Source organism: Schistocerca americana, chromosome 6 (genome assembly GCF_021461395.2).
Source record: "Schistocerca americana isolate TAMUIC-IGC-003095 chromosome 6, iqSchAmer2.1, whole genome shotgun sequence".
NCBI lineage: Eukaryota > Metazoa > Arthropoda > Insecta > Orthoptera > Acrididae > Schistocerca > Schistocerca americana.
Genome location: NC_060124.1, coordinates 641,834,428 through 642,987,860, shown reverse-complemented (window position 1 = coordinate 642,987,860; position 1,153,433 = coordinate 641,834,428).

Genomic DNA, 1,153,433 nt, shown 5'->3' with positions numbered 1-1,153,433 from the left:
GAAATTGCATCGGAATTAAATAGAAAAGGCACAATGCCGACTTAAGTACAAGAAGACTGACTCTACTTACTGACTATGTTTTGAACCATTCCTGTGACGCTAGTTACAGATTCCGATGCTTCACTTCAGGGTTACTGTATACCTCTGACATTCTTATTGACGATGCAACACTGAAATTGCATCGGAATTAAATAGAAAAGGCACAATGCCGACTTAAGTACAAGAAGACTGACTCTTCCTACTGTCAATGTTTTGAACCATTCCTGTGACACTAGTTATAGATTCCGATGCTTCACTTCAGGTTTACTGTATCCCTTGGACGTTCTTATTGACGATGAAACACAGAAATTGCATCGGAATTAAATAGAAAAGGCACAATGCCGACTTAAGAACAAGAAGACTGACCCTTCTTACTGACTATGTTTTGAACCATTCCTGTGACACTAGTTACAGATTCCGATGCTTCACTTCTGGTTTACGGTATCCCTCTGACCTTCTTTTAACGATGAAACACAGATATTGCATCGGAAATAAATACAAAAGGCACAATGCCGACTTAAGAAAAAGAAGACTGACACTTCCTATTGTCTATGCTTTGAACGATTCCTGTGACATTATTTATTGATTCCGATGCTTCACTTCAGGTTTACTGTATCCTTTGGACCTTCTAATTGGCGACGAAATGCAGAAACAGCTTCGGAATTAAAAACAAAAGGCACAATGCCGACTTAAGTACAAGAAGACTGACTCTTCTTACTGACTGTTTTGAACCATTCCTGTGACACTTGTTGTAGATTCCGATGCTTCACTTCAGGTTTACTGTATGACTCTGAACTTCTTTTTGACGATGAAACGCAGAAATTGCATCGGAATTAAACACAAAAGGCACAATGCCGACTTAAGTACAAGAAGACTGACTCTTCCTACTGTCTATGTTTTGAACGATTCCTGTGACATTAGTTATAGATTCCGATGCTTCACTTCAGGTTTACTGTATCCTTTGGACCTTCTTATTGACGATGAAACACAGAAAATGCATCGGAATTATATACAAAAGGTACAATGCTGTTTTAAGTACAAAAAGATTGACTCTTCTTACTGACTGCTTTGATCCATTTTTGTGACACTAGTTATAGATTCCGAGGCTTCACTTCAGGTTTACTGTATCCCTCTGACCTTCATATTGACGATGAAACACAGAAATTGCATCGGAATTATATAGAAAAGGCACAATGCCGACTTAAGTACAAGAAGATTGACTCTTCCTACTGTCTATGTTTTGAACCATTCCTGTGACACTAGTTATAGATTCCCATGCTTCACTTCAGGTTTACTGTATCCCTTGGACGTTCTTATTGACGATGAAACACAGAAATTGCATCGGAATTAAATGGAAAAGGCACAATGCCGACTTAAGAACAAGAAGACTGACTCTTCTTACTGACTATGTTTTGAACCATTCCTGTGACACTAGTTACAGATTCCGATGCTTCACTTCAGGTTTACGGTATCCCTCTGACCTTCTTTTAACGATGAAACACAGAATTTGCATCGGAATTAAATACAAAAGGCACAATGCCGACTTAAGTACAAGCAGACTGACCCTTCTTTCTGTCTATGTTTTGAACCATTCCTGTGACGCTAGTTAGAGATTCCGATGCTTCACTTCAGGGTTAATGTATCCCTCTAACGTTCTTATTGACGATGAAACAGTGAAATTGCATCGGAATTAAATAGTAAAGGTACAATGCCGACATAAGTACAAGAAGACTGACTCTTCCTTCTGTCTATGTTTTGAACCATTCCTGTGACACTAGTTATAGATTCCGATGCTTCACTTCAGGGTTACTGTATCCCTTGGACGTTCTTATTGACGATGAAACACAGTAATTGCATCGGAATTAAATACAAAAGGCACAATGCCGACTTAAGTACAAAAAGACTGACTCTTCCTACTGTCTATGTTTTGAACCATTCCTCTGACACTAGTTACAGATTACGATGCTTCACTTCAGGTTTACTGTATCCTTCTGACCTTCTTTTTTACGATGAAACACAGAAATTGCATCGCAATTCAATACAAAAGGCACAATGGCGACTTAAGTACAAGAAAACTGACTCCTCCTACTGTCTATGTTTTGAACGATTCCTGTGACTTTAGTTATAGATTCCGATGCTTCACTTCAGGTTTACTGTATCCTTTGGACCTTCTTATTGGCGACGAAGTACAGAAATTGCATCGGAATTAAATACAAAAGGCACAATGCCGACTTATGTACAAGAGACTGACTCATCTTACTGACTGTTTTGAACCATTCCTGTGACACTAGTTATAGATTCCGATATTCGCATCAGGTTTACTGTATCCTTTGGACCTTCTTATTGGCGGCGAAATACAGAAATTGCATTGGAATTAAATACAAAAGGCACATAGCCGACTTAAGTACAAGAAGACTGACTCTTCTTACTGTCTATTATTTGAACCATTCCTGTGACACTAGTCATAGATTCCGATGCTTCACTTCAGGTTTACTGTATACCTTGGACCCTCTTATTGACGATGAAACACAGAAATTGCAACGGAATTAAATACAAATGGCACAATGCCGACTTAAGTACAAGAAGACTGACTTTTCTTTCTGTCTACGTTTTGAACCATTCCTGTGACGCTAGTTACAGATTCCGGTGCTTCACTTCAGGGTTACTGTATACCTCTGACATTCTTATTGACGATGAAACACCGAAACTGCATCGGAATTAAATAGAAGAGGCACAATGCCGACATAAGTACAAGAAGACTGACTCTTCCTACTGTCTATGTTTTGAACCATTCCTGTGACACTAGTTATAGATTCCAATGCTTTACTTCAGGTTTACTGTATCCCTTGGACGTTCTTATTGACGATGAGACACAGAAGTTGCATCGGAATCAAATAGAAAAGGCACAATGCCGACTTAAGAACAATAAGACTGACCCTTCTTACTGACTATGTTTTGAACCATTCCTGTGACACTAGTTACAGATTCCGATGCTTCACTTCAGGTTTACGGTATCCCTCTGACCTTCTTTTAAAGATGAAACACAGATATTGCATCGGAATTAAATACAAAAGGCACAATGCCGACTTAAGAACAAGAAGTCAGACTCTTCCTACTGTCTATGCTTTGAACGATTCCTGTGACATTAGTTATTGATTCCGATGCTTCCCTTCAGGTTTACTGTATCCTTTGGACCTTCTAATTGGCGACGAAATGCAGAAATAGCTTCGGAATTAAATACAAAAGGCACAATGCCGACTTAAGTACAAGAAGACTGACTCTTCTTACTGACTGTTTTGAACCATTCCTGTGACACTTGTTATAGATTCCGATACTTCACTTCAGGTTTACTGTATCCCTCTGACCTTCTTTTTGACGATGAAACTGAGAAATTGCATCGGAATTAAACACAAAAGGCACAATGCCGACTTAATTACAAGAAGGCTGACTCTTCCTACTGTCTATGGTTTGAACGATTCCTGTGACATTAGTTATAGATTCCGATGCGTCACTTCAGGTTTACTGTATCCTTTGGACCTTCTTATTGACGATGAAACACAGATATTGCATCGGTATTAAGTACAAAAGGCACAATGCCGAGATAAGTACAAGAAGACTGACCCTTCTTACTGTCTACGTTTTGAACCATTCCTGTGACACTAGTTATAGATTCCGATGCTTCACTTCTGATTTACTGTATCCCTTGCACCTTCTTATTGACGATGAAACACAGATATTGCATCGGTATTAAGTACAAAAGGCACAATGCCGACTTAAGTAGAAGAAGACTGACTCTTCTTACTGTCTATGCTTTGAACCACTCCTGTGACACTAGTTATAGAGTCCGATGCTTCACTTCAGGTTTACTGTATCCCTTGGACCTTCTTATTGACGATGAAACACAGACATTGCATCGGAATTAAATAGAAAAGGAACAATGCCGACTGAAGTACAAGAAGACTGACTCTTCTTTCTGTCTTTGTTTTGAACCATTCCTGTGACGCTAGTTACAGATTCCGATGCTTCACTTCAGGGTTACTGTATACCTCTGACATTCTTATTGACGATGAAACACTGAAATATCATCGGAATTAAATAGAAAAGGCACAATGCCGACTTAAGTACAAGAAGACTGACTCTTCCTACTGTCTATGTTTTGAACCATTCCTGTGACACTAGTTATAGATTCCGATGCTTCACTTCAGGTTTACTGTATCCCTTGGACGTTCTTATTGACGATGAAACGCTGAAATTGCATCGGAATTAAATAGAAAAGGCACAATGCCGACTTAAGTACAAGAAGACGGACTCTTCCTACTGTCTATGCTTTGAACGATTCCTGTGACATTAGTTATTGATTCCGATGCTTCCCTTCAGGTTTACTGTATCCTTTGGACCTTCTAATTAGCGACGAAATGCAGAAATAGCTTCGGAATTAAATACAAAAGGCACAATGCCGACTTAAGTACAAGAAGACTGACTCTTCTTACTGACTGCTTTGAACCATTCCTGTGACACTTCTTATAGATTCCGATACTTCACTTCAGGTTTACTGTATCCCTCTGACCTTCTTTTTGACGATGAAACTCAGAAATTGCATCGGAATTAAACACAAAAGGCACAATGCCGACTTAAGTACAAGAAGACTGACTCTTCCTACTGTCTATGGTTTGAACGATTCCTGTGACATTAGTTATAGATTCCGATGCTTCACTTCAGGTTTACTGTATCCTTTGGACCTTCTTATTGACGATGAAACACAGAAAATGCATCGGAATTAAATACAAAAGGCACAGTGCCGACTTAAGTACAAGAAGACAGACTCTTCTTACTGACTGTTTTGAACCATTCCTGTGACACTTGTTGTAGATTCCGATGCTTCACTTCAGGTTTACTGTATCCCTCTGACCTTCTTTTTGACGATGAAACGCAGAAATTGCATCGGAATTAAACACAAAATGCACAATGCCGACTTAAGTACAAGAAGACTGACTCTTCCTACTGTCTATGTTTTGAACGATTCCTGTGACATTAGTTATAGATTCCGATGCTTCACTTCAGGTTTACTGTATCCTTTGGACCTTCTTATTGACGATGAAACACAGAAAATGCAACGGAATTAAATACAAAAGGCACAATGCCGTCTTAAGTACAAGAAGATTGACTCTTCTTACTGACAATTTTGATCCATTTCTGTGACACTAGTTATAGATTCCGATGCTTCACTTCAGGTTTACTGTATCCCTCTGACCTTCATATTGACGATGAAACACAAAAATTTCATCGGAATTAAATATAAAAAGCACAATGCCGACGTAAGTACAAGAAGACTGACTCTTCTTACTGTCTACGATTTGAACCATTCCTGTGACACTAGTTATAGATTCCGATGCTTCACTTCAGATTTACTGTATCCCTTGGACCTTCTTATTGACGATGAAACACAGAAATTGCATCGGAATTAAATAGAAAAGGAACAATGCCGACTGAAGTACAAGAAGACTGACTCTTCATTCTGTCTATGTTTTGAACCATTCCTGTGACGCTAGTTACAGATTCCGATGCTTCACTTCAGGGTTACTGTATCCCTCTAACATTCTTATTGACGATGAAACACTGAAATTGCATCGGAATTAAATAGAAAAGGTACAATGCCGACTTAAGTACAAGAAGACTGACTCTTCCTACTGTCTATGTTTTGGACCATTCCTGTGACACTAGTTATAGATTCCGATGCTTCACTTCAGGGTTACTGTATCCCTTGGACGTTCTTATTGACGATGAAACACAGTAATTGCATCGGAATTAAATACAAAAGGCACAATGCCGACATAAGTACAAAAAGACTGACTCTTCCTACTGTCTATGTTTTGAACCATTCCTGTGACACTAGTTACAGATTACGATGCTTCACTACAGGTTTACTGTATCTTTCTGGCCTTCTTTTTGACGATGAAAAACAGAAATTGCATGGGAATTCAATACAAAAGGCACAATGCCGACTTAAGTACAAGAAGACTGACTCTTCCTACTGTCTATGATTTGAACGATTCCTGTGACATTAGTTATAGATAACGATGCTTCACTTCAGGTTTACTGTATCCTTTGGACCTTCTTATTGGCGACGAAGTACAGAAATTGCATCGGAATTAAATACAAAAGGCATAATGATGACTTATGTACAAGAAGTCTGACTCATCTTACTGACTGTTTTGAACCACTCCTGTGTCATTAGTTATAGATTCCGATGCTTCTCTTCAGGTTTACTGTATCCTTTGGACCTTCTTATTGGCGGCGAAATACAGAAATTGCATTGGAATTAAATACAAAAGGCACATTGCCGACTTAAGTACACGAAGACTGACTCTTTTTACTGTCTATTATTTGAACCATTCCTGTGACACTAGTTATAGATTCCGATGCTTCACTTCAGGTTTACTGTATCCCTTGGACCTTCTTATTGACGATGAATAACAGAAAATGCATCGGAATTAAATACAAAAGGCACAATGCCGACATAAGTACACGAAGACCGACTCTTCCTACTGTCTATGTTTTGAACCATTCCTGTGACACTAGTTATAGATTCCGATGCTTTACTTCAGGTTTACTGTATCCCTTGGACGTTCTTATTGACGATGAGACACAGAAATTGCATCGGAATTAAATAGAAAAGGCACAATGCCGACTTAAGAACAAGAAGACTGACCCTTCTTACTGACTATGTTTTGAACCATTCCTGTGACACTAGTTACAGATTCCGATGCTTCACTTTAGGTTTTCGGTATCTCTCTGACCTTCTTTTAACGATGAAACACAGAAATTGCATCGGAATTAAATACAAAAGGCACAATGCCGACTTAAGAACAAGAAGACTGACTCTTCCCACTGTCTATATTTTGAACGATTCCAGTGATATTAGTTATTGATTCCGATGCTTCCCTTCAAGTTTACTGTATCCTTTGGACCTTCTAATTGGCGACGAAATGCAGAAATAGCTTCGGAATTAAATACAAAAGGCACAATGCCGACTTAAGTGCAAGAAGACTGACTCTTCTTACTGACTGTTTTGAACCATTCCTGTGACACTTGTTATAGATTCCGATACTTCACTTCAGGTTTACTGTATCCCTCTGACCTTCTTTTTGACGATGAAACTCAGAAATTGCATCGGAATTAAACACAAAAGGCACAATGCCGACTTAAGTACAAGAAGACTGACCCTTCTTACTGACTATGTTTTGAACCATTCCTGTGACACTAGTTACAGATTCCGATGCTTCACTTCAGGTTTACGGTATCCCTCTGACCTTCATATTGACGATGAAACACAGAAATTGCATCGGAATTAAATATAAAAGGCACAATGCCGACTTAAGTACAAGAAGACTGACTCTTCTTACTGGCTACGTTTTGAACCATTCCTGTGACATTAGTTATTGATTCCGATGCTTCCCTTCAGGTTTACTGTATCCTTTCGACCTTCTAATTGGCGACGAAATGCAGAAATACCTTCGGAATTAAATACAAAAGGCACAATGTCGACTTAAGTACAAGAAGACTGACTCTTCTTACTGGCTACGTTTTGAACCATTCCTGTGACACTAGTTATAGATTCCGATGCTTCACATCAGATGTACGGTATCCCTTGCACCTTCTTATTGACGATGAAACACAGAAAATGCATCGGAATTAAATACAAAAGGCACAATGCCGTCTTAAGTACAAGAAGATGGACTCTTCTTACTGACTGTTTTGATCCATTCCTGTGACACTACTTATAGATTCCGATGCTTCACTTCAGGTTTACTGTATGCCTCTGACCTTCATATTGTGGATGAAACACAGAAATTGCATCGGAATTAAATATAAAAGGCACAATGCCGACTTAAGTACAAGAAGACTGACTCTTCTTACTGGCTACGTTTTGAACCATTCCTGTGACACTAGTTATAGATTCCGATGCTTCACATCAGATTTACTGTATCCCTTGCACCTTCTTATTGACGATGAAACACAGATATTGCATCGGTATTAAGTACAAAAGGCACAATGCCGAGTTAAGTACAAGAAGACTGACTCTTCCTACTGTCTATGGTTTGAACGATTCCTGTGACATTAGTTATAGATTCCGATGCTTCACTTCAGGTTTACTGTATCCTTTGGACCTTCTTATTGACGATGAAACACAGAAAATGCATCGGAATTAAATACAAAAGGCACAGTGCCGACTTAAGTACAAGAAGACAGACTCTTCTTACTGACTGTTTTGAACCATTCCTGTGACACTTGTTATAGATTCCGATGCTTCACTTCAGGTTTACTGTATCCCTCTGACCTTCTTTTTGACGATGAAACGCAGAAATTGCATCGGAATTAAACACAAAATGCACAATGCCGACTTAAGTACAAGAAGACTGACTCTTCCTACTGTCTATGTTTTGAACGATTCCTGTGACATTAGTTATAGATTCCGATGCTTCACTTCAGGTTTACTGTATCCTTTGGACCTTCTTATTGACGATGAAACACAGAAAATGCAACGGAATTAAATACAAAAGGCACAATGCCGTCTTAAGTACAAGAAGATTGACTCTTCTTACTGACAATTTTGATCCATTTCTGTGACACTAGTTATAGATTCCGATGCTTCACTTCAGGTTTACTGTATCCCTCTGACCTTCATATTGACGATGAAACACAAAAATGGCATCGGAATTAAATATAAAAAGCACAATGCCGACGTAAGTACAAGAAGACTGACTCTTCTTACTGTCTACGATTTGAACCATTCCTGTGACACTAGTTATAGATTCCGATGCTTCACTTCAGATTTACTGTATCCCTTGGACCTTCTTATTGACGATGAAACACAGAAATTGCATCGGAACTAAATAGAAAAGGAACAATGCCGACTGAAGTACAAGAAGACTGACTCTTCATTCTGTCTATGTTTTGAACCATTCCTGTGACGCTAGTTACAGATTCCGATGCTTCACTTCAGGGTTACTGTATCCCTCTAACATTCTTATTGACGATGAAACACTGAAATTGCATCGGAATTAAATAGAAAAGGTACAATGCCGACTTAAGTACAAGAAGACTGACTCTTCCTACTGTCTATGTTTTGGACCATTCCTGTGACACTAGTTATAGATTCCGATGCTTCACTTCAGGGTTACTGTATCCCTTGGACGTTCTTATTGACGATGAAACACAGTAATTGCATCGGAATTAAATACAAGAGGCACAATGCCGACATAAGTACAAAAAGACTGACTCTTCCTACTGTCTATGTTTTGAACCATTCCTGTGACACTAGTTACAGATTACGATGCTTCACTACAGGTTTACTGTATCTTTCTGACCTTCTTTTTGACGATGAAAAACAGAAATTGCATGGGAATTCAATACAAAAGGCACAATGCCGACTTAAGTACAAGAAGACTGACTCTTCCTACTGTCTATGATTTGAACGATTCCTGTGACATTAGTTATAGATACCGATGCTTCACTTCAGGTTTACTGTATCCTTTGGACCTTCTTATTGGCGACGAAGTACAGAAATTGCATCGGAATTAAATACAAAAGGCATAATGCCGACTTATGTACAAGAAGTCTGACTCATCTTACTGACTGTTTTGAACCACTCCTGTGTCATTAGTTATAGATTCCGATGCTTCTCTTCAGGTTTACTGTATCCTTTGGACCTTCTTATTGGCGGCGAAATACAGAAATTGCATTGGAATTAAATACAAAAGGCACATTGCCGACTTAAGTACACGAAGACTGACTCTTTTTACTGTCTATTATTTGAACCATTCCTGTGACACTAGTTATAGATTCCGATGCTTCACTTCAGGTTTACTGTATCCCTTGGACCTTCTTATTGACGATGAATAACAGAAAATGCATCGGAATTAAATACAAAAGGCACAATGCCGACATAAGTACACGAAGACCGACTCTTCCTACTGTCTATGTTTTGAACCATTCCTGTGACACTAGTTATAGATTCCGATGCTTTACTTCAGGTTTACTGTATCCCTTGGACGTTCTTATTGACGATGAGACACAGAAATTGCATCGGAATTAAATAGAAAAGGCACAATGCCGACTTAAGAACAAGAAGACTGACCCTTCTTACTGACTATGTTTTGAACCATTCCTGTGACACTAGTTACACATTCCGATGCTTCACTTTAGGTTTTCGGTATCTGTCTGACCTTCTTTTAACGATGAAACACAGAAATTGCATCGGAATTAAATACAAAAGGCACAATGCCGACTTAAGAACAAGAAGACTGACTCTTCCCACTGTCTATATTTTGAACGATTCCAGTGATATTAGTTATTGATTCCGATGCTTCCCTTCAAGTTTACTGTATCCTTTGGACCTTCTAATTGGCGACGAAATGCAGAAATAGCTTCGGAATTAAATACAAAAGGCACAATGCCGACTTAAGTGCAAGAAGACTGACTCTTCTTACTGACTGTTTTGAACCATTCCTGTGACACTTGTTATAGATTCCGATACTTCACTTCAGGTTTACTGTATCCCTCTGACCTTCTTTTTGACGATGAAACTCAGAAATTGCATCGGAATTAAACACAAAAGGCACAATGCCGACTTAAGTACAAGAAGACTGACCCTTCTTACTGACTATGTTTTGAACCATTCCTGTGACACTAGTTACAGATTCCGATGCTTCACTTCAGGTTTACGGTATCCCTCTGACCTTCATATTGACGATGAAACACAGAAATTGCATCGGAATTAAATATAAAAGGCACAATGCCGACTTAAGTACAAGAAGACTGACTCTTCTTACTGGCTACGTTTTGAACCATTCCTGTGACATTAGTTATTGATTCCGATGCTTCCCTTCAGGTTTACTGTATCCTTTCGACCTTCTAATTGGCGACGAAATGCAGAAATACCTTCGGAATTAAATACAAAAGGCACAATGTCGACTTAAGTACAAGAAGACTGACTCTTCTTACTGGCTACGTTTTGAACCATTCCTGTGACACTAGTTATAGATTCCGATGCTTCACATCAGATGTACGGTATCCCTTGCACCTTCTTATTGACGATGAAACACAGATATTGCATCGGTATTAAGTACAAAAGGCACAAAGCCGACTTAAGTACAAGAAGACTGACCCTTCTTACTGTCTACGTTTTGAACCATTCCTGTGACACTAGTTATAGATTCCGATGCTTCACTTCAGATTTACTGTATCCCTTGCACCTTCTTATTGACGATGAAACACAGATATTGCATCGGTATTAAGTACAAAAGGCACAATGCCGACTTAAGTACAAGAAGACTGACTCTTCTTACTGTCTATGCTTTGAACCACTCCTGTGACACTAGTTATAGATTCCGATGCTTCACTTCAGGTTTACTGTATCCCTTGGACCTTCTTATTGACGATGAAACACAGAAATTGCATCGGAATTAAATAGAAAAGGAACAATGCCGACTGAAGTACAAGAAGACTGACTCTTCTTTCTGTCAATGTTCTGAACCATTCCTGTGACGCTAGTTACAGATTCCGATGCTTCACTTCAGGGTTACTGTATACCTCTGACATTCTTATTGACGAAGAAACACTGAAATTGCATCGGAATTAAATAGAAAAGGCACAATGCCGACTTAAGTACAAGAAGACTGACTCTTCCTACTGTCTATGTTTTGAACCATTCCTGTGACACTAGTTATAGACTCCGATGCTTCACTTCAGGTTTACTGTATCCCTTGGACGTTCTTATTGACGATGAAACACCGATATTGCATCGGAATTAAATAGAAAAGGCACAATGCCGACTTAAGAACAAGAAGACTGACTCTTCTTACTGTCTATGCTTTGAACCACTCCTGTGACACTAGTTATAGATTCCGATGCTTCACTTCAGGTTTACTGTATCCCTTGGACCTTCTTATTGACGATGAAACACAGAAATTGCATCGGAATTAAATAGAAAAGGAACAATGCCGACAGAAGTACAAGAAGACTGACTCTTCTTTCTGTCTATGTTTTGAACCATTCCTGTGACGCTAGTTACAGATTCCGATGCTTCACTTCAAGGTTACTGTATCCCTCTAACATTCTTATTGCTGATGAAACACTGAAATTGCATCGGAATTAAATAGAAAAGGTACAATGCCGACTTAAGTACAAGAAGACTGACTCTTCCTACTGTCTATGTTTTGAACCATTCCTGTGACACTAGTTATAGATTCCGATGCTTCACTTCAGGGTTACTGTATCCCTTGGACGTTCTTATTGACGATGAAACACAGTAATTGCATCGGAATTAAATACAAAAGGCACAATGCCGACTTAAGTACAAGAAGACTGACTGTTCCTACTGTCTATGATTTGTACGATTCCTGTGACATTAGTTATAGATACCGATGCTTCACTTCAGGTTTACTGTATCCTTTGGACCTTTTTTATTGGCGACGAAGTACAGAAATTGCATCGGAATTAAATAAAAAAGGCATAATGCCTACTTATGTACAAGAAGACTGACTCATCTTACTGACTGTTTTGAACCATTCCTGTGACACTAGTTATAGATTCCGATGCTTCACTTCAGGTTTACTGTATCCTTTGGACCTTCTTATTGGCGGCGAAATACAGAAATTGCTTTGGAATCAAATACAAAAGGCACATTGCCGACTTAAGTACAAGAAGACTGACTCTTCTTACTGTCTATTATTTGAACCATTCCTGTGACACTAGTTTTAGATTCCGATGCTTCACTTCAGGTTTACTGTATCCCTTGGACCTTCTTATTGACGATGAATAACAGAAAATGCATCGGAATTAAATACAAAAGGCACAATGCCGACTTAAGTACAAGACGATTGACTCTTCTTACTGACTGTTTTGAACCATTCCTGTGCCACTAGTAATAGATTCCGATGCTTCACTTCAGGTTTACTGTATCCCTCTAACCTTCTTATTGACGATGAAACACAGAAATTGCATCGGAATTAAATACAAAAGGCACAATGTCTACTTAAGTACAAGAAGACTGACTCTTCTCGCTGTCTATGCTTTGTCCTACTCCTGTGAAACTAGTTTTAGATTCCAATGCTTCACTTCAGGTTTACTGTATCCCTCTGACCTTCTTATTGACGATGAAACACAGATATTGCATCGGAATTAAACAGAAAAGGCACAATGCCGACTTCAGTACAAGAAGACTGACTCTTCCTACTGTCTATGTATTGAACCATTCCTGTGACACTAGTTATAGATTCCGATGCTTCACTTCTGGTTTACTGTACCCCTTGGACCTTCTTAATGACGATGAAACACAGAAAATGCATCGGAATTAAGTACAAAAGGCACAATGGCGACTTAAGTACAAGAAGACTGACTCTTCGTACTGACTATGTTTTGAACCATTCCTGTGACATTAGTTTTAGATTCCGATGCTTCACTTCAGGTTTACTGTTTCCTTTGGACCTTCTTATTGGCGACGAAATACAGAAATTGCATTGGAATGGAATAGAAAAGGCACATTGCCGACTTAAGTACAAGAAGACTGACTCTTCGTACTGACTATGTTTTGAACCATTCTTGTGACACTAGTTATAGATTACGATGATTCACTTCACGTTTACTGTATCCCTTGGACCTTCTTATTGACGATGAAACACAGAAATTGCATCGGAATTAAATTGAAAAGGCACAATGCCGACTTAAGTACAAGAAGACTGACTGTTCTTTCTGTCTTTGTTTGAACCATTCCTGTGACGCTAGTTACAGATTCAGATGCTTCACTTCAGGGTTACTGTATCCCTCTGACATTCTTATTGACGATGAAACACAGATAATGCATCGGAATTAAATACAAAAGGCACATTGCCGACTTAAGTACAAGAGGACTGACTCTTCTTACTTTCTATGTTTTGAACCATTCCTGTGACACTAGTAATAGATTCCGATGCTTCACTTCAGGTTTACTGTATCCCTCTAACCTTCTTATTGACGATGAAACACAGAAATTGCATCGGAATTAAATACAAAAGGCACAATGTCTACTTAAGTACAAGAAGACTGACTCTTCTTACTGTCTATGTTTTAACCTACTCCTGTGAAACTAGTTTTAGATTCCAATGCTTCACTTCAGGTTTACTGTATCCCGTGCACCTTCTTATTGACGATGAAACACAGATATTGCATCGGAATTAAATTCAAAAGGCACAATGCCGGCTTAAGTACAAGAAGACTGACCCTTCATACTGTCTATGTTTAGAACCACTCCTGTGACACCAGTTATAGTATCCGATGCTTCACTTCAGGTTTACTGTATCCCTCTGACCTTCTTATTGACGATGAAACACAGAAATTGCATCGGAATTAAATACAAAAGGCACAATGCCGACTTAAGTACAAGAAGACTGACTCTTCGTACTGACTACGTTTTGAACCATTCGTGTGACACTAGTTATAGATTACGATGATTCACCTCATGTTTACTTTATCCCTTGGACCTTCTTATTGACGATGAAACACAGAAATTGCATCGGAATTAAATAGAAAAGGCACAATGCCGACTTAAGTACAAGAAGACTAACTCTTCTTACTGACTATGTTTGGAACCATTCCTGTGACACTAGTTATAAATTCCGATGCCTCACTTCAGGTTTACTGTATCCCTCTGACCTTCTTATTGACGATGAAACACAGATATTGCATCGGAATTAAACAGAAAAGGCACAATGCCGACTTCAGTATAAGAAGACTGACTCTTCCTACTGTCTATGTATTGAACCATTCCTGTGACACTAGTTATAGATTCCGATGCTTCACTTCATGTTTACTGTATCCGTTGGACCTTCTTATTGACGATGAAACACAGTAATTGCATCGGAATTAAATACAAAAGGCACAATGCCGACTTAAGTACAAGAAGACTGACTCTTCTTACTGTCTATGCTTTGAACCACTCCTGTGACACTAGTTATAGATTCCGATGCTTCACTTCAGGTTTACTGTATCCCTTGGACCTTCTTATTGACGATGAAACACAGAAATTGCATCGGAATTAAATAGAAAAGGAACAATGCCGACAGAAGTACAAGAAGACTGACTCTTCTTTCTGTCTATGTTTTGAACCATTCCTGTGACGCTAGTTACAGGTTCCGATGCTTCACTTCAGGGTTACTGTATCCCTCTAACATTCTTATTGACGATGAAACGCTGAAATTGCATCGGAATTAAATAGAAAAGGTACAATGTCGACTTAAGTACAAGAAGACTGACTCTTCCTACCGTCTATGTTTTGGACCATTCCTGTGACACTAGTTATAGATTCCGATGCTTCACTTCAGGGTTACTGTATCCCTTGGACGTTGTTATTGACGATGAAACACAGTAATTGCATCGCAATTAAATACAAAAGGCACAATGCCGACTTAAGTACAAAAAGACTGACTCTTCCTACTGTCTATGTTTTGAACCATTCCTGTGACACTAGTTACAGATTACGATGCTTCACTTCAGGTTTACTGTATCCTTCTGACCTTCTTTTTGACGATGAAACACAGAAATTGCATGGGAATTCAATACAAAAGGCACAATGCCGACTTAAGTACAAAAAGACTGACTCTTCCTACTGTCTATGTTTTGAACCATTCCTGTGACACTAGTTACAGATTACGATGCTTCACTTCAGGTTTACTGTATCCTTCTGACCTTCTTTTTGACGATGAAACACAGAAATTGCATGGGAATTCAATACAAAAGGCACAATGCCGACTGAAGTACAAGAAGACTGACTCTTCCTACTGTCTATGATTTGAACGATTCCTGTGACATTAGTTATAGATACCGATGCTTCACTTCAGGTTTACTGTATCCTTTGGACCTTTTTTATTGGCGACGAAGTACAGAGATTGCATCGGAATTAAGTAAAAAAGGCATAGTGCCTACTTATGTACAAGAAGACTGACTCATCTTACTGACTGTTTTAAACCATTCCTGTGACACTAGTTATAGATTCCGATGCTTCACTTCGGGTTTACTGTATCCTTTGGACCTTCTTATTGGCGGTGAAATACAAAAATTGCATTGGAATTAAATACAAAAGGCACATTGCCGACTTAAGTACAAGAAGACTGACTCTTCTTACTGTCTATTATTTGAACCATTCCTGTGACACTAGTTTTAGATTCCGATGCTTCACTTCAGGTTTACTGTATCCCTTGGACCTTCTTATTGACGATGAATAACAGAAAATGCATCGGAATTAAATACAAAAGGCACAATGCCGACTTAAGTACAAGACGATTGACTCTTCTTACTGACTGTTTTGAACCATTCCTGTGCCACTAGTTATAGATTCCGATGCTTCACTTCAGGTTTACTGTATCCTTTGGACCTTTTTTATTGGCGACGAAGTACAGAGATTGCATCGGAATTAAATAAAAAAGGCATAATGCCTACTTATGTACAAGAAGACTGACTCATCTTACTGACTGTTTTAAACCATTCCTGTGACACTAGCTATAGATTCCGATGCTTCACTTCAGGTTTACTGTATCCTTTGGACCTTCTTATTGGCGGTGAAATACAGAAATTGCATTGGAATTAAATACAAAAGGCACATTGCCGACTTAAGTACAAGAAGACTGACTCTTCTTACTGTCTATTATTTGAACCATTCCTGTGACACTAGTTTTAGATTCCGATGCTTCACTTCAGGTTTACTGTATCCCTTGGACCTTCTTATTGACGATGAATAACAGAAAATGCATCGGAATTAAATACAAAAGGCACAATGCCGACTTAAGTACAAGACGATTGACTCTTCTTACTGACTGTTTTGAACCATTCCTGTGCCACTAGTTATAGATTCCGATGCTTCACTTCAGGTTTACTGTATCCCTCTAACCTTCTTATTGACGATGAAACACAGAAATTGCATCGGAATTAAATACAAAAGGCACAATGTCTACTTAAGTACAAGAAGACTGACTCTTCTCACTGTCTATGCTTTGTCCTACTCCTGTGAAACTAGTTTTAGATTCCAATGCTTCACTTCAGGTTTACTGTATCCCTCTGACGTTCTTATTGACGAAGAAGCACAGATATTGCATCGGAATTAAACAGAAAAGGCACAATGCCGACTTCAGTACAAGAAGACTGACTCTTCCTACTGTCTATGTATTGAACCATTCCTGTGACACTAGTTATAGATTCCGATGCTTCACTTCTGGTTTACTGTACCCCTTGGACCATCTTAATGACGATGAAACACAGAAAATGCATCGGAATTAAGTACAAAAGGCACAATGGCGACTTAAGTACAAGAAGACTGACTCTTCGTACTGACTATGTTTTGAACCATTCCTGTGACACTAGTTATAGATTACGATGATTCACTTCAGGTTTACTGTATCCCTTTGACCTTCTTATTGACGATGAAACACAGAAATTGCATCGTAATTAAATAGAAAAGGCACAATGCCGACTTCAGTACAAGAAGACTGACTCTTCTTACTGACTATGTTTGAAACCATTCCTGTGACACTAGTTTCAGATTCCGATGCTTCACTTCAGGTTCACTGTATCCCTTGGACGATCTTATTGACGATGAAACACAGAAATTGCATCGGAATTAAATAGAAAAGGCACAATGCCGACTTAAGTACAAGAAGATTGACTCTTCTTTCTGTCTATGTTTGAACCATTCCTGTGACGCTAGTTACAGATTCCGATGCTTCACTTCATTGTTACTGTATCCCTCTGACATTCTTATTGACGATGAAACACTGAAATTGCATCGGAATTAAATAGAAAAGGTACAATGCCGACTTAAGTACAAGAAGACTGACTCTTCCTACTGTCTATGTTTTGAACCATTCCTGTGACACTAGTTACAGATTCCGATGCTTCACTTCATGGTTACTGTATCCGTCGGACCTTGTTATTGGCGATGAAACACACAAATTGCATCGGAATTAAATACAAAAGGCATAATGCGGACTTAAGTACAAGTAGACTGACTCTTCCTACTGTCTATGTTTTGAACGATTCCTGTGACACTAGTTTTAGATTCCGATGCTTCACTTCAGGTTTACTGTTTCCTTTGGACCTTCTTATTGGCGACGAAATACAGAAATTGCATTGGAATGGAATAGAAAAGGCACATTGCCGACTTAAGTACAAGAGGACTGACTCTTCTTACTGTCTGTGTTTTGAACCATTCCTGTGACACTAGTTATAGATTCCGATGCTTCCCTTCTGTTTAATGTATCCCTTGGACCTTCTTATTGACGATGAAACACAGAAATTGCATCGGAATTAAATAGAAAAGGCACAATGCCGACTTAAGTACAAGAAGACTGACTCTTCGTACTGACTATGTTTTGAACCATTCCTGTGACACTAGTTATAGATTACGATGATTCACTTCACGTTTACTGTATCCCTTGGACCTTCTAATTGACGATGAAACACAGAAATTGCATCGGAATTAAATTGAAAAGGCACAATGCCGACTTAAGTACAAGAAGACTGACTGTTCTATCTGTCTTTGTTTGATCCATTCCTGTGACGCTAGTTACAGATTCAGATGCTTCACTTTAGGGTTACTGTATCCCTCTGACATTCGTATTGACGATGAAACACAGATAATGCATCGGAATTAAATACAAAAGGCACATTGCCGACTTAAGTACAAGAGGACTGACTCTTCTTACTTTCTATGTTTTGAACCATTCCTGTGACACTAGTTATAGATTCCGATGCTTCACTTCAGGTTCACTGTATCCCTCTAACCTTCTTATTGACGATGAAACACAGAAATTGCATCGGAATTAAATACAAAAGGCACAATGTCTACTTAAGTACAAGAAGACTGACTCTTCTTACTGTCTATGTTTTAACCTACTCCTGTGAAACTAGTTTTAGATTCCAATGCTTCACTTCAGGTTTACTGTATCCCTTGCACCTTCTTATTGACGATGAAACACAGATATTGCATCGGAATTAAATTCAAAAGGCACAATGCCGACTTAAGTACAAGAAGACTGACCCTTCATACTGTCTATGTTTAGAACCACTCCTATGACACCAGTTATAGTATCCGATGCTTCACTTCAGGTTTACTGTATCCCTCTGACCTTCTTATTGACGATGAAACACAGAAATTGCATCGGAATTAAATACAAAAGGCACAATGCCGACATAAGTACAAGAAGACTGATTCTTCGTACTGACTACGTTTTGAACCATTTGTGTGACACTAGTTATAGATTACGATGATTCACCTCATGTTTACTTTATCCCTTGGACCTTCTTATTGACGATGAAACACAGAAATTGCATCGGAATTAAATACAAAAGGCACAATGCCGACTTAAGTACAAGAAGACTAACTCTTCTTACTGACTATGTTTGGAACCATTCCTGTGACACTAGTTATAAATTCCGATGCCTCACTTCAGGTTTACTGTATCCCTCTGACCTTCTTATTGACGATGAAACACAGATATTGCATCGGAATTAAACAGAGAAGGCACAATGCCGACTTCAGTACAAGAAGACTGACTCTTCCTACTGTCTATGTATTGAACCATTCCTGTTACACTAGTTATAGATTCCGATGCTTCACTTCATGTTTACTGTATCCGTTGGACCTTCTTATTGACGATGAAACACAGTAATTGCATCGGAATTAAATACAAAAGGCACAATGCCGACTTAAGTACAAGAAGACTGACTCTTCTTACTGTCTATGCTTTGAACCACTCCTGTGACACTAGTTATAGATTCCGATGCTTCACTTCAGGTTTACTGTATCCCTTGGACCTTCTTATTGACGATGAAACACAGAAATTGCATCGGAATTAAATAGAAAAGGTACAATGCCGACAGAAGTACAAAAGACTGACTCTTCTTTCTGTCTATGTTTTGAACCATTCCTGTGACGCTAGTTACAGGTTCCGATGCGTCACTTCAGGGTTACTGTATCCCTCTAACATTCTTATTGACGATGAAACGCCGAAATTGCATCGGAATTAAATAGAAAAGGTACAATGTCGACTTAAGTACAAGAAGACTGACTCTTCCTACCGTCTATGTGTTGGACCATTCCTGTGACACTAGTTATAGATTCCGATGCTTCACTTCAGGGTTACTGTATCCCTTGGACGTTCTTATTGACGATGAAACACAGTAATTGCATCGGAATTAAATACAAATGGCACAATGCCGACTTAAGTACAAAAAGACTGACTCTTCCTACTGTCTATGTTTTGAACCATTCCTGTGACACTAGTTACAGATTACGATGCTTCACTTCAGGTTTACTGAATCCTTCTGACCTTCTTTTTGACGATGAAACACAGAAATTGCATGGGAATTCAATACAAAAGGCACAATGCCGACTTAAGTACAAGAAGACTGACTCTTCCTACTGTCTATGATTTGAACGATTCCTGTGACATTAGTTATAGATACCGATGCTTCACTTCAGGTTTACTGTATCCTTTAGACCTTTTTTATTGGCGACGAAGTACAGAAATTGCATCGGAATTAAATAAAAAAGGCATAATGCTTACTTATGTACAAGAAGACTGACTCATCTTACTGACTGTTTTGAACCATTCCTGTGACACTTGTTATAGATTCCGATACTTCACTTCAGGTTTACTGTATCCCTCTGACCTTCTTTTTGACGATGAAACTCAGAAATTGCATCGGAATTAAACACAAAAGGCACAATGCCGACTTAAGTACAAAAAGACTGACCCTTCTTACTGACTATGTTTTGAACCATTCCTGTGACACTAGTTACAGATTCCGATGTTTCACTTCAGGTTTACGGTATCCCTCTGACCTTCATATTGACGATGAAACACAGAAATTGCATCGGAATTAAATATAAAAGGCACAATGCCGACTTAAGTACAAGAAGACTGACTCTCCTTACTGGCTACGTTTTGAACCATTCCTGTGACATTAGTTATTGATTCCGATGCTTCCCTTCAGGTTTACTGTATCCTTTCGACCTTCTAATTGGCGACGAAATGCAGAAATACCTTCGGAATTAAATGCAAAAGGCACAATGTCGACTTAAGTACAAGAAGACTGACTCTTCTTACTGGCTACGTTTTGAACCATTCCTGTGACACTAGTTATAGATTCCGATGCTTCACATCAGATTTACGGTATCCCTTGCACCGTCTTATTGACGATGAAACACAGATATTGCATCGGTATTAAGTACAAAAGGCACAATGCCGACTTAAGTACAAGAAGACTGACCCTTCTTACTGTCTACGTTTTGAACCATTCCTGTGACACTAGTTATAGATTCCGATGCTTCACTTCAGATTTACTGTATCCCTTGCACCTTCTTATTGACGATGAAACACAGACATTGCATCGGTATTAAGTACAAAAGGCACAATGCCGACTTAAGTACAAGAAGACTGACTCTTCTTACTGTCTATGCTTTGAACCACTCCTGTGACACTAGTTATAGATTCCGAAGCTTCACTTCAGGTTTACTGTATCCCATGGACCTTCTTATTGACGATGAAACACAGAAATTGCATCGGAATTAAATAGAAAAGGAACAATGCCGACTGAAGTACAAGAAGACTGACTCTTCTTTCTGTCTATGTTCTGAACAATTCCTGTGACGCTAGTTACAGATTCCGATGCTTCACTTCAGGGTTACTGTATACCTCTGACATTCTTATTGACGAAGAAACACTGAAATTGCATCGGAATTAAATAGAAAAGGCACAATGCCGACTTAAGTACAAGAGGACTGACTCTTCCTACTGTCTATGTTTTGAACCATTCCTGTGACACTAGTTACAGATTACGATGCTTCACTTCAGGTTTACTGAATCCTTCTGACCTTCTTTTTGACGATGAAACACAGAAATTGCATGGGAATTCAATACAAAAGGCACAATGCCGACTTAAGTACAAGAAGACTGACTCTTCCTACTGTCTATGTTTTGAACGATTCCTGTGACATTAGTTATAGATTCCGATGCTTCACTTCAGGTTTACTGTATTCTTTGGACCTTATTATTGACGATGAAACACAGAAAATGCAACGGAATTAAATACAAAAGGCACAATACCGTCTTAAGTAAAAGAAGATTAACTCTTCTTACTGACTATTTTGATCCATTTCTGTGACACTAGTTATAGATTCCGATGCTTCACTTCAGGTTTACTGTATCCCTCTGACCTTCATATTGACGATGAAACACAGAAATTGCATCGGAATTAAATATAAAAAGCACAATGCCGACTTAAGTACAAGAAGACTGACTCTTCTTACTGTCTACGTTTTGAACCATTCCTGTGACACTAGTTACAGATTCCCATGTTTCACTTCAGATTTACTGTATCCCTTGCACCTTCTTATTGACGATGAAACACAGATATTGCATCGGTATTAAGTACAAAAGGCACAATGCCGACTTAAGTACAAGAAGAATGACTCTTCTTACTGTCTATGCTTTGAACCACTCCTGTGACACTAGTTATAGATTCCGATGCTTCACTTCAGGTTTACTGTATCCCTTGGACCTTCTTATTGACGATGAAACACAGAAATTGCATCGGAATTAAATAGAAAAGGAACAATGCCGACAGAAGTACAAGAAGACTGACTCTTCTTTCTGTCTATGTTTTGAACCATTCCTGTGACGCTAGTTACAGATTCCGATGCTTCACTTCAAGGTTACTGTATCCCTCTAACATTCTTATTGCTGATGAAACACTGAAATTGCATCGGAATTAAATAGAAAAGGTACAATGTCGACTTAAGTACAAGAACACTGACACTTCCTACTGTCTATGTTTTGGACCATTCCTGTGACACTAGTTATAGATTCCGATGCTTCACTTCAGGGTTACTGTATCCCTTGGACGTTCTTATTGACGATGAAACACAGTAATTGCATCGGAATTAAGTACAAAAGGCACAATGCCGACTTAAGTACAAAAAGACTGACTCTTCCTACTGTCTATGTTTTGAACCATTCCTGTGACACTAGTTACAGATTATGATGCTTCACTTCAGGTTTACTGTATCCTTCTGACCTTCTTTTTGACGATGAAACACAGAAATTGCATGGGAATTCAATACAAAAGTCACAATGCCGACTTAAGTACAAGAAGACTGACTCTTCCTACTGTCTATGATTTGAACGATTCCTGTGACATTAGTTATAGATACCGATGCTTCACTTCAGGTTTACTGTATCCTTTGGACCTTTTTTATTGGCGACGAAGTACAGAAATTGCATCGGAATTAAATAAAAAAGGCATACTGCCTACTTATGTACAAGAAGACTGACTCATCTTACTGACTGTTTTGAACCATTCCTGTGACACTAGTTATAGATTCCGATGCTTCACTTCAGGTTTACTGTATCCTTTGGACCTTCTTATTGGCGGCGAAATACAGAAATTGCATTGGAATTAAATACAAAAGGCACATTGCCGACTTAAGTACAAGAAGACTGACTCTTCTTACTGTCTATTATTTGAACCATTCCTGTGACACTAGTTTTAGATTCCGATGCTTCACTTCAGGTTTACTGTATCCCTTGGACCTTCTTATTGACGATGAATAACAGAAAATGCATCGGAATTAAATACAAAAGGCACAATGCCGACTTATGTACAAGACGATTGACTCTTCTTACTGACTGTTTTGAACCATTCCTGTGCCACTAGTTATAGATTCCGATGCTTCACTTCAGGTTTACTGTATCCCTCTAACCTTCTTATTGACGATGAAACACAGAAATTGCATCGGAATTAAATACAAAAGGCACAATGCCGACTTCAGTACAAGAAGACTGACTCTTCCTACTGTCTATGTATTGAACCATTCCTGTGACACTAGTTATAGATTCCGATGCTTCACTTCTGGTATACTGTACCCCTTGGACCTTCTTAATGACGATGAAACACAGAAAATGCATCGGAATTAAGTACAAAAGGCACAATGGCGACTTAAGTACAAGAAGACTGACTCTTCGTACTGACTATGTTTTGAACCATTCCTGTGACACTAGTTATAGATTACGATGATTCACTTCAGGTTTACTGTATCCCTTTGACCTTCTTATTGACGATGAAACACAGAAATTGCATCGGAATTAAATAGAAAAGGCACAATGCCGACTTCAGTACAAGAAGACTGACTCTTCTTACTGACTATGTTTGGAACCATTCCTGTGACACTAGTTTCAGATTCCGATGCTTCACTTCAGGTTCACTGTATCCCTTGGACCTTCTTATTGACGATGAAACACAGAAATTGCATCGGAATTAAATAGAAAAGGCACAATGCCGACTTAAGTACAAGAAGATTGACTCTTCTTTCTGTCTATGTTTGAACCATTCCTGTGACGCTAGTTACAGATTCCGATGCTTCACTTCATTGTTACTGTATCCCTCTGACATTCTTATTGACGATGATACACTGAAATTGCATCGGAATTAAATAGAAAAGGTACAATGCCGACATAAGTACAAGAAGACTGACTCTTCCTACTGTCTATGTTTTGAACCATTCCTGTGACACTAGTTACAGATTCCGATGCTTCACTTCATGGTTACTGTATCCGTTGGACCTTGTTATTGGCGATGAAACACACAAATTGCGTCGGAATTAAATACAAAAGGCATAATGCGGACTTAAGTACAAGTAGACTGACTCTTCCTACTATATATGTTTTGAACGATTCCTGTGACAATAGTTTTAGATTCCGATGCTTCACTTCAGGTTTACTGTTTCCTTTGGACCTTCTTATTGGCGACGAAATACAGAAATTGCATTGGAATGGAATAGAAAAGGCACATTGCCGACTTAAGTACAAGAGGACTGACTCTTCTTACTGTCTGTGTTTTGAACCATTCCTGTGACACTAGTTATAGATTCCGATGCTTCACTTCTGGTTTAATGTATCCCTTGGACCTTCTTATTGACGATGAAACACAGAAATTGCATCGGAATTAAATAGAAAAGGCACAATGCCGACTTAAATACAAGAAGACTGACTCTTCGTACTGACTATGTTTTGAGCCATTCCTGTGACACTAGTTATAGATTACGATGATTCACTTCACGTTTACTGTATCCCTTGGACCTTCTTATTGACGATGAAACACAGAAATTGCATCGGAATTAAATTGAAAAGGCACAATGCCGACTTAAGTACAAGAAGACTGACTGTTCTTTCTGTCTTTGTTTGAACCATTCCTGTGACGCTAGTTACAGATTCAGATGCTTCACTTCAGGGTTACTGTATCCCTCTGACATTCTTATTGACGATGAAACACAGATAATGCATCGGAATTAAATACAAAAGGCACATTGCCGACTTAAGTACAAGAGGACTGACTCTTCTTACTTTCTATGTTTTGAACCATTCCTGTGACACTAGTTTCAGATTCCGATGCTTCACTTCAGGTTCACTGTATCCCTTGGACCTTCTTATTGACGATGAAACACAGAAATTGCAACGGAATTAAATACAAAAGGCACAATGCCGACTTAAGTACTAGAAGACTGACTCTTCCTACTGTCTATGTTTTGAACCATTCCTGTGACACTAGTTACAGATTACGATGCTTCACTTCAGGTTTACTGTATCCTTCTGACCTTCTTCTTGACGATGAAACACAGAAATTGCATGGGAATTCAATACAAAAGGCACAATGCCGACTTAAGTACAAGAAGACTGACTCTTCCTACTGTCTATGATTTGAAAGATTCCTGTGACATTAGTTACAGATACCGATGCTTCACTTCAGGTTTACTGTATCCTTTGGACCTTTTTTATTGTGCGACGAGGTACAGAAATTGCATCGGAATTAAATACAAAAGGGATAATGCCGATTTATGTACAAGAAGACTGACTCATCTTACTGACTGTTTTGAACCATTCCTGTGACACTAGTTATAGATTCCGATGCTTCACTTCAGGTTTACTGTATCCCTTGCACCTTCTTATTGACGATGAAACACAGATATTGCATCGGAATTAAATAGAAAAGGCACAATGCCGACTTAAGTACTAGAAGACTGACTCTTCCTACAGTCTATGTTTTGAACCATTCCTGTGACACTAGTTACAGATTACGATGCTTCACTTCAGGTTTACTGTATCCTTCTGACCTTCTTCTTGACGATGAAACACAGAAATTGCATGGGAATTCAATACAAAAGGCACAATGCCGACTTAAGTACAAGAAGACTGACTCTTCCTACTGTCTATGATTTGAATGATTCCTGTGACATTAGTTATAGATTCCGATGCTTCACTTCAGGTTTACTGTATCCTTTGGACCTTCTTATTGGCGGCGAAATACAGAAATTGCATTGGAATTAAATACAAAAGGCACATTGCCGACTTAAGTACAAGAAGGCTGACTCTTCTAATTGTCTATTAATTGAACCATTCCTGTGACACTAGTTATAGATTCCGATGCTTCACTTAAGGTTTACTGTATCCCTTGGCCCTTCTTATTGCCGATGAATAACAGAAAATGCATCGGAATTAAATACAAAAGGCACAATGCCGACTTGAGTACAAGACATTTGACTCTTCTTACTATCTGTTTGAACCATTCCTGTGCCACTAGTTATAGGATCCGATGCTTCACTTCAGGTTTACTGTATCCCTCTAACCTTCTTATTGACGATGAAACACAGAAATTGCATCGGAATTAAATACAAAAGGCACAATGTCTACTTAAGTACAAGAAGACTGACACTTCTCACTGTCTATGTTTTGACCTACTCCTGTGAAACTAGTTTTAGATTCCAATGCTTCACTTCAGGTTTACTGTATCCCTTGCACCTTCTTATTGACGATGAAACACAGATATTGCATAGGAATTAAATTCAAAAGGCACAATGCCGACTTAAGTACAAGAAGACTGACCCTTCATACTATCTATGTTTAGAACCACTCCTGTGACACCAGTTATAGTATCCGATGTTTCACTTCAGGTTTACTGTATCCCTCTGACCTTCTTATTGACGATGAAACACAGAAATTGCATCGGAATTAAAAACAAAAGGCACAATGCCGACTTAAGTACAAGAAGACTGACTCTTCGTACTGACTACGTTTTGAACCATTCGTGTGACACTAGTTATAGATTCCGATGCTTCACTTCATGTTTACTGTATCCGTTGGACCTTCTTATTGTTGATGAAACACAGTAATTGCATCGGAATTAAATACAAAAGGCACAATGCCGACTTAAGTACAAGAAGACTGACTCTTCCTACTGTCTATGTTTTGAACGATTCCAGTGACATTAGTTATAGATTCCGATGCTTTACTTCAGGTTTACTGTTTCCTTTGGATTTTCTTATTGGCGACGAAATACAGAAATTGCATTGGAATTAAATAGAAAAATCACATTGCCGACTTAAGTACAGGAGGACTGACTCTTCTTACTCTCTATGTTTTGAACCATTCCTGTGATACTAGTTATAGATTCCGATGCTTCACTTCTGGTTTACTGTACCCCTTGGACCTTCTTATTGACGATGAAACACAGAAAATGCATCGGAATTAAGTACAAAAGGCACAATGGCGACTTACGTACAAGAAGACTGACTCTTCTTACTGACTATGTTTGGTACCATTCCTGTGACACTAGTTTCAGATTCCGATGCTTCACTTCAGGTTCACTGTATCCCTTGGACCTTCTTATTGACGATGAAACACTGAAATTGCATCGGAATTAAATAGAAAAGGTACAATGCCGACTTAAGTACAAGAAGACTGACTCTTCCTACTGTCTATGTTTTGAACCATTCCTGTGACACTAGTTACAGATTCCGATGCTTCACTTCATGTTTACTGTATCCGTTGGACCTTGTTATTGGCGGTGAAACACACAAATTGTATCGGAATTAAATACAAAAGGCATAATGCCGACTTAAGTACAAGTAGACTGACTCTTCCTACTGTCTATGTTTTGAACGATTCCTGTGACATTAGTTTTAGATTCCGATGCTTCACTTCAGGTTTACTGTTTCCTTTGGACCTTCTTATTGGCGACGAAATACAGAAATTGCATTGGAATGAAATAGAAAAGGCACATTGCCGACTTAAGTACAAGAGGACTGACTCTTCTTACTGTCTGTGTTTTGAACCATTCCTGTGACACTAGTTATAGATTCCGATGCTTCACTTCTGGTTTACTGTATCCCTTGGACCTTCTTACTGACGATGAAACACAGAAATTGCATCGGAATTAAATAGAAAAGGCACAATGCCGACTTAAGTACAAGAAGACTGACTCCTCGTACTGACTATGTTTTGAACCATTCCTGTGACACTAGTTATAGATTACGATGATTCACTTCAGGTTTACTGTATCCTTTGGACCTTCTTATTGACGATGAAACACAGAAATTGCATCGGAATTAAATAGAAAAGGCACAATGCCGACTTAAGTACAAGAAGACTGACTCGTCTTTCTGTCTTTGTTTGAACCATTCCTGTGACGCTAGTTACAGATTCAGATGCTTCACTTCAGGGTTACTGTATCCCTCTGACATTCTTATTGACGATGAAACACTGAAATTGCATCTGAAATAAATAGAAAAGGTACAATGCCGACTTAAGTACAAGAAGACTGACTCTTCCTACTGTCTGTGTTTTGAACCATTCCTGTGACACTAGTTATAGATTCCGATGCTTCACTTCTGGTTTACTGTATCCCTTGGACCTTCTTATTGACGATGAAACACAGATAATGCATCGGAATTAAATACAAAAGGCACATTGCCGACTTAAGTACTAGAGGACTGACTCTTCTTACTTTCTATGTTTTGAACCATTCCTGTGACACTAGTTATAGATTCCGATGCTTCACTTCAGGTTTACTGTATCCCTCTAACCTTCTTATTGACGATGAAACACAGAAATTGCATCGGAATTAAATACAAAGGCACAATGTCTACTTAAGTACAAGAAGACTGACTCTTCTTACTGTCTATGTTTTAACCTACTCCTGTGAAACTAGTTTTAGATTCCAATGCTTCACTTGACGTTTACTGTATCCCTTGCACCTTCTTATTGACGATGAAACACAGATATTGCATCGGAATTAAATTCAAAAGGCACAATGCCGACTTAAGTACAAGAAGACTGACCCTTCATACTGTCTATGTTTAGAACCACTCCTGTGACACCAGTTATAGTATCCGATGCTTCACTTCAGGTTTACTGTATCCCTCTGACCTTCTTATTGACGATGAAACACAGAAATTGCATCGGAATTAAATAGAGAAGGCACAATGCCGACTTAAGTACAAGAAGACTGACTCCTCGTACTGACTACGTTTTGAACCATTCCTGTGACACTAGTTATAGATTACGATGATTCACTTCAGGTTTACTGTATCCCTTTGACCTTCTTATTGACGATGAAACACAGAAATTGCATCGGAATTAAATAGAGAAGGCACAATGCCGACTTCAGTACAAGAAGACTGACTCTTCTTACTGACTATGTTTGGAACCATTACTGTGACACTAGTTTCAGATTCCGATGCTTCCCTTCAGGTTTACTGTATCCCTTGGACCTTTTTATTGACGATGAAACACAGAAATTGCATCGGAATTAAATAGAAAACGCACAATGCCGACTTAAGTACAAGAAGACTGACTCTTCTTTCTGTCTATGTTTGAACCATTCCTGTGACGCTAGTTACATATTCCGATGCTTCACTTCATTGTTACTGTATCCCTCTGACATTCTTATTGACGATGAAACACTGAAATTGCATCGGAATTAAATAGAAAAGGTACAATGCCGACTTAAGTACAAGTAGACTGACTCTTCCTACTGTCTATGTTTTGAACCATTCCTGTGACACTAGTTACAGATTCCGATGCTTCACTTCATGTTTACTGTATCCGTTGGACCTTGTTATTGGCGATGAAACACACAAATTGCATCGGAATTAAATACAAAAGGCACAATGCTGACTTATGTGCAAGTAGACTGACTCTTCCTACTGTCTATGTTTTGAAAGATTCCTGTGACATTTGTTTTAGATTCCGATGCTTCACTTCAGGTTTACTGTTTCCTTTGGACTTTCTTATTGGCGACGAAATACAGAAATTGCATTGGAATTAAATAGAAAAGGCACATTGCCGACTTATTTACAAGAGGACTGACTCTTCTTACTGTCTGTGTTTTGATCCATTCCTGTGACACTAGTTATAGATTCCGATGCTTCACTTCTGGTTTACTGTATCCCTTGGACCTTCTTATTGACGATGAAACACAGAAATTGCATCGGAATTAAATAGAAAAGGCACAATGCCGACTTAAGTACAAGAAGACTGACTCTTCGTACTGACTATGTTTTGAACCATTCCTGTGACACTAGTTATAGATTACGATGATTCACTTCAGGTTTACTGTATCCCTTGGACCTGCTTATTGACGATGAAACACAGAAATTGCATCGGAATTAAACAGAAAAGGCACAATGCCGACTTAAGTACAAGTAGACTGACTCTTCTTTCTGTCTTTGTTTGATCCATTCCTGTGACGCTAGTTACAGATTCAGATGCTTCACTTCAGGGTTACTGTATCCCTCTGACATTCTTATTGACGATGAAACACTGAAATTGCATCTGAATTAAATAGAAAAGGTACAATGCCGACTTAAGTACAAGAAGACTGACTCTTCCTACTGTCCATGTTTTGAACCATTCCTGTTACGCTAGTTATAGATTCCGATGCTTCACTTCTGGTTTACTGTATCCCTTGGACCTTCTTATTGACGATGAAACACAGATAATGCATCGGAATTAAATACAAAAGGCACATTGCCGACTTAAGTACAAGAGGATTGACTCTTCCTACTTTCTATGTTTTGAACCATTCCTGTGACACTAGTTATAGATTCCGATGCTTCACTTCAGGTTTACTGTATCCCTCTAACCTTCCTATTGACGATGAAACACAGAAATTGCATCGGAATTAAACAGAAAAGGCACAATGCCGACTTAAGTACAAGAAGACTGACTCTTCTTACTGTCTATGTTTGAAATATTCCTGTGACACTAGTTATAGATTCCGATGCTTCACTTCAGGTTTACTGTATCCCTTGCACTTTCTTATTGACGATGAAACACAGATATTGCATCGGAATTAAATACAAAAGGCACAATGCCGACTTAAGTACAAGAAGACTGACCCTTCTTACTGTCTATGTTTTGAACCATTCCTGTGACACTAGTTATAGATGCCGATGCTTCACTTCAGGTTTACTGTATCCCTCTGACCTTCTTATTGACCATGAGACACAGAAATAGCATCGGAATGAAATACAAAAGGCACAATGCCGACTTAAGTACAAGAAGACTGACTCTTCGTACTGACTATGTTTTGAACCATTCCTGTGACACTAGTTATAGATTACGATGATTCACTTCAGGTTTACTGTATCCCTTGGACCTTCTTATTGACGATGAAACACAGAAATTGCATCGGAATTAAATAGAGAAGGCACAATGCCGTCTTAAGTACAAGAAGACTGACTCTTCTTACTGACTATGTTTTGACCCATTCCTGTGACGCTAGTTACAGATTCCGATGCTTCACTTCAGGTTTACTGTATCCCTTGGACCTTCTTATTTACGATGAAACACAGAAATTGCATCGGAGTTAAATACAAAAGGCACAATGCAGACTTAAGTACAAGAAGACTGACTCTTGGCACTGTCTATGATTTGAACGATTCCTGTGACATTAGTTATAGATTCCGATGCTTCACTTCAGGTTTACTGTATCCTTTGGACCTTCTTATTGGCGACGAAGTACACAAATTGCATCGGAATGAAATACAAAAGGCACAATGCCGACTTAAGTACAAGATGACTGACTCTCTTTACTGACTGTTTTGAACCATTCCTGTGACACTAGTTATAGATTCCGATGCTTCACTTCAGGTTTACTGCATCCCTTGGACCTTTATATTGACGATGAAACACAGAAAATGCATCGGAATTAAATACAAAAGGCACAATGCCGACTTAAGTACAAGAAGATTGACTTTTCTTATTGACTGTTTTGAACCATTCCTGTGACACTAGTTATAGATTCCGATGCTTCACTTCAGGTTTACTGTATCCCTCTGACCTTCTTATTGACGATGAAACACAGAAATTGCATCGGAATTAAAAACAAATGGCACAATGCCGACTTAAGTACAAGAAGACCGACTCTTCTTACTGACTATATTTTGAACAATTCCTGTGACACTAGTTATAGATTCCGATGCTTCACTTCAGGTTTACTGTATCCCTCTGACCTTCTTATTGACGATGAAACACAGAAATTGCATCGGAATTAAATAGAAAAGGCACAATGCCGTCCTAAGTACAAGAAGACTGACTCCTCTTACTGTCTATGTTTTGAACCAATCCTGTGACGCTAGTTACAGATTCCGATGCTTCACTTCAGGGTTACTGTATCCCTCTGACATTCTTATTGACGATGAAACACTGAAATTGCATAGGAATTAAACAGAAAAGGTACAATGCCGACTTAAGTACAAGAAGACTGACTCTTCCTACTGTCTATGTTTTGAACGATTCCTGTGAAATTAGTTATTGATTCCGATGCTTCACTTCAGGTTTACTGTATCCCTTGGACCTTCTTATTGACGATGAAACACAGATATAGCATCGGAATTAAATACAAAAGGCACAATGCCGACTTAAGTACAAGAAGACTGACTCTACTTACTGACTGTTTTGAACCATTCCTGTGACACTAGTTATAGATTCCGATGCTTCACTGCAGGTTTACTGTATCCCTCTGACCTTCTTACTGACGATGAAACACAGAGATTGCATCGGAATTTAATACAAAAGGCACAATGCCGACTTAAGTACAAGAAGACTGACTCTTCTTACTTTCTATGTTTTGAACCATTCCTGTGACACAAATTATGGATTCCGATGCTTCACTCCAGGTTTTCTGTATCCCTTGCACCTTCTTATTGACGATGAAACCCAGAAATTGCTTCGGAATTAAATAGAAAAGGCGCAATGCCGACTTAAGTACAAGAAAACTGACTCTTCTTTCTGTCTATGTTTTGAACCATTCCTGTGACGCTAGTTACAGATTCCGATGCTTCACTTCAGGGTTACTGTATCCCTCTGACATTCTTGTTGACGATGAAACACTGAAATTGCATCGGAATTAAATACAAAAGGCACAATGCCGACTTAAGTACAAGAAGACTGACTCTTCCTACTGTCTATGTTTTGAACCATTCCTGTGACACTAGTTATAGATTCCGATGCTTCACTTCATGTTTACTGTATCCCTTGGACCTTCTTATTGGCGATGAAACACAGAAATTGCATCGGAATTAAATACAAAAGGCACAATGCCGACTTAAGTACAAGAAGACTGACTCTTCCTACTGTCTATGCTTTGTACGATTCCTGTGACGTTAGTTATCGATTCCGATGCTTCACTTCAGGTTTTCTGTATCCCTTGCACCTTGTTATTGACGATGAAACACAGATACTGCATCGGAATTAAATACAAAAGGCACAATGCCGACTTAAGTACAAGAAGACTGACCCTTCTTACTGTCTATGTTTTGAACCATTCCTATGACACTAGTTGTAGATTCCGATGCTTCACTTCAGGTTTACTGTATCCCTCTGACCTTCTTATTGACCATGAAACACAGAAATAGCATCGGAATTAAATACAAAAGGCACAATGCCGACTTAAGCACAAGAAGACTGACTCTTCGTACTGACTATGTTTTGAACCATTCCTGTGACACTAGTTGTAGATTACGATGATTCACTTCAGGTTTACTGTATCCCTTGGACCTCCTTATTGACGATGAAACACAGAAATTGCATCGGAATTAAATAGAAAAGGCACAATTCTGACTTAAGTACAAGAAGACTGACTCCTCTTACTGACTATGTTTGGAACCATTCCTGTGACACTAGTTATAGATTCCGATGCCTCACTCCAGGTTTACTGTATCCCTCTTACCTTCTTATTGACGATGAAACACAGAAATTGCATCGGAATTAAAAACAAATGGCACAATGCCGACTTAAGTACAAGAAGACCGACTCTTCTTACTGACTATATTTTGAACAATTCCTGTGACACTAGTTATAGATTCCGATGCTTCAATTCAGGTTTACTGCATCCCTTGGACCTTTATATTGACGATGAAACACAGAAAATGCATCGGAATTAAATACAAAAGGCACAATGCCGACTTAAGTACAAGAAGATTGACTTTTCTTATTGACTGTTTTGAACCATTCCTGTGACACTAGTTATAGATTCCGATGCTTCACTTCAGGTTTACTGTATCCCTCTGACCTTCTTATTGACGATGAAACACAGAAATTGCATCGGAATTAAAAACAAATGGCACAATGCCGACTTAAGTACAAGAAGACCGACTCTTCTTACTGACTATATTTTGAACAATTCCTGTGACACTAGTTATAGATTCCGATGCTTCACTTCAGGTTTACTGTATCCCTCTGACCTTCTTATTGACGATGAAACACAGAAATTGCATCGGAATTAAATAGAAAAGGCACAATGCCGTCCTAAGTACAAGAAGACTGACTCCTCTTACTGTCTATGTTTTGAACCATTCCTGTGACGCTAGTTACAGATTCCGATGCTTCACTTCAGGGTTACTGTATCCCTCTGACATTCTTATTGACGATGAAACACTGAAATTGCATAGGAATTAAACAGAAAACTTACAATGCTGACTTAAGTACAAGAAGACTGACTCTTCCTACTGTCTATGTTTTGAACGATTCCTGTGAAATTAGTTATAGATTCCGATGCTTCACTTCAGGTTTACTGTATCCCTTGGACCTTCTTATTGACGATGAAACACAGATATAGCATCGGAATTAAATACAAAAGGCACAATGCCGACTTAAGTACAAGAAGACTGACTCTACTTACTGACTGTTTTGAACCATTCCTGTGACACTAGTTATAGATTCCGATGCTTCACTGCAGGTATACTGTATCCCTCTGACCTTCTTACTGACGATGAAACACAGAAATTGCATCGGAATTTAATACAAAAGGCACAATGCCGACTTAAGTACAAGAAGACTGACTCTTCTTACTTTCTATGTTTTGAACCATTCCTGTGACACAAATTAGGGATTCCGATGCTTCACTCCAGGTTTTCTGTATCCCTTGCACCTTCTTATTGACGATGAAACCCAGAAATTGCTTCGGAATTAAATAGAAAAGGCGCAATGCCGACTTAAGTACAAGGAAACTGACTCTTCTTTCTGTCTATGTTTTGAACCATTCCTGTGACGCTAGTTACAGATTCCGATGCTTCACTTCAGGGTTACTGTATCCCTCTGACATTCTTGTTGACGATGAAACACTGAAATTGCATCGGATTAAATACAAAAGGCACAATGCCGACTTAAGTACAAGAAGACTGACTCTTCCTACTGTCTATGTTTTGAACCATTCCTGTGACACTAGTTATAGATTCCGATGCTTCACTTCAGGTTTACTCTTTCCCTAGGACCTTCTTATTGACGATGAAACACAGAAATTGCATCGGAACTAAATACAAAAGGCACAATGCCGACTTAAGTACAAGAAGGCTGACTCTTCCTACTGTCTATGCATGAACGATTCCTGTGACATTAGTTATAAATTCCGATGCTTCACTTCAGGTTTACTATATCCCTTGGACTTTCTCATCGGCGACGAAATACAGAAATTGCATTGGAATTAAATAGAAAAGGCACATTGCCGACGTAAGTACAAGAAGACTGACTCTTCTTACTGTCTATGTTTAGAACAATTCCTGTGACACTAGTTATACATTCCGATGCTTCACTTCAGGTTTACTGTATCCCTTGCACCTGCTTATTGACGATGAAACACAGATATTGCATCGGAATTAAATACAAAAGGAACAATGCCGACTTAAGTACAAGAAGACTGACCCTTCTTACTGTCTATGTTTACAACCATTCCTGTGACACTAGTTATAGATTCCGATGCTGCACTTCGTGTTTACTGTATCCCTCTGACCTTCTTATTGACGATGAAACACAGAAATTGCATCGGAATTAAATACAAATGGCACATTGCCGACGTAAGTACAAGAAGACTGACTCTTCTTACTTTCTATGTTTTGAACCTTTTCTGTGACGCTAGTTATAGATTCCGATGCTTCACTTCAGGTATACTGTATCCATTGGACCTTCTTATTGACGATGAAACACAGAAAATGCATCGGAATTAAAAACAAAAGGCACAATGCCGACTTAAGTACAAGATGATTGACTCTTCTTACTGACTGTTTTGAACCATTCCTGTGACACTAGTTATAGATTCCGATGCTTCACTTCAGGTTTACTGTATCCCTCTGACCTCCTTGTTGACGATGAAACACAGAAATTGCATCGGAATTAAATACAATAGGCACAATGCCGACTTAAGTATAAGAAGACTGACCCTTCTTACAGTCTATGTTTAGAACAATTCCTGTGACACTAGTTATAGATTCCGATGCATCACTTCAGGTTTACTGTATCCCTTGCACCTTCTTATTGACGATGAAACACAGATATTGCATCGGAATTAAATACAAAAGGAACAATGCCGACTTAAGTACAAGAAGACTGACCCTTCTTACTGTCTATGTTTAGAACCATTCCTGTGATACTATTTATAGATTCCGATGCTGCACTTCAGGATTACTGTAGCCCTCTCACCTTCTTATTGACGATGAAACACAGAAATTGCATCGGAATTAAATACAAATGGCACAATGCCGACTTAATTACAAGAAGACTGACTCTTCGTACTGACTATGATTTGAACCATTCCTGTGACAGTAGTTATAGATTACGATGATTCATTTCAGCTTTACTGTATCCCTTGGACCTTCTTATTGACGATGAAACACAGAAATTGCATCGGAATTAAATAGAAAAGGCTCAATGCCGACTTAAGTAAAAGAAGACTGACTCTTCTTACTGACTATGTTTGGAACCATTCCTGTGACACTAGTTATAGATTCCGTTGCCTCACTTCAGGTTTACTGTATCCCTCTGACCTTCTTATTGACGATGAAACACAGATTTTGCATCGGAATTAAATAGAAAAGGCACAATGCCGACTTAAGTACAAGAACACTGACTCTTCTTACTGACTATGTTTTGAACCATTCCTGTGACACTAGTTACAGATTCCGATGCTTCACTTCAGGGTTACAGTATCCCTTGGACCTTCTTATTGACGATGAAACACAGATATTGCATCGGAATTAAATACAAAAGGCACAATGCCGACTTAAGTTCAAGAAGACTGACTCTTCCTACAGTCTATGTTTTAAACCATTCCTGTGACACTAGTTACAGATTCCGATGCTTCACTTCAGGTTTACTGTATCCCTCTGACCTTCGTTTTGACGATGAAACACAGAAATTGCATCGGAATTAAATACAAAAGGCACAATGCCGACTTAAGTACAAAAAGACTTACTCTGCCTTCTGTCTATGTTTTGAACGATTCCTGTGACATTAGTTATTGTTTCCGATGCTTCTCTTCAGGTTTACTTTATCCTTTGGACCTTCTAATTGGCGACGAAATGCAGAAATAGCTTCGGAATTAAATACAAAAGGCACAATGCCGACTTAAGTACAAGAAGACTGACTCTTTTTACTGACTGTTTTGAACCATTCCTGTGACACTTGTTATAGATTCCGATGCTTCACTTCAGGTTTACTGTATCCCTCTGACCTTCTTTTTGACGATGAAATACAGAAATTGCATCGGAATTAAATACAAAATGCACAATGCCGACTTAAGTACAAGAAGACAGACTCTTCGTACTGACTATGTTTTGAAAAATTCCTGTGACACTAGTTATAGATTACGATGATTCACTTCAGGTTTACTGTATTCCTTGGACCTTCTTATTGACGATGAAACACAGAAATTGCATCGGAATTAAATAGAAAAGGCACAATGCCGACTTAAGTGCAAGAAGACTGACTCTTCTTACTGACTATGTTTGAGACCATTCCTGTGACACTAGTTATAGTTTCCGATGCCTCACTTCAGGTTTACTGTATCCCTCTGACCTTCTTGTTGACGATGAAACACAGATATTGCATCGGAATTAAATAGAAAAGGCACAATGCCGACTTAAGTACAAGAAGACTGACTCTTCTTACTGACTATGTTTTGAACCATTCCTGTGACACTAGTTATAGATTCCGATGCTTCACTTCAGGTTTACTGTATCCCTCTGACCTTCTTATTGCCGATGAAACACAGAAATTGCATCGGATGTAAATATAAAATGCACAATGCCGACTTAAGTACAAGAAGACTAACTCTTATTACTGTCTATGTTTGGAACCATTCCTGTGACACTAGTTATAGAATCCGATGCTTCAGTCAGGTTTACTGTATCCCTTGGACCTTCTTATTGACGATGAAACATAGAAATTGCATCGGAATTAAATGGAAAAGGCACAATGCCGACTTAAGTACTAGAAGACTGACTCCTCTTTCTGTCTATGTTTTGAACCATTCCTGTGACGCTAGTTACAGATTCCGATGCTTCACTTCAGGGTTACTGTATCCCTCTGACATTCTTATTGACGATGAAACACTGAAATTGCATCGGAATTAAATAGAAAAGGCACAATGCCGACTTAAGTACAAGAAGACTGACTCTTCCTACTGTCTATGTTTTGAAGCATTCCTGTGACACTAGTTATAGATTCCGAGGCTTCACTTCAGGTTTACTGTATCCCTCTGACCTTCTTTTTGACGATGAAACACAGAAATTGCATCGGAATTAAATAGAAAAGGCACAATGCCGACTTAAGTACAAGAAGACTAACTCTTATTACTGCCTATGTTTGGAACCATTCCTGTGACACTAGTTATAGAATCCGATGCTTCAGTCAGGTTTACTGTATCCCTTGGACCTTCTTATTGACGATGAAACATAGAAATTGCATCGGAATTAAATGGAAAAGGCACAATGCCGACTTAAGTACAAGAAGACTGACTCTTCCTACTGTCTATGTTTTGAACCATTCCTGTGACACTAGTTATAGATTCCGAGGCTTCACTTTTGGTTTACTGTATCCCTCTGACCTTCTTTCTGACGATGAAACACAGAAATTGCATCGGAATTAAATACAAAAGGCACAATGCCGACTTAAGTACAAGAAGACTGACCCTTCTTACTGTCTATGTTTAGAACAATTCCTGTGACACTAGTTATAGATTGCGATGCTTCACTTCAGGTTTACTGTATCCCTTGCACCTTCTTATTGACGATGAAACACAGATATTGCATCGGAATTAAATATAAAAGGAACAATGCCGACTTAAGTACAAGAAGACTGACCCTTCTCACTGTCTATGTTTAGAACCATTCCTGTGACACTAGTTATAGATTCCGATGCTGCACTTCAGGTTTACTGTATCCCTCTGACCCTCTTATTGACGATGAAACACAGAAATTGCATCGGAATTAAATACAAATGACACAATGCCGACTTAATTACAAGAAGACTGTCTCTTGGTACTGACTATGTTTTGAACCATTCCTGTGACAGTAGTTATAGATTACGATGATTCGTTTCAGCTTTACTGTATCCCTTGGACCTTCTTATTGAGGATGAAACACAGAAATTGCATCGGAATTAAATAGAAAAGGCTCAATGCCGACTTAAGTAAAAGAAGACTGACTCTTCTTACTGACTATGTTTGGAACCATTCCTGTGACACTAGTTATAGATTCCGTTGCCTCACTTCAGGTTTACTGTATCCCTCTGACCTTCTTATTGACGATGAAACACAGATTTTGCATCGGAATTAAATAGAAAAGGCAAAATGCCGACTTAAGTATAAGAACACTGACTCTTCTTACTGACTATGTTTTGAACCATTCCTGGGACACTAGTTATAGATTGCGATGATTCACTTCAGGTTTACTGTATCCCTCTGACCTTCTTATTGACGATGAAACGCAGAAATTGCATCGGAATTAAATAGAAATAGGCACAATGCCGACTTAAGTACAAGAAGGCTGACTCTTTTTACTGTCTATGTTTTGAGCCATTCCTGTGACACTAGTTATAGATTAGGGTGCTTCACTTCAGGTTTACTGTATCCCTTGGACCTTCTCATTGACGATGAAACACAGAAATTGCATCGGAATTAAATAGAAAAGGCACAATGCCGACTTAAGTACAAGAAGACTGACTTTTCTTTCTGTCTACGTTTTGAACCATTCCTGTGACGCTAGTTACAGATTCCGATGCTTCACTTCATGGTTACTGTATCCCATGGACCTTCTTATTGACGATGAAACACAGATATTGCATCGGAATTAAATAGAAAAGGCACAATGCCGACTTAAGTACAAGAAGACTGACTCTTCTTACTGACTATGTTTTGAACCATTCCTGTGACACTAGTTATAGATTCCGATGCTTCACTTCAGGTTTACTGTATCCCTCTGACCTTCTTATTGCCGATGAAACACAGAAATTGCATCGGAATTAAATAGAAAATGCACAATGCCGACTTAAGTACAAGAAGACTAACTCTTATTACTGTCTATGTTTGGAACCATTCCCGTGACACTAGTTATAGAATCCGATGCTTCAGTCAGGTTTACTGTATCCCTTGGACCTTCTTATTGACGATGAAACATAGAAATTGCATCGGAATTAAATGGAAAAGGCACAATGCCGACTTAAGTACAAGAAGACTGACTCTTCCTACTGTCTATGTTTTTAACCATTCCTGTGACAATAGTTATAGATTCCGAGGCTTCACTTTTGGTTTACTGTATCCCTCTGACCTTCTTTTTGACGATGAAACACAGAAATTGCATCGGAATTAAATACAAAAGGCACAATGCCGACTTAAGTACAAGAAGACTGACCCTTCTTACTGTCTATGTTTAGAACAATTCCTGTGACACTAGTTATAGATTGCGATGCTTCACTTCAGGTTTACTGTATCCCTTGCACCTTCTTATTGACGATGAAACACAGAAATTGCATCGGAATTAAATATAAAAGGAACAATGCCGACTTAAGTACAAGAAGACTGACCCTTCTTACTGTCTATGTTTAGAACCATTCCTGTGACACTAGTTATAGATTCCGATGCTGCACTTCAGGTTTACTGTATCCCTCTGACCTTTTTATTGACGATGAAACACAGAAATTGCATCGGAATTAAATACAAATGGCACAATGCCGACTTAATTACAAGAAGACTGTCTCTTGGTACTGACTATGTTTTGAACCATTCCTGTGACAGTAGTTATAGATTACGATGATTCGTTTCAGCTTTACTGTATCCCTTGGACCTTCTCATTGACGATGAAACACAGAAATTGCATCGGAATTAAATAGAAAAGGCACAATGCCGACTTAAGTACAAGAAGACTGACTTTTCTTTCTGTCTACGTTTTGAACCATTCCTGTGACGCTAGTTACAGATTCCGATGCTCCACTTCAGGCTTACTTTATCCTTTGGACCTTCTAATTGGCGACGAAATGCAGAAATAGCTTCGGAATTAAATACAAAAGGCACAATGCCGACTTAAGTACAAGAAGACTGACTCTTCTTACTGACTGTTTTGAACCATTCCTGTGACACTTGTTATAAAATTCCGATGCTTCACTTCAGGTTTACTGTATCCCTCTGACCTTCTTATTGACGAAGAAATACAGAAATTGCATCGGAATTAAATACAAAATGCACAATGCCGACTTAAGTACCAGAAGACTGACTCTTCGTACTGACTATGTTTTGAACCATTCCTGTGACACTAGTTATAGATTACGATGATTCACTTCAGGTTTACTGTATCCCTTGGACCTTCTTATTGACGATGAAACACAGATATTGAAATCGGAATTAAATAGAAAAGGCACAATGCCGACTTAAGTACAAGTAGACTGACTCTCCTTGCTGACTATGTTTTGAACCATTCCTGTGACACTAGTTATGGTTTCCGAAGCTTCACTTCAGGTTTACTGTATCCCTCTGACCTTCTTATTGAAGATGAAACACAGAAATTTCATCGGAATTAAATAGAAAAGGCACAATGCCGACTTAAGTACAAGAAGACTAACTCTTATTACTGTCTATGTTTGGAACCATTCCAGTGACACTAGTTATAGAATCCGATGCTGCAGTCAGGTTTACTGTATCCCTTGGACCCTCTTATTGACGATGAAACATAGAAATTTCATTGGAATTAAATGGAAAAGGCACAATGCCGACTTAAGTACAAGAAGACTGACTCCTCTTTCTGTCTATGTTTTGAACCATTCCTGTGACGCTAGTTACAGATTCCGATGCTTCACTTCAGGGTTACTTTATCCCTCAGACATTCTTATTGACCATGAAACACAGAAATTGCATCGGAATTAAATAGAAAAGGCACAATGCCGACTTAAGTACAAGAAGACTGACTCTTCCTACTGTCTATGTTTTGAACGATTCCTGTGACTTTAGTTATAGATTCCGATGCTTCACTTCACGTTTACTGTACCCTTTGGACCTTCTTATTGACGATGAAACACAGAAATTGCATCGGAACTAAATACAAAAGGCACAATGCCGACTTAAGTACAAGAGGATTGTTTCTTCCAACTGTCTATGTTTGAACGATTCCTGTGACATTAGTTATAGATTCCGATGCTTCACTTCAGGTTTACTCTATCCCTAGGACCTTCTTATTGACGATGAAACACAGAAATTGCATCGGAATTAAATAGAAAAGGCACAATGCCGACTTAAGTACAAGAACACTGACTCTTCCTACTGTCTATGTTTTGAACGATTCCTGTGACATTAGTTATTGATTCCGATGCTTCACTTCGGGTTTACTGTATCCTTAGGACCTTCTAATTGGCGACGAAATGCAGAAATACCTTCGGAATTAAATACAAAAGGCACAATGCCGACTTAAGTACAAGAAGACTGACTCTTCCTACTGTCTATGTTTTGAACCATTCCTGTGACACTAGTTATAGATTCCGATGCTTCACTTCAAGTTTACTGTATCCCTTGCACCTTCGTATTGACGGTGAAACACAGATATTGCATCGGAATTAAATACAAAAGGCACAATGCCGACTTAAGTACAAGAAGACTGACCCTTCTTACTGTCTATGTTTTGAACCATTCCTGTGACATTAGTAATTGATTCCGATGCTTCACTTCAGGTTTACTTTATCCTTTGGACCTTCTAATTGGCGACAAAATGCAGAAATAGCTTCGGAATTAAATACAAAAGGCACAATGCCGACTTAAGTACAAGAAGACTGACTCTTCTTACTGACTGTTTTGAACCATTCCTGTGACACTTGTTATAGATTCCGATGCTTCACTTCAGTTTTACTGTATCCCTCTGACCTTCTTTTTGACGATGAAATACAGAAATTGCATCGGAATTAAATACAAAATGCACAAAGCCGACTTAAGTACAAGAGGACTGACTCTTCGTACTGACTATGTTTTGAACCATTCCTGTGACACTAGTTATAGATTACGATGATTCACTTCAGGTTTACTGTATCCCTTGGACCTTCTTATTGACGATGAAACACAGAAATTGCATCGGAATTAAATAGATAAGGCACAATGCCGTCTTAAGTACAAGAAGACTGACTCTTCTTACTGACTATGTTTGGAACCATTCCTGTGACACTAGTTATAGTTTCCGATGCCTCACTTCAGGTTTACTGTATCCCTCTGACCTTCTTATTGACGATGAAACGCAGATATTGCATCGGAATTAAATAGAAAAGGCACAATGCCGACTTAAGTACAAGAAGATTGACTCTTCTTACTGACTATGTTTTGAACCATTCCTGTGACACTAGTTATAGATTCCGATGCTTCACTTCAGGTTTACTGTATCCCTCTGACCTTCTTATTGCCAATGAAACACTTAAATTGCATCGGAATTAAATAGAAAAGGCACAATGCCGACTTAAGTACAAGAAGACTAACTCTTATTACTGTCTATGTTTGGAACCATCCCTGTGACACTAGTTATACACTCCTGGAAATTAAATAAGAACACCGTGAATTCATTGTCCCAGGAAGGGGAAACTTTATTGACACATTCCTGGGGTCAGATACATCACATGATCACACTGACGGAACCACAGGCACGTAGACACAGGCAACAGAGCATGCACAATATCGGCACTAGTACAGTGTATATCCACCTTTCGCAGCAATGCAGGCTGCTATTCTCCCATGGAGACGATCGTAGAGATGCTGGATGTAGTCCTGTGGAACGGCTTGCCATGCCATTTCCACCTGGCGCCTCAGTTGGACCAGCGTTCGTGCTGGACGTGCAGACCGCGTGAGACGACGCTTCATCCAGTCCCAAACATGCTCAATGGGGGACAGATCCGGAGATCTTGCTGGCCAGGGTAGTTGACTTACACCTTCTAGAGCACGTTGGGTGGCACGGGATACATGCGGTCGTGCATTGTCCTGTTGGAACAGCAAGTTCCCTTGCCGGTTTAGGATTGGTAGAACGATGGGTTCGATGACGGTTTGGATGTACCGTGCACTATTCAGTGTCCCTTCGATGATCACCAGTGGTGTACGGTCAGTGTAGGAGATCGCTCCCCACACCATTATGCCTTGTGTTGGCCCTGTGTGCCTCGGTCGTATGCAGTCCTGATTGTGGCGCTCACCTGCACGGCGCCAAACACGCATACGACCATCATTGGCTCAAGGCAGAAGCGACTCTCATCGCTGAAGACGACACGTCTCCATTCGTCCCTCCATTCACGCCTGTCGCGACACCAATGGATGCGGGCTGCACGATATTGAGGCGTGAGCGGAAGACGGCTTAACGGTGTGCGGGACCGTAGCCCAGCTTCATGGAGGCGGTTGCGAATGGTCCTCGCCGATACCCCAATAGCAACAGTGTCCCTAATTTGCTGGGAAGTGGCGGTGCGGTCCCATACGGCACTGCGTAGGATCCTACGGTCTTGGCGTGCATCCGTGCGTCGCTGAGGTCCGGTCCCAGGTCGACGGGCACGTGCACCTTCCGCCGACCACTGGCGACAACATCGATGTACTGTGGAGACCTCACGCCCCACGTGTTGAGCAATTCGGCGGCACGTCCACCCGGCCTCCCGCATGCCCACTATAAGCCCTCGCTCAAAGTCCGTCAACCGCACATACGGTTCACGTCCAAGCTGTCGCGGCATGCTACCAGTGTGAAAGACTGCGATGGAGCTCCGTATGCCACGGCAAACTGGCTGACACTGACGGCGGCGGTGCAAAAATGCTGCGGAGCTAGCGCCATTCGACGGCCAACACCGCGGTTCCTGGTGTGTCCGCTGTGCCGTGCGTGTGATCATTGCTTGTACAGCCCCATCGCAGTGTCCGGAGCAAGTATGGTGGGTCTGACACACCGGTGTCAATGTGTTCTTTTTTCCATTTCCAGGAGTGTAGATTCCGATGCTTCACTCAGGTTTACTGTATCCCTTGGACCTTCTTATTGACGATGAAACATGGAAATTGCATCGGAATTAAATGGAAAAGGCACAATGCCGACTTAAGTACAAGAAGACTGACTCCTCTTTCTGTCTATGTTTTGAACCATTCCTGTGACGGTAGTTACAGATTCCGATGCTTCACTTCAGGGTTACTGTATCCCACTGACATTCTTATTGACGATGAAACACTGAAATTGCATCGGAATTAAATAGAAAAGGCACAATGAAGACTTAAGTACAAGAAGACTGACTCTTCCTAGTGTCTATGTTTTGAACCATTCCTGTGACACTGGTTATAGATTCCGAGGCTTCACTTCAGGTTTACTGTATCCCTCTGACCTTCTTTTTGACGATGAAACACAGAAATTGCATCGGAATTAAATACAAAAGGCACAATGCCGACTTAAGTACTAGAAGACTGACTCTTCCTACTGTCTATGTTTTGAACGATTCCTGTGACATTAGTTATAGATTCCGATGCTTCACTTCAGGATTACTGTATCCTTTGGACCTTCTTATTGACGATGAAACACAGAAATTGCATCGGAACTAAATACAAAATGCACAATGCCGACTTAAGTACAAGAGGACTGTTTCTTCCTACTGTCTATGTTTGAACGATTCCTGTGACACTAGTTATAGATTCCGATGCTTCACTTCATGTTTACAGTATCTCTTGGACCGTCGTATTGACGATAGAACACAGAAATTGCATCGGAATTAAATAGAAAAGGCACAATGCCGACTTAAGTACAATAAGACTCACTCTTCTTACTGATTATGTTTTGATCCATTCCTGTGACACTAGTTATAGATTCCGATGCTTCACTTTAGGTTTACTGTATCCCTCTGAACTTCTTTTTGACGATGAAACACAGAAATTGCATCGGAATTAAATACAAAAGGCACAATGCCGACTTAAGTACAAGAAGACTGACTCTTCCTACTGTCTATGTTTTGAACGAATCCTGTGACATTAGTTATTGATTCCGATGCTTCACTTCGGGGTTACTGTATCCTTCAGACCGTCTAATTGGCGACGAAATGCAGAAATTGTTTCGGAATTAAATATAAAAGGCACAATGCCGACTTAAGTACAAGATGACTGACTCTTCTTACTGACTGATTTGAACCATTCCTGTGACACGTGTTATAGATTCCGAGGCTTCACTTCAGGTTTACTGTATCCCTCTGACCTTCTTATTGACGATGAAACACAGATATTGCATTGGAAGTAAATAGAAAAGGAACAATGCCGACTTAAGCACAAGGAGACTGACTCATCTTACTGACTATGTTTTGAACCATTCCTGTGACACTAGTTATAGATTCCGATGCTTCACTTCAGGTTTACTGTATCCCTTGGACCTTCTTATTGACGATGAAACACAGAAAATGCTTCGGAATTAAATACAAAAGGCACAATGCCGACTTAAGTACAAGAAGATTGACTCTTCTTACTGACTGTTTTGAACCTTTCCTGTGACACTAGTTATAGATTCCGATGCTTCACTTCAGGATTACTGTATCCCTCTGACCTTCTTATTGACGATGAAACACAGAAATTGCATCGGAATTAAATGGAAAAGGCACAATGCCGACTTAAGTACAAGAAGACTGACTCCTCTTTCTGTCTATGTTTGAACCATTCCTTTGACGCTAGTTACAGATTCCGATGCTTCACTTCACGGTTACTGTATCCCTCTGACATTCTTATAGACGATGAAATACTGAAATTGCATCGGAATTAAATAGAAAAGGCACAATGCCGACTTAAGTACAAGAAGACTGACTCTTCTTACTGTCTATGTTTTGAACCTTTCCTGTGACACTAGTTATAGATTCCGATGCCTCACTTCAGGTTTACTGTATCCCTTGGACGTTCTTATTGACGATGAAACACAGAAATTGCATCGGAATTAAATAGTAAAGGCACAATGCCGACTTATGTACAAGAAGAGTGACTCTTCTTACTGACTATATTTTGAACCATTCCTGTGACGCTAGTTACAGATTCCGATGCTTCACTTCAGGTTTACTGTATCCCTTGGACCTTCTTATTGACGATGAAACACAGATATTGCATCGGAATTAAATACAAAAGGCACAATGCCGACTTAAGTACAAGAAGGCTGACTCTTCGTACTGACTATGTTTTGAAACATTCCTGTGACACTAGTTATAGATTACGATGATTCACTTCAGGTTTACAGTATCTCTTGGACCGTCGTATTGACGATGAAACACAGAAATTGCATCGGAATTAAATACAAAAGGCACAATGCCGACTTACGTACAAGAGGACTGTTTCTTCCTACTGTCTATGTTTGAACGATTCCTGTGACATTAGTTATAGATTCCGATGCTTCACTTCAGGTTTACTCTATCCCTAGGACCTTCTTATTGACGATGAAACACAGAAATTGCATCGGAATTAAATAGAAAAGGCACAATGCCGACTTAAGTACAAGAAGACTGACTCTTCCTACTGTCTATCTTTTGAACCATTCCTGTGACACTAGTTATAGATTCCGATGCTTCACTTCAGGTTTACTGTATCCCTTGCACCTTCTTATTGACGATGAAACACAGATATTGCATCGGAATTAAATAGAAAAGTCTCAATGCCGACTTAAGTACAAGAAGACTGACCCTTCTTACTGTCTACGTTAGAACCATTCCTGTGACACTAGTTATAGATTCCGATGCTTCACTTCAGGTTTACTGTATCCCTTGCACCTTCTTATTGACGATGAAACACAGATATTGCATCGGAATTAAATACAAAAGGCACAATGCCGATTTAAGTACAAGAAGACTGACCATTCTTACTGTCTATGTTTAGAACCATTCCTGTGACACTAGTTATAGATTCCGATGCTTCACTTCAGGTTTACTGTATCCCTCTGACCTTCTAATTGACGATGAAACACATAAATTGCATCGGAATTAAATACAAAAGGCACAATGCCGACTTAAGTACAAGAAGCTTGACCCTTCGTACTGACTATGTTTTGAACCATTCCTGTGACACTAGTTATAGATTACGATGATTCACTTCAGGTTTACAGTATCTCTTGGACCGTCGTATTGACGATAAAACACAGAAATTGCATCGGAATTAAATAGAAAAGGCACAATGCCGACTTAAGTACAAGAAGACTGATTCTTCTTACTGACTATGTTTGGAACCATTCCTGTGACACTAGTTATATATTCCGATGCCTCACTTCTGGTTTATATTATCCCTCTGACCTTCTTATTGTCGATGAAACACAGAAATAGCATCGGAATTAAATAGAAAAGGCACAATGCCGACTTAAGTACAAGAAGACTGACTCTTCCTACTGTCTATGTTTTCAACCATTCCTGTGACACTAGTTATAATTTCCGATGCTTCACTTCAGGTTCACTGTATCCCTCTGACCTTCTTTCTGACGATGAAACACAGAAATTGCATCGGAATTAAATACAAAAGGCACAACGCCGACTTAAGTACAAGAAGACTGACTCTTCTTACTTACTATGTTTTGAACCATTCCAGTGACACTAGTTATTGATTCCGATGCTTCACTTCAGGTTTACTATATCTTTTGGACTTTCTTATTGGCGACGAAATACAGAAATTGCATTGGAATTAAATAGAAAAGGCACAATGCCGACTTAAGTACAAGAAGACTGACCATTCGTACTGTCTATGTTCAGAACCATTCATGTGACACTAGTTATAGATTCCGATGCTTCACTTCAGGTTTACTGTATCCCTTGCGCCTTCTTATTGACGATGAAACACAGATATTGCATCGGAATTAAATACAAAAAGCAAAATGCTGACTTCAGTACAAGAAGACTGACCCTTCTTACTGTCTATGTTTTGAACCTTTCCTGTGACATTAGTTATTGATTCCGATGCTTCACTTCAGGTTTACTTTATCCTTTGGACCTTCTAATTGGCGACAAAATGCAGAAATAGCTTCGGAATTAAATACAAAAGGCACAATGCCGACTTAAGTACAAGAAGACTGACTCTTCTTACTGACTGTTTTGAACCATTCCTGTGACACTTGTTACAGATTCCGATGCTTCACTTCAGGTTTACTGTATCCATCTGACCTTCTTTTTGACGATGAAATACAGAAAGTGCATCGAAATTAAATACAAAATGCACAATGCTGACTTAGGTACAAGATGACTAACTCTTCGTACTGACTATGTTTTGAACCATTCCTGTGACACTAGTTATAGATTACGATGATTCACTTCAGGTTTACTGTATCCCTTGGACCTTCTTATTGACGATGAAACACCGAACTTGCATCGGAATGAAATAGATAAGGCACAATGCAGACTTAGGTACAAGAAGACTGACTCTTCGTACTGTCTATGTTTTGAACCATTCCTGTGACACTAGTTATAGATTCCGATGCTTCACTTCAGGTTTTATTGTATCCCTGTGACCTTCTTATTGCCGATGAATCACAGAAATTGCATCGGAATTAAATAGAAAAGGCACAATGCCGACTTAAGTACAAGAAGACTAACTCTTATTACTGTCTATGTTCGGAACCATTCCTGTGACACTAGTAATAGATTCCGATGCTTCACTCAGGTTTACTGTATCCCTTGGACCTTCTTATTGACGATGAAACATAGAAATTGCATCGGAATTAAATGGAAAAGGCACAATGCCGACTTTAGTTCAAGAAGACTGACTCCTCTTTCTGTCTATGTTTTGAACCATTCCTGTGACGCTAGTTACAGATTCCGATGCTTCACTTCAGGGTTACTGTATCCCTCTGACATTCTTATTGACGGTGAAACACTGAAATTGCATCGGAATTAAATAGAAAAGGCACAATGCCGACTTAAGTACAAGAAGACTGACTCTTCCTAGTGTCTATGTTTTGAACCATTCCTGTGACATTAGTAATAGATTCCGATGCTTCACTTCAGGTTTACTGTATCCTTTGGACCTTCTTATTGACGATGAAACACAGAAATTGCATCGGAACTAAATAGAAAATGCACAATGCCGACTTAAGTACAAGAGGACTGTTTCTTCCTACTGTCTATGTTTGAACGATTCCTGTGACATTAGTTATAGATTCCGATGCTTCAGTTCAGGTTTACTCTATCCCTAGGACCTTCTTATTGACGATGAAACACAGAAATTGCATCGGAATTAAATAGAAAAGGCACAATGCCGACTTAAGTACAAGAAGACTGACTCTTCCTACTGTCTGTGCTTTGAACCATTCCTGTGACACTAGTTATAGATTCCGATGCTTCACTTCAGGTTTACTGTATCCCTTGCACCTTCTTATTGACGATGAAACCCAGATATTGCATCGGAATTAAATAGAAAAGGCACAATGCCGACTTAAGTACAAGAAGACTGACCCTTCTTACTGTCTATGTTTAGAACCATTCCTGTGACACTAGTTATTGATTCCGATGCTTCACTTCATTTTTACTGTATCCCTCTGACCTTCTTATTGACGATGAAACACAGAAATTGCATCGGAATTAAATACAAAAGGCACAATGCCGACTTAAGTACAAGAAGATTGACTCTTCTTACTGACTGTTTTGAACCTTTCCTGTGACACTAGTTATAGATTCCGATGCTTCACTTCAGGATTACTGTATCCCTCTGACCTTCTTATTGTCGATGAAACACAGAAATTGCATCGGAATTAAATGGAAAAGGCACAATGCCGACTTACGTACAAGAAGACTGACTCCTCTTTCTGTGTATGTTTGAACCATTCCTGTGATGCTAGTTACAGATTCCGATGCTTCACTTCAGGGTTACTGTATCCCTCTGACATTCTTATTGACGATGAAATACTGAAATTGCATCGGAATGAAATAGAAAAGGCACAATGCCGACTTAAGTACAAGAAGACTGACTCTTCTTACTGTCTATGTTTTGAACCTTTCAAGTGACACTAGTTATAGATTCCGATGCCTCACTTCAGGTTTACTGTATCCCTTGGACGTTCTTATTGACGATGAAACAAAGAAATTGCATCGGATTTAAATAGTAAAGGCACAATGCCGACTTCAGTAAAAGAAGACTGACTCTTCTTACTGACTATTTTTTGAACCATTCCTGTGACGCTAGTTACAGATTCCGATGCTTCACTTCAGGTTTACTGTATCCCTTGGACCTTCTTAATGACGATGAAACACAGATATTGCATCGAAATTTTAATACAAAAGGCACAATGCCGACTTAAGTACAAGAAGACTGACTCTTCTTACTGTCTATGTTTTGAACCTTTCAAGTGACACTAGTTATAGATTCCGATGCTACACTTCAGGTTTAGTGTATCCCTCTGACCTTCTTTTTGACGATGAAACACAGAAATTGCATCGGAATTAAATACAAAAGGCACAATGCCGACTTAAGTACAAGAAGACTGACTCTTCCTACTGTCTATGTTTTGAACGATTCCTGTGACATTAGTTATTAATTCCGATGCTTCACCTCAGGTTTACTGTATCCTTTGGACCTTCTATTTGGCGACGAAATGCAGAAATAGCTTCGGAATTAAATACAAAAGGCACAATGCCGACTTAAGTACAAGAAGACTGACTCTTCTTACTGACTGTTTTGAACCATTCCTGTGACACTAGTTATAGATTTCGAGGCTTCACTTCAGGTTTACTGTATCCCTCTGACCTTCTTTTTGACGATGAAACACAGAAATTGCAACGGAATTAAATACAAAATGCACAATGCCGACTTAAGTACTAGAAGACTGACTCTTCCTACTGTCTATGTTTGGAACGATTCCTGTGACATTAGTTATTGATTCCGATGCTTCACTTCAGGTTTACTGTATCCTTTGGACCTTCTTATTGACGATGAAACACAGATATTGCATCGGGACTAAATACAAAAGGCACAATACCGACTTAAGTACAAGAGGACTGACTCTTCCTACTGTCTATGTTTGAACGATTCCTGTGACATTAGTTATAGATTCCGATGCTTCACTTCAGGTTTACTCTATCCCTAGGACCTTCTTATTGCCGATGAAACACAGAAATAGCATCTGAATTAAATAGAAAAGGCACAATGCCGACTTACGTACAAGAAGACTGACTCTTCCTACTGTCTATGTTTTCAACCATTCCTGTGACACTAGTTATAGATTCCGATGCTTCACTTCAGGTTCACAGTATCCCTGTGACCTTCTTTCTGACGATGAAACACAGAAATTGCATCGGAATTAAATACAAAAGGCACAATGCCGACTTAAGTACAAGAAGACTGACTCTTCTTACTTACTATGTTTTGAACCATTCCAGTGACACTAGTTATAGATTCCGATGCTTCACTTCAGGTTTACTCTATCCCTAGGACCTTCTTATTGACGATGAAACACAGAAATTGCATCGGAACTAAATACAAAAGGCACAATGCCGACTTAAGTACAACAAGACTGACTCTTCTTACTTACTATGTTTTGAACCATTCCAGTGACACTAGTTATAGATTCCGATGTTTCACTTCAGGTTTACTGTATCCCTTGCGCCTTCTTATTGACGATGAAACACAGATATTGCATCGGAATTAAATACAAAAAGCAAAATGCTGACTTAAGTACAAGAAGACTGACCCTTCTTACTGTCTATGTTTTGAACCATTCCTGTGACATTAGTTATTGATTCCGATGCTTCACTTCAGGTTTACTTTATCCTTTGAACCTTCTAATTGGCGACAAAATGCAGAAATAGCTTCGGAATTAAATTCAAAAGGCACAGTGCCGACTTAAGTATAAGAAGACTGACTCTTCTTACTGACTGTTTTGAACCATTCCTGTGACACTTGTTATAGATTCCGATGCTTCACTTCAGGTTTACTGTATCCATCTGACCTTCTTTTTGACGATGAAATACAGAAATTGCATCGGAATTAAATACAAAATGCACAATGCAGACTTAAGTACAAGAAGACTAACACTTCGTACTGACTATGTTCTGAACCATTCCTGTGACACTAGTTATAGATTACGATGATTCACTTCAGGTTTACTGTATCCCTTGGAAATTCTTATTGACGATGAAACACAGAAATTGCATCGGAATTAAATAGATAAGGCACAATGCCGACTTAAGTACAAGAAGACTGACTCTTCTTACTGAGTATGTTTGGAACCATTCCTGTGACACTAGTTACAGTTTCAGATGCCTCACTTCAGGTTTACTGTATCCCTCTGACCTTCTTATTATCGATGAAACGCAGATATTGCATCGCAATTAAATAGAAAAGGCACAATGCCGACTTAAGTACAAGAAGACTGACTCTTCTTACTGACTATGTTTTGAACCATTCCTGTGACACTAGTTATAGATTCCGATGCTTCACTTCAGGTTTACTGTATCCCTCTGACCTTCTCATTGCCGATGAAACACAGAAATTGCATCGGAATTAAATAGAAAAGGCACAATGCCGACTTAAGTACAAGAAGACTAACTCTTATTACTGTCTATGTTCGGAACCATTCCTGAGACACTAGTAATAGATTCCGATGCTTCACTCAGGTTTACTGTATCCCTTGGACCTTCTTATTGACGATGAAACATAGAAATTGCATCGGAATTAAATGGAAAAGGCACAATGCCGACTTAAGTACTAGAAGACTGACTCTTCCTACTGTCTATGTTTTGAACGATTCCTGTGACATTAGTTATAGATTCCGATGCTTCACTTCAGGTTTACTGTATCCTTTGGACCTTCTTATTGACGATGAAACACAGATATTGCATCGGAACTAAATACAAAAGGCACAATGCCGACTTAAGTACAAGAGGACTGACTCTTCCTACTGTCTATGTTTGAACGATTCCTGTGACATTAGTTATAGATTCCGATGCTTCACTTCAGGTTTACTCTATCCCTAGGACCTTCTTATTGCCGATGAAACACAGAAATAGCATCTGAATTAAATAGAAAAGGCACAATGCCGCCTTAAGTACAAGAAGACTGACTCTTCCTACTGTCTATGTTTTCAACCATTCCTGTGACACTAGTTATAGATTCCGATGCTTCACTTCAGGTTCACTGTATCCCTCTGACCTTCTTTCTGACGATGAAACACAGAAATTGCATCGGAATTAAATACAAAAGGCACAATGCCGACTTAAGTACAACAAGACTGACTCTTCTTACTTACTATGTTTTGAACCATTCCAGTGACACTAGTTATAGATTCCGATGCTTCACTTCAGGTTTACTGTATCCCTTGGACCTTCTTATTGACGATGAATAACAGAAAATGCATCGGAATTAAATACAAGAGGCACAATGCCGTCTTAAGTACAAGAAGACTGACTCTTCCTACTGTCTATGATTTGAACGATTCCTGTGGCATTAGTTACAGATTCCGATGCTTCACTTCAGGTTTACTGTATCCTTTGGACCTTCTTATTGGCGACGAAATACAGAAATTGCATTGGAATTAGATAGAAAAGGCACATTGCCGACTTAAGTACAAGAGGTCTGACTCTTCTTACTGTCTATGTTTTGAACCATTCCTGTGACACTAGTTATAGATTCCGATGCTTCACTTCAGGTTTACTGTATCCCTTGCACCTTCTTATTGACGATGAAACATAGATATTGCATTGGAATTAAGTACAAAAGGCACAATGCCCACTTAAGTTCAAGAAGACTGACCCATCTTACTGTCTATGTTTTGAACTATTCCTGTGACTCTAGTTATAGATTCCGATGCTACACTTCACCTTTACTGTATCCCTCTGACCTTCTTATTGACCATGAAACACAGAAATTGCATCGGAATTAAATAGAAAAGGCACAATGCCGACTTAAGTACAAGAAGACTGACTCTTCTTACTGACTATATTTGGATCCATTCCTGTGACAGTAGTTATAGTTTCCGATGCCTCACTTCAGGTTTACTGTATCCCTCGGACCTTCTTAGTGACGATGAAACACAGATATTGCATCGGAATTAAATAGAAAAGGCACAATGCCGACTTAAGTACAAGAAGACTGACTCTTCGTATTCACTACGTTTGAAAAATTCCTGTGACACTAGTTATAGATTACAATGATTCACTTCAGGTTTACTGTATCCCTTGGACCTTCTTATTGACGATGAAACACAGAATTTGCATCGGAATTAAAAAAAGAAAAGGCACAATGCCGACTTAAGTACAAGAAGACTGACTCTTCTTACTGACTATGTTTGGAACCATTCCTGTGACACTAGTTATAGATTCCGATGCTTCACTTCAGGTTTACTGTATCCCTTGGACCTTCTTATTGACGATGAAACATAGAAATTGCATCGGAATTAAATAGAAAAGGCACAATGTCGACTTAAGTACAAGAAGACCGACTCATCTTTCTGTCTATGTTTGAACCGTTCCTGTGACTCTAGTTACAGATTCCGATGCTTCACATCAGGGTTACTGTATCCCTCTGACATTCTTATTGACGATGAAACACTGAAATTGCATCGGAATTAAATAGAAAAGGTACAATGCTGACTTTAGTACAAGAAGACTGACTCTTCTTACTGACTATGTTTGGAACCATTCCTGTGACACTAGTTATAGATTACGATGATTCACTTCAGGTTTACTGTATCCCTTGGACCTTCTTATTGACGATGAAACACAGAAATTGCATCGGAATTAAATAGAAATGGCACAATGCCGACTTAAGTGCAAGAAGACTGATTATTCTTTCTGTCTATGTTTTGAACAATTCCTGTGACGCTAGTTACAGATTCCGATGCTTCACTTAAGGGTTACTGTATCCCTCTGACATTCTTATTGACGATGAAACACTGAAATTGCATCGGAATTAAATAGAAAAGGTACAATGCCGATTTAAGTACAAGAAGACTGACTCTTCCTACTGTCTATGTTTTGAACCATTCCTGTGACACTAGTTATAGATTCCGATGCTTCAATACATGTTTACTGTATCCCTTGGACCTTCTTATTGGCGATGAAACACAGAAATTGCATCGGAATTAAATACAAAAGGCACAATGCCGACTTAAGTACAAGAAGACTGACTCTTCCTACTGTCTATGTTCTGAACGATTCCTGTGACATTAGTTATAGATTCCGATGCTTCACTTCAGGTTTACTGTATCCCTTGGACCTTCGTATTGACGATGAAACACAGATATTGCATCGGAATTAAATACAAAAGGCACAATGCCGACTTAAGTACAAGAAGATTGACTCTTCTTACTGACTATGTTTGAACCATTCCAGTGACACTAGTAATAGATTCCGATGCTTCACTTCAGGTTTACTGTATCCCTCTGACCTTCTTATTGGCGATGAAACACAGAAATTGCATCTGAATTGAATAGATAAGGCACAATGCTGACATAAGTACAAGAAGACTGACTCTTCTTTCTGACTATGTTTGGAACCATTCCTGTGACACTAGTTATAGATTCCGATGATTCACTTCAGGTTTACTGTATCCCTCAGACCTTCTTATTGACGATGGAACACAGAAATTGCATCGGAATTAAAAAGAAAAGGCACAATGCCGACTTAAGTACAAGAAGACTGACTCTTCTTACTGTCTACGTTTTGAACCATTCCTGTGAGACTAGGTATAGATTCCGATGCTTCACTTCAGGTTTACTGTATCCCTTGGGCATTCTTATTGACGATGAAACCCAGAAATTGCATCGGAATTAAATAGAAAAGGCACATTGCCGACTTTAGTACAAGCAGACTGATTCTTCTTTCTGTCTATGTTTTGAACCATTCCTGTGACGTTAGTCACAGATTCCGACGCCTCACGTCAGGGTTACTGTATCCCTCTGACATTCTTTTTGACGATGAAACACTGAAATTGCATCGGAATTAAATAGAAAAGGTACAATGCTGACTTAAGTACAAGAAGACTGACTCATCCTGCTGTCTATGTTTTGAACCATTCCTGTGACACTAGTTATAGATTCCGATGCTTCACTTCAGGTTTACTGTATCCCTTGGACGTTCTTATTGACGATGAAACACAGAAATTGCAACGGAATTAAACAGAAAAGGCACAATGCCGACTTAAGTACAAGAACAGTGACTCCTCTTACTGACTATGCTTTGAACCATTCCTGTGACGCTAGTTACAGATTCCGATACTTCACTTCAGGTTTACTGTATCCCTTGGACCTTCTTATTGACGACCAAACACAGATATTGCATCGGAATTAAATACAAAATGCACAATGCCGACTTAAGTACAAAAAGACTGACTCTTCCTACTGTCTATGTTTTGAACCATTCCTGTGACACTAGTTACACTTTCCGAAGCTTCAATTCAGGTTTACTGTATCCCTGTGACCTTCGTTTTGACGATGAAGCACAGAAATTACTTCGGAATTAAATACAGAAGGCACAATGCCGACTTAGTTACAAGAAGACTGACTCTTCCTACTGTCTATGTTTTGAACGATTCCTGTGACATTTGTTATTGATTCCGATGCTTCACTTCAGGTTTACTGTATCCTTTGGACCTTCTTATTGGCGACGATGTACAGAAATTGCATCGGAATGAAATACAAAAGGCATAATGCCGACGTAAGTACAAGAAGACTGACCCTTCTTACTGTCTATGTTTTGAACCTTTCCTGTGACACTAGTTATAGATTCCGATGCTTCACTTCAGGATTACTCTATACCTAGGACCTTCTTATTGACGATGAAACACAGAAATTGCATCGGAATTAAATATAAAAGGCACAATGCCGACTTAAGTACAAGAAGGCTGACTCTTCCTACTGGCGATGTTTGAACGATTCTTGTGATATTAGTTGTAGATTCAGATGCTTCACTTCAGGTTTACTATATCCTTTGGATCTTCTTATTGGCGACGAAATACAGAAATTGCATTGGAATTAAATGGAATAGGCACATTGCCGACTTAAGTACAAGAAGATTGACTCTTATTACTGCCTATGTTTTGAACAATTCCTGTGACACTAGTTATAGATTACGATGCTTTACTTTAGGTTTACAGTATCCCTTGGACCTTCTTATTGACGAAGAACACAGAAATTGCATCGGAATTAAATAGAAAAGGCACAATGCCGAATTAAGTACAAGAAGACTGACTCTTCCTACTGTCTATGTTTTGAACCATTCCTGTGACACTAGTTATAGATTACGATGCTTCACTTCAGGTTCACTGTATCCCTCTGACCTTCTTTTTGACGATGAAACACAGATATTGCATCGGAATTAAATACAAAAGGCACAATGCCGACTTAAGTAAAAGAAGACAGACTCTTCTTCTTCACTATGCTTTACACCATTCCTGTGACACTAGTTATAGATTCCGATGCTTCACTTCAGGTTTAATCTATCCCTAAGACCTTCTTATTGACGATGAAACACAGAAATTGCATCGGAATTAAATCCAAAAGCGCAATGCCGACTTAAGTACAAGAAGACTGACCCTTCTTACTGTCTATGTTTAGAACCATTCCTGTGACACTAGTTATAGATTCCGATGCTTCACTTCAGGTTTACTGTATCCCTTGCACCTTCTTATTGACGATGAAACACAGAAAATGCATCGGAATTAAATACATAAGGCACAATGCCGACTTAAGTAGAAGATGATTGACCTTTCTTACTGACTGTTTTGAACCATTCCTGTGACACTAGTTATAGATTCCGATGATTCACTTCAGGTTTACTGTATCCCTTGGACCTTCTTATTGACGATGAAACACAGAACTTGCATCGGAATGAAATAGATAAGGCACAATGCCGACTTAAGTACAAGAAGACTGACTCATCGTACTGACTATGTTTTGAACCATTCCTGTGACACTAGTTATAGATTCCGATGCTTCACTTCAGGTTTTATTGTATCCCTGTGACCTTCTTATTGCCGATGAATCACAGAAACTGCATCGGAATTAAATAGAAAAGGCACAATGCCGACTTAAGTACAAGAAGACTAACTCTTATTACTGTCTATGTTCAGAACCATTCCTGTGACACTAGTAATAGATTCCGATGCTTCACTCAGGTTTACTGTATCCCTTGGACCTTCTTATTGACGATGAAACATAGAAATTGCATCGGAATTAAATGGAAAAGGCACAATGCCGACTTTAGTACAAGAAGACTGACTCCTCTTTCTGTCTATGTTTTGAACCTTTCCTGTGACGCTAGTTACAGATTCCGATGCTTCACTTCAGGGTTACTGTATCCCTCTGACATTCTTATTGACGGTGAAACACTGAAATTGCATCGGAATTAAATAGAAAAGGCACAATGCAGACTTAAGTACAAGAAGACTGACTCTTCCTAGTGTCTATGTTTTGAACCATTCCTGTGACATTAGTTACAGATTCCGAGGCTTCACTTCAGGTTTACTGTATCCCTCTGACCTTCTTTTTGACGATGAAACACAGAAATTGCATCGGAATTAAATACAAAAGGCACAATGCCGCCTTAAGTACTAGAAGACTGACTCTTCCTACTGTCTATGATTTGAACGATTCCTGTGACATTAGTAATAGATTCCGATGCTTCACTTCAGGTTTACTGTATCCTTTGGACCTTCTTATTGACGATGAAACACAGAAATTGCATCGGAACTAAATACAAAATGCACAATGCCGACTTTAGTACTAGAGGACTGTTTCTTCCTACTGTCTATGTTTGAACGATTCCTGTGACATTAGTTATAGATTCCGATGCTTCAGTTCAGGTTTCCTCTATCCCTAGGACCTTCTTATTGACGATGAAACACAGAAATTGCATCGGAATTAAATAGAAAAGGCACAATGCCAACTTAAGTACAAGAAGACTGACTCTTCCTACTGTCTGTGCTTTGAACCATTCCTGTGACACTAGTTATAGATTCCGATGCTTCACTTCAGGTTTACTGTATCCCTTGCACCTTCTTATTGACGATGAAACCCAGATATTGCATCGGAATTAAATAGAAAAGGCACAATGCCGACTTAAGTACAAGAAGACTGACCCTTCTTACTGTCTATGTTTAGAACCATTCCTGTGACACTAGTTATAGATTCCGATGCTTCACTTCATTTTTACTGTATCCCTCTGACCTTCTTATTGACGATGAAACACAGAAATTGCATCGGAATTAAATACAAAAGGCACAATACCGACTTAAGTACAAGAAGATTGACTCTTCTTACTGACTGTTTTGAACCTTTCCTGTGACACTAGTTATAGATTCCGATGCTTCACTTCAGGATTACTGTATCCCTCTGACCTTCTTATTGTCGATGAAACACAGAAATTGCATCGGAATTAAATGGAAAAGGCACAATGCCGACTTACGTACAAGAAGACTGACTCCTCTTTCTGTCTATGTTTGAACCATTCCTGTGATGCTAGTTACAGATTTCGATGCTTCACTTCATTGTTACTGTATCCCTCTGACATTCTTATTGACGATGAAATACTGAAATTGCATCGGAATTAAATAGAAAAGGCACAATACCGACTTAAGTACAAGAAGACTGACTCTTCTTACTGTCTATGTTTTGAACCTTTCAAGTGACACTAGTTATAGATTCCGATGCCCCACTTCAGGTTTACTGTATCCCTTGGACGTTCTTATTGACGATGAAGCACAGAAATTGCATCGGATTTAAATAGTAAAGGCACAATGCCGACTTCAGTAAAAGAAGACTGACTCTTCTTACTGACTATTTTTTGAACCATTCCTGTGACGCTAGTTACAGATTCCGATGCTTCACTTCAGGTTTACTGTATCCCTTGGACCTTCTTATTGACGATGAAACACAGATATTGCATCGAAATTTTAATACAAAAGGCACAATGCCGACTTATGTACAAGAAGGCTGACATTCCTACTGTCTATGTTTGAACCATTCCTGTGACACTAGTTACAGATTCCGATGCTTCACTTCAGGTTTACTGTATCCCTGTGACCTTCTTTTTGACGATGAAACACAGAAATTGCATCGGAATTAAATACAAAAGGCACAATGCCGACTTAAGTACAAGAAGACTGACTCTTCCTACTGTCTATGTTTTGAACGATTCCTGTGACATTAGTTATTGATTCCGATGCTTCACTTCAGGTTTACTGTATCCTTTGGACCTTCTTATTGACGATGAAACACAGATATTGCATCGGGACTAAATACAAAAGGCACAATGCCGACTTAAGTACAAGAGGACTGACTCTTCCCACTGTCTATGTTTGAACGATTCCTGTGACATTAGTTATAGATTCCGATGCTTCACTTCAGGTTTACTCTATCCCTAGGACCTTCTTATTGCCGATGAAACACAGAAATAGCATCTGAATTAAATAGAAAAGGCACAATGCCGACTTACGTACAAGAAGACTGACTCTTCCTACTGTCTATCTTTTCAACCATTCCTGTGACACTCGTTATAGATTCCGATGCTTCACTTCAGGTTCACTGTATCTCTGTGACCTTCTTTCTGACGATGAAACACAGAAATTGCATCGGAATTAAATACAAAAGGCACAATGCCGACTTAAGTACAACAAGACTGACTCTTCTTACATACTATGTTTTGAACCATTCCAGTGACACTAGTTATAGATTCCGATGCTTCACTTCAGGTTTACTCTATCCCTAGGACCTTCTTATTGACGATGAAACACAGAAATTGCATCGGAACTAAATACAAAATGCACAATGCCGACTTAAGTACAACAAGACTGACTCTTCTTACTTACTATGTTTTGAACCATTCCAGTGACACTAGTTACAGATTCCGATGCTTCACTTCAGGTTTACTGTATCCCTCTGACCTTCTTTTTGACGATGAAACACAGAAATTGCATCGGAATTAAATACAAAAGGCACAATGCCGACTTAAGTACAAGAAGACTGACTCTTCCTACTGTCTATGTTTTGAACGATTCCTGTGACATTAGTTATTAATTCCGATGCTTCACCTCAGGTTTACTGTATCCTTTGGACCTTCTATTTGGCGACGAAATGCAGAAATAGCTTCGGAATTAAATACAAAAGGCACAATGCCGACTTAAGTACAAGAAGACTGACTCTTCTTACTGACTGTTTTGAACCATTCCTGTGACACTAGTTATGGATTTCGAGGCTTCACTTCAGGTTTACTGTATCCCTCTGACCTTCTTTTTGACGATGAAACACAGAAATTGCAACGGAATTAAATACAAAATGCACAATGCCGACTTAAGTACTAGAAGACTGACTCTTCCTACTGTCTATGTTTTGAACGATTCCTGTGACATTAGTTATTGATTCCGATGCTTCACTTCAGGTTTACTGTATCCTTTGCACCTTCTTATTGACGATGAAACACAGATATTGCATCGGGACTAAATACAAAAGGCACAATGCCGACTTAAGTACAAGAGGACTGACTCTTCCTACTGTCTATGTTTGAACGATTCCTGTGACATTAGTTATAGATTCCGATGCTTCACTTCAGGTTTACTCTATCCCTAGGACCTTCTTATTGCCGATGAAACACAGAAATAGCATCTGAATTAAATAGAAAAGGCACAATGCCGACTTACGTACAAGAAGACTGACTCTACCTAATGTCTATCTTTTCAACCATTCCTGTGACACTAGTTATAGATTCCGATGCTTCACTTCAGGTTCACTGTATCCCTGTGACCTTCTTTCTTACGATGAAACACAGAAATTGCATCGGAATTAAATACAAAAGGCACAATGCCGACTTAAGTACAACAAGACTGACTCTTCTTACTTACTATGTTTTGAACCATTCCAGTGACACTAGTTATAGATTCCGATGCTTCACTTCACGTTTACTCTACCCCTAGGACCTTCTTATTGACGATGAAACACAGAAATTGCATCGGAACTAAATACAAAATGCACAATGCCGACTTTAGTACAACAAGACTGACTCTTCTTACTTACTATGCTTTGAACCATTCCAGTGACACTAGTTATAGATTCCGATGTTTCACTTCAGGTTTACTGTATCCCTTGCGCCTTCTTATTGACGATGAAACACTGATATTGCATCGGAATTAAATACAAAAAGCAAAATGCCGACTTAAGTACAAGAAGACTGACCCTTCTTACTGTCTATGTTTTGAACCACTCCTGTGACATTAGTTATTGATTCCGATGCTTCACTTCAGGTTTACTTTATCCTTTGAACCTTCTAATTGGCGACAAAATGCAGAAATAGCTTCGGAATTAAATTCAAAAGGCACAGTGCCGACTTAAGTATAAGAAGACTGACTCTTTTTACTGACTGTTTTGAACCATTCCTGTGACACTTGTTATAGATTCCGATGCTTCACTTCAGGTTTACTGTATCCATCTGACCTTCTTTTTGACGATGAAATACAGAAATTGCATCGGAATTAAATACAAAATGCACAATGCAGACTTAAGTACAACAAGACTAACACTTCGTACTGACTATGTTCTGAACCATTCCTGTGACACTAGTTATAGATTACGATGATTCACTTCAGGTTTACTGTATCCCTTGGAAATTCTTATTGACGATGAAACACAGAAATTGCATCGGAATTAAATAGATAAGGCACAATGCCGACTTAAGTACAAGAAGACTAACTCTTCTTACTGAGTATGTTTGGAACCATTCCTGTGACACTAGTTATAGTTTCAGATGCCTCACTTCAGGTTTACTGTATCCCTCTGACCTTCTTATTATCGATGAAACGCAGATATTGCATCGGAATTAAATAGAAAAGGCACAATGCCGACTTAAGTACAAGAAGACTGACTCTTCTTACTGACTATGTTTTGAACCATTCCTGTGACACTAGTTATAGATTCCGATGCTTCACTTCAGGTTTACTGTATCCCTCTGACCTTCTCATTGCCGATGAAACACAGAAATTGCATCGGAATTAAATAGAAAAGGCACAATGCCGACTTAAGTACAAGAAGACTAACTCTTATTACTGTCTATGTTCGGAACCATTCCTGAGACACTAGTAATAGATTCCGATGCTTCACTCAGGTTTACTGTATCCCTTGGACCTTCTTATTGACGATGAAACATAGAAATTGCATCGGAATTAAATGGAAAAGGCACAATGCCGACTTAAGTACTAGAAGACTGACTCTTCCTACTGTCTATGTTTTGAACGATTCCTGTGACATTAGTTATAGATTCCGATGCTTCACTTCAGATTTACTGTAAGCTTTGGACCTTCTTATTGACGATGAAACACAGATATTGCATCGGAACTAAATACAAAAGGCACAATGCCGACATAAGTACAAGAGGACTGACTCTTCCTACTGTCTATGTTTGAACGATTCCTGTGACATTAGTTATAGATTCCGATGCTTCACTTCAGGTTTACTCTATCCCTAGGACCTTCTTATTGCCGATGAAACACAGAAATAGCATCTGAATTAAATAGAAAAGGCACAATGCCGACTTAAGTACAAGAAGACTGACTCTTCCTACTGTCTATGTTTTCAACCATTCCTGTGACACTAGTTATAGATTCCGATGCTTCACTTCAGGTTCACTGTATCCCTCTGACCTTCTTTCTGACGATGAAACACAGAAATTGCATCGGAATTAAATACAAAAGGCACAATGCCGACTTAAGTACAACAAGACTGACTCTTCTTACTTACTATTATTTGAACCATTCCAGTGACACTAGTTATAGATTCCGATGCTTCACTTCAGGTTTACTCTAGCCCTAGGACCTTCTTATTGACGATGAAACACAGAAATTGCATCGGAACTAAATACAAAAGGCACAATGCCGACTTAAGTACAACAAGACTGACTCTTCTTACTTACTATGTTTTGAACCATTCCAGTGACACTAGTTATAGATTCCGATGCTTCACTTCAGGTTTACTGTATCCCTTGCGCCTTCTTATTGACGATTAAACACAGATATTGCATCGGAATTAAATACAAAAAGCAAAATGCCGACTTTAGTACAAGAAGACTGACTCCTCTTTCTGCCTATGTTTTGAACCATTCCTGTGACGCTAGTTACAGATTCCGATGCTTCACTTCAGGGTTACTGTATCCCTCTGACATTCTTATTGACGATGAAACACTGAAATTGCATCGGAATTAAATAGAAAAGGCACACTGCCGACTTAAGTACTAGAAGACTGACTCTTCCAACTGTCTATGATTTGAACGATTCCTGTGACATTAGTTATAGATTCCGATGCTTCACTTCAGGTTTACTGTATCCTTTGGACCTTCTTATTGACGATGAAACACAGAAATTGCATCGGAACTAAACACAAAATGCACAATGCCGACTTAAGTACAAGAGGACTGTTTCTTCCTACTGTCTATGTTTGAACGATTCCTGTGACATTAGTTATAGATTCCGATGCTTCACTTCAGGTTTACTCTATCCCTAAGACCTTCTTATTTACGATGAAACACAGAAATTGCATCGGAATTAAATAGTAAATGCACAATGCCGACTTAAGTACAAGAAGACTGACTCTTCCTACTGTCTATGTTTTGAACCATTCCTGTGACACTAGTTATAGATTCCGATGCTTCACTTCAGGTTTACTGTATCCCTTGCGCCTTCTTATTGACGATGAAACACAGATATTACATCGGAATTAAATACAAAAAACAAAATGCCGACTTAAGTACAAGAAGACTGACCCTTCTTACTGTCTATGTTTTGAACCATTCCTGTGGCATTAGTTATTGATTCCGATGCTTCACTTCAGGTTTACTTTATCCTTTGGACCTTCTAATTGGCGACAAAATGCAGAAATAGCTTCGGAATTAAATACAAAATGCACAGTGCCGACTTAAGTACAAGAAGTCTGAGTCTTCTTACTGACTGTTTTGAACCATTCCTGTGACACTTGTTATAGATTCCGATGCTTCACTTCAGGTTTACTGTATCCATCTGACCTTCTTTTTGACGATGAAATACAGAAATTGCATCGGAATTAAATACAAAATGCACAATGCCGACTTAAGTACAAGAAGACTAACTCTTCGTACTGACTATGTTCTGAACCATTCCTGTGACACTAGTTATAGATTACGATGATTCACTTCAGGTTTACTGTATCCCTTGGAAATTCTTATTGACGATGAAACACAGAAATTGCATCGGAATTAAATAGATAATTCACAATGCCGACTTACGTACAAGAAGACTGACTCTTCCTACTGTCTATGTTTTCGACCATTCCTGTGACACTAGTTATAGATTCCGATGCTTCACTTCAGGTTCACTGTATCCCTGTGACCTTCTTTCTGACGATGAAACACAGAAATTGCATCGGAATTCAATACAAAAGGCACAATGCCGACTTAAGTACAACAAGACTGACTCTTCTTACTTACTATGTTTTGAACCATTCCAGGGACTCTAGTTATAGATTCCGATGCTTCACTTCAGGTTTACTCTATCCCTAGGACCTTCTTATTGACGATGAAACACAGAAATTGCATCGGAACTAAATACAAAAGGCACAATGCCGACGTAAGTACAACAAGACTGACTCTTCTTACTTACTATGTTTTGAACCATTCCAGTGACACTAGTTATAGATTCCGATGTTTCACTTCAGGTTTACTGTATCCCTTGCGCCTTCTTATTGACGATGAAACACAGATATTGCATCGGAATTAAATACAAAAAGCAAAATGCCGACTTAAGTACAAGAAGACTGACCCTTCTTACTGTCTATGTTTTGAACCATTCCTGTGACATTAGTTATTGATTCCGATGCTTCACTTCAGGTTTACTTTATCCTTTGAACCCTCTAATTGGCGACAAAATGCAGAAATAGCTTCGGAATTAAATTCAAAAGGCACAGTGCCGACTTAAGTATAAGAAGACTGACTCTTCTTACTGACTGTTTTGAACCATTCCTGTGACACTTGTTATAGATTCCGATGCTTCACTTCAGGTTTACTGTATCCATCTGACCTTCTTTTTGACGATGAAATACAGAAATTGCATCGGAATTAAATACAAAATGCACAATGCAGACTTAAGTACAAGAAGACTAACACTTCGTACTGACTATGTTCTGAACCATTCCTGTGACACTAGTTATAGATTACGATGATTCACTTCAGGTTTACTGTATCCCTTGCACCTTCTTATTGACGATGAAACCCAGATATTGCATCGGAATTAAATAGAAAAGGCACAATGCCGACTTAAGTACAAGAAGACTGACCCCTCTTACTGTCTATGTTTAGAACCATTCCTGTGACACTAGTTATAGATTCCGATGCTTCACTTCATTTTTACTGTATCCCTCTGACCTTCTTATTGACGATGAAACACAGAAATTGCATCGGAATTAAATACAAAAGGCACAATGCCGACTTAAGTACAAGAAGACTGACTCTTCGTACTGACTATGTTTTGAACCATTCCTGTGACACTAGTTATAGATTACGATGCTTCACTTCAGGTTTACAGAATCTCTTGGACCGTCGTATTGACGATAAATCACGGATATTGCATCGGAATTAATTAGAAAAGGCACAATGCCGACTTAAGTACAATAACAGTCGCTCTTCTTACTGATTATGTTTTGAACCATTCCTGTGACACTAGTTATAGATTCCAATGCTTCACTTTAGGTTTACTGTATCCCTCTGAACTTCTTTTTGACGATGAAACACAGAAATTGCATCGAAATTAAATACAAAAGACCCAATGCCGACTTAAGTACAAGAAGACTGACTCTTCCTACTGTCTATGTTTTGAACGAATCCTGTGACATTAGATATAGATTCCGAGGCTTCACTTCAGGTTTACTGTATCTCTCTGACCTTCTTATTGACGATGAAACACAGAAATTGCATCGGAATTAAATACAAAACGCACAATGCCGACTTAAGTACAAGAAGACTAACTGTTCTTACTGAATATGTTTTGAACCATTCCTGTGACACTAGTTATAGATTCCGATGCTTCACTTCAGGTTTACTGTATCCCTAGGACCTTCTTATTGACGATGAAACACAGAAATTGCATCGGAACTAAATACAAAAGGCACAATGCCGACTTAAGTCAAGAAGACTGACTCTTCCTACTGTCTATGTTTGAACGACTCCTGTGACATTAGTTATAGATTCCGATGCTTCACTTCAGGTTTACTGTATTCTTTGGACTTTCTTAATGGCGACGAAATACAGAAATTGCATTGGAATTAAATAGAAAAGGCACATTGCCGACGTAAGTACAAGAAGACTGACTCTTCTTACTGTCTATGTTTTGAACCTTTCCTGTGACACTAGTTATAGATTCCAATGCTTCACTTCAGGTTTACTGTATCCCTTGGACCTTCTTATTGTCGATGAAACACAGAAAATGCTTCGGATTTAAATACAAAAGGCACAATGCCGACTTAAGTACAAGAAGATTGACTCTTCTTACTGACTATGTTTTGAACCATTCCTGTGACGCTAGTTACAGATTCCGATGCTTCACTTCAGGGTTACTGTATCCCTCTGACATTCTTATTGACGATGAAATACTGAAATTGCATCGGAATTAAATAGAAAAGGCACAATGCCGACTTAAGTACAAGAAGACTGACTCTTCTTACTGTCTATGTTTGGAACCTTTCCGGTGACACTAGTTATAGATTCCGATGCCTCACTTCAGTTTTACTGTATCCCTTGGACGTTCTTATTGACGATGAAACACAGAAATTGCATCGGAATTAAATAGTAAAGGCACAATGCAGACTTAAGTAGAAGATGACTGACTCTTCTTACTGCCTATGTTTTGAACCATTCCTGTGACGCTAGTTACAGATTCCGATGCTTCACTTCAGGTTTACTGAATCCCTTGGACCTTCTTATTGACGATGAAACACAGATATGGCATCGGAATTAAATACAAAAATCACAATGCCGACTTAAGTACAAGAAGGCTGACTCTTCTTACTGTCTATGTTTTCAACCATTCCTGTGACACTAGTTACAGATTCCGATGCTTCACTTCAGGTTTACTGTATCCCTCTGACCTTCTTTTTGACGATGAAACACAGAAATTGCATCGGAATTAAATACAAAAGGCACAATGCCGACTTAAGTACTAGAAGACTGACTCTTCCTTCTGTCTATGTTTTGAACGATTCCTGTGACATTAGTTATAGATTCCGATGCTTCACTTCAGGTTCACTGTATCCCTCTGACCTTCATTTTGACGATGAAACACAGAAATTGCATCAGAATTAAATACAAAAGGCACAATGCCGACTTAAGTACAAGAAGACTGATTCTTCTTACTGACTATGTTTTGAACCATTCCAGTGACACTAGTTGTAGAATCCGATAGTTCACTTCAGGTTTACTCTATCCTTAGGACCTTCTTATTGACGATGAAACACAGAAATTGCATCCGAACTAAATCCAAAAGGCACAATGCCGACTTAAGTAGAAGAAGACTGACTCTTCCTACTGTCTATGTTTGAACGATTCCTGTGACATTAGTTATTGATTCGTATGCTTCACTTCAGGTTTACTATATCCTTTGGACATTCTTATTGGCGACGAAATACAGAAATTGCATTGGAATTAAATAGATAAGGCACAATGCCGACTTAAGTACAAGAAGACTGACCCTTCGTACTGTCTATGATTAGAACCATACCTGTGACACTAGTTATAGATTCCGATGCTCCACTTCAGGTTTACTGTATCCCTTGCGCCTTCTTATTGACGATGAAACACAGATATTGCATCGGAATTAAATACAAAAAGCAAAATGCCGACTTAAGTACAAGAAGACTGACCCTTCTTACTGTCTATGTTTAGAACCATTTCTGTGACACTTCTTATAGATTCCGATGCTTCACTTCAGGGTTACTGTATCCCTCTGACCTTCTTATGGACGATGAAACAGAGAAATTGCATCGGAATTGAATACAAAAGGCACAATGCCGACATAAGTACAAGAAGACTGACTCTCCGTACTGACTATGTTTTGAACCATTAATGTGACACTAGTAATAGATTACGATGATTCACTTCAGGTTTACAGTATCCCTTGGACCGTCGTATTGACGATGAAACACAGTAATTGCATCGGAATTAAATAGAAAAGGCACAATGCCGACTTAAGTACAAGATGACTGATTCTTCTTACTGACTATGTTTTGAACCATTCCTGTGACACTAGTTATAGATTCCGATGCTTCACTTCAGGTTTACTGTATCCCTCTGGCCTTCTTATTGACGATGAAACACAGAAATTGCATCGGAATTCAATACAAAAGGCACAATGCCGACTTAAGTACAACAAGACTGACTCTTCTTACTTACTATGTTTTGAACCATTCCAGGGACTCTAGTTATAGATTCCGATGCTTCACTTCAGGTTTACTCTATCCCTAGGACCTTCTTATTGACGATGAAACACAGAAATTGCATCGGAACTAAATACAAAAGGCACAATGCCGACGTAAGTACAACAAGACTGACTCTTCTTACTTACTATGTTTTGAACCATTCCAGTGACACTAGTTATAGATTCCGATGTTTCACTTCAGGTTTACTGTATCCCTTGCGCCTTCTTATTGACGATGAAACACAGATATTGCATCGGAATTAAATACAAAAAGCAAAATGCCGACTTAAGTACAAGAAGACTGACCCTTCTTACTGTCTATGTTTTGAACCATTCCTGTGACATTAGTTATTGATTCCGATGCTTCACTTCAGGTTTACTTTATCCTTTGAACCCTCTAATTGGCGACAAAATGCAGAAATAGCTTCGGAATTAAATTCAAAAGGCACAGTGCCGACTTAAGTATAAGAAGACTGACTCTTCTTACTGACTGTTTTGAACCATTCCTGTGACACTTGTTATAGATTCCGATGCTTCACTTCAGGTTTACTGTATCCATCTGACCTTCTTTTTGACGATGAAATACAGAAATTGCATCGGAATTAAATACAAAATGCACAATGCAGACTTAAGTACAAGAAGACTAACACTTCGTACTGACTATGTTCTGAACCATTCCTGTGACACTAGTTATAGATCACGATGATTCGCTTCAGGTTTACTGTATCCCTTGCACCTTCTTATTGACGATGAAACCCAGATATTGCATCGGAATTAAATAGAAAAGGCACAATGCCGACTTAAGTACAAGAAGACTGACCCCTCTTACTGTCTATGTTTAGAACCATTCCTGTGACACTAGTTATAGATTCCGATGCTTCACTTCATTTTTACTGTATCCCTCTGACCTTCTTATTGACGATGAAACACAGAAATTGCATCGGAATTAAATACAAAAGGCACAATGCCGACTTAAGTACAAGAAGACTGACTCTTCGTACTGACTATGTTTTGAACCATTCCTGTGACACTAGTTATAGATTACGATGCTTCACTTCAGGTTTACAGTATCTCTTGGACCGTCGTATTGACGATAAATCACGGATATTGCATCGGAATTAATTAGAAAAGGCACAATGCCGACTTAAGTACAATAACAGTCGCTCTTCTTACTGATTATGTTTTGAACCATTCCTGTGACACTAGTTATAGATTCCAATGCTTCACTTTAGGTTTACTGTATCCCTCTGAACTTCTTTTTGACGATGAAACACAGAAATTGCATCGAAATTAAATACAAAAGACCCAATGCCGACTTAAGTACAAGAAGACTGACTCTTCCTACTGTCTATGATTTGAACGAATCCTGTGACATTAGATATAGATTCCGAGGCTTCACTTCAGGTTTACTGTATCTCTCTGACCTTCTTATTGACGATGAAACACAGAAATTGCATCGGAATTAAATACAAAACGCACAATGCCGACTTAAGTACAAGAAGACTAACTGTTCTTACTGAATATGTTTTGAACCATTCCTGTGACACTAGTTATAGATTCCGATGCTTCACTTCAGGTTTACTGTATCCCTAGGACCTTCTTATTGACGATGAAACACAGAAATTGCATCGGAACTAAATACAAAAGGCACAATGCCGACTTAAGTCAAGAAGACTGACTCTTCCTACTGTCTATGTTTGAACGACTCCTGTGACATTAGTTATAGATTCCTATGCTTCACTTCAGGTTTACTGTATTCTTTGGACTTTCTTAATGGCGACGAAATACAGAAATTGCATTGGAATTAAATAGAAAAGGCACATTGCCGACGTAAGTACAAGAAGACTGACTCTTCTTACTGTCTATGTTTTGAACCTTTCCTGTGACACTAGTTATAGATTCCAATGCTTCACTTCAGGTTTACTGTATCCCTTGGACCTTCTTATTGTCGATGAAACACAGAAAATGCTTCGGATTTAAATACAAAAGGCACAATGCCGACTTAAGTACAAGAAGATTGACTCTTCTTACTGACTATGTTTTGAACCATTCCTGTGACGCTAGTTACAGATTCCGATGCTTCACTTCAGGGTTACTGTATCCCTCTGACATTCTTATTGACGATGAAATACTGAAATTGCATCGGAATTAAATAGAAAAGGCACAATGCCGACTTAAGTACAAGAAGACTGACTCTTCTTACTGTCTATGTTTGGAACCTTTCCGGTGACACTAGTTATAGATTCCGATGCCTCACTTCAGTTTTACTGTATCCCTTGGACGTTCTTATTGACGATGAAACACAGAAATTGCATCGGAATTAAATAGTAAAGGCACAATGCAGACTTAAGTAGAAGATGACTGACTCTTCTTACTGCCTATGTTTTGAACCATTCCTGTGACGCTAGTTACAGATTCCGATGCTTCACTTCAGGTTTACTGAATCCCTTGGACCTTCTTATTGACGATGAAACACAGATATGGCATCGGAATTAAATACAAAAATCACAATGCCGACTTAAGTACAAGAAGGCTGACTCTTCTTACTGTCTATGTTTTCAACCATTCCTGTGACACTAGTTACAGATTCCGATGCTTCACTTCAGGTTTACTGTATCCCTCTGACCTTCTTTTTGACGATGAAACACAGAAATTGCATCGGAATTAAATACAAAAGGCACAATGCCGACTTAAGTACTAGAAGACTGACTCTTCCTTCTGTCTATATTTTGAACGATTCCTGTGACATTAGTTATAGATTCCGATGCTTCACTTCAGGTTCACTGTATCCCTCTGAAGTTCATTTTGACGATGAAACACAGAAATTGCATCAGAATTAAATACAAAAGGCACAATGCCGACTTAAGTACAAGAAGACTGATTCTTCTTACTGACTATGTTTTGAACCATTCCAGTGACACTAGTTGTAGAATCCGATAGTTCACTTCAGGTTTACTCTATCCTTAGGACCTTCTTATTGACGATGAAACACAGAAATTGCATCCGAACTAAATCCAAAAGGCACAATGCCGACTTAAGTAGAAGAAGACTGACTCTTCCTACTGTCTATGTTTGAACGATTCCTGTGACATTAGTTATTGATTCGTATGCTTCACTTCAGGTTTACTATATCCTTTGGACATTCTTATTGGCGACGAAATACAGAAATTGCATTGGAATTAAATAGATAAGGCACAATGCCGACTTAAGTACAAGAAGACTGACCCTTCGTACTGTCTATGATTAGAACCATACCTGTGACACTAGTTATAGATTCCGATGCTCCACTTCAGGTTTACTGTATCCCTTGCGCCTTCGTATTGACGATGAAACACAGATATTGCATCGGAATTAAATACAAAAAGCAAAATGCCGACTTAAGTACAAGAAGACTGACCCTTCTTACTGTCTATGTTTAGAACCATTTCTGTGACACTTCTTATAGATTCCGACGCTTCACTTCAGGGTTACTGTATCCCTCTGACCTTCTTATGGACGATGAAACAGAGAAATTGCATCGGAATTGAATACAAAAGGCACAATGCCGACATAAGTACAAGAAGACTGACTCTCCGTACTGACTATGTTTTGAACCATTAATGTGACACTAGTAATAGATTACGATGATTCACTTCAGGTTTACAGTATCCCTTGGACCGTCGTATTGACGATGAAACACAGTAATTGCATCGGAATTAAATAGAAAAGGCACAATGCCGACTTAAGTACAAGATGACTGATTCTTCTTACTGACTATGTTTTGAACCATTCCTGTGACACTAGTTATAGATTCCGATGCTTCACTTCAGGTTTACTGTATCCCTCTGGCCTTCTTATTGACGATGAAACACAGAAATTGCATCGGAAGTAAATGGAAAAGGCACAATGCCGACTTAAGTACAAGAAGACTCACTCTTCCTACTGACTATGTTTTGAACCATTCCTGTGACATTAGTAATAGATTCCGATGCTTTACTTCAGGTTTACTGTATCCCTTGGACCTTCTTATTGACGATGAAACACAGAAATTGCTTCGGAATTTAATAGAAAAGGCACAATGCCGACTTAAGTACAAGAAGACTGACTCTTCTTACTGTCGATGTTTTGAACCATTCCTGTGACATTATTAATAGATTCCGATGCTTTACTTCAGGTTTACTGTATCCCTTGGACCTTCTTATTGACGATGAAACACAGATATTGCATCGGAACTTAATAGAAAAGGCACAATGCCGACTTAAGTGCAAGAAGACTCACTCTTCTTACTGTCTATGTTTAGAACCATTCCTGTGACACTAGTTATAGATTCCGATGCCTCACTTCAGGTTTACTGTATCCCTCTGACCTTGTTATTGACGATGAAACACAGATATTGCATCGGAAGTAAATAGAAAAGGCACAATGCCGACTTAAGTACAAGAAGACTCACTCTTCTTACTGACTATGTTTTGAACCATTCCTGTGAGACTAGTTATAGATTGCGATGCTTCACTTCTGGTTTACTGTATCCCTCTGGCCTTCTTATTCACGATGAAACACAGATATTGCATCGGAATTAAATACAAAAGGCAGAATGCCGACTTAAGTACAAGAAGACTGACTCTTCCTACTGTCTATGTTTTGAACGATTCCTGTGACATTAGTTATTGATTCCGATGCTTCACTTCAGGTTTACTGTATCCTTTGGACCTTCTAATTGGCGACGAAATGCAGAAATAGCTTCGGAATTAAATACAAAATGCACAATGCCGACTTAAGTACAAGTTGACTGACTCTTCTTGCTGACTGTTTTGAACCATTCCCGTGACACGTGTTATAGATTCCGAGGCTTCACTTCAGGTTTACTGTATCCCTCTGACCTTCTTATTGACGATGAAACACAGATATTGCATTGGAATTAAACTGAAACGGAACTATGCCGACATAAGCGCAAGAAGACTGACTCCTCTTACTGACTATGTTTTGAACCATTCCTGTGACACTAGTTATAGTTTCCGATGCTTCACTTCAGGTTTACTGTATCCCTTGCACCTTCTTATTGACGGTGAAACACAGATATTGCATTGGAATTAAAAACAAAAGGCACAATGCCGACTTAAGAACAAGAAGACTGACCCTTCTTACTGTCTACGTTTTGAACCATTCCTGTGACACTAGTTATAGATTCCGATGCTTCACTTTAGGTTTACTGTATCCCTTGGACCTTCTAATTGTCGGCGAACACAGAAATTGCATCGGAATTAAATTGAAATGGCACAATGCCGACTTAAGTACAAGAAGACTGACTATTCCTACTGTCTATGTTTTGAACCATTCCTGTGATACTAGTTATAGATTCCGATGCTTCACTTAAGGTTTACTGTATCCATCTGACCTTCTATTCGACGATGAAAAACAGAAATGGCATCGGAATTAAATACACAAGGCACAATGCCGACTTAAGTACAAGAAGACTGACTGTTCTTACTGAATATGTTTTGAACTATTCCTGTGACACTAGTTATAGATTCCGATGCTTCACTTCAGGTTTACTGTATCCCTTGCACCTTTTTATTGACGATGAAACACAGATATTGCATCGGAATTATTTACAAAATGCACAATGCCGACTTAAGTACAGGAAGACTGACCCTTCTTACTGTCTATGTTTAGAACCATTCCTGTGACACTAGTTACAGATTCCGATGCTTCACTTCAGGTTTACTTTATCCCTCTGACCTTGTAATTGACGTTGAATCACAGAAATTGCATCGGAATTAAATACAAAAGGCACAATGCCGACTTAAGTACAAGAAGAGTGACTCTTCGTACCGACTATGTTTTAACCATTCCTGTGACACTAGTTATAGATTACGATGATTCACTTCAGGTTTACTGTATCCCTTGGACCTTTTTATTGACGATGAAACACAGAAATTGCATCGGAAGTAAATAGAAAAGGCACAGTGCCGACTTAAGTCCAAGAAGACTGACTCTTCTTACTGACTACGTTTGGAACCATTCCTGTGACACTAGTTATAGATTCCGATGCCTCACTTCAGGTTTACTGTATCCCTCTGACATTCGTATTGACGATGAAACACAGATATTGCATCGGAATTAAATAGAGAAGGCACAATGCCGACTTAAGTACAAGAAGACTGACTCTTCTTTCTGACTATGTTTTGAACCATTCCTGTGACACTAGTTATAGATTCTGATGCTTCACTTCAGGTTTACTGTATCCCTCTGACCTTCTTATTGACGATGAAACACAGAAATTGCATCGCAATTAAATAGAAAAGGCACAATGCCGACCTAAGTACAAGAAGACTGACTCTTCCTACTGTCTATGTTTTGAACCATTCCTGTGACACTAGTTACAGATTCCGATGCTTCACTTAAGGTTTACTGTATCCCTCTTACCTTCTTATTGACGATGAAACACAGAAATTGCATCGCAATTAAATACAAAAGCAACAATGCCGACGTAAGTACAATAAAACTGAATCTTCATAGTGACTATGTTTTGAACCATTCTTGTGACACTAGTTATAGATTACGATGATTCACTTCAGGTTTACTGTATCCCCTGGACCTTATTATTGACGATGAAACACAGAAATTGCATCGGAATTAAATAGAAAAGGCACAATGCCGACTTTTGGACAAAAAGACTGACTTTTCTTACTGTCTATGTTTTGAACCATTCCTGTGACACTAGTTATAGATTCCGATGCGTCACTTCAGGTTTACTGTATCCCTTGGACCTTCTAATTGGCGACGAAATGCAGAAATAGCTTCGGAATTAAATACAAAAGGCACAAGGCCGACTTACGTAAAAGAAGACTGACCCTTCTTACAGTCTATGGTTAGAACCATTCCTGTGACACTAGTTATAGATTCCGATGCTTCACTTCAGGTTTACTGTATCCCTTGCACCTTCTTATTGACAATGAAACACAGATATTTCATCGGAATTAAATACAAAAGGCACAATGCCGGCTTAAGTACAAGAAGACTGACCGTTCTTACTGTCTATGTTTACAACCACTCCTGTGACACTAGTTATATATTCCGATGCTTCACTTCAGGTTTACTGTATCCCTCTGACCTTCTTATTGACGACGAAACACAGAAATTGCATCGGAATTAAATACAAAAGGCACAATGCCGACTTAAGTACAAGAAGACTGACTCTTCCTACTGTCTATGTTTGAACGATTCCTGTAACATTAGTTATAAATTCCGATGCTTCACTTCAGGTTTACTAAACCCTTTGGTCTTTCTTATTGGCGACGAAATACTGAAATTGCATTGGAATTAAATAGATAAGGCACATTGCCGACGTAAGTACAAGGAGACTGACTCTTCTTACTGTCTATGTTTTGAACCTTTCCTGTGACACTAGTTATAGATTCCGATGCTTCAATTCAGGTTTACTGTATCCCTTGGACCATCTTATTGACGATGAAACACAGAAAATGCATCGGAATAAAATACAAAAGGCACAATGCCGACTTAAATACAAGAAGATTGACTCTTCTTACTGACAGTTTTGAACCATTCCTGTGACACTAGTTATAGATTCCGATGCTTCACTTCAGGTTTACTGTATCCCTCTAAACTCTTTGACGATGAAACACAGAAATTGCATCGGAATTAAATACAAAAGGCACAATGCCGACTTAAGTACAAGAAGACTTACCCTTCTTACTGTCTATGTTTAGAACCATTCCTGAGACACTAGTTATAGATTCCAATGCCTCACTTCAGGTTTACTGTATCCCTTGGATCTCCTTATTGACGATGAAACACAGAAAATGCATCGGAATTAAATACAAAAGGCACAATGCCGACTTAAGTACAAGAAGATTGACTCTTCTTACTGACTGTTTTGAACCATTGCTGTGACACTAGATATAGATTCCGATGCTTCACTGCAGGTTTACTGTATCCCTCTGACCTTGTTATTGACGATGAAACACAGAAATTGCATCGGAATTAAATACAAAAGGCACAATGCCGACTTCAGTACAAGAAGACTGACACTTCTTACTGTCTATGGTTTGAACCATTCCTGTGACACTAGTTATAGATTCCGATGCGTCACTTCAGGTTTACTGTATCCCTTGGACCTTCTTATTGACGATGAAACACAGAAATTGCATCGGAATTAAATAGAAAAGGCACAATGCCGATTAAGTACAAGAAGACTGACTCTTCTTTCTGTCTATGTTTTGAACCATTCCTGTGACGCTACTTACAGATTCCGATGCTTCACTACAGGGTTACTGTATCCCTTGGACCTCCTTATTGACGATGAAACTCAGATATTGCATCGCAATTAAATACAAAAGGCACAATGCCGACTTAAGTACAAGAAGACTGACTCTTCCTACTGTCTAAGTTTTGAACCATTCCTGTGACATTAGTTTTTGATTCCGATGCTTCACTTCAGGTTTACTGTATCCTTTGGACCTTCTAATTGGCGACGAAATGCAGAAATAGCTTCGGAGTTAAATACAAAAGGCACAATGTCGGCTTAAGTACAAGAAGTCTGACCCTTCTTACAGTCTATGTTTAGAACCATTCCTGTGACACTAGTTATATATTCCGATGTTTCACTTCAGGTTTACTGTATCCCTGTGACCTTCTTATTGACGATGAATCACAGAAATTGCATCGGAATTAAATACAAAAGGCACAATGCCGACTTAAGTACAAGAAGACTGACTCTTCCTACTGTCTATGTTTGAACGATTCCTGTGACATTAGTTATAAATTCCGATGCTTCACTTCAGGTTTACTAAACCCTTTGGACTTTCTTATTGGCGACGAAATACAGAAATTGCATTGGAATTAAATAGATAAGGCACATTGCCGACGTAAGTACAAGAAGACTGACTCTTCTTACTGTCTATGTTTTAAACCTTTCCTGTGACACTAGTTATAGATTCCGATGCTTCACTTCAGGTTTACTGTATCCCTTGGACCATCTTATTGACGATGAAACACAGAAAATGCATCGGAATTAAATACAAAAGGCACAATGCCGACTTAAATACAAGAAGATTGACTCTTCTTACTGACTGTTTTTAACCATTCCAGTGACACTAGTTATAGATTCCGATGCTTCACTTCAGGTTTACTGTATCCCTCTGAACTCTTTGACGATGAAACACAGAAATTGCATCGGAATTAAATACAAAAGGCACAATGCCGACTTAAGAACAAGAAGACTGACCCTTCTTACTGTCTATGTTTAGAACCATTCCTGAGACACTAGTTATAGATTCCGATGCCTCACTTCAGGTTTACTGTATCCCTTGGAACTTCTTATTGACGATGAAACACAGAAAATGCATCGGAATTAAATACAAAAGGCACAATGCCGACTTAAGTACAAGAAGACTGACCGTTCTTACTGTCTATGTTTACAACAATTCCTGTGACACTAGTTATATATTCCGATGCATCACTTCAGGTGTACTGTATCCCTCTGACCTTCTTATTGACGACGAAACACAGACATTGCATCGGAATTAAATACAAAAGGCACAATGCCGACTTAAGTACAAGAAGACTGACTCTTCCTACTGTGTATGTTTGAACGATTCCTGTAACATTAGTTATAAATTCCGATGCTTCACTTCAGGTTTACTAAACCCTTTGGTCTTTCTTATTGGCGACGAAATACTGAAATTGCATTGGAATTAAATAGATAAGGCACATTGCCGACGTAAGTACAAGAAGACTGACTCTTCTTACTGTCTATGTTTTGAACCTTTCCTGTGACACTAGTTATAGATTCCGATGCTTCAAGTCAGGTTTACTGTATCCCTTGGACCATCTTATTGACGATGAAACACAGAAAATGCATCGGAATAAAATACAAAAGGCACAATGCCGACTTAAATACAAGAAGATTGACTCTTCTTACTGACTGTTTTGACCATTCCTGTGACACTAGTTATAGATTCCGATGCTTCACTTCAGGTTTACTGTATCCCTCTAAACTCTTTGACGATGAAACACAGAAATTGCATCGGAATTAAATACAAAAGGCACAATGCCGACTTAAGTACAAGAAGACTTACCCTTCTTACTGTCTATGTTTAGAACCATTCCTGAGACACTAGTTATAGATTCCAATGCCTCACTTCAGGTTTACTGTATCCCATGGATCTCCTTATTGACTATGAAACACAGAAAATGCATCGGAATTAAATACAAAAGGCACAATGCCGACTTAAGTACAAGAAGATTGACTCTTCTTACTGACTGTTTTGAACCATTGGTGTGACACTAGATATAGATTCCGATGCTTCACTGCAGGTTTACTGTATCCCTCTGACCTTGTTATTGACGATGAAACACAGAAATTGCATCGGAATTAAATACAAAAGGCACAATGCCGACTTCAGTACAAGAAGACTGACACTTCTTACTGTCTGTGTTTTGAACCATTCCTGTGACACTAGTTATAGATTCCGATGCGTCACTTCAGGTTTACTGTATCCCTTGGACCTTCTTATTGACGATGAAACACAGAAATTGCATCGGAATTAAATAGAAAAGGCACAATGCCGATTAAGTACAAGAAGACTGACTCTTCTTTCTGTCTATGTTTTGAACCATTCCTGTGACGCTACTTACAGATTCCGATGCTTCACTACAGGGTTACTGTATCCCTTGGACCTCCTTATTGACGATGAAACTCAGATATTGCATCGGAATTAAATACAAAAGGCACAATGCCGACTTAAGTACAAGAAGACTGACTCTTCCTACTGTCTAAGTTTTGAACCATTCCTGTGACATTAGTTTTTGATTCCGATGCTTAACTTCAGGTTTACTGTATCCTTTGGACCTTCTAATTGGCGACGAAATGCAGAAATAGCTTCGGAATTAAATACAAAAGGCACAATGTCGGCTTAAGTACAAGAAGTCTGACCCTTCTTACTGTCTATGTTTAGAACCATTCCTGTGACACTAGTTATATATTCCGATGTTTCACTTCAGGTTTACTGTATCCCTGTGACCTTCTTATTGACGATGAAACACAGAAATTGCATCGGAATTAAATACAAAAGGCACAATGCCGACTTAAGTACAAGAAGACTGACTCTTCCTACTGTCTATGTTTGAACGATTCCTGTGACATTAGTTATAAATTCCGATGCTTCACTTCAGGTTTACTAAACCCTTTGGACTTTCTTATTGGCGACGAAATACAGAAATTGCATTGGAATTAAATAGATAAGGCACATTGCCGACGTAAGTACAAGAAGACTGACTCTTCTTACTGTCTATGTTTTAAACCTTTCCTGTGACACTAGTTATAGATTCCGATGCTTCACTTCAGGTTTACTGTATCCCTTGGACCATCTTATTGACGATGAAACACAGAAAATGCATCGGAATTAAATACAAAAGGCACAATGCCGACTTAAGTACAAGAAGATTGACTCTTCTTACTGACTGTTTTGAACCATTCCTGTGACACTAGTTATAGATTCCGATGCTTCACTTCAGGTTTACTGTATCCCTCTGTACTCTTTGACGATGAAACACAGAAATTGCATCGCAATTAAATACAAAAGGCACAATGCCGACTTAAGTACAAGAAGACTGACCCTTCTTACTGTCTATGTTTAGAACCATTCCTGAGACACTAGTTATAGATTCCGATGCCTCACTTCAGGTTTACTGTATCCCTTGGAACTTCTTATTGACGATGAAACACAGAAAATGCATCGGAATTAAATACAAAAGGCACAATGCCGACTTAAGTACAAGAAGATTGACTCTTCTTACTGACTGTTTTGAACCATTCCTGTGACACTAGTTATAGATTCCGATGCTTCACTTCAGGTTTACTGTATCCCTCTGACCTTGTTATTGTCGATGAAACACAGAAATTGCATCGGAATTAAATACAAAAGGCACAATGCCGACTTAAGTACAAGAAGACTGACCCTTCTTACTGTCTACGTTTAGAACCATTCCTGTGACACTAGTTATAGACTCCGATGCTTCACTTCACGTTTACTGTATCCCTTGCACCTTCTTATTGACGATGAAACACAGATATTGCATCGGAATTAAATACAAGAGGCACAATGCCGGCTTAAGTACAAGAAGACTGACCCTTCGTACTGTCTATGTTTAGAACCTTTCCTGTGACTCTAGTTATAGATTCCGATGCTTCACTTCAGGTTTACTGTATCCCTCTGACATTCTTATTGACGATGAAACACAGAAATTGCATCGGAATTAAATACAAAAGGCACAATGCCGACTTAAGTACAAGAAGACTGACTCTTCGTACTGACTATGTTTTGAACAATTCCTGTGACACTAGTTACAGATTACGATGATTCACTTCAGGTTTACCGTATCCTTTGTACCTTCTTATTGACGATGAAACACAAAAATTGCATCGGAATTAAATAGAAAAGGCACAATGCCGACTGAAGTACAAGAAGACTATTTCTGCTTACTGACTATGTTTGGAACCATTCCTGTGACACTAGTTACAGATTGCGATGCCTCACTTCATGTTTACTGTATCCCTCTGACCTTGTTATTGACGATGAAACACAGATATTGCATCGGAATTAAATAGAAAAGGCACAATGCCGACTTAAGTACAAGAAGTCTGACTCATCTTACTGACTATGATTTAAACCATTCCTGTGACACTAGTTATTGATTCCGATGCTTCACTTCAGGTTTACTGTATCCCTCTGACCTTCTTATTGACGATGAAACATGGAAATTGCATCGGAATTAAATAGAAAAGGCACAATGCCGACTTAAGTACAAGAAGACTGACTCTTTTTACTGTCTATGTTTTGAACCATTCCTGTGACACTAGTTATAGATTCCGATGCTTCACTTCAGGTTTACTGTATCCCTTGGACCTTCTTATTGACGATGAAACACAGAAATTGCATCGGAATCAAATAGAAAAGGCACAATGCCGACTTAATTACAAGAAGACTGACTCTTCTTTCTGTCTATGTTTTGAACCATTCCTGTGACGCTAGTTACAGATTCCGATGCTTCACTTCAGGGTTACTGTATCCCTTGGACCTTCTTATTGACGATGAAACACAGATATTGCATCGGAATTAAATACAAAAGGCACAATGCCGACTTAAGTACAAGAAGACTGACTCTTCCTACAGTCTATGTTTTGAACCATTCCTGTGATAGTAGTTATAGATTCCGATGCTTCACTTAAGGTTTACTGTATCCCTCTGACCTTCTATTCGACGATGAAACACAGAAATTGCATCGGAATTAAATACACAAGGCACAATGCCGACTTAAGTACAAGAAGACTGTCTGTTCTTACTGAATATGTTTTGAACTATTCCTGTGACACTAGTTATAGATTCCGATGCTTCACTTCAGGTTTACTGTATCCCTTGCACCTTCTTATTGACGATGAAACACAGATATTGCATCGGAATTATTTACAAAATGCACAATGCCGACTTAAGTACAGGAAGACTGAACCTTCCTACTGTCTATGTTTAGAACAATTCCTGTGACACTAGTTACAGATTCCGATGCTTCACTTCAGGTTTACTTTATCCCTCTGACCTTGTAATTGACGTTGAATCACAGAAATTGCATCGGAATTAAATACAAAAGGCACAATGCCGACTTAAGTACAAGAAGACTGACTGTTCGTACCGACTATGTTTTAACCATTCCTGTGACACTAGTTATAGATTACGATGATTCACTTCAGGTTTACTGTACCCCTTGTACCTTCTTATTGACGATGAAACACAGAAATTGCATCGGAATTAAATAGAAAAGGCACAGTGCCGACTTAAGTCCAAGAAGACTGACTCTTCTTACTGACTATGTTTGGAACCATTCCTGTGACACTAGTTATAGATTCCGATGCCTCACTTCAGGTTTACTGTATCCCTCTGACATTCGTATTGACGATGAAACACAGATATTGCATCGGAATTAAATAGAAAAGGCACAATGCCGACTTAAGTACAAGAAGACTGACTCTTTTTTCTGACTATGTTTTGAACCATTCCAGTGACACTAGTTATAGATTCTGATGCTTCACTTCAGGTTTACTGTATCCCTCTGACCTTCTTATTGACGATGAAACACAGAAATTGCATCGGAATTAAATAGAAAAGGCACAATGCCGACTTAAGTACAAGAAGACTGACTTTTCTTTCTGTCTATGTTTTGAACCATTCCTGTGTACTAGTTACAGATTCCGATGCTTCACTTCAGGGTTACTGTATCCCTTGGACCTTCTTATTCACGATGAAACACAGATATTGCATCGGAATTAAATGCAAATGGCACAATGCCGACATAAGTACAAGAAGACTGACTCTTCCTACTGTCTATGTTTGAACGATTCCTGTGACATTAGTTATAAATTCCGATGCTTCACTTCAGGTTTACTAAACCCTTTGGACTTTCTTATTGGCGACGAAATACAGAAATTGCATTGGAATTAAATAGATAAGGCACATTGCCGACGTAAGTACAAGAAGACTGACTCTTCTTACTGTCTATGTTTTAAACCTTTCCTGTGACACTAGTTATAGATTCCGATGCTTCACTTCAGGTTTACTGTATCCCTTGGACCATCTTATTGACGATGAAACACAGAAAATGCATCGGAATTAAATACAAAAGGCACAATGCCGACTTAAATACAAGAAGATTGACTCTTCTTACTGACTGTTTTTAACCATTCCAGTGACACTAGTTATAGATTCCGATGCTTCACTTCAGGTTTACTGTATCCCTCTGAACTCTTTGACGATGAAACACAGAAATTGCATCGGAATTAAATACAAAAGGCACAATGCCGACTTAAGAACAAGAAGACTGACCCTTCTTACTGTCTATGTTTAGAACCATTCCTGAGACACTAGTTATAGATTCCGATGCCTCACTTCAGGTTTACTGTATCCCTTGGAACTTCTTATTGACGATGAAACACAGAAAATGCATCGGAATTAAATACAAAAGGCACAATGCCGACTTAAGTACAAGAAGACTGACCGTTCTTACTGTCTATGTTTACAACAATTCCTGTGACACTAGTTATATATTCCGATGCATCACTTCAGGTGTACTGTATCCCTCTGACCTTCTTATTGACGACGAAACACAGACATTGCATCGGAATTAAATACAAAAGGCACAATGCCGACTTAAGTACAAGAAGACTGACTCTTCCTACTGTGTATGTTTGAACGATTCCTGTAACATTAGTTATAAATTCCGATGCTTCACTTCAGGTTTACTAAACCCTTTGGTCTTTCTTATTGGCGACGAAATACTGAAATTGCATTGGAATTAAATAGATAAGGCACATTGCCGACGTAAGTACAAGAAGACTGACTCTTCTTACTGTCTATGTTTTGAACCTTTCCTGTGACACTAGTTATAGATTCCGATGCTTCAAGTCAGGTTTACTGTATCCCTTGGACCATCTTATTGACGATGAAACACAGAAAATGCATCGGAATAAAATACAAAAGGCACAATGCCGACTTAAATACAAGAAGATTGACTCTTCTTACTGACTGTTTTGACCATTCCTGTGACACTAGTTATAGATTCCGATGCTTCACTTCAGGTTTACTGTATCCCTCTAAACTCTTTGACGATGAAACACAGAAATTGCATCGGAATTAAATACAAAAGGCACAATGCCGACTTAAGTACAAGAAGACTTACCCTTCTTACTGTCTATGTTTAGAACCATTCCTGAGACACTAGTTATAGATTCCAATGCCTCACTTCAGGTTTACTGTATCCCATGGATCTCCTTATTGACTATGAAACACAGAAAATGCATCGGAATTAAATACAAAAGGCACAATGCCGACTTAAGTACAAGAAGATTGACTCTTCTTACTGACTGTTTTGAACCATTGGTGTGACACTAGATATAGATTCCGATGCTTCACTGCAGGTTTACTGTATCCCTCTGACCTTGTTATTGACGATGAAACACAGAAATTGCATCGGAATTAAATACAAAAGGCACAATGCCGACTTCAGTACAAGAAGACTGACACTTCTTACTGTCTATGTTTTGAACCATTCCTGTGACACTAGTTATAGATTCCGATGCGTCACTTCAGGTTTACTGTATCCCTTGGACCTTCTTATTGACGATGAAACACAGAAATTGCATCGGAATTAAATAGAAAAGGCACAATGCCGATTAAGTACAAGAAGACTGACTCTTCTTTCTGTCTATGTTTTGAACCATTCCTGTGACGCTACTTACAGATTCCGATGCTTCACTACAGGGTTACTGTATCCCTTGGACCTCCTTATCGACGATGAAACTCAGATATTGCATCGGAATTAAATACAAAAGGCACAATGCCGACTTAAGTACAAGAAGACTGACTCTTCCTACTGTCTAAGTTTTGAACCATTCCTGTGACATTAGTTTTTGATTCCGATGCTTAACTTCAGGTTTACTGTATTCTTTGGACCTTCTAATTGGCGACGAAATGCAGAAATAGCTTCGGAATTAAATACAAAAGGCACAATGTCGGCTTAAGTACAAGAAGTCTGACCCTTCTTACTGTCTATGTTTAGAACCATTCCTGTGACACTAGTTATATATTCCGATGTTTCACTTCAGGTTTACTGTATCCCTGTGACCTTCTTATTGACGATGAAACACAGAAATTGCATCGGAATTAAATACAAAAGGCACAATGCCGACTTAAGTACAAGAAGACTGACTCTTCCTACTGTCTATGTTTGAACGATTCCTGTGACATTAGTTATAAATTCCGATGCTTCACTTCAGGTTTACTAAACCCTTTGGACTTTCTTATTGGCGACGAAATACAGAAATTGCATTGGAATTAAATAGATAAGGCACATTGCCGACGTAAGTACAAGAAGACTGACTCTTCTTACTGTCTATGTTTTAAACCTTTCCTGTGACACTAGTTATAGATTCCGATGCTTCACTTCAGGTTTACTGTATCCCTTGGACCATCTTATTGACGATGAAACACAGAAAATGCATCGGAATTAAATACAAAAGGCACAATGCCGACTTAAGTACAAGAAGATTGACTCTTCTTACTGACTGTTTTGAACCATTCCTGTGACACTAGTTATAGATTCCGATGCTTCACTTCAGGTTTACTGTATCCCTCTGTACTCTTTGACGATGAAACACAGAAATTGCATCGCAATTAAATACAAAAGGCACAATGCCGACTTAAGTACAAGAAGACTGACCCTTCTTACTGTCTATGTTTAGAACCATTCCTGAGACACTAGTTATAGATTCCGATGCCTCACTTCAGGTTTACTGTATCCCTTGGAACTTCTTATTGACGATGAAACACAGAAAATGCATCGGAATTAAATACAAAAGGCACAATGCCGACTTAAGTACAAGAAGATTGACTCTTCTTACTGACTGTTTTGAACCATTCCTGTGACACTAGTTATAGATTCCGATGCTTCACTTCAGGTTTACTGTATCCCTCTGACCTTGTTATTGTCGATGAAACACAGAAATTGCATCGGAATTAAATACAAAAGGCACAATGCCGACTTAAGTACAAGAAGACTGACCCTTCTTACTGTCTACGTTTAGAACCATTCCTGTGACACTAGTTATAGACTCCGATGCTTCACTTCACGTTTACTGTATCCCTTGCACCTTCTTATTGACGATGAAACACAGATATTGCATCGGAATTAAATACAAGAGGCACAATGCCGGCTTAAGTACAAGAAGACTGACCCTTCGTACTGTCTATGTTTAGAACCTTTCCTGTGACTCTAGTTATAGATTCCGATGCTTCACTTCAGGTTTACTGTATCCCTCTGACATTCTTATTGACGATGAAACACAGAAATTGCATCGGAATTAAATACAAAAGGCACAATGCCGACTTAAGTACAAGAAGACTGACTCTTCGTACTGACTATGTTTTGAACAATTCCTGTGACACTAGTTACAGATTACGATGATTCACTTCAGGTTTACCGTATCCTTTGTACCTTCTTATTGACGATGAAACACAAAAATTGCATCGGAATTAAATAGAAAAGGCACAATGCCGACTGAAGTACAAGAAGACTATTTCTGCTTACTGACTATGTTTGGAACCATTCCTGTGACACTAGTTACAGATTGCGATGCCTCACTTCATGTTTACTGTATCCCTCTGACCTTGTTATTGACGATGAAACACAGATATTGCATCGGAATTAAATAGAAAAGGCACAATGCCGACTTAAGTACAAGAAGTCTGACTCATCTTACTGACTATGATTTAAACCATTCCTGTGACACTAGTTATTGATTCCGATGCTTCACTTCAGGTTTACTGTATCCCTCTGACCTTCTTATTGACGATGAAACATGGAAATTGCATCGGAATTAAATAGAAAAGGCACAATGCCGACTTAAGTACAAGAAGACTGACTCTTTTTACTGTCTATGTTTTGAACCATTCCTGTGACACTAGTTATAGATTCCGATGCTTCACTTCAGGTTTACTGTATCCCTTGGACCTTCTTATTGACGATGAAACACAGAAATTGCATCGGAATCAAATAGAAAAGGCACAATGCCGACTTAATTACAAGAAGACTGACTCTTCTTTCTGTCTATGTTTTGAACCATTCCTGTGACGCTAGTTACAGATTCCGATGCTTCACTTCAGGGTTACTGTATCCCTTGGACCTTCTTATTGACGATGAAACACAGATATTGCATCGGAATTAAATACAAAAGGCACAATGCCGACTTAAGTACAAGAAGACTGACTCTTCCTACAGTCTATGTTTTGAACCATTCCTGTGATAGTAGTTATAGATTCCGATGCTTCACTTAAGGTTTACTGTATCCCTCTGACCTTCTATTCGACGATGAAACACAGAAATTGCATCGGAATTAAATACACAAGGCACAATGCCGACTTAAGTACAAGAAGACTGTCTGTTCTTACTGAATATGTTTTGAACTATTCCTGTGACACTAGTTATAGATTCCGATGCTTCACTTCAGGTTTACTGTATCCCTTGCACCTTCTTATTGACGATGAAACACAGATATTGCATCGGAATTATTTACAAAATGCACAATGCCGACTTAAGTACAGGAAGACTGAACCTTCCTACTGTCTATGTTTAGAACAATTCCTGTGACACTAGTTACAGATTCCGATGCTTCACTTCAGGTTTACTTTATCCCTCTGACCTTGTAATTGACGTTGAATCACAGAAATTGCATCGGAATTAAATACAAAAGGCACAATGCCGACTTAAGTACAAGAAGACTGACTGTTCGTACCGACTATGTTTTAACCATTCCTGTGACACTAGTTATAGATTACGATGATTCACTTCAGGTTTACTGTACCCCTTGTACCTTCTTATTGACGATGAAACACAGAAATTGCATCGGAATTAAATAGAAAAGGCACAGTGCCGACTTAAGTCCAAGAAGACTGACTCTTCTTACTGACTATGTTTGGAACCATTCCTGTGACACTAGTTATAGATTCCGATGCCTCACTTCAGGTTTACTGTATCCCTCTGACATTCGTATTGACGATGAAACACAGATATTGCATCGGAATTAAATAGAAAAGGCACAATGCCGACTTAAGTACAAGAAGACTGACTCTTTTTTCTGACTATGTTTTGAACCATTCCAGTGACACTAGTTATAGATTCTGATGCTTCACTTCAGGTTTACTGTATCCCTCTGACCTTCTTATTGACGATGAAACACAGAAATTGCATCGGAATTAAATAGAAAAGGCACAATGCCGACTTAAGTACAAGAAGACTGACTTTTCTTTCTGTCTATGTTTTGAACCATTCCTGTGTACTAGTTACAGATTCCGATGCTTCACTTCAGGGTTACTGTATCCCTTGGACCTTCTTATTCACGATGAAACACAGATATTGCATCGGAATTAAATGCAAATGGCACAATGCCGACATAAGTACAAGAAGACTGACTCTTCCTACTGTCTATGTTTTGAACAATTCCTGTGACACTAGTTACAGATTCCGATGCATCACTTAAGGTTTACTGTATCCCTCTGACCTTCTTTTTGACGATGAAACACAGATATTGCATCGGAATTAAATACAAAAGGCACAATGCCAACTTAAGTACAAGAAGACTGACTCATCCTACTGTCTATGTTTTGAACGATTCCTGTGACATTAGCTATTGATTCCGATGATACACTTCAGGTTTACTGTATCCTTTGGACCTTCTAATTGCCGACGAAATGCAGAAATAGCTTCGAAATTAAATACAAAAGGCACAATGCCGACGTAAGTAGAAGAAGACTGACTCTTCTTACTGACTGTTTTGAACCATTCCTGTGACACTTGTTATAGATTCCGATGCTTCACTTCAGGTTTACTGTATCCCTCTGACCTTTTTATTGACGATGAAACACAGAAATTGCATCGGAATTAAATACAAAAGGCACAATGCCGACTTAAGTACAAGAAGACTGACCCTTCTTACTGTCTATGTTTAGAGCCATTCCTATGACACTAGTTATAGATTCCGATGCTTCACTTCAGGTATACTGTATCCCTTGCACCTTCTTAATGGCGATGAAAGACAGATATTGCATCGGAATTAAATACAAAAAGCACAATGCCGACTTATGTACAAGAAGACTGACCCTTCTTACTGTCTATGTTTAGAACCATTCCTGTGACACTAGTTATAGATTCCGATGCTTCACTTCAGGTTTACTGTATCCCTCTGACCTTCTTATTGACGATGAAACACAGAAATTGCAACGCAATTAAATACAAAAGGCACAATGCCGACGTAAGTACAATAAAACTGACTCTTCGTAGTGACTATGTTTTGAACCATTCTTGTGACACTAGTTATAGATTACGATGATTCACTTCAGGTTTACTGTATCCCTTGGAACTTGTTATTGACGATGAAACACAGAAATTGCATCGGAATTAAATAGAAAAGGCACAATGCCGACTTAAGTACAAGAAGACTGACTCTTCTTTCTGTCTATGTTTTGAACCATTCCTGTGACGCTACTTACAGATTCCGGTGCTTCACTACAGGGATACTGTATCCCTTGGACCTTCTTATTGACGATGAAACTCAGATATTGCATCGGAATTAAATACAAAAGGCACAATGCCGACTTAAGTACAAGAAGACTGACTCTTCCTACTGTCTATGTTTTGAACCATTCCTGTGACATTAGTTTTTGATTCCGATGCTTCACTTCAGGTTTACTGTATCCTTTGGACCTTCTAATTGGCGACGAAATGCAGAAATAGCTTCGGAATTAAATACAAAAGGTACAAGGCCGACTTAAGTAAAAGAAGACTGACCCTTCTTACTGTCTATGTTTAGAACCATTCCTGTGACACTAGTTACAGATTCCGATGCTTCACTTCAGGTTTACTGTATCTCTTGCACCTTCTTATTGACGATGAAACACAGATATTGCATCGGAATTAAATACAAAAGGCACAATGTCGGCTCAAGTACAAGAAGTCTGACCCTTCTTACTGTCTATGTTTAGAACCATTCCTGTGACACTAGTTATAAATTCCGATGTTTCACTTCAGGTTTACTGTATCCCTGTGACCTTCTTATTGACGATGAAACACAGAAATTGCATCGGAATTAAATACAAAAGGCACAATGCCGACTTAAGTACAAGAAGACTGACTCTTCCTACTGTCTATGCTTGAACGATTCCTGTGACATTAGTTATAAATTCCGATGCTTCACTTCAGGTTTACTAAACCCTTTGGACTTTCTTATTGGCGACGAAATACAGAAATTGCATTGGAATTAAATAGATAAGGCACATTGCCGACGTAAGTACAAGAAGACTGACTCTTCTTACTGTCTATGTTTTGAACCTTTCCTGTGCCACTAGTTATAGATTCCGATGCTTCACTTCAGGTTTACTGTATCCCTTGGACCATCTTATTGGCGATGAAACACAGAAAATGCATCGGAATTAAATACAAAAGGCACAATGCCGACTTAAGTACAAGAAGACTGACCCTTCTTACTGTCTATATTTAGAACCATTCCTGAGAAACTAGTTATAGATTCCGATGCCTCACTTCAGGTTTACTGTATCCCTTGGACCTTCTTATTGACGATGAAACACAGAAAATGCATCGGAATGTAATACAAAAGGCACAATGCCGACTTAAGTACAAGAAGATTGACTCTTCTTACTGACTGTTTTGAACCATTCCTGTGACACTAGTTATAGATTCCGATGCTTCACTTCAGGTTTACTGTATCCCTCTGACCTTGTTATTGTCGATGAAACACAGAAATTGCATCGGAAATAAATACAAAAGGCACAATGCCGACTTAAGTACAAGAAGACTGACCGTTCTTACTGTCTACGTTTAGAACCATTCCTGTGACACTAGTTATAGATTCCGATGCTTCACTTCACGTTTACTGTATCCCTTGCACCTTCTTATTGACGATGAAACAGAGATATTGCATCGGAATTAAATACAAGAGGCACAATGCCGGCTTAAGTACAAGAAGACTGACCCTTCTTACTGTCTTTGTTTAGAACCTTTCCTGTGACTCTAGTTATAGATTCCGATGCTTCACTTCAGGTTTACTGTATCCCTCTGACATTCTTATTGACGATGAAACACAGATATTGCATCGGAATTAAATAGAAAAGGCACAATGCCGACTTAAGTACAAGAAGACTGACTCTTCGTACTGACTATGTTTTGAACCATTCCTGTGACACTAGTTATAGATTACGATGATTCACTTCAGGTTTACCGTATCCCTTGTACCTTCTTATTGACGATGAAACACAGAAATTGCATCGGAATTAAATAGAAAAGGCACAATGCCGACTGAAGTACAAGAAGACTGATTCTTCTTACTGACTATGTTTGGAACCATTCCTGTGACACTAGTTATAGATTGCGATGCCTCACTTCAGGTTTACTGTATCCCTCTGACCTTGTTATTGACGATGAAACACAGATATTGCATCGGAATTAAATAGAAAAGGCACAATGCCGACCTAAGTGGAAGAAGTCTGACTCTTCTTACTGACTATGATTTAAACCATTCCTGTGACACTAGTTATAGATTCCGATGCTTCACTTCAGGTTTACTGTATCCCTTGGCCGTTCTTATTGACGATGAAACACAGAAATTGCATCGGAATTAAATAGAAAAGGCACAATGCCGACTTAATTACAAGAAGACTGACTCTTCTTTCTGTCTATGTTTTGAACCATTCCTGTGACGCTAGTTACAGATTCCGATGCTTCACTTCAGGGTTACTGTATCCCTTGGACCTTCTTATTGACGATGAAACACAGATATTGCATCGGAATTAAATACAAAAGGCACAATGCCGATTTAAGTACAAGAAGACTGACTCTTCCTACTGTCTATGTGTTGAACCATTCCTGTGACTTTAGTTACAGATTCCGATGCTTCACTTCAGGTTTACTGTATCCCTCTGAACTTCTTTTTGACGATGAAACACAGAAATTGCATCGGAATTAAATACAAAAGGAACAATGCCGACTTAAGTACAAGGAGACTGACACTTCCTACTGTCTATGTTTTGATCGATTCCTGTGACATTAGTTATTGATTCCGATGCTTCACTTCAGGTTTACTGTATCCTTTGGACCTTCTAATTGGCGACGAAATGCAGAAATAGCTTCGGAATTAAATACTAAAGGCACAATGCCAACTTAAGTACAAGAAGACTGACTCTTCTTACTGACTGTTTTGAACCATTCCTGTGACACTTGTTATAGTTTCCGAGGCTTCACTTCAGGTTTACTGTATCCCTCTGACCTTCTTATTGACGATGAAACACAGATATTGCGTTGGAATTAAATAGAAAAGGCACAATGCCGACTTAAGCACAAGAAGACTGACTCTTCTTACTGACTATGTTTTGAACCATTCCTGTGACACTAGTTATAGATTCCGATGCTTCACTTCAGGTTTACTGTATCCCTTGCACCTTCTTATTGACGATGAAACACAGATATTGCATCGGTATTAAATACAAAAGGCACAATGTCGGCTTAAGTACAAGAAGTCTGACCCTTCTTACTGTCTATGTTTAGAATCATTCCTGTGACACTAGTTTTATATTCCGATGTTTCACTTCAGGTTTACTGTATCCCTGTGACCTTCTTATTGACGATGAAACACAGAAATTGCATCGGAATTAAATACAAAAGGCACAATGCCGACTTAAGTACAAGATGACTGACTCTTCCTACTGTCTATGTTTGAACGATTCCTGTGACATTAGTTATAAATTCCGATGCTTTACTTCAGGTTTACTAAACCCTTTGGACTTTCTTATTGGCGACGAAATACAGAAATTGCATTGGAATTAAATAGATAAGGCACATTGCCGACGTAAGTACAAGAAGACTGACTCTTCTTACTGTCTATGTTTTGAACCTGTCCTGTGACACTAGTTATAGATTCCGATGCTTCACTTCAGGTTTACTGTATCCCTTGGACCATCTTATTGACGATGAAACACAGAAAATGCATCGGAATTAAATACAAAAGGCACAATGCCGACTTAAGTACAAGAAGATTGCCTCTTCTTACTGACTTTTTTGAACCATTCCTGTGACACTAGTTATAGATTCCGATGCTTCACTTCAGGTTTACTGTATCCCTCTGAACTCTTTGACGATGAAATACAGAAATTGCATCGGAATTAAATACAAAAGGCACAATGCTGACTTAAGTACAAGAAGACTGACCCTTCTTACTGTCTATGTTTAAGACCATTCCTGAGACACTAGTTATAGATTCCGATGCCTCACTTCATGTTTACTGTATCCCTCTGACCTTGTTATTGACGATGAAACACAGAAATTGCATCGGAATTAAATACAAAAGGCACAATGCCGACTTAAGTACAAGAAGATTGACTCTTCTTACTGACTGTTTTGAACCATTCCTGTGACACTAGTTATAGATTCCGATGCTTCACTTCAGGTTTACTGTATCCCTCTGACCTTGTTATTGTCGAAGAAACACAGAAATTGCATCTGAATTAAATACAAAAGGCACAATGCCAACTTAAGTCCAAGAAGACTGACCCTTCTTACTGTCTACGTTTAGAACCATTCCTGTGACACTAGTTATAGATTCCGATGCTTCACTTCACGTTTACTGTATCCCTTGCACCTTCTTATTGACGATGAAACACAGATATTGCATCGAAATTAAATACAAGAGGCACAATGACGGCTTAAGTACAAGAAGACTGAACCTTCTTACTGTCTATGTTTCGAACCTTTCCTGTGACTCTAGTTATAGATTCCGATGCTTCACTTCAGGTTTACTGTATCCCTCTGACAATCTTATTGACGATGAAACACAGAAATTGCATCGGAATTAAATACAAAAGGCACAATGCCGACTTAAGTACAAGAAGACTGACTCTTCGTACTGACTATGTTTTGAACCATTCCTGTGACACTAGTTATAATTTACGATGATTCACTTCAGGTTTACCGTATCCCTTGTACCTTCTTATTGACGATGAAACACAGAAATTGCATCGGAATTAAATAGAAAAGGCACAATGCCGACTGAAGTACAAGAAGACTGATTCTTCTTACTGACTATGTTTGGAACCATTCCTGTGACACTAGTTATAGATTGCGATGCCTCACTTCAGGTTTACTGTATCCCTCTGACCTTGTTATTGACGATGAAACACAGATAATGCATCGGAAATAAATAGAAAAGGCACAATGCCGACTTAAGTACAAGAAGTCTGACTCTTCTTACTGACTATGATTTAAACCATTCCTGTGACACTAGTTATAGATTCCGATGCTTCACTTCAGGTTTACTGTATCCCTTGGACCTTCTTATCGACGATGAAACACAGAAATTGCATCGGAATTAAATAGAAAAGGCACAATGCCGACTTAATTACAAGAAGACTGACTCTTCTTTCTGTCTATGTTTTGAATTATTCCTGTGACACTAGTAACAGATTCCGATGCTTCACTTTAGGTTTACTGTATCCCTCTGAACTTCTTTTTGACGATGAAACACAGAAATTGCATCGGAATTAAATACAAAAGGCACAATGCCGACTTAAGTACAGAAAGACTGACACTTCCTACTGTCTAAGTTTTGATCGATTCCTGTGACATTAGTTATTGATTCCGATGCTTCACTTCAGGTTTACTGTATCCTTTGGACCTTCTAATTGGCGACGAAATGCAGAAATAGCTTCGGAATTAAATACTAAAGGCACAATGCCGACTTAAGTACACGAAGACTGACTCTTCTTACTGACTGTTTTGAACCATTCCTGTGACACTTGTTATAGATTCCGAGGCTTCACTTCAGGTTTACTGTATCCCTCTGACCGTCTTATTGACGATGAAACACAGATATTGCGTTGGAATTAAATAGAAAAGGCACAATGCCGACTTAAGCACAAGAAGACTGACTCTCCTTACTGACTATGTTTTGAACCATTCCTGTGACACTAGTTATAGATTCCGATGCTTCACTTCAGGTTTACTGTATCCCTTGCACCTTCTTATTGACGGTGAAACACAGATATTGCATCGGAATTAAATACAAAAGGCACAATGCCGACTTAAGTACAAGAAGACTGAGCCTTCTTACTGTCTACGTATTGAACCATTCCTGTGACACTAGTTATAGATTCCGATGCTTCACTTCAGGTTTACTCTATCCCTAGGACCTTCTTATTGACGATGAAACACAGAAATTGCATCGGAACTAAGTAGAAAAGGCACAATGCCGACTTAAGTACAAGAAGACTGACCCTTCCTACTATCTATGTTTGAACGACTCCTGTGACATTAGTTATAGATTCCGATGCTTCACTTCAGGTTTACAATATCCTTTGGACTTTCTTATTGGCGACGATATACAGAAATTGCATTGGAATTAAATAGATAAGGCACATTGCCGACGTAAGCACAAGAAGACTGACTCTTCTTACTGACTATGTTTTGAACCATTCCTGTGACGCTACTTACAGATTCCGATGCTTCACTTCAGGTTTACTGTATCCCTTGGAGCTTCTTATTGACGATGAAACACAGATATTGCATCGGAATTAAATACAAAAGGCACAATGCCGACTTAAGTACAAGAAGACTGACTCTTACTATTGTCTATGTTTTGAACCATTCCTGTGTCACTAGTTACAGATTCCGATGCTTCACTTCAGGTTTACTATATAACCCTGCACCTTCTTATTGACGATGAAACACAGATATTGCACCGGAATTAAGTACAAAAGGCACAATGCCGACTTAAGTACAAGAAGACTGACCCTTCTTAATGACTATGTTTTGAACCATTCCTGTGACACTAGTTATAGATTCCGATGCCTCACTTCAGGTTTTCTGTATCCCTCTGACCTTCTTGTTGACGATGAAACACAGATATTGCATCGGAATTAAGTAGATAAGGCACATTGCCGACTTAAGTACAAGAAGACTGACTCTTCTTACTGACTATGTTTTGAACCATTCCTGTGACACTAGTTATGGATTCCGATGCTTCACTTCAGGTTTACTGTATCCCTGTGACCTTCGTATTGACGATGAAACACAGAAATAGCATCGGAATTAAATAGAAAAGGCACAATGCCGACTTAAGTACAAGAAGACTGACCCTTCTTACTGTCTATGTTTTGAACTATTCCTGTGACACTACTTATAGATTCCGATGCTTCACTTCAGGTTTACTGTATCCCTGGGACCTTCTTATTGACGATGAAACACAGAAATTGCATCGGAAATTAATAGAAAAGGCACAATGCCGACTTAAGTACAAGAAGACTGACTCTTCTTTCTGTCTATGTTTTGAACCGTTCCTGTGTCGCTAGTTATAGATTCCGATGCTTCACTTCAGGTTTACTGTATCCCTTGGACCTTCTTATTGACGATGAAACACAGAAAATGCATCGGAATTAAATACAAAAGTCACAATGCCGACTTAAGTACAAGAAGACTGGCTCTTCCCACTGTCTATGTTTTGAAACATTCCTGTGACTAGTTACAGTTTCCGATGCTTCACTTCAGGTTTACTGTATCCCTCTGACCTTCTTTTTGACGATGAAACTCAGAAATTGCATCGGACTTAAATACAAAAGGCACACTGCCGACTTAAGTACAAGAAGACTGACACTTCCTACTGTCTATGTTTTGAACGATTCCTGTGACATTAGTTATAAATACCGACGCTTCACTTCAAGTTTACTGTATCCTTTGGACCTTCTTATTGGCGACGAAGTACAGAAATTGCATCGGAATTAAATACAAAAGGCACAATGCCCACTTATGTACAATAAGACTTACTCTTCTTACTGACTGTTTTGAACCATTCCTGTGTCACTAGTTATGGATTCCGATGCTTCACTTCAGGCTTACAGTATCCTTTGGACATTCTTATTGGCGACGAAATACAGAAATTGCATTGGAATTAAATACAAAATGCACATTGCTGACTTAAGTACAAGAAAACTGACTCTTCCTACTGTCTATGATTTGAACCCTTCCTGTGACACTAGTTATAGATTCCGATGCTTCACTTCAGGTTTACTGTATCCCTTGGACCTTCTTATTGACGATGAAACACAGAAAATGCATCGGAATTAAATACAAAAGTCACAATGCCGACTTAAGTACAAGAAGATGGACTCTTCTCACTGTCTATGTTTGAACCATTCCTGTGACACTAGTTATATATTCCGATGCTTCACTTCCGGTTTACTGTATCCCTTGGACCTTCTTATTGACGATGAAACACAGAAAATGCATCCGAATTAAATACAAAAGGCACAATGCCGACTTAAGTGCAAGAAGATTGACTCTTCTTACTGACTGTTTTGAACCATTCCTGTGACACTAGTTATATATTCCGATGCTTCACTTCAGGTGTACTGTATCCCTCTGACCTTCATATTGTCGATGAAACACAGAAATTGCATCGGAATCAAATACAAAAGGCAGAATGCCGACTTAAGTATAAGAAGACTGACTCTTCTTACTGACTGTTCTGAACCATTCCTGTGACACCAGTTATAGATTCCGATGCTTCACTTCAGGTTTACTGTATCCCTCTGACCTTCTTATTGACGATGAAACACAGATATTGCATCGGAATTAAATAGAAAATTCACAATGCCGACTTCAGTACAAGAAGACTGACTCTTCCTACTGTCTAAGATTGAACCAATCCTGTGACAATAGTTATAGACTCCGATGCTTCACTTCAGATTTACTGTATAACCCTGCACCTTCTTATTGACGATGAAACACAGATATTGCACCCGAATTAAGTACAAAAGGCACAATGCCGAGTTAAGTACAAGAAGACTGACCCTTCTTAATGTCTATGTTTTGAACCATTCCTGTGAATCTAGTTATAGATTCCGATGGTTCACTTCAGGGTTACTGTATCCCTCTGACCTTCTTATTGAACATGAAACACAGAAATAGCGTCGGAATTAAGTACAAATGGCACAATGCCGACTTAAAAACAAGAAGACTGACTCTTCCTACTGACTATGTTTTGAACCATTCCTGTGACACTAGTTATAGATTCCGATGCTTCAGTTCAGGGTTACTGTATCTCTCTGACATTCTTATTGACGATGAAACACAGAAATAGCATCGGAATTAAATTCAAAAGGCACAACGCCGACTTAAGTACAAAAAGAAAGACTCTTCCTACTGTCTATGTTTTGAATCATTCCTGTGACACTAGTTACAGATTCCGATGCCTCACTTCAGGTTTACTGTATCCCTCTGACCTTCTTTTTGACGATGAAACACAGAAATTGCATCGGACTTAAATACAAAAGGCACAATGCCGACTTAAGTACAAGAAGACTGACACTACCTACTGTCTATGTTTTGAACGATTCCTGTGACATTAGTAATAGATTCCGACGCTACACTTCAGGTTTTCTGTATCCTTTGGACCTTCTTATTGGCGACGAAGTACAGAAATTGCATCGGAAATAAATACAAAAGGCACAATGCCGACGTATGTACAAGAAGACTGACTCTTCTTACTGACTGTTTTGATCCATTCCTGTGACACTAGTTATACATACCGATGCTTCACTTCAGGTTTACTGTATCCCTCTGACCTTCTTTTTGACGATGAAACACAGAAATTGCTTCGAAATTAAATACAAAAGCCACAATGCCGACTTATGTACAAGAAGACTGACTCTTCCTAAAGTCTATGTTTTGAACGATTCCTGTGATATTACTTATAGAATCCGATGCTTCAATTCAGGTTTACTGTATGCTTTGGACCTTCTTATTGGCGACGAAATACAGAAATTGCATTGGAATTAAATAGAAAAGGCACATTGCCGGCTTAAGTACAAAAGGACTGACTCTTCTTACTGTCTATGTATGAAGCATTCCTGTGACACTATTTATATATTCCGATGCTTCACTTCAGGGTTACTGTATCCCTCTGACATTCTTATTGACGATGAATAACAGAAATTGCATCGGAATTAAATAGAGAAGGCACAATGCCGACTTAAGTACAAGAAGACTGACTCTTCCTACTGTCTATGTTTTGAACGATTCCTGTGACATTACTTATGGATTCCAATGCTTCACTTCAGGTTTACTGTATCCTTTGGACCTTCTTATTGGCGACGAAATACAGAAATTGCATTGGAATTAAATAGAAAAGGCACATTGCCGGCTTAAGTACAAGAGGACTGACTCTTCATACTGTCTATGTTTGAACCATTCCTGTGACACTAGTTATATATTCCGATGCTTCTCTTCAGGTTTACTGTATCCCTTGGACCTTCGTATTGACGATGAAACACAGAAAATGCACCGGAATTACATACAAAAGGCACAATGCCGACTTAAGTACAAGAAGATTGACTCTTCTTACTGACTGTTTTGAACCATTCCTGTGACACTAGTTATAGATTCCGATGCTTCACTTCAGGTTTACTGTATCCCTCTGACCTTCTTATTGACAATGAAACACAGAAATTGCATGGGAATTAAATACAAAAGGCAGAATGCCGACTTAAGTATAAGAAGACTGACTCTTCTTACTGAATGTTCTGAACCATTCCTGTGACACCAGTTATAGATTCCGATGCTTCACTTCAGGTTTACTGTATCCCTCTGACCTTCTTTTTGACGATGAAACACAGAAATTGCATCGGAATTAAATAGAAAAGGCACAATGCCGACTTCAGTACAAGAGGACTGACTCTTCCTACTGTCTAAGATTTGAACCAATCCTGTGACACTAGTTATAGATTCCGATGCTTCACTTCAGATATACTGTATTACCCTGCACCTTCTTATTGACGATGAAACACAGATATTGCACCGGAATTAAGTACAAAAGGCACAATGCCGACTTAAGTACAAGAAGACTGACCCTTCTTAATGTCTATGTTTTGAACCGTTCCTGTGACACTAGTTATAGATTACGATGATTCACTTCAGGTTTACTGTATCCCTTGGACCTTCTTATTGACGATGAAACACAGAAATTGCATCGGAAGAAAATAGAAGAGGCACAATGCCGACCTAAGTACAAGAACACTGACTCTTCTTACTGACTATGTTGGGAACCATTCCTGTGACACTAGTTATAGATTCCGATGCCTCACGTCAGGTTTTCTGTATCCCTCTGACCTTCTTATTGACGATGAAACACAGATATTGCATCGGAATTAAATAGATAAGGCACAATGCCGGCTTAAGTACAAGAAGACTGACTCTTTCTACTGACTATGCTTTGAACCATTCCTGTGACACTAGTTATAGATTCCGATGCTTCACTTCAGGTTTACTGTATCCCTGTGACCTTCTTATTGACGATGAAACACAGAAATTGCATCGGAATTAAATAGAAAAGGCACAATGCCGACTTAAGTACAATAAGACTGACTCTTCTTACTGTCTATGTTTTGAACCATTCCTGTGACACTAGTTATAGATTCCGATGCTTCAATTCAGGGTTACTGTATCCCTCTGACATTCGTATTGACGATGAAACACAGAAATAGCATCGGAATTAAATTCAAAAGGCACAACGCCGACTTAAGTACAAAAAGAAAGACTCTTCCTACTGTCTATGTTTTGAATCATTCCTGTGACACTAGTTACAGATTCCGATGCCTCACTTCAGGTTTACTGTATCCCTCTGACCTTCTTTTTGACGATGAAACACAGAAATTGCATCGGCTTAAATACAAAAGGCACAATGCCGACTTAAGTACAAGAAGACTGACACTACCTACTGTCTATGTTTTGAACGATTCCTGTGACATTAGTAATAGATTCCGACGCTACACTTCAGGTTTTCTGTATCCTTTGGACCTTCTTATTGGCGACGAAGTACAGAAATTGCATCGGAAATAAATACAAAAGGCACAATGCCGACGTATGTACAAGAAGACTGACTCTTCTTACTGACTGTTTTGATCCATTCCTGTGACACTAGTTATACATACCGATGCTTCACTTCAGGTTTTCTGTATCCCTCTGACCTTCTTATTGACGATGAAACACAGATATTGCATCGGAATTAAATAGATAAGGCACAATGCCGGCTTAAGTACAAGAAGACTGACTCTTTCTACTGACTATGCTTTGAACCATTCCTGTGACACTAGTTATAGATTCCGATGCTTCACTTCAGGTTTACTGTATCCCTGTGACCTTCTTATTGACGATGAAAGACAGAAATTGCATCGGAATTAAATAGAAAAGGCACAATGCCAACTTAAGTACAAGAATACCGACTCTTCTTACTGTCTATGATTTGAACCATTCCTGTGACACTAGTTATAGATTCCGATGCTTTAGTTCAGGTTTACTGTATCCCTGGGACCTTCTTATTGACGATGAAACACAGAAATTGCATCGGAAATAAATAGAAAAGGCACAATGCTGACTTAAGTACAAGATGACTGACTCTTCCTTCTGTCTATGTTTTGTACCATTCCTGTGACGCTAGTTACAGATTCCGATGCTTCACTTCAGGGTTACGGTATCCCTCTGACATTCTTATTGACGATGAAACACAGATATTGCACCCGAATTAAGTACAAAAGGCACAATGCCGACTTAAGTACAAGAAGACTGACCCTTCTTAATGTCTATGTTTTGAATCATTCCTGTGAATCTAGTTATAGATTCCGATGGTTCACTTCAGGGTTACTGTATCCCTCTGACCTTCTTATTGACCATGAAACACAGAAATAGCGTCGGAATTAAGTACAAAAGGCACAATGCCGACTTAAGTACAAGAAGACTGACTCTTCCTACTGACTATGTTTTGAACCATTCCTGTGACACTAGTTATAGATTCCGATGCTTCACTTCAGATTTACTGTATCCCTGTGACCTTCTTATTGACGATGAAACACAGAAATTGCATCGGAATTAAATAGAAAAGGCACAATGCCGACTTAAGTACAATAAGACTGACTCTTCTTACTGTCTATGTTTTGAACCATTCCTGTGACACTAGTTACAGATTCCGATGCTTCACTTCAGGGTTACGGTATCCCTCTGACATTCTTATTGACGATGAAACACAGATATTGCACCCGAATTAAGTACAAAAGGCACAATGCCGACTTAAGTACAAGAAGACTGACCCTTCTTAATGTCTATGTTTTGAACCATTCCTGTGAATCTAGTTATAGATTCCGATGGTTCACTTCAGGGTTACTGTATCCCTCTGACCTTCTTTTTGACGATGAAACACAGAAATTGCTTCGAAATTAAATACAAAAGCCACAATGCCGACTTAAGTACAAGAAGACTGACTCTTCCTACAGTCTATGTTTTGAACGATTCCTGTGACATTACTTATAGATTCCGATGCTTCAATTCAGGTTTACTGTATGCTTTGGACCTTCTTATTGGCGACGAAATACAGCAATTGCATTGGAATTAAATAGAAAAGGCACATTGCCGGCTTAAGTACAAAAGGACTGACTCTTCTTACTGTCTATGTATGAAGCATTCCTGTGACACTATTTATATATTCCGATGCTTCACTTCAGGGTTACTGTATCCCTCTGACATTCTTATTGACGATGAATAACAGAAATTGCATCGGAATTAAATAGAGAAGGCACAATGCCGACTTAAGTACAAGAAGACTGACTCTTCCTACTGCCTATGTTTTGAACGATTCCTGTGACATTACTTATAGATTCCAATGCTTCACTTCAGGTTTACTGTATCCTTTGGACCTTCTTATTGGCGACGAAATACAGAAATTGCATTGGAATTAAATAGAAAAGGCACATTGCCGGCTTAAGTACAAGAGGACTGACTCTTCTTACTGTCTATGTTTGAACCATTCCTGTGACACTAGTTATATATTCCGATGCTTCACTTCAGGTTTACTGTATCCCTTGGACCTTCGTATTGACGATGAAACACAGAAAATGTACCGGAATTACATACAAAAGGCACAATGCCGACTTAAGTACAAGAAGATTGACTCTTCTTACTGACTGTTTTGAACCATTCCTGTGACACTAGTTATAGATTCCGATGCTTCACTTCAGGTTTACTGTATCCCTCTGACCTTCTTATTGACGATGAAACACAGAAATTGCATGGGAATTAAATACGAAAGGCAGAATGCCGACTTAAGTATAAGAAGACTGACTCTTCTTACTGAATGTTCTGAACCATTCCTGTGACACCAGTTATAGATTCCGATGCTTCACTTCAGGTTTACTGTATCCCTCTGACCTTCTTTTTGACGATGAAACACAGAAATTGCTTCGGAATTAAATAGAAAAGGCACAATGCCGACTTCAGTACAAGAGGACTGACTCTTCCTACTGTCTAAGTTTTGAACCAATCCTGTGACACTAGTTATAGATTCCGATGCTTCACTTCAGATATACTGTATTACCCTGCACCTTCTTATTGACGATGAAACACAGATATTGCACCGGAATTAAGTACAAACGGCACAATGCCGACTTAAGTACAAGAAGACTGACCCTTCTTAATGTCTATGTTTTGAACCGTTCCTGTGACACTAGTTATAGATTACGATGATTCACTTCAGGTTTACTGTATCCCTTGGACCTTCTTATTGACGATGAAACACAGAAATTGCATCGGAAAAAAATAGAAGAGGCACAATGCCGACCTAAGTACAAGAACACTGACTCTTCTTACTGACTATGTTGGGAACCATTCCTGTGACACTAGTTATAGATTCCGATGCCTCACGTCAGGTTTTCTGTATCCCTCTGACCTTCTTATTGACGATGAAACACAGATATTGCATCGGAATTAAATAGGTAAGGCACAATGCCGGCTTAAGTACAAGAAGACTTACTCTTTCTACTGACTATGCTTCGAACCATTCCTGTGACACTAGTTATAGATTCCGATGCTTCACTTCAGGTTTACTGTATCCCTGTGACCTTCTTATTGACGATGAAAGACAGAAATTGCATCGGAATTAAATAGAAAAGGCACAATGCCGACTTAAGTACAAGAAGACTGACTCTTCTTACTGTCTATGTTTTGAACCATTCCTGTGACACTAGTTATAGATTCCGATGCTTTAGTTCAGGTTTACTGTATCCCTGGGACCTTCTTATTGACGATGAAACACAGAAATTGCATCGGAAATAAATAGAAAAGGCACAATGCTGACTTAAGTACAAGATGACTGACTCTTCCTTCTGTCTATGTTTTGTACCATTCCTGTGACGCTAGTTACAGATTCCGATGCTTCACTTCAGGGTTACGGTATCCCTCTGACATTCTTATTGACGATGAAACACAGAAATAGCATCGGAATTAAATACAAAAGGCACAATGCCGACTTAAGTACAAAAATACTGACTCTTCCTACTGTCTATGTTTTGAATCATTCCTTTGACACTAGTTACAGATTCCGATGCTTCACTTCAGGTTTACTGTATCCCTCTGACCTTCTTTTTGACGATGAAACACAGATATTGCATCGGATTGATATAGAAAAGGCACAATGCCGACTTAAGTACAAGAAGACTGACTCTTCTTACTGACTATGTTTTGAACCATTCCTGTGACACTAGTTATAGATTCCGATGCTTCACTTCAGGTTTACTGTATCCATCTAACCTTCTTATTGTCGATGCAACACAGAAATTGCATCGGAATTAAATAGAAAAGGCACAATGCCGACTTAAGTACAAGAAGACTGACTCTTCCTACTGTCTATGTTTTGAACGATTCCTGTGACATTAGTTATAGATTGCGATGCTTCACTTCAGGTTTACCGTATCCTTCGGACCTTCTTATTGGCGACGAAATACAGAAATTGCATTAGAATTAAATAGAAAAAGCACATTGCCGACTTAAGTACAAGAAGACTGACTCTTCTTACTGTCTATGATTTGAACCATTCCTGTGACACTAGTTATAGATTCCGATGCTTCACTTCAGGTTTACTGTATCCCTTGGACCTTCTAATTGACGATGAAACACAGAAAATGCATCGGAATTAAATACAAAAGGCACAATGTCGGCTGAAGTAGTAGAATGACTCATCGTACTGACTATGTTTTGAACCATTCCTGTGACACTAGTTATAGATTACGATGATTCACTTGAGGTTTACTGTATCCCTTGGACCTTCTTATTGACGATGAAACACAGATATTGCATCGGAATTAAATAGAAATGGAACAATGCCGAGTTAAGTACAAGAAGACCGACTCTTCTTACTGACTATGTTTTGAACCATTCCTGTGACACTAGTTATAGATTCCGATGCTTCACTTCAAGGTAACTGTATCCCTCTGACATTCTTATTGACGATGAAACACTGAAATTGCATCGGAATTAAATAGAAAAGGTACAATGCCGACTTAAGTACAAGGAGACTGACTCTACTTACTGACTATGTTTTGAACCATTCCTGTGCCGCTAGTTACAGATTCCAATGCTTCACTTCAGGTTTACTGTATCCCTCTGACTTTCTTTTTGACGACGAAACACAGATATTGCATCGGAATTAAATACAAAAGGCAGAATGCCGACTTAGGTACAAGAAGACTGACCCTTCTTACTGTCTATGTTTTGAACCTTTCCTGTGACACTATTTATAGATTCCGATGCTTCACTTCAGGTTTACTGGATCCCTCAGACCTTCTTATTGACGACGAAACACAGAAATTGCATCGGAATTAAATACAAAAGGCACAATGCCGACATAAGTACAAGAAGACTGACTCCTCGTACTGACTATCTTTAGAACCATTCTTGTGACACTAGTTATAGATTACGATGATTCACTGCAGGTTTACTGTATCCCTTGGACCTTCTTATTGACGATGAAACACTAAAATTGCATCGGAATTAAATAGAAAAGGCACAATGCCGACTTAAGTGCAAGAAGACTGACTCTTCTTACTGATTATGTTTGGAACCATTCCTGTGACACTAGTTATAGATTCCGATGCCTCACTTCAGGTTGACTGTAACCCTCTGACCTTCTTTTGACGATGAAACACAGATATTGCATCGGAATTAAATGGAAGAGGCACAATGCCGACTTAAGCACAAGAAGACTGACTCTCCTTACTGACTATCTTTTGAACCATTCCTGTGACACTAGTTATAGATTCCAATGCTTCACTTCAGGTTTACTGTATCCCTTGCACCTTCTTATTGACGATGAAACACAGAAATTGCATCGGAATTAAATAGAAAAGGCACAATGCCGACTTAAGTACAAAAAGACTGACTCTTCTTACTGACTATGTTTTGAACCATTCCTGTGACGCTAGTTACAGATTCCGATGCTTCACTTTAGGTTTACTGTAACCCTCTGACTTTCTTTTTGACGACGAAACACAGATATTGCATCGGAATTAAATACAAAAGGCAGAATGCCGACTTAGGTACAAGAAGACTGACCCCTCTTACTGTCTATGTTTTGAACCTTTCCTGTGACACTATTTACAGATTCCGATGCTTCACTTCAGGTTTACTGGATCCCTCAGACCTTCTTATTGACGACGAAACACAGAAATTGCATCGGAATTAAATACAAAAGGCACAATGCCGACATAAGTACAAGAAGACTGACTCCTCGTACTGACTATCTTTAGAACCATTCTTGTGACACTAGTTATAGATTACGATGATTCACTGCAGGTTTACTGTATCCCTTGGACCTTCTTATTGACGATGAAACACTAAAATTGCATCGGAATTAAATAGAAAAGTCACAATGCCGACTTAAGTGCAAGAAGACTGACTCTTCTTACTGATTATGTTTGGAACCATTCCTGTGACACTAGTTATAGATTCCGATGCCTCACTTCAGGTTGACTGTAACCCTCTGACCTTCTTATTGCTGATGAAACACAGATATTGCATCGGAATTAAATGGAAGAGGCACAATGCCGACTTAAGCACAAGAAGACTGACTCTCCTTACTGACTATCTTTTGAACCATTCCTGTGACACTAGTTATAGATTCCGATGCTTCACTTCAGGTTTACTGTATCCCTTGGACCTTCTTATTGACGATGAAACACAGATATTGCATCGGAATTAAATACAAAATGCGTAATGCCGACTTAAGTACAAAAAGACTGGCTCTTCCTACTGTCTATGTCTTGAACCATTCCTGTGACACTAGTTACGGATTCCGATGCTTCACTTCAGGTTTACTGTATCCCTCTGACCTTCTTTTTGGCGATGAAACACAGAAATTGCATCGGAATTAAATAGAAAAGGCTCAATGCCGACTTAAGTACAAGAAGACTGACTCTTCCTACTGTCTATGTTTTGAACGATTTCTGTGACATTAGTTATAGATTCCGATGCTTCACTTCAGGTTTACTGTATCCTTTGGACCTTTTTATTGGCGACGAAATACAGAAATTGCATTGGAATTAAATAGTAAAGGCACAATGCCGACTTAAGTACAAGAAGATTGACTCTTCTTACTGACTGTTTTGAACCATTCCTGTGACACTAGTTACAGATTCCGATGCTTCACTTCAGGTTCATGTGTCCCTCTGACCTTCTTATTGACGATGTAACACAGAAATTGCATCGGAATTAAATACAAAAGGCACAATGCCGACTTAAGTACAAGAAGACTGACTCTTCTTACTGTCTATGTTTTGAACCATTCCTGTGACACTAGTTATAGATTCCGATGCTTCACTTCAGGTTTACTGTATGCCTTGCACATTCTTATTGACGATGAAACACAGATATTGCATCAGAATTATATACAAAAGGCACAATGCCGACTTAAGTACAAGAAGACTGACCCTTCTTACTGTCTATGTTTTGAACCATTCCTGTGACACTAGTTACAGATTCCGATGCTTCACTTCAGGTTTACTGTATCCCTCGTACCTTCTTATTGACGACGAAACACAGAAATTGCATCGGAATTAAATATAAAAGGCACAATGCCGACTTAAGTACAAGAAGACTGACTCTTCGTACCGACTATGTTTTGAACCATTCTTGTGACACTAGTTATAGATTCCGATGCTTCACTTCAGGTTCACTGTATCCCTTGGACCTTCTTATTGACGATGAAACACAGATATTGCATTTGAATTAAATAGAAAAGGCACAATGCCGACTTAAGCACAAGGACACTGACTTTTCTTACGGACTATGTTTTGAACCATTCCTGTGACACTAGTTACAGATTCCGATGCTTCACTTCAGGTTTACTGTATCCCTTGCACCTTCTTCTTGACGATGAAACACAGATATTGCATCGGAATTAAATACAAAATGCGTAATGCCGACTTAAGTACAAAAAGACTGGCTCTTCCTACTGTCTATGTCTTGAACCATTCCTGTGACACTAGTTACGGATTCCGATGCTTCACTTCAGGTTTACTGTATCCCTCTGACCTTCTTTTTGGCGATGAAACACAGAAATTGCATCGGAATTAAATAGAAAAGGCTCAATGCCGACTTAAGTACAAGAAGACTGACTCTTCCTACTGTCTATGTTTTGAACGATTTCTGTGACATTAGTTATAGATTCCGATGCTTCACTTCAGGTTTACTGTATCCTTTGGACCTTTTTATTGGCGACGAAATACAGAAATTGCATTGGAATTAAATAGTAAAGGCACAATGCCGACTTAAGTACAAGAAGATTGACTCTTCTTACTGACTGTTTTGAACCATTCCTGTGACACTAGTTACAGATTCCGATGCTTCACTTCAGGTTCATGTGTCCCTCTGACCTTCTTATTGACGATGTAACACAGAAATTGCATCGGAATTAAATACAAAAGGCACAATGCCGACTTAAGTACAAGAAGACTGACTCTTCTTACTGTCTATGTTTTGAACCATTCCTGTGACACTAGTTATAGATTCCGATGCTTCACTTCAGGTTTACTGTATGCCTTGCACATTCTTATTGACGATGAAACACAGATATTGCATCAGAATTATATACAAAAGGCACAATGCCGACTTAAGTACAAGAAGACTGACCCTTCTTACTGTCTATGTTTTGAACCATTCCTGTGACACTAGTTACAGATTCCGATGCTTCACTTCAGGTTTACTGTATCCCTCGTACCTTCTTATTGACGACGAAACACAGAAATTGCATCGGAATTAAATATAAAAGGCACAATGCCGACTTAAGTACAAGAAGACTGACTCTTCGTACCGACTATGTTTTGAACCATTCTTGTGACACTAGTTATAGATTCCGATGCTTCACTTCAGGTTCACTGTATCCCTTGGACCTTCTTATTGACGATGAAACACTAAAATTGCATCGGATTTAAATAGAAAAGGCACAATGCCGACTTAAGTGCAAGAAGACTGACTCTTCTTACTGATTATGTTTGGAACCATTCCTGTGACACTAGTTATAGATTCCGATGCCTCACTTCAGGTTGACTGTAACCCTCTGACCTTCTTTTGACGATGAAACACAGATATTGCATCGGAATTAAATGGAAGAGGCACAATGCCGACTTAAGCACAAGAAGACTGACTCTCCTTACTGACTATCTTTTGAACCATTCCTGTGACACTAGTTATAGATTCCAATGCTTCACTTCAGGTTTACTGTATCCCTTGCACCTTCTTATTGACGATGAAACACAGAAATTGCATCGGAATTAAATAGAAAAGGCACAATGCCGACTTAAGTACAAAAAGACTGACTCTTCTTACTGACTATGTTTTGAACCATTCCTGTGACGCTAGTTACAGATTCCGATGCTTCACTTTAGGTTTACTGTAACCCTCTGACTTTCTTTTTGACGACGAAACACAGATATTGCATCGGAATTAAATACAAAAGGCAGAATGCCGACTTAGGTACAAGAAGACTGACCCTTCTTACTGTCTATGTTTTGAACCTTTCCTGTGACACTATTTACAGATTCCGATGCTTCACTTCAGGTTTACTGGATCCCTCAGACCTTCTTATTGACGACGAAACACAGAAATTGCATCGGAATTAAATACAAAAGGCACAATGCCGACATAAGTACAAGAAGACTGACTCCTCGTACTGACTATCTTTAGAACCATTCTTGTGACACTAGTTATAGATTACGATGATTCACTGCAGGTTTACTGTATCCCTTGGACCTTCTTATTGACGATGAAACACTAAAATTGCATCGGAATTAAATAGAAAAGTCACAATGCCGACTTAAGTGCAAGAAGACTGACTCTTCTTACTGATTATGTTTGGAACCATTCCTGTGACACTAGTTATAGATTCCGATGCCTCACTTCAGGTTGACTGTAACCCTCTGACCTTCTTATTGCTGATGAAACACAGATATTGCATCGGAATTAAATGGAAGAGGCACAATGCCGACTTAAGCACAAGAAGACTGACTCTCCTTACTGACTATCTTTTGAACCATTCCTGTGACACTAGTTATAGATTCCGATGCTTCACTTCAGGTTTACTGTTTCCCTTGGACCTTCTTATTGACGATGAAACACAGATATTGCATCGGAATTAAATACAAAATGCGTAATGCCGACTTAAGTACAAAAAGACTGGCTCTTCCTACTGTCTATGTCTTGAACCATTCCTGTGACACTAGTTACGGATTCCGATGCTTCACTTCAGGTTTACTGTATCCCTCTGACCTTCTTTTTGGCGATGAAACACAGAAATTGCATCGGAATTAAATAGAAAAGGCTCAATGCCGACTTAAGTACAAGAAGACTGACTCTTCCTACTGTCTATGTTTTGAACGATTTCTGTGACATTAGTTATAGATTCCGATGCTTCACTTCAGGTTTACTGTATCCTTTGGACCTTTTTATTGGCGACGAAATACAGAAATTGCATTGGAATTAAATAGTAAAGGCACAATGCCGACTTAAGTACAAGAAGATTGACTCTTCTTACTGACTGTTTTGAACCATTCCTGTGACACTAGTTACAGATTCCGATGCTTCACTTCAGGTTCATGTGTCCCTCTGACCTTCTTATTGACGATGTAACACAGAAATTGCATCGGAATTAAATACAAAAGGCACAATGCCGACTTAAGTACAAGAAGACTGACTCTTCTTACTGTCTATGTTTTGAACCATTCCTGTGACACTAGTTATAGATTCCGATGCTTCACTTCAGGTTTACTGTATGCCTTGCACATTCTTATTGACGATGAAACACAGATATTGCATCAGAATTATATACAAAAGGCACAATGCCGACTTAAGTACAAGAAGACTGACCCTTCTTACTGTCTATGTTTTGAACCATTCCTGTGACACTAGTTACAGATTCCGATGCTTCACTTCAGGTTTACTGTATCCCTCGTACCTTCTTATTGACGACGAAACACAGAAATTGCATCGGAATTAAATATAAAAGGCACAATGCCGACTTAAGTACAAGAAGACTGACTCTTCGTACCGACTATGTTTTGAACCATTCTTGTGACACTAGTTATAGATTCCGATGCTTCACTTCAGGTTCACTGTATCCCTTGGACCTTCTTATTGACGATGAAACACAGATATTGCATCGGAATTAAATAGAAAAGGCACAATGCCGACTTAAGTACAAGAAGACTGACCCTTCTTACTGTCTATGTTTTGAACCATTCCTGTGACACTAGTTATAGATTCCGATGCTTCACTTCAGGTTTACTGTATCCCTCTGACACTCTTATTGACCATGAAACACAGAAATAGCATCGGAAATAAATAAAAAAGGCACAATACAGACTTAAGTACAAGAATGACTCATCGTACTGACTATGTTTTCAACCATTCCTGTGGCACTAGTTATAGATTTCGATGATTCACTTCAGGTTTACTGTATCCCTCTGACCTTCTTATTGACGATGAAACACAGATATTGCATCGGAATGAAATAGAACAGGCACAATGCCGACTTAAGTACAAGAAGACCGACCCTTCTTACTGACCATGTTTTGAACCATTCCTGTGACACTAGTTATAGATTCCGATACTTCACTTCAGGTTTACTGTATCCCTCTAACCCTCTTATTGTCGATGCAACACAGAAATTGCATCGGAATTAAATAGAAAAGGCACAATGCCTACTTAAGTACAAGAAGACTGACTCTTCCTACTGTCTATGTTTTGAACGATTCCTGTGACATTAGTTATAGATTCCGATGCTTCACTTCAGGTTTACTGTATCCTTTGGACCTTTTTATTGGCGACGAAATACAGAAATTGCATTGGAATGAAATAGAAAAGGCACAATGCCGACTTAAGTACAAGAAGATTGACTCTTCTTACTGACTGTTTTGAACCATTCCTGTGACACTAGTTACAGATTCCGATGCTTCACTTCAGGTTCATGTGTCCCTCTGACCTTCTTATTGACGATGTAACACAGAAATTGCATCGGAATAAAATACAAAAGGCACAATGCCGACTTAAGTACAAGAAGACTGACTCTTCTTACTGTCTATGTTTTGAACCATTCCTGTGACACTAGTTATAGATTCCGATGCTTCACTTCAGGTTTACTGTATGCCTTGCACATTCTTATTGACGATGAAACACAGATATTGCATCAGAATTAAATACAAAAGGCACAATGCCGACTTAAGTACAAGAAGACTGACCCTTCTTACTGTCTATGTTTTGAACCATTCCTGTGACACTAGTTACAGATTCCGATGCTTCACTTCAGGTTTACTGTATCCCTCGTACCTTCTTATTGACGACGAAACACAGAAATTGCATCGGAATTAAATATAAAAGGCACAATGCCGACTTAAGTACAAGAAGACTGACTCTTCGTACCGACTATGTTTTGAACCATTCTTGTGACACTAGTTATAGATTACGATAATTCACTTCAGGTTTACTGTATCCCTTGGACCTTCTTTTTGACGATGAAGCACAGAAATAGCATCGGAATTAAATAGAAAAGGCACAATGCCGACTTAAGTACAAGAAGACTGACCCTTCTTACTGTCTATGTTTTGAACCATTCCTGTGACACTAGTTATAGATTCCGATGCTTCACGTCTGGTTTACTGTAATCCTGGGACCTTCTTATTGGCGACGAAACGCAGAAATTGCATCGGAATTAAATAGAAAAGGCACAATGCCGACTTAAGTACAAGAAGACTGACTCTTCCTACTGTCTATGTTTTGAACCATTCCTGTTACACTAGTTATAGATTCCGATGCTTCACTTCAGGTTCACTGTATCCCTTGGACCTTCTTATTGACGATGAAACACAGATATTGCATTGGAATTAAATAGAAAAGGCACAATGCCGACTTAAGCACAAGGACACTGACTTTTCTTACGGACTATGTTTTGAACCATTCCTGTGACACTAGTTAAAGATTCCGATGCTTCACTTCAGGTTTACTGTATCCCTTGCACCTTCTTCTTGACGATGAAACACAGATATTGCATCGGAATTAAATAGAAAAGGCACAATGCCGACTTAAGTACAAGAAGACTGACCCTTCTTACTGTCTATGTTTTGAACCATTCCTGTGACACTAGTTATAGATTCCGATGCTTCACTTCAGGTTTACTGTGTCCCTCTGACACTCTTATTGACCATGAAACACAGAAATAGCATCGGAAATAAATAAAAAAGGCACAATACAGACTTAAGTACAAGAATGACTCATCGTACTGACTATGTTTTCAACCATTCCAGTGACACTAGTTATAGATTACGATGATTCACTTCAGGTTTACTGTATCCCTCTGACCTTCTTATTGACGATGAATCACAGATATCGCATCGGAATGAAATAGAACAGGCACAATGCCGACTTAAGTACAAGAAGACCGACCCTTCTTACTGACTATGCTTTGAACCATTCCTGTGACACTAGTTATAGATTCCGATGCTTCACTTCAGGTTTACTGTATCCCTCTAACCTTCTTATTGTCGATGCAACACAGAAATTGCATCGGAATTAAATAGAAAAGGCACAATGCCTACTTAAGTACAAGAAGACTGACTCTTCCTACTGTGTATGTTTTGAACGATTCCTGTGACATTAGTTATAGATTCCGATGCTTCACTTCAGGTTAACTGTATCCTTTGGACCTTCTTATTGGCGACGAAATACAGAAATTGCATTTAAATTAAATAGTAAAGGCACATTGCCGACTTAAGTACAAGAAGACTGACTCCTCTTACTGTCTATGAGTTGAACCATTCCTGTGACACTAGTTATAGATTCCGATGCTTCACTTCAGGTTTACTGTATCCCTTGGACCTTCTTATTGACGATGAAACACAGAAAATGCATCGGAATTAAATACAAAAGGCACAATGCCGACTTAAGTAGAAGAATGACTCATCGTACTGACTATGTTTTGAACCATTCCTGTGACACTAGTTATAGATAACGATGATTCACTTCAGGTTTACTGTATCCCTTTGACCTTCTTATTGACGATGAAACACAGATATTGCATCGGAATTAAATAGAGAAGGCACAATGCCGACTTAAGTACAAGAAGACCGACTCTTCTTACTGACTATGTTTTGAACAATTCCTGTGACAGTAGTTATAGATTCCAATGCTTCACTTCAGGGTAACTGTATCCCTCTGACATTCTTATTGACGATGAAACACTGAAATTGCATCGGAATTAAATAGAAAAGGTACAATGCCGACTTAAGTACAAGGAGACTGACTCTTCTTACTGACTATGTTTTGAACCATTCCTGCGACGCTAGTTACAGATTCCAATGCTTCACTTCTGGTTTACTGTATCCCTCTGACCTTCTTTTTGACGAAGAAACACATTAATTGCATCGGAATTAAATACAAAAGGCACAATGCTGACTTAAGTACAAGAAGACTGACTCTTCCTACTGTCTATGTTTCGAACGATTCCTGTGATATTAGTTATAGATTCCGATGCTTCACTTCACGTTTACTGTATCCTTTGGACCTTCGTATTGGTGACGAAGTACGGAAATTGCATCTGAATGAATTACAAAAGGCACACTGCCGACTTAAGTACAACAAGACTGACTCTTCTTACTGACTGATTTGAACCATTCCTCTGACACTAGTTATAGATTCCGACAATTCACTTTAGGTTTACTATAAATCTCTGACTTTCTTTTTGACGATGAAACACAGAAATTGCATCGGAATTAAATACAAAAGGCACAATGCCGACTTAAGTACAAGAAGACTGTCTCTTTCCACTGTCTATGCTTTGAACGATTCCTGTGACATTAGTTATAGATTCCGATGCTTCACTTCATGTTTACTGTATCCTTTGGACCTTCTTATTGGTGACGAAAAACAGAAATTGCATTGGAATTAAATAGAAAAGGCACATTGCCGACTCAAGTACAAGAAGACTGACTCTTCTTACTGCCTACGACTTGAACCATTACTGTGACACTAGTTATAGATTCCGATGCTTCACTTCAGGTTTACTGTATCCCTTGGACCTTCTTATTGACGATGAAACACAGAAAATGCATCGGAATTAAATGGAAAAGGCACAATGCCGACTTAAGTACAAGAAGACTGACTCTTCTTACTGACTATGTTTTGAACCATTCCTGTGACGCTAGTTACAGATTCCGATGCTTCACCTCAGGGTTACTGTTGAACTCTGACATTCTTATTGACGATGAATCACAGAAATTGCATCGGAATTAAATAGAAAAGGCACAATGCCGACTAAAATACAAGAAGACTGACACTTCCTACTGTCTTTGTTTTGAACGATTCCTGTGACATTAGTTATAGATTCCGATGCTTCCCTTCAGGTTTACTGTATCCTTTGGACCTTCTTGTTGGCGACGAAATACAGGAATTGCATCGGAATTAAATACAAGAGGCACAATGCCTACTTAAGTACAAGAAGACTGACTCTTCTTACTGACTGCTTTGAACCATTCCTGTGACACTAGTTATAGATTCCGATGCTTCACTTCAGGTTTACTGTATCGCTATGACCTTCTTATTGGCGATGAAACACAGAAATTGGATCGGAATTAAATACAAAAGGCACAATGCCGACTTAAGTACAAGAAGACTGACTCTTCTTACCGTCTATGTTTTGAACCATTCCTGTGACACTAGGTATAGATTCCGATGCTTCACGTCTGGTTTACTGTAATCCTTGGACCTTCTTATTGACGATGAAACGCAGAAATTGCATCGGAATTAAATAGAAAATGCACAATGCCGACTTAAGTACAAGAAGACTGACTCTTCCTACTGTCTATGTTTTGAACCATTCCTGTGACACTAGTTATAGATTCCGATGCTTCACTTCAGGTTCACTGTATCCCTTGGACCTTCTTATTGACGATGAAACACAGAAATTGCATCGGAATTAAATAGAAAAGCCACAATGCCGACATAAGTACAGGAAGACTGACTCTTCCTACTGCCTATGTTTTGAACCATTCCTGTGACACTAGTTATAGATTCCGATGGTTCACTTCAGGTTTACTGTATCCTTTGGACCTTCTTATTGGCGACGAAATACAGATATTGCATTGGAATTAAATAGAAATGGCACATTGCCATCTTAAGTACAAGAAGACTGACTCTTCTTACTGTCTATGATTTGAACCATTCCTGTGACACTAGTTATAGATTCCGATGCTTCACTTCAGGTTTACTGTATCCCTTGGACCTTCTTATCGACGATGAAACACAGAAAATGCATCGGAATTAAATACAAAAGGCACAATGCCGACTTAAGTAGAAGAATGACTCATCGTACTGACTATGCTTTGAACCATTCCTGTGACACTAGTTATAGATTACGATGATTCACTTCAGGTTTACCGTATCCCTTGGACCTTCTTATTGACGATGAAACACAGATATTGCATCGGAATTAAATAGAAAAGGCACAATGCCGACTTAAGTACATGAAGACCGACTCTTCTTACTGACTATGTTTTGAACCATTCCTGTGACACTAGTTATAGATTCCGATGCTTCACATCAGGGTAACTGTATCCCTCTGACATTCGTATTGACAATGAAACACTGAAATTGCATCGGAATTAAATAGAAAAGGTACAATGCCGACTTAAGTACAAGGAGACTGACTCTTCTTACTGACTATGTTTTGAACCATTCCTGTGACGCTAGTTACAGATTCCAATGCTTCACTTCTAGTTTACTGTATCCCTCTGACCTTCTTTTTGACGAAAAACACATTAATTGCATCGGAATTAAAAACAAAAGGCACAATGCTGACTTAAGTACAAGAAGACTGTCTCATTCTACTGTCTATGTTTTGAACGATTCCTGTGACATTAGTTATAGATTCCGATGCTTCACTTCAGGTTTACTGGATCCCTCAGACCTTCTTATTGACGACGAAACACAGAAATTGCATCGGAATTAAATAGAAAAGGCACAATGCCGACTTAAGTACAAGAAGACTGACTCTTCTTACTGTCTATGTTTTGAACCATTCCTGTGACACTAGTTATAGATTCCGATGCTTCACTTCAGGTTTACTGTATGCCCTGCACATTCTTATTGACGATGGAACACAGATATTGCATCAGAATTAAATACAAAAGGCACAATGCCGACTTAAGTACAAGAAGACTGACCCTTCTTACTGTCTATGTTTTGAACCATTCCTGTGACACTAGTTATAGATTCCGATGCTTCACTTCAGGTTTACTGTATCCCTCTGACACTCTTATTGACCATGAAACACAGAAATAGCATCGGAAATAAATAAAAAAGGCACAATACAGACTTAAGTACAAGAAGACTGACCCTTCTTACTGCCTATGTTTTGAACCATTCCTGCGACACTAGTTATAGATTCCGATGCTTCACGTCTGGTTTACTGTAATCCTGGGACCTTCTTATTGGCGACGAAACGCAGAAATTGCATCGGAATTAAATAGAAAAGGCACAATGCCGACTTAAGTACAAGAAGACTGACTCTTCCTACTGTCTATGTTTTGAACCATTCCTGTTACACTAGTTATAGATTCCGATGCTTCACTTCAGGTTCACTGTATCCCTTGGACCTTCTTATTGACGATGAAACACAGATATTGCATTGGAATTAAATAGAAAAGGCACAATGCCGACTTAAGTACAAGAAGACCGACCCTTCTTACTGACTATGTTTTGAACCATTCCTGTGACACTAGTTAAAGATTCCGATGCTTCACTACTGGTTTACTGTATCCCTCTAACCTTCTTATTGTCGATGCAACACAGAAATTGCATCGGAATTAAATAGAAAAGGCACAATGCCTACTTAAGTACAAGAAGACTGACTCTTCCTACTGTCTATGTTTTGAACGATTCCTGTGACATTAGTTATAGATTCCGATGCTTCACTTCAGGTTAACTGTATCCTTTGGACCTTCTTATTGGCGACGAAATACAGAAATTGCATTTAAATTAAATAGAAAAGGCACATTGCCGACTTAAGTACAAGAAGACTGACTCTTCTTACTGTCTATGAGTTGAACCATTCCTGTGACACTGGTTACAGATTCCAATGCTTCACTTCTGGTTTACTGTATCCCTCTGACCTTCTTTTTGACGAAAAACACATTAATTGCATCGGAATTAAAAACAAAAGGCACAATGCTGACTTAAGTACAAGAAGACTGTCACATTCTACTGTCTATGTTTTGAACGATTCCTGTGACATTAGTTATAGATTCTGATGCTTCACTTCAGGTTTACTGGATCCCTCAGACCTTCTTATTGACGACGAAACACAGAAATTGCATCGGAATTAAATACAAAAGGCACAATGCCGACATAAGTACAAGAAGACTGACTCCTCGTACTGACTATCTTTAGAACCATTCTTGTGACACTAGTTATAGATTACGACGATTCACTGCAGGTTTACTGTATCCCTTGGACCTTCTTATTGACGATGAAACACTAAAATTGCATCGGAATTAAATAGAAAAGGCACAAAGCCGACTTAAGTGCAAGAAGACTGACTCTTCTTACTGATTATGTTTGGAACCATTCCTGTGACACTAGTTATAGATTCCGATGCCTCACTTCAGGTTGACTGTAACCCTCTGACCTTCTTATTGACGATGAAACACAGATATTGCATCGGAATTAAATGGAAGAGGCACAATGCCGACTTAAGCACAAGAAGACTGACTCTCCTTACTGACTATCTTTTGAACCATTCCTGTGACACTAGTTATAGATTCCGATGCTTCACTTCAGGTTTACTGTATCCCTTGCACCTTCTTATTGACGATGAAACACAGAAATTGCATCGGAATTAAATAGAAAAGGCACAATGCCGACTTAAGTACAAGAAGACTGACTCTTCTTACTGACTATGTTTTGAACCATTCCTGTGACGCTAGTTACAGATTCCGATGCTTCACTTCAGGTTTACGGTATCCCTTGGACCTTCTTATTGACGATGAAACACAGATATTGCATCGGAATTAAATACAAAAGGCGTAATGCCGACTTAAGTACAAAAAGACTGGCTCTTCCTACTGTCTATGTCTTGAACCATTCCTGTGACACTAGTTACGGATTCCGATGCTTCACTTCAGGTTTACTGTATCCCTCTGACCTTCTTTTTGGCGATGAAACACAGAAATTGCATCGGAATTAAATAGAAAAGGCTCAATGCCGACTTAAGTACAAGAAGACTGACTCTTCCTACTGTCTATGTTTTGAACGATTTCTGTGACATTAGTTATAGATTCCGATGCTTCACTTCAGGTTTACTGTATCCTTTGGACCTTTTCATTGGCGACGAAATACAGAAATTGCATTGGAATTAAATAGAAAAGGCACAATGCCGACTTAAGTACAAGAAGATTGACTCTTCTTACTGACTGTTTTGAACCATTCCTGTGACACTAGTTACAGATTCCGATGCTTCACTTCAGGTTCATGTGTGCCTCTGACCTTCTTATTGACGATGTAACACAGAAATTGCATCGGAATTAAATACAAAAGGCACAATGCCGACTTAAGTACAAGAAGACTGACTCTTCTTACTGTCTATGTTTTGAACCATTCCTGTGACACTAGTTATAGATTCCGATGCTTCACTTCAGGTTTACTGTATGCCTTGCTCATTCTTATTGACGATGAAACACAGATATTGCATCAGAATTAAATACAAAAGGCACAATGCCGACTTAAGTACAAGAAGACTGACCCTTCTTACTGTCTATGTTTTGAACCATTCCTGTGACACTAGTTACAGATTCCGATGCTTCACTTCAGGTTTCCTGTATCCCTCGTACCTTCTTATTGACGACGAAACACAGAAATTGCATCGGAATTAAATATAAAAGGCACAATGCCGACTTAAGTACAAGAAGACTGACTCTTCCTACTGTCTATGTTTTGAACCATTCCTGTTACACTAGTTATAGATTCCGATGCTTCACTTCAGGTTCACTGTATCCCTTGGACCTTCTTATTGACGATGAAACACAGATATTGCATTGGAATTAAATAGAAAAGGCACAATGCCGACTTAAGCACAAGGACACTGACTTTTCTTACGGACTATGTTTTGAACCATTCCTGTGACACTAGTTAAAGATTCCGATGCTTCACTTCAGGTTTACTGTATCCCTTGCACCTTCTTCTTGACGATGAAACACAGAATTAAATAGAAAAATTAAATAGAAAAGGCACAATGCCGACTTAAGTACAAGAAGACTGACCCTTCTTACTGTCTATGTTTTGAACCATTCCTGTGACACTAGTTATAGATTCCGATGCTTCACTTCAGGTTTACTGTATCCCTCTGACACTCTTATTGACCATGAAACACAGAAATAGCATCGGAAATAAATAAAAAAGGCACAATACAGACTTAAGTACAAGAATGACTCATCGTACTGACTATGTTTTCAACCATTCCTGTGACACTAGTTATAGATTACGATGATTCACTTCAGGTTTACAGTATCCCTCTGACCTTCTTATTGACGATGAAACACAGATATTGCATCGGTATGAAATAGAACAGGCACAATGCCGACTTAAGTACAAGAAGACCGACCCTTCTTACTGACTATGTTTTGAACCATTCCTGTGACACTAGTTAAAGATTCCGATGCTTCACTACTGCTTTACTGTATCCCTCTAACCTTCTTATTGTCGATGCAACACAGAAATTGCATCGGAATTAAATAGAAAAGGCACAATGCCTACTTAAGTACAAGAAGACTGACTCTTCCTACTGTCTATGTTTTGAACGATTCCTGTGACATTAGTTATAGATTCCGATGCTTCACTTCAGGTTAACTGTATCCTTTGGACCTTCTTATTGGCGACGAAATACAGAAATTGCATTTAAATTAAATAGAAAAGGCACATTGCCGACTTAAGTACAAGAAGACTGACTCTTCTTACTGTCTATGAGTTGAACCATTCCTGTGACACTAGTTACAGATTCCAATGCTTCACTTCTGGTTTACTGTATCCCTCTGACCTTCCTACTGATGATGAAACACAGAAATTGCATCGGAATTAAATAGAAAAAGCACAATGCCGACTTAAGTACAAGAAGACTGACTCTTCCTACTCTCTATGTTTTGAACCATTCCTGTGACACTAGTTATAGATTCCGATGCTTCACTTCATGTTTACTGTATCCTTTGGACCTTCGTATTGGTGACGAAGTACGGAAATTGCATCTGAATGAATTACAAAAGGCACACTGCCGACTTAAGTACAACAAGACTGACTCTTCTTACTGACTGATTTGAACCATTCCTGTGACACTAGTTATAGATTCCGATAATTCACTTTAGGTTTACTATAAATCTCTGACTTTCTTTTTGACGATGAAACCCAGAAATTGCATCGGAATTAAATACAAAAGGCACAATGCCGACTTAAGTACAAGAAGACTGTCTCTTTCTACTGTCTATGCTTTGAACGATTCCTGTGACATTAGTTATAGATTCCGATGCTTCACTTCAGGTTTACTGTATCCTTTGGACCTTCTTATTGGTGACGAAAAACAGAAATTGCATTGGAATTAAATAGAAAAGGCACATTGCCGACTTAAGTACAAGAAGACTGACTCTTCTTACTGCCTACGACTTGAACCATTACTGTGACACTAGTTATAGATTCCGGTGCTTCACTTCAGGTTTACTGTATCCCTTGGACCTTCTTATTGACGATGAAACACAGAAAATGCATCGGAATTAAATGGAAAAGGCACAATGCCGACTTAAGTACAAGAAGACTGACTCTTCTTACTGACTATGTTTTGAACCATTCCTGTGACGCTATTACAGATTCCGATGCTTCACCTCAGGGTTACTGTTGAACTCTGACATTCTTATTGACGATGAATCACAGAAATTGCATCGGAATTAAATAGAAAAGGCACAATGCCGACTAAAATACAAGAAGACTGACACTTCCTACTGTCTTTGTTTTGAACGATTCCTGTGACATTAGTTATCGATTCCGATGCTTCCCTTCAGGTTTACTGTATCCTTTGGACCTTCTTGTTGGCGACGAAATACAGGAATTGCATCGGAATTAAATACAAGAGGCACAATGCCTACTTAAGTACAAGAAGACTGACTCTTCTTACTGACTGCTTTGAACCATTCCTGTGACACTAGTTATAGATTCCGATGCTTCACTTCAGGTTTACTGTATCGCTATGACCTTCTTATTGGCGATGAAACACAGAAATTGGATCGGAATTAAATACAAAAGGCACAATGCCGACTTAAGTACAAGAAGACTGACTCTTCTTACCGTCTATGTTTTGAACCATTCCTGTGACACTAGGTATAGATTCCGATGCTTCACGTCTGGTTTACTGTAATCCTTGGACCTTCTTATTGACGATGAAACGCAGAAATTGCATCGGAATTAAATAGAAAATGCACAATGCCGACTTAAGTGCAAGAAGACTGACTCTTCCTACTGTCTATGTTTTGAACCATTCCTGTGACACTAGTTATAGATTCCGATGCTTCACTTCAGGTTCACTGTATCCCTTGGACCTTCTTATTGACGATGAAACTCAGAAATTGCATCGGAATTAAATAGAAAAGCCACAATGCCGACTTAAGTACAGGAAGACTGACTCTTCCTACTGCCTATGTTTTGAACCATTCCTGTGACACTAGTTATAGATTCCGATGGTTCACTTCAGGTTTACTGTATCCTTTGGACCTTCTTATTGGCGACGAAATACAGAAATTGCATTGGAATTAAATAGAAAAGGCACATTGCCAACTTAAGTACAAGAAGACTGACTCTTCTTACTGTCTATGATTTGAACCATTCCTGTGACACTAGTTATAGATTCCGATGCTTCACTTCAGGTTTACTGTGTCCCTTGGACCTTCTTATCGACGATGAAACACAGAAAATGCATCGGAATTAAATGCAAAAGGCACAATGCCGACTTAAGTAGAAGAATGACTCATCGTACTGACTATGTTTTGAACCATTCCTGTGACACTAGTTATAGATTACGATGATTCACTTCAGGTTTACTGTATCCCTTGGACCTTCTTATTGACGATGAAAAACATATATTGCATCGGAATTAAATAGAAAAGGCACAATGCCGACTTAAGTACATGAGGACCGACTCTTCTTACTGACTATGTTTTGAACCATTCCTGTGACACTAGTTATAGATTCCGATGCTTCACATCAGGGTAACTGTATCCCTCTGACATTCTTATTGACAATGAAACACTGAAATTGCATCGGAATTAAATAGAAAAGGTACAATGCCGACTTAAGTACAAGGAGACTGACTCTTCTTACTGACTATGTTTTGAACCATTCCTGTGACGCTAGTTACAGATTCCAATGCTTCACTTCTGGTTTACTGTATCCCTCTGACCTTCTTTTTGACGAAAAACACATTAATTGCATCGGAATTAAAAACAAAAGGCACAATGCTGACTTAAGTACAAGAAGACTGTCTCATTCTACTGTCTATGTTTTGAACGATTCCTGTGACATTAGTTATAGATTCTGATGCTTCACTTCAGGTTTACTGGATCCCTCAGACCTTCTTATTGACGACGAAACACAGAAATTGCATCGGAATTAAATACAAAAGGCACAATGCCGACATAAGTACAAGAAGACTGACTCCTCGTACTGACTATCTTTAGAACCATTCTTGTGACACTAGTTATAGATTACGATGATTCACTGCAGGTTTACTGTATCCCTTGGACCTTCTTATTGACGATGAAACACTAAAATTGCATCGGAATTAAATAGAAAAGGCACAATGCCGACTTAAGTGCAAGAAGACTGACTCTTCTTACTGATTATGTTTGGAACCATTCCTGTGACACTAGTTATAGATTCCGATGCCTCACTTCAGGTTGACTGTAACCCTCTGACCTTCTTATTGACGATGAAACACAGATATTGCATCGGAATTAAATGGAAGAGGCACAATGCCGACTTAAGCACAAGAAGACTGACTCTCCTTACTGACTATCTTTTGAACCATTCCTGTGACACTAGTTATAGATTCCGATGCTTCACTTCAGGTTTACTGTATCCCTTGCACCTTCTTATTGACGATGAAACACAGAAATTGCATCGGAATTAAATAGAAACGGCACAATGCCGACTTAAGTACAAGAAGACTGACTCTTCTTACTGACTATGTTTTGAACCATTCCTGTGACGCTAGTTACAGATTCCGATGCTTCACTTCAGGTTTACTGTATCCCTTGGACCTTCTTATTGACGATGAAACACAGATATTGCATCGGAATTAAATACAAAAGGCGTAATGCCGACTTAAGTACAAAAAGACTGGCTCTTCCTACTGTCTATGTCTTGAACCATTCCTGTGACACTAGTTACGGATTCCGATGCTTCACTTCAGGTTTACTGTATCCCTCTGACCTTCTTTTTGGCGATGAAACACAGAAATTGCATCGGAATTAAATAGAAAAGGCTCAATGCCGACTTAAGTACAAGAAGACTGACTCTTCCTACTGTCTATGTTTTGAACGATTTCTGTGACATTAGTTATAGATTCCGATGCTTCACTTCAGGTTTACTGTATCCTTTGGACCTTTTTATTGGCGACGAAATACAGAAATTGCATTGGAATTAAATAGAAAAGGCACAATGCCGACTTAAGTACAAGAAGATTGACTCTTCTTACTGACTGTTTTGAACCATTCCTGTGACACTAGTTACAGATTCCGATGCTTCACTTCAGGTTCATGTGTCCCTCTGACCTTCTTATTGACGATGTAACACAGAAATTGCATCGGAATTAAATATAAAAGGCACAATGCCGACTTAAGTACAAGAAGACTGACTCTTCGTACTGACTATGTTTTGAACCATTCTTGTGACACTAGTTATAGATTACGATAATTCACTTCAGGTTTACTGTATCCCTTGGACCTTCTTTTTGACGATGAAGCACAGAAATAGCATCGGAATTAAATAGATAAGGCACAATGCCGACTTAAGTACAAGAAGACTGACCCTTCCTACTGTCTATGTTTTGAACCATTCCTGTGACACTAGTTATAGATTCCGATGCTTCACGTCTGGTTTACTGTAATCCTGGGACCTTCTTATTGGCGACGAAACGCAGAAATTGCATCGGAATTAAATAGAAAAGGCACAATGCCGACTTAAGTACAAGAAGACTGACTCTTCCTACTGTCTATGTTTTGAACCATTCCTGTTACACTAGTTATAGATTCCGATGCTTCACTTCAGGTTCACTGTATCCCTTGGACCTTCTTATTGACGATGAAACACAGATATTGCATTGGAATTAAATAGAAAAGGCACAATGCCGACTTAAGCACAAGGACACTGACTTTTCTTACGGACTATGTTTTGAACCATTCCTGTGACACTAGTTAAAGATTCCGATGCTTCATTTCAGGTTTACTGTATCCCTTGCACCTTCTTCTTGACGATGAAACACAGATATTGCATCGGAATTAAATAGTAAAGGCACAATGCCGACTTAAGTACAAGAAGACTGTCCCTTCTTACTGTCTTTGTTTTGAACCATTCCTGTGACACTAGTTATAGATTCCGATGCTTCACTTCAGGTTTACTGTATCCCTCTGACACTCATATTGACCATGAAACACAGAAATAGCATCGGAAATAAATACAAAAGGCACAATACAGACTTAAGTACAAGAATGACTCATCGTACTGACTATGTTTTCAACCATTCCTGTGACACTAGTTATAGATTACGATGATTCACTTCAGGTTTACTGTATCCCTCTGACCTTCTTATTGACGATGAAACACAGATATTGCATCGGAATGAAATAGAAAAGGCACAATGCCGACTTAAGTACAAGAAGACCGACCCTTCTTACTGACTATCTTTTGAACCATTCCTGTGACACTAGTTATAGATTCCGATGCTTCACTTCAGGTTTACTGTATCCCTCTAACCTTCTTATTGTCGATGCAACACAGAAATTGCATCGGAATTAAATAGAAAAGGCACAATGCCGACTTAAGTACAAGGAGACTGACTCTTCTTACTGACTATGTTTTGAACCATTCCTGTGACGCTAGTTACAGATTCCAATGCTTCACTTCTGGTTTACTGTATCCCTCTGACCTTCTTTTTGACGAAGAAACACATTAATTGCATCGGAATTAAATACAAAAGGCACAATGCTGACTTAAGTACAAGAAGACTGACTCTTCCTACTGTCTATGTTTTGAACGATTCCTGTGATATTAGTTATAGATTCCGATGCTTCACTTCATGTTTACTGTATCCTTTGGACCTTCGTATTGGTGACGAAGTACGGAAATTGCATCTGAATGAATTACAAAAGGCACACTGCCGACTTAAGTACAAGAAGACTGACTCTTCTTACTGACTGATTTGAACCATTCCTGTGACACTAGTTATAGATTCCGATAATTCACTTTAGGTTTACTGTAAATCTCTGACTTTCTTTTTGACGATGAAACACAGAAATTGCATCGGAATTAAATACAAAAGGCACAATGCCGACTTAAGTACAAGAAGACTGTCTCTTTCTACTGTCTATGCTTTGACGATTCCTGTGACATTAGTTATAGATTCCGATGCTTCACTTCAGGTTTACTGTATCCTTTGGACCTTCTTATTGGTGACGAAAAACAGAAATTGCATTGGAATTAAATAGAAAAGGCACATTGCCGACTTAAATACAAGAAGACTGACTCTTCTTACTGACTATGTTTTGAACCATTCCTGTGACGCTAGTTACAGATTCCGATGCTTCACCTCAGGGTTACTGTTGAACTCTGACATTCTTATTGACGATGAATCACAGAAATTGCATCGGAATTAAATAGAAAAGGCACAATGCCGACTAAAATACAAGAAGACTGACACTTCCTACTGTCTTTGTTTTGAACGATTCCTGTGACATTAGTTATAGATTCCGATGCTTCCCTTCAGGTTTACTGTATCCTTTGGACCTTCTTGTTGGCGACGAAATACAGGAATTGCATCGGAATTAAATACAAGAGGCACAATGCCTACTTAAGTACAAGAAGACGGACTCTTCTTACTGACTGCTTTGAACCATTCCTGTGACACTAGTTATAGATTCCGATGCTTCACTTCAGGTTTACTGTATCGCTATGACCTTCTTATTGACGATGAAACACAGTAATTGGATCGGAATTAAATACAAAAGGCACAATGCCGACTTAAGTACAAGAAGACTGACTCTTCTTACCGTCTATGTTTTGAACCATTCCTGTGACACTAGGTATAGATTCCGATGCTTCACGTCTGGTTTACTGTAATCCTTGGACCTTCTTATTGACGATGAAACGCAGAAATTGCATCGGAATTAAATAGAAAATGCACAATGCCGACTTAAGTACAAGAAGACTGACTCTTCCTACTGTCTATGTTTTGAACCATTCCTGTGTCACTAGTTATAGATTCCGATGCTTCACCTCAGGTTCACTGTATCCCTTGGACCTTCTTATTGACGATGAAACACAGAAATTGCATCGGAATTAAATAGAAAAGCCACAATGCCGACTTAAGTACAGGAAGACTGACTCTTCGTACTGCCTATGATTTGAACCATTCCTGTGACACTAGTTATAGATTCCGATGGTTCACTTCAGGTTTACTGTATCCTTTGGACCTTCTTATTGGCGACGAAATACAGAAATTGCATTGGAATTAAATAGAAAAGGCACATTGCCAACTTAAGTACAAGAAGACTGATCTTCTTACTGTCTATGATTTGAACCATTCCTGTGACACTAGTTATAGATTCCGATGCTTCACTTCAGGTTTCCTGTATCCCTTGGACCTTCTTATCGACGATGAAACACAGAAAATGCATCGGAATTAAATACAAAAGGCACAATGCCGACTTAAGTAGAAGAATGACTCATCGTACTGACTATGTTCTGAACCATTCCTGTGACACTAGTTATAGATTACGATGATTCACTTCAGGTTTACTGTATCCCTTGGACCTTCTTATTGACGATGAAACACAGATATTGCATCGGAATTAAATAGAAAAAAAGCACAATGCCGACTTAAGTACAAGAAGACCGACTCTTTTTACTGACTATGTTTTGAACCATTCCTGTGACACTAGTTATAGATTCCGATGCTTCACATCAGGGTAACTGTATCCCTCTGACATTCTAATTGACAATGAAACACTGAAATTGCATCGGAATTAAATAGAAAAGGTACAAAGCCGACTTAAGTACAAGGAGACTGACTCTTCTTACTGACTATGTTTTGAACCATTCCTGTGACGCTAGTTACAGATTCCAATGCTACACTTCTGGTTTACTGTATCCCTCTGACCTTCCTTTTGACGAAAAACACATTAATTGCATCGGAATTAAATACAAAAGGCACAATGCTGACTTAAGTACAAGAAGACTGACTCTTCCTACTGTCTATGCATTGAACGATTCCTGTGATATTAGTTATAGATTCCAATGCTTCACTTCATGTTTACTGTATCCTTTGGACCTACGTATTGGTGACGAAGTACGGAAATTGCATCGGAATGAAATACAAAAGGCCCACTGCCGATTTAAGTACATGAAGACTGACTCTTCTTACTGACTGTTTTGAACCATTCCTGTGACACTAGTTACAGATTCCGATGCTTTACTTTAGGTTTACTGTAACCCTCTGACCTTCTTTTTGACGATGAAACACAGAAATTGCATCGGAATGAAATACAAAAGGCCCACTGCCGAGTTAAGTACATGAAGACTGACTCTTCTTACTGACTGTTTTGAACCATTCCTGTGACACTAGTTATAGATTCCGATGTTTCACTTCAGGTTTACTGTATCCCTTGGACCTTCTTATTGACGATGAAACACAGAAAATGCATCGGAATTAAATACAAAAGGCAGAATGCCGACTTAAGTACAAGGAGATTGACTCTTCTTACTGACTGTTTTGAACTATTCCTGTGGCACTAGTTATAGATTCCGATGCTTCACTTCAGGTTTACTGTATCCCTCTGACCTTCTTATTGACGATGAAACACAGAAATTGCATCGGAATTAAATGGAAAAGGCACAATGCCGACTTAAGTGCAAGAAGACTGACTCTTCTTACTGACTATGTTTTGAACCATTCCTGTGACGCTAGTTACAGATTCCGATGCTTCACCTCAGGGTTACTGTTGAACTCTGACATTCTTATTGACGATGAATCACAGAAATTGCATCGGAATTAAATAGAAAAGGCACAATGCCGACTTAAGTACAAGAAGACTGACTCTTCCAACTGTCTATGATTTGAACCATTCCTGTGACACTAGTTATAGATTCCGATGCTTCACTTCAGGTTCACTGTATCCTTTGGACCTTCTTATTGACGATGACACACAGAAATTGCATCGGAATTAAATAGAACGGCCACAATGCCGACTGAAGTACAGGAAGACTGACTCTTCCTACTGCCTATGTTTTGAACCATTCCTGTGACACTAGTTATAGATTCCGATGGTTCACTTCAGGTTTACTGTATCCTTTGGACCTTCTTATTGGCGACGAAATACAGAAATTGCAGTGGAATTAAATAGAAAAGGCACATTGCCAACTTAAGTACAAGAAGACTGACTCTTCTTACTGTCTATGATTTGAACCATTCCTGTGACGATAGTTATAGATTCCGATGGTACACTTCAGGTTTACTGTATCCTTTGGACCTTCCTATTGGCGACGAAATACAGAAATTGCATTGGAATTAAATAGAAAAGGCACATTGCCAACTTAAGTACAAGAAGACTGACTCTTCTTACTGTCTATGATTTGAACCATTCCTGTGACACTAGTTACAGATTCCGATGCTTCACTTCAGGTTTACTCTATCCCTTGGACCTTCTTATCGACGATGAAACACAGAAAATGCATTAGCATTAAATACAAAAGGCACAATGCCGACTTAAGTAGAAGAATGACTAATCGTACTGACTATGTTTTGAACCATTCCTGTGACACTAGTTATAGATTACGATGATTCACTTCAGGTTTACTGTATCCCTTGGAGCTTCTTATTGACGATGAAACACAGATATTGCATCGGAATTAAATAGAAAAGGCACAATGCCGACTTAAGTACAAGAAGACCGACTCTTCTTACTGACTATGTTTTGAACCATTCCTGTGACACTAGTTATAGATTCCGATGCTTCACATCAGGGTAACTGTATCCCTCTGACATTCTTATTGACAATGAAACACTGAAATTGCATCGGAATTAAATAGAAAAGGTACAATGCCGACTTAAGTACAAGGAGACTGACTCTTCTTACTGACTATGGACCTTCGTATTGGTGACGAAGTACGGAAATTGCATCGGAATGAAATACAAAAGGCCCACTGCCGACTTAAGTACAAGAAGACTGACTCTTCTTACTGGCTGTTTTGAACCATTCCTGTGACACTAGTTATAGATTCCGATGCTTTACTTTAGGTTTACTGTAACCCTCTGACCTTCTTTTTGACGATGAAACACAGAAATTGCATCGGAATTAAACACAAAAGGCACAATGCCGACTTAAGTACAAGAAGACTGTCTCATTCTACTGTCTATGCTTTGAACCATTCCTGTGACGATAGTTATAGATTCCGATGGTACACTTCAGGTTTACTGTATCCTTTGGACCTTCCTATTGGCGACGAAATACAGAAATTGCATTGGAATTAAATAGAAAAGGCACATTGCCAACTTAAGTACAAGAAGACTGACTCTTCTTACTGCCTACGATTTGAACCATTACTCTGACACTAGTTATAGGTTCCGATGCTTCACTTCAGGTTTACTGTATCCCTTGGACCTTCTTATTGACGATGAAACACAGAAAATGCATCGGAATTAAATACAAAAGGCAGAATGCCGACTTAGGGACAAGGAGATTGACTCTTCTTACTGACTATGTTTTGAACCATTCCTGTGACGCTAGTTACAGATTCCGATGCTTCACCTCAGGGTTACTGTTAAACTCTGACATTCTTATTGACGATGAATCACAGAAATTGCATCGGAATTAAATAGAAAAGGCACAATGCCGACTTAAGTACAAGAAGACTGACACTTCCTACTGTCTTTGGTTTGAACGATTCCTGTGACATTAGATATAGATTCCGATGCTTCACTTCACGTTTACTGTATCCTATGGACCTTCTTATTGGCGACGAAATACAGAAATTGCATCGGAATTAAATACAAGAGGCACAATGCCTACTTAAGTACAAGAAGACTGACTCTTCTTACTGACTGCTTTGAACCATTCCTGTGACACTTGTTATAGATTCCGATGCTTCACTTCAGGTTTACTGTATCGCTATGACCTTCTTATTGACGATGAAACACAGAAATTGGATCGGAATTAAATACAAAAGGCACAATGCCGACTTAAGTACAAGAAGACTGACTCTTCTTACCGTCTATGTTTTGAACCATTCCTGTGACACTAGGTATAGATTCCGATGCTTCACGTCTGGTTTACTGTAATCCTTGGACCTTCTTATTGACGATGAAACGCAGAAATTGCATCGGAATTAAATAGAAAATGCACAATGCCGACTTAAGTACAAGAAGACTGACTCTTCCTACTGTCTATGTTTTGAACCATTCCTGTGACACTAGTTATAGATTCCGATGCTTCACTTCAGGTTCACTGTATCCCTTGGACCTTCTTATTGACGATGAAACACAGAAATTGCATCGGAATTAAATAGAAAAGCCACAATGCCGACTTAAGTACAGGAAGACTGACTCTTCCTACTGCCTATGTTTTGAACCATTCCTGTGACACTAGTTATAGATTCCGATGGTTCACTTCAGGTTTACTGTATCCTTTGGACCTTCTTATTGGCGACGAAATACAGAAATTGCATTGGAAATAAATAGAAAAGGCACATTGCCAACTTAAGTACAAGAAGACTAACTCTTCTTACTGTCTATGATTTGAACCATTCCTGTGACACTAGTTATAGATTCCGATGCTTCACTTCAGGTTTACTGTATCCCTTGGACCTTCTTATCGACGATGAAACGCAGAAAATGCATCGGAATTAAATACAAAAGGCACAATGCCGACTTAAGTAGAAGAATGACTCATCGTACTGACTATGTTCTGAACCATTCCTGTGACACTAGTTATAGATTACGATGATTCACTTCAGGTTTACTGTATCCCTTGGACCTTCTTATTGACGATGAAACACAGATATTGCATCGGAATTAAATAGAAAAAAAGCACAATGCCGACTTAAGTACAAGAAGACCGACTCTTTTTACTGACTATGTTTTGAACCATTCCTGTGACACTAGTTATAGATTCCGATGCTTCACATCAGGGTAACTGTATCCCTCTGACATTCTAATTGACAATGAAACACTGAAATTGCATCGGAATTAAATAGAAAAGGTACAAAGCCGACTTAAGTACAAGGAGACTGACTCTTCTTACTGACTATGTTTTGAACCATTCCTGTGACGCTAGTTACAGATTCCAATGCTACACTTCTGGTTTACTGTATCCCTCTGACCTTCCTTTTGACGAAAAACACATTAATTGCATCGGAATTAAATACAAAAGGCACAATGCTGACTTAAGTACAAGGAGACTGACTCTTCCTACTGTCTATGCATTGAACGATTCCTGTGATATTAGTTATAGATTCCAATGCTTCACTTCATGTTTACTGTATCCTTTGGACCTACGTATTGGTGACGAAGTACGGAAATTGCATCGGAATGAAATACAAAAGGCCCACTGCCGATTTAAGTACATGAAGACTGACTCTTCTTACTGACTGTTTTGAACCATTCCTGTGACACTAGTTACAGATTCCGATGCTTTACTTTAGGTTTACTGTAACCCTCTGACCTTCTTTTTGACGATGAAACACAGAAATTGCATCGGAATGAAATACAAAAGGCCCACTGCCGATTTAAGTACATGAAGACTGACTCTTCTTACTGACTGTTTTGAACCATTCCTGTGACACTAGTTATAGATTCCGATGTTTCACTTCAGGTTTACTGTATCCCTTGGACCTTCTTATTGACGATGAAACACAGAAAATGCATCGGAATTAAATACAAAAGGCAGAATGCCGACTTAAGTACAAGGAGATTGACTCTTCTTACTGACTGTTTTGAACTATTCCTGTGGCACTAGTTATAGATTCCGATGCTTCACTTCAGGTTTACTGTATCCCTCTGACCTTCTTATTGACGATGAAACACAGAAATTGCATCGGAATTAAATGGAAAAGGCACAATGCCGACTTAAGTGCAAGAAGACTGACTCTTCTTACTGACTATGTTTTGAACCATTCCTGTGACGCTAGTTACAGATTCCGATGCTTCACCTCAGGGTTACTGTTGAACTCTGACATTCTTATTGACGATGAATCACAGAAATTGCATCGGAATTAAATAGAAAAGGCACAATGCCGACTTAAGTACAAGAAGACTGACTCTTCCAACTGTCTATGATTTGAACCATTCCTGTGACACTAGTTATAGATTCCGATGCTTCACTTCAGGTTCACTGTATCCTTTGGACCTTCTTATTGACGATGACACACAGAAATTGCATCGGAATTAAATAGAACGGCCACAATGCCGACTGAAGTACAGGAAGACTGACTCTTCCTACTGCCTATGTTTTGAACCATTCCTGTGACACTAGTTATAGATTCCGATGGTTCACTTCAGGTTTACTGTATCCTTTGGACCTTCTTATTGGCGACGAAATACAGAAATTGCAGTGGAATTAAATAGAAAAGGCACATTGCCAACTTAAGTACAAGAAGACTGACTCTTCTTACTGTCTATGATTTGAACCATTCCTGTGACGATAGTTATAGATTCCGATGGTACACTTCAGGTTTACTGTATCCTTTGGACCTTCCTATTGGCGACGAAATACAGAAATTGCATTGGAATTAAATAGAAAAGGCACATTGCCAACTTAAGTACAAGAAGACTGACTCTTCTTACTGTCTATGATTTGAACCATTCCTGTGACACTAGTTACAGATTCCGATGCTTCACTTCAGGTTTACTCTATCCCTTGGACCTTCTTATCGACGATGAAACACAGAAAATGCATTAGCATTAAATACAAAAGGCACAATGCCGACTTAAGTAGAAGAATGACTAATCGTACTGACTATGTTTTGAACCATTCCTGTGACACTAGTTATAGATTACGATGATTCACTTCAGGTTTACTGTATCCCTTGGAGCTTCTTATTGACGATGAAACACAGATATTGCATCGGAATTAAATAGAAAAGGCACAATGCCGACTTAAGTACAAGAAGACCGACTCTTCTTACTGACTATGTTTTGAACCATTCCTGTGACACTAGTTATAGATTCCGATGCTTCACATCAGGGTAACTGTATCCCTCTGACATTCTTATTGACAATGAAACACTGAAATTGCATCGGAATTAAATAGAAAAGGTACAATGCCGACTTAAGTACAAGGAGACTGACTCTTCTTACTGACTATGGACCTTCGTATTGGTGACGAAGTACGGAAATTGCATCGGAATGAAATACAAAAGGCCCACTGCCGACTTAAGTACAAGAAGACTGACTCTTCTTACTGGCTGTTTTGAACCATTCCTGTGACACTAGTTATAGATTCCGATGCTTTACTTTAGGTTTACTGTAACCCTCTGACCTTCTTTTTGACGATGAAACACAGAAATTGCATCGGAATTAAACACAAAAGGCACAATGCCGACTTAAGTACAAGAAGACTGTCTCATTCTACTGTCTATGCTTTGAACCATTCCTGTGACGATAGTTATAGATTCCGATGGTACACTTCAGGTTTACTGTATCCTTTGGACCTTCCTATTGGCGACGAAATACAGAAATTGCATTGGAATTAAATAGAAAAGGCACATTGCCAACTTAAGTACAAGAAGACTGACTCTTCTTACTGCCTACGATTTGAACCATTACTCTGACACTAGTTATAGGTTCCGATGCTTCACTTCAGGTTTACTGTATCCCTTGGACCTTCTTATTGACGATGAAACACAGAAAATGCATCGGAATTAAATACAAAAGGCAGAATGCCGACTTAGGGACAAGGAGATTGACTCTTCTTACTGACTATGTTTTGAACCATTCCTGTGACGCTAGTTACAGATTCCGATGCTTCACCTCAGGGTTACTGTTGAACTCTGACATTCTTATTGACGATGAATCACAGAAATTGCATCGGAATTAAATAGAAAAGGCACAATGCCGACTTAAGTACAAGAAGACTGACACTTCCTACTGTCTTTGTTTTGAACGATTCCTGTGACATTAGATATAGATTCCGATGCTTCACTTCACGTTTACTGTATCCTATGGACCTTCTTATTGGCGACGAAATACAGAAATTGCATCGGAATTAAATACAAGAGGCACAATGCCTACTTAAGTACAAGAAGACTGACTCTTCTTACTGACTGCTTTGAACCATTCCTGTGACACTTGTTATAGATTCCGATGCTTCACTTCAGGTTTACTGTATCGCTATGACCTTCTTATTGACGATGAAACACAGAAATTGGATCGGAATTAAATACAAAAGGCACAATGCCGACTTAAGTACAAGAAGACTGACTCTTCTTACCGTCTATGTTTTGAACCATTCCTGTGACACTAGGTATAGATTCCGATGCTTCACGTCTGGTTTACTGTAATCCTTGGACCTTCTTATTGACGATGAAACGCAGAAATTGCATCGGAATTAAATAGAAAATGCACAATGCCGACTTAAGTACAAGAAGACTGACTCTTCCTACTGTCTATGTTTTGAACCATTCCTGTGACACTAGTTATAGATTCCGATGCTTCACTTCAGGTTCACTGTATCCCTTGGACCTTCTTATTGACGATGAAACACAGAAATTGCATCGGAATTAAATAGAAAAGCCACAATGCCGACTTAAGTACAGGAAGACTGACTCTTCCTACTGCCTATGTTTTGAACCATTCCTGTGACACTAGTTATAGATTCCGATGGTTCACTTCAGGTTTACTGTATCCTTTGGACCTTCTTATTGGCGACGAAATACAGAAATTGCATTGGAAATAAATAGAAAAGGCACATTGCCAACTTAAGTACAAGAAGACTAACTCTTCTTACTGTCTATGATTTGAACCATTCCTGTGACACTAGTTATAGATTCCGATGCTTCACTTCAGGTTTACTGTATCCCTTGGACCTTCTTATCGACGATGAAACGCAGAAAATGCATCGGAATTAAATACAAAAGGCACAATGCCGACTTAAGTAGAAGAATGACTCATCGTACTGACTATGTTTTGAACCATTCCTGTGACACTAGTTACAGATTACGATGATTCACTTCAGGTTTACTGTATCCCTTGGACCTTCTTATTGACGATGAAACACAGATATTGCATCGGAATTAAATTGAAAAGGCACAATGCCGACTTAAGTACAAGAAGACCGACTCTTCTTACTGACTATGTTTTGAACCATTCCTGTGACACTAGTTATAGATTCCGATGCTTCACATCAGGGTAACTGTATCCCTCTCACATTCTTATTGACAATGAAACACTGATATTGCGTCGGAATTAAATAGAAAAGGTACAATGCCGACTTAAGTACAAGGAGACTGACTCTTCTTACTTACTATGTTTTGAACCATTCCTGTGACGCTAGTTACATATTCCAATGCTTCACTTCTGGTTTACTGTATCCCTCTGACCTTCTTTTTGACGAAAAACACATTAATTGCATCGGAATTAAATACAAAAGGCACAATGCTGACTTAAGTACAAGAAGACTGACTCTTCCTACTGTCTATGTATTGAACGATTCCTGTGATATTAGTTATAGATTCCAATGCTTCACTTCATGTTTACTGTATCCTTTGGACCTTCGTATTGGTGACGAAGTACGGATATTGCATCGGAATGAAATACAAAAGGCCCACTGCCGATTTAAGTACAAGAAGACTGACTCTTCTTACTGACTGTTTTGAACCATTCCTGTGACACTAGTTATGGATTCCGATGCTTTACTTTAGGTTTACTGTAACCCTCTGACCTTCTTTTTGACGATGAAACACAGAAATTGCATCGGAATTAAATGCAAAAGGCACAGTGCCGACTTCAGTACAAGAAGACTGTCTCATTCTACTGTCTATGTTTTGAACGATTCCTGTGACATTAGTTATAGATTCCGATGCTTCACTTCAGGTTTACTGTATCCTTTGGACCTTCTTATTGGTGACGAGATACAGAAATTGCATTGGAATTAAATAGAAAAGGCACATTGCCGACTTAAGTACAAGAAGACTGACTCTTCTTACTGCCTACGATTTGAACCATTACTGTGACACTAGTTATAGATTCCGATGTTTCACTTCAGGTTTACTGTATCCCTTGGACCTTCTTATTGACGATGAAACACAGAAAATGCATCGGAATTAAATACAAAAGGCAGAATGCCGACTTAAGTACAAGGAGATTGACTCTTCTTACTGACTGTTTTGAACTATTCCTGTGGCACTAGTTATAGATTCCGATGCTTCACTTCAGGTTTACTGTATCCCTCTGACCTTCTTATTGACTATGAAACACAGAAATTGCATCGGAATTAAATGGAAAAGGCACAATGCCGACTTAAGTGCAAGAAGACTGACTCTTCTTACTGACTATGTTTTGAACCATTCCTGTGACGCTAGTTACAGATTCCGATGCTTCACCTCAGGGTTACTGTTGAACTCTGACATTCTTATTGACGATGAATCACAGAAATTGCATCGGAATTAAATAGAAAAGGCACAATGCCGACTTAAGTACAAGAAGACTGACTCTTCCAACTGTCTATGATTTGAACCATTCCTGTGACACTAGTTATAGATTCCGATGCTTCACTTCAGGTTCACTGTATCCCTTGGACCTTCTTATTGACGATGAAACACAGAAATTGCATCGGATTTAAATAGAACGGCCACAATGCCGACTGAAGTACAGGAAGACTGACTCTTCCTACTGCCTATGTTTTGAACCATTCCTGTGACACTAGTTATAGATTCCGATGGTTCACTTCAGGTTTACTGTATCCTTTGGACCTTCTTATTGGCGACGAAATACAGAAATTGCAGTGGAATTAAATAGAAAAGGCACATTGCCAACTTAAGTACAAGAAGACTGACTCTTCTTACTGTCTATGATTTGAACCATTCCTGTGACACTAGTTATAGATTCCGATGCTTCACTTCAGGTTTACAGTATCCCTTGGACCTTTTTATCGACGATGAAACACAGAAAATGCATCGGAATTAAATACAAAAGGCACAATGCCGACTTAAGTAGAAGAATGACTCATCGTACTGACTATGTTTTGAACCATTCCTGTGACACTAGTTATAGATTACGATGATTCACTTCAGGTTTACTGTATCCCTTGGACCTTCTTATTGACGATGAAACACAGATATTGCATCGGAATTAAATACAAAAGGCACAATGCCGACTTAAGTAGAAGAATGACTCATCGTACTGACTATGTTTTGAACCATTCCTGTGACACTAGTTATAGATTCCGATGCTTCACATCAGGGTAACTGTATCCCTCTCACATTCTTATTGACAATGAAACACTGAAATTGCATCGGAATTAAATAGAAAAGGTACAATGCCGACTTAAGTACAAGGAGACTGACTCTTCTTACTGACTATGGACCTTCGTATTGGTGACGAAGTACGGAAATTGCATCGGAATGAAATACAAAAGGCCCACTGCCGACTTAAGTACAAGAAGACTGACTCTTCTTACTGGCTGTTTTGAACCATTCCTGTGACACTAGTTATAGATTCCGATGCTTTACTTTAGGTTTACTGTAACCCTCTGACCTTCTTTTTGACGATGAAACACAGAAATTGCATCGGAATTAAATACAAAAGGCACAATGCCGACTTAAGTACAAGAAGACTGTCTCATTCTACTGTCTATGCTTTGAACCATTCCTGTGACGATAGTTATAGATTCCGATGGTACACTTCAGGTTTACTGTATCCTTTGGACCTTCCTATTGGCGACGAAATACAGAAATTGCATTGGAATTAAATAGAAAAGGCACATTGCCAACTTAAGTACAAGAAGACTGACTCTTCTTACTGTCTATGATTTGAACCATTCCTGTGACACTAGTTACAGATTCCGATGCTTCACTTCAGGTTTACTCTATCCCTTGGACCTTCTTATCGACGATGAAACACAGAAAATGCATTAGCATTAAATACAAAAGGCACAATGCCGACTTAAGTAGAAGAATGACTAATCGTACTGACTATGTTTTGAACCATTCCTGTGACACTAGTTATAGATTACGATGATTCACTTCAGGTTTACTGTATCCCTTGGACCTTCTTATTGACGATGAAACACAGATATTGCATCGGAATTAAATAGAAAAGGCACAATGCCGACTTAAGTACAAGAAGACCGACTCTTCTTACTGACTATGTTTTGAACCATTCCTGTGACACTAGTTATAGATTCCGATGCTTCACATCAGGGTAACTGTATCCCTCTGACATTCTTATTGACAATGAAACACTGAAATTGCATCGGAATTAAATAGAAAAGGTACAATGCCGACTTAAGTACAAGGAGACTGACTCTTCTTACTGACTATGTTTTGAACCATTCCTGTGACGCTAGTTACAGATTCCAATGCTTCACTTCTGATTTACTGTATCCCTCTGACCTTCTTTTTGACGAAGAAAGACATTAATTGCATCGGAAATCAATACAAAAGGCACAATGCTGACTTAAGTACAAGAAGACTGACTCTTCCTACTGTCTACGTTTTAAACGATTCCTGTGATATTAGTTATAGATTCCAATGCTTCACTTCATGTTTACTGAATCCTTTGGACCTTCGTATTGGTGACGAAGTACGGAAATTGCATCGGAATGAAATACAAAAGGCACACTGCCGACTTAAGTACAAGAAGACTGACTCTTCTTACTGACTGTTTTGAACCATTCCTGTGACACTAGTTATAGTTTCCGATTCTTTACTTTAGGTTTACTGTAACCCTCTGACCTTCTTTCTGACGATGAAACACAGAAATTGCATCGGAATTAAATACAAAAGGCACAATGCCGACTTAAGTACAAGAAGACTGTCTCATTCTACTGTCTATGCTTTGAACGATTCCTGTGACATTAGTTATAGATTCCGATGCTTCACTTCAGGTTTACTGTATCCTTTGGACCTTCTTATTGACGATGAAACACAGAAAATGCATCGGAATTAAATACAAAAGGCAGAATGCCGACTTAAGTACAAGAAGATTGACTCTTCCTACTGGCTATGTTTTGAACCATTCCTGTGACACTAGTTATAGATTCCGATGATTCACTTCAGGTTCACTGTATCCCTTGGACCTTCTTATTGACGTTGAAACACAGAAATTGCATCGGAATTAAATCGAAAAACCACAATGCTGACTTAAGTACAGGAAGACTGACTCTTTCTACTGAATATGTTTTGAACCATTCCTGTGACACTAGTTATAGATTCCGATGGTTCACTTCAGTTTTACTGTATACCTCTGACCTTCTTTTTGATGATGAAACACAGAAATTGCATCGGAATTAAATAGAAAAGGCACAATGCCGACTTAAGTACAAGAAGACTGACTCTTCCTACTGTCTATGTTTGAACCATTCCTGTGACACTAGTTATAGATCCCGATACTTCACTTCAGGTGTACTGTATCCCTCTGATTTTCTTTTTGACGATTAAACACAGAAATTGCATCGGAAATAAATACAAAAGGCACAATGCCGACTTAAGTACAAGAAGACTGACTCTTCTTACTGTCTATGATATGAACCATTCCTGTGACACTAGTTATAGATTCCGATGCTTCACTCCAGGTCTACTGTATCCCCTTTACCCTCTTATTGACGATGAAACACAGTAATTGCATCGGAATTAAATACAAAATTCACAATGCCGGCCTAAGTACAGGAAGACTGACTCTTCTTACTGACTGTTTTGAACCATTCCTGTGACACTAGTTATAGATTCCGACGCTTCACTTCAGGTTTACTGTATCCCTCTGACCTACTTATTGACGATGAAACACAGAAATTGCATCGGAATTAAATACAAAAGGCACAAGGCCAACTTAAGTACAAGAAGACTGACTCTTGTTACTGACTATGTTTTGATCAATGCCTGTGACACTAGTTTTAGATTCCGATGCTTCACTTCAGGTTTACTGTATCCCTTGGACCTTTGTATTGACGATGAAACACAGAAATTGCATCGGAATTAAATACAAAAGGCACAATGCCGACTTATGTACAAGAAGACTGACTCTTCTTACTGACTATGTTTTGAACCATTCCTGTGACACTAGTTATAGATTCCGATGCTTCACTTCAGGTTTACTCTATCCCTAGGACCATCTTATTGACGATGAAACACAGAAATTGCATCGGAACTAAATACAAAAGGCACAATGCCGACTTAAGTACAAGAAGGATGACTCTTCCTACTGTCTATGTTTTGAACGATTCCTGTGACATTAGTTATAGATTCCGATGCTTCACTTCAGGTTTACAGTATCCTTTGGACCTTCTTATTGGCGACGAAATACAGAAATTGCATCGGAATTAAATAGAAAAGCACAATGCCGACTTAAGTACAAGAAGACTGACTCTTCTTACTGCCATTGTTTTGAACCATTCCTGTGACACTAGTTATAGATTCCGATGCTTCACTTCAGGTTTACCTTATCCCTCTGTCCTTCTTATTGACGATGAAACACAGAAATTGCATCGGAATGAAATACTAAAGGGACAATGCCGACTTAAGTACAAGAAGACTGACTCTTCTTACTGTCTATGTTTTGAACCATTCTTGTGACACTAGTTATAGATTCCGGTGCTTAACTTCAGGTTTACTGTATCCCTTGCACCTTCATATTGACGATGAAACACAGAAATTGCATCGGAATTAAATACAAAAGGCACAATGCCGACATAAGTACAAGAAGACTGCCACTTCTTACTGTCGATGTTTTGAACCATTCCTGTAACACTAGTTATAGATTCCGACGTTTCACTTTAGGTTTACTGTATCCCTCTGACCTTCTTATTGTCGATGAAACACAGAAATTGCATCGGAATTGAATACAAAAGGCACAATGCAGACTTAAGTACAAGAAGACTGACTCTTCTTACTGACTATGTTTTGAACCATTCCTGTGACACTAGTTATAGATTCTGATGCTTCACATCAGGGTAACTGTATCCCTCTGACATTCTTATTGACGATGAAACACTGAAATTGCATCGGAATTAAATAGAAAAGCTACAATGCCGACTAAAGTACAAGGAGACTGACTCTTCTTACTGACTATGTTTTGAACCATTCCTGTGACGCTAGTGACAGATTACAATGCTTCACGTCTGGTTTACTGTATTCCTCTGACCTTCTTTTTGACGAAGAAACACATTAATTGCATCGGAATTAAATACAAAAGCACAATGCTGACTTAAGGACAAGAAGACTGACTCATCCTACTGTCAATGTTTTGAACGATTCCTGTGATATTAGTTATAGATTCCGATGCTTCACTTCATGTTTACTGTATCCTTTGGACCTTCGTATTGGTGACGAAGTACGGAAATTGCATCGGAATGAAATACAAAAGGCACACTGCCGACTTAAGTACAAGAAGACTGACTCTTCTTACTGACTGTTTTAAACCATTCCTGTGACACTAGTTATAGATTCCGATGCTTTACTTTAGCTTCTTTACTTTACCTTCTTTTTGACGATGAAGCACAGAAATTGCATCGGAATTAAATACAAAAGGCACAATGCCGACATAAGTACAAGAAGACTGTCTCTTTCTACCGTCTATGCTTTGAACGATTCCTGTGACATTAGTTATAGATTCCGATGCTTCACTTCAGGTTTACTGTATCCTTTGGACCTTCTTATTGGCGACGAAATACAGAAATTGCATTGGAATTAAATAGAAAAGGCACATTGCCGACTTAAGTACAAGAAGACTGACCCTTCTTACTGTCTACGATTTGAACCATTACTGTGACACTAGTTATAGATTCCGATGCTTCACTTCAGGTTTACTGTATCCCTTGGACCTTCTTATTGACGATGAAACACAGAAAATGCATCGGAAGTAAATACAAAAGGCATAATGCCAACTTAAGTACAAGTAGATTGACTCTTCTTACTGACTGTTTTGAACTGTTCCTGTGACACTAGTTATAGATTCCGATGCTTCACTTCAGGTTTACTGTATCCCTCTGACCTTCTTATTGACGATGAAACACAGAAATTGCATCGGAATTAAATACAAAAGGCACAATGCCGACTAAAGTACAAGAAGACTGACTCTTCTTACTGTCTATGTTTTGCACCATTCCTGTGACACTAGTTATACATTCCGATGCTTCACTTCAGGTTTACTGTATCCCTTGCACCTTCTTATTGACGATGAAACACAGAAATAGCATCGGAATTAAATAGAAAAGGCACAATGCCGACTTAAGTACAAGAAGACTGACTCTTCTTACTGACTGCTTTGAACCATTCCTGTGACACTAGTTATAGATTCCGATGCATCACTTCAGGTTTACTGTATCCCTCTGACCTTCTTATTGACGATGAAACACAGAAATTGGATCGGAATTAAATACAAAAGGCACAATGCCGACTTAAGTACAAGAAGACTGACTCTTCTTACCGTCTATGCTTTGAACCATTCCTGTGACACTAGTTATAGATTCCGATGCTTCACGTCTGGTTTACTGTAATCCTTGGACCTCCTTATTGACGATGAAACACGGAAATTGCATCGGAATTAAATAGAAAAGGCACAATGCCGACTTAAGTACAAGAAGACGGACTCTTCCTACTGTCTATGTTTTGAACCATTCCTGTGACACTAGTTATAGATTTCGATGATTCAATTCAGGTTCACTGTATCCCTTGGACCTTCTTATTGACGTTGAAACACAGAAATTGCATCGGAATTAAATAGAAAAGCCACAGTGCCGACTTAAGTACAGGAAGACTGACTCTTTCTACTGCCTATGTTTGAACCATTCCTGTGACACTAGTTATTGATTCCGATGCTTCACTTCAGGTTTACTGTATCCCTTGCACCTTCTTAATGACGATGAAACACAGTTATTGCATCGGAATTAAATACAAAATGCACAATGCCGACTTAGGTACAAGAAGGCTGACCCTTCTTACTGTCTATGTTTAGAACCATTCCTGTGACACTATTTATAGATTCCGTTGCTTCACTTCAGGTTTACTGTATCCCTCTTACCTTCTTTTTGACGATTAAACACAGAAATTGCATCGGAAATAAATACAAAAGGCACAATGCCGACTTAAGTACAAGGAGACTGACTTTTCTTACTGTCTATGATATGAACCATTCCTGTGACACTAGTTATAGATTCCGATGCTTCACTCCAGGTCTACTGTATCCCCTGGACCCTCTTATTGACGATGAAACACAGAAATTGCATCGGAATAAAATACAAAATTCACAATGCCGACTTAGGTACAGGAAGACTGACTCTTCTTACTGACTGTTTTGAACCATTCCTGTGACACTAGTTGTAGATTCCGACGCTTCACTTCAGGTTTACTGTATCCCTCTGACCTACTTATTGACGATGAAACACAGAAATTGCATCGGAATTAAATACAAAAGGCACATGGCCAACTTAAGTACAAGAAGACTGACTCTTCTTACTGACTATGTTTTGATCAATTCCTGTGACACTAGTTTTAGATTCCGATGCTTCACTTCAGATTTACTGTATCCCTTGGACCTTTGTATTGACGATGAAACACAGAAATTGCATCGGAATTAAATACAAAAGGCACAATGCCGACTTAAGTACAAGAAGACTGACTCTTCTTACTGACTATGTTTTGAACCATTCCTGTGACACTAGTTATAGATTCCGATGCTTCATTTCAGGTTTACTCTATCCCTAGGACCTTCTTATTGACGATGAAACACAGAAATTGCATCGGATCTAAATACAAAAGGCCCAATGCGGACTTAAGTACAAGAAGGATGACTCTTCCTACTGTCTATGTTTTGAACGATTCCTGTGACATTAGTTATAGATTCCGATGCTTCACTTCAGGTTTACAGTATCCTTTGGACCTTCTTATTGGCGACGAAATACAGAAATTGCATCGGAATTAAATAGAAAAGCACAATGCCGACTTAAGTACAAGAAGACTGACTCTTCTTACTGCCTTTGTTTTGAACCATTCCTGTGACACTAGTTATAGATTCCGATGCTTCACTTCAGGTTTACTGTATCCCTTGCACCTTCTTATTGACGATGAAACACAGAAATTTCTTCGGAATTAAATACAAAAGGCACAATACCGACTTTAGTACAAGAAGACTGCCACTTCTTACTGTCGATGTTTTGAACCATTCCTGTAACACTAGTTATAGATTCCGATGTTTCACTTTAGGTTTACTGTATCCCTCTGACCTTCTTATTGTCGATGAAACACAGAAATTGCATCGGAATTGAATAGAAAAGGCACAATGCCGACTTAAGTACAAGAAGACTGACTCTACTTACTGACTATGTTTTGAACCATTCCTGTGACACTAGTTATAGATTACGATGATTCACTTCAGGTTTACTATATTCCTTGGACCGTCTTGTTGACGATGAAACACAGTAATTGCATCGGAATTAAATAGAAAAGGCACAATGCCGACTAAGGTACTAGAAGACTGACTCCTCTTACTGTCTATGTTTTGAACCATTCCAGTGACACTAGTTATAGATTCCGATGCTTCACTTCAGGCTTACTGTATTCCATGGACCTTCTTATTGACGATGAAATACAGAAATTGCATCGGAATTTAATAGAAAAGGCACAATGCCGACTTACGTACAAGAAGACTGACTCTTCTTACTGACTATGTTTTGAACCGTTCCTGTGACACTAGTTTTTGATTCCGATGCTTCACTTCAGGTTTACTGTATCCCTTGGACCTTTGTATTGACGATGAAACACAGAAATTGCATCGGAATTAAATACAAAAGCCACAATGCCGACTTAAGTACAAGAAGACTGACTCTTCTTACTGACTATGTTTAGAACCATTCCTGTGACACTAGTTATAGATTCCGATGCTTCACTTCAGGTTTACTCTATCCCTAGGACCATCTTATTGACGATGAAACACAGAAATTGCATCGGAACTAAATACAAAAGGCCCAATGCCGACTTAAGTACAAGAAGGATGTCTCTTCCTACTGTCTATGTTTTGAACGATTCCTGTGACATTAGTTATAGATTCCGATGCTTCACTTCAGGTTTACAGTATCCTTTGGACCTTCTTATTGGCGACGAAATACAGAAATTGCATCGGAATTAAATAGAAAAGCACAATGCCGACTTAAGTACAAGAAGACTGACTCTTCTTACTGCCATTGTTTTGAACCACTCCTGTGACACTAGTTATAGATTCCGACGCTTCACTTCAGGTTTACCTTTTCCCTCTGTCCTTCTTATTGACGATGAAACACAGAAATTGCATCGGAATGAAATACTAAAGGGACAATGCCGACTTAAGTACTAGAAGACTGACTCTTCTTACTGTCTATGTTTTGAACCATTCTTGTGACACTAGTTATAGATTCCGGCGCTTAACTTCAGGTTTACTGTATCCCTTGCACCTTCATATTGACGATGAAACACAGAAATTGCATCGGAATTAAATACAAAAGGCACAATGCCGACTTAAGTACAAGAAGACTGCCACTTCTTACTGTCGATCTTTTGAACCATTCCTGTAACACTAGTTATAGATTCCGACGTTTCACTTTAGGTTTACTGTATCCCTCTGACCTTCTTATTGTCGATGAAACACAGAAATTGCATCGGAATTGAATACAAAAGGCACAATGCAGACTTTAGTACAAGAAGACTGACTCTTCTTACTGACTATGTTTTGAACCATTCCTGTGACACTAGTTATAGATTACGATGATTCACTTCAGGTTTACTATATTCCTTGGGCCGTCTTGTTGACGATGAAACACAGTAATTGCATCGGAATTTAATAGAAAAGGCACAATGCCGACTTAAGTACAAGAAGACTGACTCTTCTTACTGACTATGATTTGAATCATTCCTGTGTCACTAGTTAGAGATTCCGATGCTTCCCTTCAGGTTAACTGTATCCCTCTGACCTTCTTATTGACGATGACACACAGAAATTGCATTGGAATTAAATAGAAAAGGCACAATGCCGACTTAAGTACAAGAAGACGACTCTTCTTACTGACTATGTTTTGAACCATTCCTGTGACACTAGTTATAGATTCTGATGCTTCACATCAGGGTAACTGTATCCCTCTGACATTCTTATTGACGATGAAACACTGAAATTGCATCGGAATTAAATAGAAAAGGTACAATGCCGACTAAAGTACAAGGAGACTGACTCTTCTTACTGACTATGTTTTGAACCATTCCTGTGACGCTAGTTACAGATTCCAATGCTTCACGTCTGGTTTACTGTATTCCTCTGACCTTCTTTTTGACGAAGAAACACGTTAATTGCATCGGAATTAAATACAAAAGCACAATGCTGACTTAAGTACAAGAAGACTGACTCTTCCTACTGTCTATGTTTTGAACGATTCCTGTGATATTAGTTATAGATTCCGATGCTTCACTTCATGTTTACTGTATCCTTTGGACCTTCGTATTGGTGACAAAGTACGGAAATTGCATCGGAATGAAATACAAAAGGCACACTGCCGACTTAAGTACAAGAAGACTGACTCTTCTTACTGACTGTTTTGAACCATTCCTGTGACACTAGTTATAGATTCCGATGCTTTACTTTAGGTTTACTGTAACCCTCTGACCTTCTTTTTGACGATGAAGCACAGAAATTGCATCGGAATTAAATACAAAAGGCACAATGCCGACTTAAGTACAAGAAGACTGTCTCTTTCTACTGTCTATGCTTTGAACGATTCCTGTGACATTAGTTATAGATTCCGATGCTTCACTTCAGGTTTACTGTATCCTTTGGACCTTCTTATTGGCGACGAAATACAAAAATTGCATTGGAATTAAATAGAAAAGGCACATTGCCGACTTAAGTACAAGAAGACTGACCCTTCTTACTGTCTACGATTTGAACCATTACTGTGACACTAGTTATAGATTCCGATGCTTCACTTCAGGTTTACTGTATCCCTTGGACCTTCTTATTGACGATGAAACACAGAAAATGCATCGGAATTAAATACAAAAGGCAGAATGCCGACTTAAGTACAAGAAGATTGACTCTTCTTACTGACTGTTTTGAACTATTCCTGTGACACTAGTTATAGATTCCGATGCTTCACTTCAGGTTTACTGTATCCCTCTGACTTTCTTATTGACGATGAAACACAGAAATTGCATCGGAATTAAATACAATAGGCACAATGGAGACTTAAGTACAAGAAGACTGACTCTTCTTACTGTCTATGTTTTGCACCATTCCTGTGACACTAGTTATAGATTCCGATGCTTCACTTCAGGTTTACTGTATCCCTTGCACCTTCTTATTGACGATGAAACACAGTCATTGCATCGGAATTAAATACAAAAGGCACAATGCCGACTTATGTACAAGAAGGCTGACCCTTCTTACTGTCTATGTTTTGAACCATTCCTGTGACACTATTTATAGATTCCGTTGCTTCACTTCAGGTTTACTGTATCCCTGAGTCCTTCTTATTGACGACGAAACACAGAAATTGCATCGGAATTAAATACAAAAGGCACAATGCCGACTTAAGTACAAGAAGACTGACTCTTCTTACTGATTATGTTTCGAACCATTCCTGTGACACTAGTTATAGATTCCGATGCCTCACTTCAGGTTTACTGTATCCCTCTGACCTTCTTGTTGACGATGAAACACAGATATTGCATCGGAATTAAATGGAAAAGGCACAATGCCGACTTAAGCACAAGAAGACCGACTCTCCTTACTGACTATCTTTTGAACCATTCCTGTGACACTAGTTGTAGATTCCGATGCTTCACTTCAGGTTTACTGTATCCCTCTGACCTTCTTATTGACGATGAAACACAGAAATTGGATCGGAATTAAATACAAAAGGCACAATGCCGACTTAAGTACAAGAAGACTGACTCTTCTTACCGTCTATGTTTTGAACCATTCCTGTGACACTAGTTATAGATTCCCATGCTTCACGTCTGGTTTACTGTAATCCTTGGACCTTCTTATTGACGATGAAACACAGAAATTGCATCGGAATTAAATAGAAAAGGCACAATGCCGACTTAAGTACAAGAAGACTGACTCTTCCTACTGTCTATGTTTTGAACCATTCCTGTGACACTAGTTACAGATTCCGATGATTCGATTCAGGTTCACTGTATCCCTTGGACCTTCTTGTTGACGTTGAAACACAGAAATTGCATCGGAATTAAATAGAAAAGCCACAGTGCCGACTTAAGTACAGGAAGACTGACTCTTTCTACTGCCTATGTTTTGAACCATTCCTGTGACACTAGTTATAGATTCCGATGCTTCACTTCAGGTTTACTGTATCCCTTGCACCTTCTTATTGACGATGAAACACAGTTATTGCATCGGAATTAAATACAAAAGGCACAATGCCGACTTAGGTACAAGAAGGCTGACCCTTCTTACTGTCTATGTTTTGAACCATTCCTGTGACACTAGTTATAGATTCCGATGCTTCACTTCAGGTTTACTGAATCCCTTGCAGCTTCTTATTGGCAATGAAACACAGGAATTGCATCGGAATTAAATAGAAAAGGCACAATGCGGACTTAAGTACAAGAAGACTGACACTTCCTACTGTCTATGTTTTGAACGATTCCTGTGATATTAGTTATAGATTCCGATGCTTCACTTCATGTTTACTGTATCCTTTGGACCTTCGTATTGGTGACGAAGTACGGAAATTGCATCGGAATGAAATACAAAAGGCACACTGCCGACTTAAGTACAAGAAGACTGACTCTTCTTACTGACTGTTTTGAACCATTCCTGTGACACTAGTTATAGATTCCGATGCTTTACTTTAGGTTTACTGTAACCCTCTGACCTTCTTTTTGACGATGAAGCACAGAAATTGCATCGGAATTAAATACAAAAGGCACAATGCCGACTTAAGTACAAGAAGACTGTCTCTTTCTACTGTCTATGCTTTGAACGATTCCTGTGACATTAGTTATAGATTCCGATGCTTCACATCAGGTTTACTGTATCCTTTGGACCTTCTTATTGGCGACGAAATACAAAAATTGCATTGGAATTAAATAGAAAAGGCACATTGCCGACTTAAGTACAAGAAGACTGACCCTTCTTACTGTCTACGATTTGAACCATTACTGTGACACTAGTTATAGATTCCGATGCTTCACTTCAGGTTTACTGTATCCCTTGGACCTTCTTATTGACGATGAAACACAGAAAATGCATCGGAATTAAATACAAAAGGCAGAATGCCGACTTAAGTACAAGAAGATTGACTCTTCTTACTGACTGTTTTGAACTATTCCTGTGACACTAGTTATAGATTCCGATGCTTCACTTCAGGTTTACTGTATCCCTCTGACCTTCTTATTGACGATGAAACACAGAAATTGCATCGGAATTAAATACAATAGGCACAATGCCGACTTAAGTACAAGAAGACTGACTCTTCTTACTGTCTTTGTTTTGCACCATTCCTGTGACACTAGTTATAGATTCCGATGCTTCACTTCAGGTTTACTGTATCCCTTGCACCTTCTTATTGACGATGAAACACAGTCATTGCATCGGAATTAAATACAAAAGGCACAATGCCGACTTATGTACAAGAAGGCTGACCCTTCTTACTGTCTGTGTTTTGAACCATTCCTGTGACACTATTTATAGATTCCGTTGCTTCACTTCAGGTTTACTGTATCCCTGAGTCCTTCTTATTGACGACGAAACACAGAAATTGCATCGGAATGAAATACAAAAGGCACAATGCCGACTTAAGTACAAGAAGACTGACTCTTCGTACTGACTATGTTTAGAACCATTCTTGTGACACTAGTAATAGATTACGATGATTCACTTCAGGTTTACTGTGTCCCTTAGATCTTCTTATTGACAATGAAACACAGAAATAGCATCGGAATTAAACAGTAAAGGCACAATGCCGACTTAAGTACAAGAAGACTGACTCTTCTTACTGATTATGTTTCGAACCATTCCTGTGACACTAGTTATAGATTCAGATGCGTCACTTCAGGTTTACTGTATCCCTCTGACCTTCTTGTTGACGATGAAACACAGATATTGCATCGGAATTAAATGGAAAAGGCACAATGCCGACTTAAGCACAAGAAGACCGACTCTCCTTACTGACTATCTTTTGAACCATTCCTGTGACACTAGTTATACATTCCGATGCTTCACTTCAGGTTCACTGTATCCCTTGCAGCTTCTTATTGGCAATGAAACACAGAAATTGCATCGGAATTAAATAGAAAAGGCACAATGCGGACTTAAGTACAAGAAGACTGACACTTCCTACTGTCTTTGTTTTGAACGATTCCTGTGACATTAGTTATAGATTCCGATGCTTCACTTCAGGTTCACTGTATCATTTGGACCTTCTTATTGGCGATGAAATACAGAAATTGCATCGGTATTAAATACAAAAGGCACAATGCCGACTTAAGTACAAGAAGACTGACTCTTCTTACTGACTGCTTTGAACCATTCCTGTGACACTAGTTATAGATTCCGATGCTTCACTTCAGGTTTACTGTATCCCTCTGACCTTCTTATTGACGATGAAACACAGAAATTGGATCGGAATTAAATACAAAAGGCACAATGCCGACTTAAGTACAAGAAGACTGACTCTTCTTACCGTCTATGTTTTGAACCATTCCTGTGACACTAGTTATAGATTCCCATGCTTCACGTCTGGTTTACTGTAATCCTTGGACCTTCTTATTGACGATGAAACACAGAAATTGCATCGGAATTAAATAGAAAAGGCACAATGCCGACTTAAGTACAAGAAGACTGACTCTTCCTACTGTCTATGTTTTGAACCATTCCTGTGACACTAGTTATAGATTCCGATGATTCAATTCAGGTTCACTGTATCCCTTGGACCTTCTTATTGACGTTGAAACACAGAAATTGCATCGGAATTAAATAGAAAAGCCACAGTGCCGACTTAAGTACAGGAAGACTGACTCTTTCTACTGCCTATGTTTTGAACCATTCCTGTGACACTAGTTATAGATTCCGATGCTTCACTTCAGGTTTACTGTATCCCTTGCACCTTCTTATTGACGATGAAACACAGTTATTGCATCGGAATTAAATACAAAAGGCACAATGCCGACTTGGGTACAAGAAGGCTGACCCTTCTTACTGTCTATGTTTTGAACCATTCCTGTGACACTAGTTATAGATTCAGATGCTTCACTTCAGGTTTACTGTATCCCTTGCAGCTTCTTATTGGCAATGAAACACAGAAATTGCATCGGAATTAAATAGAAAAGGCACAATGCGGACTTAAGTACAAGAAGACTGACACTTCCTACTGTCTTTGTTTTGAACGATTCCTGTGACATTAGTTATAGATTCTGATGCTTCACTTCAGGTTCACTGTATCCTTTGGACCTTCTTATTGGCGATGAAATACAGAAATTGCATCGGTATTAAATACAAAAGGCACAATGCCGACTTAAGTACAAGAAGACTGACTCTTCTTACTGACTGCTTTGAACCATTCCTGTGACACTAGTTATAGATTCCGATGCTTCACTTCAGGTTTACTGTATCCCTCTGACCTTCTTATTGACGATGAAACACAGAAATTGGATCGGAATTAAATACAAAAGGCACAATGCCGACTTAAGTACAAGAAGACTGACTCTTCTTACCGTCTATGTTTTGAACCATTCCTGTGACACTAGTTATAGATTCCCATGCTTCACGTCTGGTTTACTGTAATCCTTGGACCTTCTTATTGACGATGAAACACAGAAATTGCATCGGAATTAAATAGAAAAGGCACAATGCCGACTTAAGTACAAGAAGACTGACTCTTCCTACTGTCTATGTTTTGAACCATTCCTGTGACACTAGTTATAGATTCCCATGATTCAATTCAGGTTCACTGTATCCCTTGGACCTTCTTATTGACGTTGAAACACAGAAATTGCATCGGAATTAAATAGAAAAGCCACAGTGCCGACTTAAGTACAGGAAGACTGACTCTTTCTACTGCCTATGTTTTGAACCATTCCTGTGACACTAGGTATAGATTCCGATGCTTCACTTCAGGTTTACTGTATCCCTTGCACCTTCTTATTGACGATGAAACACAGTTATTGCATCGGAATTAAATACAAAAGGCACAATGCCGACTTAGGTACAAGAAGGCTGACCCTTCTTACTGTCTGTGTTTTGAACCATTCCTGTGACACTATTTATAGATTCCGTTGCTTCACTTAAGGTTTACTGTATCCCTCTTACCTTCTTTTTGACGATTAAACACAGAAATTGCATCGGAAATAAATACAAAAGGCACAATGCCGACTTAAGTACAAGAAGACTGACTCTTCTTACTGACTATGTTTTGAACCATTCCTGTGACACTAGTTATAGATTCCGATGCTTCATTTCAGGCTTACTCTATCCCTAGGACCTTCTTATTGACGATGAAACACAGAAATTGCATCGGAATTAAATACAAAAGGCACAATGCCGACTTAAGTACAAGAAGACTGACTCTTCTTACTGACTATGTTTTGAACCATTCCTGTGACACTAGTTATAGATTCCGATGCTTCATTGCAGGCTTACTCTATCCCTAGGACCTTCTTATTGACGATGAAACACAGAAATTGCATCGGAACTAAATACAAAAGGCCCAATGCCGACTTAAGTACAAGAAGGATGACTATACCTACTGCCTATGATTTGAACGATTCCTGTGACATTAGTTATAGATTCCGATGCTTCACTTCAGGTTTACAGTATCCTTTGGACCTTCTTATTGGCGACGAAATACAGAAATTGCATCGGAATTAAATAGAAAAGCACAATGCCGACTTAAGTACAAGAAGACTGACTCTTCTTACTGCCTTTGTTTTGAACCATTCCTGTGACACTAGTTATAGATTCCGATGCTTCACTTCAGGTTTACCGTATCCCTTGCACCTTCTTATTAACGATGAAACACAGAAATTTCTTCGGAATTAAATACAAAAGGCACAATACCGACTTAAGTACAAGAAGACTGCCACTTTTTACTGTCGATGTTTTGAACCATTCCTGTAACACTAGTTATAGATTCCGATGTTTCACTTTAGGTTTACTGTATCCCTCTGACCTTCTTATTGTCGATGAAACACAGAAATTGCATCGGAATTGAATAGAAAAGGCACAATGCCGACTTAAGTACAAGAAGGCTGACTCTTCTTACTGACTATGTTTTGAACCATTCCTGTGACACTAGTTATAGATTACGATGATTCACTTCAGGTTTACTATATTCCTTGGACCGTCTTGTTGACGATGAAACACAGTAATTGCATCGGAATTAAATAGAAAAGGCACAATGCCGACTAAGGTACTAGAAGACTGACTCCTCTTACTGTCTATGTTTTGAACCATTCCTGTGACACTAGTTATAGATTCCGATGCTTCACTTCAGGTTTACTGTATCCCTTGCACCTTCTTATTGACGATGAAACACAGTTATTGCATCGGAATTAAATACAAAAGGCACAATGCCGACTTGGGTACAAGAAGGCTGACCCTTCTTACTGTCTATGTTTTGAACCATTCCTGTGACACTAGTTATAGATTCAGATGCTTCACTTCAGGTTTACTGTATCCCTTGCAGCTTCTTATTGGCAATGAAACACAGAAATTGCATCGGAATTAAATAGAAAAGGCACAATGCGGACTTAAGTACAAGAAGACTGACACTTCCTACTGTCTTTGTTTTGAACGATTCCTGTGACATTAGTTATAGATTCTGATGCTTCACTTCAGGTTCACTGTATCCTTTGGACCTTCTTATTGGCGATGAAATACAGAAATTGCATCGGTATTAAATACAAAAGGCACAATGCCGACTTAAGTACAAGAAGACTGACTCTTCTTACTGACTGCTTTGAACCATTCCTGTGACACTAGTTATAGATTCCGATGCTTCACTTCAGGTTTACTGTATCCCTCTGACCTTCTTATTGACGATGAAACACAGAAATTGGATCGGAATTAAATACAAAAGGCACAATGCCGACTTAAGTACAAGAAGACTGACTCTTCTTACCGTCTATGTTTTGAACCATTCCTGTGACACTAGTTATAGATTCCCATGCTTCACGTCTGGTTTACTGTAATCCTTGGACCTTCTTATTGACGATGAAACACAGAAATTGCATCGGAATTAAATAGAAAAGGCACAATGCCGACTTAAGTACAAGAAGACTGACTCTTCCTACTGTCTATGTTTTGAACCATTCCTGTGACACTAGTTATAGATTCCCATGATTCAATTCAGGTTCACTGTATCCCTTGGACCTTCTTATTGACGTTGAAACACAGAAATTGCATCGGAATTAAATAGAAAAGCCACAGTGCCGACTTAAGTACAGGAAGACTGACTCTTTCTACTGCCTATGTTTTGAACCATTCCTGTGACACTAGGTATAGATTCCGATGCTTCACTTCAGGTTTACTGTATCCCTTGCACCTTCTTATTGACGATGAAACACAGTTATTGCATCGGAATTAAATACAAAAGGCACAATGCCGACTTAGGTACAAGAAGGCTGACCCTTCTTACTGTCTGTGTTTTGAACCATTCCTGTGACACTATTTATAGATTCCGTTGCTTCACTTAAGGTTTACTGTATCCCTCTTACCTTCTTTTTGACGATTAAACACAGAAATTGCATCGGAAATAAATACAAAAGGCACAATGCCGACTTAAGTACAAGAAGACTGACTCTTCTTACTGACTATGTTTTGAACCATTCCTGTGACACTAGTTATAGATTCCGATGCTTCATTTCAGGCTTACTCTATCCCTAGGACCTTCTTATTGACGATGAAACACAGAAATTGCATCGGAATTAAATACAAAAGGCACAATGCCGACTTAAGTACAAGAAGACTGACTCTTCTTACTGACTATGTTTTGAACCATTCCTGTGACACTAGTTATAGATTCCGATGCTTCATTGCAGGCTTACTCTATCCCTAGGACCTTCTTATTGACGATGAAACACAGAAATTGCATCGGAACTAAATACAAAAGGCCCAATGCCGACTTAAGTACAAGAAGGATGACTATACCTACTGCCTATGATTTGAACGATTCCTGTGACATTAGTTATAGATTCCGATGCTTCACTTCAGGTTTACAGTATCCTTTGGACCTTCTTATTGGCGACGAAATACAGAAATTGCATCGGAATTAAATAGAAAAGCACAATGCCGACTTAAGTACAAGAAGACTGACTCTTCTTACTGCCTTTGTTTTGAACCATTCCTGTGACACTAGTTATAGATTCCGATGCTTCACTTCAGGTTTACCGTATCCCTTGCACCTTCTTATTAACGATGAAACACAGAAATTTCTTCGGAATTAAATACAAAAGGCACAATACCGACTTAAGTACAAGAAGACTGCCACTTTTTACTGTCGATGTTTTGAACCATTCCTGTAACACTAGTTATAGATTCCGATGTTTCACTTTAGGTTTACTGTATCCCTCTGACCTTCTTATTGTCGATGAAACACAGAAATTGCATCGGAATTGAATAGAAAAGGCACAATGCCGACTTAAGTACAAGAAGGCTGACTCTTCTTACTGACTATGTTTTGAACCATTCCTGTGACACTAGTTATAGATTACGATGATTCACTTCAGGTTTACTATATTCCTTGGACCGTCTTGTTGACGATGAAACACAGTAATTGCATCGGAATTAAATAGAAAAGGCACAATGCCGACTAAGGTACTAGAAGACTGACTCCTCTTACTGTCTATGTTTTGAACCATTCCAGTGACACTAGTTATAGATTCCGATGCTTCACTTCAGGCTTACTGTATTCCATGGACCTTCGTATTGACGATGAAATACAGAAATTGCATCGGAATTTAATAGAAAAGGCACAATGCCGACTTACGTACAAGAAGACTGACTCTTCTTACTGACTATGTTTTGAACCATTCCTGTGACACTAGTTAGAGATTCCGATGCTTCCCTTCAAGTTTACTCTATCCCTCTGACATTCTTATTGACGATGACACACAGAAATTGCATTGGAATTAAATAGAAAAGGCACAATGCCGACTTAAGTACAAGAAGTCTAACTCTTCTTACTGACTACGTTTTGAACCATTCCTGTGAAACTAGTTATAGATTCCGATGCTTCACTCCAGGTCTACTGTATCCCTTGGACCCTCTTATTGACGATAAAACACAGAAATTGCATCAGAATTAAATACAAAATTCACAATGCCGACTTAAGTACAAGAAGACTGACTCTTCTTACTGACTATTTTGAACCATTCCTGTGACACTAGTTATAGATTCCGATGCTTCACTTCAGGTTTACTGTATCCCTCTGACCTACTTATTGACGATGAAACACAGAAATTGCAACGGAATTAAATACAAAAGGCACAATGCCAACTTAAGTACAAGAAGACTAACTCTTCTTACTGACTATGTTTAAATCAATTCCTGTGACAATAGTTTTAGATTCCGATGCTTCACTTCAGGTTTACTGTATCCCTTGGACCTTTGTATTGACGATGAAACACAGAAATTGCATCGGAATTAAATACAAAAGGCACAATGCCGACTTAAGTACAAGAAGACTGACTCTTCTTACTGACTATGTTTTGAACCATTCCTGTGACACTAGTTATAGATTCCGATGCTTCATTTCAGGCTTACTCTATCCCTAGGACCTTCTTATTGACGATGAAACACAGAAATTGCATCGGAATTAAATAGAAAAGGCACAATGCCGACTTAAGTACAAGAAGACTGACTCTTCCTACTGTCTGTGTTTTGAACCATTCCTGTGACACTAGTTATAGATTCCGATGATTCAATTCAAGTTCACTGTATCCCTTGGACCTTCTTATTGACGTTGAAACACAGAAATTGCATCGGAATTAAATAGAAAAGCCACAGTGCCGACTTAAGTACAGGAAGACTGACTCTTTCTACTGCCTATGTTTTGAACCATTCCTGTGACACTAGGTATAGATTCCGATGCTTCACTTCAGGTTTACTGTATCCCTTGGACCTTTGTATTGACGATGAAACACAGAAATTGCATCGGAATTAAATACAAAAGGCACAATGCCGACTTAGGTACAAGAAGGCTGACCCTTCTTACTGTCTATGTTTTGAACCATTCCTGTGACACTATTTATAGATTCCGTTGCTTCACTTCAGGTTTACTGTATCCCTCTTACCTTCTTTTTGACGATTAAACACAGACATTGCATCGGAAATAAATACAAAAGGCACAATGCCGACTTAAGTACAAGAAGACTGACTCTTCTTACTGTCTATGATATGAACCATTCCTGTGACACTAGTTATAGATTCCGATGCTTCACTCCAGGTCTACTGTATCCCCTGGACCCTCTTATTGACGATGAAACACAGAAATTGCATCGGAATTAAATACAAAATTCACAATGCCGACTTAGGTACAGGAAGACTGACTCTTCTTACTGACTGTTTTGAACCATTCCTGTGACACTAGTTGTAGATTCCGACGCTTCACTTCAGGTTTACTGTATCCCTCTGACCTACTTATTGACGATGAAACACAGAAATTGCATCGGAATTAAATACAAAAGGCACAAGGCCAACTTAAGTACAAGAAGACTGACTCTTCTTACTGACTATGTTTTGATCAATTCCTGTGACACTATTTTTAGATTCCGATGCTTCACTTCAGGTTTACTGTATCCCTTGGACCTTTGTATTGACGATGAAACACAGAAATTGCATCGGAATTAAATACAAAAGGCACAATGCCGACTTAAGTACAAGAAGACTGACTCTTCTTACTGACTATGTTTTGAACCATTCCTGTGACACTAGTTATAGATTCCGATGCTTAATTTCAGGCTTACTCTATCCCTAGGACCTTCTTATTGACGATGAAACACAGAAATTGCATCGGAATTAAATACAAAAGGCACAATGCCGACTTAAGTACAAGAAGACTGACTCTTCTTACTGACTATGTTTTGAACCATTCCTGTGACACTAGTTATAGATTCCGATGCTTCATTTCAGGCTTACTCTATCCCTAGGACCTTCTTATTGACGATGAAACACAGAAATTGCATCGGAACTAAATACAAAAGGCCCAATGCCGACTTAAGTACAAGAAGGATGACTATACCTACTGCCTATGATTTGAACGATTCCTGTGACATTAGTTATAGATTCCGATGCTTCACTTCAGGTTTACAGTATCCTTTGGACCTTCTTATTGGCGACGAAATACAGAAATTGCATCGGAATTAAATAGAAAAGCACAATGCCGACTTAAGTACAAGAAGACTGACTCTTCTTACTGCCTTTGTTTTGAACCATTCCTGTGACACTAGTTATAGATTCCGATGCTTCACTTCAGGTTTACTGTATCCCTTGCACCTTCTTATTAACGATGAAACACAGAAATTTCTTCGGAATTAAATACAAAAGGCACAATACCGACTTAAGTACAAGAAGACTGCCACTTTTTACTGTCGATGTTTTGAACCATTCCTGTAACACTAGTTATAGATTCCGATGTTTCACTTTAGGTTTACTGTATCCCTCTGACCTTCTTATTGTCGATGAAACACAGAAATTGCATCGGAATTGAATAGAAAAGGCACAATGCCGACTTAAGTACAAGAAGACTGACTCTTCTTACTGACTATGTTTTGAACCATTCCTGTGACACTAGTTATAGATTACGATGATTCACTTCAGGTTTATTATATTCCTTGGACCGTCTTGTTGACGATGAAACACAGTAATTGCATCGGAATTAAATAGAAAAGGCACAATGCCGACTAAGGTACTAGAAGACTGACTCCTCTTACTGTCTATGTTTTGAACCATTCCAGTGACACTAGTTATAGATTCCGATGCTTCACTTCAGGCTTACTGTATTCCATGGACCTTCGTATTGACGATGAAATACAGAAATTGCATCGGAATTTAATAGAAAAGGCACAATGCCGACTTACGTACAAGAAGACTGACTCTTCTTACTGACTATGTTTTGAACCATTCCTGTGACACTAGTTAGAGATTCCGATGCTTCCCTTCAAGTTTACTCTATCCCTCTGACATTCTTATTGACGATGACACACAGAAATTGCATTGGAATTAAATAGAAAAGGCACAATGCCGACTTAAGTACAAGAAGTCTAACTCTTCTTACTGACTACGTTTTGAACCATTCCTGTGAAACTAGTTATAGATTCCGATGCTTCACTCCAGGTCTACTGTATCCCTTGGACCCTCTTATTGACGATAAAACACAGAAATTGCATCAGAATTAAATACAAAATTCACAATGGCGACTTAAGTACAAGAAGACTGACTCTTCTTACTGACTATTTTGAACCATTCCTGTGACACTAGTTATAGATTCCGATGCTTCACTTCAGGTTTACTGTATCCCTCTGACCTACTTATTGACGATGAAACACAGAAATTGCAACGGAATTAAATACAAAAGGCACAATGCCAACTTAAGTACAAGAAGACTAACTCTTCTTACTGACTATGTTTAAATCAATTCCTGTGACACTAGTTTTAGATTCCTATGCTTCACTTCAGGTTTACTGTATCCCTTGGACGTTTGTATTGACGATCAACCACAGAAATTGCATCGGAATTAAATACAAAAGGCACAATGCCGACTTAAGTACAAGAAGACTGACTCTTCTTACTGACTATGTTTTGAACCATTCCTGTGACACTAGTTATAGATTCCGATGCTTCACTTCAGGTTTACTCTATCCCTAGGACCTTCTTACTGACGATGAAACACAGAAATTGCATCGGAACTAAATGCAAAAGGCCCAATACCGACTTAAGTACAAGAAGGATGACTCTTCCTACTGTCTATGTTTTGAACGATTCTTGTGACATTAGTTATAGATTCCGATGCTTCACTTCAGGTTTACTGTATCCTTCGGACCTTCTTATTGGCGACGAAACACAGAAATTGCATCGGAATTAAATAGAAAAGGCACAATGCGGACTTAAGTACAAGAAGACTGACTCTTCTTACTGACTATGTTTTGAACCATTCCTGTGACGCTAGTTACAGATTCCGATGCTTCGCTTCAGGGTTACTGCAGAACTCTGACATTCTTGTTGACGATGAATCACAGAAATTGCATCGGATTTAAATAGAAAAGGCACAGTGCCGACTTAATTACAAGAAGACTGACACTTCCTACTGTCTTTGATTTGAACGATTCCTGTGACATTAGTTATAGATTCCGATGCTTCACTTCAGGTTTACTGTATCCTTTGTACCGTCTCATTGGCGACGAAATACAGAAATTGCATCGGAATTAAATACAATAGGCACAATGCCGACTTAAGTACAAGAAGACTGACTCTTCTTACTGACTGCTTTCAACCATTCCTGTGACACTAGTTATAGATTCCGATGCTTCACTTCAGGTTTACCGTATCCCTCTGACCTTCTTATTGACGATGAAACACAGAAATTGGATCGGAATTAAATACAAAAGGCACAATGCCGACTTAAGTACAAGAAGACTGACTCTTCTTACCGTGAATGTTTTGAACCATTCCTGTGACACTAGTTATAGATTCCGATGCTTCACGTCTGGTTTACTGTAATCCTTGGACCTTCTTATTGACGTTGAAACACAGAAATTGCATCGGAATTAAATAGAAAAGCCACAATGCCGACTTAAGTACAGGAATACTGACTCTTTCTACTGCCTATGTTTTGAACCATTCCTGTGACACTAGTTATAGATTCCGATGGTTCACTTCAGGTTTACTGTATCCCTCTGACCTTCTTTTTGACGATGAAACACAGAAATTGCATCGGAATTAAATAGAAAAGGCACAATGCTGACTTAAGTACAAGAAGACTGACTCTTCCTACTGTCTATGTTTGAACCATTCCTGTGACACTAGTTATTGATTCCGACGCTTCACTTCAGGTTTACTGTATCCCTCTGACCTACTTATTGACGATGAACCACAGAAATTGCATCGGAATTAAATACAAAAGGCCCAATGCCGACTTAAGTACAAGAAGGATGACTCTTCCTACTGTCTATGTTTTGAACGATTCCTGTGATATTAGTTATAGATTCCGATGCTTCACTTCATGTTTACTGTATCCTTTGGACCTTCGTATTGGTGACGAAGTACGGAAATTGCATCGGAATGAAATACAAAAGGCACACTGCCGACTTAAGTACAAGAAGACTGACTCTTCTTACTGACTGTTTTGAACCATTCCTGTGACACTAGTTATAGATTCCGAAGCTTTACTTTAGGTTTACTGTAACCCTCTGACCTTCTTTTTGACGATGAAGCACAGAAATTGCATCGGAATTAAATACAAAAGGCACAATGCCGACTTAAGTACAAGAAGACTGTCTCTTTCTACTGTCTATGCTTTGAACGATTCCTGTGACATTAGTTATAGATTCCGATGCTTCACTTCAGGTTTACTGTATCCTTTGGACCTTCTTATTGGCGACGAAATACAAAAATTGCATTGGAATTAAATAGAAAAGGCACATTGCCGACTTAAGTACAAGAAGACTGACCCTTCTTACTGTCTACGATTTGAACCATTACTGTGACACTAGTTATAGATTCCGATGCTTCACTTCAGGTTTACTGTATCCCTTGGACCTTCTTATTGACGATGAAACACAGAAAATGCATCGGAATTAAATACAAAAGGCAGAATGCCGACTTAAGTACAAGAAGATTGACTCCTCTTACTGACTGTTTTGAACTATTCCTGTGACACTAGTTATAGATTCCGATGCTTCACTTCAGGTTTACTGTATCCCTCTGACCTTCTTATTGACGATGAAACACAGGAATTGCATCGGAATTAAATACAATAGGCACAATGCCGACTTAAGTACAAGAAGACTGACTCTTCTTACTGTCTATGTTTTGCACCATTCCTGTGACACTAGTTATAGATTCCGATGCTTCACTTCAGGTTTACTGTATCCCTTGCACCTTCTTATTGACGATGAAACACAGTCATTGCATCGGAATTAAATACAAAAGGCACAATGCCGACTTATGTACAAGAAGGCTGACCCTTCTTACTGTCTATGTTTTGAACCATTCCTGTGACACTATTTATAGATTCCGTTGCTTCACTTCAGGTTTACTGTATCCCTGAGTCCTTCTTATTGACGACGAAACACAGAAATTGCATCGGAATTAAATACAAAAGGCACAATGCCGACTTAAATACAAGAAGACTGACTCTTCGTACTGACTATGTTTAGAACCATTCTTGTGACACTAGTAATAGATTACGATGATTCACTTCAGGTTTACTGTATCCCTTAGACCTTCTTATTGACAATGAAACACAGAAATAGCATCGGAATTAAACAGAAAAGGCACAATGCCGACTTAAGTACAAGAAGACTGACTCTTCTTACTGATTATGTTTCGAACCATTCCTGTGACACTAGTTATAGATACCGATGCCTCACTTCAGGTTTACTGTATCCCTCTGACCTTCTTGTTGACGATGAAACACAGATATTGCATCGGAATTAAATGGAAAAGGCACAATGCCGACTTAAGCACAAGAAGACGTACTCTCCTTACTGACTATCTTTTGAACCATTCCTGTGACACTAGTTATAGATTCCGATGCTTCACTTCAGGTTCACTGTATCCCTTGCAGCTTCTTATTGGCAATGAAACACAGAAATTGCATCGGTATTAAATACAAAAGGCACAATGCCGACTTAAGTACAAGAAGACTGACTCTTCTTACTGACTGCTTTGAACCATTCCTGTGACACTAGTTATAGATTCCGATGCATCACTTCAGGTTTACTGTATTCCTCTGACCTTCTTATTGACGATGAAACACAGAAATTGGATCGGAATTAAATACAAAAGGCACAATGCCGACTTAAGTACATGAAGACTGACTCTTCTTACCGTCTATGTTTTGAACCATTCCTGTGACACTAGTTATAGATTCCCATGCTTCACGTCTGGTTTACTGTAATCCTTGGACCTTCTTATTGACGATGAAACACAGAAATTGCATCGGAATTAAATAGAAAAGGCACAATGCCGACTTAAGTACAAGAAGACTGACTCTTCCTACTGTCTATGTTTTGAACCATTCCTGTGACACTAGTTATAGATTCCGATGATTCAATTCAGGTTCACTGTATCCCTTGGACCTTCTTATTGACGTTGAAACACAGAAATTGCATCGGAATTAAATACAAAAGGCCCAATGCCGACTTAAGTACAAGAAGGATGACTCTTCCTACTGTCTATGTTTTGAACGATTCCTGTGATATTAGTTATAGATTCCGATGCTTCACTTCATGTTTACTGTATCCTTTGGACCTTCGTATTGGTGACGAAGTACGGAAATTGCATCGGAATGAAATACAAAAGGCACACTGCCGACTTAAGTACAAGAAGACTGACTCTTCTTACTGACTGTTTTGAACCATTCCTGTGACACTAGTTATAGATTCCGATGCTTTACTTTAGGTTTACTGTAACCCTCTGACCTTCTTTTTGACGATGAAGCACAGAAATTGCATCGGAATTAAATACAAAAGGCACAATGCCGACTTAAGTACAAGAAGACTGTCTCTTTCTACTGTCTATGCTTTGAACGATTCCTGTGACATTAGTTATAGATTCCGATGCTTCACTTCAGGTTTACTGTATCCTTTGGACCTTCTTATTGGCGACGAAATACAAAAACTGCATTGGAATTAAATAGAAAAGGCACATTGCCGACTTAAGTACAAGAAGACTGACCCTTCTTACTGTCTACGATTTGAACCATTACTGTGACACTAGTTATAGATTCCGATGCTTCACTTCAGGTTTACTGTATCCCTTGGACCTTCTTATTGACGATGAAACACAGAAAATGCATCGGAATGAAATACAAAAGGCAGAATGCCGACTTAAGTACAAGAAGATTGACTCTTCTTACTGACTGTTTTGAACTATTCCTGTGACACTAGTTATAGATTCCGATGCTTCACTTCAGGTTTACTGTATCCCTCTGACCTTCTTATTGACGATGAAACACAGAAATTGCATCGGAATTAAATACAATAGGCACAATGCCGACTTAAGTACAAGAAGACTGACTCTTCTAACTGTCTATGTTTTGCACCATTCCTGTGACACTAGTTATAGATTCCGATGCTTCACTTCAGGTTTACTGTATCCCTTGCACCTTCTTATTGACGATGAAACACAGTCATTGCATCGGAATTAAATACAAAAGGCACAATGCCGACTTATGTACAAGAAGGCTGACCCTTCTTACTGTCTATGTTTTGAACCATTCCTGTGACACTATTTATAGATTCCGTTGCTTCACTTCAGGTTTACTGTATCCCTGAGTCCTTCTTATTGACGACGAAACACAGAAATTGCATCGGAATTAAATACAAAAGGCACAATGCCGACTTAAGTACAAGAAGACTGACTCTTCGTACTGACTATGTTTAGAACCATTCTTGTGACACTAGTAATAGATTACGATGATTCACTTCAGGTTTACTGTATCCCTTAGACCTTCTTATTGACAATGAAACACAGAAATAGCATCGGAATTAAACAGAAAAGGCACAATGCCGACTTAAGTACAAGAAGACTGACTCTTCTTACTGATTATGTTTCGAACCATTCCTGTGACACTAGTTATAGATTCCGATGCCTCACTTCAGGTTTACTGTATCCCTCTGACCTTCTTGTTGACGATGAAACACAGATATTGCATCGGAATTAAATGGAAAAGGCACAATGCAGACTTAAGCACAAGAAGACGTACTCTCCTTACTGACTATCTTTTGAACCATTCCTGTGACACTAGTTATAGATTCCGATGCTTCACTTCAGGTTCACTGTATCCCTTGCAGCTTCTTATTGGCAATGAAACACAGAAATTGCATCGGAATTAAATAGAAAAGGCACAATGCGGACTTAAGTACAAGAAGACTGACACTTCCTACTGTCTTTGTTTTGAACGATTCCTGTGACATTAGTTATAGATTCTGATGCTTCACTTCAGGTTCACTGTATCCTTTGGACCTTCTTATTGGCGATGAAATACAGAAATTGCATCGGTATTAAATACAAAAGGCACAATGCCGACTTAAGTACAAGAAGACTGACTCTTCTTACTGACTGCTTTGAACCATTCCTGTGACACTAGTTATAGATTCCGATGCTTCACTTCAGGTTTACTGTATCCCTCTGACCTTCTTATTGACGATGAAACACAGAAATTGGATCGGAATTAAATACAAAAGGCACAATGCCGACTTAAGTACAAGAAGACTGACTCTTCTTACCGTCTATGTTTTGAACCATTCCTGTGACACTAGTTATAGATTCCCATGCTTCACGTCTGGTTTACTGTAATCCTTGGACCTTCTTATTGACGATGAAACACAGAAATTGCATCGGAATTAAATAGAAAAGGCACAATGCCGACTTAAGTACAAGAAGACTGACTCTTCCTACTGTCTATGTTTTGAACCATTCCTGTGACACTAGTTATAGATTCCGATGATTCAATTCAGGTTCACTGTATCCCTTGGACCTTCTTATTGACGTTGAAACACAGAAATTGCTTCGGAATTAAATAGAAAAGCCACAGTGCCGACTTAAGTACAGGAAGACTGACTCTTTCTACTGCCTATGTTTTGAACCATTCCTGTGACACTAGGTATAGATTCCGATGCTTCACTTCAGGTTTACTGTATCCCTTGCACCTTCTTATTGACGATGAAACACAGTTATTGCATCGGAATTAAATACAAAAGGCACAATGCCGACTTAGGTACAAGAAGGCTGACCCTTCTTACTGTCTATGTTTTGAACCATTCCTGTGACACTATTTATAGATTCCGTTGCTTCACTTCAGGTTTACTGTATCCCTCTTACCTTCTTTTTGACGATTAAACACAGAAATTGCATCGGAAATAAATACAAAAGGCACAATGCCGACTTAAGTACAAGAAGACTGACTCTTCTTACTGACTATGTTTTGAACCATTCCTGTGACACTAGTTATAGATTCCGATGCTTCATTTCAGGCTTACTCTATCCCTAGGACCTTCTTATTGACGATGAAACACAGAAATTGCATCGGAATTAAATACAAAAGGCACAATGCCGACTTAAGTACAAGAAGACTGACTCTTCTTACTGACTATGTTTTGAACCATTCCTGTGACACTAGTTATAGATTCCGATGCTTCATTTAAGGCTTACTCTATCCCTAGGACCTTCTTATTGACGATGAAACACAGAAATTGCATCGGAACTAAATACAAAAGGCCCAATGCCGACTTAAGTACAAGAAGGATGACTCTACCTACTGTCTATGATTTGAACGATTCCTGTGACATTAGTTATAGATTCCGATGCTTCACTTCAGGTTTACAGTATCCTTTGGACCTTCTTATTGGCGACGAAATACAGAAATTGCATCGGAATTAAATAGAAAAGCACAATGCCGACTTAAGTACAAGAAGACTGACTCTTCTTACTGCCTTTGTTTTGAACCATTCCTGTGACACTAGTTATAGATTCCGATGCTTCACTTCAGGTTTACTGTATCCCTTGCACCTTCTTATTAACGATGAAACACAGAAATTTCTTCGGAATTAAATACAAAAGGCACAATACCGACTTAAGTACAAGAAGACTGCCACTTCTTACTGTCGATGTTTTGAACCATTCCTGTAACACTAGTTATAGATTCCGATGTTTCACTTTAGGTTTACTGTATCCCTCTGACCTTCTTATTGTCGATGAAACACAGAAATTGCATCGGAATTGAATAGAAAAGGCACAATGCCGACTTAAGTACAAGAAGACTGACTCTTCTTACTGACTATGTTTTGAACCATTCCTGTGACACTAGTTATAGATTACGGTGATTCACTTCAGGTTTACTATATTCCTTGGACCGTCTTGTTGACGATGAAACACAGTAATTGCATCGGAATTAAATAGAAAAGGCACAATGCCGACTAAGGTACTAGAAGACTGACTCCTCTTACTGTCTATGTTTTGAACCATTCCAGTGACACTAGTTATAGATTCCGATGCTTCACTTCAGGCTTACTCTATTCCATGGACCTTCTTATTGACGATGAAATTCAGAAATTGCATCGGAATTTAATAGAAAAGGCACAATGCCGACTTACGTACAAGAAGACTGACTCTTCTTACTGACTATGTTTTGAACCATTCCTGTGACACTAGTTAGAGATTCCGATGCTTCCCTTTAAGTTTACTCTATCCCTCTGACATTCTTATTGACGATGACACACAGAAATTGCATTGGAATTAAATAGAAAAGGCACAATGCCGACTTAAGTACAAGAAGTCTAACTCTTCTTACTGACTACGTTTTGAACCATTCCTGTGAAACTAGTTATAGATTCCGATGCTTCACTCCAGGTCTACTGTATCCCTTGGACCCTCTTATTGACGATAAAACACAGAAATTGCATCAGAATTAAATACAAAATTCACAATGCCGACTTAAGTACAAGAAGACTGACTCTTCTTACTGACTATTTTGAACCATTCCTGTGACACTAGTTATAGATTCCGATGCTTCACTTCAGGTTTACTGTATCCCTCTGACCTACTTATTGACGATGAAACACAGAAATTGCAACGGAATTAAATACAAAAGGCACAATGCCAACTTAAGTACAAGAAGACTAACTCTTCTTACTGACTATGTTTAAATCAATTCCTGTGACACTAGTTTTAGATTCCGATGCTTCACTTCAGGTTTACTGTATCCCTTGGACGTTTGTATTGACGATCAACCACAGAAATTGCATCGGAATTAAATACAAAAGGCACAATGCCGACTTAAGTACAAGAAGACTGACTCTTCTTACTGACTATGTTTTGAACCATTCCTGTGACACTAGTTATAGATTCCGATGCTTCACTTCAGGTTTACTCTATCCCTAGGACCTTCTTACTGACGATGAAACACAGAAATTGCATCGGAACTAAATACAAAAGGCCCAATACCGACTTAAGTACAAGAAGAATGACTCTTCCTACTGTCTATGTTTTGAACGATTCTTGTGACATTAGTTATAGATTCCGATGCTTCACTTCAGGTTTACTGTATCCTTCGGACCTTCTTATTGGCGACGAAACACAGAAATTGCATCGGAATTAAATAGAAAAGGCACAATGCGGACTTAAGTACAAGAAGACTGACTCTTCTTACTGACTATGTTTTGAACCATTCCTGTGACGCTAGTTACAGATTCCGATGTTTCGCTTCAGGGTTACTGCAGAACTCTGACATTCTTGTTGACGATGAATCACAGAAATTGCATCGGATTTAAATAGAAAAGGCACAATGCCGACTTAATTACAAGAAGACTGACACTTCCTACTGTCTTTGATTTGAACGATTCCTGTGACATTAGTTATAGATTCCGATGCTTCACTTCAGGTTTACTGTATCCTTTGTACCTTCTCATTGGCGACGAAATACAGAAATTGCATCGGAATTAAATACAATAGGCACAATGCCGACTTAAGTACAAGAAGACTGACTCTTCTTACTGACTGCTTTCAACCATTCCTGTGACACTAGTTATAGATTCCGATGCTTCACTTCAGGTTTACCGTATCCCTCTGACCTTCTTATTGACGATGAAACACAGAAATTGGATCGGAATTAAATACAAAAGGCACAATGCCGACTTAAGTACAAGAAGACTGACTCTTCTTACCGTCTATGTTTTGAACCATTCCTGTGACACTAGTTTTAGATTCCCATGCTTCACGTCTGGTTTACTGTAATCCTTGGACCTTCTTATTGACGATGAAACACAGAAATTGCATCGGAATTAAATAGAAAAGGCACAATGCCGACTTAAGTACAAGAAGACTGACTCTTCCTACTGTCTATGTTTTGAACCATTCCTGTGACACTAGTTATAGATTCCGATGATTCAATTCAGGTTCACTGTATCCCTTGGACCTTCTTATTGACGTTGAAACACAGAAATTGCATCGGAATTAAATAGAAAAGCCACAGTGCCGACTTAAGTACAGGAAGACTGACTCTTTCTACTGCCTATGTTTTGAACCATTCCTGTGACACTAGTTATAGATTCCGATGCTTCACTTCAGGTTTACTGTATCCCTTGCACCTTCTTATTGACGATGAAACACAGTTATTGCATCGGAATTAAATACAAAAGGCACAATGCCGACTTAGGTACAAGAAGGCTGACCCTTCTTACTGTCTATGTTTTGAACCATTCCTGTGACACTAGTTATAGATTCCGATGCTTCACTTCAGGTTTACTGTATCCCTTGCAGCTTCTTATTGGCAATGAAACACAGAAATTGCATCGGAATTAAATAGAAAAGGCACAATGCGGACTTAAGTACAAGAAGACTGACACTTCCTACTGTCTTTGTTTTGAACGATTCCTGTGACATTAGTTATAGATTCTGATGCTTCACTTCAGGTTCACTGTATCCTTTGGACCTTCTTATTGGCGATGAAATACAGAAATTGCATCGGTATTAAATACAAAAGGCACAATGCCGACTTAAGTACAAGAAGACTGACTCTTCTTACTGACTGCTTTGAACCATTCCTGTGACACTAGTTATAGATTCCGATGCTTCACTTCAGGTTTACTGTATCCCTCTGACCCTCTTATTGACGATGAAACACAGAAATTGGATCGGAATTAAATACAAAAGGCACAATGCCGACTTAAGTACAAGAAGACTGACTCTTCTTACCGTCTATGTTTTGAACCATTCCTGTGACACTAGTTATAGATTCCCATGCTTCACGTCTGGTTTACTGTAATCCTTGGACCTTCTTATTGACGATGAAACACAGAAATTGCATCGGAATTAAATAGAAAAGGCACAATGCCGACTTAAGTACAAGAAGACTGACTCTTCCTACTGTCTATGTTTTGAACCATTCCTGTGACACTAGTTATAGATTCCGATGATTCAATTCAGGTTCACTGTATCCCTTGGACCTTCTTATTGACGTTGAAACACAGAAATTGCTTCGGAATTAAATAGAAAAGCCACAGTGCCGACTTAAGTACAGGAAGACTGACTCTTTCTACTGCCTATGTTTTGAACCATTCCTGTGACACTAGGTATAGATTCCGATGCTTCACTTCAGGTTTACTGTATCCCTTGCACCTTCTTATTGACGATGAAACACAGTTATTGCATCGGAATTAAATACAAAAGGCACAATGCCGACTTAGGTACAAGAAGGCTGACCCTTCTTACTGTCTATGTTTTGAACCATTCCTGTGACACTATTTATAGATTCCGTTGCTTCACTTCAGGTTTACTGTATCCCTCTTACCTTCTTTTTGACGATTAAACACAGAAATTGCATCGGAAATAAATACAAAAGGCACAATGCCGACTTAAGTACAAGAAGACTGACTCTTCTTACTGTCTATGATATGAACCATTCCTGTGACACTAGTTATAGATTCCGATGCTTCACTCCAGGTCTACTGTATCCCCTGGACCCTCTTATTGACGATGAAACACAGAAATTGCATCGGAATTAAATACAAAATTCACAATGCCGACTTAGGTACAGGAAGAATGACTCTTCTTACTGACTGTTTTGAACCATTCCTGTGACACTAGTTGTAGATTCCGACGCTTCACTTCAGGTTTACTGTATCCCTCTGACCTACTTATTGACGATGAAACACAGAAATTGCATCGGAATTAAATACAAAAGGCACAATGCCGACTTAAGTACAAGAAGACTGACTCTTCTTACTGACTATGTTTTGAACCATTCCTGTGACACTAGTTATAGATTCCGATGCTTCATTTCAGGCTTACTCTATCCCTAGGACCTTCTTATTGACGATGAAACACAGAAATTGCATCGGAATTAAATACAAAAGGCACAATGCCGACTTAAGTACAAGAAGACTGACTCTTCTTACTGACTATGTTTTGAACCATTCCTGTGACACTAGTTAGAGATTCCGATGCTTCCCTTTAAGTTTACTCTATCCCTCTGACATTCTTATTGACGATGACACACAGAAATTGCATTGGAATTAAATAGAAAAGGCACAATGCCGACTTAAGTACAAGAAGTCTAACTCTTCTTACTGACTACGTTTTGAACCATTCCTGTGAAACTAGTTATAGATTCCGATGCTTCACTCCAGGTCTACTGTATCCCTTGGACCCTCTTATTGACGATAAAACACAGAAATTGCATCAGAATTAAATACAAAATTCACAATGCCGACTTAAGTACAAGAAGACTGACTCTTCTTACTGACTATTTTGAACCATTCCTGTGACACTAGTTATAGATTCCGATGCTTCACTTCAGGTTTACTGTATCCCTCTGACCTACTTATTGACGATGAAACACAGAAATTGCAACGGAATTAAATACAAAAGGCACAATGCCAACTTAAGTACAAGAAGACTAACTCTTCTTACTGACTATGTTTAAATCAATTCCTGTGACACTAGTTTTAGATTCCGATGCTTCACTTCAGGTTTACTGTATCCCTTGGACGTTTGTATTGACGATCAACCACAGAAATTGCATCGGAATTAAATACAAAAGGCACAATGCCGACTTAAGTACAAGAAGACTGACTCTTCTTACTGACTATGTTTTGAACCATTCCTGTGACACTAGTTATAGATTCCGATGCTTCACTTCAGGTTTACTCTATCCCTAGGACCTTCTTACTGACGATGAAACACAGAAATTGCATCGGAACTAAATACAAAAGGCCCAATACCGACTTAAGTACAAGAAGAATGACTCTTCCTACTGTCTATGTTTTGAACGATTCTTGTGACATTAGTTATAGATTCCGATGCTTCACTTCAGGTTTACTGTATCCTTCGGACCTTCTTATTGGCGACGAAACACAGAAATTGCATCGGAATTAAATAGAAAAGGCACAATGCGGACTTAAGTACAAGAAGACTGACTCTTCTTACTGACTATGTTTTGAACCATTCCTGTGACGCTAGTTACAGATTCCGATGTTTCGCTTCAGGGTTACTGCAGAACTCTGACATTCTTGTTGACGATGAATCACAGAAATTGCATCGGATTTAAATAGAAAAGGCACAATGCCGACTTAATTACAAGAAGACTGACACTTCCTACTGTCTTTGATTTGAACGATTCCTGTGACATTAGTTATAGATTCCGATGCTTCACTTCAGGTTTACTGTATCCTTTGTACCTTCTCATTGGCGACGAAATACAGAAATTGCATCGGAATTAAATACAATAGGCACAATGCCGACTTAAGTACAAGAAGACTGACTCTTCTTACTGACTGCTTTCAACCATTCCTGTGACACTAGTTATAGATTCCGATGCTTCACTTCAGGTTTACCGTATCCCTCTGACCTTCTTATTGACGATGAAACACAGAAATTGGATCGGAATTAAATACAAAAGGCACAATGCCGACTTAAGTACAAGAAGACTGACTCTTCTTACCGTGAATGTTTTGAACCATTCCTGTGACACTAGTTATAGATTCCGATGCTTCACGTCTCGTTTACTGTAATCCTTGGACCTTCTTATTGACGTTGAAACACAGAAATTGCATCGGAATTAAATAGAAAAGCCACAATGCCGACTTAAGTACAGGAATACTGACTCTTTCTACTGCCTATGTTTTGAACCATTCCTGTGACACTAGTTATAGATTCCGATGGTTCACTTCAGGTTTACTGTATCCCTCTGACCTTCTTTTTGACGATGAAACACAGAAATTGCATCGGAATTAAATAGAAAAGGCACAATGCTGACTTAAGTACAAGAAGACTGACTCTTCCTACTGTCTATGTTTGAACCATTCCTGTGACACTAGTTATTGATTGCGACGCTTCACTTCAGGTTTACTGTATCCCTCTGACCTACTTATTGACGATGAACCACAGAAATTGCATCGGAATTAAATACAAAAGGCCCAATGCCGACTTAAGTACAAGAAGGATGACTCTTCCTACTGTCTATGTTTTGAACGATTCCTGTGACATTAGTTATAGATTCCGATGCTTCACTTCAGCTTTACAGTATCCTTTGGACCTTCTTATTGGCGACGAAATACAGAAATTGCATCAGAATTAAATAGAAAAGCACAATGCCGACTTAAGTACAAGAAGACTGACTCTTCTTACTGCCTTTGTTTTGAACCATTCCTTTGACACTAGTTATAGATTCCGATGCTTCACTTCAGGTTTACTGTATCCCTTGCAACCTTCTTATTGACGATGAAACACAGATATTGCTTCGGAATTAAATACAAAAGGCACAATGCCGACTTAAGTACAAGAAGACTGACTCTTCTTACTGACTGTTTTGAACCATTCCTGTGACACTAGTTATAGATTACGATGCTTCACTTCAGGTTTACTGTATCCCTCTGTCCTTCTTATTGACGATGAAACACAGAAATTGCATCGGAATGAAAAACTAAAGGGACAATGCCGACTTAAGTACAAGAAGACTGACTCTTCTTACTGTCTATGTTTTGAACCATTCTTGTGACACTAGTTATAGATTCCGATGCTTCACTTCAGGTTTACTGTATCCCTTGCACCTTCTTATTGACGATGTAACACAGAAATTGCATCGGAATTAAATACAAAAGGCACAATGCCGACTTAAGTACAAGAAGACTGACTCTTCTTACTGACTATGTTTTGAACCATTCCTGTGACACTAGTTACAGATTACGATGAGTCACTTCAGGTTTACTATATCCCTTGGACCGTCTTGTCGACGATGAAACACAGTAATTGCATCGGAATTAAATAGAAAAGGCACAATGCCGACTAAAGTACTAGAAGACTGACTCCTCTTACTGTCTATGCTTTGAACCATTCCAGTGACACTAGTTATAAATTTCCGATGCTTCACTTCAGGCTTACTGTATCCCATGGACCTTCTTATTGACGATGAAATACATAAATTGCATCGGAATTTAATAGAAATGGCACAATGCCGACTTAAGTACAAGAAGACTGACTCTTCTTACTGTCTATGTCTTGAACCATTCCTGTGACACTAGTTAGAGATTCCGATGCTTCCCTTCAGGTTTACTGTATCCCTCTGACCTTCTTATTGACGATGACACACAGAAATTGCATTGGAATTAAATAGAAAAGGCACAATGCCGACTTAAGTACAAGAAGTCTGACTCTTCTTACTGACTACGTTTTGAACCATTCCTGTGACACTAGTTATAGATTCCGATGCTTCACTCCAGGTCTACTGTATCCCTTGGACCCTCTTATTGACGATGAAGCACAGAAATTGCATCAGAATTAAATACAAAATTCACAATGCCGACTTAAGTACAAGTAGACTGACTCTTCTTACTGACTATTTTGAACCATTCCTGTGACACTAGTTATAGATTCCGATGCTTCACTTCAGGTTTACTGTATCCCTCTGACCTACTTATTGACGATGAAACACAGAAATTGCATCGGAATTAAATACAAAAGGCTCAATGCCAACTTAAGTATAAGAAGACTGAATCTTCTTACTGACTATGTTTTGATCAATTCCTGTGACACTAGTTATAGATTCCGATGCTTCACTTCAGGTTTAGTCTATCCCTAGGACCGTCTTATTGACGATGAAACACAGAAATTGCATCGGAACTAAATACAAAAGGCCCAATGCCGATTTAAGTACAAGAAGGATGACTCTTCCTACTGTCTATGTTTTGAACGATTCCTGTGACATTAGTTACAGATTCCGAAGCTTCACTTCAGCCTTACAGTCTCCTTTGGACCTTCTTATTGGCGACGAAATACAGAAATTGCATCGGAATTAAATAGAAAAGCACAATGCCGACTTAAGTACAAGAAGACTGACTCTTCTTACTGCCTTTGTTTTGAACCATTCCTTTGACACTAGTTATAGATTCCGATGCTTTACTTCAGGTTTACTGTATCCCTTGCACCTTCTTATTGACGATGAAACACAGAAATTGCTTCGGAATTAAATACAAAAGGCCCAATGCCGACTTAAGTACAAGAAGACTTACTCTTCTTACTGACTGTTTTGAACCATTCCTGTGACTCTAGTTATAGATTACGATGCTTCACTTCAGGTTTACTGTATCCCTCTGTCCTTCTTATTGACGATGAAACACAGAAATTTCATCGGAATGAAATACTAAAGGGACAATGCCGACATAAGTACAAGAAGACTGACTCTTCTTACTGTCAATGTTTTGAACCATTCTTGTGACACTAGTTATAGATTCCGATGCTTCACTTCAGGTGTACTGTATCCCTAGCACCTTCTTATTGACGATGTAAAACAGAAATTGCATCGGAATTAAATACGAAAGGCACAATGCCGACTTAAGTTCAAGAAGACTGCCACTTCTTACTGTCGATGTTTTGAACCATTCCTGTAACACTAGTTATAGATTCCGATGTTTCACTTTAGGTTTACTGTATCCCTCTGACCTTCTTATTGTCGATGAAACACAGAAATTGCATCGGAATTGAATACAAAAGCACAATGCCGACTTAAGTACAAGAAGACTGACTCTTCTTACTGACTATGTTTTGAACCATTCCTGTGGCACTAGTCATAGATTACGATGATTCACTTCAGGTTTACTACATTCCTTGGACCGTCTTGTTGACGATGAAACACAGTAATTGCAACGGAATTAAATAGAAAAGGCACAATGCCGAATAAGGTACTAGAAGACTGACTCCTCTTACTGTCTATGTTTATAACCATTCCAGTGACACTACTTATAGATTCCGATGCTTCACTTCAGGCTTACTGTATCCCATGGACCTTCTTATTGACGATGAAGTACAGAAATTGCATCGGAATTTAATAGAAAAGGCACAATGCCGACTTAAGTACAAGAAGACTGACTCTTCTTACTGACTATGTTTTGAACCATTCCTGTGACGCTAGTTAGAGATTCCGATGCTTCCCTTCAGGTTTACTGTATCCCTCTGACCTTCTTATTGACGATGACACACAGAAATTGCATTGGAATTAAATAGAAAAGGCACAATGCCGACTTAAGTACAAGAAGTCTGACTCTTCTAACTGACTACGCTTTGAACCATTCCTGTGAAACTAGTTATAGATTCCGATGCTTCACTCCAGGTCTACTGTATCCCTTGGACCCTCTTATTGACGATGAAACACAGAAATTGCGTCAGAATTAAATACAAAATTCACAATGCCGACTCAAGTACAAGAAGACTGACTCTTCTTACTGACTATTTTGAACCATTCCTGTGACACTAGTTATAGATTCCGATGCTTCACTTCAGGTTTACTGTATCCCTCTGACCTACTTATTGACGATGAACCACAGAAATTGCATCGGAATTAAATACAAAAGGCCCAATGCCGACTTAAGTACAAGAAGGATGACTCTTCCTACTGTCTATGTTTTGAACGATTCCTGTGACATTAGTTATAGATTCCGATGCTTCACTTCAGCTTTACAGTATCCTTTGGACCTTCTTAGTGGCGACGAAATACAGAAATTGCATCAGAATTAAATAGAAAAGCACAATGCCGACTTAAGTACAAGAAGACTGACTCTTCTTACTGCCTTTGTTTTGAACCATTCCTTTGACACTAGTTATAGATTCCGATGCTTCACTTCAGGTTTACTGTATCCCTTGCACCTTCTTATTGACGATGAAACACAGATATTGCTTCGGAATTAAATACAAAAGGCACAATGCCGACTTAAGTACAAGAAGACTGACTCTTCTTACTGACTGTTTTGAACCATTCCTGTGACACTAGTTATAGATTACGATGCTTCACTTCAGGTTTACTGTATCCCTTGGACGTTTGTATTAACGATCAACCACAGAAATTGCATCGGAATTAAATACAAAAGGCACAATGCTGACTTAAGTACAAGAAGACTGACTCTTCTTACTGACTATGTTTTGAACCATTCCTGTGACACTAGTTACAGATTCCGATGCTTCACTTCAGGTTTACTCTATCCCTAGGACCTTCTTATTGACGATGAAACACAGAAATTGCATCTCAACTAAATACAAAAGGCCCAATACCGACTTAAGTACAAGAAGGATGACTCTTCCTACAGTCTATGTTTTGAACGATTCCTGTGACATTAGTTATAGATTCCGATGCTTCACTTCAGGTTTACTGTATCCTTCGGACCTTCTTATTGGCGACGAAATACAGAAATTGCATCGGAATTAAATAGTAAAGCACAATGCCGACTTAAGTACAAGAAGACTGACTCTTCGTACTGACTGTTTTGAACCATTCCTGTGACACTAGTTATAGATTACGATGCTTCACTTCAGGTTTACTGTATCCCTCTGACCTTCTTATTGACGATGAAACACAGAAATTGCATCGGAATTAAATACAAAAGGGACAATGCCGACTTAAGTACAGGAAGACTGACTCTTCTTACTGTCTATGTTTTGATCTACTCTTGTGACACTAGTTATAGATTCCCATGCTTCACTTCAGGTTTACTGTATCCCTTGCACCTTCTTATTGACGATGTAACACAGAAATTGCATCGGAATGAAATACAAAAGGCACAATGCCGACTTAAGTACAAGAAGACTGACACTTCGTACTGTCTATGTTTTGAACCATTCCTGTGACACTAGTTATAGATTCCGATGTATCACTTTAGGTTTACTGTATCCCTCTGACCTTCTTATTGTCGTTGAAACACAGAAATTACATTGGAATTAAATACAAAAGGCACAATGCCGTCTTAAGTACAAGAAGACTGACTCTTTTACTGACTATGTTTTGAACCATTCCTGTGACACTAGTTATAGATTACGAAGAATCACTTCAGGTTTACTATATCCCTTGGACCGTCTTATTGACGATGAAACACAGTAATTGCATCGGAATTAAATAGAAAAGGCACAATGCCGACTAAGGTACTAGAAGACTGACTCCTCTTACTGTCTATGTTATGAACCATTCCAGAGACACTAGTTATAGATACCGATGCTTCACTTCAGTCTTACTGTATCCAATGGTCCTTCTTATTGACGATGAAATACAGAAATTGCATCGGAATTTAATAGAAAAGGCACAATGCCGACTTAAGCACAAGAAGACTGACTCGTCTTACTGTCTATGTTTTGAACCATTCCTGTGACGCTAGTTACAGATTCCGATGCTTCACTTCACGTTAACTGTATACCTTGGACCTTCTTATTGACGATGAAACACAGAGATTGCATTGGAATTAAATACAAAAGGCACAATGCCGATTTATGTACAAGAAGACTGACTCTTCTTACTGACTATGTTTTGAACCATTCCTGTGACACTAGTTAGAGATTCCGATGCTTCCCTTCAGGTTTACTGTATCCCTCTGACCTTCTTATTGACGATGAAACACAGAAATTGCATTGGAATTGAATAGAAAAGGCACAATGCCGACTTAAGTACAAGAAGTCTGACTCTTCTTACTGACTACGTTTTGAACCATTCCTGTGAAACTAGTTATAGATTCCGATGCTTCACTTCAGGTTTACTGTAGCCCTCTGACCTTCTTATTGACGATGAAACACAGAAATCGCATCGGAAATAAATACAAAAGGCACGATGCCGACTTAATTCCATGTAGGCTGAACCTTCCTACTGTCTATGTTTTGAACCATTTCTGTGACACTAGTTATAGATTCCGATGCTTCATTCCAGATTTACTGTATCCCTTCGATCATCTTATTGACGATGAAACGCAGATAGTGCATCGGAGTTAAATACAATAGGCACAATGCCGACTTAAGTACAAGAAGACTGACTCTTCCTACTGTCTATGCTTTGAACCATTCCTGTGACACTAGTTGTAGATTCCGATGTTTCACTTCAGGTTTACTGTATCCTTATGACCTTCTTTTTTACGTTGAAACACAGAAATTGCATCGGAAATTAATACAAAAGGCACAATGCCGACTTAAGTACAAAAGACTGACTCTTCTTACTGACTGTTTTGAACCATTCCTGTGACACTAGTTATAGATTCCGAAGCTTCACTTCAGGTTTACTGTATCCCTCTGACTTTCTTATTGACGTGAATCACAGAACTTGTGTCGGAATTAAATACAAAAGGCACAATGCCGACTTAAGTACAAGAAGACTGACTCTTCTTACTGACTATGTTTTGAACTATTCCTGTGACACTAGTTATAGATTCCGATGCTTCACTTCAGGTTTACTGTATCCCTCGGACCTTCTTTTTGACGATGAAACACAGAAATTGCATCGGAATTAAATACAAAAAGCACAATGCCGACTTAAGTACAAAAAGACTGAGTCATCTTACTGACTGTTCTGATCCATTCCTGTGACACTAGTTATAGATTCCGAAGCTTCACTTCAGGTTTACTGTATCCCTCTGACTTTCTTATTGACGATGAATCACAGAACTTGTATCGGAATTAAATACAAAAGGCACAATGCCGACTTAAGTACAAGAAGACTGACTCTTCTTACTGACTGTTATGAACCATTTCTGTGACGCTAGTTATAGATTCCGATGCTTCACTTCAGGTTTACTGTATCCCTCTGACCTTCTTATTGACGATGAAACAAAGATATTGCATTGGAATTAAATAGAAATTGCACAATGCCGACTTAAGTACAAGAAGACTGACTCTTCTTACTGACTGTTCTGAACCATTCCTGTGACACTAGTTATAGATTCCGATGCTTCACTTCAGGTTTACTGTATCCCTCTGACCTTCTTATTGACGATGAAACACAGATATTGCATCGGATTTAAATAGAAAAGGCACAATGCCGACTTAAGTACAAGAGGACTGACTCTTCTTACTGTCAATGTTTTGAACCATTCCTGTGACACTAGTTATAGATTCCGATGCTTCACTTCAGGTTCACTGTATCCCTTGGACGTTCTTATTGACGATGAAACACAGAAATTGCATCGGAATTAAATAGAAAAGGCACAATGCCCACTTAAGTACAATAAGACTGACTCTTCTTACTGACTATGTTTTGAAGCATTCCTGTGACGCTAGTTACTGATTCCGATGCTTCACTTCAGGTTTACTGTATCCCTTGGACCTTTTTATTGACGATGAAACACAGATATTGCATCGGAATTAAACAGAAATTGCACAATGCCGACGTATGTACAAGAAGACTTACTCCTCTTACTGACTATGTTTTAAAACACACCTGTGACGCTAGTTAGAGATTCCAAAGCTTCACTTCAGGTTCACTGTATCCCTTGGACCTTCTTATTGACGATGAAACACCGAAATTGCATCGGAATTAAATACAAAAGGCACAATGCCGACTTAAGTACATGAAGACTGACTCTTGTTACTGACTATATTTTGAACCATTCCTGTGACACTAGTTATAGATTCCGATGCTTCACTTCAGGTTTACTGTATCCCTCTCACCTTTTTATTCGCGATGAAACATAAATTGCATCGGAATTAAATACATAATGCACAATGCCGACTTAAGTACAAGAAGCCTGACTCTTCTTACTGACTGTTTTGAACCATTCCTGTGACACTAGTTATAGATTCCGATGCATCACTTCAGGTTTCACTGTATCCCTCTGACCTTCTTAATGACGATGAAACACAGAAATTGCATCGGAATTAAATACAAAAGGCACAATGCCAACTTAAGTACAAGAAGACTGACTCTTCTTACTGACTATGATTTTTACCATTCCTGTGAAACCAGTTACAGATTCCGATGCTTCTCTTCAGGTTTACTGTATCCCTTGGACCTTCTTATTGACGATGAAACACAGAAATTGCATCGGAAGTAAATAGAAAAGGCACAATGCCGACTTAAGTACAAGAAGACTGACTCTTCCTACTGTCTATGTTTTGAACCATTCCTGTGTCACTAGTTATAGATTCCGATGCTTCACTTCAGGTTTACTGTATCCCTTGGACGTTCTTATTAACGATGATACACAGAAGTTGTATCGGAATTAAATACAAAAGGCACAATGCCGACTTAAGTACAAGAAGACTGACTCTTCTTTTTGTCTATGTTGTGAACCATTCCTGTGACACTAGTTATAGATCCCGATGCTTCACTTCAGGTTTACTGTATCCCTCTCACCTTCTTATTCGCGATGAAACATAAATTGCATCGCAATTAAATACGTAATGCACAATGCCGACTTAAGTACAAGAAGACTGACTCTTCTTACTGACTGTTTTGAACCATTCCTGTGACACTAGTTATAGATTCCGATGCTTCACTTCAGGTTTCACTGTATCCCTCTGACCTTCTTATTGACGATGAAACACAGAAATTGCATCGGAATTAAGTACTAAAGGCACAATGCCAACTTAAGTACAAGAAGACTGACTCTTCTTACGGACTATGATTTGAACCATTCCTGTGAAACCAGTTATAGATTCCGATGCTTCTGTTCAGGTTTACTGTATCCCTTGTACCTTCTTATTGAAGATGAAATACAGATATTGCATCGGAATTAAATAGAAATTGCACAATGCCGACGTAAGTACAAGAAGACTGACTCTTCATACTGACTATGTGTTGAACCACTCCTGTGACACTAGTTATAGATTCCCATGCTTCACTTCAGGTTTACTGTATCCCTTGGACCTTTTTATTGACGATGAAACACTGATATTGCATCGGAATTAAATACAAAAGGCACAATGCCAACTTAAATACAAGAAGACTGTTTCTTCTTACTGACTATGATTTGAATCATTCCTGTGAAACCAGTTATAGATTCCGATGTATTTCTTCAGGTTTACTGTATCCCTTGGACCTTCGTATTGACGATGAAATACAGAAATTGCATCGGAATTAAATAGACAAGGCACAATGCCGACTTAATTACAAGAAGACTGACTCTTCTTACTGCCTATGTTTCGAACCATTCCTGTGACGCTAGTTACAGTTTCCGATGGTTCACTTCAGGGTTACTGTATCCCTCTGACCTTCTTATTGACGATGAAACGCAGAAAGTGCATCGGAATTAAATAGAAAAGGCACAATGCCGACTTAGGTACAAGAAAACTGACTCTTCCTACTGTCTATGTTTTGAACCATTCCTGTGTCACTAGTTATAGATTCCGATGCTTCACTTCAGGTTTACTGTATCCCTTGGACGTTCTTATTAACGATGAAACGCAGAAGTTGTATCGGAATTAAATACAAAAGGCACAATGCCGACTTAAGTACAAGAAGACTGACTCTTCTTTTTGTCTATGTTGTGAACCATTCCTGTGACACCAGTTATAAATTCCGATGCTTTCCTTCAGGTTTACTGTATCCCTTGGACCTTCTTATTGACGATGAAACACAGAAATAGCATCGGAATTAAATACAAAAGGCACAATGCCGACTTAAGTACAAGAAGACTGACCCTTCTTACTGTCTATGTTTTGAACCATTCCTGTGCACTAGTTATAGATTCCGAAGCTTCACTTAAGGTTTACTGTATCCCTCTGACCTTCTTATTGACGATGAAACACAGAAATTGCATCGGAAATAAATAGAAACGGCACAATGCCAACTTAAGTACAAGAAGACTGACTCTTCTTACTGACTATGTTTGCAACCATTCCTTTGACACTAGTTAGAGATTCCAAAGCTTCACTTCAGGTTCACTGTATCCCTTGGACCTTCTTATTGACGATGAAACACCGAAATTGCATCGGAATGAAATACAAAAGGCACAATTCCGACGTAAGTACAAGAGGTCTGACTCTTCTTACTGACTATGTTTTGAACCATTCCTGTGACACTAGTTAGAGATTCCAAAGCTTCACTTCAGGTTTACTGTATCCCTCTGACCTTCTGATTGGCGATGAAACAGAAATTGCATCGGAATTAAATACAAAATGCACAATGCCGACTTAAGTACAAGAAGACTGACTCTTCTTACTTACTGTATTGAACCATTCCTGTGACACTAGTTATAGATTCCGATGCTTCACTTCAGGTTTACTGTATCCCTTGGACGTTCTTATTAACGATGAAAAACAGAAATTGCATCGGAATTAAATAGAAAAGGCACAATGCCGACTTAAGTACAAGAAGACTGACTCTTCTTACTTACTGTATTGAACCATTCCTGTGACACTAGTTATAGATTCCGATGCTACACTTCAGGTTTACTGTATCCCTTGGACGTTCTTATCAACGATGAAACACAGAAGTTGCATCGGAATTAAATAGAAAAGGCACAATGCCGACTTGAGTACAAGAAGACTGACTCTTCTTACTGACTATGTTTTGAACCACTCCTGTGACGCTAGTTACAGATTCCGATTCTTCACTTCAGGTTTACTGTATCCCTTGGACCTTCTTATTGACGATGAAACACAGATATTGCATCGGAATTAAATAGAAAAGGCACAATGCCGACTTAAGTACAAGAAGACTGACTGTTCTTACTGTCTATATTTTGAACCATTCCTGTGACACTAGTTATAGATTCCGATGCTTCACTTCAGGTTTACTGTATTCCTCTGACCTTCTTATTGACGGTGTAAAACAGAAATTGCATCGGAATTAAATACAAAAGACACAATGCCTACTTGAGTACAAAAAGACTGAGTCTTCTTACTGACTATGATTTGAACCATTCCTGTGACACTACTTACAGATTCCGATGCTTCATTTCAGGTTTACTGTATCCCTTCGATCATCTTATTGACGATGAAACGCTGATAGTGCATCGGAGTTAAATACAATAGGCACAATACCGACTTAAGTACAAGAAGACTGACTCTTCCTACTGTCTATGTTTGAACCATTCCTGTGACACTAGTTAGAGATTCCGATGCTTCCCTTCAGGTTTACTGTATCCCTTTGACCTTCTTATTGACCATGAAAAACAGAAATTGCATCGGAATTAAATACAAAAGGCACAATGCCGACTTAAGTACAAGAAGACTGACTCTTATTACTGACTATGCTTTGAACCATTCCTGTGACACTAGTTATAGATTCCGATGCTTCACATCAGGTTTACTGTATCCCTCTGACCTTCTTATTGACGATGAAACACAGAAATTGCATCGGAATTAAAAACAAAAGGCTCAATGACGACATATGTACAAGAAGACTGACTCTTCTTACTGACTGTTTTGAACCATTCCTGTGACACTAGTTATAGATTCCGATGCTTCACTTCAGGTTTACTGTATCCCTCTGACATTCTTATTGACGATGAATCACAGAAATTGTATCGGAACTAAATACAAAAGGCACAATGCCGACTTAAGTACAAGAAGACTGACTCTTCTTACTGACTATGATTTGAACCATTCCTGTGACACTAGTTATAGATTCCGATGCTTCACTTCAGGTTTACTGTATCCATTTGACCTTCTTATTGACGATGAAAAACAGAAATTGCATCGGACTTAAATACAAAAGGCACAATGCCGACTTAAGTACAAGAAGATTGACTCTTCTTACTGACTATGTTTTGAACCATTCCTGCGACACTAGTTAGAGATTCCGTTGCTTCCCTTCAGGTTTACTGTATCCCTCTGACCTTCTTATTGACGATGAAAAGCAGAAATTGCATCGGAATTAAATACAAAAGGCTCAATGCCGACTTAAGTACAAGAAGACTGACTCTTCTTACTGACTATGTTTTGAACCATTCCTGTGACACTAGTAATAGATTCCGATGCTTCAGTTCAGGTATACTGTATCCCTCTGACCTTCTTATTGACGATGAAACACAGAAATTGCATCGGAATTAAATACAAAAGGCACAATGCCGACTTAAGTAAAAGAAGACTGACCCTTCTTACTGTCTATGCTTTGAACTATTCCTGTGACACTAGTTATCGATTCAGATGCTTCACTTAAGGTTTACTGTATCCCTCTGTCCTTCTTATTGACGATGAAACACAGAAATTGCGTCGGAATTAAATACAAAAGGCACAATGACGACTTAAGTACAAGAAGACTGACTCTTCGTACTGACTATGTTTTGAACCAATTCTGTGATACTAGTTATAGATTCCGATGATTCTCTTCAGGTTTACTGTATCCCTCTGACCTTCTTATTGACGATGAAACACAGAAATTGCATCGGAATTAAATAGAGATTGAACAATGCCGACTTAAGTACAAGAAGACTGACTCTTCTTAGTGACTATGATTTGAACCACTCCTCTGACACTAGTTACAGATTCCGATGGTCCACTTCAGGGTTACTGTATCCCTCTGACCTTCTTATTGACGATGAAACACAGAAATTGCATCGGAATTAATTAGAAAAGGCACAATGCCGACTTAAGTAAAAGAAGACTGACTCTTCCTACTGTCTATGTTTTGAACCATTCCTGTGTCACTAGTTATAGATTCCGATGCTTCACTTCAGGTTTACTGTATCCCTTGGACGTTCTTATTAACGATGATACACAGAAGTTGTATCGGAATTAAATACAAAAGGCACAATGCCGACTTAAGTACAAGAAGACTGACTCTTCTTTTTGTCTATGTTGTGAACCATTCCTGTGACACTAGTTATAAATTCCGATGCTTCACTTCAGGTATACTGTATCCCTTGGACCTTCTTATTGACGATGAAACACAGAAATTGCATCGGAATTAAATACAAAAGGCACAATGCCGACTTAAGTACAAGAAGACTGACCCTTCTTACTGTCTATGTTTGAACCATTCCTGTGACACTAGTTATAGATTCCGATGCTTCACTTAAGGTTTACTGTATCCCTCTGACCTTCTTATTGACAATGAAACACAGATATTGCATCAGTATTAAATACAAAAGGCACAATGCCGACTTAAGTACAAGAAGACTGACTCTTCGTACTGACTATGTTTTGAACCATTCCTGTGACACTAGTTATAGATTCCGATAATTCACTCCAGATTTACTATATCCCTTGGACCTACTTATTGACGATGAAACACAGAACTTGCATCTGAATTTAATACAAAAGGCACAATGCCGACTTAAGTACAAGAAGACTGACTCTTCTTACTGACTATGTTTTGAACCATTCCTCTGACACTAGTTATAGATTCCGATGCTTCACTTCAGGTTTACTGTATCCCTCTCACCTTCTTATTCGCGATGAAATATAAATTGCATCGCAATTAAATACGTAATGCACAATGCCGACTTAAGTACAAGAAGACTGACTCTTCTTACTGACTGTTTTCAACCATTTCTGTGACACTAGTTATAGATTCCGATGCTTCACTTGAGGTTTCACTGTATCCCTCTCACCTTCTTATTGACGATGAAACACAGAAATTGCATCGGAATTAAATACAAAAGGCACAATGCCAACTTAAGTACAAGAAGACTGCCTCTTCTTACTATGATTTGAACCATTCGTGTGAAACCAGTTATAGATTCCGATGCTCCTCTTCAGGTTTACTGTATCCCTTGTACCTTCTTATTGACGATGAAATACAGATATTGCATCGAAATTAATTAGAAATTGCACAATGCCGACGTAAGTACAAGAAGACTGACTCCTCTTTCTGTCTATGTTTGAACCACTCCTGTGACACTGGTTAGAGATTCCAAAGCTTCACTTCAGGTTCACTGTATGCCTTGGACCATCTTATTGACGATGAAACACCGAAATTGCATCGGAATTAAATACAAAAGGCACAATGCCGACTTAAGTACAAGAAGACTGACTCTTCTTACTGACTATGTTCTGAACCATTCCTGTGACACTAGTTATAGATTCCGATGCTTCACTTCAGGTTTACTGTATCCCTCTCACCTTCTTATTCGCGATGACACATAAATTGCATCGGAATTAAATACATAATGCACAATGCCGACTTAAGTACAAGAATACTGACTCTTCTTACTGACTGTTTTGAACCATTCCTGTGACACTAGTTATAGATTCCGATGCTTCACTTCAGGTTTCACTGTATCCCTCTGACCTTCTTCTTGACGATGAAACACAGAAATTGCATCGGAAATAAATACAAAAGGCACAATGCCAACTTAAGTACAAGAAGACTGTTTCTTCTTACTGACTATGATTTGAACCATTCCTGTGGAACCAGTTATAGATTCCGATGCTTTTCTTCAGGTTTACTGTATACCTTGGACCTTCGTATTGACGATGAAATACAGAAATTGCATCGGAATTAAATAGAAAAGGCACAATGCCGACTTAAGTACAAGAGGACTGACTCTTCCTACTGTCTATGTTTTTAACCATTCCTGTGTCACTAGTTATAGATTCCGATGCTTCACTTCAGGTTTACTGTATCCCTTGGACGTTCTTATTAACGATGAAACACAGAAGTTGTATCGGAATTAAATACAAAAGGCACAATGCCGACTTAAGTGCAAGAAGACTGACTCTTCTTTTTGTCTATGTTGTGAACCATTCCTGTGACACTAGTGATAAGTTCCGATGCTTCACTTCAGGTTAACTGTATCCCTTGGACCTTCTTATTGACGATGAAACACAGAAATTGCTTCGGAATTAAATACAAAAGGCACAATGCCGACTTAAGTACAAGAAGACTGACCCTTCTTACTGTCTATGTTTTGAACCGTTCCTGTGACACTAGTTATAGATTCCGAAGCTTCACTTAAGGTTTACTGTATCCCTCTGACCTTCCTATTGACGATGAAACACAGAAATTGCATCGGAAATAGATAGAAACGGCACAATGCCAACTTAAGTACAAGAAGACTGACTCCTCTTACTGACTATGTTTGCAACCATTCCTTTGACACTAGTTAGAGATTCCAAAGCTTCACTTCAGGTTCACTGTATCCCTTGGGCCTTCTTATTGACGATGAAACACCGAAATTGCATCGGAATGAAATACAAAAGGCACAATTCCGACGTAAGTACAAGAGGACTGACTCTTCTTACAGACTATGTTTTGAACCATTCCTGTGACACTAGTTAGAGATTCCAAAGCTTCACTTCAGGTTTACTGTATCCCTCTGACCTTCTTATTGGCGATGAAACAGAAATTGCATCGGAATTAAATACAAAATGCACAATGCCGACTTAAGTACAAGAAGACTGACTCTTCTTACTTACTGTATTGAACCATTCCTGTGACACTAGTTATAGATTCCGATGCTTCACTTCAGGTTTACTGTATCCCTTGGACGTTCTTATTATCGATGAAACACAGAAATTGCATCGGAATTAAATAGAAAAGGCACAATGCCGACTTAAGTACAAGAAGACTGACTCTTCTTACTTACTGTATTGAACCATTCCTGTGACACTAGTTATAGATTCCGATGCTTCACTTCAGGTTTACTGTATCTATCGGACGTTCTTACTAACGACGAAACACAGAAATTGCATCGGAATTAAATAGAAAAGGCACAATGCCGACTTAAGTACAAGAAGACTGACTCTTCTTACTGACTATGTTTTGAACCACTCCTGTGACGCTAGTTACAGATTCCGATTCTTCACTTCTGGTTTACTGTATCCCTTGGACCTTCTTATTGACGATGAAACACAGATATTGCATCGGAATTAAATACAAAAGGCACAATGCCGATTTAAGTACAAGAAGACTGACTGTTCCTACTGTCTATATTTTGAACCATTCCTGTGACACTAGTTATAGATTCCGATGCTTCACTTCAGGTTTACTGTAACCCTCTGACCTTCTTTTTGACGATGAATCACAGAAATTGCATCGGAATTAAATAGAAAAGGCACAATGCCGAATTAAGTACAAGAAGACTGACTCTTCTTACTGTCTATCTTTTGAAGCAATCCTGTGACACTAGTTATAGATTCCGATGCTTCACTTCAGGTTTACTGTATCCCTCTGACCTTCTTATTGACGATGAAACACAGAATTTGCTTTGGAAATAAATACAAAATGCACGATGCAGACTTAAGTACATGTAAACTGAATCTTCCTACTGACTATGTTTTGAACCATTCCTGTGACACTAGTTATAGATTCCGATGCTTCATTTCAGGTTTACTGTATCCTTTCGATCACCTTATTGACGATGAAACGCTGATAGTGCATCGGAGTTAATACAATAGGCACAATACCGACTTAAGTACAAGAAGACTGACTCTTCCTACTGTCTATATTTGAACCATTCCTGTGACACTAGTTAGAGATTCCGATGCTTCCCTTCAGGTTTACTGTATCCCTTTGACCTTCTTATTGACGATGAAAAACAGAAATTGCATCGGAATTGAATACAAAAGGCACAATGCCGACTTAAGTACAAGAAGACTGACTCTTCTTACTGACTATGTTTTGAACCACTCCTGTGACGCTAGTTACAGATTCCGATTCTTCACTTCTGGTTTACTGTATCCCTTGGACCTTCTTATTGACGATGAAACACAGATATTGCATCGGAATTAAATACAAAAGGCACAATGCCGATTTAAGTACAAGAAGACTGACTGTTCCTACTGTCTATATTTTGAACCATTCCTGTGACACTAGTTAGAGATTCCGATGCTTCACTTCAGGTTTACTGTATCCCTCTGACATTCTTATTGACGATGAATCACAGAAATTGTATGGGAATTAAATACAAAAGGCACAATGCCGACTTAAGTACAAGAAGACTGACTCTTCTTTTTTTCTATGTTTTGAACCATACCTGTGACACTAGTCAGAGATTCCGATGCTTCCCTTCAGGTTTACTTTATCCCTCTGACCTTCTTATTGACGATGAAAAACAGAAATTGCATCGGAATTAAATACAAAAGGCACAATGCCGACTTAAGTACAAGAAGACTGACTCTTCTTACTGACTATGTTATGAACCATTCCTGTGACACTAGTTATAGATTCCGATGCTTCAGTTCAGGTTTACTGTATCCCTCTGACCTTGTTATTGACGATGAAACACAGAAATTGCATCGGAATTAAATAGAAAAGGCACAATGCCGATTTAAGTACAAGAAGACTGACTCTTCTTACTGTCTATGTTTTGAACCATTCCTGTGACACTAGTTTTAGATTCCGATGCTTCACTTCAGATTTACTGTATTCCGTGGACCTTCTTATTGACGATGAAACACAGAAATTGCATCGGAAATAAATAGAAAAGGCACAATGCCAACTTAAGTACAAGGAGACTGACTCCCTTACTGACTATTTTCGGAACCATTCCTCTGACACTAGTTATAGATTCCGATGCTTCACTTCAGGACTACTGTATCCCTCTGACCTTCTTATTGACGATGAAACACAGAAATTGCATCGGAATTAAATAGAGATTGCACAATGCCGACTTAAGTACAAGCAGACTGACTCTTCTTACTGAGTATGATTTGAACCATTCCTCTGACACTAGTTATAGATTCCGATGCTTCACTTCAGGTTTACTGTATCCCTCTGACCTTCTTATTGACGATGAAACACAGAAATTGCATCGGAATTAAATAGAAAAGGCACAATGCAGACTTAAGTACAAGAAGACTGACTCTTCTTACAGTCTATGTTTTGAACCATTCCTGTGACACTAGTTATAGATTCCGATGCTTCACTTCAGATTTACTGTATTCCGTGGACCTTCTTATTGACGATGAAACACAGAAATTGCATCGGAATTAAATGGAAAAGGCACAATGCCGACTTAAGTACAAGAAGACTGACTCTTCTTACTGTCTATGTTTTGAACCATTCTTGTGACGCTAGTTACAGATTCCAATGCTTCACTTCGGAATTACTGTATCCCTCTGACCTTCTTATTGACGAAGAAACACAGAAATTGCGTCGCTATTAAATAGTAAAGGCACAGTGCCGACTTAAGTACATGAAGACTGACTCTTCCTACTGTCTATGATTTGAACCAATCCTGTGACACTAGTTATAGATTCAGATGCTTCACTTCAGGTTCACAGTATCCCTTGGACGTACTTATTGACGATGAAACACAGAAATTGCATCGGAATTAAATAGAAAAGTCACAATGCCGACTGAAGTACAATAAGACTATCTCGTCTTACTGACTATGTTTTGAACCATTCCTGTGACGCTAGTTACAGAATCCGATGCTTCACTTCAGGTTTACTGTATCCCTTGGACGTTCTTATTAACGATGAAACACAGAAATTGCATCGGAATTAAATAGAAAAGGCACAATGCCGAATTAAGTACAAGAAGACTGACTCTTCTTACTGACTATGCTTTGAACCACTCCTGTGACGCTAGTTACAGATTCCGATTCTTCACTTCAGGTTTACTGTATCCCTTGGACCTTCTTATTGACGATGAAACACAGATATTGCATCGGAATTAAATACAAAAGACACAATGCCTACTTAAGTACAAAAAGACTGAGTCTTCTTACTGACTATGTTTTGAACCATTCCTGTGACACTAGTTATAGATTCCGATGCTTCACTTCAGGTTTACTGTATCCCTCTAACCTTCTTATTGACGATGAAACACAGAATTTGCTTTGGAAATAAATACAAAAAGCACGATGCAGACTTAAGTACATGTAAACGGAATCTTCCTACTGTCTATGTTTTGAACCATTCCTGTGACACTAGTTTTAGATTCCGATGCTTCATTTCAGGTTTACTGTATCCCTTCGATCATCTTATTGACGATGAAACGCTGATAGTGCATCGGAGTTAAATACATTAGGCACAATACCGACTTAAGTACAAGAAGACTGACTCTTCCTACTGCCTATGTTTGAACCATTCCTGTGACACTAGTTAGAGATTCCGATGCTTCCCTTCAGGTTTACTGTATCCCTTTGACCTTCTTATTGACGATGAAAAACAGAAATTGCATCGGAATTAAATTCAAAAGGCACAATGCCGACTTAAGTACAAGAAGACTGACTCTTTTTACTGACTGTGCTTTGAACCATTCCTGTGACACTAGTTATAGATTCCGATGCTTCACATCAGGTTTACTGTATCCCTCTGACCTTCTTATTGACGATGAAACACAGAAATTGCATCGGAATTAAATACAAAAGGCTCAATGACGACTTATGTACAAGAAGACTGACTCTTCTTACTGACTGTTTTGAACCATTCCTGTGACACTAGTTATAGATTCCGATGCTTCACTTCAGGTTTACTGTATCCCTCTGACATTCTTATTGACGATGAATCACAGAAATTGTATCGGAACTAAATACAAAAGGCTCAATGCCGACTTAAGTACAAGAAGACTGACTCTTCTTACTGATTATGTTTTGAACCATTCCTGTGACACTAGTTATAGATTCCGATGCTTCACTTCAGGTTTACTGTATCCCTCTGACCTTCTTATTGACGATGAAACACAGAAATTGCATCGGAAATAAATACAAAAAGGACGATGAAGACTTAAGTACATGTATACTGGATCTTCCTACTGTCTATGTTTTGAACCATTCCTGTGACACTAGTTATTGATTCCGATGCTTCATTTCAGGTTTACTGTATCCCTTCGATCATCTTATTGACGATGATACGCTGACAGTGCATCGAAGTTAAATACAATAGGCACAATACCGACTTAAGTACAAAATGACTGACTCTTCCTACTGTCTATGTTTGATCCATTCCTGTGACACTAGTTAGAGATTCCGATGTTTCCCTTCAGGTTTACTGTATCCATTTGACCTTCTTATTGACGATGAAAAACAGAAATTGCATCGGACTTAAATTCAAAAGGCACAATGCCGACTTAAGTACAAGAAGACTGACTCTTCTTACTGACTATGTTTTGAACCATTCCTGTGACACTAGTTAGAGATTCCGATGCTTCCCTTCAGGTTTACTGTATCCCTCTGACCTTCTTATTGACGATGAAAAGCAGAAATTGCATCGGAATTAAATACAAAAGGCACAATGCCGACTTAAGTACAAGAAGACTGACTCTTCTTACTGACTATGTTTTGAACCATTCCTGTGACACTAGTTATAGATTCCGATGCTTCAGTTCAGGTTTACCGTATCCCTCTGTCCTTCTTATTGACGATGAAACACAGAAATTGCATCGGAATTAAATACAAAAGGCACAATGCCGACTTAAGTACAAGAAGACTGACTCTTCGTACTGACTATGATTTGAACCAATTCTGTGATACTAGTTATAGATTCCTATGATTCACTTCAGGTTTACTGTATACCTCTGACCTTCTTATTGACGATGAAACACAGAAATTGCATCGGAATTAAGTAGAGATTGAACAATGCCGACTTAAGTACAAGAAGACTGACTCTTCTTACTGACTATGATTTGAACCACTTCTCTGACACTAGTTATAGATTCCGATGCTTCACTTCAGGTTTACTGTATCCCTCTGACCTTCCTATTGACGATGAAACACAGAAATTGCATCGAACTTAAATAGAAAAGGCACAATGCCGACTTAAGTACAAGAAGACTGACTCTTGTTACTGTCTATGTTTTGAACCATTCCTGTGACACTAGTTATAGATTCCGATGCTTCACTTCAGATTTACTGTATTCCGTGGACCTTCTTATTGACGATGAAACACAGAAATTGCATCGGAATTAAATGGAAAAGGCACAATGCCGACTTAAGTACAAGAAGACTGACTCTTCTTACTGTCTATGTTTTGAACCATTCTTGTGACGCTAGTTACAGATTCCGATGCTTCACTTCGGATTTACTGTATCCCTCTGACCTTCTTATTGACGAAGAAACACAGAAATTGCATCGGTATTAAATAGTAAAGGCACAATGCCGACTTAAGTACATGAAGACTGACTCTGCCTACTGTCTATGATTTGAGCCAATCCTGTGACACTAGTTATAGATTCAGATGCTTCACTTCAGGTTCACAGTATCCCTTGGACGTACTTATTGACGATGAAACACAGAAATTGCATCGGAATTAAATAGAAAAGTCACAATGCCGACTAAAGTACAATAAGACTATCTCGTCTTACTGACTATGTTTTGAACCATTCCTGTGACGCTAGTTACAGAATCCGATGCTTCACTTCAGGTTTACTGTATCCCTTGGACCTTGTTATTGACGTTGAATCACAGATATTGCATCGGAATTAAATACAAAAGGCACAATGCCTACTTAAGTACAAGAAGACTGACTCTTCTTACTGACTATGTTTGAACCATTCCTGTGACACTAGATAGAGATTCCGATGCTTCTCTTCAGGTTTACTGTATCCCTCTGACCTTCTTATTGACGATGAAACACAGTTATTGCATCGGCATTAAATTGAAAAAGGCATAATGCCGACTTAAGTACAAGAAGACTGACTCATCTTACTGACTATGTTTTGAAAAATTCCTGTGACACTAGTTATAGATTCCGATGCTTCACTTCAGATTTACTGTATCCCCCTGAGCTTCTTATTGGCGATGAAACAGAAATTGCATCGGAATTAAATACAAAATGCACAATGCCGACTTATGTACAAGAAGACTGACTCTTCTTACTGACTGTTTTGAACCATTCCTGTGACACTGGTTATAGATTCCGATGCTTCACTTCAGGTTCACTGTATCCCTCTGACCTTCTTATTGACGTTGAGACACAGAAATTGCATCGGAATTCAATAAAAAAGGCACAATGCCGACTTAAGTACAAGAAGACTGACTCTTCTTACGACTATGTTTTGAACCATTCCTGTGACACTAGTTATACATTCCGATGCTTCACTTCAGGTTTACTCTATCCCTAGGACCTTCTTATTGACGATGAAACACAGAAATTGCATCGAAACTAAATACAATAGGCACAATGCCGACTTAAATACTAGAACACTGAGTCTTCTTACTGACTGTTTTGCACCATTCCTGTGACACTAGTTATAGATTCCGATGCTTCACTTCAGGTTAACTGTATAACTCTGACTTTCTTATTGACGATGAATCACAGAAATTGTATCGGAATTAAATACAAAATTCACAATGCCGACTTAAGTACAAGAAGACTGACTCTTCTTTTTGTCTATGTTTTGAACTATTCCTGTGACACTAGTCATAAATTCCGATGCTTCACTTCAGGTTTACTGTATCCCTTGGACCTTCTTATTGACGATGAAACACAGAAATTGCATCGGAATTAAATAGATGAGGCATAATGCCGACTTAAGTACAAGAAGACTGACTCTTCTTACTGTCTATGTTTTGAACCATTCCTGTGACGCTAGTTACAGATTCCGATGCTTCAGTTCGGATTTACTGTATCCCTCTGACCTTCTTATTGACGATGAAACACAGATATTGCATCGGAATTAAGTAGAAATTGCACAATGCCGACTTAAGTACAAGAAGACTGACTCTTCTTACTGACTATGTTTTCAACCATTCCTCTGACACTAGTTATGTATTCCGATGCTTCACTTCAGGTTTACTGTATTCCTTGGACCTTCTTATTGACGATGAAACACAGAAAGTGCATCGGAATTAAATAGATTAGGCACAATGCCGACTTAAGTACAAGAAGACTGACTCTTCTTACTGTCTATGTTTTGAACCATTCCTGTGGCGTTAGTTACAGATTCCGATGCTTCAGTTCGGATATACTGTATCCCTCTGACCTTCCTATTGACGATGAGACACAGAAATTGCATCGGAATTAAATAGAAAAGGCACAATGCCGACTTAAGTACATGAAGACTGACTCCTCCTACTGTCTATGATTTGAACCAATCCTGTGACACTAGTTACAGATTCCGCTGCTTCACTTCAGGTTTACTGTATCCCACTGACCTTCTTATTGACGATGCAACACAGTAATTGCATCGGAATTAACTTGAAATGGGCATAATGCCGACTTAAGTACAAGAAGACTGACTCTTCTTACTCACTATGTTTTGAACCATTCCTGTGACACTAGTTATACATTCCGATGCTTAACATCTGTTTTACTGTATCCCTTGGACCTTCTAATTGACGAAGAAACACAGATATTGCATCGGAATTAAATGCAAAAGGTGCAATGACGACTTAAGTACAAGAAGACTGACTCTTCTTACTGACTGTTTTGAACCATTCCAGTGACACTAGTAGTAGATTCCGATGCTTCACTTCAGGTTTACTGTATCCCTCTGACCTTCTTATTGACGATGAAACACAGAAATTGCATCGGAATTAAATACAAAAGCCACAATGCCGACTTAAGTACAAGACGACCGACTCCTCTTACTGTCTATGTTTTGAACCATTCCTGTGACACTAGTTATAGATTCCGATGTTTCACTTCAGGTAAACTGTATCCCTTGCACCTTCTTATTGACGATGAAACACAGAAATTGCATCGGAATTAAATACAAAAGGCACAATGCCGACTTAAGTACAAGAAGACTGACACTTCTTACTGTCTACGTTTTGAACTATTCCTGTGACACTAGTTATAGATTCCGATGCTTCACTACAGGTTTACTGTATGCCTCTGACATTCTTATTGACGATGAAATACAGAAATTGCATCGGAATTAAATACAATAGGCGCAATGCCGACTAAAGTACAAGAAGACTGACTCTTCGTACTAACTATGTTTTGAACCATTCCTGTGACACTAGTTATACATTCCGATGCTTAACATCTGTTTTACTGTATCCCTTGGACCTTCTAATTGACGAAGAAACACAGATATTGCATCGGAATTAAATGCAAAAGGCGCAATGACGACTTAAGTACAAGAAGACTGACTCTTCTTACTGACTGTTTTGAACCATTCCAGTGACACTAGTAGTAGATTCCGATGCTTCACTTCAGGTTTACTGTATCCCTCTGACCTTCTTATTGACGATGAAACACAGAAATTGCATCAAAATTAAATACAAAAGCCACAATGCCGACATAAGTACAAGAAGACCGACTCCTCTTACTGTCCATGTTTTGAACCATTCCTGTGACACTAGTTATAGATTACGATGATTCACTTCAGGTATGCTGTATCCCTTGGACCTTCTTATTGACGATGAAACACAGAAATTGCATCGGAGTTAAATAGAAAAGGCACAATGCTGACTTAAGTACGACTAGACTGACTCCTCTTACAGTCTATGTTTTGAACCATTCCTGTGACACTAGTTATAGATTCCGATGCTTCACATCAGGTTTACTGTATCCCTTGGACCTTCTTATTGACGATGAAAGACAGAAATTGCATCGAAATTAAATAGAAAAGGCACAATGCCGGCTTAAGTATAAGAAGACTGACTCCTCTTACTGTCTCTGATTTGAACCATTCCTGTGACATTAGTTACAGATTCCGATGCCTCACTTCAGGGTTACTGTATCCCTCTGACCTTCTTATTGACGCTGAAACACAGAAATTGCATCGGAATTAAATATAAAAGGCACAATGCCGACTTAAGTACAAGAATACTGCCTCTTCCTACTGTCTATGATTTGAACGATTCCTGTGACTTTAGTTATAGATTTCGATGCTTTACTTCTGGTTTGCTGTATCCTTTGGACCATTTTATTGGCGACGAAATACAGAAATTGCATCGGAATTAAATAGAAAAGTCACAATACCGACATAAGTACAAGACGACTGACTCTTCCTACTGTCTATGATATGAACCATTCCTGTGACACCAGTTATAGATTCCGATGCCTCACTTCAGGTTTACGGTATCCCTCTGACCTTCTTATTGACGATGAAACACAGAAATTGCATCGGAATTAAATACAAAAGGCACAATGCCGACTTAAGTACAAGAAGACCAACTCTTCGTACTGACTATGTTTTGAACCATTCCTGTGACACTAGTTATAGATTCCGATGATTCAATTCAGGTTTACTGTATCCCTTGGACCTTCTTATTCACGATGAAACACAGAAATTTCATCGGAAATAAATAGAAAAGGCACAATGCCAAATTAAGTGCAAGAAGACTGACTCTTCTTACTGACTATGTTTGGAAACATTCCTGTGACACTAGTTATAGATTCCGATGCTTCAGTACAGGTTTACTGTATCCCTCTGACCTTCTTATTGACGATGAAACACAGATATTGCATCGGAATTAAATACAATAGGCACAATGCCGACGTAAGTACAAGAAGACAGACTCTTCTTACTGACTATGTTTTGAACCATTCCTGTGACACTAGTTATAGATTCCGATGCTTCACTTCAGGTTTACCGTATCCCTCTGACCTTCTTATTGACGATGAAACACAGAAATTGCATCGGAATTACATAGAAAAGGCACAATGCCGACTTAAGTACAAGAAGACTGACTCTTCTTACTGACTATGTTATGCACCATTCCTGTGACACTAGTTATACATTCCGATTCTTCACTTTAGGTTTACTCTATCCCTAGGACCTTCTTATTGACGATGAAACACAGAAATTGCATCGGAACTAAATACAAAAGGCACAATGCCGACTTAAGTACAAGAAGACTGACTCTTCTTACTGACTGTTTTGCACCATTCCTGTGACACTAGTTATAGATTCCGATGCTTCACTTCAGGTTAACTGTATAACTCTGACTTTCTTATTGACGATGAATCACAGAAATTGTATCGGAATTAAATACAAAATTCACAATGCCGACTTAAGTGCAAGAAGACAGACTCTTCTTTTTGTCTATGTTTGAACCATTCCTGTGACACTAGTTATAAATTCCGATGCTTCACTACAGGTTTACTGTATCCCTTGGACCTTCTTATTGACGATGAAACACAGAAATTGCATCGGAATTAATAAAAGGCACAATGCCGACTTAAGTACAATAAGACTGACCCTTCTTACTGTCTATGTTTTGAACCATTCCTGTGACACTAGTTATCGATTCCGATGCTTCACTTAAGGTTTACTGTATCCCTCTGACCTTCTTATTGACGATGAAACACAGATATTGCATCGGAATTAAGTAGAAATTGCACAATGCCTACTTAAGTACAAGAAGACTGACTCTTCTTACTGACAATGTTTTGAACCATTCCTCTGACACTAGTTATATATTCCGACGCTTCACCTCAGGTTTACTGTATTCCTTGGACCTTCTTATTGACGATGGAACACAGAAATTGCATCGGAATTAAATAGATAAGGCACAATGCCGACTTAAGTACAAGAAGACTGACTCTTCTTACTGTCTATGATTTGAACCGTTCCTGTGACGCTAGTTACAGATTCCGATGCTTCACTTCGGATTTACTGTATCCCTCTGACCTTCCTATTGACGATGGAACACAGAAATTGCATCGGAATTAAATAGAAAAGGCACAATGCCGACTTAAGTACATGAAGACTGACTCTTCCTACTGTCTATGATTTGAACAAATCCTGTGACACTAGTTATAGATTCCGATGCTTCACTTCAGGTTTACTGTATCCCACTGACCTTCTTATTGACGATGCAACACAGTAATTGCATCGGAATTAACTTGAAATTGGCATAATGCCGACTTAACTACAAGAAGACTGACTCTTCTTACTCACTATGTTTTGAACCATTCCTGTGACACTAGTTATACATTCCGATGCTTAACATCTGTTTTACTGTATCCCTTGGACCTTCTAATTGACGAAGAAACACAGATATTGCATCGGAATTAAATGCAAAAGGCGCAATGACGACTTAAGTACAAGAAGACTGACCCTTCTTACTGACTGTTTTGAACCATTCCAGTGACACTAGTAGTAGATTCCGATGCTTCACTTCAGGTTTACTGTATCCCTCTGACCTTCTTATTGACGATGAAACACAGAAATTGCATCGGAATTAAATACAAAAGCCACAATGCCGACTTAAGTACAAGAAGACCGACTCCTCTTACTGTCTATGTTTTGTACCATTCCTGTGACACTAGTTATAGATTCCGATGTTTCACTTCAGGTATACTGTATCCCTTGCACCTTCTTATTGACGATGAAACACAGAAATTGCATCGGAATTAAATACAAAAGGCACAATGCCGACTTAAGTACAAGAAGACTGACACTTCTTACTGTCTACGTTTTGAACTATTCCTGTGACACTAGTTATAGATTCCGATGCTTCACTACAGGTTTACTGTATGCCTCTGACATTCTTATTGACGATGAAACACAGAAATTGCATCGGAATTAAATACAAAAGCCACAATGCCGACTTAAGTACAAGAAGACCGACTCCTCTTACTGTCTATGTTTTGTACCATTCCTGTGACACTAGTTATAGATTCCGATGTTTCACTTCAGGTATACTGTATCCCTTGCACCTTCTTATTGACGATGAAACACAGAAATTGCATCGGAATTAAATACAATAGGCGCAATGCCGACTAAAGTACAAGAAGACTGACTCTTCGTACTAACTATGTTTTGAACCATTCCTGTGACACTAGTTATACATTCCGATGCTTAACATCTGTTTTACTGTATCCCTTGGACCTTCTAATTGACGAAGAAACACAGAAATTGCATCGGAATTAAATGCAAAAGGCGCAATGACGACTTAAGTACAAGAAGACTGACTCTTCTTACTGACTGTTTTGAACCATTCCAGTGACACTAGTAGCAGATTCCGATGCTTCACTTCAGGTTTACTGTATCCCTCTGACCTTCTTATTGACGATGAAACACAGAAATTGCATCGGAATTAAATACAAAAGCCACAATGCCGACTTAAGTACAAGAAGACCGACTCCTCTTACTGTCTATGTTTTGAACCATTCCTGTGACACTAGTTATAGATTACGATGATTCACTTCAGGTATGCTGTATCCCTTGGACCTTCTTATTGACGATGAAACACAGAAATTGCATCGAAGTTAAATAGAAAAGGCACAATGCTGACTTAAGTACGACTAGACTGACTCCTCTTACAGTCTATGTTTTGAACCATTCCTGTGACACTAGTTATAGATTCCGATGCTTCACATCAGGTTTACTGTATCCCTTGGACCTTCTTATTGACGATGAAACACAGAAATTGCATCGAAATTAAATAGAAAAGGCACAATGCCGGCTTAAGTATAAGAAGACTGACTCCTTTTACTGTCTCTGATTTGAACCATTCCTGTGACTTTAGTTATAGATTTCGATGCTTTACTTCTGGTTTGCTGTATCCTTTGGACCATTTTATTGGCGACGAAATACAGAAATTGCATCGGAATTAAATAGAAAAGTCACAATACCGACATAAGTACAAGACGACTGACTCTTCCTACTGTCTATGATATGAACCATTCCTGTGACACCAGTTATAGATTCCGATGCCTCACTTCAGGTTTACGGTATCCCTCTGACCTTCTTATTGACGATGAAACACAGAAATTGCATCGGAATTAAATACAAAAGGCACAATGCCGACTTAAGTACAAGAAGACCAACTCTTCGTACTGACTGTGTTTTGAACCATTCCTGTGACACTAGTTATAGATTCCGATGATTCAATTCAGGTTTACTGTATCCGTTGGACCTTCTTATTCACGATGAAACACAGAAATTTCATCGGAAATAAATAGAAAAGGCACAATGCCAAATTAAGTGCAAGAAGACTGACTCTTCTTACTGACTATGTTTGGAAACATTCCTGTGACACTAGTTATAGATTCCGATGCTTCAGTACAGGTTTACTGTATCCCTCTGACCTTTTTATTGACGATGAAACACAGATATTGCATCGGAATTAAATACAATAGGCACAATGCCGACGTAAGTACAAGAAGACAGACTCTTCTTACTGACTATGTTTTGAACCATTCCTGTGACACTAGTTATAGATTCCGATGCTTCACTTCAGGTTTACCGTATCCCTCTGACCTTCTTATTGACGATGAAACACAGAAATTGCATCGGAATTAAATATAAAAGGCACAATGCCGACTTAAGTACAATAAGACTGACCCTTCTTACTGTCTATGTTTTGAACCATTCCTGTGACACTAGTTATCGATTCCGATGCTTCACTTAAGGTTTACTGTATCCCTCTGACCTTCTTATTGACGATGAAACACAGATATTGCATCGGAATTAAGTAGAAATTGCACAATGCCTACTTAAGTACAAGAAGACTGACTCTTCTTACTGACAATGTTTTGAACCATTCCTCTGACACTAGTTATATATTCCGACGCTTCACCTCAGGTTTACTGTATTCCTTGGACCTTCTTATTGACGATGGAACACAGAAATTGCATCGGAATTAAATAGATAAGGCACAATGCCGACTTAAGTACAAGAAGACTGACTCTTCTTACTGTCTATGATTTGAACCATTCCTGTGACGCTAGTTACAGATTCCGATGCTTCACTTCGGATTTACTGTATCCCTCTGACCTTCCTATTGACGATGGAACACAGAAATTGCATCGGAATTAAATAGAAAAGGCACAATGCCGACTTAAGTACATGAAGACTGACTCTTCCTACTGTCTATGATTTGAACAAATCCTGTGACACTAGTTATAGATTCCGATGCTTCACTTCAGGTTCACTGTATCCCTTGGACGTTCTTATTGGCGATGAAACACAGAAATTGCATCGGAATTAAATACAAAAGGCACAATGCCGACTTAAGTACAAGAAGACTGACTCTTCTTACTGACTATGTTTTGAACCATTACTGTGACAATAGTTACAGATTCCGATGCTTCACTTCAGGATTACTGTATACCTCTTAGCTTCTTATTGACGATGAAACACAGAAATTGCATCGGAATTACATTGGACTTAAGTCAGTACAAGAAGACTGACTCTTCGTACTGACTATGATTTGAACCATTCCTATGACACTAGTTATAGATTACGATGATTCACTTCAGGTTTACTGTATCCTTTGGACCCTCTTATTGGCGACGAACTACAGAAATTGCATCGGATTTAAATAGAAAAGGCACAATGCCGACTTAAGTACAAGAAGTCTGACTCTTCTTACTGACTATGTTTTGAACCATTCCTGTGACACTAGTTATAGATTCCGATGCTTCACATCAGGTTTACTGTATCCCTTGGACCTTCTTATTGACGATGAAACACAGAAATTGCATCGGAATTAAATATAAAATGCACAATGCCGACTTAAGTACAATAAGACTGACCCTTCTTACTGTCTATGTTTTGAACCATTCCTGTGACACTAGTTATCGATTCCGATGCTTCACTTAAGGTTTACTGTATCCCTCTGACCTTCTTATTGACGATGAAACACAGATATTGCATCGGAGTTAAATAGATAAGGCACAATGCCGACTTAAGTACAAGAAGACTGACTCTTCTTACTGTCTATGATTTGAACCATTCCTGTGACGCTAGTTACAGATTCCGATGCTTCACTTCGGATTTACTGTATCCCTCTGACCTTCCTATTGACGATGGAACACAGAAATTGCATCGGAATTAAATAGAAAAGGCACAATGCCGACTTAAGTACATGAAGACTGACTCTTCCTACTGTCTATGATTTGAACCAATCCTGTGACACGAGTTATAGATTCCGTTGCTTCACTTGAGGTTCACTGTATCCCTTGGACGTTCTTATTGGCGATGAAACACAGAAATTGCATCGGAATTAAATACAAAAGGCACAATGCCGACTTAAGTACAAGAAGACTGACTCTTCTTACTGACTATGTTTTGAACCATTACTGTGACAATAGTTACAGATTCCGATGCTTCACTTCAGGTTTACTGTATACCTCTGAGCTTCTTATTGACGATGAAACACAGAAATTGCATCGGAATTACATAGAAAAGGCACAATGCCGACTTAAGTACAAGAAGACTGACTCTTCGTACTGACTATGATTTGAACCATTCCTGTGACACTAGTTATAGATTACGATGATTCACTTCAGGTTTACTGTATCCTTTTGACCCTCTTATTGGCGACGAACTACAGAAATTGCATCGGATTTAAATAGAAAAGGCACAATGCCGACTTAAGTACAAGAAGACTGACTCTTCTTACTGACTATGTTTTGAACCATTCCTGTGACACTAGTTATAGATTACGATGATTCACTTCAGGTTTACTGTATCCCTCTGACCTTCTTATTGACGATGAAACACAGAAATTGCATCGGAATTAAATACAATAGGCACAATGCCGACTAAAGTACAAGAAGACTGACTCTTCGTACTGACTATGTTTTGAACCATTCCTGTGACACTAGTTATAGATTACGATGATTCACTTCAGGTTTACTGTATCCCTTGGACCTTCTTATTGACGATGAAACACAGAAATTGCATCGGAGTTAAATAGAAAAGGCACAATGCCGACTAAAGTACAAGAAGACTGACTCCTCTTACTGTCTATGTTTTGAATCATTCCTGTGACACTAGTTATAGCTTCCGATGCTTCACATCAGGTTTACTGTATCCCTGTGACCTTCTTATTGACGATGAAACACAGAAATTGCATCGAACTTAAACAGAAAAGGCACAATGCCGACATAAGTATAAGAAGACTGACTCTTCTTACTGTCTCTGATTTGAACCATTCCTGTGACATTAGTTACAGATTCCGATGCCTCACTTCAGGGTTACTGTATCCCTCTGACCTTCTTATTGACGCTGAAACACAGAAATTGCATCGGAATTAAATATAAAAGGCACAAAGCCGACTTAAGTACAAGAATACTGCCTCTTCCTACTGTCTATGATTTGAACGATTCCTGTGACTTTAGTTATAGATTCCGATGATTCAATTCAGGTTTACTGCATCCCTTGTACCTTCTTATTCACGATGAAACACAGAAATTTCATCGGAAATAAATAGAAAAGGCACAATGCCAAATTAAGTGCAAGAAGACTGACTCTTCTTACTGACTATGTTTGCAACCATTCCTGTGACACTAGTTATAGATTCCGATGCTTCAGTACAGGTTTACTGCATCCCTCTGACTTTCTTATTGACGATGAAACACAGATATTGCATCGGAATTAAATACAATAGGCACAATGCCGACGTAAGTACAAGAAGACAGACTCTTCTCACTGACTATGTTTTGAACCATTCCTGTGACACTAGTTATAGATTCCGATGCTTCACTTCAGGTTTACCGTATCCCTCTGACCTTCTTATTGACGATGAAACACAGAAATTGCATCGGAATTACATAGAAAAGGCACAATGCCGACTTAAGTACAAGAAGACTGACTCTTCTTACTGACTATGTTATGCACCATTCCTGTGACACTAGTTATACATTCCGATTCTTCACTTCAGGTTTACTCTATCCCTAGGACCTTCTTATTGACGATGAAACACAGAAATTGCATCGGAACTAAATACAAAAGGCACAATAATGACTTAAGTACAAGAAGACTGACTCTTCTTACTGACTGTTTTGCACCATTCCTGTGACACTAGTTATAGATTCCGATGCTTCACTTCAGGTTAACTGTATAACTCTGACTTTCCTATTGACGATGAATCACAGAAATTGTATCGGAATTAAATACAAAATTCACAATGCCGACTTAAGTACAAGAAGACAGACTCTTCTTTTTGTCTATGTTTTGAACCATTCCTGTGACACTAGTTATAAATTCCGATGCTTCACTACAGGTTTACTGTATCCCTTGGACCTTCTTATTGACGATGAAACACAGAAATTGCATCGGAATTAAATATAAAAGGCACAATGCCGACTTAAGTACAATAAGACTGACCCTTCTTACTGTCTATGTTTTGAACCATTCCTGTGACACTAGTTATCGATTCCGATGCTTCACTTAAGGTTTACTGTATCCCTCTGACCTTCTTATTGACGATGAAACACAGATATTGCATCGGAATTAAGTAGAAATTGCACAATGCCTACTTAAGTACAAGAAGACTGACTCTTCTTACTGACAATGTTTTGAACCATTCCTCTGACACTAGTTATATATTCCGACGCTTCATTTCAGGTTTACTGTATTCCTTGGACCTTCTTATTGACGATGGAACACAGAAATTGCATCGGAATTAAATAGATAAGGCACAATGCCGACATAAGTACAAGAAGACTGACTCTTCTTACTGTGTATGATTTGAACCATTCCTGTGACGCTAGTTACAGATTCCGATGCTTCACTTCGGATTTACTGTATCAGTCTGACCTTCCTATTGACGATGGAACACAGAAATTGCATCGGAATTAAATAGAAAAGGCACAATGCCGACTTAAGTACATGAAGACTGACTCTTCCTACTGTCTATAATTTGAACAAATCCTGTGACACTAGTTATAGATTCCGATGCTTCACTTTAGGTTCACTGTACCCCTTGGACGTTCTTATTGGCGATGAAACACAGAAATTGCATCGGAATTAAATACAAAAGGCACAATGCCGACTTAAGTACAAGAAGACTGACTCTTCTTACTGACTATGTTTTGAACCATTACTGTGACAATAGTTACAGATTCCGATGCTTCACTTCAGGTTTACTGTATACCTCTGAGCTTCTTATTGACGATGAAACACAGAAATTGCATCGGAATTACATAGAAAAGGCACAATGCCGACTTAAGTACAAGAAGACTGACTCTTCGTACTGACTATGATTTGAACCATTCCTGTGACACTAGTTATAGATTACGATGATTCACTTCAGGTTTACTGTATCCTTTGTACCCTCTTATTGGCGACGAACTACAGAAATTGCATCGGATTTAAATAGAAAAGGCACAATGCCGACTTAAGTACAAGAAGTCTGACTCTTCTTACTGACTATGTTTTGAACCATTCCTGTGACACTAGTTATATATTCCGATGCTTCACTTCAGGTTTACTGTATCCCTTGGACCTTCTTATTGACGATGAAACACAGAAATTGCATCGGAGTTAAATAGAAAAGGCACAATGCCGACTAAAGTACAAGAAGACTGACTCCTCTTACTGTCTATGTTTTGAACCATTCCTGTGACACTAGTTATAGATTCCGATGCTTCACATCAGGTTTACTGTATCCCGTGGACCTTCTTATTGACGATGAAACACAGAAATTGCATCGGAATTAAATATAAAAGGCACAATGCCGACTTAAGTACAATAAGACTGACCCTTCTTACTGTCTATGTTTTGAACCATTCCTGTGACACTAGTAATCGATTCCGATGCTTCACTTAAGGTTTACTGTATCCCTCTGACCTTCTTATTGACGATGAAACACAGATATTGCATCGGAATTAAGTAGAAATTGCACAATGCCTACTTAAGTACAAGAAGACTGACACTTCTTACTGACAATGTTTTGAACCATTCCTCTGACACTAGTTATATATTCCGACGCTTCCTTTCAGGTTTACTGTATTCCTTGGACATTCTTATTGACGATGGAACACAGAAATTGCATCGGAATTAAATAGATAAGGCACAATGCCGACTTAAGTACAAGAAGACTGACTCTTCTTACTGTCTATGATTTGAACCATTCCTGTGACGCTAGTTACAGATTCCGATGCTTCACTTCAGATTTACTGTATCCCTCTGACCTTCCTATTGACGATGGAACACAGAAATTGCATCGATATTAAATAGAAAAGGCACAATGCCGACTTAAGTACATGAAGACTGACTCTTCCTACTGTCTATGATTTGAACCAATCCTGCGACACTAGTTATAGATTCCGATGCTTCACTTCAGGTTCACTGTATCCCTTGGACGTTCTTATTGGCGAAGAAACACAGAAATTGCATCGGAATTAAATACAAAAGGCACAATGCCGACTTAAGTACAAGAAGACTGACTCTTCTTACTGACTATGTTTTGAACCATTACTGTGACAATAGTTACAGATTCCGATGCTTCACTTCAGGTTTACTGTATACCTCCGAGCTTCTTATTGACGATGAAACACAGAAATTGCATCGGAATTACATAGAAAAGGCACAATGCCGACTTAAGTACAAGAAGACTGACTCTTCGTACTGACTATGATTTGAACCATTCCTCTGACACTAGTTATAGATTACGATGATTCACTTCAGGTTTACTGTATCCTTTGGACCCTCTTATTGGCGACGAACTACAGAAATTGCATCGGATTTAAATAGAAAAGGCACAATGCCGACTTAAGTACAAGAAGTCTGACTCTTCTTACTGACTATGTTTTGAACCATTCCTGTGACACTAGTTATAGATTCCGATGCTTCACTTCAGGTTTACTGTATCCCTTGGACCTTCTTATTGACGATGAAACACAGAAATTGCATCGGAGTTACATAGAAAAGGCACAATGCCGACTAAAGTACAAGAAGACTGACTCCTCTTACTGTCTATGTTTTGAACCATTCCTGTGACACTAGTTATAGCTTCCGATGCTTCACATCAGGTTTACTGTATCCCTTGGACCTTCTTATTGACGATGACACACAGAAATTGCATCGAACTTAAACAGAAAAGGCACAATGCCGACATAAGTATAAGAAGACTGACTCTTCTTACTGTCTCTGATTTGAACCATTCCTGTGACACTAGTTACAGATTCCGATGCTTCACTTCAGGGTTACTGTATCCATCTGACTTTCTTATTGACGATGAAACACAGAAATTGAATCGGAATTAAGTAGAAAAGGCACAATGCCGACTTAAGTACAAGAAGACTGACTCTTCGTACTGTCTATGTTTTGAACCATTCCTGTGACACTAGTTATAGATTCCGATGCTTCACTTCAGGTTTACTGTATCCCTTGGACGTTCTTATTGACGATGAAACACAGAAATTGCATCGGAATTAAATACAAAAGGCACAATGCCGACTTAAGTATAAGAAGACTGACTCTTCTTACTGACTATGTTTTGAACCATACCTGTGACACTAGTTATACAATCCGATGCTTCACATCAGGTTTACTGTATCCCTCTGACCTTCTTATTGACGATGAAACACAGAAATTGCATCGAAATTAATACAAAAGGCTCAATGACGACTTAAGAACAAGAAGACTGACTCTTCTTACTGACTGTTTTGAACCATTCCTGTGACACTAGTTATAGATTCCGATGCTTCACTTAAGGTTTACTGTATCCCTCTGACCTTCTTATTGACGATGAAACACAGATATTGCATCGGAATTAAGTAGAAATTGCACAATGCCTACTTAAGTACAAGAAGACTGACACTTCTTACTGACAATGTTATGAACCATTCCTCTGACACTAGTTATATATTCCGACGCTTCACTTCAGGTTTACTGTATTCCTTGGACCTTCTTATTGACGATGGAACACAGAAATTGCATCGGAATTAAATAGATAAGGCACAATGCCGACTTAAGTACAAGAAGACTGACTCTTCTTACTGTCTATGATTTGAACCATTCCTGTGACGCTAGTTACAGATTCCGATGCTTCACTTCGGATTTACTGTATCCCTCTGACCTTCCTATTGACGATGGAACACAGAAATTGCATCGGAATTAAATAGAAAAGGCACAATGCCGACTTAAGTACATGAAGACTGACTCTTCCTACTGTCTATGATTTGAACCAATCCTGTGACACTAGTTATAGATTCCGATGCTTCACTTCAGGTTCACTGTATCCCTTGGACGTTCTTATTGGCGATGAAACACAGAAATTGCATCGGAATTAAATACAAAAGGCACAATGCCGACTTAAGTACAAGAAGACTGACTCTTCTTACTGACTATGTTTTGAACCATTACTGTGACAATAGTTACAGATTCCGATGCTTCACTTCAGGTTTACTGTATACCTCCGAGCTTCTTATTGACGACGAAACACAGAAATTGCATCGGAATTACATAGAAAAGGCACAATGCCGACTTAAGTACAAGAAGACTGACTCTTCGTACTGACTATGATTAGAACCATTCCTGTGACACTAGTTATAGATTACGATGATTCACTTCAGGTTTACTGTATCCTTTGGACCCTCTTATTGGCGACGAACTACAGAAATTGCATCGGATTTAAATAGAAAAGGCACAGTGCCGACTTAAGTACAAGAAGACTGACTCTTCTTACTGACTATGTTTTGAACCATTCCTGTGACACTAGTTATAGATTCCGATGCTTCACTTCAGGTTTACTGTATCCCTCTGACCTTCTTATTGACGATGAAACACAGAAATTGCATCGGAATTAAATACAATAGGCACATTGCCGACTAAAGTACAAGAAGACTGACTCTTCGTACTGACCATGTTTTGAACCATTCCTGTGACACTAGTTATAGATTACGATGATTCACTTCAGGTTTACTGTATCCCTTGGACCTTCATATTGACGATGAAACACAGAAATTGCATCGGAGTTAAATAGAAAAGGCACAATGCCGACTAAAGTACAAGAAGACTGACTCCTCTTACTGTCTATATTTTGAACCATTCCTGTGACACTGGTTATAGCTTCCGATGCTTCACATCAGGTTTACTGTATCCCTTGGACCTTCTTATTGACGATGAAACACAGAAATTGCATCGAACTTAAACAGAAAAGGCACAAAGCCGACATAAGTATAAGAAGACTGACTCTTCTTACTGTCTCTGATTTGAACCATTCCTGTGACACTAGTTACAGATTCCGATGCTTCACTTCAGGGTTACTGTATCCATCTGACTTTCTTATTGACGATGAAACACAGAAATTGCATCGGAATTAAGTAGAAAAGGCACAATGCCGACTTAAGTACAAGAAGACTGACTCTTCGTACTGTCTATGCTTTGAACCATTCCTGTGACACTAGTTATAGATTCCGATGCTTCACTTCAGGTTTACTGTATCCCTTGGACGTTCTTATTGACGATGAAACACAGAAATTGCATCGGAATTAAATACAAAAGGCACAATGCCGACTTAAGTATAAGAAGACTGACTCTTCTTACTGACTATGTTTTGAACCATACCTGTGACACTAGTTATACAATCCGATGCTTCACATCAGGTTTACTGTATCCCTCTGACCTTCTTATTGACGATGAAACACAGAAATTGCATCGGAATTAAATACAAAAGGCTCAATGACGACTTAAGAACAAGAAGACTGACTCTTCTTACTGACTGTTTTGAACCATTCCTGTGACACTAGTTATAGATTCCGATGCTTCACTTCAGGTTTACTGTATGCCTCTGACATTCTTATTGACGATGAATCACAGAAATTGTATCGGAATTAAATACAAAAGGCACAATGCCGACTTAAGTATAAGAAGACTGACTCTTCTTATTGTCTAGGTTTTGAACCATTCCTGTGACACTAGTTAGAGATTCCGATGCTTCCCTTCAGGTTTACTGTATCCCTCTGACCTTCTTATTGACGGTGAAAAACAGAAATTGCATCGGAATTAAATACAAAAGACACAATGCCGACTTAAGTACAAGAAGACTGACTCTTCTTACTGACTATGTTTTGAACCGTTCCTGTGACACTAGTTAGAGATTCCGATGCTTCACTTCAGGTTTACTGTATCCCTCTGACATTCTTATTGACGATGAATCACAGAAATTGTATGGGAATTAAATACAAAAGGCACAATGCCGACTTAAGTAGAAGAAGACTGACTCTTCTTTTTTTCTATGTTTTGAACCATACCTGTGACACTAGTCAGAGATTCCGATGCTTCCCTTCAGGTTTACTTTATCCCTCTGACCTTCTTATTGACGATGAAAAACAGAAATTGCATCGGAATTAAATACAAAAGGCACAATGCCGACTTAAGTACAAGAAGACTGACTCTTCTTACTGACTATGTTTTGAACCATTCCTGTGACACTAGTTATAGATTCCGATGCTTCAGTTCAGGTTTACTGTATCCCTCTGACCTTGTTATTGACGATGAAACACAGAAATTGCATCGGAATTAAATAGAAAAGGCACAATGCCGATTTAAGTACAAGAAGACTGACTCTTCTTACTGTCTGTGTTTTGAACCATTCCTGTGACACTAGTTTTAGATTCCGATGCTACACTTCAGATTTACTGTATTCCGTGGACCTTCTTATTGACGATGAAACACAGAAATTGCATCGGAAATAAATAGAAAAGGCACAATGCCAACTTAAGTACAAGGAGACTGACTCTCTTACTGACTATGTTCGGAACCATTCCTCTGACACTAGTTATACATTCCGATGCTTCACTTCAGGTCTACTGTATCCCTCTGACCTTCTTATTGACGATGAAACACAGAAATTGCATCGGAATTAAATAGAGATTGCACAATGCCGACTTAAGTACAAGAAGACTGACTCTTCTTACTGACTATGATTTGAACCATTCCTCTGACACTAGTTATAGATTCCGATGCTTCACTTCAGGTTTACTGTATCCCTCTGACCTTCTTATTGACGATGAAACACAGAAATTGCATCGGAATTAAATAGAAAAGGCACAATGCCGACTTAAGTACAAGAAGACTGACTCTTCTTACTGTCTATGTTTTGAACCATTCCTGGGACACTAGTTATAGATACCGATGCTTCACTTCAGATTTACTGTATTCCGTGGACCTTCTTATTGACAATGAAACACAGAAATTGCATCGGAATTAAATGGAAAAGGCACAATGCCGACTTAAGTACAAGAAGACTGACTCTTCTTTCTGTCTATGTATTGAACCATTCTTGTGACGCTAGTTACAGATTCCAATGCTTCACTTCGGATTTACTGTATCCCTCTGACCTTCTTATTGACGAAGAAACACAGAAATTGCGTCGCTATTAAATAGTAAAGGCACAATGCCGACTTATGTACATGAAGACTGACTCTTCCTACTGTCTATGATTTGAACCAATCCTGTGACACTAGTTATAGATCAGATGCTTCACTTCAGGTTCACAGTATCCCTTGGACGTACTTATTGACGATGAAACACAGAAATTGCATCGGAATTAAATAGAAAAGTCACAATGCCGACTGAAGTACAATAAGACTATCTCGTCTTACTGACTATGTTTTGAACCATTCCTGTGACGCTAGTTACAGAATCCGATGCTTCACTTCAGGTTTACTGTATCCCTTGGACGTTCGTAGTAACGATGAAACACAGAAATTGCATCGGAATTAAATAGAAAAGGCACAATGCCGACTTAAGTACAAGAAGACTGACTCTTCTTACTTACTGTATTGAACCATTCCTGTGACACTAGTTATAGATTCCGATGCTTCACTTCAGGTTTACTGTATCCCTTGGACGTTCTTATTAACGATGAAACACAGAAATTGCATCGGAATTAAATAGAAAAGGCACAATGCCGACTTAAGTACAAGAAGACTGACTCTTCTTACTGACTATGATTTGAACCACTCCTGTGACGCTAGTTACAGATTCCGATTCTTCACTTCAGGTTTACTGTATCCCTTGGACCTTCTTATTGACGATGAAACACAGACATTGCATCGGAATTAAATACAAAAGACACAATGCCTACTTAAGTACAAAAAGACTGAGTCTTCTTACTGACTATGTTTTGAACCATTCCTGTGACACTAGTTATAGATTCCGATGCTTCACTTCAGGTTTACTGTATCCCTCTAACCTTCTTATTGACGATGAAACACAGAATTTGCTTTAAAAATAAATACAAAAAGCACGATGCAGACTTAAGTACATGTAAACTGAATCTTCCTACTGTCTATGTTTTGAACCATTCCTGTGACACTAGTTATAGATTCCGATGCTTCATTTCAGGTTTACTGTATCCCTTCGATCATCTTATTGACGATGAAACGCTGATAGTGCATCAGAGTTAAATACAATAGGCACAATACCGACTTAAGTACAAGAAGACTGACTCTTCCTACTGTCTATGTTTGAACCATTCCTGTGACACTAGTTAGAGATTCCGATGCTTCCCTTCAGGTTTACTGTATCCCTCTGACCTTCTTATTGACGATGAAACACAGAAATTGCATCGGAATTAAATACAAAAGGCTCATTGACGACTTATGTACAAGAAGACTGACTCTTCTTACTGACTGTTTTGAACCATTCCTGTGACACTAGTTATAGAATCCGATGCTTCACTTCTGGTTTACTGTATCCCTCTGACATTCTTATTGACGATGAATCACAGAAATTGTATCGGAACTAAATACAAAAGGCACAATGCCGACTTAAGTACAAGAAGACTGACTCTTCTTACTGTCTATGTTTTGAACCATTCTTGTGACGCTAGTTACAGATTCCGATGCTTCACTTCGGACTTACTGTATCCCTCTGACCTTCTTATTGACGAAGAAACACAGAAATTGTATCGGTATTAAATAGTAAAGGCACAATGCCGACTTAAGTACATGAAGACTGACTCTGCCTACTGTCTATGATTTGAGCCAATCCTGTGACACTAGTTATAGATTCAGATGCTTCACTTCAGGTTAACAGTATCCCTTGGACGTACTTATTGACGATGAAACACAGAAATTGCATCGGAACTAAATAGAAAAGTCACAATGCCGACCAAAGTACAATAAGACTATCTCGTCTTACTGACTATGTTTTGAACCATTCCTGTGACGCTAGTTACAGAATCCGATGCTTCACTTCAGGTTTACTGTATCCCTTGGACCTTGTTATTGACGTTGAATCACAGATATTGCATCGGAATTAAATGCAAAGGCACAATGCCGACTTAAGTACAAGAAGACTGACTCTTCTTACTGACTATGTTTGAACCATTCCTGTGACTCTAGATAGAAATTCCGATGCTTCTCTTCAGGTTTACTGTATCCCTCTGACCTTCTTATTGACGATGAAACACAGTAATTGCATCGGCATTAAATTGAAAAGGGCATAATGCCGACTTAAGTACAAGAAGACTGACTGTTCTTACTCTCTATGGTTTGAACCATTCCTGTGACACTAGTTATAGATTCCAAAGCTTCACTTCAGGTCTACTGTATACCTTGGACCTTCTTATTGACGATGAAACACAGACATTGCATCGGAATTAAATACAAAAGGCACAATGCCGACTAAAGTACAAGAAGACTGACTCATCTTACTGACTATGTTTTGAAAAATTCCTGTGACACTAGTTATAGATTCCGATGCTTCACTGCAGGTTTACTGTATCCCCCTGAGCTTCTTATTGGCGATGAAACAGAAATTGCATCGGAATTAAATACAAAATGCACAATGCCGACTTATGTACAAGAAGACTGACTCTTCTTACTGACTGTTTTGAACCATTCCTGTGACACTAGTTATAGATTCCGATGCTTCACTTCAGGTTCACTGTATCCCTCTGACCTTCTTATTGACGTTGAGACACCGAAATTGCATCGGAATTCAATAAAAAAGGCACAATGCCGACTTAAGTACAAGAAGACTGACTCTTCTTACGACTATGTTTTGAACCATTCCTGTGACACTAGTTATACATTCCGATGCTTCACTTCAGGTTTACTCTATCCGTAGGACCTTCTTATTGACGATGAGACACAGAAATTGCATCGAAACTAAATACAATAGGCACAATGCCGACTTAAGTACTAGAACACTGAGTCTTCTTACTGACTGTTTTGCACCATTCCTGTGACACTAGTTATAGATTCCGATGCTTCACTTCAGGTTAACTGTATAACTCTGACTTTCTTATTGACGATGAATCACAGAAATTGTATCGGAATTAAATACAAAATTCACAATGCCGACTTAAGTACAAGAAGACTGACTCTTCTTACTGACTATGTTTTGAACCATTCCTCTGACACTAGTTATGTATTCCGATGCTTCACTTCAGGTTTACTGTATTCCTTGGACCTTCTTATTGACGATGAAACACAGAAATTGCATCGGAATTAAATAGATAAGGCACAATGCCGACTTAAGTACAAGAAGACTGACTCTTCTTACTGTCTATGTTTTGAACCATTCCTGTGACGCTAGTTACAGATTCCGATGCTTCAGTTCGGATATACTGTATCCCTCTGACCTTCCTATTGACGATGAGACACAGAAATTGCATCGGAATTAAATAGAAAAGGCACAATGCCGACTTAAGTACATGAAGACTGACTCTTCCTACTGTCTATGATTTGAACCAATCCTGTGACACTAGTTATAGATTCCGATGCTTCACTTGAGGTTCACTGAATCCCTTGGACGTTCTTATTGGCGATGAAACACAGAAATTGCATGGGAATTAAATAGAAAGGGCACAATGCCGACTTAAGTTCAATTAGACTGACTCTTCTTACTGAGTATGTTTTGAACCATTCTGTGACGCTAGTTACGGATTCGGATGCTTCACTTCAGGTTTAAAGTATCCCTTGGACGTTCTTATTGACGATGAAACTCAGATATTGCATTGGAATTAAATACAAAAGGCACAATGCCGACTTCAGTACAAGAAGACAGACTCTTCTTACTGACTATGTTTTGAACCATTCCTGTGACACTAGTTACAGATTCCGCTGCTTCACTTCAGGTTTACTGTATCCCACTGACCTTCTTATTGACGATGAAACACAGTAATTGCATCGGAATTAACTTGAAATGGGCATAATGCCGACTTAAGTACAAGTAGACTGACTCTTCTTACTGACTATGTTTTGAACCATTCCTGTGACACTAGTTATACATTCCGATGCTTCACTTCAGGTTTACTCTATCCCTAGGACTTTCTTATTGACTATGAAACACAGATATTGCATCGGGACAAAATACAAAACGCACAATGCCGACTTAAGTACAAGAAGACTGACTCTTCCTACTGATTATGTTTAGAACGATACCTGTGACATTAGTTATAGATTCCGACGCTTCACTTCAGGTTAACTGTATCCTTTGGACCTTCTTATTGGCGACGAACTACAGAAATTGCATCGGATTTAAATAGAAAAGGCACAATGACGAATTAAGTACAAGAAGACTGACTCTTCTTACTGTCTATGTTTTGAGCCATTCCTGTGACACTAGTTATAAATTCCGATGCTTCACTTCAGGTTCACTGTATCCCTTGGACCTACTTATTGACGATGAAACACAGAAATTGCATCGGAATTAAATACAAAAGGCACAATACCGACTTAAGTACAATAAGACTGACCCTTCTTACTGTCTATGATTTGAACCATTCCTGTGACACTAGTTATCGATTCCGATGCTTCACTTCAGGTTTACTGTATCCCTCTGACCTTCTTATTGACGGTGAAACTCAGTAATTGCATCGGAATTAACTTGATAAGGGCATAATGCCGACTTAAGTACAAGAAGACTGACTCTTCTTACTCACTATGTTTTGAACCATTCCTGTGACACTAGTTATACATTCCGATGCTTAACATCTGTTTTACTGTATCCCTTGGACCTTCTAATTGACGAAGAAACACAGATATTGCATCGGAATTAAATGCAAAAGGCGCAATGACGACTTAAGTACAAGAAGACTGACTCTTCTTACTGACTGTTTTGAACCATTCCAGTGACACTAGTAGTAGATTCCGATGCTTCACTTCAGGTTTACTGTATCCCTCTAACCTTCTTATTGACGATGAAACACAGAAATTCCATCGGAATTAAATACAAAAGGCACAATGGCGACTTAAGTACAAGAAGACCGACTCCTCTTACTGTCTATGTTTTGAATCATTCCTGTGACACTAGTTATAGATTCCGATGTTTCACTTCAGGTTTACTGTATCCCTTGCACCTTCTTATTGACGATGAAACACAGAAATTGCATCGGAATTAAATACAAAAGGCACAATGCCGACTTAAGTACAAGAAGACTGACACTTCTTACTGTCTACGTTTTGAACTATTCCTGTGACACTAGTTATAGATTCCGATGCTTCACTACAGGTTTACTGTATGCCTCTGACATTCTTATTGACGATGAAATACAGAAACTGAATCGGAATTAAATACAATAGGCGCAATGCCGACTAAAGTACAAGAAGACTGACTATTCGTACTGGCTATGTTTTGAACCATTCCTGTGACACTAGTTATAGATTACGGTGATTCACTTCAGGTTTGCTGTATCCGTCTGACCATCTTTTTGACGATGAAACACAGAAATTGCATCCGAATTAAATACAAAAGGCACAATGCCGACGTAAGTACAAGAAGACTGAGACTTCTTACTGTCTATGATTTGATCCATTCCTGTGACACAAGTTATAGATTCCGATGCTTCACTTCAGGTTGACTGTATCCCTCTGACCTTGTTATTGACGATGAAACACAGAAATGGCATCGGAAGTAAATACAATAGGCACAATGCCGACTAAAGTACAAGAAGACTGACACTTCGTACTGGCTATGTTTTGAACCGTTCCTGTGACACTAGTTATAGATTACGATGATTCACTTCAGGAATGCTGTATCCCTTGGACCTTCTTATTGACGATGAAGCACAGAAAATGCATCGGAGTTAAATAGAAAAGGCACAATGCTGACTTAAGTACGACTAGACTGACTCCTCTTACAGTCTATGTTTTGAACCATTCCTGTGACACTAGTTATAGATTCCGATGCTTCACATCAGGTTTACTGTATCCCTTGGACCTTCTTATTGACGATGAAACACAGAAATTGCATCGAAATTGAATAGAAAAGGCACAATGCCGGCTTAAGTATAAGAAGACTGACTCCTCTTACTGTCTCTGATTTGAACCATTCCTGTGACATTAGTTACAGATTCCGATGCCTCACTTCGGGGTTACTGTATCCCTCTGACCTTCTTATTGACGCTGAAACACAGAAATTGCATCGGAATTAAATATAAAAGGCACAATGCCGACTTAAGTACAAGAAGACTGCCTCTTCCTACTGTCTATGATTTGAACGATTCCTGTGACTTTAGTTATAGATTTCGATGGTTTACTTCTGGTTTGCTGTATCCTTTGGACCTTTTTATTGGCGACGAAATACAGAAATTGCATCGGAATTAAATAGAAAAGTCACAATACCGACTTAAGTACAAGACGACTGACTCTTCCTACTGTCTGTGATATGAACTATTCCTGTGACACCAGTTATAGATTCCGATGCCTCACTTCAGGTTTACTGTATCCCTCTGACCTTCTTATTGACGATGAAACACAGAAATTGCATCGGAATTAAATACAAAAGGCACAATGCCGACTTAAGTACAAGAAGACCGACTCTTCGTACTGACTATGTTTTGAACCATTCCTGTGACACTAGTTATAGATTCCGATGTTTCAATTCAGGTTTACTGTATCCCTTGGACCTTCTTATTCACGATGAAACACAGAAATTTCATCGGAAATAAATAGGAAAGGCACAATGCCAAATTAAGTGCAAGAAGACTGACTCTTCTTACTGACTATGTTTGGAACCATTCCTGTGACACTAGTTATAGATTCCGATGCTTCAGTACAGGTTTACTGTATCCCTCTGACCTTCTTATTGACGATGAAACACAGATATTGCATCGGAATTAAATACAATAGGCACAATGCCGACGTAAGTACAAGAAGACAGACTCTTCTTACTGACTATGTTTTGAACCATTCCTGTGACACTAGTTATAGATTCCGATGCTTCACTTCAGGTTTACCGTATCCCTCTGACCTTCTTATTGACGATGAAACACAGAAATTGCATCGGAATTACATAGAAACGGCACAATGCCGACTTAAGTACAAGAAGACTGACTCTTCTTACTGACTATGTTTTGCACCATTCCTGTGACACTAGTTATAGATTCAGATGCTTCACTTCAGGTTAACTGTATAACTCTGACTTTCTTATTGACGATGAATCACAGAAATTGTATCGGAATTAAATACAAAATTCACAATGCCGACTTAAGTACAAGAAGATAGACTCTTCTTTTTGTCTATGTTTTGAACCATTCCTGTGACACTAGTTATAAATTCCGATGCTTCACTACAGGTTTACTGTATCCCTTGGACCTTCTTATTGACGATGAAACACAGAAATTGCATCGGAATTAAATATAAAAGGCACAATGCCGACTTAAGTACAATAAGACTGACCCTTCTTACTGTCTATGTTTTGAACCATTCCTGTGACACTAGTTATCGATTCCGATGCTTCACTTAAGGTTTACTGTATCCCTCTGACCTTCTTATTGACGATGAAACACAGATATTGCATCGGAATTAAGTAGAAATTGCACAATGCCTACTTAAGTAAAAGAAGACTGACTCTTCTTACTGACAATGTTTTGAACCATTCCTCTGACACTAGTTATATATTCCGACGCTTCACTTCAGGTTTACTCTATTCCTTGGACCTTCTTATTGACGATGGAACACAGAAATTGCATCGGAATTAAATAGATAAGGCACAATGCCGACTTAAGTACAAGAAGACTGACTCTTCTTACTGTCTATGATTTGAACCATTCCTGTGACGCTAGTTACAGATTCCGATGCTTCACTTCGGATTTACTGTATCCCTCTGACCTTCCTATTGACGATGGAACACAGAAATTGCATCGGAATTAAATAGAAAAGGCACAATGACGACTTAAGTACATGAAGACTGACTCTTCCTACTGTCTATGATTTGAACCAATCCTGTGACACTAGTTATAGATTCCGATGCTTCACTTCAGGTTCACTGTATCCCTTGGACGTTCTTATTGGCGATGAAACACAGAAATTGCATCGGAATTAAATACAAAAGGCACAATGCCGACTTAAGTACAAGAAGACTGACTCTTCTTACTGACTATGTTTTGAACCATTACTGTGACAATAGTTACAGATTCCGATGTTTCACTTCAGGTTTACTGTATACCTCTGAGCTTCTTATTGACGATGAAACACAGAAATTGCATCGGAATTACATAGAAAAGGCACAATGCCGACTTAAGTACAAGAAGTCTGACTCTTCGTACTGACTATGATTAGAACCATTCCTGTGACACTAGTTATAGATTACGATGATTCACTTCAGGTTTACTGTATCCTTTGGACCCTCTTATTGGCGACGAACTACAGAAATTGCATCGGATTTAAATAGAAATGGCACAATGCCGACTTAAGTACAAGAAGACTGACTCTTCTTACTGACTATGTTTTGAACCATTCCTGTGACACTAGTTACAGATTCCGATGCTTCACTTCAGGTTTACTGTATCCCTCTGACCTTCTTATTGACGATGAGACACAGAAATTGCATCGGAATTAAATACAATAGGCACAATGCCGTCTAAAGTACAAGAAGACTGCCTCTTCGTACTGACTATGTTTTGAACCATTCCTGTGACACTAGTTATAGATTACGATGATTCACTTCAGGTTTACTGTATCCCTTGGACCTTCTTATTGACGATGAAACACAGAAATTGCATCGAAGTTAAATAGAAAAGGCACAATGCCGACTAAAGTACAAGAAGACTGACTCCTCTTACTGTTTATGTTTTGAACCATTCCTGTGACACTAGTTATAGATTCCGATGCTTCATTTCAGGTTTACTGTACCCTTGGACCTTCTTATTGACGATGAAACACAGAAATTGCATCGAACTTAAACAGAAAAGGCACAATGCCGACATAAGTATAAGAAGACTGACTCTTCTTACTGTCTCTGATTTGAACCATTCCTGTGACACTAGTTACAGATTCCGATGCTTCACTTCAGGGTTACTGTATCCATCTGACTTTCTTATTGACGATGAAACACAGAAATTGCATCGGAATTAAGTAGAAAAGGGACAATGCCGACTTAAGTACAAGAAGACTGACTCTTCGTACTGTCTATGTTTTGAACCATTCCTGTGATACTAGTTATAGATTCCGATGCTTCACTTCAGGTTTACTGTATCCCTTGGACGTTCTTATTGTCGATGAAACACAGAAATTGCATCGGAATTAAATAGAAAAGGCACAATGCCGACTTAAGTACAAGAAGATTGACTCTTCCTACTGTCTATATTTTGAACAATTCCTGTGCCACTAGTTATAGATTCCGATGCTTCACTTCAGGTTTACTGGATCCCTCTGACCATCTTTTTGACGATGAAACACAGATATTGCATCGGAATTAAATAGAATAGGCACAATGCCGACGTAAGTACAAGAAGACAGACTCTTCTTACTGACTATGATTTGAACCATTCCTGTGACACAAGTTATAGATTCCGATGCTTCACTTCTGGTTTACCGTATCCCTCTGACCTTCTTATTGACGATGAAACACAGAAATTGCATCGGAATTAAATAGAAAAGGCGCAATGACGACTTAAGTACAAGAAGACTGACTCTTCTTACTGACTGTTTTGAACCATTCCTGTGACACTAGTTATAGATTCCGATGCTTCACTTCAGGTTTACTGTATCCCTCTGACCTTCTTATAGACGATGAAACACAGAAATTCCATCGGAATTAAATACAAAAGGCACAATGCCGACAAAAGTACAAGAAGACCGACTCTTCTTACTGTCTATGTTTTGAACCATTTCTGGGACACTAGTTATAGATTCCGATGCTGCACTTCAGGTTTACTGTATCCCTTGCACCTGCTTATTGACGATGAAACACAGAAATTGCATCGGAATTAAATACAAAAGCCACAATGCCGACTTAAGTACAAGAAGACTGACACTTCTTACTGTCTATGTTTTGAATTATTCCTGTGCCACTAGTTATAGATCCCGATGCTTCACTTCAGGTTTACTGTATCCCTCTGACCTTCTTATTGACGATGAAACACAGAAATTGCATCGGAATTAAATACAATAGGCACAATGCCGACTAAAGTACAAGACGACTGACTCTTCGTACTGACTATGTTTTGAACCATTCCTGTGACACTAGTTATAGATTACAATGATTCACTTCAGGTTTACTGTATCCCTTGGACCTTCTTATTGACGATGAAACACAGAAATTGAATCGGAGTTAAATGGGAAAGGCACAATGCCGACTAAAGTACAAGAAGACTGACACCTCTTACTGTCTGTGTTTTGAACCATTCCTGTGACACTAGTTATAGATTCCGATGCTTCACATCAGGTTTACTGTATCCCTTGGACCTTCTTATTGACGATGAAACACAGAAATTGCATCGAACTTAAATAGAAAAGGCACAATGCCGACATAAGTATAAGAAGACTGACTCTTCTTACTGTCTCTGATTTGAACCATTCCTGTGACACTAGTTACAGATTCCAATGCTTCACTTCAGGTTTACCGTATCCCTCTGACCTTCTTATTGACGATGAAACACAGAAATTGCATCGGAATTAAATAGAAAAGGCACAATGCCGACTTAAGTACAAGAAGCCTGACTCTTCTTACTGTCTATGTTTTGAACCATTCCTGTGACACTAGTTATAGATTCCGATGCTTCACTTCAGGTTTACTGTATCCCTTGGACCTTCTTATTGACGATGAAACACAGAAATTGCATCCGAATTAAATAGAAAAGTCACAATGCCGGCTTAAGTACAAGAAGACTGACTCTTCACACTGTCTATGTTTTGAACCATTCCTTCGACGCTAGTTACAGATTCCGATGCTTCACTTCGGGTTTACTGTATCCCTCTGACCTTCTTATTGACGATGAAACACAGAAATTGCATCGGAATTAAATGGAAAAGGCACAATGCCGACTTAAGTACATGAAGATTGACTCATCCTACTGTCTATGTTTTGAACCAATCCTGTGACACTAGTTATAGATTCCGATGCTTCACTTCCGGTTCATTGTATCCCTTGGGCGATCTTATTGACGATGAAACACAGAACTTGCATCGTAATTAAATAGAAAAGGCACAATGCCGACTTAAGTACAATAAGACTGACTCTTCTTACTGACTATGTTTTGAACCATTCCTGTGACGCTAGTTATAGATTCCGATGCTTCACTTCAGGTTTACTGTATCCCTCTGACCTTCTTATTGACGATGAAACACAGAAATTGCATCGTAATTAAATACAATAGGCACAATGCCGACTAAAGTACAAGAAGACTGACTCTTCGTACTGACTATGATTTGAACCATTCCTGTGACACTAGTTATAGATTACGATGATTCACTTCAGGTTTACTGTATCCCTTGGACCTTCTTATTGACGATGAAACACAGAAATTGCATCGGAGTTAAATAGAAAAGGCACAATGCCGACTAAAGTACAAGAAGACTGACTCCTCTTACTGTCTATGTTTTGAACCATTCCTGTGACACTAGTTATAGATACCGATGCTTCACATCAGGTTTACTGTATCCCTTGGACCTTCTTATTGACGATGAAACACAGAAATTGCATCGAAATTAAATAGAAAAGGCACAATGCCGACATAAGTATAAGAAGACTGACTCTTCTTACTGTCTCTGATTTGAACCATTCCTGTGACACTAGTTCCAGATTCCGATGCTTCACTTGAGGGTTACTGTATCCCTCTGACTTTGTTATTGACGATGAAACACAGAAATTGCATCGGAATTAAATAGAAAAGGCACAATGCCGACTTAAGTACAAGAAGACTGACTCTTCGTACTGCCTATGTTTTGAAGCATTCCTGTGACACTAGTTATAGATTCCGATGCTTCATTTCAGGTTTACTGTATCCCTTTGACGTTCTTATTGACGAAGAAGCACAGAAATTGCATCGGAATTAAATAGAAAAGGCACAATGCTGACTTAAGTACAAGAAGACTGACTCTTCCTACTGTCTATATTTTGAACAATTCCTGTGACACTAGTTATAGATTCCGATGCATCACTTCAAGTTTACTGTATCCCTCTGACCATCTTTTTGACGATGAAACACAGATATTGCATCGGAATTAAATAGAATAGGCACAATGCCGACGTAAGTACAAGAAGACTGATTCTTCTTACTGTCTATGTTTTGAACCATTCCTGTGACACTAGTTATAGATTCAGATGCTTCACTTCAGCTTTACTGTATCCCTTGGACCTTCTTATTGACGATGAAACACAGAAATTGCATCGGAATTAAATAGAGTAGTCACAATGCCGGCTTAAGTACAAGAAGACTGACTCTTCATACTGTCTATGCTTTGAACCAATCCTGTGACAATAGTTATAGATTCCGATGCTTTACTTCAGGTTCATTGTATCCCTTGGACGATCTTATTGACGATGAAACACAGAAACTGCATTGTAATTAAATAGAAAAGGCACAATGCCGACTTAAGTACAATAAGACTGACTCTTCTTACTGACTATGATTTGAACCATTCCTGTGACACTAGTTAGAAATTCCGATGGTTAACTTCAGGTTTACTGTATCCCTCTGACCTTCTTATTGACGATGAAACACAGTAATTGCATCGGAATTAAATTGAAAAGGGCTTAATGCCGACTTAAGTACATGAAGATTGACTCTTCCCACTGTCTATGTTTTGAACCAATCCTGTGACACTAGTTATAGATTCCGTTGCTTCAATTCAGGTTCAGTGTATCCCTTGGACGTTCTTATTGACGATGAAACACAGAAATTGCATCGTAATTAAATAGAAAAGGCACAATGCAGACTTAAGTACAATAAGACTGACTCTTCTTACTGACTATGTTTTTGACCATTCCTGTGACGCTAGTTACAGATTCCGATGGTTAACTTCAGGTTTACTGTATCCCTTGGACCTTCTTATTGACGATGAAACACAGATATTGCATCGGAATTAAATACAAAAGGCACAATGCCGACTTAAGTACAAGAAGACTGACTCTTCTTACTGACTATGTATTGAACCATTCCTGTGACACTAGTTAGAGATTCCGATGGTTCACTTCAGGTTTACTGTATCCCTCTGACCTTCTTATTGACGATGAAACACAGTAATTGCATCGGAATTAAATTGAAAAGGGCATAATGCCGACTTAAGTACAAGTAGACTGACTCTTCTTACTCTCCATGTTTGTACATTCCTGTGACACTAGTTATAGTTTCCAAAGCTTCACTTCAGGTTTACTGTAACCCTTGGACCTTCTTATTGACGATGAAACACAGAAATTGCATTAGAATTAAATACAAAAGGCACAATGCCGACTTAAGTACAAGAAGACTGACTCTTCTTACTGACTATGCTTTGAACCATTCCTGTGACACTAGTTATAGATTCCGATGCTTCACTTCAGGTTTACTGTATCCCTCTGACATTCTTATTGGCGATGAAACAGAAATTGCATCGGAATTAAACACAAAAGGCACAAGGCCGACTTAAGTACATGTAGACTGACTCTTCCTACTGTCTATGTTTTGAAACATTCCTGTGACACTAGTTATAGATTCCGATACTTCATTTCAGGTTTACTGTATCCCTTGGACATTCTTATTGACGATGAAACACAGAATGTGCATCGGAATTAAATAGAAAAGGCACAATGCTGACTTAAGTACAAGAAGACTGACTCTTCCTACTGTCTATGTTTTGAACCATTCCTGTGACACTAGTTATGGATTCCGATGCTTCACTTCAGGTTTACTGCATCCCTCTGACCTTCTTATTGACGATGAAACACAGATATTGCATCGGAATCAAATACAAAAGGCACAATGCCGACTTAGGTACATGAAGACTGACTCTTCCTTTTGTCTATAATGTGAACCATTTCTGTGACACTAGTTATTGATTCCGATGCTTCACTTCAGGTTTACCGTATCCCTTGGACCTTCTTATTGACGAAGAAACACAGAAATTGCATCGGAATTATATACGAAAAGCACAATGCCGACTTCAGTACAAGAAGACTGACCCTTCTTACTGTTTATGTTTTGAAATATTCCTGTGACACTAGTTATAGATTCCGATGCTTCACTTAAGGTTTACTGTATCCCTCTGACCTTCTTATTGACGATGAAACACAGAAATTGCATCGGAAATAAATAGAAAAGGCACAATGCCAACTTAAGTACAAGAGACTGACTCTTCTTACTGACTATGTTTGGAACCATTCCTGTGACACTAGTTATAGATTCCGATGCTTCACTTCAGGTTTACTGTATCCCTCTGACCTTCTTATTGACGATGAAACACAGATATTGCATCGGAAATAAATAGAATAGGCACAATGCCGACGTAGGTACTAGAAGACTGACTCTTCTTAATGACTATGTTTTGAACAATTCCTGTGACACTAGTTATAGATTCCGATGCTTCATTTCAGGTTTACTGTATCCCTCTGACCTTCTTATTGACGATGAAACACAGAAATTGCATCGGAATTAAATACAAAAGGCACAATGCCGACTTAAGTACAAGAAAACTGACCTTTCTTACAGTCTATGCTTTGAACCATTCCTGTGACACTAGTTATAGATTCCGATGCTTCACTTCAGGTTTACTGTACCCCTTGGACCTTCTTATTGACGATGAAACACAGAATTTGCATCGGAGTTAAATAGAAAAGGCACAATGCCGACTTAAGTACAAGAAGACTGACTCCTCTTACTGTCTATGTTTTGAACCATTCCTGTGACACTAGTTACAGATTCCGATGCTACACTTCAGGGTTACTGTATCCATCTGACTTTCTTATTGACGATGAAACACAGAAATTGCATCGGAATTAAGTAGAAAAGGCACAATGCCGACTTAAGTACAAGAAGACTGACTCTTCGTACTGTCTATGTTTTGAACCATTCCTGTGACACTAGTTATAGATTCCGATGCTTCACTTCAGGTTTACTGTATCCCTTGGACGTTCTTATTGACGATGAAACACAGAAATTGCATCGGAATTAAATAGAAAAGGCACAATGCCGACTTAAGTATAAGAAGACTGACTCTTCCTACTGTCTATAATTTGAACAATTCCTGTGCCACTAGTTATAGATTCCGATGCTTCACTTCAGGTTTACTGGATCCCTCTGACCTTCTTATTGACGATGAAACACAGAAATTGCATCGGAATTAATTACAAAAGGCACAATGCCGACTTAAGTACAAGAAGACCGACTCTTCGTACTGACTGTGTTTTGAACCATTCCTGTGACACTAGTTATAGTTTCCGATGATTTACTTCAGGTTTACCGTATCCTTTGGACCTTCTTATTGACGATGAAACACAGAAATTGCATCGGAATTAAATAGAAAAGGCACAATGCCGACTTAAGTACAAGAAGACCGACTCTTCTTATTGTCTATGTTTTGAACCAATCCTCTGACGCAAGTTGCAGATTCCGATGCTTCCCTTCAGGTTTACTGTATCCCTCTGACATTCTTGATGACGATAAAACACTGAAATTGCATCGAAAAGAAATAGAAAAAGCACAATGCCGATTTAAGTACAAGAAGACTGACTTTTCTTACTGACTATGATTTGAAATGTTCCTGTGACACTAGTTTTAGATTCCAATGCTACACTTCAGGTTTACTGTATCCCTCTGACCTTCTTATTGACGATGAAACACAGAAATTGCATCGGAATTAAATAGAAAAGGCACAATGCCGACTTAAGTACTAGAAGACTGACTCTATAAACTGACTATGTTTTGAACCATTCCTGAGACGCTAGTTACAGATTCCGATGATTCACTTCAGGTTTACCGTATCCCTTGGACCTTCTTATTGACGATGAAACACAGAAATTGCATCGGAGTTAAATAGAAAAGGCACAATGCCGACTAAAGTACAAGAAGACTGACTCCTCTTACTGTCTATGTTTTGAACCATTCCTGTGACACTAGTTATAGATACCGATGCTTCACATCAGGTTTACTGTATCCCTTGGACCTTCTTATTGACGATGAAACACAGAAATTGCATCGGAATTAAATAGAAAAGGCACAATGCCGACTTAAGTACAAGAAGATTGACTCTTCCTACTGTCTATATTTTGAACAATTCCTGTGCCACTAGTTATAGATTCCGATGCTTCACTTCAGGTTTACTGGATCCCTCTGACCATCTTTTTGACGATGAAACACAGATATTGCATCGGAATTAAATAGAATAGGCACAATGCCGACGTAAGTACAAGAAGACAGATTCTTCTTACTGACTATGATTTGAACCATTCCTGTGACACAAGTTATAGATTCCGATGCTTCACTTCTGGTTTACCGTATCCCTCTGACCTTCTTATTGACGATGAAACACAGAAATTGCATCGGAATTACATAGAAAAGGCGCAATGACGACTTAAGTACAAGAAGACTGACACTTCTTACTGACTGTTTTGAACCATTCCTGTGACACTAGTTATAGATTCCGATGCTTCACTTCAGGTTTACTGTATCCCTCTGACCTTCTTATAGACGATGAAACACAGAAATTGCATCGGAATTAAATACAATAGGCACAATGCCGACTAAAGTACAAGAAGACTGACTCTTCGTACTGACTATGTTTTGAACCATTCCTGTGACACTAGTTATAGATTACAATGCTTCACTTCAGGTTTACCGTATCCCTTGGACCTTCTTATTGACGATGAAACACAGAAATTGAATCGGAGTTAAATGGGAAAGACACAATGCCGACTAAAGTACAAGAAGACTGACTCCTCTTACTGTCAGTGTTTTGAACCATTCCTGTGACACTAGTTATAGATTCCGATGCTTCACATCAGGTTTACTGTATCCCTTGGACCTTCTTATTGACGATGAAACACAGAAATTGCATCGAACTTAAATAGAAAAGGCACAATGCCGACATAAGTATAAGAAGACTGACTCTTCTTACTGTCTCTGATTTGAACCATTCCTGTGACACTAGTTACAGATTCCAATGCTTCACTTCAGGTTTACCGTATCCCTCTGACTTTCTTATTGACGATGAAACACAGAAATTGCATCGGAATTAAATAGAAAAGGCACAATGCCGACTTAAGTACAAGAAGACTGACTCTTCTTACTGTCTATGTTTTGAACCATTCCTGTGACACTAGTTATAGATTCCGATGCTTCACTTCAGGTTTACTGTATCCCTCTGACCTTCTTATTGACGATGAAACACAGAAATTGCATCGTAATTAAATACAATAGGCACAATGCCGACTAAAGTACAAGAAGACTGACTCTTCGTACTGACTATGATTTGAACCATTCCTGTGACACTAGTTATAGATTTCGATGATTCACTTCAGGTTTACTGTATCCCTTGGACCTTCTTATTGACGGTGCAACACAGAAATTGCATCGGAGTTAAATAGAAAAGGCACAATGCCGACTAAAGTACAACAAGACTGACTCCTCTTACTGTCTATGTTTTGAACCATTCCTGTGACACTAGTTATAGATACCGATGCTTCACATCAGGTTTACTGTTTCCCTTGGACCTTCTTATTGACGATGAAACACAGAAATTGCATCGAAATTAAATAGAAAAGGCACAATGCCGACATAAGTATAAGAAGACTGACTCTTCTTACTGTCTCTGATTTGAACCATTCCTGTGACACTAGTTCCAGATTCCGATGCTTCACTTGAGGGTTACTGTATCCCTCTGACTTTGTTATTGACGATGAAACACAGAAATTGCATCGGAATTAAATAGAAAAGGCACAATGCCGACTTAAGTACAAGAAGACTGACTCTTCGTACTGCCTATGTTTTGAACCATTCCTGTGACACTAGTTATAGATTCCGATGCTTCATTTCAGGTTTACTGTATCCCTTTGACGTTCTTATTGACGAAGAAGCACAGAAATTGCATCGGAAGTAAATAGAAAAGGCACAATGCTGACTTAAGTACAAGAAGACTGACTCTTCCTACTGTCTATATTTTGAACAATTCCTGTGACACTAGTTATAGATTCCGATGCTTCACTTCAAGTTTACTGTATCCCTCTGACCATCTTTTTGACGATGAAACACAGATATTGCATCGGAATTAAATAGAATAGGCACAATGCCGACGTAAGTACAAGAAGACTGATTCTTCTTACTGTCTATGTTTTGAACCATTCCTGTGACACTAGTTATAGATTCAGATGCTTCACTTCAGCTTTACTGTATCCCTTGGACCTTCTTATTGACGATGAAACACAGAAATTGCATCGGAATTAAATAGAGTAGTCACAATGCCGGCTTAAGTACAAGAAGACTGACTCTTCATACTGTCTATCTTTTGAACCAATCCTGTGACAATAGTTATAGATTCCGATGCTTCACTTCAGGTTCATTGTATCCCTTGGACGATCTTATTGACGATGAAACACAGAAACTGCATTGTAATTAAATAGAAAAGGCACAATGCCGACTTAAGTACAATAAGACTGACTCTTCTTACTGACTATGTTTTGAACCATTCCTGAGACGCTAGTTACAGATTCCGATGATTCACTTCAGGTTTACCGTATCCCTTGGACCTTGTTATTGACGATGAAACACAGATATTGCATCGATATTAAATTCAAAAGGCACAATGCCGACTTAAGTACAAGAAGACTGACTCTTCTTACTGACTATGATTTGAACCATTCCTGTGACACTAGTTAGAAATTCCGATGGTTAACTTCAGGTTTACTGTATCCCTCTGACCTTCTTATTGACGATGAAACACAGTAATTGCATCGGAATTAAATTGAAAAGGGCTTAATGCCGACTTAAGTACTTGAAGATTGACTCTTCCCACTGTCTATGTTTTGAACCAATCCTGTGACACTAGTTATAGATTCCGTTGCTTCAATTCAGGTTCAGTGTATCCCTTGGACGTTCTTATTGACGATGAAACACAGAAATTGCATCGTAATTAAATAGAAAAGGCACAATGCCGACTTAAGTACAATAAGACTGACTCTTCTTACTGACTATGTTTTTAACCATTCCTGTGACGCTAGTTACAGATTCCGATGGTTAACTTCAGGTTTACTGTATCCCTTGGACCTTCTTATTGACGATGAAACACAGATATTGCATCGGAATTAAATACAAAAGGCACAATGCCGACTTAAGTACAAGAAGACTGACTCTTCTTACTGACTATGTATTGAACCATTCCTGTGACACTAGTTAGAGATTCCGATGGTTCACTTCAGGTTTACTGTATCCCTCTGACCTTCTTATTGACGATGAAACACAGTAATTGCATCGGAATTAAATTGAAAAGGGCATAATGCCGACTTAAGTACAAGTAGACTGACTCTTCTTACTCTCTATGTTTGAACCATTCCTGTGACACTAGTTATAGTTTCCAAAGCTTCACTTCAGGTTTACTGTAACCCTTGGACCTTCTTATTGACGATGAAACACAGAAATTGCATTAGAATTAAATACAAAAGGCACAATGCCGACTTAAGTACAAGAAGACTGACTCTTCTTACTGACTATGCTTTGAACCATTCCTGTGACACTAGTTATAGATTCCGATGCTTCACTTCAGGTTTACTGTATCCCTCTGACATTCTTATTGGCGATGAAACAGAAATTGCATCGGAATTAAACACAAAAGGCACAAGGCCGACTTAAGTACATGTAGACTGACTCTTCCTACTGTCTATGTTTTGAAACATTCCTGTGACACAAGTTATAGATTCCGATACTTCATTTCAGGTTTACTGTATCCCTTGGACATTCTTATTGACGATGAAACACAGAATGTGCATCGGAATTAAATAGAAAAGGCACAATGCTGACTTAAGTACAAGAAGACTGACTCTTCCCACTGTCTATGTTTTGAACCATTCCTGTGACACTAGTTATGGATTCCGATGCTTCACTTCAGGTTTACTGCATCCCTCTGACCTTCTTACTGACGATGAAACACAGATATTGCATCGGAATCAAATACAAAAGGCACAATGCCGACTTAGGTACATGAAGACTGACTCTTCCTTTTGTCTATAATGTGAACCATTTCCGTGACACTAGTTATTGATTCCGATGCTTCACTTCAGGTTTACCGTATCCCTTGGACCTTCTTATTGACGAAGAAACACAGAAATTGCATCGGAATTATATGCGAAAAGCACAATGCCGACTTCAGTACAAGAAGACTGACCCTTCTTACTGTCTATGTTTTGAAATATTCCTGTGACACTACTTATAGATTCCGATGCTTCACTTAAGGTTTACTGTATCCCTCTGACTTTCTTATTGACGATGAAACACAGAAATTGCATCGGAATTAATTACAAAAGGCACAATGCCGACTTAAGTACAAGAAGACCGACTCTTCGTACTGACTGTGTTTTGAACCATTCCTGTGACACTAGTTATAGATTCCGCTGATTTACTTCAGGTATTCCGTATCCTTTGGACCTTCTTATTGACGATGAAACACAGAAATTGCATCGGAAATAAATAGAAAAGGCACAATGCCAACTTAAGTACAAGAGACTGACTCTTCTTACTGACTATGTTTGGAACCATTCCTGTGACACTAGTTATAGATTCCGATGCTTCACTTCAGGTTTACTGTATCCCTCTGACCTTCTTATTGACGATGAAACACAGATATTGCATCGGAAATAAATAGAATAGGCACAATGCTGACGTAGGTACTAGAAGACTGACTCTTCTTAATGACTATGTTTTGAACAATTCCTGTGACACTAGTTATAGATACCGATGCTTCATTTCAGGTTTACTGTATCCCTCTGACCTTCTTATTGACGATGAAACACAGAAATTGCATCGGAATTAAATACAAAAGGCACAATGCCGACTTAAGTACAAGAAGACTGACCTTTCTTACAGTCTATGCTTTGAACCATTCCTGTGACACTAGTTATAGATTCCGATGCTTCACTTCAGGTTTACTGTACCCCTTGGACCTTCTTATTGACGATGAAACACAGAAATTGCATCGGAGTTAAATAGAAAAGGCACAATGCCGACTTAAGTACAAGAAGACTGACTCCTCTTACTGTCTATGTTTTGAACCATTCCTGTGACACTAGTTACAGATTCCGATGCTTCACTTCAGGGTTACTGCATCCATCTGACTTTCTTATTGACGATGAAACACAGAAATTGCATCGGAATTAAGTAGAAAAGGCACAATGCCGACTTAAGTACAAGAAGACTGACTCTTCGTACTGTCTATGTTTTGAACCATTCCTGTGACACTAGTTATAGATTCCGATGCTTCACTTCAGGTTTACTGTATCCCTTGGACGTTCTTATTGACGATGAAACACAGAAATTGCATCGGAATTAAATACAAAAGGCACAATGCCGACTTAAGTACAAGAAGACTGACTCTTCCTACTGTCTATATTTTGAACAATTCCTGTGCCACTAGTTATAGATTCCGATGCTTCACTTCAGGTTTACTGGATCCCTCTGACCATCTTTTTGACGATGAAACACAGATATTGCATCGGAATTAAATAGAATAGGCACAATGCCGACGTAAGTACAAGAAGACAGACTCTTCTTACTGACTATGATTTGAACCATTCCTGTGACACAAGTTATAGATTCCGATGCTTCACTTCAGGTTTACCGTATCCCTCTGACCTTCTTATTGACGATGAAACACAGAAATTGCATCGGAATTAAATAGAAAAGGCGCAATGACGACTTAAGTACAAGAAGACTGACTCTTCTTACTGACTGTTTTGAACCATTCCTGTGACACTAGTTATAGATTCCGATGCTTCACTTCAGGTTTACTGTATCCCTCTGACCTTCTTATTGACGATGAAACACAGAAATTGCATCGGAATTAATTACAAAAGGCACAATGCCGACTTAAGTACAAGAAGACCGACTCTTCGTACTGACTGTGTTTTGAACCATTCCTGTGACACTACTTGTAGTTTCCGATGATTTACTTCAGGTTTACGGTATCCTTTGGACCTTCTTATTGACGATGAAACACAGAAATTGCATCGGAAATAAATAGAAAAGGCACAATGCCAACTTAAGTACAAGAGACTGACTCTTCTTACTGACTATGTTTGGAACCATTCCTGTGACACTAGTTATAGATTCCGATGCTTCACTTCAGGTTTACTGTATCCCTCTGACCTTCTTATTGACGATGAAACACAGATATTGCATCGGAAATAAATAGAATAGGCACAATGCCGACGTAGGTACTAGAAGACTGACTCTTCTTAATGACTATGTTTTGAACAATTCCTGTGACACTAGTTATAGATTCCGATGCTTCATTTCAGGTTTACTGTATCCCTCTGACCTTCTTATTGACGATGAAACACAGAAATTGCATCGCAATTAAATACAAAAGGCACAATGCCGACTTAAGTACAAGAAGACTGACCTTTCTTACAGTCTATGCTTTCAACCATTCCTGTGACACTAGTTATAGATTCCGATGTTTCACTTCAGGTTTACTGTACCCCTTGGACCTTCTTATTGACGATGAAACTCAGAAATTGCATCGGAGTTAAATAGAAAAGGCACAATGCCGACTTATGTACAAGAAGACTGACTCCTCTTACTGTCTATTTTTTGAACCATTCCTGTGACACTAGTTACAGATTCCGATGCTTCACTTCAGGGTTACGGTATCCATCTGACTTTCTTATTGACGATGAAACACAGAAATTGCATCGGAATTAAGTAGAAAAGGCACAATGCCGACTTAAGTACAAGAAGACTGACTCTTCGTACTGTCTATGTTTTGAACCATTCCTGTGACACTAGTAATAGATTCCGATGCTTCACTTCAGGTTTACTGTATCCCTTGGACGTTCTTATTGACGATGAAACACAGAAATTGCATCGGAATTAAATAGAAAAGGCACAATGCCGACTTAAGTACAAGAAGACTGACTCTTCCTACTGTCTATATTTTGAACAATTTCTGTGCCACTAGTTATAGATTCCGATGCTTCACTTCAGGTTTACTGGATCCCTCTGACCATCTTTTTGACGATGAAACACAGATATTGCATCGGAATTAAATAGAATAGGCACAATGCCGACGTAAGTACAAGAAGACAGACTCTTCTTACTGACTATGATTTGAACCATTCCTGTGACACAACTTATAGATTCCGATGCTTCACTTCAGGTTTACCGTATCCCTCTGACCTTCTTATTGACGATGAAACACAGAAATTGCATCGGAATTAAATAGAAAAGGCGCAATGACGACTTACGTACAAGAAGACTGACTCTTCTTACTGACTGTTTTGAACCATTCCTGTGACACTAGTTATAGATTCCGATGCTTCACTTCAGGTTTACTGTATCCCTCTGACCTTCTTATTGACGATGAAACACAGAAATTGCATCGGAATTAAATACAAAAGGCACAATGCCGACATAAGTACAAGAAGACCGACTCTTCTTATTGTCTATGTTTTGAACCATTTCTGTGACACTAGTTATAGATTCCGATGCTTCACTTCAGATTTACTGTATCCCTTGCACCTGCTTATTGAAGATGAAACACAGAAAATCCATCGGAATTAAATACAAAAGCCACAATGCCGACTTAAGTACAAGAAGACTGACACTTCTTACTGTCTATGTTTTGAACCATTCCTGTGCCACTAGTTATAGATCCCGATGCTTCACTTCAGGTTTACTGTATCCCTCTGACCTTCTTTTCGACGATGAAACACAGAAATTGCATCGGAATTAAATAGAAATGGCACAATGCCGACCTGAGTACAAGAAGACTGACTCTTCTTACTGACTATGTTTTGAACCACTCCTGTGACGCTAGTTACAGATTCCGATTCTTCACTTCAGGTTTACTGTATCCCTTGGACCTTCTTATTGACGATGAAACACAGATATTGCATCGGAATTAAATACAAAAGGCACAATGCCGACTTAAGTACAAGAAGACTGACACTTCTTACTGTCTATGTTTTGAACCATTCCTGTGCCACTAGTTATAGATCCCGATGCTTCACTTCAGGTTTACTGTATCACTCTGACCTTCTTATGGACGATGAAACACAGAAATTGCATCGGAATTAAATACAATAGGCACAATGCCGACTAAAGTACAAGAAGACTGACTCTTCGTACTGACTATGTTTTGAACCATTCCTGTGACACTAGTTATAGATTACAATGATTCACTTCAGGTTTACTGTATCCCTTGGACCTTCTTATTGACGATGAACCACAGAAATTGCATCGGAGTTAAATAGGAAAGGCACAATGCCGACTAAAGTACAAGAAGACTGACTCCTCTTACTGTCTATGTTTTGAACCATTCCTGTGACACTAGTTATAGATTCCGATGCTTCACATCAGGTTTACTGTATCCCTTGGACCCTCTTATTGACGATGAAACACAGAAATTGCATCGAACTTAAATAGAAAAGGCACAATGCCGACATAAGTATAAGAACACTGACTCTTCTTACTGTCTCTGATTTGAACCATTCCTGTGACACTAGTTACAGATTCCGATGCTTCAGTTCAGGGTTACTGTATCCCTCAGACTGTCTTATTGACGATGAAACACAGAAATTGTATCGGTATTAAATAGAAAAGGCACAATGCCGACTTAAGTACAAGAAGACTGACTCTTCGTACTGTCTATGTTTTGAACCATTCCTGTGACATTAGTTATAGATTCCGATGCTTCACTTCAGGTTTACTGTATCCCTTGGACGTTCTTATTGACGATGAAACACAGAAATTGCATCGGAATTAAATAGAAAAGGCACAATGCCGACTTAAGTACAAGAAGACTGACTCTTCCTACTGTCTATATTTTGAACAACTCCTGTGCCACTAGTTATAGATTCCGATGCTTCACTTCAGGTTTACTGTATCCCTCTGACCATCTTTTTGACGATGAAACACAGATATTGCATCGGAATTAAATAGAATAGGCACAATGCCGACGTAAGTACAAGAAGACAGACTCTTCTTACTGACTATGTTTTGAACCATTCCTGTGACACTAGTTATAGATTCCGATGCTTCACTTCAGGTTTACCGTATCCCTCTGACCTTCTTATTGACGATGAAACACAGAAATTGCATCGGAATTAAATAGAAAAGGCACAATGCCGACTTAAGTACAAGAAGACTGACTCTTCTTACTGTCTATGTTTTGAACCATTCCTGTGACACTAGTTATAGATTCCGATGCTTCACTTCAGGTTTACTGTATCCCCTGGACCTTCTTATTGACGATGAAACACAGAAATTGCATCCGAATTAAATGGAAAAGTCACAATGCCGGCTTAAGTACAAGAAGGCTGACTCTTCATACTGTCTATGCTTTGAACCATTCATTCGACGCTAGTTACAGATTCCGATGCTTCACGTCGGGTTTACTGTATCCCTCTGACCTTCTTATTGACGATGAAACACAGAAATTGCATCGGAATTAAATGGAAAAGGCACAATGCCGACTTAAGTACATGAAGATTGACTCTTCCTACTGTCTATGTTTTGAACCAATCCTGTGACACTAGTTATAGATTCCGATGCTTCACTTCAGGTTCATTGTATCCCTAGGACGATCTTATTGACGATGAAACACAGAACTTGCATCGTAATTAAATAGAAAAGGCACAATGCCGACTTAAGTACAATAAGACTGACTCTTCTTACTGACTATGTTTTGAACCATTCCTGTGACGCTAGTTATAGATTCCGATGCTTCACTTCAGGTTTACTGTATCCCTCTGACCTTCTTATTGACGAAGAAACACAGAAAATGCATCGGAATTAAATAGAAAAGGCACAATGCTGACTTAAGTACAAGAAAACTGACTCTTCCTGCTGTCTATATTTTGAACAATTCCTGTGACACTAGTTATAGATTCCGATGCTTCACTTCAAGTTTACTGTATCCCTCTGACCATCTTTTTGACGATGAAACACAGATATTGCATCGGAATTAAATAGAATAGGCACAATGCCGACGTAAGTACAAGAAGACAAACTCTTCTTACTGACTATACTTTGAACCATTCCTGTGACACTAGTTATAGATTCCGATGCTTCACTTCAGGTTTACCGTATCCCTCTGACCTTCTTATTGACGATGAAACACAGAAATTCCATCGGAATTAAATAGAAAAGGCACAATGCCGACTTAAGTACAAGAAGACTGATTCTTCTTACTGTCTATGTTTTGAACCATTCCTGAGACACTACTTATAGATTCAGATGCTTCACTTCAGCTTTACTGTATCCCTTGGACCTTCTTATTGACGATGAAACACAGAAATTGCATCGGAATTAAATAGAGAAGTCACAATGCCGGCTTAAGTACAAGAAGACTGACTCTTCATACTGTCTATGTTTTGAACCAATCCTGTGACAATAGTTTTAGAATCCGATGCTTCACTTCAGGTTCATTGTATCCCTTGGACGATCTTATTGACGATGAAACACAGAAACTGCATCGTAATTAAATAGAAAAGGCACTATGCCGACTTAAGTACAATAAGACTGACTCTTCTTACTGACTATGTTTTGAACCATTCCTGTGACGCTAGTTACAGATTCCGATGATTCACTTCAGGTTTACCGTATCCCCTGGACCTTGTTATTGACGATGAAACACAGATATTGCATCGATATTAAATTCAAAAGGCACAATGCCGACTTAAGTACAAGAAGACTGACTCTTCTTTCTGACTATGATTTGAACCATTCCTGTGACACTAGTTAGAAATTCCGATGGTTAACTTCAGGTTTACTGTATCCCTCTGACCTTCTTATTGACGATGAAACACAGTAATTGCATCGGAATTAAATTGAAAAGGGCTTAATGCCGACTTAAGTACATGAAGATTGACTCTTCCTACTGTCTATGTTTTGAACCAATCCTGTGACACTAGTTATAGATTCCGATGCTTCAATTCAGGTTCAGTGTATCCCTTGGACGTTCTTATTGACGATGAAACACAGAAATTGCATCGTAATTAAATAGAAAAGGCACAATGCCGACTTAAGTACAATAAGACTGACTCTTCTTACTGACTATGCTTTTAACCATTCCTGTGACGCTAGTTACAGATTCCGATGCTTCACTTCAGGTTTACTGTATCCCTTGGACCTTCTTATTGACGATGAAACACAGATATTGCATCGGAATTAAATACAAAAGGCACAATGCCGACTTAAGTACAAGAAGACTGACTCTTCTTACTGACTATGTATTGAACCATTCCTGTGACACTAGTTAGAGATTCCGATGGTTCACTTCAGGTTTACTGTATCCCTCTGACCTTCTTATTGACGATGAAACACAGTAATTGCATCGGAATTAAATTGAAAAGGGCATAATGCCGACTTAAGTACAAGTAGACTGACTCTTCTTACTCTCTATGTTTGAACCATTCCTGTGACACTAGTTATAGTTTCCAAAGCTTCACTTCAGGTTTACTGTAACCCTTGGACCTTCTTATTGACGATGAAACACAGAAATTGCATTAGAATTAAATACAAAAGGCACAATGCCGACTTAAGTACAAGAAGACTGACTCTTCTTACTGACTATGTTTTGAACCATTCCTGTGACACTAGTTATAGATTCCGATGCTTCACTTCAGGTTTACTGTATCCCTCTGACATTCTTATTGGCGATGAAACAGTAATTGCATCGGAATTAAACACAAAAGGCATAAGGCCGACTTAAGTACATGTAGACTGACTCTTCCTACTGTCTATGTTTTGAAACATTCCTGTGACACTAGTTATGGATTCCGATGCTTCACTTCAGGTTTACTGCATCCCTCTGACCTTCTTATTGACGATGAAACACAGATATTGCATCGGAATCAAATACAAAAGGCACAATGCCGACTTAGGTACATGAAGACTGACTCTTCTTTTTGTCTATAATTTTAACCATTTCTGTGACACTAGTTATTGATTCCGATGCTTCACTTAAGGTTTACTGTATCCCTCTGACCTTCTTATTGACGATGAAACACAGAAATTGCATCGGAATTAATTACAAAAAAGGCAAAATGCCGACTTAAGTACAAGAAGACCGACTCTTCGTACTGACTGTGTTTTGAACCATTCCTGTGACACTAGTTATAGATTCCGATGATTTACTTCAGGTTTACCGTATACTTTGGACCTTCTTATTGACGAAGAAACACAGAAATTGCATCGGAATTAAATTGAAAAGGGCATAATGCCGACTTAAGTACAAGTAGACTGACTCTTCTTACTCTCTATGTTTGAACCATTCGTGTGACACTAGTTATAGTTTCCAAAGCTTCACTTCAGGTTTACTGTAACCCTTGGACCTTCATATTGACGATGAAACCCAGAAATTGCATTAGAATTAAATACAAAAGGCACAATGCCGACTTAAGTACAAGAAGACTGACTCTTCGTACTGACTGTGTTTTGTACCATTCCTGTGACACTAGTTATAGATTCCGATGATTTACTTCAGGTTTACCGTATCCTTTGGACCTTCTTATTGACGATAAAACACAGAAATTGCATCGGAAATAAATAGAAAAGGCACAATGCCAACTTAAGTACAAGAGACTGACTATTCTTACTGACTATGTTTGGAACCATTCCTGTGACACTAGTTATATATTCCGATGCTTCACTTCAGGTTTACTGTATCCCTCTGACCTTCTTATTGACGATGAAACACAGATATTGCATCGGAAATAAATAGAATAGGCACAATGCCGACGTAGGTACTAGAAGACTGACTCTTCTTAATGACTATGTTTTGAACAATTCCTGTGACACTAGTTATAGATTCCGATGCTTCATTTCAGGTTTACTGTATCCCTCTGACCTTCTTATTGACGATGAAACACAGTAATTGCATCGGAATTAAATTGAAAAGGGCATAATGCCGACTTAAGTACAAGAAGAATGACTCTTCTTACTGACTATGTTTTGAACCATTCCTGTGACACTAGTTAGAGATTCCGATGCTTCACTTCAGATTTACTGTATCCCTCTGACTTTCTAATTGACGATGAAACACAGTAATTGCATCGGAATTAAATTGAAAAGGGCATAATGCCGACTTAAGTACAAGTAGACTGACTCTTCTTATTCTCTATGTTTGAACCATTCCTGTGACACTAGTTATAGATTCCAAAGCTTCACTTCAGGTTTACTGTATCCCTTGGACCTTCTTATTGACGATAAAACACAGATATTGCATCGGAATTAAATAAAAAAGGCACAATGCCGACATAAGTACAAGAAGACTGACTCTTCTTACTGACTGTGTTTTGAACCGTTCCTGTGACACTAGTTATAGATTCCGATGCTTCACTTCAGGTTTACTGTATCCCTTTGACCTTCTTATTGACGATGAAACACAGAAATTGCATCGGAATTAATTACAAAAGGCACAATGCTGACTTAATACAAGAAGACCGACTCTTCGTACTGACTGTGTTTTGAACCATTCCTGTGACACTAGTTATAGATTCCGATGATTTACTTCAGGTTTACTGTATCCTTTGGACCTTCTTATTGACGATGAAACACGGAAATTGCATCGGAAATAAATTGAAAAGGCACAATGCCAACTTAAGTACTAGAGACTGACTCTTCTTACTGACTATGTTTGGAACCATTCCTGTGACACTAGTTATAGATTCCGATGCTTCACTTCAGGTTTGTGAATCCCTCTGACCTTCTTATTGACGATGAAACACAGATATTGCATCGGAATTAAATAGAATAGGCACAATGCCGGCTTAAGTACAAGAAGACTGACCTTTCTAACAGTCTATGCTTTGAACCATTCGTGTGACACTAGTTATAGATTCCGATGATTCACTTCAGGTTTACTGTACCCCTTGGAGCTTCTTATTGACGATGAAACACAGAAATTGCATCGCAATTAAATAGAAAAGGCACAATGCCGACTTAAGTACAAGAAGACTGACTCCTCTTACTGTCTATGTTTTGAACCATTTCTGTGACGCTAGTTACAGATTCCGATGCTTCACTTCGGGTTTACTGTATCCCTCTGGCCTTCTTATTGACAATGAAGCACAGAAATTGCATCGGAATTAAATAGAAAAGGCACAATGCCGACTTAAGTACATGAAGAATGACTCTTCCTACTGTCTATGTTTTGAACCAATCCTGTGACACTAGTTATAGATTCGGATGCTTCACTTCAGGTTCACTGTATCCCTTGGACGTTCTTATTGACGATGAAACACAGATATTGCATCGGAATTAAATACAAAAGGCACAATGCCGACTTAAGTACAAGAAGAATGACTCTTCTTACTGACTATGTTTTGAACCAATCCTGTGACACTAGTTAGAGATTCCGATGCTTCACTTCAGGTTTACTGTATCCCTCTGACTTTCTTATTGACGATGAAACACAGTAATTGCATCGGAATTAAATTGAAAAGGGCATAATGCCGACTTAAGTACAAGTAGACTGACTCTTCTTACTCTCTATGTTTGAACCATTCCTGTGACACTAGTTATAGTTTCCAAAGCTTCACTTCAGGTTTACTGTATCCCTGGGACCTTCTTATTGACGATGAAACACAGATATTGCATCGGAATTAAATAGAAAAGGCACAATGCCGACTTAAGTACAAGAAGACTGACTCTTCGTACTGCCTATCTTTTGAAGCATTCCTGTGACACTTGTTATAGATTCCGATGCTTTACTTCAGGTTTACTGTATCCCTTGGACCTTCTTATTGACGATGAAACACAGAAATTGCATCCGAATTAAATAGAAAAGTCACAATGCCGGCTTAAGTACAAGAAGACTGCCTCTTCATACTGTCTATGCTTTGAACCATTCCTTCGACGCTAGTTACAGATTCCGATGCTTCACTTCGGGTTTACTGTATCCCTCTGACCTTCTTATTGACGATGAAACACAGAAATTGCATCGGAATGAAATGGAAAAGGCACAATGCCGACTTAAGTACATGAAGATTGACTCTTCCTACTGTCTATGTTTTGAACCAATCCTGTGACACTAGTTATAGATTCCGATGCTTCACTTCAGGTTCATTGTATCCCTTGGACGATCTTATTGACGATGAAACACAGAACTTGCATCGTAATTAAATAGAAAAGGCACAATGCCGACTTAAGTACAATAAGACTGACTCTTCTTACTGACTATGTTTTGAACCATTCCTGTGACGCTAGTTATAGATTCCGATGCTTCACTTCAGGTTTACTGTATCCCTCTGACCTTCTTATTGACGATGAAACACAGAAATTGCATCGGAATTAAATACAATAGGCACAATGCCGACTAAAGTACAAGAAGACTGACTCTTCGTACTGACTATGTTTTGAACCATTCCTGTGACACTAGTTATAGATTACGATGATTCACTTCAGGTTTACTGAATCCCTTGGACCTTCTTATTGACGATGAAACACAGAAATTGCATCGGAGTTAAATAGAAAAGGCACAATGCCGACTAAAGTACAAGAAGACTGACTCCTCTTACTGTCTATGTTTTGAACCATTCCTGTGACACTAGTTATAGATTCCGATGCTTCAATTCAGGTTCAGTGTATCCCTTGGACGTTCTTATTGACGATGAAACACAGAAATTGCATCGTAATTAAATAGAAAAGGCACAATGCCGACTTAAGTACAATAAGACTGACTCTTCTTACTGACTATGCTTTTAACCATTCCTGTGACGCTAGTTACAGATTCCGATGCTTCACTTCAGGTTTACTGTATCCCTTGGACCTTCTTATTGACGATGAAACACAGATATTGCATCGGAATTAAATACAAAAGGCACAATGCCGACTTAAGTACAAGAAGACTGACTCTTCTTACTGACTATGTATTGAACCATTCCTGTGACACTAGTTAGAGATTCCGATGGTTCACTTCAGGTTTACTGTATCCCTCTGACCTTCTTATTGACGATGAAACACAGTAATTGCATCGGAATTAAATTGAAAAGGGCATAATGCCGACTTAAGTACAAGTAGACTGACTCTTCTTACTCTCTATGTTTGAACCATTCCTGTGACACTAGTTATAGTTTCCAAAGCTTCACTTCAGGTTTACTGTAACCCTTGGACCTTCTTATTGACGATGAAACACAGAAATTGCATTAGAATTAAATACAAAAGGCACAATGCCGACTTAAGTACAAGAAGACTGACTCTTCTTACTGACTATGTTTTGAACCATTCCTGTGACACTAGTTATAGATTCCGATGCTTCACTTCAGGTTTACTGTATCCCTCTGACATTCTTATTGGCGATGAAACAGAAATTGCATCGGAATTAAACACAAAAGGCATAAGGCCGACTTAAGTACATGTAGACTGACTCTTCCTACTGTCTATGTTTTGAAACATTGCTGTGACACTAGTTATGGATTCCGATGCTTCACTTCAGGTTTACTGCATCCCTCTGACCTTCTTATTGACGATGAAACACAGATATTGCATCGGAATCATATACAAAAGGCACAATGCCGACTTAGGTACATGAAGACTGACTCTTCTTTTTGTCTATAATTTGAACCATTTCTGTGACACTAGTTATTGATTCCGATGCTTCACTTAAGGTTTACTGTATCCCTCTGACCTTCTTATTGACGATGAAACAGAGAAATTGCATCGGAATTAATTACAAAAGGCAAAATGCCGACTTAAGTACAAGAAGACCGACTCTTCGTACTGACTGTGTTTTGAACCATTCCTGTGACACTAGTTATAGATTCCGATGATTTACTTCAGGTTTACCGTATACTTTGGACCTTCTTATTGACGAAGAAACACAGAAATTGCATCGGAATTAAATTGAAAAGGGCATAATGCCGACTTAAGTACAAGTAGACTGACTCTTCTTACTCTCTATGTTTGAACCATTCCTGTGACACTAGTTATAGTTTCCAAAGCTTCACTTCAGGTTTACTGTAACCCTTGGACCTTCATATTGACGATGAAACCCAGAAATTGCATTAGAATTAAATACAAAAGGCACAATGCCGACTTAAGTACAAGAAGACTGACTCTTCGTACTGACTGTGTTTTGTACCATTCCTGTGACACTAGTTATAGATTCCGATGATTTACTTCAGGTTTACCGTATCCTTTGGACCTTCTTATTGACGATAAAACACAGAAATTGCATCGGAAATAAATAGAAAAGGCACAATGCCAACTTAAGTACAAGAGACTGACTATTCTTACTGACTATGTTTGGAACCATTCCTGTGACACTAGTTATATATTCCGATGCTTCACTTCAGGTTTACTGTATCCCTCTGACCTTCTTATTGACGATGAAACACAGATATTGCATCGGAAATAAATAGAATAGGCACAATGCCGACGTAGGTACTAGAAGACTGACTCTTCTTAATGACTATGTTTTGAACAATTCCTGTGACACTAGTTATAGATTCCGATGCTTCATTTCAGGTTTACTGTATCCCTCTGACCTTCTTATTGACGATGAAACACAGTAATTTCATCGGAATTAAATTGAAAAGGGCATAATGCCGACTTAAGTACAAGAAGAATGACTCTTCTTACTGACTATGTTTTGAACCATTCCTGTGACACTAGTTAGAGATTCCGATGCTTCACTTCAGATTTACTGTATCCCTCTGACTTTCTAATTGACGATGAAACACAGTAATTGCATCGGAATTAAATTGAAAAGGGCATAATGCCGACTTAAGTACAAGTAGACTGACTCTTCTTATTCTCTATGTTTGAACCATTCCTGTGACACTAGTTATAGATTCCAAAGCTTCACTTCAGGTTTACTGTATCCCTTGGACCTTCTTATTGACGATAAAACACAGATATTGCATCGGAATTAAATAAAAAAGGCACAATGCCGACTTAAGTACAAGAAGACTGACTCTTCTTACTGACTGTGTTTTGAACCGTTCCTGTGACACTAGTTATAGATTCCGATGCTTCACTTCAGGTTTACTGTATCCCTCTGACCTTCTTATTGACGATGAAACACAGAAATTGCATCGGAATTAATTACAAAAGGCACAATGCTGACTTAATACAAGAAGACCGACTCTTCGTACTGACTGTGTTTCGAACCATTCCTGTGACACTAGTTATAGATTCCGATGATTTACTTCAGGTTTACTGTATCCTTTGGACCTTCTTATTGACGATGAAACACGGAAATTGCATCGGAAATAAATTGAAAAGGCACAATGCCAACTTAAGTACTAGAGACTGACTCTTCTTACTGACTATGTTTGGAACCATTCCTGTGACACTAGTTATAGATTCCGATGCTTCACTTCAGGTTTGTGAATCCCTCTGACCTTCTTATTGACGATGAAACACAGATATTGCATCGGAATTAAATAGAATAGGCACAATGCCGACGTAGGTACAAGAAGACTGACTCTTCTTAATGACTATGTTTTGAACAATTCCTGTGACACTAGTTATAGATTCCGATGCTTCATTTCAGGTTTACTGTATCCCTCTGACCTCCTTATTGACGATGAAACACAGAAATTGCATCGGAATTAAATACAAAAGGCACAATGCCGGCTTAAGTACAAGAAGACTGACCTTTCTAACAGTCTATGCTTTGAACCATTCGTGTGACACTAGTTATAGATTCCGATGATTCACTTCAGGTTTACTGTACCCCTTGGAGCTTCTTATTGACGATGAAACACAGAAATTGCATCGCAACTAAATAGAAAAGGCACAATGCCGACTTAAGTACAAGAAGACTGACTCCTCTTACTGTCTATGTTTTGAACCATTTCTGTGACGCTAGTTACAGATTCCGATGCTTCACTTCGGGTTTACTGTATCCCTCTGGCCTTCTTATTGACAATGAAGCACAGAAATTGCATCGGAATTAAATTGAAAAGGGCATAATGCCGACTTAAGTACAAGTAGACTGACTCTTCTTACTCTCTATGTTTGAACCATTCCTGTGACACTAGTTATAGTTTCCAAAGCTTCACTTCAGGTTTACTGTATCCCTGGGACCTTCTTATTGACGATGAAACACAGATATTGCATCGGAATTAAATAGAAAAGGCACAATGCCGACTTAAGTACAAGAAGACTGACTCTTCGTACTGCCTATCTTTTGAAGCATTCCTGTGACACTTGTTATAGATTCCGATGCTTTACTTCAGGTTTACTGTATCCCTTGGACCTTCTTATTGACGATGAAACACAGAAAATGCATCCGAATTAAATAGAAAAGTCACAATGCCGGCTTAAGTACAAGAAGACTGCCTCTTCATACTGTCTATGCTTTGAACCATTCCTTCGACGCTAGTTACAGATTCCGATGCTTCACTTCGGGTTTACTGTATCCCTCTGACCTTCTTATTGACGATGAAACACAGAAATTGCATCGGAATGAAATGGAAAAGGCACAATGCCGACTTAAGTACATGAAGATTGACTCTTCCTACTGTCTATGTTTTGAACCAATCCTGTGACACTAGTTATAGATTCCGATGCTTCACTTCAGGTTCATTGTATCCCTTGGACGATCTTATTGACGATGAAACACAGAACTTGCATCGTAATTAAATAGAAAAGGCACAATGCCGACTTAAGTACAATAAGACTGACTATTCTTACTGACTATGTTTTGAACCATTCCTGTGACGCTAGTTATAGATTCCGATGCTTCACTTCAGGTTTACTGTATCCCTCTGACCTTCTTATTGACGATGAAACACAGAAATTGCATCGGAATTAAATACAACAGGCACAATGCCGACTAAAGTACAAGAAGACTGACTCTTCGTACTGACTATGTTTTGAACCATTCCTGTGACACTAGTTATAGATTACGATGATTCACTTCAGGTTTACTGTATCCCTTGGACCTTCTTATTGACGATGAAACACAGAAATTGCATCGGAGTTAAATAGAAAAGGCACAATGCCGACTAAAGTACAAGAAGACTGACTCCTCTTACTGTCTATGTTTTGAACCATTCCTGTGACACTAGTTATAGATACCGATGCTTCACATCAGGTTTACTGTATCCCTTGGACCTTCTTATTGACGATGAAACACAGAAATTGCATCGAAATTAAATAGAAAAAGCACAATGCCGACATAAGTATAAGAAGACTGACTCTTCTTACTGTCTCTGATTTGAACCATTCCTGTGACACTAGTTAGAAATTCCGATGGTTAACTTCAGGTTTACTGTATCCCTCTGACCTTCTTATTGACGATGAAACACAGTAATTGCATCGGAATAAAATTGAAACGGGCTTAATGCCGACTTAAGTACATGAAGATTGACTCTTCCTACTGTCTATGTTTTGAACCAATCCTGTGACACTAGTTATAGATTCCGATGCTTCAAATCAGGTTCAGTGTATCCCTTGGACGTTCTTATTGACGATGAAACACAGAAATTCCATCGTAATTAAATAGAAACGGCACAATGCCGACTTAAGTACAATAGGACTGACTCTTCTTACTGACTATGCTTTTAACCATTCCTGTGACGCTAGTTACAGATTCCGATGCTTCACTTCAGGTTTACTGTATCCCTTGGACCTTCTTATTGACGATGAAACACAGATATTGCATCGGAATTAAATACAAAAGGCACAATGCCGACTTAAGTACAAGAAGACTGACTCTTCTTACTGACTATGTATTGAACCATTCCTGTGACACTAGTTAGAGATTCCGATGGTTCACTTCAGGTTTACTGTATCCCTCTGACCTTCTTATTGACGATGAAACACAGTAATTGCATCGGAATTAAATTGAAAAGGGCATAATGCCGACTTAAGTACAAGTAGACTGACTCTTCTTACTCTCTATGTTTGAACCATTCCTGTGACACTAGTTATAGTTTCCAAAGCTTCACTTCAGGTTTACTGTAACCCTTGGACCTTCTTATTGACGATGAAACACAGAAATTGCATTAGAATTAAATACAAAAGGCACAATGCCGACTTAAGTACAAGAAGACTGACTCTTCTTACTGACTATGTTTTGAACCATTCCTGTGACACTAGTTATAGATTCCGTTGCTTCACTTCAGGTTTACTGTATCCCTCTGACATTCGTATTGGCGATGAAACAGAAATTGCAACGGAATTAAACACAAAAGGCACAAGGCCGACTTAAGTACATGTAGACTGACTCTTCCTACTGTCTATGTTTTGAAACATTCCTGTGACACTAGTTATAGATTCCGATACTTCATTTCAGGTTTACTGTATCCCTTGGACATTCTTATCGACGATGAAACACAGAATGTGCATCGGAATTAAATAGAAAAGGCACAATGCTGACTTAAGTACAAGAAGACTGAGTCTTCCCACTGTCTATGTTTTGAACCATTCCTGTGACACTAGTTATGGATTCCGATGCTTCACTTCAGGTTTACTGCATCCCTCTGACCTTCTTATTGACGATGAAACACAGATATTGCATCGGAATCAAATACAAAAGGCACAATGCCGACTTAGGTACATGAAGACTGACTCTTCTTTTTGTCTATAATTTGAACCATTTCTGTGACACTAGTTATTGATTCCGATGCTTCACTTAAGGTTTACTGTATCCCTCTGACTTTCTTATTGACGATGAAACACAGAAATTGCATCGGAATTAATTACAAAAGGCACAATGCCGACTTAAGTACAAGAAGACCGACTCTTCGTACTGACTGTGTTTTGAACCATTCCTGTGACACCAGTTATAGATTCCGATGATTTACTTCAGGTTTACCGTATACTTTGGACATTCTTATTGACGATGAAACACAGAAATTGCATCGGAATTAAATTGAAAAGGGCATAATGCCGACTTAAGTACAAGTAGACTGACTCTTCTTACTCTCTATGTTTGAACCATTCCTGTGACACTAGTTATAGTTTCCAAAGCTTCACTTCAGGTTTACTGTAACCCTTGGACCTTCTTATTGACGATGAAACACAGAAATTGCATTAGAATTAAATACAAAAGGCACAATGCCGACTTAAGTACAAGAAGACTGACTCTTCGTACTGACTGTGTTTTGAACCATTCCTGTGACACTAGTTATAGATTCCGATGATTTACTTCAGGTTTACCGTATCCTTTGGACCTTCTTATTGACGATGAAACACAGAAATTGCATCGGAAATAAATAGAAAAGGCACAATGCCAACTTAAGTACAAGAGACTGACTCTTCTTACTGACTATGTTTGGAACCATTCCTGTGACACTAGTTATAGATTCCGATGCTTCACTTCAGGTTTACTGTATCCCTCTGACCTTCTTATTGACGATGAAACACAGATATTGCATCGGAAATAAATAGAATAGGCACAATGCCGACGTAGGTACTAGAAGACTGACTCTTCTTAATGACTATGTTTTGAACAATTCCTGTGACACTAGTTATAGATTCCGATGCTTCATTTCAGGTTTACTGTATCCCTCTGACCTTCTTATTGACGATGAAACACAGAAATTGCATCGGAATTAAATACAAAAGGCACAATGCCGACTTAAGTACAAGAAGACTGACCTTTCTTGCAGTCTATGCTTTGAACCATTCCTGTGACACTAGTTATAGATTCCGATGCTTCACTTCAGGTTTACTGTACCCCTTGGACCTTCTTATTGATGATGAAACACAGAAATTGCATCGGAGTTAAATAGAAAAGGCACAATGCCGACTTAAGTACAAGAAGACTGACTCCTCTTACTGTCTATGTTTTTAACCATTTCTGTGACGCTAGTTACAGATTCCGATGCTTCACTTCAGGTTTACTGAATCCCTTGGACCTTCTTATTGACGATGAAACACAGATATTGCATCGGAATTAAATACAAAAGGCACAATGCCGACTTAAGTACAAGAAGATTGACTCTTCCTACTGTCTATGTTTTGAACCAATCCTGTGACACTAGTTATAGATTCGGATGCTTCACTTCAGTTTCACTGTATCCCTTGGACGTTCTTATTGACGATGAAACACAGATATTGCATCGGAATTAAATACAAAAGGCACAATGCCGACTTAAGTACAAGAAGAATGACTCTTCTTACTGACTATGTTTTGAACCATTCCTGTGACACTAGTTAAAGATTCCGATGCTTCACTTCAGGTTTACTGTATCCCTCTGACTTTCTTATTGACGATGAAACACAGTAATTGCATCGGAATTAAATTGAAAAGGGCATAATGCCGACTTAAGTACAAGTAGACTGACTCTTCTTACTGACTGTGTTTTGAACCGTTCCTGTGACACTAGTTATAGATTCCGATGCTTCACTTCAGGTTTACTGTATCCCTGGGACCTTCTTATTGACGATGAAACACAGATATTGCATCGGAATTAAATACAAAAGGCACAATGCCGACTTAAGTACAAGAAGACTGACTCTTCTGACTGACTATGTTTTGAACCGTTCCTGTGACACTAGTTATAGATTCCGATGCTTCACTTCAGGTTTACTGTATCCCTCTGACCTTCTTATTGACGATGAAACACAGAAATTGCATCGAAATTAAATACAAAAGGCACAAGGCCGACTTAAGTACATGTAGACTGACTCATCCTATTGTCTATGATTTGAGACATTCCTGTGACACTAGTTATAGATTCCGATACTTCATTTCAGGTTTACTGTATCCTTTGGACTTTCTTATTGACGATGAAACACAGAATGTGCATCGGAATTAAATAGAAAAGGCACAATGCTGACTTAAGTACAAGAAGACTGACTCTTCCCACTGTCTATGCTTTGAAACATTCCTGTAACACTAGTTATAGATTCCGATGCTTCACTTCAGGTTTACTGTATCCCTCTGACCTTCTTATTGACGATGAAACACAGAAATTGCATCGGAATTAAATACAAAAGGCACAATGCCGACTTAAGTACAAGATGACTGACCTATCTTACAGTCTATGCTTTGACCCATACCTGTGAAACTAGTTATAGATTCCGATGCTTCACTTCAGGTTTACTGTATCCGTTGGACCTTCTTATTGACGATGAAACACAGAAATTGCATCGGTATTAAATACAAAACGCACAATGCCGACTTAAGTACGAGAAGACTGACTCTTCCTACTGTCTATGTTTTGAACCATTCCTGTAACACAAGATATAGATTCCGATGCTTCACTTCAGGTTTACTGTATCTCTTGGACCTTCTTATTAACGATGAAACACAGAAATTGCATCGGAATTAAATAGAAAATGCACAATGCCGACTTAAGTACAAGAAGACTGACTCATCTTACTGTCTATGTTTTGAACCATTCCTGTGACGCAAGTTACAGATTCCGATGCTTCACTTCAGGTTTACTGTATCCCTCTGACCTTCTTATTGGCGATGAAACACTGAAATTGCATCGGAATGAAATAGAAAAAGCACAATGCCGACATAAGTGCAAGAAGATTGACTCTTCTCACTGACTATGATTTGAACCATTCCTTTGACACTAGTTATAGATTCCGATGCTTCACGTAAGGTTTACTGTATCCCTCTGACATTCTTATTGACGATGAAACACAGAAATGGCACCGAATTAAATACAAAAGGCACAATGCCGACTTAAGTACAAGAAGACTGACTCTTCTTACTGTCTATGTTTTGAACCATTCCTGTGACGCTAGTTACAGATTCCGATGCTTCACTTCGAGTTTACTGTATCCCTCTGACCTTCTTATTGACGATTAAACACAGAAATTGCATCGGAATTAAATAGATAAGGCACAATGCCGACATAAGTACATGAAGATTGACTCTTCCTACTGTCTATGCTTTGAACCAATCCTGTGACACTAGTTATAGATTCGGATGCTTCACTTCAGGTTCACTGTATCCCTTGGACGTTCTTATTGTCGAAGAAACACAGAAATTGCATCGTAATTAAATAGAAAAAGCACAATGCCGACTTAAGTACAGAAAGACTGACTCTTCTTACTGACTATGTTTTGAACCATTCCTGTGACGCTAGTTACAGTTTCCGATGCTTCACTTCAGGTTTACTGTATCCCTTGGACCTTCTTATTGACGATGAAACTCAGATATTGTATCGGAATTAAATTCAAAAGGCACAATGCCGACTTAAGTACAAGAAGACTGACTCTTCTTACTGACTATATTTTGAACCAATCTGTGACACTAGTTAGGGATTCCGATGATTCACTTCAGGTTTACTGTATCCCTCTGACCTTCTTACTGACGATGAATCACAGTAATTGCATCGGAATTAAATTGAAAAGTTCACAATGCCGACTTAAGTACAAGTAGACTGACTCGTCTTACTCTCTATGTTTGAACCATTCCTGTGACACTAGTTATAGATTCCGATGCTTCACTTCAGGTTCATTGTATCCCTTGGACGATCTTATTGACGATGAAACACAGAACTTGCATCGTAATTAAATAGAAAAGGCACAATGCCGACTTAAGTACAATAAGACTGACTCTTCTTACTGACTATGTTTTGAACCATTCCTGTGACGCTAGTTATAGATTCCGATGCTTCACTTCAGGTTTACTGTATCCCTCTGACCTTCTTATTGACGATGAAACACAGAAATTGCATCGGAATTAAATACAATAGGCACAATGCCGACTAAAGTACAAGAAGACTGACTCTTCGTACTGACTATGTTTTGAACCATTCCTGTGACACTAGTTATAGATTACGATGATTCACTTCAGGTTTACTGTATCCCTTGGACCTTCTTATTGACGATGAAACACAGAAATTGCATCGGAGTTAAATAGAAAAGGCACAATGCCGACTAAAGTACAAGAAGACTGACTCCTCTTACTGTCTATGTTTTGAACCATTCCTGTGACACTAGTTATAGATACCGATGCTTCACATCAGGTTTACTGTATCCCTTGGACCTACTTATTGACGATGAAACACAGAAATTGCATCGAAATTAGATAGAAAAGGCACAATGCCGACATAAGTATAAGAAGACTGACTCTTCTTACTGTCTCTGATTTGAACCATTCCTGTGACACTAGTTAGAAATTCCGATGGTTAACTTCAGGTTTACTGTATCCCTCTGACCTTCTTATTGACGATGAAACACAGTAATTGCATCGGAATTAAATTGAAACGGGCTTAATGCCGACTTAAGTACATGAAGATTGACTCTTCCTACTGTCTATGTTTTGAACCAATCCTGTGACACTAGTTATAGATTCCGATGCTTCAAATCAGGTTCAGTGTATCCCGTGGACGTTCTTATTGACGATGAAACACAGAAATTGCATCGTAATTAAATAGAAAAGGCACAATGCCGACTTAAGTACAATAAGGCTGACTCTTCTTACTGACTATGCTTTTAACCATTCCTGTGACGCTAGTTACAGATTCCGATGCTTCACTTCAGGTTTACTGTATCCCTTGGACCTTCTTATTGACGATGAAACACAGATATTGCATCGGAATTAAATACAAAAGGCACAATGCCGACTTAAGTACAAGAAGACTGACTCTTCTTACTGACTATGTATTGAACCATTCCTGTGACACTAGTTAAAGATTCCGATGGTTCACTTCAGGTTTACTGTATACCTCTGACCTTCTTATTGACGATGAAACACAGTAATTGCATCGGAATGAAATTGAAAAGGGCATAATGCCGACTTAAGTACAAGTAGACTGACTCTTCTTACTCTCTATGTTTGAACCATTCCTGTGACACTAGTTATAGTTTCCAAAGCTTCACTTCAGGTTTACTGTAACCCTTGGACCTTCTTATTGACGATGAAACACAGAAATTGCATTAGAATTAAATACAAAAGGCACAATGCCGACTTAAGTACAAGAAGACTGACTCTTCTTACTGACTATGTTTTGAACCATTCCTGTGACACTAGTTATAGATTCCGATGCTTCACTTCAGGTTTACTGTATCCCTCTGACATTCTTATTGGCGATGAAACAGAAATTGCAACGGAATTAAACACAAAAGGCACAAGGCCGACTTAAGTACATGTAGACTGACTCTTCCTACTGTCTATGTTTTGAAACATTCCTGTGACACTAGTTATAGATTCCGATACTTCATTTCAGGTTTACTGTATCCCTTGGACATTCTTATTGACGATGAAACACAGAATGTGCATCGGAATTAAATAGAAAAGGCACAATGCTGACTTAAGTACAAGAAGACTGACTCTTCCCACTGTCTATGTTTTGAACCATTCCTGTGACACTAGTTAAAGATTCCGATGGTTCACTTCAGGTTTACTGTATACCTCTGACCTTCTTATTGACGATGAAACACAGTAATTGCATCGGAATTAAATTGAAAAGGGCATAATGCCGACTTAAGTACAAGTAGACTGACTCTTCTTACTCTCTATGTTTGAACCATTCCTGTGACACTAGTTATAGTTTCCAAAGCTTCACTTCAGGTTTACTGTATCCCTGGGACCTTCTTATTGACGATGAAACACAGATATTGCATCGGAATTAAATAGAAAAGGCACAATGCCGACTTAAGTACAAGAAGACTGACTCTTCGTACTGCCTATCTTTTGAAGCATTCCTGTGACACTTGTTATAGATTCCGATGCTTTACTTCAGGTTTACTGTATCCCTTGGACCTTCTTATTGACGATGAAACACAGAAAATGCATCCGAATTAAATAGAAAAGTCACAATGCCGGCTTAAGTACAAGAAGACTGCCTCTTCATACTGTCTATGCTTTGAACCATTCCTTCGACGCTAGTTACAGATTCCGATGCTTCACTTCGGGTTTACTGTATCCCTCTGACCTTCTTATTGACGATGAAACACAGAAATTGCATCGGAATGAAATGGAAAAGGCACAATGCCGACTTAAGTACATGAAGATTGACTCTTCCTACTGTCTATGTTTTGAACCAATCCTGTGACACTAGTTATAGATTCCGATGCTTCACTTCAGGTTCATTGTATCCCTTGGACGATCTTATTGACGATGAAACACAGAACTTGCATCGTAATTAAATAGAAAAGGCACAATGCCGACTTAAGTACAATAAGACTGACTCTTCTTACTGACTGTGTTTTGAACCATTCCTGTGACGCTAGTTATAGATTCCGATGCTTCACTTCAGGTTTACTGTATTCCTCTGACCTTCTTATTGACGATGAAACACAGAAATTGCATCGGAATTAAATACAATAGGCACAATGCCGACTAAAGTACAAGAAGACTGACTCTTCGTACTGACTATGTTTTGAACCATTCCTGTGACACTAGTTATAGATTACGATGATTCACTTCAGGTTTACTGTATCCCTTGGACCTTCTTATTGACGATGAAACACAGAAATTGCATCGGAGTTAAATAGAAAAGGCACAATGCCGACTAAAGTACAAGAAGACTGACTCCTCTTACTGTCTATGTTTTGAACCATTCCTGTGACACTAGTTATAGATACCGATGCTTCACATCAGGTTTACTGTATCCCTTGGACCTTCTTATTGACGATGAAACACAGAAATTGCATCGAAATTAAATAGAAAAAGCACAATGCCGACATAAGTATAAGAAGACTGACTCTTCTTACTGTCTCTGATTTGAACCATTCCTGTGACACTAGTTAGAAATTCCGATGGTTAACTTCAGGTTTACTGTATCCCTCTGACCTTCTTATTGACGATGAAACACAGTAATTGCATCGGAATAAAATTGAAACGGGCTTAATGGCGACTTAAGTACATGAAGATTGACTCTTCCTACTGTCTATGTTTTGAACCAATCCTGTGACACTAGTTATAGATTCCGATGCTTCAAATCAGGTTCAGTGTATCCCTTGGACGTTCTTATTGACGATGAAACACAGAAATTCCATCGTAATTAAATAGAAACGGCACAATGCCGACTTAAGTACAATAGGACTGACTCTTCTTACTGACTATGCTTTTAACCATTCCTGTGACGCTAGTTACAGATTCCGATGCTTCACTTCAGGTTTACTGTATCCCTTGGACCTTCTTATTGACGATGAAACACAGATATTGCATCGGAATTAAATACAAAAGGCACAATGCCGACTTAAGTACAAGAAGACTGACTCTTCTTACTGACTATGTATTGAACCATTCCTGTGACACTAGTTAGAGATTCCGATGGTTCACTTCAGGTTTACTGTATCCCTCTGACCTTCTTATTGACGATGAAACACAGTAATTGCATCGGAATTAAATTGAAAAGGGCATAATGCCGACTTAAGTACAAGTAGACTGACTCTTCTTACTCTCTATGTTTGAACCATTCCTGTGACACTAGTTATAGTTTCCAAAGCTTCACTTCAGGTTTACTGTAACCCTTGGACCTTCTTATTGACGATGAAACACAGAAATTGCATTAGAATTAAATACAAAAGGCACAATGCCGACTTAAGTACAAGAAGACTGACTCTTCTTACTGACTATGTTTTGAACCATTCCTGTGACACTAGTTATAGATTCCGTTGCTTCACTTCAGGTTTACTGTATCCCTCTGACATTCTTATTGGCGATGAAACAGAAATTGCAACGGAATTAAACACAAAAGGCACAAGGCCGACTTAAGTACATGTAGACTGACTCTTCCTACTGTCTATGTTTTGAAACATTCCTGTGACACTAGTTATAGATTCCGATACTTCATTTCAGGTTTACTGTATCCCTTGGACATTCTTATCGACGATGAAACACAGAATGTGCATCGGAATTAAATAGAAAAGGCACAATGCTGACTTAAGTACAAGAAGACTGAGTCTTCCCACTGTCTATGTTTTGAACCATTCCTGTGACACTAGTTATGGATTCCGATGCTTCACTTCAGGTTTACTGCATCCCTCTGACCTTCTTATTGACGATGAAACACAGATATTGCATCGGAATCAAATACAAAAGGCACAATGCCGACTTAGGTACATGAAGACTGACTCTTCTTTTTGTCTATAATTTGAACCATTTCTGTGACACTAGTTATTGATTCCGATGCTTCACTTAAGGTTTACTGTATCCCTCTGACTTTCTTATTGACGATGAAACACAGAAATTGCATCGGAATTAATTACAAAAGGCACAATGCCGACTTAAGTACAAGAAGACCGACTCTTCGTACTGACTGTGTTTTGAACCATTCCTGTGACACTAGTTATAGATTCCGATGATTTACTTCAGGTTTACCGTATACTTTGGACATTCTTATTGACGATGAAACACAGAAATTGCATCGGAATTAAATTGAAAAGGGCATAATGCCGACTTAAGTACAAGTAGACTGACTCTTCTTACTCTCTATGTTTGAACCATTCCTGTGACACTAGTTATAGTTTCCAAAGCTTCACTTCAGGTTTACTGTAACCCTTGGACCTTCTTATTGACGATGAAACACAGAAATTGCATTAGAATTAAATACAAAAGGCACAATGCCGACTTAAGTACAAGAAGACTGACTCTTCGTACTGACTGTGTTTTGAACCATTCCTGTGACACTAGTTATAGATTCCGATGATTTACTTCAGGTTTACCGTATCCTTTGGACCTTCTTATTGACGATGAAACACAGAAATTGCATCGGAAATAAATAGAAAAGGCACAATGCCAACTTAAGTACAAGAGACTGACTCTTCTTACTGACTATGTTTGGAACCATTCCTGTGACACTAGTTATAGATTCCGATGCTTCACTTCAGGTTTACTGTATCCCTCTGACCTTCTTATTGACGATGAAACACAGATATTGCATCGGAAATAAATAGAATAGGCACAATGCCGACGTAGGTACTAGAAGACTGACTCTTCTTAATGACTATGTTTTGAACAATTCCTGTGACACTAGTTATAGATTCCGATGCTTCATTTCAGGTTTACTGTATCCCTCTGACCTTCTTATTGACGATGAAACACAGAAATTGCATCGGAATTAAATACAAAAGGCACAATGCCGACTTAAGTACAAGAAGACTGACCTTTCTTGCAGTCTATGCTTTGAACCATTCCTGTGACACTAGTTATAGATTCCGATGCTTCACTTCAGGTTTACTGTACCCCTTGGACCTTCTTATTGATGATGAAACACAGAAATTGCATCGGAGTTAAATAGAAAAGGCACAATGCCGACTTAAGTACAAGAAGACTGACTCCTCTTACTGTCTATGTTTTTAACCATTTCTGTGACGCTAGTTACAGATTCCGATGCTTCACTTCAGGTTTACTGAATCCCTTGGACCTTCTTATTGACGATGAAACACAGATATTGCATCGGAATTAAATACAAAAGGCACAATGCCGACTTAAGTACAAGAAGATTGACTCTTCCTACTGTCTATGTTTTGAACCAATCCTGTGACACTAGTTATAGATTCGGATGCTTCACTTCAGTTTCACTGTATCCCTTGGACGTTCTTATTGACGATGAAACACAGATATTGCATCGGAATTAAATACAAAAGGCACAATGCCGACTTAAGTACAAGAAGAATGACTCTTCTTACTGACTATGTTTTGAACCATTCCTGTGACACTAGTTAAAGATTCCGATGCTTCACTTCAGGTTTACTGTATCCCTCTGACTTTCTTATTGACGATGAAACACAGTAATTGCATCGGAATTAAATTGAAAAGGGCATAATGCCGACTTAAGTACAAGTAGACTGACTCTTCTTACTGACTGTGTTTTGAACCGTTCCTGTGACACTAGTTATAGATTCCGATGCTTCACTTCAGGTTTACTGTATCCCTGGGACCTTCTTATTGACGATGAAACACAGATATTGCATCGGAATTAAATACAAAAGGCACAATGCCGACTTAAGTACAAGAAGACTGACTCTTCTGACTGACTATGTTTTGAACCGTTCCTGTGACACTAGTTATAGATTCCGATGCTTCACTTCAGGTTTACTGTATCCCTCTGACCTTCTTATTGACGATGAAACACAGAAATTGCATCGAAATTAAATACAAAAGGCACAAGGCCGACTTAAGTACAAGATGACTGACCTTTCTTACAGTCTATGCTTTGACCCATACCTGTGAAACTAGTTATAGATTCCGATGCTTCACTTCAGGTTTACTGTATCCGTTGGACCTTCTTATTGACGATGAAACACAGAAATTGCATCGGTATTAAATACAAAACGCACAATGCCGACTTAAGTACGAGAAGACTGACTCTTCCTACTGTCTATGTTTTGAACCATTCCTGTAACACAAGATATAGATTCCGATGCTTCACTTCAGGTTTACTGTATCTCTTGGACCTTCTTATTAACGATGAAACACAGAAATTGCATCGGAATTAAATAGAAAATGCACAATGCCGACTTAAGTACAAGAAGACTGACTCATCTTACTGTCTATGTTTTGAACCATTCCTGTGACGCAAGTTACAGATTCCGATGCTTCACTTCAGGTTTACTGTATCCCTCTGACCTTCTTATTGGCGATGAAACACTGAAATTGCATCGGAATGAAATAGAAAAAGCACAATGCCGACATAAGTGCAAGAAGATTGACTCTTCTCACTGACTATGATTTGAACCATTCCTTTGACACTAGTTATAGATTCCGATGCTTCACTTAAGGTTTACTGTATCCCTCTGACATTCTTATTGACGATGAAACACAGAAATGGCACCGAATTAAATACAAAAGGCACAATGCCGACTTAAGTACAATGAGACTGACTCTTCGTACTGACTATGTTTGGACCATTCCTGTGACACTAGTTATAGATTCCTATGCTTCACTTCAGGTTGACTGTATCCCTTGGACGTTCTTATTGTCGAAGAAACACAGAAATTGCATCGTAATTAAATAGAAAAAGCACAATGCCGACTTAAGTACAGAAAGACTGACTCTTCTTACTGACTATGTTTTGAACCATTCCTGTGACGCTAGTTACAGTTTCCGATGCTTCACTTCAGGTTTACTGTATCCCTTGGACCTTCTTATTGACGATGAAACTCAGATATTGTATCGGAATTAAATACAAAAGGCACAATGCCGACTTAAGTACAAGAAGACTGACTCTTCTTACTGTCTATGTTTTGAACCATTCCTGTGACGCTAGTTACAGATTCCGATGCTTCACTTCGAGTTTACTGTATCCCTCTGACCTTCTTATTGACGATTAAACACAGAAATTGCATCGGAATTAAATAGATAAGGCACAATGCCGACATAAGTACATGAAGATTGACTCTTCCTACTGTCTATGCTTTGAACCAATCCTGTGACACTACTTATAGATTCGGATGCTTCACTTCAGGTTCACTGTATCCCTTGGACGTTCTTATTGTCGAAGAAACACAGAAATTGCATCGTAATTAAATAGAAAAAGCACAATGCCGACTTAAGTACAGAAAGACTGACTCTTCTTACTGACTATGTTTTGAACCATTCCTGTGACGCTAGTTACAGTTTCCGATGCTTCACTTCAGGTTTACTGTATCCCTTGGACCTTCTTATTGACGATGAAACTCAGATATTGTATCGGAATTAAATTCAAAAGGCACAATGCCGACTTAAGTACAAGAAGACTGACTCTTCTTACTGACTATATTTTGAACCAATCTGTGACACTAGTTAGGGATTCCGATGATTCACTTCAGGTTTACTGTATCCCTCTGACCTTCTTACTGACGATGAATCACAGTAATTGCATCGGAATTAAATTGAAAAGTTCACAATGCCGACTTAAGTACAAGTAGACTGACTCGTCTTACTCTCTATGTTTGAACCATTCCTGTGACACTAGTTATAGATTCCGATGCTTCACTTCAGGTTCATTGTATCCCTTGGACGATGTTATTGACGATGAAACACAGAACTTGCATCGTAATTAAATAGAAAAGGCACAATGCCGACTTAAGTACAATAAGACTGACTCTTCTTACTGACTATGTTTTGAACCATTCCTGTGACGCTAGTTATAGATTCCGATGCTTCACTTCAGGTTTACTGTATCCCTCTGACCTTCTTATTGACGATGAAACACAGAAATTGCATCGGAATTAAATACAATAGGCACAATGCCGACTAAAGTACAAGAAGACTGACTCTTCGTACTGACTATGTTTTGAACCATTCCTGTGACACTAGTTATAGATTACGATGATTCACTTCAGGTTTACTGTATCCCTTGGACCTTCTTATTGACGATGAAACACAGAAATTGCATCGGAGTTAAATAGAAAAGGCACAATGCCGACTAAAGTACAAGAAGACTGACTCCTCTTACTGTCTATGTTTTGAACCATTCCTGTGACACTAGTTATAGATACCGATGCTTCACATCAGGTTTACTGTATCCCTTGGACCTACTTATTGACGATGAAACACAGAAATTGCATCGAAATTAAATAGAAAAGGCACAATGCCGACATAAGTATAAGAAGACTGACTCTTCTTACTGTCTCTGATTTGAACCATTCCTGTGACACTAGTTAGAAATTCCGATGGTTAACTTCAGGTTTACTGTATCCCTCTGACCTTCTTATTGACGATGAAACACAGTAATTGCATCGGAATTAAATTGAAACGGGCTTAATGCCGACTTAAGTACATGAAGATTGACTCTTCCTACTGTCTATGTTTTGAACCAATCCTGTGACACTAGTTATAGATTCCGATGCTTCAAATCAGGTTCAGTGTATCCCGTGGACGTTCTTATTGACGATGAAACACAGAAATTGCATCGTAATTAAATAGAAAAGGCACAATGCCGACTTAAGTACAATAAGGCTGACTCTTCTTACTGACTATGCTTTTAACCATTCCTGTGACGCTAGTTACAGATTCCGATGCTTCACTTCAGGTTTACTGTATCCCTTGGACCTTCTTATTGACGATGAAACACAGATATTGCATCGGAATTAAATACAAAAGGCACAATGCCGACTTAAGTACAAGAAGACTGACTCTTCTTACTGACTATGTATTGAACCATTCCTGTGACACTAGTTAAAGATTCCGATGGTTCACTTCAGGTTTACTGTATACCTCTGACCTTCTTATTGACGATGAAACACAGTAATTGCATCGGAATTAAATTGAAAAGGGCATAATGCCGACTTAAGTACAAGTAGACTGACTCTTCTTACTCTCTATGTTTGAACCATTCCTGTGACACTAGTTATAGTTTCCAAAGCTTCACTTCAGGTTTACTGTAACCCTTGGACCTTCTTATTGACGATGAAACACAGAAATTGCATTAGAATTAAATACAAAAGGCACAATGCCGACTTAAGTACAAGAAGACTGACTCTTCTTACTGACTATGTTTTGAACCATTCCTGTGACACTAGTTATAGATTCCGATGCTTCACTTCAGGTTTACTGTATCCCTCTGACATTCTTATTGGCGATGAAACAGAAATTGCAACGGAATTAAACACAAAAGGCACAAGGCCGACTTAAGTACATGTAGACTGACTCTTCCTACTGTCTATGTTTTGAAACATTCCTGTGACACTAGTTATAGATTCCGATACTTCATTTCAGGTTTACTGTATCCCTTGGACATTCTTATTGACGATGAAACACAGAATGTGCATCGGAATTAAATAGAAAAGGCACAATGCTGACTTAAGTACAAGAAGACTGACTCTTCCCACTGTCTATGTTTTGAACCATGCCTGTGACACTAGTTATGGATTCCGATGCTTCACTTCAGGTTTACTGCATCCCTCTGACCTTCTTATTGACGATGAAACACAGATATTGCATCGGAATCAAATACAAAAGGCACAATGCCGACTTAGGTACATGAAGACTGACTCTTCTTTTTGTCTATAATTTGAACCATTTCTGTGACACTAGTTATTGATTCCGATGCTTCACTAAAGGTTTACTGTACCCCTCTGACTTTCTTATTGACGATGAAACACAGAAATTGCATCGGAATTAATTACAAAAGGCACAATGCCGACTTAAGTACAAGAAGACCGACTATTCGTACTGACTGTGTTTTGAACCATTCCTGTGACACTAGTTATAGATTCCGATGATTTACTTCAGGTTTACCGTATACTTTGGACATTCTTATTGACGATGAAACACAGAAATTGCATCGGAATTAAATTGAAAAGGGCATAATGCCGTCTTAAGTACAAGTAGACTGACTCTTCTTACTCTCTATGTTTGAACCATTCCTGTGACACTAGTTATAGTTCCAAAGCTTCACTTCAGGTTTACTGTAACCCTTGGACCTTCTTATTGACGATGAAACACAGAAATTGCATTAGAATTAAATACAAAAGGCACAATGCCGACTTAAGTACAAGAAGACTGACTCTTCGTACTGACTGTGTTTTGAACCATTCCTGTGACACTAGTTATAGATTCCGATGATTTACTTCAGGTGTACCGTATCCTTTGGACCTTCTTATTGACGATGAAACACAGAAATTGCATCGGAAATAAATAGAAAAGGCACAATGCCAACTTAAGTACAAGAGACTGACTCTTCTTACTGACTATGTTTGGAACCATTCCTGTGACACTAGTTATAGATTCCGATGCTTCACTTCAGGTTTACTGTATCCCTCTGACCTTCTTATTGACGATGAAACACAGATATTGCATCGGAAATAAATAGAATAGGCACAATGCCGACGTAGGTACTAGAAGACTGACTCTTCTTAATGACTATGTTTTGAACAATTCCTGTGACACTAGTTATAGATTCCGATGCTTCATTTCAGGTTTACTGTATCCCTCTGACCTTCGTATTGACGATGAAACACAGAAATTGCATCGGAATTAAATACAAAAGGCACAATGCCGACTTAAGTACAAGAAGACTGACCTTTCTTACAGTCTATGCTTTGAACCATTCCTGTGACACTAGTTATAGATTCCGATGCTTCACTTCAGGTTTACTGTACCCCTTGGACCTTCTTATTGACGATGAAACACAGAAATTGCATCGGAGTTAAATAGAAAAGGCACAATGCCGACTTAAGTACAAGAAGACTGACTCCTCTTACTGTCTATGTTTTAACCATTTCTGTGACGCTAGTTACAGATTCCGATGCTTCACTTCAGGTTTACTGAATCCCTTGGACCTTCTTATTGACGATGAAACACAGATATTGCATCGGAATTAAATACAAAAGGCACAATGCCGACTTAAGTACAAGAAGATTGACTCTTCCTACTGTCTATGTTTTGAACCAATCCTGTGACACTAGTTATAGATTCGGATGCTTCACTTCAGTTTCACTGTATCCCTTGGACGTTCTTATTGACGATGAAACACAGATATTGCATCGGAATTAAATACAAAAGGCACAATGCCGACTTAAGTACAAGAAGAATGACTCTTCTTACTGACTATGTTTTGAACCATTCCTGTGACACTAGTTAGAGATTCCGATGCTTCACTTCAGGTTTACTGTATCCCTCTGACTTTCTTATTGACGATGAAACACAGTAATTGCATCGGAATTAAATTGAAAAGGGCATAATGCCGACTTAAGTACAAGTAGACTGACTCTTCTTACTGACTGTGTTTTGAACCGTTCCTGTGACACTAGTTATAGATTCCGATGCTTCACTTCAGGTTTACTGTATCCCTGGGACCTTCTTATTGACGATGAAACACAGATATTGCATCGGAATTAAATACAAAAGGCACAATGCCGACTTAAGTACAAGAAGACTGACTCTTCTGACTGACTATGTTTTGAACCGTTCCTGTGACACTAGTTATAGATTCCGATGCTTCACTTCAGGTTTACTGTATCCCTCTGACCTTCTTATTGACGATGAAACACAGAAATTGCATCGAAATTAAATACAAAAGGCACAAGGCCGACTTAAGTACATGTAGACTGACTCATTCTATTGTCTATGATTTGAGACATTCCTGTGACACTAGTTATAGATTCCGATACTTCATTTCAGGTTTACTGTATCCTTTGGACTTTCTTATTGACGATGAAACACAGAATGTGCATCGGAATTAAATAGAAAAGGCACAATGCTGACTTAAGTACAAGAAGACTGACTCTTCCCACTGTCTATGCTTTGAAACATTCCTGTAACACTAGTTATAGATTCCGATGCTTCACTTCAGGTTTACTGTACCCCTCTGACCTTCTTATTGACGATGAAACACAGAAATTGCATCGGAATTAAATACAAAAGGCACAATGCCGACTTAAGTACAAGATGACTGACCTTTCTTACAGTCTATGCTTTGAACCATACCTGTGAAACTAGTTATAGATTCCGATGCTTCACTTCAGGTTTACTGTATCCGTTGGACCTTCTTATTGACGATGAAACACAGAAATTGCATCGGTATTAAATACAAAAGGCACAATGCCGACTTAAGTACGAGAAGACTGACTCTTCCTACTGTCTATGTTTGAACCATTCCTGTGACACTAGATATAGATTCCGATGCTTCACTTCAGGTTTACTGTATCTCTTGGACCTTCTTATTAACGATGAAACACAGAAATTGCATCGGAATTAAATAGAAAATGCACAATGCCGACTTAAGTACAAGAAGACTGACTCATCTTACTGTCTATGTTTTGAACCATTCCTGTGACGCATGTTACAGATTCCGATGCTTCACTTCAGGTTTACTGTATCCCTCTGACCTTCTTATTGGCGATGAAACACTGAAATTGCATCGGAATGAAATAGAAAAAGCACAATGCCGACGTAAGTGCAAGAAGATTGACTCTTCTCACTGACTATGATTTGAACCATTCCTTTGACACTAGTTATAGATTCCGATGCTTCACTTAAGGTTTACTGTATCCCTCTGACATTCTTATTGACGATGAAACACAGAAATATCACCGAATTAAATACAAAAGGCGCAATGCCGACTTAAGTACAAGAAGACTGACCTTTCTTACAGTCTATGCTTTGAACCATTCCTGTGACACTAGTTATAGATTCCGATGCTTCACTTCAGGTTTACTGTATCTCTTGGACCTTCTTATTAACGATGAAACACAGAAATTGCATCGGAGTTAAATAGAAAAGGCACAATGCCGACTTAAGTACAAGAAGACTGACTCCTCTTACTGTCTATGTTTTTAACCATTTCTGTGACGCTAGTTACAGATTCCGATGCTTCACTTCAGGTTTACTGAATCCCTTGGACCTTCTTATTGACGATGAAACACAGAAATTGCATCGGTATTAAATACAAAAGGCACAATGCCGACTTAAGTACGAGAAGACTGACTCTTCTTACTGTCTATGTTTTGAACCATTCCTGTGACGCTAGTTACAGATTCCGATGCTTCACTTCGGGTTTACTGTATCCCTCTGACCTTCTTATTGACGATGAAACACAGAAATTGCATCGGAATTAAATACAAAAGGCACAAGGCCGACTTAAGTACATGAAGATTGACTCTTCCTACTGTCTATGCTTTGAACCAATCCTGTGACACTAGTTATAGATTCGGATGCTTCACTTCAGGTTCACTGTATCCCTTGGACGTTCTTATTGTCGAAGAAACACAGAAACTGCATCGGAGTTAAATAGAAAAGGCACAATGCCGACTTAAGTACAAGAAGACTGACTCCTCTTACTGTCTATGTTTTTAACCATTTCTGTGACGCTAGTTACAGATTCCGATGCTTCACTTCAGGTTTACTGAATCCCTTGGACCTTCTTATTGACGATGAAACACAGATATTGCATCGGAATTAAATACAAAAGGCACAATGCCGACTTAAGTACAAGAAGATTGACTCTTCCTACTGTCTATGTTTTGAACCAATCCTGTGACACTAGTTACAGATTCGGATGCTTCACTTCAGTTTCACTGTATCCCTCTGCCCTTCTTAGTGACGATGAAACACAGAAATTGCATCGGAATTAAATACAAAAGGCACAATGCCGACTTAAGTACAAGAAGACTGACCTTTCTTACAGTCTATGCTTTGAACCATTCCTGTGACACTAGTTATAGATTCCGATGCTTCACTTCAGGTTTACTGTATCTCTTGGACCTTCTTATTAACGATGAAACACAGAAATTGCATCGGAGTTAAATAGAAAAGGCACAATGCCGACTTAAGTACAAGAAGACTGACTCCTCTTACTGTCTATGTTTTTAACCATTTCTGTGACGCTAGTTACAGATTCCGATGCTTCACTTCAGGTTTACTGAATCCCTTGGACCTTCTTATTGACGATGAAACACAGAAATTGCATCGGTATTAAATACAAAAGGCACAATGCCGACTTGAGTACGAGAAGACTGACTCTTCTTACTGTCTATGTTTTGAACCATTCCTGTGACGCTAGTTACAGAATCCGATGCTTCACTTCGGGTTTACTGTATCCCTCTGACCTTCTTATTGACGATTAAACACAGAAATTGCATCGGAATTAAATAGATAAGGCACAATGCCGACATAAGTACATGAAGATTGACTCTTCCTACTGTCTATGCTTTGAACCAATCCTGTGACACTAGTTATAGATTCGGATGCTTCACTTCAGGTTCACTGTATCCCTTGGACGTTCTTATTGTCGAAGAAACACAGAAATTGCATCGTAATTAAATAGAAAAAGCACAATGCCGACTTAAGTACAGAAAGACTGACTCTTCCTACTGACTATGTTTTGTACCATTCCTGTGACGCTAGTTACAGTTTCCGATGCTTCACTTCAGGTTTACTGTATCCCTTGGACCTTCTTATTGACGATGAAACTCAGATATTGTATCGGAATTAAATTCAAAAGGCACAATGCCGACTTAAGTACAAGAAGACTGACTCTTCTTACTGACTATATTTTGAACCAATCTGTGACACTAGTTAGAGATTCCGATGATTCACTTCAGGTTTACTGTATCCCTCTGACCTTCTTACTGACGATGAATCACAGTAATTGCATCGGAATTAAATTGAAAAGGGCACAATGCCGACTTAAGTACAAGTAGACTGACTCGTCTTACTCTCTATGTTTGAACCATTCCTGTGACACTAGTTATAGATTCCAAAGCTTCACTTCAGGTTTACTGTATCCTTTGGACCTTCTTATTGACGATGAAACACAGAAATTGCATCGGAATTAAATACAAAAGGCACAATGCCGACTTAAGTACAACAAGACTGACTCTTCCTACTGTCTATGTTTTGAACCATTCCTGTGACACTAGTTATAGATTCCGATGCTTCACTTCAGGTTTACTGTTTCCCTCTGACCTTCTTATTGACGATGAAACACAGAAATTGCATCGGAATTAAATACAAAAGGCACAATGCCGACGTAAGTACAAGAAGACTGACTCTTCTTACTGACGATGTTTTGAACACTTCCTGTGACACTAGTTATAGATTCCGATGCTTCGCGTCATGTTTCCTGTATCCCTCTGACCTTCTTATTGACGATGAAACACAGAAGTTGCATCGGAATTAAATACAAAAGGCACAATGCCGACTTATGTACAAGAAGACTGACTCTTCCTACTGTCTATGTTTTGAACCATTCCTGTGACACTAGTTATAGATTCCGATGCTACACTTCAGGTTTACTGTATCCCTCTGACCTTATTATTGACGATGAATCACAGAAATTGCATCGGAATTAAATACAAAAGGCACAATGCCGACTTAAGTACAAGATGACTGACTCTTCCCACTGACTGTTATGAAACTTTCCTGTGACACTAGTTATAGATTCCGATGCTACACTTCAGGTTTACTGTATCCCTCTGACCTTACTATTGACGATGAATCACAGAAATTTCATCGGAATTAAATACAAAAGGCACAATGCCGACTTAAGTACAAGAAGACTGACTCACCTTACTGTCTATGTTTTGAACCATTCCTGTGACACAAGATATAGATTCCGATGCTTCAATTCAGGTTTACTGTATCTCTTGGACCTTCTTATTAACGATGAAACACAGAAATTGCATCGGAATTAAATAGAAAATGCACAATGCCGACTTAAGTACAAGAAGACTGACTCATCTTACTCTCTATGTTTTGAACCATTCCTGTGACGCAAGTCACATATTCCGCTGCTTCACTTCAGGTTTACTGTATCGCTCTGACCTTCTTATTGGCGATGAAACACTGAAATTGCATCGGAATTAAAATAAAAAAACACAATGCCGACTTAAGTACAAGAAGACTGACTCCTCTCACTGACTATGATTTGAACCATTTCTGTGACACTAGTTATAGATTCCGATGCTTCACTTAAGGTTTACTGTATCCGTCTGACATTCTTATTGACGATGAAACACAGTAATGGCACGGAATTAAATACAAAAGCCACAATGCCGACTTAAGTACAAGAAGACTGACTCTTCTTACTGACTATGTTTTGAACACTTCCTGTGACACTACTTAGAGATTCCGATGCTTCACTTCTGGTTTACTGTATCCCTCTGACCTTCTAATTGACGATGAAACACAGTAATTGCATCGGAATTAAATTGAAAATGGCACAATGCCGACTTAAGTACAAGAAGACTGACTGTTCTTACTGTCTATGTTTTGAACCATTCCTGTGACGCTAGTAACAGATTCCGATGCTTCACTTCGGGTTTACTGTATCCCTCTGACCTTCTTATTGACGATTAAACACAGAAATTGCGTCGGAATTAAATAGAAAAGGCACAATGCCGACTTAAGTACACGAAGATTGACTCTTCCTACTGACTATAATTTGAACCATTCCTGTGACACTAGTTAGAGATTCCGATGCTTCACTTCAGGTTTACTGTATCCCTCTGACCTTCTTATTGACGATGAATCACAGCAATTGCATCGGAATTAAATTGAAAAGGGCATAATGCCGACTTAAGTACAAGTAGACTGACTCTTCTTACTCTCTATGTTTGAACCATTCCTGTGACACTAGTTATAGATTCCAAAGCTTCACTTCAGGTTTACTGTATCCCTTGGACCTTGTTATTGACGATGAAACACAGAAATTGCATCGGAATTAAATACAAAAGGCACAATGCCGACTTAAGTACAAGAAGACTGACTCCTCCTACTGTCTATGTTTTGAACCAGTCCTGTGCCACTAGTTATAGATTCCGAAGCTTCACTTCAGGTTTACTGTATCCCTCTGACCTTATTATTTACGATGAATCACAGAAATTGCATCGGAATTAAATACAAAAGGCACAATGCCGACTTAAGTACAAGATGACTGACTCTTCCAACTGACTGTTTTGAAACTTTCCTGTGACACTAGTTATAGATTCGGATGCTTTACTTCATGTTTAATGTATCCCTCCGACCTTCTTATTGACGTTGAAACACAGAAATTGCATCGGAATTTAATACAAATGGAACAATGCCGACTTAAGTACAAGAAGACTGACTCACCTTACTGTCTATGATTTGAACCGTTCCTGTGACACAAGATATAGATTCCGATGCTTCACTTCAGGTTTACTGTATCCCTCTGACCTTCTTATTGACGATGAAACACTGAAATTGCATCGGAATTAAATAGAAAAAGCACAATGCCGACTTAAGTACAAGAAGACTGACTCTTCTCACTGACTATGATTTGAACCATTCCTGTGACACTAGTTATAGATTCCGATGCTTCACTTAAGGTTTACTGTATCCCTCTGACCTGCCTATTGACGATGAAACACAGAAATGGCATCGGAATTAAGTACAAAAGGCACAATGCTGACTTAAGTACAATAAGACTGACTCTTCGTACTGACTGTGTTTTGGACCATTCCTGTGACACTAGTTACAGATTCCTATGCTTAACTTCAGGTTTACTGTATCCCTCTTACCTTCTTATTGACGATGAAACACGGAAATTGCATCGGAATTAAATAGAAAAGTTACAATGCCGACTTATGTACAAGAAGACTGACTCTTCTTACTGTCTATGTTTTGAACCATTCCTGTGACGCTAGTTACAGATTCCGATGCTTCACTACAGGTTGACAGTATCCCTTGGACCTTCTTATTGACGATGAAACGCAGATATTGCATCGGAATTAAATACAAAAGGCACAATGCCGACGTAGGTACAAGAAGACTGACTCTTCTTACTGTCTATGTTTTGAACCATTCCTGTGACATTAGTTATAGATTCCGATGCTTCACTCCAGGTTTGCTGAATCCCTTGGACATTCTTATTGACGATGAAACTCAGAAATTGCATCGGAATTAAATACAAAAGGCACAATGCAGACTTAAGTACAAGAAGACTGACTCTTCTTACTGACCATGTTTTGAACCATTCCTGTGACACTAGTTATAGATTCCGATGCTGCACTTCAGGTTTACTGTTTCCCTCTCACCTCCTTATTGACGATGAAACACAGAAAGTGCATCGGAATTAATTAGAAAAGGCACAATGGCGGCTTAAGTACAAGAAGAATGACTCTTCCTACTGTCCATGTTTTGAACCATTCCTGCGACACTAGTTATAGATTGGGATGCTTTATTTCAGGTTTACTGCATCCCTTGGATCTTCTTATTGACGATGAAACACAGATAGTGCATCGAAGTTCATTACAAAAGGCACAATGCCGACTTAAGTACAAGAAGACTGACTCTTCCTACTGTCTATGTTTTGAACCATTCCTGTGACACTAGTTATAGATTCCGATGCTTCACTTCAGGTTTACTGTATCCCTCTGACCTTCTTTCTGGCGATGAAGCACAGAAATTGGATCGGAATTAAATACAAAAAGCACAATGCCGACTTAAGTACAAGCAGACTGACACTTCTTACTGTCTATGTTTTGAACCATTCCTGTGACACTAGTTATAGATTCCGATGCTTCACTTCAGATTTACTGTATCGCTTGGACCTTCTTATTGTCGATGAAACACAGAAATTGCATCGGAATGAAATACAAAAGGCACAATGCCGACATAAGTACAAGAAGACTGACTCTTCTTACTGACTGCTTTGAACCATTCCTGTGACACTAGTTATAGATTCCGATGCTTCACTTCAGGTTTACTGTATCCCTCTGACCTTCTTATTGACGATGAAACACAGACATTGCATCGGAATGTGATAGAAAAGGCACAATGCCGACTTAAGTACAAGAAGACTGACTCATCTTACTGACTATGATTTGAACCATTCCTGTGACACTACTTATAGATTCCGATGCTTCACTTCAGGTTTACTGTATCCCTCTGGCCTTCTTATTGACGATGAAACACAGAAATTGCATCGGAATTAAATAGAAAAGACACAATGCCGACTTAAGTACATGAAGACTGATTCTTCCTACTGTCTATGTTTTGAAACAGTCCTAAGACCTTAGTTATAGAATCAGATGCTTCATTTCAGGTTTATTGTATCCCTTGGACCTTCTTATTGACGATGAAACACAGAAAGTGCATCGGAATGAAATAGAAAACGCACAATGCCGACTTAAGTACAACAAGACTGACTCTTCCTACTGTCTATGTTTAGAACCATTCCTGTGACACTAGTTATAGATTCCGATGCTTCATTTCAGGTTTACTGTATCCCTTGGATCTTCTTATTGGCGTTGAAACACAGATAGTGCATCGGAATTAAATACAAAAGGCACAATGCTGACTTAAGTACAAGAAGACTGACTATTCCCAATGTCTATGTTTTGAACCACTCCTGTGACACTAGTTATTGATTCCGATGCTTCACTTCAGGTTTACTGTATCCCTCTGACCTTCTTATTGACGACGAAACACAGAAATTGCATCGGAATTAAATACAAAAGGCACAATGCCGACTTAAGTACAAGAAGACTGACTCTTCTTTTTGTCTATGTTTTGAACCATTCCTGTGACACTGGTTATAGATTCCGATGCTGCACTTCAGGTTTACTGTATCCCTTGGACCTTCTTATTGACGAGAAACACAGATATTGCATCGGAATTAAATACAAAAGGCACAATGCCGACGTAAGTACATGTAGACTGACTCTTCCTACTGTCTATGTTTGAAACAGTCCTGTGACCATAGTTATAGATTCCGATGCTTCATTTCAGGTTTACTGTATCCCTTGGACCTTCTTATTGACGATGAAACACAGATATTGCATCGGAATTAAATAGATAAGGCACAATGCCGACCTATATACAAGAAGACTGACTCTTCCTACTGTCCATGTTTTGAACCATTCCTGCGACACTAGTTATAGATACCGATGCTTCACTTTAGGTTTACTGTATCCCTCTGACCTTCTTTCTGGCGATGAATCACAGAAATTGGGTCGGAATTAAATACAAAAGGCACAATGCCGACTTAAGTACATGAAGAATGACTCTTCTTACTGTCTAAGTTTTGAACCAATCCTGTGACACTAGTTATAGATTCCGATGCGTCACTTCAGATTTACTGTATCCTTTGGACCTTCTTATTGACGATGAAACACAGAAATTGCATCGGAATTAAATACAAAAGGCACAATGCCGACTTAAGTACAAGAAGACAGACTCTTCGTACAGACTATTTTTTGAACCATTCCTGTGACACTAGTTATAGATTCCGATGATTCACTTTAGGTTTACTGTATCCTTTGGACCTTCTTTTTGACGATGAAACACATAAATTGCTTCGGAATTAAATAGGAAAGGCACAATGCCGACTTAAGTACAAGGAAACTGACTCTTCTTACTGACTATGTTTGGAACCATTCCTGTGACACTAGTTACAGATTACGATGCTTCACTTCAGGTTTCCTATATCCCTCTGACCTTCTTATTGACGATGAAACACAGAAATTGCATCGGAATGTAATAGAAAAGGCACAATGCCGACTTAAGTACAAGAAGACTGACTCATCTTACTGACTATGATTTGAAATATTCCTGTGACACTAGTTATAGATTCCGATGCCTCACTTCAGGTTTACTGTATCCCTCTGGCCTTCTTATTGACGATGAAACACAGAAATTGCATCGGAATTAAATAGAGAAGGCACAATGCCGACTTAAGTACAACAAGACTGACTCCTCCTACTGTCTATGTTTTGAAACAGTCCTAAGACCTTAGTTATAGAATCAGATGCTTCATTTCAGGTTTATTGTATCCCTTGGACCTTCTTATTGACGATGAAACACAGAAAGTGCATCGGAATGAAATAGAAAAGGCACAATGCCGACTTAAGTACTACAAGACTGACTCTTCCTACTGTCTATGTTTAGAGCCATTTCTGTGACACTAGTTATAGATTCCGATGCTTCATTTCAGGTTTACTGTATACCTGGGATCTTCTTATTGACGATGAAACACAGATAGTGCATCGGAGTTAAGTACAAAAGGCACAATGCCGACTTAAGTACAAGAAGACTGACTCGTCCTACTGTCTATGATTTGAACCATTCCTGTGACGCTAGTTATAGATTCCGATGCTTCACTTCAGGTTTACTGTATCCCTTGGACGTTCATATTGACGATGAAACACAGATATTGCATCGGAATTAAATACAAAAGGCACAATGCAGACTTATGTACAAGAAGACTGTCTCTTTATACTGATTATGTTTTGAACCATTCCTGTGACACTAGTTAGAGATTCCGATGCTTCACTTCAGGTATACTGTATCCCTCCGACCTTCTTATTGACGGTGAAGCACAGTAGTTGCATCGGAATTAAATTGAAAAGGGCATAATGCCGACTAAAGTACAAGATTTCTGACTCTTCTTACTGTCTATATTTTGAACCATTCCTGTGACACTAGTTATAGATTCCGATGCTACACTTCAGGTTTACTGTATCCCTCAGACCTTCTTATTGACGATGAAATACAGAAATTGCATCGTAATTAAATACAAAAGGCACAATGCCGACCTAAGTACAAGAAGACCGACTCTTCTTACTGACTGTTTTGAACCATTCCTGTGACACTAGTTATTGATTCCGATGCTTCACTTCAGGTTTACTGTATCCCTCTGACGTTCTTATTGACGATGAAACACAGAAATTGCATCGGAATTAAATACAAAAGGCACAATGCCGACTTAAGTACAAGAAGGCTGACTCGTCTTTTTGTCCATGTTTTGAACCATTCCTGTGACACAAGTTATAGTTTCCTATGCTTCACCTCAGGTTTACTGTATCCCATGGACCTTCTTATTGACGATGAAACACAGAAATGGCATCGGAATTAAATAGAAAATTCACAATGCAGCCTTAAGTACAAGAAGACTGACTCTTCGTACTTTCTATGTTTTGAACCATTCCTGTGACACTAGTTATAGATTCCGATGCATCACTTCAGGATTACTGTATCCCTCTGACCTTCTTGTTGACGATGAAACACAGAAACTGCATCGGAAGTAGTTACAAAAGGCACAATGCCGACTAAAGTACAAGAAGACTGACTCTTCCTACTGTCTATGTTTTGAACCATTTCTGTAACACTAGTTATAGATTCCGATGCTTCTCCTCAGGTTTACTGTATCCCTTGGACGATCTTATTGACGATGAAACACAGAAATTGCATCGGAATTAAATACAAAAGGCACAATGCCGACTTAAGTACAAGGGTTACTGACTCTTCTTACTGTCTATGATTTGAACCATTCCTGTGACACTAGTTATAGATTCCGATGCTTCACTTCAGGTTTACTGGATTCCTTGGACCTCCTTATTGACGATGAAACACAGAAATTGCATCGGAATTAAATACAAAAGGCACAATGCCGACATAAGTACAAGATGACTGACCTTTCTTACAGTCTATGCTTTGAACCATACCTGTGAAACTAGTTATAGATTCCGATGCTTCACTTCAGGTTTACTGTATCCGTTGGACCTTCTTATTGACGATGAAACACAGAAATTGCATCGGTATTAAATACAAAAGGCACAATGCCGACTTAAGTACAAGAAGACTGACTCTTCCTACTGTCTATGTTTTGAACCATTCCTGTGACACAAGATATAGATTCCGATGCTTAACTTCAGGTTTACTGTATCTCTTGGACCTTCTTATTAACGATGTAACACAGAAATTGCATCGGAATTAAATAGAAAATGCACAATGCCGATGTAAGTATATGAAGACTGACTCTCCTTACTGACTATGTTTTGAACCATTCCTGTGACACTAGTTATAGATTCCGATGCTTCATTTCAGGTTTACTGTATCTCTTGGACCTTCTTATTAACGATGAAACACAGAAATTGCATCGGAATTAAATAGAAAAGACACAATGCCGACTTAAGTACATGAAGACTGACTCTTCCTACTGTCTATGTTTTGAAACAGTCCTAAGACCTTAGTTATAGAATCAGATGCTTCATTTCAGGTTTATTGTATCCCTTGGACCTTCTTATTGACGATGAAACACAGAAAGTGCATCGGAATGAAATAGAAAACGCACAATGCCGACTTAAGTACAACAAGACTGACTCTTCCTACTGTCTATGTTTAGAGCCAATCCTGTGACACTAGTAATTGATTCCGATGCTTCATTTCAGGTTTACTGTATCCCTTGGATCTTCTTATTGGCGTTGAAACACAGATAGTGCATCGGAATTAAATACAAAAGGCACAATGCTGACTTAAGTACAAGAAGACTGACTATTCCCACTGTCTATGTTTTGAACCACTCCTGTGACACTAGTTATAGATTCCGATGCTTCACTTCAGGTTTACTGTATCCCTCTGACCTTCTTATTGACGACGAAACACAGAAATTGCATCGGAATTAAATACAAAAGGCACAATGCCGACTTAAGTACAAGAAGACTGACTCTTCTTTTTGTCTATGTTTTGAACCATTCCTGTGACACTAGTTATAGATTCCGATGCTGCACTTCAGGTTTACTGTATCCCTTGGACCTTCTTATTGACGATGAAACACAGATATTGCATCGGAATTAAATACAAAAGGCACAATGCCGACGTAAGTACATGTAGACTGACTCTTCCTACTGTCTATGTTTGAAACAGTCCTGTGACCATAGTTATAGATTCCGATGCTTCATTTCAGGTTTACTGTATCCCTTGGACCTTCTTATTGACGATGAAACACAGATATTGCATCGGAATTAAATAGATAAGGCACAATGCCGACCTATATACAAGAAGACTGACTCTTCCTACTGTCCATGTTTTGAACCATTCCTGCGACACTAGTTATAGATACCGATGCTTCACTTTAGGTTTACTGTATCCCTCTGACCTTCTTTCTGGCGATGAATCACAGAAATTGAGTCGGAATTAAATACAAAAGGCACAATGCCGACTTAAGTACATGAAGAATGACTCTTCTTACTGTCTATGTTTTGAACCAATCCTGTGACACTAGTTATAGATTCCGATGCTTCACTTCAGATTTACTGTATCCTTTGGACCTTCTTATTGACGATGAAACACAGAAATTGCATCGGAAATAAATACAAAAGGCACAATGCCGACATAAGGATAAGAAGACTGACTCTTCTTACTGACTGTTTTGAATCATTCCTGTGACACTAGTTATAGATTACGATGCTTCACTTCAGGTTTACAGTATCCCTTGCACCTTCTTATTGACGATGAAACACAGAATTTGCATCGGAATTAAATACAAAAGGCACAATGCCGACTTAAGTACAAGAAGACAGACTCTTCGTACAGACTATTTTTTGAACCATTCCTGTGACACTAGTTATAGATTCCGATGATTCACTTTAGGTTTACTGTATCCTTTGGACCTTCTTTTTGACGTTGAAACACGTAAATTGCTTCGGAATTAAATAGGAAAGGCACAATGCCGACTTAAGTACAAGGAAACTGACTCATCTTACTGACTATGTTTGGAACCATTCCTGTGACACTAGTTACAGATTACGATGCTTCACTTCAGGTTTTCTATATCCCTCTGACCTTCTTATTGACGATGAAACACAGAAATTGCATCGGAATGTAATAGAAAAGGCACAATGCTGACTTAAGTACAAGAAGACTGACTCATCTTACTGACTATGATTTGAAATATTCCTGTGACACTAGTTATAGATTCCGATGCCTCACTTCAGGTTTACTGTATCCCTCTGGCCTTCTTATTGACGATGAAACACAGAAATTGCATCGGAATTAAATAGAGAAGGCACAATGCCGACTTAAGTACAACAAGACTGACTCCTCCTACTGTCTATGTTTTGAAACAGTCCTAAGACCTTAGTTATAGAATCAGATGCTTCATTTCAGGTTTATTGTATCCCTTGGACCTTCTTATTGACGATGAGACACAGAAAGTGCATCGGAATGAAATAGAAAAGGCACAATGCCGACTTAAGTACTACAAGACTGACTCTTCCTACTGTCTATGTTTAGAGCCATTTCTGTGACACTAGTTATAGATTCCGATGCTTCATTTCAGGTTTACTGTATACCTGGGATCTTCTTATTGACGATGAAACACAGATAATGCATCGGAGTTAAGTACAAAAGGCACAATGCCGACTTAAGTACAAGAAGACTGACTCGTCCTACTGTCTATGATTTGAACCATTCCTGTGACGCTAGTTATAGATTCCGATGCTTCACTTCAGGTTTACTGTATCCCTTGGACGTTCATATTGACGATGAAACACAGATATTGCATCGGAATTAAATACAAAAGGCACAATGCAGACTTATGTACAAGAAGACTGTCTCTTCATACTGATTATGTTTTGAACCATTCCTGTGACACTAGTTAGAGATTCCGATGCTTCACTTCAGGTATACTGTATCCCTCCGACCTTCTTATTGACGGTGAAGCACAGTAATTGCATCGGAATTAAATTGAAAAGGGCATAATGCCGACTAAATTACGAGATTTCTGACTCTTCTTACTGTCTATATTTTGAACCATTCCTGTGACACTAGTTATAGATTCCGATGCTTCATTTCAGCCTTACTGTGTCCCTTGGACCTTCTTATTGACGATGAAACACAGAAAGTGCATCGGAATTAAATATAAAAGGCACAATGCCGACTTAAGTACAAGAAGACTGACTCTTCATACTGTCTATGCTTTCAACAATTCCTGTGACACTAGTTATAGATTCCGATGCTTCACTTCAGGTTTACTGAATACCTTGGACCTTCTTATAGGCTATGAAACACAGAAGTTGCATCGGAATTATATACAAAAGGCACAATGCCGACTTAAGTACAAGAAGACTGACTCTACCTACTGTCTATGTTTTGAACTATTCCTGTAACACTAGTTATAGATTCCGATGCTACACTTCAGGATTACTGTATCCCTCTGACCTTCTTATTGACGATGAAATACAGAAATTGCATCGTAATTAAATACAAATGGCACAATGCCGACCTAAGTACAAGAAGACCGACTCTTCTTACTGACTGTTTTGAACCATTCCTGTGACACTAGTTATTGATTCCGATGCTTCACTTCAGGTTTACTGTATCCCTCTGACGTTCTTATTGACGATGAAACACAGAAATTGCATCGGAATTAAATACAAAAGGCACAATGCCGACTTAAGTACAAGAAGGCTGACTCGTCTTTTTGTCTATGTTTTTAACCATTCCTGTGACACAAGTTATAGATTCCTAAGCTTCACCTCAGGTTTACTGTATCCCATGGACCTTCTTATTGACGATGAAACACAGAAATGGCATCTGAATTAAATAGAAAATTCACAATGCAGACTTAAGTACAAGAAGACTGACTCTTCGTACTTTCTATGTTTTGAACCATTCCTGTGACACTAGTTATAGATCCCGATGCTTCACTTCAGGATTACTGTATCCCTCTGACCTTCTTGTTGACGATGAAACACAGAAACTGCATCGGAAGTAATTACAAAAGGCACAATGCCGACTAAAGTACAAGAAGACTGACTCTTCCTACTGTCTATGTTTTGAACCATTTCTGTAACACTAGTTATAGATTCCGATGCTTCACTTCAGGTTTACTGAATTCCTTGGACCTCCTTATTGACGATGAAACACAGAAATTGCATCGGAATTAAATACAAAAGGCACAATGCCGACTTAAGTACAAGAAGACTGACTCTTCTTACTGTCTATGTTTTGAACCATTCCTGTGACGCTAGTTACAGATTCCGATGCTTCACTTCGGGTTTACTGTATCCCTCTGACCTTCTTATTGACGATTAAACACAGAAATTGCATCGGAATTAAATATATAAGGCACAATGCCGACTTAAGTACATGAAGATTGACTCTTCCTACTGTCTATGCTTTGAACCAATCCTGTGACACTAGTTATAGATTCAGATGCTTCACTTCAGGTTCACTGTATCCCTTGGACGTTCTTATTGTCGAAGAAACACAGAAATTGCATCGTAATTAAATAGAAAAAGCACAATGCCGACTTAAGTACAAAAAGACTGACTCTTCTTACTGACTATGTTTTGAACCATTCCTGTGACGCTAGTTACAGACTCCGATGCTTCACTTCAGGTTTACTGTATCCCTTGGACCTTCTTATTGACGATGAAACTCAGATATTGTATCGGAATTAGATTCAAAAGGCACAATGCCGACTTAAGTACAAGAAGACTGACTCTTCTTACTGACTATATTTTGAACCAATCTGTGACACTAGTTAGAGATTCCGATGATTCACTTCAGGTTTACTGTATCCCTCTGACCTTCTTACTGACGATGAATCACAGTAATTGCATCGGAATTAAATTGAAAAGGGCTTAATGCCGACTTAAGTACAAGTAGACTGACTCTTCTTACTCTCTATGTTCGAACCATTCCTGTGACACTAGTTATAGATTCCAAAGCTTCACTTCAGGTTTACTGTATCCCTTGGACCTTCTTATTGACGATGAAACACAGAAATTGCATCGGAATTAAATACAAAAGGCACAATGCCGACTTAAGTACAACAAGACTGACTCTTCCTACTGTCTATGTTTTGAACCATTCCTGTGACACTAGTTATAGATTCCGATGCTTCACTTCAGGTTTAGTGTATCCCTCTGACCTTCTTATTGACGATGAAACACAGATATTGCATCGGAATTAAATACAAAAGGCACAATGCCGACGTAAGTACAAGAAGACTGACTCTTCTTACTGACGATGTTTTGAACACTTCCTGTGACACTAGTTATAGATTCCGATGCTTCGCGTCATGTTTCCTGTATCCCTCTGACCTTCTTATTGACGATGAAACACAGAAGTTGCATCGGAATTAAATACAAAAGGCACAATGCCGACTTATGTACAAGAAGACTGACTCTTCCTACTGTCTATGTTTTGAACCATTCCTGTGACACTAGTTATAGATTCCGATGCTACACGTCAGGTTTACTGTATCCCTCTCACCTTATTATTGACGATGAATCACAGAAATTGCATCGGAATTAAATACAAAAGGCACAATGCCGACTTAAGTACAAGATGACTGACTCTTCCCACTGACTGTTATGAAACTTTCCTGTGACACTAGTTATTGATTCCGATGCTTCACTTCATGTTTACTGTATCCCTCTGACCTGCTTATTGACGTTGAAACACAGAAATTGCATCGGAAATAAATACAAATGGAACAATGCTGACTTAAGTACAAGAAGACTGACTCACCTTACTGTCTATGCTTTGAACCATTCCTGTGACACAAGATATAGATTCCGATGCTTCACTTCAGGTTTACTGTATCTCTTGGACCTTCTTATTAACGATGAAACACAGAAATTGCATCGGAATTAAATAGAAAATGCACAATGCCGACTTAACGACAAGAAGACTGACTCATCTTACTGTCTATGTTTTGAACCATTCCTGTGACGCAAGTTACAGATTCCGATGCTTCACTTCAGGTTTACTGTATCCCTCTGACCTTCTTATTGGCGATAAAACACTGAAATTGCATCGGAATGAAATAGAAAAACACAATGCCGACTTAAGTACAAGAAGACTGACTCCTCTCACTGACTATGATTTGAACCATTTCTGTGACACTAGTTATAGATTCCGATGCTTCACTTAAGGTTTACTGTATCCGTCTGACATTCTTATTGACGATGAAACACAGAAATGGCACGGAATTAAATACAAAAGGCACAATGCCGACTTAAGTACAATAAGACTGACTCTTCGTACTGACTATGTTTTGGACCATTCCTGTGACACTAGTTATAGATTCCTATGCTTAACTTCAGGTTTACTGTATCCCTCTTACCTTCTTATTGATGATGAAACACGGAAACTGCATCGGAATTAAATAGAAAAGGCACAATGCCGACTTATGTACAAGAAGACTGACTCTTCTTACTGTCTATGTTTTGAACCATTCCTGTGACGCTAGTTACAGATTCCGATGCTTCACTTCAGGTTGACTGTATCCCTTGGACCTTCTTATTGACGATGAAACACAGATATTGCATCGGAATTAAATACAAAAGGCACAATACCGACGTAAGTACAAGAAGACTGACTCTTCTTACTGACTATGTTTTGAACACTTCCTGTGACACTACTTAGAGATTCCGATGCTTCACTTCTGGTTTACTGTATCCCTCTGACCTTCTAATTGACGATGAAACACAGTAATTGCATCGGAATTAAATTGAAAATGGCACAATGCCGACTTAAGTACAAGAAGACTGACTCTTCTTACTGTCTATGTTTTGAACCATTCCTGTGACGCTAGTAACAGATTCCGATGCTTCACTTCGGGTTTACTGTATCCCTCTGACCTTCTTATTGACGATTAAACACAGAAATTGCGTCGGAATTAAATAGAAAAGGCACAATGCCGACTTAAGTACACGAAGATTGACTCTTCCTACTGTCTATATTTTGAACCATTCCTGTGACACTAGTTAGAGATTCCGATGCTTCACTTCAGGTTTACTGTATCCCTCTGACCTTCTTATTGACGATGAATCACAGTAATTGCATCGGAATTAAATTGAAAAGGGCATAATGCCGACTTAAGTACAAGTAGACTGACTCTTCTTACTCTCTATGTTAGAACCATTCCTGTGACACTAGTTATAGAATCCAAAGCTTCACTTCAGGTTTACTGTATCCCTTGGACCTTGTTATTGACGATGAAACACAGAAATTGCATCGGAATTAAATACAAATGGCACAATGCCGACTTAAGTACAAGAAGACTGACTCCTCCTGCTGTCTATGTTTTGAACCAGTCCTGTGACACTAGTTATAGATTCCGAAGCTTCACTTCAGGTTTACTGTATCCCTCTGACCTTATTATTTACGATGAATCACAGAAATTGCATCGGAATTAAATACAAAAGGCACAATGCCGAATTAAGTACAAGATGACTGACTCTTCCAACTGACTGTTTTGAAACTTTCCTGTGACACTAGTTATAGATTCGGATGCTTTACTTCATGTTTAATGTATCCCTCCGACCTTCTTATTGACGTTGAAACACAGAAATTGCATCGGAATTAAATACAAATGGAACAATGCCGACTTAAGTACAAGAAGACTGACTCACCTTACTGTCTATGATTTGAACCGTTCCTGTGACACAAGATATAGATTCCGATGCTTCACTTCAGGTTTACTGTATCCCTCTGACCTTCTTATTGACGATGAAACACTGAAATTGCATCGGAATTACATAGAAAAAGCACAATGCCGACTTAAGTACAAGAAGACTGACTCTTCTCACTGACTATGATTTGAACCATTCCTGTGACACTAGTTACAGATTCCGATGCTTCACTTAAGGTTTACTGTATCCCTCTGACCTGCCTATTGACGATGAAACACAGAAATGGCATCGGAATTAAATACAAAATGCACAATGCCGACTTAAGTACAATAAGACTGACTCTTCGTACTGACTGTGTTTTGGACCATTCCTGTGACACTAGTTACAGATTCCTATGCTTAACTTAAGGTTTACTGTACCCCTCTTACCTTCTTATTGACGATGAAACACGGAAATTGCATCGGAATTAAATAGAAAAGTTACAATGAAGACTTATGTACAAGAAGACTGACTCTTCTTACTGTCTATGTTTTGAACCATTCCTGTGACGCTAGTTACAGATTCCGATGCTTCACTACAGGTTGGCAGTATCCCTTGGACCTTCTTATTGACGATGAAACGCGGATATTGCATCGGAATTAAATACAAAAGGCACAATGCCGACGTAGGTACAAGAAGACTGACTCTTCTTACTGTCTATGTTTTGAACCATTCCTGTGAAATTAGGTATAGATTCCGATGCTTCACTCCAGGTTTGCTGAATCCCTTGGACATTCTTATTGACGATGAAACTCAGAAATTGCATCGGAATTAAATACAAAAGGCACAATGCAGACTTAAGTACAAGAAGACTGACTCTTCTTACTGTCCATGTTTTGAACCATTCCTGCGACACTAGTTATAGATTGGGATGCTTTATTTCAGGTTTGCTGTATCCCTTGGATCTTCTTACTGACGATGAAACACAGATAGTGCATCGAAGTTCATTACAAAAGGCACAATGCCGACTTAAGTACAAGAAGACTGACTCTTCCTACTGTCTATGTTTTGAACCATTCCTGTGACACTAGTTATAGATTCCGATGCTTCACTTCAGGTTTACTGTATCCCTCTGACCTTCTTTCTGGCGATGAAACACAGAAATTGGATCGGAATTAAATACAAAAAGCACAATGCCGACTTAAGTACAAGCAGACTGACTCTTCTTACTGTCTATGTTTTGAACCATTGCTGTGACACTAGTTATAGATTCCGATGCTTCACTTCAGATTTACTGTATCGCTTGGACCTTCTTATTGTCGATGAAACACAGAAATTGCATCGGAAAGAAATACAAAAGGCACAATGCCTACATAAGTACAAGAAGACTGACTCTTCTTACTGACTGCTTTGAACCATTCCTGTGACACTAGTTATAGATTCCGATGCTTCACTTCAGGTTTACTGTATCCCTCTGACCTTCTTATTGACGATGAAACACAGACATTGCATCGGAATGTGATAGAAAAGGCACAATGCCGACTTAAGTACAAGAAGACTGACTCATCTTACTGACTATGATTTGAACCATTCCTGTGACACTACTTATAGATTCCGATGCTTCACTTCAGGTTTACTGTATCCCTCTGGCCTTCTTATTGACGATGAAACACAGAAATTGCATCGGAATGAAATAGAAAAGACACAATGCCGACTTAAGTACATGAAGACTGACTCTTCCTACTGTCTATGTTTTGAAACAGTCCTAAAACCTTAGTTATAGAATCAGATGCTTCATTTCAGGTTTATTGTATCCCTTGGACCTTCTTATTGACGATGAAACACAGAAAGTGCATCGGAATGAAATAGAAAACGCACAATGCCGACTTAAGTACAACAAGACTGACTCTTCCTACTGTCTATGTTTAGAACCATTCCTGTGACACTAGTTATAGATTCCGATGCTTCATTTCAGGTTTACTGTATCCCTTGGATCTTCCTATTGGCGTTGAAACACAGATAGTGCATCGGAATTAAATACAAAAGGCACAATGCTGACTTAAGTACAAGAAGACTGACTATTCCCACTGTCTATGTTTTGAACCACTCCTGTGACACTAGTTATAGATTCCGATGCTTCACTTCAGGTTTACTGTATCCCTCTGACCTTCTTATTGACGACGAAACACAGAAATTGCATCGGAATTAAATACAAAAGGCACAATGCCGACTTAAGTACAAGAAGACTGACTCTTCTTTTTGTCTATGTTTTGAACCATTCCTGTGACACTAGTTATAGATTCCGATGCTGCACTTCAGGTTTACTGTATCCCTTGGACCTTCTTATTGACGATGAAACACAGATATTGCATCGGAATTAAATACAAAAGGCACAATGCCGACGTAAGTACATGTAGTCTCACTCTTCCTACTGTCTGTGTTTGAAACAGTCCTGTGACCATAGTTATAGATTCCGCTGCTTCATTTCAGGTTTACTGTATCCCTTGGACCTTCTTATTGACGATGAAACACAGATATTGCATCGGAATTAAATAGATAAGGCACAATGCCGACCTATATACAAGAAGACTGACTCTTCCTACTGTCCATGTTTTGAACCATTCCTGCGACACTAATTATAGATACCGATGCTTCACTTTAGGTTTACTGTATCCCTCTGACCTTCTTTCTGGCGATGAATCACAGAAATTGGGTCGGAATTAAATTCAAAAGGCACAATGCCGACTTAAGTACATGAAGAATGACTCTTCTTACTGTCTATGTTTTGAACCAATCCTGTGACACTAGTTATAGATTCCGATGCTTCACTTCAGATTTACTGTATCCTTTGGACCTTCTTATTGACGATGAAACACAGAAATTGCATCGGAATTAAATACAAAAGGCACAATGCCGACATAAGGATAAGAAGACTGACTCTTCTTACTGACTGTTTTGAACCATTCCTGTGACACTAGTTATAGATTACGATGCTTCACTTCAGGTTTACAGTATCCCTTGCACCTTCTTATTGACGATGAAACACAGAATTTGCATCGGAATTAAATACAAAAGGCACAATGCCGACTTAAGTACAAGAAGACAGACTCTTCGTACAGACTATTTTTTGAACCATTCCTGTGACACTAGTTATAGATTCCGATGATTCACTTTAGGTTTACTGTATCCTTTGGACCTTCTTTTTGACGATGAAACACATAAATTGCTTCGGAATTAAATTGGAAAGGCACAATGCCGACTTAAGTACAAGGAAACTGACTCTTCTTACTGACTATGTTTGGAACCATTCCTGTGACACTAGTTATAGATTCCGATGATTCACTTTAGGTTTACTGTATCCTTTGGACCTTCTTTTTGACGATGAAACACATAAATTGCTTCGGAATTAAATAGGAAAGGCACAATGCCGACTTAAGTACAAGGAAACTGACTCTTCTTACTGACTATGTTTGGAACCATTCCTGTGACACTAGTTACAGATTACGATGCTTCACTTCAGGTTTTCTATATCCCTCTGACCTTCTTATTGACGATGAAACACAGAAATTGCATCGGAATGTAATAGAAAAGGCACAATGCCGACTTAAGTACAAGAAGACTGACTCATCTTACTGACTATGATTTGAAATATTCCTGTGACACTAGTTTTAGATTCCGATGCTTCACTTAAGGTTTACTGTATCCGTCTGACATTCTTATTGACGATGAAACACAGAAATGGCACGGAATTAAATACAAAAGGCACAATGCCGACTTAAGTACAATAAGACTGACTCTTCGTACTGACTATGTTTTGGACCATTCCTGTGACACTAGTTATAGATTCCTATGCTTAACTTCATGTTTACTGTATCCCTCTTACCTTCTTATTGATGATGAAACACGGAAACTGCATCGGAATTAAATAGAAAAGGCACAATGCCGACTTATGTACAAGAAGACTGACTCTTCTTACTGCCTATGTTTTGAACCATTCCTGTGACGCTAGTTACAGATTCCGATGCTTCACTTCAGGTTGACTGTATCCCTTGGACCTTCTTATTGACGATGAAACACAGATATTGCATCGGAATTAAATACAAAAGGCACAATACCGACGTAAGTACAAGAAGACTGACTCTTCTTACTGACTATGTTTTGAACACTTCCTGTGACAATACTTAGAGATTCCGATGCTTCACTTCTGGTTTACTGTTTCCCTCTGACCTTCCAATTGACGATGAAACACAGTAATTGCATCGGAATTAAATTGAAAATGGCACAATGCCGACTTAAGTACAATAAGACTGACTCTTCGTACTGACTATGTTTTGGACCATTCCTGTGACACTAGTTATAGATTCCTATGCTTAACTTCAGGTTTACTGTATCCCTCTTACCTTCTTATTGATGATGAAACACGGAAACTGCATCGGAATTAAATAGAAAAGGCACAATGCCGACTTATGTACAAGAAGACTGACTCTTCTTACTGTCTATGTTTTGAACCATTCCTGTGACGCTAGTAACAGATTCCGATGCTTCACTTCGGGTTTACTGTATCCCTCTGACCTTCTTATTGACGATTAAACACAGAAATTGCGTCGGAATTAAATAGAAAAGGCACAATGCCGACTTAAGTACACGAAGATTGACTCTTCCTACTGACTATATTTTGAACCATTCCTGTGACACTAGTTAGAGATTCCGATGCTTCACTTCAGGTTTACTGTATCCCTCTGACCCTCTTATTGACGATGAATCACAGTAATTGCATCGGAATTAAATTGAAAAGCTCATAATGCCGACTTAAGTACAAGTAGACTGACTCTTCTTACTCTCTATGTTTGAACCATTCCTGTGACACTAGTTATAGATTCCAAAGCTTTACTTCAGGTTTACTGTATCCCTTGGACCTTGTTATTGACGATGAAACACAGAAATTGCATCGGAATTAAATACAAAAGGCACAATGCCGACTTAAGTACAAGAAGACTGACTCCTCCTGCTGTCTATGTTTTGAACCAGTCCTGTGACACTAGTTATAGAGTCCGAAGGTTCACTTCAGGTTTACTGTATCCCTCTGACCTTATTATTTACGATGAATCACAGAAATTGCATCGGAATTAAATACAAAAGGCACAATGCCGACTTAAGTACAAGATGACTGACTCTTCCAACTGACTGTTTTGAAACTTTCCTGTGACACTAGTTATAGATTCGGATGCTTTACTTCATGTTTAATGTATCCCTCCGACCTTCTTATTGACGTTGAAACACAGAAATTGCATCGGAATTAAATACAAATGGAACAATGCCGACTTATGTACAAGAAGACTGACTCACCTTACTGTCTATGATTTGAACAGTTCCTGTGACACAAGATATAGATTCCGATGCTTCACTTCAGGTTTACTGTATCCCTCCGACCTTCTTATTGACGATGAAGCACTGAAATTGCATCGGAATTAAATAGAAAAAGCACAATGCCGACTTAAGTACAAGAAGACTGACTCTTCTCACTGACTATGATTTGAACCATTCCTGTGACACTAGTTACAGATTCCGATGCTTCACTTAAGGTTTACTGTATCCCTGTGACCTGCCTATTGACGATGAAACACAGAAATGGCATCGGAAGTAAATACAAAAGGCACAATGCCGACTTAAGTACAATAAGACTGACTCTTCGTACTGACTGTGTTTTGGACCATTCCTGTGACACTAGTTACAGATTCCTATGCTTAACTTAAGGTTTACTGTATCCCTCTTACCTTCTTATTGACGATGAAACACGGAAATTGCATCGGAATTAAATAGAAAAGTTACAATGCCGACTTATGTACAAGAAGACTGACTCTTCTTACTGTCTATGTTTTGAACCATTCCTGTGACGCAAGTCACATATTCCGCTGCTTCACTTCAGGTTTACTGTATCGCTCTGACCTTCTTATTGGCGATGAAACACTGAAATTGCATCGGAATTAAAATAAAAAAACACAATGCCGACTTAAGTACAAGAAGACTGACTCCTCTCACTGACTATGATTTGAACCATTTCAGTGACACTAGTTATAGATTCCGATGCTTCACTTAAGGTTTACTGTATCCGTCTGACATTCTTATTGACGATGAAACACAGAAATGGCACGGAAATAAATACAAAAGGCACAATGCCGACTTAAGTACAATAAGACTGACTCTTCGTACTGACTATGTTTTGGACCATTCCTGTGACACTAGTTATAGATTCCTATGCTTAACTTCAGGTTTACTGTATCCCTCTTACCTTCTTATTGATGATGAAACACGGAAACTGCATCGGAATTAAATAGAAAAGGCACAATGCCGACTTATGTACAAGAAGACTGACTCTTCTTACTGTCTATGTTTTGAACCATTCCTGTTACGCTAGTTACAGATTCCGATGCTTCTGGCCTTCTTATTGACGATGAAACACAGAAATTGCATCGGAATTAAATAGAGAAGGCACAATGCCGACTTAAGTACAACAAGACTGACTCCTCCTACTGTCTATGTTTTGAAACAGTCCTAAGACCTTAGTTATAGAATCAGATGCTTCACTTCAGGTTTATTGTATCCCTTGGACCTTCTTATTGACGATGAAACACAGAAAGTGCATCGGAATGAAATAGAAAAGGCACAATGCCGACTTAAGTACTACAAGACTGACTCTTCCTACTGTCTATGTTTAGAGCCATTTCTGTGACACTAGTTATAGATTCCGATGCTTCATTTCAGGTTTACTGTATACCTGGGATCTTCTTATTGACGATGAAACACAGATAGTGCATCGGAGTTAAGTACAAAAGGCACAATGCCGACTTAAGTACAAGAAGACTGACTATTCCCACTGTCTATGTTTTGAACCACTCCTGTGACACTAGTTATAGATTCCGATGCTTCACTTCAGGTTTACTGTATCCCTCTGACCTTCTTATTGACGATGAAACACAGAAATTGCATCGGAATTAAAAACTAAAGGCACAATGCCGACTTAAGTACAAGAAGACTGACTCCTCTTTTTGTTTATGTTTTGAACCATTCCTGTGACACTATTTTAGATTCCGATGCTTCACTTCAGGTTTACTGTATCCCTTGGACCTTCTTATTGACGATGAAACACAGAAATTGCATCGGAATTAAATATAAAAGGCACAATGCCGACTTATATACAAGAAGACTGAATCTCCTTACTGTCTATGATTTGAACCAGTCCTGTGACGCTAGTTACAGATTCCGATGCTTCACTTCAGGTTTACTGTTCCCCTCTGACTTTCTTATTGACGATGAAACACAGAAATTGCATCGGAATTAAATAGAAAAGGCACAATGCCGACTTAGGTACAAGAAGACTGACTCGTCCTACTGTCTATGATTTGAACCATTCCTGTGACGCTAGTTATAGATTCCGATGCTTCACTTCAGGTTTACTGTATCCCTTGGACGTTCATATTGACGATGAAACACAGAAATTGCATCGGAAGTAAATAGAAAAGGCACAATGCCGACTTAAGCACCAGAAGACTGACTCTTCTTACTGACAATGTTTGGAACCATTCCTGCGACGCTAGTTACAAATTCCGATGCTTCACTTCAGGTTTACTGTATCCCTTGGACCTTCTTATTGATGATGAAACACGGAAACTGCATCGGAATTAAATAGAAAAGGCACAATGCCGACTTATGTACAAGAAGACTGACTCTTCTTACTGTCTATGTTTTGAACCATTCCTGTGACGCTAGTTACAGATTCCGATGCTTCACTTCAGGTTGACTGTATCCCTTGGACCTTCTTATTGACGATGAAACACAGATATTGCATCGGAATTAAATACAAAAGGCACAATACCGACGTAAGTACAAGAAGACTGACTCTTCTTACTGACTATGTTTTGAACACTTCCTGTGACACTACTTAGAGATTCCGATGCTTCACTTCTGGTTTACTGTATCCCTCTGACCTTCTAATTGACGATGAAACACAGTAATTGCATCGGAATTAAATTGAAAATGGCACAATGCCGACTTAAGTACAATAAGACTGACTCTTCGTACTGACTATGTTTTGGACCATTCCTGTGACACTAGTTATAGATTCCTATGCTTAACTTCAGGTTTACTGTATCCCTCTTACCTTCTTATTGATGATGAAACACGGAAACGGCATCGGAATTAAATAGAAAAGGCACAATGCCGACTTATGTACAAGAAGACTGACTCTTCTTACTGTCTATGTTTTGACCCATTCCTGTGACGCTAGTAACAGATTCCGATGCTTCACTTCGGGTTTACTGTATCCCTCTGACCTTCTTATTGACGATTAAACACAGAAATTGCGTCGGAATTAAATAGAAAAGGCACAATGCCGACTTAAGTACACGAAGATTGACTCTTCCTACTGACTATATTTTGAACCATTCCTGTGACGCTAGTTACAGATTACGATGCTTCACTACAGGTTGGCAGTATCCCTTGGACCTTCTTATTGACGATGAAACGCGGATATTGCATCGGAATTAAATACAAAAGGCACAATGCCGACGTAGGTACAAGAAGACTGACTCTTCTTACTGTCTATGTTTTGAACCATTCCTGTGAAATTAGGTATAGATTCCGATGCTTCACTCCAGGTTTGCTGAATCCCTTGGACATTCTTATTGACGATGAAACTCAGAAATTGCATCGGAATTAAATACAAAAGGCACAATGCAGACTTAAGTACAAGAAGACTGACTCTTCTTACTGTCCATGTTTTGAACCATTCCTGCGACACTAGTTATAGATTGGGATGCTTTATTTCAGGTTTGCTGTATCCCTTGGATCTTCTTATTGACGATGAAACACAGATAGTGCATCGAAGTTCATTACAAAAGGCACAATGCCGACTTAAGTACAAGAAGACTGACTCTTCCTACTGTCTATGTTTTGAACCATTCCTGTGACACTAGTTATAGATTCCGATGCTTCACTTCAGGTTTACTGTATCCCTCTGACCTTCTTTCTGGCGCTGAAACACAGAAATTGGATCGGAATTAAATACAAAAAGCACAATGCCGACTTAAGTACAAGCAGACTGACTCTTCTTACTGTCTATGTTTTGAACCATTGCTGTGACACTAGTTATAGATTCCGATGCTTCACTTCAGATTTACTGTATCGCTTGGACCTTCTTATTGTCGATGAAACACAGAAATTGCATCGGAAAGAAATACAAAAGGCACAATGCCTACATAAGTACAAGAAAACTGACTCTTCTTACTGACTGGTTTGAACCATTCCTGTGACACTAGTTATAGATTCCGATGCTTCACTTCAGGTTTACTGTATCCCTCTGACCTTCTTATTGACGATGAAACACAGACATTGCATCGGAATGTGATAGAAAAGGCACAATGCCGACTTAAGTACAAGAAGACTGACTCAGCTTACTGACTATGATTTGAACCATTCCTGTGACACTACTTATAGATTCCGATGCTTCACTTCAGGTTTACTGTATCCCTCTGGCCTTCTTATTGACGATGAAACACAGAAATTGCATCGGAATGAAATAGAAAAGACACAATGCCGACTTAAGTACATGAAGACTGACTCTTCCTACTGTCTATGTTTTGAAACAGTCCTAAAATCTTAGTTATAGAATCAGATGCTTCATTTCAGGTTTATTGTATCCCTTGGACCTTCTTATTGACGATGAAACACAGAAAGTGCATCGGAATGAAATAGAAAACGCACAATGCCGACTTAAGTACAACAAGACTGACTCTTCCTACTGTCTATGTTTAGAACCATTCCTGTGACACTAGTTATAGATTCCGATGCTTCATTTCAGGTTTACTGTATCCCTTGGATCTTCCTATTGGCGTTGAAACACAGATAGTGCATCGGAATTAAATACAAAAGGCACAATGCTGACTTAAGTACAAGAAGACTGACTATTCCCACTGTTTATGTTTTGAACCACTCCTGTGACACTAGTTATAGATTCCGATGCTTCTCTTCAGGTTTACTGTATCCCTCTGACCTTCTTATTGACGACGAAACACAGAAATTGCATCGGAATTAAATACAAAAGGCACAATGCCGACTTAAGTACAAGAAGACTGACTCTTCTTTTTGTCTATGTTTTGAACCATTCCTGTGACACTAGTTATAGATTCCGATGCTGCACTTCAGGTTTACTGTATCCCTTGGACCTTCTTATTGACGATGAAACACAGATATTGCATCGGAATTAAATACAAAAGGCACAATGCCGACGTAAGTACATGTAGACTGACTCTTCCTACTGTCTGTGTTTGAAACAGTCCTGTGACCATAGTTATAGATTCCGCTGCTTCATTTCAGGTTTACTGTATCCCTTGGACCTTCTTATTGACGATGAAACACAGATATTGCATCGGAATTAAATAGATAAGGCACAATGCCGACCTATATACAAGAAGACTGACTCTTCCTACTGTCCATGTTTTGAACCATTCCTGCGACACTAATTATAGATACCGATGCTTCACTTTAGGTTTACTGTATCCCTCTGACCTTCTTTCTGGCGATGAATCACAGAAATTGGGTCGGAATTAAATACAAAAGGCACAATGCCGACTTAAGTACATGAAGAATGACTCTTCTTACTGTCTATGTTATGAACCAATCCTGTGACACTAGTTATAGATTCCGATGCTTCACTTCAGATTTACTGTATCCTTTGGACCTTCTTATTGACGATGAAACACAGAAATTGCATCGGAATTAAATACAAAAGGCTCAATGCCGACATAAGGATAAGAAGACTGACTCTTCTTACTGACTGTTTTGAACCATTCCTGTGACACTAGTTATAGATTACGATGCTTCACTTCAGGTTTACAGTATCCCTTGCACCTTCTTATTGACGATGAAACACAGAATTTGCGTCGGAATTAAATACAAAAGGCACAATGCCGACTTAAGTACAAGAAGACAGACTCTTCGTACAGACTATTTTTTGAACCATTCCTGTGACACTAGTTATAGATTCCGATGATTCACTTTATGTTTACTGTATCCTTTGGACCTTCTTTTTGACGATGAAACACATAAATTGCTTCGGAATTAAATAGGAAAGGCACAATGCCGACTTAAGTACAAGGAAACTGACTCTTCTTACTGACTATGTTTGGAACCATTCCTGTGACACTAGTTATAGATTCCGATGATTCACTTTAGGTTTACTGTATCCTTTGGACCTTCTTTTTGACGATGAAACACATAAATTGCTTCGGAATTAAATAGGAAAGGCACAATGCCGACTTAAGTACAAGGAAACTGACTCTTCTTACTGACTATGTTTGGAACCATTCCTGTGACACTAGTTACAGATTACGATGCTTCACTTCAGGTTTTCTATATCCCTCTGACCTTCTTATTGACGATGAAACACAGAAATTGCATCGGAATGTAATAGAAAAGGCACAATGCCGACTTAAGTACAAGAAGACTGACTCATCTTACTGACTATGATTTGAAATATTCCTGTGACACTAGTTATAGATTCCGATGCTTCACTTAAGATTTACTGTATCCGTCTGACATTCTTATTGACGATGAAACACAGAAATGGCACGGAATTAAATACAAAAGGCACAATGCCGACTTAAGTACAATAAGACTGACTCTTCGTACTGACTATGTTTTGGACCATTCCTGTGACACTAGTTATAGATTCCTATGCTTAACTTCATGTTTACTGTATCCCCCTTACCTTCTTATTGATGATGAAACACGGAAACTGCATCGGAATTAAATAGAAAAGGCACAATGCCGACTTATGTACAAGAAGACTGACTCTTCTTACTGTCTATGTTTTGAACCATTCCTGTGACGCTAGTTACAGATTCCGATGCTTCACTTCAGGTTGACTGTATCCCTTGGACCTTCTTATTGACGATGAAACACAGATATTGCATCGGAATTAAATACAAAAGGCACAATACCGACGTAAGTACAAGAAGACTGACTCTTCTTACTGACTATGTTTTGAACACTTCCTGTGACAATACTTAGAGATTCCGATGCTTCACTTCTGGTTTACTGTATCCCTCTGACCTTCTAATTGACGATGAAACACAGTAATTGCATCGGAATTAAATTGAAAATGGCACAATGCCGACTTAAGTACAATAAGACTGACTCTTCGTACTGACTATGTTTTGGACCATTCCTGTGACACTAGTTATAGATTCCTATGCTTAACTTCAGGTTTACTGTATCCCTCTTACCTTCTTATTGATGATGAAACACGGAAACTGCATCGGAATTAAATAGAAAAGGCACAATGCCGACTTATGTACAAGAAGACTGACTCTTCTTACTGTCTATGTTTTGAACCATTCCTGTGACGCTAGTAACAGATTCCGATGCTTCACTTCGGGTTTACTGTATCCCTCTGACCTTCTTATTGACGATTAAACACAGAAATTGCGTCGGAATTAAATAGAAAAGGCACAATGCCGACTTAAGTACACGAAGATTGACTCTTCCTACTGACTATATTTTGAACCATTCCTGTGACACTAGTTAGAGATTCCGATGCTTCACTTCAGGTTTACTGTATCCCTCTGACCCTCTTATTGACGATGAATCACAGTAATTGCATCGGAATTAAATTGAAAAGCTCATAATGCCGACTTAAGTACAAGTAGACTGACTCTTCTTACTCTCTATGTTTGAACCATTCCTGTGACACTAGTTATAGATTCCAAAGCTTCACTTCAGGTTTACTGTATCCCTTGGACCTTGTTATAGACGATGAAACACAGAAATTGCATCGGAATTAAATACAAAAGGCACAATGCCGACTTAAGTACAAGAAGACTGACTCCTCCTGCTGTCTATGTTTTGAACCAGTCCTGTGACACTAGTTATAGAGTCCGAAGGTTCACTTCAGGTTTACTGTATCCCTCTGACCTTATTATTTACGATGAATCACAGAAATTGCATCGGAATTAAATACAAAAGGCACAATGCCGACTTAAGTACAAGATGACTGACTCTTCCAACTGACTGTTTTGAAACTTTCCTGTGACACTAGTTATAGATTCGGATGCTTTACTTCATGTTTAATGTAACCCTCCGACCTTCTTATTGACGTTGAAACACAGAAATTGCATCGGAATTAAATACAAATGAAACAATGCCGACTTATGTACAAGAAGACTGACTCACCTTACTGTCTATGATTTGAACCGTTCCTGTGACACAAGATATAGATTCCGATGCTTCACTTCAGGTTTACTGTATCCCTCTGACCTTCTTATTGACGATGAAGCACTGAAATTGCATCGGAATTAAATAGAAAAAGCACAATGCCGACTTAAGTACAAGAAGACTGACTCTTCTCACTGACTATGATTTGAACCATTCCTGTGACACTAGTTACAGATTCCGATGCTTCACTTAAGGTTTACTGTATCCCTGTGACCTGCCTATTGACGATGAAACACAGAAATGGCATCGGAATTAAATACAAAAGGCACAATGCCGACTTAAGTACAATAAGACTGACTCTTCGTACTGACTGTGTTTTGGACCTTCCTGTGACACTAGTTACAGATTCCTATGCTTAACTTAAGGTTTACTGTATCCCTCTTACCTTCTTATTGACGATGAAACACGGAAATTGCATCGGAATTAAATAGAAAAGTTACAATGCCGACTTATGTACAAGAAGACTGACTCTTCTTACTGCCTATGTTTTGAACCATTCCTGTGACGCAAGTCACATATTCCGCTGCTTCACTTCAGGTTTACTGTATCGCTCTGACCTTCTTATTGGCGATGAAACACTGAAATTGCATCGGAATTAAAATAAAAAAACACAATGCCGACTTAAGTACAAGAAGACTGACTCCTCTCACTGACTATGATTTGAACCATTTCTGTGACACTAGTTATAGATTCCGATGCTTCACTTAAGGTTTACTGTATCCGTCTGACATTCTTATTGACGATGAAACACAGAAATGGCACGGAAATAAATACAAAAGGCACAATGCCGACTTAAGTACAATAAGACTGACTCTTCGTACTGACTATGTTTTGGACCATTCCTGTGACACTAGTTATAGATTCCTATGCTTAACTTCAGGTTTACTGTATCCCTCTTACCTTCTTATTGATGATGAAACACGGAAACTGCATCGGAATTAAATAGAAAAGGCACAATGCCGACTTATGTACAAGAAGACTGACTCTTCTTACTGTCTATGTTTTGAACCATTCCTGTGACGCTAGTTACAGATTCCGATGCTTCTGGCCTTCTTATTGACGATGAAACACAGAAATTGCATCGGAATTAAATAGAGAAGGCACAATGCCGACTTAAGTACAACAAGACTGACTCCTCCTACTGTCTATGTTTTGAAACAGTCCTAAGACCTTAGTTATAGAATCAGATGCTTCACTTCAGGTTTATTGTATCCCTTGGACCTTCTTCTTGACGATGAAACACAGAAAGTGCATCGGAATGAAATAGAAAAGGCACAATGCCGACTTAAGTACTACAAGACTGACTCTTCCTACTGTCTATGTTTAGAGCCATTTCTGTGACACTAGTTATAGATTCCGATGCTTCATTTCAGGTTTACTGTATACCTGGGATCTTCTTATTGACGATGAAACACAGATAGTGCATCGGAGTTAAGTACAAAAGGCACAATGCCGACTTAAGTACAAGAAGACTGACTATTCCCACTGTCTATGTTTTGAACCACTCCTGTGACACTAGTTATAGATTCCGATGCTTCACTTCAGGTTTACTGTATCCCTCTGACCTTCTTATTGACGATGAAACACAGAAATTGCATCGGAATTAAAAACTAAAGACACAATGCCGACTTAAGTACAAGAAGACTGACTCCTCTTTTTGTTTATGTTTTGAACCATTCCTGTGACACTATTTTAGATTCCGATGCTTCACTTCAAGTTTACTGTATCCCTTGGACCTTCTTATTGACGATGAAACACAGAAATTGCATCGGAATTAAATATAAAAGGCACAATGCCGACTTATATACAAGAAGACTGAATCTCCTTACTGTCTATGATTTGAACCAGTCCTGTGACGCTAGTTACAGATTCCGATGCTTCACTTCAGGTTTACTGTACCCCTCTGACTTTCTTATTGACGATGAAACACAGAAATTGCATCGGAATTAAATAGAAAAGGCACAATGCCGACTTAAGTACAAGAAGACTGACTCGTCCTACTGTCTATGATTTGAACCATTCCTGTGACGCTAGTTATAGATTCCGATGCTTCACTTCAGGTTTACTGTATCCCTTGGACGTTCATATTGACGATGAAACACAGAAATTGCATCGGAAGTAAATAGAAAAGGCACAATGCCGACTTAAGCACCAGAAGACTGACTCTTCTTACTGACAATGTTTGGAACCATTCCTGCGACGCTAGTTACAAATTCCGATGCTTCACTTCAGGTTTACTGTATCCCTTGGACCTTCTTATTGATGATGAAACACGGAAACTGCATCGGAATTAAATAGAAAAGGCACAATGCCGACTTATGTACAAGAAGACTGACTCTTCTTACTGTCTATGTTTTGAACCATTCCTGTGACGCTAGTTACAGATTCCGATGCTTCACTTCAGGTTGACTGTATCCCTTGGACCTTCTTATTGACGATGAAACACAGATATTGCATCGGAATTAAATACAACAGGCACAATACCGACGTAAGTACAAGAAGACTGACTCTTCTTACTGACTATGTTTTGAACACTTCCTGTGACACTACTTAGAGATTCCGATGCTTCACTTCTGGTTTACTGTATCCCTCTGACCTTCTAATTGACGATGAAACACAGTAATTGCATCGGAATTAAATTGAAAATGGCACAATGCCGACTTAAGTACAATAAGACTGACTCTTCGTACTGACTATGTTTTGGACCATTCCGGTGACACTAGTTATAGATTCCTATGCTTAACTTCAGGTTTACTGTATCCCTCTTACCTTCTTATTGATGATAAAACACGGAAACTGCATCGGAATTAAATAGAAAAGGCACAATGCCGACTTATGTACAAGAAGACTGACTCTTCTTACTGTCTATGTTTTGAACCATTCCTGTGACGCTAGTAACAGATTCCGATGCTTCACTTCGGGTTTACTGTATCCCTCTGACCTTCTTATTGACGATTAAACACAGAAATTGCGTCGGAATTAAATAGAAAAGGCACAATGCCGACTTAAGTACACGAAGATTGACTCTTCCTACTGACTATATTTTGAACCATTCCTGTGACACTAGTTAGAGATTCCGATGCTTCACTTCAGGTTTACTGTATCCCTCTGACCCTCTTATTGACGATGAATCACAGTAATTGCATCGGAATTAAATTGAAAAGCTCATAATGCCGACTTAAGTACAAGTAGACTGACTCTTCTTACTCTCTATGTTTGAACCATTCCTGTGACACTAGTTATAGATTCCAAAGCTTCACTTCAGGTTTACTGTATCCCTTGGACCTTGTTATTGACGATGAAACACAGAAATTGCATCGGAATTAAATACAAAAGGCACAATGCCGACTTAAGTACAAGAAGACTGACTCCTCCTGCTGTCTATGTTTTGAACCAGTCCTGTGAAACTAGTTATAGAGTCCGAAGCTTCACTTCAGGTTTACTGTATCCCTCTGACCTTATTATTTACGATGAATCACAGAAATTGCATCGGAATTAAATACAAAAGGCACAATGCCGACTTAAGTACAAGATGACTGACTCTTCCAACTGACTGTTTTGAAACTTTCCTGTGACACTAGTTATAGATTCGGATGCTTTACTTCATGTTTAATGTATCCCTCCGACCTTCTTATTGACGTTGAAACACAGAAATTGCATCGGAATTAAATACAAATGGAACAATGCCGACTTATGTACAAGAAGACTGACTCACCTTACTGTCTATGATTTGAACCGTTCCTGTGACACAAGATATAGATTCCGATGCTTCACTTCAGGTTTACTGTATCCCTCTGACCTTCTTATTGACGATGAAGCACTGAAATTGCATCGGAATTAAATAGAAAAAGCACAATGCCGACTTAAGTACAAGAAGACTGACTCTTCTCACTGACTATGATTTGAATAAATCCTGTGACACTAGTTACAGATTCCGATGCTTCACTTAAGGTTTACTGTATCCCTCTGACCTGCCTATTGACGATGAAACACAGAAATGGCATCGGAATTAAATACAAAAGGCAAAATGCCGACTTAAGTACAATAAGACTGACTCTTCGTACTGACTGTGTTTTGGTCCATTCCTGTGACACTAGTTACAGATTCCTATGCTTAATTTAAGGTTTACTGTATCCCTCTTACCTTCTTATTGACGATGAAACACGGAAATTGCATCGGAATTAAATAGAAAAGTTACAATGCCGACTTATGTACAAGAAGACTGACTCTTCTTACTGTCTATGTTTTGAACCATTCCTGTGACGCAAGTCACATATTCCGCTGCTTCACTTCAGGTTTACTGTATCGCTCTGACCTTCTTATTGGCGATGAAACACTGAAATTGCATCGGAATTAAAATAAAAAAACACAATGCCGACTTAAGTACAAGAAGACTGACTCCTCTCACTGACTATGATTTGAACCATTTCTGTGACACTAGTTATAGATTCCGATGCTTCACTTAAGGTTTACTGTATCCGTCTGACATTCTTTTTGACGATGAAACACAGAAATGGCACGGAAATAAATACAAAAGGCACAATGCCGACTTAAGTACAATAAGACTGACTCTTCGTACTGACTATGTTTTGGACCATTCCTGTGACACTAGTTATAGATTCCTATGCTTAACTTCAGGTTTACTGTATCCCTCTTACCTTCTTATTGATGATGAAACACGGAAACTGCATCGGAATTAAATAGAAAAGGCACAATGCCGACTTATGTACAAGAAGACTGACTCTTCTTACTGTCTATGTTTTGAACCATTCCTGTGACGCTAGTTACAGATTCCGATGCTTCTGGCCTTCTTATTGACGATGAAACACAGAAATTGCATCGGAATTAAATAGAGAAGGCACAATGCCGACTTAAGTACAACAAGACTGACTACTCCTACTGTCTATGTTTTGAAACAGTCCTAAGACCTTAGTTATAGAATCAGATGCTTCACTTCAGGTTTATTGTATCCCTTGGACCTTCTTATTGACGATGAAACACAGAAAGTGCATCGGAATGAAATAGAAAAGGCACAATGCCGACTTAAGTACTACAAGACTGACTCTTCCTACTGTCTATGTTTAGAGCCATTTCTGTGACACTAGTTATAGATTCCGATGCTTCATTTCTGGTTTACTGTATACCTGGGATCTTCTTATTGACGATGAAACACAGATAGTGCATCGGAGTTAAGTACAAAAGGCACAATGCCGACTTAAGTACAAGAAGACTGACTATTCCCACTGTCTATGTTTTGAACCACTCCTGTGACACTAGTTATAGATTCCGATGCTTCACTTCAGGTTTACTGTATCCCTCTGACCTTCTTATTGACGATGAAACACAGAAATTGCATCGGAATTAAAAACTAAAGGCACAATGCCGACTTAAGTACAAGAAGACTGACTCCTCTTTTTGTTTATGTTTTGAACCATTCCTGTGACACTATTTTAGATTCCGATGCTTCACTTCAGGTTTACTGTATCCCTTGGACCTTCTTATTGACGATGAAACACAGAAATTGCATCGGAATTAAATAGAAAAGGCACAATGCCGACTTATATACAAGAAGACTGAATCTCCTTACTGTCTATGATTTGAACCAGTCCTGTGACGCAAGTTACAGATTCCGATGCTTCACTTCAGGTTTACTGTATCCCTCTGACTTTCTTATTGACGATGAAACACAGAAATTGCATCGGAATTAAATAGAAAAGGCACAATGCCGACTTAGGTACAAGAAGACTGACTCGTCCTACTGTCTATGATTTGAACCATTCCTGTGACGCTAGTTATAGATTCCGATGCTTCACTTCAGGTTTACTGTATCCCTTGGACGTTCATATTGACGATGAAACACAGAAATTGCATCGGAAGTAAATAGAAAAAGCACAATGCCGACTTAAGCACCAGAAGACTGACTCTTCTTACTGTCTATGCTTTGAACAATTCCTGTGACACTAGTTATAGATTCCGATGCTTCACTTCAGGTTTACTGAATACCGTGGACCTTCTTATAGGCTATGAAACACAGAAGTTGCATCGGAATTATATACAAAAGGCACAATGCCGACTTAAGTACAAGAAGACTGACTCTACCTACTGTCTATGTTTTGAACTATTCCTGTAACACTAGTTATAGATTCCGATGCTACACTTCAGGTTTACTGTATCCCTCTGACCTTCTTATTGACGATGAAATACAGAAATTGCATCGTAATTAAATACAAAAGGCACAATGCCGACCTAAGTACAAGAAGACCGACTCTTCTTACTGACTGTTTTGAACCATTCCTGTGACACTAGTTATTGATTCCGATGCTTCACTTCAGGTTTACTGTATCCCTCTGACCTTCTTATTGACGATGAAACACAGAAATTGCATCGGAATTAAATACAAAAGGCACAATGCCGACTTAAGTACAAGAAGGCTGACTCGTCTTTTTGTCTATGTTTTGAACCATTCCTGTGACACAAGTTATAGATTCCCATGCTTCACCTCAGGTTTACTGTATCCCATGGACCTTCTTATTGACGGTGAAACACAGAAATGGCATCGGAATTAAATAGAAAATTCACAATGCAGACTTAAGTACAAGAAGACTGACTCTTCGTACATTCTATGTTTTGAACCGTTCCTGTGACACTAGTTATAGATTCCGATGCTTCACTTCAGGATTACTGTATCCCTATGACCTTCTTGTTGACGATCAAACACAGAAACTGCATCGGAAGTAATTACAAAAGGCACAATGCCGACTAAAGTACAAGAAGACTGACTCTTCCTACTGTCTATGTTTTGAACCATTTCTGTAACACTAGTTATAGATTCCGATGCTTCTCCTCAGGTTTACTGTATCCCTTGGACGATCTTATTGACGATGAAACACAGAAATTGCATCGGAATTAAATACAAAAGGCACAATGCCGACTAAAGTACAAGAGGACTGACTCTTCTTACTGTCTATGATTTGAACCATTCCTGTGACACTAGTTAGAGATTCCGATGCTTCACTTCAGGTTTACTGAATTCCTTGGACCTCCTTATTGACGATGAATCACAGTAATTGCATCGGAATTAAATTGAAAAGCTCATAATGCCGACTTAAGTACAAGTAGACTGACTCTTCTTACTCTCTATGTTTGAACCATTCCTGTGACACTAGTTATAGATTCCAAAGCTTCACTTCAGGTTTACTGTATCCCTTGGACCTTGTTATTGACGATGAAACACAGAAATTGCATCGGAATTAAATACAAAAGGCACAATGCCGACTTAAGTACAAGAAGACTGACTCCTCCTGCTGTCTATGTTTTGAACCAGTCCTGTGAAACTAGTTATAGAGTCCGAAGCTTCACTTCAGGTTTACTGTATCCCTCTGACCTTATTATTTACGATGAATCACAGAAATTGCATCGGAATTAAATACAAAAGGCACAATGCCGACTTAAGTACAAGATGACTGACTCTTCCAACTGACTGTTTTGAAACTTTCCTGTGACACTAGTTATAGATTCGGATGCTTTACTTCATGTTTAATGTATCCCTCCGACCTTCTTATTGACGTTGAAACACAGAAATTGCATCGGAATTAAATACAAATGGAACAATGCCGACTTATGTACAAGAAGACTGACTCACCTTACTGTCTATGATTTGAACCGTTCCTGTGACACAAGATATAGATTCCGATGCTTCACTTCAGGTTTACTGTATCCCTCTGACCTTCTTATTGACGATGAAGCACTGAAATTGCATCGGAATTAAATAGAAAAAGCACAATGCCGACTTAAGTACAAGAAGACTGACTCTTCTCACTGACTATGATTTGAATAAATCCTGTGACACTAGTTACAGATTCCGATGCTTCACTTAAGGTTTACTGTATCCCTCTGACCTGCCTATTGACGATGAAACACAGAAATGGCATCGGAATTAAATACAAAAGGCAAAATGCCGACTTAAGTACAATAAGACTGACTCTTCGTACTGACTGTGTTTTGGTCCATTCCTGTGACACTAGTTACAGATTCCTATGCTTAATTTAAGGTTTACTGTATCCCTCTTACCTTCTTATTGACGATGAAACACGGAAATTGCATCGGAATTAAATAGAAAAGTTACAATGCCGACTTATGTACAAGAAGACTGACTCTTCTTACTGTCTATGTTTTGAACCATTCCTGTGACGCAAGTCACATATTCCGCTGCTTCACTTCAGGTTTACTGTATCGCTCTGACCTTCTTATTGGCGATGAAACACTGAAATTGCATCGGAATTAAAATAAAAAAACACAATGCCGACTTAAGTACAAGAAGACTGACTCCTCTCACTGACTATGATTTGAACCATTTCTGTGACACTAGTTATAGATTCCGATGCTTCACTTAAGGTTTACTGTATCCGTCTGACATTCTTTTTGACGATGAAACACAGAAATGGCACGGAAATAAATACAAAAGGCACAATGCCGACTTAAGTACAATAAGACTGACTCTTCGTACTGACTATGTTTTGGACCATTCCTGTGACACTAGTTATAGATTCCTATGCTTAACTTCAGGTTTACTGTATCCCTCTTACCTTCTTATTGATGATGAAACACGGAAACTGCATCGGAATTAAATAGAAAAGGCACAATGCCGACTTATGTACAAGAAGACTGACTCTTCTTACTGTCTATGTTTTGAACCATTCCTGTGACGCTAGTTACAGATTCCGATGCTTCTGGCCTTCTTATTGACGATGAAACACAGAAATTGCATCGGAATTAAATAGAGAAGGCACAATGCCGACTTAAGTACAACAAGACTGACTACTCCTACTGTCTATGTTTTGAAACAGTCCTAAGACCTTAGTTATAGAATCAGATGCTTCACTTCAGGTTTATTGTATCCCTTGGACCTTCTTATTGACGATGAAACACAGAAAGTGCATCGGAATGAAATAGAAAAGGCACAATGCCGACTTAAGTACTACAAGACTGACTCTTCCTACTGTCTATGTTTAGAGCCATTTCTGTGACACTAGTTATAGATTCCGATGCTTCATTTCTGGTTTACTGTATACCTGGGATCTTCTTATTGACGATGAAACACAGATAGTGCATCGGAGTTAAGTACAAAAGGCACAATGCCGACTTAAGTACAAGAAGACTGACTATTCCCACTGTCTATGTTTTGAACCACTCCTGTGACACTAGTTATAGATTCCGATGCTTCACTTCAGGTTTACTGTATCCCTCTGACCTTCTTATTGACGATGAAACACAGAAATTGCATCGGAATTAAAAACTAAAGGCACAATGCCGACTTAAGTACAAGAAGACTGACTCCTCTTTTTGTTTATGTTTTGAACCATTCCTGTGACACTATTTTAGATTCCGATGCTTCACTTCAGGTTTACTGTATCCCTTGGACCTTCTTATTGACGATGAAACACAGAAATTGCATCGGAATTAAATAGAAAAGGCACAATGCCGACTTATATACAAGAAGACTGAATCTCCTTACTGTCTATGATTTGAACCAGTCCTGTGACGCAAGTTACAGATTCCGATGCTTCACTTCAGGTTTACTGTATCCCTCTGACTTTCTTATTGACGATGAAACACAGAAATTGCATCGGAATTAAATAGAAAAGGCACAATGCCGACTTAGGTACAAGAAGACTGACTCGTCCTACTGTCTATGATTTGAACCATTCCTGTGACGCTAGTTATAGATTCCGATGCTTCACTTCAGGTTTACTGTATCCCTTGGACGTTCATATTGACGATGAAACACAGAAATTGCATCGGAAGTAAATAGAAAAAGCACAATGCCGACTTAAGCACCAGAAGACTGACTCTTCTTACTGTCTATGCTTTGAACAATTCCTGTGACACTAGTTATAGATTCCGATGCTTCACTTCAGGTTTACTGAATACCGTGGACCTTCTTATAGGCTATGAAACACAGAAGTTGCATCGGAATTATATACAAAAGGCACAATGCCGACTTAAGTACAAGAAGACTGACTCTACCTACTGTCTATGTTTTGAACTATTCCTGTAACACTAGTTATAGATTCCGATGCTACACTTCAGGTTTACTGTATCCCTCTGACCTTCTTATTGACGATGAAATACAGAAATTGCATCGTAATTAAATACAAAAGGCACAATGCCGACCTAAGTACAAGAAGACCGACTCTTCTTACTGACTGTTTTGAACCATTCCTGTGACACTAGTTATTGATTCCGATGCTTCACTTCAGGTTTACTGTATCCCTCTGACCTTCTTATTGACGATGAAACACAGAAATTGCATCGGAATTAAATACAAAAGGCACAATGCCGACTTAAGTACAAGAAGGCTGACTCGTCTTTTTGTCTATGTTTTGAACCATTCCTGTGACACAAGTTATAGATTCCCATGCTTCACCTCAGGTTTACTGTATCCCATGGACCTTCTTATTGACGGTGAAACACAGAAATGGCATCGGAATTAAATAGAAAATTCACAATGCAGACTTAAGTACAAGAAGACTGACTCTTCGTACATTCTATGTTTTGAACCGTTCCTGTGACACTAGTTATAGATTCCGATGCTTCACTTCAGGATTACTGTATCCCTATGACCTTCTTGTTGACGATCAAACACAGAAACTGCATCGGAAGTAATTACAAAAGGCACAATGCCGACTAAAGTACAAGAAGACTGACTCTTCCTACTGTCTATGTTTTGAACCATTTCTGTAACACTAGTTATAGATTCCGATGCTTCTCCTCAGGTTTACTGTATCCCTTGGACGATCTTATTGACGATGAAACACAGAAATTGCATCGGAATTAAATACAAAAGGCACAATGCCGACTAAAGTACAAGAGGACTGACTCTTCTTACTGTCTATGATTTGAACCATTCCTGTGACACTAGTTATAGATTCCGATGCTTCACTTCAGGTTTACTGAATTCCTTGGACCTCCTTATTGACGATGAAACACAGAAATTGCATCGGAATTAAACAGAAAAGGCACAATGCCGCCATAAGTACAAGAAGACTGACTCTTCTTACTGTCTATGCTTTGAACCATTCCTGTGACGCTAGTTACAGATTCCGATGCTTCATTTCAGGTTTACTCTATAACTCTGACCTTCTTATTGACGATGAAAAACAGAAATTGCATCGGAATTAAATACAAAAGGCACAATGCCGACTTAAGTACAAGAAGACTGACTCTTCTTACTGACTGTTTTGAACCATTCCTGTGATACTAGTTATAGATTCCGATGCTTCACTTGAGGTGTACCTTTTCCTTCTGACCTTCTTATTGACGATGAAACACAGACATTGCATCGGAATTAAATAAAAATGGCACAATGCTGACTTAAGTACAAGAAGACTGACTCTACTTACTGTCTATGTTTTGAACCATTCCTGTGACACTAGATACAGATTCCGATGCTTCACTTCAGGTTTACTGTATCGCTTGGACCTTCTTATTGACGATGAAACACAGATATTGCATCGGAATTAAATACAAAAGGCACAATGCCTACTTAAGTACAAGAAGACTTACTCTTCTTACAGACTGTGTTTTGAACCACTCCTGTGACACCAGTTAGAGATTCCGATGATTCACTTCAGGTTTACTGTATCCCTCTGACCTTCTTATTGACGATGAAACACAGTAATTGCATCGGAATGAAATGGAAAAGGGCTTAATGCCGGCCTATGTACAAGAAGTCTGACTCTTCTTACTGCCTATGTTTTGAACCATTCCTGTGACACTAGTTATGGATTCCGATTCCTCACTTCAGGTTTCCTGTATCCCTTGGACCTTCTTATTGACGATGAAACACAGAAATTGCTTCGGAATTTAATACAATAGGCACAACGCCGACTTAAGTACAAGAAGACTGACTCTTCTTACTGACTTTGTTTTGAACCATTCCTGTGACACTAGTTACAGATCCCGATGCTTCACTTCAGGTTTACTGTATCCCTCTGACCTTCTTATTGACGATGAAACATAGAAATTGCATCGGAATTAAATACAAAACGCACAATGACGACTTAAGTACATGTAGACTGACTCTTCCTACTGTCTATGTTTTGAAACATTCCTGTGACGCTAGTAATAGATTCCGATGCTTCATTTCATGTTTATTGTATACCTTGGACCTTCTTATTGTCGATGAAACACAGAAAGTGCATCGGAATTAAGTAGAAAAGGCACAATGCTGACTTAAGTACAAGAAGACTGACTCTTCCTACTGTCTATGTTTTTAACCATTCCTGTGACACTAGTTATAGATTCCGATGCTTCACTTCAGGATTACTGTATCCCTCTGATATTCTTATTGACGATGAAACACAGAAATTGCATCAGAATTAAATACAAAAGGCACAATGAGGACATAAGTACAAGAAGACTGACCTTTCTTACTGTCTATGATTTGAACCATTCCTGTGACACTAGTTATAGATTCCGATGCTTCACTTCAGGTTTACTGAGTCCCTTGGACCTTCTTATTGACGATGAATCTCAGAAATTGCATCGGAATTAAACACAAAAAGCACAATGCCGACTTAAGTACAAGAAGACTGACTCATCCTACTATCTATATTTTGAACCATTCCTGTGACACTAGTTATAGATTCCGATGCTTCACTTCATGTTTACTGTATCCCTTGGACGTTCTTATTGACGATGAAACAGAGAAATTGCATCGAAATTAAATACAAAAGGCACAATGCCGGCTTAAGTACAAGAAGACTGACTCTTCTTACTGTCTAAGATTTGAACCATTCCTGTGACACTAGTTATAGATTCCAATGCTTCACTTCAGGTTTATTGATTCTTTTGGACCTTCTTATTGACGATGAAACACAGAAATTGCATCGGAATTAAATACAAAAGGCACAATGCCGACTTAAGTACAAGAAGACTGACTCTTCCTACTGTCTATGTTTTGAACCATTCCTGTGACACTAGTTATAGATTCCGATGCTACACTTCAGGTTTACTGTATCCCTCTGACCTTCTTATTGACGATGAAACTCAGAAATTGCAGCGGAAGTAAATACAAATGGCACAAGCCGACTTAAGTTTAAGAAGACTGACTCTCCTTACTGACTATGTTTTGAACCATTCCTGTGACACTAGATATAGATTCCGATGCTTCACTTCAGGTTTACTGTATCCCTTGAACCTTATTATTGACGATGACACACCGATATTGCATCGGAATTAAATACAAAAGGCACAATGCCGGCCTAAGTACAAGAAGACTGACTCTTCTTACCGACTGTTTTGAACCATTCCTGTGACACTAGTTATAGATTCCGATGCTTCACTTCAGGTTTACTGTTTCCCTCTGACCTTCTTATTGACGATGGAACACAGAAATTGCATCGGAATAAAATACAAATGGCACGATGCCGACCTAAGTACAAGAAGACTGACTCTTCTTACCGACTGTTTTGAACCATTCCTGTGACACTAGTTATAGATTCCGATGCTTCACTTCAGGTTTACTGTATCCCTCTGACCTTCTTATTGACGATGACTCACAGAAATTGCATCGGAATTAAATGCAACGTGCACAATGCCACTTGAGTACAAGAAGACTGAATCTTCTTTTTGTCTGTGTTTTGAAACATTCCTGTGACACTAGTTATAGATTCCGATGCTACACTTCAGGTTTTCTGTATCCCTTGGACCTTCTTATTGACGATGAAACACAGAAATTGCATCGGAATTAAATAGAAAAGGCACAATGCCGACTTAAGTACAAGAAGACTGACTCTTCCTACTGTCTATGTTTTGAACCATTCCTGTGACACTAGTTATAGATTCCGATGCTTCACTTCAGGTTTACTGTATCCCTTGGACGTTCTTCTTGACGATGAAACACAGAAATTGCATCGGAATTAAATAGAAAGGGCACAATGCCGACTTAAGTACAAGAAGACTGACTCTTCTTACAGTCTATGATTTGAACCATTCCTGTGACACTAGTTATAGATTCCGATGCTTCACTTCAGGTTTGCTGTATCCCCCTGACCATCTTATTGACGATGAACACAGAAATTGCATCGAAATTAAAAACAAAAGTCACATTGCCGACTTAAGTACATGTAGACTGACTCCTCCTACTGTCTATGTTTTGAAACATTCGTGTGACACTAGTCTTAGATTCCGATGCTTCACGTCAGGTTTACTGAATTCCTTGGACCCTCTTATTGACGAAGAAACACAGAAATTGAATCGGAATTAAATACAAAAGGCACAATGCCGACTTAAGTAGAAGAAGACTGACTCTTCTTACTGTCTATGTTTTGAACCATTCCTGTGACACCAGTTATAGATTCCGATGCTACACTTCAGGTCTACTGTATCCCTCTGACCTTCTTAGTGACGATGAAACACAGAAATTGCATCGGAATTAAATACAAATGGCACAATGCCGACTTAAGTACAAGAAGACTGACTCTCCTTACTGTCTATGTTTTGAACCATTCCTGTGATACTAGATATAGATTCCGATGCTTCACTTCAGGTTTACTGTATGACTTGGACCTTCTTACTGACGATGAAACACAGAAATTGCATCGGAATTAAATAGAAAATTCACAACGCAGACTTAAGTACAAGAAGACTGACTCTTCCTACTTTCTATGTTTTGAACCATTCCTGTGACACTAGTTATAGCTTCCGATGCTTCACTTCAGGTTTACTGATTTCCTCAGACCTTCTTCTTGACGATGAAACACAGAAACTGCATCGGAAGTAATTACAAAAGGCACAATGCCGACTAAAGTACAAGAAGACAGACTCTTCTTACTGTCTATGTTTTGGAAAATTCCTGTGACACAAGTTATTGATTCCGAAGCTTCACTTCAGGTTTACTGTACCCCTTGGACCTTCTTATTGACGATGAATCACAGAAATTGCATCGGAATGAAATACAAATGGCACAATGCCGACTTAAGTACAAGAAGACTGACTCTTCTTTTTGTCTATGTTTTGAACCATTCCTGTGACACTAGTTATAGATTCCGATGCTTCACTTCAGGATTACTGTATCCCTCTGATATTCTTATTGACGATGAAACACAGAAATTGCATCAGAATTAAATACAAAAGGCACAATGCCGACTTAAGTACAAGAAGACTGACCTTTCTTACTGTCTATGATTTGAACCATTCCTGTGACACTAGTTATAGATTCCGATGCTTCACTTCAGGTTTACTGAGTCCCTTGGACCTTCTTATTGACGATGAATCTCAGAAATTGCATCGGAATTAAATACAAAAAGCACAATGCCGACTTAAGTACAAGAAGACTGACTCTTCCTACTGTCTATGTTTTGAACCATTCCTGTGACACTAGTTATAGATTCCGATGCTACACGTCAGGTTTACTGTATCCCTCTGACCTTCTTATTGACGATGAAACACAGAAATTGCAGCGGAATTAAATACAAAAGGCACAATGCCGACTTAAGTACAAGAAGACTGACTCTACTTACTGTCTATGTTTTGAACCATTCCTGTGGCACTAGATACAGATTCCGATGCTTCACTTCAGGTTTACTGTATCGCTTGGACCTTCTTATTGACGATGAAACACAGATATTGCATCGGAATTAAATACAAAAGGCACAATGCCTACTTAAGTACAAGAAGACTTACTCTTCTTACTGACTGTGTTTTGAACCACTCCTGTGACACCAGTTAGAGATTCCGATGATTCACTTCAGGTTTACTGTATCCCTCTGACCTTCTTATTGACGATGAAACACAGTAATTGCATCGGAATGAAATGGAAAAGGGCTTAATGCCGGCCTATGTACAAGAAGTCTGACTCTTCTTACTGCCTATGTTTTGAACCATTCCTGTGACACTAGTTATGGATTCCGATTCCTCACTTCAGGTTTCCTGTATCCCTTGGACCTTCTTATTGACGATGAAACACAGAAATTGCATCGGAATTTAATACAATAGGCACAACGCCGACTTAAGTACAAGAAGACTGACTCTTCTTACTGACTTTGTTTTGAACCATTCCTGTGACACTAGTTACAGATCCCGATGCTTCACTTCAGGTTTACTGTATCCCTCTGACCTTCTTATTGACGATGAAACATAGAAATTGCATCGGAATTAAATACAAAAGGCACAATGACGACTTAAGTACATGTAGACTGACTCTTCCTACTGTCTATGTTTTGAAACATTCCTGTGACGCTAGTAATAGATTCCGATGCTTCATTTCATGTTTACTGTATACCTTGGACCTTCTTATTGTCGATGAAACACAGAAAGTGCATCGGAATTAAGAAGAAAAGGCACAATGCTGACTTAAGTACAAGAAGACTGACTCTTCCTACTGTCTATGTTTTTAACCATTCCTGTGACACTAGTTATAGATTCCGATGCTTCACTTCAGGATTACTGTATCCCTCTGATATTCTTATTGACGATGAAACACAGAAATTGCATCAGAATTAAATACAAAAGGCACAATGCCGACTTAAGTACAAGAAGACTGACCTTTCTTACTGTCTATGATTTGAACCATTCCTGTGACACTAGTTATAGATTCCGATGCTTCACTTCAGGTTTACTGAGTCCCTTGGACCTTCTTATTGACGATGAATCTCAGAAATTGCATCGGAGTTAAATACAAAAAGCACAATGCCGACTTAAGTACAAGAAGACTGACTCATCCTACTGTCTATATTTTGAACCATTCCTATGACACTAGATATAGATTCCGATGCTTCACTTCATGTTTACTGTATCCCTTGGACGTTTTTATTGACGATGAAACAGAGAAATTGCATCGAAAATAAATACAAAAGGCACAATGCCGGCTTAAGTACAAGAAGACTGACTCTTCTTACTGTCTAAGATTTGAACCATTCCTGTGACACTAGTTATAGATTCCAATGCTTCACTTCAGGTTTATTGATTCCCTTGGACCTTCTTATTGACGATGAAACACAGAAATTGCATCGGAATTAAATACAAAAGGCACAATGCCGACTTAAGTACAAGAAGACTGACTCTTCCTACTGTCTATGTTTTCCACCATTCCTGTGACACTAGTTATAGATTCCGATGCTACACTTCAGGTTTACTGTATCCCTCTGACCTTCTTATTGACGATGAAACACAGAAATTGCAGCGGAATTAAATACAAATGGCACAAGCCGACTTAAGTTTAAAAAGACTGACTCTCCCTACTGACTATGTTTTGAACCATTCCTGTGACACTAGATATAGATTCCGATGCTTCACTTCAGGTTTACTGTATCCCTTGAACCTTATTATTGACGATGAAACACAGATATTGCATCGGAATTAAATACAAAAGGCACAATGAAGGCTTAAGTACAAGAAGACTGACTTTTCCTACCGACTGTTTTGAACCATTCCTGTGACACTAGTTATAGATTCCGATGCTTCACTTCAGGTTTACTGTATCCCTCTGACCTTCTTATTGACGATGGAACACAGAAATTGCATCGGAATTAAATACAAATGGCACGATGCCGACCTAAGTACAAGAAGACTGACTCTTCTTACCGACTGTTTTGAACCATTCCTGTGACACTAGTTATAGATTCCGATGCTTCACTTCAGGTTTACTGTATCCCTCTGACCTTCTTATTGACGATGAATCACAGAAATTGCATCGGAATTAAATGCAACGTGCACAATGCCACTTGAGTACAAGAAGACTGAATCTTCTTTTTGTCTGTGTTTTGAAACATTCCTGTGACACTAGTTATAGATTCCGATGCTACACTTCAGGTTTTCTGTATCCCTTGGACCTTCTTATTGACGATGAAACACAGAAATTGCATCGGAATTAAATAGAAAAGGCACAATGCCGACTTAAGTACAAGAAGACTGACTCTTCCTACTGTCTATGTTTTGAACCATTCCTGTGACACTAGTTATAGATTCCGATGCTTCACTTCAGGTTTACTGTATCCCTTGGACGTTCTTCTTGACGATGAAACACAGAAATTGCATCGGAATTAAATAGAAAGGGCACAATGCCGACTTAAGTACAAGAAGACTGACTCTTCTTACAGTCTATGATTTGAACCATTCCTGTGACACTAGTTATAGATTTCGATGCTTCACTTCAGGTTTACTGTATCCCCCTGACCTTCTTATTGACGATGAACACAGAAATTGCATCGAAATTAAAAACAAAAGTCACATTGCCGACTTAAGTACATGTAGACTGACTCCTCCTACTGTCTATGTTTTGAAACATTCGTGTGACACTAGTCTTAGATTCCGATGCTTCACTTCAGGTTTACTGAATTCCTTGGACCCTCTTATTGACGAAGAAATACAGAAATTGAATCGGAATTATATACAAAAGGCACAATGCCGACTTAAGTAGAAGAAGACTGACTCTTCTTACTGTCTATGTTTTGAACCATTCCTGTGACACTAGTTATAGTTTCCTATGCTACACTTCAGGTCTACTGTATCCCTCTGACCTTCTTAGTGACGATGAAACTCAGAAATTGCATCGGAATTAAATACAATCGGCACAATGCCGACTTAAGTACAAGAAGACTGACTCTCCTTACTGTCTATGTTTTGAACCATTCCTGTGATACTAGATATAGTTTCCGATGCTTCACTTCAGGTTTACTGTATGACTTGGACCTTCTTACTGACGATGAAACACAGAAATTGCATCGGAATTAAATAGAAAATTCACAACGCAGACTTAAGTACAAGAAGACTGACTCTTCCTACTTTCTATGTTTTGAACCATTCCTGTGACACTAGTTATAGCTTCCGATGCTTCACTTCAGGTTTACTGAATTCCTCAGACCTTCTTCTTGACGATGAAACACAGAAACTGCATCGGAAGTAATTACAAAAGGCACAATGCCGACTAAAGTACAAGAAGACAGACTCTTCTTACTGTCTATGTTTTGAAAAATTCCTGTGACACAAGTTATAGATTCCGAAGCTTCACTTCAGGTTTACTGTACCCCTTGGACCTTCTTATTGACGATGAATCACAGAAATTGCATCGGAATGAAATACAAATGGCACAATGCCGACTTAAGTACAAGAAGACTGACTCTTCTTTTTGTCTATGTTTTGAACCATTCCTGTGACACTAGTTATAGATTCCGATGCTTCACTTCAGGATTACTGTATCCCTCTGATATTCTTATTGACGATGAAACACAGAAATTGCATCAGAATTAAATACAAAAGGCACAATGCCGACTTAAGTACAAGAAGACTGACCTTTCTTACTGTCTATGATTTGAATCATACCTGTGACACTAGTTATAGATTCCGATGCTTCACTTCAGGTTTACTGAGTCCCTTGGACCTTCTTATTGACGATGAATCTCAGAAATTGCATCGGAATTAAATACAAAAAGCACAATGCCGACTTAAGTACAAGAAGACTGACTCATCCTACTGTCTATATTTTGAACCATTCCTGTGACACTAGTTATAGATTCCGATGCTTCACTTCATGTTTACTGTATCCCTTGGACGTTCTTATTGACGATGAAACAGAGAAATTGCATCGAAATTAAATACAAAAGGCACAATGCCGGCTTAAGTACAAGAAGACTGACTCTTCTTACTGTCTAAGATTTGAACCACTCCTGTGACACTAGTTATAGATTCCAATGCTTCACTTCAGGTTTATTGATTCCCTTGGACCTTCTTATTGACGATGAAACACATTTATTGCATCGGAATGAAATACAAAAGGCACAATGCCGACTTAAGTACAAGAAGACACACTTCTTACTGTCTATGTTTTTAACCATTCCTGTGACACTAGTTATAGATTCCGATGCTTCATTTCAGGTTTACTGTATCCCTCTGACCTTCTTATTGACGATGGAACACAGAAATTGCATCGGAATTAAATACAAATGGCACGATGCCGACCTAAGTACAAGAAGACTGACTCTTCTTACCGACTGTTTTGAACCATTCCTGTGACACTAGTTATAGATTCCGATGCTTCACTTCAGGTTTACTGTATCCCTCTGACCTTCTTATTGACGATGAATCACAGAAATTGCATCGGAATTAAATGCAACGTGCACAATGCCACTTGAGTACAAGAAGACTGAATCTTCTTTTTGTCTGTGTTTTGAACCATTCCTGTGACACTAGTTATAGATTCCGATGCTTCACTTCAGGTTTTCTGTATCCCTTGGACCTTCTTATTGACGATGAAACACAGAAATTGCATCGGAATTAAATAGAAAAGGCACAATGCCGACTTAAGTACAAGAAGACTGACTCTTCCTACTGTCTATGTTTTGAACCATTCCTGTGACACTAGTTATAGATTCCGATGCTTCACTTCAGGTTTACTGTATCCCTTGGACGTTCTTCTTGACGATGAAACACAGAAATTGCATCGGAATTAAATAGAAAGGGCACAATGCCGACTTAAGTACAAGAAGACTGACTCTTCTTACAGTCTATGTTTTGAACCATTCCTGTGACACTAGTTATAGATTCCGATGCTACACTTCAGGTCTACTGTATCCCTCTGACCTTCTTAGTGACGATGAAACACAGAAATTGCATCGGAATTAAATACAAATGGCCCAATGCCGACTTAAGTACAAGAAGACTGACTCTCCTTACTGTCTATGTTTTGAACCATTCCTGTGATACTAGATATAGATTCCGATGCTTCACTTCAGGTTTACTGTATGACTTGGACCTTCTTACTGACGATGAAACACAGAAATTGCATCTGAATTAAATAGAAAATTCACAACGAAGACTTAAGTACAAGAAGACTGACTCTTCCTACTTTCTATGTTTTGAACCATTCCTGTGACACTAGTTATAGCTTCCAATGCTTCACTTCAGGATTACTGAATTCCTCAGACCTTCTTCTTGACGATGAAACACAGAAACTGCATCGGAAGTAATTACAAAAGGCACAATGCCGACTAAAGTACAAGAAGAACGACTCTTCTTACTGTCTATGTTTTGAAAAATTCCTGTGACACAAGTTATAGATTCCGAAGCTTCACTTCAGGTTTACTGTACCCCTTGGACCTTCTTATTGACGATGAATAACAGAAATTGCATCGGAATGAAATACAAATGGCACAATGCCGACTTAAGTACAAGAAGACTGACTCTTCTTTTTGTCTATGTTTTGAACCATTCCTGTGACACTAGTTATAGATTCCGATGCTTCACTTCAGGTTTACTGTATGACTTGGACCTTCTTACTGACGATGAAACACAGAAATTGCATCTGAATTAAATAGAAAATTCACAACGAAGACTTAAGTACAAGAAGACTGACTCTTCCTACTGTCTATGTTTTGAACCATTCCTGTGACACTAGTTATAGATTCCAATGCTACACTTCAGGTTTACTGTATCCCTCTGACCTTCTTATTGACGATGAAACACAGAAATTGCATCGGAACTAAATACAAAAGGCACAATGCCGACTTAAGTACAAGAAGACTGTCTCTTCTTACTGAGTGTTTTGAAACATTCCTGTGACACTAGTTATAGATTCCGATGCTTCACTTCAGGTTTACTGGATCCCTCTGACCATCTTATTGACGACGAAATACAGAAATTGCATGTGAATTAAATACAAATGGCACAATGCCGACTTAAGTTCAAGAAGACTGACTCTCCTTACTGACTTTTTTTGAACCATTCCTGTGACACTAGATATAGATTCCGATGCTTCACTTCAGGTTTACTGTATCCCTTGGACCTTCTTATTGACAATGAAACACATTTATTGCATCGGAATGAAATACAAAAGGCACAATGCCGACTTAAGTAGAAGAAGACTGACTCTTCCTACTGTCTATGTTTTGAACCATTCCTGTGACACTAGTTATAGATTCCGATGCTACACTTCAGGTCTACTGTATCCCTCTGAAATTCTTATTGACGATGGAACACAGAAATTGCATCGGAATTAAATACAAAAGGCACAATGCCGACGTAAGTACAAGAAGACTGACTCTTCTTACTGACTGTTTTGAACCATTCCTGTGACACTAGTTATAGATTCCGATGCTTCACTTCAGGTTTACTGTATCCCTCTGAAGTTCTTAGTGACGATGAAACACAGAAATTGCATCGGAATTAAATACAAATGGCACAATGCCGACTTAAGTACAAGAAGACTGACTCTCCTTACTGTCTATATTTTGAACCATTCCTGTGACACTAGTTATAGATTCCGATGCTACACTTCAGGTTTACTGTATCCCTCTGACCTTCTTATTGACGATGAAACACAGAAATTGCATCGGAATTAAATACAAAAGCACAATGCCGACTTAAGTACAAGAAGACTGTCTCTTCTTACTGAGTGTTTTGGAACATTCCTGTGACACTAGTTATAGATTCCGATGCTTCACTTCAGGTTTACTGTATCCCTGTGACCATCTTATTGACGACGAAACACAGAAATTGCATGTGAATTAAATACAAATGGCACAATGCCGACTTAAGTTCAAGAGGACTGACTCTCCTTACTGACTATGTTTTGAACCATTCCTGTGATACTAGATATAGATTCCGATGCTTCACTTCGGGTTTACTGTATCCCTTGGACCTTCTTATTGACGATGAAACACAGATATTGCATCGGAATTAAATACAAAAGGCACAATGCCGGCTTGAGTACAAGATGACTGACTCTTCTTACTGACTATGTTTTGAACCATTCCTGTGACACTAGTTATAGATTCCGATGCTACACTTCAGGTCTACTGTATCCCTCTGAAATTCTTATTGACGATGGAACACAGAAATTGCATCGGAATTAAATACAAAAGGCACAATGCCGACGTAAGTACAAGAATACTGACTCTTCTTACTGACTGTTTTGAACCATTCCTGTGACACTAGTTATAGATTCCGATGCTTCACTTCAGGTTTACTGTATCCCTCTGACCTTCTTAGTGACGATGAAACACAGAAATTGCATCGGAATTAAATACAAATGGCACAATGCCGACTTAAGTACAAGAAGACTGACTCTCCTTACTGTCTATATTTTGAACCATTCCTGTGACACTAGTTATAGATTCCGTTGCTACACTTCAGGTTTACTGTATCCCTCTGACCTTCTTATTGACGATGAAACACAGAAATTGCATCGGAATTAAATACAAAAGGCACAATGCCGACTTAAGTACAAGAAGACTGTCTCTTCTTACTGAGTGTTTTGAAACATTCCTGTGACACTAGTTATAGATTCCGATGCTTCACTTCAGGTTTACTGTATCCCTGTGACCATCTTATTGACGAAGAAACACAGAAATTGCATGTGAATTAAATACAAATGGCACAATGCCGACTTAAGTTCAAGAAGACTGACTCTCCTTACTGACTATGTTTTGAACCATTCCTGTGATACTAGATAGAGATTCCGATGCTTCACTTCAGGTTTACTGTATCCCTTGGACCTTCTTATTGACGATGAAACACAGATATTGCATCGGAATTAAATACAAAAGGCACTATGCCGGCTTGAGTACAAGATGACTGACTCTTCTTACTGACTATGTTTTGAACCATTCCTGTGACACTAGTTATAGATTCCGATGCTTCACTTCAGGTTTACTGTATCCCTCTGACCTTCTTATTGACGATGGAACACAGAAATTGCATCGGAATTAAATTGAAATGGGCATAATGCCGACTTAAGTACAAAAAGTCTGTCTCTTCTTACTGTCTATGTTTTGAACCATTCCTGTGACACTAGTTATAGTTTCCGATGCTTCACTTCAGATTTACTGTAACCCTTGGACCGTCTTATTGACGATGGAACACAGAAATTGCAACGGAATTAAATACAAATGGCACGATGCCGACCTAAGTACAAGAAGACTGACTCTTCTTACCGACTGTTTTAAACCATTCCTGTGACACTAGTTATAGATTCCGATGCTTCACTTCAGGTTTACTGTATCCCTCTGACCTTCTTGTTGACGATGAATCACAGAAATTGCATCGGAATTAAATGCAAAATGCACAATGCCGACTTGAGTACAAGAAGACTGACTCTTCTTTTTGTCTATGTTTTGAACCATTCCTGTGACACTAGTTATAGATTCCGATGCTTCACTTCAGGTTTTCAGTATCCCTTGGACCTTCTTATTGACGATGAAACACAGAAATTGCATCGGAATAAAATAAAAAAGGCACAATGCCGACTTAAGTACAAGAAGACTGACTCTTCCTACTGTCTATGTTTTGAACCATTCCTGTGACACTAGTTATAGATTCCGATTCTTCACTTCAGGTTTACTGTATCCCTTGGACGTTCTTATTGACGATGAAACACAGAAATTGCATCGGAATTAAATAGAAAGGTCACAATACCGACTTAAGTACAAGAAGACTGACTCTTCTTACTTTCTATGATTTGAACCATTCCTGTGACACTAGTTATAGATTCCGATGCTTCACTTCAGGTTTACTGTATCCCTCTGACCTTCTTATTGACGATGAGACACAGAAATTGCATCGAAATTAAAAACAAAGTCACATTGCCGACTTAAGTACATGTAGACTGACTCTTCCTACTGTCTATGTTTTGAAACATTCCTGTGATACTAGTTTTAGTATCCGATGCTTCACTTCAGGTTTACTGAATTCCTTGGACCTTCTTATTGACGAAGAAACACAGAAATTGCATCGGAATTAAATACAAATGGCACAATGCCGACTTAAGTAGAAGACGACTGACTCTTCCTACTGTCTATGTTTTGAACCTTCCTGTGCCACTAGTTATAGATTCCGATGCTACACTTCAGGTCTACTATATCCCTCTGAAATTCTTATTGACGATGGAACACAGAAATTGCATCGGAATTAAATACAAAAGGCACAATGCCGACGTAAGTACAAGAAGACTGACTCTTCTTTGTGACTGTTTTGAACCATTCCTGTGACACTAGTTATAGATTCCGATGCTTCACTTCTGATTTACTGTAACCCTCTGACCTTCTTAGTGACGATGAAACACAGAAATTGCATCGGAATTAAATACAAATGGCACATTGCCGACTTAAGTACAAGAAGACTGACTCTCCTTACTGTCTGTGTTTTGAACCATTCCTGTGACACTAGATATAGATTCCTATGCTTCACTTCAGGTTTACTGTATTCCTTGGACCTTCTTACTGACGATGGAACAGAGAAATTGCATCGGAATTAAATAGAAAAGGCACAATGCTGACTTAAGTACAAGAAGACTGACTCTTCCTACGGTCTATGTTTTGAACCATTACTGTGACACTAGTTATAGATTCCGATGCTTCACTTCAGGTATACTGTATCCCTTGGACCTTCTTATTGACGATGAAACACAGAAATTTCATCGGAATTAAATACAAAATGCACAATGCCGACTTAAGTACAAGAAGACTGACTCTTCCTACTGTCTATGTTTTGAACCATTCCTGTGACACTAGATACAGATTCCGATGCTTCACTTCAGGTTTACTGTATTCCTTGGAGCTTCTTACTGACGATGGAACACAGAAATTGCATCGGAATTAAATACAAAAGGCACAATGCCGACGTAAGTACAAGAAGACTGACTCTTATTTCTGACTGTTTTGAACCATTCCTGTGACACTAGTTATAGATTCCGATGCTTCACTTCAGGTTTACTGTATCCCTCTGACCTTCTTATTGACGATGAAACACAGAAATTGCATCGGAATTAAATAGAAAAGGCACAATGCCTACTTAAGTACAAGAAGACTGACTCTGCTTACTGACTGTTTTGAACCATTACTGTGACACTAGTTATAGATCCCGATGCTTCACTTCAGGTTTACTGTATCCCTCTGACCTTCGTATTGACGATAAAACATAGAAATTGCATCGGAATTAAATACAAAAGGCACAATGGCGACTTAAGTACATGTAGACTGACTCTTCCTACTGTCTATGTTTTGAAACATTCCTGTGACGCTAGTTATAGATTCCGATGCTTCATTTTAGGTTTACTGTATACCTTGGACCTTCTTATTGACGATGAAACACAGAAAGTGCATCGGAATTAAATAGAAAAGGCACAATGCTGACTTAGGTACAAGAAGACTGACTCTTCCTACTGTCTATGTTTTGAACCATTCCTGAACACTAGTTATAGATTCCGATGCTTCACTTCAGGATTACTGTATCCCACCCGACCTTCTTATTGACGATGAAACACAGAAATTGTGTCGGACTTAAATACAAAAGGCACATTGCAGACTTAAGTACAAGAAGACTGACTCTTCTTTCTGAGTGTTTTGAACCATTCCTGTGACACTAGTTATAGATTCCGTAGCTTCACTTCAGGTTTACTGTATCCCTCTGACCATCTTACTGACGATGAAGCACTGAAATTGCATGTGAATTAAATACAAATGGCACAATGCCGACTTAAGTTTAAGAAGACTGACTCTCCTTACTGACTATGTTTGAACCATTCCTGTGACACTGGATATAGATTCCGATGCTTCACTTCAGGTTTACTGTATCCCTTGGACCTTCTTATTGACGATGAAACACAGATATTGCATCGGAATTCAATACAAAAGGCACATGCCGACTTAAGTGCAAGAAGACTCACTCTTCTCACCGACTGCTTTGAATCACTCCTGTGACACTAGTTATAGATTCCGATGCTTCACTTCAGGTTTACTGTATCCCTCTGACCTTCGTAATGACGATGAATCACAGTAATTGCATCGGAATTAAATGCAAAAGGCACAATGCCGACTTAAGTACAAGAAGACTGACTCTTCCTATTGTTTATGTTTTGAACCATTCCTGTGACACTAGTTATAGATTCCGATGCTACACTTCAGGTTTACTGTATCCCTCTGACCTTCTTATTGACGATGAAACACAGAAATTGCATCGGAATTAAATACAAAAGGCACAATGCCGACTTAAGTACAAGAAGACTGTCTCTTCTTACTGAGTGTTTTGAAACATTCCTGTGACACTAGTTATAGATTCCGATGCTTCACTTCAGGTTTACTGTATCCCTCTGACCATCTTATTGACGACGAAAGACAGAAATTGCATGTGAATTAAATACAAATGGCACAATGCCGACTTAAGTTCTAGAAGACTGACTCTCCTTACTGACTATGTTTTGAACCATTCCTGTGACACTAGATATAGATTCCGATGCTTCACTTCAGGTTTACTGTATCCCTTGGACCTTCTTATTGACGATGAAACACAGATATTGCATCGGAATTAAATACAAAAGGCACAATGCCGGCTTAAGTACAAGATGACTGACTCTTCTTACTGACTATGTTTTGAACCATTCCTGTGACACTAGTTATAGATTCCGATGCTTCACCTCAGGTTTACTGTATCCCTCTGACCTTCTTATTGACGATGAAACACAGTAATTGAATCGGAATTAAATTGAAATGGGCATAATGCCGACTTAAGTACAAAAAGTCTGACTCTTCTTACTGTCTATGTTTTGAACCATTCCTGTGACACTAGTTATAGATTCCGGTGCTTCACTTCAGATTTACTGTAACCCTTGGACCTTCTTATTGACGATGGAACACAGAAATTGCATCGGAATTAAATACAAATGGCACGATGCCGACCTAAGTACAGGAAGACTGACTCTTCTTACCGACTGTTTTAAACCATTCCTGTGACACTAGTTATAGATTCCGATGCTTCACTTCAGGTTTTCAGTATCCCTTGGACCTTCTTATTGACGATGAAACACAGAAATTGCATCGGAATTAAATAGAATAGGCACAATGCCGACTTAGGTACAAGAAGACTGACTCTTCCTACTGTCTATGTTTTGAACCATTCCTGTGACACTAGTTATAGATTCCGATTCTTCACTTCAGGTTTACTGTATCCCATGGACGTTCTTATTGACGATGAAACACAGAAATTGCATCGGAATTAAATAGAAAGGTCACAATCCGACTTAAGTACAAGAAGACTGACTCTTCTTACTGTCTATGACTTGAACCATTGCTGTGACACTAGTTATAGATTCCGATGCTTCACTTCAGGTTTACTGTATCCCTCTGACCTTCTTATTGACGATGAAACACAGATATTGCATCGAAATTAAAAACAAAAGTCACATTGCCGACTTAAGTACATGTAGACTGACTCTTCGTACTGTCTATGTTTTGAAACATTCCTGTGACACTAGTTTTAGATTCCGATGCTTCACTTCAGGTTTACTGAATTCCTTGGACCTTCTTACTGACGAAGAAACACAGAAATTGCATCGGAATTAAATACAAAAGGCACAATGCCGACTAAAGTAGAAGAAGACTGACTCTTCCTACTGTCTATGTTTTGAACCACTCCTGTGACACTAGTTATAGATTCCGATGCTTCACTTCAGGTTTACTGTATCCCTCTGACCTTCTTATTGACGATGAATCACAGAAATTGCATCGGAATTAAATGCAACGTGCACAATGCCACTTGAGTACAAGAAGACTGAATCTTCTTTTTGTCTATGTTTTGAAACATTCCTGTGACACTAGTTATAGATTCCGATGCTTCACTTCAGGTTTTCTGTATCCCTTGGACCTTCTTATTGACGATGAAACACAGAAATTGCATCGGAATTAAATAGAAAATGCACAATGCCGACTTAAGTACAAGAAGACTGACTCTTCCTACTGTCTATGTTTTGAACCATTCCTGTGACACTAGTTATAGATTCCGATGCTTCACTTCAGGTTTACTGTATCCCTTGGACGCTCTTCTTGACGATGAAACACAGAAATTGCATCGGAATTAAATAGAAAGGGCACAATGCCGACTTAAGTACAAGAAGACTGACTCTTCTTACAGTCTATGATTTGAACCATTCCTGTGACACTAGTTATAGATTCCGATGCTTCACTTCAGGTTTACTGTATCCCTCTGACCTTCTTATTGACGATGAAACACAGAAATTGCATCGAAATTAAAAACAAAAGTCACATTGCCGACTTAAGTACATGTAGACTGACTCCTCCTACTGTCTATGTTTTGAAACATTCGTGTGACACTAGTTTCAGATTCCGATGCTTCACTTCAGGTTTTCTGAATTCCTTGGACCTTCTTATTGACGAAGAAACACAGAAATTGAATCGGAATTAAATACAAAAGGCACAATGCCGACTTAAGTAGAAGAAGACTGACTCTTCTTACTGACTGTTTTGAACCATTCCTGTGACACTAGTTATAGATTCCGATGCTACACTTCTGGTCTACTGTATCCCTCTGAAATTCTTATTGACGATGGAACACAGAAATTGCATCGGAATTAAATACAAAAGGCACAATGCCGACGTAAGTAGAAGAAGACTGACTCTTCTTACTGACTGTTTTGAACCATTCCTGTGACACTAGTTATAGATTCCGATGCTTCACTTCAGGTTTACTGTATCCCTCTGACCTTCTTAGTGACGATGAAACACAGAAATTGCATCGGAATTAAATACAAATGGCACAATGCCGACTTAAGTACAAGAAGACTGACTCTCCTTACTGTCTATGTTTTGAACCATTCCTGTGACACTAGATATAGATTCCGATGCTTCACTTCAGGTTTACTGTATCCCTCTGACCTTCGTATTGACGATAAAACATAGAAATTGCATCGGAATTAAAAACAAAAGGCACAATGGCGACTTAAGTACATGTAGACTGACTCTTCCTACTGTCTATGTTTTGAAACATTCCTGTGACGCTAGTTATAGATTCCGATGCTTCATTTTAGGTTTACTGTATACCTTGGACCTTCTTATTGACGATGAAACACAGAAAGTGCATCGGAATTAAATAGAAAAGGCACAATGCTGACTTAGGTACAAGAAGACTGACTCTTCCTACTGTCTATGTTTTGAACCATTCCTGAACACTAGTTATAGATTCCGATGCTTCACTTCAGGATTACTGTATCCCACCCGACCTTCTTATTGACGATGAAGCACAGAAATTGTGTCGGACTTAAATACAAAAGGCACATTGCAGACTTAAGTACAAGAAGACTGACTCTTCTTTCTGAGTGTTTTGAACCATTCCTGTGACACTAGTTATAGATTCCGTAGCTTCACTTCAGGTTTACTGTATCCCTCTGACCATCTTACTGACGATGAAACACTGAAATTGCATGTGAATTAAATACAAATGGCACAATGCCGACTTAAGTTTAAGAAGACTGACTCTCCTTACTGACTATGTTTGAACCATTCCTGTGACACTGGATATAGATTCCGATGCTTCACTTCAGGTTTACTGTATCCCTTGGACCTTCTTATTGACGATGAAACACAGATATTGCATCGGAATTCAATACAAAAGGCACATGCCGACTTAAGTGCAAGAAGACTCACTCTTCTCACCGACTGCTTTGAATCACTCCTGTGACACTAGTTATAGATTCCGATGCTTCACTTCAGGTTTACTGTATCCCTCTGACCTTCGTAATGACGATGAATCACAGTAATTGCATCGGAATTAAATGCAAAAGGCACAATGCCGACTTAAGTACAAGAAGACTGACTCTTCCTATTGTTTATGTTTTGAACCATTCCTGTGACACTAGTTATAGATTCCGATGCTACACTTCAGGTTTACTGTATCCCTCTGACCTTCTTATTGACGATGAAACACAGAAATTGCATCGGAATTAAATACAAAAGGCACAATGCCGACTTAAGTACAAGAAGACTGTCTCTTCTTACTGAGTGTTTTGAAACATTCCTGTGACACTAGTTATAGATTCCGATGCTTCACTTCAGGTTTACTGTATCCCTCTGACCATCTTATTGACGACGAAAGACAGAAATTGCATGTGAATTAAATACAAATGGCACAATGCCGACTTAAGTTCTAGAAGACTGACTCTCCTTACTGACTATGTTTTGAACCATTCCTGTGACACTAGATATAGATTCCGATGCTTCACTTCAGGTTTACTGTATCCCTTGGACCTTCTTATTGACGATGAAACACAGATATTGCATCGGAATTAAATACAAAAGGCACAATGCCGGCTTAAGTACAAGATGACTGACTCTTCTTACTGACTATGTTTTGAACCATTCCTGTGACACTAGTTATAGATTCCGATGCTTCACCTCAGGTTTACTGTATCCCTCTGACCTTCTTATTGACGATGAAACACAGTAATTGAATCGGAATTAAATTGAAATGGGCATAATGCCGACTTAAGTACAAAAAGTCTGACTCTTCTTACTGTCTATGTTTTGAACCATTCCTGTGACACTAGTTATAGATTCCGGTGCTTCACTTCAGATTTACTGTAACCCTTGGACCTTCTTATTGACGATGGAACACAGAAATTGCATCGGAATTAAATACAAATGGCACGATGCCGACCTAAGTACAGGAAGACTGACTCTTCTTACCGACTGTTTTAAACCATTCCTGTGACACTAGTTATAGATTCCGATGCTTCACGTCAGGTTTTCAGTATCCCTTGGACCTTCTTATTGACGATGAAACACAGAAATTGCATCGGAATTAAATAGAATAGGCACAATGCCGACTTAGGTACAAGAAGACTGACTCTTCCTACTGTCTATGTTTTGAACCATTCCTGTGACACTAGTTATAGATTCCGATTCTTCACTTCAGGTTTACTGTATCCCATGGACGTTCTTATTGACGATGAAACACAGAAATTGCATCGGAATTAAATAGAAAGGTCACAATCCGACTTAAGTACAAGAAGACTGACTCTTCTTACTGTCTATGACTTGAACCATTGCTGTGACACTAGTTATAGATTCCGATGCTTCACTTCAGGTTTACTGTATCCCTCTGACCATCTTATTGACGATGAAACACAGATATTGCATCGAAATTAAAAACAAAAGTCACATTGCCGACTTAAGTACATGTAGACTGACTCTTCGTACTGTCTATGTTTTGAAACATTCCTGTGACACTAGTTTTAGATTCCGATGCTTCACTTCAGGTTTACTGAATTCCTTGGACCTTCTTACTGACGAAGAAACACAGAAATTGCATCGGAATTAAATACAAAAGGCACAATGCCGACTAAAGTAGAAGAAGACTGACTCTTCCTACTGTCTATGTTTTGAACCACTCCTGTGACACTAGTTATAGATTCCGATGCTTCACTTCAGGTTTACTGTATCCCTCTGACCTTCTTATTGACGATGAATCACAGAAATTGCATCGGAATTAAATGCAACGTGCACAATGCCACTTGAGTACAAGAAGACTGAATCTTCTTTTTGTCTATGTTTTGAAACATTCCTGTGACACTAGTTATAGATTCCGATGCTTCACTTCAGGTTTTCTGTATCCCTTGGACCTTCTTATTGACGATGAAACACAGAAATTGCATCGGAATTAAATAGAAAATGCACAATGCCGACTTAAGTACAAGAAGACTGACTCTTCCTACTGTCTATGTTTTGAACCATTCCTGTGACACTAGTTATAGATTCCGATGCTTCACTTCAGGTTTACTGTATCCCTTGGACGCTCTTCTTGACGATGAAACACAGAAATTGCATCGGAATTAAATAGAAAGGGCACAATGCCGACTTAAGTACAAGAAGACTGACTCTTCTTACAGTCTATGATTTGAACCATTCCTGTGACACTAGTTATAGATTCCGATGCTTCACTTCAGGTTTACTGTATCCCTCTGACCTTCTTATTGACGATGAAACACAGAAATTGCATCGAAATTAAAAACAAAAGTCACATTGCCGACTTAAGTACATGTAGACTGACTCCTCCTACTGTCTATGTTTTGAAACATTCGTGTGACACTAGTTTCAGATTCCGATGCTTCACTTCAGGTTTTCTGAATTCCTTGGACCTTCTTATTGACGAAGAAACACAGAAATTGAATCGGAATTAAATACAAAAGGCACAATGCCGACTTAAGTAGAAGAAGACTGACTCTTCTTACTGACTGTTTTGAACCATTCCTGTGACACTAGTTATAGATTCCGATGCTACACTTCTGGTCTACTGTATCCCTCTGAAATTCTTATTGACGATGGAACACAGAAATTGCATCGGAATTAAATACAAAAGGCACAATGCCGACGTAAGTAGAAGAAGACTGACTCTTCTTACTGACTGTTTTGAACCATTCCTGTGACACTAGTTATAGATTCCGATGCTTCACTTCAGGTTTACTGTATGACTTGGACCTTCTTACTGACGATGAAACACAGAAATTACATCGGAATTAAATAGAAAATTCACAACGCAGACTTAAGTACAAGAAGACTGACTCTTCCTACTTTCTATGTTTTGAACCATTCCTTTGACACTAGTTATAGCTTCCGATGCTTCACTTCAGGATTACTGTATTCCTCAGACCTTCTTGTTGACGATGAAACACAGAAACTGCATCGGAAGTAATTACAAAAGGCACAATGCCGACTAAAGTACAAGAAGACAGACTCTTCTTACTGTCTATGTTTTGAAAAATTCCTGTGACGCAAGTTATAGATTCCGAAGCTTCACTTCAGGTTTACTGTACCCCTTGGACCTTCTTATTGACGATGAATCACAGAAATTGCGTCGGAATGAAATACAAATGGCACAATGCCGACTTAAGTACAAGAAGACTGACTCTTCTTTTTGTCTATGTTTTGAACCATTCCTGTGACACTTGTTATAGATTCCGATGCTTCACTTCAGGCTTACTGTATCCCTTGGACCATCTTATTGACGATGAAACACAGAAATTGCGTCAGAATTAAATAGAAAAGGCACAATGCCGACTTCAGTACAAGAAGACTGACTCTTCCTACTGTCTATGTCTTGAACCATTCCTGTGACACTAGTTATAGATTCCGATGCTTCTCCTCAGGTTTACTGTATCCCTTGGACGTTCTTATTGACGATGAAACACAGAAATTGCATCGGAATTAAATACAAAAGACACAATGCCGACTTAAGTACAAGAGGACTGACTCTTCTTACTGTCTATGATTTGAACCACTCCTGTGACACTAGTTATAGATTCCGATGCTTCACTTCAGGTTTACTGAATTCCTTGGACCTCCTTATTGACGATGAAACACAGAAATTGCATCGGAATTAAGAAGAAAAGGTACAATGCAGACTTAAGTACAACAAGACTAACTCTTCTTACTGACTGTTTTGAACCATTCCTGTGACACTAGTTATAGATTCCGATGCTTCACTTGAGGTGTACTGTATCCTTCTGACCTTCTTATTGACGATGAAACACAGACATTGCATGGGAATTAAATACAAATGGCACAATGCTGACTTAAGTACAAGAAGACCGACGCAACTTACTGTCTATGTTTTGAACCATTCCTGTGACACTAGATACAGATTCCGAAGCTTCACTTCAGGTTTACTCTACCCCTTGGACCTTCTTATTGACGATGAAACACAGATATTGCATCGGAATTAAATACAAAAGGCACAATGCCTACTTAAGAACAAGAAGACTGACTATTCTTACTGACTATGTTTTGAACCATTCCTGTGACACCAGTTAGAGATTCCGATGCTTCACTTCAGGTTTACTGTATCCCTCTGACCTTCTTATTGACGATGGAACACAGTAATTGCATTGGAATTAAATAGAAATGGGCTTAATGCCGACCTATGTACAAGAAGTCTGACTCCTCCTACTGTCTATGTTTTGAACCATTCCTGTGACACTAGTTATAGATTCCGATTCTTCACTTCAGGTTTCCTGTATCCCTTGGACCTTCTTATTGACGATGAAACACAGAAATTGCATCGGAATTAAATACAATAGGCACAACGCCGACATAAGTACAAGAAGACTGACTCTTCTTACTGACTTTGTTTTGAACCATTCCTGTGACACTAGTTACAGATCCCGATGCTTCACTTCAGGTTTACTGTATCCCTCTGACCTTCTTATTGACGATGAAACATAGAAATAGCATCGCAATTAAATACAAAAGGCACAATGACGACTTAAGTACATGTAGACTGATTCTTCCTACTGTCTATGTTTTGAAACATTCCTGTGACGCTAGTAATAGATTCCGATGCTTCATTTCATGTTTACTGTATACCTTGGACCTTCTTATTGACGATGAAACACAGAAAGTGCATCGGAATTAAATTGAAAAGGCACAATGCTGACTTAAGTACAAAAAGACTGACTCTTCCTACTGTCTATGTTTTTAACCATTCCTGTGACACTAGTTATAGATTCCGATGCTTCACTTCAGGATTACTGTATCCCTCTGATATTCTTATTGACGATGAAACACAGAAATTGCGTTGGAATTAAATACAAAAGGCACAATGCCGACTTAAGTACAAGAAGACTGACTCATCCTACTGTCTATATTTTGAACCATTCCTGTGACACTAGTTATAGATTCCGATGCTTCACTTCATGTTTACTGTATCCCTTGGACGTTCTTATTGACGATGAAACAGAGAAATTGCATCGGAATTAAATTCAAAAGGCACAATGCCGGCTTAAGTACAAGATGACTGTCTCTTCTTACTGTCTAAGATTTGAACCATTCCTGTGACACTAGTTATAGATTCCAATGCTTCACTTCAGGTTTATTGAGTCCCTTGGACCTTCTTATTGACGACGAAACACAGAAATTGCATCGGAATTAAATACAAAAGCACAATGCCGACTTAAGTACAAGAAGACTAACTCTTCTTACTGTCTATGTTTTGAACCATTCCTGTGACACTAGTTATAGTTTCCGATGCTACACTTCAGGTCTACTGTATCCCTCTGAAATTCTTATTGACGATGGAACACAGAAATTGCATCGGAATTAAATAGAAAGGGCACAATGCCGACTTAAGTACAAGAAGACTAACTTTTCTTACAGTCTATGATTTGAACCATTCCTGTGACACTAGTTATAGATTCCGATGCTTCACTTCAGGTTTACTGTATCCCTCTGACCTTCTTAGTGACGATGAAACACAGAAATTGCATCGGAATTAAATACAAATGGCACAATGCCGACTTAAGTACAAGAAGACTGACTCTCCTTACTGTCTATGTTTTGAACCATTCCTGTGACACTAGATATAGATTCCGATGCTTCACTTCAGGTTTACTGTATGACTTGGACCTTCTTACTGACGATGAAACACAGAAATTGCATCGGAATTAAATAGAAAATTCACAACGCAGACTTAAGTACAAGAAGACTGACTCTTCCTACTTTCTATGTTTTGAACCATTCCTGTGACACTAGTTATAGCTTCCGATGCTTCACTTCAGGATTACTGTATTCCTCAGACCTTCTTGTTGACGATGAAACACAGAAACTGCATCGGAAGTAATTACAAAAGGAACAATGCCGACTAAAGTACAAGAAGACAGACTCTTCTTACTGTCTATGTTTTGAAAAATTCCTGTGACACAAGTTATAGATTCCGAAGCTTCACTTCAGGTTTACTGTACCCCTTGGACCTTCTTATTGACGATGAATCACAGAAATTGCGTCGGAATGAAATACAAATGGCACAATGCCGACTTAAATACAAGAAGACTGACTCTTCTTTTTGTCTATGTTTTGAACCATTCCTGTGACACTAGTTATAGATTCCGATGCTTCACTTCAGGCTTACTGTATCCCTTGGACCATCTTATTGACGATGAAACACAGAAATTGCGTCGGAATTAAATAGAAAAGGCACAATGCCGACTTAAGTACAAGAAGACTGACTCTTCCTACTGTCTATGTTTTGAACCATTCCTGTGACACTAGTTATAGATTCCGATGCTTCTCCTCAGGTTTACTGTATCCCTTGGACGTTCTTATTGACGATGAAACACAGAAATTGCATCGGAATTAAATACAAAAGGCACAATGCCGACTTAAGTACAAGAGGACTGACTCTTCTTACTTTCTATGATTTGAACCACTCCTGTGACACTAGTTATAGATTCCGATGCTTCACTTCAGGTTTACGGAATTCCTTGGACCTCCTTATTGACGATGAAACACAGAAATTGCATCGGAATTAAGAAGAAAAGGTACAATGCAGACTTAAGTACAACAAGACTGACTCTTCTTACTGACTGTTTTGAACCATTCCTGTGACACTAGTTATAGATTCCGATGCTTCACTTGAGGTGTACTGTATCCTTCTGACCTTCGTATTGACGATGAAACACAGACATTGCATGGGAATTAAATACAAATGGCACAATGCTGACTTAAGTACAAGAAGACTGACGCAACTTACTGTCTATGTTTTGAACCATTCCTGTGACACTAGATACAGATTCCGATGCTTCACTTCAGGTTTACTCTACCCCTTGGACCTTCTTATTGACGATGAAACACAGATATTGCATCGGAATTAAATACAAAAAGCACAATGCCTACTTAAGAACAAGAAGAATGACTATTCTTACTGACTATGTTTTGAACCATTCCTGTGACACCAGTTAGAGATTCCGATGCTTCACTTCAGGTTTACTGTATCCCTCTGACCTTCTTATTGACGATGAAACACAGTAATTGCATTGGAATTAAATAGAAAAGGGCTTAATGCCGACCTATGTACAAGAAGTCTGACTCTTCCTACTGTCTATGTTTTGAACCATTCCTGTGACACTAGTTATGGATTCCGATTCTTCACTTCAGGTTTCCTGTATCCCTTGGACCTTCTCATTGACGATGAAACACAGAAATTGCATCGGAATTAAATACAATAGGCACAACGCCGACATACGTACAAGAAGACTGACTCTTCTTACTGACTTTGTTTTGAACCATTCCTGTGACACTAGTTACAGATCCCGATGCTTCACTTCAGGTTCACTGTATCCCTCTGACCTTCTTATTGACGATGAAACATAGAAATAGCATCGCAATTAAATACAAAAGGCACAATGACGACTTAAGTACATGTAGACTGATTCTTCCTACTGTCTATGTTTTGAAACATTCCTGTGACGCTAGTAATAGATTCCGATGCTTCATTTCATGTTTACTGTATACCTTGGACCTTCTTATTGACGATGAAACACAGAAAGTGCATCGGAATTAAATTGAAAAGGCACAATGCTGACTTAAGTAAAAGAAGACTGACGCTTCCTACTGTCATTGTTTTTAACCATTCCTGTGACACTAGTTATAGATTCCGATGCTTCACTTCAGGATTACTGTATCCCTCTGATATTCTTATTGACGATGAAACACAGAAATTGCATTGGAATTAAATACAAAAGGAACAATGCCGACTTAAGTACAAGAACACTGACTCATCCTACTGTCTATATTTTGAACCATTCCTGTGACACTAGTTATAGATTCCGATGCTTCACTTCATGTTTACTGTATCCCTTGGACGTTCTTATTGACGATGAAACAGAGAAATTGCATCGAAATTAAATACAAAAGGCACAATGCCGGCTTAAGTACAAGATGACTGTCTCTTCTTACTGTCTAAGATTTGAACCATTCCTGTGACACTAGTTATAGATTCCAATGCTTCACTTCAGGTTTATTGAGTCCCTAGGACCTTCTTATTGACGACGAAACACAGAAATTGCATCGGAATTAAATACAAAAGCACAATGCCGACTTAAGTACAAGAAGACTGACTCTTCTTACTGTCTATGTTTTGAACCATTCCTGTGACACTAGTTATAGTTTCCGATGCTACACTTCAGGTCTACTGTATCCCTCTGAAATTCTTATTGACGATGGAACACAGAAATTGCATCGGAATTAAATAGAAAGGGCACAATGCCGACTTAAGTACATGTAGACTGACTCCTCCTACTGTCTATGTTTTGAAACATTCGTGTGGCACTAGTTTTAGATTCCGATGCTTCACTTCAGGTTTACTGTATCCCTCTGACCATCTTATTGACGATGAATCACAGAAATTGCATCGGAATTAAATGCAACGTGCACAATGCCACTTGAGTACAAGAAGACTGAATCTTCTTTTTGTCTATGTTTTGAAACATTCATGTGACACTAGTTATAGATTCCGATGCTTCACTTCAGGTTTTCTGTATCCCTTGGACCTTCTTATTGACGATGAAACACAGAAATTGCATCGGAATTAAATAGGAAAGGCACAATGCCGACTTAAGTACAAGAAGACTGACTCCTCCTACTGTCTATGTTTTGAACCATTCCTGTGACACTAGTTATAGATTCCCATGCTTCACTTCAGGTTTACTGTATCCCTTGGACGCTCTTCTTGACGATGAAACACAGTAATTGCATCGGAATTAAATAGAAAGGGCACAATGCCGACTTAAGTACAAGAAGACTGACTCTTCTTACAGTCTATGATTTGAACCATTCCTGTGACACTAGTTATAGATTCCGATGCTTCACTTCAGGTTTACTGTATCCCTCTGACCTTCTTATTGACGATGAAACACAGAAATTGCATCGAAATTAAAAACAAAAGTCACATTGCCGACTTAAGTACATGTAGACTGACTCCTCCTACTGTCTATGTTTTGAAACATTCGTGTGACACTAGTTTTAGATTCCGATGCTTCACTTCAGGTTTTCTGAATTCCTTGGACCCTCTTATTGACGAAGAAACACAGAAATTGAATCGGAATTAAATACAAAAGGCACAATGCCGACTTAAGTAGAAGAAGACTGACTCTTCTTACTGACTGTTTTGAACCATTCCTGTGACACTAGTTATAGATTCCGATGCTACACTTCTGGTCTACTGTATCCCTCTGAAATTCTTATTGACGATGGAACACAGAAATTGCATCGGAATTAAATACAAAAGGCACAATGCCGACGTAAGTAGAAGAAGACTGACTCTTCTTACTGACTGTTTTGAACCATTCCTGTGACACTAGTTATAGATTCCGATGCTTCACTTCAGGTTTACTGTATCCCTCTGACCTTCTTAGTGACGATGAAACACAGAAATTGCATCGGAATTAAATACAAATGGCACAATGCCGACTTAAGTACAAGAAGACTGACTCTCCTTACTGTCTATGTTTTGAACCATTCCTGTGACACTAGATATAGATTCCGATGCTTCACTTCAGGTTTACTGTATGACTTGGACCTTCTTACTGACGATGAAACACAGAAATTACATCGGAATTAAATAGAAAATTCACAACGCAGACTTAAGTACAAGAAGACTGACTCTTCCTACTTTCTATGTTTTGAACCATTCCTTTGACACTAGTTATAGCTTCCGATGCTTCACTTCAGGATTACTGTATTCCTCAGACCTTCTTGTTGACGATGAAACACAGAAACTGCATCGGAAGTAATTACAAAAGGCACAATGCCGACTAAAGTACAAGAAGACAGACTCTTCTTACTGTCTATGTTTTGAAAAATTCCTGTGACGCAAGTTATAAATTCCGAAGCTTCACTTCAGGTTTACTGTACCCCTTGGACCTTCTTATTGACGATGAATCACAGAAATTGCGTCGGAATGAAATACAAATGGCACAATGCCGACTTAAGTACAAGAAGACTGACTCTTCTTTTTGTCTATGTTTTGAACCATTCCTGTGACACTAGTTATAGATTCCGATGCTTCACTTCAGGCTTACTGTATCCCTTGGACCATCTTATTGACGATGAAACACAGAAATTGCGTCAGAATTAAATAGAAAAGGCACAATGCCGACTTCAGTACAAGAAGACTGACTCTTCCTACTGTCTATGTTTTGAACCATTCCTGTGACACTAGTTATAGATTCCGATGCTTCTCCTCAGGTTTACTGTATCCCTTGGACGTTCTTATTGACGATGAAACACAGAAATTGCATCGGAATTAAATACAAAAGACACAATGCCGACTTAAGTACAAGAGGACTGACTCTTCTTACTGTCTATGATTTGAACCACTCCTGTGACACTAGTTATAGATTCCGATGCTTCACTTCAGGTTTACTGAATTCCTTGGACCTCCTTATTGACGATGAAACACAGAAATTGCATCGGAATTAAGAAGAAAAGGTACAATGCAGACTTAAGTACAACAAGACTAACTCTTCTTACTGACTGTTTTGAACCATTCCTGTGACACTAGTTATAGATTCCGATGCTTCACTTGAGGTGTGCTGTATCCTTCTGACCTTCTTATTGACGATGAAACACAGACATTGCATGGGAATTAAATACAAATGGCACAATGCTGACTTAAGTACAAGAAGACCGACGCAACTTACTGTCTATGTTTTGAACCATTCCTGTGACACTAGATACAGATTCCGAAGCTTCACTTCAGGTTTACTCTACCCCTTGGACCTTCTTATTGACGATGAAACACAGATATTGCATCGGAATTAAATACAAAAGGCACAATGCCTACTTAAGAACAAGAAGACTGACTATTCTTACTGACTATGTTTTGAACCATTCCTGTGACACCAGTTAGAGATTCCGATGCTTCACTTCAGGTTTACTGTATCCCTCTGACCTTCTTATTGACGATGAAACACAGTAATTGCATTGGAATTAAATAGAAAAGGGCTTAATGCCGACCTATGTACAAGAAGTCTGACTCCTCCTACTGTCTATGTTTTGAACCATTCCTGTGACACTAGTTATAGATTCCGATTCTTCACTTCAGGTTTCCTGTATCCCTTGGACCTTCTTATTGACGATGAAACACAGAAATTGCATCGGAATTAAATACAATAGGCACAACGCCGACATAAGTACAAGAAGACTGACTCTTCTTACTGACTTTGTTTTGAACCATTCCTGTGACACTAGTTACAGATCCCGATGCTTCACTTCAGGTTTACTGTATCCCTCTGACCTTCTTATTGACGATGAAACATAGAAATAGCATCGCAATTAAATACAAAAGGCACAATGACGACTTAAGTACATGTAGACTGATTCTTCCTACTGTCTATGTTTTGAAACATTCCTGTGACGCTAGTAATAGATTCCGATGCTTCATTTCATGTTTACTGTATACCTTGGACCTTCTTATTGACGATGAAACACAGAAAGTGCATCGGAATTAAATTGAAAAGGCACAATGCTGACTTAAGTACAAAAAGACTGACTCTTCCTACTGTCTATGTTTTTAACCATTCCTGTGACACTAGTTATAGATTCCGATGCTTCACTTCAGGATTACTGTATCCCTCTGATATTCTTATTGACGATGAAACACAGAAATTGCGTTGGAATTAAATACAAAAGGCACAATGCCGACTTAAGTACAAGAAGACTGACTCATCCTACTGTCTATATTTTGAACCATTCCTGTGACACTAGTTATAGATTCCGATGCTTCACTTCATGTTTACTGTATCCCTTGGACGTTCTTATTGACGATGAAACAGAGAAATTGCATCGGAATTAAATACAAAAGGCACAATGCCGGCTTAAGTACAAGATGACTGTCTCTTCTTACTGTCTAAGATTTGAACCATTCCTGTGACACTAGTTATAGATTCCAATGCTTCACTTCAGGTTTATTGAGTCCCTTGGACCTTCTTATTGACGACGAAACACAGAAATTGCATCGGAATTAAATACAAAAGCACAATGCCGACTTAAGTACAAGAAGACTGACTCTTCTTACTGTCTATGTTTTGAACCATTCCTGTGACACTAGTTATAGTTTCCGATGCTACACTTCAGGTCTACTGTATCCCTCTGAAATTCTTATTGACGATGGAACACAGAAATTGCATCGGAATTAAATAGAAAGGGCACAATGCCGACTTAAGCACAAGAAGACTGACTCTTCTTACAGTCTATGATTTGAACCATTCCTGTGACACTAGTTATAGATTCCGATGCTTCACTTCAGGTTTACTGTATCCCTCTGACCTTCTTAGTGACGATGAAACACAGAAATTGCATCGGAATTAAATACAAATGGCACAATGCCGACTTAAGTACAAGAAGACTGACTCTCCTTACTGTCTATGTTTTGAACCATTCCTGTGACACTAGATATAGATTCCGATGCTTCACTTCAGGTTTACTGTATGACTTGGACCTTCTTACTGACGATGAAACACAGAAATTGCATCGGAATTAAATAGAAAATTCACAACGCAGACTTAAGTACAAGAAGACTGACTCTTCCTACTTTCTATGTTTTGAACCATTCCTGTGACACTAGTTATAGCTTCCGATGCTTCACTTCAGGATTACTGTATTCCTCAGACCTTCTTGTTGACGATGAAACACAGAAACTGCATCGGAAGTAATTACAAAAGGAACAATGCCGACTAAAGTACAAGAAGACAGACTCTTCTTACTGTCTATGTTTTGAAAAATTCCTGTGACACAAGTTATAGATTCCGAAGCTTCACTTCAGGTTTACTGTACCCCTTGGACCTTCTTATTGACGATGAATCACAGAAATTGCGTCGGAATGAAATACAAATGGCACAATGCCGACCTAAATACAAGAAGACTGACTCTTCTTTTTGTCTATGTTTTGAACCATTCCTGTGACACTAGTTATAGATTCCGATGGTTCACTTCAGGCTTACTGTATCCCTTGGACCATCTTATTGACGATGAAGCACAGAAATTGCGTCGGAATTAAATAGAAAAGGCACAATGCCGACTTAAGTACAAGAAGACTGACTCTTCCTACTGTCTATGTTTTGAACCATTCCTGTGACACTAGTTATAGATTCCGATGCTTCTCCTCAGGTTTACTGTATCCCTTGGACGTTCTTATTGACGATGAAACACAGAAATTGCATCGGAATTAAATACAAAAGGCACAATGCCGACTTAAGTACAAGAGGACTGACTCTTCTTACTTTCTATGATTTGAACCACTCCTGTGACACTAGTTATAGATTCCGATGCTTCACTTCAGGTTTACGGAATTCCTTGGACCTCCTCATTGACGATGAAACACAGAAATTGCATCGGAATTAAGAAGAAAAGGTACAATACAGACTTAAGTACAACAAGACTGACTCTTCTTACTGACTGTTTTGAACCATTCCTGTGACACTAGTTATAGATTCCGATGCTTCACTTGAGGTGTACTGTATCCTTCTGACCTTCGTATTGACGATGAAACACAGACATTGCATGGGAATTAAATACAAATGGCACAATGCTGACTTAAGTACAAGAAGACTGACGCAACTTACTGTCTATGTTTTGAACCATTCCTGTGACACTAGATACAGATTCCGATGCTTCACTTCAGGTTTACTCTACCCCTTGGACCTTCTTATTGACGATGAAACACAGATATTGCGTCGGAATTAAATACAAAAGGCACAATGCCTACTTAAGAACAAGAAGAATGACTATTCTTACTGACTATGTTTTGAACCATTCCTGTGACACCAGTTAGAGATTCCGATGCTTCACTTCAGGTTTACTGTATCCCTCTGACCTTCTTATTGACGATGAAACACAGTAATTGCATTGGAATTAAATAGAAAAGGGCTTAATGCCGACCTATGTACAAGAAGTCTGACTCTTCCTACTGTCTATGTTTTGAACCATTCCTGTGACACTAGTTATGGATTCCGATTCTTCACTTCAGGTTTCCTGTATCCCTTGGACCTTCTCATTGACGATGAAACACAGAAATTGCATCGGAATTAAATACAATAGGCACAACGCCGACATAAGTACAAGAAGACTGACTCTTCTTACTGACTTTGTTTTGAACCATTCCTGTGACACTAGTTACAGATCCCGATGCTTCACTTCAGGTTCACTGTATCCCTCTGACCTTCTTATTGACGATGAAACATAGAAATAGCATCGCAATTAAATACAAAAGGCACAATGACGACTTAAGTACATGTAGACTGATTCTTCCTACTGTCTATGTTTTGAAACATTCCAGTGACGCTAGTAATAGATTCCGATGCTTCATTTCATGTTTACTGTATACCTTGGACCTTCTTATTGACGATGAAACACAGAAAGTGCATCGGAATTAAATTGAAAAGGCACAATGCTGACTTAAGTAAAAGAAGACTGACGCTTCCTACTGTCATTGTTTTTAACCATTCCTGTGACACTAGTTATAGATTCCGATGCTTCACTTCAGGATTACTGTATCCCTCTGATATTCTTATTGACGATGAAACACAGAAATTGCATTGGAATTAAATACAAAAGGAACAATGCCGACTTAAGTACAAGAATACTAACTCATCCTACTGTCTATATTTTGAACCATTCCTGTGACACTAGTTATTGATTCCGATGCTTCACTTCATGTTTACTGTATCCCTTGGACGTTCTTATTGACGATGAAACAGAGAAATTGCATCGAAATTAAATACAAAAGGCACAATGCCGGCTTAAGTACAAGATGACTGTCTCTTCTTACTGTCTAAGATTTGAACCATTCCTGTGACACTAGTTATAGATTCCAATGCTTCACTTCAGGTTTATTGAGTCCCTAGGACCTTCTTATTGACGACGAAACACAGAAATTGCATCGGAATTAAATACAAAAGCACAATGCCGACTTAAGTACAAGAAGACTGACTCTTCTTACTGTCTATGTTTTGAACCATTCCTGTGACACTAGTTATAGTTTCCGATGCTACACTTCAGGTCTACTGTATCCCTCTGAAATTCTTATTGACGATGGAACACAGAAATTGCATCGGAATTAAATAGAAAGGGCACAATGCCGACTTAAGTACATGTAGACTGACTCCTCCTACTGTCTATGTTTTGAAACATTCGTGTGACACTAGTTTTAGATTCCGATGCTTCACTTCAGGTTTACTGTATCCCTCTGACCATCTTATTGACGATGAATCACAGAAATTGCATCGGAATTAAATGCAACGTGCACAATGCCACTTGAGTACAAGAAGACTGAATCTTCTTTTTGTCTATGTTTTGAAACATTCATGTGACACTAGTTATAGATTCCGATGCTTCACTTCAGGTTTTCTGTATCCCTTGGACCTTCTTATTGACGATGAAACACAGAAATTGCATCGGAATTAAATAGGAAAGGCGCAATGCCGACTTAAGTACAAGAAGACTGACTCCTCCTACTGTCTATGTTTTGAACCATTCCTGTGACACTAGTTATAGATTCCCATGCTTCACTTCAGGTTTACTGTATCCCTTGGACGCTCTTCTTGACGATGAAACACAGTAATTGCATCGGAATTCAATAGAAAGGGCACAATGCCGACTTAAGTACAAGAAGACTGACTCTTCTTACAGTCTATGATTTGAACCATTCCTGTGACACTGGTTATAGATTCCGATGCTTCACTTCAGGCTTACTGTATCCCTCTGACCTTCTTATTGACGATGAAACACAGAAATTGCATCGAAATTAAAAACAAAAGTCACATTGCCGACTTAAGTACATGTAGACTGACTCCTCCTACTGTCTATGTTTTGAAACATTCGTGTGACACTAGTTTTAGATTCCGATGCTTCACTTCAGGTTTTCTGAATTCCTTGGACCTTCTTATTGACGAAGAAACACAGAAATTGAATCGGAATTAAATAAAAATGCACAATGCCGACTTAAGTAGAAGGAGACTGACTCTTCTTACTGTCTATGTTTTGAACCATTCCTGTGACACTAGTTATAGATTCCGATGCTACACTTCAGGTCTACTGTATCACTCTGAAATTCTTATTGACGATGGAACACAGAAATTGCATCGGAATTAAATACAAAAGGCACAATGCCGACGTAAGTAGAAGAAGACTGACTCTTCTTACTGACTGTTTTGAACCATTCCTGTGACATTAGTTATAGATTCCGATGCTTCACTTCAGGTTTACTGTATCCCTCTGACCTTGTTAGTGACGATGAAACACAGAAATTGCATCGGAATTAAATACAAATGGCACAATGCCGACTTAAGTACAAGAAGACTGACTCTCCTTACTGTCTATGTTTTGGACCATTCCTGTGACACTAGATATAGATTCCGATGCTTCACTTCAGGTTTACTGTATGACTTGGACCTTCTTACTGACGATGAAACACAGAAATTACATCGGAATTAAATAGAAAATTCACAACGCAGACTTAAGTACAAGAAGACTGACTCTTCCTACTTTCTATGTTTTGAACCATTCCTGTGACACTAGTTATAGCTTCCGATGCTTCACTTCAGGATTACTGTATTCCTCAGACCTTCTTGTTGACGATGAAACACAGAAACTGCATCGGAAGTAATTACAAAAGGCACAATGCCGACTAAAGTACAAGAAGACAGACTCTTCTTACTGTCTATGTTTTGAAAAATTCCTGTGACACAAGTTATAGATTCCGAAGCTTCACTTCAGGTTTACTGTACCCCTTGGACCTTCTTATTGACGATGAATCACAGAAATTGCGTCGGAATGAAATACAAATGGCACAATGCCGACTTAAGTACAAGAAGACTGACTCTTCTTTTTGTCTATGTTTTGAACCATTCCTGTGACACTAGTTATAGATTCCGATGCTTCACTTCAGGCTTACTGTATCCCTTGGACCATCTTATTGACGATGAAACACAGAAATTGCGTCGGAATTAAATAGAAAAGGCACAATGCCGACTTAAGTACAAGAAGACTGACTCTTCCTACTGTCTATGTTTTGAACCAATCCTGTGACACTAGTTATAGATTCCGATGCTTCTCCTCAGGTTTACTATATCCCTTGGACGTTCTTATTGACGATGAAACACAGAAATTGCATCGGAATTAAATACAAAAGGCACAATGCCGACTTAAGTACAAGAGGACTGACTCTTCTTACTGTCTATGATTTGAACCACTCCTGTGACACTAGTTATAGATTCCGATGCTTCACTTCAGGTTTACTGAATTCCTTGGACCTCCTTATTGACGATGAAACACAGAAATTGCATCGGAATTAAGAAGAAAAGGTACAATGCAGACTTAAGTACAACAAGACTGACTCTTCTTACTGACTGTTTTGAACCATTCCTGTGACACTAGTTATAGATTCCGATGCTTCACTTGAGGTGTACTGTATCCTTCTGACCTTCTTATTGACGATAAAACACAGACATTGCATGGGAATTAAATACAAATGGCACAATGCTGACTTAAGTACAAGAAGACTGACGCAACTTACTGTCTATGTTTTGAACCATTCCTGTGACACTAGATACAGATTCCGATGCTTCACTTCAGGTTTACTCTACCCCTTGGACCTTCTTATTGACGATGAAACACAGATATTGCATCGGAATTAAGTATAAAAGGCACAATGCCTACTTAAGAACAAGAAGACTGACTATTCTTACTGACTATGTTTTGAACCATTCCTGTGACACCAGTTAGAGATTCCGATGCTTCACTTCAGGTTTACTGTATCCCTCTGACCTTCTTATTGACGATGAAACACAGTAATTGCATTGGAATTAAATAGAAAAGGGCTTAATGCCGACCTATGTACAAGAAGTCTGACTCTTCCTACTGTCTATGTTTTGAACCATTCCTGTGACACTAGTTATAGATTCCGATTTTTCACTACAGGTTTCCTGTATCCCTCGGACCTTCTTATTGACGATGAAACACAGAAATTGCATCGGAATTAAATACAATAGGCACAACGCCGACATAAGTACAAGAAGACTGACTCTTCTTACTGACTTTGTTTTGAACCATTCCTGTGACACTAGTTACAGATCCCGATGCTTCACTTCAGGTTTACTGAATCCCTCTGACCTTCTTATTGACGATGAAACATAGAAATAGCATCGCAATTAAATACAAAAGGCACAATGACGACTTAAGTACATGTAGACTGATTCTTCCTACTGTCTATGTTTTGAAACATTCCTGTGACGCTAGTAATAGATTCCGATGCTTCATTTCATGTTTACTGTATACCTTGGACCTTCTTATTGACGATGAAACACAGAAAGTGCATCGGAATTAAATTGAAAAGGCACAATGCTGACTTAAGTACAAGAAGACTGACTCTTCCTACTGTCTATGTTTTTAACCATTCCTGTGACACTAGTTATAGATTCCGATGCTTCACTTCAGGATTACTGTATCCCTCTGATATTCTGATTGACGATGAAACACAAAAATTGCATTGGAATTAAATACAAAAGGCACAATGCCGACTTAAGTACAAGAAGACTGACTCATCCTACTGTCTATATTTTGAACCATTCCTGTGACACTAGTTATAGATTCCGATGCTTCACTTCATGTTTACTGTATCCCTTGGACGTTCTTATTGACGATGAAACAGAGAAATTGCATCGGAATTAAATACAAAAGGCACAATGCCGGCTTAAGTACAAGATGACTGTCTCTTCTTACTGTCTAAGATTTGAACCATTCCTGTGACACTAGTTATAGATTCCAATGCTTCACTTCAGGTTTATTGAGTCCCTTGGACCTTCTTATTGACGACGAAACACAGAAATTGCATCGGAATTAAATACAAAAGCACAATGCCGACTTAAGTACAAGAAGACTGACTCTTCTTACTGTCTATGTTTTGAACCATTCCTGTGACACTAGTTATAGTTTCCGATGCTACACTTCAGGTCTACTGTATCCCTCTGAAATTCTTATTGACGATGGAACACAGAAATTGCATCGGAATTAAATAGAAAGGGCACAATGCCGACTTAAGCACAAGAAGACTGACTCTTCTTACAGTCTATGATTTGAACCATTCCTGTGACACTAGTTATAGATTCCAATGCTTCCCTTCAGGTTTACTGTATCCCTCTGACCTTCTTATTGACGATGAAACACAGAAATTGCATCGAAATTAAAAACAAAAGTCACATTGCCGACTTAAGTACATGTAGACTGACTCCTCCTACTGTCTATGTTTTGAAACATTCGTGTGACACTAGTTTTAGATTCCGATGCTTCACTTCAGGTTTTCTGAATTCCTTGGACCTTCTTATTGACGAAGAAACACAGAAATTGAATCGGAATTAAATACAAAAGGCACAATGCCGACTTAAGTCGAAGAAGACTGACTCTTCTTACTGTCTATGTTTTGAACCATTCCTGTGACACTAGTTATAGATTCCGATGCTACACTTCAGGTCTACTGTATCCCTCTGAAATTCTTATTGATGATGGAACACAGAAATTGCATCGGAATTAAATACAAAAGGCACAATGCCGACGTAAGTAGAAGAAGACTGACTCTTCTTACTGACTGTTTTGAACCATTCCTGTGACACTAGTTATAGATTCCGATGCTTCACTTCAGGTTTACTGTATCCCTCTGACCTTCTTAGTGACGATGAAACACAGAAATTGCATCGGAATTAAATACAAATGGCACAATGCCGACTTAAGTACAAGAAGACTGACTCTCCTTACTGTCTATGTTTTGAACCATTCCTGTGACACTAGATATAGATTCCGATGCTTCACTTCAGGTTTACTGTATGACTTGGACCTTCTTACTGACGATGAAACACAGAAATTGCATCGGAATTAAATAGAAAATTCACAACGCAGACTTAAGTACAAGAAGACTGACTCTTCCTACTTTCTATGTTTTGAACCATTCATGTGACACTAGTTATAGCTTCCGATGCTTCACTTCAGGATTACTGTATTCCTCAGACCTTCTTATTGACGATGAAACACAGAAACTGCATCGGAAGTAATTACAAAAGGCACAATGCCGACTAAAGTACAAGAAGACAGACTCTTCTTACTGTCTATGATTTGAAAAATTCCTGTGACACAAGTTATAGATTCCGAAGCTTCACTTCAAGTTTACTGTACCCCTTGGACCTTCTTATTGCCGATGAATCACAGAAATTGCGTCGGAATGAAATACAAATGGCACAATGCCGACTTAAGTACAAGAAGACTGACTCTCCTTTTTGTCTATGTTTTGAACCATTCCTGTGACACTAGTTATAGATTCCGATGCTTCACTTCAGGCTTACTGTATCCCTTGGACCATCTTATTGACGATGAAACACAGAAATTGCGTCGGAATTAAATAGAAAAGGCACAATGCCGACTTAAGTACAAGAAGACTGACTCTTCCTACTGTCTATGTTTCGAACCATTCCTGTGACACTAGTTATAGATTCCGATGCTTCTCCTCAGGTTTACTGTATCCCTTGGACGTTCTTATTGACGATGAAACACAGTAATTGCATCGGAATTAAATACAAAAGGCACAATGCCGACTTAAGTACAAGCGGACTGACTCTTCTCACTGTCTATGATTTGAACCACTCCTGTGACACTAGTTATAGATTCCGATGCTTCACTTCAGGTTTACTGAATTCCTTGGACCTCCTTATTGACGATGAAACACAGAAATTGCATCGGAATTAAGAAGAAAAAGTACAATACAGACTTAAGTACAAGAAGACTGACTCTTCTTACTGACTGTTTTGAACCATTCCTGTGACGCTAGATACAGATTCCGATGCTTCACTTCAGGTTTACTGCACCCCTTGGACCTTCTTATTGACGATGAAACACAGATATTGCATCGGAATTAAATACAAAAGGCACAATGCCTACTTAAGAACAAGAAGAATGACTATTCTTACTGACTATGTTTTGAACCATTCCTGTGACACCAGTTAGAGATTCCGATGCTTCACTTCAGGTTTACTGTATCCCTCTGACCTTCTTATTGACGATGAAACACAGTAATTGCATTGGAATTAAATAGAAAAGGGCTTAATGCCGACCTATGTACAAGAAGTCTGACTCTTCCTACTGTCTATGTTTTGAACCATTCCTGTGACACTAGTTATGGATTCCGATTCTTCACTTCAGGTTTCCTGTATCCCTTGGACCTTCTCATTGACGATGAAACACAGAAATTGCATCGGAATTAAATACAATAGGCACAACGCCGACATAAGTACAAGAAGACTGACTCTTCTTACTGACTTTGTTTTGAACCATTCCTGTGACACTAGTTACAGATCCCGATGCTTCACTTCAGGTTCACTGTATCCCTTTGACCTTCTTATTGACGATGAAACATAGAAATAGCATCGCAATTAAATACAAAAGGCACAATGACGACTTAAGTACATGTAGACTGATTCTTCCTACTGTCTATGTTTTGAAACATTCCTGTGACGCTAGTAATAGATTCCGATGCTTCATTTCATGTTTACTGTATACCTTGGACCTTCTTATTGACGATGAAACACAGAAAGTGCATCGGAATTAAATTGAAAAGGCACAATGCTGACTTAAGTAAAAGAAGACTGACGCTTCCTACTGTCATTGTTTTTAACCATTCCTGTGACACTAGTTATAGATTCCGATGCTTCACTTCAGGATTACTGTATCCCTCTGATATTCTTATTGACGATGAAACACAGAAATTGCATTGGAATTAAATACAAAAGGAACAATGCCGACTTAAGTACAAGAATACTAACTCATCCTACTGTCTATATTTTGAACCATTCCTGTGACACTAGTTATAGATTCCGATGCTTCACTTCATGTTTACTGTATCCCTTGGACGTTCTTATTGACGATGAAACAGAGAAATTGCATCGAAATTAAATACAAAAGGCACAATGCCGGCTTAAGTACAAGATGACTGTCTCTTCTTACTGTCTAAGATTTGAACCATTCCTGTGACACTAGTTATAGATTTCAATGCTTCACTTCAGGTTTATTGAGTCCCTAGGACCTTCTTATTGACGACGAAACACAGAAATTGCATCGGAATTAAATACAAAAGCACAATGCCGACTTAAGTACAAGAAGACTGACTCTTCTTACTGTCTATGTTTTGAACCATTCCTGTGACACTAGTTATAGTTTCCGATGCTACACTTCAGGTCTACTGTATCCCTCTGAAATTCTTATTGACGATGGAACACAGAAATTGCATCGGAATTAAATAGAAAGGGCACAATGCCGACTTAAGTACATGTAGACTGACTCCTCCTACTGTCTATGTTTTGAAACATTCGTGTGACACTAGTTTTAGATTCCGATGCTTCACTTCAGGTTTACTGTATCCCTCTGACCATCTTATTGACGATGAATCACAGAAATTGCATCGGAATTAAATGCAACGTGCACAATGCCACTTGAGTACAAGAAGACTGAATCTTCTTTTTGTCTATGTTTTGAAACATTCATGTGACACTAGTTATAGATTCCGATGCTTCACTTCAGGTTTTCTGTATCCCTTGGACCTTCTTATTGACGATGAAACACAGAAATTGCATCGGAATTAAATAGGAAAGGCACAATGCCGACTTAAGTACAAGAAGACTGACTCCTCCTACTGTCTATGTTTTGAACCATTCCTGTGACACTAGTTATAGATTCCCATGCTTCACTTCAGGTTTACTGTATCCCTTGGACGCTCTTCTTGACGATGAAACACAGTAATTGCATCGGAATTCAATAGAAAGGGCACAATGCCGACTTAAGTACAAGAAGACTGACTCTTCTTACAGTCTATGATTTGAACCATTCCTGTGACACTGGTTATAGATTCCGATGCTTCACTTCAGGCTTACTGTATCCCTCTGACCTTCTTATTGACGATGAAACACAGAAATTGCATCGAAATTAAAAACAAAAGTCACATTGCCGACTTAAGTACATGTAGACTGACTCCTCCTACTGTCTATGTTTTGAAACATTCGTGTGACACTAGTTTTAGATTCCGATGCTTCACTTCAGGTTTTCTGAATTCCTTGGACCTTCTTATTGACGAAGAAACACAGAAATTGAATCGGAATTAAATAAAAATGCACAATGCCGACTTAAGTAGAAGGAGACTGACTCTTCTTACTGTCTATGTTTTGAACCATTCCTGTGACACTAGTTATAGATTCCGATGCTACACTTCAGGTCTACTGTATCACTCTGAAATTCTTATTGACGATGGAACACAGAAATTGCATCGGAATTAAATACAAAAGGCACAATGCCGACGTAAGTAGAAGAAGACTGACTCTTCTTACTGACTGTTTTGAACCATTCCTGTGACACTAGTTATAGATTCCGATGCTTCACTTCAGGTTTACTGTATCCCTCTGACCTTCTTAGTGACGATGAAACACAGAAATTGCATCGGAATTAAATACAAATGGCACAATGCCGACTTAAGTACAAGAAGACTGACTCTCCTTACTGTCTATGTTTTGAACCATTCCTGTGACACTAGATATAGATTCCGATGCTTCACTTCAGGTTTACTGTATGACTTGGACCTTCTTACTGACGATGAAACACAGAAATTACATCGGAATTAAATAGAAAATTCACAACGCAGACTTAAGTACAAGAAGACTGACTCTTCCTACTTTCTATGTTTTGAACCATTCCTGTGACACTAGTTATAGCTTCCGATGCTTCACTTCAGGATTACTGTATTCCTCAGACCTTCTTGTTGACGATGAAACACAGAAACTGCATCGGAAGTAATTACAAAAGGCACAATGCCGACTAAAGTACAAGAAGACAGACTCTTCTTACTGTCTATGTTTTGAAAAATTCCTGTGACACAAGTTATAGATTCCGAAGCTTCACTTCAGGTTTACTGTACCCCTTGGACCTTCTTATTGACGATGAATCACAGAAATTGCGTCGGAATGAAATACAAATGGCACAATGCCGACTTAAGTACAAGAAGACTGACTCTTCTTTTTGTCTATGTTTTGAACCATTCCTGTGACACTAGTTATAGATTCCGATGCTTCACTTCAGGCTTACTGTATCCCTTGGACCATCTTATTGACGATGAAACACAGAAATTGCGTCGGAATTAAATAGAAAAGGCACAATGCCGACTTAAGTACAAGAAGACTGACTCTTCCTACTGTCTATGTTTTGAACCATTCCTGTGACACTAGTTATAGATTCCGATGCTTCTCCTCAGGTTTACTATATCCCTTGGACGTTCTTATTGACGATGAAACACAGAAATTGCATCGGAATTAAATACAAAAGGCACAATGCCGACTTAAGTACAAGAGGACTGACTCTTCTTACTGTCTATGATTTGAACCACTCCTGTGACACTAGTTATAGATTCCGATGCTTCACTTCAGGTTTACTGAATTCCTTGGACCTCCTTATTGACGATGAAACACAGAAATTGCATCGGAATTAAGAAGAAAAGGTACAATGCAGACTTAAGTACAACAAGACTGACTCTTCTTACTGACTGTTTTGAACCATTCCTGTGGCACTAGTTATAGATTCCGATGCTTCACTTGAGGTGTACTGTATCCTTCTGACCTTCTTATTGACGATAAAACACAGACATTGCATGGGAATTAAATACAAATGGCACAATGCTGACTTAAGTACAAGAAGACTGACGCAACTTACTGTCTATGTTTTGAACCATTCCTGTGACACTAGATACAGATTCCGATGCTTCACTTCAGGTTTACTCTACCCCTTGGACCTTCTAATTGACGATGAAACACAGATATTGCATCGGAATTAAGTATAAAAGGCACAATGCCTACTTAAGAACAAGAAGACTGACTATTCTTACTGACTATGTTTTGAACCATTCCTGTGACACCAGTTAGAGATTCCGATGCTTCACTTCAGGTTTACTGTATCCCTCTGACCTTCTTATTGACGATGAAACACAGTAATTGCATTGGAATTAAATAGAAAAGGGCTTAATGCCGACCTATGTACAAGAAGTCTGACTCTTCCTACTGTCTATGTTTTGAACCATTCCTGTGACACTAGTTATAGATTCCGATTTTTCACTTCAGGTTTCCTGTATCCCTTGGACCTTCTTATTGACGATGAAACACAGAAATTGCATCGGAATTAAATACAATAGGCACAACGCCGACATAAGTACAAGAAGACTGACTCTTCTTACTGACTTTGTTTTGAACCATTCCTGTGACACTAGTTACAGATCCCGATGCTTCACTTCAGGTTTACTGAATCCCTCTGACCTTCTTATTGACGATGAAACATAGAAATAGCATCGCAATTAAATACAAAAGGCACAATGACGACTTAAGTACATGTAGACTGATTCTTCCTACTGTCTATGTTTTGAAACATTCCTGTGACGCTAGTAATAGATTCCGATGCTTCATTTCATGTTTACTGTATACCTTGGACCTTCTTATTGACGATGAAACACAGAAAGTGCATCGGAATTAAATTGAAAAGGCACAATGCTGACTTAAGTACAAGAAGACTGACTCTTCCTACTGTCTATGTTTTTAACCATTCCTGTGACACTAGTTATAGATTCCGATGCTTCACTTCAGGATTACTGTATCCCTCTGATATTCTTATTGACGATGAAACACAAAAATTGCATTGGAATTAAATACAAAAGGCACAATGCCGACTTAAGTACAAGAAGACTGACTCATCCTACTGTCTATATTTTGAACCATTCCTGTGACACTAGTTATAGATTCCGATGCTTCACTTCATGTTTACTGTATCCCTTGGACGTTCTTATTGACGATGAAACAGAGAAATTGCATCGGAATTAAATACAAAAGGCACAATGCCGGCTTAAGTACAAGATGACTGTCTCTTCTTACTGTCTAAGATTTGAACCATTCCTGTGACACTAGTTATAGATTCCAATGCTTCACTTCAGGTTTATTGAGTCCCTTGGACCTTCTTATTGACGACGAAACACAGAAATTGCATCGGAATTAAATACAAAAGCACAATGCCGACTTAAGTACAAGAAGACTGACTCTTCTTACTGTCTATGTTTTGAACCATTCCTGTGACACTAGTTATAGTTTCCGATGCTACACTTCAGGTCTACTGTATCCCTCTGAAATTCTTATTGACGATGGAACACAGAAATTGCATCGGAATTAAATAGAAAGGGCACAATGCCGACTTAAGCACAAGAAGACTGACTCTTCTTACAGTCTATGATTTGAACCATTCCTGTGACACTAGTTATAGATTCCAATGCTTCCCTTCAGGTTTACTGTATCCCTCTGACCTTCTTATTGACGATGAAACACAGAAATTGCATCGAAATTAAAAACAAAAGTCACATTGCCGACTTAAGTACATGTAGACTGACTCCTCCTACTGTCTATGTTTTGAAACATTCGTGTGACACTAGTTTTAGATTCCGATGCTTCACTTCAGGTTTTCTGAATTCCTTGGACCTTCTTATTGACGAAGAAACACAGAAATTGAATCGGAATTAAATACAAAAGGCACAATGCCGACTTAAGTCGAAGAAGACTGACTCTTCTTACTGTCTATGTTTTGAACCATTCCTGTGACACTAGTTATAGATTCCGATGCTACACTTCAGGTCTACTGTATCCCTCTGAAATTCTTATTGATGATGGAACACAGAAATTGCATCGGAATTAAATACAAAAGGCACAATGCCGACGTAAGTAGAAGAAGACTGACTCTTCTTACTGACTGTTTTGAACCATTCCTGTGACACTAGTTATAGATTCCGATGCTTCACTTCAGGTTTACTGTATCCCTCTGACCTTCTTAGTGACGATGAAACACAGAAATTGCATCGGAATTAAATACAAATGGCACAATGCCGACTTAAGTACAAGAAGACTGACTCTCCTTACTGTCTATGTTTTGAACCATTCCTGTGACACTAGATATAGATTCCGATGCTTCACTTCAGGTTTACTGTATGACTTGGACCTTCTTACTGACGATGAAACACAGAAATTGCATCGGAATTAAATAGAAAATTCACAACGCAGACTTAAGTACAAGAAGACTGACTCTTCCTACTTTCTATGTTTTGAACCATTCATGTGACACTAGTTATAGCTTCCGATGCTTCACTTCAGGATTACTGTATTCCTGAGACCTTCTTGTTGACGATGAAACACAGAAACTGCATCGGAAGTAATTACAAAAGGCACAATGCCGACTAAAGTACAAGAAGACAGACTCTTCTTACTGTCTATGATTTGAAAAATTCCTGTGACACAAGTTATAGATTCCGAAGCTTCACTTCAAGTTTACTGTACCCCTTGGACCTTCTTATTGCCGATGAATCACAGAAATTGCGTCGGAATGAAATACAAATGGCACAATGCCGACTTAAGTACAAGAAGACTGACTCTCCTTTTTGTCTATGTTTTGAACCATTCCTGTGACACTAGTTATAGATTCCGATGCTTCACTTCAGGCTTACTGTATCCCTTGGACCATCTTATTGACGATGAAACACAGAAATTGCGTCGGAATTAAATAGAAAAGGCACAATGCCGACTTAAGTACAAGAAGACTGACTCTTCCTACTGTCTATGTTTCGAACCATTCCTGTGACACTAGTTATAGATTCCGATGCTTCTCCTCAGGTTTACTGTATCCCTTGGACGTTCTTATTGACGATGAAACACAGTAATTGCATCGGAATTAAATACAAAAGGCACAATGCCGACTTAAGTACAAGCGGACTGACTCTTCTTACTGTCTATGATTTGAACCACTCCTGTGACACTAGTTATAGATTCCGATGCTTCACTTCAGGTTTACTGAATTCCTTGGACCTCCTTATTGACGATGAAACACAGAAATTGCATCGGAATTAAGAAGAAAAAGTACAATACAGACTTAAGTACAAGAAGACTGACTCTTCTTACTGACTGTTTTGAACCATTCCTGTGACACTAGATACAGATTCCGATGCTTCACTTCAGGTTTACTGCACCCCTTGGACCTTCTTATTGACGATGAAACACAGATATTGCATCGGAATTAAATACAAAAGGCACAATGCCTACTTAAGAACAAGAAGACTGACTATTCTTACTGACTATGTTTTGAACCATTCCTGTGACACCAGTTAGAGATTCCGATGCTTCACTTCAGGTTTACTGTATCCCTCTGACTTTCTTATTGACGATGAAACACAGTAATTGCATTGGAATTAAATAGAAAAGGGCTTAATGCCGACCTATGTACAAGAAGTCTGACTCTTCCTACTGTCTATGTTTTGAACCATTCCTGTGACACTAGTTATAGATTCCGATTCTTCACTTCAGGTTTCCTGTATCCCTTGGACCTTCTTATTGACGATGAAACACAGAAATTGCATCGGAATGAAATACAATAGGCACAACGCCGACATAAGTACAAGAAGACTGACTCTTCTTACTGACTTTGTTTTGAACCATTCCTGTGACACTAGTTACAGATCCCGATGCTTCACTTCAGGTTTACTGTATCCCTCTGACCTTCTTATTGACGATGAAACATAGAAATAGCATCGCAATTAAATACAAAAGGCACAATGACGACTTAAGTACATGTAGACTGATTCTTCCTACTGTCTATGTTTTGAAACATTCCTGTGACGCTAATAATAGATTCCGATGCTTCATGTCATGTTCACTGTATACCTTGGACCTTCTTATTGACGATGAAACACAGAAAGTGCATCGGAATTAAATTGAAAAGGCACAATGCTGACTTAAGTACAAGAAGACTGACTCTTCCTACTGTCTATGATTTTAACCATTCCTGTGACACTAGTTATAGATTCCGATGCTTCACTTCAGGATTACTGTATCCCTCTGATATTCTTATTGACGATGAAACACAGAAATTGCATCGGAATTAAATACAAAAGGCACAATGCCGACTTAAGTACAAGAAGACTGACTCATCCTACTGTCTATATTTTGAACCATTCCTGTGACACTAGTTATAGATTCCGATGCTTCACTTCATGTTAACTGTATCCCTTGGACGTTCTTATTGACGATGAAACAGAGAAATTGCATCGGAATTAAATACAAAAGGCACAATGCCGGCTTAAGTACAAGAAGACTGTCTCTTCTTACTGTCTAAGATTTGAACCATTCCTGTGACACTAGTTATAGATTCCAATGCTTCACTTCAGGTTTATTGAGTCCCTTGGACCTTCTTATTGACGACGAAACACAGAAATTGCATCGGAATTAAATACAAAAGCACAATGCCGACTTAAGTACAAGAAGACTGACTCTTCCTACTGTCTATGTTTTGAACCATTCCTGTGACACTAGTTATAGATTCCGATGCTACACTTCAGGTTTACTGCATCCCTCTGACCTTCTTATTGACGATGAAACACAGAAATTGCATCGGAATTAAATACAAAAGCACAATGCCGACTTAAGTACAAGAAGACTGTCTCTCCTTACTGAGTGTTTTGAAACATTCCTGTGACACTAGTTATAGATTCCGATGCTTCACTTCAGGTTTACTGGATCCCTCTGACCATCTTATTGACGACGAAACACAGAAATTGCATGTGAATTAAATACAAATGGCACAATGCCGACTTAAGTTCAAGAAGACTGACTCTCCTTACTGACTTTTTTTGAACCATTCCTGTGACACTAGATATAGATTCCGATGCTTCACTTCAGGTTTACTGTATCCCTTGGACCTTCTTATTGACGATGAAACACATGTATTGCATCGGAATTAGATACAAAAGGCACAATGCCGGCTTAAGTACAAGATGACTGACTCTTCTTACTGACAATGTTTTGAACCATTCCTGTGACACTAGTTATAGATTCCGATTGTTCACTTCAGGTTTACTGTATCCCTTGGACGTTCTTATTGACGATGAAACACAGAAATTGCATCGGAATTAAATAGAAAGGTCACAATACCGACTTAAGTACAAAAAGACTGACTCTTCTTACTGTCTATGATTTGAATCATTCCTGTGACACTTGTTATAGATTCCGATGCTTCACTTCAGGTTTACTGTATCCCTCTGACCTTCTTATTGACCATGAAACACAGAAATTGCATCGAAATTAAAAACAAAAGTCACATTGCCGACTTAAGTACATGTAGACTGACTCTTCCTACTGTCTATGTATTGAAACATTCCTGTGACACTTATTTTTAGATTCCGATGCTTCACTTCAGGTTTACTGAATTCCTTGGACCTTCTTATTGACGAAGAAACACAGAAATTGCATCGGAATTAAATACAAAAGGCACAATGCCGACTCAAGTAGAAGAAGACTGACTCTTCCTACTGTCTATGTTTTGAACCATTCCTGTGACACTAGTTATAGATTCCGATGCTACACTTCAGGTCTACTGTATCCCTCTGAAATTCTTATTGACGATGGAACACAGAAATTGCATCGGAATTAAATACAAAAGGCACAATGCCGACGTAAGTACAAGAAGACTGACTCTTCTTACTGACTGTTTTGAACCATTCCTGTGACACTAGTTATAGATTCCGATGCTTCACTTCAGGTTTACTGTATCCCTCTGACCTTCTTAGTGACGATGAAACACAGAAATTGCATCGGAATTAAATACAAATGGCACAATGCCGACTTAAGTACAAGACTACTGACTCTCCTTACTGTCTATATTTTGAACCATTCCTGTGACACTAGTTATAGATTCCGATGCTACACTTCAGGTTTACTGTATCCCTCTGACCTTCTTATTGACGATGAAACACAGAAATTGCATCGGAATTAAATACAAAAGGCACAATGCCGACTTAAGTACAAGAAGACTGTCTCTTCTTACTGAGTGTTTTGAAACATTCCTGTGACACTAGTTATAGATTCCGATGCTTCACTTCAGGTTTACTGTATCCCTCTGACCATCTTATTGACGACGAAACACAGAAATTGCATGTGAATTAAATACAAATGGCACAATGCCGACTTAAGTTCAAGAAGACTGACTCTCCTTACTGACTATGTTTTGAACCATTTCTGTGATCCTAGATAGAGATTCCGATGCTTCACTTCAGGTTTACTGTATCCCTTGGACCTTCTTATTGACGATGAAACACAGATATTGCATCGGAATTAAATACAAAAGGCACAATGCCGGCTTGAGTACAAGATGACTGACTCTTCTTACTGACTATGTTTTGAACCATTCCTGTCACACTAGTTATAGATTCCGATGCTTCACTTCAGGTTTACTGTATCCCTCTGACCATCTTATTGACGATGGAACACAGAAATTGCATCGGAATTAAATTGAAATGGGCATAATGCCGACTTAAGTACAAAAAGTCTGACTCTTCTTGCTGTCTATGTTTTGAACCATTCCTGTGACACTAGTTATAGATTCCGATGCTTCACTTCAGATTTACTGTAACCCTTGGACCGTATTATTGACGATGGAACACAGAAATTGCATCGGAATTAAATACAAAAGGCACAATGCCGGCTTGAGTACAAGATGGCTGACTCTTCTTACCGACTGTTTTAAACCATTCCTGTGACATTAGTTATAGATTCCGATGCTTCACTTCAGGTTTACTGTATCCCTCTGACCTTCTTGTTGACGATGAATCACAGAAATTGCATCGGAATAAAATGCAAAATGCACAATGCCGACTTGAGTACAAGAAGACTGACTCTTCTTTTTGTCTATGTTTTGAACCATTCCTGTGACACTAGTTATAGATTCCGATGCTTCACTTCAGGTTTTCAGTATCCCTTGGACCTTCTTATTGACGATGAAACACAGAAATTGCAACGGAATTAAATAGAAAAGGCACAATGCCGACTTAAGTACAAGAAGACTGCCTCTTCCTACTGTCTATGTTTTGAACCATTCCTGTGACACTAGTTATAGTTTCCGAATCTTCACTTCAGGTTTACTGTATCCCTTGGACGTTCTTATTGACGATGAAACACAGAAATTGCATCGGAATTAAATAGAAAGGTCACAATACCGACTTAAGTACAAGAAGACTGACTCTTCTTACTGTCTATGATTTGAACCATTCCTGTGACACTAGTTATAGATTCCGATGCTTCACTTCAGGTTTACTGTATCCCTCTGACCTTCTTATTGACGATGAGACACAGAAATTGCATCGGAATTAAATACAAAAGGCACAATGCCGACTTAAGTAGAAGACGACTGACTCTTCCTACTGTCTATGTTTTGAACCATTCCTGTGACACTAGTTATAAATTACGATGCTACACTTCAGGTCTACTATATCCCTCTGAAATTCTTATTGACGATGGAACACGGAAATTGCATCGGAATTAAATACAAAAGGCACAATGCCGACGTAAGTACAAGAAGACTGACTCTTCTTTCTGACTGTTTTGAACCATTCCTGTGACACTAGTTATAGATTCCGATGCTTCACTTCAGGTTTACTGTATCCCTCTGACCTTCGTAGTGACGATGAAACACAGAAATTGCATCGGAATTAAATACAAATGGCACAATGCCGACTTCAGTACAAGAAGACCGACTCTCCTTACTGTCTATGTTTTGAACCATTCCTGTGACACTAGATATAGATTCCGATGCTTCACTTCAGGTTTACTGTATAACTTGGACCTTCTTACTGACGATGGAACACAGAAATTGCATCGGAATTAAATAGAAAAGGCACAATGCTGACTTAAGTACAAGAAGACTGAATCTTCCTACGGTCTATGTTTTGAACCATTCCTGTGACACTAGTTATAGATTCCGATGCTTCACTTCAGGTATACTGTATCCCTTGGACCTTCTTATTGACGATGAAACACAGAAATTTCATCGGAATTAAATACAAAATGCACAATGCCGACTTAAGTACAAGAAGACTGACTCTTCCTTCTGTCTATGTTTGAACCATTCCTGTGACACTAGATATAGATTCCGATGCTTCACTTCAGGTTTACTGTATTCCTTGGACCTTCTTACTGACGATGGAACACAGAAATTGCATCGGAATTAAATACGAAAGGCACAATGTCGACTTAAGTACAAGAAGACTGACTCTTCTTACAGACTATGTTTTGAATCATACCTGTGACACTAGTTATAGATTCCGATGCTTCACTTCAGGTTTACTGTATCCCTCTGACCTTCTTATTGACGATGAAACACAGAAATTGCATCGGAATAAAATAGAAAAAGCACAATGCCTACTTAAGTACAAGAAGAATGACTCTGCTTACTGACTACTTTGAACCATTACTGTGACACTAGTTACAGATCCCGATGCTTCACTTCAGGTTTACTGTATCCTTCTGACCTTCTTATTGACGATGAAACATAGAAATTGCATCGGAATTAAATACAAAAGGCACAATGGCGACTTAGGTACATGTAGACTGACTCTTCCTACTGTCTATGTTTTGAAACATTCCTGTGACGCTAGTTATAGATTCCGATGCTTCATTTTAGGTTTACTGTATACCTTGGACCTTCTTGTTGACGATGAAACACAGAAAGTGCATCGGAATTAAATAGAAAAGGCACAATGCTGACTTAGGTACAAGAAGACTGACTCTTCCTACTGTCTATGTTTTGAACCATTCCTGAACACTAGTTATAGATTCCGATGCTTCACTTCAGGATTACTGTATCCCACCCGACCTTCTTATTGACGATGAAACACAGAAATTGAGTCGGAATTAAATACAAAAGGCACAATGCCGACTTAAATACAAGAAGACTGACTCTTCGTACTGTCTATGTTTTGAAACATTCCTGTGACACTAGTTTTAGATTCCGATGCTTCACTTCAGGTTTACTGAATTCCTTGGACCTTCTTATTGATGAAGAAACACAGAAATTGCATCGGAATTAAATACAAAAGGCACAATGCCGACTTAAGTAGAAGAAGACTGACTCTTCCTACTGTCTATGTTTTGAACCATTCCTGTGACACTAGTTATAGATTCCGATGCTACACTTCAGGTCTACTGTATCCCTCTGAAATTCTTATTGACGATGGAACACAGAAATTGCATCGGAATTAAATACAAAAGGCACAATGCCAACGTAAGTACAAGAAGACTGACTCTTCTTACTGACTGCTTTGAACCATTCCTGTGACACTAGTTATAGATTCCGATGCTTCACTTCAGGTCTACTGAGTCCCTTGGACCTTCTTATTGACGATGAATCTCAGAAATTGCATCGGAATTAATTACAAAAGGCACAATGCCGACTTAAGTACAAGAAGACTGACTCATCCTACTGTCTATATTTTGAACCACTCCTGTGACACTAGTTATAGATTCCGATGCTTCACTTCATGTTTACTGTATCCCTTGGACGTTCTTATTGACGATGAAACAGAGAAATTGCATCGGAATTAAATACAAAAGGCACAATGCCGGCGTAAGTACTAGAAGACTGTCTCTTCTTACTGTCTAAGATTTGAACCATTCCTGTGACACTAGTTATAGACTCCAATGCTTCACTTCAGGTTCATTGAGTCCCTTGGACCTTCTTATTGACGACGAAACTCAGAAATTGCATCGGAATTAAATACAAAAGCACAATGCCGACTTAAGTACAAGAAAACTGACTCTTCCTACTGTCTATGTTTTGAACCATTCCTGTGACACTAGTTATAGATTCCGATGCTTCACTTCAGGTTTACTGTATCCCTCTGACCATCTTATTGACGACGAAACACAGAAATTGCATGTGAATTAAATACAAATGGCACAATGCCGACTTAAGTTCAAGAAGACGGACTCTCCTTACTGACTATGTTTTGAACCATTCCTGTGACACTAGATATAGATTCCGATGCTTCACTTCAGGTTAACTGTATCCCTCTGACCTTCTTATTGACGATGTAACACTGATATTGCATCGGAATTAAATACAAAAGGCACAATGCCGGCTTAAGTACAAGTTGACTGACTCTTCTTACTGACTATGTTTTGAACCATTCCTGTGACACTAGTTATAGATTCCGATGCTTCACTTCAGGTTTACTGTATCCCTCTGACCTTTTTATTGACGATGAAACACAGTAATTGCATCGGAATTAAATTGAATTGGGCATAATGCCGACTTAAGTACAAAAAGTATGACTCTTCTTACTGTCTATGTTTTGAACCATTCCTGTGACACTAGTTATAGATTCCGATGCTTCACTTCAGATTTACTGTAACCCTTGGACCTTCTTATTGACGATGGAACACAGAAATTGCATCGGAATTAAATACAAATGGCACGATGCCGACCTAAGTACAAGAAGGCTGACTCTTCTTACCGACTGTTTTAAACCATTCCTGTGACACTAGTTATAGATTGCGATGCTTCACTTCAGGTTTACTGTATCCCTCTGACCTTCTTGTTGACGATGAATCACAGAAATTGCATCGGAATTAAATGCAAAATGCACAATGCCGACTTGAGTACAAGAAGACTGACTCTTCTTTTTGTCTATGTTTTGAACCATTCCTGTGACACTAGTTATAGATTCCGATGCTTCACTTCAGGTTTTTAGTATCCCTTGGTCCTTCTTATTGACGATGAAACACAGTAATTGCATCGGAATTAAATAGAAAAGGCACAATGCCGACTTAAGTACAAGTAGACTGACTCTTCCTACTGTCTATGTTTTGAACCATTCCTGTGACACTAGTTATAGATTCCGATTCTTCACTTCAGGTTTACTGTATCCCTTGGACGTTCTTATTGAGGATGAAACACAGAAATTGCATCGGAATTAAATAGAAAGGTCACAATACCGACTTAAGTACAAGAAGACTGACTCTTCTTACTGTCTATGATTTGAACCATTCCTGTGACACTAGTTATAGATTCCGATACTTCACTTCAGGTTACTGTATCCCTCTGACCTTCTTATTGACGATGAAACACAGAAATTGCATCGAAATTAAAAACAAAAGTCACATTGCCGACTTAAGTACATGTAGACTGACTCTTCCTACTGTCTATGGTTTGAAACATTCCTGTGGCACTAGTTTTAGATTCCGATGCTTCACTTCAGGTTTACTGAATTCCTTGGACCTTCTTATTGACGAAGGAACACAGAAATTGCATCGGAATTAGATACAAAAGACACAATGCCGACTTACGTAGAAGAAGACTGACTCTTCCTACTGTCTATGTTTTGAACCATTCCTGTGACACTAGTTATAGATTCCAATGCTACACCTCAGGTATACTGTATCCCTCTGAAATTCTTATTGACGATGGAACATAGAAATTGCATCGGAATTAAATACAAAAGGCACAATGCCGACGTAAGTACAAGAAGACTGACTCTTCTTACTGACTGTTTTGAACCATTCCTGTGACACTAGTTACAGATTCCGATGCTTCACTTCAGATTTACTGTAACCCTCTGACCTTCTTAGTGACGATGAAACACAGAAATTGCATCGGAATTAAATACAAATGGCACGATGCCGACTTAAATACAAGAAGACTGACTCTCCTTACTGTCTATGTTTTGAACCATTCCTGTGACACTAGATATAGATTCCGATGCTTCACTTCAGGTTTACTGTATTCCTTGGACCTTCTTACTGACGATGGAACACAGAAATTGCATCGGAATTAAATAGAAAAGGCACAATGCTGACTTAGGTACAAGAAGACTGACTCTTCCTACGGTCTATGTTTTGAACCATTCCTGTGACACTAGTTATAGATTCCGATGCTACACTTCAGGTTTACTGTATCCCTCTGACCTTCTTATTGACGATGAAACACAGAAATAGCATCGGAATTAAATAGAAAAAGCACAATGCCTACTTAAGTACAAGAAGACTGACTCTTCTTACTGACTGTTTTGAACCATTACTGTGACACTAGTTACAGATCCCGATGCTTTACTTCAGGTTTACTGTATCCCTCTGACCTTCTTATTGACGCTGAAACATAGAAATTGCATCGGAATTAAATACAAAAGGCACAATGGCGACTTAAGTACATGTAGACTGACTCTTCCTACTGTCTATGTTTTGAAACATTCCTGTGACGCTAGTTATAGATTCCGATGCTTCATTTTAGGTTTACTGTATACCTTGAACCTTCTTATTGACGATGAAACACAGAAAGTGCATCGGAATTAAATAGAAAAGGCACAATGCTGACTTAGGTACAAGAAGACTGACTCTTCCTACTGTCTATGTTTTGAACCATTCCTGAACACTAGTTATAGATTCCGATGCTTCACTTCAGGATTACTGTATCCCACCCGACCTTCTTATTGACGATGAAACACAGAAATTGTGTCGGAATTAAATACAAAAGGCACAATGCCGACTTAAGTACAAGAAGACGGACTCTTCTTTCTGAGTGTTTTGAACCATTCCTGTGACACTAGTTATAGATTCCGTAGCTTCACTTCAGGTTTACTGTATCCCTCTGACCATCTTATTGACGATGAAACACTGAAATTGCATGTGAATTAAATACAAATGGCACAATGCCGACTTAAGTTTAAGAAGACCGACTCTCCTTACTGACTATGTTTGAACCGTTCCTGTGACACTAGATATAGATTCCGATGCTTCACTTCAGGTTTACTGTATCCCTTGGACCTTCTTATTGACGATGAAACACAGTATTGCATCGGAATTCAATACAAAAGGCACATGCCGACTTAAGTGCAAGAAGACTGACTCTTCTTACTGACTATGTTTTGAACCATTCCTGTGACACTAGTTAGAGATTCCGATGCTTCTCTTCAGGTTTACTGTATCCCTCTGACCTTCTTATTGACGATGAAACACGGTAATTGCATCGGCATTAAATTGAAAAGGGCATAATGCCGACTTAAGTACAAGAAGACTGACTCTTCTTACTGTCTATGATTTGAACCATTCCTGTGACACTAGTTATAGATTCCGATACTTCACTTCAGGTTTACTGTATCCCTCTGACCTTCTTATTGACGATGAAACACAGAAATTGCATCGAAATTAAAAACAAAAGTCACATTGCCGACTTAAGTACATGTAGACTGACTCTTCCTACTGTCTATGTTTTGAAACATTCCTGTGGCACTAGTTTTAGATTCCGATGCTTCACTTCAGGTTTACTGAATTCCTTGGACCTTCTTATTGACGAAGGAACACAATAATTGCATCGGAATTATATACAAAAGACACAATGCCGACTTAAGTAGAAGAAGACTGACTCTTCCTACTGTCTATGTTTTGAACCATTCCTGTGACACTAGTTATAGATTCCGATGCTACACCTCAGGTCTACTGTATCCCTCTGAAATTCTTATTGACGATGGAACATAGAAATTGCATCGGAATTAAATACAAAAGGCACAATGCCGACGTAAGTACAAGAAGACTGACTCTTCTTACTGACTGTTTTGAACCATTCCTGTGACACTAGTTATAGATTCCGATGCTTCACTTCAAGTTTACTGTAACCCTCTGACCTTCTTAGTGACGATGAAACACAGAAATTGCATCGGAATTAAATACAAATGGCACGATGCCGACTTAAGTACAAGAAGACTGACTCTCCTTACTGTCTATGTTTTGAACCATTCCTGTGACACTAGATATAGATTCCGATGCTTCACTTCAGGTTTACTGTATTCCTTGGACCTTCATACGGACGATGGAACACAGAAATTGCATCGGAATTAAATAGAAAAGGCACAATGCTGACTTAAGTACAAGAAGACTGACTCTTCATACGGTCTATGTTTTGAACCATTCCTGTGACACTAGTTATAGATTACGATGCTACACTTCAGGTTTACTGTATCCCTCTGACCTTCTTATTGACGATGAAACATAGAAATTGCATCGGAATTAAATACAAAAGGCACAATGGCGACTTAAGTACATGTAGACTGACTCTTCCTACTGTCTATGTTTTGAAACATTCCTGTGACACTAGTTATAGATTCCGATGCTACACTTCAGGTTAACTGTATCCCTCTGACCTTCTTATTGACAATGAAACACAGATATTGCATCGGAATTAAATACAAAAGGCACAATGCCGGCTTAAGTACAAGATGACTTACTCTTCTTACTGACTATGTTTTGAACCATTCCTGTGACACAAGTTATAGATTCCGATGCTTCACTTCAGGTTTACTGTATCCCTCTGACCTTCTTATTGACGATGAAACACAGTAATTGCATCGGAATTAAATTGAATTGGGCATAATGCCGACTTAAGTACAAAAAGTATGACTCTTCTTACTGTCTATGACTTGAACCATTCCTGTGACACTAGTTATAGATTCCGATGCTTCACTTCAGATTTACTGTAACCCTTGGACCTTCTTATTGACGATGGAACACAGAAATTGCATCGGAATTAAATACAAATGGCACGATGCCGACCTAAGTACAAGAAGGCTGACTCTTCTTACCGACTGTTTTAAACCATTCCTGTGACACTAGTTATAGATTGCGATGCTTCACTTCAGGTTTACTGTATCCCTCTGACCTTCTTATTGACGATGAATCACAGAAATTGCATCGGAATTAAATGCAAAATGCACAATGCCGACTTGAGTACAAGAAGACTGACTCTTCTTTTTGTCTATGTTTTGAACCATTCCTGTGACACTAGTTATAGATTCCGATGCTTCACTTCAGGTTTTCAGTATCCCTTGGTCCTTCTTATTGACGATGAAACACAGTAATTGCATCGGAATAAAATAGAAAAGGCACAATGCCGACTTAAGTACAAGTAGACTGACTCTTCCTACTGTCTATGTTTTGAACCATTCCTGTGACACTAGTTATAGATTCCGATTCTTCACTTCAGGTTTACTGTATCCCTTGGACGTTCTTATTGACGATGAAACACAGAAATTGCATCGGAACTAAATAGAAAGGTCACAATACCGACTTAAGTACAAGAAGACTGACTCTTCTTACTGTCTATGATTTGAACCATTCCTGTGACACTAGTTATAGATTCCGATACTTCACTTCAGGTTTACTGTATCCCTCTGACCTTCTTATTGACGATGAAACACAGAAATTGCATCGCAATTAAAAAACAAAAGTCACATTGCCGACTTAAGTACATGTAGACTGACTCTTCCTACTGTCTATGTTTTGAAACATTCCTGTGGCACTAGTTTTAGATTCCGATGCTTCACTTCAGGTTTACTGAATTCCTTGGACCTTCTTATTGACGAAGGAACACAGAAATTGCATCGGAATTAGATACAAAAGACACAATGCCGACTTAAGTAGAAGAAGACTGACTCTTCCTACTGTCTATGTTTTGAACCATTCCTGTGACACTAGTTATAGATTCCGATGCTACACCTCAGGTCTACTGTATCCCTCTGAAATTCTTATTGACGATGGAACATAGAAATTGCCTCGGAATTAAATACAAAAGGCACAATGCCGACGTAAGTACAAGAAGACTGACTCTTCTTACTGACTGTTTTGAACCATTCCTGTGAAACTAGTTATAGATTCCAATGCTTCACTTCAGGTTTACTGTAACCCTCTGACCTTCTTAGTGACGATGAAACACAGAAATTGCATCGGAATTAAATACAAATGGCACGATGCCGACTTAAGTACAAGAAGACTGACTCTCCTTACTGTCTATGTTTTGAACCATTCCTGTGACACTAGATATAGATTCCGATGCTTCACTTCAGGTTTACTGTATTCCTTGGACCTTCTTACTGACGATGGAACACAGAAATTGCATCGGAATTAAATAGAAAAGGCACAATGCTGACTTAAGTACAAGAAGACTGACTCTCCCTACGGTCTATGTTTTGAACCATTCCTGTGACACTAGTTATAGATTCCGATGCTACACTTCAGGTTTACTATATCCCTCTGACCTTCTTATTGACGATGAAACACAGAAATAGCATCGGAATTAAATAGAAAAAGCACAATGCCTACTTAAGTACAAGAAGACTGACTCTTCTTACTGACTGTTTTGAACCATTACTGTGACACTAGTTACAGATCCCGATGCTTTACTTCAGGTTTACTGTATCCCTCTGACCTTCTTATTGACGATGAAACATAGAAATTGCATCGGAATTAAATACAAAAGGCACAATGGCGACTTAAGTACATGTGGACTGACTCTTCCTACTGTCTATGTTTTGAAACATTCCTGTGACGCTAGTTATAGATTCCGATGCTTAATTTAGGTTTACTGTATACCTTGGACCTTCTTATTGACGATGAAACACAGAAAGTGCATCGGAATTAAATAGAAAAGGCACAATGCTGACTTAGGTACAAGAAGACTGACTCTTCCTACTGTCTATGTTTTGAACCATTCCTGAACACTAGTTATAGATTCCGATGCTTCACTTCAGGATTACTGTATCCCACCCGACCTTCTTATTGACGATGAAACACAGAAATTGTGTCGGAATTAAATACAAAAGGCACAATGCCGACTTAAGTACAAGAAGACGGACTCTTCTTTCTGAGTGTTTTGAACCATTCCTGTGACCCTAGTTATAGATTCCGTAGCTTCACTTCAGGTTTACTGTATCCCTCTGACCATCTTATTGACGATGAAACACTGAAATTGCATGTGAATTAAATACAAATGGCACAATGCCGACTTAAGTTTAAGAAGACCGACTCTCCTTACTGACTATGTTTGAACCGTTCCTGTGACACTAGATATAGATTCCGATGCTTCACTTCAGGTTTACTGTATCCCTTGGACCTTCTTATTGACGATGAAACACAGTATTGCATCGGAATTCAATACAAAAGGCACATGCCGACTTAAGTGCAAGAAGACTAACTCTTCTTACTGACTATGCTTTGAACCATTCCTGTGACACTAGTTAGAGATTCCGATGCTTCTCTTCAGGTTTACTGTATCCCTCTGACCTTCTTATTGACGATGAAACACGGTAATTGCATCGGCATTAAATTGAAAAGGGCATAATGCCGACTTAAGTACAAGAAGACTGACTCTTCTTACTGTCTATGATTTGAACCATTCCTGTGACACTAGTTATAGATTCCGATACTTCACTTCAGGTTTACTGTATCCCTCTGACCTTCTTATTGACGATGAAACACAGAAATTGCATCGAAATTAAAAACAAAAGTCACATTGCCGACTTAAGTACATGTAGACTGACTCTTCCTACTGTCTATGTTTTGAAACATTCCTGTGGCACTAGTTTTAGATTCCGATGCTTCACTTCAGGTTTACTGAATTCCTTGGACCTTCTTATTGACGAAGGAACACAGAAATTGCATCGGAATTATATACAAAAGACACAATGCCGACTTAAGTAGAAGAAGACTGACTCTTCCTACTGTCTATGTTTTGAACCATTCCTGTGACACTAGTTATAGATTCCGATGCTACACCTCAGGTCTACTGTATCCCTCTGAAATTCTTATTGACGATGGAACATAGAAATTGCATCGGAATTAAATACAAAAGGCACAATGCCGACGGAAGTACAAGAAGACTGACTCTTCTTACTGACTGTTTTGAACCATTCCTGTGACACTAGTTATAGATTCCGATGCTTCACTTCAGGTTTACTGTAACCCTCTGACCTTCTTAGTGACGATGAAACACAGAAATTGCATCGGAATTAAATACAAATGGCACGATGCCGACTTAAGTACAAGAAGACTGACTCTCCTTACTGTCTATGTTTTGAACCATTCCTGTGACACTAGATATAGATTCCGATGCTTCACTTCAGGTTTACTGTATTCCTTGGACCTTCTTACTGACGATGGAACACAGAAATTGCATCGGAATTAAATAGAAAAGGCACAATGCTGACTTAAGTACAAGAAGACTGACTCTTCCTACGGTCTATGTTTTGAACCATTCCTGTGACACTAGTTATAGATTACGATGCTACACTTCAGGTTTACTGTATCCCTCTGACCTTCTTATTGACGATGAAACACAGAAATAGCATCGGAATTAAATAGAAAAAGCACAATGCCTATTTAAGTACAAGAAGACTGACTCTTCTTACTGACTGTTTTGAACCATTACTGTGACACTAGTTACAGATCCCGATGCTTTACTTCAGGTTTACTGTATCCCTCTGACCTTCTTATTGACGATGAAACATAGAAATTGCATCGGAATTAAATACAAAAGGCACAATGGCGACTTAAGTACATGTAGACTGACACTTCCTACTGTCTATGTTTTGAAACATTCCTGTGACGCTAGTTATAGATTCCGATGCTTCATTTTAGGTTTACTGTATACCTTGGACCTTCTTATTGACGATGAAACACAGAAAGTGCATCGGAATTAAATAGAAAAGGCACAATGCTGACTTAGGTACAAGAAGGCTGACTCTTCCTACTGTCTATGTTTTGAACCATTCCTGAACACTAGTTATAGATTCCGATGCTTCACTTCAGGATTACTGTATCCCACCCGACCTTCTTATTGACGATGAAACACAGAAATTGTGTCGGAATTAAATACAAAAGGCACAATGCCGACTTAAGTACAAGAAGACGGACTCTTCTTTCTGAGTGTTTTGAACCATTCCTGTGACACTAGTTATAGATTCCGTAGCTTCACTTCAGGTTTACTGTATCCCTCTGACCATCTTATTGACGATGAAACACTGAAATTGCATGTGAATTAAATACAAATGGCACAATGCCGACTTAAGTTTAAGAAGACTGACTCTCCTTACTGACTATGTTTGAACCGTTCCTGTGACACTAGATACAGATTCCGATGCTTCACTTCAGGTTTACTGTATCCCTTGGACCTTCTTATTGACGATGAAACACAGTATTGCATCGGAATTCAATACAAAAGGCACATGCCGACTTAAGTGCAAGAAGACTGACTCTTCTTACTGACTATGTTTTGAACCATTCCTGTGACACTAGTTAGAGATTCCGATGCTTCTCTTCAGGTTTACTGTATCCCTCTGACCTTCTTATTGACGATGAAACACGGTAATTGCATCGGCATTAAATTGAAAAGGGCATAATGCCGACTTAAGTACAAGAAGTCTGTCTCTTCTTACTGTCTAAGCTTTGAACCATTCCTGTGACACTGGTTATAAATTCCGATGCTTCACTTCAGATTTATTGTATCCCTAGGACCTTCTTATTGACGATGAAACACAGAAATTTCATCGGAATTAAATACAAAAGGCACGATGCCGACGTAAGTACAAGAAGACTGACTCTTCTTACCGACTGCTTTGAACCACTCCTGTGACACTAGTTATAGAGTCCGATGCTTCACTTCAGGGTACTGTATCCCTCTGACCTTCGTAATGACGATGAATCACAGTAATTGCATCGGAATTAAATGCAAAAGGCACAATGCCGACTTGAGTACAAGAAGACTGACTCTTCTTTTTGTCTATGTTTTGAACCGGTCCTGTGACACTAGTTATAGATTCCGATTGCTTCACTTGAGGTTTTCTGTATCCCTTGGACCTTCTTATTGACGATGAAACACAGAAATTGCATCGGAATTAATTAGAACTGGCACAATGCCGACTTAAGTACAAGAAGACTGACTCTTCCTACTGTCTATGTTTTGAACTATTCCTGTGACACTAGTTATAGATTCCGATGCTTCACTTCAGGTTTACTGTATCGCTTGGACGTTCTTATTGACGATGAAACACAGAAATTGCATCGGAATTAAATTGAAATTGCACAATGCCGACTTAAGTACAAGAAGACTGACTCTTCTTACTGTCTATGATTTGAACCATTCCTGTGACACTAGTTATTGATTCCGATGCTTCACTTCAGGTTTACAGTATCCCTCTGACCTTCTTATTGACGATGAAAGACAGAAATTGCATCGGAATTAAATACAAAAGGCACAATGCCGACTTAAGTACAAGAAGAATGACTCTTCCTACTGTCTATGTTTTGAACCATTCCTGTGACACCAGTTATAGATTCCGATGCTACACTTCAGGTTTACTGTATCCCTCTGACCTTCTTATTGACGATGAAACACAGAAATTGCATCGGAATTAAATACAAAAGGCACAATGCCGACTTAAGTACAAGATGACTGACTCTTCTTACTGAGTGTTTTGAACCATTCCTGTGACACTAGTTACAGATTCCGATGCTTCACTTCAGGTTTACTTTATCCCTCTGACCATCTTATTGACGATGAAACACAGAAATTGCATCGGAATTAAATACAAATGGCACAATGCCGACTTAAGTTTAAGAAGACTGACTCTCCTTACTGACTATGTTTGAACAATTCCTGTGACACTAGATATAGATTCCGATGCTTCCCTTCAGGTTTACTGTATCCCTTGGACCTTCTTATTGACGATGAAACACAGATATTGCATCGGAATTAAATACAAAACGCACAATGCCGACTTAAGTACAAGAAGACTGACTCTTCTTACTGACTATGTTATGAACCATTCCTGTGACACTAGTTGGAGATTCCGATGCTTCTCATCAGGTTTACTGTATCCCTCTGACCTCCTTATTGACGATGAAACACAGAAATTTCATCGGAATTAAATACAAAAGGCACGATGCCGACGTAAGTACAAGAGGACTGACTCTTCTTACCGACTGTTTTGAACCATTCCTGTGACACTAGTTATAGATTCCGATGCTTCACTTCAGGTTTACTGTATCCCTCTGACCTTCGTATTGACGATGAATCACAGAAATTGCATCGGAATTAAATGCAAAAGGCACAATGCCAACTTGAGTACAAGTAGACTGACTCTTCTTTTTGTCTATGTTTTGAACCATTCCTGTGACACTAGTTATGGTTTAAGAAGCTTCACTTCAGGTTTACTGTATCCCTTGGACCTTCTTATTGACGATGAAACACAGAAATTAAATCGGAATTAAATAGAAATGGCACAATGCCGACATAAGTACAAGAAGTCTGTCTTTTCTTACTGTCTAAGCTTTGAACCATTCCTGTGACACTGGTTATAGATTCCGATGCTTCACTTCAGATTTACTGTATCCCTTGGACGCTCTTATTGACGATGAAACACAGAAGTTGCTTCGGAATTAAATAGAAGGGGCACAATGCCGACTTAAGTACTAGAAGACTGACTCTTCTTACTGTCTATGATTTGAACCATTCCTGTGACACTAGTTATAGATTCCGATGCTTCACTTCAGGTTTACTGTATCCCTCTGACCTTCGTATTGACGATGAAACACAGAAATTGCATCGGAATTAAATAGAAATGGCACAATGCCGACTTAAGTACTAGAAGACTGACTCTTCCTACTGTCTATGCTTTGAACGATTCCTGTGACATTAGTTATAGATTCCGATGCTTCACTTCAGGTTTACTGTATCCTTTGGACCCTCTTATTGGCGACGAAATACAGAAACTGCATCGGAATTAAATAGAAATGGCACAATGCCGACTTACGTACAAGAAGACTGACTCTTCCTACTGTCTATGTTTTGGACCATTCCTGTGACACTAGTTATAGATTCCGATGCTTCACCTTAGGTTCACTGTATCCCTCTGACCTTCTTTTTGACGATGGAACACAGAAATTGCATCGGAATTATATACAAAAGGCACAATGCCGACTTAAGTACAAGAAGACTGACTCTTCCTACTGTCTATGTTTTGAACGATTCCTGTGCCACCAGTTATGGATTCCGATGCTTCACTTCAGGTTTACTGTATCCCTCTGACCTCCTTATTGACGATGAAACACAGAAATTTCAACGGAATTAAATACAAAAGGCACGATGCCGACGTAAGTACAAGAGGACTGACTCTTCTTACCGACTGTTTTGAACCATTCCTGTGACACTAGTTATAGATTCCGATGCTTCACTTCAGGTTTACTGTATCCCTCTGACCTTCGTATTGACGATGAATCACAGAAATTGCATCGGAATTAAATGCAAAAGGCACAATGCCAACTTGAGTACAAGTAGACTGACTCTTCTTTTTGTCTATGTTTTGAACCATTCCTGTGACACTAGTTATAGATTCCGATGCTTCACTTCAGGTTTACTGTATCCCTTGGACGCTCTTATTGACGATGAAACACAGAAATTGCTTCGGAATTAAATAGAAGGGGCACAATGCCGACTTATGTACTAGAAGACTGACTCTTCTTACTGTCTATGATTTGAACCATTCCTGTGACACTAGTTATAGATTCCGATGCTTCACTTCAGGTTTACTGAATCCCTCTGACCTTCGTATTGACGATGAAACACAGAAATTGCATCGGAATTAAATAGAAAAGGCACAATGCCGACTTAAGTACTAGAAGACTGACTCTTCCTACTGTCTATGCTTTGAACGATTCCTGTGACATTAGTTATAGATTCCGATGCTTCACTTCAGGTTTACTGTATCCTTTGGACCCTCTTATTGGCGACGAAATACAGAAACTGCATCGGAATTAAATAGAAATGGCACAATGCCGACTTACGTACAAGAAGACTGACTCTTCCTACTGTCTATGTTTTGAACCATTCCTGTGACACTAGTTATAGATTCCGATGCCTCACCTTAGGTTCACTGTATCCCTCTGACCTTCTTAATGACGATGAAACTCAGAAATCGCATCGGAATTAAACAGAAAAGGCACAATGCCGTCTTAAGTACAAGCAGACTGACTCTTCTTAGTGTCTATGCTTTGAACCATTCCTGTGACGCCAGTTACAGATTCCGATGCTTCACTTCAGGTTTACTGGTTCCCTCCGACCTTCTTTTTGACGATGATACACAGAAATTACACCGGAATTAAATACAAAAGGCACAATGCCGACTTAAGTACAAGAAGATTGACTCTTCCTACTGTCTATGTTTTGAACCATTCCTGTGACACTAGTTATAGATTCCGATGCTTCACTTCAGGTTTACTATATCCCTCTGACCTTCTTTTTGACGATGGAACACAGAAATTGCATCGGAATTATAGACAAAAGGCACAATGCCGACTTAAGTACAAGAAGACTGACTCTTCCTACTGTCTATGTTTTGAACGATTCCTGTGCCACCAGTTATGGATTCCGATGCATCACTACAGGTTTACTGTATCCTTTGGTCCTTGTTATTGGCGACGAAATACAGAAATTGCATCGGAATTAAATAGAAAAGGCACAATGCCGACTTAAGTACAAGAAGACTGACACTTCTTTTTGTCTATGTTTTGAACCATTCCTGTGACACTAGTTATAGATTCCGATGCTTCACTTCAGGTTTACTGTATCCCTTGTACCTTCTTATTGACGATGAAACACAGAAATTGCATCGGAATTAAATAGAAAAAGCACAATGCCGACTTAAGTACAAGAACACTGACTCTTCCTACTGTCTATGTTTTGAACCACTCCTGTGACAATCGATATAGATTCCAATGCTTCACTTCAGGTTTATTGTATCCCTTGGACGTTGTTATTGACGATGAAACACAGAAATTGCATCGGAATTAAATAGAAAAGGCACAATGCCGACTTAAGTACAAGAAGACTGACTCTTCTTACTGACTATAATTTGAACCACTCCTGTGACGCTAGTTACAGATTCCGATGCTTCACTTCAGGTTTACTGTATCCCTTGGACCTTCTTATTGACGATGAAACACAGATATTGCATCGGAATTAAACACAAAAGGCACAATGCCGACTTAAGTACAAGAAGACTGACTCATCCTACTGTCTATGTTTTGAACCATCCCTGTAACACTAGTTATAGATTCCGATGCTTCGCTTCAGGTTTACTGTATACCTCTGACCTTCTTTTTGACGATGAAACACAGAAATTGCATCGTAATTAAATACAATATGCACAATTCCGACTAAAGTACTAGATGACTGACTCTTCCTACTGTCTATGTTTTGAACGATTTCTGTGACATTAGTTATAGATTCCGATGCTTCACTTCAGGTTTACTGTATCCTTTGGACCTCCTTATTGGCGACGAAATACAGAAATTGCATCGGAATTAAATAGAAAAGGCACAATGCCGACTTAAGTACAAGAAGACTGACTCTTCCTACTGTCTATGTTTTGAACCATTCCTGTGACACTAGTTATAGATTCCGATGCTTCACCTCAGGTTCACTGTATCCCTCTGACCTTCTTATTGACGATGAAACACGGTAATTGCATCGGAATTAAATTGAAAAGGGCATAATGCCGACTTAAGTACAAGAAGTCTGTCTCTTCTTACTGTCTAAGCTTTGAACCATTCCTGTGACACTGGTTATAGATTCCGGTGCTTCACTTCAGATTTACTGTATCCCTTGGACCTTCTTACTGACGATGAAACACAGAAATTTCATCGGAATTAAATACAAAAGGCACGATACCGACGTAAGTACAAGAAGACTGACTCTTCATACTGACTGTTTTGAACCACTCCTGTGACACTAGTTCTAGATTCCGATGCTTCACTTCAGGTTTACTGTATCCCTCTGACCTTCGTAATGACGATGAATCACAGTAATTGCATCGGAATTAAATGCAAAAGGCACAATGCCGACTTGAGTACAAGAAGACTGACTCATTTTCTTGTCTATGTTTTGAACCAGTCCTGTGACACTAGTTATAGATTCCGATGCTTCACCTTAGGTTCACTGTATCCCTCTGACCTTCTTAATGACGATGAAACTCAGAAATCGCATCGGAATTAAACAGAAAAGGCACAATGCCGTCTTAAGTACAAGCAGACTGACTCTTCTTAGTGTCTATGCTTTGAACCATTCCTGTGACGCCAGTTACAGATTCCGATGCTTCACTTCAGGTTTACTGGTTCACTCCGACCGTCTTTTTGACGATGATACACAGAAATTACATCGGAATTAAATACAAAAGGCACAATGCCGACTTAAGTACAAGAAGATTGACTCTTCCTACTGTCTATGTTTTGAACCATTCCTGTGACACTAGTTATAGATTCCGATGCTTCACTTCAGGTTTACTGTATCCCTCTGACCTTCCTTTTGACGATGGAACACAGAAATTGCATCGGAATTATATACAAAAGGCACAATGCCGACTTAAGTACAAGAAGACTGACTCTTCCTACTGTCTATGTTTTGAACGATTCCTGTGCCACCAGTTATGGATTCCAATGCATCACTACAGGTTTACTGTATCCTTTGGACCTTCTTATTGGCGACGAAATACAGACATTGCATCGGAATTAAATAGAAAAGGCACAATGCCGACTTAAGTACAAGAAGACTGACACTTCTTTTTGTCTATGTTTTGAACCATTCCTGTGACACTAGTTATAGATTCCGATGCTTCACTTCAGGATTACTGTATCCCTTGTACCTTCTTATTGACGATGAAACACAGAAATTGCATCGGAATTAAATAGGAAAAGCACAATGCCGCCTTAAGTACAAGAACACTGACTCTTGATACTGTCTATGTTTTAAACCATTCCTGTGACAATCGATATAGATTCCGATGCTTCACTTCAGGTTTATTGTAACCCTTGGACGTTCTTATTGACGATGAAACACAGAAATTGCATCGGAATTAAATAGAAAAGGCACAATGCCGACTTAAGTACAAGAAGACTGACTCTTCTTACTGACTATAATTTGAACCACTCCTGTGACACTAGTTACAGATTCCGATGCTTCACTTCAGGTTTACTGTATCCCTTGGACCTTCTTATTGACGATGAAACACAGATATTCCATCGGAATTAAACACAAAAGGCACAATGCCGACTTATGTAAAGAAGACTGACTCATCCTACTATCTATGTTTTGAACCATCCCTGTAACACTAGATATAGATTCCGATGCTTCACTTCAGGTTTACTGTATACCTCTGACCTTCTTTTTGACGATGAAACACAGAAAATGCATCGTAATTAAATACAAAAGGCACAATGCCGACTTAAGTACAAGATGACTGACTCTTCCTACTGTCTATGTTTTGAACGATTCCTGTGACATTAGTTAAAGAATCCGATGCTTCACTTCAGGTTTACTGTATCCTTTGGACCTCCTTATTGGCGAAGAAATACAGAAATTGCATCGGAATTAAATAGAAAAGGCACAATGCCGACTTAAGTACAAGAAGACTGACACTTCTTTTTGTCTATGATTTGAACCATTCCTGTGACACTAGTTATAGATTCCGATGCTTCACTTCAGGTTTACTGTATCCCTTGTACCTTCTTATTGACGATGAAACACAGAAATTGCATCGGAATTAATTAGAAAAAGCACAATGCCGACTTTAGTACAAGAACACTGACTCTTCCTACTGTCTATGTTTTGAACCATTCCTGTGACAATCGATATAGATTCCGATGCTTCACTTCAGGTTTATTGTATCCCTTGGACGTTCTTATTGACGATGAAACACAGAAATTGCATCGGAATTAAATAGAAAAGGCACAATGCCGACTTAAGTACAAGAAGACTGACTCTTCTTACTGACTATGATTTGAACCACTCCTGTGACGCTAGTTACGGATTCCGATGCTTCACTTCAGGTTTACTGTATCCCTTGGACCTTCTTATTGACGATGAAACACAGATATTGCATCGGAATTAAACACAAAAGGCACAATGCCGACTTAGGTACAAGAAGACTGACTCATCCTACTGTCTATGTTTTGAACCATCCCTGTGACACTAGTTATAGATTCCGATGCTTCACTTCAGGTTTACTGTATACCTTTGACCTTCTTTTTGACGATGAAACGCAGAAATTGCATCGTAATTAAATACAAAAGGCACAATGCCGACTTAAGTACAAGATGACTGACTCTTCCTACTGTCTATGTTTTGAACGATTCCTGTGACATTAGTTATAGATTCCGATGCTTCACTTCAGGTTTACTGTATCCTTTGGACCTCCTTATTGGCGACGAAATACAGAAATTGCATCGGAATTAAATAGAAAAGACACAATGCCGACTTGAGTACAAGAAGACTGACTCTTCCTACTGTCTATGTTTTGAACCATTCCTGTGACACTAGTTATAGATTCCGATGCTTCACCTCAGGTTCACTGTATCCTTCTGACCTTCTTATTGACGATGAAACACGGTAATTGCATCGGAATTAAATTGAAAAGGGCATAATGCCGACTTAAGTACAAGAAGTCTGTCTTTTCTTACTGTCTAAGCTTTGAACCATTCCTGTGACACTGGTTATAGATTCCGATGCTTCACTTCAGATTTACTGTATCCCTTGGACCTTCTTATTGACGATGAAACACAGAAATTTCGTCGGAATTAAATACAAAAGGCACGATGCCGACGTAAGTACAAGAAGACTGACTCTTCTTACCGACTGTTTTGAACCACTCCTGTGACACTAGTTATAGATTCCGATGCTTCACTTCAGGTTTACTGTATCCCTCTGACCTTCGTAATGACGATGAATCACAGTAATTGCATCGGAATTAAATGCAAAAGGCACAATGCCGACTTGAGTACAAGAAGACTGACTCTTCTTTTTGTCTATGTTTTGAACCAGTCCTGTGACACTAGTTATAGATTCCGATTGCTTCACTTCAGGTTTTCTGTATCCCTTGGACCTACTTATTGACGATGAAACACAGAAATTACATCGGTATTAAATAGAACTGGCACAATGCCGACTTAAGTACAAGAAGACTGACTCTTCCTACTGTCAATGTTTTGAACCATTCCTGTGTCACTAGTTATAGATTCCGATGCTTCACTTCAGGTTTACTGTATCGCTTGGAGGTTTTTATTGACGATGAAACACAGAAATTGCATCGGAATTAAATACAAAAGGCACAATGCCGACTTAAGTACAAGAAGACTGACTCTTCTTACTGAGTGTTTTGAACCATTCCTGTGACACTAGTTATAGATTCCGATGCTTCACTTCAGGTTTACTGTATCGCTTGGAGGTTTTTATTGACGATGAAACACAGAAATTGCATCGGAATTAAATAGAAATTGCACAATGCCGACTTAAGTACAAGAAGACTGACTCTTCTTACTGACTATGATTTGAACCACTCCTGTGATGCTAGTTACAGATTCCGATGCTTCGCTTCAAGTTTACTGTATCCCTTGGACCTTCTTATTGACGATGAAACACAGATATTGCATCGGAATTAAACACAAAAGGCACAATGCCGACTTAAGTACAAGAAGACTGACTCATCCTACTGTCTATGCTTTGAACCATCCCTGTGACACTAGTTATAGATTCCGATGCTTCACTTCAGGTTTACTGTATACCTTTGACCTTCTTTTTGACGAAGAAACACAGAAATTGCATCGTAATTAAATACAAAAAACACAATGCCGACTTAAGTACAAGATGACTGACTCTTCCTACTGTCTATGTTTTGAACGATTCCTGTGACATTAGTTATAGATTCCGATGCTTCACTTCAGGTTTACTGTATCCTTTGGACCTCCTTATTGGCGACGAAATACAGAAATTGCATCGGAATTAAATAGAAAAGGCACAATGCCGACTTAAGTACAAGAAGACCGACTCTTATTACTGTCTATGTTTTGAACCATTCCGGTGACACTAGTTATAGATTCCGATGCTTCACCTCAGGTTCACTGTATCCCTCTGACCTTCTTATTGACGATGAAACACGGTAATTGCATCGGAATTAAATTGAAAAGGGCATAATGCCGCCTTAAGTACAAGAAGTCTGTCTTTTCTTACTGTCTAAGCTTTGAACCATTCCTGTGACACTGGTTATAGATTCCGATGCTTCACTTCAGATTTACTGTATCCCATGGACCTTCTTATTGACGATGAAACACAGAAATTTCATCGGAATTAAATACAAAAGGCACGATGCCGACGTAAGTACAAGAAGACTGACTCTTCTTACCGACTGTTTTGAACCACTCCTGTGACACTAGTTATAGATTCCGATGCTTCACTTCAGGTTTACTGTATCCCTCTGACCTTCGTAATGACGATGAATCACAGTAATTGCATCGGAATTAAATGCAAAAGGCACAATGCCGACTTGAGTACAAGAAGACAGACTCTTCTTTTTGTCTTTGTTTTGAACCAGTCCTGTGACACTAGTTATAGATTCCGATTGCTTCACTTCAGGTTTTCTGTATCCCTTGGACCTTCTTATTGACGATGAAACACAGAAATTACATCGGAATTAAATAGAACTGGCACAATGCCGACTTAAGTACAAGAAGACTGACTCTTCTTACTGAGTGTTTTGAACCATTCCTGTGACACTAGTTATAGATTCCGATGCTTCACTTCAGGTTTACTGTATCCCTCTGACCATCTTATTGACGATGAAACACAGAAATTGCATGTGAATTAAATACAAATGGCACAATGCCGACTTAAGTTTAAGAAGACTGACTCTCCTTACTGACTATGTTTGAACCATTCCTGTGACACTAGATATAGATTCCGATGCTTCACTTCAGGTTTACTGTATCCCTCTGACCTTCGTATTGACGATGAATCACAGAAATTGCATCGGAATTAAATGCAAAAGGCACAATGCCAACTTGAGTACAAGAAGACTGACTGTTCTTTTTGTCTATGTTTTGAACCATTCCTGTGACACTAGTTATGGTTTCCGAAGCTTCACTTCAGGTTTACTGTATCCCTTGGACCTTCTTATTGACGATGAAACACAGAAATTGCATCGGAATTAAATAGAAAAAGCACAATGCCGACTTAAGTACAAGAACACTGACTCTTCCTACTGTCTATGTTTTGAACCATTCCTGTGACAATCGATATAGATTCCGATGCTTCACTTCAGGTTTATTGTATCCCTTGGACGTTCTTATTGACGATGAAACACAGAAATTGCATCGGAATTAAATAGAAAAGGCACAATGCCGACTTAAGTACAATAAGACTGACTCTTCTTAATGACTATGATTTGAACCACTCCTGTGACGCTAGTTACAGATTCCGATGCTTCACTTCAGGTTTACTGTATCCCTTGGAACTTCTTATTGACGATGAAACACAGATATTGCATCGGAATTAAACACAAATGGCACAATGCCGACTTAAGTTTAAGAAGACTGACTCTCCTTACTGACTATGTTTGAACCATTCCTGTGACACTAGATATAGATTCCGATGCTTCACTTCAGGTTTACTGTATCCCTTGGACCTTCTTATTGACGATGAAACACAGATATTGCATCGGAATTCAATACAAAAGGCACATGCCGACTTAAGTGCAAGAAGACTGACTCTCCTTACTGACTATGTTTGAACCATTCCTGTGACACTAGATATAGATTCCGATGCTTCTCTTCAGGTTTACTGTATCCCCCTGACCTTCTTATTGACGATGAAACACGGTAATTGCATCGGAATTAAATTGAAAAGGGCTTAATGCCGACTTAAGTACAAGAAGTCTGTCTCTTCTTACTGTCTAAGCTTTGAACCAATCCTGTGACACTGGTTACAGATTACGAAGCTTCACTTCAGATTTACTGTATCCCTTGGACCTTCTTATTGACGATGAAACACATAAATTTCATCGGAATTAAATACAAAAGGCACGATGCCGACGTAAGTACAAGAAGACTGACTCTTCTTACCGACTGTTTTGAACCACTCCTGTGACACTAGTTATAGATTCCGATGCTTCACTTCAGGTTTACTGTATCCCTCTGACCTTCGTAATGACGATGAATCACAGTAATTGCATCGGAATTAAATGCAAAAGGCACAATGCCGACTTGAGTACAAGAAGACTGACTCTTCTTTTTGTCTATGTTTTGAACCAGTCCTGTGACACTAGTTATAAATTCCGATTGCTTCACTTCAGGTTTTCTGTATCCCTTGGACCTTCTTATTGACGATGAAACACAGAAATTGCATCGGAATTAAATAGAACTGGCACAATGCCGACTTAAGTACAAGAAGACTGACTCTTCCTACTGTCTATGTTTTGAACCATTCCTGTGACACTAGTTATAGATTCCGATGCTTCACTTCAGGTTTACTGTATCACTTGGACGTTCTTATTGACGATGAAACACAGAAATTTCATCGGAATTAAATAGAAATTGCACAATGCCGACTTAAGTACAAGAAGACTGACTCTTCTTACTGTCTATGATTTGAACTATTCCTGTGACACTAGTTATAGATTCCGATGCTTCACTTCAGGTTTACTGTATCCCTCTAACCTTCATATTGACGATGAAACACAGAAATTGCATCGGAATTAAATAGAAAAGGCACAATGCCGACTTAAGTACTAGAAGACTGACTCTTCCTACTGTCTATGCTTTGAACGATTCCTGTGACATTAGTTATAGATTCCGATGCTTCACTTCAGGTTTACTGTATCCTTTGGACCTTCTTATTGGCGACGAAATACAGAAACTGCATCGGAATTAAATAGAAAAGGCACAATGTCGCCTGAAGTACAAGAAGACTGACTCTTCCTACTGTCTATGTTTTGAACCATTCCTGTGACACTAGTTATAGATTCCGATGCTTCACCTTAGGTTCACTGTATCCCTCTGAACTTCTTAATGACGATGAAACTCAGAAATCGCATCGGAATTAAATAGAAAAGGCACAATGCCTTCTTAAGTACAAGCAGACTGACTCTTCTTAGTGTCTATGCTTTGAACCATTCCTGTGACGCCAGTTACAGATTCCGATGCTTCACTTCAGGTTTACTGGTTCCCTCCGACCTTCTTTTTGACGATGATACACAGTAATTACATCGGAATTAAATACAAAAGGCACAATGCCGACTTAAGTACAAGAAGATTGACTCTTCCTACTGTCTATGTTTTGAACCATTCCTGTGACACTAGTTATAGATTCCGATGCTTCACTTCAGGTTTACTGTATCCCTCTGACCTTCTTTTTGACGATGTAACACAGAAATTGCATCGGAATTATATACAAAAGGCACAATGCCGTCTTAAGTACAAGAAGACTGACTCTTCCTACTGTCTATGCTTTGAACGATTCCTGTGCCACCAGTTATGGATTCCGATGCATCACTACAGGTTTACTGTATCCTTTGGACCTTCTTATTGGCGACGAAATACAGAAATTGCATCGGAACTAAATAGAAAAGGCACAATGCCGACTTAAGTACAAGAGGACTGACACTTCTTTTTGTCTATGTTTTGAACCGTTCCTGTGACACTAGTTATAGATTCCGATGCTTCACTTCAGGTTTACTGTAGTCCTTGTAGCTTCTTATTGACGATGAAACACAGAAATTGCATCGGAATTAAATAGAAAAAGCACAATGCCGACTTAAGTACAAGAACACTGACTCTTCCTACTGTCTATGTTTTGAACCATTCCTGTGACAATCGATATAGATTCCGATGCTTCACTTCAGGTTTATTGTATCCCTTGGACGTTCTTATTGACGATGAAACACAGAAATTGCATCGGAATTAAATAGAAAAGGCACAATGCCGACTTAAGTACAAGAAGACTGACTCTTCTTAATGACTATGATTTGAACCACTCCTGTGACGCTAGTTACAGATTCCGATGCTTCACTTCAGGTTTACTGTATCCCTTGGAACTTCTTATTGACGATGAAACACAGATATTGCATCGGAATTAAACACAAATGGCACAATGCCGACTTAAGTTTAAGAAGACTGACTCTCCTTACTGACTATGTTTGAACCATTCCTGTGACACTAGATATAGATTCCGATGCTTCACTTCAGGTTTACTGTATCCCTTGGACCTTCGTATTGACGATGAAACACAGATATTGCATCGGAATTCAATACAAAAGGCACATGCCGACTTAAGTGCAAGAAGACTGACTCTCCTTACTGACTATGTTTGAACCATTCCTGTGACACTAGATATAGATTCCGATGCTTCTCTTCAGGTTTACTGTATCCCTCTGACCTTCTTATTGACGATGAAACACGGTAATTGCATCGGAATTAAATTGAAAAGGGCTTAATGCCGACTTAAGTACAAGAAGTCTGTCTCTTCTTACTGTCTAAGCTTTGAACCAATCCTGTGACACTGGTTACAGATTACGAAGCTTCACTTCAGATTTACTGTATCCCTTGGACCTTCTTATTGACGATGAAACACATAAATTTCATCGGAATTAAATACAAAAGGCACGATGCCGACGTAAGTACAAGAAGACTGACTCTTCTTACCGACTGTTTTGAACCACTCCTGTGACACTAGTTATAGATTCCGATGCTTCACTTCAGGTTTACTGTATCCCTCTGACCTTCGTAATGACGATGAATCACAGTAATTGCATCGGAATTAAATGCAAAAGGCACAATGCCGACTTGAGTACAAGAAGACTGACTCTTCTTTTTGTCTATGTTTTGAACCAGTCCTGTGACACTAGTTATAAATTCCGATTGCTTCACTTCAGGTTTTCTGTATCCCTTGGACCTTCTTATTGACGATGAAACACAGAAATTGCATCGGAATTAAATAGAACTGGCACAATGCCGACTTAAGTACAAGAAGACTGACTCTTCCTACTGTCTATGTTTTGAACCATTCCTGTGACACTAGTTATAGATTCCGATGCTTCACTTCAGGTTTACTGTATCACTTGGACGTTCTTATTGACGATGAAACACAGAAATTTCATCGGAATTAAATAGAAATTGCACAATGCCGACTTAAGTACAAGAAGACTGACTCTTCTTACTCTCTATGATTTGAACCATTCCTGTGACACTAGTTATAGATTCCGACGCTTCACTTCAGGTTTACTGTATCCCTCTGACCTACTTATTGACGATGAAACACAGAAATTGCATCGGAATTAAATACAAAAGGCACAATGCCGACTTAAGTACAAGAAGAATGACTCTTCCTACTGTCTATGTTTTGAACCATTCCTGTGACACCAGTTATAGATTCCGATGCTACACTTCAGGTTTACTGTATCCCTCTGACCTTCGTATTGACGATGAAACACAGAAATTGCATCGGAATTAAATACAAAAGGCACAATGCCGACTTAAGTACAAGAAGACTGACTCTTCCAACTGCCTATGTTTGAACCATTCCTGTGACACTAGTTACAGATTCCGCTGCTTCACCTTAGGTTCACTGTATCCCTCTGACCTTCTTATTGACTATGAAACTCAGAAATTGCATCGGAATTAAATAGAAATTGCACAATGCCGACTTAAGTACAAGAAGACTGACTCTTCTTACTCTCTATGATTTGAACCATTCCTGTGACACTAGTTATAGATTCCGACGCTTCACTTCAGGTTTACTGTATCCCTCTGACCTTCGTAATGACGATGAATCACAGAAATTGCATCGGAATTATATACAAAAGGCACAATGCCGACTTAAGTGCAAGAAGACTGACTCTTCCTACTGTCTATGTTTTGAACGATTCCTGTGCCACCAGTTATGGATTCCGATGCATCACTACAGGTTTACTGTATCCTTTGGACCTTCTTATTGGCGACGAAATACAGAAATTGCATCGGAATTAAATAGAAAAGGCACAATGCCGACTTAAGTACAAGAAGACTGACACTTCTTTTTGTCTATGCTTTGAACCATTCCTGTGACACTAGTTATAGATTCCGATGCTTCACTTCAGGTTTACTGTATCCCTTGTACCTTCTTATTGACGATGAAAAACAGAAATTGCATCGTAATTAAATACAAAATTCACAATGCCGACTTAAGTACAAGATGACTGACTCTTCCTACTGTCTATGTTTTGAACGATTCCTGTGACATTAGTTATAGATTCCGATGCTTCACTTCAGGTTTACTGTATCCTTTGGACCTCCTTATTGGCGACGAAATACAGAAATTGCATCGGAATTAAAGAGAAAAGGCACAATGCCGACTTAAGTACAAGAAGACTGACTCTTCTTACTGTCTATGTTTTGAACCACTCCTGTGACACTAGTTATTGATTCCGATGCTTCACCTCAGGTTCACTCTATCCCTCTGACCCTCTTATTGACGATTAAACACAGAAATCGCATCGGAATTAAATAGAAGATTCACAATGCCGTCTGAAGTACAAGCAGACTGACTCTTCTTAGTGTCTATGCTTTGAACCATTCCTGTGACGCTAGTTACAGATTCCGATGCTTCACTTCAGGTTTACTGTATCCCTCTGACCTTCTTATTGACGATGAGACACAGAAATTGCATCGGAATTAAATACAAAAGGCACAATGCCGACTTAAGTACAAGAAGAATGACTCTTCCTACTGTCTATGTTTTGAACCATTCCTGTGACACCAGTTATAGATTCCGATGCTACACTTCAAATTTACTGTATCCCTCTGACCTTCGTATTGACGATGAAACACAGAAATTGCATCGGAATTAAATACAAAAGGCACAATGCCGACTTAAGTACAAGAAGACTGACTCTTCCAACTGCCTATGTTTGAACCATTCCTGTGACACTAGTTACAGATTCCGCTGCTTCACCTTAGGTTCACTGTATCCCTCTGACCTTCTTATTGACTATGAAACTCAGAAATTGCATCGGAATTAAATAGAAATTGCACAATGCCGACTTAAGTACAAGAAGACTGACTCTTCTTACTCTCTATGATTTGAACCATTCCTGTGACACTAGTTATAGATTCCGACGCTTCACTTCAGGTTTACTGTATCCCTCTGACCTTCGTAATGACGATGAATCACAGAAATTGCATCGGAATTATATACAAAAGGCACAATGCCGACTTAAGTGCAAGAAGACTGACTCTTCCTACTGTCTATGTTTTGAACGATTCCTGTGCCACCAGTTATGGATTCCGATGCATCACTACAGGTTTACTGTATCCTTTGGACCTTCTTATTGGCGACGAAATACAGAAATTGCATCGGAATTAAATAGAAAAGGCACAATGCCGACTTAAGTACAAGAAGACTGACACTTCTTTTTGTCTATGCTTTGAACCATTCCTGTGACACTAGTTATAGATTCCGATGCTTCACTTCAGGTTTACTGTATCCCTTGTACCTTCTTATTGACGATGAAAAACAGAAATTGCATCGTAATTAAATACAAAATTCACAATGCCGACTTAAGTACAAGATGACTGACTCTTCCTACTGTCTATGTTTTGAACGATTCCTGTGACATTAGTTATAGATTCCGATGCTTCACTTCAGGTTTACTGTATCCTTTGGACCTCCTTATTGGCGACGAAATACAGAAATTGCATCGGAATTAAAGAGAAAAGGCACAATGCCGACTTAAGTACAAGAAGACTGACTCTTCTTACTGTCTATGTTTTGAACCACTCCTGTGACACTAGTTATTGATTCCGATGCTTCACCTCAGGTTCACTCTATCCCTCTGACCCTCTTATTGACGATTAAACACAGAAATCGCATCGGAATTAAATAGAAGATTCACAATGCCGTCTGAAGTACAAGCAGACTGACTCTTCTTAGTGTCTATGCTTTGAACCATTCCTGTGACGCTAGTTACAGATTCCGATGCTTCACTTCAGGTTTACTGTATCCCTCTGACCTTCTTATTGACGATGAGACACAGAAATTGCATCGGAATTAAATACAAAACGCACAATGCCGATTTAAGTACTAGGAGACTGACTCTTCTTAGTGACTAAGTTTTGAACCATTCCTGTGACACTAGTTAGAGATTCCGATGCTTCAATTCAGGTTTACAGTATCCCTCTGACCTTCTTTTTGACAATGAAACACAGAAATTGCATCGGAATTAAATAGAAAAGGCACAATGCCGACTTCAGTACAAGAGGACTGACTCTTCTTACAGTCTATTTTTTGAACCATTCCTGTGACACTAGTTATAGATTCCGATGCTTCACTTCAGGTTTAGTGTATCAATTGGACCTTCGTATTGACGATGAGACACAGAAATTGCATCAGAATTAAATACAAAAGCCACAATTCCGACATAAGTACAAGAAGACTGACTCTTCTTACTGACTATGTTTTGAACCATTTCTGTGACACTAGTTATAGATTCTGATGCATCACCTCAGGTTCACTGTATCCCTCTGACCTTCTTATAGACGATGAAACACAGAAATTGCATCGGAATTAAATACAAAAGGCACAATGCCGACTTAAGTACATGTGGACTGACTCTTCCTACTGTCTATGTTTTGAAACATTCCTGTGACACTAGTTATAGATTGCGATGCTTCACTTCAGGTTAACTGTATCCCTCTGACCTTCTTATTGACGTTGAAACACAGAAATTGCATCGGAATTAAATACAATTGGCACAATGCCGACTTAAGTACAAGAAGACTGACTCTCCTTAGTGCCTATAATTTGAACTATTCCTGTGACACTAGATATAGATTCCGATGCTTCACTTCAGGTTTACTGTATCCCTTGGACCTTCTTATTAATGTTGAAACACAGAAATTGCATCGGAATAAAATAGAAAAAGCACAATGCCGACTTAAGTACAAAAAGACTGACTCTTCTTACTGTCTATGTTTTGAACCATTCCCTTGACGCAAGTTACAGATTCCGAAGCTTCCCTTCAGTTTTACTGTATCCCTCTGCCATTCTTATTGACGGTGAAACACTGAAATTGCATCGGAATGAAATGGAAAAAGCACAATGCCGACTTAAGTACAAGAAGACTGACTTTTATTACTGGCTATGATTTAACCATTCCTGTGACACTAGTTACAGATTCCGATGCTTCACTTCAGGTTTACTGTATCCCTCTGACCTTCTTATTGACGATGAGACACAGAAATTGCATCGGAATTAAATACAAAACGCACAATGCCGACTTAAGTACTAGGAGACTGACTCTTCTTAGTGACTGAATTTTGAACCATTCCTGTGACACTAGTTAGAGATTCCGATGCTTCAATTCAGGTTTACCTTATCCCTCTGACCTTCTTTTTGACGATGAAACACAGAAATTGCATCGGAATTAAATAGAAAAGGCACAATGCCGACTTAAGTATAAGAGGACTGACTCTTCTTACAGTCTATTTTTTGAACCATTCCTGTGACACTAGTTACAGATTCCGATGCTTCACTTCAGGTTTAGTGTATCCCTTGGACCTTCTTATTGACGATGAAACACAGAAATTGCATCGGAATTAAATACAAAAGCCACAATGCCGACATAAGTACAAGAAGACTGACTCTTCTTACTGACTACGTTTTGAACCATTTCTGTGACACTAGTTTTAGATTCCGATGCTTCACCTCAGGTTCACTGTATCCCTCTGACCTTCTTATTGACGATGAAACACAGAAATTGCATCGGAATTAAATACAAAAGGCACAATGCCGACTTAAGTACATGTGGACTGACTCTTCCTACTGTCTATGTTTTGAAACATTCCTGTGACACTAGTTATAGATTGCGATGCTTCACTTCAGGTTAACTGTATCCCTCTGACCTTCTTATTGACGTTGAAACACAGAAATTGCATCGGAATTAAATACAAATGGCACAATGCCGACTTAAGTACAAGAAGACTGACTCACCTTAGTGCCTATAATTTGAACCATTCCTGTGACACTAGATATACATTCCGATGCTTCACTTCAGGTTTACTGTATCCCTTGGACCTTCTTATTAATGTTGAAACACAGAAATTGCATCGGAATAAAATAGAAAAAGCACAATGCCGACTTAAGTACAAAAAGACTGACTCTTCTTACTGTCTATGTTTTGAACCATTCCTCTGACGCAAGTTACAGATTCCGAAGCTTCCCTTCAGTTTTACTGTATCCCTCTGACACTCTTATTGAGGGTGAAACACTGAAATTGCATCGGAATGAAATGGAAAAAGCACAATGCCGACTTAAGTACAAGAAGACTGACTTTTCTTACTGGCTATGATTTAACCATTCCTGTGACACTAGTTACAGATTCCGATGCTTGACTTCAGGTTTACTGTATCCCTCTGACCTTCTTATTGACGATGAGACACAGAAATTGCATCGGAATTAAATACAAAACGCACAATGCCGACTTAAGTACTAGGAGACTGACTCTTCTTAGTGACTGAATTTTGAACCATTCCTGTGACACTAGTTAGAGATTCCGATGCTTCAATTCAGGTTTACCTTATCCCTCTGACCTTCTTTTTGACGATGAAACACAGAAATTGCATCGGAATTAAATAGAAAAGGCACAATGCCGACTTAAGTATAAGAGGACTGACTCTTCTTACAGTCTATTTTTTGAACCATTCCTGTGACACTAGTTATAGATTCCGATGCTTCACTTCAGGTTTAGTGTATCCCTTGGACCTTCTTATTGACGATGAAACACAGAAATTGCATCGGAATTAAATACAAAAGCCACAATGCCGACATAAGTACAAGAAGACTGACTCTTCTTACTGACTATGCTTTGAACCATTTCTGTGACACTAGTTATTGATTGTGATGCTTCACTTCAGGTTTACTGTATCCCTCTGACCTTCTAATTGACGATGAAACACAGAAATTGCATCGGAATTAAATACAAAATGCACAATGCCGACTTAAGTACAAGAAGTCTGACTCTTCTTACTGACTGTTTTGAACCATTCCTGTGACACTAGTTATAGATTGCGATGCTTCACTTCAGGTTTACTGTATCCCTTGGACCTTCTTATTGAAGATGAAACACAGAAATTGCACCGGAATTAAATACAAAAGGCACAATGCCGACTTAAGTACAAGAAGACTGACTCTTCCTACTGTCAATGTTTTGAACGATTCCTGTGACGCAAGTTACAGATTCCGATGTTTCACTTCACGTTTACTGTATCCCTCTGACCTTCTAATTGACGATGAAACACAGAAAGTGCATCGGAATTAAATAGAAAAGGCGCAGTGCCGACGTAAGTACAAGAAGACTGACTCTTCTTACTGTCTATGATTTGAACTATTCCTCTGACGCAAGTTACAGATTCCGATGCTTCACTTCAGGATTACTGTATCCCTCTGACATTCGTATTGACGATGAAACACTGGAATTGCATCGGTATGAAATAGAAAAAGCAAAATGCCGACTTAAGTACAAGAAGACTGACTCTTCTCACTGACTATGATTTGAACCATTCCTGTGACACTAGTTGTAGATTCCGTTGCTACACTTCAGGTTTACTGTATCCTTCTGATCTTCTTATTGTCGATGAAACACAGAAATTGCATCGGAATTAAATAGAAAAGGCACAATGGCGACTTAAGTACAAGAAGACTGACTCCTCGTACTGACTATGTTTTGAACCATTCCTGTGACACTAGTTATAGATTCCGATGCGTCACTTCAGGTTTACTGTATCCCTCTGACCTTCTTTTTGACGATGAAACACAGAAATTGCATCGGAATTAAATGCAAAATGCACAATGCCGACTTAAGTACAAGAAGTCTGACTCTTCTTACTGACTGCTTTGAACCATTCCTGTGACACTAGTTATAGATTGTGATGCTTCACTTCAGGTTTACTGTATCCCTCTGACCTTCTTATTGACGTTGAAACACAGAAATTGCATCGGACTTAAATACAAATGGCACAATGCCGACTTAAGTACAAGAAGACTGACTCTCCTTACTGTCTATAATTTCAACCATTCCTGTGACACTAGATATAGATTCCGATGCTTCACTTCAGGTTTACTGTATCCCTTGGACCTTCTTATTGAAGATGAAACACAGAAATTGCATCGGAATTAAATAGAAAAGGCACAATGCCTACTTAAGTACAAGAAGACCGACTCTTCTTATTGTCTATGTTTTGAACCAATCCTCTGACGCAAGTTACAGATTCCGATGCTTCCCTTCAGGTTTACTATATCCCTCTGACATTCTTGATGACGATGAAACACTGAAATTGCATCGAAAAGAAATAGAAAAAGCACAATGCCGATTTAAGTACAAGAAGACTGACTTTTCTTACTGACTATGATTTGAAATATTCCTGTGACACTAGTTTTAGATTCCAATGCTACACTTCAGGTTTACTGTATCCCTCTGACCTTCTTATTGACGATGAAACACAGAAATTGCATCGGAATTAAATAGAAAAGGCACAATGCCAACTTAAGTACAAGAAGACTCACTCTTATAAACTGTCTATGTTTTGGACCACTCCTGTGACGCTAGTCACAGATTCCGATGCTTCACTTCAGGTTTACTGTAGCCCTTGGACCTTCTTATTGTCGATGAAACACAGATATAGCATCGGAATTAAATACAAAAAGCACAATGCCGACTTAAGTACAAGAAGACTGACTCTTCCTACTGTCTATGTTTTGAACCGTTCCTGTGACACTAGTTATAGATTCCGATGCTTCACTTCAGGTTTACTGTATCCCTCTGACCTTCTTTTTGACGATGAAACACAGAAATTGCACCGGAATTAAATACAAAAGGCACAATGCCGACTTAAGTACAAGAAGACTGACTCTTCCTACTGTCTATGTTTTGAACGATTCCTGTGACGCAAGTTACAGATTCCGATGTTTCTCTTCAGGTTTACTGTATCCCTCTGACATTCGTATTGACGATGAAACACTGGAATTGCATCGGTATGAAATAGAAAAAGCACAATGCCGACTTAAGTACAAGAAGACTGACTCTTCTCACTGACTATGATTTGAACCATTCCTGTGACACTAGTTGTAGATTCCGTTGCTACACTTCAGGTTTACTGTATCCCTCTGATCTTCTTATTGCCGATGAAACACAGAAATTGCATCGGAATTAAATAGAAAAGGCACAATGCCGACTTAAGTACAAGAAGACTGACTCCTCGTACTGACTATGTTTTGAACCACTCCTGTGACGCTAGTTACAGATTCCGATGCTTCACTTCAGGTTAACCGTAGCCCTTGGACCTTCTTTTTGACGATGAAACACAGATATTGCATCGGAATTAAATACAAAAGGCACAATGCCGACTTAAGTACAAGAAGGCTGACTCTTCCTACTGTCTATGTTTTGAACCATTCCTGTGACACTAGTTATAGATTCCGATGCGTCACTTCAGGTTTACTGTATCCCTCTGACCTTCTTTTTGACGATGAAACACAGAAATTGCATCGGAATTAAATGCAAAATGCACAATGCCGACTTAAGTACAAGAAGTCTGACTCTTCTTACTGACTGCTTTGAACCATTCCTGTGACACTAGTTATAGATTGTGATGCTTCACTTCAGGTTTACTGTATCCCTCTGACCTTCTTATTGACGTTGAAACACAGAAATTGCATCGGACTTAAATACAAATGGCACAATGCCGACTTAAGTACAAGAAGACTGACTCTCCTTACTGTCTATAATTTCAACCATTCCTGTGACACTAGATATAGATTCCGATGCTTCACTTCAGGTTTACTGTATCCCTTGGACTTTCTTATTGAAGATGAAACACAGAAATTGCATCGGAATTAAATAGAAAAGGCACAATGCCGACTTAAGTACAAGAAGACCGACTCTTCTTATTGTCTATGTTTTGAACCAATCCTCTGACGCAAGTTACAGATTCCGATGCTTCCCTTCAGGTTTACTATATCCCTCTGACATTCTTGATGACGATGAAACACTGAAATTGCATCGAAAAGAAATAGAAAAAGCACAATGCCGATTTAAGTACAAGAAGACTAACTTTTCTTACTGACTATGATTTGAAATATTCCTGTGACACTAGTTTTAGATTCCAATGCTACACTTCAGGTTTACTGTATCCCTCTGACCTTCTTATTGACGATGAAACACAGAAATTGCATCGGAATTAAATAGAAAAGGCACAATGCCGACTTAAGTACAAGAAGACTGACTCTTATAAACTGTCTATGTTTTGGACCACTCCTGTGACGCTAGTCACAGATTCCGATGCTTCACTTCAGGTTTACTGTAGCCCTTGGACCTTCTTATTGTCGATGAAACACGGATATAGCATCGGAATTAAATACAAAAAGCACAATGCCGACTTAAGTACAAGAAGACTGACTCTTCCTACTGTCTATGTTTTGAACCGTTCTTGTGACACTAGTTATAGATTCCGATGCTTCACTTCAGGTTTACTGTATCCCTCTGACCTTCTTTTTGACGATGAAACACAGAAATTTCACCGGAATTAAATACAAAAGGCACAATGCCGACTTAAGTACAAGAAGACTGACTCTTCCTACTGTCTATGTTTTGAACGATTCCTGTGACGCAAGTTACAGATTCCGATGTTTCTCTTCAGGTTTACTGTATCCCTCTGACATTCGTATTGACGATGAAACACTGGAATTGCATCGGTATGAAATAGAAAACGCACAATGCCGACTTAAGTACAAGAAGACTGACTCTTCTCACTGACTATGATTTGAACCATTCCTGTGACACTAGTTGTAGATTCCGTTGCTACACTTCAGGTTTACTGTATCCCTCTGATCTTCTTATTGAAGATGAAACACAGAAATTGCATCGGAATTAAATAGAAAAGGCACAATGCCGACTTAAGTACAAGAAGACTGACTCCTCGTACTGACTATGTTTTGAACCACTCCTGTGACGCTAGTTACAGATTCCGATGCTTCACTTCAGGTTAACTCTAGCCCTTGGACCTTCTTTATGACGATGAAACACAGATATTGCATCGGAATTAAATACAAAAGGCACAATGCCGACTTAAGTACAAGAAGGCTGACTCTTCCTACTGTCTATGTTTTGAACCATTCCTGTGACACTAGTTATAGATTCCGATGCGTCACTTCAGGTTTACTGTATCCCTCTGACCTTCTTTTTGACGATGAAACACAGAAATTGCATCGGAATTAAATGCAAAATGCACAATGCCGACTTAAGTACAAGAAGTCTGACTCTTCTTACTGACAGCTTTGAACCATTCCTGTGACACTAGTTATAGATTGTGATGCTTCACTTCAGGTTTACTGTATCCCTCTGACCTTCTTATTGACGTTGAAACACAGAAATTGCATCGGACTTAAATACAAATGGCACAATGCCGACTTAAGTACAAGAAGACTGACTCTCCTTACTGTCTATAATTTCAACCATTCCTGTGACACTAGATATAGATTCCGATGCTTCACTTCAGGTTTAGTGTATCCCTTGGACCTTCTTATTGACGATGAAACACAGAAATTGCATCGGAATTAAATACAAAAGCCACAATGCCGACATAAGTACAAGAAGACTGACTCTTCTTACTGACTATGTTTTGAACCATTTCTGTGACACTAGTTTTAGATTCCGATGCTTCACCTCAGGTTCACTGTATCCCTCTGACCTTCTTATTGACGATGAAACACAGAAATTGCATCGGAATTAAATACAAAAGGCACAATGCCGACTTAAGTACATGTGGACTGACTCTTCCTACTGTCTATGTTTTGAAACATTCCTGTGACACTAGTTATAGATTTCGATGCTTCACTTCAGGTTAACTGTATCCCTCTGACCTTCTTATTGACGTTGAAACACAGAAATTGCATCGGAATTAAATACAAATGGCACAATGCCGACTTAAGTACAAGAAGACTGACTCACCTTAGTGCCTATAATTTGAACCATTCCTGTGACACTAGATATAGATTCCGATGCTTCACTTCAGGTTTACTGTATCCCTTGGACCTTCTTATTAATGTTGAAACACAGAAATTGCATCGGAATAAAATAGAAAAAGCACACTGCCGACTTAAGTACAAAAAGACTGACTCTTCTTACTGTCTATGTTTTGAACCATTCCTCTGACGCAAGTTACAGATTCCGAAGCTTCCCTTCAGTTTTACTGTATCCCTCTGACACTATTATTGAGGGTGAAACACTGAAATTGCATCGGAATGAAATGGAAAAAGCACAATGCCGACTTAAGTACAAGAAGACTGACTTTTCTTACTGGCTATGATTTAACCATTCCTGTGACACTAGTTACAGATTCCGATGCTCCACTTCAGGTTTACTGTATCCCTCTGACCTTCATATTGACGATGAGACACAGAAATTGCATCGGAATTAAATACAAAACGCACAATGCCGACTTAAGTACTAGGAGACTGACTCTTCTTAGTGACTGAATTTTGAACCATTCCTGTGACACTAGTTAGAGATTCCGATGCTTCAATTCAGGTTTACCTTATCCCTCTGACCTTCTTTTTGACGATGAAACACAGAAATTGCATCGGAATTAAATAGAAAAGGCACAATGCCGACTTAAGTATAAGAGGACTGACTCTTCTTACAGTCTATTTTTTGAACCATTCCTGTGACACTAGTTATAGATTCCGATGCTTCACTTCAGGTTTAGTGTATCCCTTGGACCTTCTTATTGACGATGAAACACAGAAATTGCATCGGAATTAAATACAAAAGCCACAATGCCGACATAAGTACAAGAAGACTGACTCTTCTTACTGACTATGCTATGAACCATTTCTGTGACACTAGTTATTGATTGTGATGCTTCACTTCAGGTTTACTGTATCCCTCTGACCTTCTAATTGACGATGAAACACAGAAATTGCATCGGAATTAAATACAAAATGCACAATGCCGACTTAAGTACAAGAAGTCTGACTCTTCTTACTGACTGTTTTGAACCATTCCTGTGACACTAGTTATAGATTGCGATGCTTCACTTCAGGTTTACTGTATCCCTTGGACCTTCTTATTGGAGATGAAACACAGAAATTGCACCGGAATTAAATACAAAAGGCACAATGCCGACTTAAGTACAAGAAGACTGACTCTTCCTACTGTCAATGTTTTGAACGATTCCTGTGACGCAAGTTACAGATTCCGATGTTTCACTTCACGTTTACTGTATCCCTCTGACCTTCTAATTGACGATGAAACACAGAAAGTGCATCGGAATTAAATAGAAAAGGCGCAGTGCCGACGTAAGTACAAGAAGACTGACTCTTCTTACTGTCTATGATTTGAACTATTCCTCTGACGCAAGTTACAGATTCCGATGCTTCACTTCAGGATTACTGTATCCCTCTGACATTCGTATTGACGATGAAACACTGGAATTGCATCGGTATGAAATAGAAAAAGCAAAATGCCGACTTAAGTACAAGAAGACTGACTCTTCTCACTGACTATGATTTGAACCATTCCTGTGACACTAGTTGTAGATTCCGTTGCTACACTTCAGGTTTACTGTATCCCTCTGATCTTCTTATTGTCGATGAAACACAGAAATTGCATCGGAATTAAATAGAAAAGGCACAATGCCGACTTAAGTACAAGAAGACTGACTCTTCGTACTGACTATGTTTTGAACCATTCCTGTGACACTAGTTATAGATTCCGATGCGTCACTTCAGGTTTACTGTATCCCTCAGACCTTCTTTTTGACGATGAAACACAGAAATTGCATCGGAATTAAATGCAAAATGCACAATGCCGACTTAAGTACAAGAAGTCTGACTCTTCTTACTGACTGCTTTGAACCATTCCTGTGACACTAGTTATAGATTGTGATGCTTCACTTCAGGTTTACTGTATCCCTCTGACCTTCTTATTGACGTTGAAACACAGAAATTGCATCGGACTTAAATACAAATGGCACAATGCCGACTTAAGTACAAGAAGACTGACTCTCCTTACTGTCTATAATTTCAACCATTCCTGTGACACTAGATATAGATTCCGATGCTTCACTTCAGGTTTACTGTATCCCTTGGACCTTCTTATTGAAGATGAAACACAGAAATTGCATCGGAATTAAATAGAAAAGGCACAATGCCTACTTAAGTACAAGAAGACCGACTCTTCTTATTGTCTATGTTTTGAACCAATCCTCTGACGCAAGTTACAGATTCCGATGCTTCCCTTCAGGTTTACTATATCCCTCTGACATTCTTGATGACGATGAAACACTGAAATTGCATGGAAAAGAAATAGAAAAAGCACAATGCCGATTTAAGTACAAGAAGACTGACTTTTCTTACTGACTATGATTTGAAATATTCCTGTGACACTAGTTTTAGATTCCAATGCTACACTTCAGGTTTACTGTATCCCTCTGACCTTCTTATTGACGATGAAACACAGAAATTGCATCGGAATTAAATAGAAAAGGCACAATGCCAACTTAAGTACAAGAAGACTCACTCTTATAAACTGTCTATGTTTTGGACCACTCCTGTGACGCTAGTCACAGATTCCGATGCTTCACTTCAGGTTTACTGTAGCCCTTGGACCTTCTTATTGTCGATGAAACACAGATATAGCATCGGAATTAAATACAAAAAGCACAATGCCGACTTAAGTACAAGAAGACTGACTCTTCCTACTGTCTATGTTTTGAACCGTTCCTGTGACACTAGTTATAGATTCCGATGCTTCACTTCAGGTTTACTGTATCCCTCTGACCTTCTTTTTGACGATGAAACACAGAAATTGCACCGGAATTAAATACAAAAGGCACAATGCCGACTTAAGTACAAGAAGACTGACTCTTCCTACTGTCTATGTTTTGAACGATTCCTGTGACGCAAGTTACAGATTCCGATGTTTCTCTTCAGGTTTACTGTATCCCTCTGACATTCGTATTGACGATGAAACACTGGAATTGCATCGGTATGAAATAGAAAAAGCACAATGCCGACGTAAGTACAAGAAGACTGACTCTTCTCACTGACTATGATTTGAACCATTCCTGTGACACTAGTTGTAGATTCCGTTGCTACACTTCAGGTTTACTGTATCCCTCTGATCTTCTTATTGCCGATGAAACACAGAAATTGCATCGGAATTAAATAGAAAAGGCACAATGCCGACTTAAGTACAAGAAGACTGACTCCTCGTACTGACTATGTTTTGAACCACTCCTGTGACGCTAGTTACAGATTCCGATGCTTCACTTCAGGTTAACCGTAGCCCTTGGACCTTCTTTTTGACGATGAAACACAGATATTGCATCGGAATTAAATACAAAAGGCACAATGCCGACTTAAGTACAAGAAGGCTGACTCTTCCTACTGTCTATGTTTTGAACCATTCCTGTGACACTAGTTATAGATTCCGATGCGTCACTTCAGGTTTACTGTATCCCTCTGACCTTCTTTTTGACGATGAAACACAGAAATTGCAACGGAATTAAATGCAAAATGCACAATGCCGACTTAAGTACAAGAAGTCTGACTCTTCTTACTGACTGCTTTGAACCATTCCTGTGACACTAGTTATAGATTGTGATGCTTCACTTCAGGTTTACTGTATCCCTCTGACCTTCTTATTGACGTTGAAACACAGAAATTGCATCGGACTTAAATACAAATGGCACAATGCCGACTTAAGTACAAGAAGACTGACTCTCCTTACTGTCTATAATTTCAACCATTCCTGTGACACTAGATATAGATTCCGATGCTTCACTTCAGGTTTACTGTATCCCTTGGACCTTCTTATTGAAGATAAAACACAGAAATTGCATCGGAATTAAATAGAAAAGGCACAATGCCGACTTAAGTACAAGAAGACCGACTCTTCTTATTGTCTATGTTTTGAACCAATCCTCTGACGCAAGTTACAGATTCCGATGCTTCCCTTCAGGTTTACTATATCCCTCTGACATTCTTGATGACGATGAAACACTGAAATTGCATCGAAAAGAAATAGAAAAAGCACAATGCCGATTTAAGTACAAGAAGACTAACTTTTCTTACTGACTATGATTTGAAATATTCCTGTGACACTAATTTTAGATTCCAATGCTACACTTCAGGTTTACTGTATCCCTCTGACCTTCTTATTGACGATGAAACATAGAAATTGCATCGGAATTAAATAGAAAAGGCACAATGCCGACTTAAGTACAAGAAGACTGACTCTTATAAACTGTCTATGTTTTGGACCACTCCTGTGACGCTAGTCACAGATTCCGATGCTTCACTTCAGGTTTACTGTAGCCCTTGGACCTTCTTATTGTCGATGAAACACGGATATAGCATCGGAATTAAATACAAAAAGCACAATGCCGACTTAAGTACAAGAAGACTGACTCTTCCTACTGTCTATGTTTTGAACCGTTCCTGTGACACTAGTTATAGATTCCGATGCTTCACTTCAGGTTTACTGTATCCCTCTGACCTTCTTTTTGACGATGAAACACAGAAATTGCACCGGAATTAAATACAAAAGGCACAATGCCGACTTAAGTACAAGAAGACTGACTCTTCCTACTGTCTATGTTTTGAACGATTCCTGTGACGCAAGTTACAGATTCCGATGTTTCTCTTCAGGTTTACTGTATCCCTCTGACATTCGTATTGACGATGAAACACTGGAATTGCATCGGTATGAAATAGAAAAAGCACAATGCCGACTTAAGTACAAGAAGACTGACTCTTCCCACTGACTATGATTTGAACCATTCCTGTGACACTAGTTGTAGATTCCGTTGCTACACTTCAGGTTTACTGTATCCCTCTGATCTTCTTATTGACGTTGAAATACAGAAATTGCATCGGACTTAAATACAAATGGCATAATGCCGACTTAAGTACAAGAAAACTGACTCTCCTTACTGTCTATAATTTCAACCACTCCTGTGACACTAGATATAGATTCCGATGCTTCACTTCAGGTTTACTGTATCCCTTGGACCTTCTTATTGAAGATGAAACACAGAAATTGCATCGGAATTAAATAGAAAAGGCACAATGCCTACTTAAGTACAAGAAGGCTGACTCTTCCTACTGTCTATGTTTTGAACCATTCCTGTGACACTAGTTATAGATTCCGATGCGTCACTTCAGGTTTACTGTATCCCTCTGACCTTCTTTTTGACGATGAAACACAGAAATTGCAACGGAATTAAATGCAAAATGCACAATGCCGACTTAAGTACAAGAAGTCTGACTCTTCTTACTGACTGCTTTGAACCATTCCTGTGACACTAGTTATAGATTGTGATGCTTCACTTCAGGTTTACTGTATCCCTCTGACCTTCTTATTGACGTTGAAACACAGAAATTGCATCGGACTTAAATACAAATGGCACAATGCCGACTTAAGTACAAGAAGACTGACTCTCCTTACTGTCTATAATTTCAACCATTCCTGTGACACTAGATATAGATTCCGATGCTTCACTTCAGGTTTACTGTATCCCTTGGACCTTCTTATTGAAGATAAAACACAGAAATTGCATCGGAATTAAATAGAAAAGGCACAATGCCGACTTAAGTACAAGAAGACCGACTCTTCTTATTGTCTATGTTTTGAACCAATCCTCTGACGCAAGTTACAGATTCCGATGCTTCCCTTCAGGTTTACTATATCCCTCTCACATTCTTGATGACGATGAAACACTGAAATTGCATCGAAAAGAAATAGAAAAAGCACAATGCCGATTTAAGTACAAGAAGACTAACTTTTCTTACTGACTATGATTTGAAATATTCCTGTGACACTAATTTTAGATTCCAATGCTACACTTCAGGTTTACTGTATCCCTCTGACCTTCTTATTGACGATGAAACATAGAAATTGCATCGGAATTAAATAGAAAAGGCACAATGCCGACTTAAGTACAAGAAGACTGACTCTTATAAACTGTCTATGTTTTGGACCACTCCTGTGACGCTAGTCACAGATTCCGATGCTTCACTTCAGGTTTACTGTAGCCCTTGGACCTTCTTATTGTCGATGAAACACGGATATAGCATCGGAATTAAATACAAAAAGCACAATGCCGACTTAAGTACAAGAAGACTGACTCTTCCTACTGTCTATGTTTTGAACCGTTCCTGTGACACTAGTTATAGATTCCGATGCTTCACTTCAGGTTTACTGTATCCCTCTGACCTTCTTTTTGACGATGAAACACAGAAATTGCACCGGAATTAAATACAAAAGGCACAATGCCGACTTAAGTACAAGAAGACTGACTCCTCGTACTGACTATGTTTTGAACCACTCCTGTGACGCTAGTTACAGATTCCGATGCTTCACTTCAGGTTAACTCTAGCCCTTGGACCTTCTTTTTGACAATGAAACACAGATATTGCATCGGAATTAAATACAAAAGGCACAATGCCGACTTAAGTACAAGAAGGCTGACTCTTCCTACTGTCTATGTTTTGAACCATTCCTGTGACACTAGTTATAGATTCCGATGCGTCACTTCAGGTTTACTGTATCCCTCTGACCTTCTTTTTGACGATGAAACACAGAAATTGCATCGGAATTAAATGCAAAATGCACAATGCCGACTTAAGTACAAGAAGTCTGACTCTTCTTACTGACAGCTTTGAACCATTCCTGTGACACTAGTTATAGATTGTGATGCTTCACTTCAGGTTTACTGTATCCCTCTCACCTTCTTATTGACGTTGAAACACAGAAATTGCATCGGACTTAAATACAAATGGCACAATGCCGACTTAAGTACAAGAAGACTGACTCTCCTTACTGTCTATAATTTCAACCATTCCTGTGACACTAGATATAGATTCCGATGCTTCACTTCAGGTTTACTGTATCCCTTGGACCTTCTTATTGAAGATGAAACACAGAAATTGCATCGGAATTAAATAGAAAAGGCACAATGCCGACTTAAGTACAAGAAGACCGACTCTTCTTATTGTCTATGTTTTGAACCAATCCTCTGACGCAAGTTGCAGATTCCGATGCTTCCCTTCAGGTTTACTGTATCCCTCTGACATTCTTGATGACGATGAAACACTGAAATTGCATCGAAAAGAAATAGAAAAAGCACAATGCCGATTTAAGTACAAGAAGACTGACTTTTCTTACTGACTATGATTTGAAATATTCCTGTGACACTAGTTTTAGATTCCAATGCTACACTTCAGGTTTACTGTATCCCTCTGACCTTCTTATTGACGATGAAACACAGAAATTGCATCGGAATTAAATAGAAAAGGCACAATGCCGACTTAAGTACAAGAAGACTGACTCTATAAACTGTCTATGTTTTGGACCACTCCTGTGACGCTAGTTACAGATTCCGATGCTTCACTTCAGGTTTACTGTAGCCCTTGGACCTTCTTATTGTCGATGAAACACAGATATAGCATCGGAATTAAATACAAAAAGCACAATGCCGACTTAAGTACAAGAAGACTGACTCTTCCTACTGTCTATGTTTTGAACCGTTCCTGTGACACTAGTTATAGATTCCGATGCTTCACTTCAGGTTTACTGTATCCCTCTGACCTTCTTTTTGACGATGAAACACAGAAATTGCACCGGAATTAAATACAAAAGGCACAATGCCGACTAAAGTACAAGAAGTCTGACTCTTCCTACTGTCTATGTTTTGAACGATTCCTGTGACGCAAGTTACAGATTCCGATGTTTCTCTTCAGGTTTACTGTATCCCTCTGACCTTCTAATTGACGATGATACACAGAAATTGCATCGGAATTAAATAGAAAAGGCACAGTGCCGACTTAAGTACAAGAAGACTGACTCTTCTTACTGTCTATGTTTTGAACCACTCCTGTGACGCTAGCTACAGATTCCGATGCTTCACTTCAGATTTACTGTAGCCCTTGGACCTTCCTATTGACGATGAAACACAGATATTGCATCTGAATTAAATGCAAAAGGCAAAATGGCGACTTAAGTACAAGAAGACTGACTCTTCCTACTGTCTATGTTTTGAACCATTCCTGTGACACTAGATATAGATTCCGATGCTTCACTTCAGGTATACTGTATCCCTCTGACATTCTTGTTGACGATGAAACACTGAAATTGCATCGAAATGAAATAGAAAAAGCACAATGCCAACTTAAGTACAAGAAGACTGACTTTTCTTACTTACTATGATTTGAACAATTCCTGTGACACTAGTTATAGATTCCGATGCTACACTTCAGGTTTACTGTATCCCTCTGACCTTCTTATTGACGATGAAACACAGAAATTGCATCGCAATTAAATAGAAAAGGCACAAAGCCGACTTAAGTACAAGAAGACTGACTCTTATAAACTGTCTATGTTTTGGACCACACCTGTGACGCTAGTTGCAGATTCCGATGCTTCACTTCAGGTTTACTGTAGTCCTTGGACCTTCTTATTGTCGATGAAACACAGATATAGCATCGGAATTAAATACAAAAAGCACAATGCCGACTTATGTACAAGAACACTGACTCTTCCTACTGTCTATGTTTTGAACCGTTCCTGTGACACTAGTTATAGATTCCGATGCTTCACTTCAGGTTTACTGTATACCTCTGACCTTTTATTTGACGATGAAACACAGAAATTGCACCGGAATTAAATACAAAAGGCACAATGCCGACTTAAGTACAAGAAGACTGACTCTTCCTACTGTCTATGTTTTGAACGATTCCTGTGACGCAGGTTACAGATTCCGATGTTTCACTGCAGGTTTACTGTATCCCTCTGACATTCTTATTGACGATGAAACACTGAAATAGCATCGGAATGAAATAGAAAAAGCACAATGCCGACTTAAGTACATGTGGACTGACTCATCCTACTGTCTATGTTTTGAAACATTCCTGTGACACTAGTTATAGATTGCGATGCTTCACTTCAGGTTAACTGTATCCCTCTGACCTCCTTATGGACGTTGAAACACAGAAATTGCATCGGAATTAAATACAAATGGCACAATGCCGACTTAAGTACAAGAAGACTGACACTTCCTACTGTCTATGTTTTGAACCATTACTGTGACACTAGTTATAGATTCCGATGCTACACTTCAGGTTTACTGTATCCCTCTGACCTTCTAATTGACGATGAAACACAGAAATTGCATCGGAATTAAAAACAAAATGCACAATGCCGACTTAAGTACAAGAAGTCTGACTCTTCTTACTGACTGTTTTGAACCATTCCTGTGACACTAGTTATAGATTGCGATGCTTCACATCAGGTTTACTGTATCCCTCTGACCCTCTTATTGACGTTGAAACACAGAAATTGCATCGGACTTAAATACAAATGGCACAATGCCGACTTAAGTACAAGAAGACTGACTCTCCTCACTGTCTATAACTTCAACCATTCCTGTGACACTAGATATAGATTCCGATGCTTCACTTCAGGGTTACTGTATCCCTTGGACCTTCTTATTGAAGATGAAACACAGATATTGCTTTTGAATTAGATAGAAAAGGCACAATGCCGACTTAAGTACGAGAAGACCGACTCTTCTTATTGTCTATGTTTTGAACCAATCCTCTGACGCAAGTTACAGATTCCGATGCTTCCCTTCAGGTTTACTGTATCCCTCTGACATTCTTGTTGACGATGAAACACTGAAATTGCATCGAAAAGAAATAGAAAAAGCACAATGCCGATTTAAGTACAAGAAGACTGACTTTTCTTACTGACTGTGATTTGAAATATTCCTGTGACACTAGTTATAGATTCCAATGCTACACTTCAGGTTTACTGTATCCCTCTGACCTTCTTATTGACGATGAAACACAGAAATTGCATCGGAATTAAATAGAAAAGGCACAATGCCGACTGAAGTACAAGAAGACTGACTCTTATAAACTGTCTATGTTTTGGACCACTCCTGTGACGCTAGTTACAGATTCCGATGCTTCACTTCAGGTTTACTGTAGCCCTTGGACGTTCTTATTGTCGATGAAACACAGATATAGCATCGGAATTAAATACAAAAAGCACAATGCCGACTTAAGTACAAGAAGACTGACTCTTCCTACTGTCTATGTTTTGAACCGTTCCTGTGACACTAGTTATAGATTCCGATGCTTCACTTCAGGTTTGCTGTATCCCTCTGACCTTCTTTTTGACGATGAAACACAGATATTGCATCGGAATTAAATAGAAAAGCACAATGCCGACTTAAGTACAAGAAGACTGACTTTTTTTACTGTCTATGTTTTGAACTATTCCTCTGACGCTAGTTACAGATTCCGATGCTTCACTTCAGGTTAACTGTAGCCCTTGGACCTTCTTACTGACGATGAAACACAGATATTGCATCGGAATTAAATACAAAAGTCACAATATCGACTTAGGTACAAGAAGACTGACTCTTCCTACTGTCTATGTTTTGAACCATTCCTGTGACACTAGTTATAGATTCCGATGGTTCACTTCAGGTTTACTGCATCCCTCTGACATTCTTGTTGACGATGAAACACTGAAATTTCATCGAAATGAAATAGAAAAAGCACAATGCCGACTTAAGTTCAAGAAGACTGACTTTTCTTACTGACTATGATTTGAACAATTCCTGTGACACTAGTTATAGATTCCGATGCTACTCTTCAGGTTTACTGTATCCCTCTGACCTTCTTATTGACGATGAAACACAGAAATTGCATCGCAATTAAATAGAAAAGGCACAAAGCCGACTTAAGTACAAGAAAACTGACTCTTATAAACTGTCTATGTTTTGGACCACTCCTGTGACGCTAGTTGCAGATTCCGATGCTTCACTTCAGAATTACTGTAGTCCTTGGACCTTCTTATTGTCGATGAAACACAGATATAGCATCGGAATTAAATACAAAAAGCACAATGGCGACTTATGTACAAGAACACTGACTCTTCCTACTGTCTATGTTTGAACCGTTCCTGTGACACTAGTTATAGATTCCGATGCTTCACTTCAGGTCTACTGTATACCTCTGAAATTTTATTTGACGATGAAACATAGAAATTGCACCGGAATTAAATACAAAAGGCACATTGCCGACTTAAGTACGAGAAGACTGACTCTTCCTACTGTCTATGTTTTGAACGATTCCTGTGACGCAAGTTACAGATTCCGATGTTTCACTTCAGGTTTACTGTATCCCTCTGACATTCTTATTGACGATGAAACACTGAAATTGCATCGGAATGAAGTAGAAAAAGCACAATGCCGACTTAAGTACATGTGGACTGACTCTTCCTACTGTCTACGTTTTGAAACATTCCTGTGACACTAGTTATAGATTGCGATGCTTCACTTCAGGTTAACTGTATCCCTCTGACCTTCTTATTGCCGTTGAAACACAGAAATTGCATCGGAATTAAATACAAATGGCACAATGCCGACTTAAGTACAAGAAGACTGACTCTCCTTAGTGCCTATAATTTGAACCAATCCTGTGACACTAGATATAGATTCCGATGCTTCACTTCAGGTTTACTGTATCCCTTGGACCTTCTTATTAATGTTGAAACACAGAAATTGCTTCGGAATAAAATAGAAAAAGCACAATGCCGACTTAAGTACAAAAAGACTGACTCTTCTTACTGTCTATGTTTTGAACCATTCCTCTGACGCAAGTTACAGATTCCGAAGTTTCCCTTCAGTTTTACTGTATCCCTCTGACATTCTTATTGACGGTGAAACACTGAAATTGCATCGGAATGAAATGGAAAAAGCACAATGCCGACTTATGTACAAGAAGACTGACTTTTCTTACTGGCTATGATTTAACCATTCCTGTGACACTAGTTATAGATTCCGATGCTACACTTCAGGTTTACTGTATCCCTCTGACCTTCTAATTGACGATGAAACACAGAAATTGCATCGGAATTAAATACAAAATGCACAATGCCGACTTAAGTACAAGAAGTCTGACTCTTCTTACTGACTGTTTTGAACCATTCCTGTGACACTAGTTATAGATTGCGATGCTTCACTTCAGGTTTACTGTATCCCTTGGACCTTCTTATTGAAGATGAAACACAGAAATTGCACCGGAATTAAATACAAAAGGCACAATGCCGACTTAAGTACAAGAAGACTGACTCTTCCTACTGTCTATGTTTTGAACGATTCCTGTGACGCAAGTTACAGATTCCGATGTTTCACTTCAGGTTTACTGTATCCCTCTGACATTCGTATTGACGATGAAACACTGGAATTGCATCGGTATGAAATAGAAAAAGCACAATGCCGACTTAAGTACAAGAAGACTGACTCTTCTCACTGACTATGATTTGAACCATTCCTGTGACACTAGTTGTAGATTCCGTTGCTACACTTCAGGTTTACTGTATCCCTCTGATCTTCTTATTGTCGATGAAACACAGAAATTGCATCGGAATTAAATACAAAAGGCACAATGCCCGCTTAAGTACAAGAAGACTGACTCTTCCTACTGTCTATGTTTTGAACCGTTCCTGTGACACTAGTTATAGATTCCGATGCTTCACTTCAGGTTTACTGTATCCCTCTGACCTTCTTTTTGACGATGAAACACAGAAATTGCACCGGAATTAAATACAAAAGTCTCAATGCCGACTTAAGTACAAGAAGACTGACTCTTCCTACTGTCTATGATTTGAACGATTCCTGTGACGCAAGTTACAGATTCCGATGTTTCTCTTCAGGTTTACTGTATCCCTCTGACCTTCTAATTGACGATGATACACAGAAATTGCATCGGATTTAAATAGAAAAGGCACAGTGCCGACCTAAGTACAAGAAGACTGACTCTTCTTACTGTCTATGTTTTGAACCACTCCTGTGACGCTAGTTACAGATTCCGATGCTTCACTTCAGGTTACCTACAGCCCTTGGACCTTCTTATTGACGATGAAACACAGATATTGCATCGGAATTAAATACAAAAGTCACAATATCGACTTAGGTACAAGATGACTGACTCTTCCTACTGTCTATGTTTTGAACCATTCCTGTGACACTAGTTATAGATTCCGATGCTTCACTTCAGGTTTACTGTATCCCTCTGACCTTCTTTTTGACGATGAAAGACAGAAATTGCATCGGAATTAAATACAAAATGCGCAATGCCGACTTAAGTACAAGAAGACTGACTCTTCTTACTGACTGTTTTGAACCATTCCTGTGACACCTGTTATAGATTGCGATGCTTCACTTCAGGTTTACTGTATCCCTCTGACATTCTTGTTGACGATGAAACACTGAAATTGCATCGAAATGAAATAGAAAAAGCACAATGCCGACTTAAGTACAAGAAGACTGACTCTTCCTACTGTCTATGTTTTGAACGTTTCCTGTGACGCAAGTTACAGATTCCGATGTTTCTCTTCAGGTTTACTGTATCCCTCTGACCTTCTAATTGACGATGATACACAGAAATAGCATCGGAATTAAATAGAAAAGGCACAGTGCCGACCTAAGTACAAGGAGACTGACTCTTCTTACTGTCTATGTTTTGAACCACTCCTGTGACGCTAGTTGCAGATTCCGATGCTTCACTTCAGGTTTACTGTAGCCCTTGGACCTCCCTATTGACGATGAAACACAGATATTGCATCTGAATTAAATGCAAAAGGCAAAATGGCGACTTAAGTACAAGAAGACTGACTCTTCCTACTGTCTATGTTTTGAACCATTCCTGTGACACTAGATATAGATTCCGATGCTTCACTTCAGAATTACTGTATCCCTTGGACCTTCTTTTTGACGATGAAACACAGATATTGCATCGGAATTAAATAGAAAAGCACAATGCCGACTTAAGTTCAAGAAGACTGACTTTTTTTACTGTCCATGTTTTGAACTATTCCTCTGACGCTAGTTACAGATTCCGATGCTTCACTTCAGGTTAACTGTAGCCCTTGGACCTTCTTATTGACGATGAAACACAGATATTGCATCGGAATTAAATACAAAAGTCACAATATCGACTTAGGTACAAGAAGACTGACTCTTTCCACTGTCTATGTTTTGAACCATTCCTGTGACACTAGTTATAGATTCCGATGCTTCACTTCAGGTTTACTGTATCCCTCTGACCTTCTTTTTGACGATGAAACACAGAAATTGCATCGGAATTAAATACAAAATGCGCAATGCCGACTTAAGTACAAGAAGACTGACTCTTCTTACTGACTGCTTTGAACCATTCCTGTGACACTAGTTATAGATTGCGATGCTTCACTTCAGGTTTACTGTATCCCTCCGACATTCTTGTTGACGATGAAACACTGAAATTGCATCGAAATGAAATAGAAAAAGCACAATGCCGACTTAAGTTCAAGAAGACTGACTTTTCTTACTGACTATGATTTGAACAATTCCTGTGACACTAGTTATAGATTCCGATGCTACACTTCAGGTTTACTGTATCCCTCTGACCTTCTTATTGACGATGAAACACAGAAATTGCATCGCAATTAAATAGAAAAGGCACAAAGCCGACTTAAGTACAAGAAGACTGACTCTTATAAACTGTCTATGTTTTGGACCACTCCTGTGACGCTAGTTGCAGATTCCGATGCTTCACTTCAGGTTTACTGTAGTCCTTGGACCTTTTATTTGACGATGAAACACAGAAATTGCACCGGAATTAAATACAAAAGGCACAATGCCGACTTAAGTACAAGAAGACTGACTCTTCCTACTGTCTATGTTTTGAACGATTCCTGTGACGCAAGTTACAGATTCCGATGTTTCACTTCAGGTTTACTGTATCCCTCTGACATTCTTATTGACGATGAAACACTGAAATTGCATCGGAAAGAAATAGAAAAAGCACAATGCCGACTTAAGTACATGTGGACTGACTCTTCCTACTGTCTATGTTTTGAAACATTCCTGTGACACTAGTTATAGATTGCGATGCTTCACTTCAGGTTAACTGTATCCCTCTGACCTTCTTATTGACGTTGAAACACAGAAATTGCATCGGAATAAAATACAAATGGCACAATGCCGACTTAAGTACAAGAAGACTGACTCTCCTTAGTGCCTATAATTTGAACCATTCCTGTGACACTAGATATAGATTCCGATGCTTCACTTCAGGTTTACTGTATCCCTTGGACCTTCTTATTAATGTTGAAACACAGAAATTGCATCGGAATAAAATAGAAAAAGCACAATGCCGACTTAAGTACAAAAAGACTGACTCTTCTTACTGTCTATGTTTTGAACCATTCCTCTGACGCAAGTTACAGATTCCGAAGCTTCCCTTCAGTTTTACTGTATCCCTCTGACATTCTTATTGTCGGTGAAACACTGAAATTGCATCGGAATGAAATGGAAAAAGCACAATGCCGACTTAAGTACAAGAAGACTGACTTTTCTTACTGGCTATGATTTAACCATTCCTGTGACACTAGTTATAGATTCCGATGCTACACTTCAGGTTTACTGTATCCCTCTGACCTTCTAAATGACGATGAAACACAGAAATTGCATCGGAATTAAATACAAAATGCACAACGCCGACTTAAGTACAAGAATTCTTTCTCTTCTTACTGACTCTTTTGAACCATTCCTGTGACACTAGTTATAGATTGCGATGCTTCACTTCAGGTTTACTGTATCCCTTGGACCATCTTATTGAAGATGAAACACAGAAATTGCACCGGAATTAAATACAAAAGGCACAATGCCGACTTAAGTACAAGAAGACTGACTCTTCCTACTGTCTATGTTTTGAACGATTCCTGTGACGCAAGTTACAGATTCCGATGTTTCTCTTCAGGTTTACTGTATCCCTCTGACATTCGTATTGACGATGAAACACTGGAATTGCATCGGTATGAAATAGAAAAAGCACAATGCCGACTTAAGTACAAGAAGACTGACTCTTCTCACTGACTATGATTTGATTCATTCCTGTGACACTAGTTGTAGATTCCGTTGCTACACTTCACGTTTACTGTATCCCTCTGATCTTCTTATTGTCGATGAAACACAGAAATTGCATCGGAATTAAATAGAAAAGGCACAATGCCGACTTAAGTACAAGAAGACTGACTCCTCGTACTGACTCTGTTTTGAACCACTCCTGTGACGCTAGTTACAGATTCCGATGCTTCACTTCAGGTTAACTGTAGCCCTTGGACTTCTTTTTGACGATGAAACACAGATATTGCATCGGAATTAAATAGAAAAGGCACAATGCCGACTTAAGTACAAGAAGACCGACTCTTCTTATTGTCTATGTTTTGAACCAATCCTCTGACGCAAGTTACAGATTCCGATGCTTCCCTTGAGGTTTACTGTTTCCCTCTGACATTCTTGTTGACGATGAAACACTGAAATTGCATCGAAAAGAAATAGAAAAAGCACAATGCCGATTTAAGTACAAGAAGACTGGCTCTTCCTACTGTCTATGTTTTGAACGATTCCTGTGACGCAAGTTACAGATTCCGATGTCTCTCTTCAGGTTTACTGTATCCCTCTGACCTTCTAATTGACGATGATACACAGAAATTGCATCGGAATTAAATAGAAAAGGCACAGTGCCGACTTAAGTACAAGAAGACTGACTCTTCTTACTGTCTATGTTTTGAACCACTCCTGTGACGCTAGTTACAGATTCCGATGCTTCACTTCAGGTTTACTGTAGCCCTTGGACCTTCCTATTGACGATGAAACACAGATATTGCATCTGAATTAAATGCAAAAGGCAAAATGGCGACTTAAGTACAAGAAGACTGACACTTCCTACTGTCTATGTTTTGAACCATTCCTGTGACACTAGATATAGATTCCGATGCTTCACTTCAGGTTTACTGTAGCCCTTGGACCGTCTTATTGACGATGAAACACAGATATTGCATCGGAATTAAATAGAAAAGCACAATGCCGACTTAAGTACAAGAAGACTAACTTTTTTTACTGTCTATGTTTTGAACTATTCCTCTGACAGTAGTTACAGATTCCGATGCTTCACTTCAGGTTAACTATAGCCCTTGGACCTTCTTATTGACGATGAAACACAGATATTGCATCGGAATTAAATACAAAAGTCACAATATCGACTTAGGTACAAGAAGACTGACTCTTCCTACTGTCTATGTTTTGAACCATTCCTGTGACACTAGTTATAGATTCCGATGCTTCACTTCAGGTTTACTGTATCCCTCTGACCTTCTTTTTGACGATGAAAGACAGAAATTGCATCGGAATAAATACAAAATGCGCAATGCCGACTTAAGTACAAGGAGACTGACTCTTCTTACTGACTGTTTTGAACCATTCCTGTGACACTGGTTATAGATTGCGATGCTTCACTTCAGGTTTACTGTATCCCTCTGACATTCTTGTAGACGATGAAACACTGAAATTGCATCGAAATGAAATAGAAAAAGCACAATGCCGACTTAAGTACAAGAAGACTGACTTTTCTTACTGACTATGATTTGAACAATTCCTGTGACACTAGTTATAGCTTCCGATGCTACACTTCAGGTTTACTGTATCCCTCTGACCTTCTTATTGACGATGAAACACAGAAATTGCATCGCAATTAAATAGAAAAGGCACAATGTCGACTTAAGTACAAGAAGACTGACTCTTATAAACTGTCTATGTTTTGGACCACTCCTGTGACGCTAGTTGCAGATTCCGATGCTTCACTTCAGGTTTACTGTATACCTCTGACCTTCTATTTGACGATGAAACACAGAAATTGCACCGGAATTAAATACAAAAGGCACAATGCCGACTTAAGTACAAGAAGACTGACTCTTCCTACTGTCTATGTTTTGAACGATTCCTGTGACGCAAGTTAGAGATTCCGATGTTTCACTTCAGGTTTACTGTATCCCTCTGACATTCTTACTGACGATGAAACACTGAAATTGCATCGAAATGAAATAGAAAAAGCACAATGCCGACTTAAGTACAAGAAGACTGACTCTTCTTACTGTCTAGGTTTTGAACCTTTCCTGTGACACTAGTTATAGATTCCGATGCTTCACTTCAGGTTTACTGTATCCCTCTGACCTTCTAATTGACGATGAAACACAGAAATTGCATCGGAATTAAATAGAAAAAGCATAATGCTGACTAAAGTACAATAAGACTGACTCTTCCTACTGTCTATGTTTTGAACCACTCCTGTGACGATAGTTACAGATTCTGATGCTTTACTTCAGGTTTATTGTAGCCCCTGGACCTTCTTATTGACGATGAAACACAGATATTGCATCGGAATTAAATACCAAAGGGACAATGCCGACTTAAGTACAGGAAGACTGACTCTTCCTACTGTCTATGTTCTGAAGCATTCCTGTGACACTAGATATAGATTCCGATGCTTCACTTCAGGTTTACTGTATCCCTGGGACCTTCTTATTGACGATGAAACACAGATATTGCATGGGAATTAAATAGAAAAGCACAATGCCGACTTAAGTACAAGAAGACTGACTCTTCCTACTGTCTATGTTTGAAACGATTCCTGTGACATTAGTTATAGATTCCGATGCTTCACTTCAGGTTTTCTGTATCCCTCTGATCTTCTTATTGACGATAAAACACAGAAATTGCATCGGAATGAAATACAAAAGTCACAATGCCGACTTAAGTACAAGAAGACTGACCTTTCTTACTGTCTATGCTATGAACCATTCCTGTGACACTAGTTATAGATTCCGATGCTTCACTTCAGATTTACTGTATCCTTCTGACCTTCTTATTGACGATGAAACACAGAAATTGCATCGGAATTAAATACAAAGGCACAATGCCGACTTAAGTACATGTAGACTGACTCTTCCTACTGACTATGTTTTGAAACAATCCTGTGAAACTAGTTATAGATTCTGATGCTTCATTTCTGGTTTACTATATCCCTTGGACCTTCTTATTGACCATGAAACACAGAAAGTGCATCGGAATTAAAGACAAAAGGCACAATGCTGACTTAAGGACAAGAAGACTGCCTCTTCCTACTGTCTATGTTTTGAACCATTCCTGTGACACTAGTCATATATTAGGATGCTTCACTTCAGGTTTTCTGTAATTCTCTGACCTTCGTATTGACGATGAAACACAGACATTGCATCGGAATTAAATACAAAAGGCACAATGCTGACATAAGTACAAGAAGACTGACTCTTCACACAGTTTATGTTTGAACCATTCCTGTGACACTAGTTATAGATTCCGATGCTTCACTTCAGGTTTTCAGTATCCCTCTGACCTTCTTATTGACGATGAAACACAGAAATTGCATCGGAATTAAATACAAAAGGCACAATGCCGACTTAAGTACATGGAGACTGACTCTTCTTACTGACTGTTTTGAACCATTCCTGTGACACTAGTAATTGATTCCGATGCATCACTTCAGGTTTACTGTATCCCTCTGACCTTCTTCTTGACGTTGAAACACAGAAATTGCATCGGAATTAAATGCAAATGGCACAATGCCGACTTAAGTACAAGAAGACTGACTCTCCTTACTGTCTACGTTTTGAACCATTCTTGTGACACTAGATATAGAATCCGATGCTTCACTTCAGGTTTACTGTATCCCTCTGACATTCTTATTGACGATGAAACACTGAAATTGCATCGGAATTAAATAGAAAAAGCACAATGCCGACTTAAGTACAAGAAGACTGACTCTTCTTACTGACTATGATTTGAACCATTCCTGTGACACTAGTTATAGATTCCGATGCTACACTTCAGGTTTACTGTATCCCTCTGACCTTCGTATTGACGATGAAACACAGAAATTGCATCGGATTTAAATAGAAAAGGCACAATGCCGACTTAAGTACAAGAAGACTGACTCTTCTTAATGACTATGCTTTCAACCTCTCCTGTGACGCTAGTTACAGATTCCGATGCTTCACTTCAGGTTTACTGTATCCCTCGGACCTTCTTACTGACGATGAAACACAGAAATTGCATCGGAATTAAATACAAAAGGCACAATGCTACTTAAGTACAAGAAGACTGACTCTTCCTACTGTCTATGTTTTGAACCGTTCCTGTGACACTAGTTATAGATTCCGATGCTTCACTTCAGGTTTACTGTATCCCTCTGACCTTCCTATTGACGATGAAACACAGAAATTGCTTTTGAATTAAATACAAAAGGCACAATGCCGACTTAAGTACATGTAGACTGACTCTTCCTACTGTCTATGTTTTGAACCATTCCTGTGACACTAGTAATAGATTCCGATGCTTCACTTCAGGTTTACTGTATCCCTCTGACCTTCTTCTTGACGTTGAAACACAGAAATTGCATCGGAATTAAATGCAAATGGCACAATGCCGACTTAAGTACAAGAAGACTGACTCTCCTTACTGTCTACGTTTTGAACCATTCCTGTGACACTAGATATAGAATCCGATGCTTCACTTCAGGTTTACTGTATCCCTCTGACATTCTTATTGACGATGAAACACTGAAATTGCATCGGAATTAAATAGAAAAAGCACAATGCCGACTTAAGTACAAGAAGACTGACTCTTCTTACTGACTATGATTTGAACCATTCCTGTGACACTAGTTATAGATTACGATGCTACACTTCAGGTTTACTGTATCCCTCTGACTATCTTATTGACGATGAAACACAGAAAGTGCATCGGATTTAAATAGAAAAGGCACAATGCCGACTTAAGTACAAGAAGACTGACTCTTCTTAATGACTATGTTTTCAACCTCTCCTGTGACGCTAGTTACAGATTCCGATGGTTCACTTCAGGTTTACTGTATCCCTTGGACCTTCTTACTGACGATGAAACACAGATATTGCATCGGAATTAAATACAAAAGGCACAATGCTACTTAAGTACAAGAAGACTGACTCTTCCTACTGTCTATGTTTTGAACCATTCCTGTGACACTAGTGATAGATTCCGATGCTTCACTTCAGGTTTACTGTATCCCTCTGACCTTCTTTTTGACGATGAAACAAAGAAATTGCACCGGTATTAAATACAAAAGGCACAATGCCGACTTAAGTACAAGAAGACTGACTCTTCCTACTGTCTATGTTTTGATCGATTCCTGTGACGCAAGTTACAGATTCCGATGTTTCACTTCAGGTTTACTGTATCCCTCTGACATTCTTATTGACGATGAAACACTGAAATTGCATCGGAATTTAAATAGAAAAAGCACAATGCCGACTTAAGTACAAGAAGACTGACTCTTCTTACTGTCTATGTTTTGAACCTTTCCTGCGACACTAGTTATAGATTCCGATGCTTCACTTCAGGTTTACTGTATCCCTCTGACCCTCTTATTGACGATGAAACACAGAAATTGCATCGAAATTAAATAGAAAAGGCATAATGCCGACTTATGTACAGGAAGACTGACTCTTCCTACTGACTATGTTTTGAACCATTCCTGTGACACTAGATATAGTTTCCGATGCTTCACTTCAGGTTTACTGTATCCCTTGGACCTTCTTATTGACGATGAAACACAGATATTGCATGGGAATTAAATAGAAAAGCACAATGCCGACTTAAGTGCAAGAAGACTGACTCTTCCTACTGTCTATGTTTGAAACGATTCCTGTGACATTAGTTATAGATTCCGATGCTTCACTTCAGGTTTACTGTATCCTTTGGACCTTCTTATTGGCGACGAAATACAGAAATTGCAACGGAATTAAATAGAAAAGGCACAATGCCGACATAAGTACAAGAAGACTGACTCTTCTTACTGACTATGTTTCGAACCATTCCTGTGACACTGGTTATAGATTCCGATGCTTCACTTCAGGTTTCCTGTATCCCTCTGATCTTCTTATTGACGATAAAACACAGATATTGCTTCGGAATTGAATACAAAAGTCACAATACCGACTTAAGAACAAGAAGACTGACCTTTCTTACTGACTATGCTTCGAACCATTCCTGTGACACTAGTTATAGATTCCGATGTTTCACTTCAGGTTTACTGTATCCCTCTGACCTTCTTATTGACGATGAAACACAGAAATTGCATCGGAATTAAATACAAAGGCACAATGCCGACTTAAGTACATGTAGACTGACTCTTCCTAATTTCTATGTTTTGAAACATTCCTGTGACACTAGTTATAGATTCCGATGCTTCATTTCTGGTTTACTGTATCCCTTGGACCTTCTTATTGACCATGAAACACAGAAAGTGCATCGGACTTAAAGACAAAAGGCACAATGCTGACTTAAGTACAAGAAGACTGACTCTTCCTACTGTCTATGTTTTGAACCATTCCTGTGACACTAGTTATATATTCCGATGCTTCACTTCAGGTTTTCTGTAATTCTCTGACCTGCTTATTGACAATGAAACACAGAAATTGCATCGGAATGAAATACAAGAGGCACAATGCTGACTTAAGTACAAGAAGACTGACTCTTCACACAGTCTATGTTTGAACCATTCCTGTGACACTAGTTATAGATTCCGATGCTTCACTTCAGGTTTTCAGTATCCCTCTGACCTTCTTATTGACGATGAAACACAGACATTGCATCGGAATTGAATACAAATGGCACAATGCCGACTTAAGTACAAGGAGACTGACTCTTCTTACTGACTGTATTGAACCATTCCTGTGACACTAGTTATAGATTCCGATGCTTCACTTCAGGTTTACTGTATCCCTCTGACCTTCTTATTGACGTTGAAACACAGAAATTGCATCGGAATTAAATGCAAATGGCACAATGCCGACTTAAGTACAAGAAGACTGACTCTCCTTACTGTCTAAGATTTGAACCATTCCTGTGACACATGATATAGATTCCGATGCTTCACTTCAGGTTTACTGTATCCCTCTGACATTCTTATTGACGATGAAACACTGAAATTGCATCGGAATTAAATAGAAAAAGCACAATGCCGACTTAAGTACAAGAAGACTGACTCTTCTTACTGACTATGATTTGAACCATTCCTGTGACACTAGTTATAGATTCCGATGCTACACTTCAGGTTTACTGTATCCCTCTGACCTTCTTATTGACGATGAAACACAGAAATTGCATCGGATTTAAATAGAAAAGGCACAATTTCGACGTAAGTACAAGAAGACTGACTCTTCTCAATGACTATGTTTTCAACCTCTCCTGTGACGCTAGTTACAGATTCCGATGCTTCACTTCAGGTTTACTGTATCCCTTGGACCTTCTTAGTGACGATGAAACACAGAAATTGCATCGGAATTAAATACAAAAGGCACAATGCTACTTAAGTACAAGAAGACTGACTCTTCCTACTGTCTATGTTTTGAACCGTTCCTGTGACACTAGTTATAGATTCCGATGCTTCACTTCAGGTTTACAGTATCCCTTGGACCTTCTTATTGACGATGAAACACAGATATGGCATGGGAATTAAATAGAAAAGCACAATGCCGACTTAAGTAGAAGAAGACTGACTCTTCTTACTGACTATGTTTCGAACCATTCCTGTGACACTGGTTATAGATTCCGATGCTTCACTTCAGGTTTTCTGTATCCCTCTGATCTTCTTATTGACGATAAAACACAGAAATTGCTTCGGAATTAAATACAAAGGTCACAATGCCGACTTAAGTACAAGAAGACTGACTCTTCACACAGTCTATGTTTGAACCATTCCTGTGACACTAGTTATAGATTCCGATGCTTCACTTCAGGTTTACTGTATCCCTTGGACGTTCTTATTAACGATGAAACACAGAAATTGCATCGGAATTAAATACAAAAGGCACAATGCCGACATAAGTACATGAAGACTGACTCTTCTTACTGACTATGTTTTGAACCACTCCTGTGACACTAGTTATAGATTCCGATGCTTCACTTCAGGATTACTGTATCCCTCTGACCTTCCTATTGACGATGAAACACAGAAATTGCATCTGAATTAAATACAAAAGGCACAATGCCGACTTAAGTACATGTAGACTGACTCTTCCTACTGTCTATGTTGTGAACCACTCTTGTGACGCTAGTTAGAGATTCCGATGCTTCACCTCAGGGTAACTGTAGCCCTTGGACCTTCTTATTGACGATGAAACACAGATATTGCGTCGGAATTAAATACAAAAGGCACAATGCCGACTTAAGTACAAGAAGACTGACTCTTCCTACTGTCAATGTTTTGAACCATTCCTGTGACACTAGTTATAGATTCCGATGCTTCACTTCAGGTTTACTGTGTCCCTTGGACCTTCTTTTTGACGATGAAACACAGAAATTGCATCGGAATTAAATACAAAATGCGCAATGCCGACATAAGTACAAGAAGTCTGACTCTTCTTACTGACTGTTTTGAACCATTCCTGTGACACTAGTTATAGATTGCGATGCTTCACTTCAGGTTTACTGTATCCCTCTGACCTTCTTACTGACGTTGAAACACAGAAATTGCATCGGACTTAAATACAAATGGCACAATGCCGACTTAAGTACAAGAAGACTGACTCTCCTTACTGTCTATAATTTCAACCATTCCTGTGACACTAGATGTAGATTCCGATGCTTCACTTCAGGTTTAATGTATCCCTCTGACCTTCTTATTGACGATGAAACACAGAAATTGCATCGGAATTAAATACAAAGGCACAATGCCGACTTAAGTACATGTAGACTGACTCTTCCTACTGTCTATGTTTTGAAACATTCCTGTGACACTAGTTATAGATTCCGATGCTTCATTTCTGGTTTACTGTATCCCTTGGACCTTCTTATTGACCATGAAACACTGAAAGTGCATCGGAATTAAAGACAAAAGGCACAATGCTGACTTAAGTACAAGAAGACTGACTCTTCCTACTGTCAATGTTTTGAACCATTCCTGTGACACTAGTTATATATTCCGATGCTTCATTTCAGGTTTTCTGTAATTCTCTGACCACCTTATTGACGATGAAACACAGAAATTGCATCGGAATTAAATACAAAAGGCACAATGCTAACTTAAGTACAAGGAGACTGACTCTTCACACAGTCTATGTTTGAACCAGTCCTGTGACACTAGTTATAGATTCCGATGCTTCACTTCAGGTTTTCAGTATCCCTCTGACCTTCTTATTGACGATGAAACACAGAAATTGCATCGGAATTAAATACAAAAGGCACAATGCCGACTTAAGTACAAGTAGACTGACTCTTCTTACTGACTGTATTGAACCATTCCAGTGACACTAGTTATAGATTCCGATGCTTCACTTCAGGTTTACTGTATCCCTTGGACGTTCTTATTGACGATGAAACACAGAAATTGCATCGGAATTAAATACAAAAGGCACAATGCTAACTTAAGTACAAGGAGACTGACTCTTCACACAGTCTATGTTTGAACCAGTCCTGTGACACTAGTTATGGATTCCGATGCTTCATTTCAGGTTTACTGTATCCCTTGGACCATCATATTGACCATGAAACACAGAAAGTGCATTGGAATTATATAGAAAAGGCAGAATGCTGACTTAAGTATAAGACGACTGACTCTTCCTACTGTGTATGTTTTGAATCATTCCTGTGACACTAGATATAGATTCCGATGCTTCACTTCAGGTTTACTGTATCCCTTGGACCTTCTTATTGACGATGAAACACAGATATTGCATCGGAATTAAATAGAAAAGAACAATGCCGACTTTAGTACAAGAAGACTGACTCTTCTTACTGTCTATGTTTTGAACTATTCCTCTGACGCAAGTTACAGATTCCGATGCTTCACTTCAGGTTTACTTTATCCCTCTGACATTCTTATTGACGATGAAACACTGGAATTGCATCGGTATGAAATAGAAAAAGCACAATGCCGACTTAAGTACAAGAAGACTGACTCTTTTTACTGACTATGATTTGAACCATTTCTGTGACACTAGTTATGGATTCCGTTGCTACACTTCAGGTTTACTGTATCCCTCTGACCTTCTTATTGACGATGAAACAAGAAATTGCATCGGAATTAAATAGAGAAGGCACAATGCCGACTTAAGTACAAGAAGACTGACTCCTCTTACTGACTATGTTTTGAACCACTATTGTGACGCTGGTTACAGATTCCGATGCTTCACTTCAGGTTTACTGTAGCCCTTGGACCTTCTTATTGACCATGAAACACAGAAAGTGCATCGGAATTAAATACAAAAGGAACAATGCTGACTTAAGTACAAGAAGACTGACTCGTCCTACTGTCTATGTTTTGAACCATTCCTGTGACACTAGTTACATATTCCGATGCTTCACTTCAGGTTTTCTGTAATTCTCTGACCTTCTTATTGACGATGAAACACAGAAATTGCATCGGAATTAAATACAAAAGGCACAATGCTGACTTAAGTACAAGAAGACTGGCTCTTCACACTGTCTATGTTTGAAATATTCCTGTAACACTAGTTATAGATTCCGATGCTTCTCTTCAGGATTTCAGTATCCCTCTGACCTTCTTATTGACGATGAAACACAGAAATTGCATCGGAATTAATACAAAAGGTACAATGCCGACTTAAGTACAAGAAGACTGACCTTTCTTACTGTCTATGCTTTGAACCATTCCTGTGACACTAGTTATAGATTCCGATGCTTCACTTCAGGTGTACAGTATCCCTTGGACCTACTTATTGACGATGAAACACAGAAATTGCATCGGAATTAAATTTAAAAGGCACAATGCCGACTTAAGTACAAGAAGACTGTCTCTTCTTACTGTCTATGTTTTGAACCATTCCTCTGACGCAAGTTACAGATTCCGATGCTTCACTTCAGGTTTACTGTATCTCTCTGACATTCGTATTGACGATGAAACACTGAAATTGCATCGGAATGAAATAGAAAAAGCACAATGATGACTTAGGTTCAAGAAGACTGACTCTTGTTACCGTTATGATTTGAACCATTCCTGTGACACTAGTTATAGATTCCGATGCTTCACTTCAGGTTTACTGTATCCCTCTGACGTTCTTTTTGACGATGAAACACAGAAATTGCATCGGAATTAAATACAAAAGGCACAATGCCGACTTAAGTACAAGAAGACTGACTCTTCCTACTGCCTATGTTTTGAACCATTCCTGTGACACTACTTATAGATTCCGATGCTCCACCTCAGGTTCACTGTATCCCTCTGACCTTCTTATTGACGATGAAACACAGAAATCACATGGGAATTAAATAGAAAAGGCACAATACCGTCTTCAGTACACGCTGACTGACTCTTCTTAGTGGGTATGCTTTGAACCATTCCTGTGACGCTAGTTACAGATTCCGATGCTTCACTTCAGGTTTACTGTATCCCTCTGACCTTCTTATTGACGATGAGACACTGAAATTGCATCGGAATTAAATACGAAGGCACAATGCCGACTTAAGTACATGTAGACTGACTCTTCCTATTGTCTATGTTTTGAAATATTCCTGTGACACTAGTTATAGATTGCGATGCTTCATTTCAGGTTTACTGTATCCCTTGGACCTTCTTGTTGACCATGAAACACAGAAAGTGCATCGGAATTAAATACAAAAGGCACAATGCTGACTTAAGTACAAGAAGACTGACTTTTCTTAATGTCTATGTTTTGAACCATTCCTGTGACGCTAGTTAAAGTTTCCGATGCTTCACTTCAGGTTTACTGTATACCTCTGACCTTCTTAATGACGATGAAATACAGAAATTGCATCTTAATTAAATAGAAAAGGTACAATGCTACTTAAGTACAAGACGACTAACTCTTCCTACTGTCTACGTTTGAACCGTACCTGTGACACTAGTTATAGATTCCGATGCTTCACTTCAGGTTTACTGTATCCCTTGGACGTTCTTATTGACGATGAAACACAGAAATTGCATCGGCATTAAATACAAAAGGCACAATGCCGACATAAGTACAAGAAGACTGACTCTTCTTACTGACTATGTTTTGAACCACTCCTGTGACACTAGGTATAGATTCCGATGCTTCACTTGAGGTTTACTGTAACCCTCCGACATTCTTATTGACGATGAAACACAGAAATTGCATCGGAATTAAATACAAAGGGCACAATGCCGACTTAAGTACAAGAAGACTGACTCTTGTTACTGTCTATGTTTTGAACCATTCCTGTGACACTAGATATAGATTCCGATGTGTCACTTCAGGTTTACTGTATCCCTTGGACCTTCTTATTGACGATGAAACACAGACATTGCATCGGAATTAAATAGAAAAGGCGCAAAGCCGACTTAAGTACAAGAAGACTGACTCTTCTTACTGACTATGTTTTGAACCATTACTGTGACACTAGTTAGTGATTCCGATGCTTCACATCAGGTTTACGGTATCCCTCTGACCTTCTTATTGTCGATGCAACACAGTAATTACATCGGAATTAAATTGAAAAAGGCACAATGCCGACTTAAGTACAAGAAGAGTAACTCTTCTTACTGTCTATGTTTTGAACCATTCCTGTGACACTAGTTACAGATTCCGATGCTTCACTTCATGTTTACTGTATCCCTTGGACCTTCTTATTGACCATGAAACACAGAAAGTGCATCGGAATTAAATACAAAAGGCACAATGCCGACTTAAGTACAAGAAGACTGACCTTTCTTACTGTCTATGCTTTGAACCATTCCTGTGACACTAGTTATAGATTCCGATGCTTCACTTCAGGTGTACAGTATCCCTTGGACCTACTTATTGACGATGAAACACAGAAATTGCATCGGAATTAAATTTAAAAGGCACAATGCCGACTTAAGTACAAGAAGACTGTCTCTTCTTACTGTCTATGTTTTGAACCATTCCTCTGACGCAAGTTACAGATTCCGATGCTTCACTTCAGGTTTACTGTATCTCTCTGACATTCGTATTGACGATGAAACACTGAAATTGCATCGGAATGAAATAGAAAAAGCACAATGATGACTTAGGTTCAAGAAGACTGACTCTTGTTACCGTTATGATTTGAACCATTCCTGTGACACTAGTTATAGATTCCGATGCTTCACTTCAGGTTTACTGTATCCCTCTGACGTTCTTTTTGACGATGAAACACAGAAATTGCATCGGAATTAAATACAAAAGGCACAATGCCGAGTTAAGTACAAGAAGACTGACTCTTCCTACTGCCTATGTTTTGAACCATTCCTGTGACACTACTTATAGATTCCGATGCTCCACCTCATGTTCACTGTATCCCTCTGACCTTCTTATTGACGATGAAACACAGAAATCACATGGGAATTAAATAGAAAAGGCACAATACCGTCTTCAGTACACGCTGACTGACTCTTCTTAGTGGGTATGCTTTGAACCATTCCTGTGACGCTAGTTACAGATTCCGATGCTTCACTTCAGGTTTACTGTATCCCTCTGACCTTCTTATTGACGATGAGACACTGAAATTGCATCGGAATTAAATACGAAGGCACAATGCCGACTTAAGTACATGTAGACTGACTCTTCCTATTGTCTATGTTTTGAAATATTCCTGTGACACTAGTTATAGATTACGATGCTTCATTTCAGGTTTACTGTATCCCTTGGACCTTCTTATTGACCATGAAACACAGAAAGTGCATCGGAATTAAATACAAAAGGCACAATGCTGACTTAAGTACAAGAAGACTGACTTTTCTTAATGTCTATGTTTTGAACCATTCCTGTGACGCTAGTTAAAGTTTCCGATGCTTCACTTCAGGTTTACTGTATACCTCTGACCTTCTTAATGACGATGAAATACAGAAATTGCATCTTAATTAAATAGAAAAGGTACAATGCTACTTAAGTACAAGACGACTAACTCTTCCTACTGTCTACGTTTGAACCGTACCTGTGACACTAGTTATAGATTCCGATGCTTCACTTCAGGTTTACTGTATCCCTTGGACGTTCTTATTGACGATGAAACACAGAAATTGCATCGGAATTAAATACAAAAGGCACAATGCCGACATAAGTACAAGAAGACTGACTCTTCTTACTGACTATGTTTTGAACCACTCCTGTGACACTAGGTATAGATTCCGATGCTTCACTTGAGGTTTACTGTAACCCTCCGACATTCTTATTGACGATGAAACACAGAAATTGCATCGGAATTAAATACAAAGGGCACAATGCCGACTTAAGTACAAGAAGACTGACTCTTGTTACTGTCTATGTTTTGAACCATTCCTGTGACACTAGATATAGATTCCGATGTGTCACTTCAGGTTTACTGTATCCCTTGGACCTTCTTATTGACGATGAAACACAGATATTGCATCGGAATTAAATAGAAAAGGCGCAAAGCCGACTTAAGTACAAGAAGACTGACTCTTCTTACTGACTATGTTTTGAACCATTACTGTGACACTAGTTAGTGATTCCGATGCTTCACATCAGGTTTACGGTATCCCTCAGACATTCTTATTGTCGATGCAACACAGTAATTACATCGGAATTAAATTGAAAAAGGCACAATGCCGACTTAAGTACAAGAAGACTAACTCTTCTTACTGTCTATGTTTTGAACCATTCCTGTGACACTAGTTACAGATTCCGATGCTTCACTTCATGTTTACTGTATCCCTTGGACCTTCTTATTGACGATGAAACGCAGAAATTGCATCGGAATTAAATACAAATGGCACAATGCCGACTTATGTACAAGAAGTCTGACTCTTCTTACTTACTATGTTTTGAACCATTCCTGTGACACTAGTTATAGATTCCGATGCTTCACTTCAGGTTTACTGTATCCCTCTGACCTTCCAATTGACGATGAAACACAAAATTGCATCGGAATTAAATACAAAAGGCACAATGCCGACTTAAGTACATGTAGACTGACTCTTCCTACTGTCTATGATTTGAAACATTCTTGTGACCTTAGTTATAGATTCCGATGCTTCATTTCAGGTTTACTGTATCCCTTGGACCTTCTTATTGACGATGAAACACAGAAAGTGCATCGGAATTAAATAGAAAATGCACAATGCCGACTTAAGTACAAGAAGACTGATCTTCCTACTGTCTATGGTATGAACCATTCCTGTGACACTAGTTATAGATTCCGATGCTTCATTTCAGGTTTACTGTATCCCTTGGATCTTCGTATTGACGATGAAATACAGATAGTGCATCGGAGTTAAATACAAAATGCACAATGCCGACTTAAGTACATGAAGACTGACTCTTCCTACTGTCTATGTTTTGAACCATTCCCGTGACACTAGTTATAGATTCCGATGCTACACTTCAGGTTTACTGTTTCCCTCTGACATTCTTATTGACGATGAAACACAGAAATTGCATCGGAATTAAATACAAAAGCACAATGCCGACTTAAGTACAATAAAACTGACTCTCCTTACTGTCTATGATTTGAACCATTCCTGTGACACTAGATATAGATTCCGATGGTTCACTTCAGGTTTACTGTATCCCTTGGACCTTCTTATTGACGATGAAACACAAAAATTGTCTCGGAAATAAATAGAAAAGCACAATGCCGACTTAAGTACAAGAAGACTGACTCTTCTTACTGTCTATGTTTTGAACCACTCCTCTGACGCAAGTTACAGATTCCGAAGCTTCACTTCAGGTTTACTGTATCCCTCTGACCTTCTTATTGACGATGAAACACAGAAATTGCATCGGAATTAAATAGAAAAGGCACAATGCCGACATAAGTACAAGAAGACTGACCCTTCTTACTGTCTATGTTTAGAACACTTCCTGTGGCACTAGCTACAGATTCCGATGCTTCACTTCAGATTTACTGTATCCCTCTGACCTTCCTCTTGACGATGAAACACAGAAATTGCATCGGAATTAAATACAAAAGGCACAAAGCCGACTTAAGTACAAGAAGACTGACTCTTCTTACTGTCTATGTTTTGAACCATTCCTGTGACACTAGTTACAGATTCCGATGCTTCACTTCATGTTTACTGTATCCCTTGGACCTTCTTAATGACGATGAAACACAGAAATTGCATCGGAATTAAATTTAAATTGCACAATGCCGACTTATGTACAAGAAGTCTGACTCTTCTTACTTACTATGTTTTGAACCATTCCTGTGACACTAGTTATAGATTCCGATGCTTCACTTCAGGTTTACTGTATCCCTCTGACCTTCCAATTGACGATGGAACGCAAAATTGCATCGGAATTAAATACAAAAGGCACAATGCCGACTTATGTACATGTAGACTGACTCTTCCTACTGTCTATGATTTGAACCATTCCTGTGACACTAGTTATAGATTCCGATGCTTCATTTCAGGTTTACTGTATCCCTTGGATCTTCGTATTTACGATGAAATACAGATAGTGCATCGGAGTTAAATACAAAATGCACAATGCCGACTTAAGTACATGAAGACCGACTCTTCCTACTGTCTATGTTTTGAACCATTCCTGTGACACTAGTTATAGATTCCGATGCTACACTTCAGGTTTACTGTATCCCTCTGACATTCTTATTGACGATGAAACACAGAAATTGCATCGGAATTAAATACAAAAGCACAATGCCGACTTAAGTACAATAAAACTGACTCTTCTTACTGACAGTTTTGAACCATTCCTGTGACACTAGTTATAGCTTCCGATGGTTCACTTCAGGTTTACGCTATTCCTCTGACTGTCTTATTGACGTTGAAACACAGAAATTGCATCGGAATTAAATACAAATGGCACAATGCCGACTTAAGTACAATAAGACTGACTCTCCTTACTGTCTATGATTTGAACCATTCCTGTGACACTAGATATAGATTCCGATGGTTCACTTCAGGTTTACTGTATCCCTTGGACCTTCTTATTGACGATGAAACACAAAAATTGCATCGGAAATAAATAGAAAAGCACAATGCCGATTTAAGTACAAGAAGACTGACTCTTCTTACTGTCTATGATTTGAACCACTCCTCTGACGCAAGTTACAGATTCCGAAGCTTCACTTCAGGTTTACTGTAACCCTGTGCGTTCTTATTGACGATGAAACACTGAAATTGCATCGGAATGAAATAGAAAAAGCACAATACCGTCTTAAGTACAAGCAGACTGACTCTTCTTTGTGTCTATGCTTAGAACCATTCCTGTGACGCTAGTTACAGATTCCGATGCTTCACTTCAGGTTCATTGTATCCCTCTGACCTTCTTATTGACGATGAAACACAGAAATTGCATCGGAATTAAATAGAAAAGGCCCAATGCCGACTTAAGTACAAGAAGACTGACCCTTCTTACTGTCTATGTTTAGAACACTTCCTGTGGCACTAGCTACAGATTCCGATGCTTCACTTCAGATTTACTGTATCCCTCTGACCTTCCTCTTGACGATGAAACACAGAAATTGCATCGGAATTAAATTTAAAAGGCACAATGCCGACTTAAGTACAAGAAGACTGTCTCTTCTTACTGTCTATGTTTTGAACCATTCCTCTGACGCAAGTTACAGATTCCGATGCTTCACTTCAGGTTTACTGTATCTCTCTGACATTCGTATTGACGATGAAACACTGAAATTGCATCGGAATGAAATAGAAAAAGCACAATGATGACTTAGGTTCAAGAAGACTGACTCTTGTTACCGTTATGATTTGAACCATTCCTGTGACACTAGTTATAGATTCCGATGCTTCACTTCAGGTTACTGTATCCCTCTGACGTTCTTTTTGACGATGAAACACAGAAATTGCATCGGAATTAAATACAAAAGGCACAATGCCGACTTAAGTACAAGAAGACTGACTCTTCCTACTGCCTATGTTTTGAACCATTCCTGTGACACTACTTATAGATTCCGATGCTCCACCTCAGGTTCACTGTATCCCTCTGACCTTCTTATTGACGATGAAACACAGAAATCACATGGGAATTAAATAGAAAAGGCACAATACCGTCTTCAGTACACGCTGACTGACTCTTCTTAGTGGGTATGCTTTGAACCATTCCTGTGACGCTAGTTACAGATTCCGATGCTTCACTTCAGGTTTACTGTATCCCTCTGACCTTCTTATTGACGATGAGACACTGAAATTGCATCGGAATTAAATACGAAGGCACAATGCCGACTTAAGTACATGTAGACTGACTCTTCCTATTGTCTATGTTTTGAAATATTCCTGTGACACTAGTTATAGATTACGATGCTTCATTTCAGGTTTACTGTATCCCTTGGACCTTCTTATTGACCATGAAACACAGAAAGTGCATCGGAATTAAATACAAAAGGCACAATGCTGACTTAAGTACAAGAAGACTGACTTTTCTTAATGTCTATGTTTTGAACCATTCCTGTGACGCTAGTTAAAGTTTCCGATGCTTCACTTCAGGTTTACTGTATACCTCTGACCTTCTTAATGACGATGAAATACAGAAATTGCATCTTAATTAAATAGAAAAGGTACAATGCTACTTAAGTACAAGACGACTAACTCTTCCTACTGTCTACGTTTGAACCGTACCTGTGACACTAGTTATAGATTCCGATGCTTCACTTCAGGTTTACTGTATCCCTTGGACGTTCTTATTGACGATGAAACACAGAAATTGCATCGGAATTAAATACAAAAGGCACAATGCCGACATAAGTACAAGAAGACTGACTCTTCTTACTGACTATCTTTTGAACCACTCCTGTGACACTAGGTATAGATTCCGATGCTTCACTTGAGGTTTACTGTAACCCTCCGACATTCTTATTGACGATGAAACACAGAAATTGCATCGGAATTAAATACAAAGGGCACAATGCCGACTTAAGTACAAGAAGACTGACTCTTGTTACTGTCTATGTTTTGAACCATTCCTGTGACACTAGATATAGATTCCGATGTGTCACTTCAGGTTTACTGTATCCCTTGGACCTTCTTATTGACGATGAAACACAGATATTGCATCGGAATTAAATAGAAAAGGCGCAAAGCCGACTTAAGTACAAGAAGACTGACTCTTCTTACTGACTATGTTTTGAACCATAACTGTGACACTAGTTAGTGATTCCGATGCTTCACATCAGGTTTACGGTATCCCTCTGACCTTCTTATTGTCGATGCAACACAGTAATTACATCGGAATTAAATTGAAAAAGGCACAATGCCGACTTAAGTACAAGAAGACTGACTCTTCTTACTGTCTATGTTTTGAACCATTCCTGTGACACTAGTTACAGATTCCGATGCTTCACTTCATGTTTACTGTATCCCTTGGACCTTCTTATTGACGATGAAACGCAGAAATTGCATCGGAATTAAATACAAATGGCACAATGCCGACTTATGTACAAGAAGTCTGACTCTTCTTACTTACTATGTTTTGAACCATTCCTGTGACACTAGTTATAGATTCCGATGCTTCACTTCAGGTTTACTGTATCCCTCTGACCTTCCAATTGACGATGAAACACAAAATTGCATCGGAATTAAATACAAAAGGCACAATGCCGACTTAAGTACATGTAGACTGACTCTTCCTACTGTCTATGATTTGAAACATTCCTGTGACCTTAGTTATAGATTCCGATGCTTCATTTCAGGTTTACTGTATCCCTTGGACCTTCTTATTGTCGATGAAACACAGAAAGTGCATCGGAATTAAATAGAAAATGCACAATGCCGACTTAAGTACAAGAAGACTGATCTTCCTACTGTCTATGTTTTGAACCATTCCTGTGACACTAGTTATAGATTCCGATGCTTCATTTCAGGTTTACTGTATCCCTTGGATCTTCGTATTGACGATGAAATACAGATAGTGCATCGGAGTTAAATAAAAAATGCACAATGCCGACTTAAGTACATGAAGACTGACTCTTCCTACTGTCTATGTTTTGAACCATTCCTGTGACACTAGTTATAGATTCCGATGCTACACTTCAGGTTTACTGTTTCCCTCTGACATTCTTATTGACGATGAAACACAGAAATTGCATCGGAATTAAATACAAAAGCACAATGCCCCACTTAAGTACAATAAAACTGACTCTCCTTACTGTCTATGATTTGAACCATTCCTGTGACACTAGATATAGATTCCGATGGTTCACTTCAGGTTTACTGTATCCCTTGGACCTTCTTATTGACGATGAAACACAAAAATTGTCTCGGAAATAAATAGAAAAGCACAATGCCGACTTAAGTACAAGAAGACTGACTCTTCTTACTGTCTATGTTTTGAACCACTCCTCTGACGCAAGTTACAGATTCCGAAGCTTCACTTCAGGTTTACTGTAACCCTGTGCGTTCTTATTGGCGATGAAACACTGAAATTGCATGGGAAAGAAATAGAAAAAGCACAATACCGTCTTAAGTACAAGCAGACTGACTCTTCTTTGTGTCTATGCTTAGAACCATTCCTGTGACGCTAGTTACAGATTCCGATGCTTCACTTCAGGTTTACTGTATCCCTCTGACCTTCTTATTGACGATGAAACACAGAAATTGCATCGGAATTAAATAGAAAAGGCACAATGCCGACATAAGTACAAGAAGACTGACCCTTCTTACTGTCTATGTTTAGAACACTTCCTGTGGCACTAGCTACAGATTCCGATGCTTCACTTCAGATTTACTGTATCCCTCTGACCTTCCTCTTGACGATGAAACACAGAAATTGCATCGGAATTAAATACAAAAGGCACAAAGCCGACATAAGTACAAGAAGACTGACTCTTCTTACTGTCTATGTTTTGAACCATTCCTGTGACACTAGTTACAGATTCCGATGCTTCACTTCATGTTTACTGTATCCCTTGGACCTTCTTAATGACGATGAAACACAGAAATTGCATCGGAATTAAATTTAAATTGCACAATGCCGACTTATGTACAAGAAGTCTGACTCTTCTTACTTACTATGTTTTGAACCATTCCTGTGACACTAGTTATAGATTCCGATGCTTCACTTCAGGTTTACTGTATCCCTCTGACCTTCCAATTGACGATGGAACGCAAAATTGCATCGGAATTAAATACAAAAGGCACAATGCCGACTTATGTACATGTAGACTGACTCTTCCTACTGTCTATGATTTGAACCATTCCTGTGACACTAGTTATAGATTCCGATGCTTCATTTCAGGTTTACTGTATCCCTTGGATCTTCGTATTTACGATGAAATACAGATAGTGCAATGGAGTTAAATACAAAATGCACAATGCCGACTTAAGTACATGAAGACCGACTCTTCCTACTGTCTATGTTTTGAACCATTCCTGTGACACTAGTTATAGATTCCGATGCTACACTTCAGGTTTACTGTATCCCTCTGACATTCTTATTGACGATGAAACACAGAAATTGCATCGGAATTAAATACAAAAGCACAATGCCGACTTAAGTACAATAAAACTGACTCTTCTTACTGACAGTTTTGAACCATTCCTGTGACACTAGTTATAGCTTCCGATGGTTCACTTCAGGTTTACGCTATTCCTCTGACTGTCTTATTGACGTTGAAACACAGAAATTGCATCGGAATTAAATACAAATGGCACAATGCCGACTTAAGTACAATAAGACTGACTCTCCTTACTGTCTATGATTTGAACCATTCCTGTGACACTAGATATAGATTCCGATGGTTCACTTCAGGTTTACTGTATCCCTTGGACCTTCTTATTGACGATGAAACACAAAAATTGCATCGGAAATAAATAGAAAAGCACAATGCCGACTTAAGTACAAGAAGACTGACTCTTCTTACTGTCTATGATTTGAACCACTCCTCTGACGCAAGTTACAGATTCCGAAGCTTCACTTCAGGTTTACTGTAACCCTGTGCGTTCTTATTGACGATGAAACACTGAAATTGCATCGGAATGAAATAGAAAAAGCACAATACCGTCTTATGTACAAGCAGACTGACTCTTCTTTGTGTCTATGCTTAGAACCATTCCTGTGACGCTAGTTACAGATTCCGATGCTTCACTTCAGGTTTATTGTATCCCTCTGACCTTCTTATTGACGATGAAACACAGAAATTGCATCGGAATTAAATAGAAAAGGCCCAATGCCGACTTAAGTACAAGAAGACTGACCCTTCTTACTGTCTATGTTTAGAACACTTCCTGTGGCACTAGCTACAGATTCCGATGCTTCACTTCAGATTTACTGTATCCCTCTGACCTTCCTCTTGACGATGAAACACAGAAATTGCATCGGAATTAAATACAAAAGGCACAATGCCGACTTAAGTACAAGCAGACTGACTCTTCTTACTGTCTATGCTATGAACCATTCCTGTGACGCTAGTTACTGATTCCGATGCTTCACTTCAGGTTTACTGTATCACTTGGACCTTCTTATTGACGATGAAACACAGAAATTGCATCGGAATTAAATACAAAAGGCAGAATGCCGACTTTAGTACAAGAAGACTGACTCTTCTTACTGACTATGTTTTGAACCATTCCTGTGTCACTAGTTAGAGATTCCGATGCTTCCCTTCAGGTTTACTGTATCCCTCTGACCTTCTTATTGAGGATGGAACACAGAAATTGCATCGGAATTAAATACAAAAGGCACAATGCCGACTTAATTACAAGAAGACTGACTCTACTTACTGACTATGTTTTGAACCATTCCAGTGACTCAAGTTATAGATTCCGATATTTCACTTCAGGTTTACTGTATTCCTCTGACCTTATTATTGACGATGAAACACAGATATTGCATCGGAATTGAACTGAAAAGGCACAATCCCGACTTAAGTACAAGAAGACTGACTCAACTTACTGACTATGATTTGAACCATTCCTGTGACACTAGTTATAGATTCCAATGCTTCACTTCAGGTTTACTGTATCCCGCTGACCTTCTTATTGACGATGAAACACAGAAATTGCATCGGAATTAAATAGAAAAGGCACAACGCCGACTTAAGTACAAGAAGCCTGACTCTTCTTACTGTCTATGATTTGAACCATTCCTGTGACACTAGTTATAGATTCCGATGCTTCACTTCAGGTTTACTGCATCCCTTGGACCTTCTTATTGACGATGAAACACAGAAATTGCATCGGAATTACATAGAAAAAGCACAATGCCGACTTAAGTACAAGAAGTCTGACTCTTCTTACTGTCTATGTTTTAAACCATTCCTGTGACGCTAGTTACAGATTCCGATGGTTCACTTGAGGTTTACTGTATCCCTCTGACCTTCTTGTTGACGATGAAACACAGAAATTGCATCGGAATAAAATACAAAAGGCACAATGCCGACATAAGTACAAGAAGACTGACTCTTCTTACTGACTGCTTTGAACCATTCCTGTGACACTAGTTATAGATTCCGATGCTTCACTTCAGGTTTACTGTATCCCTCTGACCTTCTTATTCACGTTGAAACCGAGAAATTGCATCGGAATTAAATACAAATGGCACAATGCCGACTTAAATACAAGAAGACTGACTCTCCTTTCTGTCTATGTTTTGAACCATTCCTGTGACACTAGATATAGATTCCGATGCTTCACTTCAGGTTTACTGTATCCCTTGGAACTTCTTATTGACGATGAAACACAGAAATTGCATCGGAATTAAATACACAAGGCTCAATGCCGACTTAAGTACAAGAAGACTGACTCTTCTAACTTTCTATGTTTTGAACCATTCCTGTGACACTAGTCATAGATTCCGTTTCTACACTTCAGGTTTACTGTATTCCTCTGACCTTCTTATTGACGATGAAACACCGAAATTGCATCGGAACTAAATACAAAAGGCACAATGCCGACTTAAGTACAAGAAGACTGACTCTTCCTACTGACTATGTATGAACGATTCCTGTGACATTAATTATAGATTCCGATGCTTCACTTCAGGTTTACTATATCCTTTGGACTTTCTTATTGGAAACGAAATACAGAAATTGCATTGGAATTAAATAGAAGGGGCACATTGCCGACGTAAGTACAAGAAGACTCACTCTTCTTACTGTCTTATGTTTTGAACCTTTTCTGTGACGCTAGTTATCGATTCCGATGCTTCAATTTAGGTTTACTGTATCCCTCTGACCTTCTTATTGACGATGAAACACAGAAATTCCATCGGAATTAAATACAAAAGGCACAATGGCGACTTAAGTACAAGAAGACTGACCCTTCTTACTGTCTATGTTTAGAACAATTCCTGTGGCACTAGCTACAGATTCCAATGCTTCACTTCAGATTTACTGTATCCCTATGACCTTCCTCTTGACGATGAAACACAGAAATTGCATCGGAATTAAATACAAAAGGCACAATGCCGACTTAAGTACAAGAAGACTAACTCTTCTTACTGTCTATGTTTTGAACCATACCATTGACACTAGTTATAGATTCCGATGCTTCACTCCAGGTTTACTGTATCCCTTGGACCTTCTTATTGACGATGAAACACAGAAATTGCATCGGAATTAAATGGAAAAGGCACAATGCCGACTTAAGTACAAGAAGACTGACTCTTCTTAATGTCTATGTTTTGAACCATTCCTGTAACGCTAGTTAAAGTTTCCGATGCTTCACTTCAGGTTTACTGTATACCTCTGACATTCTTATTGACGATGAAATACAGAAATTGTATCGGAATTAAATAGAAAAGGCACACTGCTACTTAAGTACAAGAAGACTGACTGTTCCTACTGTCTATACTTTGATCCGTTCCTGTAACACTAGTTATAGATTCTGATGCTTCACTTCAGGTTTACTGTATCACTTGGACGCTCTTATCGACGATGAAACACAGAAACTGCATCGGAATTAAATACAATAGGCACAATGCCGACATAAGTACAAGAAGACTGACTCTTCTTACTGACTATGTTTTGAACCACTCCTGTGACACTAGTTATAGATTCCGATGCTTCCCTTCAGGTTTACTGTATCCCTCTGACCTTCTTATTGACGATGAGACACTGAAATTGCATCGGAATTAAATACAAAGGCACAATGCCGACTTAAGTACATGTAGACTGACTCTTCCTACTGTCTATGTTTTGAAATATTCCTGTGACACTAGTTATAGATTACGATGCTTCATTTCAGGTTTACTGTATCCCTTGGACCTTCTTATCGACCATGAAACACAGAAAGTGCATCGGAATTAAATACAAAAGGCACAATGCTGACTTAAGTACAAGAAGACTGACTCTTCCTACTGTCTATGTTTTGAACCATTCCTGTGACACTAGTTATATATTCCGATGCTTCACTTCAGGTTTTCTGCATTTCTCAGACCTTCTTATTGACGATGAAACACAGAAATTGCATTGGAATTAAATACAAAAGGCACAATGCTGACTTAAGTACAAGAAGACTGACTCTTCACACTGTCTATGTTTGAAATATTCCTGTAACACTAGTTATAGATTCCGATGCTTACCTTCAGGTTTTCAGTATCCCTCTGACCTTCTTATTGACGATGAAACACAGAAATTGCATCGGAATTAAATACAAAAGGCACAATGCCGACTTAAGTACAAGAAGACTGACTCTTCTTACTGTCTGTTTTGACCCATTCCTGTGACACTATTTATAGATTCCGATGTTTCACTTCAGGTTTACTGTATCCCTCCGACCTTCTTATTGACGATGAAACACAGAAATTGCATCGGAATTAAATACAAAAGGCACAATGCCGACTTAAGTACAAGAAGACTGACTCTTCTTACTGACTATGTTTTGAACCATTCCTGTGACACAAGTTATGGATTCCGATTCTTCACTTCAGGTTTACTGTATCCCTCCGACCTTCTTATTGACGATGAAACATAGATATTGCATCGGAATTGAATAGAAAAGGCACAATGCCGACTTAAGTACAAGAAGACTGACTCTTCTTACTGACTATGATTTCAACCATTCCTGTGATACTAGTTATAGATTCCAATGCTTCACTTCAGGTTTACTGTATCCCGCTGACCTTCTTATTGACGATGAAACACAGAAATTGCATCGGAATTAAATAGAAATGGGACAACCCCGACTTAAGTACAAGAAGCCTGACTCTTCTTACTGTCTATGATTTGAACCATTCCTGTGACACTAGTTATAGATTCCGATGCTTCACTTCAGGTTTACTGTATCCCTTGGACCTTCTTATTGACGATGAAACACAGAAATTGCATCGGAATTACATAGAAAAGGCACAATGCCGACTTAAGTTCAAGATGACTGACTCTTCTTACTGTCTATGTTTTGAACCATTCCTGTGACGCTAGTTACAGATTCCGATGCTTCACTTCAGGTTTACTGTATCCCTCTGACGTTCTTATTGACGATAAAACACAGAAATTACATCGGAATTAAATAGAAGAGGCACAATGCCGACGTAAGTACAAGAAGACTGACTCTTCTTACTGACTGCTTTGAACCATTCCTGTGACACAAGTTATAGATTCCGATGCTTCACTTCAGGTTTACCGTATCCCTCTGACCTTCTTATTCACGTTGAAACCGAGAAATTGCATCGGAATTAAATACAAATGGCTCAATGCCGACTTAAGTACAAGAAGTTTGACTCTCCTTACTGTCTATGTTTTGAACCATTCCTGTGACAGTAGATATAGATTCCGATGCTTCACTTCAGGTTTACCGTATCCCTCTGACCTTCTTATTCACGTTGAAACCGAGAAATTGCATCGGAATTAAATACAAATAGCTCAATGCCGACTTAAGTACAAGAAGACTGACTCTCCTTACTGTCTATGATTTGAACCTTTCCTGTGACACTAGTTAGAGGTTCCGGTGCTTCACTTCAGGTTTACTGTATCCCTCTGACCAACGTATTGACGATGAAACACAGTAATTGCATCGGAATTAAATTGAAAAGGGCACAATGCCGACTTAAGTACAAGAAGGCTGACTCTTCTTACTGTCTATGTTTTGAACCATTCCTCTGACGCAAGTTACAGATTCCGATGCTTCACTTCAGGTTTACTGTATCCCTCTGACCTTCTTATTGACGATGAAACACAGAAATTGCATCGGAATTAAATAGAAAAGGCACAATGCCGACTTATGTACAAGAAGACTGACTCTTCTCTCTGACTATGTTTTGAACCATTCCTGTGACACTAGCTATAGATTCCGATGCTTCACTTCTGGTTTACTGTATCCCTCTGACCTTCTTATTGACGATGAAACACAGAAATTGCATCGGAATTAAATCGAAAAGGCACTATGAAGACTTAAGTACAAGAAGACTGACTCTTCTCACTGTCTTTGTTTTGAACCATTCCTGTGACGCTAGTTACAGATTCCGATGCTTAACTTCAGGTTCACTGGATCCCTTGGACCTTCTTATTGACGATGAAACACAGATATTGCATCGGAATAATATACAAAAGGCACAATGCCGACGTAAGTACAAGAAGACTGACTCTTCTTACTGACTATGTTTTGAAATATTCCTGTGACGCTAGTTATAGATTCCAATGCTTCACTTCAGGTTTACTATATCCCTTGGACGTTCTTATTGACGATGAAACACAGAAATTGCATCGGAATTAAATAGAAGAGGCACAATGCCGACATAAGTACAAGAAGACTGACTCTTCTTACTGACTGCTTTGAACCATTCCTGTGTCACTAGTTATAGATTCCGATGCTTCACTTCAGGTTTACTGTATCCCTCTGACCTTCTTATTCACGTTGAAACCGAGAAATTGCATCGGAATTAAATACATATGGCACAATGCCAACTTAAGTACAAGAAGACTGACTCTCCTTACTGTCTATGTTTTGAACCATTCCCGTGACACTAGATATAGATTCCGATGCTTCACTTCAGGTTTACTGTATCCCTTGGACCTTCTTATTGACGATGTAACACAGAAATTATATCGGAATTAAACAGAAAGGGCACAATGCCGACTTAAGTACAAGAAGACTGACTCTTCTTACTGTCTATGTTTTGAACCATTCCTCTGACGCAAGTTACAGATTCCGATGCTTCACTTCAGGTTTACTGTATCCCTCTGACATTCTTATTCACGATGAAACACTGAAATTGCATCGGAATGAAATAGAAAAAGCACAATGCCGACTTCAGTACAAGAAGACTGACTCTTCTTACTGACTATGATTTGAACCATTCCTGTGACCTGAGTTACAGATTTTGATGTTTCATTTCAGGTTTACTGTATCCCATGGACCTTCTTATTGACGATGAAACACAGAAAGTGCATCGGAATTAAATAGAAAAGGCTCTATGCCGACTTAAATACAAGAGAACTGACTCTTCTTACTGTCTATGTTTTGAAACATTCCTGTGACACTAGTTATAGATTCCGATGCAACACTTCAGGTTTACTGTATCCCTCTGACCTTCTTAGTGACGATGAAACACAGAAATTGCATCGGAATTAAATACAAAAGGCACAATGATGACTTAAGAACAATAGGACTGACTCTTCTTACTGACTGTTTTGAACCATTCCTGTGACACTAGTTATAGCTTCCGATGGTTCACTTCAGGTTTACTGTATCCCTCTGACCTTCTTATTGACGTTGAAACACAGAAATTGCATCGGAATTGAATAAAAATATCACAATGCCAACTTAAGTACAAGAAGACTGACTCTCCTTACTGTCTATGTTTTGAACCATTCCTGTGACACTAGATATAGGTTCCGATGCTTCACTTCAGCTTTACTGTATCCCTTGACCCTCCTTATTGACGATGAAACACAAAAATTTCATCGGAAATAAATAGAAAAGCACAATGCCGACTTAAGTACAAGAAGACTGACTCTTCTTACTGTCTATGATTTGAACCACTCCTCTGACGCAAGTTACAGATTCCGATGCTTCACTTAAGGTTTACTGTATTTCCCTGACATTCTAATTCACGATGAAACACTGAAATTGCATCGGAATGAAATAGAAAAAGCACAATGCCGACTTAAGTACAAGAAGACTGACTCTTCTTACTGACTATGATTTGAACCATTCCTGTGACACTAGTTATAGACTCCGATGCCTCACTATAGGTTTACTGTATCCCTCTGACCTTCTTATTGACGATGAAACACAGAAATTGCATCGGAATTAAGTAGAAAATGCACAATGCCGACATAAGTACAAGAAGACTGACTCTTCTTTCTGACTATGTTTTGAACCATTCCTATGACACTAGTTATAGATTCCGATGCTTCACGTCAGGTTCACTGTATCCCTCTGACCTTCTTATTGACGATGAAACACAGATATTGCATCGGAATTGAAGAGAAAAGGAACAATGCCGACTTAAGTACAAGAAGACTGACTCTTCTTACTGACTATGATTTGAACCATTCCTCTGACACTAGTTTTAGATTCCAATGCTTCACTTCAGGTTCACTGTATCCCGCTGACCTTCTTATTGACGATGAAACACAGAAATTGCATCGGAATTAAATAGAAAAGGCACAACGCCGACTTAAGTACAAGAAGCCTGACTCTTCTTACTGTCTATGATGTGAACCATTGCTGTGACACTAGTTATAGATTCCGATGCTTCACTTCAGGTTTACTGTATCCCTTGGACCTTCTTATTGACGATGAAACACAGAAATTGCATCGGAATTAAATAGAAAAGGCACAATGCCGACTTAAGTACAAGAAGACTGACTCTTCTTACTGTCTATGCTTTGAACCATTCCTGTGACGCTAGTTACAGATTCCGATGCTTCACTTCAGGTTTACTGTATCCCTCTGACCTTCATATTGACGATGAAACACAGAAATTGCATCGGAATTAAATACAAAATGCACAATGCCGACTTAAGTACAAGAAGACTGACTCTTCTTACTGACTATGTTTTGAACCATTCCTGTGACACTAGTTAGAGATTCCGATGCTTCCCTTCAGATTTACTGTATCCCTCTGACCGTCTTATTGAGGATGAAACACAGAAATTGCATCGGAATTAAATACAAAAGGCACAATGCCGACTTAATTACAAGAAGACTGACTCTTCTTACTGACTATGTTTTGAACCATTCCTGTGACACTAGTTATAGATTCCGATGCTTCACTTCAGGTTTACTGTATCCCTCTGACCTTCTTATTGACGATGAAACTCAGATATTGCATCGGAATTGAAGAGAAAAGGCACAATGCCGACTTAAGTACAAGAAGACTGACTCTTCTTACTGACTATGATTTGAACCATTCCTCTGACACTAGTTATAGATTCCAATGCTTCACTTCAGGTTTACTGTATCCCGCTGACCTTCTTATTGACGATGAAACACAGAAATTGCATCGGAATTACATAGAAAAGGCACAACGCCGACTTAAGTACAAGAAGCCTGACTCTTCTTACTGTCTATGATGTGAACCATTCCTGTGACACTAGTTATAGATTCCGATGCTTCACTTCAGGTTTACTGTATCCCTTGGACCTTCTTATTGACGATGAAACACAGAAATTGCATCGGAATTAAATAGAAAAGGCACAATGCCGACTTAAGTACAAGAAGACTGACTCTTCTTACTGTCTATGTTTTGAACCATTCCTGTGACGCTAGTTACAGATTCCGATGCTTCACTTCAGGTGTACTGTATCCCTCTGACCTTCTTATTGACGATGAAACACAGAAATTGCATCGGAATTAAATAGAAAAGGCACAATGCCGACTTAAGTACAAGAAGACTGACTCTCCTTACTGTCTATGTTTTGAACCATTCCTGTGACACTAGATATAGATTCCGATGCTTCACTTCAGGTTTACTGTATCCCTTGGACCTTCTTATTGACGATGAAACACAGAAATTATATCGGAATTAAATAGAAAGGGCACAATGCCGACTTAAGCACAAGAAGACTGACTCTTCTTACTGTCTATGTTATCAACCATTCCTCTGACGCAAGTTACAGATTCCGATGCTTCACTTCAGGTTTACTGTATCCCTCTGACACTGTTATTGACGATGAAACACTGAAATTGCATCGGAATGAAATTGAAAAAGCACATTGCCGACTTAAGTACAAGAAGACTGACTCTTCTTACTGTATATGATTTGAACCATTCCTGTGACGCTAGTTACAGATTCCGAAGCTTCACTTCAGGTTTACTGTATCCCACTGACCTTCTTATTGACGATGAAACACAGAAATTGCATCGGAATTAAATACAAAAGGCACAATGCCGACTTAAGTACAAGAAGACTGACTCTTCTTACTGTCTATGATTTGAACCATTTCTGTGACACTAGTTATAGATTCCGATGCTTCACTTCAGGTTTACTGTATCCCTTGGACCTTCTTATTGACGATGAAACACAGATATTGCATCGGAATTAAAAAGAAAAGGCACAATGCGGACTTAAGTACAAGAAGAGTGACCCTTCTTACTGACTATAATTTGAACCAGTCCTGTGACACTAGTTACAGATTCCAATGCTTCACTTCAGGTTTACTGTTCCCTCTGACCTTCTTATTGACGATGAAACACAGAAATTGTATCGGAATTAAATCGAAAAGGCACTATGCCGACTTAAGTACAAGAAGACTGACTCTTCTCACTGTCTTTGTTTTGAACCATTCCTGTGACGCTAGTTACAGATTCCGATGCTTAACTTCAGGTTCACTGTATCCCTTGGACCTTCTTATTGACGATGAAACGCAGATCTTGCATCGGAATAATATACAAAAGGCACAATGCCGACGTAAGTACAAGAAGAGTGACTCTTCTTACTGACTATGTTTTGAAATATTCCTGTGACGCTAGTTATAGATTCCAATGCTTCACTTCAGGTTTACTATATCCCTTGGACGTTCTTATTGACGATGAAACACAGAAATTGCATCGGAATTAAATAGAAGAGGCACAATGCCGACATAAGTACAAGGAGACTGACTCTTCTTACTGACTGCTTTGAACCATTCCTGTGTCACTAGTTATAGATTCCGATGCTCCACTTCAGGTTTACTGTATCCCTCTGACCTTCTTATTCACGTTGAAACCGAGAAATTGCATCGGAATTAAATACAAATGGCACAATGCCAACTTAAGTACAAGAAGACTGACTCTTCTTACTGTCTATGTTTCGAACCATTCCCGTGACACTAGATTTAGATTCCGATGCTACACTTCAGGTTTACTGTATCCCTTGGACCTTCTTATTGACGATGTAACACAGAAATTATATCGGAATTAAATAGAAAGGGCACAATGCCGACTTAAGTACAAGAAGACTGACTCTTCTTACTGTCTATGTTTTGAACCATTCCTCTGACGCAAGTTACAGATTCCGATGCTTCGCTTCAGGTTTACTGTATCCCTCTGACATTCCTATTCACGATGAAACACTGAAATTGCATCGGAATGAAATAGAAAAAGCACAATGCCGACTTAAGTACAAGAAGACTGACTCTTCTTACTGACTATGATTTGAACCATTCCTGTGACCTTAGTTATAGATTTTGATGTTTCATTTCAGGTTTACTGTATCCCTTGGCCCTTCTTATTGACGATGAAACACAGAAAGTGCATCGGAATTAAATAGAAAAGGCACTATGCCGACTTAAATACAAGAGGACTGACTCTTCTTACTGTCTATGTTTTGAAACATTCCTGTGACACTAGTTATAGATTCCGATGCAACACTTCAGGTTTACTGTATCCCTCTGACCTTCTTAGTGACGATGAAACACAGAAATTGCATCGGAATTAAATACAAAAGGCACAATGCCGACTTAAGAACAATAAGACTGACTCTTCTTACTGACTGTTTTGAACCATTCCTGTGACACTAGTTATAGCTTCCGATGGTTCACTTCAGGTTTACTGTATCCCTCTGACCTTCTTATTGACGTTGAAACACAGAAATTGCATCGGAATTGAATACAAATGGCACAATGCCAACTTAAGTACAAGAAGACTGACTCTCCTTACTGTCTATGTTTTGAACCATTAATGTGGCACTAGATATAGGTTCCGATGCTTCACTTCAGCTTTACTGAATCCCTTGACGGTCCTTATTGACGATGAAACACAAAAATTTCATCGGAAATAAATAGAAAAGCACAATGCCGACTTATGTACAAGAAGACTGACTCTTCTTACTGTCTATGATTTGAACCACTCCTCTGACGCAAGTTACAGATTCCGATGCTTCACTTAAGGTTTACTGTATTTCCCTGACATTCTTATTCACGATGAAACACTGAAATTGCATCGAAATGAAATAGAAAAAGCACAATGCCGACTTAAGTACAAGAAGACTGACTCTTCTTACTGACTATGATTTGAACCATTCCTGTGACACTAGTTATAGATTCCGATGTTTCACTATAGGTTTACTGTATCCCTCTGACCTTCTTATTGACGATGAAACACAGAAATTGCATCGGAATGAAATAGAAAATGCACAATGCCGACATAAGTACAAGAAGACTGACTCTTCTTTCTGACTATGTTTAGAACCATTCCTATGACACTAGTTATAGATTCCAATGCTTCACTTCAGGTTCACTGTATCCCGCTGACCTTCTTATTGACGATGAAACACAGAAATTGCATCGGAATTAAATAGAAAAGGCACAACGCCGACTTAAGTACAAGAAGCCTGACTCTTCTTACTGTCTATGATGTGAACCATTCCTGTGACACTAGTTATAGATTTCGATGCTTCACTTCAGGTTTACTGTATCCCTTGGACCTTCTTATTGACGATGAAACACAGAAATTGCATCGGAATTAAATAGAAAAGGCACAATGCCGACTTAAGTACAAGAAGACTGACTCTTCTTACTGTCTATGTTTTGAACCATTCCTATGACGCTAGTTACAGATTCCGATGCTTCACTTCAGGTTTACTGTATCCCTCTGACCTTCTTATTGACGATGAAACACAGAAATTGCATCGGAATTAAATACAAAATGCACAATGCCGACTTAAGTGCAAGAAGACTGACTCTTCTTACTGACTATGTTTTGAACCATTCCTGTGACACTAGTTAGAGATTCCGATGCTTCCCTTCAGGTTTACTGTACCCCTCTGACCTTCTTATTGAGGATGAAACACAGAAATTGCATCGGAATTAAATACAAAAGGCCAATGCCGACTTAATTACAAGAAGACTGACTCTTCTTACTGACTATGCTTTGAACCATTCCTGTGACACTAGTTATAGATTCCGATGCATCACTTCAGGTTTACTGTATCCCTCTGACCTTCTTATTGACGATGAAACACAGATATTGCATCGGAATTGAAGAGAAAAGGCACAATGCCGACTTAAGTACAAGAAGACTGACTCTTCTTACAGACTATGATTTGAAGCATTCCTCTGACACTAGTTATAGATTCCAATGCTTCACTTCAGGTTTACTGTATCCCGCTGACCTTCTTATTGACGATGAAACACAGAAATTGCATCGGAATTACATAGAAAAGGCACAACGCCGACTTAAGTACAAGAAGCCTGACTCTTCTTACTGTCTATGATGTGAACCATTCCTGTGACACTAGTTATAGATTCCGATGCTTTACTTCAGGTTTACTGTATCCCTTGGACCTTCTTATTGACGATGAAACACAGAAATTGCATCGGAATTAAATAGAAAAGGCACAATGCCGACTTAAGTACAAGAAGACTGACTCTTCTTACTGTCTATGTTTTGAACCATTCCTGTGACGCTAGTTACAGATTCCGATGCTTCACTTCAGTTTTACTGTATCCCTCTGACCTTCTTATTGACGATGAAACACAGAAATTGCATCGGAATTAAATAGAAAAGGCACATTGCCGACTTAAGTACAAGAAGACTGACTCTCCTTACTGTCTATGTTTTGAACCATTCCTGTGACACTAGATATAGATTCCGATGCTTCACTTCAGGTTTACTGTATCCCTTGGACCTTCTTATTGACGATGAAACACAGAAATTATATCGGAATTAAATAGAAAGGGCACAATGCCGACTTAAGCACAAGAAGACTGACTCTTCTTACTGTCTATGTTTTCAACCATTCCTCTGACGCAAGTTACAGATTCCGATGCTTCACTTCAGGTTTACTGTATCCCTCTGACACTGTTATTGACGATGAAACACTGAAATTGCATCGGAATGAAATTGAAAAAGCACATTGCCGACTTAAGTACAAGAAGACTGACTCTTCTTACTGACTATGATTTGAACCATTCCTGTGACACTAGTTATAGATTCCGATGCTTCACTTCAGGTTTACTGTATCCCTCTGACCTTCTTATTGACGATGAAACACAGAAATTGCATCGGACTTAAATAGAAAAGGCACAATGCCGACTTAGGTACAAGAAGACTGACTCTTCTTACTGTCTATGATTTGAACCATTTCTGTGACACTAGTTATAGATTCCGATGCTTCACTTCAGGTTTACTGTATCCCTTGGACCTTCTTATTGACGATGAAACACAGAAATTGCGTCGGAAATAAATAGAAAAGGCACAATGCCGACTTAAGTGCAAGAAGACTGACTCTTGTTACCGACTATGTTTGGAACCATTCCTGTGACTCTAGTTATAGATTCCGATGCTTCACTTCAGGTTTACTGTATCCCTCTGTCCTTCTTATTGTCGATGAAACACAGATATTGCATCGGAATTAAATAGAAAAGGCACAATGCGGACTTAAGTACAAGAAGACTGACCCTTCTTACTGACTATAATTTGAACCAGTCCTGTGACACTAGTTACAGATTCCAATGCTTCACTTCAGGTTTACTGTATCCCTCTGACCTTCTTATTGCCGATGAAACACGGAAATTGCATCGGAATTAAATAGAATAGGCACAATGCCGACTTAAGTACAAGAAGAGTGACACTTCTTACTGTCTGTGATTTGAGCCATTCCTATGACACTAGTTATAGATTCCGATGCTTAACTTCAGGTTTACTGTATCCCTTGGACCTTCTTATTGACGACGAAACACAGAAACTGCATCGGAATTAAATAGAAAAGGAACAATGCCGACTTAAGTACAAGAAGACTGACTCTTCTTACTGTCTATGTTTTGAACCATTCCTGTTACGCTAGTTACAGATACCGAAGCTTCACTTCAGGTTTACTGTATCCCACTGACCTTCTTATTGACGATGAAACACAGAAATTGCATCGGAATTAAATACAAAAGGCACAATGCCGACTTAAGTACAAGAACACTGACTCTTCTTACTGACTATGTTTTGAACCTTTCCTGTGACACTAGTTATAGATTCCGATGCTTCACTTCAGGTTTACTGTATCCCTCTGACCTTTTTATTGACGCTGAAACACAGAAATTGCATCGGAATTAAATTTAAAAATGCACAATGCCGACTTAAGTGCAAGAAGACTGACTCTTCGTACTGACTATGTTTTGAACCACTCCTGTGACACTAGTTATAGATTCCGATGCTTCACTTCAGGTTTACTGTATCCCTTGGACCTTCTTATTGACGATGAAACACAGAAATTGCATCGGAATTAAATACATAAGGCACAATGCCGACTTAAGTACAAGAAGACTGACTCTTCTTACTGTCTATGTTTTGAACCATTCCTGTGACGCTAGTTACAGATTCCTATTGTTCAATTCAGGTTACAGTATCTCTCTCACCTTCAGATTGACGATGAAACACAGAAATTACATCGCAATTAAATTGAAAAGGCACAATGCCGACCAAAGTACAAATAGACTATTTCTTCTTACTGTCTATGTTTTGAACCATTCCTGTGACGCTAGTTACAGATTCCGATGCTTCACTTCAGGTTTACTGCATCCCACTGACCTTCTTATTGACGATGAAACACAGAAATTGCATCGGAATTAAATACAAAAGGCACAACGCCGACTTAAGTACAAGAACTCTGACTCTTCTTACTGACTATGTTTTGAACCATTCCTGTGACACTAGTTATAGATTCCGACGCTTCACTTCAGGTTTACTGTATCGCTCTGACCTTCTTATAGACGATGAAACACAGAAATTGCATGGGAATTAAATTTAAAAATGCACAATGCCGACTTAAGTGCAAGAAGACTGACTCTTCGTACTGACTATGTTTTGAACCATTCCTGTGACACTAGTTATAGATTCCGATGATTCACTTGAGGTTTACTCTATCCCTTTACCACCTTATTGGCGATGAAACACAGAAATTGCATCGGAATTAAATAGAAAAAGCACAATGACGACTTAAGTACAAGAAGACTGACTCTTCTTACAGTCTATGTTTTGAACCATTCCTGTGACGCTAGTTACAGATTCCGATTCTTCAATTCAGGTTTACTGTATCTCTCTGACCTTCTTATTGACAATGAAACACAGAAATTGCATCGGAATTAAATAGAATCATCAACAATGCCGACTTAAATACAAGAAGACTGACTCTTCCTACTGTCTATGTTTTGAACCATTCCTGTGACACTAGTTATAGATTCCAATGCTTAACTTAAGGTTTACTGTATTCTAGGACGTTCCTATTGACGATGAAGCACAGATATTGCATCGGAATTAAATACAATGGGCACAATGCCGACTTAAGTGCAATAAGACTGACTCTTCTTACTGACTATGTTTTGAACAATTGCTGTGACACTAGTTATAGATTCCGATGCTTCACTTCAGGTTTACTGTATCCCTTGGACCTACTTATTGACGATGAAACACAGAAATTGCATCGGAATTAAATACAAAAGGCACAATGCCGACTTAAGTACAAGAAGACTGACTCTTCTTACTGACTATGTTTGAAACATTCCTGTAACGCTAGTTACAGATTCCGATTCTTCAATTCAGGTTAACTGTATCTCTCTGACCTTCAGATTGAGGATGAAACACAGAAATTACATCGGAATTAAATAGAAAAGGCACAATGCCGACTTAAGTTCACGAAGACTGACTCACCCTACTGTCTATGTTTTGAACCATTCCTGTGACACTAGTTATAGATTCCAATGCTTCACTTAAGGTTTACTGTATCCCTTGGACATTCTTATTGACGAAGAAACACAGAAATTGCATCGGAATTAAATAGAAGAGGCACAATGCCGACATAAGTACAAGAAGACTGACGCTCCTTACTGTCTATGTTTTGAACCATTCCTGTGATGCTAGTTACAGATTCCGATTCTTCACTTCTGGTTTACTGTATCCCTTGGACCTTCTTATTGACGATGAAACACAGATATTGCATCGGAATTAAATTCAATAGGCACAATGCCGACATAAGTGCAAGAAGACAGACTCTTCTTACTGACTATGTTTTGAACCATTCCTAAGACGCTAGGTACAGATTCCGATGCTTCACTTCTGGTTTACTGTATCCCTTGGTCCTTCTTATTGACGATGAAACACAGATATTGCATCGGAATTAAATTCAATAGGCACAATGCCGACTTAAGTGCAAGAAGACTGACTCTTCTTACTGACAATGTTTTGAACCATTCCTGTGACACTAGTTATAAATTCCGATGCTTCACTTCAGGTTTACTGTATCCCTTGGACGTTCTTATTGAAGATGAAACACAGAAATTGCATCGGAATTAAATACAGAAGGCACAATGCCGACTTAAGTCCAAGAAGACTGACTCTTCTTACTGACTGTGTTTGAAACATTCCTGTGACACTAGTTATAGATTCCGATGCTTCACTTCAGATTTACTGTATCCCTCTGACCTTCTTATTGACGATGAAATACAGAAATTTGATCGGAATTAAATAGAAGAGGCACAATGCCGACATAAGTACAAGAAGAAGACTTTTCTTACTGACTATGTTTTGAACCATTCCTAAGACGCTAGTTGCAGATTCCGATGCTTCACTTCAGGTTTACTGTATCCCTGTGACACTCTTATTGACGATGAAACACAAAAATTGCATCGGAATTAAATAAAAAGGCACAATGCCGACTTAAGTACAAGAAGACTGACTCTTCTTTCTGACTATGTTTTGAACCATTCCTGTGACACTAGCTATAGATTCCGATGCTTCACCTCAGGTTTACTATATCCCTCTGACCTTCTTATTGACGATGAAACACAGAAATTGCATCGGAATTAAATAGGAGAGGCACAATGCCGACTTAAGTACAAGAAGACTGACTCTTCTTACTGTCTATGTTTTGAACCATTCCTGTGACACTAGTTACAGATTCCGATGCTTCACTTTAGGTTTACAGTATCCCTTGGACCTTCTTATTGACGATGAAACACAGATATTGAATCGGAATTAAATACAAAAGGCACAATGCCGACGTAAGTACAAGAAGACTGACTCTTCTTACTGACTATGTTTTGAACCTTTCCTATGACACTAGTTAGAGATACCGATGCTTCACTTCAGGTTTACTGTATCCCACTGACCATCTTATTGACGATGAAACACAGAAATTGCATCGGAATTAAATTGAAAAGGGCACAATGCCGACTTAAGTACAAGATGACTGACTCTTCTTACTGTCTATGATTTGAACCATTCCTGTTACACTACTTAAAGATTCAGATGCTACACTTCAGGTTTACTGTATACCTTGGACGTTCTGATTGACGATGAGACACAGAAATTGCATCGGAATTAAATACAAAAGGCACAATGCCGACTTACGTACAAGAAGACTGACACTTCTTACTGACTATGATTTGAACCATTCCTGTGACACTAGTTATAGATTCCGATGCTTCACTTCAGGTTTACTGTATCCCTCTGACCTCCTTATTGACGCTGAAACACAGAAATTGCATCGGAATTAAATTCAAAAGGCACAATGCCGACTTAAGTGCAAGAAGACTGACTCTTCTTTCTGACTATGTTTTGAACCACTCCTGTGACACTAGTTATAGATTCCGATGCTTCACTTCAAGTTTACTGTATCCCTTGGACGTTCTTATTGACGATGAAACACACATATTGCATCGGAATTAAATACAAAAGGCACAATGCCGACTTAAGTACAAGAAGACTGTATCTTCGTACTGACTATGTTTAAAACCATTCCTTTGACACAAGTTATAGATTCCGTTGATTTACTTCCGGTTTACTCTATCCCTTGGACCTTCTTATTGACGTTGAAACACAGAAATTGCATCGGAAATAAATAGAAATGGCACAAAGCCGACTTAAGTGCAAGAAGACTGACTCTTCTTACTGACTATGTTTGGAATCAATCCTGTGACACTAGTTATAGATTCCAATGCTTCACTTCAGGTTTACTGTACCCCTTGGACGTTCCTATTGACGATGAAACACAGAAATTGCATCGGAATTAAACAGAAGAGGCACAATGCCGACATAAGTACAAGAAGACTGACTCTTCTTACTGACTATGTTTTGAACCATTCCTAAGACGCTAGTTACAGATTCCGATGCCTCACTTCAGGTTTACTGTATCCCTTGGACCTTCTTATTGACGATGAAACACAGATATTGCATCGGAATTAAATACAATAGGCACAATGCCGACTTAAGAGCAAGATGACTGACTCTTCTTACTGACTATGTTTGAAACATTCCTGCGACACTAATTATAGATTCCGATGCTTCGCTTCAGATTTACTGTATCCCTTCGACCTTCTTATTGACGATGAAACACAGAAAGTGCATCGGAATGGAATAGGAAATGCACAATGCTGACTTAAGTACAAGAAAACTGACTCTTCCTACTGTCTATGTTTTGAACCATTCCTGTGACACTAGTTATAGATTCCGATGCTTCACTTCTGGTTTTCTGTATCCTTCGGACCTTCTTCTTGACGATGAAACACAGAAATTGCATCGGAATTAAATACAAAAGGCACAATGCCGACTTAAGTACAAAAAGACTGACCTATCTTACTGTCTATGCTTTGAACCATTCCTGTGACACTAGTTATAGATTCCGATGCTTCACTTCATGTTAAATGTATCCCTCTGACCTTCTTATTGACGATGAAACACAGAAATTGCCTCGGAATTAAAGAGAAAAGGCACAATGCCGACTTAAGTCCTAGAAGACTGACTCTTCTTACTGACTATGTTTTGAACCATTCCTAAGACGCTAGTTACAGATTCCGATGCCTCACTTCAGGTTTACTGTATCCCTTAGACCTTCTTATTGACGATGAAACACAGATATTGCATCGGAATTAAATACAAAAGGCACAATTCCGACTTAAGTACAAGAAGACTGACTCTTCTTACTGACTGCTTTGAACCATTCCTGTGACACTAGCTATAGATTCCGATGTTTCACTTCAGGTTTACTGTATCCCTCTGACCTTCTTATTCACGTTGAAACCCAGAAATTGCATCGGAATTAAATACAAATGGCACAATGCCGACTCAAGTACGAGAAGACTGACTCTCCTTACTGTCTATGTTTTGAACCATTCCTGTGACACTAGCTATAGATTCCGATGCTTCACTTCAGGTTTACTGTATCCCTCTGACCTTCTTATTGACGATGAAACACAGAAATTGCATCGGAATTAAATAGAAAAGGCACAATGCCGACTTAAGTACAAGAAGACTGACTCTTCTTACTGTCTGTGTTTTGACCATTCCTGTGCCACTAGTTACAGATTCCGATGCTTCACTTCAGGTTTACTGTATCCCTTGGATCTTCTTATTGACGATGAAACACAGAAATTGCATCGGAATTAAATACTAAAGGCACAATGCCGACTTAAGTACAAGAAGAGTGACTCTTCTTACTGACTATGATTTGAACCATTCCTGTGACACTAGTTATAGATTCCGATGCTTCACTTCAGGTTTACTGTATCCCTCTGACCTACTTATTGACGCTGAAACACACAAATTACATCGGAATTAATTCAAAAGGCACAATGCCGACTTAAGTGCAAGAAGACTGACTCTTCGTACTGACTATGTTTTGAACCACTCCTGTGACACTAGTTATAGATTCCGATGCTTCACTTCAGGTTTACTGTATCCCTTGGACCTTCTTATTGACGATAAAACACAGAAATTGCATCGGAATTAAACACAAAAGGCACAATGCCGACTTAAGTACTAGAAGACTGACTCTTCTTACTGACTATGATTTGAACCATTCCTGTGACCCTAGTTATAGATTCCGATGCTTCACTTCAGGTTTACTGTATCCCTCTGACCTTCTCATTGACGCTGAAACACAGAAATTGCGTCGGAATTAAATTCAAAAGGCACAATGCCGACATAAGTGCAAGAAGACTGACTCTTCGTACTGACTATGTTTTGAAACCTTCCTGTGACACTAGTTATAGATTCCAATGCTTCACTTCAGGTTTACTGTATCCCTTGGACTTTCTTATTGACGATGAAACACACAAATTGCATCGGAATTAAATACAAAAGGCACAATGCCGACTTAAGTACAAGAAGACTGACTCTTCGTACTGACTATGTTTTGAACCATTCCTGTGACACTAATTATAGATTCCGATGGTTCACTTCAGGTTTACTGTATCCCTTGGACTTTCTTACTGACGATGAAACACAGAAAATGCATCGGAAATAAATAGAAAATGCACAATGCCGAGTTAAGTGCAAGAAGACTGACTCTTCTTATAGTCTATGTTTTGAACCATTCCTCTGACGCAAGTTACAGATTCCGATGCTTCACTTCAGGTTTACTGTATCCCTGTGACACTCTTATTGACGATGAAACACAGAAATTGCATCGGAATTAAATAGAAAAGGCACAATGCCGACTTAAGTACAAGAAGACTGACTCTTCTTTCTGACTATGTTTTGAACCATTCCTGTGACACTAGCTATAGATTCCGATGCTTCACCTCAGGTTTACTGTATCCCTCTGACCTTCTTATTGACGTTGAAACACAGAAATTGCATCGGAATTAAATAGGAGAGGCACAATGCCGACTTAAGTACAAGAAGACTGACTCTTCTTACTGTCTATGTTTTGAACCATTCCTGTGACACTAGTTACAGATTCCCATGCTTCACTTTAGGTTTACTGTATCCCTTGGACCTTCTTATTGACGATGAAACACAGATATTGAATCGGAATTAAATACAAAAGGCACAATGCCGACGTAAGTACAAGAAGACTGACTCTTCTTACTGACTATGTTTTGAACCTTCCCTATGACACTAGTTAGAGATACCGATGCTTCACTTCAGGTTTACTGTATCCCACTGACCATCTTATTGACGATGAAACACAGAAATTGCATCGGAATTAAATTGAAAAGGGCACAATGCCGACTTAAGTACAAGATGACTGACTCTTATTACTGTCTATGATTTGAACCATTCCTGTTACACTACTTAAAGATTCAGATGCTACACTTCAGGTTTACTGTATACCTTGACCGTTCTGATTGACGATGAGACACAGAAATTGCATCGGAATTAAATTCAAAAGGCACAATGCCGACTTACGTACAAGAAGACTGACACTTCTTACTGACTATGATTTAAACCATTCCTGTGACACTAGTTATAGATTCCGATGCTTCACTCCGGGTTTACTGTATCCCTCTGACCTTCTTATTGACGCTGAAACACAGAAATTGCATCGGAATTAAATTCAAAACGCACAATGCCGACTTAAGTGCAAGAAGACTTACTCTTCTTTCTGACTATGTTTTGAACCACTCCTGTGACACTAGTTATAGATTCCGATGCTTCACTTCAAGTTTACTGTATCCCTTGGACCTTCTTACTGACGATGAAACACACAAATTGCATCGGAATTAAATACAAAAGGCACAATGCCGACTTAAGTACAAGAAGACTGGCTCATCGCACTAACTATAATTTGAACCATTCCTGTGACTCTAGTTCTAGATTCCGATGCTTCACTTCAGCTGAACTGTATCCCTCTGACCTTCTAATTGACGATGAAACACAGAAATTGCCTCGGAATTAAATAGAAAAGGCACAATGCCGACTTAAGTACAAGAAGACTGACTCTTCTTACTGGCTATGTTTTGATCCATTCCTGTGACGCTAGTTACAGATTCTGATGCTTCACTTCAGGTTTACTGTATCCCTTGGACCTTCTTATTGACGATGAAACACAGAAATTGCATCGGAATTAAATACAAAAGGCACAATGCCGACTTAAGTACAAGAAGACTGACTCTTCGTACTGACTATGTTTAAAACCATTCCTTTGACACTAGTTATAGATTCCGTTGATTCACTTACGGTTTACTCTATCCCTTGGACCTTCTTATTGACGTTGAAACACAGAAATTGCATCGGAAATAAATAGAAATGGCACAAAGCCGACTTAAGTGCAAGAAGACTGACTCTTCTTACTGAGTATGTTTGAAATCAATCCTGTGACACTAGTTATAGATTCCAATGCTTCACTTCAGGTTTACTGTATCCCTTGGACGTTCCTATTGACGATGAAACACAGAAATTGCATCGGAATTAAATAGAAGAGGCACAATGTCGACATAAGTACAGGAAGACTGACTCTTCTTACTGACTATGTTTTGAACCACTCCTGTGACACTAGTTATAGATTCCGATGCTTCACTTCAGGTTTACTGTAGCCCTCTGACCTACTTATTGACGCTGAAACACAGAAATTACATCGGAATTAATTCAAAAGGCACAATGCCGACTTAAGTGCAAGAAGACTGACTCTTCGTACTGACTATGTTTTGAACCACTCCTGTGACACTAGTTATAGATTCCGATGCTTCACTTCAGGTTTACTGTATCCCTTGGACCTTCTTATTGACGATGAAACACAGAAATTGCATCGGAATTAAACACAAAAGGCACAATGCCGACTTAAGTACAAGAAGACTGACTCTTCTTACTGACTATGATTTGAACCATTCCTGTGACCCTAGTTATAGATTCCGATGCTTCACTTCAGGTTTACTGTATCCCTCTGACCTTCTCATTGACGCTGAAACACAGAAATTGCGTCGGAATTAAATTCAAAAGGCACAATGCCGACATAAGTGCAAAAAGACTGACTCTTCGTACTGACTATGTTTTGAAACCTTCCTGTGACACTAGTTATAGATTCCAATGCTTCACTTCAGGTTTACTGTATCCCTTGGACTTTCTTATTGACGATGAAACACACAAATTGCATCGGAATTAAATACAAAAGGCACAATGCCGACTTAAGTACAAGAAGACTGACTCTTCGTACTGACTATGTTTTGAACCATTCCTGTGACACTAGTTATAGATTCCGATGCTTCACTTCTGGTTTTCTGTATCCTTCGGACCTTCTTCTTGACGATGAAACACAGAAATTGCATCGGAATTAAATACAAAAGGCACAATGCCGACTTAAGTACAAAAAGACTGACCTATCTTACTGTCTATGCTTTGAACCATTCCTGTGACACTAGTTATAGATTCCGATGCTTCACTTCATGTTAAATGTATCCCTCTGACCTTCTTATTGACGATGAAACACAGAAATTGCCTCGGAATTAAAGAGAAAAGGCACAATGCCGACTTAAGTCCTAGAAGACTGACTCTTCTTACTGACTATGTTTTGAACCATTCCTAAGACGCTAGTTACAGATTCCGATGCCTCACTTCAGGTTTACTGTATCCCTTAGACCTTCTTATTGACGATGAAACACAGATATTGCATCGGAATTAAATACAAAAGGCACAATTCCGACTTAAGTACAAGAAGACTGACTCTTCTTACTGACTGCTTTGAACCATTCCTGTGACACTAGCTATAGATTCCGATGTTTCACTTCAGGTTTACTGTATCCCTCTGACCTTCTTATTCACGTTGAAACCCAGAAATTGCATCGGAATTAAATACAAATGGCACAATGCCGACTCAAGTACGAGAAGACTGACTCTCCTTACTGTCTATGTTTTGAACCATTCCTGTGACACTAGCTATAGATTCCGATGCTTCACTTCAGGTTTACTGTATCCCTCTGACCTTCTTATTGACGATGAAACACAGAAATTGCATCGGAATTAAATAGAAAAGGCACAATGCCGACTTAAGTACAAGAAGACTGACTCTTCTTACTGTCTGTGTTTTGACCATTCCTGTGCCACTAGTTACAGATTCCGATGCTTCACTTCAGGTTTACTGTATCCCTTGGATCTTCTTATTGACGATGAAACACAGAAATTGCATCGGAATTAAATACTAAAGGCACAATGCCGACTTAAGTACAAGAAGAGTGACTCTTCTTACTGACTATGATTTGAACCATTCCTGTGACACTAGTTATAGATTCCGATGCTTCACTTCAGGTTTACTGTATCCCTCTGACCTACTTATTGACGCTGAAACACACAAATTACATCGGAATTAATTCAAAAGGCACAATGCCGACTTAAGTGCAAGAAGACTGACTCTTCGTACTGACTATGTTTTGAACCACTCCTGTGACACTAGTTATAGATTCCGATGCTTCACTTCAGGTTTACTGTATCCCTTGGACCTTCTTATTGACGATAAAACACAGAAATTGCATCGGAATTAAACACAAAAGGCACAATGCCGACTTAAGTACTAGAAGACTGACTCTTCTTACTGACTATGATTTGAACCATTCCTGTGACCCTAGTTATAGATTCCGATGCTTCACTTCAGGTTTACTGTATCCCTCTGACCTTCTCATTGACGCTGAAACACAGAAATTGCGTCGGAATTAAATTCAAAAGGCACAATGCCGACATAAGTGCAAGAAGACTGACTCTTCGTACTGACTATGTTTTGAAACCTTCCTGTGACACTAGTTATAGATTCCAATGCTTCACTTCAGGTTTACTGTATCCCTTGGACTTTCTTATTGACGATGAAACACACAAATTGCATCGGAATTAAATACAAAAGGCACAATGCCGACTTAAGTACAAGAAGACTGACTCTTCGTACTGACTATGTTTTGAACCATTCCTGTGACACTAATTATAGATTCCGATGGTTCACTTCAGGTTTACTGTATCCCTTGGACTTTCTTACTGACGATGAAACACAGAAAATGCATCGGAAATAAATAGAAAATGCACAATGCCGAGTTAAGTGCAAGAAGACTGACTCTTCTTATAGTCTATGTTTTGAACCATTCCTCTGACGCAAGTTACAGATTCCGATGCTTCACTTCAGGTTTACTGTATCCCTGTGACACTCTTATTGACGATGAAACACAGAAATTGCATCGGAATTAAATAGAAAAGGCACAATGCCGACTTAAGTACAAGAAGACTGACTCTTCTTTCTGACTATGTTTTGAACCATTCCTGTGACACTAGCTATAGATTCCGATGCTTCACCTCAGGTTTACTGTATCCCTCTGACCTTCTTATTGACGTTGAAACACAGAAATTGCATCGGAATTAAATAGGAGAGGCACAATGCCGACTTAAGTACAAGAAGACTGACTCTTCTTACTGTCTATGTTTTGAACCATTCCTGTGACACTAGTTACAGATTCCCATGCTTCACTTTAGGTTTACTGTATCCCTTGGACCTTCTTATTGACGATGAAACACAGATATTGAATCGGAATTAAATACAAAAGGCACAATGCCGACGTAAGTACAAGAAGACTGACTCTTCTTACTGACTATGTTTTGAACCTTCCCTATGACACTAGTTAGAGATACCGATGCTTCACTTCAGGTTTACTGTATCCCACTGACCATCTTATTGACGATGAAACACAGAAATTGCATCGGAATTAAATTGAAAAGGGCACAATGCCGACTTAAGTACAAGATGACTGACTCTTATTACTGTCTATGATTTGAACCATTCCTGTTACACTACTTAAAGATTCAGATGCTACACTTCAGGTTTACTGTATACCTTGACCGTTCTGATTGACGATGAGACACAGAAATTGCATCGGAATTAAATTCAAAAGGCACAATGCCGACTTACGTACAAGAAGACTGACACTTCTTACTGACTATGATTTAAACCATTCCTGTGACACTAGTTATAGATTCCGATGCTTCACTCCGGGTTTACTGTATCCCTCTGACCTTCTTATTGACGCTGAAACACAGAAATTGCATCGGAATTAAATTCAAAACGCACAATGCCGACTTAAGTGCAAGAAGACTTACTCTTCTTTCTGACTATGTTTTGAACCACTCCTGTGACACTAGTTATAGATTCCGATGCTTCACTTCAAGTTTACTGTATCCCTTGGACCTTCTTACTGACGATGAAACACACAAATTGCATCGGAATTAAATACAAAAGGCACAATGCCGACTTAAGTACAAGAAGACTGGCTCATCGCACTAACTATAATTTGAACCATTCCTGTGACTCTAGTTCTAGATTCCGATGCTTCACTTCAGCTGAACTGTATCCCTCTGACCTTCTAATTGACGATGAAACACAGAAATTGCCTCGGAATTAAATAGAAAAGGCACAATGCCGACTTAAGTACAAGAAGACTGACTCTTCTTACTGGCTATGTTTTGATCCATTCCTGTGACGCTAGTTACAGATTCTGATGCTTCACTTCAGGTTTACTGTATCCCTTGGACCTTCTTATTGACGATGAAACACAGAAATTGCATCGGAATTAAATACAAAAGGCACAATGCCGACTTAAGTACAAGAAGACTGACTCTTCGTACTGACTATGTTTAAAACCATTCCTTTGACACTAGTTATAGATTCCGTTGATTCACTTACGGTTTACTCTATCCCTTGGACCTTCTTATTGACGTTGAAACACAGAAATTGCATCGGAAATAAATAGAAATGGCACAAAGCCGACTTAAGTGCAAGAAGACTGACTCTTCTTACTGAGTATGTTTGAAATCAATCCTGTGACACTAGTTATAGATTCCAATGCTTCACTTCAGGTTTACTGTATCCCTTGGACGTTCCTATTGACGATGAAACACAGAAATTGCATCGGAATTAAATAGAAGAGGCACAATGTCGACATAAGTACAGGAAGACTGACTCTTCTTACTGACTATGTTTTGAACCACTCCTGTGACACTAGTTATAGATTCCGATGCTTCACTTCAGGTTTACTGTAGCCCTCTGACCTACTTATTGACGCTGAAACACAGAAATTACATCGGAATTAATTCAAAAGGCACAATGCCGACTTAAGTGCAAGAAGACTGACTCTTCGTACTGACTATGTTTTGAACCACTCCTGTGACACTAGTTATAGATTCCGATGCTTCACTTCAGGTTTACTGTATCCCTTGGACCTTCTTATTGACGATGAAACACAGAAATTGCATCGGAATTAAACACAAAAGGCACAATGCCGACTTAAGTACAAGAAGACTGACTCTTCTTACTGACTATGATTTGAACCATTCCTGTGACCCTAGTTATAGATTCCGATGCTTCACTTCAGGTTTACTGTATCCCTCTGACCTTCTCATTGACGCTGAAACACAGAAATTGCGTCGGAATTAAATTCAAAAGGCACAATGCCGACATAAGTGCAAAAAGACTGACTCTTCGTACTGACTATGTTTTGAAACCTTCCTGTGACACTAGTTATAGATTCCAATGCTTCACTTCAGGTTTACTGTATCCCTTGGACTTTCTTATTGACGATGAAACACACAAATTGCATCGGAATTAAATACAAAAGGCACAATGCCGACTTAAGTACAAGAAGACTGACTCTTCGTACTGACTATGTTTTGAACCATTCCTGTGACACTAATTATAGATTCCGATGGTTCACTTCAGGTTTACTGTATCCCTTGGACTTTCTTACTGACGATGAAACACAGAAAATGCATCGGAAATAAATAGAAAAGGCACAATGCCGACTTAAGTACAAGAAGACTGACTCTTCTTTCTGACTATGTTTTGAACCATTCCTGTGACACTAGCTACAGATTCCGATGCTTCACCTCAGGTTTACTGTATCCCTCTGACCTTCTTATTGACGATGAAACACAGAAATTGCATCGGAATTAAATAGGAGAGGCACAATGCCGACTTAAGTACAAGAAGACTGACACTTCTTACTATCTATGTTTTGAACCATTCCTGTGACACTAGTTACAGATTCCCATGCTTCACTTTAGGTTTACTTTATCCCTTGGACCTTCTTATTGACGATGAAACACAGATATTGAATCGGAATTAAATACAAAAGGCACAATGCCGACGAAAGTACAAGAAGACTGACTCTTCTTACTGACTATGTTTTGAACCTTTCCTATGACACTAGTTAGAGATACCGATGCTTCACTTCTGGTTTACTGTATCCCACTGACCATCTTATTGACGATGAAACACAGAAATTGCATCGGAATTAAATTGAAAAGGGCACAATGCCGACTTAAGTACAAGATGACTGACTCTTCTTACTGTCTATGATTTGAACCATTCCTGTGACACTACTTAAAGATTCAGATGCTACACTTGAGGTTTACTGTATACCTTGGACGTTCTGATTGACGATGAAACACAGAAATTGCATCGGAATTAAATAGAAGAGGCACAATGCCGACATAAGTACAAGAAGACTGACTCTTCTTACTGACTATGTTTTGAACCACTCCTGTGACACTAGTTATAGATTCCGATGCTTCACTTCAGGTTTACTGTATCCCTTGGACCTTCTTATTGACGATGAGACACAGAAATTGCATCGGAATTAAATTCAAAAGGCACAATGCCGACTTAGGTACAAGAAGACTGACACTTCTTACTGACTATGATTTGAACCATTCCTGTGACACTAGTTATAGATTCCGATGCTTCACTTCAGGTTTACTGTATCCCTCTGACCTTCTTATTGACGCTGAAACACAGAAATTGCATCGGAATTAAATTCAAAACGAACAATGCCGACTTAAGTGCAAGAAGACTGACTCTTCTTTCTGACTATGTTTTGAACCACTCCTGTGACACTAGTTATAGATTCCGATGCTTCACTTCAAGTTTACTGTATCCCTTGGACCTTCTTATTGACGATGAAACACACAAATTGCATCGGAATTAAATACAAAAGGCACAATGCCGACTTAAGTACAAGAAGACTGACTCATCGCACTAACTATTATTTGAACCATTCCTGTGACTCTAGTTATAGATTCCGATGCTTCACTTCAGGTGAACTGTATCCCTCTGACCTTCTAATTGACGATGAAACACAGAAATTGCCTCGGAATTAAATAGAAAAGGCACAATGCCGACTTAAGTACAAGAAGACTGACTCTTCTTACTGGCTATGTTTTGATCCATTCCTGTGACGCTAGTTACAGATTCTGATGCTTCACTTCAGGTTTACTGTATCCCTTGGACCTTCTTATTGACGATGAAACACAGAAATTGCATCGGAATTAAATACAAAAGGCACAATGCCGACTTAAGTACAAGAAGACTGACTCTTCGTACTGACTATGTTTAAAACCATTCCTTTGACACTAGTTATAGATTCCGTTGATTCACTTACGGTTTACTCTATCCCTTGGACCTTCTTATTGACGTTGAAACACAGAAATTGCATCGGAAATAAATAGAAATGGCACAAAGCCGACTTAAGTGCAAGAAGACTGACTCTTCTTACTGAGTATGTTTGAAATCAATCCTGTGACACTAGTTATAGATTCCAATGCTTCACTTCAGGTTTACTGTATCCCTTGGACGTTCCTATTGACGATGAAACACAGAAATTGCATCGGAATTAAATAGAAGAGGCACAATGTCGACATAAGTACAGGAAGACTGACTCTTCCTCCTGACTATGTTTTGAACCATTCCTGTGACACTAGTTATAGATTCCGATGCTTCACTTCAGGTTTACTGTAGCCCTCTGACCTACTTATTGACGCTGAAACACAGAAATTACATCGGAATTAATTCAAAAGGCACAATGCCGACTTAAGTGCAAGAAGACTGACTCTTCGTACTGACTATGTTTTGAACCACTCCTGTGACACTAGTTATAGATTCCGATGCTTCACTTCAGGTTTACTGTATCCCTTGGACCTTCTTATTGACGATGAAACACAGAAATTGCATCGGAATTAAACACAAAAGGCACAATGCCGACTTAAGTACAAGAAGACTGACTCTTCTTACTGACTATGATTTGAACCATTCCTGTGACCCTAGTTATAGATTCCGATGCTTCACTTCAGGTTTACTGTATCCCTCTGACCTTCTCATTGACGCTGAAACACAGAAATTGCGTCGGAATTAAATTCAAAAGGCACAATGCCGACATAAGTGCAAAAAGACTGACTCTTCGTACTGACTATGTTTTGAAACCTTCCTGTGACACTAGTTATAGATTCCAATGCTTCACTTCAGGTTTACTGTATCCCTTGGACTTTCTTATTGACGATGAAACACACAAATTGCATCGGAATTAAATACAAAAGGCACAATGCCGACTTAAGTACAAGAAGACTGACTCTTCGTACTGACTATGTTTTGAACCATTCCTGTGACACTAATTATAGATTCCGATGGTTCACTTCAGGTTTACTGTATCCCTTGGACTTTCTTACTGACGATGAAACACAGAAAATGCATCGGAAATAAATAGAAAAGGCACAATGCCGACTTAAGTACAAGAAGACTGACTCTTCTTTCTGACTATGTTTTGAACCATTCCTGTGACACTAGCTACAGATTCCGATGCTTCACCTCAGGTTTACTGTATCCCTCTGACCTTCTTATTGACGATGAAACACAGAAATTGCATCGGAATTAAATAGGAGAGGCACAATGCCGACTTAAGTACAAGAAGACTGACACTTCTTACTATCTATGTTTTGAACCATTCCTGTGACACTAGTTACAGATTCCCATGCTTCACTTTAGGTTTACTTTATCCCTTGGACCTTCTTATTGACGATGAAACACAGATATTGAATCGGAATTAAATACAAAAGGCACAATGCCGACGAAAGTACAAGAAGACTGACTCTTCTTACTGACTATGTTTTGAACCTTTCCTATGACACTAGTTAGAGATACCGATGCTTCACTTCAGGTTTACTGTATCCCACTGACCATCTTATTGACGATGAAACACAGAAATTGCATCGGAATTAAATTGAAAAGGGCACAATGCCGACTTAAGTACAAGATGACTGACTCTTCTTACTGTCTATGATTTGAACCATTCCTGTGACACTACTTAAAGATTCAGATGCTACACTTGAGGTTTACTGTATACCTTGGACGTTCTGATTGACGATGAAACACAGAAATTGCATCGGAATTAAATAGAAGAGGCACAATGCCGACATAAGTACAAGAAGACTGACTCTTCTTACTGACTATGTTTTGAACCACTCCTGTGACACTAGTTATAGATTCCGATGCTTCACTTCAGGTTTACTGTATCCCTTGGACCTTCTTATTGACGATGAGACACAGAAATTGCATCGGAATTAAATTCAAAAGGCACAATGCCGACTTAGGAACAAGAAGACTGACACTTCTTACTGACTATGATTTGAACCATTCCTGTGACACTAGTTATAGATTCCGATGCTTCACTTCAGGTTTACTGTATCCCTCTGACCTTCTTATTGACGCTGAAACACAGAAATTGCATCGGAATTAAATTCAAAACGAACAATGCCGACTTAAGTGCAAGAAGACTGACTCTTCTTTCTGACTATGTTTTGAACCACTCCTGTGACACTAGTTATAGATTCCGATGCTTCACTTCAAGTTTACTGTATCCCTTGGACCTTCTTATTGACGATGAAACACACAAATTGCATCGGAATTAAATACAAAAGGCACAATGCCGACTTAAGTACAAGAAGACTGACTCATCGCACTAACTATTATTTGAACCATTCCTGTGACTCTAGTTATAGATTCCGATGCTTCACTTCAGGTGAACTGTATCCCTCTGACCTTCTAATTGACGATGAAACACAGAAATTGCCTCGGAATTAAATAGAAAAGGCACAATGCCGACTTAAGTACAAGAAGACTGACTCTTCTTACTGGCTATGTTTTGATCCATTCCTGTGACGCTAGTTACAGATTCTGATGCTTCACTTCAGGTTTACTGTATCCCTTGGACCTTCTTATTGACGATGAAACACAGAAATTGCATCGGAATTAAATACAAAAGGCACAATGCCGACTTAAGTACAAGAAGACTGACTCTTCGTACTGACTATGTTTAAAACCATTCCTTTGACACTAGTTACAGATTCCGTTGATTCACTTCCGGTTTACTCTATCCCTTGGACCTTCTTATTGACGTTGAAACACAGAAATTGCATCGGAAATAAATAGAAATGGCACAAAGCCGACTTAAGTGCAAGAAGACTGACTCTTCTTACTGACTATGTTTGAAATCAATCCTGTGACACTAGTTATAGATTCCAATGCTTCACTTCAGGTTTACTGTATCCCTTGGACGTTCCTATTGACGATGAAACACAGAAATTGCATCGGAATTAAATAGAAGAGGCACAATGCCGACATGTGTACAAGAAGACTGACTCTTCTTACTGACTATGTTTTGAACCATTCCTAAGACGCTAGTTACAGATTCCGATGCCTCACTTCAGGTTTACTGTATCCCTTGGACCTTCTTATTGACGATGAAACACAGATATTGCATCGGAATTAAATACAATAGGCACAATGCCGACTTAAGAGCAAGAAGACTGACTCTTCTTACTGACTATGTTTTGAACCATTCCTGTGACACTAGTTATAGATTCCAATGCTTCACTTCAGGTTTACCGTATCCCTTGGACCTTCTTATTGAAGATGAAACTCAGAAATTGCATCGGAATTAAATACAAAAGGCACAATGCCGACTTAAGTACAAGATGACTGACTCCTCTTACTGACTATGTTTGAACCATTCCTGTGACACTAGTTATAGATTCCGATGCTTCGCTTCAGATTTACTGTATCCCTTCGACCTTCTTATTGACGATGAAACACAGAAAGTGCATCGGAATGAAATAGGAAATGCACAATGCTGACTTAAGTACAAGAAGACTGACTCTTCCTACTGTCTATGTTTTGAACCATTCCTGTGACACTAGTTATAGATTCCGATGCTTCACTTCTGGTTTTCTGTATCCCTCTGACCTTCTTCTTGACGATAAAACACAGAAATTGCATCGGAATTAAATACAAAAGGCACAATTCCGACTTAAGTACAAGAAGACTGACTCTTCTTACTTACTGCTTTGAACCATTCCTGTGACACTAGCTATAGATTCCGATGTTTCACTTCAGGTTTACTGTATCCCTCTGACCTTCTTATTCACGTTGAAACCCAGAAATTGCATCGGAATTAAATACAAATGGCACAATGCCGACTCAAGTACGAGAAGACTGACTCGCCTTACTGTCTATGTTTTGAACCATTCCTGTGACACTAGCTATAGATTCCGATGCTTCACTTCAGGTTTACTGTATCCCTCTGACCTTCTTATTGACGATGAAACACAGAAATTGCATCGGAATTAAATAGAAAAGGCACAATGCCGACTTAAGTACAAGAAGACTGACTCTTCTTACTGTCTATGTTTTGACCATTCCTGTGCCACTAGTTACAGATTCCGATGCTTCACTACAGGTTTACTGTATCCCTTGGACCTTCTTATTGACGATGAAACACAGAAATTGCCTCGGAATTAAATACAAAAGGCACAATGCCGACTTAAGTACAAGAAGAGTGACTCTTCTTACTGACTATGATTTGATACATTCCTGTGACACTAGTTATAGATTCCGATGCTTCACTTCAGGTTTACTGTATCCCTCTGACCTACTTATTGACGCTGAAACACAGAAATTACATCGGAATTAATTCAAAAGGCACAATGCCGACTTAAGTGCAAGAAGACTGACTCTGCGTACTGACTATGTTTTGAACCACTCCTGTGACACTAGTTATAGATTCCGATGCTTCACTTCAGGTTTACTGTATCCCTTGGACCTTCTTATTGACGATGAAACACACAAATTGCATCGGAATTAAATACAAAAGGCACAATGCCGACTGAAGTACAGAAAGACTGACTCTTTGTACTGACTATGTTTAGAACCATTCCTGTGACACTATTTAAAGATTCCGATGGTTCACTTCAGGTTTACTGTATCCCTTGGACCTTCTTATTGACGATGAAACACAGAAATTGCATCGGAAATAAATAGAAAGGGCACAATGCCGACTTAAGTGCAAGAAGACTGACTCTTGTTACTGACTATGTTTGGAGCCATTCCTGTGACACTAGTTATAGATTCCGATGCTTCACTTCAAGTTTACTGTATCCCTCTGACCTTCTTATTGACGATGAAACACAGATATTGCATCGGAATTAAATAGAAAAGGCACAATGCCGACTTAAGTACAAGAAGACTGACTCTTCTTACTGACTATAATTTGAACCTTTCCTGTGACACTAGTTATAGATTCCGGTGCTTCACTTCAGGTTTACTGTATCCCTCTGACCTTATAATTGACGACGAAACACAGAAATTGCCTCGGAATTAAATAGAAAAGTCACAATGCCGACTTAAGTACAAGAAGACTGACTCTTCGTACTGACTATGTTTAAAACCATTCCTTTGACACTAGTTATAGATTCCGTTGATTCACTTCCGGTTTACTCTATCCCTTGGACCTTCTTATTGACGTTGAAACACAGAAATTGCATCGGAAATAAATAGAAATGGCACAAAGCCGACTTAAGTGCAAGAAGACTGACTCTTCTTACTGACTATGTTTGGAATCATTCCTGTGACATTAGTTATAGATTCCAATGCTTCACTTCAGGTTTACTGTATCCCTTGGACGTTCCTATTGACGATGAAACACAGAAATTGCATCGGAATTAAATACAATAGGCACAATGCCGACTTAAGTGCAAGAAGACTGACTCTTCTTACTGACTATGTTTTGAACCATTCCTGTGACACTAGTTATAGATTCCAATGCTTCACTTCAGGTTTACTGTATCCCTTGGACCTTCTTATTGAAGATGAAACTCAGAAATTGCATCGGAATTAAATACAAAAGGCACAATGCCGACTTAAGTACAAGATGACTGACTCTTCTTACTGACTATGTTTGAAACATTCCTGTGACACTAATTATAGATTCCGATGCTTCGCTTCAGATTTACTGTATCACTTCGACCTTCTTATTGACGATGAAACACAGAAAGTGCATCGGAATGAAATAGGAAATGCACAATGCTGACTTAAGTACAAGAAGACTGCCTACTGTCTATGTTTTGAACCATTCCTGTGACACTAGTTATAGATTCCGATGCTTCACTTCTGGTTTTCTGTATCCCTCTGACCTTCTTCTTGACGATGAAACACAGAAATTGCATCGGAATTAAATACAAATGGCACAATGCCGACTTAAGTACAAAAAGACTGGCCTATCTTACTGTCTATGCTTTGAACCATTCCTGTGACACTAGTTATAGATTCCGATGCTTCACTTCATGTTAACTGTATCCATCTGACCTTCTTATTGACGATGAAACACAGAAATTGCCTCGGAATTAAATAGAAAAGGCACAATGCCGACTTAAGTCCTAGAAGACTGACTCTTCTTACTGACTATGTTTTGAACCATTCCTAAGACGCTAGTTACAGATTCCGATGCCTCACTTCAGATTTACTGTATCCCTTGGACCTTCTTATTGACGATGAAACACAGATATTGCATCGGAATTAAATACAAAAGGCACAATTCCGACTTAAGTACAAGAAGACTGACTCTTCTTACTGACTGCTTTGAACCATTCCTGTGACACTAGCTATAGATTCCGATGTTTCACTTCAGGTTTACTGTATCCCTCTGACCTTCTTATTCACGTTGAAACCCAGAAATTGCATCGGAATTAAATACAAATGGCACAATGCCGACTCAAGTACGAGAAGACTGACTCTCCTTACTGTCTATGTTTTGAACCATTCCTGTGACACTAGCTATAGATTCCGATGCTTCACTTCAGGTTTTCTGAATCCCTCTTACCTTCTTATTGACGATGTAACACAGAAATTGCATCGGAATTAAATAGAAAAGGCACAATGCCGACTTAAGTACAAGAAGACTGACTCTTCTTACTGTCTATGTTTTGACCATTCCTGTGCCACTAGTTACAGATTCCGATGCTTCACTTCAGGTTTACTGTATCCCTTGGACCTTCTTATTGACGATGAAACACAGAAATTGCATCGGAATTAAATACAAAAGGCACAATGCCGACTTAAGTACAAGTAGACTGACTCTTCTTACTGACTATGATTTGAACCATTCCTGTGACACTAGTTATAGATTCCGATGCTTCACTTCCGGTTTACTGTATCCCTCTGACCTACTTATTGACGCTGAAACACAGAAATTACATCGGAATTAATTCAAAAGGCACAATGCCGACTTAAGTGCAAGAAGACTGACTCTTCGTACTGACTATGTTTTGAACCACTCCTGTGACACTAGTTATAGATTCCGATGCTTCACTTCAGGTTTACTGTATCCCTTGGACCTTCTTATTGACGATGAAACACACAAATTGCATCGGAATTAAATACAAAAGGCACAATGCCGACTTAAGTACAGAAAGACTGACTCTTTGTACTGACTATGTTTAGAACCATTCCTGTGACACTAATTATAGATTCCGATGGTTCACTTCAGGTTTACTGTATCCCTTGGACCTTCTTATTGACGATGAAACACAGAAATTGCATCGGAAATAAATAGAAAGGGCACAATGCCGACTTAAGTTCAAGAAGACTGACTCTTGTTACTGACTATGTTTGGAGCCATTCCTGTGACACTAGTTATAGGTTCCGATGCTTCACTTCAAGTTTACTGTATCCCTCTGACCTTGTTATTGACGATGAAACACAGATATTGCATCGGAATTAAATAGAAAAGGCACAATGCCGACTTGAGTACAAGAAGACTGACTCTTCTTACTGTCTATGTTTTGAACCATTCGTGTGACGCTAGTTACAGATTCCGATGCTTCACTTCATGTTTACTGTATCCCTCTGACCTTCTTATTGACGATGAATCACAGAAATTGCATAGGAATTAAATAGAAAAGGCATAATGCCGACTTAAGTACAAGATGACTAACTCTTCTTACTGACTTCAAGAAGGGTCGTCGAGCAGATGCGCAAAACTATAGACCTATATCTCTTACGTCGATCTCTTGTAGAATTTTAGAACATGTTTTTTGCTCGCGTATCATGTCATTTCTGGAAACCCAGAATCTACTGTGTAGGAATCAACATGGATTCCGGAAACAGCGATCGTGTGAGGCCCAACTCGCCTAATTTGTTAATGAGACCCAGAAAATATTAGATACAGGCTCCCAGGTAGATGCTATTTTTCTTGACTTTCGGAAGGCGTTCGATACAGTTCCGCACTGTCGCCTGATAAACAAAGTAAGAGCCTACGGAATATCAGACCAGCTGTGTGGCTGGATTGAAGAGTTTTTAGCAAACAGAACACAGCATGTTGTTATCAATGGAGAGACGTCTACAGACGTTAAAGTAACCTCTGGCGTGCCACAGGGGAGTGTTATGGGACCATTGCTTTTCACAATATATATAAATGACTTAGTAGATTGTGTCGGAAGTTCCATGCGGCTTTTCGCGGATGATGCTGTAGTATACAGAAAAGTTGCTGCATTAGAAAACTGTAGCGAAATACAGGAAGATCTGCAGCGGATAGGCACTTGGTGCAGGGAGTGGCAACTGACCCTTAACATAGACAAATGTAATGTATTGCGAATACACAGAAAGAAGGATCCCTTATAAATGATTATATGATAGCGGAACAAACACTGGTAGCAGTTACTTCTGTAAAATATCTGGGAGTATGCGTACGGAACGATTTGAAGTGGAATGATCATATAAAACTAATTGTTGGTAAGGCGGGTACCAGGTTGAGATTCATTGGGAGAGTGCTTAGAAAATGTAGTCCATCAACAAAGGAGGTGGCTTACAAAACACTCGTTCGACCTATACTTGAGTATTGCTCATCAGTGTGGGATCCGTACCAGGTCGGGTTGACGGAGGAGATAGAGAAGATCCAAAGAAGAGCGGCGCGTTTCGTCACTGGGTTATTTGGTAACCGTGATAGCGTTACGGAGATGTTTAATAAACTCAAGTGGCAGACTCTGCAAGAGAGGCGCTCTGCAACGCGGTGTAGCTTGCTGTCCAGGTTTCGAGAGGGTGCGTTTCTGGATGAGGTATCGAATATATTGCTTCCCCCTACTTATACTTCCCGAGGAGATCACGAATGTAAAATTAGAGAGATTAGAGCGCGCACGGAGGCTTTCAGACAGTCGTTCTTCCCGTGAACCATACGCGACTGGAACAGGAAAGGGAGGTGATGACATTGGCACGTAAAGTGCTCTCCGCCACACACCGTTGGGTGGCTTGCGGAGTATCGGTGTAGATGTAGATGTAGACTATGATTTGAACCATTCCTGTGACACTAGCTATAGATCCCGATGCTACACTTCAGGTTTACCGTATCCCTCTGACCTTCTTATTGACGATCAAACACAGAAATTGCATCGGAATTAAATAGAAAAGGCACAATGCCGACTTAAGTACAAGAAGACTAACTCTTCTTACTGACTATGATTTGAACCATTCCTGTGACACTAGCTATAGATCCCGATGCTTCACTTCAGGTTTACCGTATCCCTCTGACCTTCTTATTGACGATGAAACACACAAATTGCATCGGAATTAAATACAAAAGGCACAATGCCGACTTAAGTACAAGAAGACTGACTCTTCTTACTGACTATGTTTTGAACCATTCCTGTGACACTAGTTACAGATTCCGATGCTTCACTTCAGGTTTACTGTATCCCTCTGACCTTATTGACGCTGAAACACAGAAATTGCATCGGAATTAAATTTAAAAATGCACAATGCCGACTTTAGTACAAGAAGACTGACTCTACGTACTGACTATGTCTTGAACCATTCCTGTGACACTAGTTATAGATTCCGATGATTCACTTCAGGTTTACTCTATCCCTTGGACCTTCTTATTGACGATGAAACACAGAAATTACATCGGAAATAAATAGAAAAGGCACAAAGGCGACTTAAGTGCAAGAAGACTGACACTTCTTACTGACTATGTTTGGAACCAATCCTGTGACACTAGTTATAGATTCCGATGCTTCACTTCAGGTTTACTGTATTCCTCTGATCTTCTTATTGACGATGAAACACAGATATTGCATCGGAATTAAATAGAAAAGGCACAATGCCGACTTAAGTACAAGAAGACTGATTCTTCTTACTGACTATGATTTGAACCATTCCTGTGTCACTAGTTATAGATTCCGATGCTTCACTTCAGGTCTACTGTATCCTTTGGACCTTCTAATTGACGATGAAACACAGAAATTGCATCGGAATTAAATAGAAATGGCACAATGCCGACTTAAGTACAAGAAGACTGACTCTTCTTACTGTCTATGTTTTGAACCATTCCTGTGACACTAGTTATAGATTCCGATGCTTCACTTCAGGTTTACTGTATCCCTCTGACCTTCTTATTGACGCTGAAACACAGAAATTGCATCGGAATTAAATTTAAAAATGCACAATGCAGACTTTAGTGCAAGAAGACTGACTCTTCGTACTGACTATATTTTGAACCACTCCTGTGACACTAGTTATAGATTCCGATGCTTCACTTCAGGTTTACTGTATCCCTTGGACCTTCTTATTGACGATGAAACACAGAAATTGCATCGGAATTAAATACAAAAGGCACAATGCCGACTTTAGTACAAGAAGACTGACTCTACGTACTGACTATGTTTTGAACCATTCCTGTGACACTAGTTATAGATTCCGATGATTCACTTCAGGTTTACTCTATCCCTTGGACCTTCTTATTGACGATGAAACACAGAATTTACATCGGAAATAAATAGAAAAGGCACAAAGGCGACTTAAGTGCAAGAAGACTGACTCTTCTTACTGACTATGTTTGGAACCATTCCTGTGACACTAGTTATAGATTCCAATGCTTCACTTCAGGTTTACTGTATCCCTCTGACCTTCTTATTGACGATGAAACACAGATATTGCATCGGAATTATATAGAAAAGGCACAATGCCGACTTAAGTACAAGAAGACTGACTCTTCTTACTGACTGTGATTTGAACCATTCGTGTGTCACTAGTTATAGATTCCGATGCTTCACTTCAGGTTTACTGTATCCCTGGGACCTTCTTATTGACGATGAAACACAGAAATTGCATCGGAATTAAATAGAAATGGCACAATGCCGACATAAGTACAAGATGATTGACTCTTCTTACTGACTATGTTTGGAACCATTCCTGTGACACTAGTTATAGATTCCGATGCTTCACTTCAGGTTTACTGTATCCCTCTGACCTTCTTATTGACGATGAAACACAGATATTGCATCGGAATTAAATAGAAAAGGCACAATGCCGACTTAAGTACAAGAAGACTGACACTTCTTACTGACTATGATTTGAACCATTCGTGTGTCACTAGTTATAGATTCCGATGCTTCACTTCAGGTTTACTGTATCCCTTGGACCTTCTTATTGACGGTGAAACACAGATATTGCATCGGAATTACATACAAAGGGCACAATGCCGGCTTAAGTACATGACGACTGACTCTTCATACTGACTATGTTTTGAAACATTCCTGTGACACTAGTTATAGATTCCGATGCTTCATTTCAGGTTTATTGTATCCCTTGGACCTTCTTATTGACGATGAAATAAAGAAAGTGCATCGGAATTAAATAGAAAAGGCACAATGCCGACTTAAGTACAAGAAGACTAACTCTTCTTTCTGACTGTTTGAACTATTCCTGTGACGGTAGTTTCCGATTCCGATGCTTCACTTCAGGTTTACTGTATCCCTTGGACCATTTTATTGACGATGAAACACTGAAATTGCATCGGAATTAAATACAAAACGCACAATGCCGACTTAAGTACATGTTGACTGACTCTTCCTACTGTCTATGTTTTGAAACATTCCTGTGACACTAGTTAGAGATTTCGATGCTTCACTTCACGTTTACTGTATCACTCTGACCTTCTTATTGACGATGAAACACAGTAATTACATCGGAATTAAATTGAAAAGGGCACAACGCCGACTTAAGTACGAGAAGACAGACTCTTCTTACTGTCTATGTTTTGAACCATTCCTGTGACACTAGTTATTAATTCCGATGCTTCACTTCAGATTTACTGTATTCCTCTGACCTTCTTATTGACGATGAGACATAGAAATTACATCGGAATTAAATACAAACGGCACACTGCCGACTTAAGTACATGTAGACTGACTCATCCTGCTGTCTATGTTTTGAAACATTCCTGTGACACTAGTTATAGATTGCGATGCTTCATTTCAGGTTTACTGTATCCCTTGGACCTTCTTATTGTCGATGAAATAAAGAAAGTGCATCGGAATTAAATAGAAAAGGCACAATGCCGACTGAAGTACAAGAAGACTAACTCTTCTATCTGACTGCTTTGAACCATTCCTGTGACGGTAGTTTCAGATTCCGATGCTTCACTTCAAGTTTACTGTATACCTCTGACCTTCTTATTGACGATGAAACACTGATATTGCATCGGAATTAAATAGAAAAGGCACAATGCCGACTTAAGTACAAGAAGACTGACTCTTCTTACTGACTATGTTTGAAACATTCCTGTGACACTAATTATAGATTCCGATGCTTCGCTTCAGATTTACTGTATCACTTCGACCTTCTTATTGACGATGAAACACAGAAAGTGCATCGGAATGAAATAGGAAATGCACAATGCTGACTTAAGTACAAGAAGACTGCCTACTGTCTATGTTTTGAACCATTCCTGTGACACTAGTTATAGATTCCGATGCTTCACTTCTGGTTTTCTGTATCCCTCTGACCTTCTTCTTGACGATGAAACACAGAAATTGCATCGGAATTAAATACAAATGGCACAATGCCGACTTAAGTACAAAAAGACTGGCCTATCTTACTGTCTATGCTTTGAACCATTCCTGTGACACTAGTTATAGATTCCGATGCTTCACTTCATGTTAACTGTATCCATCTGACCTTCTTATTGACGATGAAACACAGAAATTGCCTCGGAATTAAATAGAAAAGGCACAATGCCGACTTAAGTCCTAGAAGACTGACTCTTCTTACTGACTATGTTTTGAACCATTCCTAAGACGCTAGTTACAGATTCCGATGCCTCACTTCAGGTTTACTGTATCCCTTGGACCTTCTTATTGACGATGAAACACAGATATTGCATCGGAATTAAATACAAAAGGCACAATTCCGACTTAAGTACAAGAAGACTGACTCTTCTTACTGACTGCTTTGAACCATTCCTGTGACACTAGCTATAGATTCCGATGTTTCACTTCAGGTTTACTGTATCCCTCTGACCTTCTTATTCACGTTGATACCCAGAAATTGCATCGGAATTAAATACAAATGGCACAATGCCGACTCAAGTACGAGAAGACTGACTCTCCTTACTGTCTATGTTTTGAACCATTCCTGTGACACTAGCTATAGATTCCGATGCTTCACTTCAGGTTTTCTGAATCCCTCTTACCTTCTTATTGACGATGTAACACAGAAATTGCATCGGAATTAAATAGAAAAGGCACAATGCCGACTTAAGTACAAGAAGACTGACTCTTCTTACTGTCTATGTTTTGACCATTCCTGTGCCACTAGTTACAGATTCCGATGCTTCACTTCAGGTTTACTGTATCCCTTGGACCTTCTTATTGACGATGAAACACAGAAATTGCATCGGAATTAAATACAAAAGGCACAATGCCGACTTAAGTACAAGTAGACTGACTCTTCTTACTGACTATGATTTGAACCATTCCTGTGACACTAGTTATAGATTCCGATGCTTCACTTCCGGTTTACTGTATCCCTCTGACCTACTTATTGACGCTGAAACACAGAAATTACATCGGAATTAATTCAAAAGGCACAATGCCGACTTAAGTGCAAGGAGACTGACTCTTCGTACTGACTATGTTTTGAACCACTCCTGTGACACTAGTTATAGATTCCGATGCTTCACTTCAGGTTTACTGTATCCCTTGGACCTTCTTATTGACGATGAAACACACAAATTGCATCGGAATTAAATACAAAAGGCACAATGCCGACTTAAGTACAGAAAGACTGACTCTTTGTACTGACTATGTTTAGAACCATTCCTGTGACACTAATTATAGATTCCGATGGTTCACTTCAGGTTTACTGTATCCCTTGGACCTTCTTATTGACGATGAAACACAGAAATTGCATCGGAAATAAATAGAAAGGGCACAATGCCGACTTAAGTTCAAGAAGACTGACTCTTGTTACTGACTATGTTTGGAGCCATTCCTGTGACACTAGTTATAGGTTCCGATGCTTCACTTCAAGTTTACTGTATCCCTCTGACCTTGTTATTGACGATGAAACACAGATATTGCATCGGAATTAAATAGAAAAGGCACAATGCCGACTTGAGTACAAGAAGACTGACTCTTCTTACTGTCTATGTTTTGAACCATTCGTGTGACGCTAGTTACAGATTCCGATGCTTCACTTCATGTTTACTGTATCCCTCTGACCTTCTTATTGACGATGAATCACAGAAATTGCATAGGAATTAAATAGAAAAGGCATAATGCCGACTTAAGTACAAGATGACTAACTCTTCTTACTGACTTCAAGAAGGGTCGTCGAGCAGATGCGCAAAACTATAGACCTATATCTCTTACGTCGATCTCTTGTAGAATTTTAGAACATGTTTTTTGCTCGCGTATCATGTCATTTCTGGAAACCCAGAATCTACTGTGTAGGAATCAACATGGATTCCGGAAACAGCGATCGTGTGAGGCCCAACTCGCCTAATTTGTTAATGAGACCCAGAAAATATTAGATACAGGCTCCCAGGTAGATGCTATTTTTCTTGACTTTCGGAAGGCGTTCGATACAGTTCCGCACTGTCGCCTGATAAACAAAGTAAGAGCCTACGGAATATCAGACCAGCTGTGTGGCTGGATTGAAGAGTTTTTAGCAAACAGAACACAGCATGTTGTTATCAATGGAGAGACGTCTACAGACGTTAAAGTAACCTCTGGCGTGCCACAGGGGAGTGTTATGGGACCATTGCTTTTCACAATATATATAAATGACTTAGTAGATTGTGTCGGAAGTTCCATGCGGCTTTTCGCGGATGATGCTGTAGTATACAGAAAAGTTGCTGCATTAGAAAACTGTAGCGAAATACAGGAAGATCTGCAGCGGATAGGCACTTGGTGCAGGGAGTGGCAACTGACCCTTAACATAGACAAATGTAATGTATTGCGAATACACAGAAAGAAGGATCCCTTATAAATGATTATATGATAGCGGAACAAACACTGGTAGCAGTTACTTCTGTAAAATATCTGGGAGTATGCGTACGGAACGATTTGAAGTGGAATGATCATATAAAACTAATTGTTGGTAAGGCGGGTACCAGGTTGAGATTCATTGGGAGAGTGCTTAGAAAATGTAGTCCATCAACAAAGGAGGTGGCTTACAAAACACTCGTTCGACCTATACTTGAGTATTGCTCATCAGTGTGGGATCCGTACCAGGTCGGGTTGACGGAGGAGATAGAGAAGATCCAAAGAAGAGCGGCGCGTTTCGTCACTGGGTTATTTGGTAACCGTGATAGCGTTACGGAGATGTTTAATAAACTCAAGTGGCAGACTCTGCAAGAGAGGCGCTCTGCAACGCGGTGTAGCTTGCTGTCCAGGTTTCGAGAGGGTGCGTTTCTGGATGAGGTATCGAATATATTGCTTCCCCCTACTTATACTTCCCGAGGAGATCACGAATGTAAAATTAGAGAGATTAGAGCGCGCACGGAGGCTTTCAGACAGTCGTTCTTCCCGTGAACCATACGCGACTGGAACAGGAAAGGGAGGTGATGACATTGGCACGTAAAGTGCTCTCCGCCACACACCGTTGGGTGGCTTGCGGAGTATCGGTGTAGATGTAGATGTAGACTATGATTTGAACCATTCCTGTGACACTAGCTATAGATCCCGATGCTACACTTCAGGTTTACCGTATCCCTCTGACCTTCTTATTGACGATCAAACACAGAAATTGCATCGGAATTAAATAGAAAAGGCACAATGCCGACTTAAGTACAAGAAGACTAACTCTTCTTACTGACTATGATTTGAACCATTCCTGTGACACTAGCTATAGATCCCGATGCTTCACTTCAGGTTTACCGTATCCCTCTGACCTTCTTATTGACGATGAAACACACAAATTGCATCGGAATTAAATACAAAAGGCACAATGCCGACTTAAGTACAAGAAGACTGACTCTTCTTACTGACTATGTTTTGAACCATTCCTGTGACACTAGTTACAGATTCCGATGCTTCACTTCAGGTTTACTGTATCCCTCTGACCTTATTGACGCTGAAACACAGAAATTGCATCGGAATTAAATTTAAAAATGCACAATGCCGACTTTAGTACAAGAAGACTGACTCTACGTACTGACTATGTCTTGAACCATTCCTGTGACACTAGTTATAGATTCCGATGATTCACTTCAGGTTTACTCTATCCCTTGGACCTTCTTATTGACGATGAAACACAGAAATTACATCGGAAATAAATAGAAAAGGCACAAAGGCGACTTAAGTGCAAGAAGACTGACACTTCTTACTGACTATGTTTGGAACCAATCCTGTGACACTAGTTATAGATTCCGATGCTTCACTTCAGGTTTACTGTATTCCTCTGATCTTCTTATTGACGATGAAACACAGATATTGCATCGGAATTAAATAGAAAAGGCACAATGCCGACTTAAGTACAAGAAGACTGATTCTTCTTACTGACTATGATTTGAACCATTCCTGTGTCACTAGTTATAGATTCCGATGCTTCACTTCAGGTCTACTGTATCCTTTGGACCTTCTAATTGACGATGAAACACAGAAATTGCATCGGAATTAAATAGAAATGGCACAATGCCGACTTAAGTACAAGAAGACTGACTCTTCTTACTGTCTATGTTTTGAACCATTCCTGTGACACTAGTTATAGATTCCGATGCTTCACTTCAGGTTTACTGTATCCCTCTGACCTTCTTATTGACGCTGAAACACAGAAATTGCATCGGAATTAAATTTAAAAATGCACAATGCAGACTTTAGTGCAAGAAGACTGACTCTTCGTACTGACTATATTTTGAACCACTCCTGTGACACTAGTTATAGATTCCGATGCTTCACTTCAGGTTTACTGTATCCCTTGGACCTTCTTATTGACGATGAAACACAGAAATTGCATCGGAATTAAATACAAAAGGCACAATGCCGACTTTAGTACAAGAAGACTGACTCTACGTACTGACTATGTTTTGAACCATTCCTGTGACACTAGTTATAGATTCCGATGATTCACTTCAGGTTTACTCTATCCCTTGGACCTTCTTATTGACGATGAAACACAGAATTTACATCGGAAATAAATAGAAAAGGCACAAAGGCGACTTAAGTGCAAGAAGACTGACTCTTCTTACTGACTATGTTTGGAACCATTCCTGTGACACTAGTTATAGATTCCAATGCTTCACTTCAGGTTTACTGTATCCCTCTGACCTTCTTATTGACGATGAAACACAGATATTGCATCGGAATTATATAGAAAAGGCACAATGCCGACTTAAGTACAAGAAGACTGACTCTTCTTACTGACTGTGATTTGAACCATTCGTGTGTCACTAGTTATAGATTCCGATGCTTCACTTCAGGTTTACTGTATCCCTGGGACCTTCTTATTGACGATGAAACACAGAAATTGCATCGGAATTAAATAGAAATGGCACAATGCCGACATAAGTACAAGATGATTGACTCTTCTTACTGACTATGTTTGGAACCATTCCTGTGACACTAGTTATAGATTCCGATGCTTCACTTCAGGTTTACTGTATCCCTCTGACCTTCTTATTGACGATGAAACACAGATATTGCATCGGAATTAAATAGAAAAGGCACAATGCCGACTTAAGTACAAGAAGACTGACTCTTCTTACTGACTATGATTTGAACCATTCGTGTGTCACTAGTTATAGATTCCGATGCTTCACTTCAGGTTTACTGTATCCCTTGGACCTTCTTATTGACGGTGAAACACAGATATTGCATCGGAATTACATACAAAGGGCACAATGCCGGCTTAAGTACATGACGACTGACTCTTCATACTGACTATGTTTTGAAACATTCCTGTGACACTAGTTATAGATTCCGATGCTTCATTTCAGGTTTATTGTATCCCTTGGACCTTCTTATTGACGATGAAATAAAGAAAGTGCATCGGAATTAAATAGAAAAGGCACAATGCCGACTTAAGTACAAGAAGACTAACTCTTCTTTCTGACTGTTTGAACTATTCCTGTGACGGTAGTTTCCGATTCCGATGCTTCACTTCAGGTTTACTGTATCCCTTGGACCATTTTATTGACGATGAAACACTGAAATTGCATCGGAATTAAATACAAAACGCACAATGCCGACTTAAGTACATGTTGACTGACTCTTCCTACTGTCTATGTTTTGAAACATTCCTGTGACACTAGTTAGAGATTTCGATGCTTCACTTCACGTTTACTGTATCACTCTGACCTTCTTATTGACGATGAAACACAGTAATTACATCGGAATTAAATTGAAAAGGGCACAACGCCGACTTAAGTACGAGAAGACAGACTCTTCTTACTGTCTATGTTTTGAACCATTCCTGTGACACTAGTTATTAATTCCGATGCTTCACTTCAGATTTACTGTATTCCTCTGACCTTCTTATTGACGATGAGACATAGAAATTACATCGGAATTAAATACAAACGGCACACTGCCGACTTAAGTACATGTAGACTGACTCATCCTGCTGTCTATGTTTTGAAACATTCCTGTGACACTAGTTATAGATTGCGATGCTTCATTTCAGGTTTACTGTATCCCTTGGACCTTCTTATTGTCGATGAAATAAAGAAAGTGCATCGGAATTAAATAGAAAAGGCACAATGCCGACTGAAGTACAAGAAGACTAACTCTTCTATCTGACTGCTTTGAACCATTCCTGTGACGGTAGTTTCAGATTCCGATGCTTCACTTCAAGTTTACTGTATACCTCTGACCTTCTTATTGACGATGAAACACTGATATTGCATCGGAATTAAATAGAAAAGGCACAATGCCGACTTAAGTACAAGAAGACTGACTCTTCTTACTGTCTATGTTTTGAACCATTCCTGTGACGCTTGTTACAGGTCCCGATGCTTCTCTTCAGGTTTACTGTATCCCTTGGACCTTCTTATTGACGATGAAACACAGATATTGCATCGGAATTAACTACAAAAGGCACAAAGCCGACGTAAGTACAAGAAGACTGACTCTTCTTACTGTCTAAGTTTTGAACCATTCCTGTGACACTAGATATAGATACCGATGCTTCACTTCAGGTTTACTGTATCCCTCTGACTTTCTTATTGACGATGAAACACAGAAATTGCATCGGAATTATATAGAAAAGGCACAATGCCGACTTAAGTACAAGAAGAATGACTCTTCTTACTGACTATGTTTTGAACCATTCCTGTGACACTAGTTATAGATTCCGATGCTTCACTTCAGGTTTACTGTATCCCTCTGACCTTCTTATTGACGCTGAACACAGAAATTGCATCGGAATGAAATTTAAAACTGCACAATGCAGACTTTAGTGCAAGAAGACTGACTCTTCGTACTGACTACATTTTGAACCACTCCTGTGACACTAGTTATAGATTCCGATGCCTCACTTCAGGTTTACTGTATCCCTTGGACCTTCTTATTGACGATGAAACACAGAAATTGCATCGGAATTAAATACAAAAGCCACAATGCCGACTTTAGTACAAGAAGACGGACTCTACGTACTGACTATGTTTTGAACCATTCCTGTGACACTAGTTATAGATTCCGATGATTCACTTCAGGTTTACTCTATCCCTTGGACCTTCTGATTGACGATGAAACACAGAAATTACATTGGAAATAAATAGAAAAGGCACAAAGGCGACTTAAGTGCAGGAAGACTGACTCTTCTTACTGACTATGTTTGGAACCATTCCTGTGACACTAGTTATAGATTCCGATGCTTCACTTCAGGTTTACTGTATCCCTCTGACCTTCTCATTGACGATGAAACACAGATATTGCATCGGAATTAAATAGAAAAGGCACAATGCCGACTTATGTACAAGAAGACTGACTCTTCTTACTGACTATGATTTGAACCATTCGTGTGTCACTAGTTATAGATTCCGATGCTTCACTTCAGGTTTACTGTATCCCTGGGACCTTCTTATTGTCGATGAAACACAGAAATTGCATCGGAATTTAATAGAAATGGCACAATGCCGACTTAAGTACAAGATGATTGACTCTTCCTACTGTGTATGTTTGAACCATTCCTGTGACGCTAGTTACAGATTCCGATGCTTATCTTCAGGTTTACTGTATCCCTCGGACCTTCTTATTGACGATGAAACACAGAAATTGCATCGGAATTAAATAGAAAAGGCACAATGCCGACTTAAGTGCAAGAAGACTGACTCTTGTTACTGAATATGTTTTGAACCATTCCTGTGACGCTAGTTACAGATTCCGATGCTTCACTTCAGGTTTACTGTATCCCTTGGACCTTCTTATTGACGATGAAACACAGATATTGCATCGGAATTACATACAAAGGGCCCAATGCGGTCTTAAGTACATGACGACTGACTCTTCATACTGACTATGTTTTGAAACATTCCAGTGACACTAGTTATAGATTCCGATGCTTCATTTCAGGTTTACTGTATCCCTTGGACCTTCTTATTGTCGATGAAATAAAGAAAGTGCATCGGAATTAAATAGAAAAGGCACAATGCCGACTTAACTACAAGAAGACTAACTCTTCTTTCTGACTTCTTTGAACCATTCCTGTGACGGTAGTTTCAGATTCCGATGCTTCACTTCAGGTTTACTGTATACCTCTGACCTTCTTATTGACGATGAAACACTGATATTGCATCGGAATTAAATAGAAAAGGCACAATGCCGACTTAAGTACAAGAAGACTGACTCTTCTTACTGTCTATGTTTTGAACCATTCCTGTGACGCTAGTTACAGGTTCCGATGCTTCTCTTCAGGTTTACTGTATCCCTTGGACCTTCTTATTGACGATGAAACACAGATATTGCATCGGAATTAAATACAAAAGGCACTAAGCCGACGTAAGTACAAGAAGACTGACTCTTCTTACTGTCTATGTTTTGAACCATTCCTGTGACACTAGTTAGAGATTTCGATGCTTCACTTCAGGTTTACTGTATCCCTCTGACCTTCTTATTGACGATGAAACACAGTAATTACATCGGAATTATATTGAAATGGGCACAATGCCGACTTAAGTACAAGAAGACTGACTCTTCTTACTGTCTATGATTTGATCCATTCCTGTGACACTAGTTATTTATTCCGATGCTTCACTTCAGGTTTACTGTATCCCTTGGACCATCTTATTGACGATGAAACACAGAAATTGCATCGGAATTAAATACAAAGGGCACAATGCCGTCTTAAGTACAAGAAGACTGACTCTTCTTACTGTCTATGTTTAATCCATTCCTGTGACACTAGTTATTGATTCCGATGCTTCACTTCAGGTTTACTATATCCCTTGGACCATCTTATTGGCGATGAAACACTGAAATTGCATCGCAATTAAATACAAAAGCCAAAATGCCGACTTAAGTACTTGTTGACTGACTCTTCCTACTGTCTATGTTTTGAGACATTCCTGTGACCTTAGTTATAGATTCCGATGCTTCATTTCAGGTTTACTGTATCCCTTGTACCTTCTTATTGACGATGAAACACAGAAAGTGCATCGGAATTAAATAGAAAAGGCACAATGCCGACTTAAGTACAAGAAGACTGACTGTTCCTATTGTCTATGTTTTGAACCACATCTGTGACACTAGTTATTGACTCCGATGCTTCAATTCAGGTTTACTGTATCCCTCTGACCATCTTATTGACGATGAAACACAGAAATTGCATTGGAATTAAATACAAAAGGCACAATGCCGACTTAAGTACAGGGAGACTGACCTTTCTTACTGTCTATGCTTTGAACCATTCCTGTGACACTAGTTATAGATTCCGATGCTTCACTTCAGGTTAACTGTATCCCTTCGACCTTCTTATTGAAGATGAAACACAGAAATTGCATCGGAATTAAATACAAAAGGCACAATGCCGACTTAAGTACAAGAAGACAGATTCCTCCTACTGTCTATGTTTTGAACCATTCCTGTGACACTATTTATAGATTCTGATGCTACAATTCAGGTTTACTGTATCCCTCTGACCTTCTTATTGACGATGAAACACAGAAATTGCACCGGAATGAAATACAAAAGGCACAATGCCGACTTAAGTACAGGGAGACTGACCTTTCTTACTGTCTATGCTTTGAACCATTCCTGTGACACTAGTTATAGATTCCGATGCTTCACTTCAGGTTAACTGTATCCCTTCGACCTTCTTATTGAAGATGAAACACAGAAATTGCATCGGAATTAAATACAAAAGGGCACCATGCCAACTTAAGTACAAGAAGTCTGACTCTCCTTACTGTCTATGTTTTGAACCATTCCTGTGACACTAGATATACATTCCGATGCTTCAGGTTTACTGTATCCCTCTGACCTTCGTATTGACGATGAAACACAGAAATTGCATCGGAATTAAATACAAAAGGCACAATGCCGACATTAGTACAAGAAGACTGACTCTACGTACTGACTATGTTTTGAACCATTCCTGTGACAGTAGTTATAGATTCCGATGATTCACTTCAGGTTTACTCTATCCGTTGGACCTTCTTATTGACGATAAAACACAGAAATTACATCGGAAATAAAAAGAAAAGGCACAATGCCGACTTAAGTACAAGACGACTGACTCTTCTTACTGAGTGTGATTTGAACCATTCCTGTGTCACTAGTTATAGATTCCGATGCTTCACTTCAGGTTTACTGTATCCCTTGGACCTTCTTATTGACGATGAAACACAGAAATTGCATCGGAATTAAATAGAAATGGCACAATGCCGACTTAAGTACAAGAAGACTGACCCTTCTTACTGTCTATGTTTGAACCATTCCTGTGACGCTAGTTACAGATTCCGATGCTTATCTTCAGGTTTACTGTATCCCTCGGACCTTCTTTTTGACGATGAAACACAGAAATTGCATCGGAATTAAATAGAAAAGGCACAATGCCGACTTAAGTGCAAGGAGACTGACTCTTATTAATGACTATGATTTGAACCATTCCTGTGACGCTACTTACAGATTCCGATGCTTCACTTCAGGTTTACTGTATCCCTTGGACCTTCTTATTGACGATGAAACACAGATATTGCATCGGAATTAAATTCAAAGAGCACAATGCCGACTTAAGTACATTTAGACTGACTCTTCATACTGACTATGTTTTGAACAATTCCTGTGACACTAGTTACAGATTCCGATGCTTCACTTCAGGTTTACTGTATCCCTCTGACCTTCTTATTGACGATGAAACACAGTAATTGCATCGGAAATAAATTGAAAAGGGCATGATGCCGACTTAAGTACAAGAAGTCTGACTCTTCTTACTGTCTATGTTTTGAACCATTCCTGTGACACTAGTTATAGATTCCGATGCTTCACTTCAGATTTACTGTATTCCGCTGACCTTCTTATTGAAGATGAGACACAGAAATTGCATCGGAATTAAATACAAACGGCACAATGCCGACTTAAGTACATGTAGACTGACTCTACCTACTGTCTATGTTTTGAAACATTCCTGTGACACTAGTTATAGATTCCGATGCTTCATTTCAGGATTATTGTATCCCTTGGACCTTCTTATTGACGATGAAATAAAGAAAGTGCATCGGAATTATATAGAAAAGGCACAATGCCGACTTAAGTACAAGAAGACTAACTCATCTTGCTGACTGTTTTGAACCATTCCTGTGACGGTAGTTTCAGATTCCGATGCTTCACTTCAGGGTTACTGTATCCCTTGGACCATCTTATTGACGATGATACACAGAAATTGCATCGGAATTAAATAAAAAGGCACAATGCCGACTTAAGTACAAGAAGACTGACTCTTCTTACTGACTATGTTTTGAAGCATTCCTGTGACAGTAGTTATAGATTCCGATGCTTCACTTCAGGTTAACTGTATCCCTCTGACCTTCTTATTGACGATGAAACACTGAAATTGCATCGGAATTAAATACAAAAGGCACAATGCCGACTTAAGTACATGTTGACTGACTCTTCCTACTGTCTATGTTTTGAAACATTCCTGTGACCTAAGTTATAGATTCCGATGCTTCATTTCAGGTTTACTGTATCTCTTGGACCTTCTTATTGACGATGAAACACAGAAATTGCATCGGAATTAAATACAAAAGGCACAATGCCGACCTAAGTACAGGAAGACTGACCTTTCGTATTGTCTATGCTTTGAACCATTCCTGTGACACTAGTTATAGATTCCGATGCTTCACCTTAGGTTAACTGTATCCCTTGGACATTCTTATTGAAGATAAAACACAGAAATTGCATCGGAATTAAATACAAAAGGCACAATGCCGACATAAGTACAAGAAGACAGACTCCTCCTACTGTCTATGATTTCAACCATTCCTGTGACACTAGTTATAGATTCCGATGCTACAATTCAGGTTTACTGTATCCCACTGACCTTCTTAGTGACGATGAAACACAGAAATTGCATCGGAATCAAATACAAAAGGCACAATGCCGACTTAAGTACAAGAAGACTGACTCTTCTTACTGACTGCTTTGAACCATTCCTGTGACACTAGTTATAGATTCCGATGCTTCACTTCAGGTTTACTGTATCCCTCTGACCTTCTTATTCACGTTGAAACCCAGAAATTGCATCGGAATTAAATACAAAATGGCACCATGCCAACTTAAGTACATGAAGTCTGACTCTCCTTACTGTCTACGTTTTGAATCATTCCTGTGACACTAGATATAGATTCCGATGCTTCACTTCAGGTTTACTGTATCCCTGTGACTTTCATATTGACGATGAAACACAGATATTGCATCGGAATTAAATACAAAAGGCACAATTCCGACGTAAGTACAACGAGACTGACTCTTCTTACTGACTATGTTTTGAACCATCCCTGTGTCACTAGTTAGAGATTCTGATGCTTCACTTCAGGTTTACTGTATCCCTCTGACCATCTTATTGACGATGAAACACAGTGATTGCATCGGAATTAAATTGAAAAGCTCACAATTCCGACTTAAGTACAAGAGGACTGACTCTTCTTACTGACTATGATTTGAACCATTCCTCTGACGCAAGTTACAGATTCCGATGCTTCACTTTAGGTTTACTGCATCCCTCTGACATTCTTATTGACGATGAAATACTGAAATTGCATCGGAATAAAATAGAAAAAACACAATGCCGACATAAGCACAAGAAGACTGACTCTTCTTACTGACTATGATTTGAACCATTCCTGTGACACTAGTTATAGATTCCGATGCTTCACATCAGGTTTACTGTATCCCTCTGACCTTCTTATTGACAATGAAACACAGAAATTGCATCGGAATTAAATAGAAAAGGCACAATGCCGACTTAAGTACAAGAAGACTGTCTCTTCTTACTCTCTATGTTTTAACCCATTCCTGTGACGCTAGTTACAGATTCCGATGATTCACTTCAGGTTTACTGTATCCCTTGGACCTTCTTATTGACGATGAAACACAGATATTGCATCTGAATTAAATACAAAAGCACAATGCCGACTCAAGTTCAAGAAGACTGACCCTTCGTCCTGACTATGTTTTGAACCATTCCTGTGACACTGGTTATAGATTCCGATGATTCACCTCAGATTTACTGTATCCCTTGGACCTTCAAATTGACGATGAAACACAGAAATTGCATCAGAATTAAATACAAACGGCACAATGCCGACTTGAGTACATGTAGACTGACTCCTCCTACTGTCTATGTTTTGAAACATTCCTGTGACACTAGTTATAGATTCCGATGCTTCATATCAGGTTTACTGTATCCCTTGGACCTTCTTATTGACGATGAAACACAGAAAGTGCATCGGAATTAAATAGAAAAGGCACAATGCCGACTTAATTACAAGAAGACTGACTCCTCCTACTCTCTATGTTTCGAACCATTGCTGTGACACTAGTTATAGATTCCGATTCTTCACTTCAGGTTTACTGTATCCCTCTGACCTTCATATAGCCGATGAAACACAGAAATTGCATCGGAATTAAATAGAAAAGGCACAACGCCGATTTAAGTACAAGAAGACCGACTCTTCTTCCTGACTATCTTTTGTACGATTCCTGTGACACTAGTTATAGATTCCGATGCTTCACTTCAGGTTTACTCTATCCTTCTGACCTTCTTATTGACGATGAAACACAGATATTGCATCGCAATTAAATAGAAGATGCACAATGCCGACTTAAGTACAAGAAGACTGTCTCTTCTTGCTGTCTATGTTTTGAACCATTCCTGTGACGCTAGTTACAGATTCCGATGCTTCTCTTCAGGTTTACTGTATCCCTTGGACCTTCTTATTAACGAAAAAACACAGATATTGCACCGGAATTAAATACAAAAGGCACAAAGCCGACGTAAGTACAAGAAGACTGACTCTTCTTACTGACTATGTTTTGAACCATTCCTGTGACACTAGTTAGAGATTCCGATGCTTCACTTCAGGTTTACTGTATCCCTCTGACCTTCTTATTGACGATGAAACACAGTAATTACATCGGAATTAAATACAAAAGGCACAATGCCGACATTAGTACAAGAAGACTGACTCTTCTTACTGTCTATGTTTTGACCCATTCCTGTGGCACTAGTTATTGATTCCGATGCTTCACTTCAGGTTTACTGTATCCCTTGGACCTTCTTATTGACGATGAAACACAGAAAATGCATCGGAATTAAATACAAGGGGCACAATGCCGACCTAAGTACAAGAAGACTGACTCTTCTTACTGACTATGATTTGAACCATTCCTGTGACACTAGTTATAGATTCCGATGATTCACTTCAGGTTTACTGTATCCCTTGGACCTTCTTATTGACGATGAAACACAGAAATTGCATCGGAATTAAATACAAAAGGCACAATGCCGACATTAGTACAAGAAGACTGACTCTACGTACTGACTATGTTTTGAACCATTCCTGTGACAGTAGTTATGGATTCCGATGATTCACTTCAGGTTTACTCTATCCGTTGGACCTTCTTATTGACGATAAAACACAGAAATTACATCGGAAATAAAAAGAAAAGGCACAATGCCGACTTAAGTACAAGACGACTGACTCTTCTTACTGAGTGTGATTTGAACCATTCCTGTGTCACTAGTTATAGATTCCGATGCTTCACTTCAGGTTTACTGTATCCCTTGGACCTTCTTATTGACGATGAAACACAGAAATTGCATCGGAATTAAATAGAAATGGCACAATGCCGACTTAAGTACAAGAAGACTGACTCTTCTTACTGTCTATGTTTGAACCATTCCTGTGACGCTAGTTACAGATTCCGATGCTTATCTTCAGGTTTACTGTATCCCTCGGACCTTCTTTTTGACGATGAAACACAGAAATTGCATCGGAATTAAATAGAAAAGGCACAATGCCGACTTAAGTGCAAGGAGACTGACTATTATTAATGACTATGATTTGTACCATTCCTGTGACGCTACTTACAGATTCCGATGCTTCACTTCAGGTTTACTGTATCCCTTGGACATTCTTATTGACGATGAAATACAGATATTGCATCGGAATTAAATTCAAAGAGCACAATGCCGACTTAAGTACATTTAGACTGACTCTTCATACTGACTATGTTTTGAACAATTCCTGTGACACTAGTCACAGATTCCGATGCTTCACTTCAGGTTTACTGTATCCCTCTGACCTTCTTATTGACGATGAAACACAGTAATTGCATCGGAAATAAATTGAAAAGGGCATGATGCCGACTTAAGTACAAGAAGTCTGACTCTTCTTACTGTCTATGTTTTGAACCATTCCTGTGACACTAGTTATAGATTCCGATGCTTCACTTCAGATTTACTGTATTCCGCTGACCTTCTTATTGAAGATGAGACACAGATATTGCATCGGAATTAAATACAAACGGCACAATGCCGACTTAAGTACATGTAGACTGACTCTACCTACTGTCTATGTTTTGAAACATTCCTGTGACACTAGTTATAGATTCCGATGCTTCATTTCAGGATTATTGTATCCCTTGGACCTTCTTATTGACGATGAAATAAAGAAAGTGCATCGGAATTATATAGAAAAGGCACAATGCCGACTTAAGTACAAGAAGACTAACTCATCTTTCTGACTGTTTTGAACCATTCCTGTGACGGTAGTTTCAGATTCCGATGCTTCACTTCTGGGTTACTGTATCCCTTGGACCATCTTATTGACGATGATACACAGAAATTGCATCGGAATTAAATAAAAAGGCACAATGCCGACTTAAGTACAAGAAGACTGACTCTTCTTACTGACTATGTTTTGAAGCATTCCTGTGACAGTAGTTATAGATTCCGATGCTTCACTTCAGGTTAACTGTATCCCTCTGACCTTCTTATTGACGATGAAACACTGAAATTGCATCGGAATTAAATACAAAAGGCACAATGCCGACTTAAGTACATGTTGACTGACTCTTCCTACTGTCTATGTTTTGAAACATTCCTGTGACCTAAGTTATAGATTCCGATGCTTCATTTCAGGTTTACTGTATCTCTTGGACCTTCTTATTGACGATGAAACACAGAAATTGCATCGGAATTAAATACAAAAGGCACAATGCCGACCTAAGTACAGGAAGACTGACCTTTCTTATTGTCTATGCTTTGAACCATTCCTGTGACACTAGTTATAGATTCCGATGCTTCACCTTAGGTTAACTGTATCCCTTGGACATTCTTATTGAAGATAAAACACAGAAATTGCATCGGAATTAAATACAAAAGGCACAATGCCGACATAAGTACAAGAAGACAGACTCCTCCTACTGTCTATGTTTTGAACCATTCCTGTGACACTAGTTATAGATTCCGATGCTACAATTCAGGTTTACTGTATCCCACTGACCTTCTTAGTGACGATGAAACACAGAAATTGCATCGGAATTAAATACAAAAGGCACAATGCCGACTTAAGTACAAGAAGACTGACTCTTCTTACTGACTGCTTTGAACCATTCCTGTGACACTAGTTATAGATTCCGATGCTTCACTTCAGGTTTACTGTATCCCTCTGACCTTCTTATTCACGTTGAAACCCAGAAATTGCATCGGAATTAAATACAAAATGGCACCATGCCAACTTAAGTACAAGAAGTCTGACTCTCCTTACTGTCTACGTTTTGAATCATTCCTGTGACACTAGATATAGATTCCGATGCTTCACTTCAGGTTTACTGTATCCCTGTGACTTTCATATTGACGATGAAACACAGATATTGCATCGGAATTAAATACAAAAGGCACAATTCCGACGTAAGTACAACGAGACTGATTCTTCTTACTGACTATGTTTTGAACCATCCCTGTGTCACTAGTTAGAGATTCTGATGCTTCACTTCAGGTTTACTGTATCCCTCTGACCATCTTATTGACGATGAAACACAGTGATTGCATCGGAATTAAATTGAAAAGCTCACAATTTCGACTTAAGTACAAGAGGACTGACTCTTCTTACTGACTATGATTTGAACCATTCCTCTGACGCAAGTTACAGATTCCGATGCTTCACTTTAGGTTTACTGCATCCCTCTGACATTCTTATTGACGATGAAATACTGAAATTGCATCGGAATAAAATAGAAAAAACACAATGCCGACATAAGCACAAGAAGACTGACTCTTCTTACTGACTATGATTTGAACCATTCCTCTGACACTAGTTATAGATTCCGATGCTTCACATCAGGTTTACTGTATCCCTCTGACCTTCTTATTGACAATGAAACACAGAAATTGCATCGGAAATAAATAGAAAAGGCACAATGCCGACTTAAGTACAAGAAGACTGTCTCTTCTTACTCTCTATGTTTTAACCCATTCCTGTGACGCTAGTTACAGATTCCGATGATTCACTTCAGGTTTACTGTATCCCTTGGACCTTCTTATTGACGATGAAACACAGATATTGCATCTGAATTAAATACAAAAGCAGAATGCCGACTCAAGTTCAAGAAGACTGACCCTTCGTCCTGACTATGTTTTGAACCATTCCTGTGACACTGGTTATAGATTCCGATGATTCACCTCAGATTTACTGTATCCCTTGGACCTTCAAATTGACGATGAAACACAGAAATTGCATCAGAATTAAATACAAACGGCACAATGCCGACTTGAGTACATGTAGACTGACTCCTCCTACTGTCTATGTTTTGAAACATTCCTGTGACACTAGTTATAGATTCCGATGCTTCATATCAGGTTTACTGTATCCCTTGGACCTTCTTATTGACGATGAAACACAGAAAGTGCATCGGAATTAAATAGAAAAGGCACAATGCCGACTTAATTACAAGAAGACTGACTCTTCCTACTCTCTATGTTTCGAACCATTGCTGTGACACTAGTTATAGATTCCGATTCTTCACTTCAGGTTTACTGTATCCCTCTGACCTTCATATTGCCGATGAAACACAGAAATTGCATCGGAATTAAATAGAAAAGGCACAACGCCGATTTAAGTACAAGAAGACCGACTCTTCTTCCTGACTATCTTTTGTACGATTCCTGTGACACTAGTTATAGATTCCGATGCTTCACTTCAGGTTTACTCTATCCTTCTGACCTTCTTATTGACGATGAAACACAGATATTGCATCGCAATTAAATAGAAGATGCACAATGCCGACTTAAGTACAAGAAGACTGTCTCTTCTTACTGTCTATGTTTTGAACCATTCCTGTGACGCTAGTTACAGATTCCGATGCTTCTCTTCAGGTTTACTGTATCCCTTGGACCTTCTTATTGACGAAGAAACACAGATATTGCACCGGAATTAAATACAAAAGGCACAAAGCCGACGTAAGTACAAGAAGACTGACTCTTCTTACTGACTATGTTTTGAACCATTCCTGTGACACTAGTTAGAGATTTCGATGCTTCACTTCAGGTTTACTGTATCCCTCTGACCTTCTTATTGACGATGAAACACAGTAATTACATCGGAATTATATTGAAAAGGGCACAATGCCGACTTAAGCACAAGAAGACTCAACTTCTTACTGTCTATGTTTTGACCCATTCCTGTGGCACTAGTTATTGATTCCGATGCTTCACTTCAGGTTTACTGTATCCCTTGGACCTTCTTATTGACGATGAAACACAGAAAATGCATCGGAATTAAATACAAGGGGCACAATGCCGACCTAAGTACAAGAAGACTGACTCTTCTTACTGACTATGATTTGAACCATTCCTGTGACACTAGTTATAGATTCCGATGATTCACTTCAGGTTTACTGTATCCCTTGGACCTTCATATTGCCGATGAAACACAGAAATTGCATCGGAAATAAATACAAAAGGCACAATGCCGACTTAAGTACAAGAAGACTGACTCTTCTTACTGACTATGTTTGGAACCATTCCTGTGACACTAGTTATAGATTCCGATGATTCACTTCAGGTTTACTGTATCCCTCTGACCTTCTTATTGACGATGAAACACAGAAGTAGCATAAGAATTAAATAGAAAAGGCACAATGCCGACTTAAGTACAAGCAGACTGACTCTTCTTTCTATGTTTTGAACCATTCCTGTGACACTAGTTATAGATTCCGATGCTTCACTCCCGGTTTACTGTATCCCTTGGATCTTCTTTGTGACGATGAAACACAGAAATTGCATCACAATTAAATACAAAAGCACAATGCCGACTTAAGTTCAAGAAGACTGACTCTTCGTAGTGAATATGTTTTGAACCATTCCTGTGACACTGGTTATAGATTCCGATGATTCACTTCAGATTTACCGTATCCCTTGGACTTTCGTATTGACGATGAAACACAGTAATTGCATCGGAAGTAAATAGAAAAGGCACAATGCCGACTTAAGTACAAGAAGACTGACTCTTCTTACTGACTATGTTTGGAACCATTCCTGTGACACTAGTTATAGATTCCGATGCTTCACTTCATGTTTACTGTATCCCTCTGACCTTCTTATTGACGATGAAACACAGATATTGCATCGGAATTAAATAGAAAAGGCACAATGCCGACTTAAGTACAAGAAGACTGACTCATCTTACTGTCTATGATTTCAACCATTCCTGTGACACTAGTTATAGATTCCGATGCTTCACTTCAGGTTTACTGTATCCCTTGGACCTTCTTATTGAAGATGAAACACGGAAACTGCATAGGAATTAAATAGAAAAGGCACAATGCCGACTTAAGTACAAGAAGACTGACTCATCTTACTGTCTATGTTTTGAACCATTACTGTGACGCTAGTTACAGATTCCGATGCTTCACTTCAGGGTTACTGTATCCCTCTGACCTTCTTATTGACGATGAAACACAGAAATTGCGTCGGAATTAAATAGAAAAGGCACAATGCCGACTTAAGTACAAGAAGACTGAATGTTCCTACAGTCTATGTTGGAACCATTCCTGTGACACTAGTTATTGATTCCGATGCTTCACATCAGGTTTACTGTATCCCTTGGACCTTCTTATTGACGATGAAACACAGAACTTGCATCGGAATTAAATAGAAATGGCACAATGCCGACTTAAGTACAAGAAGACTGACTCTTCTTACTGACTATGTTTTGAAGCATTCCTGTGACACTAGTTATAGATTCCGATGCTTATCTTCAGGTTTACTGTATCCCTCGGACCTTCTTTTTGACGATGAAACACAGAAATTGCATCGGAATTAAGTAGAAAAGGCACAACGCCGACTTAAGTGCAAGGAGACTGACTCTTGTTACTGACTATGTTTTAAACCATTCCTGTGACGCTAGTTACAGATTCCGATGCTTCACTTCAGGTTTACTGTATCCCTTGGACCTTCTTATTGACGATGGAACACAGATATTGCATCGGAATTAAATTCAAAGGGCACAATGCCGACATAAGTACATGAAGACTGACTTTTCATACTGACTATGTTTTGAACAATTCCTGTGACACTAGTTACAGATTCCGATGCTTCACTTCAGGTTTAGTGTATCCCTCTGACCTTCTTATTGACGATGAAACACAGTAATTGCATCGGAATTAAATTGAAAAGGGCATGATGCCGACTTAAGTACAGGAAGTCTGACTCTTCTTACTGTCTATGTTTTGAACCATTCCTGTGACACTAGTTATAGATTCCGATGCTTCACTTCAGATTTACTGTATTCCGCTGACCTTCTTATTGACGATAAGACACAGAAATTGCATCGGAATTAAATACAAACGGCACAATGCCGACTTAAGTACATGTAGACTGACTCTACCTACTGTCTATGTTTTGAAACATTCCTGTGACACTAGTTATAGATTCCGATGCTTCATTTCAGGTTTATTGTATCCCTTGGACCTTCTTATTGACGATGAAATAAAGAAAGTGCATCGGAATTAAATAGAAAAGGCACAATGCCGACTTAAGTACAAGAAGACTGACTCTTCTTACTGACTATGTTTTGAAGCATTCCTGTGACACTAGTTATAGATTCCGATGCTTCACTTCAGGTTAACTGTATCCCTCTGACCTTCTTATTGACGATGAAACACTGAAATTGCATCGGAATTAAATACAAAAGGCACAATGCCGACTTAAGTACATGTTGACTGACTCTTCCTACTGTCTATGTTTTGAAACATTCCTGTGGCACTAGTTAGGGATTTCGATGCTTCACTTCACGTTTACTGTATCAGTCTGACCCTCTTATTGACGATGAAACGCAGTGATTGCATCGGAATTAAATTAAAAAGCTCACAATTTCGACTAAGTACAAGAAGACTGACTCTTCTTACTGACTATGATTTGAACCATTCCTGTGACACTAGTTATAGATTCCGATGATTCACTTCAGGTTTACTGTATCCCTTGGACCTTCATATTGCCGATGAAACACAGAAATTGCATCGGAAATAAATAGAAAAGGCACAATGCCGACTTAAGTACAAGAAGACTGACTCTTCTTACTGACTATGTTTGGAACCATTCCTGTGACACTAGTTATTGATTCCGATGATTCACTTCAGGTTTACTGTATCCCTCTGACATTCTTATTGACGATGAAACACAGAAGTTGCATCGGAATTAAATAGAAAAGGCACAATGCCGACTTAAGTACAAGCAGACTGACTCTTCTTTCTATGTTTTGAACCATTCCTGTGACACTAGTTATACATTCCGATGCTTCACTCCCGGTTTACTGTATCCCTTGGATCTTCTTATTGACGATGAAACACAGAAATTGCATCACAATTAAATACAAAAGCACAATGCCGACTTAAGTTCAAGAAGACTGACTCTTCGTAGTGACTATGTTTTGAACCATTCCTGTGACACTGGTAATAGATTCCGATGATTCACTTCAGATTTACTGTATCCCTTGGACTTTCGTATTGACGATGAAACACAGTAATTGCATCGGAAGTAAATAGAAAAGGCACAATGCCGACTTAAGTACAAGAAGACTGACTCTTCTTACTGACTATGTTTTGAACAATTCCTGTGACACTAGTTACAGATTCCGATGCTTCACTTCAGGTTTAGTGTATCCCTCTGACCTTCTTATTGACGATGAAACACAGTAATTGCATCGGAATGAAATTGAAAAGGGCATGATGCCGACTTAAGTACAGGAAGTCTGACTCTTCTTACTGTCTATGTTTTGAACCATTCCTGTGACACTAGTTATAGATTCCGATGCTTCACTTCAGATTTACTGTATTCCGCTGACCTTCTTATTGACGATGAGACACAGAAATTGCATCGGAATTAAATACAAACGGCACAATGCCGACTTAAGTTTATGTAGACTGACTCTACCTACTGTCTATGTTTTGAAACATTCCTGTGACACTAGTTATAGATTCCGATGCTTCATTTCAGGTTTATTGTATCCCTTGGACTTTCTTATTGACGATGGAACACAGAACTTGCATCGGAATTAAATAGAAATGGCACAATGCCGACTTAAGTACAAGAAGACTGACTCTTCTTACTGTCTATGTTTTGAACCATTCCTGTGACACTAGTTATAGATTCCGATGCTTCACTTCAGATTTACTGTATTCCGCTGACCTTCTTATTGACGATGAGACACAGAAATTGCATCGGAATTAAATACAAACGGCACAATGCCGACTTAAGTTTATGTAGACTGACTCTACCTACTGTCTATGTTTTGAAACATTCCTGTGACACTAGTTATAGATTCCGATGCTTCATTTCAGGTTTATTGTATTCCTTGGACTTTCTTATTGACGATGAAATAAAGAAAGTGCATCGGAATTAAATAGAAAAGGCACAATGCCGACTTAAGTACAAGAAGACTAACTCTTCTTTCTGACTGTTTTGAACCATTCCTGTGACGGTAGTTTTAGATTCCGATGCTTCACTTCAGGTTTACTGTATCCCTTGGACCATCTTATTGACGATGATACACAGAAACTGCATCGGAATTAAATACAAAGGGCACAATGCCGACTTAAGTACAAGAAGACTGACTCTTCTTACTGACTATGTTTTGAAGCATTCCTGTGACACTAGTTATAGATTCCGATGCTTCACTTCAGGTTAACTGTATCCCTCTGACCTTCTTATTGACGATGAAACACTGAAATTGCATCGGAATTAAATACAAAAGGCACAATGCCGACTTAAGTACATGTTGACTGACTCTACCTACTGTCTATGTTTTGAAACATTCCTGTGGCACTAGTTAGAGATTTCGATGCTTCACTTCACGTTTACTGTATCAGTCTGACCCTCTTATTGACGATGAAACACAGTGATTGCATCGGAATTAAATTAAAAAGCTCACAATTTCGACTTAAGTACAAGAGGACTGACTCTTCTTACTGACTATGATTTGAACCATTCCTCTGACGCAAGTTACAGATTCCGATGCTTCACTTCAGGTTTACTGCATCCCTCTGACATTCTTATTGACGATGAAACACTGAAATTGCATCGGAATAAAATAGAAAAAACACAATGCCGACTTAAGTACAAGAAGACTGACTCTTCTTACTGGCTATGATTTGAACCATTCCTGTGACACTAGTTATAGATTCCGATGCTTCACATCAGGTTTACTGTATCCCTCTGACCTTCTTATTGACAATGAATCACAGAAATTGCATCGGAATTAAATAGAAAAGGCACAATGCCGACGTAAGTACAAGAAGACTGACTCTTCTTACTCTCTATGTTTTAACCCATTCCTGTGACGCTAGTAATAGATTCCGATGATTCACTTCAGGTTTACTGTATCCCTTGGACCTTCTTATTGACGATGAAACACAGATATTGCATCGGAATTAAATACAAAAGCACAATGCCGACTTAAGTTCAAGAAGACTGACTCTTCGTACTGACTATGTTTTGAACCATTCCTGTGACACTGGTTATAGATTCCGATGATTCACTTCAGATTTACTGTATCCCTTGGACCTTCGTGTTGACGATGAAACACAGAAATCGCATCGGAATTAAATACAAAAGGCACAATGCCGACTTAAGTACAAGAAGACTGACTCTTCTTACTGACTATGTTTTGAACCATTCCTGTGACACTAGTTATAGATTCCGATGCTTCACTTCAGATTTACTGAATTCCTCTGACCTTCAAATTGACGATGAAACACAGAAATTGCATCGGAATTAAATACAAACGGCACAATGCAGACTTGAGTACATGTAGACTGACTCCTCCTACTGTCTATGTTTTGAAACATTCCTTTGACACTAGTTATAGATTTCGATGCTCCATATCAGGTTTACTGTATCCCTTGGACCTTCTTATTGACGATGAAACACAGAAAGTGCATCGGAATCAAATAGAAAAGGCACAATGCTGACTTATGTACAAGAAGACTAACCCTTCTTTCTGACTGTTTTGAACCATTCCTGTGACGGTAGTTACCGAATCCAATGCTTCACTTCAGGTTTACTGTATCCCTCTGACCTTCTTATTGACGATGAAACCCAGAAATTGCATCGGAATGAAATAGAAAAGGTACAATGCCGACTTAATTACAAGAAGACTGACTCTTCCTACTGTCTATGTTTCGAACCATTCCTGTGACACTAGTTATAGATACCGATGCTTCACTTCAGGTTTACTGTATCCCTCTGACCTTCATATTGCCGATGAAACACAGAAATTGCATCGGAATTAAATAGAAAAGGCACAACGCCGATTTAAGTACAAGAAGACTGACTCTTCTTCCTGACTATCTTTTGTACGATTCCTGTGACACTAGTTATAGATTCCGATGCTTCACTTCAGGTTTACTGTATCCCTCTGACCTTCTTATTGACGATGAAACACAGAAATTGCATCGGAATTAAATAGAAAAGGCACAATGCCGACTTAAGTACAAGAAGACTGACTCTTCTTATTGTCTATGTTTTGAACCATTCCTGTGACGCTAGTTACAGATTCCGATGCTTCTCTTAAGGTTTACTGGATCCCTTGGACCTTCTTATTGACGATGAAACACAGAAAATGCATCGGAATTAAATACAAGGGGCACAATGCCGACCTAAGTACAAGAAGACTGACTCTTCTTACTGACTATGATTTGTACCATTCCTGTGACACTAGTTATAGATTCCGATGATTCACTTCAGGTTTACTGTATCCCTTTGACCTTCATATTGCCGATGAAACACAGAAATTGCATCGGAAATAAATACAAAAGGCACAATGCCGACTTAAGTACAAGAAGACTGTCTCTTCTTACTGACTATGTTTGGAACCATTCCTGTGACACTAGTTATAGATTCCGATGATTCACTTCAGGTTTACTGTATCCCTCTGACCTTCTTATTGACGATGAAACACAGAAGTTGCATCGGAATTAAATAGAAAAGGCACAATGCCGACATAAGTACAAGCAGACTGACTCTTCTTTCTATGTTTTGAACCATTCCTGTGACACTAGTTATAGATTCCGATGCTTCACTCCCGGTTTACTGTATCCCTTGGATCTTCTTATTGACGATGAAACACAGAAATTGCATCACAATTAAATACAAAAGCACAATGCCGACTTAAGTTCAAGAAGACTGACTCTTCGTAGTGACTATGTTTTGAACCATTCCAGTGACACTGGTTATAGATTCCGATGATTCACTTCAGATTTACTGTATCCCTTGGACCTACGTATTGACGATGAAACACAGTAATTGCATCGGAAGTAAATAGAAAAGGCACAATGCCGACTTAAGTACAAGAAGACTGACTCTTCTTACTGACTATGTTTGGAACCATTCCTGTGACACTAGTTATAGATTCCGATGCTTCACTTCAGGTTTACTGTATCCCTCTGACCTTCTTATTGACGATGAAACACAGATATTGCATCGGAATTAAATAGAAAAGGCACAATGCCGACTTAAGTACAAGAAGACTGACTCATCTTACTGTCTATGATTTCAACCATTCCTGTGACACTAGTTATAGATTCCGATGCTTCACTTCGGGTTTACTGTATCCCTTGGACCTTCTAATTGAAGATGAAACAAAGAAACTGCATAGGAATTAAATAGAAAAGGCACAATGCCGACTTAAGTACAAGAAGACTGACTCTTCTTACTGTCTATGTTTTGAACCATTACTGTGACGCTAGTTACAGATTCCGATGCTTCACTTCAGGGTTACTGTATCCCTCTGACCTTCTTATTGACGATGAAACACAGAAATTGCATCGGAATTAAATAGAAAAGGCACAATGCCGACTTAAGTACAAGAAGTCTGAATCTTCCTACAGTCTATGTTTGAACCATTCCTGTGACACTAGTTATAGATTCCGATGCTTCACATCAGGTTAACTGTATCCCTTGGACGTTCTTATTGACGATGAAACATAGAAATTGCATCGGAATTAAATAGAAAAGGCACAATGCCGACATAAGTACAAGAAGACTGACTCTTCTTACTGACTATGATTTGAACAATTCCTGTGACGCTAGTTACAGATTCCGATGCTTCACTTCAGGTTTACTGTATCCCATGGACCTTCTTATTGACGATGAAACATAGAAAGTGCGTCGGAATTAAATAGAAAAGGAACAATGCCGACTTAAGTACAAGAAGACTAACCCTTCTTTCTGACTGCTTTGAACCATTCCTGTGACGGTAGTTACAGAATCCGATGCTTCACTTCAGGTTTACTGTATATCTCTGACCTTCTTATAGACGATGAAACACAGAAACTGCAACGGAATTATATAGAAAAGGCACAATGCCGACTTAAGTACAAGAAGACTGACTCTTCCTACTGTCTATGTTTTGAACCATTCCCGTGACACTAGTTACAGATTCCGATGCTTCACTTCAGGTTTACTGTATCCCTCTGACCTTCTTATTGGCGATGAAACACAGTAATTGCATCGGAATTAAATTGAAACGGGCACAATGCCGAATTAAGTACAAGAAGACTGTTTCTTTCTACCGTCTATGTTTTAAACCATTCCTGTGTCACTAGTTATAGAATACGATGCTTCATTTCAGGTTTACTGTATCCCTTGGACCTTCTTATTGACGATGAAACACAGAAAGTGCAACGGAATTAAATTGAAATGCACAATGCCGACTTAAGTACAAGAAGACTGACTCTTCCTTATGTTTTTTTTTTTTAACAATTCCTGTGACACTAGTTACGGATTCCGGTGCTTCACTTCAGGTTTACTGTATCCCTCTGACCTTCTTATTGACGATGAAACACAGAAATTGCATCGGAATTAAATACAAAAGGCACAATGCAGACTTAAGTACAAGAAGACTGACACTTCCTACTGTCCATGTTTTGAACCATTCCTGTGACACTAGTTATAAATTCCGATGCTTCACTTCAGGTTTAGTGTATCCCTCTGACCTTCTTATTGACGATGAAACACCAAAATTGCATCGGAATTAAATACAAAAGGCACAATGCCGACTTAAGTACAAGAAGACTGTCCCTCCTTACTGTCTATGTTTAGAACCATTCCTGTGACACTAGTTATAGATTCCGATGCTTCTCTTCAGGTTTACAGTATCCCTCTGAACTTTTTCTTGACGATGAAACACAGAAATTGCATCGGAATTAAATACAAAAGGCACAATGCCGACTTAAGTACAAGAAGACCGACTCTTCCTTACGTTTTTTTTTTTAACAATTATTGTGACACTAGTTACGGATTCCGGTGCTTCACTTCAGGTTTACTGTATCCCTCTGACCTTCTTATTGACGATGAAACACAGAAATTGCATCGGAATTAAATACAAAAGGCACAATGCCGACTAAAGTACAAGAAGACAGACTCTTCTTACTGTCTATGTTTTGAACCATTCCTGTAACGCTAGTTACAGATTCCGAATTTTCACTTCGGTTTCACTGTATCCCTTGGACCTTCTTATTGACGATGAAACACAGAAATTGAACCGGAATTAAATACAATATGCACAATGCCGAATTAAGTACAAGAAGACTGACTCTTCTTACTGACTATGTTTTGAACCATTCCTGTGACACTAGTTATAGATTCCGATGCTTCACTTCAGGTTTACTGTATCCCGCTGACCTTCTTATTGACGATGAAACACAGAAATTGCCTCGGAATTAAATACAAAAGGCACAATGCCGAGTGAAGTACATGTAGACTGACTCTTCGTACTGTCTATGGTTTGAACCATTCCTGTGACACAAGTTATAGAATCCGTTGCTTCATTTCAGTTTTGCTGTATCCCTTGGACCTTCTTATTGACGATGAAACACAGAAAGTGCAACGGAATTAAATAGAAAAGTCACAATTCCGACCTAAGTACAAGAAGACTGACTGTTCCTATTGTCTATGTTTTGAACCATCTGTGACACTAGTTACAGATTCCGATGCTTCACTTCAGGTTTACTGTATCCCTCTGACCTTCTTATTCACGATGAAAGACAGAAATTGCAACGGAATTAAATACAAAAGGCACAATGCCGACTTAAGTACAATAAGACTGATTCCTCTTACGGTCTATGATTGGAACAATTCCTGTGAACCTAGTTATAGATTCCGATGCTTCACTTCAGGTTTACTGTATCCTTTGGACCTTCTTATTGTCGATGAAACGCAGAAATTGCATCGGAATTAAATACAAAAGGCACAATGCCGACTTAAGTACAAGAAGACTGACTCTTTCTACTTTCTATGTTTTGAACCATTCCTGTGACACTAGTTATACATTCCGATTCTCCACCTCAGGTTTACTGTATCCCTCTGACCTTCTTATTGACGATGAAACACAGAAGTTGCATCGGAATCAAATACAAAAGGCACAATGCCGACTTAAGTACAAGTAGACTTACTCTTCTTACTGTCTATGATTTGAACCACTCCTGTGACACTAGTTATAGGTTCTGATGCTTCCCTTCAGGTTTACTGTGACCCTATGACTTTCTTATTGACGACGAAACACAGAAATTGCATCGGAATTACATACAAAATGCACAATCCCGACTCAAGTACATGAAGACTGAGTCTTCCTACTGTCTATGTTTTAAACCATTCCTGTGACACTAGTTATAGTTTCCGATGCTTCACTTCAGGTTTACTGTATCCCTTGGACCGTCTTATTGACGATGAAACACAGAAATTGCATCGGAATTAAATACAAAAGGCACAATGCCGACTTAAGTACAAGAAGACTGACTCTTCCTACTGTCCATGTTTTAAACCATTCCTGTGACACTAGTTATAGTTTCCGATGCTTCACTTCAGGTTTACTGTATCCCTTGGACCGTCTTATTGACGATGAAACACAGATATTGCATCACAATTAAATACAAAAGCACAATGCCGACTTAAGTTCAAGAAGACTGACTCTTCGTAGTGACTATGTTTTGAACCATTCCTGTGACACTGGGTATAGATTCCGATGATTCACTTCAGCTTTACTGTATCCCTTGGACCTTCGTATTGACGATGAAACACAGTAATTGCATCGGAAGTAAATAGAAAAGGCACAATGCCGACTTAAGTACAAGGAGACTGACTCTTCTTACTGACTATGTTTGGAACCATTCCTGTGACACTAGTTATGGATTCCGATGCTTCACTTCAGGTTTACTGTATCCCTCTGACCTTCTTATTGACGATGAAACACAGATATTGCATCGGAATTAAATAGAAAAGGCACAATGCCGACTTAAGTACAAGAAGACTGACTCATCTTACTGTCTATGATTTCAACCATTCCTGTGACACTAGTTATAGATTCCGATGCTTCACTTCAGGTTTACTGTATCCCTTGGACCTTCTTATTGAAGATGAAACACGGAAACTGCATAGGAATTAAATAGAAAAGGCACAATGCCGACTTAAGTACAAGAAGACTGACTCTTCTTACTGTCTATGTTTTGAACCATTACTGTGACGCTAGTTACAGATTCCGATGCTTCACTTCAGGGTTACTGTATCCCTTTGACCTTCTTATTGACGATGAAACACAGAAATTGCATTGGAAGTAAATAGAAAAGGCACAATGCCGACTTAAGTACAAGAAGACTGAATCATCCTACAGTCTATGTTGGAACCATTCCTGTGACACTAGTTATTGATTCCGATGCTTCACATCAGGTTTACTGTATCCCTTGGACTTTCTTATTGACGATGAAACACAGAAATTGCATCGGAATTAAATAGAAATGGCACAATGCCGACTTAAGTACAAGAAGACTGACTCTTCTTACTGTCTATGTTTGAACCATTCCTGTGACGCTAGTTACAGATTCCGATGCTTATCTACAGGTTTACTGTGTCCCTCGGACCTTCTTTTTGACGATGAAACACAGAAATTGCATCGGAATTAAATAGAAAAGGCACAATGCCGACTTAATTGCAAGGAGACTGACTCTTGTTACTGACTATGTTTTGGACCATTCCTGTGACGCTAGCTACAGATTCCGATGCTTCACTTCAGGTTTACTGTATCCCTTGGACCTTCTTATTGACGATGGAACACAGATATTGCATCGGAATTAAATTCAAAGGGCACAATGCCGACTTAAGTACATGAAGACTGACTCTTCATACTGACTATGTTTTGAACAATTCCTGTGACACTAGTTACAGATTCCGATGCTTCACTTCAGGTTAACTGTATCCCTCTGACCTTCTTATTGACGATGATACACAGTAATTGCATCGGAATTAAATTGAAAAGGGCATGATGCCGACTTAAGTACAGGAAGTCTGACTCTTCTTACTGTCTATGTTTTGAACCATTCCTGTGACACTAGTTATAGATTCCGATGCTTCACTTCAGATTTACTGTATGCCGCTAACCTTCTTATTGACGATGAGACACAGAAATTGCATCGGAATTAAATACAAATGGCACAATGCCGACTTAAGTACATGTAGACTGACTCTACCTACTGTCTATGTTTTGAAACATTCCTGTGACACTAGTTATAGATTCCGATGCTTCATTTCAGGTTTATTGTATCCCTTGGACCTTCTTATTGACGATGAAATAAAGAAAGTGCATCGGAATTAAATAGAAAAGGCACAATGCCGACTTAAGTACAAGAAGACTAACTCTTCTTTCTGACTGTTTTGAACCATTCCTGTGACGGTAGTTTCAGATTTCGATGCTTCACTTCAGGTTTACTGTATCCCTTGGACCATCTTATTGACGATGATACACAGAAATTGCATCGGAATTAAATACAAAGGGCACAATGCCGACTTAAGTACAGGAAGACTGACTCTTCTTACTGACTATGTTTTGAACCATTCCTGTGACACTAGTTATAGATTCCCATGCTTCACTTCAGGTTAACTGTATCCCTCTGACCTTCTTATTGACGATGAAACTCTGAAATTGCATAGGAATTAAATACAAAAGGCACAATGCCGACTTAAGTACATGTTGACTGACTCTTCCTACTGTCTATGTTTTGAAACATTCCTGTGACCTTAGTTATAGATTCCGATGCTTCATTTCAGGTTTTCTGTATCCCTCTGACCATCTTATTGACGATGAAACACAGTGATTGCATCGGAATTAATTTAAAAAGCTCATAATTTTGACTTAAGTACAAGAGGACTGACTCTTCTTACTGACTATGATTTGAACCATTCCTCTGACGCAAGTTACAGATTCCGATGCTTCACTTCAGGTTTACTGCATCCCTCTGACATTCTTATTGACGATGAAACACTGAAATTGCATCGGAATAAAATAGAAAAAACACAATGCCGACTTAAGTACAAGAAGACTGACTCTTCTTACTGACTATGATTTGAACCATTCCTGTGACACTAGTTATAGATTCCGATGCTTCACATCAGGTTTACTGTATCCCTCTGACCTTCTTATTGACAATGAAACACAGAAATTGCATCGGAATTAAATAGAAAAGGCACAATGCCGACTTAAGTACAAGAAGACTGACTCTTCTTACTCTCTATGATTTAACCCATTCCTGTGACGCTAGTTATAGATTCCGATGATTCACTTCAGGTTTACTGTATCCCTTGGACCTTCTTATTGACGATGAAACACAGATATTGCATCGGAATTAAATACAAAAGCACAATGCCGACATAAGTTCAAGAAGACTGACTCTTCGTACTGACTATGTTTTGAACCATTCCTGTGACACTGGTTATAGATTCCGATGATTCACTTCAGATTTACTGTATCCCTTGGACCTTCGTGTTGACGATGAAACACAGAAATCGCATCGGAATTAAATACAAAAGGCACAATGCCGACTCAAGTACAAGAAGACTGACTCTTCTTACTGACTATGTTTTGAACCATTCCTGTGACACTAGTTATAGATTCCGATGCTTCACTTCAGATTTACTGTATTCCTCTGACCTTCAAATTGACGATGAAACACACAAATTGCATCGGAATTAAATAAAATCGGCACAATGCCGACTTGAGTACATGTAGACTGACTCCTCCTACTGTCTATGTTTTGAAACATTCCTGTGACACTAGTTATAGATTCCGATGCTTCATATCAGGTTTACTGTATCCCTTGGACCTTCTTATTGACGATGAAACACAGAAAGTGCATCGGAATCAAATAGAAAAGGCACAAGGCTGGCTTATGTACAAGAAGACTAACCCTTCTTTCTGACTGTTTTGAACCATTCCTGTGACGGTAGTTACGGAATCCAATGCTTCACTTCAGGTTTACTGTATCCCTCTGACCCTCTTATTGACGATGAAACCCAGAAATTGCATCGGAATTAAATAGAAAAGGCACAATGCCGACTTAATTACATGAAGACTGACTCTTCCTACTGTCTATGTTTCGAACCATTCCTGTGACACTAGTTATAGATTCCGATGCTTCACTTCAGGTTTACTGTATCCCTCTGACCTTCATATTGCCGATGAAACACAGAAATTGCATCGGAATTAAATAGGAAAGGCACATCGCCGATTTAAGTACAAGAAGACTGACTCTTCTTCCAGACTATCTTTTGTACGATTCCTGTGACACTAGTTATAGATTCCGATGCTTCACTTCAGGTTTACTGTATCCCTCTGACCTTCTTATTGACGATGAAACACAGACATTGCATCGGAATTAAATAGAAAAGGCACAATGCCGACTTAAGTACAAGAAGACTGTCTCTTCTTACTGTCTATGTTTTGAACCATTCCTGTGACGCTAGTTACAGATTCCGATGCTTCTCTTCAGGTTTACTGTATCCCTTGGACCTTCTTATTGACGATGAAACACAGATATTGCACCGGAATTAAATACAAAAGGCACAAAGCCGACGTAAGTACAAGAAGACTGACCCTTCTTACTAACTATGTTTTGAACCATTCCTGTGACACTAGTTAGAGATTCCGATGCTTCACTTCAGGTTTACTGTATCCCTCTGACCATCTTATTGACGATGAAACACAGTAATTACATCGGAATTATATTGAAAAGGTCACAATGCCGACTTAAGTACAAGAAGACTGACTCTTCTTACTGTCTATGTTTTGAACCATTCCTGTGGCACTAGTTATTGATTCCGATGCTTCACTTCAGGTTTACTGTATCCCTTGGACCTTCTTATTGACGATGAAACACAGAAAATGCATCGGAATTAAATACAAGGGGCACAATGCCGACCTAAGTACAAGAAGACTGACTCTTCTTACTGACTATGATTTGAACCATTCCTGTGACACTAGTTATAGATTCCGATGATTCACTTCAGGTTTACTGTATCCCTTGGACCTTCATATTGCCGATGAAACACAGAAATTGCATCGGAAATAAATACAAAAGGCACAATGCCGACTTAAGTACAAGAAGACTGACTCTTCTTACTGACTATGTTTGGAACCATTCCTGTGACACTAGTTATAGATTCCGATGATTCACTTCAGGTTTACTGTATCCCTCTGACCTTCTTATTGACGATGAAACACAGAAGTTGCATCGGAATTAAATAGAAAACGCACAATGCCGACTTAAGTACAAGCAGACTGACTCTTCTTTCTATGTTTTGAACCATTCCTGTGACACTAGTTATAGATTCCGATGCTTCACTCCCGGTTTACTGTATCCCTTGGATCTTCTTATTGACGATGAAATACAGAAATTGCATCACAATTAAATACAAAAGCACAATGCCGACTTAAGTTCAAGAAGACTGACTCTTCGTAGTGACTATGTTTTGAACCATTCCTGTGTCACTGGTTATAGATTCCGATGATTCACTTCAGATTTACTATATCCCTTGGACCTTCGTATTGACGATGAAACACAGTAATTGCATCGGAAGTAAATAGAAAAGGCACAATGCCGACTTAAGTACAAGAAGACTGACTCTTCTTACTGACTATGTTTGGAACCAGCCCTGTGGCACTAGTTATAGATTCCGATGCTTCACTTCAGGTTTACTGTATCCCTCTCACCTTCTTATTGACGATGAAACACAGATATTGCATCGGAATTAAACAGAAAAGGCACAATGCCGACTTAAGTACAAGAAGACTGACTCATTTTACTGTCTATGATTTCAACCATTCCTGTGACACTAGTTATAGATTCCGATGCTTCACTTCAGGTTGACTGTATCCCTTGGACATTCGTATTGAAGATGAAACGAAGAAGCAGCATAGGAATTAAATAGAAAAGGCACAATGCCGACTTAAGTACAAGAAGACTGACTCTTCTTACTGTCTATGATTTGAACCATTACTGTGACGCTAGTTACAGATTCCGATGCTTCACTTCAGTGTTACTGTATCCCTCTGACCTTCTTATTGACGATGAAACACAGGAATTGCATCGGAATTAAATAGAAAAGGCACAATGCCGACTTAAGTACAAGAAGTCTGAATCTTCCTACAGTCTATGTTGGAACCATTCCTGTGACACTAGTTATAGATTCCGATGCTTCACATCAGGTTTACTGTATCCCTTGGACGTTCTTATTGACGATGAAACACAGAAATTGCATCGGAATTAAATAGAAAAGGCACAATGCCGACTTAAGTACAAGAAGACTGACTCTTCCTACTGTCTATGTTTTGAACCATTCCTGTGACACAAGTAATAGATTCCGATGCTTCACTTCAGGTTTACTGTATCCCTCTGACCATCTTATTGGCGATGAAACACAGTAATTGCATCGGAATTAAATTGAAACGGGCACAAGGCCGACTTAAGTACAAGATGACTGACACTTCTTACTGTCTATGATTTGAACAATTCCTGTGACTCTAGTTATAGATTCCGATGCTTCACTTCAGGTTTACTGTATCTGTTGGACCTTCTTATTGACGATGAAACACAGAAATTGCATCGGAATTAAATACAAAATGCACAATGCCGAATTAAGTACAAGAAGACTGTTTTTTCCTACTGTCTATGTTTTAAACCATTTCTGTGTCACTAGTTATAGAATACGATGCTTCATTTCAGGTTTGCTGTATCCCTTGGACCTTCGTATTGACGATGAAACACAGAAAGTGCAACGGAATTAAATAGAAAAGTCACAATTCCGACCTAAGTAGAAGAAGACTGACTCTTCCTATTGTCTATGTTTTGAACCATTCCTGTGACACTAGTTACAGATTCCGACGCTTCACTTCAGGTTTACTGTATCCCTCTGACCTTCTTATTCACGATGAAAGACAGAAATTGCAACGGAATTAAATACAAAAGGCACAATGCCGACTTAAGTACAAAAAGACTGATTCCTCTTACGGTCTATGATTGGAACCATTCCTGTGAACCTAGTTCTAGATTCCGATGCTTCACTTCAGGTTTACTGTATCCTTTGGACCTTCTTATTGACGATGAAACGCAGAAATTGCATCGGAATTAAATACAAAAGGCACAATGCCGACTTAAGTACAAGAGGACTGACTCTTCCTACTGTCCATGTTTTATACCATTCCTGTGCCACTAGTTATAGATTCCGATGCTTCACTTCAGGTTTACTGTATCCCTCTGACCTTGTTATTGACGATGAAACACAGATATTGCATCGGAATTAAATACAAAAGGCACAATGCCGACTTCAGTACAAGAAGACTGACTCTTCTTACTGACTATGTTTTGAACCATTCCTGCGATACTAGTTAGAGATTCCGATGCTTCACTTCAGGTTTAGTGTATCCCTCTGACCTTCTTATTGTCGATGAAACACAGTAATTGCATCGGAATTAAACTAAAAAGGGCAAAATGCCAACTTCAGTACAAGAAGACTGACTCTTCCTACTGTCTATGTTTTGAACCATTCCTGTGACACTAGTTACAGATCCGATGCTTCGCTTCAGGTTTACAGTATCCCTCTGACCTTCTTATTGACGATGAAACACAGAAATTGCATCGGAATTAAGTATAAAAGGCACAATGCCGACTTAAGTACAAGTAGACTGACTCTTCTTACTGTCTATGTTTTGAACCATTCCTGTGACACTAGTTATAGATTCCGATGCCTCACATCAGGTTTACTGTATCCCTCTGACCTTCTTATTGACGATGAAACACAGAAATCGCATCGGAATTAAATAGAAAAGGCACAATGCCGACTTAAGTACAAGAAGACTGACTCTTTCTACTTTCTATGTTTTGAACCATTCCTGTGACACTAGTTATACATTCCGATTCTTCACCTCACGTTTACTGTGTCCCTCTGACCTTCTTATTGACGATGAAACACAGAAATTGCATTTGTATTAAATACAAAAGGCACAATGCCGACTTAAGTACAAGTAGACTTACTCTTCTTACTGTCTATGATTTGAACCACCCCTGTGACACTAGTTATAGGTTCTGATGCTTCCCTTCAGGTTTACTGTGACCCTCTGACTTTCTTATTAACGACGAAACATAGAAATTGCATCGGAATTACATACAAAAGGCACAATCCCGACTCAAGTACATGAAGACTGAGTCTTCCTACTGTCTATGTTTTAAACCATTCCTGTGACACTAGTTATAGTTTCCGATGCTTCACTTAAGGTTTACTGTATCCCTCTGACCTTCTTATTGACGATGAAACACAGATATTGCATCGGAATTAAGTACAAAAGGCACAATGCCGACTTAAGTACAAGAAGACTGAATCTTCCTACTGTCCATGTTTTAAACCATTCCTGTGACACTAGTTATAGTTTCCGATGCTTCACTTAAGGTTTACTGTATCCCTCTGCCCTTCTTATTGACGATGAAACACAGACATTGCATCGGAATTAAATACAAAGAGCACAATGCCGACTTCAGTACAAGAAGACTGACTCTTCTTACTGACTATGTTTTGAACCATTCCTGTGACACTAGTTAGAGATTCCAATGCGTCACTTCAGGTTTAGTGCATCCCTCTGACCTTCTTATTGACGATGAAACACAGTAATTGCATCGGAATTATATTGAAAAGGGCACAATGCCGCGTTAAGTACAAGAAGACTGACTTTTCCTATTGTCTATGTTTTTAACCTTTCCTGTGACACTAGTTATAGATTCCGATGCTTCAGTTCAGGTTTACTGTATCCCTCTGACCTTCTTATTGCCGATGAAACGCAGAAATTGCATCGGAATTAAATACAAAAGGCACAATGCCGACTAAAGTACAGGAAGACTGGCTCTTCCTACTGTCTATGTTTTGAACCATTCCTGTGACACTAGTTATAGAATCCGATACTTCATTTCAGGTTTACTGTATCCCTTGGACGTTCTTATTGACGATGAAACACAGGAAGTGCAACGGAATTAAATAGAAAAGTCACAATGCCGACTTAAGTACAAGAAGACTGACTCTTCCTACTGTCCATGTTTTGAACCATTCCTGCGACACTAGTTATAGACTCCGATGCTTCACTTCAGGTTTACAGTATCCCTCTGACCTTCTTATTGACGATGAAACACCGAAATTGCATCGGAATTAAATACAAAATTCGCAATGCCGACTTAAGTACAAGAAGACTGACCCTTCTTACTGTCTATGCTTTGAACCATTCCTGTGACACTAGTTATAGATTCCGATACTTCACTTCAGGTTTACAGTATCCCTCTGACCTTCTTATTGGCGATGAAACACAGAAATTGCATCGGAATTAAATAGAAATAGCACAATGCCGACTTAAGTTCAAAAAGACTGACTCTTCTTACAGACTATCTTATGAACCATTCCTGTGACACTAGTTATAGATTCCGATTCCTCACTTCTGGTTTACAGTATCCCTCTGACCTTCTTATTGACGACGAAACACAGAAAGAGCATCGGAATTAAATACAAAAGGCACAATGCCGACTTAAGTACAAGAAGACTGACTCTTCCTACTTTCTATGCCTTGAACCATTCCTGTGACGCTAGTTATAGATTACGATTCTTCACTTCAGGTTTACTGTATCCCTCTGACCTTCTTATTGACGATGAAACACAGAAATTGCATCGGAATTAAATACAAAATGCACAATGCCGACTTAAGTACAAGTAGACCGACTCTTCTTACTGTCTATGTTTTGAACCATTCCTGTAACACTAATTATAGATTCTCATTCTTCACTTCAGGTTCACTGTGTCCCTCTGACCATCTTATTGACGACGAAACACAGAAATTGCCTCGGAATTAAATACAATAGGCACAATGCCGACTTAAGTACAAGAAGACTGACTCTTCTTACTGACTATGTTTTGAACCATTCCTACGACGCTAGTTATAGATTCCGATGCTTCACTTCAGGTTTACTATATCCCTCTGACCCTCTTATTGACGATGACCCACAGAAATTGCATCGGAATTAAATACAAATGGCACACTGCCGACTTAAGTACAAGAAGACTGACTCTTCTTACTGTCTATGTTTTGAACCATTCCTGTGTACCTAGTTATAGATTCCGATGCTTCACTTCAGGTTTACAGTATCCCTCTGACCTACATATTGACGATGAAACACAGAAATTGAATCGGAATTAAATAGAAAAGGCACAATGCCGACTTAAGTACAAGAAGACTGACTCTTCTTACTGACTATCCTTTGAACCATTCCTGTCACACTAGTTATAGATTCCGATGCCTCACTTCAGGTTTACTGTATCACTCCGACCTTCTTATTGACGATGAACCACAGAAAATGCATCGGAATTAAATACAAAAGGCACACTGCCGACTTAAGTACAAGAAGACGGAGTCTTCTTACTGTCTATGTTTTGAACCATTCCTGTGACACTAGTTACAGATTCCGACGCTTCACTTCAGGTTTACTGTATCCCTCTGACCTTCTTATTCACGATGAAAGACAGAAATTGCAACGGAATTAAATACAAAAGGCACAATGCCGACTTAAGTACAATAAGACTGATTCCTCTTACGGTCTATGATTGGAACCATTCCTGTGAACCTAGTTATAGATTCCGATGCTTCACTTCAGGTTTACTGTATCCTTTGGACCTTCTTATTGACGATGAAACGCAGAAATTGCATCGGAATTAAATACAAAAGGCACAATGCCGACTTAAGTACAAGAGGACTGACTCTTCCTACTGTCCATGTTTTAAACCATTCCTGTGCCACTAGTTATAGATTCCGATGCTTCACTTCAGGTTTACTGTATCCCTCTGACCTTGTTATTGACGATGAAACACAGATATTGCATCGGAATTAAATACAAAAGGCACAATGCCGACTTCAGTACAAGAAGACTGACTCTTCTTACTGACTATGTTTTGAACCATTCCTGCGATACTAGTTAGAGATTCCGATGCTTCACTTCAGGTTTAGTGTATCCCTCTGACCTCCTTATTGTCGATGAAACACAGTAATTGCATCGGAATTAAACTAAAAAGGGCAAAATGCCGACTTAAGTACAAGAAGACTGACTCTTCCTACTGTCTATGTTTTGAACCATTCCTGTGACACTAGTTACAGATCCGATGCTTCACTTCAGGTTTACAGTATCCCTCTGACCTTCTTATTGACGATGAAACACAGAAATTGCATCGGAATTAAGTATAAAAGGCACAATGCCGACTTAAGTACAAGTAGACTGACTCTTCTTACTGTCTATGTTTTGAACCATTCCTGTGACACTAGTTATAGATTCCGATGCCTCACATCAGGTTTACTGTATCCCTCTGACCTTCTTATTGACGATGAAACACAGAAATCGCATCGGAATTAAATAGAAAAGGCACAATGCCGACTTAAGTACAAGAAGACTGACTCTTTCTACTTTCTATGTTTTGAACCATTCCTGTGACACTAGTTATACATTCCGATTCTTCACCTCACGTTTACTGTATCCCTCTGACCTTCTTATTGACGATGAAACACAGAAATTGCATTGGAATTAAATACAAAAGGCACAATGCCGACTTAAGTACAAGTAGACTTACTCTTCTTACTGTCTATGATTTGAACCACCCCTGTGACACTAGTTATAGGTTCAGATGCTTCCCTTCAGGTTTACTGTGACCCTCTGACTTTCTTATTAACGACGAAACATAGAAATTGCATCGGAATTACATAACAAAGGCCCAATCCCGACTCAAGTACATGAAGACTGAGTCTTCCTACTGTCTATGTTTTAAACCATTCCTGTGACACTAGTTACAGTTTCCGATGCTTCACTTAAGGTTTACTGTATCCCTCTGACCTTCTTATTGACGATGAAACACAGATATTGCATCGGAATTAAATACAAAGAGCACAATGCCGACTTCAGTACAAGAAGACTGACTCTTCTTACTGACTATGTTTTGAACCATTCCTGTGACACTAGTTAGAGATTCCAATGCGTCACTTCAGGTTTAGTGCATCCCTCTGACCTTCTTATTGACGATGAAACACAGTAATTGCATCGGAATTATATTGAAAAGGGCACAATGCCGCGTTAAGTACAAGAAGACTGACTTTTCCTATTGTCTATGTTTTTAACCTTTCCTGTGACACTAGTTATAGATTCCGATGCTTCAGTTCAGGTTTACTGTATCCCTCTGACCTTCTTATTGCCGATGAAACGCAGAAATTGCATCGGAATTAAATACAAAAGGCACAATGCCGACTAAAGTACAGGTAGACTGGCTCTTCATACTGTCTATGTTTTGAACCATTCCTGTGACACTAGTTATAGAATCCGATACTTCATTTCAGGTTTACTGTATCCCTTGGACGTTCTTATTGACGATGAAACACAGAAAGTGCAACGGAATTTAATAGAAAAGTCACAATGCCGACTTAAGTACAAGAAGACTGACTCTTCCTACTGTCCATGTTTTGAACCATTCCTGCGACACTAGTTATAGACTCCGATGCTTCACTTCAGGTTTACAGTATCCCTTGGACCTTCTTATTGACGATGAAACACAGATATTGCATCGGAATTAAATACAAAAGGCACAATGCCGGCTCACGTACAAGAAAACAGACTTTTCTTACTGACTATGATTTGAACCTTTCCTGTGACACTAGTTAGAGATTCCGATGCTTCACTTCAGGTTTACTGTATCCCTCTTACCTTCTTATTGACGATGAAACACAGGAATTGCATCGGAATTACATTGAAAAGTGCACAATGCCGACTTAAGTACAAGATGACTGTTTCTTCATACTGTCTATGTTTTGAACCATTCCTGTGACACTAGTTAAGGATTCCGATGCTTCACTTCAGGTTTACTGTATCTCTTGGACCTTCTTATTGACGATGAAACACAGAAATTGCATCGGAATTAAATTCAAAATGCACAGTGCCGAATTAAGTACGAGAAGACTGACTCTTCCTATTGTCTATGTTTTGAACCATTCCTGTGACACTAGTTACAGATTCCGATGCTTCACTTCAGGTTTACAGTATCCCTCTGACCTTCTTATTCACGATGAAACACAGAAATTGCATCGGAATTAAATACAAAAGGCACAATGCCGACTTAAGTACAAGAAGACTGACTCTTCTTACTGTCTATGTTTTGAACCATTCCTGTTAACCTAGTTATGGATTCCGATGCTTCACTTCAGGTTTACTGTATCCCTTGGACCTTCTTATTGGCGATGAAACACAGAAATTGCATCGGAATTAAATACAAAAGGAACAATACCGACTTAAGTACTAGAAGACTGACTCTTCCTACTGTCCATGCTTTAAACCATTGCTGTGACACTAGTTATAGATTCCGATGCTTCACTTCAGGTTTACTGTATCCCTCTGACCTTCTTATTGACGATGAAACACAGAAATTGCCACGGAATTAATTACAAAAGGCACAATGCCGACTTAAGTACATGTAGACTGGCTCTTCCTACTGTCTACGTTTTGAACCATTCCTGTGACACTAGTTATAGAATCCGATGCTTCATTTCAGGTTTACTGTATCCCTTGGACCTTCGTATTGACGATGAAACACAGAAAGTGCAACGGAATTAAATAGAAAAGTCACAATCCCGACTTAAGTACAAGAAGACTGACTCTTCCTACTGTCCATGTTTTGAACCATTCCTGTGACACTAGATATAGACTCCGATGCTTCACTTCGGGTTTACAGTATCCCTCTGACCTTCTTATTGACGATGAAACACCGAAATTGCTTCGGAATTAGATTCAAAAGGCGCAATGCCGATTTAAGTACAAGAAGAATGACTCTTCTTACTGTCTATGCTTTGAACCATTCCTGTGACACTAGTTATAGATTCCGATACCTCACTTCAGGTTTACAGTATCCCTCTGACCTTCTTATTGGCGATGAAACACAGAAATTGCATCGGAATTAAATAGAAATGGCACAATGCCGACTTAAGTTCAAGAAGACTGACTCATCTTACTGTCTATGTTTTCAACCATTCCTGTGACACTAGTTATAGATTCCGATTCCTCACTTCTGGTTTACTGTATCCCTCTGACCTTCGTATTGACGACGAAACACAGAAATTGCATCGGAATTAAATACAAAAGGCACAATGCCGACTTAAGTACAAGAAGACTGACTCTTCCTACTTCCTATGCTTTGAACCATTCCTGTGACGCTAGTTATAGATTCCGATTCTTCACTTCAGGTTTACTGTATCCCTCTGACCTTCTTATTGACGATGAAACACAGAAATTGCATCGGAATTAAATACAAAAGGCACAATGGCGACTTAAGTACAAGTAGACTGACTCTTCTTACTGTCTATGTTTTGAACCATTCCTGCAACACTAGTTATAGATTCTGATGCTTCACTTCAGGTTTACTGTGTCCCTCTGACCTTCCTATTGACGACGAAACACAGAAATTGCATCGGAATTAAATACAAAAGGCACAATGCCGACTTAAGTACAAGAAGACTGACTCTTCTTACTGACTATGTTTTGAACCATTCCTGTGACGCTAGTTAGAGATTCCGATGCTTCACTTCTGGATTACGGTATCCCTCTGACCTCCTTATTGACGATGAGACACAGAAATTGCATCGGAATTAAATACAAAAGGCACAATGGCGACTTAAGTACAAGAAGACTGAATCTTCCTACTGTCCATGTTTTGAACCATTCCTATGACACTAGTTATAGATTCCGATGCTTCACTTCAGGTTTACATTATCCCTCTGACCTTCTTGTGGCGATGAAACACAGAAATTGCATCGGAATTAAATAGAAAAGGCACAATGCCGACTTAAGTACAAGAAGAATCACCATTACTACTGTATATGCTTTGAACCATTTCTGTGACACTAGTTATAGATTCCGATACTTCACTTCAGGTTTACAGTATCCCTCTGACCTTCTTATTGGCGATGAAACACAGAAATTGCATCGGAATTAAATAGATATAGCACAATGCCGACTTAAGTTCAAAAAGACTGACTCTTCTTAGAGACTATCTTATGAATCATTCCTGTGACGATAGTTATAGATTCCGATTCCTCACTTCTGGTTTACTGTATCCCTCTGACCTTCTTATTGACGACGAAACACAGAAAGAGCATCGGAATTAAATACAAAAATCACAATGCCGACTTAAGTACAAGAAGACTGACTCTTCCTTCTTTCAATGCTTTGAACCATTCCTGTGACGCTAGTTATACATTACGATCCTTCACTTCAGGTTTACTGTATCCCTCTGACCTTCTTATTGACGATGAAACACAGAAATTGCATCGGAATTAAATACAAAAGGCACAATGCCGACTTAAGTACAAGTAGACTGACTCTTCTTACTGTCTATGTTTTGAACCATTCCTGTAACACTAGTTATAGATTCTCATTCTTCACTTCAGGTTTACTGTGTCCCTCTGACCTTCTTATTGACGACGAAACACAGAAATTGCCTCGGAATTAAATACAAAAGGCACAATGCCGACTTAAGTACAAGAAGACTGACTCTTCTTACTGACTATGTTTTGAACCATTCCTGCGCCGCTAGTTAGAGATTCCGATGCTTCACTTCAGGTTTACTATATCCCTCTGACCCTCTTATTGACGATGAACCACAGAAATTGCATTGGAATTAAATACAAAAGGCACACTGCCGGCATAAGTACAAGAAGACTGTTTCTTCCTACTCTCTATGTATGAACCATTCCTGTGACACTAGTTATAGATTCCGATGCTTCACTTCAGGTTTACTGTATCCCTCTGACCTTCTTATTGCCGATGAAACGCAGAAATTGCATCGGAATTAAATACAAAAGGCACAATGCCGACTTAAGTACAAGAAGACTGACTCTTCTTACTGTCTATGCTTTGAACCATTCCTGTGAACCTAGTTATAGATTCCGATGCTTCACTTCGGGTTTTCTGTATCCCTTGGACCTTCTTATTGACGATGAAACACAGAAATTGCATCGGAAGTAAATACAAAAGGCACATTGCCGACTTAAGTACAAGAAGACTGACTCTTCCTACTGTCCATGTTTTGAACCATTCCTGTGACACTAGTTATAGATTCCGATGCTTCACTTCAGGTTTACAGTCTCCCTCTGACCTTCATATTGACGATGAAACACAGAAATTGAATCGGAATTAAATAGAAAAGGCACAATGCCGACTTAAGTACAAGAATACTGACTCTTCTTACTGACTATCCTTTGAACCATTCCTGTGACACTAGTTATAGATTCCGATGCCTCACTTATGGTTTACTGTATCCCTCTGACCTTCTTATTGACAAGGAAACACAGAAAATGCATCGGAATTAAATAGAAAAGGCACAATGCCGGCTTACATACAAGAAAACAGACTCTTCTTTCTGACTATGATTTGAACCTTTCCTGTGACACTAGTTAGAGATTCCGATGCTTCACTTCAGGTTTACTGTATCCCTCTTACCTTCTTATTGACGATGAAACACAGGAATTGCATCGGAATTAAATTGAAAAGGGCACAATGCCGTCTTAAGTACAAGAAGACTGACTCTTCATACTGTCTATGTTTTGAACCATTCCTGTGACACTAGTTAAGGATTCCGATGCTTCACTTCAGGTTTACTGTATCTCTTGGACCTTCTTATTGACGATGAGACACAGAAATTGCATCGGAATTAAATTCAAAATGCACAATGCCGAATTAAGTACGAGAAGACTGACTCTTCCTATTGTCTATGTTTTGAACCATTCCTGTGACACTAGTTACAGATTCCGATGCTTCACTTCAGGTTTACTGTATCCCTCTGACCTACGTATTCACGATGAAACACAGAAATTGCATCGGAATTAAATACAAAAGGCACAATGCCGACTTAAGTACAAGAAGACTGACTCTTCTTACTGTCTATGATTTGAACCATTCCTGTGAACCTAGTTATGGATTCCGATGCTTCACTTCAGGTTTACTGTATCCCTTGGACCTTCTTATTGACGATGAAACACAGAAATTGCATCGGAATTAAATACAAAAGGAACAATGCCGACTTAAGTACAAGAAGACTGACTCTTCCTACTGTCCATGTTTTAAACCATTCCTGTGACACTAGTTATAGATTCCGATGCTTCACTTCAGGTTTACTGTATCCCTCTGACCTTCTTATTGTCGATGAAACACAGAAATTGCCACGGAATTAATTACAAAAGGCACAATGCCGAGTTAAGTACATGTAGACTGGCTCTTCCTACTGTCTACGTTTTGAACCATTCCTGTGACACTAGTTATAGAATCCGATGCTTCATTTCAGGTTTACTGTATCCCTTGGACCTTCTTATTGACGATGAAACACAGAAAGTGCATCGGAATTTAATACAAAAGGCACAATGCCGACTTAAGTACAAGAATACTGAATCTTCCTACTGTCCATGTTTTGAACCATTCCTATGACACTAGTTATAGATTCCGATGCTTCACTTCAGGTTTACAGTATCCCTCTGACCTTCTTATTGACAATGAAACACAGAAATTGCATCGGAATTTAATAGAAAAGGCACAATGCCGACTTAAGTACAAGAAGACTGACTCTTCTTACTGTCCATGTTTTGAACCATTCCTGTGACGCTAGTTATAGAATCCGATGCTTCACTTCAGGTTTACTGTATCCCTCTGACCTTCTTATTGCCGATGAAACACAGAAATTGCATCGGAATTAAATACAAAAGGCACAATGCCGACTTAAGTACAAGAAGACTGACTCTTCTTACTGTCTATGTTTTGAACCATTCCTGTGAACCTAGTTATAGATTCCGATGCTTCACTTCGGGTTTACTGTATCCCTTGGACCTTCTTATTGACGATGAAACACAGAAAATGCATCGGAATTTAATACAAAAGGCACAATGCCGACTTAAGTACAAGAATACTGAATCTTCCTACTGTCCATGTTTTGAACCATTCCTATGACACTAGTTATAGATTCCGATGCTTCACTTCAGGTTTACAGTATCCCTCTGACCTTCTTATTGACAATGAAACACAGAAATTGCATCGGAATTTAATAGAAAAGGCACAATGCCGACTTAAGTACAAGAAGACTGACTCTTCTTACTGTATATGTTTTAAACCATTCCTGTGACACTAGTTATAGATTCCGGTGCTTCACTTCAGGTTTACAGCATCCCTCTGACCTTCTTATTGACGATGAAACACCGAAATTGCATCGGAATTAAATACAAAAGGCACACTGCCGACTTAAGTACAAGAAGACTGACTCTTCCTACTCTCTATGTTTTGAACCATTCCTGTGACACTATTTATAGATTCCGATGCTTCACTTCGGGTTTACAGTATCCCTCTGACCTTCTTATTGACGATGAAACACAGAAATTGCATCGGAATTAAATAGAAAAGGCACAATGCCGACTTAAGTACAAGAAGACTGACACTTCTTACTGACTATCTTTTGAACCAATCCTGTGACACTAGCTATAGATTCCGATGCTTCACTTCAGGTTTACTGTATCCCTCTGACCTTCTTATTGACGATGAATCACTGAAATTGCATCGGAATTAATTACAAAAGGCACAATGCCAACTTAAGTACAAGAAGACTGACTCTTATTACTGTATATATTTTGAACCATTCCTGTGACACTAGTTATGGATTCCGATGCTTCACTCCAGGTTTACTGTATGCCGCTGACCTTCTTATTGACGATGAAACACAGAAATTGCATCGGAATTAAATAGAAAAGGCACAATGCCGACTTAAGTACAAGAAGGCTGACTCTTCCTACTCACTATGTTTTGAACCATTCCTGTGACACTAGTTATGGATTCCGATGCTTCACTTCAGGTTTACTGTATCCCTCTGACCTTCTTATTGTCGATGAAACACAGAAATTGCATCGGAATTAAATACAAAAGGCACAATGCCGACTTAAGTACACGAAGACTGACTCTTCTTACTGTCTCTGTTTTGAACCATTCCTGTGAACCCAGTTATAGATTCCGATGCTTCACTTCGATTTTACTGTATCCCTCGGACTTTCTTATTGACGATGAAACACAGAAATTGCATCGGACTTAAATACAAAAGGCACAATGCCGACTTAAGTACAAGTAAACTGACTCTTCCTACCGTCCATGTTTTGAACAATTCCTGTGACACTAGTTATAGATTCCGATGCTTCACTTCAGGTTTACTGTATCCCTCTGACCTTCTTATTGACGACGAAATACCGAAATTGCATCGGAATTAAATACAAAAGGCACAATGCCGACTTAAGTACAAGAAGATAGACCCTTCTTGCTGTCTATGTTTTGAACCATTCCTGTCACACTAGTTATTGATTCCGATGCTTCACTTCAGGTTTACAGTATCCCTCTGACCTTCTTATTAACGATGAAAAACAAAAATTGCATCGGAATTAAATAGAAAAGGCACAATGCCGACTTAAGTACAAGAAGACTGACTCTTATTACTGTCTATTTTTGAACTATTGCTGCGACACTAGTTATAGATTCCGATGCCTCACTTCAGGTTTACTGTACCCCTCTGACCTTCTTATTGTCGATGAAACACAGAAATTGCATCGGAATTAAATAGAAAAGGCACAATGAAGACTTAAGTACAAGAAGACTGACTCTTCTAACTTTTTATGTTTTGAACCATTCCTGTGACACTTGTTATAGATTCCGATTCTACACTTCAGGCTAACTGTATCCCTCTGACCTTCTTATTGACGATGAAACACAGAAATTGCATCGGAATTAAATACAAAAGGCACAGTGCCGACTTAAGTACAAGAAGACTGACTCTTCCTACTCTCTATGTTTTGAACCATTCCTGTGACACTATTTACAGATTCCGATGCTTCACTACAGGTTTACTGTATCCCTCTGACCTTCTTATTGACGATGAAACACAGAAATTTCATCATAATTAAATAGAAAAGGCACAATGCCGACTTAAGTACAAGAAGACTGACTCTTCTTACTGTCTATGCTTTGAACCATTCCTGTGAACCTAGTTATAGATTCCGATGCTTCACTTCGGGTTTACTGTATCCCTTGGACCTTTTTATTGACGATGAAACACAGAAATTGCATCGGAATTAATTACAAAAGGCACAATGCCGACTTAAGTACAAGTAGACTGACTCTTCTTACTGTGTATGTTTTGAACCATTCCTGTAACACTAGTTATAGATTCTGATGCTTCACTTCAGGTTTACTGTATCCCTCTGACCTTCTTATTGACGATGAAACACAGAAATTGCATCGGAATTCAATTAAAAGGCACAATGCCGACTTAAGTACAAGAAGACTGTCTCTTCCTACTCTCTATGTATGAACCATTCCTGTGACACTAGTTATAGAATCCGATGCTTCACCTCAGGTTTACTGTATCTCTCTGACCTTCTTATTGCCGATGAAACACAGAAATTGCATCGGAATTAAATACAAAAGGCACAATGCCGACTTAAGTACACAAAGACTGACTCTTCTTACTGTCTCTGTTTTGAACCATTCCTGTGAACCTAGTTATAGATTCCGATGCTTCACTTCGGGTTTACTGTATCCCTTGGGCATTCGTATTGACGATGAAACACAGAAATTGCATCGGACTTAAAAACATAAGGCACAATGCCGACTTAAGTACAAGAAAACTGACTCTTCCTACCGTCCATGTTTTGAACAATAACTGTGACACTAGTTATAGATTCCGATGCTTCACTTCAGGTTTATTGTATCCCTCTGACATTCTTATTGACGACGAAACACCGAAATTGCATCGGAATTAAATACAAAAGGCACAATGCCGACTTAAGTACAAGAAGACTGACCCTTCTTACTGTCTATGTTTTGAACCATTCCTGTGACACTAGTTATAGATTCCGTAGCTTCACTTCAGGTTTACAGTATCCCTCTGGCCTTCTTATTAACGATGAAATACATAAATTGCATCGGAATTAAATAGAAAGGGCACAATGCCGACTTAAGTACAAGAAGACTGACTCTTCTTACTGTCTATTTTTGAACTATTCCTGCGACCCTAGTTATAGATTCCGATGCCTCACTTCAGGTTCACTGTACACCTCTGACCTTCTTATTGTCGATGAAACACAGAAATTGCATCGGAATTAAATACAAAAGGCACAATGCCGACTTAAGTACAAGAAGACTGACTCTTACTACTCTCTATGTTCTGAACCACTCCTGTGACACTATTTATAGATTCCGATGCTTCACTTCAGGTTTACTGTATCCTTCTGACCTTCTTATAGACGATGAATCACAGAAATTGCATCATAATTAAATAGAAAAGGCACAATGCCGACTCAAGTACAAGAAGACTGACTCTTCCTACTCTTTTTGTTTTGAACCATTCCTGTGACACTAGTTATAGATTGCGATGCTTCACTTCAGGTTTACTGTATCCCTCTGACTTTCTTATTGTCGATGAAACACAGAAATTGCATCGGAATTAAATACAAAATACACAATGCCGACTTAAGTACAAGAAGACTGGCTCTTCTTACTGTCTATGCTTTGAACCACTCCTGTGAACCTAGTTATAGATTCCGATACTTCACTTCGGGTTTACTGTATCCCTTGGACCTTTTTATTGACGATGAAACACAGAAATTGCATCGGAATTAAATACGAAAGCCACAATGCCGACTTAAGTACAAGAAGACTGACTCTTCTTACTGTCTATGTTTTGAACCATTCCTGTAACACTAGTTATAGATTCAGATGCTTCACTTCAGGTTTACTGTATCCCTCCGACCTTCTTATTGACGATGAAACACAGAAATTGCATCGAAATTCAATTAAAAGGCACAATGCCGACTTAAGTACAAGAAGACTGTCTCTTCCTACTCTCTATGTATGAACCATTCCTGTGACACTAGTTATAGAATCCGATGCTTCACTTCAAGTTTACTGTATCTCTCTGACCTTCTTATTGCCGATCAAACACAGAAATTGCATCGGAATTAAATAGAAAAGGCACAATGCCGACTTAAGTACAAGAAGACTGACTCTTCCTACTCTCTATGTTTTGAACCAATCCTGTGACACTAGCTATAGATTCCGATGCTTCACTTCAGGTTTACTGTATCCCTCTGACCTTCTTATTGACGATGAAACACTGAAATTGCATCGGAATTAAATACAAAAGGCACAAAGCCAACTTAAGTACAAGAAGACTGACTCTTCTTACTGTCTATGTTTTGAACCATTCCTGTAACACTAGTTATAGATTCTGATGCTTCACTTCAGGTTTACTGTATCCCTCTGACCTTCTTGTTGACGATGAAACACAGAAATTACATCGGAGTTAAATAGAAAAGGCACAATGCCGACTTAAGTACAAGAAGACTGACTCTTCCTACTCTCTATGTTTTGAACCAATCCTGTGACACTAGCTATAGATTCCGATGCTTCACTTCAGGTTTACTGTATCCCTCTGACCTTCTTATTGACGATGAAACACTGAAATTGCATTGGAATTAAATACAAAAGGCACAATGCCAACTTAAGTACAAGAAGACTGACTCTTATTACTGTATATATTTTGAACCATTCCTGTGACACTAGTTATGGATTCCGATGCTTCACTTCAGGTTTACTGTATCCCTCTGACCTTCTTATTGTCGATGAAACACAGAAATTGCATCGGAATTAAATACAAAAGGCACAATGCCGACTTAAACACACGAAGACTGACTCTTCTTACTGTGTCTGTTTTGAACCATTCCTGTGAAGCTAGTTATAGATTCCGATGCTTCACTTCGGGTTTACTGTATCCCTTGGACCTTCTTATTGACGATGAAACACAGAAATTGCATCGGACTTAAATACAAAAGGCACAATGCCGACTTAAGTACAAGTAAACTGACTCTTCCTACCGTCCATGTTTTGAACAATTCCTGTGACCCTAGTTATAGATTCCGATGGTTCACTTCAGGTTTACTGTATCCCTCTGACCTTCTTATTGACGTCGAAACAACGAAATTGCATCGGAATTAAATACAAAAGGCACAATGCCGACTTAAGTACAAGAAGACTGACCCTTCTTGCTGTCTATGTTTTGAACCATTCCTGTCACACTAGTTATAGATTCCGATGCTTCACTTCAGGTTTACAGTATCCCTCTGACCTTCTTATTAACGATGAAAAACAAAAAATGCATCGGAATTAAATAGAAAAGGCACAATGCCGACTTAAGTACAAGAAGACTGACTCTTCTTACTGTCTATTTTTGAACTATTGCTGCGACACTAGTTATAGATTCCGATGCATCACTACAGGTTTACTGTATCCCTCTGACCTTCTTATTGACGATGAAACACAGAAATTGCATCGGAATTAAATACAAAATACACAATGCCGACTTAAGTACAAGAAGACTGACTCTTCTTACTGTCTATGTTTTGAACCACTCCTGTGAACCTAGTTATAGATTCCGATGCTTCACTTCGGGGATAACTGTATCCCTTGGACCTTTTTATTGAAGATGAAACACAGAAATTGCATCGGAATTAAATACAAAAGGCACAATGCCGACTTAAGTACAAGAAGACTGACTCTTCTTACTGTCTATGTTCTGAACCATTCCTGTAACACTAGTTATAGATTCTGATGCTTCACTTCAGGTTTACTGTATCCCTCCGACCTTCTTATTGACGATGAAACACAGAAATTGCATCGGAATTCAATTAAAAGGCACAATGCCGACTTAAGTACAAGAAGACTGTCTCTTCCTACTCTCTATGTATGAACCATTCCTGTGACACTAGTTATGGAATCCGATGCATTACTTCAAGTTTACTGTATCTCTCTGACCTTCTTATTGCCGATGAGACACAGAAATTGCATCGGAATTAAATACAAAAGGCACAATGCCGACTTAAGTACAAGAAGACTGACTCTTCTTACTGTCTATGTTTTGAACCATTCCTGTGAACCTAGTTATAGATTCCGATGCTTCACTTCGGGTTTACTGTATCCCTTGGACCATCTTATTGACGATGAAACACAGAAATTGCATCGGAATTAAATACAAAAGACACAATGCCGACTTAAGTACAAGACGACCGAATCTTCCTACTGTCCATAATTTGAACCATTCCTGTAACACTAGTTATAGATTCCGATGCTTCACTTCAGGTTTACTGTATCCCTCTGATCTTCTTATTGACGATGAAACACTGAAATTGCTTCGGAATTAAATACAAAAGGCACAATGCCATCTTAAGTACAAGAAGAAGGACTGTTATTACTGTATATCTTTTGAACCATTCCTGTGACACTAGTTATAGATTCCGATGCTTCACTTCAGGTTTACTGTATACCTCGGACCTTCTTATTGTCGATGAAACACAGAAATTGCATCGGAATTAAATACAAAACGCACAATGCCGACTTAAGTACAAGAAGACTGACTCTTCCTACTCTCTATGTTTTGAGCCATTCCTGTGACACTAGTTATAGATTCCGATGGTTCACTTTAGGTTTACAGTATCCCTCTGGCCTTCTTATTAACGATGAAAAACATAAATTGCATCGGAATTAAATAGAAAAGGCACAATGCCGACTTAAGTACAAGAAGACTGACTCTTCTTACTGTCTACTTTTGAACTATTCCTGCGACACTAGTTATAGATTCCGATGCCTCACTTCAGGTTCACTGTACCCCTCTGACCTTCTTATTGTCGATGAAACACAGAAATTGTATCGGAATTAAATAGAAAAGGCACAATGCCGACTTAAGTACAAGAAGACTGACTCTTCTAACTTTCTATGTTTTGAACCATTCCTGTGACACTAGGTATAGATTCCGATTCTACACTTCAGGTTTACTGTATCCCTCTGACCTTCTTATTGACGAAGAAACACAGAAATTGAATCGGAATTAAATACAAAAGGCACAATGCCGACTTAAGTACAAGAAGACTGACTCTTACTACTCTCTATGCTTTGAACCATTCCTGTGACACTATTTATAGATTCCGATGCTTCACTTCAGTTTTACTGTATCCCTCTGACCTTCTTATTGACGATGAATCACAGAAATTGCATCACAATTAAATAGAAAAGGCACAATGCCGACTCAAGTACAAGAAGACTGACTCTTCTACTCTCTATGTTTTGAACCATTCCTGTGACACTAGTTATAGATTCCGATGCTTCACTTCAGGTTTACTGTATCCCTCTGACCTTCTTATTGTCGATGAAACACAGAAATTGCATCGGAATTAAATACAAAATACACAATGCCGACTTAAGTACAAGAAGACTGACTCTTCTTACTGTCTATGTTTTGAACCACTCCTGTGAACCTAGTTATAGATTCCGATGCTTCACTTCGGGTTTACTGTATCCCTTGGACCTTTTTATTGACGATGAAACACAGAAATTGCATCGGAATTAAATACAAAAGGCACAATGCCGACTTAAGTACAAGAAGACTGACTCTTCTTACCGTCTATGTTCTGAACCATTCCTGTAACACTAGTTATAGATTCTGATGCTTCACTTCAGGTTTACTGTATCCCTCCGACCTTCTTATTGACGATGAAACACAGAAATTGCATCGGAATTCAATTAAAAGGCACAATGCCGACTTAAGTACAAGAAGACTGTCTCTTCCTACTCTCTATGTATAAACCATTCCTGTGACACTAGTTATAGAATCCGATGCTTTACTTCAAGTTTACTGTATCTCTCTGACCTTCTTATTGCCGATGAGACACAGAAATTGCATCGGAATTAAATACAAAAGGCACAATGCCGACTTAAGTACAAGAAGACTGACTCATCTTACTGTCTATGTTTTGAACCATTCCTGTGAACCTAGTTATAGATTCCGATGCTTCACTTCGGGTTTACTGTATCCCTTGGACCATCTTATTGACGATGAAACACAGAAATTGCATCGGAATTAAATACAAAAGACACAATGCCGACTTAAGTACAAGACGACCGAATCTTCCTACTGTCCATAATTTGAAATATTCCTGTAACACTAGTTATAGATTCCGATGCTTCACTTCAGGTTTACTGTATCCCTCTGACCTTCTTATTGACGATGAAACACTGAAATTGCATCGGAATTAAATACAAAAGGCACAATGCCATCTTAAGTACAAGAAGAAGGACTCTTATTACTGTATATGTTTTGAACCATTCCTGTGACACTAGTTATAGATTCCGATGCTTCACTTCAGGTTTACTGTATACCTCAGACCTTCTTATTGTCGATGAAACACAGAAATTGCATCGGAATTAAGTACAAAAGGCACAATGCCGACTTAAGTACAAGAAGACTGACTCTTCTTACTGTCTATGTTCTGAACCATTCCTGTAACGCTAGTTATAGATTCTGATGCTTCACTTCAGGTTTACTGTATCCCTCCGACCTTCTTATTGACGATGAAACACAGAAATTGCATCGGAATTCAATTAAAAGGCACAATGCCGACTTAAGTACAAGAAGACTGTCTCTTCCTACTCTCTATGTATGAACCATTCCTGTGACACTAGTTATGGAATCCGATGCATTACTTCAAGTTTACTGTATCTCTCTGACCTTCTTATTGCCGATGAGACACAGAAATTGCATCGGAATTAAATACAAAAGGCACAATGCCGACTTAAGTACAAGAAGACTGACTCTTCTTACTGTCTATGCTTTGAACCATTCCTGTGAACCTAGTTATAGATTCCGATGCTTCACTTCGGGTTTACTGTATCCCTTGGACCATCTTATTGACGATGAAACACAGAAATTGCATCGGAATTAAATACAAAAGGCACAATGCCGACTTAAGTACAAGAAGACTGACTCTTCTTACTGTCTATGTTCTGAACCATTCCTGTAACACTAGTTATAGATTCTGATGCTTCACTTCAGGTTTACTGTATCCCTCCGACCTTCTTATTGACGATGAAACACAGAAATTGCATCGGAATTCAATTAAAAGGCACAATGCCGACTTAAGTACAAGAAGACTGTCTCTTCCTACTCTCTATGTATAAACCATTCCTGTGACACTAGTTATAGAATCCGATGCTTTACTTCAAGTTTACTGTATCTCTCTGACCTTCTTATTGCCGATGAGACACAGAAATTGCATCGGAATTAAATACAAAAGGCACAATGCCGACTTAAGTACAAGAAGACTGACTCATCTTACTGTCTATGTTTTGAACCATTCCTGTGAACCTAGTTATAGATTCCGATGCTTCACTTCGGGTTTACTGTATCCCTTGGACCATCTTATTGACGATGAAACACAGAAATTGCATCGGAATTAAATACAAAAGACACAATGCCGACTTAAGTACAAGACGACCGAATCTTCCTACTGTCCATAATTTGAAATATTCCTGTAACACTAGTTATAGATTCCGATGCTTCACTTCAGGTTTACTGTATCCCTCTGACCTTCTTATTGACGATGAAACACTGAAATTGCATCGGAATTAAATACAAAAGGCACAATGCCATCTTAAGTACAAGAAGAAGGACTCTTATTACTGTATATGTTTTGAACCATTCCTGTGACACTAGTTATAGATTCCGATGCTTCACTTCAGGTTTACTGTATACCTCAGACCTTCTTATTGTCGATGAAACACAGAAATTGCATCGGAATTAAGTACAAAAGGCACAATGCCGACTTAAGTACAAGAAGACTGACTCTTCTTACTGTCTATGTTCTGAACCATTCCTGTAACACTAGTTATAGATTCTGATGCTTCACTTCAGGTTTACTGTATCCCTCCGACCTTCTTATTGACGATGAAACACAGAAATTGCATCGGAATTCAATTAAAAGGCACAATGCCGACTTAAGTACAAGAAGACTGTCTCTTCCTACTCTCTATGTATGAACCATTCCTGTGACACTAGTTATGGAATCCGATGCATTACTTCAAGTTTACTGTATCTCTCTGACCTTCTTATTGCCGATGAGACACAGAAATTGCATCGGAATTAAATACAAAAGGCACAATGCCGACTTAAGTACAAGAAGACTGACTCTTCTTACTGTCTATGTTTTGAACCATTCCTGTGAACCTAGTTATAGATTCCGATGCTTCACTTCGGGTTTACTGTACCCCTTGGACCATCTTATTGACGATGAAACACAGAAATTGCATCGGAATTAAATACAAAAGACACAATGCCGACTTAAGTACAAGACGACCGAATCTTCCTACTGTCCATAATTTGAACCATTCCTGTAACACTAGTTATAGATTCCGATGCCTCACTTCAGGTTCACTGTACCCCTCTGACCTTCTTATTGTCGATGAAACACAGAAATTGCATCGGAATTAAATAGAAAAGGCACAATGCCGACTTAAGTACAAGAAGACTGACTCTTCTAACTTTCTATGTTTTGAACCATTCCTGTGACACTAGGTATAGATTCCGATTCTACACTTCAGGTTTACTGTATCCCTCTGACCTTCTTATTGACGAAGAAACACAGAAATTGAATCGGAATTAAATACAAAAGGCACAATGCCGACTTAAGTACAAGAAGACTGACTCTTACTACTCTCTATGCTTTGAACCATTCCTGTGACACTATTTATAGATTCCGATGCTTCACTTCAGTTTTACTGTATCCCTCTGACCTTCTTATTGACGATGAATCACAGAAATTGCATCATAATTAAATAGAAAAGGCACAATGCCGACTCAAGTACAAGAAGACTGACTCTTCTACTCTCTATGTTTTGAACCATTCCTGTGACACTAGTTATAGATTCCGATGCTTCACTTCAGGTTTACTGTATCCCTCTGACCTTCTTATTGTCGATGAAACACAGAAATTGCATCGGAATTAAATACAAAATACACAATGCCGACTTAAGTACAAGAAGACTGACTCTTCTTACTGTCTATGTTTTGAACCACTCCTGTGAACCTAGTTATAGATTTCGATGCTTCACTTCGGGTTTACTGTATCCCTTGGACCTTTTTATTGACGATGAAACACAGAAATTGCATCGGAATTAAATACAAAAGGCACAATGCCGACTTAAGTACAAGAAGACTGACTCTTCTTACTGTCTATGTTCTGAACCATTCCTGTAACACTAGTTATAGATTCTGATGCTTCACTTCAGGTTTACTGTATCCCTCCGACCTTCTTATTGACGATGAAACACAGAAATTGCATCGGAATTCAATTAAAAGGCACAATGCCGACTTAAGTACAAGAAGACTGTCTCTTCCTACTCTCTATGTATAAACCATTCCTGTGACACTAGTTATAGAATCCGATGCTTTACTTCAAGTTTACTGTATCTCTCTGACCTTCTTATTGCCGATGAGACACAGAAATTGCATCGGAATTAAATACAAAAGGCACAATGCCGACTTAAGTACAAGAAGACTGACTCATCTTACTGTCTATGTTTTGAACCATTCCTGTGAACCTAGTTATAGATTCCGATGCTTCACTTCGGGTTTACTGTATCCCTTGGACCATCTTATTGACGATGAAACACAGAAATTGCATCGGAATTAAATACAAAAGACACAATGCCGACTTAAGTACAAGACGACCGAATCTTCCTACTGTCCATAATTTGAAATATTCCTGTAACACTAGTTATAGATTCCGATGCTTCACTTCAGGTTTACTGTATCCCTCTGACCTTCTTATTGACGATGAAACACTGAAATTGCATCGGAATTAAATACAAAAGGCACAATGCCATCTTAAGTACAAGAAGAAGGACTCTTATTACTGTATATGTTTTGAACCATTCCTGTGACACTAGTTATAGATTCCGATGCTTCACTTCAGGTTTACTGTATACCTCTGACCTTCTTATTGTCGATGAAACACAGAAATTGCATCGGAATTAAATACAAAAGGCACAATGCCGACTTAAGTACACGAAGACTGACTCTTTTTACAGTCTATGTTTTGAACCATTCCTGTGAACCTAGTTATAGATTCCGATGCTTCACTTCGGGTTTACTGTATCCCTTGTACCTTCTTATTGACAATGAAACACAGATATTGCATTGGACGTACATACAAAAGGCACAATGCCGACTTAAGTACAAGAACACTGAGTCTCCCTACGGTCCATGTTTTGAACAATTCCTGTGACTCTAGTTATAGATTCCGATGCTTCACTTCAGGTTTACTGTATCCCTCTGACCTTCTTATTGACGACGAAACACCGAAATTGCATCGGAATTAAATACAAAAGGCACAATGCCGACTTAAGTACAAGAAGACTGACCCTTCTTACTGTCTATGTTTTGAACCATTCCTGTGACGCTAGTTATAGATTCCGATGCTTCACTTCAGGTTTACAGTACCCCTCTGACCTTCTTATTACCGATGAAAAACAGAAATTGCATCTGAATTAAATAGAAAAGGCACAATGCCGACTTAAGTACAAGAAGACTGACTCTTCCTACTCTCTATGTATGAACCATTCCTGTGACACTAGTTATAGAATCCGATGCTTCACTTCAAGTTTACTGTATCTCTCTGACCTTCTTATTGCCGATCAAACACAGAAATTGCATCGGAATTAAATAGAAAAGGCACAATGCCGACTTAAGTACAAGAAGACTGACTCTTCCTACTCTCTATGTTTTGAACCAATCCTGTGACACTAGCTATAGATTCCGATGCTTCACTTCAGGTTTACTGTATTCCTCTGACCTTCTTATTGACGATGAAACACTGAAATTGCATCGGAATTAAATACAAAAGGCACAATGCCAACTTAAGTACAAGAAGACTGACTCTTCTTACTGTTTATGTTTTGAACCATTCCTGTAACACTAGTTATAGATTCTGATGCTTCACTTCAGGTTTACTGTATCCCTCTGACCTTCTTGTTGACGATGAAACACAGAAATTACATCGGAGTTAAATAGAAAAGGCACAATGCCGACTTAAGTACAAGAAGACTGACTCTTCCTACTCTCTATGTTTTGAACCAATCCTGTGACACTAGCTATAGATTCCGATGCTTCACTTCAGGTTTACTGTATCCCTCTGACCTTCTTATTGACGATGAAACACTGAAATTGCATCGGAATTAAATACAAAAGGCACAATGCCAACTTAAGTACAAGAAGACTGACTCTTATTACTGTATATATTTTGAACCATTCCTGTGACACTAGTTATAGATTCCGATGCTTCACTTCAGGTTTACTGTATCCCTCTGACCTTCTTATTGACGATGAAACACAGAAATTGCATCGGAATTAAATAGAAAAGGCACATTGCCGACTTAAGTACAAGAAGACTGACTCTTCTTACTGTCTATGTTTGAACCATTCCTGTAACACTGGTTATAGATTCTGATGCTTCACTTCAGGTTTACTGTATCCCTCTGACCTTCTTATTGACGATGAAACACAGAAATTGCATCGGAATTCAATTAAAAGGCACAATGCCGACTTAAGTACAAGAAGACTGTCTCTTCCTACTCTCTATGTATGAACCATTCCTGTGACACTAGTTATAGAATCCGATGCTTCACTTCAGGTTTACTGTATCTCTCTGACCTTCTTATTGCCGATGAAACACAGAAATTGCATCGGAATTAAATGCAAAAGGCACAATGCCGACTTAAGTACAAGAAGACTGACTCTTCTTACTGTCTATGTTTTGAACCATTCCTGTGAACCTAGTTATAGATTCCGATTCTTCACTTCGAGTTTACTGTATCCCTTGGACCTTCTTATTGACGATGAAACACAGAAATTGCATCGGAATTAAATACAAAAGACACAATGCCGACTTAAGTACAAGACGACTGAATCTTCCTACCGTCCATGTTTTGAACCATTCCTGTGACACTAGTTATAGATTCCGATGCTTCACTTCAGGTTTACTGTATCCCTCTGACCTTCTTATTGACGATGAAACACCGATATTGCATCGGAATTAAATACAAAAGGCACAATGCCGACTTAAGTACAAGTAGACTGACCCTTCTTACTGTCTATGTTTTGAACCATTCCTGTGACACTAGTTATGGATTCCGATGCTTAACTTCAGGTTTACTGTATCCCTCTGACCTTCTTGTTGACGATGAAACACAGAAATTGCATCGGAATTAAATTGAAAAGGCACAATGCCGACATAAGTACAAGAAGACTGACTCTTCCTACTCTCTATGTTTTGAACCATTCCTGTAACACTAGTTATAGATTCCGATGCTTCACTTCAAGTTTACTGTATCCCTCTGACCTTCTTATTGTCGATGAAACACAGAAATTGCATCGGAATTAAATACAAAATGCACAATGCCGACTTAAGTACACGAAGACTGACTCTTCTCACTGTCTATGTTTGAACCATTCCTGTGAACCTAGTTATAGATTCCGATGCTTCACTTCGGGTTTACTGTATCCCTTGGACCTTCTTATTGACGATGAAACACAGAAATTGCATCGGACTTACATACAAAAGGCACAATGCCGACTTAAGTACAAAAACACTGACTCTTCCTACCGTCCATGTTTTGAACAATTCCTGTGACACTAGTTATAGATTCCGATGCTTCACCTCAGGTTTACAGTATCCCTCTGACATTCTTATTAACGATGAAAAACAGAAATTGCATCTGAATTAAATAGAAAAGGCACAATGCCGACTTAAGTACAAGAAGACTGACTCTTCCTACTGTCTATCTTTTGAACCATTCCTGTGACACTAGTTATAGTTTCCGATGCCTCACTTCAGGTTTACTGTATCCCTCTGACCTTCTTATTGTGGATGAAACACAGAAATTGCATCGGAATTAAATAGAAAAGGCACAATGCAGACTTAAGTACAAGAAGAATGACTCTTCTAACTTTCTATGTTTTGAACCATTCCTGTGACACTAGTCATAGATTCCGTTTCTACACTTCAGGTTTACGGTATCCCTCTGACCTTCTTATTGACGATGAAAAACAGAAATTGCATCTGAATTAAATAGAAAAGGCACAATGCCGACTTAAGTACAAGTAGACTGACTCTTTTTACTCTCTATGTTTTGAACCATTCCTGTAACACTAGTTATAGATTCTGATGCTTCACTTCAGGTTTACTGTGTCCGTCTGACCTTCTTATTGACGACGAAACACAGAAATTGCATCGGAATTAAATACAAAAGGCACAATGCCGACTTAAGTACAAGAAGACTGACTCTTCTTACTGATTATGTTTTGAACAATTCCTGTGACGCTTGTTAGAGATTCCGATGCTTCACTTCAGGTTTACTGTATCCCTCTGACCTTCTTATTGACGATGAAACACAGAAATTGTTTCGGAATTCAATTAAAAGGCACAATGCCGACTTAAGTACAAGAAGACTGAGTATTTTTACTGACTATGTTTTGAACCATTCCTGTGACACTAGTTATAGATTCCGATGCTTTACTTCAGCTTTACTGTATCCCTCTGACTATCTTATTGACGACGAAACACCGAAATTGCATCGGAATTAAATACAAAAGGCACAATGCCGACTTAAGTACAAGTGGACTAATTCTTTTCACTGTCTATGTTTTGAACCATTCCTGTAACACTAGTTATAGATTCTGATGCTTCACTTCAGGTTTACTGTGTCCGTCTGACCTTCTTATTGACGACGAAACACAGAAAATGCATCGGAATTTAATACAAAAGGCACAATGCCGACTTAACTACAAGAAGACTGTCTCTTCCTACTCTCTATGTATGAACCATTCCTGTGACAATAGTTATAGATTCCGATGCTTCACTTCAGGTTTACTGTATCCCTTGGACCTTCTTATTGCCGATGAAACACAGAAATTGCATCGGAAATAAATACAAAAGACACAATGCCGACTTAAGTACAAGAAGACTGACTCTTCTTACTGTCTATGTTTTAAACCATTCCTGTGAACCTAGATATAGATTCCGATGCTTCACTTCGGGTTTACTGTATCCCTTGGACCTTCTTATTGACGATGAAACACAGAAATTGCATCGGAATTAAATGCAAAAGGCACAATGCCGACTTAAGTACAAGAAGACTGAATCTTCCTACTGTCCATGTTTTGAACCATTCCTGTGACACTAGTTATAGATTCCGATGCTTCACTTCAGGTTTACTGTATCCCTCTGACCTTCTTATTGACGACGAAACACCTAAATTGCATCGGAATTAAATACAAAAGGCACAATGCCGACTTAAGTACAAGAAGACTGACCCTTCTTACTGTCTATGTTTTGAACCATTCCTGTGACACTAGTTATAGATTCCGATGCTTCACTTCAGGTTTACAGTATCCCTCTGACCTTCTTATTAACGATGAAAAACAGAAATTGCATCTGAATTAAATAGAAAAGGCACAATGCCGACTTAAGTACAAGAAGACTGACTCTTCCTACTGTCTATTTTTGAACCATTCCTGTGACACTAGTTATAGTTTCCGATGCATCACTTCAGGTTTACTGTATCCCTCTGACCTTCTTATTGTCGATGAAACACAGAAATTGCATCGGAATTAAATATAAAAGGCACAATGCCGACTTAAGTACAAGAAGACTGACTCTTCCTACTGTCTATCTTTTGAACCATTCCTGTGACACTAGTTATAGTTTCCGATGCATCACTTCAGGTTTACTGTATCCCTCTGACCTTCTTATTGTCGATGAAACACAGAAATTGCATCGGAATTAAATATAAAAGGCACAATGCAGACTTAAGTACAAGAAGACTGACTCTTCCAACTTTCTATGTTTTGAACCATTCCTGTAACACTAGTCATAGATTCCGTTTCTACACTTCAGGTTTACTGTATCCCTCTGACCATCTTATTGACGATGAAACACCGAAATTGCATCGGAATTAAATACAAAAGGCACAATGCCGACTTAAGTACAAGAAGACTGACTCTTCCTACTCTCTATGTTTTGAACCATTCCTGTGGCACTAGTTATATATTCCGATGCTGCACTTCAGGTTTACTGTATCCCTCTGACCTTCTTATTGTCGATGAAACACAGAAATTGCATCGGAATTAAATACAAAATGCACAATGCCGGCTTAAGTACAAGAAGACTGACTCTTCTTACTGTCTATGTTTTGAACCATTCCTGTGAACCTAGTTATAGATTCCGATGCTTCACTTCGAGTTTACTGTATCCCTTGGACCTCCTTATTGACGATGAAACACAGAAATTGCATCGGAATTAAATACAAAAGACACAATGCCGACTTAAGTACAAGACGACTGAATCTTCCTACTGTCCATGTTTTGAACCATTCCTGTGACACTAGTTATAGATTCCGATGCTTCACTTTAGGTTTACTGTATCCCTCTGACCTTCTTATTGACGATGAAACACCGATATTGCATCGGAATTAAATACAAAAGGCACAATGCCGACTTAAGTACAAGTAGACTGACCCTTCTTACTGTCTATGTTTTGAACCATTCCTGTGACACTAGCTATAGATTCCGATGCTTCACTTCAGGTTTACTGTATCCGTCTGTCCTTCTTATTGACGATGAAACACTGAAATTGCATCGGAATTAAATACAAAATGCACAATGCCGACTTAAGTACACGAAGACTGACTCTTCTCACTGTCTATGTTTTGAACCATTCCTGTGAACCTAGTTATAGATTCCGATGCTTCACTTCGGGTTTACTGTATCCCTTGGACCTTCTTATTGACGATGAAACACAGAAATTGCATCGGACTTACATACAAAAGGCACAATGCCGACTTAAGTACAAGGACACTGACTCTTCCTACCGTCCATGCTTTGAACAATTCCTGTGACACTAGTTATAGATTCCGATGCTTCACTTCAGGTTTAAAGTATCCCTCTGACCTTCTTATTAACGATGAAAAACAGAAATTGCATCTGAATTAAATAGAAAAGGCACAATGCCGACTTAAGTACAAGAAGACTGACTCTTCCTACTGTCTATCTTTTGAACCATTCCTGTGACACTAGTTATAGTTTCCGATGCCTCACTTCAGGTTTACTGTATCCCTCTGACCTTCTTATTGTCGATGAAACACAGAAATTGCATCGGAATTAAATAGAAAAGGCACAACCCAGACTTAAGTACAAGAAGAATGACTCTTCTAACTTTCTATGTTTTGAACCATTCCTGTGACACTAGTCATAGATTCCGTTTCTACACTTCAGGTTTACTGTATTCCTCTGACCTTCTAATTGACGATGAAACACCGAAATTGCATCGGAACTAAATACAAAAGGCACAATGCCGACTTAAGTACAAGTAGACTGACTCTTTTTACTGTCTATGTTTTGAACCATTCCTGTAACACTAGTTATAGATTCTGATGCTTCACTTCAGGTTTACTGTGTCCGTCTGACCTTCTTATTGACGACGAAACACAGAAATTGCATCGGAATTAAATACAAAAGGCACAATGCCGACTTAAGTACAAGAAGACTGACTCTTCTTACTGATTATGTTTTGAACAATTCCTGTGACGCTTGTTAGAGATTCCGATGCTTCACTTCAGGTTTATGGTATCCCTCTGACCTTCTTACTGACGATGAAACACAGAAATTGTTTCGGAATTCAATTAAAAATTCACAATGCCGACTTAAGTACAAGAAGACTGACTATTTTTACTGACTATGTTTTGAACCATTCCTGTGACACTAGTTATAGATTCCGATGCTTTACATCAGCTTTACTGTATCCCTCTGACTATCTTATTGACGATGAAACACCGAAATTGCATCGGAATTAAATACAAAAGGCACAATGCCGACTTAAGTACAAGTAGACAAATTCTTTTTACTGTCTATGTTTTGAACCATTCCTGTAACACTAGTTATAGATTCTGATGTTTCACTTCAGGTTTACTGTGTCCGTCTGACCTTCTTATTGACGACGAAACACAGAAAATGCATCGGAATTTAATACAAAAGGCACAATGCCGACTTAAGTACAAGAAGACTGTCTCTTCCTACTCTCTATGTATGAACCATTCCTGTGACACTAGTTATAGATTCCGATGCTTCACTTCAGGTTTACTGTATCCCTTGGACCTTCTTATTGCCGATGAAACACAGAAATTGCATCGGAAATAAATACAAAAGACACAATGCCGACTTAAGTACAAGAAGACTGACTCTTCTTACTGTCTATGTTTTAAACCATTCCTGTGAACCTAGATATAGATTCCGATGCTTCACTTCGGGTTTACTGTATCCCTTGGACCTTCTTATTGACGATGAAACACAGAAATTGCATCGGAATTAAATGCAAAAGGCACAATGCCGACTTAAGTACAAGAAGACTGAATCTTCCTACTGTCCATGTTTTGAACCATTCCTGTGACACTAGTTATAGATTCCGATGCTTCACTTCAGGTTTACTGTATCCCTCTGACCTTCTTATTGACGACGAAACACCTAAATTGCATCGGAATTAAATACAAAAGGCACAATGCCGACTTAAGTACAAGAAGACTGACCCTTCTTACTGTCTATGTTTTGAACCATTCCTGTGACACTAGTTATAGATTCCGATGCTTCACTTCAGGTTTACAGTATCCCTCTGACCTTCTTATTAACGATGAAAAACAGAAATTGCATCTGAATTAAATAGAAAAGGCACAATGCCGACTTAAGTACAAGAAGACTGACTCTTCCTACTGTCTATTTTTGAACCATTCCTGTGACACTAGTTATAGTTTCCGATGCATCACTTCAGGTTTACTGTATCCCTCTGACCTTCTTATTGTCGATGAAACACAGAAATTGCATCGGAATTAAATATAAAAGGCACAATGCCGACTTAAGTACAAGAAGACTGACTCTTCCTACTGTCTATCTTTTGAACCATTCCTGTGACACTAGTTATAGTTTCCGATGCATCACTTCAGGTTTACTGTATCCCTCTGACCTTCTTATTGTCGATGAAACACAGAAATTGCATCGGAATTAAATATAAAAGGCACAATGCAGACTTAAGTACAAGAAGACTGACTCTTCCAACTTTCTATGTTTTGAACCATTCCTGTAACACTAGTCATAGATTCCGTTTCTACACTTCAGGTTTACTGTATCCCTCTGACCATCTTATTGACGATGAAACACCGAAATTGCATCGGAATTAAATACAAAAGGCACAATGCCGACTTAAGTACAAGAAGACTGACTCTTCCTACTCTCTATGTTTTGAACCATTCCTGTGGCACTAGTTATATATTCCGATGCTGCACTTCAGGTTTACTGTATCCCTCTGACCTTCTTATTGTCGATGAAACACAGAAATTGCATCGGAATTAAATACAAAATGCACAATGCCGGCTTAAGTACAAGAAGACTGACTCTTCTTACTGTCTATGTTTTGAACCATTCCTGTGAACCTAGTTCTAGATTCCGATGCTTCACTTCGAGTTTACTGTATCCCTTGGACCTCCTTATTGACGATGAAACACAGAAATTGCATCGGAATTAAATACAAAAGACACAATGCCGACTTAAGTACAAGACGACTGAATCTTCCTACTGTCCATGTTTTGAACCATTCCTGTGACACTAGTTATAGATTCCGATGCTTCACTTTAGGTTTACTGTATCCCTCTGACCTTCTTATTGACGATGAAACACCGATATTGCATCGGAATTAAATACAAAAGGCACAATGCCGACTTAAGTACAAGTAGACTGACCCTTCTTACTGTCTATGTTTTGAACCATTCCTGTGACACTAGCTATAGATTCCGATGCTTCACTTCAGGTTTACTGTATCCGTCTGACCTTCTTATTGACGATGAAACACTGAAATTGCATCGGAATTAAATACAAAATGCACAATGCCGACTTAAGTACACGAAGACTGACTCTTCTCACTGTCTATGTTTTGAACCATTCCTGTGAACCTAGTTATAGATTCCGATGCTTCACTTCGGGTTTACTGTATCCCTTGGACCTTCTTATTGACGATGAAACACAGAAATTGCATCGGACTTACATACAAAAGGCACAATGCCGACTTAAGTACAAGGACACTGACTCTTCCTACCGTCCATGCTTTGAACAATTCCTGTGACACTAGTTATAGATTCCGATGCTTCACTTCAGGTTTAAAGTATCCCTCTGACCTTCTTATTAACGATGAAAAACAGAAATTGCATCTGAATTAAATAGAAAAGGCACAATGCCGACTTAAGTACAAGAAGACTGACTCTTCCTACTGTCTATCTTTTGAACCATTCCTGTGACACTAGTTATAGTTTCCGATGCCTCACTTCAGGTTTACTGTATCCCTCTGACCTTCTTATTGTCGATGAAACACAGAAATTGCATCGGAATTAAATAGAAAAGGCACAACCCAGACTTAAGTACAAGAAGAATGACTCTTCTAACTTTCTATGTTTTGAACCATTCCTGTGACACTAGTCATAGATTCCGTTTCTACACTTCAGGTTTACTGTATTCCTCTGACCTTCTAATTGACGATGAAACACCGAAATTGCATCGGAACTAAATACAAAAGGCACAATGCCGACTTAAGTACAAGTAGACTGACTCTTTTTACTGTCTATGTTTTGAACCATTCCTGTAACACTAGTTATAGATTCTGATGCTTCACTTCAGGTTTACTGTGTCCGTCTGACCTTCTTATTGACGACGAAACACAGAAATTGCATCGGAATTAAATACAAAAGGCACAATGCCGACTTAAGTACAAGAAGACTGACTCTTCTTACTGATTATGTTTTGAACAATTCCTGTGACGCTTGTTAGAGATTCCGATGCTTCACTTCAGGTTTATGGTATCCCTCTGACCTTCTTACTGACGATGAAACACAGAAATTGTTTCGGAATTCAATTAAAAGGCACAATGCCGACTTAAGTACAAGAAGACTGACTATTTTTACTGACTATGTTTTGAACCATTCCTGTGACACTAGTTATAGATTCCGATGCTTTACATCAGCTTTACTGTATCCCTCTGACTATCTTATTGACGATGAAACACCGAAATTGCATCGGAATTAAATACAAAAGGCACAATGCCGACTTAAGTACAAGTAGACAAATTCTTTTTACTGTCTATGTTTTGAACCATTCCTGTAACACTAGTTATAGATTCTGATGTTTCACTTCAGGTTTACTGTGTCCGTCTGACCTTCTTATTGACGACGAAACACAGAAAATGCATCGGAATTTAATACAAAAGGCACAATGCCGACTTAAGTACAAGAAGACTGTCTCTTCCTACTCTCTATGTATGAACCATTCCTGTGACACTAGTTATAGATTCCGATGCTTCACTTCAGGTTTACTGTATCCCTTGGACCTTCTTATTGCCGATGAAACACAGAAATTGCATCGGAATTAAATACAAAAGACACAATGCCGACTTAAGTACAAGAAGACTGACTCTTCTTACTGTCTATGTTTTAAACCATTCCTGTGAACCTAGATATAGATTCCGATGCTTCACTTCGGGTTTACTGTATCCCTTGGACCTTCTTATTGACGATGAAGCACAGAAATTGCATCGGAATTAAATGCAAAAGGCACAATGCCGACTTAAGTACAAGAAGACTGAATCTTCCTACTGTCCATGTTTTGAACCATTCCTGTGACACTAGTTATAGATTCCGATGCTTCACTTCAGGTTTACTGTATCCCTCTGACCTTCTTATTGACGATGAAACACCGAAATTGCATTGGAATTAAATACAAAAGGCACAATGCCGACTTAAGTACAAGTAGGCTGACCCTTCTTACTGTCTATGTTTTGAACAATTCCTGTGACACTAGGTATAGATTCCGATGCTTCACTTCAGGTTTACAGTATCCCCCTGTGACCTTCTTATTGACGATGAAACACAGAAATTGCATCGGAATTAAATAGAAAAGGCACAATGCCGACTTAAGTACAAGAAGACTGACTCTTCTTACAGACTATCTTTTGAACCATTCCTGTAACACTAGCTATAGATTCCGATGCTTCACTTCAGGTTTACTGTATCCCTCTGACTTTCTTATTGACGATGAAACACTGAAATTGCATCGGAATTAAATACAAAAGGCACAATGCCAACTTAAGTGCAAAAAGACTGACTCTTATTACTGTATATGTTTTGAACCATTCCTGTGACACTAGTTATGGATTCCGATGTTTCACTTCAGGTTTACTGTACCCCTCTGACCTTCTTATTGACGATGACACACAGAAATTGCATCGGAATTAAATAGAAAAGGCACAATGCCGACTTAAGTACAAGAAGACTGACTCCTCCTACTCTCTACGTTTTGAACCATTCCTGTGACACTAGTTATAGATTACGATGCTTCAATTCAGGTTTACTGTATCCCTCTAACCTTCTTATTGTCGATGAAACACAGAAATTGCATCGGAATCAAATACAAAAGGCACAATGCCGACTTAAGTACAAGAGAACTGACTCTTCCTACCGTCCATGTTTTGAACAATTCCTGTGACACTAGTTATAGATTCCGATGCTTCACTTCAGGTTTACTGTATCCCTCTGACCTACTTATTGACGACGAAACACCGAAATTGCATCGGAATTAAATACAGAAGGCACAATGCCGACTTAAGTACAAGAAGACTGACCCTTCATACTGTCTGTGTTTTGAACCATTCCTGTGACACTAGTTATAGATTCCGATGCTTCACTTCAGCTTTACAGTATCCCTCTGACCTTGTTATTAACGATGAAAAACAAAAATTGCATTGGAATTAAATAGAAAAGGCACAATGCCGACTTAAGTACAAGAAGAATGACTCTTCTTACTGTCTAGTATTGAACCATTCCTGTGACACTAGTCATAGATTCCGTTTCTACACTTCAGGTTTACTGTATCCCTCTGACCATCTTATTGACGATGAAACACCGAAATTGCATCGGAATTAAATACAGAAGGCACAATGCCGACTTAAGTACAAGAAGACTGACTCTTCCTACTCTCTATGTTTTGAACCATTCCTGTGGCACTAGTTATAGATTCCGATGCTTCACTTCAGGTTTACTGTATCCCTCTGACCTTCTTATTGTCGATGAAACACAGAAATTGCATCGGAATTAAATACAAAATGCACAATGCCGACTTAAGTACAAGAAGACTGACTCTTCTTACTGTGTATGTTTTGAACCATTCCTGTGAACCTAGTTACAGATTCCGATGCTTCACTTCGCGTTTACTGTATCCCTTGGACCTTTTTATTGACGATGAAACACAGAATTTGCATCGGAATTAAATACAAAAGGCACAATTCCGACTTAAGTACAAGTAGACTGACTCTTTTTACTGTCTATGTTTTGAACCATTCCTGTAACACTAGTTATAGATTCTGATGCTTCACTTCAGGTTTACTGTATCCCTCTGACCTTCTTATTGACGATGAAACACAGAAATTGCATCGGAATTCAATTAAAAGGCACAATGCCGACTTAAGTACAAGAAGACTGTCTCATCCAACTCTCTATGTATGAACCATTCCTGTGACACTAGTTATAGAATCCGATGCTTCACTTCAGGTTTACTGTATCTCTCTGACCTTCTTATTGCCGATGAAACACAGAAATAGCATCGGAATTAAATACAAAAGGCACAATGCCGACTTAAGTACAAGAAGACTGACTCTTCTTACTGTCTATGTTTTGAACCATTCCTGTGAACCTAGTTATAGATTCCGATGCTTCACTTCGAGTTTACTGTATCCCTTGGACCTTCTTATTGACGATGAAACACAGAAATTGCATCGGAATTAAATGCAAAAGACACAATGCCGACTTATGTACAAGACGACTGAATCTTCCTACTGTCCATGTTTTGAACCATACCTGTGACACTAGTTATAGATTCCGATGCTTCACTTCAGGTTTACTGTATCCCTCTGACCTTCTTATTGACGATGAAACACCGATATTGCATCGGAATTAAATACAAAAGGCACAATGCCGACTTAAGTACAAGTAGACTGACCCTTCTTACTGCCTATGTTTTGAACCATTCCAGTGACACTAGCTATAGATTCCGATGCTTCACTTCAGGTTTACTGTATCCCTCTGACCTTCTTATTGACGATGAAACACTGAAATTGTATCGGAATTAAATACAAAAAGCACAATGCCATCTTAAGTACAAGAAGACTGTCTCTTGTTACTGTATATGTTTTGAACCATTCCTGTGACACTAGTTATGGATTCCGATGCTTAACTTCAGGTTTACTGTATCCCTCTGACCTTCTTGTTGACGATGAAACACAGAAATTGCATCGGAATTAAATTGAAAAGGCACAATGCCGACTTAAGTACAAGAAGACTGACTCTTCCTACTCTCTATGTTTTGAACCATTCCTGTAACACTAGTTACAGATTCCGATGCTTCACTTCAAGTTTACTGTATCCCTCTGACCTTCTTATTGTCGATGAAACACCGAAATTGCATCGGAATTAAATACAAAAGGGACAATGCCGACTTAAGTACAAGTAGACTCACTCTTTTTACTGTCTATGTATTGAACCATTCCTGTAACACTAGTTATAGATTCTGATGCTTCACTTCAGGTTTACTGTGTCCGTCTGACCTTCTTATTGACGACGAAACACAGAAATTGCATCGGAATTAAATACAAAAGGCACAATGCCGACTTAAGTACAAGAAGACTGACTCTTCTTACTGATTATGTTTTGAACAATTCCTGTGACGCTTGTTAGAGATTCCGATGCTTCACTTCAGGTTTATGGTATCCCTCTGACCTTCTTATTGACGATGAAACACAGAAATTGTTTCGGAATTCAATTAAAAGGCACAATGCCGACTTAAGTACAAGAAGACTGACTATTTTTACTGACCATGTTTTGAACCATTCCTGTGACACTAGTTATAGATTCCGATGCTTTACTTCAGCTTTACTGTATCCCTCTGACTATCTTATTGACGATGAAACACCGAAATTGCATCGGAATTAAATACAAAAGGCACAATGCCGACTTAAGTACAAGTAGACTAATTCTTTTTACTGTCTATGTTTTGAACCATTCCTGTAACACTAGTTATAGATTCTGATGCTTCACTTCAGGTTTACTGTGTCCGTCTGACCTTCTTATTGACGACGAAACACAGAAAATGCATCGGAATTTAATACAAAAGGCACAATGCCGACTTAAGTACAAGAAGACTGTCTCTTCCTACTCTCTATGTATGAACCATTCCTGTGACACTAGTTATAGATTCCGATGCTTCACTTCAGGTTTACTGTATCCCTTGGACCTTCTTATTGCCGATGAAACACAGAAATTGCATCGGAATTAAATACAAAAGACACAATGCCGACTTAAGTACAAGAAGACTGACTCTTCTTACTGTCTATGTTTTAAACCATTCCTGTGAACCTAGATATAGATTCCGATGCTTCACTTCGGGTTTACTGTATCCCTTGGACCTTCTTATTGACGATGAAACACAGAAATTGCATCGGAATTAAATGCAAAAGGCACAATGCCGACTTAAGTACAAGAAGACTGAATCTTCCTACTGTCCATGTTTTGAACCATTCCTGTGACACTAGTTATAGATTCCGATGCTTCACTTCAGGTTTACTGTATCCCTCTGACCTTCTTATTGACGATGAAACACCGAAATTGCATTGGAATTAAATACAAAAGGCACAATGCCGACTTAAGTACAAGTAGGCTGACCCTTCTTACTGTCTATGTTTTGAACAATTCCTGTGACACTAGGTATAGATTCCGATGCTTCACTTCAGGTTTACAGTATCCCCCTGTGACCTTCTTATTGACGATGAAACACAGAAATTGCATCGGAATTAAATAGAAAAGGCACAGTGCCGACTTAAGTACAAGAAGACTGACTCTTCTTACAGACTATCTTTTGAACCTTTCCTGTAACACTAGCTATAGATTCCGATGCTTCACTTCAGGTTTACTGTATCCCTCTGACTTTCTTATTGACGATGAAACACTGAAATTGCATCGGAATTAAATACAAAAGGCACAATGCCAACTTAAGTGCAAAAAGACTGACTCTTATTACTGTATATGTTTTGAACCATTCCTGTGACACTAGTTATGGATTCCGATGTTTCACTTCAGGTTTACTGTACCCCTCTGACCTTCTTATTGACGATGACACACAGAAATTGCATCGGAATTAAATAGAAAAGGCACAATGCCGACTTAAGTACAAGAAGACTGACTCCTCCTACTCTCTACGTTTTGAACCATTCCTGTGACACTAGTTATAGATTACGATGCTTCAATTCAGGTTTACTGTATCCCTCTAACCTTCTTATTGTCGATGAAACACAGAAATTGCATCGGAATCAAATACAAAAGGCACAATGCCGACTTAAGTACAAGAGAACTGACTCTTCCTACCGTCCATGTTTTGAACAATTCCTGTGACACTAGTTATAGATTCCGATGCTTCACTTCAGGTTTACTGTATCCCTCTGACCTACTTATTGACGACGAAACACCGAAATTGCATCGGAATTAAATACAGAAGGCACAATGCCGACTTAAGTACAAGAAAACTGACCCTTCATACTGTCTATGTTTTGAACCATTCCTGTGACACTAGTTATAGATTCCGATGCTTCACTTCAGCTTTACAGTATCCCTCTGACCTTGTTATTAACGATGAAAAACAAAAATTGCATTGGAATTAAATAGAAAAGGCACAATGCCGACTTAAGTACAAGAAGAATGACTCTTCTTACTGTCTAGTATTGAACCATTCCTGTGACACTAGTCATGGATTCCGTTTCTACACTTCAGGTTTACTGTATCCCTCTGACCATCTTATTGACGATGAAACACCGAAATTGCATCGGAATTAAATACAGAAGGCACAATGCCGACTTAAGTACAAGAAGACTGACTCTTCCTACTCTCTATGTTTTGAACCATTCCTGTGGCACTAGTTATAGATTCCGATGCTTCACTTCAGGTTTACTGTATCCCTCTGACCTTCTTATTGTCGATGAAACACAGAAATTGCATCGGAATTAAATACAAAATGCACAATGCCGACTTAAGTACAAGAAGACTGACTCTTCTTACTGTGTATGTTTTGAACCATTCCTGTGAACCTAGTTACAGATTCCGATGCTTCACTTCGCGTTTACTGTATCCCTTGGACCTTTTTATTGACGATGAAACACAGAATTTGCATCGGAATTAAATACAAAAGGCACAATGCCGACTTAAGTACAAGTAGACTGACTCTTTTTACTGTCTATGTTTTGAACCATTCCTGTAACACTAGTTATAGATTCTGATGCTTCACTTCAGGTTTACTGTATCCCTTTGACCTTCTTATTGACGATGAAACACAGAAATTGCATCGGAATTCAATTAAAAGGCACAATGCCGACTTAAGTACAAGAAGACTGTCTCATCCTACTCTCTATGTATGAACCATTCCTGTGACACTAGTTATAGAATCCGATGCTTCACTTCAGGTTTACTGTATCTCTCTGACCTTCTTATTGCCGATGAAACACAGAAATAGCATCGGAATTAAATACAAAAGGCACAATGCCGACTTAAGTACAAGAAGACTGACTCTTCTTACTGTCTATGTTTTGAACCATTCCTGTGAACCTAGTTATAGATTCCGATGCTTCACTTCGATTTTACTGTATCCCTTGGACCTTCTTATTGACGATGAAACACAGAAATTGCATCGGAATTAAATGCAAAAGACACAATGCCGACTTATGTACAAGACGACTGAATCTTCCTACTGTCCATGTTTTGAACCATACCTGTGACACTAGTTATAGATTCCGATGCTTCACTTCAGGTTTACTGTATCCCTCTGACCTTCTTATTGACGATGAAACACCGATATTGCATCGGAATTAAATACAAAAGGCACAATGCCGACTTAAGTACAAGTAGACTGACCCTTCTTACTGCCTATGTTTTGAACCATTCCAGTGACACTAGCTATAGATTCCGATGCTTCACTTCAGGTTTACTGTATCCCTCTGACCTTCTTATTGACGATGAAACACTGAAATTGTATCGGAATTAAATACAAAAAGCACAATGCCATCTTAAGTACAAGAAGACTGTCTCTTGTTACTGTATATGTTTTGAACCATTCCTGTGACACTAGTTATGGATTCCGATGCTTAACTTCAGGTTTACTGTATCCCTCTGACCTTCTTGTTGACGATGAAACACAGAAATTGCATCGGAATTAAATTGAAAAGGCACAATGCCGACTTAAGTACGAGAAGACTGACTCTTCCTACTCTCTATGTTTTGAACCATTCCTGTAACACTAGTTACAGATTCCGATGCTTCACTTCAAGTTTACTGTATCCCTCTGACCTTCTTATTGTCGATGAAACACAGAAATTGCATCGGAATTAAATACAAAATGCACAATGCCGACTTAAGTACACGAAGACTGACTCTTCTTACTGACTATGTTTTGAACCATTCCTGTGAACCTAGTTATAGATTCCGATGCTTCACTTCGGGTTTACTGTATCCCTTGGACCTTCTTATTGACGATGAAACACAGAAATTGCATCGGACTTACATACAAAAGGCACAATGCCGACTTAAGTACAAGAACACTGACTCTTCCTACCGTCCATGTTTTGAACAATTCCTGTGACACTAGTTATAGATTCCGATGCTTCACTTCAGGTTTACTGTATCCCTCTGACTTTCTTATTGACGACGAAACCACGAAATTGCATCGGAATTAAATACAAAAGGCACAATGCCGACTTAAGTACAAGAAGACTGACCCTTCTTACTGTCTATGTTTTGAACCACTCCTGTGACACTAGCTATAGATTCCGATGCTTCACTTCAGGTTTACAGTATCCCTCTGACCTTCTTATTAACGATGAAAACAGAAATTGCATCTGAATTAAATAGAAAAGGTACAATGCCGACTTAAGTACAAGAAGACTGACTCGTCTTACTGTCTATCTTTTGAACCATTCCTGTGACACTAGTTATAGTTTCCGATGCCTCACTTCAGGTTTACTGTATCCCTCTGACCTTCTTATTGTCGATGAAACACAGAAATTGCATCGGAATTTAATAGAAAAGGCACAATGCCGACTTAAGTACAAGAAGACTGACTCTTCTAACTTTCTATGCTTTGAACCATTCCTGTGACACTAGTCATAGATTCCGTTTCTACACTTCTGGTTTACTGTATTCCTCTGACCTTCTTATTGACGATGAAACACCGAAATTGCATCGGAATTAAATACAAAAGGCACAATGCCGACTTAAGTACAAGAAGACTGACTCTTTTTACTGTCTATGTTTTGAACCATTTCTGTAACACTAGTTATAGATTCTGATGCTTCACTTCAGGTTTACTGTGTCCGTCTGACCTTCTCATTGACGACGAAACACAGAAATTGCATCGGAATTAAATACAAAAGGCACAATGCCGACTTAAGTACAAGAAGACTGACTCTTCTTACTGATTATGTTTTGAACAATTCCTGTGACGCTTGTTAGAGATTCCGATGCTTCACTTCAGGTTTACGGTATCCCTCTGACTTTCTTATTGACGATGAAACACAGAAATTGTTTCGGAATTCAATTAAAAGGCACAATGCCGACTTAAGTACAAGAAGACTGACTAATTTTACTGACTATATTTTGAACCATTCCTGTGACACTAGTTATAGATTCCGATGCTTTACTTCAGCTTTACTGTATCCCTCTGACCATCTTATTGACGATGAAACACCGAAATTGCATCGGTATTAAATACAAAAGGCACAATGCCGACTTAAGTACAAGTAGACTGACTCTTTTTACTGTCTATGTTTTGAACCATTCCTGTAACACTAGTTATAGATTCTGATGCTTCACTTCAGGTTTACTGTGTCCGTCTGACCTTCTTATTGACGACGAAACACAGAAAATGCATCGGAATTTAATACAAAAGGCACAATGCCGACTTAAGTACAAGAAGACTGTCTCTTCCTACTCTCTATGTATGAACCATTCCTGTGACACTAGTTATAGATTCCAATGCTTCACTTCAGGTTTACTGTATCCCTTGGACCTTCTTATTGCCGATGAAACACAGAAATTGCATCGGAATTAAATACAAAAGACACCATGCCGACTTAAGTACAAGAAGACTGACTCTTCTTACTGTCTATGTTTTGAACCATTCCAGTGAACCTAGATATAGATTCCGATGCTTCACTTCGGGTTTACTGTATACCTTGGACCTTCTTATTGACGATGAAACACAGAAATTGCATCGGAATTAAATGCAAAAGGCACAATGCCGACTTAAGTACAAGAAGACTGAATCTTCCTACTGTCCATGTTTTGAACCATTCCTGTGACACTAGTTATAGATTCCCATGCTTCACTTCAGGTTTACTGTATCCCTCTGACCTTCTTATTGACGATGAAACACCGATATTGCATCGGAATTAAATACAAAAGGCACAATGCCGACTTAAGTACAAGTAGGCTGACCCTTCTTACTGTCTATGTTTTGAACAATTCCTGTGACACTATGTATAGATTCCGATGCTTCACTTCAGGTTTACAGTATCCCCCTGTGACCTTCTTATTGACGATGAAACACAGAAATTGCATCGGAATTAAATAGAAAAGGCACAATGCCGACTTAAGTACAAGAAGACTGACTCTTCTTACAGACTATCTTTGAACCATTCCTGTGACACTATGTATAGATTCCGATGCTTCACTTCAGGTTTACAGTATCCCCCTGTGACCTTCTTATACACCGATGAAAAACAAAAATTGCATCGGAATTAAATAGAAAAGGCACAAAGCCGACTTAAGTACAAGAGGAATGACTCTTCTTACTGTCTATTATTGAACCATTCCTGTGACACTAGTCATAGATTCCGTTTCTACACTTCAGGTTTACTGTATCCCTCTGACCATCTTATTGACGATGAAACAACGAAATTGCATCGGAATTAAATACAAAAGGCACAATGCCGACTTAAGTACAAGAAGACTGACTCTTCCTACTCTCTATGTTTTGAACCATTCCTGTGGCACTAGTTATAGATTCCGATGCTGCACTTCAGGTTTACTGTATCCCTCTGACCTTCTTATTGTCGATGAAACACAGAAATTGCATCGGAATTAAATACAAAATGCACAATGCCGACTTAAGTACAAGAAGACTGACTCTTCTTACTGTCTATGTTTTGAACCATTCCTGTGAACCTAGTTATAGATTCCGATGCTTCACTTCGCGTTTACTGTATCCCTTGGACCTTTCTATTGACGATGAAACACAGAATTTGCATCGGAATTAAATACAAAAGGCACAATGCCGATTTAAGTACGAGTAGACTAACTCTTTTTACTGTCTATGTTTTGAACCATTCCTGTAACACTAGTTATAGATTCTGATGCTTCACTTCAGGTTTACTGTATCCCTCTGACCTTCTTATTGACGATGAAACACAGAAATTGCATCGGAATTCAATTAAAAGGCACAATGCCGACTTAAGTACAAGAAGACTGTCTCTTCCTACTCTCTATGTATGAACCATTCCTGTGACACTAGTTATAGAATCCGATGCTTCACTTCAGGTTTACTGTATCTCTCTGACCTTCTTATTGCCGATGAAACACAGAAATTGCATCGGAATTAAATGCAAAAGGCACAATGCTGACTTAAGTACAAGAAGACTGACTCTTCTTACTGTCTATGTTTTGAACCATTCCTGTGAACCTAGTTATAGATTCCGATGCTTCACTTCGAGTTTACTGTATCCCTTGGACCTTCTTATTGACGATGAAACACAGAAATTGCATCGGAATTAAATACAAAAGACACAATGCCGACTTAAGTACAAGACGACTGAATCTTCCTACTGTCCATGTTTTGAACCATTCCTGTGACACTAGTTATAGATTCCGATGCTTCACTTCAGGTTTACTGTATCCCTCTGACCTTCTTATTGACGATGAAACACCGAAATTGCATCGGAATTAAATACAAAAACACAATGCCATCTTAAGTACAAGAAGACTGTCTCTTATTACTGTATATGTTTTGAACCATTCCTGTGACACTAGTTATGGATTCCGATGCTTAACTTCAGGTTTACTGTATCCCTCTGACCTTCTTGTTGACGATGAAACACAGAAATTGCATCGGAATTAAATTGAAAAGGCACAATGCCGACTTAAGTACAAGAAGAGTGACTCTTCCTACTCTCTATGTTTTGAACCATTCCTGTAACACTAGTTATAGATTCCGATGCTTCACTTCAAGTTTACTCTATCCCTCTGACCTTCTTATTGTCGATGAAACACAGAAATTGCATCGGAATTAAATACAAAATGCACAATGCCGACTGAAGTACACGAAGACTGGCTCTTCTCACTGTCTATGATTTGAACCATTCCTGTGAACCTAGTTATAGATTCCGATGCTTCACTTCGGGTTTACTGTATCCCTTGGACCTTCTTATTGACGATGAATCACAGAAATTGCATCGGACTTACATACAAAAGGCACAATGCCGACTTAAGTACAAGAACACTGACTCTTCCTACCGTCCATGTTTTGAACAATTCCTGTGACACTAGTTATAGATTCCGATGCTTCACTTCAGGTTTACTGTATCCCTCTGACCTTCTTATTGACGACGAAACACCTAAATTGCATCGGAATTAAATACAAAAGGCACAATGCCGACTTAAGTACAAGAAGACTGACCCTTCCTACTGTCTATGTTTTGAACCATTCCTGTGACACTAGTTATAGATTCCGATGCTTCACTTCAGGTTTACAGTATCCCTCTGACCTTCTTATTAACGATGAAAAACAGAAATTGCATCTGAATTAAATAGAAAAGGCACAATGCCGACTTAAGTACAAGAAGACTGACTCTTCCTACTGTCTATCTTTTGAACCATTCCTGTGACACTAGTTATAGTTTCCGATGCCTCACTTCAGGTTTACTGTATCCCTCTGACCTTCTTATTGTCGATGAAACACAGAAATTGCATCGAAATTAAATAGAAAAGGCACAATGCAGACTTAAGTACAAGAAGACTGACTCTTCTAACTTTCTATGTTTTGAACCATTCCTGTGACACTAGTCATAGATTCCGTTTCTACACTTCAGGTTTACTGTATTCTTCTGACCTTCTTATTGACGATGAAACACCGAAATTGCATCGGAATTAAATACAAAAGGCACAACGCCGACTTAAGTACAAGAAGACTGACTCTTCCTACTCTCTACGTTTTGAACCATTCCTGTGACACTATTTATAGATTCCAATGCTTCACTTCAGGTTTACTGTATCCCTCTGACCTTCTTATTGACGATGAATAACAGAAATTGCATCGGAAATCAATTAAAAGGCACAATGCCGACTTAAGTACTAGAAGACTGTCTCTTCCTACTCTCTATGTATGAACCATTCCTGTGACACTAGTTATAGATTCCGATGCTTCACTTCAGGTTTACAGTATCCCTCTGACCTTCTTATTAACGATGAAAAACAGAAATTGCATCTGAATTAAATACAAAAGGCACAATGCCGACTTAAGTACAAGAAGACTGACTCTTTTTACTGTCTATGTTTTGAACCAATCCTGTGAACCTAGTTATAGATTCCGATGCTTCACCTCGGGTTTACTGTATCCCTTGGACCTTCTTATTGACGATGAAACACAAAAATTGTTTCGGAATTCAATTAAAAGGCACAATGCCGACTTAAGTATAAGAAGACTGACTCTTTTTACTGACTATGTTTTGAACCATTCTTGTGACACTAGTTATGGATTCCGATGCTTCACTTCAGGTTTACTGTGTCCCTCTGACCTTCTTATTGACGACGAAACACAGAAATTGCATTGGAATTAAATACAAAAGGAACAATGCCGACTTAAGTTCAAGAAGACTGACTCTTCTTACTGATTATGTTTTGAACCATTCCTGTGACGCTTGTTAGAGATTCCGATGCTTCACTTCAAGTTTACGGTATCCCTCTGACCTTCTTATTGACGATGAAACACAAAAATTGTTTCGGAATTCAATTAAAAGGCACAATGCCGACTTAAGTACAAGAAGACTGACTCTTTTTACTGACTATGTTTTGAACCATTCCTGTGACACTAGTTATGGATTCCGATGCTTTACTTCACGTTTACTGTATCCCTCTGACCATCTTATTGACGATGAAACACAGAAAATGCATCGGAATTTAATACAAAAGGCACAATGCCGACTTAAGTACAAGAAGACTGTCTCTTCCTACTCTCTATGAATGAACCATTCCTGTGACACTAGTTATAGGTTCCGATGCTTCACTTTAGGTTTACTGTATCCCTTGGACCTTCTTATTGCCGATGAAACACAGAAATAGCATCGGAATTGAATACAAAAGCACAATGCCGACTTAAGTACAAGAAGACTGACTCTTCTTACTGTCTATGTTTTGAATCATTCCTGTGAACCTAGTTATAGATTCCGATGCTTCACTTCGGGTTTACTGTATCCCTTGGACCTTCTTGTTGACGATGAAACATAGAAATTGCATCGGCATTAAGTACAAAAGGCACAATGCCGACATAAGTACAAGAAGACTGAATCTACCTACTGTCCATGTTTTGAACCATTCCTGTGACACGAGTTATAGATTCCGATGCTTCACTTCAGGTTTACAGTATCCCCCTGTGACCTTCTTATTGACGATGAAACACAGAAATTGCATCGGAATTAAATGCATAAGGCACAATGCCGACTTAAGTACAAGTAGGCTGACCCTTCTTACTGTCTATGTTTTGAACAATTCCTGTGACACTAGTTATGGATTCCGATGCTTCACTTCAGGTTTACAGTATCCCCCTGTGACCTTCTTATTGACGATGAAACACAGAAATTGCATCGGAATTAAATAGAAAACGCACAATGCCGACTTAAGTACAAAAAAACTGACTCCTCCTACTCTCTATGTTTTGAACCATTCCTGTGACACTAGTTATAGATTCCGATGCTTCAATTCAGGTTTACTGTATCCCTCTGACCTTCTTATTGTCGATGAAACACAGAAATTGCATCGGAATTAAATACAAAAGGCACAATGCCGACTTAAGTACAAGAAGACTGACTCTTCCTACTCTCTATGTTTTGAACCATTCCTGTGACACTATTTATAGATTCCGATGCTTCACTTCAGGTTTACTGTATCTCTCTGACCTTCTTATTGACGATGAAACACTGAAATATCATCGGAATTAAATACAAAAGGCACAATGCCGATTTTAGTACAAGAAGACTGACTCTTCCAACTCTCTATGTTTTGAACCATTCCTGTGACACTAGTTATAGATTCCGATGCTTCACTTCAGGTTTACTGTATCCCTCTGACCTTCTTATTGTCGATGAAACACAGAAATTGCATCGGAATTAAATACAAAATGCACAATACCGACTTAAGTACAAGAAGACTGACTCTTCTTACTGTCTATGTTTTGAACCATTCCTGTGAACCTAGTTATAGATTCCGATGCTTCACTTCGCGTTTACTGTATCCCTTGGACCTTTTTATTGACGATGAAACACAGAAATTGCATCGGAATTAAATACAAAAGGCACCATGCCGACTTAAGTACCAGTAGACTATATCTTTTTACCGTCTATGTTTTGAACCATTCCTGTAACACTAGTTATAGATTCTGATGCTTCACTTCAGGTTTACTGTATCCCTCTGACCTTCTTATTGACGATGAAACACAGAAATTGCATCGGAATTAAATACAAAAGGCACAATGCCGACTTAAGTACAAGAAGACTGACTCTTCTTACTGTCTATGTTTTGAACCAATCCTGTGAACCTAGTTATAGATTCCGATGCTTCACTTCGGGTTTACTGTATCCCTTGGACCTTCTTATTGACGATGAAACACAGAAATTGCATCGGAATTAAATACAAAATGCACAATGCCGACTTAAGTACAAGAAGACTGACTCTTCCTACTGTTTATGGCTTGAACCATTCCTGTGACACTAGTTATAGATTCCGATGCTTCACTTCAGGTTTACTGTATCCCTCTAACCTTCCTATTGACGATGAAAAACTGAAATTGCATCGGAATTAAATACAAAACGCACAATGCCAACTTAAGTACAAGAAGACTGACTCTTATTACTGTATATGTTTTGAACCATTCCTGTGACACTAGTTATGGATTCCGATGCTTCACTTCAGGTTTACTGTATCCCTCTTACCTTCTTATTGACAATGAAACACCGATATTGCATCGGAATTAAATACAAAAGGCACAATGCCGACTTAAGTACAAGAAGACTGACTCTTCCTACTCTCTATGTTTTGAACCATTCCTGTGGCACTAGTTATAGATTCCGATGCTGCACCTCAGGTTTACTGTATCCCTCTGACCTTCTTATTGTCGATGAAACACAGAAATTGCATCGGAAGTAAATACAAAATGCACAATGCCGACTTAAGTACAAGAAGACTGACTCTTCTGACTGTCTATGTTTTGAACCATTCCTGTGAACCTAGTTATAGATTCCGATGCTTCACTTCGCGTTTACTGTATCCCTTGGACCTTTCTATTGACGATGAAACACAGAATTTGCATCGGAATTAAATACAAAAGGCACAATGCCGATTTAAGTACAAGTAGACTGACTCTTTTTACTGTCTATGTTTTGAACCATTCCTGTAACACTAGTTATAGATTCTGATGCTTCACTTCAGGTTTACTATATCCCTCTGACCTTCTTATTGACGATGAAACACAGAAATTGCATCGGAATTCAATTAAAAGGCACAATGCCGACTTAAGTACAAGAAGACTGTCTCTTCCTACTCTCTATGTATGAACCATACCTGTGACACTAGTTATAGAATCCGATGCTTCACTTCAGGTTTACTGTATCTCTCTGACCTTCTTATTGCCACTGAAACACAGAAATTGCATCGGAATTAAATGCAAAAGGCACAATGCTGACTTAAGTACAAGAATACTGACTCTTCTTACTGTCTATGTTTTGAACCATTCCTGTGAACCTAGTTATAGATTCCGATGCTTCACTTCGAGTTTACTGTATCCCTTGGACCTTCTTATTGACGATGAAACACAGAAATTGCATCGGAATTAAATACAAAAGACACAATGCCGACTTAAGTACAAGACGACTGAATCTTCCTACTGTCCATGTTTTGAACCATTCCTGTGACACTAGTTATAGATTCCGATGCTTCACTTCAGGTTTACTGTATCCCTCTGACCTTCTTATTGACGATGAAACACTGAAATTGCATCGGAATTAAATACAAAAACACAATGCCATCTTAAGTACAAGAAGACTGTCTCTTATTACTGTATATGTTTTGAACCATTCCTGTGACACTAGTTATGGATTCCGATGCTTAACTTCAGGTTTACTGTATCCCTCTGACCTTCTTGTTGACGATGAAACACAGAAATTGCATCGGAATTAAATTGAAAAGGCACAATGCCGACTTAAGTACAAGAAGAGTGACCCTTCCTACTCTCTATGTTTTGAACCATTCCTGTAACACTAGTTATAGATTCCGATGCTTCACTTCAAGTTTACTGTATCCCTCTGACCTTCTTATTGTCGATGAAACACAGAAATTGCATCGGAATTAAATACAAAATGCACAATGCCGACTGAAGTACACGAAGACTGACTCTTCTCACTGTCTATGTTTTGAACCATTCCTGTGAACCTAGTTATAGATTCCGATGCTTCACTTCGGGTTTACTGTATCCCTTGGACCTTCTTATTGACGATGAAACACAGAAATTGCATCGGACGTACATACAAAAGGCACAATGCCGACTTAAGTACAAGAACACTGACTCTTCCTACCGCCCATGCTTTGAACAATTCCTGTGACACTAGTTATAGATTCCGATGCTTCACTTCAGGTTTACTGTATCCCTCTGACCTTCTTATTGACGACGAAACACCTAAATTGCATCGGAATTAAATACAAAAGGCACAATGCCGACTTAAGTACAAGAAGACTGAACCTTCTTACTGTCTATGTTTTGAACCATTCGTGTGACACTAGTTATAGATTCCGATGCTTCACTTCAGGTTTACAGTATCCCTCTGGCCTTCTTATTAACGATGAAAAACAGAAATTGCATCTGAATTAAATAGAAAAGGCACAATGCCGACTTAAGTACAAGAAGACTGACTCTTCCTACTGTCTACCTTTTGAACCATTCCTGTGACACTAGTTATAGTTTCCGATGCCTCACTTCAGGTTTACTGTATCCCTCTGACCTACTTATTGTCGATGAAACACAGAAATTGCATCGGAATTAAATAGAAAAGGCACAATGCAGACTTAAGTACAAGAAGACTGACTCTTCTAACTTTCTATGTTTTGAACCATTCCTGTGACACTAGTCATAGATTCCGTTTCTACACTTCAGGTTTACTGTATTCCTCTGACCTTCTTATTGACGATGAAACACCGAAATTGCATCGGAATTAGATACAAAAGGCACAACGCCGACTTAAGTACAAAAAGACTGACTCTTCCTACTCTCTACGTTTTGAACCATTCCTGTGACACTATTTATAGATTCCAATGCTTCACTTCAATTTTACTGTATCCCTCTGACCTTCTTATTGACGATGAATAACAGAAATTGCATCGGAAATCAATTAAAAGGCACAATGCCGACTTAAGTACTAGAAGACTGTCTCTTCCTACTCTCTATGTATGAACCATTCCTGTGACACTAGTTATAGAATCCGAAGCTTCACTTCAGGTTTACTGTATCTCTCTGACCTTCTTATTGCCGATGAAACACAGAAATTGCTTCGGAATTAAATACAAAAGGCACAATGCCGACTTAAGTACAAGAAGACTGACTCTTCTTACTGTCTATGTTTTGAACCAATCCTGTGAACCTAGTTATAGATTCCGATGCTTCACATCGGGTTTACTGTATCCCTTGGACCTTCTTATTGACGATGAAACACAGAAATTGCATCGGAAATCAATTAAAAGGCACAATGCCGACTTAAGTACAAGACGACTGAATCTTTCTACTGTCCATGCTTTGAAACATTCCTGTGACACTAGTTATAGATTCCGATGCTTCACTTCAGGTTTACTGTGTCCCTCTGACCTTCTTATTGACGACGAAACACAGAAATTGCATTGGAATTAAATACAAAAGGCACAATGCCGACTTAAGTTCAAGAAGACTGACTCTTCTTACTGATTATGTTTTGAACCATTCTTGTGACGCTTGTTAGAGATTCCGATGCTTCACTTCAAGTTTACGGTATCCCTCTGACCTTCTTATTGACGATGAAACACAAAAATTGTTACGGAATTCAATTAAAAGGCACAATGCCGACTTAAGTACAAGAAGACTGACTCTTTTTACTGACTATGTTTTGAACCATTCCTGTGACACTAGTTATGGATTCCGATGCTTTACTTCACGTTTACTGTATCCCTCTGACCATCTTATTGACGATGAAACACAGAAAATGAATCGGAATTTAATACAAAAGGCACAATGCCGACTTAAGTACAAGAAGACTGTCTCTTCCTACTCTCTATGAATGAACCATTCCTGTGACACTAGTTATAGATTCCGATGCTTCACTTCAGGTTTACTGTATCCCTTGGACCTTCTTATTGCCGATGAAACACAGAAATAGCATCGGAATTGAATACAAAAGGCACAATGCCGACTTAAGTACAAGAAGACTGACTCTTCTTACTGTCTATGTTTTGAATCATTCCTGTGAACCTAGTTATAGATTCCGATGCTTCACTTCGGGTTTACTGTATCCCTTGGACCTTCTTGTTGACGATGAAACATAGAAATTGCATCGGCATTAAATACAAAAGGCACAATGCCGACATAAGTACAAGAAGACTGAATCTACCTACTGTCCATGTTTTGAACCATTCCTGTGACACTAGTTATAGATTCCGATGCTTCACTTCAGGTGTACTGTATCCCTCTGACCTTCTTATTGACGATGAAACACCAAAATTGCATCGGAATTAAATACATAAGGCACAATGCCGACTTAAGTACAAGTAGGCTGACCCTTCTTACTGTCTATGTTTTGAACAATTCCTGTGTCACTAGTTATGGATTCCGATGCTTCACTTCAGGTTTACAGTATCCCCCTGTGACCTTCTTATTGACGATGAAACACAGAAATTGCATCGGAATTAAATAGAAAACGCACAATGCCGACTTAAGTACAAGAAGACTGACTCCTCCTACTCTCTATGTTTTGAACCATTCCTGTGACACTAGTTATAGATTCCGATGCTTCAATTCAGGTTTACTGTATCCCTCTGACCTTCTTATTGTCGATGAAACACAGATATTGCATCGGAATTAAATACAAAAGGCACAATGCCGACTTAAGTACACGAAGACTGACTGTTCTTACTGTCTATGTTTTGAACCATTCCTGTGAACCTAGTTATAGATTCCGATGTTTAACTTCGGGTTTACTGTATCCCTTGGACCTTCTTATTGACGATGAAACACAGAAATTTCATCGGACTTAAATACAAAAGGCACAATGCCGACTTAAGTACAAGAAAACTGACACTTCCTACCGTCCATGTTTTGAACAATTCCTGTGACACTAGTTATAGATTCCGATGCTTCACTTCAGGTTTACTGTATCCCTCTGACCTACATATTGACGACGAAAAACCGAAATTGCATCGGAATTAAATACAGAAGGCACAAAGCCGACTTAAGTACAAGAAGACTGACCCTTCTTACTGTCTATGTTTTGAACCATTAATGTGACACTAGTTATAGATTCCGATGCTTCACTTCAGGATTACAGTATCCCTCTGACCTCTGACCTTCTTATTAACGATGAGAAACAAAAATTGCATCGGAATTGAAAAGAAAAGGCACAATGCCGACTTAAGTACAAGAAGAATGACTCTTCTTACTGTCTATTTCTGAACCATTCCTGTGACACTAGTCATAGATTCCGTTTCTACACTTCAGGTTTACTGTATCCCTCTGACCATCTTATTGACGATGAAACACCGAAATTGCATCGGAATTAAATACAAAAGGCACAATGCCGACTTAAGTACAAGAAGACTGACTCTTCCTACTCTCTATGTTTTGAACCATTCCTGTGACACTATTTATAGATTCCGATGCTTCACTTCAGGTTTACTGTATCTCTCTGACCTTCTTATTGACGATGAAACACTGAAATATCATCGGAATTAAATACAAAAGGCACAATGCCGATTTAAGTACAAGAAGACTGACTCTTCCTACTCTCTATGTTTTGAACCATTCCTGTGACACTAGTTATAGATTCCGATGCTTCACTTCAGGTTTACTGTATCCCTCTGACCTTCTTATTGTCGATGAAACACAGAAATTGCATCGGAATTAAATACAAAATGCACAATACCGACTTAAGTACAAGAAGACTGTCTCTTCCTACTCTCTATGAATGAACCATTCCTGTGACACTAGTTATAGATTCCGATGCTTCACTTCTGGTTTACTGTATCTCTCTGACCTTCTTATTGCCGATGAAACACAGAAATTGCATCGGAATTAAATACAAAAGGCACAATGCCGACTTAAGTACAAGAAGACTGACTCTTCTTACTGTCTATGTTTTGAACCAATCCTGTGAACCTAGTTATAGATTCCGATGCTTCACTTCGGGTTTACTGTATCCCTTGGACCTTCTTATTGACGATGAAACACAGAAATCGCATCGGAATTAAATACAAAAGACACAATGCCGTCTTAAGTACAAGACGACTGAATCTTCCTACTGTCCATGTTTTGAACCATTGCTGTGACACTAGTTATAGATTCCGATGCTTCACTTCAGGTTTACTGTATCCCTCTAACCTTCCTATTGACGATGAAAAACTGAAATTGCATCGGAATTAAATACAAAACGCACAATGCCAACTTAAGTACAAGAAGACTGACTCTTATTACTGTATATGTTTTGAACCATTCCTGTGACACTAGTTATGGATTCCGATGCTTCACTTCAGGTTTACTGTATCCCTCTTACTTTCTTATTGACAATGAAACACCGATATTGCATCGGAATTAAATACAAAAGGCACAATGCCGACTTAAGTACAAGTAGACTGACCCTTCTTTTGCTATGTTTTGAACCATTCCTGTGACACTAGCTATAGATTCCGATGCTTCACTTCAGGTTTAATGTATCCCTCTGACCTTCTTATTGACGATGAAACACTGAAATTGCATCGGAATTATATACAAAAGGCACAATGCCATCTTAATTACAAGAAGACTGTCTCTTATTACTGTATATGTTTTAACCCATTCCTGTGACACTAGTTATGCATTCCGATGCTTAACTTCAGGTTTACTGTATCCCTCTGACCTTCTTGTTGACGATGAAACACAGAAATTGCATCGGAGTTAAATAGAAAAGGCACAATGCCGACTTAAGTACAAGAAGTCTGACTCTTCCTACTCTCTATGTTTCGAACCATTCCTGTGACACTAATTATACATTCCGATTCTTCACTTCAAGTTTACTGTATCCCTCTGACCTTCTTATTGTCGATGAAACACAGAAACCGCATCGGAATTAAATACAAAAGGCACAATGCTGACTTAAGTACAAGAACACTGACTCTTCCTACCGTCCATGTTTTTAACAATTCCTGTGACACTAGTTATAGATTCCGATGCTTCACTTCGGGTTTACAGTATCCCTCTGACCTTCTTATTAACGATGAAAAACAGAAATTGCATCTGAATTAAATAGAAAAGGCAAATTGCCGACTTAAGTACAAGAAGACTGACTCTTCTTACTGTCTATCTTTTGAACCATTCCTGTGACACTAGTTATAGTTTCCGATGCCTCACTTCAGGTTCACTGTATCCCTCTGACCTTCTTATTGTCGATGAAACACAGAAATTGCATCGGAATTAAATAGAAAAGGCACAATGCCGACTTAAGTACAAGAAGACTGACTCTTCCTACTCTCTATGTTTTGAACCATTCCTGTGACACTAGTTATAGAATCCGATGCTTCACTTCAGGTTTACTGTATCTCTCTGACCTTCTTATTGCCGATGAAACACAGAAATTGCATCGGAATTAAATACAAAAGGCACAATGCTGACTTAAGTACAAGAAGACTGACTCTTCTTACTGTCTTTGTTTTGAACCATTCCTGTGAACCTAGTTATAGATTCCGATGCTTCACTTCGGGTTTACTGTATTTCTTGGACCTTCTTATTGACGATGAAACACAGAAATTGCATCGGAATTAAATACAAAAGACACAATGCCGACTTAAGTACAAGACGACTGAATCTTCCTCCTGTCCATGTTTTGAACCATTGCTGTGACACTAGTTATAGATTGCGATGCTTCACTTCAGGTTTACTGTATCCCTCTGACCTTCTTATTGACGATGAAACACTGAAATTGCATCGGAATTAAATACAAAAGGCACATTGCCATCTTAAGTACAAGAAGACTGTCTCTTATTACTGTATATGTTTTGAAGCATTCCTGTGACACTAGTTATGGATTCCGATGCTTAACTTCAGGTTTACTGTATCCCTCTGACCTTCTTGTTGACGATGAAACACAGAAATTGCATCGGAATTAAATAGAAAAGGCACAATGCCGACTTAAGTACAAGAAGACTGACTCTTCCTACTCTCTATGTTTCGAACCATTCCTGTGACACTAGTTATAGATTCCGATGCTTCACTTCAAGTTTACTGTATCCCTCTGACCTTCTTATTGTCGATGAAACACAGAAATTGCATCGGAATTAAATACAAAAGGCACAATGCCGACTTAAGTACAAGAAGGCTGACTCTTCCTACTGACTATGTTTTGAACCATTCCTGTGACACTAGTTATAGACTCCGATGCTTCCCTTCAGGTTTACTGTATCCATCTGACCTTCTTATTGACGATGAAACACAGAAATTCCATCGGAATTAAATAGAAAAGGTACAATGTAACTACGTAGGCTTTCCCGGCGTAATAAGTCTTGAAAGTCTTTTCGGGTTTGCTGCCGGCAGCAAACCCGAAAAGACTTTCAGAAAAGGTACAATGCTGACTTAAGTACAAGAAGACCGACTCTTCCAACTGTCTATGATTTGAACCATTCTTGTTGCACTAGTTATAGATTCCGATGCTTCACTTCAGGTGTATTGCATCCCTTGGACCTTCTCATTAACGATGAAACACAGGAATTGCATCGGAATTAAATAGAAAAGGTACAATGCCGACTTAAGTACAAGAAGACTGACCCTTCTTACTGTCTATGTTTTGAACCATTCCTGTGACACTAGTTTAGATTCCGATGCTTCACTCCAGGTTTACTGTATCCCTTGGGCCTTCTTATTGAGGACGAAACACAGAAATGGCATCAGAATTAAACACAAAATGCACAATGCCGACTTAAGTGCAAGAAGACTGACTCTTCTTACTGTCTATGTATTGAACCATTCCTGTGACACTAGATATAGATTCCGATTCTTCACTTCAGATTTACTGTATCCCTTGGACCTTCTTATTGACGACGAAACACAGAAATTGTATCGGAATTAAATAGAAAAGGCACAATGCCGACTTAAGTACAAGAAGACCGACTCTTCCTACTGTCTATGTTTTGAACCATTCCTGTTACACTAGTTATAGATCCCGATGCTTCACTTCAGGTTTACAGTATACCTCTGACCTTCTTATTGACGATGAAACACAGAAATTGCATAGGAATTAAATAGAAAAGGCACAATGCCGACTTAAGTACAAGAAGACTGACTCTTCTTACTGACTATGTTTGAACTATTCCTGTGTCACTGGTTATAGATTCCGATGCTTCACTTGAGGTTTACTGTATCCCTTGGACCTTCCTATTGACGATGAAACACAGAAATTGCATCGAAATTAAATACAAAAGGCACAATGCCGATCTAAGTACAAGAAGACTGACTCCTCTAACTGACTATGTTTTGAACCATTCCTGTGACACTAGTTACAGATTCCGGTGCTTCACTTCAGGTTTACTGTATCCCTCTGACCTTCTTATTGACGATGGAACACAGATATTGCATCGAAATTAAATAGAAAAGGCACAATGCCGACTTAAGTACAAGAAGGCTGACTCTTCCTACTGACTATGTTTTGAACCATTCCTGTGACACTAGTTATAGACTCCGATGCCTCACTTCAGGTTTACTGTATCCCTTGGACCTTCTTATTGACAATGAAACACAGAAATTCCATCGGAATAAAATACAGAAGGCACAATGCCGACTGAGGTACAAGTAGTATGACTCTTCCTACTGTCTATGTTTTGAACCATTCCTGTGACACTAGTTATAGATTCCGATGCTTCACTTCAGGTTTACTGTATCCCTTGGACCTTCTTATTGACGATGAACCACAGAAATTACATCGGAGTTAAATACAAAAGGCACAATGCTGACTTAAGTACAAGAAGACCAAATCATCTTAATGTCTATGTTTGAACAATTCCTGTGACACTAGTTATAGATTCCGATGCGTCACTTCAGGTTTACTGTAACCGCTGTACCTTCTTATTGACGAAGAAACACAGAAATTGCATCGGAAATAAATAGAAAAGGCACAATGCCGACTTAAGTACAAGAAGACTGACTCTTCTAACTTTCTATGTTTTGAACCATTCCTGTGACACTAGTTATAGATTCCGTTTCTACACTTCAGGTTTACTGTATCCCACTGGCCTTCTTATTGACGATGAAACACAGAAATTGCATCGGAATTAAATACAAAAGGCACAATGCCGACTTAAGTACAAGAAGACTGACTCTTCCTACTCACTATGTTTTGAACCATTCCTGTGACACTAGTTATAGATTCCGATGCTTCACTTCAGGTTTACTGTATCCCTCTGACCTTCTTATTCACGATAAAACACAGAAATTGCATCGGAATTAAATAGAAAAGGCACAATGCCGACTTAAGTACAAGAAGACCGACTCTTCTTACCGTCTATCTTTTGAACCATTCCTGTGACACTAGTTATAGATTACGATGCCTCTCTTCAGGTTTACTGTATCCCTCTGACCTTCTTATTGACGATGAAACACAGAAATTGCATCGGAATTAAATAGAAAATGCACAATGCCGACTTAAGTATAAGAAGACTGACTCTTCTTACTGTCTATGTTTTAAACCATTCCTGTGACACTAGTTATAGATTCCGACGTATCACTTCAGATTTACTGTATCCCTCTGACCTTCCTATTGATGATGAAACACAGAAATTGCATCGGAATTAAATAGAAAAAGCACAATGCCGACTTAAGTACAAGAATACTGACTCTTCCTACTCTCTATGTTTTGAACCATTCCTGTGACACTAGTTATAGATTCCGATGCTTCACTTCAGGTTTACTGTATCCCTCTGACCTTCTTATTGACGATGAAACACAGAAATTGCATCGGAATTAAATACAAAAGGCACAATGCCGACTTAAGTACAAGAAGACTGACTCTTCCTACTCTCTATGTCTTGAACCGATCCTGTGAACCTAGTTATAGATTCCGATGCATCACTTCGGGTTGACTGTATCCCTTGGACCTTCTTATTGACGATGAAACACAGAAATTGCATCGGACTTAAATACAAAACGCACAATGCCGACTTAAGTACAAGAAGACTGACTCTTCCTACTCTCTATGTTTTGAACCATTCCTGTGACACTAGTTATATCTTCCAATGCTTCACTTAAGGTGTACTGTATCCATTGGACCTTCTTATTGACGATGAAACATCCGAAATTGATTCGGAATTAAATACGAAAGGGACAATGCCGACTTAAGTACAAGAAGACTGACTCTTCTTACTGTCTATATTTTGAACCATTCCTGTGACGCTAGTTATTGATTCCGATGCTACGCTTCAGGTTTACTGTATCCCTTGGACCTTCTTATTGACGATGAAACACAGAAATTGCATCGGAATTAAATACAAAATGCACAATGCCGACTTAAGTACAAGAAGACTGACTCTTCCTACTGATTATGGCTTGAACCATTCCTGTGACACTAGTTATAGAATCCGATGCTTCATTTCAGGTTTACTGTATCCCTTGTACCTTCTTATTGACGATGAAATACAGAAAGTGCAACGGAATTAAATAGAAAAGGCACAATTCCGACTTAAGTACAAGAAGACTGACTCATCCTACTGTCTATGTTTTGAACCATTCCTGTGACACTAGTTATAGATTTCGATGCTTCACTTCAGGTTTACTGTATCCCTTGGACCTTCTTATTGACAATGAAACACAGAAAATGCATCGGAATTAAATACAAAAGGCACAATGCCGACCTAAGTACTAGAAGACTGACTCTTCTTACTGGCTATGTTTTGAACCATTCCTGTGACGCTAGTTATAGATTCCGATGCTTCACTTCAGGTTTACTGTATCCCCCTGACCTTCTTATTGACGATGGAACACAGATATTGCATCGGAATTAAATCGAAACCGCACAATGCCGACTTAAGTACAAGAAGACTGACTCTTCATACTGTCTATGTTTTGAACCATTCCGGTGACACTAGTTATAGATTCCGATGCTTCACTTCAGGTGTACTGCATCCCTGGGACCATCTTATTGACGATGAAACACAGAAATTGCGACGGAATTAAATAGAAAAGGCACAATGACAACTTAAGTACAAAAAGACTGACTCTTCTTGCTGACTATGCTTTGAACCATTCCTATGACACTAGTTATAGATTCCGATGCCTCACTTCAGGTTTACTGTATCCCTTGGACCTTCTTATTGACGATGAAACACAGCAACTGCATCGGAATTAAATACAAATGGCACAATGCCGACTTAAGTACAAGTAGTCTGACTCTTCCAACTGTCTATGTTTTGAACCATTCCTGTGACACTAGTTATAGATTCCGATGCTTCACTTCAGGTTTACTGTATCAATCTGACCTCCTTATTGACGATGAAACACAGATATTGCATCGGAACTAAATACAGAAGGCACAATGCCGACTTAAGTACAAGAAGACTGACTCATCCAACAGTCTATGTTTTGAACCATTCCTGTGACACTAGTTATAGATTCCGATGCTTCACTTCAGGTTTACTGTATCCCTCTGACCTTCTTATTGACGATGTAACACAGAAAATGCATCGGAATTAAATAGAAAAGGCACAATGCCGACTTAAGTACAAGAAGACTGACTCTTCTTACTGTCTATGTTTTGAACCATTCCTGTGAACCTAGTTATAGATTCCGATGCTTCACTTCGGGTTTACTGTATCCCTTGGGCCTTCGTATTGACGATGAAACACAGAAATTGCATCGGAATTAAATACAAAAGACACAATGCCGACATAAGTACAAGAAGACTGACTCTTCCTACTGTCCATGTTTTGAACAATTCCTGTGACACTTGTTATAGATTGCGATGCTTCACTTCGGGTTTACTCTATCCCTCTGACCTTCTTATTGACGATGAAACACCGAAAATGCATCGGAATTAAATACAAAAGGCACAATGCCGACTTAAGTACAAGAAGACTGACCCTTCTTCCTGTCTATGTTTTGAACCATTCCTGTGACACTAGTTATAGATTCCGATGCTTCACTTCAGGTTTACTGTATCCCCCTGACCTTCTTATTGACGATGGAACACAGATATTGCATCGGAATTAAATCGAAACCGCACAATGCCGACTTAAGTACAAGAAGACTGACTCTTTATACTGTCTATGTTTTGAACCATTCCTGTGACACTAGTTATAGATTCCGATGCTTCACTTCAGGTGTACTGCATCCCTGGGACCATCTTATTGACGATGAAACACAGAAATTGCGACGGAATTAAATAGAAAAGGCACAATGACAACTTAAGTACAAAAAGACTGACTCTTCTTGCTGACTATGCTTTGAACCATTCCTATGACACTAGTTATAGATTCCGATGCCTCACTTCAGGTTTACTGTATCCCTTGGACCTTCTTATTGACGATGAAACACAGCAACTGCATCGGAATTAAATACAAATGGCACAATGCCGACTTAAGTACAAGTAGTCTGACTCTTCCAACTGTCTATGTTTTGAACCATTCCTGTGACACTAGTTATAGATTCCGATGCTTCACTTCAGGTTTACTGTATCAATCTGACCTCCTTATTGACGATGAAACACAGATATTGCATCGGAACTAAATACAGAAGGCACAATGCCGACTTAAGTACAAGAAGACTGACTCATCCAACAGTCTATGTTTTGAACCATTCCTGTGACACTAGTTATAGATTCCGATGCTTCACTTCAGGTTTACTGTATCCCTCTGACCTTCTTATTGACGATGTAACACAGAAAATGCATCGGAATTAAATAGAAAAGGCACAATGCCGACTTAAGTACAAGAAGACTGACTCTTCTTACTGTCTATGTTTTGAACCATTCCTGTGAACCTAGTTATAGATTCCGATGCTTCACTTCGGGTTTACTGTATCCCTTGGGCCTTCGTATTGACGATGAAACACAGAAATTGCATCGGAATTAAATACAAAAGACACAATGCCGACATAAGTACAAGAAGACTGACTCTTCCTACTGTCCATGTTTTGAACAATTCCTGTGACACTAGTTATAGATTGCGATGCTTCACTTCGGGTTTACTCTATCCCTCTGACCTTCTTATTGACGATGAAACACCGAAAATGCATCGGAATTAAATACAAAAGGCACAATGCCGACTTAAGTACAAGAAGACTGACCCTTCTTCCTGTCTATGTTTTGAACCATTCCTGTGACACTAGTTATAGATTCCGATGCTTCACTTCAGGTTTACAGTATCCCTCTGACCTTCTTATTCACGATAAAACACAGAAATTGCATCGGAATTAAATAGAAAAGGCACAATGCCGACTTAAGTACAAGAAGACCGACTCTTCTTACCGTCTATCTTTTGAACCTTTCCTGTGACACTAGTTATAGATTCCGATGCCTCTCTTCAGGTTTACTGTATCCCTCTGACCTTCTTATTGACGATGAAACACAGAAATTGCATCGGAATTAAATAGAAAAAGCACAATGCCGACTTAAGTACAAGAAGACTGACTCTTCTTACTGTCTATGTTTTAAACCATTCCTGTGACACTAGTTATAGATTCCGACGTATCACTTCAGATTTACTGTATCCCTCTGACCTTCCTATTGATGATGAAACACAGAAATTGCATCGGAATTAAATAGAAAAAGCACAATGCCGACTTAAGTACAAGAAGACTGACTCTTCCTACTCTCTATGTTTTGAACCATTCCTGTGACACTAGTTATAGATTCCGATGCTTCACTTCAGGTTTACTGTATCCCTCTGACCTTCTTATTGACGATGAAACACAGAAATTGCATCGGAATTAAATACAAAAGGCACAATGCCGACTTAAGTACAAGAAGACTGACTCATCCAACAGTCTATGTTTTGACCCATTCCTGTGACACTAGTTATAGATTCCGATGCTTCACTTCAGGTTTACTGTATCCCTCTGACATTCTTATTGACGATGTAACACAGAAAATGCATCGGAATTAAATAGAAAAGGCACAATGCCGACTTAAGTACAAGAAGACTGACTCTTCTTACTGTCTATGTTTTGAACCATTCCTGTGAACCTAGTTATAGATTCCGATGCTTCACTTCGGGTTTACTGTATCCCTTGGGCCTTCGCATTGACGATGAAACACAGAAATTGCATCGGAATTAAATACAAAAGACACAATGCCGACATAAGTACAAGAAGACTGACTCTTCCTACTGTCCATGTTTTGAACAATTCCTGTGACACTTGTTATAGATTGCGATGCTTCACTTCGGGTTTACTCTATCCCTCTGACCTTCTTATTGACGATGAAACACCGAAAATGCATCGGAATTAAATACAAAAGGCACAATGCCGACTTAAGTACAAGAAGACTGACCCTTCTTCCTGTCTATGTTTTGAACCATTCCTGTGACACTAGTTATAGATTCCGATGCTTCACTTCAGGTTTACAGTATCCCTAGGACCTTCTTATTCACGATAAAACACAGAAATTGCATCGGAATTAAATAGAAAAGGCACAATGCCGACTTAAGTACAAGAAGACCGACTCTTTTTACCGTCTATCTTTTGAACCATTCCTGTGACACTAGTTATAGATTCCGATGCCTCTCTTCAGGTTTACTGTATCCCTCTGACCTTCTTATTGACGATGAAACACAGAAATTGCATCGGAATTAAATAGAAAAAGCACAATGCCGACTTAAGTACAAGAAGACTGACTCTTCTTACTGTCTATGTTTTAAACCATTCCTGTGACACTAGTTATAGATTCCGACGTATCACTTCAGATTTACTGTATCCCTCTGACCTTCCTATTGATGATGAAACACAGAAATTGCATCGGAATTAAATAGAAAAAGCACAATGCCGACTTAAGTACAAGAAGACTGACTCTTCCTACTCTCTATGTTTTGAACCATTCCTGTGACACTAGTTATAGATTCCGATGCTTCACTTCAGGTTTACTGTATCCCTCTGACCTTCTTATTGACGATGAAACACAGAAATTGCATCGGAAGTAAATAGAAAAGGCACAATGCCGACTTAAGTACAAGAAGACTGACTCTTCCTACTCTCTATGTTTTGAACCGATCCTGTGAACCTAGTTATAGATTCCGATGCATCACTTCGGGTTGACTGTATCCCTTGGACCTTCTTATTGACGATGAAACACAGAAATTGCATCGGACTGAAATACAAAACGCACAATGCCGACTTAAGTACAAGAAGACTGACTCTTCCTACTCTCTATGTTTTGAACAATTCCTGTGACACTAGTTATATCTTCCAATGCTTCACTTAAGGTGTACTGTATCCATTGGACCTTCTTATTGACGATGAAACATCCGAAATTGATTCGGAATTAAATACGAAAGGGACAATGCCGACTTAAGTACAAGAACACTGACTCTTCTTACTGTCTATATTTTGAACCATTCCTGTGACGCTAGTTATTGATTCCGATGCTACGCTTCAGGTTTACTGTATCCCTTGGACCTTCTTATTGACGATGAAACACAGAAATTGCATCGGAATTAAATACAAAATGCACAATGCCGACTTAAGTACAAGAAGACTGACTCTTCCTACTGTTTATGGCTTGAACCATTCCTGTGACACTAGTTATAGAATCCGATGCTTCATTTCAGGTTTACTGTATCCCTTGTACCTTCTTATTGACGATGAAATACAGAAAGTGCAACGGAATTAAATAGAAAAGGCACAATTCCGACTTAAGTACAAGAAGACTGACTCATCCTACTGTCTATGTTTTGAACCATTCCTGTGACACTAGTTATAGATTTCGATGCTTCACTTCAGGTTTACTGTATCCCTTGGACCTTCTTATTGACAATGAAACACAGAAAATGCATCGGAATTAAATACAAAAGGCACAATGCCGACCTAAGTACTAGAAGACTGACTCTTCTTACTGGCTATGTTTTGAACCATTCCTGTGACGCTAGTTATAGATTCCGATGCTTCACTTCAGGTTTACTGTATCCCCCTGACCTTCTTATTGACGATGGAACACAGATATTGCATCGGAATTAAATCGAAACCGCACAATGCCGACTTAAGTACAAGAAGACTGACTCTTCATACTGTCTATGTTTTGAACCATTCCTGTGACACTAGTTATAGATTCCGATGCTTCACTTCAGGTGTACTGCATCCCTGGGACCATCTTATTGACGATGAAACACAGAAATTGCGACGGAATTAAATAGAAAAGGCACAATGACGACTTAAGTACAAAAAGACTGACTCTTCTTACTGACTATGCTTTGAACCATTCCTATGACACTAGTTAAAGATTCCGATGCCTCACTTCAGGTTTACTGTATCCCTTGGACCTTCTTATTGACGATGAAACACAGCAACTGCATCGGAATTAAATACAAATGGCACAATGCCGACTTAAGTACAAGTAGTCTGACTCTTCCAACTGTCTATGTTTTGAACCATTCCTGTGACACTAGTTATAGATTCCGATGCTTCACTTCAGGTTTACTGTATCAATCTGACCTCCTTATTGACGATGAAACACAGATATTGCATCGGAACTAAATACAGAAGGCACAATGCCGACTTAAGTACAAGAAGACTGACTCATCCAACAGTCTATGTTTTGAACCATTCCTGTGACACTAGTTATAGATTCCGATGTTTCGCTTCAGGTTTACTGTATCCCTCTGACCGTCTTATTGACAATGAAACACAGAAATTGCATCGGAATTAAATGCAAAAGGCACAATGCCGACTCAAGTATAAGAAGACTGACTCTTCCTTCTGTCTATGATTTGAACCATTCCTGTGACACTAGATATAGATTCTGATGCTTCCCTTTAGTTTTACTGTATCCCTCTGACCTTCTTATTGACGATGAAACACCGAAATTGCATCGGAATTAAATACAAAAGGCACAATGCCGACTTAAGTACAAGAATACTGACCCATCCTACTGTCTATGTTTTGAACCTTCCTGTGACACTAGTTATAGATTCCGATGCTTCACTTCAGGTTTACTGTATCAATCTGAACTCCTTATTGACGATGAAACACAGATATTGCATCGGAATTAAATACAGAAGGCACAATGCCGACTTAAGTACAAGAAGACTGACTCATCCAACTGTCTATGTTTTGAACCATTCCTGTGACACTAGTTATAGATTCCGATGCTTCACTTCAGGTTTACTGTATCCCTCTGACTTTCTTAACGATGATGATACACAGAAATTGCATCGGAATCAAAAACAAAAGGCACAATGCCGACTTATGTACAAGAAGACTGATCCTTCTTACTGTCTATGTTTTGAACCATTCCTGTGACACTAGTTTAGATTCCGATGCTTCACTCCAGGTTTACTGTATCCCTTGGGCCTTCTTATTGAGGACGAAACACAGAAATGGCATCAGAATTAAACACAAAATGCACAATGCCGACTTAAGTGCAAGAAGACTGACTCTTCTTACTGTCTATGTATTGAACCATTCCTGTGACACTAGTTATAGATTCCGATGCTTCACTTCAGGTCTACAGTATCCCTCTGACCTTCTTATTCACGATAAAACACAGAAATTGCATCGGAATTAAATAGAAAAGGCACAATGCTGACTTTAGTACAAGAAGACCGACTCATCCTACTGTCTATGTTTTGAACCATTCCTGTGACACTAGTTATAGATTCCGATGCTTCACTTCAGGTTTACTGTATCCCTCTGACTTTCTTAACGATGATGATACACAGAAATTGCATCGGAATCAAAAACAAAAGGCACAATGCCGACTTATGTACAAGAAGACTGATCCTTCTTACTGTCTATGTTTTGAACCATTCCTGTGACACTAGTTTAGATTCCGATGCTTCACTCCAGGTTTACTGTATCCCTTGGGCCTTCTTATTGAGGACGAAACACAGAAATGGCATCAGAATTAAACACAAAATGCACAATGCCGACTTAAGTGCAAGAAGACTGACTCTTCTTACTGTCTATGTATTGAACCATTCCTGTGACACTAGATATAGATTCCGATTCTTCACTTCAGATTTACTGTATCCCTTGGACCTTCTTATTGACGACGAAACACAGAAATTGTATCGGAATTAAATAGAAAAGGCACAATGCCGACTTAAGTACAAGAAGACCGACTCTTCCTACTGTCTATGTTTTGAACCATTCCTGTTACACTAGTTATAGATCCCGATGCTTCACCTCAGGTTTACAGTATACCTCTGACCATCTTATGGACGATGAAACACAGAAATTGCATAGGAATTAAATAGAAAAGGCACAATGCCGACTTAAGTACAAGAAGACTGACTCTTCTTACTGACTATGTTTGAACTATTCCTGTGTCACTAGTTATAGATTCCGATGCTTCACTTGAGGTTTACTGTATCCCTTGGACCTTCCTATTGACGATGAAACACAGAAATTGCATCGAAATTAAATACAAAAGGCACAATGCCGATCTAAGTACAAGAAGACTGACTCCTCTTACTGACTATGTTTTGAACCATTCCTGTGACACTAGTTACAGATTCCGGTGCTTCACTTCAGGTTCACTGTATCCCTCTGACCTTCTTATTGACGATGGAACACAGATATTGCATCGAAATTAAATAGAAAAGGCACAATGCCGACTTAAGTACAAGAAGGCTGACTCTTCCTACTGACTATGTTTTGAACCATTCCTGTGACACTAGTTATAGACTCCGATGCCTCACTTCAGGTTTACTGTATCCCTTGGACCTTCTTATTGACAATGAAACACAGAAATTCCATCGGAATAAAATACAAAAGGCACAATGCCGACTGAGGTACAAGTAGTATGACTCTTCCTACTGTCTATGTTTTGAACCATTTCTGTGACACTAGTTATAGATTCCGATGCTTCACTTCAGGTTTACTGTATCCCTTGGAACTTCTTATTGACGATGAACCACAGAAATTACATCGGAGTTAAATACAAAAGGCACAATGCTGACTTAAGTACAAGAAGACCAAATCATCTTAATGTCTATGTTTGAACAATTCCTGTGACACTAGTTATAGATTCCGATGCGTCACTTCAGGTTTACTGTAACCGTTGTACCTTCTTATTGACGAAGAAACACAGAAATTGCATCGGAAATAAATAGAAAAGGCACAATGCCGACTTAAGTACAAGAAGACTGACTCTTCTAACTTTCTATGTTTTGAACCATTCCTGTGACACTAGTTATAGATTCCGTTTCTACACTTCAGGTTTACTGTATCCTACTGACCTTCTTATTGACGATGAAACACAGAAATTGCATCGGAATTAAATACAAAAGGCACAATGCCGACTTAAGTACAAGAAGACTGACTCTTCCTACTCACTATGTTTTGAACCATTCCTGTGACACTAGTTATAGATTCCGATGCTTCACTTCAGGTTTACTGTATCCCTCTGACCTTCTTATTGACGATGTAACACAGAAAATGCATCGGAATTAAATAGAAAAGGCACAATGCCGACTTAAGTACAAGAAGACTGACTCTTCTTACTGTCTATGTTTTGAACCATTCCTGTGAACCTAGTTATAGATTCCGATGCTTCACTTCGGGTTTACTGTATCCCTTGGGCCTTCGTATTGACGATGAAACACAGAAATTGCATCGGAATTAAATACAAAAGACACAATGCCGACATAAGTACAAGAAGACTGACTCTTCCTACTGTCCATGTTTTGAACAATTCCTGTGACACTTGTTATAGATTGCGATGCTTCACTTCGGGTTTACTCTATCCCTCTGACCTTCTTATTGACGATGAAACACCGAAAATGCATCGGAATTAAATACAAAAGGCACAATGCCGACTTAAGTCTATGTTTTGAACCATTCCTGTGACACTAGTTATAGATTCCGATGCTTCACTTCAGGTTTACAGTATCCCTCTGACCTTCTTATTCACGATAAAACACAGAAATTGCATCGGAATTAAATAGAAAAGGCACAATGCCGACTTAAGTACAAGAAGACCGACTCTTCTTACCGTCTATCTTTTGAACCATTCCTGTGACACTAGTTATAGATTCCGATGCCTCTCTTCAGGTTTACTGTATCCCTCTGACCTTCTTATTGACGATGAAACACAGAAATTGCATCGGAATTAAATAGAAAAAGCACAATGCCGACTTAAGTACAAGAAGACTGACTCTTCTTACTGTCTATGTTTTAAACCATTCCTGTGACACTAGTTATAGATTCCGACGTATCACTTCAGATTTACTGTATCCCTCTGACCTTCCTATTGATGATGAAACACAGAAATTGCATCGGAATTAAATAGAAAAAGCACAATGCCGACTTAAGTACAAGAAGACTGACTCTTCCTACTCTCTATGTTTTGAACCATTCCTGTGACACTAGTTATAGATTCCGATGCTTCACTTCAGGTTTACTGTATCCCTCTGACCTTCTTATTGACGATGAAACACAGAAATTGCATCGGAATTAAATAGAAAAGGCACAATGCCGACTTAAGTACAAGAAGACTGACTCTTCCCACTCTCTATGTTTTGAACCGATCCTGTGAACCTAGTTATAGATTCCGATGCATCACTTCAGGTTTACTGTATCAATCTGACCTCCTTATTGACGATGAAACACAGATATTGCATCGGAATTAAATACAGAAGGCACAATGCCGACTTAAGTACAAGAAGACTGACTCATCCAACAGTCTATGTTTTGAACCATTCCTGTGACACTAGTAATAGATTCCGATGCTTCGCTTCAGGTTTACTGTATCCCTCTGACCTTCTTATTGACAATGAAACACAGAAATTGCATCGGAATTAAATGCAAAAGGCACAATGCCGTCTCAAGTATAAGAAGACTGACTTTTCCTTCTGTCTATGATTTGAACCATTCCTGTGACACTAGATATAGATTCTGATGCTTCCCTTTAGTGTTACTGTTTCCCTCTGACCTTCTTATTGACGATGAAACACAGAAATTGCATCGGAATTAAATACAAAAGGCACAATGCCGACCTAAGTACAAGAAGACTGACTCTTCTTACTGGCTATGTTTTGAACCATTCCTGTGACACTAGTCATAGATTCCGATGCTTCACTTCAGGTTTACTGCATCCCTCTGACCTTCTTATTGACGATGGAACACAGATATTGCATCGGAATTAAATCGAAAAGGCACAATGCCGACTTATGTACAAGAAGACTGACTCTTCATACTGTCTATGTTTTGAACCATTCCTGTGACACTAGTTATAGATTCCGATGCTTCACTTCAGGTGTACTGCATCCCTGGGACCATCTTATTGACGATGAAACACAGAAATTGCGACGGAATTAAATAGAAAAGGCACAATGGCGACTTAAGTACAAAAAGACTGACTCTTCTTACTGACTATGCTTTGAACCATTCCTATGACACTAGTTATAGATTCCGATGCCTCACTTCAGGTTTACTGTATCCCTTGGACCTTCTTATTGACGATGAAACACAGAAACTGCATCGGAATTAAATACAAAAGACACAATGCCGACTTAAGTACAAGTAGTCTGACTCTTCCAACTGTCTATGTTTTGAACCATTCCTGTGACACAAGTTATAGATTCCGATGCTTCACTTCAGGTTTACTGTATCAATCTGACCTCCTTATTGACGATGAAACACAGATATTGCATCGGAATTAAATACAGAAGGCACAATGCCGACTTAAGTACAAGAAGACTGACTCATCCAACTGTCTATGTTTTGAACCATTCCTGTGACACTAGTTATAGACTCCGATGCTTCACTTCAGGTTTACTGTATCCATCTGACCTTCTTATTGACGATGAAACACAGAAATTCCATCGGAATTAAATAGAAAAGGTACAATGTAACTACGTAGGCTTTCCCGGCGTAATAAGTCTTGAAAGTCTTTTCGGGTTTGCTGCCGGCAGCAAACCCGAAAAGACTTTCAGAAAAGGTACAATGCTGACTTAAGTACAAGAAGACCGACTCTTCCAACTGTCTATGATTTGAACCATTCTTGTTACACTAGTTATAGATTCCGATGCTTCACTTCAGGTGTACTGCATCCCTTGGACCTTCTCATTAACGATGAAACACAGGAATTGCATCGGAATTAAATAGAAAAGGTACAATGCCGACTTAAGTACAAGAAGACTGACCCTTCTTACTGTCTATGTTTTGAACCATTCCTGTGACACTAGTTATAGATTCCGATGCTTCACTTCAGGTCTACAGTATCCCTCTGACCTTCTTATTCACGATAAAACACAGAAATTGCATCGGAATTAAATAGAAAAGGCACAATGCTGACTTTAGTACAAGAAGACCGACTCATCCTACTGTCTATGTTTTGAACCATTCCTGTGACACTAGTTATAGATTCCGATGCTTCACTTCAGGTTTACTGTATCCCTCTGACTTTCTTAACGACGATGATACACAGAAATTGCATCGGAATCAAAAACAAAAGGCACAATGCCGACTTATGTACAAGAAGACTGATCCTTCTTACTGTCTATGTTTTGAACCATTCCTGTGACACTAGTTTAGATTCCGATGCTTCACTCCAGGTTTACTGTATCCCTTGGGCCTTCTTATTGAGGACGAAACACAGAAATGGCATCAGAATTAAACACAAAATGCACAATGCCGACTTAAGTGCAAGAAGACTGACTCTTCTTACTGTCTATGTATTGAACCATTCCTGTGACACTAGATATAGATTCCGATTCTTCACTTCAGATTTACTGTATCCCTTGGACCTTCTTATTGACGACGAAACACAGAAATTGTATCGGAATTAAATAGAAAAGGCACAATGCCGACTTAAGTACAAGAAGACCGACTCTTCCTACTGTCTATGTTTTGAACCATTCCTGTTACACTAGTTATAGATCCCGATGCTTTACCTCAGGTTTACAGTATACCTCTGACCTTCTTATTGACGATGAAACACAGAAATTGCATAGGAATTAAATAGAAAAGGCACAATGCCGACTTAAGTACAAGAAGACTGACTCTTCTTACTGACTATGTTTGAACTATTCCTGTGTCACTAGTTATAGATTCCGATGCTTCACTTGAGGTTTACTGTATCCCTTGGACCTTCCTATTGACGATGAAACACAGAAATTGCATCGAAATTAAATACAAAAGGCACAATGCCGATCTAAGTACAAGAAGACTGACTCCTCTTACTGACTATGTTTTGAACCATTCCTGTGACACTAGTTACAGATTCCGGTGCTTCACTTCAGGTTCACTGTATCCCTCTGACCTTCTTATTGACGATGGAACACAGATATTGCATCGAAATTAAATAGAAAAGGCACAATGCCGACTTAAGTACAAGAAGGCTGACTCTTCCTACTGACTATGTTTTGAACCATTCCTGTGACACTAGTTATAGACTCCGATGCCTCACTTCAGGTTTACTGTATCCCTTGGACCTTCTTATTGACAATGAAACACAGAAATTCCATCGGAATAAAATACAAAAGGCACAATGCCGACTGAGGTACAAGTAGTATGACTCTTCCTACTGTCTATGTTTTGAACCATTTCTGTGACACTAGTTATAGATTCCGATGCTTCACTTCAGGTTTACTGTATCCCTTGGAACTTCTTATTGACGATGAACCACAGAAATTACATCGGAGTTAAATACAAAAGGCACAATGCTGACTTAAGTACAAGAAGACCAAATCATCTTAATGTCTATGTTTGAACAATTCCTGTGACACTAGTTATAGATTCCGATGCGTCACTTCAGGTTTACTGTAACCGTTGTACCTTCTTATTGACGAAGAAACACAGAAATTGCATCGGAAATAAATAGAAAAGGCACAATGCCGACTTAAGTACAAGAAGACTGACTCTTCTAACTTTCTATGTTTTGAACCATTCCTGTGACACTAGTTATAGATTCCGTTTCTACACTTCAGGTTTACTGTATCCTACTGACCTTCTTATTGACGATGAAACACAGAAATTGCATCGGAATTAAATACAAAAGGCACAATGCCGACTTAAGTACAAGAAGACTGACTCTTCCTACTCACTATGTTTTGAACCATTCCTGTGACACTAGTTATAGATTCCGATGCTTCACTTCAGGTTTACTGTATCCCTCTGACCTTCTTATTGACGATGTAACACAGAAAATGCATCGGAATTAAATAGAAAAGGCACAATGCCGACTTAAGTACAAGAAGACTGACTCTTCTTACTGTCTATGTTTTGAACCATTCCTGTGAACCTAGTTATAGATTCCGATGCTTCATATCGGGTTTACTGTATCCCTTGGGCCTTCGTATTGACGATGAAACACAGAAATTGCACGGAATTAAATACAAAAGACACAATGCCGACATAAGTACAAGAAGACTGACTCTTCCTACTGTCCATGTTTTGAACAATTCCTGTGACACTTGTTATAGATTGCGATGCTTCACTTCGGGTTTACTCTATCCCTCTGACCTTCTTATTGACGATGAAACACCGAAAATGCATCGGAATTAAATACAAAAGGCACAATGCCGACTTAAGTCTATGTTTTGAACCATTCCTGTGACACTAGTTATAGATTCCGATGCTTCACTTCAGGTTTACAGTATCCCTCTGACCTTCTTATTCACGATAAAACACAGAAATTGCATCGGAATTAAATAGAAAAGGCACAATGCCGACTTAAGTACAAGAAGACCGACTCTTCTTACCGTCTATCTTTTGAACCATTCCTGTGACACTAGTTATAGATTCCGATGCCTCTCTTCAGGTTTACTGTATCCCTCTGACCTTCTTATTGACGATGAAACACAGAAATTGCATCGGAATTAAATAGAAAAAGCACAATGCCGACTTAAGTACAAGAAGACTGACTCTTCTTACTGTCTATGTTTTAAACCATTCCTGTGACACTAGTTATAGATTCCGACGTATCACTTCAGATTTACTGTATCCCTCTGACCTTCCTATTGATGATGAAACACAGAAATTGCATCGGAATTAAATAGAAAAAGCACAATGCCGACTTAAGTACAAGAAGACTGACTCTTCCTACTCTCTATGTTTTGAACCATTCCTGTGACACTAGTTATAGATTCCGATGCTTCACTTCAGGTTTACTGTATCCCTCTGACCTTCTTATTGACGATGAAACACAGAAATTGCATCGGAATTAAATAGAAAAGGCACAATGCCGACTTAAGTACAAGAAGACTGACTCTTCCCACTCTCTATGTTTTGAACCGATCCTGTGAACCTAGTTATAGATTCCGATGCATCACTTCGGGTTGACTGTATCCCTTGGACCTTCTTATTGACGATGAAACACAGAAATTGCATCGGACTTAAATACAAAACGCACAATGCCGACTTAAGTACAAGAAGACTGACTCTTCCTACTCTCTATGTTTTGAACCATTCCTGTGACACTAGTTATATCTTCCAATGCTTCACTTAAGGTGTACTGTATCCATTGGACCTTCTTATTGACGATGAAACATCCGAAATTGATTCGGAATTAAATACGAAAGGGACAATGCCGACCTAAGTACAAGAAGACTGACTCTTCTTACTGTCTATATTTTGAACCATTCCTGTGACGCTAGTTATTGATTCCGATGCTACGCTTCAGGTTTACTGTATCCCTTGGACCTTCTTATTGACGATGAAACACAGAAATTGCATCGGAATTAAATACAAAATGCACAATGCCGACTTAAGTACAAGAAGACTGACTCTTCCTACTGTTTATGGCTTGAACCATTCCTGTGACACTAGTTACAGAATCCGATACTTCATTTCAGGTTTACTGTATCCCTTGTACCTTCTTATTGACGATGAAATACAGAAAGTGCAACGGAATTAAATAGAAAAGGCACAATTCCGACTTAAGTACAAGAAGACTGACTCATCCTACTGTCTATGTTTTGAACCATTCCTGTGACACTAGTTATAGATTTCGATGCTTCACTTCAGGTTTACTGTATCCCTTGGACCTTCTTATTGACAATGAAACACAGAAAATGCATCGGAATTAAATACAAAAGGCACAATGCCGACCTAAGTACTAGAAGACTGACTCTTCTTACTGGCTATGTTTGAACCATTCCTGTGACGCTAGTTATAGATTCCGATGCTTCACTTCAGGTTTACTGTATCCCCCTGACCTTCTTATTGACGATGGAACACAGATATTGCATCGGAATTAAATCGAAACCGCACAATGCCGACTTAAGTACAAGAAGACTGACTCTTCATACTGTCTATGTTTTGAACCATTCCTGTGACACTAGTTATAGATTCCGATGCTTCACTTCAGGTGTACTGCATCCCTGGGACCATCTTATTGACGATGAAACACAGAAATTGCGACGGAATTAAATAGAAAAGGCACAATGACGACTTAAGTACAAAAAGACTGACTCTTCTTACTGACTATGCTTTGAACCATTCCTATGACACTAGTTATAGATTCCGATGCCTCAATTCAGGTTTACTGTATCCCTTGGACCTTCTTATTGACGATGAAACACAGCAACTGCATCGGAATTAAATACAAATGGCACAATGCCGACTTAAGTACAAGTAGTCTGACTCTTCCAACTGTCTATGTTTTGAACCATTCCTGTGACACTAGTTATAGATTCCGATGCTTCACTTCAAATTTACTGTATCAATCTGACCTCCTTATTGACGATGAAACACAGATATTGCATCGGAACTAAATACAGAAGGCACAACGCCGACTTAAGTACAAGAAGACTGACTTAATTCAACAGTCTATGTTTTGAACCATTCCTGTGACACTAGTTATAGATTCCGATGTTTCGCTTCAGGTTTACTGTATCCCTCTGACCGTCTTATTGACAATGAAACATAGAAATTGCATCGGAATTAAATGCAAAAGGCACAATGCCGACTCAAGTATAAGAAGACTGACTCTTCCTTCTGTCTATGATTTGAACCATTCCTGTGACACTAGATATAGATTCTGATGCTTCCCTTTAGTTTTACTGTATCCCTCTGACCTTCTTATTGACGATGAAACACCGAAATTGCATCGGAATTAAATACAAAAGGCACAATGCCGACTTAAGTACAAGAAGACTGACCCATCCTACTGTCTATGTTATGAACCTTCCTGTGACACTAGTTATAGATTTCGATGCCTCACTTCAGGTTTACTGCATCCCTTGGACCTTCTTATTGACGATGAAACACAGAAATTGCATCGGAATTAAATACAAAAGGCACAATGCCGACCTAAGTACAAGAAGACTGACTCTTCTTACTGGCTATGTTTTGAACCATTCCTGTGACACTAGTTATAGATTCCGATGCTTCACTTCAGGTTTACTGTATCCCTCTGACCTTCTTATTGACGATGGAACACAGATATTGCATCGGAATTAAATCGAAAAGGCACAATGCCGACTTAAGTATAAGAAGACTGAATCTTCATACTGTCTATGTTTTGAACCATTCCTGTGACACTAGTTATAGATTCCGATGCTTCACTTCAGGTGTACTGCATCCCTGGGACCATCTTATTGACGATGAAACACAGAAATTGCGACGGAATTAAATAGAAAAGGCACAATGACGACTTAAGTACAAAAAGACTGACTCTTCTTACTGACTATGCTTTGAACCATTCCTATGATACTAGTTATAGATTCCGATGCCTCACTTCAGGTTTACTGTATCCCTTGGACCTTCTTATTGACGACGAAACACAGAAACTGCATCGGAATTAAATACAAAAGGCACAATGTCGACTTAAGTACAAGTAGTCTGACTCTTTTCTAACTGTCTATGTTTTGAACCATTCCTGTGACACTAGTTATAGATTCCGATGCTTCACTTCAGGTTTACTGTATCAATCTGACCTCCTTATTGACGATGAAACACAGATATTGCATCGGAATTAAATACAGGAGGCACAATGCCGACTTAAGTACAAGAAGACTGACTTTTCCTTCTGTCTATGATTTGAACCATTCCTGTGACACTAGATATAGATTCTGATGCTTCCCTTTAGTGTTACTGTTTCCCTCTGACCTTCTTATTGACGATGAAACACAGAAATTGCATCGGAATTAAATACAAAAGGCACAATGCCGACCTAAGTACAAGAAGACTGACTCTTCTTACTGGCTATGCTTTAAACCATTCCTGTGACACTAGTCATAGATTCCGATGCTTCACTTCAGGTTTACTGCATTCCTCTGACCTTCTTATTGACGATGGAACACAGATATTGCATCGGAATTAAATCGAAAATTCACAATGCCGACTTATGTACAAGAAGACTGACTCTTCATACTGTCTATGTTTTGAACCATTCCTGTGACACTAGTTATAGATTCCGATGCTTCACTTCAGGTGTACTGCATCCCTGGGACCATCTTATTGACGATGAAACACAGAAATTGCGACGGAATTAAATAGAAAAGGCACAATGACGACTTAAGTACAAAAAGACTGACTCTTCTTACTGACTATGCTTTGAACCATTCCTATGACACTAGTTATAGATTCCGATGCCTCACTTCAGGTTTACTGTATCCCTTGGACCTTCTTATTGACGATGAAACACAGAAACTGCATCGGAATTAAATACAAAAGACACAATGCCGACTTAAGTACAAGTAGTCTGACTCTTCCAACTGTCTATGTTTTGAACCATTCCTGTGACACAAGTTATAGATTCCGATGCTTCACTTCAGGTTTACTGTATCAATCTGACCTCCTTATTGACGATGAAACACAGATATTGCATCGGAATTAAATATAAAAGGCACAATGCCGACTTAAGCCCAAGAAGACTTACTCTTCTAACTGACTATGTTTTGAACTATTCCTGTGACACTAGTTATAGATTGCGATGCTTCACTTCAGGTTTACTGTATCCCTTGGACCATCTTATTGACGATGAAACACAGAAATTGCATCGGAATTAAATACAAAATGCACAATGACGACTTAAGCAAAAGGAGAGTGAATCTGCTTACTCTCTATGTTTTGAACCATTCCTGTGACACTAGTTAAAGACTCCGATGCTTCACTTCAGGTGTACTGCATCCCTTGGACCTTCTTATTGATGATGAAACACAGAAATTGCATCGGTATTAAATAGAAAAGGCACAATGTCGACTTAAGTACAAGAAGACTGACTCTTCTTACTGACTATGTTTTCAACCATTCCTGTGACACTAGTTTTAGATTCCGATGTTCCACTTCAGGTTTTAAGTATCCCTCTGAACTTCTTATTGACGATGTAACACAGAAATTGCATCGGAATTAAATAGAAAAGGCACAATGCTGACTAAAGTACAAGAGGACTGACTCTTCTTACTGGCTATGATTTGAACCATTCCTCTGACACTGGTTATAGATTCCGATGCTTCACTTCAGGTGTACTGTATCCCTTGGACCTTCTTATTGACGATGAAACACAGAAATTGCATCGGAATTAAATAGAAAGGGCACAATGCTGACTTATGTACAAGAAGGTTGACTCCTCTTACTGTTTATGATTTGAACCATTCCTGTGACACTAGTTATAGATTCCGATGCTTCACTGCAGGTGTACTGTATCCCTTGGACCTTCTTGTTGACTATGAAACACAGAAATTACATCGGAATTAAATACAAAAGGCACAATGCCGATTAACTAGAAGTAGACTGACTCTTCTTACTGTCTATGTTTTGAACCAATCCTGTGACACTAGTTACGGATTCTGATGCTTCACTTCAGGTTTACTGTATCCCTCTGACTTTCTTATTGACGATGAAAGACAGAAATTGCATCGTAATTAAATACAAAAGGCACAATGCCGACTTAAGTACAAGAAGACTGACTCTTCCTACTGTCTATGTTTTGAACCATTCCTGTGACACTAGTTACAGATTCCGATGCTTCACTTCAGGTTTACTGTATCCCTCTGGCCTTCTTATTGACGATGAAATACTGAAATTGCATGGGAATTAAAAGCAAAAGGCACAATGCCGACTCAAGTACAAGAAGACTGACTCTTCCTACTGTCTATGATTTGAACCATTGCTGTGACACTAGTTATAGATTCCGATGCTTCACTTCAGGTTTACTGTATCCCTCTGACCCTCTTATTGACGATGAAACGCAGAAATTACATCGGAATTAAATAGAAAGGCCACAATGCTGACTTAAGTACAAGAAGACTGACTCTTCTTACTGTTTATGATTTGAACCATTCCTGTGACACTAGTTATAGATTCCGATGCTTCACTTCAGGTGTACTGTATCCCTTGGACCTTCTTATTGACGATGAAACACAGAAAGTACATCGGAATTAAACACAAATGGCGCAATGCCGATTAACTACAAGTAGACTGACTCTTCCTACAGTCTATGTTTTGAACCAATCCTGTGACACTAGTTATGGATTCTGATGCTTCACTTCAGGTTTACTGTATCCCTCTGAACTTCTTATTGACGATGAAACACAGAAATTGCATCGGAATTAAATAGAAAGGCCACAATGCGGACTTAAGTACAAGAAGTCTGACTCTTCTTACTGACGACGTTTTGAACCATTGCTGTGACACTAGTTATAGACTCCGATCCTTCACTTCTGGTTTACTGTATCCCTCTGACGTTCTTATTGATGATGAAACACAGACATTTCATCGGCATTAAATAGAAAAGGCACATTGCCGACTTAAGTACAAGAAGACTAATTCTTCTTACTGTCTATGCTTTGAACCGATCCTGTGACACTAGTTATAGATTCCGATGCTTCACTTCAGGTTTACTGTATCCCTCTGACCTTCTTATTGACGATGAAACACCGAAATTGCATCGGAATTAAATACCAAAGGCACATTGCCGACATAAGTACAAGAAGACTGACTCTTCTTACTGACTATGTTTTGAACCATTCCTGTGACATCACTTATAGATTCCGATGCTTCACTTCAGGTTTACTGTATCCCTCTGACCTTCTTATTGACGATGAAACACAGAAATTGCATCGGAAATAAATAGAGAAGGCACAATGCCGACTTAAGTACAAGAAGACTGACTCTTCTTACTGTCTATTTTTTGAACCATTCCTGTGACACTAGTTATAGATTCCGATGCTTCACTTCAAGTGTACTGTATCCCTCTGAACTTCTTATGGACGATGAAACACAGAAATGGCATCGGAATCAAATAGAAAAGGCACAATGGCGACTTAAATACAAGAAGACTGACTCTTCCTGCTGTCTATATTTTGAACCATTCCTGTGAGGCTAGTTATATATTCCGATGCTTCACTTCAGGTTTACTGTATCCGTCTGACCTTCTTATTGACGATGAAACACAGAAATTGCATCGGAATTAAATACAAAAGGCACAATGCCAACTTAAGTACAAGAAGAGTGACTCTTCTTACTGACTATGTTTTGAACCATTTCTGTGACACTAGGTATAGATTCCGATGCTTCACTTCAGGTTTACTGTATCCCTCTGACCTTATTATTGACGATGAAACACAGAAATTGCATCGGAATTAAATAGAAAAGGCACAATGCCAACTTAAGTAAAAGGAGAGTGAATCTGCTTACTCTCTATGTTTTGAACCATTCCTGTGACACTAGTTAATGATTCCGATGCTTCACTTCAGGTGTACTGCATCCCTTGGTCCTTCTAATTGATGATGAAACACAGAAATTGCATCGGAATTAAATAGAAAAGGCACAATGCCGACTTAAGTACAAGAAGACTGACTCTTCTTACTGACTATGTTTTCAACCATTCCTGTGACACTAGTTATAGATTCCGATGTCTCACTTCAGGTTTACTGTATCTCTTGGACCTTCATATTGACGATGAAACACAGAAATTGCATGGGAATTAAATACAAAAGGCACAATGCCGACTTAAGTACAAAAAGACTGACTCTTCCTACTGTGTATGTTTTGAACCATTCCTGTGACACTAGTTATAGATTCCGATGCTTCACTTCAGGTTTACTGTATCCAACTGACCTTCTTATTGACGATGAAACACAGACATTGCATCGGAATTAAATAGAAAAGGCACAATGCCGACATAAATACAAGACGACTGACTCTTCCTACTGTCTATGATTTGAATCATTCCTGTGACACTAGTTATAGATTCTGATGCTTCACTTCAGGTTTACTGTATCCCTCTGACCATCTTATTGACGATGAAACACAGAAATTGCATCGGAATTAAAACAAAAGGCACAATGCCGACTTAAGTACAAGACGAATGACTCTTCCCACAGTCTATGTTTTGAACCATTCCTGTGACACTAGTTATAGATTCCGATGTTCCACTTCAGGTTTTGTGTATCCCTCTGAACTTCTTATTGACGATGTAACACAGAAATAGCATTGGAATTAAATAGAAAAGGCACAATGTTGACTAAAGTACAAGAAGACTGACTCTTCTTACTGGCTATGATTTGAACCATTCCTCTGACACTAGTTATAGATTCCGATGCTTCACTTCAGGTGTACTGTATCCCTTGGACCTTCTTATTGACGATGAAACACAGAAATTGCATCGGAATTAAATAGAAAGGGCACAATGCTGACTTATGTACAAGAAGGTTGACTCTTCTTCCTGTTTATGAATTGAACCATTCCTGTGACACTAGTTATAGATTCCGATGCTTCACTTCAGGTGTACTGTATCCCTTGGACCTTCTTATTGACTATGAAACACAGAAATTACATCGGAATTAAGTACAAAACTCACAATGCCGATTAACTAGAAGTAGACTGACTCTTCTTACTGTCTATGTTTCGAACCAATCCTGTGACACTAGATACGGATTCTGATGCTTCACTTCAGGTTTACTGTATCCCTCTGACTTTCTGATTGACGATGAAACACAGAAATTGCATCGTAATTAAATACAAAAGGCACAATGCCGACTTAAGTACAAGAAGACTGACTCTTCCTACTGTCTATGTTTTGAACCATTCCTATGACACTAGTTATAGATTCCGATGCTTCACTTCAGGTTCACTGTATCCCTCTGACCTTCTTATTGACGATGAAACACAGAATTTGCATCGGAAGTATTTAGAAAAGGCACAATGCCGACTTAAGTACAAGAAAACTGACTCTTCTTACTGACTATGTTTTGAACCATTCCTGTGACACTAGTTATAGATTGCAATGCTTCACTTCAGGTTTACTGTATCCCTTGGACCTTCTTATTGACGATGAATCACAGAAATTGCATTGGAATTAAATACAAAAGGCACAATGCCGACTTAAGTACAAGAAGACTGACTCTTCTTACTGACTATGTTTTGAACCATTCCTGTGACACTAGTTATAGGTTCCGATGCTTCAACTCAGGTGTACTGTATCCCTCTGACCTTCTTATTGACGATGAAACACAGAAATTGCATCGGAAATAAATACAAAAGGCACAATGCCGACTTAAGTACAAGAAGACTGACTCTTCCTACTGTCTATGATTTAAACCATTGCTGTGCCACTAGTTATAGATTCCGATGCTTCACTTCAGGTTTACTGTATCCCTCTGACCTTCTTATTGACGATGAAACGCAGAAATTGCACCGGAATTAAATAGAAAGGCCACAATGCTCACTTAAGTACAAGAAGACTGACTCTTCTTACTGTTTATGATTTGAACCATTCCTGTGACACTAGTTATAGATTCGGATGCTTCACTTCAGCTGTACTGTATCCCTTGGACCTTCTTATTGACGATGAAACACCGAAAATGCATCATAATTAAATACAAAAGGCACAATGCCGACTTAAGTACAAGAAGACTGACCCTTCTTACTGTCTATGTTTTGAACCATTCCTGTGACACTAGTTATAGATTCCGACGCTTCACTTCAGGTTTACGGTATCCCTCTGACCTTCTTATTCACGATAAAACATGGAAATTGCATCGGAATTAAATAGAAAAGGCACAATGCCGACTTGAGTACAAGAAGACTGACTCTTCTTAATGTCTATGCTTTGAACCATTCCTGTGACACTAGTTATAGCTTCCGATGCTTCACTTTAGATTTACTGTGTCCCTTGGACCTTCTTATTGACGACGAAACACAGAAATTGTATCGGAATTAATAGAAAAGGCACAATGCCGACTTAAGTACCAGAAGACCGACTCTTCCTACTGTCTATGTTTTGAACCATTCCTGTTACACTAGTTATAGATTCCGATGCTTCACTTCAGGTTTACTGTATACCTCTGACGTTCTTATTGACGATGAAACACAGAAATTGCATCGGAATTAAATAAAAAAGGCACAATGCCGACTTAAGTACAAGAAGACTGACTCATCTTACTGAATATGTTTTGAACCATTCCTGTGACACTAGTTATAGATTCCGATGCTTCACTTGAGGTTTACTGTATCCCTTGGAGCTTCTTATTGACGATGAAACACAGAAATTGCATCGGAATTAAATACAAAAGGCACAATGCCGATCTAAGTACAAGAAGACTGACACCTCTTACTGACTATGTTTTGAACCATTCCTGTGACACTAGTTACAGATTCCGATGCTTCACTTCAGGTTTACTGTATCCCACTGACCTTGTTATTGATGATGGAACACAGATATTGCATCGAAATTATATAGAAAAGGCCTAATGCCGACTTAAGTACAAGAAGGCTGACTCTTCCTACTGACTATGTTTTGAACCATTCCTGTGACACTAGTTATAGACTCCGATGCTTCACTTCAGGTTTACTGTATCCATCTGACCTTCTTATTGACGATGAAACACAGAAATTGCATCGGAATTAAATAGAAAAGGCACAATGCTGACTTTAGATTAAGAAGACCGACTCTTCTTACTGTCTATGTTTTGAACCATTCTTGTTACACTAGTTATAGATTCCGATCCTTCACTTCAGGTGTACTGCATCCCTTGGACCTTCTTATTGATGATGAAACACAGAAATTGCAACGGAATTAAATACAAAAAGCACAATGCTGCCTTAAGTACAAGAAGACTGACTCTTTTTACTGTCTATGATTTAAACCATTGCTGTGACACTAGTTATAGATTCCGATGCTTCGCTTTAGGTTTACTGTATCCCTCTGACCTTCTTATTGGCGATGAACCACAGAATTTGCATCGGAAGTAAATATAAATGGCACAATGCCGACTTAAGTCCAAGAAGACTTACTCTTCTAACTGACTATGTTTTGAACTATTCCTGTGACACTAGTTATAGATTGCGATGCTTCACTTCAGGTTTACTGTATCCCTTGGACCATCTTATTGACGATGAAACACAGAAATTGCATCGGAATTAAATACAAAATGCACAATGACGACTTAAGTACAAGAAGACAGACTCTTCTTACTTACTATATTTTGAACCATTCCTGTGACACTAGTTATAGATTCTGATGCTTCACTTCATGTTTACTGTATCCCTCTGACCTTCTTATTGACAGTGAAACACAGAAATTGCATCGGAATTAAATAGAAAAGGCACAATGCCGACTTAAGTACAAGAAGACTGACTCTTCTTACTGACTATGTTTTGAACCATTCCTGTGACACTAGTTATAGCCTCCGATGCTTCACTTCAGGTTTACTGTATCCCTCTGACCCTCTTATTGACGATGAAACACCGAAATTGCATCGGAATTGAATGCGAAAATCACAATGACGACTTAAGTACAAGAAGACTGTTTCTTCTTACTGATTATGTTTTGAACCATTCCTGTGACACCACTTATAGATTCCGATGCTTCACTTCAGGTGTACTGTATCCCTTGGACCTTCTTATTGACGATGAAACACAGAAATTGCATCGGAATTAAATAGAAAGGGCACAATGCTGACTTATGTACAAGAAGGTTGACTCCTCTTACTGTTTATGATTTGAACCATTCCTGTGACACTAGTTATAGATTCCGATGCTTCACTGCAGGTGTACTGTATCCCTTGGACCTTCTTGTTGACTATGAAACACAGAAATTACATCGGAATTAAATACAAAAGGCACAATGCCGATTAACTAGAAGTAGACTGACTCTTCTTACTGTCTATGTTTTGAACCAATCCTGTGACACTAGTTACGGATTCTGATGCTTCACTTCAGGTTTACTGTATCCCTCTGACTTTCTTATTGACGATGAAAGACAGAAATTGCATCGTAATTAAATACAAAAGGCACAATGCCGACTTAAGTACAAGAAGACTGACTCTTCCTACTGTCTATGTTTTGAACCATTCCTGTGACACTAGTTACAGATTCCGATGCTTCACTTCAGGTTTACTGTATCCCTCTGGCCTTCTTATTGACGATGAAATACTGAAATTGCATGGGAATTAAAAGCAAAAGGCACAATGCCGACTCAAGTACAAGAAGACTGACTCTTCCTACTGTCTATGATTTGAACCAATCCTGTGACACTAGTTATGGATTCTGATGCTTCACTTCAGGTTTACTGTATCCCTCTGAACTTCTTATTGACGATGAAACACAGAAATTGCATCGGAATTAAATAGAAAGGCCACAATGCGGACTTAAGTACAAGAAGTCTGACTCTTCTTACTGACGACGTTTTGAACCATTGCTGTGACACTAGTTATAGACTCCGATCCTTCACTTCTGGTTTACTGTATCCCTCTGACGTTCTTATTGATGATGAAACACAGACATTTCATCGGCATTAAATAGAAAAGGCACATTGCCGACTTAAGTACAAGAAGACTAATTCTTCTTACTGTCTATGTTTTGAACCGATCCTGTGACACTAGTTATAGATTCCGATGCTTCACTTCAGGTTTACTGTATCCCTCTGACCTTCTTATTGACGATGAAACACCGAAATTGCATCGGAATTAAATACCAAAGGCACATTGCCGACATAAGTACAAGAAGACTGACTCTTCTTACTGACTATGTTTTGAACCATTCCTGTGACATCACTTATAGATTCCGATGCTTCACTTCAGGTTTACTGTATCCCTCTGACCTTCTTATTGACGATGAAACACAGAAATTGCATCGGAATTAAATAGAGAAGGCACAATGGCGACTTAAGTACAAGAAGACTGACTCTTCTTACTGTCTATTTTTTGAACCATACCTGTGACACTAGTTATAGATTCCGATGCTTCACTTCAAGTGTACTGTATCCCTCTGAACTTCTTATGGACGATGAAACACAGAAATGGCATCGGAATCAAATAGAAAAGGCACAATGGCGACTTAAATACAAGAAGACTGACTCTTCCTGCTGTCTATATTTTGAACCATTCCTGTGAGGCTAGTTATATATTCCGATGCTTCACTTCAGGTTTACTGTATCCGTCTGACCTTCTTATTGACGATGAAACACAGAAATTGCATCGGAATTAAATACAAAAGGCACAATGCCAACTTAAGTACAAGAAGAGTGACTCTTCTTACTGACTATGTTTTGAACCATTTCTGTGACACTAGGTATAGATTCCGATGCTTCACTTCAGGTTTACTGTATCCCTCTGACCTTCTTATTGACGATGAAACACCGAAATTGCATCGGAATTAAATACCAAAGGCACATTGCCGACATAAGTACAAGAAGACTGACTCTTCTTACTGACTATGTTTGAACCATTCCTGTGACATCACTTATAGATTCCGATGCTTCACTTCAGGTTTACTGTATCCCTCTGACCTTCTTATTGACGATGAAACACAGAAATTGCATCGGAATTAAATAGAAAAGGCACAATGCCGACTTAAGTACAAGAAGACTGACTCTTCTTACTGACTATGTTTTCAACCATTCCTGTGACACTAGTTATAGATTCCGATGTCTCACTTCAGGTTTACTGTATCTCTTGGACCTTCATATTGACGATGAAACACAGAAATTGCATGGGAATTAAATACAAAAGGCACAATGCCGACTTAAGTACAAAAAGACTGACTCTTCCTACTGTGTATGTTTTGAACCATTCCTGTGACACTAGTTATAGATTCCGATGCTTCACTTCAGGTTTACTGTATCCAACTGACCTTCTTATTGACGATGAAACACAGACATTGCATCGGAATTAAATAGAAAAGGCACAATGCCGACATAAATACAAGACGACAGACTCTTCCTACTGTCTATGATTTGAATCATTCCTGTGACACTAGTTATAGATTCTGATGCTTCACTTCAGGTTTACTGTATCCCTCTGACCATCTTATTGACGATGAAACACAGAAATTGCATCGGAATTAAAACAAAAGGCACAATGCCGACTTAAGTACAAGAAGAATGACTCTTCCCACAGTCTATGTTTTGAACCATTCCTGTGACACTAGTTATAGATTCCGATGTTCCACTTCAGGTTTTGTGTATCCCTCTGAACTTCTTATTGACGATGTAACACAGAAATAGCATTGGAATTAAATAGAAAAGGCACAATGTTGACTAAAGTACAAGAAGACTGACTCTTCTTACTGGCTATGATTTGAACCATTCCTCTGACACTAGTTATAGATTCCGATGCTTCACTTCAGGTGTACTGTATCCCTTGGACCTTCTTATTGACGATGAAACACAGAAATTGCATCGGAATTAAATAGAAAGGGCACAATGCTGACTTATGTACAAGAAGGTTGACTCTTCTCCCTGTTTATGAATTGAACCATTCCTGTGACACTAGTTATAGATTCCGATGCTTCACTTCAGGTGTACTGTATCCCTTGGACCTTCTTATTGACTATGAAACACAGAAATTACATCGGAATTAAGTACAAAAGGCACAATGCCGATTAACTAGAAGTAGACTGACTCTTCTTACTGTCTATGTTTCGAACCAATCCTGTGACACTAGATACGGATTCTGATGCTTCACTTCAGGTTTACTGTATCCCTCTGACTTTCTTATTGACGATGAAACACAGAAATTGCATCGTAATTAAATACAAAAGGCACAATGCCGACTTAAGTACAAGAAGACTGACTCTTCCTACTGTCTATGTTTTGAACCATTCCTATGACACTAGTTATAGATTCCGATGCTTCACTTCAGGTTCACTGTATCCCTCTGACCTTCTTATTGACGATGAAACACAGAATTTGCATCGGAAGTATTTAGAAAAGGCACAATGCCGACTTAAATACAAGAAAACTGACTCTTCTTACTGACTATGTTTTGAACCATTCCTGTGACACTAGTTATAGATTGCAATGCTTCACTTCAGGTTTACTGTATCCCTTGGACCTTCTTATTGACGATGAATCACAGAAATTGCATTGGAATTAAATACAAAAGGCACAATGCCGACTTAAGTACAAGAAGACTGACTCTTCTTACTGACTATGTTTTGAACCATTCCTGTGACACTAGTTATAGGTTCCGATGCTTCAACTCAGGTGTACTGTATCCCTCTGACCTTCTTATTGACAATGTAACACAGAAATTGCATCGGAAATAATTACAAAAGGCACAATGCCGACTTAAGAACAAGTAGACTGACTCTTGTTACTGTCTATGTTTTGAACCATACCTGTGACACTAGTTATAGATTCTGATGCTTCATTTCAGGTTTACTGTATCCCTCTGACCTTCTTATTGACGATGAAACACAGAAATTGCATCGGAAATAAATACAAAAGGCACAATGCCGACTTAAGTACAAGAAGACTGACTCTTCCTACTGTCTATGATTTAAACCATTGCTGTGCCACTAGTTATAGATTCCGATGCTTCACTTCAGGTTTACTGTATCCCTCTGACCTTCTTATTGACGATGAAACGCAGAAATTGCACCGGAATTAAATAGAAAGGCCACAATGCTCACTTAAGTACAAGAAGACTGAATCTTCTTACTGTTTATGATTTGAACCATTCCTGTGACACTAGTTATAGATTCGGATGCTTCACTTCAGCTGTACTGTATCCCTTGGACCTTCTTATTGACGATGAAACACCGAAAATGCATCATAATTAAATACAAAAGGCACAATGCCGACTTAAGTACAAGAAGACTGACCCTTCTTACTGTCTATGTTTTGAACCATTCCTGTGACACTAGTTATAGATTCCGACGCTTCACTTCAGGTTTACAGTATCCCTCTGACCTTCTTATTCACGATAAAACATGGAAATTGCATCGGAATTAAATAGAAAAGGCACAATGCCGACTTGAGTACAAGAAGACTGACTCTTCTTTCTGTCTATGTTTTGAACCATGCCTGTGACACTAGTTATAGATTCCGATGCATCACTTCAGGTTTACTGTATCCCTTGGACCTTCTTATTGACGATGAACGACAGAAATTACATCGGAGTTAAATACAAAAGGCACAATGCTGACTTAAGTACAAGAAGACCGACTCATCTTAATGTCTATGTATGAACAATTCCCGTGACACTAGTGATAGATTCCGATGCTTCACTTCAAGTTTACTGTATCCGTTGGACCTTCTTATTGACGAAGAAACACAGAAATTGCATCGGAATTAAATAGAAAAGGCACAATGCTGACTTAAGTACAAGAAGACTGACTCATCCTACTGTCTATGTTTTGAACCATTCCTGTGACACTAGTTATAGATTCCGATGCTTCACTTCAGGTTTACTGTATCCCTCTGATTTTCTTAGTGACGATGAAACACAGAAATTGCATCGGAATCAAATACAAAAGGCACAATGCCGACTTATGTACAAGAAGACTGATTCTTCTTACTGTCTATGTTTTCAACCATTCCTGTGACACTAGTTATAGATTCCGATGCTTCACTTCAGGTTTACTGTATCCCTTGGACCTTCTTATTGAGGACGAAACACAGAAATGGCATCGGAATTAAACACAAAAGGCACAATGCCGACTTAAGTACAAGAAGACTGACTCTTCTTAATGTCTATGCTTTGAACCATTCCTGTGACACTAGTTATAGCTTCCGATGCTTCACTTTAGATTTACTGTGTCCCTTGGACCTTCTTATTGACGACGAAACACAGAAATTGTATCGGAATTAATAGAAAAGGCACAATGCCGACTTAAGTACAAGAAGACCGACTCTTCCTACTGTCTATGTTTTGAACCATTCCTGTTACACTAGTTATAGATTCCGATGCTTCACTTCAGGTTTACTGTATACCTCTGACGTTCGTATTGACGATGAAACACAGAAATTGCATCGGAATTAAATAAAAAAGGCACAATGCCGACTTAAGTACAAGAAGACTGACTCTTCTTACTGAATATGTTTTGAACCATTCCTGTGACACTAGTTATAGATTCCGATGCTTCACTTGAGGTTTACTGTATCCCTTGGAGCTTCTTATTGACGATGAAACACAGAAATTGCATCGGAATTAAATACAAAAGGCACAATGCCGATCTAAGTACAAGAAGACTGACACCTCTTACTGACTATGTTTTGAACCATTCCTGTGACACTAGTTACAGATTCCGATGCTTCACTTCAGGTTTACTGTATCCCACTGACCTTGTTATTGATGATGGAACACAGATATTGCATCGAAATTATATAGAAAAGGCCTAATGCCGACTTAAGTACAAGAAGGCTGACTCTTCCTACTGACTATGCTTTGAACCATTCCTGTGACACTAGTTATAGACTCCGATGCTTCACTTCAGGTTTACTGTATCCATCTGACCTTCTTATTGACGATGAAACACAGAAATTGCATCGGAATTAAATAGAAAAGGCACAATGCTGACTTAAGATTAAGAAGACCGACTCTTCTTACTGTCTATGTTTTGAACCATTCTTGTTACACTAGTTATAGATTCCGATCCTTCACTTCAGGTGTACTGCATCCCTTGGACCTTCTTATTGATGATGAAACACAGAAATTGCATCGGAATTAAATACAAAAAGCACAATGCTGCCTTAAGTACAAGAAGACTGACTCTTTTTACTGTCTATGATTTAAACCATTGCTGTGACACTAGTTATAGATTCCGATGCCTCTCTTCAGGTTTACTGTATCCCTTGGACCTTCTTATTGACGATGAAACACAGAAATTGCATCGGAATTAAATACAAAAGGCACATTGCCGACTTAAGTACAAGTAGTCTGACTCTTCCTACTGTCTATGTTTTAAACCGTTCCTGTGACACTAGTTAGAGATTCTGATGCTTCACTTCAGGTTTAATGTATCCCTCTGACCTTCTTATTGACGATGAAACACAGTCATTGCATCGGAATTTAATTGAAAAGGGCACAATGCCGACTTAAGTACAAGAAGACTGACCCTTCTTATTGTCTATGTTTTGAATCATTCCTGTGACACTAGTTATAGATTCCGATGCTTCGCTTCAGGTTTACTGTATCCCTTGGACCTTCTTATTGACGATGAAACACAGTAATTGCATCTCAATTAAATACAAAATGCACAATGCCGACTTAAGTACAAGAAGACTGACTCCTCCTACTGTTTACGTTTTGAACCATTCCTGAGACACTAGTTATTGAATCCGATGCTTCAATTCAGGTTTACTGTATCCCTTGGACCTTCTTATTGACGATGAAATACAGAAAGTGCAACGGAATTAAATAGAAAAGGCACAATTCCGACTTAAGTACAAGAAGACTGACTCTTCCTACTGTCTATGTTTTGAACCATTCCTGTGACACAAGTTACAGATTACGATGCTTCACTTCAGGTATACTGTATCCCTCTGACCTTCTTATTGACGATGGAACACAGATATTGCATCGGAATTAAATCGAAAAGGCACAATGCCGACTTAAGTACAAGAAGACTGACTCTTCATACTGTCTATGTTTTGAACCATTCCTGTGACACTAGTTATAGATTCCGATGCTTCACTTCAGGTTTACTGTATCGCTTGGACCTTCTTATTGACGATGAACGACAGAAATTACATCGGAGTTAAATACAAAAGGCACAATGCTGACTTAAGTACAAGAAGACCGACTCATCTTAATGTCTATGTATGAACAATTCCCGTGACACTAGTGATAGATTCCGATGCTTCACTTCAAGTTTACTGTATCCGTTGGACCTTCTTATTGACGAAGAAACACAGAAATTGCATCGGAATTAAATAGAAAAGGCACAATGCTGATTTAAGTACAAGAAGACTGACTCATCCTACTGTCTATGTTTTGAACCATTCCTGTGACACTAGTTATAGATTCCGATGCTTCACTTCAGGTTTACTGTATCCCTCTGATTTTCTTAGTGACGATGAAACACAGAAATTGCATCGGAATCAAATACAAAAGGCACAATGCCGACTTATGTACAAGAAGACTGATTCTTCTTACTGTCTATGTTTTGAACCATTCCTGTGACACTAGTTATAGATTCCGATGCTTCACTTCAGGTTTACTGTATCCCTTGGACCTTCTTATTGAGGACGAAACACAGAAGTGGCATCGGAATTAAACACAAAAGGCACAATGCCGACTTAAGTACATGAAGACTGACTCTTCTTAATGTCTATGCTTTGAACCATTCCTGTGACACTAGTTATAGCTTCCGATGCTTCACTTTAGATTTACTGTGACCCTTGGACCTTCTTATTGACGACGAGACACAGAAATTGTATCGGAATTAATAGAAAAGGCACAATGCCGACTTAAGTACAAGAAGACCGACTCTTCCTACTGTCTATGTTTTGAACCATTCCTGTTACACTAGTTATAGATTCCGATGCTTCACTTCAGGTTTACTGTATACCTCTGACGTTCTTATTGACGATGAAACACAGAAATTGCATCGGAATTAAATAAAAAAGGCACAATGCCGACTTAAGTACAAGAAGACTGACTCTTCTTACTGAATATGCTTTGAACCATTCCTGTGACACTAGTTATAGATTCCGATGCTTCACTTGAGGTTTACTGTATCCCTTGGACCTTCTTATTGACGATGAAACACAGAAATTGCATCGGAATTAAATACAAAAGGCACAATGCCGATCTAAGTACAAGAAGACTGACACCTCTTACTGACTATGTTTTGAACCATTCCTGTGACACTAGTTACAGATTCCGATGCTTCACTTCACGTTTACTGTATCCCACTGACCTTGTTATTGATGATGGAACACAGATATTGCATCGAAATTATATAGAAAAGGCCTAATGCCGACTTAAGTACAAGAAGGCTGACTCTTCCTACTGACTATGTTTTGAACCATTCCTGTGACACTAGTTATAGACTCCGATGCTTCACTTCAGGTTTACTGTATCCATCTGACCTTCTTATTGACGATGAAACACAGAAATTGCATCGGAATTAAATAGAAAAGGCACAATGCTGACTTAAGATCAAGAAGACCGACTCTTCTTACTGTCTATGTTTTGAACCATTCGTGTTACACTAGTTATAGATTCCGATCCTTCACTTCAGGTGTACTGCATCCCTTGGACCTTCTTATTGATGATGAAACACAGAAATTGCATCGGAATTAAATACAAAAAGCACAATGCTGCCTTAAGTACAAGAAGACTGACTCTTTTTACTGTCTATGATTTAAACCATTGCTGTGACACTAGTTATAGATTCCGATGCCTCTCTTCAGGTTTACTGTATCCCTTGGACCTTCTTATTGACGATGAAACACAGATATTGCATCGGAATTAAATACAAAAGGCACATTGCCGACTTAAGTACAAGTAGTCTGACTCTTCCTACTGTCTATGTTTTAAACCGTTCCTGTGACACTAGTTAGAGATTCTGATGCTTCACTTCAGGTTTAATGTATCCCTCTGACCTTCTTATTGACGATGAAACACAGTCATTGCATCGGAATTTAATTGAAAAGGGCACAATGCCGACTTAAGTACAAGAAGACTGACCCTTCTTATTGTCTATGTTTTGAATCATTCCTGTGACACTAGTTATAGATTCCGATGCTTCGCTTCAGGTTTACTGTATCCCTTGGACCTTCTTATTGACGATGAAACACAGTAATTGCATCTGAATTAAATACAAAATGCACAATGCCGACTTAAGTACAAGAAGACTGACTCCTCCTACTGTTTACGTTTTGAACCATTCCTGAGACACTAGTTATAGAATCCGATGCTTCAATTCAGGTTTACTGTATCCCTTGGACCTTCTTAATGACGATGAAATACAGAAAGTGCAACGGAATTAAATAGAAAAGGCACAATTACGACTTAAGTACAAGAAGACTGACTCTTCCTACTGTCTATGTTTTGAACCATTCCTGTGACACAAGTTACAGATTACGATGCTTCACTTCTGGTGTACTGTATCCCTCTGACCTTCTTATTGACGATGGAACACAGATATTGCATCGGAATTAAATCGAAAAGACACAATGCCGACTTAAGTACAAGAAGACTGACTCTTCATACTGTCTATGTTTTGAACCATTCCTGTGACACTGGTTATAGATTCCGATGCTTCACTTCAGGTGTGCTGTATCCCTCATACCTTCTTATTGACGATGAAATGCAGAATTTGCATCGGAATTAAATACAAAAGGCACAATGCCGACTTAAGTACAAGAAGACTGATTCTTCTTAATGTCTCTGTTTTGAACCATTCCTGTGACACAAGTTATAGATTCCGATGCTTCACTTCAGATTTACTGTATCCCTTGGACCTTCTTATTGATGACGAAACACAGAAATTGCATCGGAATTAAATAGAAAAGGCACAATGCCGACTTAATTACAAGAAGACTGACTCTGCCTACTGTCTATGTTTTGAACCATTCCTGTTACACTAGTTATAGATTCCGATGCTTCACTTCAGGTTTACTGTATACCTCTGACCTTCTTATTGACGATGAAACACAGAAATTGCATCGGAATTAAATAGAAAAGGCACAACGCCGACTTAAGTACAAGTAGATTGACTCTTCTTACTGACAATGTTTTGAACCATTCCTGTGACACTAGTTATAGATTGCGATGCTTCACTTCAGGTTTACTGTATCCCTTGGAGCATCTTATTGACGATGAAACACAGAAATTGCATCGGAATTAAATACAAAACGCACAATGCCGACCTAAGTACAAGAAGACTGACTCTTCTTACTGACTATGTTTTGAACCATTCCTGTGACACTAGTTACAGATTCCGATGCTTCACTTCAGGTTTACTGTATGCCTCTGACCTTCTTATTGACGATGGAACACAGATATTGCATCGGAATTAAATAGAAAAGGCACAATGCCGACTTAAGTACAAGAAGACTGACTCTTCCTACTGACTATGTTTTCAACCATTTATGTGACACTAGTAATAGACTCCGATGCTTCACTTCAGGTTTACTGTATTCATCTGACCTTCTTATTGACGATGAAACACAGCAATTGCATCGGAAGTAAATAGAAAAGGCACTATGCCGACTTAAGTACAAGAAGACTGACTCTTCATACTGTCTATGTTTTGAACCGATCCTGTGACACTAGTTATATCTTCCAATGCTTCACTTAAGGTGTACTGTATCCATTGGACCTTCTTATTGACGATGAAACATCCGAAATTGATTCGGAATTAAATACGAAAGGGACAATGCCGACTTAAGTACAAGAAGACTGACTCTTCTTACTGTCTATGTTTTGAATCATTCCTGTGACACTAGTTATAGATTCCGATGCTTCACTTCAGGGTTACTGTATCCCTTGGACTTTCTTATTGACGATGAAACACAGAAATTGCGACGGAATTAAATAGAAAAGGCACAATGACGACTTAAGTACAAAAAGACTGACTCTTCTTACTGGCTATGTTTTGAACCATTCCTGTGACACTAGTTATAGATTCCGATGCTTCACTTCAGGTTTACTGTATCCCTCTGACCTTCTTATTGACGATGGAACACAGATATTGCATCGGAATTAAATCGAAAAGGCACAATGCCGACTTAAGGACAAGAAGACTGACTCTTCATACTGTCTATGTTTTGAACCATTCCTGTGACACTAGTTATAGATTCCGATGCTTCACTTCAGGTGTACTGCATCCCTGGGACCATCTTGTTGACGATGAAACACAGAAATTGCGACGGAATTAAATAGAAAAGGCACAATGACGACTTAAGTACAAAAAGACTGACTCTTCTTACTGACTGTGCTTTGAACCATTCCTATGACACTAGTTATAGATTCCGATGCCTCACTTCAGGTTTACTGTATCCCTTGGACCTTCTTATTGACGATGAAACACAGAAACTGCATCGGAATTAAATACAAAAGGCACAATGCCGACTTAAGTACAAGTAGTCTGACTCTTCCAACTGGCTATGTTTTGAACCATTCCTGTGACACTAGTTATAGATTCCGATGCTTCACTTCAGGTTTACTGTATCAATCTGACCTCCTTATTGACGATGAAACACAGATATTGCATCGGAATTAAATACAGAACGCACAATGCCGACTTAAGTACAAGAAGACTGACTCATCCAACTGTCTATGTTTTGAACAATTCCTGTGACACTAGTTATAGATTAAGATGCTTCGCTTCAGGTTTACTGTATCCCTCTGACCTTCTTATTGACAATGAAACACAGAAATTGCATCGGAATTAAATGCAAAAGGCACAATGCCGACTCAAGTATAAGAGGACTGACTCTTCCTTCTGGCTATGATTTGAACCATTCCTGTGACACTAGATATAGATTCTGATGCTTCCCTTTAGTTTTACTGTATCCCTCTGACCTTCTTATTGACGATGAAACACAGAAATTGCATCGGAGTAAAATACAAAAGGCACAACGCCGACTTAAGTACAAGTAGACTGACTCTTCCTACTGTCTATGTTTAAACCAATCCTGTGACACTAGTTATAGATTCCGATGCTTCACTTCAGGTTTACTGTATCCCTCTGACCTTCTTATTGGCGATGAATCACAGAATTTGCATCGGAAGTAAATAGAAAAGGCACAATGCCGACTTAAGTCCAAGAAGACTTACTCTTCTAACTGACTATGTTTTGAACCATTCCTGTGACACTAGTTATAGATTGCGATGCTTCACTTCAGGTTTACTGTATCCCTTGGACCATCTTATTGACGATGAAACACAGAAATTGCATCGGAATTAAATACAAAGTGCACAATGACGACTTAAGCACAAGAAGACAGACTCTTCTTACTTACTATATTTTGAACCATTCCTGTGACACTAGTTATAGATTCTGATGCTTCACTTCAGGTTTACTGTATCCCTCTGACCTTCTTATTGACATTGACACACAGAAATTGCATCGGAATTAAATAGAAAAGGCACAATGCCGACTTAAGTACAAGAAGATTGACTCTTCTTACTGACTATGTTTAGAACCATTCCTGTGACACTAGTTATAGCCTCCGATGCTTCACTTCAGGTTTACTGTATCCCTCTGACCTTCTTATTGACGATGAAACACAGAAATTGCATCGGAATTAAACAGAAAAGGCACAATGCCGACTTAAGTACAAGAAGTCTGACTCTTCTTACTGCCTACGTTTTGAACCGATCCTGTGACACTAGTTATAGATTCCGATGCTTCACTTCAGGTTTACTGTATCCCTTGAACCTTCTTATTGACGATGAAACACCGAAATTGCATCGGAATTAAATGCGAAAATCACAATGCCGACTTACGTACAAGAAGACTGTTTCTTCTTACTGATTATGTTTTGAACCATTCCTGTGACACCACTTATAGATTCCGATGCTTCACTTCAGGTTTACTGTATCCCACAGACCTTATTATTGACGATGAAACACAGAAATTGCATCGGAATTAAATAGAAAAGGCACAATGCCGACATAAATACAAGACGACTGACTATTCCTACTGTCTATGCCTTGAATCATTCCTGTGACACTAGTTATAGATTCTGATGCTTCACTTCAGGTTTACTGTATCCCTCTGGCCATCTTATTGACGATGAAACACAGAAATTGCATCGGAATTAAAACAAAAGGCACAATGCCGACTTAAGTACAAGAAGAATGACTCTTCCCACAGTCTATGTTTTGAACCATTCCTGTGACACTAGTTATAGATTCCGATGTTCCACTTCAGGTTTTAAGTATCCCTCTGAACTTCTTATTGACGATGTAACACAGAAATTGCATCGGAATTAAATAGAAAAGGCACAATGCTGACTAAAGTACAAGAAGACTGACTCTTCTTACTGGCTATGATATGAACCATTCCTCTGTCACTGATTATAGATTCCGATGCTTCACTTCAGGTGTACTGTATCCCTTGGACCTTCTTATTGACGATGAAACACAGTAATTGCATCGGAATTAAATAGAAAGGGCACAATGCTGACTTATGTACAAGAAGGTTGACTCTTCTTACTGTTTATGATTTGAACCATTCCTGTGACACTAGTTACAGATTTCGATGCTTCACTTCTGGTTTACTGTATCCCTCTGACCTTCTTATTGACGATGAAACACAGAATTTGCATCGGAAGTATTTAGAAAAGGCAGAATGCCGACTTAAGTGCAAGAAGACTGACTCTTCTTACTGACTATGTTTTGAACCATTCCTGTGACACTAGTTATAGATTCTGATGCTTCATTTCAGGTTTACTGTATCCCTCTGACCTTCTTATTGATGATGAAACACAGAAATTGCATCGGAATTAAATACAAAAAGCACAATGCTGCCTTAAGTACAAGAAGACTGACTCTTCTTACTGTCTATGATTTAAACCATTCCTGTGGCACTAGTTATAGAATCCGATGCTTCACTTCAGGTGTACTGTATCCCTTGGACATTCTCATTGACGATGAAACACAGAAATTGCATCGGAAATAAATACAAAAGGCACAATGCCGACTTAAGTACAAGTAGACTGACTCTTGTTACTGTCTATGTTTTGAACCGTACCTGTGACACTAGTTATAGATTCTGATGCTTCATTTCAGGTTTACTGTATCCCTCTGACCTTCTTATTGACGATGAAACACAGAAATTGCATCGGAATTAAATACAAAAAGCACAATGCCGACTTAAGTACAAGAAGACTGACTCTTCCTACTGTCTATGTTTTGAACCATTCCTGTGACACTAGTTATAGATTCCGATGCTTCACTTCAGGTTTACTGTATCCCTCTGACCTTCTTATTGACGATGAAATACAGAAATTGCATGGGAATTAAAAGCAAAAGGCACAATGCCGACTCAAGTACAAGAAGACTGACTCTTCCTACTGTCTATGATTTGAACCATTGCTGTGACACTAGTTACCGATTCCGACGCTACACTTCAGGTTTACTGTATCCCTCTGACCTTCTTATTGACGATGAAACACAGAAATTGCATCGGAGTTATATACAAAAGGCACAACGCCGACTTAAGTACAAGTAGACTGACTCTTCCTACTGTCTATGTTTAAACCATTCCTGTGACACTAGTTGTAGATTCCGATGCTTCACTTCAGGTTTACTGTATCCCTCTGACCTTCTTATTGGCGATGAAACACAGAATTTGCATCGGAAGTAAATAGAAAAGGCACAATGCCGACTTAAGTCCAAGAAGACTTACTCTTCTAACTGACTATGCTTTGAACCATTACTGTGACACTAGTTATAGATTGCTATGCTTCACTTCAGGTTTACTGTATCCCTTGGACCATCTTATTGACGATGAAACACAGAAATTGCATCGGAATTAAATACAAAATGCACAATGACGACTTAAGTACAAGAAGACAGACTCTTCTTACTTACTATATTTTGAACCATTCCTGTGACACTAGTTATAGATTCTGATGCTTCACTTCAGGTTTACTGTATCCCTTGGACCTTCTTATTGACATTGAAACACAGAAATTGCATCGGAATTAAATAGAAAAGGCACAATGCCGACTTAAGTAAGGGAAGACTGACTCTTCTTACTGACTATGTTTTGAGCCATTCCTGTGACACTAGTTATAGCCTCCGATGCTTCACTTCAGGTTTACTGTATCCCTCTGACCTTCTTATTGACGATGGAACACAGAAATTGCATCGGAATTAAACAGAAAAGGCACAATGCCGACTTAAGTACAAGAAGTCTGACTCTTCTTACTGTCTATGTTTTGAACCGATCCTGTGACACTAGTTATAGATTCCGATGCTTCACTTCAGGTTTACTGTATCCCTTGGACCTTCTTATTGACGATGAAACACCGAAATTGCATCGGAATTAAATGCGAAAATCACAAGTCCGACTTAAGTACAAGAAGACTGTTTCTTCTTACTGATTATGTTTTGAAACATTCCTGTGACACCACTTATAGATTCCGATGCTTCACTTCAGGTTTACTGTATCCCTCTGACCTTATTATTGACGATGATACACAGAAATTGCATCGGAATTAAATAGAAAAGGCACAATGCCGACTTAAGCAAAAGGAGAGTGAATCTGCTTACTCTCTATGTTTTGAACCATTCCTGTGACACTAGTTAAAGACTCCGATGCTTCACTTCAGGTGTACTGCATCCCTTGGACCTTCTTATTGATGATGAAACACAGAAATTGCATCGGAATTAAATAGAAAAGGCACAATGCCGACTTAAGTACAAGAAGACTGACTCTTCTTACTGACTATGTTTTCAACCATTCCTGTGACACTAGTTATAGCTCCGATGTCTCACTTCAGGTTTACTGTATCCCTTGGACCTTCATATTGACGATGAAACACAGAAATTGCATCGGAATTAAATACAAAAATCACAATGCCGACTTAAGTACAAAAAGACTGACTCTTCCTACTGTGTATGTTGTGAACCATTCCTGTGACACTAGTTATAGATTCCGATGCTTCACTCCAGGTTTACTGTATCCCTTGGACCTTCTTATTGACGATGAAACACAGAAATTGCATCGGAATTAAATAGAAAGTGCACAATGCTGACTTATGTACAAGAAGGTTGACTCTTCTTACTGTTTATGATTTGAGCCATTCCTGTGACACTAGTTATAGATTCCGATGCTTCACTTCAGGTGTACTGTATCCCTTGGACCTTCTTATTGACGATGAAACACAGAAATTGCATCGGAATTAAATAGAAAGGGCACAATGCCGACTTAAGTACAAGAAGACTGACTCTTCTTACTATATATGTTTGGAACCAATCGTGTGACAACAGTTATAGATTCCGATGCTTCACCTCCGGTTTACTGTATCATTTGGTCCTTCTTATTGACGATGATACACAGAAATTGCATCGGAATTAAATACAAAACGCACAATGCGCACTTAAGAACAAGTAGACTGACTCTTCTTACTGACTATGTTTTGAACCATTCCTGTGACACTAGATAAAGATTCCGATGCTTCACTTCATGTTTACTGTATCCCTCTGACCTTCATGTTGACGATGAAACAAAGAAATTTCATCGCGATTAAATAGAAAAGGCACAATGCTGAATTAAGTACAAGAAGACTGACTCTTCTTACTGTCTATGTTTTGAACCATTCCTGTGACACTAGTTATAGATTCCGATGCTTCACTCCAGGTTTACTGTATCCCTTGGACCTTCTTATTGACGTTGAAACACAGAAATTGCATCGGAATTAAATAGAAAGGGCACAATGCTGACTTATGTACAAGAAGGTTGACTCTTCTTACTGTTTATGATTTGAGCCATTCCTGTGACACTAGTTATAGATTCCGATGCTTCACTTCAGGTGTACTGTATCCCTTGGACCTTCTTATTGACGATGAAACACAGAAATTGCTTCGGAATTATATAGAAAGGGCACAATGCTGACTTATGTACAAGAAGGTTGACTCTTCTTACTGTTTATGATTTGAACCATTCCTGTGACACTAGTTATAGATTTCGATGCTTCACTTCAGGTTTACTGTATATCTCTGACCTTCTTATTGACGATGAAACACAGAATTTGCATCGGAAGTATTTAGAAAAGGCACAATGCCGACTTAAGTACAAGAAGACTGACTCTTCTTACTGACTATGTTTTGAACCATTCCTGTGACACTAGTTATAGATTGCAATGCTTCACTTCAGGTTTACTGTATCCCTTGGACCTTCTTATTGACGATGAATCACAGAAATTGCATTGGAATTAAATACAAAAGGCACAATGCCGACTTAAGTACAAGAAGACTGACTCTTCTTACTGACTATGTTTTGAACCATTCCTGTGACACTAGTTATAGGTTCCGATGCTTCAATTCAGGTTTACTGTATAACTCTGACATTCTTATTGACAATGTAACACAGAAATTGCATCGGAATTAAATAGAAAGGCACAATGCCGACTTAAGTACAAGAAGACTGACTGTTCTTACTGACTATGTTTTGAACCTTTCCTGTGACAAGTTTTAGACTCCGATGCTTCACTTCAGGTTTATTGTACCCCTCTGACCTTCTTATTGATGATGAAACACAGAAATTGCATCGGAATTAAATACAAAAAGCACAATGATGCCTTAAGTACAAGAAGACTGACTCTTGTTACTGTCTATGTTTTGAACCATACCTGTGACACTAGTTATAGATTCTGATGCTTCATTTCAGGTTTACTGTATCCCTCTGACGTTCTTATTGACGATGAAACACAGAAATTGCATCGCAATTAAATACAAAAAGCACAATGCCGACTTAAGTACAAGAAGACTGACTCTTCCTACTGTCTATGTTTTGAACCATTCCTGTGACTAGTTATAGATTCCGATGCTTCACTTCAGGTTTACTGTATCCCTCTGACCTTCTTATTGACGATGAAATACAGAAATTGCATGGGAATTAAAAGCAATAGGCACAATGCCGACTCAAGTACAAGAAGACTGACTCTTCCCACTGTCTATGATTTGAACCATTGCTGTGACACTAGTTATAGATTCCGATGCTTCACTTCAGGTTTACTGTATTCCTCTGACCTTCTTTTTGACGATGAAACGCAGAAATTGCATCGGAATTAAATAGAAAGGCCACAATGCTGACTTAAGTACAAGAAGACTGACTCTTCTTACTGTTTATGATTTGAACCATTCCTGTGACACTAGTTATAGATTCCGATGCTTCACTTCAGGTGTACTGTATCCCTTGGACCTTCTTATTGACGATGAAACACAGAAATTACATCGGAATTAAATACAAATGGCGCAATGCCGATTAACTACAAGTAGACTGACTCTTCTTACTGTCTATGTTTTGAACCAATCCTGTGACACTAGTTATGGATTCTGATGCTTCACTTCAGGTTTACTGTATCCCTCTGACCTTCATATTGACGATGAAACACAGAAATTGCATCGGAATTAAATACAAAAGGCACAATGCCGACTTAAGTACAAAAAGACTGACTCTTCCTACTGTGTATGTTTTGAACCATTCCTGTGACACTAGTTATAGATTCCGATGCTTCACTTCAGGTTTACTGTATCCAACTGACCTTCCTATTGACGATGAAACACAGAAATTGCATCGGAATTAAATAGAAAAGGCACAATGCCGACATAAATACAAGGCGACTGACTCTTCCTACTGTCTATGTCTTGAATCATTCCTGTGACACTAGTTATAGATTCTGATGCTTCACTTCAGTTTTACTGTATCCCTCTGACCATCTTATTGACGATGAAACACAGAAATTGCATCGGAATTAAAACAAAAGGCACAATGCCGACTTAAGTACAAGAAGAATGACTCTTCCCACAGTCTATGTTTTGAACCATTCCTGTGACACTAGTTATAGATTCCGATGTTCCACTCCAGGTTTTAAGTATCCCTCTGAACTTCTTATTGACATAGTAACACAGAAATTGCATCGGAATTAAATAGAAAGGGCACAATGCTGACTTATGTACAAGAAGGTTGACTCTTCTTACTGTTTATGATTTGAACCATTCCTGTGACACTAGTTATAGATTCCGATGCTTCACTTCAGGTGTACTGTATCCCATGGACCTTCTTATTGACTATGAAACACAGAAATTACATCGGAATTAAATACAAAAGGCACAATGCCTTTTAACTACAAGTAGACTGACTCTTCTTACTGTCTATGTTTTGAACCAATCCTGTGACACTAGTTACGGATTCTGATGCTTCACTTCCGGTTTACTGTATCCCTCTGACTTTCTTATTGACGATGAAACACAGAAATTGCATCGTAATTAAATACAAAAGGCACAATGCCGACCTAAGTACAAGAAGACTGACTCTTCCTACTGTCTATGTTTTGAACCATTCCTGTGACACTAGTTACAGATTCCGATGCTTCACTTCATGTTTACTGTATCCCTCTGACCTTCTTATTGACGATGAAACACAGAATTTGCATCGGAAGTATTTAGAAAAGGCACAATGCCGACTTAAGTACAAGAAGACTGACTCTTCTTACTGACTATGTTTTGAACCATTCCTGTGACACTAGTTATAGGTTCCGATGCTTCAATTCAGGTTTACTGTATCCCTCTGACCTTCTTATTGACAATGTAACACAGAAATTGCATCGGAATTAAATAGAAAGGCACAATGCCGACTTAAGTACAAGAAGACTGACTCTTCTTACTGACTATGTTTTGAACCTTTCCTGTGACAAGTTATAGATTCCGATGCTTCACTTCAGGTTTATCGTACCCCTCTGACCTTCTTATTGATGATGAAACACAGAAATTGCATCGGAATTAAATACAAAAAGCACAATGCTGCCTTAAGTACAAGAAGACTGACTCTTCTTACTGTCTATGATTTAAACCATTCCTGTGGCACTAGTTATAGAATCCGATGCTTCACTTCAGGTGTACTGTATCCCTTGGACCTTCTCATTGACGATGAAACACAGAAATTGCATCGGAAAAAAATACAAAAGGCACAATGCCGACTTAAGTACAAGTAGACTGACTCTTGTTACTGTCTATGTTTTGAACCATACCTGTGACACTAGTTATAGATTCTGATGCTTCATTTCAGGTTTACTGTATCCCTCTGACGTTCTTATTGACGATGAAACACAGAAATTGCATCGCAATTAAATACAAAAAGCACAATGCCGACTTAAGTACAAGAAGACTGACTCTTCCTACTGTCTACGTTTTGAACCATTCCTGTGACTAGTTATAGATTCCGATGCTTCACTTCAGGTTTACTGTATCCCTCTGACCTTCTTATTGACGATGAAATACAGAAATTGCATGGGAATTAAAAGCAATAGGCACAATGCCGACTCAAGTACAAGAAGACTGACTCTTGCTACTGTCTATGATTTGAACCATTGCTGTGACACTAGTTATAGATTCCGATGCTTCACTTCAGGTTTACTGTATCCCTCTGACCTTCTTATTGACGATGAAACGCAGAAATTGCATCGGAATTAAATAGAAAGGCCACAATGCTGACTTAAGTACAAGAAGACTGACTCTTCTTACTGTTTATGATTTGAACCATTCCTGTGACACTAGTTATAGACTCCGATCCTTCACTTCTGGTTTACTGTATCCGTCTGACCTTCTTATTGACGATGAAACACAGAAATTGCATCGGAATTAAATACAAAAGGCACAATGCCGACTTAAGTACAAGAAGAGTGACTCTTCTTACTGACTATGTTTTGAACCATTTCTGTGACACTAGGTATAGATTCCGATGCTTCACTTCAGGTTTCCTGTATCCCTCTGACCTTATTATTGACGATGAAACACAGAATTTGCATCGGAATTAAATAGAAAAGGCACAATGCCAACTTAAGTAAAAGGAGAGTGGATCTGCTTACTCTCTATGTTTTGAACCATTCCTGTGACACTAGTTAATGATTCCGATGCTTCACTTCAGGTGTACTGCATCCCTTGGACCTTCTTATTGATGATGAAACACAGAAATTGCATCGGAATTAAATAGAAAAGGCACAATGCCGACTCAAGTACAAGAAGAGTGACTCTTCTTACTGACTATGTTTTGAACCATTCCTGTGACACTAGTTATAGATTCCAATGCTTCACTTCAGGTTTACTGTATCCAACTGACGTTCTTATTGACGATGAAACACAGACATTGCATCGGAATTAAATAGAAAAGGCACAATGCCGGCATAAATACAAGACGACTGACTCTTCCTACTGTCTATGATTTGAATCATTCCTGTGACACTAGTTATAGATTCTGATGCTTCACTTCAGGTGTACTGTATCCCTTGGACCTTCTTATTGACGATGAAACACAGAAATTGCATCGGAATTAAATAGAAAGGTCGCAATGCTGACTTATGTACAAGAAGGTTGACTCTTCTTACTGTTTATGAATTGAACCATTCCTGTGACACTAGTTATAGATTCTGATGCTTCACTTCAGGTTTACTGTATCCCTCTGACCATCTTATTGACGATGAAACACAGAAATTGCATCGTAATTAAATACAAAAGGCACAATGCCGACTTAAGTACAAGAAGACTGACTCTTCTTACAGACTATGTTTTGAACCAATCCTGTGACACTAGTTATGGATTCTGATGCTTCACTTCAGGTTTACTGTATCCCTCTGACCTTCTTATTGACGATGAAACGCAGAAATTGCATCGGAATTAAATAGAAAGGCCACAATGCTGACTTAAGTACAAGAAGTCTGACTCTTCTTACTGACGACGTTTTGAACCATTCCTGTGAAACTAGTTATAGACTCCGATCCTTCACTTCTGGTTTACTGTATCCCTCTGACCTTCTTATTGATGATGAAACACAGACATTTCATCGGAAATTAATAGAAAAGGCACATTGCCGACTTAAGTACAAGAAGACTGTCTCTTCTTACTGTCTATGTTTTGAACCGATCCTGTGACACTAGTTATAGATTCCGATGCTTCACTTCAGGTTTACTGTATCCCTTGGACCTTCTTATTGACGATGAAACACCGAAATTGCATCGGAATTAAATACGAAAGGCACATTGCCGACATAAGTACAAGCAGAGTGACTCTTCTTACTGACTATGTTTTGAACCATTCCTGTGACATCACTTATAGATTCCAATGCTTCACTTCAAGTTTACTGTATCCCTCTGACCTTCTTATTGACGATGAAATACAGAAATTGCATCGGAATTAAATAGAAAAGGCACAATGCCGACTTAAGTACAAGAAGACTGACTGTTCTTACTGTCTATGATTTAAACCATTCCTGTGACACTAGTTATAGATTCCGATGCTTCACTTCAGGTGTACTGTATCCCTCTGAACTTCTTATTGACGATGAAACACAGAAATGGAATCGGAATCATATAGAAAAGGCACAATGCCGACTTAAGTACAAGAAGACTGACTCTTCCTGCTGTCTATATTTTGAACCATTCCTGTGAGACTAATTATATATTCCGATGCTTCACTTCAGGTTTACTGTATCCCTCTGACCTTCTTAGTGACGATGAAACACAGAAATTGCATCGGAATTAACTACAAAAGGCACAATGCCGACTTAAGTACAAGAAGACTGTCTCTTCTTACTGACTATGCTTTGAACCATTTCTGTGACACTAGGTATAGATTCCGATGCTTCACTTCAGGTTTACTGTAACCCTCTGACCTTCTTCTTGACGATGAAACTTAGAAATTCCATCGGAATTAGATACAAAAGGCACAATGCCGACTTAAGTACAAGGACTCTGACTCTTCCTGCTGTCTATATTGTGAACCATTCCTGTGAGACTAGTTATATATTCCGATGCTTCACTTCAGGTTTACTGTATCCCTCTGACCTTCTTATTGACGATGAAACACAGAAATTGCATGGGAATTAAAGGCAAAAGGCACAATGCCGACTTAAGTACAAGTAGACTGACTCTTTTTACTGTCTATGTTTTGAACCATACCTGTAACACTAGTTATAGATTCTGATGCTTCATTTCAGGTTAACTGTATACCTCTGACCTTCTTATTGACGATGAAACACAGAAATTGCTTCGTTATTAAATACAAAAAGCACAATGCTGCCTTAAGTACAAGAAGACTGACTCTTCTTACTGTTTATGATTTAAACCATTCCTGTGGAACTAGTTATAGAATCCGTTGCTTCACTTAAGTTGTACTGTATCCCTTGACCTTCTCATTGACGATGAAACACAGAAATTGCATCGGAATTAAATACAAAAGCCACAATGCCTACTTAAGTACAAGAAGACTGACTCCTCCTACTGTCTATGTTTTGAACCATTCCTGTGACACTAGTTATAGATTCCGATGCTTCACTTGAGGTTTACTGTATCTCTCTGACCCTCTTATTGACGATGAAATACAGAAATTGCATGGGAATTAAAAGCAAAAGGCACAATGCCGACTCAAGTACAAGAAGACTGACTCTTCCTACTGTCTATGATTTGAACCATTGCTGTGAAACTAGTTATAGATTCCGATGCTTCACTTCAGGTTTACTGTATCCCTCTGACGTTCTTATTGACGTTGAAACGCAGAAATTGCATCGGAATTAAATAGAAAGGCCACAATGCTGACTTAAGTACAAGAAGACTGACTCTTCTTACTGTTTATGATTCCAACCATTCCTGTGACACTAGTTATAGATTCCGATGCTTCACTTCAGATGTACTGCATCCCTCGGACCTTCTTATTGTCGATGAAATACAGAAATTACATCGGAATTAAATACAAATGGCACAATGCCGATTAACTACAAGTAGACTGACTCTTCTTACTGTCTATGTTTTGAACCAATCCTGTGACACTAGTTATGGATTCTGATGCTTGACTTCAGGTTTACTGTATCCCTCTGGCTTTCTTATTGACGATGAAACACAGAAATTGCATCGGAATTAAAAAATAAAGGCACAATGCCGACTTAAGTTAAGAAGACTGACTCTTCCTACTAGCTATGTTTTGAACCATTCCTGTGACACTAGTTATAGATTCCGATGCTTCACTTCAGGTTTACTGTATCCCTCCGACCTTCTTACTGAAGATGAAACACAGCATCTGCATCGGAAGTAAATAGAAAATTCACAATGCCGACTTAAGTACAAGAAGTCTGACTCTTCTTACTGACGACGTTTTGAACCATTTCTGTGACACTAGTTATAGACTCCGATCCTTCACTTCTGGTTAACTGTATTCCTCTGACCTTCTTATTGATGATGAAACACAGACATTTCATCGGAATTAAATGGAAAAGGCACATTGCCGACTTAAGTACAAGAAGACTGACTCTTTTTACTGTCTATGTTTTGAACCGCTCCTGTGACACTAGTTATAGATTCCGACGCTTCTCTTCAGGTTTACTGTATCCCTTGGACCTTCTTATTGACGATGGAACACCGAAATTGCATCGGAATTAAATACGAAAGGCACATTGCCGACATAAGTACAAGAAGACTGACTCTTCTTACTGACTATGTTTTGAACCATTCCTGTAACATCACTTATAGATTCCGATGCTTCACTTCAGGTTTACTGTATCCCGTGGACCTTCTTATTGACGATGAAACACAGAAATAGCATCGGAATTAAATAGAAAAGGCACAATGCCGACTTAAGTACAAGAAGACTGACTCTTCTTACTGTTTATGATTTGAACCATTCCTGTGACACTAGTTACAGATTCCGATGCTTCACTTCAGCTGTACTGTATCCCTTGGACCTTCTTATTGACGATGAAACACAGATATTACATCGGAATTAAATACAAATGGCGCAATGCCGATTAACTACAAGTAGACTGACTCTTCTTACTGTCTATGTTTTGAACCAATCCTGTGACACTAGTTATGGATTCTGATGCTTCACTTCAGGTTTACTGTATCCCTCTGACCTTCTTATTGACGATGAAACGCAGAAATTGCATCGGAATTAAATAGAAAGGCCACAATGCTGACTAAAGTACAAGAAGTCTGACTCTTCTTACTGACGACGTTTTGAACAATTCCTGTGACATTAGTTATAGACTCCGATCCTTCACTTCTGGTTTACTGTATCCCTCTGACCTTCTTATTGATGATGAAACACAGACATTTCATCGGAAATTAATAGAAAAGGCACATTGCAGACTTAAGTACAAGAAGACTGACTCTTCTTACTGTGTATGTTTTGAACCGATCCTGTAACACTAGTTATAGATTCCGATGCTTCACTTCAGGTTTACTGTATCCCTTGGACCTTCTTATTGACGATGAAACACCGAAATTGCATCGGAATTAAATACGAAAGGCACATTGCCGACATAAGTACAAGCAGAGTGACTCTTCTTACTGACTATGATTTGAACCATTCCTGTGACATCACTTATAGATTCCGATGCTTCACTTCAGGTTTACTGTAACCCTCTGACCTTCTTCTTGACGATGAAACATAGAAATTGCATCGGAATTAGATACAAAAGGCACAATGCCGACTTAAGTACAAGAAGACTGACTCTTCCTGCTGTCTATATTGTGGACCATTCCTGTGAGACTAGTTATATATTCCGATGCTTCACTTCAGGTTTACTGTATCCCTCTGACCTTCTTATTGACAACGTAACACAGAAATTGCATTGGAATTGAATAGAAAGGCACAATGCCGACTTAAGTACAAGAAGACTGACTCTTCTTACTGCCTATGATTTGAACCATTCCTGTGACACTAGTTATAGATTCCGATGCTTCACTTCATGTGTTCTGTATCCCTCTGAACTTCTTATTGACGATGAAACACAGAAATGGCATCGGAATCAAATAGAAAAGGCACAATGCCGACTTAAGTACAAGAAGACTGACTCTTCCTACTGTCTATGTTTTGAACCATTCCTGTGACACTAGTTATAGATTCCGATGCTTCACTTCAAGTTTACTGTATCCCTCTGACCTTCTTATTGACGATGAAATACAGAAATTGCATGGGAATTAAAAGCAAAAGGCACAATGCCGACTCAAGTAAAAGAAGACTGACTCTTCCTACTGTCTATGATTTGAACCATTGCTGTGACACTAGTAATAGATTCCGATGCTTCACTTCAGGTTTACTGTATCCCTCTGACGTTCTTATTGACGTTGAGACGCAGAAATTGCATCGGAATTAAATAGAAAGGCCACAATGCTGACTTAAGTACAAGAAGACTGACACTTCTTACTCTTTATGATTTGAACCATTCGTGTGACACTAGTTATAGATTCCGATGCTTCAATTCAGATGTACTGCATCCCTTGGACCTTCTTATTGTGATGAAACACAGAAATTACATCGGAATTAAATACAAATGACACAATGCCGATTAACTACAAGTAGACTGACTCTTCTTACTGTCTATGTTTTGAACCAATCCTGTGATACTAGTTATGGATTCTGATGTTTGACTTCAGGTTTACTGTATCCCTCTGGCTTTCTTATTGACGATGAAACACAGAAATTGCATCGGAATTAAAAAATAAAGGCACAATGCCGATTTAAGTACAAGTAGACTGACTCTTCTTACTGTCTATGCTTTGAACCATTCCTGTGACACTAGTTATAGATTCCGATGCTTCACTTCAGGTTTACTGTATCCCTCTGACCTTCTTATTGACGATGAAACACAGAAATTGCATCGGAATTAAACACAAACGGCACAATGCCGACTTAAGTACAAGAAGACTGACTCTTCGTACTGACTATGTTTTGAACCATTCCTGTGACACTAGTTACAGATTCCGATGCTTCACTTCAGGTTTACTGTATCCCTCTGACTTTCTTATTGACAATGAAACACAGAAATTGCATCGGAAATAATTAGAAAATAAACAATATCGACTTAAGTACAAGACGTCTGACTCTTCTTACTGACGACGTTTTGAACCATTTCTGTGACACTAGTTATAGACTCCGATCCTTCACTTCTGGTTTACTGTATTCCTCTGACCTTGTTATTGATGATGAAACACAGACATTTCATCGGAATTAAATAGAAAAGGCACATTGCCGACGTAAGTACAATAAGACTGACTCTTCTTACTGTCTATGTTTTGAACCGCTCCTGTGACACTAGTTATAGATCCTGATGCTTCTCTTCAGGTTTACTGTATCCCTTGGACCTTCTTATTGACGATGGAACACCGAAATTGCATCGGAATTAAATACGAAAGGCACATTGCCCACGTAAGTACAAGAAGACTGACTCTTCTTACTGACTATGTTTTGAACCATTCCTGTGACATCACTTATAGATTCCGATGCTTCACTTCAGGTTTACTGTATCCCGTGGACCTTCTTATTGATGATGAAACACAGAAATTGCATCGGAATTAAATAGGAAAGACACAATGCCGACTTAAGTACAAGAAGACTGACTCTTCTTACTGTCTATGATTTGAACCATTCTTGTGAGACTAGTTATATATTCTGATGCTTCACTTCAGGTTTACTGTATCCCTCTGACCTTCTTATTGACGATGAAACACAGAAATTGCATCGGAATTAAATACAAAAGGCACAATGCCGACTTAAGTACAAGAAGACTGACTCTTCTTACTGACTATGTTATGAACCAATCCTGTGACACTAGTTATAGATTCCGATGCTTCACTTCAGGTTTACTGTATCCCTCTGACCTTCTTATTGACGTTGAAACACAGAAATTGCATCGGAATTGGTTACAAAAAGCACAATGCCGACTTAAGAACAAGAGGAGTGACTCTTCTTACTGTCTATGTTTTGAAACATTCCTGTGACACTAGTTATAGATTCCGTAGCTTCACTTCAGGTTTACTGTATCCCTCTGACCTTCTTATTGACGATGAAACACCGAAATTGCATAGGAATTAAATACGAAAGGCACAATGCCAACTTAAGTACAAGAATACTGACTCTTCTTACTGACTTTGTTTGTACCATTCCTGTGACACCACTTATAGATTCCTATGCTTCACTTCAGGTTTACTGTATCCCTCCGACCTTCTTATTGACGATGAAACACAGAAATTGAATCGGAATTAAATAGAAAAGGCACAATGCCGACTTAAGTACGGTTGATACGGTTCCGCACTTACGTTTAGTGAAAAAAATACGAGCTTACGGAATATCGGACCAGGTTTGTGATTGGATTCAGGATTTCCTAGAAGAAAGAACACAACATGTCTTTCTTAACGGTTCATAATCTGCAGATGTAGAGGTTTATTTCGGGAGTACCGCAGGGAAGCGTGATAGGACCTTTATTGTTTACAATATACATAAATGACTTAGTTGACAACATCGGCAGCTCCGTGTGGCTATTTGCAGATGACACGGTTGTCTACAAGAAAGTAGCAACATGAGAAGTCTCGTACGTACTCCAGGAGGACCTGCAGAGGATTAATGCATGGTGCGACAGCTGGCAGCTTTCCATAAACGTAGATAAATGTAATATAATGTGCATACATAGGGGCAGAAATCCATTCCAGTACGATTATGCCATAGGTGGTAAATCATTGGAAGCGGTAACGACCGTAAAATACTTAGGAGTTACTACCCGGAGCGATCTGAAGTGGAATGATCACATAAAACAAATAGTGGGAAAAGCAGGCGCCAGGTTGAGATTCATAGGAAGAATTCTAAGAAAATGTGACTCATCGACGAAAGAAGTAGCTTACAAAACGCTTGTTCGTCCGATTCTTGAGTATAGCTCATCAGTATGGGACCCTTACCAGGTTGGATTAATAGAAGAGATAGACATGATCCAGCGACAAGCAGCTCGATTCGTCATGGGGACATTTAGTCAGCGCGAGAGCGTTACGGAGATGCTGAACTAGTTCCAGTGGCGGACACTTCAAGAAAGGCGTTACGCAATACGGAGAGGTTTATTATCGAAATTGCGAGAGAGCACATTCCGGGAAGAGATAGGCAACATATTACTACCGCCCACATATATCTCGCGTAATGCTCACAACGAAAAGATCCGAGAAATTAGAGCAAATACGGAGCCTTACAAGCAGTCGTTCTTCCCACGCACAATTCGTGAATGGAACAGGGAAGGGGGGATCAGATAGTGGTACAATGAGTACCCTCCGCCACACACCGTAAGGTGGCTCGCGGAGTATAGATGTAGATGTAGATGTAGATGAAGTACAAGAAGACTGACTCTTCTTACTGTCTATGTTTTGAACCATTCCTGTGACACTAGTTATTGATTCCGATGCTTCACTTCAGGTGTACTGCATCCCTTGGACCTTCTTATTGAAGATGTAACACAGATATTGCATCGGAATCAAATAGAATAGGCACAATGCCGACTTAAGCACAAGAAGACTGACTCTTCTTACTGACTATGCTTTGAACCATTCCTGTGACACTAGTTACAGATTCCGATGCCTCACTTCAGGTTTACTGTATACCTTGGACATTCTTATTGACGATGAAACACAGAAATTGCATCGGAATTAAATACAAAAGGCACAATGCCGACTTAAGTACAAGAAGACTGACTCTTCCTACTGTCTATGTATGAACCATTCCTGTGACACTTATTATAGATTCCGATGCTTCACATCAGGTTTACTGTATCCCTCTGACCTTCTTATTGACGATGAAACACAGAAATTGCATCTGAATTAAATACAAAAAGCACAATGCTGCCTTAAGTACAAGAAGACTGACTCTTCTTACTGTCTATGATTTAAACCATTCCTGTGGCACTAGTTATAGAATCCGATGCTTCACTTCAGGTGTACTGTATCCCTTGGACCTTCTCATTGACGATGAAACACAGAAATTGCATCGGAAATGAATACAAAAGGCACAATGCCGACTTAAGTACAAGTAGACTGACTCTTTTTACTGTCTATGTTTTGAACCATACCTGTGACACTAGTTATAGATTCTGATGCTTCATTTCAGGTTTACTGTATCCCTCTGACCTTCTTATTGACGATGAAACACAGAAATTGCATCGGAATTAAATACAAAAGGCACAATGCCGACATAAGTACAAGCAGACTGCCTCTTCCTACTATCTATGTTTTGAACCATTCCTGTGACACTAGTTATAGATTCCGATGCTTCACTTCAGGTTTACTGTATCCCTCTGACCTTCTTAATGACGATGAAATACAGAAATTGCATGGGAATTAAAAGCAAAAGGCAGAATGCCGACTCAAGTACAAGAAGACTGACTCTACCTACTGTCTATGCTTTGAACCATTGCTGTGACACTAGTTATAGATTCCGATGCTTCACTTCAGATGTACTGTATCCCTTGGACCTTCTTATTGACGATGAAACACAGAAATTACATCGGAATTAAATACAAATGGCACAATGCCGATTAACTACAAGTAGACTGACTCTTCTTACTGTCTATGTTTTAAACCAATCCTGTGACACTAGTTATGGATTCTAATGCTTCACTTCAGGTTTACTGTATCCCTTTGGCTTTCTTATTGACGATGAACACAGAAATTGCATCGGAATTAAATACAAAAGGCACAATGCCGACTTAAGTTAAGAAGACTGACTCTTCCTACTGGCTATGTTTTGAACCATTCCTGTGACACTAGTTATAGATTCCGATGCTTCACTTCAGGTTTACTGTATCCCTCTGACCTTCTTATTGACGATGAAACACAGCATCTGCATCGGAAGTAAATAGAAAATTCACAATGCCGACTTAAGTACAAGAAGACTGACTCTTCTTACTGACTATCTTTTGAACCATTCCTGTGACACTAGTTATAGATTGCGATGCTTCACTTCAGGTTTACTGTATCCCTCATACCTTCTTATTGACGATGAAACACAGAAATTGCATCGGAGTTAAATACAAAAGGCACAATGCCGACTTAAGTACAAGAAGACTGACTCTTCTTACTGACTATGTTTTGAACCATTCCTGTGACACTACCTACAGATTCCGATGCTTCACTTCAGGTTTACTGTATCCCTCTGACTTTCTTATTGACAATGAAACACAGAAATTGCATCGGAAAGAAATAGAAAAGGCACAATATCAACTTAAGTACAAGAAGTCTGACTCTTCTTACTGACGACGTTTTGAACCATTCCTGTGACACTAGTTATAGACTCCGATGCTTCACTTCTGGTTTACTGTATCCCTCTGACCTTCTTATTGATGATGAAACACAGACATATCATCGGAATTAAATAGAAAAGGCACATTGCCGACTTATGTAGAAGAAGACTGACTCTTCTTACTGTCTATGTTTTGAACCGATCCTGTGACACTAGTTATAGATTCCGATGCTTCACTTCAGGTTTACTGTATCCCTTGGACCTTCTTATTGACGATGAAACACCAAAATTGCATCGGAATTAAATACGAAAGGCACATTGCCGACATAAGTACAAGAAGACTGACTCTTCTTACTGACTATGTTTTGAACCAATCCTGTGACATCACTTATAGATTCCGATGCTTCACTTCAGGTTTACTGTATCCCGTGGACCTTCTTATTGACGATGAAACACAGAATTTGCATCGGAATTAAATAGAAAAGGCACAATGCCGACTTAAGTACAAGAAGACTGACTCTTCTTACTGACTAAATTTTGAACCATTTCTGTAACACTAGGTATAGATTCCGATGCTTCACTTCAGGTTTACTGTAACCCTCTGACCTTCTTCTTGACGATGAAACATAGAAATTGCATCGGAATTAAATACAAAAGGCACATTGCCGACTTAAGTACAAGAAGACTGACTCTTCCTGCTGTCTATAATTTGAACCATTCCTGTGAGACTAGTTATACATTCCGATGCTTCACGTCAGGTATACTGTGTCCCTCTGACCTTCTTATTGACGATGAAACACAGAAATTGCATCGGAATTAAATACAAAAGGCACAATGCCTACTTAAGTACAAGAAGACTGAGTCTTCTTACTGACTATGTTATGAACCAATCCTGTGACACTAGTTATAGATTCCGGTGCTTCACTTCAGGTTTACTGTATCCCTCTGACCTTCTTATTGACGATGAAACACAGAAATTGCATCGGAATTAGATACAAAAAGCACAATGCCGACTTAAGAACAAGAGGAGTGACTCTTTTTACTGTCTATGTTTTGAAACATTCCTGTGACACTAGTTATAGATTCCGGTGCTTCACTTCAGGTTTACTGTATCCCTCTGACCTTCTTATTGACGATGAAACACAGAAATTGCATCGGAATTAAATAGAAAAAGCACAATGCCGACTTAAGTACGGTTGATACGGTTCCGCACTTACGTTTAGTGAAAAAAATACGAGCTTACGGAATATCGGACCAGGTTTGTGATTGGATTCAGGATTTCCTAGAAGAAAGAACACAACATGTCTTTCTTAACGGTTCATAATCTGCAGATGGAGAGGTAATTTCGGGAGTACCGCAGGGAAGCGTGATAGGACCTTTATTGTTTACAATACACATAAATGACTTAGTTGGCAACATCGGTAGCTCTGTGAGGCTATTTGCAGATGACACGGTTGTCTACAAGAAATTAGCAACATCAGAAGTCTCGTACGTACTCCAGGAGGACCTGCAGAGGATTAATGCATGGTGCGACAGCTGGCAGCTTTCCCTAAACGTAGATAAATGTAATATAATGCGCATACATAGGGGCAGAAATCCATTCCAGTACGATTATGCCATAGGTGGTAAATCATTGGAAGCGGTAACGACCGTAAAATACTTAGGAGTTACTATCCGGAGCGATCTGAAGTGGAATGATCACATAAAACAAATAGTGGGAAAAGCAGGCGCCAGGTTGAGATTCATAGGAAGAATTCTAAGAAAATGTGACTCATCGACGAAAGAAGTAGCTTACAAAACGCTTGTTCGTCCGATTCTTGAGTATTGCTCATCAGTATGGGACCCTTACCAGGTTGGATTAATAGAAGAGATAGACATGATCCAGCGACAAGCAGCGCGATTCGTCATGAAGACATTTAGTCAGCGCGAGAGCGTTACGGAGATGGTGAACAAGTTCCAGTGGCGGACACTTCAAGAAAGGCGTTACGCAATACGGAGAGGTTTATTATCGAAATTGCGAGAGAGCACATTCCGGGAAAAGATGGGCAACATATTACTACCGCCCACATATATCTCCGTAATGATCACAACGAAAAGATCCGAGAAATTAGAGCAAATACGGAGACTTACAAGCAGTCGTTCTTCCCACGCACAATTCGTGAATGGAACAGGGAAGGGGGGATCAGATAGTGGTACAATGAATACCCTCCGCCACACACCGTAAGGTGGCTCGCGGAGTATAGATGTAGATGTAGATGTAGATGAAGTACAAGAAGACTGACTCTTCTTACTGTCTATGTTTTGAACCATTCCTGTGACACTAGTTATTGATTCTGATGCTTCACTTCAGGTGTACTGCATCCCTTGGACCTTCTTATTGACGATGTAACACAGATATTACATCGGGATAAAATAGAAAAAGCACAATGCCGACTTAAGCACAAGAAGACTGACTCTTCTTACTGACTATGCTTTGAACCATTCCTGTGACACTAGTTATAGATTCCGATGCCTCACTTCAGGTTTACTGTATATCTTGGACATTCTTATTGACGATGAAACACAGAAATTGCATCGGAATTAAATACAAAAGGAACAATGCCGACTTAAGTACAAGAAGACTGACTCTTCCTACTGTCTATGTTTTGAACCATTCCTGTGACACTTATTATAGATTCCGATGCTTCACTTCAGGTTTACTGTATCCATCTGACCTTCTTATTGACGATGAAACACAGAAATTGCATCGGAATTAAATAGAAAAGGCACAATGCCGACTTAAGTACAAGAAGACTGACTCTTCCTACTGTCTATGCTTTGAACCATTCGTGTGATACTAGTTATAGATTCCGATGCTTCACTTTAGGTTTACTGTATCCCTCTGACCTTCATATTGACGATGAAACACAGAAATTGCATCGGAATTAAATGCAAAAGGCACAATGCCGACTTAAGTACATGATGTCTGACTCTTCCTATTCTCTATGTTTTGAACCATTCCTGTGACACTAGATATAGATTCCGATACTTCACTTCAGGTTTACTGTATCCCTTGGACCTTCTCATTGACGATGAAACACAGATATTGCATCGGAATTAAATACAAAAGGCACAATGCCGACTTATGTACAAGAAGACAGACTCTCCTTACTGTCTAAGTTCTGAACCGATCCTGTGACACTAGTTGTAGATTCCGATGCTTCACTTCAAGTTTACTGTATACCTCTAACCTTCGAATTGACGATGAAACTCAGAAATTGCATCGGAAATAAATACAAAATGCACAATGCCGACTCAAGTAGAAGAAGACTGACTCTTTCTACTGTCTATGTTTTGAACGATTCCTGTGACACTAGTTATACAATCCGATGGTTCACTTCAGGTTTAATGTATCCCACTGACCTTCTTATTGACGATGAAACACAGACATTGCATCGGAATTAAATAGAAAAGGCACAATGCCGACTTAAGTACAAGAAGAGGGACTCTTCTTACTGACTATGTTTTGAACCATTTCTGTGACACTAGTTATAGATTCCGATGCTTCACTTTCGGTTTACTGTATCCCACTGACCATCTTATTGACGATGAAACACAGAAATTGATTTCGGAATTAAATAAAAATGCACAATGCCGAATTAAGTACCAGAAGACTGACTCTTCTTACTGACTATGTTTTGAACCATTCCTGTGACACTAGTTGTGGATTCCGATGCTTCACTTCAGGGTTACTGTATCCCTCTGATCTTCTTATTGACGATGAAACACCGAAATTGCATCGCAATTAAATGCAAAAGGCACAATGCCGACTTAAGTACAAGATGACTGACTCTTCCTATTCTCTATGTTTTGAACCATTCCTGTGACACTAGATATAGATTCCGATGCTTCACTTTAGGTTTACTGTATCCCTTGGACCTTCTTATTGACGATGAAACACAGATATTGCATCGGAATCAAATACAAAAGGCACAATGCCGACTTATGTACAAGAAGACTGACTCATCTTACTGTCTATGTTTTGAACCATTCCTCTGACACTAGTTATAGATTCCGATGCTTCACTTTAGGTTTACTGTATCCCTTGGACCTTCTTATTGACGACGAAACACAGAAATTGCATCGGAATTAAATAGAAGAGGCACAATGCCGACTTAAGGATAAGAAGACTGACACTTCCTACTGTCTATGTTTTGAACCATTCCTGTGACACTAGTTATAGATTCCGATCCTTCACTTCAGTTTTACTGTGTCCCTATGACCTTCTAATTGACGATGAAACACATAAATTGCATCGGAATTAGATACAAAAAGCACAAGGCCGACTTAAGTACAAGAGGAGTGACTCTAATTACTGTCTATGTTTAGAAACATTCCTGTGACACTAGTTATAGATTCCGATGCTTCACTTCAGGTTTACTGTATCCCTCCGACCTTCATATGGAAGATGAAACACAGAAATTGCATCGGAATTAAATAGAAAAGGCACAATGCCGACTTATGTACAAGAAGACTTACTCTTCTTACTGTCTATGTTTTGAGCCATTCCTGTGACACTAGTTATAGATTCCGATGCTTCACTTCAGGTTTACTGTATCCCTAGGACCTTCTTATTGACGATAATTCACAGAAATTGCAACGTAATTAAATAGAAAAGGCACAATGCTGACTTATGTACAAAAAGACTGACTCATCTTTCTGTCTACGTTTGCACCATTCCTCTGACACTAGTTATAGATTCCGATGCTTCACTTCAGGTTTACTATATCCCTCTGACCTTCTTATTGACGATGAGACACAGAAATTGTATCGGAATTAAATACAAAAAGCACAATGCTGACTTAAGTACAAGAAGACTGACTCTTCTTACTGTCTATGATTTGAACCATTCCTGTGTCACTAGTTATAGATTGCGATGCTTCACCTCAGGTTTACCGTATCCCTTGGACCTTGTTATTGACGATGAATCACAGAAATTGCATCGGAATTAAATTCAAAAGGCACAATGCCGACTTAAGTACAAGAAGACTGACTCTTCTTACTGACTATGTTTTGAACCATTCCTGTGACACTAGTTATAGATTCTGGTGCTTCACTTCAGGTTTGCTGTATCCATCTGACCTTCTTATTGACAATGAAACACAGAAATTGCATAGGAATTAAATTGAAAAGGCACAATGCCGACTTAAGTAAAAGAAGACTGACTCTTCTTACTGACTATGTTTTGAAACATTCATTTGACACTAGTTATAGACTCCCATGCTTCACTTCAGGTTTACTGTATCCCTCTGACCTTCTTATTGATGATGAAACGCAGAAATTGCGTCGGAATGAAATACAAAAGGCACAATGCCGACTTAAGTACAAGAAGACTGACTCTTCCTACTGTCTATGCTTTGAACCTCTCGTGTGATACTAGTTATAGATTCCGATGCTTCACTTTAGGTTTACTGTATCCCTCTGACCTTCTTATTGACGATGAAACACAGTTATTGCATCGGAATTAAATAAAAATGCACAATGCCGAATTAAGTACCAGAAGACTGACTCTTCTTACTGACTATGTTTTGAACCATTCCTGTGACACTAATTATGGATTCCGATGCTTCACTTCAGGTTTACTGTATCCCACTGATCTTCTTATTGACGATGAAACACCGAAATTGCATCGGAATTAAATGCAAAAGGCACAATGCCGACTTAAGTACATGATGTCTGACTCTTCCTATTCACTATGTTTTGAACCATTCCTGTGACACTAGATATAGATTCCGATACTTCACTTCAGGTTTACTGTATCCCTTGGACCTTCTTATTGACGATGAAACACAGATATTGCATCGGAATTAAATACAAAAGGCACAATGCCGACTTATGTACAAGAAGACTGACTCTCCTTACTGTCTATGTTTTGAACCGATCCTGTGACACTAGTTATAGATTCCGATGCTTCACTTCAAGTTAACTGTATACCTCTAACCTTCGTATTGACGATGAAACTCAGAAATTGCATCGGAAATAAATACAAAATGCACAATGCCGACTCAAGTAGAAGAAGACTGACTCTTTCTACTGTCTATGTTTTGAACGATTCCTGTGACACTAGTTATACAATGCGATGGTTCACTTCAGGTTTAATGTATCCCACTGACCTTCTTATTGACGATGAAACACAGACATTGCATCGGAATTAAATAGAAAAGGCACAATGCCGACTTAAGTACAAGAAGAGTGACTCTTCTTACTGACTATGTTTTGAACCATTTCTGTGACACTAGTTATAGATTCCGATGCTTCACTTTCGGTTTACTGTATCCCACTGACCTTCTTATTGACGATGAAACACAGAAATTGATTTCGGAATTAAATAAAAATGCACAATGCCGAATTAAGTACCAGAAGACTGACTCTTCTTACTGACTATGCTTTGAACCATTCCTGTGACACTAGTTATGGATTCCGATGCTTCACTTCAGGGTTACTGTATCCCTCTGATCTTCTTATTGACGATGAAACACCGAAATTGCATCGCAATTAAATGCAAAAGGCACAATGCCGACTTAAGTACAAGATGACTGACTCTTCCTATTCTCTATGTTTTGAACCATTCCTGTGACACTAGATATAGATTCCGATGCTTCACTTCAGGTTTACTGTATCCCTCCGACCTTCATATTGAAGATGAAACACAGAAATTGCATCGGAATTAAATAGAAAAGGCACAATGCCGACTTATGTACAAGAAGACTTACTCTTCTTACTGTCTATGTTTTGAACCATTCCTGTGACACTAGTTATAGATTACGATGCTTCACTTCAGGTTTACTGTATCCCTAGGACCTTCTTATTGACGATGAATCACAGAAATTGCAACGGAATTAAATAGAAAAGGCACAATGCTGACTTATGTACAAAAAGACTGACTCATCTTTCTGTCTATGTTTGAACCATTCCTCTGACACTAGTTATAGATTCCGATGCTTCACTTCAGGTTTACTATATCCCTCTGACCTTCTTATTGACGATGAGACACAGAAATTGTATCGGAATTAAATACAAAAAGCACAATGCTGACTTAAGTACAAGAAGACTGACTCTTCTTACTGTCTATGTTTTGAACCATTCCTGTGTCACTAGTTATAGATTCCGATGCTTCACTTCAGGTTTACTGTATCCCGTGGTCCTTCTTATTGACGATGAAACAAAGAAATTTGATCGGAATAAAATACAAAAGGCTCAATTCCGTTTTAAGTACAAGAAGACTGACTCTTCTTACTGTCTAAGTTTGAACAATTCCTGTGACTATAGTTATAGATTCCGATACTTCACCCCAGGTTTACTGTATCCCTCTGACCTTCTTATTGACCATGAAAAACAGAAATTGCATCGAAATTAAATACAGAATGCCCAATGGCGACTTACGTACAAGAAGACCGACTCTTCTTACTGTCTATGTTTTGAACCATTCCTGTGACACTAGTTATAGATTCCGATGCTTCACTTCAGATTTACTGTATCCCTTGGACCTTCTTATTGACGACGAAACACAGAAATTGCATCGGAATTAAGTAGAAAAAACACAATGCCGACTTAAGTACATAAAGACTGACTCTTCCTACTGTCTATGCTTTTGAACCATTCCTGTGACACTAGTTATAGATTCCGATGCTTCACTTCAGGTTTACTGTATCCCTCTGACCTTCTTATTGACGATGAAACACTGAATTTGCATCGGAAGTAAATAGAAAAGGCACAATGCCGAATTAAGTACAAGAAGACTGACTCTTCTTACTGACTATGATTTGAACCATTCCTGTGACACTAGTTATAGATTGCGATGCTTCACCTCAGGTTTACTGTATCCCTTGGACCTTGTTATTGACGATGAATCACAGAAATTGCATCGGAATTAAATTCAAAAGGCACAATGCCGACTTAAGTACAAGAAGACTTACTCTTCTTACTGACTATGTTTTGAACCATTCCTGTGACACTAGTTATAGATTCTGATGCTTCACTTCAGGTTTGCTGTAACCCTCTGACCTTCTTATTGACAATGAAACACAGAAATTGCATAGGAATTAAATTGAAAAGGCACAATGCCGACTTAAGTAAAAGAAGACTGACTCTTCTTACTGACTATGTTTTGAAACATTCATTTGACACTAGTTACAGACTCCCATGCTTCACTTCACGTTTACTGTATCCCTCTGACCTTCTTATTGATGATGAAACGCAGAAATTGCATCGGAATTAAATACAAAAGGCACAATGCCGACTTAAGTACAAGAAGACTGACTCTTCCTACTGTCTATGCTTTGAACCATTCGTGTGATACTAGTTATAGATTCCGATGCTTCACTTTAGGTTTACTGTATCCCTCTGACCTTCTTATTGACGATGAAACACGGAAATTGCATCGGAATTAAATAAAAATGGACAATGCCGAATTAAGTAACAGAAGACTGACTCATCTTACTGACTATGTTTTGAACCATTCCTGTGACACTAGTTATGGACTCCGATGCCTCACTTCAGGTTTACTGTATCCCACTGATCTTCTTATTGACGATGAAACACCGAAATTGCATCGGAATTAAATGCAAAAGGCACAATGCCGACTTAAGTACATGATGTCTGACTCTTCCTATTCTCTATGTTTTGAACCATTCCTGTGACACTAGATATAGATTCCGATACTTCACTTCAGGTTTACTGTATCCCTTGGACCTTCTTATTGACGATGAAAGACAGATATTGCATCGGAATTAAATACAAAAGGCACAATGCCGACTTATGTACAAGAAGACTGACTCTCCTTACTGTCTATGTTTTGAACCGATCCTGTGACACTAGTTATAGATTCCGATGCTTCACTTCAAGTTTACTGTATACCTCTAACCTTCGTATTGACGATGAAACTCAGAAATTGCATCGGAAATAAATACAAAATGCACAATGCCGACTCAAGTAGAAGAAGACTGACTCTTTCTACTGTCTATGTTTTGAACGATTCCTGTGACACTAGTTATACAATCCGATGGTTCACTTCAGGATTAATGTATCCCACTGACCTTTTTATTGACGATGAAACACAGACATTGCATCGGAATTAAATAGAAAAGGCACAATGCCGACTTAAATACAAGAAGAGTGACTCTTCTTACTGACTATGTTTTGAACCATTTCTGTGACACTAGTTATAGATTCCGATGCTTCACTTTCGGTTTACTGTATCCCACTGACCTTCTTATTGACGATGAAACACAGAAATTGATTTCGGAATTAAATAAAAATGCACAATGCCGAATTAAGTACCAGAAGACTGACTCTTCTTACTGACTATGTTTTGAACCATTCCTGTGACACTAGTTATGGATTTCGATGCTTCACTTCAGGGTTACTGTATCCCTCTGATCTTCTTATTGACGATGAAACACCGAAATTGCATCGGAATTAAATGCAAAAGGCACAATGCCGACTTAAGTACAAGATGACTGACTCTTCCTATTCTCTATGTTTTGAACCATTCCTGTGACACTTGATATAGATTCCGATGCTTCACTTCAGGTTTACTGTATCCCTTGGACCTTCTTATTGACGATGAAGCACAGATATTGCATCGGAATCAAATACAAAAGGCACAATGCCGACTTATGTACAAGAAGACTGACTCATCTTACTGTCTATGTTTTGAACCATTCCTCTGACACTAGTTATAGATTCCGATGCTTCACTTCAGGTTTACTGTATCCCGTGGTCCTTCTTATTGACGATGAAACAAAGAAATTTGATCGGAATAAAATACAAAAGGCTCAATTCCGTTTTAGGTACAAGAAGACTGACTCTTCTTACTGTCTATGTTTGAACAATTCCTGTGACACTAGTTATAGATTCCGATGCTTCACTCCAGGTTTACTGTATCCCTCTGACCTTCTTATCGACGATGAAAAACAGAAATTGCATCGAAATTAAATACAGAATGCACAATGGCGACTTAAGTACAAGAAGACCGACTCTTCTTACTGTCTATGTTTTGAACCATTCCTGTGACACTAGTTATTGATTCCGATGCTTCACTTCAGATTTACTGTATCCCTTGGACCTTCTTATTGACGACGAAACACAGAAATTGCATCGGAATTAAATAGAAAAGGCACAATGCCGACTTAAGTACATAAAGACTGACTCTTCCTACTGTCTATGCTTTTGAACCATTCCTGTGACACTAGTTATAGATTCCGATGCTTCACTTCAGGTTTACTGTATCCCTCTGACCTTCTTATTGACGATGAAACACTGAATTTCCATCGGAAGTAAATAAAAAAGGCACAATGCCGAGTTAAGTACATAAAGACTGACTCTTCCTACTGTCTATGCTTTTGAACCATTCCTGTGACACTTATTATAGATTCCGATGCTTCACTTCAAGTTTACTGTATACCTCTAACCTTCGTATTCACGATGAAACTCAGAAACTGCATCGGAAATAAATACAAAATGCACAATGCCGACTCTAGTAGAAGAAGACTGACACTTTCTACTGTCTATGTTTTGAACGATTCCTGTGACACTAGTCATACATTCCGATGCTTCACTTCAGGTTTAATGTATAACACTGACCTTCTTATTGACGATGAAACACAGACATTGCATCGGAATTAAATAGAAAAGGCACAATGCCGACTTAAGTACAAGAAGACAAACTCTTCTTACTGACTATGTTTTGAACCATTTCTGTGACGCTTATTATAGATTCCGATGCTTCACTTCAGGTTTACTGTATCCATCTGACCTTCTTATTGACGATGAAACACAGAAATTGCATCGGAATTAAATAGAAAAGACACAATTCCGACTTAAGTACAAGAAGACTGACTCTTCCTAATGTCTTTGCTTTGAACCATTCCTGTCATACTAGATATAGATTCCGATACTTCACTTCAGGTTTACTGTATCCCTCTGACCTTCTTATTGACGATGAAACACAGAAATTGCATCGGAATTAAATAAAAATGCACAATGAAGAATTAAGTACCAGAAGACTGACTCTTCTTACTGACTATGTATTAAACCATTCCTGTGACACTACTTATGGATTCCGATGCTTCACCTCACGTTTACTGTATCCCTTGGACCTTCTTATTGACGATGAAACGCAGATATTGCATCGGAATTAAATAGAATAGGCACAATGCCGACTTAAGTACAAGAAGAGTGACTCTTCTTACTGACTATGTTTTGAACCATTCCTGTGACACTAGTTATAGATTCCGATGCTTCACTTCAGGTTTACTGTATCCCGTGGACCTTCTTATTGACGATGAAACAAAGAAATTTGATCGGAATAAAATATAAAAGGCTCAATTCCGTTTTAAGTACAAGAAGACTGACTCTTCTTACTGTCTATGTTTGAACAACTCCTGTGACACTAGTTATAGATTCCGATACTTCACTCCAGGTTTACTATATCCCTCTGACCTTCTTATCGACGATGAAAAAAAAAATTGCATCGAAATTAAATACAGAATGCACAATGCCGACTTAAGTACAAGAAGAACGCCTCTTCTTACTGTCTATGTTTTGAACCATTCCTGTGACACTAGTTATAGATTCCGATGCTTCACTTCAGATTTACTATATCCCATGGACCTTCTTATTGACGACGAAACACAGAAATTGCATCGGAATTAAATAGAAAAGACACAATGCCGACTTAAGTACAAGAAGACTGACTCTTCCTATGTGTCTATGTTTTGAACCATTCCTGTGACACTAGTTATAGATTCCAATGCTTCACTTCAGGTTAACTGTATCCCTCTGACCTTCTTATTGACGATGAAACACTGAATATGCATTGGAAGTAAATAGAAAATGCACAATGAAGAGTTAAGTACAAGAAGACCGACTCTTGTTACTGACTATGATTTGAGCCATTCATGTGACACTAGTTATAGATTGCGACGCTCACCTCAGGTTAACTGTATCCCATGGACCTACTTATTGACGATGAATCACATAAATTGCATCGGAATTAAATTCAAAAGGCACAATGCCGACTTAAGTACAAGAAGACTGACTCTTCATACTGACTATGTTTTGAACCATTCCTGTGACACCAGTTATAGATTCCGATGCTTCACTTCAGGTTTACTGTATCCCTCTGACCTTCTTATTGACAATGAAACACAGAAATTGCATCGGAATTAAATTGAAAAGGCACAATGCCGACTTAAGTACAAGAAGACTGACTCTTCTTACTGACTATGTTTTGAACCATTCCTGGGACACTAGTTACAGACTCCGATGCTTCACTTCAGGTTTACTGTATCCCTCTGACCTTCTTATTGATGATGAAACGTAGAAATTGCATCGGAATTTAATACAAAAGGCACAATGAAGACTTAAGTACAAGAAGACTGACTCTTCCTACAGTCTATGTTTTGAACCATTCCTGTGACACTTATTATAGATTCCGTTGCTTCACTTCAGGTTTACTGTATCCATCTGCATTTCTTATTGACGATGAAACACAGAAATTACATCGGAATTATATAGAAAAGGCACAATGCCGACTTAAGTACAAGAAGACTGACTGTTCCTAATGTCTATGCTTTGAACCATTCCTGACATACTAGTTATAGATTCCGATGCCTCACGTCAGGTTTACTGTATCCCTCTGACCTTCTTATTGACAATGAAACACAGAAATTACATCGGAACTAAATAGAAATGGCACAATGCCGACTTAAGTACAAGAAGACTGACTTTTCTTACTGACTAAGTTTTGAACCATTCCTGTGACACTAGTTACAGACTCCAGTGCTTCACTTCAGGTTTACTGTATCCCTTGGACCTTCTTATTGACGATGAAACACCGAAATTGCATCGGAATGAAATACGAAAAGCACAATGCCGACATAGGTACAAGAAGACTGATTCTTCTTACTGAATATGTTTTGAACCATTCCTGTGACACCACTTATACATTCCGATGCTTCACTTCAGGTTTACTGTATCCCTCTGACCTTCTTATTGTCGATGAAACACAGAAATTGCATCGGAATTAAACAGAAAAGGCACAATGCCGACTTAAGTACAAGAAGACTGACTCTTCTTACTGCTTATGTTTTGAACCATTCCTGTGACACTAGTTATTGATTCCGATCTTCACTTCAGGTTTACTGTATCCCTTGGACCTTCTTATTGGCGATGAAACACAGAAATTGCATCGGAATTAAATACAAAATGCACAATGCCGACTTAAGTACATCTAGACTGACTCTTCATAATGTCTATGTTTTGAACCATTCCTGTGACACTAGTTATAGATTACGATGATTTACTTCAGGTTTACTGTATTCCTCTGACCTTCTTATTGACGATGAAACATAGAAATTGGATAGGAATTACATAGAAAAGGCACAATGCCGACTTAAGTACAAGAAGAAAGACTCTTCCCGCTGTCTAATTTTTGTACCATTCCTGTGACACTAGTTATAGATTCCGATGCTTCACTTCAGGTTTACTGTATCCCTCTGTCCTTATTGATGATGAAACACAGAAATTGCTTCGGAAATAAATACAAAAGGCACAATGCCGACTTAAGTACAAGAAGACTGACTCTTCCTACTGTCTATGTTTTGAACTATTCCTGTGACACTAGTTACACATTCCGATGCTACACTTCAGGTTTACTGTATACCTCTGACCTTCTTATTGACGATGAAACACAGAAATTGCATCGGAATTAAATACAAATGCACAATGCCGACTTAAGTACAAGAAGACTGACTCTCCTTACTGACTATGATTTGAACCATTTCTGTGACACTAGTTATAGATTCCGATGCTTCACTTCAGGTTGACTGTATCCCTTGGACCTTCTTATTGACGATGAAACACAGAAATTGCATCGTAAGTAAATAAAAAGGCGCAATGCCGAATTAAGCACAAGAAGACTGACTCTTCTTATTGACTATGTTTTGAACCATTCCTGTGACACTAGTTATAGATTCCGATGCTTCACTTCATGTTTACTGTATCCCTCTGACCTTCTCATTGACGATGAAAAACAGAAATTGCATCGGAATTAAGTACAAAAGGCACAATGCCGACTTAAGTACAAGAAGACTGACTCTTCCTACTCTCTATGCTTTGAACCATTCCTGTGACACTAGTTATAGATTCCGATGCTTCACTTCAGGTTTACTGTATCCCTGGGACCTTCTTATTGACGATCAAACGAAGAAATTGCATCGGAATTAAATACAAAAGGCACAATGCCGACTTAAGTACAAGAAGACTGACTCTTATTACTGTCAATGTATTGAACCATTGCTGTGACACTAGTTATAGATTCCGACGCTTCACTTCAGGTTTACTGTATCCCTTTGACCTTCTTATTGACGACGAAACACAGATATTGCATCGGAATTAAATAGAAAAGGCACAATGCCGACTTAAGTACAAGAAGACTGACCCTTCTTACTGACTATGCTGTGAACCATTCCTGTGACACTAGTTATAGATTGCGATGCTTCACTTCAGGTTTACTGTATCCCTTATACCTTCTTATTGACGATGAAACACAGAAATTAGATCGGAATTACATACAAAAGGCACAATGCCGACAAAAGTACAAGAAGACTGACTCTTCCTACTGACTATGTTTTGAACCATTCCTGTGACACTAGTTATAGATTCCGATGCCTCACTTCAGGTTTACTGTATCCCTCTGACCTTCTTATTGACAAGGAAACGCAGAAATAGCATCGGAATTAAATAGAAATGGCACAATGCCGAATTAAGTACAAGAAGACTGACTCTTCTTACTGAAAATGAATTGAACCATTCCTGTGACACTAGTTATAGACTCCGATGCTTCACTTCAGGTTTACTGTATCCCTCTCACCTTCTTATTGATGATGAAACACAGAAATTGCATCGGAATTAAACAGAAAAGGCACAATGCCGAATTAAGTACAAGAAGACTGACTCTTCTTGTTGACTATGTTTGAACCATTCCTGTGATACTAGTTATAGATTCCGAAGATACACTTCATGTTTACGGTATCCCTCTGACCTTCTAATTGACGATGCAACACAGAAATTGCATCGGAATTAAATACAAAAGGCACAATGAAGACTTAAGTACAAGAAGACTGACTCTTCCTACTCTCTATGCTTTGAACCATTCATGTGACACTAGTTATAGATTCCGATGCTTCACTTCAGGTTTACTGGATCCCTCTGATATTCTTATTGACGATGAAACGAAGAAACTGCTTCGGAATTAAATACAAAAGGCACAATGCGGACTTAAGTACAAGAAGACTGACTCATATTACTGTCTATGTATTGAACCATTCTTGTGACACTAGTTGTAGATTCCGACGCTTCACTTCTAGTTTACTGTATCCCTAGGATCTTCTTATTGACGACGAAACAGAGAAATTGCATCGGAATTAAATAGAAAAGGCACAATGCCGACTTAAGTACAAGAAGACTGACTCTTCCTACTGTCTATGTTTTGAACCATTCCTGTGACACTAGTTATAGATTCCTATGCTTCACTTCAGGTTTACTGTATCCCTCTGACCTTCGTATTGACGATGAAACACTGAATATGCATTGGAAGTAAATAGAAAATGCACAATGAAGAGTTAAGTACAAGAAGACTGACTCTTGTTACTGACTATGATTTGAGCCATTCATGTGACACTAGTTATAGATTGCGACGCTCACCTCAGGTTTACTGTATCCCATGGACCTATTTATCGACGATGAATCACATAAATTGCATCGGAATTAAATTCAAAAGGCACAATGCCGACTTAAGTACAAGAAGAGTGACTCTTCATTCTGACTATGCTTTGAACCATTCCTGTGACACCAGTTATAGATTCCGATGCTTCACTTCAGGTTTACTGTATCCCTCTGACCTTCTTATTGACAATGAAACACAGAAATTGAATCGGAATTAAATTGAAAAGGCACAATGCCGACTTAAGTACAAGAAGACTGACTCTTCTTACTGACTATGCTTTGAACCATTCCTGTGACACTAGTTATAGACTCCGATGCTTCACTTCAGGTTTACTGTATCCCTCTGACCTTCTTATTGATGATGAAACGCAGAAATTGCATCGGAATTTAATACAAAAGGCACAATGAAGACTTAAGTACAAGAAGACTGACTCTTCCTACAGTCTATGTTTTGAACCATTCCTGTGACACTTATTATAGATTCCGTTGCTTCACTTCAGGTTTACTTTATCCATCTGCATTTCTTATTGACGATGAAACACAGAAATTACATCGGAATTATATAGAAAAGGCACAATGCCGACTTAAGTACAAGACGACTGACTGTTCCTAATGTCTATGCTTTGAACCATTCCTGACATACTAGTTATAGATTCCGATGCCTCACGTCAGGTTTACTGTATCCCTCTGACCTTCTTATTGACAATTAAACACAGAAATTACATCGGAACTAAATAGAAAAGGCACAATGCCGACTTAAGTACAAGAAGACTGACATTTCTTACTGGCTAAGATTTGAACCATTCCTGTGACACTAGTTACAGACTCCAATGCTTCACTTCAGGTTTACTGTATCCCTTGGACCTTCTTATTGACGATGAAACACCGAAATTGCATCGGAATGAAATACGAAAAGCACAATGCCGACATAGGTACAAGAAGACTGATTCTTCTTACTGAATATGTTTTGAACCATTCCTGTGACACCACTTATACATTCCGATGCTTCACTTCAGGTTTACTGTATCCCTCTAACCTTCTTATTGTCGATGAAACACAGAAATTGCATCGGAATTAAACAGAAAAGGCACAATGCCGACTTAAGTACAAGAAGACTGACTCTTCTTACTGACTATGTTTTGAACCATTCCTGTGACACTAGTTATTGATTCCGATCTTCACTTCAGGTTTACTGTATCCCTTGGACCTTCTTATTGGCGATGAAACACAGAAATTGCATCGGAATTAAATACAAAAGGCACAATGCCGACTTAAGTACAAGAAGACTGACATTTCTTACTGGCTAAGTTTTGAACCATTCCTGTGACACTAGTTACAGACTCCAATGCTTCACTTCAGGTTTACTGTATCCCTTGGACCTTCTTATTGACGATGAAACACCGAAATTGCATCGGAATGAAATACGAAATGCACAATGCCGACATAGGTACAAGAAGACTGATTCTTCTTACTGAATATGTTTTGAACCATTCCTGTGACACCACTTATACATTCCGATGCTTCACTTCAGGTTTACTGTATCCCTCTGACCTTCTTATTGTCGATGAAACACAGAAATTGCATCGGAATTAAACAGAAAAGGCACAATGCCGACTTAAGTACAAGAAGACTGACTCTTCTTACTGACTATGTTTTGAACCATTCCTGTGACACTAGTTATTGATTCCGATCTTCACTTCAGGTTTACTGTATCCCTTGGACCTTCTTATTGGCGATGAAACACAGATATTGCATCGGAATTAAATACAAAATGCACAATGCCGACTTAAGTACATCTAGACTGACTCTTCATAATGTCTATGTTTTGAACCATTCCTGTGACACTAGTTATAGATTACGATGATTTACTTCAGGTTTACTGTATTCCTCTGACCTTCTTATTGACGATGAAACATAGAAATTGGATAGGAATTACATAGAAAAGGCACAATGCCGACTTAAGTACAAGAAGAAAGACTCTTCCTGCTGTCTAATTTTTGTACCATTCCTGTGACACTAGTTATAGATTCCGATGCTTCACTTCAGGTTTACTGTATCCCTCTGTCCTTCTTATTGATGACGAAACACAGAAATTGCTTCGGAAATAAATACAAAAGGCACAATGCCGACTTAAGTACAAGAAGACTGACTCTTCCTACTGTCTATGTTTTGAACTATTCCTGTGACACTAGTTACACATTCCGATGCTTCACTTCAGAATTACAGTATACCTCTGACCTTCTTATTGACGATGAAACACAGAAATTGCATCGGAATTAAATAAAAATGCACAATGCCGACTTAAGTACAAGAAGACTGACTCTCCTTACTGACTATGATTTGAACCATTTCTGTGACACTAGTTATAGATTCCGATGCTTCACTTCAGGTTGACTGTATCCCTTGGACCTTCTTATTGACGATGAAACACAGAAATTGCATCGTAAGTAAATAAAAAGGCGCAATGCCGAATTAAGCACAAGAAGACTGACTCTTCTTATTGACTATGTTTTGAACCATTCCTGTGACACTAGTTATAGATTCCGATGCTTCACTTCATGTTTACTGTATCCCTCTGACCTTCTCATTGACGATGAAAAACAGAAATTGCATCGGAATTAAGTACAAAAGGCACAATGCCGACTTAAGTACAAGAAGACTGACTCTTCCTACTCTCTATGCTTTGAACCATTCCTGTGACACTAGTTATAGATTCCGAAGCTTCACTTCAGGTTTACTGTATCCCTGGGACCTTCTTATTGACGATCAAACGAAGAAATTGCATCGGAATTAAATACAAAAGGCACAATGCCGACTTAAGTACAAGAAGACTGACTCTTATTACTGTCAATGTATTGAACCATTCCTGTGACACTAGTTATAGATTCCGACGCTTCACTTCAGGTTTACTGTATCCCTTGGACCTTCTTATTGACGACGAAACACAGATATTGCATCGGAATTAAATAGAAAAGGCACAATGAAGACTTAAGTACAAGAAGACTGACCCTTCTTACTGACTATGCTGCGAACCATTCCTGTGACACTAGTTATAGATTGCGATGCTTCACTTCAGGTTTACTGTATCCCTTATACCTTCTTATTGACGATGAAACACAGAAATTAGATCGGAATTACATACAAAAGGCACAATGCCGACAAAAGTACAAGAAGACTGACTCTTCCTACTGACTATGTTTTGAACCACTCCTGTGACACTAGTTATAGATTCCGATGCCTCACTTCAGGTTTACTGTATCCCTCTGACCTTCTTATTGACAATGAAACGAAGAAATAGCATCGGAATTAAATAGAAATGGCACAATGCCGAATTAAGTACAAGAAGACTGACTCTTCTTACTGAAAATGAATTGAACCATTCCTGTGACACTAGTTATAGACTCCGATGCTTCACTTCAGGTTTACTGTATCCCTCTCACCTTCTTATTGATGATGAAACACAGAAAATGCATCGGAATTAAACAGAAAAGGCACAATGCCGAATTAAGTACAAGAAGACTGACTCTTCTTGTTGACTATGTTTGAACCATTCCTGTGATACTAGTTATAGATTCCGAAGCTACACTTCATGTTTACGGTATCCCTCTGACCTTCTAATTGACGATGCAACACAGAAATTGCATCGGAATTAAATACAAAAGGCACAATGAAGACTTAAGTACAAGAAGACTGACTCTTCCTACTCACTATGCTTTGAACCATTCCTGTGACACTAGTTATAGATTCCGATGCTTCACATCAGGTTTACTGGATCCCTCTGATATTCTTATTGACGATGAAACGAAGAAACTGCTTCGGAATTAAATACAAAAGGCACAATGCCGACTTAAGTACAAGAAGACTGACTCATATTACTGTCTATGTATTGAACCATTCTTGTGACACTAGTTGTAGATTCCGACGCTTCACTTCTAGTTTACTGTATCCCTAGGACCTTCTTATTGACGACGAAACAGAGAAATTGCATCGGAATTAAATAGAAAAGGCACAATGCCGACTTAAGTACAAGAAGACTGACTCTTCCTACTGTCTATGTTTTGAACCATTCCTGTGACACTAGTTATAATTTCCAATGCTTCACTTCAGGTTTACTGTATCCCTCTGACCTTCTTATTGACGATGAAACACTGAATATGCATTGGAAGTAAATAGAAAATGCACAATGAAGAGTTAAGTACAAGAAGACTGACTCTTGTTACTGACTATGATTTGAGCCATTCATGTGACACTAGTTATAGATTGCGACGCTCACCTCAGGTTTACTGTATCCCATGGACCTATTTATTGACGATGAATCACATAAATTGCATCGGAATTAAATTCAAAAGGCACAATGCCGACTTAAGTACAAGACGAGTGACTCCTCATACTGACTATGTTTTGAACCATTCCTGTGACACCAGTTATAGATTCCGATGCTTCACCTCAGGTTTACTGTATCCCTCTGACCTTCTTATTGACAATGAAACACAGAAATTGCATCGGAATTAAATTGAAAAGGCACAATGCCGACTTAAGTACAAGAAGACTGACTCTTCTTACTGACTATGTTTTGAACCATTCCTGTGACACTAGTTATAGACTCCGATGCTTCACTTCAGGTTTACTGTATCCCTCTGACCTTCTTATTGATGATGAAACGCAGAAATTGCATCGGAATTTAATACAAAAGGCACAATGAAGACTTAAGTACAAGAAGACTGACTCTTCCTACAGTCTATGTTTTGAACCATTCCTGTGACACTTATTATAGATTCCGTTGCTTCACTTCAGGTTTACTTTATCCATCTGCATTTCTTATTGACGATGAAACACAGAAATTACATCGGAATTATATAGAAAAGGCACAATGCCGACTTAAGTACAAGACGACTGACTGTTCCTAATGTCTATGCTTTGAACCATTCCTGACATACTAGTTATAGATTCCGATGCCTCACGTCAGGTTTACTGTATCCCTCTGACCTTCTTATTGACAATTAAACACAGAAATTACATCGGAACTAAATAGAAATGGCACAATGCCGACTTAAGTACAAGAGGACTGACATTTCTTACTGGCTAAGTTTTGAACCATTCCTGTGACACTAGTTACAGACTCCAATGCTTCACTTCAGGTTTACTGTATCCCTTGGACCTTCTTATTGACGATGAAACACCGAAATTGCATCGGAATGAAATACGAAAAGCACAATGCCGACATAGGTACAAGAAGACTGATTCTTCTTACTGAATATGTTTTGAACCATTCCTGTGACACCACTTATACATTCCGATGCTTCACTTCAGGTTTACTGTATCCCTCTGACCTTCTTATTGTCGATGAAACACAGAAATTGCATCGGAATTAAACAGAAAAGGCACAATGCCGACTTAAGTACAAGAAGACTGACTCTTCTTACTGACTATGTTTTGAACCATTCCTGTGACACTAGTTATTGATTCCGATCTTCACTTCAGGTTTACTGTATCCCTTGGACCTTCTTATTGGCGATGAAACACAGAAATTGCATCGGAATTAAATACAAATGCACAATGCCGACTTAAGTACAAGAAGACTGACTCTCCTTACTGACTATGATTTGAACCATTTCTGTGACACTAGTTATAGATTCCGATGCTTCACTTCAGGTTGACTGTATCCCTTGGACCTTCTTATTGACGATGAAACACAGAAATTGCATCGTAAGTAAATAAAAAGGCGCAATGCCAAATTAAGCACAAGAAGACTGACTCTTCTTATTGACTATGTTTTGAACCATTCCTGTGACACTAGTTATAGATTCCGATGCTTCACTTCATGTTTACTGTATCCCTCTGACCTTCTCATTGACGATGAAAAACAGAAATTGCATCGGAATTAAGTACAAAAGGCACAATGCCGACTTAAGTACAAGAAGAGTGACTCTTCCTACTCTCTATGCTTTGAACCATTCCTGTGACACTAGTTATAGATTCCGATGCTTCACTTCAGGTTTACTGTATCCCTGGGACCTTCTTATTGACGATCAAACGAAGAAATTGCATCGGAATTAAATACAAAAGGCACAATGCCGACTTAAGTACAAGAAGACTGACTCTTATTGCTGTCAATGTATTGAACCATTCCTGTGACACTAGTTATAGATTCCGACGCTTCACTTCAGGTTTGCTTTATCCCTTGGACCTTCTTATTGACGACGAAACACAGAAATTACATCGGAATTAAATAGAAAATTCACAATGCCGACTTAAGTACAAGAGGACTGACTCTTCTTACTGTCTATGTTTTGAAACATTCCTGTGACACTAGTTATAGATTCCGATGCTTCACTTCAGGTTTACTGTATCCCTTGGACCTTCTTATTGACGACGAAACCCAGATATTGCATCGGAATTAAATAGAAAAGGCACAATGCCGACTTAAGTACAAGAAGACTGACTCTTCTTACTGACTATGATTTGAACCATTCCTGTGACACTAGTTATAGATTCCGATGCTTCACTTCAGGTTTACTGTATCCCTTGGACCTTCTTATTGACGACGAAATACAGATATTGCATCGGAATTAAATAGAAAAGGCACAATGCCGACTTAAGTACAAGAAGACTGACCCTTCTTACTGACTATGCTGTGAACCATTCCTGTGACACTAGTTATAGATTGCGATGCTTCACTTCAGGTTTACTGTATCCCTTATAGCTTCTTATTGACGATGAAACACAGAAATTAGATCGGAATTACATACAAAAGGCACAATGCCGACAAAAGTACAAGAAGACTGACTCTTCCTACTGACTATGTTTTGAACCATTCCTGTGACACTAGTTATAGATTCCGATGCCTCACTTCAGGTTTACTGTATCCCTCTGACCTTCTTATTGACAATGAAACGCAGAAATAGCATCGGAATTAAATAGAAATGGCACAATGCCGAAATAAGTACAAGAAGATTGACTCTTCTTACTGAATATGAATTGAACCATACCTGTGACACAAGTTATAGACTCCGATGCTTCACTTCAGGTTTACTGTATCCCTCTCACCTTCTTATTGATGATGAAACACAGAAATTGCATCGGAATTAAACAGAAAAGGCACAATGCCGAAATAAGTACAAGACGACTGACTCTTCTTGTTGACTATGTTTGAACCATTCCTGTGATACTAGTTGTAGATTCCGAAGCTTCACTTCATGTTTACGGTATCCCTCTGACCTTCTAATTGACGATGCAACACAGAAATTGCATCGGAATTAAATACAATAGGCACAATGAAGACTTAAGTAGAAGAAGACTGACTCTTCCTACTCTCTATGCTTTGAACCATTCCTGTGACACTAGTTATGGATTCCGATGCTTCACTTCAGGTTTACTGGATCCCTCTGATCTTCTTATTGACGATGAAACGAAGAAACTGCTTCGGAACTAAATACAAAAGGCACAATGCCGACTTCAGTACAAGAAGACTGACTCATATTACTGTCTATGTATTGAACCATTCTTGTGACACTAGTTGTAGATTCCGACGCTTCACTTCTAGTTTACTGTATCCCTAGGACCTTCTTATTGACGACAGAACACAGAAATTGCATCGGAATTAAATAGAAAAGGCACAATGCTGACTTAAGTACAAGAAGACTGACTCTTCCTACAGTCTATGTTTTGAACCATTCCTGTGACACTAGTTATAGATTCCGATGCTTCCCTTCAGGTTTACTGTATCCCTCTGACCTTCTTATTGACGATAAAACACAGAAATTGCATCGGAATTAGATACAAAAAGCACAATGCCGACTTAAGTACAAGAGTACTGACTCTTCTTAATGTCTATGTTTTGAAAAATTCCTGTGACACTAGTTATAGATTCCGATGCTTCAATTCAGGTTTACTGTATCCCTCTGACCTTCTTAGTGACGATGAAACACAGAAATTGCATCGGAATTAAATAGAAAAGGCACAATGCCGACTTAAGTACAAGAAGACTGACTCTTTTTTACTGACTATGTTTTGAACCATTCCTGTGACACTAGTTATAGATTGCGATGCTTCATTTCAGGTTTTCTGTATCCCTTATACCTTCTTATTGACGATGAAACACAGAAATTGCATCGGAATTAAATACAAAAGGCACAATGCCGACTTAAGGTCAAGAAGACTGACTCTTCTTACTGACTATGTTTTGAAACATTCCAGTGACACTAGTTATAGATTCCGATGCTTCACTTCAGGTTTACTGTATCCCTCTGACCTTCGTATTGACGATGAAACGAAGAAACTGCTTCGGAATTAAATACAAAAGGCACAATGCCGACTTAAGTACAAGAAGACTGATTCATATTACTGTCTATGTATTGAACCATTCCTGTGACACTAGTTAAAGATTCCGACGCTTCACTTCTAGTTTACTGTATCCCATGGACCTTCTTATTGACGACGAAACACAGAAATTGCATGGGAATTAAATAGAAAAGGCACAATGCCGACTTAAGTAAAAGTAGACTGACTCTTCATGCTGACTATGTTTTGAATCATTCCTGTGACACTAGTTATAGATTGCGATGCTTCACTTCAGGTTTACTGTATCCCTCATACCTTCTTATTGACGATGAAACACAGAAATTTCATCGGAATTAAATACAAAAGGCACAATGCCGACTTAAGTACAAGAAGACTGACTCTTCTTACTGACTATGTTTTCAACCGATCCTGTAACACTAGTTATAGATTCCGATGATTCACTTCATGTTTACTGTATCCCTTCGACCTTCTTATTGACGATGAAACACCAAAATTTTTCGGAATAAAATACGAAAGGCACAATGCCGACATAAGTACAAGAGGACTGACTCTTCTTACTGTCTATGTTTTGAACTATTCCTGTGACACTGGTTTTAGATTCCAATGCTTCACTTCAGTTGTACTGCATCCCTTGGACCTTCTTATTGACGATGAAACACAGAAATTGCATCGGAATTAAATAGAAAAGGCACAATGCCGACTTAAGTGCAAGAAGACTGACTCTTCTTACTGACTATGTTTTGAACCATTCCTGTGGCACTAGTTATTGATTCCGATTCTTCACTTCAGGTTTACTGTATCCCTTGGACCTTCTTATTGACGATGAAACACAAAAATTGCATCGGAATTAAATACAAAAGGCACAATGACGACTTAAGTACAAGAAGACTGACTCTTCTTACTGACTATGTTTTGAAACATTCCTGTGACACTAGTTATAGATTCCGATGCTTCACTTCAGGTTTACTGTATCCCTCTGACCTTCGTATTGACGATGAAACGAAGAAACTGCTTCGGAATTAAATACAAAAGGCACAATGCCGACTTAAGTACAAGAAGACTGATTCATATTACTGTCTATGTATTGAACCATTCCTGTGACACTAGTTATAGATTCCGATGCTTCACTTCAGGTTTACTGTATCCCTCTGACCTTCGTATTGACGATGAAACACTGAATTTGCATCGGAAGTAAATAGAAAAGGCACAATGCCGAGTTAAGTACAAGAAGACTGACTCTTCTTACTGACTATGATTTGAACCATTCCTGTGACACTAGTTATAGATTGCGATGCTTCACCTCGGGTTTACTGTATCCCTTGGACCTTGTTATTGACGATGAATCACAGAAATTGCATCGGAATTAAATTCAAAAGGCACAATGCCGACTTAAGTACAAGAAGACTGACTCTTCTTACTGACTATGTTTTGAACCATTCCTGTGACACTAGTTATAGATTCTGATGCTTCACTTCAGGTTTACTGTATCCCTCTGACCTTCTTATTGACAATGAAACACAGATATTGCATCGAAATTGAATACAAAAGGCACAATGCCGACTTATGTACAAGAAGACTGACTCTTCTTACTGTCTACGTTTTGAACCGATCCTGTGACACTAGGGTTAGATTCCGATGCTTCACTTCAAGTTTACTGTATACCTCTAACCTTCGTATTCACGATGAAACTCAGAAATTGCATCGGAAATAAATACAAAATGCACAATGCCGACTCTAGTAGAAGAAGACTGACACTTTCTACTGTCTATGTTTTGAACGATTCCTGTGACACTAGTTATAGATTCCGATGCTTCACTTTAGGTTTACTGTATCCCACTGACCTTCTTATTGACGATGAAACACAGAAATTGATTTCGGAATTAAATAAAAATGCACAATGCCGAATTAAGTACCAGAAGACTGACCCTTCTTACTGACTATGTTTTGAACCATTCCTGTGACATTAGTTATGGATTCCGATGCTTCACTTCAGGGTTACTGTATCCCTCTGATCTTCTTATTGACGATGAAACACCGAAATTGCATCGGAATTAAATGCAAAAGGCACAATGCCGACTTAAGTACAAGATGACTGACTCTTCCTATTCTCTATGTTTTGAACCATTCCTGTGACACTTGATATAGATTCCGATGCTTCACTTCAGGTTTACTGTATCCCTTGGACCTTCTTATTGACGATGAAGCACAGATATTGCATCGGAATCAAATACAAAAGGCACAATGCCGACTTATGTACAAGAAGACTGACTCATCTTACTGTCTATGTTTTGAACCATTCCTCTGACACTAGTTATAGATTCCGATGCTTCACTTCAGGTTTACTGTATCCCTTGGACCTTCTTATTGACGACGAAACACAGAAATTGCACCGGAATTAAATAGAAGAGGCACAATGCCGACTTAAGGATAAGAAGACTGACTCTTCCTACTGTCTATGTTTTGAACCATTCCTGTCTCACTAGTTATAGATTCCGATGCTTCACTTCAGTTTTACTGTGTCCCTATGACCTTCTAATTGACGATGAAACACATAAATTGCATCGACATTAGATACAAAAAGCACAAGGCCGACTTAAGTACAAGAGGACTGACTCTAATTACTGTCTATGTTTTGAAACATTCCTGTGACACTAGTTATAGATTCCGATGCTTCACTTCAGGTTTACTGTATCCCTCCGACCTTCCAATTGAAGATGAAACACAGAAATTGCATCGGAATTAAATAGAAAAGGCACAATGCCGACTTATGTACAAGAAGACTTACTCTTCTTACTGTCTATGTTTTGAACCACTTCTGTGACACTAGTTATAGATTCCGATGCTTCACTTCAGGTTTACTGTACTCCTAGGACCTTCATATTGACGATGAATCACAGAAATTGCATCGGAATTAAATAGAAAAGGCACAATGCTGACTTATGTACAAAAAGACTGACTCATCTTTCTGTCTATGTTTGAACCATTCCTCTGAAACTAGTTATAGATTCCGATGCTTCACTTCAGGTTTACTATATCCCTCAGACCTTCTTATTGACGATGAGACACAGAAATTGCATCGGAATTAAATACAAAAAGCACAATGCTGACTTAAGTACAAGAAGACTGACTCTTCTTACTGTCTATGTTTTGAACCATTCCTGTGTCACTAGTTATAGATTCCGATGCTTCACTTCAGGTTTACTGTATCCCGTGGTCCTTCTTATTGACGATGAAACAAAGAAATTTGATCGGAATAAAATACAAAAGGCTCAATTCCGTTTTAAGTACAAGAAGACTGACTCTTCTTACTGTCTATGTTTGAACAATTCCTGTGACACTAGTTATAGATTCCGATGCTTCACTCAGGGTTTACTGTATCCCTCTGACCTTCTTATCGACGATGAAAAACAGAAATTGCATCGAAATTAAATACAGAATGCACAATGGCGACTTAAGTACAAGAAGACCGACTCTTCTTACTGTCTATGTTTTGAACCATTCCTGTGACACTAGTTATTGATTCCGATGCTTCACTTCAGATTTACTGTATCCGTTGGACCTTCTTATTGACGACGAAACACAGAAATAGCATCGGAATTAAATAGAAAAGGCACAATGCCGACTTAAGTACATAAAGACTGACTCATCCTACTATCTTTGCTTTTGAACCATTCCTGTGACACTAGTTATAGATTCCGATGCTTCAGTTCAAGAAGACTGACTCTTCTTACTGTCTATGTTTTGAACCATTCCTGTGTCACTAGTTATAGATTCCGATGCTGCACTTCAGGTTTACTGTATCCCGTGGTCCTTCTTATTGACGATGAAACAAAGAAATTTGATCGGAATAAAATACAAAAGGCTCAATTCCGTTTTAAGTACAAGAAGACTGACTCTTCTTACTGTCTATGTTTGAACAATTCCTGTGACACTAGTTATAGATTCCGATGCTTCACTCCAGGTTTACTGTATCCCTCTGACCTTCTTATCGACGATGAAAAACAGAAATTGCATCGAAATTAAATACAGAATGCACAATGGCGACTTAAGTACAAGAAGACCGACTCTTCTTACTGCCAATGTTTTGAACCATTCCTGTGACACTAGTTATTGATTCCGATGCTTCACTTCAGATTTACTGTATCCCTTGGACCTTCTTATTGACGACGAAACACAGAAATTGCATCGGAATTAAATAGAAAAGGCACAATGCCGACTTAAGTACATAAAGACTGACTCTTCCTACTGTCTATGTTTTTGAACCATTCCTGTGACACTAGTTATAGATTCCGATGCTTCACTTCAGGTTTACTGTATCCCTCTGACCTTCTTATTGACGATGAAACACTGAATTTGCATCGGAAGTAAATAGAAAAGGCACAATGCCGAGTTAAGTACAAGAAGACTGACTCTTCTTACTGACTATGATTTGAACCATTCCTGTGACACTAGTTATAGATTGCGATGCTTCACCTCAGGTTTACTGTATCCCTTGGACCTTGTTATTGACGATGAATCACAGAAATTGCATCGGAATTAAATTCAAAAGGCACAATGCCGACTTAAGTACAAGAAGACTGACTCTTCTTACTGACTATGTTTTGAACCATTCCTGTGACACTAGTTATAGATTCTGATGCTTCACTTTAGGTTAACTGTATCCCTCTGACCTTCTTATTGACAAGGAAACACAGAAAATGCATCGGAATTAAATAGAAAAGGCACAAATCCGACTTAAGTACAAGAAGACTGACTCTTCCTACCGTCTATGCTTTGAACCATTCCTGTGACACTTATTATAGATTCCGATGCTTCACTTCAGGTTTACTGTATCCATCTGACCTTCTTATTGACGATGAAACACAGAAATTGCATCGGAATTAAATAGAAAAGACACAATGCCGACTTAAGTACAAGAAGACTGGCTCTTCCTAATGTCTTTGCTTTGAACCATACCTGTCATACTAGATATAGATTCCGATACTTCACTTCAGGTTTACAGTATCCCTTGGACCTTCTTATTGACGATGAAACACAGATATTGCATCGGATTTGAATACAAAAGGCACAATGCCGACTTATGTACAAGAAGACTGACTCTTCTTACTGTCTACGTTTTGAACCGATCCTGTGACACTAGTTATAGATTCCGATGCTTCACTTCAAGTTTACTGTATACCTCTAACCTTCGTATTCACGATGAAACTCAGAAATTGCATCGGAAATAAATACAAAATGCACAATGCCGACTCTAGTAGAAGAAGACTGACACTTTCTACTGTCTGTGTTATGAACGATTCCTGTGACACTAGTCATACATTCCGATGATTCCCTTCAGGTTTAATGTATAACACTGACCTTCTTATTGACGATGAAACACAGACATTGCATCGGAATTAAATAGAAAAGGCACAATGCCGACTTAAGTACAAGAAGACTGACTCTTCTTACTGACTATGTTTTGAACCATTTCTGTGACACTTATTATAGATTCCGATGCTTCACTTCAGGTTTACTGTATCCATCTGACCTTCTTATTGACGATGAAACACAGAAATTGCATCGGAATTAAATTCAAAAGGCACAATGCCGACTTAAGTACAAGAAGAACGCCTCTTCTTACTATCTATCTTTTGAACCATTCCTGTGACACTAGTTATAGATTCCGATGCTTCACTTCAGATTTACTGTATCCCATGGACCTTCTTATTGACGACGAAACACAGAAATTGCATCGGAATTAAATAGAAAAGACACAATGCCGACTTAAGTACAAGAAGACTGACTCTTCCCACTGTCTATGTTTTGAACCATTCCTGTGACACTAGTTATAGATTCCAATGCTTCACTTCAGGTTTACTGTATCCCTCTGACCTTGTTATTGACGATGAAACACTGAATATGCATTGGAAGTAAATAGAAAATGCACAATGAAGAGTTAAGTACAAGAAGACTGACTCATGTTACTGACTATGATTTGAGCCATTCATGTGACACTAGTTATAGATTGGGACGCTCACCTCAGGTTTACTGTATCCCATGGACCTACTTATTGACGATGAATCACATAAATTGCATCGGAATTAAATTCAAAAGGCACAATGCCGACTTAAGTACAAGAAGACTGACTCTTCATACTGACTATGTTTTGAACCATTCCTGTGACACCAGTTATAGATTCCGATTCTTCACTTCAGGTTTACTGTATCCCTCTGACCTTCTTATTGACAATGAAACACAGAAATTGCATCGGAATTAAATTGAAAAGGCACAATGCCGACTTAAGTACAAGAAGACTGACTCCTCTTACTGACTATGTTTTGAACCATTCCTGGGACACTAGTTATAGACTCCGATGCTTCACTTCAGGTTTACTGTATCCCTCTGACCTTCTTATTGATGATGAAACGTAGAAATTGCATCGGAATTTAATACAAAAGGCACAATGAAGACTTAAGTACAAGAAGACTGACTCTTCCTACAGTCTATGTTTTGAACCATTCCTGTGACACTTATTATAGATTCCGTTGCTTCACTTCAGGTTTACTGTATCCATCTGCATTTCTTATTGACGATGAAACACAGAAATTACATCGGAATTATATAGAAAAGGCACAATGCCGACTTAAGTACAAGAAGACTGACTGTTCCTAATGTCTATGCTTTGAACCATTCCTGACATACTAGTTATAGATTCCGATGCCTCACGTCAGGTTTACTGTATCCCTCTGACCTTCTTATTGACAATGAAACACAGAAATTACATCGGAACTAAATAGAAATGGCACAATGCCGACTTAAGTACAAGAAGACTGACTTTTCTTACTGACTAAGTTTTGAACCATTCCTGTGACACTAGTTACAGACTCCAATGCTTCACTTCAGGTTTACTGTATCCCTCTGTCCTTCTTATTGACGATGAAACACAGAAATTGCTTCGGAAATAAATACAAAAGGCACAATGCCGACTTAAGTACAAGAAGACTGACTCTTCCTACTGTCTATGATTTGAACTATTCCTGTGACACTAGTTACACATTCCGATGCTTCACTTCAGGTTTACTGTATACCTCTGACCTTCTTATTGACGATGAAACACAGAAATTGCATCGGAGTTAAATACAAATGCACAATGCCGACTTAAGTACAAGAAGACTGACTCTCCTTACTGACTATGATTTGAACCATTTCTGTGACACTAGTTATAGATTCCGATGCTTCACTTCAGGTTGACTGTATCCCTTGGACCTTCTTATTGACGATGAAACACAGAAATTGCATCGTAAGTAAAAAAAAGGGGGAATGCCGAATTAAGCACAAGAAGACTGACTCTTCTTATTGACTATGTTTTGAACCATTCCTGTGACACTAGTTATAGATTCCGATGCTTCACTTCATGTTTACTGTATCCCTCTGACCTTCTCATTGACGATGAAAAACAGAAATTGCATCGGAATTAAGTACAAAAGGCACAATGCCGACTTAAGGACAAGAAGACTGACTCTTCCTACTCTCTATGCTTTGAACCACTCCTGTGACACTAGTTGTAGATTCCGATGCTTCACTTCAGGTTTACTGTATCCCGGGGACCTTCTTATTGACGATCAAACGAAGAAATTGCATCGGAATTAAATACAAAAGGCACAATGCCGACTTAAGTACAAGAAGACTGACTCTTATTACTGTCAATGTATTGAACCATTCCTGTGACACTAGTTATAGATTCCGACGCTTCACTTCAGGTTTACTGTATCCCTTGGACCTTCTTATTGACGACGAAACACAGATATTGCATCGGAATTAAATAGAAAAGGCACAATGCCGACTTAAGTACAAGAAGACTGACCCTTCTTACTGACTATGCTGTGAACCATTCCTGTGACACTAGTTATAGATTGCGATGCTTCACTTCAGGTTTACTGTATCCCTTATACCTTCTTATTGACGATGAAACACAGAAATTAGATCGGAATTACATACAAAAGGCACAATGCCGACAAAAGTACAAGAAGACTGACTCTTCCTACTGACTACGTTTTGAACCATTCCTGTGACACTAGTTATAGATTCCGATGCCTCACTTCAGGTTTACTGTATCCCTCTGACCTTCTTATTGACAATGAAACGCAGAAATAGCATCGGAATTAAATAGAAATGGCACAATGCCGAATTAAGTACAAGAAGACTGACTCTTCTTACTGAATATGAATTGAACCATTCCTGTGACACTAGTTATAGACTCCGATGCTTCACTTCAGGTTTACTGTATCCCTCTCACCTTCTTATTGATGATGAAACACAGAAATTGCATCGGAATTAAACAGAAAAGGCACAATGCCGAATTAAGTACAAGAAGACTGACTCTTCTTGTTGACTATGTTTGAACCATTCCTGTGATACTAGTTATAGATTCCGAAGCTACACTTCATGTTTACGGTATCCCTCTGACCTTCTAATTGACGATGCAACACAGAAATTGCATCGGAATTAAACACAAAAGGCACAATGAAGACTTAAGTACAAGAAGACTGACTCTTCCTACTCTCTATGCTTTGAACCATTCCTGTGACACTAGTTATAGATTCCGATGCTTCACTTCAGGTTTACTGGATCCCTCTGATATTCTTATTGACGATGAAACGAAGAAACTGCTTCGGAATTAAATACAAAAGGCACAATGCCGACTTAAGTACAAGAAGACTGACTCATATTACTGTCTATGTATTGAACCATTCTTGTGACACTAGTTGTAGATTCCGACGCTTCACTTCTAGTTTACTGTATCCCTAGGACCTTCTTATTGACGACGACACGGAGAAATTGCATCGGAATTAATTAGAAAAGGCACAATGCCGACTTAAGTACAAGAAGACTGACTCTTCCCACTGTCTATGTTTTGAACCATTCCTGTGACACTAGTTATAGATTCCAATGCTTCACTTCAGGTTTACTGTATCCCTCTGACCTTCTTATTGACGATGAAACACTGAATATGCATAGGAAGTAAATAGAAAATGCACAATGAAGAGTTAAGTACAAGAAGACTGACTCTTGTTACTGACTATGATTTGAGCCATTCATGTGACACTAGTTATAGATTGCGACGCTCACCTCAGGTTTACTGTATCCCATGGACCTATTTATTGACGATGAATCACATAAATTGCATCGGAATTAAATTCAAAAGGCACAATGCCGACTTAAGTACAAGAAGACTGACTCTTCATACTGACTATGTTTTGAACCATTCCTGTGACACCAGTTATAGATTCCGATGCTTCACTTCAGGTTTACTGTATCCCTCTGACCTTCTTATTGACAATGAAACACAGAAATTGCATCGGAATTAAATTGAAAAGGCACAATGCCGACTTAAGTACAAGAAGACTGACTCTTCTTACTGACTATGTTTTGAACCATTCCTGTGACACTAGTTATAGACTCCGATGCTTCACTTCAGGTTTACTGTATCCCTCTGACCTTCTTATTGATGATGAAACGCAGAAATTGCATCGGAATTTAATACAAAAGGCACAATGAAGACTTAAGTACAAGAAGACTGACTCTTCCTACAGTCTATGTTTTGAACCATTCCTGTGACACTTATTATAGATTCCGTTGCTTCACTTCAGGTTTACGTTATCCATCTGCATTTCTTATTCACGATGAAACACAGAAATTGCATCGGAATTAAATTGAAAAGGCACAATGCCGACTTAAGTACAAGAAGACTGACTCTTCTTACTGACTATGTTTAGAACCATTCCTGTGACACTAGTTATAGACTCCGATGCTTCACTTCAGGTTTACTGTATCCCTCTGACCTTCTAATTGACGATGCAAAAGGCACAATGAAGACTTAAGTACAAGAAGACTGACTCTTCCTACTCTCTATGCTTTGAACCATTCCTGTGACACTAGTTATGGATTCCGATGCTTCACTTCAGGTTTACTGGATCCCTCTGATCTTCTTATTGACGATGAAACGAAGAAACTGCTTCGGAATTAAATACAAAAGGCACAATGCCGACTTAAGTACAAGAAGACTGACTCATATTACTGTCTATGTATTGAACCATTCTTGTGACACTAGTTGTAGATTCCGACGCTTCACTTCTAGTTTACTGTATCCCTAGGACCTTCTTATTGACGACGAAACACAGAAATTGCATCGGAATTAAATAGAAAAGGCACAATGCTGACTTAAGTACAAGAAGACTGACTCTTCCTACAGTCTATGTTTTGAACCATTCCTGTGACACTAGTTATAGATTCCGATGCTTCCCTTCAGGTTTACTGTATCCCTCTGACCTTCTTATTGACGATAAAACACAGAAATTGCATCGGAATTAGATACAAAAAGCACAATGCCGACTTAAGTACAAGAGTACTGACTCTTCTTAATGTCTATGTTTTGAAAAATTCCTGTGACACAAGTTATAGATTCCGATGCTTCAATTCAGGTTTACTGTATCCCTCTGACCTTCTTAGTGAAGATGAAACACAGAAATTGCATCTGAATTAAATTGAAAAGGCACAATGCCGACTTAAGTACAAGAAGACTGACTCTTCTTACTGACTATGTTTTGAACCATTCCTGTGACACTAGTTATAGATTCCGATGCTTCACTTCAGTTTTACTGTATCCCTCTGACCTTCTTATTGTCGATGAAACGAAGAAATTGCATCGGAATTAAATACAAATGCACAATGCCGACTTAAGTACAAGAAGACTGACTCTCCTTACTGACTATGTTTTGAACCATTTCTGTGACACTAGTTATTGATTCCGATGCTTCACTTCAGGTTTACTGTATCCCTTGGACCTTCATATTGACGATGAAACACAGAAATTGCATCGTAATTAAATAAAAAGGCGCAATGCCGAATTAAGCACAAGAAGTCTGACTCTTCTTATTGACTATGTTTTGAACCATTCCTGTGACACTAATTATAGATTCCGATGCTTCACGTCATGTTTACTGTATCCCTCTGACCTTCCTATTGACGATGAAACACAGATATTGCATCGGAATTAAATACAAAAGGCACAATGCCGACTTAAGTACAAGAAGACTGACTCTTCCTACTCTCTATGCTTTGAACCATTCCTGTGACACCAGTTATAGATTCCGATGCTTCACTTCAAGTTTACTGTATCCCTCTGACCTTCTTATTGACGATGAAACGAAGAAATTGCATCGGAATTAAATACAAAAGGCACAATGCCGACATAAGTAAAAGAAGACAGACTCTTATTACTGTCTATGTATTGAACCATTCCTGTGACACTAGTTATAGATTCCGACGCTTCACTTCAGGTTTACTGTATCCCTTGGACCTTCTTATTGACGACGAAACACAGAAATTGCATCGGAATTAAACAGAAAATTCACAATGCCGACTTGAGTACAAGAAGACTGACTCTTCCTACCGTCAATTTTTTGAACCATTCCTGTGTCACTAGTTATAGATTCCGATGCTTCACTTCATGTGGACTGCATCCCTTGGACCTTCTTATTGACGATGAAACACAGAAATTGCATCGGAATTGAATAGAAAAGGCACAGTGCCGATTTAAGTACAAGAAGACTGACTCTTTTTACTGACTATATTTTGAACCATTCCTTTGACACTAGTTATAGATTGCGATGCTTCACTTCTGGTTTACTGTATCCCTTATACCTTCTTATTGACGATGAAAATAGAAATTGGATCGGAATTAAATACAAAAGGCACAATGCCGACAAAAGTACAAGAAGACTGACTCTTCCTACTGACTATGTTTTGAACCATTATTGTGACACTAGTTATAGATTCCGATGCCTCACTTCAGGTTTACTGTATCCCTCTGACCTTCTTATTGACAATGAAACGCAGAAATTGCATCGGAATTAAATAGAAATGTCACAATGCCGACTTAAGTACAAGAAGACTGACTCTTCTTACTGAATATGTTTTAACCATTCCTGTGACACTAGTTATAGACTCCGATGCTTCACTTCATGTTGACTGTATCCCTCGGACCTTCTTATTGATGATGAAACACAGAAATTGCATCGGAATTAAACAGAAAAGGCACAATGCCAAATTATGTACAATAAGACTGACACTTCTTGTTGACTATGATTTGAACCATTCCTTTGACACTAGTTATAGATTCCGATGCTTCACTTCATGTTTACGGTATCCCTCTGACCTTCTAATTGACGATGCAACACAGAAATTGCATCGGAATTGAATACAAAAGGCACAATGCCGACTTAAGTACAAGAAGACTGACCCTTCCTACTCTCTATGCTTTGAACCATTCCTGTGACACTAGTTATAGATTCCGATGCTTCACTTCAGGTTTACTGTATCCCTCTGATCTTCTTATTGACGATGAAACGAAGAAACTGCTTTGGAATTAAATACAAAAAGCACAATGCCGACGTAAGTACAAGAACACTGACTCATATTACTGTCTATGTATTGATCCATTCTTGTGACACTAGTTGTAGATTCTGACGCTTCACTTCTAGTTTACTGTATCCCTTGGACCTTGTTATTGACGATGAAACACCGAAATTAAATCGGAATTAAATACGAAAGGCACAATGCCGACTTAAGTACAAGAGGACTGACTCTACTTACTGACTTTGTTCGAACCATTCCTGTGACACCACTTATAGATTCTGATGCTTCACTTCAGGTTTACTGTATCCCTCTGACCTTCTTAGTGACGATGAAACGCAGAAATTGCATCGGAATTAAATAGAAATGGCACAATGCCGACTTAAGTACAAGAAAACTGACTCTTCTTACTGAATATGTTTTGAACCATTCCTGTGACACTAGTTATAGACTCCGATGCTTCACTTCAGGTTCACTGTATCCCTCTGACCTTCTTATTGATGATGAAACACAGAAATTGCATCGGAATTAAATAGAAATGGCACAAACCTGACTTAAGTACAAGAAGACTGACTCTTCCTACAGTCTATGTTTTGAACCATTCCTGTGACACTAGTTATAGATTCCGATGCTCCCCTTCAGGTTTACTGTATCCCACTGACCTACTTATTGACGATGAAACAGCGAAATTAATCGGAATTAAATACGAAAGGCACAATGCCGACTTAAGTACAAGAAGACTGACTCTACTTACTGACTTTGTTCGAACCATTCCTGTAACACCACTTATAGATTCCGATGCTTCACTTCATGTGGACTGCTTCCCTTGGACCTTCTTATTGACGATGAAACACAGAAATTGCATCGGAATTAAATAGAAAAGGCACAATGCCGACTTAAGTACAAGAAGACTGACTCTTTTTTACTGACTATGTTTTGAACCATTCCTGTGACACTAGTTATAGATTGCGATGCTTCATTTCAGGTTTTCTGTATCCCTTATACCTTCTTATTGACGATGAAACACAGAAATTGCATCGGAATTAAATACAAAAGGCACAACGCCGACTTAAGGTCAAGAAGACTGACTCTTCTTACTGACTATGTTTTGAAACATTCCTGTGACACTAGTTATAGATTCCGATGCTTCACTTCAGGTTTACTGTATCCCTCTGACCTTCGTATTGACGATGAAACGAAGAAACTGCTTCGGAATTAAATACAAAAGGCACAATGCCGACTTAAGTACAAGAAGACTGATTCATATTACTGTCTATGTATTGAACCATTCCTGTGACACTAGTTAAAGATTCCGACGCTTCACTTCTAGTTTACTGTATCCCATGGACCTTCTTATTGACGACGAAACACAGAAATTGCATGGGAATTAAATAGAAAAGGCACAATGCCGACTTAAGCAAAAGTAGACTGACTCTTCATGCTGACTATGTTTTGAATCACTCCTGTGACACTAGTTATAGATTGCGATGCTTCACTTCAGGTTTACTGTATCCCTCATACCTTCTTATTGACGATGAAACACAGAAATTTCATCGGAATTAAATACAAAAGGCACAATGCCGACTTAAGTACAAGAAGACTGACTCTTCTTACTGACTATGTTTTGAAACATTCCTGTGACACTAGTTATAGATTCCAATGCTTCACTTCAGGTTTACTGTATCCCTCTGACTTTCTTATTGACAATGAAACACAGAAATTGCATCGGAATTAAATAGAAATGGCACAATGCCGATTTAAGTACAGGAAGACTGACTCATCTTACTGACTATGTTTTGAACCGATCCTGTAACACTAGTTATAGATTCCGATGCTTCACTTCAGGTTTACTGTATCCCTTCGACCTTCTTATTGACGATGATACACCAAAATTTCATCGGAATAAAATACGAAAGGCACAATGCCGACATAAGTACAAGAGGACTGACTCTTCTTACTGTCTATGTTTTGAACCATTCCTGTGACACTGGTTATAGATTCCAATGCTTCACTTCAGGTGTACTGCATCCCTTGTCCCTTCTTATTGACGATGAAACACAGAAATTGCATCGGAATTAAATAGAAAAGGCACAATGCCGACTTAATTACAAGAAGACTGAGTCTTCTTACTGACTATGTTTTGATCCATTCCTGTGACACTAGTTATTGATTCCGATTCTTCACTTCAGGTTTACTGTATCCCTTGGACCTTCTTATTGACGATGAAACACAAAAATTGCATCGGAATTAAATACAAAAGGCACAATGCCGACTTAAGTATGTGTAGACTGACTCTTTTTACTGTCTATGTTTAGATCCATTCCTGTGACACTAGTTATAGATTCCAATGCTTCACTTCAGGTTTACTGTATCCCTCTGACTTTCTTATTGACAATGAAACCCAGAAATTGCATCGGAATTAAATAGAAATGGCACAATGCCGACTTAAGTACAGGAAGACTGACTCTTCTTACTGACTATGTTTTGAACCGATCCTGTAACACTAGTTATAGATTCCGATGATTCACTTCATGTTTACTGTATCCCTCTGACCTTCTTATTGACGATGAAACACAGAATATGTATCGGAAATAAATACAAAAGTCACAATGCCGACTTAAGTACAAGAAGACTGACTCTTCCTACAGTCTATGATTTAAACTATTCCTGTGACACTAGTTATACATTCCGATGCTTCACTTCAGGTTTACCGTATCCCTCGGATCTTCTTAGTGACGATGAAACACAGAAATTGCATCGGAATTAAATGGAAAAGGCACAATGCCGACTTAAGTACAAGAAGACTGACTCATCTTACTGTCTTTGTTTTGAACCAGTCCTGTGACACTAGTTATAGATTCCGATGCTTCACTTCATGTGGACTGCATCCCTTGGACCTTCTTATTGACGATCAAACACAGAAATTGCATCGGAATTAAATAGAAAAGGCACAATGCCGACTTAAGTACAAGAAGACTGACTCTTATTACTGTCTATGATTTGAACCGATCCTGTAGCACTAGTTATAGATTCCGATGCTTCACTTCAGGTTTACTGAATCCCTTCGACCTTCTTATTGACGATGAAACACCAAAATTTCTTCGGAATAAAATACGAAAGGCACAATGCCGACATAAGTACAAGAGGACTGACTCTTCTTACTGTCTATGTTTTGAACCATTCCTGTGACACTGGTTTTAGATTCCAATGCTTCACTTCAGGTGTACTGCATCCCTTGGACCTTCTTATTGACGATGAAACACAGAAATTGCATCGGAATTAAATAGAAAAGGCACAATGCCGACTTAAGTGCAAGAAGACTGACTCTTCTTACTGACTATGTTTTGAACCATTCCTGTGGCACTAGTTATTGATTCCGATTCTTCACATCAGGTTTACTGTATCCCTTGGACCTTCTTATTGACGATGAAACACAAAAATTGCATCGGAATTAAATACAAAAGGCACAATGACGACTTAAGTACAAGAAGACTGACTCTTCTTACTGACTATGTTTTGAAACATTCCTGTGAGACTAGTTATAGATTCCGATGCTTCACTTCAGGTTTACTGTATCCCTCTGACCTTCGTATTGACGATGAAACGAAGAAACTGCTTCAGAATTAAATACAAAAGGCAAAATGCCGACTTAAGTACAAGAAGACTGATTCATATTACTGTCTATGTATTGAACCATTCCTGTGACACTAGTTATAGATTCCGATGCTTCACTTCATGTTTACTGTATCCCTTGGACCTTCTTATTGACGATGAAACACAGAAATTGCATCGGAATTAAATAGAAAAAGCACAATGCCGACTTAAGTACAAGAAGACTGACTCTTCTTACTGACTATGTTTTGAACCATTCCTGTGACACTAGTTGTAGATTGCGACGCTTCACTTCAGGTTTACTGTATCCCTTATACCTTCTTATTGACGATGAAACACAGAAATTGCATCGGAATTAAATACAAAAGGCACAATGCCGACCTAAGTACAAGAAAACTGACTCTTCTTACTGACTATGATTTGAACCATTCCTGTGACACTAGTTATAGATTCCAATGCTTCACTTCTGGTTTACTGTATCCCTCGGACCTTCTTATTGACAATGAAACACAGAAATTGCATCGGAATTAAATAGAAATCGCACAATGCCGACTTAAGTGCAAGAAGACTGACTCTTCTTACTGACTATGTTTTGAACCATTCCTGTGACACTAGTTATAGATTCCGATGCTTCACTTCTGGTGTATTGCATCCCCTGGACCTTCTTATTGACGATGAAACACAGAAATTGCATTGGAATTAAATAGAAAAGGCACAATGCCGACTTATGTACAAGAAGACTGACTCTTCTTACTGACTATGTTTGAAACCATTCCTGTGACACTAGTTATTGATTCCGATCCTTCACATCAGGTTTACTGTATCCCTTGGAAATTCTTATTGACGATGAAACACAAAAATTGCATCGGAATTAAATACAAAAGGCACAATGCTGACCTAAGTATATGTAGACTGACTCTTCCTACTGTCTATGTTTTGAACCATTCCTGAGACACTAGTTATAGATTCCGATGCTTCACTTCAGGTTTACTGTATCCCTCTGACCTTCTTATTGACGATGAAACACAGAAATTGCATCGGAATTAGATACAAAAAGCACAATGCCGACTTAAGTACAAGAGGACTGACTCTTCTCACTGTCTATGATTTGAAACATTCCTGTGACACTAGTTATAGATTCCGATGCTTCACTTCAGGTGTACTGCATCCCTTGGACCTTCTTATTGACGATGAAACACAGAAATTGCATCGGAATGAAATAAAAAATGCACAATGCCGACGTAAGTACAAGACGTCTGACTATTCCTACTGTCTATGTTTTGAACCATGCCTGTGACACTAGTTATAGATTCCGATGCTTCACTTCAGGTTTACTGTATCCCTCTGACCTTCTTACTGATGATGAAACACAGAAATTGCATCGGAATTAAATAGAAAAGGCACAATGCCGACTTAAGTAACAGAAGACTGACTCTTCTTACTGTCTATGTTTTGAACCGATCCTGTGACAATAGTTATAGATTCCGATGCTTCACTTCAGGTTTACTGTATCCCTTGGAAATTCATATTGACGATGAAACACCAAAATTGCATCGGAATCAAATACGAAAGGCACAATGCCGACATAAGTACAAGAAGACTGACTCCTCTTACTGAATATGTTTTGAACCATTCCTGTGACACCACTTATAGATTCCGATGCTTCACTTCAGGTTTACTGTATCCCTCTGACCTTCTTATTGACGATGAAACACAGAAATTGCATCAGAATTAAATATAAAAAGCACAATGCCTACTTAAGTACAACAAGACTGACTCTTCTTACTGTGTATGATTTGAACCATTCCTGTGACAATAGTTATAGATTCCGTTGCATCACTTCAGGTGTACGGCATCCCTTGGACCTTCTTATTGACGATGAAACACAGAAATTGCATCGGAATTAAATAGAAAAGGCACAATGCCGACTTAAGTACAAGAAGACTGACTCTTCTTACTGACTATGTTTTGAACCATTCCTGCGGCACTAGTTATTGATTCCGATTCTTCACTTCAGGTTTACTGTATCCTTTGGACCTTCTTATTGACGATGAGACACAAAAATTGCAACGGAATTAAATACAAAAGGCACAATGCCGACTTAAGTATATGTAGACTGACTCTTCCTACTGTCTATGTTTTGAACCATTCCTGTGACACTAGTTATAGATTCCGACGCTTCCCTTCTTGTTTACTGTATCCCTCTGACCTTCTTATTGACGATGAAACACAGAAATTGCATCGGAATTAAATACAAAAGGCACAACGCCGACTTAAGTACAAGAAAACTGACTCTTCCTACTCTCTATGTTTTGAACCATTCCTGTGACACTAGTTATAAATTCCGATGCTTCACTTCAGGTTTAATGTATCCCTCTGACCTTCTTATTAACGATGAAACACAGAAATTGCATCGGAATTAAATACAAAAGGCACAATGCCGACATAAGTACAAGAAGACTGACTCTTATTACTGTCTATGTATTGAACCATTCCTGTGACACTAGTTATAGATTCCGACGCTTCACTTCAGGTTTACTGTATCCCTTGGACCTTCTTATTGACGACGAAACACAGAAATTGCATCGGAATTAAATAGAAAAGGCACAATGCCGACTTGAGTACAAGAAGACTGACTCTTCCTACTGTCTATGTTTTGAACCGGTCCCGTGACACTAGTTATAGATTCCGATGCTTCACTTCAGGTTTACTGTATCCCTTGGACCTTCTTATTGACGACGAAACACAGAAATTGCATCTTAATTAAATGGAAAAGGCACAATGCCGACTTAAGTACAAGAAGACTGACTCTTCTTACTGACTATGTTTTGAACCATTCCTGTGACACTAGTTACGGATTCCGATGCTTCACTTCAGGTGTACTGTATCCCTTGGACCTTCTTATTGACGATGAAACACCGAAATTGCATCGCAATTAAATACGAAAGGCACAATGCCGACCTAAGTACAAGAAAACTGACTCTTCTTACTGACTATGATTTGAACCATTCCTGTGACACTAGTTATAGATTGCGATGCTTCACTTCAGGTTTACTGTATCCCTTATACCTTCTTATTGACGATGAAACACAGAAATTGCATCGGAATTAAATACAAAAGGCACAATGCCGACCTAAGTACAAGAAAACTGACTCTTCTTACTGACTATGATTTGAACCATTCCTGTGACACTAGTTATAGATTCCAATGCTTCACTTCTGGTTTACTGTATCCCTCGGACCTTCTTATTGACAATGAAACACAGAAATTGCATCGGAATTAAATAGAAATCGCACAATGCCGACTTAAGTGCAAGAAGACTGACTCTTCTTACTGACTATGTTTTGAACCATTCCTGTGACACTAGTTATAGATTCCGATGCTTCACTTCTGGTGTATTGCATCCCCTGGACCTTCTTATTGACGATGAAACACAGAAATTGCATTGGAATTAAATAGAAAAGGCACAATGCCGACTTATGTACAAGAAGACTGACTCTTCTTACTGACTATGTTTGAAACCATTCCTGTGACACTAGTTATTGATTCCGATCCTTCACATCAGGTTTACTGTATCCCTTGGAAATTCTTATTGACGATGAAACACAAAAATTGCATCGGAATTAAATACAAAAGGCACAATGCCGAGCTAAGTATATGTAGACTGACTCTTCCTACTGTCTATGTTTTGAACCATTCCTGAGACACTAGTTATAGATTCCGATGCTTCACTTCAGGTTTACTGTATCCCTCTGACCTTCTTATTGACGATGAAACACAGAAATTGCATCGGAATTAAATAGAAAAGGCACAATGCCGACTTAAGTACAAGAAGACTGACTCTTATTACTGTCTATGATTTGAACCGATCCTGTAGCACTAGTTATAGATTCCGATGCTTCACTTCAGGTTTACTGTATCCCTTCGACCTTCTTATTGACGATGAAACACCAAAATTTCTTCGGAATAAAATACGAAAGGCACAATGCCGACATAAGTACAAGAGGACTGACTCTTCTTACTGTCTATGTTTTGAACCATTCCTGTGACACTGGTTTTAGATTCCAATGCTTCACTTCAGGTGTACTGCATCCCTTGGACCTTCTTATTGACGATGAAACACAGAAATTGCATCGGAATTAAATAGAAAAGGCACAATGCCGACTTAAGTGCAAGAAGACTGACTCTTCTTACTGACTATGTTTTGAACCATTCCTGTGGCACTAGTTATTGATTCCGATTCTTCACTTCAGGTTTACTGTATCCCTTGGACCTTCTTATTGACGATGAATCACAAAAATTGCATCGGAATTAAATACAAAAGGCACAATGCCGACTTAAGTGCAAGAAGACTGACTCTTCTTACTGACTATGTTTTGAAACATTCCTGTGACACTAGTTATAGATTCCGATGCTTCACTTCAGGTTTACTGTATCCCTCTGACCTTCGTATTGGCGATGAAACGAAGAAACTGCTTCAGAATTAAATACAAAAGGCAAAATGCCGACTTAAGTACAAGAAGACTGATTCATATTACTGTCTATGTATTGAACCATTCCTGTGACACTAGTTATAGATTCCGATGCTTCACTTCATGTTTACTGTATCCCTTGGACCTTCTTATTGACGATGAAACACAGAAATTGCATCGGAATTAAATAGAAAAAGCACAATGCCGACTTAAGTACAAGAAGACTGACTCTTCATACTGACTATGTTTTGAACCATTCCTGTGACACTAGTTGTAGATTGCGACGCTTCACTTCAGGTTTACTGTATCCCTTTTACCTTCTTATTGACGATGAAACACAGAAATTGCATCGGAATTAAATACAAAAGGCACAATGCCGACTTAAGTACAAGAAAACTGACTCTTCTTACTGACTATGATTTGAACCATTCCTGTGACACTAGTTATAGATTCCAATGCTTCACTTCTGGTTTACTGTATCCCTCGGACCTTCTTATTGACAATGAAACACAGAAATTGCATCGGAATTAAATAGAAATCGCACAATGCCGACTTAAGTGCAAGAAGACTGACTCTTCTTACTGACTATGTTTTGAACCATTCCTGTGACACTAGTTATAGATTCCGATGCTTCACTTCTGGTGTATTGCATCCCCTGGACCTTCTTATTGACGATGAAACACAGAAATTGCATTGGAATTAAATAGAAAAGGCACAATGCCGACTTATGTACAAGAAGACTGACTCTTCTTACTGACTATGTTTGAAACCATTCCTGTGACACTAGTTATTGATTCCGATCCTTCACATCAGGTTTACTGTATCCCTTGGAAATTCTTATTGACGATGAAACACCAAAATTGTATCGGAATTAAATACAAAAGGCACAATGCCGACCTAAGTATATGTAGACTGACTCTTTATACTGTCTATGTTTTGAACCATTCCTGAGACACTAGTTATAGATTCCGATGCTTCACTTCAGGTTTACTGTATCCCTCTGACCTTCTTATTGACGATGAAACACAGAAATTGCATCGGAATTAGATACAAAAAGCACAATGCCGACTTAAGTACAAGAGGACTGACTCTTCTTACTGTCTATGATTTGAAACATTCCTGTGACACTAGTTATAGATTCCGATGCTTCACTTCAGGTGTACTGCATCCCTTGGACCTTCTTATTGACGATGAAACACAGAAATTGCATCGGAATGAAATAAAAAATGCACAATGCCGACGTAAGTACAAGACGTCTGACTATTCCTACTGTCTATGTTTTGAACCATTCCTGTGACACTAGTTATAGATTCCGATGCTTCACTTCAGGTTTACTGTATCCCTCTGACCTTCTTATTGATGATGAAACACAGAAATTGCATCGGAATTAAATAGAAAAGGCACAATGCCGACTTAAGTAACAGAAGACTGACTCTTCTTACTGTCTATGTTTTGAACCGATCCTGTGACAATAGTTATAGATTCCGATGCTTCACTTCAGGTTTACTGTATCCCTTGGAAATTCATATTGACGATGAAACACCAAAATTGCATCGGAATCAAATACGAAAGGCACAATGCCGACATAAGTACAAGAAGACTGACTCCTCTTACTGAATATGTTTTGAACCATTCCTGTGACACCACTTATAGATTCCGATGCTTCACTTCAGGTTTACTGTATCCCTCTGACCTTCTTATTGACGATGAAACACAGAAATTGCATCGGAATTAAATATAAAAAGCACAATGCCTACTTAAGTACAACAAGACTGACTCTTCTTACTGTGTATGATTTGAACCATTCCTGTGACAATAGTTATAGATTTCGTTGCATCACTTCAGGTGTACGGCATCCCTTGGACCTTCTTATTGACGATGAAACACAGAAATTGCATCGGAATTAAATAGAAAAGGCACAATGCCGACTTAAGTACAAGAAGACTGACTCTTCTTACTGACTATGTTTTGAACCATTCCTGCGGCACTAGTTATTGATTCCGATTCTTCACTTCAGGTTTACTGTATCCTTTGGACCTTCTTATTGACGATGAGACACAAAAATTGCAACGGAATTAAATACAAAAGGCACAATGCCGACTTAAGTATATGTAGACTGACTCTTCCTACTGTCTATGTTTTGAACCATTCCTGTGACACTAGTTATAGATTCCGACGCTTCCCTTCATGTTTACTGTATCCCTCTGACCTTCTTATTGACGATGAAACACAGAAATTGCATCGGAATTAAATACAAAAGGCACAACGCCGACTTAAGTACAAGAAAACTGACTCTTCCTACTCTCTATGTTTTGAACCATTCCTGTGACACTAGTTATAGATTCCGATGCTTCACTTCAGGTTTAATGTATCCCTCTGACCTTCTTATTAACGATGAAACACAGAAATTGCATCGGAATTAAATACAAAAGGCACAATGCCGACATAAGTACAAGAAGACTGACTCTTATTACTGTCTATGTATTGAACCATTCCTGTGACACTAGTTATAGATTCCGACGCTTCACTTCAAGTTTACTGTATCCCTTGGACCTTCTTATTGACGACGAAACACAGAAATTGCATCGGAATTAAATAGAAAAGGCACAATGCCGACTTGAGTACAAGAAGACTGACTCTTCCTACTGTCTATGTTTTGAACCGGTCCCGTGACACTAGTTATAGATTCCGATGCTTCACTTCAGGTTTACTGTATCCCTTGGACCTTCTTATTGAGGACGAAACACAGAAATTGCATCTTAATTAAATGGAAAAGGCACAATGCCGACTTAAGTACAAGAAGACTGACTCTTCTTACTGACTATGTTTTGAACCATTCCTGTGACACTAGTTACGGATTCCGATGCTTCACTTCAGGTGTACTGTATCCCTTGGACCTTCTTATTGACGATGAAACACCGAAATTGCATCGCAATTAAATACGAAAGGCACAAGGCCGACCTAAGTACAAGAAAACTGACTCTTCTTACTGACTATGATTTGAATCATTCCTGTGACACTAGTTATAGATTGCGATGCTTCACTTCAGGTTTACTGTATCCCTTATACCTTCTTATTGACGATGAAACACAGAAATTGCATCGGAATTAAATACAAAAGGCACAATGCCGACCTAAGTACAAGAAGACTGACTCTTCTTACTGACTATGATTTGAACCATTCCTGTGACACTAGTTATAGATTACGATGCTTCACTTCAGGTTTACTGTATCCCCTCGGACCTTCTTATTGACAATGAAACACAGAAACTGCATCGGAATTAAATAGAAATGGCACAATGCCGACTTAAGTGCAAGAAGACTGACTCTTCTTACTGACTATGTTTTGAACCATTCCTGTGACACTAATTATAGACTCCGATGCTTCATTTCAGGATTACTGTATCCCTCTGACCTTCATTTTGATGATGAAACACAGAAATTGCATCGGAATTAAATAGAAAAGCTACAATGCCGACTTAAGTACAAGAAGACTGACTCTTCTTACTGTCTATGTTTTGAACTGATCCTGTGTCACTAGTTATAGTTTCCAATGCTTCACTACAGGTTTACTGCATCCCTTGGACCTTCTTATTGACGATGAAACACCAAAATTGCATCGGAATTAAATACGAAAGGCACAATGCCGACATAAGTACAAGAAGACTAACTCTTCTTACTGAATATGTTTTGATCCATTCCTGTGACACCACTTATAGATTCCGATGCTTCACTTCAGGTTTACTGTATCCCTCTGACCTTCTTATTGACGATAAAACTCAAAAATTGCATCGGAATTAAATAGAAAAAGCAAAATGCCGACTTAAGTACAAGAAGACTGACGCTTCTTACTGTCTATGTTTTGAACCATTCCTGTGACACTAGTTATAGATTCCGATGCTTCACTTCTGGTGTATTGCATCCCCTGGACCTTCTTATTGACGATGAAACACAGAAATTGCATTGGATTTAAATAGAAAAGGCACAATGCCGACTTATGTACAAGAAGACTGACTCTTCTTACTGACTATGTTTTGAACCATTCCTGTGACACTAGTTATTGATTCCGATCCTTCACATCAGGTTTACTGTATCCCTTGGAAATTCTTATTGACGATGAAACTCAAAAATTGCATCGAAAATAAATATAAAAGGCACAATGCCGACTTAAGTATTGTAGACTGACTCTTCCAACTGTCTATGTTCTGAACCATTCCTGTGACACTAGTTATAGATTCCGATGCTTCACTTCAGGTTTACTGTATCCCTATGACCTTCTAATTGACGTTGAAACACAGAAATTGCATCGGAATTAGATACAAAAAGCACAATGCCGACTTAAGTACAAGAGGACTGACTCTTCTTACTGTCTATGTTTTGAAACATTCCTGTGACACTAGTTATAGATTCCGATGCTTCACTTCAGGTTTACTGTATCCCTTGGACCTTCCTATTGACGACGAAACACAGAAATTGCATCGGAATGAAATAGAAAAGGCACAATGCCGACTTAAGTACAAGAAGACTGACTCTTCTTACTGACTATGTTTTGAACCATTCCTGTGACACTAGTTATAGATTCCGAAGCTTCACTTCAGGTTTACTGTATTCCTTGGACCTTCTTATTGACGATGAAACAACGAAATTGCATCGGAATTAAATACGAAATGCACAATGCCGACTTGAGTACAAGAAGACTGACTCTTCTTACTGACTTTGTTCGAACCAATTCTGTGACGCCACTTATAGATTCCGACGCTTCACTTCAGGTTTACTGTATCCCTCTGACCTTCTTAGTGACGATAAAACACAGAAATTGCATCGGAATTAAATAGAAAAGGCACAATGCCGACTTAAGTATAAGAAGACTGACTCTTCTAACTGTCTATGTTTTGAACCATTCCTGTGACACTAGTTATAGATTCCGATGCTTCAGTTCATGTGGACTGCATCCATTGGACCTTCTTATTGACGATGAAACACAGAAATATCATCGGAATTAAATACAAAAGGCACAATGCCGACTTAAGTACAAGAAGACTGACTCTTCTTACTGACTATGTTTTGAACCATTCCTGTGACACTAGTTATAGATTCCGATGCCTCACTTCAGGTTTACTGTATCACTTGGACCTTCTTATTGACGATGAAACACAGAAATTTCATCGGAATTAAATAGAAAATGCACAATGCCGACTTAAGTACAAGAAGACTGACTCTTCCTACTGTCTATGTTTTGATCCATTCCTGTGACACTAGCAATAGATTCCGATGCTTCACTTCAGGTTTGCTGTATCTATCTGACCTTCATATTGAAGATGAAACGCAGAAATTGCATCGGAATTAAATAGAAAAGGCACAATGCCGACTTAAGTACAAGAAGACTGACTCTTCCTACTGTCTATGTTTTGAATCACTCCTGTGACACTAGTATTACATTCCGATGTTTCACTTCAGGTTTACTGTATCCCTCTGACCTTCTTATTGACGATGAAACACAGAAATTACATCGGAATTAAATAGAAAAGGCACAATGCCAACTTAAGTACAAGAAGACTGACTCTTCTTACTCTCTATGTTTTGTACCGATCCTGTGACACTAGTTATAGATTCAGATGTTTCACATCAGGTTTACTGTATCCCTTGGACCTTCTTATTGACGATTAAACACAGAAATTGCATCGGAATTAAATACAAAAGCCACAATGCTGACTTAAGTACAAGTAGTCTGACTCTTCTTACTGTCTATGCTTTGAACCATTCCTGTGACGCTAGTTATAGATTCCGATGCTTCACTTCAGGTTTACTGTATCCCTCTGACCTTCTTATTGATGATGAAACACAGAAATTGCATCGGAATTAAATAGAAAAAGCACAATGCCGACTTAAGTAAAAGAAGACTGACTCTTCTTACTGTCTATGTTTTGAACCGATCCTGTGACAATAGTTATAGATTCCGATGCTTCACTTCAGGTTTCCTGTATCCCTTGGACATTCATTTTGACGATGAAACACCAAAATTGCATCGGAATCAAATACGAAAGGCACAATGCCGACATAAGTACAAGAAGACTGACTCCTCTTACTTAGTATGTTTTGAACCATTCCTGTGACATCACTTATAGATTCCGATGCTTCACTTCAGGTTTACTGTATACCTCTGACCTTCTTATTGACGATGAAACACAGAAATTGCATCGGAATTAAATAGAAAAAGCACAATGCCGACTTAAGTACAAGAAGACTGACTCTTCTTACTGTGTATGATTTGAACCATTCCTGTGACCATAGTTATAGATTCCGTTGCTTCACTTCAGGTGTACTGCATCCCTTGGACCTTCTTATTGACGATGAAACACAGAAATTGCATCGGAATTAAATAGAAAAGGCACAATGCCGACTTGAGTACAAGGAGACTGTCTCTACCTACTGACTATGTTTTGAACCATTCCTGTGACACTAGTTATTGATTCCGATTCTTCACATCAGGTTTACTGTATCCTTTGGACCTTCTTATTGACGATGAAACACAAAAATTGCATCGGAATTAAATACAAAAGGCACAATGATGACTTAAGTATATGTAGACTGACTCTTCCTACTGTCTATGTTTTGAACCATTCCTGTGACACTAGTTATAGATTCCGACGCTTCACTTCATGTTTACTGTATCCCTCTGACCTTCTAATTGACGATGAAACACAGAAATTGCATCGGAATTAAATACAGAAGGCACAACGCCGACTTAAGTACAAGAAGACTGACTCTCCCTACTCTCTATGTTTTGAACCATTCCTGTGACACTAGTTATAGATTCCGATACTTCACTTCAGGTTTAATGTATCCCTCTGACCTTCTTATTAACGACGAAACACAGAAATTGCATTGGAATTAAATACAAAAGGCACAATGCCGACATAAGTACAAGAAGACTGACTCTTATTACTGTCAATGTATTGAACCATTCCTGTGACACTAGTTATAGATTCCGACGCTTCACTTCAGGTTTACTGTATCCCTTGGACCTTCATATTGACGACGAAACACAGAAATTACATCGGAATTAAATAGAAAAGGCACAATGCCGACTTAAGTACAAGAAGACTGACTCTTCCTACTGTCTATGTTTTGAAACGGTCCCGTGACACTAGTTATAGATTCCGATGCTTCACGTCAGGTTTACTGTATCCCTTGGACCTTCTTATTGACGACGAAACACAGATAGTGCATCTTAATTAAATGGAAAAGGCACAATGCCGACTTAAGTACAAGAGGACTGACTCTTCTTACTGACTATGTCTTGAACCATTCCTGTGACACTAGTTACAGATTCCGATGCTTCAGTTCAGGCGTACTGTATCCCTTGGACCTTCTTATTGACGATGAAACACCGAAATTGCATCGAAATTAAATACGAAAGGCACAATGCCGACTTAAGTACAAGAAGTCTGACTCTTCTTACTGACTTTGTTCGAACCAATCCTGTAACACCACTTATAGATTCCGATGCTTCACTTCAGGTTTACTGTATCCCTCTGACCTTCTTAGTGACGATGAAACACAGAAATTGCATCGGAATTAAATAGAAAAGGCACAATGCCGACTTAAGTACAAGAAGACTGACTCTTCTTACTGTCTACGATTTGAACCATTTCTGTGACACTAGTTATAGTGTCCGATGCTTCACTTCAGGTGTACTGTATCCCTAGGACCTTCTTATTGACGATGAAACACAGAAATTGCATCGGAATTAAATACAAAAGGCACAATGCTGACTTAAGTACAAGTAGACTGACTCTTCATACTGTCTATGATTTGAACCATTCCTGTGACACTAGTTACAGAGTCTGATGCTTCACTTCAGGTTTACTGTATCCCTCTGACCTTCTTATTGACGATGAAACACAGAAATAGCATCGGAATTAAACAAAAAAGGCACAATGCCGACATAAGTAAAAGAAGACTGACTCTTCCTACTGTCTATGTTTTGAACCATTCCGGTGACACTAGTTATAGATTCCGATGCTTCACTTCAGGTGTTCTGTATACCTCTGACCTTCTAATTGACGATGGAACACAGAAATTGCATCGGAATTAGATACAAAAAGCTCAATGCCGACTTAAGAACAAGAGGACTGACTCTTCTTATTGTCAATGTTTTGAAACATTCCTGTGACACTAGTTGTAGATTCCGATGCTTCACTTCAGGTTTACTGTATCCCTATGACCTTCTTATTGACGATGAAACACAGAAATTGCATCGGAATTAAATAGAAAAGGCACAATACTGACTTGAGTACAAGAAGACTGACTCTTCTTACTGTCTATGTTTTTAACCATTGCTGTGACACTAGTTATAGATTCCAATGCTTCACTTCTGGTTTACTGTATCCCTTGGACCTTCTTATTGACCATGAAACACCGAAATTGCATCGGAATTAAATACGAAAGGCACAATGCCGACTTAAGTACAAGAAGAGTGACTCTACTTACTGACTTTGTTCGAACCATTCCTGTGACACCACTTATAGATTCCGATGCATCACTTCAGGTTTACTGTATCCCTTAGACCTTCTTATTGACGATGAATCACAGAAATTGCAACGGAATTAAATAGAAAAGGCACAATGCTGACTTGTGTACAAGATGACTGACTCATCTTACTGTCTATTCTTTGAACCATTCCTCTGACACTAGTTATAGATTCCGATGCTTCTCTTCAGGTTTACTGTATCTCTCTGACCTTCTTATTGACGATGAAACACAGAAATTGCATCGGAATTAAATACAATACGCACAATTATGACTTAATTATAAGAAGACTGACTCTTCTTACTGTCTATGTTTTGAACCATTCCTGTGACACTAGTTATAGATTCCGATGCTTCACTTCAGGTTTACTGTATCCCATGGACCTTCTTCTTGACGGTGAAACAAAGAAATTTCATCGGAATTAATTACAAAAGGCACAATTCCGACTTATGTACAAGAAGACTGACTCTTTTTACTGTCTATGTTTGAACAATTCCTGTGACACTAGTTATAGATTCCGATGCTTCACTCCAGGTTTACTGTATCCCTTGGACCTTCTTATCGATGAAGAAAAACAGAAATTGCATCGGAATTAAATACAAATGGCACAATGCCGACTTAAGTACAAGAAGACAGACTCTTCTTACTGCCTATGTTTTGAACCATTGCTGTGACACTAGTTATAGATTCCTATGCTTCACTACAGATTTACTGTATCCCTTGGACCATCTTATTGACAACGAAAGACAGAAATGCATCAGAATAAACTAGAAAAGGCACAATGCCGACTTAAGTACAAGAAGACTGACACTACCTAATGTGTATGTTTTGAACCATTCCTGTGACACTAGTTATAGATTCCGATGCTTCACTTCAGTTTTACTGTATCCCTCTGACCTTCTTATTGACGATGAAACACAGAAATTGCATCGGAATTAAATACAAAAGGAACAATGTTAACTTTAGTGCATGGAGACTGACTCTTCTTACTGACTATGCTGTGAACATTTCCTGTGAGACCAGTTTTAGATTCAGATACTTCACTATATGTTTACTGTATCCCTTGGACCTCCTTATTGACGATGAAACACAGAAATTGCATCGGAATGAAATACATAAGGCACATTGAAGACTTAAGTACAAGAAGACTGACTCTTCTTACTGTCTATATTTTAACAATTCCTGTGACACTAGTTATAGATTCCGATGCTTCTTTTCAGGTTTACTGTATCCCTCTGACCTTCTGATTGACGATGAAACACAGAAATTGCATCCGAATTAAATAGCAAAGGCACATTGCCGACTTAAGTACGAGAGGACTGACTCTTGTTACTGACTATGTTTTGAACCATTTCTGTGACACTAGTTATTGATTCCGATGCTTCACTTCAGGTTTACTGTATCCCTCGGACCTTCTTATTGACGATGAAACACAGAAATTGCATCGGAATTAAATAAAAAGGCACAATGCCGAATTAAGTACAAGAAGACTGACTCATCTTACTGACTATGATTTGAACCATTCCTGCGACACTAGTTATAGATTCCGATGCTTCACTTCAGGTGTACTGTATCCCTCTGACCTTCTTATTGACGATGAAACACAGAAATTGCATCGGAATTAAATACAAAATGCACAATGCCGACTTAAGTACAAGTAGACTGACTCTTCCTACTGTCTATGTTATGAACCGTTCCTGTGACACTAGTTATAGATTCCGATGCTTCACTTCAGGTTTACTGTATCTCTTGGACCTTCTTATTGACGATGAAACAAAGAAATTTCGTCGGAATTAAATACAAAAGGCACAATTCCGACTTAAGTACAAGAAGACTGACTCTTCATACTGTCTATGTTTGAACATCTCCTGTGACACTAGTTATAGATTCCGATGCTTCATTCCAGGTTTACTAAATCCCTTGGGCCATGTTATCAACGATGAAAAACAGAAATTGCATCGGAATTAAATACAAAAGGCACAATGCCAACTTAAGTACAAGAAGACTGACTCTTCTTACTGTCTATGTTTTGAACCATTCCTGTGACACCACTTACAGATTCCGATGCTTCACTTCAGGTTTACTGTATCCCTTGGACCTTCTTATTGACGATGATTCACAGAAATTGCATCGGAATTTAATAGAAATGGCACAATGCTGACTTATGTACAAGAAGACAGACTCATCTTACTGTCTACGCTTTGAACCATTCCTCTGACACTAGTTATAGATTCCCATGCTTCTTTTCAGGTTTACTGTATCTCTCTGACCTTCTTATTGACGATGAAACACAGAAATTGCATCGGAATTAAATACAATAGGCACAATTCCGACTTAATTACAAGAAGACTGACTCTTCTTACTGTCTATGTTTCGAACCATTCCTGTGACACTAGTTATAGATTCCGATGCTTCACTTCAGGTTTACTGTATCCCTTGGACCTTCTTATTGACGATGAAACAAAGAAATTTCATCGGAATTAATTACAAAGGGCACAATTCCGACTTATGTACAAGAAGACTGACTCTTCTTACTGTCTATGTTTGAACAATCCCTGTGACACTGTTTATAGATTCCGATGCTTCACTCCAGGATTACTGTATCCCTTGGACCTTCTTATCGACGAAGAAAGACAGAAATTGCATCGGAATTAAATACAAAAGGCACAATGCCGACTTAAGTACAAGATGACAGACTCTTATTACTGTCTATGTTTTGAACCATTGCTGTGACACTAGTTATAGATACAGATGCTTCACTTCAGATTGACTGTATCCCTTGGACCATCTTATTGACGACGAAACACAGAAAATGCATCAGAATAAAATAGAAAAGGCACAATGCCGACCTAAGTACAAGAAGACTGACACTACCTAATGTCTATGTTTTGAACCATTCCTGTGACACTAGTTATAGATTCCGATGCTTCACTTCAGTTTTACTGTATCCCTCTGACCTTCTTATTGACGAAGAAACACAGAAATTGCTTCGGAATTAAATACAAAATGCACAATGCCGACTTAAGTACATGGAGACTGACTCTTCGTACTGACTATGCTGTGAACATTTCCTGTGAGACCAGTTTTAGATTCAGATACTTCACTATATATTTACTGTATCCCTTGGAACTCCTTATTGACGATGAAACACAGTAATTGCATCGGAATTAAATACAAAAGGCACATTGAAGACTTAAGTACAAGAAGACTGACTATTCTTACTGTCAATATTTTAACAATTCCTGTGACACTAGTTATAGATTCCGATGCTTCATTTCAGGTTTACTGTATCCCTCTGACCTTCTTATTGACGATGAAACACAGAAATTGCATCCGAATTAAATAGCAAAGGCACAATGCAGACTTAAGTACGAGAGGACTGACTCTTCTTACTGTCTATGTTTTTAACCATTGCTGTGACACTAGTTATAGATTCCAATGCTTCACTTCTGGTTTACTGTATCCCTTGGACCTTCTTATTGACCATGAAACACCGAAATTGTATCGGAATTAAATACGAAAGGCACAATGCCGACTTAAGTACAAGAAGAGTGACTCTACTTACTGACTATGTTCGAACCATTCCTGTGACACCACTTATAGATTCCGATGCTTCACTTCAGGTTTACTGTATCCCTTAGACCTTCTTATTGACGATGAATCACAGAAATTGCAACGGAATTAAATAGAAAAGGCACAATGCTGACTTGTGTACAAGATGTATGACTCATCTTACTGTCTATGCTTTGAACCATTCCTCTGACACTAGTTATAGATTCCGATGCTTCTCTTCAGGTTTACTGTATCTCTCTGACCTTCTTATTGACGATGAAACACAGAAATTGCATCGGAATTAAATACAATACGCACAATTATGACTTAATTACAAGAAGACTGACTCTTCTTACTGTCTATGTTTTGAACCATTCCTGTGACACTAGTTATAGATTCCGATGCTTCACTTCAGGTTTACTGTATCCCATGGACCTTCTTCTTGACGGTGAAACAAAGAAATTTCATCGGAAATAATTACAAAAGGCACAATTCCGACTTATGTACAAGAAGACTGACTCTTTTTACTGTCTATGTTTGAACAATTCCTGTGACACTAGTTATAGATTCCGATGCTTCACTCCAGGTTTACTGTATCCCTTGGACCTTCTTATCGATGAAGAAAAACAGAAATTGCATCGGAATTAAATACAAATGGCACAATGCCGACTTAAGTACAAGAAGACAGACTCTTCTTACTGCCTATGTTTTGAACCATTGCTGTGACACTAGTTATAGATTCCTATGCTTCACTACAGACTTACTGTATCCCTTGGACCATCTTATTGACAACGAAAGACAGAAATGCATCAGAATAAAATAGAAAAGGCACAATGCCGACTTAAGTACAAGAAGACTGACACTACCTAATGTATATGTTTTGAACCATTCCTGTGACACTAGTTATAGATTCCGATGCTTCACTTCAGTTTTACTGTATCCCTCTGACCTTCTTATTGACGATGAAACACAGAAATTGCATCGGAATTAAATACAAAAGGAACAATGCCAACTTTAGTGCATGGAGACTGACTCTTCTTACTGACTATGCTGTGAACATTTCCTGTGAGACCAGTTTTAGATTCAGATACTTCACTATATGTTTACTGTATCCCTTGGACCTCCTTATTAACGATGAAACACAGAAATTGCATCGGAATTAAATACATAAGGCACATTGAAGACTTAAGTACAAGAAGACTGACTCTTCTTACTGTCTATATTTTAACAATTCCTGTGACACTAGTTATAGATTCCGATGCTTCATTTCAGGTTTACTGTATCCCTCTGACCTTCTGATTAACGATGAAACACAGAAATTGCATCCGAATTAAATAGCAAAGGCACATTGCCGACTTAAGTACGAGAGGACTGACTCTTGTTACTGACTATGTTTTGAACCATTTCTGTGACACTAGTTATTGATTCCGATGCTTCACTTCAGGTTTGCTGTATCCCTCGGACCTTCTTATTGACGATGAAACACAGAAATTGCATCGGAATTAAATAAAAAGGCACAATGCCGAATTAAGTACAAGAAGACTGACTCTTCTTACTGACTAAGATTTGAACCATTCCTGTGACACTAGTTATAGATTCCGATGCTTCACTTCAGGTTTACTGTATCTCTTGGACCTTCTTATTGACGATGAAACACAGAAATTGCGTCGGAATTAAATACAAAAGGCACAATGCCGACATAAGTACAAGTAGACTGACTCTTCTTACAGTCTATGATTTTAACCATTCCTGTGACACTTGGTATAGATTCCGATGCTTCACTTCAGGTGTACTGTATCCCTCTGACCTTCTTATTGACGATGAAACACAGAAATTGCATCGGAATTAAATACAAAATGCACAATGCCGGCTTAAGTACAAGTAGACTGACTCTTCCTACTGTCTATGTTATGAACCGTTCCTGTGACACTAGTTATAGATTCCGATGCTTCACTTCAGGTTTACTGTATCTCTTGGACCTTCTTATTGACGATGAAACAAAGAAATTTCGTCGGAATTAAATACAAAAGGCACAATTCCGACTTAAGTACAAGAAGACTGACTCTTCATACTGTCTATGTTTGAACATCTCCTGTGACACTAGTTATAGATTCCGATGCTTCATTCCAGGTTTACTAAATCCCTTGGGCCATGTTATCAACGATGAAAAACAGAAATTGCATCGGAATTAAATACAAAAGGCACAATGCCGACTTAAGTACAAGAAGACTGACTCTTCTTACTGTCTATGTTTTGAACCATTCCTGTGACACCACTTACAGATTCCGATGCTTCACTTCTGGTTTACTGTATCCCTTGGACCTTCTTATTGACGATGATTCACAGAAATTGCATCGGAATTTAATAGAAATGGCACAATGCTGACTTATGTACAAGAAGACAGACTCATCTTACTGTCTACGCTTTGAACCATTCCTCTGACACTAGTTATAGATTCCGATGCTTCTTTTCAGGTTTACTGTATCTCTCTGACCTTCTTATTGACGATGAAACACAGAAATTGCATCGGAATTAAATACAATAGGCAAAATTCCGACTTAATTACAAGAAGACTGACTCTTCTTACTGTCTATGTTTTGAACCATTCCTGTGACACTAGTTATAGATTCCGATGCTTCACTTCAGGTTTACTGTATCCCTTGGACCTTCTTATTGACGATGAAACAAAGAAATTTCATCGGAATTAATTACATAGGGCACAATTCCGACTTATGTACAAGAAGACTGACTCTTCTTACTGTCTATGTTTGAACAATCCCTGTGACACTGTTTATAGATTCCGATGCTTCACTCCAGGATTACTGTATCCCTTGGACCTTCTTATCGACGAAGAAAGACAGAAATTGCATCGGAATTAAATACAAAAGGCACAATGCCGACTTAAGTACAAGATGACAGACTCTTATTACTGTCTATGTTTTGAACCATTGCTGTGACACTAGTTATAGATACAGATGCTTCACTTCAGATTGACTGTATCCCTTGGACCACCTTATTGACGACGAAACACAGAAAATGCATCAGAATAAAATAGAAAAGGCACAATGCCGACCTAAGTACAAGAAGACTGACACTACCTAATGTCTATGTTTTGAACCATTCCTGTGACACTAGTTATAGATTCCGATGCTTCACTTCAGTTTTACTGTATCCCTCTGACCTTCTTATTGACGATGAAACACAGAAATTGCATCGGAATTAAATACAAAATGCACAATGCCGACTTAAGTACATGGAGACTGACTCTTCGTACTGACTATGCTGTGAACATTTCCTGTGAGACCAGTTTTAGATTCAGATACTTCACTATATATTTACTGTATCCCTTGGAACTCCTTATTGACGATGAAACACAGTAATTGCATCGGAATTAAATACAAAAGGCACATTGAAGACTTAAGTACAAGAAGACTGACTATTCTTACTGTCAATATTTTAACAATTCCTGTGACACTAGTTATAGATTCCGATGCTTCATTTCAGGTTTACTGTATCCCTCTGACCTTCTTATTGACGATGAAACACAGAAATTGCATCCGAATTAAATAGCAAAGGCACAATGCAGACTTAAGTACGAGAGGACTGACTCTTGTTACTGACTATGTTTTGAACCATTTCTGTGACACTAGTTATTGATTCCGATGCTTCACTTCAGGTTTACTGTATCCCTCGGACCTTCTTATTGACGATGAAACACAGAAATTGCATCGGAATTAAATAAAAATGCACAATGCCGAATTAAGTACAAGAAGACTGACTCTTCTTACTGACTATGATTTGAACCATTCCTGTGACACTAGTTATAGATTCCGATGCTTCACTTCAGGTGTACTGTATCCCTTGGACCTTCTTATTGACGATGAAACTCAGAAATTGCATCGGAATTAAATACAAAAGGCACAATGCCGACTTAAGTACAAGAAGACAGACTCTTCTTACAGTCTATGATTTTAACCATTCCTGTGACACTTGTTATAGATTCCGATGCTTCACTTCAGGTGTACTGTATCCCTCTGACCCTCTTATTGACGATGAAACACAGAAATTGCATCGGAAATAAATACAAAAGGCACAATGCCGACTCAAGTACAAGAAGACAGACACTTCCTACTGTCTATGTTTTTAACTGTTCCTGTGACACTAGTTATACATTCCGATGTTTCACTTCAGGTTTTCTGTATCCCTTCTTCTTATTGACGATTAAACACAGAAATTGCATCCGAAGTAAATAAAAAGGCACAATGCCGAATTAAGTACAAGAAGACTGACTCTTTTTACTGACTATGATTTGAACCATTCCTGTGACACTAGTTATAGATTCCGATGCCTCACTTCTGGTTTACTGTATACCTTGGAAATTGTTATCGACGATGAAACACAGAAATTGCATCGGAATTAGATACAAAAGGCACAATGCCGACTTAAGTACAAGAAGACTGAATCTTCTTACTGTCTATTTTTTGAACCATTCCTGTGACACTAGTTATGGACTCCGATGCTTCAATTCAAATTTACTATATCCCTTGGACCTTCTTATTGACGACGAAACACAGAAATTGCAACGGAATTAAATAGAAAAGGCACAATGCCGACTTAGTACGAGAAGACTGACTCTACCGAAAGTCTATGTTTTGAACCATTCCTGTGACACTGGTTATAGATTCCGATGCTTCACTTCAGTTTTACTGTATCCCTCTGACCTTCTTATTGACGATGAAACACAGAAATTGCATCGGAATTAAATACAAAATGCACAATGCCGACTTAAGTACATGGAGACTGACTCTTCGTAATGACTATGCTGTGAACATGTCCTGTGAGACCAGTTTTAGATTCAGATACTTCACTATATATTTACTGTATCCCTTGGAACTCCTTATTGACGATGAAACACAGTAATTGCATCGGAATTAAATACAAAAGCACATAGAAGTCTTAAGTACAAGAAGACTGACTATTCTTACTGTCAATATTTTAACAATTCCTGTGACACTAGTTATAGATTCCGATGCTTCATTTCAGGTTTACTGTATCCCTCTGACCTTCTTATTGACGATGAAACACAGAAATTGCATCCGAATTAAATAGCAAAGGCACAATGCAGACTTAAGTACGAGAGGACTGACTCTTGTTACTGACTATGTTTTGAACCATTTCTGTGACACTAGTTATTGATTCCGATGCTTCACTTCAGGTTTACTGTATCCCTTGGACCTTCTTATTGACGATGAAACACAGAAATTGCATCGGAATTAAATAAAATTGCACAATGCCGAATTAAGTACAAGAAGACTGACTCTTCTTACTGACTACGATTTGAACCATTCCTGTGACACTAGTTATAGATTCCGATGCTTCACTTCAGGTTTACTGTATCTCTTGGACCTTCTTATTGACGATGAAACAAAGAAATTTCATCGGAATTAAATACAAAAGGCACAATTCCGACTTAAGTACAAGAAGACTGACTCTTCATACTGTCTATGTTTGAACATCTCCTGTGACACTAGTTATAGATTCCGATGCTTCACTCCAGGTTTACTGTATCCCTTGGACCATGTTATCGACGATGAAAAACAGAAATTGCATCGGAATTAAATACAAAAGGCACAATGCCGACTTAAGTACAAGAAGACTGACTCTTCTTACTGTCTATGTTTTGAACCATTCCTGTGACACCACTTATAGATTCCGATGCTTCACTTCAGGTTTACTGTATCCCTTGGACCTTCTTATTGACGATGATTCACAGAAATAGCATCGGAATTAAATAGAAATGGCACAATGCTGACTTATGTACAAGAAGACAGACTCATCTTACTGTCTACGCTTTGAACCATTCCTCTGACACGAGTTATAGATTCCGATGCTTCTCTTCAGGTTTACTGTATCTCTCTGACCTTCTTATTGACGATGAAACACAGAAATTGCATCGGAATTAAATACAATAGGCACAATTCGGACTTAATTACAAGAAGACTGACTCTTCTTACTGTCTATGTTTTGAACCATTCCTGTGACACTAGTTATAGATTCCGATGCTTCACTTCAGGTTTACTGTATCCCTTGGACCTTCTTATTGACGATGAAACAAAGAAATTTCATCTGAATTAATTACAAAAGGCACAATTCCGACTTATGTACAAGAAGACTGACTCTTCTTACTGTCTATGTTTGAACAATCCCTGTGACACTGGTTATAGATTCCGATGCTTCACTCCAGGTTTACTGTATCCCTTGGACCTTCTTATCGACGAAGAAAAACAGAAATTGCATCGGAATTAAATACAAAAGGCACAATGCCGACTTAAGTACAAGATGACAGACTCTTATTACTGTCTATGTTTTGAACCATTGCTGTGACACTAGTTATAGATACCGATGCTTCACTTCAGATATACTGTATCCCTTGGTTCATCTTATTGACGACGAAACACAGAAAATGCATCAGAATAAAATAGAAAAGGCACAATGCCGACTTAAGTACAAGAAGACTGACACTACCTAATGTCTATGTTTTGAACCATTCCTGTGACACTAGTTATAGATTCCGATGCTTCACTTCAGTTTTACTGTATCCCTCTGACCTTCTTATTGACGATGAAACACAGAAATTGCATCGGAATTAAATACAAAAGGCACAATGCCGACTTAGGTACATGGAGACTGACTCTTCGTACTGACTATGCTGTGAACATTTCCTGTGAGACCAGTTTTAGATTCAGATACTTCACTATATGTTTACTGTATCCCTTGGACCTCCTTATTGCCGATGAAACACAGAAATTGCATCGGAATTAAATACAAAATGCACATTGAAGACTTAAGTACGAGAAGACTGACTCTTCTTACTGTCTATATTTTAACCATTCCTGTGACACTAGTTATAGATTCCGATGCTTCACTTCAGGTTTACTGTATCCCTCTGACCTTCTTATTGACGATGTAACAAAGAAATTGCATCCGAATTAAATAGCAAAGGCACAATGCCGACTTAAGTACGAGAAGACTGACTCTTCTTACTGACTATGTTTTGAACCATTTCTGTGACACTAGTTATTGATTCCGATGCTTCACTTCAGGTTTACTGTCTCCCTTGGACCTTCTTATTGACGATGAAACACAGAAATTGCATCGGAATTAAATAAAAAGGCACAATGCCGAATTAAGTACAAGAAGACTGACTCTTCTTACTGACTATGTTTGAACCATTCCTGTGACACTAGCAATAGATTCCGATGCTTCACTTCAGGTTTACTGTATCCCTCTGACCTTCTTATTGACGATGAAACACAGTAATTGCATCGGAATTAAATACAAAAGGCACAATGCAGACATAAGTACAAGAAGATTTACTCTTCCTACTCTCTATGATTTGAACCATTCCTGTGACACTAGTTATAGTTTCCGATGCTTCACTTCAGGTTTACTGTATCCCTTGGACCTTCTTATTGACGATGAAAAACAGAAATTGCATCGGAATTAAATACAAAAGGCACAATGCCGAATTAAGTACAAGAAGAATGACTCTTCTTACAGTCTATGATTTTAACCATTCCTGTGACACTTGTTATAGATTCCGATGCTTCACTTCAGGTGTACAGTATCCCTCTGACCTTCTTATTGACGATGAAACACAGAAATTGCATCGGGAATAAATACATAAGGCACAATGCCGACTCAAGTACAAGAAGACAGACACTTCCTACTGTCTATGTTTTGAACCATTCCTGTGGCACTAGTTATACATTCCGATGTTTCACATCAGGTTTACTGTATACCTTGGACCTTCTTATCGACGATGAAACACAGAAATTGCATCGGAATTAGATAAAAAAGGCACAATGCCGACTTAAGTACAAGAAGACAGACACTTCCTACTGTCTATGTTTTGAACCATTCCTGTGACACTACTTATAGATACCGATGCTTCAATTCAGATTTACTGTATCCCTTGGACCTTCTTATTGACGAAGAAACACAGAAATTGCATCGGAATTAAATACAAAAGGAACAATGCCGACTTAAGTATAAGAAGACTGACTCTTCTTACTATCTATGTTTTGAACCATTCCTGTGACACTAGTAATAGATTCCGATGCTTCACTTCAGGTTTACTGTATCTCTTGGACCTTCTTATTGACGATGAAACAAAGAAATTTCACCGGAGTTAAATACAAAAGGCACAATTCCGACTTAAGTACAAGAAGACTGACTCTTCCTACTGTCTATGTTTAGAACCATTCCTGTGACACTAGTTATAGATTCTGATGCTTCACTTCAGGTTTGCTGTATCCCTCTGACCTTCTTATTGCCGATGAAACACAGAATTTGCATCAGAAGTAAATAGCAAAGGCACAATGCCGTTTTAAGTACAAGAAGACTGACTCTTCTTACTGACTATGTTTTGAACCATTCCTGTGACACTAGTTATGGATTGCGATGCTTCACTTCAGGTATTCTGTATATCTTATACCTTCTTATTGACGATGAAACACAGAAATTGCATCGGAATTATATACAAAAGGCACAATGCCGACTTAAGTACAAGAAGACTGACTCTTCCTACTGAATATGCATTGAACCATTCCTGTGACACTAGTTATAGATTGCGATGCTTCACTTCAGATTTACTGCATCCCTCTGACCTTCTTATGGACAATGAAACACAGAAATTGCATCGGAATTAAATGGAAAATGCACAATGCCGACTTAAGTACAAGAAGACTGACTCTTCTTACTGACTATGTTTTGAACCATTCCTGTGACACTAGTTATAGACTCCGATGCTTCACTTCAGGTTTACTGTATCCCTCTGACCTACTTATTGATGATGAAACACAGAAAATGCATCGGAATTAAATAGAAAAGGCACAACGCCGACTTATGTACCACAAGACTGACTCTTCTTACAGTCTATGTTTTGAACCGATCCTGTGACACTAGTTATAGATTCTGATGCTTCACTTCAGGTTTACTGTATCCCTTGGACCTTCTTATTGACGATGAAACACCGAAATTGCATCGGAATTAAATACGAAAGTCACAATGCCGACATAAGTACAACAAGACTGACTCTTCTTACTGACTATGTTTGAACAATTCCTGTGACACCACTTATAGATTCCGATGCCGCACTTCAGGTTTACTGTATCCCTCTGACCTTCGTATTGACGATGAAACACGGAAAATGCATCGGAATTAAATAGAAAAGGCACAATGCCGACTTAAGTACAAGAAGACCGACTCTTCTTACTGTCTATGTTTTGAACCTTTCCTGTGACACTAGTTATAGATTCCGATGCTTCACCGCAGGTGTACTGCATCCCTTGGACCTTCTTATTGACGATGAAACACAGAAATTGCTTTGCAATTAAATAAAAATGGCACAATGCCGACTTAAGTACAAGAAGACTGACTCTTCTTACTGACTATGTTTTGAACCATACCTGTGACACTAGTTATAGATTCCGATGTTTCACTTCAGGTTTACTGTAATCCTTGTACCTTCTTATTGACGATGAAACAAAGGAATTTTATCGGAATTAAATACAAAAGGCACAATTCCGACTTAAGTACAAGAAGACTGACTCTTCTTACTGTCTATGTTTGAACATGTTCTGTGACACTAGTTATAGATTCCGATGCTTCACTTCTGGTTTACTGTATCCCTTGGACCATCTTATCGACGATGAAAAACAGAAATTGCATCGGAATTCAATACAAAAGGCACAATGCCGACTTAAGTACAAGAAGACTGACTCAACTTACTGTCTATGTTTTGAACCATTCCTGTGACACTAGTTATAGATTCCGATGTTTCACTTCAGGTTTATTGTAATTTTTGGACCTTCTTATTGACGATGAAACAAAGGAATTTTATCGGAATTAAATACAAAAGGCACAATTCCGACTTAAGTACAAGAAGACTGACTCTTCTTACTGTCTATGTTTGAACACCTCCTGTGACACTAGTTATAGATTCCGATGCTTCACTTCAGGTTTACTGAATCCCTCTGACCTTCTTATTGACGATGACACACAGAAATGGCATCGGAATTAAATAGAAAATGCACAATGCCGACTTAAGTACAAGAAGACTGACTCTTCTTACTGTCTATGTTTGAACATCTCCTGTGACGCTAGTTATAGATTCCGATGCTTCACTCCAGGTTTACTGAATCCCTTGCACCTTCTTATCGACGATGAAACACAGAAATTGCATCGGAATTAGATACAAAAAGCACAATGCCGACTTAAGTACAAGAAGACTGACCCTTCCTATTGTCTATGTTTGAAACCATTCCTGTGACATTAGTTATTGATTCCGATGCTTAACTTCAGGTTTACTGTATCCCTCTGACCTTCTTATTGACGACGAAACACAGAAATGGCATCGAAATTAAATACATAAGGCACAATGCCGACTTAAGTACAAGAAGACTGGCTCTTCTGACTGTCTATGTTTTGATACCATTCCTGTGACACTAGTTATAGATTCCGATGCTTCACTTCAGGATTACTGCAATCCTTGGACTTTCTTATTGACGATGAAACAAAGGAATTTTATCGGAATTAAATACAAAAGCCACAATTCTGACTTAAGTACAAGAAGACTGACTCCTCTTACTGTCTATGTTTGAACATCTCCTGTGACACTAGTTATAGATTCCGATGCTTCACTTCAGGTTTACTGTATCCCTTGGAACATGTTATCGACGATGAAAAACAGAAATTGCATCGGAATTCAATACAAAAGGCACAATGCCGACTTAAGTACAAGAAGACTGACTCATCTTACTGTCTACGTTCTGAACCATTCCTGTGACACTAGTTATAGATGCCGATGCATCACTTCAGATTTACTGTATCCCTTGGACCTTCTTATTGACGACGAAACACAGAAATTGCATCGGAATTAGATAGAAAAGCACAATGCCTACTTAAGTACAAGAAGACTGCCTCTACCTAATGTCTATGTTTCGAACCAATCCTGTGACACTAGTTACAGATTCCGATGCTTCACTTCAGGTTTACTGTATCCCTCAGACCTTCTTATTGACGATGAAACACAGAAATTGCATCGGAATTAAATACAAAATGCACAATGCCGACTTAAGTGCAAGTAGACTGACTCTTCCTACTGTCTATGTTTTGAACCATTCCTGTGACACTAGTTATAGATTGCGATGCTTCACTTCAGGTTTTCTGTATCCCTCTGACCTTCTTGTTGACGATGAAAATCAGAAATTGAATCGGAATTAAATACAAAAGGCACAATGCCGACTTAAGTACAAGAAGACTGACTCTTCCTACTGTCTATGATTTGAACCATACCTGTGACACTAGTTATAGATTCCGATGCTTCACTTCAGGTTCACTGAATCCCTTGGACCTTCTTGTTGACGATGAAACGCATATATTGCATCGGAATTAAACACAAAAGGCACAATGAGGACTTAAGTACAAGAAGACTGACTCTTCTTACTGTCTATGATTTGAACCATTCCTGTGACACTAGTTATAGATTCCGATGCTTCACTTCAGCTGTACTGTATCGCTTGGACCTTCTTATTGACGATGAAACACAGATATTGCATCGGAATTAAATGCAAGCGGCACAATGCCGACGCAAGTACAAGAAGACTGACTCTTCCTACTGTCTATGATTTGAACCATTCCTGTGACACTAGTTATAGATTCCGATGCTTCACTTCAGGTTTACTGTATTCCTCTGACCGCCTTATTGACGATGAAACACAGAAATTGCATCGGAATTAAATAGAAAGGGCACAATGCTGACCTAAGTACAAGAAGACTGACTCTTCTTACTGTTTATGATTTGAACCATTCCTGTGACACTAGTTATAGATTCCGATGCTTCACTTCAGGTGTACTGTATTCCTTGGACCTTCGTATTGACGATGAAACACAGAAATTACATCGGAATTAAATACAAAAGGCACAATGGCGATTAACTACAAGTAGACTGACACTTCTTACTGTCTATGTTTTGAACCTATCCTGTGACACTAGTTATAGATTCTGATGCTTCACTTCAGGTTCACTGTACCCCTCTGACCTTCTTATTGACGATGAAACACAGAATTTGCATCGGAAGTAAATAGAAAAGGCACAATGCCGACTTAAGTACAAGAAGACTGACTCTTCTTACTGACTATGTTTTGAACCATTCCTGTGACACTAGTTATAGATTGCGATGCTTCACTTCAGGTATACTGTATCCCTCTGACCTTCTTATGGACAATGAAACACAGAAATTGCATCGGAATTAAATAGAAAAGGCACAATGCCGTCTTAAGTACAAGAAGACTGACTCTTCTTACTGACTATGTTTTGAACCATTCCTGTGACACCACTTATAGATTCCGATGCCTCACTTCAGGTTTACTGTATTCCTCTGACCTTCTTATTGACGATGAAATACAGAAATTACATCGGAATTAAATAGAAAAGGCACAATGTCGACTTAGGAACAAGAAGACCGACACTTCTTACTGTCTATGTTTTGAACCATTCCTGTGACACTAGTTATAGATTCTGATGCTTCACCTCAGGTGTATTGCATCCCGTGGACCTTCTTATTGACGAAGAAACACAGAAATTGCTTTGGAATTAAATAGAAAAGGCACAATGCCGACTTCAGTACAAGAAGACTGACTCTTCTTACTGACTATGTTTGAACTATTCCTGTGACACTAGTTATTGATTCCGATTCTGCACTTCAGGTTTACTGTATCCCTTGGACCTTCTTATTGACGATGAAACACAAAAATTGCATCGGAACTAAATACAAAAGGCACGATGCCGACTTAAGTACATGTAGACTGGCTCTTCCTACTGTCTATGTTTTGAACCATTCCTGTGACACTAGTTATAGATTCCGATGATTCACTGCAGGTTTACTGTATCCATCTGACCTTCTTATTGACGATGAAACACAGAATTTGCATCAGAATGAAATAGAAAAGGCACAATGCCGACTTCAGTACAGGAAGACTGACTCTTCCCAATGTCTATGTTTGAATCATTCCTGTGACACTAGTTATATATTCCGATGCTTCACTTCAGGTTTACTGTATCCCTCTGACCTTCTTATTGACGATGAACCACAGAAATTGCATCGGAATTAAATAAAAAAGGAACAATGCCGACTTAAGTACAATAAGACTGACTCATCCTGCTGTCTATGCTATGAACCATTCCAGTGACAATAGATATAGATTCCGATGCTTCCCTTCAGGTTTACTGTATCCCTCTGACCTTCGTATTGACGATGAAACACAGAATTTGCATCGGCATGAAATAGAAAAGGCACAATGCCGGCTTCAGTAAGGGAAGACTGACTCTTCCCAATGTCTATGTTTCGAATCATTCCTGTGACACTAGTTATACATTCCGATGCTTCACTTCAGGTTTACTGTATGCCTCTGACCTTCTTATTGACGATGAAACACAGAAATTGCATCGGAATTAAATACAAAAGGCACAATGCCGACTTAAGAACAAGAAGACTGACTCTTATTACTGTCTGTGTTTTGAACCATTCCTGTGTCACTAGTTATAGAATCCGATGCTTCAATTCAGGTTTACTGTATTACTTGGACTTTCTTATTGACGACGAAACACAGATATTGCATCGGAATTAAATTGAAAAGGCACAATGCCGACTTAAGTACAAGAAGACTGACACCTCCTACTGTCTATGTTTTGAACCATTCCTATGACACTAGTTATAGATTCCGATGCATCACTTCAGGTCTACTGTATCCCTCTGACCTTCTAATTGACGATGAAACACAGAAATTGCATCGGAATTAAATAGAAAAGGCACAATGCCGACTTAAGTACAAGAAGACTGACCCTTCCTATTGTCTATGTTTTGAACCATTCCTGTGACACTAGTTATAGATTCCGGTGCTTCACTTCAGGTTTACTGTATCCCTCTGACCTTCTTATTGACGATGAAACACAGACATTGCATCGGAATTAGATACAAAAAGCACAATGCCGACTTAAGTACAAGAAGACTGACCCTTCCTATTGTCTATGTTTGAAACCATTCTTGTGACACTAGTTATAGATTCCGATGCTTCACTTCAGGCTTACTGTATCCCTCTGACCTTCTTATTGACGATGAAACACAGAAATATCATCGAAATTAAATACAAAAGGCACAATGCCGACTTAAGTACAAGAAGACTGACTCTTCTTACTGTCTATGTTTTGAACCATTCCTGTGACACTAGTTATAGATCCCGATGCTTCGCTTCAGATTTACTGTATCCCTTGGACCTTCCTATTGACGACGAAACATAGAAATTGCATCGGAATTAGATAGAAAAGGCACAATGCCGACTTAAGTACAAGAAGACTGACTCTACCTAATGTCTATGTTTTGAACCATTTGTGTGAGACAAGTTATAGATTCCGATGCTTCACTTCAGGTTTACGGTATCCCTCTGACCTTCATATTGACGATGAAACACAGAAATTGCATCGGAATTAAATACAAAATGCACAATGCCGACATAAGTACAAGTAGACTGACTCTTCCTACTATCTATGTTTTGAACCATTCCTGTGACACTAGTTATACATTCCGATGCTTCACTTCAGGTTTACTGTATCCCTCTGACCTTCTTATTGACGATGAAACACAGAAATATCATCGAAATTAAATACAAAAGGCACAATGCCGACTTAAGTACAAGAAGACTGACTCTTCTTACTGTCTATGTTTTGAACCATTCCTGTGACACTAGTTATAGATTCCGATGCTTCGCTTCAGATTTACTGTATCCCTTGGACCTTCCTATTGACGACGAAACATAGAAATTGCATCGGAATTAGATAGAAAAGGCACAATGCCGACTTATGTACAAGAAGACTGACTCTTCTTACTGTCTATGTTTGAACATCTCCTGTGACACTAGTTATAGATTCCGATGCTTCACGCCAGGTTTACTGTATCCCTTGGACCTTCTTATTGACGATGAAACACAGACATTGCATCGGAATTAGATACAAAAAGCACAATGCCGACTTAAGTACAAGAAGACTGACCCTTCCTATTGTCTATGTTTGAAACCATTCTTGTGACACTAGTTATAGATTCCGATGCTTCACTTCAGGTTTACTGTATCCCTCTGACCTTCTTATTGACGATGAAACACAGAAATATCATCGAAATTAAATACAAAAGGCACAATGCCGACTTAAGTACAAGAAGACTGACTCTTCTTACTGTCTATGTTTTGAACCATTCCTGTGACACTAGTTATAGATTCCAATGCTTCGCTTCAGATTTACTGTATCCCTTGGACCTTCCTATTGACGACGAAACATAGAAATTGCATCGGAATTAGATAGAAAAGGCACAATGCCGACTTAAGTACAAGAAGACTGACTCTACCTAATGTCTATGTTTTGAACCATTCCTGTGAGACAAGTTATAGATTCCGATGCTTCACTTCAGGTTTACGGTATCCCTCTGACCTTCATATTGACGATGAAACACAGAAATTGCATCGGAATTAAATACAAAATGCACAATGCCGACATAAGTACAAGTAGACTGACTCTTCCTACTATCTATGTTTTGAACCATTCCTGTGACACTAGTTATACATTCCGATGCTTCACTTCAGGTTTACTGTATCCCTCTGACCTTGTTATTGACGATGAAACACAGAATTTGCATCGGAATTAAATACAAAAGGCACAATGCCGACTTCAGTACAAGAAGACTGACTCTTCTTACTGAATATGTTTTGAACCATTCCTGTGACACTAGTTATGGATTCCGATGCTTCACTTCAGGTTTACTGTATCCCTCTGACCTTCTTATCGACAACGAAACACAGAAATTGCATCGGAATTAAATAGAAAAGGCACAATGATGACTTAAGTACAAGAAGACTGACTCTTCTTACTGACTATGTGTGCACCATTCCTGTGACACTAGTTATAGATTCCGATGCTTCACTTCAGGTTTACTGTATCCCTCCGACCTTATTATTGACAACGAAACACAGAAATTGCATCGGAATTAAATAGAAAAGGCACAATGCATACTTAAGTACAAGAAGACTTACTCTTCTTACTGACTATGGTTTGAACCATTCCTGTGACACTAGTTATAGACTCCGATGTTTCACTTCAGGATTACTGTATCCCTCAGACCTTCCTATTGATGATGAAACACAGAAATTGCATCATAATTAAATAGAAAAGGCACAATGCTGACTTAAGTACAAGTAGACTGACTCTTCTTACTGTCTATGATTTGAACCATTCCTGTGACACTAGTTATAGATTCCGATGCTTCACTTCAGGTGTACTGTATCCCTTGGAGCTTCTTATTGACGATGAAACACAGAAATTGCATCGGAAATAAATAGAAAAGGCGCAATGCCGACTTAAGTACAAGTTGACTGACTCTTCTGACTGTCTATGTTTTGAACCATTCCTGTGACACTAGTTATAGATTCTGATGCTTCATTTCAGGTTTACTGTATCCCTCTGACCTTCTTATTGACGATGAAACACAGAAATTGCATCGGAATTAAATACAAAAGGCACAATGCCGACATAAGTACAAGAAGACTGACTCTTCCTACTGTCTATGTTTTGATCCGTTCCTGTGACACTAGTTATAGATTCCGATGCTTCACTTCAGGTTTACTGTATCCCTCTGACCTTCTTATTGACGATGAAACACAGAAATTGCATCGGAATTAAACGCAAAAGGCACAATGCCGACCCAAGTACAAGAGGACTGACTCTTCCTACTGTCTCTGATATGAACCATTCCTGTGACACTAGTTATAGATTCCGATGCATCACTTCAGGTTTACTGTATCCTTCTGGCCATCTTATTGACGATGAAACACAGAGATTGCATCGGAATTAAATACAAAAGGCACATTGCCAACTTAAGTACAAGAAGACTGACTCTTCCTACTGTCTATGTTTAGAACCAATCCTGTGACACTAGTTATAAATACCGATGCTTCACTTCAGGTTTACTGTATCCCTCTGACCTTCTTATTGACGATGAAACACAGAATTTGCATCGGAAGTAAATAGAAAAGGCAGAATGCCGACTTAAGTTCAATAAGACTGACTACTCTTACTGACTATGTTTTGTACCATTCCTGTGACACTAGTGATAGATTGCGATGCTTCACTTCAGGTATACTGTATCCCTTGGACTTTCTTACTGACGATGAAACACAGAAATTGCATCGGAATTAAATACAAAAGGCACGATGCCGACTTAAGTACATGTAGACTGACTCTTCCTACTGTCTCTGTTTTGGAAAATTCCTGTGACACTAGTTATTGATTCCGATGCTTCACTTTAGGTTTAATGTATACCTGTGACCTTCTTATTGACGATGAAACACAGAAATTGCATCGGAAATAAATACAAAATGCACAATGCCGTCTCAAGTAGAAGAAGACTGACTCTTCCTACTGTCTAAGTTTTGAACGATTCCTGTGACACTATTTATACATTCCGATGCCTCACTTCCGGTTTAGTGTATCCCTCTGACCTTCTAATTGACGATGAAACACAGATATTGCATCGGAATTAGATACAAAAAGCACAATGCCGATTTAAGTAAAAGAGGACTGACTCTTCTTACTGTCTATGTTTGAAACATTCCTGTGACACTAGTTATGGATTCCGATGTTTCACTTCAGGTTTACTGTATCCCTTGGACCTTCTTATTGCCGACAAAATACAGAAATTGCATCGGAAGTAAATAGAAAAGGCACAATGCCGACTTAAGTACAAGAAGACTGACCCTTCCTATTGTCTATGTTTTGAACCATTCCTGTGACACTAGTTATTGATTCCGATGCTTCACTTTAGGTTTACTGTATACCTGTGACCGTCTTATTGACGATGAAACACAGAAATTGCATCGGAATTAAATAGAAAAAGCACAATGTCAACTTAAGTACAAGAAGACTGACCCTTCTTGCTGTCTATGTTTTGAACCATATCTGTGACACTAGTTATAGATTCCGATGCTTCACTTCAGGTTTACTGTATCCCTCTGACCATCCTATTGAAGATGAAACACAGAAATTGCATAGGAATTAAATAGAAAATGCACAATGCCGACTTATGTACAAGAAGACTGACTCTTCTTATTGTCTATGTTTTGAACCATTCCTGTGACACTAGTTATTGATTCCGATTCTGCACTTCAGGTTTACTGTATCCCTTGGACCTTCTTATTGACGATGAAACACAAAAATTGCATCGGAACTAAATACAAAAGGCACGATGCCGACTTAAGTACATGTAGACTGGCTCTTCCTACTGTCTATGTTTTGAACCATTCCTGTGACACTAGTTATAGATTCCGATGATTCACTGCAGGTTTACTGTATCCATCTGACCTTCTTATTGACGATGAAACACAGAATTTGCATCAGAATGAAATAGAAAAGGCACAATGCCGACTTCAGTACAGGAAGACTGACTCTTCCCAATGTCTATGTTTGAATCATTCCTGTGACACTAGTTATATATTCCGATGCTTCACTTCAGGTTTACTGTATCCCTCTGACCTTCTTATTGACGATGAACCACAGAAATTGCATCGGAATTAAATAAAAAAGGAACAATGCCGACTTAAGTACAATAAGACTGACTCATCCTGCTGTCTATGCTATGAACCATTCCAGTGACAATAGATATAGATTCCGATCCTTCCCTTCAGGTTTACTGTATCCCTCTGACCTTCGTATTGACGATGAAACACAGAATTTGCATCGGCATGAAATAGAAAAGGCACAATGCCGGCTTCAGTAAGGGAAGACTGACTCTTCCCAATGTCTATGTTTCGAATCATTCCTGTGACACTAGTTATACATTCCGATGCTTCACTTCAGGTTTACTGTATCCCTCTGACCTTCTTATTGACGATGAAACACAGAAATTGCATCGGAATTAAATACAAAAGGCACAATGCCGACTTAAGAACAAGAAGACTGACTCTTATTACTGTCTGTGTTTTGAACCATTCCTGTGTCACTAGTTATAGAATCCGATGCTTCAATTCAGGTTTACTGTATTACTTGGACTTTCTTATTGACGACGAAACACAGATATTGCATCGGAATTAAATTGAAAAGGCACAATGCCGACTTAAGTACAAGAAGACTGACACCTCCTACTGTCTATGTTTTGAACCATTCCTATGACACTAGTTATAGATTCCGATGCATCACTTCAGGTCTACTGTATCCCTCTGACCTTCTAATTGACGATGAAACACAGAAATTGCATCGGAATTAAATAGAAAAGGCACAATGCCGACTTAAGTACAAGAAGACTGACCCTTCCTATTGTCTATGTTTTGAACCATTCCTGTGACACTAGTTATAGATTCCGGTGCTTCACTTCAGGTTTACTGTATCCCTCTGACCTTCTTATTGACGATGAAACACAGACATTGCATCGGAATTAGATACAAAAAGCACAATGCCGACTTAAGTACAAGAAGACTGACCCTTCCTATTGTCTATGTTTGAAACCATTCTTGTGACACTAGTTATAGATTCCGATGCTTCACTTCAGGCTTACTGTATCCCTCTGACCTTCTTATTGACGATGAAACACAGAAATAACATCGAAATTAAATACAAAAGGCACAATGCCGACTTAAGTACAAGAAGACTGACTCTTCTTACTGTCTATGTTTTGAACCATTCCTGTGACACAAGTTATAGATCCCGATGCTTCGCTTCAGATTTACTGTATCCCTTGGACCTTCCTATTGACGACGAAACATAGAAATTGCATCGGAATTAGATAGAAAAGGCACAATGCCGACTTAAGTACAAGAAGACTGACTCTACCTAATGTCTATGTTTTGAACCATTTGTGTGAGACAAGTTATAGATTCCGATGCTTCACTTCAGGTTTACGGTATCCCTCTGACCTTCATATTGACGATGAAACACAGAAATTGCATCGGAATTAAATACAAAAGGCACAATGCCGACTTAAGTACAAGAAGACTGACTCTTCTTACTGTCTATGTTTTGAACCATTCCTGTGACACTAGTTATAGATTCCGATGCTTCGCTTCAGATTTACTGTATCCCTTGGACCTTCCTATTGACGACGAAACATAGAAATTGCATCGGAATTAGATAGAAAAGGCACAATGCCGACTTATGTACAAGAAGACTGACTCTTCTTACTGTCTATGTTTGAACATCTCCTGTGACACTAGTTATAGATTCCGATGCTTCACGCCAGGTTTACTGTATCCCTTGGACCTTCTTATTGACGATGAAACACAGACATTGCATCGGAATTAGATACAAAAAGCACAATGCCGACTTAAGTACAAGAAGACTGACCCTTCCTATTGTCTATGTTTGAAACCATTCTTGTGACACTAGTTATAGATTCCGATGCTTCACTTCAGGTTTACTGTATCCCTCTGACCTTCTTATTGACGATGAAACACAGAAATATCATCGAAATTAAATACAAAAGGCACAATGCCGACTTAAGTACAAGAAGACTGACTCTTCTTACTGTCTATGTTTTGAACCATTCCTGTGACACTAGTTATAGATTCCGATGCTTCGCTTCAGATTTACTGTATCCCTTGGACCTTCCTATTGACGACGAAACATAGAAATTGCATCGGAATTAGATAGAAAAGGCACAATGCCGACTTAAGTACAAGAAGACTGACTCTACCTAATGTCTATGTTTTGAACCATTCCTGTGAGACAAGTTATAGATTCCGATGCTTCACTTCAGGTTTACGGTATCCCTCTGACCTTCATATTGACGATGAAACACAGAAATTGCATCGGAATTAAATACAAAATGCACAATGCCGACATAAGTACAAGTAGACTGACTCTTCCTACTATCTATGTTTTGAACCATTCCTGTGACACTAGTTATACATTCCGATGCTTCACTTCAGGTTTACTGTATCCCTCTGACCTTGTTATTGACGATGAAACACAGAATTTGCATCGGAATTAAATACAAAAGGCACAATGCCGACTTCAGTACAAGAAGACTGACTCTTCTTACTGAATATGTTTTGAACCATTCCTGTGACACTAGTTATGGATTCCGATGCTTCACTTCAGGTTTACTGTATCCCTCTGACCTTCTTATCGACAACGAAACACAGAAATTGCATCGGAATTAAATAGAAAAGGCACAATGATGACTTAAGTACAAGAAGACTGACTCTTCTTACTGACTATGTGTGCACCATTCCTGTGACACTAGTTATAGATTCCGATGCTTCACTTCAGGTTTACTGTATCCCTCCGACCTTATTATTGACAACGAAACACAGAAATTGCATCGGAATTAAATAGAAAAGGCACAATGCATACTTAAGTACAAGAAGACTTACTCTTCTTACTGACTATGGTTTGAACCATTCCTGTGACACTAGTTATAGACTCCGATGTTTCACTTCAGGATTACTGTATCCCTCAGACCTTCCTATTGATGATGAAACACAGAAATTGCATCATAATTAAATAGAAAAGGCACAATGCTGACTTAAGTACAAGTAGACTGACTCTTCTTACTGTCTATGATTTGAACCATTCCTGTGACACTAGTTATAGATTCCGATGCTTCACTTCAGGTGTACTGTATCCCTTGGAGCTTCTTATTGACGATGAAACACAGAAATTGCATCGGAATTAAATACAAAAGGCACGATGCCGACTTAAGTACATGTAGACTGACTCTTCCTACTGTCTATGTTTAGAACCAATCCTGTGACACTAGTTATAAATACCGATGCTTCACTTCAGGTTTACTGTATCCCTCTGACCTTCTTATTGACGATGAAACACAGAATTTGCATCGGAAGTAAATAGAAAAGGCAGAATGCCGACTTAAGTTCAATAAGACTGACTACTCTTACTGACTATGTTTTGTACCATTCCTGTGACACTAGTGATAGATTGCGATGCTTCACTTCAGGTATACTGTATCCCTTGGACTTTCTTACTGACGATGAAACACAGAAATTGCATCGGAATTAAATACAAAAGGCACGATGCCGACTTAAGTACATGTAGACTGACTCTTCCTACTGTCTCTGTTTTGGAAAATTCCTGTGACACTAGTTATTGATTCCGATGCTTCACTTTAGGTTTAATGTATACCTGTGACCTTCTTATTGACGATGAAACACAGAAATTGCATCGGAAATAAATACAAAATGCACAATGCCGTCTCAAGTAGAAGAAGACTGACTCTTCCTACTGTCTAAGTTTTGAACGATTCCTGTGACACTATTTATACATTCCGATGCCTCACTTCCGGTTTAGTGTATCCCTCCGACCTTCTAATTGACGATGAAACACAGATATTGCATCGGAATTAGATACAAAAAGCACAATGCCGATTTAAGTAAAAGAGGACTGACTCTTCTTACTGTCTATGTTTGAAACATTCCTGTGACACTAGTTATGGATTCCGATGTTTCACTTCAGGTTTACTGTATCCCTTGGACCTTCTTATTGCCGACAAAATACAGAAATTGCATCGGAAGTAAATAGAAAAGGCACAATGCCGACTTAAGTACAAGAAGACTGACCCTTCCTATTGTCTATGTTTTGAACCATTCCTGTGACACTAGTTATTGATTCCGATGCTTCACTTTAGGTTTACTGTATACCTGTGACCGTCTTATTGACGATGAAACACAGAAATTGCATCGGAATTAAATAGAAAAAGCACAATGTCAACTTAAGTACAAGAAGACTGACCCTTCTTGCTGTCTATGTTTTGAACCATATCTGTGACACTAGTTATAGATTCCGATGCTTCACTTCAGGTTTACTGTATCCCTCTGACCATCCTATTGAAGATGAAACACAGAAATTGCATAGGAATTAAATAGAAAATGCACAATGCCGACTTATGTACAAGAAGACTGACTCTTCTTATTGTCTATGTTTTGAACCATTCCTGTGACACTAGTTATGGACTCCTATACTTCACTTCTGGTTTACTGTATCCCTTGGTCCTTCTTATTGACGATTAATCACAGTAACTGCATCGGAATGAAATACAAAAGGCACAATGCCAACCTAAGTACAGCAAGACCGACTCTTCTTACTGTCTATGTTTTGAACCATTCCTGTGACACTAGTTATAGATTCCGATCCTTCACTTCCGGTTAACTGTATCCCTTGGACCTTCTTATTGACGATGAAACAAAGAAATTTCATCGGAATTAAATACAAAAGGCGCAAATCCGACTTAAGTACAAGAAGACTGACCCTTCTTACTGTCTAAGTTTGAACATCTCCTGTGACTCTAGTTATAGATTCCGATGCTTCACTTTAGGTTTACTGTATCCCTCTGACCTTCTTATTGACGATGAAACACAGAAATTGCATCGGAATTAAATTCAATAGGCACAATGCCGACATAAGTACAAGAAGACTGACTCTTCCTATTCTCTATGTTTTGAACCTTTCCTGTGACACTGGTTATAGATTCCGATGCTTCACTTCAGGTTTACTGTATCCCTCTGACCTTCTCATTGACGATGAAACACAGAAATTGCATCGGAATTAAATTCAAAAGGCACAATGCCGACTTAAGTACAAGAAGACTGACTCTTCCTATTCTCTATGTTTTGAACCATTCCTGTGACACTGGTTATAGATTCCGATGCTTCACTTCAGGTTTACTGTATCCCTTGGACCTTCTTATTGACGATGAAACACAGAACCTGCATCGGAATTAAATACAAAAGGCACAATGCCGACTTATGTAGAAGAAGACTGACTCATCTTACTGTCTATGTTTTGAACCATTCCTGTGACACTAGTTATAGATTCCGATGCTTCAATCCAGGTTTACTGTATCCCTTGGACCTTTTTATTGACGACGAAACACAGATATTGCATCGGAATTAAATTGAAAAGGCACAATGCCGACTTAAGTACAAGAAGACTGATTCTTCCTACTGCCTATGTTTTGAACCATTCCTGTGACACTAGTTATAGATTCCGATGCTTCACTTCAGGTTTCCTGTATCCGTCTGACCTTCAAATTGACGATGAAGCACAGAAATTGCATCGGATCTAGATACAAAAAGCAAAATGCCGATTTAAGTACAAGAGGATTGTCTCTTCTTACTGTCTATGTTTGAAACATTCCTGTGACACTAGTTATGGATTCCGATGCTTCACTTCAGGTTTACTGTACCCCTTGGACCTTCTTATTGCCGACGAAATATAGAAATTGCATCGGAAGTAAATAGAAAAGGCACAATGCCGACTTAAGTACAAGAAGACTGACGCTTCCTATTGTCTATGTTTTGAACCATTCCTGTGACACGAGTTATAGATTCCAAAGCTTCACTTCAGGTTTACTGTATCCCTCTGACCTTCTTATTGACGATGAAACACAGAAATTGCATCGGAATTAAATAGAAAAAGCACAATGTCGACTTAAGTACAAGAAGACTGACCCTTCTTGCTGTCTATGTTTTGAACCATGTCTGTGACACTAGTTATAGATTCCGATGGTTCTCTTCAGGTTTACTGTATCCCTCTGACCATCCTATTGAAGATGAAACACAGTAATTGCATCGGAATCAAATAGAAAATGCACAATGCAGACTTATGTACAAGAAGACTGACTCATCTTACAGACTATGTTTTGAACCATTCCTGTGACACTAGTTACAGATTCCGATGCTTCACTTCAGGTTTACTGTATCCCTCTGACCTTCTTATTGACGATGAAACACAGAAATTGCATCGGAATTAAATACAAAAGGCACAATGCCGACTTAAGTACAGGAAGACTGACTCTTATTACTGTCTGTGTTTTGAACCATTCCTGTGTCACTAGTTATAGATTCCGATGCTTCAATTCAGGTTTACTGTATTACTTGGACTTTCTTATTGACGACGAAACACAGATATTGCATCGGAATTAAATTGAAAAGGCACAATGCCGACTTAAGTACAAGAAGACTGACTCCTCCTACTGTCTATGTTTTGAACCATTCCTATGACACTAGTTATAGATTCCGATGCTTCACCTCAGGTTTACTGTATCCCTCTGACCTTCTTATTGACGATGAAACACAGAAATTGCATCGGAATTAAATAGAAAAGGCACAATGCCGACTTATGTACAAGAAGACTGACTCTTCTTACTGTCTATGTTTGAACATCTCCTGTGACACTAGTTATAGATTCCGATGCTTCACGCCAGGTTTACTGTATCCCTTGGACCTTCTTATTGACGATGAAACACAGAAATTGCATCGGAATTAGATACAAAAAGCACAATGCCGACTTAAGTACAAGAGGACTGACCCTTCCTATTGTCTATGTTTGAAACCATTCTTGTGACACTAGTTATAGATTCCGATGCTTCACTTCAGGTTTACTGTATCCCTCTGACCTTCTTATTGACGATGAAACACAGAAATTTCATCGAAATTAAATACAAAAGGCACAATGCCGACTTAAGTACAAGAAGACTGACTCTTCTTACTGTCTATGTTTTGAACCATTCCTGTGACACTAGTTATAGATTCCGATGCTTCACTTCAGATTTACTGTATCCCTTGGACCTTCTTATTGACGACGAATCATAGAAATTGCATCGGAATTAGATAGAAAAGGCACAATGCCGACTTAAGTACAAGAAGACTGACTCTACCTAATGTCTATGTTTTGAACCATTCCTGTGAGACAAGTTACAGATTCCGATGCTTCACTTCAGGTTTACTGTATCCCTCTTACCTTCTTATTGACGATGAAACACAGAAATTGCATCGGAATTAAATACAAAATGCACAATGCCGACATAAGTACAAGTAGACTGACTCTTCCTACTGTCTATGTTTTGAACCATTCCTGTGACACTAGTTATAGATTCCGATGCTTCACTTCAGGTTTACTGTATCCCTCCGACCTTATTATTGACAACGAAACACAGAAATTGCATCGGAATTAAATAGAAAAGGCACAATGCATACTTAAGTACAAGAAGACTTACTCTTCTTACTGACTATGGTTTGAACCATTCCTGTGACACTAGTTATAGACTCCGATGTTTCACTTCAGGATTGCTGTATCCCTCTGACCTTCCTATTGATGATGAAACACAGAAATTGCATCATAATTAAATAGAAAAGGCACAATGCTGACTTAAGTACAAGAAGACTGACTCTTCTTACTGTCTATGATTTGAACCATTACTGTGACACTAGTTATAGATTCCGATGCTTCACTTCAGGTGTACTGTATCCCTTGGACATTCTTATTGACGATGAAACACAGAAATTGCATCGGAATTAAATACAAAAGGCGCAAAACCGACTTAAGTACAAGTTGACTGACTCTTCTGACTGTCTATGTTTTGAACCATTCCTGTGACACTAGTTATAGATTCTGATGCTTCATTTCAGGTTTACTGTATCCCTCTGACCTTCTTATTGACGATGAAACACAGAAATTGCATCGCAATTAAATACAAAAGGCACAATGCCGACATAAGTACAAGAAGACTGACTCTTCCTACTGTCTATGTTTTGAACCGTTCCTGTGACACTAGTATTAGATTCCGATGCTTCACTTCTGGTATACTGTATCCCTTGGACTTTCTTACTGACGATGAAGCACAGAAATTGCATCGGAATTAAATACAAAAGGCACAATGCCGGCTTAAGTACATGTTGACTGACTCTTCTTACTGTTTAAGATTTGAACCATTCCTGTGACACTAGTTATAGATTCCGATGCTTCACTTCAGGTTTACTGTATCCCTCTGACCTTCTTATCGACAACGAAACACAGAAATTGCATCGGAATTAAATAGAAATGGCACAATGCCGACTTAAGTACAAGAAGACTGACTCTTCTTACTGACTATGTGTGCACCATTCCTGTGACACTAGTTATAGATTCCGATGCTTCACTTCAGGTTTACTGTATCCCTCCGACCTTATTATTGACAATGAAACACAGAAATTGCATCGGAATTAAATAGAAAAGGCACAATGCATACTTAAGTACAAGAAGACTTACTCTTCTTACTGACTATGGTTTGAACCATTCCTGTGACACTAGTTATAGACTCCGATGTTTCACTTCAGGATTGCTGTATCCCTCTGACCTTCCTATTGATGATGAAACACAGAAATTGCATCATAATTAAATAGAAAAGGCACAATGCTGACTTAAGTACAAGAAGACTGACTCTTCTTACTGTCTATGATTTGAACCATTCCTGTGACACTAGTTATAGATTCCGAGGCTTCACTTCAGGTGTACTGTATCCCTTGGACATACTTATTGACGATGAAACACAGAAATTGCATCGGAATTAAATACAAAAGGCGCAAAACCGACTTAAGTACAAGTTGACTGACTCTTCTGACTGTCTATGTTTTGAACCATTCCTGTGACACTAGTTATAGATTCTGATGCTTCATTTCAGGTTTACTGTATCCCTCTGACCTTCTTATTGACGATGAAACACAGAAATTGCATCGCAATTAAATACAAAAGGCACAATGCCGACATAAGTACAAGAAGACTGACTCTTCCTACTGTCTATGTTTTGAACCATTCCTGTGACACTAGTTATAGATTCCGATGCTTCACTTCAGGTGTACTGTATTCCTTGGACCATTTTATTGACGATGAAACATAGAAATTACATCGGAATTAAATACATAAGGCACAATGGCGATTAACTACAAGTAGACTGACGCTTCTTACTGTCTATGTTTTGAACCAATCCTGTGACACTAGTTATAGATTCTGATGCTTCACTTCAGGTTTACTGTACCCCTCTGGCCTTCTAATTGACGATGAAACACAGAAATTGCATCGGAATTAAATACAAAAGGCACAATGCCGACTGAAGTACAAGAAGACTGACTCTTCCTAGTGTCTATGTTTAGAACCATTCCTGTGACACTAATTATAGATTCCGATGCTTCACTTCAGGTTTACTGTATCCCTCTGACCTGCTTATTGACGTTGAAACACAGAATTTGCATCGGAAGTAAATAGAAAAGGCACAATGCCGACTTAAGTACAAGAAGACTGACTCTTCTAACTGACTATGTTTGAACCATTCCTGTGACACTAGTTATAGATTGCGATGCTTCACTTCAGGTATACTGTATCCCTCTGACCTTCTTATGGACAATGAAACACAGAAATTGCATCGGAATTAAATAGAAAAGGCACAATGCCGACTTAAGTACAAGAAGACTGACTCTTCTTACTGACTATGTTTTGAACCATTCCTGTGACACCACTTATAGATTCCGAAGCCTCACTTCAGGTTTACTGTATTCCTCTGACCTTCTTATTGACGATGAAACACAGAAATTACATCGGAATTAAATAGAAAAGGCACAATGTCGACTTAAGAACAAGAAGACCGATACTTCTTACTGTCTATGTTTTGAACCATTCCTGTGACACTAATTATAGATTCTGATGCTTCACCTCAGGTGTATTGCATCCCGTGGACCTTCTTATTGACGATGAAACACAGAAATTGCTTTGGAATTAAATAGAAAAGGCACAATGCCGACTTCAGTACAAGAAGACTGACTCTTCTTACTGACTATGTTTGAACTATTCCTGTGACACTAGTTATTGATTCCGATTCTGCACTTCAGGTTTACTGTATCCCTTGGACCTTCTTATTGACGATGAAACACAAAAATTACATCGGAACTAAATACAAAAGGCACGATGCCGACTTATGTACATGTAGACTGGCTCTTCCTACTGTCTATGTTTTGAACCATTCCTGTGACACTAGTTATAGATTCCGAAGATTCACTGCAAGTTTACTGTATCCATCTGACCTTCTTATTGACGATGAAACACAGAATTTGCATCGGAATGAAATAGAAAAGGCACAATGCCGACTTCAGTACAGGAAGACTGACTCTTCCCAATGTCTATGTTTGAATCATTCCTGTGACACTAGTTATATATTCCGATGCTTCACTTCAGGTTGACTGTATCCCTCTGACCTTCTTACTGACGATGAACCACAGAAATTGCATCGGAATTAAATAAAAAAGGAACAATGCCGACTTAAGTACAATAAGACTGACTCTTCCTGCTGTCTATGCTTTGAACCATTCCAGTGACAATAGATATAGATTCCGATGCTTCACTTCAGGTTTACTGTATCCCTCTGACCTTCGTATTGACGATGAAACACAGAATTTGCATCGGCCTGAAATAGAAAAGGCACAATGCCGGCTTCAGTAAATTAAGACTGACTCTTCCCAATGTCTATGTTTCGAATCATTCCTGTGACACTAGTTATACATTCCGATGCTTCACTTCAGGTTTACTGTATCCCTCTGACATTCTTATTGACGATGAAACACAGAAATTGCATCGGAATTAAATACAAAAGGCACAATGCCGACTTAAGTACAGGAAGACTGACTCTTGTTACTGTCTGTGTTTTGAACCATTCCTGTGTCACTAGTTATAGATTCCGATGCTTCAATTCAGGTTTACTGTATTACTTGAACTTTCTTATTGACGACGAAACACAGATATTGCATCGGAATTAAATTGAAAAGGCACAATGCCGACTTAAGTACAAGAAGACTGACTCCTCCTACTGTCTATGTTTTGAACCGTTCCTGTGACACTAGTTATAGATTCCGATGCTTCACTTCAGGTTTACTGTATCCCTCTGACCTTCTTACTGACGATGAAACACAGAACTTGCATCGGAATTAAATGCAAAACGCTCAATGCCGACTCAAGTACAAGAAGACTGACTCTTCCTACTGTCTATGATATGAACCATTCCTGTGACACTAGTTATAGATTCCGATGCATCAATTGAGGTTTACTGTATCCTTCTGACCATCTTATTGACGATGAAACACAGTAATTGCATCGGAATTAAATACAAAAGGCACAATGCCAACTTAAGTACAAGAAGACTGACTCTTCCTACTGTCTATGTTTAGAACCATTCCTGTGACACTAGTTATAGATACCGATGCTTCACTTCAGGTTCACTGTATCCCTCTGACCTTCTTATTGACGATGAAACACAGAATTTGCATCGGAAGTAAATAGAAAAGGCAGAAAGCCGACTTAAGTTCAATAAGACTGACTACTCTTACTGACTATGTTTTGTACCATTCCTGTGACACTAGTGATAGATTGCGATGCTTCACTTCAGGTATACTGTATCCCTTGGACTTTCTTACTGACGATGAAACACAGAAATTGCATCGGAATTAAATACAAAAGGCACAATGCCGGCTTAAGTACAAGTTGACTGACTCTTCTTACTGTTTAAGATTTGAACCATTCCTGTGACACTAGTTATAGATTCCGATGCTTCACTTCAGGTGTACTGTATCCCTTGGACCTTCTTATTGACGATTAAACACAGAAATTGCATCGGAATTAAATAGAAAAGGCACAATGCCGACGTAAGTACAAGAAGACTGACTCTTCTTACTGACTATGTTTTGAACCATTCCTGTGACACTAGTTATTGATTCCGATTCTTCACTTCAGGTTTATTGTATCCCTTGGACCTACTTATTGACGATGAAACACAAAAATTGCATGGGAATTAAATACAAAAGGCACGATGCCGACTTAAGTACATGTAGAGTGACTCTTCCTACTGTCTCTGTTTTGGAAAATTCCTGTGACACTAGTTATTGATTCCGATGCTTCACTTTAGGTTTACTGTATACCTGTGACCTTCTTATTGACGATGAAACACAGAAATTGCATCGGAAATAAATACAAAATGCACAATGCCGTCTCAAGTAGAAGAAGACTGACTCTTCCTACTGTCTAAGTTTTGAACGATTCCTGTGACACTAGTTATACATTCCGATGCCTCACTTCCAGTTTACTGTATCCCTCTGACCCTCTAATTGACGATGAAACACAGAAATTGCCTCGGAATTAGATACAAAAAGCACAATGCCGATTTCAGTACAAGAGGACTGACTCTTCTTACTGTCTACGTTTGAAACATTCCTGAACACTATTTATGGATTCCGATGTTTCACTTCAGGTTTACTGTATCCCTTGGACCTTCTTATTGCCGACAAAATACAGAAATTGCATCGGAAGTAAATAGAAAAGGCACAATGCCGACATAAGTACAAGAAGACTGACACTTCCTATTGTCTATGTTTTGAACCATTCCTGTGACACTAGTTATTGATTCCGATGCTTCACTTTAGGTTTACTGTATACCTGTGACCGTCTTATTGACGATGAAACACAGAAATTGCATCGGAATTAAATAGAAAAAGCACAATGTCAACTTAAGTACAAGAAGACTGACCCTTCTTGCTGTCTATGTTTTGAACCATATCTGTGACACTAGTTATAGATTCCGATGCATCACTTCAGGTTTACTGTATCCCTCTGACCATCCTATTGAAGATGAAACACAGAAATTGCATCGGAATTAAATAGAAAATGCACAATGCCGACTTATGTACAAGAAGACTGACTCTTCTTACTGTCTATGTTTTGAACCATTCCTGTGACACTAGTTATGGACTCCTATACTTCACTTCAGGTTTACTGTATCCCCTGGTCCCTCTTATTGACGATTAATCACAGTAATTGCATCGGAATTAAATAGAAAAGGCACAATGCTGACTTATGTACAAGAAGACTGACTCATATTACTGTCTATGTTTGAACCATTCCTCTGACACTAGTTATAGATTCCGATGCTTCACTTCAGGTTTACTGTATCCCTTGGACCTTCCTATCGACGATAAAACACAGAAATTGCATCGGAATTAGATACAAAAGGCACATTGCCAACTTAAGTACAACAAGAGCGACTCTTCTTACTGTCTATGTTTTGAACCATTCCTGTGACACTAGTTATAGATTCCGATGCTTCACTTCCGGTTTACTGTATCCCTTGGACCTTGTTATTGACGAAGAAACAAAGAAATGTCATCGGAATTAAATACAAAAGGCGCAATTCCGACTTAAGTACAAGAAGACTGACCCTTCTTACTGTCTATTTTTGAACATCTCCTGTGACACTAGTTATAGATTCCGATGCTTCACTTTAGGTTTACTGTATCCCTTGGACCTTCCTATCGACGATAAAACACAGAAATTGCATCGGAATTAGATACAAAAAGCTCAATGCCAACTTAAGTACAACAAGAGCGACTCTTCTTACTGTCTATGTTTTGAACCATTCCTGTGACACTAGTTATAGATTCCGATGCTTCACTTCCGGTTTACTGTATCCCTTGGACCTTGTTATTGACGAAGAAACAAAGAAATGTCATCGGAATTAAATACAAAAGGCGCAATTCCGACTTAAGTACAAGAAGACTGACCCTTCTTACTGTCTATTTTTGAACATCTCCTGTGACACTAGTTATAGATTCCGATGCTTCACTTTAGGTTTACTGTATCCCTCTGACCTTCTTATTGACGATGAAACACAGAAATTGCATCGGAATTAAATACAAAAGGCACAATGCCGACTTAAGTACAAGAAGACTGACTCTTCCTATTCTCTATGTTTTGAACCATCCCTGTGACACTGGTTATAGATTCCGATGCTTCACTTCAGGTTTACTGTATCCCTCTGACCTTCGTATTGACGTTGAAACACAGAACTTGCATCGGAATTAAATACAAAAGGCACATTGCCGACATAAGTACAAGAAGACTGACCCTTATTACTGTCTATGTTTTGAACCATTCCTGTGACACTAGTTATGGATTCCGATGCTTCACTTCAGGTTTACTGTATCCCTTGGACCTTCTTATTGACGATGAAACACAGAACTTGCATCGGAATTAAATACAAAAGGCACAATGCCGATTTATGTAGAAGAAGACTGACTCATCTTACTGTCTATGTTTTGAACCATTTCTCTGACACTAGTTATAGATTCCGATGCTTCAATTCAGGTTTACTGTATCCCTTGGACCTTCCTATTGACGACGAAACACAGATATTGCATCGGAATTAAATTGAAAAGGCACAATGCCGACTTAAGTATAAGAAGACTGATTCTTCCTACTGTCTATGTTTTGAACCATTCCTGTGACACTAGTTATAGATTCCGATGCTTCACTTCAGGTTTCCTGTATCCGTCTGACCTTCAAATTATGAAACACAGAAATTGCTTCGGAATTAGATACAAAAAGCAAAATGCCGATTTAAGTACAAGAGGACTGACTCTTCTTACTGTCTATGTTTGAAACATTCCTGTGTCATTAGTTATGGATTCCGATGCTTCACTTTAGGTTTACTGTATCCCTTGGACCTTCTTATTGCCGACGAAATATAGAAATTGCATCGGAAGTAAATAGAAAAGGCACAATGCCGACTTAAGTACAAGAAGACTGATCCTTCCTATTGTCTATGTTTTGAACCATTCCTGTGACACTAGTTGTAGATTCCGATGCTTCACGTCAGGTTTACTGTCTCACTCTGACCTTCTTATTGACGATGAAACATAGAAATTGCATCGGAATTAAATACAAAACGCACATTTCCGACATAAGTACAAGAAGACTGACTCTTATTACTGTCTATGTTTTGTACCATTCCTGTGACACTAGTTATGGATTCCGATGCTTCACTTCGGGTTTACTGTATCCCTTGGACCTTCTTATTGACGATGAAACACAGAACCTGCATCGGAATTAAATACAAAAGGCACATAGCCGACTTATGTTGAAGAAGACTGACTCATCTTACTGTCTATGCTTTGAACCATTCCTGTGACACTAGTTACAGATTCCGATGCTTCAATTCAGGTTTACTGTATCCCTTGGACCTTCTTATTGACGACGAAACGCAGATATTGCATCGGAATTAAATTGAAAAGGCACAATGCCGACTTAAGTACAAGAAGACTGATTCTTCCTACTGTCTATGTTTTGAACCATTCCTGTGACACTAGTTATAGATTCCGATGCTTCACTTCAGGTTTCCTGTATCCGTCTGACCTTCAAATTGACGATGAAACACAGAAATTGCATCGGAATTAGATACAAAAAGCAAAATGCCGATTTAAGTACAAGAGGACTGTCTCTTCTTACTGTCTATGTTTGAAACATTCCTGTGACACTAGTTATGGATTCCGATGCTTCACTTCCGGTTTACTGTACCCCTTGGACCTTCTTATTGCCGACGAAATATAGAAATTGCATCGGAAGTAAATAGAAAAGGCACAATGCCGACTTAAGTACAAGAAGACTGACGCTTCCTATTGTCTATGTTTTGAACCATTCCTGTGACACGAGTTATAGATTCCGATGCTTCACTTCAGGTTTACTGTATCCCTCTGACCTTCTTATTGACGATGAAACACAGAAATTGCATCGGAATTAAATAGAAAAAGCACAATGTCGACTTAAGTACAAGAAGACTGACCCTTCTTGCTGTCTATGTTTTGAACCATGTCTGTGACACTAGTTATAGATTCCGATGAATCTCTTCAGGTTTACTGTATCCCTCTGACCATCCTATTGAAGATGAAACACAGTAATTGCATCGCAATTAAATAGAAAATGCACAATGAAGACTTATGTACAAGAAGACTGACTCTTTTTAGTGTCTATGTTTTGAACCATTCCTGTGACACTAGTTATAGACTCCTATGCTTTACTTCACGTTTACTGTATCCCTTGGACCTTCTTATTGACGATGAATCACAGTAATTGCATCGGAATTAAATAGAAAAGGCACAATGCTGACTTATGTACAAGAAGACTGACTCATCTTACAGTCTATGTTTTGAACCATTCCTGTGACACTAGTTACAGATTTCGATGCTTCACTTCAGGTTTACTGTATCCCTCTGACCTTGTTATTGACGATGAAACACAGAATTTGCATCGAAAGTAAATAGAAAAGCCACAATGCCGACTTAAGTACAAGAAGACTGACTCTTCTTACTGACTATGTTTTAAACCATTCCTGTGACACTAGTTATAGATTATGATGCTTCACTTCAGGTTTACTGTATAACTCTGACCTTCTTATTGACAACGAATCACAGAAATTGCATCAGAATTAAATAGAAAAGGCTCAATGCCGACTTAAGTACAAGAAGACTGACTCTTCATACTGACTATGATTTGAACAATTCCTGTGACACTAGTTATAGACTCCGTTCTTCACTTCAGGTTTACTGTATCCCTCTGGCATTCTTATTGACGATGAAACACATATATCGCATCGGAATTAAATACAAAAGGCACAATGCCAACTTAAGTACAAGAAGACTGACTCTTCCTACTGTTTATGTTTTGAACCATTCCTGTGACACTAGTTATAGATTCCGATGCTTCACTTCAGGTTTACTGTATCCCTCTGACCTTCTTATTGACGATGAAACACAGAATTTGCATCGGAAGTAAATAGAAAAGGCACAATGCCGACTTAAGTTCAAGAAGACTGACTCTTCTTACTGACTATGTTTTGTACCATTCCTGTGACACTAGTTATAGATTGCGATGCTTCACTTCATGTATACTGTATACCTTGGACTTTCTTACTGACGATGAAACACAGAAATTGCATCGGAATTAAGTACAAAAGGCACAATGCCGGCTTAAGTAAAAGTTGACTGACTCTTCTTACTGTTTAAGATTTGAACCATTCCTGTGACACTAGTTATAGATTCCGATGCTTCACTTCAGGTGTACTGTATCCCTAAGACCTTCTTATTGACGATGAAACACAGAAATTGCATCGGAAATAAATACAAAATGCACAATGCCGACTCAAGTAGAAGAAGACTGACTCTTCCTACTGTCTAAGATTTGAACGATTCCTGTGACACTAGTTATACATTCCGATGCCTCACTTCCGGTTTACTGTATCACTCTGACCTTCTAATTGACGATGAAACACAGAAATGCATCGGAATTAGATACAAAAAGAACAATGCCGATTTAAGTACAAAAGGACTGACTCTTCTTACTGTCTATGTTTGAAACATTCCTGTGACACTAGTTATGGATTCCGATGCTTCACTTCAGGTTTACTGTATCCCTTGGACCTTCTTATTGCCGACAAAATACAGAAATTGCATCGGAAGTAAATAGAAAAGGCACAATGCCGACTTAAGTACAAGAAGACTGACCCTTCCTATTGTCTATGTTTTCAACCATTCCTGTGACACTACCTATTGATTCCGATGCTTCACTTTAGGTTTACTGTATACCTGTGACCTTCTTATTGACGATGAAACACAGAAATTGCATCGGAATTAAATAGAAACAGCACAATATCAACTTAAGTACAAGAAGACTGACCCTTCTTGCTGTCTATGTTTTGAAAAATATCTGTGACACTAGTTATAGATTCCGATGCTTCACTTCAGGTTTACTGTATCCCTCTGACCATCCTATTGAAGATGAAACACAGATATTGCATCGGATTTAAATGGAAAATGCACAATGCCGACTTATGTACAAGAAGACTGACTCTTCTTACTGTCTATGTTTTGAACCATTCCTGTGACACTAGTTATAGACTCCTATGCTTCACTTCAGGTTTACTGTATCCCTTGGACCTTCTTATTGACGATTAATCACAGTAATTGCATCGGAATTAAATTGAAAAGGCACAATGCCGACTTAAGTACAAGAAGACTGATTCTTCCTACTGTCTATGTTTTGAACCATTCCTGTGACACTAGTTATAGATTCCGATGCTTCACTTCAGGTCTCCTGTATCCGTCTGACCTGCAAAATGACGATGAAACACAGAAATTGCATCGGAATTAGACACAAAAAGCTAAATGCCGATTTAAGTACAAGAGGACTGTCTCTTCTTACTGTCTATGTTTGAAACATTCCTGTGACACTAGTTATGGATCCGATGCTTCACTTCACGTTTACTGTATCCCTTGGACCTTCTTATTGCCGACGAAATATAGAAATTGCATCGGAAGTAAATAGAAAAGGCACAATGCCGTCTTAGGTACAAGAAGACTGACCCTTCCTATTGTCTATGTTTTGAACCATTCCTGTGACACGAGTTATAGATTCCGATGCTTCACTTCAGGTTTACTGTATCCCTCTGACCTTCTTATTGCGATGAAACACAGAAATTGCATCGGAATTAAATAGAAAAAGCTTAATGTCGACTTAAGTACAAGAAGACTGACCCTTCTTGCTGTCTATGTTTTGAACCATGTCTGTGACACTACTTATAGATTCCGATGGTTCTCTTCAGGTTTACTGTATCCCTCTGACCATCCTATTGAAGATGAAACACAGTAATTGCATCGGAAATAAATAGAAAAGGCACAATGCTGACTTATGTACAAGAAGACTGACTCATCTTACTGTCTATGTTTTGAACCATTCCTCTGACACTAGTTATAGTTTCCGATGCTTCACTTCAGGTTTACTGTATCCCTTGGACCTTCTTATTGACGATGAAGCATAGAAATTTCATCGGAATTAAATACAAAAGGCACAATTCCGACTTAAGTACAAGAAGACAGACTCTTCTTACTCTCTATGTTTGAACATCTCCTGTGGCACTAGTTATAGAATCCGATGCTTCACTCCAGGTTTACGGTATCCCTTGGACCTTCCTATCGACGATGAAACACAGACATTGCATCGGAACTAGATACAAAAAGCTCAATGCCGACTTAAGTACAAGAAGACTGAACCATCCTATTGTCTATGTTTTGAACCATTCCTGTGACACTAGTTATAGATTCCGATGCTTCACTTCAGGTTTACTGTATCCCTCTCACCTTCTTATTGACAATGAAACACAGAAATTGCATCGGAATTAAATACAAAAGGCACAATGCCGACTTAAGTACAACAAGACCGACACTTCTTACTGTCTATGTTTTGAACCATTCCTGTGACACTAGTTATTGATTCCGATGCTTCACTTCCGGTTTATTGTATCCCTTGGACCTTCTTATTGACGATGAAACAAAGAAATTTCATCGGAATTAAATACAAAATGCACAATGCCGACTTACGTACAAGTAGACTTACTCTTCCTACTGCCAATGTTTTGAACCATTCCTGTGACACTAGTTATAGATTCCGATGCTTCACTTCAGGTTTACTGTATCCCTTGTACCATCTTATTGACGATGAAACACAGAAATTACATCGGAATTAAATACAAAAGGCAAAAAGCTGATTAATTACAAGTAGACTGATTCTTCTTACTGTCTATATCTTGAACCAATCCTGTGACACTAGTTATGGATTCTGATGCTTCACTTCAGGTTAACTGTATACCTCTGGCTTTCTTATTGACGATGAAACACTGAAATTGCATCGGAATTAAATACAAAAGGCACAATGCCGACATAAGTACAAGAAGACTGACTCTTCCTACAGTCTGTGTTTAGAACCATTCCTGTGACACTAGTTATAGATTCCGATGCTTCACTTCAGGTTTACTGTATCCCTCTGACCTTCTTATTGACGATGAATCACAGAATTAGCATCGGAAGTAAATAGCAAAGACACAATGCCGACTTAAGTACAAGAAGACTGGCTCTTCTTACTGACTATGTTTTGAACCATTCCTGTGACACTAGTTATAGATTGCGATGCTTCACTTCAGGTATACTGTGTCCCTTATACCCTCTTATTGACGATGAAACACAGAAATTGCATCGGAATTAAATACAAAAGGCACAATGCCGACTTAAGTACAAGAAGACTGTCTCTTCTTACTGTCTATGTTTGAACATCTCCTGTGACACTAGTTATAGAATCCGATGCTTCACTACAGGTTTACTGTATCCCTTGGACCTTCCTATCGACGATGAAACACAGAAATTGCATCGGAATTAGATACAAAAAGCTCAATGCCGACTTAAGTACAAGAAGACTGACCCTTCCTATTGTCTATATTTTGAACCACTCCTGTGACACTAGTTATAGATTCCGATGCTTCACTTCAGGTATACTGTGTCCCTTATACCCTCTTATTGCCGATGGAACACAGAAATTGCATCGGAATTAAATACAAAGGGCACAATACCGACTTAAGTACAAGAAGACTGACCCTTCCGATTGTCTATGTTTTGAACCATTCCTGTGACACTAGTTGTAGATTCCGATGCTTCACGTCAGGTTTACTGTATCCCTCTGACCTTCTTACTGACGATGAAACACAGAAATTGCATCGGAATTAAATAGAAAAAGCACAATGTCGACTTAAGTACAAGAAGACTGACCCTTCTTGCTGTCTATGTTTTGAACCATGTCTGTGACACTAGTTATAGATTCCGATGCTTCACTTCAGGTTTACTGTATCCCTCTGACCATCCTATTGAAGATGAAACACAGTAATTGCATCGGAATTAAATAGAAAATGCACAATGCCGACTTATGTACAAGAAGAATGACTATTCTTAATGTCTATGTTTTGAACCATTCCTGTGACACTAGTTATAGACTCCTATGCTTCCCCTCACGTTTACTGTATCCCTTGGACATTCTTATTGACGATGAATCACAGTAATTGCATCGGAATTAAATAGAAAAGGCACAATGCTGACTTATGTACAAGAAGACTGACTCATCTTACTGTCTATGTTTTGAACCATTCCTCTGACACTAGTTATAGATTCCGATGCTTCACTTCAGGTTTACTGTATCCCTTGGACCTTCGTATTGACGATGAAGCAAAGAAATTTCATCGGAATCAAATACAAAAGGCACAATTCCGACTTAAGTACAAGAAGACTGACTCTTCTTACTCTCTATGTTTGAACATCTCCTGTGACACTAGTTATAGACTCCGATGCTTCACTCCAGGTTTACGGTATCCCTTGGACGTTCCTATCGACGATGAAACACAGAAATTGCATTGGAATTAGATACAAAAAGCTCAATGCCGACTTAAGTACAAGAAGACTGACCCATCCTATTGTCTATGTTTTGAACCATTCCTGTGACACTAGTTATAGATTACGATGCTTCACTTCAGGTTTACTGTATCCCATGGACCTTCCTATCGACGATGAAACACAAAAATTGCATCGGAATTAAATACAAAAGGCACAATGCCGACTTAAGTACAAGAAGACTGTCTCTTCTTACTGTCTATGTTTGAACATCTCCTGTGACACTAGTTATAGAATCCGATGCTTCACTACAGGTTTACTGTATCCCTTGGACCTTCCTATCGACGATGAAACACAGAAATTGCATCGGAATTAGATACAAAAAGCTCAATGCCGACTTAAGTACAGGAAGACTGACCCTTCCTATTGCCTATATTTTGAACCATTCCTGTGACACTAGTTATAGATTCCGATGCTTCACTTCAGGTATACTGTGTCCCTTATACCCTCTTATTGCCGATGGAACACAGAAATTGCATCGGAATTAAATACAAAAGGCACAATACCGACTTAAGTACAAGAAGACTGACCCTTCCTATTGTCTATGTTTTGAACCATTCCTGTGACACTAGTTGTAGATTCCGATGCTTCACGTCAGGTTGACTGTATCCCTCTGGCCTTCTTACTGACGATGAAACACAGAAATTGCATCGGAATTAAATAGAAAAAGCACAATGTCGACTTAAGTACAAGAAGACTGACCCTTCTTGCTGTCTATGTTTTGAACCATGTCTGTGACACTAGTTATAGATTCCGATGCTTCACTTCAGGTTTACTGTATCCCTCTGACCATCCTATTGAAGATGAAACACAGTAATTGCATCGGAATTAAATAGAAAATGTACAATGCCGACTTATGTACAAGAAGAATGACTCTTCTTACTGTCTATGTTTTGAACCATTCCTGTGACACTAGTTATAGACTCCTATGCTTCCATTCACGTTTATTGTATCCCTTGGACATTCTTATTGACGATGAATCACAGTAATTGCATCGGAATTAAATAGAAAAGGCCCAATGCTGACTTATGTACAAGAAGACTGACTCATCTTACTGTCTATGTTTTGAACCATTCCTCTGACACTAGTTATAGATTCCGATGCTTCACTTCAGGTTTACTGTATCCCTTGGACCTTCGTATTGACGATGAAGCAAAGAAATTTCATCGGAATTAAATACAAAAGGCACAATTCCGACTTAAGTACAAGAAGACTGACTCTTAATTCTCTCTATGTTTGAACATCTCCTGTGACACTAGTTATAGACTCCGATGCTTCACTTCAGGTTTACGGTATCCCTTGGACGTTCCTATCGACGATGAAACACAGAAATTGCATTGGAATTAGATACAAAAAGCTCAATGCCGACTTAAGTACAAGAAGACTGACCCATCCTATTGTCTATGTTTTGAACCATTCCTGTGACACTAGTTATAGATTACGATGCTTCACTTCAGGTTTACTGTATCCCATGGACCTTCCTATCGACGATGAAACACAGAAATTGCATCGGAATTAAATACAAAAGGCACAATGCCGACTTAAGTACAACAAGACCGACTCTTCTTACTGTCTATGTTTTGAACCATTCCTTTTACACTAGTTATTGATTCCGATGCTTCACTTCTGGTTTACCGTATCCCTTGGACCTTATTATTGACGATGAAACAAAGAAATTTCATCGGAATTAAATACAAATGGCACAATTCCGACTTAAGTGCAAGAAGACTGACTCTTCTTACTGTCTATGTTTGAACATCTCCTGTGACATTAGTTATAGATTCCGATGCTTCATTTCAGATTTACTGTATCCCTCTGACCTTCTTATTGACGATGAAACACAGAAATTGCATCGGAATTGAATACAAAAGGCACAATGCCGTCTTAAGTACAACAGGACCGACTCTTCTTACTGTCTATGTTTTGAACCATTCCTGTGACACTAGTTATAGATTCCGATGCTTCACTTCCGGTTTACTGTATCTCTTGGACCTTCTTATTGACGATGAAATAAAGAAATTTCGTCGGAATTAAATACAAAAGGCAAAATTCCGCCTTAAGTACAAGAAGACTGACTCTTCTTACTCTCTATGTTTGAACATCTCCTGTGACACTAGTTATAGAATCCGATGCTTCACTCCAGGTTTACTGTATCCCTTGGACCATCCTATCGACGATAAAACACAGTAATTGCATCGGAATTAGATACAAAAAGCTCAATGCCGACTTAAGTGCAAGAAGACTGACCCTTCGTATTGTCTATGTTTTGAACCATTCCTGTGACACTAGTTATAGATTCCGATGCTTCACTTCCGGTTTACTGTATCCCTTGGACCTTCTTATTGACGATGAAACAAAGAAATTTCATCGGAATTCAATACAAAGGGCACAATGCCGACTTAAGTACAAGAAGACTGACTCTTCCTATTCTCTATGTTTTGAACCATTCCTGTGACACTAGTTATGGATTCCGATGCTTCACTTCAGGTTTACTGTATCCCTTGGACCTTCTTATTGACGATGAAACACAGAACTTGCATCGGAATTAAATACAAAAGGCACAATGCCGACTAATGTAGAAGAAGACTGACTCATCTTACTGTCTATGTTTTGAACCATTTCTCTGACACTAGTTATAGATTCCGATGCTTCAATTCAGGTTTACTGTATCCCTTGGACTTTCTTATTGACGACGAAACACGGATATTGCATCGGAATTAAATTGAAAAGGCACAATGCCGACTTAAGTACAAGAAGACTGATTCTTCCTACTGTCTATGTTTTGAACCATTCCTGTGACACTAGTTATAGATTCCGATGCTTCACTTCAGGTCTCCTGTATCCGTCTGACCTGCAAAATGACGATGAAACACAGAAATTGCATCGGAATTAGACACAAAAAGCTAAATGCCGATTTAAGTACAAGAGGACTGTCTCTTCTTACTGTCTATGTTTGAAACATTCCTGTGACACTAGTTATGGATTCCGATGCTTCACTTCACGTTTACTGTATCCCTTGGACTTTCTTATTGCCGACGAAATATAGAAATTGCATCGGAAGTAAATAGAAAAGGCACAATGCCGACTTAAGTACAAGAAGACTGACCCTTCCTATTGTCTATGTTTTGAACCATTCCTGTGACACGAGTTATAGATTCCGATGCTTCACTTCAGGTTTACTGTATCCCTCTGACCTTCTTATTGCGATGAAACACAGAAATTGCATCGGAATTAAATAGAAAAAGCTTAATGTCGACTTAAGTACAAGAAGACTGACCCTTCTTGCTGTCTATGTTTTGAACCATGTCTGTGACACTAGTTATAGATTCCGATGGTTCTCTTCAGGTTTACTGTATCCCTCTGACCATCCTATTGAAGATGAAACACAGTAATTGCATCGGAAATAAATAGAAAAGGCACATTGCTGACTTATGTACAAGAAGACTGACTCATCTTACTGTCTATGTTTTGAACCATTCCTCTGACACTAGTTATAGTTTCCGATGCTTCACTTCAGGTTTACTGTATCCCTTGGACCTTCTTATTGACGATGAAGCATAGAAATTTCATCGGAATTAAATACAAAAGGCACAATTCCGACTTAAGTACAAGAAGACAGACTCTTCTTACTCTCTATGTTTGAACATCTCCTGTGGCACTAGTTATAGAATCCGATGCTTCACTCCAGGTTTACGGTATCCCTTGGACCTTCCTATCGACGATGAAACACAGACATTGCATCGGAACTAGATACAAAAAGCTCAATGCCGACTTAAGTACAAGAAGACTGAACCATCCTATTGTCTATGTTTTGAACCATTCCTGTGACACTAGTTATAGATTCCGATGCTTCACTTCAGGTTTACTGTATCCCTCTCACCTTCTTATTGACAATGAAACACAGAAATTGCATCGGAATTAAATACAAAAGGCACAATGCCGACTTAAGTACAACAAGACCGACACTTCTTACTGTCTATGTTTTGAACCATTCCTGTGACACTAGTTATTGATTCCGATGCTTCACTTCCGGTTTATTGTATCCCTTGGACCTTCTTATTGACGATGAAACAAAGAAATTTCATCGGAATTAAATACAAAATGCACAATGCCGACTTACGTACAAGTAGACTTACTCTTCCTACTGCCAATGTTTTGAACCATTCCTGTGACACTAGTTATAGATTCCGATGCTTCACTTCAGGTTTACTGTATCCCTTGTACCATCTTATTGACGATGAAACACAGAAATTACATCGGAATTAAATACAAAAGGCAAAAAGCTGATTAATTACAAGTAGACTGATTCTTCTTACTGTCTATATCTTGAACCAATCCTGTGACACTAGTTATGGATTCTGATGCTTCACTTCAGGTTAACTGTATACCTCTGGCTTTCTTATTGACGATGAAACACTGAAATTGCATCGGAATTAAATACAAAAGGCACAATGCCGACATAAGTACAAGAAGACTGACTCTTCCTACAGTCTGTGTTTAGAACCATTCCTGTGACACTAGTTATAGATTCCGATGCTTCACTTCAGGTTTACTGTATCCCTCTGACCTTCTTATTGACGATGAAACACAGAATTAGCATCGGAAGTAAATAGCAAAGACACAATGCCGACTTAAGTACAAGAAGACTGGCTATTCTTACTGACTATGTTTTGAACCATTCCTGTGACACTAGTTATAGATTGCGATGCTTCACTTCAGGTATACTGTGTCCCTTATACCCTCTTATTGACGATGAAACACAGAAATTGCATCGGAATTAAATACAAAAGGCACAATGCCGACTTAAGTACAAGAAGACTGTCTCTTCTTACTGTCTATGTTTGAACATCTCCTGTGACACTAGTTATAGAATCCGATGCTTCACTACAGGTTTACTGTATCCCTTGGACCTTCCTATCGACGATGAAACACAGAAATTGCATCGGAATTAGATACAAAAAGCTCAATGCCGACTTAAGTACAAGAAGACTGACCCTTCCTATTGTCTATATTTTGAACCATTCCTGTGACACTAGTTATAGATTCCGATGCTTCACTTCAGGTATACTGTGTCCCTTATACCCTCTTATTGCCGATGGAACACAGAAATTGCATCGGAATTAAATACAAAGGGCACAATACCGACTTAAGTACAAGAAGACTGACCCTTCCGATTGTCTATGTTTTGAACCATTCCTGTGACACTAGTTGTAGATTCCGATGCTTCACGTCAGGTTTACTGTATCCCTCTGACCTTCTTACTGACGATGAAACACAGAAATTGCATCGGAATTAAATAGAAAAAGCACAATGTCGACTTAAGTACAAGAAGACTGACCCTTCTTGCTGTCTATGTTTTGAACCATGTCTGTGACACTAGTTATAGATTCCGATGCTTCACTTCAGGTTTACTGTATCCCTCTGACCATCCTATTGAAGATGAAACACAGTAATTGCATCGGAATTAAATAGAAAATGCACAATGCCGACTTATGTACAAGAAGAATGACTATTCTTAATGTCTATGTTTTGAACCATTCCTGTGACACTAGTTATAGACTCCTATGCTTCCCCTCACGTTTACTGTATCCCTTGGACATTCTTATTGACGATGAATCACAGTAATTGCATCGGAATTAAATAGAAAAGGCACAATGCTGACTTATGTACAAGAAGACTGACTCATCTTACTGTCTATGTTTTGAACCATTCCTCTGACACTAGTTATAGATTCCGATGCTTCACTTCAGGTTTACTGTATCCCTTGGACCTTCGTATTGACGATGAAGCAAAGAAATTTCATCGGAATCAAATACAAAAGGCACAATTCCGACTTAAGTACAAGAAGACTGACTCTTCTTACTCTCTATGTTTGAACATCTCCTGTGACACTAGTTATAGACTCCGATGCTTCACTCCAGGTTTACGGTATCCCTTGGACGTTCCTATCGACGATGAAACACAGAAATTGCATTGGAATTAGATACAAAAAGCTCAATGCCGACTTAAGTACAAGAAGACTGACCCATCCTACTGTCTATGTTTTGAACCATTCCTGTGACACTAGTTATAGATTACGATGCTTCACTTCAGGTTTACTGTATCCCATGGACCTTCCTATCGACGATGAAACACAAAAATTGCATCGGAATTAAATACAAAAGGCACAATGCCGACTTAAGTACAAGAAGACTGTCTCTTCTTACTGTCTATGTTTGAACATCTCCTGTGACACTAGTTATAGAATCCGATGCTTCACTACAGGTTTACTGTATCCCTTGGACCTTCCTATCGACGATGAAACACAGAAATTGCATCGGAATTAGATACAAAAAGCTCAATGCCGACTTAAGTACAAGAAGACTGACCCTTCCTATTGCCTATATTTTGAACCATTACTGTGACACTAGTTATAGATTCCGATGCTTCACTTCAGGTATACTGTGTCCCTTATACCCTCTTATTGCCGATGGAACACAGAAATTGCATCGGAATTAAATACAAAAGGCACAATACCGACTTAAGTACAAGAAGACTGACCCTTCCTATTGTCTATGTTTTGAACCATTCCTGTGACACTAGTTGTAGATTCCGATGCTTCACGTCAGGTTGACTGTATCCCTCTGGCCTTCTTACTGACGATGAAACACAGAAATTGCATCGGAATTAAATAGAAAAAGCACAATGTCGACTTAAGTACAAGAAGACTGACCCTTATTGCTGTCTATGTTTTGAACCATGTCTGTGACACTAGTTATAGATTCCGATGCTTCACTTCAGGTTTACTGTATCCCTCTGACCATCCTATTGAAGATGAAACACAGTAATTGCATCGGAATTAAATAGAAAATGTACAATGCCGACTTATGTACAAGAAGAATGACTCTTCTTACTGTCTATGTTTTGAACCACTCCTGTGACACTAGTTATAGACTCCTATGCTTCCCCTCACGTTTATTGTATCCCTTGGACATTCTTATTGACGATGAATCACAGTAATTGCATCGGAATTAAATAGAAAAGGCCCAATGCTGACTTATGTACAAGAAGACTGACTCATCTTACTGTCTATGTTTTGAACCATTCCTCTGACACTAGTTATAGATTCCGATGCTTCACTTCAGGTTTACTGTATCCCTTGGACCTTCGTATTGACGATGAAGCAAAGAAATTTCATCGGAATTAAATACAAAAGGCACAATTCCGACTTAAGTACAAGAAGACTGACTCTTAATTCTCTCTATGTTTGAACATCTCCTGTGACACTAGTTATAGACTCCGATGCTTCACTTCAGGTTTACGGTATCCCTTGGACGTTCCTATCGACGATGAAACACAGAAATTGCATTGGAATTAGATACAAAAAGCTCAATGCCGACTTAAGTACAAGAAGACTGACCCATCCTATTGTCTATGTTTTGAACCATTCCTGTGACACTAGTTGTAGATTACGATGCTTCACTTCAGGTTTACTGTATCCCATGGACCTTCCTATCGACGATGAAACACAGAAATTGCATCGGAATTAAATACAAAAGGCACAATGCCGACTTAAGTACAACAAGACCGACTCTTCTTACTGTCTATGTTTTGAACCATTCCTTTTACACTAGTTATTGATTCCGATGCTTCACTTCTGGTTTACCGTATCCCTTGTACCTTATTATTGACGATGAAACAAAGAAATTTCATCGGAATTAAATACAAATGGCACAATTCCGACTTAAGTGCAAGAAGACTGACTCTTCTTACTGTCTATGTTTGAACATCTCCTGTGACATTAGTTATAGATTCCGATGCTTCATTTCAGATTTACTGTATCCCTCTGACCTTATTATTGACGATGAAAAACAGAAATTGCATCGGAATTGAATACAAAAGGCACAATGCCGTCTTAAGTACAACAAGACCGACTCCTCTTACTGTCTATGTTTAGAACCATTCCTGTGACACTAGTTATAGATTCCGATGCTTCACTTCCGGTTTACTGTATCTCTTGGACCTTCTTATTGACGATGAAATAAAGAAATTTCATCGGAATTAAATACAAAAGGCAAAATTCCGCCTTAAGTACAAGAAGACTGACTCTTCTTACTGTCTATGTTTGAACATCTCCTGTGACACTAGTTATAGATTCCGATGCTTCACTTCAGGTTTACTGTATCCTTCTGACCTTCTTATTGACGATAAAACACAGAAATTGCATCGGAATTGAATACAAAAGGTACAATGCCGGCTTAAGTACAAGAAGACTGACTCTTCCTATTCTCTATGTTTTGAACCATTCCTGTGACACAGGTTATTGATTCCGATGCTTCACTTCAGGTTTACTGTATCCCTCTGACCTTCTTATTGACGATGAAACTCAGAAATTGCATCGGAATTAAATACAAAAGGCACATTTCCGACATAAGTACAAGAAGACTGACTCTTATTACTGTCTATGTTTTGTACCATTCCTGTGACAGTAGTTATGGATTCCGATGCTTCACTTCAGGTTTACTGTATCCTTTGGACCTTCTTATTGACGATGAAACACAGAACCTGTATCGGAATTAAATACAACAGGCACAATGCCGACTTATGTAGAAGAAGACTGACTCATCTTACTGTGTATGTTTTGAACCAATTCTCTCACACTAGTTATAGATTCCGATGCTTCAATTCAGGTTTACTGTATCCCTTGGACCTTCTTATTGACGACGAAACACAGATATTGCATCGGAATTAAATTGAAAAGGCACAATGCCGTCTTAAGTACAAGAAGACTGATTCTTCCTACTGTCTATGTTTTGAACCATTCCTGTGACACTAGTTATAGATTCCGATGCTTCACTTCAGGTTTCCTGTATCCGTCTGACCTTCTTATTGACGATGAAGCATAGAAATTTCATCGGAATTAAATACAAAAGGCACAATTCCGACTTAAGTACAAGAAGGCTGACTCTTCTTACTCTCTATTTTTGAACATCTCCTGTGACACTAGTAATAGATTCCGATGCTTCACTTTAGGTATACTGTATCCCTCTGACCTTCATCTTAACGATGAAACACAGAAATTGCATCGGAATGAAATACAAAAGGCTCATTGCCGACATAAGTACAAGAAGACTGACTCTTATTACTGTCTATGCTTTGAACCATTCCTGTGACACTAGTTATGGATTCCGATGCTTCACTTCAGGTTTACGGTATCCCTTGGACCATCTTATTGACGAAGAAACACAGAACTTGCATCGGAATTAAATACAAAAGGCACAATGCCGACTTATGTAGAAGAAGGCTGACTCATCTTACTGTCTATGTTTTGAACCATTTCTCTGACACTAGTTATAGATTCCGATGCTTCAATTCAGGTTTACTGTATCCCTTGGACCTTCTTAGTGACGACGAAACACAGATATTTCATCGGAATTAAATTGAAAATTCACAATGCCGACTTAACTACAAGAAGACTATTTCTTCCTACTCTCTATGTTTTGAATCATACCTGTAACACTAGTTATAGATTCCGATGCTTCACTTCAGGTTTCCTGTATCCGTCTGACCTTCAAATTGACGATGAAATTCAGAAATTGCATTGGAATTAGATACAAAAAGCAAAATGCCGATTTAAGTACAAGAGGACTGACGCTTCTTACTGTCTATGATTGAAAAATTCCTGTGACACTAGTTATGGATTCCGATGCTTCACTTCAGGTTTACTGTATCCCTTGGACCTTCTTATTGACGATGAATCACAGAAATTGCATCGGAATTAAATACAAAAGGCCAAAACCGACTTCAGTAGAAGAAGACTGACTCTTCTTACTGACTATGTTTTGAACCACTCCTGTGACACTAGTTATAGATTCCGATGCTTCACTTCAGGTTTACTGTATCCCTCTGACCATCTTATTGACAACGAAAAACAGAAATTGCATCGGAATTAAATACAAAAGGCACAATGCCGACTTAAGTACAAGAAGACTGACTCTTCTTACTGACTATGTTTTGAACCACTCCTGTGACACTAGTTATAGATTCCGATGCTTCACTTCAGGTTTACTGTATCCCTCTGACCTTCTTATTGACAACGAAAAACAGAAATTCCATCGGAATTAAATAGAAAAGGCACAATGCCGACTTAAGTACAAGAAGACTGACTCTTCTAACTGACTATGTTTTGAATCATTCCTGTGACACTAGTTATAGATTCCGATGCTTCACTTCAGGTTTACTGTATCCCTCTGACCTTCTTATTGATGATGAAACACAGAAATTGCATCGGAATTAAATAGAAAAGGTACAATTCTGACTTAAGTACAAGAAGACTGACTCTTCTTACTGTCTATGATTTGAACCATTCGTGTGACACTAGTTATAGATTCCGATGTTTCACTTCAGGTGTACTGTATACCTTGGACCTTCTTATTGACGATGAAACACAGAAATTGCATCGGAATTAAATAAAAAAGGCACAATGCCGACTTAAGTTCAAGAAGATTGACTCTTCCTACTGTCTATGTTTCGAACCATTCCAGTGACACTAGTTATAGATTCCGATGCTTCCCTTCAGGTTTACTGTATCCCTCTGACGTTCGTATACACGATGAAACACAGAAATTGCATCGGAAATAAATACAAATTGCACAATGCCGACTCAAGTAGAAGAAGACTGACTCTTCCCACTGTCTGTGTTTTAAACGATTCCTGTGACACTAGTTATACATTCCGATGCTTCACTTCAGGTTTACTGTATCCCTCTGACCTTCTAATTGACGATGAAACACAGAAATTGCATCGGAATTAGATACAAAAAGCACATTGCCGACTTAAGAACAAGAGGACTGACTCTCCTTACTGTCTATGCTTTGAAACATTCCTGTGACACTAGTTATAGATTCCGATGCTTCACTTCAGGTTTACTGTATCCCTCTGACCTTCTTATTGACGATGAAACATAGAAATTGCATCGGAATTAAATAGAAAAGGCACAATACTGACTTAAGTCCAAGAAGACTGACACTTCCTACTGTCTATGATTAGAACCATTCCTGTGACACTAGTTATAGATTCCGCTGCTTCACTTCAGGTTTACTGTATCCCTCTGACCTTATTGGCGATGAAACACAGAAAATGCATCGGCATTAGATACAAAAAGCACAATGCCGACTTAAGTACAGGAGGACTGACTTTTCTTGCTGTCTATGTTTTGAAACATTCCTGTGACACTAGTTATAGATTCCGATGCTTCACATCAGGTTTAATGTATCCCTCTGACCTTCGTATTGACGATGAAACACAGAAATTGTATCGGAATTAAGTAGAAAAGGCAGAATGCCACCTTAAGTTCAAGAAGACTGACTCTTCTTACTGACTATGTTTAGAACCATTTCTGTGACACTAGTTATAGATTCCGATGCTTCACTTCAGGTTTACTGTATCAATTGGACCTTCTTATTGACGACGAAACACAGAAATTGCATCGGAAGTAAATACAAAAGGCACATTGCCGACTTAAGTACAAGAAGACTCACCCATCCTATTGTCTATGTTTTGAACCATTCCTGTGACACTAGTTATAGATTCCGATCCTTTACTTCTGGTGTACAGTATCCCTCTGACCTTCTAATTGACGATTAAACACACAGAAATTGCATCGTAATTAAATAGAAAAGACACAATGCCGACTTAAGTACAAGGAGACTGACTCTTCTTACTGTCTATGATTTGAACCATTTCTGTGACACTAGTTATACATTCCGATGCTTCACCTCAGGTTTACTGTATCCCTCTGACCTTCTAATTGACGATGAAACACAGAAATTGCATCAGAATTAGATACAAAAAGCACAATACTGACTTAAGTACAAGAAGACTGACTCTTCTTACTGTCTATGTTTTGAACCATTCCTGTGACACTAGTTATAGATTCCAATGCTTCACTTCAGGTTTACTGTATCCCTCTGACCTTCCTATTGAAGATGAAACACAGAAATTGCATCGGAATTAAATAGAAAAGGCACAATGCCGACATAAGTACAAGAAGACTGACTCTTCTTATGGTCTAGGTTTTGAACCATGCCTGTGACACTAGTTATGGATTCCGATGCTTCACTTCAGGTTTACTGTATCCCTCTGACCTTCTTATCGACAACGAAACACTGAAATTACATCGGAATTAAATAGAAAAGGCACAATGCCGACTTAAGTACAAGAAGACTGACTCTTCTTACTGACTATGTGTGAACCATTCCTGTGACACTAGTTATAGACTCCGATGCTTCACTTCAGGTTTACTGTATCCCTCTGACCTTCTTGTTGACGATGAAACACAGAAATTTCAACGGAATTAAGTAGAATAGGGACAATGCTGACTTAAGTACATGAAGACTGACCCTTCTTACTGACTATGTTTTGAACCATTCCTGTGACACTAGTTATAGATTCCGATGCTACACTCCCGGTTTACTGTATCCCTTGGACCTTCTTATCGACGATGAAAAACAGAAATTGCATCGGAATTAAATACAAAACGCACAATGCCGACTTAAGTACAAGAAGACTGACTCTTCTTACTGTCAATGGTTTGAACCATTCCTGTGACACTAGTTATAGATTCAGATGTTTCACTTCAGATTTACTGTATCCCTGGGACCTACTGATTGACGACGAAACACAGAAAATTCATCGGAATTAAATAGAAAGGGCACAGTGCCGACTTAAGTACAAGAACACTGACTCTACCTAATGTCTATGTTTTGAACCATTCCTGTGACACTAAATATAGATTCCGATGCTTCCCTTCAGATTTACTGTATCCCTCTGACCTTCTTATTGACAATGAAACACAGAAATTGTATCGGAATAAAATACAAAAGGCACCATGCCGACTTAAGTACAAGAAGACAGACTCTTCTTACTGACTATGCTGCGAACAATCCCTGTGAGAACAGTTTTAGATTCCGATGCTGCACTATATGGTTACTGTATCCCTCTGACCTTCTTATTGACGATGAAACACAGAAAATGCATCGGAATTAAATAAAAAGGCACAATGCCGAATTAAGTACAAGAAGACTGACTCTTCTTACTGACTATGTTTTGAACCAATCCTGTGACACTAGTTATAGATTCCGATGCTTCACTTCAGGTTTACTGTATCCCTTGGACGTTCTTATTGCCGATGAAACAAAGAAATTTCATCGGAATTAAATACAAAAGGCACAATTTCTTACTTAAGTACAAGAAGACTGACTCTTCTTACTCTCTATGTTTGAACAATTCCTGTGACACTAGTTATAGATTACGATGCTACACTCCAGGTTTGCTGTATCCCTTGGAAATCTTTATCGACGATGAGAATCAGAAATTGCATCGGAATTAAATACAAAACGCACGATGCCGACTTAAGTAAAAGAAGACTGACTCTTCTTACTGTCTATGTTTTGAACCATTCCTGTGACAGTAGTTATAGATTCCGATGCTTCCCTTCAGATTTACTGTATCCCTCTGACCTTCTTATTGACGATGAAATACAGAAATTGTTTCGGAATTAAATACAAAAGGCAGAATGCCGACTTAAGTCCGAGAAGACTGACTCTTCTTACAGACTATGTTGTGAACATTCCCTGTGAGAACAGTTTTAGATTCCGATGCTTCACTATATGTTTACTGTATCCCTTGGACCTCCTTATTGACGATGAAACACAGAAATTGCATCGGAATTAAATATAAAAGGCACAATGCCGACTTAAGTACAAGAAGACTGACTCTTCTTACTGTCTAATTTTTAACCATTCCTGTGACACTAGTTATAGATTCCGATGATTCACGTCAGGTTTACTGCATCCCTCTGCCCTCCTTATTGACGATGAAACACAGAAATTGCATCGGAATTAAATAGAAAAGGCACAATGCTGACTTAAGTACAAGAAGACTGACTCTTCTTACTGTTTATGATTTCAACCATTCCTGTGACACTAGTTATAGATTCCGATGCTTCACTTCAGGTGTACTGCATCCCTTGGACCTTCTTATCGACGATGAAACACAGAAATTGCATCGGAATTAAATACAAAAGGCACAATGCCGACTTAAGTTCAAGTAGACTGACTCTTCCTACCGTCTATGATTTGAACCATTCCTGTGACACTAGTTATAGATTCCGATGCTTCACTTCAGGTTTACTGTATCCCTCTGACCTTCTTATTAACGATGAAACACAGAAATTGCATCGGAATTAAATAGAAAAAGCACAATGCCGACTTAAGTACAAGAAGACTGACTCTTCTCACTGACTATGTTTTGAACCATTTCTGTGACACTAGTTATAGATTCCGATGCTTCACGTCAGGTTTACTGTTTCCCTTGGACCTTCTTATTGACGATGAAACACAGAAATTGCATCGGAACTAAATAACAAGGCACAATGCCGAATTAGGTACAAGAAGACTGATTCTTCTTACTGATTATGTTTTGAACCAATCCTGTGACACGAGTTATAGATTCCGATGCATCACTTCAGGTTTACTGTATCCCTAGGACCTTCATATTGACGATGAAACACAGAAATTGCATCGGAATTAAATACAAAAGGCACAATGCCTACTTATGTACAAGAAGACTGACTCATCTTACTGTCTATGTTTTGAACCATTCCGGAGACACTACTTATAGATTCCGACTCTTCACTTCAGGTTTACTGGTTCCCTTGGACTTCCTTATTGACGACGAAACACAGAAATTGCATCGGAATTAAATAGAAAAGGCACAATGCAGACTTATGTACTAGAAGACTGACACTTCCTGCTGTCTATGTTTTGTACCATTCCTGTGACACTAGTTATAGATTCCGCTGCTTCACTTCAGGTTTACTGTATCCCTCTGACCTTCTTATTCGCGATGAAACACAGAAATAGCATCGGCATTAGATACAAAAAGCACAATGCTGACTTAAGTACATTAGGACTGACTCTTCTTGCTGTCTATGTTTTGAAACATTCCTGTGACACTAGTTATAGATTCCGATGCTTCACGTCAGGTTTACTGCATCCCTCTGCCCTCCTTATTGACGATGAAACACAGAAATTGCATCGGAATTAAATAGAAAAGGCACAATGCTGACTTAAGTACAAGAAGACTGACTCTTCTTACTGTTTATGATTTCAACCATTCCTGTGACACTAGTTATAGATTCCGATGCTTCACTTCAGGTGTACTGCATCCCTTGGACCTTCTTATCGACGATGAAACACAGAAATTGCATCGGAATTAAATACAAAAGGCACAATGCCGACTTAAGTTCAAGTAGACTGACTCTTCCTACCGTCTATGATTTGAACCATTCCTGTGACACTAGTTATAGATTCCGATGCTTCACTTCAGGTTTACTGTATCCCTCTGACCTTCTTATTAACGATGAAACACAGAAATTGCATCGGAATTAAATAGAAAAAGCACAGTGCCGACTTAAGTACAAGAAGACTGACTCTTCTCACTGACTATGTTTTGAACCATTTCTGTGACACTAGTTATAGATTCCGATGCTTCACGTCAGGTTTACTGTTTCCCTTGGACCTTCTTATTGACGATGAAACACAGAAATTGCATCGGAACTAAATAACAAGGCACAATGCCGAATTAGGTACAAGAAGACTGATTCTTCTTACTGATTATGTTTTGAACCAATCCTGTGACACTAGTTATAGATTCCGATGCATCACTTCAGGTTTACTGTATCCCTAGGACCTTCATATTGACGATGAAACACAGAAATTGCATCGGCATTAAATACAAAACGCACATTGCCGACTTAAGTACAAGAAGACTGACTCTTCTTACTGTCTATGGTTTGAACCATTCCTGTGACACTCGTTATAGATTCCGATGCTTCACTTCAGATTTACTGTAGCCCATGGACCTACTGATTGACGACGAAACACAGAAAATTCATCGGAATTAAATAGTAAAGGCACAGTGCCGACTTAAGTACAAGAAGACTGACTCTACCTAATGTCTATGTTTTAAACCATTCCTGTGACACTAATTACAGATTCCGATGCTTCCCTCCAGATTTACTGTATCCCTGTGACCTTCTTATTGACAATGAAACACAGAAATTGTATCGGAATAAAATACAGAAGGCACCATGCCGACTTAAGTACAAGAAGACAGACTCTTCATACTGACTATGCTGCGAACAATCCCTGTGAGAACTGTTTTAGATTCCGATGCTTCACTATATGTTTACTGTATCCCTCTGACCTTCTTATTGACGATGAAACACAGAAATTGCATCGGAATTAAATAGAAAAGGCACAATGCTAAATTAAGTACAAGTAGACTGACTCTTCTTACTGTCTATGTTTTGAACCATTCCTGTGACACTCGTTATTGATTCTGATGCTTCACTTAGGTTTACTGTATCCATCTGACTTTCTTATTGGCGATGAAACACAGAAATTGCATCGGAATTAAATACAAAAGGCACAATGCCGACTTAAGTACATGTAGACTGACTCTTCTTACTGTCAATGTTTTGAACCATTCCTGTGACACTAGTTATTGATTCTGATGCTTCACTTCAGGTTTACTGTATCCATCTGACCTTCTTATTGGCGATGAAACACAGAAATTGCATCGGAATTAAATACAAAAGGCACAATGCCGACTTAAGTACATGTAGACTGACTCTTCCTACTGTCTATGTTTTCAACCATTCCTGTGACACTAGTTGTAGATTCCGATGATTCACTTCAGGTTTTTCTGTATCCCTCTGACCTTCTTATTGACGATGAAACACAGAAATTGCAATGGAATTAAATAGAAAAGGCACAATGGCGAATTAAGTACAAGAAGAATGACACTTCCTACTGCCTATGATTTGAACCATTCCTGTGACACTAGTTATAGATTCCGATGCTTCACTTCAGGTTTACTGTATCCCTTGGACCTTCTTATTGACGATGAAACACAGAACATGCATCGGAATTAAATAAAAAGGCACAATGCCGAATTAAGTACAAGAAGACTGACTCTTCTTACTGACTATGTTTTGAACCAATCCTGTGACACTAGTTATAGATTCCGATGCTTCACTTCATGTTTACTGTATCCCTTGGACCTTCTTATTGCCGATGAAACAAAGAAATTTCATCGGAATTAAATACAAAAGGCACAATTCCGACTTAAGTACAAGAAGACTGACTCTTCTTACTGTCTATGTTTGAACAATTCCTGTGACACTAGTTATAGATTCCGATGCTACACTCCAGGTTTACTGTATCCCTTGGAAATTTTTGTCGACGATGAAAATCAGAAATTGCATCGGAATTAAATACGAAACGCACAATGCCGACTTAAGTACAAGAAGACTGACTCTTCTTACTGACTATGTTTTGACTATTTCTGTGACACTAGTTATAAATTCCGATGCTTCACTTCAGGTTTACTGTATCAATTGGACCTTCTTATTGACGATGAAACACAGAAAATGCATCAGAATTAAATAAAAAGGCGCAATGCCGAATTAAGTACAAGAAGACGGACTCTTCTTACTGACTATGTTTTGAACCAATCCTGTGACACTAGTTATATATTCCGATGCTTCTCTTCAGGTTTACTGTATCCCTTGGACCTTCTTATTGCCGATGAAACAAAGAAATTTCATCGGAATTAAATACAAAAGGCACAATTCCGACTTAAGTACAAGAAGGCTGACTCTTCTTACTGTCTATGTTTGAACAATTCCTGTGACACTAGTTATAGATTCCGATGCTACACTCCAGGTTTACTGTATCCCTTGGAAATTTTAATCGACGATGAAAATCAGAAATTGCATCGTAATTAAATACAAAACGCACAATGCAACCTTAAGTACAAGAAGACTGACTCTTCTTACTGTCTATGTTTTGAACCATTCCTGTGACACTAGTTATAGATTCCGATGCTTCCCTTCATATTTACTGTATCCCTCTGACCTTCTTATTGACGATGAAATACAGAAATTGTTTCGGAATTAAATACAAAAGGCAGAATGCCGACTTAAGTACAAGAAGACTGACTCTTCTTACTGACTATGTTGTGAACATTCCCTGTGAGAACAGTTTTAGATTTCGATGCTTCACTATATGTTTACTGTATCCCTTGGACCTCCTTATTGACGATGAAACACAGAAATTACATCGGAATTAAATATAAAAGGCACAATGCCGACTTAAGTACAAGAAGACTGACTCTTCTTACTGTCTAATTTGTAACCATTCCTGTGACACTAGTTACAGATTCCGATGATTCACTTCAGGTTTACTGTATCCGTCTGCCCTTCTTATTGACGATGAAACACAGAAGTTGCATCGGAATGGAATAGAAAAAGCAAATTGCTGCCTTAAGTACAAGAAGACTGACTCTTCTTACTGCTTATGATTTGAACCATTCCTGTGACACTAGTTATAGATTCCGATGCTTCACTTCAGGTTTACTGTATCCCTCTGATCTTCTTATTGACGATGAAACACAGAAATTGCATCGGAAATAAATACAAAAGGCACAATGCCGAATCAAGTACAAGAAGACCGACTCTTCCAAGTGTCTATGATTTGAACCATTCCTGTGACACAAGTTATACATTCCGATGCTTCACTTCAGGTTTACTGTGTCCCTCTGACCTTATTGACGATGAAACACAGAAATTGCATCGGAATGAAATAGAAAAGGCACAATGCCGACTTAAGTACAAGAAGACTGACTCTTCTTACTGTCCATTTTTTAACCATTCCTGTTACACTAGTTATAGGTTCCGATGCTTCACTTCAGGTTTACTGTATCCCTTTGACCTTCTTATTGACGATGAAACACAGAAATTGCATCGGAATTATATAGAAAGGGCACAATGCTGACTTAAGTACAAGAAGGCTGACTCTTCTTACTGTCTATGATTTGAACCATTCCTGTGACACTAGTTATAGATTCCGATGCTTCACTTCGGATGTACTGTATCCCTTGGACCTTCTTATTGACGATGAAACACAGAAATTGCATCGGAATTAAATACAAAAGGCACAATGCCGACATAAGTGCAAGTAGACTGACTCTTCTTACTGTCTATGCTTTGAACCATTCCTGTGACACTAGTTATAGATTCTGATGTTTCACTTCAGCATTACTGTATCCCTCTGACCTTCTTAATGACGATGAAACACAGAAATTGCATCGTAATTAAATACAAACGGCACAATGCCGACTTAAGTACATCTAGACTGACTCTTCCTACTGTCTATGTTTTGAACCAATCCTTGTGACACTAGTTATAAATTCCGATGATTCACTTCAGGTTTACTGTATCCCTCTGACCATCTTATTGACGATGATACACAGAAATTGCATCGGAATTAAATAGAAAAGGCACAATGCCGACATAAGGACAAGAAGAATGACTCTTCCTAATGGCTATGCTTTGAACCATTCCTGTGTCACTAGTTATAGATTCCGATGCTTCACTTCAGGTTTACTGTATCCCTGTGACCTCCTTATTGACGATGAAACACAGAAATAGCGTTGAAATAAATACAAAAGGCACAATGCCAATTCAAGTAAAGGAAGACTGACTCTTCCTACTGTCTATGTTTTGAACCATTCCTCTGACACTAGTTAAACATTCCGATGCTTCACTTCAGGTTTATTGTATCCTTTGGACCTTCTTATGGACGATGAAACACAGATATTACATCGGAATTAAATAAAAAGGCACAATGCCGAATTAAGTACAAGAAGACTGACTCTTATTACTGTGTATGTTTTGAACCATTCCTGTGACACTAGTTACAGATTCCGATGCTTCACTTCAGGTTTACTGTATCCCTTGGACCTTCTTATTGACGATGAAACACAGAAATTGCATCGGAATTAAATACAAAAGGCACAATGCCGAATCAAGTACAAGAAGACCGACTCTTCCTACTGTCTATGTTTTGAACCATTCCTGTGACACAAGTTATACATTCCGATGCTTCACTTCAGGTTTACTGTATCCCTCTGACCCTCTTATTGACGATGAAACACAGAAATTGCATCGGAATTAAATAGAAAAGGCACAATGCCGACTTAAGTGAAAGAAAACTGACTCTTCTCACTGACTATGTTTTGAACAATTTCTGTTACACTAGTTACAGATTCCGATGCCTTACTTCAGGTTTACTGTATCAATTGGACCTTCTTATTGACGATGAAACCCAGAAATTGCATGGGAATTAAATACAAAAGGCACAATGCCGTCTTAGGTACAAGAAGACTGACTCTTCCTACTCTTTTGAACCATTCCTGTGACACTAGTTATAGATTCCGATCCTTCACTTCTGGTTTACTGTATCCCTATGACCTTCTAATTGACGATTAAACACAGAAATTGCATCGGAATTAAATAGAAAAGACACAATGCCGACTTAAGTACAAGAAGACTGACTCTTCTTACTGACTATGATGTGAACATTTCCTGTGAGACCAGTTTTAGATTCCGATGCTTCACTATATGTTAACTGTATCCCTTGGACCTCCTTATTGACGATGAAACACAGAAATTGCATCAGAATTAAATACAAAAGGCACAATGCCGACTTAAGTACAAGAAGACTGACTCTTCTTACTGTCCACTTTTTGACCATTCCTGTACGCTAGTTATAGGTTCCGATGCTTCACTTCAGGTTCACTGTATCCCTTTGACCTTCTTATTGACGATGAAACACAGAAATTGCATCGGAATTATATAAAAAGGGCACAATGCTGACTTAAGTACAAGAAGACTGTCTTTTCTTACTGTCTATGATTTGAACCATTCCTGTGACACTAGTTATAGATTCCGATGCTTCACTTCAGGTGTACTGTATCCCTTGGACCTTCTTATTGACGATGAAACACAGAAATTGCATCGGAAATATATAGAAAAGGCACAATGCCGACTTAAGGACAAGAAGAATGACTCATCCTAATGTCTATGCTTTGAACCATTCCTGTGTCACGAGTTATAGATTCCGATGCTTCACTTCAGGTTTACTGTATCCCTCTGACCTCCTTATTGACGATGAAACACAGAAATAGCGTTGAAATAAATACAAAAGGCACAATGGCAACTCAAGTAAAGGAAGACTGACTCTTCCTACTGTCTATGTTTTGAACCATTCCTCTGACACTAGTTAAACATTCCGATGCTTCACTTCAGGTTTACTGTATCCCTTGGACCTTCTTATGGACGATGAAACACAGATATTACATCGGAATTAAATAAAAAGGCACAATGCCGAATTAGGTACATGAAGACTGACTCTTACTACTGTGTACGTTTTGAACCATTCCTGTGACACTAGTTATAGATTCCGATGCTTCACTTCAGGTTTACTGTATCCCTTGGACCTTCTTATTGACGATGAAACACAGAAATTGCATCGGAATTAAATAGCAAAAGCACAATGCTGACTTAGGTACAAGAAGAGTGACTCTTCTAACTGTCTATGTTTTGAACCATTCCTGTGACACTAGTTGTAGATTCCGATGCTTCACTTCAGGCATACTGTATCCCTTGGACCTTCTTATTGACGATGAAACACCGAAATTGCATCGGAATTGAATACGAAAGGCACAATGCCTACTTAAGTACAAGAAGTCTGACTCTTCTTACTGTCTATGTTTGGAACCATTCCTGTGACACTAGTTATAGATTCCGATGCCTCACTTCAGGTTTACTGTATTTCTTGGATCTTCTTATTGACGATGAAACACAGAAATTGGATCGGAATTAAATTCAAAAGGTACAATGCCGACTTAAGTACAAGAAGACCGACTCTTCCTACTGTCTATGTTTTGAACCATTCCTGTGACACTAGTTGTAGATTCCGATGCTTCACTTCAGGTGTACTGTATCCCTCTGACCTTCTTATTGACGATGAAACACAGAAATTGCAACGGAATTAAGTACAAAAGGCATAATGCCGACTTAAGTACATGTACACTGACTCTTCTTACTGTCTATGTTTTGAACCATTCCTGTGACACTAGTTATAGGCTCCGATGCTTCACTTCAGGTTTACTGTATCCCTCTGACCTTCTTATTGACGATGAAACATAGTAATTGCATCGGAATTAAATAGAAAAGGCACAATGTCGACTTAAGTACAAGAAGACTGACTCTTCTTACTGACTATGTTTTGAACCATTTCTGTCACATTAGTTACAGATTCCGATGCCTTACTTCAGGTTTACTGTATCCCTTGGACCTTTTTATTGACGATGAAACCCAGAAATTGCATGGGAATTAAATACAAAAGGCACAATGCCGTCTTAGGTACAAGAAGACTGACTCTTCCTACTCTTTTGAACCATTCCTGTGACACTAGTTATAGTTTCCGATGCTTCACTTCAGGTTTACTGTATCCCTGGGACCTTCTTATTGACGACGAACCACAGAAATTGCATCGAAATTAAATACAAAAGGCACAATGCCGACTTAAGTACAAGAAGACTGACTCTTCCTACTGTCTATGTTTTGAACCATTCCTGTGACACTAGTTATAGATTCCGATGCTACACTGCAGGTTTACTGTATCCATCTGACCTTCTTATAGACGATGAAACACAGAAATTGCATCGGAATTAAATACAAAAGGCACAATGCCGACTTAAGTACAAGAAGACTGACTCTTCCTACTGTCTATGTTTTGAACCATTCCTGTGACACTAGTTATAGATTCCGATGCTACACTTCAGGTTTGCTGTATCCCTCTGACCCTCTTATTGACGATGAAACACAGAAATTGCATCGGAAATAAATACATAAGGCACAATGCCGAATCAAGTACAAGAAGACCGACCCTTCCTACTGTCTATGATTTGAACCATTCCTGTGACGCAAGTTATACATTCCGATGCTTCACTTCAGGTTTACTGTATCCCTCTGACTTTCTTATTGACGATGAAACACAGAAATTGCATCGGAATTAAATAGAAAAGGCACAATGCCGACTAAAGTAGAAGAAAACTGACTCTTCCTACTATCTATGCTTTGAACCATTCCTGTGACACTAGTTAAACATTCCGATGCTTCACTTCAGGTTTACTGTATCCCTCGGACCTCCTTATTGACGATGAAACACAGAAATAGCGTTGAAATAAATACAAAAGGCACAATGCCAACTCAAGTAAAGGAAGACTGACTCTTCCTACTGTCTATGCTTTGAACCATTCCTGTGACACTAGTTAAACATTCCGATGCTTCACTTCAGGTTTACTGTATCCCTTGGACCTTCTTATGGACGATGAAACACAGATATTACATCGGAATTAAATAAAAAGGCACAATGCCGAATTAAGTACAAGAAGACTGACTCTTATTACTGTGTATGTTTTGAACCATTCCTGTGACACTAGTTACAGATTCCGATGCTTCACTTCAGGTTTACTGTATCCCTTGGACCTTCTTATTGACGATGAAACAGAAATTGCATCGCAATTAAATACAAAAGGCACAATGCCGACTTAAGTACAAGAAGTCTGAGTCTTCTTACTGACTAAGTTTTGAACCATTTCTGTGACACTAGTTATAGATTCCGATGCTTCACTTCAGGTTTACTGTATGCCTTGGACCTTCTTATTGACGATGAAACCCAGAAATTGCATCGGAATTAAATACAAAATGCACAATGCCGACTTATGTACAAAAAGACTGACTCTTCCTACTCTCTATGTTTTGAACCATTCCTGTGACACTAGTTATAGTTTCCGATGCTTCACTTCAGGTTTACTGCATCCCTCTGACCTTCTTATTGACGATGAAACACAGAAATTGTATCGGAATTAGATACAAAAAGCACAATGCCGACTTAAGTACATGAAGACTGACTCTTCATACCGTCTATGTTTTGAACCATTTCTGTGACACTAGTTATTGATTCCGATGCTTCACTTCAGGTTTACTGTATCCCTCTGACCTTCTTAATGACGATGAAACACAGAAATTTCATCGGAAATAGATACAAAAGGCACAATGCCGAATCAAGTAGAAGAAGACTGACTCTTCCTACTGTCTATGTTATGAACGATTCCTGTGACACCAGTTATACAGTCCGATACTTCACTTCAGGTTTACTGTATCCCTCTGACCTGCTTATTGACGATGAAACACAGAAATTGCAACGAAATTAAATAGAATAGGCACTATGCCGTCATAAGTACAAGAAGACTGACTCTTCCTACTGTCTATGTTTTGAACCATTTCTGTGACACTAGTTATTGATTCCGATGCATCACTTCAGGTTTTCTGTATCCCTCTGACCTTCTTATTGACGATGAAACACAGAAATTGCATCGGAATTAAATAAAAATGCACAATGCCGAATTAAGTACAAGAAGACTGACTCTTCATACTGACTATGTTTTGAAACATTCCTGTGACACTAGTTATAGATTCCGATGCTTCACTTCAGGTTTACTGTATCCCTCTGACTTTCTTATTGACGATGAAACACAGAAATTTCATCGGAATTAAATACAAAAGGCACAATGACGACTTAAGTACAAGTAGACTGTCTCTTCTTACTGTCTATATTTTGAACCATTCCTGTGACACTAGTTATAGATTCCGTTGTTTCACTTCAGGTTCACTGTATCCCTCTGACCTTCTAATTGCCCATGAAACACAGAAATTGCATCGCAATTAAATAGAAAAGGCACAATGCTGACTTAAGTACAAGAAGACTGACTCTTCTTACTGTCTATGATTTAAACCATTCCTGTGACACTAGTTATAGATTCCGGAGCTTCTCTTCATGTGTACTGTATCCCTTGGACCTTCTTATTGACGATGAAACTCAGAAATTGCATCGGAATTGAATACAAAAGGCACAATGCCGACTTATGTACAAGAAGACTGACTCATCTTACTGTCTATGTTTTGAAACATTCCTGTGACACTAGTTAGAGATTCCGATGCTTCACTTCAGGTTTACTGTATCCCTTGGACCTTCTTATTGACGACGAAACACGGCAATTGCATCGGAATTAAATAGAAAAGGCACAATGCCGACCGAAGTACAAGAAGACTGACTCTTCCTACTGTCTACGTTTTGAACCATTCCTGTGACACTAGTTATAGATTCCGATGCTACACTTCATGTTTACTGTATCCATCTGACCTTCTTATAGACGATGAAACACAAAAATTGCATCGGAACTAAATAGAAAAGGCTCAACGCCGACTTAAGTATATGAAGACTGATTCTTCCTACTGTCTATGTTTTGAATCATTCCTGTGACACTAGTTATACATTCCGATGCTTCACTTCAGGTTTACCGTGTCCCTCTGACCTTCTTAGTGACGATGTATTACAGATATTGCTTTAGAAATAAATACAAAAGGCACAATGCCGAATCAAGTAGAAGAAGACTGACTCTTCCTACTGTCTATGTTTTGAACGATTCCTGTGACACTAGTTATACATTCCGATGCTTCACTTCAGGTTTACTGTACCCCTCTGACCTTCTTATTGACGATGAAACACAGAAATTGCTTCGCAATTAAATACAAAAGGCACAATGCCGACTTAAGTACAAAAAGACTGACTCTTCTTACTGTCTAATTTTTAACCATTCCTGTGACACTAGTTATAGATTCCGATGCTTCACTTCAGGTTTACTGTATCCCTCTGACCTTCTTACTGGCCATGAAACACAGAAATGGCATCGCAATTAAATAGAAAAGGCAAAATGCTGACTTAAGTACAAGAAGACTGACTCTTCTTACTGTCTATGATTTAAACCATTCCTGTGACCCTAGTTATAGATTCCGAAGCTTCTCTTCAGGTGTACTGTATCCCTTGGACCTTCTTATTGACGATGAAACACAGAAAATTCATCGAAATTAAATACAAAAGGCACAATGCCAACTTAAGTGCAAGATGACTGACTCATCTTACTGACTATGTTGTGAACATTTCCTGTGAGACCAGTTTTTAGCTTCCGATGCTTCACTATATGTTTACTGTATTCCTTGGACCTTCTTATTGACGATGAAACACAGAAATTGCATCGCAATTAAATAGAAAAGGCACAATGCTGACTTAAGTACAAGAAGACTGACTCTTCTTACTGTCTATGATTTAAACCATTCCTGTGACCCTAGTTATAGATTCCGAAGCTTCTCTTCAGGTGTACTGTATCCCTTGGACCTTCTTATTGACGATGAAACTCAGAAATTGCATCGGAATTAAATACAAAAGGCACAATGCCGACTTATGTACAAGAAGACTGACTCATCTTACTGTCTATGTTTTGAAACATTCCTGTGACACTAGTTACAGATTCCGATGCTTCCCTTCAGGTTTACTGTATCCCTTGGACCTTCTTATTGACGACGAACCACGGAAATTGCATCGGAATTAAATACCAAAAGCACAATGCCGACTTAAAACATGAAGACTGACTCTTCCTACCGTCTATGTTTTGATCCATTCCTGTGACACTAGTTACAGATTCCGCTGCTTCACTTCAGCTTTACTGTATCCCTCTGACCTTCTTATTGACGATGAAACACAGATATTGCTTTGGAAATAAATACAAAAGGCACAATGCCGAATCAAGTAGAATAAGACTGACTCTTCCTACTGTCTATGTTTTGAACGATTCCTGTGACACTAATTATACATTCCGATGCCTCACTTCAGATTTACTTAATCCCTGTGACCTGCTTATTGACGATGAAACACAGAAGGTGCATCGGAATTAAATAGAATAGGCACTATGCCGACTTAAGTACAAAAAGACTGACTCTTCTTACTGACTATGTTTTGAACCATTTCTGTGACACTAGTTGTAGATTCCGATGCTTCACTTCAGGTTTACTGTTTCCCTCTGACCTTCTTATTGACGATGAAACACAGAAATTGCATCGGAATTAAATAAAAATGCACAATGCCGAATTAAGTACAAGAAGACTGACTCTTCATACTGACTATGTTTTGAACCATTCCTGTGACACTAGTTATAGATTCCGATGCTTCACTTCAGGTTTACTATATCCCTCTGACCTTCTTATTGACGATGAAACACAGAAATTGCATCGGAATTAAATACAAAAGGCACAATGCCGACCTAAGTACAAGTAGACTGACTCTTCCTACTCTCTATATTTTGAACCTTTCCTGTGACACTAGTTATAGATTACGATGCTTCACCTCATGTTTACTGTATCCCTCTGACCTTTTTATTGACGATGAAACACAGAAATTGCATCGGAATTAAACACAAAAGGCATAATGCCGACTTAAGTACAAGATGACTGACACTTCTCACTGACTATGTTGTGAACATTTTCTGTGATACCAGTTTTAGATTCAGATGCTTCACTATATGTTTACTGTATCCCTTGGACCTTCTTATTGACGATGAAACACAGAAATTGTTTCGGAATTAAATACAAAAGGCACAATACCGACTTAAGTACAAAAAGACTGACTCTTCTTACTGTCTATTTTTTAACCATTCCTTTGACACTATTTATAGATTCCGATGCTTCACTTCAGGTTTACTGTATCCCTCTGACCTTCTTATTGACCATGAAACACAGAAATGGCATCGCAATTAAATAGAAAATGCAAAATGCTGACTTCAGTACAAAAAGACTGCCTCTTCTTACTGTCTATGATTTAAACCATTCCTGTGACCCTAGTTATAGATTCCGAAGCTTCTCTTCAGGTGTACTGTATCCCTTGGACCTTCTTATTGACGATGAAACACAGAAATTTCATCGGAATTAAATACAAAAGGCACAATGACGACTTAAGTACAAGTAGACTGTCTCTTCTTACTGTCTATACTTTGAACCATTCCTGTGACACTAGTTATAGATTCTGATGCTTCACTTAAGGTTTACTGTATCCCTCTGACCTTCTTATTGACGATGAAACACAGACTTTGCATCGGAATTAAATAAAAAAGGCACAATGCTGACTTAAGTACAAGAAGATTGACTCTTCCTACTGTCTATGTTTTGAACGATTCCTGTGACATTAGTTGCAGATTCCGATGCTTCACGTCAGGTTTACTGTATCCCTCTGACCTTCTTATTGACGCTGAAACACAGAAAATGCATCGGAATTAAATAAAAAAGGCACAATGCCGACTTAAGTACAAGAAGACTGACTCTTATTACTGTCTATGTTTTGAACCGTTCCTGTGGCACTAGTTATAGATTCCGATGCTCCACTTCAGGTTTACTGTATCCCTTGGGCCTTGTTATTGACGATGAAACACAGAAATTGCATCGGAATTAAATAAAAAAGGCACAATGCCGACTTAAGTACAAGAAGACTGACTCTTCCTACTGTCTATGTTTCGAAGCATTCCTGTGACACTAGTTATAGATTCCGATGCTTCACTTCTGGTTTACTGTATCCCTTGGACCTTCTTATTGACGACAAAACACAGAAACTGCATCGGAATTAATTAGAAAAGGCACAATGCCGACTTAAGTACAAGAAGACTGACCCTTTCTATCGTCTATGTTTTGAACCATTCCTGTGACACTGGTTATAGATTCCGAAGCTTTACTTCAGGTTTACTGTATCCCTCTGACCTTCTTATTGACGATGAAACACTGAAATTGCATCGGAATTAAATACAAAAGGCACAAAGCCGACTTTAGTACAAGAAGACTGACTCTTATAACTCTCTATGTTTTGAACCATTCCTGTGACACTAGTTATAGATTCCGACGCTTCACGTCAGGTTTACTGTATGCCTCTGACTTTCCCATTGAAGATGAAACACAGAAATTGCATCGGAATTAAATAGAAAAGGCACAATGCCGACTTAAGTACAAGTTGACTGACTCTTCTTACTGTCTATGTTTTGAACCATTCCTGTGACACTAGTTATAGATTCCGATGCTTCACTTCAGGTTTACTGTATCCCTTGGACCTTCTTATTGACGATGAATAACAGAAATTGCATCGGAATTAAATAGAAAAGGCACAATGCCGACTTATGTACAAGAAGACTGACACATCTTACTGTCTATGATTTGAACCATTCCTGCGACACTAGTTATAGATTCCGATGCTTCACTTCAGGTTTACTGTATCCCTCTGGCCTTCTTATTGACGATGAAACACAAAAATTGCATCGGAATTAAATACAATAGGCTCAATGCCGACTCAGATACAAGATGACTGGCACTTCTTACTCCCTATGTTTTGAACATTTCCTGTGAGACCGGTTTTAGATTCCGATGCTTCACTTCAGGTTTACTGTATTACTTGTACCTTCCTATTGACGACGAAACACAGAAATTGCATCGGAATTAAATGGAAAAGGCACATTCCGACTTAAGTACAAGAAGACTGACTCTTCTTAATGACTATGTTTTGAACATTTCCTGTGAGACAAGTTTTAGATTCCGATGCTTCACTATATGTTTAATGTATCCCTTGGACCTCCTTATAGACGATGAAACGCAGATATTGCATCGGAATTAAATAGAAAAACCACAATGCCGACATAAGTACAAGAAGACTGACTCTTCTTGCTGACTATGCTTTTAACCATTCGTGTGTCCCTAGTTATAGCCTCCGATGCTTCACTTCAGGTTTACTGTATCCCTCTGACCTTCTTATTGATGATGAAACACAGAAATTGCATCGGAATTAAATATAAAAGACACCATGCAGACTTAAGTACATGAAGACTGACTCTTCTTACTGCCTATGTTTTGAACCATTCCTGTGACACTAGTTATAGATTCCTATGCTTCCCTTCAGGTTCACTGTATCCCTTGGACCTTCTTATTGACGATGAAACACCGAAGTTGCATCGGAATTGAATACGAAATGCACAATGCCGACTTAAGTACAAGAAGACTGACTCTTCTTACTGACTATGTTTTGAACCATTTCTGTGACACCACTTATTGATTCCGATGCTTCGCTTCAGGTTTCCTGTATCCCTCTGACCTTCTTATTGACGATGAAACACAGAAATTGCATCGGAATGAAATAGAAGAGGCACAATGCCGACTTAAGTACAACATGACTGACTCTTCTTACTGTCTATGATTTGAACCATTCCAGTGACACTACTTATAAACTCCGATGCTTCACATTAGGTTTACTGTATCCCTTGTACCTTCTTATTGACGATGAAAAAAAGAAAGAGCATCGGAATTGAATACAAAATGCACAATGCCGACTTAAACACAAGAAGACTGACTCTTCTTACTGTCTATGTTTTTAACCATTCCTGTGACACTAGTTATAGATTCCGATGCTTCACTTCTGGTTTACTGTATCCCTCTGACCATCCTATTGACGATGAAACACAGAAATTGCATCGGAATTAAATACAAGAGGCACAGTGATGACTTAAGTACAAGAAGACTGACTCTTCTTACTGACTGTGTTTTGAACCATTCCTGTGACACTAGTTATGGTTTCCGATGCCTCACTTCAGGTTTACTGTATCCCTTGCTCCTTCTTATTGATAATGAAACACAGAAATTGCATCGTAATTAAATAGAAAAGGCACAATGCCGAGTTACGTACAAGAAGACTGACTCTTCCCACTGTCTACGTTTTGAACCATTCCTGTGACACTAGTTATAGATTCCGATGCTTCACTTCAGGTTTACTGTATCCCTCTGACCTTCTTATTGACGATGAAACACAGAGATTGCATCGGAATTAAATACAAAAGGCACAATGCCGACTCAAGTACAAGAAGACTGACTCTTCCTACTGTCTATGTTTTGAACCATTCCCATGACACTAGTTATAGATTCCGATGCTTCACTTCAGGTTTACTGTATCCATCTGACCTTCTTATTCACGATGAAACACATAAATTGCATCGGAATTAAAAAGAAAAGGCACCATGCCGATTTAAGTACAAGAAGACTGACTCTTCTTACTGTCTATGATTTGAGCCATTCCTGTGACACTAGTTATAGATTCCGATGCTTCACTTCAGGTGTACAGTATCCCTTGGACCTTCTTATTGACGATGAAACACAGAAATTGCATCGGAATTAAATACAATAGGCACAATGCCGCCTTAAGTAGAAGTGACTGACTCGTCTTACTGTCTATGCTTTGAACCATAACTGTGACACTAGTTATAGATTCTGATTCTTCACTTCAGGTTTACTGTACCCCTCTGACCATCTTATTGACGTTGAAACACAGAAATTGCATCGGAATTAAACACAAAAGGCACAATGCCAACTTAAGTACAAGGAGACTAGCTCTTCCTACTGTCTATGTTTTGAACCATCCCTGTTACACAAGTTATAGATTCCGATGCTTCTCTTCAGGTTTACTGTATCCCTCTGACCTTCTTATTAACGATAAAACACAGTAATTGCATCGGAAAATTATAGAAAAGGCATAATGCCGACTTAAGTACAAGAAGACTGACTCTTCTAACTGACTATGTTTTGAACCATTCCTGTGACACTAGTTATAGAATCCGATGCTTCACTTCAGGTGTAATGCATCCCTTGGACCTTCGTATTGACGATGAAACACAGAAATTGCATCGGAATTAAATAAAAAAGGCACAATGCTGACTTAAGTACAAGAAGACTGACTCTTCCTACTGTCTATGTTTTGAACGATTCCTGTGACATTAGTTGCAGATTCCGATGCTTCACTTCAGGTTTACTGTATCCCTCTGACCTTCTTATTGACGCTGAAACACAGAAAATGCATCGGAATTAAATAAAAAAGGCACAATGCCGACTTAAGTACAAGAAGACTGACTCTTATTACTGTCTATGTTTTGAACCGTTCCTGTGGCACTAGTTATAGATTCCGATGCTCCACTTCAGGTTTACTGTATCCCTTGGGCCTTGTTATTGACGATGAAACACAGAAATTGCATCGGAATTAAATAAAAAAGGCACAATGCCGACTTAAGTACAAGAAGACTGACTCTTCCTACTGTCTATGTTTTGAAGCATTCCTGTGACACTAGTTATAGATTCCGATGCTTCACTTCTGGTTTACTGTATCCCTTGGACCTTCTTATTGACGACAAAACACAGAAACTGCATCGGAATTAATTAGAAAAGGCACAATGCCGACTTAAGTACAAGAAGACTGACCCTTTCTATCGTCTATGTTTTGAACCATTCCTGTGACACTGGTTATAGATTCCGAAGCTTTACTTCAGGTTTACTGTATCCCTCTGACCTTCTTATTGACGATGAAACACTGAAATTGCATCGGAATTAAATACAAAAGGCACAAAGCCGACTTTAGTACAAGAAGACTGACTCTTATAACTCTCTATGTTTTGAACCATTCCTGTGACACTAGTTATAGATTCCGATGCTTCACGTCAGGTTTACTGTATGCCTCTGACTTTCCCATTGAAGATGAAACACAGAAATTGCATCGGAATTAAATAGAAAAGGCACAATGCCGACTTAAGTACAAGTTGACTGACTCTTCTTACTGTCTATGTTTTGAACCATTCCTGTGACACTAGTTATAGATTCCGATGCTTCACTTCAGGTTTACTGTATCCCTTGGACCTTCTTATTGACGATGAATAACAGAAATTGCATCGGAATTAAATAGAAAAGGCACAATGCCGACTTATGTACAAGAAGACTGACACATCTTACTGTCTATGATTTGAACCATTCCTGCGACACTAGTTATAGATTCCGATGCTTCACTTCAGGTTTACTGTATCCCTCTGGCCTTCTTATTGACGATGAAACACAAAAATTGCATCGGAATTAAATACAATAGGCTCAATGCCGACTCAGATACAAGATGACTGGCACTTCTTACTCCCTATGTTTTGAACATTTCCTGTGAGACCGGTTTTAGATTCCGATGCTTCACTTCAGGTTTACTGTATTACTTGTACCTTCCTATTGACGACGAAACACAGAAATTGCATCGGAATTAAATGGAAAAGGCACATTCCGACTTAAGTACAAGAAGACTGACTCTTCTTAATGACTATGTTTTGAACATTTCCTGTGAGACAAGTTTTAGATTCCGATGCTTCACTATATGTTTAATGTATCCCTTGGACCTCCTTATAGACGATGAAACGCAGATATTGCATCGGAATTAAATAGAAAAACCACAATGCCGACATAAGTACAAGAAGACTGACTCTTCTTGCTGACTATGCTTTTAACCATTCGTGTGTCCCTAGTTATAGCCTCCGATGCTTCACTTCAGGTTTACTGTATCCCTCTGACCTTCTTATTGATGATGAAACACAGAAATTGCATCGGAATTAAATATAAAAGACACCATGCAGACTTAAGTACATGAAGACTGACTCTTCTTACTGCCTATGTTTTGAACCATTCCTGTGACACTAGTTATAGATTCCTATGCTTCCCTTCAGGTTCACTGTATCCCTTGGACCTTCTTATTGACGATGAAACACCGAAATTGCATCGGAATTGAATACGAAATGCACAATGCCGACTTAAGTACAAGAAGACTGACTCTTCTTACTGACTATGTTTTGAACCATTTCTGTGACACCACTTATTGATTCCGATGCTTCGCTTCAGGTTTCCTGTATCCCTCTGACCTTCTTATTGACGATGAAACACAGAAATTGCATCGGAATGAAATAGAAGAGGCACAATGCCGACTTAAGTACAACATGACTGACTCTTCTTACTGTCTATGATTTGAACCATTCCAGTGACACTACTTATAAACTCCGATGCTTCACATTAGGTTTACTGTATCCCTTGTACCTTCTTATTGACGATGAAAAAAAGAAAGAGCATCGGAATTGAATACAAAATGCACAATGCCGACTTAAACACAAGAAGACTGACTCTTCTTACTGTCTATGTTTTTAACCATTCCTGTGACACTAGTTATAGATTCCGATGCTTCACTTCTGGTTTACTGTATCCCTCTGACCATCCTATTGACGATGAAACACAGAAATTGCATCGGAATTAAATACAAGAGGCACAGTGATGACTTAAGTACAAGAAGACTGACTCTTCTTACTGACTGTGTTTTGAACCATTCCTGTGACACTAGTTATGGTTTCCGATGCCTCACTTCAGGTTTACTGTATCCCTTGCTCCTTCTTATTGATAATGAAACACAGAAATTGCATCGTAATTAAATAGAAAAGGCACAATGCCGAGTTACGTACAAGAAGACTGACTCTTCCCACTGTCTACGTTTTGAACCATTCCTGTGACACTAGTTATAGATTCCGATGCTTCACTTCAGGTTTACTGTATCCCTCTGACCTTCTTATTGACGATGAAACACAGAGATTGCATCGGAATTAAATACAAAAGGCACAATGCCGACTCAAGTACAAGAAGACTGACTCTTCCTACTGTCTAGGTTTTGAACCATTCCCATGACACTAGTTATAGATTCCGATGCTTCACTTCAGGTTTACTGTATCCATCTGACCTTCTTATTCACGATGAAACACATAAATTGCATCGGAATTAAAAAGAAAAGGCACCATGCCGATTTAAGTACAAGAAGACTGACTCTTCTTACTGTCTATGATTTGAGCCATTCCTGTGACACTAGTTATAGATTCCGATGCTTCACTTCAGGTGTACAGTATCCCTTGGACCTTCTTATTGACGATGAAACACAGAAATTGCATCGGAATTAAATACAATAGGCACAATGCCGCCTTAAGTAGAAGTGACTGACTCGTCTTACTGTCTATGCTTTGAACCATAACTGTGACACTAGTTATAGATTCTGATTCTTCACTTCAGGTTTACTGTACCCCTCTGACCATCTTATTGACGTTGAAACACAGAAATTGCATCGGAATTAAACACAAAAGGCACAATGCCAACTTAAGTACAAGGAGACTAGCTCTTCCTACTGTCTATGTTTTGAACCATCCCTGTTACACAAGTTATAGATTCCGATGCTTCTCTTCAGGTTTACTGTATCCCTCTGACCTTCTTATTAACGATAAAACACAGTAATTGCATCGGAAAATTATAGAAAAGGCATAATGCCGACTTAAGTACAAGAAGACTGACTCTTCTAACTGACTATGTTTTGAACCATTCCTGTGACACTAGTTATAGAATCCGATGCTTCACTTCAGGTGTAATGCATCCCTTGGACCTTCGTATTGACGATGAAACACAGTAATTGCATCGGAATTAAATAGAAAATGCACAATGCCGACTTAAGTACAAGAAGACTGACTCTTCTTACTGACTATGTTTTGAACCATTCCTGTGACACTAGTTATAGATTCCGATGCTTCACTTCAGGTTTACTGTATCCCTCTGACCTTCTTATTGACGATGAAACACAGAGATTGCATCGGAATTAAATACAAAAGGCACAATGCCGACTCAAGTACAAGAAGACTGACTCTTCCTACTGTCTATGTTTTGAACCATTCCCATGACACTAGTTATAGATTCCGATGCTTCACTTCAGGTTTACTGTATCCCTCTGACCTTCTTATTGACGATGAAACACATAAATTGCATCGGAATTAAAAAGAAAAGGCACAATGCCGATTTAAGTACAAGAAGACTGACTCTTCTTACTGTCTATGATTTGAGCCTTTCCTGTGACACTAGTTATAGATTCCGATGCTTCACCTCAGGTGTACAGTATCGCTTGGACCTTCTTATTGACAATGAAACACAGAAATTGCATCGGAATTAAATACAATAGGCACAATGCCGCCTTAAGTAGAAGTTACTGACTCGTCTTACTGTCTATGCTTTGAACCATAACTGTGACACTAGTTATAGTTTCTGAAACTTCTCTTCAGGTTTTCTGTAACCCTCTGACATTCTAATTGACGTTGAAACACAGAAATTGCATCGGAATTAAACACAAAAGGCACAATGCCAACTTAAGTACAAGAAGACTAACTCTTCCTACTGGCTATGTTTTGAACCATCCCTGTTACACAAGTTATAGATTCCGATGCTCCTCTTCAGGTTTACTGTATCCCTCTGACCTTCTTATTAACGATAAAACACAGTAATTGCATCGGAAAGTAATAGAAAAGGCATAATGCCGACTTAAGTACAAGAAGACTGACTCTTCTGACTGACTATGTTTTGAACCATTCCTGTGACACTAATTATAGAATCCGATGCTTCACTTCAGGTGTAATGCATCCCTTGGACCTTCGTATTGACGATGAAACACAGTAATTGCATCGGAATTAAAAAGAAAATGTACAATGCCGACTTAAACACAAGAAGAATGGCTCTTCTTACTGTCTATGTTTTTAACCATTCCTGTGACACTGGTTATAGACTCCGATGCTTCACTTCAGGTTTACTGTATCCCTCTGACCTTCTTATTGATGATGAAACACAGAAATTGCATTAGAATTAAATAGAAATGGCACAATGCCGACTTAGGTACAAGAAGACTGATTCTTCTTACTGTCTATGTTTTGAACCGAACCTGTGACACTAGTTATAGATTCTGATGCTTCATTTCAGGTTTACTGTATCCCTTGGACCTTCTTATTGACGATGAAACACAGAAATTGCATCGGAATTAAATAGAATAGGCACAATGCCGACTTAAGTATAAGAAGATTGACTCTTCCCACTGTCTACGTTTTGAACCATTCCTGTGACACTAGTTATAGATTCCGATGCTTCACTTCAGGTTTACTGTATCCCTCTGACATTCTTATTGACGTTGAAACACAGAAATTGCATCGGAATTAAATACAAAAGGCACAATGCCAACTTAAGTACAAGAAGACTGACTCTTCCTACTGCCTATGTTTAGAACCATTCCTGTGACACTAGTTATAGATTCCGATGCTTCACTTCAGGTTTACTGTATCCCTCTGACCTTCTAATTGACGATGAATCACAGAAATTGCATCGGAATTAGATACAAAAAGCACAATGCCGACTTAAGTACAAGAGGACTGACTCTTCTTACTGTCTATGTTTTGAAACATTCCTGTGACACTAGTTATAGATTCCGATGCTTCACTTCAGCTTTACTGTATCCCTCTGACCTTCTTATTGACGATGAAACACAGATATTGCTTTGGAAATAAATACAAAAGGCACAATGCCGAATCAAGTAGAATAAGACTGACTCTTCCTACTGTCTATGTTTTGAACGATTCCTGTGACACTAATTATACATTCCGATGCCTCACTTCAGATTTACTTAATCCCTGTGACCTGCTTATTGACGATGAAACACAGAAGGTGCATCGGAATTAAAATGGAATAGGCACTATGCCGACTTAAGTACAAAAAGACTGACTCTTCTTACTGACTATGTTTTGAACCATTTCTGTGACACTAGTTGTAGATTCCGATGCTTCACTTCAGGTTTACTGTATCCCTCTGACCTTCTTATTGACGATGAAACACAGAAATTGCATCGGAATTAAATAAAAATGCACAATGCCGAATTAAGTACAAGAAGACTGACTCTTCATACTGACTATGTTTTGAACCATTCCTGTGACACTAGTTATAGATTCCGATGCTTCACTTCAGGTTTACTATATCCCTCTGACCTTCTTATTGACGATGAAACACAGAAATTGCATCGGAATTAAATACAAAAGGCACAATGCCGACCTAAGTACAAGTAGACTGACTCTTCCTACTCTCTATATTTTGAACCTTTCCTGTGACACTAGTTATAGATTACGATGCTTCACCTCATGTTTACTGTATCCCTCTGACCTTTTTATTGACGATGAAACACAGAAATTGCATCGGAATTAAACACAAAAGGCATAATGCCGACTTAAGTACAAGATGACTGACACTTCTCACTGACTATGTTGTGAACATTTTCTGTGATACCAGTTTTAGATTCAGATGCTTCACTATATGTTTACTGTATCCCTTGGACCTCCTTATTGACGATGAAACACAGAAATTGTTTCGGAATTAAATACAAAAGGCACAATACCGACTTAAGTACAAAAAGACTGACTCTTCTTACTGTCTATTTTTTAACCATTCCTTTGACACTATTTATAGATTCCGATGCTTCACTTCAGGTTTACTGTATCCCTCTGACCTTCTTATTGACCATGAAACACAGAAATGGCATCGCAATTAAATAGAAAATGCAAAATGCTGACTTCAGTACAAAAAGACTGCCTCTTCTTACTGTCTATGTTTTGAACCGAACCTGTGACACTAGTTATAGATTCCGAAGCTTCACTTCAGGTGTACAGTATCCCTTGGACCTTCTTATTGACGATGAAACACAGAAATTGCATCGGAATTAAATACAAAAGGCACAATGCCGACTTACGTAGCAGTGACTGACTCGTCTTACTGTCTATGCTTTGAACCATAACTGTGACACTAGTTATAGATTCTGATACTTCACTTCAGGTTTACTGTAACCCTCTGACATTCTTATTGACGTTGAAACACAGAAATTGCATCGGAATTAAATACAAAAGGCACAATGCCAACTTAAGTACAAGAAGACTAACTCTTCCTACTGTCTATGATTTGAACCATCCCTGTGACACAAGTTATAGATTCCGATGCTTCTCTTCAGGTTTACTGTATCCCTCTGACCTTCTTATTGACGATGAAACACATAAATTGCATCGGAATTAAAAAGAAAAGGCACAATGCCGACTTATGTACAAGTAGACTGACTCTTATTACTGTCTATGTTTTGAACCATTCCTGTGACACTAGTTATAGATTCCGATGCTTCACTTCAGGTTTACTGTATCCCTCTGACCTTCTTATTGACGATGAAACACAGAGATTGCATCGGAATTAAATACAAAAGGCACAATGCCGACTCAAGTACAAGAAGACTGACTCTTCCTACTGTCTATGTTTTGAACCATTCCCATGACACTAGTTATAGATTCCGATGCTTCACTTCAGGTTTACTGTATCCCTCTGACCTTCTTATTGACGATAAAACACATAAATTGCATCGGAATTAAAAAGAAAAGGCACAATGCCGAATTAAGTACAAGAAGACTGACTCTTCTTACTGTCTATGATTTGAGCCATTCCTGTGACACTAGTTATAGATTCCGATGCTTCACCTCAGGTGTACAGTATCCCTTGGACCTTCTTATTGACGATGAAACACAGAAATTGCATCGGAATTAAATACAATAGGCACAATGCCGCCTTAAGTAGAAGTGACTGACTCGTCTTACTGTCTATGCTTTGAACCATAACTGTGACACTAGTTATAGATTCTGAAACTTCTCTTCAGGTTTTCTGTAACCCTCTGACATTCTTATTGACGTTGAAACACAGAAATTGCATCGGAATTAAACACAAAAGGCACAATGCCAACTTAAGTACAAGAAGACTAACTCTTCCTACTGGCTATGTTTTGAACCATCCCTGTTACACAAGTTATAGATTCCGATGCTCCTCTTCAGGTTTACTGTATCCCTCTGACCTTCTTATTAACGATAAAACACAGTAATTGCATCGGAAAATAATAGAAAAGGCATAATGCCGACTTAAGTACAAGAAGACTGACTCTTCTAACTGACTATGTTTTGAACCACTCCTGTGACACTAGTTATAGAATCCGATGCTTCACTTCAGGTGTAATGCATCCCTTGGACCTTCGTATTGACGATGAAACACAGTAATTGCATCGGAATTAAAAAGAAAATGTACAATGCCGACTTAAACACAAGAAGAATGGCTCTTCTTACTATCTATGTTTTTAACCATTCCTGTGACACTGGTTATAGACTCCGATGCTTCACTTCAGGTTTACTGTATCCCTCTGACCTTCTTATTGATGATGAAACACAGAAATTGCATTAGAATTAAATAGAAATGGCACAATGCCGACTTAGGTACAAGAAGACTGATTCTTCTTACTGTCTATGTTTTGAACCGAACCTGTGACACTAGTTATAGATTCTGATGCTTCATTTCAGGTTTACTGTATCCCTTGGACCTTCTTATTGACGATGAAACACAGAAATTGCATCGGAATTAAATAGAATAGGCACAATGCCGACTTAAGTATAAGAAGATTGACTCTTCCCACTGTCTACGTTTTGAACCATTCCTGTGACACTAGTTATAGATTCCGATGCTTCACTTCAGGTTTACTGTATCCCTCTGACATTCTTATTGACGTTGAAACACAGAAATTGCATCGGAATTAAATACAAAAGGCACAATGCCAACTTAAGTACAAGAAGACTGACTCTTCCTACTGCCTATGTTTAGAACCATTCCTGTGACACTAGTTATAGATTCCGATGCTTCACTTCAGGTTTACTGTATCCCTCTGACCTTCTAATTGACGATGAATCACAGAAATTGCATCGGAATTAGATACAAAAAGCACAATGCCGACTTAAGTACAAGAGGACTGACTCTTCTTACTGTCTATGTTTTGAAACATTCCTGTGACACTAGTTATAGATTCCGATGCTTCACTTCAGCTTTACTGTATCCCTCTGACCTTCTTATTGACGATGAAACACAGATATTGCTTTGGAAATAAATACAAAAGGCACAATGCCGAATCAAGTAGAATAAGACTGACTCTTCCTACTGTCTATGTTTTGAACGATTCCTGTGACACTAATTATACATTCCGATGCCTCACTTCAGATTTACTTAATCCCTGTGACCTGCTTATTGACGATGAAACACAGAAGGTGCATCGGAATTAAATAGAATAGGCACTATGCCGACTTAAGTACAAAAAGACTGACTCTTCTTACTGACTATGTTTTGAACCATTTCTGTGACACTAGTTGTAGATTCCGATGCTTCACTTCAGGTTTACTGTATCCCTCTGACCTTCTTATTGACGATGAAACACAGAAATTGCATCGGAATTAAATAAAAATGCACAATGCCGAATTAAGTACAAGAAGACTGACTCTTCATACTGACTATGTTTTGAACCATTCCTGTGACACTAGTTATAGATTCCGATGCTTCACTTCAGGTTTACTATATCCCTCTGACCTTCTTATTGACGATGAAACACAGAAATTGCATCGGAATTAAATACAAAAGGCACAATGCCGACCTAAGTACAAGTAGACTGACTCTTCCTACTCTCTATATTTTGAACCTTTCCTGTGACACTAGTTATAGATTACGATGCTTCACCTCATGTTTACTGTATCCCTCTGACCTTTTTATTGACGATGAAACACAGAAATTGCATCGGAATTAAACACAAAAGGCATAATGCCGACTTAAGTAGAAGGTGACTGACACTTCTCACTGACTATGTTGTGAACATTTTCTGTGATACCAGTTTTAGATTCAGATGCTTCACTATATGTTTACTGTATCCCTTGGACCTTCTTATTGACGATGAAACACAGAAATTGTTTCGGAATTAAATACAAAAGGCACAATACCGACTTAAGTACAAAAAGACTGACTCTTCTTACTGTCTATTTTTTAACCATTCCTTTGACACTATTTATAGATTCCGATGCTTCACTTCAGGTTTACTGTATCCCTCTGACCTTCTTATTGACCATGAAACACAGAAATGGCATCGCAATTAAATAGAAAATGCAAAATGCTGACTTCAGTACAAAAAGACTGCCTCTTCTTACTGTCTATGTTTTGAACCGAACCTGTGACACTAGTTATAGATTCCGAAGCTTCACTTCAGGTGTACAGTATCCCTTGGACCTTCTTATTGACGATGAAACACAGAAATTGCATCGGAATTAAATACAAAAGGCACAATGCCGACTTACGTAGCAGTGACTGACTCGTCTTACTGTCTATGCTTTGAACCATAACTGTGACACTAGTTATAGATTCTGATACTTCACTTCAGAATTACTGTAACCCTCTGACATTCTTATTGACGTTGAAACACAGAAATTGCATCGGAATTAAATACAAAAGGCACAATGCCAACTTAAGTACAAGAAGACTAACTCTTCCTACTGTCTATGATTTGAACCATCCCTGTGACACAAGTTATAGATTCCGATGCTTCTCTTCAGGTTTACTGTATCCCTCTGACCTTCTTATTGACGATGAAACACATAAATTGCATCGGAATTAAAAAGAAAAGGCACAATGCCGACTTATGTACAAGTAGACTGACTCTTATTACTGTCTATGTTTTGAACCATTCCTGTGACACTAGTTATAGATTCCGATGCTTCACTTCAGGTTTACTGTATCCCTTGGACCTTCTTATTGACGATGAAACACAGAAATTGCATCGGAATTAAATACAAAAGGCACAATGCCGACTTATGTACAAGAAGACTGAATCAACTTACTGTCTATGTTTTGAACCATTCCTCTGACACTATTTATAGATTCCGATGCTTCACTTCAGGTTTACTGTATCCCTCTGACCTTCTAATTGACGATGAAACACAGAAATTGCAACGGAAATAAATACAAAAGGCACAATGCCGACTCAAGTAGAAGTAGGCTGACTTTTCTTACTGTCTATGTTTTGAATCATTCCTGTGACACTAGTTATATATACCGATGCTTCACTTCAGGTTTACTGTATCCCTCTGACCTTCGTATTGACGATGAAACACAGAAATTGCATCGGAATTAAATAGAAAAGGCACAATGCCGACTTAAGTACAAGAAGACTGACTCTTCTTACTGACTATGTTTTGAACCATTCCTGTGACACTAGTTCTAGATTCCGATGCTTCACTTCAGGTTTACTGTATCCCTCTGACCTTCTTATTGACGATGAAACACTGAAATTGCATCGGAAATAAATAGAAAAGGCAAAATGCCGACTTAAGTACAAGAAGACTGACTCTTATAACTGTCTATGTTTTGAACCATTCCTGTGACACTAGTTCTAGATTCCGATGCTTCACTTCAGGTTTACTGTATCCCTCTGACCTTCTTATTGACGATGAAACACTGAAATTGCATCGGAAATAAATAGAAAAGGCACAATGCCGACTTAAGTACAAGAGGACTGACTCTTCCTACTATCTATGTTTTGAACCATCCGTGTGACACAAGATATAGATTCCGATGCTTCTCTTCAGGTTTAGTGTATCCCTCTGACCTTCTTATTGACGATAAAACACAGAAATTGCATCGGATTTAAATACAAAAGGCACAATGCCAACTTAAGTACAAGAAGACTGACTCTACTATTACTATCTATGTTTTGAACCATCCCTGTGATACTAGTCATAGATTCTGATGCTTCACTTCAGGTTTCCTGTATCCCTTGGACCTTCTTATTGACGATGAAACACCGAAAATGCTTCGGAATTAAATACGAAAGGCACAATGCCGACTTAAGTACAAGAAGACTGTCTCTTCTTACTGACTATGTTTTGAACCATTTTTGTGATACTAGTCATAGATTCTGACGCTTCACTTCAGGTTTACTGTATCCCTCTGACCTTCTTATGGACGATGAACCACAGAAATAGCATCGCAAATAAATAGAAAAGGCACAATGCCGACTTAAGTACAAGAAGATTGACTCTTATTACTGTCTATGCTTTGAACCATTCCTGTGACACTAGTTATAGATTCCGATGCCTCACTTCAGATTTACTGTATCCCTTGGACCTTCTTATTGACGATGAAACACAGAAATTGCATCGGAATTAACTACAAAAGGCACAATGCCGACTTAAGTACAAGTAGACTGACTCTTCTTACTGTCTATGTTTTGAATCATTCCTGTGACACTAGTCATAGATTCTGATGCTTCACTTCAGGTTTACTGTATCCCTTGGACCTTCTTATTGACGATGAAACACAGAAATTGCATCGGAATTAAATACAAAAGGCACAATGCCGACATATGTACAAGAAGACTGAATCAACTTACTGTCTATGTTTGGAACCATTCCTCTGACACTAGTTATAGATTCCGATGCTTCACTTCAGGTTTACTGTATCCCTTGGACCTTCTTATTGACGACGAAACACAGAAATTGCATCGGAATTAAATAGAAAAGGCACAATGCTGACTTAAGTACAAGAAGACTGACTCTTCTTACTGACTATGTTGTGAACATTTCCTGTGCGACCACTTTTAGATTCCGATGCTTCACTATATGTTTACTGTATCCCTTGGACCTTCTTACTGACGATGAGACACAGAAATTGCATCGGAATTAAATACAAAAGGCACAATGCCGACTTAAGTACAAGGAGACTGACTCTTCTTACTGTCTACGTTTTGAACCATTCCTGTGACACTAGTTTTATATTCTGATGCTTCACTTCAGGTTTACTGTATCCTTCTGACCTTCTTATTGACGATGAAACACGGAAATTGCATCGGAATAAAATACAAAAGGAAAAATGCCGACTCAAGTACATGTAGACTGACTCTTCCTACTGTCCATGTTTTGAACCATTCCTGTGACACTAGTTATAGATTCCGATGATTTACTTCAAGTTTACTGTAATCCTCTGACCTTCTTATTGACGATGAAACACAGAAATTGCTTCAGAATAAAATAGAAAAGGCACAATGCCGACTTACGTACAAGAAGAACGACTCTTCCTACTGTCTATGTTTTGAACCATTCCTGTGACACTAGTTATAGATTGCGATGCTTCACTTCAGGTTTACTGTATCCCTCTGACCTTCTAATTGACGATGAAACACAGATATTGCATCGGAAAGAAATACAAAAGGCACAATGAAGACTCAAGTAGAAGTAGACTGACTTTTCTTATTGTCTATGTTTTGAACCATTCCTGTGACACTAGTTATAGATTCCGATGCTTCACTTCAGGTTTACTGTATCCCTTTGACCTTCTTATTGACGATGAAACACAGAAATTGCATCGGAATTAAATACAAATGGCACAATGCCGACTCAAGTACAAGAAGACTGACTCTTCCTTCTGTCTATGTTTTGAACCATAACTGTGACACTAGTTATAGATTCTGATACCTCACTACAGGTTTACTGTAGCCCTCTGACCTTCTTATTGACGTTGAAACACAGAAATTGCATCGGATTTAAATACAAAAGGCACAATGCCAACTTAAGTACAAGAAGACTGACTCTACTACTACTATCTATGTTTTGAACCATCCCTGTGACACAAGTTATAGATTCCGATGCTTCTCTTCAGGTTTAGTGTATGCCTCTGACCTTCTTATTGACGATAAAACACAGAAAAAGCATCGGAAATTAATAGAAAAGGCACAATGCCGACTTAAGTACAAGAAGACTGACTTTTCTTACTGACTATGTTTTGAACCATTCCTGTGACACTAGTCATAGATTCCGATGCCTCACTTCAGGTTTCCTGTATCCCTTGGACCTTCTTATTGACGACGAAACACCGAAAATGCTTCGGAATTAAATACGAAAGGCACAATGCCGACTTAAGTACAAGAAGACTGTCTCTTCTTACTGACTATGTTTTGAACCATTCCTGAGACACTAGTAATAGATTCTGATGCTTCACTTCAGGTTTACTGTATCCCTCTGACCTTCTTATGGACGATGAACCACAGAAATAGCATCGCAAATAAATAGAAAGGGCACAATGCCGACTTAAGTACAAGAAGAATGACTCTTCTTACTGTCTATGCTTTGAACCATTCCTGTGACACTAGTTATAGATTCCGATGCTTCACTTCAGGTGTACTGCCTCCCTTGGACCTTCTTTTTGACGATGAAACAAAGAAATTGCGTCGGAATTAAATAGAAAAAGCACAATGCCGACTTAAGTACAAGAATACTGACCCTTCTTACTGACTATCTTTTGAACCATTCCTGTGACACTAGTTATAGATTCCGATGCCTCACTTCAGATTTACTGTATCCCTTGGACCTTCTTATTGACGATGAAACACAGAAATTGCATCGGAATTAACTACAAAAGGCACAATGCCGACTTAAGTACAAGTAGACTGACTCTTCTTACTGTCTATGTCTTGAACCATTCCTGTGACACTAGTCATAGATTCTGATGCTTCACTTCAGATTTACTGTAACCCTCTGACCCTCTTATTGACGATGAAACACAGAAATTGCATCGGAATTAAATACAAATTCACAATGCCGTCATAAGTACAAGAAGACTGACTCTTCTTACTGACTATGTTTTGAACCATTCCAGTGACACTAATTATAGAATCCGATGCCTCACTTCAGGTTTACTGTATACCTCTGACCTTCTTATTGACGATGAAACACAGATATTGCATCGGAATTAAATAGAAAAGGCAGAATGCCGACTTAAGTGCAAGAAGACTGACTCTTCTTACAGACTATGATTTAAACTATTCCTGTGACACTAGTTATAGACTCCGATGCTTCACTTCAGGTTTACTGTATCCCTCTGACCTTCTTATTGACGTTGAAACACAGAAATTGCATCGGAATTAAATACAAAAGGCACAATGCCAACTTAAGTACAAGCAGACTGACTCTTCCTACTGTCTATGTTTTGAACCATCCCTGTGACACAAGTTATAGATTCCGATGCTTCTCTTCATTTTTACTGTATCCCTATGACCTTCTTATTGACGATAAAACAAAGTAATTGCATCGGAAATTAATAGAAAAGGCACAATGCCAACTTAAGTACAAGAAGACTGACTCTTCTTAAAGACTATGTTTTGAACCATTACTGTGACACTAGTTATCGAATCCGATGCTTCACTTCAGGTGTACTGCATCCCTTGGACCTTCGTATTGACGATGAAACACAGAAATTGCATCGGAATTAAATAGAAAATGCACAATGCCGACGTAAGTACAAGAAGAATGACTCTTCTTACTGTCTGTGCCTTGAACCATTCCTGTGACACTTGTTATAGATTCCGATGCTTCACTTCAGGTGTACTGCATCCCGTGGACCTTCTTATAGACGATGAAACATAGAAATAGCGTCGGAATTAAATAGAAAGGGCAGAATGCAGACTTAAGTGCAAGAATACTGTCTCTTCTTACTGACTACATTTTGAATCATTCCTGTGACACTGGTTATAGACTCCGATGCTTCACTTCAGGTTTGCTGTATGCCTCTGACCTTCTTATTGATGATGAAACACAGAAATTGCATCGGAATTAAAAAGAAATGGCACAATGCCGACTTAAGTACAAGAGGACAGATTCATCTTACTGTCTATGTTTTGAACCGAACCTGTGACACTAGTTATAGATTCCGATGCTTCACTTCAGATTTACTGTATCCCTTGGACCTTCTTATTGACGATGAAGCACCGAAACTGCTTCGGAGTTAAATACGAAAGGCACAATGCCGACTTAAATACAAGAAGACTGACTCTTCTTACTGACTATGTTTTGAACCATTCCTGTGACACTAGTTATAGATTCCGATGCTTCACTTCAGGTTTACTGTAACCCTCTGACCCTCTTATTGACGATGAAACACAGAAATTGCATCGGAATTAAATACAAAAGGCACAATGCCGACATAAGTACAAGAAGACTGACTCTTCTTACTGACTATGTTTTGAACCATTCCAGTGACACTAGTTATAGAATCCGATGCCTCACTTCAGGTTTACTGTATACCTCTGACCTTCTTATTGACGATGAAACACAGATATTGCATCGGAATTAAATAGAAAAGGCAGAATGCCGACTTAAGTGCAAGAAGACTGACTCTTCTTACAGACTATGTTTTAAACTATTCCTGTGACACTAGTTATAGACTCCGATGCTTCACTTCAGGTTTACTGTATCCCTCTGACCTTCTTATTGACGTTGAAACACAGAAATTGCATCGGAATTAAATACAAAAGGCACAATGCCAACTTAAGTACAAGCAGACTGACTCTTCCTACTGTCCATGTTTTGAACCATCCCTGTGCCACAAGTTATAGATTCCGATGCTTCTCTTCAGGTTTACTGTATCCCTATCACCTTCTTATTGACGATAAACCAAAGTAATTGCATCGGAAATTAATAGAAAAGGCACAATGCCGACTTAAGTACAAGAAGACTGACTCTTCTTAATGACTATGTTTTGAACCATTCCTGTGACACTAGTTATCGAATCCGATGCTTCACTTCAGGTGTACTGCATCCCTTGGACCTTCGTATTGACGATGAAACACAGAAATTGCATCGGAATTAAATAGAAAATGCACAATGCCGACGTAAGTACAAGAAGAATGACTCTTCTTACTGTCTATGCCTTGAACCATTCCTGTGACACTTGTTATAGATTCCGATGCTTCACTTCAGGTGTACTGCATCCCGTGGACCTTCTTATTGACTATGAAACATAGAAATAGCGTCGGAATTAAATAGAAAGGGCAGAATGCAGACTTAAGTGCAAGAATACTGTCTCTTCTTACTGACTACATTTTGAATCATTCCTGTGACACTGGTTATAGACTCCGATGCTTCACTTCAGGTTTGCTGTATCCCTCTGACCTTCTTATTGATGATGAAACACAGAAATTGCATCGGAATTAAAAAGTAATGGCACAATGCCGACTTAAATACAAGAAGACTGACTCTTTTTACTGACTATGTTTTGAACCATTCCTGTGACACTAGTTATAGATTCCGATGCTTCACTTCAGGTTTACTGTATCCCTCTGACCTTCTTATTGACGATGAAACACAGAAATTGCATCGGAATTAAATACAAAAGGCACAATGATGACTTAAGTACAAGAAGACTGACTCCTCTTGCTGACTATGTTTTGAACGATTCCTGTGACACTAGTTATAGTTTCCGATGGCTCACTTCAGGTTTACTATATCCCTTGGACCTTCTTATTGATAATGAAATACAGAAATTGCATCGGAATTAAATAGAAAAGGCACAATGCCGACTTAAGTACAAGAAAACTGACACTTCCCACTGCCTATGGTTTGAACTATTACTGTGACACTAGTTATAGATTCCGATGCTTCACTTCAGGTTTACTGTATCCCTCTGACCTTCTTATTGACGATGAATCACAGAAATTGCATCGGAATTAAATACAAAAGGCACAATGCCGACTCAAGTACAAGAAGACTGACTCTTCCTACTGTCTATGTTTTGAACCACTCCTATGACACTAGTTATAGAATCCGGTGCTTCACGTCAGGTTTACTGTATCCCTCTGACCTTCCTATTGACGATGAAACACAGAAATTGCATCGGAATTACATCGAAAAGGCACAATGCCGATTTAAGTACAACAAGACGGACTCTTCTTATTGTCTATGATTTGAACCATTCCTGTGACACTAGTTATGGATTCCGATGCTTCACTTCAGGTGTACTGAATCCCTTGGACCTTCTTATTGAAGATGAAACACAGAAATAGCATCGGAATTAAATACAAAAGGCTCAATGCCGACTTAAGTAGAAGTAGACTGAAACTTCTTACTGTCCATGCTTTGAACCATAACTGTGACACTAGTTATAGATTCTGATACTTTACTTCAGGTTTTTCTGTAACCCTTTGACCTTCTTATTGACGTTGAAACACAGAAATTGCATCGGAATTAAATACAAAAGGCACAATGCCAACTTAAGTACAAGAAGACTGACTCTTCTTGCTGACTATGTTTTGAGCCATTCCTGTGACACTAGTCATAGATTCCGATGCCTCACTTCAGGTTTCCTTTATCCCTCTGACCTTCTTAATGACGATGAAACGCAGATATTGCATCGGAATTAAATAGAAGAGGCACAATGCCGACTTAAGTACAAGAAGACTGACTCTTCTTACTGACTATGTTTTGAACCATTCCTGTGACACTAATTATAGACTCCGATGCTTCACCTCAGGTTTACTGTATCCCTCTGACCTTCTTATTGATGATGTAACACAGAAATTGCATCAGAAATAAATAGAAATGGCACAATGCCGACTTATGTACAAGAAGACTGACTCTTCTTACTGTCTATGTTTTGAACCGAACCTGTGACACTAGTTATAGATTCTGATGCTTCACTTCAGGTTTACTGTATCTCTTGGACCTCCTTATTGACGATGAAACACAGAAATTGCATCGGAATTAAATAGAAAAGGCACAATGCCGACTTAAGTACAAGAAGACTGACTCTTCATACTGTCTCTGTTTTAAGCCATTCCTGTGACACTAGTTATAGATTCCGATGCCTCACTTCAGGTTTACTGTATCCCTTGGACCTTCTTAGTAACGACGAACACAGAAATTGCATCGGAATTAAATATAAAAGGCACAATGCCGACTTAAGTACAAGAAGACTGACTCTACCTACTGTCTATCTTTTGAACCATCCCTGTGACACTAGTTATACATTCCGATTCCTCACTTCAGGTTCACTGTATCCCTCTGACCTTCGAATTGACGATAAAACACAGAAATTGCATCGGAATTAACTACAAAAGGCACAATTGCGACTTAAGTACATGAAGACTGAATCTTCTTACTGTCTATAATTTGAACCATTCCTGTGACACTAGTTATAGACTCCGATGCTTCACTTAAGGGTTTACTGTATCCCTTGGACCTTCTTATTGACGATGAAACACAGAAATTGCATCGGAATTAAATACAAAAGGCACAATGCCGACTTAAGTATAAGAAGACACACTTCTTACTGTCTATGTTTTTAACCATTCCTGTGACACTAGTTATAGATTCCGATGCTTCACTTCAGGTCTACTGTATCCCTCTGACCTTCTTATTGACGATGAAACACAGAAATATCATCGGAATCAAATACAAAAGGCACAATGATGACTTAAGTACAAGAAGACTGACTCTTCTTACTGACTATGTTTTGAACCACTCCTGTGACACTAGTTATAGACTCCGATGCTTCACCTCAGGTTTACTGTATCCCTCTGACCTTCTTATTGATAATGAAACACAGAAATTGCATCAGAAATAAATAGAAATGGCACAATGCCGACTTATGTACAAGAAGACTGACGCTTCTTACTGTCTATGTTTTGAACCGAACCTGTGACACTAGTTATAGATTCTGATGCTTCACTTCAGGTTTACTGTATCTCTTGGACCTCCTTATTGACGATTAAACACAGAAATTGCATCGGAATTAAATAGAAAAGGCACAATGCCGACTTAAGTACAAGAAGACTGACTCTTCATACTGTCTCTGTTTTAAACCATTCCTGTGACACTAGTTATAGATTCCGATGCCTCACTTCAGGTTTACTGTATCCCTTGGACCTTCTTATTGACGACGAACACAGAAATTGCATCGTAATTAAATACAAAAGGCACAATGCCAACTTAAGTACAAGAAGACTGACTCTTCTTACTGACTATGTTTTGAACCATTCCTGTGACACTAGTTATAGACTCCAATGCTTCACCTCAGGTTTACTGTATCCCTCTGACCTTCTTATTGATAATGAAACACAGAAATTACATCAGAAATAAATAGAAATGGCACAATGCCGACTTATGTACAAGAAGACTGACTCTTCTTACTGTCTATGTTTTGAACCGAACCTGTGACACTAGTTATAGATTCTGATGCTTCACTTCAGGTTTACTGTATCTCTTGGACCTCCCTATTGACGATGAAACACAGAAATTGCATCGGAATTAAATAGAAAAGGCACAATGCCGACTTAAGTACAAGAAGACTGACTCTTCATACTGTCTCTGTTTTAAACCATTCCTGTGACACTAGTTATAGATTCCGATGCCTCACTTCAGGTTTACTGTATCCCTTGGACCTTCTTAGTGACGACGAACACAGAAATAGCATCGGAATTAAATACAAAAGGCACAATGACGACTTAAGTACAAGAAGACTGACTCTGCCTACTGTCTATGTTTTGAACCATCCCTGTGACACTAGTTATACATTCAGTTTCCTCACTTCAGGTTTGCTGTATCCCTCGGACCTTCGAATTGACGGTAAAACACAGAAATTGCATCGGAATTAAATACAAAAGTCACAATGGCGACCTAAGTACATGAAGTCTGACTCTTCTTACTGTCTATGTTTTGAACCGAACCTGTGACACTAGTTATAGATTCCGATACTTCACTTCAGATTTACTGTATCCCTTGGACCTTCTTATTGACGATGAAGCACCGAAACTGCTTCGGAGTTAAATACGAAAGGCACAATGCCGACTTAAATACAAGAAGACTGACACTTCTTACTGACTATGTTTTGAACCATTCCAGTGACACTAGTTATAGAATCCGATGCCTCACTTCAGGTTTACTGTATTCCTCTGACCTTCTTATTGACGATGAAACACAGATATTGCATCGGAATTAAATAGAAAAGGTAGAATGCCGACTTAAGTGCAAGAAGACTGACTCTTCTTACAGACTATGAATTAAACTATTCCTGTGACACTAGTTATAGACTCCGATGCTTCACTTCAGGTTTACTGTATACCTCTGACCTTCTTATTGACGTTGAAACACAGAAATTGCATCGGAATTAAATACAAAAGGCACAATGCCAACTTAAGTACAAGCAGACTGACTCTTCCTACTGTCTATGTTTTGAACCATCCCTGTGACACAAGTTAGAGATTCCGATGCTTCTCTTCAGGTTTACTGTATCCCTATGACCTTCTTATTGACGATAAAACAAAGTAATTGCATCGGAAATTAATAGAAAATGCACAATGCCGACGTAAGTACAAGAAGAATGACTCTTCTTACTGTCTATGCCTTGAACCATTCCTGTGACACTTGTTATAGATTCCGATGCTTCACTTCAGGTGTACTGCATCCCGTGGACCTTCTTATTGACGATGAAACATGGAAATAGCGTCGGAATTAAATAGAAAGGGCAGAATGCAGACTTAAGTGCAAGAATACTGTCTCTTCTTACTGACTACATTTTGAATCATTCCTGTGACACTGGTTATAGACTCCGATGCTTCACTTCAGGTTTGCTGTATCCCTCTGACCTTCTTATTGATGATGAAACACAGAAATTGCATCGGAATTAAAAAGAAATGGCACAATGCCGACTTAAATACAAGAAGACTGACTCTTCTTACTGACTATGTTTTGAACCATTCCTGTGACACTAGTTATAGATTCCGATGCTTCACTTCAGGTTTACTGTATCCCTCTGACCTTCTTATTGACGATGAGTTACAGAAATTGCATCGGAATTAAATACAAAAGGCACAATGATGACTTAAGTACAAGAAGACTGACTCCTCTTGCTGACTATGTTTTGAACGATTCCTGTGACACTAGTTATGGTTTCCGATGGCTCACTTCAGGTTTACTGTATCCCTTGGACCTTCTTATTGATAATGAAATACAGAAATTGCATCGGAATTAAATAGAAAAGGCACAATGCCGACTTAAGTACAAGAAAACTGACACTTCCCCTTGCCTATGGTTTGAACTATTCCTGTGACACTAGTTATAGATTCCGATGCTTCACTTCAGGTTTACTGTATCCCTCTGACCTTCTTATTGACGATGAATCACAGAAATTGCATCGGCATTAAATACAAAAGGCACAATGCCGACTCAAGTACAAGAAGACTGACTCTTCCTACTGTCTATGTTTTGAACCACTCCTATGACACTAGTTATAGAATCCGGTGCTTCACGTCAGGTTTACTGTATCCCTCTGACCTTCCTATTGACGATGAAACACAGAAATTGCATCGGAATTACATCGAAAAGGCACAATGCCGATTTAAGTACAACAAGACGGACTCTTCTTACTGTCTATGATTTGAACCATTCCTGTGACACTAGTTATGGATTCCGATGCTTCACTTCAGGTGTACTGTATCCCTTGGACCTTCTTATTGAAGATGAAACACAGAAATAGCATCGGAATTAAATACAACAGGCACAATGCCGACTTAAGTAGAAGTAGACTGAAACTTCTTACTGTCCATGCTTTGAACCATAACTGTGACACTAGTTATAGATTCTGATACTTTACTTCAGGTTTTTCTGTAACCCTTTGGCCTTCTTATTGACGTTGAAACACAGATATTGCATCGGAATTAAATACAAAAGGCACAATGCCAACTTAAGTACAAGAAGACTGACTCTTCTTACTGACTATGTTTTGAGCCATTCCTGTGACACTAGTCATAGATTCCGATGCCTCACTTCAGGTTTCCTGTATCCCTCTGACCTTCTTAATGACGATGAAACGCAGATATTGCATCGGAATTAAATAGAAAAGGCACAATGCCGACTTAAGTACAAGAAGACTGACTCTTCTTACTGACTATGATTTGAACCATTCCTGTGACACTAGTTATAGACTCCGATGCTTCACCTCAGGTTTACTGTATCCCTCTGACCTTCGAATTGACGATAAAACACAGAAATTGCATCGGAATTAACTACAAAAGGCACAATTACGACTTAAGTACATGAAGACTGAATCTTCTTACTGTCTATAAATTGAACCATTCCTGTGACACTAGTTATAGACTCCGATGCTTCACTTAAGGGTTTACTGTATCCCTTGGACCTTCTTATTGACGATGAAACACAGAAATTGCATCGGAATTAAATACAAAAGGCACATTGCCGACTTAAGTATAAGAAGACACACTTCTTACTGTCTATGTTTTGAACAATTCCTGTGACACTAGTTATGGTTTCCGATGGCTCACTTCGGGTTTACTGTATCCCTTGGACCTTCTTATTGATAATGAAACACAGAAACTGCATCGGAATTAAATAGAAAAGGCACAATGCCGTCTTAAGGACAAGAAGACTGACACTTCCCACTGTCTATGTTTTGAACCATTCCTGTGACACTAGTTATAGATTCCGATGCTTCACTTCAGGCTTACTGTATCCCTCTTTCCTTCTTATTGACGATGAAACACTGAAATTGCATCCGAATTAAATACTCGTACAAAAGGCACAATGCCGACTCAAGTACAAGAAGACTGACTCTTCCTACAGTCTATGTTTTGAACCACTACTATGACACTAGTTATAGATTCCGGTGCTTCACTTCAGGTTTACTGTGTCCCTCTGACCTTCTTATTGACGATGAAACACAGAAATTGCATCGGAATTAAATAGAAAAGGCACAATGCCGATTTATGTACAAGATGACTGACTCTTCTTACTGACTATGATTTGAACCATTCCTGTGACACTAGTCACAGATTCCGATGCTTCACTTCAGGTGTACTGTATCCCTTGGACCTTCATATTGGCGATGAAACACAGAAATTGCATCGGAATTAAATACAAATGGCACAATGCCGACTCAAGTGCAAGAAGACTGACTCTTCCTACTGTCTATGTTTTGAACCGTCCCTGTGACACAAGTTATAGATTCCGCTGCTTCTCTTCAGGTTTACTGTATCCCTCTGACCTTCTTATTGACGATAAAACACAGAAATTGCATCGGAATTAAATCGAAAAGGCACAATGCCGATTTAAGTACAAGAAGAGTGACTCTTCTTACTGTCTATGATTTGAACCATTCCTGTGACACTAGTTATGGATTCCGATGCTTCACTTCAGGTGTACTGTTTCCCTTGGACCTTCTTATTGGCGATGAAACACAGAAATTGCATCGGAATTAAATACAAAAGGCACAATGCCGACTTAAGTAGAAGTAGACTGACACTTCTTACTGTCCATGTTTTGAACCATAACTGTGACACTAGTTATAGATTCTGATACTTTACTTCAGGTTTTCTGTAACCCTTTGACCTTCTTGTTGTCGTTGAAACACAGAAATTGCATCGGAATTAAATACAAAAGGCACAATGCCAACATAAGTACAAGAAGACTGACTCTTCTTACTGACTATGTTTTGAGCCATTCCTGTGACACTAGTCATAGATTCCGATGCCTCACTTCAGGTTTCCTGTATCCCTCTGACCTTCTTATTGACGATGAATCGCAGATATTGCATCGGAATTAAATAGATAAGGCACAATGCCGACTTAAGAACGAGAAGACTGACTCTTCTTACTGACTATGTTTTGAACCATTCCTGTGACACTAGTTATAGACTCCGATGCTTCACCTCAGGTTTACTGTATCTCTTGGACCTCCTTATTGACGATGAAACACCGAAATTGATTCGGAATTAAATACGAAAGGCTCAATGCCGACATAAGTACAAGAAGACTGTCTCTTCTTACTGACTATGTTTTGAACCACTCCTGTGACACCACTTATAGATTCCGATGATTCACTTCAGGTTTACTGTATCCCTCTGACCTTCTTATTGACGATGAAACACAGAAATTGCATCGGAATTAAATAGAAAATGTACAATGCCGACTTAAGTACAAGAAGACTGACTCTTCTTACTGTCTCTGTTTTAAACCATTCCTGTGACACTAGTTATAGATTCCGATGCCTCACTTCAGGTTTACTGTATCCCTTGGACCTTCTTATTGACGATGAACACAGAAATTGCATCGGAATTAAATACAAAAGGCACAATGCCGACTTAAGTACAAGAAGACTGACTCTACCTACTGTCTATGTTTTGAACCATGCCTGTGACACTAGTTATACATTCCGATTCCTCACTTCAGGTTTACTGTATCCCTCTGACCTTCGAATTGACGATAAAACACAGAAATTGCATCGGAATTAAATACAAAAGGCACAATTACGACTTAAGTACATGAAGACTGAATCTTCTTACTGTCTATAATTTGAACCATACCTGTGACACTAGTTATAGACTCCGATGCTTCACTTAAGGGTTTACTGTAACCCTTGGACCTTCTTATTGACGATGAAACACAGAAATTGCATCGGAATTAAATACAAAAGGCACAATGCCGACTTAAGTACAAGAAGACACACTTCTTAGTGTCTATGTTTTTAACCATTCCTGTGACACTAGTTATAGGTTCCGATGCTTCACTTCAGGTCTACTGTATCCCTCTGACCTTCTTATTGACGATGAAACACAGAAATATCATCGGAATCAAATACAAAAGGCACAATGATGACTTAAGTACAGGAAGACTGACTCTTCTTACTGACTATGTTTTGAACCATTCCTGTGACACTAGTTATGGTTTCCGATGGCTCACTTCAGGTTTACTGTATTCCTTGGACCTTCTTATTGATAATGAAACACAGAAATTCCATCGGAATTAAATAGAAAAGGCACAATGCCGTCTTAAGGTCAAGAAGACTGACACTTCCCACTGTCTATGCTTTGAACCATTCCTGTGACACTAGTTATAGATTCCGATGCTTTACTTCAGGCTTACTGTATCCCTCTGACCTTCTTATTGACGATGAAACACAGAAATTGCATCCGAATTAAATACTCGTACAAAAGGCACAATGCCGACTCAAGTACAAGAAGACTGACTCTTCCTACCGTCTATGCTTTGAACCACTCCTATGACACTAGTTATAGATTCCGGTGCTTCACTTCAGGTTTACTGTGTCCTTCTGACCTTCTTATTGACGATGAAACACAGAAATTGCATCGGTATTAAATAGAAAAGGCCCAATGCCGATTTATGTACAAGATGACTGACTCTTCTTACTGACTATGATTTGAACCATTCCTGTGACACTAGGTACAGATTCCGATGCTTCACTTCAGGTGTACTGTATCCCTTGGACCTTCATATTGGCGATGAAACACAGAAATTGCATCGGAATTAAATACAAATGGCACAATGCCGACTCAAGTGCAAGAAGACTGACTCTTCCTACTGTCTATGTTTTGAACCATAACTGTGACACTAGTTATAGATTCTGATACTTCACGTCAGGTTTACTGTAACCCTCTGACCTTCTTATTGACGTTGAAACACAGAAATTGCATCGGATTTAAATACAAAAGGCACAATGCCAACTTAAGTACAAGAAGACTGACTCTTCCTACTGTCTATGTTTTGAACCATCCCTATGACACAAGTTATAGATTCCGTTGCTTCTTTTCAGGTTTACTGTATCCCTCTGACCTTCTTATTGACGATAAAACACAGTAATTGCATCGGAAATTAGTAGAAAAGTCACAATGCCGACTTAAGTACAAGAAGACCGACTCTTCTTACTGACTATGTTTTGTACCATTCCTGTGACACTAGTTATCGAATCCGATGCTTCACTTCAGGTGTACTGCATCCCTTGGACCTTCGTATTGACGATGAAACACAGAAATTGCATCGGAATTAAGGAGAAAATGCACAATGCCGACTTAAGTACAAGAAGAACGACTCTTCTTACTGTCTATGATTTGAACCAATCCTGTGACACTACTTATAGACTCCGATGCTCCACTTTAGGTTTACTGTATCCCATGGACCTTCTTATTGACGATGAAACACAGAAATTGCATTGGAATTAAATACAAAAGGCACAATGCCAACTTAAGTACACGAAGACTGACTGTTCTTACTGTCTATGTTTTTAACCATTCCTGTGACACTAGTTATGGTTTCCGATGGCTCACTTCAGGTTTACTGTATCCCTTGGACCTTCTTATTGATAATGAAACACAGAAATTGCATCGGAATTAAATAGAAAAGGCACAATGCCGACTTAAGTACAAGAAGACTGACACTTCCCACTGTCTATGGTTTGAACTATTCCTGTGACACTAGTTATGGATTCCGATGCTTCACTTCAGGTTTACTGTATCCCTCTGACCTTCTTATTGACGATGAATCACAGAAATTGCATCGGAATTAAATACAAAAGGCACAATGCCGACTCAAGTACAGGAAGACTGACTCTTCCTACTGTCTATGTTTTGAACCACTCCTATGACACTAGTTATAGATTCCGGTGCTTCACTTCAGGTTTACTGTATCCCTCTGACCTTCCTATTGACGATGAAACACAGAAATTGCATCGGAATTAAATAGAAAAAGGACAATGCGATTTAAGTACAAGAAGATTGACTCTTCTTACTGTCTATGATTTGAACCATTCCTGTGACACTAGTTATAGTTTCCGATGCTTTACGTCAGGTGTACTGTACCCCTTGGACCTTCTTATTGACGATGAAACACAGAAATTGCATCGGAATTAAATACAAAAGGCAGAATGCCGACTTAAGTAGAAGTAGCCTGACTCTTCTTACTGTCCATGCTTTGAACCATAAGTGTAACACTAGTTATAGGTTCTGATACTTTACTTCAGGATTACTGTATCCCTCTGACCTTCTTATTGACGTTGAAACACAGAAATTGCATCGGAATTAAATACAAGAGGCACAATGCTAACTTAAGTACAAGAAGACTGACTCTTCTTACTGACTATGTTTTTAACCATTCCTGTGACACTAGTCATAGATTCCGATGCTTCACTTCAGGTTTCCTGTATCCCTCTGACCTTCTAATTGACGATGAAACACAGATATTGCATCGGAATTAAATAGAAAAGGCACAATGCCGACTTAAGTACAAGAAGACTGACTCTAAATACTGTTTATGTTTTGAACCATCCCTGTGACACTAGTTATAGATTCCGATTCTTCACTTCAGGTTTACTGTATCCCTCTGACCTGCGAATTGACGATAAAACACAGAAATTGCATCGAAATTAAATACAAAAGTCACAATTAGGACTTAAGTACATGAAGACTGAATCTTCTTACTGTCTATAATTTGAACCATTCCTGTGACACTAGTTATAGACTCCGATGCTTCACTTAAGTGTTTACTGTATCCCATGGGCCTTCTTATTGACGATGAAACACAGAAATTGCATCGGAATTAAATACAAATGGCACAATGCCGACTTAAGTACAAGAAGACACACTTCTTACTGTCTATGTTTTTAACCATTCCTGTGACACTAGTTATAGATTCCGGTGCTTCACTTCAGGCTTACTGTATCCCTCTGACCTTCTTATTGACGATAAAACACAGTAATAGCATCGGAAATTAATAGAAAAGGTACAATGCCGACTGAAGTGCAAGAAGTATGACTCTTCTTACTGACTATGTTTTGAACCATTCCTGTGTTCCTAGTTATAGAATCCGATGCTTTACTTCAGGTGTGCTGCATCTCTTGGACCTTCGTATTGACGATGAAACTCAGAAATTGCATCGGAATTAAATAGAAAAGGCACAATAGCGTCTTAAGTACAAGAAGACTGACACTACTCACTGTCTATGATTTGAACCATTCCTGTGACACTAGTTATAGATTCCGATGCCTCGCTTCAGGCTTACTGTATCCCTCTGACCTTCTTATTGACGATGAAACAAAGAAAATGCATCGGAATTAAATAGAAAAGGCACAATGCCGATTTAAGTACAAGAAGACTGACTCTTCTTACTGACTGTGATTTGAACCATTCCTGTGACACTAGTTACAGATTCCGATGCCTCAATTCAGAAGTACTGTATCCCTTGGACCTTCATATTGACGATGAAACACAGATATTGCATCGGAATTAAATACAAAAGGCACAATGCCGACATAAGTAGAAGTCGACCAACTCTTCTTACTGTCCTTGATTTGAACCATAACTGTGACACTAGTTATAGATTCTGATACTTCATTTCAGGTTTACTGTACCCTCTGACCTTCTTATTGACGTTGAAACACAGAAATTGCATCGTAATTAAATACAGAAGGCACAATGCCAACTTAAGTACAAAAAGACTGTCTCTTCCAACTGTCTATGCTTTGAACCTTCCCTGTGACATAAGTTATAGATTCCGATGCTTCTCTTCAGGTTTACTGTATCCCTCTGACCTTCTTATTGACGATAAAACACAGTAATTGCGTCGGAATTAAATAGAAAATGCACAATGCCGACTTAAGTACAAGAAGACTGACAATTCTTACTGACTATGATTTGAACCATTCCTGTGACACTAGTCATAGATTCCGATGCCTTACTTCAGGTTTCCTGTATCCCTCTGACCTTCTTATTGATGATGAAACACAGATATTGCATCGGAATTAAATAGAAAAGGCACAATGCCGACTTAAGTACAAGAAGACTGAGTGTTCTTACTGACTATGTTTAGAACATTCCTGTGACACTAGTTATAGACTCCGATGCTTCACTTCAGGTTTACTGTATCCCTCTGACCTTCTTATTGATGATGAAACACAGAAAATGCATCAGAATTAAATAGAAATGGCACTATGCCGACTTATGTACAAGAAGACTGACTCTTCTTACTGTCTATGTGTTGAACCGAACCTGTGACACTAGTTATAGATTCTGATGCTTCACTTCAGGTTTACTGTATCCCTTGGACCTTCGTGTAGACGATGAAACACCGAAATTGCTTCGAAATTAAATACGAAAGGCACAATGCCGACTTAAGTACAAGAAGACTATCTCTTCTTACTGACTATGTTTTAACCATTCCTGTGACGCCACTTATAGATTCCGATGCTTCACTTCAGGTTTACTGTATCCCTCTGACCTTCTTATGGACGATGAAACACAGAAATAGCATCGCAAAAAAATAGAAAATGCACAATGCCGACTTAAGTACAAGAAGCATGACTCTTCTTACTGTCTATGCCTTGAACCATTCCTGTGACACTAGTTATAGATTCCGATGCTTCACTTCAGGTGTACTGCATCCCTTGGACCTTCTTATTGACGATGAAACAAAGAAATTGCGTCGGAATTAAGTAGAAAAGGCACAATGCCGACTTAAATACAATAGGACTGACTCTTCTTACTGACTATCTTTTGAACCATTCCTCTGACACTAGTTACAGATTCCAATGCCTCACTTCAGATTTACTGTATCCCTTGGACCTTCTAATTGACGATGAAACACAGAAATTGCATCGGAATTAAATACAAAAGGCTCAATGCCGACTTAAGTACAAGATGACTGACTCTTCCTACTGTCTATGTTTTGAACCCTTCCTGTGACACTAGTTATAGATTCCGATGCTTCACTTCAGGTGTACTGTATACCTCTGACCTTCTTATTGACGATGAAACACAGAAATTGCATCGGAATTAAATACAAAAGGCTCAATGCCGACTTAAGTACAAGAAGACTGACTCTTCCTACTGTCTATGTTTTGAACCACTCCTATGACACTAGTTATAGATTCCGGTGCTTCACTTCAGGGTTTACTGTATCCCTTGGACCTTCTTATTGACGATGAAACACCGAAATTGCATCGGAATTAAATACAAAAGGCACAATGCCGACTTAAGTACAAGAAGACACACTTCTTACTGTCTATGTTTTTATCCATTCCTGTGACACTAGTTATAGATTCCGATGCTTCACTTCAGGTTTACTGTATCCCTCTGACCTTCTTATTGACGATGAAACACAGAAATTGCATCGGAATTAAATACAAAAGGCACAATGATTACTTAAGTACAAGAAGACTGACTCTTCTTACTGACTATGTTTTGAACCATTCCTGTGACACTAGTTATGGTTTCCGATGGCTAACTTCAGGTTTACTGTATCCCTTGGACCTTCTTATTGATAATGAAACACAGAAATTGCATCCTAATTAAATACAAAAGGCACAATGCCAACTTAAGTACAAGAAGACTGTCTCTTCCAACAGTCGATGTTTTGAACCATCCCTGTGACATAAGTTATAGATTCCGATGCTTCTCTTCAGGTTTACTGTATCCCTCTGACCTTCTTATTGACGATAAAACACAGTAATTGCATCGGAAATTAATAGAAAAGGCACAATGCCAACTTAAGTACAAGAAGTATGACTCTTCTTACTGACTATGTTTTAAACCATTCCTGTGTTCCTAATTATAGAATCCGATGCTTCACTTCTGGTGTACTGCAACCCTTGGACCTTCGTATTGACGATGAAACACAGAAATTGCATCGGAATTAAATAGAAAATGCACATTGCCGACTTAAGTACAAGCAGACTGACACTTCTTACTGACTATGATTTGAACCATTCCTGTGACACTAGTCATAGACTCCGATGCTTCACTTCAGGTTTACTGTATCCCTCTGACCTTCTTATTGATGATGAAACACAGAAATTGCATCAGAATTAAATAGAAATGGCACTATGCCGACTTATGTACAAGAAGACTAACTCTTCTTACTGACTATGTTTTGAACCGAACCTGTGACACTAGTTATACATTCTGATGCTTCACTTCAGGTTTACTGTATCCCTTGGAACTTCTTATTGACGATGAAACACCGAAATTGCTTCGGAATTAAATACGTAAGGCACAATGCCGACTTAAGTACAAGAAGACTGTCTCTTCTTACTGACTATGTTTTGAACCATTCCTGTGACGCCACTTATAGATTCCGATGCTTCACTTCATGTTTACTGTATCCCTCTGGCCTTCTTATGGACGAAGAAACACAGAAATAGCATCGCAAATAAATAGAAAAAGCACAATGCCGACTTAAGCACAAGAAGAATGACTCTTCTTACTGTCTATGCCTTGAACCATTCCTGTGACGATAGTTATAGATTCCGATGCTTCACTTCAGGTGTACTGCATCCCTTGGACCTTCTTATTGACGATGAAACAAAGAAATTGCGTCGGAATTAAGTAGAAAATGCACAATGCCGACTTAAATACAATAGGACTGACTCTTCTTACTGACTATCTTTTGAACCATTCCTGTGACACTAGTTACAGATTCCAATGCCTCACTTCTTATTTACTGTATCCCTCTGACCCTCTTATTGACGAAGAAACACAGAAATTGCATCGGAATTTAACACAAAAGGCACATTACCGACATAGGTACAAGAAGACTGATTCTTCTTACCGACTATGTTCTGAACCGTAGCTGTGACACTAGTTATAGATTCCGATGCCTCACTTAAGGTTTACTGTATACCTCTGACATTCTTATTGACGATGAAACACAGATATTGCATCGGAATGAAATAGAAACGGCAGAATGCCGACTTAAAAGCAAGAAGACTGACTCTTCTTACTGACTATGTTTTGAACCATTCCTGTGACACTAGTTATAGACTCCGATGCTTCACTTCAGGTTTACTGTATCCCTCTGAATTTCTTATTGATGAGGAAACACAGAAATTGCATCGGAATTAAATAGAAAATGCCCAATGCTGACTTAAGTACAAGAAGACAGACTCTTTTTACTGTCTATGTTTTGAACCGAACCTGTGACACTAGTTATAGATTCCGATGCTTCACTTCAGGTTTATTGTATCCCTTGGACCTTCGTGTAGACGATGAAACTCCGAAATTGCTTCGAAATTAAATACGAAAGGCACAATGCCGACTTAAGTACAAGAAGACTATCTCTTCTTACTGACTATGTTTTGAACTATTCCTGTGACGCCACTTATAGATTCCGATGCTTCACTTCAGGTTTACTGTATCCCTCTGACCTTCTTATGGACGATGAAACACAGAAATAGCATCGCAAAAAAATAGAAAATGCACAATGCCGACTTAAGTACAAGAAGCATGACTCTTCTTACTGTCTATGCCTTGAACCATTCCTGTGACACTAGTTATAGATTCCGATGCTTCACTTCAGGTGTACTGCATCCCTTGGACCTTCTTATTGACGATGAAACAAAGAAATTGCGTCGGAATTAAGTAGAAAAGGCACAATGCCGACTTAAATACAATAGGACTGACTCTTCTTACTGACTATCTTTTGAACCATTCCTGTGACACAAGTTACAGATTCCAATGCCTCACTTCAGATTTACTGTATCCCTTGGACCTTCTTATTGACGATGAAACACAGAAATTGCATCGGAATTAAATACAAAAGGCTCAATGCCGACTTAAGTACAAGATGACTGACTCTTCCTACTGTCTATGTTTTGAACCCTTCCTGTGACACTAGTTATAGATTCCGATGCTTCACTTCAGGTGTACTGTATACCTCTGACCTTCTTATTGACGATGAAACACAGAAATTGCATCGGAATTAAATACAAAAGGCTCAATGCCGACTTAAGTACAAGAAGACTGACTCTTCCTACTGTCTATGTTTTGAACCACTCCTATGACACTAGTTATAGATTCCGGTGCTTCACTTCAGGGTTTACTGTATCCCTTGGACCTTCTTATTGACGATGAAACACCGAAATTGCATCGGAATTAAATACAAAAGGCACAATGCCGACTTAAGTACAAGAAGACACACTTCTTAATGTCTATGTTTTTAACCATTCCTGTGACACTAGTTATAGACTCCGATGCTTCACTTCAAGTTTAATGTATCACTCTGACCTTCTTATTGACGGTGAAACACAGAAATTGCATCGGAATTAAAAAGAAACGGCACAATGCCGACTTAAGTGGAAGATGACTGACTCTTCCTACTGTCAATGTTTTGAACCATTCCTGTGACACTAGTTATAGATTCCGATGCTTCACTTCTGGTTTACTGTATCCCTCTGACCTTTTTATTGACGATGAAATACAGAAATTGCATCGGAATTAAATATAAAACGCACAATGCCGACTCAAGTACAAGAAGACTGACTCTTCCTAGTGTCCATATTTGAACCATTCCTGTGACACTAGTTATCGATAACGATGCTTCACTTCAGGTGTACTGTATCCCTTGGACCTTGTTATTGACGATGAAACACAGAAATTGCAACGGAATTAAATACAAAATTCACAATGCCGGCTCAAATACAAGATGACTGGCTCTTCTTACTCTCTATGTTTTGAACCTTTCCTGTGACACTAGTTATAGATTCTGATGCTTAACTTCAGGTTTACTGCATCCCTCTGACCTTTTTCGTGATGATGAAACACAGAAATTGCATCAGAATTAAATAGGAAAAGGGACAACGCCGACTTAAGTACAAGAAGACTGACTCTTCTTACTTACTATGTTTTGAACCATTCCTGTGACACTAGGTATAGATTCCGATGCCTCACTTCATGTTTACTGTATCCTTTGGACCTTCTTATTGTCGATGAAACACAGAAATTGCATCAGAATTAAACACAAAAGGCACAATGCCGACTTAAGTACGAGAAGACTGACTCTTCCTACTGTCTATGATTTGAACCATTCCTGTGACACTAGTTAAAGATTCGGATGCTTCACTTCAGGTTTACTGTATCCCTCTGACCTTCTTATTGCCGGTGAAACACAGAAATGGCATCGGAATTAAACAGAAATGGCACAATGCCGACTTAAGTAGAAGATGACTGACTCTTCCTACTGTCTATGATTTGAACCATTCCTGTGACACTAGTTATAGATTCCGATGCTTCACTTCTGGTTTACTGTATCCCTCTGACATTGTTATTGAGGATGAAATACAGAAATTGCATCGGAATTAAATATAAAACGCACAATGCCGACTCAAGTACTAGAAGACTGACTCTTCCTACTGTCTATGTTTTGAACCATTCCTGTGACACTAGTTATAGATTCCGATGATTAACTTCATGTTTACTGTATCCCTCTGACCTTCTTGTGGACGATGAAACACCGAAGTTGCATCGGAATTAAATAGAAAAGGCACAATGCCGACTTAAGTACAAGAAGACTGACTCTTCTTACTGACTATGTTTTGAACCATTCCTGTGACACTAGTTATAGATTCCGATGCCTCACTTCAGATTTACTGTATCCCTTGGACCTTCTTATTGACGATGAATCACAGAAATTGCATCGGAATTAAATACAAAAGGCACAATGCCGACTTGAGTACAAGAAGACTGACTCTTCCTAGTGTCTATGTATTGAACCATTCCTGTGAAACTAGTTATAGATTCCGATGCTTCACTTCAGGTTTACGGTATCCTTCCGTCCTTCTTACTGACGATGAAACATAGAAATAGCATCGCAATGAAATAGAAATGGCAAAATGCCTGCTTAAGTACAAGAAGACTGACTCTTCCTACTGTCTATGCTTTGAACCATTCCTGCGACATTAGTCGTAGATTCCGATGCCTCACTTTAGGTTTACTGTATCCCTCTGACCTTCTTATTGACGATGAAAAACAGAAATTGCATCGGAATTAAATACAAAAGGCACAATGCCGACATAAGTACGAGAAGACTGACTCTTCCTACTGTCTATGATTTGAACCATTCCTGTGACACTAGTTAAAGATTCGGATGCTTCACTTCAGGTTTACTGTATCCCTCTGACCTTCTTATTGCCGGTGAAACACAGAAATGGCATCGGAATTAAACAGAAATGGCACAATGCCGACTCAAGAACAAGAAGACAGACTCTTCCTACTGTCTATGTTTTGAACCATTCCTGTGACACTAGTTATAAATTCCGATGCTTTACTTCAGGTTTACTGTATCCCTCAGACCTTCTTATTGACGATGAAACACAGACATTGCATCGGAATTGAATAGAAAAGGCACAATGGCTACTTAAGTACGAGAAGACTGACTCTTCTTACTGTGTATGATTTGAACCATTCCTGTGACACTAGTTAATTATTCCGATGCTTCACTTCAAGTTTAATGTATCACTCCGACCTTCTTATTGACGGTGAAACACAGAAATTGCATCGGAAATAAAAAGAAAACGCACAATGCCGATTTAAGTACAAGAAGACCGACTCTTCTTACTGTCTATGTTTTGAACCAATCCTGTGACACTAGTTATAGATTCCGATGCCTCACTTCAGGTTTACTGCATCCCTCTGACCTTTTTCGTCATGGTGAAACACAGAAATTGCATCAGAATTAAATAGAAAAGGCACAACGCCGACTTAAGTACAAGAAGACTGTCTTTTCTTACTTACTATGTTTTAAACCATTCCTGTGACACTAGGTATAGATTCCGATGCCTCAGTTCATGTTTACTGTATCCTTTGGACCTTCTTATTGTCGATGAAACACAGAAATTGCATCAGAGTTAAATACAAAAGGCACAATGCCGACTTAAGTACGAGAAGACTGACTCTTCCTACTGTCTATGATTTGAACCATTCCTGTGACACTAGTTAAAGATTCGGATGCTTCACTTCAGGTTTACTGTATCCCTCTGACCTTCTTATTGACGGTGAAACACAGAAATGGCATCGGAATTAAACAGAAACGGCACAATGCCGACTTAAGTAGAAGATGACTGACTCTTCCTACTGTCTATGTTTTGAACCATTCCTGTGACACTAGTTATAGATTCCGATGCTTCTCTTCTGGTTTACTGTATCCCTCTGACCTTCTTATTGACGATGAAAAACAGAAATTGCATCGGAATTAAATACAAAACGCACAATGCCGACTCAAGAACTAGAAGACAGACCCTTCCTACGGTCTATGTTTTGAACCATTCCTGTGACACTAGTTATAAATTCCGATGCTTTACTTCAGGTTTACTGTATCCCTCAGACCTTCTTATTGACGATGAAACACAGACATTGCATCGGAATTAAATAGAAAAGGCACAATGCCGACTTAAGTTCAAGAAGACAGACTCATCTTACTGTCTGTGATTTGAACCGAACCTGTGACACTAGTTATAGATTCCGATGCTTCACTTGAGGTTTACTGTATCCCTTGGACCTTCTTATTGACGATGAATCACCGGAACTGCATCGGAATAAATACAAAAGGCACAATGCCGACTTAAGTACAAGAAGACTGACTCTTCTTACTGACTATGCTTGGAACCATTCCTGTAACACCACTTATAGATTCTGATGCTTTACTTTAGGTTTACTGTATCCCTCAGACCTTCTTTTTGACGACGAAACACAAAAATTGCATCGGAATTAAATAGAAAAGGCACAATGACAACTTAAGTACAAGAAGACTGACTCTTCTTACTGTCTATGATTTGAACAATTCCTGTGACACTAGTTATAGATTCCGATGCTTCACTTCATGTGTACTGTATCCCTTGGATCTTCTTATGGTCGATGAAACACAGAAATTGCATCGGAAATAAATACAAAACGCACAATGCCGACTTAAGTACAAGTAGACTGACTCTTCTTACTGTCTATGTTTTGAACCATTCCTGTGATACTAGTTATAGATTATGATGCTTCACTTCAGATTTACTGTTCCCTCTGACCCTCTTATTGACGATGAAACACTGAAATTGCATCGAAATTAAATAGAAAAGGCATAATGCCGACTTACGTACAAGAAGATTGACTCTTCCTACTGTCTACGTTTTGAAAAATCCCTGTGACAGTAGTTACACATTTCGATGCTTCACTTCAGGTTTACTGTATCCCTCTGAGATTCTTATTGACGATAAAACACAGAAATTGCATCGGAATTAAATAGAAAAGGCACAATGCGACTTAAGTACAAGAAGACTGACTCTTCTTACTGACTATGTTTTGACCAATTCCTGTGACACTAGTTATAGATTCCGATGCTTCACTTTAGGTTTACTGTATCCCTTGGACCTTCTTATTGACGATGAAACATAGAAATTGCATCGGAATTAAATACCAAAGGCACCATGCCGACTTAAGTACAAGAAGACTGACTCCTCCTACTGTCTATGTTTTGAACCATTCCTGTGACACTAGTTATAGATTCCGATGCTTCACTTCTGGTTTACTGTATCCCTCTGGCCTTCTTATTGACGATGACATACAGAAATTGCATCGGAATTAAATATAAAACGCACAATGCCGACTCAAGTACAAGAAGACTGACTCTTCCTACTGTCTATGTTTTGAACCATTCCTGTGACACTAGTTATAGGTTCCGATGCTTCACTTCAGGTTTACTGTATCCCTCTGACCTTCTTATGTACGATGAAACACAGAAATTGCATCGGAAATAAAAAGAAAACGCACAATGCCGATTTAAGTACAAGAAGACTGACTCTTCTTACTGTCTATATTTTGAAGCATTCCTGTGACATTAGTTATAGATTCCGATGCTTCACTTCAGGTTTACTGCATCCCTCTGACCTTGTTATTGACGATGAAACGCAGAAATTGCATCGGAATAAAATAGAAAAGGCACAATGCCGACTTAAGTACAAGGAGACTGACTCTTCTTACTGACTATGTTTGGAACATTTCCTGTGATACCAGGTTTAGATTCCGATGCTTCACCATATGTTTACTGTATCCCTTGGACCTTCTTATTGACGATGAAACACCGAAATTGCATCGAAATTAAATACAAAAGGCACAATGGCGACTTATGTACAAGAAGACTGACTCTTCTTACTGACTATGCTTTGAACCATTCCTGTGACACCACTTATAGAATCCGATGCTTCACTTCAGGTTTACTGTATCCCTCTAACCTTCTTATTGACTGTGAAACACAACAATTGCATCGGAATTAAAAATGAAACGGCACAATGCAGACTTAAGTGAAAGATGACTGACTCTTAATACTGTCCATGTTTTGAACCATTCCTGTGACACTAGTTGTTGATTCCGATGCTTCACTTCTGGTTTACTGTATCCCTCTGACCTTTTTATTGACGATGAAATACAGTAATTGCATCGGAATTAAATATAAAACGCACAATGCCGACCCAAGTACAAGAAGACTGACTCTTCCTACTGTCCATGTTTTGAACCATTCCTGTGACACTAGTTATCGATAACGATGCTTCACTTCAACTTTACTGTATCCCTCTGACCTTCTTATTGACGATGAAACTCAGAAATTGCATCGGAATTAAATTGAAAAGGCACAATGCCGACTTAAGTACAAGAAGACTGACTCTTGTTGCTGTCTATGATTTGAACCATTCCTGTGACACTAGTTATAGATTCCGATGCTTCACTTCAGGTGTACTGTATCCCTTGGACCTTGTTATTGACGAAGAAACACAGAAATTGCATCGGAAGTAAATACAAAATTCACAATGCCGGCTCAAATACAAGATGACTGGCTCTTCTTACTCTCTATGTTTTGAACCTTTCCTGTGACACTAGTTATAGATTCCGATGCTTAACTTCAGGTTTACTGTATCCCTCTGACCTTCTTGTGGACGATGAAACACAGAAATTGCATCGGAAATAAAAAGAAAACCCACAATGCCGATTTAAATACAAGAAGTCCGACTCTTCTTACTGTCTATGTTTTGAACCAGTCCTGTGACACTTGTTATAGATTCCGATGCTTCACTTCTGGTTTACTGTATCCTTCTGTCCTTCTATTGACGATGGAAAACAGAAATTGCATCGGAATTAAATACAAAACGCACAATGCCGACTCAAGAACAAGAAGACTGACTCTCCCTACTGTCTACGTTTTGAACCATTCCTGTGACACTAGTTATAAATTCCGATGCTTTACTTCAGGTTTACTGAATCCCTCTGACCTTCTTATTGACGATGAAACACAGACATTGCATCGGAATTAAATAGAAAAGGCACAATGCCGACTTCAGTTCAAGAAGACAGACTCATCTTACTGTCTATGATTTGAACCGAACCTGTGACACTAGTTATAGATTCCGATGCTTCACTTCAGGTTTACTGTGACCCTTGGACCTTCTTATTGACGATGACACACAGAAATTGCATCGGAATTAAATAGAAAAGGCGCAATGCCGATTTAAGTACAAGAAGACTGACTCTTCTTACTGTCTATGATTTGAACCATTCCTGTGACACTAGTTATAGATTCCGATGCTTCACTTCATGTGTACTGTATCCCTTGGATCTTCTTATTGTCGATGAAACACAGAAATTGCATCGGAATTAAATACAAAACGCACAATGCCGACTTAAGTACAAGTAGACTGACTCTTCTTACTGTCTATGTTTTGAACCATTCCTGTGACACTAGTTATAGATTCTAAAGCTTCACTTCAGATTTACTGTTCCCTCTGACCCTCTTATTGACGATGAAACACTGAAATTGCATCGAAATTAAATACAAAAGGCACAATGCCGACTTAAGTATAAGAAGATTGACTCTTCCTACTGTCTACGTTTTGAACCATCCCTGTGACAGTAGTTATAGATTTCGATGCTTCACTTCAGGTATACTGTATCCCTCTGAGATTCTTATTGACGATAAAACACAGAAATTGCATCGGAATTAAATAGAGAAGGCACAATGCCGACATAAGTACAAGAAGACTGACTCTTCTTACTGACTATGATTTGACCAATTCCTGTGACACTAGTTATAGATTCCGATGCTTCACTTTAAGTTTACTGTATCCCTTGGACCTTCTTATTGACGATGAAACATAGAAATTGCATCGGAATTAAATACCAAAGGCACCATGCCGACTCAAGTACAAGAAGACTGACTCCTCCTACTGTCTATGTTTTGAACCATTCCTGTGACACTAGTTATAGATTCCGATGCTTCACTTCTGGTTTACTGTATCCCTCTGGCCTTCTTATTGACGATGAGATACAGAAATTGCATCGGATTTAAATATAAAACGCACAATGCCGACTCAAGTACAAGAAGACTGACTCTTCCTACTGTCTGTGTTTTGAACCATTCCTGTGACACTAGTTATAGATTCCAAAGCTTCAATTCAGGTTTACTGTATCCCTCTGACCTTCTTATGTACGATGAAACACAGAAATTGCATCGGAAATAAAAAGAAAACGCACAATGCCGATTTAAGTACAAGAAGATTGACTCTTCTTAATGCCTATATTTTGAAACATTCCTGTGACATTAGTTATAGATTCCGATGCTTCACTTCAGTTATACTGCATCCCTCTAACCTTCTTCTTGATGATGAAACGCTGAAATTGCATCGGAATTAAATAGAAAAGGCACAATGCCGACTCAAATACAAGATGACTGGCCCTTCCTACTCTCTATGTTTTGAACCTTTCCTGTGAGACCGGTTTTAGATACCGACGCTTCACTTCAGGTTTACTGTATCCCTTGGACCTTCTTATTGACAACGTAACACAGAAATTGCATCGGAGTTAAATAGAAAAGGCACAATGCCGACTTAAGTACAAGAAGACTGACTCTTCTTACTGACTATGATTTGACCAATTCCTGTGACACTAGTTATAGATTCCGATGCTTCACTTTAGGTTTACTGTATCCCTTGTACCTTCTTATTGACGATGAAACATAGAAATTGCATCGGAATTAAATACCAAAGGCACCATGCCGACTCAAGTACAAGAAGACTGACTCCTCCTACTGTCTATGTTTTGAACCATTCCTGTGACACTAGTTATAGATTCCGATGCTTCACTTCTGGTTTACTGTATCCCTCTGGCCTTCTTATTGACGATGAGATACAGAAATTGCATCGGAATTAAATATAAAACGCACAATGCCGACTCAAGTACAAGAAGACTGACTCTTCCTACTGTCTATGTTTTGAACCATTCCTGTGACACTAGTTATAGATTCCGATGCTTCACTTCAGGTTTACTGTATCCCTCTGACCTTCTTATGTACAATGAAACACAGAAATTGCGTCGGAAATAAAAAGAAAACGCACAATGCCGATTTAAGTACAAGAAGACTGAGTCTTCTTAATGACTATGTTTTGAACCATTCCTGTGACACTAGTTATAGATTCCGATGCCTCACTTCAGATTTACTGTATCCCTTGGACCTTCTTATTGACGATGAGTCACAGAAATTGCATCGGAATTAAATACAAAAGGCACAATGCCGACTTAAGTAGAAGAAGACTGACTCTTCCTAGTGTCTATGTTTTGAACCATTCCTGTGAAACTAGTTATAGATTCCGATGCTTCACTTCAGGTTTACGGTATCCCTCTGTCCATCTTATTGACGATGAAAAACAGAAATTGCATCGGAATTAAATACAAAACGCACAATGCCGACTTAAGTACAAGAAGACTGACTCTTCTTACTGACTATGTTTTGAACCATTCCTGTGACACCACTTATAGAATCTGATGCTTCACTTTAGGTTACTGTATCCCTCAGACCTTCTTTTTGACGATGAAACACAGAAATTGCATCGGAATTAAATAGAAAAAGCACAATGCCGACTTAAGTACAAGAAGACTGACTCTTCTTACTGTCTATGTTTTGAACCATTCCTGTGACACTAGTTATAGTTTCTGATGCTTCACTTCAGATTTACTGTTCCCTCTGACCCTCTTATTGACGATGAAACACTGAAATTGCATCGAAATTAAGTACAAAAGGCACAATGCCGACTTAAGTACAAGAAAATTGACTCTTCCAACTGTCTACGTTTCGAACCATCCCTGTTACAGTAGTTATAGATTTCGATGCTTCACTTCAGGATTACTGTATCCCTCTGAGATTCTTATTGCCGATAAAACACAGAAATTGCATCGGAATTAAATAGAAAAGGCACAATGCCGACTTAAGTACAAGAAGACTGACTCTTCTTACTGACTATGTTTTGACCAATTCCTGTGACACTAGTTATAGATTCCGATGCTTCACCTTAGGTTTACTGTATCCCTTGGACCTTCTTATTGACGATGAAACATAGAAATTGCATCGGAATTAAATACCAAAGGCACCATGCCGACTGAAGTACAAGAAGACTGACTCCTCCTACTGTCTATGTTTTGAACCATTCCTGTGACACTAGTTATAGATTCCGATGCTTCACTTAAGGTTTACTGTATCCCGCTGACCTTCTTATGTACGATGAAACACAGAAATTGCATCGGAAATAATAAGAAAACGCACAATGCCGATTTAAGTACAAGAAGAGTGACTCTTCTTACTGACTATGTTTTGAAACATTCCTGTGACACTAGTTATAGATTCCGATGCTTCACTTCAGGTTTACTGTATCCCTCTGACCTTCTTACTGACGGTGAAACACAGAAATTGCATCGCAATTAAATAGAAACGGCACAATGCCGACTAAAGTAGAAGATGACTGACTCTTCCTACTGTCTATGTTTTGAACCATTCCTGTGACACTAGTTATAGATTCCGATGCTTCACTTCTGGTTTACTGTATCCCTCTGACCTTCTTATTGACGATGAAATACAGAAATTGCATCGGAATTAAATATAAAACTCACAATGCCGACTCAACTACAAGAAGACTGACTCTTCCTACTGTCTATGTTTTGAACCACTCCTGTGACACTAGTTATAGATTCCGATGCTTCTCTTCAGGTTTACTCTATCCCTCAGACCTTCTTATTGCCGAAGAAGCAAAGAAATTGCATCGGAATTAAATAGAAAATGCACAATGCCGACTTAAGTACAAGACGACTGACTCTTCTTACTGTCTATGATTTGAACCATTCCTGTGACACTAGTTATAGATTCCGACGCTTCACTTCAGGTGTACTGTATCCTTCTGACCTTCTTATTGACGATGTCACAAAGAAATTGCATCGGAATTAAATATAAAAGGCACAACGCAGACTCAAATACAAGATGACTGGCTCTTCTTACTCTCTATGTTTTGAACCTTTCCTGTGAGACCGGTTTTAGATTCCGATGCATCACTTCAGGTTTACTGTATCCCTTGGACCTTCTTATTGACGATGAAACACAGAAATTGCATCGGAATGAAATACAAAAAGCACAATGCCGATTTAAGTACAAGTAGACTGACTCTTCTAACTGTCTATGTTTTGACCCATCCTGTGACACTAGTTAAATGTTCTGATGCTTCACTTCAGGTGTACTGTATCCCTTTGACCCTCTTATTGACGATGAAACACAGAAATTGAATCGGAATTAAATACAAAAGGCACAATGCCGACATAAGTACAACAAGACTGACTCTTCCTACTGTCTACGTTTTTAACCATCCCTGTGACACTAGTTATAGATTCCGATTTACTTCAGGTTTACTGTATCCCTCTGACCTTCTTATTGACTATGAAACACAGAAATTGCATCGGAATAAAATACAAAAAGCACAATGCCGATTTAAGTACAAGTAGACTGACTCTTCTAACTGTCTATGTTTTGAACCATTCCTGTGACACTAGTTATAGATCCTGATGCTTCACTTAAGTTTCACTGTATCCCTCTGACCTCCTCATTGACGATGAATCACAGAAAATGTATCGGAATTAAATACAAAAGGCACAATGAAGACTTAAGTACAAGAAGACTGACTCTACCTACTTTCTATGTTTTGAACCATTCCTGTGACACTAGTTATAGATTCCGATGCATCACTTCAGGTTTACTGTATCCCTCTGACCTTCTTATTGACGATGAAACATAGAAATTGCATCGGAATTAAATAGAAAAGGCACAATGCCGACTTAAGTACATGAAGACTGACTCTTCTTACTGTCTATGATTTGAACCATTCCTGTGACCCTAGTTATAGATTCCGATGCTTCACTTCAGGTGTACTGTATCCCTTGGACCTTCTTATTGACGATGAAACACAGAAATTGCATCGGGATTAAATACAAAAGGCGCATTGCCGAAATAAGTACCAGAAGACTGACTCTTCCTGCTGTCTATGTTTTGAATCATTCCTGTGACACTAGTTATAGATCATGATGCTTCACTTCAGTTTTACTGTATCCCTCTGACCTTCTCATTGACGATGAAACCCAGAAATTGCATCGGAATTAAATACAAAAGCCACAATGCCGACTTAAGTACAAGAAGACTGACTCTACCTACTGTCTATGTTTTGAACCATCCCTGTGACACTAGTTATAGATTCCGATGCTTTACTTCAGGTTTACTGTATCCCTTGGACCTTTTTATTGACGATGAAACACAGAAATTGCATCGGAATTAAATACAAAAGGCACAATGCCGACCTAAGTACTAGAAGACTGACTCTTCCTACTGTCTATGCTTTGAACCATTCCTGTAACACTAGTTATAGATTCCGATGCTTCACTTCAGGTTTACTGTAACCCTCTGACCTTCTTATAGACGATGAAACACAGAAATTGCATCGGAAGTAAATAGAAAACGCACAATGCCGACTTAAGTACAAGAAGACTGACTCATCTTACTGTCTATGTTTTGAACCATTCCTGTGACACTAGTTATAGATTCCGATGCTTCACTTCAGGTGTACTGCATCCCTTGGACCTTCGTATTGATGATGAAACACAGAATATGCATCGGAATTAAATAGAAATTCACAATGCCGACTTAACTACAAGAAGACTGACTCTTCTTACTGACTATGTATTGAACCATTCCTGTGACACTAGTTATAGATTCCGATGCCTCACTTCAGGTTTACTGTATCCCTTTGACCTTCTTAATGACGATAAAACACAGAGATTGCATCGGAATTAAATACAAAAGGGACAATGCCGACTTAAGTACAAGAAGACTGACTCTCAAGACTGTCTATGTTTTGAACTATTCCTGTGACACTAGTTACAGATTCCGATGCTTCACTTCAGGGTTACTGTATCCCTCTGACCTTCTTATTGACGATGAAACACAGAAATTGCAACGGAATTAAACAGAAAAGGCACAATGCCGACTCAAGTACAAGAAGACCGACTCTTCCTACTGTCTATGTTTAGAACCATTGCTGTGACACTAGTTATAGATCCTGATGCTCCACTTCAGTTTTACTGTTTCCCTTTGGACATTCTTATTGATGATAAAACACGGAAATTGCATCGGAATTAAATACAGAAGGCACAATGCCGACTTAACTACAAGAAGACTGACTCTTCTTACTGACTATGTATTGAACCATTCCTGTGGCACTAGTTATAGATTCCGATGCTTCACTTCAGGTTTACTGTATCTCTCCCTCCATCTTCTTGATGATGAAAAATAGAAATTGCAACAGAAATAAATAGAAAAGGCACAATGCCGACTTAAGTACATGAAGACTGTCTCTTCCTACTGTCTATGATTGGAACCATTCCTGTGACCCTAGTTATAGATTCCGATGCTTCACTTCAGGTGTACTGTATCCCTTGGTCCTTCTTACTGACGATGAAACACAGAAATTGCATCGGGATTAAATACAAAAGGCACAATGCCGACTTAAGTACAAGAAGACTGACTCTACCTACTGTCTATGTTTTGAACCATCCCTGTGACACTAGTTATAGATTCCGGTGCTTTACTTCAGGTTTACTGTATCCCTTGGACCTTCTTAATGACGATAAAACACAGAGATTGCATCGGAATTAAATACAAAAGGCACAATGCCGACTTAAGTACAAGATGACTGACTTTTAAGACTGTCTATGTTTTGAACCATTCCTGTGACACTAGTTATAGATTCCGATGCTTCACTTCAGGGTTACTGTATCCCTCTGACCTTCTTATTGACGATGGAACACAGAAATTGCATCGGAATTAAACAGACAAGGCACAATGCCGACTTAAGTACAAGAAAACTGACTCTTCTTACTGTCTATGTTTGAAGCATTCCTGTGACACTAGTTATAGTTTCCGATGCCTGACTTCAGGTTTACTGTATCCCTTGGACATTCTTATTGATGATAAAACACGGAAATTGCATCAGAATTAAATACAAAAGGCACAATGCCGACTTAAGTACAAAAAGACTGTCTCTTCCTACTGTCTATGTTTTGAACCATTCCTGTGACACTAGTTATAGATTCCGATGCTTCACTTCAGGTTTACTGTATCCCCCTCACCTTCTTATAGACGATGAAAAACAGAAATTGCATCGGAATTAAATACAAAAGGCAGAATGCCGATTCAAGTACAAGAAGACTGACTCTTCCTACTGTCTATGTTTTGAACCATTCCTGTGGCACTAGTTAAAGATTCTGATGCTTCACTTCAGGTTTACTGTATCCCTCTGAGCCTCTTATTGACGATGAAACACAGAAAATATATCGGAATTAAATACAAAAGGCACCATGCCGACTTATGTACAAGAAGACTGACTCTTCCTACTGTCTATGATTTGAACCATTCCTGTGACACTAGTTATAGATTCTGATGCCTCACTTCAGGTTTACTGTATCCCTTGGACCTTCTTATTGACGATGAAACACAGAAATTGCATCGGAATTGAATACAAAAGGCACAATGCCGACTTATGTACAAGAAGACTGACTCTTCCTACTGTCTATTGTTTGAACCATTCCTGTGACACTTTTTATAGATTCAGATGCTTCACTTCAAGTTTACTGTATACCTCTGACTTTCTCATTGATGATGAAACAGAAAAAATTGCATCGGAATGAAATACAAAAGACACAATGCTGACTTAAGTACAAGAAGACTGACGCTTCCTACTGTCTATGTTTTGAACCATTCCTGTGACACTAGTTATACATTCCGATGCTTCACTTAAGGTTTACTGTATCCCTCTGACCTTTTTCTTGATGATGAAACACAGATATTGTATCGGAATTAAATAGAAAAGGCACAATGCTGACTTAAGTACAAGAAGACTGACTCTTCTTACTGTCTATGATTTGAACCATTCCTGTGACACTAGTTATAGATTCCGATGCTTCACTTCAGGTGTACTGTATCCCTTGGACCTTCTCATTGACGATGAAACACATAAATTGCATCGGGATTAAATACAAAAAGCACAATGCCGACTTAAGTACAAGTAGACTGACTCCTCTTACTGTCTATGTTTTGAACCATTCCTGTGACACTAGTTATAGATCCTGATGTTTCACTTAAGTTTCACTGTATCCCTCTGACCTTCTCATTGACGATGAATCACAGAAAATGCATCGGAATTAAATACAAAAGGCACGATGAAGACTTAAGTACAAGAAGACTGACTCTACCTACTGTCTATGTTTTGAACCATTCCTGTGACACTAGTTATAGATTCCGATGCATCACTTCAGGTTTACAGTATCTCTCTGATTTTCTTATTGACGATGAAACATAGAAATTGCATCGGAATTAAATAGAAAAGGCACAATGCCGACTTAAGTACATGAAGACTGACTCTTCTTAATGTCTGTGATTTGAACCATTTGTGTGACCCTAGTTATAGATTCCGATGCTTCACTTCAGGTGTACTGTATCCCTTGGACCTTCTTATTGACGATGAAACACAGAAATTGCATCGGGATTAAATACAAAAGGCACAATGCCGACATAAGTACAAGAAGACTGACTCTTCCTACTGTCTATGTTTTGAACCATTCCTGTGACACTAGTTATAGATCCTGATGCTTCACTTCAGTTTTACTGTATCCCTCTGACGTTCTCATTGACGATGTAACCCAGAAATTGCATCGGAATTAAATACAAAAGGCACAATGCCGACTTATGTACAGGAAGACTGACTCTACCTACTGTCTATGTTTTGAACCATCCCTGTGACACTAGTTATAGATTCCGATGCTTTACTTCAGGTTTACTGTATCCCTTGGACCTTCTTATTGACGATGAAACACAGAAATTGCATCGGAATTAAGTACAAAAGGCACAATGCCAACCTAAGTAATAGAAGACTGACTCTTCCTACTGTCTATGTTTTGAACCATTCCTGTGACACTAGTTATAGATTCCGATGGTTCACTTCAGGTTTACTGTAACCCTCTGACCTTCTTATGGACGATGAAACACAGAAATTGCATCGGAAGTAAATAGAAAACGCACAATGCCGACTTAAGTACAAGAAGACTGACTCTTCTTACTGTCTATGTTTTGAACCATTCCTGTGACACTAGTTATAGATTCCGATGCTTCGCTTCAGGTGTACTGCATCCCTTGGACCTTCTTATTGATGATGAAACACAGAAATTGCATCGGAATTAAATAGAAAAGGCACAATGCCGACTTAAGTACAAAAAGACTGTCTCTTCCTACTGTCTATGTTTTGAACCATTCCTGTGACACTAGTTAAAGATTCCGATGCTTCACTTCAGGTTTACTGTATCCCCCTCACCTTCTTATAGACGATGAAAAACAGAAAATGCATCGGAATTAAATACAAAAGGCAGAATGCCGATTCAAGTACAAGAAGACTGACTCTTCCTACTGTCTATGTTTTGAACCATTCCTGTGACACTAGTTAAAGATTCTGATGCTTCACTTCAGGTTTACTGTATCCCTCTGACCCTCTTATTGACGATGAAACACGGAAATTGCATCGGAATTGAATACAAAAGGCACAATGCCGACTTAAGTACAAGAAGACTGACTCTTCCTACTGTCTATTGTTTGAACCATTCCTGTGACACTTTATATAGATTCCGATGCTTCACTTCAAGTTTACTGTATCCCTCTGACTTTCTCATTGACGATGAAACAGAGAAATTGCATCGGAATGAAATACAAAAGGCACAATGCCGACTTAAGTACAAGAAGACTGACTCTTACTACTGGCTATGTTCTGAACCATTCCTGTGACACTAGTTATAGATTCCGATGCTTCACTTCAGGTTTACTGTATCCCTCTGACCTTCTTATTGACGATGAAACACAGAAATTGCATCGGAATTAAATACGAAAGGCACAATGCCGACTCAAGTACAAGAAGACTGACGCTTCCTACTGTCTATGTTTTGAACCATTCCAGTGACACTAGTTATACATTCCGATGCTTCATTTCATGTTTACTGTATCCCTCTGACCTTTTTCTTGATGATGAAACACAGATATTGTATCGGAACTAATTAGAAAAGGCACAATGCTGACTTAAGTACAAGAAGACTGACTCTTCTTACTGTCTATGATTTGAACCATTCGTGTGACACTAGTTATAGATTCCGATGCTTCACTTCAGGTGTACTGTATCCCTTGGACCTTCTCATTGACGATGAAACACAGAAATTGCATCGGAATTAAATACAAAAGGCACAATGCCGACTTAAGTACAAGAAGACTGACTCCTCCTACTGTCTATGATTGGAACCATCCCTGTGACACTAGTTATAGATTCCGATCCTTTACTTCATTATTACTGTATCCCTTGGATCTTCTTAATGACGATGAAACACAGAAATTGCATCGAAATTAAATACAAAAGGCACAATGCCGACATAAGTACAAGAAAACCGACTCTTCTTACTGTCTATGTTTTGAACCATTCCTGTGACACTAGTTATAGATTCCGATGCTTCACTTCAGGTTTACTGTATTCCTTGGACCTTCTTATTGACGACGAAACACAGGAATTGCATCGGAATTAAATATAAAGGGCACAATGCCGACTTAAGTACAAGAAGACTGACTCTTCTTGCTGTGTATGTTTCGAACCATTCCTGTGACACTAGTTATAGGTTCCGATGCTTCATTTCAGGCTTACTGTATCCCTCTGACCTTCTTATTGACGACGAAACACAGGAATTGCATCGGAATTAAATAGAAAAGGCATAATGCCGACTTACGTACACAAGAAGACTGACTCTTCCTAATGTCTATGCTTTGAACCATTCCTGTGACACTAGTTATAGATTCCGATGCATCACTTCACGTTTACTGCATTTCTCTGACTTTCTTCTTGATGATGAAACACAGAAATTGCATCGGAGTTAAATAGAAAAGGCACAATGCCGACTTAAGTACAAGAAGACTGACTCTTCCTACTGTCTATGCTTTGAACCATTCCTGTGACACTAGTTATAGATTCCGATGCTTCACTTCAGGTTTACTGTATCCCTCTGACCTTCTTATTGATGACGAAACACAGAAATTGCGTCGGAATTAAATAGAAAAGGCACAATGCCGACTTAAGTACAAAAAGACTGTCTCTTCCTACTGTCTATGTTTTGAACCATTCCTGTGACACTAGTTAAAGATTCCGATGCTTCACTTCAGGTTTACTGTATCCCCCTCACCTTCTTATAGACGATGAAAAACAGAAAATGCATCGGAATTAAATACAAAAGGCAGAATGCCGATTCAAGTACAAGAAGACTGACTCTTCCTACTGTCTATGTTTTGAACCATTCCTGTGACACTAGTTAAAGATTCTGATGCTTCACTTCAGGTTTACTGTATCCCTCTGACCCTCTTATTGACGATGAAACACGGAAATTGCATCGGAATTGAATACAAAAGGCACAATGCCGACTTAAGTACAAGAAGACTGACTCTTCCTACTGTCTATTGTTTGAACCATTCCTGTGACACTTTATATAGATTCCGATGCTTCACTTCAAGTTTACTGTATCCCTCTGACTTTCTCATTGACGATGAAACAGAGAAATTGCATCGGAATGAAATACAAAAGGCACAATGCCGACTTAAGTACAAGAAGACTGACTCTTACTACTGGCTATGTTCTGAACCATTCCTGTGACACTAGTTATAGATTCCGATGCTTCACTTCAGGTTTACTGTATCCCTCTGACCTTCTTATTGACGATGAAACACAGAAATTGCATCGGAATTAAATACGAAAGGCACAATGCCGACTCAAGTACAAGAAGACTGACGCTTCCTACTGTCTATGTTTTGAACCATTCCAGTGACACTAGTTATACATTCCGATGCTTCATTTCAGGTTTACTGTATCCCTCTGACCTTTTTCTTGATGATGAAACACAGATATTGTATCGGAACTAATTAGAAAAGGCACATTGCTGACTTAAGTACAAGAAGACTGACTCTTCTTACTGTCTATGATTTGAACCATTCGTGTGACACTAGTTATAGATTCCGATGCTTCACTTCAGGTATACTGTATCCCTTGGACCTTCTCATTGACGAAGAAACACAGAAATTGCATCGGAATTAAATACAAAAGGCACAATGCCGACTTAAGTACAAGAAGACTGACTCCTCCTACTGTCTATGATTGGAACCATCCCTGTGACACTAGTTATAGATTCCGATCCTTTACTTCATTATTACTGTATCCCTTGGATCTTCTTAATGACGATGAAACACAGAAATTGCATCGAAATTAAATACAAAAGGCACAATGCCGACATAAGTACAAGAAAACCGACTCTTCTTACTGTCTATGTTTTGAACCATTCCTGTGACACTAGTTATAGATTCCGATGCTTCACTTCAGGTTTACTGTATCCCTTGGACCTTCTTATTGACGACGAAACACAGGAATTGCATCGGAATTAAATATAAAAGGCACAATGCCGACATAAGTACAAGAAGACTGACTCTTCCTACTGTCTATGTTTTGAACCATTCCTGTGACACTAGTTATAGATCCTGATGCTTCACTTCAGTTTTACTGTATCCCTCTGACGTTCTCATTGACGATGTAACCCAGAAATTGCATCGGAATTAAATACAAAAGGCACAATGCCGACTTATGTACAGGAAGACTGACTCTACCTACTGTCTATGTTTTGAACCATCTCTGTGACACTAGTTATAGATTCCGATGCTTTACTTCAGGTTTACTGTATCCCTTGGACCTTCTTATTGACGATGAAACACAGAAATTGCATCGGAATTAAGTACAAAAGGCACAATGCCAACCTAAGTAATAGAAGACTGACTCTTCCTACTGTCTATGTTTTGAACCATTCCTGTGACACTAGTTATAGATTCCGATGGTTAACTTCAGGTTTACTGTAACCCTCTGACCTTCTTATGGACGATGAAACACAGAAATTGCATCGGAAGTAAATAGAAAACGCACAATGCCGACTTAAGTACAAGAAGACTGACTCTTCTTACTGTCTATGTTTTGAACCATTCCTGTGACACTAGTTATAGATTCCGATGCTTCACTTCAGGTGTACTGCATCCCTTGGACCTTCTTATTGATGATGAAACACAGAAATTGCATCGGAATTAAATAGAAAAGGCACAATGCCGACTTAAGTACAAAAAGACTGTCTCTTCCTACTGTCTATGTTTTGAACCATTCCTGTGACACTAGTTAAAGATTCCGATGCTTCACTTCAGGTTTACTGTATCCCCCTCACCTTCTTATAGACGATGAAAACAGAAAATGCATCGGAATTAAATACAAAAGGCAGAATGCCGATTCAAGTACAAGAAGACTGACTCTTCCTACTGTCTATGTTTTGAACCATTCCTGTGACACTAGTTAAAGATTCTGATGCTTCACTTCAGGTTTACTGTATCCCTCTGACCCTCTTATTGACGATGAAACACGGAAATTGCATCGGAATTGAATACAAAAGGCACAATGCCGACTTAAGTACAAGAAGACTGACTCTTCCTACTGTCTATTGTTTGAACCATTCCTGTGACACTTTATATAGATTCCGATGCTTCACTTCAAGTTTACTGTATCCCTCTGACTTTCTCATTGACGATGAAACAGAGAAATTGCATCGGAATGAAATACAAAAGGCACAATGCCGACTTAAGTACAAGAAGACTGACTCTTACTACTGGCTATGTTCTGAACCATTCCTGTGACACTAGTTATAGATTCCGATGCTTCACTTCAGGTTTACTGTATCCCTCTGACCTTCTTATTGACGATGAAACACAGAAATTGCATCGGAATTAAATACGAAAGGCACAATGCCGACTCAAGTACAAGAAGACTGACGCTTCCTACTGTCTATGTTTTGAACCATTCCAGTGACACTAGTTATACATTCCGATGCTTCATTTCAGGTTTACTGTATCCCTCTGACCTTTTTCTTGATGATGAAACACAGATATTGTATCGGAACTAATTAGAAAAGGCACAATGCTGACTCAAGTACAAGAAGACTGACTCTTCTTACTGTCTATGATTTGAACCATTCGTGTGACACTAGTTATAGATTCCGATGCTTCACTTCAGGTGTACTGTATCCCTTGGACCTTCTCATTGACGATGAAACACAGAAATTGCATCGGAATTAAATACAAAAGGCACAATGCCGACTTAAGTACAAGAAGACTGACTCCTCCTACTGTCTATGATTGGAACCATCCCTCTGACACTAGTTATAGATTCCGATCCTTTACTTCATTATTACTGTATCCCTTGGATCTTCTTAATGACGATGAAACACAGAAATTGCATCGAAATTAAATACAAAAGGCACAATGCCGACATAAGTACAAGAAAACCGGCTCTTCTTACTGTCTATGTTTTGAACCATTCCTGTGACACTAGTTACAGATTCCGATGCTTCACTTCAGGTTTACTGTATCCCTTGGACCTTCTTATTGACGACGAAACACAGAAATTGCATCGGAGTTAAATAGAAAAGGCACAATGCCGACTTAAGTACAAGAAGACTGACTCTTCCTACTGTCTATGCTTTGAACCATTCCTGTGACACTAGTTATAGATTCCGATGCTTCACTTCAGGTTTACTGTATCCCTCTGACCTTCTTATTGATGACGAAACACAGAAATTGCGTCGGAATTAAATAGAAAAGGCACAATGCCGACTTAAGTACAAAAAGACTGTCTCTTCCTACTGTCTATGTTTTGAACCATTCCTGTGACACTAGTTAAAGATTCCGATGCTTCACTTCAGGTTTACTGTATCCCCCTCACCTTCTTATAGACGATGAAAAACAGAAAATGCATCGGAATTAAATACAAAAGGCAGAATGCCGATTCAAGTACAAGAAGACTGACTCTTCCTACTGTCTATGTTTTGAACCATTCCTGTGACACTAGTTAAAGATTCTGATGCTTCACTTCAGGTTTACTGTATCCCTCTGACCCTCTTATTGACGATGAAACACGGAAATTGCATCGGAATTGAATACAAAAGGCACAATGCCGACTTAAGTACAAGAAGACTGACTCTTCCTACTGTCTATTGTTTGAACCATTCCTGTGACACTTTATATAGATTCCGATGCTTCACTTCAAGTTTACTGTATCCCTCTGACTTTCTCATTGACGATGAAACAGAGAAATTGCATCGGAATGAAATACAAAAGGCACAATGCCGACTTAAGTACAAGAAGACTGACTCTTACTACTGGCTATGTTCTGAACCATTCCTGTGACACTAGTTATAGATTCCGATGCTTCACTTCAGGTTTACTGTATCCCTCTGACCTTCTTATTGACGATGAAACACAGAAATTGCATCGGAATTAAATACGAAAGGCACAATGCCGACTCAAGTACAAGAAGACTGACGCTTCCTACTGTCTATGTTTTGAACCATTCCAGTGACACTAGTTATACATTCCGATGCTTCATTTCAGGTTTACTGTATCCCTCTGACCTTTTTCTTGATGATGAAACACAGATATTGTATCGGACCTAATTAGAAAAGGCACATTGCTGACTTAAGTACAAGAAGACTGACTCTTCTTACTGTCTATGATTTGAACCATTCGTGTGACACTAGTTATAGATTCCGATGCTTCACTTCAGGTGTACTGTATCCCTTGGACCTTCTCATTGACGATGAAACACAGAAATTGCATCGGAATTAAATACAAAAGGCACAATGCCGACTTAAGTACAAGAAGACTGACTCCTCCTACTGTCTATGATTGGAACCATCCCTGTGACACTAGTTATAGATTCCGATCCTTTACTTCATTATTACTGTATCCCTTGGATCTTCTTAATGACGATGAAACACAGAAATTGCATCGAAATTAAATACAAAAGGCACAATGCCGACATAAGTACAAGAAAACCGACTCTTCTTACTGTCTATGTTTGAACCATTCCTGTGACACTAGTTATAGATTCCGATGCTTCACTTCAGGTTTACTGTATCCCTTGGACCTTCTTATTGACGACGAAACACAGGAATTGCATCGGAATTAAATATAAAAGGCACAATGCCGACATAAGTACAAGAAGACTGACTCTTCCTACTGTCTATGTTTTGAACCATTCCTGTGACACTAGTTATAGATCCTGATGCTTCACTTCAGTTTTACTGTATCCCTCTGACGTTCTCATTGACGATGTAACCCAGAAATTGCATCGGAATTAAATACAAAAGGCACAATGCCGACTTATGTACAGGAAGACTGACTCTACCTACTGTCTATGTTTTGAACCATCCCTGTGACACTAGTTATAGATTCCGATGCTTTACTTCAGGTTTACTGTATCCCTTGGACCTTCTTATTGACGATGAAACACAGAAATTGCATCGGAATTAAGTACAAAAGGCACAATGCCAACCTAAGTAATAGAAGACTGACTCTTCCTACTGTCTATGTTTTGAACCATTCCTGTGACACTAGTTATAGATTCCGATGGTTAACTTCAGGTTTACTGTAACCCTCTGACCTTCTTATGGACGATGAAACACAGAAATTGCATCGGAAGTAAATAGAAAACGCACAATGCCGATTTAAGTACAAGAAGACTGACTCTTCTTACTGTCTATGTTTTGAACCATTCCTGTGACACTAGTTATAGATTCCGATGCTTCACTTCAGGTGTACTGCATCCCTTGGACCTTCTTATTGATGATGAAACACAGAAATTGCATCGCAATTAAATAGAAAAGGCACAATGCCGACTTAAGTACAAAAAGACTGTCTCTTCCTACTGTCTATGTTTTGAACCATTCCTGTGACACTAGTTAAAGATTCCGATGCTTCACTTCAGGTTTACTGTATCCCCCTCACCTTCTTATAGACGATGAAAACAGAAAATGCATCGGAATTAAATACAAAAGGCAGAATGCCGATTCAAGTACAAGAAGACTGACTCTTCCTACTGTCTATGTTTTGAACCATTCCTGTGACACTAGTTAAAAATTCTGATGCTTCACTTCAGGTTTACTGTATCCCTCTGACCCTCTTATTGACGATGAAACACGGAAATTGCATCGGAATTGAATACAAAAGGCACAATGCCGACTTAAGTACAAGAAGACTGACTCTTCCTACTGTCTATTGTTTGAACCATTCCTGTGACACTTTATATAGATTCCGATGCTTCACTTCAAGTTTACTGTATCCCTCTGACTTTCTCATTGACGATGAAACAGAGAAATTGCATCGGAATGAAATACAAAAGGCACAATGCCGACTTAAGTACAAGAAGACTGACTCTTACTACTGGCTATGTTCTGAACCATTCCTGTGACACTAGTTATAGATTCCGATGCTTCACTTCAGGTTTACTGTATCCCTCTGACCTTCTTATTGACGATGAAACACAGAAATTGCATCGGAATTAAATACGAAAGGCACAATGCCGACTCAAGTACAAGAAGACTGACGCTTCCTACTGTCTATGTTTTGAACCATTCCAGTGACACTAGTTATACATTCCGATGCTTCATTTCAGGTTTACTGTATCCCTCTGACCTTTTTCTTGATGATGAAACACAGATATTGTATCGGAACTAATTAGAAAAGGCACAATGCTGACTTAAGTACAAGAAGACTGACTCTTCTTACTGTCTATGATTTGAACCATTCGTGTGACACTAGTTATAGATTCCGATGCTTCACTTCAGGTGTACTGTATCCCTTGGACCTTCTCATTGACGATGAAACACAGAAATTGCATCGGAATTAAATACAAAAGGCACAATGCCGACTTAAGTACAAGAAGACTGACTCCTCCTACTGTCTATGATTGGAACCATCCCTGTGACACTAGTTATAGATTCCGATCCTTTACTTCATTATTACTGTATCCCTTGGATCTTCTTAATGACGATGAAACACAGAAATTGCATCGAAATTAAATACAAAAGGCACAATGCCGACATAAGTACAAGAAAACCGACACTTCTTACTGTCTATGTTTTGAACCATTCCTGTGACACTAGTTACAGATTCCGATGCTTCACTTCAGGTTTACTGTATCCCTTGGACCTTCTTATTGACGACGAAACACAGGAATTGCATCGGAATTAAATATAAAAGGCACAATGCCGACTTAAGTACAAGAAGACTGACTCTTCTTGCTGTGTATGTTTTGAACCATTCCTGTGACACTAGTTATAGGTTCCGATGCTTCATTTCAGGCTTACTGTATCCCTCTGACCTTCTTATTGACGACGAAACACAGGAATTGCATCGGAATTAAATAGAAAAGGCATAATGCCGACTTACGTACACAAGAAGACTGACTCTTCCTAATGTCTATGCTTTGAACCATTCCTGTGACACTAGTTATAGATTCCGATGCATCACTTCACGTTTACTGCATTTCTCTGACTTTCTTCTTGATGATGAAACACAGAAATTGCATCGGAGGTAAATAGAAAAGGCACAATGCCGACTTAAGTACAAGAAGACTGACTCTTCCTACTGTCTATGCTTTGAACCATTCCTGTGACACTAGTTATAGATTCCGATGCTTCACTTCAGGTTTACTGTATCCCTCTGACCTTCTTATTGATGACGAAACACAGAAATTGCGTCGGAATTAAATACAAAATACACAATGCCAACTTAGGTACAAGAATACTGACTCTTCTTACTGACTATGTTGTGAACATTTCCTGTGAGACCAGTTTTAGATTCCGATGCTTCAATATTTGTTTACTGTATCCCTTGTACCTTCGTATTGACGATGAAATACAGAAATTGCATCGCAATTAAATAGAAAAGGCACAACGCCGACTTAAGTACAAGAAGACTGACTCTTCCTACTGTCTATGTTTTAACCATTCCTGTGACAATAGTTATAGAATCCGATGACTCACTTCAGGTTTAATGTATCCCTTCGACCCTCTTATTGATGATGAAACACAGAAATTGAATCGGAATTAAATACAAAAGGCACAATGCCGACTTAAGTACAAGAAGACTGACTCTTTCTACTGTCTATGTTTTGAACCATTCCTGTGACACTAGTTATAGATTCCGATGCCTCACTTCAGGTTTACTGTATCCCTTGGACCTTCTTATTGATGATGAAACACAGAAATTGCATCGGAATTAAATACAAAAGGCACAATGCCGACATAAGTACAAGAACACTGACTCTTCCTACTGTCTATGATTTGAACCATTCCTGTGACACTAGTTATACATTCCGATGCTTCACTTCAGGTTTACTGTATACCTCTGACCTTCTTATTGACAACGAAACACAGAAATTGCATCGGAATTAAATTGAAAAGGCACAATGCCGACATAAGTACAAGAAGACTGACCCTTCTTACTGACTATGTTTGAACAATTCCTGTGACACTAGTTATAGATTTCGATGCTTCACTTCAGGTTTACTGTAACCCTTGGACCTTCTTATTGACGATGAAACACAGAAATTGCATCGGGATTAAATAAAAAGGCACAATGCCGACTTAAGTACAAGAAGAATGACTCTTCCTACTGTCTATGTTTTGAACCATTCCTGTGCCACTAGTTATAGATTCCGATGCGTTACTTCAGATTTACTGTATCCCTTGGATATTCTTATTGGCGATGAAACACGGAAATTGCAACGGAATTAAATACAAATAGTACAATGCCGACTTAAGTACAAGAAGACTGACACTTTCCTACTGTCTATGTTTTGAACCATTCCTGAGACACTAGTTATAGATTCCGATGATTCACTTCACGTTTACCGTTTCCCTTTGACCTTCTTATTGACGATGAAACACAGAAATTGCATCGGAATTAAATAGAAAACGCACAATGCCGACTTAAGTACAAGAGGACTGACTCCTCTTCCTGACTATGTTTGAACCATTCCTGTGACACTAGTTATAGATTCCGATGCTTCACTTCAGGTTTACTGTATCCCTCTGACCTTCTTATTTACGATGAAACACAGAAATTGCATCGGAATTAAATACAAAAGGCACAATGCCGACTTAAGTACAAGAAGACTGACTCTACTTACTGTCTATGATTTGAACCATTCCGGTGACACTAGTTATAGTTTCCGATGCTTCACTTCAGGTTTACTGTATCACTTGGACCTTCTTATTGACGATGAGAGACTGAAATTGCATCGGAATTAAATACAAAAGGCACAATGCCGACTTAAGTACAAGAAGACTGACTCTTTTTACTGTCTATATTTTGAACAATTCCTGTGACACTAGTTACAGATTCCGATGCTTCACTTCAGGTTTACCGTATCCCTTGGACCTTCTTATCGACGATGGAACATAGAAATTGCATCGGAATTAAATACAAGAGGCACAATGCCGACATAAGTACAAGAAGACTGACTCTTCTTACTGTCTATGTTTTGAACCATTCCTGTGACACTAGTTATAGATTCCGATGCTTCATTTTAGGTTTACTGTTTCCCTTTGACCTTCTTATTGACGACGAAACACAGAAATTACATTGGAATTAAATACAAAAGGCACAAAGCCGACTTAAGTACAAGAAGACTGACTCTTCCTACTGTCTATGTTTTGAACCAATCCTGTGACACTAGTTATAGATTCCGATGCTTCACTTCAGGTTTACTGTATCCCTCTGACCTTCTTGTTGATGATGAAACTCAGAAATTGCATCGGAATCAAATACAAAAGGCACAATGCCGACTTAAGTACAAGAAGACTGACTCTTCTTACTGACTATTTTGTGAACATTTCCTGTGAGACCTGTTTTAGATTCCGGTGCTTCACTATAAGCTTACTGTATCGCTTGGACCTTCTTATTGACGATGAAACACAGAAATTGCATCGTAATTATAAAGGAAAGGCACAATGGCGACATAAGTACAAGAAGACTGACTCTTCCTACTGTCTATGTTTTAACCATTCCTGTGACACTAGTTATAGATTCCGATGCTTCCCTTCAGGTTTACTGATTCCCTCTGACCTTCTTATTGACGATGAAACACAGAAACTGCATCGGAATTAAATACAAAAGGCACAATGCCGACCAAATACAAGATGACTGGCTCTTCTTACTTCCTATCTTTTGAACCTTTTCTGAGAGACCGGTTTTAGATTCCGGTGCTTCACTTCAAGTTTGCTGTATCCCTTGGACCATCTTATTGACGTCGAAACACAGAAATTGCTACGGAATTAAATAGATAAAGCACAATGCCGACTTAAGTACAAGAAGACTGACTCTTCCTACTGTCTATGTTATGAACCATTCCTGTGACACTAGTTATAGATTCCGATGCTTCACTTCAGGTTTACTGTATCCCTCTGACTTTCTTATTGACGATGAATCAGAGAAATTGCATCGGAATGAAACACAAAAGCCACAATGCCGACTTAAGTACAAGAAGACTGACGCTCCATACTGTCTATGTTATGAACAATTCCTGTGACACTAGTTATAGATTCCGATGCTGCACTTCAGGTTTACTGTATCCCTCTGACCTTATTATTGACGATGAAACACAGAAATTGCATCGGAATTATATACAAAAGGCACAATGCCGACTCAAGTACAAGAAGACTGACTCTTCCTACTGTCTATGTTTTGAACCATTCCTGTGACACTAGTTATACATTCCGATGCTTCACTTCAGGTTTACTGTATCCCTCTGACCTTCTTCTTGATGATGAAACACAGATATTGCATCGGAATTAAATAGAAAAGGCACAATGCTGACTTAAGTACAAGAAGACTGACTCTACTTACTGTCTATGATTTGAACCATTCCGGTGACACTAGTTATAGTTTTCGATGCTTCACTTCAGGTTTACTGTATCACTTGGACCTTCTTATTGACGATGAGAGACTGAAATTGCATCGGAATTAAATACAAAAGGCACAATGCCGACTTAAGTACAAGAAGACTGACTCTTTTTACTGTCTATATTTTGAACAATTCCTGTGACACTAGTTACAGATTCCGATGCTTCACTTCAGGTTTACCGTATCCCTTGGACCTTCTTATCGACGATGGAACATAGAAATTGCATCGGAATTAAATACAAGAGGCACAATGCCGACATAAGTACAAGAAGACTGACTCTTCTTACTGTCTATGTTTTGAACCATTCCTGTGACACTAGTTATAGATTCCGATGCTTCATTTTAGGTTTACTGTTTCCCTTTGACCTTCTTATTGACGACGAAACACAGAAATTGCATCGGAATTAAACACAAAAGGCACAAAGCCGACTTAAGTACAAGAAGACTGACTCTTCCTACTGTCTATGTTTTGAACCAATCCTGTGACACTAGTTATAGATTCCGATGCTTCACTTCAGGTTTACTGTATCCCTCTGACCTTCTTGTTGATGATGAAACACAGAAATTGCATCGGAATCAAATACAAAAGGCACAATGCCGACTTAAGTACAAGAAGACTGACTCTTCTTACTGACTATTTTGTGAACATTTCCTGTGAGACCTGTTTTAGATTCCGGTGCTTCACTATAAGTTTACTGTATCGCTTGGACCTTCTTATTGACGATGAAACACAGAAATTGCATCGTAATTAAATAGGAAAGGCACAATGGCGACATAAGTACAAGAAGACTGACTCTTCCTACTGTCTATGTTTTAACCATTCCTGTGACACTAGTTATAGATTCCGATGCTTCCCTTCAGGTTTACTGTATCCCTCTGACTTTCTTATTGACGATGAAATAGAGAAATTGCATCGGAATGAAACACAAAAGCCACAATGCCGACTTAAGTACATGAAGACTGACTCTCCATACTGTCTATGTTATGAACTATTCCTGTGACACTAGTTATAGATTCCGATGCTGCACTTCAAGTTTACTGTATCCCTCTGACCTTCTTATTGACGATGAAACACAGAAATTGCATCGGAATTTAATACAAAAGGCACAATGCCGACTCAAGTACAAGAAGACTGACTCTTCCTACTGTCTATGTTTTGAACCATTCCTGTGACACTAGTTATACATTCCGATGCTTCACTTCTGGTGTACTATATTCCTCTGACTTTGTCATTGACAATGAAACACAGAAATTGCATCGGAATTAAACACAAATGGCACAATGCCGACTTAAGTACAAGAAGACTGACACTTTCCTACTGTCTATGTTTTCAACCATTCCTGAGACACTAGTTATAGATTCCGATAATTCACTTCACGTTTACTGTATCCCTTTGACCTTCTTATTTACGATGAAACTTAGAAATTGCATCGGAATTAAATAGAAAACGCATAATGCCGACTTAAGTACAAGAAGACTGACTCCTCTTCCTGACTATGTTTGAACCATTACTGTGACACTAGTTATAGATTCCGATGCTTCACTTCAGGTTTACTGTATCCCTCTGACCTTATTATTTACGATGAAACACAGAAATAGCATCGGAATTAAATACAAAAGGCACAATGCCGACTTAAGTACAAGAAGACTGACTCTGCTTACATTCTATGATTTGAACCATTTCGGTGACACTAGTTATAGTTCCGATGCTTCACTTCAGGTTTACTGTATCACTTGGACCTCCTTATTGACGATGTAAGACAGAAATTGCATCGGAATCAAATACAAATGGCACAATGCCGACTGAAGTACAAGAAGACTGAGTCTTCTTACTGACTATTTTGTGAACATTTCCTGTGAGACCAGTTTTAGATTCCGGTGCTTCACTATATGTTTACTGTATCGCTTGGACCTTCTTATTGACGATGAATTACAGAAATTTTATCGTAATTAAATACGAAAGGCACAATGCCGACATAAGTACAAGAAGACTGACTCTTCCTACTGTCTATGTTTTAACCATTCCTGTGACACTAGTTATAGATTCCGATGCTTCACTTCAGGTTTACTGATTCCCTCTGACCTTCTTATTGACGATGAAACACAGACACTGCATCGGAATTAAATACAAAAGGCACAATGCCGACTCAAATACAATATGACCGGCTCTTCTCACTCCCTATGTTTTGAACCGTTTCTGAGAGACCGGTTTTAGATTCCGGTGCTTCACTTCAAGTTTACTGTATCCCTTGGACCATCTTATTGACGACGAAACACAGAAATTGCATCGGAATTAAATAGAAAACTCACAATGCCGACTTAAGTACAAGAAGACTGACTCTTCCTACTGTCTATGTTATGAACCATTCCTGTGACACTAGTTATAGATTCCGATGCTTCACTTCAAGTTTTCTGTATCCCTCTGACTTACTTATTGACGATTAAACAGAGAAATTGCATCGGAAAATAACACAAAAGCCATAATGCCGACTTAAGTACAAGAAGACTGACACTTCCTACTGTCTATGTTATGAACCATTCCTGTGACACTAGTAATAGATTCCGATGCTGCTCTTCAGGTTTACTGTATCCCTCTGACCTTCTTATTGTCGATAAAAACACAGAAATTGCATCGGAATTAAATACAAAAGGCACAGTGCCGTCTCAAGTACAAGAAGACTGACTCTTCCTACTGTCTATGTTTTGAACCATTCCTGTGACACTAGTTATAAATTTCGATGCTTCACTTCAGGTTTACTGTATCCCTCTGACCTTCTTATTGTCGATAAAAACACAGAAATTGCATCGGAATTAAATACAAAAGGCACAGTGCCGTCTCAAGTACAAGAAGACTGACTCTTCCTACTGTCTATGTTTTGAACCATTCCTGTGACACTAGTTATAAATTTCGATGCTTCACTTCAGGTTTACTGTATCCCTCTGACCTTCTTCTTGATGATGAAACACAGATATTGCATCGGAATTAAATAGAAAAGGCACAATGCTGACTTAAGTACAAGACGACTGACTCTTCGTACTGTCTATGATTTGAACCATTCCTGTGACACTAGTTATAGATTCCAATGCTTCACTTAAGGTGTACTGTAACCCTTGGACCTTCTTATAGACGATGAAACAAAGAGATTTCATCGGGAATAAATACAAAAGGCACAATGCCGACTTAAGTACAAAATGACTGACTCTTCCTACTGTCTATGATTTGAACCATCCCTGTGACACTAGTTATAGATTCCGATGCTTTACTTCAGATTTACTGTATCCCTTGGATATTCTTATTGACGATGTAACACAGAAATTGCAACGGAATTAAATACAAATGGCACAATGCCGACTTAAGTACACAAGAAGACTGATTCTTCCTAATGTCTATGCTTTGAACCATTCCTGTGACACTAGTTATAGATTCCGATGCATCACTTCAGGTTTACTGTATCCCTCTGACCTTCTTATTGTCGATGAAACAGAGAAATGGCATCGGAATGAAACACAAAAGGCACAATGCCGACTTAAGTACAAGAAGACTGACTCTTCCTACTGTCTATGTTTTAATCATTCCTGTGACAATAGTTATAGAATCCGATGACTCACTTCAGGTTTAATGTATCCCTTGGACATTCTTATTGATGATGAAACACAGAAATTGAATCGGAATTAAATACAAAAGGCACAATGCCGACTTAAGTACAAGAAGACTGACTCTTCCTACTGTCTATGTTTATATCATTCCTGTGAAAATAGGTATAGAATCCGATGACTCACTTCAGGTTTAATGTATCCCTTGGACATTCTTATTGATGATGAAACACAGAAATTGAATCGGAATTAAATACAAAAGGCACAATGCCGACTTAAGTACAAGAAGACTGACTCTTTCTACTGTCTATGATTTGAACCATTCCTGTGACACTAGTTATAGATTCCGATGCATCACTTCAGGTTTACTGTATCCCTCTGACCTTCTTATTGATGATGAAACAGAGAAATTGCATCGGAATGAAACACAAAAGGCACAATGCCGACTTAAGTACAAGAAGACTGACTCTTCCTACTTTCTATGTTTTAATCATTCCTGTGACAATAGTTTTGGAATCCGATGACTCACTTCAGGTTTAATGTATCCCTTGGACATTCTTATTGATGATGAAACACAGAAATTGAATCGGAATTAAATACAAAAGCCACAATGCCGACATAAGTACAAGAACACTGACTCTTCCTTTTGTCTATTTTTTGAACCATTCCTGTGACACTAGTTATAGATTCCGATGCTTTACTTCAGGTTTACTGCATCCCTTGGACATCCTTAATGACGATGAAACACAGAAATTGCATCGGAATTAAATACAAAAGCCACAATGCCGACATAAGTACAAGAACACTGACTCTTCCTACTGTCTATGATTTGAACCATTCCTGTGACACTAGTTATACATTCCGATGCTTCACTTCAGGTTTACTGTATCCCTCTGACCTTCTTATTGACAACGAAACACAGATATTGCATCGGAATTAAATACAAAAGGCACAATGCCGACTTAAGTACAAGAAGACTGACCCTTCTTACTGACTATGTTTCACCCATTCCTGTGAAACTAGTTATAGATTTCGATGCTTCACTTCAGGTTTACTGTAACCCTTGGTCCTTATTATTGACGATAAAACACAGAAATTGCATCGGGATTAAATAAAAAGGCACAATGCCGACTTAAGTACAAGAAGACTGACTCTTCCTACTGTCTATGTTTTGAACCATTCCTGTGACACTAGTTACAGATTTCGATGCCTCACTTCAGGTTTACTGTATCCCTTGGGCATCCTTAATGACGATGAAACACAGAAATTGCATCGGAATTAAATACTAAAGCCACAATGCCGACTTTAGTACAAGAAGACTGACTCTTCCTACTGTCTATGTTATGAACCATTCCTGTGACACTAGTTATGGTTGCCGATGCTTCACTTCAGGTTTACTGTATCCCGCTGACCTTCTTATTAACGATGAAACACAGAAATTGCATCGGAATTAAATACAAAAGGCACAATGCCGACTCAAGTACAAGAAGACTGACTCTTCCTACTGTCTATGTTTTGAACCATTCCTGTGAAACTAGTTATACATTCCGATGCTTCACTTCAAGTTTACTGCATCCCTCTGACCTTCTTCTTGATGATGAAACACAGATATTGCATCGGAATTAAATAGAAAAGGCACAATGCTGACTTAAGTACAAGAAGACTGACTCTTCGTACTGTCTATGATTTGAACCATTCCTGTGACACTAGTTATAGATTCCGATGCTTCATTTAAGGTGTACTGTATCCCTTGGACCTTCTTATTGACGATGAAACTCAGAAATTGCATCGGGATTAAATACAAAAGGCACAATGCTGACTTAAGTACAAAATGACTGACTCTTCCTACTGTCTGTGCTTTGAACCATTCCTGTGACACTAGTTATAGATTCCGATGCTTCACTTCTGGTGTACTATATCCCTCTGACCTTCTCATTGACAATGAAACACAGAAATTGCATCGGAATTAAATACAAGAGGCACAATGCCGACTTAAGTACAAGAAGACTGACTCTTCCTACTGTCTATGATTTGAACCATCCCTGTGACACTAGTTATAGATTCCGATGCTTTACTTCACGTTTACTGTATCCCTATGACCTTCTTATTGACGATGAAACACAGAAATTGCATCGGAATTAAATACAAATGGCACAATGCCGACTTAAGTACAAGATGAATGACTCTTCCTACTGTCTATGTTTTGAACCATTCCTGTGACACTAGTTATAGATTCCGATGCTTCACATCTGATTTACTGTATCCCTCTGACCCTCTTATTGTCGATGAAACACAGAAATTGCATCGGAAATAAATACAAAAGGCACAATGCCGGCTCAAGTACAAGAAGTCTGACTCTTCCTACTGTATATGATTTGAACCATTCCTGTGACCCTAGTTATACACTCCGATGCTTCACTTCAGGTTTACTGTATCCCTCTGACCTTCTTATTGACGATGAAACACAGAAATTGCATCGGAATTAAATAGAAAAGGCACAATGCCGACTTAAGTACAAGAAGACTGACTCTTCCTACTGTCTATGATTTCAACCATCCCTGTGACACTAGTTATAGATTCCGTGCCTCCCTTCAGGTTTACTGTATCCCTCTGACCTTTATATTGACGAAGAAACACAGATATTGCGTCGGAATTAAATACAAAAATCACAATGCCGACTTAAGAACAAGAAGACTGACTCTTCTTGCTGTGTATGATTTGAACCATTCCTGTGACACTAGTTATAGGTTCCGAGGCTTCATTTCAGGCTTACTGTATCCCTCTGACCTGCTTATTGACGACGAAACACAGGAATTGCATTGGAATTAAATAGAAAAGGCACAATGCCGACTTAAGTACACAAGAAGACTGACTTTTCCTACTGTCTATGCTTTGAACCATTCCTGTGACACTAGTAATAGATTCCGATGCATCACTTTTGGTTTACTGCATTTCTCTGACCTCCTTCTTGATGATGAAACACAGAAATTGCATCGGAGTTAAATAGAAATGGCACAATGCCGACTTAAGTACAAGAGGACTGACTCTTCCTACTGTCTATGTTTTGAACCATTCCTGTGATACTAGTTATAGATTCCGATGCTTTACTTCAGGTTTACTGTATCCCTTTCTTATTGATGATGAAACACAGAAATTGCGTCGGAATTAAATACAAAATACACAATGCTGACTTAAGTACAAGAAGACTGACTCTTCTTACTGACTATGTTGTGAACATGTCCTGTGAGACCAGTTTTACATTCCGATGCTTCACTATTTGTTTACTGTATCCCTTGGACCTACTTATTGACGATGATAATCAGAATTTGCATCGCAATTAAATAGAAAAGGCACAATGCCGACTTAAGTACAAGAGGACTGACCCTTCCTACTGTCTATGTTTTAACCATTCCTGTGACAATAGTTATAGATTCCGATGCCTCACTTCAGGTTTAATGTATCCCTTGGACCTTCTTATTGATGATGAAACACAGAAATTGCATCGGAATTAAATAGAAAAGGCACAATGCCGACTGAAGTACAAAATGACTGACTCTTCTTACAGTCCATGTTTTGAATCATTCCTGTGACACTAGTTATAGATTCTGATGCTTCACTTCAGTTTTACTGAATCTCTCTGACCTTCTCTTTGACGATGAAACACAGAATTTGCATCGGAATTAAATACAAAAGGCGCAATGCCGACTTAAGTACAAGAAGACTGACTCTTCCTACTGTTCATGTTTTAAACCATCCCTGTGACACTAGTTATAGATTCCGATGCTTTACTTCAGGTTTACTGTATCCCTTGGACATCCTTAATGACGATGAAACACAGAAATTGCATCGGAATTAAATACAAAAGGCACAATGCTGACTCAAGTACAAGAGGACTGACTCTTCCTACTGTCTATGATTTGAACCATTCCTGTGACACTAGTTATACATTCCGATGCTTCACTTCAGGTTTACTGTATCGCTCTGACCTTCTTATTGACAATGAAACACAGATATTGCAACGGAATTAAATAGAAAAGGCACAATGCCGACTTAAGTACAAGAAGACTGACTCTTCTTACTGACTATGTTTGAACCATTCCTGTGACACTAGTTATATATTCCGATGCTTCACTTCAGGTTTACTGTATCCCTTGGACCTTAATATTGACGATGAAACACAGAAATTGCATCGGGATCAAATAAAAAGTCACAATGCCGACCTAAGTACAAGAAGACTGACTCTACTTACTGACTATGTTTTCAACCATTCCTGTGACACTAGTTATATATTCCGATGCTTCCCTTCAGGTTTACTGTATCACTCTGACCTACGTATTGACGATGAAAAACAGATATTGCATCGGGATTAAATACAAAAGGCACAGTGCCGACTTATGTATAAGAAGACTGGTTCTTCCTAATCTCTATGTTTTGAACCATACCCTTGACACTAGTTATAGATTCCGATGCTTCACTTCAGGTTTACTCTATCTCTTGGACCTTCTCATTGACGACGAAACACAGAAATTGTATCTGAATTAAATAGAAAAGGCAAAATACCGACTTAAGTACAAGAAGACTTACCCTTCCTATTGTCTATGTTTTGAACCATTCCTGTGACACTAGTTATAGATTCCGTGCCTCCCTTCAGGTTTACTGTATCCCTCTGACCTTCTTATTGACGATGAAACACAGAAATTGCATCGGAATTAAATACAAAAGGCACAATGCCGACTTAAGTACAAGATGACTGACTCTCCTTGCTGTGTATGTTTGGAACCATTCCTGTGACACTAGTTAAAGATTCCGATGCTTCACTTCAGGTTTACTGTATCCCTCTGACCTTCTTATTGACGATGAAACACAGAAATTGCATCGGAATTAAATAGAAAAGGCACAATAGCGACTTAAGTACTAGAAGACAGACTCTTCTTTCTGTCTATGTTTTGAACTATTCCTGTGAGACTAGTTATAGATTCCGATGCTTCACTTAAGGTTTACGGTATCTGTCTGACGTTCTTATTGACGATGAAACACAGAAATTGCATCGGAATTAAATACAAAATGCACAATGGGGACTTAAGTACAAGATGACTGACTCTTCTTACTGACTATGTTGTGAACATTTCCTGTGAGACTAGTTTTAGATGCCAATTCATCACTATATGTTTACTGTATCCCTTGGACCTTCTTATTGACGATGAAATACAGAAATTGCATAGCAATGAAATAGAAAAGGCACAATGGCGACTTAAGTACAAGAAGACTGACTCTTCCTACTGTCTATCTTTTAACCATTCCTGTGACACTAGTTATAGATTCCGATGCCTCACTTTAGGTTGAATGTATCCCTTGGACCTTCTTATTGTTGGTGAAACACAGAAATTGCATCGGAATTATACAAAAGGCACAATGCCGACTTAAGTACAAGAAGACTGACTCTTCCAACTGTCTATGTTTGAATCATTCCTGTGAAACTAGTTATAGATTCCGATGCCTCACTTCAGGTTTACTGTATCCCTTGGACCTTCTTATTGACGATGAAACACAGAAATTGCATCGGAATTAAAAACAAAAAGCTCAATGCCGAATTAAGTACAAGAAGACTGACTCTTCCTACTGTCTATTTTTTGAACCATTCCTGTGACACTTGTTATAGATTCCGATGATTCACTTCAGTTTTACAGTATCCCTCTGACTTTCTTATTGACGATGAAACAGAGAAATTGCGTCGGAATTAAATACAAAAGGCACAATGCCGACTTAACTACAAGAAGACTGACTTTTCCTACTATCTATGTTATGAACTATTCCTGTGACACTAGTTATAGATTACGATGCTTCACTTCAGGTTTACGGTATCTCTCTGACCTTCTTATTGACGATGAAACACAGAAATTGCATCGGAATTAAATACAAGAGGCACAATGCTGACTCAAGTACAAGAAGACTGACTCATCCTATTGTCTATGATTTGATCTATTCCTGTGATACTAGTTACACATTCCGATGCTGCACTTCAGGGTTACTGTGTCCCTTGGACCTTCTTATTGACGATGAAACCCAGAAATTGCATCGGGATTAAATACAAAAGGCACAATGAGGACTTAATTACAAGTAGACTGACTCTTCCTACTGTATATGATTTGAACCATTCCTGTGACCCTAGTTATACACTCCGATGCTTCACTTCAGGTTCACTGTATCCCTCTGACCTTCTTATTGACGATGAAACACAGAATTTGCATCGGAATTAAATAGAAAAGGCACAATGCCGACTTAAGTACAAGAAGACTGGCTCCTCTTCCTGACTATGTTTGAACCATTCCTGTGACACTAGTTATAGATTCCGATGCTTCACTTCTGGTGTACTATATCCCTCTGACCTTCTCATTGACAATGAAACACAGAAATTGCACCGGAATTAAATACAAGAGGCACAATGCCGACTTAAGTACAAGAAGACTGACTCTTCCTACTGTCTATGATTTGAACCATCCCTGTGACACTAGTTATAGATTCCGTGCCTCCCTTCAGGTTTACTGTATCCCTCTGACCCTCTTATTGACGAAGAAACACAGAACTTGCGTCGGGATTAAATACAAAAGGCACAATGCCGACTTAAGAACAAGAAGACTGACTCTTCTTGCTGTGTATGATTTGAACCATTCCTGTGACACTAGTTATAGGTTCCGAGGCTTCATTTCAGGCTTACTTTACCCCTCTGACCTGCTTATTGACGACGAAACACAGGAATTGCATTGGAATTAAATAGAAAAGGCACAATGCCGACTTAAGTACACAAGAAGACTGACTCTTCCTACTGTCTATGCTTTGAACCATTCCTGTGACACTAGTTATAGATTCCGATGCATCACTTTTGGTTTACTGCATTTCTCTGACCTTCTTCTTGATGATGAAACACAGAAATTGCATCGGAGTTAAATAGAAATGGCACAATGCCGACTTAAGTACAAGAAGACTGACTCTTCCTACTGTCTATGTTTTGAACCATTCCTGTGACACTAGTTATAGATTCCGATGCTTTACTTCAGGTTTACTGAATCCCTCTGCCCTTCTTATTGATGATGAAACACAGATATTGCGTCGGAATTAAATACAAAATACACAATGCTGACTTAAGTACAAGAAGACTGACTCTTCTTACTGACTATGTTGTGAACATGTCCTGTGAGACCAGTTTTACATTCCGATGCTTCACTATTTGTTTACTGTATCCCTTGGACCTACTTATTGACGATGATAATCAGAATTTGCATCGCAATTAAATAGAAAAGGCACAATGCCGACTTAAGTACAAGAGGACTGACTCTTCCTACTGTCTATGTTTTAACCATTCCTGTGACAATAGTTATAGATTCCGATGCCTCACTTCAGGTTTAATGTATCCCTTGGACCTTCTTATTGATGATGAAACACAGAAATTGCATCGGGATTAAATAAAAAGTCACAATGCTGACCTAAGTACAAGAAGACTGACTCTACTTACTGACTATGTTTTCAACCATTCCTGTGACACTAGTTATATATTCCGATGCTTCCCTTCAGGTTTACTGTATCCCTCTGACCTACGTATTGACGATGAAATACAGATATTGCATCGGGATTAAATACAAAAGGCACAGTGCCGACTTATGTATAAGAAGACTGGTTCTTCCTAATCCCTATGTTTTGAACCATTCCCGTGACACTAGTTATAGATTCCGATGCTTCACTTCAGGTTTACTGTATCCCTCTGACCTTCTTATTGACGATGAAACACAGAAATTGCATGGAATTAAATACAAAAGGCTCAATGCCGACTCAAGTACAAGAAGACTGACTCTTCCTACTGTCCATGATTTGAACCATTCCTGTGACACTAGTTATACATTCCGATGCTTCACTTCAGGGTTACTGTATCCCTCTGACCTTCTTCTTGATGATGAAACACAGAAATTGCATCGGAATTAAATAGAAAAGGCACAATGCCGACTGAAGTACAAAATGACTGACTCTTCTTACTGTCTATGATTTGAACCATTCCTGTGGAACTAGTTATAGATTCCGATGCCTCACTTCAGGTGTATTGTATCTCTTGGACCATCTTATTGACGATGAAACCCAGAAATTGCATCGGGAATCAATACAAAAGGCACAATGGCGACTTAAGATTAAGTAGACTGACTCTTCTTACAGTCCATGTTTTGAACCATTCCTGTGACACTATTTATAGATTCTGATGCTTCACTTCAGTTTTACTGAATCTCTCTGACCTTCTCATTGACGATGAGACACAGAATTTGCATCGGAATTAAATACAAAAGGCGCAATGCCGACTTAAGTACAAGAAGACTGACTCTTCCTACTGTCCATGTTTTAAACCATCCCTGTGACACTAGTTATAGATTCCGAAGCTTTACTTCAGGTTTACTGTATCCCTTGGACATCCTTAATGACGATGAAACACAGAAATTGCATCGGAATTAAATACAAAAGGCACAATGCTGACTCAAGTCCAAGAGGACTGACTCTTCCTACTGTCTATGATTTGAACCATTCCTGTGACACTAGTTATACATTCCGATGCTTCACTTCAGGTTTGCTGTATCGCTCTGACCTTCTTATTGACAATGAAACACAGATATTGCAACGGAATTAAATAGAAAAGGCACAATGCCGACTTAAGTACAAGAAGACTGACTCTTCTTACTGACTATGTTTGAACCATTCCTGTGACACTAGTTATATATTCCGATGCTTCACTTCAGGTTTACTGTATCCCTTGGACCTTATTATTGACGATGAAACACAGAAATTGCATCGGGATTAAATAAAAAATCACAATGCCGACCTAAGTACAAGAAGACTGACTCTACTTACTGACTATGTTTTCAACCATTCCTGTGACACTAGTTATATATTCCGATGCTTCCCTTCAGGTTTACTGTATCCCTCTGACCTACGTATTGACGATGAAATACAGATATTGCATCGGGATTAAATACAAAAGGCACAGTGCCGACTTATGTATAAGAAGACTGGTTCTTCCTAATCCCTATGTTTTGAACCATTCCCGTGACACTAGTTATAGATTCCGATGCTTCACTTCAGGTTTACTGTATCTCTTGGACCTTCTCATTGACGACGAAACACAGAAATTGCATCGGAATTAAATAGAAAAGGCACAATACCGACTTAAGTACAAGAAGACTCACCCTTCCTATTGTCTATGTTTTGAACCATTCCTGTGACACTAGTTATAGATTCCGTGCCTCCCTTCAGGTTTACTGTATCCCTCTGACCTTCTTATTGACGATGGAACACAGAAATTGCATCGGAATTAAATACAAAATGCACAATGCCGACTTAAGTACAAGAAGACTGACTCTCCTTGCTGTGTATGTTTTGAACCATTCCTGTGACACTAGTTAAGAATTCCGATGCTTCACTTCAGGTTTACTGTATCCCTCTGACCTTCTTATTGACGATGAAACACAGAATTTGCATCGGAATTAAATACAAAAGGCGCAATGCCGACTTAAGTACAAGAAGACTGACTCTTCGTACTCTCCATGTTTTAAACCATCCCTGTGACACTAGTTATAGATTCCGAAGCTTTACTTCAAGTTTACTGTATCCCTTGGACATCCTTAATGACGATGAAACACAGAAATTGCATCAGAATTAAATTCAAAAGGCACAATGCTGACTCAAGTACAAGAAGACTGACTCTTCCTACTGTCTATGATTTGAACCATTCCTGTGACACTAGTTATACATTCCGATTTTTCACTTCAGGTTTACTGTATCCCTCTGACCTTCTTATTGACAATGAAACACAGATATTGCATCGGAATTAAATAGAAAAGGCACAATGCCGACTTAAGTACAAGAAGACTGACTCTTCTTACTGACTATGTTTGAACCATTCCTGTGACACTAGTTATATATTCCGATGCTTCACTTCAGGTTTACTGTATCCCTTGGACCTTATTATTGACGATGAAACAAAGAAATTGCATCGGGATTAAATAAAAAGTCACAATGTCGACCGAAGTGCAAGAAAACTGACTCTACTTACTGACTATGTTTTCAACCATTCCCGTGACACTAGTTATATATTCCGATGCTTCCCTTCAGGTTTACTGTATCCCTCAGACCTACGTATTGACGATGAAATACAGAAATTGCATCGGGATTAAATACAAAAGGCACAGTGCCGACTTATGTATAAGAAGACTGGTTCTTCCTAATCTCTATGTTTTGAACCATTCCCTTGACACTAGTTATAGATTCCGATGCTTCACTTCAGGTTTACTCTATCTCTTGGACCTTCTCATTGACGACGAAACACAGAAATTGTATCTGAATTAAATAGAAAATTCACAATACCGACTTAAGTACAAGAAGACTTACCCTTCCTATTGTCTATGTTTTGAACCATTCCTGTGACACTAGTTATAGATTCCGTGCCTCCCTTCAGGTTTACTGTATCCCTCTGACCTTCTGATTGACGATGAAACACAGAAATTGCATCGGAATTAAATACAAAAGGCACAATGCCGAATTAAGTACAAGATGACTGACTCTCCTTGCTGTGTATGTTTTGAACCATTCCTGTGACACTAGTTAAAGATTCCGATGCTTCACTTCAGGTTTACTGTATCCCTCTGACCTTCTTATTGACGATGAAACACAGAAATTGCATCGGAATTAAATAGAAAAGGCACAATGTCGGCTTAAGTACAAGAAGACAGACTCTTCTTTCTGTCTATGTTTTGAACTATTCCTGTGAGACTAGTTATAGATTCCGATGCTTCACTACAGGTTTACGGTATCTGTCTGACCTTCTTATTGACGATGAAACACAGAAATTGCATCGGAATTAAATACAAAATGCACAATGGGGACTTAAGTACAACAAGACTGACTCTACTTACTGACTATGTTGTGAACATCTCCTGTGAGACTAGTTTTAGATGCCAATTCTTCACTATATGTTTACTGTATCCCTTGGACCTTCTTATTGACGATGAAATACAGAAATTGCATAGCAATTAAATAGAAAAGGCTCAATGCCGACTTAAGTACAAGAAGACAGACTCTTCCTACTGTCTATCTTTTAACCATTCATGTGACACTAGTTATAGATTCCGATGCCTCACTTTAGGTTGAATGTATCCCTTGGACCTTCTTATTGTTGGTGAAACACAGAAATTGCATCGGAATTATACAAAAGGCACAATGCCGACTTAAGTACAAGAAGACTGACTCTTCCTACTGTCTATGTTTGAATCATTCCTGTGACACTAGTTATAGATTCCGATGCCTCACTTCAGGTTTACTGTATCCCTTGGACCTTCTTATTGACGATGAAACACAGAAATTGCATCGGAATTAAAAACAAAAAGCTCAATGCCGAATTAAGTACAAGAAGACTGACTCTTCCTACTGTCTATTTTTTGAACCATTCCTGTGACACTTGTTATAGATTCCGATGATTCACTTCAGTTTTACTGTATCCCTCTGACTTTCTTATTGACGATGAAACATAGAAATTGCGTCGGAATTAAATACAAAAGGCACAATGCCGACTTAACTACAAGAAGACTGACTTTTCCTACTATCTATGTTTTGAACTTTTCCTGTGACACTAGTTATATATTCCGATGCTTCACTTCAGGTTTACGGTATCTCTCTGACCTTCTTATTGACGATGAAACACAGAAATTGCATCGGAATTAAATACAAGAGGCACAATGCTGACTCAAGTACAAGAAGACTGACTCTTCCTATTGTCTATGATTTGATCTATTCCTGTGATACTAGTTACACATTCCGATGCTGCACTTCAGGGTTACTGTGTCCCTTCGACCTTCTTATTGACGATGAAACCCAGAAATTGCATCGGGATTAAATACAAAAGGCACAATGAGGACTTAATTACAAGTAGACTGACTCTTCCTACTGTATATGATTTGAACCATTCCTGTGACCCTAGTTATACACTCCGATGCTTCACTTCAGGTTTACTGTATCCCTCTGACCTTCTTATTGACGATGAAACACAGAAATTGCATCGGAATTAAATAGAAAAGGCACAATGCCGACTTAAGTACAAGAAGACTGACTCCTCTTCCTGACTATGTTTGAACCATTCCTGTGACACTAGTTATAGATTCCGATGCTTCACTTCTGGTGTACTATATCCCTCTGACCTTCTCATTGACAATGAAACACAGAAATTGCACCGGAATTAAATACAAGAGACACAATGCCGACTTAAGTACAAGAAGACTGACTCTTCCTACTGTCTATGATTTCAACCATCCCTGTGACACTAGTTATAGATTCCGTGCCTCCCTTCAGGTTTACTGTATCCCTCTGACCTTCTTATTGACGAAGAAACACAGAAATTGCGTCGGAATTAAATACAAAAGGCACAATGCCGACTTAAGAAAAAGAAGACTGACTCTTCTTGCTGTGTATGATTTGAACCATTCCTGTGACACTAGTTATAGGTTCCGAGGCTTCATTTCAGGCTTACTCTATCCCTCTGACCTGCTTATTGACGACGAAACACAGGAATTGCATTGGAATTAAATAGAAAAGGCACAATGCCGACTTAAGTACACAAGAAGACTGACTCTTCCTACTGTCTATGCTTTGAACCATTCCTGTGACACTAGTTATAGATTCCGATGCATCACTTTTGGTTTACTGCATTTCTCTGACCTTCTTCTTGATGATGAAACACAGAAATTGCATCGGAGTTAAATAGAAATGGCACAATGCCGACTTAAGTACAAGAAGACTGACTCTTCCTATGTCTATGTTTTGAACCATTCCTGTGACACTAGTTATAGATTCCGATGCTTTACTTCAGGTTTACTGAATCCCTCTGCCCTTCTTATTGATGATGAAACACAGAAATTGCGTCGGAATTAAATACAAAATACACAATGCTGACTTAAGTACAAGAAGACTGACTCTTCTTACTGACTATGTTGTGAACATATCCTGTGAGACCAGTTTTACATTCCGATGCTTCACTATTTGTTTACTGTATCCCTCGGACCTACTTATTGACGATGATAATCAGAATTTGCATCGCAATTAAATAGAAAAGGCACAATGCCGACTTAAGTACAAGATCACTGACTCTTCCTAATGTCTATTTTTTGAACCATTCCTGTGACACTTGTTATTGACTCCGATTCTTCACTTCAGGTTTACTGTATCCCTCTGACCTTCTTATTGACGATGAAACACAGAAATTGCATTGGAATTAAATACAAAAGGCTCAATGCCGACTCAAGTACAAGAAGACTGACTCTTCCTACTGTCCATGATTTGAACCATTCCTGTGACACTAGTTATACATTCCGATGCTTCACTTCAGGGTTACTGTATCCCTCTGACCTTCTTCTTGATGATGAAACACAGAAATTGCATCGGAATTAAATAGAAAAGGCACAATGCCGACTGAAGTACAAAATGACTGACTCTTCTTACCGTCTCTGATTTGAACCATTCCTGTGAAACTAGTTATAGATTCCGATGCCTCACTTCAGGTGTATTGTATCCCTTGGACCATCTTATTGACGATGAAACCCAGATATTGCATCGGGAATCAATACAAAAGGCACAATGGCGACTTAAGTACAAGTAGAGTGACTCTTCTTACATTCCATGTTTTGAACCATTCCTGTGACACTAGTTATAGATTCCGTGCCTCCCTTCAGGTTTACTGTATCCCTCTGACCTTCTTATTGACGATGAAACACAGAAATTGCATCGGAATTAAATACAAAATGCACAATGCCGACTTAAGTACAAGAAGACTGACTCTCCTTGCTGTGTATGTTTTGAACCATTCCTGTGACACTAGTTAAGGATTCCGATGCTTCACTTCAGGTTTACTGTATCCCTCTGACCTTCTTATTGACGATGAAACACAGAATTTGCATCGGAATTAAAAACAAAAAGCTCAATGCCGAATTAAGTACAAGAAGACTGACTCTTCCTACAGTCTATTCTTTGAACCATTCCTGTGACACTTGTTATAGATTCCGATGATTCACTTCAGTTTTACTGTATCCCTCTGACTTTCTTATTGACGATGAAACATAGAAATTGCGTCGGAATTAAATACAAAAGGCACAATGCCGACTTAACTACAAGAAGACTGACTTTTCCTACTATCTATGTTTTGAACTTTTCCTGTGGCACTAGTTATAGATTCCGATGCTTCACTTCAGGTTTACGGTATCTCTCTGACCTTCTTATTGACGATGAAACACAGAAATTGCATCGGAATTAAATACAAGAGGCACAATGCTGACTCAAGTACAAGAAGACTGACTCTTCCTATTGTCTATGATTTGATCTATTCCTGTGATACTAGTTACACATTCCGATGCCGCACTTCAGGGTTACTGTGTCCCTTCGACCTTCTTATTGACGATGAAACCCAGAAATTGCATCGGGATTAAATACAAAAGGCACAATGAGGACTTAATTACAAGTAGATTGACTCTTCCTACTGTATATGATTTGAACCATTCCTGTGACCCTAGTTATACACTCCGATGCTTCACTTCAGGTTTACTGTATCCCTCTGACCTTCTTATTGACGATGAAACACAGAAATTGCATCGGAATTAAATAGAAAAGGCACAATGCCGACTTAAGTACAAGAAGACTGACTCCTCTTCCTGACTATGTTTGAACCATTCCTGTGACACTAGTTACAGATTCCGATGCTTCACTTCTGGTGTACTATATCCCTCTGACCTTCTCATTGACAATGAAACACAGAAATTGCACCGGAATTAAATACAAGAGACACAATGCCGACTTAAGTACAAGAAGACTGACTCTTCCTACTGTCTATGATTTCAACCATCCCTGTGACACTAGTTATAGATTCCGTGCCTCCCTTCAGGTTTACTGTATCCCTCTGACCTTCTTATTGACGAAGAAACACAGAAATTGCGTCTTAATTAAATACAAAAGGCACAATGCCTACTTAAGAAAAAGAAGACTGACTCTTCTTGCTGTGTATGATTTGAACCATTCCTGTGACACTAGTTATAGGTTCCGAGGCTTCATTTCAGGCTTACTCTATCCCTCTGACCTGCTTATTGACGACGAAACACAGGAATTGCATTGGAATTAAATAGAAAAGGCACAATGCCGACTTAAGTACACAAGAAGACTGACTCTTCCTACTGTCTATGCTTTGAACCATTCCTGTGACACTAGTTATAGATTCCGATGCATCACTTTTGGTTTACTGCATTTCTCTGACCTTCTTCTTGATGATGAAACACAGAAATTGCATCGGAGTTAAATAGAAATGGCACAATGCCGACTTAAGTACAAGAAGACTGACTCATCCTACTGTCTATGTTTTGAACCATTCCTGTGACACTAGTTATAGAATCCGATGCTTTACTTCAGGTTTACTGAATCCCTCTGCCCTTCTTATTGATGATGAAACACAGAAATTGCGTCGGAATTATATACAAAATACACAATGCTGACTTAAGTACAAGAAGACTGACTCTTCTTACTGACTATGTTGTGAACATATCCTGTGAGACCAGTTTTACATTCCGATGCTTCACTATTTGTTTACTGTATCCCTTGGACCTACTTATTGACGATGATAATCAGAATTTGCATCGCAATTAAATAGAAAAGGCACAATGCCGACTTAAGTACAAGATCACTGACTCTTCCTAATGTCTATTTTTTGAACCATTCCTGTGACACTTGTTATTGACTCCGATTCTTCACTTCAGGTTTACTGTATCCCTCTGACCTTCTTATTGACGATGAAACACAGAAATTGCATTGGAATTAAATACAAAAGGCTCAATGCCGACTCAAGTACAAGAAGACTGACTCTTCCTACTGTCCATGATTTGAACCATTCCTGTGACACTAGTTATACATTCCGATGCTTCACTTCAGGGTTACTGTATCCCTCTGACCTTCTTCTTGATGATGAAACACAGAAATTGCATCGGAATTAAATAGAAAAGGCACAATGCCGACTGAAGTACAAAATGACTGACTCTTCTTACCGTCTCTGATTTGAACCATTCCTGTGAAACTAGTTATAGATTCCGATGCCTCACTTCAGGTGTATTGTATTCCTTGGACCATCTTATTGACGATGAAACCCAGAAATTGCATCGGGAATCAATACAAAAGGCACAATGGCGACTTAAGTACAAGTAGAGTGACTCTTCTTACAGTCCATGTTTTGAACCATTCCTGTGACACTAGTTATAGATTCCGTGCCTCCCTTCAGGTTTACTGTATCCCTCTGACCTTCTTATTGACGATGAAACACAGAAATTGCATCGGAATTAAATACAAAATGCACAATGCCGACTTAAGTACAAGAAGACTGACTCTTCGTACTCTCCATGTTTTAAACCATCCCTGTGACACTAGTTATAGATTCCGAAGCTTTACTTCAAGTTTACTGTATCCTTTGGACGTCCTTAATGACGATGAAACACAGAAATTGCATCGGAATTAAATTCAAAAGGCACAATGCTGACTCAAGTACAAGAAGACTGACTCTTCCTACTGTCTATGATTTGAACCATTCCTGTGACACTAGTTATACATTCCGATTTTTCACTTCAGGTTTACTGTATCCCTCTGACCTTCTTATTGACAATGAAACACAGATATTGCATCGGAATTAAATAGAAAAGGCACAATGCCGACTTAAGTACAAGAAGACTGACTCTTCTTACTGACTATGTTTGAACCAATCCTGTGACACTAGTTATATATTCCGATGCTTCACTTCAGGTTCACTGTATCCCTTGGACCTTATTATTGACGATGAAACACAGAAATTGCATCGGGATTAAATAAAAAGTCACAATGCCGACCAAAGTGCAAGAAGACTGACTCTACTTACTGACTATGTTTTCAACCATTCCCGTGACACTAGTTATATATTCCGATGCTTCCCTTGAGGTTTACTGTATCCCTCTGACCTACGTATTGACGATGAAATACAGAAATTGCATCGGGATTAAATACAAAAGGCACAGTGCCGACTTATGTATAAGAAGACTGGTTCTTCCTAATCTCTATGTTTTGAACCATTCCCTTGACACTAGTTATAGATTCCGATGCTTCACTTCAGGTTTACTCTATCTCTTGGACCTTCTCATTGACGACGAAACACAGAAATTGTATCTGAATTAAATAGAAAAGGCACAATACCGACTTAAGTACAAGAAGACTTACCCTTCCTATTGTCTATGTTTTGAACCATTCCTGTGACACTAGTTATAGATTCCGTGCCTCCCTTCAGGTTTACTGTATCCCTCTGACCTTCTTAGTGACGATGAAACACAGAAATTGCATCGGAATTAAATACAAAAGGCACAATGCCGACTTAAGTACAAGATGACTGACTCTCCTTGCTGTGTATGTTTTGAACCATTCCTGTGACACTAGTTATAGATTCCGATGCTTCACTTCAGGTATACTGTATCCCTTGGACCTTCTTATTGACGATGAAACACAGAAATTGCATCGGAATTAAATTCAAAAGGCACAATGCTGACTCAAGTACAAGAAGACTGACTCTTCCTACTGTCTATGATTTGAACCATTCCTGTGACACTAGTTATACATTCCGATTTTTCACTTCAGGTTTACTGTATCCCTCTGCCCTTCTTATTGACAATGAAACACAGATATTGCATCGAAATTAATTACAAAAGGCGCAATGCCGACTCAAGTACAAGAAGACTGACTCTTCCAATTGTCTATGATTTGAACTATTCCCGTGACACTAGTTACACATTCCGATGCTGCACTTCAGGGTTACTGTGTCCCTTGGATCTTCTTAATGACGATGAAACCCAGAAACTCCATCGGAAATAAATACAAAAGGCACAATGCCGACTCAAGTACAAGTAGACTGACTCTTCCAACTGTCTATGCTTTGAAACATTCCTGTGACACTAGTTATACATTCCGATGCTTCACTTCAGGTTTACAGTATCCCTTGGACCTTCTTATTGACGACGAAACACAGAAATTGCATCGGAATTAAATTGAAAAAGCACAATGCCGACTTAGGTACAAGGAGACTGATTCTTCTTGCTGACTATGATTTGAACATTTCCTGTGGGACCAGTTTTAGATTCCGATTCTTAAGTATGTGTTTACTGTATCCCTTGGACCTTCTTATTGACGATGAGACACAGAAGTTGCATCGAAATTAAATACAAAAGGCACAATGCTGACTTAAGTACAAGAAGACTGACTCTTCTTACTGTCTATGTTTTGAACCATCCCTGTGACACTAGTTATAGATTCCGATGCTTCACTTCAGGTATACTGTATCCCTTGGACCTTCTTATTGACGATGAAACACAGAAATTGCATCGGAATTATATAGAAAAGGCACAATGCCGACTTATGTACAAGAAGACTGACTCTTCTTACTGTCTATGCTTTGAACCATTCCTGTGACACTAGTTATAGATTGCGATGCTTCACTTCAGGTTAACTGTATCCCTTGGACCTTCTTATTGGGGACGAGACACAGAATTTGCATCGGAATTAAATAGAAATGGCACAATGCCGACTTAAGTGCAAGAAGGCTGACTTTTCCTACTGTCTCTGTTTTGAACCATTCCTGTGACACTAGTTATAGATTCCGATGCTTCACTTCAGGTTTACTGTATCCCTCTGACCTTCTTATTGACGATGAAACACAGAAATTGCATCGGAAATAAAGACAAATGGCACAATGCCGACTCAAGTACAAGAAGACTGACTCTTCCTACTGTCTATGTATTGAACCATTCCTGTGACACTAGTTATACATTCCGATGCTTCACTTCAGGTTTACTGTATCCCTCCCACCTTCTTATTGACGATGAAACACAGAAATTCCATCGGAATTAAATAGAAAAGGCACAATGCCGACTTAAGTACAAGAAGACTGATCCTTCATATTGTCTATGTTTTGAACCATTCCTGTGACACTAGTTATAGATTCCGATGCTTCACTTCAGGTTTACTGTATCCCTCTGACCTTCTTATTGACGATAAAACGTAGAAATTGCATGGGAATTAAATACAAAAGGCACAATGCCGACTTACGTACAAGAAGACTGACTCATCTTACTGTCTATGTTTTGAACCATTCCTGTGACACTAGTTATCGATTCCGATGCTTCACTTCAGGTTTACTGTATCCCTCTGACCTTCTTATTGTCGATGAAACACAGAAATTACACCGGAATTAAATACAAAAGGCACAATGCCGACTTACGTACAAGATGACTGACTCATCTTACTGTCTATGTTTTGAAATAAAGACAAAAGGCACAATGCCGACTTACGTACAAGATGACTGACTCATCTTACTGTCTATGTTTTGAAATAAAGACAAAAGGCACAATGCCGACTTAAGTACAAGAGGACTGACTCTTCTTACTGTCTATGTTTTGAACCCTACCCTTAGACACTAGTTGCCCGCATCTCGTGGTCGTGCGGTAGCGTTCTCGCTTCCCACGCCCGGGTTCCCGGGTTCGATTCCCGGCGGGGTCAGAGATTTTCTCTGCCTCGTGATGGCTGGGTGTTGTGTGCTGTCCTTAGGTTAGTTAGGTTTAAGTAGTTCTAAGTTCTAGGGGACTTATGACCACAGCAGTTGAGTCCCATAGTGCTCAGAGCCATTTTTCTTAGACACTAGTTATAGTTTCCGATGCTGCACTTCACGTTCACTGCATCCCTTGGACCTTCTGATTGACGACGAAACACAGTAATTGCAACGGAATTAAATAGGAAAGGCACAATGCCGACTTAAGTACAAGAAGACGGATCCTTCATATTGTCTATGTTTTGAACCATTCCTGTGACACTAGTTATAGATTCCGATGCTTCACTTCAGGTTTACTGTATCCCCCTGACCCTCTTATTGACGATGAAACACAGACTTTGCATCGGAAATAAATAGATTTAGATGCTTCGTTAAAGGTTTACTGTATCCCTCTGACCTTCTTCTTGATGATGAAACACAGAAATTGCATCGGAATTAAATAGAAAAGGCACAATGCCGACTTAAGTACAAGAAGACTGACTCTTCTTACTGTCTATGATTTGAACCATTCCTGTGACACTAGTTATAGATTTCGATGCATCACTACAGGTGTACTGTATCCCTCTCACCTTCTCATTGACGATGAAACACAGAAATTGCATCGGAACTAAATACAAAAGGCACAATGCCGACTTAAGTACAAGAAGACTGACTCTTCCTACTGTCTATGTTTTGAACCATCCCTGTGACCCTAGTTATAGATTCCGATGCTTTACTTCAGGTTTACGGCATCCCTTGGACCTTCTTAATGTCGATGAAACACAGAAATTGCATCGGAATTAAATACAAAAGGCACAATGCCGACATAAGTACAAGAAGACTGACTCTTCTTACTGTCTATGTTTTGAACCACTCCAGTGAAACTAGTTGAAGATTCCGATGCTTCACTTCAGGTTTACTGTATCCCTCTCATCTTCTTATTCACAATGAAACACAGAAATTGCATCGGAATTAGATACAAAAGGCACAGTGCCGACATAAGTATAAGAAGACTGACTCTTCCTAATCTCTACGTTTTAAACCATTCCCTTGACACTAGTTATAGATTCAGATGCATCACTTCAGGTTTACTGTATCCCTTGGACCTTCTGATTGTCGATGAAACACAGAAATTGCATCGGAGTTAAATACAAAAGGCACAATGCCGACTTACGTACAAGATGACTGACTCATCTTACTGTCTATGTTTTGAAATAAAGACAAATGGCACAATGCCGGCTCAAGTACAAGAAGACTGACTCTTCCTACTGTCTATGTATTGAACCATTCCTGTGACACTAGTTATACATTCCGATGCTTCACTTCAGGTTTACTGTATCCCTCTCACCTTCTTATTGACGATGAAACACAGAAATTCCATCGGAATTAAATAGAAAAGGCACAATGCCGACTTACGTACAAGATGACTGACTCATCTTACTGTCTATGTTTTGAAATAAAGACAAAAGGCACAATGCCGACTTACGTACAAGATGACTGACTCATCTTACTGTCTATGTTTTGAACCAGTCCTGTGACACTAGTTATAGATCCCGATGATTCACTTCACGTTTACTGTATCCCTTTGACCTTCTTATTGACGATGAAACACAGAAATTGCATCGGAAATAAATACAAAAGGCACAATGCCGACTCAAGTACAAGAAGAATGACTCTTCCTACTGTCAATGTTTTGAACCATTCCTGTGACACTAGTTATACATTCCGATGCTACAGTTCAGGTTTACTGTATATCTCTCACTTTCTTACTGACGATGAAACACAGAAATTCCATCGGAACTAAATAGAAAAGGCACAATGCCGACTTAAGTAGAAGAAGAATGACTCTTCCTGCTGTCTATGTTTTGAACCAATCCTGTGACAGTAGTTATACATTCCGAAGCTTCACTTCAGGTTTACTGTATCCCTCTCACCTGCTTACTGACGATGAAACACAGAAATGGCATCGGAAATAAATACAAAAGGCACAATGCCGACTCAAGTACAAGAAGACCGACTCTTCCTACTGTCAATGTTTTGAACCATTCCTGTGACACTAGTTATACATTCCGATGCTACAGTTCAGGTTTACTGTATATCTCTCACTTTCTTACTGACGATGAAACACAGAAATTCCATCGGAACTAAATAGAAAAGGCACAATGCCGACTTAAGTATAAGAAGACTGACTCTTCTTAAACTCTATGTTTTGAACCATTCCTGTGAGACCAGTTTTGGACTCCGATAATTCACTATATGTTTATTGAATCACTTGGACCTTCTTATTGACGATGAATCACCGAAATTGCATCAGATTTAAATACAAAAGGCACAATGCCGACTTAAGTACAAGAAGACTGACTCTTCTTACTGTCTATGTTTAGAACCATTCCTGTGACACTAGTTATAGATTCCGATGCTTCACTTCAGGTTTACTGTATCCCTCTGACCTTCTTATTTACGATGAAACACAGAAATTACATCGGAATTAAATACAAAAGGCACAATGCCGTCTTAAGTACAAGAAGACTGACTCTTCTTACTGACCAAGTTGTAACCATTTCCTGTGAGACCAGTTTTAGATTCCGATGCTTCACTATATGTTTACTATATCCCTAGCACGTTCTTATTGACGATGAAACACAGAAATTGCACCGCATTTAAATAGAAAAGGCCCAATGCCGACTCAAGTACATGACGACTGACTCTTCCTACTGTCTATGTTTTGAACCATTCCTGTGACACTAGTTGTAGATTCCGACGATTCACTTCACGGTTACTGTATCCCTTTGACCTTCTTATTGACGATGAAACACAGAAATTGCATCGGAATTAAATAGAAAAGGCACAATGCCGACTTACGTACAAGAAGACTGACTCATCTTACTGTCTATGTTTTGAACCATTCCTGTGACACTAGTTATAGATTCCGAAGCTTCACTTCAGGTTTACTGTATCCCTCTGACCTTCTTATTGACTATGAAACACAGAAATTGCATCGGAATTAAATACAAAAGGCACAATGCCGAGTCAAGTACAAGAAGACTGACTCTTCCTACTGTCTATGCTTTGAACTAATCCTGTGACACTAGTTATACATTTAGATGCTTCACTTTAGCTTTACTGTATCCCTCTGACCTTCTTCTTCATGATGAAACACAGAAATAGCATCGGAATTAAATAGGAAAGACACAATGCCGAGTTAAGTACAAGAGGACTGACTCTTCTTACTGTCTATGTCCTGATCCACTCCTGTGACACTAGTTATAGATTCCGATGCGTCACTTAAGGTGTACTATATCCCTCTGACCTTCTCATTGACGATGAGACACAGAAATTGCACCGGAATTATATAGCAAAGGCACAATGCCGACTTAAGTACAAGAAGACTGACTCTTCTTACCATCTATGTTTCGAACCATTCCTGTGACGCTAGTTACAGATTCCGATGCTTCACTACAGGTTTACTGTATAACTCTGACCTTGTTATTGACGATGAAACACAGAAATTGCATCGGAATTAAATAGAAAAGGCACAATGCCGACTTAAGTACAAGAAGACTGACTCATCTTACTGACTATGTTTGAACCGTTCCTGTGACACTAGTTATAGATTCCGATGCTTCACTTCAGGTTTACTGTATCCCTTAGACCTTCTTATTGACGATGAAACACAGAAATTGCATCGGGATTAAATAAATAGGCACAATGCCGACTCAAGTACAAGAAGACTGATTCTTCTTACTGACTATGCTTTGAACCATTCCTGTGACACTAGTTATAGATTCCGATGCTACCCTTCAGGTTTACTGTATCCCTCTGACCTACTTATTGACAATGAAACACAGAATTTGCATCGGAATTATATACAAAGGGCACAGTGCCGACTTAAGTATCAGAAAACTGACTCTTCCTAATCTCTATGTTTTAAACCATTCATGTGAGACTAGTTATAGAGTCCGATGCTTCACTTCAGGTTTACTGTATCCCTCTGACCTTCGTATTGACGATGAAACACAGAAATTGCATCGGAATTAAATACAAAAGGCACAATGCCGACTCAAGTACAAGAAGACTGACTCTTCCTACTGTCAATGTATTGAATTATTCCTGTGACACTAGTTATACATTCCGATGCTTCACTTCAGGTTTACTGTATCCCTCTCACATTCTTATTGACAATGAAACACAGAAATTCCATCGGAATTAAATAGAAAAGGCACAATGCCGACTTAAGTTCAAGAAGACTGACTCTTTTTACTGACTATTTTGTGAACATTTCCTGTGAGAGCAGTTATAGATTCCGATGCTTCACTATATATTTACTGTATCCCTTGGACCTTCTTATTAACGATGAACCACAGAAATTGCATCGGAATTATATAGAATAGGCACAGTGCCGACTTCAGTATAAGAAGACTGACTCTTCCTAATCTCTATGTTTTAAACCATTCCCGTGACACTAGTTATAGATTCCGATGCTTCACTTCATGTTTACTGTATCCCTCTGACATTCTTGTTTACGATGAAACACAGAAATTGCATCGGAATTAAATACAAAAGGCACAATGCCGACTTACGTACAAGAAGACTGACTCATCTTACTGTCTAAGTTTTGTACCATTCCTGTGACACTAGTTATAGATTCCGAAGCTTCACTTCAGGTTTACTGTATCCCTCTGAACTTCTTATTGTCGATGACACACAGAATTAGCATCGGAATTAAATAGAAGAGGCACAATGCCGAGTTAAGTACAAGAAGACTGACTCTTCTTACTGTCTATGATTTGAACCATTCCTGTGACACTAGTTATAGAATCCGATGCTTCACTTCAGGTGTACTGTATCCCACTGACCTTTTCATTGACGATGAAACACAGAAATTGCATCGGAAATAAATACAAAAGGCACAATGCCGACTCAAGTACAAGAAGACTGACTCTTCCTACTGTCTATGTTTTGAACCATTCCTGTGACACTAGTTATACATTCCTATGCTTCAGTTCAGGTTTTCTGTATCCCTCTCACCTTCTATTGAGGATGAAACACAGAAATTCCATCGGAATTAAATAGAAAAGGCACAATGCTGACTTAAACACAAGAAGACTGACTCTTCTTACTGACTATGTTTGAACCATTGCTGTGACACTAGTTATAGATTCCGATGCTTCACTTCAGGTTTACTGTATCCCTTGGACCTTCTTATTGACGATGAAACACAGAAATTGCATCGGAATTAAATAAAAATACACAGTGCCGACTTAAGTACAAGAAGACTGACTCTTCTTACTGACTATGCCTTGAACCATTCCTGTGACACTAGTTATAGTTTCCGATGCTTCCCTTCAGGTTTATTGTATCCCTCTGACCTTCTTATTGACGATGAATCACAGAAATTGCATCGGAATTATATACAAAAGGCACAGTGCCGACTTAAGTATAAGAAGACTGACTCTTCCTAATCTCTATGTTTTGAACCATTCCCGTGACACTAGTTATAGATTCCGATGCTTCACTTCAGGTTTACTGTATCCCTTGGACCTTCTTATTGACGATGAAACACAGAAATTGCATCGGAATTAAATAAAAAGGCACAGTGCCGACTTAAGTACAAGAAGACTGACTCTTCTTACTGACTATGCCTTGAACCATTCCTGTGACACTAGTTATAGATTCCGATGCTTCACTTCAGGTTTACTGTATCCCTTGGACCTTCTTATTGACGATGAAACACAGAAATTGCATCGGAATCAAATACAAAAGGCACAATGCCGACTTACGTACAAGAAGACTGACTCATCTTACCGTCTATGTTTTGAACCGTTCCTGTGACACTAGTTATAGATTCCGATGCTTCACTTTAGGTTTACTGTATCCCTCTGACCTTCTTATTGTCAATGAAACACAGAAATTGCATCGGAATTAAATACAAAAGGCACAATGCCGACTTAAGTACAAGAGTACTGACTCTTCTTACTGTCTATGTTTTGATCCACTCCTGTGACACTAGTTACAGATTCCGATGCTTCACTTAAGGTGTACTATATCCCTCTGACCTTCTCATTGACGATGAAACACAGAAATTGCATCGGAATTAAATACAAAAGGCACAATGCCGTCTTAAGTACAAGAAGACTGACTCTTCTTACTGACTATGTTTTGAACCATTCCTGTGACACTAGTTATAGATTCCGATACTTCCCTTCAGGTTTACTGTATCCCTCTGACCTTCTTATTGACGATGAAACACAGAAATTGCATCGGAATTAAATAGAAAAAGCACAATGCCGACTTAAGTACAAGAAGACTGACTCTTCCTACTGTCTATGTTTTAAACCATCCCTGTGACACAAGTTATAGATTCCGATGCTTTACTTCAGGTTTACTGTATCCCTTGGACCTTCTTATTGTCGATGAAACACAGAAAATGCATCGGAATTAAATACAAAAGGCACAATGCCGTCTTAAGTACAAGAAGACTGACTCTTCTTACTGTCTATGTTTTGAACCATTCCTCTGACACTAGTTATAGATTCCGATGCTTCGCTCCAGGTTTACTGTATCCCTTTGACCTTCCTATTGACGATGAAACACAGAAATTGCATCGGAATTAAATAGCAAAGGCACAATGCCGACTTAAGTACAAGAGGACTGACTCTTCTTACTATCTATGTTTCGAACCATTCCTGTGACGCTAGTTATAGATTCCGATGCTACCATTCAGGTTTACTGCATCCCTCTGACCTTCTTATTGACAATGAAACACAGAAATAGCATCGGAATTATATACAAAGGGCACAGTGCCGACTTAAGTATAAGAAAACTTACTCTTCCTAATCTCTTTGTTTTAAACCATTCCCGTGAGACTGGTTATGGAATCCGATGCTTCACTTCAGGTTTACTGTATCCCTCTGACCTTCTTATTGACGATGAAACACAGAAATTGCATCAGAATTGAATACAAAAGGCACAATGCCGACTTACGTACAAGAAGACTGACTCATCTTACAGTCTATGTTTTGAACCATTCCTGTGACACTAGTTATAGATTCCGATGCTTCACTTCAGGTTCACTGTATACCTCTGACCTTATTGTTGATGAAACACAGAAATTGCATCGGAATTAAATACAAAATGCACAATGCCGACTTAAGTACAAGAAGACTGACTCTTCTTGCTGACTATTTTGTGAATATTTCCTGTGAGTCCAGTTTTAGATTCCGATGCTTCACTATAAGTTTGCTGTATCCCTTGGACCTTCTTATTGACGATGAAACACAGAAATTGCATCGGAATTAAATAGAAAAGGCACAATGCCGACTTCAGTACAAGAAGACTGACTCTTCTTACTGACTATGTTGTGAACATTTCCTGTGAGACCAGTTTTAGATTCCGATGCTTCACTATAAGTTTACTGTATCCCTTGCACCTTCTTATTGACGATGAAACACATAAATTGCATCGCAATTAAATAGAAAAGGCGCAATGCCGACTTAAGTACAAGAAGACTGACTCTTCTTACTGTCTTTGTTTTGAACCATTCTTGTGACACTAGTTATAGATTCCGATGCTTCACTCCAGGTCTACTGTTTCCCTTTGACCTTCTTATTGACGTTGAAACACAGAAATTCCATCGGAATTAAATAGAAAAGGCACAATGCCGACTTAAGTACAAGAAGACTGACTCATCTTACTGACTATGTTTGAACCATACCTGTGACACCAGTTATAGATTCCGATGCTTCACTTCAAGTTTACTGATTCCCTCTGACCTTCTTATTGACGATGAAACAGAGAAACTGCATCGGAATTAAATACAAAAGGCACAATGCCGACTCAAATACAAGATGACTGGCTCTTCTTACTCTCTATGTTTAGAACCTTTCCTGAGAGACCGGTTTTAGATTCCGGAGCTTCACATCAGGTTTACTGTATCCCTTGGACCTTCTTATTGACGACGAAACACAGAAATTGCATCGGAATTAAACAGAAATGGCATAATGCCGACTTAAGTACAAGAAGACTGACTCTTCTTACTGCCTATGACTTGAACAATTCCTGTGAGACCAGTTTTAGATTCCGATGCTTCATTATGTGTTTACTGTATCCCTTGGACCTTCTTCTTGACGATGATACACAGAAATTGCATCGAAATTAAATACAAAAGGCACAATGCCGACATAAGTACAGGAAGAATGACTCTTTCCACTGTCTTTGTTTTGAACCATTCCAGTGACACTAGTTATAGATTCCGATGCTTCACTTCAGGTTTACTGTATCCCTCCACCCTTCTAATTGACGATGAAACACAGAAATTGCGTCGGAAATAAATACAAAAGGCACAATGACGACTCAAGTACAAGAAGACTGACTCTTCCTACTGTCCATGTTTTGAACCATTCCTGTGACTCTAGTTATACATTCCTATGTTTCAGATCAGGTTTAGTGTATCCCTCTCACCTTCTATTGACGATGAAACACAGAAATTCCATCGGAATTAAATAGAAAAGGCACAATGCCGACTTAAGCACAAGAAGACTGACTCTTCTTACTGACTATGTTTGAACCATTCCTGTGACACTAGTTTTAGATTCCGATGCTTCACTTCATGTTTACTGTATCCCTTGGACCTTCTTATTGGCGATGAAACACAGAAACTGCATCGGTATTAAATAAAAAGGCACAATCCCGACTTAAGTACAAGAAGACTGACTCTTCCTACTGTCCATGTTTTGAACCATTCCTGTGACACTAGTTATACATTCCTATGTTTCAGATCAGGTTTAGTGTATCCCTCTGACCTTCTTATTGACGATGAAACACAGAAATTGCATCGGATTTAAATAGAAAAGGCACAATGCCGACTTAAGTACAAGAAGACTGACTCTTCTTACTGTCTATGTTTTGAACCATAACTGTGACACTAGTTATAGATTCCGATGATTTACTTCAGGTTTACTGTATCCCTTGGATCTTTTTATTGTCGATGAAACACAGAAATGGCATCGGAATTAAATTCAAAAGGCACAAAGCCGACTTAAGTACAAGAAGATTGACTCTCCTTACTGTCTGTGTTTTGAACCATTCCTGTGACACTAGTTATAGATTCTGATGCTTCACTCCAGGTTTACTGTATCCCTTTGACCTTCTTATTGACGATGAAACACAGAAATTGCATCGGAATTAAATAGAAAAGGCACAATGCGGACTTAAGTACAAGAAGACTGACTCTTCTTACTGTCTGTGTTTTGAACCATTCCTGTGACACTAGTTATAGATTCTGATGCTTCACTCCAGGTTTACTGTATCCCTTTGACCTTCTTATTGACGATGAAACACAGAAATTGCATCGGAATTAAATAGAAAAGGCACAATGCGGACTTAAGTACAAGAAGACTGACTCTTCTTACTATCTATGTTTTGAACCATTCCTGTGACGCTAGTTCAGATTCCGATGCTTCACTACAGGTTTAGTGTATACCTCTGACCTTGTTATTGACGATGAAACACAGAAATTGCATCGCAATTACATAGAAAAGGCACAATGCCGACTTAAGTACAAGGAGACTGACTCTTCCTACTGTCTATGTTTTGAACCATTCCTGTGACACTAGTTATACATTCCGATGCTTCACTTCAGGTTTACTGTATCCCTCTCACCTTCTTATTGACGATGAAACACAGAAATTCCATCGGAATTAAGTAGAAATAGCACAATGCCGACTTAAGTACAAGAAGACTGACTCCTTTTACTGACTACGTTAGAACCATTCCTGTGACACTAGTTATAGATTCCGACGCTTCACTTCAGGTTTACTGTATCCCTTAAACCCTGTTATTGACGACGAAACACAGAAATTGCATCGGGATTAAATAAATAGGCGCAATGCCGACTTAAGTACAAGAAGACTGACTCTACCAACTGTCTATGTTTTAACCTTTCCTGTGACACTAGTTATAGATTCCGATGCTTCACTTCAAGTTTACTGATTCCCTCTGACCTTCTTATTGACGATGAAACAGAGAAACTGCATCGGAATTAAATACAAAAGGCACAATGCCGACTCAAATACAAGATGACTGGCTCTTCTTACACTCTGTGTTTGAACCTTTCCTGAGAGACCGGTTTTAGATTCCAGTGCTTCACTTCAGGTTTACTGTATCCCTTGGACCTTCTTAATGACGACGAAACACAGAAATTGCATCGGAATTAAATAGAAATGGCACAATGCCGACTTAAGTACAGGAAGACTGACTCTTCTTACTGACTATGTTTGAACCATTCCTGTGACACTAGTTATGGATTCCGATGCTTCACTTCAGGTATACTGTATCCCTTGGACCTTCTTATTGACGATGAAACACTGAAATTGCATCGGAATTAAATAGAAAAGGCACAATGCCGTCTTAAGTACAAGAAGAATGACTCTTCCTACTGTCTATGTTTTGAACCATTCCTGTGACACTAGTTATAGGTTCCGATGCTTCACTTCAGGTTTACTGTATCCCTCTGACCTTCTAATTGACGATGAAACACAGAAATTGCATTGGAAATAAATACAAAAGGCACAATGCCGACTCAAGTACAAGAAGACCGACTCTTCCTACTGTCTATGGTTTGATCCATTCCTGTGACACTAGTTATACATTCCTATGCTTCAGTTGAGGTTTACTGTATCCCTCTCACCTTCTATTGACGATGAAACACAGAAATTCCATCGGAATTAAATAGAAAAGGCACAATGCCGACTTAAGCACAAGAAGACTGACTCTTCTTACTGACTATGTTTGAACTATTCCTGTGACACTATTTATAGATTCCGATGCTTCACTTCGGGTTTACTGTATCCCTCTGACCTTCTTATTGGCGATGAAGCACAGAAATTGCATCAGAATTAAATACAAAAGGCACAATGCCGACTTACGTACAAGAAGACTGACTCATCTTACTGTCTATGTTTTGAACAGTTCCTGTGACACTAGTTATAGATTCCGACGCTTCACTTCAGGTTTACTGTATCCCTCTGACCTTCTTATTGTCGATGAAACACAGAAATTGCATCGGAAATAAATACAAAATGCACAATGCCGACTTAAGTACAAGTAGACTGACTTTTCTTACTGTCTATGTTTTGAACCACTCCTGTGACACTAGTTATAGATTCCGACGCTTCACTTCAGATGTACTGTATCCCTCTGACCTTCTCATTGACGATGAAACACAGAAATTGCATCGGAATTAAATAGAAAAGGCACAATGCCGACTTAAGTACAAGAAGACTGACTCTTCCTACTGTCTATGCTTTGAACCATTCCTGTGACACTAGTTATACATTCCGATGCTTCCCTTCAGGTTCACTGTATACCTCTCACCTTCTTATTGACGATGAAACACAGAAATTACATCGGAATTGAATAGAAAACAAACAATGCCGACTTAAGTACAAGAAGACTGACTCTTCTTACTGACTATGTTTGAACCATTCCTGTGACACTAGTTATAGATTCCGATGCTTCACTTCAGGTTTACTGTATCCCTTGGACCTTCTTATTGACGATGAAACACAGAAATTGCATCGGGATTAATTAAATAGGCACAATACCGATGTAAGTACAAGAAGACTGACTCTTCTTACTGACTATGTTCTCAACCATTCCTGTGACACTAGTTATAGATTCCGATGCTACCCTTCAGGTTTACTGGATCCCTCTGACCTTCTTATTGACAATGAAACACAGAAATTGCATCGGAATTATATACATAAGGCACAGTGCCGACTTAAGTATAAGAAGACTGACTCACCTTACTGTCTATGTTTTGAACCATTCCTGTGACACTCGTTATAGATTCCGATGCTTCACTTCAGGTTTACTGTATCCCTCTGACCTTCTTATTGTCGATGAAACACAGAAACTGCATCGGAATTAAATACAAAATGCACAATGCCGACTTAAGTACAAGAAGACTGACTCTTCTTACTGACTATTTTGTGAACATCACCTGAGAGTCCAGTTTTAGATTCCGATGCTTCACTATATGTTTACTGTATCCCTCTGACCTTCTTATTGACGATGAAACACAGAAATTGCATCGCAATTAAATAGAAAAGGCACAATGCCGAGTTAAGTACAGGAAGACTGACTCTTCCTACTGTCTATGTTTTGAAATATTCCTGTGACACTAGTTATAGATTCCGATGATTCACTTCATTTATACTGTATCCCTTTGACCTTCTTATTGACGATGAAACACAGAAATTGCATCGGAATTAAGTAGAAAAGGCACAATGCCGTCTTAAGTACAAGAAGAATGACTCTTCCTATTGTCTATGCTTAGAACCATTCCTGTGACACTAGTTATAGATTCCGATGCTTCACTTCAGGTTTACTGTATCCGTGTCACCTGCTATTGACGATGAAACACAGAAATTCCATCGGAATTAAAAAGAAGAGGCACAATGCCGACTTAAGCACAAGAAGACTGACTCTTCTTACTGACTATGTTTGAACCATTCCTGTGACACTAGTTATAGATTCCGATGCTTCCCTTCTGGTTTACTGTATCCCTCTGACCTTCTTACTGACGATGAAACACAGAAATTGCATCGGAATTAAGTAGAAAAGGCACAATGCCGTCTTAAGTACAAGAAGAATGACTCTTCCTATTGTCTATGCTTTGAACCATTCCTGTGACACTAGTTATAGATTCCGATGCTTCACTTCAGGTTAACTGTATCCCTGTCACCTGCTATTGACGATGAAACACAGAAATTCCATCGGAATTAAATTGAAAAGGCACAATGCCGACTTATGTACAAGAGGACTGACTCTTCTTACTGTCAATGTTTTGAACCACTCCTGTGACACTAGTTACAGATTCCGATGCTTCACTTCAGATTTACTGCATCCCTTGGACCTTCTTATTGACGAAGAAACAAAGAAATTGCTTCGGAATTAAATAGGAAAGGCACAATGATGACATAAGTACAAGAAGACTGACCCTTCCGATTGTCTATGATTTGAACCATTCCGGTGACACTAGTTATAGATACCGATGCTTCACTGCAGGTTTACTGTATCCCTCTGACTTTCTTATTGATGATGAAACCACAGAAATTGCATCGGAATTAAATACAAAGTGCACAATGCCGACTTAAGTACAAGATGACGGTCTCTTCTTACTGACTATTTTGTGAACATTACCTGTGAGTCCAGTTTTAGATTCCGATGCTTCACTATATGTTTACTGTATCCCTTGGACCTTCTTATTGACGATGAAACACAGAAATTGCATCGTCATTAAATAGAAAAGGCACAATGCCGTGTTAAGTACAGGAAAACTGACTCTTCCTATTGTCTATGCTTTGAACCATTCCTGTGACACTAGTTATAGATTCCGATGCTTCACTTCAGGTTTACTGTATCCCTGTCTTCTTCTATTGACGATGAAACACAGAAATTCCATCGGAATTAAATAGAAAAGGCACAATGCCGACTTAAGCACAAGAAGACTGACTCTTCTTACTGACTATGTTTGAACCATTCCTGTGACACTAGTTATAGATTCCGATGCTTCCCTTCAGGTTTACTGTATCCCTCTGACCTTCTTATTGACGATGAAACACAGAAATTGCATCGGAATCATATACAAAAGGCACAGTGCCGACTTAAGTATAAGAAGACTCACTCTTCCTAATCTCTATGTTTTGAACCATTCCCGTGACATTAGTTATAGATTCCCATGCTTCACTTCAGGTTTACTGTATCCCTCTGACCTTCTTATTGACAATGAAACACAGAAATTGCATCGGAAATAAATACAAAGGGCACAATGCCGAATTACGTACAAGAAGACTGACTCAACTTACTGTCTATGCTTTGAACCGCTCCTGTGACACTAGTTATAGATTCCGATGCTTCACTTCATGTTTACTGTATCCCTCTGACCTTCTTATTGTCGATGAAACACAGAAATTGCATCGGAATTAAATACAAAAGGCACAATGCCGACTTAAGTACAAGTAGACTGACTCTTCTTACTGTCTATGTTTTGAACCACTCCTGTGACACTAGTTATAGATTCCGATGCTTCACTTCAGGTGTACTGTATCCCTCTGACATTCTCATTGACAATGAAACACAGAAATTGCATCGGAATTAAATAGAAATGGCACAATGACGACTTAATTACAAGAAGACTGACTCTTCTTACTATCTATGATTTGAACCATTCCTGTGACGCTAGTTACAGATTCAGATGCATCACTACAGGTTTACTGTATACCTCTGACCTTGTTATTGACGATGAAACACAGAAATTGCATCGGAATTAAATAGAGAAGGCACAATGCCGACCTAAGTACAAGAAGACTGACTCTTCTTACTATGTATGTTTTGAACCATTCCTGTGACACTAGTTATACATTCCGATGCATCCCTTCAGGTTCACTGTATACCTCTCACCTTCTTATTGACGATGAAACACAGAAATTACATCGTAATTAAATAGAAAAGAAACAATGCCGACTTAAGTACAAGAAGAGTGACTCTTCTTACTGACTATGTTTGAACCATTCCTGTGACTCTAGTTATAGATTCCGATGCTTCACTTCAGGATTACTGTATCCCTTGGACCTTCTTATTGACGATGAAACACAGAAATTGCATCGGGATTAATTAAATAGGCACAATACCGATTTAAGTACAAGAAGACGTACTCTTCTTACTGACTATGTTCTGAACCATTCCTGTGACACTAGTAATAGATTCCGATGCTACCCTTCAGGTTTACTGGATCCCTCTGACCTTCTTATTGGCAATGAAACACAGAAATTGCATCGGAATTATATACATAAGGCACAGTGCCGACTTAAGTATAAGAAGACTAACTCATCTTACTGTCTATGTTTCGAACCATTCCTGTGACACTAGTTATAGATTCCGATGCTTCACTTCAGGTTTACTGTATCCCTCTGACCTTCTTATTGTCGATGAAGCACAGAAATTGCATCGGAATTAAATACAAAAGGCACAATGCCGACTTATGTACAAGAGGACTGACTCTTCTTACTGTCAATGTTTTGAACCACTCCTGTGACACTAGTTACAGATTCCGATTCTTCACTTCAGATTTACTGCATCCCTTGGACCTTCTTATTGACGAAGAAACAAAGAAATTGCTTCGGAATTAAATAGGAAAGGCACAATGAAGACATAAGTACAAGAAGACTGACCCTTCCTATTGTCTATGATTTGAACCATTCCGGTGACACTAGTTATAGATACCGATGCTTCACTGCAGGTTTACTGTATCCCTCTGACCTTCTTATTGATGATGAAACCACAGAAATTGCATCGGAATTAAATACAAAATGCACAATGCCGACTTAAGTACAAGAAGACTGACTCTTCTTACTGACTATTTTGTGAACATTACCTGTGAGTCCAGTTTTAGATTCCGATGCTTCACTATATGTTTACTGTATCCCTTGGACCTTCTTATTGACGATGAAACACAGAAATTGCATCGTCATTAAATAGAAAAGGCACAATGCCGTGTTAAGTACAGGAAAACTGACTCTTCCAACTGTCTATGTTTTGAACCATTCCTGTGACACTAGTTATAGATGCCGATGATTCACTTCATTTTTACTGTATCCCTTTGACCTTCTTATTGACGATGAAACACAGAAATTGCATCGGAATTAAATAGAAAAGGCACAATGCCGTCTTAAGTACAAGAAGAATGACTATTCCTATTGTCTATGCTTTGAACCATTCCTGTGACACTAGTTATAGATTCCGATGCTTCACTTCAGGTTTACTGTATCCCTGTCACCTTCTATTGACGATGAAACACAGAAATTCCATCGGAATTAAATAGAAAATTCACAATGCCGACTTAAGCACAAGAAGACTGACTCTTCTTGCTGACTATGTTTGAACCATTCCTGTGACACTAGTTATAGATTCCGATGCTTCCCTTCAGGTTTACTGTATCCCTCCGACCTTCTTATTGACGATGAAACACAGAAATTGCATCGGAATCATATACAAGAGGCACAGTGCCGACTTAAGTATAAGAAGACTGACTCTTCCTAATCTCTATGTTTTGAACCATTCCCGTGACACTAGTTATAGATTCCCATGCTTCACTTCAGGTTTACTGTATCCCTCTGACCTTCTTATTGACAATGAAACACAGAAATTGCATCGGAAATAAATACAAAGGGCACAATGCCGAATTACGTACAAGAAGACTGACTCATCTTACTGTCTATGCTTTGAACCGCTCCTGTGACACTAGTTATAGATTCCGATGCTTCACTTCATGTTTACTGTATCCCTCTGACCTTCTTATTGTCGATGAAACACAGAAATTGCATCGGAATTAAATACAAAAGGCACAATGCCGACTTAAGTACAAGTAGACTGACTCTTCTTACTGTCTATGTTTTGAACCACTCCTGTGACACTAGTTATAGATTCCGATGCTTCATTTCAGGTGTACTGTATCCCTCTGACCTTCTCATTGACGATGAAACACAGAAATTGCATCGGAATTAAATAGAAAAGGTACAATGCCGACTTAATTACAAGAAGACTGACTCTTCCTACTGTCTATGTTTTGAACCAGTCCTGTGACACTAGTTATACATTCCGATGCGTCCCTTCAGGTTCACTGTATCCCTCCCACCTTCTTATTGACGATGAAACACAGAAATTCCATCGGAATTAAATGGAAAAGGCACAATGTCGACTTAAGTACAAGAAGACTTACTCTTCTTACTGACTATGTTTGAACCATTCCTGTGACATTAGTTATAGATTCCGATGCTTCACTTCAGGTTTACTGTATCCCTTGGACCTTCTTATTGACGATGAAACACAGATATTGCATCGGGATTAATTAAATAGCACAATACCGATTTAAGTACAAGAAGACTGACTCTTCTTACTGACTATGTTCTGAACCATTCCTGTGACACTAGTGATAGATTCCGATGCTACCCTTCAGGTTTACTGTATCCCTCTGACCTTCTTATTGACAATGAAACACAGAAATTGCATCGGAAATATATACAAAAGGCACAGTGCCGACTTAAGTATAAGAAGACTGACTCATCTTACTGTCTATGATTTGAACCATTCCTGTGACACTAGTTACAGAATCCGATGCTTCACTTCAGGTTTACTGTATCCCTCTTACCTTCTTATTGTCGATGAAACACAGAAATTGCATCGGAATTAAATACAAAAGGCACAATGCCGACTTAAGTACAAGAGGACTGACTCTTCTTACAGTCTATGTTTTGAACCACTCCTGTGACACTAGTTATAGATTCCGATTCTTCACTTCTGGTTTACTGCATCCCTTGGACCTTCTTATTGACGAAGAAACACAGAAATTGCATCGGAATTAAATAGGAAAGGCACAATGCCGACATAAGTACAAGATGACTGACCCTTCCTATTGTCTATGATTTGAACCATTCCAGTGACACTAGTTATAGATTTCGATGCTTCACTTCAGGTTTACTGTATCCCTCTGACCTTCTTATTGATGATGAAACCACAGAAATTGCATCGGAATTAAATACAAAAGGCACAGTGCCGAGTTAAGTATAAGAAGACTGACTCTTCCTAATCTCTATGCTTTGAACCATCCCCGTGACACTAGTTATAGATTCCGATGCTTCACTTCAGGTTTACTGTATCCCACTGACCTTCTTATTGACGATGAAACACAGAAATTGCATCGGAATTAAATACAAAAGGCACAACGCCGACTTACGTACAAGAAGACCGACTCATCTTACTGTCTATGTTTTGAACAATTCCTCTGACACTAATTATAGATTCCGATGCTTCACTTCAGGTTTACTGCATCCCTTGGACCTTCTTATTGACGACGAAACACAGAAATTGCATCGGAATTAAATACAAAAGGCACAATGCCGACTTAAGTACAAGAAGACTGACTCTTCCTACTGTCTATGTTTTGAACCAGTCCTGTGACACTAGTTATACATTCCGATGCTTCCCTTCAGGTTCACTGTATACCTCCCACCTTCTTATTGACGATGAAACACAGAAATTCCATCGGAATTAAATAGAAAAGGCACAATGTCGGCTTAAGTACAAGAAGACCGACTCTTCTTACTGACTATGTTTGAACCATTCCTGTGACTCTAGTTATAGATTCCGATGCTTCACTTCAGGTTTACTGTAACCCTTGGACCTTCTTATTGACGATGAAACACAGATATTGCATCGGGATTAATTAAATAGGCACAATACCGATTTAAGTACAAGAAGACTGACTCTTCTTACTGACTATGTTCTGAACCATTCCTGTGACACTAGTTATAGATTCCGATGCTACCCTTCAGGTTTACTGTATCCCTCTGACCTTCTTATTGACAATGAAACACAGAAATTGCATCGGAATTATATACAAAAGGCACAGTGCCGACTTAAGTATAAGAAGACTGACTCATCTTACTGTCTATGATTTGAACCATTCCTGTGACACTAGTTATAGATTCCGATGCTTCACTTCAGGTTTACTGTATCCCTCTTACCTTCTTATTGTCGATGAACTACAGAAATTGCATCGGAATTAAATACAAAAGGCACAATGCCGACTTAACTACAAGAGGACTGACTCTTCTTACGGTCTATGTTTTGAACCACTCCTGTGACACTAGTTATAGATTCCGATTCTTCACTTCAGGTTTACTGCATCCCTTGGACCTTCTTATTGACGAAGAAACACAGAAATTGCATCGGAATTAAATAGAAAAGGCACAATGCCGACATAAGTACAAGATGACTGACCCTTCCTATTGTCTATGATTTGAACCATTCCGGTGACACTAGTTATAGATTTCGATGCTTCACTTCAGGTTTACTGTATCCCTCTGACCTTCTTATTGATGATGAAACCACAGAAATTGCATCGGAATTAAATACAAAATGCACAATGCCGACTTAAGTACAAGAAGACTGACTCTTCTTACTGACTATTTTGTGAACATTACCTGTGAGTCCAGTTTTAGATTCCGATGCTTCACTATATCTTTACTGTATCCCTTGGACCTTCATATTGACGACGAAACACAGAAATTGCATCGGAATTGAATAGAAAAGGCACAATGCCGACTTATCTACAAAGAGACTGCTCTTCTTACTGACTATGTTGTGAACATTTCCTGTGAGACCAGATTTAGATTCCGGTGCTTCACTTCAGGTTTACTGTATCCCTTGGACTTTCTTATTGACTACGAATCACAGAAATTGCATCGGAATTAAATAGAAATGGCACAATGCCGACTTAAGTACAAGCAGACTGACTCTTCTTACTGACTATGATTTGAACATTTCCTGTGAGACCAGTTTTAGATTCCGATGCTACACTATGTGTTTACTGTCTCCCTTGGTCCTTCATATTGACGATGATACACAGAAATTGCATCGAAATTAAATACAAAAGGCACAAAGCCGAGTTAAGTACAAGAAGACTGACTCTTCCTACTGTCTATGTTTTGAACCATTCCTGTGACACTAGTTATAGATTCCGATGATTCATTTCATTTTTACTGTATCCCTTTGACCTTCTTATTGACGATGAAACACAGAAATTGCATCGGAATTAAATAGAAAAGGCACAATGCCGACTTAAGCACAAGAAGACAGACTCTTCTTTCTGACTATGTTTGAACCATTCCTGTGACACTAGTTATAGATTGCGATGCTTCACTTCAGGTTTACTGTATCCCTTGGACCTTCTTATTGACAATGAAACACAGAAATTGCATCGGAATTATATACAAAAGGCACAGTGCCGACTTAAGTATAAGAAGACTGACTCATCTTACTGTCTATGATTTGAACCATTCCTGTGACACTAGTGATAGATTCCGATGCTTCACTTCAGGTGTACTGTATCCCACTGACCTTCTCATTGGCGATGAAACACAGAAATTGCATCGGAATTAAGTAGAAAAGGCACAATGCCGACTTAAGTACAAGAAGACTTACTCTTCTTACTATCTATGTTTTGAACCACCCCTGTGACACTAGTTATAGATTCCGATGCATCACTTCAGGTTTACTGCATCCCTTGGACCTTCTTATTGACGAAGAAACACAGAAATTGCATCGGACTTAAATAGGAAAGGTACAATGCCGACATAAGTACAAGAAGACTGACCCTTCGTATTGTCTATGATTTGAACCATTCCGGTGACACTAGTTATAGATTCCGATGCTTCACTTCAGGTTTACTGTATCCCTCTGACCTTCGTATTGATGATGAAACCACAGAAATTGCATCGGAATTAAATACAAAATGCACAATGCCGACTTAAGTACAAGAAGACCGACTCTTCTTACTGACTATTTTGTGAACATTACCTGTGAGTCCAGTTTTAGATTCCGATGCTTCACTATATGTTTACTGTATCCCTTGGACCTTCTTATTGACGATGAAACACAGAAATTGCATCGGAATTGAATAGAAAAGGCACAATGCCGACTTATCTACAAAAAGACTGCTCTTCTTACTGACTATGTTGTGAACATTTCCTGTGAGACCAGTTTTAGATTCCGAAGCTTCACTATATGTTTACTGTCTCCCTTGGACCGTCTTATTGACGATGAAACACAGAAATGGCATCGCAATTAAATAGAAAAGGCACAATGCCGACTTAAGTACAAGAAGACTGACTCTTCCAACTGTCTATGTTTTAACCATTCCTGTGAAACTAGTTATAGATTCCGATGCTTCACTTCAAGTTTACTGATTCCCTCTGACTTTCTTATTGACGATGAAACAGAGAAACTGCATCGGAATTAAATACAAAAGGCACAATGCCAACTCAAATACAAGATGACTGGTTCTTCTTACTCTCTATGCTTTGAACCTTTCCTGAGAGACCGGTTTTAGATTCCGGTGCTTCACTTCAGGTTTACTGTATCCCTTGGACCTTCTTATTGACGACGAAACACAGAATTTGCATCGGAATTAAATAGAAATGGCGCAATGCCGACTTAAGTACAAGAAGACTGACCCTTCTTACTGACTATGATTTGAACATTTCCTGTGAGACCAGTTTTAGATTCCGATGCTACACTATGTGTTTACTGTATCCCTTGGTCCTTCATATTGACGATGATACACAGAAATTGCATCGAAATTAAATACAAAAGGCACAATGCCGAGTTAAGTACAAGAAGACTGACACTTCCTACTGTCTATGTTTTGAACCATTCCTGTGACACTAGTTATAGATTCCGATGATTCACTTCTTTTTTACTGTATCCCTTTGACCTTCTTAATGACGATGAAACACAGAAATTGCATCGGAATTAAATAGAAAAGGCACAATGCCGTCTTAAGTACAAGAAGAATGACTCTTCCCACTGTCTATGTTTTGAACCATTCCTGTGACACTAGTTATAGATTCCGATGCTTCACTTCAGGTTTACTGTATCCCTCTGACCTTCAAATAGTCGATGAAACACAGAAATTGCATCGGAAATAAATACAAAAGGCACAATGCCGACTCAAGTACAAGAAGACTGACTCTTCCTACTGTCTATGTTTTGAACCATTCCTGTGACACTAGTTATACATTCCTATGCTTCAGTTGAGGTTTACTGTATCCCTCTCACCTTCTATTGACGATGAAACACAGAAATTCCATCGGAATTAAATAGCAAAGGCACAATGCCGACTTAAGCACAAGAAGACTGACTCTTCTTTCTGACTATGTTTGAACCATTCCTGTGACACTAGTTATAGATTCCGATGCTTCACTTCAGGTTTACTGTATCCCTTGGACCTTCTTATTGACGATGAAACACTGAAATTGCATCGGAATTAAATAAAAAGGCACAATGCCGACTTAAGTACAAGAAGACTGACTCTTCTTACTGACTATGTTTGAACCATTCCTGTGACACTAGTTATAGATTCCGATGCTTCCCTTCAGGTTTACTGTATCCCTTTGACCTTCTTATTGACGATGAAACACAGAAATTACATCGGAATTAAATAGAAAACGCACAATGCCGTCTTAAGTACGAGAAGAATGACTCTTCCTACTGTCTATGTTTTGAACCATTCCTGTGACACTAGTTATATATTCCGATGCTTCACTTCAGTTTTACTGTATCCCTCTGACCTTCTTATTGACGATGAAACACAGAAATTGCATCGGAATTAAATACAAAAACCACAATGCCGACTTAAGTACAAGTAGACTGACTCTTCTTACTGTCTATGTTTTGAACCACTCCTGTGACACTAGTTATACATTCCGATGCTTCACTTCAGGTGTACTGTATATCTCTGACCTTCTCATTGACGATGAAATACAGAAATTGCATCGGAATTAAATAGAAAAGGCACAATGCCGACTTAAGTACAAGAAGACTGACTCTTCTTACTATCTATGTTTTGAACCATTCCTGTGACGCTAGTTACAGATTCCGATGCTTCACTAAAGGTTTACTGTATACCTCTGACCTTGTTATTGACGATGAAACACAGAAATTGCATCGGAAATAAATACAAAAGGCACAATGCCGACTCAAGTACAAGAAGACTGACTCTTCCTACTGTTTATGTTTTGCACCATTCCTGTGACACTAGTAATACATTCCTATGCTTCAGTTGAGGTTTACTGTATCCCTCTCACCTTCTATTGACGATGAAACACAGAAATTCCATCGGAATTAAATAGCAAAGGCACAATGCCGACTTAAGCACAAGAAGACTGACTCTTCTTTCTGACTATGTTTGAACCATTCCTGTGACACTAGTTATAGATTCTGATGCTTCACTTCAGGTTTACTGTATCCCTTGGACCTTCTTATTGACGATGAAACACTGAAATTGCATCGGAATTAAATAAAAAGGCACAATGCCGACTTAAGTACAAGAAGACTGACTCTTCTTACTGACTATGTTTGAACCATTCCTGTGACACTAGTTATAGATTCCGATGCTTCCCTTCAGGTTTACTGTATCCCTATGACCTTCTTATTGACGATGAAACACAGAAATTACATCGGAATTAAATAGAAAAGTCACAATGCCGTCTTAAGTACGAGAAGAATGACTCTTCCTACTGTCTATGTTTTGAACCATTCCTGTGACACTAGTTATAGATTCCGATGCTTCACTTCAGGTGTACTGTATCCCTCTAACCTTCTCATTGACGATGAAACACAGAAATTGCATCGGAATTAAATAGAAAAGGCACAATGCCGACTTAAGTACAAGAAGACTAACTCTTCCTACTGTCTATGTTTTGAACCATTCCTGTGACACTAGTTATACATTCCGATGCTTCCCTTCAGGTTCACTGTATACCTCTCACCTTCTTATTGCCGATGAAACACAGCAATTCCATCGGAATTAAATAGAAAAGGCACAATGCCGACTTAAGTACAAGAAGACTGACTCTTCTTACTGACTATGTTTGAACCATTCCTGTGACACTAGTTATAGATTCCGATGCTTCACTTCAGGTTTACTGTATCCTTGGACCTTCGTATTGACGATGAAACACAGAAATTGCATCGGGATTAATTAAATAGGCACAATACCGATTTAAGTACAAGAAGACTAACTCTTCTTACTGACAATGTTCTGAACCATTCCTGTGACACTAGTTATAGATTCCGATGCTACCCTTCAGGTTTACTGTATCCCTCTGACCTTCTTATTGACAATGAAACACAGAAATTGCATCGGAATTATATACAAAAGGCACAGTGCCGACTAAAGTATTAGAAGACTGACTCATCTTACCGTCTATGTTTTGAACGATTCCTGTGACACTAGTTATAGATTCCGATGGTTCACTTCAGGTTTACTGTATCCCTCTGACCTTCTTATTGTCGATGAAACACAGAAATTGCATCGGAATTAAATACAATGGCACAATGCCGACTTAAGTACAAGAAGACTGACTCTTCTTACTGTCAATGATTTGAACCACTCCTGTGACACTAGTTATAGATTCCGATGCTTCACTTCAGGTTTACTGCTTCCCTTGGAACTTCTTATTGACGAAGAAACACAGAAATTGCATTGAAATTAAATAGGAAAGGCACAATGATGACATAAGTACAAGACGACTGACCCTTCCTATTGTCTATGATTTGAACCATTCCGGTGACACTAGTTATAGATTCCGATGCTTCACTTCAGGTTTACTGTATCCCTCTGACCTTCTTATTGATGATGAAACCACAGAAATTGCATCGGAATTAAATACAAAATGCACAATGCCGACTTAAGTACAAGAAGACTGACTCTTCTTACTGACTATTTTGTGAACATTACCTGTGAGTCCAGTTTTTGATTCCGATGCTTCACTATATGTTTACTGTATCTCGTGGATCTCCTTATTGACGATGAAACACAGAAATTGCATTGGAATTAAATAGAAAACGCACAATGCAGACTTAAGTACAAGAAGACTGACTCTTCTTACCGACTATGTTGTGATCATTTCCTGTGAGACCAGTTTTAGTTTCCGAAGTTTCACTATATGTTTACTGTATCCCTTGGACCTTCTTACTGACGATGAAACACAGAAATTGCATCGCAATTAAATAGAAAAGGCACAATGCCGACTTAAGTACAAGAAGACTGACTCTTCCTACTGTCTATGTTTTGAACCATCCCTGTGACACTAGTTACAGATTCCGATGCTTCACTTCAGGTTTACTGTATCCCTTGGACCTACTTATTGTCGATGAAACACAGAAATTGCATCGGAATTAAATAGAAAAGGCACAATGCCGACTTAAGTACAAGAAGAGTGACTCTCCCTACTGTCTATGATTTGAACCATTCCTGTGACACTAGTTATACATTCCGATGCTTCTCTTCAGGTTCACTGTATACCACTCACCTTCTTATTGACGATGAAACACAGAAATTCCATCGGAATTAAATTAAAAAGGGCACAATGTCGACTTAAGTACAAGAAGACTGACTCGTCTTACTGACAATGATTGAACCATTCCTGTGACACTAGTTATAGATTCCGATGCTTCACTTCAGGTTTACTGTATCCCTTGGACCTTCTTATTGACGATGAAACACAGAAATTGCATCGGGATTAATTAAATAGGCACAATACCGATTTAAGTACAAGAAGACTGACTCTTCTTACTGATTATGTTCTGAACCATTCCTGTGACACTAGTTATAGATTCCGATGCTACCCTTCAGGTTTACTGTATCCCTCTGACCTTCTTATTGACAATGAAGCACAGAAATTGCATCGGAATTATATACAAAATTCACAGTGCCGATTTAAGTATAAGAAGACTGACTCATCTTACTGTCTATGTTTTGAACCATTCCTGTGACACTAGTTATAGATTCCGATGCTTCACTTCAGGTTTACTGTATCCCTCTGACCTTCTTATTGTCGCTGAAACACAGAAATTGCATCGGAATTAAATACAAAAGGTACAATGCCGACTTAAGTACAAGAGGACTGACTCTTCTTACTGTCTATGTTTTGAACAAATCCTGTGACACTAGTTATAGATTCCGATGCTCCACTTCAGGTTTACTGCATCCCTTGGTCCTTCTTATTGACGAAGACACACAGAAATTGCATCGGAATTAAATAGGAAAGGCACAATGCCGACATAAGTACAAGAAGACTGACCCTTCCTATTGTCTATGATTTGAACCATTCCGGTGACACTAGTTATAGATTCCGTTGCTTCACTTCAGGTTTACTGTATCCCTCTGACCTTCTTATTGATGATGAAACCACAGAAATGGCATCGGAATTAAATACAAAATGCACAATGCCGACTTAAGTACAAGAAGATTGACTCTTCTTACTGACTATTTTGTGAACATTACCTGTGAGTCCAGTTTTAGATTCCCATGCTTCACTATGCGTTTACTGTATCCCTTGGACCTTCTTATTGACGATGAAACACAGAAATTGCATCGGGATTAATTAAATAGGCACAATACCGATTTAAGTACAAGAAGACTGACTCTTCTTACTGACTATGTTCTGAACCATTCCTGTGACACTAGTTGTAGATTCCGATGCTACCCTTCAGGTTTACTGTATCCCTCTGACCTTCTTATTGACAATGAAACACAGAAATTGCATCGAAATTATATACAAAAGGCACAGTGCCGACTTAAGTATAAGAAGACTGACTCATCTTACTGTCTATGTTTTGAACCACTCCTGTGACACTAGTTATAGATTCCGATGCTTCACTTCAGGTGTACTGTATCCCTCTAACCATCTCATTGACGATGTAACACAGAAATTGCATCGGAATTAAATAGAAAAGGCACAATGCCGACTTTAGTACAAGAAGACTGACTCTTCTTACTATCTAAGTTTTGAACCATTCCTGTGACGCTAGTTACAGATTCCGATGCGTCACTCCAGGTTTACTGAATACCTCTGACCTTGTTATTGACGATGAAACACAGAAATTGCATCGGAATTAAATAGAAAAGGCACAATGCCGACTTAAGTACAAGAAGACTAACTCTTCCTACTGTCTATGTTTTGAACCATTCCTGCGACACTAGTTATACATTCCGTTGCTTCCCTTCAGGTTCACTGTATACCTCTCACCTTCTTATTGACGATGAAACACAGCAATTCCATCGGAATTAAATAGAAAAGGCACAATGCCGACTTAAGTACAAGAAGACTCACTCTTCTTACTGACTATGTTTGAACCATTCCTGTGACACTAGTTATAGATTCCGATGCTTCACTTCAGGTTTACTGTATCCTTGGACCTTCGTATTGACGATGAAACACAGAAATTGCATCGGGATTAATTAAATAGGCACAATACCGATTTAAGTACAAGAAGACTAACTCTTCTTACTGACTATGTTCTGAACCATTCCTGTGACACTAGTTATAGATTCCGATGCTACCCTTCAGGTTTACTGTATCCCTCTGACCTTCTTATTGACAATGAAACACAGAAATTGCATTGGAATTATATACAAAAGGCACAGTGCCGACTTAAGTATAAGAAGACTGACTCATCTTACCGTCTATGTTTTGAACCATTCCTGTGACACTAGTTATAGATTCCGATGCTTCACTTCAGGTTTACTGTATCCCTCTGACCTTCTTATTGTCGATGGAACACAGAAATTGCATCGGAATTAAATACAATGGCACAATGCCGACTTAAATACAAGAAGACTGACTCTTCTTACTGTCAATGTTTTGAACCACTCCTGTGACACTAGTTATAGATTCCGATGCTTCACTTCAGGTTTACTGCATCCCTTGGACCTTCTTATTGACGAAGAAACACAGAAATTGCATCGAAATTAAATAGGAAAGGCACAATCGATGACATAAGTACAAGACGACTGACCCTTCCTATTGTCTATGATTTGAACCATTCCGGTGACACTAGTTATAGATTCCGATGCTTCACTTCAGGTTTACTGTATCCCTCTGACCTTCTTATTGATGATGAAACCACAGAAATTGCATCGGAATTAAATACAAAATGCACAATGCCGACTTAAGTACAAGAAGACTGACTCTTCTTACTGACTATTTTGTGAACATTACCTGTGAGTCCAGTTTTAGATTCCGATGCTTCACTATATGTTTACTGTATCTCGTGGATCTCCTTATTGACGATGAAACACAGAAATTCCATCGCAATTAAATAGAAAAGGCACAATGCCGACTTAAGTACAAGAAGACTGACGCTTCTTGCTGTGTATGTTTTGAACCATTCCTGTGACACTAGTTATAGATTCCGATGCTTCACTTCAGGTTTACTGCATCCCTGTGACCTTCGTATTGACGATGAAACACAGAAACTGCATTGGAATTAAATACAAAAGGCACAATGCCGAGTCAAGTACAAGAAGACTGACTCTTCCTACTGTCTATGTTTTGAACCATTCCTGTGACAATAGTTATACAACTAGATGCTTCACTTCAGGTTACCTGTATCCCTCTGACCATCTCATTGACGATGAAACACAGAAGTTGCATCGGAATTAAATACAAAAGGCACAATGCCGACTTAAGTACAAGAAGACTGACTCTTCCTACTGTCTATGTTTTGAACCATCCCTGTGACACTAGTTACAGATTCAGATGCTTCACTTCAGGTTTACTGTATCCCTTGGACCTTCTTACTGTCGATAAAACACAGAAATTGCGTCGGAATTAAATACAAAAGGCACAATGCCGACTTAAGTACAGGAAGACTAACTCTTCCTACTGTCTATGTTTTGAACCATTCCTGTGACACTAGTTATAGATTCCGATGATTCCCTTCACGTTTACTGTATCCCTTTGACTTTCTTATTAACGATGAAACACAGAAATTGCATCGGAATTAAATAGAAAAGGCACAATGCCGACTTAAGCACAAGAGGAATGACTCTTCCTACTGTCTATGTTTTGAACCATTCCTGTGACACTAGTTATACATTCCTATGCTTCAGTTGAGGTTTACTGTATCCCTCTCACCTTCTATTGACGATGAAACACAGAAATTCCATCGGAATTAAATAGAAAAGGCACAATGCCGACTCAAGCACAAGAAGACTGACTCTTCTTTCTGACTATGTTTGAACCATTCCTGTGACTCTAGTTATAGATTCCGATGCTTCCCTTCAGGTTTACTGTATCCCTTTGACCTTCTTATTGACGATGAAACACAGAAATTACATCGGAATTAAATAGAAAAGGCACAATGCCGTCTTAAGTACGAGAAGAATGACTCTTCCTACTGTCTATGTTTTGAACCATTCCTGTGACACTAGTTATAGATTCCGATGCTTCACTTCAGTTTTACTGTATCCCTCTGACCTTCTTATTGACGATGAGACACAGAAATTGCATCGGAGTTAAATACAAAAAGCACAATGCCGACTTAAGTACAAGTAGACTGACTCTTCTTACTGTCTATGTTTTGAACCACTCCTGTGACACTAGTTATAGATTCCGATGATTCACTTCAGGTGTACTGTATCCCTCTGACCTTGTTATTGACGATGAAACACAGAAATTGCATCGGAATTAAATAGAAAAGGCCCAATGCCGACTTAAGTACAAGAAGACTGACTCTTCCTACTGTCTATGATTAGAACCATTCCTGTGACACTAGTTATACATTCCGATGCTTCCCTTCAGGTTCACTGTATACCACTCACCTTCGTATTGACGATGAAACACAGAAATTCCATCGGAATTAAATAAAAAAGGCACAATGTCGACTTAAGTACAAGAAGACTGACTCTTCTTACTGACTATGTTTGAACCATTCCTGTGACACTAGTTATAGATTCCGATGCTACCCTTCAGGTTTACTGTATCCCGCTGACCTACTTATTGACAATGAAACACAGAAATTGCATCGGAATTATATACAAAATTCACAGTGCCGACTTAAGTATAAGAAGACTGACTCATCTTACTGTCGATGTTTTGAACCATTCCTGTGACACTAGTTATAGATTCCGATACTTCACTTCAGGTTTACTGTATCCCTCTGACCTTCTTATTGTCGATGAAACACAGAAATTGCATCGGAATTAAATACAAAAGGCACAATGCCGACTTAAGTACAAGAGGACTGTCTCTTCTTACTGTCTATGTTTTGAACCACTCCTGTGACTCTAGTTATAGATTCCGATGCTTCACTTCAGGTTTACTGCATCCCTTGGTCCTTCTTATTGACGATGACACACAGAAATTGCATCGGAATTAAATAGGAAAGGCACAATGCCGACATAAGTACAAGAAGACTGACCCTTCCTATTGTCTATGATTCGAAACATTCCGGTGACACTAGTTATAGATTCCGTTGCTTCACTTCAGGTTTACTGTATCCCTCTCACCTTCTTATTGATGATGAAACCACAGAAATGGCATCGGAATTAAATACAAAATGCACAATGCCGACTTAAGTACAAGAAGATTGACTCTTGTTACTGACTAATTTGTGAACATTACCTGTGAGTCCAGTTTTAGATTCCGATGCTTCACTATGCGTTTACTGTATCCCTTGGACCTTCTTATTGACGATGAAACACAGCAATTCCATCGGAATTAAATAGAAAAGGCACAATGCCGACTTAAGTACAAGAAGACTGACTCTTCTTACTGACTATGTTTGAACCATTCCTGTGACTCTAGTTATAGATTCCGGTGCTTCACTTCAGGTTTACTGTATCCTTGGACCTTCGTATTGACGATGAAACACAGAAATTGCATCGGGATTAATTAAATAGGCACAATACCGATTTAAGTACAAGAAGACTAACTCTTCTTACTGACTATGTTCTGAACCATTCCTGTGACACTAGTTATAGATTCCGATGCTACCCTTCAGGTTTACTGTATCCCTCTGACCTTCTTATTGACAATGAAACACAGAAATTGCATCGGAATTCTATACAAAAGGCACAGTGCCGACTAAAGTATAAGAAGACTGACTCATCTTACCGTCTATGTTTTGAACCATTCCTGTGACACTAGTTATAGATTCCGATGCTTCACTTCAGGTTTACTGTATCCCTCTGACCTTCTTATTGTCGATGAAACACAGAAATTGCATCGGAATTAAATACAATGGCACAATGCCGACTTAAGTACAAGAAGACTGATTCTTCTTACGGTCAATGTTTTGAACCACTCCTGTGACACTAGTTATAGATTCCGATGCTTCACTTCAGGTTTACTGCATCCCTTGGACCTTCTTATTGACGAAGAAACACAGAAATTGCATTGAAATTAAATAGGAAAGGCACAATGATGACATAAGTATAAGACGACTGACCCTTCCTATTGTCTATGATTTGAACCATTCCGGTGACACTAGTTATAGATTCCGATGCTTCACTTCAGGTTTACTGTATCCCTCTGACCTTCTTATTGATGATGAAACCACAGAAATTGCATCGGAATTAAATACAAAATGCACAATGCCGACTTAAGTACAAGAAGACTGACTCTTCTTACTGACTATTTTGTGAACATTACCTGTGAGTCTAGTTTTTGATTCCGATGCTTCACTATATGTTTACTGTATCTCGTACATCTCCTTATTGACGATGAAACACAAAAATTGCATCGGAATTAAATAGAAAACGCACAATGCAGACTTAAGTACAAGAAGACTGACTCTTCTTACCGACTATGTTGTGAACATTTCCTGTGTGACCAGTTTTAGTTTCCGAAGCTTCACTATATGTTTACTGTATCCCTTTGACCTTCTTATTGACGATGAAACACAGAAATTGCATCGCAATTAAATTGAAAAGGCACAATGCCGACTTAAGTACAAGAAGACTGACGCTTCTTGCTGTGTATGTTTTGAACCATTCCTGTGACACTAGTTATAGATTCCGATGCTTCACTTCAGGTTTACTGCATCCCTGTGACCTTCGTATTGACGATGAAACACAGAAACTGCATTGGAATTAAATACAAAAGGCACAATGCCGAGTCAAGTACAAGAAGACTGACTCTTCCTACTGTCTATATTTTGAACCATTCCTGTGACACTAGTTATACAACTAGATGCTTCACTTCAGGTTACCTGTATCCCTCTGACCATCTCATTGGCGATGAAACACAGAAATTGCATCGGAATTAAATACAAAAGGCACAATGCCGACTTAAGTACAAGAAGACTGACTCTTCCTACTGTCTATGTTTTGAACCATCCCTGTGACACTAGTTACAGATTCCGATGCTTCACTTCAGGTTTACTGTATCCCTTGGACCTTCTTATTGTCGATGAAACACAGAAATTGCATCGGAATTAAATACAAAAGGCACAATGCCGACTTAAGTACAGGAAGACTGACTCTTCCTACTGTCTATGTTTTGAACCATTCCTGTGACACTAGGTATAGATTCCGATGATTCCCTTCACGTTTACTGTATCCCTTTGACTTTCTTATTAACGATGAAACACAGAAATTACATCGGAATTAATTAGAAAAGGCACAATGCCGACTTAAGCACAAGAGGAATGACTCTTCCTACTGTCTATGTTTTGATCCATTCCTGTGACACTAGTTATAGATTCCGATGCTTCACTTCAGGTTTACTCTATCCCTCTGACCTTCGTATTGACGATGAAACACAGAAATTGCATTGGAATTATATACAAAAGGCACAGTGCCGACGTAAGTATAAGAAGATTGACTCTTCCTAATCTCTATGTTTTTAACCATTCCCGTGACACTAGTAATATATTCCGATGCTTCACTTCAGGTTTACTGTATCCCTCTGACCTTCTTATTGTCGATAAAACACAGAAATTGCATCGGAATTTAATACAAAAGCACAATGCCGACTTAAGTACAAGAGGACTGCCGCATCTTTCTGTCTATGTTTTGAACCACTCCTGTGACACTAGTTATAGATTCCGATGCTTCACTTCAGGTTTACTGCATCACTTGGACCTTCTTATTGACGACGAACCACAGAAATTGCATCGGAATTAAATAGGAAAGGCACAATGCCGACTTAAGTAATAGAAGACTGACTCTTCTTACTGTCTATGTTTTGAACCACTCCTGTGACACTAGTTATAGATTCCGATGCCTCACTTCAGGTTGACCGTATCCCTCTGACCTTCTTATTGATGATGAAGCCACAGAAATTGCATCGGAATTAAATACAAAATGCACAATGCCGACTTAAGTACAAGAAGACTGACTCTTTTTACTGACTATTTTGTGAACATTTCCATTGAGTCCAGTTTTAAATTCCGATGCTTCACTATATGTTTACTGTATCCCTTAGATCTTCTTATTGACGATGAAACACAGAAATTGCATCGGAATTAAATAGAAAAGTCACAATGCCGACTTATGTACAAGAAGACTGACTCTTCTTACTGACTATGTTGTGAACATATCCTGTGAGACCAGTTTTAGATTCCGATGCTTCACTATATGTTTACTGTATCCCTTGGACCTTCTTATTGACGATGAAACACAGAAATTGCATTGCAATTAAATAGAAAAGGCACAATACCGACTTAAGTACAAGAAGACTGACTCTTCCAACTGTCTATGTTTTAATTATTCCTGTGACACTCGTTATAGATTGCGATGTTTCACTTCAAGTTTACTGATTCCCTCTGACCTTCTTATTGACGATGAAACAGAGAAACTGCAACGGAATTAAATATAAAAGGCACAACGCCGACTCAAATACAAGATGACTGCCTCTTCTTACTCTCTATGTTTTGAACCTTTCCTGAGAGACCGGTTTTAGATTCCGGTGCTTCACTTCAGGTTTGCTGTATCCCTTGGTCCTTCTTATTGACGACGATACACAGAAATTGCATCGGAATTAAATTGAAATGGCACAAAGCCGACTTAAGTACAAGAAGACTGACTCATCTTACTGTCTATTATTTGAACCATTGCTGTGACACTAGTTATAGATTCCGATGCTACACATCAGGTGTACTGTATCCCTCTGACCTTCGCAATGACGATGAAACACAGAAATTGAATCGGAATTAAATACAAAAGGCACAATGCCGACTTAAGTACAAGAAGATTGACTCTTCCTACTGTCTATTTTTTGAACCATCCCTGTGACACTAGTTATAGATTCTGATGCTTTACTTCAGGTTTACTGTATCCCTTGGACCTTCTTATTGTCGATGATACACAGAAATTGCATCGGAATTAAATACAAAAGGCACAATGCCGATTTAAGTACGGGAAGACTGACTCTTCCTACTGTCTATGTTTTAACCATTCCTGTGACACTACTTATAGATTCCGATGATTCACTTCACGTTTACTGTATCCCTTTGACCTTCTTATTGACGATGAAACACAGAAATTGCATCGGAATTAAATGGAACAGGCACAATGCAGACTTAAGTACAAGAAGAATGACTCTTCCCACTGTCTATGTTTTGAACCATTCCTGTGACACTAGTTATAGATTCCGAAGCTTCACTTCAGGTTTACTGTATGCCACTGACCTTCTTATTGTCGATGAAACACAGAAATTGCATCGGAATTAAAAACAAAACGCACAATGCCGACTTAAGTACAAGAGGACTGAGTCTTCTTACTGTCTATGTTTTGAACCACTCCTCTGACACTAGTTATAGATTCCGATGCTTTACTTCAGGTTTACTGTATCCCTTGGACCTTCTTATTGACGATGAAACACAGAAATTGCATCGGAATTCAATAGAAAATTCACAATGCCGACTTAAGTACTAGAAGACTGACCCTTCTTACTATCTATGTTATGCACCATTCCTGTGACGCTAGTTACAGATTCCGACGCTTCACTACAGGTTCACTGTATACCTCTGACCTTGTTATTGACGATGAAACACAGAAATTGCATCGGAATTAAGTAGAAAACGCACAATGCCGACTTAAGTACAAGAAGACTGACTCTTCCTACTGTCTATGTTTTGAACCATTTCTGTGACACTAGTTATACATTCCGATGCTTCACTTCAGGTTTACTGTATACCTCTCACCTTCTTATTGGCGATGAAACACAGAGATTCCATCGGAATTAAATAGAAAAGGCACAATGCCGACTTAAGTACAAGAAGACTGACTCTTCTTACTGACTATGTTTGAACCATTCCTGTGACACTAGTTATAGATTCCGATGCTTCACTTCAGGTTTACTGTATCCCTTGGACCTTCTTATTGACGATGAAACACAGAAATTGCATCGGGATTAATTAAATAGGCATAATACCGACTTAAGTACAAGAAGACTGACTCTTCTTACTGACTATGTTCTGAACCATTCCTGTGACACTAGCTATAGATTCCGATGCTACCCTTCAGGTTTACTGTATCCCTCCGACCTTCTTATTGACAATGAAACACAGAAATTGCATCGGAATAATATACAAAAGGCACAGTGCCGACTTAAGTATAAGAAGACTGACTCTTTCTAATCTCTATGCTTTGAACCATTCCCGTGACACTAGTTATAGATTCCGATGCTTCACTTCAGGTTTAATGTATCCCTCTGACCTTCTTATTCACGATGAAACACAGAAATTGCATCGGAATCAAATACAAAAGGCACAATGCCGACTTACGTACAAGAGGACTGACTCTTCTTACAGTCTATGTTTTGAACCACTCCTGTGACACTAGTTATAGATTCCGATGCTTCACTTCAGGTTTACTGCATCCCTTGGACCTTCTTATTGACGAAGAAACACAGAAATTGCATCGGAATTAAATAGGAAAGGCACAATGCAGACTGAAGTACAAGAAGACTGATCCTTCCAATTGTCTATGTTTTGAACCATTCCGGTGACACTAGTTGTAGATTCCGATGCCTCACTTCAGGTTTACTGTATCCCTCTGACCTTCTTATTGATGATGAAACCACAGAAATTGCATCGGAATTAAATACAAAATGGACAATGCCGACTTAAGTACAAGAAGACTGACTCTTCTTACTGACTAATTTGTGAACATTTCCTGTGAGTCCAGTTTTTAATTCCGATGCTTCACTATAAGTTTACTGTATCCCTTGGATCTTCTTATTGACGATGAAACACAGAAATTGCATCGGAATTAAATAGAAAAGGCACAATGCCGACTTATGTACAAGAAGACTGACTCTTCATACTGACTATGTTGTGAACATTTTCTGTGAGACCAGTTTTAGATTCCGATGCTTCACTAAATGTTTACTGTATCCCTTGGACCTTCTTATTGACGATGAAACACACAAATTGCATCGCAATTAAATAGAAAAGGCACAATGCCGACTTAAGTAGAAGAAGACTGACTCTTCAAACTGTCTATGTTTTAACCATTCCTGTGAAACTACTTACAGATTTTGATGCTTCACTTCAAGTTTACTGATTCCCTCTGACCTTCTTATTGACGATGAAACAGAGAAACTGCATCGGAATTAAATACAAAAGGCACAATGCCGACTTAAGTACAAGAAGAATGACTCTTCCTACTGTCTATGTTTTGAACCATTCCTGTGACACTAATTATACATTCCGATGCTTCACTTCAGGTTTACTGTATCCCTCTGACCTTTTGCTTGATGATGAACCACAGATATTGCATCGGAATGAAATAGAAAAGGCACAATGCCGAGTCAAGTAAATGAAGACTGACTCTTCCTACTGTCTATGTTTTGAACCATTCCTGTGACACTAGTTATACATTTAGATGCTTCACCTCAGGTTAACTGTATCCCTCTGACCTTCTTCTTGATGATGAAACACAGAAATTGCATCGGAATTAAATAGAAAAGGCACAAAGCCGACTTAAGTACAAGAAGACTGACTCTTCTTACTGTCTATGATTTGAACCATTCCTGTGGCACTAGTTATAGATTCCGATGCTACACTTCATCTGTACTGTATCCCTCTGTCCTTCTCATTGACGATGAAACACAGAAATTGCATCGGAATTAAATACAAAAGGCACAATGCCGACTTAAGTACAAGAAGACTGACTCTTCCTACTGTCTATGTTTTGAACCATCCCTGTGACACTAGTTATAGATTCCGATGCTTTACTTCAGGTTTACTGTATCCCTTGGACCTTCTTATTGACGATGAAACACAGAAATTGCGTCGGAATTAAATAGAAAAGGCACAATGCCGACTTAAGTACAAGAAGAATGACTCTTCCTACTGTCTATGTTTTGAACCATTCCTGTGACACTAGTTATAGATTCCGATGCATCACTTCAGGTTTACGGATTCCCTCTGACCTCCTTATTGACGATGAAACACAGAAACTGCACCGGACTTAAATACAAAAGGCACAATGCTACCTCTAATACAAATTGACTGGCTCTTCCTACTCTCTATGTTTTGAACCTTTCCTGAGAGACCGGTTTTAGATTGCGGTGCTTCACTCCAGGTTTACTGTATCCCTTGGACCTTCTTATTGACGATGAAACACAGAAATTGCATCGGAATTAAACACAAAAGCCACAATGCCGACTTAAGTACAAGAAGGCTGAATCTTCCTACTGTCAATGTTTTGAACCATTCCTGTGACACTAGTTATAGATTCCGACGCATCACTTCAGGTTTACTGTATCCCTCTGACCTTCTTCTTGATGATGAAACACAGAAATTGCATCGGAATTAAACAGAAAATGGACAATGCCGACTTCAGTACAAGAAGACTGACTCTTCTTACTTTCTAAGATTTGAACCATTCCTGTGGCACTAGTTATAGATTCCGATGCTTCACTTCAGTTATACTGTATACCTCTGACCTTCTCATTGACGATGAAACACAGAAATTGCATCGGAATTAAATACAAAAGGCACAATGCCGACTTAAGTACAAGGAGACTGACTCTTCCTACTGTCTATGTTTTGAACCATCCCTGTGACACTAGTTATAGATTCCGATGCTATACTTCAGGTTTACTGTATCCCTTGGACCTTCTTATTGTCGATGAAACACAGAAATTGCATCGGAATTAAATACAAAAGGCACAATGCCGACTTAAGTACAAGAAGACTGACTCTTGCTACTGTCTATGTTTTGAACCATTCCTGTGACACTAGTTATAGATTCCGATGATTCATTTCAAGTTTTCTGTATCCCTTTGCCCTTCTTATTGACGATGAAACACAGAAATTGCACCGGAATTAAATAGAAAAGGCACAATGCCGACTTAAGTACAAGAAGAATGACTCTTCCTACTGTCTATGTTTTGAACCGTTCCTGTGACACTAGTTATAGATTCCGATGCTTCACTTCAGGTTTACTGTATCCTACTGACCTTCTTATTGACGATGAAACACAGAAATTGCATTGGAATTAAATAGGAAAGGCATAATGCCGACTTAAGTACAAGAAGACTGACCCCTCCAATTGGCTATGATTTGAACCATTCCTGTGACACTAGTTATAGATTCCGATGCTTCACATCAGGTTTACTGTATCCCTCTGACCTTCTTCTTGATGATGAAACAAAGAAATTGCATCGGGATTAAATAAAAAGGCACAATGCCGACTTAAGTGCAAGAAGACTGACTCTTCTTACTGTCTATGATTTGAAACATTCCTGTGACACTAGTTATAGATTCCGATGCTTCACTTCATGTTTACTGTATCCCTCTGACCTTCTTATTGACGATGAAACACAGAAATTGTATCGGAATTAATTACAAAAGGCACAATGCCGACTTACGTACAAGAAGACTGGCTTATCTTACTGTCTATGTTTTGAACCATTCCTGTGACACTAGTTATAGATTCCGATGCTTCACTTCAGGTTTACTGTATCTCTTGGACCTTCTCATTGACGACGAAACACAGAAATTGCATCGGAATTAAATAGAAAAAGCACAATGCCGACTTAAGTACAAGAAGACTGACTCTTCCAACTGTCTATGTTTTGAACCATTCCTGTGACACTAGTTATAGATTCCGATGCTTCACATCAGGTTTACTGTATCCCTCTGACCTTCTTCTTGATGATGAAACACAGAAATTGCATCGGAATTAAATACAAAAGGCACAATGCCGACTTAAGTACAAGAGGACTGACTCTTCTTAATGTCTATGTTTTGAACCACTCCTGTGTCACTAGTTATAGATTCCGATGCTTCACTTCAGATTTACTGCATCCCTTGGACCTTCGTATTGACGACGAAACACAGAAATTGCATCGGAATTAAATAGGAAAGGCACAATGCCGACTTAAGTACAAGAAGACTGACCCTTCCTATTGACTATGTTTTGAACCATTCCTGTGAAACTAGTTATAGATTCCGATGCTTCTCTTCAGGTTTACTGTATCCCTCTGACCCTCTTATTGACGATGAAACACAGAAATTGCATCGGAATTAAATAGAAAAGGCTCAATGCCGACTTAAGTACAAGGAGACTGACTCTTCCTACTGTCTATGTTTTGAACCATCCCTGTGACACTAGTTATAGATTCCGATGCTATACTTCAGGTTTACTGTATCCCTTGGACCTTCTTATTGTCGATGTAACACAGAAATTGCATCGGAATTAAATACAAAAGGCACAATGCCGACTTAAGTACAAGAAGACTGACTCTTCCAACTGTCTATGCTTTGAACCATTCCTGTGACACTAGTTATCGATTCCGATTTTTCACTACAGGTTTACTGTATCCCTCTGATCTTCTTATTGACGACGAAAAACAGAAATTGCATCGTAATTGTATACAAAATGCACAGTGCCGACTTAAGTATAAGAAGACTGACTCTTTCTAATCTCTATGTTTTTAACCATTCCCGTGACACTAGTAATAGATTCCGATGCTTCCCTTCAGGTTTACTGTATCCATCAGACCTTCTTATTGACGATGAATCACAGAAATTACATCGGAAATAAATAGGAAAGGCACAATGCCGACTTAAGTAATAGAAGACTGACCCTTCCTATTGTCTATTTTTTGAACCATTCCTGTGACACTAGTTATAGATTCCGATGCTGCACTTCTGGTTTACTGTATCCCTTGGACCTTCTTATTGACGGTGAAACACAGAAATTGCATCGGAATTAAATACAAAAGGCACAATGCGGACTTAATTACAAAAAGACTGACTCTTCTTATTGTCTATTATTTGAACCATTCCTGTGACACTAGTTATACATTCCCATGCTTCACTTCAGGTTTACTGTATTCCTCTGACCTTCTTCTTGATGATGAAACACAGAAATTGCATCGGAATTAAACAGAAAAGGGACAATGCCCACTTCAGTACAAGAAGACTGACTCTTCTAACTGTGTAAGATTTGAACCTTTCCTGTGGCACTAGTTATAGATTCCGATGCTTCACCACAGTTATACTGTATACCTCTGACTTTCTCATTGACGATGAAACACAGAAATTGCATCGGAATTAAATACAAAAGGCACAATGCCGACTTAAGTGCAAGAAGACTGACTCTTCCTACTGTCTATGTTTTAACCATTCCTGTGACACTAGTTATAGATTCCGATGCTTCACTTCAGGTATACTGATCCCTCTGACATTCTTATTGACGATGAAACACAGAAACAGCATCGGAATTAATTACAAAAGGCACAATGAAGACTCAAATACCAATTGACTGGCTCTTCTTACTCTCTAAGTTTTGAACCTTTCCTGAGAGACCGGTTTTAGATTCCGGTGCATCACTTCAGGTTTACTGTATCCCTTGGACCTTCTTATTGACGACGAAACACAGAAATTGCATCGGAAATAAATAGAAATGGCACAATGCCGACACAAGTACAAGAAGACTGACTCTTCTTACTGACTATGTTTTGAACATTTCCTGTGAGACCAGTCTTAGATTCCGATGCTTCACTATGTGTTTACTGTATCCCTTGGACCTTCGTATTGACGATGAAACACAGAAATTGCATCGACATTAAATACAAAAGGCACAATGGAGACTTAAGTACGAGAAGACTGACTCTTCTTATTGTCTATGTTTTGAACCATTCCTGTGACACTAGTTATAGATTCCGATGCTTCAATTCGGGTTTACTGTATCCCTTGGACCTTCTTATTGTCGATGAAACACAGAAATTGCATCGGAATTAAATACAAAAGGCACAATGCCGACTTAAGTACAAGAAGACTGACTCTTGCTACTGTCTATGTTTTGAACCATTCCTGTGACACTAGTTATAGATTCCGATGATTCATTTCAAGTTTTCTGTATCCCTTTGCCCTTCTTATTGACGATGAAACACAGAAATTGCACCGGAATTAAATAGAAAAGGCACAATGCCGACTTAAGTACAAGAAGAATGACTCTTCCTACTGTCTATGTTTTGAACCGTTCCTGTGACACTAGTTATAGATTCCGATGCTTCACTTCAGGTTTACTGTATCCTACTGACCTTCTTATTGACGATGAAACACAGAAATTGCATCGGAATTAAATAGGAAAGGCATAATGCCGACTTAAGTACAAGAAGACTGACCCCTCAAATTGGCTATGATTTGAACCATTCCTGTGACACTAGTTATACATTCCGATGCTTCACTTCAGGTATACTGTATCCCTCTGACCTTCTTATTGAAGATGAGACAAAGAAATTGCATCGGGTTTAAATAAAAAGGCACAACGCCCACTTAAGTACAAGAAGACTGACTCTTCTTACTGTCTACGTTTTGAACCATTCCTGTGACACTAGTTATAGATTCCGATGCTTCACTTCATGTTTACTGTATCCCTCTGACCTTCTTATTGACGCTGAAACACAGAAATTGTATCGGAATTAATTACAAAAGGCACAATGCCGACTTACGTACAAGAAGACTTACTTATCTTACTGTCTATGTTTTGAACCATTCCTGTGACACTAGTTATAGATTCCGATGCTTCACTTCAGGTTTACTGTATCTCTTGGACCTTCTCATTGACGACGAAACACAGAAATTGCATCGGAATTAAATAGAAAAAGCACGATGCCGACTTAAGTACAAGAAGACTGACTCTTCCAACTGTCAATGTTCTGAACCATTCCTGTGACACTAGTTATAGATTCCGATGCTTCACTTTAGGTTTACTGTATCCCTTGGACCTTCTTATTGTCGATGAAACACAGAAATTGCATCGGAATTAAATAGAAAAGGCACAATGCCGACTTAAGTACAAGAAGACTGACTCTTCCTACTGTCTATGTTTTAACCATTCCTGTGACACTAGTTATAGATTCCGATGCTTCACTTCAGGTTTACTGATCCCTCTGACCTTCTTATTGACGATGAAACACAGAAACAGCATCGGAATTAAATACAAAAGGCACAATGAAGACTCAAATACCAATTGACTGGCTTTTCTTACTCTCTAAGTTTTGAACCTTTCCTGAGAGACCGGTTTTAGATTCCGGTGCATCACTTCAGGTTTACTGTATCCCTTGGACCTTCTTATTGACGACGAAACACAGAAATTGCATCGGGAATAAATAGAAATGGCACAATGCCGACACAAGTACAAGAAGACTGACTCTTCTTACTGACTATGTTTTGAACATTTCCTGTGAGACCAGTCTTAGATTCCGATGCTTCACTATGTGTTTACTGTATCCCTTGGACCTTCGTATTGACGATGAAACACAGAAATTGCATCGACATTAAATACAAAAGGCACAATGGAGACTTAAGTACGAGAAGACTGACTCTTCTTACTGTCTATGTTTTGAACCATTCCTGTGACACTAGTTATAGATTCCGATGCTTCAATTCGGGTTTACTGTATCCCTTGGACCTTCTTATTGACGATGAACAACAGAAATTGCATCGGAATTAAATACAAAAGGCACAATGCCGACTTAAGTACAAGAAGACTGACTCTTCCTACTGTCTATGTTTGAACCAATCCTGTGACACTACTTATAGATTCCGATGCATCACTTCAGGTTTACTGTATCCCTTGGACCTTCTTATTGACGATGGAACACAGAAATTGCATCGGCATTAAATACAAAAGGCACAATGCCGACTTAACTACAAAAAGACTGACTCTTCTAGCTGTGTATGTTTGATCCATTCCTGTGACACTACTTATAGATTCCGATGCATCACTTCAGAATTACTGTATCCCTCTGACCTTCTCCTTGACGATGAAACGCAGAAATTGCATTGGAATTAAAAACAAAAGGCACAATGCCGATATAAGTACAAGAAGACTGACTCTTCTTACTATCTATGTTTTGAACCATCCCTGTGACACTAGTTATAGATTCTGATGCTTCACTTCAGTTTTACTGTATCCCTTGGACCCTCTTATTGTCGATGAAACACAGAAATTGCATCGGAATTAAATACAAAAGGCACAATGCCTACTTGAGTACAAGAAGACTGACTCTTCCGACTGTCTATGATTTGAAGCATTCCTGTGACACTAGTTATAGATTCCGATGATTCACTTCAAGTTTACTGTATCCCTTTGACCTTCTTATTGACGATGAAACACAGAAATTGCAGCGGAATTAAATAGAAAAGGCACAATGCCGACTTAAGTACAAGAAGAATGACTCTTCCTACTGTCTATGTCTTGAACCATTCCTGTGACACTAGTTATAGAAACCGATGCTCCATTTCAGGTTTACTGTATCCCTCTGACCTACGTATTGACGATGAAACACAGAAATTGCATCGGAAATAAATACAAAAGGCACAATGCCGACTCAAGTACAAGAAGAATGACTCTTACTACTATCTATGCTTTGAACCATTCCTGTGACACTAGTTGTACATTCCGATGCTTCACTTCAGGTTTACTGTATCCCTCTGACCTTCTTATTGACGATGAAACACAGAAATTGCATCGGAATTAAATACAAAAGGCACAATGCCGACACAAGTACAAACGACTGACTCTTCCTACTGTCTATGTTTTTAACCATTCCTGTGACACTAGTTATACATTCCGATGCTTCACTTCAGGTTTACTGATTCCCTCTGACCTTCTTAATGACGATGAAACACAGAAACTGCATCGGAATTAATTAAAAAAGGCACAATGCCGACTCAAATACAAATTGACTATCTCTTCTTACCCTCTATGTTATGAACCTTTCCTGAGAGACCGGATTTAGATTCCGATGCTTCACTTCAGGTTTACTGTATCCCTTGGACCTTCTTATTGGCGATGAAAAACAGAAATTGCATCGGAAATGAATACAAAAGGCACAATGCCGACTTAAGTACAAGAAGACTGACTCTTCCTACTGTCTATGTTTTGAACCATTCCTGTGACACTAGTTATAGATTCCGATGCCTCAATTCGGGTTTACTGTATCCCTTGGACCTTCTTATTGACGATGAAAAACAGAAAATGCATCGAAATTAAATACAAAAGGCACAATGCCGACTTAAGTACAAGAAGACTTACTCTTCTTACTGTCTATGTTTTGAACCATTCCTGTGACACTAGTTATCAATTCCGATGCTTCACGTCAGGTTTGCTGTGTCCCTTGGACCTTCTTATTGACGATGAAACACAGAAATTGCATCGGAATTAAATACAAAAGGCACAATGCCGATTTAAGTACATGAAGACTGACTCTTCCTACTGTCTATGATTAAACTATTCCTGTGACACTAGTTATAGATTCCGACACTTCACTTCAGGTTTACTGATTCCCTCTGACCTTCTTATTGACGATGAAACACAGAAACTGCGTCGGAATTAAAGAAAAAGGGCACAATGCCGACTCAAATACAAATTGACTATCTCTTCTTACTCTCTATGTTATGAACCTTTCCTGAGAGACCGGTTTTAGATTCCGATGCTTCACTTCAGGTTTACTGAATCCCTTGGACCTTCTTATTGACGATGAAAAACAGAAATTGCATCGGAATTAAATACAAAAGGCACAATGCCGACTTAAGTACAAGAAGACTGACTCTTCCTACTGTCTATGTTATGAACCATTCCTGTGACACTAGTTATAGCTTCCGATGCATCACTTCAGGTTTACTGTATCCCTTGGACCTTCTTATTGACGATGAAACACAGAAATTGCATCGGAATTAAATACAAGAGGCACAATGCCGACTTAAGTACAAGAAGACTGACTCTTCCTACTGTCTATGTTATAAACCATTCCTGTGACACTAGTTATAGCTTCCGATGCATCACTTCAGGTTTACTGTATCCCTTGGACCTTCTTATTGACGATGAAACACAGAAATTGCATCGGAATTAAATACAAAAGGCACAATGCCGACTCAAGTACAAGAAGACTGACTCTTCCTACTGTCTATGTTTTCAACCATTAATGTGACACTAGTTATACATTCCGAAGCTTCACTTCAGGTTTACTGTATTCCTCTGACCTTCTTCTTGATGATGAAATACAGAAATTGCATCGGAAATAAACAGAAAAGGCACAATGCCGACTTAAGTACAAGAAGACTGACTCTTCTTACTGTCTATGATTTGAACTAGTCCTGTGACACTACTTATAGATTCCGATGCTTCACTTCAGGTGTACTGTGTCCTTTGGACCTTCTTATTGACGATGAAATACAGAAATTGCATCGGGAATAAATACAAAAGGCACAATGCCAACTTAAGTACAAGTAGACTGGCTCTTCTTACTGTCTATGATTTGAACCATTCCTGTGACACTAGTTACAGATTCCGATGCTTCACTTCAGGTTTACTGTATCCCTCTGACTACCTTATTGACGATGAAACGCAGAAATTTCATCGGAATTAAATAGAAATGGCACAATGCCGATATAAGTACAAGAAGACTGACTCTTCTTACTATCTATGTTTTGAACCATCCCTGTGACACTAGTTATGGATTCCGATGCTTTACTTCAGGTTTGCTGTATCCCTTGGACCTTCTTATTGTCGATGAAACACAGAAATTGCATCGGAAATAAATACAAAAGGCACAATGCCGACTCAATTACAAGAAGAATGACCCTTACTACTGTCTATGTTTTGAACCATTTCTGTGACACTAGTTGTACATTCCGATGCTTCACTTCAGGTTTACTGTATCCCTCTGACCTTCTAATTGACGATGCAACACAGAAATTGCATCGGAATTAAATACAAAAGGCACAATGCCGACACAAGTACAAAGCACCGACTCTTCCTACTGTCTATGTTTTGAGCCATTCCTGTGACACTAGTTACACATTCCGATGCTTCACTTCAGGTTTACTGTATTCCTCTGACCTTCTTCTTGATGATAAAAAACAGAAATTGCATCGGAATTAAATACAAAAGGCACAATGCCGACTTAAGTACAAGAGGACTGACTCTTCCTACTGTCTATGTTTTGAACCATCCCTGTGACCTTAGTTATAGATTCCGATGCTTTACTTCAGGTTTACTGTATCCCTTGGACCTTCTCATTGACGATGAAACACACAAATTGCATCGGAATTAAATACAAAAGGCACAATGCCGACTTAAGTTCAAGAAGACTGACTCTTCTTGCTGTGTTTGCTTTGAACCATTCCTGAGACACTAGATATAGATTCCGATGCTTCACTTCAGGTTTACTGTATCCCTCTGACCTTCTTATTGACGATGAATCACGGAAATTGCATCGGAATTAAATACAAAAGGCACAATGCCGACTCAAGTACAAGAAGACTGACTCTTCCTACTGTCTATTATTTGAACCATTCCTGTGACACTAGTTATACATTCCGATGCTTCACTTCAGGTTTACTGTATTCCTCTGACCTTCTTCTTGATGATGAAACACAGAAATTGCATCGGACTTAAACAGAAAAGGGACAATGCCGACTTCAGTACAAGAAGACTGACTCTTCTTACTGTCTAAGATTTGAACCATTCCTGTGGCACTAGTTATAGAATCTGATGCTTCACTTCAGTTATACTGTATACCTTTGACCTTCTCATTGGCGATGAAACACAGAAATTGCATCGGAATTAAATACAAAAGGCACAATGCCGACTTAAGTACAAGGAGACTGACTCTTCCTACTGTCTATGTTTTGAACCATCCCTGTGACACTAGTTGTAGATTCCGATGCTATACTTCAGGTTTACTGTATCCCTTGGACCTTCTTATTGTCGATGAAACACAGAAATTGCATCGGAATTAAACACAAAAGGCACAATGCCGACTTAAGTACAAGAAGACTGACTCTTGCTACTGTCTATGTTTTGAACCATTCCTGTGACACTAGTTATAGATTCCGATGATTCATTTCAAGTTTTCTGTATCCCTTTGCCCTTCTTATTGACGATGAAACACAGAAATTGCACCGGAATTAAATAGAAAAGGCACAATGCCGACTTAAGTACAAGAAGAATGACTCTTCCTACTGTCTATGTTTTGAACCGTTCCTGTGACACTAGTTATAGATTCCGATGCTTCACTTCAGGTTTACTGTATCTTACTGACCTTCTTATTGACGATGAAACACAGAAATTGCATCGGAATTAAATAGGAAAGGCATAATGCCGACTTAAGTACAAGAAGACTGACCCCTCCAATTGGCTATGATTTGAACCATTCCTGTGACACTAGCTTTACATTCCGATGCTTCACTTCAGGTTTACTGTATCCCTCTGACCTTCTTATTGAAGATGAAACAAAGAAATTGCATCGGGATTAAATAAAAAGGCACAATGCCGACTTAAGTACAAGTAGACTGACTCTTCTTACTGTCTACGTTTTGAACCATTCCTGTGACACTAGTTATAGATTCCGATGCTTCACTTCATGTTTACTGTATCCCTCTGACCTTCTTATTGACGCTGAAACACAGAAATTGTATCGGAATTAATTACAAAAGGCACAATGCCGACTTACGTACAAGAAGACTGACTTATCTTACTGTCTATGTTTTGAACCATTCCTGTGACACTAGTTATAGATTCCGATGCTTCACGTCAGGTTTACTGTATCTCTTGGACCTTCTCATTGACGACGAAACACAGAAATTGCATCGGAATTAAATAGAAAAAGCACAATGCCGACTTAAGTACAAGAAGACTGACTCTTCCAACTGTTTATGTTCTGAACCATTCCTGTGACACTAGTTATAGATTCCGATGCTTCACTTTAGGTTTACTGTATCCCTTGGATCTTCTTATTGTCGATGAAACACAGAAATTGCATCGGAATTAAATAGAAAAGGCACAATGCCGACTTAAGTACAAGAAGACTGACTCTTCCTAATGTCTATGTTTTAACCATTCCTGTGACACTAGTTATAGATTCCGATGCATCACTTCAGGTTTACTGATCCCTCTGACCTTCTTATTGACGATGAAACACAGAAACAGCATCGGAATTAAATACAAAAGGCACAATGAAGACTCAAATACCAATTGACTGGCTCTTCTTACTCTCTAAGTTTTGAACCTTTCCTGAGAGACCGGTTTTAGATTCCGGTGCATCACTTCAGGTTTACTGTATCCCTTGGACCTACTTATTGACGAAGAAACACAGAAATTGCATCGGAAATAAATAGAAATGGCACAATGCCGACACAAGTACAAGAAGACTGACTCTTCTTACTGTCTATGTTTTGAACATTTCCTGTGAGACCAGTCTTAGATTCCGATACTTCACTATGTGTTTACTGTATCCCTTGGACCTTCGTACTGACGATGAAACACAGAAATTGCATCGACATTAAATACAAAAGGCACAATGGAGACTTAAGTACGAGAAGACTGACTCTTCTTACTGTCTATGTTTTGAACCATTCCTGTGACACTAGTTATAGATTCCGATGCTTCAATTCGGGTTTACTGTATCCCTTGGACCTTCTTATTGACGATGAACAACAGAAAATGCATCGGAATTAAACACAAAAGGCACAATGCCGACTTAAGTACAAGAAGACTGACTCTTCCTACTGTCTATGTTTGAACCATTCCTGTGACACTACTTATAGATTCCGATGCATCACTTCAGGTTTACTGTATCCCTTGGACCTTCTTATTGACGATGGAACACAGAAATTGCATCGGCATTAAATACAAAAGGCACAATGCCGACTTAACTACAAGAAGACTGACTCTTCTAGCTGTGTATGTTTTGATCCATTCCTGTGACACTACTTATAGATTCCGATGCATCACTTCAGAATTACTGTATCCCTCTGACCTTCTCCTTGACGATGAAACGCAGAAATTGCATTGGAATTAAATACAAAAGGCACAATGCCGATATAAGTACAAGAAGACTGACTCTTCTTACTATCTATGTTTTGAACCATCCCTGTGACACTAGTTATAGATTCTGATGCTTCACTTCAGTTTTACTGTATCCCTTGGACCCTCTTATTGTCGATGAAACACAGAAATTGCATCGAAATTAAATACAAAAGGCACAATGCCGACTTCAGTACAAGAAGACTGACTCTTGCTACTGTCTATGTTTTGAACCATTCCTGTGACACTAGTTATAGATTCCGATGATTCATTTCAAGTTTTCTGTATCCCTTTGCCCTTCTTATTGACGATGAAACACAGAAATTGCACCGGAATTAAATAGAAAAGGCACAATGCCGACTTAAGTACAAGAAGAATGACTCTTCCTACTGTCTATGTTTTGAACCGTTCCTGTGACACTAGTTATAGATTCCGATGCTTCACTTCAGGTTTACTGTATCCTACTGACCTTCTTATTGACGATGAAACACAGAAATTGCATCGGAATTAAATAGGAAAGGCATAATGCCGACTTAAGTACAAGAAGACTGACCCCTCCAATTGGCTATGATTTGAACCATTCCTGTGACACTAGTTATACATTCCGATGCTTCACTTCAGGTTTACTGTATCCCTCTGACCTTCTTATTGAAGATGAAACAAAGAAATTGCATCGGGATTAAATAAAAAGGCACATTGCCGACTTAAGTACAAGAAGACTGACTCTTCTTGCTGTCTACGTTTTGAACCATTCCTGTGACACTAGTTATAGATTCCGATGCTTCACTTCATGTTTACTGTATCCCTCTGACCTTCTTATTGACGCTGAAACACAGAAATTGTATCGGAATTAATTACAAAAGGCACAATGCCGACTTACGTACAAGAAGACTGACTCTTCCAACTGTTTATGTTCTGAACCATTCCTGTGACACTAGTTATAGATTCCGATGCTTCACTTTAGGTTTACTGTATAACTTGGACCTTCGTATTGTCGATGAAACACAGAAATTGCATCGGAATTAAATAGAAAAGGCACAATGCCGACTTAAGTACAAGAAGACTGACTCTTCCTACTGTCTATGTTTTAACCATTCCTGTGACACTAGTTATAGATTCCGATGCTTCACTTCAGGTTTACTGATCCCTCTGACCTTCTTATTGACGATGAAACACAGAAACAGCATCGGAATTAAATACAAAAGGCACAATGAAGACTCAAATACCAATTGACTGGCTCTTCTTACTCTCTAAGTTTTGAACCTCTCCTGAGAGACCGGTTTTAGATTCCGGTGCATCACTTCAGGTTTACTGTATCCCTTGGACCTACGTATTGACGACGAACCACAGAAATTGCATCGGAAATAAATAGAAATGGCACAATGCCGACACAAGTACAAGAAGACTGACTCTTCTTACTGTCTATGTTTTGAACATTTCCTGTGAGACCAGTCTTAGATTCCGATACTTCACTATGTGTTTACTGTATCCCTTGGACCTTCGTATTGACGATGAAACACAGAAATTGCATCGACATTAAATACAAAAGGCACAATGGAGACTTAAGTACGAGAAGACTGACTCTTCTTACTGTCTATGTTTTGAACCATTCCTGTGACACTAGTTATAGATTCCGATGCTTCAATTCGGGTTTACTGTATCCCTTGGACCTTCTTATTGACGATGAACAACAGAAATTGCATCGGAATTAAACACAAAAGGCACAATGCCGACTTAAGTACAAGAAGACTGACTCTTCCTACTGTCTATGTTTGAACCATTCCTGTGACACTACTTATGGATTCCGATGCATCACTTCAGGTTTACTGTATCCCTTGGACCTTCTTATTGACGATGGAACACAGAAATTGCATCGGCATTAAATACAAAAGGCACAATGCCGACTTAACTACAAGAAGACTGACTCTTCTAGCTGTGTATGTTTTGATCAATTCCTGTGACACTACTTATAGATTCCGATGCATCACTTCAGAATTACTGTATACCTCTGACCTTCTCCTTGACGATGAAACGCAGAAATTGCATTGGAATTAAATACAAAAGGCACAATGCCGATATAAGTACAAGAAGACTGACTCTTCTTACTATCTATGTTTTGAACCATCCCTGTGACACTAGTTATAGATTCTGATGCCTCACTTCAGTTTTACTGTATCCCTTGGACCCTCTTATTGTCGATGAAACACAGAAATTGCATCGGAATTAAATAGAAAAGGCACAATGCCTACTTGAGTACAAGAAGACTGACTCTTCCTACTGTCTATGATTTGAAGCATTCCTGTGACACTAGTTATAGATTCCGATGATTCACTTCAAGTTTACTGTATCCCTTTGACCTTCTTATTGACGATGAAACACAGAAATTGCAACGGAATTAAATAGAAAAGGCACAATGCCGACTTAAGTACAAGAAGAATGACTCTTCCTACTGTCTATGCCTTGAACCATTCCTGTGACACCAGTTATAGATTGCGATGCTCCATTTCAGGTTTACTGTATCCCTCTGACCTTCGTTTTGACGATGAAACACAGATATTGCATCGGAAATAAATACAAAAGGCACAATGCCGACTCAAGTACAAGAAGAATGACTCTTACTACTATCTATGCTTTGAACCATTCCTGTGACACTAGTTGTACATTCCGATGCTTCACGTCAGGTTTACTGTATCCCTCTGACCTTCCTATTGACGATGAAACACAGAAATTGCATCGGAATTAAATACAAAAGGCACAATGCCGACACAAGTACAAAGGACTGACTCTTCCTACTGTCTATGTTTTTAACCATTCCTGTGACACTAGTTATACATTCCGATGCTTCACTTCAGGTTTACTGATTCCCTCTGACCTTCTTAATGACGATGAAACACAGAAACTGCATCGGAATTAAATAAAAAAGGCACAATGCCGACTCAAATACAAATTGACTATCTCTTCTTACTCTCTATGTTATGAACCTTTCCTGAGAGACCGGTTTTAGATTCCGATGCTTCACTTCAGGTTTACTGTATCGCTTGGACCTTCTTATTGGCGATGAAAAACAGAAATTGCATCGGAAATAAATACAAAAGGCACAATGCCGACTTAAGTACAAGAAGACTGACTCTTCCTACTGTCTATGTTTTGAACCATTCCTGTGACACTAGTTATAGATTCCGATGCTTCAATTCGGGTTTACTGTATCCCTTGGACCTTCTTATTGACGATGAAAAACAGAAAATGCATCGGAATTAAATACAAAAGGCACAATGCCGACTTAAGTACAAGAAGACTTACTCTTCTTACTGTCTATGTTTTGAACCATTCCTGTGACACTAGTTATCAATTCCGATGCTTCACTTCAGGTTTGCTGTATCCGTTGCACCTTCTTATTGACGATGAAACACAGAAATTGCATCGGAATTAAATACAAAAGGCACAATGCCGATTTAAGTACATGAAGACTGATTCTTCCTACTGTCTATGATTAAACTATTCCTGTGACACTAGTTATAGATTCCGACACTTCACTTCAGGTTTACTGATTCCCTCTGACCTTCTTATTGACGATGAAACACAGAAACTGCGTCGGAATTAAAGAAAAAAGGCACAATGCCGACTCAAATACAAATTGACTATCTCTTCTTAGTCTCTATGTTACGAACCTTTCCTGAGAGACCGGTTTTAGATTCCGATGCTTCACTTCAGGTTTACTGAATCCCTTGGACCTTCTTATTGACGATGAAAAACAGAAATTGCATCGGAATTAAATACAAAAGGCACAATGCCGACTTAAGTACAATAAGACTGACTCTTCCTACTGTCTATGCTTTGAACCATTCCTGTGACACTAGTTATAGATTCCGATGCTTCAATTCGGGTTTACTGTATCCCTTGGACCTTCTTATTGACGATGAAAAACAGAAATTGCATCGGAATTAAATACAAAAGGCACAATGCCGACTTAAGTACAAGAAGACTGACTCTTCCTACTATCTATGTTATGAACCATTCCTGTGACACTAGTTATAGCTTCCGATGCATAACTTCAGGTTTACTGTATCCCATGGACCTTCTTATTGACGATGAAACACAGAAATTGCATCGGAATTAAATACAAGAGGCACAATGCCGACTTAACTACAAGAAGACTGACTCTTCTTGCTGTGTATGTTTTGAACCATTCCTGTGACACTACTTATAGATTCCGATGCTTCACTTCAGGTTTACTGTATCCCTCTGGCCTTCTTATTGACGATGAAACACAGATATTGCATCGGAATTAGATACAAAAGGCACAATGCCGACTCAAGTACAAGAAGACTGACTCTTCCTACTGTCTATGTTTTCAACCATTAATGTGACACTAGTTATACATTCCGAAGCTTCACTTCAGGTTTACTGTATTCCTCTGACCTTCTTCTTGATGAAGAAATACAGAAATTGCATCGGAAATAAACAGAAAAGGCACAATGCCGACTTAAGTACAAGAAAACTGACTCTTCTTACTGTCTATGATTTGAACTAGTCCTGTGACACTACTTATAGATTCCGATGCTTCACTTCAGGTGTACTGTGTCCTTTGGACCTTCTTATTGACGATGAAATACAGAAATTGCATCGGGATTAAATACAAAAGGCACAATGCCAACTTAAGTACGAGTAGACTGACTCTTCTTACTGTCTATGATTTGAACCATTCCTGTGACACTAGTTACAGATTCCGATGCTTCACTTCAGGTTTACTGTATCCCTCTGACCACCTTTTTGACGATGAAGCGCAGAAATTACATCGGAATTAAATAAAAATGGCACAATGCCGATATAAGTACAAGAAGATTGACTCTTCTTACTATCTATGTTTTGAACCATCCCTGTGACACTAGTTATAGATTCCGATGCTTTACTTCAGGTTTACTGTATCCCTTGGACCTTCTTATTGTCGATGAAACACAGAAATTGCATCGGAAATAAATACAAAAGGCACAATGCCGACTCAATTACAAGAAGAATGACCCTTACTACTGTCTATGTTTTGAACCATTTCTGTGACACTAGTTGTACATTCCGATGCTTCACTTCAGGTTTACTGTATCCCTCTGACCTTCTAATTGACGATGAAACGCAGAAATTGCATCGGAATTAAATACAAAAGGCACAATGCCGACACTAGTACAAAGCACCGACTCTTCCTACTGTCTATGTTTTGAACCATTCCTGTGACACTAGTTACACATTCCGATGCTTCACTTCAGGTTTACTGTATTCCTCTGACCTTCTTCTTGATGATAAAAAACAGAAATTGCATCGGAATTAAATACAAAAGGCACAATGCAGACTTAAGTACAAGAGGACTGACTCTTCCTACTGTCTATGTTTTGAACCATCCCTGTGACCTTAGTTATAGATTCCGATGCTTTACTTCAGGTTTACTGTATCCCTTGGACCTTCTCATTGACGATGAAACACACAAATTGCATCGGAATTAAATACAAAAGGCACAATGCCGACTTAAGTACAAGAAGACTGACTCTTCCTACTGTGTATGTTTTGAACCATTCCTGTGACACTAGTTATAGATTCCGATCCATCACTTCAGGTTTACTGTATCCCTTGGACCTTCTTATTGACGATGAAACACAGAAATTGCATCGGAATTAAATACAAAAGGCACAATGCCGACATAAGTACAAGAAGACTGAGTCTTCTTGCTGTGTATGTTTTGAACCATTCCTGTGACACTAGTTATAGATTCCGATGATTCATTTCAAGTTTTCTGTATCCCTTTGCCCTTCGTATTGACGATGAAACACAGAAATTGCACTGCAATTAAATAGAAAAGGCACAATGCCGACTTAAGTACAAGAAGAATGACTCTTCCTACTGTCTATGTTTTGAACCATTCCTGTGACACTAGTTATAGATTCCGATGCTTCACTTCAGGTTTACTGTATCCCACTGACCTTCTTCTTGACGATGAAACACAGAAATTACATCGGAATTAAATAGGAAAGGCATAATGCCGACTTAAGTACAAGAAGACTGACCCCTCCAATTGGCTATGATTTGAACCAATCCTGTGACACTAGTTATACATTCCGATGCTTCACTTCAGGTTTACTGTATCCCTCTGACCTTCTTATTGAAGATGAAACAAAGAAATTGCATCGGGATTAAATAAAAAGGCACAATGCCGACTTAAGTACAAGAAGACTGACTCTTCTTACTGACTATGTTTTGAACCATTCCTGTGACACTAGTTATATATTCCGATGCTTCAATTCGGGTTTACTGTATCCCTCTGGCCTTCTTATTGACGATGAAACACAGATATTGCATCGGAATTACATACAAAAGGCACAATGCCGACTCAAGTACAAGAAGACTGACTCTTCCTACTGTCTATGTTTTCAACCATTAATGCGACACTAGTTATATATTCCGAAGCTTCACTTCAGGTTTACTGTATTCCTCTGACCTTCTTCTTGATGATGAAATACAGAAATTGCATCGCAATGAAACAGAAAAGGCACAATGCCGACTTAAGTACAAGAAGACTGACTCTTCTTACTGTCTATGATTTGAACTAGTCCTGTGACACTACTTATAGATTCCGATGCTTCACTTCAGGTGTACTGTATCCCTTGGACCTTCTTATTGACGATGAAACACAGATATTGCATCGGAATTAAATACAGAAGGCACAGTGCCGACTTAAGTACAAGTAGACTGACTCTTCTTACTGTCTATGATTTGAACCATTCCTGTGACACTAGTTATAGATTCTGATGCTTCACTTCAGCTTTACTGTATCCCTCTGTCCTTCTCCTTGACGATGAAACGCAGAAATTGCATCGGAATTAAATACAAAAGGCACAATGCCGATATAAGTACAAGAATACTGACTCTTCTTACTATCTATGCTTTGAACCATCCCTGTGACACTAGTTATAGATTCCGATGCTTTACGTCAGGTTTACTGTATCCCTTGGACCTTCTTATTGTCGATGAAACACTGAAATTGCATCGGAATTAAATAGAAAAGGCGCAATGCCTACTTGAGTACAAGAAGACTGACTCTTCCTACAGTCTACGATTTGAAGCATTCCTGTGACACTAGTTATAGATTCCGATGATTCACTTCAAGTTTACTGTATCCCTTTGACCTTCTTATTGACGATGAAACACAGAAATTGCGTCGGAATTAAATAGAAAAGGCACAATGCCGACTTAAGTACAAGAGGAAAGACTCTTCCTACTGTCTATGTCTTGAACCATTCCTGTGACACTAGTTATAGATTGCGATGCTCCATTTCAGGTTTACTGTATCCCTCTGACCTTCGTATTGACGATGAAACACAGAAATTGCATCGGAAATAAATAGAAAAGGCACAATGCCGACTCAAGTACAAGAAGAATGACTCTTACTACTGTCTATGTTTTGAACCATTCCTGTGACACTAGTTGTACATTCCGATGCTACACTTCAGGTTTACTGTATTCCTCTGACCTTCTTCTTGATGATAAAAAACAGAAATTGCATCGGAATTAAATACAAAAGGCACAATGCCGACTTAAGTACAAGAGGACTGACTCTTCCTACTGTCTATGTTTTGAACCATCCCTGTGACCTTAGTTATAGATTATGATGCTTTACCTCACGTTAACTGTATCCCTTGGACCTTCTTATTGTCGATGAAACACAGAAATTGAATCGGAATTAAATACAAATGGCACAATGCCGACATAAGTACAAGAAGACTGACTCTTCTTACTGTCTATGTTTTGAACTATTCCTGTGACACAAGTAATAGATTCCGATGCTTCACTTCAGGTTTGCTGTATCCCTTGGACCTTCTCATTGACGATGAAACACAGAAATTGCATCGGAATTAAATACAAAAGACACAATGCCGACTTAAGTACAAGAAGACTGACTCTTCCTACTGTCTATGTTTTGAACCATTCCTGTGACACTAGTTATAGATTCCGATCCATCACTTCAGGTTTACTGTATCCCTTGTAACTTCTTATTGACGATGAAACACAGAAATTGCATCGGAATTAAATACAAAAGGCACAATGCCGACATAAGTACAAGAAGACTGACTCTTCTTACTGTCTATGTTTTGAACTATTCCTGTGACACAAGTAATAGATTCCGATGCTTCACTTCAGGTTTGCTGTATCCCTTGGACCTTCTCATTGACGATGAAACACAGAAATTGCATCGGAATTAAATACAAAAGACACAATGCCGACATAAGTACAAGAAGACTGAGTCTTCTTGCTGTGTATGTTTTGAACCATTCCTGTGACACTAGTTATAGATTCCGATGATTCATTTCAAGTTTTCTGTATCCCTTTGCCCTTCTTATTGACGATGAAACTCAGAAATTGCACCGGAATTAAATAGAGAAGGCACAATGCCGACTTAAGTACAAGAAGAATGACTCTTCCGACTGTCTATGTTTTGAACCATTCCTGTGACACTAGTTATAGATTCTGATGCATCACTTCAGTTTTACTGTATCCCACTGACCTTCTTCTTGACGATGAAACACAGAAATAGCATCGGAATTAAATAGGAAAGGCATAATGCCGACTTAAGTACAAGAAGACTGACCCCTCCAATTGGCTATGATTTGAACCAATCCTGTGACACTAGTTATACATTCCGATGCTTCACATCAGGTTTACTGTATCCCTCTGACCTTCTTATTGATGATGAAACAAAGAAATTGCATCGGGATTAAATAAAAAGGCACAATGCCGACTTAAGTACAAGAAGACTGACTCTTCTTACTGACTATGGTTTGAACCATTCCTGTGACACTAGTTATAGATTCCGATGCTTCAATTCGTGTTTACTGTATCCCTCTGGCCTTCTTATTCACGATGAAACACAGATATTGCATCGGAATTACATACAAAAGGCACAATGCCGACTCAAGTACAAGAAGACTGACTCTTCCTACTGTCTATGGTTTCAACCATTAATGCGACACTAGTTATATATTCCGAAGCTTCACTTCAGGTTTACTGTATTCCTCTGACCTTCTTCTTGATGATGAAGTACAGTAATTGCATCGGAATTTAACAGAAAAGGCACAATGCCGACTTAAGTACAAGAAGACTGACTCTTCTTACTGTCTATGATTTGAACTAGTCCTGTGACACTACTTATAGATTCCGATGCTTCACTTCAGGTGTACTGTATCCCTTGGACCTTCTTATTGACGATGAAACACAGAAATTGCATCGGAATTAAATACAGAAGGCACAGTGCCGACTTAAGTACAAGTAGACTGACTCTTCTTACTGTCTATGATTTCAACCATTCCTGTGACACTAGTTATAGATTCTGATGCTTCACTTCAGTTTTACTGTATCCCTCTGACCTTCTTCTTGACGATAAAACGCAGAAATTGCATCGGAATTAAATACAAAAGGCACAATGCCGATATAAGTACAAGAATACTGACTCTTCTTACTATCTATGTTTTGAACCATCCCTGTGACACTAGTTATAGATTCCGATGCTTTACGTCAGGTTTACTGTATCCCTTGGACCTTCTTATTGTCGATGAAACACAGATATTGCATCGGAATTAAATAGAAAAGGCGCAATGCCTACTTGAGCACAAGAAGACAGACTCTTCCTACTGTCTACGATTTGAAGCATTCCTGTGACACTAGTTATAGATTCCGATGATTCACTTCAAGTTTACTGTATTCTTAACCTTCTTATTGACGATGAAACACAGAAATTGCATCGGAAGTAAATAGAAAAGGCACAATGCCGACTTAAGTACAAGAAGAATGACTCTTCCTACTGTCTATGTCTTGAACCATTCCTGTGACACTAGTTATAGATTGCGATGCTCCATTTCAGGTTTACTGTATCCCTCTGACCTTCGTATTGACGATGAAACACAGAAATTGCATCGGAAATAAATACAAAAGGCACAATGCCGACTGAAGTACAAGAAGAATGACTGTTACTACTGTCTATGTTTTGAACCATTCCTGTGACACCAGTTGTACATTCCGATGCTTCACTTCAGGTTTGCTGTATCCCTCTGACCTTCTTATTGACGATGAAACACAGAAATTGCATCGGAATTAAATACAAAAGGCACAATGCCGACACAAGTACAAAGGACTGACTCTTCCAACTGTCTATGTTTTGAACCATTCCTGTGACACTAGTTATACATTCCGATACTTCACTTCAGGTTACTGTATTCCTCTGACCTTCTTCTTGATGATGAAACACAGAAATTGCATCGGGATTAAATAAAAAGGCACAATGCCGACTTAAGTACAAGAAGACTGACTCTTCTTACTGACTATGTTTTGAACCATTCCTGTGACACTAGTTATAGATTCCGATGCTTCAATTCGGGTTACTGTATCCCTCTGGCCTTCTTATTCACGATGAAACACAGATATTGCATCGGAATTACATACAAAAGGCACAATGCCGACTCAAGTACAAGAAGACTGACTCTTCCTACTGTCTATGTTTTCAACCATTAATGTGACACTAGTTATATATTCCGAAGCTTCACTTCAGGTTTACTGTATTCCTCTGACCTTCTTCTTGATGATGAAATACAGAAATTGCATCGGAATTAAACAGAAAAGGCACAATGCCGACTTAAGTACAAGAGGACTGACTCTTCTTACTGTCTATGATTTGAACTAGTCCTGTGACACTACTTATAGATTCCGATGCTTCACTTCAGGTTACTGTATTCCTCTGACGTTCTTCTTGATGATGAAACACAGAAATTGCATCGGGATTCAATAAAAAGGCACAATGCCGACTTAAGTACAAGAAGACTGGCTCTTCCTACTGTAATTTGTTTTGAACCATTCCTGTGACACTAGTTAGAGATTCCGATGCATCACTTCAGGTTTACTGTATCCCTTGGACCTTCTTATTGACGATGAAACACAGAAATTGCATCGGAATTAAATACAAAAGGCACAATGCCGACTTAACTACAAGAAGACTGACTCTTCTTGCTGTGTATGTTTTGAACCATTCCTGTGACCTTAGTTATAGATTCCGATGCTTTACCTCACGTTTACTGTATCCCTTGGACCTTCTTATTGTCGATGAAACACAGAAATTGCATCGGAATTAAATACAAATTGCACAATGCCGACATAAGTACAAGAAGACTGACTCTTCTTACTGTCTATGTTTTTAACTATTCCTGTGACACTAGTTATAGATTCCAATGCTTCACTTCAGGTTTACTGTATTCCTCTGACCTTCTTCTTGATGATAAAAAACAGAAATTGCATCGGAATTAAATACAAAAGGCACAATGCCGACTTAAGTACAAGAGGACTGACTCTTCCTACTGTCTATGTTTTGAACCATCCCTGTGACCTTAGTTATAGATTCCGATGCTTTACCTCACGTTTACTGTATCCCTTGGACCTTCTTATTGTCGATGAAGCACAGAAATTGCATCGGAATTAAATACAAATGGCACAATGCCGACATAAGTACAAGAAGACTGACTCTTCTTACTGTCTATGTTTTGAACTATTCCTGTGACACTAGTTATAGATTCCGATGCTTCACTTCAGGTTTGCTTTATCCCTTGGACCTTCTCATTGACGATGAAACACAGAAATTGCATCGGAATTTAATACAAAAGGCACAATGCCGACTTAAGTACAAGAAGACTGACTCTTCCTACTGTCTATGTTTTGAACCATTCCTGTGACACTAGTTATAGATTCCGATCCATCACTTCAGGTTTACTGTATCCCTCTGACCTTCTTATTGACGATGAAACACAGAAATTGCATCGGAATTAAATACAAAAGGCACAATGCCGACATAAGTACAAGATGACTGAGTCTTCTTGCTGTGTATGTTTTGAACCATTCCATTGACACTAGTTATAGATTCCGATGATTCATTTCAAGTTTTCTGTATCCCTTTGCCCTTCTTATTGACGATGAAACACAGAAATTGCACCGGAATTAAATAGAAAAGGCACAATGCCGACTTAAGTACAAGAAGAATGACTCTTCCTACCGTCTGTGTTTTGAACCATTCCTGTGACACTTGTTATAGATTCTGAAGCTTCACTTCAGGTTTACTGTATCCCACTGACCTTCTTCTTGACGATGAAACACAGAAATAGCATCGGAATTAAATAGGAAAGGCATATTGCCGACTTAAGTACAAGAAGACTGACCCCTCCAATTGGCTATGATTTGAACCAATCCTGTGACACTAGTTATACATTCCGATGCTTCACATCAGGTTTACTGTATCCCTCTGACCTTCTTATTGATGATGAAACAAAGAAATTGCATCGGGATTAAATAAAAAGGCACAATGCCGACATAAGTACAAGAAGACTGACTCTTCTTACTGACTATGATTTGAACTAGTCCTGTGACACTACTTATAGATTCCGATGCTTCACTTCAGGTGTACTGTATCCCTTGGACCTTCTTATTGACGATAAAACACAGAAATTGCATCGGAATTAAGTACAGAAGGCACAGTGCCGACTTCAGTACAAGTAGACTGACTCTTCTTACTGTCTATGATTTCAACCATTCCTGTGACACTAGTTATACATTCCGATGCTTCACTTCAGGTTTACTGTATTCCTCTGACCTTCTTCTTGATGATGAAACACAGAAATTGCATCGGAATTAAATACAAAAGGCACAATGCCGACTTAAGTACAAGAAGACTGACTCTTTCTACTGTCCATGCTTTGAACCATCCCTGTGACCTTAGTTATAGATTCCGATGCTTTACTTCAGGTTTACTGTATCCCTTGGACCTTCTTATTGTCGATGAAACACAGAAATTGGATCGGAATTAAATACAAAAGGCACAATGCCGACTTAATTACAAGAAGACTGACTCTTCTTACAATCTATGTTTTGAACCATTCCTGTGACACTAGTTATCAATTCCGATGCTTCACTTCAGGTTTGCTGTATCCCTAGGACCTTTTTATTGATGATGAAACACAGAAATTGCATCGGAATTAAATACAAAAGGCACGATGCCGACTTAAGTACATGAAGACTGACTCTTCCTACTGTCTATGATTTAACCATTCCTGTGACACTAGTTATAGATTCCGATGCTTCACTTCAGTATTACTGATTCCCTCTGACCTTCTTATTGACGATGAAACACAGAAACTGCATCGGAATTAAATAAAAAAGGCACAATGCCGACTCAAATACAAATTGACTATCTCTTCTTACTCTCTATGTTATGAACCTTTCCTGTGAGACCGGTTTTAGATTCCGATGCTTCACTTCAGGTTTACTGTATCCCTTGGACCTTCTTATTGGCAATGAAAAACAGAAATTGCATCGGAAATAAATACAAAAGGGCACAATGCCGACTTAAGTACAAGAAGACTGTTTCTTCCTACTGTCTATGTTTTGAACCATTCCTGTGACACTAGTTATAGATTCCGATGCTTCAATTCGGGTTTACTGTATCCCTTGGACCTTCTTATTGACGATGAAAAACAGAAATTGCATCGGAATTAAATACAAAAGGCACAATGCCGACTTAAGTACAAGAAGACTGGCTCTTCCTACTGTAATTTGTTTGAACCATTCCTGTGACACTAGTTAGAGATTCCGATGCATCACTTCAGGTTTACTGTATCCCTTGGACCTTCTTATTGACGATGAAACACAGAAATTGCATCGGAATTAAATACAAAAGGCACAATGCCGACTTAACTACAAGAAGACTGACTCTTCTTGCTGTGTATGTTTTGAACCATTCCTGTGACCTTAGTTATTGATTCCGATGCTTTACCTCACGTTTACTGTATCCCTTGGACCTTCTTATTGTCGATGAAACACAGAAATTGCATCGGAATTAAATACAAATGGCACAATGCCGACATAAGTACAAGAAGACTGACTCTTCTTACTGTCTATGTTTTTAACTATTCCTGTGACACTAGTTATAGATTCCGTTGCTTCACTTCAGGTTTACTGTATTCCTCTGACCTTCTTCTTGATGATAAAAAACAGAAATTGCATCGGAATTAAATACAAAAGGCACAATGCCGACTCAAGTACAAGAGGACTGACTCTTCCTACTGTCTATGTTTTGAACCATCCCTGTGACCTTAGTTATAGATTCCGATGCTTTACCTCACGTTTACTGTATCCCTTGGACCTTCTTATTGTCGATGAAACACAGAAATTGCATCGGAATTAAATACAAATGGCACAATGCCGACATAAGTACAAGAAGACTGACTCTTCTTACTGTCTATGTTTTGAACTATTCCTGTGACACTAGTTATAGATTCCGATGCTTCACTTCAGGTTTGCTGTATCTCTTGGACCTTCTCATTGACGATGAAACACAGGAATTGCATCGGAATTAAATACAAAAGGCACAATGCCGACTTAAGTACAAGAAGACTGACTCTTCCTACTGTCTATGTTTTGAACCATTCCTGTGACACTAGTTATAGATTCCGATCCATCACTTCAGGTTTACTGTATCCCTTGGACCTTCTTATTGACGATGAAACACAGAAATTGCATCGGAATTAAATACAAAAGGCACAATGCCGACATAAGTACAAGATGACTGAGTCTTCTTGCTGTGTATGTTTTGAACCATTCCTGTGACACTAGTTATAGATTCCGATGATTCATTTCAAGTTTTCTGTATCCCTTTGCCCTTCTTATTGACGATGAAACACAGAAATTGCACCGGAATTAAATAGAAAAGGCACAATGCCGACTTAAGTACAAGAAGAATGACTCTTCCTACTGTCTATGTTTTGACCCATTCCTGTGACACTAGTTATAGATTCTGATGCTTCACTTCAGGTTTACTGTATCCCACTGACCTTCTTCTTGACGATGAAACACAGAAATAGCATCGGAATTAAATAGGAAAGGCATAATGCCGACTTAAGTACAAGAAGACTGACCCCTCCAATTGGCTATGATTTGAACCAATCCTGTGACACTAGTTATACATTCCGATGCTTCACATCTGGTTTACTGTATCCCTCTGACCTTCTAATTGATGATGAAACAAAGAAATTGCATCGGGATTAAATAAAAAGGCACAATGCCGACTTAAGTACAAGAAGACTGACTCTTCTTACTGACTATGTTTTGAACCATTCCTGTGACACTAGTTATAGATTCCGATGCTTCAATTCGGGTTACTGTATCCCTCTGGCCTTCTTATTCACGATGAAACACAGATATTGCATCGGAATTACATACAAAAGGCACAATGCCGACTCAAGTACAAGAAGACTGACTCTTCCTACTGTCTATGTTTTCAACCATTAATGCGACACTAGTTATATATTCCGAAGCTTCACTTCAGGTTTACTGTATTCCTCTGACCTTCTTCTTGATGATGAAATACAGAAATTGCATCGGAATTAAACAGAAAAGGCACAATGCCGACTTAAGTACAAGAGGACTGACTCTTCTTACTGTCTATGATTTGAACTAGTCCTGTGACACTACTTATAGATTCCGATGCTTCACTTCAGGTGTACTGTATCCCTTGGACCTTCTTATTGGCGATGAAACACAGAAATTGCATCGGAATTAAATACAGAAGGCACAGTGCCGACTTCAGTACAAGTAGACTGACTCTTCTTACTGTCTATGATTTCAACCATTCCTGTGACACTAGTTATAGATTCTGATGCTTCGCTTCAGTTTTACTGTATCCCTCTGACCTTCTTCTTGACGATGAAACGCAGAAATTGCATCGGAATTAAATACAAAAGGCACAATGCCGATATAAGTACAAGAATACTGACTCTTCTTACTATCTATGTTTTGAACCATCCCTGTGACACTAGTTATAGATTGCGATGCTTCACTTCAGGTTTACTGTATCCCTCTGACCTTCGTATTGACGATGAAACACAGAAATTGCATCGAAAATAAATACAAGAGGCACAATGCCGACTGAAGTACAAGAAGAATCACTGTTACTACTGTCTATGTTTTGAACCATTCCTGTGACACTAGTTGTACATTCCGATGCTTCACTTCAGGTTTACTGTATCCCTCTGACCTTCTTATTGACGATGAAACACAGAAATTGCATCGGAATTAAATACAAAAGGCACAATGCCGACACAAGTACAAAGGACTGACTCTTCCTACTGTCTGTGTTTTGAACCATTCCTGTGACACTAGTTATACATTCCGATGCTTCACTTCAGGTTTACTGTATTCCTCTGACCTTCTTCTTGATGATAAAACACAGAAATTGCATCGGAATTAAATACAAAAGGCACAATGCCGACTTACGTACAAGAAGACTGACTCTTTCTACTGTCCATGCTTTGATACATCCCTGTGACCTTAGTTATAGATTCCGATGCTTTACGTCAAGTTTACTGTATCCCTTGGACCTTCTTATTGTCGATGAAACACAGAAATTGGATCGGAATTAAATACAAAGGACACAATGCCGACTTAAGTACAAGTAGACTGACTCTTCTTACTGTCTATGTTTTGAACCATTCCTGTGACACTAGTTATGAATTCCGATGCTTCACCTCAGGTTTGCTGTATCCCTTGGACCTTTTTATTGACGATGAAACACAGAAATTGCATCGGAATTAAATACAAAAGGCACAATGCCGACTTAAGTACATGAAGACTGACTCTTCCTACTGACTATGATTTAACCATTCCTGTGACACTAGTTATAGATTCCGATGCTTCACTTCAGTTTTACTGATTCCCTCTGACCTTCTTATTAACGATGAAACACAGAAACTGCATCGGAATTAAATAAAAAAGGCACAATGCTGACTCAAATACAAATTGACTATCTCTTCTTACTCTCTATGTTATGAACCTTTCCTGAGAGACCGGTTTTAGATTCCGATGCTTCACTTCAGGTTTACTGTATCCCTTGGTCCTTCTTATTGGCAATGAAAAACAGAAATTGCATCGGAATTAAATACAAAAGGCACAATGCCGACTTAAGTACAAGAAGACTGACTCTTCCTACTGTCTATGTTTTGAACCATTCCTGTGACACTAGTTATAGATTCCGATGCTTCAATTCGGGTTTACTGTATCCCTTGGACCTTCTTATTGACGATGAAAAAACAGAAATTGCATCGGAATTAAATACAAAAGGCACAATGCCGACTTAACTACAAGAAGACTGACTGTTCTTGCTGTGTATGTTTTGAACCATTCCTGTGACACTAGTTATAGATTGCGAGGCTCCATTTCAGGTTTACTGTATCCCTCTGACCTTCGTATTGACGATGAATCACAGAAATTGCATCGGAAATAAATAGAAAAGGCACAATGCCGACTCAAGTACAAGAAGAATGACTCTTACTACTGTCTATGTATTGAACAATTCCTGTGACACTAGTTGTACATTCCGATGCTACACTTCAGGTTTACTGTATCCCTCTGACCTTCTTATTGACGATGAAACACAGAAATTGCATCGACATTAAATACAAAAGGCACAATGCCGCCACAAGTACAAAGGACTGACTCTTCCTACTGTCTATGTTTTGAACCATTCCTGTGACACTGGTTATACATTCCGATGCTTCACTTCAGGTTTACTGTATTCCTCTGACCTCCTTCTTGATGATAAAAAACAGAAATTGCATCGAAATTAAATACAAAAGGCACAATGCCGACTTAAGTACAAGAGGACTAACTCTTCCTACTGTCTATGTTTTGAACCATCCCTGTGACCTTAGTTATAGATTCCGATGCTTTACCTCACGTTTACTGTATCCCTTGGACCTTCTTATTGTCGATGAAACACAGAAATTGCATCGGAATTAAATACAAATGGCACAATGCCGACATAAGTACAAGAAGACTGACTCTTCTTACTGTCTATGTTTTGAACTATTCCTGTGACACTAGTTATAGATTCCGATGCTTCACTTCAGGTTTGCTGTATCTCTTGGACCTTCTCATTGACGATGAAACACAGGAATTGCATCGGAATTAAATACAAAAGGCACAATGCCGACTTAAGTACAAGAAGACTGACTCTTCCTACTGTCTATGTTTTGAACCATTCCTGTGACACTAGTTATAGATTCCGATCCATCACTTCAGGTTTACTGTATCCCTTGGACCTTCTTATTGACGATGAAACACAGAAATTGCATCGGAATTAAATACAAAAGGCACAATGCCGACATAAGTACAAGATGACTGAGTCTTCTTGCTGTGTATGTTTTGAACCATTCCTGTGACACTAGTTATAGATTCCGATGATTCATTTCAAGTTTTCTGTATCCCTTTGCCCTTCTTATTGACGATGAAACACAGAAATTGCACCGGAATTAAATAGAAAAGGCACAATGCCGACTTAAGTACAAGAAGAATGACTCTTCCTACTGTCTATGTTTTGACCCATTCCTGTGACACTAGTTATAGATTCTGATGCTTCACTTCAGGTTTACTGTATCCCACTGACCTTCTTCTTGACGATGAAACACAGAAATAGCATCGGAATTAAATAGGAAAGGCATAATGCCGACTTAAGTACAAGAAGACTGACCCCTCCAATTGGCTATGATTTGAACCAATCCTGTGACACTAGTTATACATTCCGATGCTTCACATCTGGTTTACTGTATCCCTCTGACCTTCTAATTGATGATGAAACAAAGAAATTGCATCGGGATTAAATAAAAAGGCACAATGCCGACTTAAGTACAAGAAGACTGACTCTTCTTACTGACTATGTTTTGAACCATTCCTGTGACACTAGTTATAGATTCCGATGCTTCAATTCGGGTTACTGTATCCCTCTGGCCTTCTTATTCACGATGAAACACAGATATTGCATCGGAATTACATACAAAAGGCACAATGCCGACTCAAGTACAAGAAGACTGACTCTTCCTACTGTCTATGTTTTCAACCATTAATGCGACACTAGTTATATATTCCGAAGCTTCACTTCAGGTTTACTGTATTCCTCTGACCTTCTTCTTGATGATGAAATACAGAAATTGCATCGGAATTAAACAGAAAAGGCACAATGCCGACTTAAGTACAAGAGGACTGACTCTTCTTACTGTCTATGATTTGAACTAGTCCTGTGACACTACTTATAGATTCCGATGCTTCACTTCAGGTGTACTGTATCCCTTGGACCTTCTTATTGGCGATGAAACACAGAAATTGCATCGGAATTAAATACAGAAGGCACAGTGCCGACTTCAGTACAAGTAGACTGACTCTTCTTACTGTCTATGATTTCAACCATTCCTGTGACACTAGTTATAGATTCTGATGCTTCGCTTCAGTTTTACTGTATCCCTCTGACCTTCTTCTTGACGATGAAACGCAGAAATTGCATCGGAATTAAATACAAAAGGCACAATGCCGATATAAGTACAAGAATACTGACTCTTCTTACTATCTATGTTTTGAACCATCCCTGTGACACTAGTTATAGATTGCGATGCTTCACTTCAGGTTTACTGTATCCCTCTGACCTTCGTATTGACGATGAAACACAGAAATTGCATCGAAAATAAATACAAGAGGCACAATGCCGACTGAAGTACAAGAAGAATCACTGTTACTACTGTCTATGTTTTGAACCATTCCTGTGACACTAGTTGTACATTCCGATGCTTCACTTCAGGTTTACTGTATCCCTCTGACCTTCTTATTGACGATGAAACACAGAAATTGCATCGGAATTAAATACAAAAGGCACAATGCCGACACAAGTACAAAGGACTGACTCTTCCTACTGTCTGTGTTTTGAACCATTCCTGTGACACTAGTTATACATTCCGATGCTTCACTTCAGGTTTACTGTATTCCTCTGACCTTCTTCTTGATGATAAAACACAGAAATTGCATCGGAATTAAATACAAAAGGCACAATGCCGACTTACGTACAAGAAGACTGACTCTTTCTACTGTCCATGCTTTGATACATCCCTGTGACCTTAGTTATAGATTCCGATGCTTTACGTCAAGTTTACTGTATCCCTTGGACCTTCTTATTGTCGATGAAACACAGAAATTGGATCGGAATTAAATACAAAGGACACAATGCCGACTTAAGTACAAGTAGACTGACTCTTCTTACTGTCTATGTTTTGAACCATTCCTGTGACACTAGTTATCAATTCCGATGCTTCACCTCAGGTTTGCTGTATCCCTTGGACCTTTTTATTGACGATGAAACACAGAAATTGCATCGGAATTAAATACAAAAGGCACAATGCCGACTTAAGTACATGAAGACTGACTCTTCCTACTGACTATGATTTAACCATTCCTGTGACACTAGTTATAGATTCCGATGCTTCACTTCAGTTTTACTGATTCCCTCTGACCTTCTTATTAACGATGAAACACAGAAACTGCATCGGAATTAAATAAAAAAGGCACAATGCTGACTCAAATACAAATTGACTATCTCTTCTTACTCTCTATGTTATGAACCTTTCCTGAGAGACCGGTTTTAGATTCCGATGCTTCACTTCAGGTTTACTGTATCCCTTGGTCCTTCTTATTGGCAATGAAAAACAGAAATTGCATCGGAATTAAATACAAAAGGCACAATGCCGACTTAAGTACAAGAAGACTGACTCTTCCTACTGTCTATGTTTTGAACCATTCCTGTGACACTAGTTATAGATTCCGATGCTTCAATTCGGGTTTACTGTATCCCTTGGACCTTCTTATTGACGATGAAAAAACAGAAATTGCATCGGAATTAAATACAAAAGGCACAATGCCGACTTAACTACAAGAAGACTGACTGTTCTTGCTGTGTATGTTTTGAACCATTCCTGTGACACTAGTTATAGATTGCGAGGCTCCATTTCAGGTTTACTGTATCCCTCTGACCTTCGTATTGACGATGAATCACAGAAATTGCATCGGAAATAAATAGAAAAGGCACAATGCCGACTCAAGTACAAGAAGAATGACTCTTACTACTGTCTATGTATTGAACAATTCCTGTGACACTAGTTGTACATTCCGATGCTACACTTCAGGTTTACTGTATCCCTCTGACCTTCTTATTGACGATGAAACACAGAAATTGCATCGACATTAAATACAAAAGGCACAATGCCGCCACAAGTACAAAGGACTGACTCTTCCTACTGTCTATGTTTTGAACCATTCCTGTGACACTGGTTATACATTCCGATGCTTCACTTCAGGTTTACTGTATTCCTCTGACCTCCTTCTTGATGATAAAAAACAGAAATTGCATCGAAATTAAATACAAAAGGCACAATGCCGACTTAAGTACAAGAGGACTAACTCTTCCTACTGTCTATGTTTTGAACCATCCCTGTGACCTTAGTTATAGATTCCGATGCTTTACCTCACGTTTACTGTATCCCTTGGACCTTCTTATTGTCGATGAAACACAGAAATTGCATCGGAATTAAATACAAATGGCACAATGCCGACATAAGTACAAGAAGACTGACTCTTCTTACTGTCTATGTTTTGAACCATTCCTGTGACACTAGTTATAGATTCCGATCCATCACTTCAGGTTTACTGTATCCCTTGGACCTTCTTATTGACGATGAAACACAGAAATTGCATCGGAATTAAATACAAAAGGCACAATGCCGACATAAGTACAAGAAGACTGAGTCTTCTTGCTGTGTATGTTTTGAACCATTCCTGTGACACTAGTTATAGATTCCGATGATTCATTTCAAGTTTTCTGTATCCCTTTGCCCTTCTTATTGACGATGAAACACAGATATTGCACCGTAATTAAATAGAAAAGGCACAATGCCGACTTAAGTACAAGAAGAATGACTCTTCCTACTGTCTATGTTTTGAACCATTCCTGTGACACTAGTTATAGATTCTGATGCTTCACTTCAGGTTTACTGTATCCCACTGACCTTCTTCTTGACGATGAAACACAGAAATAGCATCGGAATTAAGTAGAAAAAGGCATAATGCCGACTTAAGTACAAGAAGACTGACCCCTCCAATTGGCTATGATTTGAACCAATCCTGTGACACTAGTTATACATTCCGATGCTTCACATCATGTTTACTGTATCCCTCTGACCTTCTTATTGATGATGAAACAAAGAAATTGCATCGGGATTAAATAAAAAGGCACAATGCCGACTTAAGTACAAGAAGACTGACTCTTCTTACTGACTATGTTTTGAACCATTCCTGTGACACTAGTTATAGATTCCGATGCTTCAATTCGGGTTTACTGTATCCCTCTGGCCTTCTTATTGACGATGAAACACAGTTATTGCATCGGAATTACATACAAAAGGCACAATGCCGACTCAAGTACAAGAAGACTGACTCTTCCTACTGTCTATGTTTTCAACCATTAATGCGACACTAGTTATATATTCCGAAGCTTCACTTCAGGTTTACTGTATTCCTCTGACCTTCTTCTTGATGATGAAATACAGAAATTGCATCGGAATTAAACAGAAAAGGCACAATGCCGACTTAAGTACAAGAAGACTGACTCTTCTTACTGTCTATGATTTGAACTAGTCCTGTGACACTACTTATAGATTCCGATGCTCCATTTCAGGTTTACTGTATCCCTCTGACCTTCGTATTGACGATGAAACACAGAAATTGCATCGGAAATAAATACAAAAGGCACAATGCCGACTGAAGTACAAGAAGAATGACTGTTACTACTGTCTATGTTTTGAACCATTCCTGTGACACTAGTTGTACATTCCGATGCTTCACTTCAGGTTTACTGTATCCCTCTGACCTTCTTATTGACGATGAAACACAGAAATTGCATCGGAATTAAATACAAAAGGCACAATGCCGACACAAGTACAAAGGACTGACTCTTCCTACTGTCTATGTTTTGAACCATTCCTGTGACACTAGTTATAGATTCCGATGCTTCACTTCAGGTTCACTGTATTCCTCTGACCTTCTTCATGATGATGAAACACAGAAATTGCATCGGAATTAAATACAAAAGGCACAATGCCGTCTTAAGTACAAGAAGACTGACTCTTTCTACTGTCCATACTTTGAACCATCCCTGTGACCTTAGTTATAGATTCCGATGCTTTACTTCAGGTTTACTGTATCCCTTGGACCTTCTTATTGGCAATGAAAAACAGAAATTGCATCGGAATTAAATACAAAAGGCACAATGCCGACTTAAGTACAAGAAGACTGACTCTTCCTACTGTCTATGCTTTGAACCATTCCTGTGACACTAGTTATAGATTCCGATGCTTCAATTCGGGTTTACTGTATCCCTTGGACCTTCTTATTGACGATGAAAAACAGAAATTGCATCGGAATTAAATAGAAAAGGCACAATGCCGACTTAAGTACAAGAAGACTGGCTCTTCCTACTGTAATTTGTTTTGAACCATTACTGTGACACTAGTTAGAGATTCCGATGCATCACCTCAGGTTTACTGTATCCCTTGGACCTTCTTATTGACGATGAAACACAGAAATTGCATGGGAATTAAATACAAAAGGCACAATGCCGATTTAACTACAAGAAGACTGACTCTTCTTGCCGTGTATGTTTTGAACCATTCCTGTAACACTAGTTATAGATTCCGATGCTTCACTTCAGGTTTACTGTATCCCTCTGGCCTTCTTATTGACGATGAAACACAGATATTGCATCGGAATCAGATACAAAAGGCACAATGCCGACTCAAGTACAAGAAGACTGACTCTTCCTACTGGCTATGTTTTCAACCATTAATGTGACACTAGTTATACATTCCGAAGCTTCACTTCAGGTTTACTGTATTCCTCTGACCTTCTTCTTGATGATGTAATTCAGAAATTGCATCGGAATTAAACAGAAAAGGCACAATGCCGACTTAAGTACAAGAAGACTGACTCTTCTTACTATCTATGTTATGAACCATCCCTGTGACACTAGTTATAGATTCCGATGCTTTACTTCAGATTTACTGTATCCCATGGACCTTCATATTGTCGATGAAACACAGAAATTGCATCGGAATTAAATACAAAACTCAAAGTGACTACTTGAGTACAAGAAGTCTGTCTCTTCCTACAGTCTATGATCTGAACCATTCCTGTGACACCAGTTATAGATTCCGATGATTCACTTCAAGTTTACTGTATCCCTTTGACCTTCCTATTGACGATGAAACACAGATATTGCATCGGAATTAAATAGAAAAGGCAAAATGCCGACTTAAGTACAAGAAGAATGACTCTTCCTACTGTCTATGTTTTGAACCATTCTTGTGACACTAGTTATAGATTGCGATGTTTCACTTCAGGTTTGCTGTATCCCTCTGACCGTCGTATTGACGATGAAACACAGAAATTGCATCGGAAATAAATACAAAAGGCACAATGCCGACTCAATTACAAGAAGAATGACTCTTACTACTGTCTATGTTTTGAACCATTCTGTGACACTAGTTATAGATTCCGATGCTTCACGTCAGGTTTACTGTATCCCACTGACCTTCTAATTGACGATGAAACACAGAAATTGCATCGGAATTAAATAGGAAAGGCATAATGCTGACTTAAGTACAAGAAGACTGACCCCTCCAATTGGCTGTGTTTTGAACCAATCCTGTGACACTAGTTATACATTCCGATGCTTCACTTCAGGTTTACTGTATCCCTCTGAGCTTCTTATTGAAGATGAAACAGAGAAATTGCATTGGGATTAAATAAAAAGGCACAATGCCGACTTAAGTACAAGAAGACTGACTCTTCTTACTGACTATGTTTTGAACCATTCCTGTGACACTGTTTATAGATTCCGATGCTTCACATCAGGTTTACTGTATCCCTCTGACCTTCTTATTGTCGATGAAACACAGAAATTGCATGGGAATTGAATACAAAAGGCACAATGCCGACTTAAGTACAAGAGGACTGACTCTTCTTAATGTTTATGTTTTGAACCACTCCTGTGTCACTAGTTATAGACTCCGATGCTTCACTTCAGGTTTACTGCATCCCTTGGACCTTCTTATTGACGACGAAACACAGAAATTGCATCGGAATTAAATAGGAAAGCCACAATGCCGACTTAAGTACATGAAGACTGACCCTTCCTATTGACTACGTTTTGAACCATTCCTGTGAAACTAGTTATAGATTCCGATGCTTCACTTCAGGTTTACTGTATCCCTCTGACCCTCTTATTGACGATGTAACACAGATATTGCATCGGAATTAAATAGAAAAGGCTCAATGCCGACTTAAGTACAAGAAGACTGACTCTTCTTACTGTCTATGTTTAGAACCATTCCTGTGACACTAGTTATAGATTCCCATGCTTCAATTCGGGTTTACTGTATCCCTTGGACCTTCTTATTGACGATGAAAAACAGAAATTGCATCGGAATTAAATACAAAAGGCACAATGCCGACTTAAGTACAAGTAGACCGACTCCTCCTACTGTCTATGTTTGAACCATTCCTGTGACACTACTTATAGATTCCGATGCATCACTTCAGGTTTATAGTATCCCTTGGACCTTCTTATTGACGATGAAACACAGAAATTGTATCGGAATTAAATACAAAAGGCACAATGCCGACGTAACTACAAGAAGACTGACTCTTCTTGCTGTGGATGTTTTGAACCATTCCTGTGACACTAGTTATAGTTTCCGAGGCTTCACTTCAGGTTTACTGTATCCCTCTGGCCTTCTTATTGACGATGAAACACAGATATTGCATCGGAATTAGATACAAAAGGCACAATGCCGACTCAAGTACAAGAAGACTGACTCTTCCTACTGTCTATGTTTAGAACCATTCCTGTGACACTAGTTATAGATTCCGATGCTTCACTTCAGGTGTACTGTATCCCTTGGAACTTCTTATTGACGATTAAACACAGAAATTGCATCGGGATTAAATACAAAAGGCACAATGACGACTTAAGTACAAGTAGACTGACTCTTCTTACTGTCTATGATTTGAAACATTCCTGTGACACTAGTTATAGATTCTGATGCTTCACTTCAGTTTTACTGTATCCCTCTGACCTTCTCCATGACGACGAAACGCAGAAATTGCATCGGAATTAAATACAAAAGGCACAATGCCGATATAAGTACAAGAAGACTGACTCTTCTTACTATCTATGTTTTGAACCATCCCTGTGACACTACTTATAGTTTCCGATGCTTTACGTCAGGTTAACTGTATCCCTTGGACCTTCTTATCGTCGATGAAACACAGAAATTGCATCGGAATTAAATACAAAAGGCACAATGCCTACTTGAGTACAAGAAAACTGACTCTTCCTACTGTCTATGAAGTGAAGCATTCCTGTGACACTAGTTATAGATTCCGATGATTCACTTCAAGTTTACTGTATCCCTTTGACCTTCTTATTGACGATGAAACACAGAAATTGCATCGGAAATAAATACAAAAAGCACAATGCCGACTCAAGTACAAGAAGAATGACTCTTACTACTGTCTATGTTTTGAACCATTCCTGTGACACTAGTTCTACATTCCGATGCTTCACTTCAGGTTTACTGTATCCCTCTGACCTTCGTATTGACGATGAAACACAGAAATTGCATCGGAATTAAATACAAAAGGCACAATGCCGACATAAGTACAAAGGACTGACTCTTCCTACTGTCTATGTTTTGAACCATTCCTGTGACACTAGTTATACATTCCGATGCTTCACTTCAGGTTTACTGTATCCCTCTGACCTTCTTCTTGATGATGAAACACAGAAATTGCATCGGAAATAAATACAAAAGGCACAATGCCGACTTAAGTACAAGAAGACTGACTCTTCCTACTGTCTATGCTTTGAACCATCCCTGTGACCTTAGTTATAGATTCCGATGCTTTACTTCAGGTTTACTGTGACCCTTGGACCTTCTTATTGTCGATGAAACACAGAAATTGCATCGGAATTAAATACAAAAGGCACAATGCCGACTTAAGTACAAGAAGACTGACTCTTCCTACTGTCTATGTTTTGAACCATTCCTGTGACACTAGTTATAGATTCCGATCCATCACTTCAGGTTTACTGTATCCCTTGGACCTTCTTATTGACGATGAAACACAGAAATGGCATCGGAATTAAATACAAAAGGCACAATCCCGACATAAGTACAAGAAGACTGAGTCTTCTTGCTACGTATATTTTGAACCATTCCTGTGACACTAGTTATAGATTCCGATGCTTCACTTCATATTTACTGTATCCCTCTGACCTTCTTATTGTCGATGAGACACAGAAAATGCATCGGATCTAAATACAAAAGGCACAATGCCGACTTAAGTACAAGAAGACTGACTCCTCCTACTGTCAATGTTTTGAACCATTACTGTGACACTAGTTATACATTCCGATGCTTCAATTCGGGTTTTCTGTATCCGTTGGACCTTCTTATTGACAATGAAAAACAGAAATTGCATCGGAATTAAATACAAAATTCACAATGCCGACTTAAGTACAAGAAGACTGACTCTTCCTACTGTCTATGTTTTGAACCATTCCTGTGACACTAGTTATTCATTCCGATGCTTTACTTCAGGTGTACTGTATCCCTTGGACCTTCTTATTGTCGATGAAACACAGAAATTGGGACGGAATTAAATACAAAATGCACAATACCGACATAAGTACAAGAAGACTGACTCTTCATACTGTCTATGTTTTGAACCATTCCTGTGACACTAGTTATAAATTCCGATGCTTCACTTCAGGTTTGCTGTATCCCTTGGACCTTCTTATTGACGATGAAACACAGAAATTGCATCGGAATTAAGTACAAAAGGCACAATGCCGACTTAAGTACATGAAGACTGACTCTTCCTACTGTCTATGATGTGACAATTCCTGTGACACTAGTTATAGTTTCCGATGCTTCACTACAGGTTTACTGATTCCCTCTGACCTTCGTATTGACGATGAAACACAGAAACTGCATCGGAATTAAATAGAAAAGGCACAATGCCGACTTAAGTACAAGAAGACTGACTCTTCTCACTGTCTATGATTTGAACTAGTCCCGTGACACTACTTATGGATTCCGATGCTTCACTTCAGGTGTACTATATCCCTTGGACCTTCTTATTGACGATGAAACACAGATATTGCATCGGGATTAAATATAAAAGGCACAATGCTGACTTGAGTACAAGTAGACTGACCCTTCTTACTATCTAAGTTTTGAACCATCCCTGTGACATCAGTTATAGATTCCTATGCTTTACTTCAGGTTTACTGTATCCCTTGGACCTTCTTATTGTCGATGAAACACAGAAATTGCATCGGAATTAAATACAAAAGGCACAATGCCTACTTGAGTACAAGAAGACTGACTCTTCCTACTGTCTATGATTTGAACCATTCCTGTGACACTAGTTATAGATTCCGATGATTCACTTCAAGTTTACTGTATCCCTTTGACCTTCTTATTGACGATGAAACACAGAAATTGCATCGGAATTAAATAGAAAAGGCACAATGCCGACTTAAGTACAAGAAGAATGACTCTTCCTACTGTCTATGTTTTGAACCATTCCTGTGACACTAGTTATAGATTGCGAAGTTTCACTTCAGGTTTACTGTATCCCTCTGACCTTCGTATTGACGATGAAACACAGAAATTGCATCGGAAATAAATACAAAAGGCACAATGCCGACTCAAGTACAAGAAGAATTATTCTTACTACTGTCTATGTTTTGAACCATTCCTGTGACACTAGTTATAAATTCCGATGCTTCACTTCAGGTTTACTGTATTCCTCTGACCTTCTTATTGACGATGAAACACAGAAATTGCATCGGAATTAAATAAAAAAGGCACAATGCCGACACAAGTACAAAGGACTGACTCTTCCTACTGTCTATGTTTTCAACCATTACTGTGACACTAGTTATACATTCCGAAGCTTCACTTCAAATTTACTGTATTCCTCTGACCTTCTTCGTGATGATGAAATACAGAAATTGCATCGGAACGAAACAGAAAAGGCACAATGCCGACTTAAGTACAAGAAGACTCACTCTTCTTACTGTCTATGATTTGAACTAGTCCTGTGGCACTACTTATAGATTCCGATGCTTCACTTCAGGTGTACCGTATCCCTTGGACCTTCTTATTGACGATGAAACACAGAAATTGCATCGGGATTAAATACAAAAGGCACAATGGCGACTTAAGTACAAGTAGACTGACTCTTCTTACTGTCTATGATTTGAACCATTCCTGTGACACTAGTTATAGATTCTGATGCTTCACTTCAGTTTTACTGTATCCCTCTGACTTCCTCCTTGACGATGAAACGCAGAAATTGCATCGGAATTAAATACAAAAGGCATAATGCCGATATAAGTACAAGAAGACTGACTCTTCTTACTATCTATGTTTCGAACCATCCCTGTGACACTAGTTATAGATTCCGATGCTTTACGTCAGGTTTACTGTATCCCTTGGTCCTTCTTATTGTCGATGAAACACAGAAATTGCATCGGAATTAAATACAAAAGGCACAATGCCTATTTGAGTACAAGAAGACTGACTCTTCCTACTGTCTTTGATTTGAAGCATTCCTGTGACACTAGTTATAGATTCCGATGATTCACTTCAAGTTTACTCTATCCCTTTTACCTTCTTATTGACGAAGAAACACAGAAATTGCATCGGAATTAAATACAAAAGGCACAATGCCGACTTAAGTACAAGAAGACTGACTCTTCCTACTGTCTATGTTTTGAACCATTCCTGTGACACTAGTTATAGATTCTGATCCATCACTTCAGATTTACTGTATCCCTTGGACATTCTTATTGACGATGAAACACAGAAATTGCATCGGAATTAAATACAAAAGGCACAATGCCGACATAAGTACAAGAAGACTGAGTCTTCTTGCTGTGTATGTTTTGAACCATTCCTGTGACACTAGTTATAGATTCCGATGCTTCACTATGTGTATACTGTATCCCTTGGACCTTCTTATTGACGATGAAACACAGAAATTGCATTGAAATTAAATACAAAAGGCACAATACCGACTCAAGTACGAGAAGACTGACTCTTCTTACTGTCTATGTTTTGAACCATTCCTGTGACACTAGTTATAGATTCCGATGCTTCAATTCGGCTTTACTGTATCCCTTGGAACTTCTTATTGACAATGAAAAAAAGAAATTGCATCGGAATTAAATACAAAAGGCACAATGCCGACTACAGTACAAGAAGACTAACTCTTCCTACTGTCTATGTTTTGAACCATTCATGTGACACTAGTTATAGATTCCGATGCATCACTTCAGGTTTACTGTATCCCTTGCACCTTCTTATTGACGATGAAACACAGAAATCGCATCGGAATTAAATAGGAAATGCACAATGCCGACTTAAGTACAAGAAGACAGACTCTTCTTACTGTCTGTGTTTTGAACCTTTTCTGTGACACTAGTTATAGATTCCGATGCTTCACTTCAGGTTTACTGCATCCCTCTGACCTTATTATTGATGATAAATCACCGAAATTGCATCGGAATTATATACAAAATCCACAATGCCGACTTCAGTACAAGAAGACTTACTCTTGTTACTGACTATGATTTGAACATTTCCTGTGAGACCAGTTTTAGATTCCGATGCTTCACTATTTGTTTACTGAATCCCTTGGACCTTCTTATTGACGATGAAACACAGAAATTGCATTGAAATTAAATACAAAAGGCACAATACCGACTTAAGTACGAGAAGACTGACTCTTCTTACTGTCTATGTTTTGAACCATTCCTGTGACACTAGTTATACATTCCGAAGCTTTACTTCAGGTTAACTGTATTCCTCTGACCTTCTTCTTGATGATGAAATACAGAAATTGCACCGGAATTAAACAGAAAAGGCACAATGCCGACTTAAGTACAAGAAGACTGACTCTTCCCACTGTCTATGATTTGAACCATCCCTGTGACACTAGTTATAGATTCCAATGCTTTACTTCAGGTTTACTGTATCCCTTGGACCTTCTTATTGTCGATGAAACACAGAAATTGCATCGGAATTAAATACAAAAGGCACAACGCCGACTCAAGTACAAAGGACTGACTCTTCCTACTGTCTATGTTTTGAACCATTCCTGTGACACTAGTTATAGATTCCGATGCATCACTTCAGGTTTACTGTATCCCTTGCACCTTCTTATTGACGATGAAACACAGAAATCGCATCGGAATTAAATAGGAAATGCACAATGCCGACTTAAGTACAAGAAGACTGACTCTTCCTACTGTCCATGTTTTGAACCATCCCTGTGACCTTAGTTATAGATTCCGATGCTTTACTTCAGGTTTGCTGTATCCCTTGGACCTTCTTATTGTCGATGAATCACAGAAATTGCATCGGAATTAAGTACAAAAGGTACAAAGCCGACATAAGTACAAGAAGACTGACTCTTTCTACTGTCTATGTTTTGAACCATTCCTGTGACACTAGTTATAGATTCCGATGATTCACTTCAGGTTTACTGTATCCCATTGACCTTCTTATTGACGATGAAGCACAGAAATTGCATCGGATTTAAATAGAAAATGCACAATGCTGACTTAAGTACAAGAAGAATTACTCTTCCTACTGCCTATGTTTTGAACCATTCCTGTTACACTAGTTATAGATTCCGATGCTTCACTTAAGGTTTACTGTATCCCTTGGACCTTCTTATTGACGATGAACCACAGAAATTGCATCGGGATTAAATAAAAAGGCACAATGCCGACTTAAGTACAAGAAGAATGTCTGTTCTTACTGACTATGTTTTGAACCATACCTGTGATACTAGTGATAGATACCGATGCTTCCCTTCAGGTTTACTGTATCCCTCTGACCTTCATATTGACGATGAAACACAGAAATTGCATCGGAATTAAATACAAAAGGCACAGTGCCGACTTAAGTATAAGAAGACTGACTCTTCCTAATCTCTATTTTTGAACCATTCCCGTGACACTAGTTATAGATTCCGATGCTTCACTTCAGGTTTTCTGTATCCCTCTGACCTTCTTATGGACGATGAGACACAGAAATTGCATCGGAATTAAATACAAAAGGCACAATGCCGACTTACGTACAAGAAGACTGACTCATCTTACTGTCTATGTTTTGAACCATTCCTCTGACACTAATTATAGATTCCGATGCTTCACTTCAGGTTTACTGCATCCCTCTGACCTTCTTATTGATGATGAAACACAGAAATTGCATCGGCATTAAATACAAAATCCACAATGCCGACTTAAGTACAAGAAGACTGACTGTTCTTACTGACTCTGATTTGAACATTTCCTGTGAGACCAGTTTTAGATTCCGATGCTTTACTATGTCTTTACTGAATCCCTTGGACCTTCTTATTGACGATGAAACACAGAAATTGCATCGGAATTAAATACAAAAGGCACAATACCGGCTTAAGTACAAGAAGACTGACTCTTCCTACTGTCTATGTTTTGAACCATTCCTGTGACACTAATTATAGATTCCGATGCATCACTTCAGGTTAACTGTATCCCTTGGACCTTCTTATTGACGATGAAACACAGATATTGAATCGGAATTAAATACAAAAGGCATAATGCCGACTCAAGTACAAGAGGAATGACTCTTACTACTGTCTATGTTTTGAACCATTCCTGTGACACTAGTTATACATTCAGATGCATCACTTCAGGTTCACTGTATTCCTCTGACTTTCTTCTTGATGATGAAACACAGAAATTGCATCGGAATTAAATACAAATGGCACAATGCCGACTTAAGTACAAGAAGACTGACTCTTCCTACTGTCTATGTTTTGAACCATCCCTGTGACATTAGTTATAGATTCCGATGCTTTACATAAGGTTTACTGTATCCCTTGGACCTTCTTATTGTCGATGAATCACAGAAATTGCATCGGAATTAAATACAAAAGGCACAAAGCCGACATAAGTACAAGAAGACTGACTCTTCCTACTGTCTATGTTTTGAACCATTCCTGTGACACTAGTTATAGATTCCGATGATTCACTTCAAGTTTACTGTATCCCATTGACCTTCTTATTGACGATGAAGCACAGAAATTGCATCTGATTTAAATAGAAAATGCACAATGCTGACTTAAGTACAAGAAGAATTACTCTTCCTACTGCCTATGTTTTGAACCATTCCTGTGACACTAGTTATAGGTTCCGAAACTTCACTTCAGGTTTACTGTATCCCTCTGACCTTCTTATTGACGATGAAACACAGAAATTGCATCGGAAAGAAATACAAAAGGCACAATGCTGACTCAAGTACAAGAAGAATGACTCTTACTACTGTCTATGTTTTGAACCATTCCTGTGACACTAGTTATAGATTCCGATGTTTCACTTAAGGTTTACTGTATCCCTTGGCCCTTCTTATTGTCGATGAAACACAGAAACTGCATCGGAATTAAATACAAAAGGCACAATGCCGACTTAAGTACTAGAGGACTTACTCTTCTTACTGTCTATGTTTTGGACCACTCCTGTGACACTAGTTATAGATTCCGATGCTTCACCTTAGGTTTACTGCATCCCTTAGACCTTCTTATTGACGACGAAACACAGAAATTTCATCGGAATTAAATAGGAAAGGCACAATGCCGACTTAAGTACAAGAAGACTGACCCTTCCTATTGCCTATGATTTGAACCATTCCAGTGACACTAGTTATAGATTCCGATGCTTCACTTCAGGTTTACTGTATCCCTCAGACCCTCTTATTGACGATGAAACACAGAAATTGCATCGGAATTAAATAGAAAAGGCACAATGCCGACTTAAGTACAAGAAGACTGACTCTTCTTACTGTCTATGTTTAGAACCATTCCTGTGACACTTGTTATAGATTCCGATGCTTCACTTAAGGTTTACTGTATCCCTTGGCCCTTCTTATTGTCGATGAAACACAGAAACTGCATCGGAATTAAATACAAAAGGCACAATGCCGACTCAAATACAAATTGACTGGCTCTTCTTACTCTCTATGTTTTGAACGTTTCCTGAGAGACGGGTTTTAGATTCCGGTGGTTCACTTCAGGTTTACTGTATCCCTTGGACTTTCTTATTGACGACGAAACACAGAGATTGCATCGGAATTAAATACAAAGGGCACAATGCCGACTTAAGTACAAGTAGACTGACTCTTTTTGCTGTGTATCTTTTGAACCATTCCTGTGACACTAGTTATAGATTCCGATGCTCCTCTTCAGGTTTACTGTATCCCTCTGACCTTCTTATTGACGATGAAGCACAGAAAATGCATCGGAATTAAATCCAAAAGGCACAATGCCGACGCAAGTACAAGAAGAATTACTCTTCATACTGTCTATGTTTTGAACCATTCCTGTGACACTAGTTATACATTATGATGCTTCACTTCAGGTTTACTGTATCCCTCTGACCGTCTTCTTGATGATGAAACACAGAAATTGCATCGGAATTAAATAGAAAAGCCACAATGCCGACTTTAGTACAAGAAGACTGACTCTTCTTACTGTCTATGATTTGAACCATTCCTGTGACACTAGTTATAGATTCCGATGCCTTACTTCAGGTGTACTGTCTCCCTTGGACCATCTTATTGACGATGAAACACAGAAATTGCATCGGGATTAAATACAAAAGGCACAATGCCGACTTAGGTACAAGTAGACTGACTCTTCTTACTGTCTATGTTTTGAACCATTCCTGTGACACTAGTTATAGATTCTGATGCTTCACTTCAGTTTTACTGCATCCCTCCGACCTTCTCATTGACGATGAAACACAGAAATTGCATCGGAATTAAATACAAAAGGCACAATGCCGACTTAAGTACAAGAAGACTGACTCTTCCTACTGTCTATGTTTTGAACGATCCCTGTGACACCAGTTATAGATTCCGATGATTCACTTCACGTTTACTGTATCCCTTTGACCTTCTTATTGACGATGAAACACAGAAATTGCATCGGGATTAAATAAAAAGGCACAATGCCGAATTAAGTACAAGAAGACTGACTCTTCTTACTGACTATGCTTTGAACCATTCCTGCGACACTAGTTATAGATACCGATGCTTCCCTTCAGGTTTACTGTTTCCCTCTAACCTTCTTATTGACGATGAAACACAGAAATTGCATCGGAATTAAATACAAAAAGCACAATACCGACTTACGTACAAGAAGACAGACTGATCTTACAGTCTATGTTTTGAACCAATCCTGTGACACTAGTTATAGATTCCGATGCTTCACTTCAGGTTTACTGTATCCCTTGGTCCTTCTTATTGTCGATGAAACACAGAAATTGCATCGGAATTAAATACAAAAGGCACAATGCCGACTTAAGTACTAGAGGACTTACTCTTCTTACTGTCTATGTTTTGAACCACTCCTGTGACACTAGTTACAGATTCCGATGCTTCACTTCAGGTTTACTGTATCCCTTGGCCCTTCTTATTGTCGATGAAACACAGAAACTGCATCGGAATTTAATACAAAAGGCACAATGCCGACTCAAATACAAATTGACTGGCTCTTCTTACTCTCTATGTTTTGAACGTTTCCTGAGAGACGGGTTTTAGATTCCGGTGGTTCACTTCAGGTTTACTGTATCCCTTGGACTTTCTTATTGACGACGAAACACAGAGATTGCATCGGAATTAAATACAAAGGGCACAATGCCGACTTAAGTACAAGAAGACTGACTCATCCTACTGTCTATGTTTTGAACCATTCCTGTGACACTAGTTATACATTACGATGCTTCACTTCAGGTTTACTGTATCCCTCTGACCCTCTTATTGACGATGAAGCACAGAAAATGCATCGGAATTAAATCCAAAAGGCACAATGCCGACGCAAGTACAAGAAGACTTACTCTTCATACTGTCTATGTTTTGAACCATTCCTGTGACACTAGTTATACATTATGATGCTTCACTTCAGGTTTACTGTATCCCTCTGACCGTCTTCTTGATGATGAAACACAGAAATTGCATCGGAATTAAATAGAAAAGCCACAATGCCGACTTTAGTACAAGAAGACTGACTCTTCTTACTGTCTATGATTTGAACCATTCCTGTGACACTAGTTATAGATTCCGATGCCTTACTTCAGGTGTACTGTCTCCCTTGGACCATCTTATTGACGATGAAACACAGAAATTGCATCGGGATTAAATACAAAAGGCACAATGCCGACTTAGGTACAAGTAGACTGACTCTTCTTACTGTCTATGTTTTGAACCATTCCTGTGACACTAGTTATAGATTCTGATGCTTCACTTCAGTTTTACTGCATCCCTCCGACCTTCTCATTGACGATGAAACACAGAAATTGCATCGGAATTAAATACAAAAGGCACAATGCCGACTTAAGTACAAGAAGGCTGACTCTTCCTACTGTCTATGTTTTGAACCATTCCTGTGACACTAGTTGTAGATTCCGATGCTTCACTTCAGGCTTACTGTATCCCTTGGACCTTCTTATTGACGATGAAACACAGATATTGCATCGGAATTAAATGAAAAAGGCACAATGCCGACGTAAGTACAAGAAGACTTACTCTTCCTACTGTCTATGATTTGAACCATTCCTGTGACACTAGTTATAGATTCCGATGCATCACTTTAGGTTTACTGTAACCCTCGGACCTTCTTATGGACGATGAAACACAGATATTGCATCGGAATTAAATACAAAATTCACAGTGCCAACTTAAGTACAAGAAGACTGACTCTGCTTGCTGTGTATGTTTTGAACCATTCCTGTTACACTAGTTATGGATTTCAATGCTTCACTTCAGGTTTACTGTATACCTCTGACCTTCTTATTGACGATGAAACACAGAAATTGCATCGGAATTAAATACAAAAGGCACAATGCCGACTCAAGTACAAGAAGACTGACAATTCATAATGTCTATGTTTGAACCATTCCTGTGACACTAGTTATACATTCCGATGCTTCACTTCAGGTTTGCTGTATCCCTCTGACCTTCTTCTTGATGATGAAACACAGAAATTGTAACGGAATTAAATAGAAAATCCACAATGCCGACTTAAGTGCAAGAAGACTGACTCTGCTTGCTGTGTATGTTTTGAACCATTCCTGTGAAACTAGTTATAGATAACGATGCTTCACTTCAGGTTTACTGTATCCCTCTGACTTTCTTATTGACGATGAAACACAGAAATTGCATCGGAATTAAATACAAAAGGCACAATGCCGACTCAAGTACAAGAAGACTGACTCTTCATACTGTCTATGTTTTGAACCATTCCTGTGACACTAGTTATACATTCCGATGTTTCACTTCTGGTTTACTGTATCCCTCTGACCTTCTTCTTGATGATGAAACACAGAAATTGTATCGGAATTAAATAGAAAAGCCACAATGCCGACTTAAGTACAAGAAGACTGACTCTTCTTACTGTCTATGATTTGAACCATTCCTGTGACACTAGTTATAGGTTCCGATGATTTACTTCAGGTGTACTGTCTCCCTTGGACCTTCTTATTGACGATGAAACACAGAAATTGCATCGCGATTATATACAAAAGGCACAATGCCGACTTAGGTACAAGTAGACTAACTCATCTTACTGTCCATGTTTTGAACCATTCCTGTGACACTAGTTATAGATTCTGATGCTTCACTTCAGTTTTACTGTATCCCTCTGACCTTCTCATTGACGATGAAACACAGAAATTGCATCGGAATTAAATACAAAAGGCACAATGCCGACTTAAGTACAAGAAGTCTGACTCCACCTACTGTCTAAGTTATGAACCATTCCTGTGACACTAGTTATAGATTCCGATGATTCACTTCAGGTTTACTGTATCCTTCTGACCTCCTTATTGACTAACTCATCTTACTGTCCATGTTTTGAACCATTCCTATGACACTAGTTATAGATTCTGATGCTTCACTTCAGTTTTACTGTATCCCTCTGACCTTCTCATTGACGATGAAACACAGAAATTGCATCGGAATTAAATACAAAAGGCACAGTGCCGACTTAAGTACAAGAAGTCTGACTCTACCTACTGTCTAAGTTATGAACCATTCCTGTGACACTAGTTATAGATTCCGATGATTCACTTCAGGTTTACTGTATCCTTCTGACCTCCTTATTGACGATGAAACACAGAAATTGCATCGGAATTAAATACAAAAGGCACAATGTCGACTGAAGTACAAGAAGACAGACTCTTCTTACTGTCTATGTTTTGAACCTTTTCTGTGACACTAGTTATAGATTCCGATGCTTCACTTCAGGTTTACTGTATCCCTCTGACCTTCATATTGACGATGAGACACAGAAATTGCATCGGAATTAAATACAAAAGGCACAATGCCGACTTACGTACAAGAAGACAGACACATCTTACTGTCTATGTTTTGAACCATTCCTGTGACACTAGTTATAGATTCCGATGCTTCACTTAAGGTTTACTGTATCCCTCTGGCCTTCTTATTGTCGATGAAACACAGAAATTGCATCGGAATGAAATACAAAAGGCACAATGCCGACTTAAGTACAAGAAGACTGACTCATCCTACTGTCTATATTTTGAACCATTCCTGTGACACTAGTTATACATTACGATGCTTCACTTCAGGTTTACTGTATCCCTCTGACCCTCTTATTGACGATGAAACACAGAAATTGCATCGGAATTAGATACAAAAGGCACAATGCCGACTTAAGTACAAGAAGACTGACTCATCCTACTGTCTATATTTTGAACCATTCCTGTGACACTAGTTATACATTACGATGCTTCACTCCAGGTTTACAGTATCCCTCTGACCGTCTTCTTGATGATGAAACACAGAAATTGCATCGGAATTAAATAGAGAAGCCACAACGCCGACTTAAGTACAAGAAGACTGACTCTTCTTACTGTCTATGATTTGAACCATTACTGTGACACTAGTTATAGATTCCGATGCTTTACTTCAGGTGTACTGTCTCCCTTGGACCATCTTATTGATGATGAAACACAGAAATTGCATCGGGATTAAATACAAAACGCACAATGCCGACTTAGGTACAAGTAGACTGACTCTTCTTACTGTCTATGTTTTGAACCATTCCTGTGACACTAGTTATAGATTCTGATGCTTCACTTCAGTTTTACTGTATCCCTCTGACCTTCTCATTGACGATGAAACACAGAAATTGCATCGGAATTAAATACAAAAGGCACAATGCCGACTTAAGTACAAGAAGACTGACTCTCCCTACTTTCTATGATTGAACCATCCTTGTGACACCAGTTATAGATTCCGATGATTCACATCACGTTTACTGTATCCCTTAAACCATCTTATTGACGATAAAACACGGAAATTGCAACGGAGTTAAATACAAGAGGCACAATGCCGCCTTAAGTACAAGAAGACAGACTCTTCTTACTGTCTATGTTTTGAACCTTTTCTGTGACACTAGTTATAGATTCCGATGCTTCACTTCAGGGTTACTGCATCCCTCTGACCTTCTTATTGATGATGAAACACAGAAATTGCATCGGAATTAAATACAAAATCCACAATGCCGACTTCAGTACAAGAAGACTGACTCTTCTTACTGACTATGATTTGAACATTTCCTGTGAGACCAGTTTTAGATTCCGATTCTTCACTATGTGTTTACTGAATCCCTTGGACCTTCTTTTTGACGATGAAACACAGAAATTGCATCGGAATTAAATACAAAATTCACAATGCCGATTTAAGTACAAGGAGACTGACTCTTCTTACTGTCTATGTTTTGAACAATTCCTGTGACACTAGTTATACATTCCGATGCTTCACTTCAGGCTTACTGTATCCCTTGGACCTTCTTATTGACGATGAAACACAGATATTGCATCGGAATTAAGTGAAAAAGGCACAATGCCGACGTAAGTACAAGAAGACTTACTCTTCCTACTGTCTATGATTTGAACCATTCCTGTGACACTAGTTATAGATTCCGATGCATCACTTCAGGTTTACTGTAACCCTCAGACCTTCTTATGGTCGATGAAACACAGATATTGCATCGGAATTAAATACAAAATTCACAATGCCAACTTAAGTACAAGAAGACTGACTCTGCTTGCTGTGTATGTTTTGAACCATTCCTGTGACACTAGTTATAGATTCCAATGCTTCACTTCAGGTTTACTGTATCCCTCTGACCTTCTTATTGACGATGAAACACAGAAATTGCATCGGAATTAAATACAAAATGCACAATGCCGACTCAAGTACAAGAAGACTGACAATTCATAATGTCTATGTTTGAACCATTCCTGTGACACTAGTTATACATTCCGATGCTTCACTTCAGGTTTGCTGTATCCCTCTGACCTTCTTCTTGATGATGAAACACAGAAGTTGCATCGGAATTAAATGGAAAAGCTACAATGCCGACTTAAGTACATGAAGACTGACTCTTCTTACTGTCTATGATTTGAACCATTCCTGTGACACTAGTTATAGATTCCGATGCTTTACTTCAGGCGTACTGTCTCCCTTGGACCTTCTTATTGACGATGAAACACTGAAATTGCATCGGGATTAATTAAAAAAGGCAGAATGCCGACTTAGGTACAAGTAGACTGACTCATCTTACTGTCCATGTTTTGAACCATTCCTGTGACACTAGTTATAGATTCTGATGCTTCACTTCAGTTTTACTGTATCCCTCTGACATTCTCATTGACGATGAAACACAGAAATTTCATCGGAATTAAATACAAAAGGCACAATGCTGACTTAAGTACAAGAAGACTGACTCTTCCTACTGTCTATGTTTTGAACCATCCCTGTGACACTAGTTATAGATTCCGATGCTTTACTTCAGGTTTACTGTATCCCTTTGTCCTTCTTATTGACGATGAAACACAGAAATTAAATCGGAATTAAATACAAAAGGCAAAATGCCGACTTAAGTACAAGAAGACTGACTCTGCTTGCTGTGTATGTTTTGAACCATTCCTGTGACACTAGTTATAGATACCGATGCTTCACTTCAGGTTTACTGTATCCCTCTGACCTTCTTATTGACGATGAAACACAGAAATTGCATCGGAATTAAATACAAAAGGCACAATTCCGACTCAAGTACAAGAAGACTGACTCTTCATACTGTCTATGTTTTGAACCATTCCTGTGACACTAGTTATACATTCCGATGCTTCACTTCAGGTTTACTGTATCCCTCTGACCATCTCATTGACGATGAAACACAGAAATTGCATCGGAATTAAGTACAAAAGGCACAATGCCGACTTAAGTACAAGAAGTCTGACTCTACCTACTGTCTGAGTTATGAACCTTTCCTGTGACACTAGTTATAGATTCCGATGATTCACTTCAGGTTTACTGTATCCTTCTGACCTCCTTATTGACTAACTCATCTTACTGTCCATGTTTTGAAACATTCCTGTGACACTAGTTATAGATTCTGATGCTTCACTTCAGTTTTACTGTATCCCTCTGACCTTCTCATTGACGATGAAACACAGAAATTGCATCGGAATTAAATACAAAAGGCACAATGCCGACTTAAGTACAAGAAGTCTGACTCTACCTACTGTCTAAGTTATGAACCATTCCTGTGACACTAGTTATAGATTCCGATGATTCACTTCAGGTTTACTGTATCCTTCTGACCTCCTTATTGACGATGAAACACAGCAATTGCATCGGAAATAAGTACAAAAGACACAATGCCGACTCAAGTACAAGAAGACTGACTCTTCCTAATGTCTATGTTTTGAACCATTCCTGTGACACTAGTTATAGATTCCGATGCTTCACTTCAGGTTTACTGTATGCCCCTGACCTTCTTAATGACGATGAAACACAGAAATTGCATCGGAATGATATAGAAAAGGCACAATGCCGACTTAAGTACAAGAAGAGTGACTCTTCCTACTGTCTATGTTTTGAACCATTCCTGTGACACTAGTTATAGATTCCGATGCTTCACTTCAGGTTTACTGTATCCCTCTGACCTTCTTATTGACGATGAAACACAATAATTGCATCGGAATTAAATAGAAAAGGCACAATGCCGACTTAAGTACAAGAAGAATGTCTCTTCTTACTGACTATGTTTTGAACCATACCTGTGACACTAGTTATAGATACCGATGCTTCCCTTCAGGTTTACTGTATCCATTTGACCTTCTTATTGACGATGAAACACAGAAATTGCATAGGAATTAAATACAAAAAGCACAGTGCAGACTAAAGTATAAGAAGACTGACTCTTCCTAATCCCTATGTTTTGAACCATCCCCGTGACACTAGTTATAGATTCCGATTGTTCACTTCAGGTTTACTGTATACCTCTGACCTTCTTATTGACGATGAAACACAGACATTGCATCGGAATTAAATACAAAAGGCACAATGCCGACTTATGTACAAGAAGACTGACTCATCTTACTGTCAATGTTTTGAACCATTCCTCTGACACTAATTATAGATTCCGATGCTTCACGTCAGGTTTACTGTATCCCTTGGACCCTCTCATTGACGACGAAACACAGAAATTGCATCGGAATTAAATACAAAAGGCACAATGCCGACTTAAGTACAAGACGACTGACTCTTCCTGCTGCCTATGTTTTGAACCATCCCTGTGACACTAGTTATAGATTCCGATGCTTCACTTCAGGTTTACTGTATCCCTTGGACCCTCTCATTGACGACGAAACACAGAAATTGCATCGGAATTAAATAGAAAAGGCACAATGCCGACTTAAGTACAAGAAGAGTGACTCTTCTTACTGTCTATGCTTTGAACCATTCCTGTGACACTAGTTATAGTTTCTGATGCTTCACTTCAGGTTTACTGTATCACTTGGACCTTCTTATTGACGATGAAACACAGAAATTGCATCGGAATTAAATACAAGAGGCACAATGCCGACATAAATACAAGAAGACTGAGTCTTCCTACTGTCTATGTTTTAACCATTCCTGTGACACTAGTTATAGATTCCGATGCTTCACTTCAGGTTTACTGTATCCCTTGGACCTTCTAATTGACGATGATACACAGAAATTGCATCGGAATTAAATACAAAAGGCACAATGCCGACTTAAGTACAAGAAGACTGACTCTTCCTACCGTCTATGCTTTGAACCATTCCTGTGACACTAGTTATAGATTCCGATGCTTGACTTCAGGTTTACTGTATCCCTCTGACCTTCTTATTGACGATGAAACACAGCAATTGCATCGGAATCAAGTACAAAAGGCACAATGTCGACTTAATTACAAGAAGACAGACTCATCTTACTGTCTATGTTTTGAACCTTTTCTGTGACACTAGTTATAGATTCCGATGCTTCACTTCATGTTTACTGCATCCCTCTGACCTTATTATTGATGATAAAACACCGAAATTGCATCGGAATTATATACTAATTCCACAATGCCGACTGACTCTTCTTACTGTCTATGATTTGAACCATTCCTTTGACACTAGTTATACATTCCGATGCTTCACTTCAAGTTTACTGTACGCCTCTCACCTTCTTCTTGATGATGAAACACAGAAATTGCATCGGAATTAAATAGAAAAGCCACAATACAGACTTATGTACAAGAAGACTGACTCTTCTTACTGTCTATGATTTGAAGCATTCCTGTGACACTACTTATGGGTTGCGATGCTTTACTCCAGGTGTACTGTCTCCCTTGGACCTTCTTATTGACGATGAAACACAGAAATTGCATCGGGATTAAATACAAAAGGCACAATGCCGACTTAAGTACAAGTAGACTGACTCTTCCTACTGTCTATGTTTTGAACCATTCCTGTGACACTAGTTATAGATTCCGATGCTTGACTTCAGGTTTACTGTATCCCTCTGACCTTCTTATTGACGATGAAACACAATAATTGTATCGGAATTAAATAGAAAGGGCACAATGCCGACTAAAGTACAAGAAGACTGACTCTTCGTACTGATTATATTTGAACAATTCCTGTGACACTAGTTATAGATTCCGATGCTTCACTTCAGGTTTACTGTATCCCTTGGACCTTCTTATTGACGATGAAACACAGAAATTGCATCGGGATTAAATAAAAAGGCACAATGCCGACTTAAGTACAAGAAGAATGTCTCTTCTTACTGACTATGTTTTGAACCATACCTGTGACACTAGTTATAGATATCGATGCTTCCCTTCAGCTTTACTGTATCCCTCTGACCTTCTTATTGACGATGAAACACAGAAATTGCATCGGAATTAAATACAAAAGGCACAGTGCCGACTTAAGTATAAGAAGACTGACTCTTCCTAATCTCCATGTTTTGAACCATCCCCGTGACACTAGTTATAGATTCCGATGCTTCACTTCAGGTTTACTGTATCCCTCTGACCTTCTTATTGACGATGAAACACAGAAATTGCATCGGAATTAAATACAAAAGGCACAATGCCGACTTACGTACAAGAAGACTGACTCATCTTACTGTCTATGTTTTGAACCATTCTTCTGACACTAATTATAGATTCCGATGCTTCACTTCTGGTTTACTGCATCCCTTGGACCTTCGTATTGACGACAAAACACGGAAATAGCATCGGAACTAAATAGGAAAGGCACAATGCCGACTTAAGTACAAGAATACTGACTCTTCCCACTGTCTCTGTTTTGAACCATTCCTGTGACACTAGTTATAGATTCCGATGCTTCACTTCAGGTTTACTGCATCCCTCTGACCTACTTATTGACGATGAAACACAGAAATTGCATCGGAATTAAATACAAAAGGCACAATCCCGACTTATGTACAAGAAGACTGACTCTTCTTTCTGACTATGTTTTGAACATTTCCTGTGAGACCAGTTTTAGACTCCAATGCTTCACTATATGTTTATTGTATCACTTGGACCTTCTTATTGACGATAAAACACAGAAATTGCATCGGAATTAAATACAAAATGCTCAATGCCGAATTAAGTACAAGAAGGCTGAGTCTTCTTACTGTCTATGTTTTGAACAACCCCTGTGACACTAGTTATTGATTCCAATGCTACACTTCAGGTTTACAGTATCCGTTGGACCTTCTTATCGACGATGAAACACAGAAATTGCATCGGAATTAAATACAAGAGGCACAATGCCGACGTAAGTACAAGAAGACTGACTCTTCTTACAGTCTATGTATTGAACCATTCCTGTGTCACTAGTTATTGATTCTGATGCTTCATTTTAGGTTTACTGTATCCCTTGGACCTTCTTATTGACGATGAAACACAGAAATTGCATCGGGATTAAATACAAAGGCACAATGCCGACTTAAGTACAAGAAGAATGTCTCTTCTTACTGACTATGATTTGAACCATACCTGTGACACTAGTTATAGATACCGATGCTTCCCCTCATGTTTACTGTATCCCTCTGACCTTCTTATTGACGATGAAACATAGAAATTGCATCGGAATTAAATACAAAAAGCACAGTGCCGACATAAGTATAAGAAGACTGACTCATCCTAATCTCTATGTTTTGAACCATCCCCGTGACACAAGTTATAGATTCCGATGCTTCCCTTCAGGTTTACTACATCCCTCTGACCTTCTTATTGACGATGAAACACAGAAATTGCATCGGAATTAAATACAAAAGGCACAATGCCGACTTACGTACAAGAAGACTGACTCTTCCAACTGTCTATGGTTTGACCCATTCCTGTGACACTAGTTATGGATTCCGATGCTTCACTTCAGGTTTACTGTACACCCTCTGACCGTTTTATTGTCGATGAATCACAGAAATTGCATCGGAATTAAATAGGAAAGGCACAATGCCGACTTAGATACAAGAAGACTGACACTTCCTTTTGCCTATGTTTGAACCATTCCTGTGACACTAGTTATGGATTCCGATGTTTCACTTCAGGTTTACTGTATCCCTCTGACCCTCTTATTGACGATGAAACAGAGAAATTGCATCGGAATGAAATAGAAAAGGCACAATGGCGACATAAGTACAAGAATACTGACTGTTATTACTGTCTATGTTTTGAACCATCCCCGTGACACAAGTTATAGATTCCGATGCTTCCCTTCAGGTTTACTATATCCCTCTGACCTTCTTATTGACGACGGAACACAGAATTTGCATCGGAATTAAATAGAAAAGGCACAATGCCGACATAAGTACAAGACGACTGACTCTTCCCACTGTCTATGTTTTGAACCATTCATGTGACACTAGTTATAGATACCGATGCTTCACTTCAGGTTTACTGTATCCCTCTGACCTTCTTATTGACGATGAAACACAGAAATTGCATCGGAATTAAATACAAAAGTCACAATGCCGACTCAAGTACAAGAAGACTGACTCTTCATACTGTCTATGTTTTGAACCATTCCTGTGACACTAGTTATACATTCCGATGCTTCACTTCAAGTTTACTGTACGCCTCTGACCTTCTTCTTGATGATGAAACACAGAAATTGCATCGGAATTAAATAGAAAAGCCACAATACAGACTTATGTACAAGAAGACTGACTCTTCTTACTGTCTATGATTTGAACCATTCCTGTGACACTACTTATAGGTTGCGATGCTTTACTCCAGGTGTACTGTCTCCCTTGGACCTTCTTATTGACCATGAAACAAAGAAATTGCATCGGGATTAAATACAAAAGGCACAATGCCGACTTAAGTACAAGTAGACTGACTCTTCTTACTGTCCATGTTTTGAACCATTCCTGTGACACTAGTTATAGATTCTGATGCATCGCTTCAGGTTTACTGTAACCCTTGGACCTTCTTATTGACGATGAAACAAAGAAATTGCATCGGAATTAAAGACAAAAGGCACAATGCCGACTTATGTACAAGAAGACTGACTCTTCTTGCTGTGTATGCTTTGAACCATTCCTGTGACACTAGTTATAGATTCCGATGCTTCACTTCAGGTTTACTGTATCTTTCTGACCTTCTTATTGACGATGAAGCGCAGATATTCCATCGGAAATTAATGCAAAAGGCACAATGCCGACTCAAGTACAAGAAGACTGACACTTCATAATGTCTATACTTTGAACCATTCCTGTGACACTAGTTATACATTCCGATGCTTCACTTCTGGTTTACTGTATCCCTCTGACCTTCTTCTTGATGATGAAACACAGAAATTGCACCGGAATTAAATAGAAAAGTTACAATGCCGACTTAAGTACAAGAAGACTGACTCTTCTTACTGTCTATGATTTGAACCATTCCTGTGACACTAGTTATAGATTCTGATGCTTCACTTCAGTTTTACTGTATCCCTCTGACCTTCTCATTGACGATGAAACACAGAAATTGCATCGGAATTAAATACAAAAGGCACAATGCCGACTTAAGTACAAGAAGTCTGACCCTTCCTACTGTCTATGTTATGAGCCATTCCTGTGACACTAGTTATAGATTCCGATGCTTCACTTCAGGTTTACTGTATCCCTTGGACCTTCTTATTGACGATGAAACACAGAAATTGCAACAGGATAAAATAAAAAGGCACAATGCCGACTTAAGTACAAGAAGAATGTCTCTTCCTACTGTCTATGTTTTAACCATTCCTGTGACACTAGTTATAGATTCCGATGCTTCACTTCAGGTTTACTGTATCCCTTGGACCTTCTTATTGACGATGATACACAGAAATTGCATCGGAATTAAATACAAAAGGCACAATGCCGACTTAAGTACAAGAAGACTGACTCTTCCTACCGTCTATGCTTTGAACCATTCCTGTGACACTAGTTATAGATTCCGATGCTTGACTTCAGGTTTACTGTATCCCTCTGACCTTCTTATTGACGATGAAACACAGAAATTGCATCGGAATCAAATACAAAAGGCACAATGTCGACTTAATTACAAGAAGACAGACTCATCTTACTGTCTATGTTTTGAACCTTTTCTGTGACACTAGTTTTAGATTCCGATGCTTCACTTCATGTTTACTGCATCCCTCTGAATTTATTATTGATGATAAAACACCGAAATTGCATCGGAATTATATACAAATTCCACAGTGCCGACTGACTCTTCTTACTGTCTATGATTTGAACCATTCCTGTGACACTAGTTATTGATTCCGATGCTTCACTTGAGGTATACTGTATCCCTCTGACCTTCTTATTGACGATGAAACACAGAAATTGCATCGGAATTAAATACAAAAGTCACAATGCCGACTCAAGTACAAGAAGACTGACCCTTCATACTGTCTATGTTTTGAACCATTCCTGTGACACTAGTTATACATTCCGATGCTTCACTTCAAGTTTACTGTACGCCTCTGACCTTCTTCTTGATGATGAAAAACAGAAATTACATCGGAATTAAATAGAAAAGCCACAATACAGACTTATGTACAAGAAGACTGACTCTTCTTACCGTCTATGATTTGAACCATTCCTGTGACACTACTTATAGGTTGCGATGCTTTGCTCCAGGTGTACTGTCTCCCTTGGACCTTCTTATTGACCATGAAACACAGAAATTGCATCGGGATTAAATACAAAAGGCACAATGCCGACTTAAGTACAAGTAGACTGACTCTTCTTACTGTCTATGTTTTGAACCATTCCTGTGACACTAGTTATAGATTCTGATGCATCACTTCAGGTTTACTGTACCCCTTGGACCTTCTTATTGACGATGAAACAAAGAAATTGCATCGGAATTAAAGACAAAAGGCACAATGCCGACTTATGTACAAGAAGACTGACTCTTCTTGCTGTGTATGCTTTGAACCATTCCTGTGACACTAGTTATAGATTCTGATGCTTCACTTCAGTTTTACTGTATCCCTCTGACCTTCTCATTGACGATGAAACACAGAAATTGCATCGGAATTAAATACAAAAGGCACAGTGCCGACATAAGTATAAGAAGACTGACTCATCCTAAACTCTATGTTTTGAACCATCACCGTGACACAAGTTATAGATTCCGATGCTTCCCTTCAGGTTTACTATATCCCTCTGACCTTCTTATTGACGATGAAACACAGAAATTGCATCGGAATTAAATACAAAAGGCACAATGCCGACTTACGTACAAGAAGACTGACTCTTCCTACTGTCTATGTTTTGAACCATTCCTGTGACACTAGTTATAGATTCCGATGCTTCACTTCAGGTTTACTGTACACCCTCTGACCGTCTTATTGTCGATGAATCACAGAAATTGCATCGGAATTAAATAGGAAAGGCACAATGCCGACTTAAGTACAAGAAGACTGACCCTTCCTTTTGCCTATGTTTTGAACCATTCCTGTGACACTAGTTATAGGTTCCGATGCTTCACTTCAGGTTTACTGTACACCCTCTGACCGTCTTATTGTCGATGAATCACAGAAATTGCATCGGAATTAAATAGAAAAGGCACAATGCCGACTTAGGTACAAGAAGACTGACTCTTCTTATTGTCTATGTTTTGAACAATCCCTGTGACACTAGTTACAGATTCTGATGCTTCACTTCAGGTTTACTGTATCCCTTGGACCTTCTTAGCGACGATGAAACACAGAAATTGCATCGGAAATAAATAGAAATGGCACAATGCCGACTTAAGTACAAGAAGACTGACTCTTCCTACTGTCTATGTTTTGAACCATTATTGTGACACTAGTTATAGATTCCGATGCTCCACTTCAGGTTTACTGTGTCCCTTTGACCTTCTTATTGACGACGAAACACAGAAATTGCATCGGAAATAAATAGAAATGGCACAATGCCGACCTAAGTACAAGAAGACCGACTCTTCCTACTGTCTATGTTTTGAACCAATCCTGTGACACTAGTTATAGATTCCGATGCTTCACTTCAGGTTTACTGTTTCCCTCTGTCCTTCTTATTGATGATGAAACACAGAAGTTGCATCGGAATTAAATACAAAATGCACAATGCCGACTTAAGTACAAGAAGACTGACTCTTCATACAGACTATTTTGTGAACATTTCCTGTGAGACCAGTTTTAGATTCCGATGCTTCACTATATGTTTACTGTATCCCTTGGACCTTCTTATTGACGATGAAACACAGAAATTGCATCGGAATTAAATAGAAAAGGCACAATGCCGACTTAAGTATAGGAAGACTGACTCTTCCTACTGTCTATGTCTTAACCATTCCTGTGACACTGATTATAGATTCCGATGATTCACTTCAGGTTTACTGTATCCCTTGGACCATCTTATTGACGATGAAACACAGAAATTGCATCGGAATTAAATACAAAAGGCACAATGCCGACTTAAGTACAAGAAGACAGACTCTTCTTACTGTCTATGTTTTGAACCTTTTCTGTGACACTAGTTGTAGATTCCGATGCTTCACTTCAGGTTTACTGCATCCCTCTGACCTTCTTATTGATGATGAAACACAGAAATTGCATCGGAACTAAATACAAAATCCACAATGCCGACTTAAGTACAAAAAGACTGACTCTTCTTACTGACTATGATTTGAGCATTTCCTGTGAGACCAGTTTTAGATTCCGATGCTTCACTATGTGTTTACTGAATCCCTTGGACCTTCTTATTGACGATGAAACACAGAAATTGCATCGAAATTCTATACAAAAGGCACAATGCCGACTTAAGTACAAGAAGACTGACTCTTCTTACTGTCTATGTTTTGAACCATTCCTGTGACACTACTTATAGATTCCGATGCTTCACTTCAGGTTTACTGTATCCCTTGGACCTTCTTATTGACGATGAAACACAGAAATTGCATCGGAATTAAATATAAAAGGCACAATGCCGACTTAAGTGCAAGAAGAATGTCTCTTCTTACTGACTATGTTTTGACCCATACCTGTGACACTAGTTATAGATACCGATGCTTCCCTTCAGCATTACTGTATCCCTCTGACCTGCTTATTGACGATGAAACACAGAAATTGCATCGGAATTAAATACAAAAGGCACAGTGCCGAGTTAAGTATAAGAAGACTGACTCTACCTAATCTCTATGCTTTGAACCATCCCCGTGACACTAGTTATAGATTCCGATGCTTCACTTCAGATTTACTGTTTTCCTCTGACCTTCTTATTGATGATGAAACACAGAAATTGCATCGGAATTAAATACAAAAGGCACAACGCCGACTTACGTACAAGAAGACCGACTCATCTTACTGTCTATGTTTTGAACAATTCCTCTGACACTAATTATAGATTCCGATGCTTCACTTCAGGTTTACTGCATCCCTTGGACCTACTTAGTGCCGGCGAAACATAGAAATTGCATCGGAATTAAATACAAAAGGCACAATGCCGACTTAAGTACAAGAAGACTGACTCTTCCTACTGTCTATGTTTTGAACCATTCCTGTGACACTAGTTGTAGATTCCGATGCTTCACTTCAGGTTTACTGTACCCCTCTGACCTTCTAATTGTCGATGAAACACAGAAATTGCATCGGAATTAAATACAATAGGCACGATGAGGACTTAAGTACAAGATGACTGACTCCTCTTACTGTCTATGCTTTGAACCATTCCTGTGACACTAGTTATAGATTCCGATGCTTCACGTAGGTTTACCGCATCCCTTGGACCTTCTTATTGACGACGAAACACAGAAATTGCATCGGAAATAAATAGGAAAGGCACAATGCCGACTTAAGTACAAGAAGACTGACTCTTCCTACTGTCTCTGTTATGAACCATTCCTGTGACACTAGTTATAGATTCCGATGCTTCACTTCAGGTTTACTGCATCCCTCTGACCTTCTTATTGACGATGAAACACAGAAATTGCATCGGAATTAAATACAAAAGGCACAATGCCGACTTAAGTACAAGAAGACTGACTCTTCTTGCTGTGTATGCTTTGAACCATTCCTGTGACACTAGTTATAGATTCCGATGCTTCACTTCAGGTTTACTGTATCCCTCTGACATTCTTATTTACGATGAAACACAGAAATTGCATCGGAATTAAATACAAAAGGCACAATGCCGACTTAAGTACAAGTAGACTGACTCTTCTTACTGTCTATGTTTTGAACCACTCCTGTGACACTAGATACAGATTCTGATGCTTCACTTCAGTTTTACTGTATCCCTTGGACCTTCTTATTGACAACGAAACACAGAAATTGCATCGGAAATAAAAAGGAAAGGCACAATGCCGACTTAAGTACAAGAAGACTGACTCTTCCTACTGTCTCTGTTTTGAACCATTCCTGTGACACTAGTTATAGATTCCGATGCTTCACTTCAGGTTTACTGCATCCCTCTGACCTTCTTATTGACGATGAAACACAGAAATTGCATCGGAATTAAATACAAAAGGCACAATGCCGACTCAAGTACTAGAAGACTGACTCTTCTTGCTGTGTATGCTTTGAACCATTCCTGTGACACTAGTTATAGTTTCCGATGCTTCACTTCAGGTTTACTGTATCCCTCTGACATTCTTATTTACGATGAAACACAGAAATTGCATCGGAATTAAATACAAAAGGCACAATGCCGACTTAAGTACAAGTAGACTGACTCTTCTTTCTGACTATGTTATGAACATTTCTTGTGAGACCAGTTTTAGACTCCAATGCTTCACTATATGTTTATTGTATCACTTGGACCTTCTTATTGACGATGAAACACAGAAATTGCATCGGAATTAAATACAAAATGCACAATGCCGAATTAAGTACAAGAAGACTGATTCTTCTTACTGACTATGTTTAGAAAAATTCCTGTGACACTAGTTATATATTCCGATGCTTCACTTCAGGTTTACTGTATCCCTCTGACCTTCTTATTTACGATGAAACACAGAAATTGCATCGGAATTAAATACAAAAGGCACAATGCCGACGTAAGTGAAAGAAGGCTGACTCTTCTTACTGGCTATGTTTTGAATCATTCCGTTGACACTAGTTATAGATTCCGATGCTTCACTTCTGGTTTACTGTATCACTTGGACCTTTTTATTGACGATGAAACACCGAAATTGCATCGGAATTAAATACAAAAGGCACAATGCCGACTTAGGGACAAGAAGACTGATCCTCTTACTGTCTATGTTTGAACAACCCCTGTGACACTAGTTATAGATTCCGATGCTACACTTCAGGTTTACTGTATCCGTTGGACCTTCTTATCGACGATGAAACACAGAAATTGCATCGGAATTAAATACAAGAGGCACAATGCCGACGTAAGTACAAGAAGACTGACTCTTCTTACAGTCTATGTTATGAACCATTCCAGTGTCACTAGTTATTGATTCTGATGCTTCATTTTAGGTTTACTGTATCCCTTGGACCTTCTTATTGACGATGAAACACAGAAATTGCATCGGAATTAAATACAAAAGGCACAATGCCGACTTAAGTACTAGAAGACTGACTCTTCTTGCTGTGTATGCTTTGAACCATTCCTGTGACACTAGTTATAGTTTCCGATGCTTCACTTCAGGTTTACTGTATCCCTCTGACATTCTTATTTACGATGAAACACAGAAATTGCATCGGAATTAAGTACAAAAGGCACAATGCCGACTTAAGTACAAGTAGACTGACTCTTCTTTCTGACTATGTTATGAACATTTCTTGTGAGACCAGTTTTAGACTCCAATGCTTCACTATATGTTTATTGTATCACTTGGACCTTCTTATTGACGATGAAACACAGAAATTGCATCGGAATTAAATACAAAATGCACAATGCCGAATTAAGTACAAGAAGACTGATTCTTCTTACTGACTATGTTTAGAAAAATTCCTGTGACACTAGTTATATATTCCGATGCTTCACTTCAGGTTTACTGTATCCCTCTGACCTTCTTATTTACGACGAAACACAGAAATTGCATCGGAATTAAATACAAAAGGCACAATGCCGACGTAAGTGAAAGAAGGCTGACTCTTCTTACTGGCTATGTTTTGAATCATTCCGTTGACACTAGTTATAGTTTCCGATGCTTCACTTCTGGTTTACTGTATCACTTGGACCTTTTTATTGACGATGAAACACCGAAATTGCATCGGAATTAAATACAAAAGGCACAATGCCGACTTAGGGACAAGAAGACTGATCCTCTTACTGTCTATGCTTTGAACAACCCCTGTGACACTAGTTATAGATTCCGATGCTTCACTTCAGATTTACTGTATCTCTCTGACCTTCTTATTGACGATGAAGCGCAGAAATTCCATCGGAAATAAATGCAAAAGGCACAATGCCGACTCAAGTACAAGAAGACTGACACTTCATAATGTCTATACTTTGAACCATTCCTGTGACACTAGTTATACATTCCGATGCTTCACTTCTGGTTTACTGTATCCCTCTGACCTTCTTCTTGATGATGAAACACAGAAATTGCACCGGAATTAAATAGAATAGCCACAATGCCGACTTAAGTACAAGAAGACTGACTCTTCTTACTGTCTATGATTTGAACCATTCCTGTGACACTAGTTATAGATTCCGATGCTTCACTTCAGATTTACTGTATCTCTCTGACCTTCTCATTGACGATGAAACACAGAAATTGCATCGGAATTAAATACAAAAGGCACAGTGCCGACATAAGTATAAGAAGACTGACTCATCCTAAACTCTATGTTTTGAACCATCACCGTGACACAAGTTATAGATTCCGATGCTTCCCTTCAGGTTTACTATATCCCTCTGACCTTCTTATTGACGATGAAACACAGAAATTGCATCGGAATTAAATACAAAAGGCACAATGCCGACTTACGTACAAGAAGACTGACTCTTCCTACTGTCTATGTTTTGAACCATTCCTGTGACACTAGTTATAGATTCCGATGCTTCACTTCAGGTTTACTGTACACCCTCTGACCGTCTTATTGTCGATGAATCACAGAAATTGCATCGGACTTAAATAGGAAATCCACAATGCCGACTTAAGTACAAGAAGACTGACCCTTCCTTTTGCCTATGTTTTGAACCATTCCTGTGACACTAGTTATAGGTTCCGATGCTTCACTTCAGGTTTACTGTACACCCTCTGACCGTCTTATTGTCGATGAATCACAGAAATTGCATCGGAATTAAATAGAAAAGGTACAATGCCGACTTAGGTACAAGAAGACTGACTCTTCTTATTGTCTATGTTTTGAACAATCCCTGTGACACTAGTTACAGATTCTGATGCTTCACTTCAGGTTTACTGTATCCCTTGGACCTTCTTAGCGACGATGAAACACAGAAATTGCATCGGAAATAAATAGAAATGGCACAATGCCGACTTAAGTACAAGAAGACTGACTCTTCCTACTGTCTATGTTTTGAACCATTATTGTGACACTAGTTATAGATTCCGATGCTCCACTTCAGGTTTACTGTTTCCCTTTGACCTTCTTATTGACGACGAAACACAGAAATTGCATCGGAAATAAATAGAAATGGCACAATGCCGACCTAAGTACAAGAAGACCGACTCTTCCTACTGTCTATGTTTTGAACCAATCCTGTGACACTAGTTATAGATTCCGATGCTTCACTTCAGGTTTACTGTTTCCCTCTGTCCTTCTTATTGATGATGAAACACAGAAGTTGCATCGGAATTAAATACAAAATGCACAATGCCGACTTAAGTACAAGAAGACTGACTCTTCATACAGACTATTTTGTGAACATTTCCTGTGAGACCAGTTTTAGATTCCGATGCTTCACTATATGTTTACTGTATCCCTTGGACCTTCTTATTGACGATGAAACACAGAAATTGCATCGGAATTAAATAGAAAAGGCACAATGCCGACTTAAGTATAGGAAGACTGACTCTTCCTACTGTCTATGTCTTAACCATTCCTGTGACACTAGTTATAGATTCCGATGATTCACTTCAGGTTTACTGTATCCCTTGGACCATCTTATTGACGATGAAACACAGAAATTGCATCGGAATTAAATACAAAAGGCACAATGCCGACTTAAGTACAAGAAGACAGACTCTTCTTACTGTCTATGTTTTGAACCTTTTCTGTGACACTAGTTGTAGATTCCGATGCTTCACTTCAGGTTTACTGCATCCCTCTGACCTTCTTATTGATGATGAAACACAGAAATTGCATCGGAACTAAATACAAAATCCACAATGCCGACTTAAGTACAAAAAGACTGACTCTTCTTACTGACTATGATTTGAGCATTTCCTGTGAGACCAGTTTTAGATTCCGATGCTTCACTATGTGTTTACTGAATCCCTTGGACCTTCTTATTGACGATGAAACACAGAAATTGCATCGAAATTATATACAAAAGGCACAATGCCGACTTAAGTACAAGAAGACTGACTCTTCTTACTGTCTATGTTTTGAACCATTCCTGTGACACTACTTATAGATTCCGATGCTTCACTTCAGGTTTACTGTATCCCTTGGACCTTCTTATTGACGATGAAACACAGAAATTGCATCGGAATTAAATATAAAAGGCACAATGCCGACTTAAGTACAAGAAGAATGTCTCTTCTTACTGACTATGTTTTGACCCATACCTGTGACACTAGTTATAGATACCGATGCTTCCCTTCAGCATTACTGTATCCCTCTGACCTGCTTATTGACGATGAAACACAGAAATTGCATCGGAATTAAATACAAAAGGCACAGTGCCGAGTTAAGTATAAGAAGACTGACTCTACCTAATCTCTATGCTTTGAACCATCCCCGTGACACTAGTTATAGATTCCGATGCTTCACTTCAGATTTACTGTTTCCCTCTGACCTTCTTATTGATGATGAAACACAGAAATTGCATCGGAATTAAATACAAAAGGCACAACGCCGACTTACGTACAAGAAGACCGACTCATCTTACTGTCTATGCTTTTAACAGTTCCTCTGACACTAATTATAGATTCCGATGCTTCACTTCAGGTTTACTGCATCCCTTGGACCTACTTATTGCCGGCGAAACATAGAAATTGCATCGGAATTAAATACAAAAGGCACAATGCCGACTTAAGTACAAGAAGACTGACTCTTCCTACTGTCTATGTTTTGAACCATTCCTGTGACACTAGTTGTAGATTCCGATGCTTCACTTCAGGTTTACTGTACCCCTCTGACCTTCTTATTGTCGATGAAACACAGAAATTGCATCGGAATTAAATACAATAGGCACGATGAGGACTTAAGTACAAGATGACTGACTCCTCTTACTGTCTATGCTTTGAACCATTCCTGTGACACTAGTTATAGATTCCGATGCTTCACGTAGGTTTACCGCATCCCTTGGACCTTCTTATTGACGACGAAACACAGAAATTGCATCGGAAATAAATAGGAAAGGCACAATGCCGACTTAAGTACAAGAAGACTGACTCTTCCTACTGTCTCTGTTATGAACCATTCCTGTGACACTAGTTATAGATTCCGATGCTTCACTTCAGGTTTACTGCATCCCTCTGACCTTCTTATTGACGATGAAACACAGAAATTGCATCGGAATTAAATACAAAAGGCACAATGCCGACTTAAGTACAAGAAGACTGACTCTTCTTGCTGTGTATGCTTTGAACCATTCCTGTGACACTAGTTATAGATTCCGATGCTTCACTTCAGGTTTACTGTATCCCTCTGACATTCTTATTTACGATGAAACACAGAAATTGCATCGGAATTAAATACAAAAGGCACAATGCCGACTTAAGTACAAGTAGACTGACTCTTCTTACTGTCTATGTTTTGAACCACTCCTGTGACACTAGATACAGATTCTGATGCTTCACTTCAGTTTTACTGTATCCCTTGGACCTTCTTATTGACAACGAAACACAGATATTGCATCGGAAATAAAAAGGAAAGGCACAATGCCGACTTAAGTACAAGAAGACTGACTCTTCCTACTGTCTCTGTTTTGAACCATTCCTGTGACACTAGTTATAGATTCCGATGCTTCACTTCAGGTTTACTGCATCCCTCTGACCTTCTTATTGACGATGAAACACAGAAATTGCATCGGAATTAAATACAAAAGGCACAATGCCGACTTAAGTACTAGAAGACTGACTCTTCTTGCTGTGTATGCTTTGAACCATTCCTGTGACACTAGTTATAGTTTCCGATGCTTCACTTCAGGTTTACTGTATCCCTCTGACATTCTTATTTACGATGAAACACAGAAATTGCATCGGAATTAAATACAAAAGGCACAATGCCGACTTAAGTACAAGTAGACTGACTCTTCTTTCTGACTATGTTATGAACATTTCTTGTGAGACCAGTTTTAGACTCCAATGCTTCACTATATGTTTATTGTATCACTTGGACCTTCTTATTGACGATGAAACACAGAAATTGCATCGGAATTAAATACAAAATGCACAATGCCGAATTAAGTACAAGAAGACTGATTCTTCTTACTGACTATGTTTAGAAAAATTCCTGTGACACTAGTTATATATTCCGATGCTTCACTTCAGGTTTACTGTATCCCTCTGACCTTCTTATTTACGATGAAACACAGAAATTGCATCGGAATTAAATACAAAAGGCACAATGCCGACGTAAGTGAAAGAAGGCTGACACTTCTTACTGGCTATGTTTTGAATCATTCCGTTGACACTAGTTATAGTTTCCGATGCTTCACTTCTGGTTTACTGTATCACTTGGACCTTTTTATTGACGATGAAACACCGAAATTGCATCGGAATTAAATACAAAAGGCACAATGCCGACTTAGGGACAAGAAGACTGATCCTCTTACTGTCTATGCTTTGAACAACCCCTGTGACACTAGTTATAGATTCCGATGCTACACTTCAGGTTTACTGTATCCGTTGGACCTTCTTATCGACGATGAAACACAGAAATTGCATCGGAATTAAATACAAGAGGCACAATGCCGACGTAAGTACAAGAAGACTGACTCTTCTTACAGTCTATGTTATGAACCATTCCAGTGTCACTAGTTATTGATTCTGATGCTTCATTTTAGGTTTACTGTATCCCTTGGACCTTCTTATTGACGATGAAACACAGAAATTGCATCGGGATTAAATAAAAAGGCACAATGCCGACTTAAGTACAAGAAGAATGTCTCTTCTTACTGACTATGATTTGAACCATACCTGTGACACTAGTTATAGGTACCGATTCTTCCCCTCAGGTTTACTGTATCCCTCTGACCTTCTTATTGACGATGAAACATAGAAATTGCATCGGAATTAATTACAATAGGCACAGTGCCGACTTAGGTATAAGAAGACTGACTCATCCTAATCTCTATGGTTTGAACCATCCCCGTGACACTAGTTATAGATTCCGATGCTTCCCTTCAGGTTTACTATATCCCTCTGACCTTCTTATTGACGACGAAACACAGAAATTGCATCGGAAGTATAAACAAAGGGCACAATGCCGACTTAAGTACAAGAAGACTTACTCTTCCTACTGTCTCTGTTTTGAACAATTCCTGTGACACTAGTTATAGATTCCGATGCTTCACTTCAGGTTTACTGTACCCCTCTGACCGTCTTATTGTCGATGAATCACAGAAATTGCATCGGAATTAAATATAAAAGGCACAATGCCGACTTAAGTACAAGAAGAATGTCTCTTCTTACTGACTATGTTTTGACCCATACCTGTGACACTAGTTATAGATACCGATGCTTCCCTTCAGCATTACTGTATCCCTCTGACCTTCTTATTGACGATGAAACACAGAAATTGCATCGGAATTAAATACAAAAGGCACAGTGCCGAGTTAAGTATAAGAAGACAGACTCTTCCTAATCTCTATGCTTTGAACCATCCCCGTGACACTAGTTATAGATTCCGATGCTTCACTTCAGATTTACTGTATCCCACTGAATTTCTTATTGACGATGAAACACAGAAATTGCATCGGAATTAAATACAAAAGGCACAACGCCGACTTACGTTTAAGAAGACTGACTCATCTTACTGTCTATGTTTTGAACAATTCCTCTGACACTAATAATAGATTCCGATGCTTCACTTCAGGTTTACTGCATCCCTCGGACCATCTTATTGACGACGAAACACAGAAATTTCATCGGAATTAAATACAAAAGGCACAATGCCGACTTAAGTACAAGAAGGCTGACTCTTCCTACTGTCTATGTTTTGAACCATTCCTGTGACACTAGTTATAGATTCCGATGCTTCACTTCAGGTTTACTGCATCCCTCTGACCTTCTTATTGACGATGAAACACAGAAATTGCATCGGAATTAAATACAAAAGGCACAATGCCGAATTAAGTACAAGAAGACTGACTCTTCTTTCTGACTATGTTATGAACATTTCTTGTGAGACCAGTTTTAGACTCCAATGTTTCACTATACGTTTATTGTATCACTTGGACCTTCTCATTGACGATGAAACACAGAAATTGCATCGGAATTAAATACAAAATGCACAATGCCGAATTAAGTACATGAAGACTGATTCTTCTTACTGACTATGTTTAGAAAAATTCCTGTGACACTAGTTATAGATTCCGATGCTTCACTTCAGGTTTACTGTATCCCTCTGACCTTCTTATTTACGATGAAACACAGAAATTGCATCGGAATTAAATACAAAAGGCACAATGCCGACGTAAGTGAAAGAAGACTGACTCTTCTTACTGGCTATGTTTTGAATCATTCCGTAGACACTAGTTATAGTTTCCGATGCTTCACTTCAGGTTTACTGTATCACTTGGACCTTCTTATTGACGATGAAACACCGAAATTGCATCGGAATTAAATACAAAAGGCACAATGCCGACTTAGGTACAAGAAGACTGATCCTCTTACTGTCGATGCTTTGAACAACCCCTGTGACACTAGTTATAGATTCCGATGCTACACTTCAGGTTTACTGTATCCGTTGGACCTTCTTATCGACGATGAAACACAGAAATTGCATCGGAATTAAATACAAGAGGCACAATGCCGACGTAAGTACAAGAAGACTGACTCTTCTTACAGTCTATGTTTGAACCATTCCTGTGTCACTAGTTATTGATTCTGATGCTTCATTTTAGGTTTACTGTATCCCTTGGACCTTCTTATTGACGATGAAACACAGAAATTGCATCGGGATTAAATAAAAAGGCACAATGCCGACTTAAGTACAAGAAGAATGTCTCTTCTTACTGACTATGATTTGAACCATACCTGTGACACTAGTTATAGATACCGATGCTTCCCCTCAGGTTTACTGTATCCCTCTGACCTTCTTATTGACGATGAGACACAGAAATTGCATCGGAATTAAACACAAAAGGCACAGTGCCGAGTTAAGTATAAGAAGACTGACTCTTCCTAATCTCTATGCTTTGAACCATCCCCGTGACACTAGTTATAGATTCCGATGCTTCACTTCAGGTTTACTGTATCCCACTGACCTTCTTATTGACGATGAAACACAGAAATTGCATCGGAATTAAATACAAAAGGCACAACGCCGACTTACGTACAAGAAGACTGACTCATCTTACTGTCTATGTTTTGAACAATTCCTCTGACACTAATTATAAATTCCGATGCTTCACTTCAGGTTTACTGCATCCCTTGGACCTTCTTATTGACGACGAAACACCGAAATTGCAACGGAATTAAATACAAAAGGCACAATGCCGACTTAAGTACAAGAAGACTGACTCTTCCTACTGTTTATGGTTCGAACCATTCCTGTGACACTAGTTATAGATTCCGATGCTTCACTTCAGGTTTACTGTACCCCTCTGACCTTCTTATTGTCGATGAAACACAGGAATTGCATCGGAATTAAATACAACAGGCACGATGCCGACTTAAGTACAAGAGGACTGACTCCTCTTACTGTCTATGCTTTGAACCATTCCTGTGACACTAGTTATAGATTCCGATGCTTCACGTCAGGTTTACTGCATCCCTTGGACCTTCTTATTGACGACGAAACACAGAAATTGCATCGGAAATAAATAGGAAAGGCACAATGCCGACTTAAGTACAAGAGGACTGACTCTTCCTACTGTCTCTGTTTTGAACCATTCCTGTGACACTAGTTATAGATTCCGATGCTTCACTTCAGGTTTACTGCATCCCTCTGACCTTCTTATTGACGATGAAACACAGAAATTGCATCGGAATTAAATACAAAAGGCACAATGCCGACTTAAGTACAAGAAGACTGACTCTTCTTTCTGACTATGTTATGAACATTTCTTGTGAGACCAGTTTTAGGCTCCAATGCTTCACTATATGTTTATTGTATCACTTGGACCTTCTTATTGACGATGAAACACAGAAATTGCATCGGAATTAAATACAAAATGCACAATGCCGAATTAAGTACAAGAAGACTAATTCTTCTTACTGACTATGTTTTGAAAAATTCCTGTGACACTAGTTATAGATTCCGATGCTTCACTTCTGGTTTACTGTATCCCTCTGACCTTCTTATTTACGATGAAACACAGAAATTGCATCGGAATTAAATACAAAAGGCACAATGCCGACGTAAGTGAAAGAAGACTGACTCTTCTTACTGGCTATGTTTTGAATCATTCCGGTGACACTAGTTATAGTTTCCGATGCTTCACTTCAGGTTTACTGTATCACTTGGACATTCTTATTGACGATGAAACACCGAAATGGCATCGGAATTAAATAGAAAAGGCACAATGCCGACTTAGGTACAAGAATACTGATCCTCTTACTGTCTATGCTTTGAACAACCCCTGTGACACTAGTTATAGATTCCGATGCTACACTTCAGGTTTACTGTATCCGTTGGACCTTCTTATCGACGATGAAACACAGAAATTGCATCGGAATTAAATACAAGAGGCACAATGCCGACGTAAGTACAAGAAGACTGACTCTTCTTACAGTCTATGTTTTGAACCATTCCTGTGTCACTAGTTATTGATTCTGATGCTTCATTTTAGGTTTACTGTATCCCTTGGACCTTCTTATTGACGATGAAACACAGAAATTGCATCGGGATTAAATAAAAAGGCACAATGCCGACTTAAGTACAAGAAGAATGTCTCTTCTTACTGACTATGATTTGAACCATACCTGTGACACTAGTTAGAGATACCGATGCTTCCCCTCAGGTTTACTGTATCCCTCTGACCTTCTTATTGACGATGAAACACAGAAATTGCATCGGAATTAAATACAAAAGGCACAGTGCCGAGTTAAGTATAAGAAGACTGACTCTTCCTAATCTCTATGCTTTGAACCATCCCCGTGACACTAGTTATAGATTCCGATGCTTCACTTCAGATTTACTGTATCCCACTGACCTTCTTATTGACGATGAAACACAGAAATTGCATCGGAATTAAATACAAAAGGCACAACGCCGATTTACGGTTAAGAAGACTGACTCATCCTACTGTCTATGTTTTGAACAATTCCTCTGACACTAATAATAGATTCCGATGCTTCACTTCAGGTTTACTGAATCCCTTGGACCATCTTATTGACGACGAAACACAGAAATTGCATCGGAATTAAATACAAAAGGCACAATGCCGACTTAAGTACAAGAAGACTGACTCTTCTTACTGTCTATGTTTTGAACCATTCCTGTGACACTAGTTATAGATTCCGATGCTTCACGTCAGGTTTACTGTACCCCTCTGACCTTCTTATTGTCGATGAAACACAGAAATTGCATCGGAATTAAATACAATAGGCACAATGCCGACTTAAGTACAAGAGGTCTGAATCCTCTTACTGTCTATGCTTTGAACCATTCCTGTGACACTAGTTATAGATTCCGATGCTTCACGTCAGGTTTACTGCATCCCTTGGACCTTCTTAGTGACGACGAAACACAGAAATTGCATCGGAAATAAATAGGAAAGGCACAATGCCGACTTAAGTACAAGAAGACTGACTCTTCCTACTGTCTCTGTTTTGAACCATTCCTGTGACACTAGTTATAGATTCCGATGCTTCACTTCAGGTTTACTGCATCCCTCTGACCTTCTTATTGACGATGAAACACAGAAATTGCATCGGAATTAAATACAAAAGGCACAGTGCCGAGTTAAGTACAAGAAGACTGACTCCTCCTAATCTCTATGCTTTGAACCATCCCCGTGACACTAGTTATAGATTCCGATGCTTCACTTCAGGTTTACTGTATCCCTCTGACCCTCTTATTGACGATGAAACACAGAAATTGCTACGGAATTAAATACAAAAGGCACAACGCCGACTTACGTACAAGAAGACTGCTTCATCTTACTGTCTATGTTTTTAACAATTCCTCTGACACTAATTATAGATTCCGATGCTTCACTTCAGGTTTACGGCATCCCTTGGACCTTCTTATTGACGACGAAACACAGAAATTGCATCGGAATTAAATACAAAAGGCACAATGCCGACTTAATGTTAAGAAGACTGACTCTTCCTACTGTCTATGGTTTGAACCATTCCTGTGACACTAGTTATAGATTCCGATGCTTCACTTCAGGTTTACTGTACCCCTCTGACCTTCTTATTGTCGATGAAACACAGAAATTGCATCGGAAATAAATAGGAAAGGCAAAATGCCGACTTAAGTACAAGAAGACTGACTCTTCCTACTGTCGCTGTTTTTACCATTCCTGTGACACTAGTTACAGATTCCGATGCTTCACTTCAGGTTTACTGCATCCCTCTGACCTTCTTATTGACGATGAAACACAGAAATTGCATCGGAATTAAATACAAAAGGCACAATGCCGACTTAAGTACAAGATGACTGACTCTTCTTTCTGACTATGTTATGAACATTTCTTGTGAGACCAGTTTTAGACTCCAATGCTTCACTATATGTTTATTGTATCACTTGGACCTTTTTATTGACGATGAAACACAGAAATTGCATCGGAATTAAATACAAAATGCACAATGCCGAATTAAGTACAAGAAGACTGATTCTTCTTACTGACTATGTTTAGAAAAATTCCTGTGACACTAGTTATAGATTCCGATGCTTCACTTCAGGTTTACTGTATCCCTCTGACCTTCTTATTTACGATGAAACACAGAAATTGCATCGGAATTAAATACAAAAGGCACAATGCCGACGTAAGTGAAAGAAGACTGACTCTTCTTACTGGCTATGTTTTGAATCATTTCGGTGACACTAGTTATAGTTTCCGATGCTTCACTTCAGGTTTACTGTATCACTTGGACCTTCTTATTGACGATGAAACATCGAAATTGCATCGGAATGAAATACAAAAGACACAATGCCGACTTAGGTACAAGAAGACTGATCCTCTTACTGTCTATGCTTTGAACAACCCCTGTGACACTAGTTATAGATTTCGATGCTACACTTCAGGTTTACTGTATTCGATGGACCTTCTTATCGACGATGAAACACAGTAATTGCATCGGAATTAAATACAAGAGGCACAATGCCGACGTAAGTACAAGAAGACTGACTCTTCTTACAGTCTATGTTTTGAACCATTCCTGTGTCACTAGTTATTGATTCTGATGCTTCATTTTAGGTTTACTGTATCCCTTGGACCTTCTTATTGACGATGAAACACAGAAATTGCATCGGGATTAAATAAAAAGGCACAATGCCGACTTAAGTACAAGAAGAATGTCTCTTCTTACTGACTATGATTTGAACCATACCTGTGACACTAGTTATAGATACCGATGCTTCCCCTCAGGTTTACTGTATCCCTCTGACCTTCTTATTGACGATGAAACACAGAAATTGCATCGGAATTAAATACAAAAGGCACAGTGCCGAGTTAAGTATAAGAAGACTGACTCTTCCTAATCTCTATGCTTTGAACCATCCCCGTGACACTAGATATAGATTCCGATGCTTCACTTCAGATGTACTGTATCCCACTGACCTTCTTATTGACGATGAAACACAGAAATTGCATCGGAATTAAGTACAAAAGGCACAACGCCGATTTACGTTTAAGAAGACTGACTCATCTTACTGTCTATGTTTTGAACAATTCCTCTGACACTAATAACAGATTCCGATGCTTCACTTCAGGTTTACTGAATCCTTTGGACCATCTTATTGACGACGAAACACAGAAATTGCATCGGAATTAAATACAAAAGGCACAATGCCGACTTAAGTACAAGAAGACTGACACTTCCTACTGTCTATGTTTTGAACCATTCCTGTGTCACTAGTTATAGATTCCGATGCTTCACTTCAGGTTTACTGTACCCCTCTGACCTTCTTATTGTCGATGAAACACAGAAATTGCATCGGAATTAAATACAATAGGCACAATGCCGACTTAAGTACAAGATGACTGACACCTCTTACTGTCTATGCTTTGAACCATTCCTGTGACACTAGTTATAGATTCCGATGCTTTACGTCAGGTTTACTGCATCCGTTGGACCTTCTTATTGACGACGAAACACAGAAATTGCATCGGAAATAAATAGGAAAGGCACAATGCCGACTTAAGTACAAGAAGACTGACTCTTCCTACTGTCTCTGTTTTGAACCATTCCTGTGACACTAGTTATAGATTCCGATGCTTCACTTCAGGTTTACTGCATCCCTCTGACCTTCTTATTGACGATGAAACACAGAAATTGCATCGGAATTAAATACAAAAGGCACAGTGCCGAGTTAAGTATAAGAAGACTGACTCTTCCTAATCTCTATGCTTTGAACCATCCCCGTGACACTAGTTATAGATTCCGATGCTTCACTTCAGGTTTACTGTATCCCACTGACTTTCTTATTGACGATGAAACACAGAAATTGCATCGGAATTAAATACAAAAGGCACAACGCCGACTTACGTACAAGAAGACTGCTTCATCTTACTGTCTATGTTTTGAACAATTCCTCTGACACAAATTATAGATTACGATGCTTCACTTCAGGTTTACTGCATCCCTTGGACCTACTTATTGACGACGAAACACAAAAATTGCATCGGAATTAAATACGAAATGCACAATGCCGACTTAAGGTTAAGAAGACTGACTCTTCCTACTGTCTATGGTTTGAACCATTCCTGTGACACTAGTTATAGATTCCGATGCTTCACTTCAGGTTTACTGTACCCCTCTGACCTTCTTATTGTCGATGAAACACAGAAATTGCATCGGAATTAAATACAATAGGCACAATGCCGACTTAAGTACAAGAGGACTGACTCCTCTTACTGTCTATGCTTTGAACCATTATTGTGACACTAGTTATAGATTCCGATTCTTCACGTCAGGTTTACTGCATCCCTTGGACCTTCTTATTGACGACGAAACACAGAAATTGCATCGGAAATAAATAGGAAAGGCACAATGCCGACTTAAGTACAAGAAGACTGACTCTTCCTACTGTCTCTGTTTTGAACCATTCCTGTGACACTAGTTATAGATTCCGATGCTTCACTTCAGGTTTACTGCATCCCTCTGACCTTCTTATTGACGATGAAACACAGAAATTGCATCGGAATTAAATACAAAAGGCACAATGCCGACTTAAGTACAAGAAGACTGACTCTTCTTTCTGACTATGTTATGAACATTTCTTGTGAGACCAGTTTTAGACTCCAATGCTTCACTATATGTTTACTGTATCACTTGGACCTTCTTATTGACGATGAAACACAGAAATTGCATCGGAATTAAATACAAAATGCACAATGCCGAATTAAGTACAAGAAGACTGATTCTTCTTACTGACTATGTTTAGAAAAATTCCTGTGACACTAGTTATAGATTCCGATGCTTCACTTCAGGTTTACTGTATCCCTCTGACCTTCTTATTTACGATGAAACACAGAAATTGCATCGGAATTATAAACAAAGGGCACAATGCCGACTTAAGTACAAGAAGACTGACTCTTCCTACTGTCTCTGATTTGAACCATTCCTGTGACACTAGTTATAGATTCCGATGCTTCACTTCAGGTTTACTGTACCCCTCTGACCTTCTTATTGTCGATGAATCACAGAAATTGCATCGGAATTAAATAGGAAAAGCACGATGCCGACTTAAGTACAAGAAGTCTGACCCGTCCTATTGCCTATGTTTGAACCATTCCTGTGACACTAGTTATGGATTCCGATGCTTCACTTCAGGTTTACTGTATCCCTCTGAGCCTCTTATTGACGATGAAACACAGAAATTGCATCGGAATTAAATAGAAACGCACAATGCCGACATAAGTACAAGAAAACTGACTGTTATTACTGTCTATGTTTTGAACCATTCCTGTGACAGTAGTTATCGATTCCGATGCTTCACTTCAGGTATACTGTATCCCTTGGCCCTTCTTATTGACGACGGAACACAGAATTTGCATCGGAATTAAATAGAAAAGGCACAATGCCGACTTAAGTACAAGAAGACTGACTCTTCCTACTGTCTCTGCTTTGACCATTCCTATGACACTAGTTATAGATTCCGATGCTTCATTTAAGGTCTACTGTATCCCTCTGACCTTCTTATTGACGATGAAACACAGAAATTGCATCGGAATTAAATAGAAATGGCACATTGCCGACTTAAGTACAGGAAGACTGACTCTTCCTACTGTCTATGTTTTAAACCATTCCTGTGACACTAGTTATAGATTCCGATGCTTCACTTCAGGTTTACTGTTTCCCTCTGACCTTCTTATTGATGATGAAACACAGAAATTGCATCGGATTTAAATACAAAATGCACAATGCCGACTTAAGTACAAGAAGACTGACTCTTGATACTGACTATTTTGTGATCATTTCCTGTGAGACCAGTTTTAGATTCCGATGCTTCACTTCAGGTTTACTGCATCCCTCTGACCTTCTTCTTGATGATGAAACACAGAAATTGCATCGGAATTAAATACAAAATCCACAATGCCGACTTAAGTACAAAAAGACTGACTCTTCTTACTGACTATGATTTGAACATTTCCTGTGAGACCAGTTTTAGATTCCGATGCTTCACTATGTGTTTACTGAACCCCTTGGACCTTCTTATTGACGATGAAACACAGAAATTGCATCGAAATTATATACAAAAGGCACAATGCCGACTTAAGTACAAGAAGACTGACTCTTCTTACTGTCTATGTTTTGAACCATTCCTGTGACACTACTTATAGATTCCGATGCTTCACTTCAGGTTTACTGTATCCCTTGGACCTTCTTATTGACGATGAAACACAGAAATTGCATCGGAATTAAATGCAAAAGGCACAATGCCGACATAAGTACAAGAACACTTACTCTTCCTACTGTCTATGATTTGAACCATTCCTGTGACACTAGTTATAGATTCCGATGCATCACTTCAGGTTTACTGTAACCCTTGGACCTTCTTATTGACGATGAAACACAGAAACTGCATCGGAATTAAATACAAAAGGCACAATGCCGACTTATGTACAAGTAGACTGACTCTTCTTACTGTCTCTGCTTTTGACCATTCCTGTGACACTAGTTATAGATTCCGATGCTTCATTTAAGGTTTACTGTATCCCTCTAACCTTCTTATTGACGATGAAACACAGAAACTGCATCGGAATTAAATACAAATGGCACAATGCCGACTTAAGTACAGGAAGACTGACTCTTCCTACTGTCTATGATTTGAACCATTCCTGTGACACTAGTTATAGATTCCGATGCTTCACTTCAGGTTTACTGTTTCCCTCTGACCTTCTTATTGATAATGAAACACAGAAATTGCATCGGAATTAAATACAAAATCCACAATGCCGACTTAAGTACAAAAAGACTGACTCTTCTTACTGACTATGATTTGAACATTTCCTGTGAGACCAGTTTTAGATTCCGATGCTTCACTATGTGTTTACTGAACCCCTTGGACCTTCTTATTGACGATGAAACACAGAAATTGCATAGAAATTATATACAAAAGGCACAATGCCGACTTAAGTACAAGAAGACTGACTCTTCTTACTGTCTATGTTTTGAACCATTCCTGTGACACTACTTATAGATTCCGATGCTTCACTTCAGGTTTACTGTATCCCTTGGACCTTCTTATTGACGATGAAACACAGAAATTGCATCGGAATTAAATACAAAAGGCACAATGCCGACATACGTACAAGAACACTTACTCTCCCTACTGTCTATGATTTGAACCATTCCTGTGACACTAGTTATAGATTCCGATGCATCACTTCAGGTTTACTGTAACCCTTGGACCTTCTTATTGACGATGAAACACAGAAATTGCATCGGAATTAAATACAACAGGCAAAATGCCGACTTAAGTACAAGAAGACTGACTCTGCTTGCTGTGTATGTTTTGAACCATTCCTGTGACACTAGTTATATATACCGATGCTTCACTTCAGGTTTACTGTATCCCTCTGACCTTCTTATTGACGATGAAACACAGAAATTGTATCGGAATTAAATACAAAAGGCACAATGCCGACTCAAGTACAAGAAGACTGACTCTTCATACTGTCTGTGTTTGAACCATTCCTGTGACATTAGTTATACATTCCGATGCTCACTTCAGGTTTACTGTATCCCCCTGACCTTCTTCGTGATGATGAAACACAGAAATTGCATCGGAATTAAATAGAAAAGCCACAATGCCGACTTAAGTACAAGAAGACTGACTCTTCTTACTGTCTATGACTTGAACCATTCCTGTGACACTAGTTATAGGTTCCGATGCTTTACTTCAGGTGTACTGTGTCCTTTGGATCTTCTTATTGACGATGAAACACAGAAATTGCATCGGGATTAAATACAAAAGGCACAATGCCGACTTAAGTAAAAGAAGACTGACTCTTCTTACTGTCTATGTTTTGAACCTTTTCTGTGACACTAGTTGTAGATTCCGATGCTTCACTTCAGGTTTACTGTATCCCTTGGACCTTCTTATTGACGATGAAACACAGAAATTGCATCTGAATTAAATACAAAATGCAAAATGCCGACATAAGTACAAGAAGACTGACTCTTCCTACTGTCTGTGTTTGAACCATTCCTGTGACACTAGTTATAGATTCCCATGCATCACCTCAGGTTTACTGTAACCCTTGGACCTTCTTAGTGACGATGAAACACAGAAATTGCATCGGAAATAAATTCAAAAGGCACAATGCCGACTTAAGTACAAGAAGACTGACTCTGCTTGCTGTGTATGTTTTGAACCATTCCTGTGACACTAGTTATAGATACCGATGCTTCACTTCAGGTTTACTGTATCCCTCTGACCTTCTTATTGACGATGAAACACAGAAATTGCATCGGAATTAAATACAAAAGGCACAATGCCGTCTCAAGTACAAGAAGACTGACTCTTCATACAGTCTATGTTTTGAACCATTCCTGTGACGCAAGTTATACATTTCGATGCTTCACTTCAGGTTTACTGTATCCCTCTGACCTTCTTCTTGATGATGAAACACAGTAATTGCAACGAAATTAAATAGAAAAGGCACAATGCCGACTTAAGTACAAGAAGACTGAGTCTTCTTACTGTCTATGATTTGAACCATTCCTGTGACACTAGTTATAGGTTCCGATGCTTTACTTCAGGTGTACTGTCTCCCTTGGACCTTCTTATTGACGATGAAACACATAAATTGCACCGGGATTAAATACAAAAGGCACAATGCCGACTTATGTACAAGTAGACTGACCCTTCTTACTGTCTCTGCTTTTGACCATTCCTGTGACACTAGTTATAGATTCCGATGCTTCATTTAAGGTTTACTGTATCCCTCTGACCTTCTAATTGACGATGAAACACAGAAATTGCATCGGAATTAAATAGAAATGGCACAATGCCGACTTAAGTACAAGAAGACTGACTCTTCCTACTGTCTATGTTTTGAACCATTCCTGTGACACTAGTTATAGATTCCGATGCTTCACTTCAGGTTTACTGTTTCCCTCTGACCTTCTTATTGATGGTGAAACACAGAAATTGCATCGGAATTAAATACAAAATGCACAATGCCGACTTAAGTACAAGAAGACTGACTCTTCCTACTGTCTATGTTTTAACCGTTCCTGTGACACTAGTTATAGATTCCGATGAATCACTTCAGGTTTACTGTATCCCTTGGACCATCTTATTGACGATGAAACACAGAAATTGCATCGGAATTAAATACAAGAGGCACAATGCCGACTTAAGTACGAGAAGACAGACTCTTCTCACTGTCTATGTTTTGAACCTTTTCTGTGACACTAGTTATAAATTCCGATGCTTCACTTCAGGTTTACTGCATCCCTCTGACCTTATTATTGATGATGAAACACAGAAATTGCATCGGAATTAAATACAAAATCCACAATGCCGACTTAAGTACAAAAAGACTGACTCTTCTTACTGACTACGATTTGAACATTTCCTGTGAGACCACTTTTAGATTCCGATGCTTCACTATGTGTTTACTTAACCCCTTGGACTTTCTTATTGACGATGAAACACAGAAATTGCATCGAAATTATATACAAAAGGCACAATACCGACTTAAGTACTAGAAGAGTGACTCTTCTTACTGTCTATGTTTGAACCATTAGTGTGACACTACTTATAGATTCCGATGCTTCACTTCAGGTTTACTGTATCCCTTGGACCTTTTTATTGACGATGAAACACAGAAATTTGAATCGGAATGAAATACAAAAGGCACAATGCACTAGTTATACATTCCGATGCTTCACTTCAGGTTTACTGTATCCCTCTGACCTTCTTCGTGATGATGAAACACAGAAATTGCATCGGAATTAAATAGAAAAGCCACAATGCCGACTTAAGTACAAGAAGACTGACTCTTCTTACTGTCTATGACTTGAACCATTCCTGTGACACTAGTTATAGGTTCCGATGCTTTACTTCAGGTGTACTGTCTCCCTTGGACCTTCTTATTGACGATGAAACACAGAAATTGCATCGGGATTAAATACAAAAGGCACAATGCCGACTTAAGTACAAGAAGACTGACTCTTCTTACTGTCTATGTTTTGAACCATTCCTGTGACACTAGTTATAGATTCCGATGTTTCACTTCAGGTTTACTGTATCCCTTGGACCTTCTTATTGACGATGAAACACAGAAATTGCAGCGGAATTAAATACAAAAGGCATAATGCCGACATAAGTACAAGAACACTTACTCTTCCTACTGTCTATGATTTGAACCATTCCTGTGACACTAGTTATAGTTTCCGATGCATCACTTCAGGTTTACTGTAACACTTGGACCTTCTTATTGACGATGAAACACAGAAATTGTATCGGAATTAAATACAAAAGGCACAATGCCGACTTAAGTACAAGAAGACTGACTCTTCTTACTGTCTATGTTTTGAACCATTCCTGTGACACTAGTTATAGTTTCCGATGCTTCACTTCAGGTTTACTGTATCCCTTGGACCTTTTTATTGACGATGAAACACAGATATTTGAATCGGAATGAAATACAAAAGGCACAATGCACTAGTTATACATTCCGATGCTTCACTTCAGGTTTACTGTATCCCTCTGACCTTCTTCGTGATGATGAAACACAGAAATTGCATCGGAATTAAATAGAAAAGCCACAATGCCGACTTAAGTACAAGAAGACTGACTCTTCTTACTGTCTATGACTTGAACCATTCCTGTGACACTAGTTATAGGTTCCGATGCTTTACTTCAGGTGTACTGTCTCCCTTGGACCTTCTTATTGACGATGAAACACAGAAATTGCATCGGGATTAAATACAAAAGGCACAATGCCGACTTAAGTACAAGAAGACTGTCTCTTCCTACTGTCTGTGTTTGAACCATTCCTGTGACACTAGTTATAGATTCCAATGCATCACCTCAGGTTTACTGTAACCCTTGGACCTTCTTAGTGACGATGAAACACAGAAATTGCATCGGAATTAAATACAAAAGGCACAATGCCGACTTAAGTACAAGAAGACTGACTCTGCTTGCTGTGTATGTTTTGAACCATTCCTGTGACACTAGTTATAGATACCGATGCTTCACTTCAGGTTTACTGTATCCCTCTGACCTTCTTATTGACGATGAAACACAGAAATTGCATCGGAATTAAATACAAAAGGCACAATGCCGACTCAAGTACAAGAAGACTGACTCTTCGTACTGTCTATGTTTTGAACCATTGCTGTGACACAAGTTATACATTTCGATGCTTCACTTCAGGTTTACTGTATCCCTCTGACCTTCTTCTTGATGATGAAACACAGAAGTTGCATCGGAATTAAATAGAAGAGCCACAATGCCGACTTAAGTACAAGAAGAGTGACTCTTCCTACTGTCTATGATTTGAACAATTCCTGTGACACTAGTTATAGATTCCGATGCTTTACTTCAGTTTTACTATATCCCTCTGACCTTCTCATTGACGATGAAACATAGAAATTGCATCGTAATTAAATACGAAAGGCACTATGCCGACTTAAGGACAAGAAGACTGACTCTTCCTTCTGTCTATACTTTGAACCATCCCTGTGACACTAGTTATAGATTCCTATGCTTTACTTCAGGTTTACTGTATCTCTTGGACCCTCTTATTGACGATGAAACACAGAAATTATATCGGAATTAAATACAAAAGGCACAATGCCGACTTACGTACAAGAAGTCTGACTCTTCCTACTGTCTATGTTATGAACCATTCCTGTGACACTAGTTATAGATTCCGATGATTCACTTCACGTTTACTGTATCCCTTTGACCTTCTTATTGACGATGAAACACAGAAATTGCATCGGAATTAAACAGGAACGGCACATTGCCGACTTAAGTACAAGAAGACTGACTCTTCTTACTGTCTATGTTTTGAACCATTCCGGTGACACTAGTTATAGTTTCCGATGCTTCACTTCAGGTTTACTGTATCACTTGGACCTTCTTATTGACGATGAAACACAGAAATTGCATCGGAAATAAATGGAAATGGCACAATGCCGACTTAAGTACAAGAAGAATGACTCTTCCTACTGTCTATGTTTTGAACCATTCCTGTGACACTAGTTATAGATTCCGATGCTTCAGTTCAGGTTTACTGTTTCCCTTTGACCTTCTTATTGACGACGAAACACAGAAATTGCATCGGAAATAAATAGAAATAGCACAATGCCGACTTAAGTACAAGAAGACTGACTCTTCCTACTGTCTATGATTTGAACCATTCCTGTGACACTAGTTATAGATTCCGATGCTTCACTTCAGGTTTACTGTATCCCTTGGACCTTCATATTGACGATGAAACACAGAAATTGCATCGGAAATAAATAGAAATGGCACAATGCCGACTTAAGTACAAGAAGACTGACTCTTCTTACTGACTATGTTTGAACCATTCCTGTGACACTAGTTATAGATTCCGATGCTTCACTTCAGGTTTACTGTATCCCTTGGACCTTCTTATTGACGATGAAACACAGAAATTGCATCGGGATTAAATAAAAAGGCACAATGCCGACTTAAGTACAAGAAGAATGTCTCTTCTCACTGACTATGTTTTGAACCATACCTGTGACACTAGTTATAGATACCGATGCTTCTCTTCAGGTTTACTGTAACACTCTGACCTTCTAATTGACGATGAAACACAGAAATTGCATCGGAATTAAATACAAAAGGCACAGTGCCGACTTAAGTATAAGAAGATTGACTCTTCCTAATCTCTATGTTTTGAACCATCCCCGTGACACTAGTTATAGATTCCGATGCTTCACTTCAGGTTTACTGAATCCCTCTGACCTTCTTATTGACGATGAAACACAGAAATTGCATCGGAAATAAATACAAAAGGCACAATGCCGACTTACGTACAAGAAGACTGACCCATCTTACTGTCTATGTTTTGAACCATTCCTCTGACACTAATTATAGATTCCGATGCTTCACTTCAGGTTTACTGTATCCCTTGGACCCTCTCATTGACGACGAAACACAGAAATTGCATCGGAATTAAATACAAAAGGTTCAATGCCGACTTAAGTACAAGAAGACTGAATCTTCCTGCTGTCTATGTTTTGAACCATTCCTGTGACACTAGTTATAGATTCCGATGCTTTACTTCAGGTTTACTGTACCCCTCTGACCTTCTTATTGTCGATGAAACACAGAAATTGCATCGGACTTAAATACCATAGGCACAATGCCGACTTAAGCACAAGAGGACTGACTCTTCTTACTGTCTATGCTTTGAACAATTCCTGTGACACTAGTTATAGATTCCGATGCTTCACTTCAGGTTTACTGCATCCCTTGGACCTTCTTATTGACGACGAAACACAGAAATTGCATCGGAATTGAATAGGTAAGCCACAATGCCGACTTAAGTACAAGAGGACTGACTCTTCCTACTGTCTCTGTTCTGAACCATTCCTGTGACACTAGTTATAGATTCCGATGCTACACTTCAGGTTTACTGCATCCCTTGGACCTTCTTATTGACGACAAAACACAGAAATGGCATCGGAATTAAATAGGAAAGGCACAATGCCGACTTAAGTACAAGAAGACTGACTCTTCCTACTGTCTCTGCTTTGAACCATTCCTGTGACACTAGTTACAGATTCCGATGCTTCACTTCAGGTTTACTGTATCCCTCTGACCTTCTTATTGACGATGAAACACAGTAATTGCATCGGTATTAAATACAAAAGGCACAATGCCGACTTAAGTACAAGAAGACTGACTCTTCTTTCTGACTATGTTTTGAACCATTCCTGTACACTAGTTATAGTTTCCGATGCTTCACTTCAGGTTTACTGTTTCCCTTTGACCTTCCTATTGACGATGAAACACAGAAATTGAATCGGAATTAAATACAAAATGCACAATGCCGACTTAAGTACAAGGAGACTGACTCTTCATACTGACTATTTTGTGAACATTTCCTGTGAGACCAGTTTTAGATTCCGATGCTTCACTATATGTTTACTGTATCCCTTGGACCTTCATATTGACGATGAAACACAGAAAGTGCATCGGAATTAAATAGAAAAGGCACAATGCCGACTTAAGTACAAGAAGACTGACTCTTCCTACTGTCTATGTTTTAACCATCCCTGTGACACTAGTTATAGATTCCAACGATTCACTTCAGGTTTACTGTATCCCTTGGACCATCTTATTGACGATGAAACACAGAAATTGCATCGGAATTAAATACAAAAGGCACAATGCCGACTTAAGTACGAGAAGACAGACTCTTCTTACTGTCTATGTTTTGAACCTTTTCTGTGACACTAGTTATAGATTTCGATGCTTCACTTCAGGTTTACTGCATTCCTCTGACCTTCTTATTGATGATGAAACACAGAAATTGCATCGGAATTAAATACAGAATCCCCAATGCCGACTTAAGTACAAAAAGACTGACTCTTCTTACTGACTATGATTTGAACATTTCCTTTGTGACTAGTTTTAGATTCCGATGCATCACTATGTGTTTACTGAATCCCTTGGACCTTCTTATTGACGATGAAACACAGAAATTGCATCGGAAATAAATACAAAATCCACAATGCCGACTTAAGTACAAGAAGATGGACTCTGCTTGCTGTGTATGTTTTGAACCATTCCTGTGACACTAGTTATAGATACCGATGTTTCACTTCAGGTTTACTGTATCCCTCTGACCTTCTTATTGACGACGAAACACAGAAATTGCATCGGATTTAAATACAAAAGGCACAATGCCTACTCAAGTACAAGAAGACTGACTCTTCATACTGTCCATGTTTTGAACCATTCCTGTGACACTAGTTATACATTCCGAGCTTCACTTCAGGTTTACTGTATCCCTCTGACCTTCTTCTTGATGATGAAACACAGAAATTGCATCGGAATTAAATTGAAAAGAGACAATGCCGACTTAAGTACAAGAAGACTGAGTCTTCTTACTGTCTATGATTTGAACCATTCCTGTGACACTAGTTATAGGTTCCGATGCTTTACTTCAGGTGTACTGTCTCCCTTGGACCTTCTTATTGACGATGAAACACAGATATTGCACCGGGATTAAATACAAAAGGCACAATGCCGACTTAGGTACAAGTAGACTGACTCTTCATACTGTCTATGTTTTCAACCATTCCTGTAACACTAGTTAGAGATTCTAATGCATCACTTCAGGTTGACTGTAACCCTTGGACCTTCTTATTGACGATGAAACACAGAAATTGCATCGGAATTAAATACTATAGGCACAATGCCGACTTAAGTACAAGAAAACTGACTCTTCTTGCTGTGTATGTTTTGAACCATTCCTGTGTCACTAGTTATAGATTCCGATGCTTCACTTCAGGTTTACTGTATCCCTCTGACCTTCGTATTGACGATGAAACACCGAAATTGCATCGGAATTAAATACAAAAGGCACAACACCGACTCAAGTACAGGAAGACTGACACTTCATAATGTCTATGTTTTGAACCATTCCTGTGACACTAGTTATACATTCCGATGCATCACTTCAGGTTTACTGTATCCCTCTGACCTTCTTCTTGATGATGAAACACAGAAATTGCATCGGAATTACATAGAAAAGCCACAATGCCGACTTAAGTACAAGAAGAATGACTCTTCCTCCTGTCTATGTTTTGAACCATTCCTGTGACACTAGTTATAGATTCCGATGCTTCACTTCAGGCTTACTGTATCCCTCTGACCTCCTTATTGACGATGAAACACAGAAATTGCATCGGGATTAAATAAAAGGGCACAATGCCGACTTAAGTACAAGAAGAATGTCTCTTCTTACTGACTATGTTTTGAACCATACCTGTGACACTAGTTATAGATACCGATTCTTCCCTTCAGGTTTACTGTATCCCTCTGACCTTCTAATTGACGATGAAACACAGAAATTGCATCGGAATTAAATACAAAAGCCACAGTGCCGACTTAAGTATAAGAAGACTGACTCTTCCTAATCTCTATGTTTCGAACCATCCCCGTGACACTAGTTATAGATTGCGATGCTTCACGTCAGGTTTACTGTATCCCTCTGACCTTCTTATTTACGATGAAACACAGAAATTGCATCGGAATTAAATACAAAAGGCACAATGCTGACTTACGTACAAGAAGACTGACTCTTCTTACTGCCTATGTTTTGAACCATTCCTCTGACACTAATTATAGATTCCGATGCTTCACTTCAGGTTAACTGTATCCCTTGGACCCTCTCATTGACGACGAAACACAGAAATTGCATCGGAATTAAATACAAAAGGCACATTGCCGACTTAAGTACAAGAAGATTGAATCTTCCTGCTGTCTATGTTTTGAACCATTCCTGTGACACTAGTTATAGATTCCGATGCTTCTCTTCGGGTTTAGTGTACCCCTCTGACCTTCTTATTGTCGATGAAACACAGAAATTGCATCGGAAGTAAATACAAAAGGCACAATGCCGACTCAAGTACAAGTAGACTGACTCTTCCTACTGTCTATGTTTTGAACCATTCCTGTGACACTAGTTATAGATTCCGATGCTTCTCTTCAGGTTTACAGTATCCCTCAGATCTTCTTATTGACGATGAAACTCAGAAATTGCATCGGAATTAAATAGAAAAGTCAAAATGCCGACTTAAGTACAAGAAGACTGACTCTTTTTACTGACTATGTTTGAACCATTCCTGTGACACTAATTATAGATTCCGATGCTTCACTTCAGGTTTACTGTATCCCTTGGACCTTCTTATTGACGATGAAACACAGAAATTGCATCGGGATTAAATAAAAGGGCACAATGCTGACTTAAGTACAAGAAGAATGTCTCTTCTTACTGACTATGTTTTTAACCATAGCTGTGACACTAGTTATAGATACCGATGCTTCCCTTCAGGTCTACTGTATCCCTCTGACCTTCTAATTGACGATGAAACACAGAAAGTGCATCGGAATTAAATACAAAAGGCACAGTGCCGACTTAAGTATAAGAAGACTGACTCTTCCTAATCTCTATGTTTCGAACCATCCCCGTGACACTAGTTATAGATTCCGATGCTTCACGTCAGGTTTACTGTATCCCTCTGACCTTCTTATTTACGATGAAACACAGAAATTGCATCGGAATTAAATACAACAGGCACAATGCTGACTAACGTACAAGAAGACTGACTCATCTTACTGCCTATGTTTTGAACCATTCCTCTGACACTAATTATAGATTCCGATGCTTCACTTCAGGTTAACTGTATCCCTTGGACCCTCTCATTGACGACGAAACACAGAAATTCCATCGGAATTAAGTACAAAAGGCACATTGCCGACTTAAGTACAAGAAGATTGAATCTTCCTGCTGTCTATGTTTTGAACCATTCCTGTGACACTAGTTACAGATTCCGATGCTTCTCTTCGGGTTTAGTGTACCCCTCTGACCTTCTTATTGTCGATGAAACACAGAAATTGCATCGGAAGTAAATACAATAGGCACAATGCCGACTTAAGTACAAGAGGACTGACTCTTCTTACTGTCTATGCTTTGAACCATTCCTGTGACACTAGTTATAGATTCCGATGCTTCACTTCAGGTTTACTGCATCCCTTGGACCTTCTTATTGACGACGAAACACAGAAATTGCATCGGAATTAAATAGGAAAGGCACAATGCCGACTTAAGTACAAGAAGACTGACTCTTCCTACTGTCTCTGTTTTGAACCATTCCTGTGACACCAGTTATAGATTCCGATGCTTCACTTCAGGTTTACTGTATCCCTCTGACCTGCTTATTGACGATGAAACACAGAAATTGCATCGGAATTAAATACAAGAGGCACAATGAAGACTTAAGTACAAGAAGACTGACTCTTTATTCTGACTATGTTATGAACATTTCCTGTGAGACCAGTTTTAGACTCCGATGCTTCGCTGTATGTTTATTGTATCACTTGGACCTTCTTATTGACGATGAAACACAGAAATTGCATCGGAATTAAACACAAAAGGCACAATGCCGAATTAAGTACAAGAAGACTGACTCTTCTTACTGTCTATGCTTAGAACCATTCCTGTGACTCTAGTTATAGATTCCGATGCTTCACTTCAGGTTTACTGTATCCCTCTGACATTCTTATTTACGATGAAACACAGAAATTGCATCGGAATTAAATACAAAAGGCACAATGCCGACTTAAGTACAAGTAGACTGACTCTTCTTACTGTCTATGTTTTGAACCACTCCTATGACACTAGATACAGATTCTGATGCTTCACTTCAGTTTTACTGTATCCCTCTGACCTTCTCATTGACGATGAAACACAGAAATTGCATCGGAATTAAATAGAAAAGACACAATGCCGACTTAAGTACAAGAAGACTGACTCTTCCTACTGTCTATGTTTTGAACCATCCCTGTGCCACTAGTTATAGATTCCGATGCTTTACTTCAGGTTTACTGTATCCCTTGGACCTTCTTATTGACGATGAAACACAGAAATTAAATCGGAATTAAATACAAAAGGCACAATGCCGACTTAAGGACAAGATGTCTGACTCTTCCTACTGTCTATGTTATGAACAATTCCTGTGACACTAGTTATAGATTCCGATGATTCACTTCACGTTTACTGTATCCCTTTGACCTTTTTATTGACGATGAATCACAGAAATTGCATCGGAATTAAATAGGAAAGGCACAATGCCGACTTAAGTACAAGAAGATTGACTCTTCCTACTGTCTATGTTTTGAACCATTCCTGTGACACTAGTTATAGATTCCGATGCTTCACTTCAGGTTTACTGTATCCCTCTGACCTCCTTACTGACGATGAAACACAGCAATTGCATCGGAAATACATACAAAAGGCACAATGCCGACTGAAGTACAAGAAGACTGACTCTTACTACTGTCTATGTTTTGAACCATTCCTGTGACACTAGGTATAGATTCCGATGCTTCACTTCAGGTTTACTGTATCCCTCTGACCTTCTTATTGACGATGAAACACAGAAATTGCATCGGAATTAAATAGAAAAGGCACAATGTCGACTTAAGTACAAGAAGACTGACTCTTCTTACTGACTACGTTTGAACCATTCCTGTGACACTAGTTATAGATTCCGATGCTTCACTTCAGGTTTACTGTATCCCTTGGACCTTCTCATTGACGATGAAACACAGAAATTGCATCGGGATTAAATAAAAAGGCACAATGCCGACTTCAGTAGAAGAAAAATGTCTCTTCTTACAGACTATGTTTTGAACCATACCTGTGACACTAGTTGTAGATACCGATGCTTCCCTTCAGGTTTACTGTATCCCTCTGACCTTCTTATTAACGATGAAACACAGAAATTGCATCGGAGTTAAATACAAAAGGCACAGTGCCGACTTAAGTATAAGAAGACTGACTCTTCCTAATCTCTATGTTTTGAACCATCCCCGTGACACTAGTTATAGATTCCGATGCTTCACTTCAGGTTTACTGCATCCCTTGGATCTTCTTATTGACGACGAAACACAGAAATTGCATCGGAATTAAATACAAAAGGCGCAATGCCGACTTAAGTACAAGAAGTCTGACTCTTCCTACTGTCTATGCTTTGAACCATTCCTGTGACACTAGTTATAGATTCCGATGCTTCACTTCAGGTTTACTGTACCCCTCTGACCTTCTTATTGTCGATGAAACACAGAAATTGCATCGGCATTAAATACAATAGGCACAATACCGACTTAAGTACAAGAGGACTGACTCTTCTTACTGTCTATGCTTTGATCCATTCCTGTGACACTAGTTATAGATTCCGATGCCTCACTTCAGGTTTACTGCATCCCTTGGACCTTCTTATTGACGACGAAACGCAGAAATTGCATCGGAATTAAATAGGAAAGGCACAATGCGACTTAAGTACAAGAAGACTGACTCTTCCTACTGTCTCTGTTTTGAACCATTGCTGTGACACTAGTTATAGATTCCGATGCTTCACTTCAGGTTTACTGTATCTCTCTGACCTTCTGATTGACGATGAAACACAGAAATTGCATCGGAATTAAATACAAAAGGCCCAGTGCCGACTTAAGTATCAGAAGACTGACTCTTCCTAATCTCTATGTTTTGAACCATCCCCGTGACACTAGTTATAGATTCCGATGCTTCACTTCAGGTTTACTGTATCCCTCTGACCATCTTATTGACGCTGAAACACAGAAATTGCATCGGAATTAAATACAAAAGGCACAATGCCGACTTACGTACAAGAAGACTGACTCTTCTTACTGTCTATGTTTTGAACCAATCCTCTGACACTAATTATAGATTCCGATGCTTCACTTCAGGTTTACTGTATCCCTTGGACCCTCTCATTGACGACGAAACACAGAAATTCCATCGGAATTAAGTACAAAAGGCACATAGCCGACTTAAGTACAAGAAGATTGAATCTTCCTGCTGTCTATGTTTTGAACCATTCCTGTGACACTAGTTACAGATTCCGATGCTTCTCTTCGGGTTTAGTGTACCCCTCTGACCTTCTTATTGTCGATGAAACACAGAAATTGCATCGGAAGTAAATACAATAGGCACAATGCCGACTTAAGTACAAGAGGACTGACTCTTCTTACTGTCTATGCTTTGAACCATTCCTGTGACACTAGTTATAGATTCCGATGCTTCACTTCAGGTTTACTGCATCCCTTGGACCTTCTTATTGACGACGAAACACAGAAATTGCATCGGAATTAAATAGGAAAGGCACAATGCCGACTTAAGTACAAGAAGACTGACTCTTCCTACTGTCTCTGTTTTGAACCATTCCTGTGACACTAGTTATAGATTCCGATGCTTCACTTCAGGTTTACTGTATCCCTCTGACCTGCTTATTGACGATGAAACACAGAAATTGCATCGGAATTAAATACAAGAGGCACAATGAAGACTTAAGTACAAGAAGACTGACTCTTTATTCTGACTATGTTATGAACATTTCCTGTGAGACCAGTTTTAGACTCCGATGCTTCGCTATATGTTTATTGTATCACTTGGACCTTCTTATTGACGATGAAACACAGAAATTGCATCGGAATTAAACACAAAAGGCACAATGCCGAATTAAGTACAAGAAGACTGACTCTTCTTACTGTCTATGCTTAGAACCATTCCTGTGACTCTAGTTATAGATTCCGATGCTTCACTTCAGGTTTACTGTATCCCTCTGACATTCTTATTTACGATGAAACACAGAAATTGCATCGGAATTAAATACAAAAGGCACAATGCCGACTTAAGTACAAGTAGACTGACTCTTTTTACTGTCTATGTTTTGAACCACTCCTATGACACTAGATACAGATTCTGATGCTTCACTTCAGTTTTACTGTATCCCTTTGACCTTCTCATTGACGATGAAACACAGAAATTGCATCGGAATTAAATAGAAAAGACACAATGCCGACTTAAGTACAAGAAGACTGACTCTTCCTACTGTCTATGTTTTGAACCATCCCTGTGACACTAGTTATAGATTCCGATGCTTTACTTCAGGTTTACTGTATCCCTTGGACCTTCTTATTGACGATGAAACCCAGAAATTAAATCGGAATTAAATTCAAAAGGCACATTGCCGACTTAAGGACCAGATGTCTGACTCTTCCTACTGTCTATGTTATGAACAATTCCTGTGACACTAGTTATAGATTCCGATGATTCACTTCACGTTTACTGTATCCCTTTGACCTTTTTATTGACGATGAAACACAGAAATTGCATCGGAATTAAATAGGAAAGGCACAATGCCGACTTAAGTACAAGAAGATTGACTCTTCCTACTGTCTATGTTTTGAACCATTCCTGTGACACTAGTTATAGATTCCGATGCTTCACTTCAGGTTTACTGTATCCCTCTGACCTCCTTATTGACGATGAAACACAGCAATTGCATCGGAAATAAATACAAAAGGCACAATGCCGACTCAAGTACAAGAAGACTGACTCTTCCTACTGTCTATGCTTTGAACCATTCCTGTGGCACTAGTTATAGATTCCGCTGCTTCACTTCAAGTTTACTGTATCCCTCTGACATTCTTATTGACGATGAAGCACTGAAATTGCATCGGAATTAAATACAAAAGTCACAATGCCGACTTACGTACAAGAAGACTGACTCTTCTTACTGACTATGTTTGAACCATTCCTGTGACACTAGTTATAGATTCCGATGCTTCACTTCAGGTTTACTGTATCCCTTTGACCTTCTTATTGAAGATGAAACACAGAAATTGCATCGGGATTAAATAAAAAGGCACAATGCCGACTTAAGTACAAGAAGAATGTCTCTTCTTACTAACTATGTTTTGAACCATACCTGTGACACTAGTTATAGAAACCGATGCTTCCCTTCAGGTTTACTGTATCTCTCTGACCTTCTGATTGACGATGAAACACAGAAATTGCATCGGAATTAAATACAAAAGGCCCAGTGCCGACTTAAGTATCAGAAGACTGAGTCTTCCTAATCCCTATGTTTTGAACCATCCCCGTGACACTAGTTATAGATTCCGATGCTTCACTTCAGGTTTACTGTATCCCTCTGACCATCCTATTGACGCTGAAACACAGAAATTTCATCGGAATTAAATACAAAAGGCACAATGCCGACTTACGTACAAGAAGACTGACTCTTCTTACTGTCTATGCTTTGAACCATTCCTCTGACACTAATTATAGATTCCGATGCTTCACTTCAGGTTTACTGCATCCCTTGGACCTTCTTATTGACGACGAAACACCGAAATTGCATCGGAATTAAATACAAAAGGCACAATGCCGACTTAAGTACAAGAAGACTGACTCTTCTTACTGACTATGTTTGAACCATTCCTGTGACACTAGTTATAGTTTCCGATGCTTCACTTCAGGTTTACTGTATCCCTTGGACATTCTTATTGAAGATGAAACACAGAAATTGCATCGGGATTAAATAAAAAGGCACAATGCCGACTTAAGTACAAGAAGAATGTCTCTTCTTACTAACTATGTTTTGAACCATACCTGTGACACTAGTTATAGAAACCGATGCTTCCCTTCAGGTTTACTGTATCTCTCTGACCTTCTGATTGACGATGAAACACAGAAATTGCATCGGAATTAAATACAAAAGGCCCAGTGCCGACTTAAGTATCAGAAGACTGACTCTTCCTAATCTCTATGTTTTGAACCATCCCCGTGACACTAGTTATAGATTCCGATGCTTCACTTCAGGTTTACTGTATCCCTCTGACCATCTTATTGACGCTGAAACACAGAAATTGCATCGGAATTAAATACAAAAGGCACAATGCCGACTTACGTACAAGAAGACTGAGTCTTCTTACTGTCTATGTTTTGAACCAAACCTCTGACACTAATTATAGATTCCGATGCTTCACTTCAGCTTTACTGCATCCCTTGGACCTTCTTATTGACGACGAAACACCGAAATTGCATCGGAATTAAATACAAAAGGCACAATGCCGACTTAAGTACAAGAAGACTGACTCCTCCTACTATCTATGTTTAAACCGTTCCTGTGACACTACTCATAGGTTCCGATGCTTCACTTCAGGTTTACTGTATCCCTTGGACCTTCTTATTGACGATGAAACACAGAAATTGCATCGGAATTAAATACAAAAGGCACAATGCCGACTTAAGTACAAGAAGACTGACTCTTCCTACTGACTATGTTTTGAACCACTCCTGTGACACTAGTTATAGATTCCGATGCTTCACTTCAGGTTTATTGTATCCCTCTGACCTTCTTATTGACGATGGTACACCGGAATTGCATCGGGATGAAATACAAAAGGCACAATGCCGACGTAGGTACAAGTAGACTGACTCTTCTTACTGTCTATGTTTTGAACCACTCCTGTGACACTAGATACAGATTCTGATGCTTCACTCCAGTTTTACTGTATCCCTCTGAACTTCTCATTGACGATGAAACACAGAAATTGCATCGGAATTAAATAGAAAAGGCACAATGCCGACTTAAGTACAAGAAGACTGACTCTTCCTACTGTCTATGTTTTGAACCATCCCTGTGACACTAGTTATAGATTCCGATGCTTTACTTCGGGTTTACTGTATCCCTTGGACCTTCTTATTGACGATGAAACACAGAAATTAAATCGGAATTAAATACAAAAGGCACAATGCCGACTTAAGAACAAGAAGTCTGACACTTCCTACTGTCTATGTTATGAAGAATTCCTGTGACACTAGTTATAGGTTCCGATGATTCACTTCACGTTTACTGTATCCCTTTGCCCTTTTTATTGACGATGAAACACAGAAATTGCATCGGAATTAAATAGGAAAGGCACGATGCCGACTTAAGTACAAGAAGATTGACTCTTCCTACTGTCTATGTTTTGAACCATTCCTGTGACACTAGTTATAGATTCCGATGCTTCACTTCAGGTTTACTGTATCCCTTGGACCTTCTTATTGAATATGAAACACAGAAATTGCATCGGGTTTAAATAAAAAGGCACAATGCCGACTTCAGTACAAGCAGAATGTCTCTTCTTACAGACTATGTTTTGAACCATACCTGTGACACTAGTTATAGATACCGATGCTTCCCTTCAGGTTTACTGTATCCATCTGACCTTCTTATTGACGATGAAACACAGAAATTGCATCGGAGTTAAATACAAAAGGCACAGTGCCTACTTAAGTATAAGAAGACTGACTCTTCCTAATCTCTATGTTTTGAACCATCCCCGTGACACTAGTTATAGATTCCGATGCTACACTTCAGGTTTACTGTATCCCTCTGACCTTCTTATTTACGATGAAACGCAGAAATTGCATCGGAATTAAATACAAAAGGCCCTATGCCGACTTACGTACAAGAAGACTGACTCATCTTACTGTCTATGTTTTGAACCATTCCTCTGACACTACTTATAGATTCCGATGCTTCATTTCTGGTTTACTGCATCCCTTGGACCTTCTTATTGACGACGAAACACAGGAATTGCATCGGAATTAAATACAAAAGGCGCAATGCCGACTTAAGTACGAGAAGTCTGACTCTTCCTACTGTCTATGCTTTGAACCATTCCTGTGACACTAGTTATAGATTCCGATGCTTCACTTCAGGTTTACTCTACCCCTCTGACCTTCTTATTGTCGATGAAACACAGAAATTGCATCGGAATTAAATACAATCGGCACAATACCGACTTAAGTACAAGAGGACTGACTCTTCTTACTGTCTATGTTTTGAACCATTCCTGTGACACTAGTTATAGATTCCGATGCTTCACTTCAAGTTTACTGTATCCCTCTGACATTCTTATTGACGATGAAGCACTGAAATTGCATCGGAATTAAATACAAAAGGCACATAGCCGACTTACGTACAAGAAGACTGACTCTTCTTACTGACTATGTTTGAACCATTCCTGTGACACTAGTTATAGATTCCGATGCTTCACTTCAGGTTTACTGTATCCCTTGGACTTTCTTATTGAAGATGAAACACAGAAATTGCATCGGGATTAAATAAAAAGGCACAATGCCGACTTAAGTACAAGAAGAATGTCTCTTCTTTCTAACTATGTTTTGAACCATACCTGTGACACTAGTTATAGAAACCGATGCTTCCCTTCAGGTTTACTGTATCTCTCTGACCTTCTGATTGACGATGAAACACAGAAATTGCATCGGAATTAAATACAAAAGGCCCAGTGCCGACTTAAGTATCAGAAGACTGAGTCTTCCTAATCTCTATGTTTTGAACCATCCCCGTGACACTAGTTATAGATTCCGATGCTTCACTTCAGGTTTACTGTATCCCTCTGACCATCTTATTGACGCTGAAACACAGAAATTGCATCGGAATTAAATACAAAAGGCACAATGCCGACTTACGTACAAGAAGACTGACTCTTCTTACTGTCTATGTTTTGAACCATTCCTCTGATACTAATTATAGATTCCGATGCTTCACTTCAGGTTTACTGCATCCCTTGGACCTTCTTATAGACGACGAAACACCGAAATTGCATCGGAATTAAATACAAAAGGCACAATGCCGACTTAAGTACAAGAAGATTGAATCTTCCTGCTGTCTATGTTTTGAACCATTCCTGTGACACTAGTTACAGATTCCGATGCTTCTCTTCGGGTTTAGTGTACCCCTCTGACCTTCTTATTGTCGATGAAACACAGAAATTGCATCGGAAGTAAATACAATAGGCACAATGCCGACTTAAGTACAAGAGGACTGACTCTTCTTACTGTCTATGCTTTGAACCATTCCTGTGACACTAGTTATAGATTCCGATGCTTCACTTCAGGTTTACTGCATCCCTTGGACCTTCTTATTGACGACGAAACACAGAAATTGCATCGGAATTAAATAGGAAAGGCACAATGCCGACTTAAGTACAAGAAGACTGACTCTTCCTACTGTCTCTGTTTTGAACCATTCCTGTGACACCAGTTATAGATTCCGATGCTTCACTTCAGGTTTACTGTATCCCTCTGACCTGCTTATTGACGATGAAACACAGAAATTGCATCGGAATTAAATACAAGAGGCACAATGAAGACTTAAGTACAAGAAGACTGACTCTTTATTCTGACTATGTTATGAACATTTCCTGTGAGACCAGTTTTAGACTCCGATGCTTCGCTGTATGTTTATTGTATCACTTGGACCTTCTTATTGACGATGAAACACAGAAATTGCATCGGAATTAAACACAAAAGGCACAATGCCGAATTAAGTACAAGAAGACTGACTCTTCTTACTGTCTATGCTTAGAACCATTCCTGTGACTCTAGTTATAGATTCCGATGCTTCACTTCAGGTTTACTGTATCCCTCTGACATTCTTATTTACGATGAAACACAGAAATTGCATCGGAATTAAATACAAAAGGCACAATGCCGACTTAAGTACAAGTAGACTGACTCTTCTTACTGTCTATGTTTTGAACCACTCCTATGACACTAGATACAGATTCTGATGCTTCACTTCAGTTTTACTGTATCCCTCTGACCTTCTCATTGACGATGAAACACAGAAATTGCATCGGAATTAAATAGAAAAGACACAATGCCGACTTAAGTACAAGAAGACTGACTCTTCCTACTGTCTATGTTTTGAACCATCCCTGTGCCACTAGTTATAGATTCCGATGCTTTACTTCAGGTTTACTGTATCCCTTGGACCTTCTTATTGACGATGAAACACAGAAATTAAATCGGAATTAAATACAAAAGGCACAATGCCGACTTAAGGACAAGATGTCTGACTCTTCCTACTGTCTATGTTATGAACAATTCCTGTGACACTAGTTATAGATTCCGATGATTCACTTCACGTTTACTGTATCCCTTTGACCTTTTTATTGACGATGAATCACAGAAATTGCATCGGAATTAAATAGGAAAGGCACAATGCCGACTTAAGTACAAGAAGATTGACTCTTCCTACTGTCTATGTTTTGAACCATTCCTGTGACACTAGTTATAGATTCCGATGCTTCACTTCAGGTTTACTGTATCCCTCTGACCTCCTTACTGACGATGAAACACAGCAATTGCATCGGAAATACATACAAAAGGCACAATGCCGACTGAAGTACAAGAAGACTGACTCTTACTACTGTCTATGTTTTGAACCATTCCTGTGACACTAGGTATAGATTCCGATGCTTCACTTCAGGTTTACTGTATCCCTCTGACCTTCTTATTGACGATGAAACACAGAAATTGCATCGGAATTAAATAGAAAAGGCACAATGTCGACTTAAGTACAAGAAGACTGACTCTTCTTACTGACTACGTTTGAACCATTCCTGTGACACTAGTTATAGATTCCGATGCTTCACTTCAGGTTTACTGTATCCCTTGGACCTTCTCATTGACGATGAAACGCAGAAATTGCATCGGGATTAAATAAAAAGGCACAATGCCGACTTCAGTAGAAGAAAAATGTCTCTTCTTACAGACTATGTTTTGAACCATACCTGTGACACTAGTTGTAGATACCGATGCTTCCCTTCAGGTTTACTGTATCCCTCTGACCTTCTTATTAACGATGAAACACAGAAATTGCATCGGAGTTAAATACAAAAGGCACAGTGCCGACTTAAGTATAAGAAGACTGACTCTTCCTAATCTCTATGTTTTGAACCATCCCCGTGACACTAGTTATAGATTCCGATGCTTCACTTCAGGTTTACTGCATCCCTTGGATCTTCTTATTGACGACGAAACACAGAAATTGCATCGGAATTAAATACAAAAGGCGCAATGCCGACTTAAGTACAAGAAGTCTGACTCTTCCTACTGTCTATGCTTTGAACCATTCCTGTGACACTAGTTATAGATTCCGATGCTTCACTTCAGGTTTACTGTACCCCTCTGACCTTCTTATTGTCGATGAAACACAGAAATTGCATCGGCATTAAATACAATAGGCACAATACCGACTTAAGTACAAGAGGACTGACTCTTCTTACTGTCTATGCTTTGATCCATTCCTGTGACACTAGTTATAGATTCCGATGCCTCACTTCAGGTTTACTGCATCCCTTGGACCTTCTTATTGACGACGAAACGCAGAAATTGCATCGGAATTAAATAGGAAAGGCACAATGCGACTTAAGTACAAGAAGACTGACTCTTCCTACTGTCTCTGTTTTGAACCATTGCTGTGACACTAGTTATAGATTCCGATGCTTCACTTCAGGTTTACTGTATCTCTCTGACCTTCTGATTGACGATGAAACACAGAAATTGCATCGGAATTAAATACAAAAGGCCCAGTGCCGACTTAAGTATCAGAAGACTGACTCTTCCTAATCTCTATGTTTTGAACCATCCCCGTGACACTAGTTATAGATTCCGATGCTTCACTTCAGGTTTACTGTATCCCTCTGACCATCTTATTGACGCTGAAACACAGAAATTGCATCGGAATTAAATACAAAAGGCACAATGCCGACTTACGTACAAGAAGACTGACTCTTCTTACTGTCTATGTTTTGAACCAATCCTCTGACACTAATTATAGATTCCGATGCTTCACTTCAGGTTTACTGTATCCCTTGGACCCTCTCATTGACGACGAAACACAGAAATTCCATCGGAATTAAGTACAAAAGGCACATAGCCGACTTAAGTACAAGAAGATTGAATCTTCCTGCTGTCTATGTTTTGAACCATTCCTGTGACACTAGTTACAGATTCCGATGCTTCTCTTCGGGTTTAGTGTACCCCTCTGACCTTCTTATTGTCGATGAAACACAGAAATTGCATCGGAAGTAAATACAATAGGCACAATGCCGACTTAAGTACAAGAGGACTGACTCTTCTTACTGTCTATGCTTTGAACCATTCCTGTGACACTAGTTATAGATTCCGATGCTTCACTTCAGGTTTACTGCATCCCTTGGACCTTCTTATTGACGACGAAACACAGAAATTGCATCGGAATTAAATAGGAAAGGCACAATGCCGACTTAAGTACAAGAAGACTGACTCTTCCTACTGTCTCTGTTTTGAACCATTCCTGTGACACTAGTTATAGATTCCGATGCTTCACTTCAGGTTTACTGTATCCCTCTGACCTGCTTATTGACGATGAAACACAGAAATTGCATCGGAATTAAATACAAGAGGCACAATGAAGACTTAAGTACAAGAAGACTGACTCTTTATTCTGACTATGTTATGAACATTTCCTGTGAGACCAGTTTTAGACTCCGATGCTTCGCTATATGTTTATTGTATCACTTGGACCTTCTTATTGACGATGAAACACAGAAATTGCATCGGAATTAAACACAAAAGGCACAATGCCGAATTAAGTACAAGAAGACTGACTCTTCTTACTGTCTATGCTTAGAACCATTCCTGTGACTCTAGTTATAGATTCCGATGCTTCACTTCAGGTTTACTGTATCCCTCTGACATTCTTATTTACGATGAAACACAGAAATTGCATCGGAATTAAATACAAAAGGCACAATGCCGACTTAAGTACAAGTAGACTGACTCTTTTTACTGTCTATGTTTTGAACCACTCCTATGACACTAGATACAGATTCTGATGCTTCACTTCAGTTTTACTGTATCCCTTTGACCTTCTCATTGACGATGAAACACAGAAATTGCATCGGAATTAAATAGAAAAGACACAATGCCGACTTAAGTACAAGAAGACTGACTCTTCCTACTGTCTATGTTTTGAACCATCCCTGTGACACTAGTTATAGATTCCGATGCTTTACTTCAGGTTTACTGTATCCCTTGGACCTTCTTATTGACGATGAAACCCAGAAATTAAATCGGAATTAAATTCAAAAGGCACATTGCCGACTTAAGGACAAGATGTCTGACTCTTCCTACTGTCTATGTTATGAACAATTCCTGTGACACTAGTTATAGATTCCGATGATTCACTTCACGTTTACTGTATCCCTTTGACCTTTTTATTGACGATGAAACACAGAAATTGCATCGGAATTAAATAGGAAAGGCACAATGCCGACTTAAGTACAAGAAGATTGACTCTTCCTACTGTCTATGTTTTGAACCATTCCTGTGACACTAGTTATAGATTCCGATGCTTCACTTCAGGTTTACTGTATCCCTCTGACCTCCTTATTGACGATGAAACACAGCAATTGCATCGGAAATAAATACAAAAGGCACAATGCCGACTCAAGTACAAGAAGACTGACTCTTCCTACTGTCTATGCTTTGAACCATTCCTGTGGCACTAGTTATAGATTCCGCTGCTTCACTTCAAGTTTACTGTATCCCTCTGACATTCTTATTGACGATGAAGCACTGAAATTGCATCGGAATTAAATACAAAAGTCACAATGCCGACTTACGTACAAGAAGACTGACTCTTCTTACTGACTATGTTTGAACCATTCCTGTGACACTAGTTATAGATTCCGATGCTTCACTTCAGGTTTACTGTATCCCTTGGACCTTCTTATTGAAGATGAAACACAGAAATTGCATCGGGATTAAATAAAAAGGCACAATGCCGACTTAAGTACAAGAAGAATGTCTCTTCTTACTAACTATGTTTTGAACCATGCCTGTGACACTAGTTATAGAAACCGATGCTTCCCTTCAGGTTTACTGTATCTCTCTGACCTTCTGATTGACGATGAAACACAGAAATTGCATCGGAATTAAATACAAAAGGCCCAGTGCCGACTTAAGTATCAGAAGACTAACTCTTCCTAATCCCTATGTTTTGAACCATCCCCGTGACACTAGTTATAGATTCCGATGCTTCACTTCAGGTTTACTGTATCCCTCTGACCATCCTATTGACGCTGAAACACAGAAATTTCATCGGAATTAAATACAAAAGGCACAATGCCGACTTACGTACAAGAAGACTGACTCTTCTTACTGTCTATGCTTTGAACCATTCCTCTGACACTAATTATAGATTCCGATGCTTCACTTCAGGTTTACTGCATCCCTTGGACCTTCTTATTGACGACGAAACACCGAAATTGCATCGGAATTAAATACAAAAGGCACAATGCCGACTTAAGTACAAGAAGACTGACTCTTCTTACTGACTATGTTTGAACCATTCCTGTGACACTAGTTATAGTTTCCGATGCTTCACTTCAGGTTTACTGTATCCCTTGGACATTCTTATTGAAGATGAAACACAGAAATTGCATCGGGATTAAATAAAAAGGCACAATGCCGACTTAAGTACAAGAAGAATGTCTCTTCTTACTAACTATGTTTTGAACCATACCTGTGACACTAGTTATAGAAACCGATGCTTCCCTTCAGGTTTACTGTATCTCTCTGACCTTCTGATTGACGATGAAACACAGAAATTGCATCGGAATTAAATACAAAAGGCCCAGTGCCGACTTAAGTATCAGAAGACTGACTCTTCCTAATCTCTATGTTTTGAACCATCCCCGTGACACTAGTTATAGATTCCGATGCTTCACTTCAGGTTTACTGTATCCCTCTGACCATCTTATTGACGCTGAAACACAGAAATTGCATCGGAATTAAATACAAAAGGCACAATGCCGACTTACGTACAAGAAGACTGAGTCTTCTTACTGTCTATGTTTTGAACCAAACCTCTGACACTAATTATAGATTCCGATGCTTCACTTCAGCTTTACTGCATCCCTTGGACCTTCTTATTGACGACGAAACACCGAAATTGCATCGGAATTAAATACAAAAGGCACAATGCCGACTTAAGTACAAGAAGACTGACTCCTCCTACTATCTATGTTTAAACCGTTCCTGTGACACTACTCATAGGTTCCGATGCTTCACTTCAGGTTTACTGTATCCCTTGGACCTTCTTATTGACGATGAAACACAGAAATTGCATCGGAATTAAATACAAAAGGCACAATGCCGACTTAAGTACAAGAAGACTGACTCTTCCTACTGACTATGTTTTGAACCACTCCTGTGACACTAGTTATAGATTCCGATGCTTCACTTCAGGTTTATTGTATCCCTCTGACCTTCTTATTGACGATGGTACACCGGAATTGCATCGGGATGAAATACAAAAGGCACAATGCCGACGTAGGTACAAGTAGACTGACTCTTCTTACTGTCTATGTTTTGAACCACTCCTGTGACACTAGATACAGATTCTGATGCTTCACTCCAGTTTTACTGTATCCCTCTGAACTTCTCATTGACGATGAAACACAGAAATTGCATCGGAATTAAATAGAAAAGGCACAATGCCGACTTAAGTACAAGAAGACTGACTCTTCCTACTGTCTATGTTTTGAACCATCCCTGTGACACTAGTTATAGATTCCGATGCTTTACTTCGGGTTTACTGTATCCCTTGGACCTTCTTATTGACGATGAAACACAGAAATTAAATCGGAATTAAATACAAAAGGCACAATGCCGACTTAAGAACAAGAAGTCTGACACTTCCTACTGTCTATGTTATGAAGAATTCCTGTGACACTAGTTATAGGTTCCGATGATTCACTTCACGTTTACTGTATCCCTTTGCCCTTTTTATTGACGATGAAACACAGAAATTGCATCGGAATTAAATAGGAAAGGCACGATGCCGACTTAAGTACAAGAAGATTGACTCTTCCTACTGTCTATGTTTTGAACCATTCCTGTGACACTAGTTATAGATTCCGATGCTTCACTTCAGGTTTACTGTATCCCTTGGACCTTCTTATTGAATATGAAACACAGAAATTGCATCGGGTTTAAATAAAAAGGCACAATGCCGACTTCAGTACAAGCAGAATGTCTCTTCTTACAGACTATGTTTTGAACCATACCTGTGACACTAGTTATAGATACCGATGCTTCCCTTCAGGTTTACTGTATCCATCTGACCTTCTTATTGACGATGAAACACAGAAATTGCATCGGAGTTAAATACAAAAGGCACAGTGCCTACTTAAGTATAAGAAGACTGACTCTTCCTAATCTCTATGTTTTGAACCATCCCCGTGACACTAGTTATAGATTCCGATGCTACACTTCAGGTTTACTGTATCCCTCTGACCTTCTTATTTACGATGAAACGCAGAAATTGCATCGGAATTAAATACAAAAGGCCCTATGCCGACTTACGTACAAGAAGACTGACTCATCTTACTGTCTATGTTTTGAACCATTCCTCTGACACTACTTATAGATTCCGATGCTTCATTTCTGGTTTACTGCATCCCTTGGACCTTCTTATTGACGACGAAACACAGAAATTGCATCGGAATTAAATACAAAAGGCGCAATGCCGACTTAAGTACGAGAAGTCTGACTCTTCCTACTGTCTATGCTTTGAACCATTCCTGTGACACTAGTTATAGATTCCGATGCTTCACTTCAGGTTTACTCTACCCCTCTGACCTTATTATTGTCGATGAAACACAGAAATTGCATCGGAATTAAATACAATCGGCACAATACCGACTTAAGTACAAGAGGACTGACTCTTCTTACTGTCTATGTTTTGAACCATTCCTGTGACACTAGTTATAGATTCCGATGCTTCACTTCAAGTTTACTGTATCCCTCTGACATTCTTATTGACGATGAAGCACTGAAATTGCATCGGAATTAAATACAAAAGGCACAATGCCGACTTACGTACAAGAAGACTGACTCTTCTTACTGACTATGTTTGAACCATTCCTGTGACACTAGTTATAGATTCCGATGCTTCACTTCAGGTTTACTGTATCCCTTGGACTTTCTTATTGAAGATGAAACACAGAAATTGCATCGGGATTAAATAAAAAGGCACAATGCCGACTTAAGTACAAGAAGAATGTCTCTTCTTTCTAACTATGTTTTGAACCATACCTGTGACACTAGTTATAGAAACCGATGCTTCCCTTCAGGTTTACTGTATCTCTCTGACCTTCTGATTGACGATGAAACACAGAAATTGCATCGGAATTAAATACAAAAGGCCCAGTGCCGACTTAAGTATCAGAAGACTGAGTCTTCCTAATCTCTATGTTTTGAACCATCCCCGTGACACTAGTTATAGATTCCGATGCTTCACTTCAGGTTTACTGTATCCCTCTGACCATCTTATTGACGCTGAAACACAGAAATTGCATCGGAATTAAATACAAAAGGCACAATGCCGACTTACGTACAAGAAGACTGACTCTTCTTACTGTCTATGTTTTGAACCATTCCTCTGATACTAATTATAGATTCCGATGCTTCACTTCAGGTTTACTGCATCCCTTGGACCTTCTTATAGACGACGAAACACCGAAATTGCATCGGAATTAAATACAAAAGGCACAATGCCGACTTAAGTACAAGAAGACTGACTCTTCTTACTGACTATGTTTGAACCATTCCTGTGACACTAGTTATAGATTCCGATGCTTCACTTCAGGTTTACTGTATCCCTTGGACCTTCTTATTGAAGATGAAACACAGAAATAGCATCGGGATTAAATAAAAAGGCACAATGCCGACTTAAGTACAAGAAGAATGTCTCTTCTTACTAACTATGTTTTGAACCATACCTGTGACACTAGTTATAGAAACCGATGCTTCCCTTCAGGTTTACTGTATCTCTCTGACCTTCTGATTGACGATGAAACACAGAAATTGCATCGGAATTAAATACAAAAGGCCCAGTGCCGACTTAAGTATCAGAAGACTGACTCTTCCTAATCTCTATGTTTTGAGCCATCCCCGTGACACTAGTTATAGATTCCGATGCTTCACTTCAGGTTTACTGTATCCCTCTGACCATCTTATTGACGCTGAAACACAGAAATTGCATCGGAATTAAATACAAAAGGCACAATGCCGACTTACGTACAAGAAGACTGACTCTTCTTACTGTCTATGTCTTGAACCAATCCTCTGACACTAATTATAGATTCCGATGCTTCACTTCAGGTTTACTGCATCCCTTGGACCTTCTTATTGACGACGAAACACCGAAATTGCATCGGAATTAAATACAAAAGGCACAATGCCGACTTAAGTACAAGAAGACTGACTCTTCCTACTGTCTATGTTTTGAACCATTCCTGTGACACTAGTTATAGATTCCGATGCTTCACTTCAGGTTTACTGTATCCCTCTGACCTCCTTATTGACGATGAAACACAGCAATTGCATCGGAAATAAATACAAAAGGCACAATGCCGACTCAAGTACAAGAAGACTGACTCTTCCTACTGTCTATGTTTTGAACCATTCCTGTGACACTAGTTATAGATTCCGATGCTTCACTTCAGGTTTACTGTATCCCTTGGACCTTCTTATTGACGATGAAACACAGAAATTGCATCGGGTTTAAATAAAAAGGCACAATGCCGACTTCAGTACAAGCAGAATGTCTCTTCTTACAGACTATGTTTTGAACCATACCTGTGACACTAGTTATAGATACCGATGCTTCCCTTCAGGTTTACTGTATCCCTCTGACCTTCTTAGTGACGATGAAACACAGAAATTGCATCGGAGTTAAATACAAAAGGCACAGTGCCTACTTAAGTATAAGAAGACTGACTCTTCCTAATCTCTATGTTTTGAACCATCCCCGTGACACTAGTTATAGATTCCGATGCTACACTTCAGGTTTACTGTATCCCTCTGACCTTCTTATTTACGATGAAACGCAGAAATTGCATCGGAATTAAATACAAAAGGCCCTATGCCGACTTACGTACAAGAAGACTGACTCATCTTACTGTCTATGTTTTGAACCATTGCTCTGACACTACTTATAGATTCCGATGCTTCACTTCTGGTTTACTGCATCCCTTGGACCTTCTTATTGACGACGAAACACAGAAATTGCATCGGAATTAAATACAAAAGGCGCAATGCCGACTTAAGTACGAGAAGTCTGACTCTTCCTACTGTCTATGCTTTGAACCATTCCTGTGACACTAGTTATAGATTCCGATGCTTCACTTCAAGTTTACTGTATCAATTGGACCTTCTTATTGAAGATGAACACAGAAATTGCATCGGGATTAAATAAAAAGGCACAATGCCGACTTCAGTACAAGAAGAATGTCTCTTCTTACTAACTATGTTTTGAACCATACCTGTGACACTAGTTATAGATACCGATGCTTCCCTTCAGGTTTACTGTATCTCTCTGACCTTCTGATTGACGATGAAACACAGAAATTGCATCGGAATTAAATACAAAAGGCCCAGTGCCGACTTAAGTATCAGAAGACTGACTCTTCCTAATCTCTATGTTTTGAACCATCCCCGTGACACTAGTTATAGATTCCGATGCTTCACTTCAGGTTTACTGTATCCCTCTGACCATCTTATTGACGCTGAAACACAGAAATTGCATCGGAATTAAATACAAAAGGCACAATGCCGACTTACGTACAAGAAGACTGACTCTTCTTACTGTCTATGTTTTGAACCAATCCTCTGACACTAATTATACATTCCGATGCTTCACTTCAGGTTTACTGCATCCCTTGGACCTTCTTATTGACGACGAAACACCGAAATTGCATCGGAATTAAATACAAAAGGCACAATGCCGACTTAAGTACAAGAAGACTGACTCTTCCTACTGTCTATGTTTTGAACCATTCCTGTGACACTAGTTATAGTTTCCGATGCTTCACTTCAGGTTTACTGTACCCCTCTGACCTTCTTATTGTCGATGAAACACAGAAATTGCATCGGAATTAAATACAAAAGGCACAATGCCGACTTACGTACAAGAAGACTGACTCTTCTTACTGTCTATGTTTTGAACCAAACCTCTGACACTAATTATAGATTCCGATGCTTCACTTCAGGTTTACTGCATCCATTGGACCTTCTTATTGACGACGAAACACAGAAATTGCATCGGAATTAAATAGGAAAGGCACAATGCCGACTTAAGTACAAGAAGACTGACTCCTCCTACTGTCTCTGTTTTGAACCATTCCTGTGACACTAGTTATAGATTCCGATGCTTCACTTCAAGGTTACTGTATCCCTCTGACATTCTTATTGACGATGAAGCACTGAAATTGCATCGGAATTAAATACAACAGTCACAATGCCGACTTAAGTTCAAGAAGACTGACTCTTCTTTCTGACTATGTTATGAACATTTCCTGTGAGACCAGTTTTAGACTCCGATGCTTCACTATATATATATTGTATCACTTGGACCTTCCTATTGACGATGAAACACAGAAATTGCATCGGAATTAAATACAAAAGGCACAATGCCGACTTAGGTACAAGAAGACTGACTATTTTTACTGTCTATGTTTCGAACAATATCTGTGACACTAGTTATAAATTCCGATGCTTCACTTCAGGTTTACTGTATCCGTTGGACCTTCTTATCGACGATGAAACACAGATATTGCATCGGAATTAAATACAAGAGGCACAATGCCGACATAAGTACAAGAAGACTGACTCTTCTTACTGTCTATGTTTTGAACCATTCCTGTGTCACTAGTTATTGATTCTGATGCTTCATTTTAGGTTTACTGTATCCCTTTGACCTTCTTAATGACGACGAAGCACAGAAATTGCATCGGAAATAATTAGAAAAAGCACAATGCCGACTTAAGTACAAGAAGACTGACTCTTCCTACTGTATATGTCTTGAACCATTCCTGTGACACTAGTTATAGATTCCGATGCTTCACTTCAGGTTTACTGTTTCCCTCTGCCCTCCTTATTGATGATGAAACACAGAAATTGCATCGGGATTAAATACAAAATGCACAATGCCGACTTAAGTACAAGAAGACTGACTCTTCTTACTGACTATTTTGTGAACATTTCCTGTGAGACCAGTCTTAGATTCCGATGCTTCACAATATGTTTACTGTATCCCTTGGACCTTCTTACTGACGATGAAACACAGAAATTGCATCGGAATTAAATAGAAAAGGCACAATGCAAACTTAAGTACAAGAAGACAGACTCTTCCTGCTATCTATGTTTTAACCGTTCCTGTGACACTAGTTATAGATTCCGATGCTTCACTTCAGGTTTACTGTATCCCTCTGACCTCCTTATTGAGGATGAAACACAGCAATTGCATCGGAAATAAATACAAAAGGCACAATGCCGACTCATGTACAAGAAGACTGACTCTTCCTAGTGTCTATGCTTTGAACCATTCCTGTGACACTAGTTATAGATTCCGATGCTACACTTCAGGTTTACTGTATCCCTCTGACCTTCTTATTTACGATGAAACGCAGAAATTGCATCGGAATTAAATACAAAAGGCCCTATGCCGACTTACGTACAAGAAGACTGACTCATCTTACTGTCTATGTTTTGAACCATTCCTGTGACACTAGTTATAGATTCCGATGCTTCACTTCAGGTTTTGTGTATCCCTTGGACCTTCTTATTGAAGATGAAACACAAAAATTGCATCGGAATTAAATACAAAAGGCCCAGTGCCGACTTAAGTATCAGAAGACTAACTCTTCCTAATCTCTATGTTTTGAACCATCCCCGTGACACTAGTTATAGATTCCGATGCTTCACTTCAGGTTTACTGTATCCCTCTGACCATCTTATTGACGCTGAAACACAGAAATTGCATCGGAATTAAATACAAAAGGCACAATGCCGACTTACGTACAAGAAGACTGACTCTTCTTACTGTCTATGTTTTGAACCATTCCTCTGACACTAATTATAGATTCCGATGCTTCACTTCAGGTTTACTGCATCCCTTGGACCTTCTTATTGACGACGAAACACCGAAATTGCATCGGAATTAAATACAAAAGGCACAATGCCGACTTAAGTACAAGAAGACTGACTCTTCTTACTGACTATGTTTGAACCATTCCTGTGACACTAGTTATAGATTCCGATGCTTCACTTCAGGTTTACTGTATCAATTGGACCTTCTTATTGAAGATGAAACACAGAAATTGCATCGGGATTAAATAAAAAGGCACAATGCCGACTTCAGTACAAGAAGAATGTCTCTTCTTACTAACTATGTTTTGAACCATACCTGTGACACTAGTTATAGAAACCGATGCTTCCCTTCAGGTTTACTGTATCTCTCTGACCTTCTGATTGACGATGAAACACAGAAATTGCATCGGAATTAAATACAAAAGGCCCAGTGCCGACTTAAGTATCAGAAGACTGACTCTTCCTAATCTCTATGTTTTGAACCATCCCCGTGACACTAGTTATAGATTCCGATGCTTCACTTCAGGTTTACTGTATCCCTCTGACCATCTTATTGACGCTGAAACACAGAAATTGCATCGGAATTAAATACAAAAGGCACAATGCCGACTTACGTATAAGAAGACTGACTCTTCTTACTGTCTTTGTTTTGAACCAATCCTCTGACACTAATTATAGATTCCGATGCTTCACTTCAGGTTTACTGCATGCCTTGGACCTTCTTATTGACGACGAAACACCGAAATTGCATCGGAATTAAATACAAAAGGCACAATGCCGACTTAAGTACAAGAAGACTGACTCTTCCTACTGTCTATGTTTTGAACCATTCCTGTGACACTAGTTATAGTTTCCGATGCTTCACTTCAGGTTTACTGTACCCCTCTGACCTGCTTATTGTCGATGAAACACAGAAATTGCATCGGAATTAAATACAATAGGCACAATGCCGACTTAAGTACAAGAGGACTAAATCTTCTTACTGTCTATGCTTTGAACCATTCCTGTGACACCAGTTATAGATTCCGATGCTTCACTTCAGGTTTACTGCATCCCTTGGACCTTCTTATTGACGACGAAACACAGAAATTGCATCGGAATTAAATAGGAAAGGCACAATGCCGACTTAAGTACAAGAAGACTGACTCCTCCTACTGTCTCTGTTTTGAACCATTCCTGTGACACTAGTTATAGATTCCGATGCTTCACTTCAAGGTTACTGTATCCCTCTGACATTCTTATTGACGATGAAGCACTGAAATTGCATCGGAATTAAATACAACAGTCACAATGCCGACTTAAGTTCAAGAAGACTGACTCTTCTTTCTGACTATGTTATGAACATTTCCTGTGAGACCAGTTTTAGACTCCGATGCTTCACTATATATTTATTGTATCACTTGGACCTTCCTATTGACGATGAAACACAGAAATTGCATCGGAATTAAATACAAAAGGCACAATGCCGACATAGGTACAAGAAGATTGACTATTCTTACTGTCTATGTTTTGAACAATATCTGTGACACTAGTTATAAATTCCGATGCTTCACTTCAGGTTTACTGTATCCGTTGGACCTTCTTATCGACGATGAAACACAGTAATTGCATCGGAATTAAATACAAGAGGCACAATGCCGACATAAGTACAAGAAGACTGACCCTTCTTACTGTCTATGTTTTGAACCATTCCTGTGTCACTAGTTATTGATTCTGATGCTTCATTTTAGGTTTACTGTATCCCTTTGACCTTCTTATCGACGACGAAACACAGAAATTGCATCGGAAATAATTAGAAAAAGCACAATGCCGACTTAAGTACAAGAAGACTGACTCTTCATACTGTATGTCTTGAACCATTCCTGTGACACTAGTTATAGATTCCGATGCTTCACTTCAGGTTTACTGTTTCCCTCTGACCTTCTTATTGATGATGAAACACAGAAATTGCATCGGAATTAAATACAAAATGCACAATGGCGACTTAAGTACAAGAAGACTGACTCTTCTTACTGACTATTTTGTGAACATTTCCTGTGAGACCAGTTTTAGATTCCGATGCTTCACAATATGTTTACTGTATCCCTTGGGCCTTCTTAATGATGATGAAACACAGAAATTGCATCGGAATTAAATAGAAAAGGCACAATGCCGACTTAAGTACAAGAAGACAGACTCTTCCTACTATCTATGTTTTAACCGTTCCTGTGACACTACTTATAGATTCCGATGCTTCACTTCAGGTTTACTGTATCCCTTGGACCTTCTTATTGACGATGAAACACAGAAATTGCATCGGAATTAAATACTATAGGCACAATGCCGACTTAAGTACAAGAAGACTGACTCTTCCTAATGTCTATGCTTTGAACCATTCCTGTGACACTAGTTATAGATTCCGATGCTTCACTTCAGGTTTATTGTATCCCTCTGACCTTCTTATTGAAGATGAAACGCAGAAATTGCATCGGAATTAAATACAAAATCCACAATGCCGACTTAAGTACAAGAAGACTGACTCTTCTTACTGACTATGATTTGAACATTTCCTGTGAAACCAGTTTTAGATTCCGATGCTTCTCTATGTGATTACTGAATCCCTTTGACTTTCTTATTGACGATGAAACACAGAAATTGCATCGAAATGATATACAAAAGGCACAATGCCGGCTTAAGTACAAGAAGATTGACTCTTCTTACTGTCTATGTTTTGAACCATTCCTGTGACACTAGGTATAGATTCCAATGGTTCACTTCAGGTTTACTGTATCCCTTGGACCTTCTTATTGACGATGAAACACAGAAATTGCATCGGAATTAAATACAAAAGGCACAATGCCGACATAGGTACAAGAAGACTGACTCTTCCCACTGTCAATTTTTTGAATAATCCCTGTGACACTAGTTGTAGATTCCAATGCTTCACTTCAGGTTTACTGTATCCCTTGGACCTTCGTATTGACGATGAAACACAGAAATTGCATCGGAATTAAATACAAGAGGCACAATGCCGACATAAGTACAGGAAGACTGACTCGTCTTACTGTCTATGTTTTGAACCATTCTTGTGTCACTAGTTACAGATTCTGATGCTTCATTTTAGGTTTACTGTATCCCTTTGACCTTCTTATTGACGACGACACACAGAAATTGCATCGGAAATAATTAGAAAAGGCACAATGCCGACTTAAGTACAGGAAGACTGACTCTTCCTACTGTCTATGTTTTGAACCATTCCTGTGACACTAGTTATAGATTCCAACGCTTCACTTCAGGTTTACTGTTTCCCTCTGACCTTCTTATTGATGATGAAACACAGAAATTGCATCGGGATTAAATACGAAAGGCACATTGCTGACTCAAATACAAGATGACTGGCTCTTCTTACTCTCTATGTTTTGAACCTTTCTTGAGAGCCCGGATTTAGATTCTGGTGCTTCACTTCAGGTTTACTGTATCCCTTGGACCTTCTTATTGACGACGAAACACAGAAACTGCATCGGAATTTAATAGAAAAGGCACAATGCCGACTTAAGTACAAGAGGACTGACTCTTCCTACTGTCTACGCTTTGAACCATTCCTGTGACACTAGTTATAGATTCCGATGCTTCACTTCAGGTTTACTGTAGCTATCTGACCATCTTATTGACGATGAAACACAGAAATTGCATCGGAATTAAATACAAAAGGCACAATGTCGACTTAAGTACAAGAAGACAGACTCTTCTTACTGTCTATGTTTTGAACCTTTTCTGTGACACTAGTTATAGATTCCGATGCTTCACTTCAGGTTTACTGCATGCCTCTGACCTTCTTCTTGATGATGAAACACAGAAATTGCGTCGGAATTAAATTAAAAAGGCACAATGCCGACTTAAGTACAAGAAGAATTACTCGTCCTACTGTCTGTGCTTTGAACCATTCCTGTGACACTAGTTACAGATTCCGACGATTCACTTCAGGTTTACTGTATCCCTCTGACCTTCATATTGATGATGAAACACAGAAATTGCATCGGATTTTAATACAAAATGCACAATTCCGACTTAAGTACAACAAGACTGACTGTTCTTACTGACTATGTTGTGAACATTTCCTGTGAGACCAGTTTTAGATTCCGATGCTTCACTATATGTTTACTGTATCCCTTGGATCTTCTTATTGACGATGAAACACAGAAACTGCATCGGAATTAAATACAAAAGGCACAATAACGACTCAAATACAAGATGACTCTCTCTTCTTACTCTCTATGTTTTGAACCGTTCTTGAGAGCTCGGATTTAGATTCTGGTGCTTCACTTCAGGTTGACTGTATCCCTTGGACCTTCTTATTGACGACGAAACACAGAAACTGCATCGGAATTTAATAGAAAAGGCACAATGCCGACTTAAGTACAAGAAGACTGACTCTTCTTACTGTCTATGATTTAAACCATTCCTGTGACACTAGTTATAGATTCCGATGTTTCACTTCAGGTGTACTGTATCCCTCTGAACTTGTTATTGACGATGAAACACAGAAATTGCATCGGAATTAAATACAATAAGCACAATGCCGATTTAAGTAAAAGAAGACGTGCTCTTCCTACCGTCTATGTTTTGAACCATCCCTGTGACACTAGTTAGAGATTCCGATACTTCACTTCAGGTTTACTGTATCCCTCTGACCTTCTTATTGACGATGAAACACAGAAATTGCATCGGAATTAAATACAAAAGGCACAGTGCCGACTTAAGTATAAGAAGACTGACTCTTCCTACTCTCTATGTTTTGAACCATTTCCGTGACACTAGTTATAGACTCTGATGCTTAACTTCAGGTTTACTGTATCCCTCTGACCTTGATATTGACGATGAAACACAGAAATTGCATCGGAATGAAACACAAAAGGCACAATGCCGACTTACGTACAAGAAGACTGACTCATCTTACTGTCTATGCTTTGAACCATTTCTGTCACACTAGTTATAGATTCGGATGCTTACCTTCAGGTTTACTGTATCCCTTGGACCATCTAATTGACGACGAAAGATAGAAATTCCATCGGAATTAAAAAGGAAAAGCACTATGCCGACTTAAGTACAAGAAGACCGACTCTTCCCAATGTCTGTGTTTTGAACCATTCCTGTGACACTGGTTATAGATTCCGATGCTTCACTTCAGGTTTACTGTAACCCTCTCACCTTTTTGTTGACGATGAAACACAGAAATTGCATCGGAATTAAATACAAAAGGCACAATGCCGACTTAAGTACAATAGGACTGACTCTTCTCACTGTCTATGTATTGAATCATTCCTTTGACACTAGTTATAGATTCCGATGCTTCACTTCAGGTTTACTGCATCCCTTGGACCTTCTTATAGACGACGAAACACAGAAATTGCATCGGAATTAAATAGGAAAGGCACAATGCCGACTTAAGTACAAGAAGACTGTCTCTTCCTATTGTCTATGTTTTGAACCATTCCTGTGACACTAGTTATAGATTCCGATGCTTCACTTCAGGTTTACTGTATCCCTCTGACTTTCTTATTGACGATGAAACACAGAAATTGCATCGAAATTAAATAGAAGAGGCACAATGCTGACTTAAGTACAAGATGACTGACTTTTCTTACTGTCTATGCTTTGAACCATTCCTGTGACACTAGTTGTACATTCGGATGCTTCACTTCAGGTTTACTGTATCCCTCTGACCTTCTTATTGACGACGAAACACTGAATTTGCATCGGAATTAAGTAGAAGAGGCACAATGCCGACTTAAGTACAAGAAGACTGACTCTTCCTACTATCTCTGTTTTGAACCATTCCTGTGACACTAGGTATAGATTCCGATGTTTCACTTCAGGTTTACTGAATCCCTCTGACCTTCTTATTGACGATGAAACACAGAAATTGCATCGGAATTAAATACAAAAGGCACAATGGCGACTTAAGTACAAGAAGACTTACGCTTCTAACTGTCTATGTTTAGAACCATTCCTGTGACACTAGTTATAGATTCCGATGCTTCACTTCAGGTTTACTGTATCCCTCTGACCTTCTTATTTACGATGAAACACAGAAATTGCATCGGAATTAAATACAAAAGGCAAAATGCTGATTTAAGTACAAGAAGACTGACTCTTCTTACTGTCTATGATTTGAACCATTTCGGTGACACTAGTTATAGTTTCCGATGCTTCACTTCAGGTTTACTGTATCAGTTGGACCTTCTTAATGACGATGAAACACAGAAATTGCATCTGCATTAAATACAAAAGGCTCAATGCCGACTTAAGAACAAGAAGACAGACTCTTCCTACTGTCTATGTTTTGAACAATTGCTGTGACACTAGTTATAGATTCCGATGATTCACTTCAGGTTTACTGTATCCCTCTGACCTTCTTATTTACGATGAAACACAGAAATTGCATCGGAATTAAATACAAAAGGCAAAATGCTGATTTAAGTACAAGAAGTCTGACACTTCTTACAGTCTATGTTTTGAACCATCCCTGTAGTACTAGTCAAAGATTTCGATGCTTCACTTCAGGTTTACTGTATCCCTCTGACCTTCTTATTGACGATGAAGCCCAGAAATCGCATCGGAATTAAATACAAAAGGCACAAAGCCGTAATAAGTACAAGAAGGCTGACTATTCTTTCAGTCTATGTTTTGTAAAATTGCTGTAACAATAGTTATAGATTCCGATGCTTCACTTCAAATTTACTGTATCCCTCTGACCTTCTTATTGACGATGAAACACAGTAATTGCATCGGAATTAAATACAAAAGGCACAATGCCGACTTAAGTACAAGAACACTGACTCTTCTTACTGGCTATGTTTTGAACAATTCCTGTGACACTAGTTATAGATTCCGATGCTTCAGTTCAGGTTTACTGTATCCCTCTGACATTCTTATTGACGATGAAACACAGAAATTGCATTTGAATTAAATACAAAAGGCACAATGCCGACATAAGTACAAGAAGACTGACTCTTCCTACTGTCTATGGTTAGAACCATTCCTCTGACACTAGTTATAGATTTCGATGATACACTTCACGTTTACTGTATCCCTTGAACCTTCTTATTGACGATGAAACACAGAAATTGCATCGGGATTAAATACAAAAGGCACAATGCCGACTTAAGTACAAGTAGACTGCGCTTCTTACTGTATATGTTTTGAACCATTCCTGTGACACTAGTTATTGATTCTGATGCTTCACTTCAGTTTTACTGTATCCCTAGAACCTTCTTATTGACGATGAAACACAGAAATTGGATCGCAATTAAATACAATAAGCACAATGCCGATTTAAGTAAAAGAAGACTTTCACTTCCTACCGTCTATGTTTTGAACCATCACTGTGACACTAGTTAGAGATTCCGATACTTCACTTCAAGTTTACTGTATCCCTCTAACCTTCTTATTGACGATGAAACACAGAAATTGCATCGGAATTAAACAGAATAGTCACAATGCCGACTTAAGTACAAGAAGACTGACTCTTCTTACTAACTATGTTTTGAACCATTCCTGTGACACTAGTTATAGATTCCGATGCTTTACTTCAGGTTTACTGTATCCCTTGGACCGTCTTATTGACGATGAAACAGAGAAATTGCATCGGAATTAAATACAAAAGGCACAATGCCGACATAAGTACAAGAAGACTGACTCTTCCTACTGTCTATGTCTTGAACCATTCCTGTGACACTAGTTATAGATTCCGATGATTCACTTCACGTTTACTGTATCCCTTTGACCTTCTTATTGTCGACGAAACACAGAAATTGCATCGGAATTAAATAGGAAAGGCACAATGCCGACTTAAGTACAAGAAGAATGACTCTTCCACACTGTCTATTTTTTGAACCATTCCTGTGACACTAGTTATACATTCCGATGCTTCACTTCAGGTTTACTGTATCCCTCTCACCTTTTTATTGACGATGAAACACAGAAATTGCATCGGAATTAAGTACAAAAGGCACAATGCCGACTTAAGTACAAGAGGACTGACTCTTCTCACTGTCTATGTATTGAACCATTCCTTTGACACTAGTTATAGATTCCGATGCTTCACTTCAGGTTTACCGCATCCCTTGGACCTTCTTATTGTCGACGAAACACAGAAATGGCATCGGAATTAAATAGGAAAGGCACAATGCCGACTTAAGTACAAGAAGACTGACTCTTCCTATTGTCTATGTTTTGAACCATTCCTGTGACACTAGTTATAGATTCCGATGCTTCACTCCAAGTTTACTGTATCCCTTAGACTTTCTTATTGACGATGAAACACAGAAATTGCATCGAAATTATATAGAAGAGGCACAATGCCGACTTAAGTACAAGAAGACTGACTCTTCTTACTGTCTATGCTTTGAACCATTCCTTTGACACTAGTTATACATTCCGATGCCTCACTTCAGGTTTACTGTATCCCTTGTACCTTCTTATTGACGACGAAACACTGAATTTGCATTGGAATTAAATAGAAAAGGCACAAAGCCGACTTAAGTACAAGAAGACTGACTCTTCCTACTATCTCCGTTTTGAACCATTCCTGTGACGCTAGGTATAGATTCCGATGCTTCACTTCAGGTTTACTGAATCCCTCTGACCTTCTTATTGACGATTAAACACAGAAATTGCATCGGAATTAAAGACAAAAGGCACAATGGCGACTTAAGTACAAGAAGGCTGACTCTTCTTACTGTCTATGTTTAGAACCATTCCAGTGACACTAGTTATAGATTCCGATGCTTCACTTTAGGTTTACTGTATCCCTCTAACCTTCTTATTTACGATGAAACACAGAAATAGCATCGGAATTAAGTACAAAACGCAAAATGCTGATTTAAGTACGAGAGGCCTGACTCTTCTTACTGTCTATGAATATGAACCATTTCGGTGACACTAGATATAGTTTCCGATGCTTCACTTCAGGTTTACTGTATCAGTTGGACCTTCTTATTGAAGATGAAACACAGAAATTACATCTGCATTAAATACAAAAGGCACAATGCCGACTTAAGTACAAGAAGACTGACTCTTCTTACTGTCTATGTTTTGAACAATTCCTGTGCCACTAGTTATAGATTCCAATGATTCACTTCAGGTTCACTGTATCCCTTGGACCTTCTTATTGACGACGAAACGCAGAAATTGCATCGGAATTAAATAGAAAATGCACAATGCCGACTTAAGTACAAGAAGACTGACTCTTCCTACTGTCTATGTTTTGAACCATTCCTGTGGCATTAGTTATGGATTCCGATGCTTCACTTCAGGTTTACTGTATCCCTCTGACCTTCTTATTGATGATGAAACACAGAAATTGCATCGGAATTAAATACAAAAGGCACAATGCCGACTTAAGTACAAGAAGACTAACTCTTCTTCCTGATTATGTTGTGAACAATTCCTGTGAGACCAGTTTTAGATTCCGATGCTCCACTATATGTTTACTGCATCCCTTGGACTTTCTTGTTGACGATGAAACACAGAAATTGCATCGGAATTAAATAGAAAAGGCACAATGCCGACTTAAGTACAAGAAGACTGACTTTTCCTACTGTCTATGTTTTAACCATTCCTGTGACACTAGTTATAGATTCCGATGCTCACTTCAGGTTTACTGATTCCCTCTGATCTTCTTATTGACGATGAAACACAGAAACTGCATCGGAATTAAATACAATAGGCACCATGCTGACTTAAGTACAAGAAGACTGACTCTCCTTTCTGACTGTGTTGTGAACATTTCCTGTGAGACCAGTTTTAGATTCCGATGCATCACGATATGTTTATTGTATCCCTTGGACCTTCTTATTGACGATGAAACACAGAAACTGCATCGGAATTAAATACAATAGGCACAATGCCGACTTAAGTACAAGAAGACTGACTCTTCCTACTGTCTATGATTTGAACAATTCCTGTGACACTAGTTATAGATTTCGATGATTCACCTCACGTTTACTGTATCCCTTGGACCTTCTTAATGACGATGAAACACAGAAATTGCATCGGAATTAAATAGAAAAGGCACAATGCCGACTTAAGTACAAGAAGAATGACTCTTCCTACTGTCTATGTACTGAACCATTCCTGTGACACTAGTTATACATTCCGATGCTTCACATCAGGTTTACTGGATCCCTCTGACCTTCTTATTGACCATGAAACACAGAAAATGCTTCGGAAATAAATAGAAAAGGCACAATGCCGACTTAAGTACAAGAAGACTCACTCTTCTTACTGACTATGTTTGAACCATTCCTGTGACACTAGTTATAGATTCCGATGCTTCACTTCAGGTTTACTGTATCCCTTGGACCTTCTTACTGACGATGAAACATAGAAATTGCATCGGGATTAAATAAAAAGCCACAATGCCGACTCAAGTACAAGAAGACTGACTCTTCTTACCGACTATGTTTTGAACCATTCCTGTAGCACTAGTTGTAGATTCCTATGCTTCACTTAAGGTTTACTGTATCCCTCTGACCTTCTTATTGACGATGAAACACAGAAATTGCATCGGAATTAAATACAAATGGCACAGTGCCGACTTAAGTATAAGAAGACTGACTCTTCCTACTCTCTATGTTTTGAACCATTCCCGTGACACTAGTTATAGATTCTGATGCTTCACTTCAGGTTTACTGTATCCCTCTGACCTTCATATTGACGATGAAACACAGAAATTGCATCGGAAAGAAATACAAAAGGCACAATGCCGACTTACGTACAACAAGACTGACTCATCTTACTGTCTATGTTTCGAATCATTCCTGTGACACTAGTTATAGATTCCGATGCTTCACTTCAGGTTCACTGTATCCCTTGGACCTTCGTATTGACGACGAAACATAGATATTCCATCGGAATTAAATTGGAAAGGCACTATGCCGACTTAAGTACAAGAAGTCTGACTCTTCCCAATGTCTGTGTTTTGAACCATTCCTGTGACACTAGTTATAGACTCCGATGCTTCACTTCAGATTTACTGTATCCCTCTGACCTTCTTATTGACGATGAAACACAGAAATTGCATCGGAATTAAATACAAATGGCACAGTGCCGACTTAAGTATAAGAAGACTGACTCCTCTTACTCTCTATGCTTTGAACCATTCCCGTGACACTAGTTATAGATTCTGATGCTTCACTTCAGGTTTACTGTATCCCTCTGACCTTCATATTGACGATGAAACACAGAAATTGCATCGGAATGAAATACAAAAGGCACAATGCCGACTTACGTACGAGAAGACTGACTCATCTTACTGTCTATGTTTGGAATCATTCCTGTGTCACTAGTTATAGATTCCGATGCTTCACTTCAGGTTCACTGTATCCCTTGGACCTTCGTATTGACGACGAAACATAGAAATTCCATCGGATTTAAATTGGAAAGGCACTATGCCGACTTAGGTACAAGAAGTCCGACTCTTCTCAATGTCTGTGTTTTGACCCATTCCTGTGACACTAGTTATAGATTCCGATGCTTCACTTCAAGTTTACTGTATCCCTCTCACCTTTTTGTTGACGATGAAACACAGAAATTGCATCGGAATTAAATACAAAAGGCACAATGCCGACGTAAGTACAAGAAAACTGACTCTTCTTACTGGCTATGTTTAGAACCATTCCTGTGACACTAGTTATAGATTCCGATGCTTCACTTCAATTTTACTGTATCCGTCTGACCTTCTTATTTACGATGAAACACAGAAATTGCACCGGAATTAAATAAAATAGGCACAATGCCGACTTAAGTACAAGAAGACTGACTCTTCTTACAGTATATGTTTTGAACCATCCCTGTAATACTAGTTACAGATTCCGATGCTTCACTTCAGGTTTACTGTATCCCTCTGACCTTCTTATTGACGATGAAGCCCAGAGATCGCATCGGAATTGAATACAAAAGGCACAATGCCGTATTAAGTACAAGAAGACTGACTCTTCTTTCAGTCTATGTTTTGTAAAATTGCTGTAACAATAGTCATAGAAACGTTGCTTCACTTCAAATTTACTGTATCCCTCTGACCTTCTTATTGACGATGAAACACAGTATTTGCATCGGAATTAAATATAAAATGCACAATGCCGACTTAAGTACAAGAAGACTGACTCTTCTTACTGTCTATGTTTTGAACCGTTCCTGTGACACTAGTTATAGATTCCGATGCTTCACTTCCGGTTTCCTGTATCGCTAGGACCTACTTATCGACGATAAAACACAGAAATTGCATCGGAATTAACTACAAAAGGCACAATGCCGACTTAAGTACAAGAAGACTGACTCTTCTTACTGTCTGTGTTTTGAACATTTCCTGTGAGACCAGATTTAGATTCCGATGCTTCACTATATGTTTACTGTATCCCTTGGACCTACTTATTAACGATGAAACACAGAAATTGCATCGGAATGAAATACAAAAGGCACAATGCCGACTTAAGTACAAGAAAACTGACTCTTCCTACTGTCTATGTCTTAACCATTCCTGTGACACTAGTTATAGATTCCGATCCTTGACTTCTGGTTTACTGTATCCCTCTGACCTTCTTATTGACAATGAAACACAGAAATTGCATCGGAATTAAATACAAAAGGCACAATGCCGACCCAAATACAAGATGGATGGTTCTTCTTACTCTCTATGTTTTGAACCTTTCCTGAGAGACAGGTTTTAGATTCCGATGCATCACTTCAGGTGTCCCGTATTTCTTGGACCTTCTTATTGACGATGAAGCACAGAAATTGCATCGGAATTAAATACAAAAGGCACAAAGCGCCTAAAGTACAAGAAGACTGACTCTTCTTGCTTTGTATGTTTTGAACCATTCCTGTGACACAAGTTATACATACCGATGTTTCATTTCAGGTTTACTGTATCCCTCTCACCGTCTTATTGACGACGAAACACAGAAATTGCTTCGGAATTAAATTGAAAAGGCCCATGCCGACTTATGTACAAGAAGACTGACGCTTCCTACTGTCTATGTTTAGAACCATTCCTGTGACTCTAGTTATAGATTCCGATGCTTCACTTCACGTTTACTGTATCCCTCGGACCTTCTTATTGACGATGAAACACAGAAATTACATCGGAATTAAATTCAAAAGGCACAATGAAGACTTAAGTACAAGAAGACTGACTCTTCTTACTGTCTGTGTTTTCAACGTTTTCTGTGACACTAGTTATAGATTCCGAAGCTTCACTTCAGGTTTACTGTATCCCTTGGACCTTCTTATTGACGACGAAACACAGAAATTGCATCGGAATTAAATACAAAAGGCACAATGCCGACTTAAGTACAAGAAGACTGACTCTTCCGTGTCTATGTTTTGAACCATTCCTGTGACTCTAGTTATAGATTCCGATGCTTCACTTTAGGTTTACTGTATCCCTCTGACCTTCTTATTGACGACGAAACACAAAAATTGCATCGGAATTAAATAGAAAAGGCACAATGCCCACTTAAGTACAAGAAGACTGACTCTTCCTACTGTCTATGTTTTAAACCATTCCTGTGACACTAGTTATAGATTCCGAAGCTTCACTTCAGGTTTTTCTGTATCCTTTGGACCTTCTTATTGACGATGAAACACAGGATTTGCATCGGCATTAAATACAAAAGGCACAATGCCGACGTAATTACAAGAAGACTGACTCTTCTTACTGTCTATGATTAGAGCAACTCCTGTGACACTAGTTATAGATTCCGATGCTTCACTTCAGGGTTACTGTATCCCTTGGACCTTCTTATCGACGATGAAACACAGAAAAGCATCGGAATTAAATACAAAAGGCACAATGCCGACTTAAGTACAGGAAGACTGACTTTTCTTACTGTCTATGTTTTGAACCATTGCTGTGACACTAGTTATAGATTCCGATGCATCACTTGAGGTTTACTGTATCCCTTGGACCTTCTTATTGACGATGAAACACAGAAATTGCATCGGAATTAAATATAAAGGGCACAATGCCGAATTAAGTACAAGAAGACTGACTCTTCTTGCTGTGTATGACTTGAGCCATTCCTGTGACACTAGTTATAGATTCCGATGCTTCACTTCAGGTTTACTGTTTCCCTCTAACCTTCTTATTGACGACGAAACACAAAAATTGCATCGGAATTAAATAGGAAAGGCACAATGCCGACTTAAGAACAAGAAGACTGACTGTTCCTATTGTCTATATTTTAAACCATTTCTGTGACACTAGTTAAAGATTCCGATGCGTCACTTTAGGTTTACTGTATCCCTCTGACCTCTTATTGACGATAAAACACAGAAATGGCATCGAAATTAAATAGAAAAGGCACAATGCCGACTTAAGTACAAGAAGACTGACTCTTCTTACTGTCTATGTTTTGAACCATTCCTGTGACACTGGTTTTAGATTCCGATGCTTCACTTAAGGTTTACTGTATCCTTTGGACCTTCTTATTGTCGACGAAACACAGAAATTGCATCGGAATTAAATGGAAAAGGCGCAATGCCGACTTAAGTACAAGAAGACTGACTCTTCCAACTGTCTATGTTTTGAACCATTCCTGTGACACTAGTTATAGATTCCGATGCTTCACTTCAGGTTTGCTGTATCCCTCTGACACTCTTATTGACGGTGCACCACAGAAATTGCATCGGAATTAAATGCAAAAGGCACAATGCCGACTCAAGTACAAGAAGACTGACTCTTCTCACTGCCTACGTTTTGAACTACTCCTGTGACACTAGTTATAGATTCCGAAGCTTCACTTCAGGTTTTTCTGTATCCTTTGGACTTTCTTATTGACGATGAAACACAGGATTTGCATCGGAATTAAATACAAAAGGCACAATGCCGACTTAAGTACAAGAAGACGGACTCTTCTTACTGTCTATGTTTTGAACCTTTTCTGTGACACTAGTTATAGATTCCGAAGCTTCACTTCAGGTTTTTCTATATCCTTTGGACCTCCTTATTGACGATGAAACACAGGATTTGCATCGGAATTAAATACAAAAGGCACAATGCCGACTTAAGTACAAAAACTGACTTTTCTTACTGTCTATGTTTTGAACCATTGCCGTGACACTAGTTATAGATTCCGATGCATCACTTGAGGTTTACTGTATCCCTTGGACCTTCTTATTGACGATGAAACACAGAAATTGCATCGTAATTAAATATAAAGGGCACAATGCCGACTTAAGTACAAGAAGACTGACTCTTCTTGCTGTGTATGATTTGAGCCATTCCTGTGACACTAGTTATAGATTCTGATGCTTCACTTCAGGTTTACTGTATCCCTCTAACCTTCTTATTGACGACGAAACACAAAAATTGCATCGGAATTAAATAGAAAAGGCACAATGCCCACTTAAGTACAAGAAGACTGACTCTTCCTACTGTCTATGCTTTGAACCATTCCTGTGACACTAGTTATTGATTCCGATGCTTCACTTCAGGTTTACTGTATCACTCTGACCTTCTTATTGACGATGAAACACAGAAATTGCACCGAAATAAAATACAGAAGGCACAATGTCGTTTTAGGTAGAAGAAGACGGACTCTTCTCACTGTCTATGTTTTGAACCTTTTCTGTGACTCTAGTTATTGATTCCGATGCTTCACTTCAGGTTTACTGCATCGCTTGGACCTTCTTATTGACGACGAAACGCAGAAATTGCATCGGAATTAAATAGGAAAGGCACAATGCCGACTTAGGTACAAGAAGACTGACTGTTCCTATTGTCTATATTTTGAACCATTCCTGTGACACTAGTTATAGATTCCGATGCTTCACTTCAGGTTTACTGTATCCCTCTGACCTCTTATTGACGATAAAACACAGAAATTGCATCGACATTAAATAGAAAAGGAACAATGCCGACTTATGTACAAGAAGACTGACTCTTCTTACTGTCTATGTTTTGAACCATTCCTGTGACACTAGTTTTAGATTCCGATGCCTCACTTCAGCTTTACTGTATCCTTTGGACCTTCTTATTGTCGACGAAACACAGAAATTGCATCGGAATTAAATGGAAAAGGCACAATGCCGACTTAAGTACAAGATGACTGACTCTTCCAACTGTCTATGTATTGAAACATTCCTGTGACACTAGTTATAGATTCCGATGCTTCACTTCAGGTTTGCTGTATCCCTCTGACACTCTTATTGGCGATGCACCACAGAAATTGCATCGGAATTAAAAACAAAAGGCACAATGCCGACTCAAGTACAAGAAGACTGACTCTTCTTACTGCCTACGTTTTGAACTATTCCTGTGACACTAGTTATACACTCCGAAGCTTCACTTCAGGTTTTTCTGTATCCTTTGGACCTTCTTATTGACGATGAAACACAGAATTTGCATCGGAATTAAATACAAAGGGCACAATGCCGACTTAAGTACAAAAAGACTGACTCTTCTTGCTGTGTATGTTTTGAGCCATTCCAGTGACACTAGTTATAGATTCCGATGCTTCACTTCAGGTTTACCGTATCCCTCTGACCTTCTTATTGACGACGAAACACAGAAATTGCATCGGAATTAAATAGAAAAGGCACAATGCCCACTTAAGTACAAGATGACTGACTCTGCCTACTGTCTATGCTTTGAACCATTCCTGTGACACTACTAATAGATTCCGATGCTTCACTTCAGGTTTACTGTATCCCTCTGAGCATCTTATTGACGATGAAACACAGAAATTAAATCGGAATTAAATACTGAAGGCACAATGTCGTTTTAAGTACAAGAAGACGGAATCTTCTTACTGTCTATGTTTTGAACCTTTTCTGTGACACTAGTTATAGATTCCGATGATTCACTTTAGGTTTACTGCATCCCTCGGACCTTCTTCTTGATGATGAAACACAGAAATAGCATCGGAATTGAATACAAAAGGCACAATGCCGACTTAAGTACAAGAAGACTGACTTTTCTTACTGTCTATATTTTGTATCATTGCTGTGACACTAGTAATAGATTCCGATGCATCACTTGAGGTTTACTGTATCCCTTGGTCCTTCTTATTGACGATGAAACGCAGAAATTGCATCGGAATTTAATATAATGGGCACAATGCCGATTTAAGTACAAGAAGACTGACTCATCTTGCTGTGTATGATTTGATACATTCCAGTAACACTAGTTACAGATTCCGATGCTTCACTTCAGGTTTACTTTATCCCTCTAACCTTCTTATTGACGACGAAACACAAAAATTGCATCGGAATTAGATAGAAAAGGCGCAATGCCAACTTAAGTACAAGAAGACTGACTCTTCCTACTGTCTATGCTTTGAACCATTCCTGTGACACTAGTTATAGATTCCGATGCTTCACTTCAGGTTTACTGTATCACTCTGACCTTCTTATTGACGATGAAACACAGAAATCGCATCGGAATTAAATACAGAAATCACAATGTCGTTTTAAGTACAAGAAGACGGACTCTTCTTACTGTCTATGTTTTGAACCTTTTCTGTGACACTAGTTATAGATTCCGATGCTTCACTTCAGGTTTACTGCATCCCTCAGACCTTCTTCGTGATGATGAAACACAGAAATTGCATCGAATTTAAATAGAAAAGGCACAATGCCGACTTACGTACAGGAAGACTGACTCTTCTTACTGTCTGTGTTTTGAACCATTTCTGTGACACTAGTTATAGATTCCGATGCTTCACTTCAGGTTTACTGTATCCCTCTAACCTTCTTATTGACGACGAAACACAAAAATTGCATCGGAATTAAATAGAAAAGGCACAATGCCCACTTAAGTACAAGAAGACTGACTCTTCCTACTGTCTATGCTTTGAACCATTCCTGTGACACTAGTTATAGATTCCGATGCTTCACTTCAGGTTTACTGTATCCCTCTGACCTCTTAATGACGATTAAACACAGAAATTGCATCGAAATTAAATAAAAAAGGCACAATGCCGACTTAAGTACAAGGAGACTGACTCTTCTTACTGTCTATGTTTTGAACCATTCCTGTGACACTAGTTTTAGATTCCGATGCTTCACTTCAGGTTTACTGTATCCTTTGGACCTTCTTATTGTCGACGAAACACAGAAATTGCATCGAAATTAAATTCGAAAAGGCACAATGCCGACTTAGGTACAAGAGGACTGACTCCTACAACTGTCTATGTTTGAACCATTCCTGTGTCACTAGTTATAGATTCCGATGCTTCACTTCCGGTTTGCTATATCCCTCTGTCACTCTTATTGACGATGCACCACAGAAATTGCATCGGAATTAAATACAAAAGGCAGAATGCCGACTCAAGTACAAGAAGACTGACTCTTCTCACTGCCTACGTTTGAACTATTCCTGTGACGCTAGTTATAGATTCCAAAGCTTCACTTCAGGTTTTTCTGTATCCTTTGGACCTCCTTATTGACGATGAAACACAGGATTTGCATCGGAATTAAACACAAAAGGCACAATGCCGACTTAAGTACAAGGAGACTGACACTTCTTACTGTCTATGTTTTGTGCAATTCCTGTGACACTAGTTATAGATTCCGATGCTTCACTTCAGGGTTACTGTATCCCTTGGACCTTCTTATCGACGATGAAACACAGAAATGGCATCGGAATTAAATACAAAAGGCACAATACCGACTTAAGTACAAAAACTGACTTTTCTTACTGTCTATGTTTTGAACCATTGCTGTGACACTAGTTATAGATTCCGATGCATCACTTGAGGTTTACTGTATCCCTCGGACCTTCTTATTGACGATGAAACACAGAAATTGCATCGGAATTAAATATAAAGGGCACAATGCCGACTTAAGTACAAGAAGACTGACTCTTCTTGCTGTGTATGATTTGAGCCATTCCTGTGACACTAGTTATAGATTCCGATGCTTCACTTTAGGTTTACTGTATCACTCTGACCTACTTATTGACGATGAAACACAGAAATATCATCGGAATTAAATACAGAAGGCACAATGTCGTTTTAAGTACAAGAAGACGGACTCTTCTTACTGTCTATGTTTTGAACCATTTCTGTGACACTAGTTATAGATTCCGATGCTTCACTTCAGGTTTACTGCATCCCTCTGACCTTCTTCTTGATGATGAAACACAGAAATTGCATCGGAATTAAATAGAAAAGGCACAACGCCGACTTAAGTACAAGAAGACTGACTCTTCTTACTGTCTATGATTTGAACCATTCCTGTGACACTAGTTATAGATTCCGATGCTTCACTTCAGGTTTACTGTATCCCTTGGACCTTCTTATTGACGACGAAATATAGAAATTGCATCGGAATTAAATAGAAAAGGCACAATGCCGACTTAAGTACAAGAACACCGACTTTTCTCACTGTCTATGTTTTGAACCATTGCTGTGACACTAGTTATAGATTCCGATGCTTCACTTCAGGTTTACTGTATCCCTCTCACCTTCTTATTGACGATGAAACACAGAAATTGCATCGGAATTAAATAGAAAAGGCACAATGCCGACTTAAGTACAAGAGGACTTACTCTTCTCACTGTCTAAGATTTGAACCATTCCTGTGAATCTAGTTATAGATTCCGATGCTTCACTTCACATTTACCGCATCCCTTGGACCTTCTTATTGACGACGAAACGCAGAAATTGCATGGGAATTAAATAGGAAAGGCACAATGCCGACTTAAGTACAAGAAGACTGACTGTTCCTATTGTGTATATTTTGAACCATTCCTGGGCCACTAGTTATAGATTCCGATGCTCCACTTCAGGTTTACTGTATCCCTCTGACCACTTATTGACGATAAAACACAGAAATTGCATCGATATGAAATAGAAAAGGCACAATGCCGACTTAAGTACAAGAAGACTGACACTTCTTACTGTCTATGTTTTGAACCATTCCTGTGGCACTAGTTATAGATTCCGATGCTTCACTTCAGGTTTACTGTCTCCCTCTGAACTTCTTACTTACGATGAAACACAGAAATTGCATCGGAATTAAATACAAAAGGCAAAATGCCGACTTAAGTACAAGAAGACTGACTCTTCTTACTGTCTATGATTTGAACCAGTCCGGTGACACTAGTTATAGTTTCCGATGCTTCACTTCAGGTTTACTGTATCAGTTGGACCTTCTTATTGACGATGAAACACAGAAATTGCCTCTGAATTAAATACAAAAGGCACAATGCCGACTTAAGTACTAGAAGACTTACTCTTCTTACTGTCTATGTTTTGAACAATTCCTGTGACACTAGTTATAGATTCCGATGCCTCACTTCAGGTTTGGTGTACCCCTCTGACACTCTTATTGACGATGCACCACAGAAATTGCATCGGAATTAAATAGAAAAGGCACAATGCCGACTTAAGTACAAGAACACCGACTCTTCTCACTGTCTATGTTTTGAACCATTCCTGTGACACTAGTTATAGATTCCGATGCTTCACTTCAGGTTTACTGCATCGCTTGGACCTTCTTATTGACGACGAAACGCAGAAATAGCATCGGAATTAAATAGGAAAAGCACAATGCCGACTTAAGTACAAGAAGACTGACTGTTCCTATTGTCTATATTTTGAACCATTCCTGTGACACTAGTTATAGATTCCGATGCTTCACGTCAGGTTTACTGTATCCCTCTGACCTCTTATTGACGATAAAACACAGAAATTGCATCGAAATTAAATAGAAAAGGCACAATGCCGACTTATGTACAAGAAGACTGACTCTTCTTACTGCCTATGTTTTGAACTATTCCTGTGACACTAGTTTTAGATTCCGTTGCTTCACTTCAGGTTTACTGTGTCCTTTGGACCTTCTTATGGTCGACGAAACACAGAAATTGCATCGGAATTAAATGGAAAAGGCACAATGCCGACTTAAGTACAAGAAGACTGACTCTTCCAACTGTCTATGTTTTGAACCATTCCTGTGACACTAGTTATAGATTCCGATGCTTCACTTCAGGTTTGCTGTATCCCTCTGACACTCTTATTGACGATGCACCACAGAAAATGCATCGGAATTAAATACAAAAAGCACAATGCCGACTCAAGTACAAGAAGACTGACTCTTCTTACTGCCTACGTTTTGAACTATTCCTGTGACGCTAGTTATAGATTCCGAAGCTTCACTTCAGGATTTTCTGTATCCTTTGGACCTTCTTATTGACGATGAAACACAGGATTTGCATCGGAATTAAATACAAAGGGCACAATGCCGACTTAAGTACAAGAAGACTGACTCTTCTTGCTGTGTATGTTTTGAGCCATTCCTGTGACACTAGTTATAAATTCCGATGCTTCACTTCAGGTTTACCGTATCCCTCTGAATTTCTTATTGACGACGAAACACAAAAATTGCATCGGAATTAAATAGAAAAGGCACAATGCCCACTTATGTACAAGAAGACTGACTCTTCCTACTGTCTATGCTTTGAACCATTCCTGTGACACTAGTTATAGATTCCGATGTTTCACTTCAGGTTTACTGTATCCCTCTGACCTTCTTATTGACGATGAAACACAGAAATTGCATCGGAATTAAATACAGTACGCACAATGTCGTTTTAAGTACAAGAAGATGGAGTCTTCTTACTGTCTATGTTTTGAACCTTTTCTGTGACACTAGTTATAGATTCCGATGATTCACTGCAGGTTTACTGCATCCCTCGGACCTTCTTCTTGATGATGAAACACAGATATTGCATCGGAATTTAATACAAAAGCCACAATGGCGACTTCAGTACAAGACGATTGACTCTTCCGTGTCTATGTTTTGATCCATTCCTGTGACACTAGATATTTATTCCGATGCTTCACTTCAGGTTTACTGTATCATTTGGACCTTCTTATTGACGACGAAACACAGAAATTGCATCGGGATTAAATACAAAAGGCACAATGCGGGCTTAAGTACAAGAAGACTGACTCTTCCGACTGTCTATGTTTTAACCATTCCTGTGACACTAGTTATAGATTCCGATGCTTTACTTCAGGTTTACTGTATCCCTCTGCCCTTCTTACTGACGATGAAACACAGAAATTGCATCGGAATTAAATACAAATGGCACAATGCAGACTCAAATACAAGATATCTGGCTCCTCTTACTCTCTATGATTTGAACCTTTCCTGTGAGACCGGTTTTAGATTCCGAAGCTTCACTTCAGGTTTTTCTGTATCCTTTGGACCTTCTTATTGACGATGAAACACAGGATTTGCATCGGAATTAAATACAATGGGCACAATGCCGACTTAAGTACAAGAAGACTGACTCTTCTTACTGTCTATGTTTTGAGCAATTCCTGTGACACTAGTTATAGATTCCGATGCTTCACTTCAGGGTTACTGTATCCCTTGGACCTTCTTATCGACGATGAAACACAGAAATAGCATCGGAATGAAATACAAAAGGCACAATGCCGACTTAAGTACAAGAAGACTGACTTTTCTTACTGTCTATGTTTTAAACCATTGCTGTGACACTAGTTATAGTTTCCGGTGCATCACTTGAGGTTTTCTGTATCCCTTGGACCTTCTTATTGACGATGAAACACAGAAATTGCATCGGAATTAAATATAAAGGGCACAATGCCGACTTAAGTACAAGAAGACTGACTCATCTTGCTGTGTATGATTTGAGCCATTCCTGTGACACTAGTTATAGATTCCGATGCTTCACTTCAGGTTTACTGTATCCCTCTAAACTTCTTATTGACGACGAAACACAAAAATTGCATCGGAATTAAATAGATAAGGCACAATGCCCACTTAAGTACAAGATGACTGACTCTTCCTACTGTCTATGCTTTGAACCATTCCTGCGACACTAGTTATAGATTCCGATGCTTCACTTCAGGTTTACTGTATCACTCTGACCTTCTTACTGACGATGAAACACAGAAATTGCATCGGAATTAAATACAGAAGGCACAATGTCGTTTAAAAGTACAAGAAGACGGACTCTTCTTACTGTCTATGTTTTCAAACCTTTTCTGTGACACTAGTTATAGATTCCGATGCTACACTTCAGGTTTACTGCATCCCTCAGAGCTTCTTCTTGATGATGAAACACAGAAATTGCATCGGAATTAAACAGAAAAGGCACAATGCCGACTTACGTACAGGAAGACTAACTCATCTTACTGTCTGTGTTTTGAACCATTTCTGTGACACTAGTTATAGGTTCCGATGCTTCACTTCAGGTTTACTGTATCCCTCTAACCTTCTTATTGACGACGAAACACAAAAATTGCATCGGAATTAAATAGAAAAGGCAGAATGCCCACTTAAGTACAAGAAGACTGACTCTTCCTACTGTCTATGCTTTGAACCATTCCTGTGACACTAGTTATAGATTCCGATGCTTCACTTCAGGTTTACTGTATCACTCTGACCTTCCTATTGACGATGAAACACAGTAATTGCATCGGAATTAAATACAGAAGGCACAATGTCGTTTTAAGTACAAGAAGACTGACTCTTCTTACTGTCTATGATTTGAACCATTCCTGTGACATCAGTTATAGGTTCCGATGCTTCACTTCAGGTGTACTGTATCCCTTGGACCTTCTTATTGACGATGAAACACAGAAATTGCATCGGAATTAAATACAAAAGGCACCATGCCGACATACGTACAGGAAGACTGACTCATCTTACTGTCTGTGTTTTGAACCATTTCTGTGACACTAGTCATAGATTCCGATGCTTCACTTCAGGTTTACTGTATCCCTTGGACCTTCTTAATGACGACGAAATATAGAAATTGCATCGGAATTAAATAGAAAAGGCACAATGCCGACTTAAGTACAAGAACACCGACTCTTCTCACTGTCTATGATTTGAACCATTCCTGTGACACTAGTTATAGATTCCGATGCTTCACTTCAGGTTTACTGCATCCCTCAGACCTTTTTCTTGATGATGAAACACAGAAATTGCATCGGAATTAAACAGAAAAGGCACAATGCCGACTTACGTACAGGAAGACTAACTCATCTTACTGTCTGTGTTTTGAACCATTTCTGTGACACTAGTTATAGATTCCGATGCTTCACTTCAGGTTTACTGTATCCCTCTAACCTTCTTATTGACGACGAAACACAAAAATTGCATCGGAATTAAATAGAAAAGGCACAATGCCGACTTAAGTACACGAAGACTGACTCTTCTTACTGTCTATGTTTTGAACCATTCCTGTGACACTAGTTATAGATTCCGATGCTTCAATTCAGGTTTACTGGATCCCTCTGACATTCTTATTTACGATGAAACACAGAAATTGCATCGGAATTGAATACAAGAGGCACAATGCCGACTTAAGCACATGAAAACTTATTCTTGTTACTATCTATGTTTTGAACCATTCGTGTGACACTAGTTATAGATTTCGATGATTCACTTCAGGTTTACTGTTTCCCTCTGTCATTCTTATTGACGATGAAACACAGAAATTGCATCGGAATTAAATACAAAAGGCACAATGCCGACTCAAGTACAAGAAGACTGGCTCCTCTTACTGTCTATGCTTTGAACCATTCCTGTGTCACTAGTTATAGATTCCGATGCTTCACATCAGGTTTACTGTATCCCTCTGACATTCTTATTGACGATGAAACACAGAAATTGCGTCGGAATGAAATAGAAATGCACAATGCCGACTCAAGTACAAGAAGACTGACTCTTCTCACTGCCTACGTTTGAACTATTCCTGTGACGCTAGTTATAGATTCCGAAGCTTCACTTCAGGTTTTTCTGTATCCTTTGGACCACCTTATTGACGATGAAACACAGAATTTGCATCGGAATTAAACACAAAAGGCACAATGCCGACTTAAGTACAAGGAGACTGACTCTTCTTACTGTCTATGTTTTGTGCAATTCCTGTGACACTAGTTATAGATTCCGATGCTTCACTTCAGGGTTACTGTATCCCTTGGACCTTCTTATCGACGATGAAACACAGAAATAGCATCGGAATTAAATACAAAAGGCACAATACCGACTTAAGTACAAAAACTGACTTTTCTTACTGTCTATGTTTTGAACCATTGCTGTGACACTAGTTATAGATTCCGATGCATCACTTGAGGTTTACTGTATCCCTTGGACCTTCTTATTGACGATGAAACACAGAAATTGCATCGGAATTAAATATAAAGGGCACAATGCCGACTTAAGTACAAGAAGACTGACTCTTCTTGCTTTGTATGATTTGAGCCATTCCTGTGACACTAGTTATAGATTCCGATGCTTCACTTTAGGTTTACTGTATCACTCTGACCTACTTATTGACGATGAAACACAGAAATATCATCGGAATTAAATACAGAAGGCACAATGTCGTTTTAAGTACAAGAAGACGGACTCTTCTTACTGTCTATGTTTTGAACCATTTCTGTGACACTAGTTATAGATTCCGATGCTTCACTTCAGGTTTACTGCATCCCTCTGACCTTCTTCTTGATGATGAAACACAGAAATTGCATCGGAATTAAATAGAAAAGGCACAACGCCGACTTAAGTACAAGAAGACTGACTCTTCTTACTGTCTATGATTTGAACCATTCCTGTGACACTAGTTATAGATTCCGATGCTTCACTTCAGGTTTACTGTATCCCTTGGACCTTCTTATTGACGACGAAATATAGAAATTGCATCGGAATTAAATAGAAAAGGCACAATGCCGACTTAAGTACAAGAACACCGACTTTTCTCACTGTCTATGTTTTGAACCATTGCTGTGACACTAGTTATAGATTCCGATGCTTCACGTCAGGTTTACTGTATCCCTCTCACCTTCTTATTGGCGATGAAACACAGAAATTGCATCGGAATTAAATAGAAAAGGCACAATGCCGACTTAAGTACAAGAGGACTTACTCTTCTCACTGTCTAAGATTTGAACCATTCCTGTGAATCTAGTTATAGATTCCGATGCTTCACTTCACATTTACTGCATCCCTTGGACCTTCTTATTGACGACGAAACGCAGAAATTGCATGGGAATTAAATAGGAAAGGCACAATGCCGACTTAAGTACAAGAAGACTGACTGTTCCTATTGTGTATATTTTGAACCATTCCTGTGACACTAGTTATAGATTCCGATGCTCCACTTCAGGTTTACTGTATCCCTCTGACCTCTTATTGACGATAAAACACAGAAATTGCATCGATATGAAATAGAAAAGGCACAAAGCCGACTTAAGTACAAGAAGACTGACACTTCTTACTGTCTATGTTTTGAACCATTCCTGTGACACTAGTTATAGATTCCGATGCTTCACTTCAGGTTTACTGTCTCCCTCTGAACTTCTTACTTACGATGAAACACAGAAATTGCATCGGAATTAAATACAAAAGGCAAAATGCCGACTTAAGTACAAGAAGACTGACTCTTCTTACTGTCTATGATTTGAACCAGTCCGGTGACACTAGTTATAGTTTCCGATGCTTCACGTCAGGTTTACTGTATCAGTTGGACCTTCTTATTGACGATAAAACACAGAAATTGCCTCTGAATTAAATCCAAAAGGCACAATGCCGACTTAAGTACTAGAAGACTTACTCTTCTTACTGTCTATGTTTTGAACAATTCCTGTGACACTAGTTATAGATTCCGATGCCTCACTTCAGGTTTGGTGTACCCCTCTGACACTCTTATTGACGATGCACCACAGAAATTGCATCGGAATTAAATAGAAAAGGCACAATGCCGACTTAAGTACAAGAACACCGACTCTTCTCACTGTCTATGTTTTGAACCATTCCTGTGACACTAGTTATAGATTCCGATGGTTCACATCAGGTTTACTGCATCGCTTGGACCTTCTTATTGACGACGAAACGCAGAAATAGCATCGGAATTAAATAGGAAAAGCACAATGCCGACTTAAGTACAAGAAGACTGACTGTTCCTATTGTCTATATTTTGAACCATTCCTGTGACACTAGTTATAGATTCCGATGCTTCACTTCAGGTTTACTGTATCCCTCTGACCTCTTATTGACGATAAAACACAGAAATTGCATCGAAATTAAATAGAAAAGGCACAATGCCGACTTATGTACAAGAAGACTGACTCTTCTTACTGCCTATGTTTTGAACTATTCCTGTGACACTAGTTTTAGATTCCGTTGCTTCAATTCAGGTTTACTGTGTCCTTTGGACCTTCTTATGGTCGACGAAACACAGATATTGCATCGGAATTAAATGGAAAAGGCACAATGCCGACTTAAGTACAAGAAGACTGACTCTTCCAACTGTCTATGTTTTGAACCATTCCTGTGACACTAGTTATAGATTCCGATGCTTCACTTCAGGTTTGCTGTATCCCTCTGTCACTCTTATTGACGATGCACCACAGAAAATGCATCGGAATTAAATACAAAAAGCACAATGCCGACTCAAGTACAAGAAGACTGACTCTTCTTACTGCCTACGTTTTGAACTATTCCTGTGACACTAGTTATAGGTTCCGAAGCTTCACTTCAGGATTTTCTGTATCCTTTGGACCTTCTTATTGACGATGAAACACAGGATTTGCATCGGAATTAAATACAAAGGGCACAATGCCGACTTAAGTACAAGAAGACTGACTCTTCTTGCTGTGTATGTTTTGAGCCATTCCTGTGACACTAGTTATAAATTCCGATGCTTCACTTCAGGTTTACCGTATCCCTCTGACCTTCTTGTTGACGACGAAACACAAAAATTGCATCGGAATTAAATAGAAAAGGCACAATGCCCACTTAAGTACAAGAAGACTGACTCTTCCTACTGTCTATGCTTTGAACCATTCCTGTGACACTAGTTATAGATTCCGATGCTTCACTTCAGGTTTACTGTATCCCTCTGACCTTCTTATTGACGATGAAACACAGAAATTGCATCGGAATTAAATACAGTACGCACAATGTCGTTTTAAGTACAAGAAGATGGACTCTTCTTACTGTCTATGTTTTGAACCTTTTCTGTGACACTAGTTATAGAATCCGATGATTCACTGCAGGTTTACTGCATCCCTCGGACCTTCTTCTTGATGATGAAACACAGATATTGCATCGGAATTTAATACAAAAGCCACAATGGCGACTTCAGTACAAGACGACTGACTCTTCCGTGTCTATGTTTTGATCCATTCCTGTGACACTAGATATTTATTCCGATTCTTCACTTCAGGTTTACTGTATCATTTGGACCTTCTTATTGACGACGAAACACAGAAATTGCATCGGGATTAAATACAAAAGGCACAATGCGGACTTAAGTACAAGAAGACTGACTCTTCCGACTGTCTATGTTTTAACCATTCCTGTGACACTAGTTATAGATTCCGATGCTTTACTTCAGGTTTACTGTATCCCTCTGCCCTTCTTACTGACGATGAAACACAGAAATTGCATCGGAATTAAATACAAAAGGCACAATGCAGACTCAAATACAAGATATCTGGCTCTTCTTACTCTCTATGATTTGAACCTTTCCTGTGAGACCGGTTTTAGATTCCGAAGCTTCACTTCAGGTTTTTCTGTATCCTTTGGACCTTCTTATTGACGATGAAACACAGGATTTGCATCGGAATTAAATACAAAAGGCACAATGCCGACTTAAGTACAAGAAGACTGACTCTTCTTACTGTCTATGTTTTGAGCAATTCCTGTGACACTAGTTATAGATTCCGATGCTTCACTTCAGGGTTACTGTATCCCTTGGACCTTCTTATCGACGATGAAACACAGAAATAGCATCGGAATTAAATACAAAAGGCACAATGCCGACTTAAGTACAAGAAGACTGACTTTTCTTACTGTCTATGTTTTAAACCATTGCTGTGACACTAGTTATAGTTTCCGGTGCATCACTTGAGGTTTACTGTATCCCTTGGACCTTCTTATTGACGATGAAACACAGAAATTGCATCGGAATTAAATATAAAGGGCACAATGCCGACTTAAGTACAAGAAGACTGACTCTTCTTGCTGTGTATGATTTGAGCCATTCCTGTGACACTAGTTATAGATTCCGATGCTTCACTTCAGGTTTACTGTATCCCTCTAACCTTCTTATTGACGACGAAACACAAAAATTGCATCGGAATTAAATAGATAAGGCACAATGCCCACTTAAGTACTAGATGACTGACTCTTCCTACTGTCTATGCTTTGAACCATTCCTGCGACACTAGTTATAGATTCCGATGCTTCACTTCAGGTTTACTGTATCACTCTGACCTTCTTACTGACGATGAAACACAGAAATTGCATCGGAATTAAATACAGAAGGCACAATGTCGTTTAAAAGTACAAGAAGACGGACTCTTCTTACTGTCTATGTTTTCAAACCTTTTCTGTGACACTAGTTATAGATTCCGATGCTACACTTCAGGTTTACTGCATCCCTCAGAGCTTCTTCTTGATGATGAAACACAGAAATTGCATCGGAATTAAACAGAAAAGGCACAATGCCGACTTACGTACAGGAAGACTAACTCATCTTACTGTCTGTGTTTTGAACCATTTCTGTGACACTAGTTATAGGTTCCGATGCTTCACTTCAGGTTTACTGTATCCCTCTAACCTTCTTATTGACGACGAAACACAAAAATTGCATCGGAATTAAATAGAAAAGGCACAATGCCCACTTAAGTACAAGAAGACTGACTCTTCCTACTGTCTATGCTTTGAACCATTCCTGTGACACTAGTTATAGATTCCGATGCTTCACTTCAGGTTTACTGTATCACTCTGACCTTCCTATTGACGATGAAACACAGTAATTGCATCGGAATTAAATACAGAAGGCACAATGTCGTTTTAAGTACAAGAAGACTGACTCTTCTTACTGTCTATGATTTGAACCATTCCTGTGACATCAGTTATAGGTTCCGATGCTTCACTTCAGGTGTACTGTATCCCTTGGACCTTCTTATTGACGATGAAACACAGAAATTGCATCGGAATTAAATACAAAAGGCACCATGCCGACATACGTACAGGAAGACTGACTCATCTTACTGTCTGTGTTGTGAACCATTTCTGTGACACTAGTCATAGATTCCGATGCTTCACTTCAGGTTTACTGTATCCCTTGGACCTTCTTAATGACGACGAAATATAGAAATTGCATCGGAATTAAATAGAAAAGGCACAATGCCGACTTAAGTACAAGAACACCGACTCTTCTCACTGTCTATGATTGTAACCATTCCTGTGACACTAGTTATAGATTCCGATGCTTCACTTCAGGTTTACTGCATCCCTCAGACCTTTTTCTTGATGATGAAACACAGAAATTGCATCGGAATTAAACAGAAAAGGCACAATGCCGACTTACGTACAGGAAGACTAACTCATCTTACTGTCTGTGTTTTGAACCATTTCTGTGACACTAGTTATAGATTCCGATGCTTCACTTCAGGTTTACTGTATCCCTCTAACCTTCTTATTGACGACGAAACACAAAAATTGCATCGGAATTAAATAGAAAAGGCACAATGCCGACTTAAGTACACGAAGACTGACTCTTCTTACTGTCTATGTTTTGAACCATTCCTGTGACACTAGTTATAGATTCCGATGCTTCAATTCAGGTTTACTGGATCCCTCTGACATTCTTATTTACGATGAAACACAGAAATTGCATCGGAATTGAATACAAGAGGCACAATGCCGACTTAAGCACATGAAAACTTATTCTTGTTACTATCTATGTTTTGAACCATTCCTGTGACACTAGTTATAGATTTCGATGATTCACTTCAGGTTTACTGTTTCCCTCTGTCATTCTTATTGACGATGAAACACAGAAATTGCATCGGAATTAAATACAAAAGGCACAATGCCGACTCAAGTACAAGAAGACTGGCTCCTCTTACTGTCTATGCTTTGAACCATTCCTGTGTCACTAGTTATAGATTCCGATGCTTCACATCAGGTTTACTGTATCCCTCTGACATTCTTATTGACGATGAAACACAGAAATTGCGTCGGAATGAAATAGAAATGCACAATGCCGACTCAAGTACAAGAAGACTGACTCTTCTCACTGCCTACGTTTGAACTATTCCTGTGACGCTAGTTATAGATTCCGAAGCTTCACTTCAGGTTTTTCTGTATCCTTTGGACCACCTTATTGACGATGAAACACAGAATTTGCATCGGAATTAAACACAAAAGGCACAATGCCGACTTAAGTACAAGGAGACTGACTCTTCTTACTGTCTATGTTTTGTGCAATTCCTGTGACACTAGTTATAGATTCCGATGCTTCACTTCAGGGTTACTGTATCCCTTGGACCTTCTTATCGACGATGAAACACAGAAATAGCATCGGAATTAAATACAAAAGGCACAATACCGACTTAAGTACAAAAACTGACTTTTCTTACTGTCTATGTTTTGAACCATTGCTGTGACACTAGTTATAGATTCCGATGCATCACTTGAGGTTTACTGTATCCCTTGGACCTTCTTATTGACGATGAAACACAGAAATTGCATCGGAATTAAATATAAAGGGCACAATGCCGACTTAAGTACAAGAAGACTGACTCTTCTTGCTTTGTATGATTTGAGCCATTCCTGTGACACTAGTTATAGATTCCGATGCTTCACTTTAGGTTTACTGTATCACTCTGACCTACTTATTGACGATGAAACACAGAAATATCATCGGAATTAAATACAGAAGGCACAATGTCGTTTTAAGTACAAGAAGACGGACTCTTCTTACTGTCTATGTTTTGAACCATTTCTGTGACACTAGTTATAGATTCCGATGCTTCACTTCAGGTTTACTGCATCCCTCTGACCTTCTTCTTGATGATGAAACACAGAAATTGCATCGGAATTAAATAGAAAAGGCACAACGCCGACTTAAGTACAAGAAGACTGACTCTTCTTACTGTCTATGATTTGAACCATTCCTGTGACACTAGTTATAGATTCCGATGCTTCACTTCAGGTTTACTGTATCCCTTGGACCTTCTTATTGACGACGAAATATAGAAATTGCATCGGAATTAAATAGAAAAGGCACAATGCCGACTTAAGTACAAGAACACCGACTTTTCTCACTGTCTATGTTTTGAACCATTGCTGTGACACTAGTTATAGATTCCGATGCTTCACGTCAGGTTTACTGTATCCCTCTCACCTTCTTATTGGCGATGAAACACAGAAATTGCATCGGAATTAAATAGAAAAGGCACAATGCCGACTTAAGTACAAGAGGACTTACTCTTCTCACTGTCTAAGATTTGAACCATTCCTGTGAATCTAGTTATAGATTCCGATGCTTCACTTCACATTTACTGCATCCCTTGGACCTTCTTATTGACGACGAAACGCAGAAATTGCATGGGAATTAAATAGGAAAGGCACAATGCCGACTTAAGTACAAGAAGACTGACTGTTCCTATTGTGTATATTTTGAACCATTCCTGTGACACTAGTTATAGATTCCGATGCTCCACTTCAGGTTTACTGTATCCCTCTGACCTCTTATTGACGATAAAACACAGAAATTGCATCGATATGAAATAGAAAAGGCACAAAGCCGACTTAAGTACAAGAAGACTGACACTTCTTACTGTCTATGTTTTGAACCATTCCTGTGACACTAGTTATAGATTCCGATGCTTCACTTCAGGTTTACTGTCTCCCTCTGAACTTCTTACTTACGATGAAACACAGAAATTGCATCGGAATTAAATACAAAAGGCAAAATGCCGACTTAAGTACAAGAAGACTGACTCTTCTTACTGTCTATGATTTGAACCAGTCCGGTGACACTAGTTATAGTTTCCGATGCTTCACGTCAGGTTTACTGTATCAGTTGGACCTTCTTATTGACGATAAAACACAGAAATTGCCTCTGAATTAAATCCAAAAGGCACAATGCCGACTTAAGTACTAGAAGACTTACTCTTCTTACTGTCTATGTTTTGAACAATTCCTGTGACACTAGTTATAGATTCCGATGCCTCACTTCAGGTTTGGTGTACCCCTCTGACACTCTTATTGACGATGCACCACAGAAATTGCATCGGAATTAAATAGAAAAGGCACAATGCCGACTTAAGTACAAGAACACCGACTCTTCTCACTGTCTATGTTTTGAACCATTCCTGTGACACTAGTTATAGATTCCGATGGTTCACTTCAGGTTTACTGCATCGCTTGGACCTTCTTATTGACGACGAAACGCAGAAATAGCATCGGAATTAAATAGGAAAAGCACAATGCCGACTTAAGTACAAGAAGACTGACTGTTCCTATTGTCTATATTTTGAACCATTCCTGTGACACTAGTTATAGATTCCGATGCTTCACTTCAGGTTTACTGTATCCCTCTGACCTCTTATTGACGATAAAACACAGAAATTGCATCGAAATTAAATAGAAAAGGCACAATGCCGACTTATGTACAAGAAGACTGACTCTTCTTACTGCCTATGTTTTGAACTATTCCTGTGACACTAGTTTTAGATTCCGTTGCTTCACTTCAGGTTTACTGTGTCCTTTGGACCTTCTTATGGTCGACGAAACACAGAAATTGCATCGGAATTAAATGGAAAAGGCACAATGCCGACTTAAGTACAAGAAGACTGACTCTTCCAACTGTCTATGTTTTGAACCATTCCTGTGACACTAGTTATAGATTCCGATGCTTCACTTCAGGTTTGCTGTATCCCTCTGACACTCTTATTGACGATGCACCACAGAAAATGCATCGGAATTAAATACAAAAAGCACAATGCCGACTCAAGTACAAGAAGACTGACTCTTCTTACTGCCTACGTTTTGAACTATTCCTGTGACACTAGTTATAGGTTCCGAAGCTTCACTTCAGGATTTTCTGTATCCTTTGGACCTTCTTATTGACGATGAAACACAGGATTTGCATCGGAATTAAATACAAAGGGCACAATGCCGACTTAAGTACAAGAAGACTGACTCTTCTTGCTGTGTACGTTTTGAGCCATTCCTGTGACACTAGTTATAAATTCCGATGCTTCACTTCAGGTTTACCGTATCCCTCTGACCTTCTTGTTGACGACGAAACACAAAAATTGCATCGGAATTAAATAGAAAAGGCACAATGCCCACTTAAGTACAAGAAGACTGACTCTTCCTACTGTCTATGCTTTGAACCATTCCTGTGACACTAGTTATAGATTCCGATGCTTCACTTCAGGTTTACTGTATCCCTCTGACCTTCTTATTGACGATGAAACACAGAAATTGCATCGGAATTAAATACAGTACGCACAATGTCGTTTTAAGTACAAGAAGATGGACTCTTCTTACTGTCTATGTTTTGAACCTTTTCTGTGACACTAGTTATAGAATCCGATGATTCACTGCAGGTTTACTGCATCCCTCGGACCTTCTTCTTGATGATGAAACACAGATATTGCATCGGAATTTAATACAAAAGCCACAATGGCGACTTCAGTACAAGACGACTGACTCTTCCGTGTCTATGTTTTGATCCATTCCTGTGACACTAGATATTTATTCCGATTCTTCACTTCAGGTTTACTGTATCATTTGGACCTTCTTATTGACGACGAAACACAGAAATTGCATCGGGATTAAATACAAAAGGCACAATGCGGACTTAAGTACAAGAAGACTGACTCTTCCGACTGTCTATGTTTTAACCATTCCTGTGACACTAGTTATAGATTCCGATGCTTTACTTCAGGTTTACTGTATCCCTCTGCCCTTCTTACTGACGATGAAACACAGAAATTGCATCGGAATTAAATACAAAAGGCACAATGCAGACTCAAATACAAGATATCTGGCTCTTCTTACTCTCTATGATTTGAACCTTTCCTGTGAGACCGGTTTTAGATTCCGAAGCTTCACTTCAGGTTTTTCTGTATCCTTTGGACCTTCTTATTGACGATGAAACACAGGATTTGCATCGGAATTAAATACAAAAGGCACAATGCCGACTTAAGTACAAGAAGACTGACTCTTCTTACTGTCTATGTTTTGAGCAATTCCTGTGACACTAGTTATAGATTCCGATGCTTCACTTCAGGGTTACTGTATCCCTTGGACCTTCTTATCGACGATGAAACACAGAAATAGCATCGGAATTAAATACAAAAGGCACAATGCCGACTTAAGTACAAGAAGACTGACTTTTCTTACTGTCTATGTTTTAAACCATTGCTGTGACACTAGTTATAGTTTCCGGTGCATCACTTGAGGTTTACTGTATCCCTTGGACCTTCTTATTGACGATGAAACACAGAAATTGCATCGGAATTAAATATAAAGGGCACAATGCCGACTTAAGTACAAGAAGACTGACTCTTCTTGCTGTGTATGATTTGAGCCATTCCTGTGACACTAGTTATAGATTCCGATGCTTCACTTCAGGTTTACTGTATCCCTCTAACCTTCTTATTGACGACGAAACACAAAAATTGCATCGGAATTAAATAGATAAGGCACAATGCCCACTTAAGTACAAGATGACTGACTCTTCCTACTGTCTATGCTTTGAACCATTCCTGCGACACTAGTTATAGATTCCGATGCTTCACTTCAGGTTTACTGTATCACTCTGACCTTCTTACTGACGATGAAACACAGAAATTGCATCGGAATTAAATACAGAAGGCACAATGTCGTTTAAAAGTACAAGAAGACGGACTCTTCTTACTGTCTATGTTTTCAAACCTTTTCTGTGACACTAGTTATAGATTCTGATGCTTCACTTCAGGTTTACTGCATCCCTCAGACGTTCTTCTTGATGATGAAACACAGAAATTGCATCGGAATTAAACAGAAAAGGCACAATGCCGATTTACGTACAGGAAGACTAACTCATCTTACTGTCTGTGTTTTGAACCATTTCTGTGACACTAGTTATAGGTTCCGATGCTTCACTTCAGGTTTACTGTATCCCTGTAACCTTCTTATTGACGACGAAACACAAAAATTGCATCGGAATTAAATAGAAAAGGCACAATGCCCACTTAAGTACAAGAAGACTGACTCTTCCTACTGTCTATGCTTTGAACCATTCCTGTGACACTAGTTATAGATTCCGATGCTTCACTTCAGGTTTACTGTATCACTCTGACCTTCCTATTGACGATGAAACACAGTAATTGCATCGGAATTAAATACAGAAGGCACAATGTCGTTTTAAGTACAAGAAGACTGACTCTTCTTACTGTCTATGATTTGAACCATTCCTGTGACACCAGTTATAGATTCCGATGCTTCACTTCAGGTGTACTGTATCCCTTGGACCTTCTTATTGACGATGAAACACAGAAATTGCATCGGAATTAAATACAAAAGGCACCATGCCGACTTACGTACAGGAAGACTGACTCATCTTACTGTCTGTGTTTTGAACCATTTCTGTGACACTAGTCATAGATTCCGATGCTTCACTTCAGGTTTACTGTATCCCTTGGACCTTCTTAATGACGACGAAATATAGAAATTGCATCGGAATTAAATAGAAAAGGCACAATGCCGACTTAAGTACAAGAACACCGACTCTTCTCACTGTCTATGATTTGAACCATTCCTGTGACACTAGTTATAGATTCCGATGCTTCACTTCAGGTTTACTGCATCCCTCAGACCTTTTTCTTGATGATGAAACACAGAATTTGCATCGGAATTAAACAGAAAAGGCACAATGCCGACTTACGTACAGGAAGACTAACTCATCTTACTGTCTGTGTTTTGAACCATTTCTGTGACACTAGTTATAGATTCCGATGCTTCACTTCAGGTTTACTGTATCCCTCTAACCTCCTTATTGACGACGAAACACAAAAATTGCATCGGAATTAAATAGAAAAGGCACAATGCCGACTTAAGTACACGAAGACTGACTCTTCTTACTGTCTATGTTTTGAACCATTCCTGTGACACTAGTTATAGATTCCGATGCTTCACTTCAGGTTTACTGGATCCCTCTGACATTCTTATTTACGATGAAACACAGAAATTGCATCGGAATTGAATACAAGAGGCACAATGCCGACTTAAGCACATGAAAACTTATTCTTGTTACTATCTATGTTATGAACCATTCCTGTGACACTAGTTATAGATTTCGATGATTCACTTCAGGTTTACTGTTTCCCTCTGTCATTCTTATTGACGATGAAACACAGAAATTGCATCGGAATTAAATACAAAAGGCACAATGCCGACTCAAGTACAAGAAGACTGGCTCCTCTTACTGTCTATGCTTTGAACCATTCCTGTGTCACTAGTTATAGATTCCGATGCTTCACATCAGGTTTACTGTATCCCTCTGACATTCCTATTGACGATGAAACACAGAAATTGCGTCGGAATGAAATAGAAATGCACAATGCCGTCTTAAGTTCAAGAAAAGTGACTCTTTTATCAATCTATGTTTTTACCCGTTCCCGTGACGCTAGTTATAGATTCCGATGCTTCACTTCAGGTTTACTGTATCCCTCTGACCTTCTTATTGACGATGAAACACAGAAATTGCATCGGAATTAAATACAAAAGCACAATGCCGACTCAAGTACAAGAAGACTGGCACTTCTTACTGTCTATGTTTTGAACCATTCCTGTGACACTAGTTATAGATTCCGATGCATCACTTCAGGTTTACTGTATCCCTCTGACCTTCTTATGGACGATGAAACACAGAAATTGCATCAGAATTAAATAGAAAAGGCACAATGCCGACTTAAGCACATGAAAACTGATTCTTGTTACTATCTATGTTTTGATCATTCCTGTGACACTAGTTATAGATTCCAATGATTCACTTCAGGTTTTCTGTATCCCACTGACCTTCTTATTGACGATGAAACACAGATATTGCACCGGAATTAAATACAGAAGGCACAATGCCGACTTAAGTACAAGAAAACTGACCCTTCTTACTGTCTATGTTTTGAACCATTCATGTGACGCTAGTTATAGATTCCGATGCTTCACTTCAGGTTTACTGTATCCCTCTGATCTTCTTATTGACGATGAAACACAGATATTGCATCGGAATTAAATACAAATGGCACCATGCCGACTCAGGTACAAGAAGACTGGCTCTTCTGACTGTCTATGTTTTGAAACTTTCCTGTGAGACCGGTTTTAGATTCCGATGCTTCACATCAGGTTTACTGTATCCCTCTGACCTTCTTATGACGATGAAACACAGAAATTGCATCGGAATTAAATACAAAAGGCACAATGGCGACTTAAGTACAAGAGAACTGACTCTTCTTACTGTCTATGTTTCGAACCATTCCTGTGACACTTGTTATAGATTCCAATGCTTCACTTCAGGTTTACTGTATCCCTCTGTCCTTCTTATTGACGATGAAACACAGAAATTGTGTCGGAATTAAATACAAAAGGCACAATGCTGACTTAAGTACGAGAAAACTGACTCTTCTTACTGTCTATGTTTTGAACCATTCCTGTGACACTAGTTACAGATTCCGATGCTTCACTTCCGGTTTACTGTATCCCTCTGAACTTCTTATTGACGATGAAACACAGAAATTGCATCGGAATTAAATACAAAAGGCACAATGCGGACTCAAGTGCAAGAAGACTGGCTTTTCTTACTGTCTATGTTTTGAACCATTCCTGTGACACTAGTTATAGATTCCGAAGCATTACTTCAGGATTACTGTATCCCTCTGACCCTCTTATTGACGATGAAACACAGAAATTGCATGGGATTTAAATACAAAAGGCACAATGCCGACTTAAGTACAAGATATTTGACTCTTCTTACTGACTATGTTTTGAACATTTCCTGTGAGACCAGTTTTAGATTCTGATGCTTCACTATATGTTTACTGTATCCCTTGGACCTTCTTATTGACGATGAAACACCGAAATTGCATCGGAATTAAGTACAAAAGGCACAATGCCGACTTAAGTACAAGAAGACTGACTCTTCTTACTGACTATCTTTTGAACATTTCCTGTGAGACCAGTTTTAGATTCCGATGCTTCACTATATGTTTACTGCATCCCGTGGACCTTCTCATTGGCGATTAAATACAGAAATTGCATCGGAATTAAATACAAAAGGCACAATGAAGACTTAAGTACAAGAAGACCGGCTCTTCTTACTGACTATCTTTTGAACATTTCCTGTGAGACCAGTTGTAGATTCCGATGCTTCACATTATGTTTACTGTATCCCTTGGACCTTCTTACTGACGATGAAACACAGAAATTGCATCAGAATTAAATACAAGAGGCACAATGCTGACTTAAGTACAAGAGGACCGACCCTTCCTACTGACTATGATTTCAACATTTAGTATGAGATCAGTTTTAGATTCCGATGCTTTACTATATGTTTACTGTATCCCTTGGACCTTCTTATTGACGATGAAACACAGAAACTGCATGGGAAGTAAATCGAAAAGGCACAATGCCGCCTTAAGTACAAGAAAACTGACTCTTCTTACTGTGTATGATTTGAACTATTCCTGTGACACTAGTTATACTTTCCGATGCTTCACTTCAGGTATACTGTATCCCTCTGACCTTCTTATTGAGGATGAAACACAGAAATTGCATCGGCATGAAATACAAAATGCACAATGCCGACTCAAGTACAAGAAGACTGGTTCTTCTTACTGTCTATGTTTTGAAACTTTCCTGTGAGACCGGTTTTAGATTCCAACCCTTCACTTCAGTTTTACTGTATCCCTTGGATCTTCTTATTGACGATGAAACACAGAAATTGCAGCGGAATTAAATACAAAAAAGCAAAATCCCGACATAAGTACAAGAAAACTGACTCTTCTTACTGTTTTTGTTTTGAACCATTCCTGTGACACTAGTTATACATTTCGATGCTTCACTTCAGGTTTACTGAATCCCTCAGACCTTCTTATTGACGATGATACACTGAAATTGCATCGGAATTAAATACAAAAGTCACAATGCCGACTTAAGTACAAGAAATCTGACTCTTCTTACTGTCTATGTTTTGAACCATTCCTGTGACACTAGTTATCGATTCCGATGCTTTACCTCAGATTTAATGTATCGTTCTGACCTTCTTATTGACGATGAAACAAAGAAATTGCATCGGAATTAAATAGAAAAGGCACAATGCCGAATTAAGTACAAAAAAACTGTCTCTTCTCACTGTCTATTCTTTGAACTATTCCTGTGACACTAGTTATAGATTCCGATGCTTAACTTCAGGTTTATTGTATCCCTCTGACCTTCTTATTGACGATGAAACACAGAAATTGCATCGGAATTAAATACAAAAGGCACAATGCCGACTCACGTACAAGAAGACTGGCTCTTCTTACTGTCTATGCTTTGAACCATTCCTGTGTCACTAGTTATAGATTCCGATGCTTCAAATCAGGTTTACTGTATCCCTCTGACATTCTTATTGACGATGAAACACAGAAATTGCGTCGGAATGAAATAGAAATGCACAATGCCGTCTTAAGTTCAAGAAAAGTTACTCTTCTATCTATCTATGCTTTTACCCGTTCCCGTGACGCTAGTTATAGATTCCGATGCTTCACTTCAGGTTTACTCTATCCCTCTGACCTTCTTATTGACGATGAAACACAGAAATTGCATCGGAATTAAATACAAAAGGCACAATGCCGACTCAAGTACAAGAAGACTGGCTCTTCTTACTGTCTATGTTTTGAACCATTCCTGTGACACTAGTTATAGATTCCGATGCATCACTTCAGGTTTACTGTATCCCTTGGACCTTCTTATTGACGATGAAACACAGAAATTGCATCGGAATTAAATAGAAAAGGCGCAATGCCGACTTAAGCACATGAAAACTGATTCTTGTTACTATCTATGTTTTGAACCATTCCTGTGACACTAGTTATAGATTCCAATGATTCACTTCAGGTTTTCTGTATCCCTCTGACCTTCTTATTGACGATGAAACACAGATATTGCATCTGAATTAAATACAGAAGGCACAATGCCGACTTAAGTACAAGAAAACTGACTCTTCTTACTGTCTGTGTTTTGAACCATTCATGTGACGCTAGTTATAGATTCCGATGCTTCACTTCAGGTTTACTGTATCCCTCTGACCTTCTTATTGACGACGAAACACAGATATTGCATCGGAATTAAATACAAATGGCACCATGCCGACTCAAGTACAAGAAGACTGGCTCTTCCTACTGTCTATGTTTTGAACCATTCCTGTGACACTAGTTACACATTCCGATGCTTGACTTCAGGTTTACTGTATCCCTCTGACCGCCTTATTGACGATGAAACACAGGAATTGCATCGGAATTAAATACATAGGCACAATGGCGACTCAAGTACAAGAAGACTGGCTCTTCTTACTGTCTTTGTTTTGAAAGACTCCTGTGACACTTGTTATAGATTTCGATGCTTCACTTCAGGTTTACTGCATCCCTCTGACCTTCTTATTGACGATGAAACACCGAAATTGCATCAGAATTAAATAGAAAAGCACAATGCCGACTTAAGTTCAAGAGAACTGACTCTTTCTACTGTCTATGTTTTGATCCATTCCTGTGACACTAGTTATAGATTTCGATGCTTCACCTCAGGTTTATTGTATCCCTCTGACCTTCTTATTGGCGATGAAACACAGAAATTGCAGCGGAATTAAATACAAAAAAGCAAAATGCCGACTTAAGTACAAGAAAACTGACTCTTCTTACTGTTTTTGTTTTGAACCATCCTGTGACACTAGTTGTAGTTTCCGATGTTTCACTTCAGGTTTACTGTATCCCTCTGACCTTCTTGTTGACGATGGAACACAGAAATTGCATCGGAATTAAATGCAAAAGGCACGATGCCGAGTTAAGTACAGGAAGACTGACTCTTCTTACTGTCTATTCTTTGAACTATTCCTGTGAACTAGTTATAGATTCCGATGCTTCACTTCAGGTTTATTGTATCCCTCTGACCTTCTTATTGACGATGAAACACAGAAATTGCATCGGAATTAAATACAAAATGCACAATGCCGAATCAAGTACAAGAAGACTGGCTCTTGCTACTGTCTATGTTTTGAAGCATTCCCGTGACACTAGTTATAGATTCCGATGCTTCACGTTTGGTTTACTGTTTCCCTCTGACCTTCAAACTGACGATGAAACACAGAAATTGCATCGGAATTAAATAGAAATGCGCAATGCCGTCTTCAGTACAAGAAAAGTGACTCTTCATTCGATCTATGTATTTACCCATTCCCGTGACACTAGTTATAGATTCCGATGCTTCACTTCAGGTTTACTGTCTCCCTCTGACCTTCTTATTGACGATGAAACACAGAAATTGCATCGGAATTAAATACAAATGCACAATGCCAACTTAAGTACAAGAGAACTGACTCTACTTACTGTCTATGTTTTGAACCATTCCTGTGACATTAGATATAGATTCCGATGCTTCACTTCAGGTTTACTGTATCCCACTGACCTTCTTATTGACGATGAAACACAGAAATTGCATCGGAATTAAATACAAAAGGCACAATGCCGACTCGAGTACAAGAAGACAGGCTCTTCTTACAGTCTATTTTTAGAACCATTCCTGTGACACTAGTTTTAGATTCCGATCCTTCACTTCAGGTTTACTGTATCCCTCTGACCATCTTATTGCCGATGAAACACAGAAATGCCATCGGAATTAAATTGAAAAGGCACAATGCCGACTTAAGTACATGAAAACTGATACTTGTTATTACCTATGTTTTTAACCATTCCTGTGTCACTAGTTACACATTCCGATTCTTCACTTCAGGTTAACTGTATCCCTCTGACCTTCTTATTGGCGATGAAACACAGAAATTGCAGCGGAATTAAATACAAAAAAGCAAAATGCCGACATAAGTACAAGAAAACTGACTCTTCTTACTGTTTTTGTTTTGAACCATTCCTGTGACACTAGTTATAGTTTCCGATGCTTCACTTCAGGTTTACTGTATCCCTCTGACCTTCTTATTGACGATGAAACACAGAAATTGCATCGGAATTAAATACAAAAGGCACAATGCCGTCTTAAGTACAGGAAGTCTGACTCTTCTTACTGTCTATTCTTTGAACTATTCCTGTGACACTAGTTACACATTCCGATTCTTCAATTCAGGTTTACTGTATCCCTCTGACCTTCTTATTGACGATGAAACACAGAAATTGCATCAGAATTAAATAGAAAAGGCACAATGCCGACTTAAGTACAAGATAACTGACTCTTCTCACTGTCTATGTTTCGAAGCATTCCCGTGACACTAGTTATAGATTCCGATGCTTCACTTCAAGTATACTGTATCCCTCTGACCTTCTTATTGACGATGAAACACAGAAATTGCATCGGAATTAAATAAAAAAGCACAATGCCGAGTTCAGTACAAGAGAACTGACTCTTCCTACTGTCTATGCTTTGAACCATTCCTGTGACACTAGTTATAGATTCCGATGCTTCTCTTCAGGTTTACAGTTTCCCTCTGATCTTCGTATTGACGATGAAACACAGAAATTGCATCGGAATTAAATAGAAATGCACAATGCCGTCTTCAGTACAAGAAAAGTGACTCTTCTTTCAATCTATGTTTTTACCCATTCCCGTGACACTAGTTATAGATTCCGATGCTTCGCTTCAGGTTTACTGTCTCCCTCTGACCTTCTTATTGACGATGAAACACAGAAATTGCATCGGAATGAAATACAAAAGGCACAATGCCGACTCGAGTACAAGAAGACTGGCTCTTCTTACAGTCTATGATTTGAACCATTCCTGTGACACTAGTTATAGATTCAGATGCTTCGCTTCAGGTTTACTGTATCCCTCAGACCTTCTTATTAACGATGAAACACAGGAATTGCATCGGAATTATATAGAAAAGGCACAATGCCGACTCAAGTACATGAAAACTGATTCTTGTTATTATCTATGTTTTGAACCATTCTTGTGACACTAGTTACACATTCCGATTCTTCACTTCAGGTTTACTGTATCCCTCTGACTTTCTTATTGACGATGAAACACAGAAATTGCAGCGGAATTAAATACAAAAAAGCAAAATGCCGACATAAATACAAGAAAACTGACTCTTTTTACTGTTTTTGTTTTGAACCATTCCTGTGACACTAGTTATAGATTTCGATGGTTCACCTCAGGTTTATTGTGTCCCTCTGACCTTCTTATTGACGATGAAACACAGAAATTGCATCGGAATTAAATACAAAAGGCCCAATGCCGACTTAAGTACAAGAAATCTTACTCTTCTTACTGTCTATGTTTTGAACCACTCCTGTGACACTAGTTACAGATTCCGATGCTTCACTTCAGGTTTACTGTATCCCTCTGACCTTCTTATTGACGATGAATCACAGAAATTGCATCGGAATTAAATAAAAAGGCACAATGCCGACTTAAGTAGAAGAAGACTGACTATTCTTAGTGTCTATTCGTTGAACTATTCCTGTGACACTACTTATAGATTCCGATGCTTCACTTCAGGTTTATTGTATCCCTCTGACTTTCTTATTGACGATGAAACACAGATATTGCTTCGGAATTAAATACAAAAGGCACAATGCCGAATCAAGTACAAGAAGACTGGCTCTTCCTACTGTCTATGATTTGAACCATTCCTGTGACACTTGTTATTAATTCCGATGCTTCACTTTAGGTTTACTGTATCCCTCTGACCTTCTTATTGACGATGAAACACAGAAATTGCATCAGAATTAAATAAAAATGGCACAATGCCGACTTACGTACAAGAAAACTGACTCTTCTAACTGTCTATGGTTTGAAGCATTCCCGTGACACTAGTTATAGATTCCGATGCTTCACTTCAGGTTTACTGTATCCCTCTGACCTTCTTATTGACGATGAAACACAGAAATTGCAGCGGAATTAAATACAAAAAAGCAAAATGCCGACTTAAGTACAAGAAAACTGACTCTTCTTACTGTTTATGTTTTGAACCATTCCTGTGACACTAGTTACACATTCCGATGCTTCACTTCAGGTTTACTGTATCCCTCTGACCTTCTTATTGACGATGAAACACAGAAACTGCAGCGGAATTAAATACAAAAAAGCAAAATGCCGACTTAAGTACAAGAAAACTGAGTCTACTTACTGTTTTTGTTTAGAACCATTCCTGTGACACTAGTTATAGATTTCGATGCTTCACTTCAGGTTTACTGTATCCCTCTGACCTTCTTATTGACGATGTAACACAGACATTGCATCGGAAATAAATACAAAAGGCACAATGCCGACTTAAGTACAAGAAATCCGACTCTTCTTACTGTCTATTTTTTGAACCATTCCTGTGACACTAGTTACAGATTCCAATGCTTCACTTCAGGTTTACTGTATCCCTCTGACCTTCTTATTGACTATGAAACACAGAAATTGCATCGGAATTAAATACAAAAGCACAATGCCGACTTAAGTACAAGAAGACTGACTCTTCTTACTGTCTATTCTTTGAACTATTCCTGTGACAGTAGTTATAGATTCCGATGATTCACTTCAAGTTTACTATATCCCTCTGACCTTCTTGTTGACGATGAAACACAGAAATTGCATCGGAATAAAATACAAAAGCACAATGCCGACTTATGTACAAGAGAACTGACTCTTCCTACTGTCTATGATTTGAACCATTCCTGCGTCACTAGTTATAGATTCTGATGCTTCACTTCGGGTTTACTGTATCCTTCTGACCTTCTTATTGACGATGATACACAGAAATTGCATCGGAATTAAATACAAAAGGCACAATGCCGACGCAAGTACTTGAAGACTGGCTCTTCTTACTGTCTATGTTTTGAACCGTTCCTGTGACACTGGTTATAGATTCCGATGCTTCACTTCAGGTTTACTGTATCCCTCTGACCTTCTTATTGACGATGAAACGCAGAAATTGCATCGGAATTTAATACATAGGCACAATGCCGACTCAAGTACAAGAAGACTGGCTCTTCTTACTGTCTATGTTTTAAACCATTCCTGTGACGCTAGTTATAGGTTCCGATGCTTCACATCAGGTTTACTGTATCCCTCTGACACTCTTATTGACGATGTAACACAGAAATTGCGACGGAATTAAATAGAAAAGCACAATGCCGTCTTAAGTTCAAGAAAAGTGACTCTTCTCTCTATCTATGTTTTTACCCGTTCCCGTGGCACTAGTTATAGATTCCGATGCTTCACTTCAGGTTTACTGTATCACTCTGACCTTCTTATTGACGATGAAACACAGAAATTGCATCGGAATTAAATACTAAAGTACAATGCCGACTTAAGTACAAGAGAACTGACTCTTCCTACTGTCTATGTTTTGAACCATTCCTGTGACACTAGTTACAGATTCCGATGCTTCACGTCAGGTATACTGTATCCCACTGACCTTCTTATTGACGATGAAACACAGAAATTGCATCGGAATTAAATACTAAAGTACAATGCCGACTTAAGTACAAGAGAACTGACTCTTCCTACTGTCTATGTTTTGAACCATTCCTGTGACACTAGTTATAGATTCCGATGCTTCACTTCGGGTTTACTGTATCCTTCTGACCTTCTTATTGACGATGATACACAGAAATTGCATCGGAATTAAATTCAAAAGGCACAATGCCGACGCAAGTACTTGAAGACTGGCTCTTCTTACTGTCTATGCTTTGAACCATTCCTGTGACACTGGTTATAGATTCCGATGCTTCACTTCAGGTTTACTGTATCCCTCTGACCTTCTTATTGACGATGAAACACAGAAATTGCATCGGAATTTAATACATAGGCACAATGCCGACTCAAGTACAAGAAGACTGGCTCTTCTTACTGTCTATGTTTTGAACCATTCCTGTGACGCTAGTTATAGATTCCGATGCTTCACATCAGGTTTACTGTATCCCTCTGACATTCTTATTGACGATGAAACACAGAATTTGCGACGGAATTAAATAGAAAAGCACAATGCCGTCTTAAGTTCAAGAAAAGTGACTCTTCTTTCTATCTATGTTTTTACATGTTCCCGTGGCACTAGTTATTGATTCCGATCCTTCACTTCAGGTTTACTGTATCCCTCTGACCTTCTTATTGACGATGAAACACAGAAATTGCATCGGAATTTAATACATAGGCACAATGCCGACTCAAGTACAAGAAGACTGGCTCTTCTTACTGTCTATGTTTTGAACCATTCCTGTGACACTGGTTATAGATTCCGATGCTTCACTTCAGGTTTACTGTATCCCTCTGACCTTCTTATTGACGATGAAACACAGAAATTGCATCGGAATTTAATACATAGGCACAATGCCGACTCAAGTACAAGAAGACTGGCTCTTCTTACTGTCTATGTTTCGAACCATTCCTGTGACACTAGTTATAGATTCCGATGCTTCACTTCCGGTTTACTGTATCCCTATGACCTTCTTGTTGACGCTGAAACACAGAAATTGCATCGGAATTAAATACAGAATCACAATGCCGCCGTAAGTACAAGGAGACTGACTCTTCTTACTGACTATGTTTTGAACATTTCCTGTGAGACCAGTTTCAGATTCCGATGCTTCACTATATGTTAACTGTATCCCTTGGACCTTCTTATTGACGATGAAACACAGAAATTGCATCAGAATTTAAAAAAAAAAGCACAATGCTGTCTTATGTACAAGAAGACTGACTCTTCCTACTGACTATGATTTCAACATTTCCTGTGTTACCAGTTTTAGATTCCGATGCTTCACTATATGTTTACTGTATCCCTTGGACCTTCTTATTGACGATGAAACACAGAAATTGAATCAGAATTAAATTGAAAAGGCACAATGCCGACTTAAGTACAACAAGACTGACTCTTCTTACTGACTATGATTTGTACCATTCCTGTGACACTAGTTATAGATTCCGATGCTTCACTTCAGGTTTACTGTATCCTTTGGACCTTCTTATTGGCGACGAAACACAGAAATTGCACCGGAATTAAATATAAAAGGCACAATGCCGACTTATGTACAAGAAGACTGACTCTTCCTACTGTCTATGTTTGAACCATTCCAGTGACACTAGTTATAGATTCCGATGCTTCACCTCAGTTTCACGGTATCCCTCTGACCTTCGTATTGACGATGAAACACAGAAATTGCATCGGAATCAAATAGAAAAGGCACAACACCGACTTAAGAACAAGAAGACTGACTCTTCTTACTGACTATGTTATGATCATTTCCTGTGAGACCAGTTTTAGATTCCGATGCTTCACTATATGTTTACTGTATCCCTTGGACCTTCTTATTGACGATGAAACTCAGAAATTGCATCAGAATTAAATACAAAAGGCACAATGCTGACTTAAGTACAAGAACACTGACTCTTCCTAGTGAGTATGATATCAACTTTTCCTGTGAGACCAGTTTTAGATTCTGATGCTTCACTATATGTTTACTGTATCAATTGGACGTTCTTATTGACGATGAAACAGAAATTGCATCGGAATTAAATCGAAAATGCACAACGTGGACTTAAGTATAAGAAAACTGACCCTTCTTACTGTCTATGTTTTGAAGCATTCCCGAGACACTAGTTATAGATTCCGATGCTTCACTTCAGGTTTGCTGTATCCCTGTGACCCCCTTATTGACGATGAAACACAGAAATTGCATCGGAATTAAATACAAAAGCACAATGCCGACTTAAGTACAAGAGAACTGACTCTTCCTACTGTCTATGGTTTGAACCATTCCTGTGACACTTGTTATAGATTCCGATGCTTCACTTCAGGTTTACTGTATCCCTCTGACCTTCCTATTGCCGATGAAACACAGAAATTGCGTCGGAATTGAATAGAAAAGGTACAATGCCGACTTAAGTACAAGAAAACTGTCTCTTCTTACTGTCTATGTGCTGACCCATTCCCGTGACACTAGTCATAGATTCGGATGATTCACTTCAGGTTTACTGTATCCCTCTGACCTTCATATTGACGATGAAACACATAAATTGCATCGCAATTAAATACAAAAGCACATTGCCGACTTACGTACAGGAGAACAAACCATTCTTACTGTCTATGTATTGAACCTTTCCTGTGACACTAGTTATAGATTCCGATGCTTCACTTCAGGTTTACTGTATCCCACTGACCTTCTTATTGACGATGAAACACAGAAATTGCATCGGAATTAAAAACAAAAGGCACAATGCCGATTTAAGTACAAGAAAACTGACTCTTCTTACTGTCCATGTTTTGAACAATTCCTGTGACACTAGTTATAGATTCCGATGCCTCACTTCAGCTTTACCGTATCCCTCTGACCTTCGTATTGACGATGAAACACAGAAATTGCATCGCATTAAATACAAAAGGCACAATGCCGACTTCAGTACAAGAAAACTGACTCTTCTTACTGTCTATGTTTTGAACCATTCCATTGACACTAGTTATAGATTCCGATGCTTCACTCCAGGTATACTGTATCCCTTGGACCTTCTTATTGACGATGAAACACTGAAGATGCATCGGAAATAAATAGAAAAGGCACAATGCGACTTAAGTACAAGAAGACTGACTCTTCTTACTGACTATGTTTTCAACCATTCCTGTGACACCAGTTACAGATTCCGATGCTTCACTTCAGGTTTACTGTATCCCTTGGACCTTCTTATTGACGAGGAAACACAGAAATTGCATCGGAATTAAATACAAAAAGCACAATGCCGACTTAAGTACATATAGACTGACTCCTCTTACTGACTATGTTTTGAACCATTCCTGTGACACTAGTTATAGATTACGATGCTGCACTTCAGGTTTACTGTATCCCTTGAACCTTCTTATTGACGATGAAACACAGAAATTGCATCGGAATTAAATACAAAAGGCACAATGCCGACTTAAGTACATGAATACTGACTCCTCTTACTGTCTCTGTTTTGAACCATTCCTGTGACACCAGTTATAGATTCCGATGCTTCACTCCAGGTTTACTGTATCCCTTGGACCTTATTATCGACGATGAAACACTGAAATTGCATCGGAATTAATACAAAAGGCAAAATGCCGACTTAAGTACAAGAAGACTGACACATCCTACTGTCTATGTTTTGAACAATTCCTGTGACACTAGTTACTGAATCCGATGCTTTACTTCAGGTTTACTGTATCCCTCTGACCTTATTGACAATGAAACACAGTAATTGCATTTGAATTAAATACAAAAATCATAATACCGACTTAAGTACCAGAAGATAGACTCTTCTTACTGTCTATGTTTTGATCCATTCCTGTGACACTAGTTATAGATTCCGATGCATCACTTCAGGTTTACTGTATCACTTGAACCTTCTTATTGACGATGAAACACAGAAATTACATCGGAAGTAAATACAAAAGGCACAATGCCGACTTAAGTACAAAAAGACTGACTCTTCTTACTGACTATGTTTAGAAACATTCCTGTGACACTAGTTATAGATTCCGATGCTTCACTTCAGGTTTACTGTATCCCTCTGACCTTCTTATTGACCGTGAAACAAAGAAATTGCATCGGAATTAAATAGAAAAATCACAATGCCGACTTAAGTAAAAGAATACTGACTCTTCTTACTGTCTATGTTTTGAACCATTCCTGTGACACTAGTTATAGATTCCGATGCTTCACTTCAGGTTTACTGAATCCCTCTGACCTTCTTATTGACGATGAAACACAGAAATTGCATCGGAATTAAATACAAAAGGCACAATGCCGACTTAAGTACAAGAAGACTGACACTTCTTACTGATTATGTTTTGAACCATTCTGTGACACTAGTTATAGATTCCGATGCTTCCCTTCAGGGATACTGTACCTCTCTGATCATCTTATTGACGATGAAACACAGAAATTGCATCAGAATTAAATACAAAAGGCACAATGCCGACTTAAGTACAAGAAGACAGGCTCTTCTTACTGTCTATGTTTTGAACCATTCCTGTGACACTAGTTAGCGATTCAGATGCTTCACTTCAGGTTTACTGTATCATTTGGAACCTCATATTGACGATGAAACACAGAAATTACCTCGGAATTAAATACAAAAGGCATAATGGCGACTTAAGTACAAAAAGACTGACTCTTCTTACTGACTATGATTTGAACCATTCCTTTCACACTAGTTTTAGATTCCGATGCTTCACTTCAGGTTTACTGGATCCCTCTGACCTTCGTATTGACGAAGAAACACAGAAATTGCACCGGAATTAAATAGAAAAGGCACAATGCCGACTTAAGTACAAGAAGACTGACTCTTCTTACTGTCTATGTTTGAACCATTCCTGTGACACTAGTTATAGATTCCGATGCTTGACTTCATGTTTACTGTATCCCTTGGACCTTCTTATTGACGATGAAACACAGAAATTGCATCGGATTTTAATACAAAAGGCACAATGCCGACTCAAGTACAAGAAGACTGACTCTTCTTACTGACAATGTTTTGAACCATTTCTGTGACACTAGTTATAGATTCCGATGCTTCACACCAGGTTTACTGAATCCCTTGGCCCTTCTTGTTGACGATGAAACACAGAAATTGCATCGGAATTAATTACAAAAGGCACAATGCCGACTTAAGTACATGAAGACCGACTCTTCTTACTGACTATGTTTTGAACCATTCCTGTGACACTAGTTATAGATTCCGATGCTTCACTTCAGGTTTCCTGTATCCCTTGGACCTTCTTATTGACGATGAAACACAGAAATTGCATTGAAATTAAATACAAAAGGCACAATGCCGATATAAGTACTGTCTATGTTTTGAACCATTCCTGTGACACTAGTTATAGATTCCGATGCTTGACTTCATGTTTACTGTATCCCTTTGGCCCTTCTTATTGACGATGAAACACAGAACTTGCATCGGATTTTAATACAAAAGGCACAATGCCGACTTAAGTACAAGAAGACCGACTCTTCTTACTGACTATGTTTTGAACCATTCCTGTGACACTAGTTATAGATTCCGAAGCTTCACTTCAGGTTTCCTGTAACTCTTGGACCTTCTTATTGACGATGAAACACAGAAATTGCATCGGGATTAAATACGAAAGGCACAATGCCGACTTAAGTACTGTCTATGTTCTGAACCACTCCTGTGACACTAGTTATAGATTCCGATGCTTCACTCCAGGTTTACTGTATCCCTCTAACCTTCTTATTGACGATGAAACACAGAATTTGCATCGGAATTAAATGCAAAAAGCACATGGCCGACTTAAGGACAAGAAGACTGACTCTTCTTACTGACTATGTTTTGAACCATTCCAGTGACACTAGTTATAGATTCCGATGCTTCACTTCAGGGTTACTGATTCCCTCTGATCTTCTTATTGACGATGAAACACAGAAATTGCATCGGAATGAAATACAAAAGGCACAATGTCGACATAAGAACAAGAAGACTGGCTCTTCTTACTGACTATGTTTTGAACCATTCCTGTGACACTAGTTATAGATTCCGATGCTTCACTTCAGGTTAACTGTATCCATCTGACCTTCTTATTGACGATGAAACACAGAAATTGCACCGGAATTAAATACAAAATGTACAATGCCGACTTACGAACAAGAAGACTGACGCTTCTTACTGACTGTGTTTTGAACCATTCCTGTGACACTAGTTATAGATTCCGATGTTTCACTTCAGGTTTACTGTATCCCTCTGACCTTCTTATTGACGATGAAACACAGAAATTGCACCGGAATTAAATACAAAACGCACAATGCCGACTTAAGTACAAGATGACTGACTCTCCTTACTGTCTATGCTTTGAACCATTCCATTGACACTAGTTATAGATTCCGATGCTTCACTCCAGGTTTACTGAATCCCTTGGACCTTCTTGTTGATGATGAAACACAGAAAGTGCATCGGAATTAAATACAGAAAGCATAATGCCGACTTAAGTACATGGAGACAGACTCTTCTTACTGACTATGTTTTGAACCATTCCTGTGACACTAGTTATAGATTCCGATGCTTCACTTCAGGTTTACTGTATCCCTCTGACCTTCTTATTGACGATGAAACACAGAAATTGCACCGGAATTAAATACATTAGGCACAATGCCGACTTAAGTACAAGAAGACTGACTCTTCCTACTGTCTATGATTTGAACATTCCATTGACACTAGTTATAGATTCCGATGCTTCACTCCAGGTTTACTGTATCCCTTGGACCTTCTTATTGACGATGAAACACTGAAATAGCATCGGAATTAAATAGAAAAACACAATGCCGACTTAAGTACAAGGAGACTGGCTCATCTTACTGACTATGATTTGAACCATTCCTGTGACACTAGTTATAGATTCCGATGCGTCACTTCAGGTTTACTGTATCCCTCAGACATTCTTATTAACGATGAAACACAGAAATTGCATCGGAAATAAAAACAAACGGCTCAATGCCGACTTAAGTACATTAAGACTGACTCTTCTTACTGACTATGTTCTGAACCATTCCTGTGACACTAGTTATAGATGCCTATGCTTCACTTCAGGTTTACTGTATTCCTTGAACCTTCTTATTGACGATGAAACACAGAAATTGCATGGGATTTAAATACAAAAGGCACAATGCCAACTTAGGTACATGAAGACTGACTCTTCTTACTGTCTATGTTTTGAACCATTCCTGTGACACTAGTTGTAGATTCCCATGCTTCACTCCAGGTTTACCGAATCCCTTGGACCTTCTTATTGACGATGAAACACAGAAATTGCATAGGAATTAAATACAAAAAGCACAATGCCGACTCAAGGACAAGTAGACTGATTCTTCTTACGGATTATGTTTTGAACCATTTCTGTGACACTAGTTATATTTTCCGATGCTTCACTTCAGGTTTAATGTATCCCTCTGACCTACTTATTGATGATGAAACACAGATATTGCATCGGAATTAAATAGAAAATGCACAATGCCGACATAAGTACAAGAAGACTGACTCTTCTTACTGTCTATGATTTGAACCGTTCCTGTGACACTAGTTATAGATTCCGAGGCTTGACTTCAGGTTTACTGTATCCCTCTGACTTTCTTATTGACGATGATACACAGAAATGGCATCGGAATTAAATACAGAAGGCACAATGCCGACTTAAGTACAAGAAGAGTGATTCTTCTTACTGACTGTGTTTTGAACCATTTCAGTGAAACTAGTTATAGATTCCGATGCTTCTCTTCAGGTTTACTGTATCCTTTGGACCTTCTTATTGACGATGAAACACAGAAATTGCATCGGAATTAAATACAAATGGCACAATGCCGACTTAAGTACAAGAAGACTGACTCTTCCTACTGTCTATGTTTTGAACCAATCCTGTGACACTAGTTATAGATTCCGATGCTTCACTCCAGGTTTACAGTACCCCTTGGACCTTCTTATTGACGATGAAACACAGAAATTGCATCGGAATTAAATACAAAAGGCAGAACGCCGACTTAAGGTTAAGAAGTCTGACTCTGCTTGCTGACTATGTTTTGAACCATTCCTGTGACACTAGTTATAGATTCCGATGCTTCACTTCAGGTTTACTGTATCCCGTGGACCTTCTTATTGACGGTGAAACACAGATATTGCATCGGAATTGAATACAAAAGGCACAATGCCGACTTAAGTACATGAAGACTGACTCCTCTTACTGTCTTTGTTTTGAACCATTCCTGTGACACTAGTTATAGATTCCGATGCTTCACTGCAGGCTTACTGTATCCCTTGGATCTTCTTATTGACGATGAAACACAGAAATAGCATCGGAATTAAATACAAGCGGCACAATGTCGACTTAGGTACAAGAAGACTGACTCTTCTTACTGTCTATCCTTTGAATCATTCCATTGACACTAGTTATAGATTCCGATGCTTCACTCCAGGTTTACTGTATCCCTTGGATCTTCTTATTGACGATGAAACACTGAAATTGCATCGCAATTAAATACAAAAGGCACAATGCCGACTTAAGGACAAGAAGACTGACTCTTCTTACTGACTATGTTTTGAACCATTCCTGTGACACTAGTTATAGATTCCGATGCTTCACTTCAGGTTTGCTGTATCCCTGTGACCCTCTTATTGACGATGAAACACAGAAATTGCATCGGAATTAAATACAAAAGCACAATGCCGACTTAAGTACAAGAGAACTGACTCTTCCTACTGTCTATGGTTTGAACCATTCCTGTGACACTTGTTATAGATTCCGATGCTTCACTTCAGGTTTACTGTATCCCTCTGACCTTCCTATTGCCGATGAAACACAGAAATTGCGTCGGAATTGAATAGAAAAGGTACAATGCCGACTTAAGTACAAGAAAACTGTCTCTTCTTACTGTCTATGTGCTGACCCATTCCCGTGACACTAGTCATAGATTCGGATGATTCACTTCAGGTTTACTGTATCCCTCTGACCTTCATATTGACGATGAAACACATAAATTGCATCGCAATTAAATACAAAAGCACATTGCCGACTTACGTACAAGAGAACAAACCATTCTTACTGTCTATGTATTGAACATTTCCTGTGACACTAGTTATAGATTCCGATGCTTCACTTCAGGTTTACTGTATCCCACTGACCTTCTTATTGACGATGAAACACAGAAATTGCATCGGAATTAAATACAAAAGGCACAATGCCGATTTAAGTACAAGAAAACTGACTCTTCTTACTGTCCATGTTTTGAACAATTCCTGTAACACTAGTTATAGATTCCGATGCCTCACTTCAGCTTTACCGTATCCCTCTGACCTTCGTATTGACGATGAAACACAGAAATTGCATCGCATTAAATACAAAAGGCACAATGCCGACTTAAGTACAAGAAAACTGACTCTTCTTACTGTCTATGTTTTGAACCATTCCATTGACACTAGTTATAGATTCCGATGCTTCACTCCAGGTATACTGTATCCCTTGGACCTTCTTATTGACGATGAAACACTGAAGATGCATCGGAAATAAATAGAAAAGGCACAATGCGACTTAAGTACAAGAAGACTGACTCTTCTTACTGACTATGTTTTCAACCATTCCTGTGACACCAGTTATAGATTCCGATGCTTCACTTCAGGTTTACTGTATCCCTTGGACCTTCTTATTGACGATGAAACACAGAAATTGCATCGGAATTAAATACAAAAGGCACAATGCCGACTTAAGTACATATAGACTGACTCTTCTTACTGACTATGTTTTGAACCATTCCTGTGACACTAGTTATAGATTACGATGCTGCACTTCAGGTTTACTGTATCCCTTGAACCTTCTTATTGACGATGAAACACAGAAATTGCATCGGAATTAAATACAAAAGGCACAATGCCGACTTAAGTACATGAATACTGACTCCTCTTACTGTCTCTGTTTTGAACCATTCCTGTGACACCAGTTATAGATTCCGATGCTTCACTCCAGGTTTACTGTATCCCTTGGACCTTATTATCGACGATGAAACACTGAAATTGCATCGGAATTAATACAAAAGGCAAAATGCCGACTTAAGTACAAGAAGACTGACACATCCTACTGTCTATGTTTTGAACCATTCCTGTGACACTAGTTACTGAATCCGATGCTTTACTTCAGGTTTACTGTATCCCTCTGACCTTATTGACAATGAAACACAGTAATTGCATTTGAATTAAATACAAAAATCATAATACCGACTTAAGTACCAGAAGATAGACTCTTCTTACTGTCTATGTTTTGATCCATTCCTGTGACACTAGTTATAGATTCCCATGCATCACTTCAGGTTTACTGTATCACTTGAACCTTCTTATTGACGATGAAACACAGAAATTACATCGGAAGTAAATACAAAAGGCACAATGCCGACTTAAGTACAAAAAGAGTGACTCTTCTTACTGACTATGTTTAGAAACATTCCTGTGACACTAGTTATAGATTCCGATGCTTCACTTCAGGTTTACTGTATCCCTCTGACCTTCTTATTGACCGTGAAACAAAGAAATTGCATCGGAATTAAATAGAAAAATCACAATGCCGACTTAAGTAAAAGAATACTGACTCTTCTTACTGTCTATGTTTTGAACCATTCCTGTGACACTAGTTATAGATTCCGATGCTTCACTTCAGGTTTACTGAATCCCTCTGACCTTCTTATTGACGATGAAACACAGAAATTGCATCGGAATTAAATACAAAAGGCACAATGCCGACTTAAGTACAAGAAGACTGACACTTCTTACTGAATATGTTTTGAACCATTCTGTGACACTAGTTATAGATTCCGATGCTTCCCCTCAGGGATACTGTACCTCTCTGATCATCTTATTGACGATGAAACACAGAAATTGCATCAGAATTAAATACAAAAGGCACAATGCCGACTAAAGTACAAGAAAACAGACTCTTCTTACTGTCTATGTTTTGAACCATTCCTGTGACACTAGTTAGCGATTCAGATGCTTCACTTCAGGTTTACTGTATTATTTGGAACCTCATATTGACGATGAAACACAGAAATTACCTCGGAATTAAATACAAAAGGCACAATGGCGACTTAAGTACAAAAAGACTGACTCTTCTTACTGACTATGATTTGAACCATTCCTTTCACACTAGTTTTAGATTCCGATGCTTCACTTCAGGTTTACTGGATCCCTCTGACCTTCGTATTGACGAAGAAACACAGAAATTGCACCGGAATTAAATAGAAAAGGCACAATGCCGACTTAAGTACAAGAAGACTGACTCTTCTTACTGTCTATGTTTGAACCATTCCTGTGACACTAGTTATAGATTCCGATGCTTGACTTCATGTTTACTGTATCCCTTGGACCTTCTTATTGACGATGAAACACAGAAATTGCATCGGATTTTAATACAAAAGGCACAATGCCGACTCAAGTACAAGAAGACTGACTCTTCTTACTGACAATGTTTTGAACCATTTCTGTGACACTAGTTATAGATTCCGATGCTTCACACCAGGTTTACTGAATCCCTTGGCCCTTCTTGTTGACGATGAAACACAGAAATTGCATCGGAATTAATTACAAAAGGCACAATGCCGACTTAAGTACATGAAGACCGACTCTTCTTACTGACTATGTTTTGAACCATTCCTGTGACACTAGTTATAGATTCCGATGCTTCACTTCAGGTTTCCTGTATCCCTTGGACCTTCTTATTGACGATGAAACACAGAAATTGCATTGAAATTAAATACAAAAGGCACAATGCCGACATAAGTACTGTCTATGTTTTGAACCATTCCTGTGACACTAGTTATAGATTCCGATGCTTGACTTCATGTTTACTGTATCCCTTTGGCCCTTCTTATTGACGATGAAACACAGAACTTGCATCGGATTTTAATACAAAAGGCACAATGCCGACTTAAGTACAAGAAGACCGACTCTTCTTACTGACTATGTTTTGAACCATTCCTGTGACACTAGTTATAGATTCCGAAGCTTCACTTCAGGTTTCCTGTAACTCTTGGACCTTCTTATTGACGATGAAACACAGAAATTGCATCGGGATTAAATACGAAAGGCACAATGCCGACTTAAGTACTGTCTATGTTCTGAACCACTCCTGTGACACTAGTTATAGATTCCGATGCTTCACTCCAGGTTTACTGTATCCCTCTAACCTTCTTATTGACGATGAAACACAGAATTTGCATCGGAATTAAATGCAAAAAGCACATGGCCGACTTAAGGACAAGAAGACTGACTCTTCTTACTGACTATGTTTTGAACCATTCCAGTGACACTAGTTATAGATTCCGATGCTTCACTTCAGGGTTACTGATTCCCTCTGATCTTCTTATTGACGATGAAACACAGAAATTGCATCGGAATGAAATACAAAAGGCACAATGTCGACTTAAGAACAAGAAGACTGGCTCTTCTTACTGACTATGTTTTGAACCATTCCTGTGACACTAGTTATAGATTCCGATGCTTCACTTCAGGTTAACTGTATCCATCTGACCTTCTTATTGACGATGAAACACAGAAATTGCACCGGAATTAAATACAAAATGTACAATGCCGACTTACGAACAAGAAGACTGACGCTTCTTACTGACTGTGTTTTGAACCATTCCTGTGACACTAGTTATAGATTCCGATGTTTCACTTGAGGTTTACTGTATCCCTCTGACCTTCTTATTGACGATGAAACACAGAAATTGCACCGGAATTAAATACAAAACGCACAATGCCGACTTAAGTACAAGATGACTGACTCTCCTTACTGTCTATGCTTTGAACCATTCCATTGACACTAGTTATAGATTCCGATGCTTCACTCCAGGTTTACTGAATCCCTTGGACCTTCTTGTTGATGATGAAACACAGAAAGTGCATCGGAATTAAATACAAAAAGCATAATGCCGACTTAAGTACATGGAGACAGACTCTTCTTACTGACTATGTTTTGAACCATTCCTGTGACACTAGTTATAGATTCCGATGCTTCACTTCAGGTTTCCTGTGTCTCTTGGACCTTCTTATTGACGATGAAACACAGAAATTGCATCGGGATTAAATACGAAAAGCACAATGCCGACTTAAGTACAAGAAGACTGTATGTTCTTACTGTCTATGTTTTAAACCATTCATGTGACACTAGTTATAGATTCCGATGCTTCACTCCAGGTTTACTGTATCCCTCTGACCATCTTATTGACGATGAAACACAGAAATTGCACCGGAATTAAATACAAAACGCACAATGCCGACTTAAGTACAAGATGACTGACTCTACTTACTGTCTATGTTTTGAACAATTCCATTGACACTAGTTATAGATTCCGATGCTTCACTCCAGGTTTACTGAATCCCTTGGACCTTCTTGTTGATGATGAAACACAGAAAGTGCATCAGAATTAAATACAAAAAGCATAATGCCGACTTAAGTACATGAAGACCGACTCTTCTTACTGTCTATGATTTGAACCATTCCTGTGACACTAGTTATAGATTCCGATGCTTCACTCGAGGTTTACTGCATCCCTTGGACTTTCATATTGACGATGAAACACAGAAATTGCCTTGGAATTATATGCAAAAGGCACATGGCCAACTTAAGGACAAGAAGACTGACTCTTCTTACAATGTTATGAACCATTCCGGTGACACTAGTTATAGATTCCGATGCTTCACTTCAGGTTTACTGTATCCCTCTGACCTTCTTATTGACGATGAAACACAGAAATTGCACCGGAATTAAATACATTAGGCACAATGCCGACTTAAGTACAAGAAGACTGACTCTTCCTACTGTCTATGATTTGAACATTCCATTGACACTAGTTATAGATTCCGATGCTTCACTCCAGGTTTACTGTATCCCTTGGACCTTCTTATTGACGATGAAACACTGAAATAGCATCGGAATTAAATAGAAAAACACAATGCCGACTTAAGTACAAGGAGACTGGCTCATCTTACTGACTATGATTTGAACCATTCCTGTGACACTAGTTATAGATTCCGATGCGTCACTTCAGGTTTACTGTATCCCTCAGACGTTCTTATTAACGATGAAACACAGAAATTGCATCGGAAATAAAAACAAACGGCTCAATGCCGACTTAAGTACATTAAGACTGACTCTTCTTACTGACTATGTTCTGAACCATTCCTGTGACACTAGTTATAGATGCCTATGCTTCACTTCAGGTTTACTGTATTCCTTGAACCTTCTTATTGACGATGAAACACAGAAATTGCATGGGATTTAAATACAAAAGGCACAATGCCAACTTAGGTACATGAAGACTGACTCTTCTTACTGTCTATGTTTTGAACCATTCCTGTGACACTAGTTGTAGATTCCCATGCTTCACTCCAGGTTTACCGAATCCCTTGGACCTTCTTATTGACGATGAAACACAGAAATTGCATAGGAATTAAATACAAAAAGCACAATGCCGACTCAAGGACAAGTAGACTGATTCTTCTTACTGATTATGTTTTGAACCATTTCTGTGACACTAGTTATATTTTCCGATGCTTCACTTCAGGTTTAATGTATCCCTCTGACCTACTTATTGACGATGAAACACAGAAATTGCATCGGAATTAAATAGAAAATGCACAATGCCGACATAAGTACAAGAAGACTGACTCTTCTTACTGTCTATGATTTGAACCGTTCCTGTGACACTAGTTATAGATTCCGAGGCTTGACTTCAGGTTTACTGTATCCCTCTGACTTTCTTATTGACGATGATACACAGAAATGGCATCGGAATTAAATACAAAAGGCACAATGCCGACTTAAGTACAAGAAGAGTGATTCTTCTTACTGACTGTGTTTTGAACCATTTCAGTGAAACTAGTTATAGATTCCGATGCTTCACTTCAGCTTTACTGTATCCCTTGGACCTTCTTATTGACGATGAAACACAGAAATTGCATCGGAATTAAATGCAAAAGGCACAATGCCAACTTAAGTACAAGAAGACTGTATCTTCTTACTGTCTATGTTTTGAACCATTCCTGTGACACTAGTTATAGATTCCGATGCTTCTCTTCAGGTTTACTGTATCCTTTGGACCTTCTTATTGACGATGAAACACAGAAATTGCATCGGAATTAAATACAAATGGCACAATGCCGACTTAAGTACAAGAAGACTGACTCTTCCTACTGTCTATGTTTTGAACCAATCCTGTGACACTAGTTATAGATTCCGATGCTTCACTCCAGGTTTACAGTACCCCTTGGACCTTCTTATTGACGATGAAACACAGAAATTGCATCGGAATTAAATACAAAAGGCAGAAGGCCGACTTAAGGTTAAGAAGTCTGACTCTGCTTGCTGACTATGTTTTGAACCATTCCTGTGACACTAGTTATAGATTCCGATGCTTCACTTCAGGTTTACTGTATCCCGTGGACCTTCTTATTGACGGTGAAACACAGAAATTGCATCGGAATTGAATACAAAAGGCACAATGCCGACTTAAGTACATGAAGACTGACTCCTCTTACTGTCTTTGTTTTGAACCAATCCTGTGACACTAGTTATAGATTCCGATGCTTCACTTCAGCTTTACTGTATCCCTTGGACCTTCTTATTGACGATGAAACACAGAAATTGCATCGGAATTAAATGCAAAAGGCACAATGCCAACTTAAGTACAAGAAGACTGTATCTTCTTACTGTCTATGTTTTGAACCATTCCTGTGACACTAGTTATAGATTCCGATGCTTCTCTTCAGGTTTACTGTATCCCTTGGATCTTCTTATTGACGATGAAACACAGAAATAGCATCGGAATTAAATACAAGCGGCACAATGTCGACTTAGGTACAAGAAGACTGACTCTTCTTACTGTCTATCCTTTGAATCATTCCATTGACACTAGTTATAGATTCCGATGCTTCACTCCAGGTTTGCTGTATCCCTTGGATCTTCTTATTGACGATGAAACACTGAAATTGCATCGCAATTAAATACAAAAGGCACAATGCCGACTTAGGGACAAGAAGACTGACTCTTCTTACTGACTATGTTTTGAACCATTCCTGTGACACTAGTTACAGATTCCGATGCTTCACTCCAGGTTTACTGTATCCCTTGGACCTTCTTATTGACGATGAAACACAGAAATTGCATCGGAATTAAATACAAAGGCACAAAGCCGACTTAAGGGCAAGACGACTGACTCTTCTTACTGACTATGTTTTGAACCATTCCTGTGACACTAGTTATAGATTCCGATACTTTAGTTCAGGTTTCCAGTAGCTACTGGACCTTCTTATTGACGATGAAACACAGAAATTGCATCGGGATTAAATGCGAAAGGCACAATGCCGACTTAAGTACTGTCTATGTTTTGAACCATTCCTGTGACACTAGTTATAGATTCCGATGTTTCACTCCAGGTTTACTGTATCCGTTGGACCTTCTTATTGACGATAAAACACAGAAATTGCATCGGTATTAAATACAAAGGGCACATGGCCGACTTAAGGACAAGAAGACTGACTTTTCTTACTGACTATGTTTTGAACCATTCCAGTGACACTAGTTATAGATTCCGATGCTTCACTTCAGGTTTACTGTATCCCTCTGACCTTCTTATTGACGATGAAACACAGAAATTGCACCGGAATTAAATACAAAAGGCACAATGCCGACTTAAGTACAAGATGACTGACTCTTCCTACTGTCTATGTTTTGAACATTCCATTGACACTAGTTATAGTTTCCGATGCTTCACTCCAGGTTTACTGTATCCCTTGGACCTTCTTATCGACGATGAAACACTGAAATTGCATCGGAATAAAATAGAAAAAATACAATGCCGACTCAAGTACAAGAAGACTGACTCTTCTTACTGACTATGTTTTGAACCATTCCAGTGACACTAGTAATAGATTCCGATGCTTCACTTCAGGTTTACTGTATCCCTCTGACCCTCTTATTGACGATGAAACACAGAAATTGCACCGGAATTAAATACAAAAGGCACAATGCCGACTTAAGTACAAGAAGACTGACTCTTCTTACTGACTATGATTTGAATCATTCCTGTGACACTAGTTATAGATTGCGATGCTTCATTTCAGGTTTACTGTATCCCTTGGACCTTCTTATTAACGATGAAACACAGAAATTGCATCGGAATTAATAACAGACGGCACAATGCCGACTTAAGTACATTAAGACTGACTCTCCATACAGACTATGTTTTGAACCATTCCTGTGACACTAGTTATAGACTCCTATGCTTCGCTTCAGGTTTACTGTATCCCTTGAACCTTCTTATTGACGATGAAACACTGAAATTGCATCGGAATAAAATAGAAAAAATACAATGCCGACTCAAGTACAAGAAGACTGACTCTTCTTACTGACTATGTTTTGAACCATTCCAGTGACACTAGTAATAGATTCCGATGCTTCACTTCAGGTTTACTGTATCCCTCTGACCCTCTTATTGACGATGAAACACAGAAATTGCACCGGAATTAAATACAAAAGGCACAAAGCCGACTTAAGTACAAGAAGACTGACTCTTCTTACTGACTATGATTTGAACCATTCCTGTGACACTAGTTATAGTTTCCGATGCTTCACTCCAGGTTTACTGTATCCCTTGGACCTTCTTATTAACGATGAAACACAGAAATTGCATGGGAATTAAAAACAAACGGCACAATGCCGACTTAAGTACATTAAGACTGACTCTTCTTGCAGACTATGTTTTGAACCATTCCTGTGACACTAGTTACAGATTCCTATGCTTCACTTCAGGATAACTGTATCCCTCTGACCTTCGTATTGACGATGAAACACAGAAATTGCATCGGAATTAAATAGAAAAATCACAATGCCGACTTAAGCACAAGAATACTGATTCTTCTTACTGTCTATGTTTATAACCATTGCTGTGACACTAGTTATAGAATCCCATGCTTCACTCCAGGTTTACTGTATCCCTTGGACCTTCTTATTGGCGATTAAACACAGAAATTGCATCGGAATTAAATACAAAAGGCACATGGTCGACTTAAGGTCAAGAAGACTGACTCATCTTACTGACTATGTTTTGAAACATTCCTGTGACACTAGATATAAATTCCCATGCTTCACTCCAGGTTTACTGTATCCCTTGGACCTTCTTATTGACGATGAAACACAGAAATTGCATTGGAATGAAATACAAAAGGCACATGGCCGACTTAGGGACACGAAGACTGGCTCATCTTACTGACTATGATTTGAACCATTCCTGTGACACTAGTAATAGATTGCGATGCTTCACTTCAGGTTTACTGTATCCCTTGGACCTTCTTATTAACGATGAAACACAGAAATTGCATCGGAATTAAAAACAAACGGCACAGTGCCGACTTAAGGACATTAAGACTGACTCTTCTTACTGACTATGTTTGAACCATTCCTGTGACACTAGTTATAGATTTCGATGCTTCACTCCAGGTTTACTGTATCCCTTGGACCTTCTTATTGACGAAGAAACACTGAAATTGCATCGGAATTAAATACAAAAGGCACATGGCCGACTTAAGGACAAGCAGACTGACTCTTCTTACTGACTATGTTATGAACCATTCCAGTGACACTAGTTATAGATTCCGATGCTTCACTTGAGGTTTACTGTATCCCTCTGACCTTCTTATTGACGATGAAACACAGAAATTGCACCGGAATGTAATACAAAAGGCACAATGCCGACTTAAGTACAAGAAGACTGACTCTTCCTACTGTCTATGTTTTGAACATTCCATTGACACTAGTTATAGAGTCCGATGCTTCACTCCAGGTTTACTGTATCCCTTGGACCTTCTTATTGACGATGAAACACAGAAATTGCATCGGAATTAAATACAAAAGGCACAATGCCGACTTAAGTACATGAAGACCGACTCTTCTTACTGACTATGTTTTGAACCATTCGTGTGACACTTGTTATAGATTACGATGCTTCACTTCAGGTTTACTGTATCCCTTGGACCTTCTTATTGACGATGAAACACAGAAATTGCATCGGAATTAAATACAAAAGGAACAATGCCGATTAAGTACATGAAGACTGACTCCTCTTACTGTCTCTGTTTTCAACTATTCCTGTAACACTAGTTATAGATTTCGATGCTTCACTTCAGGTTTACTGTATCCTTTGGACCTTCTTATTGACGATTAAACACTGAAATTGCATCGGAATTAAATACAAAAGGCACAATGCCGACTTAAGTACATGAAGACCGACTCTTATTACTGACTATGTTTTGAACCATTCGTGTGACACTTGTTATAGATTACGATGCTTCACTTCTGGTTTACTGTTTGGCTTGGACCTTCTTATTGACGATGATACACAGAAATTGCATCGGAATTAAATAGAAAAGGCACAATGCCGACTTAAGTACTGTCTATGATTTGAACCATTTCTGTGACAATAGTTATAGATTCCGATGCTTAACTCCAGGTTTACTGTATCCCTTGGACCTTCTTATTGACGATGAAACACAGATATTGCATCGGAATTAAATACAAAAGGCACAAGGCCCACTTAAGGACAAGAAGACTGACTCTTCTTACTGACTATGTTTTGCACCATTCCTGTGACACTAGTTATAGATTCCGATGCTTCACTTCAGGTTTATTGTATCCCTCTGACCTTCTTATTGACGATGAAACACAGAAATTGCACCGGAAATAAATACAAAAGGCACAAAGCCGACTTAATTACAAGAAGACTGACTCTTCTTACTGTCTATGCTTTGAACCATTCCATTGACACTATTTATAGATTCCGATACTTCACTCCAGGTTTACTGTATCCCTTGGACCTTCTTAATGACGATGAAACACAGAAATTGCATCGGAATTAAATAGAAAAGGCACAATGTCGACTTAAGAACAAGAAGACTCACTCTTCTTACTGACTATGTTTTGAACAAATCCTGTGACACTAGTTATAGATTCCGATGCTTCACGTCAGGTTTACTGTATCCCTTGGACCTTCTTATTGACGATGAAACACAGAAATTGCATCGGAATTAAATACAAAAGGCACAATGCCGACTTAACTACATGAAGACTGACTGATCTTACTGACTATGTTTTGAACCATTCCTGTGACACTAGTTACAGATTCATATGCTACACTCCAGGTTTACTGTATCCCTTGGACCTTCTTATTGACGATGAAACACAGAAATTGCATCGGAATTAAATACAAAAGGCACAATGCCGACTTAAGGACAAGAAGTCTGACCCTTCTTTCTGACTATGTTTTGAACCATTCCTGTGACACTAGTTATAGATTCCGATGCTTCACTTGACGTTTACTGTATCCCTCTGACCTTCTTATTGACGTTGAAACACAGAAATTGCATCGGAATTAAATACAAAAGGCACAATGCCGACTTAAGGACAGGAAGAGTGACTCTTGTTACTGACTATGTTAGAACCATTCCTGTGACACTAGTTATAGATTCCGATGCTTCACTTCAGGGTTACTGTATCCCTCTGATCTTTTTATTGACGATGAAACACAGAAATTGCATCGGAATTAAATACAAGCGGGACAATGTCGACTTACGGCCAAGAAGACTGTCTCTTCTTACTGTCTATGTTTTGAACCATTCCTGTGACACTAGTTATAGATTCCAATGCTTCACTTCAGGTTTACTGTATCCCTTGGACCTTGTTATTGACGATGAAACACAGAAATAGCATCGGAATTAAATACAAAAGGCACAATGCCGACTTATGGACAAGAAGACTTTCTCTTCTTACTGACTATGTTTTGAACCATTCCTGTGACACTAGTTATTGATTCTGATGCTTCACTCCAGGTTTACTGTGTCCCTTGGACCTTCTTATTGACAATGAAACACAGAAATTGCATCGGAATTAAATACAAAGGCACAATGCCGACTTAAGGACAAGAAGACTGACTCTTCTTACTGACTACGTTTTGAACCATTCCTGTGACACTAGTTATAGATTCCGATGCTTCACTTCAGGTTCCTTTATCCCTTGGACTTTCTTATTGACGATGAAACACAGAAATTGCATCGGAATTAAATACAAAAGGAACAATGCCGACTTAAGTACTGTCTATGTTTTGAACCATTCCTGTGACACTAGTTATAGATTACGATGCTTCACTCCAGGTTTACTGTATCCCTTGGACCTTCTTATTGACGATGAAACACAGAAATTGGATAGGAATTAAATACAAAATGCACAATGCCGACTGAAGGACAAGAAGACTGATTCTTCCTACTGACTATGTTTTGAACCATTCCCGTGACACTAGTTATAGATTCCTATGTTTCACTTCAGGTTAACTGTATCCCTCTGACCTTCGAATTGACGATGAAACACAGAAATTGCATCGGAATTAAATAGAAAAATCACAATGCCGACTTAAGCTCAAGAATACTGATTCTTCTTACTGTCTATGTTTTGAACCATTGCTGTGACACTAGTTATAGAATCCCATGCTTCACTCCAGGTTTACTGTATCCCTTGGACCTTCTTATTGGCGATTAAACACAGAAATTGCATCGGAATTAAATACAAAAGGCACATGGTCGACTTAAGGTCAAGAAGACTGACTCATCTTACTGACTATGTTTTGAACCATTCCTGTGACACTAGATATAAATTCCCATGCTTCACTCCAGGTTTACTGTATCCCTTGGACCTTCTTATTGACGATGAAACACAGATATTGCATTGGAATTAAATACAAAATGCACAATGCCGACTAAAGGTCCAGAAGACTGACTCTTCTTACTGATTATGTTTTGAACCATTTCTGTGACACTAGTTAGAGATTCCGATGCTTCACTTCAGGTTTACTGTATCCCTCTGTCCTTCTTATTGACGATGAAACACAGAAATTGCATCGGAATGAAATAGATAATACACAATGCCGACATAAGTACAAGAAGACTGACTCTTATTACTGTCTATGATTTGAACTATTCCTGTGACACTAGTTATAGATTCCGAGGCTTCACTTCAGGTTTACTGTATCCCTCAGACTTTCTTATTGACGATGAAACACAGAAATGGCATCGGAATTAATACAAAAGGCACAATGCCGACTTAAGTACAAGAAGAGTGACCCTTCTTACTAACTATGTTTTGAACCATTCCTGTGACACTAGCTATAGATTCCGATGCTTGACTTCAGGTTTACTGTATTCCTTGGACCTTGTTATTGACGATGAAACGCAGAAATTGCATCGAAATTTAACACAAAAAGCACAATGCCGACTCAAGTACAAGAAGACTGACTCTTCTTACTGTCTATGCTTTTAACCATAGCTGTGACACTAGTTATAGATTCCGATGCTTCACTTCAGGTTTACTGTATTATTTGGAACCTCATATTGACGATGAAACACAGATATTACCTCGGAATTAAATACAAAAGGCACAATGCCTACTTAAGTACAAAGAGACTGACTCTTCTTACTGACAATGTTTTGAACCATTCCTGTGACACTAGTTTTAGATTCCGATGCTTCACTTCAGGTTTACTGTATCCCTTGAACCTTCTTATTGACGATGAAACACAGAAATTGCATTGGCATGAAATATAAAAGGCACATGGCCGACTTAGGGACACGAAGACTGGCTCATCTTACTGACTATGATTTGAACCATTCCTGTGACACTAGTAATAGATTGCGATGCTTCACTTCAGGTTTACTGTATCCCTTGGACCTTCTTATTAACGATGAAACACAGAAATTGCATCGGAATTAAAAACAAACGGCACAGTGCCGACTTAAGGACATTAAGACTGACTCTTCTTACTGACTATGTTTGAACCATTCCTGTGACACTAGTTATAGATTTCGATGCTCCACTCCAGGTTTACTGTATCCCTTGGACCTTCTTATTGACGAACAAACACAGAAATTGCATCGGAATTAAATACAAAAGGCACATGGCCGACTTAAGGACAAGCAGACTGACTCTTCTTACTGACTATGTTATGAACCATTCCAGTGACACTAGTTATAGATTCCGATGCTTCACTTGAGGTTTACTGTATCCCTCTGACCTTCTTATTGACAATGAAACACAGAAATTGCACCGGAATGTAATACAAACACACAATGCCGACTTAAGTACAAGAAGACTGACTCTTCCTACTGTCTATGTTTTGAACATTCCATTGACACTAGTTATAGAGTCCGATGCTTCACTCCAGGTTTACTGTATCCCTTGGACCTTCTTATTGACGATGAAACACAGAAATTGCATCGGAATTAAATACAAAAGGCACAATGCCGACTTAAGTACATGAAGACCGACTCTTCTTACTGACTATGTTTTGAACCATTCGTGTGACACTTGTTATAGATTACGATGCTTCACTTCAGGTTTACTGTATCCCTTGGACCTTCTTATTGACGATGAAACACAGAAATTGCATCGGAATTAAATACAAAAGGAACAATGCCGAATAAGTACATTAAGACTGACTCTTCTTACTGACTATGATGAACCATTCCTGTGACACTAGTTACAGATTCCGATGCTTCACTTCAGGTTTACTGTATCCCTTGAACCTTCTTATTGCCGATGTAACACAGAAATTGCACCGGAATTAAATACAAAAGGAACAATGCCGATTAAGTACATGAAGACTGACTCCTCTTACTAACTCTGTTTTCAACCATTCCTGTAACACTAGTTATAGATTCCGATGCTTCACGTCAGGTTTACTGTATCCTTTGGACCTTCTTATTGACGATTAAACACTAAAATGGCATCGGAATTAAATACAAAAGGCACAATGCCGACTTAAGTACATGAAGACCGACTCTTCTTACTGACTATGTTTTGAACCATTCGTGTGACACTTGTTATAGATTACGATGCTTCACTTCTGGTTTACTGTTTCCCTTGGACCTTCTTATTGACGATGATACACAGAAATTGCATCGGAATTAGATAGAAAAGGCACAATGCCGACTTAAGTACTGTCTATGATTTGAACCATTTCTGTGACAATAGTTATAGATTCCGATGCTTAACTCCAGGTTTACTGTATCCCTTGGACCTTCTTATTGATGATGAAACACAGATATTGCATCGGAATGAAATACAAAAGGCACAATGCCGACTTAAGGACAAGAAGTCTGACCCTTCTTTCTGACTATGCTTTGAACCATTCCTGTGACACTAGTTATAGATTCCGATGCTTCACTTGACGTTTACTGTATCCCTCTGACCTTCTTATTGACGATGAAACACAGAAATTGCATCGGAATTAAATACAAAAGGCACGATGCCGACTTAAGTACAAGAAGACTGTATCTTCTTACTGTCTATGTTTTGAACCATTCCTGTGACACTAGTTATTGATTTCGATGCTTCACTCCAGGTTTACTGTATCCCTTGGACCTTCTTATTGACGATGAAATACAGAAATAGCATCGGAATTAAATAAAAAAGGCACAATGCCGACTTAAGGACAGGAAGAGTGACTCTTGTTACTGACTATGTTTGAACCATTCCTGTGACACTAGTTATAGATTCCGATGCTTCACTTCAGGGTTACTGTATCCCTCTGATCTTCTTATTGACGATGAAACACAGAAATTGCATCGGAATTAAATACAAGCGGGACAATGTCGACTTACGGCCTAGAAGACTGTCTCTTCTTACTGTCTATGTTTTGAACCATTCCTGTGACACTAGTTATAGATTCCGATGCTTCACTTCAGGTTTACTGTATCCCTTGGACCTTGTTATTGACGATGAAACACAGAAATAGCATCGGAATTAAATACAAAAGGCACAATGCCGACTTATGGACAAGAAGACTTTCTCTTCTTACTGACTATGTTTTGAACCATTCCTGTGACACTAGTTATTGATTCTGATGCTTCACTCCAGGTTTACTGTGTCCCTTGGACCTCCTTATTGACGATGAAACACAGAAATTGCATCGGAATTATATACAAAGGCACAATGCCGACTTAAGGACAAGAAGACTGACTCTTCCTACTGACTATGTTTTCAACCATTCCTGTGACACTAGTTATAGATTCCGATGCTTCACTTCAGGTTTACTGTATCCCTTGGACCTTCGTATTGACGATCAAACACAGAAATTGCATCGTAATGAAGTAGAAAATGCACAATGAAGACTTAAGTACAAGAAGCGTGACTCTCCTTACTGTCTATGACTTGAACCATTCCTATGACACTAGTTATAGATTCCGAGGCTTGACGTCAGGTTTACTGTATCCATTCGACTTTCTTATTGACGATGAAACACAGAAATGGCATCGGAATTAAATACAAAAGGCACAATGCCGACTTAAGTACAAGAAGAGTGACTCTTCTTACTGACTATGTTTTGAACTATTTCTGTGACATTAGTAATAGATTCCGATGCTTCACTTCAGGGTTACTGTATCCCTCTGACCTTCTTATTGACGATGAAACACAGACATCGCATCGGAATTAAATACAAGCGGCACAATGTCGACTTAGGTACAAGAAGACTGACTCTTCTTACTGTCTATGTTTTGAACCATTCCTGTGACACTAGATATTGATTCCGATGCTTCACTTCAGGCTTACTGTATACCTTGGACCTTCTTATTGACGGTGAAACACAGAAATTGCATCGGAATTAAATACAAAAGGCACAAGGCCGACTTAAGGATAGGAAGACGGACTCTTCTTACTGGCTATGATTTGAACCATTCCAGTGACACTAGTTATAGATTCCGATGCTTCACATCAGGTTTTCTGAATCACTCTGACCTTCCTATTGACGATGAAACACAGAAATTGCGCCGGAATTAAATACAAAAGGCACAATGCCGACGTAAGTACAAGAGGACTGACTCTTCCTACTGTCTATGTTTTGAACATTCCATTGAGACTAGTTATGGATTCCGATGCTTCACTTCAGGTTTACTGTATCCCTTGGACCTTCTTATTGACGATGAAACACAGAAATTGCATCGGAATTAAATACAAATGGCACAATGCCGTCTTAAGTACAAGAAGACTGACTCTTCCTACTGTCTATGTTTTCAACCAATCCTGTGACACTAGTTATAGATTCCGATGCTTCACTCGAGGTTTACTGTATCCCTTGGACCTTCTTATTCACGATGAAACACACAAATTGCATCGGAATTAAATACAAAAGGTAGAAGGCCGACTTAAGGATATGAAGGCTGACTCTCCTCACTGACTATTTTTGAACCATTCCTGTGACACTAGTTATAGATTCTGATGCTTCACTTCAGATTTACTGTATCCCTTGGACCTTCTTATTGACGATGAAACACAGAAATTGCATCGGAATTAAATACACAAGGCACAATGCCGACTTAAGTACATGAAGACTGACACTTCTTACTGACTATGTTTTGAACTATTCCTGTGACACTAGTTATAGATTCCGATGCTTCTGTTCAGGTTTACTGTATCCCTTGAACCTTCTTATTGACTATGAAAGACATAATTTGCATCGGAATTAATTACAAAAGGCACAATGGCGACTTAAGTATATGAAGACTGACTCTTTTTACTGTCTCTGTTTTGAACCATTCCTGTGACACTAGTTATGGATTCCGATGCTTCACTACAGGTTACCTGTATCACTTGGACCTTCTTATTGACGATGAAACACAGAAATGGCATCGGAATTAAATACAATAGGCACAATGCCGACTTAAGGACAAGAAGACTGACTCTTCTTACTGACTATGTTTTTGAACCATTCCTGTGACACTAGTTCTAGATTCCGATGCTTCACTTCAGGTTTACTGTATCCCCCTGGCCTTCTTATTGACGATGAATCACAGAAATTGCACCGGAATTAGATACAAAAGGCACAATGCCGACTTAAGTACAAGAAGAGTGACTCTTCTTACTGTCTATGTTTTGCACCATTCCATTGACACTAGTTATAGATTCCGATGCTTCACTCCAGGTTTACTGTATCCCTTGGACCATCTTCTTTACGATGAAACACAGAATTTGCATCGGAATTAAATACAAAAAGCAAAATGCCGACATATGTACAAGAAGACTGACTCTTCCTACTGTCTATGTTTTGAACCATTCCTGTGAAACTAGTTATAGAATCCGATGCTTCACTACAGGTTTACTGTATCCCTCTGACCTTATTGACGATGAAACACAGAAATTGCATTGGAATTAAATACAAATGGCACAATACCGACTTATGTACAAGAAGATAGACTCTTCTTACTGTCTATGATTTGAACCATTCCTGTGACACTAGTTATGGATTCCGATGCTTGCCTTCAGGTGTACTGTATCCCTTGGACCTTCTTATTGACGATGAAACACAGAAATTGCATCGGAATTTAATACAAAAAGCAAAATGCCGACTCAAGTACAAGAAGACTGACTCTTCCTAATGTCAATGCTTTGAACCATACCTGTGACACTAGTTATAGATTGTGATGCTTCACGTCTGGTTTACAGTATCCCTCTGACATTCTTGTTGACGATGAAACACAGAGATTGCATCGGAATTAAATACAAAAGGCACAATGCCGACATAAGTACAAGAAGACTGACTCTTCTTACTGACTATGCTTTGAACCATTTCTGTGACACTAGTTGTAGATCCCGATGCTTCACTTCAGGGTTACTGTATCGCTCTGATCATCTTATTGACGATTAAACACAGAAATTGCATCGGAATTAAATACAAAAGGCACAATGCCGACTTAAGGGCAAGAAGACTGACTCTTCTTACTGACTATGTTTTGAACCATTCCTGTGACACTAGTTATAGATTCCGATGCTTCACTTCAGGTTTATTGTATCCCTCTGAGCTTCTTATTGACGATGAAACACAGAAATTGCACCGGAATTAAATACAAAAGGCACAAAGCCGACCTAATTACAAGAAGACTGACTCTTCTTACTGTCTATGCTTTGAACCATGCCATTGACACTATTTATAGATTCCGATACTTCACTCCAGGTTTACTGTATCCCTTGGACCTTCTTATTGACGATGAAACACTGAAATTGCATCGGAATAAAATAGAAAACGCACAATGCCGACTTAAGAACAAGAAGACTTTCTCTTCTTACTGACTATGTTTGAACCATTTCTGTGACACTAGTTTTAGATTCCGATGCCTCACTTCAGGTTTACTGTATCCCTTGGACCTTCTTATTGACGATGAAACACAGAAATTGCATCGGAATTAAATACAAAAGGCACAATGCCGACTTAAGTACAAGAAGATTGTATCTTCTTACTGTCTATGTTTGAACCATTCCTGAGACACTAGTTATTGATTCCGATGCTTCACTCCTGGTTTACTGTATCCCTTGGACATTCTTATTGACGATGAAACACAGAAATAGCATCGTAATTAAATACAAGAGGCACAATGCCGACTTAAGGACAAGAAGACATCCTCTTCTTACTGACTATGTTTTAACCAATCCTGTGACACAAGTTATAGATTCCGATGCTTCACATTAGGTTTACTGTATCCCTCTGGCCTTCTTATTGACGATGAAACACAGAAATTGTACCGGAATCAAATACAAAAAGCACAACGCCGACTTAAGTACAAGAAGACTGACTCTTCTTACTCTGTATGTTTTGAACCATTTCATTGACACTAGTTATAGATTCCGATGCTTCACTTCAGGTTTACCGTATCCCTCTGACCTTCTTATTGACGATGAAACACAGAAATTGCATCGGGATTAAATATAAAAGGCACAATGCCGACTTAAGGACAAGAAGATTGACTCTTCTTACTGTCTATGTTTTGATCCATTCCATTGACACTAGTGATAGATTCTGATGCTTCACTTCAGGTTTACTGTATCCCTTGGACCTTCTTATTGTCGATGAAGCACTGAAATTGCATCGGTATTAAATAGATTAAGAAAATACGCCGACTTAAGTACAAGAAGACTGACTCTTCTTACTGACTATGCTTTGAACCATTCCTGTGACACTAGTTATTGATTCCGATGCTTCACTTCAGGTTTACTGTATCCCTTGGACCTTCTTATTGACGATGAAACACAGAAATTGCGTCGGAATTAAATACAAAAAGCACAATGCCGACATAAGTACATGAAGACTGACTCCTCTTACTGACTATGTTTAGAACCATTTCTGTGACACTAGTTATAGATTCCGAAGCTTCACTTCAGTATTACTGTATCCCTTGGACCTTATTATTGACGATGAAACACTGAATTTGCATCGGAATTAAATACAAAAGGCACAATGCCGACTTAAGTACATGAAGACCTACTCTTCTTACTGACGATGTTTTGAACCATTCCTGTGACACTTGTAATGGATTCCGATGCTACACTTCAGGTTTACTGTTTCCCTTGGACCTTCTTATTGACGATGAAACACAGAAATTGCATTGGAATTAAATACAAAAGGCACAATGCCGACTTAATTAGAAGACTGACTCTTCCTACTGTCGATGCTTGGAACCATTCCATAGACACTATTTATAGATTCCGATACTTCAGTCCAGGTTTACTGTATCCCTTGGACATTCTTATTTACGATGAAACAGAGAATTTGCATCGGAATTAATTAGAAAAGGCAGAATGCCGACTTAAGGACAAGAAGACTCACTCTTCTTACGGACTATGTTTTGAACCATTCCTGTGACACTAGTTATAGATTCCGATGCTTCACTTCAGGTTTACTGTATCCCTTGGACCTACTTATTGACGATGAAACACAGAAATTGCATCGGAATTAAATACAAAAGGCACAATGCCGACTTAAGTACATGAAGACTGACTCTTCTTACTGACTATGTTGTGAACCATTCCTGTGACACTAGTTATATATTCCGATGCTACACTCCAGGTTTACTGTATCCCTCGGACCTTCTTATTGGCGATGAAACACAAAAATTGCATCGGAATTAAATACAAGAGGCACAATGCCGACATAAGTACAAGAAGACTGCATCTTCTTACTGTCTATGATTTGAACCATTCCTGAGACATTAGTTATTGATTCCGATGATTCACTCCTGGTTTACTGTATCCCTTGGACCGTCTTATTGACGATGAAACACAGAAATAGCATCGGAATTAAATACAAAAGGCACAATGCCGACTTAAGGACAAGAAGACTGACTCTTCTTACTGACTATGTTTTGAACCAATCCTGTGACACTAGTTATAGATTCCGATGCTTCACTTTGGGTTTACTGTATCCCTCTGGCCTTCTTATTGACGATGAAACACAGAAATTGCACCGGAATTAAATACAAAAAGCACAACGCCGACTTAAGTACAAGAAGACTGACTCTTCTTACTGTGTATGTTTTGAACCATTTCATTGACACTAGTTATAGATTCCGATGCTTCACTTCAGGTTAACTGTATCCCTCTGACCTTCTTATTGACGATGAAACACAGATATTACATCGGCATTAAATACAAAAGGCACAATACCGAGTTAAGTACAAAAAGACTGACTCTTGTTACTGACTACGTTTTGAACCATTCCTGTGACACTAGTTATAGATTCCGATGCTTGCCTTCAGGTTTACTGTATCCCTCTGACCTTCTTACTGACGATGAAACACAGAAATTGCATCGGAAATAAATAGAAAAGGCACAATGCCGACTTAAGTACGAGAACACTGACTCTTCTTACCGTCTATGTTTTGAACCATTCCTATGACACTAGTTATAGATTCCGTAGCTTCACTTAATGTTTACCGTATCCCTCTGACCTTCTTATTGTCGATGAAACACTAAAATTGCATCGGTATTAAATAGATTAAGCAAATATGCCGACTTAAGTACAAGAAGACTGACTCTTCTTACTGACTGTGTTTTGAACTATTCCTGTAACACTAGTTATTGATTCCGATGCTTCACTTCAGGTTTACTGTATCCCTTGGACCTTCTCATTGACGATGAAACACAGAAATTGCATCGGAATTAAATACAAAAGGCACAATGCCGACTTAAGTACATGAAGACCGACTCCTCTTACTGACTATGTTTAGAACTATTTCTGTGACACTAGTTACAGATTCCGATGCTTCACTTCAGGTTTACTGTATCCCTTGGACCTTCTTATTGACGAGGAAACACAGAAATTGCATCGGAATTTAATACAAAAGGCACAATGCCGACTTAAGTACATGAAGACGTACTCCTCTTACTGACTATGTTTAGAACCATTCCTGTGACACTAGTTATAGATTCCGATGCTTCACTTCAGGTTTACTGTATCCCTTGGACCTTCTTATTGACGATGAAACACTGAAATTGCATCGGAATTAAATACAAAAGGCACAATGCCGACTTAAGTACATGAAGACTGACTCTTCTTACTGACTATGTTTTGAACCATTCCTGTGACACTAGTTATATATTCCGATGCTACACTCCAGGTTTACTGTATCCCTCGGACCTTCTTATTGGCGATGAAACACAGAAATTGCATCGGAATTAAACACAAAAGGCACAATGCGGACTTAAGAACAAGAAGACTGACCCTTCTTTCTGACTATGTATTGAACCATTCCTGTGACACTAGTTATAGATTCCGATGCCTCACTTCAGGTTTACTGTATCCCTCTGACCTTCTTATTGACGATGAAACACAGAAATTGCACCGGAATTAAATACAAAAGGCACAATGCCGACTTAAGTACAAAAAGACTGACTCTTCCTACTGTGTATGTTTTGAACCATTCCATTGACACTAGTTAGAGATTCCGATGCTTCACTTCAGGTTTACTGTATCCCTCTGACCTTCTTATTGATGATGAAACACAGAAATTACATCGGAATTAAATACAAAAGGCACAATGCCGACTTAAGTAAAAAAAGACTGACTTTTGTTACTGACTATGTTTTGAACCAATCCTGTGACACTAGTTATAGATTCCGATGCTTGACTTCAGGTTTACTTTATCCCTCTGACCTTCTTATTGACGATGAAACACAGAAATTGCATCGGAATTAAATACAAAAGGAACAATGCCGACTTAAGGACAAGAAGACCGACTCTTCTTACTGACGATGTTTTGAACCATTCCTGTGACACTTGTTATGGATTCCGATGCTACACTTCAGGTTTACTGTTTCCCTTGGACCTTCTTATTGACGATGAAACACAGAAATTGCAATGGAATTAAATACAAAAGGCACAATGCCGACTTAATTAGAAGACTGACTCTTCCTACTGTCGATGCTTGGAACCATTCCATTGACACTATTTATAGATTCAGATACTTCAGTCCAGGTTTACTGTATCCCTTGGACATTCTTATTGGCGATGAAACACAGAATTTGCATCGGAATTAAATAGAAAAGGCAGAATGCCGACTTAAGGACAAGAAGACTCACTCTTCTTACTGACTATGTTTTGAACCATTCCTGTGACACTAGTTATAGATTCCGATGCTTCACTTCAGGTTTACTGTATCCCTTGGACGTACTTATTGACTATGAAACGCAGAAATTGCATCGGAATTAAATACAAAAGGCACAATGCCGACTTAAGTACAAGAAGACTGTATCTTCTTAATGACTATGTTTTGTACCGTTCCTGTGATACTAGTTATAGATTCCGATGCTTCACTCCTGGTTTACTGTATCCCTTGGACCTTCTTATTGACGATGAAACACAGAAAGAGCATCGGAATTAAATACAAAAGGCACAATGCCGACTTAAGTACATGAAGACTGACTCCTCTTACTGACTATGGTTAGAACCATTTCTGTGACACTAGTTATAGATTCCGATGCTTCACTTCATTATTACTGTATCCCTTGGACCTTCTTATTGACGATGAAGCACTGAAATTGCATCGGTATTAAATACAAAAGGCACAATGCCGACTTAAGTACATGAAGACCGACTCTTCTTACTGACGATGTTTTGAACCATTCCTGTGACACTTGTTATGGATTCTGATGCTACACTTCAGGTTTACTGTTTCCCTTGGACCTTCTTATTGACGATGAAACACAGAAATTGCATTGGAATTAAATACAAAAGGCACAATGCCGACTTAATTAGAAGACTGACTCTTCCTACTGTCGATGCTTGGAACCATTCCATTGACACTATTTATAGATTCCGATACTTCAGTCCAGGTTTACTGTATCCCTTGGACATTCTTATTGACGATGAAACACAAAAATTGCATCGGAATTAAATACAAAAGGCACAATGCCGACTTAAGTACAAGAACACTGACTCTTCTTACCGTCTATGTTTTGAACCATTCCTATGATACTATTTATAGATTCCGTAGCTTCACTTCATGTTTACCGTATCCCTCTGACCTTCTTATTGTCGATGAAACACTAAAATTGCATCGGTATTAAATAGATTAAGCAAATATGCCGACTTAAGTACAAGAAGACTGACTCTTCTTACTGACTGTGTTTTGAACTATTCCTGTAACACTAGATATTGATTCCGATGCTTCACTTCAGGTTTACTGTATCCCTTGGACCTTCTTATTGACGATGAAACACAGATATTGCATCGGAATTAAATACAAAAGGCACAATGCCGACTTGAGTACATGAAGACCGACTCCTCTAACTGACTATGTCTAGAACCATTTCTGTGACACTAGTTATAGATTCCGATGCTTCACTTCAGGTTTACTGTATCCCTTGGACCTTCTTATTGACGATTAAACACAGAAATTGCATCGGAATTTTATACAAAAGGCACAATGCCGACTTAAGTACATGAAGACGGACTCCTCTTACTGACTATGTTTAGAACCATTTCTGTGACACTAGTTATAGATTCCGATACTTCACTTCAGGTTTACTGTATCCCTTGGACCTTCTTGTTGACGATGAAACACAGAAATTGCATCGGAATTAAACACAAAAGGCACAATGCCGACTCAAGTACAAAAAGACTGACTCTTCCTACTGTGTATGTTTTGAACCATTCCATTGACACTAGTTAGAGATTCCGATGCTTCACTTCGGGTTTACTGTATCCCTCTGACCTTCTAATTGACGATGAAACACTGATATTACATCGTAATTAGATACAAAAGGCACAATGCCGACTTAAGGACAAGAAGACTGACTCTTCTTACTGTCTATGTTTTGAAAAATTCCATTGACACTAGTTATAGATTCCGATGCTTCACTTCCGGTTTACTGTATCCCTTGGACCTTCTTATTGACTATGAAACGCAGAAATTGCATCGGAATGAAATACAAAAGGCACAATGCCGACTTAAGTACAAGAAGACTGTATCTTCTTAATGACTATGTTTTGTACCGTTCCTGTGATACTAGTTATAGATTCCGATGCTTCACTCCTGGTTTACTGTATCCCTTGGACCTTCTTATTGACGATGAAACACAGAAATATCATCGGAATCAAATACAAAAGGCACAATGCCGACTTAAGGACAAGAAGACATACTCTTCCTACAGACTATGTTTTGAACCAATCCTGTGACACTAGTTATAGATTCCGATGCTTCTGTTTAGGTTTACTGTATCCCTCTGGCCTTCTTATTGACGATGATACACAGAAATTGCATCGGAATTTAATACAAAAGGCACAACGCCGACTTAAGTACAAGAAGACTGACTCTTCTTACTCTGTATATTTTGAACCATTTCATTGACACTAGTTTTAGATTCCGATGCTTCACTTCAGGTTTACTGTATCCCTCTGACCTTCTTATTGACGATGAAACACAGATATTACAACGGAATTAAATACAAAAGGCACAATACCGAGTTAAGTACAAAAGGACTGACTCTTGTTACTGACTATGTTTGAACCATTCCTGTGACACTAGTTATAGATTCCGATGCTTGCCTTCAGGTATACTGTATCCCTCTGACCTTCTTACTGACGATGAAACACAGAAATTGCATCGGAATTAAATAGAAAAGGCACAATGCCGACTTAAGTACAAGAACACTGACTCTTCTTACCGTCTATGTTTTGAACCATTGCTATGACACTAGTTATAGATTCCGATGCTTCACTTCATGTTTACCGTATCCCTCTGACCTTCTTATTGACGATGAAACACAGAAATTGCATCGGAATTAAATACAAAAGGCACAATGCCCACTTATGGACAAGAAGACGGACTCTTCTTACTCACTATGTTTTGAACCTTTCCTGTGACACTAGTTATAGATTCCGATGCTTCACTTCTGGTTTACTGTATCCCTCTGACCTTCTTATTCACGATGAAACACAGAAATTGCATCGGAATTAAATACAAAAGGCACAATGCCGACGAAAGGACAAGAAGATTGACTCTTCTTACTGTCTATGTTTTGATCCATTCCATTGACACTAGTTATAGATTCTGATGCTTCACTTCAGGTTTACTGTATCCCTTGGACCTTCTTATTGACGATGAAACACAGAAATAGAATCGGAATTAAATACAAAAGGCACAATGCCGACTTAAGGACAAGCAGACTCACTCTTCTTACTGACTATGTTTTGAACCATTCCTGTGACACTAGTTATAGATTCCGATGCTTCACTTCAGGTTTACTGTATCCCTTTGACCTACTTATTGACGATGAAACACAGAAATTGCATCGGAATTAAATACAAAAGGCACAATGCCGACTTAAGTACAAGAAGATTGAGTCTTCTAACTGTCTATGTTATGAACCATTCCTGTGACACTAGTTACAGATTCCGATGCTTCACTTCAGGTTTACTGTATTCCTTGGACCCTCTTATTGACGATGAAACACAGATATTGTGTCGGAATTTAATACAAAAGGCCCAGTGCCGACTCAAGTACAAGAGGACTGACTCTTCTTACTGTCTATGATTTGAACCATTCCTGTGACACTAGTTATAGATTCAGATGCTTCACTTCAGGTTTACTGTATCCCTCTGACTTTCTTATTGACGATGAAACACAGAAATTGCATCGGAATTAAATACAAAATGCACAATGCCGACTTAAGTACAAGAAGACTGACTCTTCTAACTGTCTATGTTTTGAACCATTCCTGTGACAGTAGTTATAGATTCCGATGCTTCACTTCAGGTTTACTGTATCTCTTGGACCTTACTATTGACGATGAAACACAGAAATTGCATCGGAATGAAATAGAAAAGGCACAATGCCGACTTAGGTACAAGAAGACTGACTCTTGTTACTGACTATGTTTTGAACCATTCCTGTGACACTAGTTATAGATTCCGTTGCTTCACTTCAGGGTTACTGTATCCCATGTACCTTCTTATTGACGATGAAACACAGAAATTGCATCGGAATTAAACACATAAGGCACAATGCCGAAATAAGTACAAGATGACTGACTCTTCTTACTGTCTATGTTTTGAACCATTCCTGTGACACTAGTTATAGGTTACGATGCATCACTTCAGGTTTACTGTATCCCTTGGATCTTCTTATTGAGGATGATAGACAGAAATTGGATCGGAATTAAATACAAAAGGCACAATGCGCACTTAAGGACAAGAAGACTGACTCTTCTTACTGACTATGTTTTGAACCATTCCTGTGACACTAGTTATAGATTCCGATGCTTCACATCAAGTTTACTGTATCCCTCTGACCTTTTTATTGACGATGAAACACACAAATTTTATCGGAATTAAATAGAAAAGGCACACTGCCGACTTAAGTACAAGAAGACTGACTCTTCTTTCTGTCTATGTTTTGAACCATTCCTGTGACACTAGTTACAGATTCCGATGCTTCACTTCAGGTTTACTGTCTCCGTTGGACCATCTTATTGACAATGAAACACAGAAATTGCATCGGAATTAAATAGAAAAGGCACAATGCCGACTTAGGTATAAGAAGACTCACTCTTCTCACTGACTATGTATTGAACCATTCCTGTGACACTAGTTATCGATTCCGATGCTTCACTTAAGGTTTACTGTATCCCGTGGACATTCTTATTGACGAAGAAACACAGAAATTGCATCGGAATTAAATACAAAAGGCACAATGCCGACTTGAGTACAAGAAGACTGTATCTTCTTACTGTCTATGTTTTGAACCATTCCTGTGAAACCAGTTATAGATTCCGATGTACACTCCAGGTTTACTGTATCCCTTGGACCTTCTTATTGACGATGAAACACAAAAATTGCATCGGAATTAAATACAAAAGGCACAATGCCGACTTAAGGACAAGACGACTGACTCTTCTTACTGACTATGTTTTTAAACATTCCTGTGACACTAGTTATAGATTCCGATGATTCACTTCAGGTTTACTGTATCCCTCTGACCTTTTTATTGACGATGAAACACAGAAATTCCATCGGAATTAAATACAAAAGGCACAATGCCGACTTAAGTACAAAAAGGCTGACTCTTCTTACTGTCTATGTTTTGAACCATTCCTGTGACACTACTTATAGATTCCGATGCTTCACTTCAGGTTTACTGTATCATTTGGACCGTCTTATTGACGATGAAACACAGAAAGTACATCTGAAATAAATACAAAAGGCACAATGCCGACTTAAGTGCAAAAAGACTGACTCTTCTTACTGACTATGTTTTGAACCATTCCTGAGACACTAGTTATAGATTCCGATGCTTCACTTCAGGTTTACTGTATCCCGCTGACCTTCTTATTGACGATGAAACACAGAAATTGCATCGGAATTACATAGAAAAGGCACAATGCCGACTTAAGTACAAGAAGACTGACTCATCTCACTGTCTATGTTTTGAACCATTCCTGTGACACTACTTATAGATTCCGATGCTTCACATCAGGTTTACTGTATCCCTCTGACCTCCTTGTTGACGATGAAACACAGAAATTGCATCGGAATTAAATACAAAATGCACAATGCCGAATTAAGTACAAGAAGACTGACTCTTCTTACTGCCTATGTTTTGAACCATTTCTGTGACACTAGTTATAGATTCCGATGCTTCACTTCAGGGTTACTGTATCCATCTGACCTGCTTATTGACGATGAAACACAGAAATTGCATCAGAATTAAATACAAAAGGCACAATGCCGACTTAAGTACAAAAAGTTTGACTCTTCTTACTGACTACGTTTTGAACCATTCCTGTGACACTAGTTATGGATTCCGATGCTTCACTTCACGGTTACTGTATCCCTCTGACCTTCTTATTGACGATGAAACACAGAAATTGCATCGGAATTGAATAGAAAAGGCACAATACCGACTTAAGTACAAGAAGATTGACTCTTCTAACTGTCTATGTTATGAACCATTCCTGTGACACTAGTTATAGATTCCGATGCTTCACTTCAGGTTTACTGTATTCCTTGGACCCTCTTATTGACGATGAAACACAGAAATTGCATCGGAATTGAATAGAAAAGGCACAATACCGACTTAAGTACAAGAAGATTGACTCTTCTAACTGTCTATGTTATGAACCATTCCTGTGACACTAGTTATAGATTCCGATGCTTCACTTCAGGTTTACTGTATTCCTTGGACCCTCTTATTGACGATGAAACACAGAAATTGCATCGGAATTTAATACAAAAGGCACAACGCCGACTCAAGTACAAGAAGACTGACTCTTCTTACTGTCTATGTTATGAACCAATCCTGTGACACTAGTTATAGATTCCGATGCTTCACTTCAGGTTTACTGTATCCCTCTGACCTTCTTATTGACGATGAAATACAGAAATTGCATCGGAATTAAATACAAAATGCACAATGCTGACTTAAGTACAAGAAGACTGACTCTTCTTACTGTCTATGATTTGATCCATTTCTGTGACACTAGTTATAGATTCCGATGCATCACTTCAGGTTTACTGTATCCCTTGGACCTTCTTATTGACGATGATACACAGAAATTGCCTCGGATTTAAATACAAAAGGCACAATGCAGACTTAAGTACAAGAAGACTGACTCTTCCTACTGTCTATGTTTGAATCATTCCATTGACAATAGTTATAGATTCCGATGCTTCGCTTCAGGTTTTCTGTATCCCTTGCACCTTCTTATTGACGATGAAACAATGGAATTGCATCGGAATTAAATACAAAAGGCACACTGCCGACTTAAGTACATGAAGTCTGACTCTTCTTACTGACTATGTTTTGAACCATTCCTGTGACACTAGTTATAGATTCCTATGCTTCACTTCAGGTTTACTGTATCCCTTGGACCTTCTTATTGACGATGAAACACAGAAATTGCATCGGAATTAAATACAAAAGCAACAATGCCGACTCATGTACAAGAAGACTGACTCTTCTTACAGTCTATGATTTGAACCATTCCTGTGACACTAGTTATAGATTCTGATGCTTCACTTCAGGTTTACTGTATCCCTCTGACCTTCTTATTGACGATGAAACACAGAGATTGCATCGGAATTAAATACAAAATGCACAATGCCGACTTAAATACAAGAAGACTGACTCTTCTTACTGTCTATGTTTTGAACCATTTCTGTGACACTAGTTACAGATTACGATGCTTCACTTCAGGGTTACTGTAACCGTCTCACCTTCTTATTGACGATGAAACACAGATATTGCATCGGAACTGAATACAAAAGGCACAATGCCGACTTAAGTACAAGAAGGGTGACTCTTCTTACTGCCTATGTTGAGAACCATTCCTGTGACACTAGTTATAGATTCCGATGCTTCACTCCAGGTTTACTGTTTCCCTTGGAACTTCTTATTGACGAAGAAACAATTAAATTGCATCGGATTTAAATACAAAAGGCACAATGCCGACTTAAGTACATGAAGACTGACTCTTCTTACTGTCTATGTTTTGAACCATTCCTGTGACACTAGTTATAGATTCCGATGCTTCACTTCAGGTTTGCTGTATCCCTTGGACCTTCTTATTGACGATGTAACACAGAAATTGCATCGGAATTAAATACAATAGGCACAATGCCGACATAAGTACAAGAAGACTGACTCTTCTTAGTGACACTTGTTTTGAACCATTCCTGTGACACTAGTTATAGATTCCGATGCTTCACTTCATGTTTACCGTATCCCTCTGACCTTGTTATTGACGATGAAACACACAAATTTTATCGGAATTAAATAGAAAAGGCACACTGCCGACTTAAGTACAAGAAGACTGACTCTTCTTACTGTCTATGTTTTGAACCATTCCTGTGACACTAGTTATAGATTCCGATGCTTCACTCCAGGTTTACTGTCTCCCTTGGACCTTCTTATTGACAATGAAACACAGAAATTGCATCGGAATTAAATATAAAAGGCACAATGCCGATTTAAGTATAAGAAGACTCACTCTTCTCACTGACTATGTATTGAACCACTCCTGTGAAACTAGTTATAGATTCCGATGCTTCACTTCAGGTTTACTGTATCCCTTGGACCTTCTTATTGACGATGAAGCACAAAAATTGCATGGGTATTAAATACAAAAGGCACAATGCCGACTTAAGGACAAGACGACTGACTCTTCTTACTGACTATGATTTGAAACATTCCTGTGACACTAGTTTTAGATTCCGATGTTTCACTTCAGGTTTACTGTATCCCTTGGACCTTCTTATTGACGATGAAGCACAGAAATTACATCGGAATTAAATACAAAAGGCACAATGCCGACTTAAGTACAAGAAGACTGACTCTTCTTACTGTCTATGCTTTGATCCATTCCTGTGACAGTAGTTATGGATTCCGATGCTTCACTTCAGGTTTACTGTATCCCTTGGACCTTCTTATTAACGAAGAAACACAGAAATTGCCTTGGAATTAAATACAAAGAGCGCAATGCAGACTTAAGTACAAGAAGACTGACTCTTCCTACTGTCTATGTTTGAACCATTCCATTGACACTAGTTATAGATTCCGATGCTTCACTTCAGGTTTACTGTATCCCTTGGACCTTCTTATTGACGATGAAACAATGAAATTGCATCGGAATTAAATACAAAAGGCACAATGCCGACTTAAGTACATAAGGACTGACTCTTATTACTGACTATGTTTTGAACCATTCCTGTGACACTAGTTATAGATTCCGATGCTTCACGTCAGGTTTACTGGATCCCGTGGACCATCTTATTGACGATGAAACACAGAAATTGCATCTGAATTAAATACAAACGGCACAATGTCGACTTAAGGACAAGAAGACTGACTCTTCTTACTGCCTATGTTTTGAACCTTTCCTGTGACACTAGTTATAGATTCCGATGCTTGACTTCAGGTTTACTGTATCCCTTGGACCTTCTTATTGACGATGAAGCACAGAAATTGCATCGGAATTAAATACAAAAGCCACAAAGCCAACTCAAGTACAAGAAGACTGACTCTTCTTACTGTCTATGCTTTGAACCATTCCTGTGACACTAGTTATAGATTCCGATGCTTCACTTCAGGTTTACTGTATCCCTCTGACCTTCTTGTTGACGATGAAACACAGAAATTGCATCGGAATTAAATACAAAATGCACAATGTCGACTTAAGTACAGGAAGACTTACTCTTCTTACTGTCTATGATTTGAACCATTTCTGTGACACTAGTTACAGATTCCGATGCTTCACTTCAGGGTTACTGTAACCCTCTGACCTTCTTATTGACAATGAAACACAGAAATTGCATCGGAATTAAATAGAAAAGGCACAATGTTGACTTAGGTACAAGAAGACTGACTCTTGTTACTGACTATGTTTTGAACCATTCCTGTGACACTAGTTATAGATTCCGATGCTTCACTTCAGGTTTGCTGTATCCCTTGGACCCTCTTATTGACGATGAAGCACAGAAATTGCATCGGAATTAAATACAAAAGCCACAAAGCCAACTCAAGTACAAGAAGACTGACTCTTCTTACTGTCTATGCTTTGAACCATTCCTGTGACACTAGTTATAGTTTCCGATGCTTCACTCCAGGTTTACTGTCTCCCTTGGACCTTCTTATTGACAATGAACACAGAAATTGCATCGGAATTAAATAGAAAAGGCACAATGCCAACTTAAGTATAAGAAGACCCACTCTTCTCACTGACTATGTATTGAACCATTCCTGTGACACTAGTTATAGATTCCGATGCTTCACTTCAGGTTTACTGTATCCCGTGGACCTTCTTATTGACGATGAAACACAGAAATTGCATCGGAATTAAATACAAAAGGCACAATGCCGACTTAAGTACAAGAAGACTGTATCTTCTTACTGTCTATGTTTTGAACCATTCCTGTGACACTAGTTATAGATTCCGATGTACACTCCAGGTTTACTGTATCCCTTGGAGCTTCTTATTGACGATGAAACACAAAAATTGCATCGGAATTAAATACAAAATGCACAATGCCGACTTAAGTACAAGAAGACTGACTCTTCTTACTGCCTATGATTTGAACCATTTCTGTGACACTAGTTATAGATTCTGATGCTTCACTTCAGGGTTACTGTATCCATCTGACCTGCTTATTCACGATGAAAGACAGAAACTGCATCGGAATTAAATACAAAAGGCACAATGCCGACTTAAGTACAAAAAGACTGACTCTTCTTACTGACTTCGATTTGAACCATTCCTGTGACACTAGTTACAGATTCCGGTGCTGCACTTCAGGTTTACTGTATCCCTCTGACTTTCTTATTGACGATGAAACACAGAAATTGCATCGGAATTAAATACAAAATGCACAATGCCGACTTAAGTAGAAGAAGACTGACTCTTCTAACTGTCTGTGTTTTGAACCATTCCTGTGACACTAGTTATAGAGAACGATGCTTCACTTCAGGTTTACTGTATTCCTTGGACCCTCATATTGACGATGAAACACAGAAGCTGTGTCGGAATTTAATACAAAAGGCACAGTGCCGACTCAAGTACAAGAAGACTGACTCTTCTTACTGTCTATGTTTTGAACCATTCCTGTGACACTAGTTATAGATTCTGATGCTTCGCTTCAGGTTTACTGTATCCCTCTGACCTTCTTATTGACGATGAAACACAGAAATTGCATCGGAATTAAATACAAAATGCACAATGCTGACTTAAGTACAAGAAGTCTGACTCTTCTAACTGTCTATGTTTTGAACCATTCCTGTGACACTAGTTACAGATTCCGATGCTTCACTCCAGGTTTACTGTCTCCCTTGGACCATCTTATTGACAATGAAACACAGAAATTGCATCGGAATTAAATAGAAGAGGCACAATTCCGACTTAAGTATAAGAAGACTCACCTTTCTCACTGACTATGTATGGAACCATTCCTGTGACACTAGTTATAGATTCCGATGCTTCACTTCAGGTTTACTGTATCCCGTGGACCTTCTTATTGACGATGAAACACAGAAATTGCATCGGAATTAAATACAAAAGGCACAATGCCGACTTAAGTACAAGAAGACTGTATCTTCTTACTGTCTATGTTTTGAACCATTCCTGTGACACCAGTTATAGATTCCGATGTACACTCCAGGTTTACTGTATCCCTTGGACGTTCTTATTGACGATGAAACACAAAAATTGCATCGGAATTAAATACAAAAGGCACAATGCCGACTTAAGGACAAGACGACTGACTCTTCTTACTGACTATGTTTTTAAACATTCCTGTGACACTAGTTATAGATTCCGATGACTCACTTCAGGTTTACTGTATCCCTCTGACCTTCTTATTGACGATGAAACACAGAAATTGCACCGGAATTAAATACAAAAGGCACAATTCCCACTTAAGTACAAAAAGACTGACTCTTCTTACTGTATATGTTTTGAACCATTCCTGTGACACTAGTTATAGATTCCGATGCTTCACTTCAGGTTTACTGTATCATTTGGACCGTCTTATTGACGATGAGACACAGAAAGTACATCTGAAATAAATACAAAAGGCACAATGCCGACTTAAGTACAAAAAGACTGACTCTTCTTACTGACTATGTTTTGAACCATTCCTGCGACACTAGTTACAGATTCCGATGCTTCACTTCAGGTTTACTGTATCCCGCTGACCTTCTTATTGACGATGAAACACAGAAATTGCATCGGAATTATATAGAAAAGGCACAATGCCGACTTAAGTACAAGAAGACTGACTCTTCTTACTGTCTATGTTTTGAACCATTCCTGTGACACTACTTATAGATTCCGATGCTTCACATCAGGTTTACTGTATCCCTCTGACCTCCTTGTTGACGATGGAACACAGAAATTGCATCGGAATTTAATACAAAATGCACAATGCCGACTTAAGTACAAGAAGACTGACTCTTCTTACTGCCTATGTCTTGAACCATTTGTGACACTAGTTATAGATTCGGATGCTTCACTTTAGGGGTACTGTATCCATCTGACCTGCTTATTGACGATGAAACACAGAAATTGCATCGGAATTAAATACAAAAGGCACAATGCCGACTTAAGTATAGGAAGACTAAAGCCTCTTACTGTCTATGTTTTGAACCATTCCTGCGACACTAGTTACAGATTCCGATGCTTCACTTCAGGTTTACTGTATCCCTCTGACCTTCTTATTGACGATGAAACACAGAAATTGCATCGGAATTGAATAGAAAAGGCACAATACCGACTTAAGTACAAGAAGATTAACTCTTCTAACTGTCTATGTTATGAACCATTCCTGTGACACTAGTTATAGATTCCGATGCTTCACTTCAGGTTTACTGTATTCCTTGGACCCTCTTATTGACGATGAAACACAGAAATTGCATCGGAATTAAATACAAAAGGCACAATGCCGTTTTATGTACAAGAAGACTGACTATACCTACTGTCTGCGTTTTGAACCATTCCTGTGACACTAGTTATAGATTCCGATGCTTCACTTCAGGTTTACTGTATCCCTCTGACCTTCTTATTGACGATGAAACACAGAAATTGCATCGGAATTAAATACAAAAGGCACAATGCCGACTTAAGTACAAGAAGACTGACTCTTCTTACTGTCTATGTTTTGAACCATTTCAGTGACACTAGTTATAGATTCCGATGATTCACTTCAGGTTTACTGAATCCCTCTTACCTTCTTATTGACGATGAAACCCAGAAATTGCATCGGAATTAAATACAAAAGGCACAATGCTGACTTAAGTACAAGAAGACTGACTCTTCTTACTGTCTATGATTTGATCCATTTCTGACACTAGTTATAGATTCCGATGCTTCACTTCAGGTTTACTGTATCCCTTGGACCTTCTTATTGACGATAATACACAGAAATTGCCTCGGAATTAAATGCAAAAGGCACAATGCAGACTTAAGTACAAGAAGACTGACTCTTCCTACTGTCTATGTTTGAAACATTCCATTGACAATAGTTATAGATTCCGATGCTTCACTTCAGGTTTTCTGTATCCCTTGCACCTTCTTATTGACGATGAAACAATGAAATTGCATCGGAATTAAATACAAAAGGCACACTGCCGACTTAAGTACATGAAGTCTGACTCTTCTTACTGACTATGTTTTGAACCATTCCTGTGACACTAGTTATAGATTCCTATGCTTCACTTCAGGTTTACTGTATCCCTTGGACCTTCTTATTGACGATGAAACACAGAAATTGCATCGGAATTAAATACAAAAGCAACAATGCCGACTCATGTACAAGAAGACTGACTCTTCTTACAGTCTATGATTTGAACCATTCCTGTGACACTAGTTATAGATTCTGATGCTTCACTTCAGGTTTACTGTATCCCTCTGACCTTCTTAATGACGATGAAACACAGAGATTGCATCGGAATTAAATACAAAATGCACAATGCCGACTTAAGTACAAGAAGACTGACTCTACTTACTGTCTATGTTTTGAACCATTTCTGTGACACTAGTTACAGATTCCGATGCTTCACTTCAGGGTTACTGTAACCCTCTCACCATCTTATTGACGATGAAACACAGATATTGCATCGGAATTGAATACAAAAGGCACAAAGCCGACTTAAGTACAAGAAGGCTGACTCTTCTTACTGTCTATGTTGAGAACCATTCCTGTGACACTAGTTATAGATTCCGATGCTTCACTCCAGGTTCACTGTTTCCCTTGGAACTTCTTATTGACGAAGAAACAATAAATTGCATCGGAATTAAATACAAAAGGCACAATGCCGACTTAAGTACATGAAGACTGACTCTTCTTACTGTCTATGTTTTGAACCATTCCTGTGACACTAGTTATAGATTCCGATGCTTCACTTCAGGTTTGCTGTATCCCTTGGACCTTCTTATTGACGATGAAACACAGAAATTGCATCGGAATTAAATACAATAGGCGCAATGCCGACGTAAGTACAAGAAGGCTGACTCTTCTTACTGTCTACGTTGAGAACCATTCCTGTGACACTAGTTATAGATTCCGATGCTACACTCCAGGTTTACTGTATCCCTTGGACCTTCTTATTGACGATGAAACACAGAAATTGCTTCGGAATTAAATACAAAAGGCACAATGCCGACTTAAGGACAAGAAGACTGACTCTTCTTACTTCCTATGCTTTGAACCATTCCTGTGACACTAGTTATAGATTCCGATGCTTCACTTCAGGTTTACTGTATCCCTCTGACCTTCTTATTGACGATGAAACAAAGAAATTGCATCGGAATTAAATGGAAAAGGGACAATGCCGACTTGAATGCAAGAAGTCTGACTCTTGTTACTGTCTATGTTTTGTACCATTCCTGTGACACTAGTTTTAGATTCCTTTGCTTCACTTCAGGCTTACTGTATCCCTCTGACCTTCTTATTGACGATGAAACACCGAAAATGCATCGGAATTAAATAGAAATGGCACAATGCCGACTTAAGTACAAGAAGACTGACTCTTCTTACTGACTATGTTTTCAACCGTTCCTGTGACACTAATTACAGATTCCTATGCTTCACTTCAGGTTTACTGTATCCCTTGGACCTTCTTATTGACGATGAAACACAGAAATTGCATCGGAATTAAATACAAAAGGCACAATGCCGACTTAAGTACAAGAAGACTGACTCTTCTTAGTGTCTATGTTTCGAACCATTTCTGTGACACTAGTTATGGATTCCGCTGCTTCACTTCAGGTTCACTGTATCCCTCTGACCTTCTTATTGTCGATGAAGCACAGAAATTGCATCGGAATTAAATAGAAAATGCACAATGCCGACTTAAGTGCAAGAAGACTGACTCTTCTTACTGTCTATGTTTTGAACCATTCCTGTGACACTAGTTTTAGATTCCGTTGCTTCACTTCAGATTTACTGTATCCCTTTGACCTTCTTATTGACGATGAAACACCGAAAATGCATCGGAATTAAATAGATAAGGCACAATGCCGCCTTAAGTACAAGCAGACTGACACTTCTTACTGTCTATGTTTTGAACCATTCCTGTGACACTAGTTATAGATTCCGATGCTTCACTACAGGTTTACTCTATCCCTTGGACCTTCTTATTGACGATGAAACACAGGAATTGCCTCAGAATTAAATACAAATGGCACAATGCCGACTTAAGTACAAGAAGACTGACTCTTCCTACTGTCTATGTTTGAAAAATTCCATTGACACTAGTTATAGATTCCGATGCTTCACTTCAGGTTTACTGTTTCCCTTGGCACTTCTTAATGACGATGAAACAATGAAATTGCATCGGAATTAAATACAAAAGGCACAATGCCGACTTAAGTATATGAAGACTGATTCTTCTCACTGACTATGTTCTGAACCATTCCTGTGACACTAGTTATAGATTCCGATGCTTCACTTCAGGTTTGCTCAATCCCTTGGTCCTTCTTATTGACGATGGAACACAGAAATTGCATCGGAAATAGATACTAAAGGCACAATGCCGACTTAAGTACAAGAAGACTGACTCTTCTTACTATATATGTTTAGAACCATTCCTGTGACACCAGTTATAGATTCCGATGCTTCACCTCCGGTTTACTGTATCATTTGGACCTTCTTATTGACGATGAAACACAAAAATTACATGTGAAATAAATACAAAAGGCACAATGCCGACTTAAGTACAAAAAGACTGACTCTTCTTACTGACTATGTTTTGAACCATTTCTATGACACTAGGTATAGATTCCGATGCATCACTTCAGGTTTACTGTATCCCTTGGATCTTCTTATTGACGATCATACACAGAAATTGCATCGGAATTAAATACAAAAGGCACAATGCGCACTTATGGAAAAGAAGACTGACTCTTCTTAGTGACTATGATTTGAACCATCCTGTGACACTAGATATAGATTCCGATGCTTCACTTCATGTTTACTGTATCCCTCTGACCTTCGTATTGACGGTGAAACAAACAAATTTCATCGCAATTAAATAGAAAAGGCACAATGCCGACTTAAGTACAAGAAGACTGACTCTTCTTACTGTCTATGTTTTGAACCATTCCTGTGACACTAGTTATAGATTCCGATGCTTCACTCCAGGTTTACTGTATCCCTCTGACCTTCTTATTGACGATGAATCACCGAAATTGCATCGGAATTAAATAGATAAGGCACAATGCCAAAGTAGGTACAAGAAGATTGACTCTTGTTACTGACTATTTTTTGAACCATTCCTGTGACACTAGTTATAGGTTCCGTTGCTTCACTTCAGGTTTACTGTATCCCTTGGACCTTCTTATTGACGTTGAAACACAGAAATTGCATCGGAATTAGATACAAAAGGCACAATGCCGACATAAGTACATGAAGACAGACTCTTCTTACTGTCTATGTTTTGAACCATTCCTGTGACACTAGTTATAGATTCCGATGCATCACTTCAGGTTTACTGTATCCCTTGGATCTTCTTATTGACGATGATACACAGAAATTGCATCGGAATTAAATACAAAAGGCACAATGCGCACTTAAGGACAAGAAGACTGACTCTTCTTAGTGACTATGATTTGAACCATTCCTGTGACACTAGATATAGATTCCGATGCTTCACTTCATGTTTACTGTATCCCTCTGACCTTCTTATTGACGGTGAAACAAACAAATTTCATCGCAATTAAATAGAAAAGGCACAATGCCGACTTAAGTACAAGAAGACTTACTCTTCTTACTGTCTATGTTTTGAACCATTCCTGTGACACTAGTTATAGATTCCGATACTTCACTCCAGGTTTACTGTATCCCTTGGACCTACTTATTGACGATGAAACACAGAAATTGCATCGGAATTAAATAGAAGAGGCACAATGCCGACTTAAGTACAAGAAGACTCACTCTTCTCACTGACTATGTATTGAACCATTCCTGTGACACTAGTTATAGATTCCGATGCTTCACTTCAGGATTACTGTATCCCTTGGACCTTCTTATTGACGATGAAACACAGAAATTGCGTCGGAATTAAATACGAAAGGCATAAAGCCGACTTAAGTACAAGAAGACTGACTCTTCTTACTGGCTATGTTTTGAACCATTCCTGTGACACTAGTTATAGATTCCGATGCTTCACTTCAGGTTTGCTCAATCCCTTGGTCCTTCTTATTGACGATGGAACACAGAAATTGCATCGGAAATAGATACTAAAGGCACAATGCCGACTTAAGTACAAGAAGACTGACTCTGCTTACTATATATGTTTAGAACCATTCCTGTGACACCAGTTATAGATTCCGATGCTTCACCTCCGGTTTACTGTATCATTTGGACCTTCTTATTGACGATGAAACACAAAAATTACATGTGAAATAAATACAAAAGGCACAATGCCGACTTAAGTATAAAAAGACTGACTCTTCTTACTGACTATGTTTTGAACCATTTCTATGACACTAGTTATAAATTCCGATGCTTCACTTCAGGTTTACTGTATCCCTCTGACCTTCTTATTGACGATGAAGCACAGAAATTGCATCGGAATTATATAGAAAAGGTACAATGCCGACTTAAGTGCTAGAAGACTGACTCTTCTTACTGTCCATGTTTTGAACAATTCCTGTGACACCACTTTTAGATTCCGATGCTTCACTTCAGGTTTACTGTATCCCTCTGACCTTCTTATTGACGATGAATCACCGAAATTGCATCGGAATTAAATAGATAAGGCACAATGCCGAAGTAGGTACAAGAAGACTGACTTTTGTTACTGACTATGTTTTGAACCATTCCTGTGACACTAGTTATAGATTCCGTTGCTTCACTTCAGGTTTACTGTGTCCCTTGGACCTTCTTATTGACGATGAAACACAGAAATTGCATCGGAATTAGATACAAAAGGCACAATGCCGACATAAGTACATGAAGACAGACTCTTCTTACTGTCTATTTTTTGAACCATTCCTGTGACACCACTTTTAGATTCCGATGCTTCACTTCAGGTTTACTGTATCCCTCTGACCTTCGTATTGACGATGAATCACCGAAATTGCATCGGAATTAAATAGATAAGGCACAATGCCGAAGTAGGTACAAGAAGACTGACTCTTGTTACTGACTATGTTTTGAACCATTCCTGTGACACTAGTTATAGATTCCGTTGCTTAACTTCAGGTTTACTGTATCCCTCTGACCTTCTTATTGACGGTGAAACACAGAAATTGCATCGGAATTATATAGAAAAGGCACAATGCAGACTTAAGTACAAGAAGACTGACTCTTCTTACTGCCTATGTTTTGAACCATTACTGTGACACTAGTTATAGATTCCGATGCTTCACTTCAGGTTTACTGTATCCCTCTGACCTTCTTATTGACGATGAAACACAGAAATTGCATCGGAATTAAATACAAGAAGACTGACTCTTCTTACTGTATATGTTTTGAACCATTTCTGTGACACTAGTTATAGATTCCGTTGCTTCACTTCAGGTTTACTGTATCCCTTGGACCTTCTTATTGACGATGAAACACAGAAATTGCATCGGAATTAAATACAAAAGGCACAATGCCGACTTATGTACAAGAAGATTGACTCTACCTACTGTCTACGTTTTGAACCATTCCTGTGACACTAGTTATAGATTCCGATGCTTCACTTCAGGGTCACTGTATCCCTCTGACCTTCTTATTGACGATGAAGCACAGAAATTGTATCGGAATTAAATAGAAAGGGCAGAATGCCGACTTCAGTTCAAGAAGACTGACTCTTCTTACTGTCAATGCTTTGATCCATTCCTGTGACACTAGTTATAGATTCCGATGCTTCACTTCAGGTTTTTTTTATCCCTTGGACCTTCTTATTGGCGATGAAACACAGAAATTGCCTCGGAATTAAATACAAAACGCACATTGACGACTTAAGTACAAGAAGACTGACTCTTCCCACTGTCTATGTTTGAACCATTCCATTGACACTAGTTATAGATTCCGATGCTTCACTTCTGGTTTACTGTTTCCCTTGGAACTTCTTATTGTCGATGATACAATGAAATTGCATCGGAATTAAATACAAAAGGCACAATGCCGACTTAAGTACAAGAAGACTGACTCTTCATACTGACTATGTTTCGAACCATTCCTGTGACACTAGTTATAGACTCCGATGCTTCACATCAGGTTTACTGTATCCCTTGGGCCTTCTTATTGACGATGAAGCACAGAAATTGCATCGGAATATAATACAAATCGCACAATGAAGACTCAAGTACAAGTAGACTGACTCTTCTTACTGCCTTTGTTTTGAACCATTCCTGTGACACTAGTTAGAGATTCCAAAGCTTCACTTCAGGTTTACTGTATCCCTCTGACCTTCATATTGACGATGAATCACAGAAATTGCATCGGAAATAAATACAAAATGCACAATGACGACTTAAGTACATGACGACTGACTCTTCTTACTGACTATGTTTTGAACCATTCCTGTGACACTAGTTAGAGATTCCGATGCTTCACTTCAGGTTTGCTCAATCCCTTGGACCTTCTTATTGACGATGGAACACAGAAATTGCATCGGAAATCAATACTAAAGGCGCAATGCCGACTTAAGTACAAGAAGACTGACTCTTGTTACTATATACGTTTAGAACCATTCCTGTGACACCAGTTATAGATTCCGATGCTTCACCTCCAGTTTACTGTATCATTTTGACCTTCTTATTGACGATGAAACACAGAAATTACATCTGAAATAAATTCAAAGGCACAATGCCGACTTAAGTACAAAAAGACTGACTCTTCTTACTGACTATGTTTTGAACCATTCCTGTGACACAAGTTATAGATTCCGATGCTTCACTTCAGGTTTACTGTATCCCTCTGACCTTCTTATAGACGATGAAACACAGAAATTGCATCGGAATTATATAGAAAAGGCACAATGCAGACTTAAGTACAAGAAGACTGACTCTTCTTACTGCCTATGTTTTGAACCATTCCTGTGACACTAGTTATAGATTCCGATGCTTCACTTCGGGTTTACTGTATCCCTCTGACCTTCTTATTGAAGATGAAACACAGAAATTGCATCGGAATTAAACACAAAATGCACAATGCCGACTTAAGTACAAGAAGACTGACTCTTCTTACTGCCTATGTTTTGAACCATTTCTGTGACACTAGTTATAGATTCCGATGCTTCACTTCAGGTTTGCTCAATCCCTTGGTCCTTCTTATTGACGATGGAACACAGAAATTGCATCGGAAATAGATACTAAAGGCACAATGCCGACTTAAGTACAAAAAGACTGACTCTTCTTACTGCCTATGTTTTGAACCATTTCTGCGACACTAGTTATAGATTCCGATGCTTCACTTCAGGTTTGCTCAATCCCTTGGACCTTCTTATTGACGATGAAACACAGGAATTGCCTCGGAATTAAATACAAAAGGCACAATGCCGACTTAAGTACAAGAAGACTGACTCTTCCTACTGTCTATGTTTGAAAAATTCCATTGACACTAGTTATAGATTCCGATGCTTCACTTCAGGTTTACTGTTTCCCTTGGCACTTCCTAATGACGATGAAACAATGAAATTGCATCGGAATTAAATACAAAAGGCACAATGCCGACTTAAGTATATGAAGACTGATTCTTCTCACTGACTATGTTCTGAACCATTCCTGTGACACTAGTTATAGATTCCGATGCTTCACTTCAGGTTTGCTCAATCCCTTGGTCCTTCTTATTGACGATGGAACACAGAAATTGCATCGGAAATAGATACTAAAGGCACAATGCTGACTTAAGTACAAGAAGACTGACTCTTCTTACTGCCTATGTTTTGAACCATTACTGTGACACTAGTTATAGATTCCGATGCTTCACTTCAGGTTTACTGTATCCCTCTGACCTTCTTATTGACGATGAAACACAGAAATTGCATCGGAATTAAATACAAGAAGACTGACTCTTCTTACTGTATATGTTTTGAACCATTTCTGTGACACTAGTTATGGATTCCGATGCTTCACTTCAGGTTTACTGTATCCCTTGGACCTTCTTATTGACGATGAAACACAGAAATTGCATCGGAATTAAATACAAAAGCAACAATGCCGACTCATGTACAAGAAGACTGACTCTTCTTACAGTCTATGATTTGAACCATTCCTGTGACACTAGTTATAGATTCTGATGCTTCACTTCAGGTTTACTGTATCCCTCTGACCTTCTTAATGACGATGAAACACAGAGATTGCATCGGAATTAAATACAAAATGCACAATGCCGACTTAAGTACAAGAAGACTGACTCTACTTACTGTCTATGTTTTGAACCATTTCTGTGACACTAGTTACAGATTCCGATGCTTCACTTCAGGGTTACTGTAACCCTCTCACCATCTTATTGACGATGAAACACAGATATTGCATCGGAATTGAATACAAAAGGCACAAAGCCGACTTAAGTACAAGAAGGCTGACTCTTCTTACTGTCTATGTTGAGAACCATTCCTGTGACACTAGTTATAGATTCCGATGCTTCACTCCAGGTTCACTGTTTCCCTTGGAACTTCTTATTGACGAAGAAACAATGAAATTGCATCGGAATTAAATACAAAAGGCACAATGCCGACTTAAGTACATGAAGACTGACTCTTCTTACTGTCTATGTTTTGAACCATTCCTGTGACACTAGTTATAGATTCCGATGCTTCACTTCAGGTTTGCTGTATCCCTTGGACCTTCTTATTGACGATGAAACACAGAAATTGCATCGGAATTAAATACAATAGGCACAATGCCGACGTAAGTACAAGAAGGCTGACTCTTCTTACTGTCTACGTTGAGAACCATTCCTGTGACACTAGTTATAGATTCCGATGCTACACTCCAGGTTTACTGTACCCCTTGGACCTTCTTATTGACGATGAAACACAGAAATTGCTTCGGAATTAAATACAAAAGGCACAATGCCGACTTAAGGACAAGAAGACTGACTCTTCTTACTTCCTATGCTTTGAACCATTCCTGTGACACTAGTTATAGATTCCGATGCTTCACTTCAGGTTTACTGTATCCCTCTGACCTTCTTATTGACGATGAAACAAAGAAATTGCATCGGAATTAAATGGAAAAGGGACAATGCCGACTTGAATGCAAGAAGTCTGACTCTTGTTACTGTCTATGTTTTGTACCATTCCTGTGACACTAGTTTTAGATTCCTTTGCTTCACTTCAGGCTTACTGTATCCCTCTGACCTTCTTATTGACGATGAAACACCGAAAATGCATCGGAATTAAATAGAAATGGCACAATGCCGACTTAAGTACAAGAAGACTGACTCTTCTTACTGACTATGTTTTCAACCGCTCCTGTGACACTAATTACAGATTCCTATGCTTCACTTCAGGTTTACTGTATCCCTTGGACCTCCTTATTGACGATGAAACACAGAAATTGCATCGGAATTAAATACAAAAGGCACAATGCCGACTTAAGTACAAGAAGACTGACTCTTCTTAGTGTCTATGTTTCGAACCATTTCTGTGACACTAGTTATAGATTCCGATGCTTCACTTCAGGTTCACTGTATCCCTCTGACCTTCTTATTGACGATGAAGCACAGAAATTGCATCGGAATTAAATAGAAAATGCACAATGCCGACTTAAGTGCAAGAAGACTGACTCTTCTTACTGTCTATGTTTTGAACCATTCCTGTGACACTAGTTTTAGATTCCGATGCTTCACTTCAGATTTACTGTATCCCTTTGACCTTCTTATTGACGATGAAACACCGAAAATGCATCGGAATTAAATAGATAAGGCACAATGCCACCTTAAGTACAAGCAGACTGACACTTCTTACTGTCTATGTTTTGAACCATTCCTGTGACACTAGTTATAGATTCCGATGCTTCACTACAGGTTTACTCTATCCCTTGGACCTTCTTATTGACGATGAAACACAGGAATTGCCTCGGAATTAAATACAAATGGCACAATGCCGACTTAAGTACAAGAAGACTGACTCTTCCTACTGTCTATGTTTGAAAAATTCCATTGACACTAGTTATAGATTCCGATGCTTCACTTCAGGTTTACTGTTTCCCTTGGCACTTCTTAATGACGATGGAACAATGAAATTGCATCGGAATTAAATACAAAAGGCACAATGCCGAGTTAAGTATATTAAGACTGATTCTTCTCACTGACTATGTTCTGAACCATTCCTGTGACACTAGTTATAGATTCCGATGCTTCACTTCAGGTTTGCTCAATCCCTTGGTCCTTCTTATTGACGATGGAACACAGAAATTGCATCGGAAATAGATACTAAAGGCACAATGCCGACTTAAGTACAAGAAGACTGACTCTTCTTACTATATATGTTTAGAACCATTCCTGTGACACCAGTTATAGATTCCGATGCTTCACCTCCGGTTTACTGTATCATTTGGACCTTCTTATTGACGATGAAACACAAAAATTACATGTGAAATAAATACAAAAGGCACAATGCCGACTTAAGTACAAAAAGACTGACTCTTCTTACTGACTATGTTTTGAACCATTTCTATGACACTAGGTATAGATTCCGATGCATCACTTCAGGTTTACTGTATCCCTTGGATCTTCTTATTGACGATCATACACAGAAATTGCATCGGAATTAAATACAAAAGGCACAATGCGCACTTATGGAAAAGAAGACTGACTCTTCTTAGTGACTATGATTTGAACCATCCTGTGACACTAGATATAGATTCCGATGCTTCACTTCATGTTTACTGTATCCCTCTGACCTTCGTATTGACGGTGAAACAAACAAATTTCATCGCAATTAAATAGAAAAGGCACAATGCCGACTTAAGTACAAGAAGACTGACTCTTCTTACTGTCTATGTTTTGAACCATTCCTGTGACACTAGTTATAGATTCCGATGCTTCACTCCAGGTTTACTGTATCCCTCGGACCTTCTTATTGACGATGAATCACCGAAATTGCATCGGAATTAAATAGATAAGGCACAATGCCAAAGTAGGTACAAGAAGATTGACTCTTGTTACTGACTATGTTTTGAACCATTCCTGTGACACTAGTTATAGGTTCCGTTGCTTCACTTCAGGTTTACTGTATCCCTTGGACCTTCTTATTGACGTTGAAACACAGAAATTGCATCGGAATTAGATACAAAAGGCACAATGCCGACATAAGTACATGAAGACAGACTCTTCTTACTGTGTATGTTTTGAACCATTCCTGTGACACTAGTTATAGATTCCGATGCATCACTTCAGGTTTACTGTATCCCTTGGATCTTCTTATTGACGATGATACACAGAAATTGCATCGGAATTAAATACAAAAGGCACAATGCGCACTTAAGGACAAGAAGACTGACTCTTCTTAGTGACTATGATTTGAACCATTCCTGTGACACTAGATATAGATTCCGATGCTTCACTTCATGTTTACTGTATCCCTCTGACCTTCTTATTGACGGTGAAACAAACAAATTTCATCGCAATTAAATAGAAAAGGCACAATGCCGACTTAAGTACAAGAAGACTGACTCTTCTTACTGTCTATGTTTTGAACCATTCCTGTGACACTAGTTATAGATTCCGATGCTTCACTCCAGGTTTACTGTATCCCTTGGACCTTCTTATTGACGATGAAACACAGAAATTGCATCGGAATTAAATAGAAGAGGCACAATGCCGACTTAAGTACAAGAAGACTCACTCTTCTCACTGACTATGTATTGAACCATTCCTGTGACACTAGTTATAGATTCCGATGCTTCACTTCAGGATTACTGTATCCCTTGGACCTTCTTATTGACGATGAAACACAGAAATTGCATCGGAATTAAATACGAAAGGCATAAAGCCGACTTAAGTACAAGAAGACTGACTCTTCTTACTGGCTATGTTTTGAACCATTCCTGTGACACTAGTTATAGATTCCGATGCTTCACTTCAGGTTTGCTCAATCCCTTGGTCCTTCTTATTGACGATGGAACACAGAAATTGCATCGGAAATAGATACTAAAGACACAATGCCGACTTAAGTACAAGAAGACTGACTCTGCTTACTATATATGTTTAGAACCATTCCTGTGACACCAGTTATAGATTCCGATGCTTCACCTCCGGTTTACTGTATCATTTGGACCTTCTTATTGACGATGAAACACAAAAATTACATGTGAAATAAATACAAAAGGCACAATGCCGACTTAAGTATAAAAAGACTGACTCTTCTTACTGACTATGTTTTGAACCATTTCTATGACACTAGTTATAAATTCCGATGCTTCACTTCAGGTTTACTGTATCCCTCTGACCTTCTTATTGACGATGAAGCACAGAAATTGCATCGGAATTATATAGAAAAGGTACAATGCCGACTTAAGTGCTAGAAGACTGACTCTTCTTACTGTCCATGTTTTGAACAATTCCTGTGACACCACTTTTAGATTCCGATGCTTCACTTCAGGTTTACTGTATCCCTCTGACCTTCTTATTGACGATGAATCACCGAAATTGCATCGGAATTAAATAGATAAGGCACAATGCCGAAGTAGGTACAAGAAGACTGACTCTTGTTACTGACTATGTTTTGAACCATTCCTGTGACACTAGTTATAGATTCCGTTGCTTCACTTCAGGTTTACTGTGTCCCTTGGACCTTCTTATTGACGATGAAACACAGAAATTGCATCGGAATTAGATACAAAAGGCACAATGCCGACATAAGTACATGAAGACAGACTCTTCTTACTGTCTATTTTTTGAACCATTCCTGTGACACCACTTTTAGATTCCGATGCTTCACTTCAGGTTTACTGTATCCCTCTGACCTTCGTATTGACGATGAATCACCGAAATTGCATCGGAATTAAATAGATAAGGCACAATGCCGAAGTAGGTGCAAGAAGACTGACTCTTGTTACTGACAATGTTTTGAACCATTCCTGTGACACTAGTTATAGATTCCGTTGCTTAACTTCAGGTTTACTGTATCCCTCTGACCTTCTTATTGACGGTGAAACACAGAAATTGCATCGGAATTATATAGAAAAGGCACAATGCAGACTTAAGTACAAGAAGACTGACTCTTCTTACTGCCTATGTTTTGAACCATTACTGTGACACTAGTTATAGATTCCGATGCTTCACTTCAGGTTTACTGTATCCCTCTGACCTTCTTATTGACGATGAAACACAGAAATTGCATCGGAATTAAATACAAGAAGACTGACTCTTCTTACTGTATATGTTTTGAACCATTTCTGTGACACTAGTTATAGATTCCGGTGCTTCACTTCAGGTTTACTGTATCCCTTGGACCTTCTTATTGACGATGAAACACAGAAATTGCATCGGAATTAAATACAAAAGGCACAATGCCGACTTATGTACAAGAAGACTGACTCTACCTACTGTCTACGTTTTGAACCATTCCTGTGACACTAGTTATAGATTCCGATGCTTCACTTCAGGGTTACTGTATCCCTCTGACCTTCTTATTGACGATGAAGCACAGAAATTGTATCGGAATTAAATAGAAAGGGCAGAATGCCGACTTCAGTTCAAGAAGACTGACTCTTCTTACTGTCAATGCTTTGATCCATTCCTGTGACACTAGTTATAGATTCCGATGCTTCACTTCAGGTTTTTTTTATCCCTTGGACCTTCTTATTGGCGATGAAACACAGAAATTGCCTCGGAATTAAATACAAAACGCACATTGACGACTTAAATACAAGAAGACTGACTCTTCCCACTGTCTATGTTTGAACCATTCCATTGACACTAGTTATAGATTCCGATGCTTCACTTCAGGTTTACTGTTTCCCTTGGAACTTCTTATTGTCGATGATACAATGAAATTGCATCGGAATTAAATACAAAAGGCACAATGCCGACTTAAGTACAAGAAGACTGACTCTTCATACTGACTATGTTTCGAACCATTCCTGTGACACTAGTTATAGACTCCGATGCTTCACATCAGGTTTACTGTATCCCTTGGGCCTTCTTATTGACGATGAAGCACAGAAATTGCATCGGAATATAATACAAATCGCACAATGAAGACTCAAGTACAAGTAGACTGACTCTTCTTACTGTCTATGTTTTGAACCATTCCTGTGACACTAGTTAGAGATTCCAAAGCTTCACTTCAGGTTTACTGTATCCCTCTGACCTTCATATTGACGATGAATCACAGAAATTGCATCGGAAATAAATACAAAATGCACAATGACGACTTAAGTACATGACGACTGACTCTTCTTACTGACTATGTTTTGAACCATTCCTGTGACACTAGTTAGAGATTCCGATGCTTCACTTCAGGTTTGCTAAATCCCTTGGACCTTCTTATTGACGATGGAACACAGAAATTGCATCGGAAATCAATACTAAAGGCGCAATGCCGACTTAAGTACAAGAAGACTGACTCTTGTTACTATATACGTTTAGAACCATTCCTGTGACACCAGTTATAGATTCCGATGCTTCACCTCCAGTTTACTGTATCATTTTGACCTTCTTATTGACGATGAAACACAGAAATTACATCTGAAATAAATTCAAAGGCACAATGCCGACTTAAGTACAAAAAGACTGACTCTTCTTAATGACTATGTTTTGAACCATTCCTGTGACACAAGTTATAGATTCCGATGCTTCACTTCAGGTTTACTGTATCCCTCTGACCTTCTTATAGACGATGAAACACAGAAATTGCATCGGAATTATATAGAAAAGGCACAATGCAGACTTAAGTACAAGAAGACTGACTCTTCTTACTGCCTATGTTTTGAACCATTCCTGTGACACTAGTTATAAATTCCGATGCTTCACTTCGGGTTTACTGTATCCCTCTGACCTTCTTATTGAAGATGAAACACAGAAATTGCATCGGAATTAAACACAAAATGCACAATGCCGACTTAAGTACAAGAAGACTGACTCTTCTTACTGCCTATGTTTTGAACCATTTCTGTGACACTAGTTATAGATTCCGATGCTTCACTTCAGGTTTGCTCAATCCCTTGGTCCTTCTTATTGACGATGGAACACAGAAATTGCATCGGAAATAGATACTAAAGGCACAATGCCGACTTAAGTACAAAAAGACTGACTCTTCTTACTGCCTATGTTTTGAACCATTTCTGCGACACTAGTTATAGATTCCGATGCTTCACTTCAGGTTTGCTCAATCCCTTGGACCTTCTTATTGACGATGAAACACAGGAATTGCCTCGGAATTAAATACAAAAGGCACAATGCCGACTTAAGTACAAGAAGACTGACGCTTCCTACTGTCTATGTTTGAAAAATTCCATTGACACTAGTTATAGATTCCGATGCTTCACTTCAGGTTTACTGTTTCCCTTGGCACTTCCTAATGACGATGAAACAATGAAATTGCATCGGAATTAAATACAAAAGGCACAATGCCGACTTAAGTATATGAAGACTGATTCTTCTCACTGACTATGTTCTGAACCATTCCTGTGACACTAGTTATAGATTCCGATGCTTCACTTCAGGTTTGCTCAATCCCTTGGTCCTTCTTATTGACGATGGAACACAGAAATTGCATCGGAAATAGATACTAAAGGCACAATGCTGACTTAAGTACAAGAAGACTGACTCTTCTTACTGCCTATGTTTTGAACCATTACTGTGACACTAGTTATAGATTCCGATGCTTCACTTCAGGTTTACTGTATCCCTCTGACCTTCTTATTGACGATGAAACACAGAAATTGCATCGGAATCAAATACAAGAAGACTGACTCTTCTTACTGTATATGTTTTGAACCATTTCTGTGACACTAGTTATGGATTCCGATGCTTCACATCAGGTTTACTGTATCCCTTGGACCTTCTTATTGACGATGAAACACAGAAATTGCATCGGAATTAAATACAAAAGCAACAATGCCGACTCATGTACAAGAAGACTGACTCTTCCTACAGTCTATGATTTGAACCATTCCTGTGACACTAGTTATAGATTCTGATGCTTCACTTCAGGTTTACTGTATCCCTCTGACCTTCTTAATGACGATGAAACACAGAGATTGCATCGGAATTAAATACAAAATGCACAATGCCGACTTAAGTACAAGAAGACTGACTCTACTTACTGTCTATGTTATGAACCATTTCTGTGACACTAGTTACAGATTCCGATGCTTCACTTCAGGGTTACTGTAACCCTCTCACCATCTTATTGACGATGAAACACAGATATTGCATCGGAATTGAATACAAAAGGCACAAAGCCGACTTAAGTACAAGAAGGCTGACTCTTCTTACTGTCTATGTTGAGAACCATTCCTGTGACACTAGTTATGGATTCCGATGCTTCACTTCAGGTTTACTGTATCCCTTGGACCTTCTTATTGACGATGAAACACAGAAATTGCATCGGAATTAAATACAAAAGCAACAATGCCGACTCATGTACATGAAGACTGACTCTTCTTACTGTCTATGTTTTGAACCATTCCTGTGACACTAGTTATAGATTCCGATGCTTCACTTCAGGTTTGCTGTATCCCTTGGACCTTCTTATTGACGATGAAACACAGAAATTGCATCGGAATTAAATACAATAGGCACAATGCCGACGTAAGTACAAGAAGGCTGACTCTTCTTACTGTCTACGTTGAGAACCATTCCTGTGACACTAGTTATAGATTCCGATGCTTCACTCCAGGTTCACTGTTTCCCTTGGAACTTCTTATTGACGAAGAAACAATGAAATTGCATCGGAATTAAATACAAAAGGCACAATGCCGACTTAAGTACATGAAGACTGACTCTTCTTACTGTCTATGTTTTGAACCATTCCTGTGACACTAGTTATAGATTCCGATGCTTCACTTCAGGCTTACTGTATCCCTCTGACCTTCATATACGATGAAACACCGAAAATGCATCGGAATTAAATAGAAATGGCACAATGCCGACTTAAGTACAAGAAGACTGACTCTTCTTACTGACTATGTTTTCAACCGTTCCTGTGACACTAATTACAGATTCCTATGCTTCACTTCAGGTTTACTGTATCCCTTGGACCTTCTTATTGACGATGAAACACAGAAATTGCATCGGAATTAAATACAAAAGGCACAATGCCGACTTAAGTACAAGAAGACTGACTCTTCTTAGTGTCTATGTTTCGAACCATTTCTGTGACACTAGTTATAGATTCCGATGCTTCACTTCAGGTTCACTGTATCCCTCTGACCTTCTTATTGACGATGAAGCACAGAAATTGCATCGGAATTAAATAGAAAATGCACAATGCCGTCTTAAGTGCAAGAAGACTGACTCTTCTTACTGTCTATGTTTTGAACCATTCCTGTGACACTAGTTTTAGATTCCGATGCTTCACTTCAGATTTACTGTATCCCTTTGACCTTCTTATTGACGATGAAACACCGAAATTGCATCGGAATTAAATAGATAAGGCACAATGCCGCCTTAAGTACAAGCAGACTGACACTTCTTACTGTCTATGTTTTGAACCATTCCTGTGACACTAGTTATAGATTCCGATGCTTCACTACAGGTTTACTCTATCCCTTGGACCTTCTTATTGACGATGAAACACAGGAATTGCCTCGGAATTAAATACAAATGGCACAATGCCGACTTAAGTACAAGAAGACTGACTCTTCCTACTGTCTATGTTTGAAAAATTCCATTGACACTAGTTATAGATTCCAATGCTTCACTTCAGGTATACTGTTTCCCTTGGCACTTCTTAATGACGATGAAACAATGAAATTGCATCGGAATTAAATACAAAAGGCACAATGCCGACTTAAGTATATGAAGACTGATTCTTCTCACTGACTATGTTCTGAACCATTCCTGTGACACTAGTTATAGATTCCGATGCTTCACCTCCGGTTTACTGTATCATTTGGACCTTCTTATTGACGATGAAACACAAAAATTACATGTGAAATAAATACAAAAGGCACAATGCCGACTTAAGTACAAAAAGACTGACTCTTCTTACTGACTATGTTTTGAACCATTTCTATGACACTAGGTATAGATTCCGATGCATCACTTCAGGTTTACTGTATCCCTTGGATCTTCTTATTGACGATCATACACAGAAATTGCATCGGAATTAAATACAAAAGGCACAATGCGCACTTATGGAAAAGAAGACTGACTCTTCTTAGTGACTATGATTTGAACCATTCCTGTGACACTAGATATAGATTCCGATGCTTCACTTCATGTTTACTGTATCCCTCTGACCTTCGTATTGACGGTGAAACAAACAAATTTCATCGCAATTAAATAGAAAAGGCACAATGCCGACTTAAGTACAAGAAGACTGACTCTTCTTACTGTCTATGTTTTGAACCATTCCTGTGACACTAGTTATAGATTCCGATGCTTCACTCCAGGTTTACTGTATCCCTCTGACCTTCTTATTGACGATGAATCACCGAAATTGCATCGGAATTAAATAGATAAGGCACAATGCCAAAGTAGGTACAAGAAGATTGACTCTTGTTACTGACTATGTTTTGAACCATTCCTGTGACACTAGTTATTGGTTCCGTTGCTTCACTTCAGGTTTACTGTATCCCTTGGACCTTCGTATTGACGTTGAAACACAGAAATTGCATCGGAATTAGATACAAAAGGCACAATGCCGACATAAGTACATGAAGACAGACTCTTCTTACTGTCTATGTTTTGAACCATTCCTGTGACACTAGTTATAGATTCCGATGCATCACTTCAGGTTTACTGTATCCCTTGGATCTTCTTATTGACGATGATACACAGAAATTGCATCGGAATTAAATACAAAAGGCACAATGCGCACTTAAGGACAAGAAGACTGACTCTTCTTAGTGACTATGATTTGAACCATTCCTGTGACACTAGATATAGATTCCGATGCTTCACTTCTTGTTTACTGTATCCCTCTGACCTTCTTATTGACGGTGAAACAAACAAATTTCATCGCAATTAAATAGAAAAGGCACAATGCCGACTTAAGTACAAGAAGACTGACTCTTCTTACTGTCTATGTTTTGAACCATTCCTGTGACACTAGTTATAGATTCTGATGCTTCACTCCAGGTTTACTGTATCCCTTGGACCTTCTTATTGACGATGAAACACAGAAATTGCATCGGAATTAAATAGAAGAGGCACAATGCCGACTTAAGTACAAGAAGACTCACTCTTCTCACTGACTATGTATTGAACCATTCCTGTGACACTAGTTATAGATTCCGATGCTTCACTTCAGGATTACTGTATCCCTTGGACCTTCTTATTGACGATGAAACACAGAAATTGCATCGGAATTAAATACGAAAGGCATAAAGCCGACTTAAGTACAAGAAGACTGACTCTTCTTACTGGCTATGTTTTGAACCATTCCTGTGACACTAGTTATAGATTCCGATGCTTCACTTCAGGTTTGCTCAATCCCTTGGTCCTTCTTATTGACGATGGAACACAGAAATTGCATCGGAAATAGATACTAAAGGCACAATGCCGACTTAAGTACAAGAAGACTGACTCTGCTTACTATATATGTTTAGAACCATTCCTGTGACACCAGTTATAGATTCCGATGCTTCACCTCCGGTTTACTGTATCATTTGGACCTTCTTATTGACGATGAAACACAAAAATTACATGTGAAATAAATACAAAAGGCACAATGCCGACTTAAGTATAAAAAGACTGACTCTTCTTACTGACTATGTTTTGAACCATTTCTATGACACTAATTATAAATTCCGATGCTTCACTTCAGGTTTACTGTATCCCTCTGACCTTCTTATTGACGATGAAGCACAGAAATTGCATCGGAATTATATAGAAAAGGTACAATGCCGACTTAAGTGCTAGAAGACTGACTCTTCTTACTGTCCATGTTTTGAACAATTCCTGTGACACCACTTTTAGATTCCGATGCTTCACTTCAGGTTTACTGTATCCCTCTGACCTTCTTATTGACGATGAATCACCGAAATTGCATCGGAATTAAATAGATAAGGCACAATGCCGAAGTAGGTACAAGAAGACTGACTCTTGTTACTGACTATGTTTTGAACCATTCCTGTGACACTAGTTATAGATTCCGTTGCTTCACTTCAGGTTTACTGTGTCCCTTGGACCTTCTTATTGACGATGAAACACAGAAATTGCATCGGAATTAGATACAAAAGGCACAATGCCGACATAAGTACATGAAGACAGACTCTTCTTACTGTCTATTTTTTGAACCATTCCTGTGACACCACTTTTAGATTCCGATGCTTCACTTCAGGTTTACTGTATCCCTCTGACCTTCGTATTGACGATGAATCACCGAAATTGCATCGGAATTAAATAGAAAAGGCACAATGCCGAAGTAGGTACAAGAAGACTGACTCTTGTTACTGACTATGTTTTGAACCATTCCTGTGACACTAGTTATAGATTCCGTTGCTTAACTTCAGGTTTACTGTATCCCTCTGACCTTCTTATTGACGGTGAAACACAGAAATTGCATCGGAATTATATAGAAAAGGCACAATGCAGACTTAAGTACAAGAAGACTGACTCTTCTTACTGCCTATGTTTTGAACCATTACTGTGACACTAGTTATAGATTCCGATGCTTCACTTCAGGTTTACTGTATCCCTCTGACCTTCTTATTGACGATGAAACACAGAAATTGCATCGGAATTAAATACAAGAAGACTGACTCTTCTTACTGTATATGTTTTGAACCATTTCTGTGACACTAGTTATAGATTCCGATGCTTCACTTCAGGTTTACTGTATCCCTTGGACCTTCTTATTGACGATGAAACACAGAAATTGCATCGGAATTAAATACAAAAGGCACAATGCCGACTTATGTACAAGAAGACTGACTCTACCTACTGTCTACGTTTTGAACCATTCCTGTGACACTAGTTATAGATTCCGATGCTTCACTTCAGGGTTACTGTATCCCTCTGACCTTCTTATTGACGATGAAGCACAGAAATTGTATCGGAATTAAATAGAAAGGGCAGAATGGAGACTTCAGTTCAAGAAGACTGACTCTTCTTACTGTCAATGCTTTGATCCATTCCTGTGACACTAGTTATAGATTCCGATGCTTCACTTCAGGTTTTTTTTATCCCTTGGACCTTCTTATTGGCGATGAAACACAGAAATTGCCTCGGAATTAAATACAAAACCCACATTGACGACTTAAGTACAAGAAGACTGACTCTTCCCACTGTCTATGTTTGAACCATTCCATTGACACTAGTTATAGATTCCGATGCTTCACTTCAGGTTTACTGTTTCCCTTGGAACTTCTTATTGTCGATGATACAATGAAATTGCATCGGAATTAAATACAAAAGGCACAATGCCGACTTAAGTACAAGAAGACTGACTCTTCATACTGACTATGTTTCGAACCATTCCTGTGACACTAGTTATAGACTCCGATGCTTCACATCAGGTTTACTGTATCCCTTGGGCCTTCTTATTGACGATGAAGCACAGAAATTGCATCGGAATATAATACAAATCGCACAATGAAGACTCAAGTACAAGTAGACTGACTCTTCTTACTGTCTATGTTTTGAACCATTCCTGTGACACTAGTTAGAGATTCCAAAGCTTCACTTCAGGTTTACTGTATCCCTCTGACCTTCATATTGACGATGAATCACAGAAATTGCATCGGAAATAAATACAAAATGCACAATGACGACTTAAGTACAAGAAGACTGACTCTTCTTACTGTCTTTGTTTTGAACCATTTCTGTGACACTAGTTATAGATTCCGATGCTTCACTTCAGGTTTACTGTATCCCTTGAACCTTCTTATTGACGATGAAACACAGGAATTGCCTCGGGATTAAATACAAAAGGCACAATGCCGACTTAAGTACAAGAAGACTGACTCTTCCTACTGTCTATGTTTGAACCATTCCATTGACACTAGTTGTAGATTCTGATGCTTCACTTCAGGTTTACTGTTTCCCTTGGATCTTCTTATTGACGATGAAACAATGAAATTGCATCGGTATTAAATACAAAAGGCACAATGCCGACTTAAGTACAAGAAGACTGACTCTTTTTACTGACTATGTTTTGAACCATTCCGGTCACACTAGTTATAGATTCCGTTGCTTCACCTCAGGTTACTCTATCCCTTGGACCTTCTTATTGACGATGAAACACAGAAATTGCATCGGAATTAAATACAAATGGCACAATGCCGACATAAGTACATGACGACTGACTCTTCTTACTGACTATGTTTTGAACCATTCCTGTGACACTAGTTAGAGATTCCGATGCTTCACTTCAGGTTTGCTCAATCCCTTGGACCTTCTTATTGACGATGGAACACAGAAATTGCATCGGAAATCAATACTAAAGGCGCAATGCCGACTTAAGTACAAGAAGACTGACTCTTCTTACTATATACGTTTAGAACCATTCCTGTGACACCAGTTATAGATTCCGATGCTTCACCTCCAGTTTACTGTATCATTTTGACCTTCTTATTGACGATGAAACACAGAAATTACATCTGAAATAAATTCAAAGGCACAATGCCGACTTAAGTACAAAAAGACTGACTCTTCTTACTGACTATGTTTTGAACCATTCCTGTGACACAAGTTATAGATTCCGATGCTTCACTTCAGGTTTACTGTATCCCTCTGACCTTCTTATAGACGATGAAACACAGAAATTGCATCGGAATTATATAGAAAAGGCACAATGCAGACTTAAGTACAAGAAGACTGACTCTTCTTACTGCCTATGTTTTGAACCATTCCTGTGACACTAGTTATAGATTCCGATGCTTCACTTCGGGTTTACTGTATCCCTCTGACCTTCTTATTGAAGATGAAACACAGAAATTGCATCGGAATTAAACACAAAATGCACAATGCCGACTTAAGTACAAGAAGACTGACTCTTCTTACTGCCTATGTTTTGAACCATTTCTGTGACACTAGTTATAGATTCCGATGCTTCACTTCAGGTTTGCTCAATCCCTTGGTCCTTCTTATTGACGATGGAACACAGAAATTGCATCGGAAATAGATACTAAAGGCACAATGCCGACTTAAGTACAAGAAGACTGACTCTTCTTACTGCCTATGTTTTGAACCATTTCTGCGACACTAGTTATAGATTCCGATGCTTCACTTCAGGTTTGCTCAATCCCTTGGACCTTCTTATTGACGATGAAACACAGGAATTGCCTCGGAATTAAATACAAAAGGCACAATGCCGACTTAAGTACAAGAAGACTGACTCTTCCTACTGTCTATGTTTGAAAAATTCCATTGACACTAGTTATAGATTCCGATGCTTCACTTCAGGTTTACTGTTTCCCTTGGCACTTCCTAATGACGATGAAACAATGAAATTGCATCGGAATTAAATACAAAAGGCACAATGCCGACTTAAGTATATGAAGACTGATTCTTCTCACTGACTATGTTCTGAACCATTCCTGTGACACTAGTTATGGATTCCGATGCTTCACTTCAGGTTTGCTCAATCCCTTGGTCCTTCTTATTGACGATGGAACACAGAAATTGCATCGGAAATAGATACTAAAGGCACAATGCTGACTTAAGTACAAGAAGACTGACTCTTCTTACTGCCTATGTTTTGAACCATTACTGTGACACTAGTTATAGATTCCGATGCTTCACTTCAGGTTTACTGTATCCCTCTGACCTTCTTATTGACGATGAAACACAGAAATTGCATCGGAATTAAATACAAGAAGACTGACTCTTCTTACTGTATATGTTTTGAACCATTTCTGTGACACTAGTTATAGATTCCGATGCTTCACTTCAGGTTTACTGTATCCCTTGGACCTTCTTATTGACGATGAAATACAGAAATTGCATCGGAATTAAATACAAAAGGCACAATGCCGACTTATGTACAAGAAGACTGACTCTACCTACTGTCTACGTTTTGAACCATTCCTGTGACACTAGTTATAGATTCCGATGCTTCACTTCAGGATTACTGTATCCCTCTGACCTTCTAATTGACGATGAATCACAGAGATTGAATCGGAATTGAATAGATAAGGCACAATGCCGAAGTAGGTACAAGAAGACTGACTCTTGTTACTGACTATGTATTGAACCATTCCTGTGACACTAGTTATAGATTCCGTTGCTTCACTTCAGGTTTACTGTGTCCCTTGGACCTTCTTATTGACGATGAAACACAGAAATTGCATCGGAATTAGATACAAAAGGCACAATGCCGACATAAGTACATGAAGACAGACTCTTCTTACTGTCTATTTTTTGAACCATTCCTGTGACACCACTTTTAGATTCCGATGCTTCACTTCAGGTTTACTGTATCCCTCTGACCTTCGTATTGACGATGAATCACCGAAATTGCATCGGAATTAAATAGATAAGGCACAATGCCGAAGTAGGTACAAGAAGACTGACTCTTGTTACTGACTATGTTTTGAACCATTCCTGTGACACTAGTTATAGATTCCGTTGCTTAACTTCAGGTTTACTGTATCCCTCTGACCTTCTTATTGACGGTGAAACACAGAAATTGCATCGGAATTATATAGAAAAGGCACAATGCAGACTTAAGTACAAGAAGACTGACTCTTCTTACTGCCTATGTTTTGAACCATTACTGTGACACTAGTTATAGATTCCGATGCTTCACTTCAGGTTTACTGTATCCCTTGGACCTTCTTATTGACGATGAAACACAGAAATTGCATCAGAGTTTAATAGAAAAGGCACAATGCCGACTCAAGTTCAAGATGACTGACTCTTCTTACTGTCTATGTTTTGAACCATTCCTGTTACACTAGTTATAGATTCCGATGCTGCACTTCAGGTTTACTGTATCCCACTAACCTCCTTATTGACGATGCAACACAGAAATTGCATCGGAATTGAATACAAAATGCAAAATGCCGACTTAAGTACAAGAAGACTGTCTCTTCTTACTGTCTATGTTTTGAACCATTTCTGTGACACTAGTTATAGATTCCGATGCTTCACTTCAGGGTTACTGTATCCCTCTGACCTTCTTATTGACGATGAAACACAGAAATTGTTTCGGAATTAAATAGAAAGGGCAGAATGCCGACTTCAGTTCAAGAAGACTGACTCTTCTTACTGTCAATGCTTTGATCCATTCCTGTGACACTAGTTATAGATTCCGATGCTTCACTTCAGGTTTTTTTTATCCCTTGGACCTTCTTATTGGCGATGAAACACAGAAATTGCCTCGGAATTAAATACAAAACGCACATTGCCGACTTAAGTACAAGAAGACTGACTCTTCCCACTGTCTATGTTTGAACCATTCCATTGACACTAGTTATAGATTCCGATGCTTCACTTCAGGTTTACTGTTTCCCTTGGAACTTCTTATTGTCGATGATACAATGAAATTGCATCGGAATTAAATACAAATTGCACAATGCCGACTTAAGTACAAGAAGACTGACTCTTCATACTGACTATGTTTCGAACCATTCCTGTGACACTAGTTATAGACCCCGATGCTTCACATCAGGTTTACTGTATCCTTTGGACCTTCTTATTGACGATGAAGCACAGAAATTGCATCGGAATTTAATACAAATCGCACAATGCCGACTCAAGTACAATTAGACTGACTCTTCTTACTGTCTATGTTTTGAACCATTCCTGTGACACTAGTTAGAGATTCCAAAGCTTCACTTCAGGTTTACTATATCCCTCTGACCTTCTTATTGACGATGAATCACAGAAATTGCATCGGAAATAAATACAAAATGCACAATGACGACTTAAGTACAAGAAGACTGACTCTTCTTACTGTCTTTGTTTTGAACCATTTCTGTGACACTAGTTATAGATTCCGATGCTTCACTTCAGGTTTACTGTATCCCTTGAACCTTCTTATTGACGATGAAACACAGGAATTGCCTCGGGATTAAATACAAAAGGCACAATGCCGACTTAAGTACAAGAAGACTGACTCTTCCTACTGTCTATGTTTGAACCATTCCATTGACACTAGTTGTAGATTCCGATGCTTCACTTCAGGTTTACTGTTTCCCTTGGATCTTCTTATTGACGATGAAACAATGAAATTGCATCGGAAATAAATACAAAATGCACAATGCCGACATAAGTACATGACGACTGACTCTTCTTACTGACTATGTTTTGAACCATTCCTGTGACACTAGTTAGAGATTCCGATGCTTCACTTCAGGTTTGCTCAATCCCTTGGACCTTCTTATTGACGATGGAACACAGAAATTGCATCGGAAATCAATACTAAAGGCGCAATGCCGACTTAAGTACAAGAAGACTGACTCTTCTTACTGCCTATGTTTTGAACCATTTCTGTGACACTAGTTATAGATTCCGATGTTTCACTTCAGGTTTGCTCAATCCCTTGGTCCTTCTTATTGACGATGGAACACAGAAATTGCATCGGAAATAGATACTAAAGGCACAATGCCGACTTAAGTACAAGAAGACTGACTCTTCTTACTGCCTATGTTTTGAACCATTTCTGTGACACTAGTTATAGATTCCGATGCTTCACTTTAGGTTTGCTCAATCCCTTGGACCTTCTTATTGACGATGAAACACAGGAATTGCCTCGGAATTAAATACAAAAGGCACAATGCCGACTTAAGTACAAGAAGACTGACTCTTCTTACTGACTATGTTTTGAACCATTCCTGTGACACAAGTTATAGATTCCGATGCTTCACTTTAGGTTCACTGTATCCCTCTGACCTTCTTATTGACGATGAAGCACAGAAATTGCATCGGAATTAAACACAAAATGCACAATGCCGACTTAAGTACAAGAAGACTGACTCTTCTTACTGCCTATGTTTTGAACCATTTCTGTGACACTAGTTATAGATTCCGATGTTTCACTTCAGGTTTGCTCAATCCCTTGGTCCTTCTTATTGACGATGGAACACAGAAATTGCATCGGAAATAGATACTAAAGGCACAATGCCGACTTAAGTACAAGAAGACTGACTCTTCTTACTGCCTATGTTTTGAACCATTTCTGTGACACTAGGTATAGATTCCGATGCTTCACTTCAGGTTTGCTCAATCCCTTGGACCTTCTTATTGACGATGAAACACAGGAATTGCCTCGGAATTAAATACAAAAGGCACAATGCCGACTTAAGTACAAGAAGACTGACTCTTCCTACTGTCTATGTTTGAAAAATTCCATTGACACTAGTTATAGATTCCGATGCTTCACTTCAGGTTTACTGTTTCCCTTGGCACTTCTTAATGACGATGAAACAATGAAATTGCATCGGAATTAAATACAAAAGGCACAATGCCGACTTAAGTATATGAAGACTGATTCGTCTCACTGACTATGTTCTGAACCATTCCTGTGACACTAGTTATAGATTCCGATGCTTCACTTCAGGTTTGCTCAATCCCTTGGTTCTTCTTATTGACGATGGAACACAGAAATTGCATCGGAAATAGATACTAAAGGCACAATGCCGACTTAAGTACAAGAAGACTGACTCTTCTTACTATATATGTTTAGAACCATTCCTGTGACACCAGTTATAGATTCCGATGCTTCACCTCCGGTTTACTGTATCTTTTGGACCTTCTTATTGACGATGAAACACAAAAATTACATGTGAAATAAATACAAAAGGCACAATGCCGACTTAAGTACAAAAAGACTGACTCTTCTTACTGACTATGTTTTGAACCATTTCTATGACACTAGTTATAGATTCCGATGCTTCACTTGTAGGTTTACTGTATCCCTCTGACCTTCTTATTGACGATGAAACACAGAAATTGCATCGGAATTATATAGAAAAGGTACAATGCCGACTTAAGTGCTAGAAGACTGACTCTTCTTACTGTCTATGTTTTGAACCATTCCTGTGACACCACTTTTTTGATTCCGATGCTTCACTTCAGGTTTACTGTATCCCTCTGACCTTCTTATTGACGATGAATCACCGAAATTGCATCGGAATTAAATAGATAAGGCACAATGCCAAAGTAGGTACAAGAAGATTGACTCTTGTTACTGACTATGCTTTGAACCATTCCTGTGACACTAGTTATAGATTCCGTTGCTTCACTTCAGGTTTACTGTATCCCTTGGACCTTCTTATTGACGTTGAAACACAGAAATTGCATCGGAATTAGATACAAAAGGCACAATGCCGACATAAGTACATGAAGACAGACTCTTCTTACTGTCTATGTTTTGAACCATTCCTGTGACACTAGTTATAGATTCCGATGCATCACTTCAGGTTTACTGTATCCCTTGGATCTTCTTATTGACGATGATACACAGAAATTGCATCGGAATTAAATACAAAAGGCACAATGCGGACTTAAGGACAAGAAGACGGACTCTTCTTACTGTCTATGTTTTGAACCATTCCTGTGACACTAGATATAGATTCAGATGCTTCACTTCATGTTTACTGTATCCCTCTGACCTTCTTATTGACGGTGAAACAAACAAATTTCATCGCAATTAAATAGAAAAGGCACAATGCCGACTTAAGTACAAGAAGACTGACTCTTCTTACTGTCTATGTTTTGAACCATTCCTGTGACACTAGTTATAGATTCCGATGCTTCACTCCAGGTTTACTGTATCCCTTGGACCTTCTTATTGACGATGAAACACAGAAATTGCATCGGAATTAAATAGAAGAGGCACAATGCCGACTTAAGTACAAGAAGACTCACTCTTCTCACTGACTATGTATTGAACCATTCCTGTGACACTAGTTATAGATTCCGATGCTTCACTTCAGGATTACTGTATCCCTTGGACCTTCTTATTGACGATGAAACACAGAAATTGCATCGGAATTAAATACGCAAGGCATAAAGCCGACTTAAGTACAAGAAGACTGACTCTTCTTACTGGCTATGTTTTGAACCATTCCTGTGACACTAGTTATAGATTCCGATGCTTCACTTCAGGTTTGCTCAATCCCTTGGTCCTTCTTATTGACGATGGAACACAGAAATTGCATCGGAAATAGATACTAAAGGCACAATGCCGACTTAAGTACAAGAAGACTGACTCTTCTTACTATATATGTTTAGAACCATTCCTGTGACACCAGTTATAGATTCCGATGCTTCACCTCCGGTTTACTGTATCATTTGGACCTTCTTATTGACGATGAAACACAAAAATTACATGTGAAACAAATACAAAAGTCACAATGCCGACTTAAGTATAAAAAGACTGACTCTTCTTACTGACTATGTTTTGAACCTTTTCTATGACACTAGTTATAAATTCCGATGCTTCACTTCAGGTTTACTGTATCCCTCTGACCTTCTTATTGACGATGAAGCACAGAAATTGCATCGGAATTATATAGAAAAGGTGCAATGCCGACTTAAGTGCTAGAAGACTGACTCTTCTTACTGTCTATGTTTTGAACCATTCCTGTGACACCACTTTTAGATTCCGATGCTTCACTTCAGGTTTACTGTATCCCTCTGACCTTCTTATTGACGATGAATCACCGAAATTGCATCGGAATTAAATAGATAAGGCACAATGCCGAAGTAGGTACAAGAAGACTGACTCTTGTTACTGACTATGTTTTGAACCATTCCTGTGACACTAGTTATAGATTCCGTTGCTTCACTTCAGGTTTACTGTGTCCCTTGGACCTTCTTATTGACGATGAAACACAGAAATTGCATCGGAATTAGATACAAAAGGCACAATGCCGACATAAGTACATGAAGACAGACTCTTCTTACTGTCTATTTTTTGAACCATTCCTGTGACACCACTTTTAGATTCCGATGCTTCACTTCAGGTTTACTGTATCCCTCTGACCTTCGTATTGACGATGAATCACCGAAATTGCATCGGAATTAAATAGATAAGGCACAATGCCGAAGTAGGTACAAGAAGACTGACTCTTGTTACTGACTATGTTTTGAACCATTCCTGTGACACTAGTTATAGATTCCGTTGCTTAACTTCAGGTTTACTGTATCCCTCTGACCTTCTTATTGACGGTGAAACACAGAAATTGCATCGGAATTATATAGAAAAGGCACAATGCAGACTTAAGTACAAGAAGACTGACTCTTCTTACTGCCTATGTTTTGAACCATTACTGTGACACTAGTTATAGATTCCGATGCTTCACTTCAGGTTTACTGTATCCCTCTGACCTTCTTATTGACGATGAAACACAGAAATTGCGTCGGAATTAAATACAAGAAGACTGACTCTTCTTACTGTATATGTTTTGAACCATTTCTGTGACACTAGTTATAGATTCCGATGCTTCACTTCAGGTTTACTGTATCCCTTGGACCTTCTTATTGACGATGAAACACAGAAATTGCATCGGAATTAAATACAAAAGGCACAATGCCGACTTATGTACAAGAAGACTGACTCTACCTACTGTCTACGTTTTGAACCATTCCTGTGACACTAGTTATAGATTCCGATGCTTCACTTCAGGTTTACTGTATCCCTCTGACCTTATAATTGACGATGAAACACAGAAATAGAATCGGAATTGAATAGAAAAGGCACAATGCCGACTTAAGTACAAGAAGACTGACTCTTCTTACTGTCTATGTTTTGAACCATTCCTGTGACACTAGTTATATATTCCGATGCTTCACCACAGGTTTTACTGTGTCCCTTGGACCATCTTATTGACGATGAAACACAGAAATTGCATCAGAGTTTAATAGAAAAGGCACAATGCCGACTCAAGTTCAAGATGACTGACTCTTCTTACTGTCTATGTTTTGAACCATTCCTGTTACACTAGTTATAGATTCCGATGCTGCACTTCAGGTTTACTGTATCCCACTAACCTCCTTATTGACGATGCAACACAGAAATTGCATCGGAATTGAATACAAAATGCAAAATGCCGACTTAAGTACAAGAAGACTGTCTCTTCTTACTGTCTATGGTTTGAACCATTTCTGTGACACTAGTTATAGATTCCGATGCTTCACTTCAGGGTTACTGTATCCCTCTGACCTTCTTATTGACGATGAAACACAGAAATTGTATCGGAATTAAATAGAAAGGGCAGAATGCCGACTTCAGTTCAAGAAGACTGACTCTTCTTACTGTCAATGCTTTGATCCATTCCTGTGACACTAGTTATAGATTCCGATGCTTCACTTCAGGTTTTTTTTATCCCTTGGACCTTCTTATTGGCGGTGAAACACAGAAATTGCATCGGAATTAAATACAAAACGCACATTGCCGACTTAAGTACAAGAAGACTGACTCTTCCTACTGTCTATGTTTGAACCATTCCATTGAAACTAGTTATAGATTCCGATGCTTCACTTCAGGTTTACTGTTTCCCTTGGAACTTCTTATTGTCGATGATACAATGAAATTGCATCGGAATTAAATACAAAAGGCACAATGCCGACTTAAGTACAAGAAGACTGACTCTTCATACTGACTATGTTTCGAACCATTCCTGTGACACTAGTTACAGACTCTGATGCTTCACATCAGGTTTACTGTATCCCTTGGACCTTCTTATTGACGATGAAGCACAGAAATTGCATCGGAATTTAATACAAATCGCACAATGCCGACTCAAGTACAAGTAGACTGACTCTTCTTACTGTCTATGTTTTGAACCATTCCTGTGACACTAGTTAGAGATTCCAAAGCTTCACTTCAGGTTTACTGTATCCCTCTGACCTTCTTATTGACGATGAATCACAGAAATTGCATCGGAAATAAATACAAAATGCACAATGACGACTTAAGTACAAGAAGACTGACTCTTCTTACTGTCTTTGTTTTGAACCATTTCTGTGACACTAGTTATAGATTCCGATGCTTCACTTCAGGTTTACTGTATCCCTTGAACCTTCTTATTGACGATGAAACACAGGAATTGCCTCGGGATTAAATACAAAAGGCACAATGCCGACTTAAGTACAAGAAGACTGACTCTTCCTACTGTCTATGTTTGAACCATTCCATTGACACTAGTTGTAGATTCCGATGCTTCACTTCAGGTTTACTGTTTCCCTTGGATCTTCTTATTGACGAAGAAACAATGAAATTGCATCGGTATTAAATACAAAAGGCACAATGCCGACTTAAGTACAAGAAGACTGACTCTTTTTACTGACTATGTTTTGAACCATTCCGGTCACACTAGTTATAGATTCCGTTGCTTCACCTCAGGTTACTCTATCCCTTGGACCTTCTTATTGACGATGAAACACAGAAATTGCATCGGAATTAAATACAAATGGCACAATGCCGACATAAGTACATGACGACTGACTCTTCTTACTGACTATGTTTTGAACCATTCCTGTGACACTAGTTAGAGATTCCGATGCTTCACTTCAGGTTTGCTCAATCCCTTGGACCTTCTTATTGACGATGGAACACAGAAATTGCATCGGAAATCAATACTAAAGGCGCAATGCCGACTTAAGTACAAGAAGACTGACTCTTCTTACTATATACGTTTAGAACCATTCCTGTGACACCAGTTATAGATTCCGATGCTTCACCTCCAGTTTACTGTATCATTTTGACCTTCTTATTGACGATGAAACACAGAAATTACATCTGAAATAAATTCAAAAGGCACAATGCCGACTTATGTACAAAAAGACTGACTCTTCTTACTGACTATGTTTTGAACCATTCCTGTGACACAAGTTATAGATTCCGATGCTTCACTTCAGGTTTACTGTATCCCTCTGACCTTCTTATAGACGATGAAACACAGATATTGCATCGGAATTATATAGAAAAGGCACAATGCAGACTTAAGTACAAGAAGACTGACTCTTCTTACTGCCTATGTTTTGAACCATTCCTGTGACACTAGTTATAGATTCCGATGCTTCACTTCGGGTTTACTGTATCCCTCTCACCTTCTTATTGACGATGAAACACAGAAATTGCATCGGAATTAAACACAAAATGCACAATGCCGACTTAAGTACATGAAGACTGACTCTTCTTACTGCCTATGTTTTGAACCATTTCTGTGACACTAGTTATAGATTCCGATGCTTCACTTCAGGTTTACTGTATCCCTTGGACCTTCTTATTGACGATGAAACACAGAAATTGCATCGGAATTAAATACAAAAGGCACAATGCCGACTTATGTACAAGAAGACTGACTATACCTACTGTCTGCGTTTTGAACCATTCCTGTGACACTAGTTATAGATTCCGATGCATCACTTCAGGTTTACTGTATCCCTCTTACCTTATTGACGATGAAACACAGAAATTGCATCGGAATTAAATACAAAAGGCACAATACCGACTTAAGTACAAGAAGACGGACTCTTCTTACTGTCTATGTTTTGAACCATTCCTGTGACACTAGTTATAGTTTCCAATGCTTCACTTCAGGTTTAGTGTATCCCTCTGACCTTCTTATTGACGATGAAACACAGAAATTGAATCGGAAATGAATAGAAAAGGCACAATGCCGACTTAAGTATAAGAAGACAGACTCTTCTTACTGTCTATGTTTTGAACCATTCCTGTGACACTAGTTATAGATTCCGATGCTTAACTTCAGGTTTACTGTGTCCCTTGGACCTTCTTATTGACGATGAAACACATAAATTGCATCGGAGTTTAATACAAAAGGCACAATGCCGACTCAAGTACAAGAAGACTGACTCTTCTTACTGTCTATGCTTTGAACCATTCCTGTGACACTAGTTATAGATTCCGATGCTTCACTTCAAGATTACTGTATCCCTCTGACCTCCTTATTGACGATGTAACACAGAAATTGCATCGGAATTAAATACAAAATGCACAATGCAGACTTAAGTACAAGGAGACTGACTCTTCCTACTGTCTATGTTTGAACCATTCCATTGACACTAGTTATAGATTCCGTAGCTTCACTTCAGGTTTACTGTTTCCCTTGGAACTTCTTATTGACGATGAAACAATGAAATTGCATCGGAATTAAATACAAAAGGCACAATGCCGACTTGAGTACAAGAAGACTGACTCTTCTTACTGACTATGTCATGAACCATTCCTGTGACACTAGTTATAGATTCCGATGCTTCACTTCAGGTTTACTGTATCCCTTGGACCTTCTTATTGACGATGAAACACAGAAATTGCATCGGAATTAAATACAAATGGCACAATGCCGACATAACTACATGAAGACTGACTCTTCTTACTGACTATGTTTTGAACCATTCCTGTGACACTAGTTATAGATTCCGATGCTTCACTTCAGGTTTGCTCAATTCCTTAGCGCCTTCTTATTGACGATGGAACACAGAAATTGCATCGGAAATAAATACTAAAGGCGCAATGCCGACTTAAGTACAAGAAGACTGACTCTTCTTACTATATACGTTTAGAACCATTCCTGTGGCACCAGTTATAGATTCCGTTGCTTCACCTCCAGTTTACTGTATCATTTTGACCTTCTTATTGACGATGAAACACAGAAATTACATCTGAAATAAATACAAAAGGCACAATGCCGACTTAAGTACAAAAAGACTGACTCTTCTTACTGACTATGTTTTGAACCATTCCTGTGACACTAGTTCTAGATTCCGATGCTTCACTTCAGGTTTACTGTATCCCTCTGACCTTCTTATAGACGATGAAACACAGAAATTGCATCGAAATTATATAGAAAAGGCACAATGCAGACTTAAGTACAAGAAGACTGACTCTTCTTAGTGCCTATGTTTTGAACCATTCCTGTGACACTAGTTATAGATTCCGATGCTTCACTTCGGGTTTACTGTATCCCTCTGACCTTCTTATTGACGATGAAACACAGAAATAGCATCGGAATTAAACACAAAATGCACAATGCCGACTTAAGTACAAGAAGACTGACTCTTCTTACTGACTATGTTTTGAACCATTTCTGTGACACTAGTTATAGATTCCGATGCTTTACTTCAGGTTTACTGTATCCCTTGGACCTTCTTATTGACGATGAAACACAGAAATTGCATCGGAATTAAATACAAAAGGCACAATGCCGTTTTATGTACAAGAAGACTGACTATACCTACTGTCTGCGTTTTGAACCATTCCTGTGACACTAGTTATAGATTCCGATGCTTCACTTCAGGTGTACTGTATCCCTCTTACCTTATTGACGATGAAACACAGAAATTGCATCGGAATTAAATACAAAAGGCACAATACCGACTTAAGTACAAGAAGACTGACTCTTCTTACTGTCTATGTTATGAACCATTCCTGTGACACTAGTTATAGATTCCGATGCTTAACTTCAGGTTTACTGTGTCCCTTGGACCTTCTTATTGACGATGAAACACATAAATTGCATCGGAGTTTAAAACAAAAGGCACAATGCCGACTCAAGTACAAGAAGACTGACTCTTCTTACTGTTTATGCTTTGTACCATTCCTGTGACACTAGTTATAGATTCCGTAGCTTCACTTCACGTTTACTGTATCCCTCTGACCTCCTTATTGACGATGTAACACAGAAATTGCATCGGAATTAAATACAAAATGCACAATGCCGACTTAAGTACAAGAAGACCGACCCTTCTTACTGTCCATGTTTTAAACCATATCTGTGACACTAGTTATAGATTCCGATGCTTCACTTCAGGGTTACTGTATCCCCCTGACCTTTCTCATTGACGATGAAACACAGAAATTGTATCGGAATTAAATAGAAAAGGCCGAATGCCGACTTCAGTGCAAGATGACTGACTCTTCTTACTATCTATGCTTTGATCCATTCCTGTGACACAAGTTATAGATTCCGATGCTTCACTTCAGGTTTTTTGTATCCCTTGGAGCTTCTTATTGACGATGAAACACAGAAATTGCCTCGGAATTAAATACAAAGGGCACAATGCCGACTTAAGTACAAGAAGATTGACTCTTCCTACAGTCTATGTTTGAACCATTCCATTGACACTAGTTATAGATTCTGTAGCTTTACTTCAGGTTTACTGTTTCCCTCGGAACTTCTTATTGACGATGAAACAATGAAATTGCATCGGAATTAAATACAAAAGGCACAATGCCGACTTAAGTACAAGAAGACTGACTCTTCTTACTGACTATGTTGACGATGAAACACAGAAATTGCATCGGAATTAAATACAAAGGGCACAATGCTGACTTAAGTACAAGTAGACTGACTCCTCCTACTGTCTATGTTTTGAACCATTCCTGTGACACTAGTTTTGGATTCCGATACTTCACTTCATGTTTACTGTATGCCTCTGACCTTCTTATTGACGATGTAACACAGAAATTGCATCGGAATTAAATACAAAAGGCACAACGCCGACTTAAGTACAAGAAGACTGACTCTTCCTAATGTCTATGGTTTGAACCATTCCTGTGACACTAGTTATAGATTCCGATGCTTCACTTCAGGTTTGCTCAATTCCTTGGACCTTCTTATTGACGATGGAACACAGAAATTGCATCGGAAATAAATACTAAAGGCGCAATGCCGACTTAAGTACAAGAAGACTGACTCTTCTTACTATATACGTTTAGAACCATTCCTGTGGCACCAGTTATAGATTCCGATGCTTCACCTCCAGTTTACTGTATCATTTTGACCTTCTTATTGACGATGAAACACAGAAATTACATCTGAAATAAATACAAAAGGCACAATGCCGACTTAAGTACAAAAAGACTGACTCTTCTTACTGACTATGTTTTGAACCATTCCTGTGACACTAGTTCTAGATTCCGATGCTTCACTTCAGGTTTACTGTATCCCTCTGACCTTCTTATAGACGATGAAACACAGAAATTGCATCGAAATTATATAGAAAAGGCACAATGCAGACTTAAGTACAAGAAGACTGACTCTTCTTAGTGCCTATGTTTTGAACCATTCCTGTGACACTAGTTATAGATTCCGATGCTTCACTTCGGGTTTACTGTATCCCTCTGACCTTCTTATTGACGATGAAACACAGAAATAGCATCGGAATTAAACACAAAATGCACAATGCCGACTTAAGTACAAGAAGACTGACTCTTCTTACTGACTATGTTTTGAACCATTTCTGTGACACTAGTTATAGATTCCGATGCTTTACTTCAGGTTTACTGTATCCCTTGGACCTTCTTATCGACGATGAAACACAGAAATTGCATCGGAATTAAATACAAAAGGCACAATGCCGTTTTATGTACAAGAAGACTGACTATACCTACTGTCTGCGTTTTGAACCATTCCTGTGACACTAGTTATAGATTCCGATGCTTCACTTCAGGTTTACTGTATCCCTCTTACCTTATTGACGATGAAACACAGAAATAGCATCGGAATTAAACACAAAATGCACAATGCCGACTTAAGTACAAGAAGACTGACTCTTCTTACTGACTATGTTTTGAACCATTCCTGTGACACTAGTTATAGATTCCGATGCTTCACTTCGGGTTTACTGTATCCCTCTGACCTTCTTATTGACGATGAAACACAGAAATTGCATCGGAATTAAATACAAAAGGCACAATACCGACTTAAATACAAGAAGACTGACTCTTCTTACTGTCTATGTTATGAACCATTCCTGTGACACTAGTTATAGATTCCGATGCTTAACTTCAGGTTTACTGTGTCCCTTGGACCTTCTTATTGACGATGAAACACATAAATTGCATCGGAGTTTAAAACAAAAGGCACAATGCCGACTCAAGTACAAGAAGACTGACTCTTCTTACTGTTTATGCTTTGTACCATTCCTGTGACACTAGTTATAGATTCCGATGCTTCACTTCACGTTTACTGTATCCCTCTGACCTCCTTATTGACGATGTAACACAGAAATTGCATCGGAATTAAATACAAAATGCACAATGCCGACTTAAGTACAAGAAGACCGACCCTTCTTACTGTCCATGTTTTAAACCATATCTGTGACACTAGTTATAGATTCCGATGCTTCACTTCAGGGTTACTGTATCCCCCTGACCTTTCTCATTGACGATGAAACACAGAAATTGTATCGGAATTAAATAGAAAAGGCCGAATGCCGACTTCAGTGCAAGATGACTGACTCTTCTTACTGTCTATGCTTTGATCCATTCCTGTGACACAAGTTATAGATTCCGATGCTTCACTTCAGGTTTTTTGTATCCCTTGGAGCTTCTTATTGACGATGAAACACAGAAATTGCCTCGGAATTAAATACAAAGGGCACAATGCCGACTTAAGTACAAGAAGACTGACTCTTCCTACAGTCTATGTTTGAACCATTCCATTGACACTAGTTATAAATTCCGTAGCTTTACTTCAGGTTTACTGTTTCCCTTGGAACTTCTTATTGACGATGAAACAATGAAATTGCATCGGAATTAAATACAAAAGGCACAATGCCGACTTAAGTACAAGAAGACTGACTCTTCTTACTGACTATGTTGACGATGAAACACAGAAATTGCATCGGAATTAAATACAAAAGGCACAATGCTGACTTAAGTACAAGAAGACTGACTCCTCCTACTGTCTATGTTTTGAACCATTCCTGTGACACTAGTTTTGGATTCCGATGCTTCACTTCATGTTTACTGTATGCCTCTGACCTTCTTATTGACGATGAAACACTGAAATTGCATCGGAATTGAATACAAAAGACACAATGCCGACTTAAGCACTAGAAGACTGACTCTTGTTACTGACTATGTTTTGAACCATTCCGGTCACACTAGTTATAGATTCCGTTGCTTCACCTCAGGTTACTCTATCCCTTGGACCTTCTTATTGACGATGAAACACAGAAATTGCATCGGAATTAAATACAAAAGGCACAATGCCGACATAAGTACATGAAGACTGACTCTTCTTACTGACTATGTTTTGAACCATTCCTGTGACACTAGTTATAGATTCCGATGCTTCACTTCAGGTTTACTGTATCCCATGGATCTTCTTATTGACGATGATACACAGAAATTGCATCGGAATTAAATACAAAAGGCACAATGCGCACTTAAGGACAAGAAGACTGACTCTTCTTACCGACTATGTTTTGAACCATTCCTGGGACACTAGTTATAGACTCCGATGCTTTACTTCATGTTTCCTGTATCCCTCTGACCTTCTTATTGACGATGAAACACAAAAATTGCATCGGAATTAAATAGAAAAGGCACAATGCCGACTTAAGTACAAGAAGACTGACTCTTCTTACTGTCTATGATTTGAACCATTATTGTGACACTAGTTATAGATTCCGATGCTTAACTTCAGGTTTTTTGTATCCCTTGGAGCTTCTTATTGACGATGAAACACAGAAATTGCCTCGGAATTAAATACAAAGGGCACAATGCCGACTTAAGTACAAGAAGACTGACTCTTCCTACAGTCTATGTTTGAACCATTCCATTGACACTAGTTATAGATTCCGTAGCTTTACTTCAGGTTTACTGTTTCCCTTGGAACTTCTTATTGACGATGAAACAATGAAATTGCATCGGAATTAAATACAAAAGGCACAATGCCGACTTAAGTACAAGAAGACTGACTCTTCTTACTGACTATGTTGACGATGAAACACAGAAATTGCATCGGAATTAAATACAAAAGGCACAATGCTGACTTAAGTACAAGAAGACTGACTCCTCCTACTGTCTATGTTTTGAACCATTCCTGTGACACTAGTTTTGGATTCCGATGCTTCACTTCATGTTTACTGTATGCCTCTGACCTTCTTATTGACGATGAAACACTGAAATTGCATCGGAATTGAATACAAAAGACACAATGCCGACTTAAGCACTAGAAGACTGACTCTTGTTACTGACTATGTTTTGAACCATGCCGGTCACACTAGTTATAGATTCCGTTGCTTCACCTCAGGTTACTCTATCCCTTGGACCTTCTTATTGACGATGAAACACAGAAATTGCATCGGAATTAAATACAAAAGGCACAATGCCGACATAAGTACATGAAGACTGACTCTTCTTACTGACTATGTTTTGAACCATTCCTGTGACACTAGTTATAGATTCCGATGCTTCACTTCAGGTTTACTGTATCCCATGGATCTTCTTATTGACGATGATACACAGAAATTGCATCGGAATTAAATACAAAAGGCACAATGCGCACTTAAGGACAAGAAGACTGACTCTTCTTACCGACTATGTTTTGAACCATTCCTGGGACACTAGTTATAGACTCCGATGCTTTACTTCATGTTTCCTGTATCCCTCTGACCTTCTTATTGACGATGAAACACAAAAATTGCATCGGAATTAAATAGAAAAGGCACAATGCCGACTTAAGTACAAGAAGACTGACTCTTCTTACTGTCTATGATTTGAACCATTATTGTGACACTAGTTATAGATTCCGATGCTTAACTCCAGGTTTACTGTATCCCTTGGACCTTCTTATTGACGATGAAACACAGAGATTGCATCTGAATTAAATAGAAAAGCCACAATGCCGACTTAAGTACAAGATGACTCACTCTTCCCACTGACTATGTATTGAAAAATTCCTGTGACACTAGTTATAGGTTCCGATGATTCACTTCAAGTTTACTGTATCCCTTGGACCTTCTTATTGACGATGAAACACAGAAATTGCATCGGAATTAAATACAAAAAGCACAAAGCCGACTTAAGTACAAGAAGACTGACTCTTCTTACTGGCTATGTTTTGAACCATTCCTGTGACACTAGTTATAGATTCCGATGCTTCACTTCAGGTTTACTGTATCACTCTGACCTTCTAATTGACGATGGAACACAGAAATTGCATCGGAATTAAATACAAAATGCACAATGCCGACTTAAGTACAAGAAGACTGACTCTTCTTACTGTCTATGTTTTGAACCATTTCTGTGACACTAGTCATAGATTCCTATGCTTCACTTCAGGGTTACTGTATCCCTCTGACCTTCTTATTGACGATGAAACACAGAAATTGTATCGGAATTAAATACAAAAGGCAGAATGCCGACTTCAGTGCAAGAAGACTGACTCTTCTTACTGTCTATGTTTTGAATCATTCCTGTGACACTAGGTATAGATTCCGATGCTTCACTCTAGGTTTACTGTATCCCTTGGACCTACTTATTGACGATGAAACACAGAGATTGCATCTGAATTAAATAGAAATGGCACAATGCCGACTTAAGTACAAGATGACTCACTCTTCTCACAGACTATGTATTGAAAAATTCCTGTGACTCTAGTTATAGTTTCCGATGCTTCACTTCAGGTTTACTGTATCCCTTGGACCTTCTTATTGACGATGAAACACAGAAATTCCATCGGAATTAAATACAAAAGGCACAATGCTGACTTAAGTACAAGAAGACTAACTCTTCCTACTGCCTATGTTTTGAACCATTCCTGTGACACTAGTTTTGGATTCCGATGCTTCACTTCAGGTTTACTGTATGCCTCTGACCTTCTTATTGACGATGAAACACAGAAATTGCATCGGAATTAAATACAAAAGGCACAATGCCGACTTAAGTACAAGAAGACTGACTCTTCCTAACGTCTATGGTTTGAACCATTCCTGTGACACTACTTATACATTCCGATGCTTCACTTCAGGTTTACTGACTCCCTTGGACGTTCTTATTCACGATGAAACACAGAAATTGCATCGGAATTGAATACAAAAGGCACAATGCCGACATAAATACAAGAAGACTGACTCTTCTTACTGGCTATGTTTTGTACGATTCCTGTGACACTAGTTATAGATTCCGATGCCTCACTTCAGGTTTTCTGAATCCCTTGGACCTTCTTATTGACGATGAAACACAGAAATTGCATCGGAAATAAATACAAAAGGCACAATGCCGACTTAAGTACAAGAAGACTGACTCTTCTTACTGTCAATGTTTTGAACCATTCCTGTGACGCTAGTTATAGATTGCGATGCTTCACTTCAGGTTTACTGTATCACTTGGACCTTCTTATTGACGATGAAACACAGAAATAGCGTCGGAATTAAATAGAAAAGGCATAATGCCGACTTAAGTACAAGAAGACTGACTCTTCTTACTGACTATGTTTTGAACCACTCCATTGACACTAGTTGTATATCCTGATGCTTCACTTCAGGTTTACTGTTTCCCTTGGAACTTCTTATTGACGATGAAACAATGAAATTGCATCGGAATTAAATACAAAAGGCACAATGCCGACTTAAGTACAAGAAGACTGACTCTTCTTACTGGCTATGTTTTGAACCATTCCTGTGACACTAGTTATAGATTCCGATGCTTCACTTCAGGTTTACTGTATCACTCTGACCTTCTAATTGACGATGGAACACAGAAATTGCATCGGAATTAAATACAAAATGCACAATGCCGACTTAAGTACAAGAAGACTGACTCTTCTTACTGTCTATGTTTTGAACCATTTCTGTGACACTAGTCATAGATTCCTATGCTTCACTTCAGGGTTACTGTATCCCTCTGACCTTCTTATTGACGATGAAACACAGAAATTGTATCGGAATTAAATACAAAAGGCAGAATGCCGACTTCAGTGCAAGAAGACTGACTCTTCTTACTGTCTATGTTTTGAATCATTCCTGTGACACTAGGTATAGATTCCGATGCTTCACTCTAGGTTTACTGTATCCCTTGGACCTACTTATTGACGATGAAACACAGAGATTGCATCTGAATTAAATAGAAATGGCACAATGCCGACTTAAGTACAAGATGACTCACTCTTCTCACTGACTATGTATTGAAAAATTCCTGTGACTCTAGTTATAGTTTCCGATGCTTCACTTCAGGTTTACTGTATCCCTTGGACCTTCTTATTGACGATGAAACACAGAAATTCCATCGGAATTAAATACAAAAGGCACAATGCTGACTTAAGTACAAGAAGACTAACTCTTCCTACTGCCTATGTTTTGAACCATTCCTGTGACACTAGTTATAGATTCCGATGCTTCACTTCAGGTTTACTGTATCCCATGGATCTTCTTATTGACGATGATACACAGAAATTGCATCGGAATTAAATACAAAAGGCACAATGCGCACTTAAGGACAAGAAGACTGACTCTTCTTACCGACTATGTTTTGAACCATTCCTGGGACACTAGTTATAGACTCCGATGCTTTACTTCATGTTTCCTGTATCCCTCTGACCTTCTTATTGACGATGAAACACAAAAATTGCATCGGAATTAAATAGAAAAGGCACAATGCCGACTTAAGTACAAGAAGACTGACTCTTCTTACTGTCTATGATTTGAACCATTATTGTGACACTAGTTATAGATTCCGATGCTTAACTCCAGGTTTACTGTATCCCTTGGACCTTCTTATTGACGATGAAACACAGAGATTGCATCTGAATTAAATAGAAAAGCCACAATGCCGACTTAAGTACAAGATGACTCACTCTTCCCACTGACTATGTATTGAAAAATTCCCGTGACACTAGTTATAGGTTCCGATGATTCACTTCAAGTTTACTGTATCCCTTGGACCTTCTTATTGACGATGAAACACAGAAATTGCATCGGAATTAAATACAAAAAGCACAAAGCCGACTTAAGTACAAGAAGACTGACTCTTCTTACTGGCTATGTTTTGAACCATTCCTGTGACACTAGTTATAGATTCCGATGCTTCACTTCAGGTTTACTGTATCACTCTGACCTTCTAATTGACGATGGAACACAGAAATTGCATCGGAATTAAATACAAAATGCACAATGCCGACTTAAGTACAAGAAGACTGACTCTTCTTACTGTCTATGTTTTGAACCATTTCTGTGACACTAGTCATAGATTCCTATGCTTCACTTCAGGGTTACTGTATCCCTCTGACCTTCTTATTGACGATGAAACACAGAAATTGTATCGGAATTAAATACAAAAGGCAGAATGCCGACTTCAGTGCAAGAAGACTGACTCTTCTTACTGTCTATGTTTTGAATCATTCCTGTGACACTAGGTATAGATTCCGATGCTTCACTCTAGGTTTACTGTATCCCTTGGACCTACTTATTGACGATGAAACACAGAGATTGCATCTGAATTAAATAGAAATGGCACAATGCCGACTTAAGTACAAGATGACTCACTCTTCTTACTGACTATGTATTGAAAAATTCCTGTGACTCTAGTTATAGTTTCCGATGCTTCACTTCAGGTTTACTGTATCCCTTGGACCTTCTTATTGACGATGAAACACAGAAATTCCATCGGAATTAAATTCAAAAGGCACAATGCTGACTTAAGTACAAGAAGACTAACTCTTCCTACTGCCTATGTTTTGAACCATTCCTGTGACACTAGTTTTGGATTCCGATGCTTCACTTCAGGTTTACTGTATGCCTCTGACCTTCTTATTGACGATGAAACACAGAAATTGCATCGGAATTAAATACAAAAGGCACAATGCCGACTTAAGTACAAGAAGACTGACTCTTCCTAACGTCTATGGTTTGAACCATTCCTGTGACACTACTTATACATTCCGATGCTTCACTTCAGGTTTACTGACTCCCTTGGACGTTCTTATTCACGATGAAACACAGAAATTGCATCGGAATTGAATACAAAAGGCACAATGCCGACATAAGTACAAGAAGACTGACTCTTCTTACTGGCTATGTTTTGTACGATTCCTGTGACACTAGTTATAGATTCCGATGCCTCACTTCAGGTTTTCTGAATCCCTTGGACCTTCTTATTGACGATGAAACACAGAAATTGCATCGGAAATAAATACAAAAGGCACAATGCCGACTTAAGTACAAGAAGACTGACTCTTCTTACTGTCAATGTTTTGAACCATTCCTGTGACGCTAGTTATAGATTCCGATGCTTCACTTCAGGTTTACTGTATCACTTGGACCTTCTTATTGACGATGAAACACAGAAATAGCGTCGGAATTAAATAGAAAAGGCATAATGCCGACTTAAGTACAAGAAGACTGACTCTTCTTACTGACTATGTTTTGAACCACTCCATTGACACTAGTTGTATATCCTGATGCTTCACTTCAGGTTTACTGTTTCCCTTGGAACTTCTTATTGACGATGAAACAATGAAATTGCATCGGAATTAAATACAAAAGGCACAATGCCGACTTAAGTACAAGAAGACTGACTCTTGTTACTGACTATGTTTTGAACCATTCCGGTCACACTAGTTATAGATTCCGTTGCTTCACCTCAGGTTACTCTATCCCTTGGACCTTCTTATTGACGATGAAACAATGAAATTGAATCGGAATTAAATACAAAAGGCACAATGCCGACATAAGTACATGAAGACTGACTCTTCTTACTGACTATGTTTTGAACCATTCCTGTGACACTAGTTATAGTTTCCGATGCTTCACTTCAGGTTTACTGTATCCCATGGATCTTCTTATTGACGATGATACACAGAAATTGCATCGGAATTAAATACAAAAGGCACAATGCGCACTTAAGGACAAGAAGACTGACTCTTCTTACTGACTATGATTTGAACCATTCCTGGGACACTAGTTATAGACTCCGATGATTTACTTCATGTTTCCTGTATCCCTCTGACCTTCTTATTGACGATGAAACACAAAAATTGCATCGGAATTAAATAGAAAAGCCACAATGACGACTTCAGTATAAGAAGCCTGACTCTTTTTACTGTCAATGATTTGAACCATTTTTGTGACACTAGTTATAGATTCCGATGCTTCACTCCAGGTTTACTGTATCCCTTGGACCTTCTTATTGACGATGAAACACAGAGATTGCATCTGAATTAAATAGAAAAGCCACAATGCCGTCTTAAGTACAAGATGACTCACTCTTCCCACTGACTATGAATTGAAAAATTCCTGTGACACTAGTTATAGGGTCCGATGCTTCATTTCAGGTTTACTGTATCCCTCGGACCTTCTTATTGACGATTAAACGCCGAAATTGCATCGGAATTAAGTAGATAAGGCACAATGCCGACTTAAGTGCAAGAAGACTGACCCTTCTTACTGTCTATGTTTTGAACCATTCCTGTGACACTAGTTTCAGATTGCGATGCTTCACTTCAGGTTTACTGTATCCCACTGACCTTCTTATTGACGATGAAACACCGAAATTGCATCGGAATTAAATAGATAAGGCACAATGCCGAAGTAGGTACAAGAATACTGACTCTTTTTACTGACTATGTTTTGAACCATTCCTGTGACACTAGTTATAGATTCCGATGCTTCACTCCAGGTTTACTGTATCCCTTGGACCTTCGTATTGACGATGAACACAGAAATTGCATCGGAATTAAATATAAAAGGCACAATGCCGACTTACGTACAAGAAGACTCACTCTTCTCACTGACTGTGCATTGAACCATTCCTGTGACACTAGTTATAGACTCCGATTCTTCACTTCGTGTTTACTGTATCACTTGGACCTTCTTATTGACGACGAAACACAGAAATAGCGTCGTAATTAAATAGAAAACGCATAATGCCGACTTAAGTACAAGAAGACTGACTCTTCTTACTGACTATGTTTTGAACCATTCCATTGACACTACTTGTAGATCTCGATGCTTCACTTCAGTTTTACTGTTTCCCTTGGAACTTCTTACTGACGATGAAACAATGAAATTGCATCGGAATTAAATACAAAAGGCACAATGCCGACTTAAGTACAAGAAGACTGACTCTTGTTATTGACTATGTTTTGAACCATTCCGGTCACACTAGTTATAGATTCCGTTGCTTCACCTCAGGTTACTCTATCCCTTGGACCTTCTTATTGACGATGAAACACAGAAATTGCATCGGAATTAAATACAAAAGGCACAATGCCGACATAAGTACATGAAGACTGACTCTTCTTACTGACTATGTTTTGAACCATTCCTGTGACACTAGTTATAGATTCCGATGCTTCACTTCAGGTTTACTGTATCCCATGGATCTTCTTATTGACGATGATACACAGAAATTGCATCGGAATTAAATACAAAAGGCACAATGCGCACTTAAGGACAAGAAGACTGACTCTTCTTACTGACTATGTTTTGAACCATTCATGGGACACTAGTTATAGACTCCGATGCTTTACTTCATGTTTCCTGTATCCCTCTGACCTTCTTATTGACGATGAAACACAAAAATTGCATCGGAATTAAATGGAAAAGACACAATGCCGACTTAAGTACAAGAAGACTGACTCTTCTTACTGTCTATGATTTGAACCATTAATGTGACACTAGTTACAGATTCCGATGCTTCACTCCAGGTTTACTGTATCCCTTGGACCTTCTTATTGACGATGAATCACAGAGATTGCATCTGAATTAAATAGAAAAGCCACAATGCCGACTTAAGTACAAGATGACTCACTCTTCCCACTGACTATGTATTGAAAAATTCCTGTGACACTAGTTATAGGTTCCGATGCTTCACTACAGGTTTACTGTATCCGTTGGACCTTCTTATTGACGATGAAACACTGAAATTGCATCAGAATTAAATACAAAATGCACAATTTCGACTTAAGTACAAGAAGACTGACTTTTCTTACTGTCTATGTTTTGAACCATTTCTGTGACACTAGTTATAGATTCCGATGCTTCACTTCAGGGTTACTGTATCCCTCTGACCTTCTTATTGACGATGAATCACAGAAATTGTATCGGAATTAAATACAAAAGGCAGAATGCCGACTTAGTGCAAGAAGACTGACTCTTCTTACTGTCTATGTTTTGAACCATTCCTGTGACACCAGTTATAGATTCCGATGCTTCACTCCAGGTTTACCGTATCCCTTGGACCTTCTTATTGACGATGAAACACAGAGATTGCATCTGAATTAAATAGAAAAGGCACAATGCCGACTTAAGTACAAGATGAATTACTCTTCTCACTGACTATGAATTGAAAAATTCCTGTGACACTAGTTATAGGTTCCGATGCCTCACTTCAGGTTTACTGTATCCCTTGGACCTTCTTATTGACGATGAAACACTGAAATTGCGTCGGAATTAGATACAAAAGGCACAATGCTGACTTAAGTACAAGAAGACTGACTCTTCCTACTGTCTATGTTTTGAACCATTCCTGTGACCCTAGTTTTGGATTCCGATGCTTCACTTCAGGTTTACTGTATGCCTCTGACCTTCTTATTGACAATGAAACACAGAAATTGCATCGGAATTAAATACAAAAGGCACAATGCCGACTTAAGTACAAGAAGACTGACTCTTCCTAATGTCTATGGTTTGAACCATTCCTGTGACACTACTTATAGATTCCGATGCTTCACTTCAGGTTTACTGAATCCCTTGGACGTTCTTATTGACGATGAAACACAGTAATTGCATCGGAATTGAATACAAAAGGCACAATGCCGACATAAGTACAAGAAGACTGACTCTTCTTACTGGCTATGTTTTGAACCATTCCTGTGACACTAGTTATAGATTCCGATGCTTCACTTCAGGTTTTCTGAATCCCTTGCACCTTCTTATTGACGATGGAACACAGAAATTGCATCGGAAATAAGTACAAAAGGCACAATGCCGACTTAAGTACAAGAAGACTGGCTCTTCTTACTGTTAATGATTTGAACCATTCCTGTGACGCTAGTTATGGATTCCGATGCTTCACTTCAGGTTTACTGTATCACTTGGACCATCTTATTGACGACGAAACACAGAAATAGCGTCGGAATTAAATAGAAAAGGCATAATGCCGGCTTAAGAACAAGAAGACTGACTGTTCTTACTGACTATGTTTTGAACCATTCCATTGACACTAGTTGTAGATCCCGATGCTTCACTTCAGGTTTACTGTTTCCCTTGGAACTTCGTATTGACGATGAAACAATGAGATTGCATCGGAATTAAATACAAAAGGCACAATGCCGACTTAAGTACAAGAAGACTGACTCTTGTTACTGACTATGTTTTGAACCATTCCGGTCACACTAGTTATAGATTCCGTTGCTTCACCTCAGGTTACTCTATCCCTTGGACCTTCTTATTGACGATGAAACACAGAAATTGCATTGGAATTATATACAAAATGCACAATGCCGACATAAGTACATGAAGACTGACTCTTCTTACTGACTATGCTTTGAACCATTCCTGTGACACTAGTTATAGATTCCGATGCTTCACTTCAGGTTTACTGTATTCCATGGATCTTCTTATTGACGATGATACACAGAAATTGCATCGGAATTAAATACAAAAGGCACAATGCGCACTTACGTACAAGAAGACTGACTCTTCTTACTGACTATGATTTGAACCATTCCTGGGGCATTAGTTATAGACTCCGATGATTTAATTCATGTTTCCTGTATCCCTCTGACCTTCTTATTGACGATGAAACACAAAAATTGCATCGGAATTAAATAGAAAAGGCACAATGCCGACTTAAGTACAAGAAGACTGACTCTTCTTACTGTCTATGATTTGAACCATTATTGTGACACTAGTTATAGATTCCGATGCTTCACTCCAGGTTTACTGTATCCCTTGGACCTTCTTATTGACGATGAAACACAGAGATTGCATCTGAATTAAATAGAAAAGCCACAATGCCGACTTAAGTACAAGGTGACTCACTCTTTCCACTGACTATGTATTGAAAAATTCCTGTGACTCTAGTTATGGGTTCCGATGCTTCACTTCAGGTTTACTGTATCCCTTGGACCTTCTTATTGACGATTAAACGCCGAAATTGCATCGGAATTAAATAGATAAGGCACAATGCCGACTTAAGTGCAAGAAGACTGACCCTTCCTACTGTCTATGTTTTGAACCATTCCTGTGACACTAGTTTTAGATTCCGATGCTTCACTTCAGGTTTACTGTATCCCATGGATCTTCTTATTGACGATGAAACACCGAAATTGCATCGGAATTAAGTAGATAAGGCACAATGCCGAAGTAGGTACAAGAAGACTGACTCTTGTTACTGACTATGTTTTGAACCATTCCTGTGACACTAGTTATAGATTCCGATGCTTCACTCCAGGTTTACTGTATCCCTTGGACCTTCTTATTGACGATGAACACAGAAATTGCATCGGAATTAAATATAAAAGGCACAATGCCGACTTAAGTACAAGAAGACTCACTCTTCTCACTGACTATGTATTGAACCATTCCTGTGACACTAGTTATAGATTCCGATGCTTCACTTCAGGTTTACTGTATCCCTTGGACCTTCTTATTGACGATGAAACACAGAAATTGCATCGGAATTAAATACAAAAGGCACAAAGCCGACTTAAGTACAAGAAGACTGACTCTTCTTACTGGCTATGTTTTGAACCATTCCTGTGACACTAGTTATAGATTCCGATGCTTCACTTCAGGTTTACTGTATCCCTCTGACCTTCTTATTGACGATGAAACACAGAAATTGCATCGGAACTGAATACAAAAGGCACAACGCCGACATAAGTACAAGAAGACTGACTCTTCTTACTGGCTATGTTTTGAACCATTCCTGTGACACTAGTTTTAGATTCCGATGCTTCACTTCAGGTTTACTGTATCCCTTGGACCTTCTTATTGACGATGAAACACAGAAATTGCATCGGAATTAGATACAAATGGCACAATGCCGACTTAAGTACAAGAAGACTCACTCTTCTCACTGACTATGTATTGAACCATTCCTGTGACACTAGTTATAGATTCCGATGCTTCACTTCAGGTTTACTGTATCCCTTGGACCTTCTTATTTACGATGAAACACAGAAATTGCATCGGAATTAAATACAAAAGGCACAAAGCCGACTTAAGTACAAGAAGACTGACTCTTCTTACTGGCTATGTTTTGAACCATTCCTGTGACACTAGTTATAGATTCCGATGTTTCACTTCAGGTTTACTGTATCCCTCTGACCTTGTTATTGACGATGAAACACAGAAATTGCATCGGAACTGAATACAAAAGGCACAACGCCAACATAAGTACAAGAAGACTGACTCTTCTTACTGGCTATGTTTTGAACCATTCCTGTGACACTAGTTATAGATTCCGATGCTTCACTTCAGGTTTACTGTATCCCTTGGACCTTCTTATTGACGATGAAACACAGAAATTGCATCGGAATTAGATACAAATGGCACAATGCTGACTTAAGTACAAGAAGACTGACTCTTCCTACTGTCTATGTTTTGAACTATTCCTGTGACACTAGTTTTGGATTCCGATGCTTCACTTCAGGTTTAATGTATGCCTCTGACCTTCTTATTGACGATGAAACACAGAAATTGCATCGGAATTAAATACAAAAGGCACAATGCCGACTTAAGTATAAGAAGACTGACTCTTCCTAATGTCTATGGTTTGAACCATTCCTGTGACACTACTTATAGCTTCTGATGCTTCACTTCAGGTTTACTGAATCCCTTGGACGTTCTTATTGACGATGAAACACAGAAATTGCATCGGAATTGAATACAAAAGGCACATTGCCGACATAAGTACAAGAAGACTGACTCTTCTTACTGGCTATGTTTCGAACCACTCCTGTGACACTAGTTATAGATTCCGATGCTTCACTTCAGGTTTTCTGAATCCCTTGGACCTTCTTATTGACGATGAAACACAGAAATTGCATCGGAAATAAATACAAAAGGCACAATGCCGACTTAAGTACAAGAAGACTGACTCTTCTTACTGTCAATGTTTTGAACCATTCCTGTGACGCTAGTTATAGATTCCGATGCTTCACTTCAGGTTTGCTGTATCACTTGGACCTTCTTATTGACGACGAAACACAGAAATTACGTCGGAATTAAATGGAAAAGGCATAATGCCGACTTAAGTACAAGAAGACTGACTCATCTTACTGACTATGTTTTGAACCATTCCATTGACACTAGTTGTAGATCCTGATTCTTCACTTCAGGTTTACTGTTTCCCTTGGAACTTCGTATTGACGATGAAACAATGAAATTGCATCGGAATTAAATACAAAAGGCACAATGCCGACTTAAGTACAGGAAGACTGACTCTTGTTACTGACTATGTTTTGAACCATTCCGGTCACACTAGTTATAGATTCCGTTGCTTCACCTCAGGTTACTCTATCCCTCTGACCTTCTTATTGACGATGAAACACAAAAATTGCATCGGAATTAAATAGAAAAGGCACAATGCCGACTTAAGTACAAGAAGACTGACTCTTCTTACTGTCTATGATTTGAACCATTGTTGTGACACTAGTTATAGATTCCGATGCCTCACTCCAGGTTTACTGTATCCCTTGGACCTTCTTATTGATGATGAAACACAGAGATTGCATCTGAATTAAATAGAAAAGCCACAATGCTGACTTAAGTACAAGATGACTCACTCTTCCCACTGACTATGTATTGAAACATTCCTTAGTTATAGGTTCCGATGCTTCACTTCAGGTTTACTGTATCACTTGGTTCTTCTTATTGACGATTAAACGCCGAAATTGCATCGGAATTAAATAGATAAGGCACAATGCCGACTTAAGTGCAAGAAGACTGACTCTTCCTACTGTCTATGTTTGAACCATTCCATTGACACTAGTTGTAGATTCCGAAGCTTCACTTCAGATTTACTGTTTCCCTTGGAACTTCTTATTGACGATGAAACATTGAAATTGAATCGGAATTAAATACAATAGGCACAATGCCGACTTAAGTACAAGAAGACTGACTCTTCTTACTGTCTATGTTTTGAACCATTCCTGTGACACTAGTTATAGATTCCGATGCTTTACTTCAGGTTTACTGTATCCCTCTGACCGTCTTATTGACGATGTAACACAGAAATTGCATCGGAATTAAATACAAAATGCACAATGCCGACATAAGTACAAGGAGACTGACTCTTCTTACTGTCTATGTTTTCAACCATTTCTGTGACACTAGTTATAGATTCCGAAGCTTCACTTCAGGGTTACTATATCCCTCGGACCTTCTTATTGACGATGAAACAATGAAATTGCATCGGAATTAAATACAATAGACACAATGCCGACTTATGTATAAGAAGATTGACTCTTGTTACTGACTATGTTTTGAACCATTCCGGTCACACTAGTTATAGATTCCGTTGCTTCACCTCAGGTTACTCTATCCCTTGGACCTTCTTATTAACGATGAAACACAGATATTGCATCGGAATTAAATAGAAAAGGCACAATGCCGACATAAGTACATGAAGACTGACTCCTCTTACTGACTATGTTTTGAACCATCCCTGTGACACTAGTTATAGATTCCGATGCTTCACTTCAGGTTTACTGTATCCCATGGATCTTCTTATTGACGATGATACACAGAAATTGCATCGGAATTAAATACAAAAGGCACAATGCGCACTTATGGACGAGAAGACTGACTCTTCTTACTGACTATGTTTTGAACCATTTCTGGAACACTAGTTATAGACTCCGATGCTTCACTTCATGTTTACTGTATCCCTCTGACCTTCTTATTGACGATGAAACACACAAATTGCATCGGATTTTAATAGAAATGGCACAATGCCGACTTAAGTACAAGAAGACTGACTCTTCTTACTGTCTATGTTTTGAACCATTCCTGTGACACTAGTTATAGATTCCGATGCTTCACTCCAGGTTTTACTGTATGCCTTGGACCTTTTTATTGACGATGAAACACAGAGATTGCATCTGAATTAAATAGAAAAGGCACAATGCTGACTTAAGTACAAGATGACTCACTCTTCTCACTGACTATGTATTGAAAAATTCCTGTGACGCTAGTTATAGGTTCCGATGCTTCACTTCAGGTTTACTGTATCCCTTGGACCTTCTTATTGGCGCTGAAACACAGAAATTGCATCGGAATTAAATACAAAAGGCACAATGCTGACTTAAGTACAAGAAGACTGACTCATCATACTGTCTATGTTTTGAACCATTCCTGTGACATTAGTTATAGATTCTGATGCTTCACTTCAGGTTTTCTGAATCCCTTGGACCTTCTTATTGGCTAAGAAACACAGTAATTGCATCGGAAATAGATACAAAAGGCACAATGCCGACTTAAGTACAAGAAGACTGACTTTTCTTACTGTCAATGTTTTGAACCATTCCTGTGACGCTAGTTATAGATTCCGATGCTTCACTTCAGGTTTACTGTATCACTTGGACCTTCTTATTGACGACGAAACACAGAAATAGCGTCGGAATTAAATAGAAAAGGCAAAAGGCCCGACTTAAGTACAAGAAGACTGACTCTTCTTACTGACTATGTTTTGAACCATTCCTGTCACACTAGTTGTAGATTCCGATGGTTCACTTCAGGTTTACTGTATACCTTGGACCTTCTAATTGACGATGAAACACAGAAATTGCGTCGGAATTAAATACAAAAGGCACAATGCCGACTTAAGTACAAGAAGACTGACTCTTCTTACTATGTTTCGAACCGTTCCTGTGACACTAATTATAGATTCCGATGCTTCCCTTCAGGTTTACTGTATCCCTAAGACCTTCTTATTGACGATGAAACACAGAAATTGCATCGGAATTAAATACAAAAGGCACAATGCCGACATAAGTACATGAAGACTGACTCTTCTTACTGACTATGTTTTGAACCATCAATGTGACACTAGTTATAGATTCCGATGCTTCACTTCAGGTTTACTGTATCCCATGGATCTTCTTATTGACGATGATACACAGAAATTGCATCGGAATTAAATACAAAAGGCACAATGCCGACATAAGTACATGAAGACTGACTCTTCTTACTGACTATGTTTTGAACCATCCCTGTGACACTAGTTACAGATTCCGATGCTTCACTTCAGGTTTAATGTATCCCATGGATCTTCTTATTGACGATGATACACAGAAATTGCATCGGAATTAAATACAAAAGGCACAATGCGCACTTAAGGACAAGAAGACTGAATCTTCTTACTGACTATGTTTTGAACCAGTCCTGGGACACTAGTTATAGACTCCGATGCTTCACTTCATGTTTACTGTATCCCTCTGACTTCCTTATTGACGATAAAACACAGAAATTGCATCGGAATTAAATACAAAAGGCACAATGCCGACATAAGTACATGAAGACTGACTCTTCTTACTGACTATGTTTTGAACCAACCCTGTGACACTAGTTATAGATTCCGATGCTTCACTTTAGGTTTACTGTATCCCTTGGACCTTCTTATTGACGATGGAAAACAGAGATTGCATCTGAATTAAATAGAATAGGCACAATGCCGACTTAAGTACAAGATGACTCACTCTTCTCACTGACTATGTATTGAAAAATTCCTGTGACACTAGTTATAGGTTCCGATGCTTCACTTCAGGTTTACTGTATCCCTTGGACCTTCTTATTGGCGCTGAAACACCGAAATTGCATCGGAATTAAATACAAAAGGTACAATGCCGTCTTAAGTACAAGAAGACTGACTCTTCTTACTGTCTATGTTTTGAACCATTCCTGTGACATTAGTTATAGATTCCGATGCTTCACTTCAGGTTTACTGTATCCTTTGCACCTTCTTATTGGCGACGAAACACCGAAATTGCATAGGATTTAAATAGAAAAGGCACAATGCCGACTGAAGTACAAGAAGACTGACTCCTCCTATTGTCTATGCTTTGAACCATTCCTGTGACACTAGTTATAGATTCCGATGCTTCACCTCCGGTTTACTGTATCCCTCTCACCTTCTTATTAGCGATGAAACACAGAACTTGCATCGGGATCAAATAGAAAAGGCACAATGCTGACTTAAGGACGAGAAGACTGACTCTTCTTACTGACTATGTTTGAACCATTCCTGTGACACTAGTTAAAGATTCCGATGCTTAAATTCAGGTTTAATGTATTCCTTGGACCTTCTTATTGACGATGAAACACAGAAATTGCATCGGCATTAAATACAAAAGGCACAATGAAGTCTTAAGTACACGAAGACGGACCCATCTTACTGTCTATGTTTTGAACCATTCCTGTGACACTAGTTATAGATTCCGATGCTTCACTTCAGGTTTACTGTATCCCTTGGACCTTCTTATTGACGATAAAACACAGAAATTGCATCGGAAGTAAATACAAAAGGCACAATGCCGACATAAGTACATGAAGACTGACTCTTCTTACTGACTATGTTTTGAACCATCCCTGTGACACTAGTTATAGATTCCGATGCTTCACTTCAGGTTTACTGTATCCCATGGATCTTCTTATTGACGATGATACACAGAAATTGCATCGGAATTAAATACAAAAGGCACAATGCGCACTTAAGGACAAGAAGACTGACTCTTCTTACTGACTATGTTTTGAACCAGTCCTGGGACACTAGTTATAGACTCCGATGCTTCACTTCATGTTTACTGTATGCCTCTGACTTTCTTATTGACGATAAAACACAGAAATTGCATCGGAATTAAATACAAAAGGCACAATGCCGACATAAATACATGAAGACTGACTCTTCTTACTGACTATGTTTTGAACCAACCCTGTGACACTAGTTATAGATTCCGATGCTTCACTTTAGGTTTACTGTATCCCTTGGACCTTCTTATTGACGATGGAAAACAGAGATTGCATCTGAATTAAATAGAAAAGGCACAATGCCGACTTAAGTACAAGATGACTCACTCTTCTCACTGACTATGTATAGAAAAATTCCTGTGACACTAGTTATAGATTCCGATGCTTCACTTCAGGTTTACTGTATCCCTCTGACATTCTTATTGACGATGAAACACAGAAATTGCATCGGAATTGAATACAAAAGGCACAATGCCGACGTAAGTACAAGAAGACTGAGTCTTCTTACTGGCTATGTTTTAAACCATTCCTGTGACACTAGTTGTAGATTCCGATGCTTCACTTCAGGTTTACTGTATACCTTGGACCTTCTTATTGACGATGAAACACAGAAATTGCATCGGAATTAAATACAAAAGGCACAATGCCGACTTAAGGACGAGAAGACTGACTCTTCTTACTGACTATGTTTGAACCATTCCTGTGACACTAGTTATAGATTCCGATGCTTCACTTCAGGTTTACTGTATCCCTTGGACCTTCTTATTGACGATGAAACACAGAAATTGCATCGGCATTAAATACAAAAGGCACAATGAAGACTTAAGTACACGAAGACGGACCCATCTTACTGTCTATGTTTTGAACCATTCCTGTGACACTAGTTATGGATTCCGATGCTTCACTTCAGGTTTACTGTATCCCTTGGACCTTCTTATTGACGATGAAACACAGAAATTGCATCGGGATTAAATACAAAAGGCACAATGCCGACTTAAGGACGAGAAGACTGACTCTTCTTACAGCCTATGTTTTGAACCATTCCTGTGACACTAGTTATAGATTCCGATGCTTCACTCCAGGTGTGCTGTATCCCTTGGACCTTCTTATTGACGATGAAACACAGAGATTGCATCTGAATTAAATAGAAAAGGCACAATGCCGACTTAAGTACAAGAAGACTCACTCTTCTCACTGACTATGTATTGAAAAATTCCTGTGACACTAGTTATAGATTCCAATGCTTCACTTCAGGTTTACTGTATCCCTTGGACCTTCTTATTGACGATGAAACACCGAAATTGCATCGGAATTAAATACAAAATGCACAATGCTAACTTAAGTACAAGAAGAATGACTCTTCCTACTGTCTAATTTGAAATATTCCTGTGACACTAGTTATGGATTCCGATGCTTCACTTCAGGTTTACTGAATCCCTTGGACCTTGTTATTGACGATGAAACACATAAATTGCGTCGGAATTAAATACAAAAGGCACAATGCGCACTTAAGGACAAGAAGACTGACTCTTCTTACTGACTATGATTTGAACCATTCCTGGGACACTAGTTATAGACGCCGATGATTTAATTCATGTTTCCTGTATCCCTCTGACCTTCTTATTGACGATGAAACACAAAAATTGCATCGGAATTAAATAGAAAAGGCACAATGCCGACTTAAGTACAAGAGGACTGACTCTTCTTACTGTCTATGATTTGAACCATTATTGTGCCACTAGTTATAGATTCCGATGCTTCACTCCAGGTTTAGTGTATCCCTTAGACCTTCTTATTGATGATGAAAGACAGAGATTGCATCTGAATTAAATAGAAAAGCCACAATGCCGACTTAAGTACAAGATGACTCACTCTTCCCAGTGACTATGTATTGAAAAATTCCTGTGACACTAGTTATAGGTTCCGATGCTTCACTTCAGGTTTACTGTATCCCTTGGACCTTCTTATTGACGATTAAACGCCGAAATTGCATCGGAATTAAATAGATAAGGCACAGTGCCGACTTAAGTGCAAGAAGACTGACCCTTCTTACTGTCTATGTTTTGAACCATTCCTGTGACACTAGTTTTAGATTCCGATGCTTCACTTCAGGTTTACTGTATCCCTCTGACCTTCTTATTGACGATGAAACACCGAAATTGCATCGGAATTAAATAGATAAGGCACAATGCCGAAGTAGGTACAAGAAGACTGACTCTTCCTACTGTCTATGTTTGAACCATTCCATTGACACTAGTTGTAGATTCCGATGCTTCACTTCAGGTTTACTGTTTCCCTTGGAACTTCTTATTGACGATGAAACAATGAAATTGCATCGGAATTAAATAGAAAAGGCACAATGCTGACTTAAGTACAAGATGACTCACTCTTCTCACTGACTATGTATTTAAAAATTCCTGTGACACTAGTTATAGGTTCCGATGCTTCACTTCAGGTTTACTGTATCCCTTGGACCTTCTTATTGGCGCTGAAACACAGAAATTGCATCGGAATTAAATACAAAAGGCACAATGCCGACTTAAGTACAAGAAGACTGACTCTTCTTACTGTCTATGTTTTGAACCATTCCTGTGACATTAGTTATAGATTCCGATGCTTCACTTCAGGTTTACTGTATCCCTCTCACCTTCTTATTAGCGATGAAACACAGAACTTGAATCGGGATCAAATAGAAAAGGCACAATGCCGACTTAAGTAAAAGAAGACTGTCACTCTTTAATGATCATGTTTTGCACCCTTCCTGTGACACTAGTTATAGATTCCGATGCTTCACCTCAGGTTTACTGTATCCCACTGACCTTCTTAGTGAAGATGAAACACACAAATTGCATCGGAATTAAATACAAAAGGCACAATGCTGACTTAAGGACGAGAAGACTGACTATTCTTACTGACTATGTTTGAACCATTCCTGTGACACTAGTTAAAGATTCCGATGCTTAAATTTAGGTTTAATGTATCCCTTGGACCTTCTTATTGACGATGAAACACAGAAATTGCATCGGCATTAAATACAAAAGGCACAGTGAAGTCTTAAGTACACGAAGACGGACCCATCTTACTGTCTATGTTTTGAACCATTCCTGTGACACTAGTTATAGATTCCGATGCTTCACTTCAGGTTTACTGTATCCCTTGGACCTCCTTATTGACGATGAAACACAGAAATTGCATCGGAATTAAATACAAATGGCACAATGCCGACTTAAGTACAAGAAGACTGACTCTTCTTACTGTCTATGATTTGAACCATTCCTGTGACACTAGTTATAGATTCCGATGCTTCACTTTAGGTTTACCGTATCCCTTGGACCTTCTTATTGACGATGGAACACAGAGATTGCATCTGAATTAAATAGAAAAGGCACAATGCCGACTTAAGTACAAGATGACTCACTCTTCACACTGACTATGTATTGAAAAATTCCTGTGACACTAGTTATAGATTCCGATGCTTCACTTCAGGTTTACTGTATCCCTTGGACCTTCTTATTGACGATGAAACACAGAAATTGCATCGGAATTAAATACAAAAGGCACAATGCTGACTTAAGTACAAGAAGACTGACTTTTCCTACTGTCTATGCTTTGAACCATTACTGTGACACTAGTTTGGGATTCCGATGCTTCACTTCAGGTTTACTGTATGCCTCTGACCTTCTTGTTGACGATGAAACACAGAAATTGCATCGGAATTAAATACAAAAAGCACAATGCCGACTTAAGTACAAGAAGACTGACTCTTCCTAATGTCTATGATTTGAACCATTCCTGTGACACTAGTTATAGATTCCGATGCTTCACTTCAGGTTTACTGAATCCCTTGGACGTTCTTATTGACGATGAAACACAGAAATTGCATCGGAATTGAATACAAAAGGCTCAATGCCGACATAAGTACAAGAAGACTGACTCTTCTTACTGGCTATGTTTTAAACCATTCCTGTGACACTAGTTATAGAGTCCGATGCTTCACTTCAGGTTCTCTGAATCCCTTGGACCTACTATTGACGATGAAACACAGAAATTGCATCGGAAATAAATACAAAAGGCACAATGCCGACTTAAGTACAAGAAGACTGACTCTTCTTACTGACTATGTTTTGAACCATTCCTGTGACACTAGTTGTAGATTCCGATGCTTCACTTCAGGTTTACTGTATACCTTGGAGCTTCTTATTGACGATGAAACACAGAAATTGCATCGGAATTAAATACAAAAGGCACAATGCCGACTTAAGGGCGAGAAGACTGACTCTTCTTACTGACTATGTTTGAACCATTCCTGTAACACTAGTTATAGATTCCGGTGCTTCACTTCAGGTTTACTGTATCCCTTGGACCTTCTTATTGACGATGAAACACAGAAATGGCATCGGCATTAAATACAAAAGGCACAATGAAGACTTAAGTACACGGAGACGGGCCCATCTTACTGTCTATGTTTTGAACCATTCCTGTGACACTAGTTATAGTATCCGATGCTTCACTTCAGGTTTACTGTATCCCTTGGACCTTCTTATTGACGATGAAACACAGAAATTGCATCGGAATTAAATACAAAAGACACAATGCCGACATAAGGACGAGAAGACTGACTCTTCTTAGAGCCTATGTTTTGAACCATTCCTGTGACACTAGTTATAGATTCCGATGCTTCACTTCAGGTTTTCTGAATCCCTTGGACCTACTATTGACGATGAAACACAGAAATTGCATCGGAAATAAATACAAAAGGCACAATGCCGACTTAAGTACAAGAAGACTGACTCTTGTTACTGTCTATGTTTTGAACCATTCCTGTGACGCTAGTTATAGATTCCGATGCTTCACTTCAGGTTTACTGTATCACTTGGACCTTCTTATTGACGACGAAACACAGAAATAGCGTCGGAATTAAATTGAAAAGGCATAATGCCGACTTAAGTACAGGAAGTCTGACTCTTCTTACTGACTATGTTTTGAACCATTCCTGTGACACTAGTTGTAGATTCCGATGCTTCACTTCAGGTTTACTGTATACCTTGGACCTTCTTATTGACGATGAAACCCAGAAACTGCATCGGAATTAAATAGAAAATGCACAATGCCGACTTAAGTACAAGAAGACTGACTCTTCTTACTGACTATGCTTTAAACCGTTCCTGTGACACTAATTATAGATTCCGATGCTTCACTTCAGGATTACTGTATCCCTTGGACATTCTTATTGACGATGAAAGACAGAAATTACATCGGAATTAAATACAAAAGGCACAATGACGACTTAAGTAAAAGAAGACTGACTCTTCCTACTATCTATGTTTTGAACCATTCCTGTGATATTAGTTATAGATTCTGATGCTTGACTTCAGGTTTACAGTATCCTTTGCACCTTCTTATTGGCGACGAAACACAGAAATTGCATCGGATTTAAATAGAAATGGCACAATGCCGACTTAAGTACAAGAAGACTGACTCTTCCTACTGTCTATGTTTGAAGCATTCCTGTGACACCAGTTATAGATTCCAATGCTTACCCTCCAGTTTACTGGATCCCTCTCACCTTCTTATTAGCGACGAAACACAGAAATTGCATCGGAATTAAATAGGTAAGGCACAATGCCCACTTAAGAACAAGAAGACTGACTCTTCTTACTGTCTATGTTTTGAACCATTCCTGTGACGCTAGTTACAGATTCCGATGCTTCACTTCAGGTTTACAGTATCCCTTGGACCTTCTTATTGACGATGAAACACAGGAATTGTTCGGAATTAAATACAAAAGGCACAATGCCGACTTAAGTACAAGAAGACTGACTCTTCCTACTGACTATGTTTGAACCACTCCATTGACACTAGTTGTAGATTCCGATGCTTCACTTCAGGTTTTCTGTATCCCTCTGACCTTCTTATTGACAATGAAACACATAAATTGCATCGGAATTAAATACAAACTGCACAATGCCGACTTAAGTACAAGAATACTGACTCTTCTTATCGTCTATGTTTTGAACCATTCCTGTGACACTAGTTACAGATTCCGATGCTTCACTTCAGGTTTACTGTATCCCTTGGACCTTCTTATTGACGATGAAACACAGGAATTGTTCGGAATTAAATACAAAAGGCACAATGCCGACTTAAGTACAAGAAGACTGACTCTTCCTACTGACTATGTTTTGAACCATTCCTGTGACACTAGTTATAGATTCCGATGCTTCACTTGAGGTTTACTGTAACCTTCTGCCCTTCTTATTGACGATGAAACAAAGAAATTGCTTCGGAATTGAATACAAAAGGCACAATGCCGACTTAAGTACAAGAATACTGACTCTTCTTATCGTCTATGTTTTGAACCATTCCTGTGACACTAATTACAGATTCCGATGCTTCACTTCAGGTTTACTGTATCCCTTGGACCTTCTTATTGACGATGAAACACAGGAATTGTTCGGAATTAAATACAAAAGGCACAATGCCGACTTAAGTACAAGAAGACTGACTCTTCCTACTGTCTATGTTTGAACCACTCCATTGACACTAGTTGTAGATTCCGATGCTTCACTTCAGGTTTACTGTTTCCCTTGCAACTTCTTATTAACGATGAAACAATGAAATCGCATCGGAATTAAATACAAAAGGCACAATGCCGACTTAACTACATGAAGACTGACTCTTCTTACTGACTATGTTTTGAACCATTCCTGTGACACTAGTTATAGATTCCGATGCTTCACTTCAGGATTACTGCATCCCTTGGACCCTCTTATTGGCGATGAAACAAAGAAATTACATCGGAATTAAATACAAAAGGCACAATGCCGACTTAAGTACAAGAAGGCTGACTCTTCTTACTGTCTATGTTTAGAAACATTCCTGTGACACTAGTTATAGATTATGATGCTTCACTCCAGGTTTATGGACCTTCTTA